Raw genomic sequence first — 1,153,433 nt, 5'->3', positions numbered from 1 at the left:
GGAAAAGATAATATTGTTAAAATGACCATACTATCCAAGGCAACATACAGATGCAATGCAACCTCTGTCTACAGTACTAGAACAAATAATTTTAAAATTTTGTATGGAAACACAAAGGACCCCAAATAGCCAAAACGAGATTGAGTCAGAAGAGCAGAGCTGGAGGTATCATGCTCCCCTGGCTTCAGACTATACTACAAAGTCACAGTAATCAAAACAATATGGTACTAGCAAAAACAAACAAACAAACAAAAAACAAAAACCAGACACACAGATTAACGGAACAGAATGCTGCTAAGTCACTTCAGTCACGTCTGACTCTGTGTGACCCCATAGACAGCAGCCACCAGGCTCCCCCATCCCTGGGATTCTCCAGGCAAGAACACGGGAGTGGGTTGCCATTTCCTTCTCCAATGCATGAAAGTGAAAAGTGAAAGTGAGGTCGCTCATTTGTGTCTGACTCTTAGCGACCCCATGGACTGCAGCCTACCAGGCTCCTCCATCCATGATTCCAACTTGTGTTTCTTCCAGTCCAGTGCTTCTCATGATGTACTCTGCATATAAGTTAAATAAGCAGGGTGACAATATACAGCCTTGATGTACTCCTTTTCCTTTTTGGAACCAGTCTGTTGTTCCATGTCCAGTTCTAACTGTTGCTTCCTGACCTGCATATAGGTTTCTCAAGAGGCAGGTCAGGTGGTCTGGTATTCCCATCTCTTGAAGAATTTTCCACAGTTTATTGTGATCCACACAGTCAAAGGCTTTGGCATAGTCAAGAAAGCAGAAATAGATGTTTTTCTGGAACTCTCTTGCTTTTTTGATGATATAAAATAGGTAAACAACAAGGACCTACTTATAGAAAATGATATTCAATATCTTATAATAATCTATAATGGAAAAGAAGCCAAAAGAATATATGTGTGTATGTGTGTGTATAACTGAATCAGTTTGTTGTACACCTGAAAGTAACACAGCACTGTAAATTAACTATAATTCAATAAAAAAAATTTAAAAAACCAATAAAATCACTACAGATGGTGACTGCAGCCATGAAATTAAAAGATGTTTGCTCCTTAGAAGGAAAGGTATGACAAACCTAGACAGCATATTAAAAAGCAGAGACACTACTTTGCTAACAAAGGTCTGTCTAGCCAAAGCTATGGCTTTTCCAGTAGTCGTGTATGGATGTGAGAGTTGGTCCAGAAAGAAGGCTGGGTGCCAAAGAATTGGTGCTTTTCAACTATGGTGTTGGAGAAGACTCTTGAGAGTCCCCTGGACTGCGAGGAGATCAAACCAGTCCATCCTAAAGGAAATCAACCTTGAATGTTCATTGGAAGGACTGATGCTGAAGCTGAAGTTCCAATCCTTTGGTGACCTGATGCAAAAAGCCAACTCATTGGAAAAGACCCAGATCCTGGGAAAGATGGAAGGGAAAAGGACAAGAGGGCGGCAGAGGATGAGATGGTTGGATAGCATCACTGACTCAATGGACATGAATTTGAACAAACTCCGGGGGATAGTGAAGGACAGGGGCACCTGGCATGCTACAGTCCGTGGGGTTGCAAAGAGTCAGACATGACTTAGCAATTGAACAACAAAAAATATATCACCTCATACCTGTCAGCATGGCTGTAATCAAAAAGAATAGAAATAGCAGATGTTGGCAAGGATACTGAGAAAAGGAAACAGTTGAAGACTGTTGGCGGGAATGTAAATTGGTGCAACCACTATGAAAAACACCATTGAGGTTTCTCAAATAACTAAATATAGACCATGATCCATCAATTCCATTCCTGGGTATACACCCAAAGAAAACAAAAAAAATGCTAATTTGAAAAGACATATGCATTCCAATGTTCATAGGAGCATTATTTACAATACCCAAGAAATGGAAACAACCTAAGTGTCCATCAACAGATGGATAAAGAAGATGTGGTGTGTACACACACACACACACACAAATAGAATACCACTCAGGTATAAGAAAAAGAATGAAATTTTGCCATTTTCAACAACATGGATAGACCTGGAAGGTATTATTCTTAGTGAAATAAGTGAGAGAAAAACTAATACTATATGCTATCACTTTTATGTGGAATCTAAAAATGAAAGCAAACTAGTGAATATAACACAAGAGATACAGACTCACAATACAGAGAGCAAGCTAGTGGTTACCAGTGGGGAGAGGGAAAGGATGAGGGGCAAGATGGGGTAGGGGATTAAGAGGTACAAACTTCTGTGTCTAAAATAAGCAACAAGGATATATTGTAAAGCACAGGGAATATAGCCAATATTTTATAATAACTCTAAATGGAGTATAATCTATAAAATTTGTGAATCACGGCTGTACACGTGAAACTAATATTGTAAATCAACTATGCCTTAATTTAAAAGTGGACCTCAAAAATTTTTTTTAAAGTATCAAATTAAAAAATGTTTATTAAATGTCATTAAAGATAAAGGATTTGGCTGTTTCCATCTGCTTCCTTAAAGGAAACCCACCATTATTTTAGGTAACTTTAGACAGTTTTCATGGACCCTCACAGGATTAATGACTCCAAGGGGGAAGAACAAATCTCCTGGGGATGCTGACTAAGAAAAGGGAAAACTGCTCAGAAAAGCAGGATAATAACCTCAGGAAGCCACAGAGGAAGAGCAAACCACGGGAAACACAGCTCTATTTTGCCTGGAGGTTGGCTGCAACATCAAGTTTTATCAAAAGAAACTTCAAGTTGAGAATGAAAGACTGTTCTCTATTGGTTTGCAAAGTATAGAAATGAAGAGGTCTGAAAGCAAGGGAGAGAGGAATTAACATGCTTTGAGCACATTACTTGTGTCAGGAACCTTACTTCTGGTATTTTATTCTTTACAATGCATTTATGAGGTACATGCTATGATTATTACAATTTTGGTGATAAGCATACAGACTTAGGGGGGTGAAGTGACTCACCTGATGTTCCACATCTTAAAACCGTTAGAGCTGGCAAGACATGCAAACAACCTAAATGTTCACCAACAGATGAATGCATAAAGGAGATGTGATATATACACAATGGAATACTACTCAGTCATAAAAAAAGAATGAAATAATACCATTTGTAACAATGTGACTGGACCTAGATATCGTCATACTAAGCAAAGTAAGTCACACTGAGAAAGACAAATATATGATGTCAGTTATATGTGGAATCTAAAATATGACACAAATGAACGTATCTATGAAACAGAAACAGACATAGAAAACACAATTGGGGTTGCTTAGGGGGAGGGCAGGTTGGGGAGGGATGGACTGAGAGTTTGGGATTAGCAGATGCAAGTTATTATATATAGGATGGATAAATAACAAAGTCCTACTGTATAGCACAGTGAACTATAATCAATATTCTGTAATAAGCCATAATGGAAAAGAAATGAAAAAGAATATATATGTGTATACATACATGCTGCAGCTGCTGCTAAGTCGCTTCAGTCGTGTCCGACTCTGTGCGACCCCATAGACGGCAGCCACCAGGCTCCCCCGTCCCTGGGATTCGCCAGGCAAGACCACTGGAGTGGGTTGCCATTTCCTTCTCCAATGCAGGAAAGTGAAAAGTGAAAGTGAAGTCACTCAGTCGTGTCCGACTCTTAGCGACCCCATGGACTGCAGCCCACCAGGCTCCTCCGTCCATGGGATTTTCCAGGCAAGGGTACTGGAGTGGGATGCCATTGCCTTCTCCGTATACATACATAGATACATACATACATATATATATATATATATATATATATATATATATATACCAATATAACTGAATCACTTCTGTACAGCAGAAATTAATACAACATTATAAATCAGCTGTACTTCAATAAAATAATCTTTTTTTTTACAATTGTTAGAGCCAAGACTAGAACTCAGATCTGTGCAACTCCAGATATATTTCTCTTTCCACATTCCCATGAATAAATCCAAAACTCCTTGCCCATCCTAAACTTTCTCCTTTTATTCTGTTCTCTTTCTTGGTGAATGAGGGCCACTCATTGAAACCATTATCTAAGCCAGAAATTTAGATGTCATCTAGACTCCTCAATTCGTCTCCTATATCCAGGCTGACATCAAATGCTTCTAGTAATTCTACTTCATTAATGTCTTTTGTATCCATCCTTTCTGTGTCCACTATTCCCTATCAGGTTGGAATTTTGATGTTTGGGCACATATTTTAGGACAGAGGTTGGCTATCTGAAATTGGAGCCACTGAACTTGAAATTATTATTACAATTCTACCTGGCATCTCCAACACTTAGAACATTTTTCATTAAATATTAGATGAGCAAGGGAATGCACAAATTAATGAGTTATCAGATGCTAATAGCCCCATTTTGAGTTTCTTAAACTCTTTACTGATTCTCTATCATCTTCAAGATAAAGCTCAAACTTCATATATATATATATATATATAAAAAACTTGATACAAATGATCTAGCTGCTGACTACCTCTGCTTCAACTTGAATTCAAGCTACTCCCCATCTTTCTGTCCCCACTCCATTCTTTGCTCACAGTGGCCTTTTTTTTTTTTTTCTATGAAAGGGCCATGTTCTCTTTTGCACATTGGTCTTTAATCTTTCTTTTGTGTAAACACCATACAACCCCCTTCACCCTAGCTCACACTCTTTACCTCCTTAGTTCCTACTCAGCAACTTAAATGGTATATTCTTTGGAAAGTTTTTCCTGATACCCCAAGTCCAAGTTTTTAGAGTTGACAGAACTAAGTCTGAGATGCTAAGTGACTTGCCCAAGTTCACACAGCTTGTAAGCAGCAGAGTCAAAATTTGCCTTGCTATATCAGACTCCAGATATATATCATTTATATCACTCCTTAAAACAACTCTGGGAGATAAGGGGTTAAGTGACTGTCCCGAGATCACACATCTAAAATGGGGCAGTTTCTCTAACCCCAAATCCAGGTACATTTTACTACACTAGAGCAATTCCATTCCATTCGTGTTAGACGAGCTTTGCTTTATGAAGGGGAGGGGTATCTAGTTTGTTATTGACAAAACTACAAAAGATCCCTCATCATTACAAATTGAAAAAAACAGCTCCTGGACAAATATCTCAAGCTTAAATACCACTACCAATAAGAACAAATCAGTAGGCGATTCTTGGCTTGCTTATTTAACTTGAATAGTGCTCAGTCCTGGCAACGCTTCCCCTCTGCGTCTTTCAGAAAATGAGGCCTGGTGGCCTTTATGATGGGCTCCCAGCGGAATGGAGTAAGCTGACTCACTGTATTCTCTCACTGAGTAAGCCCCTAGGTACCCACTGTGCTGGCCAGTACAGTCACTTAACAATCAGGTAAATGTAAGACTTGAGATGTTTCAAATGTCTTATTTTGACTTCAGCTTTCAGAAATCATCAAAATAAAATGTACTTTTGGAAATTCACAAACAACAGCTGTTCTTCCCCTTCACTATGCTTTTACAAAGAGAGAACTGCAGCAAGCGGGGGGCATATCAGACAGAACTGTGTCAACTATGGTGACTGGATTATTGTTTTGAAAACTCTCTATCTAAACCTCATATAAGCAAACAGTTCAGGCTTAAAATGAGGTCACTCTCTGAGGACACTCATTACTGCTACTAGTATGTGTGAGTATTAGGAGGGTTCCTAGTCAAGCTAGAAACCTGACCTTCTCTATTCTTTCTGAGAGCGCAAAAGCCTTAGCTTTGGTCTTATCCTCCCTTTTTCTATCCAGAAAAGTCCCAGTCCCCATGTTGAAGAGGCAAACTGAATTTATACTAAAATCTTCAATTATTTCTAAAATCATTACCTTATTCTGTTTATCCTCCTGTTTACCCGCTCCCATCATCATTCTGGACTAGAGATGCTGTTGCTGTTTAACAATGATCAGTTTTATCAAATACATTGACTAGAAAAGTAAAATGAGGTTTTTACTAAATACATTTTCTTCATTGGATTAAACTTTAATAGGCACATCCCAGCAATTCTGGAATCCCATATCTATCCTGCATCCCCTAAACACTCTTGGAAATTCAGAAAGGAAAAGGTTGACTAATACTCTCACAGTGTTCATCTATAAATATCAACACCCAGTGTCTCAGATTACACATATGCAAAGAAAATTCAAAAAACCAGGACATTTCAGGGACCAGACACTCTTCCCAGTAATCTAATTGATTAGATTAGCAAATTACATTAGCAAATTAAAAACAGGTCAATCACAAAAGGAGTTTGTCAACCACGCAATGAAAGGAGGAGGAATCAGTGAAGCTAAGGTTGGTGGCTCCCAGCCAGCACTGCCCAGGCGAGAGTGTTCCCTTGCTCATATTGTAGAGTTGACTGTGCCCAGAACAGGGCCTGGAACATACTAGAACCTCAACAATAATTTGTTAATGAAATGACTAAACGAATGAATAAGTGACTAAAAGGTGTCAATGACAGGGCCTTTGTGGAGATGGATTCATTATCAAGCCATCAAACTAGATCATAAATCCAGTTCCTTTAAATCTGACTCTTCTGTCCTTCCGCATCTTATGTAATCGATGAGAGGATTAGCGTTCCCAATCCTACCATAAATGGTAACACTGGCTTCCTGATTTTAAAATATCATTGTCTGACTTGGGATCTTGTGGAGTGCTGACAAATCAGGCTTCTGAGGCTATAGTTCAGAGCCAGATCCTAGACACCAGCAAACTCATATAGATGATGCTACTCGGAGTGGAATAAAGGCTTCTGGATGTCAGTTAGTCTAATCCAGGTGACCTTATTCTATCTGATCATGTGTGCTTTATATGTAATGCCCAAGATGCCATCATTTCCCCCCCATGCAGCCAATTATTTTCTTAAATTTTATCTTGAAGAACAATTGTCCCTGGGACTGACCCATGCCTCATGAGACTTCAGTCAATTTTTGTATCAAAAGCCCCTCCATGTGGCTCTCCTTACCTGCTAATGGTTCTCGTCACTATGGTTCCAAGCATTTTTTCATCCTAGGATACTCATAAAAGATAACAGGTTTAGGTTGCTTTGTGAACTTTTGAATCAATTAAAAGATTCATGCCATGGTCTCCTTGAGCTCTAGGAATCGTTTTCTCATGTAGTTCCTCATCGATGGGCAAAGAAATAAGTATCTACCAGTTGGTTCATAACAATCATCAAAGGCTCATTGTATGCCAAATTCTATGCCTTTTGAGGGCCATGGAAACTAACATGCAATGGCAATATTACAGGACTTGAGAACAACTGGGACTTCCTAGGTGGCTCAGTGGTAAAGAACCCACAGGAGATGCAGATTCGATCCGTGGGTCAGAAAGATCCCCTGGAGTAGGAAATGGCAACCTGCTCCAGGATTCTCACCCAGGAAACCCCATGGACAGAGGAGCCTAGTGGGATACAGTCTGGGGGTCGCAAAGAGTCAGGCATGACTAAACAACAACAACAGAGAGCTACTGACAGATGAGTCTTCAGATACAACTGTACATGGGGTCATAGGAAGAGTCCTGAGTCGAAAGTCCCAGCTCTGCATTTCCGTGCTAATTCTGCCCAAGTCACTTAAGCTCCCTGAGCCCCTCTCTCTTAATTTGCAAAATTGGAAAAGATTCATCTTTTGACTACTTTCACTCACAGGGTGGAATGGAGGATCAAATTAACTAATGGATGTGAAATTGCTCTTTAAATTTGAAAGTGGTATTCATTGAGGACCCACTACTACTGCTACCATCATCATCATCATCATCATCAATTTCATTATCAGTCTACTATTGTTAAGGAGAGAAATCCTGTTGGATGGCTGGATGCTAACTGAAGGCTCCATTTTCCTCAAGACAAAGCTGCCCAAGGGACTGCCGTTAGTGCTACCGCCACTCTCGGTAACGGCACGATTGCTACTTACAGAGCAGCGCTCCACAGAGCAAACGGGATCAGATGCTGTGACACCCGAATTGCTGGGTATCAAATCTCTCCCATTATCTTCCCAAGGAACACAATGTGTTGCAGCTGGAAAGAGACAATCTGACTTCAAGCCAAATCATGCTGGCTTCCAGTTGCTAGAACCAGCTCCTCAGAAGGTGAATTTTGTGATGCTATAATACTGGGCTTCCCACCCCTCACCCCCATTTAATTGGATCTGTATTTGAACTGTACATTCAGAAAGCCCTTCTGTCACTTTTTGTCAAAGATTTCTCTTTGAGTCACTTGAAGTATCTATTAAAAACTTAGCCTAAAGCAGTGTCTTTTGAATCCCCAGCTCACTAATTCAGGTACCAGAGCACTGCGAGCATACACCACCAGCCTGTAAATGGATAAACTACTCAAAAGACATTTTCCACCCCTTAAATATAGTTCCAGGAAAGAATAGGAAATGCCTCATACCTCTAATGGAAGCTATTTGCTACAAAAACAAATCATTCAGGTCCATGGACCTAGAAATGCCTTTTGCAAATAAAAGTGAAAGGAAGAGACAGCCAAACAGCAGCTGAAACCATGCAACCATCACCCACAAAGCACATGATTCAAATAAAAATGAAATACTTATTTGAAAAATGGGTTACCCCCACACCCAACAGCAGTTGTCACGTAATGTATAAAAGAAAACAGCCAGCATTTTGTAGGAATTTCAAAGAAAATGAACTATTTGTTCCTTGTTAGTAGCTAATGTAAATATCAGAGCAAATAGCGGCTTTGATTCCAATAAAATTGTAGAACATTTCCAAATGCTCATACATAAATTCTGACACCAAAATGTACGTCTCTTAAGATACTGGAAGATGAGCCCCAAATGATGTGCTTAGTGCATTTGTTCTTCCTTGAAGAGATGAGGTATAATTGTACGCAATCATCATGTAGCTAGGAATTATATGAAGAACCCTGAACTTTAAGTACTAAATCAAACTAAATAGTCTCTTATCCTATCTTTCTCTTTTATACTTGTCATTACTTCCTGAAGTTCTCATTATAACTGCATAATTCTACCCCCACTCCCCACCCCCTGAAACCCCACAGGTTTTCTTCAGAAAAGGAGGGTAGCTTTCCCCTTCTCCTTTCCCTCAGAACCACAGCTTTCTCCCCACAAATATTCATGGGGTGAGACTCACAGACAAATTATTTCAGTGAGCAGTAACACCTTTTGGGGTAGGACAACTAAGTTATTGCTGCTTTATTTTTATTTTTACAAATATTTAACGTATCTTTAAGACTTGCTTTTGTTATTCCTTGAGAAAAGAGAACCTGTTCTAGAAGAAAGGTTAATGGGAAAGCATGAGCTACATTGTGATATTAAAAACAGATTTCTTTTTTCCAAAGCTAAAAACCACAGTCCTCCGTCATTCGGTCCTAAAGAAGACATAATATTGCCAGCTAATGGGCTGTCCACAAATGACCAGTATTGAATGAATAATAAAGGAATAATAGCAATGTGATTTCCACTTACATCAACCACAAAAATCTTCTGGGAATCATCCAAAAACTGCACTTTTAAATGTAGCATTCTCGGAGAGGCCGTTGGGCTGCAAGCAGGCTCAGAGCGCTGTGGGTGCTATGACAGGAAGGGGGCTTTCTCAAGGAATTTCACTCTCAGCTGGAGGCAGTGCGCTCAGGTCCCCCCACCCCCACCCCGGCACCCCCACTCTCAGCAGGGCACACTTCTGCTTGCTTGAAGTGATGCACACCAAAGGGCGTGTGTGCTGCTGAGTGCTGGTGATCAATAGCATCTGGGCGATCTCCTCTTCGGTCAACGTCAAATCCAACTGGACTCGCTCTAGCCCTCTTAAACTCGCTTCCTTTCTTCAAAGAAAAATAAAAAGAAAGCCTTTGCAACCCCTGGATATTTTCTGTATTTTACAAGAGCACGATTTGAAAACTCTAGATGTAGCTTTGATAAACTGAAAGTAGGTATTCTTAAAAGTGGAAAGATTAATTAGAGTTAGTCTCATATTGTACTAGAAATTTCATGGCTGAACTAGAAAACTTTATATATAACAATTGTAACTTTTGAATTTATGTGATTTAGAAATGGAAACTATATAAAAAGGAATGTATGGAAAAACTCACTTCCACTTCTGTCCCTTCTATTCTGAGTACCCATGACGTCCCTATCAATAACCAATTGTATTAGTTTGTTGTTGTTGTCGTTTTGCCTTCAGTGTTTCTTTACGCAAATCTGTACAAGTAAATACAAATGTATTTCTCATACGTGGGTAGCATGCTATTGTTTTGTGCCTTCCTTTTCTTACTTCATATATCATTGTTGATTTCTCCTTAGCTGTGCATCAGCTAAAATCAGGAGAGCTTCCTGATTTTTTTTTACAGCTGTATAATTTTGCACAGTGTAGATGAAACATAGTTTACTCAGTCACCTATTGGTGGACATGGGTCATTTCAAACTTTTTGCTATTATAAATAAACAAGTTTGAAATGAATAATCTCATATGTATGCCGCTTTATGTCATTTGTATCTGTAGGATAAATTTCCAGAAGTGGAATTGCTGGAGAAAGGTAATATATTGGTAATCTTTATAGCTACTTCTGTTTCTTGCCATAATGGTTGTTATGATTTGATTTGTGTCCCTGCAAATTCAAGTGTTTAATTCCTAACCCCCAGTTACTCAGAATGTGACTGTATTTGCAAATAGGGTTTATAAAGAGGTGATTAAGTTGAAATGAGGTCATTAGAGTGGCTCTAATCCAACACGACTAGTGTCCTTGTAAGTAGAGGGCATTAGGACCCAGATACGTACAGAGGGCAGACAACGTGAAGACACAGGGATAAGAAGATGGCCGCTTACCAGACTAGGAGAGAAGGCTCAGAAGGAACCAAACCTTCTAGCACTTGGATCTCAGATGTGTAGCCTCCAGAATTGTGAGAAAAATTAATTCAAATCAATTTCTGTTCTTATAAGCCAGCCAGTGTCTAGTACTTTGTTATGGCAGAACTACCAACTTAATTCAAGAATTGTATCAATTTGCAGTCCCACCAACAATGTATGAGAGTTTCCATTTCCCCCAGGCTCACCAACAGAATGTGGTGTCAAACTTTTTTACCTTTGCCAGGTTGATAAGCGAGAAAAAGAATCTTACTGTAGTTTTCAATTTGAATTTTTTGTATTATGAGAAAAATTGAGCAACTTTTCAGAGGTTTCAGGGTCACTTGGTATTCTTTAGGATCCAAATTTGCCCTTTGTGATATGAAATACAAATATTTTCCCCACTTATCCTTTATCTTTGCTTGTGGGGTGCATGTGTGCTGTTGTTTACTATGAGAATTTTTTTTTATGAAGTGAAGTGAAATATGTGAATCAATTTCTAAATGGCCTCTGGTTTGTCATAATTAGAAAGGCCTGATTCACTTCAAGGTTTACTGTTAGTATTTTAATAGTTTCAGTTTTTAAACTTAAATCTTTGATCTATTTAGATTTTATCTTGATATATGGTATGAAGTATGGATCATATTTAATCATTTTGCAAATAGCTACTCAGTTGTCCTAATGTTATTGATTAGACATTTCATTTTTACCCTCATTGATTTGAGAAGATACCTTTATCATATATTAATAATTTGCTATATGCATTTGGGTCTGTTTTTGGATTTTTGTTTACTTCCATGTACTAATTTCACATCATTTAAATTTTTGAGGCTCTAGACTATGTTTTAATATCCAACAAGGCTTCTCTACACCATATTGCTCTATATTTACAGAGTTTTCCCTGCTATTCTTACTTACTTATTTTTGTATATAAGCTTGTTCAGTTTCAGGAAAAGAATCAGGTTTATTTATAGAGATGTGTTAAAGTTATTTATTTGTGAAAAATTTTATCTTTCTGATGGTGAGTCTTCTTATCCATGGGGTGTGTATGTCTATTGTTCAGGTCTACTTTTATATCCTTCTTTTCTAGAATGTTGCATTTAATATAAATTTTAAAATATACATAAAACCAAGGAGTTTAGTACAATAAACTCCCATACATTTATCATCCAGATTAACAACTGTTATGAGAGGAATTGTTTCATCCCCTGAACTCATACATTGAAGTCCTAACCCTCAGTACCTCAGAATGAGGCTGTATTTGGGGATAGGGCCTTTAAAGAAGAAAGTTCAAATGAGGCCTTTAGAATGGGCTCTAATCCAATCTGACTGGTCTTATATGAAAAGAAAATTTTTATACACAGGAGAGAGACCAGGGATACACACACACACACACAGGAAAATTCAGGTGAGGACACAGCGAGAGGGCAGCCATCTGCAAGCCAAGGACAGAGGCCTCAGTAGAAGCCAAACCTGCCAGTGCCTTGATCCTGGATTTTCAGCCCCCAGAATGGTGAGAAATTTCTGTTTACACCACATAGTATGGTATTTTGTTATGGCAAAATTGATACAAATTTATCAGCAAATTGATACAAATACTATTAAGATTTTACGTGCTCTCTCTCTCCTTGCCTCTTTCTTTCATGAACTATTTTAAAGCAAATATCATATTATTCCACTCCCTTAATGTCTGGTATTTACCACTTAAAATATGGAAAATTTCTCATATAACCCAAAGGCTATCACCACAACTAACAAAATTATCAAACACAGTCTTATTATCGCATAATACCCAGTCCATACTCAATTTTCCCAATTATTTCAGAAAGTTTTTTTTTACAGTTAGTTGGTTTGAATCAGCATCCAAAGAAGTTCCACATATTGCATTTGGTTGTTATATCTATTAATTCTCTTTTAATCAATAGCAATGTCCTTCCTCTGTTTTACACCTTAGATTCGTTGAAGACACTTGGTCACTTGTCCTGTGAAATGTTCCATGTTCTGTATTTGTCTGCTTGCTCCACCATGCTGTCACCTAGTTTGTTATTCCACACATATTTCTTATAAGTGAAAGATAGCTATGAATGCTTGATAAGATCCACATTCTACTTTTTTGCTAAGAATTCTTCATAGTTGATGCTGCATACTTATATTGCATCACATCAGGAGGCATATGATGGTTGTTTTTAGTGATACTAAGATTGATGAATGGGTTTAAGTAATGAACATCAAAGTGAAAGTATTTCTCGTATAGGCTTTGTGTATTTCTTATATATTCACTTCTAGGTATTTAAACTTTTTGGTTGCTTTTTTAAAAATGGAGATTTTCTCTTCCATTGTATATTCTGATGCTTTTTGTATATATGAAGGTATTTTTATATATTAGCTTTTTATCTTGCTAGCATACTGAACTCTCTTAAATGTTTGTAGTACATTTTATTCTTGGATTTTCAAGTATAAGACAATTATATTATTTGTGAATAGAAATTGTCTTCTTTCTTCATTTTTAATTCATATAACATTAATTTCTTTCTTTTGTCTATTTGGATGGCATCCAATGAAACATTAAATAATGGTGCCAAAAGTGGGCATCCTTTTTTTTTTCTCCTGACATTAGTGGGAATGCTTCAAGGGTTTCCCCATTAAGTAAAACTCTGGCTTTTGAAGGAGATATTGTCTAAAGTACATTTAAACCTGATTGGGCAAAAATCCCCAAACACCACCCTTTGTCTATACTGAACCAACTTATTCTATGTCACTAAACAGGCTGGTAAAATTAGACCAATGAAATGAAATGCTGTCATCTGATGGACAAGAGTGCATAGCTTTGATAATATTTTGATTGCTCACAGCAGTCTCCACAACAAGTCCAAGTGGAGAGTCAGCTGTGAAGCTGGTGGGAAAAGCACTAGCTCAGGAGGAGAAGGGGTCAACAGAGGATAAGATGGTTGGATGGAATCACCGACTCAACAGACCTGAGTTTGAGCAAGCTTCTGGAGTTGGTGATGGACAGGGAGGCCTGGTGTATTGCAGTCCATGGTGTCACAAAGAGTCAGAAATGACTGAATGATTGAACTGAACTGAACTGGTGGCCAAAGAATCTATTTAAAATCTTACAAGCAATGTGACCTAAGCCAGGGCACTTGAGTTCCTTGTGCTTTGGTTTCCTAACTTATAAAGTAAGGTCACAATTCTAATTCATAGAGTTGTTGTGAGAAAGAAAAGATCTAGATATGTGAAATCATATAATTCAGCACCTACCACATAGTAGGCACAGAATAAATGTTTGCTGAATTAGTATTAAGGACATAAATATAAATTATTCACTTTTTGTTGAAGTTTAAAATGGTAAATCAAGAATGAGCTCTCTCTTTTCCTCTCTTTTTCCACCTAGACTTTATTCCTTCAGTTATTACTGGCAAAATGTTACTAATTGACTGTGATTCAAAACAGGAAACTGTCCTAAAGGAAATTTTCATATTCTACTTTAAAGCAAAAATCCAAAGTTGAGCTCACCCTTGGAAAAATTATCCTGGCTAGTCTGTTTTCACTTTAGTCCCTCCACACATGGAGAGGTGGAGAGGGAGAGCTGAGACGGAGGCCAGAATAGAAGCAAAAGGAAACTGGGGGATGGAGTCCAGGGTTGGTGAGCTAAGATGGAAAGAGTATACTAGATAGCTTTTACCATTACCATTTAAAAAGAAACCTAAATCAAAAATAAAAAGCACATCATTGTTTCTTCCTAAGATTATGAGTGATCTGTGATATGACTTTAAGGATAAGAGTTTAGAATTCTGACCAAAATTCTGGCCCCAGTTCCTGGCACTTTACCATTAGTATCTTATTTCTTTGGGGCATGGGGTCGCAAAGAGTTGGACACGACTGAGCGACTGAACTGAACTGAACTGAAAGACTGTTCTTTTTCAAAATTTCCTTATTTTTTCCCAGCTTTATTGAGATAAAATTGACATATAACATTATGTAAGTCTAATGTGTACACTTGATTTGATACACTTCTACATTGTGAAATGTTTACCTCAATAGGATTAGTTAACACCTCCATTACCTCACATGATTACCAGTTCTTTTTTGTGATGAAAACATTTAAGATCTACTCTTTTAGAAACTTTCAATCATATAATACAGTATTGTTAACTATAGTCACCATGCTGTAGATCCCCAGGACCTATCTTGTAAGTGAAAGTTTGCAACCTTTGACCTCCATCTCCTCCCCACCCAGCCACTTACAACCACCTTTCTACTCTGTTTCTGTGAGTTTGGCTTTTATAGATACTACTTATAAATAATATTATACACTATTTGTCTTTTTCTGATTTATCTCACATAGCACAATGCCCTCAAGGTCCATCCATGTTGTTGCCAATGGCAGGATTTCCTTCTTTCTCATGGCTCAGTAATATTCCCTGTGTATACATGCCTCACCTTCTTTATCCATTCATCTGTAGACTGACAGTAAGGTTGTTTCTGTATCTTGGTTATTGTGAACAATACTGCAGTTAACACGGGAGTGCAGTATCTCTTTGAAGTCTTGATTTCGTTTCTTTTGGATATGTACCCAGAAGTGAGATTACTGGCTCTTATGGTAACTCTCTTTTTAAGTTGTTGAAGAATCATCACACTGTTCGCCATAGTGGCTGTGCCAATTTACATTTCCACCAGTAGTGCACCAGGGCTCCCCTTTCTCCATATCCTTGCAAAGTTTTCTCTCTTGTCTTTTCTATAATAGCCATTCTAACAGGTGTGAGGTAACATCTCACTGTGCTTGTGATTTGCATTTCCCTGGTGACTAGTGACATTGAGCATCTTTTCATGAACCTGTTGACCATTTCTGTGTCTTCTTCGGAGATATGTCTACTCAGTTCCTCTGTTCATTTTCTATTCAAATGTTTTGTGTGTTGTTTTTGCTATTGAGTTCCTTATAAACATTGGATATTAACTCCTTATCAGATATATAATTTGCAAATATTTTCTTCCATTCCATAGGTTGCCTTTTCGTTTTGTTAATTATATCTTCTGCTGTGCACTAGTTTACTTTCGCTTTTGTTGCTTGTGATTTCAGTGTCACATCCCCCCAAATCATTGTCAAGACCACTGTCGAGGGGGCTTTCCCCCTATGTTTTCTTCTAGAAGTTTCACAGTTTTAGGTCTTAGGTTTAATTTTTTAAATCCATTTCAAGTTAACGTTTGTGAGTGGTTTGAGATAGGGTCCATTTTATTCTTCTGAATGTGATTATGCAATTTTCCCAATACTGTTATTGAGAGACTATCCTTTCTCCATTGAGTTTTCTTGACTTCCTTGTCAAATATTGGTTGTATAGGCAAGGGGTTGTTTCTAGGTTCTTGATTCTGTTCCACTGGTTGTTGTCTCTATTTTTATGCCAGTACCATACTATTTTGATTACTATAGCTTTGTAATAACATAGTTTGAATTCAAAAAGTGTGATGCCTCCCATTTTGTTCTTCTCAGGATTACTTGGGTTATTCAGGGTCTTTTGTAGTTCCATACAAATTTAGTACTTTTTCCTCTATTTCAGTGGAAAATGCCATTGGAATTTGAATAGGAATTGCACTGAATCTATAGATAGCTTTCAGTAGTATGGACATTTGACAATATTAATTCTTTTAATGCATGAAGATAGATTTCCTTTTGTGTCCGCTTCGGTTTCTTCAAGTTGAACAATCACATGCAAAGTAATTCAGTGTTTTTGCAGATTATATTACAAGTTGTTACAAGACAAATGACTAAAATTCCCTGTGCTCTACAACATATCCTTGTGTCTATTTTATTCATAGTAGTTTGTATCTGTTAACCCCTTACCCCTAATTTGTTCCTCTACCCCTTTGGTAAACATAAGCTTGTCCTCTATACCTCTGAGTCTGTTTCTGTTTTTTAGATTTCACATATAAGTGATCTAATACAGTATTTATCTTTGATTTATTTCACTAAGCATAATATTTTTAACATCTATATTTAGCATTGCAGCATATACATATATATATATATGCATACACTATATATATACACAATATCCCATTGTATATATTCTTTGTATATTCTTCTGTTGGTGGGCACATAGTAATCTCTAATGATCTTCTTTATTTGTATGATATCAGTTGTGATGTCTCTTCTTCATTTCTGGTTTTTTTTTTTTTTTTTGAGTCTTCTCTCTTTTAAAATCAAATCTAGCTATGATTTGTCAGTTTTTGTTGTCTTTTAAAAAGCACAACTTTTAGTTTCATTGATCTTTTCAATTTTTAAAAATCTCTATTTCATTTATTTCTGCTCTGATCTTTATTTCCTTTCTTCTACTTAATTTGGCCTTAGTTAATTCTTTTTTTTTTCTTGTTCCTTGAGATGTAAGGTTAAGTTTTTTGAGATTTTTTTTCTTAATGTAAGTATCTATTGCTAAAACTTTCCTCTTTTAAGTGTTTTTGCAGCATCCGATAAGTTTTGGTATGTAATGTTTTCATTTTTGTTTGTTTTTAAGATATTTTTAAATTTTCCTTTTGATTTCCTCCTTTGACCCATTGATAATTCAGGAGTGTGTTGTGTCAGTGCTTTGCCCAGATCCCCTCAGATACCTTTTTACTATTTTTGTGTACCCATCTTCCCACCGTCTATGTATTTTGCTTTTAAATGCCAGCACTTGCAAATGTTTTTAAGAAGACTGTACTTGGGAGACTGGAGCCATTTTTCCTAAAAATGCAGAATAATCAGAAAATCTGGGGAGATTTAAATCTCTCCAGGGCAGCCCTTAGCCAACGGCTGATGCAGAAGTGTAAAAGTTCAGCTTTGGTGTATAATTTATGTGTCAGAGCTTCCCTGAAGAATAAAGCTAAAATTGGGACTTACCTCGAAATTGCGCTCCCCCCACCTTTTTTTTCCTTTTCTTTTTGTATCCCACTTGCCCTACTTTTTCCAGTCCTTCCAGGAGCAAGTACTTGATAAACCACATACACATGAAGCTTTATTTGCTTGTCTGCTTGTGGGGTACCAGCCTAAGACATTCTGGTTGCTTACCTCACAGGTTGTTGTCAAGATAACTCAAGAAAGTGAAAACAGCTACTTTTTGCTAGGCAAAGGGCCCTCCCATGACATATTTCTGCTTTCCTTTTCAAGAATGAGGTGTACGTAAGACTGACTCTTTGCAGATTCACCTCTCTAAAGTTAAGTCTCTGCTCATATTTAGGGTTGAAGAAATTACCACTCTTTCTAGCCCATTCCTTCCTTCCAGGTGTGTTAATCCCAAGATACTAATAACTACAATGACTGTATATAGAACTCTCACCATCTTCAGAAGGTCTGGACGCATTATCACATTTTATCTTCAAAACAGCCTCCAGAAGTCGGAATTCTTATTATCATCCCCATATTGTAGATAAGGAAATATGGATGCCTAGAAGAAATACGTATCAGCAAATACCAGGGCTGGAATTTTAACTCAGGTCACATATTCATGACTTCAGTGTCCAACTCTCGATCATTACACATATTGCCTCCCACTTTTTACCTACCTCTCACTCAGGGAGCTCAGGAATCCTGGTTTTCCTCTCCATATGAGCATCAGAATCTCATCACTTAAAACATGCCTCCATTATATTTTAACATTCACCCCTGACCAAGTCTCTGAATTTCTATAGTATACATCCTTAATCTTTGCTTTGGGGCTTCTGTATAAAGCAGTCTATCTTTACGTGATTGTTTTGAGACTCCTGGGAAAGTGAGCTTTTCTTGAGTGTTCATTATGAGTTAGGCACTTTGTTAATCAGTTAGCTAACCAGCTCATTTAGTTTCCACATAAATCTATGATATGGGTAATATTTTTATCAGACAAGGAATGAGGATCACTTAGTAGGCTAAAAAAAAACACAAACAAATTGAGGATCAAAGAGGTCTTACCTAAAGATCACCCAAGCAATAACTGGCAGATCTGAAATTTGGGGCCTGTTGGCTACAAAGTTTAAATTTCTCTTTTTCCATCAGGCTGCCTGTTAATTTTATTGGTCCAAATTTCAAATTTGACTTGTTGGCTACAGAGCGAACTGTATTGCTTCTGTTCTTACTGTGTTAGTCACTCAGTCAAGTCGAACTCTTTGCAACCCCTTGGATTGTAGGCAGCCAGGCTCCTCTGTCCATGGAATTCTCCAGGCAAGAATACTGGAGTGGGCAGCCTTTCCCTTCTTCAGGGGATCTTCCCAACCCAGGGATCAACACAGGTGTCTTGCATTGCAGGCAGATTCTTTACCTTTTTAGCCAGCAGGGAAGTGCTACTATTGAAGAGGGTGTTTGATGTATATTCATGTTTAACCAGGTGCTCAGTCTGATTTTTGCAAGCTCTGTCATAAGCCCAGAGGTTTTTGAGGTGAGAAGTGACGAGGCCAAAGTCACTCCATCTGATGTCTTTTTCTCCCTGCATAGCTGGTCTCCCATTATACACTTAACTGGTCTAAGAGAATAGCAGAAGGGATAACAAGATAGGTGAAAAGGGAGGACATAAGTTTTCTGCTGGGTGGGAGTTTTTATTCTTACACCAACAAAATATTGCTCAGTTTCCTGCAGGGTTTTAGTTAAGTAAAAGGCACAAAGATTTTGTTTGTTGCTTATTATGTGCCAGCCATTTTCATACACTATTTCTCCATCATTCATTCAAAAATATCTGTTGAGCCCTGTTAATGATAAAGCATCATTTACTGAAGACACTGGAAATGCAGCAGTGAACATAACAGCAAAATTCCTGCTATTCTAGAGCTTACTTTTGAGTGGAAACCAAAGAGAAGCCTGCCTTTCTTCCCCCAGCTCCAGCTGCAGCTCCACTCCACTCATATTTGCTTTTATTTATTCAATATATCAGGGTTCCAAGTGAGAATACACTTGAAAAAAAGAACCCTGCTGCCTAGAAGAAAATGAAGTTAGAGAAAGACCATGCTAAATACATCAGATAATTAGATCTAAAGTAGAACTATAATTTAAACAGAGTCCTTTGGATTTTTTATAAAACCCTTTTGTTAGAAACTAAACAGATGCTTTTTTCAGACAACATCATTCCAAGTATGAATCAGTTCTGAGTAAAGTCTTCTGGCTTAGACAGCAAGAAAGAGATTTGAACATTTTTATTGTGAAAGCTGCAACAAAACCCCCAATAAATTAAAATATTATATTTTAAAATTATCAAGAGTGGGTAAATGACAGCAATATCGCTCTCTCGTTTCATTTTCTTTTTCATTGCATAAAGCAGCTGCTATGATTATGCTATTTCTTAGATAAGGAGAGTAAAGCTCAGAGAGATTGAGTTCCTTGCTGTTGGAGAACAGAAGTGGCAGGGCTTGCGTGGAGACTTTTCTATGTTTCATCCACACGGTCTGCATGTGGAAGAGCTGGGATTTGAATCTAATTCTCCAAAGCCCAGACATTTTTCTACTTGAGCAGATACTATCTTTTAGGACCCTATACGTTTGTGTTTCTGCTCCCTACCCTCACAGTAATGAAAGACTGTGTTCAAGAGACCTCACTAATGCTTCTTGGCTAGGAAACAGGGAAAGCGATGTGGATCCCACAGCACGTGTCTAGGCTGAGCTTCCCAGGGTGTCATCTGACCTGAGGTCCTTGGGTTTGACCACGCCAGGAAGGGCCTGCATTTGAAGCAAAGCAGTCTTGCCTCCTTTCAGATTCCAGGGATTAAATTTCAATCAGCTATGAAGGAAAGAACAGCCATTTATTGGGTCCTTTCCACTCCTGGGAAATTTCCTGTGATCTCTGCGAAGACAATCCAGGTTCAAGGAGCTTCGATGAAACTCTTTAAGAGCAGGGCCATGGGGGGCCCATTGTGCTGCTGAGAAAAGCCAATCAAGTTGTAGAGAGAGCGCTGACTGTGAGCCAAGATTTCAGCTTAGAAGCATGAAGCATACAACAGTCTTCCTTACTTGCCCCTCAACTCTGGCTTCCTTAAATACCAGCCTCAGAGCCAGTGTACAGCTGGAATATCCAGCATGTCCTGGATGCCCTCAATTGACAAAACACAGCCCGGTCTTTGAGAGCAGATACAGTGAAATCCACCAGATGGTGATGTTTCCAAACAAGGTGATGTGGACCATGACTCGGAGCTGCCTGGGAGGTCTGGAGTGTTCACTGATGCCAAACCAAAAGAAAGCTGCACATGTTGCTCAGAAGTCAAAGGGCATCTCTAGAAACCATGAATATGATGGGTCTCTGCAGAGACAACTTGGGGCAGGCTGCTTGGGGCCAGGAATTATCCATTCTCTTCACAAGGAGCCCTTTAGCTCTCTGCGGACTAAACCTACCCTCCCTGAGGCCCTGGGCCCGGTACTTGATGTCTTGGGGAAAAGGATACATGACTAAACATTAGGGCTGATGTCAGACATTTCAGCCAGAAAGCAAGTTCCAGTGTCTGTCCTAAGAGCAGCCCAGATGAGGCCCCATGTCCCACATGATCTATATCAGTGGTTGGCAAACTTTCAGAAAGGGCAGGCCACAGCTTTATTTAGCCCCTCTAATTTAAGGTTGTGCATGCCAGGAATACATTTGAGCATTTGAGGTCTCTTGACTCAACTCTTCACATATGTACAGCAAATATGATTTCTTAAGTGTTCAAAGGCCTTCTAAAATTTTCAGCAGCAAAGGCAACTCGGCCACTTTTGTGTGATTCCCTGCTTTGACTTTTCTTGCAGAATATCTTCATGGATGCTTTAATCTACCTTGACAAAATGTAGCCCCCAGCAGTCACTTTCCCCCTGGGCTGTGCCCCTCTGCCTTGCGACTTCCCAGGGGATTAGAGGATTTGTTTCCATAGGGTAAGCCACTGGAATTCTCTTTTCCTTGGTCCTCAAGGCCTCTTAATTGTGAAGCACATGCAGTTCTCTGTAGGCGGCCTCAATTCCTGCTAGGATTGTGGACCAGTAAGCTGAGCACCCTGGACCTCAGAGGCTAGCAAAGCATCTTGGCTTCTCTTCTCTCAGCCTCCTCCTCTTTCTCTTAGCCCCCTTCCCCAGGCTAATTTACTGACTCTCCACACTGCAGCGGAGATGTCTCGCCTGATAACCTGGACTAGAAGAAATTTCTCTCTAAAGCCTGCTCATCAGCCTTGTTGTAGCACTAATTGTAACTCTAAATTAAACATTATTTTAATATCGTTTAACCTTATGTACTAGACTGTAAGATCCACGAAGGCAGAGAAGTGTCATTTTTACTCACCATTACATCCCTGCTGCTGCTGCTAAGTCGCTTCAGTCGTGTCCGACTCTGTGTGACCCCATAGACGGCAGCCCCACAGGCTCCCCCGCCCCTGGGATTCTCCAGGCAAGAACACTGGAGTGGGTTGCCATCCCTAGTAGGTAATAAAGTCAAGCATTACCATATTCAGTGACAGTAAACACTTAAATGTGCCAGACATTGTTCAATGTGGTTATGTGTGTGTTCTGTGTATATTAATTCATTTAATCCTCACAACCATCTTATATGGTGTGCACTATTATTATTACTGAGAGGTGAGGAAATGAAAGTGTAGAGAGGTTAAGCATTGTGCCTAAGGTCACATAGCCAGGAAGTGATAGAGTTCAGATTTAAACTCAAGTGGTAGGGCTTCAAAGTCAACGTTCTTAACCATCATACTCTTGTGTCTCTCCCTGAGACTAAGACATGAATGGAACCAAATGAAATAATCCATCTCCAACATATTCTCCAGTTATGATCAAAAGTAGTACTCTTCTTGGACCTGAGAAAAAAATCTTCTGTGTTTGAAACTGGAAGCCAGATGGAGGTAAGCACACAAGCATTGGCAATCTTTGTTTAGAGAGGTCCATCCAAGTAGAATTGTTCTTTGCGTGGCTAGCAAGAGACTAGCTTGGACTCAACTTATTTCATTTCGCACATTGAAAAATACATTCTTAAAAATCAAACAGGGATTTAGGAAGGTCTTATCTTTAAGAGAAGGCAGAGAAGGCTGAATAATACTGTATTATTTGGATTAGGTTTAGTTATAAGCAATAGTAAGTCCCCAAATAATAGATGTTTATTTTTCATGTTCAATAAGTCCAGAGGCCATCAGTTCAGGATGGGGGCATGGTGTTTAAACGAGCAAAGGACATGTATGATTAAGAGATCAAGGAGAAGTACAGTGGAGGAGTGAGTGATTTAAATGGGTTTTGAAGCATGGGAAGAATTTTGTTGGGCTAGATGAGTTCTAAGAAGGGCGTTTTAGATAGAAGGAAGGGTAGAAGCAAAGGCATGGAGATTGAGATGAGCAGAATGTATTGTCTTGTTTGTAGCTAAAGGTTCAAGTTGAGTAATAGGTGAGGCTGTAATGGAAGGTTGGCATCATTTGGGGAAGGGAATGTTGGAGCAAAAAGTTTGTATTTGATTTGATGATCAAGAGGGAGTAACTAAAGGCGTTTGTGCAGAGCAGTGGTGTGTCCTGAATACCACTACAGCATGAGAGTTAGACAACTTTTGAGCCGGAGAGGGAAGAGATCTGAAGACTATAGCAGCAAAATGTACAGTTTGGAAAAGAGGCAACAGAGACACAATGAGGCTATTGTAATAGTCAAAGCAAATGGTAACATGGTTCTGAATCAAATAGGCATAGTAGGCATGAAGAAGAGACAAATACAAGGCACATTAGACAGAGGGAATCTATTGAAATTTACTACTGATTGTGGAGTGGAGGATCGTCAATGATTTGACTCCTGATTTCAAATCTAAATGGCCTGGAGAAAATAAAAGCATCTGTCAAGTAGAGAATACAGGAAAAGATTTTAGGACAACGGAAAATGGCAGGAGACCTAAACAGACATTTCTCCAAAGAAGACATACAGATGGCCAACAGACACATGAAGAGATGCTCCACAAAGCTAATTATTAGAGAAACGGAAATCAAAACTCCAAATCAAAACTCACACCAGTCAGAATGACCTTCATCAAAATGCCTACAAATAATAAATTCTGGAGAGGGTGCAGAGGAAAGGAAACCTTACTACACTGTTGGTGGGGATGGAAATTGGTGCACAGCTATGGAAATAGTATGGAGGCTCCTTAAAAAACTAAAAACAGGACTTCCCTGGCAGCCCCGTACTTAGGACTCTGCACTTCCACTGCAAGGGGCCCATGTTTGAGCCCTGGTTGGGGAACTGAGATCCTGTAGACCCACAAGGCACGTGGCACAGCCAAAAAAAAAAAAAAAACTAAAGATAGAGCTCCCATATAATCCAGCAATCCCACTCCTGGGCATATATATGGAAAAGGGGAAAACTCTAATTCACAAAGATCCGTGCATCCTAATATTCATAGCACCACTATTCACAGTTATCAAGACATAGAAGCAACCTAAGTGTCCACCAGCAGATGAATGTATAAAGAAAATATATGTGGAGACATATATATGTATGTATGTATATACATGGTAATGGTGATTTAGTCACTAAGTTGTGTCCAACTCTTGTGACCCCATGGACCGTAGCCCGCCAGGCTCCTCTGTCCATGGGGTTTCCCAGGCAAGAATACTGGAGTGGATTGCCATTTCCTTCTCCAACGATCTTCCCCACTTAGGAATTGAACTCGCATCTCTTGTGTTTCCTGTATTGCAGGCGGATTCTTTACCACTGAGCCACCATGGAAGCCCGTGTATATACATACAATGGGATACTACTCAGCCCTAAAAAGAATGAAATATTGCCATTTTCAGCAACATGATGGATCTAGAGATTATCATGCCAAGTGAAGTAAGGCAGGCAGAGAAAGACAAATATTATATGATATCACTTATGTGTCGAATCTAAAAAAATAATGCATATCATCTTACTTACAAAATAGAAATAGACTAATCTAGAAAACAAACTTATGGTTACCAAAGGGGAGAGGGGAGACAGGAGGGATAAATTAGGAGATTGGGATTAACAGATACATACCATTACATATAAAATAGATAAACAATAAGGATTTACTGTATAGCACAGGGAACTATGTTCAACATCTTATAATAACCTAAAATGGAAAAGAATCTGAAGCTGTGTACCTGAAACTAACACAATATAGTAAATCAATTATAGTTATATTTTTTTAAAAAAAAGGAGAGACGTTGAAGTGGAGCGTAGAGGGGAGATGATGCATTCAGTTTGAAGTATGCTGAGTTTGAAGCTCCTTTAGGGTATCTAGATGGAGATCTGTATTAGAAAGTAAGATATGTCAGAGGACTGGACTACAGACACAGCTTTGAGAATCTTCATCACAGAAACAATAACACAAGCCCTTGGGGGGATACAATTTCAGAATCTGAAAGTATAAAGAGAGAAAAAAAATTGTCAGTATCATGAGGTTTTGAAATAAGAGTTTCAGGGAGGAGAAGGAAGATCAATAATGTCAGCTGTTGTAGAAAACTCAAAGAGGATGAAGGCTAGGAAAGGGACATCAGAGACAACCAGTTGAAACTGCACTGAGCAATCTTGGGTGGTGAAGAGTTGTGGGGAGTGTTGGGAACATGTGAGTGTGAAGGCAAAGTAAAGCAAAGAAGAAGGGAAAAGGCCCAGACTGCAGGGTGCCAAGAGTGGGTGAATGATAAGGAAGCCTGGGTCCAGGTTGTAGACCATGCAGTGTGGTAAGGCTTTGATGTGTGAGTGAGGGTAGGCAACAGAATATGCTCTCTTTTAAGAAAAGCATGGGGTTTCAGAACTGGAAGCGCTTTTAGAAACTTCATCTAATCCTTATGTATTTTGGAGTTGTTGCTATTTATTATCTCTATAAGAATTCTATCATCTCGGGAAAGGAAGGATTCTCCCCCAGAACTTTCAGCAGGAGCATGACCCCCTGGCTACTCACCAAATCTTAACAAGGGGCTTGTTGAATAATAGTTCCTCCCCCTCTCTGATGAAACTTTTAAAAAGAAAAAATAAAAAGAGAACTATCTTGACTAAAAACTGGATTTTATTTGTAAAAAAACACCCAAAATAAAGACATCAATTTTGATGACTTTAGGAATTATGAACCAAGCTAGCTTAAATATCTCCAAGAGCAAACATCACCCAGAATCCATGGAGTGACACAGATTTTCACCACTCTTTGGGTGGTGGTGGTTCAGTCGCTAAATCATGTCCAGTTCTTGCAACCCCATGAACTGTAGCCCGCCAGGCTCCTCTGCCCATGGGATTTTCCAGGCAAGAATAATGGAGTGGGTTGCCATTTCCTCCTCCAGAGGATCTTCCCGACCCAGGGATAGAACCTGGGTCTCCTGTACTGCCGGAAATTCCTTACCAACTGACCTACCAGGGAAGCTCACCACTCTTTGCAGCTTGTCAGTTCTTCTGTCAAGTAGCCAGAGGTTTCAGCCTGAATGGAATATTTATAGTAACTCCTCTTGTGAGAGCTTATTCTCAACTGGAAGCTTGTCCCTGGAGTAGTGGCATTCTTTTATACTCCCTAACTGTATGTTTTCAAAGGCTGCCCTAACAAATTATCACCAACTGGGTGACTTAAAACAACAGAAATTGATTCATTCTTAGTTCTGGAGGCTAGAATACTAAAATCAAGGTGTCAGAAGAGCCATGTGCCTGAGACTCTGGGTAGAATCCTTCCTTGGCTCTTCCTAGCTTCTGGTGGTAGCCACCAACCCTGGGTGTTCCTTGCCTTAAAGCTACATCACCCAGTCTCTGCCTCTGTCATCACATGGCATTGTCCCTATGTGTCTCTCTGTGTCTCTTCTCTTATGAGGACACCAGTCAGATTAGATTAAGGGCCCACCCTACTCCACTATGACCTCATCTTAACTCAATTTCATCTACAAAACCAACTCTGTTTCACAAAATAATGTGACATTCTGCAGTCCTGAGGGTTAGGACTTTAACATATCAACTCACAATATTAACAGAATCATGAGGTCAAGTTGTGAGCATGATTTGACTTTCAACCAGAAGTAAAGCCTTCTCAGAAATGATACCTTGGACTTTCCTAGTGGTGCAGTGGATAAGAATCCATCTGGCAATGCAGGGGAAACAGGTTTGATCCCTGGCCCGGGAAGATCCCACGTGCTGTGGTGCAACTAAGCCTGTGCATCACAACTACTGAGCCTGTGAGCTGTAACCACAGAAACCTGAGCACCTAGAGCCTGTGCTCCACCACAAAGAAGCCACCAGCAATGGGAAGCCCACACACTGCAACGCAGAGTCGCTCCCGCTTGCCGCAACTAGAGAAAGCCTGCACACAGCAACGAAGACCCAGTGCAACCAAAAAAAAAAATCCCTCTTTTTAAAAAGAAAAAGAAAAAGAAAAAAAAAAAAGAAATGATACCTTCTACTATTGAGAACAGCCTTGGGATTCTAGATGGACCAAAAGTCCAATTCTTAATACCATGCACAGTCATGCTTTCTCAAACAACAGATGGAACATTCATTCAGGGGTTCTTTTTCTATAGGTTAATAGCTCTAAAGAGGCTTTTTTAGCCTCACTGGGCAGGACTGTGTAGCTCCTTGAGGCTATCAGTCTGACAATTCACACCATATAGGTAGCATCATCCAAAACCAGGCCTCAATCTGAATTATTCACAGCTTTAGCTCTGAACTTCCTGTCCTAGACTTTCCTCCCCAGTTTTATCTGTTTCTTTCAGCTTCTGATCTCATGATTCCTCTTACTGATGATGGTTATACTTGTCCTTTGGGTTTGATGCTTAGCTCCATTTCTCTGGCTTTCACCAATATCTTTCTTTCTGCACCCCAGTTTAAACTTACTGAAGACCAGGTTGTAATCATGCATAGTGGACAAATACTCTGTAATGTCTATCCATACATAGCACTTGCAGTTATTATTACTGCAAGTTATTATAACACTTGCAGTATTATTATTTTATGCCTTTACTTTGTTTTCCCTGCTTGGAGGGCTTCCCCTTCTCCACCCTTGACTACTTGCCATCTACAGTTAGCACTTGCATTGGACTATATGAATCAGAGCCAAACATCAAGCCATGACCTCTAAAGTTCTTGGCCATTCCTTATGCTACTGTGAAAAACTGGACCTTCTTTGACTCAGGCAGAACCATCCTTTTTCCACTGGGAACATATTTCTGCATTTATTTTCAAAACCGAAAGTGCATTTTTGAAATAAAAGTTTTATTTGCTCATGGGAATTCTGCAAGTTTTACACAGTTATGATGGGATGTCTTAGGATATAGAAATCTCCTTCAGGTTCTTAATGGTGTCAGTCTTCTGCCCTCATGCCTTGCCAGGAACAGCCCTAGGAAAGGTCCCCAGTACCCTTTAACTACTGCATGTAATCACGTGTTTTCAGTCCTCACCCTGCTTAACTTCATAACGCCATTTGACACTACTGACCCTTCCCTATATGTCAAAAATCAGCCCTCTCTTGACTTAAGACATAGAACCTCTGCTATTTTTCTCTAACTTCAGTCTCCTTTACTGCCTTCTCTGGCTCTGGCCAACATTTAGTCTTTGGTCATTCTCTAGGCTCTCTCCTTGGCTTTTTGATGTCATGTTATACCTTATGTGGGTGATACCACTTACTGTCAAGGCTTCAGTTATATATGTCAGTGATTTCCAAATCTGTATCTCCAACCTTGGCTTCTTTCCTGAGCTCCAGACCTGTGCCCAAGGGCCAACTGGACACCTCAAGTTCAACATGTCCAAACAAATCTCATTGTTTATATTGTCCACCTCAATGAAAGTACCGTCAGCTTAGATTTGTTCCCCCTTTTTACCCCTCACCTGTGATCTGCATGTTCTGTTTCTCTTAACTGACTCTTCATCTGTACTCTAGCTTTACCCTGGTTGGAGCCTTTATTACACTTTGTCTGGACTGTTTTAATAGCCTTTTGCATGGTTGGTCTCTCACTTCATACCATTCTCCATCTGGCATTCAGAGTGAAAATGTCACAGCATGAAAACCTTCAGTTGATTTCCATTGCCTACAGGATAAAGTTCAGTTCCCTTAGTGAGCCATTCAAGGGGTGGCCTTTTGTACTTTGAACCTCATCTTTTGGTTTGCTATGTCTCCTCCCCAAAGCTTCAGTCATATGAAACTACTTCTAGATCCCAATGTGTATTATTGTTTTATGCCTTTACTTTGTTTTCTCTTCTTGGAAGGCTTCCCCTTCTCCACCCTTGACTACTTAGAAAAGGCTCAGGGCCAGACCTCCCATCTGAATATGAGATAAGAAAGGCGGGCCTTTGTAACAGCTCATCCCCATGGATGTCCCAGCAGACACTGTGCTGGGCAATCATCCCCTTTTTCATCTGGGCCCTGGAGAGCCGTGACACCGTGACCCTGGATCTCCGTCAGAAGTTGCAGGCAGAGACAACTTCTGTGGTGGTGGACTCTTCCAGATGTGTGTCAGTTCTGGGTGAGGTTTGGAGGCTTCCAAGTTCTCAGGCTGGATCTCCGTTGGCAAGTTCACAGATTCTCCATGCCCTAGGTGCCAGCATTGTAAAGGTTTCTGCTGAGGGGTTCCAGTTTTCCACCATTTCACAGACAGCTAGACCTACCCTTGTCTTTGGCCTGACTCAAAAGCAGATGGGTGAATAAGGCTGTTCCCATCCCCAATGGCCCCTGGGATACCCTATGGCTAGCCCACAGGATCCATCCTGCAAGAGGCCTCTTTCTCTAAATAACTTATAAGATGGTCTCTCTATCCTCAGCATCTATTTCATCAACCAATATTTAGTGACCAAGAACTGTACACCAAGCAGTCTACTAAATACTAAGGACACAGCAATATACCAAAAACAGGAACAAAAAAATCACTGTCTTTTTTGAGCTTACAGTCTGATGTGAGAGACAGACATTAAGTACAAAGACACACAAATATTTCCTTAATAATAGTTGGGAAGAAAACAGTGCAATGAAAGAAAAGTGCAGGGTTCTGTGAGAGAAGCTGAGTTTTTGTCAACTTGATTTGTTGGAGAAATGAAATCTGTCAAGTGAATACAAAACAGTAGCTTTTCTCTTGAAGTTTTAAGTTTTTCTTCTCTAGTTGTATATTTCTCACATGTGAAATCTATTAACCTCTTGCCTGATAAAAAACTGATATATTTGAATATTACAGCCATGCTTTGTAGGTGTCCCCTATTTCAGTTTATCTAATGTTTTCTCATGACTACGTCCAGGTTCTGCATTTTTGCACAATTATCATAGAAGTGATGCTTTGCACTTTTCACTGCATCCTTTCAGGGGCACGTGATTTCAATGTATTCTATTACCGATCATGTTAACTCTGACCACTTGGTTAAGGTTTTCTACTATGAGGTCACTCTTTTTCCCCCTTGTCTTGTTATTTTGGGGACTCCTTTCTCACTTGGCATGGACTCCAACACCTTACACCAGGCTGCTCATCTATGGATGCCTTCATCACCCAGGAATGGACAACCTTCTCACCCCCTGCAGGCTCTGACATCCCATACTGGGCCACTCCCATGTGTGGATGTCCTCCTCACCCTACCTGGGTTCTGACATCCCGTGCCAAGCCTTTGCTCCACACAGATGTCGTCTCCTACCCCGCTTTGGCTCTGCCTCTGGTTCATGGAGGCCCTTATCATTCACTTGGGTTCCAGCACCCTATGGCAGGTGTTCGGTGTGGCAGGACACCCTCCATTTGGGCTCAGACATCCCATGCTAGGTCCTCCCCGGCCTCAGACACCTGCCCACACTGGTTAGGTTCTGAAACCGAACCTGCTTGGAGTCTGACTCCATACACATGCTGGGCTTCTGCAGGGACGCCCTTCTCACCGGGATCTGGCTCTGACTTCTCACTCCAGGCTGCCTTGCCACGCACCTTACTCCATCCCTCTTAATGGCATGGGGACTAAACTGCTCAGAAGGAAAAGAAAAAGGAACAGAAGACAAAGAAGTAGAGCTCTACCCAGTCTGGTAGCACCAGAGTCTAACTGGTGGTCAACTCTCATTGAGATTACCTGGATTACTTCAAAAAGCACCACCTGCTTAAAGGGTGCATTTAAATGCCATCTCTTTCTGGGCATTTTCTTTTCGTAAAAACATTATTTTATTGAAGTATAGTTGATTTACAGTGTTGTGTAATTTTCTGCTTTACAGCAAAGTGATTCAGTTATACACATATATATTCTTTTTCATATTATTTTCCATTACGCTTTATCACAGGATATTCAGTATAGTTGTCTGTGCTATACAGTAGGATATGGTTGTTTATCCATTCTACGTATAATAGCTTGCACCTGATAATCCCAACTTCCTAATCCATCCCTCCCTATCTCCCTTTGGCAACCACAAGTCTGCTCTCTATGTCTCTGAATCTGTTCCTGTTTCATAAATATGTTCATTTATCTTATGTTTTAGATTCCATATATAAGTGATATTGTGTTATTTGTCTTTCTCTTTTGGATTTACTTCACTTAGTGTGATAATCTCTAGTTCCATCTATGTTGCTGCAAATGGCATTATTTCATTCTGTCTATGGCTCAGTAGTATTCTGTTGCGTGCGTACCACATCTTTATCCATTCCTCTGTCTCTGTACATGTAGGTTGTTTCCACGCCTTGGCTATTGTAAATAGTGCTGCTGTGGACATAGGGGTGCAGGTATCTTTCCTAATTAGAGTTTTGCTTGGTATGTAGGCCTGAGAATGTGATTGCTGGATCATATGGCAAATCTATTTTCAGCTTTTTGAGGAACCTCCACACTGTTCTCCATACTGTGGCTACACCGATTTATATTCTCATCAACAGTGTAGCAGGGTTCCTTTTTCTCCACACCCTCTCCAGAATTTGTCATTTGTAGATTTTTAAATGATGTCCATTCTCACCGGTGTGAGGTAGTACTTCATTGTAGTTTTGATTTGCATTATGAAGTATTTTCTAATCAATTCATCCAACTATCAGTGATCTTCCCCCTTATTCAGAAGCTTTGAGACTCCCAAGACATTTATTCAACAAACATTGATTGCGTGCCAACTCTGGTGCGAAGCACTGTATGCTGAAGGATGCTGAAGATAATGTGGCAAGTGAGACTCCAGCCCCAGTGGAGCTTACAGTGTAGTTAGAAATCTAGGCAAATGAACAGGGAATAATAAAGTGTGCCAAATGTGCAGGAGAGAGAAATGCATAGTCTGTAGGTCATGAAGGTGTGGAGGAGAAATGAGGCTGAAGAGGCAGGTGAGGCCAAATCATATTGGGTTTTTTTTTCAGCTTACATTGATTCACCATACACTGATGTAGAATTTACAGTATGCCAGCCGTGGTTCTGCTGACTGAGAATACAGTCATACAAAACAGATAACACTCCGCCCTCCTGTAATGTATATTCTAGTGGGAGGAGAGATCTGATGAACAAACTGAATGATAGTTTTAAGTACTATGGATACAAATCAAGCAACGAAGGGGACAGGAAGTGCCAGTGCAGGGAGGGAAATTAGCAGAAGGGGCAGGTTGGTTACCATTTTAAGTAAGGTGACTGGGGAGGGCCTCACTGAAAAGATGATATCTTATTTCCTGCACTGGTATAAGTGAAAGGTATGAGCCATGCCCACACAGAATGCGGCCATTTCAACCAGAGCGAAGAGCAGGCATAAAGGCCCTGAGGCAGAAGTGAGAGAGAAGGAGGCTACCATACTGGAATAGAGGAAGGAGGGGCAGTAGGTAGCCAGCACACTTAAGGCCTTGTAGGTGAACATAAAGGCTTTGGATTTTATCCTATTCTGAATAGAGAAGAAAGTCATGGTAGAGTTTAACAGTGGCAAGGTCTAGCTTATGTCTTAGGAGAATCAGAACAGCTGCCGCATTGATGATAGACCAGGGAGACCGAAAGCAAAGGTGGAGTCTGGAGAACTGGTTAGGAGTCTATTGCGGCAATCCAGGTGAGAGGTGAAGTACTTTCTGCTCTGGAGGTAATAGAGAAGGTGGCTTGGAGAAAGAGCCAATGGGATTACTGAGTGATGGTATGGAGGATCAGATGCTAGATAACGCAAGGGAGGATCCAGGGATATCTCCAAGCCATGTAAAGGGGCTAGAGCTTTATTATGAAGAGAATGGAAATTCAGCAAAGGGATTTAAACAGAAAAGTAATATGCACTTTACATTTTAACTATTTTTCTCTTTTTGGCATCACTGAGGGGCATGTGGGATCTTCATTCCCCAACCAGGGATGGAACCCTCACCCCTCACCCCATGCATTGGAAGTGCAGAGTCTTAACCACTGGGCCACCAGAGAAGTTCCTGTACCTCACATTTTAAAATGTCCCTCTAGCCATTTGGTGGAAGATGCAATGGGTCGGGGGGAGGTCAATTTTGAATGCAGAGAGGACAGTTAAAGGGTTAGTCCAGCAGTCAAAGTGAGAGATGTGCCTGTTCTGGACTAGACTGGTGACAAGGGAGATGAGGAAAAGCTGATGGGTATAGTGTATGTGATGGAAGTACAGTTGACAGGGCTAGCTGACGGGCTGCATGTGGGAGGGAAAAGAAGAATCAAAAATGATCCAGGTTTCTGGCTTCAAGAACTGGGTAGTGCCAATAACTGAGATGGGAAATCTTGGAAGAGAAATAGGTTGAGGTGGAAGGTGGAAATTGAGAATTCTGTTAAGATATCCAAGTGGAGATGCGAAGTAGGCAATTGAATATATGTTTGTGAAGCTCAGAGGAGAGAGCTCCACCTCAGAAATGTCTCTGTCTGAGACTACCCTCAGTCCCTAGTCACAAGCTCCCATCTTTTTGTGCAGGGCTTCTCAGATGGCTCAGTGGTAAAGAATCTGCCTGCCAATGAAGAAGACACAAGAGACTCGAGTTCAGTCTCTGGGTCGGGAAGATTCCCTGAGGAGGAAATGGCACCCACTCCAGTATTCTTGTCTAGAAAATCCCACAGACAGAGGAGCCTGGTGGGTTACAGTTCATGGACTCACAAAGAGTCGGACACGACTGACTCCTAATCAACGTGCTTTTTGGGTTCATCAAGACTTCAATTCTTATCCTCCATCTTCATTCTCAAAGTGGGGCAGCCACCTTCTAGCTTCATTATTTTTCTCTCTAGCCCAAACCCAATGCTCTACTTTGTCAAACATTCCAACTGCAGTTTTCTCTACCTTGTAATTTCTGTCATATCTGTTTTGCTAATCTTCAATCCTGGACAAATACAGTCATGTTTCTTCTTCTTTTTTTTTTTTTTTCTGTTCCTAGTCTTAGTCTCTCTATGGGTTCATAACCTAGGGTCCAAAGATGGGCTTCATGATCTCTCTGACTTGCACTATATATATGCATTTATTTGAATAGACAACCCTTTGTATTTACATTTCCAGAAAGATTCAGGACCTTGAGAAAGTTTGAGAACTTTTACATTAAATGATACTGGCAAATAGTAAAAACAAGCAACAATAATTAGTCCCATCGTAAATTCCTGCTATGGGAACTCAGCTGGTCTCTTAATGTCACTTACTGATACGTTTTACTCTTCACTGCTATTAAAAGTTCAGGTATTGAAGAAATATGAAGGGAAAACAGACTCACAAAATAATATTTGGGGTTGATTCTTTCCTTACAGATGCTTTTTAAGGCACAGTGGATATCCACCTAGGCAGAGTAGAACAGAAAGAACATGGAATGAGGAGGCCCAAGGTCTAGTTCCATCTCTGCCTAACACTACTAGTGTGTCTTTGGATAAGTCACCTAACCATCTCTAAGCCTCAGTTCTCTCATCTGTAAATAGAGATGATAGTATCTCCCAAATGTTTTTAAGGATTAAAAATTGTAACCGGCATATGAGAAAGTGTTCTGTACCTACCTAAACTACAGACCCCCATGTTACAAAGGAGAAATCCTAAAATCTCAAAAGCATGGCATTTCTTTTTCTGAAACAAATTGCAAAGAAGGGACAAAAGGGCAAAGGCCTGGAAACAGTACGAAGTGGACAGAGAATTCATAATAAGCAATTGATTCAACATGTTTTGCTATAAACACACTCCTGGAAATATTTTTAAAATCTTCAGTTGTAAATCTCCAGGCACCAAGCTGAGCCAAACAAGGGAGAGTTGTCCTTGGGTGGGATGATGAAATCCAGGATGTCTTTTTGGCCCTCCTCACACGTCCCCACCCCCACACTTCATTCCTGCACCCAGTGTCCCCTGCTGGCGAAGTCAGAAAGTATCTCAGCCTGCAGCAATGTGGGAGCATGGAACAGCCTGAGGGCAGAGAGGGGCTGAGAGAAGGCAAACCTGGGGAGTATTTTATCTTTTCTCTCTCTTTTAAACAACTTTATTGAGATATAATTCATACCATACAATTCACTCAATTCAATGACTATAATATATAGCCAATTCCCCCTCCCTTGGCCTCTTGGCCAAAAAGAAGTCCTGTCTTCACCTGGCTCTCTCTCCCTCCCTGTCAATTTCCTTTCTGCCAGGGAGCTTTGCACTTTCTTAAGGACTCTTGAAGACCTGTAATTTTTCCAGACCTCAGTGAAGGAATGTTTCATAGTGTCGTTCTAGTCACTGACAAGCAGTGTGTAGGAAAAAAAATACCTTCTCAGCACATTGAAAATCCAGCTCAATATTTGCTTTCCAGTTTTCCTGCTCTGAACATCAGCCTTGGTGACAGCAAAGAGAGCTACAAGCCTTGAACGTTCTAGTCAAACATTCTCTTCTGAGAATCATGAGTCACCAGGGTGGTTGGCTTAGCTAATAAATAAATATTGAAGCACTGACTTCTTGTTGAATCCCTATAGTTAATAATTCTTCAAAAATAGATAATCCTCAGTAGTGTCAAATAGCAAATATCCTTGAGGTCATGGTATAGTGCAGCAGTGTTCCTTGCTGGGTGCACTCTGGAATCTATTGAGGGAGGGGATTATTAGAATCAACTAGGACACAACCCCAGGGAATATGATTAATTTGCTCAAAGAGTGAGGGATGGGAAGGGTGGGCAGGGCATAAGTATATTCTAAAAACTCTCCAGGTAAAACAGTCTAGCAGTTGCTTAAATGATTAAAATAAAGAGTTGCCATATGACCAGCAATTTCACTCTCAGGCACATACCCAAGAGTAATGAAAACATAAATCCACACAAATACTTGTACATGAATGGTTTTTAGAAGCACTATTCATGAAAGCCAAAAGGTGAAAACCACCCAATGTCCATTAATGGGTGAAGAGATAAAATGTGGTATGGCCATGCAATGGAATATTATTCAGCCATAAAAAGGAAAGGAGGATGCTACAGTTTGAATGAACCTGGCAAACTTTATACTAAGTGACACAAGCCAGTCACAAAGGTCCAACTTTTCTATGATTCCATTCATATGAAAGTCCAGTATAGGGAAATCCGTAAAGACGGCGGGTACATCAGTGGCTGCTTAGAGCTAGGGATGAAGAATGGAGGAATGGCAGGGTGATAGCTAATGAGTATGGGATTCCTTTTTAAGGTGATGAAAATGTTCTAAAATTGACTGTGGGGAGGGTTGCACATATCTGTAAATATATTATAGTCATTGAATTGAGTGAATTGTATGGTGTGAATTATATCTCAATAAAGTTGTTTAACAGAGAGAGAGAAGATAAAATACTCCCCAGGTGATTGTACTGTGCAGCTGAGGTTGAGAACCACGGGTGTAGTTGAAGTAGCATGCAATTGAAGTTAGGCAGAGCAGAACAAAATGACTGTGTCATTCGGTGACCCAGCTGTGGCTCTCTGAGCTTCATTTTCCTCATCTGGAGAACGAGGATAATAATTTCTGTCTCATAGGCTTGGAAGGAGGATTTAGTGTGGAAAACAAATGAGAGTACGTGTAGCGTCTGACACTTAGCAAGGCAGCACTCTATTAAAGGAAGCTATTGCCATCATTGTTTTTCTTTTCTGCCTGAAGGCTCAGAAGGACAGCATTAGAAATATCAGTTCTCAGTTCTTGCTACACAAGCTGGGGGAAGGCGAGCTGAAGAGCGGAGGGGACCAAGCCAAATGCATTATCTGAACATAGACTCAATAATGTCCTCTGTGCTGCTAATAATTTTTTTGGCCCCATCACAAAGCCCACATTCTTCCCATGAGTAAGACTGCAGTGTCATTGTTCAAGAAGGAGATGGGTTCCTTCTTTTTTTGCCTTTAGAGCTAATAGAAGACCAACACAGGTCTATAGTAAGATCTATCACCTTTCATAATGTATTTACTGTCTAATCTATGATTGCAGGGGATTGCCGGGTGGTCCAGTGGTTAGGACTCCATGCATCCACTGCAGGGGGCCCAGGTTCGATCCCTGCTCAGGGAACTAAGATTGGCCGAAAACAACAACAACAAACAAACAAATCTATGACTGCAATATGCCTCTCAGATCCCCTCACTTATATCCATTCCCACTGTCATTAACCTAGACAGGCCTCTAACATCTCTCCCCTAATGACAGCAACATCCTCCTTAACCTTCTAACTTTCCACTCCCGCTCCTCCACACCACAGTTAGAGCGATCTTGGTGAAGTGCCATTCTGATGGAATCTCTTATTTAAAGACCTCTCAATGGCTCCAAGCCTTTCAAATAGTTCCTGCTGTATGACGGTTTTGTTAATAGGATCATCATCCACTTAACTGAGTTCAGTTCAACATATCTTTATTGATTGTCTCCTTTGGGGTAGGTTTTGCAATAACTAGTAAACAAGACAGAGTCCTTTCCCTATCAGAGGTTATCTTCTCGAAAAGGCAGGCAAACAAGCAATTTTGATGTAGGTGTAGGAGGCGGGCAAAGAAGAAGAGGCTAGTGGTTTCAGATGGAAGAAAGAAAACAAGCAAAGACATGAGAGAAACTTCAAAGCCATTGGATATTAAATGGACAGAGGTGATGACAGAATGGGGGAAACAAGTAGGCAGGGGCCAGGCTGTGCTAAGAAGTTTGAACTCAATCTAATAGTGCTAAGGAGCCCTTGGGAAACTTTTGGGTAGGGGGAGAAATAGGTTTATATTTGCATGTGTAAAAGATCACTCTGGCTGCATTGTAAAGGGAAGATTATAGTGGGTCAGGAGTGGAGATGGGGAAGCTATATGGAAACTAGATTATTTATGACTGTTCAATTACTCAAGCTAGAAACTACTTAGTTTCAATTCTTCCTCTTCATCATAACCAATAATCATATCAGGTCCTGTCAGTTCTACCTCCAAAATTGACTTAATCACTCAGCATTTATTGAATCCTTCTATGCATAAAATGTTGGGCTTGGTGAAAAAGAACCATTTCTCTCCTAAGAGAAGCTGACTGTCTTGGGGCGGGGGTGGGGGGGGGGCGGGTAGACAGATACATAAATAGATTAATATGGAATAATGTGATAAGTACTCACTGGGTGCTGTCCATGCTGGAGGCAGGAAGAGGGAAGGAGAGAAAGAGTGAGAAAAACAAATAATTACCTCTGCCTGAGGGGAATGAGAGAGAAATCAGGGATCCACAGAGATGAGCTATGAGTTATGTCCTGAAAGATGAGTAGAATTCTCTAGAGGGAGGAGTTTTGGGGAGAAGGTATTGCACACGATGGGAATAGTCCCTGCAAAGGCATGGAAACGTGACTGACTAGGGTTTGTCTGGGAACCAGAAAGAAGTTTGGGGTCATGGGGACTGGAACTTAGGTTATGAAAGGAGGCTTAGAAATAGATGAGGTCAGAGAGGTAGGCCAAGTTGGAATATGCAAACCCTTGTTTAAGACGTTGATCCTGCAGAGTCATAATATAATTTTAAGCTGGAGAACGTGATATGATCAGATTTGTGGAGTCCCTATCTTAGGCCATATTCATTTATCACCATCTCATCATTCGCCCTGATTTTGCCCTGTTAGCGATATTGCTCTTTCCCATTCATCTGACTGCGTGGCCTAACAGGTCTCCCTGCCACATAAATCCCCTCTAATTTATCCTCCACTCTGGCATCTTTCTAAACACCATTCCTGCCATTGTCGTGCTGCAGCCTGCCAGGGGCTCCCCATCGCTGCCAGGAAAAATCTTCAAATGCCCAGTATAGCACGCAAAACCCTTGCATTCCAGCTCGTGCTGCTTTCCAGCCTTCTCTCTTACCCCTCCTTCCCATCCTTTTTTCCAGTCTGCCTCTTCAGCTAGCTTTATTAACATGAGGACTCCCCAGCCTGCCAGGCACATTCAGGGCTCCACATGCCTTTTCATCATTCTCCTTCAAAGTCTATCTGAAATGCCCTTACTGCAAACTTCTCCTTAGCTTTCAAAAATCAATCCACAAGGCAAATTCTTTTGACTTTCCCTCGACCCCCTACAGGGAGAACAAACCCCGCTTCTATGTACTTTCACTCTAAGCATCTTTGCCACAAGCATTTTTGCCAAAGAAGTAATTTGCCATAAGGCAATGTGGCCTGAAAGATTAAAAAAAATAATAATAACTGGTTGACAGTTTTCGGTTTGACAGTTTGGTTCCAACAAGTTGAAATGCATTCCCTCCTATTGGTGATGTTATTGATGGCTTTATAGAGCTGACGGATGATCGACGACGATTAGCACCAAGAGTTGGTTTTTCATTTTGAAACACACTATGTTGGAGGAGAAAGAGGCCATGGGCCTCAAAGCCACAGACTTGAACCTGAATTTCCCACAGAACTTTGGAACATCTATCAAAGGACACGTGACAATATGCCAAGAACACACAACAGTGTAGACGCTTTCATAAGACAATACAGAGCTCAGTTATGAATATGCATCTGAGCATTTGAAAATTGATACCTCTCTTAATGAAGGAAGACATTTTAGCAAAAAAGAAAAAGTGCAATGCCAAGCGAGGAGAGGAATCAACAAGTCAAAAGGCATAATTGACAAAGAAAACTGTAATATATTTAATTAATGATTAATAGTTAATCATAATTAATGATTATTTTGTATACATTTGCATTATTAAAGGATTCCCATAATCTAGTTAAAAAAAAAAAAGAAAAAAGGAAAAAACATTATGAAGAAGACTTGGGAGATAAGTACTTAGGTACAACCCACAAAATAAAATTGATTATTTTTGTAGTATTGCTGAGAATTTACACTCATATACTTTATATTTCTAATAGTCTTTTACATTTTGTTATTCATTTTTCATGCTTTGTTATGTTGTCCTTAATGCCCATCTTTTATTTTTCATTATTTTATCTTTTAGGGCAAAATTGTCTAGAGCCAATTAGTTATGTGGTGAAAATGAGGTCTTTTAATTTTGCTATTCATTTTGCATGTTTCATTATGTCCTTCTTAATGTCCCGCTTTTATTTTTCATTATTTTATCTTTTATGGCAAAATTACCTTGTGGCCAATTTGTCATGCAGTGAAACTGTTTGTGGTAAAAAAGCTTATGGCAAAGATGCTTATGGTGAAAATGCTGGATACACAAATCCTTTCCCTTCTCTGGGTTCCCCAGCATCTGGTTCCTGCTGATATTAGAACATACATCATACTGCCTCATAATTATTGCCTGCAGGGCTATCTCCCAGGCTGGAATGTAACCTCCACCAGAGGATAGGCCATACCACATTCCTCTTATAAACTCAGCTCACAGCACAGAGCCTGGCAGATACACAGAAGCTCAGTTAAATGAAGTTAAATTAAGGTATTGATTTTCTTGTCCCTTTTTTGCCTAGAATAGTTATCCTCCCCAACCAAGCAACTATTTACTGTCAGATGAATATTGGTCTTTTCTGGGCCAGATTTCCATTCCTAGGTCACTGCAAACATTCTTTTTAGCCAGCTGGAGAGCCAAAGGCTTGCAGCTCAGACTTCTCTCAGGTTAGAGAACAAGGGTTTAAATTGCCATGCCATAGTGGTCAGAAGACTCAGGCATCTGCCAGACTTAGCTTGTAATCAAGCAGCGTGATAAAAAGGCTTGGGTCTGACATTTAATTGTCCATCCTTACTACCAACCCACCCACCACCAATTTACTTCTGTGTGTTTCAGGGCCTGAGCAAAGGACCAAAACACTTGTAGAGATATCCTGGGGGCATGGCATAATGTCTATGCTTCGGTTGGGATTTTTCTAAGGATAGCCATACAAGCGTTCAAAAGAGGAACTGGTGTGCAAAAGAGGAAATCAGAGAAAACCATGCCCATTGGTATAAGGGTTTCCTGGGGCTCCCTCTTAAACAATGAACCCCCAAACTCAGATTTACTGAAGAGCCAGAACCCCCAGAGATCCTTACATTTCTAGAAAGTGGACATTACCTGTCCACTTTCAAGGTCCAAGAAAAAGTTCAGATGAGCTTAAGCCCCTCCCTCCTTTGCATCCCCCTTCCAAAGTTTAAAGCTTACAGCATCTGGTAGGAGCTTCACACTAGTCAGTCTGGGGCGTTCCCTGAGGCTTACAGCATGAGGAAAAGTATCTCAAGCATCAGGAGCCAATTCCTGAAGGTCTTTTGGGGGCATCTGGGAGTCTCTGATTACATGGCAGACCACAGAGATCACTGATATTGAAGCATATACATGGGGCTGATCTTTGGGGAATAACCTGACATTGGTTTAAGGCCAACCAGAAGATGTCTTCAATTATTGGTGTGAATAGAAGTGGAAAAAGTGGAAACAGTGACAGATTTTATTTTCTGGGGATCCAAAATCACTGCAGATGGTGACTGCAGCCATGAAATTAAAAGACACTTGCTCTTTGGAAGGAAGACTATAACAAACCTAGACAGAATATTAAAAGGCAGAGACATCTCTTTGCAGACAAAGGTCTGTATAGTCAAAGCTATGGTTTTTCCTGTAGTCATGTATGGGTGTAAGAGTTGGACCATAAAGAAAGCTGAGCACCAAAGAACTGATGCTTTTGAACTGTGGTGCTAGAGAAGACTCTTGGACAGCAAGGAGATCAAACCAGTCAATCCTAAAGGAAATCACTCCTGAATACTCATTGCAAGGACTGATACTGAAGCTGAAGCTCCAGTACTTTGGCCACCTGATGTGAAGAGCCAACTCATTGGAAAAGACCCTGGTGCTAGAAAAGATTGAAGGCAAGAAAATAAGAAGGGGGTGACAGAGGATGAGATGGTTAGATAGCTCACCGACTCAATGAACATGAGTTTGAGCAAACTCCAGGAGATAGTGAAGGACAGGGAGCCCTGACATATTGCAGTCCATGGGGTCACAAAGAGTCAGGTGCGACTAAGCAACTGAACAACAACAAATTGGTATTTAAGGATTTGGAGACACAATCTTGGGGTTTAGAGAATCAGAGTAAAAAACCTTTATTTCCATTAGTTTTATTATTCGTAAAACTATCGTTAAGATTCATATGGAAAAAGGGAGGGGACAGGGTAGGAGTTGTTTATGGGGGGTATATGTTAACTGATAGGTACAATGAAGGAAATGGGGACAAGATTAAAGGAAAGGCCAAGGAGATGACTGTAGGGGTGTAGGTAGGCAATCACTTGAAGGTTTGCAGGGAGAATAGGAATTATTGCCTCATTAAGGGTAAATATTTGAAAGATCGGGAAACCCAGTCTTTTCCCAGCCTAAGAATGAGGCTGGGAAAGGTCTGGATCGGCTTTGAAATCTATTGGAGAGGAAATCCAGGCATGAGCAAGCACTCTTTCTTGATTGTATTCTTCTCCCTAGAGTCTTGGGGAATTTAATCTTAGAACTCAAGGGTCTTCAGTTCATATTTACAGTATGCATGCATGGGCCATCTCTTTATGGTGATATGGAAATATGGAAATATTTCTCTTGAAAGTGAGTTTAGAAACAATTACTTCGCTCATAAACAAAAACAGAAAACAAAACAAATGAGCAAAAAAAATCACCTTAGTGCTGCTGAGGATGAAGGAAGATGGGGGAAGAAAATGTATTTCCCATACTACCTACTATAAATAAAAAAAGACCAATAGGAAATGGAAGAATTTTCTAAAGAGGGAACACCTGATTCCGTGACTGTAATTTCATAAAATATTTATTGAGCACCTATAATACACTATAGGTTAAGAAGTGACTTAGGCAAGGCCCTACCTTCAAGGAGCTCACAGTTTATGGGAGAAAACTCATGAATGGGTCCTGTACAATGACAGAACCATTGAGTTTGTGAATGGAGTAGCCTGGGCCATAGACAGTAATGCCTGTAAGCACAGAAGTAGGTCTATTTACTGACAAAGAATGTGGCTGGGATCAGCTGCTCTTCTGATCCTCCATTCAAAATCTACATTTAGGTAGAAAAAGGGTGCAGCTCAGCTTTGCAATGGATTCAGGATACAGCTGCTAAATCTAACTACAGTTCTTTTGGCACTGGTAACTGGGCTGTATTCTGCCTGGCGGCCAAAGACTGCCAAATCTTGATTTAAGACATTGACTTTCCAAAGAAAAATAGCTATAATGAAAATAGCTTAAAAAAAAAAAAGAAAATAGCTTATGTCTTACATAAACTCTTAGCAATATAACAAACACATTACCTTTAAATAGGACCCATAGTATTTTGTTATATATGAACTGTCACTCTGACTCAAAACAGTTATTTCTTACTCTGTGTCTTTTGTTTCCACGAGCTTTATGATTTTAATAGCACCTATTTGACTACCCAATGATGAATTCATCTTAAAACTTGTCCCAAAGTACCCTCCTCAACATTTTAATTCTTTGCCTTCATGATCTTAAGTCACAACTTTCCTGAGCTTTGGTTTCATCAACAAATTGGGGACATGATGTTCAAAGCACTAGATAGTTGTCAGGTTCAAACGAGACCAATGTATGTGAAAGTAGGAGCTTATCTGAAAAACCATCCCCATTTTTTAAAATTGGAGGATAATTGCTTTACAATGTTGTGTTGGCTTCTGCCATTCAACATCGTGACTCAGCCATATGTATACATATCTCCCCTCCCTCCAGCCCACGTCAGCCCACCCCTCTAGGTTGTCACAGAGTGCCAGGCTGAGCTCCCTGTTATACAGCAGCTTCCCACCAGCTATCTGTTTTACATGTGATTATGTATCTCAATGCTACTCTCTCAATTTGTCCCATCCTCTCCTTTCCCCACCGTGTCCACAAGTCCTTTCTCTATGTCTCCATCTGTATTCCTGCCCTGCAAATAGGTTCATTGTATATACCATTTTTCTAGATTGCTGGTAAATATATACAATGGAATATTATTCAACCATAAAAAGGAATGCATTTGAGTCAGTTCTAGTGAGGTGGATGAATCTAGAGCCTGTTATACAGAATGAAGTAAGTCAGAAAACAAATACTGTATATTAACGCATATATATGGAATCTAGAAAAACTGCCCTGTTTTAAATCTGAATGAGAAATCTTATAGCCTTGGCTCTTGACTTCAAGCCGTTATATCCTGAAGGATGAATCTTCTCCCTGGGTAAGTATATGAAAAGGGCAGAAAAGTTGGTGACATAAAGGTGACCTGACTGTGACTGAGTCCCCTACTGATACTGGTCATCAGGCACTTACCCTGTTCCATCCTCTCCTCTCTCTGTTGTTCACTTAGTTAAAAATGTTGACCTTGCTGGATGAGGGATGCTACTCCTTCAGCGGAAAAAAAAGGGGGAGGGCCCTGAAGTCATGAGAGCCCTTTAAAAAAAAAAACAAAAACGGGCTTTTGGACTTGACAGCATCTAGTATGACATATATGGGGTATTTAGAGCCCAACTAAAGACTGATAATCGATGGTAATAAACAATAAAATATCTTCTGTATGTTATGACACAGGTATATAAACCTGTCAATTATTACAATTTTTAAAAAGCCAGTTCATAATATATTTGGACATACAGAACTGTCCAACTTGAAGAAAACATTGTGGCTTTAAAAAAAGTTGAGATTAAAACAACTATTTAGTTCAACAATTTAAAAATATTGAGTAAAGCAGTGAATTAAAAATGACTGGCAAAAACCTTTCACTGGATAAAACAAAGTGATAATTGTGTTGGATTTTAACTTATTATTTCAGAATTTAATTATAATGCATAATACTGTCTGGAATCTCCTACACACGGACAATTCCCAGCCAATAGATTTGCAGCTGGGCCACTTTCTCCATATGGGATGTCATTATTCTTTTTTACCCATTATTTTGAATTTCTAATTTATTTATAAGTTATTCAATTGATTAAATATTACATTTTAGGATATAGCTCAGTTTTTTCCCACATATGCCAGAATGGTGACTAAGAACACAGGGGGACATTTAACTTGTTTAAATATGTACTGCAATACACATTATCATTTTGATAAAAAGTAATGACTTTTTATCAAAAGTTTAAAAAATGTTATGAAAAAGATTTACAAGTTAGCAAATAACAAGCAGTGATACATCAAATAATTCAAGAAACCAACTTCAGTAATACAGATGTCTATTTTATTAAAAAAGTTACAAATATGTGGACTGCAGGGTCGTCTTACAAAATGACAAGAATGAAATCTATTGGAAAAATTTTACTTTTACAAATATTTATAGGTCATTGTTCAATGTTTGTACTTGTTATTCGAGATTTTTTAACTTTCATTGATAAAGTTACAGTACATTAGATCCATGATAATAGGTTACATGATTTTATTTGCCGAGCCCTACTGCAGTGATTTGAACAACTCCTAAACAGATGCCATAGTAAAGACGAGACATATATTGCATTTAATTTATTATCCTAATAAGCAACTTGACATGCAATCTATTGAGGAAGCTAAAATAACTTTTGGTCCCTTTTCTTAAAATGTGCTGGAGAAATCACCTTTAAATCACTTTCCCCTGACTCCTGTGATCCTAAGTGAATTCAAGTTAAATTTGCTGCTGAGGTCAGTGACAGAGCAAGAGAGCGAGAGAACAAGAACTATCCATAGGAAAGAAACACTGCATTTAAAAAAAAAAATTCGTCTGCAGAAAATTTAAATCATCATGAATTATTTGATTCCTTTAGAATTTCACAAAAGCTAATAAAAATGAACCACAATCACTTAACCTACTTTGAACTGAGCTTTTGGTTTTAAGTTTGGTATTAAAGTGCAAACTTAAATTAGGTATTCATTTCAAGCAGTTTATAAATAACTAAGTTTCAATTGCCTCCACCCTTACAATCTCACCATAAAATTCAAAATCTAAGATCAAGAGTCCACTTTGAGGGAATTCGATCAGGAATCAAATGCAACACGATTTTAAAAAAGGAAAACAAAGTTTAATTAATTTCTACACAATAATTAATGGTCATACTGACCAATAAATCACATGAATGTAGATATCACTTTATCTGAACATCACACACAATATAAATTTAAAATTGCCACACCCTTCCAAAAACCATCACTGCATATATTAGAGCTTTCCTTGACAAAGTTATTGAGCTATTATTATAGATCAAAAGTCTGGTTTTGGTTTCTTTGTTTTGTTTTATTTAGAAGCATGTTCAAATGACTAAAGCTGGGCTCCTAAAATCGAGAACTTTGGTGCAGTAGGTGAGCTGCAGTTACTAACTTCTGCGAATTAAAAGCACACAACTAAAACCAAGTAAAAACCCAACAACAAAATACTGTCAAACTTACAAAATTTTAAAATCATTGCTAGAAAAAGCGCTCATTGTCATGATGTTAGAACTGAATCACAAGATTACTCTCTATAAGTTTACTTTCTGTTTCTATACCTGTGTTATTGTTAAATGTTCAAGTATTCAGACAAAATGTGCTGATTAGGTAAACAACATGGAAGGCAATGGCTATTAGAAGCACATTTGCAAAAAGAATAAACAAAAACAAAGGAAAAAAACGCCCAGAGACTTGGCGCTATCTTCCCTCCTGTTACACAGATTTTTGTCTCTACTACAAACATGCTTCTTGAGAAATAACTAAAAAGCAATTGTGATAGTGCAAGAAAACTTTAACAAATATTGCTTTAAACTATTATTCAAAAAGACAAATATTAAGAACTACAAAGTGTATATGATTTTATTTGAATTTAATTTTACATGTGCAGAAGTCTACTAGATGTCACTTACAAGCCTGACAGGCAAAGCTGAGCTATCTCTGTTTAGGTATACAATTAATTTACCATGGATACAATATCCCTTTTCAAAGGCATTGCTAAGTAGGTCATAACTAAATTTAGAACTTCACAGAAAGGAAAATGTTACTGCTGCAATTTGATGCTGTAAATGAGATTAACACATGTGAAAACCTAATGGAATCAAATGCTTAACTCTTAAGCTAAATGCGCTACAGTCAATTTCAAATATCAACCATAAGTTTCAGAACATGTTAACACAAAAACACATCACAAACTGCACTTGAAGAAAAGGGATAGTCCATCCACACAGGTAAAATGTGATCTTTAGTTTCTTTTTACAACACTGCCACACGTAAACAAAGTCTGAAAGTATTAACCAATCACTTAAAGGAGAAAGATTTTACAAATAGAATGAAGCACTGGTGCGAGGTAATATACAGAAGTAACCATTTGTTTAAGGCTCAATTTTTTTCTCCATTATAACTTTCTTTTAAAAGGCATTGAGTAGGTAATACTGAGCTTGAGTATTTAATAAATACAAGTTGAGAAACTGATTAAAGAAATCAATTAAAATATTAAAAATTAATTCTTGCGTATTAGCCATCATTAAGAACTTAGAAAGCTACAAAAGGACTGATTGATAAAGAACAGATTTTAAACATATGGTAAACGTGCTAAGCAATCCTGTTTAAGGTCAATGGATCTTGAAGGCCAAAGACCTTATGCACTTAATCAGATGTATGGCAACATGCTGTAATAGAGACAGGTTTACCAAGGCTCAGTTCTGCAACCCAGGTTGTAAAGTTCTCCAAAGCAGCATCTGTGCAAATTTCCTCTGAGTTTTATCTGCAATTAAGATAAAAATATCATAAAAATGCAGAAATATAGATTACAGTTTAAAATGAGAACACTGACAACAGATCTCTATACACATGCAAGTGGTACCAAAATCGTAAAGTGGAATTTCACTGTGTTCCTCATAAATTTAAGTAAAAATAATCTTCTGCAGTTCAAGAGTCAGTAAATTATAGCAACACTATAATGATGCATTGGATGAAATACATACTTCGTTGAATAAAGTATACAATATTTAAATTCTTACATGTTTAAAAGATGTTAATAGAATAAAAGTGGCGAATGTTACTTCTACTTTGATCTTTTCATATTTTTAATGGGAAATAGTATTAAATGTATAGTGATTATGAACTAACTTGATAATATGCAAAAGTTCAAAAAATTTTTGCATTAAAAGAAGTTGTTAATCAGGACATTGGTTATTTAAGCTTAGGAAAGTCAGTTTGCTCATCATGAAAATAAGGATAAAATTCTTTCCTGACAGGGTTGTGGTAATAAATATCACATAAGGCACTATGTGAAAGCACTTTGTGTGTCAATGTCAGGTAATTTTTTCATTTCTCAACTATGTTTAAATTTCTAGAGGAACAGGATTATGTCTTTGATATCCAAATTAAAGACCTTTATATTTTTATTTTGAAACCCATTTGCATTTTTATACCTATTTGAACACAACAGTATTTCATTCTATATGTAATTCATTGTGAGGATTTTTCAGTAATTCAAACTGGACTTTCCTCAATTAATATGAATTAATAAGTTGACTATAAATTTTAATCCACACTTTTCAAAATAAGCAATTACAAAGAGTTGGGGATTTTCAAATATGAATATGTCTCAAATAGGGAAAACTTGGATGATTTAATAATTCAGGTATTCTCTGAAATAAAATTGAGGAAATAGTAATTATTTCTAGCCAAAATAAACACTAAGAATACAAATCAGCTTATTAACCATAATCTACATTAAATAAAAGGCGATATATGTGATATTTCTCACTCTCTAAAAACCTGGTTAACATTTGGTCTACCCACATTCCATAGGATGAGAATACTCCAGTGAAATCAAGAGACACAAATAAATCCCAGGTCAGATTCAACAATATTAATACAAGGCATACTATTAGAAGTATTAATACCTACTACTTTTCAAGAGAGTATTACATTTTAATGCTCTGCAGTAATAAATCCTGAGGCAAAAGCATGCATTAAGAGAAAAACGACAGTCCGTCTAAGATTAGAAGTACACAGAACGCAAATGTTACTGCTCCATACTGTGAAAGCAAACTTTCCAGTGTACCAAAACTCTCATTCATTTAAAAAACATTCCAGAAGCTTTGAAGGCAGCTGGTCAAAGTCATACTTTTTAACTCTCAGGATATCACATCTAGACACACTGCAGAAGTATAACTTGCTGCTTGTGAGATAGAACACAAGTGATCCTTGTCCTCACTCTCAACTTTCCAGCCAGACATGCAACAAATCTGAACTGTGGAGGCTTCTGCTCAAATTCTTGCTTGACTGGTTTCACTTTTCCACTTTCTTCTAATTAGATTTTGTTATGAAAGAGAGAGAGGAAAGAAAAAAAAAAAAAAGAAATCCCAAACAGTCCAAACCTTTTGCTCAGGAAATTATGAAATAGGGTCTCCCAAGTGGGGTAAATCGGTACACGAGAACAGCAAACATAGAGCTGACAGAACAAAGATCATTATTTATGTCAGCATGAAGAAAAAGGGAGACTCCTGATTCAAGACCAACACATCATTTCACGTGGCAGCAGAATGCCTGGGATATTAACAAAGGCTCCTGAAAGGCTTAGCAGTTTATGAGTGTCTTTTTAGCTTAGCTGGATTTAGCATTTCTAAATACAGTGGTATTTACTACCATTCTTTTTAGCAAAAATAAATGTGTACTCATAATCAATTTTAATTTTTTCCAGTTTTATACATATGATATTCTGGGGACTTAACCAAAGGAGCTTTTTAAAAACTACATTTTGCTTCACATTTTTTACTTGGCATGTTCGTATCCCATTTAAATATTAGTTATATTAACAAAGCACTAGGCTAGAATTCTGTTGACAGTTAATATTTCTGTTAAATATCTTGTTTGTTTCTCCACTGTAACGAGTAACACTGATGAAGCTTCTTAGGGGGTGAAGTTAGAGAACTAGGGTCAAACACAGAGAGCAGAAGCTGAACCTATGGCATAGAATATGCAAATGAAAGGGGACCTGTGCTTCAAGGAGAACATGCACCCTGAAAATTTACAGTAAACCCAGGGTAGAAAGAAAAAACTATTTTTCTTACATCCTAGACCTAAAATCTCTAAGTTTAAATTAATATGATGAATTCAATTCTGAGATTTCAAATAATATGACCATGCCCACTGACAATAAGCAGCAATGTGAGCCCAATGATCTGATCCCAGGTGCTAACTTTGAATTAAACAGGTAGGGGACTGTTCCCTTCCACCCTAAATTGCTTTTTCTGAATCCTATATTCCTAAGACTGTGGCTAATCAAAGGAATTTGGGAGTATGTTTTTAGTAGGATAAATTTTTCCAACAGCTGACAGGATTTAAGTTTTTCTTGGTTATAGTTATCTTCTGGATTTTAGAATTCCACTGTGAAGTAATCCCACGAGGAGAATCTTTCCTGAAGTATGGCTAGAATACGTCCTCAGTGGCAATTCTCCAACTCCATGATGCAATTTTTGTTAATTCTACTGATGGTTCATTCTAAGATATAGAGGTAAAAGAGTAAAAGTGAATGGCTCAAATGCATTTCATTCTGCAATAAAAGCCTAATCTTGAGGTTAAAAGGAAACAAAGCAGGAACAGATATACAGTCATTCTAGTCACCAGACACCTCGACACCTAGAACAGGTCTAACTAGGCACCTATCCACTTTGAACAGTCCCAAACCATGAGCCCTGTAAATGTCAGTGAAGGTCTGGGAGAAGTAGAGGGCAGAAAGGACGAGGCAACTCTCTTCTCTCCTTTACCCCAGGTCCACTGCAGGTCTGTGTGTACCCTAGTACACACTCCCCCACAGCTGCCATGTTACAGGCTCCATTTTGGCTCATTATGTGAGTTGGATGACAAACAAGCATTTAGATAAGCATTTAGATAAGCTTAGGTATTTTCTCTACAGTGACATGCAAGATGTGGGGGTGCGGGGAGGAAGTATCTATCTGAAACTGTAACTTCAGCAACAGAATTCCACCCTGGTGTTTTACTAATATGATTAATACTTAACTTGGACATGAAAATGCCAGCATTTTAAGTATACAATGTGATTTAATTTTCATGATGTCCCCCTCACGTCTGCTAAATCCCCAGCATGTCATATCTAATTAAAAGGTGGAAAAAAGATTTGAAACAATTCTGATTCCACACACTTATTTTAAACAGCTGGAAATGCTAATTGATTTCACTGTGTTTAGAAATAGTAAGGCCAGCTAGACTAAAATGACATTCATAGATGGTTCAGCCTTTCAGGAGCCTTTGTTAACATCCTGGACATTCTGCTGCCACGTGAAATGATGTGCTAGTCTTGAATCAAGAATCTCCCTTTTTCTTCTGGCTGACATATATAATGAACTGAGGCCGACATAAATAATGATCTTTGTTCTTTCAGTTTGATTCCTGGTGTTTGGTACTCTTATGCACCACTTACTCTCGTTGGGAGAACCTGTTCATAATACAGAGAAAAATACGATAAAATCCTGCAGACCTTCTAACTGTAGTGAAGAACACCTTTTTATATTCCTGTTTTTTCTTAATAAAAAAAAAAAACAAAACAGTAACTTCTGTCAATACTGGACTGAGATATAGGGATCCTTGAAAAAATAATCTTAAAAAAAAAAAAAAACCCTATATGCCAGTATTTACCAAAAGCTCACATTTTAGGAATAACTTTACTTCCCACTTTTCAGGGAATTAACAGAATATTTTTAGGATATTATTTTGCTTCTTTTTTGCATTCCTTCTGTTTTGAAACCGCCTCTACCCTTCCCCCATCTACTCAAATCCTCCCCATTCTTCAAGGCCTAACTGAAATGCTACTGCTTCCCAGTTCCTCTAAATCAGTGCTTCTTAACCAGGGCAATTTTGCCCTCCAGGAGATACTTGGCGATGTCTGGAAATATTTCTGTTCACCACAACAGAGGGATGGAGGAAATACTCCTGGCATCTGATAGGTAGAGGCCAAGGATGCTACTAAACATTCTGCAATGCACAGAATGCAATGCTTCCTACAACAAAGAACCCTGAATGTTGAGCAACCTGCTCTAACTTTGGTCTCTCCATTCCCTAAACCCCCACAGCACTGTGATTTACTTCTGTTATAGTATTATAAGATGGTTAAGAAAACACTAATCATTCTCAACAACAGTATATCACAACAGCCAAATGTTAACTCTTTACATCAATAGAAAGGAGCTACGATATAGTTAACAAAATCAAGATAAGGCTGCAACACTGTATCACAGTAATGAAGTCCTTCAAAGCACTTGATGGCAGGCTCCTCAGGTCAGTAAGGAAAGCAGCCATGAAAGCAGCACGTAAGGAATCTGGCACTGCTTCCAAACTTACACTGAGATTACTGCCAATGGGAGGGTGAAAGGTGGGGAAACCATCCTGGGAGACGTGCAGATAAACAGGTGTTGGGCAGGAGACTGGTGACTCCAATTGAAGGGTGATAAGAAACAAATGTGAGGTATTATCAGAAGTAATTCTTAGAGCATTAATAAACTTTCCCTTTCAATTAAAGAGAAAACTATTTACAACAATCAGTCCTTCTGACTTATCTGAGTCTTACTATCTCTAATGTGGACAAGGTTCTCTTCTAAACATTAAGGACAAACATTTCTCAAATCACCTTTACTTGTCAAAGTTTATCTTCAATCTAGATCTGGGACTGATGGACCTCAGAGCTCTGTGACTCAAGCTACAGGACTCAGAATCCATCACCTACTTTTTAAAAATAAATAGTAAGCAAGAACAAACTTTATGGACCTCTGATTACAGATAACCTAACCACATCAGTTCAATCATATTTGATAGCAAAAAACTGCACTGCATATAGTGTTTTGTTCTAAAAGATCTTGGTCAGGGGACACCCTGTAACATTTTTAGAAATCCAGCTGATTAGATTTCAAGGCTCACACCTTTAATTGTGTATTCTGCTTATAAAAAACAAACAAAAACTACCCAGGCAACTTAATCCATTATTATAAAAGAAGCAATTATTGATACTATTATTTTCTGATTTTAGTACTTTAGTTAACAAATACAAACATAGTTTGCTTGAGATATTAAAAAGTCTATTTAATTATTCCTGTAGGTAATTAAACAGATTAAAAGTAATTTAGATCACAAAAGCTGCAAAATAAAATAAACTCAGAAATAACTCAGAATAAGAAAGCTTTAAACATAGCTTTATACATCATTCATTTGCCAACTTGACTAAGACAGTGGCCCTCCACATGTATGAAATCCATTTTATTGTTTCCTTCCAATAGCTGTCTGCAATAATTATGGGGGAAAAATTGGGAATGTTTTGCAGGAGCTGGTTAATTTTTTATAAAGATGATAAAACTAAAATGCATACAACATGTTATTTGCCTGGTTAAAAATGTCAGAGAAGTAGAGCATAATGGTAAAGATGCAACACCACACACAACTTGTTCGAACTTGAAGCTGGCTTGAGATTTAAGAAGAGACAATGTGGAAACAAGAACACTGGACTCAGTCACCTACATACTGCCTCAAAAAACTATATTGCAAGTATGATGTTATCAACAAAACATACACTGGGCTACAGTCTGCAGAGTGACACCATATGATAACAGATGGAGCTAGGTATAAGACAACAAATGTGTTTTCATCACATTCTGGTATGCTCAAAAGTTGATGAGTGAAAGCATTTTGAATAATAAAGCACCGTTGTCATCCTTCATTTTCAAAGATGACACTAGCTGACAGGAAATCTTGTCTGAAAAAATAAATTAGGGACCGTTAGTCTTTTCTCCAGGGAGCACATATAAAGCCAGACCTTTGATTAGGAATCATTTGTGTGATCTGAAATGGCTGTTGCCATTTGCAACACTGCCTCTTAGACTTGAGGTCAGTCTTGGCTCAAAACAATCAATTCCATTCCTGATATTGTCTGGCTAGTCTGGCATTTTCTGCAGTTTCTCAGTCATCCAGGATATTGGTTGTCTTATCTTATTATCTAGGTATTATTGCCTAAGTGAGACTATCTGCCTAATTACAATCTAGATGAAAAGATCGTGATATGAATAAAGTTATCTTATTTTAAATGATCGGTAAGTTTTATAGAACCTTACTTTTCAAAAACTGCATTCATTTAAAAAACACCTTTTTTAAGTTATTTAGCCCAATGAGAGGTTTGATGATTTTGCCATTGTTCTTATTAACTCCATTATTTATTAAGCTGAATATAAGTGTTTCCTGGGCTTGGAGTTGTCCATTCTAAACACACTGCAGATGATCTCACCGGTCTCTCATCTGGACCATGTTATTCATAATGAGTCAAGGTACGCTGTGGCATTGTAGTTTGTTATTATCAGAGGTCGCTTAAGTCTCTCCAGTGCAACATACATATGAACTTGATTAAATGATCGTTCTGCTAAATCTAGCACTTGGGTGATTAGTAAATTGATGATTTCAATTAAAGCAGCTCTCCAGCTCATGATAGAAAAGCACAGAAAACACAAAACTAATCATCTTCTCAAGTTATTACTGGATGTTCTCCCACGCACTTTGAATGCTAAATCACCCAAACAGGGAAAATTATCTTTTAACTCACCCCACCCCAAAGGAATGTTACAGATCAGAAAGAGAACAGTAAACTCACTTTAAAAAACGAATCTTGGTACTGGGAGTACAGACAGTTTCTTACCTTCATTTTACTGACCTGTCTCTCTTTTAATTATCTATATTGAATGTTGATTATTTTGTGCTAATGGAAATGTTTTGTTTCAAAAATAAAGAAATTTAAGGTACCACATGTATTAATATTAAGCTTTTTGTTATACTTGATCAAAAACATAAGGTTCCATCAACAACTAACCTGCTCGGTATGGCCATGATTGAGGTTATCTTTTTATTTTTTACTGGACAACGCAAGTTGTACAACATTGATCTTGCTTCTCGGGTAGGGAAGAATAGTTCATTTGCCTGACGATCTCAGCAAAAAGTTCATCCACCATTGATTTACTTTTTGCCGATGTCTCCATGAAAGGACAGCCCCATTCTTGAGCCAGAGCTCTGCCTTCTGAAGACATAACCTCTCTTTCTGGTTCCAGATCCACTTTATTTCCTACTAGGATCAGTGGGACTTTTTCATATCTCTTCACTCTGACAATTTGATCTCTCATTGGCTTGATATCCTATGTAAACAATCACAAAGAGAAAGAAAAAAATTACGCTGTTTGCATAACCATAAAAGAAATATTGCAATATCCCAAGAAGTCATCCTTCAGTGAGTAGAGAAAGCTGAATCCACAATAAAACCACACACCCAAATGGAGAAAATGTCACTTTCTCCATTGAAGTAGGAATAGATATTTTCCACAGGCCCTCCTGCTGGATTTGTCAAGAATATAAAATGTAGGTTGAACAATAACTTTAGGCCTCATTTAGTCACTTCTTTCCCTCAGTCGACACTGATTTCAAAAGCAAATCCCCAAATATGATGAATCCAAAAGGGTGTTTGGCCATGTCCTTAAACATGCCAGCTTGTCATCACTCCTGGTAACACCTGTTACCCCAGCACAGGATTGCAGCATCTATGCATTCCTAGCCATTTAGCAAGAGCACTTGAGAGAAAGTGTTTTAGGTGGGAAGAAAAACACAGCCTTGTGCCTAGAAGACCAAACACACTTCAGTATTTCGTTTTAAATGTAATGGTATGCCTTGATCCTTAAAATACCCTTCAGTATTAGAAGTTACTGTACACTAGTGAGCAGCTCCTGGGAGGGACAATGCCGAGGAGGGGGACAGATTTGGGCTGGAAGAAGTCAAATTTTCCTTTGCCTATGTTCGGGTATATTATGTGAATTTTCTCCCTCGTATATATTACTTTTTCTAAGTAATTACAACTAATTACAAAAGATAAGAGCCTTAGCAATTCTCTAGGAGGGTCAATTTTCAAGGGGTAGTATCGATTTAAGACAATGTAATAATAGTATAGTTAGTGTAATTTACCAATACATTGCACTTCTTGAAATTTTTTGTAAATAGCTTGAAAAGTTTGACTTAAATATAACACATGTGCTTAATCTGAACAGTTACAGCACACAGAATTTACATGCAGGATGAAGGAAAAAGAAGGGACTGAAAATTTACAAAAACATACAGCTGATAGTTGCAACAATTTTGTTGGATCACGTATCAATTCAGTCTTCTCGGTTAAGCTTCTTTCTCCTGTGTCCTTATAGAAACAAGTTCAGCCGAGAATCCAAACTGATGGCATTTGGGTTTAAAAGAGTTTTAAGTCTCTACTGAAATAATGGAAGTTTTTCATTCCCTATGTATGTGTATAAAAGAAGTAGCTATAATGGATATCTTATGAAAAACCCTTCAAAAGACTGCCAGCCTGAAGAGAGTCAGCTAATAGAATAACAAATGTCCCAAGGATCCTGTAGAAAGAAAACGTCTGTCAAATAGCACCTTTAGCACATTGGTACTTTCTGGACAAAAATGCTTTTGTAACAGTTGTGCTTTGGAATTTAAGTCTGCATAAAATGAACTTTAGTCTGGTCAGAGCAACTTTGATTAATGTACCCATTACTTATCTTTAAAAGAAAAAAAGAAACCCTGAAGTTGCTACATCAGGTCACTGGGAAAGTTCATTTTAAGATAAAATACTAAGAAAAGTGAAATTAGCACAATGGCTTGGCTAAAGCACTTAATGTCTCTTAAGTAAGCAACATTAAGTGCATACCTTTAAATGCAGGAAAAAAAAATATCCATTTCCTAAATCAATGAAAGTCAATATAATGGGTCAATATGAGGTTATTTATTTTCAAGGAATAAATAGCAACATTTATTGCATCTCTTAAAATAATGTTAAACCTCCAGTCTGTCTCCCAGTGAAGGACACGACAGATCTTTCCAGAGAAACTGGACCAGCACCTAGCCGGGGGTTAAAAATCTGCACTTGTTCCGTGTTCCCAGATCCACATATTTTCTATATAGTCAATGTTATCAGAATCAATTTGGCTGAACTGAAAAAAAAAAAAGAGAGAGAGTCATTCTAGATTTTTGTTTGTTATTAATTTTAGATACTAGTCTTTTCAATTACTAACTTCCCTTCACACGCTCCAAGTAAGTAGAGTACCTAGAAGGCAGGTCTTGAGTTCATCATCTTGTAGCCCTAAGATTTAGAAATCTGGTTGAGAGACTTGGGTGAGAACAAAAAGGGGGAGGGCGAAGCAGACGCAGAGGAATTTATCTGTGGAACAGATAATCGTTTCCAAATAATTTTCCCTACAAAGTGCTCTATTTGCCCGAGATTATCTTTTAAATGTTGTTTGCCTGAGTACCTTAACGAAGGCTTGTGGACTTGAACAAGCAACTTCAGAAGGCTATAGTCCAGGCTAAACATACACAAGCTGACATTTCTTTTTTCACTTCTCTTTCACTTAAAAATAACTTTAAAACATTTGTTGACGGTTGCGACTTTAGTCTTCTCTACAGTAACAACTGGATACTTTTCCGTGCCAGGAGTAACCTCAAAAATGCGCCATGTCCAACTTTCAAAAGCAAAACAGTCATTTACGCACGGTGCAAGCAAACCAGAAGTAAATGTAGGATTACCACACCCCCTTCTTACAAATCTTAAGACTTGGTTTGGTTACCTGAAAAGACTGTTGATTAACCAGACTGTAAACCAGGATGAAACCTTGGCCGTTTTTGATGTAGAGATCTCTCATGGAAGCAAACTGCTCAGTTCCTGCGGTGTCCAGAATTTCCAGCACGGAGGGGGAAGAGTCCACTTCGATCTCTTTGCGGTAGAAATCTTCAATGGTGGGGTCATATTTCTCAATGAAAGTCCCAGTGACAAACTGCACAGTCAGGGCGGATTTGCCAACCCCTCCGCTCCCTAACACCACTACCTTGTATTCCCTCATTGAGTCTCACCTTCACCAACTCCTACCAAAGGGAGGGAAAAATAACACCCCGCTCGCTGCGGCGCGGCTTGGAGAGGCGGAAGGTGGGCGGAAATCTGCGAACCCGGGAGGAGAGTGCAGAGGAGCCGAGGGCCCGACGGGGGAAGAAGAGGAAGTTAAAGGAGGGGGAGGGGAAAGAGCGAAGTGTCGGGGTGGGTGGGGATGGGATGGTAATGCCCTTCCTATAGGAACTGAAGCCCAGGCAGGGGGCGTGGGGAAAGGGCGAGCCCTGAGCAGCCCGGAGGAGGGCGGGGGGAGGCGAGACGCGCCCCGCGAAGGGAGGTGGGGGGGGGGGGTGACGCCGCAGGACCGACGGGGACCCCCGCGGGAAGACAGGCGTCCAAGGAGCCCGCGGCCGGGGGCTGCCCCGCACCCCTCCTTCGCCCTTCACACAAAGGGGCCCAGGGACCCCGCTTCCTGCTCGCGCCGCCTAGCCGGCCCGGGCCTGTGGGCTCCGCTCCAGTCGCTGTCGCCCGGGCGGGTCTCTGGGCCGCGGCTCCCGCGGGTGTCGTCTGGCCTGTGAAGCGGGGGAGAAGGCGCGCGTTACCAGCTTGACCCCCCGCCCCAGCCGGGCAGCCCGGCCGGCCGCCTCCCGCGGCTCCCACCCGGACCCGGCCGCCACCGCCGCCTCTTACCCTGCCGTCCGCACCCGCCCGGCCGCCCGGGAAACTCTGTCACGCCAAGGCCATGGCGAGAGGCCGGTTCCTCGGTCTCACCGCCTCCCCTGCGCTACCGCTCGCAGAGGGGAAAGGGGCGGGGGCCGTCCGGCGGCGACGGCCGCTGGGACTCCAAGCGAACCCACCTCTTTTTTTTCCTCACCCCCCCACCCCCCCCCCCAGCACACACCCGGAAGGGTTTCCCTGACACACTGGTTGAGGTGCCCCAGTTCCCCGAGACTGGACAGGATCACTTCCGGTGGGGAAAGTCCCACCTCTCTGGGGCGAGCCGGGTGGCGCTGGGGCCGCGCCCTGCTGGGCGAGACGGCGGGGACGGTTTCGGGTCGGGGCTACGGCCTTGGCAAAGGGCCTCTCTTGGGACCTCCGGAGTCTCCTTTTTCCGCTCGGTCGCCCGCAGCTGCTGTTTCTGCTGCTGATGCTGCGGACAGTCCCACCCCGACCTCGCGGAAGCCCCTCCGCGTCTCAGAGGACCCCAGCCCGGCCTGAAGAGTCGATTGGCTTGGGGCGGATCTGACGACCCGGAGCACAAGCCAAACATCCCCGGACTAGAAGCGGCAGGGAAAATAAAACAGCCAAGAAAGTGGATTCTCTTTGCTGATCTTCCTTCCACTTGGTATTTTTCGAAGGAACGCGTGCAAAGTAGCCTTCGACTTCACTAATGGTTCTGATTTCCTCTGTGGTGTGTTTTCTTTAGCCGTGCTGACAAATAATTGAACACACACACACACACACACACACACACACACACACAGGGTACTTTATCACCTGGCAAATCTGCCTTGTCTCCACCAGCAAATGCCAGAGTCGCTCCTTTCTTTTTTATCACCAGGCTCAAAAAAACAACAGGATTAGAAGTAGACTTTATTAAGGTACTCTAACTCAGTTTTGCCTCTTTTTTGATTCCAACCGCTACGCAGCAGGGAAGCGTGGATTGGCAATTGTTTAGGCCAGCAGACTAACTCTTTTCATTATCTTGTAAGGCACAGCAATTTGCATGACTGGCTCTCCCAAGTTAAAGTTTGTTTTAATGACCATCCTTCATAATCTTTGAAATTCAAATCAAAGGACTCTAAGGTTAAACACACTAAGTTTCTATTTTTAGATAAAATTATTCCTTCTTACATATCTTTCCCTCTGCTTTCTATTTGTAAACTTTGTGTCACATCCACAGAGCCCCGGGTTCAGAAGCCTAGATTATATTTTAGGCACGTCACTCCTTTTTTGACTCGGGCATGCACCCAGAAACCTGAAAGAGTAAGTAGCCAGTGGAGTTAAAAATGACCTCAAACCCCCCTTGCAAGCCCTAATGGCCCAACTGTATAAAAAGAGATTACCAAGCCCCAATTGTTAGATATTAGAAAACAAGCAAATTAGTGTGAAGTCCTGATATGTCTCTCCAGTACTCCCCAATGTCACTTACAGTATCCAAAGGACAGTTCAGTTCAGTTTCTTCTCAGCCTAGGGCTGGTGTAATCTGTCCCGCGAAGTCTCCAGCTCTGGCTCCAGCTGGCCCGAGTCCCGCCTGATATCTGAGGCACTGCCCTCTGCTGGAAGAGGTTTGGTCTGTGAATTATGAGTTTCCTCATAAATCACTGCTGTTTTCACACGTGCTGTTGCCTGATTTGGAGCTCTGCTGCCCATCCTTGTCTGTTTCCAGACAGTCTGGGGGTGGGGGGACCCAGAGCCCTTCCCCAGCCCTGCTTGTAACAGGGAAATTCCTCTTCTGATCTCACAATCAGTGCTGAGCAATTGCCTCAAGTCTCTGCTGTTACTAAACTGTCAAAACAGGGTGGCCCTCTTGCTAAGGTGGCTTCACCTGTTGACAACTCTAATATCTCTGAACTTGTTGGCTACAGTATTGTAGAGAATTGTTCCTCTACTCAAGGAAACATACTCCTCCCTTCGGTGCAGAGTCTGTTTGGGTCACTCTCATCGACACTGTCATTGTCACTGTCAACTACAGAGTTGACAAATGTCACACAGCCTGAAGATCCTTCTAAACTTTCTTAGGAAGGTTATTCATTACAGTGTTTAGGAAAGTAAACAATTGGAAGTAACTTACACATCCTTCAATAGATAATTTAAAAAATAATGTGTATATACACAAAAAATAGGATACTGTGCAGCTATTAAAAAGAGAAAAGTATATTTGTAAATGCTGATATGAAAAGATGGCCAAGATATATTGTAAGGATGAAAAAAAAGCAAGATACTAAACAAATACATGTGTGCTCAGTCGCTTCTGTTGTGTCTGACTCTTTTCGACCCTATGGACTTGTAGCCCACCAGGCTCCTCTGTCCATGGGATTCTATAGGCTAGAATACTGGAGTGGGTTGTCATGCCCTCCTCCAGGGGATCTTCCCAACCCAGGGACTGAACCTGCGTTTCCTTTGCTTTCCGCATTGCAGGCAGATTCTTTACCACTGAGCCACCAGGGACAAATAGGTAGTTGCCCCCATTTGTGTAAAATATGTGGGAGTGGTGCAACATATAGTTATATAGCCATTAAAACCTGAAAGTCATTCATTATTAGTGAAGGATATTGTGAAAGGATTTTCATTTCCGTGTGTCATTTTAATTTTAAAACAGTAATCAGGTATTCTTGGAGGGGGGAAGGAATAAATATAATTTCATAATATTTTAAAGGAGAAAAAAATTTGTTGATCATCCGTTCCTCAAAACTAAACCAAACCCAATATCCTAACTGTCTAGGGGTCAGTGGACAGGCCTGCCCCATTTAAACTCCCTCCTCCTGCTCCTCCTGTCCTCTCCAAACATCTCTATACTTAGAAAAGTATTTTCACATACATTATCTCATTAGACTCCAGTTGTTCACCAGTTTACTTTTATTAGGCAATGAGAATATAAAGACTAGTGACAAGAGCACAGCTTGGCAGTTGAGAGCCAAGGGCTCCAAATTGAGGGGGCCAAGCAATTAAAATAGCAGTTCCCCCACTTCCTAGCTGTGGGACCTCAAGCAAGTGATTTCACCTGAGCCTCAAATGCCTTACCTACAAAATGGAGCTAATCATTAAGTGTGAGACTATAATGAATTATTATATGCAAAATGCTTAGCACAGTCCCTTGCTCATTATGAAACTTCAATAAATGCTAGCTATTAGGTTTTTTTTTCAAGATTTAATAAAATGTTTTTCTTAAAAAAAAAAAAAAAAAACAGTGAACATGGAGAAGAAAACAAAACTTACAAGTCCAAGTATCTCCAAATGGGACAAAAATAGTAATTCAGTTACTTTTTCCAAAAGCATTTATTGTTAAAGGCCTTTTGTGTTTCCTTTTGGGGCAAAATGTTTATATGCTAGTATAGCTATCAATCCATCTTCTATGTGTGTTCTTAAAGTAATCTTACTACACACACCATTCTGCACCTTGCTTTTTCCACTTACCATATCTTGGTGATTTTTCCATTTCAGAACATATGGACCCACTTCAGTTTTTTTTAATGGCTGAACCATAAATTAGTCAACCAGTTTCCTATTAAACAATGCTGGTTGCTTCTAGTTCTTTGCACTGAACATCTTGCATGTGTTCTTGCCAGTTTAATGTTTAGGGTGAATTTCCAGTAGCTCAGTAATGGAAACAAAGTGTACTTGCATTAAAATTCTTCTCATAAATATTACCAAATTGTCCTTCAAAGAGATCACAAGTAATTCACATTTCCTGTGAATGCAGTGTGACCAACACAGAAACATATCTGTTTCTTTATAACCTTGCCCTAGGCATTATTAATTGTAGTATTTTATAACTATTGTTACTTGCTTTAGGGTATTTTCCAGACTAACAAATACAGGCTAGTGTTACAGAAGGAATTTGGGTGTCAAAGTCAGACAGTCCTAACATTGCCCTTTGCCAGCTAGATCTCGATTCCCTTATTTATAAAGCTGGGCATAATAGCAGTATCTAACTCATAGGGCTCCTCTGAAGAATAAATGAGTCAATCCATTAAAAGCTCTTAGCCTTCCAAACACTAACTGCTCAATAAATGTAACTGCGCAAATAATAACTTTCCACTCCCAAGGCTCAAAGTCGGGAGGAGGGGTCACTTCTCCCAAGAGTGTGCCCCTGAGATTTAGAACTTTTGCTTTAATTCTGTATGAATCTCTACTCCAAAGTAACTATTGCTGGGGGAATCATTTTCAAGAACATAGCCGATTTTTACCACAGCCAAGAAATCTTAGAGTATAAACTGTATGCAGTGTATGTAAGTTACAGGTACATAATCTCATTTTTATGCAATTAGCTTGGCACAGGTTTAAAGTGTTAAACAGTTTGCTTCAGGCACTAGTTGTTCATTTCTCTTATTCCTCACTTTTAGTTTATACTTCCTTCCGTGGTGATTGCTGGAGTCATTAACTCTTCTCGTTAATTGAACCCTCTCACTTTCCAGGTCCTGGGTGGTGGGGGTAGGGGGAAAGACCAAGCCATGTTCTATCCACCTTGCAGGCTCTTCTCTTTTGCTTGAAGTTGCCTTTGAGTTAAACTGCAGAAGGCGGAGTCGGTAGTGTCTTTGGTCTTTGCCTACAGAAATCTTCAGCAGAGAATTGCCTCTTCTTATTTCAGTGTTTTCGGGAGGCCTCTTGCTATCAGATTGTCCTGGGTTCTTTCCAGCCTCAAAGATTCCAATCTTCTTTTTAAAATCTTGCCTCCAGCTACACCACCTGTTAGTTCTGCATGTCAGTCCCCGCCGGGTACACACAGAATCCATTTTATACCTTTGTTATCTTTTCCTCGTTATTAAAAAATGCTTTGGTAAAACATTTTAAAAAAAAATTTAAAGGCCATTCCACTAGCCAAAGAAAAAAATCACCATTATATTTTAATGCCATTCATATATTTTTTTCCTCTGAGAATGAAATAATACTTTTTAAACTAAGAATGGGGTCATATAATTTGGCAAGCTTCTGCTTTTACTTACTAAATCTTCATGTCTGTGTAAAGTATTAAAAATGCTCATGTACTCCTCATAGCCTGAGTATGTCTTTTCCCTTCTACCTTTAGCTTTCCAATTGGTATTTAACCTTGCCCACCTGGAATCCTTCATCCACCCAATGGGATTTCACCGGAAGGACTGCTCACCACATAGGCCGATACCACAGTCCAGCCACGCAAACAACACTCCTCTGGAGACACAAAACTCTTGTTTTCCAGATGTGACAGCTCAGAGAGCTAGTTCCTTGGAACTCAGAGGCCTACTAAATAGGTATGTACCTAAAACAGATCCGATCTCCTTAATCATTTTCCCTCTCCATTTCTTTTTTAACTTCAAAGGTAGAAGTAAGGAAAAAAGCCTTTTCTAATTAATTAAGTACCAAATAAATGTAAGGAATTAGTTTTAATAATAACCAGGATCTTTTTATTGTTTATATCTGCATGTTTATTGAAATTTTTAATCTGGTGTTTAACCATACTCTTCATTTCCATGCATCTGAATCACCTGGAGTTGTTGTTACATTACAGATGGCTGGATCTCAGCCCCAGAGTTTCCAACTCCAGGGCAGGGCCAATAATTTGCATGTCTAGATTCCCGGATGACGCGGCTGCTGCTGGTCCTAGGAGCACACTTTAAGCGCACTGTTCTAAAAAGTGGTAGGACTTTGTAGTTAGACCTTCCCTGATCAAAATTCATTAATCTAGTCACTCAACACACATTACTTGAATTCCTACTCTATGCCAAGCCCTTTGCTGCTGCTAAGTCTCTTCAGTCGTGTCCGACTCTGTGCGACCCTATAGACGGCAGCCCACCAGGCTCCCCTGTCCCTGGGATTATCCAGGAAAGAACACTGGAGTGGGTTGCCATTTCCTTCTCCAGTATGTGAAAGTGAAAAGTGAAAGTGAAGTCACTCAGTCGTGTCCAACTCTTCTCGACCTTGTGGACTGCAGCCCACCAGGCTCCTCCATCCATGGGATTTTCCAGGCAAGAGTACTGGAGTGGGGTGCCATTGCCTTCTCCGAAGCCCTTTGATAGATAGTGGGAGAAAAAAGATGGATAAGACAGAGTCCCCTAAAGAGTTCATGGCCATTTGAGGAACACAGACAATGAAGTCAATATTTATATTAAAGTGTGGTGACAGCCATGATAGAGACATGGCCAGGATGCTCTGAAAGACTTCTGTAGGGCATCAGGGGGAGGATGTGGGGAGTCAGTGATTTGCCTGTAGGCATCGAGGCCAGACAGGGTAGTAGGGGCCATACCCAGATAAAGAGAAGCCTTATGTAGTAAGCTGAGGTCTGACTTTTGCTCTGGAGGCTGTAGGAAGTCATGGAAGGTGGTTTTTCGAAGGTGGAGCAGTACTGCACTGAGCAAAAGCAGAGGATTCAGAATCCAGGCCTAAGTTCTAATATTGGCTGTGCTACTTGTATGACCTAGGGCGAGTTACTTAACCTTCGTTGGCTTTCCCTTTCCTCATGTGTAAAGGGGAAAATAGCATTTACCTTATTTAGGTGTTGTGACGATTAAGTAAGAAAAAGTTACCTAAATGCCTGGCATGTGTTTAATGAATGGTGATTATGATCAGGTTTGAACTTTAGAAAGCTAAAGACATGAAAGACATACCTCTCAGATAATTATTCATTTCTTTATTTGAAACTACCAGGCTAGTTCAAATATCAACTAAGTATTATTCATATTTATACATATTATATATTTTTAATTTAATATGTGTAAAATAAAAGACTTCTCAGCCATAAAAAATGAAGGAAGTACTGACATTTGTGGCAACATGTATAAACCTAGAGGGCATTATGCTAGGTGAAAAAGAAGTCAAACAGAGAAAGACAAATATGGTACGACCTCACCCATATGTAGAATCAAAAAAACAAAAACCTCACCGAAACAGAGAGTAAATTGGCGATTGCCAGGGGAAGTGTATGGGGGAAATGGGTGAAGGTGGTCAGTGTTCAAACTTTCAGTTATAAGATGAATACTTTCTACAGTTGGAATGCACAGCCTTGCAACTATAGTTAACATTACTGTATTGTGTACTTGAAAGTTGCTAAGAGTAAATCTTAGATGTTCTCACCACACAGACAAACAAGGTAACTAAGTGAGGTGCAGATGCATTAACTAACCTTATTGTGGTCACCATTTTACAGTATATACATATATGGAATTGTCTCATTGCACACGTGACCTTTACACAGTGTTCTGTGCTAATTGTATCTCAATAAAGCTGGGGATATAAAGAAGTCATTTCCCCCTCCCTCATTTACTAGTTCATTCTTTTTTACAAATGGTAGTTTACAGTAGTTCCATGCAGGCTAAATTTCACCTGTTGAGTATAAACCCTTAATGTGAACTTGAGGATTCTTCAATTGATGAAAGTATGGTTATGAAAACATTGTGGATTTTGGTCCCATCTGACTCAACTTCCGAGGGGAATTTATCCTATATGTTCACAACTTACAGAAAGGGAAATTCAGACTTACTTGGGCCTTCATGTGCTTTCAGGAACTTCCCCAGCAGGTAACCAAAATTGAGACTAGAAAGAAATTGCCTAAACATTGAATTCTTAGTCATTTAAAAGAACTGGTGCCTGAATGCTTTAAAAGGCTGGTACTGTATAAATCCTGTTAATTTTTTTAGAAAAAATTTGGAGGAGCTAGTTGAATATGCAGAGTTCCAGCACTAGGTGTCAGCAATAGATTAAATTAGAAACTCCCACTTTTTTTCTTTTATTTTCAAAGTTTTTATAACAATAAAAATAAAGTACATTTCCTGGATTTTAGAAAAGAAGACACAACACACTTCCTTGCCGCTGTGACATCAGTGGAAAAGATGCCCCTGAGAGAATAACCATGGCTCCAGAAACTGTAAGTCTTAGTTTGACCTTCAAATTTGAATGGCGTGGAACTCAATTTTATGTCAACCGAAAAGCTTCGGGATTAAAGTGTTGAGGTAAGGGTGAGCCAGTTCCTAAATGTCTAAATAATGAATTACTTCACACACAGAAATCTAATTTTCAAGCTGACCACAGCCCTGGTGCCATTAACTCATTGAATGCTCTTCCCATGTGGACAAGATGAACAAAATTAACATAAAGTTTCACTTTGAGCCCTGGGAGTTTGTCCCATGCTGTGTCTGGTCTGGTATGTAGAGAGATTTGAGAAACATTTGTGTGATAGTTCTTTCCTAAACTTTGTAATAACCTAAATAATAGTGTGTATATCTCTAATCCTCTTACACTTCACCAGTGTCATGAAGCAAGTGTGTTTGAAGCAAGTCTGACTACATCTTTCTGTTGATTTCAGCAATTCCCTATCAAGATAGACTGCAAATACGTATGCGTAGAATATAAGGTCGTCTATAATCTTGTCCCTGCTTACCTTCTGCATCTATTGAGATGATCATATAATCATATTCTTCAATTTGTTGGTATGGTGCATCACACTGATTGATTTATAGACATTGAAAAATCCTTTCATCCCTGGGATAAATTCCACTTGATCATGAATGTATGATCCTTTTAATGTATTGTTGGATTCAGTTTGCTAGTATTTTGTTGAAGATTTTTGCATCTATGCTCATCTGTGATATTGGCCTGTAATTTTCTTTTATTATGCTGTCTTTGGTTTTGTTATCAGGGTGATGGTGGCCTCACAGAGTGAGTTCAAATACATTCCTTCCTCTACAACTTCTTAGAATAATTTCAGAAGGATAGACATTAACTCTTCTCTAAATGTTTGGCAGAATTCGCCTGTGAAGCCATCTGGTCCTGGACCTTTGTTGGGAGTCTTTAAGTCACTGATTTAATTTCACTACTGGTAATTGGTCTGTGCATATTTTCTATTTCTTCCTGGTTCAGTCTTGGGAGATTGTACCTTTCTAATAATTTGTCCATTTCTTCTAGGTTGTCCATTTTATTGATGTATAGTTGCTCTTCCCTGCTTGCCTTCTAAGTACATCCCTCCCCTTCACATCCTTTATGTTTTATGTTTTAGTACAACTAAGCTCATCATGGTTTTGGTTTTAGTAAATTTTCACCCAGTCTCAAGGGCCCAAATACCACCTGTTATTCTGCAGAATCCCAAATTTCCACATGCAGTCCAGACTACTCCCTTCAGCTCTAGATTCACTGTTACTGTATAGTTACACTTGTCTCTATTCAGACATCTCAGATTTAACATATCCAACACTGAACTTTGACAACCACCTCTCCTCAAAAAACAAACAAAAAAAAAAAAAAAAAAGAAGGAGAAGAAGAAAAACCCATGCTCCTTAGTGATCTTCAGAATCTTAGTAAATGGCAATTTCAGCTTCCAGCTATTCAGGTCAAATCCTTGCAGTGGTCCTTGAGTCTTTTGTTTCTCTCCTGCCATATCCAATCCACGTGGAGATGCTAAAGGTATTAACTTCATAATATATCCAAAATTTGCCTACTTCTGTTACCAAATCAAACTTGAGTCCACTCATCCATATGCAATAAAACCAACTTACTGACACTGGGTTAGAAGATGGGTTAGGTAGAGAATTAAGAAAAATAAGAGACTTCAAGACTTTGACCTGAAGGTGGAGAATCTAATTCAGAGTCACTACCAGGGATAGTCTCAGAATTTACAGTCTCCAAAGACTCTGTTTTTGCTAATCCACAGCATATTTCCCATATTATGGGCTTCCCTGGTGGCTCACGTGGTAAAGAATCTGCCTGCAATGCAGGAGACCGGGGTTCGATCCCTGGGTTGGGAAGATCCCCTGGAGGAGGGCATGGCAACACGCTCCAGTATTTTTGCCTGGAGAATCCCCATGGACAGAGGAGCCTGGCAGGCCACAGTCCATGGGGTCACAGAGTCAGACGTGACTGAGCCACTAAGCATGTGGCAGCTCATAGCATGTTTCCATGAGTTAAAAGACAAGATATTGAAGGTTTGTGGCAGTTGTGTTATTTAGAAATGCTATCTTTACGATTTGAAAAGTGACCCCAAACAACTAGCAAATTTGTACGTCAGGCTCCTCTGTCCATGGAATTTTCCAGGCAAGAATACTGGAGCTAGTTGCCATTTCCTTCCCCAGGGGATCTTCCCAACCCAGAGACAGAACCCACATCGGCAGGCAAGTTCTTTACCACTGGCACCACTGGGGACGCCCTGGTATGTTATTAAATATTAATTATCATGTGACATCCCTTATGTTCAGAATCTAAAAAGAAATGATACAAATGAACTTATTTATAAAGCAGGAACAGACTCACAGACTTAGAGAACAAATTTATGGTTGCCAGGGGGAAAGAATGGCAGGGGGGAAAGGGTAGTTAGGGAGCTTACACGATTGACATGTATACATTGCCATATTTAAAAATGGATAACCAACAGGGTCCTAGTGTATAGCACAGGGAACTCCACTCAATGTTATGTGGAAGCCTGGAGTTTGGGGAGGGATGGATACATGTATATGTACGGCTGAGTTCCTTTGCTGTCCACCTGAAACTATTACAACACTGTTAACCAGCTATACACCAATATAAAATAAAAAGTTAAAAATACTACACAGAGAAAAATATAACACAAGTAAAAATCTTTGGTTCTTCTGGTTGGACTTTTGCCTAATGTAGTCATAATATAATCACATCACATAATCACATCATTTAAACCAACATTTTGATTGAACACAACTTCGTATTTTGGGTGTTACTGGCAATTGGACAATGTTTACTTACTACTCCATATGGGCTGAAGGTAAACAAGCTGAATTATTTGTTTATTTTTATATCTGCTTATATTGATCCAAACCAATATGTCATTAATATCTAATGCTATTATTTGAGTGGAGTAAAATTGGACATGTATTATTATGAATAATGGGGATTTTTGTGAAGTATTTGAGACTGACTGCTAGGTATTATAAAAGAGATTCTGCTGATCTTTGCCTGTACATCAAGAAAAGCCCATATGCAGTATCATGTTAGGAAATGAGTGGCTGGGGCTTGAACTGGGACCATTATACCAAAGTGTAATGCATTTCCAGCAGTAAATCAGAAGTCAGAGGAGTTACAGTGAATCTGAAGCCAGAGGAGTTACAGAAATAAGGCTGCCAACCCATGTTGGATATACAAAGTTCACTCAAATAATAAGCAACTAGGAGATCTTATCAACCACTGAAACGTGGCATGCTGGCTATAACAGGGCACAGAGAAGCATGAAGGTCTGGGCTTGAAAGCCTGCTTCTAAAACAGCACTCTAACTTCTTACACAACAGAAGCATCCCTTCTTCTCTCTGAGTTTCAATCTCCTAAGGCTCTTTCTAGCTCTGTTGCCTATGAATCTATGAGTCTACTCAGTATGAGGCACTGTGCTAGGTGCTTCAGGGGAGCCTAAGTTGTACAAGACACTGTCCATGTTCTTAAAAATCAAAATAAGGATTTGAATGGTTCTATGCATATTTAGCAAATCTGCTACAGGTACTCAAGAAGGCTTCAAGTACTGAGGCAGAGATGGAGTTTATATGACAATGACACAATTCCAACAGCATAACAAAGCTCTGATGTTTGTCTTAGCTTCAGTTTTGTTTATTCTGCTCCAAATATCTATTTATACATGGCTAATATGAAGTGATAACATTGATTTAAAAACAAACATGCCAGAACTGAAGCATGTGTTCGGTCTCTTTGAAATAATATCCTTGAAAGAGTATTCAGATACTTGATAAGTCCCTTCATAGCCTGTGGCACATGTTCAAATTTACTCGGTTGGAATAGATCTTGGTCACTGGAGAATAGACAAGGTGTTTGGGAATAGCCGTGTGTCACTTAGAGTGAAGTCAAATGAATAAGACGAGTGATAGATAGGCCATACATTTTGAGTTGAAAATGAAGTGTGACAATTAACAAATGAGATTGGTTTTCTTGACGGCCATGTAATTGACTCTGAAAGCAGTTCTTATTCCTAGAGATGTTTTGAGCATCACGAGAAAAAGTAGATATTCTCCCGAGGGAAACAGTTTGAAATGCAACAGTACTCCTCTGGCATGCTTGTGATTTCAGGGTTTGTTTCATTACAAACACAAGCTACATTATAAACAGTTATATATTATACCTGACTGATCCTTGCTGTTACAGTTTTGGGACAAATAGCATCTTTCATCTGAAGGAAGACCTCTTAAAGTAACACGTACTGAACCTCTCCCTCCACTCAGGAATCCATTGTGCTAAATGAGCTAGATAACTCCCACAGCAATTCTGTTTGAAGTAGGCATCATATCCTCCATTTTATAGATGAAAAAACTGAGGTTCAAAAAAGTTAAGTGGCATATCAATAGTAATCAAGATCTTGGAGTTCACCAAGTATCATAAAAGAACCCTTCTCCTTAGTGTATTTAAAGAGTTCTTGCACAGTTAGCAATGTTGGCAGTATTAGCACACTTTCTTTTGTGGGGTGGTTGTAACACCAGTTTAACCAACCCAAGTACACCACTGCTTCCATACTTGCCTGCCAGAGGGTAACGTAATCAACATGATTTTTTATTATTTATTTGCTACTTGTTTCTCAACACTAACCCTTTCAAATTTGCCAGTTAGTTACAAAAGGGTTGTCCCCTCTTTTGTCGCATGGTTTGCTTTCTGTTATTTCATTTCAAGTCTCTTGATCCATAGCACATATTTACCTTGGTTCCTGGTAATAGTTCTTTTAACTCATCTCCAGACTTCTAACATTTTGTACAGCCAAGAAAATGGTAACTATCCAACCCTGGGTAATTCACTGATTACCTAGGTAATAATTCTGAACTATTTTCTTATCTTGCACCTGGGGATAAAAATATTTACCTTACCTCCCGTTTCAGGATTGATGGATGGTCTGAACGCAGTAATGTATTTGAATGGATGTTGAAGTATAATGCATGGTGTAAAATGCACAGAGTTGTTTTTTTTTTTTCACATTGATTATGTGATTGACTAACTACTGAACCAATGTGGCTATTGATGTAATTTGATCTAGGCTGGCTCCAGAGAAAGATTACTTTCTTTGTTTCAGCTCCAGAAAGCAGAAAGGAGTCATACATTACTAAAGACCAGGCCCTGTCAGATGTCCTTTGGACAATTAAGTATGGCAGCTGTTACTACGCATTGTCAAAACAGTCAATTACATTTTTTAATTTATACAAATACTGAATCATTATGTTGTATACCTAAAACTAATGTTATATGTCAATTATATCTCAATTTTTTAAAAGTTTAAAACATGCAAAGTATAGTTTTGAGTTGAGAAGTTTTCTTAAAGTCTACATTGTTGCTGCTTCGTGAAAAAGATACAGAATGTGGTATAAGATTTGCTGTAAGTTATGTTACAAGACAATAAAAGTTGAAATGAGTAGTACACACAAACACCCAAACCCCATTCAATTAGATATTCTACATCAATGAACCAAATGGGGACTATTCTCCCGAAAGGCACCTGCTGCAGAGGGAAGCTGGTTGGTCTAGACAGGAAATACCAGGGGAAGGACCAAAGGATCTCAGCACAAGAAACAGGGGCCCTCCCAGGGCTTTCAGCCCTGATTCTTGCCCACAATTTGAAGGCAGGCAAGGCTCTGGTGCATTCAGATCATCAGTTTTTAAAAAAACTAAAACAAGAAGAGGGACAGAGAATAGTGCTTTGCTTATCTCATTGGGTCACTGTGAAGAGATTTGTCAACTGTAGAGAGCTATGCATGAGTAAGGAACCAACAAATGGTTTTTGAGTGCCTATCGTACACAGTGCACACCAATGAAACATTCACCTACCCTCAAAAACTGGCAGTCTATCAAAGAAAGAATAAAATATATAAAAATGAGAAATGTGAGGTAGACAATTGTCAGTGCTACAAATAAATAAACTAGGTGGTGATTGGGATTGATCAATAAAATGATTAAAATGAGGAAATGACCCTTTTTAGGCAAACTGCTTTAGCATATTTGCTTTATTCCTTGTACTTAAGTAATGTATTTTTCAATTAACAAACATTTACTGAGCAACTACTATGTGCTGGTTCCAGTGCTAAAGGCTACAGATATACTGGGAGTTAAAAATGCAGGTTCCTGCTTTCAATGAACTTAAGAGAGAAGAAATAAACATGCCAAAGTGAAAGCGAAGTCGCTCAGTCATGTCCGACTCTTTGCGGCCCCATGGACTGTAGCTTACCAGGCTCTTCCGTCCATGGGATTTTCCAGGCAAGAATACTGGAGTGGGGTGCCATTGCCTTCTCCAGGAGATCTTGAGCCAGGGATTGAACCCAGGTCTCCCGCATTGTAGGCAGACGCTTTACCATCTGAGCCACCAGGGAAGTCCAAACATGTAAAGACATGATACAAAGTTTCAGGTGTAATGGGGGACACTTGGACAGGTTCCAGTAAGGGGTAGCACAAAGGAAGCAGTGATTAGCTCTTGGGGGTTGGGATGAATCTGGAAAACTTCATGGAGAAGGTTCCCTTTAAATATTAAATATTTAAATATTAAAGAAGAAGGAGGACTCCTTCAAGCAGACAAGAGGCAGGAAAGGAAGAACATCTCTGGCAAAGGAAAGGCATGAACAAAAAGGCAGGGGTGCAGAGAGCCTGGGGAGTAAGTGGCACTACTGAAATGAACTGTGGGAAGGGAAGAGGCACAGGAAAAAAAGATGAGCTGACTTTTTTGAGGTGGTGTATCACTTCATGGCAAATAGATGGGGAAACAATGGAAACAGCGAGAGACTTTATTTTCTTGGGCTCCAAAATCACTGCAGATGGTGACTGCAGCCATGAAATTAAAAGATGCTTGCTCATTGGAAGAAAAGCTATGACCAACCTAGACTGCATATTGAAAAGCAGAGACATTACTTTGCCGACAAAGGTCCATCTAGTCAAAGCTATGGTTTTTCCAGTAGTCATGTATGGATGTGAGAGTTGGACCAAAAGCATAGAAGAAATTGATGCTTTTGAACTGTGGTGTTGGAGAAGATTCTTGAGAGTCCCTTGGACTGCAAGGAGGTCAAACCAGTCAGTCCTAAAGGAAATCAACTGTGGATATTCATGGGAAGGACTGATGCTGAAGTTGAAGCTCCAATACTTTGGCCACCTGATGCAAAGAACTGAGTCTTTGGAAAAGACCTTGAGCTGGGAAAGATTGAAGGCAGGAGGAGAAGGGGATGACAGAGGATAAGATGGTTGAATGGCATCACTAACTCAATGGACACGAGTTTGAACAAGCTCCGGGAGTTGGTAATGGACAGGGAAGCCTGGCGTGCTACAGTCCATGGGGTTGTAGAGTCCGACGTGACTGAGTGAGTGAACTGAACCGAACTGATTACTATCTATTGCATAGTTATCCCAGTTGGTTAAAGTCTCTCTGTGAATTCTTTTCCTTGTTGGGGGAAAAAAACAGTCATGAAAACTTCAAGTAGCCATTCAGGTTTCTAGAATTCCAAAGCAGTTATTACATCCTTAAATATTAGTAGTATTCTGGAATATTTGTTAACTGAAGCCTTCATCCTGCCCCCACCCCTGGCAGTGTGTGTCTGTATTTGCATACAGTTTACCAGCGTGCTGAGAATGAGTTCTTTAGCTGGGGAATCACCTATTGGCTACTGTGTAACAGTTCATAGGAATGAGTGCTTGATGCTCCTGAGAAGCCGACATGTTAGTGCTCTTTTGTGATCTATCTCCCTCTCAAAATGGCAGAGTCTTTATCTACAGTTGACTCCAGGCTATCTTGCAGGAGCATCATTCCCGCCTCTTCAAAAGGAGCTAGTCCTGGTTCAATAGCCATTTGCCAGAGGGGAATTCCATTACCTCCCCTTACCAGCAGGATAGATTTTGTCTGGTGTTTACACTGAAGATGGAGGAAATGTAATTAAATTCTTTCAAGTGCTAGATTTACTTACACTATCAATTTACCACTAAACGCACCATTCTCATTTTGGAGAAAGAGAATAGGACCATATGTCTCAAACTTATCAACTGTCGGCACTTGCAGTAATAGCTTTCTGCTTAAAATCAAAGAAAGATTTGAGTTTTTGAGTCCCCCCGAAGCCCTCTAGTTAGAACCTTATGGACTTCATGATTTGGAACTGAATTGGCTATACACTTTTGTTTCATGGAATGAATTTTGCAGTAAATCCAGTATCTTATTTGCAAAATGTCTTAGGGCAAATTTTGGCAACTTCTCCAAAGGGTAGTTCTCTCCTCCATCATTGCCCAGTGAAAACTATGTAAGAATTAGATTAAACAATACCACTGCCAATAAATCTTGTGCATGTTTGGCCCAGTGACAGAACACTGGCCTGTGTAGGAAAAAACAAAACAGAGAAAACAAGGATAAGTATACATATTCATTTCCATGGAATATTAAATAGAGAAACTTGGTAAAAATTTTTGACAGCAAAGGGAATGATTTCACAATTTTGTCCAAAAAATATTATGGGAAGCTTCTCCCATTGAGTTTAGATGACTATTTAATTTATAGATGGAACAGAAATACATATGCATGTTCACATTTCTCTAATTTGTATACAATATATCTGATATTTGGATAAAAGCTGGAAAAAAAAAAAAAAAAAAAAACCTTGACCAAAATCTAATGGGGCATGGGACCTGTCCTCAAATAGCTTATAGTGCAGTTGAAAAGATAAGACTTCCAAAAATATCATCATTAAAGTCAAAGAAAGTTTATGAAGAGTGAAATGGGTATAACTAAAAGTAAAGCTTCACAGTGCAGGCACGCATCAGGAGCTCTGGGAAGTTAGGAAAATGAACAAAAGACTAATGGTAGCTCAAGTCTTAAAGTTTCATGAAGAATGTGTGATTTCAAAAGCTAGGAACAGTTTGAATGAGGCATTCTGATTGAAAGGGGGGCGGGAAAGAGCAAAAGCATGAGAGAGTGAATATGATGGGCAGAAAGCAAAGAAGAGGCCAGGCTGACTAGGGTGGAGGATGTGAGAATGTTGGCATGGTAGGGTAGACTCAGACTTGTCAATGCAGGCTTAAGAGTTTGGTCTGGGTTCCACAGGCAAAGAAGAGCCATCAGGATCCATTGAGCATTGTACCGACATTATGAAAGTAGTGTTGTGGGAACATTAGACCAGGATTTATGGGATTACATATGGCCATCCAGATGGCAAATGCACCAATTGCAAAGACACTTACTTGCCAGGACTGTGAGCAGTGAGATGACTGTGAAAGGAAAGAGGCTGAAGGCTGGCATGAAATCAGGCCATGATGGAGGCTAGGACCAACCTGGGTGAGTTCAGATGGGGAGAACAGATAGTTTCAACTGGCAGTACAGAAGCGGTGAGATGAAACATTCTGATCATTCCAATACAGCACACCCAACAGAAAACAAGGAAATAGAGACACTAAAGAGAATAAGAGAGCTGGAATAGTGAGGTCTCATAGTTTCTGACCCCTGCCTCTCTTTTCAGACTAATTTTGATTCTTGTGCCAGTCATATTGAACTGCCTATAGTTTTCAGAAAACTGTTTTCTCATCTCTCCAGGCCTTGCCCTGAACACTCTTTCTCCCATTTTTCCTGAATGCAATTGTTGTAGGCAGAATGGGACCCAAATATATCCAGTTCCTAACCCCTGGAACCTGTGAGTATGCTACATTACATCGTAAAAGGAACTATGCAGATATAATTAAGGTTATGGACCCCAAGATAGGTTAGATCTAAGGTATCTGGGTGGGCCCGATCTAAGCCCATGAGCCGTTGAAAGCACAGAGTCAGAGATATTTGGCAGAAGGAGGAGTCAGAGAGAGCGGAAGTGTGAGAGGAACTCAACTCACTCTTGCTGGAAGGAAGCCATATGGAAACCATGGGAAAGAATGAAGGTGGCTTCTAGGAACAAAGACTGGCCTCTGGCTGACAGCCAGCAAGGAAATGGGGACCTTGGTCCTACAACTGCAGAGAACTGAATTTGGCAATCAACTTGAATGAGCTTGGAAGTGAATTCAACTCCAGAGCCCCAGAAAGGAATGTAGCTGCCGACACCTTGGCATTACCTTATGAGACTCAAAGCACAGAAACCAGCCAACGTACCCTGTACCCACACTTCTAAACCTGCAGAACTAGGAAATAATAAATGGATTTTTTTTAAGGCAATGATATTATAGTAGCCATAGAAAATGAATATAGCACCCTTTAACACTCAGCTTAAACATCATACCTGGGAAGGCTTCCCTATAGCACTCTATATGTTTCTTTACAAGGGCAAGGATGACATTATGTGGATGTCATCTGCTGTACAGCTGCTTCCCTCCTTAAGTATCGAATGCCTTGAAGGAAGGGACCACGTCTTAGTCATTTTGTATTTGTAAACGTAGCAGTTAGCATAGTGCCTGACAGCAGGTGCTCAGTAAATACTGCAGTGGAAAGAGGAGGAAAACGTGGGCAGAATAAAAATAATAGTTTCAAATATGCAAGGTCTTAAAAATGTTGCCTATCATGCACCCTTGCTCAGGTGGTGACGCTCAACCAAAATAAAAATGTACACCGAAAAAGAGATTCACAAAACAGGAATGCCATCCAGGGGAGAGGTGAAAGGGATTTATAAGATAACAACTGCGCAGCAAGTTTAGAAAGAAAAGGGTTCAGATTGGAGCAGGGCAGAGGGCCCCAGGAGGGATATTTCTAGGGAGAAAAAGGCCTCAAAACCCAAACAAAACTAAACAACAATAACAGAACTGAGAGAGAATCTGAAAGCTCTGCTTTCCGAGTTAACTGCCTGGCTTACCAGTAAATAACATTTGTGTACTCATAATGAGGCAAACCGGAGAAGGCAATGGCACCCCACTCCAGTACTTTGCTTGGAAAATCCCATGGATGGAGGAGCTTGGTAGGCTGCAGTCCATGGGGTCACTAAGAGTCGGACACGACTGAGCGACTTCCCTTTCATTTTTCACTTTCATGCATTGGAGAAGGAAATGGCAACCCACTCCAGTGTTCTTGCCTGGAGAATCCCAGGGACGGGGGAGCCTGGTGGCTGCCGTCTGTGGGATCACACAGAGTCAGACACGACTGAAGTGACTTAGCAGCAGCAGTAGCAATGAGGCAAACTTTAAATTGTAATATAACTATTGCAAGAAGAGAGGAGGGGGGATTGTAAGAAAATTGAATCCCCATCTACTACCATATGACTCCAATAGATTAATCATAATGATTCAAAAGATAACAATGCATGCATGTTATTTAGCAATATGGAAGCAAATGTCAGGAAAGACAGCTAAAATATTGAAAGTGAGGTAGGGCAAATTGGGAGGAAAGGAAGGAAGACAAAGAGATGGGGTCTTGCTTTCCTTTTTCTTCAGTAGTATAAACCTTTAGACACAGTAGTATGTGATTGTAAATCAGCATATATTAGATAAAATAATGATTGATTTTAAAAAGAATCAATGGGGGTTAAACATAAGGACATCAGGTTTTTTAAACCTCCAGTCTAAATCCTCTTCCCACAGATAACCTGTGGTTTTGTACTGTTCATTTTCAGAGAGGATAAGTCTGATAAACTCTTTCATGCTGACATCCTAGATGCTTAAGGGGCTGTCCTTGAGGGGGAGTGTCCTGGGGAGTGGGGTGTATGTTTTTTAAATAGGAGTTTGGAGCAGGGCAATGCTAAGCAAGGAATAATTTCTGAATATGTATGCATGGGCATTAGCACAAGTCCTGATCAGTATGGGATTTGATCACATGGGTTAGTGAGTGATATACTTCGTAGCGTGGAAGATTTCACTGTGTTCTCAAATAGAGTCATATAATGAAACCAAACATTTGTATTGCATTTATAAAAGGTTTTCGCCTAGATTGTTTTATTTGAGGCCCATAAGTGGGAGTTCCCTGGTGGCTCAGTGGGTAAAGAAACTGCCTGCAATGTAGGAAACACGTGCTCAATCCCTGGGTTGCGAAAATCCCCTGGAGGAGGGCACAGCAACCCACTCCAGTGTTCTTGCCTAGAGAATCCCATGGACAGAGGAGCCTGGCGGGCTACAGTCCATGGGGTCGCAGAGAGTCGGACATGACTGAGCGACTAAGCACACATGCATAAGATCAAGATGATCCAGCTAATACGTGAATAAAGATGGAGCAGCAGTGACCCTCGGTATCACTCTGCCAAGGTGCTTTCCTCCCTGCTGCCCTTAAAACCCCCCTTGGCATTGAACTAATGCTGCACATGGCCCAGCTCTTCCAGAATGTCTCCACTAATCTGCCCTGGCCCCTGCTCCTTTTGTTTCCAAGGTAAGCAAAGGCAAGGTAAGAGCATCAGCAAAGAAAGGTCAGGCAGGTGAGGCTGAGTCGAGAAGTGGTTGGGGAGAAACAGGGCCCCAGTGTCCTTTCTGTTTGATGGCTGGAATTATAAACATGGCCCCTCTATATACTCAATGCTCATCTCATCTCTGTCTTAGTGACCAATCCAGATGGCTATAGATCACAGATTACCCCCTCTATCCATCTAGCAAAAACAATGAGATGAACAGACACTCATTCACATACAGATTCACAGACTTTAGCCCTTTCCAGTGCCTAGTACTCAAGGCAGAATATGGGCCTTTAGGGTCCTACGTACTAAGAGGAAAACGTGAACAAAGGCATAACTGGTGCTCTTTGATCAGCAAACCTCCCAAAGTGCAGGTGTAGCAGTCTTCACAGAAACTTTATCAGTCTTCCCAGCAAGGAACCAAAAGAGCATGAAAGGTCTGTCCCATCAGGGCTTCTCTGATTGCTCCAACCAGACACCTGGCAAGTTGGAGGCCATCCAGAGCAGTGTCCCAATCAGCACCTCAAGCAAACCTGCCAACTCTAGCCAACAGCCTGGAAGGTTCCCCCCTGTGGGAATATTGGGAGGCGCCAAGCCTGGGAAGTGAAAGAGACACGATGAGAACTTTGCTCCAGAGTTCTTCAAGGGGCGGCCTCTGGGAATGCCCTTGCATCCACTATTGGTCTGGTTTTGAGAATCTGATTTGGTTAACTGTTGACCTTCTAGTGCTTGCGTCTCCTCAGGCTGGCCTCCCTATGAAGCTAGGATGGAGGCTGGTGGTGCCTGAGCAGTAAAAATGCCTCTGCCACATTTTTTCCATTTTCTGATGGCTCCTTCTTGTCTGTCTTAGTGACCAATCCAGATGGCTATAGATCACAGATTACCCACTCTGTCCATCTAGCAAAAACAATGAGATGAACAGACACACATTCACAAACAGGTATTTGAGACTTTCCCTGGATGCTTTGCATTTTAACAGAGGAGACATGAGAGAGAGTAACTCTTTACATAGCACTTCAGATATTCAAAAACCCATGGAAGTTTAGAGCTAGCACAACTCCTGGAACTCACCTGTCCACAGCCTCCCTTTACGGAAGGGGAAACTGAAGCCCAGAGAGAGGAAGGGACTTCCTCATAGTGCTTATGGAGTTAGTGGCAGATAACCCAAGTTCTTCTATTTGTGGTTCCATCATCCCTTGAAATATTTTCCTTCTCTGAATAGTAAAACTGTTTCATCACTGCTATGTCTGTGGTTTTGTCCCTGGGAAGGGAAGAACAAAAGGGAAGTACAGGTTAAGTAATTACCTCTTTTTTTAGTTCTAGGATGGATTTTATTTAATCAAAATAGAAAAATAGTTGATTCACAATGTTGTGAACCATTTCATTTTAAGAAAATAACTCAGACATTGCAGGTATCACTTCCCTACACATACTTAGTCACATGACCACACATTGCTGCAATGGAGATTGGGAAATGTAATCTTTATTCTGAGGAGCCAGGTTCATTGCTAAATCTCAGAGATTTATGTTACTAAAAGAAATAAAACAAGAAAATGGACAGTGGTAGAAACATTGCAGTCTCTAGCAGGTGCTGATTTGCTTCCCTTGTATCAGATCAGATCAGATCAGTCACTCAGTCGTGTCCGACTCTTTGTGACCGCATGAATCACAGCACGCCAGGCCTCCCTGTCCATCACCAACTCCCGGAGTTCACTCAGACTCAGTCCATCGAGTCAGCGATGCCATCCAGCCATCTCATCCTCTGTCATCCCCTTCTCCTCCTGCCCCCAAATCCCTCCCAGCATCAGAGTCTTTTCCAATGAGTATAGGGAAAGGCAATTTCACTTTTAGAGGGAAAGTGGTTTGATGGTAGGCTAGGGAGGGTCTGAGGCAAGACCAACCAGAGTTAATAGTGATTCAAGGTTGCTGGCTTGGATAATAGGGCAGCAAAAGTATGCTTACACATTCTGGATTGGCTACTCGCCAAAATTTAGCAGGATAAGGTGACACAATCCTGACCAGAGTGTCCCCAGTAGAGTCACTGCTACCTTTAAACTGCATCATTCAGCCTTACTTACTCAGTTTTACTTTGCCTGTTATGAAAATGTCAGGTCAGTCTTCCTGTCTGTTCATATTCCCTGACAAGTGCGTATTCTCCCGATGGACAGAGAAGTCTGAGAAGGGGGATCTGAATATTTCGGGTCTGGTCCAGATCACTGATATCATTCTTTTAGGTTGGCATGTCAATTGCTGGGAGTCAGTGACATGGCACTGCTGTAGACACATGGCAAAACAGAAGCAGAGATGCGGGCTAGATCAGTCCACTGAAATGAGATGTAAAGCAGGGACAGGCACATATTAAGGCAAGCAATCAGCACCAGGAGGTCTGAGATGAAGGGGAAATGTGGCCTAACAGAGGAGTTCATGGAATAGAGTAGTCCAATTAGTGGACTGGTGCCATGGAGTAGAGGAGTCCAAGAAACTGACAGCCATCTGTCCACGGGGAGCAAAGCCTCCGCCGCTGACTAGGGCTCTGAGATAGGGCTCTGCCCCCAAGCACTGGGACAGATGTGAGCACCTCTGAGATTGCAGGAAATGAGTCAGGTAGAGACCAAAGCAGATGCAGAGTATTATGAGCTCTGGTGTTCAGGTAAGGAAGGAGGGATGGTGACTCAGAAGCAAGTATTCCAGAGCTTAAGCTTTGTCATACAGTGCAGGAGAGAAGGAGGTTATGCTTGCTTCTGAGAAGGCAACCCCCTCCCAGTGCATGTTATGTCTGTTATTCTCTATGTTCAAATTAGAAAACTGGGTGTCATCTTTGACTCTTCCTTATCATCTTAGCCTATACTATTCACGATTAGCAAATCCTATGTATTCTATCTTCGGATGTTCTCTTGAAGAAATCCAATTATTTCCAGCCCTCTGCCATTACTTAGTTCAACCTATAACAAAATCTCTTTCCTGAATCAAAGCAACAGCTCTCTCCCTGGCCTCCCTGACTCCCCTTTTGCTGCCTTACAATCCATCTGTTATGTGCTGAATTGTGTCAGCCCACCAAAATTTGTATGTAGCGGTCCTAACCCCCAGTAACAAAGAAGGTGACTATATTTGGAGATAGGATCTTTAAAGAGGTAATTAGGTATAAATAAAACCATTAGGCTGGGCCCTAATCCAATATGACTGGTGTCCTTAGAAGAAGAGATCTAAGAAATAGGTACAGAAGGAAGACGAAGTGAAGGCACAGTGAGAAGATGGTGACCTACAAACTCAGGAGAGAGGACACAGGAGAAAGATCAAGGTGCCAACACCTTGATCTTGGACTTCCAGCCTTCAGAATTGTGAGAAAATTAATTCTGCTGTTTAAGCCACTCAGTCACTGATCCTTTCTTGTGGCAACCCTGACCAAACTAGTACACGATCCTCCATACTGCCTCCAGAGTGGCTTTTATTAAATGCAAAGTCCATCATGTTGGTTCTCTGTTTAAATTCCTCCTGCTTTCAGTCTCCAGTAACAACTAGAAATGAAGCTAGAATTTAAACGTGTGTGCATAAAGGCATTGGAAACTGGAAGCAATCATCATGGTGGGGGGCAAGATTTCAAAGAGTGTTGTGTGTGTAGGAGATATTATTTCATACCTGTTAGAATGACTATTATCAGAAAGAAAAGAGATACCAATGTTAATGAGGATGTGGGGAAATTGCAACCCTTGTACAGCTTCTAAGCTGCCTTAGAAGTAGGGGCAAAAGTAAAGTAGATGGTTTTCCAATGTTGAACCTGGCTTTGATTCACCTTAGTCATGAATTCAGCAAAGGTAATCTGCCCTTACCTGACCTACTTAACAGAGAAAAGAGTGCATCTTCTCTGAGGGAAGTAACATCATCTGGAGCCTAGATGATTACTTATACACAATTGGTTAACACTCATTCAAAACTTTCTAGGAATTGTAAGAGACAAGGTCATATGACTGAAAACCTAGGAAGAAAATACAGACAGTAGACACAAGCCCACAAGTGATCCAGATATTTAGGTTCGCAGATAAAGAATTTCTAATAACTATGTGTTCAAAGAATAGAGGGAAAGGTAGAGAAATTATATGAAAAAAGAATTTAATCCAGTTGTTGAAATCTATAAAGAATCAAATGGAAATCTGGCCTGCGACTGGCAATAACCAATAGAAGGCAACAGAAGTGAAATGCCAGTTCTAGGCATATTCTTTAAGAAGACTGGCAATTTCCAGTCCCTCTCTCTTAGAACACTCACTCTGGGGAGCCTTGTAGGAAGCCTGGCTCCTCTGCTGAAGGTACCATGCGGAGAGGAGTGGCCTTGAGCTTTTATGTATAGGAACAGAAGGCCAGGCATCTCAGAGATGCAGCCTAGCCTCTGGATGACTCCAGTTGCCATCTGACTACAACTGCAGGTTAGATCCTGAGTAATACTGGCAGAAGGACTACCCAGTGGAACCCAGTCAACCCACAGAACAGTGGGAGAAAATAAGATGGATGTTTTAGCCATTATATTTTGGGGGTAGTTTGTCAGGTGACAATAGGTAATAGATATACTGTTTTTCATAACGGCTCCATACCCCATACTATGAGCTAGGGTACTGGGGATCTGAAATCTGATGCTTCCTCAGCACACAAGGCCAGTTTTCCTCGCTGGAAAACTGTTCAACTCTCCATGAAAAAGGCTTTGCCCCTAGATCATCCTCACTTCCGTCTGAGCCAAACCTCAGTATAATTTCTTCCCAGAAGGTAGAAAGTATTATTCCAAGTCTCCTCTTGAGCTGTGCAAGAAAGACTTCAGTCCCAGACATTGGCATTTCTAGCATCAGTCGGCAGGTGAGGAAGCTCACACAATGATTCCTAATCCATTGCCCAGTCGTCTCTTCCCTCTACTTGTTTGCCTGTCCAAAGGCTGATAATTGCTCAATGGTGGCTTCTCTGGCAGCTCAGACAGTAAAGAATCTGCCTGCAATGCAGAAGACCTGGGTTCTTCTGCAGGTTGGGAAGATCCCCTGGAGAAGGGTATGGCAACCCATTCCAGTATTCTGGCTTGGAGAATCCCCATGGACAGAGAAGTCTGGTGGGCTACAGTCCATGGAGTCACAAAGAGTTGGACACAACTGAGTGACTAAGCACACTGCCTTTCTAGGGCACCGTATCCATCCATGACCACTGCATACCCTTACAAGTACTGGTTTCACTCAAAAATTCTCCCATATGAATGCCTGATGTCATCCTGAGTGAGGTTTGAATCAGACTGAGTTCAGAGGCATGATTCTGCTGCTTATTTAGTAAAGACATATCTGATTTTCATTTCCCTAAGAGTTCTACTTCAACAGGTCCTGTGAAAACATTAATTTGCTACTGTGATAATTTCAGTGTATCTTCTTGAAATAGCTGATAAGCGTATAATCCAAGAAGACCATTTGTATAAAGAAATCTTCTATGCATTGTTTTATTTATTATGCACATCTTTATTTTGTTAATATAGCCAACTCGATTATCTAGGCTATGAAAGGGCTAAGTGGTGTAAATAATCCATAACATTGGAGAAAAGGTCATTTATATCTGCCTTAGGGGTGTAATATAGTTCACCCCCCTCAGCAGCAGCAGGTGTGCCTAATTGATTTTGCTTAGACTAATACTAGAATTAACTCACACACTCTGAGCACATATATACTAAAAACATGTTGGTAACTGAGCAGGGAGGGCTGATCCAGGATTCTTATGAAGCTGTTTGATGTACAATTTCCCTACAAAATCTTGAATCCTCTTTGTAATGAATCTATCAGATTCCCCATATGAACTGAGAGCTTGTCCTCATTTTGACAGGCTGCATACCAGTCCCAAAGATGCCATCATTTCTCATATTCTCAAAATCTTTCTTCATGATTCACCTCTGAAACCTGCCTTCCTTTCCCCCTGTCAGTCATGAGATAATCCAGGCTGCTGTATTCACTCATCCATTGTAATGTCTGTCCCTGATGAACTCTGGGGGCTAGATGAGAGGTTTGATGGGCAGGCAGGGAAGAACACATTGGGATCAGCCATAAACCTCCATGGCTTCAGTCCCCCTATTTATCCTGATTACTGCTAAACTCCTGTACCTGGCTCAGACCTCTCTCCCAAGATCTTCTGGTGTGTGGATATGCCTATTTATCTCCCCTGCATGTCCCACAGGACCTTCACCTGAATTTCTCTTCCTCACTGCCTTCCAAATCTACTCCTCTGTACTTTTATATCGATGGCTGGTACCACTGTCCATCTAGTCCTCAAACTAAGAACTTGGGAATCTCCCTTGTCTTCTTTTCTTCATCTCTGTCCTTCTCCACCTGCCCCAGTTCTTGGTGATTTACCCCTTGACTTTTACTTCTGTCTATCTCTCTCTGCCCTCTTTTCCCCTCAAACCAAGCCTCTATCACCTCTTGTCTGTTCAAAACAAACATTCCCATAATTGACTTACATCAAATCTTGCTCCCACCCCCATCCATCTTCCACACAGGAAAGACACACAAACACTGTTCTTCATTTTCTTTTTTTTTAATGCAGTTTAAAAAAAAAACTGACCCTCCTTACTCTCCTTCAGCTTCTCAGAAATTCTGCCAGCTAGTGTATACTGATCTTAGTAACTGAAGGTTTATTTTACTTTATTTTTAAAAATTTTATTTGTATAATTATATATATATATATATATATTTTTTTTTTTTTTTTAACACCAAAAACATTTTGTATTGGTGTATAGCCGATTAGGACTTCCCTGGTGGCTCAGACAGTAAAAGAAACTGCCTGCAATGTAGGAGACCCAGGTTCAATCCCTGGGTCAGGAAGATCCCCTGTTAGAGGGCATGCTATGCTATGCTATGCTAAGTCGCTTCAGTCGTGTCCGACTCTGTGTGACCCGGTAGACAGCAGCCCACCAGGCTCCCCCGTCCCTGGGATTCTCCAGGCAAGAACACTGGAGTGGGTTGCCATTTCCTTCTCCAATGCATGAAAGAGAAAAGAAAGTGAAGTTGCTCAGTCGTGTCCGACTCTTAGCGATGCCATAGACTGCAGCCTACCAGGCTCCTCTGTCCATGGATTTTCCAGGCAAGAGTACTGGAGTGGGTTGCCAACCCACTAAAGTATTCTTGCCTGGAGAATTGCATGGACAGAGGACCCTGGTGGGCTATAGTCCATAGGGTCACAAAGAGCTGGACACAACTAAGCGACTCACACACAAACACACACAGTTGGTTAACAATGTTGTGATAGTTTGAGGTGAACAGCGAAGGGACTCAGCCATACATACACATGTACCCATTGGGAATCATTGTTCTAATATACAATATCTCATCAGGTCACTCAATGGCTTCCCATGGCCATCAGGACAAAGTTCAAAATCCTTGCTTCGCCTACAAAGGTCCTGCTGCTGCTGCTGCTGCTGCTGCTGCTAAGTCGCTTCAGTCGTGTCCGACTGTGCGACCCCATAGACGCCAGCCCACCAGGCTCCCCCGTCCCTGGGATTCTCCAGGCAAGAACACTGGAGTGGGTTGCCATTTCCTTCTCCAGTGCATTAAAGTGAAAGTGAAGTCGCTCAGTCATGTCCGACTCCTATCGACCCCATGGACTGCAGCCCACCAGGCTCCTCCATCCATGGGATTTTCCAGGCAAGAACACTGGAGCGGGGTGCCATTTCCTTCTCCGACAAAGGTCCTACAAAAAGGTAACTCCTACCTAGTTTATGTTATATCTCTCTTCCCTGTGGTCTCTCCACTTCAGCTGTGCTCTATTTTTTCTCAACCTCAGGACATGCCAGACTCTCTCATCTCTGAGCCTTTCTTGAGGCCTTTGTCTCTGTCTGGGGCACCTTTTCACTTTCCTCTTCATCTGGCTCTCTTCCTCCTTCAGATCTGGATCCAAATGTCACTGACTCAGGACAATTTTCTCTGATACTCTAGACTTTTAAGTCTTCCTGTTTTATGCTCTCATAGCCACCCTGGATGTTTCCTTTGTAGCTCTCCTCCTTCTGTGGGGGCCACAGGGTGACAGGACATGTATGTCTGTGTTCTCTGCTCAAGTTGTTAGCACAGTGGTTGGAACAGAAGAGGAGCTCAGTAAATACACTCTGGATGGCTGACTAAGCGATAGCTGCTTAACTGGTCTCCCTTCGTCCACAGTCTTCCCTTCCAGCCTGTCTTTTCCACTGCCCCCAGGGTGATCTCCTAAGCCTGGAATCTCCACTCAAATCGCATTTGAGATTAAAAAGAAAAAGAATTCTCCCCTTCTCCTTGAGAATGAAGTCCAAATGCTTTTGTATGATATGACGTCAAGATCTTCTGTAATCTGGTTCTAAACTTACGTGTTTAGAATAACAAATAACTTTGTCTCAGTTTCTGCTTAGACTAGCCTACACTCCAGTCAGATGGACCTGTGCTCTTTTCCGGGTCCATGCCTTACTCTTTCTAACCTCTGTGCCATTGCTTCTGGTGATGTATCCACCTAACAAGCCCTTTCTGTGTCCTGCCTGTTAGGTCCCATCTCCCTTTCATGAGCCGACTTAAAAGCCTGCTCTGAAGCTTTGGCAGTTCCCTCTCCCAGCTGCAAATGACCACTTCTTCCTCCCAACATCCCCAGCCCTTTTCACCTTCCCCTGTGGCACTGATCCCATTACACGCACACAAGGCGAATTCTACACTAGGCCGTAAGCTATGGGACAGAGGGCCCCGGGTCTTTTCTGTGTGGCTGACAAGACTCAGGCAACAGGAGAGGGGCAGGGCCTATTTGCAGGCCTACCGCTTGCTTCAGAATCTCCCAAGTGTGGCCCCAACACAAGCTGCTTCAGTATCACCTGGGGGCTCATTATTCATTCACCATCTTCCGTCTCCCAGACTTCCCGAGTCAGAATCTGCATTTTAACAAGATCCTCAAGTGATCCATGTGCATTAATGTTTAAGTAGTGGACTGTTTATTAGACAAGAGAACATGCTTTCTCCAGATAGGACAAACACCACATCTTATAATTCGTTGCTCTCAGACCTGGGACCGGTTTACAGTTTAGCTGCACAGTATGTGTTGCTCTATTTCAAGAGCTAGTTTCATCCGGCTTTTAGTTTGGGGTCCTCCCTTTCTCCAGTGTCGTGGGAGGAAGCCTATTTTAGGCAAGGGAGACCTTTGCTCCTGGTAGAAGGCTGTGGATGCACAGAACTGGCTCCAATCAGCAGGGGAGCTGGGATTCTTCACAGCTTGCCTTAATCAGTGCAGCCTCTGGCCAAGCTGTGCGTCAGGCCTGGTGTCCTCTGTTAATCATCAGTGAAAGGAATGCCACGGAATGATGTCAAGTGAGCTCTGGGGCTAACCACTCCTAGAAACATCTGGAGCTGGCAGCGGATCGTGACTATGAATACAGATGAGGGGGAGCAATTGAGTTTAATCATAGTTGTTAGTGTCTTGTACAAAATGTATTTGGGTTTTGATCTAAAGAGGCAAACTATTAAGCAATATTTGTGCTTCTTAGGTATTAGAAGAGAGGTCAAGACTCCATCAAAATAACTTTCTTTCCTGAACTTTCTCCCCAGATGGTTTGAACAAGAACACCCTTGTCTTCTTCTCACTTAATTATCAGCATAGCTCCAGTGTTGTGCTCCTGCACCCAGGCTGTCCGCAGATGCTGATGGGTCATGCAGAGCAACATTGTCTCACTTCTTTGCAGTTTTGGAAAGTGGCAAAACCTGCTGTTTTTGCCTCTGGCGTGTATTGGCTGATGAGTTCCTGTCCCCCAAAAAAACCTCCTCTCTCATTTGAGTTGCTTGGCTTCTCATCAAAACCACACCCAGGCTGAGTCAGGAGTGTCTTCAGACTAGCTTCTGTCTGTCACTGGGAAAGAAAGACAAAAATGTCCTTCTGCCACAGAGATGACAAAAAAAAGCAAGGCTTGCTGGCAACGGTGCTGTCACAGGCCCCTGAGTGTGTGCATTTAATCAGCACTGTCTGTTGTCACACAGGGTTTTGCCAGGCAAAGAAACAACTGGTTTGAATAAGAAACTGGAAGATGACCAACAGACCACTAAGGGAAGCTGATCTTTCCCTGAGAAACCTGCCGCTGGACAAAATTGGAAAACAGACACATTGAACACTTTCTCTTCACCTATTTCCCTTTACAAGGTGGATCAGTCAAAATTTTTGAGAGAAACAGAACCAATAGAAATATATCCATATATTCGTCTTGATATGTATATGTATCTTTTTTGAGGGAGAAAGAGAGAGGGAACAAATAGAAATCTTAAAGAGTTGGCTCACATGCTTGTGTGGGGCTGGCAAGTTCAGAATCCTTAGGGCAGGCCAGCTGGCTGCAAACTCAGGCAGGATTTCTGTGTTACAGACTTGAGACAGATTTCCTCCTTCTCCAGTACAGTAAGGCAGTGCTGGCATTTCAACTTCAGGTAGTAGAGGCCATCTTTTGGTCCATATTTTAGCTAAACAAGCTAGACTGGGTGAGTGCCTGCTGCCCTTTCTGGTTATCCAAGGTTGTTGGTGTGGTCCACAGAGGAAGTATGGTAGGGTTCCCTGTAGAACTAGAAAGCCAGGAGGGGTAGACAGGGACATTTGTCTGATGCTCCCAGCATGTATCACAAGAATCTCTGGGGCTGTGTCAAGAGAGCCATACTCATGGGTTGTCACGTCTCGCAGGAGAGCTCCATGGTAGGCAGTGACTGAAGAGCTTTATAAGGCCATCTTTTGCCTTTAAGTCACAATAGTTTGACCCTCCCTGTTCCATACTGCCCAGCTCCACTAAGCTGGCCGATTCTTTTGAAATGAAAGAGTACTCACCAGTCTCTTCCAGTTCTCAGTGCTCCAAGAAGCCAGAGAGAAGATCTGATTGTGCCTGGCTGCTGCCAGGAGGAAATTGTTGTGACCTGGGGTTGGGCTTCCCTGGTGGCTCAGCCAGTAAAGCATCTGCCTGCAATGCGAGAGACCCAGGTTTGATTCCTGTGTTGGGAAGATCCCCTGGAGAAGGAAATGGCAATCCACTCCAGCACTCTTGCCTGGAAAATCCCATGAACGGAGGAGCCTGATAGGCTACAGTCCATGGGGTCGCAGAGTCAGACACGACTGAGCAACTTCCATTTCACTTTCTGGGTTGGGTACAGTTCTCAAATATAATCCCCAAAGCACCACCTATAAAGTTAAAAAGTGATAAACTGGTCTTCATCAAAATAAAAATGTTTATGCTTCAAGAAAGGATGCCATCAAGAATGTAAAAAAGACAACCCCCAGAGTCAGAGGTAATTTTTAGAAATCATATATCTGATAAGGGTTTGTCAGAAGAAAGAACTCTCACAATTCAACACTAAAAAGACAACCCAGTGAAAATTTGAGCCAGGCTCTGAATGGAAAATTCTCCCCGCAAAAGATATAAGATGGCTAATAAGTACATGAAAGTATGCTCAACATTACTAGTCATAAGTCACAAATCAAAATGACAAGATACCGTGTCACACTTACTACGATAGCTATAATTAAAAAGAAGTAGTATATGTTGGCAAGGATGTGGAGAAATTAGAACCTTCCTATGTGTGCTGGTGTGGATGTAAAATGGCTATATCATTTGTAAAACAGTCTGGAAGCTCCTTAAAGAGTTACCACATCACTCAGAAATCCCACCTGTAGGTACATACCCAAAAGAAATGGAAATAAATATCCAGCAGTTGGTGTCGCTGCCCCTGTCCCACATCCAGGTCATCATGACAAGCTCCCCTGAGGTGACCAGCATCAACCAGGAGGCGCTGGTGCTCACCACCAAGGCTATGGAACTCTTTGTTAAATATGTCTGACTCTTTGCAACCCCATGGACTGTAGCCCACCAGGCTCCTCTGTCCATGGGATTCTCCAGGCAAGAATGCTGGAGTGGGTTGCCATCCCCCTTTCTGGGGGATCTCCCCAACCTGGGGACCGAACCCATGTCTCCTGTATTGTAGGCAGATTCTTTACTGCCTGAGCCAGCAGGGAATCCCCTTTGTTCAATATGTCACCAGCTATTCCTTCAGACATGGCAGTGGAAAAGAAAAGGAGGCACTCACCTCCAGTGACTTATCAGATACTGCAGAGGAGTCAGAAGCTTTTCAGTTCATTGCAGATATATTACCAAAGAAGATTTTAGCTAGTAAATATCTGAAAATGCTTAAAGAAAAGAGGGAAGAAGAAGAGGAGGAGGAGAATGACAACAATGATGAAAGTGAGGTCGATGAAGCAGAATTCTAACCCCCAAAAATCAGCCTGGTGAGGACCCTCCTGGATTAGCAACTTGACTCTGAAGCAGGCCTTAGTCTGTCCACCCCCCAGAGACTTCACGTACATTATGTTCTTTTCCGGCTGAGACCGAGCATAATGTACCTCTGCCATAAATAGCCAACAGGAAAGGAACCCAGACAACAGCCTCTCTTCCCCAGGCCCACACCGCAGCTGGAGTGGGAGGGGACCAGAATGGGCTGCCTACCGGGAGGGACAGTCAGTCTGCAGCTCTAAGCTGTAGAGGCAAAGACAACTTTGCTTAACTTTCTAGTTTACAGATAGATTTTGAAGAACTTCCAAATACCGCTTGTATAGAGTTACATATGTATATTTTGAAATTAGTTCTTGTAAAGAGCTAGATCCTGTTTTAGCTAAATATGTAGTCTGTGAATAGTGTCTTACATTTGAAATTTTGTATTTCAGAACAATCTGGCTTTGTATTCGCCCAAATACTGCATTTTTTAAAACTATAAAATAAATTTTTCTTTCTTATTAAAACAAACTTGCATAAAAAGTTCACAGCAGCGTTATTTAGAACAAAAGAGTGAAAAAGGGTAAACAACCCAAATATCCATCAACCAATGAGGGGATAAATAAAATGTGATGTACTCATACAATAGAATGTTATCGGGGCACGAAAAGGAATGAAGTAAATATACAAGCTACAACATGGAAGAACCTTGAAAACATTATGCTAAGTGAAAGAAACCAGTCACATAAGACCACATATTATATGATTCCATTTACATGAAATATCCAGAATAGGCAAACTTATAGATGCAAAAAGTAGATTAATGTGGGAGGAATGAAGAGTGACTCATCATTAGTTTCTTTGGCAGGTGATGAAAACATTCTGGAATTAGTGGTGATTGTTGCCCAACTTTGTGAATATACTAAAACCCACAAGTTGTATACTTAGAGGATATAAATATGAATGTATAGCACAAGAATTATATTTCAATAAAGTTATTACCAAAGAATTAAAAGGTCCATAGTTCTCTATTGCTGTTAGCATTAAGTCCAAGGTTCATTGCCTGGAACGTTCGAGCCTTCACTACTATATACGTGTCTAATCCTTGGCATGCACTGGGCCACATCTAACCATCGCCTTTTCTCTGTTCTCCCAACGGACTGTGCATGACTACACAATTGTGCCTTTGCTCCTGTTTTTCCCTCTAATGTCTCCTCTGCCTTGTGTGTTTGGTGAATGGCCACTTATTTTTTAGAAAGCATCTCAAGCCTCTTCTCTCTCCCTTATCTCCACTCTCCCAGGCCAAGAAGGGTTATTCTTCCCTCTTCTCTGCCACAACTGTTCACAGCACACACCTGTCTCACTGCTCTTCTTACATTGTGTGGCAGCTGTCTGTGTTTGTCTGTCTGCTTAACCAGATGATAAGTTCATTGTGGGCAGGAACCATGTTGGATTTACCTCTCTATACCCAGCACCTCGCAGAAGGCCTGATAACACAGTAGGCTTTAGGTACATATTTATTGATTGAAGGAATGAATCTAAGTAGATTATCAGTTACTCATAGCCTGTTGTCACTCCAATTCATCAAAGGGATATCCAGTGACTCGTGAGCTGGCAATGAGATTTGAACTCATGGAAGAGGAGGGCAGACATATCTGGGGAGCATGGAGAAGGCAAGCCTGGCCAGAACACTGCAGTGCAGAACCCTGAGCAGCCAGGAGGCCAACAAAGGCATGTGACTGGGGGAGTAGCTGTGGAGGGGTCACGGGTGTTGAAAGAAGTAGATAGAAAGGGGAGGGAACATCAGTACTGAGGACTCCTCTTAATCCCACTTGCCTGAAGTCATTGACTCACTGGGTAGGGACTGTGTCTGATTTCCTTCTGAAGCCCTATACCTAGCACAGTGTTAGTCTCTCAGTCATGTCTGACTCTTCGTGACCCCATGACCCGCAGGCTCCTCTGTCCATGGGATTCTTCCAGGCAAGAATATTGGAGTGGGTGGCCATTCCTTTCTCCAGGGGATCTTCCCAACCCAGAGACTGAACCTGGGTCTCCTGTATTGCAGGCAGATTCTTTACCATCTGAGCCACCAGAGAAGCCCTGGCATCAAATAGCTGTTTGATGAATGAAGGATCTTTGGTTGCCTCTCAAAGTCATAGCAAGTTTTCTTCTAGAAGCTTTAGAGTTTTAGCTCATACATTTAGGTCTGTCATCCATTTTGAGTTAACTATTGTGTATGATGAACACTAAGAATCTGAATTTGTCTTTTTGCATGTGCACATCCAGTTGTCCCAGACCAGTTTTTGAAAAGATTATCCCTTTCCAATGACTTGCATTGCGTGTTTGTTAAAAACTAATCAACCATAAATGGACTCTCAATTTTCTCCCACTGATATTTTTTTGCCCATCCTTGCCCCAGTATTAAACTTAATTGATTTGTTGCTGCTCTGCTGTGCTCAGTCATGTCTGACGTTTTGCGACCCCATAGACTGTTGCCCCCCGGGTTCCTCTGTCCATGGGAGAATGACATGCAAGAATACTGGAGTGGGTTGCCATTTCCTACTCCAGGGGAACCTTCCTGACCCAGTGATCAAATTTGCATCTCTTGTGTTTCCTGCATTGGCAGGTGGATTCTTCACCATTCTGCCACTGGGAAGCCCTTAACTGATTATTGTGGCGTTATACTAAGCTTTGAAACCAGGTAGTTCTTCATTTTCAAAATTGTTCAAGCTATTCTAGGTCATTTGTATTTCTCTACAAAATTTGGGACCAGCTTGTCAATTTCTACACAAAGCCCTGCTGTGATTTTGATAGAGTTTGGATTAGCACTGTACATCAATTTGGGGAGAATTGCCATCCTGACAATACCAAGAGTTTCAAATCCCTGACTGTGCATTCTGTCTGCATTATTAAGATCTTTATTGTCCTGTCACTATAATAATTTATAATTTTCAGTACACTGATCTTTTTCACATCTTTGGTTACATTTATCCCTAAGTTCATATTTTTGATGCTCTTGTAAACGATATTTTAAACATTTAACTTCTGGTTTTTTATTGCTGAGATGTAGAAATACAATTGAATTTTGTATAATGATCTTTTATTCTGTGCCTTTTCTAAACCTTCTATTCAGTTCAGTTCAGTTCAGTCGCTCAGTCGCGTCTGACTCTTTGCGACCCAATGAACTGCAGCACTCTAGGCCTCCCTGTCCATCACCAACTCCCGGAGTTCACCCAAACTCATGTCCATCGAGTCAGTGATGCCATCCAGCCATCTCATCCTCTGTCTACCCCTTCTATTCCTGCCCCCAATCCTTCCCAGCATCAGAGTCTTTTCCAATGAGTCAACTCTTCCCATGAGGTGGCCAAAGTACTGGAGTTTCAGCTTCAGCATCATTCCTTCCAAAGAAATTCCAGGGCTGATCTCCTCCAGAATGGACTGGTTGGATCTCCTTGCAGTCCAAGGGACTCTCAAGAGTCTTCTCCAACACCACAGTTCAAAAGCATCAATTCTTTGGCGCTCAGCCTTCTTCACAGTCCAACTCTCACATCCATACATGACCACAGGAAAAACCATAGCCTTGACTAGACAGACCTTTGTTGGCAAAGTAATGTCTCTGCTTTTCAATATGCTATCTAGGTTGGTCATAACTTTCTTTTCTTTTTTTTTAATTTTTTTTAAATTTTTTTTTCTAATTTTATTTTATTTTTAAACTTTACATAATTGTATTAGTTTTGCCAATTATCAAAATGAATCCGCCACAGGTATACATGTGTTCCCCATCCCGAACCCTCCTCCCTCCTCCCTCCCCATACCATCCCTCTGGGCCGTCCCAGTGCACCAGCCCCAAGCATCCAGCATCGTGCATCGAACCTGGACTGGCAACTCGTTTCCTACATGATATTTTACATGTTTCATTGCCATTCATACCTTCCAAGGAGTAAGTGTCTTTTAATTTCATGGCTGCAATCACCATCTGCAGTGATTTTGGAGCCCCCCAAAATAAAGTTTGACACTGTTTCCACTGTTTCCCCAGCTATTTCCCATGAAGTGATGGGACCAGATGCCATGATCTTAGTTTTCTGAATGTTGAGCTATAAGCCAACTTTTTCACTCTCCTCTGTCATTTTCATCAAGAGGCTCTTTAGTTCTTCTTTGCTTTCTGCCATAAGGGTGGTGTCATCTGCATATCTGAGGTTATTGATATTTCTCTCGGCAATCTTGATTCCAGCTTGTGCTTCTTCCAGCCCAGCATTTCTCATGATGTACTCTGCATAGAAGTTAAATAAGCAGGGTGACAATATACAGCCTTGATGTACTCCTTTCCCTATTTGGAACCAGTCTGTTGTTCCATGTCCAGTTCTAACTGTTGCTTCCTGACCTGCATATAGGTTTCTCAAGAGGCTGGTCAGGTGGTCTGGTATTCCCATCTCTTTCAGAATTTTCCACAGTTTATTGTGATCCACACAGTCAAAGGCTTTGGCATAGTCAATAAAGCAGAAATAGATGTTTTTCTGGAACTGTCTTGCTTTTTCCATGATCCATCGGATGTTGGCAATTTGATCTCTGGTTCCTCTGCCTTTTCTAAAACCAGCTTGAACATCAGGAAGTTCATGGTTCACGTACTGCTGAAGCCTGGCTTGGAGAATTTTTAGCATTACTTTACTAGCGTGTCTAGTTCTATATTTTTATGGATTCCTTGGAATTCCACATACAGGATCAAGTCACCTGCAAATAAAAACAGTTTTACTTCTTAATTTTCAATCTGGATGCCTTTGATTTCATTTATTTGTTTGTTTGTTTACTACAATGTCTAGAACTTGTGATTCAATGTTAAATAAAAGTGATAAAAGCATAGACTCTCACTTTGTTCCCCATCTTATGGAGAAACATTCAATCTTTCAACATCAACTGTGATGCTAAGATGTGGTTTTGTTTTGTTTTTGAAGACGATACTTATTCATTTTGACCAAATCTTCTATTTCTAGTTTGTAGACAGCTTTTACCATCACAGGGTATTGGATTTTGGAAAACGCTTTTTTTGTGTGTGCATCTATTGAGATGATTATAAGACTTTCCCCCATTATTCTTTTTATTTTTTATTTAAATTTATTTATTTTAATTGGAGGCTAATTACTTTACAATATTGTATTGGTTTTGCCATACATCAACATGAATCCGCCACGGGTGTACACGTGTTCCCCATCCTGAACCCCCCTCCCACCTCCCTCCCTATACCATCCCTCTGGGTCATCCCAGTGCACCAGCCCCAAGCATCTTGTCTTTTGCGAGACAGCAAAAGAGACACAGATGTATAGAACAGTCTGTTGGACTCTGTGGGAGAGGGAGGGGGGGATGATTTGGGAGAATGGCATTGAAACATGTATAATATCATATAAGAAACGAATCGCCAGTCCAGGTTCGATGCAGGATACAGGATGCTTGGGGCTGGTGCACTGGGATGTCCCCATTATTCTATTAATATAATGTATCTCATGACTTATTATTCAAATGTTTAATCAACTTAATGTAGCTGGAATAATTTTCACTTGGTCATGGGCTATAATACATTTTACATGTTGCTGAATTTGAGTTGCTAATACTTTAATAAAGATTGTGTCTTGATAATGGGTGATGTTGATCTGTACTTTTGGGTTGTTCTGTGTATAATGTGTTTCTCTGGCTTTGAATCAGGGCAATTCTAACCCCATAGATTGAGTCGGGAAGTGTTTCCACCATTATTTCTTGAATGAGTTTGTGAATAATAAATATTACTTCTATTTTAAATGTTTAATATAATTCACCAGTGAATCCATCTGAGTCTGGGCTTTTCTTTGTGAGAAGATATTCAGTTGCTATATCAATTTCTTTACTTGGTATATGTTTCTTCAGACTTTCTATCTCTTCTTTGTCAGTTTTGATAATTCACGTCTTTTTAGAAAGTTTTCCATTCCAGCTTTGTTGTCTAATTTTTGGCATGAAGTTTTTCATAGAATTTCATGATCTTTTAAACTTCTGTCATGTTGAAAGTGAAAGCTCTTCTTTAATTCCTAACATTGGCAATTTGTGTCTTCTTTTTTCTTGGTCAGTCTAACTTAGTATTTGTCAATTGTGTGGATCTTTTTGAAGAACCAAGTTTTGATTTAATTGTTCTAATTTTTTTCCTATTTTACCAATTCAGTTTCTACTCTGATTTTAATTATTTCCTTTCTTCATTTTGCTTTAGCTTAGTTTTCTCTTCTTTTATTGGTTTTTGTAAAGTGGACACTTATGGATGAGACTTCTCATAGTCACTGAAAACTAATTATTTGCTAAGCTCTGTGTTAATTGCAATCCATAAATTTTCATGTGTTACATTTTCATTTTTCAGTTAAATATTTCTCATTTTTCTCATTTATTTCATGCTTTATTCTTTGACCTATGAGCTATTTAGAAGTGTATTAATTTTTTTTTAGTATTTGGAAGTTTACCAGATTTCTCTCTGTTGTCAACTTCTCATAACATTTTATTATTAAACATACTTTGATTAATTTCCATCCTTTAAAATTTTCTGAAGCTTTCTTTATTGTCTAGAATATGCTGTATACCGGAGAAGTTTCTATGGGTTCTTTGGTTGTTGGGTGGAAGTTCTTGATTTCCAAAGCACTAAACTTATTGTTTTTGTCAGTCTTGTTCAGTTGTATGGTGACTTATGTGGGAAGATTTGCCTGTCTCCTTATTCAGCCATAGGCATGTGGAAGGGCTGGAAATAAAGAAGTAACATCTAATGTTTTGCAGGATAGAATGACCAGTCTAACCAAAATATGGATGAAGGCCTTTGTAGGACCTGTCTGAAAGCAGAGAGACCACTTAAAAGGCTGTTGAAGAAACACAAGTGAAAAATAATAGGATGCTCAGTGGATTGTTGCCAGTAAGATGAAGAAAGCTGAAAGACTTGGACACTGATATTAAATGCCGAAGCCATGGGCCATTTCAGTGGTTCGGTTGAGAGGTTATAAGGCCAGAGCTAGGACAGTATAAGTAGAAATGGAAAGTAATAGGTACTTCTTTGGAGGAGTTGCAAAGACGTGATGCCTGATGGGAGAATTGAAATGTGTAGAGAGGGAGAGAGGGGAGAGTTTGGGACTGGATTACTGGTAGGATTAAAACATCAGACACTGAAGGAACAAAAATGGGGACTGGTTGTAGGGAGAAGGAAGATAATTTTTAAAAAATTACTTTTGAAAAGCCATGAGGACATCTGAACAGAAATGCCTGGTAGGCATAGGAGATTTAGATCTGTAGCTCAGGAGCAAGGTGAGTCTCCACATGTAACAGCACAGAAATTTTGACATTCATATTTGGGTAGAGATGTCTCCAGAAATCAAGACATCTTTGGTGTTCCTGTTTTCAAAAACAAAATTTGGCCCTCTGTACAGAATCTCTTTAAAAAAAAAAAATTTAAGATACATTCTATTACATCTAGAAGATAGGTACTCACTCTTTCCTTTTCAAAGACAAGACAGTGAAGAGAGGTAAAAAGATTCTCCCAAAGTCAGAGCTGAGTATCAGAGCAAGGATTTGAACGCTGGTGTTCTCATCCATTTCTATTAACCCAGGTTTCCACACCTTTAAAGTGAGAGTAATGATGATAGCTACCTCACCAGTGTATAATTTATTATAAATTATTTTAAAGTATTCTCTTCAATGGATTGTTGTTAGAGAAAAGGTTGGACCAGATCAAACAAAAAACTGTTGAGAAATTCTAGCAGGGAGGCTTCAGTGATGGAGGTACACAGGTCAAGATTCTTAATTTCAAAGGATTCAAACTGACTCTGGCCAAGTAAATCAACAAGAAATTTGTTGGCTGGGCATTGAGTGGTTCCCAGACATAGCAGGAAGGCTGGGGAGCCTGGTTTTGGCAACGGGCAGGAGCAAGGGAAGCTGAGTGGCCACATTCACAGCCAAAATCTCCATAATTTCTTATGCTTACCTACAACCCCAAGAAGGGTTTTTGCCGTTGTTTGGTATTTTTTGTTTTGTTTTTTGTTTGTTTAAGGAAGTTGGCTAGATAGTGGCCATAGCGGGGAGGAACATATAAAGATTAGGTGAAAGAGTGAGAGAGGGAAGAAAATGAGGTCATATGAGAAAGGAAGGACATAAGACATACTAGGAATTTCTTCTGTCATCAATGTCCTAAGATTGTGATGTGAGAACCAGGCCAGAGAGTGACTGTGTTCATTCTCCACATCCCTCACTCCCCAATTTTCAATGAAAGGCTCACCTAGTCTCATGAACATCTGTGTCTATGTCTCACTTGCTTTGGCCTCATCTTTGTCTTTCTCGGTTTTTGTCTTTCTTAGTTTCTTTGTCAGGCTTTTCCTCAGGGGACTTTTTCATTATTCATCAGCTCAATATCTCATCCTTGGGCTGGCCCATGTTTCTCTGAAAGGCTGGAAGCTCCATCTGAGAATGCAAGGGCCAATTGCCCCCACATACCTCTAAGCTGTGATACTTTGGCCGCCTGATACGAAGAGCCAATTCACTAGAAAAGACCCTGATGCTGGGAAGGATTGAGGGCAGGAGGAGGCAGAGGATGAGATGGTTAGATAGCATCACTGACTCAATGGACTTGAATTTGAGCAAACTCTAGGAGATAGTGAAGGACAAGGAAGCCTGGCATTCTGCAGTTCATGAGGTCACCTAGTCTTAATGACCTAACAGCAACACCTCTGAATTACCACTAGATGGCAGCATCTGGGAACTTTGCTAACCTGGCCTAGATCTTTACAAGTGCCTGACTGCTGAGTGGTGGGGAGTTTTACTTGGTTATTCTGCTTTTACACTCCTACAACCAGTGGCTAACAAAAGGCACTATACCTAGTAGGATTCCTTTGTCCACACAGAAGAAGATTCATGTTTGTAGGACACCCAGGGCTGGAAAATCCTGTCCTTTAAGCTGGTGTTTTCCCCCACCTCCATTCTCACACAGTTCCTAGCTGCAAACCTTCTCTAGATATCCTTTTTTTTCAAATTATTTATTTTTAATTGATTGATGATTGGTTTACAGTATTTGTTACATTTTTGTCATACATCAATATGAATTAACTAAGGATGGTACTGATCAATCTGTTTGCAGAGCAGCGATGGAGACGCAGTCATAGAAAACAGACTTATGGACAAGGGTTGGGGAGGAGAGGAAGGAGAGGGTGAGATGAATGGAGAAAATGGCATGGAAGCATACACTACCATATGTAAAATAAATAGCCAATGGGAGTTTGCTTTATGACTCTGGGAACTCAAATAGAGCTCTGTAATAACCTAGAGGGGTTGGAATGGGTGGGAGGTGGGAGGGAGATTCAAGAGGGAGGAGACATATGGATACCTAGATATCCTTTTATTACCTCTTTAGCTGTTGTTTGTTGTTTGGTTTGGTTTTGTTCAGTTCAGTTCAGTTGCTCAGTCATGTCCAACTCTTTGCGACCCCATGAATCGCAGCACGCCAGGCCTCCCTGTCCATCACCAACTCCCCGAGTTCACTGAGACTCACATCCATCGAGTCGGTGATGCCATCCAGCCATCTCATCCTCTGTCATCCCCTTCTCCTCCTGCCCCCAATCCCTCCTAGCATCAGAGTCTTTTGCAGTGGGTCAACTCTTCGCATGAGGTGGCCAAGTATTGTAGTTTCAGCTTTAGCATCATTCCTTCCAAAGAAATCCCAGGGCTGATCTCCTTCAGAATGGACTGGTTGGATCTCCTTGCAGTCCAAGGGACTCTCAAGAGTCTTCTCCAACACCACAGTTCAAAAGCATAAATTCTTCAGTGCTCAGCTTTCTACACAGTCCAACTCACAGATCCATACATGACTAATGGAAAAACCATAGCCTTGACTAGACGGAACTTGTTGGCAAAGTAATGTCTCTGCTTTTCAATATGCTATCTAGGTTGGTCATAACTTTCCTTCCAAGGAGTAAACGTCTTTTAATTTCATGGCTGCAATCACCATCTGCAGTGATTTTGGAGCCCCCAAAATTAAGTCTGCCACTGTTTCCACTGTTTCCACATCTATTTGCCATGAAGTGATGGGACCAGATGCCATGATCTTCGTTTTCTGAATGTTGAGCTGTAAGCCAACTTTTTCACTCTCCTCTTTCACTTTCATCAAGAGGCTTTTTAGTTCCTCTTCACTTTCTGCCATAAGGGTGGTGTCATCTGCATATCTGAGGTTATTGACATTTCTCCCGGCAATCTTGATTCCAGCTTGTGCTTCTTCCAGCCCAGCATTTCTCATGATGTACTCTGCATATAAGTTAAATAAACAGGGTGACAATATACAGCCTTGATGTACTCCTTTCCCTATTTGGAACCAGTCTGTTGTTCCATGTCCAGTTCTAACTGTTGCTTCCTGACCTGCATATAGGTTTCTCAAGAGGCCAGTCAGGTGGTCTGGTATTCCCATCTCTTTCAGAATTTTCCACAGTTTATTGTGATCCACACAGTCAAAGGTTTTGGCATAGTCAATAAAGCAGAAATAGATGTTTTTCTGGAACTGTCTTGCTTTTTCCATGATCCAGCGGATGTTGGCAATTTGATCTCTGGTTCCTCTGCCTTTTCTAAAACCAGCTTGAACATCAGGAAGTTCACAGTTCACGTACTGCTGAAGCCTGGCTTGGAGAATTTTGAGCATTACTTTACTAGCATGTGAGATGAGTGCAATTGTGAGGTAGTTTGAGCATTCTTTGGCATTGTCTTTCTTTGGGATTGGAGTGAAAACTGACCTTTTCCAGTCCTGTGGCCACTGCTGAGTTTTCCAAATGTGCTGGCATATTGAGTGCAGCACTTTCACAGCATCATCTTTCAGGATTTGAAATAGCTCAACTGGAATTCCATCACTTCCACTAGCTTTGTTCGTAGTGATGCTTTCTAAGGCCCACTTGATTTCACATTCCAGGATGTCTGGCTCTAGGTGAGTGATCACACCATCGTGATTATCTTGGTCGTGAAGATCTTTTTTGTATAGTTCTTCTGTGTATTCTTGCCACCTCTTCTTAATATCTTCTGCTTCTGTTAGGTCCATACCATTTCTGTCCTTTATCGAGCCCATCTTTGCATGAAATGTTCCCTTGGGATCTCTAATTTTCTTGAAGAGATCTCTAGTCTTTCCCATTCTGTTGTTTTCCTCTATTTCTTTGCATTGATCGCTGAGGAAGGCTTTCTTATCTCTCCTTGCTATTCTTTGGAACTCTGCATTCAGATGTTTATATCTTTCCTCTTCTCCTTTGCTTTTGGCTTCTCTTCTTTTCACAGCTATTTGTAAGGCCTCCCCAGACAGCCATTTTGCTTTTTTGCATTTCTTTTCCATGGGGATGGTCTTGATCCCTGTCTCCTATACAATGTCATGAAGTTCCGTCCATAGTTCATCAGGCACTCTATCTATCAGATCTAGTCCCTTGAATCTATTTGTCACTTCCACTGTATAATCATAAGGGATTTGATTTAGGTCATACCTGAATGGTCTAGTGGTTTTCCCTACTTTCTTCAATTTCAGTCTGAATTTGGCAATAAGGAGTTCATGATCTGAGCCATAGTCAGCTCCCGGTCTTGTTTTTGCTGCCTCTATAGAGCTTCTCCATCTTTGGCTGCAAAGAATATAATCATTCTGATTTTGGTGTTGACCATCTGGTGATGTCCATGTGTAGAGTCTTCTCTTGTGTTGTTGGAAGAGGGTGTTTGCTATGACCAGTGCGTTCTCTTGGCAAAATTCTATTAGCCTTTGCCCTCCTTCATTCTGTATTCCAAGGCCAAATTTGCCTGTTACTACAGGTGTTTCTTGACTTCCTACTTTTGCATTCCAGTCCCCTATAATGAAAAGGACATGTTTTTTGGGTGTTAGTTCTAAAAGGTCTTGGAGGTCTTCATAGAACTGTTCAACTTCAGCTTCTTCAGCATTACTGGTTGGGGCATAGACTTGGATTACTGTGATATTGAATGGTTTGCCTTGGAAACGAACAGAGATCATTTGTCGTTTTTGAGATTTCATCCAAGTACTGCATTTTGGACTCTTTTGTTGACCATGATGGCTATTCCATTTCTTCTGAGGGATTCCTGCCCGCAGTAGTAGATATAATGGTCATCTGAGTTAAATTCACCCATTCCAGTCCATTTTAGTTCGCTGATTCCTAGAATGTCGACGTTCACTCTTGCCATCTCTTGTTTGACCACTTCCAATTTGCCTTGATTCATGGACCTGACATTCCAGGTTTAGGATGCAATATTGCTCTTTACAGCATCGGACCTTGCTTCTATCACCAGTCACATCCACAGCTGGGTATTGTTTTTGCTTTGGCTCCATCCCTTCATTCTTTCTGGAGTTATTTCTCCACTGATCTCCAGTAGCATATTGGGCACCTCCTGACCTGGGGAGTTCCTCATTCAGTATCCTATTATTTTGCCTTTTCATACTGTTCATGGGGTTCTCAAGGCAAGAATGCTGAAGTGGTTTGCCATACCCTTCTCCAGTGGACCACATTCTGTCAGACCTCTCCACCATGACCTGCCCATCTTGGGTTGCCCCACACGGCATGGCTTAGTTTCATTGAGTTAGACAAGGCTGTGGTCTTAGTGTGATTAGATTGACTAGTTTTCTGTGATTATGGTTTCAGTGTGTCTGCCCTCTGGCAACACCTATTGTCTTACTTGCATTTCTCTTACCTTGGACGTGGGGTATCTCTTCACGGCTGCTCCAGCAAAGCGCAGCTGCTGCTCCTTACCTTGGACAAGGGGTATCTCCTCATCGCTCCCCCTCCTGACCTTGAACATGGAGTGGCTCCTCTCGGCCCTCCTGTGCCTGTGCAGCCACCACTCCTTGGATGTGGGGTTGCTCCTCTCAGCCGCCACCCCTGACCTCAGGCAGTTTTGTAGGCACACTTATTTCCCCTTCCCTACCCAACCTGATCATCAAATTAGGTTGATCTCCTTTCCTCACTTTGAGCATGGCCTTGAGGGCTCTTATAATTCATTTGAAGTCAGGGAAACTGAGGCATATAAAGAGCAGAAACTTGTTCAAGGTGATATAAAGAATTCAAGCAGTCATATGGGTCAGAGTCTCTTGACATACTTTAAAAAAATCAGTATAACAAACATAAAATCAGTTTGACTTATAAATTGTGCTAGCACAGCTAGATGCCTGGAAAGAGGACAGAGGCAAGAGATGGAAGACATGACATCTGTCCTCCAGGCACTTAGAATCTAGTCTGGAAGCCACACTGGTATACAATAAAAAGATACTGCTTTTGAGATAAGGTGGTATAAGAAAACAGCTAATGTGGGTGACTGGCTCAGGGATTCAGAGAAGAGAGAGCTCTAAGGGGAAACAAAGCCATGGGGGGAGGTGAAAGGGTAGAGAAATAGGTGAAGCTTGGAGATGAGAAATTCAACAATTGTAATTATTCAGAGGTCAAGCCCTAGACTGACGTAAGCAGAAGATGATGCTCAAAGAGAAGTGAGAGATAAGGCTAGATTGGTGGGTTGGGATCATACTGTTCAGACTTTCAAATGTCTAATTGGAAATTAGTAGGCTAATTTCCTACTGGGCTTCCCTGGAGGCTCAGTGGTAAAGAATCCGCCTGCCAGTGGAAGAGATGTGGGTTCGATCCATGGGTTAGGAAGATTCCTTGGAGAAGGAAATGACAACCCACTCCAATATTCTTGCTTAGGAAATCCCATGGGCAGAGGAGCCTGGTAAGCTACAGTCTATGGGGTCACAGAAGACTCAGACAGGACTTAGCAACTAAAAAACAACAATTTCCTGCTAATACTGAACAGGAACTTTGAAAGGCTTTGAACCTTCAGATTTTCTAATTTCAGTGGGAACTTTCCCCTAAGTTTGAATCCCCGGAAGTAGCCTCTTCACTTTGCCCTACTTTCCTGCATTAGTCTCAGTGCCTCAGAGATGAAGTTGAGCTGAAAATTACTGGTGCTTGTTTCCATTATACCTGTTTCCTAGAGACATAACTAAGAGTAATGTGGACATTCTCTGGCTCTAAACCCTATTTACTTCATTTCCATTCCCTACCCACTCATAGGAGTCTGAGCAACAAGCCTCCATACCCCACAGCTCCCTTTGTCACCAGGGGCCTTCTAGAAGAGTTGGAGAGCTCTTGATAGCTAAGCAACACCTAAAGGAGGTGAGCATGGTTTCACATCAATTCCAAAAGAGGCCTCCAAACAAAAAGGCTCTTTAAAAGCAATCTTAACATAGGAGCAATCAAAGAGCCCTTTCAGATTGTCAAGAGTCCATTAGGACCCAAGCAGTCTGACCAGCCACGTTTCAAAGCAAAACAAGCTTGCTCTCTCCCCTTCTGAACACTCCCTTCATATCCTCAAATGGTTCCAAGTCTGTTTTTCTACCAAGGTGCAGTAGATATTCCTGTCTCAGCTCCCTCCATCTATACTCCTGCCATTTGCTGCCTCTCCTCCCTCCCCAGAATGCTATGCCTTACATCTTGGCTTGTGCTTGGTTCAGGGCCTGGAACATAGTAAGTGCTCAATAAATAGCATTCTCTTTCTCTGGATAGGTCTTACAGATTATCTAGGCATTGGACTCCATGGAGTCACTTCAGGGGTCATTGGGAAAATAGGCCGCTGGAGAACAGGCAGGCTGCAGGCCCCCATGGCTGAATCAACAAAGGGAACTCTATATTTATATGTTAAGTAATGGTTTGGACACTGGATAGGGATTTTGTTTTGGAAGGAAAGGGAATGTTCTCACTGATCTAATCTCTTCAGTTTCTAAATGAGGTCAGTGAGGCTCAGAAACACTTTGAGTAGAATCAGGAAAGCAATCCCACTTATAATTGCAATAAAAAGAATAAAATATTTAGGAATAAACTTAACCAAGGAAGTGAAAGACTTGTACACTATAAATTATAAGACACCAAGAAAGGAAATTAAAGAAGACAGAGAAAAATGAAAAGACATCCCATGTTCATTGATAAGATGACTTAATATTGTTCAAACATCTGTACAATCCTCAGTTATCTACAGATTCTATGCAATCCCTATTGAAATCCCAATTGCATTTTTTACACAACAGAGAAAGTAAAAGAAAAATTGTATTGAAACAGAAAAGACTCTGAATAGTTTAAGTGTCTTGGAAAAGGAGAATAAAGCTAGGGATATCACATTTCTTGATTTCTAAATATATTATAAAATAGTATGGTACTGTAATCAAAATAGTATGGTACTGGCATAAAAACAGACATATAGATCAAGGGAAGAGAATAGACAGCCCAGGAATAAATCCCCACATTTATGGTCAACTGGTGTTTGACAAGGGTGACAAGAACATACAATGAGGAAAGGAAGGTCTTTCCAATAAATGGTCTTGGGAAAACTGGATAAACACATAAAAAATCAAAATGAATTTAAGATTTAAACATAAGACCTGAAAATGTAAAATTGTCAAAAGAATAACACAGGGGAAATGCTTCTTGACATTGATATTCGCAATGATTTTTTTAGATATGACACCAAAAGCAAAAGCAGCAAAAGCAAAAATAGACAAGTAGGACTGTATCAAACCTAAAAACTTCTGCACAGCAAAGGAGATAGTCCACAGAGTGAAAAGGCAGCCTATAGAATGAGAGACAGTATTCACCAACCATATATCTAATAAGTAGTTAATATATAAGCTATATAAGGAACTACTACACCTCAATAGCAAAAACATAAATAAATAATCTGATTTAAAAATGGATGAAGGAATTGAATAGACAGTTCTGTGAAGGAGACATACAAATGGCCAACAGACATGGGAAAAGACTTGCAGCGTTACTTAATTTTCAGAGAAATGCAAATCACAATGACAGTGGAATATCACCTCACATCTGTTAAAATGAGTATTATCAAAAAGACAGAGGATAGCAAGAGTCAGCAAGCATATGAAGAAGAGAGAGTCCTTGTACACTTTTGGTGTGACTGTAAATTGGTGTACCCATACAGGAAACAACATGGGGATCACTCAAAAAACTAAAACCAGAGCTACCTTATGACCCAGCAATCCCAATTCTGGGTTTCAGTTCAGTTCAGTTCAGTTGCTCAGTCGTGTCCGACTCCTTGTGACCCCATGGAATGCAGCATGCCAGGCCTCCCTGTCCATCGCCAACTCCTGGAGTTTACCCAAACCCATGTCCGTTGAGTCGGTGATGCCATCCAACCATCTCATCCTCTCTTGTCCCCTTCTCCCCTTGTCATCAATCTTTCCCAGCATCAGGGCCTTTCAAATGAGTCAGTTCTTTGCATCAGGTGGCCAGAGTACGAGTTTCAGCTTGAGCATCAGTCCTTCCAATGAACATTCAGGACTGATTTCCCTTACGATGGACTGGTTGGATCTCCTTGAAGTCCAAGGGACTCTCAAGAGTCTTCTCCAACACCACAGTTCAAGAGCATCAATTCTTCGGGACTTAGCTTTCTTTATAGTCCAACTCTCAGATCCATACATAAGTACTGGAAAAACCATAGCCTTGACTAGACGGACCTTTGTTGGCAAAGTAATGTCTCTGCTTTTGAATATGCTGTCCAGGTTGGTCATAGCTTTTCTTTCAAGGAGCAAGCATATTTTAATTTCATGGCTGCAGTCACCATCTGCAGTGATTTTGGAGCCCCCCAAAATAAACTCTCTCACTATTTCCACTGTGTCCCCATCTATTTGCCATGAACTCATGATATCAGATGCCATGATCTTAGTTTTTGGATTGTTGAGTTTTAAGCCAACTTTTTCACTCTCCTTTTCAGTTTCATCAAGAGGCTCTTTAGTTCTTCTTCACTTTCGGCCAGAAGGTGGTGTCATCTGCATATCTGAGGTTATTGATATTTCTCCCAGCAATCTTGATTCCAGCTTGTGCTTCATCCAGCCCAGCATTTCTCATGATATACTCTGCATATAAGTTAAATAAGTAGAGTGCAATATACAGCCTTGACATACTCCTTTTCCTATTTGGAACCAGTCTGTTGTTCCATGTCCAGTTCTAACTGTTGCTTCCTGACATGCATACAGATTTCTCAAGAGGCAAGTCAGGTGGTCTGGTATTCCCATCTTTTTAAGAATTTTCCAGAGTTTTTTGTGATCCACACAAAGGCTTTGGTATAGTCAATAAAGCAGAAGTAGATGTTTTTCTGGAACTCTCTTGCTTTTTCCATGATCCAGAGGATGTTGGCAATTTGGTCTCTGGTTCCTCTGCCTTTTCTAATTCCAGCTTGAACATCTGGAAGTTCATGGTTCACGTACTATTGAAGCCTGCCTTAGAGAATTTTGAGCATTGCTTTACTAGCATGTGAGATGAATACAATTGTGTGGTAGTTTGAGCATTCTTTGGCATTGTCTTTCTTTGGGATTGGAATGAAAACTGACCTTTTCTAGTCCTGTGGCAACTGCTGAGTTTTCCAAATTTGATGGCATATTGAGTACAGCACTTTCACAGCATCATCTTTCAGGATTTGAAATAGCTAAACTGGAATTCCATCACCTTCACTAGCCTTGTTTGTAGTGATGCTTCCTAAGGCCCACTTGACTTCACATTCCAGGATGTCTGGCTCTAGGTGAGTGATCACACCATTGTGATTATCTTGGTCATGAAGATCTTTTTTGTACAGTCCTTCTGTGTATTCTTGCCACCTCTTCTTAATAAATTCTGCTTCTGTCAGGTCCTTACCATTTCTGTCCTTTATTGTGCCCATCTTTGCATGAAGTGTTCCCTTGGTGTCTATAATTCTCTTGAAGAGATCTCTAGATTTTCCCATTCTTTTGTTTTCCTCTATTTCTTTGCATTGATCACTGAGGGCTTTCTTATCTCTCCTTGCTATTCTTTGGAACTCTGCATTCAAATGGGTATATCTTTCCTTTTCTCCTTTACCTTTCACTTCTCTTCTATTCACAGCTATTTGTAAGGCCTCCTCAGACAACCATTTTGCCTTTTTGCATTTCTTTTTCTTGGGGATGGTCTTGATCCCTGTCTCCTATACAATGTCATGAACTTCCATCCATAGTTTTTCAGGCACTCTGTCTATCAGATCTAATCCCTTGAATCTATTTGTCACTTCCACTGTATAATCATAAGGGATTTGATTTAGGTCATACCTGAATGGTCTAGTGGTTTTCCCTACTTTCTTCAATTTCAGTCTGAATTTGGCAATAAGGAGTTCATGGTCTGTACTACATTCATCTCCCAGTCTTGTTTTTGCTGACTCTATAGAACTTCTCCATCTTTGGCTACAAAGAATATAATCAATCTGATTTCGGTGTTGACCATCTGGTGATGTCCATGTGTAGAGTCTTCTCTTGTGTTGTTGGAAGAGGGTGTTTGCTATGACCAGTGCATTCTCTTGGCAAAACTCTATTAGCCTTTGCCCTCCTTCATTCTGTATTCCAAGGCCAAATTTGCCTGTTACTCCAGATGTCTCTTGACTTCCTACTTTTGCATTCCAGTCCCCTATAATGAAAAGGACATCTTTTTTGGGTATTAGTTCTAGAAGGTCTTGGAGGTCTTCATAGAACCATTCAGCTTCAGCTTCTTCAGCATTACTGGTCAGGGCATAGACTTGGATTACTGTGATATTGAATGGTTTGCCTTGGAAATGAACAGAGATCATTCTGTCGTTTTTGAGATTTCATCCAAGTACTGCATTTTGGACTCTTTTGTTGACTATGATGGCTACTCCATTTCTTCTAAGGGATTCCTGCCCACAGTAGTAGATATAATGGTCATCTGAGTTAAATTCCCCCATTCTAGTCCATTTTAGTTCACTGATTCCTGAAATGTCGACGTTCACTCTTGCCATCTCCTGTTTGACCACTTCCAATTTGCCTTGATTCATGGACCTAACATTCCACGCTCCTATGCAATACTGCTCTTTACAGCATCGGTCTTTACTTCCATCACCAGTCACATCCACAACTGGGTGTTGTTTTTGCTTTGGTTCTGTCTCTTCATTCTTTCTTGTGTTATTACTCCACTGATCTCCAGTACCATATTGGGGATCTACCAACCTGGGGCGTTCAGCTTTCAGTGTCCTATCTTTTTGCCTTTTCATACATGCAAAGAAATGAAATCTGTATCTCAGAGATACCTGCATCCTCATGTTCATTGCAGCATTTTTCACAAGATGTGGGAACAACCTAAATATCTGTCAATAAGTGAATAAAGAAAATTTGATATAATTATACAGTGGAAAATTATTCAGCCACAAAAATAAAGGAAGGTTCTGCTATTTGTGACTATGTGGGTAAAACTAGAGGAACAACACTAAGTGAAGTAAGCCAGACACAGAAAGCCCAAAAGTGCATGATTTTATTTATATATAGAATCTAAAAGAGCCAAACTCTTAGAAGCAGCAAGTAGAATGATAATGTCAGAGGCTAGGAGGAGATGGAAGTGGTAAGATGTTGGTCAAGGAGTACAGTTTCAGTTAGGCAAGATGGATTAGCTCTGGAGATCTAATGTACAGCAATGAGAATAGAGTTAATAATCCTCTATGGTGTACTTGAAATATACTAATCAGATCAGATCAGTCGCTCAGTCGTGTCCGACTCTTTGCGACCCCACGAATCACAGCACACCAGGCCTCCCTGTCCATCACCAACTCCCGGAGTTCACTGAGACTCACGTCCATCGAGTCAGTGATGCCATCCAGCCATCTCATCCTCTGTTGTCCCCTTCTCCTCTTGCCCCCAATCCCTCCCAGCATCAGAGTCTTTTCCAATGAGTCAACTCTTCCCATGAGGTGGCCAAAGTACTGGAGTTTCAGCTTCAGCATCATTCCTTCCAAAGAAATCCCGGGGCTGATCTCCTTCAGAATGGACTGGTTGGATCTCCTTGCAGTCCAAGGGACTCTCAAGAGTCTTCTCCAACACCACAGTTCAAAAGCATCAATTCTTCGGCGCTCAGCCTTCTTCACAGTCCAACTCTCACATCCATACATGACCACAGGAAAAACCATAGCCTTGACTAGACGAACCTTTGTTGGCAAAGTAATGTCTCTGCTTTTCAATATGCTATCTACGTTGGTCATAACTTTCCTTCCAAGGAGTAAGCGTCTTTAAATTTCATGGCTGCAGTCACCATCTGCAGTGATTTTGGAGCCCAGAAAAATAACGTCTGACACTGTTTCCACTGTTTCCACATCTATTTCCCATGAAGTGATGGGACCGGATGCCATGATCTTCGTTTTCTGAATGTTGAGCTTTAAGCCAACTTTTTCACTCTCCACTTTCACTTTCATCAAGAGGCTTTTTAGTTCCTCTTCACTTTCTGCCATAAGGATGGTGTCATCTGCATATCTGAGGTTATTGATATTTCTCCCGGCAATCTTGATTCCAGCTTGTGCTTCTTCCAGCCCAGCATTTCTCATGATGTACTCTGCACATAAGTTAAATAAGCAGGGTGACAATATACAGCCTTGATGTACTCCTTTTCCTATTTGGAACCAGTCTGTTGTTCCATGTCCAGTTCTAACTGTTGCTTCCTGACCTGCATACAAATTTCTCAAGAGGCAGGTCAGGTGGTCTGGTATTCCCATCTCTTTCAGAATTTTCCACAGTTTATTGTGATCCACACAGTCAAAGGCTTTGGCATAGTCAATAAAGCAAAAATAGATGTTTTTCTGGAACTGTCTTGCTTTTTCCATGATCCATCGGATGTTGGCAATTTGATCTCTGGTTCCTCTGCCTTTTCTAAAACCAGCTTGAACATCAGGAAGTTCACAGTTCACGTACTGCTGAAGCCTGGCTTGGAGAATTTTGAGCATTACTTTACTAGCATGTGAGATGAGTGCAATTGTGCGGTAGTTTGAGCATTCTTTGGCATTGTCTTTCTTTGGGATTGGAGTGAAAACTGACCTTTTCCAGTCCTGTGGCCACTGCTGAGTTTTCCAAATTTGCTGGCATATTGAGTGCAGCACTTTCACAGCATCATCTTTCAGGATTAATAGGGTAGATCTTAAGTGTTCTCACCAAGATAAAAAGGAAGGGGGGAAATAGTAACTATGTGAGGTCATGTGTATGTTAGGTTGGTTGTGGCGATCATTTAACAGAGTATAAAGTGAAAGTGAAGTTGCTCAGTTGTGTCTGACTCTTTGCGACCCTGTGGTCTGTAGCCTACCAGGCTCCGCCATCCCTGGGATTCTCCAGGCAAGAACACTGGAGTGGGTTGCCATTTCCTTCTCCAGTGGATCTTTGTGACCCAGGGATCGAACCTGGGTCTCCCACATTGCAGGCAGATGCTTTAATCTAAAATGTAAGTTGTACATCTTAAATGTATACAATTCATATTTATCAATTATGTCTCAATAAAGATTAAAAAAGAGGAATTACACAGAATCTCTATTTTGTTTTACTACTGGCTTTTAAACTAAGAGCCTAAGAGTTCTCTGGTGGCCTAGAGGTAAGGATTCTGGGCTTTCACTGCCAGGGCCGGGTTCAGTCCCTGGTTTGGGAACTGAGATCCCAGACAGTCCTTGCAGCATGGCCGAATAAATGAGTAAACCCAGTGAGAGACTTAGAGTCCCCACGGCTCAATGGAAATGCCTTAGGCCTCACCAAGAGAATGATTCTGTACTCTTCCTCCCTCTCCCATCCAAGCAGCTCCACTTTACCTGTTTTCTACAATGTAATTCTGCATAGAATTAATTTAAACAAATGGCTAAACCTGACTGCTGCTGCTAAGTCACTTCAGTCGTGTCTGACTCTGTGCGACCCCACAGACGGCAGCTCACCAGGCTCTGCTGTCCCTGGGACTCTCCAGGCAAGAACACTGGAGTGGGTTGCCGTTTCCTTCTCCAATGCATGAAAGTAAAAGTGAAGTCACTCAGTCATGTCCGACTCTTAGTGACCCCATGGATTGCAACCTACCAGGCTCCTCCATCCATGGGATTTTCCAGGCAAGAGTACTGGAGTGGGGTGCCATTGCCTTCTCCGAAACCTGACTGCTCCTGCCCATAAATCAACTTAGACTTAAATACCAAAGGGAGAAATATCTCAACATCAAAATGAAAAGTACATTTCCAAATCAGGGAGCAGACTTCAAGACACCAGCCCAGAGATGATTTCATAGACTGATTAACCAGTCCAATAGATCTGAGATAGGTGGCAGAAAAAAGGTTCAGCAACTAAAAATAAAGAAGTTATACTGGTGCCATGGCTTTATCTGGGAGGCAAATAGGATACAAATCTAAATGAGGAAGCAAGGGAAATGAGTTCAGTGATGTTAAGCTAGTCGAGAATGACATTTTTGGGCCTGAGAAACTTAGGATAAACTATGTCTGAAAATAAGCAACTGAGGCTGTCATGGGCAAGGTCACGGGTAGCAAGTTCACGATGCCCTTAATGTTCCTGCTTTGCCATGTACTTGCTAGCACTCAACCTTTCCAATCTTGCCTTTCCTCCTTTTCATTTGTCAATAAAATTCTCTACCCTGTTTGCCTCAGGAGATTGAAGGAGGCTCAGATAATATACTGGATATAAAAGAGCTAAGGATATTTTTGAAGGCTCTGCAAATGGTAGTTACTGTTATCGCTTCCCTTATAGCTCAGTTGGTAAAGAATCTGCCTGCAATGTGGGAGATCTGGGTTTGATCCCTGGGTTGGGAAGATCGGCTAGAGAAGGGAAAGGCTACCCACCCTAGTATTCTGGCCTGGAGAATTCCATGGACTATATAGTCTATGGGGTCACAGAGAGTCGGACACGACTGAGCGACTCTCACTTCCACTTTTATTATGGTCCAAGTGTTCTTCAGCTTGGTTTTTTTGGAGGGGGTGCTGGTGGGGATTGTTTGTTTCTTTTTTCCACTTGGTTTTAAAGTTGATGTATGGGTATAACTTGAATGTCTGAGAAGCGTTGCCTGCTCTAGACCCATCATATCCCCCAGTCTGAAGTCCCTAATTAGGCCATTCATCAACTGGTGTTAACACCATATTGTCAATGAGCTTAGCACACAGCTGGGTACTGGGAGGGGGCCTGGCTCCCCGGTGGGAGAAGGAGATGCTGCCTAGAGAGATACTTTCTCTGGAGAATGTTCAAGATCTGGCATCAGGGACAGAATCACCAATGTTGTCAAACAAAGATATTTGTTTTATATATACGTGTGTGTGTGTGTGTGTGTGTGTGTGTGTGTATACACACACAAACACTTATAACAAAATAAGAAAGACAAAGGGCTTCCCAGATGGCTCAGTGGTAAAGAACTACCTGATAATGTAGGAGACACAAGAGATGCGGGTTTGATCCCTGGGTTGGGAAGATCCCTTGGAGAAGAAAATGGCCAACCACTCCAATATTCTTGCCTAGAAAATCCTGTGAACAGAGGAGCCTGGCAGGCTATGTCCATAGGATAAATCGGTCACATGGTCATAGCTGGTATTTATAGCAACCTTCTTCTGCTATTCATTCTATATTATTTTTGCCTTCAGCAAGCTCTTCAGCTGGTCATGATTCTTTACCTGATGGAGTGATCCAAATTCCTCATTCTTGAAGAGTCTAGGCCATTATTAGTCCTGTCTGTATTGAATGTTGTAGTTTTGCATTGACTTTAACCACAGGTCACAGTGATATTACCAGAAACTCTAAGGAATCTCTTATATTCCAGACATAGTCTTCCTTGCTTCCATTGTGGAGGAGTAGTCCAATTTCCCCTGGGTAGTCAGGAACAGTCACCCCAATGAGTTCAGTAACTCTTTTCTTTGCTTATGGAGTCAGAGGCACAAGGACCCCAGAGTGGCTATAGTGCTCCAGCTGTCCAGCTTGGGAATAGTGGTTGTAGATCATGCAGAGCCATTTGTAACCCAGAAGAGCCTTTTATTCCCTTTGTCAACTGATGATAAGGAACTCCAATGAGGCCATAGGTATAGACTGTGAGAAGGAAGGTACTGAAAGCTGGATTGAGGACATTGGGCATTTGGGCCACTTCTTTATGTAACTTATTAGTGCATTCAGGACCTGCATGGGCCCAGTCATGTAGATGTCACTTCCATTTGACGACAGAGTGCTGCTGTGCATGCCCAACTGTATGGCTTGGTGGGCCAGATCACCTGGTCCATGATGGGCAATGCAGGTCACACGGTAACTTGGTGGCCATAGTTAAGCATTCAGTCTTTACAAAGGCCCAGTAGTGCCAAGAGCTGTTTCTCAGAAGGAGAGTGGTTATCTGCAGAAGAGAGCAGGGCTTTGCTTCAGAATACCAAGAGTCTGTGCTGTCATTCACCTATGGTGGCTTGTCAAAGGCTCCAAACATCACCCCTTGTCTGCACTGATGCTTCAAGCACCTTTGCATCTGCTGGATCCTCTGGCTCACGTGGCAGAGCAACTTGCACAGCAGCCTGGACCTGGTGCAGAGACTTCTCTTGTCCTGGACTTCATTCAGAGCTAGCCAATTTTCAGGCCACTCAGTAAACAAGTTGCTGTAACACACCCAAATGAGGAATACGTTGCCTCCAAAATCTCAAGAGGCCCACCACGTGTTGGGCCTCTTTTTTGGTTGTGGGAGGGGCCAGATGCAACAGCTTAGCCATCACCTTAGAAGGGATATCTTGACACCCTCCAAACCCCTGGAACCCTAGATATTTCACTGATATAGAAGACCCCAGAATTTTTGTTGGATTTTTTCCCCACTCTGTAACAAGATGTCACTCCATGGTCTTTCCACTCACATAGTGTCCAATCTGCTGCCATCTATATCTTTGTTCTTCAACATAACCTGCCTTTATTCTCTGGCTCCTTTAAAGATTTCCTCTTTATTACTGGTTTTGGGCAATTAGATTATGATGTGCCTCACTCTAGTTTTCTTCATACTTCAGGTGCTTGGAGTTCATTGAGCTTCTTGGTCCTATGGGTTTACCATTGTCTTCAAATTTAGAAATGTTTCAACTGTTAGTTTTTGAAATATTTTTCTGCTCCCCATCTCCCCACCAAGGAGGGGAGATTACATTGTATATTAAGGCCACTTGTTGCAACCTCAAGGTTGATGCTCTGTTAATAAATTTTTTCCCTCTCTCTGTGTTTCATTTTGAACAGTTTCTACTGTTAGGTATTCATATTCACTAATCTCTTCTGCATTGTATGTGCTTTGTACTCAGTCGCTCAGTTGTGTCCTACTCTTTGCGACACTATGGGCTGTAGCCCACCAGGCTCCTCTGTCCATAGGATTCCCCAGGCAAGAGTACTAGAGTGGGTTGCCATTTCCTCTTCCAGGGGATCTTCCCAACCCAGGAATCGAACCTGTGTTTCTTGAATCTCCTACATTGGTAGGCAGGTTCTTTACCACTAGCGTACTCTGCCATTAATCCCAAACCACTGAGTTTTTCATCTTAGACATTGTCATTTCCATTTCTAAAAGTGCGGTTTGGCTCTTTTTATATCTTCCATGTCTCTACTTATGAAACATAGTTATGATAACTATTTTAATGTCATTTCCTGCTAATTCTAACATAGTTATTCTCCTCACCATGGGTCATGTTTTCCTGCCCCTTTGCATGTCTGGTAATCTTTGATTGGGTGCCAGCCATTATGATTTCTACTTCATTGCATGCAAGGTAATTTTGTATTCTTATAGTATGGACTTCTGTTGTGGGATGCAGTTAAGTTACTTGGAAACAAGTTGCTCCTTTCATGGGCTAGCCTTTACGATTTGTTGCTGCTGCTGCTGCTAACTCACTTCAGTCGGGTCCGACTCTGTGCGACCCCATAGACGGCAGCCCACCAGGCTCCTCCGTCCCTGGGATTCTCCAGGCAAGAACACTGGAGTGGGGTGCCATTGCCTTCTCCAATTTGTTAGGAAAGTCTAAAACAGTGTGTAATCTTAGGGCTAATTGTTCCCCACAACTGAGGCAAGGCCTTCCTGAGTGCTCTACCCAATGCCCTGGAATTTGGAGGTTTTCCAATCTGACTGGTTGGGAACAGGTACTCTGTGGGCCCTGTGGGACTGCTCAGCACTGTTACTCCTGCTCCTTGTTGGGGGCACTTTCCCCAGCATCAGCTAGTTGTCTCACATGCACTGTTCAGTATTCCGCTGAACACTGTTGAGGAACCCTTTGTAAATGCTGATCATTCACTCTCTGTGCAACCCTCTCTTCTCTGGTCCTCTGTTCTAAGAACCCTAGCCTCCTTGCTGTCTCATATTATCAGCTCCATCTTCTTAACTCAGGGAGTCTGTCACCCCTTCCTGTGCCATGGCCTTGAAGCTCTCTCTAGTAAAATGGGGCAACCATAGGGTTCACTTCATTTATTTCCAATAGCTCAGGAATTACTCTTCATTTCCTGATGTCCAGTGTATTGAAGAGTGTTATTTCATATATTTTAATCTAATTGTTTTGGTAATTTAAGGTGAGTGGGTTCCTATTATTCATCATAACCAGAAGCAGAAGTCCATCTTCAAGGAAAACTCTTTTAACAATCTCACAGCTTCTTCATTCATGCTGCCGGTGATCCTCCTCTTGACCTTGTCCCAGATATTTCATCTAGTTGCAGACCACTCTGAATCCATGGGCTACGCTCAGGACACACACAGAATAGAGGCCCCATGTCTCTTCACAAAAGGATATACCGTGCCTCTTCATCTCCACCCTGATGAAAACTGTCCTTGTCTCTTTAGATTGGTAAACCCACATCTCACTTGGCTATAGACTCTGACAGTTTTCTCAGAATGAAGATTGGTGCCTTCACGCCGCTCCACCCCGCCCCCACCAATTCCCTTGATTGTTCTAGTTTTCTTCCTTTAGATGTCAGGCCAGGGGATTCCATTAGATGCAGTCATGTCAGTTCAGTTCAGTTCAGTTCAGTCGCTCAGTCGTGTCTGACTCTTTGCTACCCCATGAATCACAGCACGCCAGGCCTCCCTGTCCATCACCAACTCCCAGAGTTCACCCAGACTCATGTCCATCGAGTCGGTGATGCCATCCAACCATCTCATCCTCTGTCGTCCCCTTCTCCTCCTGCCCCCAATCCTTCCCAGCATCAGAGTCTTTTCCAATGAGTCAACTCTTCGCATGAGGTGGCCAAAGTACTGGAGTTTCAGCTTTAGCATCATTCCTTCCAAAGAACACCAAGGACTGATCTCCTTTAGAATGGACTGGTTGGATCTCCTTGCAGTCCAAGGGACTCTCAAGAGTTTTCTCCAACACCACAGTTCAAAAGCATAAATTCTTCAGTGCTCAGCCTTCTTCACAGTCCAACTCTCACATCCATACATGACCACTGGAAAAACCATAGCCTTGACTACACGAACCCTTGTTGGCAAAGTAATGTCTCTGCTTTTGAATATGCTATCTAGGTTGGTCATAACTTTCCTCCCAAGGAGTAAGCATCTTTTAATTTCATGGCTGCAATCACCATCTGCAGTGATTTTGGCAGTCATGTCAGGGATCCTAAAACTCTGCTCCAACACCACCCAATCCTGGGTGGGAAGGATGATGGAAGGGAAGTTGGTCTTAACTGACTCAATGTAAACTATTTTACTTTTGCAAATCTTACAGAAATATGACCAGTGCTAGGGCCATTCCCAGGGTCTTGGAAGGAATCTGCACATGAGGGGCCCTGAAGATTTAAGATTTCTTAACTACATGGTAAATACATCTCTGCATGCATCAGCTTGATATTCTGCCTTAATTCATATGCTGGAATCTTCCTTTTAGGGCCCATCTCTGTCTCTCCAGTGACTTCTTGCCAAGCAACTGATCTCTGCATTTGAACTTTGTCTTAGTAATTTATTTTGGCCACTCAACTACCTGCTTTCCAAAATATACAAATAAGGTCATCTGCTCTTGATTAAGTTTTGAAAAATAATATGTACAAATATGAGATGTCCTAAGATTTTCAAGGGGACAGTGATACATGTCTATGAAAACTTTTGTCTCTACCTACCCATCCTCATGGTGGTTATGGTGGGCAAGTATGGAACTTGGCTCTTGAGAGGATGATAGGATAAATTCAAGCAAAATGTCTTAGAAATGAATACAAGACTAAAGAACAGAATAGACCAATGTGAATGGCATGACAAGGGTGATAAATGAAGGATAGAGTCCAGACTGAGGGATCAGGAAGAAACTGGATCTCAGTAGATGCATATCAGGAGCAAGCACATTTTCTTGGACACCAGTCAGTGTTCATAGTTCATTTTTATGGGCCAATGGCTGTGTGGTAGCCTCTTGAGGTTATTCAGTCCATTAATATCAAGAACTAGTCAATTCATATAAACAAAACCCTACATATCCCAAATCTCCCCCTATCCATGAGAAGTGAGCATTATTACTCTTTGGCTCTACATTTTAATCACATCTGTAGAATGAACTTTAAGCAAAGTAAAAACAGGAACTCTTATTTCATCAGCAACTAGGAATGACTAACACAAAAGAGTAAAAGTTTAGTGACTATATGTTGAAGCAAATTTATTACTCTGTATTATACTGATCGGTACATTCCTATCTCTCCCAACAGATGGGGACCATTCTTATTTATTTTTCTACCCTTGATGTCTAGCACTATGCCTGGAATTTTGTACATTCTTGATAAATGATTTCTGGATGAATGGGAAACCTTGAAAATGCAGTGCAATGCTTTGTGAATTACATCAGGGTGACACCTGTTGGAGTGTTTAATGCTCCTCCAAGAAACTAACCTAAAAATGTCCCCTCTATCCCCTGAGAAGGTAGGATTGATTTAAATAATAGGAGGGAGTATGGGATAAGCTGAACCAGAATTTCAGGTTTACCTTTTTCACCATAGCTCATGTACCCAAAAGGGAGCAGAGCCTATCCTATAGTTAGCTGTTGTCACCTCCAAGTTCATTAATCTTTTCTTTTGCAGCATATAGTCAGCCGTTAGGCCCATTCAGTGAACTTTTCACTTCAGATATTGTGTTTTTTTCATTATGGAAATAGTTTTGTTTTTTTAATATCTTCCAATTCTCTCCTCTTTGAGTTCATGTTTTCCTTTTATTTTTTACAATGAAATGCATTTATAATGATAACATTTATATTTATAATACCCTGTAAAAAGCCCTTGTCTGCTGATTCTATCATCCCTGTAAGTGCTGAATCTGTTTATATGGACTGATTTTTCTTCTGGATATGGGTCACATTTTTCTGCATTTTTTATGTTAGTAATTTCTTATTGATTGCTAGACATTGTGAATAATACATTGTTGAGGGTCTGGATTTTGTTGCAGTCATGGAGAGTGTAGAAGTTTACCCTGACAGGAAGTCAAGTTACTTGTGGATCATCTTGGTCCTTTCAAGGATTTCTTTTAAGTTTTGTTCAGGTGAGTCTAGCATAACCTCTAAACTAGCAGTAATTTAGCCCACTACAAATGCGTGGCCCTTCATTCTTTTTTTTTTTTTTTTGAAGGATAGTTAATTTACAATTTTTTGTTAGTTTCTGGTATACAGCAAAGTAATTCAGTTATATATTCTTTTTCACAGCCTTTTCCATTATAGTTATTACCAGATATTGAATATAGTTCCCTGTGTTATACAGTAAATCCTTGTTATTTATTTATTGCATATGTAGTAGTGTGTGTCTGTTAATCCCAAACTCCAATTTATCCCACCTTGCCCCTTTGGAAACCGTAAGTTTGGTTTCTATGTCTATGAGTCTGTTTCTGTTTTGTAAACAAGTACATTTGTATAATATTTTAGGTTTCACATATAAGTGATATCGTACATTTGTCTTGCTCTGACTTACTTCACTTAGTGTGATAGTCTCTATATATCACATCTTCTTTATCCGGTCATCTGTTGATGGGCACTTGGGTTGTTTCTATGTTTTGGCTGTTGTAAACAGTGCTGCTGTGAACATTGGGGATGCATGTATCTTTTCTAATTAGAGTTTTCTCCAGATATATGCACAGGAGTGAGATTGTTGGATCTTATGGTAGCTCTATTTTTAATTTTTAAAGAAAACTCCATACAGTTCTCCATAGTGGTTATACCAATTTACATTCCCACCAACAGTGTAGGAGGGTTCCCTTTTCTCTACACCCTCTCCAGCATTTATTGTTTGTAGATTTTTTGATGATGACCATTCTGACTGGCGTGATACCTCACTGTAGTTTTGACTTGTGTTTCTCTAATAACTGGTGGTGTTGAGCATCTTTTCATGTGCTTATTGGCCATTGTCTGTATGTCCTCTTTGGAAAACTGTCTATATAAGTCTTCTGCCCATTTTTTGATTGGATTTTTTTTAATATATGCTATATGCGTGTGCATGATCGATCAGTCCCTCAGTCGTGTCTGATTCTTTGAGACCCCATGGACTGTAGCCCACGAGGTTCCTCTGTCCGTGGGATTTCCCAGGCAAGAATACTGGAGTGGGTTGCCATTCCCTTCTCCAGGCTGTATGAGGTGTTTGTATGTTTTGGAAATTAAGCTCTTGTAGGTCACATTGTTTGCAAATATTTTCTCCCAATCTATAGATTGTGTTTTTGTTTTGCTGATGATTTCCTTTGCTGTGCCAAAGCTTCTAAGTTCAATTAAGTCCTGTTTGTTTATTTGTGCTTTTATTTATATTGCTTTGGGACACTGACCTAAGAAAACGTTGCTATGATTTATGTCAGAGGATGTTTTGCCAATGTTCTCTTCTAGGAGTTTTATGGTGTCACGTCTTGTATTTAAAGCTTTAAGCCATTTTGAGTTTATTTTTGTGTGTAGTGTGAGGGATCCTTTCATTCTGCTCTGGGTGTTGAATATGGCTTCTCTACTTTGGTCAGAATTTAAATGTCCCCTAGCCAGTGTTAGTTTTGAGAATTATTCAGATTATAGATCCCCAGTAGTTTTTCCTTGCCTGGCCTTGTGGAATTTTACCATATGCATGTCAGCTTCATATTCAACAAAAAGACTCAAGGGGATCCCAAGCAGTTTTCTGGGGTGTTTTCTCTGCACAGCTCCCTCTTCCCTGGTTTTCTGTCCCATAAATTCCAGCTATTTCATCTTCAGTGAACTCTAATCTTTGTCTTCTTAACTTAGCAAACAAGACTGCTGTGTTCTGCTTTGAGGTTCCCCTCCCTGAGCTAATCGTCTGGAAAGTACATCCAGTCAGAACGCTGAGACGATCACAGGGCCTGCCTTATTTATTTCTCACATCTAAGGAATCATAGTTCTGCACTTTTTGTTGCCCAGTGTTGGACAACAGCTGTTTATATATTTTGTCCAGTTTTACAATTATTTATGCAGATGGTCAAATCTGCTGCCATTTACTCTGTCATGGCCAAAAGGATTTCTGTCACCTTCATAATTCATTGATCCACAGATTTATACTCAGCATCTTCTGTATTCCCATTCTGTGTAAATCCCAAATTATATATAGAAGAGAAGTAAAACAGCATCCCTGACTTCAAGGAGCTTACAAATAAGCCAAAGGGAAAAGATAAACAGGTATGAAGTCACTGTTCCCTTTTGCGGTCTGCCTTTGTGCCTGGCCAGTATCTACTCATCTAGCTCAAAGCCGGCTTCCTGAATGAGGTCATTCCTTGGGTAGAAATAACAGCGCTTTCCTTTGAACCTAACACTATCCTACAGGTATTGTATCTTTGCTCTTTAAAAACTTCCTTATATTTCTTTGTTTACATGTTTGTCTCTCTCACTAAACTGTGAGCTCCTTTAAAACAAAGGCCAAGTATTTTCCCCAGTACCCAGAAGAGGTGGATCATGGAATAGAAATGTGAGAGTGAAAGTTGCTCAGTAGTGTCTGACTGTTTGCAGCCCCATGGACTCTGTAGTCCATGGAATTTTCTAGGCCAGAATACTGGAGTGGGTAGCTGTTCCCTTCTCCAAGGGATCTTCACAACCCAGGGATCAAACCCAGGTCTCCTGCATTGCGGGCGGATTCTTTACTAGCTGAGCCACCAGAGAAGCTCAAGAATACTGGAGTGGGTAGCCTATCCCTTTTCAAGTGGATCTTCCTGACCCAGGAATCAAGCCGGGGTCTCCTGCACTGCAGGCAGATTCATTACCACCTGAGGTACCAGGGAAGCCTGGAATAGATATGCAAGGCAATAGATACTAGTTAAACGTAGGAATTAGTTAGTGAATATTTGGATGTGATATAATTAATTAATGCTAATATAATCATATTCTACTGCTAATTTAATTAATCTAATCATATTCTAGTGCATAATCAGATGCTAAACAAAGTGGTACTCACTCTTAGGCAATAAAAATTGAACAAAAAGAGACTGTAGGGCATTAGGAAAATCAGGAAAGGCTTTGGAAATAAAATGATCTTGAGTTGGTGTGGTTGGCAGAATAGTGGTCTCTCCCAAAGAGGTCTATGACCTAATCCTCATAATCAGGGCAAAAAGGACTCTATGGATATGATTAAGTTAAGGACCTTGACACAGTGAGATGATCCTGGATGACTGAAGTAGGTCCAATGCAATTCTAAGAGTTCTGAAGAGTCACAGAAGGAGATGTGAAGAGGAAAGAAAAAACAACAGAGTCACGCAGTATAAGAAAAGACTGGATCTGCCACTGCTGGTGTGGAAGAAAGAGGAATAGAGCCAATAGTCGAGGAATTTCAGAATGGAAGCCTCTGGAAGCTAAAAAAAGCAAGAAGACTTTCTCCCTAGAGCCTCCAAAAGGAACAGTCCTGCCAGCACCTTGATTTTTGCTCAGTGCGACCCATTTGGTACTTCTGACCTCCAGAGCTGTAAGATAATAAATCTGTCTTATAGAAGCCACCAAGTGGTAATTTGTTAGAGAAGCAATAGGAAACTAATAAAATTAGACATAGAGAGTTGGAATGAATTTATTTGGGCCTACAAAGGAATCTGGGCTGATGCAAGAATTGGAGACATTTGATGAAGATCCATGAGATTATCAGAGTAGAGGTTAGCAACTCAAACGGAAGGCTTCTGGACAACTGGAAATGAAAACATAGCTAGAACTACTCTCCAAAAGTCATGCAGAAGTCAGGCATTTCCATCCACATGCAGAGATTTCACAAACGGCAGGAATAACTATTTTACTTCACTCTCTCTTTGGGGGCAGTTTTCTGAATCCGTTTACAAAGATGGATTTCCTTGCAACCAGTCTTCTCAAAGAAGTGTGCTGATGGAATATTCATACATGTACTTGTTCATTTTCTGCCCAAATATTGATGAGTCACTAAATGTTTTCACTTTGGAGACACGGTCCCTGCCCTTTAGGAAACCATGTGTAGAGGAAAAGATAGATAAGTTTAACATAAGTACAGTGAGAAAGGATTCTTTTTCTCCTTAGCTCTCATCATTTCTGCTCCTCTGTTCTAGTGGAGAAAGTGCTTTCAGTTATAATTTATAATGATGCACCAAAGTCTTGCCATTAAAGATAGTTCAGCACTGCAAGAAGAAAGATCTTATGGCTGTCATATGCTAAAGGCTTTAACAGACCAAAGCCTGCTCCCTAAAGAGACTGTAAGGAGCCACTGGATGGGAGGATCCACTATCATGCCACCTCCTCAATTTAGAAAGTCCAGCCTCAGCTACACCAGAAGCTTCAGACAGTATGAAAAACCTGCAGTATGCAGCTGGGAAGAGTTGAGGGGAGAAGAGGGAGACTGGGGCTCTCATCACAAACGGGCTTTGATTGGACTGAAAGGAAAGCTCATGGATATCATCCTCTAGAATCAGAGTGTGGTTATGATGGGATACTATTTGGAAACGGGCTCTCCTTGCAAATCATTCCAAGGTGTTATTAATACATTAAGGAAAATGTGTCAAGTGCTATCAGAGAGACAGAGTGACATGGGGGTTCCACATTGATGTAATCAAAGAAGTTTCAACCATGATTTGCATCCCACCAAATCTCTCTCCACTAAGAGCTCAGAATCTGAAGTTCTGCCACTGATCCCTAACACATCTGTCTTGAACATTGCTTTCTTCCCACATTATCTATTGGAAAGAGCAAGTCCCCTCAGTCTTAAAGAGTTGATGGAATGACAGATGAAGCTGGTAGTAAGAGGGAAGATGCACCTCTTTGTTCTCATTTGAAAAGGCTCTGCTTTTCATCATGTGTAGCTAGCTCACTGTTTCCTGCTGCTGATGTGGTCTTTGCCCTTTAAAATTCCCTGAATATGAAGTAAAACGCACATTAAAATGGAATGCAACTGAATTGCTCTGTGCTAGATTCTGGTCAAGGGAGAGATTGCTGCTCAGGTTTTGGTTCCTCTGAAAGTAAATCTCATACCTTGGGTGACAGACCCTACTATTTTTTATCAAATAGTCAATACGCTTATTCCTCATTCTGTGTGTGTGTGGGAGGGGTGCTTAATCTTTAAAAAATAGTTTTATCGAGGTATAATTTACATACCATAAAATTCACCACTTTTAAGGTTAAACTGTGAAGTCATCATCACAATCCAGTTTTAGATGGTTTCTTTTTTAAAAATTTTAATTTTTTAGACCCTACTTTTTTAAACACTACAAGATTTTCATTTTATGTGCTTAGAAAACAGGTCACTGAATAAAGGCAGCTACTCAGAAAAACTGTAGCCATGACATGCACAAAATGGTTACATTACCAGAGCAACTTTCATTTTCTACCAGAAATAGTGGTCTATATGCTGGCAGTCGGGGGCTGCTTTTGATGCTTCTAGACTGAACTTTATTTTTTTAGGCTCCAAAATCACTGCAGATGATGACTGCAGCCATGAAATTAAAAGACGCTTACTCCTTGGAAGGAAAGTTATGACCAACCTAGATAGTATATTCAAAAGCAGAGACATTACTTTGCCAACAAAGGTCCATCTAGTCAAGGCTATGGTTTTTCCTATGGTCATGTATGGATGTTCTTGAGAGTCCCTTGGACTGCAAGGAGATCCAACCAGTCCATTCTGAAGGAGATCAGCCCTGGGATTTCTTTGGAAGGAATGATGCTAAAGCTGAAACTCCAGTATTTTGGCCACCTCAGGTGAAGAGTTAACTTATTGGAAAAGACTGTGATGCTGGGAGGGATTGGGGGCAGGAGGAGAAGGGGACGACAGAGGATGAGATGGCTGGATGGCATCACTGACTCAATGAACGTGAGTCTGAGTGAACTCCGGGAGTTGGTGATGGACAGGGAGGCCTGGCATGCTGCAATTCATGGGGTCGCTGAGTCGGACATGATTGAGCGACTGAACTGAACTGAACTGAACTGAGACTGAACTTTATTCAGATTTTCCCTTCAGATTCCCCTGTCATGTTAATGCTCATCAAGTCCCACTTGCAAATTTCTCTTTCTCTCCTTCTCTTGAGGTGCATATCTTGGGTGGCTTCTCTGGTGGGGTCTATGCCTAAATACCCCTCTGCACTATTCTTGGGCAGAACCAGCAAAGCAGGGAGTGTAGGAAGTAGCTCACAAGAGACTAGCAAGTGACCCTCAGGTACCACCACCCCCCAGGCTTCTTCCCCTTTCCACTCTCAGTCACATCAATCCCAATAGAAGGGAATCAGGCCTGAGTTACATGATTAGAACAGCCTGCCATTGGTCAAAGTTGGCACTATCCCTTAGTAACCAGCAGAAGACAGCCAACAGCAGAACAGTGGAACCACAGAGGCAAATTAAAGGTACAAAAAGTACATTCAGAAACCCATCGTTTCAGCCCTACTGACCCCAACTCCTCTGACTCAGAGCTTTCTTTGGGGTTAAAGACTCGAGCAGTCTTGAGAACAGTTGACGAGATTGGACGTCTATGATCCCAATGACTTCATTTCCTTCCTTTATGCAGTTCCTCTTTATTCTCAAACAGAACCCAAGAAGTAGCATCATAAAGAGAAAAGAGCATTTGTCTGCAATTCAGAAGACTGAGTTCTAGTGAGCCATTATTTAGTTCTGTGGTCTTGAACGAATACCTTTCAATTCCTCAGCCTCAGTTTCTCCTGTAAAGTGAGAAGTGTAGTCTACATTGCAAAGGACCTTGAAATCTCTGACATTCCCAAGAGTCAAAATAAAGCATAAACACCTTCGCTCTACCCTGTGTATCTGATCTTAGGCAAATCATTTACCCTCTTTGTACCTCCTTTCTCCATCAAGAATGTGAAAGGCTGGACTTTGTCACTTAAAGCCCTGCCAATCCTGATATTCTACGCAACATTTCCTGAGGAAAGAGCCAGTGCTGACTATCTATGACAGGGAAGTCCTCATTAGGCATTTTGGGAGGAAAAAATTGTGCTGCATCCCAGCATATATGCTCACGTGTCTGGCATAACTCACTAGGTGGGTCCAGTTTTACAACAGTTCCCTTTTTGCTGGTTTGATTTCTTGTCAGGACAAGTGGGCAATCCATTTTGGGAATGTAATTAAACAAGCAGCTGGAGATTCTAGAGATTCTGGTTCTCCCTGAAGAAGGAAATACTTTTGCATTGAGAGCTGGGTCCCAAGGGGTGCCTCCCAGGAGCTAGTGTCTGCCAGGCATGAGACTCAGCCTTGTGGGGAGGTGACCACCTACGTGGTCACCTCACTACCTCATTGTGAGGAGTGGGGGTGGGGGAGTTTCCACTGCATAATACCATCTCCTTAGGTGCTTGTCATCATGCCTCCAAGGCTCCCATGTAAAATCCATCCACTTCATTATTTGCAGATTTCAGCTGGAGCTTGCATACTGGTGTCCTGGAGGCTAACTAGACCTGGCCAACAGAGCTTACTTGGCCAACACAAATTTAAGGAAGATTTGAATTTGAATACTTTTAGGCAGAGAAATGGTTCACCCATGGGCCATATCTTCACCATTCCTTTTTTTTTTTAAACTTTATATTTTGTATTAGAGTAAAGCCAATTAACAATGTTGTGATGGTTTTAGGTACACAGAGGAGGGACTCAGCCATACATACACACATGCATCCATTCTCCCGCAAACCCCCTCTTCCACCCAGGCTGCAACATAACGTTGAGCAGATTTCCCTGTGCTATACAGTAGGACCTTGCTTCACCATTCCTTTTGGTATTATAGAGATCTGATAGGTTCCAATGCCTTCCTGGATTCCAAGGAGAATTTGATGTCCTGGAATAACCTGCTTACCTTGCCTAAGCCCTTCCAGAGGGTTTTCAGAGGCCCTGTACCTCTCAGGGCCTAGATGTGAAGCTCCCTGGCCTGGGAGACTGCTAGCTCCTACACCAAGACTCAAGCGGCTTGGCCCAGCCCAGTCCTAACTGGAAGGGGAGCAGCAGGCAAAATGGCTCCCGGCCGCAGGAGCACGTCCCAGGGCTGGCCTTTGACTGGAGAGAGAGGAAGATGACAAAAAACACTGAAGAAACATTCCATATTCTGTAGCATTAAACATTGATTTAACTTCTCAGAACTTGGAAAGAAGCCTTTGGAAATGGCTTTTGGACATAAAGGTCAGATTTTCCTTGGAGTGAGGAGAACTCTTTCAGGTCATGTGCAAAAAGTTTCCTTTCAGTTTACCAATCACTTAACTGTCAAACTTGTTTTTCCAGCTCTGGGCCTCCGAGTTCCCTCCAAGTCATCCTGGAGAGACTTGACAAGAGATAAACAGTATGTTATTTAGGCTTGAATTGCTTCCTAAATAAACCTGTAGCTCACGTCCCACTCTAGAGAGGAAGGTCCATGGGAGCAGGCACTGGAAAGTGAGACTGGGGCTAGTTGTAGGGAAGTTGCTAATGGAGGAAACATTCTGACAGCAAAACAAAATCCTCTCAGCGTCAGAAACTCAACCTCCAGGACCATCAGGACAGCCCCTGCCCACCTATTTCACTGGCATTTTCTCATCTTTTCCATGATAAGGCTGAAGAAAGCAATGCTGTTCCCCAATAGAGCAGGGCTATAGAAACACCTGGAAATCTAAAAATGTCTGTCCCCAGGGTTTGGTACCCACCTCTACCTTCTAGCCCTGCTGCTCTTGCCAAATTTTCATCTCTAGTTCCCTTTGCTTACCAGAAAAAAATTCAATGATGTTTAAAGGAAGAAGATAATTGCATAATTCATTGAATAAATTATAATTAAGCTGGTTTCAATTAAAAAGAAAAATTTGGAGTCTTATAGTACATAGCTAAACTATCCAGGTAACCTTTCACTGAATCCCTGAATATGTGTTCTCCAGGGCTCCACCTCCAGCCACATTTTCTTAGCACTCTTTGTACCTCAGATACTATATTTCCATAATTTTAAGATGTCATGAATTGTAAGACATTGACTCAGTAATAGCTTTACAAAACTTCACTGTAAGATTCATGATTATTTCAGAAATACTAAAAAGAAAAAGGACTGCCAACAAAGGTCTGTATAGTCAAAGCTATGGTTTTTCCAGTAGTCATGTATGGTTGTGAGAGTTGGACCAGAAAGAAGGCTGAGTGCTGAAAAATTGATGCTTTTGAACTGTGGTGTTGGAGAAGACTCTTTAGGGTCCGTTGGCCTGCAAGGAGATCCAACCAGTCAATCCTAAAGGAAATCAACCCTGAATATTCATTGGAAGGACTAATGCTGAACCTGAAGCTCCAATACTTTGACCACCTGATGCGAAGAGCCAACTCATCGGAAAAGACCCTGATGCTGGGAAAGATTGAGGGCTTGAGGGGAAGGAAACGACAGAGGATGAGATGGTTGGACGGCATCACTGACTCAATGAACATGAGTTTGAGCCAACTCTGGGAGATAGTGAGGGACAGGGGAGCCTGGGGTGCTGCAGTCCATGGGATCACAAAGAGTCAGACATGACTTAGCAACTGAACAATAAAAATAAAAAATGTTTTCTTCAAATAAAGGACATATAGTATCACCTTCCTATTGATACTCCTGAACTTTTTTGTCTTCTTTGTTTTTCTTTTTTTTTTAATGGAAATACAGTTGATTTACAATGTTGTGTTAGTTTCAGGTATACAGTAAAGTGATTCGGTTATATATACATACATATATATATATACACATACATACATACATATATATATACACACACACACACATATATGTATATATTCTTTTTGTTGTATTTTTTAGATTTAGAGTTATATTTCTTTTAAAATATCTTCCATTTCTGCTGTCATGATTTTCATATGTTTTCCTTTGTTTTCTTGATCATGTTTAAAGTATTTATTTTCAAAGTTATTATTTACTAATTCCACCAGCTCTGTCATTTTGAGCTTTATTTCCATTGACTGACTTTTCTCCTAGTTATTGGTTATGTTTTCCTATCTCTTTGTAAGTTTAATAATTTTTGAGTTGAGAATAGTATGTTGTTGAGTGTTTGGACTTGTCTTTTTTCAAAGAATTTTGGACATTGTCTGGGAGGCAGGTATGTAACTGGCAGTTTATTGCCATACTTTTAAGTCTTGTTTTCACACTTTGTTATAGCACATCTATTGTAGACTTTCCTCAAGGCTTATTTAGCCCTAATACAAAATATTCCCCTTCTTGGGCCTCTACTAAATTCCCTGGGTGTTCAACAAGTTGTCTCTACCTGCTTGGAATTCAAATGTCTTCTATCCCTATGTGAACTCTGTGAATTTTTCAGCTTACACACTCTGTTAGTTTCTCTTTGGTCTGTGTAATTTTATCATATGTGTGTGTGTGGCTTAGCGTTCAACAATAGACTCTGGGGTATTGCTGTACGGATTTCTGAATGTCTTTTCCTTCATGTCTCCTTCCTCTCCTGTACCTTGTCCAACAAATTACATTCACTTCCTCTTTCCATAACTGTAATCCCTGTCTCCTTTAACTCAGTGTGTCTCCTGTATTCTGCTTCCATTCCCTCTCTTTATACTATTGACGAGAAAGTAGGGCTCAGTTTGATTTCTCTTTTGTACAGTTTTTTAGACGTTTATGGTGGGGTAATTGATTTGATACCAGTTACTTCACCACTGTAGAAGCAAAAGTCCTCTCGAAGTATTCTTATTTTTCAGGGTATTAGAGCACATTTCTGACCAGGTTCTTTCTGGTCTCTGTGCCTTTGCTTATGTCCAAATCATAACCATTCTTCAAGACTTGATGTGTGCTATTTCCCTAATGCAGCCTTTCAGTTACCTCTCAGTCAGAAGCAATTTCTCTTAGCTTTACTCACCAAGGAACATCTATACATTCCTTCATTTACTTGGGGAAAAAACAAACAATCATAAAGTGACCACTTTATTTATTCCTGGCTCATCTTATGATTGTTCACTTTTGATAAACTCTGAGGATATAGAAATACAAAGTCCATGTTCTTTAAAAACTCACATTTTATTGAAAGTGGAAGACCGTGTTGTAGAAATAATATGGCAGAAGGATGCTAACTGGACTGTGTGAGCCTAGTGGAGGGACACCAAGTCCACAGAGGGAATCAAGATACAATTTCCTCAGAAGACTGGATGAGAGCCGAAAGATCTGGGAGCAAAGAATATTCCAGATAGAAGGCATAGCATATGCTCTTAGTACTTTCTGCTTTGTATTCTTAATGTCTGTGTAAGTCTGACCCACACTATTACTTTTCAGCTCCCAGTGCCTTTAAGGTTTTGGAGTCCAGGGATTGTTTTCTATTTATCACCTTCCTATCCCCAAAGTGCAAGTATTAGTCACTCAGTCATGTCCAACTCATTGTGACCCCATGGACTGTAGCCTGCCAGGCTCCTCTGTCCTTGGAATTCTCCAGGCAAGAATACTAGAGTGGGTGACTATTCCCTTCTCCAGGATATCTTCCTGACCCAGGGATCGAATGCAGGTCTCCTGCATTGCAGGCAGATTCTTTACCATATGAGCCACCAGGGAAGCCCTCCTATCCCCAATATGCACACAATTCAAAGCACAGTGTGCAGAAATATTTAGTGAATATTTCAAGTATAAAATTGAAATAGCTTATTTTTTTTCTATGATGGAGCTATGGTCAGAAAATGACTTGGAAATGCCAAATTATCTCACATGGGGTACACCACTAAGGTCTAGATAAAGAATAGTTCCTCTGCTGAGACTCACTGATCCCTGGGACGCAGAGGCATCCCATTTTTGAGCTTTATAGAAAGAAGCATCTCCTGTATATGGCTAAGAAATCATATCCCCACTTGGCTACTACAGATTTTTGCAGTGGCTTCAGAAGGCTTTTGCACCTTCACCCAGATGTCTTAGGAGCAGTTGAGAAAACCAATGAATAAATTAAAAATCAATAGCCAGGTGTGATATGGAGACCAAAGCAGTGAGTAAGGTATTCTAGGATTCTCTCCTCCCTGCAAGCCAGGTGGAGAGATTTCTATTGTATAGTAGAGAGAATGGGCTTCCCTGGTAGCTCAGCTGGTAACGAATCTGCCTGTAGTGCAGGAGACCCTGGTTTGATTCCTGGGTTGGGAAGATTCCCTGGAGAAGGGTTAGGCTACCCACTCCAGCATTCTTGATGTTCCTTTGTAGCTCAGACGGTAAAGAATCTGCCTGCAATGTGGGAGGCCTGCATTCGATCCCTAGGTTGGGAAGATCCCCTGGAGGAGTGCATGGCAACTCACTTCAATTTTCTTGCCTGGAGAATCCCCATGGACAGAGGAACCTGGAGGGCTACAGTCCATGGGGTTGCAAAGAGTCGACACGACTGAGTGACTAAGCACAACACAGCACAGACAGGATATGGGCTTTAGATTCAGACAGACCTGTTCACAGTCATAACTTTCTAGTTGGTTAGTCCTAGCCAAGTGATATTACCTCTCTGAGTCTCAGCTTCCTCATCTGTACCTACCTAAATTGGATTTTTTTTATTATAAATAGTATTTTATTTTTATTTATTATTATTATTATTATTTTTTTACTTTACAATATTGTATTGATTTTGCCATACATCTACATGCATCCGCCACGGGTGTACACGTGTTCCCCATCCTGAACCCCCCTCTTTTTAATATTTATAATCACAACTTCCTACTGAAGAGGACATATATTCTATTATTCTATTATATATTATTTTTATTGTCAAGTATAGTTGATTTATAATGTTGTGTTAATTAATGCTATACAGCAAAGTTTTTCAGTTATGCTTATATATATACACACACACACACACACACACATTCTTTTTTATATTCTTTTCCATTATGGTTTATCCCAGGAGATTGGATATAGATCCCTGGGCTATACAGTAAGACTTTGTTGTTTATTCATTCTAAATATGATAATTTGCACCTACCAACACCTACCAAGCTCCTAGTCCACCCCTCTCCCTCCCCTACTCCCTGTTGGCAACCACAAGTCTTCTCTCTATGTCTATGAGTCTGTTTCTGTTTTGTAGATAGTTTCATTTGTGCCATATTTTAGTTTCTGCATAAAAGTGATATTGTATGCTATTCATCTTTCCTTTCTGACTTATTTCACTTAGTATGATAATCTCTAGTTGCATCCATGTTACTGCAAATGGCATTATTTTGTTCTTTTTTATGGCTAAGTAATATTCTGTTGTGTATATATATACTATATCTTTTTTATCTGTTCATCTGTCAGTGAACATTGAGGTTGTTTCCATGTATTGGCTATTGTGAATAGTGCTTCTATGAACATTGGGATGTATCAATGTATTTGAATTACAGTTTTGCCCAGATATATGAAGAGAGCATATCTTTTAAAATGGAATGTTCTTTTATCTGCTGAGTACCTCAAAGGAATTGACTAAGTAAGTGTGAGAGGGGTGGAGCCAGTGTCAGTTAAAATAAAATGATAGGAATTTGAGGTCCCAAGGCTATGGTTTTTCCAGTGGTCACTTATGGATGTGAGAGTTGAACTGTGAAGAAAGCTGAGCACCGAAGAATTAATGCTTTTGAACTGTGGTGTTGGAGAAGACTCTTGAGAGTCCTTTGGACTGCAAGGAGATCCAACCAGTCCATTCTAAAGGAGATCAGCCCTGGGACTTCTTTGGAAGGAATGATGCTAAAGCTGAAACTCCAGTACTTTGGCCACCTCATGTGAAGAGTTGACTCATTGGAAAAGACTCTGATGCTGGGAGGGATTGGGGGCAGGAGGAGACGGGGACGACAGAGGATGAGATGGCTGGATGGCATCACTGACTTGATGGACGTGAGTCTGAGTGAACTCCGGGAGTTGGTGATGGACAGGGAGGCCTGGCGTGCTGCGATTCATGGGGTCGCAGAGTCGGACACGACTGAGTGACTGAACTGAACTGAACTGAAGGGGTCTCTGCAGGAGAGAGAAGAAGAAACTGAAAAGGACAGGGGGAAAAGGGAATTAATTATAGTTCACAATGTAGCTCCATCCCCATGATTACCAAATATACTATTCACAAAGATTTTGTGAAGAGCCCTGGTGGTGAATGTGCATGCGTGTGTGCATGCATGTGTATGAACTAAACACAAACTGAATTTCACATGAGGGTTGCAGCTATGAGGACAGAGGCCATGTGAGAGGAAGCAGGGGAGAGAGGAAGCTACAGGAATCACAAGAAATATAAGCTGAAGTCTTGCCTTCCAATGGTAGTGGATTTTGCAATTTGAATCTTACAGCCTCACAAGATTGTATGAGAATGAGAGATAATGTAAATAAACAGAGCACCTGAAACCAGGCCTGGCATACATGCTGCATTTTATAAGCAGTAACTTTTATTAAGTGAAATATAAGTGAAATTTAGTTGGTGAAGATTTAATCAGAAACACTATTTTGTCCCTTTTTCCTCTTTGTAGCTCCCAGATGGCTCAAGTGGTAAAGAACCTGCCTTCCAATGTAGGTGACACAAGAGATGTGGGTTCAATCTCTGGGTTGAGACGATCCCCTGGAGAAGGGCATGGCAACCCATTCCAGTGTTCTTGCCTGGAAAGTCCCATGGGCAGAGGAGCCTGGAGGGCTGCATTCCATGGGGTCATAAAGAGTCAGAGACGACTTAGCAACTAAGCACAGAGCTCAAGTGCTATTCTACCCCACCTATTACATTAGAAATTCTTCCTTTAATTCCCACCTGCACCTGTTGTATTGACAGAGGGTTATCATTCTGTGATGTGACCTTTCAGTGCTAAAAGAGTAACCTCAGAGACTCCATTTCTCTCTTCCTGATCTTGTCCCCCTTGCTTACCATGATGTCATTTCTTTGATGTGCACGTTCCAGCTTTACATGTAAAAAATTATCCACTGTGTCTCTGCTCCTTCCCCAAGCCCCCAGACATCTGGAAGGATGACTGTTTAATCCTTGTGCTCCACCATCAGTTACAGTCAGAAACCTTTGATCTGTCCTGTTCACTAGATTCTATATCATGACATATAAAACTCCTGACAACTACATTTTTATTAAATTTGCTTTCCTGGGTTTTAGTCATAGCACTAAAAGTCAATCCCAACATACAATTATTTTTTAACGTATTATCAGTGTCATTTTACAGTTACTATAGCAGTAAAATCTATACGCAACAGCATTATTACTATTTTCCCTTACTTAGAGGCTATATTTGGTTCATGTTTTAAAGCCAAGGAGGGAACGAAGTAAATTAAATGATTGCCATCAAGACTACTGCAAGCTTTTCTATCCTTAAAAGTCACCACCAATGATACGTATAATAACAGATTGCCTGTAAACACACAAAAGCCCTTCTCGGAAAAAAGTAAGCTTTTGGTTTCCATCATAGTGAAACCCAGGTCCTTTGATATGATGATTGATGACAAAAAGACAGGGAAGGGTGAGAAGACCTACCTCTGTGCACTCCACACCAGCACCCTGTAGACACATGAGCATGAACAGTGGCCTGACCCCTCTTAGCTTCCTGAGATCAAGTGACCTGGACTACAATTAGCTATTGATTAATGGAGCAGCCCTGGGCTGTGGCAGGAGCAAGTGGATGATGGAATCTTGTCCACTCTTAATTAATCTTTCATTTTACAAAATGATCCTCTGGGCTGGAAGTTTAAGGGAATGGTAGATTGGGCCAACAGTTTTTATACTTGTGAGTCTCAGTTCCTATGACTACTGAGAAGCTGCGCATCTGGACCTCTTCTGGTTCATATACAGGAACTTCATCTGCAAGTTTCTATACACCTGCAGAAGAGTAGGGATTATCTGTAGGGAGATGGCTAGTTTAGAGACTGGTTTCTGGGTAATGCATGCTAAAATTGTGATAATCCATCTGAAGCAACACAGGGAGCATTAGACAAGGCAAACACTAATAAAAAAGTCCAGAAGGCCAGTGGTGACATGAAGGCTGAGAGTGGCAGCCAGCCAGTGGGTCCTGTTGGGTGTTTGCTCATATCCTTGCAGGTACCTGGATACATGGTGTGTGGGTTGATTGTGTTGACTTGGCTTACAGCACCTGTGCATCTAAAGTCTTATTACTTCAATTCTGTGTATCTGTGCTGTGCTTACTCACTCAATCATGTCTGACTCTTTATGACTCCATGGACTGTAGCCCACCAGGCTCCTCTGTCCATGGGGATTCTCTAAGCCAGAATACTGGAGTGGGTTGCCATGCCCTCCTCCAGGGGATCTTCTGAACCCAGGGATTGAACCCAGGTCTCCTACATTGCAGGTGGATTCTTTACTGTCTGAGCCACCAGGGAAGCCCAAGAATACTGGAGTGGGTAGCCTATCCCTTCTCCAGGGGATCTTCTTGACCCAGGAATTGAACCAGGGAAAGTATATCTATTGCCTAGCAAATATCCACTCACCAGACTCAACACTAGGACTCTTGCAGGAAGGCAAATGAGAGGCTCATTTTAATGGAGTCCTTTCTATTGTTTTCTTTCAAGAATAAAACCCATGACTCAATACCTTGGTTCTCAACTTCCCAGTTCCTGCCCCCCACCCCTCAAACTTGTTTCAGTTTCAGTATCCTAAAACAATAACTTTTTGATGAAATAGTCCTTTATTTCAGAAGCCTCTATTACATTTAAACTCTTAAAATATTTTTTCCTACTAAATATTCTTCTCAGAGCAAAAGTGAATCAAAAGGTGCTAAGCAGGAAAAATGAAAACTCCATTTCCCTTCTGTGCTGTTGGAGGCCCCTAAAACATGAATTTTAGAAGTCTTGCCATAGAACTTCCATAGAGTTGATTCTAGATAAAGTTTTCATTAAATCAGACTGACAAATACTGAAACACAAAGCAGAAAATAGTGTTAAAAATTTTCAAATGTTGTATGCCAGAAAAATAATGCATAGATGTGTGAATGATGTGACTTTATGTAGTAGAGGTGAACATATAATCTACAAATACAGGCTCATGTAAAGTTAATTAGTATAAGTAAGATATACTTCTCCATGGCAATCTAGACTCAGGAACAGTCAAAGGCTTTAAGACAAGCTCAGTGATATTTGCCTCTGAGCCCCACAACTTTTGGTTAATAAACTACAACCTTCTCCTTTATTTTATGCCTCTCATTTCCCCTTATAACCCAAGGAGCTCTTTCTTGGCATGAACTGGCACTCTGTAGCTGTGCTTTGCTCTGTAGGTCCACACCTCTGAGGTTCCACTTTCAAGGTTCTACTTTACCACTTTCAAAATTGGAAGTCAATCGTCACCCTTTATTGATTTGATTTCTTGGTGAAATATAAATTGTCTAGCATTCAGGAGACTACAACTTTTAAGCTTCTTCTGTCTACCCCCCAAACCCCAAGAGTACCTTTCAAATTTATCATCTTCTTTGAGGAACATCAGACAAGTTCACTTTGGACCATTTGTGGGAACATTTTAGTAACACCTCGTCATGCTGCCCTGGGAATATTCCTGTTACTCTCCCTGACTTGGAACTACAAAGAGGATGTTTTGACTTTTTGACTCCATGGTGAGTGATCTGACTTCTACAGTTACCATTCCATCCCCCTTCCAGAGGTTTTATTGAAAAGTCTTTTTGGTTGTTGTTCTTCAGTGCTTAAATCCCCTTCCCTATCTCTGCCAGGGGACCCCCTCGTAAACTCGAGTCCATTTAGTTGTTTCCTAATATCCTCAAGTTTCTAATATATATTTCAAATTAGGTCCACACGCAAGGATCTTGCAGTAGTCTCTTCCACCCAACCCATGACACTTTTACAGTCTCTCTGAAGCTTTCACATTCAGCCAATAACTCCCCTTTTAAATGATGCCCTTGGAAATGTTTATTTAACTTCAGTATCCACTCTGAACGCAGCACCTTGGCATTGATTAGGTACTCCGATACTTGCTGAATGAAATCAGTGATGAAATGATGGAAGGAAGGAATGATTGAAACAGATTTCCAAATCCCAAACAATATCAAATAGGCACTAGCAGTGAACCAAGACAAACGTTCACTTTGCGGTTCATCTTTCCCTATCTTTGTGGTTTTGTTTTTTAAAACCATGGTAGCTGCTGCTGCTGCTGCTAAGTCGCATCAGTTGTGTCCAACTCTGCGAGACCCTATAGACGGCAGCTCACTAGGCTCCCCCATCCCTGGGATTCTCCTGGCAATAACACTGGAGTGGGTTGCCATTTCCTTCTCCAATGCATGAAAGTGAAAAGTGAAAGTGAAGTCGCTCAGTCGTGTCTGACCCTCAGCGACCCCATGGACTGCAGCCTTCCAGGCTCCTCCGTCCATGGGATTTTCCAGGCAAGAGTACTGGAGTGGGGTGCCATTGCCTTCTCCGAAAACCATGGTAGAGGGAGCCCTAAAAGATTCCTAGTTTAGAGGTATTCTGCACCTTGCCAAGGTAGCAGTAGCTGTTTCCAAGTTGACAGGTATTTTTTAACAAATTAAAACGTCTTTCTGAGTCAAATCATTAGCCACTCCATCAGTCTTGAATTTGGCCCCATAATCACCAAGCCCTAATTTCAAGATATCCACAGATTGAGACTCACATGCTCCACCCCTGGTTTACAGTGCTGAGCCTAAGGGGCCAAAATCTTACATTAAAAATATGGTAAAAGACAGTTATGGCAAAGTCAACTTCACTCTCTGTGCTGATCCCATACCCTGGTTCTCTTACCATCTCTTCATCAAAGCTATTGAGCTCAGACTGAAGAGAAACAAAGAGATATTAATGGTCTTAACCTACTTTCCTGAGGACCAGGGAGATGTGGACTTCACTCTTTTCTATTTTGACTTCTCCCAAACATCACATACATTCTGACTGATGATGATGCATCCAGCCAATAGGTAACAAGTATTATCATAATAACAACACAGCAGCACATTGTCCTCAGAATTACTTGCGCTGTATATTTGGGTAATGCTTTTTCAATATCTGTTTGCTCCTTAAAACAAAAAACAGAATTCTATTCAAAGGAGCTTGCCCTGCATCTTAGGAATAGCCATATTTCAGAGTTCAGCCAGTTAAACGTAAACAGAAGTCTAATAGATAAGGAAGGCTACCAGGAAAGCTGTTTTCCTTCTAAGAAGATAGAGATTCAGCTATCATCCTTGGAGCATGGATGCAGTCCTTGGAGCTACAATAGCTATCTTAAACGCACAGGGAAAAAAGACAAATAGTAAGAAAGCAGAAAAAGAAGATGGGATCAGGACTGCTCTTGGGTAATTAAACCAATCCTGGGATGCCAACCACCAAACCCACTGTAAAAGGAGAAGGGGAAACCCCTTATTTGCAGCCAAACACTCCTAAGTGATATCTCTCTCCAACTCTGAGAGCCAGTGGGCTCTTTCTCAGGGCATATCTCTACCCTGCAAAGTTCTCATCTTCACTCACCACCAAGAGAGGCCCTGTTGAGAGTTTCTGTGACTGTCTCAGTTACTTTGGGTGTCCCTCTTTTCACCCCTCTTCTTCCACGGGTAGTTTTGTTTTCCATGGAAAGAGATTGAGAGGCACACGTTCTTCTTCCACAGGGGGAACAGCTTCCACTGAAATTGAGGGAACCCAACCTCAGCCTAATACACAGACTACCATTATCTATGGCAAAAGTAGAAAAGTAGTGATTGAAGGGGAATATTATGCCTGTAGAAGTATTTTGTGTTGGCCTGCTCAGTGTTTTAAGGCATTCGAATCCATTGCCAAGAATTACAAGTCAGAGGATTTTTCATAATTTCTGGATTTCCTGCATCTCATGAAAAGTCCAAAGAAGTGACAAGACTGGGCCCTCATGGCAACAATCGAGTAAAGTAGCACCTTCTCGATTTAGAAGAGAGTAGGCACTTTCCAGACTACCACAGTTCCTAGCCCTCTTCCACATGGCTCCCTCTCTGCTGACTGCACTCTGGACAGCTAGTGGCAGGAGGCTGGCTGGGGGGTGTGCAGCATGACCACATATCCAGTAAGTGTACATATTTGTCAAAACTCATTGAACTATATACTTGAACTGTATGCATTCTACTTTTTTAAAGTTCTTTTTGGAAAAGGAAGGAATGTTGCACAGATTACGTGGTAAGCATGTATGTCAATCTAAGTAAACATTTTATGTATAAAATATTAATCATGTTTAACTTATTGGCCTAAAAAGAGGACAAAAATAAAATATTGGACCAAACAGCCTGCTGTAGGCAGGAATGGGGGCTAGGGTTGCTTAGAGTTAAAAGGTACTATCATGCATGGCTTTTTGGGGAGGGAGAGTAAGGTATTCTTTGTAATTTTAGGCTGTGTTATGAAAGAAAATGTACTAATAACTACCTAAAGAATATTACTTGAGGGACTTCCCTAGTGTTCCAGTGGTTAAGACACCATGGTTCTACTGCAGGGGGCATGGGTTTGATCCCTGGTCAATGAGCTAAGATCCTATATATCATGTAGTGTGGCCAAAAATATATATATTACTTGATGCATAAATTCCAAACTGTTACAAAAAGAGTGGAATATGAAAAAGAATAAAATACAATAATTTTACCATAAAAATCATGAGATTTTTATCTGAGAGAAAGAATTAGAAGAATGGAAAAAGAAGTTTGAATAGAAATGAAGCAGTAATATGGTGGCCCAGATGGTAATCTAGTCTGCCTGCAATGCAGGAGACCCAGGTTTGATCCCTGGGTTGGGAAGATCCCCTGGAGAAGGGAATGGCTACCCACTCCAATATTCTTGCCCGGAGAATTCCACGGACAGAGGAGATTTGTAGGCTACAGTCCACGGGGTCTCAAAGAGTCAGACATGACTGTCAGTCAGTCAGTTCAGTCGCTTAGTCGTGTCTGACTCTTTGCGACCCCAAGGACTGCAGCACGCCAGGCCTCCCTGTCTATCACCAATTCCCGGAGTTTACTCAAACTGTCCATTGAGTCAGTGATGCCATCCAACCATCTCATCCTCTCTTGTCCCCTTTTCCTCCCGCCTTCAATCCTCCCCAGCATCAGGGTCTTTTCAAATGAGTTGGTTCTTCACACCAGGTGGCCAAAATATTGGAGTTTCAGCTTCAGCATCAGTCCTTCCAATGAATATTCAGGACTGATTTCCTTTAGGATGGACTGGTTGGATCTCCTTGCAGTCCAAGGGACTCTAAAGAGTCTTCTCCAACACCACAGTTCAAAAGCATCAATTCTTTGGTGCTCAGCTTTCTTTATAGTCCAACTCTCACATCCATGTATGACTACTGGAAAAACCATAGCCTTGATTAGATGGGCATTTGTCAGCAAAGTAATGTCTCTGTTTTTTAATATGCTGTCTAGGTTGGTCATAACTTTCTCCCAAGTAGTAAGCGTCTTTTAATTTCATGGCTGCAGTCACCATCTGCAGTGATTTTGGAGCCCAGAAAAATAAAGTCTGACACTGTTTCCACTGTTTCCCCATCTATTTCCCATGAAGTGATGGGACCGGATGCCATGATCTTTGTTTTCTGAATGTTGAGCTTTAAGCCAACTTTTGCACTCTCCTCTTTCACTTTCATCAAGAGGCTCTTTAGTTCTTCTTTACTTTCTGCCATAAGGGTGGTGTCATCTGCATATCTGAGATTATTGATATTTCTTGCAGCAATCTTGATTCCAGCTTGTGTTTCTTCCAGCCCAGCGTTTCTTATGATGTACTCTGCATATAAGTTAAGTATGGTGACAATATACAGCCTTGACATATTCCTTTTCCTATTTGCAACCAGTCTGTTGTTCCATATCCAATTCTAACTGTTGCTTCCTGACCTGCATACAGGTTTTTCAAGAGACAGGTCAGGTGGTCTGGTATTCCCATCTCTTGAAGAATTTTCCACTGTGATAAACTGTGACTGAGTGGCTAACAAATATATATAATCTCAATAAGAAAATATTTCTAGGAAGGGTTGAAATAGTAGATTATCAAAACATACACTGAGGGCAGAAAAAATATGTACCAGGCAAAACAATAGAATAAAGAAAGCTATGATAGCACTATTACTAAATATAAAAAAAGACTAAGACAAAAAGCATTATTAAGGCTAGAGATGGTCACCACAGAACAAAGGCTGAATTCACCAGAAATATATAGTAATTCTAAATACAGCACATGTGTATAGTTTTGAAAATTCAGCAATGTAGAAAGAGAGAAACAAGCAAAAAAAAACAAACATATAGAAACAAATAGCTTACACAAAGTCCGACCTTATCAGTGATTATATTAATGTAAATAGATTAAGCACTTCAAAGAAAAGGTAGAAATTAGAAGAATGGATTTTTAGAATATGATCCAATTATATGCTCTCAACAAAATACATGGATTGAATTCAAGGGCACAAAGAGTAAAAGGAAAGATCAATGATCTAAATGTAAGATCTAAAATTGTAAAACTCTTCAATGAAAACATAGGAATAAATCTTTGTGATCATGAGTTAGGCAATAGATTCTTGGAGATAACACCAAATGTACAATGACAAAAGAAAGAAATAGTGAAATTGGGATTAATCAAATTAAAACCATTTCTGCTTCAAAAGATACTATCAATGAAGTGAAAGTTAACTCACACAATGAGAGAAAATATTTGCAAAGTATATATTTGATAAGACATATCCAGATTACATTAACAATTCTTACAAATCAACATTAAAAGCAAATAAAACTTAAAAGTCACCATCATATCCTAATAACAAGTAAAAAGCTGAACAGACTGAAAAATCAACAGCTCTTCTTGGACACATAATAGAGAGGCGAGGACACAGGACAAACCACTGCCCGCAAGATTAGAGAGGCAGACAAGCAAATACAGGGAGTCATGGCTTACTGGAGCTGACTCAAAAGTGCAAACTGCCGCAGCAACTTGTGCCAAGGTAGGAAAACCCAAACTGTAACTGACAAATTGCTGGAGATTCAGTGTAGACAAGACTGAGATTTAAAAACTCCATGGGGGTCCAGTCATAGAGGGGACCCTATGCTTTTGTGAGTTTTACATCCAGGAACTCAACCAGGTTCTGACAGTAAATGTTGGAGAAAATTTCTGTAAAATAAATAAATAAATAAATAAGAAACAAAAATCTCAGTTAAATAGAGTTGGGAAACCAGAAGGGGGAGCTCTCGTGCCCTGCGAAGATAGCAGAGCTCAACAGGAAGAAAGATTTCTCTTCTTTCCTGAAGACTCAGCCAATGAAAAGCCATAGACTGTTTATTATCACTGTCCCAAGTTCCTATTCCTCTCTGTAAAAGAGTTCTCCTTCCCCTGCTTGGCAGGACTTGGTTTGCCATTATTGAAGACTTCTGAATTGCAATTTTATGCTGATCGCCAATAAACCCATCTTTACTGGACAAATATCTGGCAGTCTATTTGTGTCTGATTCTCTTGTTCTTCTGGCAAGGGGGGAGGAGAAGAAACCATTTTGCAATATGCCAGACAGTGGAAATTAGTGAACAAGAGCTTAACCTGCTGGAATGTTATCAGAGCCTAACTGACCTGAGAGAAGGGACATACTCAGCTACAGCCCCCTCTAGCCAACCTGTCCCACCTTAGTGGGAATAGGGAGGTATGGAGAAGCACTTGTGAAGTTCACAGTCTTGAGGTACAGGTTCTCTTAAATAATGAGAACTAATCATAAGGTTATAGAATGCTTCCCTTCCCCTCACATCTCACCACAATATTACTAAAGGCCTATTTACCATAGTTCCTCTTACCTGGTACATCATGTCTGAATATAAATAAAATTACAAAGCCTATAAAAAATAAAAATATGTGATTTGAGGAGACAGAGCAAGCATAAGAACCAGACATGGCAAGGTGCTGAAATTATCAGATGAGGAATTTAAACAACAATAAACAATATGCTAAGGAGTCTAACAAAGTAGGCAGCATGCAAAAACAACTGGGTAATATAAACAAAGAGATGGAACTCCTAAGAAACAACCAAAAAGAAATACTAGAGATCTTTAAAAAATGAAATAAAAAATGGCTTTGGTGGGCTTATTAGTAGACGACATTCCTGAGGAAGGAGTCTCTGAGCTTGAGGGTATCTCTTCAGAAGAAACTTCCAAAATGCAAATCTAAGAGAACAAAGACTGAAAAAAGAAGAGACTATCCAAGGACTGCGGGGCTACTACAAAAGCTGTAACATACATGTAATGGGCATACCCTCTCCAGAGGGAGGAGAAAGAGAAAAAAGGATAGAAGAAATATTTGAAAGAATAACAAAAACTTCTCCAAATTAATATCAGATACCAAGCTTCATATCCAGGAAGCTTGGAGAACACTAAGCAGGATGAATGCCCTTGAAAGACACCTACACAAATCATTTCAAACTACAGAAAATAAAACACAAACAAATAATTGTGAAAGAAGCCGAGAGGAGGAACACCTTATAAAAGAGCAAAGATAAGAATTATATCTGATTTCTCTTCAGAAAACATGTAAGAAGAGAGTGATGAGAAATATTTAAAGTGATGACAAGAAAAACCCCATCAATCTATGCTTCTGCACCCTGTGAAATTATACTTCAAAAGTAAGGATAAATAAATATCTCCTCAGACAAAAATTGAGGGAATGTGTTACCAGTAGACCTGCTTTGCAAGAAATTTTTAAAGTTCTTTAAAGAAGGAGAATAATATAATCAATGTAAAATAATAGAAAACCCAGAAACAGAAACATGTACATATAAGATCTTGATATATGACCCCCTGGAGGAGGAAATGGCAACCCATTCCAGTATTCTTTGTCGGGATAATCCCATGGACAGAGGAGCCTGGCAGGCTACAGTCCATGGGGTCACAAAGAGTCGGACACGACTGAATGACTGAGCACCATATGACAAAGGCATTAAACTCACTGGGTAAGAAAGATTTAGTTGTTCAATAAGTGGAACTAGCACAGTTGGTTATCCACATGGAAAATGAAATAAAACTACCACTTCACACCCTACAGCTAAATAAGTTCCATATGAATTAAGGACTGAAATGTGAAACAACTCAGAGTGAAAAGGATGAAACAAAACTATTTTTTATTTATAATTCATTTTCCAGGCAAGAGTACTGGAGTGGGGTGCCACTGCCTTCTCCAGTTATTTACATAGAAAACCAAAAAGAATCTATGTGCAAATTTTTACAAATAATAGAGTTTCTTACATGGCTTACAGTATGATCAATATATAAATTTAATTGCATTTATATATTATAGCAACAAATAGAAAAACATAATTTCTTTAAAAAGCTATCATTTATGGGAGCTAGGAAACTATTAAGGTACTTAGAAATAAATATAATAAAAGATGAACAAGATATCTATGAAGAAGTATCTGAACCTACATTTAATCACATTACAAAAGACCTAAGTAAATGGAGATATATTGCATGTCTATGAAATTCATGTTCATGTTCTAACACTTTTAGAAGAAACTATGGAAGAATATCTTTATGACCTCGTGGTGGTGGTAAATTGCTTCAGTCATGTCCAACTCTGCAACCCGGTGGACTACAGCTCACCAGGCTTCTCTGTCCATGGGATTCTCCAGGCAGGAATACTGGAGTGGGTTGCAATTTCCTTCTCCAGGGGATCTTCCCAACCCAGGGATCGAACCTCAGTCTCTTACATCTCCTGCACTGGCAGGCAGGTTCTTTACCACTAGCGCCACCTTATGACCGCAGGCTAGGTTACATTGAAGACCAAAAAAAAAAGACTACTATTAAAAAAAACAAAGTTTGATAAATTTGATTACATTAAAATTAAAATATATGTTTATGAAAATATATCATAAAGAAAGCGAAAAGATAAACTCTAGGTTGGGAAAGCATACTTGAAACATATATAATAGACAAAATTTTGATGTCTTAAATACAGAAACCATTTCTTACAAATCAGTAAAGAAAAACAAAAAATTCAGTGGATAAAAGCAGGGAGGGAGTGAAGAGAAAAAATAGGCATTTCACATTAGCAGAAACATGAATGACAGTATAAAAATAGGAAATGAATAATCTGAAAAGTGAAAATGAAGACCTCAGTAAGGTACTATTTTACAAGTGATTGACAGTGATTAAATTATTTGACAATCCCAAGTATTAGAATGTAGATCAATGGGAATTCTTATACAGTACTGCTGTTGGTATACATTTGTACAATCTCATTGAAAATAATATTTAAAATTATTAATAAAGTATTGAAAAATAATTTGACTTTATCATTAATGATGAAGAGTCACATAACCTTATTCCCAGAAATTCTGTTCCTAAGTCTTTACCCTATAGTGGGCCCACATGCTCAGTTGCTCCATCGTATCTGATTCTTTGCAACCCCATGGACTGTAGCCCACCAGGCTCCTCTGTCCGTGGAATTTTCCAGGCAAGAATACTGGAGCAGGTTGCCATTTCCTATTCCAGGGGATCTTCCCAACCCAGGGATCAAACTTGTGTCTCCTGCATTGGCAGGTGGATTCTTTACCAGTGTGCCACCTGGGAATTCCTTACCCTAGCAGCACATTCTAACAGAAATCTAGTATGAACCACAAATGAAGGCCAAATATGTCACTTTTAATATTCTTGGAGCTAAACAAAAAAATGAAGAGAAACAGGTGATTAATTTAATAATATATTTAATTTAAGAAATATATCCAATATATCACAAATTCAACATGTAACCAATATAAAACTATAAGTGAAATATTTTATATCCCTCTTTTTCACACTAAGTCTTTGAAATTCAGTGTATATTTTATACTGTTGGCATATTTCAATTCTTACTTGACCATTTTAAATGCTCAGTAGTGAAATGTAACTGGTGCATACCACATTGGACAGTGCAGCCCTAGAGAAAATCTTGTACATGAGCAACAAGAGATATGTACTGTTTAGGTTTATAGTAGCATTGATTGTAGTAACAAAGATAAAAAATAATCTATATGCCCATCAGTAGAGAGGTGTCATCAGAGAGGTGTCAGTAGTAGTATCAATAATAAGCAGTCATATAATGAAATGCATTTTTACAGCAGTAAAGATGAGACAACTATAGCTATATAACAACATGGTTGAGTATTAGAATGATGAGTGAAAAATGCAATTCCATGAAGAATACATATAGTATGACTGCATTTTTATAAAGCTCAACATAAGCAAAACTAAGCCAAGTAAATTTAGGGAAATGTACATTATATCATCAAACTATTTGTTAAAAGCCAGAGAAGCAGATTTAGAGAACAGTGATGGCTGCCTGATTCTAAATTTCCTCCATACATTTCTCTTAAAAGCCCATAAAATCAACAAGGAGGACCTATTAAAGCATACATTACCCATACCTTCAGCATTTCTGGAAAATCAAGAACATGGCAACCTTAAAACTACCCCTAAAAAGAGAAAATAATAATATGATAAAATAATCAAATGGGCAGAGTTCTTGCTGCCTACTTGTTGCTTGAAGCTTGTGCATGCAGAAAATGGGAGAGGGATGGTTTAAGAAGCTTCTGGAAAAACAGTTCATGTAACCAGAGGACTTAGATGAAGCAGTGATAAAATTAACCCAAAATGTGAGCATTCAACATTAAATGACAAAAAAATGTTTAGATATAACATATGAATCAGTGTTTTTACATATTATGTAAAATATACCCACATCATATATTTTAGCATATATATAAACATATTTTGAACAAAATATTGAGACAATGTTGAACACAGGTTGGGACTTGGCATTTCACAGTGCTGATTGCAAGCAGGGGCTTGCAAGAGTGTGAGACCAGCAAGGCTGCCTCATATGCTTGTGTGGGAAAATCAGATACATAGAGTCGTGTCCGACTCTTTGTGACCCCCATGGACTGTAGCCTACCTGGCTCCTCCGTCCATGGGATTTTCCAGGCAAGAGTACTGGAGTGGGTTGCTATTTCCTTCTCCAGGGGATCTTCCCAACCCAGGGATCGAACCTGGGTCTCCCACATTGTAGGCAGACGCTTTACCATCTGAGCCACCAAGGAAGTCACAGAGGGGTGTCAGTAAACTAGAAAAATGAGGCTGTGTAAGGAGAGAGGGGAAGATCAGGGTAAAAATAAAGATGTTGCCAAAAAGAAAGGAAAATAAGACAGATCAACCCCTCTCTCTCTCCCTTGCACCAACAGCACTGTCCATAAAAGAAACCTCAAGGAAGAGGGCAGAATGGACAACAGCATTCTCTAAGAATTCTGTCCATGAAAATAATAGAAAAAAGTAGATCATATTCATACAAAGATACTGTAAAAATAATCAGAACATATGAATCAAAGAATTTTTGGTGGTGAAAGTTATCTCCAAAAAAAAAAAAGCCATGTAGTTAAGTAAAATTGAAAACAGTATTCCATTCTGAATTTTATATATCCCCCCAAAAGCTTTTAGATATATTTTTAAATACCTTGAATCATATATAAAAAAAAAGAACATAGACAAAAAAAAAACAGATATGAAATAAAAGTTGACTCAACTCAGGAAAAATAGGGGCTTCCCTGGTGGTCTAGTGGTTAAGACTCTGCCTTCCCAAAGCAGGGGGCCTGGGTTCATTTCCTGGTCAGGAAACTAGATCCCACATGACGTGACTAAGACCTGGTGCAGCCAAATAAATGAATAAATATAAATATTTTTTTTAACTCAGGAAAAATAGAAAAAATTTAAATTCATATGAAAATAGAGACAAGACAGCCCTTATGAAAGTCATCAGTGACCTTCATGCCACCAACTCAAATGGACACATTTTCCCAAGGGCTGCTTTGTTGGACTGGTAGAGAACAAATCAGAGTGGGTTGATGAATGAGGAAATTAATAAATATAGAAAAAATGTTAGAGAATTGTATTTATGAATGGGAAGAGAGAGATAAGGAGGCATCTGGAAAGGGCTGTATGATCTAGGGCAGGATTTTTAAATTAGGAATGGACTTTACAAGTCATAACTATTAATGAGGAAGGTCACAGTGAAAGAAGGAAGTTGACTTTACAAGAGATAGGATTTGATGATTGCTGATAGTGTAGGTTTCTCTAGAAAGCAGGAAAGGGGAGAATTTAAGGACAGAAATAGATCAAGAGGGTGGGAATATGTATATAGTTATGACTGATTCATTTTGTTGTACAGCAGAAACCAACACAACATTGTAAAAGCAACTAACCTCCAATTTAAAGAAAAAAGAAATAGGGATTGCCTCATATAGGAACAGGGACATTTTCTTTGTTATATTAAAGGAGGGTAGAGTTGCTAATTAAAAAAAAAATGTCATAGCTTATATGATATTATCCTATGATTACTCCATGAACAAAAGACATGTGTCAATTTAAATATAGGATAAAATGTGGAGAAACAGTTTAGTGGGCTGAAGTTGGAATCAAAAGATGGGAATAGTGATGACTTGAATACTCTATATTATGAATGATTTTAACTAACATTGATTAAGGGCTTATTGTACGCCCATATTTACCATGCTGTGCTGTGTTGTGCTCAGTCACTTCAGTCGTGTCCAACTCTTTGTGACCCTATGAGCTGTAGCCCACCAGGCCCCTCTGTCCATGGGACTCTCCAAGCAAGAGTACTTGAGTAGATTGCCGTTCTCCTCTCTAAGAGATATTCCTGATCCAGGGATTGAACCCTCATCTCTTATGTGTCCTGCATTGGCAGGTGGGTTCTTTACCACTAGCACCACCTAGAAAACCCCATATTTACTATATGCCTTCACTCATAGGTCAGTTGGTAAAGAATCCACCTGCAATGCAGGAGACCCCAATTCAATTCCTGGGTTGGGAAGATCCTCTGGAGAAGGGATAGGCTACCCACTCCAGTATTCTTGGGCTTCCCTTGTGGCTCAACTGGTAAAGAATCCGCCTGCAAAGTGGGAGACTTGGGTTTGATCCCTAGGTTAGGAAGATCCCCTGGAGAAGGGAAAGGGTACCCACTCCAGTATTCTGGCCTGGAGAATTCCATGAACTGTATAGTCCATGGGGTCACAAAGAGTCAGACATGACTGAGTGACTTTCACTTCATTTCACTTTATCATAAGAACAAAGGCAATGTTCTTAGCACTTTTGTACATTACCACATTTAATTTTCATAAATAACCCATGAAGTCAGTATTAACATGTTCCCTACTTTGCAGGGGAGGACACTGAAATTCGGAAAAGATCAGTATCTTATCCAGAATCACAAAATTAAAATGTGTTTGAGTAATACTGAAAGCTGAGATCTATCTGATTTCAGAGACATGCTTTGCACCAAAATGATACACTGAATTTCTATATATTTGTATCTTTAAAACAATGAACAGTTATAATTTTTGTAAGTAGAAAAATAACATATGTAAGGGTCAAGGTCTATAGTGAACATAATGCCTCTTAGATTCAGCCCAACAGTACTTTGTTTTAGGAACTATCCCTCCCTAATTACCCTATGTAAGTTGTTTTCACAAATAATACATTTCTTTCATGGACACAGAGATGGGTATGGTACTCAGAGTAGGCCGATCTTCACACTGAATTCCCATAGACATATCAATTTGTACAGAGAACAGCTCATGAGCCAAGTGGAGCCTGACTTGAGATTTTCTATGAGTATTTTGGGGGAGAAAAACTCTCTCTACCTTTTAAATTTTGAGTTATAAAAATAACTGCCACAAAACATCTTTCATGCCAAATGGAGAGAGCCCAGCAAAGAAATAATCAGCATGTAGAGAGGCACAGAGCTAGGAAATGAAAGGGGTCCCAGACTTCATTGTTGAGCAACTAGATCTAGCTTTGCCAGATCTCCGCTTGGACATGTGAGCCCATACACCTTTTTGTCGCTTAAGCTGTTTTAACGTTGGTTTCTGTTGCCTGTATCTGAAAGATTCCTGACTAAAGCAATGTTGGAAACAAAACCCATATCTAGAAAGTGATGGACCTATAATACGAAATTTGCTGCATTGACATGGAAAGCTGGACAACAGATCCCTACGTGGCTGACTGGAAAGATGATAATCTTTAATATGAATGTGCACGCCATCAGGTTAAACTGGTTTTGTTGATTCTTGTAGATAAGTTCATGTACCTATTTGTCTGAAGTTTGGAAAAGATGAAGATGCGAGGTGGTTGCTACTTTTTGTAGCTTTTTTAAGTGTCTGCATAGATAGAAGTTTTAGTCCATGCTGGCCCATATGTAAGTGGAAAGGAAAGAGCACAAAATTTGCTTTAATGAGGCCATATCTTCCTACTGCCAAAAATGTTAGATGGCTGAGAGTCATTGTATATGTTTAAGTATTTCCCATGTTAGAGAAAGAAAAAAGTAGGAAGTCTGGAAATATTGGTAAATCAGACTGGGACCAGGTGAGCCTTAAAATTGAGGGTCACTTGATTCATTAGCTCTATCCCCAAAATACTTACATACATTCCCTTCCTGAAACAAGTTAGTAATTATCATCCTTTGGAATACAGCCTAGGAACAAGGAATAAATTATCCCTGTCTCTACTCCAGCTCATTTATCAGAGATGGAGCCTGTTTCAAAGAAATCCTCAAGTGGGAGTTGGTCTGGATTTAAGGACCATGATTTAGTACTATCTCTTGCTTTGGTTACTAGCCAGTTGATTCAAACTGTACATTCTCCAGCAGCTGTCTAAATACATATGAACTATATTATTAGGTATATTCCTATTTACTTATACATATATGCACTCTTGAGTTGAGCTTTTTATAATTATAAAATTTTCTTATCTTACATAATACTTCACTCCTTAAACTATAGTTGGCCTGATGCTAATATAGTCACACTTCTTTTGATTAGTGTTTGCATAGTGCATCTTTTCCCTTAATTTTACTTTCAATCTATTTCTATCTTTATATTTAAAGTGTGTTTCTTGGGACTTCCCTGGTGGTCCAAGACTCTGTGCTTCCACTGCAGGGGGCATGAGTTTGATCCCTGATTAGGGATATAAGATCCCACATACCACATGATGTGGCCTAAAAGAAAAAAGTGCTTTCTGTAAATAGATATAGTTGAGGGCTATATTTTCTAAAATCCAAGTCTGATAATTTAGTTATTTGCATTGGAGTGTTTTGTCTATATTTAGTGTAATTTCTGATAAGCACGCATGCGTGCTAAGTTGCTTCGGTCATGTCTGACTCTTCGCAACCATACGACTGTAGCCTGCAAGGCTCCTCTGTCCATGGAATTCTCCAGGCAAGAATGCTAGAGTGGGTTACCATGCCTTCCTTCAGGGAAGCTTCCTGATCCAGGGATCAAATCTGCATCTCTTATGTCTCCTGTACTGGCAGGTAGATTCAGTTATCTTAAGTCTACCACCTTGCTATTTGCTTTCTTTATGTCTCATCTATTTTAATTTCTTTATTCTTCCTTTTTCTACCTTCTTTATTTTAAAGAAGTGTTTTTTTATTATTCTATATTTTATCTCCTTTATTAGCCTTTTTCTTACGCCTTTCTGTATCATTCTTTTAGAAGTCACTCTAAAAAATTTTAAAAATCCATCTGTAACTTGTTACAATCTGTCTTAAATTAGTATTTCTACCACATTCAGAACAATACAAGAACCGTATAGCAGTTTGGCTCTATCTACCCCTCCAATCTTTTAAATTAACATAGTTTATTTTGCATTTAACCCTACAAAACATTATCATTGTTGTTTTAAATAGTCTTTTATAATTGCCAAAATATTTATACTTTCCATTCCTGTTCATTCTTTCTTAGACTTCCATGCTTGTATCTGGAAAAATTTCCTTTCAGTTTACAAGAACTTCCTTTAGTATTTTTTCTACTTTAAGGTGGCTGTTAAAAAATCTTTCAGCCTTTCTTGGTCTGAGAATGTCTCTTTTTCAATGACCTTTGAAATATATTTTTATTAGGTATAGAATTCTAAGTTGGTCATATTTTTGTCTTTCCTTTATTCTTTCTGGCAGTTTAAAGACGTTGTTTCATTGTCCTCTGCTTTCCATAGTTGCTGTTGATAAGGCAACTATTTCCTTGTATTGTTCTCCTAGGAAAACATGTTTCTTTTCCCTCTAGGCACTTCAAAGATTTTCACTTGAACTTTGGTTTGAGCAGCTTGACTATAATATACGTAAGTGTGGAGTTTTTTTCCCTGACAAATGCTACAACAAGATGAACCTTGAGGACACTATGTTAAGTGAAATGAGCCAGTCACAATAAGACAAATATTTTATGATTTGACTCATATAAAGTATAAAGAGTAGTCAAAGTCATAGAGAAATTTGCATGGTGGCTGTCAGGGGCTGAAGGGAGGTCCAAGTGGAGAATTTTTAAATTTTTGTATTGAAATATGGTTGATTTACAATGTTGTGTTAATTTCTGCTGTACAGCAAAGTGATTTAGTTATATATATTATTTTAAAATATTCTTTTTCAGTATGGTGTATCTTAGAATACTGAAATATTATAGTTCTCTGTGCTATACAGTAGGACTTTGCTGTTTGTCTATGCTATATATAATAACGTATCTGTTAACCTTAACTTTCCATTCCATCACTCCCCAACCCTCTCCCTCTCAGCAACTACAAGTCTATTTTCTATGTCTGTGAGTCTGTTTCTGTTTCATAGATAAGTTCATTTGTGTCATATTATAGATTCCACATGTAAGTGATATCATATGGTATTTTTATTTCTTTTTCTGAATTACTGTTCTTAGTATGATAATCTTTAGGTTCATCCATGCTGCTGCAAATGGCATTATTTTATTCTTTTTATGGCTGAGTAGTATTCCATTGTAGATATGTACCACTTCTTTTTCCATTCATCTGTTGATGGACATTTAGGTTGTTTCCATGTCTTGGCTATTGTGAATAGTAGTGCTGTGGACATAGGAGTGCATGTATCTTTTTGAATTGGAGTGTTGTCTGAATATATACCCAGGAGTGGGGTTGCTGGATCATATGGTAATTCTATTTTTAGATTTCTGAGGAACCTTCATACTGTTTTCCATAGTGACTATACATTCCCACCAACAGTGTAGGAGGGTTCCCTTTTCTCCACATCCTTTCCATCATTTTCTATTTGTAGAGTTTTTAATGATGGTCATTCAAACCAGGGTGAGGTGGTACCTCATTGTAGTTTTGATGAATTATTTTATTAATTGAAGTGTAATTAATTTACAATATTGCATTAGTTTCAGTTGTACCAGTGGGGAAAGTGGGCAGGAATGAATTTGGAATTTGAGATAGACAGATACACACTACCATATATAAAATAGACAACAAAGATTTACTACATAGCACAGGGAAGTATAAGCAATATCATCTAATAACTTATAGTGGGAGAGAATTGTTTTTTAAAGCAAATCATTTTATTTATTTTTTTAAACTTTTTATATTATATTGGAATATAGTTGGTTAACAATGTTGTAATACTTTCAGATATACAGCAAAGTGATTCAGTTATATATATATACATGCATGCTTCTATTCTTTTTCAAATTCTTTTCCCATTTAGATTGTTCCATAGTATTCAGCAGAGTTCCTTTCCCTGTGTTATACAGTAGGTCCTTGTTGGTTATCCACTTTAAAGATAGTAGTATGTCCATGTCAATCCCAAGCTCCCTAACTAGAGAACTGCTTTTTAATGAGTATAGAGTTTCAGTTTTGTAAGATGAAAAAGTTCTAGAGATTATTTGCACATCAGTGTGAATATACTTAACACTACTGAGTTGTACACTTAACAGTGGTTAAGATGGTAAATTTTATTTATGTTATGTGGGGGCAGAAAAGGGGTGTGAGCTCTGCTACAACTCTATTGATTGAGTTAATAGGAGTTGAGATTTCTCAAAGGAAAATCAGGATTTTGTTACTTAAAGAAGCAAAATAAGATGTTGGGCAGTTATAAATAGCAGTTGTTTATTTATAGTATCTTGGCAAAGCACAGTCCTAGATTTGAGTAACAAACTCTTTGGGAATAGAAGATTTGTGGAGCAATTTTCTTCTTCATGTCTTCCTTCCCACCCTGGTCTATTGAAGAGGAATTCTGACCCCTTCATAAATATTAGAGATTATGCTCTCTTTTCCTACCTCTCACTCACTGTTTCTGTCCAAGAGGAATGAGTTATGTGTTTGGTGAAACTGGGAAAAGAGATTATGTGTAGCTCAGACCTGCCTTCCCCCACTATGTGGCCATGTGGTAAATGCACTGAGTCTAGTCTGCTTTGTCTCGATAGCTAGTCAGTCCAGTTTGACTTGGGGAGGGGCAAAGCGACAGGTATTAGAATCCCATTTGTGGCCACAGATCCAGGCCACATTTTCCAATCAAACCTTAGCAGAAGGAAAGCTGATATTTTGGTCTCTGACTCCATATCTATTTTTGAAATGTTTCTAAATGTGCATGGTCAAAGGGATATGACCACTTGAATTGGTGTGCAGTGATAGGAAGTATACCAAGTTGGAGATTAGGTGACCTAGGTCTCCAAACCAGCAGGTAGATCACATCTCTTCTCTAGGATTTAGCTTTCTCATTTGTGAAACAAGTAAGGGAGCTTTGGAGAGCTCTAAGGGTATCTCCAAATGTATCATGCCATGGCTATCATCGGGCTATAAAATGAGTCCTGAAGGGAATATATGATTCACATTTTTAAAGAGAAGGAGGTGAAGAGTTGGGGAGAATCTAACCGGGATGAAAGCATCAAAAGAAGAGTTAGTGTGGTAAATATGAAGAATAGAAAGAGGCAGGGCTAATTATCCAGCCCGGATGTTTGCAAACTGATTCACCTTGACAGCCATTAAAGTTTATGTACATAAAAGGATATAGATGATTTAGATATAATCACATGTAAGAGGAGTTTCACTGATGCATGTCTTGAAAAATCTTCTACTCATCTGATGAGCTTTATGATCTGATCTTAATAAAGATGCTAAGCAGGAAGTTGAAAAAAATCACTACATATACTTTTTTAAAAAATATAAATTTATTTATTTTAATTGGAGGCTAATTACTTTACAATATTGTATTGTTTTTGCCATACATTGACATGAATCCGCCACAGGTGTACATGTGTTCCCCATCCTGAACCCACCTCCCTCCCCATCCCATCCCTCTGGGTCATCCTAGTACACCAGCCCTGAGCATCCTGTATCATGCATCAAACCTAGACTGGCAATTCATTTCACGTATGATAATATACATGTTTCAATGCTATTCTCCCAAATTATCCCACCCTCACCCTCTCCCAGAGTCCAAAAGACTGTTCTATACATCTGTGTCTCTTTTGCTGTCTCACATACAGGGTTATCATTACCATCTTTCTAAATTCCATATATGTGCGTTATTATACTGTATTGGTATTTTTCTTTCTGGCTCTGTATAATAGGCTCCAGTTTCATCCACCTCATTAGAACTGATTCAAATGTATTCTTTTTAATGGCCGAGTAATACTCCATTGTGTATATGTACCACAGCTTTCTTATCCATTCATCTGCTGATGGACATCTAGGTTGCTTCCATGTCCTGGCTATTATAAACAGTGCTTTGGTGAACATTGGGGTACACGTGTCTCTTTCAATTCTGGTTTCCTCAGTGTGTATGCCCAGCAGTGGGATTGCTGGGTCATATGACAGTTCTATTTCCAGTTTTTTAAGGAATCTCCACACTGTTCTCTATAGTGGCTGTACTAGTTTGCATTCCCACCAAGTGTAAGAGGGTTCCCTTTTCTCCACACCCTCTCCAGCATTTATTGCTTGTAGACTTTTGGATAGCAGCCATTCTGACTGGCGTGAAATGGTACCTCATAGTGGTTTTGATTTGCATTTCTCTGATAATGAGTGATGTTGAGCATCTTTTCATGTGTTTGTTAGCCATCTGTATGTCTTCTTTGGAGAAATGTCTATTTAGTTCTTTGGCCCATTTTTTGATTGGGTCGTTTATTTTTCTGGAATCGAGCTTCAGGAGTTTCTTGTATATTTTTGAGATTAATTCTTTGTCAGTTGCTTTGTTTGCTATTATTTTCTCCCATTCTGAAGGCTGTCTTTTCACATTGCTTATAGTTTCCTTTGTTGTGCAGAAGCTTTTAATTTTAATTAGGTCCCATTTGTTTATTTTTGCTTTTATTTCCAATATTTTGGGAGGTGGGTCATAGAGGATCCTGCTGTGATTTATGTCAGAGAATGTTTTGCCTATGTTCTCCTCTAGGAGTTTTGTAGTTTCTGGTCTTACATTTAGATTTTTAATCCATTTTGATTTTATTTTTGTGTATGGTGTTAGAAAGTGTTCTAGTTTCATTCTTTTACACGTGGTTGACCATTTTTCCCAGCACCACTTGTTAAAGAGGTTATCTTTTCTCCATTGTATATTCTTGCTTCCTTTGGCCTTTAAAGATAAGGTGTCCATAGGTGCGTGGGTTTATCTCTGGGCTTTCTATTTTGTTCCATTGATCTATATTTCTGTCTTTGTGCCAGTACCATACTGTGTTGATGACTGTGGCTTTGTAGTAGAGCCTGAAGTCAGGTAGGTTGATTCCTCCAGTTCCATTCTTTCTCAAGATAGCTTTGGCTATTCGAGGTTTTTTGTGTTTCCATACAAATTGTGAAATTATTTGTTCTAGCTCTGTAAAAAATACCGTTGGTAGCTTGATAGGGATTGCACTGAATCTATAGATTGCTTTGGGTAGTATATTCATTTTCACTATATTGATTCTTCCGATCCATGAACACGGTATATTTGTCCATCTATTAGTGTTCTCTTAGATTTCTTTCACCAGTGTTTTATAGTTATCTATGTATAGGTCTTTTGTTTCTTTAGGTAGATATATTCCTAAGTATCTTATTCTTTTTGTTACAATGGTGAATGGGTTTGTTTCCTTAATTTCTCTTTCTATTTTCTCATTATTAGTGTATAGGAATGCAAGGGATTTCTGTGTGTTGATTTTATATCCTGCAACTTTACTGTATTCATTGATTAGCTCTAGTAATTTTCTGGTGGAGTCTTTAGGGTTTTCTATGTAGAGGATAATGTCATCTGCAAACAGTGAGAGTTTTACTTCTTCTTTTCCAATTTGGATTCCTTTTATTTCTTTTTCTGCTCTGATTGCTGTGGCCAAAACCTCCAAAACTATGTTGAATAGTAGTGGTGAGAGTGGGCACCCTTGTCTTATTCCTGACTTTAGAGGAAATGCTTTCAATTTTTCACCATTGAGGATAATGTTTGCTGTGGGTTTGTCATATATAGCTTTTATTATGTTGAGGTATGTTCCTTCAATTCCTGCTTTCTGGAGGGTTTTTATCATAAATGGATTTTGAATTTTGTTAAAGGTTTTCTCTGCATCTATTGAGATAATCATATGGTTTTTATTTTTCAATTTGTTAATGTGGTGTATTACATTGATTGATTTGCGGATATTGAAGAATCCTTGCATCCCTGGGATCAAGCCCACTTGGTCATGGTGTATGATTTTTTTAATGTGTTGTTGGATTCTGTTTGCTAGAATTTTGTTAAGGATTTTGCATCTATGTTCATCAGTGATATTGGCCTGTAGTTTTCTTTTTTTGTGGCATCTTTGTCAGGTTTTGGTATTAGGGTGATGGTGGCCTCATAGAATGAGTTTGGAAGTTTGCCTTTGCAATTTTCTGGAAGAGTTTGAGTAGGATAGGTGTTAGCTCTTCTCTAAATTTTTGGTAGAATTCAGCTGTGAAGCTGTCTGGTCCTGGGCTTTTGTTTGCTGAAGATTTCTGATTACAGTTTCAATTTCTGTGCTCATAATGGGTCTGTTAAGATTTTCTATTTCTTCCTGGTTCAGTTTTGGAAAGCTGTATTTTTCTAAGAGTTTGTCCATTTCTTCCAAGTTGTCCATTTTATTGGCATATAGTTGCTGATAGTAGTCTCTTATGATCCTTTGTATTTCTGTGTTGTCTGTTGTGATCTCTCCATTTTCATTTCTATTTTTGTTGATTTGATTTTGCTCCCTTTATTTCTTGATGAGTCTGGCTAATGGTTTGTCAATTTTATTTATCTTCTCAAAGAACCAACTTTTGGCTTTGTTGATTTTTGCTATGGTCTCTTTTGTTTCTTTTGCATTTATTTCTGCCCTAATTTTTAAGATTTCTTTCCTCGTACTAACCCTGGGGTTCTTCAGTTCTTCCTTTTCTAGTTGCTTTAGGTGTAGAGTTAGGTTATTTATTTGACTTTTTTCTTGTTTCTTGAGGTATGCCTGTATTGCTATGAATCTTCCCCTTAGCACTGCTTTTACAGTGTCCCACAGGTTTTGGGCTGTTGTGTTTTCATTTTCATTCATTTCTATGCATATTTTGATTTCTTTTTTGATTTCTTCTGTGATTTGTTGGTTGTTCAGCAGCGTGTTGTTCAGCCTCCATATGTTGGGATTTTTAACAGTTTTTCTCCTGTAATTGAGATCTAATCTTACTGCATTGTGGTCAGAAAAGATACTTGGAATGATTTCAATATTTTTGAATTTACCAAGGCTAGATTTATGGCCCAGGATGTGATCTATCCTGGAGAAGGTTCCGTGTGCGCTTGAGAAAAAGGTGAAATTAATTGTTTTGGGGTGAAATGTCCTATAGATATCAATTAGATCTAACTGGTCTATTGTATCATTTAAAGTTTGTGCTTCCTTGTTAATTTTCTGTTTAGTTGATCTATCCATAAGTGTGAGTGGGATATTAAAGTCTCCCACTATTACTGTGTTATTGTTAATTTCCCCTTTCATACTTGTTAGCATTTGTCTTACATGTTGCGGTGCTTCTGTGTTGGGTGCATAATATTTATAATTGTTATATCTTCTTCTTGGATTGATCCTTTGATCATTATGTAGTGTCCTTCTTTGTCTCTTTTCACAACCTCTTTTTTCACTTTGTTTTAAAGTCTATTTTATCTGATATGAGTATTGCTACTCCTGCTTTCTTTTGGTCTCTATTTGCACAGAATATCTTTTTCCAGCCCTTCACTTTCAGTCTGTATGTGTCCCCTGTTTTGAGGTGGGTCTCTTGTAGACACCATATATAAGGGTCTTGTTTTTGTATCCATTCAGCCAGTCTTTGTCTTTTGGTTGGGGCATTCAACCCATTTACATTTAAGGTAATTATTAATAAGTATAATCGCATTGTCATTTACTTATTGTTTTGGGTTTGAGTTTATACACCCTTTCTGTGTTTCTTGTCCTGAGAAGATCCTTTAGCATTTGTTGGAGAGCTGGTTTGGTGGTGCTGAATTCTCTCAGCTTTTGCTTGTCTGTAAAGCTTTTGATTTCTCCTTCATATTTGAATGAGATCCTTGCTGGATACAGTAATCTGGGCTGTAGGTTACTTTCTTTCATCACTTTAAGTATGTCCTGCCATCCCCTCCTGGCCTGAAGAGTTTCTATTGAAAGAACAGTTGTTATCTTTATGGGAATCCCCTTGTGTGTTATTTGTTGTTTTTCCCTTGCTGCTTTTAATATTTGTTCTTTGTGTTTGATCTTTGTTAATTTGATTAATATGTGTCTTGGGGTGTTTCGCCTTGGGTTTATCCTGTTTGGGACTCTCTGGGTTTCTTGGACTTGGGTGATTATTTCTTTCCCCATTTTAGGGAAGTTTTCAACTATTATCTCCTCAAGTATTTACTCATGGTCTTTCTGTCTTCTTCTGGGACTCCTATGATTCGAATGTTGGGGTGTTTAACACTGTCCCAGAGGTCTCTGAGATTGTCCTTATTTCTTTTAATTCGTTTTTCTTTTTTCCTCTCTGTTTCATTTATTTCTACCATTCTATCTTCTACCTCACTTATCCTATCTTCTGCCTCCATTATTCTACTGTTGGTTCCCTCCAGAGTGTTTTTGATCTCATTTATTGCATTATTCATTATATATTGACTCTTTTTTATTTGTTCTAGCTCCTTGTTAAACCTTTCTTGCATCTTTTTAATCCTTGTCTCCAGACTATTTATCTGTAACTCCATTTTATTTTCAAGATTTTGGATCATTTTCACTATTGTTATTTGGAATTCTTTATCAGGCAGATTCCCTATCTCTTCCTGTTTTGTTTGGTTTGGTGGGCATTTATCCTGTTCATTTACCTGCTGAGTATTTCTCTGCCTTTTCATCTTGTTTATATTGCTGTGTTTGGGGTGGCCTTTCCGTATTCTGGCAGTTTGTGGAATTCTCTTTATTGTGGAGTTTCCTTGCTGTGGGTGGGGTTGGACGGGTGGCTTGTCTAGATTTCCTGGTTAGGGAAGCTTGTGTCGGTGTTCTGGTGGGTGGAGCTGGATTTCTTGTCTCAGGAGTGCAATGAAGTGTCCAGTAATGAGTTATGAGACGTCAGTGGGTTTGTTGTGACTTTGGGCAGCCTGTATATTGAAACTCAGGGCTATGTTCCTGTGTTGCTGGAGAATTTGCATGGCATGTCTTGCTCTGGAACTTGTTGGCCTTTGGGTGGTGCTTGGTTTCAGTGTAGGTATGGAGGTGTTTGATGAGCTCCTATCGATTAATGTTCCCTGGATTCAGGAGTTCTCTGGTGTTCTCAGGACTTGGACTTAAGCCTCCTGCTTCTGGTTTTCAGTCTTATTCTTACAGTAGCCTCAAGACTTCTTCATCTATACAGCACCAATGATAAAACATGTAGGTTAAAGATGAAAAGTTTCTCCACAGTGAGGGACACCCAGAGAGGTTCACAGAGTTACATGGAGAAGAGAAGAGGGAGGAGGGAGATAGAGGTGACCAGGAGGAGAAGAGGGGGAATCAAAAGAGGTGAGAGCAAGCTATCCAGTAATCACTTCCTTATGTGCTCTCCACAGTCTGGACTGCTCAGAGATGTTCACAGAGTTATACAGAGAAGAGAAGAGGGAGGAAGGAGACAGAGTTGGCCAGGAGGATAAAGGGGGGGAATCAAAAGGAGAGAGACAGATCCAGCCAGTAATCAGTTCCCTAAGTGTTCTCCACAGACTGGAACACACAAAGAGATTCACAGAGTTGGGTAGAGAAGAGAAGGAGGGAGGAGATAGAGGCGACCTGGTGGGGAAACAAGAGAGTCCAAAGGGGGAGAGAGCAGTCAAGCCAGTAATCTCTCTCCCAAGTAAAAATGGGTACTGAAGATTGGGTTCTTAAAGATACCAAATTGATAACAAATACCAAAAAGCAAAGATTAAAAATCTAGAGTAGAGGTTGGGTTCTCAAAACTATAATATTAAAGAAAGAAACAAAGTCACAAAATTTATAATATATATATATATATATATATATATATATGAAGTTTGCTTTAAAAAATAGGGTCTTTTTTTTTGCAAAGTAATAGTAGGTTATAAAAATGAAAATTAAAGGAGTAATAGGGAGAAATATCAATAACCTCAGATATGCAGATGACACCACCCTTATGGCAGAAAGTGAAGAGGAACTAAAAAGCCTCTTGATGAAAGTGAAAGAGGAGAGTGAAAAAGTTGGCTTAAAGCTCAACATTCAGAAAACAAAGATCATGGCATCTTGTCCCATCACTTCATGGCAAATAGATGAGGAAACAGTGGAAACAGTGTCAGACTTTATTTTGGGAGGCTCCAAAATCACTGCAGATGGTGATTGCAGCCATGAAATTAAAAGACGCTTACTCCTTTGAAGAAAAGTTATGACCAACCTAGATAGCATATTCAAAAGCAGAGACATTACTTTGCAAGCAAAGGTCTGCTAGTCAAGGCTATGGTTTTTCCAGTGGTCATGTATGGATGTGAGAGTTGGACTGTGAAGAAAGCTGAGCGCCAAAGAATTGATGCTTTTGAACTGTGGTGTTGGAGAAGACTCTTGAGAGTCCCTGGGACTGCAAGGAGATCCAACCAGTCCATCCTAAAGGAGATCAGTCCTGGGTGTTCTTTGGAAGGACTGATGCTGTGGCTGAAACTCCAATACTTTGGCCACCTCATGTGAAGAGTTGACTCATTGGAAAAGACTCTGATGCTGGGAGGGATTGGGGGCAGGAGGAGAAGGGGATGACAGAGGATGAGACGGCTGGATGGACATGAGTTTGAGTGAACTCCGGGAGTTGGTGATGGACAGGGAGGCCTGGTGTGCTGCAATTCATGGGGTCACAAAGAGTCAGACACTACTGAGCAACTGAACTGAACTGAGAGAACTTAAAAATAAAAAAATTATTTTTTAAATTTAAAAAATGATAATAGTAAAAATGTATTTAGGACTTTCTCTGGTGTTGTTGTGGACAGTATGGAGTCAGTTCATTTTCAGATAGTTCCTTGATCCAGCTTATACTTCTCAAGATCTGTAGGCCCCTTCCTATGCAGTCGGTGCTAACTACAGAGTTTTAATCTATTCCACCTGTCATTTCCAAGGCAGTTCCCTCTGTTTGTTTTAGCTTCTTCTGTTTGCTGGTCTCTTCAGTGTCTAATTTCCGCCCTGACACAAGGGGGCAGTGGTGGACACTTTTTTAGGCTCACTTGTTCAGTGGTGCTGTGGGGAGGGAGGGACGCTGCAAACAAATAACCCTGGCGTGTGCTCGCAGTGTCTCGGCCACATTGGGTTTGCCCCATTCACGGTGTGTGTGCTTTCCCTGTCTACAGTGCTCAGGCTCTAGGTTGCTCTGCTGGGAACTGTCTGAGGCGGCCCTGGGTTTTATGCACTTCCCAGGTCTAAGCCACTCAGGTTCAGGTACTTGGGTACTCCACAAAGGTGCAGACTCGGTTGGGCCTGCATTTTGTGCCCTTCCCAGGTCTGAGCAGCTCAAGTGACCAGGTGCTTGGCGAGAGCAGTCTCTGCGACTTATCACCTCCCCCGTCCCTGCTGCTTGGTTTTCTGGGTGTACAACGGGTATGCCTTCTCATGTGTGCCATGTGTCTCTTCTGGGGAGCTAATCTCTGGCTGCGATCCTCCCGGCGGATGTCTACCATCCAGAATCCCAAGAAGTCTTGTTTAGCAGTGAAGCCTGCTTGCAGTTTGGTAGAGGATGCCTCTCTGCAGCCATGATTGCCCACTTCCGGCTCTGGCTGCCCTCGCCTGCCTGTCTCCGGTGGGGGATGGGCCGGTCCGCAGCTGGCTAGCTCTGCTCAGTGCTTTGTTCTGTGAGCGGGCCTGGTGGTGTCTTAGGTTAGGGCTTTTTATGGGATAGCTGTCCCACAGTCTGGTTTGCTATCTCAAGTTAGTTCCCTCAGATCGCCCTCGGGGCATTTAGGCCTCCCTGCCCAGCCCCCACTTGCTAATGGCGGATGCGGGCATTTGCACTGCTTCTCTGCTGGGAGTTACCGTGGGACACATAATCTGTGGGTTTTAATTATTTATTTATTTTTTCTCCCAGTTATGTTGCCCTCTGAAGTTCCAAGGCTCGCCACAGACTTACCAGTGAGAGTGTTTCCTGGTGTTTGAAAACTTCTCTCTTTTTTAAGACTCTCTTCCCAGGAAGGATCTCCGTCCCTACCTCCTTTGTCTCTGTTTTTATCTTTTATATTTTTTCCTACCTCCTTTCAAAGACAATGGGCTGCTTTTCTGGGTGTCTGATGACCTCTGCCAGCATTCAGAAGTTGTTTTTTGTCTACATATACTTTTAAATCTCTATAATTCCTATCTTAAAGAACACAAAGGGATAGAATCATGGGTTAACCACTTGTGATTACTTTTTTTGCCTGGATTCTTTGTCTAATAAACATAGCATGTTTTTTTCCTTAGGCTCAGTTTCATAAGGTTAACATCCACTATATCTGGTTTCTCTGATCTTGTCCTGTCTCTGATTCTGATTCTAGATCTAACGTTATTGTTATCATTGGGAAATGGTAAGAAAGAATACTAAAATATACTATATATAGTTATATATAATATAATATATATATCATATAATATATTAATAATATTCAGTTCAGTTCAGTCGCTCAGTCGTGTTGACTCTGTGACCCCATGGACTGCAGCACGCCAGGCTTCCCTGTCCATCACCAACTCCCGGAGCTTACTCAAACTCATGTTCATTGAGTCAGTGATGCCATCCAACCATCTCATCCACTGTTGTTGATAGAAATATTAAGAATATAAATGTAATATATTAAAATATGTATATAATATGACCACAGCTTCTTTTTCTTGCTTAGTTACTCAAGTCCTGCATATAATAGCTCTGAGGAGCCCATTTGGGTAGATCATACTCATGCCCCAGAAAAGCTATGAAATGTGTTGACCATATCTTGTCCTATCTTCATATCTTCAGGCAAAAGCTCTGGCTTCCTAATCGAGAATTCTTCTGGCTGGTACCAGGATATATTAAGAGACATCTTTTATATTCATCTTTAGTATTTTGGGGGCTTCCCTGATAGCTCAGTTGGTAAAGAATCTGCCTGCAATGCAGGAGACCCAGGTTCAATTCCTGGGTTGGGAAAATCCCCTGGAGAAGGGATAGGCTACCCACTCCAGTATTCTTGGGCTTCCTTTGTGGCTCAGCTGGTAAAGAATCTGCCTGCAATGTGGGAGATCTGGGTTCGATCCCTGGGTTGGAAGATATCCTGGAGAAGGGAAAGGCTACCCACTCCAGTATTCTAGCCTGGAGAATTCCATGGACTGTATAGTCCACGGGGTTGCAAAGAGTTGGACACAACTGAGCGACTTTCACTTCACTTAGTATTTTCATTATTGATTTATTAGTTATCAAGAACTCTTATATGAGGCCATAGTCATCACTTGATGGAAGAAGTGTGGCAAGGAGGAACTTGTTCACCACCAGAAAATATTATTAAGTTGGGAGTTCAAAGATCTTGGACTTGGGTGCACTGATCATTGGGATACATGAATTTGGATTGACTCTCTGTATGGAAGCTATGAGTACATTTTCATTTGTATGTGGAATAGTGGCATTATATTAGTTGAAAATGTTTTGTGAATGATGTGGGCTATGAAGTTCATATGTTATTTTTGTCTGTTCGATATATATTCCCAATTATTCTGGTTTTCCTTTAAGGAACCAGCTCTCTCTCTCTCAGTCCATAGGTTTGTGCAGAGATGTCCCATTCCCTGGTTCAAAGAGGAGGTGAATTAGGGCAGTGAACCAGCCCTTGGAATTATAGGGGAACTATTGGAAACAATGTAGTCTCTTCTTCTAATCTAGTGAGGTGCAAATGTGGACCTTCCAGTGATAAACACAGTGCTTGAGTGCCAGCAAATAGCTGTGCCTGAAATGAAACCATGCATGGACCTTTCAACAATTTGACCTAATACATGCCCTTCTTCCTTAAACCAGTTTATTTTTAATTCTGTCACTTATAACCAGAAGAATTCTGACAAATAGATACCCATATCCCATAATGCCCCCCACTGCCCACATTATACTTATGCGAGAATAGTTTACTGAGAGTAGCTTTCATTTTTTTCTCAAATCTATTGATATTTTTCCCTTCTACATTTATTCCTCCTTATCTGATCCACTTTTAAACTACATGTGAGAAGCCAATTCCCACCCTGTTTGTTGATGCAGCTTGTTCTTAAGCATTGCCTTGTGCAAAGAACTATTCTGGATAGTCCTAAAGGGAGAAGGAATAGAGGTGAAGGCTTGGAGTTGGAAAACACAGGAGAAGGCTAAATGGGAGAGAAGTCTGGGAAACTCCGTGGGAGACCTAAAGCACTAAATAGAAGGAAGGGCGTTCAGTTAGAAAGCAATTTCTATTTTGTTGCCCCCCCTGTACCCTTTCAGTGCTCCATGGCAGAACGCCAGAAGGAAATGACTGGGTGCTACAATGAAGGAGATATAGTAATGGGTAAGACATGTCTCCTGCATTGGCAGGCAGATTCTTTACCACTGAGCCACCTGGGAAGCCATATATACATACATACTTACAGACACACATACATACACACATGGTGATATACAGATATATGTATGTATATGTATATCACCATATATATATATATTGGAGTGGGTAGCCATTTCCTTCTCCAGGGGAACTTCCAAACCCAGGGATCGAACCCAGGTCTCCTGCATTGCAGGCAGATTCTTTACCGTCTGAGCCACCAGGGAAGTGCATATATATACACACACACACACATTCTACTTTCTATTTTTATGATTGCCTAATCTAGGTACCTCATATAAGTAGAATCAGAGTCTTTGTCCTTTTGTGACTGTCTTATTTTACAATGGCAACCCACTCCAGTACTCATGCCTGGAAAATTCTATGGATGGAGAAACTTGATGGGCTACAGTCCATGGGGTTGCAAAGAGTCAGACACAACTGAGCAAATGAAGTGAACTGAAGACCTGATACAAGAGGGATCATCCAATATTTGCCTTTTGTGTCTGGCTTATTTCACTTAGCATAATGTCCTCAAGGTTCATCCATGTTGTAGCATGTGTCAGAATTTTGTTCCTTTTAATGGTGGGGTGTATTCCATTGCACATGTGAATCACATCTTATTTATCCATTCATTTGTTGATGAATAATTGGATTGTTTTTACCTTATAGCTATTGTGAATAATGCTGCTAGGAACACTGGTGTGCAAGTATCTGAATCCATGTTTTCAATTCTTTGGGATATATACTAGGTGTGGAATTGCTGATTCATATGGTAATTCTATGTTTAAATTTTTGAGAAACTGCCAAACTGTTTTCCAAAAAGGCTATACCATTTTACATGGCTACCAGCAATGCAGAAGGGTTCCAATTTCTCTACATCCTTAACAACACTAGTTATTTTCCATTTTTAAAATTATAGCCATCTTAGTGAATGTGAAGTGGCATCTCATTGTAGTTTTGATTTGCATTTCCCTAAGATGATGGCATCCGGTCCCATCACTTCATGGGAAATAGATGGGGAAACAGTGGAAACAGTGGCTGACTTTATTTTTTTGGGCTCCAAAATCACTGCAGATTGTGACTGCAGCCATGAAAGTAAAAGACGCTTACTCCTTGGAAGGAAAGTTATGACCAACCTACACAGCATATTAAAAAGCAGAGGCATTACTTTGTCAACAAAGGTCCGTCTAGTCAAAGCTATGGTTTTTCCAGTAGTCATGTATGGATGTGAGAGTTGGACTATAAAGAAAGCTGAGTGGGAAGAATTGATGCTTTTGAACTGTGGTGTTGGAGAGTCTCCTCAAGACTCCTCAAGAGTCTTCATGAGAGGCCCTAGACTGCAAGGAGATCCAACCAGTCCATCCTAAAGGAAATCAGTCCTGGGTGTTCATTGGAAGGACTAATGTTGAAGCTGAAACTCCAATATTTTGGCCACCTGATGTGAAGAGCTGACTCATTTGAAAAGACCCTGATGTTGGGAAAGATTGAGGGCAGGAGGAAAAGGGGATGATAGAGGATGAGATGGTTGGATGGCATCACCGACTCAATGGACATGAGTTTGGGTGGACTCCAGGAGTTGGTGATGGAAGGGAGGCCTGGCATGCTGTGCTTCATGGGGTTGCAAAGAGTTGGACACGACTGAGCTGAACTAACTAAGATGATTTTGAGCATCTATTCATGTGTTTATTGGCCATTTCTTTACCTTCTTTGGAGAAATACCTGTTCAAGTCCTTCCTTTGTCCATTTTTGAATTATTTGTTTTTTTTTTTTTTGTTGAGCTGTATGATTCTATTTTTTGAATCACAATGTTAAATGCTGGAAATATAGTAATGAGTAAGACATAGACCCTGTCCTCAAGAAACTCACAAATTAGTGGGAGAAGCAGACAATATTCTAATGCAGTGTGGTGAACCCAGTGATAATTATATGCTCAAGATATTATTCGAGTTTCAAAGAGGGGTACACTAGTGGAGGTGGGACACAGACATGGAAGTTTTCCTGAGTGATATGGTACTTAGAATCTCAAAGGATGCTAGCTAGACAAAAAAGGGAAAGGGGTTCACATTCCAGGCAGAAAGGAAATGATGAGCAATGGTTTGCAGACATGGAACAGCAGGGCATGTGTTGGAAACTCCAAGCATTTCCCTGCTGATGGAATGGGAAGTCCACTGAAGGCAAGGACAAGAGATGAGGCTGGAGAGCTAGACAGGGATTGGATCATGCCAGATGTTATAAGCTGTTATAAGGTATATTTATGATTTATCCTGAGAGCTCTGGGGAGTCATTCAAGAATTTTAAACAGAGGAGTTACATAGTGAAACTTGCGTGTTAGATCAAATCTTCCCAATCTTTTTTCATATTATATCATGGTATACATAGCATGATAAGTTTTGTATGGCATTCTGAAGTAGGTATACTTGCAGCTGCATGTTGCTGGAGATGACAAGCCCAGGCTTTAGCTTCCCCAGGTCCAACACAGCTGTCTCGAGAGCTAAGAGACTGCTGGGAAAGTGTTTTAGATAGATCATGGTGACAGTCATGTGAAGAACAGGTTGGAGGAAAACAGCACCAGAGGCAAAGTGTCAACCAGGTATAGCAGGGATAGAGAATATAACTAGGAGATAGAACTGATGGGACTTGATAGATTAAAGATAGAGGATGGGTTATCGTTACCATCTTTCTAAATTCCATATATATGCGTTAGTATACTGTATTGGTGTTTGTCTTTCTAGCTTACTTCACTCTGTATAATCGGCTCTAGTTTCATCCACCTCATTAGAACTGACTCAAATGTATTCTTTTTAATGGCTGAGTAATACTCCATTGTGTATATGTACCACTGCTTTCTTATCCATTCATCTGCTGATGGACATCTAGGTTGCTTCCATGTCCTGGCTATTATAAACAGTGTTGCAATGAACATTGGGGTACACGTGTCTCTTTTAATTCTGGTTTCCTCAGTGTGTATGCCCAGCAGTGGGATTGCTGGGTCATATGACAGTTCTATTTCCAGTTTTTTAAGGAATCTCCACACTGTTCTCCATAGTGGCTGTACTAGTTTGCATTCCCACCAACAGTGTAATAGGGTTCCCTTTTCTGTACATCCTCTCCAGCATTTATTGCTTGTAAACTTCTGGATCACAGCCATTCTGACTGGCGTGAAATGGTACTTCATTGTGGTTTTGATTTGCATTTCTCTGATAATGAGTGATGTGGGAGACAGCAAAAGAGACACAGATGTATAGAACAGTCTTTTGGACTCTGTGGGAGAGGGAGTGGGGGGATGATTTGGAAGAATGGCATTGAAACATGTATAATATCATATAAGAAACGAATCGCCAGTCCAGGTTCAATGCAGGATACAGGAAGCTTGGGGCTGGTGCACTGGGATGACCCAGAGGGATGGTATGGGGAGGGAGGTGGGAGGGGGGATCAGGATTGGTAACACGTGTACACCCGTGGTGGATTCATATTGATGTACGGCAAAACCAATACAATATTGTAAAGTAATTAGCCTCTAATTAAAATAAATAAATTTAATTTAAAAAAAGATAGAGGATGGGGAGGAGGAGTCAAAAGTGATTCCCAGGTTTCCTGCTTGGACCACTGGATGGAGAAGCAGCATATTTAAGATGGAAGATTATGATTTAGGGCTGGATATAAAGATTTTATTTACCTTGATGGGCTGGATATGCCCAATAGATGGTCATTATGTTCTTACTGGCTCTATTGGCTATGGAGAAATGAACTGCATAGACCAAGAATCCAGTTCAGTGTGGAAATTCTTATGGGAATGACTCTACCAGAGATCCACCTGTGTTGAGAAGCTTCCCAGTCCACAGCCTCAAAAAAGGCAACCTTTTCTATATACCATGTGACTTCAAACTTTGTCCACAGCTGAATGTTATAGGGATAAACATTTGACCCACTGTTGAAACGATCTCTCATGAGAATCAGGCACTGGGGCCCCATGACTTTGTTTCATGGGGAATCGAACTTAAAGGTCAGATAGATCCATCATTCTCAAATTGCATCCCCAGATTATCGGAATCATTTGAGAACTTGTTAGAAATGTAAAATCTCATACCTCTTCCCCTGGCTACTGAATCAGAGCCTGTTGAATGGGTCTCAGTAATATATGTTTTACACACTTTCTTTCCAGTACAGGCTATCACTGATAGAGACTCTAAGGATAAGACTGCCATTCTGGAAGTAACCCTGATCAAGCAACCAAGTGCTGATAATAAGTTAGCAGAGAAAGCTGATTTGCAGAGAGAAGCAGGAGGCTGAAGAGAGACAGGCAGTCAGGCAAAGAAACAGAGAGAGGAGAAACAAGCTACCTGATAACTTCCCAGTTCCATGAGTCCTAGTTGTTCTTCCTGTAGTTGGAGTTTGTGAAATTTCCCTGCATCATCGCACAAATCCCTTTTATTTGAATGACGTTTTATTCTTTACAATAAAATGCCTGATTTCTTAGTTTTCTATTTTTCCAAAAATCTATTGTGCGTTGACTGTATGGCTACTGTACAAGACATTATAAAGGATAACAAGATCAACTAGACCTACCTAGTTATTGCCCTTGCGAGGCTCCATTTAATGTAGGAGGAATGTTAGAAGCCCTGTAGGGGAAGTGGCTCCTGAACTCTGAGATTATCTGATAAAAACTAAATATAGATCTTCCATCATTTACAATGGAATTACATCCCCATAAACCCATTGGAAGTTGAAAATGCATTTGAAACATCGAGCCCACAGAACATTGAAGCTTAGCCTCAGTTCAGTTCATTCACTCAGTCGTGTCCAACTCTTTGCAACCCCGTAGACTGCAGCACGCCAGGCTTCCCTGCCTATCACCAACTCCCAGAGCTCACTGAAACTCATGCCCATTGAGTCCGTGATGCCATCCAACCATCTCATCCTTTGTCGTCCCCTTCTCTTCCCACCTTCAATCATTCCCAGCATCAGGGTCTTTTCAAATGAGTCAGTTCTTTGCATCAGGTGGCCAGAATATTGAAGCTTCAGCTTCAGCATCAGGTCTACCATTGAACACTCAGGACTGATCTCCTTTAGGCTGGACTGGTTTGATCTCCTTGCAGCCCAAGGGACTCTTAAGAGTCTTCTCCAACACCACAGTTCAAAAGCACCAATTCTTCGGCACTCAGCCCTCTTCACAGTCCAACTCTCACATCCATACATGACTACTGGAAAAAATATAGCTTTGACTAGATGGACCTTTGTTGGCAAACTCATGTCTCTGCTTTTTAATATGCTGTCTATGTTGGTAAACAAAACAAAACGAAAAACTAGTGGAGGTGATGGAATTCCAGTTGAGCTATTTCAAATCCTAGAAGATGATGCTGTGAGAGTGCTGCAGTCAATATGCCCGCAAATTTGGAAAACTCAGCAGTGGCCACTGGACTGAAAAAAGTCAGTTTTCATTCCAATCCCAAAGAAAGGCAATGCCAAAGAATGCTCAAACTACTGCACAGTTGCACTCATCTCACATGCTAGTGGACTTCCCTGGTGAGAGACCCGGGTTTGATCCCTGGGTCGGGAAGATCTCCTGGAGAAGGAAATGGCTACCCACTCCAGTACTCTTGCCTGGAAAATCCCATGGACAGAGGAGCCTGGTGGGCTACAGTCCATGGGGTCGCAGAGAGTCAGACACGACGGAATGACTTCACTTTCACTTTCTTTCACATGCTAGTAACTGCTGCTGCTAAGTTGCTTCAGTCGTGTCTGACTCTTTGCAACCCCACAGACTGCAGCCTACCAGGCTCCTCTACCCATGGGATTTTCCAGCAAGAGTACTGGAGTGGGGTGCCATTGCCTTCTCCGACATGCTAGTAAAGTAATGCTCAAAATTCTCCAAGCCAGGCTTCAATAGTACGTGAACCATGAACTTCCAGATGTTCAGCTTAATTTAGAAAAGGCAGAGGAACCAGAGATCCAATTGCCAACATCCACTGGATCATCAAAAATGCAAGAGAGTTCCAGAAGAACATCTACTTCGGCTCTATTGACTATGCTGAAGCCTTTGCCTGTGTGGATCACAACAAACTGTGGAAAATTCTTATAGAGATGGGAATACCAGACCACCTGACTCGCCTCTTGAGAAATCTGTATGTAGGTCAAGAAGCAACCATTAGAACTGGACATGGAACAATAGACTGGTTCCAAATAGGGAAAGGAGTATGTCAAGGCTGTATATTGTCACCCTGCTTATTTAACTTATATGCAGAGCACATCATGAGAAATGCTGGGCTGGAAGAAGCACAAGCTGGAATCAAGATTGCAAGGAGAAATATCAATAACCTCAAATATGCAGATGACACCATCCTTATGGCAGAAAGTGAAGAAGAACTAAAGAGCCCCTTGATGAAAGTGAAAGAGGAGAGTGAAAAAGTTGGCTTAAAACTCAACATTCAGAAAACGAAGATCATGGCATCTGGTCCCATCACTTCATGGCAAATAGATGGGGAAATAGTGGAAACAGTGACAGACTTCATTTTTTATTTTTTTTTTTGGCTCCAAAATCACTGCAGATGGTGACTGCAGCCATGAAATTAAAAGGTGCTTGCTCTTTGGAAGAAAAGTTATGACCAACCTAGACAGCATATTAAAAAGCAGAGACATTACTTTGTCAGCAAAGGTCCATCTAGTCAGAGCTATGGCTTTCCCAATAGTCATGTATGGATGTAAGAGTTGGACTATAAAGAAAGCTGAGCGCCAGAAAATTGATGCTTTTGAACTGTGGTGTTGGAGAAGACTCTTGAGAGTCCCTTGGACTGCAAGGAGATCCAACTAGTCCATCCTAAAGGAAATCAGTCCTGGGTGTTCATTGGAAGGACTGATGCTGAAGCTGAAACTCCAATACTTTGGCCACCTGATGCGAAGGACTGACTCATTTGAAAAGACCCTGATGCTGGGAAAGATTGAAGGAGGGAGGAGAAGGGGACGACAGAGGATGAGATGGTTGGATGGCATCACCGACTCAATGGACATGAGTTTGAGTAAATTCAGGAGTTGGTGATGGACAAGGATGCCTGGCGTGCTGCAGTGCATGGGGTTGCAGAGAGTCAGACACGACTGAGTGACTGAACTGAAAGGAACTGAGATTGGTAAATGTGTTGAGAACACTTATATTAAGCAGCAGTTGGGCCCATTTACCTAACACAAAACTTATTTTACAATACAGTGTGAACTGCCTCATGTAATTTCTTGAATTCTGTGCTAAAGCTGAAAAACAGAATGGTTGTGTTTTGGATGTTTACTCTCGTGATCACCCAGCTGACTGGCATTGCAAAATCGAAAAATTGTAGGTCAGGGCCCATCTGTAGTAGCCGCATCTCAATATCTAGCAAGGCCAAGGAAGACCTCAAGGAAGAGGCGGTAGTTAATATATACCTTGAATAATGAGTGCAAAGAAGGGGAGAAAGCAGAAGGGAAGGTCTTCCAAATAGAAAAATAGCACAAAGATATGGGAACCCATGGGGTGTGTGAAACAGTGAGTGGTGTAAGGCAAATGCAGATTAAAAATGAGACCCTTAATTCTCCTGGTTGAGAATAAGGGAGGAAACTTTCTCCCCACTTCTCCCATGTGTTTCCAAATTTCATTCCCTGTCCCTTTCAAATGGATGTAAATCTTTTAAATGGCTAAAGAAGCCTCTCAAAGGTCTCACAGCTCTGGAATATTACTTGGAGGACCTGGGAACTCTCTCTTTGAAATGCAAATATCAAGGGAAGTATAGCCCCATCTCTCAGTTGCTGTAGGAGCTAGGAGTCTAACTTCTCTGAGCACCTTGCTCCAATTTGCAAAACTATCTCCTGTGGTAAAGATATGTTAAGTTTGTTTCTCCAAGCGATACAGTCTACATAGGTGGTCTCCCCAGTAGATGAGAAAGCTAGGACAGAGTCTGAATGACCACAAGTGCTCTTAATTGAGGATTAGTTATGGTGTATCCTGAAAACACGTATGGCATTGGTTCTGTTTGACCGCAAAAGAGGGGCAAGATTCCTTTCTGTCTCTGCAGTCACATAGTGGGTTGCCTCTGATGCTCATCCCATTCTGCTTTAATGTTTATTCAATAATAAACATGTTTTTCTTCATGACTATTTTTGTGGAGAGGATTTGGGGGCTGGAAGATCTCATTTTTTTCAATTTCCCCACCAGGGGTCTGGGGATTCCCTGGTGGCTCAGCTTGTAAGTCTGCCTGCAATCTGGGAAACCTGGGTTTGATCCCTGGGTTGGGAGGATCCCCTGGAGAAGGAAACGGCAACTCACTCCAGTATTCTTGCCTGGAACATCCTACGGATGGAGGAGCCTGGTGGGTTCCATGGGGTCGCAAAGGGTCGGACACAACCAAGCGACTTCACTTTCACCAGGGGTTTGGCTTGTTTGGAGTGTTCAGGTTTCAGAAGGTGGGTGAGACAGGAAGTGAGAGGGCGAGCCTAAGGCCAGAGCACAAGTGGGCTATGTGAGCAGATCAGTGTTATTCTAGACAGGAAGGAGCTATGGAAGAACTAAGCCGGGAAATGAAGTAATGTTCTACCTCAGAAAAATGACCCTGGCAGTAGTGTATGTGGTGGGTTGGAAGGGAGAAGCATGTAGTGAGATAGCACCGCATGTGGACACAATCTTAGTGTATATCACCCAAAGATTATTCTTGGACGGACCTTTCCCTAAGCCCCCTACCAATATCTGCATTCCAGGATACAGAGAGTAGTGGACAATAGTGAATGTAGCTGCATGTCTGACGCTCCTTGGCTGTTTTTCCTCTATAGTTTGGGAGCTCCTCTGGCCCCACAGCCTCCACCCAGTGGCTCTTGAGGTCCTCAGTATCTTCAGATTCTAGACTATCTCTGGTGATTCCCATCAGGAGAAGGGGCTTGCTTATATTGCAGGGATGTCTACCATTGGCTGGTGCTTGGTTTATGATAAACACTTGCTTGATATTTAGGGAGGTCCTGTAAACCAGCCGCACTGAGGTGTGCCGGTTAGCTCAGATGCCTCATTTATTGGCAGCCCCTACTGGGAAGCCCCTGATTGTGACCATTGACTCCTTGGATCCATGTGAGTTCAGGCTTTCCTATTAAAACAACCCATTAAATGGATTTCTTTCACCTGGGACTTTGTAAACAGAAATTGAGAAGAGTCAAAACACTGTGAATGAACTCCATATACATTTATTAAACAGTTAACAAAGGCACAGCAATAACCACTTACTATATATAGTTAATACACATATGATTCTCCCTTAACTACCAGTTTCCCCAAAGAATTATTCACCTCTTCAGGTCACAAAGGCAAAAGGCAAAGTCTCAATCCCCACCCACTTCTTGATTCTCCATAGGTTGACCATCATTTCCTGTAGCCATTAATGTCTCTAGAAGCATGGAGAATGCAGAGATACCTCAGGTTCCTTCTGCATTCTCAGGTCCAGCTCATGAACAGGCTATCTGCTTTAACAGGTGCTGTTACTACTGCTTACTGCTATGCATCCAGTTATTCAATGATTTTCCACCAGATTTTCTCTTTGCACTCAGACATACATGCTGGGCGGTGTGCTAAATCACTTATAGGGTGAAACCTCACTTATAGGGTGAAAAAGCAAAACTCTGCTTTTTCTTGCATCTGCTTTGCCCGGGTGTCCTGCCTGCCTCTGCACTGCACTGTTAACAGGAAAAACAGAAAAATGCTGGGCTGACCAGAACTTCCTTCTTATCCAGGTTTCAGCATGCAGTTTGGAATGGAGCATCTGTTTGAGAGGACAGAAATCAAATCTCCTGTTCCTCTCACAAACCTCACCCTTCTGTCAGGGTGGCTATTCTTTCTATCAGTGGAGCTGTTGGCTTTTGTTCCCCAGACTCCTACTGTCCTCCTGTTGACGGGAGTCCAGACACAGAGAAAAATCTGGGAGGGCTCGGTTAAACGGACACTTCTAGTACAGGAAAGCGTCAAGTAAAAAGGCCAAGTATGTGCATCCATCTGTTGGAGATTAACAAGTACAGGCATGAGGCTACTCCAGAAATGTCATCACTTGTAAGGCCTATCACTCTGTTATGCTCTTTACTACCAAAGTGGACCATGAGCGTGGATTCAGGTCTGTGGAATTTGGGGATATTCAGTATCAAGTCAGTATTTTAGACTCATTATTATATCAGAACTTTCCTGACCATGAGAAAATTACAGGAGTCTGCCTTTTTTGGCCTTCTTGAGGTAGTGAATGGCTGTACCGCCCATCCATAGCAATTTGGTTGCTGGTTAAATATTGTGATTCAAGTGCCCAGGGTTTTGCTTCAGTAAAGCGTTTCTCCCTCATCCGTGCATGTGGCCTCTGATACTTGACCACCAGAGTCATGCCTTTTAAAATATAAACACTCCCAGGAGGGGCCGCACATTAAGCACGGCTGCTAACACCTTAGTGTGTTTTGTCTCTTAGATCTCAGTGATGAGCTGCTCTCCATAGCCTGAGATAACCAATAGGAAAGTTCTAATGGGAAAAAAACCCCATATCTGGGGAAGCAGGCCTGATAAGTTGCTATCTTGGGGCTTCTGGAAGGCCAGGGGATGAGAAAAGGAGGGAGGGACTTAAAAGGATGTTGTGGAAATGGTCGGCAAATGCCAAGGTAAACTCAGTTAACACCTGGTTTTGCCCCTGGGTCAACTTCCCTCTGCCTGGTAGAAACTCCATTTTGATGACAGTCGAGAATGCCTGCCCTGAATTCTTGCTGTTATCATTCAGCAGCTTCAAAGAGAGAGACATTAGCTGAATTATTTAGAGGCCAAAGACCTCTTGTAAATGTCTATATACTGAACTGGTTTTAGTGTGGAATTATCAGTCACAGAAACATATCAAACACATCAAAGGGCTCAAAGTCAGCTTATCAAGAAATGCTGCAGTGGGAACCACACCGAGAAATAGTCTAGCAGGGCACAAGGGGCCAGGAAGCTAGTAGCTCTGTATGACTCAACTGATACTGGACAAGAATGCAGCCTCCTTTCTGGCCCTTTTCATTGTCCTAGATGTGTGAATAATACTTTGTTGTTCAGTTGCTCAGTCGTGTCCGACTCTCTGCGACCCCATGGACTACAGCATCCCAGGGTTCCCTGTTCTCCACTATCTCCTGGAGTTTGCTTAAGTTCATGTCCATTGAGTCAGTGATGCTATCTAACCATCTCATCCTCTGCCACCCCCTTCTCCTTTTGCCTTCAATCTTTCCCAGCATCAGGGGCTTTTTCACTCTGTCACAACCTCTTATCCAAAGTCTCTTCACCTCAGTTTTCTATAAGCCAACTACTGGACAGTGGAGAAGTTCCTGATTAGTGTTTTAAGTATTCAGAAATCTGACTAAATAAAGTGTTACCAAGTTACATTTTGCTTTCCTTAAAGAACAAAACTGATTATCCTTTCATTCCTGTGCCATTGGTTGGAGAAAGCCAATTTGAAGTGAGAGAAAACATTTAAAAGGAAAGTCATCCATCCTGGTGTTGTGAAACCAGTGATGCCCATCTTGAAAAGAATAAAATGAATGACACTGGTTTCATTCATGACACTCAAGATAAAGGATAGAAATCAATAACAGGAAAATACAAACTCCTAATAATAATATATCTTAGAATATGCCTCGGAATTTCTGAAGCACAATAGAAACCAGTGAGCATTATCTCACAATGTTTAGCATTCTTTTGCTAAAATATAAGTGTGTCTTTCTTGTGGTAGTGACCTCAATATTATAAGAATAATATAATACACTGGATGTATTAGCTATATAATTCAAAATACTGAAGGTATATATTTAGAAATAAATTTATTCTATGTATGAAATATAGCATTAAACCAAATCAAATTTTACATTAGAATTACTAAATATTAAGATTAATATACTAGAAGACAAATAGCTTTTAAGTGAACTCCTAATGTGTGAATATGGATTCATAAAAAAAGACAAAACCAGGAAATTTACACGTTTTATTAAAAGAACAAAAAATAAACAACATGGAAATAGCATACTAAAATGAATCGCATAATGCACACTTCTAAACACAAACAAGCAGTATAGCACTATAACTTGGAAAAACAAAAACAAGAAAATCAAAGCATCTGACCTACTGATAGCAGTTGAGGAAATGAGCTATTGCATTTTGGAGGCAAAATATTATGGGAACAGTCTATACTTATTAAATATTATGACCATTATTTAAATCTATAATTGTTGCACAGGGTTAATAATTTTATATTGTATGTAAATTGGCATTTTTCTGTCCAAAATATGTGCTTCCATTTTCTACATTATACCGGACTGCTGTTATATGAATGCATAGTTAGCATCTTACAAAAGAATATATTTAGGAGCATCTTTTAAAAGTCTTATTTAAATTATTGTAATTTTGGTGCATGTAACGAATGGTTCATTTTCTAATAATTAATGCAACTACAGTAATACAAGAAAATTGATTTTGACAATGGCAACCCTCAAATCCAATGATATAATAGTCATAATAATTCTCTCAACTGCTAGAGACAAAAGACACAGCAACAAAATAATTTGGTTTCCATCATTAACAAATAGCATCTGTATACAGAAATAAAGCTTTGTAATCATGCAGTTCTATGACAGATAAATGCTTAGGTTGTGTGTGGGGAAAGAGGACTGCTTAAAGTTGGGTTATTTTATAGAGGTTTTTTCTTAAAACAACTAAAGTAATACGATGCAGCTTGATTTATTTCACAGTGATACATTTCCTAAGTATGCTATAATTGAGGATGGTTAAAGAGAAAATGCCTCTGGGATAATCCTGCTTTGGGGTGTTGATGGGTAGTTCTCTTCCAGGGAAGAAGTGTAGCGGGTGGAAACTGAATTAACGAAACTAAATCCTTTTCTGGGTTTAACAGAGGTCCTTTTATCCTCTAATTTTACTTACTCAAAAGACAGCACTGTGTTTAAGCTCCAAAGAATGTGACCCGGTGGCTGTCAGTACGTACAACATGCCATCAGTGAACTGATTATCTTTTGTGATGCTTCTAGGTTCACTCTTACTATTTTATAGTTGATTCTGCCTAACTTAAAATCTTACTATATTTCTATTGACCTTATGAAAATATATCCGTGTGGCTTATATTTTCACAAGGAAATATTAACACAAGAACATGGGTTAAGCTGGGAAAATACGTTGGTGGTAACTACAAAATGAATGAATGCTTACATTTTACATCAATGGAAATGCTGATCAGATGGTCAGGCTGTTAGCTGTAAGTGATCATGGATTGAAGTGGGGGGTGGGGGGGAACAAATTTCTGACCAACTGGCCCTGAGCTATTGGACAACTGTAAGGCTTGGATTGCTTTCTGGCTTTGGCTTATTTTCATGTCTCTGTAAGTGAGAACTATCAAGATCAGTAACAATACTAACACCAACTCTGTCAACCCCAAGATGGGCTCCTTTTCCAGGGCAAGGGCAACGGGTCTCAAGATGGGAAGGACTCAAAGTCTGTATGATGATCTATCCTTAAACCTTTCTAATCTTGACCTTTTTCTAAGCCTCATTGCCTGGAGGCAACAAAAAGATAAATGGTGATTTGTAGGTGACGCGGGAGCTGAAAGAGATGGTCTGACATTCTTTTCTAGCTCCAGTGTATTAATATGTAAGATTTTGGCTGGTTCTCTTCTGTTTCATTAAAAGAGTAGGAGGCTGAAGTGGCACAGTGAAGTACTGTCTAATCTGCTAAAGCTAAGTCAGAAAATAGCTTCCACTGAACAGGTATAAAGTAAATATAAAATTGTGTCAGGAACATTTTTTTCCCTTTGTTGGAGGGGATCAAATGCTCTGTGCTGGCCATACTTAACTGTTAAATTATATCTTTCAATAGTTGCCAATTTGGTTTTGGCTTCTGGATCTTGAAGGGGAAATAGTGGCCGGGGTTAACAATTTGATTGTCACATAAATATATATTAATTGATGTAACCGATATATCTCAATTGATCATTTTCTGTGAAAGATGAAATCTAATTGGATCAGAATGGGAATATCCATCTTGCAGCTTACAAGGTACTTCACTGCTTGTAACCATTGAAAAAAGACCTTAGCACCACAAACCTGCCTGGGGTTGTGTGTGTGCATTTGAGGATTAATTCACAAAACAATCTTTGCTAGCGATCTTGCTAAAAGGTGAAGTACATGAACTTTTGTTTAGTGCCACTGGCTGAAGCTGACCTGTTACCTGCCACCAGTCTTGTCTTATGGTGAGCCGTAGCAAACTAGAAAGCCTCCACAACAGGAAAGCAACATCATGCTTTAGTTAAGTCTTGTAGGAAAGAAAAAACACCTTCTTCTCAAAGTCTTAGAAATAACTCTCTCTTACTAACTTTTCCACTATTATCACAGACTTCTTATATTAAAAAAAAAAAACTCCAAGGGTCACTTTCATGAACTATGTACATAAGTGCAAAAAAGGTGTGTCTCACACGTTCGCACCCTAACTGAGACCATCAGTTAACTGCAGCATATGTCTCTTCAACACTGTTATGGGGTCATTCCACAGTATCTGTATGAATGAGTTCACCAACGTGAATGAATGTAATCTGCGCTTTTGTCATTCTTTAACCCTCCTTTGGATAGATTTGAGTAAGAAAATTTTTGTAGCTACAGCTATGCCACTTGAGTAATTTTGAATAAGGTCATAAAAAGAGATCAGGACGTATTATGAATACAATTGTGTCTAAATACTGTGGAATAACCCTATCCACACAACAAATTCTATCAGCTCTAAAGCCTGATCTAGAATCCACATGTTGTAAACTTTTTGCTCAAAAAGTCACAGAAGGACGCAAATTCAGTTTTCACAGGGAACTTTGGGATTAAAAAGAAAAATCAACCATATCTATATCTGCGCTTTGAGTTGTATCTGCTACATGCTACACTGTCAAAAAAGCCACAGTTTTACAAGTAAAATTTTCACACACACAAAAATGTCTAAAGGTAGCCATGTTGTAGGTTTGTTGCTGAAGCAACAACTAAATATAATTAGTTAAAAATTATTATTTGTATATAAAGTTAACTTTGTTCTTAAATTGTGAACTGTAAGAAATAGTCATGAACTAGACTCTACACCTTGCTTCAGTGTCAGTTGAAGATCTATCTAGGCGGGTTGAATACACGTAGTAAAATCTTAAAATTTTCTCTAACTCTCCTTCAAGATTAAATTCGTGAACTACTTAAAGATATGAAAAAGGAACAAAATAAAACCTTTAAAAACAAGAAAAAGGAAAACATGGCACCGATTAGTGAGTTGGTGCTCAGAACCTTATTTGTAATTATATTTACAGTTGGATTAGGTGCTATCAGTTAAACTTGCAAAAAAAAGTTGTGATACTCTGTTACCTAGTGTTTATTCTATTGCCTTTGCCAGGCACTGATAAAATAAAAAGTGAGGCCACCATCTTCCTAAATCTAGTCAACAGAATTGGGAAATCATATGTACCTATTTCTATTTAAACATGTGTGAAATGCAGAAGGGATTCAAAGAAAGAAGATTCCAGTTTCTATTCATTCTGTGCATCACAGCCTACCCTACAGACTGAAATAACCTGAAAACCTGTGGCTGCATTTCATCTAAGAGCATCCTCATAAACTCTCTAAAGGAGTAGCGAAAGGCTGAAATAACGTTCCAAGTAGCACATGGGCCTTCCCTATACGTTATTTAACAAAATTTAATGCCAATGTTGTCCTTAATTGGACCTCACTGTGCTTCTTGGTCGTATCATGAAAAAGAGATTCATGCTGTAATGATTCATTTTTATTTGGTTCCTGCTGATGGTAGGGAGGAGGTACTTGCTTTGCCCAAATTGGAAAGCTGGTGAGCTGAGGCTGCCCATTAGTGAACACAGCCTAGTGGTATAGGACAACACTTACGGCAAGATCAAAGTGCTTCAGTGTGTTCAGGAATGGATGGAGAAGATTGATGGAGTAGGCAGAAGATGGCTTTACACATTGCAATTAACTACAAATTAAAGACTCTAGACAAGTGAAATGAAATGCAACAGCTAGCTGAGGAATCATGCTCCAACTGCAAAAGCAAATACTATACTTTACATAGCGATTTTATGAATCCATTTAAATGTAATTGTAATCCCTCTTTAAAACGTACGTATGTTACGGTCACATAGTGCTTTTGGAAATTTGACATTACTAAAACCTTCTTAAACATTTAGATTATTTTCCAAGTTGCAGCACAGTTGTGTATTTTTGAAAGAGACTGAGAGAAGGGGACAAAAAGAATAATTTTGGATAAATAAAAAAGAGGCCCTTGTAAACTACAAAGCTTATAAAATGTTAACTAAGAATCACAAGTGATTAGAATTTTACATATATACACTTAATCTACTAATTGTCGTTTAGAGTCACTGATTAGTTTTGTGACTTCTCTTTTTCACCAGAACTTTATAGTCTATGACTTGTCTTTTCTTGAATAAAGATCATTTGAATAAGTCATTGCACAACTAAAGAGTGCTATCTTAATATTGCATTTTTGTCAAAATTCTTTCACATCAGAACCTTAGTGATTTGAGTTTTCTTTCTCTAAATTCACTCACAAAGCAACTTTTACAATGCCAACAATATAAAAAAACTGTGGCACCAAAAATACCACTACCCTGAATAACTCTCACTGAACCTCTTACTCAAAAACACATCACTATTCATGTCTTCCAGTGCTTAAGGCAACACGCAAACAGCTGTACTCTAGGTTTATTGTTCATGTACATCCTTGTCAGAAGTTTAAAAAATGAGACAGTATGCTGTATCAAAACGTCAAATGACCCAAAAAACTTTGTATCACACTGAAGATGTCTCTGTCTCTTTTAAGGAATACATCTAGAGTATACATCCTTCCTTGATCAAATCTGCCCTTCTGGAGAGGCCCGAGGACAGGTTTTATAAAACTCAGCTCCAAACACAAGTAACATTGCTAGAGTGCAGAGTCAAGATTTTGGGAAATAGAAATTAAGTGGTTCAAAGGACCAGTAGGTAAAATTCAACACGCCTCCTATTCTCTAACTCCAGACAATGCTGTTAGCAGATGACAATGGTGTAATACAAGCAAGGTCACTTAGAAATCACTGATGATCACAATTCAAATTGGTAATTAAGATCAACAGGATATGAGCCACTGAAGAGCTAATTTTGCTCTTTTGTATTCTGAGCCAAATTGATCTGCTTGGGGCTGGAGTCTCAAATGTTCTGAAGCACAGACAACATGAAATGGAGGAACAACCGGGGTCTGGAGATATTTCTGGGTCCAACTTCTACCAAGTAGCTAGGCAGTCCTGGACAAGTCACATGCCCTGGTGGTGAAAAGGTTTCTGCCAGTTCCATTGGTCTGTGCTTCAAATACTACTGGCTGGCTTGAGGTATCCAAAACCTGATTTTCCCTTGGCTTGTCATTTTCATGAAGGAGAATAGTAAACTTGGGACATACAACAAATTTGATGACTTTATACTTTCCAGTGAGGGAACATATATTTACTAGAAAATACTAAATCTATCTAAACCGATGCAAATTATCACGTGGTTCTACCACTGATCAATAATAGTAACTTTAATAACTGAGTGGGGTGGAGGAGGTATGTGACATACCATAGGAATTAATTACTCTTCTACTTGGCTATTCAATTATTTCAAAAGTATTAGTAGTGTGAATTCAGGTCAGTTCTGTGGAGTGCAGCCACTCCATTTCACCTAAAGGGTGTTACAAACTCTTACAATTTTCAAAACATATAAAAAAAGAAATCCAAAGAAACAAAAAAGAGGCTTGGTTGTGATATGAGAGATTCTGTTGCTAATAAAGTTTGGGAAGGCGAAAATGTATTAATAACATATATCCCAGGTGCTTGCTCCTTCACTGAAATGTTTTAACAAAATGGAAAACTCAGTTGAACTGAAACTAAAGACAACTGTGGCCATCCTTTCAAGAAAGTTTAAATGAATCGAAGAGTAATTTCAAGTGGCTCCCTCTCTCCCCAGCCCCGCCATTTCTCCAAGCCTATACTCAAAGTCTCCAACTGTGATCAACAGAAAAGACTGTCCATTTGGGGAGGAAAGGCCTCACTTGGAACCAATTTTCCTTCACCCTGACTGACTTTTCCAGATTGCATCTTCCTTGTTATTCAAAGAGTAGTGTAAAGAGCATGAGCCATTTCCACTTGGAAAATGGCACTTGTATCAAAGGTTACATTGCAATGGTTTTTACACACTTCCTCCAAAATGTAAAAACTATCTCCACGCCCCCCCTCTCTGTTTAATTTATAACCTGTAATTAAAATACCTTTAAGCTTCCAAGAACCACTTTTTCAGCTGAAGATTACAAATCGCTCAGTTTTAGACACTCAGCCTAGAAGACAGGATTCTTGAGCCACAAAAACTGTAATGGGCACTTTACACAATTTATAGTCTAAATGCTGAGAAAACCATTTAAAGGTAAATCCAGAATTTACCTTAAGCAGCTTTTGCAAGCTACTTAAGAAGTGAAATTCAGGTTAATGTTTTAAGACGTTCCTGGCTATTTTCAGGTAATTTTCCTCTCTCACAAAAAAATCTAGTAACGTTGACTGTACTATACAAAGTCAGATCTACAGGTACAAATTATATACATGCATGTTTATGGACAGGTTTTAGACATACTCAAAAGAGAGGCCTTTTAAATGTCTGCCTCAAGAAACCTACAGAAATATTCTAAAGAGAGAGCATATCAATATTAACCTGTCATGTTTTTCAAGCACGTGTGTTTCTGTTTCCCATTGATAACATTTTAGTTAAAATCAAACATCACACATTACAGTAAAACACTATATACTATGTAAAAACCTAACAACACACAACAATCCAATATGATACAATAATGAGGAAAATGGTACTGGACATACGTGTTACATTCTGAATCAGCCCAATAGACTACTGTGTAAACAAACTGGTAAGGTTAACACTTCAAAACAGAGGAATATTTATCCACCAAGAATGCACAATAAGCCAACAGTCCACTGTAGAGATTCACTCAGCATAACAGTTACTGGAAAATCACAGAGAAACACGTGATAAATTACAAAATGTTATGCTGTTTTACATAGTAATTCAAATAAGATAGACAGATGGTAGTTATTTGTTTTCCATTTGTGTTTTAACATCTCCTTTGTTTAATGCTTTATTTTTTCTCTGAATGTGTTGGTTGGCATGTTTGTTTTAATATATTGACTGCACCACGCTTATTGTTGTGTTGGTAGAAGAGGATATACGTGAATGAATATAGAAAGGCCATGTGGAGGTCCTCACGGAGAGATTCTGGTAATCTGTAACTCTGTTGTTCAGAATTTCAACTGAAATGGAAAAAAAAGAGTGAGAAATATTGGATGGTTATAGAGGTAGGAGTCAGGATATTTGGTTTTTGTTCTAGTTCTGTGTGTGAACCATATGCCAAGATATTCCCCATCCTGAATTTCATAGTCTACATCTGTGAAAACTGAACTGTTGGGAATGTTTACTAAGGAGTCACATACCATGACAGTCCATGGTTCTCGCTGAATGCCAATGTAGACAGTTGCCCTTAAGTTATCAGAGAAGCACTCAACTGTTTCAGGTATTATCTGCACAATGCCAAAACTTTTTGATGAACATCCACCCATCCATTCACTTCCTCCAACAAGCATATATTGAGAAAATATATTTGATTCCATTTTGAAATATGCAAGTATTAAACAAACTTTTATTTGATCTGAATGTTTTGGACCTACACATGAATGGCCTAAGTGTGAATTCTGGGTACACAGTATTTTACAAGATTACATTTTTGCATTCTGGAAAAATGATCAACACGTGTTACATGTTGCAATGATTATGGTGTGCCAAATCTAACTTCTCTCACGGAATCAAGCAAAAAGGAATCACTATTCCCAAACATGTTCTGTTGGAAACTTAACTGTATTTGACCACTTTTGTTTACCTTGATGTAAAGCAGTCCATGAAAATCAGGCAAATGTTTATAAAACCTTTTATTCTCACATTTGGTACTATTCCCAAGTTGCCACTATAACAAACGATACCTCTGAAGATGACTACAATATACAGCTACTTCAGTTATTCTGTATATGCCAAGATGTCTTTTTAGAACATTCCTTATGATTAAGGGGACCTGTTTGGGTACTGTACAGTTGTCTATATGCTCTGTCCAGAACCATTAGTGTTCTGGGCCTGCATGTCCTCAGCAAGAAACAAATGCTAGTCAGCTTCTGGGGAACCAGTCCATCAAGAGATCGGCACTGTTGCCTGCTTCAACCAAGTCAGACACTCCCATGATGAAAACTTCAAGCTTTCACTGACTAATGGATGCAATTCAGAACCAGGGTATTGTTTTTTTTTTTTTTAGTAACTCCCTATAATCAATTAAGATGCCTCAGAGTCTTAAGTGACTTCCAAAGTCACTCGTTCCAAGTGAAGGACTGCTCAATTTAAGTGCGTTGCTCTGGACCAGGCTCTGGACCAAGCATAGGAAATCAAAGGTGAAGGGGGGAATCTCTGAAGACAGCAACAAAAACCACAAAAAAAGGTGTCATGATTTGAATGAAAATAATGATTAAATTGCTAAATTAAGTTGCTGAAAATTGCAAACAGCTGGAGCAAATCTGCTAGACCTACATGGGGAGCGACACAAAGTGGCAGAATGTGGAGGCGCTCTTTAATTCTCAGGAGAAGTGCATTGCTTGCTATCTTTAAGACAATCATCTTCATCAAATTGTGACAAAATTACCTAGCTTTATTTCAATTGAAAAAAACAAAGCTAGAAAAATGTTAAAAGATTAAAATTCAGAAGCGATCTGTGTCTTTGGCTAACCAGTCATACCCCTTTAATAATGGGAGAACATTTAGGAATTTATAAGTTCATTGGGAAAATACAATACCAGCTGTCATTTTCATATTAAAAAATCGCATATTTGCTCTCCACAATTCAAGGTGGAAAATTTAGAATGCTTAAACTGAGCTCTAAAATGATAAGCAATGTCTATTAATGAAAATATTTACCAAACTCTTTAGCAAATGCAACTGCGTAGATAAAAGATATAACCTACAAATATTACATTAATACTTAAAGAAACTTACTGTTCTACTGGGAACTTCTACATCTGTGTAACAAACATGCTGTTATTCAGTTCATCTATTGATAATGGGGGTATCTATAGTAGTAAAAAAGATTTTAGATTAAAACAGTTTCTTGAGAGAATTCCATTTATTTTGTTCACTGCTTGGACATGGTAATCAAAAACCATAATCAATTTCATAGAAAAATTTTGACATATTAACCATATCCAGTAATAGTTAATGTTGCAAAGCACAGGTTAGAATGTGGTTTGTTTCCCCAATGAATTAATGCTCTGTGTCCTATAGGGTTATCAAACTTGTACTTAAAACAACAGTGGACTTAAAGTCTTAAAGTGTGGTTACCATTTTAATAAGGTGAAATACCCATCATATTACACAATAATTATTTTAAGTATCTCCTTACAATTTCAAGACTTCCCCAAATTCATCATTTGTCTTGTGACTCTGCCTGTAAAAACCTCAAGCAAATGAAAATTAAAACATGACAAACACATCTAATGTATAAGAAGGAATTTCTGATGTAATCACTGGGTCATGATAAGCATATCTGTGCCTTGGAAAGAAATGTGTTATCTTTCTTTCCAGTAGACCTGAAGACAAAGGTGATGATAGTACTAAGCAAAAGTTCAAATGCAATAACTAGAAATGGTAGTAAAGTAAATTCTGTTCTCAACCAATGAGGAAACATTAAAAAAAATTAGTATATGCATTTGAGGATTGGTGTAGTAGCAACAACTGTATATATAATCTATTGGGTAACATCTGTAACCAATTAAAAGAGCCTATTCTGCTGATTCATCTCAGGATGTGTAGCAAAGCAGGAACATCTGTCCAGAATATACAGAAAAAGAAAAATTCTAAATCTAAGAATGGCTTAAGAAAGACTAATATCTCTCACCAATCCCCAAAGCATATACTGTGCCTTATCAACACACTGTAGTTAGCTAGGTCCAAACAGGTGAAATAAATGGCCAAACCTGATTGCCTGGAGCTGTTGCAACGAAGGGAATGCTGGTAGCAGGTGGTGGTGCTGCAGACATAGTGGTGGGTGCAGCACTGTGCATCATGGGCACTTTCAGTAGGAATCATGGAAGCAACACACGAGAGGGTGGAGCAACCATGATATAAACGATGGAATGGGGCGTGGCAGGTATCGCAGCAACAAGCCATGTGACATCATCATGATGAATACGCCAGGGTGCAACATGCAATCACAGTCAGTGCAAAGCAACACAGCATGGAAGGGGGGAAAATTTAAAAAGAGAAAAGGGGAAAGCCAATTATAGTTACCATTAAGGAAAATGGAATCATTCTCAACATTTACCAATAGTTAGTTTTTGAACAGAATCACACTGTAGTTGACTTCAAGGGCCAAATTTTCAGAAGGGGTTACAACGGGTGCCTAGGACAAATCTGTTTTTACCAAGGCTATGTCTATGAATAGCTAGTCAAGCAGAAAAGTAACTTGGTTGTGTATTCACAATGGGAGTATGGAACTGTAAATTGGTATTTGGGTTCATTAACTCATGACAGACATGAGTGCTGTCACTAGATTTGTAGGGGCAAGGGACAGTTTCATATAAATATACTTACCTGATTTGCATACAAAAAGATTATAGTTTGGTGGGTATATGGTAGAGAGCATATACAAAGAATACAGTGGACTATGTGTGCAGGTTTTATGCACATCTGTGGCAAAACCCTTGGAAACTTGGGCTACTTATGAAACTACTCAGGCTGCTTATTTATTGTTTCATAAATAGCCCAAGTTTCCAAGGGGAACTTCATAGTAAATATCCAATGAAATCTTGCCTTCACTGCAAATAGTACAGCGACAGTGACTAGCAGCAGTAACAACTTTTTTCAGGCGGATTTCTCTTTGCCTTTTCTAGTTTCTATGTCATTTTCAAAGTTTCTTGGATGCTCTTCTTTTTTTCTAACTCATTTTGCAAAGCCAACCAAGGAATTAATGTGTGAATGGCAAGTGGGCATATGTAATACTTTGCATCTACATCGATTGAATTCAGATTTTCTGAAAGTTGACAGAGAAAGTGAATGGCCTAGGGAGAGGAAAATCAACGTATGCAACGTCATAGAAACCATAAATGTACCCCAAGTGGTGATTAACAGAAACTCTGCAATAATTGCTCATGCCCATCTATCTCTACCTCTCAACACCCCTTATTGTGAAAAGTGAAGTGAAAGTGTTAGTCGTTCAGTTACGTCTGACTGTTTGTGATCCCATGGACTGTAGCCTGCCAGACTCCTCTGTCCATGGAAATTCTCTAGGCAAGAATACTGGAGTGGGTAGTCATACCCTCCCCTCCAGGGGATCTTCCCAATCCAGGGATTGAACCCGGGTCTCCTGCACTGCAGGCAGATTCTTTACCATCTGAGCCATCAGGGAAGTCCATCCCTTATTGTAGCACATGTGAGTTCTAAAAACACTCTTGTTTCCCCTTTAGGAGCACAGCAATTGCACAGGGAGCAGTACCAGTGGAGCATGCAGTTTGCATTCCTACACAAAGCTCTTAGGCAAAAGGACAAGGGAGCAGAGGCACAAAATGGGTAGATGGAGACACATTTCATGAACTTGCAAAAGTCTGTTCTCCTAATCATATGCATATAATGCTTCTGTTAGTATCAGTGGAGACGTTTTTAATTCTGACAGGGCATCACTAATAACAGTGGCCTCACCTGTCAGTGAGTGCATCTACTATGTGGCTGTCATCTTGAGGTTTTTGCTTTATCTTGATAAACCCCTTGACTCTGCATCAACTTTGGCTGACCAATGAGATGGAGGTCAAGCTGTTGCAAACTCTCGAAAAGGATAAAAGGAACTGGATTGATAGGAGATGGTGGGGTGAGGTGGGGTAATTCTTCCCTGTATGGAACAGAGCTATTTTCCCCTGGTCTGTTCCTGGTGCCTATGGAAATGACAGGAGCCGTGAACTCCCCCGGAGTTCTGAGAGGCAAACCAGTCGCTTTCCTTGTTTTCTTTCTAGGTGGCGCTAGTGGTAAAGAACCTGCCTGCCAACGCAGGTAGATGTAAGAGACATGGATTCGATCCCTGGGTGGGAAAGATCCCCTGGAAGAGGGCATGGCAACCCACTCCAGTCTTTTTGCCTGGAGAATTCCCATGGACAGAGGAGCCCGGTGGGCTACAGTCTATGGGGTCACAGAGTTGGACATGACTGAAGTGACTTAGCACACACGCATGCACAGAATGGTTTTGAGATGGCTACCATATTGGATGGGTGGCTAATTAAACGTTCTGTGTGTTACTGGTTATTAAAAATCACATACCCCCAAAGAGTCATTTTGAAATGATTTTGTGGTGCCTTGTTTCTGTGCAGATGGCACTTCATCCTAGAACACTGTAGACAGCATTACAAAACACTACAGAAGGCTCTAGTTTTGCTTTTTTGCAACATCTAAATATTGAATGATTTTGATCTTTTGGGTAACCTTTTTTTGGGAGGAACGGTTTTGTTGTACTTTACAAATTATACATTTGAAGTATTTTAAATATTTTTACAATTTCTTAGTTTCTTAAAACTGCCCATTCTGGCTAGATAAGGAAATGTTTCAAGATATTTTAGCTACAATTTTTAGCGTGAAAATACAGAAATGGCAAGGTCAGTATTCAACCACAGCAGCAATGAACTAGAACTTGAGAGTGTACGACTGCTGTGATTCCACAAAAACATGTAACAGACAGCACCATATTAAAACCGAAATACTCAGAAAATTTTCAGCTATATCATCCAGTTGCTTGTTTCTTTCACAGTCACAATAAAAAACACTTTTCTTTTCAGATTAGAAAAAGTTGAGAATTTTTGTACAAAACCTACCAACACTTGAAGCGGGTGCCATGCACAGTATTGGCCCTGGACACCATGCAGAAAAGCGTGAAAAGTAAAGAAAAGAGATATTTCATTATTAAAGCTTTATTGATAGAAATAATTTTTAACTAGAATGATATTCTTAGCAATATTAATGAACCAGCACATGCATATCCAGTAATCTCCCATGCTCATAATTACGGCTTAAGACCCCAAACCCAGGTGATCAGAGTAATTCTTGGATTCTTAGGTATAAAAATGAATGTTCATTTTTTCTTTAAAGGCATTAGCTCAACTTAGTTGTATATTTATTTTGGACTAATATATCCTAAGTGCTTTTGATTATGAAAGGGAGAGTTTTAATTTATTACATATATGATTTTCAAAATATGCACCAAGACCTGGCAGCTGGTGCCAGGAAGTTCTACTTAGGGCACTAATCTACTGTTATGTCCCCCCCCCCCACCTAGTGATCAACGGCTTGACTGTGAACATACGGCGAACAGGATTTTCATCAAGGGGGGCTCTCAACCTGACAAGGTTTTATTTTGCCATAAATTAAGGGGAAAGGGATTCTTCTGACAGTTTTGCTTATAAATCTAGAGTTTTAAATTAGCCAAATCCAGGTCAAAAAAGGCTAAAAATTGTGTTTTTAAATGGTATCATGAAGAACTATTATGGTTAGTAACTAGACAGAAGTTAAGATTTTTATGGCTTCTTTCAAAATTAATTAACTGATTAATATATCAGTGAATCAATGGGTTTCTTTAAGTCCAGGCATATAATACTATTATATGATGTTTATTTTAAAAGACTATGGCTTAAATTTTTCAATTTTGTACAAAACTGTTATACTAGTAAATATAGTTGAATATAGGAGGTAATAGAATACGCTGCAAAGTATTAGGAAAATGTGATAAACTTCCATATATTTTATATTAACTGATTTAAGAGTAGAGGCTAAAACTCCCTGTTTTATATTGTATTATATAAATACACACTGTATTATACTGTATATATATATTGTGTGTGTATATATATATATACACACACTGTATTATTCTGTAATCTAAATTTAAAGGTAGTTTTATTATAGCTATCTTTGGCATATCAAAGACATACAGACTACCTATTTTTGCAATGCTGAAGCTCAGAAACTTTTTTGAGATCAGACCATTGCCTTTGAAAGTGATACCTAAGAGTCAAAGAATTAGTTTAAGACTGAAACAAGTGAATCAAACATGAAAAGCAAAAATTAAGAAATGCTCAAAAGAAAAATGCTGACAGCATTTCCTAGTTTGATTTCAAAACCATTAATTTTCAGGAATCACAGGAAAACAGTTGGTTCTGTATACAAACAGACTGAGCATAACTGCGTTGTTTTATTTCTAATCAAAATACCCATTGACCATTTCTTTGAAAGCTGGTGTAAAGTGTATTCACTCACAACACCACTCAACTTACAGGGCCCAGCCCCATTCTCACCTGTAGGAATGAACTGCGGCTGCGGCTGCGGCTGCGGCATCGGCACGTTAGGCAGAGCCTGTTGGCGGTGGAACACATTGGGATTAAAGACTGGTGGGGCACAACTGACCTTTTCAAGTGCCGATCTCTTTGGTATCAGTTGCAGTGTACCAGGCTGTAGGCCCTGTGAGGGAAGGATAGATTAATAAGTAATACCAAGGAAAGTAAAATATGTACTCAGACCAAGCAAGCAGCAGTTAAATAAAGTCTGGCCTGGGCACCCTTTGCGAGGGTCACCATTGAGCAAGGTAACCAACTAAAGAGATGAAGTCGTTCACTATATGACTACATACTCAGTCCAAAATAGAAAATGAACATATCGGGGGTGGAAGAAGTTTTTCAGCTTCACTAATTTAGACAAATGAGTGAAGTTGAAAAGGACTTCATCAGGTGGGCAAGATGTGACAGGATGCTGTTGACAGCAAAGAATCATTTAAAATTAACATCGAAGGCTTCCCAGGTGGGTCAGTGGTGGAGAATCTGCCTGCCAGTGCAAGAGACACAGTTCCGATCCCTGATGCAACATGCCTGTGGAGCAACAAACCCCAGCATCACAACTACAAAGCCTGTGCTTTAGAGCCCAGGAACTGCAATTACTGGACCCTGGGCACCCTAGAGCCTGTGCTCCGCCATGACAGAAGGCACCGCAGTGAGAAGTCTGTGCACCACAACTAGAGAAAGCCCGCACGCAGCAACAAAGACCCTGTGCAACCAAAAAGAAACAAACAAAAATGAAAAATACATAAAACTGACATCTAAGCAATGCTCATCTATTCACCTATTATAATGAGATTAGCAGAAGCAACTTATTAACAGGAAAGGGATTTTTGCCAGTTAAAACTGATCTAAATCAAGGAGATAAATGGCATATAGGTGAAAAAAAACAGATGTCAGTAGATCTGAGTCTGATTCTGTAGCTCCAAAATTCAATTTATACAAGGATTTCAGGTCCAAACCCTGTAACTGTGTATTTCCCAACTAATGTGTAAGGAAAAAGCAAATGAATGAATCGCCTGCACCATCCACCTCACCTAGAAACCATAGTTAGCAAAATGTACGCAATTCTCATTTATTTAGAGACCCGCCGGGCATTTCGGTATGTACCATTTGCTTTGTTAAGACCTTGTAAGGTTGAATTTAAGGTAAGAGGTTTTACTCTTACTGTGTTAAAATCTTCCTTTCATGTCTACAATTCTTTAAAATCCTACTGTGCTTATAATATTCAGTCAAACTTGCCCCTGGATCAGATTCACTAGAGAAATTGGACCTGACATTTTTCCCTCTACTAACTGCAGAGTACTTTAAAAACATGTCCTGCCGACAACTGGGTATGCTCTAAATTCTTAAGGAGATGGGCACATTTATGCTGAGTACCTAGCCTTCCATATGCCAAAGAGGGCATGCCATGACCTCCTTATTCCTGTGGATAGAGAAGGCCTAACAGTATCTCTATTTTTATTTGGGAACTTTATAGCACGTCTTCAAGTCTTTTATATGCATACAAGTTGCTTTCAGTGATTTCAACCTGAGCATGAACAAGAACAGAGTAAAAAAAAAAAAAAATCTCCCTTTCAAAAAGCATTTCAACTGTGAATCCTTACAATACAGAAAGTTTAAACTTCTTCATGCAGCCCCCTTTGTTTAATCTTATCTCACACAAATTCCTATGTGGTAAATGCAACTTTTACCTTGAAGACTCTGCTCTGATGACTCAGAAAGGCATTTTATATTGATGTTCAAAAATATCAGTTGAAGGCCTATTATATAGTATATTTAACTCTACATGGAAATTTGGGACTGACATATATATCTTACCAAACACACCAAAATCATCAGAAATAGGCACATACATATGAAAGTCCCATGACTGAGCATGGGACAGATTTACCAAAGCACAGGCAAGCCATTTCTCATGCATCCCATGCATATGAGAACCTTTATTTTTAGGGAGCCAACTGTATTTCCTCTATGCCACCAACAGAAATAACTAACAATTGGAGGCTTAAATTCTGCATTGATATTCTGGATACCTTCCTATTTTCATAGCTAAAAACTCCCTCATTCAAAAGAATTTAAGACAAAAAATGTGAAGAAGTCTTTTTTTTTTTTTTTAACATTCATTCACAGATTCTGCTGTCCAGATGAAGGGAGAAAATAAGTGTGTTCTATGTTGGTGCTCAGCTCTTTCACAAAGTTGTGGGTTCAGTTATGAGAGAGCAGGGTTACTGAGAAAGAGGGACAAGTCCAACATTGGTGTGGTGGCCCCAAAGCTGTCATCTGTGAGAGAAGTCTGGAGAAATTTGGGGCATTTGGTTTAGAGAAAAGACATGAGAATCAGGTTCCTATGAAATAGGGATAGACGTTTTTTGGTAATAAAATAAGTGTATGTGCCAGTTAAAGTGAGGTAGATTTTAACTCAGTATGAGAAAACCTTCTCAATAAATAGGGATGCCTGAAAATAAATGTATCTCTCTTATGAAAAGGAAAGATCTCTGTCATGGGCTTCAGGGTCATGGAGGTGATTTTCTCCCACAGCCAGGAAAAATGAGCTTTCCTCAGAATGTTGTCCCTTATTTGGGTTATACCGTATTACATGAGGAAAGGTCCAGGATGTAAAAGAAATGGATAGCTTACAGCCTATCAAAATAATTGACAACTATGACAAACCTAAGTAATCATAATTCCTACTTTTCAGCCTATCACACAATAGTGTTATGAAAGTATTTTTTCTACCTCCTACCTTACATAGTTAAGTAGAACTAACTTTTCTCCAAAATTTACTTACTATGGCAACCCAATAGTCAGGTCTCTTCTCCCAACCATATAGAAATTCCCCCTCAAGCCTTGCCTGGCTGCTGCCTTGAAATCATCAACTTTTGGGAATCAGAACTTAATTACCAACTCATCCTCCAAGTCCTCTGTTTTTGAAAGTTACTAAGGATATTACCAGCAAAGTGCCCATCTAGGTGGCTCACAGGATATTAAGGTTAGTTGGGCTATAAAAATCACTCAAAAATAATTTACTGCTTAAGTTGTGTAATTCACTCCTTCTTAAAAAATGGGAGAAAAAGCACAGTAAGAATCATTAGGAAAGCTTTTAAATAATTACCTTTAGAAACTTTTAGTGAATTAGAATAAATAGGTTCTCTCCTTTCCAGTTTATATCCTAGAAGATTCATTTTAAGGCCCACTCATGACTATCCAAGATTGTGATTCCAGGGTATTAGACAAATTGAGGCATATATGAATCATTTATCCCCAAACAGAGAGTCGACAAGTCCTAGCCTGTTCTTACCATTGCAGTGGCAGCTGAATGGTTCATCTGGTAATGAGCTGCTTTGAGTTTGGCTTGCAAGTGCGCAGGAGGATGAAAATACTTGCATTTCTCCCGGGAGCATCGACCTTTGATATAATCCATGCAGATGGTCACAGTATTATCACTTGCCTCAATCATGGACACATCAGTAGGGTGAGCGTAGCGGCAATCATTCTCACCACGGGTACAATTACCTCGCTGAAATTCACGGCAAACCTTAAAAAAAAAAAAAAAATCACATTGACGCTTGGAAGGTTATCAGTTTTTATTTATTTTGCCAGTGAATGTAAGAGCAACAGTACATATTCTTTTGTCATCTATTTAGGAAAAATTTCAAAACTTGAAGGATAAAGTCAAGCCATAGTCACTATGAGACATAAACATAAACAAAATTTCTCTTCCAAGAAAGATAACAATCCATTGTCCCCAAAGGAAGTTTGTCAGCTTTCCTTACATTGAAATGAAAGTATTCTTGAAAATTAGGCTTCCCTGGTGGCTCAGCAATAAAGAATCACCTGCCAATACAGGAGACGCAGGCTTGATCCCTGGGTTGGAAAGATCCCCTGGAGTAGGAAATGGCAGCCCACTCCAGTATTCTTGCCTGGAAAATCCCATGGACAGAGGAGCCTGGTGGGCTACAGTGTATGGGGTTGCAAAAGAGTTGGATATAACTTAGCGATTAACCAACAGCAACCAATTATTGAAAACCAGTTTTTAATCCTCCACTTGATACACAGCCTAAAGTGTAATTAGCTATATTTGCAGGAGAGGATTATTTTGTTAAGGGCCAAGATATGTCTTTATCACACAACAATGTGCTTTTTACAAGCAGACGTGTGAACCATGACTAAAGGACATGTACAGATTCCAGTCCGATACATAGCCAAGCATTTGAGGAGCTGCCAATGGAGCTGACTTTGTAAGAAACTGACTAGTTATTTATTTCAACTTATGAAAAAGGACATAGTTTGAAGGACTTCCATAAATCAAAAAGCTGTTTGCAATTTTTAGTTTCCTTTTCTTAGGTATAAGGATATTTCTGATCTAGTACATCATTCATAATATGGAGAAACAGGTTTAGACTCTATGAGACTCATTTACATTCTGCATTCATAGGCAGTTAATGGGTCTTTTATTTTCAGTTTGATTATTCTAGCAAGTAGAGATCCACCAGTGAATACAGACTGTAATTCCAGACTGTAAAGCTGGAGCATGCCCACCAGACTCTCTGTGCCATAACAGAGGAGACACACAATTGGCAGCCGGGCAAACTAAGACATTGTTTGACCTACTGTACAACTGTGCACTTCATAACAGGGTAAAACTGCAGCAGTAAAACGTCTAATACTTCTCTGAGGTTATATTCCAGCAGCTTAAAACCCAGATGTACTTATTTAAAGCATTTAAGACACCAGGTTCTGGAAATGTTTATGCATAAGGCTAATATCTACCCTTATGAGTATTCATAGATTTCTACACAAATACCTCCAGTTTATCTGAACGTATCGGTTTTGGACCAACAGGCCCTGGCAGTGGCAGAGGTGGGTTTCCAGAAATCAGAACAGGTGCGTTTTGTACCAGTTCGGCGGGGACCAGGCCCATCCCAGGATGATGAGGTAAGTAAGGATTGTAAGCCATGGCAGGATTAGCTGCAATTGCAGGATTCACAGGAAAAGAATTCTGTATGTTTAAAAGAGGAAAAAAAGGTGTTAGAGGTCAATAGATTATTCCTATTATTACACAAAGAAGCAGTCTTTCAAAAAGCATAAGCCATATCAAAATTTACCACTGTATCTTCTGATTTATTTTTAGTATCATATTAATTCCCATATAAGAGTTCCTTTTAAACCAATAAATCTCTTTGAGTAACAAACTTACTGGTAAGCTGATAAACCAAGCCACATAATTTTAACAGTTATGAGTTAGGTAAATCAAATTGCACTGATGGAGTCTGTTCCAAACATGTTTTCCCTAGCACTTCCACTTTTACGTAAAAACCTTGTCACCATCGATATCATATATGTGGGCATTCTGAAGGCCCCATTCATTTCACTGTCCTCCTTTCTCTTCCTGGCAGTACTGCTTTGCTCCAAAGCTTCTGGTCCTACCATGGTTCCCACCTGCCCTACCGAACACTTGCTTTTCTTCCCAGCCCACTATCAATTATGAAGACAGGCAAAGAGGGAGGAAGAAAGGAGTGGATTTTAAAAGGTGAGAGCTTTCACAACTTCTTGCTGTCTACCTAAAAGGAGAATGGTGTGGTCATTTTGTTAAAAGAGGTCTTATTTTACAAACGAATCTGACTTGACTAGCCTTGTCTTTATCTAAGGGACCAGATAATATGCACAGTTTAAAAGAGGGCCCTAAATATCCTAAATAGGATTCCTGTTAGGCAGGGAGAGATAACAGGATTATAAGGTACATACACTAGAGTATAACTGGTAAAAGGCTTGGAAATGCAAAAGGCTATTACTGGGTTTTTAAATTTTTTACCAGTCCTGATCTCAAAGAGTGTAATATATGTATTGCCTTTATTATTATCTGTGATGAAATAATGTATCACTTTACTGTGCTGTTTTCCAGTGTGTTCCACATGGGAGCATCTTTTCTTCTCAATGTGGTGATAATTTCTTTGATAGTTCTCTTGCCTCCCCTACAGCACCCAATATACATAGTGAATGACTGATAAAATCAATGACATAATTTAAAAATAAATGTAAACGTTTTAATGAATGAATAACAAATCCTGGTTAAACGTAGTATATTTCTAATAGTGACTTTATAAGGTAGGTGCACTGTGGTACAACCGGTGATGTCTCATGTATTACTAAGAGCATGTGTTCTTGCTTTCTTTTTAATTTCTTTCACTAAAAAAAAAAAATCTGTTGCACTGTCAAGCTGTGCCCACATCCTGTGCTAGATCACAATAATAGGAACGGTTCTAAATGGAGGTAGAGTAGGACTCTGTAGAGTAGGAAGTGAGGGACAGTCTATATTCATGCAGCCACCCCCTAGCTGGAGTTGAAATTTTCACCAGCATAGCCTTCTCCATGAAACCCGTATTATAAACCACATTCACCTTGGAAGGAAGGGCTTCCCCATTAGCACTCTACCTTAAGATGACTTTGTTGTTTAGTCACTAAGTTGTTTCCAAATCTTTTGTAATCACATGGACTGTAGCCCTGCCAGGCTCCTCCTGTCTATGGAATTTTTCCAGGCAAGAATACTGGAGTGGGTTGCCATTTCCTACTCCAGGGGACCTTCCCCACCCAAAGACTGAACGTGTGGCTCCTGTGTCTCCTGCACTGCAGGCGGATTCTTTACCACTGAGCCACTGGGGAAGCCTTAGATGAGTTTTGTTTACTTGCTAAGTTGTGTCCAACTCTTTGCAACACCATGGACTGTAGCCCACAGGCTCCTCTGTCCATGGAATTTTCCAGGCAAAAATACTGGAGTGGGTTATTATTTCCTTCTCCACAGTGAATTTATCATTAGCTAACTGGCAAATTAGGAACAATGGAAAGAACATGTCCTGCCCGCTTCCAAACTAGTAAGACTCATCACGGTAAGTAGAGAAGGCATGGTGGCCAAGAGTTTTAAGAGGAAAGGGGTGACACCACGTGGGAGGAAAGATGATGGGGCAGTCAGAGGAAGTGCCTTAAGGTTTGAGGACAAAAGCCAAAGGCTGACCCACCCTAACTAGCACTGTGATATAACAGGTTATAGGAACATATCATACTTCTCACAGAATGAGATACAAAGCTTCAGGAATTAACTGATGTGATATTATTTTATATAATGAGCTAAGACTTCGTCTGACAGAATGTGGTCCACTGGAGAAGGGAATGGCAAACCACTTCAGTATTCTTGGCCTTGAGAACCCCATGAACAGTATGAAAAGGCAAAATGATAGGATACTGAAAGAGGAACTCCCCAGGTGGGTAGGTGCCCAATATGCTACTGGAGATCAATGGAGAAATAACACAAGAAAGAATGAAGAGATGGAACCAAAGCAAAAACAACACCCAGTTGTGGATGTGACTGTTGATAGAAGCAAGGTCTGATGCTATAAAGAGTAATATTGCATAGGAACCTGGAATGTCAGGTCCATGAATCAAGGCAAATTGGAAGTGGTCAAGCAGGAGATGGCAAGAGTGAACGTCGACATTCTAGGAATCAGTGAACTAAAACGGACTGGAATGGGTGAATTTAAGTCAGATGACCATTATATCTACTACTGTGGGCAGGAATCCCTTAGAAGAAATGGAGTAGCCATCATAGTCAACAAAAGAGTCCAAAATTCAGTACTTGGATGCAATCTCAAAAACGACAGAATGATATCTGTTCGTTTCCAAGGCAAACCACTCAGTATCACAGTGATCCAAGCCTATGTCCCGACCAGTAACGCTGAAGAAGTTGAAGTTGAACAGTTCTATGAAGACCTACAAGACCTTTTAGAAAGATGTCCTTTTCATTATACGGGACTGGAATGCAAAAGTAAGAAGTCAAGAAACATCCAGAGTAACAGGCAAATGGGGCAAAGGCTAATAGGGTTCTGCCAAGAGAGCACACTGGTCATAGCAAATACACTCTTCCAACAACACAAGAGAAGACTCTACACATGGACATCACCAGATGGTCAACACTGAAATCAGACTGATTATAATCTTTGTAGCCAAAGATGGAGAAGCTCTATACAGTCAGCAAAAACTACTGTGGTCATGAACTCCTTATTGCCAAATTCAGACTTAAATTGAAGAAAGTAGGGAGAATCAGTAGACCATTCAGGTATGACCTAAATCAAATCCCTTATGATTATACAGTGGAAGTGAGAAATAGATTTAAGGGCCTAGATCTGATAGATAGAGTGCCTGATGAACTATGGAATGAGGTTCGTGACATTGTACAGGAGACAGGGATCAAGACCATCCCCATGGAAAAGAAATGCAAAAAAGCAAAATGGCTGTCTGAGGAGGCCTTACAAATAGCTTTGAAAAGAAGAGTAGCGAACAGCAAAGGAGAAAAGGAAAGATATAACCATCTGAATGCAGAGTTCCAAAGGATAGCAAGAAGAGATAAGAAAGCCTTCCTCAGCGATCAATGCAAAGAAATAGAGGAAAACAACAGAATGGGAAAGACTAGAGATCTCTTCAAGAAAATTACAGATACCAAGGCAACATTTCATGCAAAGATGGGCTCGATAAAGGACAGAAATGGTATGGACCTAACAGAAGCAGAAGATATTAAGAAGAGGTGGTAAGAATACACAGAAGAACTGTACAAAAAAGATCTTCACGACTCAGATAATCACAATGGTGTGATCACTCACCTAGAGCCAGACATCCTGGAATGTGAAGTCAAGTGGGCCTTAGAAAGCATCACTACTAACAAAGCTAGTGGAAGTGATGGAATTCCAGTTGAGCTATTTCAAATCCTGAAAGATGACGCTGTGAAAGTGCTGAACTCAATATGCCAGCAAATTTGGAAAACTCAGCAGTGGCCACAGGACTGGAAGAGGTCAGTTTTCATTCCAATCCCAAAGAAAGACAATGCAAAAGAATGCTCAAACTACTGCACAACTGCACTCATCTCACACACTAGTAAAGTACTGCTCAAAATTCTCCAAGCCAGGCTTCAGCAATACGTGAACCGTGAACTTCCAGATGTTCAAGCTGGTTTTACCAAAGGCAGAGGAACTAGAGATCAAATTGCCAACATCTGCTGGATCATGGAAAAAGCAAGAGTTCCAGAAAAGCATCTATTTCTGCTTTATTGACTATGCCAAAGCCCTTGACTGTGTGGATCACAATAAACTGTGGAAAATTCTGAAAGAGATGGTAATACCAGACCACCTGACCTGCCTCTTGAGAAATCAGGAATTCAGGTCAGGAAGCAACAGTTAGAACGGGACATGGAACAACAGACTGGTTGCAAATAGGAGAAGGAGTACATCAAGGCTGTATATTGTCACCCTGCTTATTTAACTTCTATGCAGAGTACATCATGAGAAACGCTGGGCTGGAAGAAGCACAAGCTGGAATCAAGATTGCCGGGAGAAATATCAATCACCTCAGATATGCAGATGACACCACCCTTATGGCAGAAAGTGAAGAGGAACTAAAAAGCCTCTTGATGAAGGTGAAAGAGGAGAGTGAAAAAGTTGGCATAAAGCTCAACACTCAGAAAACGAAGATCATGGCATCTGGTCCCATCACTTCATGGGAAATAGATGGGGAAACAGTGTCAGACTTTATTTTTGGGGGCTCCAAAATCACTGCAGATGGTGACTGCAGCCATGAAATTAAAAGACGCATACTCCTTGGAAGGAAAGTTATGACCAATCTAGATAGCATATTCAAAAGCAGAGACATTACTTTGCCAACAAAGGTCCGTCTAGTCAAGGCTATGGTTTTCCCAGTGGTCATGTATGGATGTGAGAGTTGGACTGTGAAGAAGGCTGAGCGCCCAAGAATTGATGCTTTTGAACTGTGGTGTTGGAGAAGACTCTTGAGAGTCCCTTGGACTGCAAGGAGATCCAACCAGTCCATTCTAAAGGAGATCAGTCCTGGGTGTTCATTGGAAGGACTGATGCTAAAGCTGAAACTCCAATACTTTGGCCACCTCACGCTAAGAGTTAACTCATTGGAAAAGACCCTGATGCTGGGAGGGGTTGGGTCAGGAGGAAAAGGGGACGACAGAGGATGAGATGGCTGGATGGCATCACCGACTCGATGGACATGGGTTTGGGTAAACTCCGGGAGCTGGTGATGGATAGGGAGGCCTGGTACGCTGCGATTCATGGGGTCGCAAAGAGTCGGACACGACTGAGCGACTGAACTGAACTGAAGACAGACTATCAATTTGATGATTCAGGCTGTCTCAAAATTAGCAAAAATCTCAAATGGTAAAAGTACAGAACCAAGAAGAGCCATTATTATATTTTCTAAAGCTATTGAATTAAAAGGAAAACTGGCAGATGAGTGAATTATCTAGATTACAAAATTATTAATCACTAATAAATACTGATCAATTAATAATATTTAGGAATAATGGACATGTAGCAATGCTTCCTGTTATAATAGCTCTGAACTTCTGTATTTTTTTCCTTCATTTTTTGGGGAAAATTTACTGGTTAACCTGGAATATATTTTAACCTTCTTAGGTTTGTTATATGTTCCAATCTCATGAAAACAAGCTGTAAATTAATTGGAAGTCTATATAAATAGTGCAAGGGGCTTGCTGAAAAAGCTTAGGGTTTGTAAGATTATACTGTATCATATTTACATTTTAAAGTTAGCATTGTATATTTTACAACTATTTCCTCTTTGGTATAAACTTGATTCTATAATGCTGTTTATTGAGAAGAAGTAGGTCTTTTTTTTTTTTTTTTTTTCTTTTTTAAAATTCTCAACCCTTGGGCACAGCTGGAACTCCTGAGTTTCTTATTTATTTTCAAATGGACATTTCTGTTTTTCACCACCACCTCTGCCCCAGGGTAAGTATTCCATTTCATGAATTTGAACATTCAAGGGCTTAGCTTTATTTAACAGCCACCTGTTATATCAGGCAGCCGCAAGTTCACACATTCAATTTTAATAAGCAAATTTAATCCTTCCTGTACCTGTCTTGCAGCCCTTGATGTAAGTTGAGCTAAACATGAACCAACCTGTGGGGTAGTCTTAATTTTAAATAAAAAGGTACCTAACAGGTTGAATCTGATTTCTATATACAGCCCAAATTGACCAGGCACTTAAATATGTTTCAGATGTTCACTCAAGCCTACAAATCGTTTACTAAATATTTGAAAATATGAGAAAGCTTTTCTCTTAGAACAAAGGGTATGGATTTTCATCTTTCTTGAATCTTGTAAAACCAACAAGAATGATGGCAACAACTGACTATATGAATAAAAAGATCACCTAGACAATTATTTACCCTCAATGTGTCTTGCAGTATTAGCTGCTAGGGTAGGAATTCCCACAAGTTACTGGTTACTTGCACGTGTGTGTGTGCTAGTCGCTTTAATCACGTCTGACTCTCTGTGACCCTATGGACTGTAGCCCGCCAGGCTCCTCTGTCCATGGGATTCTCCAGGCAAGAATACTGGAGTGGGTTTCCATGCCCTCCTCCAGGGGATCGCCCCAACCCAGGGATCAAACCCACGTCTCTTCTGTCTCCTGTGTTGCCAGGCAGATTCTTTACCACTAGTGCCACCTGGGAAGCCCCAAGTACTTAGAACTATCGGGGCCTTAGGAAATGCATTCTAAAATTTGGCGAATTGTCTCTAGAACAGTGGCACCTAATATTTTTCAAGTCCTGAACTTCTCTGGGAGTCTAATAAGAGCTGTGGACCCTGCCCATGGAAAAATTCATATGGGTACAAACTGTGATCTCAAGAAGTTCAAGGACCTCATGAAACTCACCCCGGGATTATAGAGTACTTACTGTTCAAGAGCTTGTGTTCTAGGGTAATAGTTGGCAAACCACAGCCCCTGAACCAATTCAGCCTGCCCTGTTTTTGTATGGCCAGAATGCTAAGAGTGGTTTCTCTATTTTTATTTTGTTTGTAGTTGATATATACAATATTAGTTTCTGGTGTACAGCAAAGTGGTTCAGTTTTATATATTATATGCATATACTTTTAAATATTATTTTATCACAGGGTATTGACTATAGCACCCTGTGCTATACAGCAGGACCTTATTGTTTATCCATTCTAGTTATAATAATAATAGCTTGCATATAATAATAATAGTTTGCAGTCCCAAACTTTCAATGCAACCCCCTCACCCATCCTCCTGGCAACCACAAGTCTGTTCTCTGTATCTGTGAGTCTGTCTCTGTTTCATAGATAACTTCCTTTGTGTCAGATTTTACATTCCACACATAAACGATATCATATGGTATTTGTCTTTCTCTTTCTGACTTCCTTTACTTAGTATGATAATCTTTAGGTCCATCTATTTGCTGTAAATGGTATTGAAAAGTTCCTTCCTTTTTATGGCTAATATTACATTATATATATATATATATATATATATTCCAATATACACATAATTAGCTTTTATATATATATATGGGGTACTATAAGATAGCACTGATATGAACATAGGGCTGCATGTATCTTTTCAAAGTTTTATCTGGATCTGTGCTTAGGGGTGGTATTCATGGATCCATGTCATTGTTGTTGTTTAGGCACTAAGTCATGTCCGACTCTTTTTTGACCCCATGGACTGTAGCCTTCCAGGTTCCTGTGGGCATGGGATTTCCCAGGCAAGAACACTGGAGTGGGTTGCCATTTCCTGCTCCAGGAGATCTTCCAGACCCGAGGTTTGAACCCACATCTCCTGCACTGGCAGGCAGATTCTTTACCATCTTAGCCACCTGGGAAGCCTGTAATAGATCATATGGCAACTCTCTATTTTTTAGATTTTTGAGGCACCTCCTTACCATTCTCTGTAGTGGCTGGACCAATTTACAACCCCACCAACAGTATAGGAGGGTTCTCTTGTCCCACATCCTCTCCAGCATTTGTTATTTTCTACATTGTAATATCTCATAACACATGAAAATTATATGCAATTCATGTTTCAGTTTCCATAAATAAATTCCACTCTGCTCACTCGTAGACTGACATAACGAAAAGCATGGATATCTGTTTTTTCTCATTACAGAAGAACCTATGTAGTATCCTCAAATCTTGTCTCTTGTCCCACAAAGGCTGAGCTATTTGTTAGTCATTTAGAGAAAATTTTGCTGACCCTCATTCTACAGGATTCAAAAATATAAAGCACTCAATTTCTGAAGTAAAGCGCTAATTGTATTAAAATCTATGGATGTGAATTTAATACTTGTAGCAAGATTACACAAATTGAAGAAGTCAGACTTTAGAAACAAATAGTAAAGTGTTCACGTAAATGTTCTTTTACATAATTACTAAAATTCACATTCTTAACTATTTATTTATAGAATAATAACTACTTGGTAACTAAGAATGGGGAGATAGATGGAATCCTGTAAAGGAAAAACTTTAGAAGCCACCGCATTTTGATCTTAAAGGATTCTGAAGCACCTTTGAATAATAATACAATTCAGTGAAAAACGATGCCTCAAATAAATATCTCTAGTTTACACAGACATCTTAGGAACATTGATTTATTACTTAAAATGAGTTATTCCTCAAGGTAGTATAAAGAAATAAAACCTAATAACAGCCTAGATCTCTTTGTAGTAACTTGAATAATATCCAGTGTCAGTAAAATTATTGTTGGATGAATGCAAGATACTTAACTCACTTAGGCTAATCCTGGCCTGAAGTCAATATCATAATTGAGGCCTTCCCTCTAAGCTCCTGTTTAAAGGTGGACAACTAAACATTTTCTTTTATAAGATGGATATGCAGATGACACCACCCTTACGGCAGAAAGTGAAGAAGAACTAAAAAGCCTCTCGATGAAAAGTGAAAGAGGAGAGTGAAAAAGTTGGCTTAAAGCTCAACGTTCAGAAAACTAAGATCATGGCATCTGGTCCCATCACTTCATGGCAAATATATGGGGAAACGGTGGAAACAGTGTCAGACTTAATTTTTTGGGGCTCCAAAATCACTGCAGATGGTGACTGCAGCCATGAAATTAAAAGACGTATACTCCTTGGAAGAAAAGTTATGACCAACCTAGACAGCATACTGAAAAGCAGAGACATTACTTTGCCAACAAAGGTCCATCTAGTCAAGGCTATGGTTTTTCCAGTGGTCATGTATGGATGTGAGAGTTGGACTGTGAAGAAAGCTGAGCCTGAAAAATTGATGCTTTTGAACTGTGGTGTTGGAGAAGACTCTTGAGAGTCCCTTGGACTGCAAGGAGATCCAACCAGTCCATCCTAAAGAGGATCAGCCCTGGGTGTTCTTTGGAAGGAATGATGCTAAAGCAGAAACTCCAATACTTTGGCCACCTCATGTGAAGAGTTGACTCATTGGAAAAGACTCTGATGCTGGGAGGGATTGGGGGCAGGAGGAGAAGGGGATGACAGAGGTTGAGATGGCTGGATGGCATCACTGACTCAATGGACGTGAGTCTGGGTGAACTCCGGGAGTTGGTGATGGACAGGGAGGCCTGGCGTGCTGCGATTCATGGGGTTTCAAAGAGTCCGACACGACTGAGTGACTGGACTGAACTGAACTGAAACATTTGGTAACAATTTGTTGACTTGATTTTAATGCCAGAAATATAGCACTCTTAACTTTTAGCACTCATAATATCTTAATTTTATTACTCATTTACAAGCATTTATATAGTATAAAAAGTAGTCCCTTTCACCATCACCATGCATATTTCTATCCTTGGATAATCCCAAAGCACAATGAAATGTATCATTTTCATTTTCATCAGACTTTACTAGATGTTCACAAGGAGCACAAGTGAATCATTTTCAGTTTTTCCTTGGTCATCTCCACACTCTTCGACTGGTGTTACTGGGACACTGAAGGAGGCCCACATAATCTCCAGACTAGTTGATTGGTCCCTCAGTAATTGAGAGTGAACTTTATAAACAGATGCAAGCTGATAGTGGTGTTTATGTACTAATCATACTTGTTAATAAATAAGCCACTGTGGCCCAAAAGAGAGTGAAGAAAAATACATTCAAGAATCAAAAGTGAATAGTTATCCTCGACTAAACCTGGCTTTTCTGACCTTATTAATCATGGAAGTCTCCAAATAAGGGGAAGCATTGAAGGGAGGAAGGTAGGTGAAGGATTGATAGATTATTGTGGGTATCATAGGTATAAAGTTGAGCAAGCAAGAGGGAACAAGTTATGGTTTGAATCTCCCTGTAGGTGGTAAGAAGCTGTAGAGCAGGCCACGAATTATAACCAACAGCATAATAGCAGGTGATTCCTAGAGAAGGATCTGGTAAAAGGGTAAATGACTTTTTTCTTAGTTGGGGGGGGGGTGGATTTTAACTTTGTTACTGAGACATGAACAAGAAGTGCCGTAAAAATTATTTGTTGCTAAATCACTATATAATAACATTGGTAATTCAATTAACTTCAGTATAGCACTAGGAAAGAAAAAGTATTTTAAAAATCAATGACTACTTAATTTTAACAACAGGCATGAGAAAAAGGGTTTGGGGGGAAGGGGGAAATAACAAGAGCTGAGAAAAGCAAAAAAGCCACAGAAAGCCTGGAGACTAGAGATATCTCAATGCAAATCCATGATAAATGGATGCAAGGGGTTTTAATTATCAGCGGTTTAACAGAGCACCACCACCACCAAAACAACACAAAATAAAACAAAACCTTTAATGGCTCATATAAAAAAAATCACTCTACAGAGGGGGAAAAAAAAAGCTCAAAGCTAAATAATACAAAGGATCAGGTAGAAATCAGAAACTAAGGGGATCAAAACCAAAAATTAATCCATCATCTTACTATTGCTAGATCATATATTCGTAGAGGATAGAGACTATTTCTAATTTACCTTTTTATCTGTTTCTTACTCTTTTAAATGCCTGGCATGAGTAGACACTCAAGAAATATTTAGTGAATTGAGTCAAAATGGATTCCTAAGCCATTGATTACTTTTAGGTTGACCAGTTACAAAAATCAAAATAAAAAACAAACAAAACAAGCACTCAGGGATCAAAACCAGTGGCAGAGAATTCCATCTGTTTTGCTCTCTGGTGGGGATAACTTTAAGCAGAAGACCACTCCCAAACTGTCTTTTGATACAGATGTGAAATGCTACATAAAAACAGTATGAGAACCACGGGGTATTGTATACATATACCTGCATGTGTGCATGCACACACCCACACATATGTATGCATGCAGTTTTTAACTGGAGTGGCTAAGTCATCACTATCAAAAGGTATCCAATGAAGAGTTTTGAAAAAAAAAAAAAAAAGGTTTAGTGATATAGACTGAAATATACAACATATTACAAAAAATGTGGTTCCAGGGGACAAGTGAATTGCTAATGTGATATTCACAGAATGGCTGAAGAGAGGAGACTAGGTGAAGGAAGGTTTCAAATAATATTTAGTTCATCTATAAAGATTGTTATGGCTTCCCAGGTGGCCCTGGTGGTAAATAATCTGCCTGCCAATGGAGGAGACATAAGACACACAGGTTCGGTCCCTGGTTCGAGAAGATTCCCTGGAGAAGGGCATGGCAACCCACTCCAGTGTTTTTGCTAGGAGAATCCCATGGACAGAGGAGCTGGGCAGGCTACGGTCCATAGGGTCGCAGAGTCAGACACGACTGAAGTGATTTAGCACGCACATAAAGATTATTATGGCAGATTAGGATTATTGGGGGGAAAGATTACTGGGTGGGGAGGGCAGCCATGTTTTTTCACACTAGGTCTCCTCATGGCCCTGTCACTGACAAACCATTGAATTTTATTGATCTAGGCAAGAGTATGGTGTTAAGAAGAAAAAAAATCCTCTCTAGGTGAGGCTACCAAGCATTGGGTTTGTTTCTTGTTGCTGCTGTGATTTCTTTATCCTCCGCCAGGGAAAATGAGTTTTCACAGACCTTCCCAACTTCCTGCCTTCATCTCGATGGCGATGAACGGCAAACCATGGTGAGGTACCTGCTGGAGCTTAGACTGTGACCATGAGCAGGAAAGCTAATAGGCCCACATGGTCTCATTAGCACCCCACTCTCACCAACTGAGCTAACCGGCCCCAGAGGAGTAAGACACAAAATGGGCTGAGAGACGATTACATTTTAATTTATCCCCTGGGAATATACAAGGGAGGATAAAGGGAGAGTGTTGAGATTGGTTACTATCAAAGAAACTACGCACTGTGAAAGACAGCATGTACAAATGTCCTCTATTTGGTGGCAGAAGTGTAGCATTTTCGTTTCACTGTATTAAACCGAGTTGGGACAAGGCAGCAAAGCTCCTGCTGTTGTGATTTCTTTTGTTTTACTGTTAAAGGGGCTTTAAGCTGTGTGACATACACAGCCTCAGGAAGGGACCTCGATAACTACTCTACCCTGGACCAGTAATTGCAATCAGGAATGAATCCAGGATCTGAGGGGCCTGCAGTTTAGGTTGTTGGGTAGAGGAGGGGAGCCTTAAGAACAAAGAATATACAAATATTTTTGGCAAATTTTATAAACACATTGCTAGGCCTCCTCCCAGGACCTTGGAAGGAGACCATGCAAATAAGGGGCCCAGAACCTTCCTTTGCTAACCTCAAGGAAAGCCTGGGAACAATCTATAGAACAAACACATAATGTTAGGTCTCAGTTGCTATATCTAAAAGTAAAATCTTTTCTAATTTTTTAGAAAACTTAGTAAAATCTTGATAAAATTTGGGGCTCGTAGCATGGTACCACTTCAAACACTCCTGTGATATGATCTGATTAACCTCAAGTCACTGTGGATATTTACGACGTAATAGCCATAAATATATTAAGAGCATATTAATCTTATAACTACATAATGCCTGTCTTCTACTGACTTGAACATTTCACAACAATCACTTTACAAAATACTGAATGTCACTACATTAAGATGAAAGAGATTAAATGTCATCATTTATTATTTCATGAGTAGGTAAACTGAGAAACTCATTGAAGAATCTTCATTAACTTTCACTGTAACTTCTGTACTGACCATGAGACTGGTAATCTAGAAAATTTTAATAATTTTTAACAGAAGAGCCCTGAAAACAGGGAGATAGCAGAAATACTTCCGCCAATAGTTTATATGAAATAGAAAATCTATAACTCTGATGTGACTATGTAAAATGTATAATGTATCATGGTGAGGAAAAGATATTATCCTTTCATCTTTAACTATGAAATGATTTAGCATTTTCAAAAATTAAAAAGTAAATAAATATTTTGCAATTTTACTTCTATTCGTTTAAATCTGTCCTAGTCCAAAAGTGCACAGAGTAACATAATATCTTAGAGCTCCTATTTAATTAAATAAAAACACTTGAAACACTGGAGTCTAAAAATACTGATATTATTAATTAGTATATATCCCTTCCTCCTATCTACTGGAACTTCCTACTTATCCCTGTTTGGTCCTGAAGTGTCACCTCACCTTTATTCCTTAGTACAGTTTCAGATAGACATATAAGCTTGTTTCTTTTTTTTTTTTTCCATATAAGCTTGTTTCTGAGAAATGTATGTGGTAAATAGAATTGTAAAAATGATGTAAAATGGTAGGGAAGGTCTAGACAACATCAGATGATTCTATCTGCGATAAAGAAAAAGGCTGAAGTCCTGTGTTTATAGACTCGGTGGTTTGGAATACTATGACTTGGCCACAGGAATGCAAGCCATGAAAAGCATACAGCAGACCAGAGGACTTGGCACACTGCTATGGCTGAGCCAATAACCTCTATATAAATCATCAGGTGCATACACTCAACTGGGTCAAGTTTACCTTCATGTAAAGAACCGCCTCCACGTGAATCAACCACATTCAAACAGAGAAAGGAAAGGTATTTATTAGATTATACAAAATGTCTGATTCAAAAATATTTTTATAGCCTATAACATCATATCCACCACACACACACACACACACACATTACATTTAGCAGTGAGAATCCTTCCTTGGAAATTTCTTTCTGTAATGAATATTCCAAATTATGAAAAGATCTGAAATTCCAAACATTATCTGTTCTCAGAAGTTGGAACCCAGTGTGTCCGCTTGCCCTAAAATTCTTCTCCAGTGCTGTTTGTCTCTTAATTATGCCAAAGGGAGTTCTTAATTGTATAATTTTTTTTTGCTGTGAACATCAGCAGCTCTGTCTCTTAAACTGCACTGAAAAATACTAGGGAGTCGCAGCCTTTGTGTCACTTACTAAACTTCCTCAATAAAGCTACCAAAAGCTTTCTGAGGTGGAATTTTATACTTGCAAATGTCAATTCAGATCTGTTAGATACAGTGAACAAACTTGCCTGCTACAGCAAGCATTCCACCCAAATTGACTAGGTGTGGCTTTTTTTTTCATTGTTCAGTCACACTGAACAGAATCTGTTCTCTGGCTACATCTAGGTTGTCATTCCCTTTATCTGTGGCCTTGTAATAAGCAAACCGTACTCAATTTTCCAAAAGCAGACATGCTCTTCCGGTATCCTAGAAACAGATCAAAGAGTGGTTTGTGGGAAGACATAAGGTTCAAGGCAGTGATACCAATGGGTCTTAATATGCAGGCAGACAAACAACAGGACTGGAAATTTAAACGTTAGCTTGAATATTTTAGGGAAAAGAATCAGATGATCAGAGCAGGAGGGATGTGCAGTTAGATGGGATAGACAGTTGTTTAGGGAGACTAGGTACCAAAGAAACAAAGTAAAATTATATGTTACTTCCATAGTAAAATCAAGATCCATAATAAAGAAAATTTCTTTCAAGTCAGACTGGTAAATGTCACTTAAAATTGCTCACACTAGCTCAATGACAACATGCCCACAAGGCAGCTTTCTAGACCACAAAAGAGGATCATATCAACCATCTCGAGGTTAGCTTTTTGTACACATAATAACTGAAGAAATTAATCTTTCATCAGTTTATCACATCATAACAGCTATTGTTAAATAATCTACAAGGTAGAAAAGCAATTTCCAATTGTTCCCTGGGGTCTTCTAAGTAATGTCTCATGTCTTCTGCTATGCTACAAAATAAATAGTACTCCTGTGAGTCATAACAGTCATATTCTGCAGCCTGAAATTACCCTCATTGAAGAAAAAAGGGAAATGTATTCTATTATAGAAAGCATGGAGAATCAAATTAGAAAGCATAAGAAGCTGAAAAACTCAATGAATCTCTCACTGGACTCCAAAAAAGTCACTCCCTGATCAATAATGCATGAAGGGTTGAGACTTGGCATGGAGATACTCAACAGGAGGCTCAACAGAAGATGAATAGTCTGCCTTCTGTCTTTACCCCTATTTTACCCCAGGCCCTTGCTCTCTGGTTCTCTGAAATAGGGCAGTTGATTGATGTCCCTTGACCTTTGAAAAAATATAGGCTCCAGCTGCATACGAAATGCTGGGCTCAGGTGTGTGATAAAATCTGGCTCCTATTCTTTGCTCAGTCTGAAAATGGGACATCCCACAAGAGGCCAAGAGTGGTAACGGTGGGTAAAAGGCTCCCTTGCTTTACTCCCTATCTACTCACATTTTCTGGACTCACCAAGCATATTCATTTCTCTGTGGCTTTATTTATACTATTCTCAGTATCTAGAACACTTTCTCTTCCCTATCCCTTCAAAACCAAGAACAAACTGAAATGCTTCAGCGTTTGAAAGCTAAGGACAGAGTTTGGAGGAGTTCAACCATATAAAGTATTACTAAAGGTCAAAGAGGAACTCCAGGGAGCTCACTGGTGACATTCTGGGAACGAATTTATCAATGTAATTAATCAGCACTGAATTCCAAGGCGAGTATTTTTGGCAAACGAGTAAACACATGAAATCTATTTATTCTACTTAACATTTTCTAGACATCCTGGAAAAAGTATCATGGAACAAAATTTTAGTGACTTGTTAATGCCCCTAGGACCCGTTTTTTGCATTATTCATAAAGATGTACCAATTAAGGGGTGCCCTATCTACACAGATGTCCTTGAATTCTGAGAAACAACTTTGTAATGAGATAGGTTTTGCTGAGAGCAGACTGACCTACTCCCACACTTTCCATGTATCTAAATATTACGTACATCTTTCAGTTTTCAGTGTGTTCATTATATAGTAGTCACCAATGAAATGGGTTACAAATAAAGATAACACAACCCTTTCCAAGTACTAGCCTGATAATGGTTTAAAGGAAGTAGGCCAGCTGGAATTAGAATGAGACACCATGGAACCAAATATGAGACCTGGAAGAACTCAGTAGACAGGGACAGTTTTCAATTCCATCTCAAAGAGTCTAAGGCCAAACTGCAACTGTATATTTTAAGGTATTAAGACAAAATGAATTCTCTGTAGGACACTTAAATCACTTTTTAAGTGATCCATTTAAACTCAATGATCCAAATACTAGACATTGGTCTAGAATGACACCAAAATATTAATTTCACCAAAGGGAAACTCTGTGGCTAGGTTAAGTTAAAACCCCCATCAAACACCTGGCCAGTATCCCTCAAGACTGTTAAGGTCATGGGAAACAGAAAGACCGAGAAACAATCACAGACCAGAAGAGAGAGCACAGATAGGATTCAAATAAATACACTGATACCCTGGATTGGACACTGTAACAGAAAGAGCACACTAGTGAAAAATCTGGTGAAGTCTAAAGAAAGTCTGGAGTTTAGTTAATAGTAATGTGTAGATGTCAGTTCCTTAGTTTTGACAAATAAACTGCATATAAGATATTAAAAGTGGGGAAAACCAGGTGATGGGTAATATGGTAAGTCTCAGTACTATCTTTTCAACTTTCCTTTAAATCTAAAGTTATTTTAAAGTGAAAAATCTATTTAAAAGTAACAACAGAACTATCAAAGAGCAAGGAAATTTATCTGAATATCCTAAATTAAAAGGTTTTTATGTAATAATCATCAAACCTCCTCTCAAAATGTCCCTGCTCCTTTTATTAGTATTCTTCAATAAATTACATTTTTTGATTTATTAATTTACTGCATTGGGTCTTAGTTCTGGCACTCAAGATCTTCAGTTCCCCGAACCAGGGATAGAAGCCAGGCCCCCTGCACTGGGAGCATGAAGTCCTAGCCACTAGAACACGAGGGAAGTCCCTATAAGCTACATTCTGGGTGCCTGCAACCCAGTGTTTAAATCTCACACCTGATTGCTCCCTTCACATGCATAACATCTTTGGAGTGTCAATTAACATATTAGTTCGCATCCTCAATCCTTCGGTGACAACTTCCCAAAGTCCTTGCCAGGTTATTCCAGTGTAGATATGCACCCTCAAAAAAAGGACATACATATGCAATTTTGAAAAAGCAGAGCTGTGACTTACAACTGATGGCATCTGAGCATTTTGGAACATAAACTGCATGTGCTGGGCGAACATGGCGGCGGCACTCTTTTGTTGAATCAGATTGTTCCGTCCATTAATTTCCAGCTGCGTCTTCAAATGTGGAGGAGGGTGAAGGTACTTGCAGTTCTCTCTGGCACACCGGCCCTAAAAATGAAGGATTTTATTAATTGACATTAATATATTTAAAAATCTGGTGTGGCTAAGAAAAGTTTATTAATCTCTTAGCATGCGGGATGAACTGTTATAAGTACTTTATGTGAATTAATGTATTCTGTCTTGATACACCACCCCTAAGACTGATACTCTCATCATTTTTATCTTCCAGATGAGGAGATGAAGAGGGGTTGCACAGCTAACAAGTGACAAAACCAGAACTAAAACCTAGTTAGTCTGACCCCAGAACTCATTCTCATAGCCACCTTGCTCTGCTCCACTTTGGTATGCATCAACTTACATTTAAAATATAAAATATCAGGGACAGTATATAATCATAACATTACAGACGTAAATAGAAATTTCCCAACGTGAGACATAAAATCAAATATGATCTAGGATGTGGATCTACATATGTAATCAGGAAAAATATGGAAAAATGTTAAATATATACACATAAATGTATCTTGTAACTTTTAGATCCATTATTCTGGACAATTTTGGCTCTAAAGTTCTTTTTCCTGAATCCATATAATGTGAGAAACTGCTTGAAATTCACTGATATTTTGTTAACTGAAGAATAAACCTCTTCTACCTCACAGTTATGCTGTTCTTTAGATTTTAGAGGGAATGGCCCCGGATCATTTGGATAACTGACACCCAAGTATATTTGGGAGTGTCAGGTATTTGAATGTTTTAGAGATGGTTTCAGCACTTCCAGACAGGATCATATGGCAGTCCTGTGGAACCAAACATGGCTTTGGTGTTACCTACATGCTGATGTGGCTGCTAATTATGGTGTTTACTCTGTGGCAGCAAAGGATGTCAGTGACCAGGTATTTATCACATTGTCAAATGTGTTATGTTGTGTTTGTTTAACTCAAGTACTGTACAAAGCAGCTAATGATGATCCCATTTGGATTACTAAGTCTGCCATAATCCCTTTAAGATAAGCACAACTGCAAGCCATTCTTTTTCCCACAGTTGCTTAGATGCTTTATAGCAGGAGCTTACTGGAGGGAAGGGTTGGGGGCGGGGCGGGAAGGCAACTTTTTTTGTACCCAAGAGTGCAAGTTGCTAGGCCACCTGAATTCCCAGGAGAAAATCAGTTCAAGTGTTTTCAACAAATGCTATGAATTTTCCGTATTTATGATGCTTGAATGGACTATATTAATCACTCCTTCATATTTAGTTATCTTGTTATTAAAGCACTCCCGTAATTTCACTGGGAACAAGGTGTGGCCCTGAAACTTAGAGTTACCTATAATGTTGGCCTTCCCTTGTGGATCAGCTGGTAAAGAATCTGCCTGCAATGCAGGAGACTTGGGTTTGATCCCTGGGTTCGGAAGATCCCCTCAAGGCTACCCACTCCAGTATTCTGGCCTGGAGAATGCCATGGACTGTATAGTCCACAGGGTCACAAGGAGTCGGATATTGACTGAGCGATTTTCACTTTCTATAATGCAAAACCAGAAGCACTGCAAATGCTCTTTTAAATATCAGGTCAATGGGATGAGGTGGCTCTTTTACCTCCCCTGGCAGGGAACTGAGTATAACTTAAAACATAGCTTGATAAATAAAGGTAGCCACTATTATTTTCCATTAGGCTTCTCATTCTGTTTCTCCAATTTGATCAATTTATTTTTAATCAAATTATTTATAAAATCAAACAATTTCTTAGTTTCAACATACCTTAGAAAAGAAAGCATTTATCGGTAGAGTTGAGGGTGGTATGAACTCAGTCCTCCTGAACTCATAAAGGTAGGAACAACCACATAATTTCAGCACACATAAGGACTGTAATTGAAGTGAAAGTCGCTCAGTTGTGTCTGCCTCTTCGTGACCCCATGGACAATACAGTCCAGGGAATTCTCCAGGCCAGAATACTGGAGTGGGTAGCCTTTCCCTTTGCCACGACATCTTCCCAAACCCAGGTCTCTCATATTGCAGGCGGATTCTTTACCAGCTGAGCCCCAAGGGAAGCCCCAAGGAAATCCTTATATGCACTAAAACTGGCGGAAATGGAAGTCCCCCCACTCCATTAACATGTCCCCCTAAGAGAAAATGTTAATTCTCTTTACATCTACTGCAAGGCAAAGATAGTCACAACGATTTCAGTCTCTAGATTCTTTACCCAGCGTAACTGGGATTATCTGGGTCAAAATTAACAGCTCAAGGGAACTGGTGGCACGTGGAGCCTTCCACAGCCAAGCATGGCAGTTTTAGGGTTTCTCTTTCTCCTCCTACTTCCCCAAGGGAGAGTCCTAAATCCTTTGCTCTCCTCTTTATTCTCTTTCCCCTGGAGAAATAAAGTCCGGGTAAAGTTTCATCTCTCACTGCAATTGCTCAGATCTTAAATCTCGATCTCTATCTCTGACCTCTCTTCTGAATTTCAGGCCTTTTTTAAAATCACTAACTGCAGTTGCATTTAGAAATCCTTCCCCCTAACCAGCTCTAAATAACTTACTCCTGACCTTCCTTCTCCTTAGACTATCTTTTGTCTTCCTGCCTACTAGCATTTAGGACTATTGCTCCAGTTCCCAGGCTTTGAGATAGGTGCATAGCAGCACTGAAAAAAGAAACCAGGCTCTTGCTGAGCAGGACTGCCTTAGGATCACAAACCCACCTTGATAGTTTACCCTGACCAGTGGCAAACACAACCATAACCATTTAAATAGGACACAATCTGTAACCCACCCCCAATCAGACGAGGACAGTCTCTTATACTCCGGAATTCAAAAAACAATAGATTATTTTTTTTTAAAGGAAAAGGAATACAATAAGTTTTTGCCATTTGTTAACAGTTTAGAGGGATCTTTTGATTAATTTATTTTAATTGGAGGCTAATTACTTTACAATATTGTATTGGTTCTGCCACGCATCAACTTGAATCTGCCCCGGGCATACACGTGTTCCCCACCCTGAACTCCACTCCCACCTCCCTCCAGGTAGGGTAGACTTTTAACATCATTTACATTGAATGTAATCAAGAGGGGAGAGGAGGGCGGGAGAGAACAGGGTTTATTTGGACCATTTCCTGCCAATGTACAGATAAAGGCTTGCTACCTGCCTCTGCGCTTTTACATTACTGTCCTTTACAAATAATAAGTTTTCTTAAGTTTTTTCTTGGGAAACTAATGAGATTTTTACCAAGCAAACACAGTATACAGAAATAGAAAAAAAAAAAAAGAATTACACTTTAAAAATCACATCAAGGTAGGTTATAAAACTAAAGTATGGAATATGACGCAGCCTAAGATTTTAAAAAAACTTACTCATCTTAGTTATGAGATTGTACTTGATTTATAAAGCATTCTTTTTTGAATGACAGAATCCATAATTTAATTCTATAACAATGCAAATGCACAACACTACCTTACCAGAGATTGCTGCTTATGTTAAAGAACACTTATAAAAGAGAAAAAAAAAAACCTGCATTTTCAATCGAAACAATAGATGAGACCAAATAATTTAATATCAATGTTATCTGTGAAATACAATATTTCAAAAGAAAGCCAAGCCCCTTAAATTTTTTCAAAACAACTTTAGGACTCAGGGTAATATATTTATATGTACAACACTTGGTAGCAATAAATCTCCTCTGTATTCATTCTTCAAGACGCCCAAACTTAATTATAGGGCAAAATACTTTTATTGGAGTTGGGGAGGGGGTGGCAAACTTTGTTTTTGACATTTGCTAACATTTGCTTTTAGTCCCTGTAGGGGATTAAGGATTTCATAAGCACGTATGGATGAGATGGGGTGGAGGCAAAGGATGGATTTGCCCACCACAGTATGTAATCACTTATTGTTTTTCTGTCCTTTGGAAAACCAGTGACTGTGAAGTTTTCCAGAGGCCAGCTAAGCACTGTGAATGGGCCACAAGACTATCACACCAGGTCTGTAACAGCCCAGAAGCTATCTTGGCAGGAAAATATCACCTGTTGGGTTTCCCAAGCCAAGTCAGTGGTGTCCAACCTCCTTCTAGACCCACAGGTTCAAGAGTTGCCATGTGCTCAGTGCAGACTCACAAAATTAAAGAAATCAGAGTGCAAGCTCATTTAGGCTTGCCTCAATTTCACGCCTTTTCCATTTCCTTTGGCCTTAAAAACAAATCATTCTCATCAGATCTTTCACTGTGATACTGAGTCAAGAAAATAGCAAAGTGATTTGATAAGAAAGTGATTCTCTGCTGAAATAAGTGTTACTATATCTACACATCTCCCTGCTCCCCTATTCCATCTACTCTCTTTGAAAAAAAAAAAAAAAAAACACCCAAAAAGCAGCACGGGGAGAAAATGACCAATGAAATTTCTGAAATACATCAAAAAGTTGATGACAGACAAAGGAAAAAGTTGCAGAGCATTCATAAAACCTCCAAAATTCAATCTATTCCTTTTCCTTACCTTCAGGCTTTTCACAGTACAAAGCCTTCGACTGAAAGAGAAAAGTAGCATTGTAGACATTCAAATCCCACCTAAGTCTTGGGAGTTTTGAGAATGAGTCTGTCAGAGACAAGACTTTCCAGGCACTTGGTGGTAGAAAACTCCTGTGAAAAGTACTTTTTTATGTTCATGAGACAAAGCTCTACCATCCATCAGAATAAGAAAAGGACCCCAGGAAGCTGAAAATTACCCTTTGTCAGTCACCAGTATCTTAACAGGAACAGCTGTTTGCAGAATGACTTGCTTCTTCAAATACATTAGGAATTATGGGAGGCGGAGGGGAACCTCTCAAATGCAATAATAACTGGATTACCTTTTCAAAGACATCTCATTGCTCTGCTACACTACCTAGAGTTAAATGTTAAATAAAGCCAACAAATAGGTGATTTGATTTCTATAAGAAAATGATTTCATTTTAATGATCATGTATTAAATGAAAAAACCTCTTGATTATACTGCCCAACTAAAACATACTTACATGCATGGACATGGCTTCTCAGAGGAAGTAACAGTGATTTTAGAATAACACATGATCCGTACTAGGTTGCCTGGTTCCTACAACCCTCATGGACCTTTTAAGGCTAGGAACAATCAACACATGATCCGTACTAGGTTGCATGGTTCCTACAACCATCACGGACCTTTTAAGGCTAGGAACAATCTGAAACAGCTAAAAGGCAACATCAACATAAACTGAGTATCACCAGATATCAACACACTAATGGCAATTTCCCACTTTCTTTCTCTTAAGAGTTGTTTTTATAAAAATGTGTATCCTCCAGAATTGTACCATTTATGAATATATGCACAAAAAGCATCCTTAAAATCTTACATACAACTCAATTTAAACTTGGGATACAGACAAAAAAATCTTTCTTTAAAAAGGCTTTAATAAACCACTTCCTGAGTATACTGAAGGCAAAATTAATGAGGCTGACCGTCCCTCCACCATGGAGAGGGCAGGCAAGCACTCTACCGCCCCCCCAAGTCAGCACCGCATCTCTTCTGAACTCTGCTTTCCTTTTTTTTTTGTTATTGAAGTCTAGCTGATTCACAATATTGTGTTAATTTCTGCTGTACAGCAAAGTGATTTAAGTTTTATATATATATATATATATATATTCTTTTTCATATTCTTTTCCATGCTGGCTTATCACAGGATATTGAATATAGTTCTCTGAGCTATACAGTAGGAGCTTGTTGTTTATCCATTCTCTGTATAATATTTTGCATCTGCTCATCCCAAACTCATGAACTCTGCTTTCTTGACATCCCATATACATATACAGAGGGCAATGACTTTGGTGCAAACCAGAGACCAAGTCTGAATAAGTAAGAAGCTGGGAGGAGAGCAGAAGAATTTTCTTGCCTATCTGCCTCAAGAAAGCTTTCGAATGGTGACCTCCAAAAGATGAAGGGAGGAGGAACTCAACAATCACACTGTTGTTCTCTGCAACAGCCCACGAGATAACCTGATTACCAGAACTGAAACATGTAGGGCTGAACCGGATTTTAAGGAACATCTCCTGCACCTTTATCTTACAGAGAAAGTGAAGGCCAAATTGATGATGTGGCTCGTCCTAATTAACAAGCAGCTCAGTACGGACAGAAGCCAAGTTTCCAGACTCTCACTACCCAATATGGATTTTCAGTTCAAATGACTCTTTCTCTATAAAGATTTTCCTGAAACCATGTTCCCACCCCCACTCCTCCACTCCCTTTTATCTCTCCCTCGTTTGTGCTTCCAGCTGCATCTTGTACTCAGTTTTATCATGGCACTTATCACTGTGTACATTGATAAATTGTTTGCATGCCTATCTCCCCATTTGACTTTGAGTTTGTTTAAAGGCAAGACTGTATCTTCCTCATCTTTGAACCTCCAGGGCTGTTTCTGTGCCTGGTGAATAGTGACTACTCTATAAAAGTTTGCTGAGTGGATAAACTTTGTGGGAATAATTTTATAGGGTATCACACTAAGCCTGCCTTAGAAGCCTAATTGCTTCTCTTGCTATTTCCTTCCCTAAGTTCTTTCTTCTTCCTCCAGAAGAGAACAATAGCCAACACATGACTGAGGCTGTTCCTGGTTTTCTGATTCAAATGAACCGTTATTTTATTCAGGTATAGTAAATAGTTCATTTGTTACTGCTTATTTTTTTAAATGAATATATACTCTGACATGTATGTGACCATCATGGCTGAAAATTCCTGGTCATTCAGTATACACTGAATCAGAAATGTTACGAACCCAAGGCACGCAGACACAAACCCTGGTATAATTCCCAGGGGTCTGTGGTCACAAGAACCGCCCAGGATATAGAGCCCCTATAAAACTGAATAAAGGAACCTGCAGCAGATTCATATTTAATCAGCACCTGGGCCTGCCCAAGGGGAGCACTGCTTTTCGAGGGTCAGTTTAGAATAAAGTGCCTCCTCCAACTGCTCCATTCCCACTCTTCATTTCTCTAACCAGCTGCAAGTCAAATTCCCTGAAGCTACTTAGACAAAGGTGGAATATAAGGCTTTAGGATAATCACACCGGGTGAGGCCTTCCTGTGCATCTCTACTGACCTCTTACAACAAAAATGTTTCTGCTGTGCTTAAGACCCATAATTCAGCTGTATTCACGTTGAACATTGATTCTCAAATAATCATGAGCTTGAACTTTTTCTGAAGAACAAATAACACCAAAAATCATAGTTGCTGTTCATAGTGAAACCAAGCCTGCCTCCCCAATACCCCAGGTCTGCTCCCTGCCCACTTCCCAATTTTTCCCCCTGTGGTCTAACACCTTCAGTTGCTTGAGAAAAATGTGATATCTGTTCAATATGTTCCTCAGGAATGTATCATCTCTGTTTACAAAACAGACAACCAGAATCAAATTAAAATCCCCAAACAACTGAAGCACACAGGTACCGAGTTACCAAAAGTCAGAGGCGTTTCTGATGCTAAGTATTCATGGAAGCTGTCTTTAAAGTAGTTGTTGGCTGCCAACAGAAAATGTCATTAAAACACAGAAAAAGAGGAAAGAATGAAAAGAATGACATTGAATTTGTTACTCCAAGAATTAAAATACACAGAAAATCATGCACCTTCAAGAAGCTACTTGCTACATAGGCTTCTTAGGAAGCAACATAAAAGGGGTGTCTCCCTCCACCCTTAGGCAGTCAGATCTCTGGCTCTCAGCATTGCCTCGGCTCCCTTTTCTGGACACCCGTCCAGTCACTACAGCGACTCAGAACCAGGACAGAATGGACACTGGCTGCCTGTACCCTTTCTTCCCGGCTAGGGCTTCCATCTGGGCTCACATCTACGGTTGCCAGATTTATCAAATGAAAACACAGGACTCCCAATCAAATTTGAATTTCCCATAAACAAGGACTCATTTTTTTTAGGATAAGTATGCCCCATACGAAATATTATCTGGCAACCCTCTCCCTATCTATTCGTCCACTCCAGTGAGTTAAGCTAAATAAAGTCAAATCCTCAAAAACCCATTTACCTCCCTTTACCTTAAGGTCATAAGCAGCCCCCTCCATTGGAAACAGCCTAGGCTCTACTAGGCCTTCAGTTCCCCCAGAGCAAAGCAGAAGGCCCTCTCAGTCCCAGCTTACCTGACCAGCTGCAAGGAATTTAAGGAAGTTGACTGTTGGAGAAAGCAATTTTTTACTCCCTGGCTCCTCCCACCAAAAGCTTCACACGGCTCCCTACCCAGTCAGCCACTCCACTTTCCCAACCACTGTGGCGCAACAACTGTGTATTCAAATGACTTTGATGCCTGCCTGCCAGAGCTCCTCCTTTAGACTAGGATGGGGGGAGGGCGTGGTGAGTGACCACTGTGCCGATCTCCTGACTCTTTAAGTCTATATAAATTTTCTTGAACATATGAATTATTACAGGAAGAGGAGGCTTTTATGTTTTAAAGTTGTTTTTTTTTTTTTTAGCAGGGGGAGGGAGAGGAGAGCAGATTAACTTTCATTTCTTCAGTCCTGTCGGTGGCATACTCAAATTCAAGCAAAAGTCATCCAGTGAAGCCCAGGAAAACATCTGCTTAAGCATCATGTTTCTACAAGCACACAGAAGATGGATGCAGATACATATTCACAACGTGCAAAAAACGGCATGAATAGCCATTATTTGCATAGATGTCTTTTACAGTCAAGCCTTGATTACTCATATTAAAACAGAGGCAGATATAGAGGAACATGGTTAATTCTAATGAACAAAATAATATATTCAGGAAAAACGGTGATTCATAACAGCCCCGCATGACAGACTAGGTATAACACAAAAGTGGCAGTGGTGAAAATTCAGGAATCAGTTACGAGACACAGTCCTAAAGTTTTTTTTATTAAGATTTCAGGCTCTTTTGTTGGGATTATCAAAGAGTCAGAATTAGATCAGAGAGAAGGAAATTGCACTTCACTGGGGAAGCTTATATGTTTATAGACAACATGTCATAAAAACATTAAATGGTAAAGCTGGAAAGGCTCTTAGAAATCAGTCTGTGTAATATTCCTAAGAGAGGAGGCTCAGAAACTGAGCTTCCTGGTGAAATACTTGTAAGGAATGGCACACTCTGTTTCCCTCTTGGAGATGAACAGTCCACCAGAGCTGAGTAAAGGTTCCCTCTCACATGTCCTAAATAAAGAAATCGGCCGGTCTTTAACTAAGAAACACAGTTCAGTCGCAGAAACCATTCCCTCATTTTTTTTCCCCTAAGATACCCTGTAACATATTTCATTAGAGAATCCTTATGAAAATACTAATTTAACTTCCTCCTTTTAAAACTCAAAGCAAGCCCCATGGCATTCAGTGAACTCCAAGGAACTGGATGGCCTGTTAAAATGACATTGAACATTTCTGTCCATATTTGATCTCCACACAGCTAACAAGATGGAGATTTTTCCTATGATGGCTACAAAGATCCCACAGTCAGCTTCCCAGCACCCCTGGCCAAAGTTGTAAGTTCTGCCAGAGCTTTCCAAAAGGCTGCTGCACTTTCTTCTTTTGTTTGAATGCTTCACTCAGGCAACTTTGAAAACCACAACTTCAAGCCTTCTCTGTCTAACTGGCTTTCCTACACTGTGACTTCTAACCCTTGAAACCATGCCAGTTACCTTAGGTTTTCCATGACTTAAGGGTCTCTAGTGAGTTCTAACGGCACTAAAACTTGGGAAGTCAGAAGGTATTTGGCAATCCCTTCAATTCCTAAGGGTCTTAGTTGTGCACTAAACTTAAGCCTTGCGGTTTCCACTTGGCAAAATTAAATTTCCTGTCTCGAAGTAAAAAGAAAGTTTCAAAGAAGAATTAAATGTAGACAAGTATCTTGCAAACCGAGGGGAGTAAAAGGTGAGAAAGGCACTGATTATTGTTTAGATTTAAACAATTTATCTTTGCAGAGCTCAGTATGCTGCTAAGAATAAATTAAATAATTACATCTCTAGAGTCAGTCACTACCCCTCCACCCAGAGGTTATATAAAGGACAAATATAGTTATTGATTTACCTATGTATTTTTGAAATTAGAGGCACAGAGATGAAAATCAGTCCCCATCTCGCTCTTTTTCTTTTTCCTAAACGTAAGTTTTCTTTCAGATAAAGAAATTTAAAAGCATACCAAATGGCTGTTTACAGGGTCTTGCTAAATTCATAAGTAGAAATATTTCAAACAATAGAGCCAAATGTATGCACTTTAAAATAAGCTCACGCTCCTACCCAACTACCTAATTAGTAACAAATATGAAGCTTCCAAGCAGAAAGGTTTACTGGGTGACACGGACTGCCATGAGAATACTCAGAGGCATGGATTAAGTCTACATTTTGTTAATGATAATATATTTTTTATCACCAAAAGTCCTGCTGAAATATCCCTTTACACTAACTTGTTATTAAAACTGTAGGCATTTAAGAGTATCAGACAATCTCCAAAGAAAGCTCCAAATTCCAAATGCAGTGTGTATTTAAATAAAGTGGCTATTTTTTTTTGCCAAGTGATTCTTTATTAGGCCAAGTTGCTGTTTTTGTTCTGACATAAAAACAAGCAGTTTATTGATATAAATTCTTTCTCTTTAAAAATAAAGATCTATTCTGCCTGGCCTGAATATCTACCAAATATACTGTTACATCCAAAGTGTATTTCAGAGATGTGAACAGAATTAGAAAACTTCTTGATGAAACTACTAAGACTACTTTTTTAAAAGAAATGTTTTACAATGATCTTCTCTCAGTTTCACTTGGTAAATATGGCAACCTTGTTAAACTCACCTTTTGCTTTCAGCGAGCAGTTAATATTTGATGATGATGAAACTGTTCCTGGTATTTAAAGAACTAAACAAGGCCATCCACAAACAATGTAACTAGAAATGGGCTTGTTTAAAGAAGATAAAATGATAAGTGGAAGTTTTATGTTTTAAAATAAATCAATCCCTCAACCATAAAACTCTCATAGCTTTACAGAGAAGTTGAAATAAGACCTCTGCCAGAGAATGCCTGTCTCCACATCTAAAACAAAGTGAAGCAAAGGACAGCAAAAGTTAATTAGTTTTAAAAAATCTATTAATTGTACTCCACAAGTCAGTTTAAGCAGTTAGAACAAGAATTATGGGGAGAACAGAATGTTTGTAAGGATGCAGTGTTTCTTAAAAACATAAACCCTCTAGAGCACAGCAAGGTTTCTGAGATCTAGTCCCTGCCTTTTAATTAGCTTTGTTGTGCCTTTCCTGAAAATCAGAATAAAATTAGAAAACTTCACAAAAGGTGTCTTGCCGAAATAGAGTCCAGTTTATGTGTCTCTTATACAAGGTAAACCAGATTTCATTCTAGAAGAATATTTGATCAAGTGATACAATGAAGTAAACTAGGCCATGTAAAAAAAATATATATATAAGTGTGCTAATATTTCACACTTATTTTTCTCCTGAAGATAAGTGGAGCATTTAACGTTGTTTTATGTTTTACACTGATTTTATATACTAGACTCTGGCATATAAGGTCAAATGACCCCCTTCAGATGCGAACTAATTCTGACCTTTTATGAGTGGGCTACAGAGTAATGGTATCTACAGGTTTAGCTCATGTTCCTTGGCATGTGATGATTATTGACCCACATTTAGAGACCAGGTTGGGGCCCTTGTAAAATTATATTTTCTACTAATTTCATGAAAGTAGTCATAAAAGTACAACTCATTTGCGGGCTTTACTGAACGCTGTTTGGGTTGGCATCTTTTTCACACCATGTCCACTTGAATATCAGCTGACTTTGTAGTATATTTACCATATGTCAGACACTGTTCAAAGTGCTGTCTGTGCATTACCTCCTGTAATCTACACAGTATAACCCTAGGAAGTCAGTGCTCTACTGAAAAACTGAGGCACAGAGAGCGGAAGGAACACGCGCAAGGTAACAGAAGTAAGGCAGCAGAGCTGGGATTTGAACATGTACACGAGTGCTTCCCAGCATCTCGGTGTGCTAAACTGAAGAACGAACTTGTTCAAATATTTCCAGTGTTCTGGTCACTATTTTCCCGTCTAAGATTATAATAAAGATTACATACCAACTGGCTGTCAGCTATGTCCCCAAACTATTCAAATGGTGAATGTATGCCAAGTGGCCTGTTTTGTTAAGTACCTGGGCATCTTGGGTGACTTGAGAATGAGTAAGACAAGGTAACTGAATGTCCAGTGTTTTTTTTACACCACATCCACCTGAATAACTTTACTGTGTATTTACCATGTGCTGGGCACTGTTCAAACGGCTTTAAACGCATTATTAAGTCTTTTATCCTAACCAAAGCAGAACAATTAGTACAGATATCTCATCTCTTAGCACAGCTTTTTAGTAAATACATAATAGGAATGTTGCCAGTTGGTCTGGAAGAAGCAGTGTCCTGGAATCAGGAGCTGGGTTATGAAAACTTAAGCACAAATGACCACAGCCTGACAAGAGTAACAGTCCTGAAAACCCCATGGACATAGAGAATGGATAGAAGTGGGGCTCGGTGAAAGGTCTGGTTGTGTGCCTTTTGGGACTATTATTATTGCCACACTAAAAGAAGAATTAAAAACAGGAACACGGCAGGGCCATTTAGAAGCAGGTTTACTCAGACTACAAAAAGTGCTGAGGGCTGTAGGTTCAACACTATGACAAAGCAGAGAAGATCCCAAACAATGACAGAAGATTGAATTTATTGCAAAGAAGTACAAAGTGTTCTTCTGAAGCATTTCATTCCACAAAGAACACAGACAAATAAGAATTCACACACACCTCACGAAAGACATGCCACCAAAGGTTCAGTTTTAGGGGGGACCTGATTTTAATGACCAGACAAAGTGCTACATGGGGTGATGATATGGGAACCTGGGAACTAGGATTTGTTGTTTCCAGTGCTTCCACTCAGCCTGTAAGCAAGAGTTATGTTTATTTTCTTTTCTATATGGTCAATTTATTTTTGGTTAAGTAAACATTATTCACAAAATAAGACTGAAGACTTCAAATGCAAATTAACATGGGGATCCATCAGGTAAACATATAAATATGATGTCAACGTATCAATTCTATTCAATCTAACTTATCATTGAGGTTTTTCCACAGCTTAGAAAAGTCAAAATGTTCTAGATATTTACTGATGATATATATAGCAGGGAATCTAGATCTTATAAGTGACTACACAATTGAACATGTAGAGTCCAAAAGGGTATTTATACTTTCAAAGACAATTTGATGGGGAAAATAATCATGATAAATAAAACCAATGGTGAAATGAATCTACTGTTTGGAATCAGGTCACCGGCAGTTCACACTCTGACTTCTAATGCATTTATTCCAAGACAAAGCAGGAATAAACCTAAATTTTTAATATGAATGTAGTATTTTACTAAGTATAAATGTAGTATTTTATTAGGAAGAGGGCTAAACTGGGATTTAAATGCCCTGGATTCTAATTACCTTTAGATCACGACTAAATTATTTTCCAAATCTGTTAATTAGTTTTTCTAGGAATAATTCCTGCTCCTACACACTTCATAACTACTTTGAAAGGACAAAGGGAAAAAGTAAAGTTTAGTATGCTTTGGAGATCAAATCAGAAAAAAAAATTTATTTTCATTAGTTCATTACAACAGAGCTAAAATTGTTGCTGTGAATTTTTTCAAAATTGATAGATTACAAACTGTTTTACCATTTGATTTCCCCACAAAAAATAATGCATCATTATATGAGGAATTTTTGATTTTGTAATACAACTTATCATGTGCCTAGGGAGGGAATTTATATACAGTGTTAAAAAACCAAGGACATTTCTCTTTTTAGAACTGGAGACTGTTATACAGTTGCTGTCCCGCAGCTCGCTGGTAATGGTAGGTGAAAGAGCAGAGGGTAAAGAAGCAGATCCAGGCTTTAATTTTATCCTTGGAAATAAGTGAAAAGAGAAAGGAATTATTGCTCCCTTTACAACTGGCAATAAGCCAGTGCCTACTTAGAAGACAAGTTTATCTAGTCAAGAGGCACTTCTCTACTATTACAAGCTTCTTACTTTAAGATCTCACACAACACAAATTCACTATAGAATTAATAGTGAATAAAACATTCAAAGTAATTTCTATCATATAAAAAAGTTTGGAGTGTCACTTTTTTTGGTTGGTACTTTCTATATTTTATTTTTGCCAAAACAGCTGTTGTATTTTATTTATGCTGTGCTAAGTCGCTTCAGTAGTGTCTGACTCTTTACAACCCCATGGACTGTCGTCCACAAGGCTCCTCTGTCCATGGGATTTCTCCAGGCAAGAATACTGAAGTGGGTTGCCATTTCCTCCTCCAGGGGATCTTCCCAACCCAGGGATTGAACCCATGTCTTCCGTGGCTCCTGCATTGCAGATTCTTTACCACTGAGCCATTGGGGCCATCTATATCTTATTTATAACACATATTAAAATAATAAAATCAGGCAAGTCATTTTTTCCTAGAAAGTTAGGAGGATAAAGCAAAACAAATAACAGGCTATAAAAGATATTAATGGTGCTTAAAATTCTAACACATAATTAATTATCACAAAGGGATTTTGAATATGATTCATCTAAGTTGGTAAAATAATAAAAATGAATCTCATTATAAAACGGTTTCTAAATATTTGAACTAGTTTTTCATTTTTCTTGTTTTTCTTCTCAATAGGCCAACTGCTTAGAAGCCAAGAGCAACTCACATAAATGTGAAACACATTTGAACATATTTATTCATTTACTGAATATTCTCATTATACTGAATACTATATTGAATATATTTCTATTATAAAGAATAATAAATATTATATACAAACGCATATTATATATACCATATACATATCTAGACCCTTTTTGTCCCCACACTTGCTGCATATAAAATTTTGAAAGTCCACCTGTGGCAGCTAGCGACACCTACATTAGAGCTTTTGGAGTATAAAAAACGTCACTAATCCTTCCAAAGTGTTACAATAGACAAATGATTAAAAGAATCTTTTTCTTTTCGGTTTCATACATTTACATACCAATGGTATTCTTGCCCAACTACCTGTGATGAGATGTTCCACGGAAAGTTTCCATGAGCTCCACAAAAAGAGGGTTCTGTGGTGAAATATTTTTTGAGAAATGCTGAGTGTAACAGAGTTGGACACAACTGAGCGACTGAACAGCAACAAAAGTAAACTGCTCTTTCGTGCAGTACGTCTCATGCAGTATGTCTTCTCTCAGCTAATAAGCATTGTGGTGCTCCCTGGGGAGAATAATATAACTTTCCCAAAGATATATGTCTTCCAGAACATGTGTCATTTTCTTTCCACCAGATCTGAATATAAACAATAAGCCAAGGATGAGGCCATTTGAAAAAAAAGTGGAAAAAAAGAAAAAGCATTGAAGGAATAATAACTGCTGAGAATTCTGAAACTGAGATACATTATTCTTAGTTGATACTCTCCTGGACTGTTAGACAGTGAAAGTGAAAGCTAGTCACACAGTCGTGTCCTACTCTTTGCAATCCCAAGGACTGTAGCCTGCCCAGCTCCTCTGTCCATGGAATTCTCCAGGTAAGAATACTGGAGTGGGTTGTCATTTCCTTCTCCAGGGGATCTTCCCAACCCAGGGATCGAATCCAGGTCTCCGGCATTGCAGGCAGATTCTTTACCAACTGAGCCACTGGTTTCTCTAAACTAGTGGTCCTCAAATTCGAGTGTTCAGGAGGGCCTTTTAAAACAGACTGTCAGATTCACCTTCAAAGTTTGTGATTCAGCAGTTCTGGGTGGGGCCCAAGAATTTACATTTCTACCAAGTTCCCAGGTGAAGGTGGTGCTGCCAGTCAGCCAACAACACTTTCCCAACACTGGGAACGCAGCTGTCTAATCCAAAAATAGATTGAGCCATTTACTGAGCATTTTCTTATGTTGCTGATAATTCAGTTTCTAAAAGGTCATATCAAAGGGCTTTTGATATCTTAATTCCACATCTCTGACCTCAGTAATGATGTTAGCAGTCGCATAAAAGAAGGCCAGTCCAGGTCATGCAAAAACAAGGACTGGACCTCTCAAAATTCTATTGTACTTACATTCATTTTCTGTTTACAAACGTAGTGCAATTAGCTATGGAGATAAGTACTTAAGAGCTCTGTACTACGTTGCCTGTATTTGCTCTACAAATCTCCCCAGGGTGTGCTTTTGAAATGTTTGTTAGGTACCCAAATTTAAGCAGGCAGAAGATTTTCTAGTAAATTCTCCTTGGCTCTCCAATAAATTAATACCTTTACTACACTGCAGAAACCACACTCATTTGAAAGCACTACCTCTTCTCTTCACTCCCAGAAAAGGTATTTGGAAAAAAAGGATAAGCTCAAAGGAAGGAAATACTTTTCACATTAGACAAGCAAACAACACAATGTTGACCACAGCATTTCAACATGGATAACCAAAAGGTGAAGTATTGGTAGACTCCCAAACCTCAAAGCAAGCACCAAAGTTCATCGGTTGTACCCTGCAGTGATGCAGTAAGGAAACAGGACATCTCATAAGATACGTTCGTCTTTTCATTGTGAAGAAAATAAATACCTTGCTAAGGAGTTCCAAGTATTCGCTATTCTTTCCCTTCTGATTAAGAGTAGTCTCAGCAGCACGCAGTTTACTTCTGAGTATCACTGGCAGCTTACTTAAACTGAAGCCCCCAGTTTGCAATACCGTAATGCTTGTAATATATTGACATGTCAAAAATAAAAAACACTCAAACAGCTTAATAAGCTGCAAATAAGAAATTTGGAAATAGAATTAACCTCTTCCCTTGCCCTCTCACTAGTTACACAACTACATTCTCCCAAAATGGCTTGGAAATGTGTCCTTCTTATAAGAAGGACACATTTCCAAAAACACCATTATCATGGGCCTAAAGAAGGCAATGGCACACCACTCCAGTCCTCTTGCCTAGAAAATCCCATGGACGGAGGAGCCTGGTAGGCTGCAGTCCATGGGGTCGTGAAGAGTCGGACACGACTGAGTGACTTCACTTTCACGCATTGGAGAAGGAAATGGCAACTCACTCCAGTATTCTTGCCTGGAGAATCCCAGGGACAGAGGAGCCTGGTGGGCTGCCGTCTATGGGGTCGCACAGAGTCAGACACGACTGAAGCGACTTAGCAGCAGCAAAGAATCAGAGTGATGTAATGGGGAAGGTGGTGGCAATTACATCAAAAACTTCAAAAAGCTAGATAAGGTTAATCGCTTCAGCTGGGCCCTAAGTGTAGCTCTGAGCTTTCTGATAACTACTGTAGAGAGGAAAATGTATTGAACTGCATTGTTCTTATTGCTTGATAAAAGAAAGTACACTGGTTAATAAGCACCTCTCTGTAAAAAGACTGCTGGATACTATGGACGACACAAAGAGTAAGGCAGGGAACCTGCCTACAAGGAGTTTATACATCTTCTCTCTCCTGCAATTGCAGGGGCCTGGGGACTGTTGCTGAGAGGGGCTCTAGCACTTGACAGTAAGGGATAGAAATCAAAGGAAGACAGTGGGGTAGAAATCAAAGGTGGCTAAAATAGGGGTCTAGAGATGCTATTGAAGAGGAGGAGAAATCTGATGGGGAGAACGAGATGTCTCTGAGCCATAATTAATCACAGTTCTTCATTTTTGCTTCAAGGAAAGCCAAGGAGTTGATAATGGAGTTTAGAATCTGTGATAAAAATGGCACAAATAATTCTCTCTCTGGGGGAGTCTCCCTTTCTCTATCACCCCCTCTTTCATTAGCATGTTATTTTATTCATTACACTTTCATTCTGGTTTTGTTTCAAATACATTATTATTAGAGCTGAAGTATTTCAGAATGAAAAGCCTGTCTCAATAGATGAAAGAAAAGAAGAAAAGTGAAGTCGCTCAGTCGTATCTGACTCTTTGTGACCCCCATGGACTGTAGCCTACCAGGCTCCTCAGTCCATGGAAATTTTCCAGGCAAGAGTACTGGAGTGGGTTGCCATTTCCTTCCCCAGGGGATCTTCCCAACCCATGGATCAAATCCGGGTCTCGAGCATTGCAAGCAGATGCTTTACCATCTGAGCTATCAGGGAAGCGATAGATAGATGTCTCCAAATTTCTCTCTCTTTTTTCTCTACAATCTCTGGCTAGGAAGTAATGTTATTTTTTTTTTTTTTCTTATGTGTTTCTCTAGTAGGCGATTTGAGGGAGGAATAGTGAAATGTGATGATTAAATTTATCATGAATATTTCAGAGATGGAGTAAATGTCATGTGCCACCAGAGTGACACCTTTAGAAGTTGGGAAGAGTGAAAGAGAGTCTTGGCTTCATCTTAGCTGTCAGTCGCTTATTCAAATATGCAAGTTACAATTATGAACATTATTATAAACTATTAATGACATCAGCTGAATGCTGCTAAATACTTAAAACCATCTTAAGTTTTCTTCTTTTTCGAAACATTTTTCTAAAAATGTCCCAGGTACTTTTCTTATTTTTGAACTAGAGTCAGTTGCCTAACCCTGAATCATGTCTTGATTCACCCAAGGCCTCAGGATGTCTGTCCTGAAAAACTGAAATCACTATGTGAAATGGAGATGAAGATGGAGATGGTATAAGAGATTGAACTGACTGTACAAATATCAAGGTACAGCGCGTAAGCCTAGAAATCCCTTTTAAAAATTCCATCTTGAAATTACTTTCACATTTCTCATTATTTCCCCATGTCTTTGAAAAAGCAGATTGCTTGGTACATTTATTTTAGAATGTCAATACATGGGCTCTCTAAGAATTTTTCTTTGCCTTTCCATGCTCAAACTCTTTGGACTTTTAAAAGATCACTGTACATTCAGGACAGTCTTTATTGATTAAACTTTAAATATATAGTTTTATTGGAATAGGCAGTTACCTTTTACACAAAACACTTTTCTGCAGATTTTGACCTTGTAAGTGACTCAGAATGACCTTATTAGCACTAATTGTGCTTCCAAGAATACCTTTACTTGCAAGGTAGCCATTTGTTGTGAAATTAAATTTCAAACATTCAAAGGCAAAAAACGATGCTTGAATATTACTAGCTTATCACACTAATTACTTTAAGATATTAATGTTACAGTGCTTAGTTGCTCAACCATGTCCAACTCTTTGCAACCCCATGGATTGTAGCCCACCAGGCTCCTCTGTCCATGGTGATTCTCCAGGCAAGAATACTGGAGTGGGTTGCCATTTCCTTCTCCAGGGGATCTTCCCGACCCAGGGATCGAACCCAGGTCTCCTGCACTACAGGCAGATTCTTTACCATCTGAACCACCAGGGAAACCCAAGATGTTACAGTGGCCACTCAGCAATTTTTTAAAAAATCCACATAGAGGGTAAAAACACTCAAAATGCAACATTTGGAGAGCATCCAAGGTGCTTGGCCAAGGAACATTTCTATAATGCTAAGGGACAGAAATTCACAAAAATCAGCAATCGGTAGGCTATCGAATCTAGGTTAAAATGTGACTGAGTGAGGAATGTTGACACATGGGTGTACACAATTTTCATTCATATTCAGGTAAAAACTGAACTGGGAGTAGAAATATAGACACACGTGGAGAGATGACTCCCCTTGTAGGGGAGCCCATATTGGTTCTTCCTCTGTCAAAATGATGCAACAAAGTGGGGGTATGTTTCATTCAATGAACACTTTTCAAGCTCCTAATATGTACTGTGTGTGCTAGGCACAAAAGCTGTGGTGGTAAATGATATCATCTAATGTGAAACCCCCCAAAAAGTCTGAGAAATCCTCACTTCAAATGTGATGAAATTGGATATGGAGGTGAACACAACAGCAGTAGGCAGAAGTAAAATTTCAACCCCCTCTTATTTAACCATGTTGACTTGAACAACATCTCAAACCCATCAGTGGCTTTTCCTTCCCACTAATTCAAGTTCTTATCATTTCATTCCATCAATATGAAGCTTTCTAAGCTTCAATAGGAGCTTTCTAAGTGGTTCCCCTGTCGCCAGTCTCTTTGGCTCTATCCACTCATCTTACATAGGCTGGTGATGCCATTTCTCTACTTAAAAATTGTCAGATTCCTCAGAGCTACAAAATCAAGTTCAAATTCCTCACTTCCTTTTAAGGCTACTCCTCTACCAACGTACGATCTACACTTCAGAGGTTGACTTAACACTCAACTCCCCAAATCCATGCTACAGTTTTTCCTCTGTCTTTGCTGAGGTTATCCTTTCTGCCTGGAATCTCTTCCTATCCCTCCTTCCAAGAATATCTCACATGGTACCACTTTAATGACTATTTCTTTAACCACCACAGCTGGGTGTAATTCCAGTCCCCCGCCTTCCCCCTTGGATTCTTTTCATGATTAGTTTGTACCTGGCTTATGGCACATAACACAAGCAGCTTCCTACTAGGAGGTCAGGCAGGGACCACATCTTCCACAACTTTGCATTCGGTGCAGTCCTTGCCTAACAAGTAACATGTTTTAATAAATATTTGCTGAATGAATAATTTCTTTGAGGAACTGGGTGTATATAGAACTCTTAATGGATTTAACAGGACTTTCAGCATCAAATGACCCCTAATATTTAAAATCCTTGTAGTAAACCATAATCAATAAGCCTACAAATTAAGTGCTGCTCCGTGCTCTTGTATGAAGAGAAACAGAGGTAGGAGGATTCTCATGACTTGCTCAAGGCCACACAAGGAGCCCTTTTTAGAGCTGTTATTACAAGGCAGCATTTTCTATGTTTATTCCATTGCTGATACCATGATTCACATCAAACATTTCCATGGTTACATCTGTGGTTCACTGAAGAAAGAGGTATTTATGAAGACTACCTCTAGGGCATCTTTGAAAGACAAGACAATATTCCAAACCATACACAATGGAATATTATTCAGCCATGATAAAGAAGGAAATCCTTTTTTGGCAACATGCATGTACCTTGACAGCTAGACACAGAAAGACAAATACTGTATCATTTCATTGACATGAGGAATCTGAAAAAAGCCAAACCCATAGAAATAGAGTAGAATGGAGGTTACCAGGGACAGGGGAGTACGGAAAATAGGGAGATATGATCTAAGGGTGCAAACTTCCAGTTAGAAGATGAATATGTTCTATGGATATAATGTACAGCATCATAGTGAACAGAGAGAGTGTTACTCACTCATTCATGTCTGACTCTTTTGTGGCCCCATGGACTATAGTCCTCCAGGCTCCTCTGATCACAGGATTCTCCAGGCAAAAATACTGGAGTGAGTTGCCATTTCCTCCTGAGGAGATCTTCCCAACCCAGGGATCGAACCCAGGTCTCCTGAATTGCAGGCAGATTCTTTACCATCTGAGCCACCAAGGAAGCCCATAGTGAACAAAACTGTATTATATACTTGATAGTTGCTAAGAGAGTAAGTCTGGAAATGTTCTACAAAAAGAGTAATTATATGAGGTGACAGAGGCGTTGACTAAGCATACTGTGGTAATCATTTCCCAATATATAGTTGTATCAAATCATCATGTTTTATACCTTAAACTTAACCAATGTTATAGGTCAATTATATCTCAATAAAGCTGGAAAAATCCTTTCTTTGTTGTAGTGCTAGCAGAATAAAAATAAACAAAAAATTTTTTTCGGTTGCTTGGAAGTTAAAATTGAATTTGCATCCATATAGAATGCTTTTCTGGCTAAGAGAAAAAGTGAAATAACCAGGAAATTGCAAAAAAAAAAAAAAAAAACCTCTAGAGATTGTTTTTACAAATGTTGGTAAAAGATTTAAGTTCGTTTACCAAAGCATGTGCTAAGTATAAACATTAACAACAGAAAAACAACTTCTAGGACAGGTGTTTAGCAAATGTTTTCAAACCACATAGAGTTTTTAAATATTCAAACTTCTCAAATGGCTACTTCAGGATTACTATTTTTTTTTTCATAAATAGGATGAACAAAAATTTTAAGACAGTACGACAGTGTGATCTTAACACAATGTCATCTTAAAAATATAATCTCCAAAATGTATTTGGAATGGAATAAGAGATGATCGATACTATAATGCTGCCTACTCACTGTACCCAGACACATATAAAAGATGGGTGAAGTTTAAAGTCACAGAGAAAAAACATTTTCTGTTTGCATTTCTGCATGCTAAAGACAGAAACCAGAACCTTAGTTTTAACTAGTTAGCAGGCAAATCATGCCTAACACACTGGTTATATCTTAGTTCAGGAAATTGGTTCTATCACTGTGGACTCTATGTTTTCAAGCCACTGGATGTTTTTCAGTGTGGAAACTGCCTTCACTGTCTACTGTGTACCCACAAGAACATGGGGAGGAGCAAAAGGCTAATATCTCTTTTCTACCAATTCCCACTGTGTAAATAAAAATTTGAGTTTCAACTACAATAAAATGTCTACTTACAATAGAAAAAATCCAACTGAAAGCATATATTCACATGCTTATGAACCAGTAACAGCTGCAAAAATTGATGGACCCTATTGTTACATCTATTTCACTAAACAGATTAGGCATGACACTAAGCCCTGGTGGCTCAGAGGTAAAGAATCTGCCTGCAACGCAGGAGACCTGGGTTCAATCCCTGGATCAGGAAGATTTCCTGGAGAAGGGAATAGCAATCCATTCCAGTATTTTTGCCTGGAGAATTCCACAGACAGAGGAGCCTGGCGAGCTACAGTCTATGGGGTTCCAAAAGAGGTGGACATGACTTAGCAACTAAGCAACACTAAGCCATATTATACAAACTCATCATGAATAATATTGGAAAAATAATTTACTTGAACTCTAAACAACATGGTTAATCTAAATGGTGGAGATTATTTACAAAATAAAAGGTTGTAGAACAAATGGAACTGTTTACTGACTTTTAAGAAAACAGTATCAAGAAAGATAGGAAAAAGCATGAGTTAAACTTCTCATTACGTCTAGCAGTAAAACTGGACCCTGTGGTGATAACTGAATGCACAGTAATAAAAACACTGAAAACCTAAGCAGGGCTGCAAATCTGGATTAGACACTAACAGGAACAAAAAACATAAATTTAAGAAACCAAAGACTTATTATACAGTGGAGGAAATACAGAAAAAAATGAAAAGATTATGTAGAAATATTGAGGAAAGAACAGACAGCTAAAATTCCTCTGGAATATATAAACCTGTAGGTCAACAATCAAGTGGCAGGCTGAGACAGAGGAAAACAAGACAACCTTGGGGATGTTACAATCAGAAAACTAATCTGTAAGGGCAAAAACAGCAGTGAGTAAATGATGTTATATGAGAAAAGTCATGTTCCTAGAAGAACTAATTGCTATTTCCAGATGCACAAAAGTATCTTGTGTCCACATTTCACAAAAAAGTGAAGTAGAGAAAAAGTATTTGTAATGATTATACAGTATGTGACATGAGAGAAGTATTAGATGATAAAGTAAAATCAGACATCTATGTCCCTAACATATAAAGAGCTTCTTCCACACATGAGTTGACATACAGTAGACAGTATTCAAACTTCAGATCACTCATACTAAATGGGGTTCCTGTGACAAAAGGTCCATCTTAATGGTATCAAATTGTGGTTGAAAAATACCTTCCTGGCTATATCACAACTCCTTTCTTACTATGCAGCCAACTGCAGCCTTGGCTGCAAGGGGTAGTGAGAAATGATCTTGAGCTATGCTTCCATAAAACAACATTTTAAATTCATTGGATTAGATTCTGTTTTCCTTTACAAAACTGTATTTGACCCATAACAAGGCTGACCTGCTACTGCAATATCTTCAGCTGATCTGTGACAGGTACCTCCCTAGCTGGCCCGGACTTTGTACTAATGAGTATATCTATAACGGCATCAGACATCAAAGAGTTTCTTGCAGTGAAGCTATACATGATCCACAGCCCATTATAATCCCCGATTCTGGCTAGCTAACTCAGTGCTGCAGGGTTTGGAGAGAAGGATGGGCAAGTGAGTAGAGACAGCTCAGTGTTCTGACTCTCAGTGATTTAAAAAAGCGCAGTATCACTAAGTTAGATAACTTGCTCTAAAAATAAAACACCCTAGCCCCTCTTCCTTCTTGTTTTCAAAATTAACAGCCAGAATAATTGTCAAAGAAATAAATAAAAGAATTTTAAAGTCTTCATCTAAACACAATATTGTGAAACAACAAATGAGGGAGATATTAGGAAAAGGAAAGATGACTTTTCCCCCTTTCTAAAGTAACAAAAAGTAAAGGAGAACCACACAACGTCGAAAGCAGGGCATCCCAGTGTCACATGGGACAGTCTGACCATAAGCGCTGGATGCTTTTGGTTTAGTAAAACAATAGCCCAATGCTTGCTTTGACAGCACATAGTCTAAAATTGGAAAGATACAGAGACGATTAGCATGGCTCTCGCACAAGGATGACATGAAAATTTGTGAAGCGTTCCATATTTTTAAGCAGTATGTTTCTATGTTTCTCCTCAGAATGAAATGAATGCTGCAAAGGTCAAAAACAGAAACAAAATACAATAATCCCAAATGATGTTTTCTCTTATCTCCTTTTTCTCCATGGGAAAAAAGACTGAAATGATTGGAAGAACACTGCAGTTTTCAGGTTCTTTTGATTATTGCTTATGTGACCCTGGGCAAGGGACTCTCCCTCTCACTAGATCCCTAGTTTCCTATCTGTAAGTTGTAACAATCTCAACTGAATATTCTACATTCGCAGGTTTTGATTTGCTAGGTTTGTGAAGCGCTATTATGGGTATGAGTGCTCTCATTAACTATTTCAATTATCTGACTCATCTAGCTGGTTGAGGTGAGTTTCAGGATCAGCCATTGCATGGATTTCAGAGCTTTCTCATTACCACACCCAGAGTTTAAAAGAAGAAGAAAGAAAAGCAAAAAAACTAATACTCCACTGTATTTCTGAGCACCAAAAAAAACAGAAGGTGCATGTGCAAGACTAAGAAAGTTCTTTTTAAAACATTTAACTTTGAAATTATTTTAGATTTACAGAGAAATTGCAAAAATAGTACACAGTACCCCTGCTGCTGCTGCTGCTAAGTCGCTTCAGTCGTGTCTGACTCTGTGCGACCCCAGAGACGGCAGCCCACCAGGCTCCCCCGTCCCTGGGATTCTCCAGGCAAGACCACTGGAGTGGGTTGCCATTTCCTTCTCCAATGCATGAAAGTGAAAAGTGAAAGTGAAGTCGCTCAGTCGTGCGCGACTCTTAGCAACCCCATGGACTGCAGCCTACCAGGCTCCTCCACCCATGGGATCTTCCAGGCAAGAGTACTGGAGTGGGGTGCCATTGCCTTCTCCGAGAGTACCCCTGGAGACCCTTAACTTAGATTCCTATGTCAATGACTTATACATCCATCATACATACCATAGTTATCAAAACCAGGAAATTAACTTTACTGTAATTCTATTAAGTAAACTGGAGACCTTATTTGAATTTCACCAATTTTCCCTCTAATGAGCTTTCTCCACTCCAGGATCCAATCCAGGATCCCACATAGGATTTATCTGTCATGTTTATTTTAATCTCCAATCTCTGACAGTTTCTCAGTCTTTCCTTGTTTTCCATGAGCTTGACACTTTGCTCACTGGGTGCTTCTTCAGGTTGGCTCCAGTGTCCAGCTATCAGGCCCCTTCCTTTTCCAAGCACTTCCTTACTTTCTGGAAGCACAAGATGTCACAGACTCATATTTTTCCTGCCTCAATCCAGCTATAGTCATTACTCTGAGGATTCCCTGGTTCCTTTAATGGAGAATGGAATTTATTTGGTGAAAAGACATGTCTGGAATGCTTGTGGTGTGCCAGGTTCTATTCCAAGTGCCTTAGGCGGATCATCACATTTGAATGCTTAGGAACGCAGGTGTTAGTCACACAGCTGTGTCTGACTCTTTGCAACCCCATGGACTGTGGCCCGCCAGGCTCTTCTGTCTATGGGATTCTCCAGGCAAGAATACTGGAGTGGGTAGCCATTCTCTTCTCCAGGGAATCCTCCCCAACCCAGGGATCGAACTGCATGGAGAATTCTTTACCGTGAGCCACCACCACATCTGAACGCTCAGGAACTCAGGAGGTACGTGCTAATAGGAACATTGTTTTCATAGGGGAGGAAATTTAGGAACAGGCAGGGTGGGTACTTACCCAAGACCATATAGCTGGTGAAACCTGACCCATCAGTGGGAAAGCCTAAACAGGGTTAAGGAATACAGTTGGCACGTGAAAAGTTTCTCGAACATAGTAGTCAATAGAAAGTGAAAGTGAAGTCACTCAGTCGTGTCCAACTCTCTGCGACCCCATGGACTATAGCCCACCAGGCTCCCCTGTCCATGGGATTTTCCAGGCAAGAATACTGGAGTGGGTTGCCATTTCCTTCTCCAGGGGATCTTCCCGACCCAGGGCTTGAACCCGGGTCTCCTGCATTGAGGGCGGACACTTCACCATCTGAGCCACCAGGGAAGCCCCAGTCAATAGAAGGTAGAATTTACTACTATTATTATTATTACATGGTTCTCATAAACATAATTTCTGATGGCCTCATAGAATTTGAAAAGTAATATATTTTAATTTAAAAATATTTATAAAATACCATTCATTCCTAAGTTTTAAAAGCCTTTTGCATTGCATGGAACAAGTGAAACATTTTTTTAAAAAAAGAAACAGTTCTCATTAAATATTGAAAGAACATATACCAACATGGGAAGGGTTTCACTGGGTAATGGAATTACAGGTTAGGTTTCATAATTATTTTTATCTCTATATTACAGTTTTCTAGAAAGCATATGTTTTTATTTTCTGATCAGAAAAAAAAATAACCATGATAATTGGTATATTTTTTAAAAATCTATGATGGGAGAAGATCAAGTAGTATTTAGATATTTTCTGATACTCTGGGAAAAATCTGAAGCTGACAGGAAGGATAAAGGGAGGGAGAGGTTGACTTTGCAGGATCAGCAAGTGGGAGTGAGAGGAAAAGAGAGGTCTATAAGAAGGCAGAAGGTAAGGCAAGGTTTATGCAGCACACATACAATTCTATACAGAGTGAAAGGAAATGCATAATGTTGGCAGTGGTACTGGGGATGACATTTTATTACAGTTTATTACACTTTATTTTTATCTTCTTGTGTATGATTTAAAAAATTTCTTTTGTATTTTTCCTTCCCTTCATAAAGATGAATAACTTTCTAAATTGGGGGAAAATGGTATTTACCATGAAACAAAAGGCAGAAAGTCTGTTTCCTGATGCAGAAGTTAGAGGTGCTGGGGGCGGGGAGGGGGGGCGGTGCTGACTCCAGCACAGGGGCCGCTCCATAGGAGCAGGTGACAAGGACAAGCACATCACAACATTTCTTGGGCTTCCCATTCTCCAGGGTTCTGTCTTTCTGGTGGCCAGTAGTAATACTGTTGTTTCTCTCTTATGGTCCATTTTCTCCTATCTTTCTTGATTGACTGTAAGTAGAGACTTCTAAGATGGATACTTTTCCACATTTTGACAGCTTGGATACTGGGTGACCCTTCAATCAATGGTATGTTGAGGAGATGTTGAATAAATGAAGATATTTATCGATTTTCACAAAAGGAGAACTGATCACTTTACAGCAGAAAAGCCAGCAGACACCATGTTTAGCAGGTGATAAAGGTAACCATGAGAGAGGAGATACATCAAGTACCCTCAAGTATGCACATCATTTCTATGGTTTTCTTACCAAAAAATGCACGACCTCAATCAAATCATGACATTGCATTCGACAAACCCAAATTGAGAGGCATTCTATAAGATGAGTGACCAGTATTCAGCCAAAGTGCCAAGGTCATGAAAGATATGGCAAGACTGAGTAACTGTCACAGATTGGAGAAGACTAAGGAGACATGATCACCAAACAGAATGTGGGGTCCTGGATTGAATTCTGGAGCCCAGAAAGGTCATGAGGAGGGAAATTTGTGAAATTCAAATAACGTCTGTAATTTACTTAATAGTATCGAACTAGAGTTATTTCCTGGTTTTGATAACTGTGCTATGTATGGTATGTAAGTTGTTGACATTACAGGAAGCTGGGTGAAGGGTATGCAGGAACTCCTTATACTATTTTTGAAACTTTTCTATAACCCTAAAATTACTTCAAAATAAAAACTTTAAACTGAGGCTGAGCCATCGATATGTATTTACTTGGATGCTGATTTTAATTCCATTTTTCTTTCAAGAGAGGTTTTTGAAATGTCCAAAATAGCATTGACTTTTACTGGTCAAAGATACTTCCTTTTTAACGTCAGTAATGTAAGAAGATCCTTAAGTAAAATGTTACTTTCCTTGAGTCTCAGGATGACAGGTGGTGTCTATATATTCTTTCCAGTGCAGGCAGACCTCTCTGATCAGCTCATAAATGGTTCTAAAACTTGAATAATCCAGAAACCCTTGGGATTATGTTGCTAGGAGTCTTCTGCTCCTGCTAAATTTTCCTTGAGCAAACAGGGATGTGGTAAATATTCAGTCAAAAATAATCAAATTTCAAATGGATGGAAATTGCTGTGACTAGTGATAATTACACAGAATATACTGGTAACTCAGGACAAAGTTAACTCAGGACCTAACAGGATATATTCACATCAATATACCTATACATCTGGTTTCAGTTGCCGAAATATTATTATTATGCTTGTGATCGTATGCAATATTTGAAGAAAGTGTGGCACTGCTTTCTGTTTTTCCTCGCTCAGTTCCCATCTTCTAGGAATGTATATAGGTTGACATGGCTGTCCTGTGACTATGCTAGCTGCTAAGGCCCCTGCCAGGAAATTTTTGTTAAAAAACTACACAAGGTAGTAAGTAGGGTGGGCAGATGTGATGGATGTTGACCTTTCATAATTAGATAATGACAGAATTTATATCCTTCCTGGATAACAAGTGGCAGATATCACACTGCTTCAAGTATGGAGGAAGATAATATTGGCTATGAAAACAATCACAGATTTTGGGTTGGGATTTTCTGTGACGATCTTTCGTTAAAGTCAAGGGAGAGTCACTAAAAATACTAACCTAGATTAATTGTGAACTGTAATATCAAGAATTTGGCACAGAATAGGTTAAGCAATACTTTCTGAAATCAATTTTGCCAAGTGGACAGGGCAACTGAGTTATAAGAAAAACAGCTACATATCAACATGAAATGAGACTCTTATGTAGCTGGAAATTAATCTATGGGCTGTGATGTCTAGATCTCTAACTGAAGATGGTGCATGCTTCATCACTGAATACTCAACATTCATAGAGTGATAGGCCCAGCACTTCAGCATAATGCACAATAAGCCATCAAGCTTAACCTCCTTATTTTCCTAACATTCCCTCATTATGAGATGAGTATAGGATATTGTGAACTATTATGCCTATTATGAAGGCAAAGAACCATCATCATCTGGTAGAGTACTTAGTGCTAATGGAATCCTTATAAAAACCAAAAAACCAAAAGCAGTCACCCAAAGCTCATCAAGTGATTGCTTCAGTTATTTAACCACTCATGGAAGAAGAAACAGTACACAGATACATTTCAAAAGTGTTTCAATCACAGAAACTCAAAGTGGTAGTGAACGCTGCAGTAACCATCGAGGTATGTTATTTGTATATTGTAGATATGGTAGTAGTACAACCCACTTAGGTCAACTGTTTTCATGCATAGTTTTCATGCATACCATGGTATGGTTTTTGTGTATATCAAGGATAAGGAATAATACAACAGGACTACAAAGCTTTTGTGCAGATATGGAACTGTGATGCATGTGCTATCTAAATGGCAAATTAATTTTTTAAAGGCATTGTATATTTGAAATTCTAAGATTTTCATTAAAATTTGAGAATGTAAGGATTATGCAAATCGTCTTTATCCTGTGTGTCTGGTCATCAAAATTTTAACATATCAAAAATTATTTAAAAAACACTGGATACAGTGAGTAAACAGTGTATTTAAATAATTAAGTGGCTTATTAGTATTCATTGGCCAGTATCTTTGTAGTTTTTGAACTAAACATTTTCCAAGCTTTAAAGTGGTAGTGCAGTATTGCATTTTGTTAACAATCATGCTCCGTATTACTTTTCTTCAAAATGTTTTCATTATGGCATTCTTTTGCCTTTAAATGGGAAAATCGATGTGAACTATATCAATGATTAGTAAGATCACACATCTCTTCCTGCCAGATGCCTGAAAAGATAGAATTTACAAAGCCTGCAAGGAACTCTATTTTTAAGAGCAAGCCATATAGACAGTGATACTTTGCTTGAGGATACGAGCATGTCCCTTTGAAACATGAATGTGTAGTTTTAAATAATAGAGCCTTAACTAAACAACTGTTTTGAAGAACTCCTAAAACAACAGTTTAGTTAATAGTAAGAAGGTAACTTTGCACTTAATTCACTTTTTGGGTGGGGAGGAGGGATGCCACTTGGCTAGTGGGATCTTCCCTGACCAGGGACTGAATCTGGGGCCATGACACGAAAGCACCAGGTCCTAACCACTGGACCGCCAGGGAAGGCCTTAATTCATTTTTATAGTGATACATGGTTTTTCATTTATGTCATCTTACTGGAATCTCAGCAATAATCATGGAAGTTAGGGAGAGAAGAATTATCCATGCATTAGAAATGAAGCAACTCAAGCTTTGTCTGGAACTTCTGAAACAAGATACGTAAAGTGCGTAGTGCAGTGGTGGACCCTCTATACGGACTGGCTAAAAGGCATTTCCTTCCCTCCTACTCCCGAACTAGTCCAGTGCTCTTTTCTATTCAAGGCACTGCCCAGTCCTTGATTTAAACAATACATAAATGATTTAAATAATACGTAAAATAATTATAGATGAAACTTGAATGAAAATGAAATAAAGAAAACAGAATAAGCCCTTTAGTCAGAATATCTGCTACAAAAAAGAGCAATTCAGACATTTTCAATGTTAGGAGTTGCCATTATCTTTATAACTAGTGACCATTCTTGAACTGGAATGGTTTGAAACAAAAACTAGCAATCAAAACATAAGCAAAAGTAACTACTTAAATAGGATATCATGATAAAATGTTTTCTGAATAAGTGATCATACAAAAAAATACATCTCTATTAGCCAATGCAGCCATAAATAAAAATGTTAATGAGATAAAATTGGTCTTGATAAAGTAAAACAGTATTAAGAAATTGAAAAGGTTCTTATTAATATCAATTCATTTTAACATATTTTGAAAAAAATCTCAAATGCATCATAGCAAATCTTATTAGTTAAACCAGGAATCTATGACCATTTTTAACTCCTATGCTTTAATTTGTACATGTTTACCCCTAATTTAAGGATAACCATGAATAAAACATGGAAATCAGTATATTTTTTGTTCTGCAATCATATATGTTCTATTCTATATAATATTTCATCCTCCCTCATATTTTATTTGTACTCTACTACATAATATTCAGGTTTGATAACCTTGGCAATAAAACTTTCCTTATAAAATGTGCTCACAAATCTGAAATTGGTCAATCAGTTATTTAGGAAGAAAATGATATGAACCTAGTATTGTAGCAGTAAGTTCAAGTTAAAGGTTCAAAGTAGACTTTGACTAAGAAAATTCAAAATGCCATCATTTTCCTCCTGGATGATGAGATTTTCACATTTTACTCTCTCCATCTGACTTTATTTACCCTCTGATTGGTCCCTGCCAAGTATCTTTTGGTAACACAGATAATAAACTATTTCAGTAAGGACTTCTCTAAGTTAATCTGAGGATTATGATCACTGCATTAAAAATCTAAATAATAAATACAGAAGTAAAGTAAAGCAAGGCTACAGTTTCTCCTACAAAAATTCTTGAACTTTTTTCTCTATCTATCTTGGTCAGTGAGCTTTGATGGGTGTGCTTTAGTCTGGCTTAGTTCTACAAATACAAAGTCTCCATCCTGCCTTAAAAAACAAACCTATCACTTTCATACTATTAACTTGACTAATTTCAAAGTACAACATATTTCAAAATGCCCAGAAATCAACAAGTGTCAATTTTAAATGATATGCATTTAGATGAGACTCACCTTTAGAGAATCAAAACAAGCCACCACGCGACCATTTTCCACATGGCAAATTCTTGGCGGATGGGCAAACTTGCAATCTGCATCAGCTCGAGAGCAGGTTCCTCTCTGAAATTCTCTACACACTTCCAAAGTCAGCCACTTGGCATCACGAACCAGGGCAATACTGAAAGCCGTCATATTGAAAGTGAACTCAAAATCAAGTACACCTTCTCTAGGGCACTATTAGTGCTGCTGTTGAAAGGTTAAAAATAAATTCCAGCTAAATGTGAAGAGCTAACAGGTTGCTTTGGTGAAATGCTTCTTTGTTAGCACTTAGGGTTGAATTAAGTCAAATTCGGTCTGAGTAGTCAAACAAAAGGCCCACCGTAAAATAAAAATTGTATCAGAATAACCAAAAGTCAAATTAGAGACCAACTCTTAAGAAGGCAACTGTCAACGTTAAGATATTGAGTGTTTTGTTTTTCCTCTGCCAAAGTTACTTCAAATAACTGGCAGAATTTCAAAAGGATTCTGTGCTCTCCAGTTGATGTTTTCAATTATTCTTACAAAAGAGCATATGCTGCTGGCTGCCCGTCAATTTGTGGAATGGTCTCAGATCAAGGGGAGAAAAGGTTTTCTCCCTATATCTTGGATTTAAAGATTAAGATTGGTAGGATGTTAGAACTGCAAGATTTTTCTTTTGGTTGCAAAATCAGGAGGAGAGAAAATGACTATGAAAATTAAGAAAATTTGGGGGCACAGGTGGGGAGAGGGGGCAGTGATGGTGGTAGGGACACGGGTTTAGAAAGATACAGCTCTGAGGTGGAATCCAAGTTGCAGCGTTTTCAGAAAAGGCACTTTTCCAGAAACCTGCAAAAATAAAATAAATTAAAATTAGCTAATTTAACACAATGCTTTTGTTTTAAACTCTAGATTTGGAAAGCAGTAACATAACCTCTTTAAAACAGGAAGCATCTAGATACTGGGGCTTCCCCCGTCACTCAGCAGTAAAGAAACTGCCTGCAATGCAGGAGCCACAGGAGACGCAGGTTCAATCCCTGGGTCAGGAAGATCCCCTGGAGGAGGAAATGGTAACCCATTCCAGTATTACTGTCTGGAGAATTCCATGGACAGAGGAGCCTGGTGGGCTATAGTCCATAGGGTGCCAAGAGTCGGACATGACTGAGGAACTAAGCACACACGCATTCATCTACATACCAAAGGTGCAGCGCAGCATAGTCAGCCATTGTCAGTAAGAAGGCCATTTCCCAGTGTAGAATTCTACTAGTAAAAGAAAGCCACCTCTTTTACTTACTGTTGAAATATAAGACTTGGCAACAGCCCAATTAAAAGGAAAAAAAGACTTGCATTTTGATCTGTTTGGGGGCAGAAATTCATCTGGGGTTCCACTGCACAGAAAATGCCAGACCCTGATGTGACATCCCTTTATGCACCTTTAGACACCTGTGTGTCTCCAGCTTTTAGAGGCTACCAAAGGCCTACCATTAAACTGGCTTTACTGTGGTCTGCTTGAAGGCTCGTTCTGCTCTCAGAATCCAGAAATCAGAAAGAGGACACTGTGTACTTGAAATGTAATTGTTGATGATCACATAAAACAGTCATGACATAACTAGCTGGAGACCCACTGCAAATGAGGTAGGGGAAAGACTGCAAAATGGAAATGTGCTTCAGTTCAAGAAAGAAACCCTTGAAATGATGCTGGATTTATTTTTTTCTGTGTATTCTCTATTTAGGTCTCAGTCTTTATGAAGGGATATTGAGAAACTCAGAAGGAAGTTTCAGCGTGGACAAATAAGTGAGACAGAACGCACTGTTCCATACACTGGTCATACATTGAATACTGTGCAGTTTTAGGGTTTGCACTTCAACCCACTGTCAGCCAGCAACAATTTCCAGGAACTCAGAGAAGATAAATATTAATTTGCCAGCATTCTACCATGAACACGTACCAAAATTAACTGGGATTTTCTACAGCCAAAGTAAGCTCGGAGTATCAGACAAATCAACCGATTGTTAATCCATCAAAAAAGCAGTATTAAAGTTCTTGAAAACATTTCATTTATTTTTTTTCTTTTTTTTTAAAAATTTTTTAACTTTACAATATTGTATTGGTTTTGCCATATATCAACGTGATCCACCACAGGTATACACGTGTTCCCCATCCTGAACCCTCCTCCCTCCTCCCTCCCCGTACCATCCCTCTGGGTCGTCCCAGTGCACCAGCCCCAAGCATCCAGTATCGTTTTTAAATAGTTTCTTCAGTAATTTTACAAAATCTGAATTTTTGGTTTATCTTTACATTCACCTGATTTTTTAGATACTATTAGGAAATTAAATATACGGAAAACCCAAGCTTATCCATTTAAGAGCAAAACGTGTTTCTCTAAGTCATTCTTCATGGAAATATTTCCAAAACGTATTATATGTAGCTTTGCCTTCTTAAAAAGTCCTGAGCATAATTTGACCTCTGGTTGAAGACTTAGGGTTATAAATGTCCTGGGAAGTATTATAATTCTCCTTCAGTAGCAGATTGTTAATCGTCACTTCTACTGGTAACTTCCCTTCTTGCCACAGTATCTGCCATGGTGGACTGTTCAGCTCCTTTCTGGACTACATAATCGTGAATGTTAATTAAGAGTTAGTTATTCACTATAAGAGAGGTCTGGGGACAAAGTACCAGGCTTTCATGCAGAAGGTGTGTGGTGTGTGACTACTCTTACAGATTTGGAAACCCTTTTGCAATATGTTCCATGCAGTATATTCTGGAGGGTTAAGGTTGTCAGGTGAATGACCTCTAGCAAAACATTTAAAGTATATTCTTTAATTAAGCAGCCAGATTGGGAAATACAAATGAAAATCACAAAGTGATACCACTTCATATCCATTAGGATGACTGCAATAAAAAAAGAGAAAAATTGGAGAAACTGGGGCTATTGAACATTGGTGGTGGGAATGTAAAACAGTGCAGCTGCTGTGGCAAACAGTCTGATGGTTCCTCAAACTGTTGAACAGTTACCATATGACTGAGCACTTCTATGCCTAGGTATAGACACAGAAGAACTGAAAGCAGGGTCTTGAAGACATATTTGTACACTCGTGTTCATAGCAGCACTATTCATAGTAGCCAAGACGTGGATACATTCAAAGTGTCCATCAGCAGATGGGTGGATATACAAAATGTGATATATCCACACAATGAAATATCATTCTATCCTAAAAAGGAATAAAGTATTGACACATGCCACAACATGAATGAACCTTGAAAAAATGATGCTAAGTGGAAGAAGCCAGTCATGATGGCCACATGCTGTATGGTTCCACTGATATTAAATCCTGAGTCAGAAAGCAAGTTAATGGTTGTAAGGGCCTGGAGAATAGAAGAAAGTGGAATGACTACTGAATGTGTATAGGGTCTCCTTTGAGGGCGATGAAAATATTCTGGAATTAGATAGTGGTAATGGTTGCAAGGTTTCAAATATACTAAAAGCCCATTCACTAAACTGTGTACTTTAAATGAGTGAGCTGGACAGTATGTGGATTATATATTGAAAAAGCTATTTATTAAGTCTAAAGAGACACGACAACAACAAAAAAGTCTCACAGGTGATAGAATTGGCTACCCCAATCTTTTCTTTCTTAGATACAAATTCTTCTAAGTAGTATTCCTAAGTTGAACTTCAAGAATAAATTCATTTCCACATCTGTATTATAGAAAGTACTTCTAAATGAGTATGTCATTTGAGTTTGTAAGTTTATATTTAAAGAAGTAGTCAAATTTAGTCCTATAACTAAATCATATAGGTTGCCTAAATATATTTGAAAGAAAAAATAACACAAAAGAATATATATCTATATAACATTTTTTTTCTCAGCGCATAAGACAGTGAGTAAGGTTCTGGAGGAAGATTTTTTTCTATTGGTCTATCAAGTACAGAAACAGTAATAAATAATAAATTTGAACTTTAAACTTTGACAAAGGAAAAATACAAACAGGAATTGAACTCTGGCCATGCATTTTATATAAGACAGAGGGAATGGGAGAAGGAATTTTCTTCATTTTTAAAATTGGCCTGTAACCTCTGATGGGCCCCTGGCCAGTTCCTCAAAACATTTCCAGCCAGAACTTGTCTGCATGTCTTCCTTCAGACTGGAACTATTTTTGGAGCTGGCACAGAACCAGCTAGGTGCAACAGCTAAAAAGAGCTGGCGTGACACTGCAGAGACGTTGGTTCCCTCGTGCAGCTTTGCTCATCTGTGTATAAAAGCCAGGGGTGAGGGGGTCCATTTTAAAAATCAACTTTGTTTGGGAGACAACACAACTTTATCTTAACTACTTTAGACTTGAGTAATAGGAATGCAATTTTGCTTTTCATGATTCTAAGGAAGAACTTAAGAAGTTACCATTTCTTAGTACATTTGTACTTGTATAATATTTTTATAGTGTTTTTATCTCATTGATCTTTGGAGCCCTAAAAAATACTCTACAGCATAGGAGATAACCCAAAAAAGACCAGAGAAAGAAATGAAGTTCAAGGAGGTTAAATTATTTATCTGAAGTTACACAGCCTTTAGTGGTAGAAGCACAGCTCCTGGCAAGATTCTCTTGACTCTAAATCTCATGCTTAGATCCTGGAAGAGAAATGTAGCAGTTTCCTATCTCTTATCTCTCTCAGGATTCTTAAAGAAGGAAAATCAAGCATTTCTGTGTAGTACTTATGATTCCTTCTCAAAGTTATGTTCACACATATTGTACTGCCATCTTCATAATATCTCCAAGTTGTACTATACCAACATTTATCCATGTCTACTATATGCCAAGCAGTGTTCTAGATGTGGAACAAGACAGATAAGGTCCCTGCCGTCATGGAACTTCCTATGCTCGTTTAAATAGAGAAGAAACAAAAGGCCTAGTTAAGTAGAATGATTATGAGAGTTTATGAAGGGCTGGAAGCAGACTCTAGGTATTCTAACATGAGCCTCCAATTCACCCATGAATGGTACATCAAGCACCGTAACTTAACGACACTCTTAAACACACACTCAAACATTATTGAATAGAAACAAGTCAAAAAAAAAAAAAGAAACAAGTCACTAAAAGCAGTATCCCAGAAATTACCAAGTTTTACTGCCTTTAGGATTCCTCTTGAAGACAGTACTACTGTTCCCATTTTATAGATGGGGAAACAGAGGTGGGGAAGGTTTGAGTCTTACACAACTTCATGTAGCTACCATCAAGACCTGGTTCAAACCCACCAGTCTGAGACCAGAGCCCACCTTCTTAATCATGTCACAATATTGTATCTCTCTTATGGTACGGATCACACTTTTTAGGCTCTTAACTTTTCTCCCTTATTAGACTGTAAATTCCATAAAAATAGAGACCATGTCTTACTTAGTTTTTCTCATTTCAAATTCGAGCATTTAAGCATTTCTTGGGATTCTTACTGTGAAAGGTCAAAGATTAAATGGTAACTAACCCTTTCAAGCAAGGAGTTTTGTCAGTTGAGAACCTTCTAGGCTGACTGAGCTTTGGCCACCTCTGTCAGTTTCATATCTATCAGACACGTAAAGTCGAGTATTTTCTCATAATTCTAGCTTTCAAGTTGAAGACACGACTGAGCAACTGATCTGATCTGATTAATATTTGAAATTATTGATATATACAGCACTCAGTTTCCATAAGGAATGGTCTATTACTGCTCTTTTGATAGCAACAATATCTTATCTTGGATTTTTTTAAATGTCATGATTATTTTGATCGGGATTGCATTAAATCTGTAGATTTCTTTTGGTAGCATGGCCAATTTTTCCAATACAAGAGCATGGGATATCTTTCTATTTCTTTAAATCATCTTCAATTCCCTTTAGCAATGTTTTATTGTTTTCAGAATATAAGTCTTTTATTTCCTTGGTCAGGTTTATTCCTAAGTATTTTTTCATGTGATTTTTAAAGGGGATTTTTTTTTTAACAGAATTGGAACAAATAATCCTAAAATTAATATAGAGCCATAAAAGACCCCAAACTGCCAAAGCAATCTTGAAGAAAAAGAAAAAAGCTGGAGGTATCACGCTCCCTGACTTTAGGCTATACTATAAAGCTACAGTAATCAAAACAGTGTGGTACTGACACAGAAACAGACACATGTCAACGGAACAGAATAGAGAGCAAGAAAATAAACTGACACACCTATAGTCAATTAATTTTCAACAAAGGAGGCAAAAAGATACGATGGAAAAGACAGTTTCACTGCAGCACTATGTACAATAGCCAAGATAAAGAAAAAGTCCAAGTGCCCATCAACAGATGACTGGATAAAGAAAATGTGGTGTGTATATATGTGTATGTGTGTGCGTGCTTAGTCACTTAGCCACGTCAGACTCTTTGCAACCCCATGGACTGTAGGCTGCCAGGCTACTCTGTCCAAGGGGATTCTCCAGGCAAGAATACTGGAGTGGGTTGTCACACCCTCCTCCAGGGGATCTTCCCAACCCAGGGATTGAACCCAGGTCTCCCGCATTGCAGGCAGATTCTTTATCATCTGAGCCACCAGGGAAGCCTATATATATATATATATATATATATATGTATGTATATGTATATATACATATACACACACATAATGGCATACTACTGAGCCATAAAAAATGAAATATTGCCATTTTCAGCAACATGGATGGACCTAGAGAGTAGCATATTAAGTGAAAAAAGTCAGACAAAGACAAATATCATATATCACTAATATGTGGAATTTAATATATGATATAAATGAACTTATTTATAAAAGAGAAACAGACTCACAGACACAGAAAACTAACTTACAGTTACCAAAGGGGAAAGGGACAGGAAGAGATAAATTAGAAATTTAGGATTAGCAGATACAAACTACTATACATAAACAAATAAACAACAAGGTCCTACTGTATAGCATAGGGAATCATATTCAATCTTATAATAAGCTATAATGGAAAAGAACATGAAAAAATATATATATTACATATATTTAAAGGTTCACACATTTTCTCATGGAATTTTTCTTGATGGTAAAACAAAATAAATAAATATTTTCAACTGATACAATGGAAATAGTACCTTGCTCCAGAGCGGCTTGCAAGGTCACTGACAGCAGCTACTTTCGCCCTCACTTTTTGCTACATTTTCCTCATCTCCTCCTTTCTTTTACCTCCCCTTCACAAGTCAGCACATAACACAGAAACATTGCCAATGCCTGGTCCAGAAGATCACAAAGATGTTCTCTGGCAGCTAAAGCAATATCTCAAGAGGCATTTCTTTAAATGCATTTATCAACCTCCTGAATAAACAATGAAAACAATGTTTTCTTTCTTTCCATTTTAAGCTTTCCTTACATCTGTATTACCTCGGAATTCCTTGTGGCCATTTATTTTGGCTCTATGAATATATGACATGCCTGCCACACACTGCTTGAATTGGCAGGCTGACAAAGTTTAAAAGCTTTCAAGTTTTCGAATTTGCTTCAAGTTCTATTTCCCTCACGTGTTTTGCTTAGTGGTCCACCAATCTGTGTTCTTCAAGCATATGAGAGGTCCTCAGATCTACATATGGAAACCATGATTTCACAAGCATCTGATGGAAAACTGAGTTTTCTATCTGAACAAAAAAATAGTCTCTGAAAATAAGGATATTTCACCTATGTGCAGAATTTTTTCATTAAGCTTTAAAAAAAAAAAAAAAGCCTCACTGAATTTTTTTCACAATATTCCCAGGATAATAGCTTTATCTTTTACAAAACTCAGGTAAGTCAAATTATTCTATTTCATAAAGCAATTATTTTATTATTTTATTTCATATTTCATTATTTTATTTCATAAAACCTCAGTTCATACACTGGTCATAAAAGGGAAAAAAAAAAAAACAGGTGCTACAGTGTCTCTTTCAAACATACCTCTGGCAACAGATGTGATTGGTTTTGTTGGTCAGAGGAGTTCATCTTTTTAAAAAAATAAAAAAAGATCTATCTCTTTAAAAATAATATATTAAATTATGAGAATTTGCTAATAAATGCCGTGTGAATATTTAAAACTAATCCAGTTTAACGTAAAAACAACCTAAAACTGGATTCTGAACACAGTCGTTATATAAAAGCACTGGTTAATTGCTTATGTCTGTGGGACAGAAATCCCAGAGCCACTAAAAGATAACAAAAAAACTGAATTTAAAATTGAAGACGACAGGAACTTAATATACTTGGCAATTAAAACCCTATAATGTTCAAGCATTTGAGATGAAAGAAATACAAAATGTCACAAGACTGATTGCATTTAATATGTGTAGGGTGATTTTGCTGAAGATGCATTCAACAAATATTTATTGGGTATCCAACTGACCTAGGCACTGATCCAGGTGCTGGGGATGCAAAGGTGAACAAGATTAAATCCTGGTCCTGAGAACTGTACATTCAATTGGTTGGCCATGAATGGAGATGGGAGAGTGGCGAAAATAAACAAAAAATTGTACCATCATTCATTTTATCTATTTAAAAAATACCTATTATGATTCCCTAAAGTTCAAACAGATGAGGTCTTTAAAAACATTCATGTGGAATAATAAATGTTGGTGAAGATGTGGAAAAAAGGGAACCCTTGTACATTGTCAATGGAAGTGTAAATTGGTGCAGCCACTGTGGAGAACAGTATGGAGGTTCCTCAAACTAAAAATAGAACTGCCATATGATCCAGGAAATCCTGGGAATACATCCCAAGAAACTGAAAACACTAGTTTGAAAATGTACACGCACCCCCAATGCTCAAAGGAGCATTCTTTACAACAGTCAAGATATGGAAACAACCTAAGTGTCCATCAACAGATGAATGGATAAAGAAAATGTGGAATACATATACAATGGAATACAACTCAGCAAGAAAAAGGAATGAAATGTTACCATTTGCAACAACATGGATGGACTTAGAGGGTATTAAGCTTAGTGAAATGAGTTAGAGAAATACTGTATGTTATCACTTGTATATGGAATAAAAACATTAAATGAGTATCAAAAAAGCAGACTCACATAGAACAAATGAGTGGTTGCCACTGGGGAGAGGGAAGGGGAGGGGGCAATTTAGGGGTAGGGGGTTAAGAGCTACAAACTATTATGCATAAAATGAGCTACAAGAATATATTGTAGAGCACAGGGAATATAGCCAATATTTCATAAGAGCTATAAACAGAGTACAATCTTTCAAAAATTGTGAATCACTATGTTGTATACCTGAAACTTTTATATTAATAAGATCATAAATCAACTATATCTCAATAAATAAATTAAAAAAATATTCATGTGGGAAAATATCGGTTAATCAACAAACATTCATTATGTCCACCAACTATAGGCACAGACTTATGTCACACGCATCGGGGGAACCAGATGAGTTTAAAACACTGCCTGTACTCAACAAACCTCTATCGAGTTTGGGAGATACAAACAACATGATGTGAAATAAAAGCTAACAATGTAGACAACTGGGGCTTTTCAGGCGGCTCAGTGGTAGAGAATCCACCTGCCAAGCAGGAGACACAGGAAACACCGGGTCAGTCTCTGGGTGGGAATGATCCCCTGGAGAAGGGGATGGCAAACCACTACAGTATTCTTGCCTGGGAAATCCCATGGACAAAGGAGCCTGGTGGGCTCTATGGTTCTTGGAGTCACAAAGAGTCGGACACAACCCAGCGCCGAAACAGCAGCAGCAGTAATGTAGACAATTAACGGCAAAATTCAATGACATTAACAACAAACGGGATGAGAGTTCTGAGAAGAGGATATCACTCAGGCCTGAAGTTGTCAAGGGAGTTTTCTAAGAAGAGAAAGTGGAGCTGGACCTTAAAGAATGAGAAGGACCTAGGTGAGGGCAGAACCTAGGTGAGGGTGGAGGGTCAGAGAGACTTTCTGGAGAGAGGAACAGCACAGATGAGGATGAGAAGCTTTTGTAGGATGGTGAGCAGACATGGGCTAGCTAGGATAGCAGGTTATACTGTGGTAGAGAAACTATGGTGTAGGTAGTTTCTGAAGATTCTTAAAAATGGCTCCAGGAGTGTATGCTTACTACACAAATAAAAGATTTTAAGCAGAGTAGAAACTTAGTGGCCATAAACACAGTATGGTTAACAATGATCCGCCCTTGAAAAATTGTTTTATTTAAGGAGCACACAACACTATCAGAGCAAAGTTTACACACCTGACACACTCTGGAAGAAGAAAAGATGAGAGAGAAGTGGGTGGAAGCCAGAGTGTTTCTCTCTAGTTCACAGGCTTTGGGAGGATATGACAGGCAATGATTCAAATCAGGCTGGCATGAAAAGTAGATAAAGAAACAAATGGAAAGTGCAGCTTCCTGCTTTCATTTTAATTACACATTTATCAATGACCCCCATCATTAAGGTCACATAACTATCCCAATTTTACAAAGTAGCTCAAATGCTTTTCAATCTCAATCTTTTAAATTCCTTTTAAAAACATACTTGAAATTTCAACAAGGACTTTTTTTTTTTCAGATTTTCTTACAGAACAAGCACATGCCAGGAATTACATTTAGACAGCAATTTTTTGCCTGTAACGGCATCCTGTAAATTCTTGCTACAAGACTTTAACCAGTACCTCAGTGACTGTAAAATGTTCACACTCCTCCCAAAGTACATACTGAATTGAACTCAATTGAATTTTCATGGCCAATTTACTCACTGATAAGATTTGGTCGAACACTGACTATTCACCAACACACACACGTGCAACAAATTGCAAAACAATTATCAGAAGCTATCACAAAATGTTTAATTATCCTTTAAATACTTACAAACAGCTCAAGGAACTCTAGTCAAATTTGTGAGTCACATAAGAATGACTATTGTCAGAGAGGTAAACTAAAGTAGCATCTACATGATTTGATCATGTAAAGGGATTCATCACTATCTCATAGGCATCCTTACCTGACTTCATCACTGGTATTGTGTCCAATAAATTCAGACTCTCAATCTCAGTACAAAACCTCCAATCCTTTTTAGGAGCACTTATAAGACTAGTGAAAGGATAGAGGAAAAAAGCTTTATGGCTGAAAAAGCTGGACGAGGACCAAACACACCCTGATTTCAAGGATCAAGTAATTTAATACATCAATGCCCAAAGTTCTAGTAGACTTGAAGGGAGTTTTCTGGGAAAGTAAATTTCCTGAGCAAGAATACACAAGAGTTCTATCCTCTATCTCTGAAGTTATTGTTGCTAGAAGCATGATTTCACATTCACATTATACACATGGCTGTAATGTATATCTGTAAGCTAATTGCCTAGAGTTAATTGGAAAGCTGGCTACTTTAGTAAAGAGTTATTCACCAAGAAAAAAAAGGGAGAGGACTCAAAATTAGAAATAAAAGAGTAGATATTACAACTGATATCACAGAAATACAAAGGATTATAAAAGACTACTATGAGGAATTAAACACTAGCAAATTGGACAACCTAGAAATACTGGATAAATTCCTAGAAACACACTACTGACTAAGTCCAAATCATGATGAAACAGAAAACCAGAACAGACCAATAACAAATAAGGTGATTGAATCAGTAATCAAAAACCTCCCAACAAACAAAAGTCCAGGACCAGATGACTTCACTGGTGAATTCTACCAAACATTCAAAGAAAAATTAACATCAATCCATCTCAAAGTCTTCCAAAAAATAGAAGAGAATGGTTCTTTTCCAAACTCATTTTACAAGGCCAGCATTACCCTATCAAAACCAGCCAAAACTGTCACAAGAAAAGAAAATTACAGGTCAATATCCCTGATGCACATAGATACAAAAATCTTCAATAAAATATTAGCAAACTGAATTCAATAATACATTAAAAAGATCATACACCTTCATATAATATACAAATACCAAATCAGTATGCAATATATCTGAAACTAATATAATGTATGTCAATTATACCTCAATGAAATTTATTTTATTTTTTAAAATTTTTATTATTTATTTTAAAAATCCTGGTCAAGTGGGATTTATTCCAGGGATAGAAGGCTGGTTTAACATCTACACAACATTAACAAAATGAAGGATAAAAATCATATGATAATCTCAAGAAAAATCATCTGACAAAATTCAGGACCATTTATGTTAAAAACTCTCAACAAAGGGTATAGAGGAACATAATAAAAGCCATATACAACAAGCCCACAGCTAATATCATACTCAATGATTAAAAGCTTAAAGCTTTTCTGCTAATATCAGGAACAAGACAAGTGACATCTTCAGACATATTTTATTCAATGTCGTACTGAAAATCCTATCCAGAGAAATTAGGCAAGAAAAAGAAACAAAAAGAAATCCAAATTGAATGGGAAAAAGTATTTGCAGATGATGTGATATTATATATAGAAAACTCTAAAAACTCCATTAGAAAACTTTTAAAACTAGTTAAGTGAATTCAAGCAAGTTGTAGGATACAAAATCAATACAAAAAAGCTTGCTGTGTTTCTATACACTAATAATGAACTACTGGAAAGAGAAAGTGAGGAAATAATCCTATTTACAATTGCATCAAAAAGAAGAAAATACATAGGAATACATTTAACCAAGGAGGTAAAATACATATATATTGAAAACTGTTAAGACATTATGAAAGAAATTTAAAAGACAGAAATAAATGAAAAGATACTCTGTGCACATGGATTGAAATAATTAATATTGTTAAAACGTCCATATCACCCAAAGCAATATCCAGGTTCAATACAAGCTCCATCAAAATTCCAGTGAGACTGTTTACAAAAATAGTGGATCAGTTCTAAAATTTGTATGGGACTATAAAAGACCCCAAGGAGCCAAAGGAATCTTGAGAAAGAACAAAGCTGGAGGGATCACACCATGGTATTGATTTCAAACTATATTACAAAGCTATAGTAATTACAGTATTCCATAAAAACAGACACACAGTTCAATGGAAAAGAATAGAGAGTCCATCAATAAACCCACTCATACATGGTCAATTAATATATAACAAAAGAAGCCAAGAATGCACGATGAGGAAAGGATAGTGTCTTCAATAAACAGTGTTGGGAGAATTGGATAGCCACATGCAAAAGAATGAAACGAAACCATTATCTTTACCACACACAAAGATTCACTCAAAATGGATTAAAGATTTAAACATAAGACCTGAAACCACTAAACTGCTGGAAGAAAACATAGGTGGTAACTTCCTTGATAAAGATCTTGGCAATGATTTTTTGAACCTGACACCAAAAATAGAAGCAACAAAATAAAAAATAAGTGGGACCACATTGAAATAAAAAGCTTCTGCACAGCAAAGGAAACCAACAACAGAATAAAAGGCAATCTACTAAATAGGAGAAAATATTTGCAAATCATATATCTGATAAAGGGCTAGCATCCAAAATACATAAAGAACTCCTATAACTCAAGAGCAAAAAAAGCCAAGGAATCTGATTTTAGAATGTGCAGAAGATCTGAATAGACATTTTTCCAAATAGGATATCCAGGTGGCCTACTGATACATGAAAAGATGCTCATTGTTAATCATCAGAGAAACCACAATGAGCTATCACCTCACACCTGTTAGAAAGGCTATTATCAAAAAGACTAGAAATATCAAATGTTGCTTTGGATGTGAAGAAAAAGGAACATTAGTGCACTCTTGGCGGTAATGTTGGAGGTTCCTCAAAAAATTAAAAATAGAACTACCGTATGATACAGCAATCCCACTTCTGGGTATTTATTTGAAGAAAATAAAAACACTAAATTGAAGAGATATATGCACCTCCATGTTCAATGCAGCATTATTTACATTAGCCAAAGTATAGAAAGAACCCAAGTGTACATGAATAAAGAAACTGTGATATACATGTATATATGATGGAATATTATTCAGCCATAAAAACGAATGAAATCCTGCCATTTGTGACAACATAAATGGATCTTGAAGGCCTTATGCTAAGTGAAATAAGTCAGAGAAAGACAAATACCATATGATCTCTTACATATGGAAAAAAATACATACGTACACATATATAAAACCAAAGTGTTCATACAGAAAAGAGATTGGTGGCTGCCAGGGGTGAGGGTGGCAGAAACGGATGAATATTTTTATTTGTTTGCTTCAATAAACTGAAATTTTTAAAAAGAATTAGAAGTGAAGAGTTTGGAGAACAGACAGGACAGACTCTTAAGTTCTCTATTTCCCAAACTTTATACTGTCCTGAGAATATCCTTAGTGGCCTCTAAAATAAGAATTCCATTTCTCTCTCGATATTTCAGAGTGATTTATACTGGATTGGAAATTATGAGTGTTTCTTTATAGAAAAATTTAGAGAAAATGTAAAATAGGCTGTTCTTTTAACATTTTTTAACCGAATTTTGGACAAGTAGTAAATGGCTTTGCTAACACTAAAGAAAGATGTGTAACTATAATACTATCATTATACAGTTGTCTTCCTGGCCCAGGTAGAATAGTTCTCTTCTATCTTTCAAGGTCAGTGTCAACAAGTCTCAAAGGAAAGATTACAAAACCCCCAAAGTTGAAAGGAATTGGAAAAAAGATCTCTTTAATTGTACCCTGAGAATGGAAAGCAACACCTAAACCCTGAAATATAATACTCATCTTCTATAAGAACAATTCTGAAATCTATCAACTTCAATTCTAGCTTGTCTCAATAAATGAGAAAATAACTTATGTTTCTACTTCTGTAAGGTGTATAGTTTAAATCCAGATTTCAGATTTTAAAAAGGAAGGCATAGAAAAATCAAGCCCATATCAAATATGAAAAAAACCCCAAATAACTGTAAATTACAGCAGAATTATCAAAGCCAGTAAGGAGCAAAGTAAACTATTGATTACTTCAGCCTTGAACAGAGCGGCCCAGAAAGGTTCATCTACTTGGCTAAAATGCCTGAAATTGTTAGTTTACACATGAAGAGTGCATAGTCTGATTTCATCATATTTGATATCTTATGGTCAGATGGGTGGGAAGATTCCAAACATTTAACCCAATTGTCCTGATTCATTTAGTTCCTTTCACTGACATCACGTTTCCATGTTTGAGCTTAATTCCTGGCTATGGGTGAATTTCACACTTCTGAAAACCAGAAGGGTGATCTCTGAAGCTTTGAATCCCTGGGAAAAGGTAGTCCCTTGGCACTAATATTAAAAGGACTTATTGACCCCAGTGGGCCTGTGTCTTCCATTAATTTCAATGCAACTGCCTCAACACCCTCTTTCAGTTTCAGAGAAAACCACCTTTGCACACATGATTTTGTCTAAATTTCCTCTCTACTGTGGACAAACTTTAGACTCTACTTTTCTACTACGGTCTACCTGGTCTTCTTTAATTTCTATAACCTTTTTAGAATCAGACTGAGCTCACATGCTTATAACCATCTGACCCTCCTGCTATTATAGCTAGCCAAAACATACAATCTGGCATATTCCTCCTGCTAACCCAATGTTTGGTTTTGGTTTCTCTTTTCGTACTTCTGTCTATGAGTCCATTTCTCCTTCTGTCCTCTGTGGTCAGAATAAATATACCAACTATTCCATTAAAAATATTCTCTATATCAATTTCAAATCAATTGAGATACTGGAAATTTTGAGTAAAAAATTCCAAGAGTGTGTTTAGGGTTCACAAAATAACCACTAAAACACAATGAGAAGGATAAATGTTTCGCTGAACAGACTTTAAGATGTATTCTAAAGTGGTATCTTAGTTATTAAACAACTGGTATTTCTAGATGTTAACACTTATGGAGCTCTATTTTGTGCCAGACACTGTGTTAAGAGTTTTATATTCATTATTTCATTCAATCATCCCAATATTCTATGAAGTAGATAATATTAACGAGCAATGTTAAAGTCTAATTTCAAAACAAAATCTGTCACAAATCTCAGTTCCAGACTTGTCACCAAATAGTGGTGCTGAGTTTTTCAATACTTAAAGTTCTCAGATGTCACAGTAATAGAGTCATGGATTCTAATCTAAAAATCACCAGTTTCTCAATTTTCTTCCCAGCTTCCTGTAATTACAATATGAAAGCTCATTACTGCCTATCCATGGAAGCCAGAGGATCGTGAATTGCTTAAAATTTTTTGAATATATCTTTTCATGCATGTCCGGCAAATAAGTTAGAAAATGCTTGACACATTGGGTTTAAAATCACCCATTCAAATGAACATGTGGTCCAGAAATCTGGCATCCAGCTGGCAGAAGGAAAGCACAAAAGCCTTTGGGCATACTAAATCCCTCCCCCAATAATAAAATTCTCTATAAGAAAAATGGCTATCCGAATCAAAGTGAAAACTGAACCAAGATGGAGAAATTATGAAAAAACTGTGAAGCTATAATACTACAGCAAAGTAGCCAGCACCTTTTAAATCTCCTCTCTCTGTGATAATTTGTAAACTTGCTGTATCAAAACCTGGAGGATGTAAATCAAAATGAGAAGGCAAAATAAAAATGATTTTTCTACATGAAGATTTCAGGACATGATCTGAGTAAGAGCCTGAAAAGAAAGCAGGATTTTAAAATAAAACTTAAGGAAATGGTGAAATCAAACCAACAAGGAACTCTGTTCACTAAGGTAAGCACCAACATATATGGAAAATAAGAAACTATTAATAACTTTAGATAAGAATCATTCAAAAATCAACTCAGTTTAAATGGCCAAGCAAAAAAGGGGGAGGAGGAAGAAAAGGAGTAATGGCTTAAACATTGAATTACAGAGAGTATTTACATTTATACTCAGGTGAATGGAATCTCACTAAAATGAATAAAATTCTATACTGCAGTTACCAAGTTGTGTTCATCAACTTAAAATCATGTGAGCATATCTTATATGAATGATAAGGAAATTAGGTTAACATGATATCATCTCTATCACCAAGCACTGAATGACTAAAATGACTAAATTGAACTGCCATATAATTCAATATATCAATGAAGGAAATCAAAATGCCTCAATTCTATTTTAAATAACAGTACTTGCCTGCAATGCAGGAGACTGGGGTTCGATCCCTGGGTCAGAAAGATCCCCTGGAGAAGGAAATGGCAACCCACTCCAGTATTCTTGCCTGAATAACTCCACAGACAGAGGAGCCTGGCAGGCTACAGTCCATGGGGGTTATGAAGAGTCAGACACGACTGAGCGACTAACACACATATGTCACAAAGGATCATAAAGGTTCTCAGCATAATAGAAACTTCTTCAATTTACACTGACATAAAACTGAGCTTAAATTCCCAGTGTCCAAATATGGATGATATCATCACTTGTACTTGTTCCACTAAAATCATTCAAGCCTCAAGGAAGAAAACAATTTTCCAATAAGTAATCACCAAAACAATACAACTTGGGTTATTAGTTTTGTCAAAAGTCAAAAAAGATTCTTTCACCAAGGGATAAAGACTTTAAGAATGCTGGAGTTGCAAATAATCCTGAAAGATCAAGTCTAGCTTCAGGCAAGTAAATGAAGGACTTTAAGCCAGTGAGGGTAGATGGCGCATGTCCAATTACTGAATACATATGGATCATAGTTCACCATAATCTCTCTCATAAATACATTCTTCACACACTTATTATTTTTATTTATTTTTGGCTGTGCTGGGTCTTCGTTGCTGGACACGGACTTTCTCTAGTTGTGGTGAGGTGGGCTACCCTTCGTTGCAGTATACGGGCTTCTCATTGCAGTGATTTCTCTTGTTGCAGAGCACGGGCTCTAGGCACATGGGCTTCGGTAGTTATGGCATGTGGGCTTCTGTAGTTGAGGCTCAAGGGCTCTAGAGCACAGACTCAGTAGTTGTGGAGCATGGGCTAAGTTGTTCCTTGGCATGTGTGATCTTCCCAGACCAAGGATTGAACCTGTGTCCCCTGCAATGGTAGGGGGCTTCCCATCCATTGTGCCACCAGGGAAATCCCAGACATTTATTAAGGATTAACTTTGGTTATATATAACTAGATGTCAAGGCTATAAACATGGGAAAGTCACAGCTCCTCATGTTTGCATTTTATTTTCAAATTTTAACAAATTTGGAAAAGATAATCTTAATGGATAGATGACATGATTTTAGGAATTCAGATGTTACATACCTTTCATTTAAAAATAACTTATGACTTATGTTAAGGCCCACAAGGTTACTGTCTAACAGGCCAAACTATAATATCCTTAGGAATTCACTCACTCCATGTGTGACCATGTTCCTCAGGCATCTTCCTACAAATATCCATGCGACTTTTTACAGTTCAGCTCTGTGTCTGTCTCAAGGAAGACTTCCTAAGCCTTCATTGCTAGAATATCTTCCAACTGATACTTCCTCTTCCTCACTCCCAGTCATTCTTGCACTCACTACAAGATGACTTCCATTTCCACCATTCTATTAAAACTGTTCTAGATTCTATAACTGCACTCAAGAATAAAAGAATAATGCTACTGCTGCTGCTGCTGCTGCTAAGTCGCTTCAGTCGTGTCTGACTCTGTGCGACCCCATAGACGGCAGCCCACCAGGCTCCCCCGTCCCTGGGATTCTCCAGGCAAGACCACTGGAGTGGGTTGCCATTTCCTTCCCCAATGCATGAAAGTGGAAAGTGAAAGTGAAGTCGCTCAGTCGTGTCTGAATCTCCACGACCCCATGGACTGCAGCCCACCAGGCTCCTCTGTCCATGGGACTTTCCAGGCAAGAGTACTGGAGTGGGATGCCATTGCCTTCTCCGAATAATGCTAACACTGCCAGAAATATAAGTATGTTTAATGTTACCTCCCCTAGCACAGTACTTAGAGCAACTAGGTTCTCAATAAATGCTAAGTTGAAAACTATATAAATAATAAAGGTGGCAGTATACAAAACATAGTGTTCATTTAAAAAAATCTTTGAATTGTCCATTGTGTGCAAGAATGCATATATTTACAAAAATTATTTTTCCCCTTTATTTATCCTCGAAATATCTTTTAGGCACTATCTACAAGGCACTGGATAGGGTTCCTCTTCTTATGGACTTTTTTTATGTTTCATTTTAAATCTTTTACTGGAGTGTAATCGCTTCACAATGTTGTATTAGTTTCTACTGTACAACAAAATGAATTGGCTATATGAATACAAATACCCCCTCCCTCTAGGTTATCACAGAGGGAGGTGAGCTCCCTCTCATGGACTTTAATACTCTAGCAAACTACAATTGTGATGCCGCACACTTAATAAGACTGTTTATAGAAAGAAGGGTACAACATGATTTTATTAATTTGTATATTTTAAGGCAGAATAGAATTGTAGAATGTGCTTCCATAGAAATGGAGAAATCTCACTTGTTTCTCAGGGGGCAGCTTCTCACCTACATCAAGCAGAAGGCTTCAAACAGTTCTCAAACAGAACTCCTCATTATGAGCCTGTTAGATCATAGCTGTGCAACTATTTCTGTGAACCACTTTTGCACAGGACCTAGCCTGGTACCTGAAACTTAATAGGCTCTCAATCCATTTGTTTTCATTGCACAGATGAGAAAACTAAGGCCCAGAAAAATGAAAAGGTCAGTTCTGTAGCATATAGAATGAGCTTTAGAATCACAAAGACCTGGATTTGATCCTTGGTCAAGACATTTAACCTCATCATCTCAGTTTCCTAGTAGAATTCAATCATATGACAGATGTGAAAATCCCTGGTGTGAGGTAGACACTCCATAAATCGAAGATCCAGGCTGATGACATAGAACTGGTTTCAGACATGGTAGGCTGGTTGTTAGGCATTTAAAGAAAGTGAAAAATGTATAAATGACAAAATTATGGTTTTTTTTTTTTTTTTTTACTAAAAGGCTCCACGCCGGGAGGCGGCAGCCGGCGGCGACCCGGAAGCACTTCTTTCTGCCTGACCGGAAGAGCCCACCAGAACCAGGGACATACCAAAATTATGGTATTAATTTGATGTTTAGGTTTGACTTGAGTCAAAGCAAACATTTAAATAAATTCAGTGTGGGAGAGAACAAAGGACCTAGATGGAAAAAAAAGTAAAGAGCTCCCCTTGGGGCAGAAAACAGAGCTGATGTAACTGTATCCTTAGAGACTGAAGTAGAACTCAACTAGATATTAGCACATCAGTTAATTAAAAAGGAAAAAGTTTTATATGATCAAAATAAAGGTACAGTGCTTCAAGGTGGCAAAAATGAACAGAATAAATGGAAGTAGAATTTTTTCAAATCTTTAAGCAGTACCTTTTTCAGACCTTATAAAGAAAACTTGAATAAAGTCTCATGAAAAATTGGAAAACTTTAAACAACTAGGTACTTACTTATGAGAACAAAAAAGAGAAAAAAATGAAATGACTCAGCTTAAAAAATTAAAAAATAAAACCTACCACAGCATAGTGGTTGATATAGAATTTTGAAACAAGAAGTCCTTGTTCACAATCACACCTCTCGCCTCCCAGTTGAAAGACCTTGGACAACTTATCTAAGTCATCTGTACTTCAGGTTCCCCAACCATAAAATGGTGCTAATGACTATCAATCTCAGAGGGCTGGTTTGCAGATTAAAATGTGTTAATATTAATATTTACAAAGCACTCTGGACAGTGCTTGGCACTAAAAAGTGCTTCTGAAATAAATCATCAGACTTGTCTTGTTCAATATGGAAATAGGAATCTGACAAACTTCATCCCATGACTACAATGACTAAAAATTTTTTTTAGTGTTTTGCTGTGAATTTACTCTGAAGCCATCAACTTCCTTATATACACACTTAGGAAATGAGGAACTCTGCAGATAAACAAGCAAATATAAAGGCAAGAAGCTTACGTGTTTTCTTTTTTCCAGATGGATCTAGGGGCGAAAATAGAGTGTGGAGATGCACATGTTAGCTCAACGCAGTGAAGAGCCAGCTCAGAGCCTGAGCTGTGCAACAGTGCATTGACCTGCTTCACTAGGTGATGTGCTTACTCCTCTGCGCTGCATGTCTATCACACTGCATTGGAAGTTGCATTAGAAACATCAAAATCGCCGTACTAAGACGCCATTAAGCCAGTAACTTTTTATCAGATAGGAAGTACATTGCTAACTTGTAGGCTATATGCATAGCACTACATTTGGTCTTTGAGTAACAAAAAATATATTTAAGATAGATTCCCTTCCCTTAAGTAGTTTATAATCTATTTGGGGAGATAACCTTACCTCTCCAAATTATTAGAGGTAGCATACGATTAAGTTCTGAACGTCCTTTGTTTTATAACCACAAACTCCTAGAAATACAGAGACAAGCTGTGTCCTCTTAGAATACTGTCTTATCCAAAGGTAATATTTCTTCTAAATCAGAATGACTGCGTCTATGTGAATGAAAGAAATACACACTCCAGGGTTCCTGTTTTCCTTTAGTGTGAATATGAAAGTGTTATATCTACCAATGTCTCCCAAATGCGAAGCACTGCCTTGATAGCAGCAGGTCCAGGAAATAAAGGAAAGGAAAGGAGAAAGAGTGAACCTATACATCTTCATTATAAAAATGAAGGCACATAAAATAAGACACACAAAAATCTGTGCCTTATATTGGCAGTTGAGTTGTTTAGTCATGAACTCAAGCAGATCTGAAGCTAAGATACATTCCCCACATTTTTGCTTTAATATGAGCACAAGTCACAGACTTACAGCGTGGGCAATGATGATCTACAGGCCAGTTTCCTCATTTTGCTGACAAGATAACAGGACTATAAATGATAAATCACTTGGTGACAGTTACAAGAAAGTTAGTGACACAGCCAGCACAAGAGCTCAGTATCAGAATTGAACACTTTGTTCTACATCTTGGAGAAATTTTAATATCTCTCTTTCTTTCCTTCTCGGTCTGTGTGTGTATATGTATCTGAGTCTCCTCTCCCTTCTTCTCTTCCTCTATCAGTGTCATTCTCTCTGTCCTTTCTCTTCATATTTAAACTCTTGATTTTCACACATGAGAATACATGTGATCATAAGAACTGAAGCCACTGTGTCTCTACTTAATACCATTCTTTTTATTGAAAGGGAAGTTGAAACAAATGCTTTCAAAAGTTCAAAAGAAACAGAGTACTGGCCTCTTTCTACAAAGCAGCCTATAAAACTGCCAGGAACTTGCTAGGGAAGTTAATAGATAATCTTTACTATTTGATGCAAATTAGCTTTCAAAACAATACAAGCATCAAAGTCCAAAGGGAAGGAGGAGTTAGAATTCATGACAGTGGCTGGCAGTTAGCTGGTGGAAATGAGACCACCACAGGATTTTCTGAGACCAAAAGAAGATACAGCCACTTATCTACATGTGTATATTATATTGCTGGAAACCAGTGCATGAAGAGAGGGAAGGGTGCACGCACTCGGGCTGTGTGTGTGTGTGCGTGTTACTGAGGTAAGGCATAGAATGTTATAATTGCTGGCTACAAAGGAGCTAAACCTAGTGAGTAATCGTACTGAATACATGACATGCTTCTTTTCTATATAAAAAATGCCGAGAAATAATACTTCACCTGACCTAGAGAAACCAGGCTTAGTCATTTAGAGTAATTAGAACTAGCAGCAAAAACAATAACTAGGTCAGCAGAAGAGAGCTATAACAGAAAGCCTACAAGAAGCTGTATAAAGGCGTATAGCCTAAAGCTTCTTAAAACACAAAGTTAAAAGGAAGAGAAAAATTCTCCCTGAGGGAAAAAAAAGAAAGCATATGAGGTTATTAATAATAAAGTCTGATGGGATAAAGGTACTCATAATTATGTACTTTCATGTCTTTAAATATTATTTAAAGTGGTGTATTGACCTGTCTATAATTAGTGACTGACTGAATATTTATATTGAACAATTTAATAACTAATTAATTTTCATTGAAAAAATCTGATCCACATGTATACTATAAATTCATGGTCATTGTTCTTCATGCATTGGAAGCCCAGAAGGTGAAATTTACAAACAGGCACCACCTAATGGCAGCAAATAGAATTGCAAGCATAGTGGCTTGCCTTCATAATGCTAGCAGTACAAGCACAAACGCTACCAAACAACTAAGGCCATGCCTTTACAATAACTGCTTTTCTCACTTTTATACTATTTCAAATATATTCATATTATTACAGCTGAATTAACTGGACATCAGCTTCTCTCAGTGGATAAGATTTAGAAAATGAGTGGATTTTTCATTCCTAAACAAATATATTCTGTATAGATAGTAGATTAAACAAAGGCTCAGCTATCACTGTACCTAAAAAGAGGTTGGGTAAAATTTTTTTAATGGATAAGAGGAGAATAATGTGGCAGTAGATTATGAACATATAAAATGAATGAATGAGAATAGCTTTTCCTCATCAGTTTTATGAAGAGATAAAGCATGTTATTGTATAAAATCTATAGTTCATATAAAATAGATTCAATTAATAAAAACACTGGGTGAGCCTTTTTAAAAATTGTGGTTACTAGAAACCACTTTGGTAAAAATCTTTTCAATATATGTTCTTTTTTTTAAAATTTTGGTCTTAATAAACAACATACAGTTCAGTTCCGTTTAGTTCAGTCACTCAGTCATGTCTGACTCTTTGTGACCCCATGAACCTCAGCACGCCAGGCCTCCCTGTCCATCACCAACTCCCGGAGTCCACCCAAAGCCATGTCCATTGAGTCGGTGATGCCATCCAACCATCTCATCCTCTACCATCCCCTTCTCCTCCTGCCCTCAATCTTTCCCAGCATCAGGGTCTTTTCCAATGAGTCAGCTCTTCGCATCAGGTGGCCAAAGTATTGCAGTTTCAGTTTCAATATCAGTCCTTCCAATGAACACCCAGGAAAGTAAACCTAATTCAATCTTTCTCTTACTACTGGACATACTTTAATGGCTTAAGGGCAGCATTCCTATGCATCAATTTTTATTAAAGTTAATAGAAGCTGTTGGGGTTTGGCTTCAATATGAATTGACCTTAGACTACAACATGGATAATTTTCCTTATAATCTCTGGTACATTCATGTTTTCTCTCTCCTAATAACCAAATGCAGATAAAATTCTTATTGATTGTGGGTTTTGGACCATTGAGTTCCATTTAGCAGCTCACTCTATTTGAAAAAAATGTATAAGCAACCCTCAGTAAAAGGAAAACTATGATCTTACAATGTAAATGCAAAATTAAATATATCTTATGTGTGTGTGTGTATTAAGACTCTTCAGTTGCGTCCGACTCTTTGCAACCCTATGGACTGTAGCCCACCGATTGGGGCTCCTCTGTCCATGGGATTCTCCAGGCGAGAATACTGGAATGTGTTTCCATGCCCTCCTCCAAGGGATCTTCCTGACCCAGGGATCGAACCTCCATCTTTTACGTCTCCTGCACTGGCAGGCGGGCTCTTTACCACTACTGCCACCTGAGAATCGGTAAGACAAATAATGCTAGCTAAAAATCAAGAAACTTCGCTCTTCACAATTGCAAAGGTTGATATGATAACGTAAAGAATGGAAGAACATTCAGTTGTCAAATCTAGTAGGAATCAGAAATGACTTAAAACCCGAGAAAAACAACACTCATTCCATATTCCATTCCTTTACCAGGTTATTCATACCAAGAGAAATGATTAGTAATTAAGTGGAGTAGTGCTGTGCCTGCTGAAGATGGTACTGGGTTTGCTATCCAAATATACCAGTTATGCTAAGCAGAGGTAAGAAGAGCCTGCTTTTAAAACTATCTGATGCAACACAAATGCCATTTTCTAAAACCAGATGTAAGCTGAAATGATAGAATTTAAAAGGAAAAGGAAAGGGAGTAATGTAGAAGAAAGGGAGCTATAATAGACTTTTTAGTGCTGAGTGCATCGTGTGTGTGTGTATGCTCAGTCGTGTCCCACTCTTTGGGACCCCATAGATTGTAGCCCACCAGGCTCCTCCATTCATGGGATTCTCCAGGCAAGAAAACTGAAATGGGTTGCCATTTCCTTCTCCAGGGGGTCTTCCCGACCCAGGGATCGTGCCTGCGTCTCTTGTGCCTCTGGCAGTGGCAGGCGAGCCTTGACCACTGCACTACCTGGGAAGCCCAGGAGTGAATAGTGAAAGTGAAAATGAAAGTGAAGTCGCTCAGTCGTGTCGACTCTATGCGACCCCGTGGACTGTAGCCCACCAGGCTCCTCTGTCCATGGGATTCTCCAGGCAAGAATACTGGAGTGGGTTGCCATTTCCTTCTCTAGGGGATCTTCCCGACCCAGGGATCGAACCCGGGTCTCCCACATTGCAGGCAGATGCTTTACCCGCTGAGCCACCAGGGAATAGTAGGTTTTCACAAATACATGTTAGCATAAATATCAATTCTAACATAGAGCCGATCAGAAAGCCTCCCTCAAATACATTGAGTATATATATTTGCACCTAGAAAACTCTACGGTACATCTTGTAAACTAGTATGTATTTATTTTGTTATGATACCAGGAACTTAGTAAAAATAAATTAGAATAGTTGTTGTTCCTTACAGTGTGAATGAAACAAAGCTGAACTTAACTTTCAAAGTTCTGCTTCTGAAGAAAACGCATGTGGTTTTTCATCAAGCATACACAAGCGACATGTCCATCTATATGGCACGCTCTTCAGGAGATTACTACCTCTAACACAGGATAGCATGAAAATTCCATCCACACAGCCTTTGCAGGATAAGCAAAGTGTTACTGTCATTTGAAAAAACTTCCACTGGCAAACTGAAACTCAAAAAAAATTTTTAAATATTTATTTTAGCCCACACTTCTATTTCTTAATTATTAAAGAAATATTTGAGTATGTTATGATATTAATGAAAGAAAATATTTTTTTCCTCCAGATACAAATGCATATTTACAAGCAAAAAGGTGCACATGCAAAAATTCAATAGTGACACCAGTTTTAGCCTTTTTCATCAGGCTCCCTTAAACGATTATTAGTGAGAAAATAATTCAATTATATTTCATTGAAAAAGAGGACACAGAAGATTAATATTCTGTATTCTTTACCCCCAACAAACAAACTCTATGAATTTGGAAGTGCTTTTAATGAAAGTAGTTACCTCTTTATACTACTGATTCTGGTCCCATATAATTTCTATGACAAATAATTTTTATTAATATTGCTGGCCCATCAGATACTACAAAACTGCATAAGTTCACATTAAGGTCTTATTACAGTAACACCTCATTTCTTGGAACACTATCAGGCAAGGAGGTGTTCAACAAAAATTGATATTTCCAAAAATAAAATTCAAAAACATAAATATTTGTCTCTTATCATCGATCTGGAAACAAATCTTTCTGAAATGCTTTTTAAAATTTTGTTGCTTCCTTAGACACAGGAGAGTAAAAAAAAAAAGTTAGGCTTTTTCTGATAATTCTAGATTATCATTACAAAGAAAACATTGGTCATGCCTTGAAGGAAATGTTCAACACTTTTTAAATGTCCCAAACGCCTATATGCTTGGAATTCTTGTGTTTACTTTTGTAGTTTGTATGTCTTTGTCCTCACTGGCAAATGCTTATTAGCCATGACTTCAAGAGTACAACTGCCTCTGTCACCTCCCAAACACACACACTGATTAAATCTTCCACTTTACAAAATCAGATTTAAACAAAGAAAACATGGCAACAACTGCTCTGTGTAAGGTCTTAACTTAGACACAAATGACGTGGTTTCTGGAATGCTCTCAGGGAGAGCTTGGGGGCTTCTCTATGAGGACAGTTCAAATGCTTTAGGATCTGGCTTTCATAAGATCTCAAGTGTCTGTTTAGAAGCTGAGGTCTGGGAGTAGCGCCCCATCTTTTTATGGGACATGACTCTTCTCGCAGAATGCTAGTTAGCATTTAAGATGCAACCGGGGACAAACAGTCCATGAAATGAAAAGACTGTGGAGGCCTCAGAGCTCCAATCGCATGGGTGGTGGGAAGGGGACAGATCTCACTGTTGGCTATGAGCCAGAAATGAAATCCAAAATATTAAACATGCATCCAAGCCAAGCAGGACTGATCATGGGGGTGACCAGTGGAAAGGGTGCTCTGGTCAGTGTCTATCTACCAGCCAATAAGGAATTATTCTAATAAATATTTCAGAAAAATATGCCTATACAGACATACACTGCTGGACTATCACAGATAGTTTGCACTAGGTGCTTGCTAATGCAGGCCATATACTCAGGTCCCTTGACATTATAAAGGGATGTAAAAGGGCTTGCTTGAACTTAAGTTGTTGAGCAAGAGGGAGGCTTAGATTTTCCAGGAAGCCAACTAAGAGAAAGCATAGTTTGAATTCCTAGGGAGAGACAGAGCCCGCCTTAAATCTAAAATGTGACTAAAAGGCATGCCAATGATTAGGAAATACAAGGGAACTGGTTATTGCTGCTTCTGTTTATTTACCTTAGTACAAGCTCTAGATTATTAGTCACTGAACACATGATGATTTCTAGAGATAATTACAGTACGTTATAAAGACTGTGGGTGTGTGCTCAGTCACTCAGTTGTGTCCAACTCTTTTCGACCCCATGGACTGTAGCCCACCAGGCTCCTCTGTCCATGGGGATTCTCTAGGCAAGAATACTGGAGTGGGTTGCCATTTCCTTCTTCAGAGGATCTTGCCAACCCAGGGATCGAACCTGTATCTCCTGCATTGGCAGGTGGATTCTATTTGTTAGTAAATATTTAAGCCCAACTTAACTGTTTACATATTTTATCTAAGGGAACTTCAGACTAAAAATTGATAATGACCATATATGTGAAAGCTATAATTAAGCCATTTGCTTACTGCTACTGAGAAAGCTTTCTTAGTGGGCACAATATAAATATGCTAGCATTTAATGACAAAGATAAAATTGTAATCTAAGTATAATGATGAGGATATTGCAACAACTTGGTCCATAAAGGTTAAAAGAACAAAGTGGATTTCCCCGGGACCCTGGACTGAGCTGCACTTACTATAGCGTCTAGTTTCTCCAGTCTTCTGTTTTCTGTGCCAGACTGGCTCCCTCACTCCTCCCTGTCGTTCTCAGTATTTTTTCATGTGCTTAAACCTGAAAATGACTATATCATCATTGTACTAGAAATAATGTGACACAATATAGAAAGAAGAAAGGCTAATGATACCATAAATTAAGACAAAACCTGTAATCTCAATGTTAATTTATTATTATTCTAAATGACTGTATCTGTCAATTGTTTGAGCCAAGTAAAAACCTTTATCAGCAGTAGGAGACTGAAAGTCACCACTAAATCCTAGCTCCTAGATAGCATACTGGCCAATGATGCTGCTGCTGCCTCAAAGTTGCTTCAGTCGTGTCCGACTCTGTGCGGCCCCATAGACGGCAGCCCACCAGGCTCCCCCGTCCCTGGGATTCTCCAGGCAAGAGTACTGGAGTGGGTTGCCAATGATGCTAGTGGCTGACTAAAAAAATGCCCATGTAAACCTTGCCAACAGAATGGCATCAATGCAGTCAAGAAATGTAAATCCAACTCTGTGGTATGCTCTATTTCTTGTGGTTTATAAACTACACATCAAACATTCTAAAAGCACTGATCCCTTAGCACGAGTAGTGTGTGAGCTATGGAAATTTTATCAAGATAATTGACAGATAGCCACGTAATTTACTGTAAAATTCTGCGGCCTTGTAAAAGGAGCAGAAAGGAATGTCAAAGTTGACCTCTCATTTCCAAGTACAGATAATGGAGAATCTGCTTGGCTTTTGGGGTGAAAAGACTCAAAGGACTATAGAGAAAACTTCACATCAACCTCCAGTGATTTAAATTTCATTTAAAGGTGAGTATGTATGATTTATGAAAAACAGAATACTAAAGCATAAAATTTCAGATGACTTGAAAATATAACAACAGGAAACATGCACATTGTGTTCACTAATCTTAGCCTGGCACTAATCTTAGCATTTTCATGTACATTAATTCATTTACTGCTCATAACAATCCTATGAGGTAGACACCAGCATTTTCCCAATTTTACAAATGGGGGAACTGAGATTCTGAAAGACTAAGTAACTTGCTCCAAGGTCACACAGTGGATTAGTGGAAAAGCCCTTGTCAATTTGGGGCATGCTCTAGAATGCTTGCTGCAATCACTAGTCTGTATTGCCTCCCACGGGCACAAAAGTACACAAACATAACCTAGAATTTATAGGCGTATTCCTAGATATTTGGGCACAGAATGAATCCCAGTACTTTTAGGTTCTATTAGGATATCATTTCTGGAGGTGCCAAGCAATACTAACAACAGTTCTACTTAAGCTTTATTTACAAATGAAGTATGTAATTGCATTGTATTCATAGATTTAATGTCAAAATACATGGCATTTGGTAGATGAGAAAAATGCAGTTAAACTTCACCATGTCGGTAAAAGGGGAAAGCCTTCTTATTATGTGCACGTGTGCTTAGTCACTCAGTCGTGTCTGACTCTTTGTGACCCCAAGGACCGCAGCCTGCCAGGTTCCTCTGTCCATGGGGTTTCTCTAGGCAAGAATACTGGAGTGGGTTGCTGTGCCCTCCTCCAGGGGATCTTCCCGACCCAGGAATTGAACTGGGGTCTCCTGCATTACAGGCGGATTCTTTACCAGCTGAGCTACCAGGGAAACCTTCTTACTGGCTGTGTTGAAATGTAGAGGAGAATGCCTCAGCCGTGATACGCATATCAGATGAGTGGATGAATGAGATCCAGATACAGAACTATACTCAGGATTTCAGCATCCCCATCAAACACATCTGCCCATCTCTATCTCAACAGTTGTCATACTATAGTGGAATCCTTGCTTATCTGCTCAACTGTGAGCTCCTCAAGGGCATGTGTTATTCATCTTCAGTGTTTGGCTCAATACCTCATATATACTAAGTTACTGACAAAACACTTCCTAAACCAACTTAAGCAGTGAGTATCTGCTATATGGAAGACACTCTGCTGGTGGGGGAGAAAAAGATCTGTTCCATGTGGAGGGTAGCATGGCAAAGTGGGAGCAACAGTGGCGGCGCCCCAAATAACAGAAAAGGTGAGCGTGAATCTTTCTGTAACAAATCAACTTTCCCCATAAAGGTTATAGAATGAGTGCGAATCTCAACATGTCCCAATCCACTGCTTCTCTTTAAAAGAAGATCAACAACCCCCTCCCTTTAGCTGTTCCTTAACTTTTGTAATTCTTAAAATGGGAATAATATAACTGTCATCATACATAAGTCAATATAATTTCTAGTAACAGCTTTATTGAGATACAATTCACATACCATGACACTCAGCCTTTAAAATGTACAATTCAGTGGTTTTAGTATATCCACAGATATGAGCAAAATCATCACAATTTTAGAATATTTTGATCCCCTAGCCAAAGCATTTCTGTACAAGCCCCTACCCTTCCATTTCTGAGCAACCACTAATCTACATTCTGTCTCTGTGGATTTGCCTATTCTGGACATCTTATATAAAAGGAATCATGCAGTATGTAGCCTTTTGTGTCTGGCTTCTTTCCCTAAGAATAAATTTTAATAATAAATAATAAATAAAATTTTAAAGGTTCGTCCATGTTGTTTAATACACATACCCTTCCTTTTTATTCCTGAATGGTATTCCATTGTGTGAGTATACCACATATGTTTACCTATTCATCAGCTGATGTGCATTTGGATTGTTTCCTATTTTGGGCTATTATGAATAAGTCAGTACAATTTTAAAACAACATGATTAGGCTAAAGAAGGAGACCCAAGGCATTATGGATAATGATGCTTTGTGATGCTCAGGTTATTTAAAAAAAAAAACAAACTAGGTTCTTTATCTTAATACTACAACTTATCTGAATACTTTCTCAGAGTTAAAAGCTCAGCACCAAGAAATATGGCTGATTCGTGGGATGTGCTCAATAAAGATATGCTGAATGAATAACCAATGCAAAAAAAAAAAAGGAAGAAAGAGAGCTGAAAGTGGGATAGAAAGCAGAGTGAAACAAAAAAAGTCCTGGGAAGTCAAGTATCAGGGAAAAATCAACCTGAGATTTAAAATGTGTGTGATAACTACATGCATTCAGCACAACTGACATGAAAATCTCCTAAACAAACAATTCCTATAAAAATACCAGGCACTACCACCATTAAATAATAGTATATGTTATTTACAAAACCGAAACAGACTCACAGACTTAGTCAACAAACTTATGGTTACCAAAGGGGAAAGGTGGGGAGATAGGTAAATTAGAAGGTTGGGATTAACATATATACTCTATATAAAATCATGAACAAAGTCCTACTGTATAGGACAGGGAACTAAACTCAATACTCTGTAATAACCTAATCAGGAATTAATCCAGAAAAGAATAAATGTATACATATGTATAACCAAATCAGTTCGCTGTACACCTGAAACTAACACAACATCACAAATCAACTATACTCCAATATAAAATAAAATAAATTAATATTCTATCTCACCATAATATGACTTTTAAAAAGTCTGCTGTTACTGACAATATTGTGCCAAGCAGACTTATTCTGCACAAAGGTATTATTGACTGAGTGATGCTTTCTCCCTCCCACTTGTAGCAGTTTGTAGGTCTGTAACTTAGAAGTGTACTGCAAAGTCTACAGCGTCTGGTCATTCCAGATCTTTACTTCCTTCAAGCAGCACTGCTTTATCCAGTGCTCAGTCCCAGATCACACAGTGAAAGCGACAGGCAGCAAACTCAGGTTCTCAATGAAACCTTTTCTATATTTCCACAATATAAACAGAGTATGGAGTCACAGTTGAAAAACTTCAAGTTTGGACGCTGCTGTTTACTAGCAGAACGTCTTTGGGCATGCTACCTAATCTCTTTGAGCCTCAGGTTCACCATCTGTAAAAAGGAGATATAACACCGACCTCACAAGGTTGCAATGAGGGTTAGATGAGATAATACGTGTATAGTGCTTATCACAGTGCCTGGCACAAAGTCGGCAGCTGTTTCCATTAGCAAACAGTACAAAATTGCATCACCTCTTCCTATCACTTCTTAATATAGTCTTAATATTAGTTCCATTTTCCTCTTTTCTTCCTAGTAAATTGTTCTAGGGTTAGGCCTTCTCTGACACTAAAAAACTGGTTGTCAGTTAATGTTATGTTTAAAGAAATAAGTATGATTATTTTATTTTAGGTCAGATGTTACATAGGAAGATATACTTGAAAAAGATCCACAGATACTACAAATCTATAACCTAAGTTAAAACCGTTCCTGTGTATGTTTGTGTGAATATGTGTTGTGGAGGGGGTGCGGGAGTGGTGCCAGGGTTGACATGCTGTAGAAAATCAACAGCACAAATCACACATAGCTGGTATACCTAATTTTTCTCCATGTATGTTTTGCAGATTTGCTTTTTTTCCATATGAATTTGTTTAGCTTGTTGACTGCAGTCAGATAAATTGCCCCTTCCCCCTTCTCTTTGTCAACTGCTCTGCACATATAAGACTATGGTTTTCAATTTGAATATTGAAGAATCAAATTCCTGCCAAGAAAAGAAACTACAGACCATTGGATGTCAACATGGATGTTGAGGAACATTACTGTTGTTTCAGGAACTGAGGCTAAAGGGACAAATGCAAGCTTACCTTTTGAGATAAAAGGGAGCTCCAGTGATGAACAGACACAAGAGAAATCGAATAGAAGTGGAATCTGAAGAAATGAGTAACTACCTCTCAAAGACAGACGGCTAGTGCTTTCAAAAAAAAAAAAAAAAAAAAGACAGCAAGTTTGACAAAACCAGACTTCCTTAGCTTTGAAAAAGACAAGTTACTTGGCATTCTAAAGTAAATTAAATGTTTCTCGCAACTTAATGCAGCTGGGCAGAAGTGGACACAAAGGCTTTTACTGAAAAGCCATTTTAAGAGAGGTTTGTTTGGAAATACTTTCTCATCACTCACTTTTGTCTTCCTTGCTGGAATTTCTCCACTCAAAGCTCGACAAACAAGTTGTCATTTCTTCGGCATTTATTACAGTATTAATCATACATGCAAACACACATACAAAGATAATGCATTAAAGACTTTGGGGAAAATACATTTTCTATATATATTTTAAATTATTTTAATCACTAATTGTGAAAAATTCAAATGAGTATCAATAATTTTGATTATTTAATTTCAATGTGTAAACATCATTGTTCAAAAATATAGTTTCAGCGAGGTTGTTATTATTGATACTATAACCCCCAAAGGGCTCATTTGCAAATTCAATGTCTTTCCTGAATCCAATAAATCACTGTAACAGTAATAAACCAGAGAGCAGACTCTGGAGAAGGGGCTCAGATGCCTGTGAGGTGTTGTTAACTGGTAACACGGAACATGGCCTTTGAAGACATATCAGATTAAATTAACTTGTTAAGAGATGCACAGAGTTCACAACTTGATTATCAAGCTGTCTGGTTCCCTCAAAACAATAGCCTTAATTTAAACCAACCATATAAACTTGTCTTCATTTGCAGTTCTTCCAATTATCAAGCAAAGAGTTTTAAATTGTTGATCACAGATTTAATCAGCCCATTCAGGCTATTATTTCAAGTTTGGATCTGCTGCCTGTTTTTACCAGAACAAAGTAAAAAGATACTATCAGTAACTTAAATGTGAAACCAATTCGTTTGCTTCTTTATTTAGGATAGTATAGAAATACTATTTTCTCCAGTATAAAATGGTAAGGAAGAAGCTGAAACTAGAAATCATAAATAAGAAATTAAAGGCAAATTCTTCATAGTCATTTTAGAATTATACTTAACAAACATTTCCCTTGCAGCGGAGGGGGGCATCTTTTAATCTAAGTTACTGCTGACTTTGTAGAGTGTGTCTTCTTGGCAGGAATATATTATTAAACCATTTTGATTTCTGTTGATGGAGTATTCTTAAATTCTTCTCAACAAGTCATGTTTGCACAGAATTTATAATGTAGCATTAAAAAAGCTGAAAAAAATTATTTACACATACATACCCACTCATATGTATGTATATATGTATCTATACATATATGTGTGTGTATACATATGTATGTGCATATATATATATGGGGCTTCCCTGGTGGCTCAGATGGTAAAGAAACTGACTGCAATGTGGGAGACCTGGGTTCAATCCCTGGGTTGGGAAGATCCCCTAGAGGAGGGCATGGCAACCTACTCCAGTATTCTTGCCTGGAGAATTCCATGGACAGAGGAGCCTAGTGGGCTACAGTCCATGGGGTCGCAAAGAGTCAGACACGACGGAGCAACTAAGCACACACACATACATACATAGTTTGGGAGTGGGGGGAAAAGGGATGGTAACTTTAGTATAATTTAATCCTCAGAATATGGTATTTATTTTAACCATCAATTCCCAGGCATTCCACTTAAGAAAATATGGCAAAATAAACACAGTTTGGCAAATGCTGATTTAGCTCATCAGTACCTTTACAGTAACTTCAAAGATTTAAGTTTTTCAACATGACACAAAATTTGCATCATTTTGTCTTCTCTCCAGAGTAAAAAGCATTTTCAGAATCTCAAAGCAGCAACCATTTCTTTTTGTCTAGAATCAGACATCACCCTAGACATCAAATACAAGGCTTACATTAGAGATATTCGTACCAATTATCATCAGCTTCTAAGAAAGGAAGAACAAAATACATCCTAGAAGAGAACTGGGAGAGTGATTAAAATGAGGGGAATTGAATCTGGACCCAAAGTTTATTTTTTAAATTACATATTAAAAAGTATAAAATCCACAAAAAACTAAAGTTGCCAGATACAACTTAGGGAAGCTGCTTACCATGTTAAAATTTCTAACTTGATGAAGGACTGACATTGAATCTGAGTCTAAAGGGAAATCACAGAGTAAAAGTCCATCCTTGGCAGTTATATTGGAATCATTATTTTTTATAGCTTTTACCACCTTCTCTTTCATTTTCATTGAGCCTGACTTATACAAAGATGTCAGTCACATTTTCACTAATTCAGTAGCACTGACTTGTCTCTAAAGCTACTTAAAAACAACCCTATCTATTATTTTGGCTGAGTTCCACTGTCTTGTTTTTGTCCAAACCTATCCCAGTTCTTTTACGATGGGCTTAATCCTGTACAAAGAGAATAAACACCAGAGCCCTTCACAGATTACTCAATCAGATTGCACAAATAATACTGTGCATATTAACCGAGACGCAAGGCAAGTAGGGTAGGCACTCAATATCTATTTGGTGACTTACAAACATTTCTCGTATTCTACATTTGAAGAGTAAAAGTAGGATGAAAGAGCGCTTCACCTCTGCCTCCCTGCCAGCCAGTAAGCACATTTCAGCCACTCCTACCCTAAAACAACAACAAACTCTTCCTTCCCTGGATCCTATTTCCTTGTTAAGTTTCAACATTTTTCATTCTTAATCAAGTGTCTCAAAAAAGCAATCATTACCACGTTCATTTCCCAATTTTTCATTTACTCCTCAACCCTCTGCAAACTGGTTTTGTGTCTTTAAAAAGTCACCCATAACATTTAAAATACCAAAACCAAATACCAAAATACCAAAACTCAACTTACATAATACCTTTGATATTGGTTGATATCACACTCTCCTTCTAAAAACTTTCTACTTTGCTTCTGTGGCACAAAGCAATTCCTCCTCTGATGCTCCCTTTGGGCTATGCCGGACCACTCCTAGGGGTAAGAGACTGACTCCAAGGCTTTACTCTGCTATGTCTCTGCATTTTAAAAAAGTTTCATACAACTTTGTTCTAGGCTTTTCTACGTAGCTGTTTCAGCAGCACTTTCACTCAACATCATTTCACACTCCTGACTCCTTATGCTTCATCCTCTGTTATTTCCCACCCTACTGTAGAACTTGAAACTCAATATTAAAAAAACTAAGATCATGGCATCCAGTTTCATTCACTTCATGTCAAACAGAAGGGTAAAAAGTGGAAAGTGACAGATTTTATTTTCTTGGGCTCTGAAATCACTGTGGACTATGACTGCATGCATGCAATTAAGGGACGTTTGCTCCTTGGAAGGAAAACTGACAAACCTAGACAGTGTATTCAAAAGCAGAGACATCACTTTGCCGACAAAGGGCCATCTAGTCAAAGCTATGGTTTTTCCAGTAGTCATGTATGGATAGGAGAATTGAACCATAAAGAAGGCTGAGTGCCAAAGAACTGATGCCTTTGAATTGTGGTGCTGGAGAAGACTCTTGAAAGTCCCTTGGACAGCAAGGAGATCAAACCAGTCAGTCCTAAAGGATATCAACCCTGAATGGTCATTGGAAGGACTGATGCTGAAGCTGAAGCTCTAATACTTTGGCCAGCTGATGTGAAGAGCTGACTCACTGGAAAAGACCCTGATGCTGGGAAAGATTGAAGGCAAAGCAGAAGGGGGCAGCAGAGGATGAGATGGTTAGATAGCATCACTGACTCAATTGACATGAGTTTGAGCAAACTCTGGGAGCTAGTGAAGGGCAGGGGAGCCTGGTGTGCTATAGTCCATGGAGTCATCAAGAGACGACACAACTTAGCAACTCAACAACAACAACAACTGTAGCACCATCCACCAGTCATTTGTTCTATCAAGATGATTGAGAGACTAATGTTGGCTTGACTGAAAAGGAAATAAATTTCTTCACTGATGGAAGAGGGAGGCCATAGGTCATGAGATGGTCCCCAAATAATGAAGACAATATGACTGGACAATGAAGAAATTAGTTTGTGTTTGTGAGGGTGGTATGGGGTTGTATTAAAAAGTGAGCGAAGAGCTGAAGGTACAATCTTTAGCCCAATATCTACTGGTGTGAAAGAGCGTACTTGCCTAGCTAGAACCAACTGCATTTTGTAGCTAGAGGAAATGTCATAACAACAATGAAAGCACCTAGCAGGGCACAGGCAATGGCACCCACTCCAGTACTCTTGCCTGGAAAATCCCATGGACGGAGGAGCCTGGTAGGCTGCAGTCCATAGCGTCGCGAAGAGTCGGACACGACGGGCGACTTCCCTTTCACTTTTCACTTTCATGCATTGGAGAAGGAAATGGCAACCCACTCCAGTGTTCTTGCCTGAAGAATCCCAGGGACGGGGGGAGCCTGGTGGGCTGCTGTCTATGGGGTCGCACAGAGTCGGACACGACTGAAGTGACTTAGCAGCAGCAGCAGCAGGGCACAGAGCATCTGGCTCCAGTAACTATTCGATAAATGTCAGCTGACTCTAAATAAACACCTATTATAGGACCTTTTTATTGGCTGTGAAAATGGGGGTTCAAATTTTATTCCTATATATAAACTCCTGCCTACAGATATTAAGATTTAAAAACTATAATACATTACTAGAGGCAAAGGTGGTAGTAAGCACTGCCACCCAAGAACTCCGGGCCTGCCAGCATAAGAAGGTGTCAAGGGAAGTTGCAAGCCTCTGACATCTCACATGCTTAAGTTTTATACCTAGCAAATCAGAAAGGGACCCTTCATGACACAAAAGCAATGGGTGTTGATTTTACTTTCTGACTTCTTATTGCCTCAGTTCTGTTCTGCTCTAGGAAGCTAAAAGTTTAATGACTCCGAAGTCTGGATGTGTCCTCCACAACACTCCCTCTACAGGGATTCAAGGAAACCAGCTTATTTTCACTTAAGAACAAACCAACCAGTCAACCTCTCATTTCAAGAGGCGTTTGCTTTGTTTTGTTTGAATTATTACCCGACATGAGGAACAATAGGAACCAGAGCTCCTCTCCTGAAACCGAGAGGACCAAGCTTTTGTTTTTCCTATGTCCAATTGTTGCAGGCTTCCTGAAATAAAATGGTGGCAATTCTTAGAACCAAGAAGCTTTCCTCACTTAGGAAAAATTCTGCCAATAGGAATACCAACATCTTAATTTTTCTTGGCCATTCAGTTCAGTTCAGTTCAGTCGCTCAGTCGTGTCCGACTCTTTGCAACCCCATGAATCACAGCACGCCAGGCCTCCCTGTCCATCACCAACTCCCGGAGTCCACTCAGACTCACGTCCATCGAGTCAGTGATGCCATCCAGCCATCTCATCCTCTGTCATCCCCTTCTCCTCCTGCCCCCAATCCCTCCCAGCATCAGAGTCTTTTCCAATGAGTCAACTCTTCGCATGAGGTGGCCAAAGTACTGGAGTTTCAGCTTCAGCATCAGTCCTTCCAATGAACACCCAGGACGGATCTCCTTTAGGATAGGGTCCCACAAAAATGAGGAATAAGTTATAGGGAATTACAAAAGCAAAAGACTAGTAAGTATAGCATCTCTTTCTTTCTTTCAATCTTCCTTCTTCATTCTAGAAGACAGTATGCCCTCACAGTCTCACTGCCTTCTGAGGGAAATAGTCATTCACAATCAACAAACTCACCAACTGAGGGTCTTATGTTCCGTGTATACCTTGAGGTTTTCAATGAAATTTGACAGATGTGTTACACAAGAGATCATTATATTTCTCAGACTTGAGAAAAGCTAGGATGATGTGTGAAATGAATGACAGATTGGGGTTTAGGCAGATGTAACACACCTTCTTCCATAGCTTCTTTTTATTCCTATTAATTTGCCAAGTATTTACAAAAAACCCCACAGGGCTAAAGTGAAAGAGGCAGCTAAGTGTCCATCAGCATATGAAAAGATAAAGAGGATGTGCTACACACACACACACACACACACACACATACACAATGGAATACTACTTAGCCATAAAAAAGAATGAAATAATGCCATTTGCAGCAACAGGGATGGCCCTAGAGATTATCACACTAAGTCAGACATAGAAAGACAAATATCATACAATATCACTTAAATGTGGAATTAAAAAAAATTATACAAATGTACTTATTTACAAAACACAAACAGACTCACAGACTTCAAAAACAAACTACTGGTCACCAAAGGTGGGAGTGAGGGATAGATTAGGACTTTGGGATTAATATGTACACACTACTATATATAGACTAGATCATATATATAGTAGGAATATATATAGATATCATGTATAGATCATATATCACTTTGCTGTATACAGAAAACTAACATACTGTAAATCAACTACACTGTAATAAAATTTAAAAATAAAAATAAATACATATACTGAAATACTACTCAGCAATGAACAAAGAATGAAATTTTGCCATTTGCAACAACATGAATGGACTTGGAGGACATTATGCTGGACATATGCTAAGTGAAACAAATCAGACAGAGAAAAATAATTATTGTATAATATCACTTATGTGTGGAAAATAAACTAGTGAATATAACAAAAAAGAGGCAGACTCACAGATACAAACTAGTTATTACCAGTGAGGGGAGGAGCAACAGAGGGGTGAGGGAGTGGAAGGCACAAAATATCAGGTATAAGAAAGACTCAAGGATGTACTGTACAACATAAAGAATATAGACAATATTTTATAGTAACTATAAATGGAATAGAACCTTTAAAATTGTATTAAAAAATTTAAAAGTAGCTGACATCCCAAATCAATGGCAAATTTTGTTTGCCCCAAACACACAAAACCATCACATCCTTGTTGCAGCTGAAAATCCTGAATAACTCACACTTAAATGGCCCACATCTTATTTTAACTACTCTAGCTACTAAAATGTTTATGATGAAACAGATGCTATAGGCAAAGTTATCCTGTGGCCTAAAAACATACATATTAGTGCTCTCTAAACAGCTTTAATGAACAGAATAAGAAATAGTTAAAACCTGTCACTCCAAAGATAGGGAAATATATGCAGATTCAGCCATCATTTTTTAGTTTTTATCATCATGAATAGAGTAATTCACGGAACATTTCTGTCAGTGATGGTATAACACTTTATTACAGTGCTTAATTTGTTTTACATCCCATTTAATAAATTGATTGCTAATTACACAACCATTAGATGTGTAAGCCTTTCTCTATTCTTAAGTTTTAAATATGGTATATCTGAAGAGGGAGATGAAACTCATTTACAGTGACAGAGTTTAGTTATCAACTCATTAGAACTAAGATTGTATTTTATTTCCAGAGCAGTAACTTAAGTTTAACATTTAAATGTCTGTGATGAAAAGCCTAATTTCATTTCATATTCTTAGTGTGGAGAAAACAGCAGTGCTTAAAGGCTCTGAAAGATGTCCACAGTAAAAGACCTTTGGGAATGAAGTCAACATGTCCAGTCATAAAAGGCTTCACGGCACTGGGAGAGAACTGGGGATGGGGGTGGATCCTTATGATCCTACTGGACACACAACAGTACCCTAGATGGCTATGTTGTACTCTCCCTAACAATGATTTAATTCAAAGGAATATGCACAAATTGTCCAGATTTCTAAAGCTGTTTCCAACCTCTTAATGGATTATACTCAGTACCTTATGTGAGTAAATCCTTTCTTCTCTAGTGCTGGGTTTAATTCTTATCAGTGAAAAGCGAAAGTGAAAGTCGCTCAGTCGTGTCCAGCTCTTTGCGACCCCATGGACTATACAGTCCATGGAATTCTCCAGGCCAGAATACTGGAGTGGGTAGCCTTTCCCTGCTCCAGGGGATCTTCCAACCCAGGGATGGAACCCAGGTCTCCCACATAGCAGGTGGATTCTTTTACCAGCTGAGACACAAGAGAAGCCCCAAAAAAGTAATTAGGAAGGCTCTATGACTATTGTCGTCTTTATTTGTGTAATCATTCCCATCAACAGGACTTTCTTGATAGCTCAGTGGTATAGAGTTGGACGCGACTGAGTGACTTTCACTTTTTCATCAACATCCTAGGTATATTTAACTTCCATCTTACACCTCCCATCCACAATTTTACAATTCATTTTAATGTGTGCCTTTGTTCACTGCAGAAAAAAAAAAAAGCCACTCACAGGTTTTTCTTCCAACATATGGTAAATGTGTACATTTACAACTTATTTAAAAATCAGTTTTATTCTTTCTTGATATGACCATTTTAGATTTGTAAAAACCAATTTTTAAATTTTTTACACTTACATTAAATTCATCCTATAATAATGTGAGCTTTTTTTCTACACATAAATTTTTTGACCATTCTTTTGCTGCTAGAAGCACCTCACATCCAGCCATCTCAAGATTTTTAGTTATTGTTGTTGTTTTTCTAAGATGTCCTCTTTTGACTTCTGTTCATAGGTACCATTGTTTCCTGTGTCTCATGGTCTATCAACATCACTTGGTAAAAACATAATACTTACATAAAGTGCATACCCTGAGAACTACAACAATATCATAGATGTTAAATCTTACAGCATTCCTACAGCAATGTCTCACTTCTTAGTTTGAAAAACAGACACACAACTGTCAGGGTACTTAAACAACATCATTCAATATGTCAGCAACCAAGTCCCTTGTATCTCTTGACTACCTTCCCTTCAAAAAAAAGAGGAAAAATCATTTTTGACCTGGTTTGAAATAAAATCTACTAAAACATTGACTTTTAAACTTTTAAACAACAGCAACAAATAATAAGAAACACAGTTCAACATCTTAAGTATATATATATGTATAGATCTGAAATAACAGTCTCATCAAAAATATTTAAATGTATTACCTGATATATTTTGATGTTTTCTTGCTACATATTCTATTCAATTTTGTTTAAAAGAAATGCTAGTCATAACTTCCTAAGTGGATTTCATTATGCACATGACTTGCTGCCCACCACTTGAAGACTGCACTGATAGAAAAAATAGACTTACCACATGACACACGGTAATGATATTAGCTCTGCTAATAGTTGGGTAAATCTTCATTAATTATGAGGCCACTAGTACAGACTACAGTAACTGAATCCGAACCAGCATGAAATATATTTGGGGATAACCCACAAAGAAAGGGTTTGCTAAACAAAACATGATGTCAAGAAGATGGAAGGGGTATTTAACCTCTTAGAACAAGATACCTCTAAGGTTTCTGGATCATTATTTAAACGCAGCCGTGTTGCTAACTATAAATGCATGTTAATATTCAGGTCATTGGGACATCTACTCAGAAGAACCTTGTTTGTTCTTAATCCAAAACATTTTATAAATCAGAATATTATATTGAATCTGAGCTTGAAAAATCTGAGTGTATCTTAACATTCAAATGCAAGAATTCTCAACAATAAAATCATGTTGTAATTTTTTGTTTAGTTCATCCAAGTCACTTTTTTGTTTATAAATGTGTTCGAGGTATCATCTAATAATAACAACAGTAACTGGTATACAGTTAATTTGTAGAGTGTTTTAAACTTCAGAAAACTCTTTTCATTTTGGAGCTGGTGATGACCAGCAATCTTTGGATTACTGAATATTTAAAAAGCATATAATGACATTTTCCAGACCCAAAAATGAAACTTAATATTTGGTGTGCTCTGCCTGTGACAGATGACTCAATCCCATGAAGAAATCCAGGTGCCTGGCCTATTACAATCGCCTGTTTTTCAGAGGCCGGGCCCACCCCTGCCATTCCCCTACCAAATTTGGAAGATATGGAAGGAAATTTCAAGGTAAAAGACTAAGCCAAGTTCTGAAGTGGGGGTGTCCCAGAACCCCCTTACATGGAGGTATCTATTAAACAACTTAGAGCAGATGTTTACCCTTTATAAACATTTAACATTTTTGCAAAATGAAGGCTTAAGAAGCTAAGGGAGTGAAGGACAGGCCAGGAAGTCAGGGATTCCTGGATGTGAACCTAATCTTGGGCCTATTCTGCTTTTGCTCTAAATCAATGCCAAATGCTTCACACCTCAGCTGCTTTATAGCAGGCAAGAATTATACTTGTGACGAAACTGTTTCCTGAGAATGTCTTAGGTTAAATGGTCACTATTACAGCCCTCAAAGATACTTCCTTTCACAAGAGGTGAAGCATTCTTCATACATATTATTTACCTTCTTTATATTAGGAAACTGAAACAGAATATTGGTGTCCTGCTTAACTGACCTTGAAAAGAGATCATTCTTCCCATCCCTAAATGCCTGTCCACTTCACAATGAATTGGTTATCCAACCAGTTAGGAAATTCAATCCTGTGATCTTAAAGGTTTTTAAGGGCACTGTAACACCTGTGAGTTGACCATTTCGGCAGCTAATCCTGGGCCAGCTCAGGGCCCTCATCTTTCTCTGTCTTCTCTCCATGGGTCATCAACCTGCAGGAAATGCCCTCCTCATCCACGTCTTGATTGGGTACCCTCTTGGGAAAGTCACTTGGTCCTGGTCATGAAAAAAAGGTCCATTTTTCACACCACAAAGCAGCACCTCCATATCTGGCTCTGCTTGCACTGCTTTGGGCTCTTCAAAAGGCAGACTGTGTTTTCACTTTCTCCCCCCCACTTCATGATAAAAGCGTCCTGGTCCCTTCGTGGCATCTAATGAATGGTCCTCTCTCCCTGGATTTGGACCGTTGGCCTTTCCGACCAGTCATTAACTGGCAGGAAATGCCCTTCTCAGCAATCACTATTGTGTAAATAGAGCTATAAACTTTTGAATGCCCCTGCAACCCCAGACCCTAAAGCTGCACGTGGTGGGGGGGTGGTGAGCAGATCTTTATTGTAAAAGCACTGCCTTCCAAATTAAACTCAAACCACATGATACAGTTCATAAAATATACAAAATATACAGTCCAGTGACAGATTTACCGTGGCCCTACATAATAAAGCCAAAAAAAAAAAAAATCATCTCTATACGGAAAACACTGCTACTTTTGACCCAAATAGCCCCCAAACAGGAAGCGAAAAGCAAATAGGCAGCTGTGGCCTCACTAAGTTATGAAGGAGACCAGAGCAAACGGCATTTCCTGTCATTGCTTGTCACTATTTCTCAGTGCCTCTGTTGGAACTGTTTTCATAGATGGCTAAAAATATTATGGAAATTTCTTTGGGGATAAGATGGAAGGCAATGAAGGGAGCTGTTAGATGATCTAGACTTGAAAGTGAAAAATGTAACTTTTACCAAAAAATTTCCTTAGGACTGGTCACACAACCAGTCACTTGAACTTCTGCATTTTAATGAATACAGGAATAACAGACCACATGAGAAAAAGTAAAAAGTAAAAGTGTTCAGGATCAGACATTAGATAACCTAGATGTTTCCTGTTAATTTCAGGTCAGTTTTCAGAACAATTTGCATGCACCTGATGAGTAAAGAGAGAACTGCAGACTATAATACCCCAGAGAAGAGGAACTAGCGTCTTCAATTTGGTTTCTCTCTCCCTCTGTCTCTCACCAGCCCACAATATGACCTGTGTAACCTCAAAGTATGTGCAGGTATGAGAGGTCTCTAAGGGAATCACATTTTAGATCCTTCACTATTGTCAACACACACTTCACACCATATGGAGGGATTCCTGTCTTTTTTCTAGAACTGTGAAATGCCAAGCCCTATGTCACATTTCTGTAGCCTCTCAACTTCTCAATCACCAAAGATCTTTGGAGGGGAAGTTTAACTGGAAAGTACAAGCGTTTTGCTCTCATGTTATTGCTACACTGAAGCTCTCGGGATGTCCAAATGAATCCCCCAGCAAAACCAGGTTTATCAAAGAAAGAGGATTACTAAACGGTAGCAGGGCAGCTAGTTGGCCAAAGTTCTGCCAAACTCTTTCTCCGAAAAAAGGCCTTCCCTTGGGGAGACACTGTGAGTGTGATCCCAGCCCAGACCCTGGCTTCAGAAAGCCGGCAGAACACTTATAGACAGTCCCTTCCCGTGGCTGTGGTCAGTGCTACAGGCATTTATAAAAGATCAGACTACCCAGCACCTCCTCTACCCCCATGGTTTTCTACATTTTGAAGCTCTTAGACATAAAAAGTGACCCTATAATCTGTATATTTTTCACCTCATACTTCTGGGTGAGCTAAGAAGGTTTTCTTCATGCTATCCAATCACTTAGGAAAGATGCTGACATCAACAACTTGAGAGTTTAAATTTTGCTCAAAATCACCTCTGAAAAGAATCCACTCCTCTTCTCTGGGAGCCTCACTGATAACAGATAGCAAGGACGGGGGGACACATCAATGTGTTTGTTCTTTAATAAAAACTTGGGCTATTTATGGAGTGCCTGCATTTCGGTGGACAGTAGGGTGCTGAGAAGGAATGTGATCTCTGCCAGCGTGTCACGCATCTAGTTGAGTGTGTTTGTATATATTTTAAATAGAACTTGGAAAAACCACTACAGAGTACATGGATCCAATCATAATAAAGCAACCACCCTAACATTATGTGAAAATCTCATTTTCTCAGTTTGTAAAGCAAAAAAAAGTGAGAAATTACACTATGGGACATATGTCCAAATTAATATACATGGTACTTTTCTTCTGCTTTGTTTTCCAGCGTGAAGGCTGAAGACTAAAAACAAAAGTTGAAATGCAAGCTCTCTGGTTCTTCCACTCTCTTGGTTTCTGCTAACAGGCCAACTGCCCCCTGCCAAATAAAAACACAGCCCCTTGTCTGGTTTCTTCATGCTGCTATATAAGGAGAGACTGCAAAAGCTGTACCTAAAGCCTCATGGTCCTCTGGGCACAAAAGATGATTGTGGTGGATCTGAAATGGCAGCTCGTCTCTTCCACTGGGTGGACTTTGCTTTCTGGATACAGTAAAAAGAGGCGCTATTCACACCTGTATCTTGGTAAATAAAAACCTATGCAAATTCACCCTCTAAATGGGCAATCAGTGTTTTGAGTGAAAATGAGACAGCTCTCAGTGCCCTTTTGGGGTTTTGTCTGACTTCATCACTTTCTAAACTATACATGACACGAGGCATCTGAGTCACGGTATTTCTGATTTTGTTCCTTTTTTTTTTTTTTAACCTGGTAAAACGGTTTGAAGGACTGTTTCTACACAACTTCTGGTTGCGGACTGATTTCTCTGGGATGTGCTAGGGATACACTAAATGCAAATACAGGTGACGGGAAAAGAGCAGCTGGCTTTCAGGCTACTCCTTGAGGCCTCAGCCCAAAGGCTGCCATTGCCTGCTTTTCCCTGGACTTGTGGCAGAGCTGCTACCATGGCGTCAAGCACGATATCCTGTTTGTTGTTGTTGATAATTTTTTGTCAATAAAAAATAGATAACACTACCTGAAATCACAGAAAGGCTGTTCATAAAATAAAACAACAAGTTAGAAAGAATATTCTCCCATTTACTTAACCAAGTTTTACTGAGAGCCCTCCCTGTAGCTCAAATGGTAAAGAATCTGCCTGCAACTCAGGAGACCAGGGTTTGATCCCTAGGTTGGGAAGATCTCCTAGAGAAGAGAATGGCAACCCACTCTAGTATCCTTGCCTGGAGAATCCCATGGACGGAGGAGCCTGGGGAGCTATAGTCTGTGGGGTTGCAAAGAGCTGGACACAATTGATTGACTAACACTAGTACCAGCTACTATGTCCAGGCACTGGGGATATAAAGGAGACCCAGGAACTTGCCTAATAAGGAGTTACTCATACTTCACTTTCACTTTTCACTTTCATGCTTTGGAAGAGGAAATGGCAACCCACTCCAGTGTTCTTGCCTGGAAAATCCCAGGGACAGAGGAGCCTGGTGGGCTACCATCTATGGGGTCACACAAAGTCGGACACGACTGAAGCGACTTAGCAGCAGCAGCAGCATACATTCAAGGAAACCTGAATAAGCCTTAAGAAAGTAGTCTCAAATTTCCACACCAGTTGCAGGCGATGCCAAGGAGCTCAAGATTCAAAAAAACTGGTGGGACAATTTTAAGTTAATTTGAGTAATCCACATTGGACAACAAGATGAAGCAAACTGCCGGTCTCTAGGATGCTCCTACGGCCTTAAGGAGATCACACAGCCTGTCAGAAGTCCAGTGCCAATCTCCTGCAATTCTGCCCAGACTGCCTTTCTCAACTGGAGGCCCTTTCCTTCTGGGCCCTTCAAGTTCATCCACTGTGTCGTCATAAAACTGACCTCTGTCTAATGTTAAAAACAAATCACTCCTTCTACTCATGAGCCAATGTAATGCTGATTAAAAAAAGGCCCTAAGAGTAGACATAATATTTTAAATAGCATGCCTAATTGATTTCTAAATCTCTATTAATCAGTCTCCTTTTTTTCCCTTAACACTTTGGTCTCATGGCTATCATGAAGAGTTCTGGGGTTACTATGCTTGAGTTCCTTGAAAAGGATCATATACATATAGAAGGAGAAAAAAATATATATATGTATGTGTGTGTGACATGTATGTGAATATATAACATACATGTTATATATACTGTACATGTTATATACATTCACATGTATATTAACTTACATGTATACACCCCTACACACACACATACTTAAATCAAGCTTTCTCATTTCTGCTTCCTCTTGAGTTCTAATCAACATATTCTAATTAACTTACTGGAGTTCAACATACAGAGCCTTGGAGAGACATAGTGTAATGCAAACATTTACTATAGTTTATTGTGAAGTTTTTTTCTTTCATTCTTAGAATTGGAGGAGTGCTGTAAAAATAGGTATTTTTCTATAATCATCTGGGAATAAATCAATGCATGGTTGTATAAACTGTCCTAAGATGAAGACTATTTTGTACACTGTGCACATGCGTGTGCTTCTATGTGCCCAGACAACCTGGGCGTACCTTTATTTCGCAAATAAAAATAAGGTCCTTCTTTCCAGTTGTATTATTTCCCCATCCCTCTTTTCTTTTTTTCTTTTTTTCCCCATAGTCGCTCAACTTAATACCAAGGAGAAGTAAATTATGGTTTTATCTTGTGTATTTATTAGAAGGATCTGGGGCAAAAAACTTTTCTGACCCCTTTTAGGTCAAAGGGATAGCATTAACACCTGATAATGTAATTGATAACTTATTTATCCTAATTCTCAAAGTTGTCTTTCCAACACTGTCATCTGGCTGTCTTCAAGCAATATATAACCATTCAGGAAGAGCAGGATGCTTCAGAACCAGGTTCCATAAGATCTAAAAGCCTACATTAATATGGCTCTATTTGCTTTCTTTTGGGTCATAATTTGTGTTTGTTTTGGGTTGGTCAGCAATTAAAGGTACTTGCTCCCAGTTTATTCTCTTAGAGGGAAAGGGCCCACATCATTTCATCTGAGGCACAGGTTTCCTTTTATTTTTGAATTGAGAGCTCTGTCACATGGACCGAGGGACAGAAAAACCCCCCAAAAGAAACAAAACTTCTGAATTATACTCTCCTGACATCACATACATTTATAAAGGGAGAAAAATCCATCTGTTGACCCTACTACACTGTTATAAGAAAACTCAACCATATGGAGCACCTTGACAAAGTCAAGGTGTACGTAGCCTGCATGCTCTTTCAGACACTTGAGAGCTGTAACATGGCAGTGATCATTATCTAACTTTAATTACGGGATCAAATTACTTGTCAAACATGGACTGTAACTTATTCTTGTCTGCTAGGCCCCAATCTCTGTTTGTAATCCTATCAGACAGTTTGATTTATTTCAAAACAGAACAACTCTGCCACCTTCCTGAAAGGACTGTGCTATTAATAAGCAGGATAAATGTGCAGTTTTCAGAAGGAAAATCTTCATCACATTAGGAGTTTTTACTCTTTTCTTCCCTTCCCTTCCCTCTCACATATAAAGACATCTGGGGAGAGACAAAACTGTACCTCCAGCTACACAGTAAGCATCTGCACAGCAGCCCAGACACGGCCACTGTTCCAAGCACGTGCAGTACTGTACAGCCTCCAAAGGCAAGACCTTTCTTTCCCCAGGCTGCTGTGATTACTTTTTCATATGGCAGAGCTGGGTAGATAATAGTACACCTACCGGTCAGAATGATGAATTACACAGGAGCCTAGCAGTGCAGTGAGAAGCGAGGGAACCCATTTGAGGCAAATGCAATGCAGGAAATGAAGGGAAAGAATGTTCTAAATGACTTCAAATGTTGAGGTTCTAGCCAGGGCACAAAAAGCAAACTATCTTCTGTTTAAATTAAAAGCTGAGCACAAAATCTGCTCCTCTGTGAGTTTACCAACTACTCATTTTTCTTTTTAACTCAACATGTATTAAGCACCTAATTTGTGCCAAGCATTGCTTAGGTAGGTGCAGGAGATTACCAAAGAGAATTCGGATACCAGCTCAGAATCATAGGTGTTATCCCCCATAAAAGGCACCTGTTGTGAAACGCGTGGGCTGAACAGTTGAGGGGAATCATTAAAGCAGCAAAGGAAATTGGAGAAATGAAGTACCTAAGAGGTAAGAAACAGAGTGAAACATGCAGTCACTACCTCTAGCCCAGCACCATATCAATTCTCTCTCAAAATATTTTTTTTTTCTGACAAACTCCTTTGCTTATATTTTCATACAAGGTCTCCAATCTCATCAGTCTAGAAAGCCACTGAATGTGTAACTGACAAAATGTCTTCTAATGTCTGACACTAGTTCAGCTTGTCTATTCTGTCCCCAAGGTTTAGCCCTCCACCCCATGCCACCCCCACTCTTTTAAGGATACATTTGCCCAAAGTCATTCAGCAACAAGGCAGGATGTGAGGAAGCAAAGCTTCATGAGCTGGAGTCTAAGGATGTAATCACTAAAAGCTAGAGAAGGTCCTTTGTGTCATCGCTGCTCTCTTGCACAAATGCAGGTATCTATTTCTCTACCTGCAAGAGGAACTCTCCTTTTCGATGTGAAGTGATGAACTTCCCTGAACACTTCTGCCACCAATAATCTGAAAAATGGATTATACAGTAAATTCCACTGCAAACAGTGAAGTTCTTTCTAGGCACACCACAGCACCTAGACAGGAAAACTGCAGCATTTCGCACAGGTGCAAAACAATCTCTTCACCCCCACCACTCCTGGGGGAGCTTGCTTATTTTAATAACAGGAGAATCTGCCAGCCAAGTTGCTCCTATTGCTTTGGGAGAAGTCAAAAGTGGACAGAGGTAGAAGAATATCACCTGGGTTATGGGTAGAAGCCCTTTTAGGCTATGTTCAGGGAAGTTTCAACAAATATGAAAGCATTTCCCTGAAGTATTACACATTGAGAAACATTTCAAAAACAACTTTTAACAGTATTTAAACATTAAGGACTAGATTTCTCATAGGCAAAATGGAAAAATGTGATTATAACCAGAAAAATCCGAGGGCGCTGGTAAGCTCCATGGTAAATATGCCTTTCATCGGAGGGGAAAAACCTCAGGTGAACTGTATTAAACACTAACGTGTGGTCATTAGTACAGCTAGTTCAACAGTCCAGTTTCCAACCATTATACCAGTAACTACCCAAAGACTTATCAAGGGGTCAACACAGTGAAAAATTAGCAATTATTTCAAAATTAAATCTTGCAAGTTTTGTTTTAATTGGTGTTTTCTCGTCAATTAACCTGTGGCATTATGCTGTGAGGATTCATACCCAATTCAAAAACACCAGCAATTTAGGAACATCTGAAAAGAAGAACTTTTGGAAAACATGCTATCTTAATTACAGCAACAATAAATTCACCCTCACTGTTGTATTAAGCTCTACCAACTAAGGGTCAGCAGACAGAAAAACACACAGTAGGTCTTCTAACGATAAAACTACACAACTGAATCACCCGAATGTTAACTTGGGTTGCTGGTCTATTTAATTTCATTTTCTGACCGTAAAAGCTTATCGTGTGAACGCTAAAAATGAACGTTCTCTTTTCAAGAGTCTCCTGAAATTTACCTTCAGTCCCTTTCGGATGCCGATAGTAAAAGCAAGCTGCCTCAATGTGTTGTTCTGCAGCGGGAAGAGAGACCAGACCGCGCACCAGGAAAGCCAGGGCACTGCCCACGTTACCGCACTGCCCCGGGAACGTGAGCGGCTAGAAGCACTTGCGGATGGTATGCCATACAAGAAGTTCCTTTCAATAACAAAATAGGCATTATATATGCCATACAGATATACAAAGGAAGGAGAAAAAAGGAAGCAGAAAAAGAAGAAAGATTAAAGCCCCTAACGTTAACAAACTTGTAGGACTACTTTTCCTTCTACTTGCCATTTTGAAAAATAAAAGTTTAAAAAGCATTCGATTTCGCCGGCGCCCTAGAAAGGCAGCCACGCTCGGCAACCCCAACTCCTCGCCGGCCTTACCTTCTGCTGCTAGCGCGAACCCAGGGGCTAAGGGGTCCCGCTCTCAGCGGCGGCGGTGGCGGGGACAGTGGCACATGCCATCTGTTAGCGACAGAAGCAAAAGCCGCGCTGGGCTAGGTGGCCCCGATGCGGGGAGAGCCTCTAGCACGGGTGGCTACCCAATGCCGCCATTTTAAAGCGAGGCTCCTGAAATCATTAGATATAAGCAAATTAAAGCCCGCCCCACCTACAGAACTTCGGGGCTGGGACGGGCAACCCGGCTTCGAGTCGGCCGCGGTGGGGTAGAAATTGTCAAGTGAGAGACGCACACAGGGACTCCGGGACAGAGGCGACATCCCTCCGACCCCCTCCCCCCTCGCCGCCACCCCCCGGGCTCGGGCGAGCCTCCTTGCGAGTCCAGAGACCTGAGGATTTTCTTTTTCTCCACTACTCCGGGACCCTTTCCTGGGGCCCGCCGGCGGGATGGGGGACAGTGGGGGCCCGGGGGCGGCCCTCCCCGCGCCTCCCGAGCGCTTGGTTTAGTCCACTTGGAGCACACCTCGCGCTCCCGGCTCCCCGGCGGCAGGCGGGCGGGCGCGGGGCTCCGGGCCCGGCGAGCGGCTGCCATGGCAACCCGGGACCAAACCCCGCCCGGCCGCAGCCAAAGGCGTGCCCTCCGCCGGCCGGCCGGCCGGTCGGTCCTCGGCAGCGCCCGCCGACCCGGCGGCCCTCGCGGTGCCCCGCGCCCGGCACACGCGCGGCGCGCCGAGGGCACGGCGCCGGCAAGGGGACTCCCGGCGCCCCAGCGGCAACTCCCGCCCAACTCCGGCGGGCTGGGAAGCGGCGCGCTGCCCCGCCCGGCCAGGTAGCGCGGCGCGCCCCGCACCGGCCCCACCGCCGCCGCCGACCTCACCTGGCCCGGCGCGCGCGGCTCCCAGCTCCGGACGCGGCGGGAATCCAGCGGCGTGCAGCCCCCGACTTCGCGCCCAGCCCGGGACTCTCGGTCCTCCGCCTCCCTCGCTGCTCCCGGAGAGCGCCAAAAAGTAGCGCTCCAGATCCCGCTCGCTCCGAGTGTTGGCACTGTGTTCCTGTAGCGATGTGTATATTCTTTGAGTCTTTCTTTAGCTCACGGGTCTCGTGGAGCGGAGCGCGGGCTTTATTCTCAGGGGGTGTGGCGCCTCTTCCCCCAGCCCGCCAGCCCAGCCCCCACTTCAAGGGCTTTTTGCCATTTCATTATTAAGGGAAGGGGCTGGGGCAGCAAATCATAACGCTCAGGTTTTGCAAAAGCGAGAACAGAACTTACACACTGCCCCAGAGGGGATGGGGGTGGGGGTGGGGGTGGGGGAGGGAGGCAGCAAAGTTTGTAGAGCTGCAGGAACTGAAGTGCCAATGAGAAATGCAGTGCGGTTCGAAGCTGGACGCTTCTAGACACTCTGGATATAAGATGAAATAGGTAATTCCAAAAATGACCTTAGTCAATAAATACGTCGGCCCACTGAAGACAAAATACATATATATTTATATACTCACCAACACTCATCAGCTGCCTTCCTGAGTCCTCTCTTTTCTATAAATTCTTTATTTCCCTTTAAAACCCTGATCTCAGAAAGGGAAATGTTGGTCTGTACGAATAGCTCCCCTCTTTAACGGAGTTTGAAGGGGAGGAGGAGCCCTAAGGTAGAGTTCTAGATACTTTTGAATGACAAGTGGACAAAGCAAATGCAATTATATATTTTGATTTTTTCAAAAAATGTACATCTGGATAGCTAAATTACAAGTTTCTTTTTAATGCAAGTGTGATAGGAACACCAGCTGTTCCTTAACTGGAGCCCAATGGTAATCAATGCATGCTTTTTATTTAATCTTAGGAGGACAATTGTAGTCTGAAACACACGTATATGCAGGATGCTCCGTGACAAGCTCATAGCAATTCATGGGCTGCTCTCCTGCCATGAACTGCTTCACCCCAGTAACAGAGTTCCACGTGCCCTGCAGAAAGTGCAGAAACGTCACAGGAGGTATTCAAGCAGCAGTTAAATCGAAGAGTGGGGTGAATTCTCAGGCTAATTACATTTTTAAAAATTCTACCGGACTGATCTAAATAGAATTCTCCAGCTAATATTAGGCAAGAAATCAATCTCTGTTAAATGTGAGATAATAGGAGCAGGATCATAATGGTTGGAAGAACACTGGCACAAACTGTCCTTTAAATAATTGAGAAAAACCCTCTGTGGCATTTGACAAGCATTGTGAAAGTTATCAGGACAACAGGCAGGGGTGATGTCTGATAGGTTTGTAATACTGAGTAGAATCCTAAGCATGAGTCAAACAAAAGGCAGGAGTTTCTAGTTATTTGAAAAGAAGGAGAGGGGGAAAAAAGAGACTAATTCCTAGCCACCTTTCTGCACCTCCCTTCCAACTTACCAAATGACCTGCCCTACTCTAAAAGTCAAATTTGGCTGATGTATAGGAAGTGGCTTTTGCAGTCCAGAGACTAAAAGTAGGAGGTGTTGGCTACCGCAGTAGGCTGGAGAGAAGGGCAAGGCTGAATTATATAACTCTATACCCAATGATCTAACAAATGAGGAACTGTTATCACAGCAAGTCAACAAAGGACTCTTTATACTAAACGTAACTTGGGTCAACACCAGTTCCCTTACCTCTGCCCACCATTGCAAACCACATCTCCTATGGGACACTGGCTTTCCCTAATTCCACACAAGCTGGCTTGATTTTATTGTTCCTTCATGGCTGAAATAATTGTTTTATCATAAATTTCAGGTCACAAATAGGACAGCTTGGTTGTTCTCTGGGTAGCACAGCTTCAACACTGTCTCTTGCTGGACATTTCTGACTGGTGAAAGTTGCAAATGAGACTTCATTATTCTCTATTCTCCACACTGAAGGGAAGAAAAACCTTATAAACAAATTTGAGCCTGGTAAACTGTCCTCCTTGTATCCAGGCTGGTGTGACAAATGAAGGTAGGCAAATTTCCATGCTACGGGTTCATTAGGGAGTGTTTTCAAAAGCGGTAGGAAATTGCTGTCCCCTTCCCTCAGCATTTTAAAAGGGTCCATTTACTCTCAGGGGGTAGACTCACCTTGGAATTACTTTCCAATTTAGTAGAGTGGGTAGAGCTAGACAACATTTTCTTTTATTTTCTTTTCCTTAGGCATGATTGGAGGGGACGACCCAGGAAAAATTAAGTTGTATACTCACTGATCCACTAGATGAGTTCTTAATGTATGTACATTATAGTCTCTGAATACTTAACACTTCTTTTCCCCTTGCATTTTGGGCTAGTCTCAGAACCACTAGTCCTAATGGATCTTCACTCTCCCTCCGTCAGTCAAATAGAGGTGGGTAACCAAACATTTAAACACACTTAGGGAACATACTCTCCGTATTCTCACATACAGATGTAAAAGCTAAGACTGGAGGTAAGGATGTAGAAGCCTCTCAAGTGGCGTGTTCTTCCAATAAATCTAATTAACTTTGACTGATACAGGAAAGAATTCTAAAAGTTATGTAGTGGTTTAGTAACAAAAGGATTATTGTAATCCACCACTGAACAAATGTTGCTGTATTTTTTTTTAAAGATACTGAATAGGTGAAAAGTTAAACTCTCTCATATATCAGTGCACCATGCTTCCGAGGGATTTTTGAATTCTCAATTTATTCTATCAGAATTATGCTTTTACTCCTTTCCTAAGTCACATAACTCATTATTCATTTTAAAAGATGGTCAGCTGATACTGCTAGACATGCAGGCAGGGTCATGCTATGCAGAGAAATGTGAAACATCACCTTCCTCTTTTGAACTTGTGTGATAATTACCTATTATTATTAGCAAATAGTACTGTTTGCTGCTGCTGTGTTCTAGCGACAGCTCCGCAGCCTACAACCCACAACACTATTTGTGGTGACTCCATACACAAGTCTCTGGCTATTTAAGGGTGGCTGAAGGGCTACAGGCACTCTGTCTATCAGATCTAATCCCTTGAATCTGTTTGTCTGATAGACAGAGTGCCTGAAGAACTATGGACAGGAGGCAGTGATCAAAACCATCCCCAAGAAAGAGAAATGCAAAAAGGCAAAATGGTTGTCTGAGGAGGCCTTACAAATAGCTGCGAAAATAAGAGAAGCGAAAGGCAAAGGAGAAAAGGAGATATATCTCTCTGAATGTAGAGTTCCAAAGAATAGCAAGGAGCGATAAGAAAGCCTTCCTAAGTGATCAATGCAAAGAAATAGAGGAAAACAGTAGAATGGGAAAGAATAGAGATCTCTTCAAGAAAATTAGAGATACCAAGGGAACATTTCATGCAAAGATGGGCTCAATAAAGGACAGAAACAGTATGGACCTAACAGAAGTGGAAGATATTAAGAAGAGGTGGCAAGAATACACAGAAGAACTATACAAAAATGATCTTTATGACCCATATAATCACGATGGTATAATCACTGACCTAGAGCCAGACATCCTGGAATGCGAAGTCAAGTGGGCCTTAGGAAGCATCACTATGAGCAAAGCTAGTGGAGGTGATAGAATTCCAGCTGAGCTATTTCAAATCCTAAAATATGATGCTTTGAAAGTGCTGTCCTCAATATGCCACCCAATCTGGAAAACTTGACAGTGGCCACAAGACTGGAAAAAATCAGTTTTCATTCCAAGCCCAAAGAAAAGCAATGCCAAAGAATCTTCAAACTACCACACAATTGCACTCATCTCACACACTAGCAAAGTAATGCTCAAAATTCTGCAAGCTAGGCTTCAACAGTACATGAACCAAGAACTACCAGATGTTCAAGATGGAGTTAGAAAAGGCAGAGGAACCAGAGATCAAATTGCAAACATCCACTGGATTGTAGAAAAAGTAAGAGAATTCCAGAAAAACATCTACTTCTGCTTTATTGACTATGCCAAAGCATTTGACTGTGTGGATCACAACAAACTGGAAAATTCTTAGATGGGAATACCAGACCACCTTACCTGCCTCCTGAGAAATCTGTATGCACATCGAGATGCAACAGTTAGAACTGGACATGGGACAACAGACTGGTTCCAAATTGGAAAAGGAGTACGTCAATGCTGTATACTGTCACCCTGCTTATTTAACTTATATGCAGAGTACATCATGAGAAACGCTGGGCTGGATGAAGCACAAGCTGGAGTCAAGATTGCTGGGAGAAATATCAATAACCTCAGATATGCAGATGATACCACCCTTATGGCAGAAAGCGAAGAAGAACTAAAGAGCCGCTTGATGAAAGTGTAAGAGGAGAGTGAAAAAACTGGTTTAAAACTCAACATTCAAAAAACAAAGATCGTGGCATCCGGTCCCATCACTTCATGGCAAATAGATGGTGAAACAATGGAAACAGAGACTTTATTTTCTTGAGCTCCAAAATCACTGCAGATGGTGACTGCAGCCATAAAATTAAAAGACGCTTGTTCCTTGGAGGAAAAGTTATGACCAACCTAGACAGCATGGACAGAGGAGCCTGGTAGGCTGCAGTCCATGGGGTCGCTAAGAGTCTGACACGACTGAGCGACTTCACTTTCACTTTCCACTTTCATGCATTGGAGAAGGAAATGGCAACCCACTCCAGTGTTCTTGCCTGGAGAATCCCAGGGACGGGGGAGCCTGGTGGGCTGCCATCTATGGGGTCGCACAAAGTCGGACACGACTGAAGTGACCTAGCAGCAGCAGCAGCAGACAGCATAAGCAGAGACATTACTTTACTGACAAAGGTCTGTCTTGTTAAAGCTGTGGTTTTTCCAGTAGTCATGTATGGGTGTGAGAATTGGGCAATAAAGAAAGCTGAGCTCCGAGGAATTGATGCTTTTGAACTGTGGTGTTGGAGAAGACTTGAGAGTCCCTAAGACTGCAAGGAGATCAAGCCAGTCAATCCTAAAGGAAATCAACCCTGAATACTCATTTGAAGGACTGATGCTGAAGCTGATGCTCCAATACTTTGGTCACTTGATGTGAATAACTGACTCATTGGAAAAGACTCTGATGCTGGGAAAGATTGAAGGCAGGAGGAGATGGGGATGCCAGAGGATGAGATAGTCAGATGGCATCACCAACTCGATGGACATGAGTTTGAGCAGGCTCTGGGAGTTGGTGATGGACAGGGAATCCTGGCATGCTGCAGTCCATGAGATGGCAAAGAGCCCACTGAACTCAACTGAAGGGCTACAGACACTAATTATTCATCCATTTCTGAAAAGTCTTTTCCATTCGTAGTTGGGAATTGAGAGATTCACACAAAGTTCTGATTAGATAAACAGGAAAATAAAACCCATCAGAGTCTAGTTGTTAAAAAGGTTTAGACAATCAAATAAATGTCAGCTTCTAAGGTAACCCCTTTGTAAAGTGATGAAGACCGTATTTCTTACAGAAGGCGTGATAAAGCCATCCATTAACCAGCCTGCATTCTGAAATCATTGCAAAGATAGATAAGTAGATCAACAGTTCTCAGGTTGGAAACAAAATTTCTGAAATTCAGTTTTTTTTTCACTTTGACAAAATTTTCAGAATTACCTGAATATATTCTCATAAACAGAGAAGAAAACAGGAAATTAATGAATCACTCTCTTTGAAACAAACCCAGGCCAAATGGATTTATAAGGCAATTTCTTCCCCAAGCCTTTGAAGGATCCTTTGAATACGTTATATAATCTATCCTTTGATACATTATACAAATTATCTATGAGTTTTGAAATGTACAGTATATTTCTTAAAATTATCTTCAGAGGGAAATATAGTAAGAATGATACAGATAAAAATGATGCACAAATGTAAGAATAGATTCAAAAGATAAAATGATATGAAAAACATGGCTTATTATCACTTAGGAATATGATCTTTAAAATGAAAGTGAAAGTGTTAGTCGCTCAGTCATGTCTGACTCTTTGCAACCCCATGGACTATAGCCTGCCAGGTTCCTCTGTCCATGGAATTCTCCAGGCAAGAATACTGGCGTGGGTTGCCATTCTCTTCTCCAGGGGATCTTCCCGACACAGGGATCAAACTCAGGCCTCCTGCATTGCAGATTCTTTACCTTCTGAGCTACCAGGCAAGCCTGATCTTTATAATAGCAGCCATCTAATATGGAAATACTCCATGCCAGGCACTGTGCTAAGCATTTTTCACAAGTTAGCTCACTTGATCCTCACAACAATCTCTATAAGGTAAATATTATCATGTCCCCATGTTAAGAACAGGAAAGTGAGGCTATCCAAAGTAAGAAACTAGCAAAGCTATTAGGTGGCAGAACCAGGATCTAAAGTTAGTTGTCTCAGCCGATAGGGCCCATGCTTTTAATTACAACCCAGTACTGAATTAAGCAATTGTGGGGTCCGGTTAGATTTGAATTCAGACACTTGCTATGCCATACTGCCTCTCACTGATGTGGGCATTATCAAAATGATGCCAGCAAAATATAGAAATGTACTAAAATAATTTTAAGCCTTGGTCACATATTGTTTATCCGAGAAATGTAAAGATGTTAGTAAAAAATATCAATATTATTGGCAAATGTGTGATCATCTCAGTAAATGCCAAAAAGGCATTTGGTAAAATCTAACTCCTTCTTATAGTTAACATCTTTCAAATATAGGAATAGTGAGCTACCTCTTTAATATAATAAAGGATGTGTATTTAAAAAACAAAGAATTAGTCTTCTGCCTGTTAGAAAAACAAAGTCATTTCCTAGAAACTGGACCTAAACAAGAGAGCTTTTATTCATGTATAAGTTTGGTGTTTCTGGAAATTCTTGTTTGGGTAATAAGGTATGAAAATAAATTAGAATTATTGGAAAGGAAGAAATTAAAGATAGATAATTTTTAGATAACATTAGTAGATACCTGGAAAAGCCACAGAATTGACTTCAAGAGATTAGACAAAACTGCAGAGTTCAACACATCAAAATACCTATCACTAAGTCAGAAAAGTAATACATTTCCAATAAAGCAAAAAAAAAGAAAAAAACTAAGGTATTTGGAAATAAGTCAATATATTCAAGAGTGTGAGAAAAAGAAATAATATGAAATCTTAATGGCAGAAATAAATAAAGTATGAAAAAATGTAAAGTCATGCTACATTTCTGAATGGTAAGACCAATAAGTCAGTAAGTGTTAGTCGCCCAGTCGTGCCCGACTCTTTGTGACCCCGTGGACTGCAGCCCATCAGGCTCTTCTATCCATGAGATTTTCTGGCAAGGATATTGGAGTGGGTTGCCATTTCCTTTGCCAGGGTATCATCCAGACCCAGGGATCGAACCCGGATCTCCTGCACTGCAGGCAGATTCTTTACCGACTGAGCTAATAGTCCTTTTGGTAAGAAACAATAGTGTAAAGCTAATACTTCACAAATTGATTTATAAAGGCAGACTATTCAAATGAAGCTCTCTCTCATTTCAAAAAAGATACCACATTCATTTGTAGTATTAATTGTGCATCACCATCCTAGGGAAACAAAAGTCTAAAAGAATTATCAAATATTAGAATGTGTTATAAATTAACAGTAGTTGAAATGGCAGAATTCAGATGAAAATCAGAAATATTGATCAGTAAACACAAAAGTGAGACCTCAAAAAAGGCTCTAATAAATATAAGAATAGAATATGTGATGAATAAAGCATAACAAAACAATGGGGAAAATACCTATTATTAAGTAAATTCACCTGGGGTAACTGGTCATGAGTATGGAGAGGAATCAACAGAAGGCTTTATCTCTTACCAGATATAGTGATTCTTGCCACATGAAATAAAAAATTAAATAAATTTTCTTTAATTTTTAAAATTTTCTTTAAAACAAAATTAAAAAAAATAGGAATAGACTAGAGTATTTAACTTAACTATAGGAATTTTTCTTATATTTTTTTTATGACTTCCCTGATAGCTCAGTTGTTAAAGAATCCCCCTGCAATGCAGGAGACCCTGGTTCAATTCCTCGGTCAGGAAGATCCCCTGGAGAAGGGATAGGCTACTGACTCTAGTATTCTTGGGCTTTCCTTGTGGCTCAGCTGGTAAAGAAACAGCCTGCAGTGTGGGAGACCTGGGTTTGATACCTGGGTTGGGAAGATTCCCTGGAGAAAGGAAAGGCTACCCCCTCCAGTATTCTGGCCTGGAGAATTTGGGGTAACAAAGAGATGAAACTTTCACTTTCATAGGAATTTTTAAAGTTTTGAATAGTGAAAGTGGAAGTTGCTCAGTCATGTCCGACTCTTTTCAACCCCATGGACTTTTCAACCCATACAGTCCATGGAATTCTCCAGGCCGGAATACTGGAGATCCCCTTCTCCAGGGGATCTTCCCAACCCAGGGATCATACCCAGGTCTCCCACATTGCAGGTGGATTCTTTACTGGCTGAGCCACCAGGGAAGCCCTTGAAGTAATAGAAAACATAGTAAAGGAAAAACTGGTTGGAGAGTACAACATAAAAAAACAATGTAAAACCATTTTCAAAACTAGGATTAAATGGTGGAAATGCTAGGAAGAGGGGCTTCCCAGGTGACTCAGTGGTAAAGAATATACCTGCCAATGCAGGAGACATAAGAGACTAGGGTTAGATCCCAGGACTGGGAAGATCTCCTGGTAAAGGAAGTGGCACCCCACTCCAGCATTCTTGCCTGGAGAATCCCATGGACAGAGGAGCCTGGTGGGCTGCAGTCCACGAGCTCACAAAGAGTCGGACACTACTGAGCACCAGAGCATGCTAGGAAGATCACAGATATAGAACTAGCATCTAAACTGTAGACAGAGGTACTAAGGCTGTACAAGACAATTACCAGATCCTCAAGGGACAAATGGTCAAAGAATATCACTCTAGAAGAATTGTATATTGTTCTAACTAGGAGGCACCATTTGATATTTAATTTAATTGCCCAAAATAACAATATAAAACTCAATACTCTACAGACTTTGGAAGAATAGACTCATTCAAGTTGCTGATGGCATTGCTAACTGGGTCAACAATCATAGAAATGTTCATAGTCCTCAAACTAGGAATCCCAACCCTGGGAAATTATCCTAAACTAATAATTCAAAAGAAAGGGGAAAAAGAGCAGCTTATTTTGAATATCAAAAAACCTTGAAACAACCTAAATATCCAACAATAGAGGCATGATTGAGCTATTTACTATATATTAATACAATGAAATAATGTGAGCATTGTAGAAAAGCAGAAAATTGTACAAGAAATAACATTAATTAAATGTTACACTGCGAGATTAGATTTTTCACTTTAAATGCATCCATGAGTATTCATAAGGATAATGATCAGGAAAGCCTACAGATTTATATCTAAATCTGTTAGGTTTTTTTTAAAAAACCTAATAGTGGACATTTAAAAATTTTTTTATTATTTTGGCAACCTGTCCAATAAAACACTATTAAATTCGAGAAATATTTGACCTCTATATCAAACAAACTGCTTCTATTTCTCTCACCTTCTGCTTTTTCTTTCTGCCTTCCCCTGCATTTCTCAACGTCTGTTCTTTTACTTTTTATGAATATTCCTCTGGCCCTCTGCCTCTTTCTTCATTTCTCTGTATTTCAACTCTCTTTTTCTCTTCTATCACCCCCTTTGTTTGTGAGTTGCTCAGTCACGCCCAACTCTTTGCGACCCCATGGACTGTAGCCCATCAGGTCCCTCTGTCCATGGGATTCTCCAGGTAAGAATTCTGGAGTGGGGTGCCATTTTCTCCTCCAGGGTATCTTCCCAACCCAGGGATCGATCCCACGTCTCTTGAGTCTCCTGCATGGGTAGATGGATTCTTTACCACTACTGCCACCTGGGAAGCCCATCTCCTGTTTTACTCCACATTTTTTCCCCCTTTTTATGCTCCTTAGCTTTTTTCTTGTACCTCTGCTTTTGGAATGGTTAAAATATGAGACAGAAATGTATTCTTTTTAAGTATTGACATAAACACTGTTTTTGTTCATTTTTGAAATTAGTTTATTTTTGGCTGTGCTGGGTCTTCCTTGCTGCGAGCATGCTTTCTCTAGCTGCAGCAAGCAGGGGCTACTCTCTAGTTGCAGAGCTCAGGCTTCTTGTTGTTATGGCTTCTCTCATTGCAGAGCTCAGGCTCTAGGGCACGCGGGCTTCAGTAGCTGTGGCACACAGGTTTAATTGCACTGCAGCATATGGAATCCTCCTGAATCAGGGATCAAACCCATGTCCTGGGCATTGGCAGGTGGATTCTTAACCACTGGACCACCAGGGAAGTCCTCCTGTTTTTGTTCATTTTGAAAGTGAATGAACATTGGTATATCACAGGGAACCCTATTTAATGTACTGTGGTGACTTGACTGGAAAGGAAGTCCAAAAGGGAGGCAATGTATGTATATGTATGGCTGATTCATTTTGCTGCACAGTAGAAATTAACACAACATTGTAAAGCAACTACTTTTAAAAATGAGAGACAAATTCATTAGATTTGAGTTCTTTTTTTAAAAGGCACCCAAGTTGAATTGTCTTTTAACAATCTGTGCCTGACCAAGGCCAAATCAGATACTTTTGCCAGGCTTTAAACGATGTGAAGTAATAAACACTCCATATCATAATTTCATGAGATTTGTCACCACAGAAAAAACAGTAAACATAAATATGAAAGATTTACATTCGCATGTATAGGAAATCCTTCCTATTCCAATTTTTGAGGTTTTAAATATCTAACTTTTACTCATGTTAAAACATGCTCTAACCTCCATGCAACATGTTGGTACAATGATTATGGTCTCTGAAAAAATAATTATGATCTCATTACATTTTTGCTTTCATGATATTATGAATATAATATCAGTATGAACCAGTACCTTTAATCATGGAACCTGAGATGATACTGAATGGTAATGAACAAAGGCAGAAAATGAGCAAGAAGCTAAAAAATATCTATTGGTAATGTAGTGACCTCAGACAATATTTAATCTCTCTCAATTTCCTCATGAATGAAATTCAGAAAATTCTAGAACCTTCCTTTTAGCATATATTATAGTGTTATATATGATGAAGGTTTGAAAGCACCTACAGGCCCTGGAACATAGTGCTCCACTCGTGAGAGTAGGTGGAGGCCATTGCAGATTTGGAGGGCTTGCCTGTGACAAAGACAAGACTGTCTTGGCTATAGTCATACAGGAGGCATAATTTGGCACATCTTCCTTTTACTTTTAGAAAATAGAATTAGTCACACTTGAATGACTCCTTACCAAACCTTCAGAGTAACCACTGGGATTTAAGCACTCCTTCCCTTTTTGGTGTGGACTGGAGAAAGGAGAACTTGAGAGCCAGTTCCTTGTCAATCTTGTGCAACACAGAAAAGAACAAGGTGATATCAGCCCCAGAGTAACTCCTACTAGCTCTTACTAGCAAGGTCAGAGTGCCAGATGAGTGATCTGTCTCTGGCCTGCAAATGGGAGGCGTGGCATGAGAATGTGTGCCTCAGTAGTGAATCGCTGTGAGCCAGTGACTATGTCTGGTCCATCTGCTGTTGCTATTCAAGAAGGGAAACTTGAATTTGAGATGTTGATTGATACAATGTGATGGTTAAAAGTATAGATCCTACAGCCCCATTCCCTGTGCTCACTTACTAAGAGTGTGATCTTGAACAAGTTACTCTCTCTGTGATTCATTTTTAAAACTGGAGACAAAGATAGCACCTGTGTCATGGTGTTTGTGGTGAGAATTAAATGATAACATAGGTAAAGCACTTAGAATTCTGCCTACCAGGTCAAGAGTGCTGACTAATTTCATCCATGGACAAATAGCCCATTTCTCAGCTCCTCTTGCAATCAGGAGAATTTTCTTCCTGGGTCCAGATTCGGAGAAGGTAATGGCAGCCCACTCCAGTACTCTTGCTTGGAGAATCCCATGGATGGAGGAGCCTGGTAGGCTGCAGTCCATGGGGTCGCTAGGAGTCGGACACGACTGAGCGACTTCCCTTTCACTTTTCACTTTCATGCATTGGAGAAGGAAATGGCAACCCACTCCAGTGTTCTTGCCTGGAGAATCCCAGGGACAGGGGAGCCTGGTGGGCTGCCGTCTATGGGGTCACACAGAGTCGGACACGACTGAAGTGACTTAGCAGCCAGAGAGATTTTTGTTGTTCAGTTGCTAAGTCATGTCTGCCTTTTTTGCAACCCCATGGACTGTAGCCCGCCAGGCTCCTCTATTAATGGGATTCTCCAGGTAAGAATACTGGAGTGAGTTGCTATTTCCTTCACCAGGAGATCTTCCCAACCCAGTGATTGAACCCAAGTCTCCTACACCGCAGGCAGATTCTTTACCTCTGATCACATGCATCCCAAATACAAAAGAAGAGGACCATGAGTTTTTCCCTTTGAATCACACTTGGGTGGGGCATATTAAAAGACATCAGACAGTCGCATTGGCACCAGAGAGATTTTGAAAATGACCACAGAAATCAGACGAAGGCTAATCCTGAAAGCCTAGGTTGGAGGGGGGCATTCTCTTCCTCTCCAAGCTGCAAAGAGATGTGAAATTTCCTGACATCATGCCATAATGTCCTCAAAAAACCCTTCTCTAAATGAACAAATTACCCAGGAAGAATAACACATTAACCTGTTAGCTAGATGAACACTTTCAGCACAGGTTACTTTTATCAGATTATTTAGACACTGGAAGCTGGCGCCTCAGCCCAGCAGATGAAGAATGGCTAAATGGTGCAGGCAGGGGTGGGGGAGGGGTAGGAAGAATACCCTGGAGGAAGAACTTCTTGGCCCCTATTGTCTTCCCTACTCCCTTTATCCTGTTTTGTATTCCTTTTCTTTTTTCTATTTGTTTTGTATACTATGCATCACATAGCACAGAGCGAAGCCCACAATCAACAGAGATATTTATGAAGTACCTGCTGAGTACATAAGTGCCTATAGTGGACAGAAGTCTCCAATTACTTCGGAGATGTGCTGTCTTAACACAGCTGGGTATGGTTCTGTAACTACTGACCAGGAGGGCTTATATTCTGGAGGTTTACTTACTCCATATAGTGAGCGAGGCACTGGAGGCTGGGGACATAATATGTACTTAGAGAGCACTCAAAAAACAAATGGAATATGGTGATGGGCTCAAGAATCAAGCAGGGGTAGAAGATCCAAGTGGAAAGGTATTCTGGAAAATACCAAGTCAGGGTTCCTTCTAAGAACCAGAAAAAGGCTGAGTTTCCAAGAGAGGAAATTAAGAAAAGCAGCAGCTTTTTATGGAGTGCCTTCCTTTCACTGCCTGTCTAATCTTTCCTCACAATTGGACCAAAAGGAATTATTTTCCGTATTTTTTAAATGGGAAAACTGATCTCAGAAAAGTTCAGCAAATTGTAGCATCCTGTAGTGGCTAAGTGCATTGACTTGGATCTAGACTGTTTGGATTTGAATCCTGGTTCTGCCACTCATTAGCTGGGTGGTTTTGGGCAAGTAACTTAATCTCTCTGTTCCTCAGTTTCCTCTTCAGTAAAAATGAGAGTAATGATAGTGCTTACTTCATAGAATGATTATGACAAATGAATTACAAAGCACTTACAAGTGTGTCTACCACTTATGGAATGTTAAATGAGTGCTGTTGTTCAGTTGCTTAGTCGTGTCTGACTCTTTGCAACCCACTGCAGCACACCAGGCTTCCCTGTCCTTCACCATCTCCCGGAGCTTGTTCAAGTTCATGTCCATCAAGTTGGTGATGCCATCCAACCATCTCGTCCTCTGTCGGCTCCTTCTTCTCCTGCCTTCTATCTTTCCCAGCATCATGGTCTTTTCCAATGAGTCAGCTCTTCACATCAGGTGCCCAAAGTATTGAAGCTTCAGCTTCAGCATCAGTTCTTCCAATGAATATGTAAAGTTAATTTCTTTTAAGATTGACTGGTTTGATCTCCTGGCAGTCCAAGGGACTCTCAAGAGTCTTCTCCAACACCACAATTCAAAAACATCAATTTTTCAGCACTCAGCCTTCTTTATAGTCCAACTCTTACATCTATACATCACTGTCAGAAAAACCATAGCTTTGAGTATACAGACCTTTGTTGGCAAAGTTATGTCTCTGCATTTGAATACACTGTCTAGGTTTCAGTCCTGGCACAATTCTTGACTCCTCCAAGGAACCCAAACCCAAATCTTACTTTTCTGCAAAGACTCCTTGAAGTCTTCAAACTCCCAGAAAACTTGCCCCTAACCATTCCCTACTTTGATTCACAGCTTAATAATCAGTCACAGACTGCTAGCCTAATGATTTCGTGTTTTTCTTTCCTCTGCATGTTATCTCATTTCCCAGACTAGCTTATACAACTCTCCTTAAGGATTTGACTTACCTCTTTTTATGCCACAATGTGCCTAGCATCTCTCTTTGTTTGGGGTTGACATCCTGCCCACAGCTCTTCAGAGGAATTGTGGTCTTACCAAATTTTCAGTGAGACAAGGGAATTGCAGGTTATCATGGTTCAGGATCCTTTGGTGTATACAGCGCACATTTTCCACATCTGCCCATTCATTTGCACAGTTTTGGTTTCATTCCAACCAATGAATGAAGAAATGATACTATAGTTTCTAACTCGTTTTGATATAAAGTTTTAACATGTCTTTTCTATGGATTTTTTAAAATGATTTTCTCAGTTGTTATCATCTTAGAGCATTTTGTGAAGAACAGTTAATAAGAGATAGAGACAGAGAAACAAAAGCCATATGGTACTACCACAGTTCCCGTAAAAACATAATATTCTATGTTACCCCTTTCCAGCATATGGCCCTGAGTCATAAGAAATAATAGCCATGGAAAATGGTCAAATGCATACTAGTGTACTTGAGATAAGTACAAAAGGAGATATAGAGTTATTTTTAAGATACAGTCTGTTTCTAAAGTACTTTCTGAGCCTTAAATATACTGTACAGTCAGATCTCTGAAGGAAAAGAGAAATGTACCTAAGTTCTTAAAACACTGGCTGACACAGTAAATGAATACGTTCTTTCCCTGATCAGAAACCTTCATTCCAGTTTGACCCAAGCCATGAATGAAATGACTTGACTGATTAAAAACCAGTCCCCCATGAACATTTGTTTACATCTGAAAGCCACTACACGTAATTGCTGTCTCCTCTCAGGGGATGCCCCACTGGGATTACAAGAAATGTTGCAAGGTTCTACTGAGGTGTGATCACCAGTTACGGCATGAACCTGGCACCGCATGTCCACACTGTCTGTCTTGGCAGCTGGATCCATTGGTCTCCCTCTTTCACACAAGTAAAATTAGCCAATAAGACAGTCGAAGTCCTGGGTAAGAGAACATAGAGCAATAAAATAGCATTCAGCTTTAGCATGTCATGATACATGGACCCCAAGCCATCTTTGCTCCTAAGATATAGTCTGAGTGTCTGTGTCATTGCCTCTAGCACTACCGATTTATTATATTTTCCATATTCTTTAGATAAATCATCCACCATCTTATTCCCTCTGGTATACATTGTTGCTGTTGTTTTAGTTGCTTAGTTGTGTCCGACTCTTTTGTGACCCTATGTACTGCAGCCCACCAGGCTCCTCTGTCCATGGGATTTTCCAGGCAAGAATACTGGAGTGAGTTGCCGTTTCCTACTCCAGAGGATCTTCCCAACCCAGGGATCAAACGCACATCTGCTGCATTGGCAGGTGGGTTCTTTACCACTAAGCCACCTGGGAAGGCCTCTAATGTACATGTCTTATCTCTAAAAGGGATATGGGCGTATTTCACAAATATGCTACAGAAAGAAGTAAGCTAATTATTCCTTAACTTTGTCTTTATTATTAACAAGTAATGATAAAAGCAGATTACCAGATTGTGTCGGCTGTTGCTGTTATTTTTCTTAATGTTCAAACCTTGTGAAGCAAAACCCTCAGATGAAGGCTTCATAAAGGAGCCCCTTGAATTCTGTATTGTAAGTAACTTGAGTAACATTTCCAGAGAGTGGCATCGTTGGGGAATGAGGTGTTTAGATTAATGTGAGAGAAGGGAAGACTGTATTCCTTTCATGCAGTAAAACTCCTCTCTACTGATGCTGCCCCAGCAGAGTGGACTCCTTGTTACTCCCAGATGAGGGTGACATGTGCACTCATTGGTGTAAGCTCTCAGCTATGGATGTTTAGAAATACAATCTTTTATCAACTCTAAGACTTCACTCTTACAAATACACCTTGAACCTTTGTGACAGCTTATTTAGACAAAGACTTATGAAGCCCCAAGTCTAGGCTGTCTTGGGTAGCTCTGGCTGAGCAGAATAATGCTGGGGAGAAGTAAAAGAAAGAAGAAGTAAAAGGAGAGGAAGTATTGAATCTTTCCCTCTAATCATTCTTTCTGGCATCCTGTGTTCCACAAGAGAATATAATTTTGTTTGTGTTGTTCTTTGAGGGAATGGTTCCGGTATCCTCACTAATGTATAGGAATAAGGCTAAAATTTATTATTACTGTGCTGAAGTGTGACATCGGTGACGATGGTAAGGTGATGTCACAGTCTGCCTCCCACAAGACTTTAGGCAACTCACCTCCCTTCTCTGTGCTTCGTTTCTTCATCAGTAATGGTGTCACCTGCTCTTTGGATTATTATCATTATTTAAACTTCCTTTGGAAAAAGTAATCATTCTCCCTTTTGTGCCTCCACTGTACTTTGGACACAACTCAATCCCTTCCTTTTCTGTTATTACATCTCTGCCTCCCCCGACTAGGCTGTGAACTCTTTCTGAGCAGGGACTATGCTTTATTTATATTTGTATCACTTTCACCTTGAATGGAGTGAGTGTTTTAAAATGTTTGGTAAATAAATGAAGGAAAGAACAAAAGAATAGTGAAAAGGGCTGGACTAGATATCTTCTGAGAGTGCCCCACGACAAGCTGAATCAGTACTTCCCTACACCGATGAAAACCAAATTTTGTATAGGTCCAAGAATAGAGAAGAGAATGATTCAGAAGAATGTAGGAAATTAGAGATGAATGTGTTAAATCTCTCAGATTCCTTTTGCTACCTCCCCCAGTACCCTCCATCTTTGTCCACTTCATCCTAAGGGCTAAGATTTGCTTTTCTATTTCATAAGGCAAAGAGAGAAAGAAATTGACATTTGCACTTCTCCACTAGTCTGTGTCATTGTTTACTCTAAAAAAGAATAAAAGAAACCCACTTTCTAGCACCTTTAAGACAATTCGTGTATGGAACAATATTTCTTTAGTAAACGCAACCCTTTTTATACCACCCTGAACCCTTTGCCCCAGATGCACACAAACCAATAATGTGTCACAATCAGCAGGTGAAAGTCACAGAATCCCTTCTCTTCCAAAACCATCTATGGGGGCAATTAGCACATGTAATCTATTTCTGAGTAACTTCAACATTTCCCATGTGTGGGAAGACCTAGACAGCCAGCTTTGGAATGCAGGCTTCCTGGGCAGTGCTTCCCCAGATTTTACCTGCAATGGAAACTTTTGCCAGTTGCTTGAAGGTTCCGGTTGCCTTGGTGACAATTAAGTGGGAGGGTGATTATGACACTGTTTAGATCTTTACATTTTACATAGGTCAGAGGAAAAGTTAACGTTTAAAATGGCATATGCTTAAGTAGTACATTTATTAAAGTTTTTTCTTATGTTTTTGGTATTATGTGAAATTTAAAAGGTTCACACACTCAGGTACAAATGGAAAACTTCAAAATGCAGGTGATTTTGAGAGAGAGAAGTAAGAGGTGGGGAAAGAAGGAAATATGGAGATATCGCAGGGCTGTTGGTTTCTCTTCATACTGTTTCTAAGAAACAATTCCTTTAATGGGCCTAGAAAGGAAGACCAAGGAGGATAGTGTGAGGAAAGGCAGTGGAATTTAAATCGACGGTTTATAATAATGTGTAATGAATGACTAAGGCTTAGATCAAAGCCAGAAGGAAAAGAGTAGTCCAACTTTAGCTGTAAAAGTCACTTGTCAAAGCATCCATTAGTGGTAGCCCTCTCTGGCCAGTACCATCCCTCTGAAGGGCTCTTTCTCTTTTAAGGAAACATGTGCCACAGAACAAACTTGAATTACTAGTGGACATTCTTAAAGGAGTACCTGTGTGCTCATTTACTGCATAATGGTTCAAGAACTGAGCACCTTGATTGTGTCATTGCATAATATAATAGAAAAACCCAAAGCTGGCAACCCTGGGTTTGTAGCTTCTAAGAACTCCAGCAAGGCTCATTTCTATATGCTTGTACTTTGCAAACAAAGCATTAGAAGGAGAGGCATCAGGGTTTCTTCAAAGGAATATGAAAATCTAGTGACCCTCAGGAAAGCACTGTGCCATGTGCTGCGTGCAATGCGCTGCACACCCTGCCATGAAGTGTTGGCTACATTTCAGTGGCAAGAAGAAAGGTGCCACAGAGCTGTGACTGCTCCTTACTGCTTTTGAGTGTGATTTCTCCTGAATCCCATTATTTATTTTCCAGCATGTTTCTGTCACTGGACCCTTAAAGTCCTTTTTCACACTGTGGCCACCCAGGATTGAAAGGATGTTGAATGTTGCCTATTCCATTGGTTACTCAGTCCTGAACTGAGTTCTACTAGCACTCAGTTTTACTAGCACAGGATAAATCTACAACCAGTTCTTTATATTTGGGAGGTTTGGAGTAGGTTACCTAACTTTTGAGATTCTTCAATCCGATTAACAGAGGCACTTCTCTTCATTAAGGTATTTCCTACAGCAGCGCAGCAGGACTTCCTGGTGCCTCAGATGGTAAAGCATCTGCCTACAATGCGAGAGACCTGGGTTCAATCCCTGGCTTGGGAAGATCTCCTGGAGAAGGAAATGGCAACCCACTCCAGTATTCTTGCCTGGAAAATCCCACGAACAGAGAAGCCTGGTGGGCTACAGTCCATGGGGTAGCAAAGAGTTGGTCACGACTGAGCGACTTCAATTTCTACGGCAGCAGGACATTCAGTCCACTCTTCATTTTGATCCAGTGCTTACTAAGGACATTGAAGAGGTTGTGTGTTATTTAAGTAGGCAAAGCCTAGAGTTTTCAAAGTAAGTGACTCCTACTGAGTGGTTGGAGCCTTTGTTCTATAGAAGGTGCGGTCAGTGAATGTAAAATTATACTTAAATCATCACAGAACAGGCTGGTCCCCTGTGCTGTAATGACCACTGCCTGCCTAAAAAGCAAAGAGCCTGCTTTGTTTCAATAAAATTCTCAGCATTTAAAACAAGTGACTTTTGTCTTTCAAAAGTAACCTCTTAAGTGCCAGTACTTCACATTTTGGAGCATCTTTGGGAAAATGCCTTTAGAGCCTGTATCTGAGTCATATAAAAAAAAGCACACTCATTCCTTCAGATTCACACCTTATCAATGAACAAAAACAGCATTACCCAGTTTGATCCACCCCCAGTTGCTCATCAGGCTTGGCTTTTGGAGACAGTATATCCTTTCCAAAAATTAAATCCACTCTCAAAAGACCAAATTTTTATACCACTGAGAGTCTTAGAATAAGCCCTGAAGTCAGTTCCCAAAAGTGTGGGTCAAAATCTCAGAATCCCACTGGAATAAATGCACGACCCCCAAAGGGACAACACTTATTTCTATGTTTAAAAAATATAGAATATTATTTAAATAGTGAGGAAAGGGTAAGAAACTCAATTTAAGATGGATTAAGAAAATCTAGGCTCCCTTATTTCTAAAGACAAAACCTGGGGTTAAAGGCACTGATTTCAAAGGGCTTTTGTGATAAATAAGTGAGATAGATGGATACATTTTTTAGACCCCAAAGCAGACATTCAAGAATAAGATGTATGTGTATGTAGATAAGTAGGGATAAATATTTATACATATTTACACACTACAAAAACCAATGCTATTGTATTCCTGTCATCTCTATAAGGGAACATAAGAAAGAGTTGAAGAGAATGGAATTGAAAGGAATACACTTTTGAATTTAGATAGATTAATAGAATAGAAAGGTGAATGTCGACTTAAAAGTAGAATAAGGAGGCTTGAGATTTACTATTGATTCACTTTTTCTATGTTAATGCCTAATGGTGCTATTGAAAAGAGGTTAAAACCCTTGAGGAGAGGACTACATTTAAATATAATGAAAGAAGAATTCTCAGTAACTGCTGCTGCTGCTGCTAAATTATTCCCAAATTGACTTAAGAGCGTTTATTCTTCTACTGGTATTTCAACACAAAACACATTTAAACAAAGGAAGCTAAATGAATGGGAAAAGCTTAATTTTAGTTCATTTGAAGAAAACTTTACTGAATGAATTTCTTCGTAGAAGTATAATACTTGATGCTGCTCAAGACTGTTAAAATAAATAATCAAATACAGAATTTATCATAGGTCTTTGAGTGATTAGTTTTTTTTTTTAATTTTATTTTATTTTTAAACTTTACATAATTGTATTAGTTTTGCCAAATATCAAAATGAATCCGCCACAGGTATACATGTGTTCCCCATGTTTTAATACTTTTCCTTTGCAAATAATATACTCAAAGAATCATGAGGCTATTTCTCAAGTTAAACTCAACTCTCAGTTATTAGTGGTAGGTAAAAACTCAATTCATTGGAACTCAACCAATCAGAACTCTCAAGTTACTGGAATCTTGCTGTTATTAACTTTTACACAGAGAGAAGCAAATAACAAAAAACAGATGGAAGTCAGCCAATTTCGTTAACAAATACCCCCAAATCTTCTGGAAGGAAGAATGTCTTAGTGTTACACTGAGCACAGTTTTCTACAATTTTCCTATGATATCTATATAAGGAAATAGGGAAAGCAATAAAGGTTTATGAAACACTTTGCATGTGCCCATCTCTGTGATCTGGCCCTGGGTAACATTTTACACGTATTTCTTCACATATCCTCTCTTCCAGTCATTCTGAACATCTGCCATTTTGTTTAATCTTGACAATAACTGTTTTTAAAAAGTCACATATTTTAATTCTGTAGATGAGGAAATTGAGGCTTAGTGATATTAAGTCACTTGTCTGAGGCCGTGAAGTTAGGTCACTTGTCCAAGTTCACATAGTAGTAATAGGCCTGGTATTTGAACCCAGGTCTAGTACACACCATAGCACATGTTTGAATAACCCTTGAACATTGCAAAATCCTCAATCAGCATAAAATTATTGTGTTGATATTCATTAATATCTCTGTCCTGAGTGGTTCATGAAAGTAAATTTATATACTTAAGAAAAAGTTTCAGCAAAAAATGAAATTAAAGCAGGCTTCCATCTAAACTTCAGTTAAATATGGATTTTTCTAATTCTTAAATTCCAGGTTAAAACAAAAACTTCCATCAATTAACAAAATAAAGTTATTCATATAGAGTAAGTTCCCAGATCACAACATAATAATATTAGACATTAATACCAAAATTATTCCAAAACTTGATGCTTAGGAAAATATTTAAATGTCCTTATAGAATGAATCAAGAAGTGACATCAGCAAAAATGACAAAGTGGGGACCTCTGAAATTTCTTTCCTAAAAGCAGTGAAAAAACTGGAAAAACTTTCAGAAACAACTTTTGCTGAACTCTGGATAGCTGAAAGTCTTTGTTAATTTCCAGAGTTCTGTAAAATGATTTACCATACAAATGATTACAAAGAGCTAGAATAGCTATGCAAAATGGACTTTAAGACAAAAATTGTTAATGGAGAAAAAGAGGAACACTTCATAATGATATAGAGTTGATCATTCAAGAAGACATAGCAATTATAAATATATAGACACCTGACAACAGAAGACACCTAACAGTCCTAAGATACATAAAACAAAACTGACAGAATTGAAGAGACAAATTGGTCAATAATAACAGAGAATTCAATGCCCCACTTGCAATCATGGATGTAACAATTACAGTAGATCAATAGAACAATAATGGATAGGTCAACAAGGAAATGGAGGAATTGAACAATCAACTAGTAAACCAACTAGACCTAACGTCCATCTATAGAACATGCCTCACAACTACAGCAGAATAAATATTCTTTTCAAGAATTCAGGGAACATTCCCCAGTATAGACCATGTGGTACACCATAAAACAAGTCTCAGTAAATTCAAAAAGATTGAAATCACACAAAGTACATCTTTCAACAACAATGGAGTAAAAGTAGAAATCAGTAACAGAAGAGAATCTAGGAAAGCCACATACATGTAAACATTAAACAACACGCTGTGTGAATAAGGCTTCCCTGGTGGTTCGGGTGGTAAAGAATCTGCCTGCAATGCAGGAGACCTATGTTTGAGCCCTGAGTCAGGAAGATCCCCTGGAGAAGGGAATGGATACCGATTCCAGTATTCTTGCCTGGAGTATTCCATAGACAGAGGAGCCTGGCAGACTACAGTCCATGGAGTTGCAATGAGTCAGACACAACTGAGAGACTAACACACTACCAAATACACACACACTGTATAGACAACAGGTCAAAGAAGAAAACAAAAGAGAAAGTATGTTACTATGAATGTAAATGAAAACACAGCAAACAAAAACTTACAGAATGCAGCAAAAGCTAAGCTTGAAGGGTAATTTATAGCTCTAAATTAAAAAGCAAGAAAGATCTAAAACAAATAGTCCAAACTTCTAACCTAAGAAACTAGAAAGAGAAGAGCCAACTAAACCTAAAGTGTGCAAAATGAATGTAATACCGAAGATTAGAGCAGAAATGAGTGAAATGGAGAATAGGACAAAAAAAAAAAAAAAAATGGACAAAATTGACCAAACCAAAATTAGATTTTTGCAATGACAGAGAAAGCTGGCAAAAGTTTAGCTAGATTGACCAAGATAAAAACAGAGGAAACTAAAATTACTAAACTTGTGGTTAAACGAGAGATATTACTACCAATGCTACAGAAATAAAAAAGATTATTATACAAGTATATTATTAACAATTGGGCTTCCCTGGTGGCTCAGTGGTAAAGAAACTGCCTGCCAAGCAGAAAACAAGGGTTTGATCCCTGGGTGGGGAAGATCCCCTGGAGAAGAAAAATGGCAACCCACTCCAGTATTCTTGCTTGGGAAATCCCATGGACAGGGAAGCCTGGTGGGCTACAGTTCATGGGGTTGCAAAAGAGTTGGACAGGACTTAGTGACTAAACAACAAATTATTAACAATTGCAGGACAATAAACTAACATAGAAAAGGACACCAACTACAGAAAGTGACTTAAAAAGAAGTAAAGAATCTGAGTAGTGAAGTGAAAGTCACTCAGTTGTGTCCGAATTTTTGCGACCCCATGGACTATATAGTCCATGGAATTCTTCAGGCCAGAATACTGGAGTGGGTAGCCTTTCTCTTCTCCAGGGGATCTTCCCAACCCACGGATGGAACCCAGGTCTCCCATATTGCAGGCAGATTCTTTACCAGCTGAGCTACCAGGGAAGCCCAAGAGTACTGGAGTCGGTAGCCTATCCCTTCTCCAGAGGATCTTCCCCACCCAGGAATCAAATCGGATTCTTTACTAACTGAGATATCAGGGTAGAGAATCTGAGTAGACCTATATCAAATAAACAGATTAAAATTGTAATTTTAAAAATACCATAAAGAAAAGCCCAGTTCCAAAGAGCTTCACTGGTAAAATCTCCCAAATGTTTAAATTAGGTTAACTCCAATACTTCACATAGTTTTCCAAAAGATCATAGAAGACAGTGAACTTCTCAACTCATTTTATGAAGCCAGTTATTACTCTGCTAACAAACCAGACAAGGACATTGTAAGAAAAGAAAACTATAGAGCAGCACCTCAAAAGTTTAGTTTCCATATGAGAAAGGAAGAGAGGAAGAAAAATGAGAAAACAGCTCTCTTTTATGCAAAGGACAAGTACCATACTGGACCACTCACCCTTCTACTCCACTCTCAGGGGACTTCTGTGATTTAAAATTACAGCGTTATTCAGGTAAACTTCTGTGTATTGAACATGAAACATGAACCAGACCAAGGATGAATTCAGCAGTTTCTGGCCTCTAGGAACTCATAGTTTGGTGAGGGTTTAAGGCACAATAATGAGTAATTACCCAACAATGAAATTAGGGCTTTAACAGATGTGTGAACAAAGGGCTATAGGTTGGAGTCAGAAAGCACAGAGACTTAACTGTATCACAAAGCGTTTGTGCTTTGTCCAGTAGAGAGTCCTTGATGCTTTGTGAGCAGGGAATTGACAACAAGGTCAAGTAAAAGTTTTGAAAAATCTGGTGACTTTGTGTAGTAAGGACAAACATGTGAGAGAAATTATAGGAAAGAAAATACTTAGGAGACTAGTTCTGATATTTTACAAGAAGGATTTGAATTAAATAATGATGGTAGTAACTGAAATAAAAGAACATGTAGAGGTGTTTGTTATTTCTATTAATCAGTAGGACTTGGTGGCTGAGCAGTTGAGAAAGACAAGAATGGTTTTGTGTCTATGTAACTTTCCAGTGGTCATGTATGGATGTGAGAGTTGGACTGTGAAGAAGGCTGAGTGCCGAAGAATTGATGCTTTTGAACTGTGGTGTTGGAGAATTGAGAGTCCCTTGGACTGCAAGGAGATCCAACCAGTCCATTCTGAAGGAGATCAGCCCTGGGATTTCTTTGGAGGGAATGATGCTAAAGCTGAAACTCCAGTACTTTGGCCACCTCATGCGAAGAGTTGACTCATTGGAAAAGACTCTGATGCTGGGAGGGATTGGGGGCAGGAGGAGAAGGGGACGACAGAGGATGAGATGGCTGGATGGCATCACCGACTCGATGGACGTGAGTTTGGGTGAACTCCGGGAGTTGGTGATGGACAGGGAGGCCTGGCGTGCTGTGATTCATGGGGTCGCAAAGAGTCGGACACGACTAAGCGACTGAACTGAACTGAACTGAACTCATAATGTGGTGGATAGAAACGGCAAGTTTATGACAGGAGAATACTTTGAAGGAAAGAGGCAACTGAGCATCTTAGTGTCAATTTCCAGCACATAGCTGGACATAGGCTTAAGCACAGAAACAAAATGTTTATGAATACATCCATGTATAGTGTAATGTAATAATATACACTGTATTTACATATACCAAGCTCTAGAGAAGCGAAGGGGAAAAGTTGGAGAGTGTAACATATTTTCAGTAATATTTTATGCTTTAAGAAGGAAGAGAGTTCCAAAGCAAATATGACAAAATGTCGTTTCTTAAGTCTAGCTAGCAGATACATAGTTGGTTATATTATTTTCTGTACTTTCTGTATTTAAAATTTTTCATATTTAACTAAATAAGATAAAACTGAAAATTCTATTAATCAGAATGTACACCAGTCAAATTTCAGCCTAAAAAGGCAATCTAATCATTTGATTGTCCAAATGAACAACTAATCTAAGACGTTATTATAGTCAATCTGTATTAATTTCCTATTGCCTCTAACAAACTACCACACATTTAGTGACTTATTTAGGTTCTTACAATTCTGGTTATCAGAAGTCTGAAATGAGTCTGTGCTAAAATCAGTGTGTGGGCAGGACTGGTTCCATATGAAGGCTCTAAGGGAGAATCCCTTTCCTGCCTTTTCTAGTTTCTAGAGGCCACCTGAATTCCTTGGCTCTTCGCTCCTTTCTTTCATTTTCAAAGCTAGCTTCCAATCTCTCTCCCTTTCTCTCTCTCTCTCTGCTTCCATAGTCATGTTGCCTTTCTGCTTATGAAGACCTCTGTGATTGAGCCTACATAGATAATTCAGGATAATTTCCTAGTCACAAGATCCAGGACTTAATCTTAACTTTGAAGTTTTTTTCATGTGAGGTAACATATCCACCAGTTCTGAGGATTAGGATGTGGAGATATCTGGGGTCGGGGTGGGAGGGGCAAAGTGCTTTTTTGACTACTATTTTAAAGCTTAACACAATATAATTAATAATAGTTGATAAAAGAAGATTTTTTTAGTATAAAGGCTTTTTGTAAGTTATAATATTCACTCATTATAACATCAACCAATGGAAATAATGAAGTTTTTCTTATTAACAAAAAATTAAAAATGAGAATCTAATATTTGCTTCAACCTGTAATTTTAGTTTTTCTTTTAATTTTGTTTACACAATATAAACTAAATTCTTTTTACAGCTTTCTTGAGATATAATTTACATAAGATTGTGTAAGTTAAAGTGTACAGTGTATTGATTTGATATATATATGTTACAATATGATGACCACCACAATTAGTCAATACCTCCATCACCTTACCTAATTACCATTTCTCTTTTGTGGTGAGAATATTTATTTATTTATTTATTTATTTTAATTTCTTTATTTTAGTTGGAGGCTAATTACTTTACAATATTGTAGTGGTTTTGCCATACATTGACAAGAATCCACCACGGGTGTACATGTGTTCCCCATCCTGAACCCCCCTCCCACCTCTCTCCCCATCCCATCCCTCTGGGTCATCCCAGTGCACGAGCCCTGAGAACCCTGTCTCATGAATCAAACCTGGACTGGTGATCTGTTTCATATATGATAATATACATGTTTCAATGCTATTCTCACAGATCATCCCACCCTCGCCTTCTCCCAGAGTCCAAAAGACTGTTCTCTACATCTGTGTCTCTTTTGCTGTCTCACATATAGGGTTATTGTTACCATCTTTCTAAATTCCATATATATGTGTTGCTGCTGCTGCTAAGTCACGTCAGTCGTGTCCAACTCTGTGCAACCTCATAGACGGCAGCCCACCAGGCTCCTGTCCCTGGGATTCTCCAGGCAAGAATACCAAAGTGGGTTGTCATTTCCTTCTCCAGTGCGTGAAAGTGAAAAGTGAAAGTGAAGTCGCTCAGTCGTGTCCAACTCTTTGCGACCCCATGGACTGTAGCCTACCAGGCTCCTCTGTCCATGGGATTTCCCAGGCAAGAGTACTGGAGTTGGGTGCCATTGCCTTCTCCGGGACTGAGCGACTTCACTTTCACTTTTCACTTTCCTGCATTGGAGAAGGAAATGGCAACCCACTCCAGTGTTCTTGCCTGGAGAATCCCAGGGACGGCGGAGCCTGGTGGGCTGCCGTCTGTGGGGTCGCACAGAGTTGGACACGACTGAAGCGACTTAGCAGCAGCATACTGTACTGGTGTTTTTCTTTCTGGCTCACTTAACTCTGTATAATAGGCTCCAGTTTCATCCACCTCATTAGATCTGATTAAAATGTATTCTTTTTAATGGCTGAGTAATATTCCATTGTGTATATGTACCACAGTTTTTTTATCCATTCGTCTGCCAGTGGACAGCTAGGTTGCTTCCATGTCCTGGCTATTATAAACAGTGCTGCGATGAATATTGGGGTACACGTGTCTCTTTCAGTTCTGGTTTCCTTGGTGTGTATGCCCAGCAGTGGGATTGCTGGGCCATATGACAGTTCTATTTCCAGTTTTTTAAGGAATCTCCACACTGTTCTCCATAGTGGCTGTACTAGTTTGCATGTGGTGAGAATATTTAAGACCTACTCTCTTAGCAATTTTCAAGATTATAATAGAGTATTGTTAACTATACTTACCATGTTATGCATTAGATGCCAGAACTTATTTATTTTCCAAATGGAAGTTTAGATTAGCTTTTTTACCAACTTTGCCTATTTTCCTTATCCTTCAGTCCCCGGTAACCACCATTTCTACTTCCTGTTTCTAAGAGTATGACTTTTGGAGACTCCACATTTAAGTAATACCATTTAGTATTTGTCTTTCTCTGTTTTTCTTATCTCACTTTGCATAAAGCCCTCAAGATCCTTCCATGTGGTCACAAATGTCAGAACTTCCTTCTTTCCCAAGTCTGAATAATATTCCTCCATGTGTGTGTGTGTGGGGGTGTGCAACATTTTCTTTATTTAGTCATCCATTAATGGACACTTAGGTTGTTTTCATATCTTGGCTATTGTAAATAATGTAATAAACATAGGAGTGTAGATATCTCTTCAATATTCTGTTTTCATTTCCTTCGGATATATAACCAAAAGTGAGATTGCTAGATCATATGGTAGTTCTATTTTTAATTTTTGGAGGAACCTTCATACTGTCTCCATAGTGGCTGCACCGATTTACATTCCCACCAACAGGGGCACAAGGGTTCCTATTTCTCCACATCCTTGCTAACACTTGTTATTCGTCTCTGTCTTTTTGCTAAGTTTTATTTCTTTATTCATTATCTTGGGCTGTGCCGGGTCTTCATTGCTGTGTGGGTTTTTTTCTAGCTACAGGGAGCCAGCGCTGCTCTCTAGTTGCCGTGTGTGGGCTTCTCACTGCGGAGGCTTCTCTTGTTGTGGAGCACAGGACATAGGCGTGTGGGCTTCAGTAGTTGTGGCACCTGGGTTCAGTAGTTGCAACTCCCAGGCTCTAGAGCACAGGCTTAGCTGCACAAGGGCTTAGATGCTCTGTAGCATGAGGGATCTTTCAGAACCAGGGATGGAACCCATACGTCCTGCATTGGCAGGCAGATTCTTTACTACTGAGCCACCAGGAAAGCCTGCAGTCATCGTTTTAATAAACCATGAAGCGTCAAAGATGAACACAATTGTCTGTATACCATTTCATACTTGAAGCTAATAAAGATCTAGTAGATTAAGCATCTTAAGTTTGTCTGCTTATCACTGTAGAGCTCAACTCAAATTACCATTGCTAGAATGGTAGGGGATGAGGCACAGTTTGCCAAAGCAAAGCCCTTTGTTGCTCTGGACTTCACTACATTCATTGATAAGTGAATCTATCTACCACTTTCCATCTCTACTGCCATCATGCTGGTGCAAACTACCAGCAACTGTCTCCTGGAATTCTGCAACAGGCTCATATTTGGTCTCCCAGTTCTCAGGCCATTCTTCAGACAGTAGCCAGCTCTGATTATTCAAAAACATAAATGAGAGCTCACTACTTAGGTTCTTAAAACTATTACAGAAATTTCCCATGGCACTTGTAGTCCAATCAAAATCCTCACCAAGGATTTGCCAACACTGCCATCATTTCATACACTCTTCCCATGCTTATCATTCTCCAGACACGTTCTCCTTGTATGGGCCAATTTTGCTCTTGCCTCAGGGTCTTAGCATTTGCTGTTACCCCTACTTGGGTCATTTTTTCCCCAAATATTCACATAGCAGTAGCCCTCCTACCCTTCAGGTCTTCATCATCCCCTCAGAGAGAGATGTCTGATTATATTTTCTCACCTGTGTAGCACTGGGTAAGCCATTCACTTTTTCTAAGCCTCAGTGACCTTATCAAGGAAAAGACAGTAGAGTTCTTATCAAGAAAGATGGAGATTTTAATAAATGATTCTGAGAAAACTAGTTAGCCATTTGGAAAAAGAATACAACTAGAATACAACTCTACATTAAATGCTAGGATTAATTTTATATGGATCAGAGATCTAAATGGAAAAAATGAAAGCAAACAAATCCTAGGGGGAAAAAAGCATGAGTGAATTCCTCTTTAACCTAGATGTGGGAGAAGGCTTGCTAAATATGACTTAAAATGAAGAGGAAATAAAAGAAAAGGGGGATAAATTTGATTACATAAAAACTGATGCATGTAAACCACACACCCCCATCACAATCAAGATCAAAAAACAACTGAGAGGGGCACTTCCTTGGAAATCCAGTGGTTAGGAATCCACCTTCCAATGCAGGGACGAGGGTTCCATCCCTGGTCAGGGAACTAGGATCTCACATGCTGAGGGGCAACTAAGCCCACCAGCTGCAACTAGAAAGAAGCCGCGCACCACGATGAAGGCCACACGTGCCGCAGCAAAGACCTAGCACAGCCAAAAAATAGAAATAAATAAATATTAAGAAACAAAGCAAAAACAACTAAGAGAAACTGGGAGAAAATATTTGCTACATATATCATAAACAAAGGGCTGATATCTCTACCATATAAAAAAGTGAAAGAAAAGGCTGAAAATCTGTTAGAAAATGGGCAAATGACATGAAAAGAAAATTACCGACACCCAATTTTTAAAATGGTCCTTAAACATATAAAGAGATATTCAATTTCCTTCATAGTGAGTCATGCATAGTAAAATTACACTGGAATACCATCTCTCATATACCAGATTTTCAAAAACAAAAAAGTATAAAGACTTGTTGGTGAAGCTGTGAGTAAATGGGCATTCTCATGCTTTTCTGGTTAAAATGCAAATTGGTACAGCTCTTATGGAGGGGAATTTGGAAATAGTTAACAAAGCTGCGAGTGCATTTGCTTTCTGACCTAGTGAGCCCACTCTACCTTGAAGATTCATTTCCACCAATACAAAAATAGACATGCACAAGGTTATTCATTGCAGCCTTATTTATAGCTGCAAAATATTATAAGTGGTTGACTAAGCTACGGTGCCTCCATACAGTGGAGTACTATGCAGTTTCATAAAATAAAAATTTTCAGAAAACAATGAAGAAGATCTCTATGAACTGATGTGGGGTGATTTCCAGGAGATAGTGTTAGGTTAAAAAAAGCAAAGTGTAAAACAGGTTTGCAATATGCTACATTTTGTTTGAGAAATAAGGGGAAATAAGAAAATGTACATGCATCTGGTCATTTATGCAAAACACACAAGAAGAACAAACTAGAAACTAACAGATCTGTTTCCTCTAGGGTGGGTGGGAACACGGTGGAAAAGTAAATGTGACACTTCTCTGACGATTCCTTTGTGAATATTTCTAACTTTTTGAACCATGCTAATGTTGCACACACTCATAAACAGAAAATCAACAAGGATTGGGGAAAACCCTACAATGGAACATGAATAGTAACAGATGTAGTAGATTTTATTTTTAATGAATAACATAACGACACTAATTCAAATACCTTTTTAATTAATTTGTAAATTTATGCAGTTTTGTTGGTTGTTTTCAAGCTCAGTATGCAGATATGATAAACAATTTGTTCAAGTTTTAATGAATGCACCAAAAATATACAAAGCCATGTACTTGTAATTTTTTCTAAATAGTTATTTAAGTGATTTTCAGCTTAAAATTTGGAGGCAAATTTTCCTTAAAAGGGTATCAAGTACCAATACCTTCAAAAGTTTGGTAAGCTGCTGCACTGTGTCTCACTGGTTCACAATTTAATATCATACACACTACATACATGATTTTTTTTATCTTTCACAGCATATAACTAAGTTATTAGGAAAACCAAACTATCCCAACCAAAAATACATTACAAAGTGCACACAATTCTGACAGGGAAAACCAAGGTTAAGGACTGTTTTTCTTTAAGAAGCAATTCTATTAAAAACAACATGAGATAGAAATCATTTAAAATGATGAAGATGTTAAATGCATGACTGTGGTTCCAAATTGCCATTTCACATACTTTGTATTATAGGATATAAAATCTACCTCCTCTCAATCTATAAAATATTAGATGTATACCTACGATAGTCAAACCCACCCATAATTCAATATTCCCCCATTTTGTTTGTACCCAAACAAAAACCAAAGCAAATCAAAACCAAAAATGAAGCAAATGATTTCACTTTTGGAATAAAAACATTTGCACTTAACAAATGAGATGGAGAGGCATTCCCTTCTTAAGAAGGTTTCTAAGGCTACTTTAAAAAAGCTTGCATTTACAAAATAGTTGAGAAAAATAGTGCTATGGTGGTGCAGAGATACAAGCTTCATTCATTCATTATCTGACTTGGCCTCTTTCTCTCCTGCTTCATGAGAGGCCAGATTCTGCTCGGTCTCTGTTCTTTTCTGGCAGGTCAGTCTTCAGCTCCTTAGTCTCTTCAGCCTGTTTGCCATTTGTTTCCCCTTTCCCGTTTGTTTGCACTTTTCTGCCTAAGGATTTAGCCTTTCCTGCTGCCTTCTCGGGATTCATTTTCACATTTGTAGCAACAAGTTTAACTGACAACCTTGCACATCTCTTGGGCTCTCTCTTCACTGCACTTTGGACTGCGCTGACCCTCCTCTGGGGCATCTTGGTGTGTGCCCGGAGCCTACAAGCTGCTTAGTGCAGAGACACTTCTGGAAGCAGGGATGCCAGTCTGTCCCTCCTTCTGCCCTCCAGTAACTTTTAAACACAATATTTGGACAATGACCTCAGGGTGAAGATGGAGAGAACCCTAAAAAAAATATTAAACTCTAGTTTGTAGGCTTCTTTTACTCAGAGGCATGGGTTTGCCATGCAGAATTACTTTCTGTGTATTCTAGGATTGACCAAATACATAGATATACTGTAGATAAAGTCAGCCAGGTTTCTCATTGTTGGAGAAGGAAGTTACAAATGGCAGAAGATGGGGAAGATAGAATGAACCATGTATTGTTGGATTGGATTTGCTGCTGCTGCTAAGTCGCTTCAGTCATGTCCAACTCTGTGCGACCCCACAGATGGCAGCCCACCAGGCTCCCCCGTCCCTGGGATTCTCCAGGCGAGAACACTGGAGTGGGTTGCCATTTCCTTCTCCAATGCATGAAAGTGAAAAGTGAAAGTGAAGTCGCTCAGTCATGTCTGACTCTTAGCGACCCCATGGACTGCAGCCTACCAGGGTCCTCCATCCATGGGATTTTCCAGGCAAGAGTACTGGAGTGGGGTGCCATTGGATTTAGGGTGACCCAATTTGAACTGTGGTGTTGGAGAAGACTCTTGAGAGTCCCTTGGACGGCAAGGAGATCCAACCAGTCCATTCTGAAGGAGATCAGCCCTGGGATTTCTTTGGAAGGACTGATGCTAAAGCTGAAACTCCAGTACTTTGGCCACCTCATTCGAAGAGTTGACTCACTGGAAAAGACTGATGCTGGGAGGGATTGGGTGTAGGAGGAGAAGGGGATGACAGAGGATGAGATGGCTGGATGGCATCACTGACTCGATGGACATGAATCTGAGTGAACTCTGCGAGTTGGTGCTGGACAAGGAGGCTTGGCATGCTGTGATTCATGGGGTCATAAAGAGTCGGACATGACTGAGCGACTAAACTGAACTGAATGTGTACTAATATATAGATATGTAAATAGATATAGATGTATATGGGTGAATATATGTGTCTACTTTCTAGCTTTGCTCACAGAGGGGGCCTAGAAGGAATAACATCCAAGAAACATTGGGCACATCTAACGCCCGGTATTTCCAAATGCTCAAAGGAACCCAAAGTCATTAAATGGCTGATTTCAAGACTGGGCAGGAAAAAAAAGCAAGATGAGTCTGTAATACCTAAGTGTGCCAGAAAGTAGGAAACTGTCCAAAGCATGAAGGGTATATGTCAAAAGGAAACAGGAACCATTTGTTAGGGATTTCCACCAACCAGATGAAGGATAATTCAAGTTTCTAAATAAATGATATTAAAGGGTTTTATTTCATTAAATAAAATAAGAATCCATGAGTCCATATTAATATAAGAAATAAAAGGAGAAGGGGAAGATCCTTCTTAGAGTAGGAAGCCAACTAATAAATGTAGAAGCCAGAGAAAGACAAATATCATATGATATCACTTATATGTGGAATCTAAACTATGACGTGTGTGGAGTGAAGTCGCTCAGTCGTGTCCGACTCTTTGCGACCCCATGGGCTGTAGCCTACCAGGTTCCTCCATCCATGGGATTCTCCAGGCAAGAGTACTAGAGTGTGTTGCCGAGCCCTCCACTAGGGGCTCTTTCTGACCCAGGGATGGAACCCAGGTGTCCTGCATTGCAGGCAGATACTTTACCATCAGGTAAATAATTCTTTACCTACTTCCTTCTTCCGACCAAGGAAGCCCCTAAACTGTGACACAAATGAACTTATCTATGAAATAGAAATTGGCTCACAGACATACAGAACAGACCTGTGGTTGCCAGCAGGGAGAAGAGATGGAGGAAGGATGAAGGAGTTTGGAGTTAATAGATGCAAACTATTATATATAGAATGGATAAACATCAAGGTCTTACTGTATAGCACAGGGAACTATATTCAATGTCCTATGATAACCCATAATGGAAAAGAATATAAAAATAATTTATAAATGTATATAACTGAATCACTTTGCTGTACAGCAGAAATTAACACAGCAATGCAAATCAACTATACTTCAATAAAAAATAAATTAAAAAGTTAACATAACCACTAATGGCACTGATCAACATCATGTGTCCCCTGATAAGGTGCACGAAGAGCCCAACTTCGCTTCAGAGTTATTCCTGCCCAAAATGCATAACCTGAATATAAGTAGGAGTCAGCTGGTAAAGAATCTGCCTGCAATGCAACAGACCCTGGTTTGATTGCTGGGTTGGGAAGATTCCCTGGAGAAGGGATAGGCTACCGACTCCAGTATTCTTGGGCTTCCTTGGTGGCTCAGCTGGTAAAGAATCTGCCTGCATTACAGGAGACCTGAGTTCCATCCCTGGGTTGGGAAGATACCCTGGAGAAGGAAAAGGCTACTCACTCCAATATTCTGGCCTGGAGAATTCCATGGACTATAAAGTCCATTGGGGTCGCAAAAAGTCAGACACAACTAAGCAACTTTCACTTCACTTTCAAACCTCAGACAAACATAAACAGGGATATTCTATCTAGTCAGTGCTGTTAAAAAGTCTTTAAACATAAAAGATTGTGTTTCAGGTTAAAGGAGATTGAATAGACGTGACAGCTGAATGAATGCACCATGTGTTTCTGAATTTTGTTTCTAAAAAGAACATTATTGAAACAAGTAGCAAAATCTGAACTAGCTCTGTAGTTGTTCAGTCACCCAGTCATGTCCAACTCTTTGCTAACCCATGGATTGCAGCATGCCAGGCCTCCCTCTTGCTCACCATCTTCCAAAGTTTGCCCAAGTTCATATCCATTGCATTGGTGATGCCATCCAGCTATCTCATCTTCTGACACCCTCTTTTCCTTCTGCCCTGTCTTTCCCTGCATCAGGGACTTTTCCAATGAGGCCTGTAGACAGGTAAAAAATACTGTGTCAATGTTAATTTTCTGATTTTGATCATAGTGCTGTTGTTATGTCAGACACTGTCTTTGCTTTTAGGAAATTATGTGGTGGTTTAGTCTCTAGGTCATGTCCAATTCTTGTGACCCCATGGACTGTAGCCCATCAGGCTCCTCTGTCTGTGGGGTTTCCCAGGCAAGAATATTGGAATGGGTTGCCATTTCCTTCTCCAGGGTATCTTCCCAACCCAGGGATTGAGTCCATGTCTCCTATATTGGCAGGTAGGTTCTTTACCACTGGGCCACTCGGGAAACCCCTGGGAAATTTACACTAAAGTATTTAGGGATAAAGGGCCATTATGTCTACGAATTATTCTCAAATGACTTGGACAAATAACATGCATATAAAATAATGTCTAATTGCATATATTATATGTATATATGTAATATGATGTGTATGAAAGAAAGAAAGTGAAAGTGAAGTCGCTCAGTCGTGTCCAACTCTTTGCGACCCCATGGACTGTAGCCTACCAGGCTCCTCAGTCCATGGAATTCTCCAGGCAAGAGTACTGGAGTGGGTTGCCATATCCTTCTCCAGGGGATCTTCCTGACCCAGGGATCGAATCCAGGTCTCCCGCATCACAGGAAGATGCTTTACCACCTGAGCCAGCACAACATACATATATGTTACATATACATATGTAGGAAAGTCCTTACCTTGTAGAGACATTTTAAGGATTAAAGAGAAAGCTGCAGGAGACTTACTTCACTTAGTATGGTAATCCCTAGTTGCATTATTTGCCTTCATTTTAATACCTGTGTTTAGAATGATAAAGTTTTAGGCATGACCATATTTTGATGTCACCTGCCAAAGCAGGAGAGCCAGAGATGTGGTCCTGGGTCAGGAAGATTCCTGGGAGGAGGAAATGGCAATCCACTCTGGTATTCTTGGCTGGAGAATCCCATGAAGAGATCTTGGAGGGCTACGGTCTATGGGGTCACAAAGACTTGAACACAACTGAGGGACTGAGCACACACTCAAGTGTAAAGGGATTACTACTGTGCTTGGTACACTATAGATGCCAGATATATGTTAGTGATTGTTGTCATTACTGGCACTTCGTTTTTTCACCTCTAAAATGGGATTATTTATGCATATCCCAGAGGGTATTAACCAAGATAACATTTGTGTAAGTGATACGTGAACCCTAATGTTCTCTGAAAAAATAAAGTCATCATTATTGAAATTATTTTTTAAATTCTTTGAGTACTTCCATAGAGCTTACTGGGGCTTCCCTGGTGCCTCAGATGGTAAAGAATCACCTGCAATGCAAGAGACCCGGGTTCAATCCCTGGATTGGGAAGATCCCCTGGAGAAGGGAATGACTACTCACTCCAGTATTCTGGCCTGGAGAATTTCATGGACAGAGGAGCCTGACGTCTACAGTCCATAGGGTCACAGAGTCGGAAAAGACTGAGCAACGAACACTACACTCAGAGAGTCTATTTTTTATAGCAATATTGACTCTTCTAATCTTCATAACAAAGAATATTTGTAGATATTATTGTCACCCCATTTCAAAGAGAAGGTAAGTAACTTGCCCAAGGTCATACAGCTAGTAAGTTGTCCATACAAGCTTTGAAACCAGACAGAATGACTTAAGTTTGTATTCTTAACCTCTATTCTATGCTGATTGTCATTCCTTTTACTACTTCATTTTAATTTCATCTATCCTAACACCTTCTCCAGGTTCTAGAATGAAATATTAGGGCTTCCCTGGTGGCTCAGATGGTAAAGAATCCGCCTGCAATGCAGGAGACCTGGGTTTGATCCGTGGGTTGGGAAGATCCCCTGGAGGAGGGCATGGCAACCCACTCCAGTATTCTTGCCTGGAGAATTCCGTGGACAGAGGATCCTTGTGGGCTATAGTCTATGGGGTTGCAAAGAGCTGGACACGACTGAGTGACTAAGCACATAAGGTTCAGCACATGTGACAATCCCGTGGTGGGTGGCCTTCTCGGTACAACACAGTGCCGTTTTGAGTTTCATATATTTTTTTATACCCTCCTTTGCTTTTCACATTGAAGGCACCTTTTCTCTTTGGTATGTCATTCTGCTACTCTCCCTTATGTAAAATTATGAGCAAACGTTCTCATTTCACTCTCCTGTTTTGACTCTTCCCCAGACCTGCACATAGTGGTCTATGTTGTGACAGAATTCTAATTTTATAGAAGAAATGGAGCATAATGTCTTCCATTTTGTTTCAAGTCCCATTTCTGAAAATGACCAGTCCTTGGTCAGTAATTTGAGAGGATGAGCTGTTAGGTAACCAGCGTTCAGCAAAACTGGTACTCTTAAGCCTGTCTCTGGGTAAACTATTAAAATAGGACTCGGAAAGTGACTTAGGGGAGGAGTCTAGAAATAATTAGCTTCTCTCATGCTTTGCCTTTTGTTTTCTTGGTTAGAGATAATTATTCTAATTATTCAGTTTTATATGTTTAAACACAATAAATAATTTCTAGAAAGGTGACAATAAATGCATAACAGCTATTGAAGTTTGTAAGAGATAACTGCAACGATTAAATTTCTGCTTACCTAAAATTCTAAAATATGAATTAAATTTTGGCACATTTGTTCCCAAATGCTAGCTTTAGAAATCTACAACTTAGCTCTACTCCCAAGGGGATTGCTCCTTCAGTTCACAAATTGGCAAATATATGAGGCAATCATGGCTACAAGTAACAGACAAATGAACTCTTGTTCTTTTAAGCCTGTCATGAAACAGTTGTGTTTAGGAAATGAGGAAGCGTGACTATTTGTATATTTTCATCCTCAGTCTTAAGGAAATGACCAGCATAAAGAGAAAGCAGTAGGGAAATGATTAAAAACAACAGCGGTAGAATGGTGTACTAAATGACGCTCCACACTTCTCTGAAGGTCTGTTCAATTTTCTTCATTCAAAAATTCTGTTCTTCAGTTTGCATGGTGTGGTCTGAATGTTTGTGTCCCCACAAAATTCACATGTTGGAATCCTAATACATGAAGTGATAATATGGGGAAGCAGGGACTTTGGGGTGATTGGGTGATGAGGATGGAACCCTCATGGACAGGGTTTGTGCCCTTATAAAAGGTGCCCTGGGGAGCTCCCTCACTCTTTCCACCTTTTGAATGAGAGCTCTGGAGCTCTTCACCCTCATAGTTTGCCTTTCCCTCTGGGAAGAATCCCTATGGCACTATACTGAAGCAGAGGCCAGACAAATATTCCCAGGTGGACATCCTCACCCTATGAGATTGATACTGAATGGCTGCTGCTGCTGTCACTTCAGTCGTGTCCGACTCTGTGCGACCCCATAGACGGCAGCCCACCAGGCTCCCCCGTCCCTGGGATTCTCCAGGCAAGAACACTGGAGTGGGTTGCCATTTCCTTCTCCAATGCATGAAAGTGAAAACTGAAAGTGAAGTTGCTCAGTCGTGTCCAACCCTCAGCGACCCCATGGACCGAAGCGTACCAGGGTCCTCCGTCCATGGGATTTTCCAGGCAAGAGTACTGGAGTGGGGTGCCATTGCCTTCTCTGATACTGAGCAGTTGTGGCAACTTCTGATCTTCTTCATTTGCCTCTCCAGGCTCAAAACGTTCAACCTGTGAGCAAGCTGGGGTGATTCAGGCCAGTATCCTTGGCTTGCTGTACCTGGGGTACAGCTTCCACCCTACAAGTGGGGACTTGGTGGGGGGAAGAAGAAGCCAGTTCTTTTGGCCACACTGGAACAGAGTTTGTACAACATGATGCCAGGGAGATGAGAAACACCAGCATCCTGACCCTCCCTGGTAAAGCCCCACACTGGAAACTGTGGATATAGGGAGCTCCTGTCTTCCTGGTGGCATGTACCCAAATTAGAGCTTCTGCAACACAGAACTATGAGGGGTGAGCAAGGCTTTTGCTGTTCTTGCAGACCTTGCTTCAGTGAATGTTTCTCTATTTGCTGTACACTGGTAGGACTGATGTTGAAGCTGAAACTCAATACTTTGGCCACCTGATGCGAAGGGCTGACTCATTTGAAAAGACCCTGATGCTGGGAAAGATTGAGGGCATGAGGAGAAGGGGACGATAAAGGATGAGATGGTTGGATGGCATCACCGACTCAATGGACATGGGTTTGGGTGAACTCCAGGAATTGGTGATGGACAGTGAGGCCTGGTGTGCTGTGGTTCATGGGGTTGCAAAGAGTCGGACACGACTGAGCAACTGGACTGAACTGAAGACAATATCCCAAGATTTTAAATGATTATTCTATATAAATTTCAACAGTTTGCTATTTTGCTGGAGAGGGTTAACTGAGTTCTTTGCTTCCATCATTCCAGAAATCCTAATCCCCCACCTTCTTTTTAACAGGATGAAGCTGAAGTCCAGAGAAATTGTGAATTGCTTCCACAGTGATGGGGCTGAGACCAGAACCCAAATTCAACGTTTTTTCCCCATTACTCCAGGCGCTTCAGTTGGGTAAAATGGCCATTTCTGTTGGGTCATATTTGAGTAGATGTGATCCAAGTAAAGGGTCAAAGACATAGAGAGATCTAGTAATCCAAGTTCAAAACTGCTTCACTGAGGTAATGTGTTGTCAATGACCCATTCTTTTGATTCTTAATGCTTTTCTTTTGATTCCTCTGTGCTTCATTGATCTCCCCTCTCTCTACTTTATCTGCCACCTCACCCTTTGCATATACTACTCAGGGTCCTTGGGCAGTGGTGAAATTCCCAGACAATTATTCTACTGAGAAGGCATAGGTAGCTTTGAGTCTTTCTTGTGGATATTGGTTTTATCAAACATAAATATTGAACTGGTGGTCTGATGTAGTAAATACAGTTTTTGATACCAAATTCAGTTTTTTTTAGATGGGGATGGAAAGTTTACTAAGCTAGTAAAGGATATATCAAAAACTTGCAATGTACCTCATAATTTATGAAGAAACCTTAAGAGGCATTCCCTTTAGAAAAAAAATCAGGGACAATATCACTGTTAGTATTAAACAAAGTATGAGGTATCCTCTACTACCTTTGTTTATAGTGATGTTTCCTAAGGCCCACGTGACTTCACATTCCAGGATGTCTGGCTCTAGGTGACTGATCACACCATCATGGTTGTCTGGGTCATGAAGATCTTTTTCATACAGTTCTTCTGTGTCTTCTTGCCACCTCTTCTTAATATATTCTGCTTTGGTTAGGTCCATACTATTTCTATCCTTTATTGAGCCCATTTTTGCATGAGATGTTCCCTTGGCATCTCTAATTTTCTTGAAGAGATCTCTAGTCTTTCCCATTCTATTCTTTTCCTCTATTTCTTTGCACTGATCAGTGAAGAAGGCTTTCTTATCTCTCCTTGCTATTCTTTGGAACTCTGCATTCAAATGGGTATATTTTTCCTTTTCTCCTTTGTTTTTCACTTCTCTTCTTTTCTGAGCTATTTGTAAGGCCTCCTCAGAAAACCATTTTGCCTTTTTGCATTTCTTTTTTTTGGGGGATGGTCTTGATCACTGCCTTCTATATAATGTAATGAACCTCTGTCCATAGTTCTTTAGGCACTCTGTCTATGTCAAGATCTAATCCCTTGATTCTATTTGTCGGTTCTGCTGTATAATCATAAGGGTTTTGATTTAGGTCATACCTGAATGGTCTAGTGCTTTTCCCTACTTTCTTCAATTTAAGTCTTCAGTTCAGCTCAGTTGCTCAGTTGTGTCCGACTCTTTGTGATGCCATAGACTGCAGGACTCCAGGCCTCCCTGTCCATCACCAACTCCTGGAGTTTATTCAAACTCATGTCCATTGAGTCGGTGATGCCATCCAATCATCTCATCCTCTGTCGTCCCCTTCTCCTCCCGCCTTCAATCATTCCCAGCATCAGGATCTTTTCAAATGAGTCAGTTCTTTGCATCAGGTGGCCAAAGTACTGGAGTTTCAGCTCAGCATCAGTCCTTCCAATGAATATTCAGGACTGATTTCCTTTAGGATGAACTGATTGGAACTCCTTGCAGTCCAAGGGACTCTCAACAGTCTTCTCCAACACCACAGTTCAAAAGCATCAATTCTTTGGCGCTCAGCTTTCTTCACAGTCAAACTCTCACATCCATACATGACTACTGGAAAAATCATAGCCTTGACTAGACAGATCTTTGTTGGTAATGTCTCTGTTTTTTAACATGCTGTCTAGGTTGGTCATAGCTTTTCTTCCAAGGAGCAAGCATCTTTTAATTTCATGGCTGCAATCACCATCTGCAGTGATTTTGGAGCCCAAAAAAATAAAGTCTGACACTGTTTCCACTGTTTCCCCATCTATTTCCCATGAAGTGATGGGACCAGATGCCATGATCTTTGCTTTCTGAATGTTGAGTTTTAAGCCAATTTTTTCACTCTCCTCTTTCACTTTCATCAAGGGGCTCTTTAGTTCTTCTTCACTTTCTGCCATAAGGGTGGTATCATCTGCATATCTGAGTTATTGATATTTCTCCTGGCAATCTTGATTCCTGCTTGTGCTTCATTAAGCCCAGCATTTCTCATGATGTACTCTGCATAGAAATTAAATAAGCAAGGTGACAATATACAGCCTTGATGTACTCTTTTTCCTATTAGGAACCAGTCTGTTGTTCCATGTCCAGTTCTAACTGTTGCTTCTTGACCTGCATACAGATTTCTCAAGAGACAGGTTAGATGGCCTGGTATTCCCATCTCTTTAAGAATTTTCCATAGTTTGTGGTGATCCACATAGTCAAAGGCTTTGGCATAGTCAATAAAGCAGAAATAGATGTTTTTCTGGAACTCTTTTGCTTTTTTGATAATCCAACAGATGTTGGCAATTTGATCTCTGGTTCCTCTGCCTTTTCTAAATCCAACTTAAACATCTGGAAGTTCACTGTTCACATACTGTTAAAGCCTGGCTTGGAGAATTTTGAGCATTACTTTACTAGCGTGTGAGATGAGTGCAATTGTGTGGTAGTGTGAGCATTCTTTGGCATTGCCTTTCTTTGGGATTGGAATGAAAACGGACCTTTTCCAGTCCTGTGGCCACTGCTAAGTTTTCCAAATTTGCTGGCATATTGAGTGCAGCACTTTCACAGCATCATCTTTTAGGATTTGAAATAGCTCAACTGGAATTCCATCACCTCCACTAGCTTTGTTCGTAGTGATGCTTCCTAAGGCCCACTTGACTTCGCACTCCAGGATGTCTGGCTCTAGGTGAATGATCATACCACTGTGATTTTCTGGGTCATGAAGATCTTTTTTGTATAGTTCTTCTGTGTATTCTTGTCGCCTCTTCTTTATATCTTCTCCTTCTGTTAGGTCCAATTTAAGTCTGAATTTGCCAATAAGGAGTTCATGATCTGAGTCACAGTCATCTCCCTGTCTTGTTTTTGCTGACTGTATATAGTTTCTCTATCTTTGGCCGCAAAGAATAGAATCAATCTGATTTTGCTATTGAACATCTTGTGATGTTCATGTGTAGAGTCTTCTCTTGTGTTATTGGAAGAGGGTGTTTGCTATGATCAGTGTATTCTTTTGGTAAAACTCTGTTACCTTTTGACCTGTTTTGTACTCCAAGGCTAAATTTGCCTGTTACTCTAGGTATCTCTTGACTTCCTACGTTTGCATTTCAGTGCCCTATAATGAAAAGGACATCCTTTTTGGATATTAGTTCTAGAAGGTCTTGTAGGTCTTCACAGAACCATTCAGCTTCCGCTTCTTCAGCATTACTCGTCGGGGCATAGACTTAGATTACTGTGATATTGAATGGTTTGCCTTGGAAACGAACAGAGATCATTCTGTCGTTTTTGAGATTGAATCCAAGTACTGCATCTGACCTGCCTCCTGAGAAATCTGTATGCAGGTCAAGAAGCAACAGTTATAACCAGGCATGGAACAACAGACTGGTTCTAAATCAAGAAAGGAGTATGTCAAGGCTGTCTTTTGTCATGTGGCTTATTTAACTTGTATGTAGAGTACATCATGTGAAATGCTGGGCTGGATGAAGCACAAGCTGGAATCAAGATTTCCAGAAGAACTATCAATAACCTCAGATATATAGATGACACCACCCTTATGGCAGAAAGTGAAGAAGAACTAAAGACCCCCTTAATGAAATTGAAAGAGGAGAGTGAAAAAGTTGGCTTAATACTAAACATTCAGAAAACTAAGATCATGGCATCTGGTCCCATCACTTCATGGGAAATAGATGGGGAAGAATGGAAACAGTGACAGACTATTTTGGGGGGCTCCAAAATCACTGCAGATGGTGACTGCAGTCATGAAATTAAAAGATGCTTTCTCCTTGGAAGAAAAGCTATGACCAACTTAGACAGAATATTAAAAAGCAGACACATTACTTTGTCAACAAAGGTCCGTGTTGTCAAAGCTATGGGTTTTCCAGTAGTCATGTATGGATGTGAGAGTTGGACCATAAAGAAAGCTGAGCACCGAAGAACTGATGCTCTTGAACTGTGGTGTTGGAGAAGACTGTTGAGAGTTCCTTGGACAGCAAGGAGTTCCAACTAGTCCATCCGAAAGGAGATCAGTCCTGAGTATTAATTGGAAGGATTGATGCTGAGCTGAAACTCCAGTACTTTGGCCACCTGATGCAAAGAACTGACTCATTTGAAAAGACCCTGATGCTGGGAATGATTGAAGGCGGGAGGAGAAGGGGACGACAGAGCATGAGATGGTTGGATGGCATCACCGCCTCACTGGACATGAGTTTGGGTAGGCTCCTGGATATGGTAGTGGACAGGGAAGCCAGGCGTGCTGCAGTCTATGCGTTCGCAAAGAGTCGGACATGACTGAGTGGCTGAACTGAACTGAACTGATGAGGTATCTGCCCAATGTTATAAAGGAATAAAAAGAAAAAAGTGTCTTGAGTGGGGGAAAAGACAGAGGAAAAAAACCCAGCATTATTTGCAAATAGTATAATCTTCTAGCTAGTAAAAAGACACAATCAGAAAATAATTCTAATCAGTAAGATAATGCACGGGCTTCCCTGGTGGCTCAGCAGTAACAAATCTGCCTGCCAGTGCCTGCCAGGGCAGGAGAGGTAAGAGATGCAGATGCAATCTCTGGTTTGGGAAAATTCCCTGTCGATGGAAATGGCAACCCACTCCAGTATTCTTGCCTGGAGAATCCCATGAACAGCGGAGCCGAGAGGGCTCCTGGCCATGGGGGTCGCAAAGAGTTGAACATGACTCAAGGACTAAACAACAACAATGAAACCGAGCTAAGTTTGTTTTTGCAAGTTTGTCAGTAAGGTCAACTTACAAAACATGAAAGCTTTTTTTTTTTTCTCACCAACAGTAACCAATCATAAAGTGTTTTTAGAAAACCAAGATGTCTTTTGGATTATAAGCTCAGTTTTAGACCACAGTTCACCCACTTTCTCGCTGGGGGTTCTCTGGCATGTTGGGCAATCTTTCAAAGCTCAATTTCCTGCATCTGAAAAATGGGAATAATAATACCGTATAGAATGTTGTGAGGAAGTGGTGTGGTCAGGTGTGTATAGAATTTAGCCTGGAATAGATATTCAGTCTGTGGCAGCTCCTTTTCGTCCTCAGTGTCTTGCTGTAAAGAGAAGTCGGTTGTCAGGGTTTCACTCACTGCTCCTTTTTTGCAGACTGTTGCTCAGTTTTCTGTTCCTGATGATATCTCTTTCGGATATTACGCTGTTCAACTGACGCACATCCTTAGTGCTTTACATAATATTGTGCTTTACCTCATATTAAATTCAGCACTTTACATAATATAAAAAAGGACAGAACTACCTTGGAGATAGAGTCTGAATTTCTTGTCATTTTGTCCTAGATTGTGAATTTGCCTTTCCTACTTCAATCCAGCCTCTTGTCTGTTCGTGTGGCTGTCTCATTAACCTCAGTTATCAGAGCATCTAGAAATAGTGAAGTAACTCACTAAATTAGTAGTCTGTAGTTCAAAGGGCAATTGTTTTATGTAAGTGTTTTAAAAGATTCATATCCTCCCAAACGTAAGCAAATCAGTAAATCTGTCCAGTCTAAGTGTGTTATGATTAGGTTGGATTAACCTCCTTCCATTAAAAGAAAAATGCAGAACTTTGTCCTGCAGCCAAAGGGAACTGGTTAATGTCCATCAGGGATTGACAAAGTAGTTGTTTGGTCCTAGGCTGACATTTCATTTTCCAACCTTGGGGTTTGTTCATGAAATCGGTGTGAGCCTTAGAGAATGCTGAGAGTGCACAAAAGGTGTGTGTGTGTGTGTGTGTGTGTTTGCTTCAGTAGGAGGGGTCTGTCTGTGACCTTGAAAGTTCATAGAGAGGTCATGACAAGTAACCAAGGATCGTAATAATAATTAAGAATTACAATGTGTTTATGATGCTGAGGCCTTATTCTAAGTGCTTCCTAAGTCTTCATTCATTTAATGCTCACAGCAATCCTGTCAGGTAGTTATGATTATTGTTCCCATTTTATTTATTTTTTAACTTATTTTATATTGGTAGGTAGTTGATCAACAATGTTGTGTTAGCTTCAGGTGTACAGCAAAGTGATTCATTTACTGACATCCATACCTATTTCTTTTTCAATATTCCCATTTTATAGATGAGGATCCTGAGGCCCAGAGAAGTAACTTGCCCATGGTCAGAGTTGGCGTAGAAACTAAGATGGCTAGCTGCAAAACTGATACCGTTAACTATTATGCTGCCTATTGCATAATGATGTGGGCTATGAAGCAGCATATTCAAAAGCAGAGACACTACTTTGCCAACAAAGGATCGTCTAGTCAAGGCTATGGTTTTTCCTATGGTCACGTATGGATGTGAGAGTTGGACTGTGAAGAAGGCTGAGCGCCGAAGAATTGATGCTTTTGAACTGTGGTGTTGGAGAAGACTCTTGAGAGTCCCTTGGACTGCAAGGAGATCCAACCAGTCCATTCTGAAGGAGATCAGCCCTGGGATTTCTTTGGAAGGAATGATGCTAAAGCTGAAACTCCAGTACTTTGGCCACCTCGTGCGAAGAGTTGACTCATTGGAAAAGACTCTGATGCTGGGAGGGATTGGGGGCAGGAGGAGAAGGGGATGACAGAGGATGAGATGGCTGGATGGCATCACTGACTCGATGGACGTGAGTCTCAGTGAACTCCGGGAGTTGGTGATGGACAGGGAGGCCTGGCGTGCTGCGATTCATGGGGTTGCAAAGAGTCGGACACAACTGAGCGACTGAACTGAACTGAACTGAAAGCTGAATTCTTGCATTTTTTTTCAACTTTTTTTTTTTTTGTGGTAAAACACATATACTATAAAATTTACCATCTTAACATTTTAAGTGTATAGTTCAGTGGTATAAAATACTGCTTTTCTTTTTAAATTTATTTTTTCTCCCCCAGAGCTTTACTGAGGTGTGACTGACAAACAAAAATGAAATCTACGTATTTAGAGTGTACATTCTTCATCCAAGTAGCCTAGGTAAAGGTTGCCCAGCAAGGAGATAGCAAGGTATATTCCTCCACAGACTTGCCACTGACAGAGGCAACCTGGCTCAACAGGGATGTTTCCCAGTCAAGCCTGGGGGGTTCTGCTTTCAATCCCAGCAGAACACGTGTCTGACCCCAGGACCTCACACCGTCAGCCCCAGAGATTGGAACAGAGGCCACTCCGATTGAGGCTAGAGTGGCAGTTGCAGCAGACAGAGGTTGGCTCTTGAAAACTGCCGGGGGAGCTTCTGCATGAATTTTTTAGGGCGAGCAGAGTTCAAGCTGATAATTCAGAAGTGTCCCAGAACAACGCTGAAGTGATATCCATGCGGAGGGGAACAGGAGAGAGGGAGAAAGCAGAGAAGTCCAGGGCCCAGCCCCCAGGACGGCTCTGCAGCAGGTCAGTGTGAAAGCAGTTATCTCTCTGAAGAGAAACTGAGACGATATTACAGTGAAGGCAGCCACTTTGAGAGCAGCCTACTGACAAGGAGCTCAGCTGGGAAGCTAGGGCAGTGCTCCTGGGCACCCGAGATGCTGGGGCACCACTTCCATCTAAAATGGACCTTAGGGAGGAGCCGCATGCCAAGAGCTATCCTGACTCTGAATCTTCTATTAGACTGGTCCCTGTGTCTTCCAACACACAAGATATGGCTGCTGACATCATTAGCTGCTGTTTGCTGATTTAAATGGTATCGGTAAGCATAGCATGCATTCTATTTGTGTTGAATCTTTTATTCTTGAGGCTAGTTGCTTGCTTCTTACTTTACAAAGTATTTCTTTGATGTGATGTAGGCCCCTAAAGAAAGTAGCTAAATAAACCATTGACTACAAAACTCAGACTCCACACAAGTATGCTGTGATAACTTGCTGACCATCAGTAGAAGATTTTTATCTGCCATTTGCCCTATTGGGGGAGGGCTGGAGGGGAAAATACCTCTGAAAATCCACGCTAAATTTAGCAATCATTAATTGTACCAAAGCGAATGCAGGAGGAGTACTTTTTGCCCTGATCTTCAATTGCACGAAAGACCTTTGCTTTCTTGCCGCCTCATTAGAAAGTGTCTTTACTGACAGGACACTGTATCTTTTGCCTTGAAGAGGGAAGGAGAAAAAGTATGTCATAAACTAGAGTTACACATGTCTGGGATGTCATTCTCAATTGTTAATTCAAGCAGGGGGCTTATCTATTAATAGTTTTTTGTCTAACGGAATGAAGGCATCTTATAGCTTGTCTATATTCAAATTGATTTCCTCTTAGCAAATAACAAATGCAAATGACTGCTCAACATGGATTGATTGATACTATACCCAAAAGCCACTGACTCGGAAGATCCCAGCTGTTGAGAATCTCAAAAAGATTTTGGCCCATTGGCCCACAGTGGAATCCCAGTGGAAAGATGGGGAACAACTCCCACCCTACAGAAAGGAGATAGACCCCATTAGTGCTCTGATAGCTGTTGTTGTTTAGTTGCTAAGTCAGGTCCATCTCTTTTGAGACCCCATGGACTGTAGCCTGCCAAGCTCCTCTGTCCATGGGATTTCCTGGGCAAGAACACCAGAGTGGGTTGCCATTTCCTTCTTCAGGGGATTTTCCTGACCTAGGGGTTGAACCTGAGTCTCCTCTTGGCAGGCACATTCTTTACTGCTGAGCCACATGGGAAGCCCCCTGAAAGGTGTTCCTGGGACCCAAATGGACCCTGTGCTGACGGGCTTTCTGTTCTTTCCCTTCCTTTGCTGACATCCTCTCCTCTCAAGCCATCCACCTCTTTCTCCTCTTCTCTCTCCTGTCTTCACCTTTCCTCCACTGGCCCCTTTGTTTTTCTCAATTTCTTCTTTTCCCTTGCCTTTTCATTTCTAGTTTTTCCTATTGTCATGGCAGAGTTGAATTTGAATTTACCTAATAATAACCATGTTGAACATATTTGTATGGTTTATTTGCCATCCTTATATCTTCTTTGCCATCTTTTGAAATTAGGTTGTTTGCTTTCTTATGCTGGAGTTTCTCTTTCTGTCTCTGTCTCTTTCTCTCTATAGATACATCTATAGATAGATATACATATATATAGATATATAGATATATACAGATATATCTATAAATAGATATAGACACACACTGGATCCAAGTTCCTCAGCAAATATTTTATTACAATTATTTCCTCCCATTCTGTGGTTTATATTTTCATTTTTTTAACATTTACCTTTGAAGAATAGAAGTTTTAAATTTTGATGAAATCAGATTTGACATAAAAGCATGAACCATAAGAGGCTATAAATAGATAAACTGGACTTCATAAAAGTTAAAAATTGCTAGTCTTTGAAAGTCTTTATTAAAAAAGAAAGTAATAAAGGAGGGGGCTAACCACATACTGGGAGGAAATATTTGCAAAACATGCGTGATAAAAGATTTGTATTCAGGAAACGTATAACACTCTTGCTATCAATAGTTGGAAGATAAGCAATTAAATTTTTAAAAGAAAGAATATTTGAATAGACATTAACCAAAGAAAATACATGGATGATCAATAAGTACATGAAAAGATGCTCAATGTCTTTAGTTATTAAGGAAATACAAATTAAAACTACCATGAGATATCACTACACACCTACTGCAATGACTAATATCTAAAACAAGACAAAAGCTTACCTGTGGTAGTAAGTAGGAAACTCTCAGGCATTTTTGGTGGCAATGCAAAGTAATAAGCCATTAAAAAACAATTTGACAATTTCTTATTAAGCATGCACTTATGATACACACATACATACATATATATGCATGTCTCCTATTAATCCAATTCTTAATCACCCAAGAGAAATTTAGAACAAAGATCTGTATGCAAATGTGCACAGAAGCTTTATTCATAAAAGCCAAAAATTTAGAACTACTCAAATGTCTGCCATTTGGGAACTGATAAATTGCAGTACAGTTGCACAGTGGACTACGACTCAGCAATAAAAAAGAGAATGAACTACTAACACAACACTGGAGGGTATCGAAAGCCTGATGATTACAAGAACTCAGATACAAAAGACTACATCTTATATGTTTCCATTTATATGGAGTTCTGGAAAAGGCAAAGCCACAGAGAGAGAAAACAGACCAGGGTGTGAGAGGGGACTGACTTCAAAGGGGCACAAATGAAGTCTTTGATGTGGTGAAAATAGCTTGGATCTTGACTAGGGTTGTAGTTACATGACTGTTTATGTTTCTCAAAACTCACTAATGTGTACTTTAAAAGAGTAAATTTTACCTTATGTAAATTATTTCTCAAAAAGCTAATTAAAAAAATGATAATGCACACAGTTGTGGTTTGGGATCCTGCTGTCCATTTGGGGCCTCTGCCACCCCGTCTGCCCATTGTTCCTGACTGTCCAAGGCTTACTCTGTGCACCTCCCAGCACCACGGTTCCCAGACCTGTCCTACTGAAGTTCTCTGACCTTCCCTCTACTAACCTCAATCAAATTTACTTCTCCATCTCGCCTTCCCATAACGGGCAGTTTTCAGCTAGCTTACCAAGGTGAAAATTTTCAGCCTTATCTATTTTTTAAAAAATCCTCTTTTTAGCCCTTGTTGGTGGCCATTTCCTATAGTTGATTCTTCCACATTAAGGGAGCTCAGTGGGCCCTTCTGAAGAATACATGTTCGGAGCAGGTATCAGCTCTGATATTGGCAAAAAAGTTAGTTGTGGGGTGGTTTCAGGACTCCTTTGACTATATCATGCCCAAGACAAAACTCTAGGTGTAAAATGGTCTCCATTATTATGTACCATAATACGTTAGGAACACCTGAGAATGGGCTACATGTGGAATTTAGTTTTCAACTTTAAATATGAACAAGTTCTTAGTTTTAATACTTTTCACCTAATGGTGACTGCACCTTTATCCTTGTAAACTGAAACCTGTATGTCTCTCTTAAATTCCCAACTAAAATTCTGTTGCTGCTGCTGCTGCTAAGTCGCTTCAGTCGTGTCTGACTCTGTGCGACCCCATAGACGGCAGCCCACTAGGCTCCCCCATCCCTGGGATTCTCCAGGCAAGAACACTGGAGTGGGTTGCCGTTTCCTTCTCCAATGCATGAAAGTGAAAAGTGAAAGTGAAGTCGCTCAGTCGTGTTCAACTCTTTGCGGCCCCATGGACTGCAGCCCTCCAGGCTCCTCCGTCCATGGGATTTTCCAGGCAAGAGTACTGGAGTGGGGTGCCATCACCTTCTCCGAAAACTCTGCTACTTCTACACTTTTCTTTGTTCATGTTCCAAGGTCCTCTTATTCTGGGGGAGAAAATGCTAACCCTTATGCTAAAAGTAAAAGTACATCTCTAGTAAAGTGCCATCTCTGTAACAAAACCTCTATAACAAAAAATTTCAAAGCTCTGGTTTTTATGTATATGCTGCAATTAGATTTCTAGGACTTACCCATCTTGCATAACTGAAACTTGTACACTTTGACTAATAGCTCTCTATCTCTTCTTTCCAGACCTTCTGGCAACCAACATTTTAATTTCTGTTTCTATAAGTTTGATTGTTTTAGATAACTAATAGTACTTAAAAATTGCCAAAAAGGGTGAACTTTATGTTAGGTGTCCTTATCATATTAAACAAACAAATAAGGTGGGAGAGAACTTTTGGAAATAATAAGTAGATTTGAGGTGTTGATTGTGGTGATGGTTTCAATGAATGTATACTTACCTCCAAACTCATCATTATATACATTACATATGCAAGCTTTTTATTTGTTAATCATATCTTAACAAATCAATTTTTAAAGAAAAAACGTGCAATTTATAGCTTACTTATTCTAAGCAACAGTGGACAATAAAAGGACTCGACCCTCTGATTTCATTATTACTGAATTTGACCTATGTGTTTTCAGGATTGCTCTGAGAGAAAAGAGAGTGTTCCTGAATAGATGGTTATATTTCTCTATAATTAAAAGAAAAATCTTAAAGGAGATCTATTTTATCTCACAAATTTAGATTTTCAATGAGTAATTTTATGCTGAAAATATCAAGGAATGTTATTTTAAGTTAAAAATATGTACATACACTACTTAAAAATATGGGCATATATAACATATATACTGTATATAATGTGTGTGTGCTAGTAGCTCAGTTATGTCTGACTCTTTGCAACCCCATAGACTGTAGCTCACCAGGCTCTTCTGTCCATGGACTTCTCCAGGCAAAAATACTGGAGTGGGTTGCCATTTCCTTCTCCAGGGGATCTTTCCAAATCAGGGATTGAACCTGGGTCTCCCACATTGCAGGCAGACTCTTTACAGCCTGAGCCACCTATATCTATAGTCTATGTAACAACTATGCATATAGATATTAGATTAACATTAACTTATTAGAAAGTGAAACATAAAATCAGGTTGCATAACATATCTTAATATTAGGCATTAGGCACACAATGTACAGGGAACATAACAACGAGGATATTTATGTCTCATTTTATTTTATGTCATCTCATCCTATTTACATTATTCTTTGATGTGTTCATAGGCTATAGATTACCTTCAAACCTTCTTGTCAATGACATTTTCTAAAGAGACACCTACATCCTAGGAAATCAATATTGTGCTTGGAGTTACAAGAATGTTTCAATCTGTTATGACTGTTCACCTCTTATCAAAAACTCTATATCTTATTGAGCCAGACTCTGTGCAGATTCTTCTTCTGCCAATGTTTAATTTGTAGAACTTTCCAGCCATAAAAAGTAAATTACTTCTTTAATGGGAATGAATAAACATGTATCTTTGCTTAACTAACTTAGCAGTTCTGTAATTAGCTGAGACATATTCCATTCATAATTTTACAACCTTATCAATATTCAACAAATATTTGAATATTTGTCAATTACTTACTGTGTGAAAAGCCCTGTACTAGGTGCTAAAATGGTGTTACAATGGTAAATATGACATCATCCCTGGAATCAAAGATACTAGTAGGGTTAGAAAGCATGTATGCACATAACTGTAATAAAAGAACTTAATTGTAGGTGTGGCTCCAGTCAAGTACTGCTGAAGTTCAGAGAAGGAATAAAGAAATGCATAATGCACCATATGCCATTGGTTCATGGAATGGCAATAGCCACTGAGGCTGAAATGAAGGTTGTACGAAGATGAATACATTGTCATCAGGCTAGAAATTTAGGTTGGTATAGACTATGAAAAATCTTGGATATTGCGGTAGAAAATCTGACAAATAAATTAGATGTTTTCCAGCACACAAGATACTCAGTCCCTTCTGCTGCCATTGACCACATTCCCTCATCCACTAGGGACTTTGACTCACAGCCTTCACCATTTCAGACGCGCCACCTTCATCCTTGGTTACACCAATGTCCAAAATGGACAACCTTTCTAATATACTGGCCTCTATTTCTTTCAGTTTCAGTTCAGTCATTCAGTTGTGTCCAACTCTTTGGGACCCCATGGACTGCAGCATGCCAGGCCTCCCTGTCCATCACCAACTCCTGGAGTTTACTCAAACTCGTGTCCATTGAGTCAGTGATGCCATCCAGCTATCTCATCCTCTGTCGTCCCCTTCTTCTCCCGCCTTCAATCTTTCCCAGCATCAGGGTCTTTTCAAATGAGTCAGTTCTTCTCATCAGGTGGCCAAAGTATTGGAGTTTCAGCTTCGGCATCAGTCCTTCCAATGAACACTCAGGACTGATTTCCTTAAGGATGGACTGGTGGGATCTCCTTGCAGTCCAAGGGACTCTCAAGAGTCTTCTCCAACACCATTATTCCTTTATCTTTGTTAACTCCCCACTTCCATGGCAGCATTCTGTACTTAGTCATTACCAAAAACTGCTTCATATTTGACATCTTCTATTACTCTTTCCCACTCTATCAACAGACACGCATTTTTCCAGTTCTTTCATTCTGTTCCTCTTACTACACCTGTACTTTGATGGTACCAAGACCTCTATTGGTCCCGTCTCATTACTCCCTTCTCTATGTAGCCTGGATCCTGTGGTCTACAACGTCCATATTCGTATTGGTATCTTCCCTTACTTGAAACATAACTTTATATTCATACCTCCTGGCAAAAATTCAACTTCTGGATCAATCAATTGATTTGCTTTCTCTACTTCAATACCAAGGCTGCTGGGGAAACAAATTCTGCAATATACAGAGAATTTCATGATACCTTCCTAATTTGCTTGCTGTCTCAACTGGGTCTTCCACATTACTCGCAGAGTTTCTGTATTTCCCTGATCTGCTGCTTTTTTCCATTCCCAACCTATGCTCTCATTTTCAGAATATAATTTCAACTCCTGCTTCACAGAGATACCAGAAGCCATCTCAAGGAAAATTTCTCATTTCCTTGTCTTCCAGCCACTAACTTACCATTCTCCACATCCAGTATATAGCTGGTAACTGAAGCCGTGAGAAAGATTAACATTGTCTAGGAGATAGTGTGTACATAGCACACTGATTTTCAGTATTTAAGGTATAATCTGGATCACCTAGGGTGCTGAATTAAAATGCAGATGTTGGGATGTTGTGAGATTCTCAAATGATAAGTGTTAGTCTCTCAGTCATGTCCAACTCTTTGCAACACCATGGACTATATGGACTATATCCTGCCAGGCCCCTCTTCCATGGGATCCTCCAGGCAAGAATACTGGAGTGGGTTGCCATTTTCTTCTCCAGGGGATCTTCCCAACCCAGGGATTGAACCCGGGTGTCCTGCATTACAGGTAGATTCTTTACCATCTGAGCCACCAGGGAAGTCATAAGGGGCGATTAATTAAATTTACATTTGTGCTGAGCATCTTAGGGCATGATGACCCAAGTGATCTCAGAATCATACTTAAAAAATAATGATGTAGAGTGAGCATAGGAGGGAGATAAGAGCAGAACCTTGAGGCATACCACCATTTAAGAGGAACCCGTATGAGTGATCCAGTAGGGAAAGATAGAGAGGAAAACCAGAAGAGCATTATGCCATAAAAAGGGGAGAGAGTGGGAAAGGGAATTTCAAGTAGGCAGATGAGGTCAATAATGCCAAATACTCCAGAGATGTTAAGAAATAAGACTAACCAGTTCTGTTTAGTTTATACTAAAAAGGTGGGAGAAGTAGTTAATGGTTTGCTAAAAAGGATTTCACTATGAGGAAAAAGGTATACTGCAGTGGTTTATGGAGAGAATTGGAGATAAGGCAGTGTGTGCGATGAATACAGACTTTTCAAGAAGTGTAACTACAAAGGTGAAAAGATTAGGGCAGCAGTTGGAAAAGATCCTGAGATTCTAGACTGAAGACTCCTGGAAGGCAGGGACTGTGTTTGCTTTGGCCCCTAGGACCCAGTCCAGTCCCACTACATGTTTGCTAAGTGAAATAATTCCTTCAGGTGTATGTACTTACATGTTTCTCTCTGTGATACCAGTTTGGTTGAAATAGTCCTCAAAGACTCTTAGTGGCAAAGTCTGAGGAGGCAAATAGTTGGTGACCCCCAAAACACTTAAAGTCACTAGTGATTGAGAAAGGAGGAAGGGGAGTATTTCATTTAAAACAGTTTAGGAACTAGCTCAGGGGCCCCTACTTTTTTTCTTTCTTTCTTTGGTTCAGTTAATGATTGAGTCAGAAAATACGTGAAAAAAAAGTGGGAAAAAATAAGTGTAGAAATGTGGGTGGGGCCAGATCACAGAGAATTTGGAATTCCAGGTAAGAAATCTGCTATGCCAGACAAAGGTTTTTGAGCAGAAAAGAGACAAAATGCATAGGTTAAGTGGATGTTTCAAACTTAAATGTCTTAGACCCTACCTGCCTCATGGGAACTATACCTCTTTCTTTCTGCTCATAGCATCTCTAGCCATGTGCTGAGAGCCAGTGGAATGGACTGGTCAAAAACAGGGGCTTGAGAGTCAGATAGACTTCCTTTCTTCTATATCTGGCTCTGCCTTTTACTCATCGGGTGTCTTAGTGAGTCTTCATTTCTTCATCTTTAAAGTCAGGTTGGGATTCGGGAGATAACGTGTACAAAGTATTTGACATAGGTTAAGCATAAAATACAAATTGACCACCATTAGTGACTTCCCTTTCACTTTTCACTTTCATGCATCAGAGAAGGAACTGGCAACCCACTCCAGTGTTCTTGCCTGGAGAATCCCAGGGACGGGGGAGCCTGGTGGGCTGCCGTCTATAGGGTCGCAAAGAGTCAGACACGACTGAAGCGACTTAGCAGCAGCAGCAGCAGTGTTATTATGGAGAATTATGGGGAAGTCCTCCTGGTGAGAGCACCTACTTCTCAGCCAGAAGCAACAATTTTCTTTTCTCAGAACTTCACACTTTTTAAGATGGCAATAGCACAGATCCTTTTAACCATTAGACTAAATGCATCTTAAGCATATCACATGATACCCCACATGTATAATTAGGGTGAAGATAAAAAGCAACTGTTGCTAAAGCTTGACTACTACTTTGTCACTTCACAAAATGGAGTTGCAATGCTTGCATTCTAAACCCTTTTTTAATGTTTCTATTTTCAGAAAGCTTGTAAGAGACTCAGGCAATTTTGGCCAATGTTATTTTTCAGCTGATGCAGACATGCTCAAATTGAGAAAGTTAGAATATAATCCAATATGGAGTAATTTTTTGATGGTTGAATAAAAAAATAGTCTCCTATAGATGGTCTGTCCACTGGACAGCTGAGATTGCAGTGTGAGACTCCCCAGTGACTTACTTCCAAATTAGTGACAGGAAAAGAGGATGGATCTATTTTTGCATTTAGCAGGGCATTAAAGAGTCTGCTAGTTATCCATCGCCCATCACCAAATTTTATGTATTTTTCAAAGGATTGAGGTATAAAATGCCTTTTGTGGGCACATGGCGCTTAAAGTGAGCATGTTGTTAATGATTTGTTTAGCTGATTGCCTTTAGTTAAGATACAATTACCCATCAGGCTCTGCTTCAAGCCCTTGAACATCAAATGGGGATTTTTAAAGCAATTAGAAGGCATCACCTCTTGCTTTTGAGATCCCTGAAGCAATAAGCTGATGTTTAAAATATTTATAATTCAGTAGTGACTGAGAGGACAATTTGTCATGCATTTCTTGTAATACAACCACATCGGGTTGTTTTTCTTTAGAAACTTTTTAATTGTGCTAGGAAGATTTCAACAATTTCCACTTCAGGTATGGATTCTAAATCCTCAATATTACTTCATGAAAGGATTGGTAACATCTTTGGTTAAAAATCCATTTTGAGTACCAAAAATACTAGAAACTGAATTTAGTGGTAGGAACCATAAATATACAGCATATTCATCTTTTAAAAAAACTAACAGTAAGGGAATGGGGAGATCTCAGAATAAGATCTTTAATATGGGGTAAATTTCCTAATAGATGAACCAGTAGCTTCAAGAACTGTTACAGAAACTAAAAATTAAAAATAATGACCACTTTCTAATACTTTTAAGTAGGCCATGTTTTTCCTCATCTTCAAAAATTCCTCGATTATGAGCTTGTCAGCTACATAAATTATGGGGCTGGGTGCAAATTGAAGATGTGAGGTCCCTTGTTCCAAAACTATTAACAGTTTCAAGATGGCAACAGGAGAGCATTAAACCAAGTGCAGGGCCTTTCGACGTGTGAAACCCTGTGTGACTGCACAAGTCACACACTCATAAAGCCAGCTCTGTTCCTAGCTTTTTAGAATCCCAGTCCAAGAATCTTTGCAGAAAAATATCACGTTTTAAATGAGTTAACAGTCCAATGAGCTTCAACATTCTGCAATGACTAGGACTTCTATTATCACTTTCATCTCCTGTCCTTTTCTTAATGTTTCTTATGCTATATCTTGAAATAGAGCAATGTGTTTATTTTGGTATTGTAAGAATTTTCTATGTTTTGCTTCCTTTCAGATTTTTGTCTTTGATCCTTGTGTTTAAAAATCTTGCAAAATCCTTGGGTGTGCACTGAACTTTGATGATAAAGCCCCCACTCAGTGAGTGTTTACTGTCATTGGGACTTCTCTTCCTTCTAGTTGGAAGGTTTGTGCTAACCAATTTGATGTTGGAGAGTGCATGCATGCTTTTTGTTTCTATTTGCTTTCTTAATCAAGAAACATACACAGCTCTTCCTTCGTTTGTGATCATGAGTTTTTAAACTTGAATTTAGAGCTACTTCTCTCACTTTTAATCTAGGAGCTTCCTTTTTGATGCTAATCAGGTCTCTACATATAGCTTTATTTGCTTGAGTTCTTACAGCTCAAAGCTCGGATTTTCATCAATATTCATTAATTTGATTAATTTTCATATAATTAGTGCTAAATGCCTTTTTCAGGTTGTGTTAATGCTGTCATTAGGAGCTCTTAATGCAGGTTTGTCAGCACTGATATATACATCTGGAGACTGACTGCATTGTTCAAAGAGAAAATGGGAGATTTCTTGATATCCCTGGTAATGTGTTTTCTTCATTGGCCTTTTCTTTTATAGAACTGTTTGTTTAGAACTTCATTTTATTTATTACTTTTATGTACTTTCACTATCTCCACAAACCCTGCCCTACCATGTATCTCAATATCCCTGAAGCTTTTTTTCAAAAGTAAGTCTTGTTTTGCCTAGTACAAAATGACACCTGTAGAGAGTTATCTGGGCAGAGTTCTTTTAAGGTGTATTAAATGCAGTATGCTGTCAAGAAAGACCTTCCATGGGGACACTACTGATGAGAAAAAATGACTTTGCTTGTCTTTCTTTAACTTTATATCAAAGAACCCAGACTCCACCTTTGCTGCAAGTCTGAGACCAGACTTTGTAGGTAGTGAAGAGTTAATCATCACTCCGAAGTAGAATCTAACTAACTCATCATCAGTATTTGTGACATGAACTCCATCACTTTCACTTCCCCAGCACCACTTTCCCCCTTACCAACAGGAGAAACTCACTTGTGGTAGAGCGCAGGTTGCTGGTCACAAGTGTGGAATATGAAGCACAGTAGAAGTGGTGAGGTTCACAAATAAATTAACCTGGGGGTTGGGCTCCCTGTGAATGATATGTAGCCATAGTATTTGCTTATCATACTCTTACAGGACACTCAAGGTCTTTTACTTCTTTGTTGGCTGTCAATTCAGCTCTGATTCTCCAAGGTTCGCCATACTTTCATAAAGCAAGTTGATCATGACATATTGTAGTTGCAAGTCTGACACTTACAAGACTCAATGTATATTTGGCAGAAGCCCTATATTTGTGTTATATAATATAAAAAAATCCAAGGACTCAAAGCTGCCCTCTGAAGGTGGTTCCCCCCCACTGTCTTGTTCTCCCCCACCTGCTAACCTCATGGCTTGGGGTGGACTCTGGGTGGAGATCAATTACAGAGGAATTCCATCCATCTCATTGGATAGCAAGGACAGTCACTGAAGGTCAGGGAATTGCAAATAGGTTTGGGAAATTCTGGGAACTGTTGACTACTCTGCTTTCAGGCAAAGCTACTGTAAGATGTCTAATTTCTCTGACACTAGTGAGATGTGGCATTTATAGTTTTACCTAATGCAATTTGTGTGATAAACAGTCTGAGAGGGCTCCCAAGCTTGGCTCAACAGCTGTTACTGATCATCCAGTGGAGCAGAGACGTATCCATGGTAATCTTCTTGTTCCAGCCAGAATAGGGATTCCCATAGGGCTTAATGGCCTGACATATTTCTAGCATCCTTAGTAAATAAAACACTGCATCACACGGGGGGAAATCTGAACCAAGCTTTCAGAGAGTGAAGGTAGTGATATTCGTTATATTATGTCAGCAGGGGGTAGATAGTAAGAAGAGATTCAAATTGGAGGTTATTAAAACACCTCTATTCTTTGAAGTGTCTCATTTTCTCCATTCTTTAATCATGTAAATGACCAATGAACAACCTTCCCAGGGGTATGCGATTGATTGCACATTACAAATGATGAGAAGGATGCTATGTTGAGGGAGACAAATAGTAAAATAAGCAAATTTTATGGAGAGGCATTTTCTCATTTAATGTCCTGTTAGTTTGGGAACATTTAAGGGAGGGGGAAAAATGACAAACTTGTGACAATTTGGAAAACATCTGTAGCTGGGTATGGGTGAGCATAGGCCAGGGATTTGATTATTTCAAGCATAATGAGAAAGATATTAAATCTTTCTTTCCCTCCCTTTCTCATCTCGTCTAAAATATATATTTCCCAGATGAGGCAACAAAAATGGTACTGGCTTTGAGAGAGAGAGAAAGATAACCTGTAAAGTAAAAGGCATGGTCATTGGAAGCCTCTACAAAAGGAACATGTCCCTTGGGAACAGTGGAGCAACTTATTGGTACCTCTCAATGAATACTTTAACAGTTTGACTAAATGCCATTTTGGAAATCACAGAGGTTCTGATCCAGAGATGGGAAAAAAGGACATTGTATTGGGGGTAGTAACATGAAAAATCAAGGGTGGTTGTGTAGATCAATGGGCATTGGGAATGGAAGTGGTTGCCCATAATGACAGAGTGCTGACAGGGTAGACACCACGGAAATCATTTAGAGCCACAGAGAAATAAAATGGCTATATTCATTTCTGATGAAAAAGAAGCCTCTGATAAAGAAGAAGCCAGAGGCTTCATCATCTTCTTCTCCTTTTCTATTTTTTTGTTGTCGTTGTTAGTTTCAAGCGTACAGCAAAGTGATTCAGGTATACATAATCATGTATCTATTCTTTTTCAAATTATTTTCTTATTTAGGTTATTGCAGAGTATTGAGCAGAGTTCTCTGTGAAACTAGAGGTTTCTTGAAAGGGCTTAAGATTCCATGATAACAAAGGAGGATGACTTGGTGACCACATGATCCATTCTAGTCAGAGTCTATGGATCAAACTGAAGCATTGGCTCTCAACCTGAGTCTTTTATTCAGTAACTATGAATGGAAATCAAGAAAACATATTTTTAAGATCTTCAGGAGATCCTGATACATGGCCAGGCTTGACAACCACTGTTTCAGAAGGAAGTAAATGCAAAAACGACCTGAATTCTATCTAGGCTATATTATCCAACTGTTTTTTTCTAAAGAGTTATATAATAAACAAAGAATTTGCAGATAATTTCTACTTGTAAATCTGTGATATTTGAGCATAAAATTCCCTTCTATTTTCAAGACAAAATGTAACTTTAACAGTTTAATAAGCACCCAGTGGATCTGTTGCTGTTTGGTGACAGACTACTCAGATATTCAGCATTTTTATTTACTTGTTTGTTGCTTGCTTGCTTCTTTTGGCTATTGGTGGTAGAATTTTTTTAAATTTTTGGCTTGTTTGCTAAAGACAGGAAAAGACCAGTTTTGAACAGTTAATCCTCTATCCCTTGTGTTAGAGGAAATAGCAAACATTATGTGCATTCATCCCTGGGTCGGGAAGATCCCCTGAAGGAGGAAATGGCAACGCACTCCAGTACTCTTTACGGGAAAATTCCATGGGCAGAGGAGCCTGCTGGGCTACAGTCCATGGGGTTGCAAAGAGTCGGACATGACTGAGGAACAAAGCACACACACACATATGTGTTCATATAAATGGATTAAACCTCAGATGACAAATACAAGTAAAAAACATTGGCAGGCTCTATTCACAATAGCTAAGAGGTGGAAGCAGTCCACGTGTTCATCTATGGATGAACTGATAAACAAAACGTGGTATGTACGTACAGTGGAACAGTACGTGCATGCGTGTGTGCTCAGTTGTGTCCATCATGTGCCTCTGTCCATGGGATTCTCCAGGCAAGAATACTGGAGTGGGTTGCCATTTCCTCCTCCAGGGGATCTTCTCGGCCTAGAGGTCAAACCCACATCTCCTGCATTAGCAGGCAGATTCTTTCCCACTAAGCCACCTGAGAAGCCCCCACAATGAAACAGTTGCTGCTGCTGCTAAGTCGCTTCAGTCGTGTCCGACTCTGTGCGACCCCATAGACGGCAGCCCACCAGGATCCTCTGTCCATGGGATTTGCCAGGCAAGAGTACTGGAGTGGGGTGCCATCGCCTTCTCCGAATGAAACAGTATGTGGCCTCAAAATGAAAGGAGATCCTGACACATGCTACAACATGGGTAAAGCTTGAGGGCATCATCCTAACCAAAATAAAGCAGTTACAGAAAGACAAATACGGTATGAATCCATTTATATGAAGTATCTAAAAGTAGTCAAATTAATAGAAATAGGAAATATAACGGTGGTTGCCAGGAGCTGGGGGGAGGGGGAAATGGGAAGTTATTGTTTAATAGGTATAGAGTTTCGGATTTGCAAGATGAAAAAGTTTTGAAAGGAGATCTGTTTTGGGATCTGTTTTGGGAGATCTGTTTCACGACCACATGAATATACTTAACACTAGGGAATTGTACACTTAAAACTGGTTAAGTTGGTAAATATTATGTTATGTGGTTAAAACACAATTAAAAAATAACATTGGCAGTTTCTCACAGCCCAGCAAGCCATACAGGACTTTCTTTTCCAAGCACGTGATAATTTTTGAACTCTGGCATACATTTGTCTTCCAACAAGTTGTTTTAAAATAGTCTTTCAACATCTTGTAAGTTATTGAATGTATAAACTCTTTGGTTTTCTCCTTGAAATCCACAGCTTTTCTATGGTTCTCCTTTCAAAATATTGAATGCAGAATGGATTTATTTCTTAACTTTTCTATTCTGAATTTCACTGTGTCATGATCACTGTGAAACAGGAAGTACCAGTAGGAAATGCAAACTTCCTGTTCTTCCTTACTTTAATCCCAGATAGCCTACTTTAGCTCCCATGCAGCAAAATAACACTTCTATACTCTTGGCACTTACATCTCCTAGGTAATCATGATGCTCTCACCCTCTCTGTGAGAGGGTGTTTATAAACCCCCCCTGTTTATCTCCCTGCTGGTGCTTATTCAAACTCATGTACACTTCAATTATTTTTTGTAAGAAGTCTCTGTAATCGATCTTTTATTTAATCATGGCACTGCACTTTTCAGAACTCTCTCCAATTTGTTCTGCCTTTTTTGGACGTGAAGATCCCTGAATGATGTCTTTGCTATTTCAGGGATGAAAGTGGGTTATGTAAAAGTATACAGAAATTCATTTCTGAGTGAGAAAATTTTCTTTTGCATAAGGAAATTTTGATAATTGTATAGTCTAAAGGCTTTGTCTTTTAGAACATGAGCATAAGAAAAGTTGTGGACTTTTGCTATCTGTTGAATGAGAAAATGCATAGTGACCAAAAAAATCCCCTATGAATTCAGCACAATGGTCTTATCTTATAATAGCATCTAGATGCATTTGAAGAATGAGAAGATATGTATGTGAAAGGTTTATCATTTATTCAATCTCTCTATAACATTTATTGGGCTTATAAGTCTAGGCAACTTCTCTAGCACCATCCCACTCACTACCCTCCAAGAGCTCTGTGATCCAAAGTCTAGAACCATAGTACAAACCAGTCTATATAGATGCATATCACTGTAGTAACTCCAGAGAGAAGGTTATATAATCTCTCCTAGAACACCTCCAGCAAAGGGGATTCCACTGGCTTGCACTTCTCATTCCACAAGCTAACGTAGCAGCACTTAATAACTCCTCTATTTTAGGCTCCCTGCCAGCCTCAGACATCTGTGTCAGTGAAACTCAGGGCAGTTTTTCATTTCTCCAGGCTTCTGCTTCTCCCTGAGCTGACACATTCAGTCATTTCTGGGGATGGCCTATATGCCCTACCCTCATGTTGCAGAGGTGAACAACAGGGGACCAGTTATAGGGATAAGGATTTAGAGACACCAGGTGTCATATCAAATGCATCAAATGCTATATCTGTAGAAGATGAAAACTCGAATTCCAAAAGATACATGCACCCCAATGTTCATTGCAGCACTCTTTATCATAACCAAGACAAGGAAGCAACCTAAATGTCCATCAGCAGATGAAGGAATAAAGAAGACGTGATACTCATATCGACTGAAATACTACTCCGCCATAAAAGAGAATGAAATAATGCTATTTGAAGCAACATGGGTAGACGTAGAGATGATCACGTTAACTGAAGTAAGTGAGGCAGAGAAGGACAAATATTATACAACATTACTTATATGTGGAATCTACAAAATAGTACAAATGAATTTGTTATGTACAAAACAGAAACACAGACATAAAAAACAAACTTATGGTTACCAAGGGGAAAGAAGGAGGGATATACTGGGAGTATGGGGTTAAAAGATACACACCACTGTATAAAAATGAACAAGGGTTTACTATATAGCACAGGGGACTATATTCAATATCTTGTAATAAACTATAATGGAAAAGAATAAAAAAAGAATATACATATATATTTGTATATATAACTGAATCACTTTGTTGTACACCTGAAACAAACATAATATTGTAGATCAACTCTACTTTGATTAAAAAAAAAAAACCAATGCCGTTTGTTGTCATTACATGCATTGATCTTAGACAAGTTACTTAAGCTCCCTGAGTTTCAATAACTTTGTCTGGTAAACGGAGGCAAAAGCAGTGGACAGGCCAGTATGGGGCTTAGATAATTAAGATTCTAGCTCTGGGCTTATTTTTCTAAAAGCTGCAAAGCTGATGAATAGCTGCCCTCCTCTTTGAAACGATTAATAAAGTTGTTAAAGAAATTGTGCTTAATGCTGACCACCGGATGGAGAGTTTCACCCAGACTAGAACCAAAGTATTAATTATTAACTATTCTTAGAGTCCTTGTAGAACCTTAGAATTCACAGGAATTTCCTTTATTCAAGTATTTTGGTTTAAAAATATTGTATGATTACCATTTCTTAACTTTTTGGTGAAAGAAAACATAGCTGTAAATGTAGTGTCATGAAAATAGCACTGGATAAAAATCAGATGATAGCTTCTATTGGCTGATTTTATGACCTTAGATAACACTCTTATCTTGTCTGAGACTCAGTTTCTTCATTTTTAAAATGAGGTGATAGAATAGCTGATCACCAAGGGCTCTTGCAGCTCTGCTTTCTCAGATTCTGTGTTCAGATTTGCATTGCAGTCAACAGACTCATGGCATTACCTTAGAAAACAAATGTTTAAGACATAATTTGGAATAAAAATCATACAATCATATTAGGCCAGTAATTCTCCAAATAGCTGTTTAGCACTATTTCACCATGTAGACTTACACTTATAAACTAGTGATTTGCATGGTAATAAATACTGGAAATCTGAGCCAAGACCTTGGTCTCTACATCAATCTCCGCCTATGGGAATTAAGACAACAGAGAGAAATGATTGATTTTGAGGTGAGGACAGAGAAGGTACAAGATGAGCCTGGGACATTTTGTCGTGACAGAAAGCAATGAAGTGCTCAAAAAATAAAGGGAACGTGTCACAAGAACACAGAAGCTGACTTGGATGAGCTCCCACTGGCCAAATCTGGGACAATCTGAGCATAATGATAATTAAGTAATAATTATAAACCATTGTGGAAAAACTAGGAAATGATGAGGTCCTATCAATAATAAATAACCAGGGAGAAGGGATAGCTGTTGCCAAGAGTCGAATACTAAATGCTATCTGGGAAATGTGGACAAGGTGCTGGAGTTGAAAAGTTAGTATTTTGTCAGCATCATAATGAATATTGGATAAAATGAAAATCAATGGATGCTAAATCTAGGTGGAAATTTTGGTGAGGAGCAGGATATTTGCATGGAATTAGAATGTCTTCATACAGACTGCTTACTAGTTGCAAGAGGGAAAGTAGTAATTATATAGTGAGGAAACTGGACAACTATTTGGTCAGGTGACGGGCGTTAACTTCACTATTGATGGACAGATGAACACTGTGTGCCTTCAGTGTGATGCCCTGAGAAGATTACAGCACTGATGTAGCGTTCAAGCCTAGAATGCACAGCATGAATCTAGTTATGGATCAGACAAAATCTCCCCCAGAAAGAAATGCTGAAAATGTTAATGTCATATAAAATCTAGACAGCCTGTGGAATGTTCCAGATTAAAAGAGGCTAAAAATCAAGACAACCATATACAATACCTGATCCTAGACTAAATTCTGCCCTGGAGGAAGGGAAATACTATAAAGTGTGTTATGAGGTAAGCCAAAAATAGTGCAAAATGGAACATGGATGTTAGATTAGATAAAAGTAGCATATCTATGGAAATTTATGAAGTTGGTGACTTCCCTATACAGTCATGCTGCTGCTGCTGCTGCTGCTAAGTCGCTGCAGTCGTGTCCGACTCTGTGCGACCCCAGAGATGGCAGCCCACCAGGCTCCCCCGTCCCTGGGATTCTCCAGGCAAGAACACTGGAGTGGGCTGCCATTTCCTTCTCCAACGCAGGAAAGTGAAAAGTGAAAGTGAGGTCGCTCAGTTGTGTCCGACTCTTCGCGACCCCATGGACTGCAGCCCACCAGGCTCCTCTGTCCATGGGATTTTCCAGGCAAGAGTACTGGAGTGGGGTGCCATTGCCTTCTATAGAGTCATACACTGAAGTATTTAGTGGTAAAGAGACATGATGTATGTAAGTTACCTTCAAGGGCTTTAGGAAAAGAGTGGATAGGAAGAGAGAGACAGACAGAGACAGAAATAGAGAGAGGAGGGAGGAAAGGAGCAGGAGAGAGAGAAGGAGGGCCAAGTACATGATAAAGCAAAAGAGATAAAATGTTAAAAAGAGTGACTCTAGATAAAGGTTATACATGTATACTCTATGCTATCTGACTTTTGCAATATTTTTGTATGTTTGAACTTTTTTCTAAGTGAAAAGAGGAAACAAAAACTTTTAGTAGTAAAACGTTTCTCAGATACAATCCCCAAAACACACCTATAAAAATATTGGTAAATTGAACTTCATCAAACATAAAAACTTCTGCTTTTGAAAGACACTGTGAAGAGAGTGAAAAGACAAGCCATATATTAGGAGAAAAGAGTTGTAAAACATACGAAAAACTTGTATCCAAATAAAAGACCTGGATCCAAAAATCCATAATAATTTGCAAGATGGTAAACACAGGAAATTTTTAAAAAGCTTTAAAAATTTAAAAAATTTTTAAATTTTTAAAAGACCAAGTTAGGGACCTTGGTCTCTAACACCATTCTCTACATAAACTAACTAGGGCAATGCAGAGAATGGCAGAAAATACAGAATGCTAGAAGTACAGCAAAGAACTCTCAGTACCAAATAATAAAACAAAACAAACAAAAAAACTAATGAAAATGGTAAAAATATTTGAACAGACACATCATCAAAGAGGATATACCCACAGCAAACAAGCACATGGAAAGGTGACAAATCTCATTGGTCATTAGAGAAAGGTAAATTAAAACTACCATTTACTTCTTCACACTCACTAAAATTGCAATTTTATTTTACAATTTTAGTAGGAATTTAAAAACCAGGGCAACAACTTTGGGAAATATTTTGAGATTTGTTTAAAAAATCAAACTCGAACTTACAATCTAGCCCCTCCACTGCTTTAACCCAGGAGAAGTTAAAGCATATTTCCACACAAAGGCCTGTATAAAAATGTTCATAGCAGCTTTCTTTGTATAGCCAATACTTGGAAACTGTTCAAATACCCATCACCAGGTGAATAGGTAAACAAAATGTGATGGGAAACTACTTAGCACTAAAAAGGAATTAACTATTGATACATACAACAAGTTAGATAATCTCAAAATATTTATACTGAGTGAAAGAAACCAGACAAATGAAAGCACATACCGAATGATTCCATTTATAGAAAATTCTAGAAAACGGAAACTAATCAGTAGTGACACAAAGCAGAAGAATGATTGCCTGGAGCAGGAGAAGAGGGGAGGGAGGAGGGGCACAGAGTCAAAGGTTCATGAAGAAACTTTGGGGAGTGAATGGTAATGAATATTATCTTGATTGTGGTGATGGTTTCATGAGTGTGTAAAGATGCCAAAATTTATCAAAATGGACACTTTAATTATGACCTGTTTATTGTGTGTCAATTAAATCTCTATAAATTTTTTTTAAGTAGCTAAGGAATTCCTTGGTGGTCCAGTGGTTTAGACTCTGCACTTATAATGCAGGGGCCAAGGGTTCAATCCCTAGTCAGGGAAATAAGATCCCACATGCTGCGTAGTGCAGCCAAAAAATAAAAATAAAATAAAAAGCCACACAGCTATAAAATATTTTTTTAAAAAGTGGCTAGCAGAGTGACTGGTACATGACTGGCATTTACTACGTTTATGTTCTCATCTATTGCCTCTAGTAACTACTACTCCCCATTCTTTCCTATCTACTTAGTAGTGGCAAAATTACTAATATTTGTTACACTGTTTTTTTTTTTTTTTTTTCCGGAAATTTAAAGACAAGAACAAAAACATACACAAAAGCTGAGGATTAACTAATTCTGTTCACAAAAAGGGGGATGTCAATTGTTTGTTTTCCTAGATTCTAAGGTAGATAAATGATAGATTCCCTCTCCTGCTCCATGTCTCCTCCTCCTCTTCCTCCTTCTTCTCCTTCTTTTGGCAACCAGGTTTTGCAAAGATTTAATATAAACAACAGCCACTAACTTGGGATAGAACTTTCCAGGTTAATTTATGGGCAAAAAATAAATAAATTCAGATTTCATCTCAGAGCACCTGCAGCTCAAAAATTTATGGGAATATAGGCAGCTCCATGTCCACTAACAACAACAATAAATTGAAAAGAGCTAAATGTTTCCTGTTCTTCTTCACAAAGATGGAGATTCAGGGCAGCAGAAAATTATTTTATCCTTCCTCTGGGGATATACTCTTACTTGAAGAATGAAGTGGTGTTGGGTAGCAGGGGTTTGAGGGAGAGATCAGAAAAGGATTCCTCCTATAGTGGAAGAGAATATTTTAAAGAATACCTATATAGTTGAATCACTTTGCTGCACACCTGAAACTAACACAACATTGTAAATCAACTATATTTCAATAAAGATTTTTAAAAAGAAAGGCGTTCCTCTTCATGTTTTGATTTGAAATGAAAATAAGGTCCTTTATCTAAGACTTAGAAATTATCTTTAAGGCAAAGGCATTTATGATGCTCACATTAGGTTTTAGGCTAAGTAAAATACATGTTGTTAGTTGCTCAGTCATGTCCAACTCTTTTCCAATCCCATGGACTGTAGCCCACCTAGCTCCTCTGTCCTTGGGATTTTCCAGGCAAGAATACTGGAGTGGGTGGCCATTTCCTTCTCCAGGGGATCTTCCCAACACAGGGATCTAAACTGGTTCTCCTGCATTGGCAGGTGGATTCTTTACCACTGAGCCACCTAGGAAGCTGCAAACAAAATATTTATTCTCTGCAAATGTTGGCTCTTTTCTGAGTAGAAACTGACATTAGTACTGAGGAACAGTTCCTCTCTGCACAGGTTCATCAGGTACCCTTGAGAAGATCCACAGATAGATTACTGTCAATATTTATTGTAAACTCTTAGATGAGTCACCGAAGTTGTCCTAGAAGTGTATATTAATGAGCAGCAGAATAAAGGTTAAGGATTGAAAGCCAAATGAGCAAAAACTTGCAAGAGAAACACTAAATCCAAGTTTTATCTTAGTATCATCCAACTACTGGGGCAAGTACCAATAGGCAGAATGATATATGTTCATTGTGAAGATATTAACTAGAAACTAAAGTTTAAATATTTTTGTGTATTCCAATAGTTTAAAGGTTTTAAAAATAAAATTAAAAGGACAAGCTCTTTTATGACTTAGGTGCTTTCTGGTAAAAGTGATAAGCTTAAAAATTTTAATGTAGTGCAGCCCAGTAAACCAAACCTTTCTCTAAAACTCCCTGTAACTCTTTGGATATTGAATGGACTTAAGAGGGAACATTATGGCAGCCTAAAATCATATAATCAGGATGGTGTGATCACTCACCTAGAGCCAGACATCCTGGAATGTGAAGTCAAGTGGGCCTTAGGAAGCATCACTATGAACAGAGCTAGTGGAGGTGATGGAATTCCAGTTGAGCTATTTCAAATCCTAAAAGATGATGCAGTGAAAGTGCTGCACTCAATATGTCAGCAAATTTGGAAAACTCAGCAGTGGCCACAAGACTGGAAAAGGTCAGTTTTCATTCCAATCCCAAAGAAAGGCAATGCCAAAGAATGTGCAAACTACCACACAATTGCATTCATCTTACATGCTAGTAACGCAATGCTCAAAATTCTCCAAGCCAGGCTTCAACAATATGTGAACTGCGAACTTCCAGATGTTCAAGCTGGTTTTAAAAAGGCAGAGGAACCAGAGATCAAATTGCCAACATCCTCTGGATCATCGAAAAAGTAAGAGAGTTCCAGAAAAACATCTATGTCTGCTTTATTGACTATGTCAAAGCCTTTGACTGTGTGGATCACAATAAACTGTGGGAAATTCTGAAAGAGATGGGAATACCAGACCACCTGACCTGCCTCTTGAGAACCCTATATGCAGGTCAGGAAGCAACAGTTAGAACTGGACATGGAACAACAGACTGGTTCCAAATAGGAAAAGGAGTACATCAAGGTTGTATATTGTCACCCTGCTTATTTAACTTATATGCAGAGTACATCAAGAGAAATGCTGGCTGGATGAAGCACAAGCTGGAATCAAGATTGCTGGGAGAAATATCAATAACCTCAGATATGCAGATGATACCACCCTTATGGCAGAAAGTGAAGAACTAAAGAGCCTCTTGATGAAAGTGAAAGAGGAGAGTGGAAAAGTTGGCTTAAAGCTCAACATTCAGAAAACTAAGATCATGGCATCTGGTCTCATCACTTCATGGGAAATAGATGGGGAAACAGTGGAAACAGTGTCCGACTTTATTTTTGGGGGCTCCAAAATCACTGCAGATGGTGATTACAACAGTGAAATTAAAAGACGCTTACTCCTTGGAAGGAAAGTTATGACCAACCTAGACAGCATATTAAAAAGCAAAGACATTACTTTGTCAACAAAGGTCCATCTGGTCAAGGTTATGGTTTTTCCAGTGGTCATGTATGGATTTGAGAGTTGGACTGTGAAGAAGGCTGAGCGCCAAAGAAATGATGCTTTTGAACTGTGGTGTTGGAGAAGACTCTTGAGAGTCCCTTGGACTGCAAGGAGATCCAACCAGTCCATTCTGAAGGAGATCAGCCCTGGGTGTTCTTTGGAAGCAATGATGCTAAAGCTGAAACTCCAGTACTTTGGCCACCTCATGCAAAGAGTTGACTCATTGGAAAAGACTCTGATGCTGAGAGGGATTGGGGGCAGGAGGAGAAGGGGACGACAGAGGATGAGATAGTTGGATGGCATCACCGACTCAATGGACATGAGTTTGGATAAATTCCGGTAGACAGGGAGGCCTGGCCTGCTGTGGTTCATGGGGCTGCAAAGAGTCAGACATGACTGAGCAACTGAACTGAATTGAACTGAAAATCAGAAGGTCCTAAATGAGTCCACAGTAGACCCATAGAAGGAATAGAAAAAGCTGGCAATTTAAGACATGATATTGTAAGTGAGAAAGAGTAGGCATTTACAAGGTTTTGATGCTCCACAAGCAGACAAGTTTGTTTCTTTGTGTAAGTAGCAACACAAGAGTTTGGATAAACACTAGCAGGATTGTGAGACTCTATTGAGTTTAAGAACAAGGTGAATGTAAGGGGGCTGTAGCTCAGCCAGGGAAGGGAAACCCATGTAGATTAGTTCAATATTTGAGACTCAAAAAAATCAAAACAAAACAAAACAAAATTTGAGACTGAAGAAAAGGTATCCATTTTATGTGCATATTTCATATCTTACAATTTATTTTTATATTTATGCATATCTTAAAGGAAAAGAAAGGAGCAACATTTAATTGTATTGCATCTTTTAAAATTTGCTTCTCAATGATGTAACCCTGGAGAAAGCTGAACTACAGAGACCTATACTACATTGACAAGTGCCACTAACAGGGCAGTGACCTAAATGGCAGATTCAATACCAAGGAAACGCTAACCCATTTCTAGATAATTGAGTGTTTCATAAATGTCAACTGATCCAATAAGGCCTTATCAGAAAGAAGATTTTTAATTTATGAAATCCAGTTATGAAAAATGCCTACTTGATCCTAAATGTAATTACCCGGACTTTTAGTTCAGCTTGGGTCACACTGTTTCTCCATGACCATCAACTAGAAAGAAAACAAAATAAGCAAATTAAAGAAATTAAAAAAGAAAAGGGGGGGCTAATAAGGTAACCGGGCAATTTATTTTCCTTATATCAAGACTTTGGAGGTCTAGCTAGTAAATTTAAAACACCTCCAGGAACAAAAGAACACCTTCTTTTTCAAACATGCAAAGCCTTTCAGATTCTACGAGAAAATAAAGGTTTCTTTGAAAAATCAATTTTGAAATTTGACAATAAAAGCAGAAATGTGATCTTATAATGCAGAAAATATGGCTGAAATTTGCTAAATGCTTTTAAACTGCTAAAACGTTCACCAACTTTTCAAAGGCCAGTGTCCACACAAAGCCTCAGGGAGTCCGGCCGCCATCTTCCACAGGCGTCTCCATCTGTATCTTTTCACCTCACGCCTCTGTCACTAGGTGAATATCCATTTTTTTCTTCCTCATCCAATCCTTGTTATAGTATCATCTTCCCTGTTCCCTCCATCCATCTTTGTCCACCCTCCATTAATTGGCTATAACATAGAACAAGGGTTAAAAAAAAAAAAGATAATTTGCCAGTGTAATGTAATTTTCTGACAGAATGTGGTCCACTGGAGAAGAAAATGGCAAACCACTTCAGTATTCTTGCCTTGAGAACCCCATGAACAGTATGAAAATGGAAAATGATAGGATACTGAAAGAGGTACTCCCCAGGTCGGTAGGTGCCCAAATTGCTACTGGAGATCAGTGGAGAAGTAACTCCAGGAAGAATAAAGGGATGAGCCAAAGCAAAAACATATCCAGTTGTGGATGTGACTGGTGATAGAAGCAAGGTCTGACGTTGTAAAGAGCAATATTGCATAGGAACCTGGAACGTCAGGTCCATGAATCAAGGCAAATTCGAAGTGATCAAACAGGAGATGGCAAGAGTGAACGTCGACATTCTAGGAATCAGTGAACTAAAATGGACTGGAATGCATGAATTTAACTCAGATGACCATTATATCTACTACTGCGGACAGGAATCCCTCAGAAGAAATGGAGTAGCCATCATGGTCAACAAAAGAGTCCAAAATGCAGTACTTGGATGCAATCTCAAAAACGGCAGAATAATCTCTGTTCGTTTCCAAGGCAAACCATTCAATATCACAGTAATCCAAGTCTATGGCCCAACCAGTAACGCTGAAGAAGCTGAAGGTGAACAGTTCTATGAATACCTACAAGACCTTTTAGAACTAACACCCCAACAAGATGTTCTTTTCATTATAGGGGACTGGAATGCAAAAGTAGGAAGTCAAGAAACACCTGGGGTAACAGGCAAATTTGGCCTCGGAGTACAGAATGAAGCAGGGTAAAGGCTAATAGAGTTTTGCCAAGAAAATGCACTGGTCATAGCAAACACCCTCTTCCAACAACACAAGAGAAGACTCTACACATGGACATCACCAAAAGGTTAACACTGAAATCAGATTGATTACATTCTTTGCAGCCAAAGATGGAGAAGCTCTATACAGTCAGCAAAAACAAGACCGGGAGCTGACTGTGGCTCAAATCACGAACTCCTTATTGCCAAATTCAGACTTAAATTGAAGTAAGTAGGGAAAACCACTAGACCATTCAGGTATGACCTAAATCAAATCCTTAATGATTATACAGTGGAAGTGAGAAATAGATTTAAGGGACTAGATCTGATAGAGTGCCTGATGAACTATGGACAGAGGTTCGTGACATTGTACAGGAGACAGGGATCAAGACCATCCCCAAGAGAAAGAAATGCAAAAAAGCAAAATGGCTGTCTGAGGAGGCCTTACAAATAGCTGTGAAAAGAAGAGAGGTGAAAAGCAAAGGAGAAAAGGAAAGATATAAGCATCTGAATACAGAGTTCCAAAGAATAGCAAGGAGAGATATGAAAGCCTTCCTCAGCACACAATGCAAAGAAATAGAGGAAAACAACAGAATGGGAAAGACTAGAGATCTCTTCAAGAAAATTAGAGATACCAAGGGAATATTTCATGCAAAGATGGGCTCGATAAAGGACAGAAATGGTATGGACCTAACAGAAGCAGAAGATATTAAGAAGAGGTGGCAAGAATACACAGAAGAACTATACAAAAAAGATCTTCACAACCAAGATAATCATGATGGTGTGATCACTGACCTAGAGCCAGTCATCCTGGAATGTGAAGTCAAGTGGGCCTTAGAAAGCCCACTACGAACAAAGCTAGTGGAGGTGATGGAATTCCAGCTGAGCTATTTCAAATCCTAAAAGATGACGCTGTGAAAGTGCTGCACTCAATATGCCAGCAAATTTGGAAAACTCAGCAGTGGCCACAGACTGGAAAAGGTCAGTTTTCATTCCAATCCCAAAGAAAGGCAATGCCAAAGAATGCTCAAATTACTGCACAATTGCACTCATCTCACATGCTAGTAAAGTAATGCTCAAAATTCTCCAAGCCAGGCTTCAACAGTATGTGAACTGAACTTTCAGATTTTCGAAAAACAGGGGAACCAGAGATCAAATTTTCAACATCTGTTCGATCATAGATAAAGCAAGAACGTTGCAGAGAAACATCTACTTGTGCTTCATTGACTACGCTAAAGCCTTTGACAGTATGGATCACCACAAACTGTGGAAAATTCTGAAAGAGATGGGAATACCAGACCACCTGACCTGCCTCTTGAGAAACCTGTGTGTAGGTCAGGAAGCAACAGTTAGAACTGGACAAGGAACAACAGACTGGTTCCAAATAGGAAAAGGAGTACGTCAAGGCTGTATATCGTCACCCTGCTGATTTAACTTCTATGCAGAGTACATCTTGAGAAACGCTGGGCTGGAAGAAGCACAAGCTGGAATCAAGATTGCCGGGAGAAATATCAATAACTCAGATATGCAGATGACACCACCCTTATGGCAGAAAGTGAAGAGGAACTAAAAAGCCTCTTGATGAAAGTGAAAGTGGAGAGTGAAAAAGTTGGCTTCAAGCTCAACATTCAGAAAACGAAGGTCATGGCATCTGGTCCCATCACTTCATGGGAAATAGATGGGGAAACAGTGGAAACAGTGTCAGACTTTATTTTTCTGGGCTCCAAATTACCTCAGAGAGTTGGACTGTGAAGAAAGCTGAGCGCCGAAGAATTGATGCTTTTGAACTGCGGTGTTGGAGAAGACTCTTGAGAGTCCCTTGGACTGCAAGGAGATCCAACCAGTCCATTCTGAAGGAGATCAGCCCTGGGATTTCTTTGGAAGGAATGATGCTAAAGCTGAAGCTCCAATACTTTGGCCACCTCATGCGAAGAGTTGACTCATTGGAAAAGACCCTGATGTTGGGAGGGATTGGGGGCAGGAGGAGAAGGGGACGACAGAGGATGAGATGGCTGGATGGCATCACCGACTCGACGGACATGAGTTTGAGTGAACTCCGGGAGTTGGTGATCGACAGGGAGGACTGTCGTGCTGCAGTTCATGGCGTCGCAAAGAGTCAGACACGACTGTTCGACTGAACTGAACTGAACTGAATGTAACTTTTAATTTAAAAAACCAGACAAAGAAAACCCTATATTTGTTCCTCTCGGGGGGTGGAGAACAAGGTTTCTTTTTTACTTATATGACCTGGACTTGTTTTTCCCCTGAAGACCAATGGTCAGAAGAAAAAGTTTCCACAGCCTTGATTTATGTAGCCAGCGCTGGACAGTGACAAGCAGGAGTCCAAGAAAACTGTTGAGAAAGTTGTTTCATTATTAAACTCTTGCTTTCAACATTTTTCCTGAGCAATGGAAGAAAATGCCCTTGCGATTGCTCTGCCACCCCAGCCATGGAATTTGGTCCCTGCTTCTCTGGTGGAGAGATTTGGGCTCTCCTGACTAGTAATATATAATGCTTTGGAGATATAGGAAGACGGAGCCTTTAATTGTCAAAAAAAAAAAAAAAAAAAAAAAGCTTTATGGGACTGGCTGTGGAATTTCCTATCCGGCAACTCTTGCTACCCCTGCCGTTGTTTTCCCAGTCTCCCACCCACCTAATCCTCTGGCTCCCTCACATCCTGTTGCTCTGTTGCCAACAATTCCACAGGCCCTGGGATGCTAACATTGAAATATGTGCTTGTCTTCCATGTGCTTGTTTAGGCTTTGAAGGAAGTGTCGCATGGGGCTTTGTAATCAGAAGTTGCCTGGTTGAAACTGAACTTTACAGACAACATTCTGTATTTACTGTATTTCTTTCTTTCTATAGGTGCCTGGCCTCATACTCCCCTTGCACCCCAGCTTCCTTTCTCTCATAAGATGTTATTCTGGAGGCTGACTCACTACTTTGATGTGAATGTTCTGAGAATTATACTTTCTAAACTTAGAACATAACCAGCACCCCCATACTACTCTTAACACTTTCAGTGCTCATCAGATGATGTGACCACAATAAGAAAGCATTATTCTCAGTGGAAACCTGGGCTTCCCAGGTGGCACTCATGATAAAGAACCCACCTGCCAGTGCAGGAGACATAAGACATACAGGTTCGATCCTGAGTCTGGAAGATCCCCTGGAGGAGGGCATGGCAACTCACTCCAGTATTCTTGCCTGGAGAATCCCATGGACAGAGGAGCCTGGTGGGCTACAGTCCACACAGTTGCAAAGAGTCAGATATGACTGAAGCGACTTAGCACGCATACATACAATGGAAACCTGTTGGTTCAATCATCAGAGAATCTTGAGGTTATAGGAAACCTTATTTTGGCTGCTGGGCAATGTTTTTAAGAGGCCTCAGAACAACCATAGAGCAGCCAATGGCCCGTTGAAGATGGTTATTGACTGAAAGATGCCTCAACTCTTTCTATTAGTTTCTGATCCTCAGCTATCATTTTTTGTTGTTGTTGGGGGGGGGGCAGTAATCTCCTCATTTTGTATCTTAGCCTCTCCTAAGGATGAGATGGCTGGATGGCATCACTGACTCGATACACATGAGTCTGAGTGAATTCCGGGAGATGGTGATGGACAGGGAGGCCTGGCGTGCTGCGATTCATGGGGTCGCAAAGAGTTGGACATGACTGAGCGACTGAACTGAACTGAACTGAGTCACCTCTGAATAGGGACCCTTTCCAATCTGCCATCTTAAACCATGGACCATATGTACAACCCATTTACTGCTGTGTGGTACAGACCCTCCTGGTCCTGAGGCTGCCTGAGGTGCCAAGACCAGCGGCTCTCAAAGGAAATCACCATTTAAAATCCATGTTTCCTAGACCCCCCCTCCAGAGACCGACTGTGAGTTGGTAGGTTCAAAGCTCAGAAATCTGCATTTTAACTCATCCTTCAGGTGGTCCTGATAAAGTCAACCCAAACTTTGAGAAACAGCTGTCCCTTGACACTGCATTCCTAGTTTTCCTCTCTTACTCTTCTTCCTCAGTCTTCTTTACAAAAGTGTTTCTTACACTCTGAAAAGTAAAGTTTCCTCAAGAATATAAGTCACAATCTGTAGGACAGGCCTGGAAACCTGCCTTTTTAAACCACACCTGATGCTTTGTGTCACACTGTTTCTTTGTGACTGGCAACTAGGGAAAAAAAATAAAACAGCAAATAAAGAAAAGAAAAAAGGGGGGCTGGTAAGGTAACCAGGCAAAGTTCTCTACAGATGACATCTTTACAGAGATTGCATTAAAATATTTTAAGAAGGGCAATGGTATGAGTATATTTGTACCTTGGGGAAAACAGCTCTGGCAGCTGTGTGGAGAGAACACAAAAGCAAAGTCCGCACTTTGTCACTTCCGGCTGTGTGCCCCTCTGTTTCTCTTTCCTTCCCTCCCCTTCCCAGACAAATGGATTCTGAGAGTCTCTGCTTGCAGCCTTTCTCTTGTCTGTGGATGAGCTACCCAAGTTTATGCCTTCATATATTATTTGCCTAAGGGTGGTTCCCAAATCTTTACTGCTATCCTTTCCCCATGGTCTACCTGTCATTTCTGGATGCCTCAACAGTACCCTACATGCAGAACATCACCAAATTCATTCAACATCTTCTCCCTAGAAAGTATTCAGTCCTCCATCTGCCTTGACTTTCACATTCGAGGCTTCTCAGTTCTACCTTCTCAGATCTCTGCTGTTGATTCCTTTCTATTTGAAATTTCACTGTGCTAGTTCATTCCTGTGTTTCCAAACCTTTCATGACAATTGATTTTCTTCATTCATCATACTAGTTAGGCTGGCTTTTAACACCTTCTATTATTTGACATAAATCTAGTTTTCCAACTACATGTCCTATTACTCTGCTTTATGGGCCTTTGACGGAGAAGGCAATGGCACCCCACTCCAGTACTCTTGCCTGGAAAATCCCATGCATGGAGGAGCCTGGTAGGCTGCATTCTATGGGGTTGTGAAGAGTTGGACACGACTGAAGCGACTTACCAGCAGTAGCAGCAGCATGGGCCTTTGATGACAACCTAATGGGATTACTCTTCCTTCTCCCCCACAAACCTTGCCCCATCTGTATGTAGGACATGCTTTTGCTTATACTTTTTGCCTGGATTATTCTTCCCTCTATTAGCAACTCGTCCTTCCATGACTAGCTCAACTGACTCATCAAACTAGAATTTTCCCATCCCAGAGCACTGTATCAATGTCTCTGCACTGGTGCTTAACACTTTCCACCATGAGTTTTCATTTATTTACAAACTTGATTTATATGCCATGGAAGACTTTGAACTCTCTAAGGACTATATTTGTGTCTGATTTTTCTTTTCTTTTTTTCTTTTTTTTACTGTGGTACTATTTTAAACATTGAAGTGTAGAGTTCAGTGGGATTCAGTATATTTGCACTGTTACACAACCATCACCTCTCTTTATCTCCAGAAATTTGTCATTGTCCCGAATTGAAACTCTGTACTCATTAAACAATAATTGCCTATTTTTCTCTTCTCAGCCCTTAGAAACCACCATTCTCCTCTCAATCTGTGAATTTAATGATTCTAAGGACTCATATAAGTGAAATCATACAGTAATTGTGTTTTTGTATCTGGCTTATTTCATTTAATATAACAAGGTTCATCCATGTTATAGCATGTGCCACAATTTCATTCATTTTTAACACTGAATAATATTTCATTGTGTGTGTGTGTGTGTGTGTGTATCACATTTTGTTTATCCATTTATCTGTCCATGGGCTATGTCTGAAGCTTTACCTCTCATGCCCTCAGTACTTAAAGGAAAGCCTGTGCTCAACAGACACTTCATGCTTATAGTTGGCATGGCCGCCTGTTGGTAAGCCTCTTCCTTTCTCTAAGCTTTAGCTTACCTATGAGATGTGAGATGTGGATTATGATGCCTTTAAAAGATGTACAGTCTGATTTTTAGTAATAAGGTGTGTAGACTGGGAAGGCATTGGGGCTCAAATGCTTCTGGTGAGTGGAATTAGGAGATAACTGTTCAGCCTCATAGTTGCTTACATTAGCTATTTCATATTCAGACTCCATTTTAAATTTGGGCTGGAAGAAACAGAAACTATTTCTGGCTAATTTAAGTAGAAAATGAAGTAATATAAAATGACTCATAATAAAATAAATAAAATAGCTTATAGTAAAATGGGGAACCAAGTTTGTTTTTTTTTTAAGGAGTAAATAAGCAGCTCCAGGGGTAGGAATTAGGAACTACTCACTAGTCTTGCTAGGGAGAGCACACTGAAATAACCACGTTTCAGTCATTTTTCTACCCTTAGGTATTTCTTCTCAAGATTAATATTTTGAGAATGGCTTAGCTTGGGTTATGTGCCTACCCCATGGCCAAGGTACATCAGGACAGCATATCATAAGAAAGAGTTCATTCTCCTTGAGAAAATCAAGATGCTAGGTAGCCAAAATCCAACATTGTACTTTTCATTACAGACATTGAAGAACCTACTGGAGGAAAAGAATTTAACTTGTGTCCACCTTCTGGGTCTCATGGACTACAATGACCATAAGTGAACTCACACTGCACAGAGAAACAAAACAGATTGCAAGAGAGATTTTAAAATGAAAGAATAAGGAATCTATAATGACAAGCAGGTCTCCCCAAGGCCTTGCCTTGAGAGAAGAGGGGTGATTCGGTATACCACCCTGACAGAATGTGTGTGCCCCAGCGGACTACAACTTTTCTGTGGGCAGCCTCTCTACCTGCAATTAAGAATGGAGAAAGGAGGCCTTCCCTGGTGGCTCAGTGGTAAAGAATCTGCCTGCCAAAGAGATAGGAGTCCGATCCCTGATCCCGGAAACTCCCACTTGCCGCGGAGCAACTAAGCCCGTATGCCAGAACTACTGAGGCCGCGTGCTGCAACTGCTGAAACCCACGTGCTCTAGAGCCCGTGCTCTGCAACGAGAAGCCCGCACACCGCAACTAGAGAGGAGCCCTCCACCCGCCACAACTGCAGAAAAGCGTGTGCAGCAACGAGGACCCAGCATAGTCAATACATTAAACATTTTTTAATTTAAAAAATAATGGAGAAAGGAGAGTAGTTTAACTTTGTAAGAACTGTGAGATGGATCTTCAGCATCAGGGTGCCACATCCCCAACGTCAAGCATAGTATTAATAGATTTCCAGTCTCAATATCTAACGGGAGGGTAGTGATCACGGTGATTAAAACAGAGTTCCAGTCTCAGAGAAGACTGTGGTGGACATTATTTGGGGTCTGCATCTGTGGATTCTAAGCTCTTTATGATGTGGTAAATGATAACCAGGACTAATTTGTCATCAACTGACAGCACTCATGGGAATTCTCAGAAAAATTTGGGGTATCTATCGAAGGTGATATTGGTCAAATAAGTGGGATCTGAAGAGTGGGCAAGTTTTTGATACTTTTGCCACAATCCTAGTACAATCTGCTCAGTGGAATCTGGGGAAAATAGACTCTATTTCAATGAATCTTTGAATCTATGAAAGTATCCCTCAAACAAGATGGTTAGATATTGCAGATACAGCCTGTTAACAGCACAAATGAAGAGCAAAGTGGGAAACAGGAAACCACTGTTAGTTCCATTTGCTATGGGACAAAAAGTAGCTAATATTTGAGAATGAGCATGCCAATTCTTCTTATAACTGCATGTCACATCCCTGTATGAGATTTTCCTGTTTCATGTCTCTATTTGATTTCTCGTTTATCTCCCTCTGCTGCAAGGTAAGCTCCAGAAGAACAGGAATTTTTGTCACTTTTGTTCTCTGCTGTATCCTCAAGACCAGGACAGTGTGAGGCACATGGTGAAGTGAAGTCGCTCAGTCGTGTCCGACTCTTTGCGACCCCATGTACTGTAGCCCACCAGGCTCCTCTGTCCATGGGGATTCTCTAGGCAAGAATACTGGAGTGGGTCACCATTTCCTGCTCCAGAGGATCTTCCCGACCCAGGGATCGAACCCAGGTCTTCTGCATTGTAGGCAGACGCTTTACCCTCTGAGCCACTAGGGAAGCCACATGGTAGCACTCCATAAAAATCTGTTTAATTGAAGAGTAAGTAACATAGTGTGTTCTTTGAAAATTTAAGTGACGTAAAAATAATTCAAATATTTGATAGGTTGCCAGAGTATGTCCTTCACACTCAAAGTGATGAGTTTCGAGGGGCAGGGATAAAGTGAATTCTGCAAGTACCATTTTGTATTCATCTGACATTCACAAAGGCTTTTTTTTTTTTTTTTTTGGTATCTCAGCAACTGATGCTTCATAAAAGTATCACACATAATCTGGACTTCAGAGAACTAGGTCTTCTGAAGCATGAATCACCTTAATTCTGACAAACTTTAATTAAATTTGTGTGTCTCTTTTTTTTCACAAGGGTATTTAATGTTTTTTAGAACATTGATAGGAATTAGCCTTGCATTAAATTTCCTTATATCTTACATAGCATCTTGCATAGTGTTATGCATAAAGAAATCAACGGTAAGTAGTTACAGAATAAATGAAGGAAGGAAAGAATTGAACATACCCTAGCACCAGATGAATTTCTAGTATCGTCCCAAGGTAACCGAAATAAATAGATAACCATGAGTCAGATGGGATCTAACAGTAGCTCCCATTTTCTCTGGTAACTGAAGTAGAAGATATTGAGGCTTTTGGAAATATGAGTTATGTATTCAAGTTTTGTTTCTTTCCTTCCTTCCACCTTCCTTCCTTCCCTCCCTCCCCCTTCCTCTCTCCTCCCTCTCTCCCTTCTCTCTCTTTCTTTGTTTTTATTCGCCTTTAAACTGAACAGATGTTCCAGGACTTTGTGAAGGCTGTGCTAGTTTCGTGGTGTGTTGGGGGAAATAGTTTGTAAACATTCTTGAATGGTATTCCTTTTAGAATTAAAAATGACAGCAATTATCTTGGAACACTTAATTATTCCATTAAATCATTGGACCGGTTACCTTAAGGGAAAAAAGACAAGATCACGACTGTGACTAATAGCATCAAAATTCTTTACATCAAAAAGAGTATCTGATACAGATAAAGAGGAGGATGATTTCAATAGGAAAATATTCAATATTTGAAGTACACATTGGTATTTTTATTTTTAGAAAAGAGAAAAATAAGAAATAATTCATTTGGAATGTAAAATTGTTTTAATGTTGTTTTTTTTTTTTTAATAAAAAAGGGATAGAGAAAAAGAGCAACAGTTGGTAAGGCATATCATAGGAACAAGGAAAGTGATAAAAATCATATTTTTCAAAATTTAGCGTTAATGAAGAAACTATCACACAGCTATATTTTTAAATTGGTCTTAGACTGGTTTTGGTCTGGAGTGGTTCTAGAGAAACAAAATATTAAGGATGAGTTTTTGAATTGCTTCTAAGATTCCTGGAATTTATTCTTTAATCTGTTTAGATTAAAATACACTAATGACTCTACAGTATTTCCAGTAATAGCAAGAACACTGATTGTCCACAGCGTGATCTGGCAACAGAGATATTCCCCTGGTGGCTCAGACCTAGTAAAGAATCTGCCTGCAGTGCAGGAGACCTGGGTTTGATCCCTGGGTCGAGTAGATCCCCTGGAGAAGGAAATGGCAACCCACTCCAGTATTCTTACCTGGAGAATTTAGTGGACACAGGAGCCTGGTGGGCTACCATGAGTAGCCCATGGGGTTACTGAGTCCATGGGGTCACAGAGTTGGACATGACTGAGTGACTAACACTTTCATCACTGGATACTCCTAATGGACTGCTTAGGAGAAGCAGAGAGCTGGATGACTTCCCATATAATACTTTTGAACATTTTGGAACACTAACAAGTATAATGCTGTTAGCTGCTTGCTCCTAATGTCCCTTGACAAAGTGGTGAAAGAAAAGGGCTCTAACAGTCTGGTTGGTGGTAGACTCGATCGTGGACTAAAAGGTGGCCCATTGTGGGGTGAGCTGGAAATCTTCTACATTTGTTGGTTTATTGTAGAGGAAGGGACCCAAAAGTTTAGGAAGATTGGAATATTAGAGTGGATTGTCATTTAAAATGTGCTCATATGTATTCGGAGTTTCCAGAAGACATACTTTTCGCCCGTATTGTGAGGAATTCATTTGTGAAGGGAACTTAGGCATCATTGAAGAGCTCCGTGATCACTCTTCTGTAAGCCAGACCTTACAGTGGGAACCACTGTCACTGAACTGAGAAACCTAAATGCAGTTGGAGTGCTTGGATCCCAGGGTGCCAGGCAGAGTTTGGAGGCAACATATTCTTTATTTATGTATTACTCCAGCCTGTTTACCAAATAACTCAAAAAGTTTTGAATGGGGCTTATAACCAAAGGCTCTGCACCAGGTCCAGGCTGCTGTGCAAGTTGCTCTGCCACGTGGGCTAGAGGATCCAGCAGATGCAAAGGTGCTTGAAGCATCAGTACAGACAAGGGACGATGTTTGGAGCCTTTGGTAGAGCACCATAGGTAAATGGCCGTGCAGGCCTTTAGGATTTTGAAGCAAGGATCTACCATTGTCCACGCATAATTAGTCTCCTTTTGAAAAACATACATGTGTGCTTAGTCGCTCAGTCGTGTCTGACTGTTTGCGACCCCATGGACTGCAGCCCACCAGGCTCCTCTGTCCATGGGGATCCTCCAGGCAAGAATACAGGAGTGGGTTGCCATGCCCTCCTCCAGGAGATCTTCCCAACCCAGGGATTGAACCCATGTCTCCCAAATTGCACGTGGATTCTTTACCAACTGAGCCACAAGGGAAAGCCTTTGAAAAATAGCTCTTTGCACGTTGAAAGTGAAAGTTGCTCAGTCATGTCTGACTCTTTGCAACCCCATGGACTACACATTCCATGGAATTCTCCGGGCCAGAATACTGGAGTGGGTAGCTTTTCTCTTCTCCAGGGGATCTTTCCAACCCAGGGATCGACCCCAGGTCTCCCACATTGCAATCAGATTCTTTACCAGCTGAGCCACCAGGGAAGCCCTTTGCATATTAGCAAGGACTGAATGTTTACCTATGAGCCACCAAGTTACCATATGGGCTGAGCTGCCCATCATGAACTGGGTGTGATCTGACCCACCAAGCCATAAAGCTGGGCATGCAGAGCAGCATCTGGCATCAAATGGAAGTGGTGTAAACGTGATCAGACAGGAGCAGGCCCTGAAGGCACAGTGAGTTACTTGAAAAAGTGGCTCAAGTGCTCATTGTCCTTACTCTTGCTACATAGCCACACCTATGGCACAACATAGGCACACCTATGGCACAATCAGTTGACAGAGAAAGAGAAGACTTGGACCTGGTTTAGGGATGGTTCTGCACAATAAGCAGGCACTATCCCAAAGCGCACAGCTGTAGCATTGCAGCCTCTTTCTAGGACATCTCTGAAGGACAGTGGTGGAAAAACATCCTTCCAGTGGGCAGAACTCCAAAAGGTGTACCAGTGTGTTCACTCTGCTTGGAAGGAGAAATAGCCAGATGTGCAACTATGTATCTTACTCATGGGTTGTGTCCAGTGGTTGGACTGGTTGTTCTAAGACTTGAAAGGATCACAGTTGGGAAATTGGTTACAAAGAAATTTGGGGGGAAAGTACATGGATAGACCTCTCTGAGGAGCCTGGTAGGCTGCAGTCCATGGGGTCGTGAAGAGTCGGACACGACTGAGCGACTTCACTTTCACTTTTCACCTTAATGCACTAGAGAAGGAAATGGCAACCCACTCCAGTGTTCTTGCCTGGAGAATCCCGGGGACGGCGGAGCCCGGTGGGCTGCTATCTATGGGGTCGCACAGAGTCGGACACGACTGAAGCGACTTAGCAGCAGCAGCAGCAGACCTCTCTGAATGGTCAAAACACGTGTAGATACTTTGTGTCCCGTGTGAATGCCCACCAAAGGGCAACTTCAGGAGAGGAGGATTTTAATTACCAAGTAAACACCAATTAGCTTCTTTCCACAGCCATCTCCAGCATTGCCACTGTGCTCATAATCAAATTGGCCATTGCTGCAGAGACTGATGTTATGCATAGGCTCAGCTGGTGTAAAGATGGAGGGGACCACAAGGCAAGAAATGTGGGTGGCTTCTGGAAACTGAGAATGACTTCTGGCCTCTAGCCAGCACGGAAATAGAGACCTGACTTCTATGACCATTTGGAAATGAGTTCTGCCAGCAACCTGAATGAGCCTGGAAATGGATTCTCCCCAGAACCTCCAGAAAAAGAAGCACAGCTCTGTTGACACCTTGATTTAGGTCTTGTAAAACCTGGAGCAGAAAACTGTGTTAAGCCCATCTGGATTTCTGACTTCATAAGCGTGAAATAATAGATTGCTTTCAACTACTATGTGGTGGCAATTTGTTGCACAGCAGTAGAAAACTAGCCGCAGATTTGAAATCTGAGGGCTGACTAGGCTTCAGTTGGGTGAAGGGTAGAGGAGTGGAGGAGACAGACTTATTATAAGCAAACAGGGTAACATGTATGGTCCTGAGCAGGAGGAAGGATGGAAGGGTGAGGCTCGAAAGAAACCCTGTGTGACTGGCTCCTAGAGAGAGACACCAGCCCAACTTGTTTGGAGAGAGAGGCAGGAGCCAGGTCATCAGGAGACCAACGTACCTTTGTGGGCCGAGGTAAGAAGTTTGTTCTTCTAAAACGGTGGTCATTCTCAAAATTTAGGCCTTAGAGCCCCTTTATGCTCTTAAAATTTATGGAGAACCCTCACCAACTACCACCAAAGGTTTTTGTTATTATGAGTTATATTTTCAGATAGTTACTCCATTAGAATTGAAAGCAAGGAAATGTTTAAAAATATTTATTCATTTTAAGACACATAAACCCATTAACAGTTTAAAATGAAAATTAGCTGTATTTTCTAAAACAAACCAGAAAGAAGAGTGGCATTGTTTAACATTTTTGCACATCTTTAATTCTGGTTAAACAAAAAAAGGACTGATGTTGAAGTTGAAACTCCAATACTTTGGCCACCTGTCGAAGAACTGACTCATTTGAAAAGACCCTGATGCTGGGAAAAATTGAAGGTGAGAAGACAAGGGGATGACAGAGGATGAGATGGTTCAATGGCATCACTGAGTCCATGGACATGAGTCTGAGTGAACTCTGGGAGTTGGTGATGGACAGGGAGGCCTGGTGTGCTGCAGTTCATGGGGTCGCAAAGAGTCACACACGACTGAGCGACTGAACGAAACTGAAATAAAATAAAAAAAGCTTGGTTCTCATCTCTTTTCCTGCATTCAGTGTGTTATGCTATATTGTTTTGGTTGAATTATTTTAAGAAAATTTGGCTTCACCAAGATATATAGTTGGAAAAGGGAGAGATATTTAAATAGCCATCTCATATAACTGTGGATATTAGTTTCTTTCTCTTTTTTCTTAATTTGTTTTATTTTTTAATTGGTGGAAAACTGCTTTACAGTTTTCTGTTGGTTTCTGCTTACAGCAACATGAATCAGTAATAATTGTATGTATATACATGCATGCTTGGTAAGTCGTTTCAGTCATGTTCAACTCTTTGTGACCCTATGAACTGTAGCCCACCAGGCTCCTCTGTCTATGGGGATTCTCCAAGCAAGGTTCCTGGAGTGGGTTGCCATGCCCTCCTCCAGGGGATCTTCCCAACCCAGGGATCAAATCAGCATCTCTTTTGTCCCCTGTATTGGCAGATGGGTTCTTTACCACTAGCACCACCTAGGAAGACTATATATATATATGTGTGTGTGTGTGTGTGTGTGTGTGTGTATACATATATATACTCTTTCCTGAGTCTCCCTCCCCTCCCCCATCCCACCCTCTCAGTCAAAGCAGAGTGCCAGACTGGACTCCCTGTGTTATTTAGCAACTTCCCAGTAACTATCTGTTTTACGTGATAGTGCATATGTGTCAATGCTACTCTCTCAATTCATCCCACCCTCCCCCTCCCCCGCTGCGTCCGCAAATCTGTTCTCTACTAGGTTCATCTGAATATTCATTTTTGATACTAGACCAAAACTCAGTGAATAGCAGCTTCTAAAATGTTAAGTTCAATGTGAAATTTGAAACCATATCAACAAAATTCATGCACTCATTTTGAAAAGTATGTATTGGTACACCCTTTGAATGAGTCTTCCGCCCACTCATAATTTTATAGCACATTGCTTTGGTACTTTCAATAATATTGGTTGAGTGATTTATGCAGACCTTCCAAGTGTTGACATCCAATGTACCAAATCACATTCATTGATTTCACTACCAGTCTCATCAGAAAAGTCTTACATACTGGGAATCTTTCATGTTCAAGTTGCAGGTGTAAGTCTTCCAAAATTCTAATTTTCACTTGAAAGTGGGAATTTCATCATGGCCACAAAATGCTGTCTTTTCCTTGAAGTGCCAGGCTCATTTATTTCATTTTTTAAGAAAATATCTGCAAAATACCCAAGCCTGTTTAACCATAGTTTGTTTGTTTGCCAGTAGTTCTTTCATGTAAAAGTGGGGTTCCATGGGGGAAAGTGGCTAGTTCAGCTCACCATTCAAACAATTACATAGGTGCTTTTCCTCAAGGCAGCCATCATACTTCAATCTACAACAGAGATGCACTATGTACTTTTTGAATTTTATAACACGGAAGATTAAAAAATATATACTCAAGAAAGAAAGAAAGTGAAGTCACTCAGTCTTCTTCAACTCTTTACGACTCCATGGACTGCAGCCTACCAGGTTCCTCCATCCATGGAATTTTCCAGTCAAGAGTACTGGAGTGGGGTGCCATTTCCTTCTCTAATATACTCAAAGGCCAATACTTCATAAAAAGTAAAAAGATTTACTCATTTATGAAGGACACTATTATATGAAATTGGCTTTATGTTTTTTAACTGTAAGTGTGTGGTGGTAAAGAATACAATTCCTAACAAGTACATTTTGGTGCCAGTGCCTTGATTTACACTAGGGCACCAGCAGTTATAATGTCTGTTGCTTTGCCCCATCTGTGAAATTGTCAACAAGTGAAAAAAGCAAGTCATCTCTTAGTATTACTATGAATATAGATTTGACCTTGTCAACCCGTGAAAGGGTCTTAGGGATGCCCAGGGGTCCACCAACAATCCTTTGAAAGCTGCTGTTCACAAAAAAGAACACTGTTTGTGATGGATTTTAAGCCAGGCAGAAACACGATCAGAATTGATTACAGTAGGAAGTCTTAGTTGCCTCATCTGTGAAATAAGTGCAATAATAATATTGACTGTCCATGGTGATTATGAAAATTAAATGAAATAATGCAGGAATATATGCTTAAAATAGTGCCTGGCACAGAGCAAGTACTCAATAAATCTCAGTCATTATTATCATCAGTGGCTGAACGTTTATAAGACTGAAAAAGCCTTTTGAAGTAAGTGCATTTTATTTGTTGGTGAAATATTAACTGTGCACTTAGTATGTGAAAAATCATGGGCAGATGATTAAATCAAAGTGATAAGGTAGGGACTTCCCTGGTGGTCCAGTGGTTAAAACTCTGTGTTCCCAATGCAGGGGGCCCAAGTTCAATCCCTCGTCAGGGAACTAGATCCCACATGCTACAACAAAAGACCAAAACTTTTTTAATGGCAAAATTACTGCTTAAAAAGGATTCCCCGGTAACTCAGAGGGTAAAGAGTCTGCCTGGAATGCGGGAGACCTGAGTTTGATCCCTGGGTTGGGAAGATCCCCTGGAGAAGAAAATGGCAACCCACTCCAGTATTCTTGCCTGGAAAATCCCAAGGATGGAAAATCCCAAGGATGGTGGGCTACAGTTCATAGGGTTGCAAAGAGTAGGACACGACTGAGCGACTTCACTTTCTTTCTTTCCTTTTTTTAAAAAAATTATAAGGTATTGTTGTTTCATAGAACTTTGTTTCAGATGATGAATGTTCCCATGTGTCTGAGCTACCTCTTCCTCTTCTCAGCCCATACTACTGAGTATTGTAATATGATTGCACTGATGCATGTTTTCTTCCCATCAGAGAACAGACTGTGCAAATCTCTATAAAAAGCACATTTTGAGAGTTTCTATCATAGCTAAGTATCAAATCTTGCAACAGACGTTGGGAGTTCAACATACCTGGGTTACAAATTCTGTACTTCCTAGTTGATTAATTCTAGGCAAGCTATCCAATGGGCTGAATCTCAGTTGTTTTTTTTACCTGTAAATAAGAATACTAATACATACCTAGTAGAGCTGCTGTGAAGACTAAATAGAGTAAACCTGATCGAAGCTCTAAATATCATAGGGAAAATGGTGAAATGTGCAGGCCTAACCTGTCACCAACTGTATTAATGAATATTAAGGAATCAAGAAGCATGGAGGTTTGCTGAGCTTTTGGAAATATCCAAACCAAATCCATTTTACTTTCCATTTCTGCATAGTTAGGGATGGCTTCATTTTGGCTTGATGTAGCTGGCAAATGGTTATAGTTCTCTTTCTCTTCTGCAGATCCAGCGACACCAAGGCTTGGTTAGAAACAACCTCATTGCCCTGTGTTTGGCCTCAGAAAAAAAGGCAGTGTTCTTAATGTACCGGATAGGAGCAGATTCAAAAATAATATCTGACTCAAGTTCTAGAGCCCAGAGTTATTTTAGAGGAATTCTTTTGTTGAAGGCCACATACTCTGGAGTCACAAAACAGCTACTTTGTTCTATAAAGAAGGATTTAATTAGAGCTTAATATGTAAGACTTCAACGTTATAAAGCCAGTGATTGAATATGAATACTATCTGTATTGGATTGGCAAAAAAATTCATTCAGGGTTTTTCATACAATGTTACAGAAAAACCCAAACAAACTTTTGAACTAACTCAATAATACCCTAGAATTGTCTTTTGCTTTGTAACTTCATTATGGACATCTCATCTTGGGATACTGTGCAAAGCAGGAAGAACAATATGGAGAAACTGGAAAAGTAATAGAGATGAAGATGTGCAATTTCACTTTTGTAGCTCCGTTTGGTCCCCAGTCATTCCTCAAGTCTATCATCCCACATTCTTTTCCACATAAAGCAAATAAGCAAGTGAGTCAATCTTCTTATCCTAATGTTTGTAATTTTCATAGAAACCATAGATTCCCAGACTCATATACTACACATAGTTTTTCATCTGTTAAAAATATTTCAATATCTTGAAATTAAGTATGAAAAAATTAAGGATTTTTGTAAGTTTTGGTTTTGTCTATCTGATGTTTCTGTTTAGATTCTCTCTAAAACTCACATTATGGCTTTTCGTAAGGCCGTTGGACATATGCCCATTGGCATAGGGTGCAGCCTGTACTTCACGCACTTTTAGAGCAAAAGGAGAGCCAAGCCTTTGGGGATTTCCTTGGCTTGCTTTCCCTGGGGCTGTCAAACTCTAATGATCAATCATTCTTTCATTGATAGGGAACACTGTGTACCACCCATAAGGTCACATTAGGGCACGATAGTACATAATCTGTATCTGGATGGACTTGCTCCATTTAACATGCCTGGCAAAACCTGCTGGATTCTACCCACAGGCAGTTTCTGCAAAGAAATAAACATTTGCAACTGTGTCAGTGAACTTAAGATGTGGACTTTTAGAACCGAAAGAAATCTTCAGTTCATGTAAGCAAATGCTTCATTTTGCAGATGGAAAAAAAAAACTGAGGCCTAAAGATGGGGCTGACTTGCCTGAGGATACAGAACAGCTAGAGAGAAGTAGAGTCAAGACTACTTAGGTGTTCTCCCAGCTTAGTGCTCCTTCTTGTTTTAGGCTTCAAGAATGGAGGTCATGACACAAGTTGAAAAGTCAAAAAAAGGCAACAAAGTTTTATATCCAGTAACATACCACAGAAATATTATTATTCCATAAAAATAAAAAGTATTAGCATTGTGATGGCATTTTTGCCAAATAAGAAAGCCTCAAAAATGTCAATAAGGAACTAAAGGATGGAGGGAAAATGTCTCTGATAGTTTTTTTTTTTTTTATCTTGCCACTCAGTATATGGGCTCTTTGTTCCCCTATCAGGGATTGAACCTGGGTCCCCAGAAGTGAAAGCACAGAGTCCAAACCATTGGACCAATTCCTTCTGATAGTTTTCTTATAAGGGCTAACTGGTTTGGTTTTTACTCTCAGGTTTGGGTGAGTTTTCTGAATCAAATAACATGCTAGACTACATTTTTCTAATCTGTCACTGAGTTTTTAGTCTCATTTTCTTGATTACTAGGTAAAGAAAAAAATAAACCTTGAAAAATAATAAAAATTACCTGGCCAAATTATCTGCAATTTGCTGACTTATATTGCTACTGAGAAATATGATAAAGCCACATTGGCTGGCTATTTTCCCAGAATGAGGTTTCATGGAGTTTGGGCACATCAAAAATTATACGTTGATTTATATATTGTCAGGTTAATTATATGTCATTTTCTATACCTGATGATATGGTAGCCTGTGGGTTGGTAAAAAAATCTTGAAGTAGTATGAAAAATCATTGCACACAGAATCTGAGTTTCTATAATATTCACATGTCTTTCTGCAAATAGAATTTTCAATAACATTGAAGTGACTTTTGAAAAACAATTTTAATATGGGTATGATCTAATCGGAACCTGAACTTCTACACAAAAGGTTAGATTTCCATTTGTATGTATAGCAATGTTAGAAGAGGAACCAGATATTGCATGTAAATTACAAAGCTTATTTTTATTTGGGACAGAAATTACCACTGGACTTATACATAAGTGCCGAGTTATAATCCATGCACATAAGAATGCTGGTATCCTTTTTTTTTTTTTTTAGGTAATCTTTTCCTTTTGATCTGCATACAGAAAAAGTAAGATGCTGCTAAGTCGCTTCAGTCGTGTCCAACTCTGTGCGACCCCATAGACGGCAGCTCACCAGGCTCTGCTGTCCCTGGGATTCTCCAGGCAAGAACACTGGAGCGGGTTGCCATTTCCTTCTCCAATGCATGAAAGTGAAAAGTGAAAGTGAAGTTGCTCAGCCGTGCCCGACCCTCAGTGACTCCATGGACTGCAGCCTTCCAGGCTCCTCCATCCATGGGATTTTCCAGGCAAGAGTACTGGAGTGGGCTGCCATTGCCTTCTCCGGAAAAAGTAAGATGAAGGTAGAGGAAAAGGAAGAATTTTTAAATAAATGATACTGGAAGAAATGGCTAGTCATTTGGGGAGAGGAATCAAATCCTATCTGATGCCTTAAATCAAAATGATTTCCACATAACTTAAAGATTTAAATGTAAAAAAAAATACTAAAGTAAAAGAAATACAAAAAGTATTTAAGGACCTATGCCATGCTGAGCTTAGTCTCTCAGTTGAGTCCAACTCTTTGCAACCCCATGGACTATAGCTTGCCAGGCTCCTCTGTCCATCGTGATTCTCCAGACAAGAGTACTGGAGTGGGTTGCCATGCCCTTCTCCAGGGGATCTTCCTGACCCAGGGATCGTATCCAGGTCTCCTGCATTGCAGGCAGATTCTTTACCAACTGAGCCACCAGGGAAGCCCTCAAGGACCTATAGATGAATATTTTTATAATTTTGTAGTGGAGAATGCTTTTCCAAAGATGACATAAAAGGCAAAATCCATTAAAGATGGATAGATGTGAATATATATGAATGAAAAACATTTATATATTGTAAGAACAGTATAAAGTGAAGTGAAGTCAGAGTCACGTCCGACTCTTTGTGACTCATGGACTGTAGTGGGCCAGGCTCCTCTGTCCATGGGATTTTCCAGGCAAGAACAGCATAGTCAAGGTAAATAACAAGCCTGGGGATGGGGGAATAACTGTCCCATATAACAAAGGATTATTAGATCTAATAAACAAAGAGCTCTAACAGATAAATGACAAATGAATATCTCAAGAGAAAATAGGGAAACAATGTAAATAGCAATTCAGAAAAGAAGATATGTAAATGTCCATCTCATACAATGAAAAGACAATCAGCCTCACTAGTAATGATGGACTTGGAAAAAATATCACATAGCAATTTTAGTTTGTTTTTATTTGAAACACTTGTGTTTGAAAAAAAACGAGTATAACATATGGATTCTTTTGGTATAGATGTCATCGTTGTCATTTTATTTCCCATGAATAGCAAGTTACCAGATTCACTGAAGCCCATTGTTGGGTGTTTCACAAATTAAAGGCTGTGGTTATTTGACCAGGCAATTTCTCCATCTTCTCTGAATACTGTTACATCATTTAGAGCTGAGTAGGAGATGTCTTCTGTCTGAACCTTCAGTTGGCATAATTTCTTGCATGCCATTGGAGTGATATAATTTTGGGGGAATGGAGATCAGGTATGGAACTATGAAATTTCTTCCAATAGTATTTGAACAGACTGATGTTAATGGTTCTACAACTAACACTTGATACTTAAATACAGTTGGAATGTGATCAATCTCCTCATAAATCAGAAAACCCTGTGATATTACACATAGCCCAGGCCAAATCTTAGTGGTCTTTTTTCTTTCAATTTTTTATTGTTAGATGTTTTTCAAGCATACAAAAAGTTTGAAAAAAATAGTGCCATGAACTGTCAAATAGCTACTATGTTGATTGAACATTTGAAACCACCATATTTTAAACACATTGGAGGCCTGTTTCTATTCATCTTTCTAGATGTACACACATAGAAATAGGCATTTACAAGAATGAGGTCATACCTTACATGTTATTTCACAGTACTTTTTGAATTTTGTACTTAAAAATATAACTATCTTTTCAAATTTCACTAAACATTCTTCTATAACATCTTGTTTAATGGCCCCTTAGTATCTGCTGTATGGATCAATTATAATTTTCATAACCAATTACCTATGGTTGTACACTGGTGGTGTTTCAAACTTTTCATTACAAGGAAAAAAGAGATCAATGATATTTATGTGTCTTTTGCCTTTGGGTGAAAATCTCCTGTGGTAAATTCCTAGACTGAGGATTGAGGAGTCAAAGGACATGTGCATTTTACATTTTGCTTAGTCTGCTTTTGAGGCAAGATTAGTGGCTGCTAAGTTGCTTCAGTCGTGTCCGACTCTGTGCAACCCCATAGACGGCAGCCCACCAAGCTCCCCCGTCCCTGGGATTCTCCAGGCAAGAACACTGGAGTGGGTTGCCATTTCCTTCTCCAATGCATGAAAGTGAAGTCGCTCAGTCGTATTGGACTCTTAGCGACCCCATGGACTGCAGCCCACCAGGCTCCTCCGTCCATGGGATTTTCCAGGCAAGAGTACTGGAGTGGGGTGCCATAGACAGCTCTAAAAGTCTACTTTAGCAATCTGATGACATCATTTAAATGCTACCATAGAGGAATTCATAGTTCCTTGGAAATACCTAGGGCATACCTGTTTTGATACCCAATAATTTTTGGCTACTTGGGCTAAAATATGTCCTTAAAATGTACCATATAGCCTCCTGATTTCTTAAAAAGATTATGCTCAATATTAATCAGTATTACTTTTTAAATGAAGATTCAAGTCATGATGAGTTTTTCTGGACTCTTCGCTCCCACACTAAAAAGGCCCCAAATTCTCCTATCTTCCTTACATTATCATATTCTAGTGTGTGGGATATAACATCCCTCTCTTCTCTTCCTCCCTCTGCTCCTCTTCCCACATCAATAATCTAATAAGAACTGAGGAAAAAACCAATAATTAAGTTTATTAAGCCATGATTTGTATCCAATTCTCAGGCAATAGACTGACCTGAAGCCACTTTCACTCCAGTGTGGCATATTGCTTCTCAGAATCCTTTGACACTGACTTCCCAGTTGACATCTTTGTACAGTTGTTGAGATTGGAAAGAACTGATTTGAAGCTAATCAAGGTGTTCCCATCAAGGCAGTAAGTTCTTATCATTGTAAAATATTTTCAGTTAAGGCCAAGACTACATAAGTTGATATTATTTGTCCTGACTCAACTTTGCCCCCCAGCCTAACCTCTCCAACAAAAGGAATAAAATACTAGAGGCAGAAATGTCCACTCTTAACCAGGTTTCATTTAACTTTTTGTCCCCAGTAATTGTTTTCCATTATGCATTAACCAGAAAGTCCTACACTTTTATTCCATAAAGTGATGATTTTTGTCACTAAAATTAGCTTGTGAACATACTATGCCATGCACATTTTATGGGAGAAAAAAATCGATGCTCATATAACAAGAAATTATCTGCTAAATTCACTCACACTCAAGCATGAGCTGGGTCTACATAATCAAAGTGAAGTGGAGAATTAAAGTAATTTGAGATAATTCAGACCAGAAAAATCCACCCCAAAACCTTTCACCTAATTGCATCAATTATCTAATTGAAGCAAACCTTGGGGAACTGGGGCTTGAATTATTCTGATAATTGATTTAATTTTCATTTAGTTGTGTGTGTGAAAATACACTCACATACACTCTACCTTGTAGCTTTCTATTTAGTGACAAGCTAATGCAGCCTTCATTACTGCAACTGACACGATTTGGCGCTGACACGATTTTCCTCACATCGGCATATCTTGACCAAGATCCCGTTGGCATGATTGTAATACAGCTCTAGTTTCAATTTTCAACAACCTGAATTGTGTAACTGGATATTGGTTTAGGAGGTAAGGTATGGAGAATTCCTATACTTCTGATACAGACCCAGATCTTTTTGAATTTTCCTATTTTTGTTTTTTGCAAAATGATTTCTTACTTTTCTTTTTTTGTATATCTGACATTTTTCTGGAGAAACTAGAAAACTTCTGTTAGAAAGAAGAGGTCCAGGGAGATTTTCACTGCTCATTTCTACTAATTCAATAAGAAAGTATTGATATATGTATTGATGCACTGTGTTCATACTGAGCTCAAAAGATTCCACACAGGACCAAATATTCAGCTCCTCACATTAACTAAATCCACTGAACTAGCAGTAGGGGTACACTAGTTAGTCCCTCTGCTCTTGAAAGCAAAGCATCCTTTTTCTGCTTCCCTGCCCAATCACTACTAACTTTAAGTAGTTGAAAAGCACCAGTTATTTGCCCCCTCAGACTTTGCCACGAGTGGATACCGAAAGACGATTGAGACCAAGCCAGTATCACAAACAGAAACACAGAAGTACAGACTGCCTTAGGAATTATTTTAGTCAACAAACATTTTGTGGGACAGCATGGGCCCTGGAGGGCGCTTCCCAGGTGGCTCAGTGGTAAAGAATCCACCTGCCAATGCAGGAGATGTGAGTTCGATCCCTGGGTCAGGAAGATCACCTGGAGAAGGAAATGGCAACCCACTCTAGTATTCTTGCCTGGGAAATCCCATGGACAGAGGATCCTGGTAGGCTACAGTCCATGGGTCGCAAAGAGTCAGTCAGGATTGAGCATGGACTGAGCACGCACGATGGGCCCTGGAGATACAAGGTAAGCATAGTCTCTACCCTCCAAAAGTCTTCAGCACAGTCACAGAGAGACAAAAACCGGCAAGTTTCAATCTAAACTGAGAATGTTCCAAGAGCATAACTGATCATAGGATACTGGGGAAGCAGCCAGAGGGGGCCCCAACCAAGGCTTGCCCTGAGGGTCCCGGAAAGCCTTCCAGGCCATAGAGTCGAGCCTCAGTTTTAGGGTGATAGGACACTATTCAAGAGCTTAAGATGGGAAATGAAATAATGAGATCACTGTGGCTGTGTGCCAAAGAAACTGGTGGGGAATAGGAACGATGGCAAGAGGAAATGCAGGAGAACCAATTACAGGGTGGTACAGTGGTTTGGGTAAGAAAAGATGGAGTGAAAGATGGAGATTGAGTGAAGAGCTGAACAAGATATTAGGAGAGAAACGAAAAGGATTTGGTGATTAACTGGATATGGGAGGTATAAAGGAGGAGAATGAGAGATGTTCAGTAAGACTCTTTGATTTCTGGCTGGGACAACTGGGTGGATGGTGACACTGTTCATGGAGCCAGAAAATATAGATAGGAAGAGGAGCAGGTTTGCTTTAGGGGAAAGATGACAAAGTCAGTTTAAAAAAACTCTTTATTGGGCTGTGCCCAGTCTTAGCTGTGATGCTTGGGACCTTGGATCTTTGTGGTGGCATGCAGGATCTTTAGTTGTGGCATCCAAACTCTTAGTTGCAGCTTGTGGGGTCTAGTTCCCCGACCAGCGATTGAACCTGAGCCCTGGAGTGCAGATTCTTAGCCACTGGACCATGAGAGAAGTTCCAATGAGATCAATTTTGAAACTGTAGTTTGTGGTGAGGTGTCAACAGAACTTTCAAGGGAAGATCCAATAGGTTGTAAGCAGTTGGCAACATGGGTTTAGATTCAGGGAGGAGCTCTGAGCTGGAGACATTGAGATTGGAGTCCTCAGTGTACAGCCAGTGATGAGAGCCATGAGATGTATTAACATGTCCTAGGGGAGAGTATTGGAGAAGGAAATGGCAACCCACTCCAGTGTTCTTTCCTGGAGAATCCCATGGATGGAGAAGCCTGGTAGGCTGCAGTCCATGGGGTCGCACACAGTCAGACATGACTGAAGTGACTTAGCAGCAGCAGGGGAGAGTATACAGAGTGCAAAAAGACAAGAATGCAGGATAGAAACAGCAAGAATGCTATTACATAAGGGGTAGGTAGAGAAAAAGGGGCCACCATAGTACAAGACTATCTAGGGAAGCAGGAGGAAAAACTGGATAATTAGAGTCAGATAGACCTGGATTTGTTCTCCTGCTGTACTAGTAATTCATTTGTGTACTTATATAAATAACATTGCTTACCTTTTCCAGCTTCATTTTCTTAATCTCTATTGAAATAAAAACAGTGACATCTACTTCCATGTTGTTGTTCAGTTCAGTTCAGTTCAGTTCAGTCGCTCAGTCGTGTCCAACTCTTTGCGACCCCATGAATCGCAGCACGCCAGGCCTCCCTGTCCATCACCAACTCCCAGAGTTCACTCAGACTCACGTCCATCGAGTCAGTGATGCCATCCAGCCATCTCATCCTCTGTCGTCCCCTTCTCCTCCTGCCCCCAATCCCTCCCAGCATCAGAGTCTTTTCCAATGAGTCAACTCTTCGCATGAGGTGGCCAAAGTACTGGAGTTTCAGCTTTAGCATCATTCCCTCCAAAGAAATCCCAGGGCTGATCTCCTTCAGAATGGACTGGTTGGATCTCCTTGCAGTCCAAGGGACTCTCAAGAGTCTTCTCCAATACCACAGTTCAAAAGCATCAATTCTTTGGCGCTCAGCCTTCTTCACAGTCCAACACTCACATCCACACATGACCACAGGAAAAACCATAGCCTTGACTAGACGGACCTTTGTTGGCAAAGTAATGTCTCTGCTTTTGAATATGCTATCTAGGTTGGTCATAGCTTTTCTTCCAAGGAGTAAGCGTCTTTTAATTTCATGGCTGCAATCACCATCTGCAGTGATTTTGGAGCCCCCAAAAATAAAGTCTGACACTGTTTCCCCAGCTATTTCCCATGAAGTGATGGGACAAGATGCCATGATCTTTGTTTTCTGAATGTTGAGTTTTAAGCCAACTTTTTCATGCTCCTCTTTCACCTTCATCAAGAGGCTTTTTAGTTCCTCTTCACTTTCTGCCATAAGGGTGGTGTCATCTGCATATCTGAGGTTATTGATATTTCTCCCGGCAATCTTGATTCCAGCTTGTGCTTCTTCCAACCCAGCGTTTCTCATGATGTACTCTGCATAGAAGTTAAATAAGCAGGGTGACAATATACAGCCTTGACGTACTCCTTTTCCTATTTGGAACCAGTCTGTTGTTTCATGTCCAGTTCTAACGGTTGCTTCCTGACCTGCATACAGATTTCTCAAGAGACAGGTCAGGTGGTCTGGTATATGTTGTTGTTAGAACTAAAGAAATAAACACAAGCAAAAAGAAAGCTCATGACATAACACATCACAGTCAAACAAAAAGGACAGAATCATTTTACCTATAGATTTATTCTGGGAATGAAGAAAGCAAATGCAGATTTCTGTTTATTTTTTAAGATTATTCAGTGAAACATTACACCTTAATAGCAAAATCTTTCATATAACCTTGAGCTAACACAAAGCCTTTGACTGTGTGGATTACAATAAACTGTGGAAAATTCTGAAAGAGATGGGAATATCAGACCACCTGATCTGCCTCTTGGGAAATCTGTATGCAGGTCAGGAAGCAACCGTTAGAACTGGACATGGAACAACAGACTGGTTCCAAATAGGAAAAGGAGTACGTCAAGGCTGTATATTGTCACCCTGCTTATTTAACTTCTATGCAGAGTACATCATGAGAAACGCTGGGTTGGAAGAAGCACAAGCTGGAATCAAGATTGCTGGGAGAAATATCAATAACCTCAGATATGCAGATGACACCACCCTTATGGCAGAAAGTGAAGAGGAACTAAAAAGCCTCTTGATGAAGGTGAAAGAGGAGCATGAAAAAGTTGGCTTAAAACTCAACATTCAGAAAACAAAGATCATGGCATCTTGTCCCATCACTTCATGGGAAATAGCTGGGGAAACAGTGTCAGACTTTATTTTTTGGGGCTCCAAAATCACTGCAGATGGTGATTGCAGCCATGAAATTAAAAGACGCTTACTCCTTGGAAGAAAAGCTATGACCAACCTAGATAGCATATTCAAAAGCAGAGACATTACTTTGCCAACAAAGGTCCGTCTAGTCAAGGCTATGGTTTTTCCTGTGGTCATGTATGGATGTGAGTGTTGGACTGTGAAGAAAGCTGAGCGCCAAAGAATTGATGCTTTTGAACTGTGGTATTGGAGAAGACTCTTGAGAGTCCCTTGGACTGCAAGGAGATCCAACCAGTCCATCCTAAAGGAGATCAGCCCTGGGATTTCTTTGGAGGGAATGATGCTAAAGCTGAAACTCCAGTACTTTGGCCACCTCATGCGAAGAGTTGACTCATTGGAAAAGACTCTGATGCTGGGAGGGATTGGGGGCAGGAGGAGAAGGGGACGACAGAGGATGAGATGGCTGGATGGCATCACTGACTCGATGGACGTGAGTCTGGGTGAACTCCGGGAGTTGGTGATGGACAGGGAGGCCTGGCGTGCTGGGATTCATGGGGTCACAAAGAGTCGGACACGACTGAGAGACTGAACTGAACTGAACACAAAGTGTTAGATATTGACTAAGACACACAAGAATAATAGATTTTATCCTGCATCAAACCTAATATTTTGGAGGATCAGTTCAGTTCAGTTCAGTCGCTCAGTCATAGCCGATCCTTTGTGACCCTGTGGACTGCAGCACACCAGGCCTCCCTGTTCATCACCAACTCTGGGAGCTTGCTCAAACTCATGTCCATTGAGTCGGTGATGCCATCCAACCATCCCATCCTCTGTTGTCCCCTTCTCTTACCGCCTTCAATCTTTCCCAGCATCAGGGTCTTTTTAATGAGTCAGTTCTTCACATCAGGTGGCCAAAGTATTGAAGCTTCAGCTTCAGTGTCAGTCCTTCCAATGAATATTCAGGGCTGATTTCCTTTACGATTGACTGGTTTGATCTCCTTGCAGTCCAAGGGACTCTCAAGAGTCTTCTCCGACACCTCAGTTCAAAAGCATCAATTCTTTGGTGCTCAGCTTTCTTTATGGTCCAACTCTCACATCCATACATGACGACAGGAGAAACCATAGCTTTGACTAGACAGACCTTTGTTGGCAAAGTAATGTCTCTGCTTTTTAATACACTGTCTAGGTTGGTCATAGCTTTTCTTCCAAGGAGCAATCATCTTTTAATTTCATGGCTTCAGTCACTATCTGCAATGATTTTTGAACCCAAGAAAATAAAGTCTGTCCCTGTTTCCATTGTTTCCCCGTCTATTTGCCATGAAGTGATGGGACCGGATGGATTTTGGAGGATGCAAGTTATTTAAACAATAGAACTAAATAAACTAGCAAAACTAGAGAAGCATGAGTTCAGCAACCCTTTGGTACAAATGAAGAATCTTTCTTTAGTATAAATAATGGCCTATTCTAATTTATCAATTTCATAAGTTCATATTTTCTTACAACAGATTTTCTTAAGTCAGAGCCCACATCTCATAATGGTTACATTTACAATCATTGTTAAAGTACACGAGCAAGAGTATTATTGATGCCATATTCTTATTATAACTTTTAGATGGCTTTGTGGTAAAATGGATGTTTAAACCAATTACTATAAATACATTTCTCAGATGGTAATGCAATGTGGGAGACCTAGGTTCAATCCCTTGGTTGGGAAGATCCCCTTGAAGAGGATATGGCAACCCACTCCTGTATTCTTGCCTGGAGAATCCCCATGGACAGAGGAGCCTGAAGGGTATATAGTCCATGGCTGAGTGGCTAAGCACAGCAGCACAGAACACAGTTGCAAAGTTATTGAATATTCTCAGTTCTTAATTTTTTCATAGAAACTTTCTCTTTCAGTTTGCTAATAGCACTTAAAAATGTAGCTCATTATGATTGAAGCCTTAAAAATTACCTAGAAGTCTCAACATCTGTAATAACATCCAGGCTGTGGTGTCATTAATTTTCTAAGAGTTTCAGATGGTCACTTTGGCTACTGTTTGATGAAAGGCAGAACATGAATGTGATTGGCTTCCTGGGAGCCATTCATGGATGTGGGCGATCAGAGTGGACCTGCAGGCCTTTGGTCGGGAAACACTGACCAATCTTTGTTAGTCTTGTGTGGTGAGAGAACATTTATGGTGTCAAAGGGGAGCAATTGGATGTGCATGTGCCAGAGCAAACAGGGTAATAAAATCTATAGCCACCAACCGCAGTCCTGAAATCTGAAGGGCAGTTTTCTATTTGAGAAAGCAGAGCAGGAGGAAAAGTGAGAAAAAAGGGTTCCTTCATGCAAAGGACAAGTAACATACTGGACTACCCACCCATCTACTTCACTCTCAGGTGATTTCTGAGATCTAAAATGACTAGGGTGTTATTCAGGTTAACTTATGGGTATTGAACATGAAATATGAGCCAGGCCTAAAGCTACAAGGATGAATATAGCAGTTCCTGGCCTCTAGGAACTCATAGGAGAAGGCGATGGCACCCCACTCCAGTACTCTTGCCTGGCAAATCCCATGGATGGAGGAGCCTAGTGGGCTGCAGTCCATGGGGTCGTGAAGAGTCAGACACGACCGAGCGACTTCACTTTCACTTTTCACTTTCATGCACTGGAGAAGGAAATGGCACCCCACTCCAGTGTTCTTGCCTGGAGAACCCCAGGGATGGCGGAGCCTGGTGGGCTGCCATCTCTGGGGTTGCACAGAGTGTTACACGACTGAAGCAACTTAGCAGCAGCAGCAGCAGCAGCAGCAAGAACTCATAGTTTGGTGATGGTGATGGTCACATTATTGAGTACTTATCCAACAATGGAATTAGAATATTAATAGACATGAACAAAATACTGTCTTGGAGCCAGAAAATACAGAGACTTAACTATATCACAAAGAGTTTGTACTTTGTCCAGTAGACAGTCCTTGATGCTTTGTGAGCAGGGAAGTGACATGGACAAATAAATGCTTAATATAAAAAGTCTGGTGGCTTTGTGTAGTAGGGACAAGGATATGGGAGAAATTACAGGAAAGAAAATAGGAGACTATCTAATTAATTCTGATATGTAACAAGAAGAATTTGAATTAAAATAATCAGTTCAGTCGCTCAGTCATATCTGACTTTTTGTGACTCCATGGACTGCAGGCTTCCCTATCCACCACCAACTCCCAGAGCTTACTCAAACTCATGTCTATTGAGTTGGTGATGCCATCCAACCATCTCATCCTCTGTTGTCCCCTTCGCCTCTTGCCTTCAATCTTCCCTAGCATCAGGGTCTTCTCAAATGAGTCAGTTCTTTGCATCAGGTGGCAAAAGTATTGGAGTTTTAGCTTCAGCATCAGTTCTTCCAAGGAACACTCAGGATTGATTTAATTCAGGATGGACTGGTTGGATCTCCTTGAAGTCCAAGAGTCCTCTCCAACATCACAGTTTAAAGAATCAACTCTTCAGTGTTCAGCTTTCTTTATAGTCAAACTCTCACATCCATCCATGACTATTGGAAAATCCATAGCTTTGACTAGACAGATCTTTCTTGGCAAGATAATGTCTCTGCTTTTTAATATGCTGTCTAGGTTGATCATATCTTTTCTTCCAAGGAGCAAGTGTCTTTTAATTTCATGGCTGCAATCACCATCTGCAGTGATTTTGGAGCCCAGAAAAATTAAGTCTCTCACTGTTTCCATTGTTTCCCCATCTATTTGCCATGAAGTGATGGTACCAGATGCCATGATCTTAGTTTTCTGAATGTTGAGTTTTAAGCCAAACTTTTCACTCTCTTCTTTCACTTTCATCAAGGGCTCTTTAGTTCTTCTTCCCTTTCTGCCATAAGGGTGGTGTCATCTGCATATCTGAGGTTATTGATATTTCTCCTGGCAATCTTGATTCCAGCTTGTGCTACATGCAGCCCAGCATTTCTCATGATGTATTCTGCATATAAGTTAAATAAGCAGGGTGACAATATACAGTCTTGACGTACTCCTTTCCTGATTTGGAACCAGTCTGTTGTTCCATGTTCATTTCTAACTGATGCTTCTTGACCTGCATACAGATTTCTCAGAAGGCAGGTCAGGTGGTCTGGTATTCCCATCTCTTTAAGAATTTTCCACAGTTTGTTGTGATCCACACAGTCAAAGGCTTTGGCATAGTCAATAAAGCAGAAATAGATGTTTTTCTGGAACTCTCTTGCTTGTTCAATGATCCAACAAATGTTGGCAACTTGATCTCCGATTCCTCTGCCTTTTCTAAATCCAGCTGGAACATTTGGAAGTTCACGGTTCACATACTATTGAAGCCTGGCTTGGAGAATTTTGAGCATTACTTTGCTAGCTTGTGAGATGAGTGCAATTGTGCAGTAGTATGAGCATTCTTTGGCATTGGCTTTCTTTGGGATTGGAGTGAAAACTGACCTTTTCCAGTCCTGTGGCCACTGCTGAGTTTTCCAAATTTGCTGGCATATTGAGTACAGCACTTTCACAGCATCATCTTTCAGGATTTGAAATAGCTCAGCTGGAATTCCATCACCTCTACTAGCTCTGTAATGATGCTTCCTAAAGCCCACTTGACTTCACAGTCCAGGATGTCTGGCTCTAGGTGAGTGATCACACCATCATGGTTATCTGGCTCATGAAGACCTTTTCTGTATAGCTCTTCTGTGTATTACCACCTCTTCTTAATATTTTCTGCTTCTGTTAGGTCCCTACCATTGCTGTCCTTTACTGAGCCCACCTTTGCATGAAATGTTCCCTTGGTATCTCTAATTTTCTTGAAGAGATCTCTAGTCTCTTCCCTTTATTGTTTCCCTCTATTTCTTTGCACTGATCACTGAGGAAGGCTTTCTTATCTCTCCTTGCTATTCTTGGGAACTCTGCATTCAAATGGGTATATCTTTCCTTTTCTCCTTTGCCTTTAGCTGCACTTCTTTTCTGAGCTATTTGTAAGGCCTCCTCAGACAACCATTTTGCCTTTTTGTATTTCTTTTTCCTGGGGATGGTCTTGATCCCTGCCCTCTGTACAGTGTCATGAACCTCCATCCATAGTTCTTCAGGCACTCTATCAGGTCTAATCCCTTGAATCTTTCGTCACTTCCACCATATAAGGGATTTGATTTGGGTCATACCTGAATGGTCTAGTGGTTTTCCCTACTTCAATTTCAGTCTGAATTTGGCAATAAGGAGTTCATGATCTGAGCCACAGTCAGCTCCCAGTCCTGTTTTTGCTGACTGTATAGAGCTTCTCCAAGTTTGGCTGCAAAGAATATAATCAATCTGATTTGGGTGTTGACCATCTGGTGATGTGCATGTGCAGAGTCTTCTTTTGTATTGTTGGAAGAGGGTGTTTGCTATGACCAGTGCGTTCTCTTGGCAAAACTCTTTTAGCCTTTGACCTGCTTCATTTTGTACTCCAAGGTGAAATTTACATGTTACTCCAGGTATTTCTTGACTCCCTACTTTTGCATTCCAGTCCCCTATAATGAAAAGGACAATTTTTGGGGGTGTTAGTTCTAGAAAGTCTTGTAGGTTTTCATAGAACCATTCAACTTCAGCTTCTTCAGCATTACTGATCGGGGCATAGACTTGGATTATTGTGATTTTGAATGATTTGCCTTGGAAACAAACAGAGATCATTCTGTCATTTTTGAGATTGCATCCAAGTACTGCATTTTGGACTCTTTTGTTGACCATGATGGCTACTCCATTTCTTCTAAGGGATTCTTGCTCACAGTAGTAGATATAATGGTCATCTGAGTTAAATCCACCCATTTCAGTCCAATTTAGTTCACTGATTCCTAAAATGTGCATGTTTAGTCTTATCTCCTGTTTGACCACTTCCAATTTGCCTTGATACATGGACTAACATTCCAGATTTCTATGCAGTATTGCTCTTACAGCATCGGACTTTACTTTCTTCACCACTCACATCCACAACTGGATGTTGTTTTTGCTTTGGCTCCATCTCTTCATTTTTTCTGGAGTTATTTCTCCACTGATCTCCAGTAGCATATTGGGCACCTACCAACGTGGGATATTCATCTTTCAGTGTCTTACCTTTTTGCCTTTTCATACTGGTTCATGGGGTTCTCAAGGCAAGAATACTTATGTGGTTTCCCATTTCCGCCTCTGGTGGACCACATTTTGTCAGAACTCTCCACCATGACCCGTCCATTTTAGGTGGCCCTACAGGGCATGACTCATAGTGTCATTGAGTTAGACAAGGCTGTGGTCCATGTGGTCAGATTGTTTGGTTTTCTGTGATTGTGATTTTCATTCTGTCTGCCCTCTGATGGGGGCTTCCCTGGTGGCTCAGATGGTAAAGTGTCTGCCTGCAATGTGGGAGACCCAGGTTCAATCGCCCTCTGATGGAGAAGGGTAAGAGGCTTATGGAAGCTTCCTGGTGGGAGAGACTGACTGAGTGGGAAACTGAGTCTTGTTCTGATGGGTAGGGCCATGCTCAGTAAATGTTTAATCCTATTTTCTGTTGATAGGCTATGTTCCCTCCCTGTTGTTTGACCTAAGGCCAAACTATGGTGGAGGTAATGAAGATAATGGTGACCTCCTTCAAAAGGTCCCATGCAGGCACTGTTACACTCAGTGCCCCATACCTGAAGCAGGCCACTGCCGACCCAGGCCTCTGCGGAGACTCCTGGACCCTCACAGGCAACTCTGGGTCAGTCTCTTGCAGGGTCACTGCTCCTTTCTCCTGGGTCCTGGTGTGTACAAGCTTTTGTTTGTTCCCCCCAAGAGTCTGTTTCTCCAGTCCTGTGTAAGGTCTGGCGACTCTATGGTGGGGTTAATGGTGACCTCCTCCAAGAGGGCTTATGCCACACCCAGGTCTGCTGCACCCTGAGGCCCTGCTCTTGCAGCAGTCCACTGCTGACCCGTGCCTCCACAGGAGACACTCAAACACAGTTCTGGCTTAGTCTCTTTGGAGTCTCTGGGTCCTGGTGTGCATAGGGTTTGTTTGAGCCCTCCAAGAGTCTCTGGCAGGTTTGGGGTTTGACTCTAAACGTGATTTCACCACTCCTACCATCTTGCTGGGACTTCTCCATTGCCCTTGGACATGGGGTATCTTTTTTTGGTTGGATCCAACATTCTCCTGTCAATGGTTGTTCAGCATTACATAGTATGCATTACATAATAATGGTAGTGGTAAATACCAGAGTAATGGTATTTTAACACCATTAAAATAGTAATGGTAGTCATATGACCCAGCAATCCCACCACTGGGCATATACCCCGAGAAAACCATAATTCAAAAAGCCACATGTACCCCAATACTCATTGCAGCACTATTTATGATAGCCAAGACATGGAAACAACATAGATGTTCATCAACAGATAAATGGATAAAGAAGATGTGGTACACACACTGGAATAGTACTCACCCATTAAAAAGAACAAACGAGTCAGTTTTAGTGAGGTGGATAATAGAGCCTATTATGCAGAGTGAAGTACGTCATAAAGAGGAGAACAGATATATATTAACACATATTTATGAAATCTGAAAATGGTACTGATGAACCAATTTGCAGGGATAGAGACACAGACAGAGAGAACAGACATGCACACAGCAGGGCAAGGAGAGGATGGGACGAATTGAGAGAATAGCACTGAAACATACACTCCCATATATATAAAATAAATAGCTAGCAGGAAGTTGTATAACACAGGGAGTTCAACCTTGTGCTCCATGACCATCTAGAATGGGCAGGATGAGGTAGGGAAGGGCAGGGAACTTCAAGATGGAGGGGACGTATGTGCACTTAAGGCTGATTCACGTTGTTGTATGGCTGAAATCAACACAACATGGTAAAGCAATACCCTCCAATGAAAAATAAGTGTAAAAATAAAATAGTGATGGTAGTAACTGAAATAAAAGAACATATAGAGGTATCTGTTATTTCAATGGAAGAATTGAAATCAACAGGGCTTGGTGGATGACCGGTTGGGAAGCACAAGGTAAGAGTGGTTTTGTGTCTATGTAACTGACAGTGTGGTGGAGCCATTAATAGGAATGGAAACTTTATGACAGGAGAATATTTTGAAGGAAAGAGGCTGTGGTGTGTTTTCAACATGTGTATTTGGGGCAGCAATTGAGCATCTCAGTGGAAATCTTCAAGACAAACATGGACATAGGCTTGAGCACAGAAGGGAGGTGTAAGGAGGAAGAGTTATAAGTGTTCCACGACTAGGAGACGGTTGTGGTAGGAATATGTACTTTGAGAAAGTGAGAGGAGCAAGAGGAAAATGAAGAGACTTTAGGACGGACATTTGAGAAATGCTGATGTTTCTGGGGTAAGAGTAATAAAAGATAGGGAAGAGTAGAGGAAAATTCCACATATTTTTTCCCACAAAGGGCAAAGGAAAGACTTTTCCATGTTAATCCCATAGTGAAGTCACAGTGCTTGTGCTTAGTCGCTCAGTCATGTTAGACTTTTTGCGACCCCTAGGATGCCAGGCTCCTCTGTCCATGGAATTCTCCAGGCAAGAATACTGGAGTGGGTTGCCATGCCCTGCTCCCAGGGGATCTTCCCAATGCAGGAACTGAACCCAGCTCTCCTGCATTGCAGGTGGATTCTTTACCATCTGACCCATCAGGGAAGTCACAGAGAAGGATGGAATTAGAAGAAAAGGCTATGGTTCACAATTTTAGATATCACTGGATATCTTTGGAAAAAAATGTTTATTGCAGGAGGAAGCCAAGGTGCATGGATTCAAGAGAGAATAGTTCTATTTCCACTATTTTAAGGAATCTCCACACTGTTCTCCATAGTGGCTGTACTAGTTTGCATTCCCACCAACAGTGTAGGAGGGTTCCCTTTTCTCCGCACCTTCTCCAGCAGGATGGGGAGGGAAGAGGGAGGGGGTTTCAGGATGAGGGACACGTGTACACCCATGGCTGATTCATGTCAATGTATGGCAAAACCAATATAATATTGTAAAGTAATTAGCCTCAAATTAAAATTAATTAATTTTAAAAAGAGAGAGAATAGATGGTGACAAGTAAAGGCAGCAGAGATAGAGACCTTTTGTCAAATGAACCTTTTCACCAACCTTCAGTCAGTCTGGTGGAAGTATCACTCTACAATGGAGCATTTGCCAATCACTCAATCTAGGGTTTTGGCCATGAGCTGAAGACAATGTAATACTCAATTAGAGGAGCAGCATCAATATCCTTGAGATTTAAGGGAAGGCCTTGGAGGATGGACAGAGAGAGATGATACTTTGAAAACTCATACTCTATTACTTCATCTTCTTCGGAACACAGGTTGTCAAGTGAAGCAGAGAGCTGGGTGGGCAGGAGAACATGTGAAGCATGAGTTGCATGCAGAGTAAAAATAGCTATTGAAAAAAACACATAAAATATGCTCGGGTTTTCCTGGTGGCTTACTGGTAAAGAATCCACCTGCCTATGCAGGAGATGTGTGTTTAGTCTCTGATCTGGGAAGATACCACATGCCATGGAGCAACTAAGCCCGTGCACCACAACTATGGAGCTTGTTCTCTAGAGGCCAGGAACCGCAACTACGGAAGCCTGCATGCCCTAGAGCCCGTGCTCTGCAACAAGAGAAGCCACTGCAATGAGAAGCAGGTGCACCTCCACTAGAGTGCAGTCCCCGCCTCGCACACACACACATAAAATAGATAACTAACAAAAACCTACTTTAAGCACACGGAAGTCTACTCAGTTCTCTGTAATGGCTATATGGGAGAAGAATCTAAAGAAGAGTGAATATATGTATGTTATAACTAATTCACTTTGTTATATGCCTGAAACTAGCACAACATTGTAAATCAACTATACACCAATACAAATTTAGAGAAAAGCTTGCACAGCAATGAAGAACCAGCACAGCCAAAAAGATAAAAAAAATAAAATTATTAATAAATTCTCTTCTAAAAAATGCTCAACATCACTAATTATTAAAGCGATGCAGATCAAAACTACAATGAGGTATCACCTCACACCAGTGAGAAAGGCCGTCATCAAACAATCTACAAATAATAAATGCTAGCGAGCGTGTGGTGGAGAAGGACATGGCAACCCACTCCAGTACTCTTGCCTAGAGAATCTCATGGACTGAGGATCCTGGTGGGCTGCTGTCCATGGGGGTCACACAGAGTCGGACACGGCTGAAGCAACTTAGCATGCATGCATGCACTGGGGAAGGAAATGGCAACCCACTCCAGTGTTCTTGCCTGGATAATCCCAGGGATGGAGGAGCCTGGTGGGCTGCTATCTGTGGGGTCATACAGAGTCGGACACGACTGAAGTGACTTAGCAGCAGCAGCAGCAGCGAGAATGTGGAGAAAAGGGAACCCTCCTTCATTGTTGGTGGGAGTGTAAATTGGTATAGCCATCATGGAGAATAGTATGAAGGTCCCTTAAAAGACTAAAAGTAGACCTACCATATGACCCTGTAATCACATTCCTGGGCATATATTTGGAGAAAAACATGATCCCAAAAGATACATGCACACCAGTGTTCACTGAAGCATAGTTCACAATAGCCAGGATGTGGAAACAACCTAAATGTCCATCGGCAGAGGACTGGATAAAGAAGATGTAGTACATGTATACTGGCCAACCCAATACAATGGAATACTACTTGGCCATAAAAAAGAATGAAATAATGCCATATTCAGCAACATGGATGGACCTAGAGATTGTCATATGTGATATCAAATGTATGTAGAATCTAAAAAAGGCTGCAAATGAATTTATCTACAAAACAGAAATAGAATTACAGATGTAGAAAACAAACATGGTTACTAGGGTGTAAGGGGGGATACATTGGAAGATTGGGATTATGCACACTACTTGGCCACTTCTATTCAACATTTTATGGGAGGTTCTAGCCAGGGCAGTTAGGCAAGAAAATGAAATAAAATATATGCAGATGGGAAAGGAAGCAGCTAAACAATCTCTTTTCATAGATAACATGGTCTTGCATATAAAAAAATCTTAAAAGATTTCACTAAAAATAGTATTAGAGCTAATGAAGGAGCTCAAAGTTTGTAAGAAACATGATTAATACACAAAACTTATTGCATTTCTATATAGTGTCTATGAACAATATAAAATGAAATTAAATAGACAATTCCATTTACTGTAGTGTCAAAGAAATAAAATATTTGCATCCGATATGACAAAGGAAGTGAAAGACATGTGTACCGAAAACTATAAAACATTGTTAAAGGAAATTAAAGAATATCTAAGTAAATGGAAAGATGTGCACGTTCATTGATTGAATGTTAAGATGCCACTACATCCCAAACTAATCTACAGATTAAACAAAAGTGAAGTGAAGAGAAGTCGCTCAGTCGTGTCCAACTCTTTGCGACCCCATGGACTGTAGCCTACCAGGCTCCATCTGTGGGATATTCCAGGCAAGAATACTGGAGTGGGTTGCCATTTCCTTCTCCAGGGGATCTTCCCAACCCAGGGATCAAACCAGGTCTCCAGCATTGCAGGCAGACACTTTACCATCTGAGCCATCAAGTCAGGTTAAACAAAGTGCCCCATGAAAACCCTAGCTGAAAATTCAAGGGACCAAAAGTTAGCAAAGAAATCTCAAAAAAGAACAAAGTTGGAGGACTCACGCTTCCTGATTCCAAAACTTATTACATACCTCCAGTAATCAAAACAGTGTGGTATTTGCATAAGGATCGTCGGAGGAGCCTGGTGGGCTGCAGTCCGTGGGGTCACTAAGAGTTGGACACGACTGAGCGACTTCACTTTCACTTTTCACTTTCATGCATTGGAGAAGGAAATGGCAACCCACTCCAGTGTTCTTGCCTGGAGAATCCCAGGGACTGGGGAGCCTGGTGGGCTGCCGTCTATGGGGTCGCACAGAGTCGGACATGACTGAAGTGACTTAGCAGCAGCAGCAGGAGACATACAGATAAATGGAATCAAATTGAGGGTTCAGAAATAACCCTAAAACTTACAGTCAATTTATTTTTGGCATGTGTGTCAAGACTGGTCAACAGAGAAAGAATAATATTTTCAACAAATGATGCTGGGAAAGGTGGATATCTACATTCATGAAAATAAATTTGGACTCCTACATATCACTATATACAAAAATTAACTCAAAGTGGATTAAAGACTTAAATAAACACAACAGCTAAAATTACAAGAAGCCCAGAAGAAAACATAGGAGTAAATATTCAAGATCTTAAATTAGCAATTTTTTCTTATATGTGACTTGCAAATTATAAGCGACAAAAGAAAAAAATAAATTGAACATTATCAAAATTAAAATTAAAACCTTCTATGCCACAAAGAATATCATCAAGAGAGTGAAAAGACAACCCACAGAATGGCAGAAAATATATGCAAATCATATATCATATAACTTGTATCCAGAAAATATAAGGAACCCATGACTCAACAAAATGACAAATAACCCAATTAAAAACAGGCAGATGATTTGGATAGATATTTCTCCAAAGAAGATATACAAATAGCCAATAAAGACATAGAAGAATGTTCGACATCATTAGTCACGCTAGGAATGCAACTCAAAGCCACAGTTAGATACCACTTCACTTCCTCTAGGCTGGCTATAAATTCCAGAAATGGACAATAACAAGTGTCAATAAGGATGTGAAGAAATTGGAACAATCAAACATTGCTGGTGGAAATGTAAAATTTTGCAGCTGCTGTAGGAAAAACTTGACAGCTCCTCAACAAGTTAAGTACATAATTACCATTGTTATTTTTGCTGTTCAGTTGCTAAATCATGTCCAACTCTTTGCAGTCCTATGGAAGCACACCAGGCTTCCCTGTCCTTCACCATCTTCCTGAGTTTGCTCAACCTCATGTCCGTTGAGTCTGTGATGCCATCTAACCATCTCATCCTCTATTGCCCCCTTCTCCTCCTGTTTTCAATCTTTCCCAGCATCAGGGTCTTTTCCAGTGAGTTGGCTCTTTGCATCAGGTGGCCAAAGTATTGGGGCTTCAGCTTCAGCATCAGTCCTTTCAATGAATATTCAGAGTTGATTTCCTTTAGGATTCACTGATTTGATCTCCTTGCTGTCCAAGGGACCTCAAGAGTCTTCTCCAACACCACAGTTCAAAAGCATCAATTCTTCGGCACTCAGCCTTCTTTATGGTCCAATTGTCACATCTGTACATGACTATTGGAAAAACCATAGCTTTAATTATACGGAGTTTGCTGGCAAAATGATGGCTCTACTTTTTAATAATTATCATATGACCCAGAAATTCCACTCCCAGATATATATCCAAAAGAATTGAAAACAGGTATTCAAAAAATGCTTGTACATGAATGTTGATAGCAGCATTATTCACAATAGCCAAGAAGTAGAAACAACCCAAATGTTCAACAACTGATGAATGTGTGAATAAAAAGTGGTGTATTCATACAATGGAATATTATTCATCTATAAAAGGAATGGATTTTTATGATGTAATATGGATGAATCTTGAAAATATTATGCTACTGAAAAAAGCCACCCACGAAATACCACATATTGCATGGTTTCATTTACAAGAAAGATCCAGAATAGATAAATCTATATATAAAGAAGATTACACAGTTGTTGCCAAGGTTCTGAGAGGCGAATAGAGAGCAACTGCTTAGTGGGCATGGGGTGTCCTTTTGAGGTGATGAAAATATTCTGAAATTAGATCATAGATATGGCTGCACACTTTGTGAATATGCTAAAACTACTGAATTATTTAAAAGGGTGAATTTTATAATATATGAATTAGATCTCAGTAAAAATAAAAGCAAATAACATAAATAAAATCTGAATTCAAAAGAGAATCAGAGGTAATTCTCTGTGAATACAGAGAATTCACTCTCTGTGAATACACACACACACACACACACAGTTTAAAAATGGATATGTAGTAAAAAAAAAAAAAATGGCAGAATGACTATGTTAGATAAATGGTCTGAGAGAGGTCTCTGGGTCTGAGGAAAGACAAGTTTCCGTTAGGGCAAACAAGTAAAGGGAACAGGAGAGTAAAATATTGGTGATGGAAAGGGAATTAGCACTGTGGAGAAGGACTCTCACAAAGCCCAGACAGCTATGAGCTACACTATTAGAAAGACTCCTTTATGGAAAGTGGGGGACAATAGGTGGCGATGTGGGTTTAAAGAGGCACTCTTGGGTAGGTGGGCAGATTCCATGCTTTTCATGGAAAGCAGAGATGAAGGGTTGACAAGGAGGCGCATGATTGAAGCTAAGAGAACCAGAGTTCACAGTAAGTAGATTAATAGGTGGAGCAGGAGGCAGGGGAGGAAAAAGGTAGCATGCCCCCTCCCCCCACCCAGAGGCAAGTAGAAGACCATAATTACTGCTCTGAAAGCTGAAAGAATGGTGTGATAGATCACAGAGGCAGATTAAATTAGCCCAAGGAAAACTGCACAGAAAGTCTGACACAGTGCAGAGAAGGGTAGCTTCTGAATTCTGCATCGGTTCAGAATTCCTTGTAGCCATCTCTGGGCTTGCTACATCTTCTTCACAGTGTGAGGAAAAAAAAATTGTGATTTAATGTTCAAGAATTTGAGAAATTCAGTCATGACAGAGGTAGGAAAGATCCTGCTGGCCTGAAAAATCTAGTTTAAAGCAATTCCTTCATCAGCTACAATAAGAGTTTGCTCAGTTGACACCCTTGGCTATGGGCACTTCTGCTTCAAAAACACATTTTCTTTTGATGTCTCATTTGTTTACTTTTGTTTTCATTTTTCTTGCCTGAGGAAGTATATCTAGAAAGATATTTCTAAGACCAGTATCACTGCTCTGTCCTCTCTTGCAGAGTTGGATCTGGAGAATGTGTGTGGCAGGAGAGTGAAATCTTTGAGGAAAATGCTAGGAGATTCGTCTTTCTTTCTGTTCTACTTTCCACTCTGAAAGTTTTTAAATCCTCATTTAGTACATCTGTGTTTCAGCTGATAGGTGTGCCAGTTTTCATGTAATCTTTATTGGGTCAACTTGAGAATGGGGAAATTGCTTTTAAGAAAGAAAAAGAAAAAAAGGTCTAAAAAAAGAAAAAAGACCAGGGTCAAAGAGCGAGTGTACTGTCTATGTTTTCTTCTAGGAGATTTATGGTTTCAAGTCTCATATTTAAGTCTCTAATCCATTTTGTATTGATTTTTGTGTATGGTATGTGATAGTGGTCTAGTTTCTTTCTTTCTTTTTCTTCTTTTCCTTGTGTGTGGCTGTCCCATTTTCCCAGCACTATTTACTGAAGAGACTTTCCTTTCTCCATTGTATGTTCTTGCTCCTTTGTTGTAAATTAATTGTCTGTATGTGCATTGGTTTATTTCTGTGTTTTCAGTTCTGTTCCATAGATCTAGGTGTCTGTTTATCTGCCAATACCATGCTATTTAGGTTACTATGGTTTTGTAATATAGTTTGTAATCAGGGAATGTGATAAAAAGACATTTTTATAAAGAAGACCTACAGACAGCCAACAGGCAAATGAAAAGATCCTCAACATCACTAATTATTAAGGAAATGCAAATCAAAACCACAATAACAAGTCAACTCACACCTGTTAGAATGGCTATTATCAAAACGGCAAGAAATAACAGATGTTGATGAAGGCATAGAGAAAAGGGAACCTTCATACACTGCTGGTGCGAATGTAAATTGGTGCAGCCACTATGGAAGACAGTGTGGTGATTCCTAAAAAAATTAAGAACAGAACTACTATATATCCCAGCTATGCCACTTCTTGTGTTTATTCAAAGAATATGAAAACACTAATCCAAAAGGATATGTACCCCTATGTTCAATTGCAGCATTATTTACAATAGCCAAGACATGGGAACAACCTAAGTGCACATCAGGGGATGAGTGGCTAAAGAAGATATGGCATATAGATACAAGGGAATACTGCTGCTGCTGCTGCTAAGTCACTTCAGTCGTGTCTGACTCTGTGCGACCCCATAGATGGCAGCCCACCAGGCTCCTCCATCCATGGGATTTTCCAGGCAAGAGTACTGGAGTGGGGTGCCATTGCCTTCTCCAAGGGAATACTCAGTTCAGTTCAGTCTCTCGGTCGTGTCCGACTCTTTGCAGCCCCTTGAATCGAAGCACGCCAGGCCTCCCTGCCCATCACCAACTCCCGGAGTTCACCCAGACTCACGTCCATCGAGTCAGTGATGCCATCCAGCCATCTCATCCTCTGTCGTCCCCTTCTCCTCCTGCCCCCAATCCCTCCCAGCATCAGAGTCTTTTCCAATGAGTCAACTCTTCGCATGAGGTGGCCAAAGTACTGGAGTTTCAGCTTTAGCATCATTCCTTCCAAAGAAATCCCAGGGCTGATCTCCTTCAGAATGGACTGGTTGGATCTCCTTGCAGTCCAAGGGACTCTCAAGAGTCTTCTCCAATACCACAGTTCAAAAGCATCAATTCTTCGGCGCTCAGCCTTCTTCACAGTCCAACTCTCACATCCATACATGACCACAGGAAAAACCATAGCCTTGACTAGACGATCCTTTGTTGGCAAAGTAATGTCTCTGCTTTTGAATATGCTATCTAGGTTGGTCATAGCCATAAACAGAAATCTTGCCATTTGGGACAATGTGGGTGAACCTAGAGGGTATCATGCTAAGTGAAATGAGTCAGATGGAGGAAGATAAATATCATATGATTTCACTCATACATGGGATAAAAAACAGTAATCAAAATAAACAAACCACACAAAAATGTAGCTACAGGGAACAGAGTAGTGGTTACCAGAGGGTAAGGGGTAGCGGGGTTGGGGAGGGCAAAATAGGTAAAGAGGATCAATTATATGGTGACATATGGAAATAAAATTGTTAGCAGTGAGCACGCCAGCATTAGAAATATAACATTGCACACATGAGACATATAATGTTATAAACCAGTTACCTCAATAAAAAGTAAATCATAAAAAATATATTTCTTTCTACCTAGAAGTCATTGTAAGATAACATAGTCCATAAAGGAAATTGCCTTTTAGATAGAAGCTTCAGAAACAGAGATTTTTGTAATTAGAAATATAGGCATAATGCAACTAAATATATGCAAAATAGGGACAAAGGTACTGATTACTTTGATGTAGTAGGAGTAGGTTATTCTATCTTGATATAATAAAATATATATTTATTATATATATTTATATTTATTATATATATTTATTATAAATAGATTTTATATATATTTATATAAAATAAAATATATAATATATCAAATTTGATATATTTTGCACTGTTCCTGGCTCTTCCTTATGCCTGGAATATTCTTTCTCTAGGTCTTTGGAGGCTAACTCACATCCTTATTTCAGGAGTTTGTTCTAGAATCACTTTCTCAGTATCATCTACCCCAATCATCCTATTCTAGAGAGCAACCCACCCAATCCACCCTGTGCTACCGATCCCCTTCACTCTGCTCTACCTTCTTGTTAAATATCCCATAGCATTTATAACCATCAATGGCACCCCACTCCAGTACTCTTGCCTAGAAAATCCCATGGACGGAGGAGCCTGGTGGGCTGCAGTCCATGGGGTCGCTTAGAGTGGGACACGACTGAGCGACTTCACTTTTCACTTTCACGCATTGGAGAAGGAAATGGCAACCCACTCCAGTGTTCTTGCCTGGAGAATCCCAGGGATGGGGGAGCCTGGTGGGCTGCCGCCTATGGGGTCGCACAGAGTCAGACACGACTGAAGTGACTTAGCAGCAGCAGCAGCAGTCATGTATATGCATGCTGTTTATTGTCTCTCCTTCCCTGCTGGAATACAAGCTGTGTGGGAGCAGAAATCTCTTGTCATTTTTTTCGGTGATGTATTTCCAGCATCTGAAGTAGGGCTCGACACACAACAGGCACTCAATAAATATTTGTTGAAAACATTAATGTATCACACATTACATAGCTGGTTTCATGTACTTTTGACAGTTTCCTGATGCTTACATGCATCAGATCATTTTCCCCATCACTTGGGAGATCAAAATGTTGAAATTCCACTTCTCTTGTCCTCAACAATCATCTCCAATCTACATCTGTAACTTCAAGCTCTTTATTTTCAAACAGACATATCTGAATCTAGGTAGTGTGTTGAGAACAAATACAGATTAAATATCAAAGAAATCAAACTCTTTGTTCCAGTTTGGGAAAATATAGCCAAAGATGAATAAGACCAGAGGATTAGGAATGATAGCACAGTAACAGCTGTTTGAAGAAGGTAATATGGCGTTTTCATTCCCATCTTTGACTAAAGGTATGTTGACCGTTGGGCTGGAAGGCTTGTACATAATGAATGACAAGTTACATGAAGTATCCCATGCAATTCTCCTAGAAGTGTCCTCAAGGAAAGTGATTCCTATAAATCTCTTATTGCGTGGTTAGCAGAATGAACCTTATTCTGAATAACATAAAATCTTCCTGTTAAAGAAAATATAGAGGATATTTTCTGTTGTTTCTTGGAATGAAAGAGCCACAAGGAAGAGGTGATTTGGACACTGAAATGTTAGAATTTGGGGAACGGTTCCACTGACTTAGAAGAACAACAGATTTTAACTTGGGAGGCAACTTAATGTAGCAGGAAAGACATAGACCTTGGGGTCCGATGAGGCATTAAATTCTGGCTCTGCTACTTATGTTTTTACCTTGAACACAGTTTGAGGAGGAAAAAGGAAGTGCATGCTCAGGTGCTCAGTCGTGTCCGACTCTTTGTGACCCCATGGACTCCAGCCCTCTAGACTCCTCTGTCCATGGAATTTTCTAGTCAAGAATACTGGAATGGGTTGCCATTTCCTACTGCAGGGGATCTTCTCTTGATCCAGGGATTGAACTGTTGTCTCTTGCGTCTCCTGCATTGGCAGGTGAATTTTTTACCGCTGTGCCAGCTGTGAAAAGGAAGAGTGCCTCTTAATAACTTAGAACACAGTTTCACAGCCTATAACAATGGAGGTGGCCTGAGATGACTTCTTGTTTATGAAAGACAGAAAAAGAAAGAGGCCTGTGCTAGGTGAGGGCAATGATCTATATCAAAGAAAGATATTTATAACAAATCTGGTGGTTCTAGCAATGCTTCAGAGATCATAAACCAGCCATTACTGCCTGATAAAATCAGACGATGATCTCAGTGGGAAGGTATAAAAGATCTTATATCTGAGTGTAAACAAAGACTTTTAAAAGCCTCTGAGCCTTTCCAGGAGCCCTTGCCCACCATCTGGATGAATTGATTAGATGCTGTGTGAATTTTAAAATATTAAATTCTTTAACCAAAACTAATCTTACAGAAGTGTTGGCAGTAAATGGTGTATATAACTCTTGAATTTCTATTGCTTGCTTTTTATTTTCCATGCTTATCAGTAGCAGAAAATCATCTCTGCTTGCCTTTGACAAACATAGTGGGGTGATCACTCTTGATTGAAAATACTGAATGATAGAGCTTCATGAAGAAGCTGGTATTGAATTCCAGCCAAACTTCTATGACTCTATTTACAAAACTGTCAAAAAAAAAAACAAGGTATACTGTATAAGCAGACAAGGCAATGGCACCCCACTCCAGTACTCTTGCCTGGAAAATCCCATGGATGGAGGAGCCTGGTGGGCTACAGTCCACAGGGTCGCTAAGAGTCGGACACGACTGAGCGACTTCACTTTCACTTTTCTCTTTCATGCATTGGAGAAGGAAATGGCAACCCACTCCAGTGTTCTTGCCTGGAGGATCCCAGGGACGGGGAGCCTGGAAGGCTGCCATCTATGGGGTCACACAGAGTCGGACACGACTGAAGCGACTTAGCAGCAGCAGCATACTGTATGAGAGAGGATTTGTGAGTTGCTTCTAAGTGACAGAACACTTGAGAGACTAACTTGTATGTGGAAATGTTTGAATTCCGGGAGTTGGTGATGGACAGGGAGACCTGGCATGCTGTAGTCCGTAGGGTCACAGAGAGTTGGACATGACTGAGCAACTGAATTCAACTTGTATGTGGAAATGTTTGAACTTAGGGACCATTTCCATGGTATGTGGCCACACAGAACAGATATTTTCAATCCAAAGTCAGTTTTCTATAGTAGAAGACAGTAAGGGTACATGGACAGAGCCAAGCTTTCAAGTCACTGAGGCCTGGGTCTGAATCGCAGCACCACCGCTTAATAACTGAGTAAGTCTGGACTTAAATTCCTTCACCTTTCAACACTGACATATTGGTACATTCTTTCCAGGTTTATTTTGGGGGCTCAATGACTTGGTATTTTTAAAAGGCCTGGCCTATATAACAGGTGCTCCACAAATAATAGTCCATTTATCCGTTCAACAAACATTTATAAGACACTTTCTCTGTATAGCAGTCATTGTGCTAGGTGCTGGGACTACCAAGAGAAATGGAATAGAGTGTTCATGCTTAGAAGGTGAAAGCGTTAATCACTCAGTTGTGTCCGACTCTTTGCGACCCCATGAACTATAGCCCACCAGGCTCCTCTGTGCATGGAACTCCAGGCAAGAATACTGGAGTGTGTAGCTGTTCCTTTCTCCAGAGGATCTTCCCAACCCAGGGATTGAATCCAGGTCTCCTGCACTGCAGGTAGATTCTTTACCATCTGAGCCATCAAGGAAGCCCAAAGGAGGTCACAATTAAGACCTAAAGACCCAGAAACCTACAAGATACTGTATGGAAAATCTGACACTACAAAGCTATGCATAGGCTATCATGAAGAAACAGAAGGAAGGGTTAAGGAAGGCTTTCTGAAGTAGGTGATGAACCTTAATCATTAATTGGGAGCTTTCTCAGGTGGAGGGGAGTAGAGGGGCATTCCACACAATAGAAGCAATCTGAGCAAAGGCCAGAGGTCAGAAAGGTGAGGAACATCAAGTGTGCAAGACACTATGATCATCTGGGTCTTGAGTATGAGAGAAGCATAACATATGAGGGCAAGTTGCTGGAGGTGAGAATGGAGACATGAGCAGGAAAAGCATTGCAAGTCCCTCCTCTTTTCCTCTTCCCCTCCTTTCCTTCTTGGAAAATCCAGAACATGTAGTTACTGTAGTTAGAGATGGAGGAGCAAGTTCCTATTCCCTTTTAGGCTATTTGTATGGTATATCTGGAAACAAAAGGGCCATTTTGAAAACATGTACCTTCACTGCCATTTGGTAACCAGAATGTATGGAAGAGAAAACAATTCTCTAAAGCTCTTAGGTAGGACAAGAAGACTTAGTACATAGCTGTAAAGTCAGACTCTCCTTGCAGTAGAGTTTAGGTAGTTAAGAGGGCGGGCTCTAAATAAAACAGAATGAAATAATGCCATTCGCAGCAACATGGATGAATACCTAAAGAGTATCATACTGAGTGAAGTAAGTCACACAAAGACAAATACCATGTAAGATCACTTATATGTGAAAAGTAAAATATGCCACAAATGAACTTATCTAAGAAATAGAAAGACTCACAGAAAACATATTTATGGTTACCAAAGAAGAAAGGGGGTGAGGGAGCGATAAATTAGGAGTTTGGGATTAGCACATACAAACTACTGTATACAAAGTAGATAAACAAGGTCCTACTGTATAGCACAGGGAACAGTATTCAATATCCTGTAATAAGCCATAATGGAAAAGAATATGAAAAAGAACATAAATATATATAGGCTTCCCTGGTGGCTCAGATGGTAGAGAACCTGCCTGCAATACAGGAGACATGGGTTCGATGCCTAAGTTGGGAAGATCCCCTGGAGGAGGGCATGGCGACCCACTTCAGTATTCTTGCCTGGAGAATCCCCATCGACAGAGGAGCCTGGTGGGCTACAGACCATAGGGTCACAAAGACACTATGCTTAGTCACTGAGTCGTGTCCTCTCTCTCTCTCTCTCTCTCTCTCTCTATATATATATATATATATATATGTGGAGAGAGAGACTGAAGCACTTTGCTGTACACCAGAAACTAATACAAGGTTTAAAACCAACTCTACTTCAATTTTTATTTTATGTATTTATTTTTTGGGTCTCATGGTGCAGCATGCAGGATCTCAGTTCCCTGACCAGGGATAGAACCCTCACCCCCTGCAGTGGAAGCCCAGATTCTCAACAACTGGACTGCCAGGGAAGTCCCTATAGTTCAATTTTTTTTAAAAAAGTTTCAAGAGTTTGACCTCTAGATTCAGACAGACCTGGGTTTTGAATTCTACTTATTTACACTTATTATTTACTTATTTGACTTCCCAGGTGGCTCAGATGGTAAAGCATCTGCCTACAATGTGGGAGACCCAGGTTCCATCCCTGGGTTGGGAAGATCCTCTGGAGAAGGAAATGGCAACTCATTCCAGTACTCTTGCCTGGAAAATCCCATGGACGGAGGAGGATTTACTTATTCACACTTATACACTTATAATAAGTAAACATTTACTTGTTTATAATACCACTTCATGGCAAATAGATGGGGAAAACTGAAAACAGTGGCAGCTTTTATTTTCTTGGGCTCCAAAATCACTGTGGATGGTGACTGCGTTCATGAAATTAAAAGATGCTTGCTCTTTGGAAGAAAAGCTATGTCAAACAGCATACTAAAAAAAAAAAGAGAGAGAGAGACATCACTTTGCCGACAAAGGTCTGTATAACCAAAACTATGGTTTTTCCAGTAGTCATGTACGGACGGATATGAGAGTTGGACCAGAAAGAAGGCTGAGCACTGAAGAATTGATGCTTTTGAACTGTAGTGCTGGAGAAGATGCTTGAGAGTCCCTTGGACAGTAAGGAGATCAATCCAGTCAATCCTAAAGGAGATCAACCCTGAATACTCACTGGAAGGAGTGATGCTGAAGCTGAAGCCCCAGTAGTTTGACCACCTGATGCAAAGAGCCAACTCAGTGGAAAAGACCCTGATGCTGGGAAAGATTGAGGGCAGGAGGAGAAGGGGACGACAGAGGATGAGATGGTTGGATGGCATCACCGACTCGATGGACTTGAGTTTGAGCAAACTCCAGGAGATAGTGAAAGACAGGGAAGCCTGGTGTGTTGCAATCCATAGGGTCGCAAACAATCAGACACGACTTAGCGACTGAACAACAACAAATATTTACTTATTACAAGTAAATATTATAATATGTAATATATATTATAATAAGTACTTGCTAAATAAGTGTTACCTTGAGTTACTTAACCCTCTGGGCCTTAGTCTCCCCACCTGTAAAATGGGTTTAATGAAATGAGGCATGTAAAGCACTTTGCACACTGGCAGGCTGTACAAAGGCACTACGAAAATGTGATATTGCCATTGTCTGAGTACCGTCCACCAAAGGGATTAATTTACAATCCCTTTAAATTCAATTAAACTTAGAAAAGCATGTTAAAATTAATGAGCTGCAAAGTTGGCCCTATTTTCCCAAACTCTCCTTACCACTACTGCCTGGACTTCATTCCATTTGAGCCTGTCTTGACTACACCTTAGGAGGGCCCCTCAAGCTCTGATATTGTCACACCTGTGGTCATAACAACTAAGAACATAGCCGACCACTTACCTGTCAAATTGGAAAAGCTATTTTTCTTCCTTCTTCTTTAGGCAAATTCATTTTAAGGAAGGAACATCCAGGGAACTGTCAAAATTAGTTCATGCATTATCACTCTATAATTGTTTTCTTTCACAAACAGAGTATCTGCATAAGATATTAAAATGTACAGATGTGACTAATCATCTAATTAGGAAGCAAACTGAAGGATTCATGTCTTTTCGTCAGCTTATTTTGAGTTTTAAATACAACTTCACATATGGTAACAAGAAAAAAATTAGGCTCAAACCTATGCATCATATTCATTTACAATCCCTTTAAATTCAATTAAACTTAGAAAAGCATGTTAAAATTAAACATTTTAGTTATGAACTTAAAAAAAAAGAAAAGTATGTTAAAAAATCTGTGGCTGATTATGGAGAACAGTATGGAGATTCCTTAAAAAACTGGAAATAGAATTGCCATATGACCCAGCAATCCCACTGCTGGGCGTACACACCAAGGAAACCAGAATTGAAAGAGACACGTGTACCCCAATATTCATCGCAGCACTGTTTATAATAGCCAGGACATGGAAGCAACCTAGATGTCCATCAGCAGATGAATGGATAAGAAAGCTGTGGTACATATACACAATGGAGTATTATTCAGCCATTAAAAAGAATACATTTGAATCAGTTCTAATGAGGTGGATGAAACTGGACCCTATTATACAGAGTGAAGTAAGTCAGAAAGAAAAACACCAATACAGTATAATAATGCATATGTATGAAATTTAGAAAGATGGTAACGATAACCCTATATGCAAGACAGAAAAAGAGACACGGATGTAAAGAACAGTCTTTTGGACTCTGTGGGAGAAGGCGAGGGTGGGATGGTTTGAGAGAATAGCATTGAAACATGTATATTATCATAAGTGAAATAGATCGCCAGTCCAGGTTCAATGCATGAGACAGGGTGCTCGGGGCTGGTGCACTGGGATAACCCAGAGGGATGGGGTGGGGAGGGGGTGGGAGGGGGGTTCAGGATGGGGAACACATGTACACCCATGGCTGATTCATGACAATGTATGGCAAAACCAATACAATATTGTAAAGTAATTAGCCTCCAATTAACATAAATAAATTAAAAATTTATAAAAATCTGTGGCTGATACAACATGGATGAACCTTGAAGATATTATGCCAAGTGAAAGAAACCAGATGCAAGAGATCACGTATTGTATGATTCCATTTATCTGAAATATTCACAATAGGTAAATCTACAGGAACAGGAAGTAAATTAACAGTTGCTAGGGGCTGAGGAGAGAGAAGACAGGGAAGATACTGCTTAATAGATGTGGGGTTTCTTTTTGGAGTGATAAAAATGTTCTAAAGTTAGGTAGTGGTGATGATTACAAGAATGACTAAACTGTACACTTTCAGTGGGTGAGCTGTATTTTATGCATGTAGAATGAACCATATTTCATACAGGTGTTAAAACATCCCACTGCTACATCCCGTGTTCATAATTGACTCTCTTGGGATTCAGAATGTTTATTTTGCTCCTAAACTACTCCCTTCTCTACCACTGCTGCTTATCATGTGTGGTAATAGAACTAATGAACTCAGTGGAAGCAGAAAGGCTAATCATTAAATAACATATTTGTAAGTGATAAAAGTAATCCCTTTGCCGGATGTTTAAAGGACTCTAAGTTCCTTACTATTGATCCTTAGCTAGTTTAATGAATTTCCTACATATTACTGAGTGCTAGCTCACTCCATGTGCCCTTCTGCTCAGTTGATAATTATGCTTAGGTCTGTTGCCACAGCCTCCCACTACTCTGCAATTGGCCATTAATGTCACTTTTCCTCCATTGAGCAGCTGAGGTATTACAAATGGTAGCTAATCAAAACTCTAACCATTCCCTAAATGGGTATAAATAAAAGAGACAAACTTTAACATTAAATGAGAAGCTAGGAGCCTAAATTATCTGTTCCAGGCAAGCACTCATCATTTCCAAGTTGGGGTTAAAAAATAAGCAGAATTTTTCTCACAAAGCTAGATTTCTGAAAGGTATACCAGATCAGAGTAGGAGTGAGAACATATGAATTCCATAAAATGAAATGAGAAAGGTTCCTTTGTGGCTCCTTCAAATGTCAAAGTAAACAAGATCATGGTTACCGAAAACTTTCTTCTCCCTTTTTCTGAAGAGAATACATTTTGGTGTTAAGTAGGAAATGACTTACAGTGCCTAAATAATTTCTTAGCTGATAGATTATAAAAAGTTACTTATTACAGGAAGGGGAAGAAGCAAAAGCTACCATCTGAAAAACCAGGCAGCCAGCCTAAAGATGGCCCATGGGACTTCCCTGGTGGTCTAGTGGGTTAAGATTTCACCTTCCAATGCAGGGGCTACAGGTTCACTACCTGGTCAGGGAGCTAAGATCCCACATGCCTCACCGCCACAAAAAGAAAACAGAAAATAGAAGCAATAGTGTAACAAGTTCAAGAAAGACTTCTAAAAAATAATAAAGTTAAAAAAAAATAAGGAGGACTCATTTTGACTCTTGGAGCTGTCTAATGTCAATGCCTTCTGTTCTGCATTAGATGATTAAAGAGTAAAATTCTAACCTTAATTAAGTCCTTTTATAGGAGGGGAAGTAGATTATAAATAACTCCATACAGTAGCCTGAATGGAATTGCTGCCTAAAACCTCATCATCTCCAGGGAGAATCCAATGAGATGAGTTTAAGAAAGGGTTTTTCACAGACACTGAATTCGAACATAAAGATTTATTGTGAGTCAGGACTTGTCACCCTCCCTCTGCTCTGCTACATTCATGTGCTAGCCTGGGCCGGGTCCCAGGGCTGAGACCAAACAATTTGTAACTCATACCTGACAGAATTGTCAGGATCTAGGTAGAAAGTCACATAGGCCCAAATAATTTGAGGACTACAATGCCTTCCAGGGACTTTCAAAATCAGATCTTTTAAAAGATGCTTTGAACAAAGAGATAAGAGAAGGGTAAAGCAAGGGATCTTCATAAGCAAGTAATTCTCTGGTGGATGGTAGACCAAGGGCCTTATGTCAAGAACCCAGAGTATCAACAGGGGTCAACTAGAGAGATGGCTTCTATCTGCCTTTTGTGATTGGGACTGTTTCTCCTGCTGGACTGGGCTCCTTAACAAAATCTATTCCTCTTTGGTTGATCATTGACTTCCTCAGTATGAAGCACATGGTATGTGCTGTTGGGGGTCTTCTGACCCTTAACAAGTGTGCAGAAAAGAAGCTCGAGAAGGGCTGGGAGGCAGTGTACCTGGGCTGGGAGCGCCCTTGAGTAGGGGGAGTTGGGGAGGGATTCCAACAATGGTACTAAAGGTTGTCCCCAGCCCTGATTGCACACCTAAAATCACCAGAGGAGCTTTTAAGAAATGCAGATACTAGGGCCTCAGCCCTAGAAATTCTCATTTAATCAGTCCAGGATGTGCGGGCCACGGGCGTTTTATCTACTAGTCCTCCAGGTGATTCTTGTACATGGCCAGGGTGGAGAACCACTTCCTGACAGCAATACTTGAAGAATTCAATCCACTGGTGATTGTGGGTCACATACATTAGTCTGTCAGAGAATCATCCTTTTGTTTACTGTATGGCATTTCTGGTCCCACCCCAAGAGATCTTGAATCAATGGCTTTGGCAAGATGCTTGGGCCAAGAATTTACATTTGTAGCAAGCATGGAATTCTGATGCAGTGGGTCCAAAGACCACACCTTCAGAAGTATCCTTTGTCTCCCAAAGGCATCTGGGTTAACTTCCAGAGAAAACAACAAGTAAATGGCATGCGGTTAGTTCTTAAAATGAAGCGGAACTATTTCTGTCCTCCAGCCATCAAACACAGCAGGAGTGTTCATTCTTCTGGTGTGTGGTTCCAAGGTGCCAAATTTTCACCTGCCTGAGCCTTGCTTAACTCCAGACCAAATTGAAATGCAGGCTGAAAACCACCACAGTTCTTCTGTGATGCCATTGGTCCAGTTAAGACAATCATCTCACACATTTTTGATCCAATGGGCATTGCAATCAACACAATTGTTTCCTTTTAACCCAGCAGCTTTGCAAAGAAATGCAAGAGTATATAGTATTCTCAGTTTGAAAGGTGGAGAGATTGGGGCAGAAACTGACCCTAAGGCAGGGAGATATTAGATTGGGAAAAATCAAAACCCTGATTTGATTTGTGTCAAAAGCACTTTCACATTTCTGACCTAGGTTTTCCTTACTAATCCTCTTACGAAGCCAGGCAGGGGCAGGTGTCATCCTCAGATCTGACCTTTTCTATGGGAAAACCAAGCAAACAGCAATGGATAGGATCTGAGGGCCCCACTGATCCCATTCATACATTCATCCACATTCATAGCTTGAGTTCCAGCTTGAGCAACCATTCTTTTGGGCTAAGTTTTCCCCTCTTCATGGGTTTCTTTCTTTTCTTTTTTTCATGTTCAGACACTCTAGTAACCTGTTACATGACTGGATATTTTTAGAAGGTGGCCTCTTCTTTGCTAGGGGAGAGAACAGGCAGGGAGAGAGCATTAGGGACCAAATAAAAAGGGAGCATTACCTAAAGGGGCAAGAGCCAGCCCCAAAAGAAGTGACAACGGAAGAAGAATGTTCTAGATCAGCTTCGCTCTTTTCCTATGCTACCTGGGGCAAGCCTTGGGCCCCAAGTGCAGGTGAGATGGTTCAGGGACTTCATCATGTTTCTTAGGACTGTATTCAGGGACATATTCCTTATTAATAGCAAAGATATCAAAATTAAAGGCAATAAATTGCATTAGTAGTAAGATACTATCTACCTACCATCTGCCCTTTTAAAAATGTTGACCTTTGGGGAATCTAAATCAGCTTGAGTTGTCCTGAATTATACTCTAGACACAGAAAAGAGGTGCTCTTATTTTCATCTTTGGAAAATGAAAGCTATTCTTTTTAACTTCCCCCAACCCTTTGGTCGGAGAAGGCAATGGCACCCCACTCCAGTACTCTTGCCTGGAAAATCCCGTGGACGGAGGAGCCTGGTAGGCTGCAGTCCATGGGGTCGCTAAGAGTCGGACACAACTGAGTGACTTCACTTTCACTTTTCACTTTCATGCATTGGAGAAGGAAATGGCAACCCACTCCAGTGTTCTTGCCTGGAGAATCCCAGGGACGGGGGAGCCTGGTGGGCTGCCGCCTATGGGGTCGCACAGAGTCGGACACGACTGAAGCAACTTAGCAGCAGCAGCAGCAGCAACCCTTATGGTAATTTGAAGATTCAACTTTGCTTTCTAGACTTTCTTCTTCTTATCACTGAGGCTTGCAAATCCTTTAAAAGACAGAGAGAGAGGATGGTCAGGGTCCGATCTTAGTTCCCTGACAAGGGATCGAACCCATGCCCCCTGCAACTTAAGCAGTCCACACTTCCATTGCACTAAGATCCCACATGCTGAGTGACATGGCCAAAATATAAATAAATAAAAATTAATTTATATAAGTATCTTTATAAAAATTTCATATGCTTACAAATCACCTGGGGATATCGTACAAAGGCAGATCCAGATTCTGTAGGTCTGGGATGGAGACTGATGTTCTGCTTTTCCAACAAGCTCCCAGCTTATGTTTATGCTGCTGGTCTATGGAGTATACTATGGGTATCAAGTGTATAGAAGACCACACCAACTCTGAAATTCTATGATCCTTATGTGTAATTACCACTCTCTTCCCACCCCTGTCTCTCCACACTGTGGGTCAGGATTGGCGGCAGATATCAGCCTTCAGTGACTCTGCTGGTTTGGGCAGGTGGGTAAAATGGGGAACTAGCAAGATCACTGGGCTTCCCTGGTGGCTCAGCAGTAAAGAATCTCCCTGCAATACAGGAGACGGAGGACATCCAGGTTCAATCCCTAGGTAGGGAAGATCTCCTGGAGAAGGACATGGCAATCCACTCCAATATTCTTGCCTGCAGAATCCCATGGACAAAGGATCATGGTGGGCCATAGTCCATGGGGTCACAAAGAGTCAGACATGACTGAAGTGACTTAGTACACACGCACTCAGGAAGACCACCACCACATCTGGCCCCATATGCCAAGTCCAGTTGCTTGTGTGCTGTATATAAAATGTGTGTTAGTAGTCCTGACACTCGGTTCTATGATCCTACCAGCTCTTGGCTTTGGGAGCACTCCTTACCACCTCAAATTCCTGGGCAGTGGGGGCAGTGACATCTTTCTTAGAATTCCATGGAATCATTGAGTGGGGTATTCCATTTTCATCAGAGAGACAGGCCTTTAAAGGCAGAAAAAGAAACACTATTGAGAGGAAAGGGTATGAATCCACGTGGGAAATTTTCCCAAGACTTCTGGCACTAAAGTATCAATCTTTATGATTTCATGAATAACTGTCTTCAGTCTTAGATAGTAAGCTGTCTTTGTTCAACACTATATGCCCAGGGCCTACCCCAGCCCATAACACAGAGAAGATTTTCAGTAGATAATTTGTTGGATGTATGCTTAAGTGAATGAGTGAATGAATGAAGCAACCAGAGACACAGTTTGTTTAAAGAAAACTTCTTTGGGGAATTTGGCAGAAGGAGCAACAGAATCACCTGGAGACAGAGCGCAAGGAAGCAAGTACGCGTCGGATCATGATTGTCTGAAGTGTCCCTGCCCTTGTACTCCCCTTTGTTGTTCTGTAATATATAACAGGATGCACCTGCCCAGACTTGGGAACTCTAGCTGGGTAGATAGGAAAGCTGATGCAAAGCCCCTGTTAATTAAAAAGCATTTTCAACTGAAATGGTCTTCTGGCAAACACAAAGTACTCAACCTCCTGATGGGTTTAATGCCTACATATGTTGAGAATACACAATGAACAGTCTCAGGATTATCTCCTAATCCTGAACCCAGCAAAGGAAACAAGATATCCAAAGTCATCCATGGCTCTGTTATTTATCATGTAAAAATAAAAAATTAAATTCACGAACCACCAGATGGCCAAGGAAATCAAGTTTCTCTTATCTATGAGTTTATTCATGAATATAACGTTTAAGCATTTCTGCCCCTAATTTTCTCTGGTTTTCTTACTCCTTGTTCTGACTCATCTCTGAATATCTAGTCAAGAAATAGTACCAATACCCATGCTAGAACTTTCAGAATGATGACTCAAACAATCAAAAATCTAGGGAAATTTTCATTTGGAAGAGGACGCTAATGAAACCAATGGGATGGATCAAAGACAAGATGAGTGAGAACAAAGTGGAGATGGGGAGGGGACTCTCCCAGATCTTAAATGACATCATGTAGGTAGGCCACCTTTTTTGTCCTGTCTGTTAACTAAGACTTCTCTTGCCCCACTAAGCAGATTTGCCACAAGGAAATAAAAACAACTTGTTGTCATGACCAACCCAAATCCATTCATTCTACTGTTGCATTTTCAAATTAGCCTAGGTAGAGATCTCCTACTGAAATATTGGGACAGACAAGAGTTGGCGTCCACTGAAAAGAGAATTCTTTTGTGGCCTGCTGGGTGCACCAAATGACTTGGACAGACTGAGGTCCAGAATGACCAGAGAAGTAGGCAAGTGTTCTGTGAGCTTTCAGTGGAGACATCAGAGTGCTCCCCTGCGACCAAAGCCTGAAGAGCTGCCACCGAGGAGGAGACCCAGAACAGAGTCAGTTCTAACTGTTGCTTCCTGACCTGTATATAGGTTTCTCAAGAGGCAGGTCAGGTGGTCTGGTATTCCCATCTCTTTCAGAATTGTCCACAGTTTATTGTGATCCACATAGTCAAAGGCTTTGGCATAGTCAATAAAGCAGAAATAGATGTCTTTCTGGAACTCTCTTGCTTTTTCCATGATCCAGTGGATGTTGGCAATTTGATCTCTGGTTCCTCTGCCTTTTCTAAAACCAGCTTGAACACCTGGAAGTTCACGGTTCACGTATTGCTGAAGCCTGGCTTGGAGAATTTTGAGCATTACTTTACTAGTGTGTGAGATGAGTGCAATTGTGCAGTAGTTTGAGCATTCTTTGGCATTGCCTTTCTTTGGGATTGGAATGAAAACTGACCTTTTCTAGTCTATGGCCACTGCTGAGTTTTCCAAATTTGCTGGCATATTGAGTGCAGCACTTTCACAGCATCATCTTTCAGGATTTGAAATAGCTCAACTGGAATTCCATCACCTCCACTAGCTTTGTTTGTAGTGATGCTTCCTAAGGCCCACTTGACTTCACATTCCAGGATGTCTGGCTCTAGGTGAGTGATCACACCATCGTGATTATCTTGGTCATGAAGATCTTTTTTGTACAGTTCTTCTGTGTATTCTTGCCACCTCTTCTTAATATCTTCTGCTCCTATTAGGTTCCTACCATTTCTGTCCTTTATCAAGCCCATCTTTGCATGAAATATTCCCTTGGTATCTCTAATTTTCTTGAAGAGATCTCTAGTCTTTCCCATTCTGTTGTTTTCCTCTATTTCTTTGCAATGATCGCTGAGGAAGGCTTTTTTATCTCTCCTTGCTATTCTTTGGAACTCTGCATTCAAATGGGTATGTCTTTCCTTTTCTCCTTTGCTTTTTGCTTCTCTTCTTTTCACAGCTATTTGTAAGGCCTCCTCAGACAGCCATTTTGCTTTTTTGCTTTTCTTTTTCTTGGGGATGGTCTTGATTTTGTCTCCTGTACAATGTCACGAACCTCCATCCATAGTTCATCAGGCACTCTGTCTATCAGATCTAGTCCCTTAAATCTATTTCTTACTTCCACTGTATAGTCATAAGGGATCTGATTTAGGTCATACCTGAATGGTCTAGTGGTTTTCTCCACTTTCTTTAATTTCAGTCTGAATTTGGCAATAAGGAGTTCATGGTCTGAGCCACAGTCAGCTCCTGGTCTTGTTTTTGCTGACTGTATAGAGCTTCTCCATCTTTGGCTGCAAAGAATATAATCAATCTGATTTCAGTGTCGACCATCTGGTGATGTCCATGTATAGAGTCTTCTCTTGTGTTGTTGGAAGAGGGTGTTTGCTATGACAGCTCTCAAATACTTTTGGGGAAGAAAGTGGGCTAGGGTGCTACCCTCTGGCATGCCGAATACATGCAGAAGTCAGCCAGCCTGCGAAGCATTTTTTTGTTTTTTGCTTTCAATCAACCTATCAATTTCATGTTTCAAGTGTGTGCTTCAGTAATCCCATCTTTCCATTTAGAAATGAAACAGAAGCTGGGGAACACTGAAAACCAGATTCACAAGGACAGGCCTTTAAGGTCGTTGAGCCCAAGCCTCATTTTCTAGATGAAGATACAGATGTTCTCATGTGCGATTAGTGGAGATTTGATTTGGAGAGGGAAAATAATTAGACTTCCTTACTTTCTGGTTTGTTTCCATTCAATCAATAGTCTCCACCTTTAGAACCACAAAGAGGTTGAGAATGGTTAGGAAGCACCATGGAGTACGAGGAAAATGGACTGAAAGCAATTTCTGGGTGCATTGTATACTGGTTATTACCAGGTGGGCCTCAGTCCTTTTTGTTTAGTGTCTCTCAAGTATGTGTGGTCCACCCAAGGCCAGCACTAAAAGGAACATACATGTGAAGAGGCCACTTAGCATCACTCTTCTTGCTGCAGTGAGACAGCCATTACTTTCCATTAAATAAGTCATATTCGGAGCAAAACACATACTCGTCATTAAGGGCCATTAGTAGCTACTCTTTGTCACCCATAAATCCTAATGGAGCTCTATCAAGAGTTTTACTAAAGAGTTGCTAATTTTCAAAGTGAAAATTAGTCATGCTGAAAGCAGAATTGCAATTTACCTCTAAATCTCTTCAACTCTACCCTGGAGAATCAGAGCCACTCCACTCTCATTATGGACTCAATGGACATTGGTTTGGGTGGACTCCAGAAGTTGGTGATGGACAGGGAGGCCTGGTGTGCTGCGGTTCATGGGATTGCAAAGAGTCAGACACGACTGAGTGACTGAACTGAATTGAAATTCTCTATTGTCTTATCAGACTGTTTATGTATTCATAACATGACTTTCTCCATCTTGGTGGTATGGGGAGTCTCCTTGTTAGGATTCTTCAGTTAATTTGTGCTGTCAACAAGATGGGAGAGAATTAGTCCTTCCTAGAATTTTGTCTTATCTTCCCAACCCAGTAAAAATGAACAAGACTAGGATTTATTGAATGGATACCATGTGTCCTGTGATGTACTAACTACTTTATGGTGGTGGTAGTTTAGTGGCTAAGTCGTGTCTGACTCTTGTGACCCCATGGACTGTAGCCTGCCAGGCTCCTCTGTCCATGGGATTCTTCAGGCAAGAATGTTGGAGTGGGTTGCCATTTCCTTCTTCAACTACTTTCTACCTATTACCTAATTTAACTCTAATACTTTCATTAGAGGGTAGGTATGATTGACCCTCCAACTTAAGAGATGTGAAAATAGGCTGAGAAGGTAGAAACAGGAGAAAACCAATACAGCTTGTATGTGGTCAAACCAGGACTTAAACCCAGGTTGTCTCCCTCCAAAATTCATGCTCTTTGTATGACATTCTATTGCTTATCATATGATGAACCAGCTCATAAGCCTGGCCCAGTACTTGGGAACTACTCTGCCATGATTCAAGGACAAACAAATTTCAAAATGATTTCTAAAATGAAGTAGATATGTCTTTTTTTGAAAGTCATTATCTGGTCTTGGGAGTGAGCTTAGGCACATCATTTTTCTTTCTGAGGTAGGTATTCATGCTCTCCTACATCTCAGCTCAACATTATGATCCTTTCTCTTTCCCTTCCAACAAATGGTTGTTGTGACATTATTATCCTTGTTAGCTTTGCTTTGTTATGATACTAAGTTCCCACAAATATTACTATTAATGCAACTGAAAATTACAAAAAATAAATAAACAGGTAATCCATGCAAGAGAAACTACAGAAAGCAAACACACTGAGAGTGAATGTAATAAATAAGGGAATACAGATGAAAACAAAACCCAGAATGAGGTATGTCTTATCCTTTGGAAAACTCCAGCACATTCTGCAGGAATCCACTTTCAGGGTAAGTCTGCCTATGTTCCAGAAAAACAGAAGTACACATTAATCTACCCCCTCATTTGCATTCCTGTGGAAATACAGACAGGCCTCTGTTATACCACGCTCTCTTCTTATCTGTCCCACTGGGTCGTGAATTCCTTCTAGGTGGTGCCCAAACTTTACTCATGATGTACTCTGCATAGAAGTTAAATAAGCAGGGTGACAATATACAGCCTTGACGTACTCCTTTCCTGATTTGGAACCAGTCTGTTGTTCCATGTCCGGTTCTAACTGTTGCTTCTTGACCTGCACACAGATTCCCTAGTACCTGGCACAATGTCCCCCTCAGTATGAGTTCAACAGACATGCTGAATACATGCACCACTTATACACATTATTCAACTGACAAAAAAAGAGAAAAATAATTTTTAGATTTCTCATTTCTGTCAGTTCTGCCAGCATACCGTACATCACCTTGTGGTGCCAGGATACACTGGTACAATATTTTTAGGGCCCAGTCTCTGTCAAAGGCCATAAAATGTTACCAGTCTCAAACCCAGTAAATTCAATTCTGGAAACTTCTAAACAGCAAGTCAAAAGAAGAAAATGAATACATGCACAAACACATTTACAAAAGTATATAGGAAGAATGCTGAAATATGTTAAAAGTTCAACAGTAGGAAAACTATTAAGCAAATTTGTCAGCTTGGTGGAATAGTAGGCTGCCATTGAAAAAGATGGACAAGAAAGTGCGTAGCAACAGAAAGGAGTATTTATGAAGCACTCAAAGGTTTCAAAAGGAGAACACGGCACTGTATATTCAGGGCTTCCCAGGTAGTGCTAGTGGTAAAGAATTTGCCTGCTAATGCAGGAGATGCAAAAAGCCATGGACTCGATTCTTGGGTCAAGAAAATCCCCTGGAGTAGGAAATGGCAACCCACTTCATTATTCTTGCCCAGAAGAGCCCACTGACAGAGGAGCCTGGCAGGCTACAGTCCATGCAGTTGCAAAGTGTCAGACATGACTGAGCGTGCACACACACACACACATTTTGGAAGGGAATAAGGGGACATGAAAACAGTTAAATTTAGTTTGTAGAGGTTGAAAACATTTTCTTTTAAATGCCCTTTAATATGATTATAGCATTATTTTAACAATTATTTTAAAAAACTAAGTTATAAGTAGACCGCATCTTAAAAATTGGTGGCTCAGATGGTAAAGAATCTGCCTGCAATGCGGGAGACCTGGATTCGACCCCTGGGTGGGGAAGATCCCCTGGAGGAGGGCATGGCAACCCAATCCAGTATTCTTGGCTAGAGAATCCCCGTGGACAGAAGAGCCTGGTGGGCTACAGTGCATGGGGTTGCAAAGAGTCAGACATGACTGAACGACTAAGCACACACTGCTGCTGCTGCTAAGTCGCTTCAGTCGTGTCCCACTCTGTGCGACCCCATAGATGGCAGCCCACCAGGCTCCCCCGTCCCTGGGATTCTCCAGGCAAGAACACTGGAGTGGGTTGCCATTTGCTTCTCCAATGCATGAAAGTGGAAAGTGAAAGTGAAGTCGCTCAGTTGTGCCCGACTGTTAGCGACCCCATGGACTGCAGCCTACCAGGCTCCTCCGTCCATGGGATTTTCCAGGCAAGAGTACTGGAGAGGGGTGCCACTGCCTTCTCTGAAAGCACACACAGCACATCTTAAAAACAGATTATGATCCTGAGATTCATTTGTAAGTTGTGTGTTTGGTACACCAAAATATTATACATGGTAGTGGTGGGAAGGCTCAAATATTTTTAAAACATTCTCCTGAAGATAACCAAAATATAAGTCAAAGACTCTGAGTTTTCTACTTAAAAGCAGTATAAAACTACATTGTTGCAATAAACAGAAAAAATAGATTTTTTAACTTCTCTTGAATGGTGGTGGTAATTAAGGAAAAGCAGGTTTAATTAGAAGAAGATGAGAAAGGTAGGCAGGTACTTTTGTTGACATTTTGAAGGGGTCTTTGACAGTTTCAAGGACTTTAGCAGTGTAGGGCACTGGTTCTTTGTATAATTTCATATCATAATTTATGAATTTCTCCTTGATTCAAGTATATCACTATCATTACTCTTATGCATTTTAGACCTGATTAGAGTCATTATTTATTTTCTTTTTGACACTCAAATGAGATGAGTATAGAAAGAGACAAGGATAAAAAAAGAGAAACTTTTCTGAGGTAAACTCTGAGTTGAGAAAGAAAGAAATAACTAAAAGGTGGTCAAAGCCCAAAATTTACAAAAGAGACTGAAATGAAATTGTATAGAAAGACACAAGACCAAGCTTATCTCCTGTGCTTTCACAGAATAAGTGTCTTGACTGATGCTCCTGCCTTAAACAAATAGACAAGCGCACACACACACACATACACACAAAACTAAAAATGTTGAATGAAATATCCCAAATATCTTTAATGCATCGAGGAGCTGGAAAAAAGGTTAGGAGCTACTGAGCCAAAGCATAAGTGAAGGCTGGTACCTGAGCATAAATAGTACTTCAGAACTAAAGGCATTTACTAAACCTGGAGCATCTCAATTTAAATTGTCACAGCCTCCTGAGGTGTGGATGACAAAAGGTTAAGTCCAGAGCCACCCAGGATTAGATCTGATACTGACATAAAATAGACCAGGATCACAGATCTACTGTATAGCAAGGGAATTATATCTATTATCTTGTAATAACCTATAATGGAGCATAATCTACAAAAACACTGAATCACTGTGCTGTATACCTGAAAATAATACAATGTTGTAAATCAACTACACTTTGATTAAAAAAATACTGATTATATAATTATCATGCCTTGTGGGGTCAAAACAACCAAACTAAAATATATACAGCAAATATCTTTCTATCAGGAGAAGGATAAATGTAGGTAGTGTTATGAGGTCTAATAATTGTCCAGAAGAATAAGGATATGAGCAAAATACTTTTGGTAAGTATGCACTTTGCCATTTCAAACACAGCCATTAAAAGCATAAAACAGAGTCTATAACGTCCAAATTAGTAGAAGAGAAAGTGGAATGGCAAAATATACTAAATCCATCTAAAATAATGGAGAAAGAAATAGATAACAAGGGCACAAAAGAAATGGAAGAGCCGAGGCAATTAGAAAGCACAAAAATAATATGGTAGATATAAACCCAAAGACATAATTCATTAAATCAAATGTAAGTGGACTAAAAGCTCTAGGTAATAAGAAAGACGTTCAGGCTGAATTGGGAAAAAGATCAACTAAATGTTGTTTACAAGAGACCCAGTGGAACACTAAAGATATAGAAAGGTTGGAAGCAAAACATGGAGTGAAGGCAGGCCATGAACATGCTAAAAAAAGGAATATAGTGTAGCAAGGGATATCTGTTTAAAATAGACTTTGAGGCACAAAGTATGATTATTTCTAAAGATGTATACACATGTATACCTGTGGTGGATTCATTTTGATATTTGGCAAAACTAGTACAATTATGTAAAGTTTAAAAATAAAATAAAATTAAAAAAAATAAAGATGAAGAAGATCTCTTTGTAGTGGGAATAAACTTAATTCATAAAAATATGACAATTTTAAAGTTGTATCTCCTAATACCATAGCCTCAAAAATAGAAGAGGCCTATAAAAAAAAAAAAACGTAATTGGAAATTTCAAACACACCTTTCTCAGTCATTCATAGAACGAGCAGGAGGGGAAAGATCTAAATAATACATGTAATACACAAGGGACAAATAGCGGTCTTAACACGACAAAACTGCGAAATATGCGTTTTCCCCAAGCATTCATAGAACATGTTTATAAAATTAGAGCTTCAACAAATTTTCAGTCTTCAAAACCACACAATTCCCTTTAGCTTACAACAATGCAATAAAGCTAGAAATCAATAACCACAAAGATAGCTAGAAAATCATTTGTAAATTAAGAAACATTTTAAATGGGTAAAATAAATTATACTGAAAGTCAGAAATTAATTTGCACTGAAGGATAATGAAAACCTCAAGGAGAGACCCAAGATATTGTTGAGAAAGAAATAATCTAAAAATACAAACTGGTGATGAGCCTGTGGAGCAATGGGAACTCTCCCACATTGTTGGTTAGATTGCAAATTGGCACAGAGTTAGAGAACAAATGTATGGACACCAAGGGGGGTTTGGGAGGGATGGGGTGAACTGGGAGATTGGCACTGACATATATACACTACTATGTATAAAATGGGGCTTCCCTGGTGGCTCAGAGGTTAAAGCGTCTGCCCGCAATGTGGGAGACCTGGGTCGGGTAGATCCCCTGGAGAAGGAAACGGCAACCCACTCCAGTATTCTTGCCTGGAGAATCCCATGGACAGAGAGAGCCTGGTGGGCTACAGTCCACAGGGTCACAAAGAGTCGGACACGACTGAGCAACTTAACTAACTTTCAGATGTATAAAATGGGCTTCCCCAGTGGCTCAGCTGGTAAAGAACCTGCCTGCCAATGCAGGAGACGTAAGAGACATGGGTTCAGTCCCTGGGTTGGGAAGATCCCTTGGAGAAGGAAATAGCAACCCACTCCAGTATTCTTGTCTGGAAAATTCCATGGACAGAGGAGCCTGGTGGGCTACAGTCCATGGGGTGGCAGGCACAACTGAGTTCGTGCACACACATACGCATGCGTGCATAAAATAGAAGACCAATGAGAACCTACTCTGGAAACTCACTGCTCCGTGGTGACCTAAATGGAAAGGAAATTTAAAAAGAGGGGATATATGTATACGTTTGGCGGATTCATTTTCTGTACAGCAGAAACTAACACAAGACTGCAAAGCAACTATACTCCATTAAAAATTTAAAAATAAAAAAAATAAACTTCAACCTGGTATAAGTCTAAAAACAGTTACCTTCATGAACATACGGGTACTTTTTGACTCGGTGAAGCCATTCCTAGGTGTATACCCAAGAGACTTGGGCACCTGTGTCCCAGGAGATGTGCACAGGAATGTCCACAGTATTGTTATTTTAAGAGGTTCAAACTGGAAGCAGCCTAAATGTAAGTAATAACAACACTGATAATAACGCAGATGATAATAATAATGTGGATGAATACGTGGTGAAATGTTTTTTTTCTTTTTTAAGACTAGAAGATTTTTATTCAATGTAATGCTGCACAGCAATTAAATGAATGAACTACCAGTTCATGCAACAAGGATCAGTTTCACAAATATAAAGAGTGAACCATGCCATTCATAACAGCCTACAGCATAACTCCACAATTTACATAAAGTTTATTTTTTAAGCAGGCAAACTATAGAGATGCATGCTCAGTACTACAGGGTATTGTAGGTAATGGCAAGATAAGCAAGGGAATCATTAATGCAAAGTCAGCACTGTGATTTGCTCTGTGAGGGAGAGGAAGGAAGTGAGGAAGAAGCAAAGGGACCTTCCAAGATGCTGGCACGGTTCTATTTTTTTTTTTCAATTGACAACAAGTTTTACTGGGAAGAAATTCATCTAAAACCTGCAATGCATATGCCAAGTTCTGCTCTAATGTTTAAAATTGCTTCAGTATGTTTGTGGTTCATCCATTATCTAATCTCTCCATGTGAAATGTGTGCTGTGCGCTTAGTTGCTCAGTCATGGACTGCAGCCTGCCAGGCTTCTAGGTCCATGGGGTTTTTTAGGTAAGAATATTGGTGGGAAGGGGGTACACATGTACACCCGTGGCTGATTCATGTTCAGTTCAGTTCAGTCGCCCAGTCGTGTGCACTCTTTGCGACCCCGTGAATCACAGCACGCCAGGCCTCCCTGTCCATCACCAACTCCCGGAGTTCACTCAGACTCATGTCCATCGAGTCGGTGATGCCATCCAGCCATCTCATCCTCTGTCGTCCCCTTCTCCTCCTGCCCCCAATACCTCCCAGCATCAGAGTCTTTTCCAGTGAGTCAACTCTTCACATGAGGTGGCCAAAGTACTGGAGTTTCAGCTTCAGCATCATTCCCTCCAAAGAAATCCCAGGGCTGATCTCCTTCAGAATGTTGATGTATGGCAAAACCCACCACAATATTGTCAAGTAATTAGCCTCCAATTAAAATAAATAAATTAATTAAAAAAAAGAATATTTGAGTGAGTTTTCATTCCCTCCTCCAGGGGGTCTTCCCAACCCAGGGATCGAACCCTAGTCTCCTGCGTCTCCGGCACTGCAGGTAGATTTTTTACTGCTGAGCCACCAGAGAGGACCCTGCCGGCCCCCTTCCCCACCATGAAATGGCACTGTTCTATTTTTAACTGAGGTGAAAGTTACACAGACGTTCTCCTTAATATTAGTCTTTAAAATATACCTATGTTGGACAAGCACTTCTGTATGTGTGATGTGCTTCAGAAAATTTAAACCTAAAGCAATATATTAATTTTTAAATACATTGAAAAAAGACGGGGTCACTTCCCCCTTAACCCCCTTTTTCACTCAATAAAATATTGAGTTCCTGCTAGGTGCCAGGTACTGTTCTAGAGAAGACACAGCAACAAGGAAAATAAAGTCCCTTTCTCAAACCTTTTTGTTTCAAATGACAGAAAATCTAACTCAAACTGGCTCACCTAACTGAAATGTCTAGAGGCAGATTTGGATTCCAATGAGGCTTGACCTAGCAACTCAATAATGTCACCAGGGTTCTTTGTGTCCCTGTGTGCTCTCGTCTGAAGTGTCAGCCTTACTCTCAGGTTTCACGTGGTGATCCTCAGCAGCACGGACTGTTCCCCTCATGGCCATCAGCGGTGGGAGCCCCACACTTTCACACCCACGGAAGAGCAAATGTCCTAAGGTTTACCTTAACTGGACCAGCTTAAGCCCAGGATATACATTTCCATCTCTGACACAATCAGCAAAATTTCAGCAGGGGGTGTAAATCATGCCACTGGGTTTGGAGTAGATAATAGGGCCAACAGATGAACTCCAAGCACGTGGCTGAAACTCATCTTTGGGGCATTTCCCAAATTGTCAGGGGCTGTTGTCTGGAGAAAGGAGAACGAAAGCTAGAAAGGCAACTAAAATCATTGTCTGCTGCCATGAAGCTTACATTCTGGGGAGGGGTAGGGTATAAGTAAACAAAGAAACCAGTTAGTTAGAAATGGGGATAAGTGCTCTTACAATGACAAAATAGAATGTCATCTCCAAGAAAACAGGGATTTTTAACATCTTTTAATTGAAGTATACTTAATTTACAATGATGTGTTAAATTCTGCTGTACAGCAAAGTGATTCAGTTACATATATACACACATATACTTTTCCATTATGGTTTATCACAGGGTGTTGAATATAGTTCTCTGTGCTATACAGTAGGATCTTGTTGCTTATGCATTCAATATATAATAGTTTGCAGATACTAAACCCAGACTCCTACTCTATCCATCCTCCACTCTCATCCTCCTTGGCAACCACAGGTCTTGAGAAAACAGTTTTTTATCTGTTTGGCTCACTACAATATCCCACACACCTAGTCCAGTGCCTAGCACTGCCTTCCTTGGGTTCTTTGTCAGCCATATGCCTTTGTCTATATGATTTTTCCTACCTATAACCTTCTCCATTTTCCCCTCTGTCATCCAGGTCCTACATCTGTTGGATCATAGAAAAAGCAAGAGAGTTCCTCAAAAACGTCGATTTCTGCTTTATTGACTACACCAAAACTTTGACTGTGTGGATCATAACAAACTGGAAAATTCTTCAAGAGATGGGAATACCAGACCACCTTACCTGCCTCCTGAGAAATCTGTATGCATGTCAAGATGCAACAGTTAGAACTAGACATGGAGCAACAGACTGGGTCAAAATTGGGAAAGGAGTACGTTAAGGCTGTATATTGTCACCCTGCTTATTTAACTTATATGCAGATTACATCATGCAAAATGCCAGGCTAAATGAAGCACAAGCTGGAATCAAGATTGTGGGAGAAATATCAATAACCTCAGATATGCAAATGACACCACCCTTATGGCAGAAAGCAAGAGGAACTGAAGAGCCTCTTGATGAAAGTGAAAGAGGAGAGTGAAAAAGCTGGCTGAAAACTCAACATTCAAAAAACGAAGATAATGGCATCCTGTCCCATCACTTCATGGCAAATAAATGGGGGAAAAAATTGAAACAGTGACAGACTTTATTTTCTTGGGCTCCAAAATCACTGCAGATGGTGACTGCAGCCATGAAATTAAAAGACGCTTGCTCCTTGGAAGAAAAGCTATGACCAACCTAGACAGCATATTGAAAAGCAGAGACATTACTTTGTTGACAAAGAGCCATCTAGTCAAGGCTATGGTTTTTCTAGTAGTCATGGATGGTTGTGAGAGTTGGACCACAAAGAAAGCTGAGTGCCAAAGAATTGATGCTTTTGAACTGTGGTGTTGGGGAAGACTCTTGAGAGTCCCTTGGACTGCAAGGAGATCCAACCAGTCCATCCTAAGGGAAATCAGTCCTGAATGTTCATTGGAAGGACTGATATTGAAGCTGAAACTCCAATACTTTGGCCACCTGATGCAAAGAACTGAGTCATTGGAAAAGACCCTGATGGTGGGAAAGATTGAAGGCAGGAGGAGAAGGGGACGACAGAGGATGAGATGGTTGGATGGAATCACCGACTCAATGGACATGAGCTTGAGTAAGCTCTGGGAGTTGGTGATGGACAGGGAAGCCTGACATGCTGCAGTCCATGGGGTCACAAAGAGTAGGACATGACTGAGCAACTGAACTGAACTGATCCAGGTCCCATACATCTTCCCAAGAGCTGTTGAAACTCCATGCTGTTTGTTTGTTGTTGTTGCTTTTGGCCCCGCTGTACAATTTGTGGGATCTTACTTCCCCAACCAGGGACTGAACCTGGGCTTGTGGCATCAAAAAGACGGTGTCCTAACCACTGGAACACCAGGGAAGTCCCCGAAACTGCATGTTCTTCAGCAGTCTTCCATGACATAGCTGCTGCTCCTTAATTTCTTCCTTCCCATCCCATGACATTTATCAACAATGTGTCTTGTAGCTCTGGATTTTATTACATTTGTTAGTTTGCCATATACTCTTTCATAATGTTAACTAAAACTATTAGAACATGGTTCACCTGTGGGTAGGCATTGGTTTGTGTCCTATACTAGTTACATATGAGCTTGGAGAAATGATTCAGCTGACTGCTCTGGGACTCAGTTTCTTGATCTGTAATATGGGTGCAGTGCTTCTCATAAGGCTGTTCGGAATGCGGAGATAATGTATGCCAGTAGCATGTGGTAGGTGCTTGATAAACCATAGTGATGACGAGGAGGAGGAAGAGGATCATGGAGAAGATTTTCTCTGTCTTTCTCCACCCCCTCCCTTCAGCACTTAACCCAGTTAGAGGTACGTAATAAGGGCCTGATAAAGACTTACTCAACTGCCCAAATATTCCCACATCCTAGACAGCCACAGTCTTAACTCCTCTTGCTTATTTGCCAGTGGCGTGGAGACACAGCGACTAAGCCCATCTTGACTTCAGTGTCAACAAGAGGGACCTCGCTGAAGCACAACCAGCTATGTCATCACACTGCTGAAATGGAGAAGCCAGGAAGGAAGAAAGCAGTGAGAACAGGAGCAGCCAGTGGCCTGACACTGCCAGTGATCACAGCTAATACTCAACTATCATGCGCCCAGCATCAGCGTGGGCCGAGTGGCTGAAGAGATACTCAGTAGTTTCTTAATGGATTCAAATGATGGTCAGCATGTACCTGGGTGCTAGTTGAGCCGTCACGGGGGTGGAGGCAGTGCTATGCACCACAATCATCTGATGAGGGAGGCATGGCAGCAATTAAGGCAGTCACAATGCCATGAAGTGGCATTAATGGGACAAATAAGGACTCTGGGTAAAATCACTCTGGACTTTGGGGAGAAAAGCCCTGCCTAAATAATTTCTGTTTACTTTGATGCTTGCTGCCTATGATTGCTCAGTTAGATCATTCCTGAGCATGGTGTCCCTAAATGTGAAGTGTGAAATGGACAGTCTTTTCTCTAATCCTAGCCCCTCTGATAGCTGGCTCGTTGGGATTAGAATCCACCTGCTGTCTCCTCACCTACATACTTCCCTGCATGACAAACTAGACCCAACTTCTTATCCAAGTCCACCCCATCCAGCACCTCTCCCCATCTCAGAGTGGAAGATGGGCCTGGAGAAGGCTGCTATCAAGCAATAACGTGAGTGAGTGAAGCCTGAGTCCTGACCTGGACTTATCACTGGCAAGAAAAGCTTTCATAATGTGTTCCAGGTGTGCTCATTCTAGTAGTTAAGAGCATGGGCTGTGAAATGAGATCGACCTGACTTTAAATGTTCCCATTTATTAGTTCTGTGGTTTTCAGAGGACATTTAACTTCTCTGGGGGAAAAATAGGACCTACCTTACAGAGTAGCTATGAGAATCAAATAAGATGTTGCATGCATGATGTTTGGCATGATGCCTGACACAAATTAAGTGTTCAGTAAATGTAAGCTCTTGTAATTATTGGCAAGTGCAGTGGTGATACTGAGAGCAATGGCTTTAACCAAAGAGCTGGCTGCATGGACGCCATGTCATCTGGGTCAAGTTGTAGCTGCTCAATCAGGCTGACCTTCGAGGAGAATTGGCTAGTTTCATAGACCATAAGTGAGCTAGGACACCTGCAATTTTTCATAAAATTGATTATTTTTATTTTATATCATAGTTGATTAATAATGTTGCCTTAGTTTCAAGTGTATAGTAAAGCAGGACACTTATAAACATGTGCATATATCCATTCTTTTCAGATTCTTCTCCATATGTTATTACAGAATATTGAGTAGAATATACCTATGCTATACAGTAGGTCATTGTTAATTATCTATTTTATTTATAGTAGTGTGTACATGTTAATTCCAACCTCCTAATTTATCCCTCTCTCCCTTATCTTTGGGGCTTCTGTGGTGACTCAGTCGGTAAAGAATCTACCTGCAATGCAGGAGACCCTGGTTTGATCCCTGGGTCAGGATGATCCCCTGGAGAAGGAAATGGCAACCCATTCCAGTATTCTTGCCTGAGAAATCCCGTGGACAGAGAAGCCTGGCAGGCTATAGTCCATGGGGTCCCAAGAGTTGAACACGATTTAGCAACTAAGCCACACCACCACCCCTGCCACCTTTTCCCTTTGGTAACCATAAGTTTGTTTTCGAAATCTGTGAGTCTGTTTCTGTTTTGTAAATGTTTTTTGTATCATCTTTTTAGATTCCACATATAAGTGATATCATAGGAAATGGCAACCCACTCCAGTGTTCTTGCCTGGAGAATCCCATGGACAGAGGAGTCTGGCGGGCTACAGTCCAAGGGATCAGAAGGAATCGGATACAACTGTCTTCTAATCAACAATGTGATATTTGTCTTTCTCTGGCTGATTTACTCCACTCAGTATGGCAATCTCTAGTCCATCCATACTGCCACAAATGGCATTATTTCATTCTTTTTGTGAGTGAGTAACATTCCATTGTACATCCACACTACATCTCCTTTATCCATTGCTCTGTCAATGGACATTTGGGTTGCTTCCATGTCTTGGCCATTATGAATAGTGCTGCAATGAACACTGAGGACAGCTGCAATTTTTAAAAGAGAAATATTTTCCACAAAGCCTTAGTTGTCAGTCAGTATCCAAGAAGTAGATTTGGTTCCTGGCAGCCCCAGGAATTTAGCTGAGCCAAATGGCGCTGACCAGGTGTAGGCGGATCAGCACCCAGGGCTTCAGGGTCATTGCAGGCCCACAGCACTTTCTGCTGGCTCAGTGGTAACTGCAGTGACACACTCACATGTGCAGTGAGCGCTGATGCCGGCTCTCATCTGTTCCCGTTAATCAGTTTGCTAGATCGGGTCCTGCAAGATGCCGAGATTAAGACAGGATTCAGTGTGCAAAAATTTCATCTGAGGAAACACCCGTTTGGGAACATGCGGGTGGGGCAAGAGCTGGAGTGGCTGTCGGTCTGATCCCGTGGAGCAAAGGAGAGAAGTCAAATTCGGCAAAGGCTCTCAGAGCACAGCAGCTCTGGGGCCCTTGGTCAATCACGTTCTCTAGAGCTGAGGTTGGCAAGGCACATAATCGTGGCTGCCACAATCAGTGAATGAGAAAATATTGCAAAGACACCATGGTCAGATTTGCAGATGCAGTGCTTGGAATCCTGTCTTGCCAGGTATGGAACTCATCCTTTTTCAAAGCTGAGCATATCCACGAGCTTCTCACAAGGATGCACCAGTCTCTTGGATTCTCTGTCTGTTCTTTCTCATTTTGATCATTTGTGGCTGTATGATCAGAATGACATTTTGACAGATTTAAGAAATTATCTTGTGGAGGAGTACATGATGACATGAAAAGATATTCAAGATGGACTTTTAACTTAAGAAAAATTTGTATTCACAGGATGATTTCCATTTTGTTAAAAATTACATCTGCAGAGGAAAACTATAGAAAGAGCTAAACATAGACATATTAATAGTGGCTATATTTATTTTTAAACTTTTTGTGTCTCCGTGGTTTCTGTGTTTCCACAGTGAATGTGTGTTACTTCTGAGACATTCCCAATGCTTTGGAGCTATCGTCTCTTTCAAAATCCCCAGCACTTAATTCCAGTGTACCTTGCAAAGGCTGGGGCGTGCCCCTGACTGGCTTGGCCTCTCTGTGAAAGGATGAAATGACAGAGTGGTTTATTTCAAGGCTTGTCACCATTTCTACTAACTTCTTGTCTTTTTGACTCTGTACTTGATTCTGACCATTGAGAGCTGCTGACATCCTGTCTAGGTCAGGATGCCCTCCTGGTGTCCAAATCCCTTACCTGACTTAGCTTGAAACTGCTACAGGTTTATGCCCTATTGGCTTTATTAGCAGTAGTAATATTATTGGGCTTCCCTAGTAGCTCAGCTGGTAAAAAATCCACCTGCAATGCAGGAGACCCCGGTTCAGTTCCTGCGTTGGGAAGATCCCTGGGTTAGGAGAAGGGATAGGCTACCCACTCCAGTATTCTTGGGCTTTCCTGGTGGCTCATCTGGTAAATAATCCGCCTGCAATGCAGGAGACCTGGGTTCGATCCCTGGGTTGGGAAGATCCCCTGGAGAAGAGCATGGCAACCCACTCCAGTATGCTTGCCTGGAGAATCCCCATGGACAGACGAGCCTGGTGGGCTACAGTCCATAGGTCGCAAACAGTCAGACACGACTGAAGCGACTAAGCACAGCACAGCACTGGTGGCTCAGCCAAAAAGAATCCGCCTGCAATGTAGGAGCTGCAGGAGACACAGGTTCAGTCCCTGTGTTGGGAAGATCCTTTGGCAGAGAAGGCAACCCACTCCAGTATTCTTGCCTGCAAAATCCCATGGACAGAGGTACCTGGTAGGCTATAGTCCATAGGGTCACAAAGAGTCAGACACGATTGAAGCGACTGAGCATGCACGCATGCCAGTAATATTATTAATAATTTGGCCTCACCTCTGTTTCCGAAAAGAATGGGCAACATTTATTGAGTGCTTACTATGTGCCAGGTACTGTGCTAAATATTTTTAATGTACTGACTGATTTCATCCTCTATGTAACTAACTATATGAGACTGAAACTATTATTACCCACAATTTACAGATGAGGAAATGAGAAAACAGAGGTGTGTTAAATGGGCTAAGCTTACAGTCAGTGAGTGACAGGGCCATGATATTTTCCTACCTTTGCCTGGCAGATTGATTGATTGCCTGATGCTTCTTGATCCTGCCTCCAAATGGATACCATTGTCAACTGCCACTGGCCCAGCCAGCAGTGGGAAAGCTCCGTATGCAACAAGACATCTCATGAAGCATCCAGCTGTGACTTTGGACAAATTTCTTTAAATCCTTGGAGCCTTGCTTTCCCATCTATAAACAGAACTAATGTACCTTGGCAGACTCCTTAAGAAGACTGCACAGAATGACATATGGATGACATCTAATGCCAATTTCCAATACATGGATGGCACTCATTGAAGGGGAAAGTAGAGAAGAAATGGAAATAGTCAACTTCAGTTATTGGAAAAGAAGGGACTCAAATATGAGCACTATTAAATGTTCATGTTTTGGAAATGAAAAAAGAGAAAGATTGTGTTCAGAGTGAATTTTCTGAGAGCAGTGGCCTCCAGAGTTTGGGCACTGAAAATGCAGACAGTGAAGAAGCTACATGACTAACACCTTGATAGGAAATGTACCATCTCTCAGGTCCACCCAGGGTGCGATGGAAGCACAAAGGAACTCCCCAAGAGGAGGAAACTAAGAAAACTCCTTGGAAGAGGTGATGATTACGTTGAATTGTGAAGGGTGGATAGAACTGACTGAGATGGGAGTTAGAGCCGGCTGCATACAGGGAACAGCATGCACAAAGCCTCCAGAGTCAAAAATGATGTCAAAATTGACATCAACAACATCTTTGCCATTGTACCTATCTTTGACTACCTGCTATGTTGTAGGTACCATACTATGTACTTTTTATGTGTTATTTCAAATCTCCACACCAGTCTGTAGACATCATTATGCACATTTTACAGGTGAGCAAACGGAGACGTCATAGGTTCTGTAGAGTTGTGTACATGGTAAAGCTGGAACTGAAGAGCCTGGGCATGCTGACTCCAAAGCCCAGATTCCTTCTGCTCTGTTGAGGCCCTCCCTTGAGACATGAAAAGCCGTGGTGAGTTTGGGGACTATTCATTGTGGTGGGGGTATGGCTGGGGAGTGAGAGAAACTAGGCTCCAGGAAGAAGCAGGGCCAAGTCTCACACAGCTTTAAAGGCTGTTCTCAGGAAGGTGGACCATTTTCCTTCTCTGAGCCTCAGTTTTCTTTCCTGGATGTAAGGCAGAACAATGTTGGCATTAAGAACAGGGACTCTGTTGCCAAACTGCTTGGGTTCAAATACTGCAACACCGCTTATTAGCTCTGTGACCCTGGGCTAATTAATGAATCTCTCCATGTCTGAGTTTTCCCATCTGTAGAATGGGATAATGATTATAAGCTTTAATAAAGATTAAATGATTCAGTATCTGTAAAGGACTTAGGACAATACTTGGTAAGAGTGTTATAAAGATTTTTTGTGGTTATTATCAAGCCAATGAGGTAGATGGACCAGATGTTCTCAAGTATTCTCGAATCCTCTTTCCCTCTAACCTAAGCCTCCTCCTGACCACGGCTAGATCCTCACTGCAGGCCACCAATACCCTCTTAGCTAATTAAAGGAAGAATGACTTCTCCCTGACAGCTCATCCACATTGCCCATATGTTAAAGACTTGCTCTACTCGACTCCTATGCAGAACCTTCTCCACATCCCCCATCCTAAAATTCCCTTGAAGCCTGAGTTATACACGCCACAGAATCTAACATTTCTTTCATTTTCTGATGAACACAATTCTTGCCTTCTCCATTCCACTGTTAGATCTCTGAGGGCAGAACTGTGTTTTCTGTTTCTGAGATGCCCCAGAGCAAGCCCAGGAAAATGACTGAATGACTGCCTGATGTTGGAAGAGCAGGGTGGAGCTTCTCTCTGAACCATTTCTGAATACAGTTGGTCTTGTGTGTCAGCAGAGGTGGTGGTACTTGACAGGGTGTGACTGGACATGACCAAGAAAACCTCCTTGTCCAAAATAGTTCCTTCGCGGGGGCCAGGTGCTCCACCATCACTAATCCATGTCTGTGATTTAGGCTCCTTCCTCTTTCTATAGGGCTTCCCAGGTGGCGCCAAGGGTAAAGAACCCGTCTACCAATGCAGAAGATGTGGAAGACACAGGATCAATTCCTGGGTCAGGAAGATCCTCTGGAGGAAGGCATGGCAACCCACTCTAGTATTCTTGCCTGGGAAATCCCATGGACAGAGGAGCCTGGTGGGCTACAACCGCATGGGGTCACAAAGAGTCAGACATGAATGAAATGACCGAACATGCACATACGCTGTTTCTATAACCCTTTCTAAATGTGTAAATACTCATGGGATCTTTATAAGATGGAAAATGCAACAAGATTTAAAATGGGAATAGGTGAAACAGTAGTGGTGAAAAAAATGTAACTGAAGTCAAATGTCCTTATTCCAATCCTGGCTCTTCTTCTAACTCCACATAGAATTTTCATGAATCACAATCTCTCTGTGTTTCTGTCTGTATAAATAAATATTAGCATATATAATTCCCAGCATCCCAGGTTCATGACTTGAACCTTCTATGATTCTACAGATTAATTAAATAGTGAAAATTCAGGCCTACCTTCAGGAAATATATCATGCACAATATCTGTCTCTAAAGCTCTGAGACTGTTGATTGATACAACCAGCTCAGAAATCAGTTTGGACATTCATCCAAAACTTTAAAAAGGTTCACATTCTTTGATCTAGTAATTTCATTTCTGTGAAATCATTCCAAATACACACCAGAGCTTTATCAATGAAGACCTTAATTACAGCAATATTTATAGTAATGAATAAAGAAACAGCCTACATGCTAAATTATATGGAAAAGGCTAAGTAAGTTACAGATTGCAGTCATTCAATTGCTAAATAGCCTTTAAAAAAGAACACAATGGGGAAAATGTTTATGCTCTAAAGATAATATTTTAAACTATGCAAAATTACATGTACAGTACTTTCACAATCATGTAAGACAAACATGTTGATATATGGCAGAAAGTAACACAATATTGAAAAGCAATTATCCTCCAATTAAAAATTAAAACCAAAAACTAAAAAGAAAAATAAAATGGCAAAATAACTCGCAAACAAATCATAAGAAAAAGTCTGCATAAAAGAAAGATTGAAAGGTAATATAGTAAAATGGTGGGATTCAGGTACGAATTTTTCCTGAATTTTCTAATATGAACATATAATTTTTATAATAAAACAATACTCTTAATTTAAAATATTCTATTTGACAGAATTTAATATGGCACAAATTGTAATATGGATGCTAATTTATTGGACAATAAAATGTCAAAAATCTTATCTCAGACCTTCAGACTACCCAACTCCAGTCTAGTAAACAGTGGCCAACTTCACAGACACAAAAGACAAATTTATGGTTACCAAAGGGGTTAACAGGGGTGGGGAGGAAGAGAGATATTATGAGTTTGGGATTAACAGATACATACTACTATATATATAAAATAGATAAAAAAAACAAGGCCCTACTGTATAGTACAGAGAACTATACTGAATATCTTGTAATACCCTAAAACGCAAAAGAATCTGACAAAGAATACTATATACGTGTGTGTGTGTATAACTGAATCACTTTGCTGTATACCTGAATCATCTTAAATCAAGTATACTTCAATATAAAAAAAAAAAGGGCGACCTAGAGAGTGACCAACCATGTCGCTCTTTACCTGTATGACTTTGGGCCAACCACTTAACTTCTCTGAACTTCCATTTACTCCAGGTACAACGTAGGGGTTAACTGGTTAAAACAACTCAAGGGCATGCTTACAGTACACACTCAATAAAAGTTAGCTAATATTGATTATAATAGTATTGCTGTACTTTTCCCACCAAAGCCGATAGGAAGCAAAAATAAGAAGGGAAAATTTCCAGTAAGAGGTTTTGCTTTTTGTTTTTTCTTTCTTTGTCCAGCATAATATGAAGATGGGTTTGATGGTCTGCCTGCATGCACAAAGTTACTTTTCTAATTTGTACACTTATGTTAATGGAAAAAGAATCATGATACAAAGTTGGAGGGGGATCTAAGCAGCAGAGAACAGCTTCCTATTATATATTCATTTTAAAAAGATAAATAAAAGACATTGTACTAAATAGAGAGAAGGCGTAGGGTTTGCGTAACTAGAGATTACACATTTAAAGTCTGGATGCGAAACCCGACTATAGGATCAGAAGAGGCTTTCTCAAGCATTAGCCCCATCCCCAGTGCTATTTCCAGGAGATAACAATTGCAGTCCTTGGCATAATCAGATTTTAACAAAACTCTCTGTGAGGACGTTGAGGAAGTAGATTTATTTAATACCTTTCTCCAGTCCATGAAAGACTTGAAACAGCTACATATGAAGATAAAATGGGGAGAGTGAAAGCAAGGAATAAGATCCCGCTAGCAATTGATGCCCAGGAAAATAATGCATATTGTACAAAAGGAAAAGGAAGTAGTGTGGTTCTTTGAGTGTGTGGGGAGGTAATCGAAAACATGACACTAAAGTCAAAGGAAACTGTAGTGTACACACACACACACACACACACACACACAAGGTCACAGCAGGCAACATGGGCTGCTTAATTAAATCTCTATGATTTAATACTGAACAATCATAGTTGAGACTGAGAAGTCAAAACAGTATCTTAGGACTTTCATCCTAAAATGTTTAAAGAATCATCTAGATTCTTTGTTGAACTACTGTACCATGTTTGGAAATTCTTGAAAGTTTCCTGGCGATCATAACAAAGACAAAGACACCACCTACCTTCCAAGAAAGGGTAGAGTCAACATAGACATGAAAGATAAACCTAATCTTACTCACAGGACAACACTTAAAAAATAATTTCACAATAAAAGTTAAAAGAAAGGTAGGAAGAGCACAGGGAGCTGAATAACTATTGATACTACATTATGAAAGGAAAAAAACCCTGCTGAACAACATAATTTTTGTTGGTAACAGATGACAAACCTAATGGATTTTGGGTAGCAAACAACATAATATGTATTGACCTTAGAAAGGCTTTTGTTTCTGCTCCTGGCCATGACCTACTTATTAACTAGCTTGAAAAATATGGTGCCGACCATATACAATTGGCACTAGAGGATGATATTGACAAACTACTTTTTGATAGTTCAAAAAGAACCAGAGGCAAGGAAGCACACTGTATTGTGTTTCTCAAGGAACTGACCTAATGCTGACGCCATTTAATATTTTCATCAATACTTACTGGGTAGAAGACAAATATGCATGCTCATTACAGAAAAATTCAGTAATGAAGATTTTCATCCCAGAGATTACATAATAAATGGTAGCTATTTTTAACCTCCTCCAACAAAAGAAAATAGATCTGGAAGAGTATATGAAAAATGGACAGAGAAGGATACTAGTCTTTGACAAGTATTATCTTCTAGAATAAAGCGAAGAGGAGGTCATAGAGAGTTAAAGTGGAACATACATAAATGATACGGATCTCAGAAAAGGAGTTCTTTATAGATATACAGATCAAGGGAAGTAGTGGAAAAGGCTGAAAAGTCATTTACAAATATAACTGCAGGTCAAAATCTGATGGTGATGTGTGACCAGCAATCTATATACCTGTTGGAAAACACTGCACCAGGGCACAAACTGAGAAATATGCCTCAGGAGTGTATTTAACTCAACCACTCAGCAAAGAAGGTGAACTAATCAGCTAAAATGGACAGCATTCATCATAGCAAATTTTCCTCTGAGGGTAAATAGTTAAGGAGTTGATTGCGGATGTGGCCTTGATGGATGCTACCTGGTGCAAAAGCATATACTCAGAAATCAAAAACACTCGACAAAATGCAGTCGAAGAAGGCAAAAAAAAAAAAAAAAAATTTTTAACAAATCAAAAACCATGATAGAAGGCCCCAGGTGATCACGAGGAAAGTGTGGAGCAATTCCATGGATCCCAGAATGGATTATGTCATTTTTTTTAGACCCTAGGAAGTAAGAAGAGGTGGGAGAGCAAGAAATAGAGTTGGCTGAAGTGACAATTTCCCAGAAAAAGCACATTGGAATACTTTTACAAAAGTCCAGATCTAACCAGATCATGGAATTCTAACAATGAGTACTAAAAACTGCATGATTGTGTAGAAGCCCGATTTGGAAAGCCCTAAAATAAGAAAAGACACAAAAAGTAACTCATTCTTCAATGAGTTAAGGCAACATAGGAGGTCGAAGGAGAGAAAAACGTGCTTTTCTAACCAATCCTCTTGGTCCTCATCCCAGTCCTTCCCATTGTCCCTTGGAGGGTCACTGCCAGATGACAGCCAGGAAGAACTTGTAATAAAAGCAAATTCTGTGGACCTGAAAGGAACAAAAATAAGAGGCATTAGGAGCACACAGTTGTTAATCTCTGTCTTATGTAAGTCTTCACTTTTTCATTTGTTATTGAGGATTATTTGGGCACCTGTGAAACTTTGAGGCGAGAGGTTGTAACTTTTCTAATTCTCATAATATCTTTAAAAATAAACGTGTTTTTAAATTTCATAATTCATTGATCAGGAAAGGAAATGGCAACCCACTCCAGTATTCTTGCCTGGGAAATACTGTGGACATAGGAGCTTGGCAGGCTACAGTCCATGGGGTCGCAAATTGTCGGCCACAATTTAGCAACTAAACAATATGTTAATATCTGCTTATTAAACATATAGAAAGAAGTATATAAAGCAAAATGTGAGAGCGTTCCTTCACATTCCCAATCCAAATCCCCTCCACAGAGCTAGAGCTCATCAGCATTATTAGATCTGTTTCTGTATATTTACACACACACACACACACACATACACCCTTTTTAACTATATAGACTGGGATTGGCTCACGTCAGTACATATAGTTCTGTCTTAATCCTTTTAACAACTGCATATCTCATAGTATTGACATGACAATTTCTTTAGCCACTGGCCTAATTGACAGACAATTAGATTGTTTTCTATCTTTTCTAGCATAAACAATGCTGTGATGACCATCTTTATATGCAGAAATGTGGGCATATATTGAGTATTTCTATAGGCTAGGAGACATTCCTAAGAGTGGAATTTCTTAGTGTATTTGTAGATGCCTGAGAGAGGGAGAGGGGGAATGGGCAGTTAGTGTTTAATGGGACAGAGATTCAGTTCAGGAAGGTGAAAAATTCAGGAGATGGATGATGGTGAGGGTTGCAGAACAATGTGAATGTACTTAGTGTCACTGAAATGTACAGTTAAATGTGGTTAAAATAGTATGTTTTATATTATGTAACTTTTACCACAATAAAAAAATTTTTTAAGTGGAATTTCTTGGCATACACATTAGAAGTTTTGATAGAAGCTGTTAAATTGTCATCCAGAAATTCCTGTTACAATTTACTCTCAAGAGTATATGAGAGTATCTCTTCCGATATACCCTTAACAACCCTGGATATTATCATTTTTTCCCCATATCTGAGAGGCCAAAAAAAAAAAAAAGCTATTTTTTCTTTGGATTTGCATTTCCCCATTACCAGTACTTAAGGACTCTTCTGCGTTATGCAGTGAGATTGAGCACTTGTTCATATGTTATTAGGGATTTGTATTTCTTCTATGAATTTCTTCTTCAAAGACCTTTATTCATTTCGCTGTTGGCTTGTTTATCTTTTCCTTATTGGTTTTATATTAGTTCTTTGTAATTATGGATATCAATCCTTTGTTACATATGGTATAGTTATTTTCTTCTAAACTGTCACGTCTTTATCTTTTGTAACATCTTAAAATTATCTTCCTATAGGATTTTCTGTGTAGAAACCCAACAATTTTTTAAATTCCAGTTTTAAATTGTTTTATTTTTGAATAGAATAAAGTTAGTTTCAATTGCATTCTCTGTTATATACATAAAGCTAATCTCTCTGAACGGGCTTCCCCCGTGGCTCAGATGTTAGTAAAGAATCTGCCCGCAATGCAGGAGACCTGGGCTGGATCCCTGGGTTGGGAAGATGCCCTGGAGAAGGGAATGGCAACCAACTCCAGTATTCTTGCCTGGAGACTTCCATGGACATAGGAGCCTGGAGGACTATAGTCCATGGGATTGCAAACAGTCAAATACAACTGAGACTGAGCAACTAACGCATGCACACACACACACACACACACACAATCTCTCTAACCAGTATATAGAGTAAAGCTGAGCCAGGTTTTACCTGTTGAGTTATGCATTCTTTTCTAAAGCACTTAAAGATAGTTCAAAATCCTATATTTCATGACATTTTAGCTAGGCTTTCCACATCATATGCCTACGTTTAGGGATTATGCTGCTAATGGGTTCTATGAACCAATCTACCTTCGTTAAGCCCCAAGCAGATGAGACGGCAACACTTACTTGCATTGAGACTCTTAAGTCATCCTAAACCACTGTTACTTCAATGTCCTGTACAGGATTTAAGGATACAGGATTTAAGGAGGATACAATGCAACTCATCATCCAGGCCTCAAGAGAAAAGTCTATGTTTAGAGGGACAAAAACTCTATGTCCCATTCCGCCTCATAGCACATCAAATACGCCCAATGGCAACAGAATCTGTTGTATGAAACGTGCCAGTTTATGTCACAGTTTATTAGCTTGCCGTGTAACTGACAAAAGTGAAGCACTCATAATTAGCTGACAGATTTGCATACCCACTACTTGTCACTACGATTTCAGAGCCAAGCATGGCTGTAAATAGGTTTTCTTCATTTTCAAACACGGCAGATAATATTTGGTAAAACATTCAAATTCCCTGGCTGCCTTCCACATTTGCTATCTTCCCAATGCTTAGGCCCCATATGGACAAACAACAAAGTTGAATATTTAGAGGCCCTTGATCCCCTCCCTCCAGGGTATACAATGTACATGGTTACTGCACCATCTTGTGACCATATCTATGAACTGCATATTCTCAGATAGTAGGCAACCTGCCAAGATCCTCTCTGCTAAAACCTTGCAAAGCGTCCATCACCATCTTGTCTTCCTTTTTTCTCTTTCCAGACACCAAACTGGAAGGGAAAGGCTATGCTATCCTTACCCACTGTGTTTCCTTCCTTCTGTCTTTCTCGCTCCTTTTTTCTCTCTCCTGTCTGGACTGCCTCAATGCCTCAATCGGCTCTAAAGACTCAGTCAGAAATCCTGAAAGTCAGGAAAGTGATTTCCAGGATAAATTCCTTACAAAAGTACTATTTCTTTCACAGTATCATCTACGCATAGACATAGCAGGTCTATGTTTGATTTTTGAACAACTCCCTTATGATACTGTCTAGCCCTTGAAGAACGAGTAAGAGGCAGAACAATCCAAGGAAGGGCCCTCATTAAAAACAACAGCAACAAATTAAAAAAAAAATCAGTTTAAACACTGCAGAAGAAAGTCACCTTATTAGATCCATAAGGGCATCTCTCTGAGGGCTGTGACAATATGACATATTTAAGGGAGTAACAATGTTTGGAGGCTGAGTACAATGAGGCTGAGTCAATCAACCAGGGAACTCAGACCCGCTCAAGTAGGATTGAAGGAAACAGGTTAGATTTTTCTACTATGAGCGAGTAAGGAGCATTTGATAGCTTACAGGTTCCAAGGAGTGAGCGCTGAGTCAAAGTCACTGGGTTGGCTTTGTAATCAACCCACTTGCCTAGATCAAACTACATTTCCCAGTATTCCCTTTCCTGGGTGTTTCAGTTAGAGTGGTCCACAAGACAGATTCTTGTGGGAGATGTGGGGGAAAGAAAGGAAGCAGCAACCATGTTGCACACTTTGTTGTGTATCTGCTGGCTTACCTTGTAGGTGTGAGGGTGTGACTGGACCTATGACTGTTCCACCTTTCCCTGTATCCTCCTTCAACTTCTCCAACTTCTGGACCAGGTGCACATGTGTTTAGCTTTGTGACAAAGTGTCCTGGCCTCTGCGGGACAACCATGACATCAAGGTCAAGGCAACAAGTACTGCCATGGATTTCAATCCATCCTCATGGGTTCCACCACGTTCTTGCTTTCCTCCGCTTTACATCCATCTTTCCTTCCCAACTGCCTGCCCTGTGGACTTCAAACCTCAGCATCAGACAAAGATGATCAACATTACAGAGATGGCTTAATGAGCTCCCAAGATTGTGTGATGTCAAATTCCTAAAACAAATCTCTTCATAGATAGATATACACCCATGGTTCTATTCTCTGATTTAACTTCTGACTAATACAGCCACATTATGGATGGACCACACACACACAAAAACCACTGTACCATGCACTGCCCTTGAACTTTTCCAAGAATATAATTCACTGAAGAAAGTCCCAAAACATATCCTCACAGGAAAAATTTAATCCAAACACACAATGAGCAAGTCAATAAAGGGAGACAGAAGATGTCCAAAAAGCACACTTTTACCCTAAAAAATATTTTTATAGCTCAGTAAGGGAGATAAGAAAGGCACATACACACAAAATAAAATTCAAGGCAATATGTGATAAGCTTTGGAAGAGAGGTTCAAAGAATTGTCAGATTATCTTCCTGACCAAGGATCCACTATCAAACTCTATACAGAAATGACCACAAACATCCTAGTTCATCACATCTAAGGATATGCCTACAGCTCTCAAGTTTTTCAAAGGATATATAAATCAAAGAGTACAACATCCTAACAAGTTACATAAAGGCTTATTTATCACTGGAAAAGAGCTCATAGAGAGGAGTTGCCAGGTTGGGAGGCTGCCCAAGGCCAACGAGCAGGATGCTGGGTCATATGCATTGGGGCCTGTTAAGAACTGAGTGAACAGCTGAGTTGGGGCACCCCTGCTATAAGCAGCTGCTGTAATCTAAAGGACTAGCAGTTCAAGTTCTGCTGATGGTCCAAGGCTGTCCAGAGAGGAAAATCCAAGATAGTGAACATAGAGATCAGAGTGATTCTCTCCATTACAAGTGATTGTATGTGATAAAAGCCTTTACAGAGGAATTCATTTCAATATCCCTCAGGGCTGCTGTCTATGGGGTCGCACAGAGTCGGACACGACTGAAGCGACTTAGCAGCAGCAGCAGCAGTCATTAAGTAATTCATCAGCAAATATGTATTGAGTACCTGAATGTGCTTCTTCTCTCCTCTAATGCAATGCCTCTTTGCAGGACTAGCTCCTTCTCATTCTTCATGTTGCAGTTTAAATGTCACCTGCCAAAGTAATCTTCCTTGTTCACTCTAAATATTTCCTCTTTGTTACCCTTTATCACTTTCATCTATACATTTCCTTGATGGCATTTAGCATGGTCTGGCATCATAATTGACTTGTAATCTGTTTGGACTAATAGTCTTGAATGCTAAACTGTAAGCTCCACAAGAGGGGGTATCATGTCTTTTCTATTTATATCTGAATATCCAAGATGAGCGCACACCCAGTCACACAGTAAATCAAATATTTGTTGAGTGAATGACTAGCAGGACTACATGAACTGAGAACTTTCGGATGTTCAAGCTGGATTTAGAAAAGGCAGAGGAACCAGAGATTAAATTGCCGATATCTCTTGGACCATAGAAAAAGCAGGAGGATTCCAGAAAAATATTTACTTTTGCTTCATTGACTACACTAAAGCCTTTGACTGTGTGGATCACAACAAACTGTGGAAAATTCTTCAAGAGATGGGAATACCAGACCACCTTACCTGCCTCCTGAGAAATCTGTATGCAGGTCAAGAAGCAACAGTTAGAACTGGACATGGAACAACGGACTGGTTCCAAATCGGGAAAGGAGTACATCAAGGCTATATATTGTCACCCTGCTTATTTAACTTATATGCAGAGTACATCATGAGAAATGCTGGGCTGGAAGAAGCACAAGCTGGAATCAAGATTGCCGGGAGAAATATCAATAACCTCAGATATGCAGATGACACCACCCTTATGGCAGAAAGCGAAGAGGAACTAAAAGAGCATCTTGATGAAAATGAAAGAGAAGAGTGAAAAAGCTGGCTTAAAATTCAACATTCAAAATCTAAGATCACGGCATCCAGTCCCATCACTTTATGGCAAATAAATGGGGAAACAATGGAAACAGTGACAGATTTTATATTCTTGGTCTCCAAAGTCACTGCAGATGGTGACTGCAGCCACCATCTGCAAGTGAAGACACTTGCTTCTTGAAAGAAAAGCTATGACCAACCTAGACAGCTTATTAAAAAGCAGAGACATTACTTTGCGGACAAAGATCCATCTAGTCAAAGCTATGCTGCTGCTGCTAAGTCGCTTCAGTCATGTCCGACTCTGTGCGACCCCATAGACAGCAGCCCACCAGGCTCCCCCACCCCTGGGATTCTCCAGGCAAGAACACTGGAGTGGGTTGCCATTTCCTTCTCCAATGCATGAAAGTGAAAAGAGAAAGTGAAATCGCTCAGTCATGTCTGACCCTCAGCGACCCCATGGACTGCAGCCTACCAGGTTCCTCTGCCCATGGGATTTTCCAGGCAAGAGTACTGGAGTGGGCTGCCATTGCCTTCTCCGAGTCGAAGATATAGTTTTTCCAGTAATCATGGATGGATGTGAGAGTTGGACCACAAAGAAAGCTGAGCACCAAAGAGTTGATGCTTTTGAACTGTGGTGTTGGAGAAGACTCTTGAGAGTCCCTTGGACTGCAAGGAGATCCAACCAGTCCATCCTAAAGAAAATCAGTCCTGAATATTCATTGGAAGGACTGATGTTGAAACTGAAGCTTCAATACTTTGGCCATCTGATGAGAAGAACTGACTCATTTGAAAAGACCCTGATGCTGGGAAAGATTGAAGGCGGGAGGAGAAGGGGACGACAGAGGATGAGATGGTTGGATGGCATCAGTGACTCAATGGACATGAGTTTGAGCAAGCTCTGGGAGTTGGTGATGGACAGGGAAGCCTCAAGTGTTTCAGTCCATAGGGTTGTAAATAGTCAGACATGACTGAGTGACTGAACTGAACTACCAGGACACTGGAACTATAAAGATAACTGGGACAGGCCAAATCCATGCTTTCTTGGGGCTTACAGTCCATCAGAGGAGGGAAATGGACAAGCAGAAGAATGATTGGTAGAAATGGCCTCAAAGAGCTTAATTCATCACCTCTTAAAGATACTCCTACCCCATCAGGTTTTTTAAAGTTGACCTTTATTGGAGTATATTTGCTTTACAATGTTGTGTTAATTTCTACTGTATAGCAAAGTGAATCAGCTATATGTATACATATATCTCTTCTCTTTTGGATTTCTTTCTCATTTAGGTCACCACAGAGCACTGAGTATACTTTCCTATGTCATACAATAGGTTCTCATTAGTTATCTATCTTATATATAGTATCAATAATGTGTATATGTCAATCCCAATCTCCCAATTCATCCCACCCCCAATTTTCCCCTTGGTATTCACACATTTGTTCTCTATATCTGTGTTGATCAGCAGGTGAATGGATAAAGAATATGTGGTGCATATATACAATGGGGTATTACTCAGCCATTAAAAGGGATAAAACTGGTTCATTTATAGAGACATGGATGGACCTAGATGCTGTCATACAGAGTGAAGTAAGTCAGAAAAACAAATATTATATATTAATGCATATATGTGGAATCTAGAAAAAATGATGATCTTATTTGCAAAGCAGAACTAGAGACACAGACCTATCAAGTTTTTGAAGTGTATATAAAGAGGGCAAGGTCATGCAAAAGACTATTTGCTATGCTAGGATGAGTGCTGGGATGGGGGTTGACACAGAGGTTGGGGGAGCACAGGGAAGAAAGGACTAAATCCAGTTTGGAAGGGATCAGGGAAGACTTGCCAGAAGCGGTGATGTCAAAGCAGAGTCTGAAAGGAAGGCAGGAATTACTTATGCGAAGAGGGTGCCTTTCTGTGTGTGGTTTTTAGGTGGAGGAACAAGCAATGCTAATATGGAAGGCAAGAGAGAGGTGAATACGGAATAGCATTGAAGATGGAGAGAACAGAATGTGTAAAATGCCTCGAGGTGGAATAAGAGACAATGGGAAACCTCTAATAGCTCCTCTCAGCTGGCGCCTGGGGTGTGAGGGGCAAGTGTTGGGAGAGAGCACAAACAAGTGACACATTCTGAGCGGTCTTGAACGCCAGACTTTGGACTGACACTTCAATCTAGTCATTGAGTGTGCTTTATTTACAAACATATCATTTTGTTGGTTATATGCCACCAGGGATTTAAATTAAATGCATGAAATGATGCTAAAATTTAGTACTGATACTAAAGATAACCATAGTTTTCAGAACAAAAACTGAAACTTATGGACTGATCTTGGATTAGAATAATAGAAACCATGATTATCATGGAAAATGCAGAGTCCATGGCTGATGTACTGGAATCAACACACAGGAAAGTGAGTACAAAGCCAAGTACACCTTGTGCATCTGCTAAATATAATAATAAATGCCAGTATTATTGAGAATAGCCATTGTTCTTTTCCATCAGAAAAGGGGACTTTAGACAGATAGTACTGTGTCAAAAAAAATGCCCAGTATATGTAAAATACAGTGCTGGATCCCTGAGAGGAGCGTAGGAGAAAAATAGAAAAAAATAGAAATCTAGTTTCTGCAGGGATTTTAGTAAATATTTCCTTTTAGTGATAATGAATTCAATTACTGAGTAACTTAGAGTTCAATGAATGGTTGAGGTGGGGGAAGACTGTAAAACATTACCAAGAAAAACAGTGTAGGTGTTCCATTAAAGGTTTCTGTATGAATAAAACATATGAGTTCAAAATAATAAATTGCTTCAATGCTAGAAATGTTTACCTATATTAATCCAATCTAATTGCAAAGTACCAGAAGGCTGTTCTAAAGTGCTTTGCATGTTTTAACTCATTTAATCATTACCACAAACCTATGGAGTAAATACTATTATAATTTCAATCTTAGAAATAAGGAAAGGCTCGGAAAAATGAAGTCTGGGTCTCATAGCTAATAAGCCAAGGCTTATTAGAGGTCATTAAAACTCTGTTAAGATGGCAATCAGCCTAAGTAAGATTTTATAGAGTCTGTTAGAATCAATGATATCTCAAAAACTCCTATTTAAAATCATTTTGGAAGGCCAATGCCTAAGGCAAGAAGTAAAGTTCAAGTAGTCAAGAGTCAATTTCAAGGAGGGTGGCTTTCAATGGTGAGTCTTGGCAGAGCGGAGTGCTTCGGGCATTTAGCTGAGTGTGGACTTCCATCTGTAGACGGTGCAGAGCTCCCGGCACTTTCTGAGAAGGGCAGTGCAGGATCAGCCCTATGATTTAGGACAACAGCTCTCCACTGTACCTGAGCATCTTGGAATCTCCTTAGAATCTCACCCAAAAAGGCAGGATCTCTCACTTTGCACCTGAAATTTTGATTCAGAACCTCTGCAGTGGGGCCCAAGGTATTTGCATCTTTAAACAAACATGTCAGCGAGGCTTCTGAGGCCTCAGGTCCATGGTTTAGGTTTTGAGATGCAGTTTGAGGAAGATGAGTGTGGTGGTTGGGAAAGAGGCTGAGAACAGGAGAATAATTAAGGAGTTTCTTTGATCATTCAGGTGGGCTACATAGAAACCTGACCTTGCATGGGAGTGCCGGGCAATCAAAACAATGACCTCCCTGTCAAGTTCCCTGGAGTCTGAATAAAGCATGCTTCCAATGACAATGGACACTGGGGAGTGCTGGGAAACTACTGATGACTGTTAGGTCAAGTTCATTCTTGATAAATCCTATTCATCTTGGCTAGACAGTGCTGAGGCGCCTTACTTAACCTTCCTTCCTAGTCGTTTACCTTTGCAAAGCCTAAATCTGCCTCTTGGGTCAAATTCACAAAGTCTTTACAACGGAATCCCAAGGACCTTGATGGGCACATGGTCCTGCTCTAGCTAGTTTCAGGGGCAGAAAACCTTTTTCCGACCTGACAGGAAAAAAAACACTCATGTGTTTGAATTAATCCTTGAGAAAGCTGGTAAGGTTGGGTTCCAGCTGGCCTATTAAAGCCCTCTCTTCTAAAACTTGACAATTCCTTTCAGGTCCTCTGAAGTCACATGAAATCCAATGGAGCATTTTAAAGTCACAAAAACTGTTAAACTTTTCTTAGGCCCAGTTAGGCATCAGTAAATCTTAGTGAGCGTTGGGAAGTCACAAGATTTAAGCCAAGCACAAAGAGAGTAGAATGTATACAATTGAATGAGACTTAATGAGGATTATTGAACCTTATCCGGCCCTTCAGGCAAACAAGGTCAAAAATTTTAAAGTCAAATGACAGGGAAGCAAAGTATTCTATTCCTTTTTTTTTTTAAAGTGAAGTGAGCTATACCTCAATTTACATGGCTTGAGTGTGGCTTTCCCTGAGGGCCCTTCGTGACTGCTAATATGATAAACTAGGAGGTGCTTTTAATGAGTTACTGGCCCTCCTCCCTCCTAGGGGGCATAGATGCATTTTAATAGGGTTTCCTGCACAGAGTAGAGACTTGGAGTGTGGGAATTCCAAGCACCCACCTGGATCAGAGGGGGAGGTAGCTAGATCTCTGGAACCCTCTGGGATCTCAGGGTGCAGACAGGCCCATACTCTGACAATATAGGGTGGGGAGGTGGGTGGAAAAGGAAGAGGCCTGGTGGTGAGTCATCCTTGGCTAAGTGCGCTAAATAGGTCCCCAGTCAGCAGGGGACATCAGATAATGCTGGAGAGAGTAGCAGTGACTCAACTGGCATTTTGTTGATTAGATCTTTCAGGAGATCTGTCACTGGCTACATTCAAAGCTCAGAAGTAAACCTTAGGGCAGGTCTTTATACATTTTAATTATGTAAAAAATCTGTTTTATATATATATATATATTTAAAATTCTTCATCTCAGAGTCAGCCTTTAGCTATTAAAGAGATAGGCATTCACCAGACAGCTAGTTTTCATATTAGGAACAATAATAATGATGATACTATCAAACACATATTAAGTTTATTTTGTGTCAGACTCTGTTCTGAGTCCTTTACAAATATGAACTCTTTTATTTCTCACAATAACCATTTGAAGTTGGAGCTGTAATTTTCTCCATTTATAGGGGAGGAAACTGGGGCATGGAGAGGCTAGTGACTTCTCCAAGGTCACAGACATGGTAAATGGTGGGACTGAGATTCAAACCCAAGCAGTATGGATCCAGAGCCTACATTCTCAATCTATAATATCAGCAGTAATCTATTTGGGGGCTTAGCGGTTTAGGGTCAACCACTCACTATATTCTCGTTTTGGAAGGAAAACCAGGATACATTGCTGAGCTTTAAAAGAGGCAATTGAGAACTGTACAGTATGGTTTCATTTTTGTGTTGTGTGTTGGGGGAGAGAGAAAAAGAGTGAGGGAAGAGAGAAAGAGAGATGTTAGATTTGAATGCGAAAAGGACAAGGCAGTCTGGAAGAAATCATATAATTCCACTAGTTATTTTGGAAGAGTGAGAATGTGTAGGTAATTGTTCATTTCATTTTTTACCTACATGCTTCTGTATCGTTTGCAGTTTTTACAAGCATGTAATAAAACACACACACACATTGAAGCACTAATTAAGCTTTTAACTATACTCTCTGACACAGCTTTTGGTTTAGATTTCCATAATTCTTTGGGAAATATCAGATTCTTCCTGTTCTCAGGCCTCATGAAGTGATTTGCATATAATGGTAGGTACCCCATAAATGTGGGCTTTCCTGGTGGCTCAGACGGTAAAGAATCAGCCTGCAATGCAGGAGACCTGGGTTCCATCCCTGGGTTGGAAAGATGCCTTGGAGGAGGACAGGCAACCCACTCCATTATTCTTGCCTGGAGAATCCCCATGGAAAGAGGAGCCTGGGGGGCTACAGTCGATGGAGTTGCAAAAAGTCGGACACAATTAAGCACACACCCCATAAATATTAGTGTGGTGTTGTTGATTGGAAAGTATGTTGCTAGAAGTATGTCTTCTATCCTCTTTGACCCTGGAATCATTACAGACTCTGCTGAGATTTTACTCTTTGGGAAATTTGGATTGGCTCTCTAGCTCAGAGGTTGACCAATTTTTTTCTCTCAAGGGCTAGAAAATAAATATTTTAGCTTTTCAGGCCGTCAGTGTTTCAGCTGTTCCTGCCTCTGGGGTTGTGAGAGTAGCCAGAAGAAATATGCAAAATTATGGGCGTGGCCATGTTCCAATACACTGTAATTTACAAAAGCAGGTGGAGAGACTTGGCCCCAGGTCTGTCATTTTTTGGACCTCTGGTCTAGCTGCTCAGAACAGTGTTATTTACACTGAGAAATAGCTGATTTGCTTTTCTCAAGATAGGTTTCTCCTGCAGTTCTAAGTGTTAGTCGCTCAATCGGGTCCATCTCTGCGACCCCAAGGACTGTAGCCCACCAGGCTCTTCTGTCCATGGAATTCTCCAGATGAGAATACTGGAGTAAGTTGCCATTCCCTTCTCCAGGGGATCTTGCCAAACCCAGGAATTGAACCCAGGTCTCCTGCATTGCAGGCAGATTCTTTACCATCTGAGCCACCAGGGAAGCCCTTTCTGAAGGTCTGATTGATGTGTTATAAATTTACTTTAGAATTTTTGAGGTCTTGATCAAGTTCCTCAAGTTAAGACCATCAGCTCATCTCACTCTGGCTATTCGAGAGATTAGGATTGCCCTATTCCACAATCCCACGGGACTGTATGTGGAGTCAGCGCACACCATATCTTGTTAGACTCTTTACAACCCACCCCCCGAGCCCGGGCCTTGTCTGTTTGTTTGTTTTGATTCCTAGTAAAGACAAGAGAGAAGCAGTCCTCAGGACAGGACAATAAAGCTTGGAGTTGCAGATCACCAGCCTAGCCGAGTCTGTTGGTCTCTTCTGTGTCTCAGGTATGGGGAGAGTGCAGTTGTCTAAAGCCTGGCCTGTGAGTCTTTTAGAGTTCTTTTCACTTCCAATTCCTCACCCCATGAAACAAAATCATCTGTGCCCATGTAACAGTTCTTTAGATCTCCCACCTCTCAAAGACAGCCTTGGTTTTACTTTGCTATAACTCCTATTGAGAATCCTAAGTCCTTAGAAACTGGGCCAGTTAGTTATTTCTTCATTAGCGCTCCTCTCTGGGCTACCTCAGAAGCCCCTTTCCTCAGTCTCTGTGCCCAGAAGCAGAGTGCAGGTTTTCAATATTTTCCCCATTTCAGCAAGTACTCTCCAAGAATATCCTCCTGGAGGGTAAAGAGAAAAAATTTTTATTTCCTAAATATTTCAAGTTCTTGAGTCTGGAGGGCTACAGTCCCTGGGGTTGAAGAGTCAGACACTACTGAGCAATACTTGAGCTCTATATTCCTGTTCACAGTTCCTCCCAAGAGGAGATCATGGGGCCCTCTGGCAATCAGGAACTTTGACCACCCAATTATTGCTCAGTGAACACTTGATGGGCAGAATTTTGTAAGTATGAATAGTTGGATAGGCTGAGTATAGTTAAACTCCTCAAATTCTGTAGCTTTCTTCCCTCTAATCCCATGATCTGGCATCTAAATTCTCTTTTGAAAAAGACAAGAACAAATCATCCCCACCCATAGTCATAACCACAAATAAAAAAAAAATACGTACATTGAATATAATTAGAAGACATTGTCTTCATAACTTTCAAAGCCAATACTTTAATGCTCGCCTTTAACCTATATCCCAGAAAGAAGGGATAGATAAAAAATAAAAAAGTATTATTTTTCTTTCCCACATACTTTTAAATGTGCAAGTATTTCGTTGAATAATTTTAAATTAAAACACTCACATACTTCATTTGCATATCATAAGGGATGGAATGTCCCCACCAAATTCATGTGTTGAAACTCTAATCCCACCGTGATGTTATTAGGAGGTGTGGCCTTTGGGAGGTGATCCATGGGAGCCCTCATGAATGGGACTAGTGCCCTTATAAGAAAAACCCAGAGAATTAGCTAGCTACTTCCTTTGATATGAGGACACAGCCAGAAGACAGACTTCTGAAACTGGGAAGAGAGCCCTCATCAGAACCCAACCATACTGGCCACCTGATCTCAGACTTTTGGCTTCCAGAACTGTAGAAAGTAAGTTTCCATTGTTGACAGGCCATCCAGTTTACGGTATTTTGGTATAGCAACCAGAGCTCACTAAAACACATAGCCAACTTGTCTTTCATGGATAACTTTGTTTTATTCAAAAGAGAACACAGTCTGAACCCTCAGAGGGAAGTCCCCAAGGTTAAGGTCATTGGCACATGCTACATTCAAGTGGCTCATCTCATCTCCATATCTGGTGGCCAAGAGGAAAATAAGAAACTCCTTGGAAAAAGAGAATTCTCTCTGTGATGTCATGATGTCTAGTGGCTGCAAACTTTGAAATCATGAAATAACCCAGCATCTGTAATTTAAACTTTATTTTATATCTATTGTTAAATTACACAAAATCAGTAAATGGTTTGTAAAGCTACATCATTGGACAGATGTTTACAGTTGAAGTCATGGGATTTACATGATGATGACCAAAATGTATATTTATAACATCCCCTATATACAATAAATCAGTATAGACAGAGAAACTGCACTTAATCTCTGCAAACCATGCACACCACAGCAATAACACAAAATATTTTTTTCTGTAACAAGCTTTTCCACTGGCTCGGGCTTCATCCTTCTTTCCAACAGTACCTATCAGCTTTAAGAGCAAACATCATCCATTAAAACAAAATGAAACTGAAATACCACAGTGATCTACAGAATCATTAGTTTAAAAACACAAAGTACACAAAATAGTTTCACTCTAAAACAGTTTGACTTTAAGGTATTTTGGATTTTGAAAATTTTTTTCCTTTCAGTTTTCCAGTTCTCAGATTCCCAGGACTGCGATACTGTCAGGCAAAACAAAATTTAGATCTACTGATACAAGCGCAGAGTCAAAAACATTTTTTAACCCAAGTACTCAGCTTCTTGTCTAGTTTGTGGCCTTATTATTACAGATGAAACTAGATCATGCAAATGAGCAGATTGTACAAGATGTGACTTTATGGTCACATTTCTAAGCATGTCCCTCATGAAAACATAAAAGCCACTTGCAGTTGCCTTTCTGCTTTACAGCCAGAGGCTTAGTGTAAGTCCTTACGAAAGGATAGCACAACCCGTAATATGGAAGCTGCCCAGAATCAGGATGTTTGCTAGCACAGTGGGTTATATACTTCTTTTTGGCCCGTGCAATTCAAACTTGATACCCTGAAAGTATTTTTGCACAGACTTCCAATACCAAATCACTTTCTTCAACCCATATGCTTCTGATGTTTAACCTCACTGCAGAATACTTTTGCCTTTTCTTTTCTCAAAACTAAAGCTGGTACACAGCTCACCCAAAGTATCGAGGTAAAGCTTTTGGTGTTACTGAATAACATTGGCTATCCTAGTGCTTATTCCAACCTTGTTTTTCTCTCGTAATTGTCTACACTCTGTCAACATGAAAAAGAACTAATGGGCTAGAAAGAGACAGCCCAACTGGAAACATTACAATAAAAATGTACAAAAAGGAAATAACGATTCATTCACATTCAGGTTCAATTCTATCTGATCAAGAACAGAATACTAACTTCAGCAATATTTTAAGACACGCTATCCTGTTCAAGAGTTTCTTGATAAGGATCTCACTACACAAACATTGATAAGACAATTCTATAGAAAGAAAGTCCTGACTTTAATCCAGGATTATATATCACAATAAATTCAGCAACACACCCTTTAGATGATGAAGAGAGATTCTAAAACGGGTTAGTTTGGAATGAGCACAACTCGGAGAAGCTTTAAAATGAATGAGAAGCAGCGCCAAAAAGATTCCAGAATTGTTGAAATTACAGTGCCCAGAAATCGTCTGGAAATTAGATCTTTACATTGGTACTCCATTTGGAAAAAGTGTTTGGTTTAATATGAGATACACCCTGTTTAAAACCTTTAAATAGCAGAAGGTAGAAAAAGTTTAAAATTTTAAACATCTCAAATAACAAGATGAGTCCCTTTCTACTCAAAAGCCAATATTTTTACATAAAACTACTCATGTTTGGGAGAGAAGTTTTCCATTTTCTACTATTTGGTAAACTCTACCATCAGTTCTTATTTTATTTAAATAGATTCTTGGTTATAATCAGAAGAAAATGAAGTTTTGTGTTTAGTTTGTTTTATGTTATATTCATGCTTACCCCTGGAAAAAAATGTTTGCTTCCAAGATTGGGTTTCAACAGTGTGTCATGAATAATGTAAAGTCCATTTCTTAGGCATAAGTTAAATGGCCACATTTTATGTTTCCACTTTGTCCCTATGACTAATTTAAGAACTTCTTAAAATATCTAAACAGCAATTTCTGGTGAGTCTGGTTTGGCTTTTGGATTTTATAAATACTCCAACAAACCAAAAAAAAAAAAAGGCAATTTAATTACATATTGAAATTTGTTTTACCCACGCACAGTAGAACACTGAATTGAAAGGCAACTGTAAAGGCGACATCTTAACTTTTTTGAACTTCCAAACTTTAGGAAGCAGAATGTGTTTGGACGCTCTCATGTTTGAGGATTTGCCCTATTTTGACTGGCGCTTTGGGAGAAGTGTGTGAAAGCCTTTGGGAGCCACTTAGCGCCATTTCTCTACGCTGCCTATATAGTCATGGGTGCCATTGCTGGTGTTGCCATCGCTCTGCTCTTGGCCTGAATTCTGCTTCTGGCTTTCCTGGTTCTCCTTTGGACTTGGATTCTGACCCGAGCTCTGAGTCAGATTCTGAATCAGATTCTGAAACAGATTCTGAGTCCCACTCTGACTAGCATTCAGGTTTGGGTTCTGACTCGGATTCTGACTCGGATTTGGGTTCTGGCCCTGACTCTGGGTCTGGTAATGGGTCTGAAGGAACCTTCCCTTCAGAAATTTGCGTTGTTCCTGACGCTTCCGTCTAGCTTCCTGATGCTCCTTCTGCCTCATAAACTGATACCTTTGCAAAAAGAGATCTTTTGCATAGCTGTACAATTCCATATCCAGAAAATTCAGTCCCTCAATACGTTTTTGGAGTTCCTCATTGATTTCTACGCTAGAGGCCCTAGTGGTGTTATACTGGGTAAAGGGAGAAATAAAGTTCATGTTGAAGGTTTTCTCAAACAGATACTGGGTCTTCCGCTGAAACTCAGTGAGGCCGAAGAATGCCATGTGCTTCAGATTCGATTTGGCACTTTCCAGGAGGACCTTGTTCCTCTGCTTTTCAGGCATGACTGACAGGTTGTAGCAGCCAACGAGTGTGAGGTCGGAGAGCATGCGCACCTGGCGGTTGTTGGCTAGGTTGTAGGGACAGTCCATGAACTCTTTCAGGGGGCAGCCAGACCAGTCGTCTCCAGTGTAGCAGCTGGGCAGCTCTTCAGAAGTTGGGGGCCTGCCATCGCAGACGTGGAGGGACGCTTTCCATGTTGCCCCTCTCTGGACATGCCTCCACTCACTCAGGTACCGGGACACTGGGTCTCGGAGGATGGTGATATAGTGGAAGTTCCTGTGGACAAAGCACAAAGGCCAGTGGTCAGGGCTGTAGCTGACATAGGTGGAGTCAGGGAAGGGGCATGGCATATGTGATGTTCACTGGTCAGGAAGGGAGGCCCACTAGCCTGTCCAGAGAGCTCCTTTTTAAAGCATATACATCGGGTGGAAAGGCCACTCCCCCTTCCTCCTTCCCCCTCTGTTTCTCTCTCTCCAGCTACTGACGAAGTCCTCCCAATGACCTCATTTATTTCCTACTCCCCACTCCCAAACTCCCATTAACTGATCATGAAATGGAGACTCAATGGAAATGAATGATTTTACTGAAGTGATAACAGGTTGACAAGTACTCAAGTTCTAATCTTTCTCACTAAATACACAAAAGCATTCTTCTAATAGCTAGTCTAATCAGGATATCTTATTAACAAAACCTTGTTGAAAGAGTGTCTGATATGATGCTTTTGATTCTGGGTGCTGTCATAACATCATGGCTCCTACGTGATGGCAGTGGAATGTGAAGATACGCAGTGCAGACCGGAGCCTCCAGAAATAAACACTGTGGTTAGTTACTGACTGAAATAGACATGGTAGCTGCCAATGGCATATATATCAGTTACTACCTCGGTTTCAGCCTTCACTCAACGTGCTAATATTCCCAGCAGAGGCAAGTTAACTCTATCAGTTCCAAAATGCCCTTTTTCTTTACCCACTGAAAGGACACCCGGATGTCAGCATGTATGGAGGCTTTGTTATGTTACTGTCTTCACTTTAAAGCTGCAAACTGATAAGAGTTCTTTGCTCACATAGCAGACTAGTAAACATTTAAACCGCACACCCACACACACCCATACAGAGCAGGTGCATTCACACACACATGCACGCACAGCAGAAGCATCCTGGCTTATGATGTGATCAAGGGAAAAACAACTTTGCAGCTGTACTTTAATTAAGAAATGAGCTTCCATTCACGTTCAGTGGATGAAAGATGAGGTCATGGATGGGCCTATTGTGGAAGGAAGATGAAAATACTGAATATTAACATTAATTTCTTAAAGGAAACCTGGGGAATGGCTTGTAGCTTTTCTGAAGTTTATTCTTTCCCACCTGAGGGATGCTGCTTCTGCACCCAGGAGTGAGGAGCCAGATGGAACCAAGTCAAGCACCCGACTGGCTAGGTCTGCTGGCTGATGTCCTCTGAACAAACATTCCTCCCAAGTCTTGGGCTCTGAGCAATGCAGGCACCCTGGGATCTATCCTGGGTGCTTCTCTTCTCTTCATGGTGTTCCCTCTGCCTAGCGTAACCTTCCTTCTTTCACTGGAAAATTCTAGACATCCTGCAATTTCCAGTCCAAGTATGATCTCTCCTCCGAGATAATTTATCCCACGCCTGTTGCCAATCATCGTCTCTTCTTCAGTGACACTGGCACCGTTAACTTTGGCTAAAATATTTTTGATACTGAATCACAATTTTTTGTTTGTATTTCTATTTAGGTTTTCTGCGACAAGAACTCTACATATTCTTCTTTAACTCTCATCTCATCCTTTTCAATGTTGTACCAGACACAAAGCAGAATCCCAGTAACTCCTTTAATTACTTCTTTAATGAACTATCCCGGGGAATAAGAAGGAGAGAGTTGGGAACTGGTAAGGTCATGCCTCATCATAGTAAAAACTCTGGAGAATCTAAGTGACTGGCAAAAACCATAAAAAATTTAAAATATCACCTTCTATGATATTGCGGAGTAAACAAGCATGGGATACAAGAGAAGCATCCTGGAGTGAGGCTGGAGGGGTGGCAAACCCACGTTGACTGGCCTCACTCTTTTGCCTGCCTGCGGCCACTCAGATTCATTTTTGTAAAGACCCACTGCTAACAACTAGCAGCTTTTCTTCCTTAGTAGCTTTGACCAACAAAGGTGACTGCTGTTTCCATGGGGTCCGAACTTCTATTCCTTGCTTTGGTATTCATTCATTCACTCCTTTGGTACAGATTTATTAAGCCTTCATGCTAAGCCTGAGGCCACAGCTTTATGGCAATTAGTCTGATTATTTGGAAAAAAAAGAGATTTATGAAGACCACCGACACACTTGGATTAGTCTTTCAACCAGCTTTTCCAGGCATGCATTATAAATGGGTGTTTAAAAGCCCCATGATGGAGTCACCTTCATGCTCAGCTGACAGTCCTCCAGCGCACATTTGTTTTACTGATTTAAGCCAACAGTGACATCTTCTGGTAAATTCTAGAGTGCACCCCTTGTGCATGCCTGTGGCTCTGCTCCCTAAAAACTCTCCCTTGTCCTTCAGAACAGATAGATCATAACCACCAGGGTTAGTGTCTGAACCAGTGTTTTGTAAGCACTATCCCCACGTGGAGAGAGAGAGGAGGCAGACGAGGAATGCAAAGGTGGATATTGACAGAGCCTCTCATGGTACGGGTGTGTCCCTCCTCCAAGCTGAAGGTCTCTCCTAGTGCCTGTATGAAAGGAGGGCCGTCCAAGGTGGGCAGCCTCGGGGTCTCTGCACTGTGGGATTATCACAGCAGCAGAGAAATTAGAGGCGTCTACACGTGTGCATATCCACATGCTGGTAATGACAGCTACCATTCACTCAGATGCCAATAGCTCTGGAGAGTCAGGGATTGCCAGCAGCCCTCTTCTTCCAGGGAAAATAGGTCCAGGGTGCCAGACTGCCTCAATTAGAAACACCTGATGCTGCTCGGAAAATGATCCTTGGGTGAAAAGGAAGATCAGCTAAAGGTGGGTCTCCAGGAATGTCCAGTGGCCTCCAAATGGCATAGTGTGTTGGAGGTGGAAAGGCAGTTGCAGATAACACCTAGAAGGTTTCACAGGGCTAAGGATTGAGGATGCTCATTATTCTAAGTGAGGGGTTGTCAGGGAAATGTCAGAGAAGACCCCGCCACACCCAGAGCAACTGAGGGTGTGAAAGCCCAAGCCAATGGCACAGTGAGTGGAGAGGCAAAGGAGCACTGAAACATAGGTGGCACTCTTGCTGTGCTTGTTTGCTCAAGCATCTGTGTGACTGGCACTGGAAAAGGGCCTGATTATTGGTGTTTAGTTTCTAAGTCATGTCCGACTCTTTGCGACCCCATGGACGATAGCACGCTAGGCTTCCCTGTCCCTCACCATCTCCTGGAGCTTGCTCAAACTCATGTGCATTGAGTCGGTGATGCCATCCAACCATCTCGTCCTCTGTCTTCCCCTTCTACTCCTGCCTTCAATCTTTCCCAGCATCAGGGTCTTTTCTAATGAGTTAACTCTTTGCATCAACTCTTAAGACTTCATGCTAGGCCTGAGGCCACAGCTTCATGGCAATTAGTCTGATTATTTGGAAAAAATTTATGAAGACACACTTGGATTAGTCTTTGTGGCCAAAGTATTGGAGCTTCAGCTTCAGCATCAGTCCTTCCAGTGAATATTCAGGACTGATTCAGGAAGAGGCCCTGGAGATGCCCACAGATAAGTCACAGGGCCTGGAGCATCCCTAACTCATGCGCTATTAATGACTGGAGTGGGCACAAGGCACCATGAAAGCACCTTGCAGTGATTCCCAGCCAAGCCTAATAATAGAAGGGTTTCTGTAGCTTTATTTTGAAAAACAAGGAAGAATTAGATAAGGCAAGAAGAGTGAAATGGAGTATGACACAGAAAGGTCAGAATGAGCAAAGGCACAGAGGCATAAAACTAGCCTGCTGTGTACAGAGGAAGAGCACAGGAAACCTCTAACTGGGAGTTACTGGGAGTTACTGGCTAGTGGCAGGAATGGAGGATGGAGAAGTGGCCATGGACAGGGTCGTGAAAGGCCTCAGATGCCACATTAAAGAATTGAGACTTCTGGGATTTCCTGGCAGTCCAGTGGTTAGGACTCAGCACTTTCACTGCCTAGGGCCCGGGTTCAGTTCCTGGTCAGGGGACTAAGATCCCTCAAGTTGTTAGGTTCAGCCAGAAAAAAGAAAAAAAAGGATTTAGATTTATGAAGACAACAGAGAGGCCTTTAGAGGGTTTTAGGCAGGGGAGTCATACGATGAAGCCTGTGTTTTAGAAAGATCACTGTGTATGGTGTGTGGTGGAACTGGGGAAGTGAGTTGATGTTACTGTAGAAAACAAGACAGAAGAAAAGAGGGCAGACTAGGGAGGCATTTGGAGGCGGGGTTGAAGTAACAAGACTTAGGGACAAAATGAATGTAGGGGAGAGGGAGGAGGAGGGGTAAGGAGGGCTCCCAGGTCTCTGACTGAATGGACAGATAGAGAGCCTCAAAGAGTGATCTGGGCTTAAGATGTGGAGTTGTCAGCAAAACATGATGGCTGCAGACCTTGAGGACTGACTTAGGGAGCATTTGTTAATTCCACGTGTGTGGCTTCAGGTATTGGAAGACAGCATTTCAGAAACCCCGTGGCTTCTCTTCTTTATGTTAAATATAGTTTCCAGCTATTCTCTCCACTGCTTCAGGTCCCCTCACTATGCTTTTGTTTGCCTCTGAACATATTCCAGTTATTTGGAATGTGCCCTCTAGGCAGAGTCTGACAAGGAACAAGTAGGGAGTCTATCACCACCCTCATTCTCGACACCGTTTCTCTTAATGTGGCCTCATATCACATCAGCCCTTTTGGCAGACTGCTGACCCACCGTCAACTACCTTCTTTCATTGTTTCACACGCAGGTCATTTGAAAACCCACTCTGCTTTGTCCTGAACAGATGCAGTTTGTCTGTGGCCCTGTTTAATTTCTTCTTGGTAGAGGCAGTCTAAGGCTGTCAAAACACATCTGGATTTTGATTATATCCCCTGATATCTTCACCATATCTTCTTCTTGTCTTCTGGCAATGCCTGCATCCAGGCATTGATCAAAACAGAACAAGACGCAGGCGAGAGCAGGTCTCTGGTAGCTGCTGGAAATCTCCCCTTCAGGTTGATAAACCCAAAGGGTGCTGCTGAATGCTGTGATTTAATTTTAAACGAGTGAGCCAATTTCGGCCACAGAAAAATCACACTCAGCCTGTTTCAGTTAGTAGGGATTGGACAGAAATATCTTGTGACCAAACATGTCACTTGATTAGGATGACCAGGTGTCACATCTTTAGAGTCGTGACTCCCCCTCAGTTACCCATGTTGATTTAAAGACCCTTGTTTGGTGCCTCTATGCGACCATGGGGCCTCGACAGGCAGGACATAGTGAAACATTTGCCATCCTCTGCAAGTCCAGGCCAACTTTTGCTTGTCATTGGTAAATAAATGTGGAAACAACAGCAACCAAAGAAAGAGTGGCCCAGGAAAGAAATCCGGGGGCCACCCTTGACTCCTCTCTCTCGCTTACCTTCAATGTCTGAATTTTCCCCGAGTCCTGCTGATTCTAGTTCTTTTTTTTTTTTTTTATTAAAAACACTTTTATTAGAGTGTAGTTGCTTTACAATGTTGTGTTAGTTTCTGCTGTACAGTAAAGTGAATCAGCTATATGCATACACATATCCCCCCCCTTTTTAAAATTTCCTTCGCATTTAGGTTATCACAGAGCACTGAGTAGAGTTCCCTGTGCTATATAGTAGGTTCTTTTTAGTTATCTGTTTTTATACATGGTAGTATATATCTGCCAATCCCAACCTCCCAGTTCATCCCACCTGCCCTTCCCTGCTTGGTACCGATACATTTGTTCTCTACATCTGCGTCTCTATTTCTGCTTTGCAAATAACTTCATCTATGCCAGTTTCCTAGATTCCACATATATGGGTTAATATATGATATTTGTCTTTCGCTTTCTGAACTCAGTTCACCCTGTGTAACAGTCTCTAGTTCTTATTAGCTCCCAAATCCATCCTTTCTACCACTGCCTGGGGTGAGGCCCTCATCACTTTTCTACCTGATCACTGAATCAGTATCCTGGCCCACCTCCCTGTCCCGGACTGACATCCATTCCACACTCTCCTATGACACACATCTGACCTACCACTCCCTAGTTAAGACCTCTTAATGGCTCCCTATCAGTTGTGACATGAAGTGCAAGCTCTCCACATGTGACCCACAGCCTTGTGGCTGGCACCTGACAACCACCTTTCTTTCTCTTCAGTCTGATCTCTATTAAGCTCCCTCGACACGAGTCTTTCTCAACCATGAGTAATTCGAACCCTCCCACTTCCATTTCCTGACCCTAAGACATTTGGAAATACCTGGAGACAATTTCGGTTGTCACAACTGGGGAGCAGGTGCTACCGACATCTAGTGAGTTGAGTCTAGGAATGCTTCTAAGCATCCTACAATGCAGGCTAGTGACCAATTATCAGCAGTGCCAAGGCTGACAAACCCTGCTATATATTCTATGTTCCAAGTATGCAAAAGTAATTTTAATGTTCTACATTGGTTCCAGGCAAAGATCCTACAGGTCCTTTCCCTTTGTATATGGAGTGCCTACTGTTTGGAATGGCTCCAATCTGTCTTTTGTAGATCACCTGGAAACCTCCAAGACTAAACTCAAAGATTGCCTCCTCCATGAACCTTTCCTTGACCTTCCGGGGCAGAGTTACCTACCCTGGTATTCCTGTTTCAACTGTGCCGGTATTCTCCTGTTGTAACATTCTGCACAATGGGCTATGATTGTCTAGTGATTTGTCTGCTTCCCCCATTAGACTATGAGCTCTGGAAGGGTAGGGACCATGTAGCATTTATTAACATAAGCTCCTGCCCTGGGCCTGGAATAATGTCTGACATAAAATAAGTGATTAGTAAAAGACTGTTAATTGGATGTCTGCAGCAGAAATAGCAGAGCTTACAGTGAGCTCACAAGAAATGCCTATCGTCGTCTTTGATACAGAAAAGCCACTAGATGTCAGTATTAAATAACAGATCTACCATTTTACACCTGTGAAGGAACATTTCGGAGAAGGCAATGGCACCCCACTCCAGTACTCCTGCCTGGAAAATCCCATGGACGGAGGAACCTGGTGGGCTGCAGTCCATGGGGTCTCGAAGAGTCGTACACGACTGAGCGACTTCACTTTCATTTTTCACTTTCATGCATTGGAGAGGGAAATGGCAACCCACTCCAGTGTTCTTGCATGGAGAATCCCAGGGACAGGGGAGCCTGGTGGGCTGCCGTCTATGGGGTCACACAGAGTCAGACATGACTGAAATGACTTAGCAGCAGCAGCAGGAACATTTTAAGGGGCTCTAGCTATGAAGGATATCTAGTTACATTTAGCACTTGTCACTGACTTTCTGTGTAGTAGTCCAATTTTAAAGGGTGGGAAGTTTAAGGATATTAAGAGTATGTAAATGGATACAGTGACAGACTATTTTTCAGTTCAGTTCAGTTCAGTCGCTCAGTCGTGTCCGACTCTTTGAGACACCATGAACTACAGCACGCTAGGCCTCCCTGTCCATCATCATCTCCCGGAGTTCACTCAAACTCACGTCCATCGAGTCGGTGATGCCATCCAGCCATCTGTCGTCCCCTTCTCCTCCTGCCCCCAGTCCCTCCCAGCATCAGAGTCTTTTCCAATGAGTCAACTCTTCGCATGAGGTGGCCAAAGTACTGCAGTTTCAGCTTTAGCATCATTCCTTCCAAAGAACACCCAGGGCTGATCTCCTTTAGAATGGACTGGTTGGATCTCCTTGCAGTCCAAGGGACTCTCAAGAGTCTTCTCCAACACCACAGTTCAAAAGAATCAATTCTTTGGCGCTCAGCTTTCTTCACAGTCCAACTCTCACATCCATACATAACACTGGAAAAACCATAGCCTTGACTAGATGGACCTTTGTTGACAAAGTAATGTCTCTGCTTTTCAATATGCTGTCTTGGTTGGTCATAACTTTTCTTCCAAGGAGTAAGCGTCTTTTAATTTCATGGCTGCAGTCACCATCTTGAGGGGGGATCCCAAATCACTGCAGATGGTGACTGCAGCCATGAAATTAAAAGACGCTTGCTCCTTGGAAGAAAAGTTATGACCAACCTAGGCAGCATATTGAAAAGCAGAGACATTACTTTGTCAACAAAGGTCCATCTAGTCAAGGCTATGGTTTTTCCAGTGTTATGTATGGATGTGAGAGTTGGACTATAAAGAAAGCTGAGGACCGAAGAATTGATGCTTTTGAACTATGGTGTTGGAGAAGACTCTTGAGAGTCCCTTGGACTGCAAGGAGATCCCACCAGTCCATCCTAAAGGAAATCAGTCCTGAATATTCATTGGAAAGACTGGTGCTGAAGCTGAAAGTCCAATACTTTGGCCACCTGATGTGAAGAATTGACTCATTGGAAAAGACTCTGATGCTGGGAAAGATTGAAGGTGGGAGGGGAAGGGGACGACAGAAGAAGAGATGGTTGGATGGTATCACCGACTAAATGGACATGAGTTTGAGTAGACTCCGAGTTAGCGATGGACAGGGAGGCTTGGCCTGCTGCAGTCCATGGGGTCACAGTTGGGCACGACTAAGCGACTGAACTGAAATGGATAAAATGAGAACCATACAGTTTTCATGATCACTGAAACAGATTATCCTGAAATAAGTACCCAAGTTCTAAGTCACAGATTTTGAGATTTGGCAGAGCAAGAAGAAACTTTTGAGATGGCAAATCATCTAAATCAATGTCTTCACTTTAGACGTAAAGAATTCAAGGCCTTGGCAGCAAAGATTTGCCCACAAGTCACAAATGGCCAGTGGTTCTTGGGAATCAATCTAACTGCAAGGAATATTCCTGGGCTGAAGGCATATATTTTTAGTAGTTCCTGTCTTTGTGTCTATTGATTACCTAGGATGGTATAATAAACCATGCCCAGAACAGACCAGTAATCCTTAAAAATGGGAGGCTTTTGGCTGCAAAGAGAGGGCATTTCCTTATGCCAACTAGTTGCACAGCGAGGAGCTGGGGGTATTGGTGTCTGGAACTTAAACCTGTGATTCAGATAGTAAAGAATCTGCCTGCAATGCAGGAGGCCCAGGTTCGATCCCTGGGTCAGGAATATCCCCTGGAGGATGGCATGGCAACCCACTCTGATATTCTTGCTTGGAGAATCCCATGGACAGAGGAGCCTGGTGGGGTACAGTCCAGGGGGTTGCAAAAAGTTGGACACGATTGAGGACTAACACTTTCACTTTCACACTTACACATTAACTTACACATCAGCTCCCAACAATACTGTGAGTCAGATATAGTTATTCCCATTCTGAAGATGAAGAAGCTGAGACTAACAGAGAATGTGATTTGACCCAGTGCCTTGCCACAAGTTAAGATGCTGTTCTTGTTTAGCCGCTGAGTCATGTCCGACTCTTTGCGACCCCATGGACGGCAACACACCAGGCTTCCCTGTCCTTCACTATCTCCTGGAGTTTGCTCAAACTCATGTCCATTGAGTGAATGATGACATCCAACCATCTCATCTTCTGTCACCTCCTTCTTCTGCCCTCAATCTTTCCCAGCATCAAGGTCTTTTCTAATGAGTCAGCTCTTCGCATCAGGTGGCCAAAGTATTGAAGCTTCAGCTTCAGCATCAATCAAATAGGATTGCTCAGGTATGAACCAGTTTCTTTTTGACTGTAGAACATATATTCTCCCCATCCTACTACTGGGACACAAACCCAGGGCTTCTATGAACAAGCTAAGGATGTGGTTCTCACATCATGGCCCGGAATTAGCAGCGTCAGCATCACTTCATAAATTATCAGAAATGCACATTCTTGGGTCAAACCACTGAAGCAGAAATGCAAGGGCTGGAGCCCGGCAATCTGTTTTAACAAGCTCTCTGGGAAATTCCCTGTTAGCTCCCTGGGCTTTCCTGATAGCTCAATTGGTAAAGAATCCACCTGCAATGCAGGAGACCCTGGTTTGATTCCCTGGGTTGGGAAGATCCACCGGAAAAGTGATAGTCTACCCACTCCAGTGTTCTTGGGCTTCTCTTGTGGCTCAGCTGGTAAAGAATCCGCCTGCAGTGCAGGAGACCTGGGTTCGATCCCTGGGTCAGGAAGATCCCTGGAGGAGGGAAAGGCTACCCACTCCAGTATTTTGTCCTGGAGAATTCCACGACAAAAAAGTATAGTCCATGAGGTCTCAAAGAGTCGGACACTGTGGGAAATTCTGATGCACGTGTGTGCTTGAGAACCACTGTCCTAGGCATGTGGCTTCAGACATCAAAAGTCCCTCAGAGATCCCAGGGGTCCCCAGAGTGTGGACAAGTGACCCCAAGAGACAAAAGCATGCCAAAACAAGCCTAAGGAAGCCCACTGCTGTCCAGGGAAAGCCCAGAGAACTTGGCCTGAGCAAAGTTATGAAGATTATGCTGTAAACGTTTAAATTTCCTTTAAGGCCACTGGTTCACAAAAAGCCACAATAAGTTTCTTCTTGCATCACTCAAAGGGGAAATAAATATAAAAGCCATTTTTTCTTAATGGAAGGAGACCACTAAAATTGTACAAGTTAAGGTCATAGGAGCGATCAATAAAAAGTTAATTTAAGAAAGGAAACAAATTCTTAGCCCAAATCAATAGGACTGAACATTTTGTTACACCTGTAGCTTAGTTCTGTATTTTAAAGTTCAGCTTTTGCACATCTTGTTCATGGAGTAAGGATTAGTGGTACAGAAATAAGAACTGTGGTTGGTGGTCCTAAGTAGACTTCAGAGTGGGGCTCTGCGTGACATTGAGTCATTAATGCGGAAGGTCTGGTCTCCTTCCTTGGTTGATGATGTTGAAACCAACTGCACGGAACCTCCCATTGCATGTAAATGACTAGGTCAAGACAAGGAGGATGGCTTACAGATCAAACAACTTTAATATGTGAGCGTAGATGAAACACAAGTATAGTTAATTGATTCAAAGGCAATCCCCTCCGATGGGACCGGATCCCCCAAGCCCTAGGATTGCCATTTTAACTGCTTTTCTTGAGTGACTCATATACCAGCAGTCCCCAAAGAGGAGTTCCTTAAACGCTATGAGCAGCCGTGGCAGCAGACTCATGTAAGAAGTGTGGGACTTGAAGACAGGACAACTTTGAAGTGGGTGGATGCTCATTTAGATGTGTTGTCTTTGGTGCATTTGTCAAACCATTCTTGTGGCTTAGCAGTCATGTTTGGTGTAGTGAGAAATGTGAGCCTTTATAGTCACATAAAGTGGATTACTTCCAATCACTTGATTGTCTTCACTACACTGGATGCTGAATGTCTCTCCTTTTTCCCCTTTAAGCTGATGCTGTGACCAATTGATGCTGGGCAATGCAAGAGAGGTGGAAAACAGGACCCATCCTTGGGAGCCCACTGATCTATAAGACAGCCAAGACTTTCACTGGCTCCTTGAATGGCTTGACTTAAGAGTACTTAGCAGTACACAAGCACTCCAGGAAAAGTATCTCCGGGACACAAAGCTAATTTAGAATAGGCTGAAGGTCTCACACCCCTCCAAATAAGCCATCCAGTTCTCCTGGCCAGGGGTTTTCTGCTGTTCTTCATACCTCACCCGAAGGAAGGAGCAGTTGTGTGTGCGTAAAGTAATACCTTGATCAATGCCTTAATTAACTGATGCCCCCCCACCCTTGGTTAACCAAAAGTTAGCCTGTGCGTACTGTGGGGAAACATTCAACAAGGCACAAATAGATTTTCCTTAAAAAGAAAGATGATTTTCAATGCCATTCTTCTTTCCTGCTTTTTACAAGGCAGGAAAATGATGGTTTCTTATTTGGTGAAAGGGAAGAAGATTTCTAATGTCTGTAAATTTGAACCCAACGTGGAAATCTTCACAGTACTTCACACAGAACTCATCACCACAGTCCTGGTGATGTTTACTTCTTTTTAAAGGAAATCTAGTTCCTCTCCTTCCCAAAGCCCAGTAGGTTCCAAAGTACATAAATCTAAGGACTTTTGTAAACAGTGAGAAGGCTGAGATTTTTAACAAGATGTGAAATTCCAAGCTTTATGACCCGTAGTTACCTGCCTTCACCAACTCAACTGCTTGGCAGCATGAAAAGTTTTGCTGCTTACCCTGCCCTCTGAATTTTCTGTGTGTTCTAAAATTACTCCGTGAATCTCGGATCATCAGTACTCAGTGTGGTTCTGAGGTGGAAAGAACTTTTAGAGAAAACCCCTTCCAGTGTGGAGATGAGGGGCCTCTTGAAGGGCATGATCCATCCATGTCCCATAGAGACTAGTTCTGCCACTGATTAATCAACTCATGCTTCCTGCCTTCCCTTCCAGGGACTCCTCCCTCTCCACATGGTACTTCTCAGCTTCTGGAGTATTTCTATGTGGCATCTTCTGGCAAATTGTCATCCCTCAAGGGGTGGCATCTGAGGCAGCCAGAGAGAGGAGTTGGTTTTCTTCCTTTCTCCAAAGAGAGCAGGCAGAGGCGAAAAGGGGTAAACCTCACCCAGGGGACAGACAGAAGGAAGCCAGAGGAAATGTCTAATTGCTGCCACTGGGACCACCATGGTTAAGGTCTTGCTCTCTGGATAAGCATCCTTGGTATCTCTTGTCGTGGGTCTCAATGAAGATAACATGACTGTTATATATAAAGTTCTTGGAACTGAGCTTGGAACCCAGCAGTTAACAAATGTTAGTTCCTATTATTGTTACTGTTTTTGCTCTACAGACATGGGTATTCAGCCAAAAGATGTTATTCAACCTTCCTAAAAATCACAAAGCTAGCTAATGACTGTCTGTCGGGTCTGTGTGATTCCTAAGCTCAAATGCTTGCCCGCTGCCCTGGCTGATGGTGCCCCATTTGGTCTTTGGCCAAGCATGTCTGAGCCTGCAGCTGTGTGTTCTCACTGAGTCATCCACCCCTACTTAGACCTGAGCACAGCCTGAGGAGCTACAGGCCAAGGGCACAAGGGCCCTGGCCAGAGTAGGAAGTCTCAGGAGGAGGAGGAAGTTGGATATGCCAGGATGTGAAAGGAAGGACTGCTTCTAAGGTTTTTGTGGGCCCCCGATAGAGCCTTAGGGAGGGGAGCTGAGCATGGCAGAGGTGGGGGCCAAGGGTGGGGTGTAGCGGACCACCATTCTCGCCCCCACGTCCCATTACACAGATAAGGAAACCAGAGAGGTGGCTCCCTTGCCTTCTCCAGATTGTGGGAAATCTGGAGGCCCACGGGATCCTTTCTTCAGGGACTCCCCCAAAGACATGGAACCAAGTAACAGGCCTTCTGCAGATGGCGGGCAGTCAATAAAGAGCATTTAAGGTTCTTCTCAGCAGGCTGCAGACAGCTGCACTGGTTCAGCTGGGCCGCTGGCCATGTGCTGTCTAGGAGGCAGGCACCTTGGGTGCGCGTGGGGGAAATTGTTAGAGGAAAACTAGTCTAGATAAATGTCTGCGCTCAGCATTGTGGTATTTTCCAGAACAGCACAAGGGAAAAGTTTTCCCCTCCATGAAGGCTGCCCCTTCTTGAGTCCTGATTTGATTTTAATGAGCTCTAATATTGTTGTTAGGTGCTGAGAGAGACAAAGTGCAAATCCTGGCTTTTGTGGGGGAAACAGACCTCATTTACCATTTAAACTGTGAAGAATGGGAGCCATTCAGAATTTCCAGGGTTGGCTGAGTTGTGCCTCCATTCCCCCGGGGAGCATTTTTTTTTTTTTCCTGCAGGTATTCAGGTTGCAAAAGTCACAATTACTGGATAACATGGCTGGGCTGTATGTGTGTGGAAATGAGCATCGTGTATAGCACTGGGCACAGCCTGGTTTCCCCACAATGATAACATGGAAAATGGAAAAATAACTCGCTAATCCCCCACTCTGTTCATTTCCAAGGCAAGCCATTCAATATCACGGTAATCTAAGTCTATGCTCCAACCAGTAACGCTGAAGAAGCTAAAGTTGAATGGTTCTATGAAGACCTACAAGACCTTTTAGAACTAATACCCAAAAAAGATGTCCTTTTCATTATAGGGGACTGGAATGCCAAAGTAGGAAGTCAAGAAACACCCGGAGTAACAGGCATATTTGGCCTTGGAATACGGAATGAAGCAGGGCAAAGGCTAATAGAGTTCTGCCAAGAGAACGCACTGGTCATAGGAAACACCCTCTTCCAACAACACAAGAGAAGACTCTACACACGGACATCGCCAGATGGCCAACACTGAAATCAGATTGATTATATTCTTTGCAGCCAAAGATGGAGAAACTCTATACAGTCAGCAAAAACAAGACCAGGAGCTGACTGTGGCTCAGATCATGAACTCCTTATTGCCAAATTCAGACTTAAATTGAAGAAAGTAGGGAAAACCACTAGACCATTCAGGTATGACCTAAATCAAATCCCTTATGATTATACAGTGGAAGTGAGAAATAGATTTAAAGGACTAGATCTGATAGAGTGCCTGATGAGCTATGGATGGAGGTTCATGACACTGTATAGGAGACAGGGATCAAGACCATCCCCATGGAAAAGAAATGCAAAAAGGCAAAATGGCTGTCTGGGGAGGCCTTACAAATAGCTGTGAAAAGAAGAGAAGTGAAAAGCAAAGGAGAAAAGGAAAGATATAAACATCTGAATGCAGAGTTCCAAAGAATAGCAAGAAGAGATAAGAAAGCCTTCCTCAGCACTTAATGCAAAGAAATAGAGGAAAACAATAGAATGGGAAAGACTAGAGATCTCTTCAAGAAAATTAGAGATACCAAGGGAACATTTCATGCAAAGATGGGCTCGATAAAGGACAGAAATGGTAGGGACCTAACAGAAGCAGAAGATATTAAGAAGAGGTGGCAAGAGTATACAGAAGAACTGTACAAAAAAGATCTTCATGACCCAGATAATCACAATGGTGTGATCACTGACCTAGAGCCAGACATCCTGAAATGTGAAGTCAAATGGGCCTTAAGAAGCATCGCTACGAACAAAGCTAGTGGAGGTGATGGAATTCCAGTTGAGCTATTTCAAATCCTAAAAGATGATGCTGTGAAAGTGCTGCAGTCAATATGTCAGCAAATTTGGAAAACTCAGCAGTGGCCACAGGACTGGAAAAGGTCAGTTTTCATTCCAATCCCAAAGAAAGGCAATGCCAAAGAATGCTCAAACTACCGCACAACTGCACTCATCTCACATGCTAGTAAAGTAATGCTCAAAATTTTCCAAGCCAGGCTTCAGCAATACATGAACTGTGAACTTCCCGATGTTCAAGCTGGCTTTAGAAAAGGCAGAGGAATCAGAGATCAAATTGCCAACATCCTCTGGATCATGGAAAAAGCAAGAGAGTTCCAGAAAAAACATCTATGTCTGCTTTTTGACTATGCCAAAGCCTTTGACTGTGTGGATCACAATAAATTGTGGAAAATTCTTAAAGAGATGGAATACCAGACCACCTGACCTGCCTCTTAAGAAACCTGTATGCAGGTCAGAAAGTAACAGTTAGAATTGGACAAGGAACAACAGACTGGTTCCAAATTGGAAAAGGAGTACATCAAACCTGTATATTGTCACCCTGCTTATTTAACTTCTATGCAGAGTACATCATGAGAAATGCTGGCTGGAAGAAGCACAAGCTGGAATCAAGATTGCCAGGAGAAATATCAATAGCCTCAGATATGCAGATGACACCACCCTTATGGCAGAAAGGGAAGAAGTAAAGAGCCTCTTGATGAAAGTGAAAGAGGAGAGTGAAAATGTTGGCTTTAAGCTCAACATTCAGAAAACTAAGATCATGGCATCTGGTTCCATCACTTCATGGCAAATGGATGGGTAAATAGTGTCAGACTTTATTTTTCTGGGCTCCAAAATCACTGCAGATGGTGATTGCAGCCATGAAATTAAAAGACACTTACTCCTTGGAAGGACAGTTATGACCAACCTAGACAGCATATTAAAAAGCAGAGACATTACTTTGTCAACAAAGGTCTGTCTAGTCAAGGCTATGGTTTTTCTAGTAGTCATGTATGGACGTGAGAGTTGGACTACAAAGAAAGCCGAGTGCCGGAGAATTGATGCTTTTGAACTGTGGTGTTGGAGAAGACTCCTGAGAGTCCCTTGGACTACAAGGAGATCCAGCCAGTCCATCCTAAAGGAGATCAGTCCTGGGTGTTCATTGGAAGGACTGATGTTGAAGCTGAAACTCCAGTACTTTGGCCCCCTGATGCGAAGGGCTGACTCATTTGAAAAGACCCTGATGCTGGGAAAAATTGAGGGCAGGAGGAGAAGGGGACAACAGAGGAAGAGACGGTTGGATGGCATCACCAACTCAATGGACATGGTTTGCGTGAACTCCGGGAGTTGGTGATAGACAGGGAGGCCTGCCATGCTGTGGTTCATGGGGTCGCAAAGAGTCGGACATGACTGAGCGACTGAACTGAACTGAATCCCCCACCAACCTCTCTAACTAAGGAAAGAATCCCATGGCATGCTGGAGTGAGTACAAGAAGGGGCACCAGAGACACAAAGATCGTGCTGGAACAGAAAGACTGATTTTGAATGTTCTGGAGTGTTAAAAGCTCACAAGAGCTCCAGAGGTACTACGCATCAAAGGGTCATTTTTCATGGTATAGATAAGAGACTCTGGACCATTGCATTTCCTCTCTAAGGCAAAAAGGGAGTGGTGTAGTGCTGGGGAGCCAGGGGCCAAGCGCTCCTCCAAGTTACAACTGAGTATCACCCTGGGATGAGCTGAGTCCTTGAGAAAAGATATTTTTTTGTACTTATCCAACATGTGCCTGAGTGGTAAAACTTACAGTGTGTGAAATCAGACAATGATAATGTTGTGAAATAGAATTCCTGGTTCCATTTTGGTTGGTGAAAGGACAAGTATCCTACAATCTTTGACAACATAGAAGCTCTCATTTATTTATTTATTTTTGGCCTTGCAACGCAGCTTGCAGGATCTTAGTTCTCTGACCAGGGATTGAACCTGGGCCATGGCAGTGAAAGTCCAGAGTCCTAACCACTGGACTGCCACGGAATTTCCTAGAAACTCTTTTAAATGGCACTTTCCAAGCACCATTCAGGGCCAGTTGGGACCTTAGTCTTTTGAGAAGAGGTAGGGCTATCTTCTCACAGAGCAGGGAGCCTGGGTAGTGCTCTGTAGCCCCCTCCACACATATTCTCCAGATGGCTGAAAACCACATTCCACGTGTGTAAACCCACCTGCCTGCTGAAAGCAAAGCCCTTGTGACAGGGGCTGATGGGAGTACCCACAGATGAAGGCAACAGATCCATATTTTGCAGAGTAGCAGGGCAGGCCGGCCCCTCAGAGGTCATCTGGTCCAATCACTTTACCAACAAGAACACCAAAGACCAGAGATGAATGATAGGGACTTGCCCCAGGTCACATGAGTCGTCTGTGGCAGAGCTCTGACCCGAAACCAACTCTCTGACTCCTTCCTCAAGTTTCAGAATATCATACTCAAGGTGACTGACAAAAAGGAACCAGCTTCAGGAAAAGGCTGCCCCTCTGTTTGGCAGAAGCTCATTTATCCTCCACCGCAAGATTTGAAAGACGTAAAGAAGGACTAAAAGTCAATGCTCAGACTAAGAAAGATGTCTGACTCTGATTTTCCAACTGAAGGCAAATGCTTGAGGGAGCAACACCCTCAGAATCTATCTTCCATTAATCATACGCTAGAAAGACATGTCAGTGGGGAGTCAGATTCATTTACATTCTGCAGGAGCTGCTGACAGAGCTTCCCCCTTCCCGCCCCTCTGGGCTTGGCTTTTCTCCCTGGAATTGAGGTTAATTCTCAGAGATAGTGACCCACAGTAAGTTGGACTGAAGTCCCCAGATGATTACTCTAAATGACATCTCCCTTCCCACAATACTTTTTCAGAAAGGTCATCTGAAAAAAGTCTATTGATACCCTGGGAGAAGGAAGGATAAAGGGAAAGAGGGAGGAAGAGAAGGAGGGAGGGAAGAAGGGAAGGCTGGTCAGTAACAGTCAGAAGTTTCATATGAAATGATGGATGACTCACTGCTCTTATATCATTCATTCCTCACACAGGACAAAGTACAGAACTACCATTTTACAGATGAAGTTTGAAATTCAAACAAAAGAAGTGACTTACCCAAGGATACACAACCCATCAGCAGTGGGTGTAGAACCCAAGTACACTAACTCCCAATTATCTGTTTTCCCCACCATTCTCTATTGCATAATAAGCCCCTAATGGATGTCTGGACAGTCTATTTCTCTTGTTTTGTGTTTCCAACCAGGCTGCACATTCCTTAAATGTTAAGACCACTTGGGGGAATTCCCTGGTGGTCCAGTGGTTAGGACTTGGTGCTTTCACTGCTGTGGCTGGGGAATTAAGATCCTGCAAGCTAAGCAGTGTGGCAAAAACCAACAAACAAAAAACCTGGTAATAAAATAGTATGTGCAGTATTATTTAAGATTTAAAAAAAAAGACTACGTGGCATTTCTGTTGTCTGTCAGCACTGGGCCCAGCATCTTATGGGATACAGATTGGTGGATCACTTGATGGAACATCTCCCATCAAGCCTTGGAACTGGCCTCGATATTCCTTTTTGCCTTCTTCCACCTCTCTGTGTATCAGCTCCTTCTCTCAGATCATTCACCACTAAACAAAGTCCAAGTGCATTATTCCTCAAGCCACATAGGCCTCTTATTCCAAACACTAACCTGCCTCTGGCTTGCTGCCACTCCTCAGGCCCCATGTTGGTATTCCCTAGCCAGGAGAGACTATTGCACACGCAATACCAGCTGAAAGAATGAAGAAGGCCCCTTCCTCTCAAACATTACTGCACTAAGGCCCGAAATCCCAGCCTTAGCTAAAATTTACTTTGTTCTTCATGGTGGCTAGAAGCTGCTGCCCTCCAGTCTTCATCATCCCCATCCCTCTTCCTCTCACCTTTTCCTGCTGGACTCTCCTGGCTTAGGCTGCTGGAAACCTTAGATCTGGAAAGAAAGTGCTAAGAGAAACTCCATTCATCAAGGTGTCATGTACTTGGCACCACCAGAAGGATTTCCATTCTGGAGGGGGCATTCCCCGAGTAGTCATGCTGTACCCTCTTCACTTCCGGCAGCAGCAGCTGGTAGAGTATGGAATCACATCCTGTAGGTAACTGGCTACTACATGCCGGTGAAAGGCTGCTTCAATAGTCCTGATCAGGATGCCTGATCTCTTCTGCTCAAAGAAAGCACAGGAATTTAAAATGAGGCCATTTGGTGACGGTTTTGATCAGATAGCTTTTCCTTTCCAGAATCATGAATCAGTCATGAACACACCAAGTTAAAACAAGATTTGATTTCCCTGGGGCTATTTCTGAAGTCCTCTTGTTTCCCTGCTCTACCTCCTTCCCACTGAACACTCAGGAGTCAAGGTGTTACTAGATAGAAATGCACGGCAACCTTCACCTTCTATTTCTCAGGTCATTTTCAAGGATTAAAGAGCTATTATTCCAAACATTTTTGAAGGCATAACACTCTTTGTCCTTTTCTTCTGAAAAGTTCTCTATGCCAATATATATATATATATATATATATATGTATATTTTTAGCAAAGCACATTTTCTTTCTTTCTCATTAGATCTTTACAATACACCTGTGAAATAGATAAGGCCAGTCCGTTTCACAGAGGCAGGTATTAGTGCACAGAGGTGAAAGGTCACACGGCTAGTAAGGGATCAAGTTACCTATGTCTGAAACCCATGTCTAGACATCCAGACTAATGTTGCCACCCCATGCCACTGTGCTCATTTATTTGAGAATGAAAGGAATTTTCCAGGAAGCAGTACAGACCTTTTTGCAACACCCTAATAGGATGTGCAACCAGGGCCAGCCTCATGGGGTGGTAGAATTTTCAGGGCTGCTGAAAAGCACAGCTGCCTCTCCTACAGTTGGCCAGGAAGCCACAATGTTAGGTTTATTCCTTTCATTTAAGGATCAGCCGTGTGTGTGTGTGTGTGTGTGTGTGTGTGTGTGTGGTGGCGGGGCGGGGGGTGAAGAGCATGCAATATAAGGTAGATGGTCATGAAGTCAATAAGACTTATCAGTCATTTAGATGGCATAGGATCTCCATGACTTCTAAGATATCCCTCCTATAAGTTTAATAATCAGCTCACGTTGGGGAGGGGGAAAAGGGGTGTTCAGGGCATAGAAAGAGATGGGCATCAAGTTTTAAGGAAGGAACAGGAAACTAAGAAGGAAAACTGGGGACTCCAAAGGCAAACATGGCTGTCTTAGACTTTTTCTAGAACTAAGGACCCATCAAGAATCTCTGGTTTAAAAGTAAGGGTGAAAGCAAAGATATAAAGGTAAAGCACAAGGCTTCACAAGGGAAATGAACAGACTGATTTTTCATTGAGTAATGCCCACGATTTATCACTAAGTTACTGGTCCACATGTATCTTCTATCCTATGCCTGCACACAGGGATATCCCAGCACGCAGACTCCTACGAGGGAAGCCAACCAAACTCTTCCTCCCTGTGCCTCACACCTCTGCTTCTGCCAGTCTCCCAGGCACAACACCACCTGCTTCTCTCTACCTGTCTCTTCAAACAGGACTGTCTTCTCAAGCCTTCCTTCCTCCTGATATCCATAGCTGAAGCAGCCATGCCTTCCTTGGGAGCCTCTAGAAAGGGTAATCTTGACTTCTTTCCAGGAACTCTGTTCATTTGACTTTCTGATGTTGGTGTTCATGCCCAAGTCCCCTTTTCCTTCCAAGGCTGTGGGCACTGTGGAAAGAGGGCAGGACTGGGTCCTTTTTCTGTTTCTTTCCCTCTCTTCCTATGGAGGTAGCTGACCCCGAGTCTAGAGACGCACTCATTGATAAAAGCTTTGTACTTAAGAGCTCCGTCTCTGGGGTCAGAAAGCTCTGGAAGCAAGCTCCAGCTATGCAACCATGTGCAAATTACTTAACCTGTTGGTCTTGGTTTCCTCACCTCTAGGCACGCATTTCACGGTGTTGTGATTCTTCAATGAGATAACCCATGTTAAATGCTTAGCACAATGCAGTGACCTGTACGTGTTCCACAATGATTGCTATTCTTACTGTTCTTCTCACAATGAAATGTACAGTCTTCTCAGGCTCCCTTTATCAATCACCCAACAGAGACATCATCCCAGAAACAAAGGGAATCGTGTCAGGAGGGTTTGTTCAATGCCCTGACTCACACTCTAATTACAGCAACATTTACCCCATCAAAATGCAAGGGAAGACAGGAACTGGTTTCAACCTGAATCCACTATTTCTGGAGCCCACACACTGAATGCTGCCGGAGCCTCCACTCCCTGAGCAGCGGTTTGTAGAGATGGAATAGCAGCAGTTTTTCATTTTCCAGAGTCCACTCACCCTTCCAAGAATCTCAATGCCTCATTGATTCATAATACAATGCATAAAGATTTCATTTTTCCTGCCCACAGTGATACATTATGGAAGCAATCTGTTTTGCCACTGAAAAGTTTGCTTAGTAGAAAAATTTGGAGTTTTGACATTCAGGAAATTACAGTCATCTGTAAAACACGATTGATATGCCAAGGCTAACATTTTCATTGCACTCGCAGAGCCAGAATAACTATGATAAAATATGTGTTACCCCACACATGTTTCAGGATCTTTTAAGGAAACATTTGTTAGCTCTGAGAACCCCTCCCAAGGCTCTGAGACTGTAATGGCTGTGCCAGTTAGCTGTTCACCATTCAAAAGGGGTATCTCCATTGACCAAACTGAAACCCAGGTCCTCAGAGAAAGCAACGGCCTAACATGTCTTCTGACTTGGCCTTGGCTGGAAGCTGGAGGCACATTTTCTCATGCTACCACAGTAAAGACATGAGAGAAAACCAAGGCAAATGAGTTTAAAATATTCCACCCCCATTGAGAAATTGTTAGTCAGCCACAAAAGGCCCAGGTATATATTAGGCAGAACTAGAAGTTGAAGGCTTACAAAAGAGAATTCAGACTGTTCTACATCTGCTTATATTTTAAACTTGCTCTCTATATTTTTACACCCAAGCATTTCTTTGTCTCTTTCTGGGTGTAATTTTCAGTGTTAAATGGCATCAGAAACCCGAGGCTCTGGAGTTATCCACCTGTTCAACTTCTGATTTTGGAATGATGAATGCAATTTAGCTGAGGAACGTGCATGATCTTTATGGCCCTATCGATGGAGCTGCCGTTCACATTTGGCTAGGTTACAGGCAGCTTTTACCTGGTCCTCATCCACCGAGACCTGTGGGGAGTACACGTGCAAGTGGTGTGGTTCTGGGAAAGAGCTTTGAGTGATTCTGTCCATCCCAAGGTCGACTTCTTTAGGCACTGAGAAAAGCCTTCTGCACAAAACATACATGCCTGCGTGGTGGACCAAGCAGTCTTTAAAGACCTCAGAGAAGTCCTGCACACGCTCATACTCAGTAACAGCAAGTGTTCACGGACCCTTTACTAGGCACGAGTCTGAGTGATTAACATGGAGTAATTCATTTAATTATTCTCAGTATCTCTGAGGCAGGTGAGAGTACGCTCATCCTCTTTAGGGATGAAGACACTTTTGCACAGAAACATTGAGCAACTCCTTCAAAGTCACACAGTTATAAGAGGCAGAGCTGGCATTCAAGCCTCCAACAGGGGGACTGTAGAGCTCATGCTTTTGACCTCTGGGCTGTATTGCCTTGCTTAAATGTTTTTGGGGAAAAGCCTTCTCTTGTCCTCCTGAAGCTCTTGGTTACTCTCCCCGCTTTTTTTTTTTTTTTTTTACACTGACAAAGCATTCTCCTCCTGCTCCACATTAAGCTTCTTGAGGCTAACAACTTAGCTTCATTCCTTTCCCAAGAGTGGTTGCACAGATATTAGAAGGGCCAAAGGGGAAGGGAGGAGGAGAGACACAGTCAAGCAAAGAACATGACTAACTAGGAGCATTTGGGCCCTCCAGTGGGGAAATCTGAGGAAAAATGATTTGACCACCTGATGTGAAGAGCTGATTCATTGGAAAAGACCCTGATGCTGGGAAAGATTGAAGGCGGGAGGAGAAGGGGATGACAGAGGATGAGATGGGTGGACGACAGCACTGACGCAATGGACGTGAGTTTGAGCAAGCTCCAGGAGATGGTGAAGGGCAGGGAAGCCTGGCGTGCTGCAGTCCATGGGGTCGAAAAGAGTCGGACACGACTGAGTGACTGAACAACAAAAGGGTGTGGAGGGTCCATTTGCCCCCCCACCGGGCTTAAGCTTTGGAGGAGTACCCGTGTTCAGGGCTCCTGAATCCCATCATTCCCCTCTGGGCCTTATTTAAACTGATTTGGCAGCTAATTGAGGGAAGCTGAGAGAGAGAGGGACAAAAAGGACTCGTCAGAAGTCTAGAATGAGGGGAGGTAGGGCTTTCCTGGTGGCTCAGCTGGTTAAGAATCCTCCTGCAATGCGGGAGACCTGGGTTTGATTCCCTGGGTTGGGAGGATCCCCTGGAGAAGGGAACAGCTACCCACTCAAGTATTCTGGCCGGGAGAATTCCATGGACTGTATAGTCCATGAGGTCACAAAGAGTCAGACACGACTGAGCGACTTTCACTTTCAGAGGTTAGAGGAGAGGAGAAGAGGGAGAAGAAGAAAGCACCGTCAAGGGGTTGGTATGGAAAGGGAAGGATGGAGGGAGAACAGAGAAAAGAGCAGAGAGGGAGGAGAAAGGAGGATACAAAGGAAGTGGCACGAGCTGGGGTGTGCAGGTGGCTAAAAGGGGAGACTGAGGGGAAAGGCAGGTGGAGGTGCTCTTCCTCCTGCTTCCTGTGACCCTCAGCCAGTCCACACCAGCTCTCGTCTTCTTCACTAGCCATCCTTGGGTGCAAGGCTCTTCCCTTGCTCTGGGATCCATCCATATGACCTTGCTCTTTCCCTTCTCTGAGCCACGAGTGCACTTAAGAGTCTGTACTTGACTCTTTTCCTTGAATTTTTACACATGCTACTTTTGAAAATTTATTTTATCCAAGTCTATTTGATTTACAACATTGTAATAATTTCTGCTGCACAGCAAAGTGACTCAGTCATACACATATATGTATTTTTTTCATATTCTTTTCCATAATGGTTTGTCACAGGATATGGAATACAGTCCCCTGTGTATACAGTAGGACCTTGTTTATCCATTCTATATATACTAGTTTGCACCTGCCAATCCCAAACTCGCAGTTTACATGCTAGATTTTTTTTAGGATACTCTTCAGGGTTTGGGATCAACTCTTACAGCATTAATTCCACCCCTAATTCTCTTTCTAACCATTATAGGAAATCTTTGTGCATTAGGGTGACTGACATATTAAGTCTCTTTGTTAGCACGTACTTTATTAGCAAGGAAATAAATATCCTTGTAGATGTGGGACGCGAGACAGAGAGTTTTTCTTGGGATGGAAGACACCATTTGGAGATGGCAGATGCTGGGGGAAAGGACCAAAGGAACACCCAAGGGAAGAATGGTTGTAAGTGCCCCACATAACTCATTCACTTAACAATTCCCCAAGAGTTTATCCGCTGTATAAACCCAGAGATCCCTGATACATTCAAGTCTTTATATAATTATTCTTCTCTATTTATATGATACACATGACTTTAAGAAATACTTCTTAAATACTCCTGGGCATGAATAAGAAAGCTTTTTGGAAGTCACTTCAAATCCTTCTTAGAAGTAGGCGGGATATTAAAAAAAAAATGGGGCAAAAATAGCAAGCTTTCCTCCTTGTTTATCTCCAAGATGCCTTACGAATTGATTTAGAGGGCTGTATTACTCCGTGAGTCACACATTTGGCTAATAGCAGGTACTGAAAGCCAGAATCCAGGAAAAGGACCTAACATATCCTGAGAAAATTCCAGGGGCACCTCACCCAGACAGTTCCTGTGTTCACTGGATTAGCAGGTGGGTTCTTTACCATTAGCGCCACCTGGGAAACCTATATATATATATGCCAACTGCAGCAGACATAAAAGCTGTGGGTTTGATCTCTGGGTCTGGAAGATCCCCTGGAGGAGGGCATGGAGACCCACCCCAGTATTCTTGCCTGGAGAATCCCACGGGCAGAGGAGCCTGGCGGGCTACAGTCCATAGGGTCACAAAGAATCAGACAAGACTGAAGTGACTTAGCACAGACGCACGTGTGCACACGCACACACACACATACATATTCATTCTTTTTTAGATTCTTTTCCATTATATGTCATTACAAGATATTGTTAAGTTCTCTGTGTTACACAGTAGGACTTTGCAGTTTATCTATTTTATAATATATATAGTGGTGTGTATCTTGTAATCCCAAACTCCTGTTATCCTCCTCCCCTTCTCCCTCGGTAACCACAGATTTGTCCTAGCCTCTTTCACCAAGTTCTCTAGCTTCAGAAGTTCAATCCCTTACCCACTTAGCAATTTTCTTCATTTCTGTCCTTAGACAATTTCTCTTGCTGCTGCTGCTGCTAAGTCACTTCAGTCGTGTCCAACTCTGTGCAACCCCATAGACGGCTCCCCTGTCCCTGGGATTCTCCAGGCAAGAACACTGGAGTGGGTTGCCATTTCCTTCTCCAATTCGTGAAAGTGAAAAGTGAAAGTGAAGTCGCTCAGTCGTGTCCGACCCTCAGCGACCCCACGGACTGCAGCCTTCCAGGCTCCTCCGTCCATGGGATTTTCCAGGCAAGAGTACTGGAGTGCGGTGCCATCGCCTTCTCTGAGACAATTTCTCTTACACCTCCCCCTACTCTTCTGTTTCCTCCAACTGGATCGATGACCCACTTGGCATTTACATTTACAAAGCAATTGCATTTACGTAAGATAACTCTTATCAAGAGCCCAAAGAGGCACAAGTATAATACCTATATAATAAGGAGAGTGCCTATTTATCACCCACATTTACTGTCCCTTCCTACAGGACAGACTGTTCTAGGAACTGGTATATGAAGGGAGAGAGCCCTGTAAAATTTATCACTAAAGGTAATCAATGAGTTTTCAACTAATGTGCTCTCCGCCTCGAGGGTGAATATAACAAAAGTATGGGGAAAACATATTTACTCTGTAAATTTAGAGAACTTAATTTGCTGAATTTAATTTGCACTTTCATTGATTTCATTTAATACAAAGATTATATAATCAGGAAGTCAGTAGCAATTGAGGATACCAAGCCTAGTCTGCACCCATCAGGGCATTTTGGTAATATCTAGTAATGGCAGGAGATTCTCATTTAATTGAATTGGAAATGCAACATATATTAGCTTACAGAAACTTAATCAGAGTGATCAAATTAAAACAGGCCACTCAGACATACCATCCTGATTAAGGCACTTGCAAACACTCCACAATTATCAGAGATTTGTGGTGTTAATGATTTAAACTGAGGTTTTTTTCTCTGGGGATTCAGCCCTGGACCTTTTTTTTTTTTTTTTTTTAAACTGACAATTAGAAAACCCCATTCTTTATTTTTAAAAAATGCTGCAACAGTATTATTGACAGTAATTCTCAAAGAATGCAGGATAGGAAAGAGCATGTGTTGATGATTTTTTTTTTTCTTTTAACAGTCACTGCCTTCTCTTTGGGATGAGGAACATTAATCTCAAAGCTTTAGCTCTTAGGAGTGGTAATGAAGTTTGGCAATGGTGAAGTGACCATTTTTAAATGTATTAGGGGAAGACTCCACTTTTCTGCTTTCTGCAAAGCAGCTCCACGTTCCACGGAAAGAGGTTTGCTTATAGCCCTATTTGAAAACCACTTTGAGTGAACCAGCCTGTTGTCCTGGGTAGGAGACTACAGAAGTAGGCCATTTCTTTTAAATGTGTTCTTAATAGACCATTATGAACACTAGCTTGGGAGACATGAATTACTCCTCCCTACCCCCACCCCGCTTTAAAACCCATCTTCCCAGCCCACCACCCTTAAAATGCAGCAGTAGTAAATTACCTGGAAAGGATCTCGGGTTTCTAGTTTCATTATTTGTGTGAATAGTGGTGATGAGGGCTTGTCTAGCTGTTTGTTTCTACTTTAGTCAGCAAAGCCAGTCCCTACATTTAATCACAGAGAAAATGGAGATTCAGAGAGGCTAGGTGACTTTTTTAAGGTGGCAGAGTGAATAAGGATGAGGTTCAGGGCTAGAGCCCCAGTCTTTCAACTTTCAGGGTTTTTTGTGTTTCACCCACTGATGCTTGGGCCCAGCCCAGTCTCCATTAGGACAAGTTTCAAGTCATTGGAATCTGCCTTCAAAGGATGATGTACTATAGAATAAGCGAGTCAGTTAATGGAACTAAGGACCACGGTGGGCACAGAGTAGAGGATGAAGAGGAGAAGGGGCTACTGTGCTGAGACGGGGTGGGAGATCTGACTTCCAACAGGCCCGGCAGCAGCCTGCTATGGCAAGATGGTTAAAACCAACATCCACGAAAAGCGTGATCAGGCACTATTTCCCAGATGCTAGTTCAGAAAGGCAGGGACAAGTGATGGGTTAAAGTGAAGGGGCCTGTGGGGTAAAAGCATCCTAGCATGGTTCCCTGCACCTGTCTGTAATCTCAGGGGAAAGCCATGAGTCCTACACTTGGTTCCATACCCAGCTCCCCAACATAATTCTCTTTGTTTAAAATAATCTTAAGGACCCAGGAGAAGGAATCACTTATTTATTCATCTGTTCATTGAAAACATAGTGCTAAGTCATTTAACCGTTTTCACATATTGAGTTACAAGGCATTCACTTTATACTCTTGCAATAAAATGAAACAGGAGAGTAAGTAGTCTTTCCCAGAGTGTGTTGAAGACACTTTATTCTGTTTCCTACAGACAGTTTACAGAAGTGTTTCATATCAGTGCATATACTAAGAGCATGATGTGTCTGGGTATACTGTGGAAGAAAAAGAATTACCACCTATTCTTCCTTAAGGATTCATAGCCCTGCATTAGCTGGAGAGAACAGCAAAGAGGTGGAAAGTTAACAATAAGAAGGAGAACTGTTACTTCCACAGTTTTGTCTTTTATTACCCAGCATCCTGGAGAAGGCAATGGCACCCCACTCTAGTGCTCTTGCCTGGACAATCCCATGGATGGAGGAGCCTGGTGGGCTGCAGTCCATGGGGTCGCTAACAGTCAGACACAACTGAGCGACTTCACTTTCACTTCTCACTTTCATGCATTGGAGAAGGAAATGGCAACCCACTCCAGTGTTCTTGCCTGGAGAATCCCAGGGACCGGGGAGCCTGGTGGGCTGCTGTCTCTGGGGTCTCGAAGAGTCAGACATGACTGAGCGACTTCACTTTCACTTTTCACTTTCATGCGTTGGAGAAGGAAATGGCAACCCACTCCAGTGTTCTTGCCTGGAGAATCCCAGGGACGGGGGAGCCTGGTGGGCTGCCGTCTATGGGGTCGCACAGAGTCGGACACGACTGAAGCGACTTAGCAGCAGCACCCAGCATCCACACTCCTCCAGTTGCATCTCTGGTTGCACCTTCTTTACAGAGCACACCACTCTGTTCTTTGTATCCTAGGTATCTGTGGCTATGAGCATCTTCTCTGTTTGAAAATAAGATGCTCAGGACCTTCCTGGTGGTCCAGTGGTTAAGACTCTGTGCTTTCAATGCAAGGGGCATGGGTTCTATCCCTGGTCCCACATGCCTCGTGGTACAGCCAAAAAAAAGGAAAAAGAAAAAAAGATGCTTAAGAGCAGTAACTGAATCTCTTTCTGTTTTGGCCCTGTCTTCTCCACCTCCTCTTACATCCACCTTTCTACTCCCATCCACTCCTGCACTTGGTATTGTAGCCATCACACACCAGATGTACAATATTTACTGATTGACTTAATGAAGACACGAGTTCCTGGTTAAATGCTAAATGGATATTGTTCAAGAGGATGAAGGGATGCTTTCAGGCTGCATCAGGAGAGACACGAAGGACGAAGTGGCATATTAATTGTGTTCTGCAATGTAAGTAGTAACAATAACTCCATTTAGTGAGCACTCATGTGGACCAGGGGCTTCCCAGGTGACGCTAGTGGTAAAGCACCTGCCTGCCAATGCAGGAGACACAAGAGATGTGGGTTCAATCCCTGGGTCAGGAAAATTCCCTGGAGGAGGGAATGGCAAACTACTCCAGTATTCTTGTCTGGAGAATCCCATGGACAGAAGAGACGGTGGGCTACAGTCTATAGGGTCACAAAGAGTCAAACATGACTGAAGTGACTTAGCACACACACACAGGCATGTGGACCAGAATATTTGCATAAGTTATCTCCCTGACTCCTCAAAGGAATTCTAGTAGAGACAGCTTCAATTATTACTTCCATTTTAATGGATAAGGGAACTGAGGCCCAAAGATGTTAAGTAACTTGTCCCATGCAGAGCTGAGAATGAACCTATTCCTATCTAATTGAAAGAGTGGGCTCTTTCCAACAAACTAGGATTTAGACAGGTGTAGCTGAAGGATGGAGGCCACTCAAGATGGGTGCAATGATGTGAAAAAAAAAATCAGAATGTGGCAGACAAGGAGACCAGTATAACCAAGGGGATGACACTAGATACTTGTGAGAAAGCAAATTAGTCCGTGAACATAAAACACTGGAGAGAGTTTAAAAATTATAATGAAATTGTGTATAGGATTACATAGAATACGTACAATGAAGAACATACTAGAAAAGCTCACTGGCCTTCTAATGGTATTCAAAATAACAATACAGGGCACTTCCCTGGTGGTCCGGTGGTTAAGACTTAGTACTTCCAATGCAGGGGTTCAGGTTTGATCGCTGGTCAGGAAACTAAGATCCCACATGATGCAAGGTGTGGTAAAAAAATTAATAAAAAGTTGAAAAAAATAATAACAATACAGACTTTGGCCTAAACACCCACCTGACTGTTTCCGGGAGAAGATGGCTTAAGCAATTAAAATAATCCTCTCTGCAAGTTAATGGTCTTTTCCTCCCCTCCAGGTTTCATTACAGCCTAGCACAGACGCCAGTTTAAGGAAATGGAGTGGAAATTGTGTGCATTCATCTAGTCTTCAGAGCAGAAGCCAGTTGAGGAGCATTACTCAAAATCTGTGGCATTTTTTTCTCCTCCAAGTATTTCAGGTTCAGCCTGGGTTTAGGGATGAGATCTCAGGGAACAATCACTGGTCAGTCAGCTTCCTTTCATCTCTTCAGAGCAATCTGGCCATAAGAAGGGAGGCATCTCTTTTATCTACTTCTTCTTCTTCTTCTTCTTTTTTTTAACTGTTTTTGCTTTTTAAAATATTTATTTATTTATTTGGCTGCTCCAGGTCTTAGCTGCAGCACGTGGGATATTTGATCTTATTGTGGCATGTGGGATCCACTTCCCTGACCAGGGGTTGAACCCAGGGCTCTGCATTGGGAGAGTGCAGTCTTACCCACTGGACCACCAGGGAACTCCCTGGTTTTAAGAGCTTGTGGAAGCGGCACAGTGGAGAAAGCCTGGGATCCCATACTGTGCTTCCTCTATATCCTTAGGCTGGGACTGTACCAAGGGTTATCAAACTTATTCTAAGCATTCTTTAAAAAATGAAATGTAGTGAGACCTCAGTATAGAGAATAGATTAAAATGGAGTCACCCTCATTCTCAGCAGTCTCTGAGGTGCTGCTTCTGCACCCAAGGGTTATTCAGAAATTGAAAACCACTGATCTAGACAAAGGAAGGATGCAGCAAGTGCACTGTGATGGCTCCCTGAGCCCAGATAGCTTCTTTAGTCTTTTTAACCCTTTTCCCATCTGTTAGAAGCCAAACTAGGAGTGGAGAATTGTGACCAAATGGACAGGCAGATTCCTCGCCAGGAGACAGACATTTACAGGGCAGGGAGTATGTGGGAGGGAGAATAAACCTTTTTCTTGGTCCTCCTAAAGCTTAGCACAAAACGCCTTGTCCATTGTAAGCATTAGGTAATGAATGGGAACCATGACTCCCACTTTAAAAGAAATTTTAAAATACCTAGCAGCCATCCACAATATCATGCCTTTGTTTCTTCCTTGCCACCAAGTGGGTGACAGAGAGCCAGACTGAATTCAGGTAAAAAAAACCCCACGCCCTCCCAAATGAATGTGTTTATAAGGATAAAGCCGGCTTATGTGCATTTCATAGAAGGAGGAGCAGTCCTGGGAAACAGATGTGGGTGGGTAGAAGCAGCGAACTATTTTCTGATCAAGATCACAGTGGAAGCAGGTGTCCTTGGGACTACTGTGAAGGCATAGAACAGCCTGATCACTCTTCAAGGTTCCATAGGCACGAATGGGAGAACTGAAGGTAAACAGGCAGAGGCTGAGTACAGAGCATCTCATGAAAGCCCGTGGAGAACACACCTCCTCCTCAATCATGAGAAAGCAAGACACTGTGAGGACCCCTTGGAAGCAACCCCAGCACTCTTCCGTCATTGTGCTCTGTGACTTCAAAAAAGGAGAATCAGTGCTCCTGGCTCAGGTCCATAGCCAGGCATACTCAGAACTTGTCTCTGCTGAGGTGCCTGGACAGCCACCCTGAAGGGGACCCTCCGGACTGGGTATGATCCATGCCACCAAAGCAAGTGATGAGCTCTCTTTGAACCAATGTCGGGGTAGTTTTCAGATTAAATGAGAAAACATATGCATTTAAAGCACTTAGAATAGGGCCTGGTGCGTCTCTGATGAGATTACTCAGTTCCTACTCTTGCTGACTAATTATCAGCCCATTGATGACCATCCCAATGAATTTACAGAGCATTTATCATTATTTACAATCATGATAAATGTAGTCATTGTTTTTCTCTCTAAAGGCAACCCACTCCAGTATTCTTGCCTGGAAAATTCCATGGACCGAGGAGCCTGGTAGGCTACAGTCCATGGGGTCGCAAAGAGTCGGACACGACTGAGCCACTTCACTTCACTTCAAACTTCAAAACTATGTTCAGAATTTTGTAAAAGTTGCTTCAATTTTCTTATAAAAACTTTAAGCTGGTGTTCGGGTACAAAATTGTTTTCCTTAAAATAAAATTATTTGACTATAAAAAAAGAATAGGGCTTGGAGTATAGGGAGCACTTAATAAATGTTACTGCCTATTTAAAAATTCCTGGTCCTTGGGACTTCCCTGGTGGTCCAGTGGTTAAGACTCCGCCTTCCAATGCAGTGCACGTAGGTTTGCTCTCTGGTCGAGGAACTAAGATCCCACATGCCGTGGGGCAACTAAATCCTGACGCTGCAACTAAGATCTGACACAGCCCAGACATGGTTGGAGTCTTGGCGCCATCATCTGTTACCTACGTGACCTGGAACAGGTCAATATCATCTCAGATTTCTTGTCAGTAAAAAGAGCTAATAATAACCTTTTCTTTATAGACCTGTTGTAATGACTAAACAGGATAACATTACGTAAAGCACTTTGCACAATACCGACATACAGAAAGCACTCAATAAATTGTAGTTAGTAAAAGCATCATTATAGTAGTGGCGGTTTAGTCATTCAGACATGCCCGACTCTTTGGGGCCCCATGGACTGTAGACCACCAGGCTCCTCTGTCCATGGGATTCTCCTGGCAAGAATACTGGAGTGGATTGCCATTTCCTTCTCCAGGGGATCTTCCCAACCCAGAGACTGAACCTGGGTCTCTTGCGCCTTCTGCAGTAGAAGGCAGATTCTTAACCACTGAGCCACCTGGGAAGCCCCCAAAGCATCATTATATATTTGCTATATGTGAGGAATGGTTCAAACGTTTTCAATGTATTGTTCTATTTAAATAAATTTTTTCTCAAATGTTACGTTTCAGTGTGGTCTTCTCCAACCACCTTATTTAAATTGACAAATTTTCTATTTCACTCCTTATACCTCTGCCCTGCCCTTTCTCAACCCCCTCCTTAAAACTAATTTCTAAAACACTTAATGAATAGTTTTCTTGTTTAATGACAGTATCCCTCCACTAGAATGGGTATGAGGGTAGGGAATTTGGTTTGTTTCCTTCTTTGTTCAGAGCCTACAATGGTACCTGATATTTCACAAGCAATCAGTAAAAGTTTTGAATGAATGAAGACTTTAATCCTCAAGAAAATCCATGAAGCAGACACTGTTAGTATGTCCCTTTCACAAGTGAACAAACTGATGCACAGAGAGATTTAGAAACTTACCAAGGAAGTGCTGGGATTTGGAAACAGTGACTGGGCTCCAAGATTTGTCATCTTAACCATAGCACTATACTGTTTTTTTAAAGAGCTCATGGAGGGAGAGAATGAGGAGTGGGGTGAGGGGAGAAAGGAGAGGAAGAGGGAGAAAACATGAATGAGAGAATGAGAATAATGGAAAAGAGTGTATGTGAACCTATGAAATTTAGACTTTATTTTTCATTTTGCTTTTCGCTTTTTTTTAATCCTCCTCCTCCTCCCCATGAGAATATCTACTTTTTTTTTTTTTTTTTTTTTTTTTGCTGATGAAACTTCTGTGCAAGACTTTGGGAATCTAGCTTTGACCTTTTGACAAAAGCAGTGATCATTCATTTGTCCCCAAAATATCATCTTTAGAGGACACTTCCATTGTCCAACTATCTCTCCATTGCTTTTATGTGTCTTTTGAACGAAGCTAAATGGGTAGGAATTATTTACACATTAGATAACTCATAGCTATTCAACACTGTACTAGAGGTTCGAACCTGTTCAATAAGGCAAGGAAAAAGATGCATGCATCTTTATTCACAGATGACATTCATCTGTGTAGAAATCTAATGCAATCTTCAAAAAAGCTCCTGGAATTAATATGTGAGCTTAGCAAGTTAGTAAAATATAAGATTGGTATACAAATACCAACTGTACTTCTATATCCTAGATATCATACCAAGTAAAGTAAGTCAGACAAAGAAGGGCAAATATCATATCATTCTGCTTATATGTGGGATGTAAAAAAAGGATACAAATGAACTTATTTATAAAACAGAAACAGACTCACAGACTTAGAAAATAAACATGGTTATCAAAGGGGAAAGATGGGGAGGAAGGATAAATTGGAAGTGTGGAATTGACAAATACATACTACTATATATAAAATAGATAACCAACAAGGACCTACGGTATAGCATAAGAAATTCTGCTTAATATTCTGTGATGACCTATATGGGAAGAATCTGAAAAAGAATAGACACATGTACATGTACAACTGAATCACTCTGCTGTATCGCGGAAACCAACACAACACTGTAAATCAACTACAGTCCAATAGAAAAAAGGTTTTTTTAAAAAAAGGAAACTTGGAGAAAAACAATTGGAAGTTAAAATAATAGAATACTATTTGCCATGCCATCCAAAGTAGGAAAAACTTAGGGGATACATCTGACAAAAGACAGGAAAAATGTGTACACTGAAAACTACAAAGCATTGCTGAATGAAATAAAAGACAATTTCAATAAATGGAGAGATATGCTGTGTTCATAGCTTTTAGACTCAACATCATTAAGATTTCAGTTTTTCCCATATTTGATACACAGGTCGAACACAATCCCTGCCAAAATTTCAGCAGGTCTTTTTTCTTTTTCTGGAAATTTACAGGCTGATTCTAAAATGCATATGGAAATGCACAGGACCCAGAATATCCAAAACAACTTCAAAAAGGAAGAATAAAGATTCATACAATATTGTAAAGTAATTAACCTCCAATTAAAATAAGTAAATTTATTTAAAAATAAAATAAAATAAAACTGGGGAAAAAAAAGATTCACACCATCTGATTTCAAAACTTATAAAGCTAGGGTAATCAAGACTGTGTGGAACTGACATAGAGATAAATATAATATTGATCAATTAAGAATCTGGAAAAAATAAATATATATTATATATAACTGAGTTTTGATTTCAACAAAAGTGCCAATGGAGAAAGGATATTCTTCTTCAATGATGGCACCAGAACAACTAGATGCTGCTGCTGCTGCTAAGTCACTTCAGTCGTGTCCGACTCTGTGCGACCCCATAGACGGCTGCCCACCAGGCTCCCCCATCCCTGGGATTCTCCACTGGAGTGGAGTGCCACTGCCTTCTCCGGGTCTGGAATGAAACCCCGGCAATAGGATTGCAGAAAGCTCCCATGTGGTTCTAATGGACAGCCAAGGCTGAGAACTCCTGCCTTCAGGGAATGCAAGTTGTTGAATGTGAAGGGTTACTTTTATTCTCTTCTTTTTTTTTTTTTTTTCTGGCCAAACCATGCAGCTTGCAGGACCTCAGTTCCCTGACCAGGGACTGAACCCAAGCCATGGCAGTCAAAGTGTGGAATCCTAACCACCAGGCCACTAGGGAACTCCCAAAGCAATGATTATTCTAACATCAACTTCCAAATACTGGTTTCCCACCTCTCACCTCCATGATAACTCACATTACCTTTTACTTTTGGAAATGTGCCATTATTCCAAAAACCTACGTTTACAAACTGGAAAAGAAGGTCAAAGCATGTTCAAATTTCCACCATTCATTTTCCCGCTGAACCCAACCAAAGAATGAAACACTAAGGAAATGAAGGGAAATTATCCTGAACAACTAGATATCCATATGTAAAAACGAAACTTTGATCTTTGCTGCTGCTACTGCTAAGTCGCTTCAGTCGTGTCCGACTCTGTGTGATCCCATAGACAGCAGCCCACCAGGCTCCCCCGTCCCTGAGATTCTCCAGGCAAGAACACTGGAGTGGGTTGCCATTTCCTTCTCCAATGCATGAAAGTGAAAAGTGAAAGTGAAGTTGCTCAGTCGTGTCTGACTCATCGCGACCCCATGGACTGCAGCCTACCAGGCTCCTCGGTCCATGGGATTTTCCAGGCAAGAGTACTGGAGTGGGGTGCCATCACCTTCTCCGCTTAAATATGCTACAAAAATCATAATCCAGAAAAGAAAAAAAATGAAAATTGAATTTCAACAAATTAAAATTTTCTTCTCTACTTTTAAATGCTTCTACACTCCAGATTTTTAGTCAGTGTTGGATTCACAGTAATTATTTGGCTAGCACTGTGTTTCCATACTCTCTTAGAGTTTGCAGCTCTTCTACTGCAAACCATAGTGGGCCATGCTTGATTGGTTATTTGTGTGAAAGACAACAGATTTGGCCTAGAGGCATTAGAAGATGCCATTGATTTAGGCTCTGTAATTCCTTGAGGTCAGAAAGAACTGAGCCAAAAGTAAAAAAATATTGAGGTATAAGGGCAAGATGGAGTACTGATAGATAGATCGGTGGGGGAGGAGGGAGGAAGGGATGGAGGGAGGGAGAAAGAGTTCCAGAGAGAGAGAGAGAGAGGGACTGTGATGGAGAGACAGAGATTTGTTACCTGGAGGAAAATGGAGGAGTCCTGTTGAACATCACCCTTCCTTGCATCCCTAGGCCTTCTCAAGTGAGATAGAGCAATGGAATTCCAGCCAGCACCTGGAAAGTGGATGTAACCTGAGCTCCACCAGAGCAGTGTCGATGAGAGTTCTCAACTATGTATGCCACAGAGGAAAAAGAAGAGTTATCGAGGACCCCTGTTCTAGAAAGCAGCATGCAGAGTCCATGATTTTGTGTGGCAGGTGAGGAGGGAGAAAAATGACTCCTCCCTTCTAAAGGCTCATGAACAGAACCCTCTTCTTGACTAAGCTGGAGAACCAGGAGCAGTCAGATCCTTAGGGGGGTTTTATTAACATGATGGTAGTTGGTATATTAACCATCACAGAGATGTGGTGGTGTATCTACTAGGAACTATTTCCATGACTGGACTATTTCTTCCTGGATGGTCCAGGACTTTCTTGTCTCAATCTATGGGCATGATGTATGTATTACTAGAGGTGCTGAGGCTTCTGCTTCCCCATTTCTGGAGCTGGGAAAGCAGATAACCAGAGCTCTGATTTGGTTAGGATCATACTGGCCAGGTCACATTGTCCCCAGCTGTAGTACTTTGGCAGCTGAGGCAAGCATAATCACTAGTGGACATTTATTAAGCAGTTGCCATGTGCCAGGCACTAGACGAGCCTTACTTAGATTATGATAATTATATCCTCACAATAGCCCAATGAGGTAGGTACAAAGTTAATCAGTGATAGAGCCAGGATTCACATCCAGGTGCATCTGACTCCATAGTTGATGTCCTTTCAAATACACACAAGACGGCGTGATTGTTTTATTTAAGGAGCTCTTTGAACAGCCCCATCAAAGTATGCCAAACCTATGTGCTATTGACCCCTTGTTATTAAAAGTCCTTTTCAAATGTTTTCTATTAGCTTCCTGCCCTATTAATAAGTGTACCTTCTTGGATAGATTTGACCTTTTTGTTGTGACCAAAGGTCTTGCACTATCCTGGATGTAGAATATTGGAGGAAAAAGGCAATTAGGCTACAAATGTCCTGATTCTTGGGCACACTCCACTCCAGGTTGTTCTTAGAAATACATTCTGACATCAGCTTATGTCTCTGTCATTTGTCTTTTTCTACAAAGGAGCAACAGCAGAGTGGGAGGGGCAGGGAGGGTAGATGGAGAGAAAAAGAGAGAGTGAGTGAGTTTGGGGTTTTGGTTTTTTACAAGCCTTGGTGATATTAGACTTAGTCTAATAGCTAAACTAAAGCATTACTGACATCATCATTGCATCGAACTACAGCGATGATTTGAAAAGTTAAATACTTGCCCTTTGATTGCTGTACTCATACAGCATACCATAATTTTGAAGTGAAACTATACACACACAAACTTTCATACAGAGAGGCAAAACTAGGGGTTTTGGCAGTAGTCACAGCCTACCGTTTTAGAATAAATACATGGCTCTCAATGAGAGGAAATGACATAATCATGAGATCATAGTACACAGGACTTGGACGCTAGTAATCCACCTGTAAACAACTCAGTCTGAACATAAAACTGCACCGCACTGAATCCACACAGAACAGCCAAGACTTTGCCTCTTCATTCTAAAGCAGGAAAGTTTTCCATTTGGGTCCTGCCAACTAAAACCAAAGGACTGATGTGTTTATATATGAAGCTATGTGCTCCTGACTGTGCTCATCTAGAGACTGCTGAAAGAGGCCTGTTCATTATGAGACAGTTTGGCAAAAACAGGTTGGAGTCACTCTTCCTGTGGTATCTGCTACCAGGATTGGCTCTGGATAGATGTGTCAAGTGAGTGAGGTTTGACTTAACCATCTCAGATTCCCCTTCCGTCCTCCCTTTCCTCCATTTTAGCGTCCTTCCTTCCCTCTCCAGTTTAATTCATTTAAGCTGACATTCATGGAACTGAATCCAACATTTATGGTATCTTTAACCAGGCACCATGCTTGGGTGCTCTGCCCTGGTCCTGTAATATTCGTGTCCGCCACTAGTATTTGCAAATTGAATTTGGTCCTTGTCTTTCCATACCCTGAGTCTATGTGAAAAACATCTCAGGCTGAGAGGACTGATTGATTTTCAGCATCATCTGCAACTGCCTACAATCTAATTTTTAAATTTATGCCTCTGAATATTACACACACACACACACACACACATCCTCAGCCTTGGTTGACTGACTTGAGGAAAAACAGCTATAGTAATCTACAAGTTCTCTTAATTGCTTTCTTAATGAAGGGGTGTGTTAAAGGCTCAAGATAGCTCAACAGTAATGTTGAGAAAGGGTAACTGTCCAAACACAACTAGAATATGGTACTTTGGAGAAATAGTGAAGTATTTGAAAAGTGCATGCTATTTCCTTTTGTCATCACTACTGCCACTGTTTTCTTTTAATGAAATGACTTCAATTTCTCCCCAAGGTCTCCATTTTCATGGAGGCTGACAGAATCCACAAACTTGGGTATGGTGGTGTATGAAGGGCATAGCACTCAGCTCGACATCCTGAGACCAGGCTCCAAGCCTTGAGGGTGTGATTAACCGAAGTGTCTTGCTATCTGGGAGAACTGCAGCATACGCTGAAGTAGAAAGAGCACAGGACAAGTATTAGAATACCAGGATTCTAGGCTGACATCTGCCGATTAGATGCGTGACTCCGGGAAAGTGACTGACCCTTCTTGAGTCCTTATCTGGTAAACAAAAGAGTTGTTTTCATGTGACATGTGAACATGTTCTGATACAAACAGAAAATCTGTAACAGCTCCTGTGGTTTCATGCATGCTCAGCCTTGATGGTTTGGAGAAGGCAATGGCACCCCACTCCAGTACTCTTGCCTGGAAAATCCCAAGGACAGAGGAGCCTGGTAGGCTGCAGTCCATGGAGTCGCTAAGAGTCGGGCACGACTGAGCAACTTCACTTTCACTTTTCACTTTCATGCATTGGAGAAGGAAATGGCAACCCACTCCAGTGTTCTTGCCTGGAGAATCCCAGGGACAGGGGAGCCTGGTGGGCTGCCATCTATGGGGTCACACAGAGTCGGACACGACTGCAGCGACTTAGCAGCAGCAGCAGCAGCAGCAGCCTTGATGGTTTAAGTGCTTGTTGGGAATAACCCAATGGATCAGCAAAGGGATTGTCTGTGGCCTGATGCATCGGACAGAATAATGGACTCACATTAGCACAGGGAACTAAATTAAATATGGCAGCCTGGTCTGTTTGGTCTCTGATCAACCTCTGCCAAACCTATGCTTCCTGATCTCCATGGTATGGCTCTGCAACTGCTTTTTATTTTCCTGTTCTGTTATTTTGGCTCACTGTTAGCATAGAATAAACTGTATGTACCTCCCTGAAAGTCATTGCCAGGGTAGTCTGGCTCTGCTGCTCAGACATATCCCATTCCATCTGTTCCTCCCTGAAACAGAGGGCTGGCTACCCAGCTTCAGATGCAGGCAATAAAATTGAGCAAGCAGAATGACACAACTTTTAAGCTGTAGGTTTCTTAACCTACTAAGCTTGCTATACTGCATGTCGGTCGGCCCCAAATGAATTGAGGTTGGGAAAAAAGGCACAATTGGTCGTTCAGTTTTAGCTTTTTTACCTCATCCACAACTCTCACTTGTTTTCATCAACATGAGAGGATTCTGTCCATCTTAGTGATTAATTTGCATTTTCCTCTTCTGACCTCGCCTTGCCACATGGGAGATAAATGGAGACAATTAAAGGATTCAAGGGTCACTTCTCAGAAGCCTTCACTGATATCCCCACATGATGTCTTCTCCACCTGGACCTCGGCATTGGTTGGGGTGACTCTGTTGGACCCACCAGTGGAGCCTCTGTGACTGCCTCTCTGTGAATACCACGTTGCCATCCTCTGTCCTCTACGAACACTGTGAGTTCCTTGAGGGGACCTATTGTTATCTTATATTTGTCTCTGTGGCCCAGGGTCTAGCACAAGGGCACAGTGTCAAAGTTGGATAGATTTTAGTGATGATTATTACTATTATTGGTGCTAAGGAAGGGTTATGCCAAAATTGTTCATTGGAAGACGCCATACAAGCATACAATATCCTCTCCAAGCCTCCATTTCCTCATATATCAAATGGAAATAATAATACTGCCTACTTTATGAGCTTTTGGTAGGTGAGAATTAATGAGACAAAATGTATCAAGTGCTGGGGGGCAGAGGTTGGCCCACATCACCCACTCAGCACATACTGGTCATTATTATTTGGGGTCATGAGGTATATTTGAGGCAGCTTAACTTGTCTTCAAAAGAGAGGAGGCCAATTACTTTTCAGAGAACACACCTTCTATCTCCCAGACTGTATCTGGCCTCAAAATAACACAGAGGAACTCTTAAAAACTACTCCATGTCTCCCTGTTATTACGTCAAATAACATGAGAAAAGCCAGCAGAACAACACCCACCCCAGATGCTGACTATTGTGAAAAGGCACCATGGGGAAAACCCCGGGGGTGGGGCAGAAACCCACCTAGCTCCCTCCTTCCCCACCACACTCCCCCAAATCCAGGAAATAACCATTCTCTCTTACCAATAATAACATGTGTTCCTAAACATTGACAGACACTGTTCTGTTCTAGAAAGTATGGGAAAATGTCTCCCCCACCACCCCAGATAGTCTCACCATATTCATGGAAGGTCAGTACTGCTGCTGTTGACAAAAATTTTCTGAGAAGGAGAAAATGTATAGAGAAAGAGTTGTAAAAATAAAACTTCCTGCCAACTGATGGGAGATAAGATAAAGAGAACCTGAAACATATCCTTGAAGAGAATACTGTCTATTGGTGAACTTTTTATTCATCAATAACCCCCCTCCAAAGAATGAAGAATTGACAAGAACAAGCACAATCTGGGGGACACATACACGACAGACCTAGCTCATAATGTGCGGGAAGGGAGGCCCTCACCATGGCAGAAGCCTGGGAGCTGTCCAGATCCAGCAAGTGGGCTATAAGATCGTGTTTATCTACTTAAGAATGTATTTATGCTGGCCTCCTATGTTAACAACTCGGGAATGGTATTAGGTACGCGTTCCCTATGTCATCTGAACTCCAATTCTACCAACTGCTTTTTTGTGGCTCACTGAGACTCTTCACTCACAAGGTAAGAGTCTGGGTTCCCACAAAGCCAAAAGACACAAAACAAGGCTCCTTTCAAAGCACAACAGCAATCACAAGTATCCCTAATTATACCTCAGGGTCTAATAAATGGAGACCGTGCCCTGCAGTTGTCAGCAGGACAGGTGTGTACAAGATACCCAGACAGGGCCTGCCGTTTCTGCAAGCGTGGAGTTCAAAGTGATTCTCCAATGCCATCTCTGTTAACTGCGGGCGCATGCTGACGATGAATTGGGACTAATTTGGAAACAGTCAGCTGCTAGAGAGTGTGTGCATCAATTCCCTTCCTTCATAATTTATACAGCATTTTGATTGTGGTGGTCAGCGATAAATAACTGAAACGAGTTCTAACTGCTCTGAGAGGCCGTCTTATGTCTTCACCACTGCTTTTGATATTCTCCAGGATAGCGCACATTCAACTTTATATGCAAACCTGAAATGGTATTCAGAAGAAAAAGAGGGGGAAAAAGGCAGCCAATAGATCTTTCACTTTGGGAATTGAAAATAAGATCATATTCAAACTGCAGCATTTATGGCCCAATGCTGAATACATAAGATATGTGACCATTACAAATTCACCTTTCGTAGCAAAGCTGTGCTCTTGTAGTGACATAGCTTATTGCTAGATTAGAGCTTTTAGCATGACGAAGGCATCTTTCATCTTCTCCTGGATGCGGGCTAGGTGCTCCTTCGGGGCTGTATTTCTGCCTGTCACAATGCCCGACAGCGCTGAGACAGAGGGCTTACAAGAAGAGGACCCGTCATTCACCAAAGGGCTTCAGCCACTTTGAAAAGGGAGCACCTACTTGGAGATACCTTATCTGCAAGAGATCACACTCTCTCTGATTGCCATGCTCTGCTAAAGCCAAAGAGAGGTCAGCCAACATTGTTTCATGGAATCAATGAAAAGAGCAAATATAACATCCCAAATATTCAGCCAATCAAAGTTTTTGGCAATATTAAAAAGACAGTTTCAGCTAGGTCACAGTACAGGTCAGTCCACAGGAAAAGAATACACATATCATGTACATCAGTGATATGGTTACCATGTACACGCACTTAAACCAGGCCAGTTATGGAATGGCTTTCCAGATTCTTCTAAATCCACCCCAAATCTTAGCGTATGGATCAGACAGATTTTCATGGATTTTACAAATCATAAAATGATTGATCAGTGCCGCTGCTTCTCCTTTCTTTAGTTTTTGAGAAGTATAGTTCAAATCTTGCATTGCTCTAAGTCCTTGGCCATCGTCACAATCGGCCCTAAAAGCTCTCTTTCCAAAGTCACCTCCTGACGCTCCCATCTCTCTCCTCTCCCTTCTTTAGTCCTTCGTGCACCCAATATTCCTGACACCTGCCTCACTCATTTAAATCCCCCAGTGACTAACCCAAAGCGAAGCCCACAGAAGGCATTCCGCAAATCTCTGAATGAATATGAATGAATGACAAAGTGAGAACAGCACATGGCTTTGTGACAGCTATGTCAGATGCATGGGGGCGCTTTTCACTTACTTCCCATTCTTAGATGTGTTCCGGGCCTTTGCGGATGATGGCGAGTTGGCGCCTGGAGTAGTGTTTGGAGAACCCTGTTTATCCTTACTATACCCACAGAAAGAATAGAAAAAGATATACAACCATGACCACAGAGACAAAAATGAATTAGTCATTTCATTTCACTCATTTCATTTCAAGACTTTCAAGGTGCCTCTCTTGATCTCTCAATATGTGTGTGTGTGTCTCTCTCTCTGTCTCTCTCATCTGTCAAAATAAAGCATGATCTTATCCAGAGCTGCCCTTCAAGTGGATGCCATTCATGATAGCACCCCAGCCCAGGGCCCCAGGGAGGCTCTGGCCAAAAAAAAAAAAAAAAAGTCTTTACCATAAAATGCTTTATTTGTCTCTGGGTTCTCTGTTACTTCAAGTTCAGTTCTGAAGCTGCTGACTTGTGAAGTATGTGGATGCCAAATGACTTCTAAAAGTCTTTGGGAGATACTATCAGATGAATTAATAATTCTCACTCATAATGTTAGCATAGGAAGGCCGTGAATCCAGATATTCTTTCAGGAGAGGCACCACCTGCTTCATGAGTAATTGAATTTAAATCTCCACCTTCAATAACTCCACAGCTTATGTCAAACCTTGGAAACAATTACGAAATAAATCACTAGGAAGGTCTGCTTAATCTCATCGGGTTAATAAACGCAGACAAATTAATCACTGGAAGGTAAACAAAGAGGAATAATTGATTGGAGGCTTCTTGATTACTTTATTCTATTTTCTTTATCAAACTATTTTTACCATTATCTTCAATTCAGCTACTCTGCCTTGAAATTATTACTTTACTTCATCTTCAGATTTCCATGGAAACCAATTCAAAGCCCTTTTCCCCACTTGATGATGTGTGGAATTATTTATCCTGATTTCATCAGAAAGATTTTTTTTTTGTTAGTAAGATCTACGTCAGCATAACCTTTTATGAAAAGTGAAGGTAAAAAAGAAAAATGCATAGCTTGGCTTTCAGTGAGTATAATAGAGCCTTCCAAAGGCACAGAATATTGTTTGAGAGAATGTCAAAGAACTTTCCAGATATTTATGAATCTTTTAAGTATATCAGAAATAGGTCTCTACAAAGAGCTGTATTTAAATGTGGGGTGAGGTTGGGTTGGGGGGTCACAAAAGGTATTCTGCCTCACATCCATCAGCTTTAAGTGACTCCATGCATGTGGTTGGAACAAGAGATAACCATGGGTTCCTGGTGATAGAAACTGCCTGCCATGCAGGAGACCTGGGTTCAATCCCTGGATCCAGAAGAGCTGTTGGAGGAGGGCATGGCTACCACTCCAATATTCTTGCCTGGAGAATCCCATACATAGAGGATCCTGGCAGGCTACAGTCCATAGGATCACAACAAGTCGGCCATGACTTAGCAACTAATACTCCCAGTAACTGCCAAGATGATCCAGGTATGTGTGGGCATAGGGCTAATAAAACAGATAGCTAAAGTTCCAGCAGGTAGGATTGTGTCCAGGAGGGCCTCAAAGCAGTTCTTTGAAGTGGGATTCACCGAGGTGAGCTCTGATCCTTCTGCTGGAGTGAGTGGCTCCGGAGAGTGGCCACATAGTCTGTCTCAGAAGAGGTGTCAGAAGTCCACTGAGGCAGTGCTGAAGAACTCATGCAGTGCTGCTCCTGCTTATCCATGCTGACTTCCTGCCAAAGAACTTCTTAACCGTCCCATACCAGCTACCATTGGCATTCAGAACCTCGCTCAGAAACGAAGTGATAACACCAAACAACTGGACAAAAGATTGGAACTCAGAAGAATTCTAACCTGTCTCTTCCAAAAGGCTGCTGATGTGTCATGTGAGGGATGAATATGCTGTGTGTTGCAAAATTCAAGCAGGTCTCAATTCCACACTCTGCTCATTGGCCACTGAGTCTTCCTCCTCCCAGCCTCTCACTCAAACAGAAGGCAGTGGGAAACTTTGCTAAAAACCTTTGGAAACAAGGACCCTTTTGATCTTGCAGGCTGCTAGGCTCAGAGGAGGTGGTCATTTAACACCCTGTTCCCCCAAGTCACTAAGTTCATGCATTCTTGTTCTTTTGAGTAAAAGACACCCATCCCCACTGCTGTAGTCCCAAATCTTTTTGCCTTTCATACTGTTCATGGGGTTCTCGCAGCAAGAATACTAGAATGCTGGTAAAGATTGAAGGCAAAAGAAGAAGGCAGCAGAGGATGAGATGGTTGGATAGCATCACTGCTTCAATGGACATGAACTTGAGCAAACTTCGGGAGATAGTGAGGGACATGGAGGCCTGGCTGCAGTCCAAGTGGTCGCAAAGAGTCGGACAGAACTTAGCAACTGAACAACAACAACAAATTCCCAAACCTGTGCGTTAGGAGCCAAGGCTCCTTTAAAATTATGACAAGTGACCATGTTTAAGGTCAATGCAGGGCACCACAGGACATCAGGAAAAGCTGTCAGCTGCCTTATTATTGTTAACTGCTGCTCTGGAGGTGGGGGTGGTGGTCCTGGAGCAATTGTCCTTTAAGTGATGGAAGTAAGGACTCCTCTGACCTACTGCCAAATCCTGCAAGTGTAGATTGGAGGGGGAATAAACGCAAATACTTTCTCAGAAAAATTGCAGATGGGAGGCAAGGCACCAAGACTAGGGATGAAAGTAATCAAAAATTCAAAATATTTGTTTCATGCCAGCAGCAGAGATCCACTGACAGGGGCAAAAGGGAAAGGGAAAGGAAAAGTCACTCAGTGGTGTATGACTGTGACCCCATGGGCTGCCACCCACCAGGCTCCTCTGTCCATGGGGTTCTCCAGGCAAGAATACTGGAGTGGGTAGCCATTCCCTTCTTCAGGGGACCTTCCTGACCCAGGGATCGAACCCAGGTCTCCTGCACTGCAGGAGGATTCTTTACTAGCTGAGCCACCAGGGAAGCCCAACAGTGGCAAAATGAACCTGAAATTGGGGGAGGGACGAGCAGAACAGTGGCAGGCTTGGATCCTTGGAGTTTAATTTTGTAGATGTATCAATACTAAGGACTGTTGTATAGAAAGGCTGGGCGAACATTGAGGGGAAAGAGCCATCGTTCTTCCTCAAAGTTCCAAGCTAGGTAGGTAAGTCTGGACAAGATGCTATGATTTTGAAACTTTGAGAAAGAAAGACCCTGAGTTTTCCAGAAGTGATCCAAGAAAGAGAAAGACAAAATTCTGCAACTGCAAACTGAGAGCCTCAGAGATCTGGAAAAACATGGGTGGACAACCCAAAGATGAAGATGCTACCAAGGATACTGACCATGGAAGGAAACATCTGGTAATCCCAAGGGCTTACAGGAATAAGTCCTGCCTGCTTCTAGGCTATATGGGTGATAATTTGGGGTATATGAGGTTCTAGAGGGCTGCCTGAGATTACAGCCAGTTTCCAATTTACACTTCTGGAACAAGAGCACCCCAGCCATCATTATTTTGTCTGTCTCTAGACCACTTGTCTGGAGAAGGAAATGGCAACCCACTCCAGTGTTCTTGCCTGGAGAATCCCAAGGATGGGGGAGCCTGGTGGGCTGCCGTCTACGGGGTCGCACAGAGTCGAACACGACTGAAGCGACTTAGCAGCAGCAGCAGCAGCAGCAGACCACTTGTCAGACCTTTTGACTTTCATCTCTTCTTTGGATCTTAAAAGCTATGGCCCGAAATCCCAGAGGGCATGGATCCAGGCTTCCCCCACTCCTCAGGAGAAAACTGTCTTCTTCAGAGGGTAAGATTCTTTCCTCTCTCCCTCCCAATCCAGCCTCCTCAAAGACGTATGAACACAATTCCAGGTGAGCCCCTGATAGGAAAATGTAATGAATGCCAGCACTCTCTCTGCTTGGTTGGCTGTCCATCAAGTATCAAGTAAATCATTTTCCACAGGCTGCACAAATGCCTCCACCACCAGAAAAGTGGGAAAAATCCTGCAATATTATGCACATTGTATTCAGGTGGGAAAACTATGACTAACCCAACTCTTCAGCATTTTCAAAGTGTTTCTGATTGAATAATTTGATGCTGAAATGGCATCCAGTGTTCTTCACCCAAAATGGCAATCAGATCCACTCCAATCTGGATTTTTTTGTAGGTCAGAGAGGTATTTGAGGGCGAAGAACCTAGCAGTTCAAACGTACTTGACTCACTTTCTTGGTGGGTGGCATACAGCAACTTCTGCATTTCTTGTAGTAATTTGTAAGCTGTTTTTGAAATTAATTCATCTCAGATCTATGAGAAATAGTTGTGTTGCTCTAAGTACAACAACACTGAAATTTTAAAAATGAAATTTCAGGGTCCTAGGAAATCGAAATACTATTTCAGAAGGAGAGTTGGGCTATAATACTCATTGTCTACTATCTTTTATTTGGCACTTAGCATGTGGTACCTGTAGACCTACAGTGTTTTTTATATTTTACTGTTTTTCTGTCTCTGCAACTAGCTCTTAAGAGGATGCTTTAAAAATATTTGTTAAACAAATAAATGAAAAGGCTGCATTTTGGCTCAGTGGAAGAGTTCTGTGATTGATTATTGATGTCTGGCACCAGTGTGAGAGAAGGAAGTGGTGACATACCAATCCCATATGTTCCATCCCTAAAGAAGAATGATCTGGGAAAACTGGATTCCAGTTACTGATGGTTGATCATCACGCGAATCACAAAGACAGGTAAGCTTAGAAAGGATGCTCAAGCAAAAAACTCTGTTGCATTTGTATGGCTTTCAGTGTTTTTCCAGTGTGTGTTCTTATAAGTGGTAACAGAAATGAAACCCAAGCTGTACTTTAGGGGTTACTTCAGGTCTCTCTTCGGAAATGGTAGCTAGTCTTTGCTCCCTAGAAATGACCCTCAGCTCCTTAGAACTCCCAGGAAAAAGAGATGTGCTTAAAAAATACAGACTCTACCAAGGATAGAAGCTCTCATCTAGTATTCTTTCCAAAAGGTGCTTGAGGCCTCTCTACAGCCTATCACCCCACCACGTGGTTGTCATTTGCAGCCCTTTAAATCATGATTGCTTCCCCATGAAAGCCTGCTTTTCTATTTTCTAAGAGGCTCACATTGCTGAAGTATTTTTGCCCTTGTCCTGCTACTAAGCAAGACGCCTCTTCAAATATTGATTTCCTTTAATTAGAGCTGATGAGGCTTCTTCATTTCATTTTTTTGTCTTTCTAGGTTATGTCCTGAGTGCTTTTCTTTCTTGGCTCTGAACTTTTCATTTTCTTCTACCTGAAGTGTCTAGAGGAGAGTCCATACCTCTTTAAAGCATCCTCTTCTCATGATCTATGATTTCTGTTAATCATCAAGCAAAAAAAGTTCAGTTCTCTAAGCTGTGCTTTCCTTTAGCTTCCTCCCCTAGGTTCCCTTTGCTTAACTACGGGCAATGACTGAGGGTCTTGAGACAAGAGAAAAGCTCATCTTTATTGCTGTGAAGCCCGGTGTGGGGGTGATCTCTCAGAAGCAACCTTAGGTGTTCAAAGCACTTACTCAGAAATCTTGCATTCTAATCCTGGCTGCCAGGAAGGCATATGACTTCCTTGTGTCTTAGGATCGTCATCTCTAAAGCGGAGGGCATTCAGCTGATCAGGCAAACTATTCACACAGAAGTTCACAATTACTTTACTTTGCAATTGCAGAGCTCTTGCAAAGGCACCCGGGACACTCGCATTATCTTGCCCTCTCCCCCTCCATGAACTTCTCACTCTCACAACTCACCACAGGGGCATTGGGGACAGGAGCAAGAAGCTTATAGATTATTGTTGTTGTTTTGCTCTCTTCACCTCTTGACACCTGCTGTTTCTGCCCAGGGAAAGCGGTTGCATCCCTGAATGCCTCACTGGGATCAAGAAAGAACATTAGTCACTTCCTAAATTATACTGTCTCTTCGTCTCAGCTGGCTATTCACCTAAGTCTTTACCAAGGGCTTGGACATTGGCTACAGACTGTCAGAGAGACCACTGGAACTGTGTCCTACCACGACTGAATTCACATCTAGTCCTGGGCTATTCCGTCAGATAGGGGATTGAGAAGCAAAAAAAAAATAAATAAATAAATAAATAAATAAAGAATCATAGTTCTGATACTGGATGGTTTAGGGTGATTGAGACCTGAAATATGATGGGACCTTGGACCAGAATGATCATTATGGGGATGAACAGAAGGAAACCCTGCACAGCATAGCAAAAGGAAATGACTGAACTTGAGAAGTGACTCATCTGGAGAATGAGAATAAAGTCTTCAAGAAAGCTGATGAGAAAGTTGGAAGCTGAATGCCTGGGAAGACAGAGGTGCCAGTGAAAGAGACAGATTAGTTGGGAGGGGCATCTGGGCCAGAGAGGAAGATGATGGGTTTGGTCGGGAGCCTATTGAGTTGGGGTGTTGAGGGACAGTGTCTAGCAGGCAATTAGAGCAATGGCACTGCAACTCAAGAATAAAGACAGGGTCAGATGTGCAGTCATGTCTCCCACATGAGAGTCAAGGTGGTGATGGGACAGCGATACAATGAGTGGATATTTGGGATGAGGGACAGCCTGGACCACAATCTGCTTTCTTCCACCCCAGTTTGTGATGATTTACAAGTGGGTTACAAAGTCTTATATCCCAGGAGATATAAGTGAACTGTGTCAGTTCAATTAGTTATATAGAGTTCAATGCTAAAGTTAATGAGAGACTGCAGCCCTTGAGCCTTCTGCAGGCCACTGATTTTCTTCATCCTGCCCCTATAGGCTGCTTGTCCCTATCCTCTTAGCCCAGCCAGACTGCTTAAAGGTCACAAGGGCAGAGGTGGGTGGCATCACTGCCAATCCATTCTCATAACAACAACACCTGACAAAGTACCTCCCAGGCTGCTGTCACCTTGGTATAAGGAGGGCAGCCTGGCAGAGAAGCAAAACGCAGCTGTAAACTTGGCTTCACTTGCAGCTCACATATCTTCCTCTTTGCTCCCCTCTTGCAAGGCCTCACCACATGGCAGGGACTATACCTCCCATCGATTGTGCTAAAATCCTCTCCTATTTTTCACTGTGATTCCCTTCCCTTTTCCTGTTCTCAGCCTTTGCACTGTGCCCCACTAACTGGCACCCTTAGTCACCCTTTCTGAGCATCCTTAATGGTACAAAGAGGACACAACCAGTGACGTCACCCCAGTTGGGGGCGGGGACAGCCTGCCTGGGAGCAAGTCAAGAGCTTTGCCCTTGCAGAGCTTAAGTACAACAGACCTCCTGAGTTGAGCTGAGTTCTGGAGGGTAATCTTTAAAGAACTGTGGCCATGACCTTTCCCACATCGAGGCAAGCCTTGGCCTGGAGCTCTTGGTCTGCAGCCTACCCACTGAATCACCGGACTTCTCTGAGTCCCAGTCTCCTCATCTGCAAGTCCTACTTCTTAAGACCACAGCATAGTTTTGCAAACTATAAATCCTTAAATAATGTATTTGCTCAAAAACATTTAATGTGTGTTTTCTGTGTGCCCTTCATCGTGCTGGGCCTTGGGGATATATTGATGAGTGGGATAAGTTCCTGCCCTCAGGCAGCCCAAAGGCCAGTGCAGGAGGTTAGTGTATTAATTGTTACAAAACAATACCACAACTCCAGTATTCATGCCTGGAAAATCCCATGGACCGAGGAGCCTGGTGGGCTACCATCCATGGGGTCGCAAAGAGTCAGACACGACTGAGCGACTTCTGTGTTTTTGAAGCTCAAAGGGATATGGGTCACTGAAAAGGATATAAACCAGGGCAGAATTTCTTAAAGAAGTGACAGATAGTTAGTTACAACATCAAGATAAATGGAATTGAAAGAGAGATGCTACCAAGAGAGTTGGGCAGTACTGCTTAAGTAATGCTCCAGAGTTTCTGTTCTTAAATTGTTTCCTCCTGAGAGAAGAGGAGCAGCCCTGGGCCCGCTCCGCTCTGCCTTCTCTGTTCCCCACTTTGGTTGTGTGTTGTCACTTTCAGAATTGCACTTTTTCACCTTGTCATAGTAGCTGCCAAAGTGTGTTTTTATAAACATGGGGTTCTAGAGCGCTGGCTTCCTGGGGCAGAGGAGAGAAAGAAATGTGTGTTGTACAAAATCAGTACGTTCATATGTTTAATAAAATAGTTCTATTATTGAAAAAAACAAAAAAACAATACCACATACCAGATGGGACAAAGCAAGTGTGAAAAAAATATTGAGTTGGCCAAAAAGTTTGTTTGGGATTTTCTGTACATCTTATGGAAAAACCCAAATGAAATTTTTGGCCAACCCAATACTAGGGAAATAAACCAGACAGTAGCCACCTATGCTTAGGAGAACCAGGGAAGGCAAAAGTAAAGCTGAATCACTAATACACAAATGACGAGCTTTGATTTGTGTTAACCTACCTTCCAACAGAGACGTTACTTTGCCAACAAAGGTCCGTCTAGTCAAGGCTATGGTTTTTCCAGTGCTCATGTATGGATGCGAGAGTTGGACTGTGAAGAAAGCTGAGTGCCGAATAACTGATGCTTTTGAACTGTGGTGTTGGAGAAGACTCTTGAGAGCCCCTTGGACTGCAAGGAGATCCAACCAGTCCATCCTAAAGGAGATCAGTCCTGGGTGTTCATTGGAAGGACTGATGCTGAAGCTGAAACTCCAATACTTTGGCCACCTCATGTGAAGAGTTGACTCATTGGAAAAGACCCTGATGCTGGGAGGAATTGGGGGCAGGAGGAGAAGGGGACAACAGAGGATGAGATGGCTGCATGGCATCACCGACTTGATGGACATGAGTCTGGGTGAACTCTGGGAGTTGGTGATGGACAGGGAGGCCTGGCGTGCTGTGATTCATGGGGTCGCAGAGTCAGACACAACTGAGTGACTGAACTGAACTGAACTGAACCTTCCAACGGTGGCTCCGAGACTTAGATGTCAGCATTACCTGGAGAACTTGTAAAACCCAGATGGCTGGGTTGGACCCCCAGTCTCTGATTCAGCATGTTGAGGAAGTTCCCAGGTGATGCTGACATAGCCAGCCTATGGAGCACATTTTGAGAACCAGTACCTCATGGCTTCTTGGCCTTTTGGCTAAGATCAGGCAGGCAGAACCACTGCCTCACAAGACACGAGACATGCCTCACATGAGAAAGCCACACTCAGCAGCCACCGAGGGGTTACAATCCGCCAGATGCATTGGCCCTGTTTTCCAGGCAACATGATTAGACTCTTCTGGATGAAACGTCTCTGCCACCCCGCTGTGCTGCTCCTGAGTCAGCAAAGAGGCAGCCACAAAGGGCTGCCGACATCCAGCCCTGGAGAAGCTCGTCTTTCCTGAGGAAGTGGCAATTACTGCAAACGCCACAGAGTGGAGCTCAGAGCAGGTGAGAGAAAAATTGGATCTGACAGCATTAATTGAGCTTGAAGTTTTATTTACTGAAAATGATCTGGCATAATTAAAAATTCACAACTGGAGTCTAGCTGGTGAGCGTTATACATTAGGGAGTCCCTAAGAGGAGGCCAGAAAGGTCTCAGTGAACCTTTAGGAAACCTAAAGAGGCCAATTACCATGGCAGGAATTAGCACACAAAGAAAAAAGAGAAGTCCATTCATTTCTTCAGAAGTGTGATTCTGACTTTATACTTCAGAATGACGTGAACCAAGGCTGTGGCCATTGGGGCAGGCAGGAACTGATCATTTATTCATTTCCTTTTCCTTGGTGAACAATTACTTTGTTTTGACTTTCTACTAACTCTGTTCTTACGGTATTTTCAAGAAGGCTCACTCTGCCTGCATGTTATATATTAAACTGTTTGAGGACAATGGAGTAAATTGAGTAAATTGTGTTCCTATCTGTTCATAAAGTTAATTTCTTGAGATACCTGTCATACAGAAGGTTTTCAATACCTGCTGACTGCTAAGCATCCTGATAAACGTGGCTTCTGACATATGTTTGTTGAATAGAACAGACTAACCCGTATGAAGTTAGAGGTTTGGTAACAGACTCATGTGCCTTTCATTTTTTGTTCAAATGACTATATCAGACTGCACTGTAGGCTTACAAACACGGTAAGACTATTGCAGTGCCATTTCTCGGCTCCAGTGCTCACAGATACGAACTTAAGCAGACTCAAACCAGCAGGAATCAGCACTTTGGAGAATGGCATTGCCAAATGAATTGAAGGCAACTCTGAAGTTGTGGGAAGAGCATGGGTGCTGAATCAGGCAGATGTGGGGTTGCCTTCTGTCTCTGTAATAGCTAGAGGATCTTGGACAGGTTGGGTGACGGAGACAGGGTTGCTCCTGCCTAACCAAGGCCTCTGATCTTAACACTGGGGATTCAGGGTACCAATTCTCTAGCTATGTATTGGAATTCAAAGCCAAGAGCATTCAAATATACTTTTGTGGCTGAACTCCACATCTTAAGAGCTTTCTAAAGGGGTGATTGTATTCAAGATTTCAAAGTGGTGCGAGTGGTAAAGAACCCACCTGTCAATGCAGAAGATTTAAGAGACACAGGTTGGGAAGATCCCTGGGAGGAGGGCGTGGCAACCCACTCCAGTATTCTTGCCCGGAGAATCCCATGGACAGAGGAGCCAAGAGTCAGACACGACTGAAGTAACTTGGCGCACAGCACACACAGGCGCTGATTGTATTCAACATGTAAAATTGCAGCTGGCTCCTTAGACATAAAGTGGGAGGGCCATGTCCACAAGGTGTCGAAAGTGCTTTCTGGACTAGTTAGGAAAGAAAAGTTCTCTCAACTCTGCTCTAGAATGTCTCTTTATAGCACTGTATCTGTAAACCAAAGGTTTTCACACATTTCTCTTCATTTATATTGAGAAGGACAGTTTAAGACTCAAAAGTATTTCCATTTTCAAACTGCTCAAGCATCACCCATTCAGGGATCACATATCTGTGTGAACGCATGCTGTTTCTAAGTAGCGGCTCTTTTACCGATGTCATCTGTTCTATGATGCATATAGGCAACTTCTAACTTGCTTTTCTGAGTGAAATCCAACAATCAGCTTCTTTCTATTGTGTTTTAATTTGGAAATCTGAGCATTATTCTACTGTGTATGTTCATGGAAGATTAAAACACTAAAAATTCATGGAAACAAATCTTGTTCTCCATCACTCATTAATCACTGTTAAATGCTAGGTCTTGTATAATTTATAATAATATACTTCTTTCCACGAATATGAGTGTTTAATAACAGTCTAGTCTGACACAGAACACTTAGCTAAGCCAAAGATTAAGATGAAGGCTCTTTATTGAACATACCCCACTCCAGGCAAGGGAAAGACTCAGAAATATGGAGCTAGAAGGGTCCTCAGAGAGAAGAAAGTAAGGTTCAGAGAGGAGAATGGATGGATCCAAGGGAGATATCCAAGGAGGGACATTGAGTTAATGAGAGAATTTGCTGGCACCTGGCACACTGGGCCGCGCCCCTACAGAACACAGAACAAGGCAGGAAGGCTTGGGACCCAAGAGGAGGTAAACATGAATGAACTGTGGCTCTATTTGCCAAAATAAGTAGTACAAGAAGCAGGGTGGGGAGGAAATCTCTGAGAGTGGGGAGAGTATGTGGAAGGAGATGAGAGGTTCGATTTGGGGTCATGCTGAGATTTATGTGCCTGTGGGACACAAACTGACAGCTGGATCTGTGGTTGCAAAGCTTAGTTACATATACCTCAGCTGGAGCATGGTCTCCAGAGGTTTTGGAGTCTTCAGCATACTGGTGGTATTTGAAAATCTTAAAGTAGAATTGGTTATACAGGGAGAGTATGTAGAATGAGAAAAGAAGAGCCTGGGAAGAAGATTAAGAAGAACAATCCAGAATGGAGAAAGCAGGCTCATGCAAACCAAAGGAGAAACTGCATCTGGAAGCATGGATGTTGCAGTCATAAGAGACGCATTTGCTGATGGTAAGACAGTCTTGCCTTTTGGGTTTCCACCTGCTCCATGTTGCTTTCTCCTAGCGCACTTTTCTAATTAGTTGTGGTATTGCATTGGTTATGCTGTCCTTTATAATGCCAAGAGTATTTGATAGAGGAGAAGCCTTCTTGATCGCATGCAAACTGTTCTCATCAATTCCTGGAAAAGATGATGCGAAGTATGCTGAAGGAAGCATCTTGTGCCAAACAAATCCATAATTTTCAGCTTTAGACATATTTTTTCAGTCTGTCCTCACTTATCGAAACAAAGGTCAATAAAAACAGAAACTGTTTTAGTGCCTAACCCAGATGAAGCAACTGTATGAAAGTTTATACAAATATAGTTACAATCTCCCAAAGAGCACTAGTCTGCTTTTCATTATTGTTCCTGTTGTTTGTTTCGTCTATTATGTACAAAATCAGAAATGGGCCTTAGTGCTCCCCCCTTGGCTTTAAAAGGAAATCTTGACTCTGGAATAATCAGAATTCAGGTCGACCATATGGCAAGACCCACATGTTTTACACTTGGGAAGGCCTGGGCCTCCTGGGAATCCTGATAGCATCTCTGTCACCTCTTTGTAACATAGGTTCTGTGCTTTGAAATAATGGCCCTCTAGTTCAAGACAGCAACTAAACAGTCAATTTACTATTAACAAATTCTTTAAACCTATACAAACTGGGTGTCCATATATTTCTCCACAGCAAACACTGAAATCACAGTGGAAGATCTCACTGTCTGGGAGCACTTCTTGGCTTAGGGAAAACAGAGACATGGAGAGGTAGAAAACGACAGTGAAAAAAACATGAAAGGCACAAATGAAGCTTATTACTGGAAAGTCTAACCCAATGTTCATAACAGCAATATTTATAGTAGCCTGGACATGGAAGCAACCTAAATGCCCATTAATGGAGGAATGGATACAACAGAATATTACTCAGTCATAAAACAGAATGAAATTGGGTCATTTGTATTGATGTGGATAGACCTAAAGCCTGTCATACAGAGTGAAGTCAGAAAGAGAAAAATATCGTATATTAATGCATATATGTGGAATCTAGAAAACTGATACAGATGAACTTATTTGCAAAGCAGAAATAGAGACACAGATGTATAGACAAATGTAAGGATTCCAAGGGGGGGCGGAAGGTGGGGTGGGATGAATTGGGAGATTGGGATTGACATACATACAGTACTATGTATAAAATAGATAACTAATGAGAACCTACTGTATACCACATGAGACTCTACTCAGAGTTCTGTGGTGACCTACTGTGCTGTGCTGTGCTTTGTCGCTTAGTTGTATCCAACTCTTTTCGACACTATGGACTGTAGCCTGCCAGGCTCCTCTGTCCGTGGGGATTCTCCAGGCAAGAATACTGGAGTGGGTTGCCATGCCCTCCTCCAGGGGATCTTCCCAACCCAGGGACTGAACCCAGGTCTCCCATATTGCAGGAGGATTCTTTACCATGTGAGCCACCAGAAAAGCCCGGTGGTGACCAAAGGAAATCCAAAAAAAAGGGGATATATGTATATGTATAGCTGATTTACTTTGCTGTACAGCAGTAAGTAACAACGCTGCAAAGCAAGTATATTCAATAAAAAATAAATAAATAAATGAAGCAAAGAACAAAGTCCTTGTGAAAAATGTTCTCCATACTTGCCAGGAACAAGGGCGATTGGGAGATCTTCCCTACTATGGGAAGATCCTGCCCTCTTCCTTACTTCCCTCAACCTTGTGAGAAATTGACTGCCTTCACTCTGTTATTGATGCTGCCTATGAAGGGATGCCAAGAATGTTAAACCGTATTAAGCCACTTCCAGATCCGTCAATGGGGAATAGATGGGTCAGAACACCCCAGCAATGGGTTGTAAAGAGTGACTCCAGATATGCTCTGAAGGGCCAGAACCTTCCTTGGAGTTCAAGAATGTCAGTTAATCACCATGCTCTTGGGAAATAGACCAATCCTTCAGACTGCATCTCGAAGGGTTAGGGGGACCCTGAAAGTAGCATAGTAGATTCCAAAGAGGGAAAACAGAGTTGACACTTAAAGGGAAACAAGATGGTATTTCTCTGAGGGAAACCCACAATGGGGAAGAGAGGCACCCAGATAGATGCATAAAAGGGATACGAACGATCCTTTGTGGTTTGGGGCAAAATAAATGTGTTTTCTAAAGCCGTTCCATACTTCTCCTGGGACTCTTAGAATTACGGATTTTGTGACCTTGTCTGCTCTATGCTAATTGTGTTTTCCTTTTATTTTTCTCAGTGTGATTTATTAATGTTACCTTTGATATTCTCAGCTTGTCTGAGGCTTATGGGAGGGTCATTCAGCATGAAAGTGAAAGAAACTCAAGAGGGACCTGAAACCCCAGAAGCCAAGTGACCCTCTTACTCTCAAAAAGTTTTGCTGTTCTTTGTTTCTTTGAAATCTCCCTCAGGAGCTCTTGTTCTACTCATTTCTTATAGGCCTGGCTAGGACTGCTGTTTAGATTAAGGGGACATAGCCTTTACTGCTGGCTTGCCAGGATGTCAAAACTGAGCCAGACCTTGTCAACGCACATTGTCCAGCTGCCTATGGTTCCAGAGCAAGATTATCCATGGCCCATGTGAGACCATGAACTCCAGGGACTCAATAGCTTGCAGGCCTGGGCCCTGACCCATCCAATTTTGGTTTCTGGGCATGGTATAGAGTCTGTTTTCCTGGACAACATCTTTTCTGGAACAGACTGTCCCTTTCAATAAATGAGCAGATAGACCGGAGTCAATTTTCAATTCTGTCAATTGATGGCCACAAACTGAAAGTCAAGGAGAGCACCAACAACAGCAATCCTCGTATCAGTAATTGCCACAGGGCAGCGATGTCCATGCTGAAAGGTTCTGGTTTAAGTGGAAATTTCATTCTTGGCAGTTTTATACAACTGGCTCCAGAGATAAGAAAAAAACAGGGAGGTGAACACTGCTCTATGTACCCTTGCCACTTTTTCTGATATTTGCAGGCATCTAGAATTATGATGAAAGATTTATATAGGAGAAAAGCATCAAAGCTAGGGTGGAAATAAGGGCTGTGACTAACAGAAACACAGTTTATTGCAAGAAGCCCAAGGTCAGAGTTAGCAGCATGGGCCAGGGAGGATGCAGGTTGGTGTTAGACCATCGCAGGCTAGGCCACAACAAAGTTTTTTTTGTCGTTTATAACCAACCACTATTCTAAATTAAAACTAGCTTCTCCTAAGGTACACCTATAATATGACCCTGGGAAAGAAACAAGATCAAGAAAAATATTTTAAAAAGGGAGAGAGACTCATTCTCAAAATCTTGGACAGGATGATTTTTGAAATTGAGTTTCAGGAGCTCTGAGTTTCCTAGCAACCAAGGTCAGAAGGGAAACAAGTTGAATAACAGCATTCTCAACTTGTGATAAAAAGGAAGGGCAACATTTTGTCAGGGGAGTCAAACTTACTCCTGGTGTTGAGTCTAAGAAGCACAAATTTCTTTGGAAATACAGAAGTGTTTCTAGAGGACAGTGTCTTATGTAGACCTTTTAAAAAGTCAAGTTGAGAAGAATATAATTTCCAGACTAAAATTCATGTTTAGCAGCTGAGGAGATCATGTTAGAAGGTAAGCCACTGGCAGCCACACCATTAGCTTAGCTGCCTGTGGGTGGCTGCCATTGGCTTACCTTCCTGTTGACCTAACCAGATACTGGGGGAGAGGGAGGAAAATGGAGAGGCAAGCATTTGAACGTGGACCCTAGACCGGTGGTTACCCAAACCACCTGCTTACTGGACTGCAGAAAAGATAGATCCCATTGAGTCATCTGTGTCATGGCTATGCTTCCCTGCTGCTGCTGCTGCTGCTGCTGCTGCTAAGTTGCTTCAGTCATGGCCGACTCTGTGCGACCCCATAGACGGCAGCCCACCAGGCTCCCCGGTCCCTGGGATTCTCCAGGCAAGAACACTGGAGTGGGTTGCCATTTCCTTCTCCAATGCATGAAAGTGGAAAGTGAAAGTAGGAAGTCACTTGGTCGTGTCCGACTCTCAATGACCCCTTGGATTGCAGCCTACCAGGCTCCTCCGTCCATGGGATTTTCCAGGCAAGAGTACTGGAGTGGGGTGCCATTGCCTTCTCCGATGCTTCCCTGGTACAGCTCAACTGCCTGGATCCTGCCCCGACCTCAGCTGCTGTTATCTGCTGTCGACATCCTTTTCGGAGCCAGGGAGACAGCCGAAATCTGCAGAGAAGCCCTTCTTCCAGTTTCCCTTGGGCTTCTCTCTTTGTTCAGGATGCCTAAGGCATTGCTCTCCTGTCAAACTCGATCACCCATTCTCTTTCATCCTGACCTCCCCTTTCTATCGGCAATTCTCATCCTATGCCTCCTATCAATTCCTCAGGGCAGGGCACTGGCTCATCACCTGAACTGCAAATCTAAGATCTGATGCACTTTGCAGGTTCAGAAACCACTTTTTTCTTTCTTGCTCATAGCTTACCAAGGAACAGAGTACGGAAACAGATATCTTTCCCCAAAGGCATACTCCCATTTAATCAAAGAAGACACAAAAAGGCACCAGGGCAAACAAAAAGGCTCCCTCTTTCCAGACCTTAACAAATTAAAACCCACGTTAATTAATTCTCTGGCCTTTTAATTGTTCCTGGATTAAATATACTGAGGTGATTTTTCATTCCAGCCCAGGTTTTCACAAGCTCAGTAATTCACTTAGGGAATTCTGACATCACATATTTGGCCCTGCTTGTCTATGAAGTCAAAAGAAGTAACTCATTAGCAAGTAAGAGGTATTAATTAGATTTTGGTAAATTTACACTCATGAAAGATGCTAGTTCCATCTAGATTGTTGGAAAGAGAACCAGGCTCAGAGTTACTTGGTAAATGAGGAGTCAGTGTAGGCAGTGTGACAAAGTCTTGAAACTAATCTTTAGCAGGACCACCGGGGCCTATATTATATCCAATGCATGCTGATCCTCTTAAAGGTATCATGTGGAGAGGCTGTATACAGATTCCAAGGATACTGCCGGCATTCACAATGTTTCTAGAGGCTCTTCTCTGGAACTATCTTCACAGACAATTATGAAATATGTGAGAAATGGGGCCACACTTCACTTTGGGCCCCAACCAAAGAACCAAGTTTGATCACCCAATTAGTACATCATAATTACTCGTCTCACACGCTAGTAAAGTAATGCTCAAAATTCTCCAAGCCAGGCTTCAGCAATACGTGAACTGTGAACTTCCAGTTGTTCAAGCTGGTTTTAGAAAAGGCAGAGGAACCAGAGACCAAATTGCCAACATCCGCTGGATCATGGAAAAAGCAAGAAAGTTCCAGAAAAACATCTATTTCTGCTTTATTGACTATGCCAAAGCCTTTGACTGTGTGGATCACAATAAACTGTGGAAAATTCTGAAAGAGATGGGAATACCAGACCACCTGATCTGCCTCTTGAGAAATCTGTATGCAGGTCAGGAAGCAACAGTTAGAACTGGACATGGAACAACAGACTGGTTCCAAATAGGAAAAGGAGTATGTCAAGGCTGTATATTGTCACCCTGCTTATTTAACTTATATGCAGAGTACATCATGAGAAACGCTGGGCTGGAAGAAGCACAAGCTGGAATCAAGATTGCTGGGAGAAATATCAATAACCTCAGATATGCAAATGACACCACCCTTATGGCAGAAAGTGAAGAGGAACTAAAAAGCCTCTTGATGAAGGTGAAAGTGGAGAGTGAAAAAGTTGGCTTAAAGCTCAACATTCAGAAAATGAAGATCATGGCATCTGGTCCCATCACTTCATGGGAAATAGATGGGGAAACAGTGGAAACAGTGTCAGACTTTAATTTTTTGGGCTCCAAAATCACTGCAGATGGTGACTGCAGCCATGAAATTAAAAGACGCTTACTCCTTGGAAGGAAAGTTATGACCAACCTAGATAGCATATTGAAAAGCAGACACATTACTTTGCCAACAAAGGTCCATCTAGTCAAGGCTATGGTTTTTTCAGTGGTCATGTGTGGATGTGAGATTTGGACTGTGAAGAAGGCTGAGTGCCGAAGAATTGATGCTTTTGAACTGTGGTGTTGGAGAAGACTCTTGAGAGTCCCTTGAACTGCAAGGAGATCCAACCAGTCCATTCTGAAGGAGATCAGCCCTGGGATTTCTTTGGAAGGAATGATGCTAAAGCTGAAACTCCAGTACTTTGGCCACCTCATGTGAAGAGTTGACTCATTGGAAAATACTCTGATGCTGGGAGGGATTGGGGGCAGGAGGAGAAGGGGACAACAGAGGATGAGATGGCTGCATGGCATCACTGACTCGATGGACGTGAGTCTGATTGAACTCCGGGAGTTGGTGATGGACAGGGAGGCCTGGCATGCTGCGATTCATAGGGTCGCAAAGAGTCGGACACGACTGAGCGACTGAACTGAACTGAACTGAATTACCTTCTGATGACATTTTACTGATCCGTTTAGTCAAAGCTATGCTTTTTCCAGTAGTCATGTATGGATGTGAGAGTTGGACCATAAAGAAGGCTGAGTGCTGAAAAATCAATATGTTTGAACTGTGGTGCTGGAGAAGACTCTTGAGAGTCCCTTGGACTGCAAGGAGATCAGACTAGTCAATCCTAAAGGAAACCAATCCTGAATATTCATTGGAAGGACTGATCCTGAAGCTGAGGCTCCAATACTTTGGCCACCTGATGCAAAGAGCCGACTCACTGGCAAAGACCCTGATGCTGGGAAAGATTGAAGGCAGGAAGAGAAGGGGACGACAGAGGGGACAGGGGACAAAGGATAAATATTTCCTTACCCTGTCCATCTATCCAACCAATAGATGGTTGGATGGCATCACTGACTCAATGGATATGAGTTTGAGTAAACCCCAGGAAATAGCAAAGGACAGGGAAGCCTGGCAGTCCATGGGATCGCAAAGAGTCAGACAAGACTTAGCGACTGAACATAACATAACCTAATGCACGCTAAAAGGACAAAGATGTCTCCTTCAGAAAGCAGAGTCAAGAGAACATGCTACAATGTAGTAACCAATGCAGCTACATGGAAAGCTTGATTTTGTTGAAGAAATCTGCACCCTTTTTCATCTATTAATTCAGCTATGTTTGTTAAAAAATAAATCTGTTCTGTCCTTTTATTCATGGTAGTGCTTTGGCTTCATTCTCCTTTTGATTAGAAATAAATCCTAATACCAGTAGTCTTAGATAATTCTTTGAGAGTATTCTTAGTAGGTAAGGATGAAAGACCCAGGTACCAAGCTGAAATTCGCCCCTCACCTTTTAGCTCCTCCCAACATGTTATGTTTCACTGACTTCTCTAATGGAAATACTTCTGCTGATGCATAAGGAAATAGATTCATATGTCAGTGCCTTCAAAGGTCCATTAAACATAACATTATTTAAAAGCACATTAACTATCTTAACCAGTGTCAAACAACACCAGGGAAGCACAGGAGTTTGAAGACTAATACAGAGTTTCAGGATACCGAATGAGAATGTAAATTACAACTCTCACTAATTAAAACAGGCCCTTTGATTGCTCCTGGATTAAGTTCACTGGGGTGATTTTTCATCCTTGCCTGGGTTGACACAAGCCCAATAATTCACTCTGGCATTCTGATGTCACTTGCTTGGCTCTACTTGTCTCTGGAGTCAAGAGAGGTGTCTCATTAGGAAGGGAGAGGTATTAATTAGACTTTTGTAAATAGCGACCACGAAGGATGCTAGCTCCTGATTTCACCCAGACTGTTGCGAAGAGCACTATGTGGACAGTTGGAGAATCCGGGTCTTTGTTCTAAGCCATCACACCAGTCCCTCAATTGATTGGTACACCTTCACTACCTGACTTCACAGAATAATGATGGTGATAAATAGGAAATGTCAGCTGATAAAATTATTTTATAATTAATACATGGGTGATGATTCTGTTTGTATACTCGTTATAGCAGTCAAGGCCTTACTGCACAAGTTCACAGCTCTCATCTACTATTATTTCAACCATAATGCACTTACCACCTGCTACAGGCAAAGCTCGAGTGTTACAAAAATATTATGTGCTCTTGACTCTCAAAGAGATTACTGAGTTGTAATGTTAAATTCTAGGACACTCAAATGAGCCCTCTTCCTTGCCCTTTGCAGCTTGGTCATGGTACATTTAAGAGCACTAAAGGAATAATTAGTTCACAGTAGTCTGGCTTTGTGATCCTTTATACACCAATAGAAGTCCTCTTCTGCGCCCACTGTATTCATGCTTTTCCCTTCTCTACCAATCATGGGTTTCTTTGCCTTGCTGCCTGGATGCCCTCAATCCACGTGTCTGGTCTCCTTGTGGGTCTTCTGAAATAGAAGTCAAGGACAGGTCCCTTGGGGATCTCAGCAGTAGGGGAGGGGAGGAGGGGTTTGGATGAACACTCCAAGGTACTACTTTCTCCTGGGAGAAGCTGGATGATGAGGAGAGCCAGGGAGCCAGGGCTCGTCTGGATGGCTATTTCTGCTATGTCTGTTAAAGCAAGCCTCATTACCTCATAGTGTTGCTTGGCTTAATGAAGGCCCTTGCTGAATAAACAATCATATCTAGAGGCAATATGAGCATTCTGAGCCCGTGAAGGGCACTCTTCTGTTGGGGGAGGGGGAGAATCAATGAAGAGTGATGGCTGAGGGATCAATACTTCTCTGAATGAATTTCATCATAAGCGACACCCCTTTGGGATAAGGAAGGGCCGACTGGAAATCAATCAAGGTTACCAACTAAACAACAGTATTGAGAATATTCAGGTGCAACATTTGGAATGTAAACTGGTGATCATACAAGAGACCACAACGAAATTGCTTGTAACCTGGCCAGACAGAAGACACCGATAAGTCGACATTTCCGAGAATCTTCATACAAATCTTCAGTTGAATAACTAGACCCATCAGTGGAAAGCTTTGTTTTGATTTCAGAGAAGCCTTCTGAAATACAAATTTCAACTGCTTTGGATGACTTTAGCAGAGTATAAAAGCCAGGATGGGGCAGAGTTGGGGGCGGGGACCCCTTCTCTTAGACTTCGCAAGAGCCAAAAGCAAGAGAGTTATAGAAACCCATGAAAATGGCAAGATCTCCAAAACAAAATGTAATTGGAAATGTAAGATCACAATTATATGAAACTATCGATTAGAAACATAAGAAACTAATGGGAAAATTAGAAAGTACAGTAGTCAAAATAATCTGGTTCAAAGAGGCAGTGATGGAAATGTGAAGCTAAAAGGCTACTGACCCTCTTAGCTGGGAGAATAAATCTTAACTAGGCACAGAATCCATCCTTTTCTTAGATTTAAGCTGCACTAATACAGGTGCTTGGAAAAGAGGGAGAAAGCAGAAAACTGCCTTAACAGTGTGGGCTTAAAAAACAGTTCAGTTCAGTCACTCAGTTGTGTCTGACTCTTTGCGACCCCATGGACTGCAGCATGCCAGGCCTCCCTGTCCATCACCAACTCCCAGAGCTTACTCAAACTCACATCCATCGAGTCAGTGATGCCATCCAACCATCTCATCCTCTGTCATCCCCTTTTCCTCCTGCCTTCAATCTTTTCCAGCATCAGGGTCTTTTCTAGTGAGTCAGTTCTTCGAATCAGGTGGCCAAAGTATTGGAGCTTCAGCTTCACCATCAGTCCTTCCAATGAATATCCAGGACTGATTTCCTTTAGGATAGACTGGTGGGATCTTCTTGCAATCCAAGGGACTCTCAAGAGTCTTCTTCAACACCACAGTTCAAAAGCATCAATTCTTCAGTGCTCAGCTTTTTTTATAGTCCAACTCTCACACCCATACATGACTAATGGAAAAACCATAGCTTTGACTAGATGTATCTTTGTTGGCAAAGTAATGTCTCTGCTTTTTAATATGCTGTCTAGGTTGATCACAGCTTTCCTTTCAAGGAACAAGCATCTTTTAATTTCATGGCTGCAGTCACCATCTGCAGTGATTTTGGAGCCCAAGAAAATAAAGTCTGTCACTGTTTCCATTGTTTCCTCATCTATTTGCCATGAAGTGATGGGACCAGATGCCATGATCTTCATTTTTTGAATGTTGAGTTTTCAGCCAGCTTTTTCACTCTCCTCTTTCAGTTTCATCAAGAGGCTCTTTAGTTCTTCTTCATTGCATCATTGACTTCTTGCTTCCTTGACTACACCAAAGCTTTTGACTGTATAGATCACAACAAACAGGAAAATTCTTAAAGAGATGGGAATACTAGACCACCTGACCTGTCTCCTGAGAAATCTGTATGCAGGTCAGGAAGCAACAGTTAGAACTGGACATGGAACAACAGACTGGTTCCCAATTGGGAAAGGAGTAAAAAACAGTTCATCAGTGCAAAATATGTCTTTAAACCACATGAGAAATGAATCATGGGTTGAGTGCCCCAGTGTGTAAAATGTGCCTTCCTAATCTTCCAGGGCCAATCCTCAGCCGCTTCATTTATCTCCTGAGACTCTGTCCTAAGCCAGCATCAATCTTCTCTCATCCTTAGTGATGAGGTCTAGGAAGATATTTAAATTCCTGCTGCTGCTGCTGCTGCTGCTGCTGCGTCACTTCATTCGTGTCCGACTCTGTGTGACCCCATAGACAGCAGCCCACCAGGCTCCCCCATCCCTGGGATTCTCCAGGCAAGAACACTGGAGTGGGTTGCCATTTCCTTCTCCAATGCATGAAAGTGAAAAGTGAAAGTGAAGTCACTCAGTCATGTCCGACTCTTAGCGACCCCATGGACTTCAGCCTACCAGGCTCTCCGTCCATGGGATTTTCCAGGCAACAGTACTGGAGTGGGATTCCATTGCCTTCTCCGAAATTCCTGCTAGAATTCCATTATTCAAAAATGCCCTTGGAAAGCCCAGCTTTGTATGGCATTTTGGTGGGAGATGCCACAGTGAGGAGATGGGTAATTAGCCAGAAATTGGCACAAATAACTGCCTGTCCCCACAGCATACCCAATAGAAAAGCCAGTGCTATTAGAGGTATCAGAATCTACACCTTTTTTTAAAGTCAAATTGCTGACTTAACTGTTCAGGCTTAAGCTACAGCTAATCAATACAAAATGTGGCCTCGAATGGCCTGTAGACACCAAATTGCTTGCTGCTGGTTATATGAAACAGGTCATTACAAAGGACAAATGATATATTTTCCTACTAATGTCATTTGGGATTATTAGGAAACTTAACGTTGTATTTTAGAAAGTATAAACACCTCATGTACCTCTATAGAAAAGAACTGATAGTCTGTCAGCACAGCACAAGATTCCAGTTTTTGAACTTGATTCTCAAAGTATGGTGGTTAATAATATACGTTATTGAATTCAGTTATATTGAACGGAGTGTTCCAGTGTTTAAACTCCCCTCTGGTTAAGAGCCGGGGCCCAGAGAAACTTATTTAACTTTTTCAGATCAGGAAGCTACTTTTATTTAAAGCAGGAGTTGACAAAACCTTTTCTATAAATATTTTTGGATTTGCAGACTTTGGTGCTGCAGCAAAAAAGTAGACACAGGCAACACATAAACAAATATGTGAATTTTATGTCATTGTGAAGTGTCAAAAAATAGTTTTCTTAATTATGAAAAAGCCATTTGAAATAAAAACCGAACTAAGCTCACAGGCCACGGAAAACAACAATGGATTCGAATGGCTCGAATGGCTGACCTCTGATGTACACCCACATCAGCAACTTCCCCAAGACACAGAAAGTCTTCCATTTCCAAAGGTACTAACTTTTAAGTAGAAACCTCTGAGAGATTCAGGTGCTTTATGTTCAAATAGCAGAAGTTTACCCCAGTGAATATATGAGTTTGGGAAAAAGGCACATAATTTTTGTAACTTCTGATCCCATACAGAGGTTTCTCCTCACTTCTTGCCTTCTCCCATTCTTAGCTTCTTGTCTTCACCTTCTTTCTTTCTTCCACTTTTTTCAGTAACCACAGTTCCTTTTCAGTGTGCTCTTAGAATCCAAGAGAGGTATTTATAAATCCATTATCAGTATTTGTTCCTAACCTAGAATCTTCCACTGACATGTCTCCCAGAATTGCTCACCTGAATCTTAAGCCCATTCCAATTCTGTGGCTCTTTTATACACAGAACATTTTGATGTTTTTATTCACAAATCTTTTTAGAAATGAAAAGAACACAAAGTAAAGCATTTCTCAGTCCCTCTGATTCCCCTCCCCCTAAAAAAATCATTAAACCTCCTATTCAGAAAATAGATGCCGTCTGCAACACACTATCATTTAAAATACCACCGGTAAAGCCATTGATGAAACTGGCAGTCACAGTCAAATGCTATGGTGAAAAGTATAATGCACCCTGTAAAGTGATATTAATACATGGAAGTGTTAGAGATAGCTGGTGGTATTACTATGCCAAGTATCAAGGATGCAAACTTGTTGACATGAATTTTTGTGAAAGAGCCAGCATTATTACTGGGTTACTGGAATTGTTCCCAAGGGACAGATGAAAGCCTGCACTCATCTAATAAAGTGAAACACCTGGATTATAGACCCAATTCTAGCTCTGTTTCTGCTGAATACTGACAAAGGTTCACTAACTTCTGTGAGCTTTCCTCCTCATTCTGTAAAATGGGAGGGTTTGGAAAGATCCTGAAATACTCTTCCTGGTTATGATTTATAACCATTTGAGTCGGAAATGGTGATAAAGGACAAAAGTGAAGCTTGCTACCTCTTCATGTCAGAAAAATGATCAGACCAATGAATACCTCTGGCTGCTCCTGTCTGGCTGTCACTGGGCATGATGGGAACAGAGGAGGCACTTTTCTTACATGGTCAGTTGCCATGATTGTCTGGTTGCTGCTGCTCTTTACGAAACAAAATTGAGATCTGACTGATAATTTATGACTATTTATTACATGTCTGGAAGGTTAAGTGCAGTGCAGTCCCAGACAAGAAAAAGTCAATAAGCCCTCAGGTTGTTTTATGGAAATACATATCTCGATGGGCTGTAGTATTGGAATGCCTTTGGCCTAGAATAAAACCCTTCAGGATAAAAACCACTTTCAACAAATCACTCATACAGCAACAGTCTCGGAGGGTTTTTCTCTTTAACTTTTCTTCATCTTGAACTCTAGGCAGTGGCTCCTCAGTTCTGTTAAAAGTAAACCTCTTTCCCTTCACAAGGCAAATCTGAGTAAGTTATGTATTTTGCACAGTTCCACACTCCCTGGGCTCTTAGTCTGACAAGGTACAGCAGGAACGTTCTGCATGTGGGGGGTAGGGGGCACTGTGGCTGGCAGGCATCAGTTGCTGACTTGTGCATGGCTCAAAAGCACTGGCTCAAACCGATGGCAGGATAAACACTAGAAGCATCTGTTTCCAGGTTTGTTTCTTGGGCTGGAGGGAGCAGGGGAAGCTGGCTGTTTATAGAACAATTTCAGTGGTTGATTACTTGATTTCTTAATCCATCTCCTAATCACAGATCAAACACGGGTTTCAATAATGAAGTCATTTTAGGCATGATTACAAACAGTCTTTTACTGAGGGCCTTTGCCTTGGAACAAAGAGCTCTCGTCCCACGCTCAGCGTAACACGAGTCAGAACAGCACTGCAGCTCTCCTGCCCAGGCAGGAACGGCCTTTGGACTACAACTGTGCCTTCTTTCCCACGAACATTTGTCTCAGTGTGGTCATGCAGTAATGGTGGGAGTACCGGGGTAACTATCACAGCATGGACCCACCTCCTCCGACTCCTGAGCTATTACTATCTTTGGACAAAACAGCTATTTCACAAACTCCCTTGCTAGATCGCCTCAGATGGCTCCTTATTGTCTACCAATCCAGGTCTGCATAGCAGCCTGGCTTCCGAGACCCTCCCCAAAGAAACCCAGCCTCACACATCTAAATGCCACACCACTGCCCTCCCCAGGCCCTCTAGGCTTGTCTTTGCTTCTGGGCCTTCCCAAGGCTGCTTCCTCTGCCTGGACTGCCTTTCTGCATTTCTTCCTCCTGGCAAGCTCCTGCTTCTCTTTAAAAACCTACAGTGGCTGGCTTTTCCTTAGTGTATTCTTTTCCATGGCCTTGGGCAACATCCATACCTTCCTCTTGGCCCCATTTTGTTCAGATCTGATTATATCACATTGAATCATAAGATTTCTCTACACTTTTATGCCCATCATTTGTGGATTACGAGCTTTTTTGAAGGTAAGTTCAGTTCAGTCGCTCAGTCATGTCCAACTCTTTGCAACCCTGTGAATTGCAGCACGCCAGGCCTCCCTGTCCATCACCAACTCCCGGAGTTCACCTAAACTCATGTCCATCGAGTCGGTGATGCCACCCAGCCATCTCATCCTCTGTTGTCCCCTTCTCCTCCTGCCCCCAATCCCTCCCAGCATGAGGGTCTTTTCCAATAAGTGAACGTAAGTAGACTGTTTAATCTCAGCATATTTCCCCCACCTCCTTTACATACAGGCTGACTCGTCCTCAGCATACTCGGGACACTGTCTTTCTTCCCATACAGGTGAATGTCTTAACATGACAAAAATGGCAGACACCATGGTACCCCTAGGGACTGACCCCAGGAATAGGTTAGAAGTCACAGTCACTTGCAGGAACTCAGACATTTGCAGGCTGACCTGGTTTCAGGGCAATGGTAGAAATGGGAACCATTCCCTGCCTAGACTTCCTGGCCATCGGCTTAGTGGTTCCTGTAAGCCCATGCCGCAGAAGTGACCTTTACACAGTCCTGACAGCAAAGGAGGACAGCACTCACTGCTGGTGTCAACAGGCTCTAGGAACAAAGCGTTTCAGAGAAGGCCAAGGTTCTCTAACTGGCATTCAGGGAAGGATCTTGGAGGACAGAGCTTGAAAAGAACAGCAGTGTATAAGCAGGAAGGCCATGCTTAAATAAAGGAGGGGAGATAAAGGAGGTGAAGGCTGAACCCAATTAAAATCGTTGGGGGGCATCTACATGTATTTTTTTTTTAACCACCAGCTGATTGTAAACTATATGAACACTCTTAAAATCAGTACTACTACTACTACTACTACTACTAAGTCACTTCAGTCGTGTCCGACTCTGTGCGACCCCAGAGATGACAGCCCACCAGGCTCCCCCGTCCCTGGGATTCTCCAGGCAAGAACACTGGAGTGGGTTGCCATTTCCTTCTCCAATGCATGAAAGTGAAAAGTGAAAGTGAAGTCGCTCAGTCGTGTCTGACTCTCAGCGACCCCATGGACTGCAGCCTACCAGGCTCCTCCGTCCATGGAATTTTCCAGGCAAGAGTACTGGAGTAGGATGCCATTGCCTTCTCCCTTAATATCAGTAAGATTTTGCTTAACTCCAATGATAGCTTTTGAGTTTAAATAACACTTCTAGTCTCTCTAAAAAAGCAATTTTAAAAGAAAACGAGGGGCTGCCCTGTCGGTCCAGTGGTTAAGACTCTGCCTTCCAATGCAGCAGGCATGGAATTCAATTCCTGGTGAGGGAACTAAGGTCCCAGATGCTGCAGAGTGTGGTCAAAAATTTAAAAATAAAAGATTTTTTTAAAAAGGGAAGTGAGCTACTTAGTACACAAGCAGACTGTCTCACCTCCCTAAGAGACTTAAGATGGTCTCAGCCTCCAGTACTGAACTCTGTGTGCACTGAAAACCTCTAAGTCACGTGTTTAACATCATGTCACGTGTAGGTACTCAAGGACTGGGTCTGCAATGAATGTACAGGTCTTATTTTACAACCATGTTCCCTGAAGAAAACTGAGGCAGCCATCACAACATTCAGTAATTTAATGTATTTTAATGTGATTGATTGTTTAAAAACAAGACTCCTGCCTTCATTCCACAAACACTGACTGAAAACCTACTGGGTTTCAGGCATTAGGCCAGACACGGGAGACACAAAGATCAATGAGACAACAGTGCTGAACTCCACAGTACACAATCTAGGTAGGGATACATATGGTTAGAAACGAACCCATCTCCTTTTCCACCATTTGGCTGCAGTTGCTCTCGTAAGAGATCATCAGTGATGGCCTGCCAACCAAGTCTAGTGACCTTTTTTAAAAAATCAGACTTTTTGGCAATCTCACTCCTGTGACATCTAAGGAGAGACATGATTGAATTTAACCACCAAGCCCTGCAAATATCTAGAGGAAGAGCTTTCCAGGCCAAGGCAGGAGCAAGTGCAAAGGCCCTGAGGTAGCAGCAGACCTGGTATAGAGTGAAGCAAGGAGAAAGGTGTGATTAGAGAAGGAAGGTCACAGGCCAGAGCAATAAAATATGAAGTCAGAGAGAAAACAAGAATCAGGCGATGCAAGCCCTTGCAGGCCACGGAAAGGCTTCATTCTTGTATTATTTGTGAGATGGAGTGCCACTATTAGATTTTGAACAAAGGAATGACAAAATGTGAATTAACATTTCAAAAGGATCATCAGGTTGGTCACTGCATGGAAAACAGGCTGTAGGGGACTATGGTGGAAGCAAGGGAACCAGCTTTTTACAGTGGCCCATGGAAGAAATGATGGTGGCTTGTTATGGAAAACAGTCTGGAAGCTCCATTAAAAACTAAAAATAGGACTACCAGGTAATCCAGCAATCCTACTCCTGGGCATATAACTGGAAAAGACAAAAATTAATGTGAAAAGTTACATGTACCCCAATGTTCACAGCAGCACTATTTACAATGGCCAAGAAATGTAAGCAGCCTAAACGTCCATCAACAGAGAAATAGAGAAGATGTGGTGCTTATACACAATGGAATATTACTCAGCCATAAAAAGAACAAAATAATGCAGCAACATGGATGGACCCAGAGACTGTCGTACTACGTGAAGTAGGTCAGACACTGAAAGACAAATAGCACATGATATCACTCATATGTGGAATCCAAAAAAGTGATATAAATGAACTTATTTATAAAGTAGAAATAGATTCACAGACACAGAAAACAAACTTGTGGTTACCAAAAAGGAAAGGGAGTTCGGGAGGGATAAATTAGGAGTTTGGGATTGATAGATACACACTCAGTCACTCAGTTTAGTCGCTCAGTCGTGTCTGACTCTTTGCGACCCTGTGGACTGCAGCATGCCAGGCCTCCCTGTCCATCACCAACTCCCAGAGTTTACTCAAATTCATGTCCATTGAGTTGGTGATGCCATCCAACCATCTCATCCTCTGTCATCCCCTTCTCTTGCTTTCAATCTTTACCAGCATCAGGATCTTTTCAAATGAGTCAGCTCTTTGCATCAGATGGCGAAAGTATTGGAGTTTCAGCTTCAACATCAGTCCTTCCAATGAACATTCAGGACTGATTTCCCTTAGGATGGACTGGTGGGATCTCCTTGCAGTCCAAGGGACTCTCAAGAGTCCTCTCCAAAACCACAGTTCAAAAGCATCAATTCTTCATTGCTCAGCTTTTATAGTCCTACTCTCACATCCATACATGACCACTGGAAAAACCATAGCTTTGACTAGACAGACCTTTCTTGGCAAGGTAATGTCTCTGCTTTTTAATATGCTGTCTAGGTTGATCATATCTTTTCCTCCAAGGAGCAAGTGTCTTTTAATTTTGTGGCTGCAATCACCATCTGCAGTGATTTTGGAGCCCAGAAAACTTAAGTCTCTCACTGTTTCCATTGTTTCCCCATCTATTTGCCATGAAGTGATGGGACCAGATGCCATGATCTTCGTTTTTTGAATGTTGAGTTTTAAGCCAAACTTTTCACTCTCCACTTTCACTTTCATCAAGGGCTCTTTAGTTCTTCTTCCCTTTCTGCCATAAGGCTGGTGTCATCTGAATATCTGAGGTTATTGATATTTCTCCTGGCAATCTTGATTCCAGCTTGTGCTTCATGCAGCCCAGCATTTCTCATGATGTACTCTGCATAGAAGTTAAATAAGCAGGGTGACAATATACAGCCGTGAAGTCCTCCTTTCCTGATTTGGAACCAGTCTGTTGTTCCACGTCCAGTTCTAACTGTTGCTTCCTGACCTGCATACAGATTTCTCAAGAGGCAGGTCAGGTGGTCTGGTATTCCCATCTCTTTCAGAATTTTCCACAGTTTTTTGTGATCCACACAGTCAGAAGCTTTGGCATAGTCAATAAAGCAGAAATAGATGTTTTTCTGGAACTTTCTTGCTTTTTTGATGATCCAGCGGATGTTGTCAATTTGATCTCTGGTTCCTCTGCCTTTTCTAAAATCAGCTTGAACATCTGGAAGTTCACGGTTCATGTACTGCCGAAGCCTGGCTTGGAGAATTTTGAGCATTACTTTGCTAGCTTGTGAGATGAGTGCAATTGTGTGGTAGTTTGAGCATTCTTTGGCATTGCCTTTCTTAGGGACTGGAATGAAAACTGACCTTTTCCAGTCCTGTGGCCACTGCTGAATTTTCCAAATGTTCTGGCATATTGAGTGCAGCACTTTCACAGCATCATCTTTCAGGATTTGAAATAGCTCAACTGGAATTCCATCACCTTCACTAGCTTTGTTTGTAGTGATGCTTTCTAAGGCCCACTTGACTTCACATTCTAGGATGTCTGGCTCTAGGTGAGTGATCACACCATCATCATTATCTGGGTCATGAAGATCTTTTTTGTACAGTTCTTCTGTGTATTCTTGCCACCTTTTCTTCATATCTTTTGCTTCTGTTAGGTCCATACCATTTCTGTCCTTTACTGAGCCCATCTTTGCATGAAATGTTCCCTTGGTATCTCTAATTTTCTTGAAGAGATGTCTAGTCTTTCCCATTCTATTGTTTTCGTCTATTTGTTTGCACTGATCACTGAGGAAAGCTTCTATATAAAATAAATAAACAAGGTCCTATTGTATAGCACAGGGAAGAACATCCAATATCTTGTAATAACCGAGGACAAAGAATAGATATATAGGTATATATGTATATATAACTAAGGGCTTCCCTGGTGGCTCAGACAGTAAAGAATCTGCCTGCAATATGGGAGACCTGGGTTCTCTCCCTGGGTTGGGAAGATCCCCTGGAGGATGGTATGGCAACCCACTCCATTGTTCTTGCCTGGAGAATCCCCTTGGACAGAGGAGAGTGGCAGGCTACAATTGGTGGGGTCGCACAGAGTTGGACATGACTGAGCGACTAAGCACAGCACAGCATATATAACTAAATCATTTTGCTGTACACCTGAAACTAATATAACATTGTAAATCAATTATACTTCAGTATAAATAAATAAATAAAAAGAAATGATGGTAGCTTAGAGGGGCATGGCAGAGGAGATGATGATGAGGGTGGTCAGATTACCAATATATTATGAAGGCTAATGGATTAGACGTAACCTGGGAGAGAAAAAGACACATGAAAGATGTACTGAGGATATGGGGAGCAGAATTGCCATTTACTGAGGTGGAAAAGATTCTGAGAGGAGCAAGTTTTAGGGGGAAAGTCAGGAATTTGTTTTGGGGCAGGTCAAGTTTGAGATACCATTAATCTTCAGAGGAAATCTGGGCTAAGAAGTTGGTTATATGAGTCTGGAGATCAGGGGAGAGTTCAGATTGGCCATGCACATGGAAGCCAAGCCTGCCCCCAGCCTTTCAGCCTCCTCTCCAAGCAGGGTCCATGTGATTCAATTGACACCATCAGCCACTTAGTGTAAGAATAATCCTTGCCTAAAGCCAGTTTGGCCTCCTCACCTTCTTTCTCACATGGTGCTCATCCTGGCCTTCATTCTCAAGACTTGTTTGGCCTGATAAAGTGGAAGTTGTAGTGATGACAAAAGCTGCTTAAGAAAGTACAATATTAGGACTTTCACTGTGGTCCATTGATGAAGACTCCATGTGTGGGTTCCATCCCTGGTTGGGGAACTAAGATCCCAGAAGCCATGTGGCATGGCCAAAATATTGATGTGCAGCGTAGACTCTGTTTTCCTGATGAGGTATCTTTCACTGAAGAAACACATTTTTGATTAAATTTCTTTTCTTCTAACATGTATAAGCATCAGAATATGAAGATCTGGATAAACTCAAAATGGAATCTTAGACGCCACAGAGAGACCAGCATTCAATCATATTCATTTGGAGGAGGACCTACCATAAGGCCACTCACCCTCAAGCTAAGCTTTTGGGGTATTATTTTAGGAGGAGTTGGTAAATCGTAAGCCCAAGAAAATCACAGTATTTAGTTTCTTGCAAAAACCAGTGAAAGGGAAATCAGCCAACTACGGGTTGTACTACTGTTTGGAGCATCATCTTTGGCTCCACTCACTTTATCTTCCAGGTACTGGGTTCTCTCCTTACTAAAGTCATTTGCTAGCTGCTGGGAGCTTGCCAAGTACTAATTATTCTCATCAGTTCCCCAACCCGACAAACTAGAGTCACAAAAGTTTAAAAGTGGTAAAATTTGAAAGCCTGGGGAGCAGAGTGTGTTCCAAACTATCCACTGAGCTTTAGAAAGAGAGGTACGCAGACAGAGTTGGGCAAGAAGATCCATGGTAGGTTATTTGAGTTTCCTCATCTGCAAGCGGTACTAGCCACTCCCTACATGCCCCACCCCCACAGAAGGTTCTGCTGGGGGAGCTGAAGTAATGGTGAGACATACAAAGCCTCACATTTGCATTCTCCTTCCATTTGGGTATGAGAGGTCATTTACAGATCTTCACACAGCTAGCTACTCTTCTGAGCCTGTAGAGGAAAGAAAGACAGCCATTTTGAATCAGAAAATGACTCAACCTGACTGTCAGGAAGCTCGCTCAGGGCCGGGCAGAGGAAACCTGCCAACTCCTCAGATCATCATGGCAGTATCAAAAGTAAGGACACATGTCTGTGGATCTGGCTGGTCTGCTTGGTGATTCAATGTCCATTGGCCCAGTAGAATACTGTCCTATTTTTGTGAAGCTAGCAGAGGTGTGTTTGCCATCAGTCTGTCTGTCTGTCTGCATGCCTGCCTGTGTGTATTTTCTACCCACCCACCTGCCTGGCCTGTTCATTTCCTTAGAACCCAAAAGCAGAATTAAAGAGCTGGTAAGTTCTATGGAGTCACCTTCTAGCACACTCCTTCATCTTATAATGGAGAAACTGAGGCCCAAGGAAAAGTGACTTAACCAAAGTTGCAGAGTGAATTTAACCGCAGAATGGGAATTTTAATTCTAGGTTGGCTGATTTTCAATTCTTGGTCTTTGTCCGTCTATGGCTCAGCTTCTTTTTAAAAAAATACTTATTCATTTATTTGACTGTGTCAGGTCTTAATTGCATCTTTTTTTTTCTTTTTTTTAATTTAATTTAATTTTTTAACTTTACAATATTGTATTGGTTTTGCCATATATTGCATCTTGTACGATCTTTCATTGAGGAGCACGGACTTAGCTGTCCTGCAGTATGTGGGATCTTAGTTCATGGACCAGAGATCAAATCTGTGACCTCTGAATTGCAGGGCAGATCCTTAACCACTGGACCACCAGGGACATACCTTGACTCAGCATCTTGCTACCTTGTTTGTTTTCCTTTGTTTTTATTTTTAAAAACTGAAGTATTGTTGATTTACAATGTTGTATTAATCACAGCAAAGTGATTCAGTTAAATATATATATATATACACACACATTTTAATATATCCTATGATAAACCATATTAGAAAAAAATATAAAAAATAAAAATATAATTAAAAATGTGCTCTATCTCTGCATTTCTTTTTTTAATGAGTTTTTATGTGAGTATAGCTCATTTACAATGTTATGTTAGTTTCTATGGTATAACAAAGTGAATCAGTTATATATACATATATATCCCCTCTTTTCTGGATTTCCTCCCCATTTAGGTTATCATAGAGCACTGAGTAGAGTTCCCTGGGGTATACAGGGAAGTAGGTTCTCATTAGTATCCATTTTATATACAGTAGCATATCTCTGCATTTCTGCTTCTCTCTCTGTCATTGTCTGCTATACATAATCCTTGGGAAACTGATGTTGGCTTGGCACATGTCTTACTTTTACAACATGTTCTCACAAAGGTTCACATCCCTATAATATAACTCGTCAACCCCCATTAATTAACTGCATTGCCTCAGCTCCAAGCTTTGGTCATGTCTTGGTATATCTCCTTTTGCTAAAAAGGTCAAACCAAGCACCTTAATTATTCCATAGATTTGCTTTCACCTGTGGGATTATTATAACTCAGAAATATCTCAAGGCAAGTATCCTAAATTAATTTTTTATGATACCTCTTCTATCCCAAGTTGACCCTGACCTTACAGTATTTGAAATACTGTGCATATTTCCCCATGGCAAATCGAGAATCCACTTTTAATTTGATCCCTACTTTTGTAATGCAACTTGTTGACAGTAAAAAAACAAAAAGAAAGAATATTGCTGGCTATCTCATCCCCAGTTTTAAAAATAATAGTACAATCTACAGCATACTACATACAAAATAGCTTTCAACTTGAAAAGTCACAAAAACAGAGAAAGAATACTCTCCAGAAGTTTCACAAACCCTGGAGAATGTGACTTGCCACGTTCTGTTTTCTTTGAATTAATATGAGAAAGGAAATGAGCATATAAGGTGTGATGGATATGGTTTCCAGTTTGTTGTCTGGTTTAGATTATAAGCTCCCAGAATACAGGGCTAGCTTAATCCTCTGCTCAGGGACAGGGAAGCCTGGTGGGCTGCCGTCTATGGGGTCACACAGAGTCGGACACGACTGAAGCGACTTAGCATCAGCACCAGCAGCATAAACAGGCAATGAATCTGCTTTTGGCTCAGTTGCAGTTGCTGCTAGAAATGGAGCTGGTGTTGCAAAAAGGAAAAAAAAAAAAAAAACAGAAAATCAAAGCTAGCTTCTTACAACAGATCAGCTGATGACTACTCTGACTTAGACTGGTCTTGCATTTAAGGTTCTCCTAGAATATTCTTTATAAACTCCACTTATTTTGAAGCTAGATTTCACCATTCTGAAAGTGAAAGTGAAGTGGCTCAGTTGTGCCAGATTCTTGGCGACCCCATGGACTGTAGCCTATCGAGCTCCTCTGTCCATGGGATTTTCCAGGCAAGGGTACTGGAGTGGGGGGCCATTTCCTTCTCCATTCACCATTCTACCTGCCTTTAAAAAAAGGGAACCCTCTTACACTGTTGGTGGCAATGCAAACTAATACAGCCACTATGGAGAATGGTGTGGAGATTCCTTCAAAAACTGGAAATAGAACTGCCTTATGATCCAGCAATCCCACTGCTGGGCATACACACTGAGGAAACCAGAAGGGAAAGAGACACGTGTACCCCAATGTTCATCACAGCACTGTTTATAATAGCCAGGACATGGAAGCAACCTAGATGTCCATCGGCAGATGAATGGATAAGAAAGCAGTGGTACATATACACAATGGAGTATTACTCAGCCATTAAAAAGAAAACATTTGCATCAGTTCTAATGAGGTGGATGAAACTGGAGCCTATTATACAGAGTGAAGTAAGCCAGAAAGAAAAACACCAATACAGTATAATAACGCATGTATATGGAATTTAGAAAGATGGTAACAATAACCCTGTGTATGAGACAGCAAAAGAGACACTGACGTATAGAACAGTCTTATGGACTCTATGGGAGAGGGAGAGGGTGGGAAGATTTGGGAGAATGGCATTGAAACATGCAAAATAACATGTATGAAACGAGATGCCAGTCCAGGTTCGATGCACGATACTGGATGCTTGGGGCTAGTGCACTGGGACGACCCAGAGGGATGGTATGGGGAGGGAGGAGGGAGGAGGGTTCAGGATGGGGAACACATGTATACCTGTGGTGGATTCATTTTGATATTTGGCAAAACTAATACAATTATGTAAAGTTTAAAAATAAAATAAAATTAAAATAAATAAATAAATAAAAGAAAAAAAAATGGCAAATAGATTTTTAAATTGAAGTATAGTTAACTTGCAATGTTGTGTTAGTTTCAGGTGTATGGCAAACTGATTCAATTATACACATACATGGGCTTCCCTGGTGGCTCAGCTGGTGAAGAATCTGCCTGCAATGCAGGAGACCTGGGTTCGATCCCTGGGTTGGGAAGATCCCCTGGAGAAGGGAAAGGCTACCCACCCCAATATTCTGGCCTGGAGAACTCCATGGACTGTATAGTCCATGGGGTCGCAAAGAGTCAGACATGACAGCAACTTTCACTTTCCCTTATACATATACATAGATTTCAGTAGCATTGTAAAATTGACACTGAAGGCGTCATACAGAAAGGAATAGATGAGTCTAAGGGAACTTTCCTTGTGAAGGGCTTAACATGAGGTCTTATGATCTCCGAGTATTAAACCACATGGTTCTTCAATGATATAACATTCTGTGGTTTTCAGGGAATCTTCATTCAGAGCTCTTATCCTCCCATCTTATTTCATTTTCTCATAAAACATACCAGCACTTATAACTAATTAATTTTTAGGTCTTAGTTAATTTCACTCTTATGAATTTCAGAAATCCCTCAGTGTTTCCTGCATAACCAGAAATTAATTCCCTTTAATTAGTCAAGAAAGGTTATTTGAGCAAAAGAACATCCATGTAATCACTTTCCCCTGCATAGGTTCAGAAGCTAGGTTATGGTCTAAAAGGCGTTTGGGAGTCAGAAAATGACTCCAGCCAAAAGTATCACTTAATGTTCCTTTCTTCCTTGTAGCTTTTACTCCTTTTCATGCAAACAAGCTTTAATGGGCTTAAGAAACTCTTTATTTTGCCTCATGCATCATCTCTGACATTGTCAAATCAATTCATATGAAAAAATTGGAGAAAGACTATGCACAGGCTCCTCATAAAGTCTTATGTGCATTTACATTTTAATATAGGAACAATCAGTAAAGGCCATTTAAAGGCTCATTTATGCCCGTTTAGAATGACTCTGACATTCCACAGCTGTACATGAGCAGCCTTCTCTTAGGGCTCCTGACAAATGAACAAGAGCTCCCAGAGAAGAGAAGGTAAACGGTGCCCCATGGCGAGCAAAAATCAAGTTGCACATTGTAAAAGCCATGAGAAAAAGACCAACGAGCTACCAAATCCCATTCACACATGCGGTCTGGCATACGCACGGCCAAAATTCTGAAAGTTGAAAAGTTTTCAAACTGTATCAGGCCTTGGTAAAGCCCCTTTATAATCGCAGTGTCTGGCTGACGAGGTAATGCTGAGCTGTCCGGAAAAATCAGTGCAGTAAATTGGACGCTGAGCCAATGAAAGTGAAGGGACAGGAAGCCCCATGGTGCCTTGGTGAGAGTCATTTTTTTCCTAGGTGCAATTTTAGGATTTCGAAGAAAGGCTATTTGCCAAATAGGAAATATTTCAACTCTGGAAGGGGAACAGAAATAATCTAGTAATTCCTACCTTGTGAAATAGTGTTCTCCATTTTATGTGCTCATAAGATCTCCTATGATATATAGTTGTGCTACAAATGCTCTGGACAAGGCAGTGAGACCAAACTAATGGAAAATATTGCATGCAAAAAAGAAGCCCACCTAGAAGAGTGAAATAGAAAGATAGAGCAACAAACACACCTGGAAAGGATTCAAAGTACTGAGAACCTAAATTAAAAGACATTTAACTTTTTTGATGGAGAAAGGGCTAGAGCTATAATTAAGAATGAGCATTAAAGAAATAATATATAAAAAAAGAAATGATGTATACATTTAACTGTGGAGCCCCAGTCTATAGCCCTGTCTTCATTTATCTCAACTGGATCTTGCATTGCAGGCTCTATTTCCAATCCAGCTACTCTCTCCTTTTGGTGACCCTGGACTATCAGCTGCCCCAGAGCCTCCAAAATCCATGCACTTTACCTATTGCTAAGGGATTTTGCCTACTTTCATTGATAAAATTCTTTGAGAATAATGAATTACAAATGCTGTGAACAAAAGTAGCACCAAGAATTAAATAGCAAAACCAAGCAGACAGGCAAGAATAATTCCCAGGTAGCATAGGTAATTCCAAATCAAGGCACCAGAGGGGATGCAGTTGACCTGAATTGTAGTCCTGAGTCTGCCACAAACTAGCTGGGTGTGCTTAGATAGGTCATTGTCTTGGTGAGGATCTATTTCCTCATCGGCACAACCTCACAGGCTTTTACATGAGAGCCATACAGGAGCTCCCTGAGCTGTCTCACTCATCTCTTTCCTTAAGCCCAATTCTTCTTCAATGTCAATATCCTGTGAAAGTTGATCAGAGATGCACTTCTTTGGAGTTTCTAAACCCTCTTGGATCTTCTTCAGACTCTCTGACCACAAAATCATGGCCGGCTTTTCTCTGGAAAAGAGTGAATTCCTAAAATCTTATCATGGAGCTTATTCTTATATTTATTTTATTTTCTAAAAGATGTTTTTGATGTGGACCATTTCTAAAGTCTTTATTGAATTTGTAACAACATTGCTTTTGTTTTATGTTTTGGTTTCTTCACAGAGAGGTGTGTGGGATGTTAGCTTCCCAACCAGGGATCGAACCCACACCCTTGACACTGGAAGCCTTAACTACTACACCACCAGGGAAGTCCCTGATTCTTGTGTTTAGAACATGGCAGGTATCTGAAATTATGGAACAGTGGTAACATAGAAGGGCACAGCAAGGGTATTTCAGATGTTGGTGACTTTCTAGCTCTTCCTCTTCTAGTTGTCCAAGCCCACTTTTCCTGCTTCCCCATCTTCTCCCACAAAGCCCAGTGCAGCAGATGTAGGGAAGGTGTGAGGAAGTTAGGGAAGACTAACTTTCCAAGTTCAACTTTGGTTCCTAACTGGGCTTTGGCGAGGTGCTGAGGCAGACAACACTGCCATGGCTGCAAGAACCCTGAGTGGCCCTCTAAGAGTTAAGACACTTTTCTTGGCACCTGACACACTAGAGGGCAAGGCCTAGGCCATGTCATTGTGAAGCCAACTTAGAATGCCTTCCTTCTTAGTAGCATTTGGTTCTGCTTGAAGATTTCCTGTGGGCAATCTGAAAAGACAGCGAAGTTTCAGGTATTTTCATAAGAAGTTGAGAGTTGCATCTGTGGTGTTGAAATGTTGCCCTGGCTGGTGGAGGTTAAAACAATAAGCAACGTTTTAACTTCTTGTGACATTTACAAAAATTGTAAAGCTGGCTTTTGCTGGAAAACTCATGCTTAATCTAAGCAATTCTGATACACTGGAAAATGTTCCTACACATCCACTTTACAGAATTAAACAGAATGTTGGAAAGAGATCTTAGACCATGTCTCTGAAAACAACTCATTGTACCACTTTAGAGCTAAAAGAAGCTGCAGTCCATGGGGTTGCTAAGAGTCAGATATGACTGAGTGACTTTACTTTCACTTTTCACTTTCATGCATTGGAGAAGGAAATGGCAACCCACTCCAGTGTTCTTGCCTGGAGAATCCCAGGGACGGGGGAGCCTGGTGGGCTACCGTCTATGGGGTCGCACAGAGTCAGACACGACTGAAGCCACTTAGCAGCAGCAGCAGAGCTAAAAGAACCCAGGGATCATCTACTTTGAACACTGCTTTTATACATGAAGATACAGGCTCAGAGAAAGGAAGTGCCATGGCTAAGGTCCTATAGCAGTGAGACAATGGTCTTCCAATTCTCAATCCAGGGCTCTTGCCAATACAGAAATGGGCAAAACCAAATGCCGCCACAATTACTAACCTTTCATACTTGTGTTTTTCTTTCAAAAGGTAGTTTGTTTTGAGTAACAAAAATGCTGTGAGTAATCAAGAGAAATATCCCTAATGGTTAGTTAGACCTATTCACATTCTATGACAGGAAGTAGGTGAATCTGCCAAATACTAATGCTGAAGAAGATTAGAAAAGTATGGAACAGAAGTTTAATAAGGAGCACACTCTGGGTTATACTTCAGGATGAGCTAAGGGGAGGCGGTCCTAATGACAGAGCAGCGAGAAGCAGAAAAATGAGAACTGGTACTGAAACCAGGAAAGTATGAAATAGAGGAAACCAAAGGGCCCAGGCAAAGTGTTAGCAAAATCTGTATGAAATCTATAAAAGCAAAGAGCAAAATCACATGGATCACTCTCCATCCATCCAATCATTCTCTGTCCACTTTTATTTTTTTTCATGACATTTATCATTCTCTGAGATTAGTTTGTTCATTTACTTGTATATTGTTTGCTTTCTATTTCCCTCTAATATGTGTGCACACACCCATTCATGTATACTTACATCCCTTAAGAAACACAAGAGGAGAAACCTTGCATGTTTATTGTCCCCAGTGCCTAGAACAGTGTGTGGAACATAGTAAGTGCTCAGTAGATACATTTTGAATGAATAAATAGAAGTTAGACTACAACTGATGAAAGCTGTGAGGATAAAGACATCCAAGATTATAAATTCAAGGATGTTTTGATTATTCTTACTTTCAATCAGAATAAGAGAAGTACTTCAACATCTCTAGCTCATTTAAGGCAAGAGAAATAGGAATTTTGATCAATACATGCACCATTATTATGAGAGTTTTTGTGCCATGAAGGTCATAAAGGGGGTGCTGGCACAATAAAAGGGGAATAGTGCCATCTGCATATCCATAGGAGGACTTTTGGGGCCTCAAGTTTGGTTTTCAAGATTACAAATGCAATGAGGGATCTTTGGGACCTGAGAGTAACCTTGAAGTGGACTTTGAAATTAACAGCTGGGACTGACAATACTTGATACAAGACTTGCAAACAAAGGGCCATGCCAGATTTCAAAAGAATAAGCTGGTGTGCACCCAGGAAGGCAAGGAACTCACCCCGTTTTCTAGACCATTACCTTTTGGAGAGTCTGATGACTTCTGCATATTCCATAGGTGGTAATTCAACTGGAGGGACTGTACTTAATTTGGGGAATGGGGGAATGAGGTCACCTTCCTTCATAAGGAATATTGTTCCCAGTGCTAAAGTTATAAGCTAGGTCTGTAGTTTCTTTAAGAATAGCTCATTTACAAAGAATTATTCTAACAAGACTAGGCAACAATACTATGCAACAATACTATTAACCAAGATTTGTTTATCTCTTTGCTCTAATTAAGTTTTAGGTCAGACATAATTATTCTTACTCTGGCCTAGAACACTGAAAGCCAACTTGAAATGTAAAATACCAAAGTAATTCAATATTTACTAAATTTAAAGGAAGTAAAATAAAATGGAAGTAAAAGTAAAATAAATTTGAATTTACGCACATTCTTTTCCCACTTTAGCAGTGGCTTTATTTTCCTTAAGTCCTCTTTTGTCATTATGAGTTTCAGCAAGGTTATAGTCTTTGAATAACTTGTCATACGCTGCAGATATTTCAAGACCAAATTAAACTCTCAATGCACTTGCATATAACTAAAGAAAACTGTATTAGACACTTAAGGACAAAGACACTACACATTCTGTATTGACAGCCCATTGTTCCACAGACAGCATGGCATCTGGAAGGTGTCCAGTAAATATTTGCAGAATAAATAAAAGAAAAAAATCGATCTACCATGTGATAGAATTATTTTCACACATTCAATATGTCAGGCATGTCTGACCCAGCCTGTGTGTATGTGTCTATACACATAGTGCTCTCAAAATTCCCACATGTTCATCCTTCAGGATGAAGGCATTATCCTTCCTCTGGGCACGTATGTTTGTATAACAAAACACTGCAGCAAGATTAACCATACAGACTGTCCCAAGAAAGATCATTTTAATTAACCTTTCCTCAAACATACCAGACTACCAACACTTAAAAATTGATCTCAGTTTTCACTTAGGAGAACTGTTTCTTCTCCCTGGAAAATATATACCTTTGAAAGTTTCAACTGCCAAGTTATATCTCCAGTTCATAATCATAGAAATTCACAGTTGACTTGTCATGCTTTCCACGGAAACTCAGTGTGAACCACTTTTCTAACGTAGACTACTTTTACTTCTGCTCAGATGAATGCTCAGCACATCTTCCTTGTTTTCGGCCCTTAATACTTCTCAAAGCTAGATTCCCCCATCTGCATTCCTGAGGCTGGATGACAAAAGCCAGACTACACTTCAGCCTCCTAGGATATCCTGCCCTGGAGATGCTCAGCAAGCAATTGGAAATTGGAGCTAGCCTGGAGCTCCGGAATAAGTTAAGGAGAGGTCAATTTAGGAATCATTAGTGTAGAGGTGAAAGGTGAAGCTATATGTCAGGAGATGAAATTACCCAGAATGAGCACACAGCAAGAGAAGAGAAGCAGATCAATGACAGGACCTTGGGAATTGCTCCACTGAAAGGAGCCAAGTGGGAGGGGGAGAGGCTGTGTGTGTGTGTGTGTGTGCGTGCACATGTGTGCACACACTCATGAGTGTGTAAAAGACATCCAACAAAGGAAACTTAAGAAGTGTTGAGAAGAAGACAGGAGGTGAACCAAGATAAATTAGGAATGCTTTCAAACGAGAAGATGTGTAAAAGTTCCAAAATCACCAAAGAGTTCAAGAACAGTAAAGCTGGAGGAGCCACTGGATTTTTAAACATGTCACAGATAATCTTGGAAAGCAGTCTTCTGGGTGCCATCCTTGTGAACTCTGCGTGACCATATGCTGATGTGTACAGGTGTATATGCGTGTGCTCCAGACCATCATAAGATGAAATGTAAGTGTTGCATGAGACTGGTACTAGGTGTGTGAGACAATCGTGGTAATAACCATTACCACTTATTGACTGTTTACTATATGCCAGGAGCAGTGCTAAGCACTTGATATGCATGATCTCAATTTAATCCTCGCAACAACCCTGTAAGGTATTTACATGTGAAGATTCAAAGTCTGCAGAGGCTAAAAAAATGACTCAAGGTCACAGTGCTAGCAAGTGACAGGCAGCACCAGGATTGGACCCAAGGACAGTTTGACTCCAAAAGCCAGTACTCCCAGTCACTGAAGAAACACTTCATATGCTGACATTAGTGACATCATCGTGTATGAGGGGAAGAGAGCTGGTACATCAGTTGAGCATCTCCTATTGACCAAAGTACTTTGACAGAACACCTTCTTTCACCCATATGCCATCAACATCATGGCAATGTTTAGGTTAACTTTATGAAGGAACATTTAAAGAAATCGGATTCACTTTTTGGAAAAGAAGCCGAAGTTGTATAATTTCAAACCGGTTATCATTCAAATGTATTTACTACAATAGCTCCCAAGGGTTTGATAGTTTTTTTAAAAACGTGTGGCATCATTGATTTGGTGGTTGTTATTGATATTCAAATCACTGTCTATCAAACTCATCTGAAAAGTGAGGGAATTTGATAGGGTAATTTTAAAGGCCTCCTCCAGTCTTGACTTTTTATGATTCTCATATGCAGGTCTAACGCCAATCATTTTAAAGGTACAAAATATGAAGCAGAATGGACAAGCAGTAGCAGAACTGGTTTATGTGTCAGCATCCTTTTATTCTTTAAATTTATAGAGGCACACTGTTAAAATATTATTAAAAAAATCAGTCTTTGGTTGTTCAAGGCATTGATCGTGAACTTAAGTAGAAGCTTGGAAACTCCATCACAAAATGATACCCTGAAAATCCAGGCAAATAATTTTCTTACAGCCAACTGCAGACCTTATAATACAGCTGGCTATAGGGAAAAGAGAGAGAGAGACAGAGAGAGAGAGTTGCAAACACTCTGGCAGTTAATGTTTTTGCTGTCTATAGAAGCACAAATGAGGTTCTGGTCTGAAACAATTAGCCTCGCTGTTAATTGTGCATGTGTGTGGCAATAATGCAAGGCATTTGGGATGGCTCCCACTGATTGTTCCTTTTTTCTCTGGATTAGAAAATCCATTCAGACAACTAAATAATAGCAAGCATTTATGCAAATTGTTAATTACTAGACAGAGATAATCATAATCTTGTGTATTTAGAAAACTAAATGTACAATGGGGATTACCAAATGAATTGTTGCTTTATTTTACCAGTGGTCGAAAAACATGCTAGCTTTGCAAATAGTTTTCATACATCATTCAGTCCACCAGAATTAAAAATGGCTCCCATGGACGTTTATCAAAGCTGATTCTCTTCCATAGCACCATCTGTGTTCTTCTCTTCCTTTCTCACAAACTAAAAGCAGGTAAATTACTCTGACAATAGTTTCTGGTCAAACTACTCAGCCCCATAATAAAAATAAAGAATAAGTCATGACTTGTTTTGTTATATAGCAAGCCTATTAAGACAGAGATGATTCTATCATGGAGCAAAATTTAAAACAAATATAAAACAAAATTTGTAACATTTTCCCTGTGAAAGCAATTATAGGGATAATAGTCTTTAGGTTAATTAGCTATTATCTTAATGGTCACCCACTCTGTTTTATTTGACAGATGAGGAAGTCAAGGCTCACAGCAGACATAGGAATTGAGCAAAGTCACCCCACTAGTTAGTAGCAAAATGTAGTACTCTTGCCACCATGATACACCCAATCCATGATGCTCAGATGCCCTCCTACACTAATATTGTGTGATTAGGTGTCTATACCATTTATCTCAATGAATTATAACCTGACTATGGAATTAAACCCTGAATTGATGCTTCTCAGATGTCAAATAAATCCACTGAGACCCTAATGGGAATATGGAAATCCAGCTACTGAAAGCCAAACTGGGTATCTAAGATATGGTCAATCTACTCTATTTCAGTGAGAGTCTTCTCTAGTAGAGGAATCCAAAGGCTATAACCTTTGCTCTTCCTAACTTCTCTGGCTAGGGAACAAATAATATAGATGGGTAGGAAGAGAAAGTAGAGACACTGGTAAATCTTTCTGGAGCCAATAAGCCTAGAATAGGCCAAATACAGTACTGGTGAGCAGTATGATCTTAGAAAACCATGTGCCAAGCAAGGAGAGCCACATTTACAAAATGGCTGACAATTCTCCCAGCCTCCTCAGCACTGATGGCATTATGACAGCACAGCTCGCGGGAACAGTCATTGCCTGGAAAGACACTATTCTGTTGTATTCTCAACAGCCCCACCCCAGCCCCCCACCCTGGAGTTAGAAACTTTCCTGTGTTTGATTAGACTTGCAGAGTTCATGTCACAAAGGTCCCTAGCCTATGTATGGGGTTACGCTACCTTGCAAATCTACATATGTACATACTTTACAAGCCCTGATACTTTCAAATAATTCATCTCCCTTCAGTAAAATGCTGACCTAGTTGTTTCCTAAACCACCATCCAGCTGAGAGACAGGCAGGTGCCCCTGAAGCTCTGTGGAGAACGCTTTGTTGATGGTGGGGTGGGGTCTTCATAACAGAACACTCCACAGTGTCTTCCGATTTCAGCAAAAAGGAAAAGAAGCTAGTGACCTACTGGCCGACTGGGATGCTGGCCCGGAACTTTCGCCCCACTTCTGAACTAGGTCAGCTTTCAGATCTGAGACTGCATGCCTGGGCCATGTCAGCTGTTTTAAACTAAAAAAGAAACATGGAAAGAATCTATCCAAGTGGAAACTTAACTATTTATTGTATGGAAATTAAACTGATGGACAATGGCAGAGTCTATGTTGTCTAGCTCACTTGGGTTTGGTTAAACTCAAAATCCATTGTCACTTACCTTGCTGCATCTAGAATCTGAAAAATCCTCCACCTGTTAAAGGAACAGTAAAACCAGGTGCTAGCAAGAGCTTATTAAGAGAGGAATTAAAATAATAAAAGTTTTCCATTTTGCTTTGATCACATTTTTTTTTCAGCTTTCCAAACCTCAAGGCAACAGCTCATGGATGGCTCCCTAATTCTGTTCCCCACTAGCTCCTCTCATGTAGTGGGGAAATTATGAATTAGAGGGCTAAAAGGGACAGGGTAGTGCTGAAAGTCAAACCTCTGAAGGGCTATGGGCTGAGAATGAAAGATCCCCCATTCAGTCATAACTAATTCCACTCCCTGACACACAGGCAATGGCAATCTAAGCAAAAAACAAAAGTCAATAAACCAAAACCAAGACCATACCAAACCAAGCACTGTGGCATCACTAAAACGGAAATGCCTGATTGAAAGGACCTAGGAGGAATTTACAGGGATTTTTCATATTATCAAGGATATATGAAACATAAATAACAAAAAGAAAAGAAAGAATGATTAGACTTTGTGGATGTTCTTCCAACCGATGAAAATTCAAAGCACACAGAAAATGATACATAAATCATCACTTGTTCCTTCCACCCAAATGCAAGACATCCATCAATGTAAGCAATGTCTCTCCGTTTAAAAAAATACCCAGTTGCTTTCATATTATATCTTGAGTCACAAAATACTCATTCTACTATGTGGATTTCTGATATTGGCAGGACTGGGAAGTTGCGCATCAGACAATTGCTAACCTGCAAGTTCAAATGGGCTTAGATAGCTTTTTGGTTTATACTAAGCAAAGGATATTATAATATGCTAATACTTTTGTGCCCATAGTGAGTTATATAGCCTAGACATTTTCTTTGGAGGAATATTTCTTTACATTAAATATGTCTTGAGGTTTTAGAGGTGAGTTAAGAGAGATTTTCATAGCATGGCTAGCAGACATGGCAATGGGCCTTGCATCATTGTTTAAGGAGCAACATATGGCTCTTTTATCATCAGCTCTTGGCGTGGCTAAGGCCCCCTTCCCTGGTTCTGTGAGTTGTGAAGCCTGGTGGAGAAGCAAATGTGATGAAAACAAAAGTAATGTAGTTAGTGACATCAGATCTGTTAGACAAGATACCTACATTAGCTGACTTACCATCCAGGGCCCAGTGTGATCCTCTTCCATTCCAGCCACAAGAAAGAAGTAATCTAGAATGTTCTGGCCTACCAAGACTTAATTTCCCTACACAGTGAAGAAAGGCTAGTATCTCTTCCACTGCACTCAGGCTCATGAACAAAAAATACAACTTTAGGTGAAAAATAAAAATAATAACAACATGAAAACATAAAGTTATATGTTGAATCTTCATGCTAGAAAGTTCTGAAGTCAAATATGTAGCACTTTCCAAAACTCTAATTCTATTTTTGCAGCATTAATAGAAATCCTCAAATAATATAAGTATGTGCATAATTAATGTTATGGGGACCAGATCAAATTTAACTTTAACCAGGGGAACTACTGCCTCTTGAGATTTTTTAAAAATGTCTTTGTAAGCTTCTCAATGGTCTATTAAAATTTGCCCAGGGATTACACGAAGAAGACTTTTGGAAGCGCATTGTCTTACCTGGGAGTCCAGGTTGCCAGAGGTAGATTATTCAGTGGTGACCCAGGAAGATGTTATAGGTGTACCAGTCAAAAGGGTGGATAGTCAACAGAAGTGAATCAAAAGCCATGGGGAGAAAGAGAAAAAGGAGAGGCATATTGATTAGAAAAAATGAATTAACATGAGGAATCCATTTTACACACACACACACACACACACAAACACACACTCTTTGAGAAGGTTCTTACATGGAATCTTTTTTAAAAGACCTTTTAATAAAGTGAAAGGATAATTATGTAATGTGACATTGTTGTTGCTGTTGTGTAGTCACTCGGTCAAATCCGACTCTTTGTGACCCTATAGACTATAGCCTGCCAGGCTCCTCTGTCCATGGAATTTTCCAGGCAAGAATACTGAAGTGGGTTGCCATTTCCTTCTCCAGGGGATCTTCCCATCCGAGGGATCAAACCTGCATTTCTTGCATTAGCAGGCAAATTCTTTATCATTGAGCCACCAGGGAAGCCCCATGTAATGTGATAGCGGTACTAATTATCGCCACAACAGCAATCCTATTACAATATACAAGTGTATCAAATTAACACATTGTACACCGTAAATTTACACAGTGTTATATGTCAAGTATATTCAGTTAAAAAGCATCCCCACAAAATATCTATCATTTATTATGTAACAGGCATCGTTAGAGGCACTTAAGGATGCAGCAGTGAGTAAAACAGACACAAATCTCTGCCTTCACAGAGTTTACAGTCTTGTGAAAGATTTTTCCTTACACCATCTGTTTGGAGAAGAGTTCCCACAGAAATATACTGTCTGTTACTAACTCTATGAAAACATCTCTTCTCATTTTATTTATGTCTTTATGTATGAAGAACACAACCGCTGGCATCTGATTCCACATCTGGATTGGAAAGGCTTCTCTTTCTGATTGGAAGAGACATGGTTGCTTTTCACGAGTTCCCCGTGTGGAAAGTCCCTCCCCAAGGCTGTTAAGTCAAGTTTCTTTTCAATGAGGGCATTTGCTGTTCACAGAACTCCAAGCGTGTACCTTGAAATACTATGAAAACAGGAAGCCTCTGTACCACATCCTGGCAGAGGTTTTTTTCACTGGATGCTGCAGTGTTCTGTAACACGCCGAGACTGGACTCGGCACCCTTCAGCAAGCCACCTCCTGGGAAAGCAACAGCAAGTGGTAACAAAAGGGCCTGTGGGGCTCATGCCCATGACCCAGACACTGGCTGGGGAAGAAGCAGTAACAGTAACCCTCCTCTGGGCCAAGGTTCAAGATGGAAGTAAACATCTCTCAGTGACAGCTACTACATAAAAGTCAAATTAGCAGGGAAAGGAAAAGATGAAAATGAAGGGAACACATATTGATATATATCAATGGAAAATGGGAATTGAGGAGTTGTCACAGGAGCCCCAAACTCTAGATGGGGATTTTTGCTAACAAGAAACCTCAAATGATGACACCTACTCCCTGGCATTTACATTCAGAACAAAAATGAAGCTATCCATTTCACACCAGTCAGAATGGCTGCGATCCAAAAGTCTACAAGCAATAAATGCTGGAGAGGGTATGGGGAAAAGGGAACCCTCTTACACTGTTGGTGGGAATGCAAACTAGTACAGCCACTATGGAGAACAGTGTGGAGATTCCTTTAAAAACTGGAAATAGAACTGCCTTATGATCCAGCAATCCCACTGCTGGGCATACACACTGAGGAAACCAGAAGGGAAAGAGACACGTGTACCCCAATGTTCATCACAGCACTGTTTATAATAGCCAGGACATGGAAGCAACCTAGATGCCCATCGGCAGATGAATGGATAAGAAAGCTGTGGTACATATTCACAATGGAGTATTACTCAGCCATTAAAAAGAATACATTTGAATCAGTTCTAATGAGATGGATGAAACTGGAGCCTATTATACAGAGTGAAGTAAGCCAGAAAGAAAAACACCAATACAGTATACTAACGTATATATATGGAATTTAGAAAGATGGTAATAATAACCCTGTGTATGAGACAGCAAAAGAGACACTGATGTATAGATCAGTCTTATGGACTCTGTGGGAAAGGGAGGGTGGGGAGATTTGGGAGAATGGCATTGAAACATGTATAGTATGATGTGTGGGACGAGTCACCAGTACAGGTTCGATGCACGATGCTGGATGCTTGGGGCTGGTGCACTGGGATGACCCAGAGGGAGGGTATGGGGAGGGGGGAGGGAGGAGGGTTTAGGATGGGGAGCACAGGTGTGCCTGTGGCGGATTCATTTCGATGTTTGGCAAAACTAATGCAGTGTTGTGAAGTTTAAAAATAAAATAAAATTAAAAAAAAATGAAGCTACCTAAGCACAGGGACCTATATCCAATATCCTGGGATAAACCATAATAGAAAAGAATATTTAAAAGAATGCATATATATGTATAACTGAATCACTTTGCTATACACCAGAAATTAACACCATTATAAACCAACTATAATTCAATTTTAAAAAGTGAAACTATCTATTCACTTTGATATTAAGGATCCAAATTAAGACGTAGGAGAAACAGGATGATGTAAAAATCCAAGACCCTTTGCCTAAAAATCGGTATTCCTGGTTTCTAATCCAGTTTTACCAATGACTCATTTGATCTTGGGCAAATTCTCTTCTCCAGTCTCAGGGAGTCATATGAAAAGAAGGATTTTCACAAGGTGGTTTCTAAAAATCCTCCAGTTCCAGTACTTTTGTAATTCTCTAATAGGTTTGTCTTTCATTTTGGTGCCAAGTTAGTTAGAAGAACAGCAATCTCTAGTCATTTTCTCTGTACAACATGCCATTAGCAGTTCAGAGAGCCCAGAGCCCCGCAGTCTGAGCTTATGAGTAGAGGAAAACATGGCCAAAACAGTAACAGCCAAGTTGAAATGTAGCCGATCATCATTCTGTCCAGGAAAACAGCTTTGTTTATTTGAAACAGAGAATGGCTGGTTCTCTAGGATGGAAAAGTTACACAAGTAAACTTAATTGAGAATAACAGGGAAAATCTAATTGATAAACAACTGATTCCCCCTCCCCTTTTCTCTTTCGGCTCATGCAGCTGCTCCATCTGCCAGGAGCCTAGGATGTTGCTGCTTGCTGTCAATCAACAGGGACCGCCAAGCCACATACTCCCAGACAAAGGCTTTCATGAATGCTCAGATTTGCAAAGGGTGGTTAAAACCAAACAAAAAAAACCTACCAACACTGTCTTGGTCTGATTGCTAATCTGTGGCAGACAATACCCTGTGGGAACCAATTACTGACCACTGTTCGTTCCAGAGCCGCCAAGCCAACAGCACATTCAAGCTCTCTGATTTGTGACATTGGATTGCTTTGCTCCCACACCCAGAGCTGCTGTGCCCCTGATACCCCCACCTTCTCACTATGTAGGATGCCCTTCCACTCTTGTCTTGGTCTGACCTAATACACTGCTGCTTAGTTACCGGCCAACTCATTATTGTATCTCCAGCCACATCTTCGTTTGATCTCTGAAGGCCAAATATGGTATATCCTAGTGAAAAAGTTTTCTGCATGTTGAACCTGGTCCCCTAAATGGGAAGGTGTCCCATGCATAGAAAGTCCCAGGTGAACGACTCATTTTTTATTTTGTTTGCAAATTTTATATTTTATGCTAATTATCACGAGGTATTTTAAAATTTTATTGAGATATAGATTTACAATATTGTATTAACTTCAGGTATACCACAAAGTGATTTAGTTATACATATATATATGTGTGTATAAATGGCAGCTCTGCTCTGTGACTCCTTTAAGCCTACTCTCCAGAGGGGAAGATGGCTCTTGGGTTTCCTATCTGCAGTGAGGATGTTGGATTAGGTGCTTTCCCAAAGGCCATTGTTCATTAGAACATTTTAAGGCTTTATAATGAATCTGACTCAGTCCGGAACCTATGAATAAAGCCTGGGTTCTGAACCAACTGAGGCTGAAAGAAACACTCTTGCATTGCTCTAAGAGACTTTGGGGGCCAAAGGCTGAGTGGACAAGTTTGTCTTCAGTGGCCCACTCTTTCCATTATGTCTCCAGACCTCCCTTGGGTCCTCAGGGAACTTCACTTGCACATGATTGGGACCTTCTGGCCAGTGCCCAGCATGTAAATCAGATGTGACTGGGCTTCCCTTGTGGCTCAGCTGGTAAAGAATTTGCCTGCAATGCGGGAGACCTGAGTTCAATCCCTGGGTTGGGAAGATCCCCTGGAGAAGGGAAAGGCTACCCACTCCAGTATTCTGACCTGGAGAATTCCATGGACTGTATAGTACATGGAGTGGCAAAGAGTTGGACACGACTGAGTGACTTTATTTTTAAATTGAATGTAATAAGCCAGTTTGGGGGGGAACTACTGATGGTTGAATTGTGGTCACTCTCAGAGGTTGTATTTGGACTGGGTGGTCACACCTCAAGGAATGACCAATATGGACATATCAGCTGCTCTGAGCTGTCAGATCCTTCTAGTACCATCTCGATCAACAGCATGGAGTCATTCTCTAACCCAAGGTGGGATTCAGAACTCAGGTGGCTGCTATAAACAAGTGGTTTTAAAGGTCTTTCTACCACCATCAATCAATTAATCAATCACAGTCTCTGAGGGGTGATCTTTTATTTAGTTAGTTTTTTTGGATGATCTTTTAGAGATCATTAGTGTTGCAGTTAATGCTGCTGCACAACCTTCTTGACCCCCGAGTCTCTGCGGACTTGCTGCAGATCACAGAACACCTTAGTGGCAGGGCTGAGACCAGGACGCAGATCTATAGGTCCCCTTCCCTGCTGGTGTACTACCCACCCCACATCCACCATCAGGCAAGCAGGCGTCTGTGCCTCCACATACAGCCACATAGCCCTTAGGAGCAAGCCAAAGAGCAAGGGCTGCAAAAGACTGGGAAAATAGCCCTAAAAGACCCCCAAGAGTTTCAATTCTTCCTTTCTAGTAGTTGCTGCTGCTGCTGCTAAGTCACTTCATTCGTGTCCGACTCTGTGCGACCCCATAGACGGCAGCCCGCCAGGCTCCCCCGTCCCTGGGATTCTCCAGGCAAGAACACTGGAGTGGGTTGCCATTTCCTTCTCCAGTGCATGAAAGTGAAAAGTGAAAGTGGAGTCACTCAGTCGTGTCCAACTCTCAGCGATCCCATGGACTGCAGCCTATCAAGCTCCTCCGTCCATGGGATTTTCCCGGCAATAGTACTGGAGTGGGTTGCCATTGCCTTCTCTATTTCTTTGCTATGCTATGCTAGTAGCAGCTATGAAATTGTAAACGCATTTTCCTAAGCTGCTCAGGCTGTTTTCTGCCTACACACACGTTGACTACATCACGTGGTAACAATCAGCGATTCTTCTGTCCTTTCCCTTGTGAGAAATAATACCTAATACCTGGGCTCTGTATTGCCAAGACACCAAGCACAAAGTGGATCTGATGAGGAAGATGACTACAGTTTTTTTCAGAGTGTTTTCTTATCTGTTGGAGAGTCAGGCAATTCTCAGTCGCAGAGGTCTTCCCTAAGCTGTTTGTTGTCAGCTGTCTTTACAGCAACAGCTCTGTCCGCTCACCATGACCCCTGTCCATCAGTTTTTAGTAAAAATCCTCCCATTTTGGCATCATAAGAGTGCCCTCTAGCGCTGATCTAATTAAGAACCTGGAGGCCGAGGGATTCTTGTTTTCATGGGAAATGGGTCTGGCTGTACCTTGTCCTTGGCTATGCCAAGACACATTCTTTCTGAAGCATCTCTGAAGCACGTACTTGACAATGCAGTTGTTCACAAAGGAGTGAAAGGAACAGTTTGCCATTGAAACAAACCAAGCAAACCAAAAACCAAAAAAAAAAAAAAAAAAAAAGAGAGAGAGAGAGGTCATTAAAGAAAACCTGGCTTGTCTTTCCTCCTGAGATGCATTCTGACTCATGATGTGGGGCCACTGTTTGAACTATCAAAGGGGGTGCACAGATGCAGGCTGACTCCATCAACTGGAAGTTGACAGTATTTCTTAAAAGTTTTTTTTTAAAAATGTATATAATTTTAAAGGTTACTTTCCATTTACAGTTATTACAAAATGTTGGCTATATTCCTCCATGTTGTACAATAAATTGTTCAGCCTATCTTACCCACAATAGTTGGTACCTTCCATTCCCTCTCCCCTATCCTGCCCCTCCCTCCACTCCCTACTGGTAATCACTAGTTTGTTCTCTCTATCTGTGAGTCTGCTTCTTTTAAAAAGCTGACAGTGATTTTTGAATGTGTTTTTGAGTTCCCCAGATGCAAACATCTGTATTTGTATGTTAGGTTTCAGTAATGTGTTCCTTCAATTTGATCATACCTACACTTTTGCTTCCAAGGAAGCATAGACCATTAAGAATCCCTTAGAAACATTCTGGGTATAACAGGGCTTGCTTTCTGATAATAAGAGCCTGCAAAAGTTTCACTTAGAACATAAACATAAATCTGCATGCATGTGTGTATTTCTACAGTTTATTTTACCTCATTTTGTCTCTGTATTTCAGATTTGGGGATCTGGAAGATCCACAACGAATGCTATCTCAGACTAGTTCAAATCCTCAGGGAAGATTCCCACTGTGCCCTTTACATTCTGCTTCACAAGAGACTGCTACTCTACTGAATCCCAAATACCGGATGCTGACACAGACAAAGAATGGCAAGCTGCCAAGGTGACACAGAACTGCTTCATTCACATTTTCACATGTTTAAGACACAGAGCATGACAAAGTCCCTAACAAGCAAGGATTTGGCAAGTGCTAAACTAAGAATCGAGATCATTCTCAGGAAATATTCAGCCAAGTCATGAAGAGGGTCAGACAGTAGTGACACGTGGAATGTTCCATCCTGGACATATGTCACTTGCTTTCGTCAAGGAGCTTCCAGCTCTGTCGACATCAAAGTGTGGTAGGAGCCACTGGCTTGGGTCTGAAACTGTCCTCAAGCCAGCCCCGAACAAAGAGGGAACCGGAGCCAGCACAGGCTTTGGAGCTGACAGAACTGTGTTTGAATTTCAGCCCTCCAAATGTCTTTGGTTGCTTCAAACCCATCAGTCTCATTTTTCTCAAAATTGTGACCTCCTTGGGATCTCCAATAGTATCTGACAGATGGCACAAACCAGGTGCTCAACCAAATCTGCTGAATTTACTAAAACCAACCATTTTGATTTTAAAATAAATGAAAAATACCCTTCACTGTCCAGATGTTTGCGATGAAGTAAGAGAAACATCGGACTAATGGACTCCATTGGTGTACATCTGTGTTGACTGACTGGATCTGTCCACAACATGGAAAGTAAACTGGATTCCCAAGGGAAAAAACCTCTGTTGAAGACTTTAAGCTACTGCTGTTCTTGCCCACATAGACCTTGCTAGTCTCTATCAATGTGACAGATCAAAAGGGCCAGGGCCATCCTAGAGACTCCCCATTTATGAATGGATTTGGCTTGGTGCTATTGATGTATGCACCACTTTTTGAAAATTCATGATCAGTTTGACATTTTTGTGGACTTTGGACACCTTTCCAAATGTGAAGATGTAGCACCATTGTTAGGACAAAGCCTCTGTTTTCATGAGGAAGCTGATTTCCTTTTATAGCAGGATTCTCAGTTTCATATCTTACCTGAAGTTTCAAAACTAGGTAACAAAAACAATGCGAGTGTTTCTGCCCCCACAAATCCAAAATATGGGACAAATGTGCCAGAACATCTGGGAGAGTACACAGAGTTATCTTTTCTAGAAGTCTTGGAAATTATACCTAAATGACAAATAATAACAATCATACTATTAGCTATTAAATAATGAGTCCGTCCTACATGCCAGGCACCGTGCACTTTACAGGAATTGTCTCATTTCATCCCAAGCGAAAGTCTATACTCATTGCACAGATGATAAAACTGAGCCCCAGAGGGACTTGCACAACTAATCACTCAAATCCAGAGTTGTAGAATGCCAGCACCCAAGCTCACTGGCCTCTAAGCTGTACTGTACCTGTGAGGCAGGCATCATTCTTATCTTTTTATAGGTAAATTAGGTGAGGCTCAAACAATTACTTGCTCAAAGTCACATATCTAATAAGTGAAGCCGCTGAGATGAGAATATTCAAAATGCCCTGACTCCTCATCTTTTTTTGAAGTATAATTGATTTATATTTCAGATTATATTCCATTATAGTTTATTACAAGATGCTGAATATAGTTCGCTGTGTTATATAGTAAGTCCCTATGGTTTATCTATTTTATATATAGCAGTTTGTATCTCTTAATCCCATACTCCTAGTTTGTCCCTCCCCACCTTCCCCTATGGTAACCATAAGTTTGTTTTCTATGTCTGTGAGTATGTTTCTGTTTTGCATATAGATTCATTCGTATTATTTCCTAGATTTCACATATAAGTGATGGCATATAATATTTGTCTTTCTCTGTCTGACTTACTTCACTTTAGAATGACGATCTCTAGGTCCATTCATGTTGCTGCAAATAGCAGTATTTCATTCTTTTCATGGCAGAGTAATATTCTTATATGTATCTATACCACATCTTCTTTATCCATTCATCTGCTGATGAATATTCAGGTTACTTCCATGTCTTGGCTGTTGTAAATAGTACTGCTACGAATACTGGGGTGCATGTATTTTTCAAATTAGAGTTTTGTCTTTTCTGGATATATGCCTAAGAGTGGGACTGCTGGATCACATGGAAACTGTATTTTTATTTTTTTTAAGGAAGCTCCATACTGTTCTCCATAGTGGCTGTACCAATTTACATTTCCATACCCAGGATAGTAAGGTTCCCTTTTCTTCACACCCTCTCCAGCATTTGTTACCTGTAGACTGTTTGATGATGGCCATTCTGATGGCCACACTGATGATGATCAGTGTGAGGTGATAGCTCATTGTAGTTTTGATTTGCAATTCTCTAATAATTAGTGAAGTCGCTCAGTTGTGTCCGACTCTTCGAGACCCCATGGACTGCAGCCTACCAGGCTCCTCCATCCATGGGATTTTCCAGGCAAGAGTACTGGAGTGGGGTGCCATTACCTTCTCTGAATAATTAGTGATGTGGAGCATCTTTTCACATGCCTGTTGACCATCTGTGTGTTCTTTGAAGAAATGTCTGTTGAGGTCTTCTGCCCATTTTTTGATCAGATTGTTTGATATTGAGTTATGTATGCTGTGTCAATTTGAAAATTAACCCCTTGCCCTAACTCCAAATCCTATGCCTTCCCTACTGCTCTGTGTCCCACACCTTCACGAGGTGCACACATGGAAAGAGTCAATGTGTATAATCTCTCTGGGCACACCAGACCAGCACTGGGAGTGGAGATTGCCCTTTAGTTTCTATATAAACTGGCAGCATGCTTTGGAAGTGATGTGTTGTGTGTTGCTCTTCAAGCTTCTCCAGGGACCATTTTTCATTTTGAATTTCAGAATAAACGTGCAGGCAATGAGTGCCAAGCACTTGAATACACAAGGAAGAGAGGTTGTAGCTCATTTGAAGATGAAAACCTAGTGTAAATCTTTATCACAGCTATGCTGTTGCCCTAGGGCATAAATCACGTGGCAGTGGGTGGGCCAGTAGCCTGTGAGGAAAAGAGGTTGGCAGGCAGATCAGTGCTCTCTGTGTCTCTCTCTCCTCCCTCACAGCAGAGTGGAGGTAAGGGGGTTTTTCCTGCTATTATACCTATATTTCCTTATCTTTAGCAAAATTCATTTAAATCGTGTATATCAATATGTTAAATTATATATATATATACCCATCTGGGAACTAAGGGCATATGAGCTGTCAGCTAAGTGGGATGATGTCGTGGGTGCTATGATTTCTTGGTGTCTGAACACAAGGAATCCAGCTGAAGTCTGCATACAGCCCTAGGCAGTACTCATATCCATATGCACAGCTACCCTCAAGGAGTCCCACTTCAGCCCCACAATGGTAGCCCCACAGCAGCAGATCAGTGTCTCTTCTGAAGTGGGCAGTCCCCAAGAGTCAGAGGAAGAATTTGGAACTGCTCATTTGAAGCTGGACTTGCTGAATCGCTAATTGCCCAACTGGCACATCATCAGGCTACTTGCTCATTCATCCTGATCGATGTGGGTTAGGGAGCTGGGCAGTGGGTATCCTGCAGGCAGTGGAAAAATCACCAGGCAGCTGGGTTTGTGGAAACCGAATTGTGGTTTCCCAGTGCACACAGTCTGACCAATCTCCAACTGCCCAACCGTTGGCAGTTGCCTTTCACATTCTGGCTTTGAGTTACTCTGCGCTCAGCCCCTCATCAGGTAGGTAAAGATCTTGAAACCCACATGAGCTGCTGCTAGAAGGGAAGCCCAGTGTAAAGAAATCTTTCTCTAGAGAAACCCTTTGAATATATATCAGGGTAGTTATTTTAGGTTTGGGAAGGAGATCTTTCCCAAAACAAGAGAACATTTGCCTTTGATTCAAATGTTATTCTTTACTCTTCTGACCTATATCTAGATTTTAACAGATTTATTGAGATATAACTCACATACCATATAATTCACCTATTTTAAAGGGTACAAATCAGTGGTTGTTAGTATAGTCATGGATATGTGGAGTCATCACTACACTCAGTTTTAAAACTTTCCCATTACCTCAAAAATGGTAGCTGTCACCCCATGTCCCCCTACCCTTACCATGCTCTGACCACCACTGATCTACTTTCTGTCTCTATGGTGGTTGGTGGTTGGTGATTTAGTCACTAAGTCGTGTCTGACTCTTGCAACCTCATGGACTGTATGTAGCCCGCCAGGCCCCTCTGACCGTGGGATTTCCCAGGCAAGAATACTGGAGTGGGTTGCCATTTCCTTCTCCAGGGGATCTTCCTGACCCAGGGATCAAACCCAGGTCTCCTGCATTGCAGGTGGGCTATTGCATATTGCAGTGGGCAGGTGGATTCTTTACTGACTGAGCCACCAGGGAAGCCCCCTCTATCTCTATGGATTTTCTTATTTTGGACATTTCAAGTAAACGGAATCATCCAATGCACTGCCTTTTGTCACTGGCTTCTTTGACTTTGCATAATGTTTTCAAGGTTCATCCATGTTATAACCTGTAACAGTACTGCATTCCTTTTCGTGGCCAAATAATATTCCAGTGTATGGCCATCCAAAGTAAATACATAAATTAAATGTATCTAAACAACGTCATCCCTACCCACTAGACAAACCCACAGTCTGTCCTGAGCACCTGCCACCTGTTATGGTACATTTATGACTAGCTCCATCGGGGTACATCGTGGAGACGAATGAGAAGATACAACAAAATGACCAGTTATTCACCCAACAAACATCTATTGAGTGTCTCCTATGTGCCAGGAATGTGCTGAGACACTGGGAATGCAAGGATGAGCAAGACACTGTCTCTGACTTCCATGAGCAAATGGTGAGGACAGTAGTGAGGAAAACCATGCATCATAAATAGTAGCTGTAGTAGCTGAACAGACATAAATACTAAAAGCACCAACAGGCTATGGTAAGCTCATTTTCCACTGGGGAGGAATCCTGGTGGAGGATGAGGCTCTTGAGTCCACAAATATTCAAACTAGCCCAAGAGAGGGCAGCAGCCAGGGATTCGGGTGTTTTGTTTGTTTGGCATATTTTTTAGTTGAGATGAAATCCACAAAACATGAAATTAACCATTTTGAAGAGTACAATTCAGGAGAATTTAGTACATTCACTTGTGCAACCACCACCTGTCTCTAGTTCCCAAAGGAAACCCTGTATCCATTCAGTAGTCATTCTTTCTTCCCCCTGCTCCCCTCAGCTCCTGGCAATCACCAACGTGCTTTTTGTCCCTAGGGAACTGCCTATTCTGGATAATTCATATGAGTGGAATCACACAATACATGGCCCTTTTAGTCTGGTTTCTGTCACTTAGCATATTGTTTTTGAGGCTCACTCATGGTACAGCGTGCATCAGCACTTCATTCCTTTTTACAGCTGAACAATATTTCATTGTACAGATGCATCACATTTTGTTTATTCATCCTTTGATGAGTATTTGGGTTGCCTTAACTTTTTAATTGTTTTTTCAAAATTTTAAGAGACCACAATCTGAATCTTTTTTTAACACCAAAAACATTTTGTGTTGGGGTACAGCTGATTAACGACATTGTGACAGTTTCAGGTGAACAGTGAAGGGATTCAGCCACACACATACCTGTATTCATTCTCCCCCAACCTTTTCTACTATCATGATTAATGCTGCCATCAACATTCAGGTACAAGTTCTTCAGTGTGCCGATGTTTTCATTTCTCTTGGGTATACACCTGGGAGTGGAATTGCTGGGTCATATGGTAATTCTATGTTTAACTTTTTGAGGAACTGCCAAACCATTTTTCCACAGCAGCTGCACCATTTTACATTCCCACCAGCAAATTACAAGGGTTCCAATTTCTCCCAGAGATTCAATTTTATTTCTTACTCCAAGAGAAGAGTTCCATTAAATTGGAGACACCCGATTACCCCAAATGACTGACCCTATTGCTGGGCATTAGGCGCTGGGCCTCTTAATTAACGCTTAGGCTGGTGGTAGAAACAAAGCAAATGAGGACAAAGAGGAGAGTTCTGCCACAGCTCTGGGAGTGCCTCGGCACGTGCTCACAACCTAAAGGGGAAAGCATGCAGGTAGGCCGTGAATCCATTCACCTGACCCACATCAATAGAATGCACAGCATCTTGCCCACCAGAGAAGTGGGAGGAGTGCATTCTCAGCTCTCAGAACGAAACCTTGCAAAACCCAGGAGGTGATTTTATGAAAGAAATGACATGAAATCGATAATGACTCTGACAGTCATGGAAAGAACAGCACAGCCTTCTCTATTAGACAAGAAATTGGAAGAAGCATCAATGGGTTGTGAGGGCACTTAGATCCCATGATATTTGGCACCAGCTTCTGTCCCTTGGAATAAAGATCTGACAGATGCCTAGGAAATAAATAATGATGATGAATGTTGAGCTCTAAAGATGATGGCATATAAGTATATCACGGAAACTTACCCTTATGGCTTGTCGCTCCCCTGTAGTAATGAGACAGTTCAACCAACGTTGAATCCCCTCCTCCTCCAGCCTATATCACTCCCTGGGCAGGTGAGCTCCACTCTGAAGCAGCCTTAAATCTTTCAAGCTACACAATGCCATTTTCCTGAGCTGAGGCTGTCACTTGCCAAGATGACGTGCCACCATCCCGAAAGAGCTGAGACATGAACCCAAATGCCCCTCTTCAAAGCCCAAGAGGCTCTCTTGGGGGAGAGGAAGCCTGGGGAAAGCATCTCAATGATCCCTGTCACCTATCAGATCCTTGGATCTTCAGTAACCTAAGATTTTACGTGAGTGGATTTCAAATACTTTTAGAAGCACAGCCCTCTTTTCAAACAAAAATCTCCCAATGACTCCAGTATATAAAACACACAAAAACTGAGCTGCTTTGATCTGAAGAGGGGGTGGGGTGAAGGAAAAGGGGATGAGAGCAGAGCTGTCATTTACTGGCCCCAGGATGGGCAGCGTACACCTCCACAGAACACCATTTGTGTAGAGCAGCAGTTCTCTGTGTGGCAGGATGACACTGGTCGTCCTCAAGACCCATTCTGGGGTTCCTGAGGTCCCCCTTTAACAAATGTATGGCTGTATGAGGCTAGATTTTCTTCATATCCTTTGATCAAAGTAACATATTATGAGAAATGGAATGCAGAAGCTGATATAAGATTCTATTTGTCTTCTATAAAGCCAGATATCAAAGATATTTACAAAATATAAAACATTGTCATTTTTTTTTCTGCTTTGGAAGTCAGTTTACTTTCATAAAAATTTTATGTCACTATGTAATAGACGTATTCTTAGAGATAATACTAAAATCACTGCAGATGGTGACTGTAGCCATGAAATTAAAAGACATTTATTCCTTGGAAGAAAACTTATGACCAACCTAGACAGCATATTCAAAAGCAGAGACATTGCTTTGCGAGCAAAGGTCTGTCTAGTCAAGGCTATGGTTTTTCCAGTGGTCATGTATGGATGTGAGAGTTGGACTGTGAAGAAGGCTGAGCGCCAAAGAATTGATGCTTTTGAACTGTGGTGTTGGAGAAGACTCTTGAGAGTCCCTTGGACTTCAAGGAGATCCAGTCAGTCCATCCTAAAGGAAATCAGTCCTGAATATTCATTGGAAGGACTGATGCTGAAGCTGAAACTCCAATACTTTGGCAATCTTATGCGAAGAACTGACTCATTTGAAAAGACCTGATGCTGGGAAAGATTGAAGGCGGGAGGAGAAGGGGACGACAGAGGATGAGATGGTTAGATGGCATCACTGACTCAATGGACATCAGTTTGAGTAAACTCTGGGAGTTGGTGATGGACAGGGAGGCCTGGCGTGCTGCAGATCATGGGGTCACAAAGAGTTGGACACAACTGAGCGACTGAACTGAACTGAACTAGAGTTAATACATGTTTTTGAAAATTGCTCAGTTTTAAATTCAAATACAGTCAATACCAATAGATATATGCCATATAAATAAAACCTCCTTTGAGCCTCAGTAACTGAGTGTGAAAAAGTCCTGATACGGAAAAGTCTGAGAACCGTTGACATGCACTATGCTGTGAATGAGAGTTGTGCAAAGCCTGGGGGTTCTAGGGGGTGGGCTGGAGGGTCTGAGTTCTGCATGCTCAGCCTCCTCCCCACCTTCCATGCCCCTTGAGGAAGCTCTCTGGATATGTCTTCAGAACCCCAAGGGTCCAAGTTTGAAAATAATTGATTAGTCCAGCCCTCTTACTTTAAAAACCAGGAAATGAGGGAAGGCAAGGGTTATGGATTTGTAAGGCAAGAACAGCTGGGGTTACATCCTGGTCTTCTGCCCTTGGTTCTGGATTCAGGTTCTCTCCCCTGCTTGAGCTGCTATGAAAATAACCACAGCAGCGCTCACTGGTTGAACTTTCTGTGTTGGCACTATGCTAGGTAGTCTGTAATATCCAGCTTGAGCCACCCCCCAGTGCCTTCTTGTTCCCACTGGGCAAGCACATTTGGCCCAGAATGCTCCATGTTTGCTAAATTCACACGGAGAGAAAAGCAGGCAATGGGCTATCCACGCTGCCCCCCTGCACCATATTCACCTCTGAATCAAGCCAGCCCTGGCTTTCTCAATACAAAGAATTCAAGCTGGCACCGGCTTCCTAAGCACATCTTGATAAGCAGCATGCATCCCACCAGAGAAGGGATGTTTTTTTAAAGCCAGAAATCAATTAATTTAATCTGGTTCTTGTGTGGTTCAAGAAAGCCCCACACGGGCGACAACTGGGGACTTAAGAGCAGGGTCTTGGCAGTTGGCCATGCGGTGACTCCACAGAGGGTGTCTTTGTGCCTCCTGCCCTTCTGCCCAAGGCACACCTCCATTCCTTTGAAAAGACTGCTGGGAAGGAGCGAACTGGATATAGCGTTAGGCTAATCCTTGTACTACAAGAGTGGCAGCCACGGGGCACACACTGCCTGAAAAGGATCTAGGTAAAATTCTCACTCATCTCCCAAAATGACAGACAGGGTCTACAGGGACTGGCTAGGCAGGATGCCAAGGTAGAAGTCCACCTCAGAATCACCTGGGAAGCCATTTAAAACACCCAGGACTGCAGGGCTCTGCAGCAGGGGAAATTCTGCTTTCATCAGTCAGGGATGGATGGCTAATGCGCACTCCAGATGAGGAGACAATGAGAAGCCAACTCCCTCACTTACAGATGGGGAAACTGAAGGACAGAGAGGGAAAGAGTTACAGCTGGGATGAGACTCTGGATACTGAGCCCTCTCTGCTCTTCACAATTCCAGGCTCTGCTCAACTGAGGGGAAACTAGTGTGGGCGCTCTAGTATATATTGGGGGGGGGGGGTCAGGGGCATTTAGAGATAATCAAGCCATTTATATTTGATTCATGCTTTTCATTTCACATTCTCCCCCTTTTCTTCCAACTTGATCACTGGATCCAAGTCTTTCACTTTTAGATAAGGAAGCTGGGGGCAAGCGTGGAGAAGGGTCAGATTCTGCCCTACATGAGATTTAGGATCCAAATCTCTGTGCTTTCTTGCCTGTGTTCCTTCCACTACATTTTGACTCCAAAGTCCCATCCTGAGAGAAATATATCATTACAGATTGTATTGGGTTGGTCAAAAAGTTCGTCTGCATTTTTCCATAACATCTTACAAAAAACATGAACGAACATTTTGGTCAACACAATATTTCATTAGTATTCTTCCCACCAAGGGGAAACTTTGTTAGAAGCCAACACACTCCCTGGCTCTATGGCATCAGCCTGCCCTGAGAGCTGCTCTAACTGCTGGTTTCCAATCTAAGCTTATATTCCAGGGCTGCCCTGGAAATATTGGTAAAGCCAGCACAGCTAATATAGACAAATGATAGCAATGAAATAAATTATTTGCATTAGGTGGGACTTCTCTTTTAATTTAACTATTTTAAAGTTCTAAATTCTTTTCTAGCCTTTATGTATAATTAAATACAGATGTTCTCAGAGCTTAATGTCAGTTTAAATTTCAGCCCTTGGAAAGTAATTTGTTTGCATGTTCAATGAACAAACCCTTTCTTAATGGTTTCAAAGACCCAGGCTCATGCATCATGAATCAAGGTTGCCTTTAACAAAGCTAAAAAGGTCAAGCAAAGTAGGCCTTCAACTCCCACCTTTTAAAGAAGAAAAAAAATCAAGCTTTTGGTTCTTGTCTTAACGGCACACATGTCTTAATTTCTTTAGGTATGTGTATGATAATATGAATGATTCATCTGTGCTCTCTCCACACAAAAGCCAGGTAAATTGTGCTCACTGTCCCATGATGATGATAAGGGTTTCCCAGGTGCCTCCAGTGGTAAAGAACCTGCCTGCAATGCAGGAGACATAAGAGACCCGGGTTTGATCCCTGTGTTGGGAAGATCCCCTAGGGGAGGGAATGGCTTACCCACTCCAGTATTCTTGCCTAGAGAATCCCCATGAACAGAGGAGACTGGCGGGCTACAGTCCATGGGGTCACAAAGAGTCAGACACTACTAAATTGACTTGGCATGGGCATTAGCATGTTCCAGGACGGACTGAACAATTGGAGGGACATTGAGTAACTCCCTCTGTGCTGTGGGCCTCAGTTTCTTCATCTGTATACAGATCTCTCTGAAGTTCTTTGGTCTCTAACAATAGAAAATAACTAGACATAAAAGGGCTGTCCCTGGAGGTGATTTTAAAAGATCCTATCTTAGAAAGCAGTTTCTGAGGTTTGAAGTTTTTCAGCTTAGGCAATCAGCAGGGAAATTAGACCCATGGGTTCTTAGCCAAGTTTCTCCCTCTGGCTTTCCTCCCTCTGTCCTCTCCACATGCAGAAAGATGTCAGCTGTTCCAGCCCTTTCTCAGTGGCTCCAAGATTATTCCCACTCCTTTAGACACTCCACTAGTTCCTGAACTCTATTCTCACCCTGCATTCTCCAGTCTCTTAGGGTTTCTCTAGTAAATCTACACATATGTGCTCAGTTGCTCAGTCGTGTCCAACTCTTTAGTGTAGTCCACCAGGCTCCTCTGTCCATGGAATTTTCCAGGCAAGAATACTGAAGTGGGTTACCATTTCCTCCTCCATGGGATCTTCCTGACCCAGGGATTGAACCCACATCTCCTGTGTCTCCTGATTTGGCAGGTGGATTCTTTGCCACTGGGCCACCTGGGCAGCCAAAAAAAGATCCCCTGAAGAAGGAAATGCCAACCCACTCCAGTTTACTTGCCTGGGAAATCCCATGGACAGAGGAGTCTGGTGGGCTACTGTCCACGGGATCACAAAAAAGTTGGACACAACTTAGTGACTAAACAACAAATCTACACATATACCAGAGTCAAAAGGGATATTTCTCATTGACAATATTTGACAAAGGTATTTTATTAAATGAAAATATAAACACGTTGTTAACTAGGATATATAGTATGATCCTATGGCCCCCATCCCCACAAGTAAACCAATCAGCCAACTCTTTCCGATATGACCTAAGTCTAGACTATGGTGGTTTTCACTTCTCTCTCAAACTTAACAAAGGATCATTTTGAAAGTTACCCCATAAGTACTTACTAATGGATTCTGTTTTACCTTTCTTTGTTCTAATCCGAGGTATTAACATTTACAGAAACTCTCTTTTTCAAAATGTGTTGAAATTATGGCTTGATTTGAATTCCTTAAAAGGCTAGGGTAATAGAATTCAGAGCAGGAAAAGACTTTTGAGTCTGAAGTTTCCATATTAGGAAGACTAGGTAAGAGTAAGAGAGTATGGAAACGTTGAGAAGAGAACTGGAAGCAAGATGACACGCTCAAGCCAATGTTAAACAGTGCTCTGTGATTTTTTTCACTTAATTCTAACAACAATAGCTTAAGATAAGATATAATTATTTCCATTTTACAAATGAGATAGAGAGATTAAGCTGCTCCCAAGGTCAAAGCTAGAAAATGAAATAACTAGGTAGAGATTTGAACCCAGTCCCTTGTTTCTGGAGCCTATGAACTTCATCAGTGCTTTAGGGTAGTATGATGTTTAAAAAGTGAAAGTTGAGGGATCTTTGAATCTGGGTGCTAGTCTCAACCTTATTTCTGACCCTCCAACTCTCTGAGAAAATGTACACTCCATACTAGATAATGTCTAAGGTTGCTGCCAACTCTGTATTTTTTGGATCTGCAACAGAATCAAGAAAAGTTGCCAACTTATTTGATATACAGATGACTGAGAGATGATGGTGATGGAATTGCCTGAGGTCAGAAGGTTGGCAACACACACCTACAGGAATGTCCACAAGACCTTTGAACTAGAACTCAGGAGGCAGGTCTGGGCTGGAGACATTGAAGCTTTCCTCATGGCAGTGATAGTCTGTGAGATCTCGACATGAATGTAGGGAGAAAGAAAGGCAAAGACAGAGGACCGAGCCTCTGAAAAAACTGTAGGTAAAGGTATGGAGTGTGTTTCCCTGGTGATTCAGACGGTAAAGCATCTGCATGCAATGCAGGAGACCTGGGTTCGATCCCTGGGTCAGGATGTTCCCCTGGAGAAGGAAATGGCAACCCACTCCAATATTCTTGCCTGGAGAATTCCATGGACAGAGGAGCCTGGTACTGGCAACAAAGAAATAAAAACAGAGAAAATAGCACAATGTCAGTTTCTCCAGTAGCTCAGCTGGTAAAAAATCTGCGTGCAATGCAGGAGAGACCTGGGTTTGATCCCTGGGTTGGGAAGATACCCTGGAGAAAGGAACAGCTACCTACTCCAATATTCTGGCCTGGAGAATTCCATGGACTGTATAGTGACTTTCACAATCAAGCCTAAGGAGTCAGGACTTTAAAATGGGAGCAGAAGTGGGATGGTCACAGGCGGGGAAAACAAGTCCCAAGCCTGTGAACTTTCACAGCCCTTTCCCCTCTTAGGACATGTCTTTCCCCACATGGGCTCCCGAGGTAAGAGTGAAGCTCCACTCTTCCAAGGATGCCCCAGACGTAGTAGGCACTCAGCTTTCTTCCACTGCACTAAATCACGCTGCACAGACTCATGCTGTTTCTGCACAGCCAAAGGCAACAGGATGCCTGAAAAGCATAGGAATGGGGCAAAAGTAACTGCAAACCAAAGCTTGATATTTATGAAAACAATAAGCCACGTTGGCCCTTTCAACCAAACCTACATAGGCCTGGATACCATCATTAGCTGTGTCATCTATGAATAAAAACAGAAAGGATAGTGACAGAAAGCCCTGGAAAGATACAGCATGTAAGCAGTGATCAGCACAGCTACCATAGAGTAGAGCTTTTCCAGAGAGAAAGCTGGTGGGGAGATGGGGTGGAAAAGTAGTGGGGTGTGTGCGAAGAGGCCTGAGAAAAGATGAGAACGACAAAAACTAAATAAATAAAAAGGCAATTTCATTATCATTTCAATTTGGGAAACTAAATTGTATTGTTTCCTTGATTTTTCAAACACACTTGAAAGATGTAAACACAAGAGCAAAAAATAATGAGATCTTGTCAATGTCTGGAATCAGCTGTCAACTGAGCCACCCCTCATACACAGCTGTCATTTGGTGCTCTGGCTTTCCAGGAGGGAGGCTTGTACGTGCCCAGAATGGTCATAGTCTCACTGAAGGGGGACGATAGCAGGGCAGCAGAAGTAAAGCAGGGTAGGAGGGGGGCTCCATAAGCAAGACACCGACTAGGCAGCCTCTTGGGCAACAGGTCAAGGACCTAGAAGGTCAAAGCCATGTCAAGAACATGTAAAGAATCCAGAAAGTTCCAAAGGTAAAGGTGTGCGAGATACCAACAAAGTGGCAGAATCCAGTCTGCAACAAGGAATTCAGGCAATTAATCATGCCTTCAGGGGCAGACGAGCTATAATGGTTTCAGCACACAAGCAATCTGGAACAAAAGTGTATGAGGGGAGTTCTTGGCACCAATCATCAGAGTTGAGATAGGAAGCTTATTCCCAAGGCTGCCTTCATCTACGATTTCTCTAGAGCTCTAAGGAGGTGGAGTATGGCTGGCCTTCGCCTGAGGACACACAGAGACAGAATAATTGGAGCTGCAGAGTAACGGCTCCACAGATTTTCCTGGTTGAGCACTATTCAGTTAAAAGGAGGGTTCTGCTGCACTTCTGCTCTGTTCTGAGCAACCAGAGAACATGCTGCTGCTGCTGCTGCTGCTAAGTCACTTCAGTCATGTCCGACTCTGGGCGACCCCATAGACGGCAGCCCACCAGGCTCCTCCGTCCCTGGGATTCTCCAGGCAGGAACACTGGAGTGGGTTGCCATTTCCTTCTCTAATACCAGAGACCACAGTAAAGGTCATATATGGTGTCAGTCTGACTTTCTGTAAAGTGGGTAAAGGGATGGGAATTCGATGGGAATATCATTGACAAGAGTCTGACTCCAAGTTTGCCCTATTTAATCCAAAGACCTAAGAATAACCCTGTTAGTATTAGTCCTGACATTCCAAGTCTCCTAAGTGAGATCCACTGTATAATATTTCATCATGGGAATGAAAATACATGCACAGAGCTTCTATTAGCTTATTTGAAGCAATAGTTAGAACTGGACATGGAACAACAGACTGGTTCCAAACTGGGAAAGGAGTACGTCAAGGCTGTATATTGTCACCCTGCTTATTTAACTTATATGCAGAGGATATCATGAGAAATGCTGGGCTGGATGAAGCACAAGCTGGAATCAAGATTGCTGGGAGAAATATCAATAACCTTAGATATGCAGATGCAAAGATATGGTAGATATGGTAGATGCTTTCTACCACTCTATGGCAGAAAACAAAGAGGAACTAAACAGCCTCTTGATGAAAGTGAAAGAGGAGAGTGAAAAAGACTGAACTGCTATTGTTTAGGTTAAACATCCTTGGAGTCATCTCCATTCTTCTTTGCTTAGTCTATAATGAAGTCCTCTGCAATAGTGTTGAATACAGGTAGCTTATTGTAGTCCTAAGGAAATGGTAACCCACTCCAGTACCCTTGCCTGGAAAATCCCATGGATGGAGAAGCTTGGTAGGCTACATACAGTCCATGGGGTCACAAAGAGTCAGACACAACTGAGCGATTTCACTTCACAGTGATATCCTGTAAGTTGCCCAGTTTCTCAACAGGGGTGGTGATGGAGTAGCGCTGACTCCAGCAGGGTTCATCACAAACCAACTCCCGTCTTACCAAACTGATGGTGTTACGTGTTCTTACACATCCACAATGCCCAGCCCAGCCTAAACCTAGGCACAAAGTAAGCACACCATAACGCTCAGTGAGAGAATGAATTCTTGAGTATATAAATGAAAATGATCACGCTTAAGATGGAAGAGTGAGATCAGGTAATGGGTCAGAGTATCTTAGATAAACACAGAGACCTCCTTGCTCTTCTTTTTAAAAAATTCCTTTTTATTTTTAGGCTGCATTGAGCAGCATGTGGGATTTTAGTTCCCTGACTAGGGATTGAACCTGCGCCCCTTGCAGTGGAAGCACAGTCTTAACCAATGGACCACCAAGGATGTCTCTGCCCTTCTTTAAAGTGTTGCTTAGTTGTGTCCGACTCTTTGCAATCCCATTGACTCTAGCCTGCCAGGCTCCTCTGTCCATGGGGTTTTCCAAGCAAGAATACTGGAGTGGGTTGCCAGTTCCTTCTCCAGGGGATCTTCCAAACCCAGGGATCGAACCCAGGTCTCCTGCATTGCAGCCAGACAGTTTACCATCTGAGCTACCAGGGAAGCCCAAGAAAGACTTCCCTTAAAGAGGAAGACTCCCTCTTTGTGAAAGGAACAAAGAGAACCCACATTGGTAGAGGATAAAGAAGATGGAAAGAGTTGAGTTTATTAGAATATGAGTAGGAGACAAGACTCTTGGTATCACAGTAAAGCCACTGCCAACTGACGAATGCCGGAGAGGGTGTGGAGAAAAGGGAACCCTTGTACACTGTGGGTGGGAGTGCTAACTGGTGCAGCCACTGTGGAAAACAGTATGGAAGTTCATAAAAAAATAAAAACAGAACTACCATATGGCCCAGGAATTCCACTCCTAGGTATATATCCAAGAAAACCGAAAACACTAACTTGAAAAGACTCATGCACCCCAGTGCTCAGAGCAGCATTATTTGCAATTGCCAAGGTATGGAAGCAACCCAAGTGTCCGTCAACAGATGAATGAATAAGAAGATGCAATGGAATATTAGTCATAAAAATAGAATGAAATACTACTCACCCATTAAACAGAATGAAATTTTGCCATTTGAAGCAACATAGACTTGGAGGACATGTTAAGTGAAATAAGTCACACAGAGAAAGACAAATACTGTGTGATCTCACTTATACATGGAATCTAGCAAATAGAATAAACTAGTTAATATAACAACAACAAAAAAAGCAGACTCACAGATACAAAGAATAAACTAGTGGTTGCCCGTGGGGAGAGGGAAGGGGGGAGGGACAAGATAGGGGACTAAGAGGTCCAAACTACTACATATAAAATAAATAAGCTACAACGAGATATTGCACAGCACAGGGAATACAGCCAGTATTTTGGAGTATAATCCTTAAAAATCGTGAATCACTATATTGTACACCTGTAACTTACATAATTTTAAACAGTAAGTCAGCTAGGGCTTTCCAGGCAGCACTAGTGGAAGGGAACCTGCCTGCCAATGCAGCAAACACAGGTTCCGTCCCTGGCTCAGGAAGATCCCCAGAGGAGGGCATGGCACCCCACTCCAGTATTCTTGCCTGGAGAATCCCATGGACAGAGGAGCCTGGTGGGCTATGGTCCTCAGGGTTGCAAAGAGTCAGACACGACTGATGTAACTTGGCTTACATGCATAATTCAGGTTTTTTTAAAGACTCTTAGACTGAAGATAACCTGGGCTCCAGGAACTTGGGCAAACTGAGGAAAACAGTGAAATATGGCTCCAGAACTAATCTTCTATATCCATGTGTGGGCCTGAGAGTTGCTTCTTTGTCAATCACATGGCCCCTCATAGATCTTAACATCTGCTAGAGAATGGAGTCTGGTGTTCTCCAGACAGGCACTGCTATCATGACAACTTACTGGATACAGGAATGAGATAACAGTCAGCAACTGGGCGGTGCCCAAACATGCATATGGCTCTTTTTTTTCTTTTTGCCATTTTTCTGACAGGCTCACCTTTTCACTCCAAGCTCCTGCCACCTTTAGCATCAAGGAGGGAGAGATGGTCAGGAATTCTGGCCTGGGCTCAGTCACGTGAGCCTATCTTCCACCATAAATTCAGCCTAAACACCAGTTTGACTAACTTTCTAATTGAATCAAATCATTGTTTCTCCGAATCATTTCACTGAATCCCTCAGGTCAATTCTAGGAAAACAGTTGCGGTGGCAGCGGAAGCAGCCAGCACAGCTGTTGGGGCATTTCTCCGGCTGGAACAAGCCCTGTCGCCCTAGGGTAGAGGGAAGGCCCAACCCCGGGCCGGGGAAGTGGCAGCTGTGGCGGCAGCCAGATTAGGCACGGGAAGGGCTGGCCAGCCTCCTGCTGGCTTTGGCTTCAGAGACTGAGTTCCTGGTAGTGGGGTCGGATTAGGACCTCGCAATGTGGGCTCCCTCAGCCAGCGCCTGTCCTGTGCTCCCACCCACAGAGCTGAGTCTGTTCTTCACTAACCCTTGGGCTGAGGCCACAGCAGGTTTTCTGATCTAGTTCTGACCTTAAGAAGCGACCCTCAGGCAGTCAGCTCCCTCGAAATCTCATTGCACGCTGAAGAGTCAGTGTATAGGGCCTTTTCTGGCTGCTGCTTCCTCTCTCATTTCTCTTACCTCCCCAGTTAGAGTGATAACTCCGGTGTGTTTTTTGTTCTGCGTCTTCGCTGCACTGCGCAGGCTTCTCTCATTGCAGAGCACGGGCAGAGTGCAGGCTTAGTTGCTCAGCAGTATGTGGGATCTTAGTTCCCAACCAAAGATGGAACCCGCATACCCTGCATTGGAAGGAGGATTCTTAACCACTGGGACTTCACACAAGGGAAGTCCCCCTCCCGACTGTCTTGTTCATCCTTCCTGATAGCCCTGGCGATGGGATGGGAACCATCAGTGTACGATGGGCTCACCTATCATGGACTGAATATTAGTTTGCTTTGCCTAACTCAGAGACACCCTCCCCAGGTCAAAGAAAGTTGTCTCTCTGCTTGTTGCTTTTTCCTGACGTTAACAAATTCAATGGGTCTGTGACCAGACCTTGCAGTGGAAGTATACAAATGCTTTCCCAACGGGGGATGCAAAGCTCTGGGGAAAGAATGGAATAAGACTGCTGACAGCAAGAAGGAAACCTCTGCGCTTTGGTATCAATAGTTAATCTACTGTGGCACATCTCTTAGGAAACTAAACGAAATGCAATATCTGCTATGACACTGAAACTGTGTTGCAAAAATGATTTTGTAGAGCAAATAACTATCATATACTGGCTATTTTATGCCTTATTGAACAACCAGCAGTTTATGAAAACAACGTGTCATAAATATGGTCACAGGTTCTTGAGTGGAGACCATCAGGATTTGCAGCAACAGAGAATCATTTGATTCCTCATTCTCCCCTGAGCTCTTTGGCTGTTTGCCCTGCTTTGGGTCTTGGTTCGCACGTAGCTTCACACCCAGGCATGTCTTCTGGAACCCAGGACCCTATATACAAGGTACTGTGGAAGAGTTTGAGCTCTAGTAAGGCCAACATAGCTCAAGCAAAGGAGATACTTTTATGAAACTGAACACTAGATACTGGGGAGGGATGGAAGGAGCCTCAGACTGGGAGTCAGGACACCTGGATTTTAATCTTGGCTTTGCTATTAACCAGCGACACAACAAGTCACTTTACCATCAGAAGTCACTTCAACTCCGGATGCTCATCTGGAAAGTGCTGATAATTGCACTTGCCCTTCCTGCCTCCCAGGGTTGTAAGACAAAATGGTACTTTTAAAAGCTTTATAAACTGTAAATCACTAGATGCATGATGGGATTATCGCTATTATTATACTTTGAAGAGGCAGCTGCCAGAGGCTGTTAGTGAGTTCCTTAAGCACTGTGTTTAAGGATAGGCTGCCTGACACGGGTGCCAGGAAATCACAGAGGGGATTGCAGTGGCATTTGTGGCGTTGACACTAGATATATCGAAGATCCTTTTAAGCACTAATTCTGTGAGCTGGGAATGTACAGACTTTTCATAATTTTCTTAGCAGTGACCATGTATTTGAGTTGAACTGTCATTCTCCAAGATTCTTTTTTTGTTGTTGTTACTAGTTTTTTTCTGATTATAAAATCAATAATACTCTTTACAGAAAACTTGGATAATGAAGAAAAGTATGAAAAAGGAAAAAACCACCAATAATCCCATCTTAGTGATGATCACTATTTACATGGCATATTTACATCCAGTAATTTTCTATGCATTTTACTGTTTTTCAAAATTGGGACGTTTTACAAAATGGGATATGATTATACGAGTTTTGTATTTTGAAAGAATTTATTTAAAATATATTTTTATACAATAAACAATTTCCTTAACCTTAAATCCTTGACTATTCCCTAAGAACATGGTTTTTGACAAATAGCTAAGTAATATTCTAGTCTGTGATGATACCTTACATTTAACTAAGACATTTTAGACATTCAGAACCCTGTAGTTTTCTTTCTAGGTAATGCTTCAGTAAAGATCCTTATACATAAACATTTGTATCTGATTATTTCTTTCAGTGAAATTTCTAGTAGCAAAACTGTAGAGTCAAAGCATATACACATTTTTAATTCTCTTGATCACACTGCCAACGTGTTCTCCAGAAAGGCTGTGAGTAATTTATGACTCTTTACCAGCACTGTATCAAAAGAACCATTCCACTGCATCCTCTCCAATCCTGGGAATTTTGATTTTAACACTTCCCAGCTATTTTATATGTACAAATAATTTCCATTCTTAGTTTTAATTTACAGTTCATTGGTTACTAGAGAAGTTGATTTTTTGTCTTTTGTTTATTAGCTATTTGTACATAATCCGTTGTGAATTGTCTTTTGTATTAGCTCCCTGTAGAACCTACAATTCACACCGCTCTGCAGATGTAATCAGTTCTGAGTCATCAATACGAAAGGAGAAGAGGGGTGTTTTGAATGAGCCCAACCCCAGCAAAAACTCCTAGAGGTACTCTCCCAACAAACCACTTACAGTTGCGGAGGTGGCGTGGGGGCTGGTGGTAGGGGGCAGAGAGGGAGGCGGTATACTGAAATCTGTCAGTGATTTGTTTCCCTGCGGTTACTTCTCCTGCTCTGCTTCTTGTATAAGAGCTAATGAGCAGCGAGGCTGACAAAAGACTAAGAAAAAAAAGAAGAAAGGGTATGGTTAATCCCTTAACTAGGATTGAAGAATGGATGGAGTTTGCCTTTAGAAAGGGAAAAAAAATACAAGACTTTTTTTTTTTTTTTTAAGCCATGCAGTTCCCAGTATGCCCACTTGATGGCAATCCTCCACTGGTTAGGCAAAAAGCTAAGGGTTCCCAAGGTTAGGGAAACTGAGGAAGCAGCTGCTGAAACTGAGAATCAGGCACATCAAGGCAGCTGACAGTTAAATACAGGCAGCCTTTAAACACTGCTGGGAACACGGCTCTCTGGTGTGCAAGGGGATGGAAAACAAGGGTTTTGCTTTGATAGACAATGCGACTTTGTGGACATTGGCTGGAGGGGTAGAGAAGAGGGAATGCGTTTCCTCCTACTTTGTTCCTTCTTTTCCACTGCTGTATTTCGTGTGTCATTTGATTTACTTCTTTGTGCTGAAAAGGCATAATTACCTACTTTGTAAGTAAGGACCACAGGTTTCTCAGAGGCTCTAGCAAGATTGTAGGGACTCAGAATTGCCCCAGCCTGGTTGGCAGTGCTGATAAGACTGTTCAGGAAAGCTGAGGGTAAAGTTCCTGAAAGCAGAGAATGAAAAGCAAACTCATAAGGTCCCTCATGGGCTGCCATCTATGGGATCACACAAAGTCGGACACGACTGAAGTGACTTAGCAAGGTCCTTCAAGGCTTGTTCTAACCCCAGAGACAGATCATCCTCAGAATCATGTCAGCTTGAAAGCTTATGGACATGAGATCTTGAACAAGTGACCACATCTCTCTGAGCCTATGTGTCTTCTGTTAGAAAATGCAGGATAACCGTATCTACTTCATAGCATCCAAGGCAAACTACTACTGTGATGATGATAATGATGATCACGTAACTGTTCCACCCAGGGATGCAAAAAGCAGGGCATAACAACAGTTACTAAGACCCTCAGATTTGGGTCGGACAGGCCTAGGTCCTCATGTGGGCCCTAAAACTTACTAGCTATGTTTTACCTTCCATAAGTCATCCCTCATCTTGATAAATGAGGATAATAATATAAGACCTATTCCATAGGATGTTATAAATATTAACAGAGGAAGTGTACATAAGGTACACAGCAAAGAGCCTGACATACAGTACACAGCCTTTGGTAGGTGCTATTCTTAGTGGAGTATTTATTAGAGGAAAGTTTTCACCAGTCTTCAGAGAGCACAGTCAAGAGAAAGGACTTGTACATCCGGTACAAAAATGGAATGGTCTTGTGTGGCCAACCAGCACGTGGAACCAGGCAGATCTCAGGAAAAGCAAGCACAGGACACAGTCCACACATGGAGTCCCCTGTTTCAAATCATGTGCGTTTGCTTACAAGGTAGTTTGGGTTTGTTTTTTGCAGATGTAAGGCTGAGACAGAAGTTCATGCATGGATTCAGCTGTTTCTCTCGAAGTCACAAAAATAGTCAAAGTTCAAATCTGAAGCCAAACCTCCCTGGAAACAGACCGAGAGACAGGCAATGGCTTGTCCACAGTTACATACAAGGAAATAGGGTCCAGATTCCAAGGCTCTCAAGAAGGCCTCCTCTCACTATGTCCTGCCCACTAGGCAGGCTCCCACATGGTTGGTCCTTCATAGAGCCCATGGGGTAAAGGCCAAATAAGGATTCCTCCAAATCTGGGTAAGCCACTGTAGAGTGTCATCGGCTAGCCTAAAGTAATCCACCAACGTTTCTCCCAACAACAGGTGCAAATACGGGTTTTGTTTGCACTTCCGTTCACCCAAAGCTTGACCCTCACTTTTTCACACATCAACTTAAGGAAATGATTACATGGCTAGTCAAAAGTCACGCATGATGAACATCTGGTTTTCCATGGCACTAAATAATTTTCTTGATTTTATGGAGCCCAGGTCAATATTTAAAGTTATACACATTTCTCATGTTCCTCACCACTTAAAAGACTTAAGGGTACAAGGTGAGCCCTTAGAGGCCTTTCTAGGCACAACAGAAATATTTCAGATAGATGCCTGTTTGAGTGTGTAGATGCGGCAGTCAGGGTTCTCAGCAAAGCCAAGCACAAAGTAGATGTGTCAATTCAAGATTTACAGAAGCACAAAGAGAGTCACGGGGAAGATGGTGATGTGAGTAGCACCACAGTTGGCTTCTGCCAGACCCAAACCTGCCAAAATAAATATCACCACACAATGCCTCCAAAAATACCCAACCAAAATAATCAAGAAAGTAGATGCCCAAGAACTGGTGGCTGGCTGGACTCATGGGCCAAACCCCACGTGCTACTGGACAAGGATTAAGGTAAAGCTGCAGGTCGAGGTTTAGAACATCAGTTAGGCAGAAGTTGGGGAGACCTGGTTTCATACAACCCCTACAACAGGGTCTCAGGATGGTCACTGATAGGCAAAGAGAGGGAAGCATAGAGCAGCAGGCTCCATAGCAGCCAAAATCGGGGGTCCATCTTGTATCCCTCACTTCTTGTGGGAGAAAATGATGAGCTGAAGCATGACTGAATGAAAGGGATGGGAATGGCAAAGAGTGAAAAGAAGGTGTCATACTGAGGAGGGGCTGAGAAACTAGGGCAATTTCCTAGCAACCATCAGGATGATGATGGTGACTGATATTTATAATAGCCATCATTTATGGACCACTCATATCCCAGGCACAGTGCTACATGCTTACATCAAGTCACTCTTCAGCTATGACAGAGGATGAAGAAAGTGGTGTACACCCAGAGATTTTAACCTGCTTGCTCAAGTAACCTACTTGCTCAAGTCACTGGGTCAGGAAATGGTAGAGCCAGAATTCAAACCCAGGCCATCTGACACCAAAGCCTGTGTCCTGTCCACTCTACTCATTACAGCGCTTTTTATCATAAGAATCATCAGAGCTACTATATTCAATGTTTTTATGTATATGCATCAGGAATTTTTCTAAGGATTTTCATGCCTAGTTACATAGTACCCTCCCAACAACCCCATGAAGTATGTAATATGGATAAACAAGGCAAGTGAGGCACAGATAGGTCAAGTCACTCATTCAGTGTCACACAGCTAAGAAGCTGTAGGGTCTAATGCCAGAGTTGAGCTTTCCTCTCAACTCGCTCAAGAGGAAAAGTGGAGGTCATGAGCAGCGTAGCCCAGAGATTGGAAGGGCTGCTATATAATGAAGGAAAAGATCCCTCAGTCCTCATAGTGCCCAGGGCACTTGATGTCTTTACTCCTTTCTGGTTTTAATGGCTTGAGCCAAGTGGGCTCCAATGTGTGCTAAGCAGATGCTCTCAATATTGGCAGGTTGTCTGGCCTCTCAGGCTACAGTGCTGTGCTGCAGCCTTCCTGAGTGACTCCACCAATCCAGTCAATCAAATAATCTATGAGTCCGCCACTCAGTTGGCTGGATTGTTTTTTCACTCCATTGACCTGTTTGCACAGAATACATTGACAGGCTGCTTCAGGACTATGTCAAAACAGACCCCCACCAAGAGCTCTCTCTCTGTGAACCCCAAACCTCAAAAACCCCAAAGTCAGAGATCTGCTTGTACCATGTGCCCACCACAATTTCAGATGAAAGACAGGATGGAATGGAATGCAGGCAACAAATACAAATTTACAGTTGAAAATGACTTAAAATTTGCCTCAAGTGTACTTTGGAAGCAATATTTTAAAGTCCATGTGAAACTCTGTCATCTGTAAGGCAGATTCAGGTGCTACGATGAACCAGTGAAGTCAAAGGCAAAATCATCAGTGCCTTGTGGCCTTATAAGCCGAGGCAAGAAGAGAACTGTGTCAGATACTCTGAACCCTCACCCACGTGTTTATGTCCACTCAGACACAGCTTGGGTGAGAGCAGAATTAGTGCTCTCTAGTCTCTCAGACCTTCACAGACTTGGACGGGGAAATCCTGAGAGTTCTGGTTTAAAGGACTGCCTCTTTTTAGAACTCCCTAGAAAGTAACTGGAGTCAGACACGACTAAAGTCACTATGCACGCACACATGCAGAAAGTAAATAAGAAGGAGTGAACACATGACCACCTTCTACTTAGGCCAGTGGTTTTCAAATCTGGTTGCACATCAGAATCATTTGGAGAGTTTGTCAAATACTAATGCCCAAGCCTGACCTTCTGATGCAATTGGTCTGGGGTGGGTGGGGTGCCTGAGGATATTTTTTCCTATTAATCTGGTATCAGTTTTTCTTCCCTAGAGTCTTAACATTAATTTTGCATTTTTGATAAAAGGTTTTGAATGTACAATAAATGTTGAGAACGACAGACACAGACCAGGAAGAATCTGTCTCTTGTGGTTCATCGTCGGCTGCCTATCCTGCTCCAGCTTTGGCCATGGCCCTTTTTCCTGGAACAAATGCATCTAAGCCCAAAACACCGCCTCCACTGCTTCCAGGATTCTGCAGGTGTGTGGCTTTTAGGAATAGGAATACCATTAAATACAAATCTGTAGAACTCACTAGAAGGTCAGAGAACCAACACCAAACCATTTAGTTAAGAGGCAAAAAATATTTTGACCTGAAGCTCTAGCCTCCTCATGCACCACCCACCCCTGCTTTGGAAGATGCCTCTCCCCTGTGATGTTTCATGAAGGATGATAAAATTCAGCCATGCCTGCTAGTATAACCAAAATCTATTCAACAACCTCCATCCTGAAAAAAAAAAAATAACAGGCATCTGAAATGAAACACACTGGAGGATCGTACTGGTGTGTGTCTGGCAGACACACCACCACAGAGAGGGGCTATGCAGGACTGCGGCTTGCAGAGTCCCAGGAATTACTCTTGAGAGTCCCTTGGACGACTGCAAGGAGATCCAACCAGTCCATTCTGAAGGAGATCAGCCCTGGGTGTTCTTTGGAAGGAATGATGCTAAAGCTGAAACTCCAGTACTTTGGCCACCTCATGCGAAGAGTTGACTCATTGGAAAAGACTCTGATGCTGCCAGGGATTGGGGGCAGGAGGAGAAGGGAACGACAGAGGATGAGATGGCTGGATGGCATCACCGACTCGATGGACGTGAGTCTGATTGAACTCCGGGAGTTGGTGATGGACAGGGAGGCCTGGTGTGCTGTGATTCATGGGGTCGCAAAGAGTCGGACACGACTGAGCGACTGAACTGAACTGAACTGAACAAGGAACAAAGAACTCACTTGGATTTCTCATTCTCTCCCCCATGGAGTGTTTTTTTTTTTTTTTTTTTTTTTAATTTGCTGAGGAAACAAGAGTCAACCTTTGTTACATTTGAGTCCTCAGTTGTTCAAGAAACATTTATTGTCCACTTTGGGCCAGACCCTGTGCCCAAGAAATGGAGAGGACATGGTCCCCGTCCCCAAGGAACTCGAAGTCCAGCCAGGGAGGCGGATGTGTAATCAAAGACATGCATTTGGTGTGAAAAGAGTGAAGGTGGGGAGGCGCTGTGCAGCTCACTTTGGGAAATCAGGGAATGCTTCCTGGAGGAGGTGATGTGTAAACTAGACAGACCCCTTCTCCCCTCTGGCCACTGGAGGGTAAAACCTCTGCCAAAACGGGGCTTAGGTCAATGATAAGATATTGCCCACATAAATCTCCTCTGAAGCTGAGAAAGTTCACTTATTCTCTACTTACAAGGCATATGAAGTAGGTAGGGATCTTGCTGGTAGGGGAATGTGACTAGAAAGAAACAGGACTTCCCTGATGGCTCACATTGCAGGAGACACAGGTTCCATTCCTGGGTCAGGAAGATCTCCTGGCAAAGGGAATGGCAACCCACTCCAGGATTCTTGCCTGCAGAATCCCATGGACAGAGGATCGTGGCAGGCTATAGTCCATGGGTTCGCAAAGAGTCAGACATGACTGAGCGATTAACACTTTCACATTCACTTATCTGGGAGAGGGGAGTAGCAAGTAGGCCTGTTCCTCTTCTACATCCCTTTCTCTATTGGCAGCAATTCAAACACTCCCCTGGCCCCTCCCTGAGAATAATCTGCTGCTCTTGCCTGCTTCTGGGAGAGGCATTGCAGTCTGTGGTTGATGCAAAGAGGACTAGAGAAAGAAACCGGAGTTCTACCCCAGCTGTGCCTCTGTGAGCCACGTGACCACAAGCCAGTCCCTTCCTGACTCTGGGCTTTAATTTTTCTCTTGGTATAAGAGGGGCTGGGCTCCGTGCTCTCCAAGCCCTTTCCAGTTCTCATGCTTTCTGATTCTCTGCTTGTCCAAGGTTAGACAGACTTGGGGCAAAAAGAACAACCCAGTCAGCGCAGTGGCTTCTGTCATCTCTTTGGAAGGCAACAGTAGGCTTGCAAGATTAGGAAAATAAAGCCACATGAAAGGCTAGCCATTAGTGACAAAAGCCCTACCTTATTTTTCTCCGGTTGAAAAAAAAAAAGGTTGACTTTTTTTTTTTTCTTTCAAAATAAAGCTGCTGCTTCTCTGTCACAGTGTATGGGCAGTCAGCATGCCCAGGCTGACATCAGATATTTCTTTTCTTCCCCAACATTGCTCTCTCTGTGGGAACAGGGAGTCTCGTATCAATAATAGCATTAAAAGGGAACTACCCTGCACCATAGCTAAGCTGCAATTCCCACCTGCCAATCAGAGAAAAGTGATTCCAAATCCTATAGCCATTACTGTCTGCCTCTTTTCTTCTGAAGGATCCTTTGATTCCTTTCTTTCTTTTCATCTTCTTTGGCTTTTCATGCCAACCCTGAACACTTCGGTGATACTCAGGAGTTTGTTAGGGGTTGGCCTCCTGTTAAGCCTCAGTCGGGAAAGGACTGCTGGTAATGGGACCAAAATAAATCTCAGACTTAACTTCTCTCTCACAAAGCTGCCCTCCTTGGCACCATTTAAGGGGAAGTAGATGGCTACACATCAATCTTAGGCACTCCAGGTGGAGCTGTCCACAGTTACACACACTTGTGCGTCTACAAACGCTGACCAGGGTGGGGCTGAGTCCTAAGGGATCACAGTCCTAAGGGAAGAAGCCTTCTACAGCCAGGAGCTCCCGACTGAGTTCATTCCCTGGAAAACCACCGACCGTGGGAAGCCTCTCGTCTCTCAACTAAGTTGCCCCCAATACACCAAATGTGTACATGCCTTTAATCACACACTTCTCCCTGCTTGGAATAGCTTCCGCAACTGAGCCAGCTCAAATATCACCTCCTCCGAGCAGCCTCTGCTGACTCTGTCCCCTCCCAGGAAGAAGTAATCCTTCCTTCCTGTGGATTCTCCTGGCACGTCATGTTCTTGCCTCTATCGGGGTACTTATTCCATGACGTGAGAGCCAGCTGGTGACCTGCCTGTCACTCCTGAGAAACGGTGAGCTTCACTTAACCCTGAGCTCAGCCCAGGAAAAGCTTCAGAACTTGAACCAAATTGGGGTGGGGGTTGGTAAATGTAGCCTTCAGCGGTGACGTCATAAAGTGGTCCTTTACAGCAACAAAATTTGATGGGTCTCCAAATGAAACGTGGCACCACAGGCACGCTTGATTTGGGGGTTTGGTAAGGTACATCTTCTAGCCACATGAGACTGGTGGAGAAATAACTGTTTCTGTAACTTAACTCACCAGATGTTTTGCAATCAAGCTCAAGCACTATTTAGTTCAGGGGGACCCACAAGATATGTGTGTGTGAGGCAGACAGCTGATGGACGGCTCTGAACTGCGGGCTACATGCCTGTGGGGAATTGCACGGTGGGGGGAGGGTCGGGGGATGGGGAAAAGAGCAAGGCAGCCTGGTACATTTATTTTGAATTGGGCGATTCACTTGTATAAAAGCAAATTGGAACCCTTGGCAGAGCCGTCCAGCAGTATCAAAGATCTATAGTCACTGCAGCCTAGTGGGAGGAGTGCCAGTAGTTACAGTTGCTTGGCTGTAAATAAAATATCCCCTGGAACGAAGCATTTTAATTTGAAGTGATTCTATCAGGAGCAGCTGACAAACCTTTCAAGGAAACTGGCAGTGTGAAGAGGAACCTCTATAAAAATAGGAAAAGAGCTTTGAAAAGAGCTAATGAAGTTTCAACACGCAGCCCTGAACACGAGCTGGGCCCATTCGGATACCGGTCAGTGTGTTTCAGAAACAGAGCCAATTAACCAGGGTGGGGGACTTCGGAGGGCACACTTCCCAGCTCCCTTCTTGAACTTTCCTGTGAAACACCAGGCGCCAACAGCCTCCTCCCAGCCAGCCTTCCACAACAATCTGTGGGGCCCGGGCCTTGGCTCCAGACTGCACAAGGTCCAATCTGTGCATGCGCCCTTGTCACACCCTCTTCTGAACCCGGACGTGATCAATAGATGTGGATGGACTTGAATTTCTGGAGGAGGTGTTCTGTTTTGTATTTTAGAAAGGAAAGGTGCCAATCACCATAAAAGAGCCAAGGAAAGCCTGCAAGCCACCTTGCCCGGTCGGTATCAAACCAACAGGAATCGGGGTAAAGAGTGAGCAAATAAACCAAAAGCCACAACTACCTATTTTTAAAACTACAACAATATGTGGGCTGAACAGTAGTGCTGCTGGCTTTGTTTTTATCTACAGACATCTGTTTGGGGTTTCTTTGACTCCAGTACTTGATTTCTATGGTGTGATGGGACAAGGGTCTGAGAATTGGGGTAGAACAACTTGGATGTATATGTGTAGTTGCACAAACAGGCATAACATTGTCTGCAGAAGGGAAAGAAGCTCTCAAAATGCTGGGATTTAACAAGTATCCAGGAAAATTCCCCTATCCCCAGCCTCTCACCCGCTTCCCACCCCAACCTGCAGCTGGAATCTAAAATTACACCATTCACCAATCAAGGCTTTGGTTTAAGTGTTCACCCATGGGCTTGAACTCTGAATACCTATCTCGTGAATTTTGATTGAATGAAAGCTGAGCGTATATATTAATAATAAGCCACAAACACAAAATCGCAGGCCCTTGGGTCCTTGTAGAGCAAGCCAGATGGAGATTTTACAGGCCAAGGATTTGTTTTGGAAACGCTCTACATGGTTTCTTAATCCACAGTCTAGTCACCCACAGCTCAGCCCAACCTGTGGGTACACAAAGACAGATCTGGGGAGAGGACAGCTGCCATTCTGGATCCACTCCTCCCCCAAAGAACTCTGAGGAGCAGTGTGCCCCACAAGGGGGGGAGTGTTTCCTGTGGCAACAGCTGCTTCTATTCCTCCCCTCACTGCCCCTCCCCGCTTCCCCATCCCCCTGCACTCTGCATCCTCTGCTTTTCAATGAGGTCATCTACTCTTCAGCTGCACAATCAAAAATAAGTAAGGAGTAGGCCTCCAGACTTGTGGTTGTTATTAAAACTAAACTCCATCAGCACATTCTCAGGACTGCACCTGGGAAGGCAGATGCCTGATTCTGCCCACTCTCAGGGCTGCTTCTGGCTCCCAGGGACCTGAGAGCAAACCTCAGACGGGTCATCACACATTTCAAATGCAAGGAATTCAAAATGCAGCACTGACAAAACATGGGAGGAAGGAGGGGTAAGTCCCCTCCCCAGCCGCTCTCTGCTAGAAACCCCTCCTCACCAAGGAGCCCTTCCTCCTTCTTGTGGGCCTGGAAAGGAAGAACTGAAAAGCTGGGTCCCGTGGGAGCCCACCTAGGGATACCATTATTTTCCATGCTGTCTCTTCTGGGATTCTCCCAAGGGAGAATCTTTGGTTCCTAAACCATTTCTCACTGATTAATCAATCAGCAAGAAGGAAACACCCCTGCAGAACTGGCAGGCCTCCTGCAGCACGTCTCTAGAGGAATTCCAGGGTCTGCACTCGAGTGGAAGTGTCCCCCACACCCGTCCCAACCTCACAGCAACTCGCCAGCATCTCCCACAGGAAGAAACACAGGTTCTGTGGGGTTAGGTAAGTTGCCCAGATCACACAGAGAAGAAATTCTCGCACTCAGATTCATACCCGAGTCTGTTTGAAGCCAGAGCCAAGGCTCGTATACATGAAACCGGATGGAGTCTCTGGCATTCATTTTCTAGCACTTCCTCCTGCTAACCCCCAAGTGGCAGGGCTGTTAAAGAACAGACACCAGATTCAGTCACTTATTCCAATGGGAATCACACTGCCTGGCTTTGAAGGATCTTCTTACAGAGATGCCTGTCAGAGATGAGATGGTACACTCCGAGCTAGTGTCAGTGCCATCACCTCCCAGATCCCAATTCCCCTCAAAACAAATCTTTCCACCAGAGTCAAGTCAGAAACCGGAAGAGCTTGAGTTGGCTCAACACTGTGCTTTCATTGATGCGGTTTCACCCGAGGGAATAAAGTGAAAGCAGTTTCTCGACCTCAAACCAGGGTGGAGGTTGGAATGGGGGGAGAAGGCAGGGTAGAGGAGAGGTCTGTGCCTGTGACATTATGCCTTAAATAGATATTTGTCTTCTCTTGTCAGTACTGATGTGAAAAGAGGGAAAAGAGGAACAAGAGGAAGCAACAGGAAGAATGAAATCTACTCTGGTCTTGTCACCTTCAGGAACAAAGGGCCAGGTTTCCAGAGCTCTGGCTGAGGGGTGGACACACGCAGCAAAGATGGCCTCTCTCTGTTCTGGGAGAACAGTGTTTCTCTACAGAAATAAAGCCACTGCAGGAAAAGCTCTGGCTGGCTGGGCACAGAAGGGCGACCTCTCTTGGATGACACCCTGTTTCTGTGGCTTTGGCTTCCAACCACTGCTTGGCCTCCTTACAGGGCTGGAAAGCTGCAACTTTCGAAAGTGCCCACTAAGCTTTTCTAAAGATATTACTTGTCAGAAGTCAAGGAGTGGAATGCAGGTTACTCTCATGAGAAGCTTGGGGCGGGCGGTAGCGGGGAGCGGGGGGGTGGGAGGAAGCAGAGAAGAGAAGAGTACTACGGTTTTATTTATATACAAATAAAGAGAATGTAGGCCAAGAGGACAGTGTGTATGGTTCTGTCCCAGGAAACCAGTGCTAGGAATGTATTTCGAATTCAGGCAGCAGGGCAGGACAAGGTGGGGCAAGTGCGGTCCTTACCTTGGGTGTAAAATTTAAGGCGGTGTCAAAACACTCAGTACTCACGATACTTTTTAGAGCACATGTTTGTATTTTAGAAGTTTCATATTTACAGGAAAATTGTGAAGACAGTACAGAGAGTTCCCCCACACTCAGTTTCACCATTATGAATGCTTTGGATTAGTAAAGTACCTTTGTCACAATTAATGTTATTATGAACTAAAGTCTCTGCTTTATTCAGATTTCCTTAACTTTCGCTTCTCTTCTGTTCCAGCATACCACATTACATTTAGTTGTCCATGCCCTTAGGCTTCTCTTGGCAATGACAGTTTCTTGGCCTTTCCTAGTGTTTGATGACCTTAACACATTTGAAGAGTACTGATCAGGTATTTTATGGGATACCATCCTACTGGACTTTTCTTGATGTTTTTCTCATGCCCAGACCAGGGCTATGGATTAATGGGAGGAAGACCACAGAGGTAAAGTGTCACTGTCATCACACCATAGCAAGGGTATGTACCATATGTTACTGTCCACATGATTTATGACTATATGCACTGGCCTTCCTCACCTAGCCGAGGTAGGGTTTGCAAACTTCCTTTACTGGAACGTTACTCTCCTTTCCCTTTCCACAGTGTGTTCTTCAGATGCAAGTAACATTTCATAGCTCACACTTAAGGAGTAACATTTCATAGCTCACACTTAAGGAGTGAAGAGTTAAGGGCAGTATATTTTTTAGGTGAAACATTGACTGAAACTGCCCACCCTGGCCAGGCACCATAGTAATGATTCATGTGAGTTATTTTACAACAGGAAGTCCAGGTGAGGAACACGGAACTCATAAGCAACCATCAACCTCAAGAATTCACGAAAGGTCAAAAGGAGACACCACTCCATAAGTTTTAACAACTTCCCAGAATCCTTCTTACTGAAATTCATCTTGGCTGAGGGATACATGTGCCACCAGGAAGGACCTGAGTCAGAATGATTGGCCACAGGCAACACAGAAACTAATCCCATCACCATAAAACCCAACACTGCTAGCCACGTGGCAGAGCAGTTCTCCTGGGTTCCCTGACCCTCCTGCTCTCCTCCCAGGCACCCCTTCCCAAGAAAATCTCTTGCTTTGTCAGCTTTTGTGTCTCCTCAGACAATTCATTTCTCAGCATTAGACAAGAGCCTCCTTTCAGGCCCTGGAAAGGGTCCCCCTTCCTGCAACATACTTAGACAAATTGTTTGGAATTACCCTGCATGGGAGATTTGTTTCTTCAGACTCAGGAGATGTGGGTTCAATCCCTGTGTCAGGCAGATCCCCTAGAGGAGGGCATGGGAACCCACTCCAGTATTCTTGCCTGGAGAACCCCATGGACAGAGGAGCCTGGCAGGCTGCAGTCCATAGGGTTGCAAAGAGTCAGACATGACTGAAGCTACTGAGCAGGCACGTATGCACCCACCCACGTATTTAATAATTTGTTTGTATCAATATGGACTCTGATATGTATAATATACTTTGTGTTATATATACTCCAATACTACTTTTTTTTTTTTTTAAGTTGCTTTCTCTTGCTGCACTGCATGGCCTGTCGAATCTTAATTCCCTGACCAGAGATTGAAGCTGTGACCTAAGCAGTGAAACCATGGAGTCCTAACCACTGGACGGCCAGAGAATTCCCTATACTATCTTATTTATTTTGTTTCTCAAACTTTCCAGCTTTGGGGGCATCCCTAGTAGCTCAGCAGTTAACAATCCACCTGCCAAAGCAGGAGACACTGGTTCAGTCCCTTAACCAGGAAGATTCCACATGCCACAGAGCAACTAAGCCTGTGCATCACAACTATTGAGCCTGTGTTCTAGAGCCCAGGAGCCACCACTACTGAATCCATGTGCTGCAACTACTGAGCCTTTGCACCCTAGAGCCTGTGCCCCACAACAAGAGCTGCTGCTGCTGCTAAGCTGCTCAGTCGTGTCTGACTCTTCGAGACCCCATGGACTGCAGCCTACCAGGCTCCTCCGTCCATGGGATTTTCCAGACAAGAGTACTGGAGTGGGGTGCCATTGCCTTCTCTGCCGCAACAAGGGAAGCCACCACAATGAGAAGCCCTCACGCTGCAACTAGAGAGTAGCCCGCACTCGCTGCAACTAGAGAAAAGCCCTTGAAGCAATGAAGACTCAGCACAGCCAAAAATTAATAAATTAATAAAATAATTTTTTTAAAAGTTTTCCAGCTTTGGTCATTGGTAGCTCTTTCAGCTGACTCCTGTGCCAAACCCCCATCAATGTTTTGCTTTGGGGATTTGTTTGTTTTTTAGCACTTCTTTACTTTCTGGCATTACAGGATACTCCAGGCTCATCTTGTACATTTCTTGCCCCATATTGTATATTTCTTCCTAGAATCAGTCATTTCTCCAAAACGCCTCAGTTACTCTTACTGGAGAATGGTATTAGTAGCCAAGATATGAGTGCTAGTTGAATAAATCATCTTTTATTGCAATATTCTAAAAAATCAAATTTGCAAACTTTCACCTACAGTCTATCTGCCTGTTTTTGTAAATAAAGTTTAATTGGAACAAGGGATAGAAGTATTGGGGCGGGCAAGAGAGGCAGGCATGTTTAAGGGCAGAATTGTAGACTGTCTTTATGCACAAATTTCGTGTTTGGTCCATCCTGAATTTCTCTGCATTCATTTTGACTCTTTAACATGTATCACCAAAATATTTTTTATTCTGATTACTGAGATTTTTGACACCCTCTTAAGTTTTATACCCAAGTTGAGTATCTCGCTCATCTCACCTTACTTTGGGCCTAATAGGGAGCAGTCAGCAGTCGGGCTTAAGGTCAATGACTGAACTTGTTACTTCTTCCAGTGAAAGGGTGCCGCTTAAGGCTCGCCTCTGGCTGGGCATCGGCATCTTCAGCACAGTTGTGTATTAAAACAACGGATCACCCAGCCCTCCTAAATCATACTTTTTTGGGAGAGGGTTCAGAAACCTGCCATTTTATTTATTTTTCAATATTTATATAATTTTATTTTTTAAATTCTATACTATACAGTTTTCAAAAGTTTCACACACATGATTTCATATAATCTCATAATAAACCTTTTTTCCCCTACCCTCATATTGCACCTCCCCACCTTCTTCTCCCCACAAGTAACCACCTGTGTGTTCTCTATATCTGAAAGTCTGTTTCCTTTTTGTTTTATTCACTAGCTTGTTTTATTTTTTAGATTCCCCATAAAAGTTTTCTCATGCAGTATTTGTCTTTCTCTGCCTGACTTAATTCACTTAGCATAATGCCTTCCAGGTCCATTCATGTTGCTGCAAATGGCAAAATTTCATTCTTTTTTGCGGCTGAGTAGTATTCCATTGTGTATATAGACGTGTGTGTGTATGTACCATATTTTTATCCATTCATCTATTGATGGATATTTAGGTTGCTTTCATATATTAGTTATTGTAAATAATTATGCAATCAACATGGAGGAACCTGAGATTTTAACATGAAGGAACCCATGACAACTATCCAGTGTGATCCCAGGTCTCATGTTTGGGAATCACTAAGTTAAGCCATTACTGCAGGTCTGTGGATGAGAAGGGCTTCCCTTGTGGCACAGCTGGTAAAGAATCCATCTGCACTGCAGGAGACCTGGGTTCAATCCCTAGGTTGGGAAGATCCCCTGGAGAAGGAAAAGGCTACCCACTCCAGTATTCTGGCCTGGAGAATACCATGGACTGTATAGTTCATGGGGTAGGAAAGAGTTGGACACAACTGAGCAACTTTCTCGTTCATGTGGATGAAAAGGTGGCATTAAAAAAGTATACTCGAAAGTTTTCATGCTCTCCTTGGTGTTTAATGATGAAATTTGTTTTCTAATTTCAAATAATATTAATTGAGGGGGAGCAGTGTATGTGTGGCTCCAATTGAGATCCAGGTCTTTAAAGTGGTTGCATAAGGTTGATCCCAAGCACGTATGTCTGGAGGACACAAAAGTTCCACTTTGGATCCAGGGGAGCAGGACTGCATCTGGGCCCTGAGTATTTTCTATTCCACTGTCACTTACTGACCAAGTTGGGGGCAGTGGCTACTCACGTTGGACTTGCTATTAATCAGCCACAGGCTCCCCTGGAGGGCATGCTTCCCATCTCTTTCCTCCCTTTGGCCCCTCTCTTGGGCTCTGCCCGCTCTCCATCTTACTGGGCCTGTGGCTTCTGGCCCATCGCATCCTCCTTGCTCTGCGGGCACTCTTGTCTTAAGATTGCTCACACTCCTGGCTGTTCTGCCTGAGCTTCCTCTATCCCTCTCTCTCTCCCTCCCCAACGGCTCTCACAACCTTTTTCTCACACATGATTATGATCTTGGTTTCTTTCTCACTCTCACATGCTCTCTTTCTTCCTCTCCACTTTCTCTCCCTCTTGCTCTCCCATTCCTTTTGTCTGTGTGTGTGTCTGTGTGTGTGTCTTTTGAAAGCCAGAGTCATTTCCCTAAACACACGGAGTACGCCAGAGCAGAAGAACTAGGCCAGCTCTACGGGGAAAATAAGAAAAAAATTTTTTCAACCACAACAAGGAAAATGCCACTGGGTCCAAGACTCTCAAGAGGGATCTCAGAAAACTCTTTAAATCCTTGGGGCTAAAGGTACTGTCAGGCTATAGATGTGCAATCTAGCATCGTCTATTAAAGATAAAGCAGGTGGCCTCATTAGAAGCGATCAAAATTACCAAAGGGGAAAACCACTTCACAGGGAGGGAAGCCTTAACAGCTGGGGCTATTTGAGACTAATTGTCTAACTCACCCTTAGGAACAGGAAGCTGAGGCTGAGGGAGGAAGTTGTTTTAACTCACCTCAAATGTGTTACCAGCCAAAGAACTTCCCACAGTATAAAGCCAGCGTCTCCGAGAAGCAGCCAGCAGAGAGGTGAGCCTTCTGGAGAGTTGCTAGAGGATTTCAGAGACAAGCTTCAAGGATGGAGTCACTTTGATTTCTGGCACCAAGACAGGCTGGGAGGATCACTTAATCACCTCTGGAAACTTATCTCTGGGCCACTCTTTGCCACGGAGCAGGGAAGCATGGTTTGTGGCACTTGGGCAGATGCTGGGTCGTGTATGGATGCGATCAGACTGCACAATCGGGGTGGAGGGGGCCCCAGGTTAAGGCCAGTCCACTGGAGACTGTGTGTGTGTGTATCTTTCTGTCTTTCTGTCTCTGTGTCCGTCTCTGTCTGCCTCTCCCTTGTCCCTTCTCCCCTCCGTAAGTGAAAAGTTAGCTGAAGGCCCAGTTTTATAAAGAAGTGATTTAGGCAATGCGCTGGTGTTTTGCAATACTTCCAAAGTCTTTTTGAGACAAACACATGCCAGGGGCCAAAATAAAACATGGGCTGCTCAAAAATACTTTTCCTTTTGTTTGAAATATTTGCCTTTTAAAACAGATTTAACAATTTTGTTTGGGGCTCATTTATAGGAATCCATCTAACTGTAGTAACATCAAAAAAATCATTCAATTTCCAGAATGCAATCTGATATTCATTAAGCTCTTTCCTCAAGGAACAGAAAGGACTAAGTCAGTGAAAGTCACTGAATCTTCTTCCCCAAAATGAACAATCATGAGAAAACAAAATACCCTTGAGCATGAAAACTTCAGAAATTTCTATTTATTAAAATGCAGAGATGGGTCTTCAACAACACTTTTCAAATTTCATCTCATGGCTGAGGTTAAAACAAACTGTTAAAAACTAGTCTTACAATTTTACTTAATGTATTTTCAATAAAAAATATGGCTACTTACTATTAATTAAATATGGCTACTTAACTAACTCTCTAACTATTAATAAAATAGGAACCAGCCATACACAGAAATGAATGAGAAGTTCTCCTTTGGGGTTGCTCCTTTTCAGTTTAACATTCTGATATAACTTTTGTGAGTAATCTGATTATTATTATAATAGTACTCTTGATTCCTCCCCCCCATATGACTCCTGAGAGCAGTGTTTCAGTAAGTTCAGGCCAAAGACCAATCACATCTGAATCACTTGGATTTGTAAGATCTGGTCTTACAAACTATGGCCCAAGAGTTGTTTCTCTGGCCTCACCATGATTCTGATTCTGCAGGAGTGGGGCCCAGGAATTTGAATTTTGAATGGACAGCTGGGTGATTCCAATGCAGGCTAAAGTGTGAGGATCACTCACACTCTTGAGTAGGGCAAGGTACACTTGCCTTTGTAGGGCAAGACCCAATAGAGGAAGCACATTTAAATTATGAAAGTGAAAGTGAAGTCGCTCAGTCATGTCTGACTCCTTGTGACCCCACAGACTGTAGCCTACCAGGTTCCTCTGTCCATGGGATTTTCCAGGCAAGAGTACTGGAGTAGATTGCCATTTCCTTCTCCAGGGGATCTTCCCAACCCAGGGATCAAACCCAGGTCTCCTGCATTGCAGGCAGACGCTTTACCATCTGAGCCATCAGGGAAGCTAAATTATAGACCTCCTTTATGTGTCTATCTGATTTTAGAATTAATAGGAGAAACACCCTTGACCACCCATAAAAGCAAGGCTGCCAACATGTGTTAGTCTTCCTTATTCCCTTTCTGGTCTTACAAACTATGGCAAAGTCGCCCAAGGTAGGGAGATGGTTTTCTAGGAAGAGGTTTGTTTTATAAAAGATGGGTAATTGTTTGTCCAGGGATGAATGGAATGAATGAATAAAGAAAATGTGGTATATATACACAATGTAATACTATTCAGCTGCAAAGAATAAGGAAACCCTACCATTTGCAAAGAGTCGAACACAACTGAGTGACTGAACTGAACTGAACTGAACCATTTGTGTCAATGTGGATGGACACTGAGAGTATACGTCAGACAGAGAAAGACAAATACTGTATAATCTCACTGACATGTGGAATCTAAACTAAAACAAGCTCATAGAAATAGAGATCAGATTTGTGGTTGCCAGAGGCAGAGCGTGGGCTTCCTTGGTGCCTCAGATGGTAAAGAATCTGCCTGCAGTGTGGGAGACCTGGGTTCGATCCCTGGGTTGGGAACATCCCCTGCAGAAGGGAACGGCTACCCGCTCCAGTATTCTGGCCTGGAGAATCCACAGGGACAGAGGAGCCTGGCAGGCTATAGTCCATGTGGTCGCAAAGAGTCAGACACGACTGACCGACTAAGCACAGCACACAACATAGCACAGAGGCAGAGTGTAGAGAGGAGGTGGGGAATGGATAAAGCTGGTCAAAAGGTAAAACATTCCAGTTATAAATAAGTTCTAGGGGTGGTGGGCAGAAATGAAATAGGTGAGGAAGATTAAGAGGTACAAACTACCAGTTATAAAATAAATAAGTCACAGGGATGTCATGTACAGCAAAGGGATATTAGTCAATATCTTATAATAATTTTGTATGGTGTGTAATCTATAAAAATATCAAATCACTATGTTGTACAACTGAAAGTAATATAATATTGTAAGTCAACTACACTTGAGTAAATTGGTACAAGATAATAAGTTCTGGGATGTAATATACAGCATAACTATAATTAACAATAGTATGTTGTATGCATATTTGAAAGTTGCTGAGAGAGTAGGTCTTAAAAATTTCTCATCCCAAGGGAAAAAACTGTAACTATGTGAGGTGATGTATGTTAACTAAACTTATTGTGGTGATCATTTTGCTATATAAACATATAGCAAATCATTATGCTGTACACCTTAAATGGATACAATGTTAGATGTCAACTGTATCTTAATAAAACTTTTTAAAAAGATTTTTTTAAATGATAGAGCAACCAAAAAGGCCTAATTAGAAGTCCTGAACCCCACACAAGCAGAAAATCTGCCTGAACATTGACTGTGCCATGAAGGTTGCCAAGCTTGTCTCCAACAAGCAAGAGAAGCCTTCTCAGGGAGACCACAACCACTCCGGGCAAACTGGCCACGATATTAGGCCTTCACGGACATTTGCCAAATTGGAGAGTATTTTCACCAATGAACCTTCTTAAGTGTTAGTCTTTTTCCCCCACTTCTTACTTTAGCCTTGAGCCAACTGGAGCTTCTCTCTTTTGTCCTTTGCAGCTGACTCATCCATCCTTTCCCCTCCTCACATAGCCTAGTGAACGAAGTCTACGAACTGCCCGACTGCACAGAAGTAGTTAGGCTGCACCTGAGTGCTGATGACCTGGGCCCCTCCAACCTGGAGGGCGGGAAGAAATCAGCAGCTGCAGAAACAACTGGCGACTTCAAAGGATTGCATTTCCCCTGAGGGTTATCTGGAACATGCCTCTCAAGACTAAAATTCCTCCCTTGGAATGTGGCATGATGGAAAGTCAATGCAAAGAGGCTGACGTGCTCACCTCCTTCATTGGGCTTTCCCATAATTTGTTGACAAGGAGGTTAAAAATCCAGCCCTTTCCTCACTCAAAGCTTCAAGGCCATTTTATCTTTCAGCCACAAGACAAAGACAATCATGTGAAGTAGGACAGACAAGCATGTCTGTGTTGGCCAGAGTGAGAGTCTATCTCTTCTGATTGTCCATTCTGCTCACTGATAAGCCAGTCCTAGGCTATCAGTCTCTTTCTTCAATTTAGCAATGCATTTTTGATTGACTTTTGGAAAACGCTTAACTATCTAGAATACACCTCCTCAGATTTCTGGAATGGCTTAAAATCCAAAAGAAATCTATTTAAAAGCAAGTAATTTGGCTGGTGGAGGTGGGGGAGGGGGAGTGATTGCTTAGTGGGTACAGGGTTTCCTTTTAGGGTGATACAAATAGTTTGAACTAGACAATGTTGTGAGTGTACTAAATGCGGCTGAAGAAGCACACCAGAACACAAAGAATTTTATGCTATGTAAATTTCACCTCAATTTTAAAGAGCAAATAACTTGGTGATGTAGAAATTTATTCTGAGTCCTGAGTAGCAAAGAAACAGAATCAGGATGATGCAAAATCCTGCACAACAAAAACAGCTAAGACCACAATATACTTGGTGATAATAGCCAGGATTTATTGATTACTATGAGCTGAGCCCTATGCTAATAATCAATATACGCCTTTACTGAATCTTCACACAACAATCCTATGGGGCAGGGCCTATTGCATATTTTTTAACTTTTTATTTTGTGTTGGGGTATAGCTGATTAACAAATAACATTGTGACAGTTTCAGGTGAACAGTGAAGGGACTCAGCCATACATATACAGGTATCCATTCTCCCCAGAACTCCCCTCCCATCCAGGCTGCCACATAACACTAGGCAGAATTCCATGTGCTGTACAATAGCTTCATGTTGGTTATCCATACTAAATATAGCAGTGTGTACATGTTGATCCCAAACTCCCTATCTTTCCCCCCATTTCCCCCCTTCAAACCATGTTTGTTCTCTATGTCTGTGTTTTGTAAGTTCATTTGTATCATTTCTTTTTAGACTCCACATATGAGATGTAATAAGATATTTTTCCTTCTCTGACTTACTTCACTCAGTATGACAGTCTATAGGTCCATTCATGTTGCTGCAAATGGCATTATCTCATTCTTCTTAATGGCTGAGTAATATTCCATTGTACATATGTACCACATCTTCTTTATCCAATTCCTCTATTGGTGGATATTCAGCTCATGATGCTTAACAGCATCAAAACCAACAACCCACTCAAAAAATGGGCAGAAGACCTAAACAGATATTTCTCTGAAGAAGATATACAGATGGCCAACAGACATGCGAAAAGATGTTCAACATGGTTAATTATTAGAGAAATGCAAACCAATACTACAGTAAGGTATCATCAAATCTTTACATAACAATCCTATGGGACACAGTCTGTTGTATGTTTTTTTAACTTTTCATTTTGTATTGGGGTATAGCTGATTAACAATGTTGTGATAGTTTTGGGTGAACAGTGAATGGAGAATGGCCAGCCAGAATGGCCATCATCAAAAAATTTACAAACAGTAAATGCTGGAGAGAGTGTGGAGAGAAGGGAACTCTCCTACACTCTTGGTGGGAATGTAAACTGGTAAAGCCACTATGGAGAACAGTATGGAGGTTCCTTAAAAAAACGACCATGTGACCCTGCAATCCCACACCTGGGCATGTACCCAGAGAAACCATGATCTAAAAGGATACATGCATCCCACTGTTCATTGCAGCATTGTTTACAATAGGCAAGACATGGTTCTATTGTATTTAGGATTCACTGAGGAAACTGAGGCTCAGAGGAGTTCAATGTCATGCTCAAGGTCATATAGTTAATAAGTAAATACTTGGCTCCAACTCGTAGCTATCTGGCTCCAGAGCACATGCTATTCACTGCTGACATCTTCTGAGGGAATATGTGACCCATAAAAGCTCAGTTTCTTTACACAAAAACCTTGAAATGGCAGTTAGGATGGCCAGGAGCACTGATGACCAGAGGAGCAGTAATGTGGGGTGAGGTAGGGTAGGATGGGGTGAGGAAGGAAGGTGAGTGTGTACTCAGAGTGAAGACAAGTTTCAGACAGGAAAAAGCATCTCTCTGTGTGTGAGTGTGCACGTGCGTATGTGTGTATGTGTGTACCTGTGTGGAGAGAGAGTAGGCGTATGAGAGAGAATGAGAGCTATTTGATTCAATAGAGGGGAACAGGCTTGATAAATGCCCACCTTCCCACTCTGCTCTCAACACACATAACTCACTCATTCTTGAAAGCTAGCTGGGTATCCCTCACTTGTAAGTTTGCTTATCTGAGGGAAAAGGGAATTTGAGGCCCAGGCAGAAGACACTGGCTTTTTAACAAGATGTTCCATATGTAGCCAATAAAAATAAAAGAATAATACTCCGACCACTAACGACTTGTAATGACTCCATTTGGGGTGATGTGATTTGTATTCAATTCAGCTTAACTAAAAAGACAGCATTGTTTCCTGGGATGAGATATGAGAAAAAAATCACTTTCTATCTGAGAACCTTCCAACTTATGCAAAGAAGAAAGAAAGAAATGACTTTTGCCTCTGCTTTGGAGCTGAGAAGCCTGCAGAGTCCTAGTTTAATTGACTCTAGAAACTTTCAGAAAGATGCAGGAATAGAAGGAAAATGACTCTTTACCTGTCTGAGTGCAATTCACTAGATTAAAGCGCTCCACAGGCAAAGTACATCTGTTCTCCTTGGTGCGGCCCCGTCTGTAAACTCCCGAGTGAAAAGAACTTGTGGTTCTCAGGGACTGAAAAGGGCCCTGGGAAATGAGTGCCCAGAAGTCAATAGGCCTGCGGCTGTTGTGGGAGGGGAGAGGCTGCCAATGGGATCCCACTGAGAGACCAACCCCAGGAGCCTACCCCTGCATAGAGGGGAGCCAGGGCCAGAGCATCCTGGGAAGCCAATCCTGAGAGTGGGCATGAAGTTCTTTGACCCTGAAAGTGTAGATCCCAAGCCCTCCCGTTTCCCAGGCCAATCATTCTCTCCCCAGCATCTCCACTTCCCCGTGGGCAGAGGCAGATAATAAAGTGCCTATTCTAGCTCATGCTGCTGCTTTACAAAGGGAGGGTTTTTTTTTTTTTTTTTTGTAATTGGTCCATGTGAGGAGACTTATTGCATCTTCTGAACCACTAGGTCCCGAATGGCAATACCAAAGCACAATGGCCACAGTCGCTGCCTTTGGAGACAGTGTATTCATAGCCACTTCCTACAGCATGACAGGGAAGACCAAACTGGCAGAGGGATGCATGCATTTGCTTTATGAAAGGCGAGTCTGAATCTGTAAAAACTCCACTACAGACAACTCTACTTCAATTAGAAAAAAAATTGAAGGACCTATGAGTCCATATGGTAATCTCACCTCACCTTAATTTTCCCATTTGTACAATGGCGGGTCATTATACATACATCATGGGATATTCATGAGGGCTCAATGGGATAATGAGTGCATTATGCTTAGTCCAGTGACTGGCACATGGTGAGCTCTCAAGGAATATGAACTACTATTGATATAAAATGATAATTTATTATTATGCTTCAGTATTTTGAAGAAGCTTGTCTTTTCGAACAGACAGAACTCCATTTATTGGATGAGTACTAGACAACCGATCACATTCCACCTACTGTCTTTGCTAGAATTCAAAGCCAAACTGAATGTTCAAGTTCACGGATCATTCTAATGCCACTAGATTTTGAGCTCCTTGAGGACAGGGGCTGTGTTTGGCTCAGCTCTGCATTTTTAGTGGCAGTCCCAGGACCCAGTATATGGGGTTTAATAAATGTTTGAAATGATTTCCATCCCAAGTTCTTAATGGGAACAACTTTCACCTCTTTTTCTCTGTTTTGTGTGTGTGTGTGTGTGTGGCTGTGCCATGGGGCATGCAGGATCTTAGTTCCCCAACCAGGGACTGAACCCATGCCCCCTGCAGTGGAAGCACAGAATCTTAACCACTGGACTGCCAGGGAAGTCTCTCCCTGCCTTTCTTCTACAAAGTTTCATCTCTCTAAAGTTTCAATTATTTAATAGGTAGTTCTTATTGGGAGTCCCTTTGGGTCCTTTTTAGAAGTTAAGTGGGGAATGAAAGAAAAGAGTTAGTCGCTCAGTCGTGTCTGACTCTTTGTGACCCCATGGACTGCTGCCCACCAAGCTCTACTGTCCATGGAATTTTCCAGTCAAGAATACTGGAGTGGGTAGTCATTCCCTTCTCTAGGTGATCTTCCCAACTCAGGAATCAAACCCATGTCTCCTGCATTGCAGACGGAGTCTTTTCTGTCTGAGCCACCAGGCAAGTGGGGAATAAATATTACTAAATCTGAACTGTTTCTCTGCAATAACTCTACACATATCACCTAAAAGGGTATCTGAAGAGGAATGACAACGTTGCTATGGATCCAGAGGGACAGAACTATGAGGTCAAGGAGAGGAGCTTAAGTGGCAGAGGCCAGAAAGAACCCAGACATGGGCCTGTGGGCATATTGATCTGTACTGGCATCATGTCAGCTCATAGCAGCTCTTGCCAGAAGACTGACTTAAAATATCATGTCCCCTTGGGCCTCTTATTAATAAAACCCACTCCTCTTCTTCCCAGTCTTAACATTTTTTGGAAAAGGTAGGTGACAAGGAGTTGCCAGCAGCAGGGCATCGTGGTTAAGAACATAGATTCTGAAGCCAGACAGACTGGTTTGAGTCTTAGCTCTGTCACTTATGATTATGTAACCCTGAGCAAGTTTCTTAACCTCTCTGAGCTTCATTATCCTCTTCTGTGAAATAAGGATGACAATAATAATACTGTTCTCATTAGGTTGTTGTGAAGACTACATGAGAATTATATAGAGTCCCTGGACCACTGCAAGAGCTCAATAAATTTGAGCTGTTATGATTACTTGACCTGTAGACATTTCCTCTAGGCTTGGATAACCTAACAGCTAGGGATAGTAGAAGGAACCCTGAACTAGGAGCTAGGGATTCAAGCCTTGAAGAAAGGGTTGTGGGGCTAAAGGTCACAGATTAAAGGGCATGGCTAATTCCTCATATGCAACATGGTAAAAGCATAGATTCTATGCATTTCCCATGATTAAAATTTTAAGAATCCAGTGAGCTAATTGCATGTGAAAGGACTTGGTGAAATGCAAGCATTCTGTGCAAATGCAAGTGAAGAAGGAAGCATTATATTTAGCTGATAATGACTTGAGATTTAACCCTTCTGGGCCTTTCCTGCTATCATGCTGGAGTGTAGAGAAGCAGCACACAGTTCAGACCCCAGATATATTCCCTCTAAGGAGCTGTGTCTGCTCTCAAATCTCTCCAGGTTCTCCCCAACCCCTGCCTGTACAGAAGCTTTTAGATGGACCTGCCACTGTTTAAGGTTCTTGCCACCAAGGCCTCGGTTTTGGAATCATCTTTCAGCTGTGACACATATCTAATCTTGTGCACTATGGCCATGCTAGGGACATGACAGTGTGACTGAGGGTTTGAAGCTGACTGTCACAGCTAATGGCTTAGCCCACAAGACTTGGAAGCTTCCTGTGTCACCCGCTGTCCAGTTGGCAGATGAAGTGATGTGGAGAGTTGTCGTCCATCACCAAGAGAGACAGCAGTTGCTTCTGATAGAGATAAAACAATCAATGCGTTTGGATTTCAATCAGATAGAATATGTTTTCTGGGAACAGGTCTTAATCAATGTGTGCCCTGCCAGATAGCATGTTGGTGTGCAGTCTCAGCCGTGCAGGAACACCTGTCACTCGGAATACCAAAATAGATCTAATGAGAGAAACATTCTTCAGAATATATCCGTGCTTCCTACCTCCTTCTAGACTCTGAGACAATTCTTATGGCACGGTTACCTGATTGCTAGCATTTCAATATGAGGAAAGAATTTTCCAAAAGGAACTCCAGCCAAAAGAGGGCGAGTGATATGCCCAAGGTCACACAGCCCATCAACACAGAGCTGAGCTGGAATTTGAACCAAAGAAATACTAACCATTTGGGAATGGGACATAATGCTGGAAACCAACCATGACAGGCACTTAAACAATCACTGATACTCTTGGAGAAAGAGTAAAGGAACAATGGTGTGTGTGCTCTCTGCTTCATAATCTAGATGATGGCTGAAATCCCACCAGCACTGGCGGTCCAAGAGTCTATGATGTGACATTTGCATTGGCAGTCCCCTGTTTTATGAGTCCTGAAAAGAAACATCCCTCCTTATCTGTTTGTTGGGTGCTCATGCAGAAATTCCCCACAGGCCAAACTGAGTCTCCTCTGCCCACCAAGTTGACGGACACTCACTTACATTGATGGGCTTTCCCTTCCTTTAAGAACCAAAGGTAACTCCATTCAATATCCTGTGATATACCATATGCTACTGGAGATCAGTGGAGAAATAATTCCAGAAAGAATGAAGGGATGGAGCCAAAGCAAAAACAACACCCAGTTGTAGATGGGACTGGTGATAGAAGCAAGATTCGATGCTGTAAAGAGCAATATTGCATAGGAACCTGGAATGTTAGGTCCATGAATCAAGGCAAATTGCAAGGGGTCAAACAGTAGATGGCAAGACTGAACATCAACATTCTAGGAATCAGCGGACTAAGATGGACTGGAATGGGTGAATTTAACTCAGATGACCATTATATCTACTACTGTGGGCAGGAATCCCTTAGAAGAAATGGAGTAGCCATCATGGTCAACAAAAGAGTCTGAAATACAGTACTTGGATGCAATCTCAAAAATGACAGAATGATCTCTGTTTCCAAGGCAAACCATTCAATATCACAGTAATCCAAGTCTATGCCCCAACTAGTAATGCTGAAGAAGCTGAAGTTGAATGGTCCTATGAAGACCTACAAGACCTGCTAGAACTAACACCCGAAAAAGATGTCCTTTTCATTATAGGGGACTGGAATGCAAAAGTAGGAAGTCAAGAAACACCTGGAGTAACAGGCAAATTTGGCCTTGGAGTACAGAATGAAGCAGGGCAAAGGCTAACAGAGTTCTGCCAAGAGAACACACTGGTCATAGCAAACACCCTCTTCCAACAACACAGGAGAAGACTCTATACATGGACATCACCAGATGGTCAACACTGAAATCAGACTGATTATATCCTTTGCAGCCAAAGATGGAGAAGCTCTATACAGTCAGCAAAAACAAGACCAGGAGCTGACTGTGGCTTAGACATGAACTCCTTATTGCCAAATTCAGACTTAAATTGAAGAAAGTGGGGAAAACCACTAGACCACTGAGGTATGACCTAAATCAAATCCCTTATGATTATACAGTGGAAGTGAGAAATAGATGTAAGGGACTAGATCCGATAGAGTGCCTGATGAACTATGGATGGAGGTTCATGACATTGTACAGGAGACAGGGATCAAGACCATCCCCATGGAAAAGAAATGCAAAAAAAGCAAAAAGCCTGCCTGAGGAGGCCTTACAAAGAGCTGTGAAAAGAAGAGAAGTGAAAAGCAAAGGAGAAAAGGAAAGATATACCCATTTGAATGCAGAGTTCCAAAGAACAGCAAGGAGAGATAAGAAAGACTTCCTCAGTGATCAATGCAAAGAAATAGAGGAAAATAACAGAATGGGAAAGACTAGAGATCTCAAGAAAATTAGAGATACCAAAGGAACATTTCATGCAAAAATGGGCTCAGTAAAGGACAGAAATGGTATGGACCTAACAGAAGCAGAAGATACGAAGAAGAGGTCGCAAGAATACACAGGAAAACTGTACAAGAAAGAGCTTCATGACCAAGATAATCACAATGGTGTGATCACTCACACTCACCTAGAGCCGGACATCCTGCAATGTGAAGTCAGGTGGGCCTTAGGAAGCATCACTACAAACAAAGCTAGTGGAGGTGATGGAATTCCAGTTGAGCTATTTCAAATCCTAAAAGATGATGCTGTGAAAGTGCTGCACTCAATATGCCAGCAAATTTGGAAAACTCAGCAGTGGCCACAGGACTGGAAAAGGTCAGTTTTCATTCCAATCCCAAAGAAAGGTAATGCCAAAGAATGCTCAAACTACCGCACAATTGCATTCATCTCACACATTAGTAAAGTAATGCTCAAAATTCTCCAAGTCAGTCTTCAGCAATATGTGAACCGTGAACTTCCAGATGTTCAAGCTGGTTTTTGAAAAGGCAGAGGAACCAGAGATCAAATTCCCAACATTCGCTGGATCATGGAAAAAGCAAGAGAGTTCCAGAAAAACATCTATTTCTGCTTTATTGACTATGCCAAAGCCTTTGACTGTGTGGATCACAATAAACTGGAAAAGTCTGAAAGAGATGGGAATAGCAGACCACCTGACCTGCCTCTTGAGAAATCTGTGCAGGTCAGGAAGCAACAGTTAGAATTGGACATGGAACAACAGACTGGTTCCAAATAGGAAAAGGAGTACATCAAGGCTGTATATTGTCACCTTGCTTATTTAACTTATATGCAGAGTACATCATGAGAAATGCTGGGCTGTATGAAGCACAAGCTGGAATCAAGATTGTCAGGAGAAATATCAATAACCTCAGATATAGAGATGACACCACCCTTATGGCAGAAAGTGAAGAAGAACCAAAGAACCTCTTGATGAAAATGAAAGAGGAGAGTGAAAATATTGGCTTAAAGCTCAACATTCAGAAAACTAAGATCATGGCATCTGGTCCCATCACTTCATGGCAAATAGATGGGAAAACAGTGGAAAGAGTGACAGACTTTATTGTTTTCAGCTCCAAAATCACTGCAGATGGTGACTGCAGCCAGAGACATTACTTTCCAACAAAGGTCCGTCTAGTCAAGGCTATGGTTTTTCCAATAGTCATGTTTGGATCTGAGAGCTGGACTATAAAGAAAGCTGAGAGCAGAAGAATTGATGCTTTTGACTCTGGTGTTGGAGAAGACTCTTGAGAGCCCCTTGGACTGCAAGGAGATCCAACCAGTCCATCCTAAAGGAGATCAGTCCTGGGTGTTCACTGGAGGGACTGATGTTGAAGCTGAAACTCCAATACTTTGGCCACCTGATGCGGAGAGCTGACTCATTTAAAAGATCCTGATGCTGGGAAGGATTGAGGGCAGGAGGAGAAGGGGACGACAGAGGATGAGATGGTTAGATAGCATTGTTTATTCAGTGGACATGAATTTGAGCAAACTCTGGAGATAGTCAAGGACTGGAAAGTCTGGTGTGCTGCAGTCCATGGTGTCACAAAGAGTCAGACACAACTGAGTGACTGAACAACAATTCTTAGTGCTAAATATGGGTTCCACACTATGTAGTTTCACATTATCTCATGTAATCATCATAGCAACATTAGGTTGACTAGTAGGTATTCTCATTCCCTGCTGTTGTTGTTAATTTTTTTTTTTCAGCTGCAAGGCATGCCTGTGCCCTGTGTGTGAGTGCTCAGTTGTGTCCGACTCTTTGTGACCCCATGGACTGAAGCCCTGCAGGTTCGTTTTCGTCCATAGGATTTTCCAGGCAAGAATACTCGAGTGGGTTTCCATTTCCGCCTCCAGGAGATCTTCCTGACCAGGGATCAAACTTGCATCTCCTTGTATCTCCTGCATTGGCAGACAGATTCTTTACCACTGCACCACCTGGGAAGCCCTGTCATTCCCTTTATAAAGTGAAAGAAATCAAGTACCAAAGAGTTCTCGTCAGTCAGTGGCATAGCCTGGGTTTGAAGCCTGGCAGTCTGACCCTAAAACCAAGCAGGTTTCTAAAAGTATGGTCTACAAACCTTAAAACCACATAGGGGAATTCCCTAGAGGTCCAGTGGTTAGGACTCGGCACTTTCAGTGCCAAGGGAGCGAATTCAATACCTAGTCAAGGAACTAAGATTCTGCAAGCCACATGGCATGGCCAATATATATATGTATACATAGCCCAGGAAACTAGAGCACTGTAACAATCAAATAATAGTCACAGAGCAAGTACGCCAATGAACACTGTAGCAATGATACCCTGGGATTAGAAGCTAATCACCCGGGGTGCTTGTTTGATTCAGTAGGACTGGAGTAGGGCCTTGGACTCTGCATTCCTTACAAGGTCTCACATGATGCCTATATGGCTGATCAATAGGCCATACTTTGAGTAGTATGGGTCTAACCCATTCTGTCATGAAAATATTGACCTTAATGGTCTATAGAAACATCTCTTTGTCCACACTGGCAGGAACATGAGCCAGAAAACATTCTGTGGTGGTGTGGTTGCCATGTATGCATTAAAAATTCTCACATAAATTTAATAAAATGAGATGTCCTCAGTTCTCAAATGATATTGCATGTTATTAAGTCTTGCTTCCATACTTCAGAAAACACCTTTATTTGGCACTTGTCATGTTCCACTGACTGGGTGAAGTGCTTTCACATGGATTATTATATTTCATTCTTTTAATAACACTATGCAGTAAATAACTGTTTCTCATTTTATGGCTGAGAACAATGATGCTCTGAGAAGTTAAGTAAGTTAACTTGCCCAGAGTTACACAGCTAGAGAATGACAGAGCCAGGAGTGGAACTCCAAATTCAATGGCCTGATTACAAAGACCTTCTACAGAAGTCAGGGAAAGACCAGCAGGTTGTAGGTAGGCAGAAAAGGCCAGGCACTAGGAATGGGGCATCCCTCAAAGAGAGCTCCAATGGCACTAATTGCTCCAGGAGACTTCAAGATGGCTGACAATTTGTGTCCTCAAGGGGCAATTCTGCTACTGCTCTTGGCAGGTGCTACTCTTCCCAACTGCCTTTTAATGAGCTTCCATGCCAGGTATGGTGCTCTGTGCTTTGCACACCTAATTTCACTTCATGTTCATTGATCTCTTTAGTCTCACATTTCAAATGATCAAAACAAACAAACAAACAAACAAACAGAGAGGTTAAGCAACTTGCCCCAAATTCTGTAGCTAATTAAGCAGAAGAACTGGAATTCAAAACTACTCCTGACTGAACACAAAGCCTTTAAAAAAAAATACATGATGTTATGGGGTTTCCACTTAACTGACTTAGGACCCAGCCAGGCTATCCTGGAGATGAAATATCATCCTCCTTATCCAGAAGGCTTTAGTAATGACCCACGGCATCCATGTCTGCAAGTGGGCTCCACAGGCTCAACCCTCAAGGTGACTGGGACCTGCCTGGTAAAAGAGATGCCAAATACTTTATCTGACCTAACCATACTCATGAACTTAGATTCTAGTTTGAGGACATGAATAAGTTTTCAAATATAAAGAACATGAAATGATAAGTTCCATAAGGAAAATAAAAACCAAATCCTTACTATTCTAATCCTCACCAAACATCTTGGGAAGTAAGTATTACTAACCCCATTTGACAGATGAGGCAAATGAGGACTAGAGTAGTTCACTTGCCCAACAACTGAGCTGAGCTATGCATACCCAGCACTCTGCCACCAAGCTGGCATTCCTTCCACTGGAGTACACTGGCCATCAGAAGCAAAGGCCCAGCACTTTAGCTTCATGATCACATTTAACCTCTCATTTCTTCCCCTTTCGTAAGGCTTGTCCATTGGTGTGATCTCAGTTTTCATTGATCTTTTCTCTAGACCATTCTAAGTTTTCTTTCTCAAAAGAAATGTCTGCACACATAAATCTAAGCCATGGGCTTCTCCTAAGCATTGCTTAATATTTTATTTTTCATCAAAATTCTAAGCATAAGCAACATTCAAATTTGCTTCTTTTATGTGATTTGATTAAAAGTCCTGAATAGTGTCTGTATGAATCATCAGCCTTCATGAAAGCTTTTCTGTAATAGCATTCCCCCTTTGAATAATGTGCCGATCCATTGATTAAATCAGTTCCAAAGGTAGAATCAGTGAGGTAAAATTGGCAGGCAGTAAGGTATTACCAGACACTAATTCTCCTTCCTCAGGGTGAGCTCTATAAATGTGTAACAACAGAATAGCTTTGCAATCTTCAGGGAAGTCTACGGTGCTGAAATGAAACCCATCAGACAAAAGAATATCTTTTCCCAAGCGCAAATTACCCTGAGCTTTATGAGCAACAGGTAAACAAGTAACTTGAAAGTGGGAAGACAGTCGTATTTTCCATTCAGCAAAGGTTTTATTTCACAAAGGCCTGAAGCATTAGTACTTCAGAACAACAGTTAATTTGTCCTCATTCTTTTTCAACCTGGGGCACTGAATACATGGGTTTCAGGAGGTGAGATGGCAGCACACATCACTGAAATAGACCAGCTTCCACCCGGTAACAGGAAAGTGGCTCAGGGGGAGAAGTGTGTTCATCAATTGCATTTGGAAAACATCCACTGTGGCTGTTCCAGATGCTGACTTCTTTCACCAGACACTTAGAGCTCTTGAATACTTTGTTTCTTTTCAAGCTACAAAAGCTATTCTTTAGTGATGGCACAAGAGAAAAACACCATCTGCTCCTAAAAAGGCTTTGCCCTGGTAGACAATTCCAGGCCAGCCATAAGCAAACCCTCACGATTCCACAAAACACCCTCCAGGTGCCCTGAATGAGGTGAGTATAAAGGAGGAAGATTTGCTGCAGAAGGGATAGGCTACCCACTCCAATATTCTTGGGCTTCCCTTGTGGCTCAGCTGGTTAAGAATCTGCCTGCAATGTGGGAGACCTGGGTTCGATCCCTAGGTTGGGAAGATCCCCTGGAGAAGGGGAAAGGCTATCAACTCCAGTATTTTGGCCTAGAAAATTCCATGGACAGTCAAGTCAGACATGACTGAGCAACTTTCACTTTCAATGTCACCACTAATACAAGAAGCAGAATCAGAACTGAAACCCAGGTCTTTCATATTCAGGTGCCCACACTTTCCCCTGCGACTGGATTTTCGTCTTTTTGAGGGCTAGAATGGTGTCACTCCGTATCACTCATAGCACGTGGCTGGGGCTCTCACACATAACTGAGAATCAATCAGGATTTGGATTGCCTCTATGGATTTATGTCAAGACCATTTCTCCAGCTCACTCTTAGCTCTGTAAAGACAATTCAAAACTCATATAAATAAACAACCTGCATCACTGCTGCTTCCTGGCCCCAGATCACAATGCTGTTGGGTTGGCCAAAAAGTGCATTCGAGTTTTTCCATAAGATGGTACAGAAAAACCCAAACGCAGTTTTTGGCCAACTCGCTACTAAGCTGAGCGTTCTCCCAAGTGTTATTCAATTCTCCAGAACTAACTGCCTTTCCCCTACATAGGCGTGGTTATTCTGACTCTCCCTGCAGAAACAGGGATGGATTGTTAAGTCTTTCACTTCCTTGAGTCTGTCATTTTGATATTCCCTTTAACTGCACTTGAGAAACACTCATACTTAAATTGATAGAGCTTTTTCTAGAGGGCTGTGTGGTTAATATAACAAAAGCCATAGAAATGTGTACATCTTTTGACATAATGTTCCAAACTGTTTTAATTATGAAAGCAAGACATGAAAATTTCTTACATGACCAACAACAGGGCAATAGTAAATTTTGGTAGACATATTATGCAGCCATTAAAAATATCATGTTCCAAGAATATATAATGAGTCGTAAGCGGTCACAATATGATGTTTAGTGAATAAGATGGTTCTGGAATTTAGAGTCTAGGAAGGGAGACAGATAACATACCAATAACTATAAACACAGTGAAAGTTGCTAAGTTGTGTCCGACTCTGTGACCCCATGGACTGTAGCCTGCCAGGAGCCACTGTCTGTGGAATTCTCCAGGCAAAAATACTGGAGTGGGTAGCTGTTCCCTTCTCCAGGGGATTTTCCCAACCCAGGGATCGAACCCAGGTCTCACGCATTGCAGGCGGATTCTTTACTGTCTGAGCCACCAGGGAAGCCCATAAGTATTATGAAACATATTATGAAGAAAATTAGGAGCATGTGTATGTACAGCTTATCTCCTAACACAGTGCATGGCATATAGTAAGTGTTCTGTAAATATCTGTCGAGAGAAATAAAGAATGAATGAATGAACGCAAGTAAACAAAGAGTATAAAGAAGTAGCTCAAAGTGGTGTTCTTTATATGTGACTTCTAATATCTGAAACATATATATTTCTGAAGAGATATCACCTATATAAAGAACGGGTAGGAGCCAAACCTCTTCATGTGAAGGGAAAGACAAGTAAGAAATCTAAGAACTATCTGGAGAACCTAGGGGTATTTTTCACATGAGAAATTTTTTCCATAGAAAGATGAGAAGCAGCTGTTGAAACCCCTTCTTTGTGCTTTGCATATAACTCTAGAAAAGAAGACAACTTTTAATTCTTCAGTTAGTCCCAAAGAAGCAAACAGAAAGCAGATTACTAAAAAAAAATGGGCTTCTTGTCCTTAAATGAAGGACCAGATCTCAGAGTCTAAGCTGACTGCTTGGGTTTGGATCCTGTGGAACCCTGCTCACACTGGAAGGCTCTGGCATGTAAAACTGGCAAGGCCTTGGGTAAAATACCCAAATCATTTTTGAAGAGGGTTTTACAATGAGACTTCAACCTATTTTATTTGCCTAAAAATAGTGTGGGGTGAGTTCACAATTTGTAATTTATGAGAGCCTTTGGTATATATCTGATGTCTTCATTTTGATTTCTTCTTTGATGTGATATATCAATTGATTTTCTTTTCCCCTATCATCGTTCTTGGATTTGTACAACAGAACCTTTTATTTTCAGAAAAGCAGTTAGCGTGAAATGTGACTTATGGTGTCCTAAACTATGTGCCTCTATAAAGGGTAAATGGTTGTAATTACTATAAGATGAAAGTCATATATTGGATACATTCTTGCAATTATTATAAAGAAATGGCACGGTCATGGTCTCAAATCAAATTAAAGAGGCATAAAATTCAATTTCATTTTCTCAAGATCTGTGTAAAAGTTGAGCACATACAAAATGTGGTTTCAAATGTAACACACTGGCACAGAAGCGGTTTCTGCACAGACGTTGTGAAATGACATATTTCTAGAATTTTCCATGCTATTTCAAGGCTCAGAGCGTGTTTTCTTATGACAACCACACTTTGAACCAGAAAAGTGCTAAAATCTGGTTTAGCAATCCCCAATCTCTCTTTTTCATTAACCCTGTGAGGTAACAAAACAACATCACCTCAAAGTAAAGATGCAAGATGAAAAATATTGCACTGGCACATTTCTGTTGCTATTTCTGATGCAAAGGAACAAGAGTTTAAACTTTTCACACTTGTACTTCCATAAGTATCCATACGTTTATAATTCAAAAGTCAACTATAATCCACTAGGATGGCTATCCTAAAGAGACAGGCAATAATAAGTATTGGCAAAAATGTAAAGAAATTGGAACCCTCGAGGACAGCTGATGGGAATGTACAATGGTGCAGGCACTTTGGAAAACAGTCTGGCAGAGCCTCAGAAAGTTCAACATAAAATCACCATATGACCCAGTAGTTTCACTCCGAGGTATATACCCAGGAGAACAGAAAACAGGTGATCAAACAAAAGCTTATACGTGAATGCTCACAGTAGAATTATGTACAATAGCCAAAAAGTGAAGACAGCCCAAATGTCCATCAATGGATGAATGGATAAGCAAAAAGTGGTATGTCTGCACAATGGAATATTATTTAGCCATAAAAAGGAATGAAGGACTGATATGGCCGTCAAAGATGAACCTTGATATCATTTAAATGATATCATTTAAAAAGCCAACCACAAAAGACCATGTATAGTACCAGTCTACTTATATGAAATGTTCAACATGTGTGTGTTAGTTGCTCAGTCGTGTCCAACTCTTTTCGACCCCATGGACTGTAGCCCCCCAGGCTCCTCTGTCCAGGGGATTCTCTGGGTAAGAATACTGGAGTCGGTTGCCATTTCCTTCTCTAGAAATGTTCAATAGAAGCAAATCCATAGACACAGAAAACAGATCGGTGATTGCCAGGGACTGGGGGAGGGGGGAATGTGGAGGGCCTGATAATGGGGACAGAATTTCTTTTGGGGGTGGGGTGTTAAAAATGTTCTGGTTTAGTGATTGTGGCACAACTCTGTGACTATACTAAAACACAGTCTATTGTGTGCATTGGAATTGTGAATTATATGTTATATGGATTACATCTCAATAAAGCTGTTATTTTTTAAACTCAATTATCAAATGGGCAAGCTGAAAATAATAATAATTACTCAGATAACATGTGTCAAAAGTTGAAAATTCATTCATTCAAAAGCACATTATTCAAAGGGGGAAACACTGCTCTTGGTGCTGGGAATATGGAAATGAACATAGCAAAGTCCCTGACCTCACTAAAGGGACATTCTAATGACCCAGCTTTATGCATTCTGGCAGATGGGTGTGACCTTAGATTTGGAGGAACTCCCAAGGAGAAGATTTTGGGGGCTGGGAGAAAAGCTCATGAACTTCTTTGATCTTTTAGAAAAACAGTACTCTTGGCTCTTTTCCGATTTCTGTACATACAATTTCCATACCCCATACAATTATTTTTAGTATCAACTACAAATAGTTCTGATTCTAGAAAAATAGCTCCTACAGACAGGGGCTCAAAACTGCTTTGAAGCTGAATTCTGGCTCCTCATGTGAGGACACCTTATCTGTATGGGGAAAGTCATAGGATGAGTCATGAAAGGAATGGACAATGGAACTTGAAGTTGGTTTAAAGTACCTTCAATGAACTCCACAGCATGAATCATAGCTATGGAAATTACCACAATTGGTTTTGCTTAACTTAGGTCATAGAACTCTCTAGGACTGCTCCTATTCAAAAAGATTTCTCTTCTTCAAATTACCATTTTATTTCTGGTCCATCTCTGCTCCATGGACTACAGTGATTACCACTGATAACAACACAGTAGGTTTTCAAGGCCCTACCTTCAGAGCCAGGGGCATCCTGTCCATGCAGCCTCAGGTCCCATTTTCCCCCTAAATATACTGCTTCTCTGCTCGTGCTGGGCAGGGGGTCCAGCCTTTCCCTACATACAACAGGTTAGTTCTCTTCTCATGTTACTCAAAATGCCCACATCTTTCTCTCCATGTTACATCTCAAGGCCCATTAAGAGTTCATCCTCCTCCAGGAAACTTTCCACAGCTCTCCAGCCCATAATGGCCTCGGTCTGTGCCACAGAGAATCAGATACTGTGTACCATATCATTGGAGGAGAGTACAGGCGAAACTGATGAATACCTATTCAATGATCTCCACTCAACAGTAGAAGACAGGGATCACGTGGTTTGCCTCTCTTCCTCTACCTCCCCTAGCACAGTGGCAGGCAGGCCAAAGGTTCAAGGCTAGCACTGATTGTGCAAGCTTATTCTACCTCAGATAAATGAAAGGGCACACTGGGGATCTCCTTTCCTATGTGAAATGATGAAAAAGCTTTCCTATAGGATACAATCAAAGAAAATGCAAGTCAAGCTTCCTCTTCTTTCCTAAGGAAATTGAACTTGAATAACCCTGAGACCTTCACTGATTCACCATCTGCCAAGACTACATCATCCAGTTATATAAACTGCAGGCTGACTGGGCTCAGGTCACAGTACCAAACCATGGGCTCTACACTGTTCTCATGCCACTTTTCAATTTTAATAACTTTGAGGTTAGTTGTGATAGAAATTATCTCTCTCTCTCTTTTTTCTCTAACAAACCAAGTGAATGTTTCTCTCTCAGCTAGTACGTACTTCAGTGACACCAGTCATAGTGGAGGGCTCACTGTTTGGCAATCATTTTCATTTGTCTCAAGTCTTGAAATAAAAAGTCCTGGGAATATGATACTACTCTAAACTTTCATACATGCACATTTAGTCGCTGGTTATAAAGCGTCTGCCTACAATGCGGGAGACCCGGGTCCGATCCCTGGGTCGGGAAGATCTCCGGGAGAAGGCAGTGGCAACCCATGTACTCTTGCCTGGAAAATCCCATGGACCAAGGAGCCTGGTAGGCTACAGTGCATGGGATCGCAAAGAGTCGGACACGACTGAGCGACTTCACTTCACTTCAGTTCACTATATACTGTATGGGCTTCCCAGGTGGCTAAGCGGCAAAGAATCTGCCTGCTAATGCAGGAGATGCAAGAGATGGGAGTTTGATCCCTGAGTCGGGAGGAAGAAACAGCAGCCCACTCCAGTATTCTTGCCTGGAGAATTCCATGAACAGAGGAGCATGGCGGGCTAAAGTTCATGGGGTTGCAAAAAGTCAAACATGACCGAGGATGCATGCAGATGCAGACATATACTGTATAGGTGGTCTGCTAGACTAACCCCTAAGTTACTAAAATAGAAAAGCACATGTGATGGGTTTTATGAATACCCTACACATCAGAAGGTTATGAATCTCATCAATGTGTATATTATACATTTAGACAAAAATAAACCATGAAAGAATGGTTTTCTTCAGATGTGTTTAACAATGGTACGATCATGAGGGGCGAGAGGTTCATCAGATAATGTGTACCATATCATTCGATCATGCAGGCAAAATTGAGAAAATTTTGAAAGGTCAGGGAGGTACAACATAGCTGAAAAGAGAACTGTCTGAAGACTATGGATTTTAGCCCCAGGAGCTAATCTAAAAGACGTAACGGAGTACATTAATGTGACGAACATGACAAATACTTTCGGAGACAAATCAGCAGCATCTACATCTTCTGGTATCTGAAACTCAGGCAAAGAAAAGAAAGAAAAATTAATCTGCAAAGCTCGTCCTACGTGAGTGATCAGCTGTCCAGTGCACATACTGCTAAGAGACGCTACTGCTGCAGGAGGACTCTGTGCATTGCCTTCAACTTGACTCTACCCTCTCTCTTTGTAAAACAAAAGATGAAGGGGTTATGGCCTTGGTCCTGCGCTTCCTCACTTGAGCCCATCCTATGAAGTAGTCAAACTCACTAACTATATACCTTTTGCATCCTGTTACACTCAGATATCTAGTGGTTCCCACCCATTAGCCAGGATTCACAGCCACCAACCAACCTTACCAGTCCAGTCTTCCACTATTTACTTCCTCCTCCATTCAAGCCAGGCCATCTTTTCACCAGCCACCCCCACCCCCAGCTCCCGTTGCAAGCCCAAAAATGCACTTCACTCAGGAAGCACAGCTTGTGCCTTTTTTGCCCCATCTATAACGACCTCTCTGCTTATCAAAACCCCACCCCTATTTTTTAAAATCCAGTTTAAGACTGACCACTTGGGCCCATACACTCCGCTGAATCCCCCCTCCCTCTTAGTTCTTCATTTAACAGTCACATGCTAATCTGCATGATGAATGGCATAACACCAGAGGTTTTGAAAGAGAGGTGGTTTTGCATCTCAGGGAAAATCAAAGTGTGGCAACGTCTAGAAACATATTTTGCCAGGACTGGAGGGGGCTGCTACTGACATCCAGTGGGTTAAAGTCAGGGATTCTGCTAAACACCCTACAACGTGGACATCCTACAATTTCCACAGAACAACATCCCACAACAAAGAGTTAGACCACCCAGAAGGTCACTGGTGCTGAGGCTGAGAAACCCTGATTTATACATATGTAAGTATTGTCTTCTCAATTGGATTGGAAGCTCTCTGACCAGGAACATTGCCATTCCCAGCATCTAGCCCAGTGCTGAGTATACAAGGCAGCATTCCTTGATAAATGTGTGTGTTGAGTATATGTCATCATCTATCCGGTTGAGTAAAAGAGAAGAAAAGTTCATCTAAAATGATGGGTTTGGTTCTATCTTATTTTTATCTAATGGACTTTAAATACCACTTTTAAAGAATGTCACTTTAGAATTATGATCAGTGTTCTTTCTTCTTAAGCCTTTTATGAGATGGATGACTCTCAGTAAGGAAATGGGAATAGCAAATAGCAATGGAGTGTCTCAAATTGTTTATTGTGCTGGAACTAAAGAGAATAGAAGTCTTAAGCTTTCATTTTCCACTCAGTTGTGGCTGGACGGATGAGAAGCAATTAATTCAGCCATTCAGTAGACATCTAATGAGCTGCAATTGTGTGGTCAACTCTGGGCTAGGCTCCGTTTTCGAGTTTTGATTTGATCCATTCATTGCTAGGAGCCGAATCCCTGTCATAGAATACATTTTCTCATTGAAGCAATGCGGCAATCTTGACCAGAGGATAGACATCAAGTATATCACAGATATGACCATGCATAGAGCCTAAACCAATCATAACTACATTATAATACTGATTCTCTAAGAAATTTAAAAAAGAACATTGCTAAGTTCTTTAAAGAAATAATGGTCTAAATACACGATGTGTATATTCAACACACAAAACACAACTCCACTTGAATTATAAAGCCAACTCAAAACCTGATATAGTAGCTATAAAATGGATATCAAGTACTGCGATGAGTCATAAATGGATTTGCCTTCTACAAATTTGGAAGGACTTGCGGAGTGGTGTGTGAAGCTGAATGGAAAGCCCTAGACCTTTTTAAGAAGTTGGAGTTGGCCTTTTCTTTATCTCCAGAGTCTTCTTAATACTTGGGAGCTCTCACAATGTTTCACCCTTGCAGAAAAGCTACATCAAAACCTTTAGCTGATCATGGGCTTCCCTGGTGGCTCAGTGGTAAAGAACATGCATGCTAATGCAGGAGACACGGGTTTGATCTCTGATTCAGGAAGATGCCACATGTCTCAGAGCAACTAGGCCTGTGCACCAGAACTATTGAGCCTGCGCTCTACAGCCAGGAAGCTGCAACCACTGAGCCCACGTGCCCCAATCCTGCACGCCTCCACAAGAGAAGCCACTGAAATGAGAAGCCCATGCACCACAACTAGAGAGTAGCCTCCACTCGCTGCAACTAGAGAAAAGCCTGCGTGGCAACAATGACCTAGAACAGCCCAAAACAAATAAGTAAATACATTTTAAAAAAAGGATGAAGTTTCTGACCTGTCTAAAAAAAATTTACCTGATCATCAGTGCTACTTTTTAAAAAAGTGCCTCCAGTTGTTTTTTTTTTCTTTTAAATAGTAAAAACAAGAAGACAGTATTCCAGAATGGAGAAACAAATGCAGAGAGAATTGATTTGTGGGTTTTGAATTAGGCAGCAGCCACCTAGCCCAGCAGAATAGGGTGAAGGAAAGGGGCACAGAAACTGCCAGCATGAAAAGTAGGGCTGCTGCTGCTGCTGCTAAGTCGCCTCAGTCGTGTCCGATTCTGTGCGACCCCATAGACGGCAGCCCACCAGGCTCCCCTGTCCCTGGGATTCTCCAGACAAGAACACTGGAGTGGGTTGCCATTTCCTTCTCCAATGCATGAAAGTGAAAAGTGAAAGTGAAGTCGCTCAGTTCAGTTCAGTTCAGTCGCTCAGTCGTGTCCAACTCTTCGTGACCCCATGAATTGCGGCACACCAGGCCTCCCTGTCCCTCACCAACTCCTGGAGTTCACTCAGATTCATGTCCATTGAGTCAGTGATGCTATCCAGCCATCTCATCCTCTGTCGTCCCCTTCTCTTCCTGCCCCCAATCCCTCCCAGCATCAGAGTCTTTTCCAAAGAGTCAACTCTTCGCATGAGGTGGCCAAAGTACTGGAGTTTCAGCTTTAGCATCATTCCTTCCAAAGAAATCCCAGGGCTGATCTCCTTCAGAATGGACTGGTTGGATCTCCTTGCAGTCCAAGGGACTCTCAAGAGTCTTCTCCAACACCACAGTTCAAAAGCATCAGTCGTGTCCAACTCTTAACGACCCCATGGACTGCAGCCTACCAGGCTCCTCCGTCCATGGGATTTTCCAGGCAAGAGTATTGGAGTGGGGTGCCATTGCCTTCTCCAAAAGTAGGGCTGGATCAAGTCAAAAGCAAAAAGTCTATTGGAGCTTGGGTTGAGGTTAGTGCTGTGTGCAGCTGGGCAGTGGCTGTGATTTTGTGGCAGTTTAATCCATTCTGAGAACAACAGACTCTATCCTTTAAAACCTGCTTCACACCTCATTGAAGAAACTTTATATCCTTTCCCCAAACCCACGAGGGCCGTCTAGTAAATGAAGCTGCTCTGAAAGCAGATTAAATGTGCAGGCTGCATTCTAGCCATTAAACCTCGTCTAATCTAAGAATTACTGAAAACTCATAATTTTCACCAGATATAACCATCACGTTAAAATCATTTCAAGGAAAATGCCCGAAAGAGTACACTGTAACTGTCAGACGCTGATATCTTAGAGGGTAGTTTTTAATTGGATCAAAATCTCTATAGTCTTTTAAAAAGCTCATTAAGATCTGAGCCATAAAATAAACTTGAAAGAAAAGAATGCAAAGCTTCTTTTAATTAATGGAGGCAAATTGCAATATTTGCAGAAGTCGATTTGGGGACGATTCATTTGGGACTGTTACAGCAAATCCTATAAGCCTCCCCAAGGTTTCCTCCCCATCTCCCCCTTGCCACGTTCAGCACACACAATAAAGATGACAATAACTGGTATTTTCTCCAGACTTTTACCATGTGCCCGATCTGTGCTAGACACATGGATAAATTTCCTTATTCTCCCAATGACCCTAGGAGGTAGGTCCTCTTACTATCTCCAGTTTATGGAGATAGGAGGAAATTGAGGTCCAGAGAGGTAGTGCAGAACCAAAGTCACACAGCCAGCCAAGGGCACAGTCACTATTCCAACCCACACAGTCTGACTTCCGAGTCTACTGTTCTGGCTCTACTGTCCAACAGCTGCCCACTTTCACTTGCATCCCTTCCCAAGATGGTCTTCCACCATCATCAGCTGCAGTTTTTACCGGAGTGGATGCAGCTACCCCCACAGGAAGACACGAGAAATCTCCATGCGCATGCCAGGTCAGCTGCACGGACTTCATGCTGAGCCCATCCCTGGCCTACATCGGAACCAAGCTTTGCAGATCGTTTTCAGTCTCCACGTGGCCAACCCTTCTCCCATCACGAGCTCCTATACCCAACTGCCATCTTCCCGAGTGCCCTTAAAATGGAGCCTCCTTTGGCTCCTTGAGAAGTGTCACCATTATCCATTTGGAGAAGGGAGCCTCCTTTGGATATCTGAGAAGTGTGGCCTTTTCATAGTCCAAAGAGTTTGTGGACCCAAACTCTCCTTTAATACAGAACTGTCCTCTTGTTTCTGCTTTATCTTGGCTGAAAACAATGTCTGACCTCAGCCCACAATAGTGACCATTTACAGAGTACTTAACCATGTGCCAGGCACTCTGCATACATCACTGAAACCTTAGGATCATTCCACAAGGTAAGCAGTAGTATTATTCCTATTGTGCAAGGGAGAAATCTGAGACTCAGCTAGATTGACTGATTTTCCCAACATAACACAGCAAAGAAGTGCTGCTGGCAGGATTGGGGCCTGGAGCTATAAGACTACCTTGACCAGGTCATTTCACTTTCCTGACCTTCAATGTCCTTCTCTAAAACAGGAAGGAAATAAGAGTTCCTACCTCTGAGGCTGCTGTGAGGATGAAATGACAAAATGCATAGAAAACTTTAGCAGCATGCCTGCACAAAGGAAGCGCTCACCAATGAATAATTTCCTTCCCTTGCTAAGGAAAAGGCTTCATGGAGTGGGTCATGATTCACAGGCCTCCGGCCCCAAGAGGACTGAAGAAAGATCCAGAACTCGTGGGAGCTGGGCCTTGACCTTGTCTAGGAGCAGGAGCTCAGGTGGCTTTGTGTTTCCCTGATCAAGATGTGCTCTAGTGCATACCTAGCTATAAGGTTTCTCACATCCACTGCTTTACTAAAGCTACAAAGGATGGGATTGTTTTCCTGTTGGGTCAGTGATGAATCCAAAATAATGGTGTTAACAGAACAGACTTGTGGTTACCAAGGAGGTGGGGTAGTGGAGGGAAAGAACTGGAGTTTGGCATTAGCAGAGGCAAACTAGTATATATAGGACAGATAAAGAACAATGTCCTACTGTATAGCATGGGGAAGTATATTCAATATCCTTAATAAACCATAATATAAAAGATTATGAAAAGAATATATATATGTGTGTGTACACATAACTGAATCAATTTGCTGTATACCGGAAACTAACACGACATTGTAAATCAACTATACTTCAATAAAAAAAATTTTAAATGGTCGTGTTAAAATGAAAAGATATAGAAACAATCCAATTAGTTCGAAATGCTAAGAGATTACCTAGAAATAAAGTAGTAATTTCATACCTGGTAAATCTAATCTTCAATATATATACAAAATACATGGAAAACAGTCAAGCTGAGTCTCCAATGATGAATTGAAGGTAGGCAAAGGTGGTGAGGGGAGAGGAAAGGCTTTCCAGGAAAGGAAAGGCATGAAAACACAAAGGTGTGTGAGGAAGTAGGGTAGTCTCAAGAATGGTGAGAGCAGTGAGACTTGTAAAGGAGAGGGTTTGCTAGGGAGGTTAGCAAAGGTCACATGAAGAGCCTTGGACACCACACCAAGAAGCAGAGCATTCACCCTGTGTTTTCAATGGTGTTCTGCAGAAGGTTGCTGGCAGGCCCTATGCTGAAACACGTGAGCATGGGGAAAGGGCTGATTCCATGATGAAATCCATTTGAGATGCTGAAATATACAAAGTTAAACGTGGTTGTCACTGAAGGACTTCTCGGGACATTTAACATGAATTTTAACCTCTAAGAGGAGAGAAGTATAGTATACAGGTTTTCCAGAAGCAACTTGAGACCACAGTCCCATTTTTCACATTCTGTAAGACTAGGGGGCAACCAATATGCTTTGGGAAATGTAGGTTCACAGAGCCACTGAACAGCTTGAATAGGGCTTTGAAATACCTGTCAGCAGCACGGAAAACAAACTTGTGATATGAAGTAGAATCTGAGAGATATATTACAAAACTCTAGAATTACTCTAAGCAAGGGAGAGAAGAGAGGTCAACTTTGAGAAATATTCATGGAGAAGAATCCACAGAATTTGAAAGACTGATTTGGATGACTGGATGAGGGAAAAGATGCTCCTGAGTTCCTGGCTTGGTAGATCATGTGGAGGGAGATTCCACTAATGAAGTATAAGAAATACACAGAAGGACAGAAGTAGAGTTGTGGTTAGGGGAAATGCTAGATTTCTTTCTGGGGTGCATGGGGTCTTAAGTACCTGTGGGCTATCCCAAACGAGGAAGCCCAGCAGGCAGTGGGATGAGTGAGACTGAAGCTCAGGAGAGAGGTCAAGTCTCCAGAGGTCGGTTTGGGAGTCCCCAGCATTGAGATGGTGGGCTTACCTGGTGGCTCAGACAGTAAAGAATCTGCCTGCGGTGCAGGAGATACAGGAGACCTGGGTTCGATGCTTGGGTCAGGAAGATCCCCTGAAGGGAATGGCTACCCACTCCAGTATTCTTGCCTGGAGAATCCCATGGACAGAGGAGACTGGTGGGCTACAGTCCATGAGGCCGTGTAGAGTCAGAAACGACTGAGTGACTAACACACACACACACACACACACACACAGCATTGAGGTGGTACATCCATGGGAATGGATGAGATTGCCCTACTGAAGAAAGAGAGTGGTCCACGTTAGTGCTAAATACTATGAAGAGAGGTTGGATATGGGTTGATTATTATGGTTGAGGTTGACGTTTTAGACATCAATGACCTAGGGGAGGAGAGTTTGATTGGAAATGTTGTAATAAAAGCCAGATTTCAAGGAAGCAGGGAAGAAGAGAAAGCAAGGCTCTGGGAAAGTCAAATGTAGAACACATTTGGAAATACAATCTGAAGGAATAGGAGGCGTTTATCCTACAAAGAAGACATGGCGAGGAGGGTCATGACAAGTGATAACAAAGAGGCATGAGAGTTATTCTGCGTTTTCCCAGAGGGGACTGATTTCAATTACATGTTAGACTGACTAAGGTTCCTGCTCAGGTTGTGTGACCTGGGGTAAATCATGTCAGTGAGATGACCCCTGGTTTCTAAATCCACAAAATGATATTAATCATAGGCACTTCATGGAGTACTGTGAGGGTTATTTACTGGGGTAACATATGGGTAAATGTACAAATCTCGTTGCTTCGCACATAGTAGGTGCTCCCTAACAGTTCACCCTCACTCCGTATATCCCAGCAACAATGAGATAATGCCAGTATTCCTTTGCAAACTCTAAATCTTGACATAGATGTATGTGATGGATGGGGAGGGTCTCCATAAATCTCTGTTGAAATTTTCATTTTGTCAGGAACCTGACATCTGCACAGACATATAATGTCTTTTTCACAAGCTCCACATCTTGTTTTCTAAAGTCAATGATGATCATGATCAAGTCATTATGATTAGAAGCAGCCGGAGATAGTCTCCCCTTCATCTCCACCCACATACATCTAAACCAGGTCCTGGGGTCCCTGGCAGAGCACAGTTCTTTGACAATAGCTTTCCTTCACCAGGTGCATGTCTTGGCATCCTGAGGGACACATTGAGCCAGGAGTTTCCAGTCTGGAATCATTGCTCTCTGGGAACCCTGTACGTAGGCTCCAATAGCTCTGCCTTCAGAAATCCTCTCCTCTTCAGGAAGGCTAGCCAGAGTGAGCAGAAGGTCTGTGTTCTTGGGGAGTGTACTGGTAAGGAAGCCTGGAATGCAAGGAAGATGAGGCCTTCTTCTCCTGGGGCCTCCGAAAAGTTTCTTCTCCACAACTTTCTTCTCCACAGTGAGGAGTTACAAAGTAATGAAGGCAAGCAATTTCTCTAAAGGCTTCCCTGGTAGCTCAGCTGGTAAAGAATCTGCCCGCAATCCAGGAGACCCCAGTTTGATTCCTGGGTCAGGAAGATCCCCTAGAGAAGGGATAGGCTACCCACTCCAGTATTCTTGGGCTTCCTTGGGGGCTCAGATGGTTAATAATCTGCCTGCAATGTGGGAGACCCTGGGTTTGGGTGGGTGCAATCCCTGGGTTGGGAAGATGCTGTGGAGAAGGATATGACAACCCACTCCAGTATTCTTGCTTGGAGAATCCCCACGGACAGAGGAACCTGGTGGGCTACAGTCCCTGGGGTCGCAAAGAGGAGGACACCACTGAGTGACTAAGCACACACAGACATACACAATGAAAGCAGGGTTATCAAAATGGTTATTTGAAAAACTAGAAATATTAACTTGGAAGCAGAGGAGCGAAATGGAGGCAGTCCAAAGCAAACCAGTGATGTAAGGTGCTGAAGGAATTTGGCATGTGAGTTCTGAGCATCGAGGCCACCAGAGATACTCGTCACTCTTGTCACAATGAAGTATGTGACTCGATCCCTAAGTTACAAGTGGATGAGTGAGCAAAGCCAGGAAGTGTCCCCTAAATTGAATAATACACTCCTTTTTTATTGAAATATAGCTGATTTATATGCTGTGATAATTTCTGCTATACAGCAAAGTGATCCAGTTATACATACATTCTTTCTCATATTGTTTTCCACTATGGTTTCCCACAGGGTATTGAATATAGTTCCTTGTGCTATACAGGAAGACTTTGTTGTTTACCCATCTTATATATACCAGTCTGCACCTGCTAACCCCAAACTCCCAATTCATCCACTCCAACCCCCTCCCTCTTGGCAACCACAAGTCTGTTCTCTGTGCAATGAGTTGCTCTCAAAGTCCGTGGTTCTCCAACACTGGCTGTACACTGACCCCCTGGAGGAGTTTTTATAATTACAAATGCCCATGTCAACTTCTAAAAAAACAAAGATAATATAAAAGTTTAATTACAAAAACACTTGTGCTGAAAACGTGGCATTTCAACAGTTTCAAACACATGTACACAAGTCTTTTTCCTAAAACATCATCTTGGTAGAGATGTTAAAAATTCCAAATGCCCAAGATTAACCTGCATCTGAGGAGATGGGGGCCTGAGCCTCTATGTGTTTGAAAAGCTTCCCAGGTGGCTCAGCTGTGCAGCCAAAATTGAGAGCACTGTTCTAGTGCACTACATGCAAAACTCCCAGTTCCAGTGCCTAGCACACATTGTGGGTGGGTGCATGAGAATCCCCCTCCTGCTTTCTCTCAGCAGATAACAACACACCACTGAAGGAAGCCAAATGCGACTGGACCGCCACCTAGAAGCGATCCCACAAAATCCTGCCATTTGTGACAACACTGATGCACCTTGTGGGCATTATGCTAAGTGAGATAAGGCAGACAGAGAGAGACAGATACTGTATGATCTAACTTCCATGTGGAATCTAAGAAACCAGAGCTCACAGAAACAGGATGTGGTTGCCCGGGGGTGGGGCAAATGGGGAGATGTTGGTCAAAGGGTAGAAACTTCCAGTTACAGGATGAACAAATGCTGGGCAAGGAATGTATAGCAAGATGACTGTAGTTAACGATACTCTTTTGTGTACTTGACAGTCACTAAGAGAGTCTGTCTCAAATGTTCTCAGCACACACACAGACACTCACACAAACAGTAATTACCAAATATGACAGATGTGCTAACTAATCTGATCGTGGTAATCATTCACAATATATATGAGTACCAAATCATGACACTGTTTGCCTTAAATTTATACAATATGTCAATTATATCTCCAGAAACCTGGGGGGGAAAAACAACCTCACAGACCTTCAAAAAAAGTCCTGAAGAAGAGACCAGACAGTATATGAAATCTTTACTTGATAGACTCATGCAGCCACTGGGCACCAGACACCCCCTCTTCCCTGGTTCAGTTCAAAAAAGTGAATCCTTGTGCACAGCAATGGACCCCTGAGCGGTTCCAGATTGCAGGCCCCAGTTTTAACAGTCACAGCCAAAACACCTGTTAGTTCTCTCTCTCAGCCTTTTCAATATTTGATATAAACCTTCTCATTCTGTTACACTTTTCAATTTTCAGCTGCATTTGAGTCTTTTCAACTTAATCGAGGCAAAAGAGTATGATTAAATTGTTCTATCAAAATCAAGCATTGCTATGTCGCTTTCTACATCACTCCCACAGAGCCCTCGCATGGAGACTCCATCATACGAGACTTCAGGCTGCTGCCGAGGCCCAAGTGTGGCCCTCGGAAGTGTTCAGAAGACAGAAATGTGGACAACTGAAGCATGAAATTGCTTTGAAATGATGAAGCAAAGATGCATTTTTCTTCCCAATCAAATCCTCTCTGCAAATCCTGACAGCAAGCTTACTCACAGCCCTGGAAATCTGTTCTCTAGCATTGTTTTTCATACCTGAGTCTCCTGTTCAGCCCATCACCCTGTAATGAATCACATTTACCTTTAGATCATTCACAAAGCAACACATTAACATCGTTGGACATTTGGAGGATGTTTTCTAACACAACTGCTGAATTGAACTGAGGCACAAAAATACTTTCTGCCAGCTCCAAAACACTCACTGTTAAAGTGGCAGTGCCAAGATGGAAGGCAAAATTCTGGGCAGCGTATTCCTAGAGGTGGACTGGGTTCACTCCCTCCCGGAGGTAGACCCATTCAACAAAGTGGAGACAGGGGGACTAATGACTTTGCTTGCATACTTGCAGTTACTGGGGTATTATAAAGTTATTTCATGAATTTGTGCCCAGCTGAGGGATGCTGCACTGGAGTCAGAAAACCTGGGCTCCATTCTCGGATCTGCCACTAAATAGTTATGTAATTTTGAAAGATACAGATTAGTTGAATATGCCCAGATCTATGGCATGACATGAGATGTGTGACCATAGGCAAGTTCCTTAACCTCTCTGTGCCTCTGTCAGCCCTTTATCTATAAAATGGGAATTGTACTGGTTTCTCCCTCATAGTACAGCTCCAAGGATTAAATGAGTTAATACAAACACTGGAATGGTGACTGGCATGTGGGCATTGCTTTGTAACCATTAGTTATCAACACTCTGCTTTTTGGAACTTCCCTGGCGGTCCAGTGGTTAAGACTTCACCTTCCAATGCAGGGGGTGTGGGTTCAATTCCCTACTTGGACAGCTAAGACACCACATCCCTCATGGCTGCTTGCTTTCCAGTAAAATCCTGGATTTGTGGCATAATTGGGGAATGAGTCATTCTGGTTAACTGAGTTTTCCAGATCACAAAGGTTTCATAATTTTCCCTTGGAGTCACCAGCTGTGCCCCAGCACCCTCACAGCTGCATCTTTAAGCCTTGTCATTCTCTTCACTCTCTCTGCTTCCTGTCTTTATTTCTATTACTTTCTTCCTCCCTTTGTCCTCCCTCTTTGAAAGTGTTAGTCACTCAGTCGTGTCCGACTCCCTGCGACCCCATGGACTGTAACCCATCAGGCTCCTGTGTCCACAGAATTCTCCAGGCAAAAATACTACAGTGGGTTGCCACGCCCTTCTCCAGGGATCTTCCTGACCCAGGGATCAAACCCAGGTCTCCTGCATTGCAGGCAGATTCTTCACCATCTGAGCCACTCATGTATTTCTGGACCTTCTCCCAGTTTTACTCTCCTAGCTCCTATTCACCTTCAAGTCTCAGCTTAAACATGGCTTCCCACACTAGGTCAGAGGCCCCTCAAATATACTCTCGTAGAACCTGGTTCTTTGCCTTTTATAGCACTCACCACCATTGAAGTTATGTACTCAGAAGTATTTTTGAATGAATGCATTTGTATTCATCTGTCCGTTCATTCCTCCATCCTTTCAATCACCGAAGCCATTCTTTTCTTTTTGGTCATGAAACTAATTACAGGGTTTTTTGAATAATCCTTGAAGTCTCAGTATTTGGCTCTTTTTCACAGTTTGCAGAATCTTTCTTTGCAGCCAAAAGTGAACTAAGAAAGGAAATATATATCTCTAAAGCTATCACTGTTCTGGGTTCCTGAGGACATTTTCTGAGGGGCTGACAATCAATTTTAAGATGTATGTTGGATTTTTTTTTTTTGGTTGAGACTTTTTAAAATCCTCTTCAAAGAAAATTTTGTATCAAGGTATGTTCAAACTCAAAGATACAGAATGGTGACAATCACTTCTCATTATAGAAGTATTTTTTGTAATACATTCAGGGAACCACCCTACAGAAAAGTGATTATCAGTAGACAGACCATGGTCTATTGTGACAAAAGCTTTAATTTTTACCGATATTTTAAATACTTAATACCACAGTTAATCTTTAATAAATATTTAATATTAACTTTTAATAAATATTTTGTAGTCAAATTAAAGGATGAGTTAGTAGCATCCTTTTATAACTTCTATTGCCATGTATATTCCTAGAATTATGTACTCACTGATGAGATTTTAACAGAAAGTACTTATACTCATCTATGGTGGTTAGAAATCACCATCCAGTTTGTTAAAAAACATTTTCTTTTTCAGGTGTCCAAATAATATTTCCTTACTTTGCACTGCTTCCCTTTAAAGTCAAAAACTGGAAGTAGCTTGGGGATTGAACAAGCAAGAAAGTTTTCCTTTTCCTGTCTCTAAATAAGCAGAAAAAAGATGACGAGTGAAAGGGAGAACTCAATGCTGTAGGTTTTAAAATTGACTCCTTTTTTTCTTGAAAGTTTCCATTTTCTATATGGAACATGAAAAATTTGTTTTGTGGCAGCTGCTTTCCTTAATAGAATCCCTGCCCTCTTGTGAAGAAAAACATCCAGACTATTTCAATCTCACAATAGAGTAACCGGATTTGGGTTCTTCAAGGCCCTGGGAAAACGTAAGTGGGGAAGAACAGGGTGCCAATCTTCATGGTAGAGCAGCTATCCAAGTGGGAGTGATGGCTCGGGGTAGACACAGCTTGAAACTGGAAGTCTTTGTTTCCCCTCTTCCAATAAGGCATCAGCTCTCTTCCAGGGTGTTCTTTATTCTGGATAATAGAACCAAAGCTAGGGGGCAGCCATGTAGGCTGCAGGGAAGCTATAGGTCCTAAGAGCCAGGAAGAAAAAAAGGGTTAGGAATCAAAACTGAGATAGGGACCTATTAGGCTAGCCCAGGCTTCCAAATTGGCAGTGCAACATCAAAATCATTTGGGATACACTTTGTTTTAACATAAAAGTCTTACTGAGATACCATCCATATATCACACCATTCACTCATTTTAAGTGTGCTACTCAGTGCTCTTGGCGTATTCACAAAGTTGTACAACCACTACCACCATCAATTTAAGAATATGTTCAACACTGTAAAGAGGAATTTCATATTCTTTAGGTATCATCTCCCAATCTTCCCCTTTCCCGTATCACCTGGCAACCACTGATCTATTTTCTGTCTCTATAAATGTGCCTGTTCTGGATATTCCATATAAATGAAGTCATACAATAGGTAATCTTTTGTGACTGGCTTCGTTCACTTAGCATAATGTTTTCAAGGCCAATTTATGTAGTAGCATGTATCAGCACTTAATTCTTTTTTTGTGGCTGAATGATATCCCATTGTGTGGAAAGATCGTATTTTGTTTGTTCATCAGTTGATGGACATTTGAGCTATTTCCACCTTTTGGCTGACATGTGCTTTAAGGTACAGATGTTGAGTTACAAATAGGGCTCAAAATCAGGTCCATAGTAACTCCAAGGGATTCCCTGAGAATGTTTCCTAAACACATGATGCAAGTCTCCAAAACAACCATGCCGGGCATTGTGCTAGATGCTGGGCTTACAGACAAGGATAGGACATGGTTCCTTCCTTCAGGTAGAAAGAGCATTCAGAGAGAGAGATTCAGATTGAGAGAGACACTCTTTCTAAAAATGGTCCCTATCTTACTTATTAATCTTGGCTGGCCTGCCAGGGAGTTGATCAGAAGCTCAAATTTGGTGGGAGAAGGCATTAACCTAAATATTTATATAAGAACATTTGGCTTGACCTATATGCTTGTTCTTCTTCTATTCTTTATGATACTCTAAGCATGGTATCGGAGAAGGCAATGGCACCCCACTCCAGTACTCTTGCCTGGAAAATCCCATGGATGGAGGAGCCTGGTAGGCTGCAGTCCATGGGGTCGCTAAGAGTCGGACATGACTGAGCGACTTCACTTTTCACTTTCATGCATTGGAGAAGGAAATGGCAACCCACTCCAGTGTTCTTGCCTGGAGAATCCCAGGGATGGGGGAGCCTGGTGGGCTGCCGTCTATGGGGTTGCACAGAGTCAGACACGACTGAAGCGACTTAGCAGCAGCAGCAGCAGTAAGCATGGTATACAGATGTTAAATCAAGTACAATTAGAGTTAAGGCGAAGATGCTTGATGTTTTCAAATTAACCATTTTTTCAGAGCAAAAAAATCAAAGTAGCTACATTGCCAATAATGTGCCAAGGAAGGAGCCTAACAGAAAGCTGACAAACAGCAATCTAAATCTGACTTTGTTCATATTGTTATTCCTTTTGGAATTTCCACTGCTTAATTATAAACCTGGAATTGTGTGTGATTCATTCTTGCCAAGACCATATGTGCCCATGTTGCCAGATTCTAGTAAAATAGATATTCCATGCCATGTTTCAACAGTCTGCCATTTGTAAAATTAGCAGTTTCAAGGAAGCAAAAGGCTACTTGCCATTTTGCTGGATCAACACCTCATTTGATCTGCTTGCATATACTGTGAGTAGAATTCAAGAAAGCACAATTTTGTCTCTAGATAAATAAATTTGAATACAGAATAGATGCAAGGCGGTGTCTTGAGAGACAGGATTCATTTAAATCTCAAACTAGCTCTGATACAGAAATGTGGTGCTGGAGCTTAGATGAATGTTTCCTTCTGCTCTGGAAATGGCCTTTAAGGACAAGAAAGCTTGTCCACCAAGGGGGTGGATAGTACCAATTTACTCTCATCTAATGGAGAAGGCAATGGCACCCCACTCCAGTACTCTTGCCTGGAAAATCCCATGGATGGAGGAGCCTGGTAGGCTGCAGTCCATGGGGTCGCTATGAGTCGGACACAACTGAGCGACTTCCCTTTCACTTTTCACTTTCATGCATTGGAGGAGGAAATGGCAACCTACTCCAGTGTTCTTGCCTGGAGAATCCCAGGGATGGCGGGGCCTGGTGGGCTGCCGTCTATGGGGTCGGACACGACTGAAGTGACTTAGCAGCAGCAGCAGCAATGGATAATGTCAGTTACATGACTACCCTCTCTTACATTTCTCATAGTCTCTTATATTTATGTGGTGCTTCTGATTTCTAGAATACTTTCACATAATCTCATTTTAATCTTTACCGTGATTGAGGAATACACAGTGGGAAGGGATGGTGATGTTCACTGTACAGATGCGGAAGTTGTATTAGTAGTAATAATTAAGTGATTTGCCCACAGTCACACACCTCATTATTGGTAAAGCTGGCCTTGGTGTCATATCTTCTGACCTCTAACCCCCTTCCACTGCCCAGGACTGCATTCTCAGTTTCATGGTCCCTGAAAACCTATAGGTGGCAGAATTCCTAGGGGTACAAAGGAAAAGACAGTTCAACTGGGAGAAATATACATCTGTTTTCAGCTTTTTCCTTCCCCTCTTTGTCTGGCTGGGACCACACCTTCCCTCCACTCCACTGACACTGGGAGGGAAGGGGATGGTGATGAAGCCATTTGGCAAGTGTTTCAAAGCCATCACTTGCCTTCTTCTTCCCTCTGCTTGACTGCAATCCTGGGGGCTGAAGTAACATGGAGTTGTCTGGAAACCTCCCTGGGAGAGAGACCCAGGTGCTCCCATTCCCAGGACTACTTAGGCAGATCTGGCTGGTTTAATGTCCGAGCCTCAGTTTTCTCATCTGTACCACAGAGCTTTCCAGGTGGCACTAGTGGTAAGGAACCCGCCTGCCAGCGCAGGAGACAAAAGAGACTTGGGTTTGGTCCCTGGGTTGGGAAGATGCCCTGGAGGAGGGCATGGCAACACATTCCAGTATTCTTGCCTGGAGAATCCCATGGACAGAGGAGTCTGGTAGGCTACAATTCACAGGATCACAAAGAGCTGGACACGACTGAAGCAACTTAGCACACACACATACAACAGGGAGTAAATGACCTCCCTCTCACAAGATCCTTGCTAGTATGACATGATCATAATCAAACTTTTACCAAGGTGCCTGGCGTGTAGCACTTACTGATCACTTCCATATATTATTTCGAATAAATTCTCAAAGCATAATCATATTTATTAAGCATGTTCAGGGGAAGAGGGCAGAAGGATGGTTTGGGTCAAGGGTGAGGCACATACATAGTGAGAAGCCTCTCCAAATTTCTACTTTCGAGGCAGATATTGCCTTCCTACGGACCTGCAAATCACATCTAACATTTCTGTTCTCCTTATGAAAGCTCGTTAACAATAAATATTTCCCATCCCCCCGTATTGATTTCCTTCTGCCACCTGGATACCATTTTCCACTTTTCAATTCTAACTCTGCTTGATGCCACCATGACTGGGTCTGGACTAGGGTTAGCTCTAAATACTCACCATATGTTTTCAATAAAAAGGGAATGACTGTGCTCTGATTTGTGTTAAAAGTGGCAATCACACGTGGATTGGTAAATTTAAGGGGCGCGGTTTCTGAAGGACTTTCATTGTCCTTCCAGTGCCCATCCCATAAAATGCAATGCTCAAGTCTGAACAGCAGTGTGGCTTTGAAATAAATCTATAGATACAGCCCAATCCATGGAACGACGGCAACAGGGCTATTCGGAATCCCTGGAAGGGACAAGGAAGGCAAGGATGCTTTGTATTTGGCTACCTCCTATGTTTTCAGTGAGGGCTGAATCTCTGCCATACTGACATTATTTTTCAGCCTACATTATGGAACTGAGAGCTTACTGTAAACCCCTAGTGCTAAAATCATAGAAAGGAAAGGAAAACGTAGGGCAGAGGTGAATGTTGAGATTTGTAAATAAACTGCATTATGTTCTTTGAGCCAGAAAACTTTAGTACTCCTTGATTAGCCCAGCTGCTGGTCCTTCACAAATGGATTCTGGGAAGGCAAAAGCATTCTGATGGAGGCTATTAGGCTGAATTCAGAAAAATCGAAGTAACTTCAATGCCAAGAAGTCTGTAGCCCACCAGTGCTAAAAACACATGAAGATTCATTTAATCTGTCGTGTCCTTTCTCCTTGATTGCAGTGGGTACTTGCTGGATGAAGAGTGCTACGTAATTGTTGGAAAAAAGTATGTTAACCTCAAAGCAAAATCATGTGGTTGGAAGCCGTAATCCCAAGCTCCTGGTATTTTCCAAGTCAGATGAAAGCTGAGGCCTTCGGACTGTCGAACTGCAGATTGATTACCTTACCACCCTGTAAAAACTGCTTGCCAAGAACCCCATCATGATTGGAATTCTGGGCTCTTTCTCCTGTCTGGAACTTGACAAGGAAAATGGGATTCCATTTAATAGTGAACTGTGTAAAAGTATAGCTGTCATTTTGAGACTCTTGAGTGAAAATACGACTTTGGATCCAGTTCTTTCTCTGAGGCAAGGTAGTAGAGTATGTACATATGCATGTACCTAGGCGCTTAGGTAACACATGTGTGTGCATTGGGAAAAGAAGGGGCCCATGTAAGGAAGGAAGCAAAAAGGGCTGTCTACTGCATGCTGCAGTGCAGAACTGCCCAATCACACAGCTGTCAGAAAAGTCCAGGATTTTAGCAACTCGTGAAGGAATGGAGGGCTTGAGATTCAGATTCTCATCCACCACCCATTCTACCCACCAGGAAACTGAGGTCCAGAGAGGCACAGGGACCTCCTAGGGACACCCAGCAGAAGAGCCAGCAGGGACCCTCGTCTTCCTGTTTGCAAATCATCATTCCCCATGCCATGCTGCCTCTTTGTGCTTAATGAATTTAAGCATTTTGCTTTTCTTTATGCTTTTTAAGGTGCATCTGTTTGTGTGTTACTGTAATGCAGGCTTCATAGCACACCGATGCATTCCAGCACTGTCCTATCTGTGCTACTTTATAAAAAGATGCCCCAAAGCATGTCAACCCATATAGTTATTCGTTATTTTAAAGGGAAAAATGGTCTAGTAAACCTCTACAGAATACATCGTTTGAGTTAGCATAGTAAAAAATGGATTTTTTTAAATAAAATCATTTTGAGAAGATAAGCGTTTGGCTTGAGGCTGATGCCGAGTCTAGTGTGGACAGGCCTCCAAACCTTCTCATTGAGCTGCCACTATCCAGCCACGCAGCACTCAGCACACAGAGTGTGAACCTTCATGGTAGCACTCGGCCAAGTGCTATTATCATCTGTTTACCTCTTTTCTCCCCTACCTGACTGTGATCTCCTCAAGGATGGAAATTCCTTCATCTTTGTGTCCCCAGACCCAGCAAGGGGCCTGACCCAGAGTAAGTGTTCAGTAGATGCTTCTTAAATAAATTACTAGAGTAACATCAATCCACTTTATGAAGTTATTGTATGCCCTTTCCCTGGACACTGGATTATGAGCAATTTATGCCCTCAAGCCTAATGATCTTTTGACAATTTCTAGTGGCCCATCAGAAAAGTAAGATGCCATCTTGGTTCTTGGTGGTGAAAGGTCAACTATACCCAAGGGAAGAACTTTTAAGACGGAGCAGCAGCATTAATAAGAGATAAGTTTCTGGGCCATGGAAGCCTCTTCAGAGAAACTGGTGGACAGGACTTGGGATAATTACAAATGCTTCTGGAAATGTGTATTTGATTGAAACTATTTCTAATTAGACATGAATGAGAAAGGTGAAGTACTAGAGTAGGACAATGCTGTCCCATGTAAGCCCTTAACACTGATACCTGGGTCACTGTATTTCATCCCCAACATGGCCAGTGTCAATCTCCATGTGAAGTATTGTGCCCTCTTTCATTTTTGAGCTGTTGAATCTGCTTCTGCCAGTGACTGGTTTTATGATCAGTATGAATGCCAGGATAACCTCTCCATGAGCCTCACTTCCTTAATCTGTAATGTCAGGATAACACAGGATTGTGGAAAGGACTGAATGAGATACTTCATGTGAGATGCCTAGTGTATTTCAAAAGTTCTCAGTAAACCTAAACTATTATTCTCCTTCTCTTGGAAAGACCTTACGGGACAGGCTTTTCTCCTTACTTGTTGGCAAAGGTTGTAGGGAAAGGGCACAGTAAAGATAAGGTAAGGTGGAGTGTGAGAGATAACCAACTCTTAAGAGTCTAGAAGATGCCAGAACAGTGGTCCAGAGCATCTCACTCCCACCATCCCCTATGCTGACTGCTGCCCCATATGCCTATCACAGGCCCACAGCCTGCCCTGGAGTCAGGGAAACCTCATCATACCACATGCCCAATTTTATCACTAGGAACAGTAAAATACCACACAGAAGGGTCACAAGAACATGACTGGTTTCTGAGTATTTTCCTGCCTCCTGATTCTGGTGTTTCAAGGGACAAATGAGCAGCCCCATATCACAGAAGTTAGCTCAGGCTTCCAGTAGACATTAACCCACAGAAAAGACATCATATGGTTACAAACATTCTCCTATCTTCTCAGCCCCCTTTGCGGCTTACTCATTCTACCTCCCTCCTCTTGTGCAAGATTCATTTTATATGATTTGATTAGTTTCACTACCTTGAAAATTGAATATTGATTATGAGATAAAGTATGGAAAGAAACATTAACTGTCTTGATTTGGAAAGGGGGCTTGTTAGGGTTGTCCTCCAATGGATTACACAGTTAACTTCCAACACCTTGGACACCCAGATCAGCAGGATTTCAGTGCCAAGTGGCTGCTGTTTCCTTCCTCCCTTAGTCCAACATGGGAATAAAATGTAAGGTGGCCTTATCTTGGGTCCCTAGGATGTTCCTGGAGAACTTCTGCTGCCTGAACTTAAGTGGGTAGCATTTAACCTGGTAGTTGGAAGGAAAATATTAAAATGGCTGTATCCTCAAAGAATTTGAGAAAAAGGATAGTTCTAAGATGCTCTATGGAACCATCCTGGCAAGCAGGAATCCAAATCTTTTTTAATCGATACCTAAGGGATCCAATTAAACATATGTCTTTTGTTTTTATTGATAACAAAAAAGTGGTCCATCAGAGAAATGCAGGATGAGATGTTTTTCCTTTCTAGAGGAAATACTAATGCTAAGCTGTAAGGTGGATGGTGGAGCTTTTATAGAGGCTTACAGCGTTTGTAGATTTTAATTGTGACCTGTTTCAAATGAATACATTTAAACATTGTTTATAATACAAAATACCTGCATAACATGCAGTTAGATAAATCTACACTTTATTGGAGGTGTGTGTGAAAGGCTGGCGATAAGAACAAGTAAGGCCATAAACGGTACTAAAGAAAGCTATCATAGTGTTACTAGAGCTAGTGAAGACCTAACCCAGGAGAGAAACAAAACCCCAGCCACATAAAAATAACGACAGTCATTTATGTACTCTGCTTACTGCTTTGGCCTAAAGGCCCGGCAGCTCAGTGATGGTAACACATTTCAATAGGTATGTGTCACACTACCTTTGGAGTTAGCTTTGATCTGAAAGGAAAGCCAGATGCCTCTTTTCTCCATCCTCATGGTTTGTGGTCTGCTCCTGAGGCGAGGCTGCCTGCTATCTCTCGCATTTCACAGAAGAGAAGGAGATGGAAAAATAATACCACTTTCCTGGGAAAACAAGCCTTCATTCCAAAATCAACTTGGAGATTTGAAAAACAGAGCAGAACAGCTGTTCCCTCTAGAAGATGACTTCTTGCTCAACCCCTAGGAAGCTAACTAATCTATCCAAGGACAGTTGATAGTATGTGAAAACTCACTCAAGGCCAAGGGAACGGTGGGGCTCCAGGAAGGCACCTCCCCTTCACCCTACAGAAATTCACCAACATGGTGCAAAGAATTAGGACCAGAAGTCAGGCTGATTTGCCTTAGAATTTCAAGAATTCCGGACAAGTGACTCTTGGAGCCTCAGTTTCCCTATTTGTAACATGTATAAAAATAGTAACCTACCTCCTAGAATAATTGGTGGTATTCAATAAAATAATATTTTTAGGCCCTTTGAAGATGCCTGGCATATATTAAATATTCTTTAAAAAGTAGCTTTTCTTAAGCAGCAGGCATAGCATTAACACTCGATTCCCTGTACAAAGAGACAGCACCAGACCAGAAGACTCCTGCTGTCAACTGCTTCACTACCATGACAGGGCTTAAAACTCCCAGACTGTTATTTTTATTGTTGAATCACAACTATATTGATAATTTATATATGAAAGTCAATGGCAAACTCAAATAATTGGCTTTATTTATACCTTGAAGCCTGTGCCTGTTCTAAAAGTGTGACTCCGGGGAAGAAACATGCAGAAAGACTGTTGACATATGGTTTTCTTACTCAGGCTTCTTCCCTGAGCTTAGGAGGCTGAATGACTCTGTGGGAGTTACCAGTATTCTTGTGCAGCCACAGTGTTACCTTTGCCCCATGTCCGTCACGTCCGTCACACCAGCCACCACTTAGAAGAGGCACAGATACAAGAAAATACATGCACCAGAGGCTGGAAGCCAAAAAGTTCTTCTTGGCCTTATCCTAGGGGTAGAGGTTGAAGCCCACATTCTTTAGACTGCAGTGCCAACACCTCTAGCCGTGTTCACTGCCCTTCTCCTGCTTAATTCAGTCCCAAGACAGAGTCATTGGCTCTGCTGTTCCACTGGAGTGGTAGTTTGAGCTTTCAAATGGATTCCTCTTTAAAGCAGCTTGTTGAAATAGCCAGATTGCCAACACATGTCCAAACCCATCAAGATGGAAGTCGACACCAGTACAGTGTACAAAGAGGACATTCTGATGGATATGTTAATAGCCACCGATTGTCACTGTCCACAGATTTTTGGTGTGGTTCTCGGGGTACAATATGAAAGGAAGGAGGGCTACAGGGAAAAAGAGGCCAGGCCCCACCCCATAAAGAAGACTGTGATAGGAAAGCTCAGGATGTGAGGTAAGATTGTTTGGTAGATTATGTGTCTGATGGAGTGTCAGCTGTATGTACATGGGGCCACCTCTGGCCTTTGCTGGTCTTTGTCAGCTTGGCCTGTTGGTTGTACACAGAAGCATGGGGGCAAGCCAAGGGAGAGTTAGATATTAAAAAAATATATCTCCCCTAACACCAGTCCTGTAAGTGTGAAGGACGCAAGAGCAGGGGAGGAGTTGGAGGTTCTGAGATCTTCTCAGCAAGATCTGGTCTAAAAACTCCTCTCCAGCCTCCCTGCCTTCCTCCTTCCCCTTGCAGCAGGTCAGTCTCCTATCTGCAGCTTCACAGCCTAGGACCCCTTGCTGACACAGAGACCCAGATTGCTATGTCTGCACAGCTCAGCTAAAACAACCTTTTCCTTCAGAGACCAACCCTCCAGATCTCATCCACCTCTTCCCCGGCCCCATGCATACCTCATCCCTCCTAAAAAGGCATTTCATTATGGTCGGCCAGAAGGTGGATCTGCAGACCAGAGCTCAGAGTTTCTAGCTTCTGAATGGTAAACATTCCTATCCTCCCCGCTCTCATTCAAAACTGGGTATTGTATATCTCAACAATTTCACATTTTGTAAAGCATATTAAATTTAATATCTTACAGGTATTCAAATTAATTCAAGTACACAAATACCCATTAAAGGCCATCCTGTTTGAACAGATTGAATGGACTAGGATTTGTTCATTATACAATATTTTGCCTTCCAACAGGATATTGTATCTCTGTCAGCAGAGCAATATTAATATGAATATCATCCTGGTAGATCTCCAAGGCTCCTTCCAACCTGGATATTCTAAGATTTTGCATTTCTCTACAGAAACTGCCTTTTAAGGGAGAACAGGGTGCTAAGGTGATTGATATTTGCTGACATGAGACTTGGCCTTGGTGTGTCACGTTCAGAACCAACTGCTCAGAATGATGGTACACCTAAATAAGAGCAATTCCATCCATTTTACAAAGAGAAGCTAATCATACATTCTCTCCTCCTTGAAGAGAAGATTCTGATGAAGCAAAGAAAAACAAAAGAGGCTGTATATCCATCTAACCGATGCTGCCACGACTCTTAAATTCTTCCTAATCCTTTCAAGACACAAAGTGAACTCTTAGCTAAAAATGCCACAAAAACCTCATCTCGTTTGTCCTACATGAACTTATAAAATTGCTTCCCTTATAAATCACTCAGCACAACACAGACACACAGAGACAAGAGTTCGGGGATATAAGTGGTGATAGTCTTCAAGTAATTCCCAAACTTTCCATTGCTATGATCTTCTAGACAGCTAAATACCCCAGAGTGGGGAGTGGCATGATAGGAAATATTTTACAGTTTCCAGGCCATATGATCTCTGGTGCAACACTGAACTCTGCCATTGAAGAGCAAAAGTAGCCAGAGACAATACGTAAATGCATGAGCATGGCTGTGTTTGAATTGAACTTTATTTATGAACACTGATATCTGAATTCCATGTCATTTCCCCATACCACAAACAGCATTCTTCTTTTAACTTTTTTGCAACTGACTACAAATGTGAAAATCATTGTTAGTTACCAGGCACACTGCATTTGGCCTTTGGGTCATAGTTTGCTAACCCCTGACCTTGGGGAACAATATATAGCACCTTGTATTATTCCTACCTGAGGGGGTAAGGCAGCAACAATAATTATGATGACATCTGAGTCCATGATAGGTGCCAATGACTGCGCTAGGCTAGTTAAAGTCCCTCGTGTAATCCTCACAGCCAACCTGTGAGGTGGCGGCTAGTGTTCTCTTCATTTTACAAGTGACAAAACTGAGATATAAAGAAGGTGAAATGACTTGCCCAAGGATGGGGTTACTACGCAGAAGAGCCAGGATTGGAAACACATCACACTGACTCCAAGACTCCCCCCACTCCTTATCACTACCACACTTTATACAGAACAGGACTGCTAGGTCCACTGTAATTGGACTACCCCTATAGTATGAAATCCTCTCTCAGGAAGACATGAATACAATGGTTGCAATGAAAATGCCATCAGGTACATGAACTAGTGGACCTAAAGCAGCCACGATTCAGTTAAAGTCTAAGGCACTGAGACTTGATTTTCCTTGAGTTCTCAAGCACTTAAAATGCTTGATTTTATTCAAAAAATAAATAAAATGCTTGATTTTTTTCATAGTTGATTGAGAAAAAACAATAAAAGTAACCTACAAAGAAAAGAGGTCAGATGGGCAGAGTTGGATGGAGGTGAGTCCTGAAGGGGTGGGCGATGGGAGGAGGGAGTAGACAGTGTCAGGGCCCATCCATACAGAGACTGGCTTCTCTCTTGACTCAGTTTCTGTAGCTCTTTTCTGAGCTCATGTCAGAGCAGGCAAAGTTGCTGAATGTGGCAAAATGGAAAATGTTAACACCTACAAAGACTCAAAACAATTCAAGAAACAGCTAATAGATTCTTTGCTGTGAGAAGCCAGCGCATTGGAAATAGAAAAGTCATGAAGCATGATTTTTGGCTGAAATATTAATACAAGTAAGACAAAAGGACACTAAGAAAGTAACTGAAGGCACAGTGTTCTGGGCATCAGAGCAAAACAGCACTAGCGCTAAAAGGCTCACAGCTTCGAAGGTAATGTCATGACAGAGGGCTTCTGTTCGCACTCACTCAAGAGGCCTGGGAGAAACTGAGCATCCCTGTCTGGATATTTGCTCCCAGTAGGAAAGTTCCTGAAACCTCTTATGCAACTGCACTTGAGGATACCCAGCCCGTAAGACACTTCAAGCTTGGCTGACTTGGTGCATTCACTTGCTGTCTAAAAGTGTCCCCACAGCCTTTTCTCACCCATCTGCAAATCTTACCCTGCGGAGCTGCTCAGAAAATGGCTTTCCCTAAATCTCTGCTCCAGAAGATCAGGTGGGTACATTAAAATTATTATCTGAATAAGATAAAGGGTGAACAAAAAAAAAGAGAGAGAGAGACACACACACACACACAAAAGGGAGCTGTTCCACTCAACCCCCCAATGACTCCCCAAAAACCTCTTTTCACATTTCCAAATGTCATGCTCCACATTTAAATTAACATACTTTTCTTTCAGACTGAGGAAAAAAGTATCCCATTTATTTTGTCATTTTTAAGTGTGCCTGTAATATAAGTGATTCCTGTAACTAAAGGCTATGATGGGGCAAAGGAGATTTTATTTTCAAACTCTGCAGTGCTTAGGGCTCACTGCTCGATGCCGCCCACCCCTCACCCCCAATCCCAGCAACTGGAAAATCGACATCGTCTAAGACACTGGGCAAAGAAAGTCTTTTGGAAGCAACTGATACTTGGCAGTTCAGAATTCCAGGACCCTATGGGGGTGAAGAGCCAATGCCCATCCCTCAGAATAAGGATGATGACAATTTAAACTCTGGCTCCCCAGGGGAAGAGTCCAAAAAGTGACAAACATGAGGAAATTGAAGCTGAATGGCTAAGAGATGCTAAATGAGAGCCCCCAGTTATGTGAACAGAGCTGGTGCATGGTGGTCATCAGATCAAAGTGCTGGATCACAGCCTTCCCCCTAGTGACTCTCTCAGCAGGGCCCAGGTAGACAATGAGCCGCGCACTGCCTCCATACAAGACTGCTTGAATGGCAGTGACGTGGATTAATGGATTCCGCAAATGAGTAAAGGAGGGTTTCTCAGGCATGAAATGCAGGAAGTAGAAGGTGGGACCCAGGCATCAGATTTTAAACAAATTCTGGAGAATTCCATGGACAGAGGAGCTTGGTGGGCTACAGTCCATGGGGTTGCAAAGAGTCGGGCACGACTGAGCAACTAACACTGAGGTAGGTGATTCTGATCCACTCGGCTTCAGGACCACACTGGAAGGAACACTTTACCCTACTCGATCAGAATTTCCGAGAGTAGTGGATCTGAGAAGTCTGCAGAGATTCATTCCACAAAAGTATTTTCAGCACTGATTCTGTGGGAAGCACTACGGATGTCAGATCCCCCAGTATCATGGCGCCTGCCTTTACTATACTCACACGTGACCTGCGTGGGGAACAGACATCTTAAAGCATGTGTCTAATCCCCCATCTTGACTAAAGGTCTGAGGAACAAAATCCTCACACGACCATCTAAATAAGTGGAGTTTTCTTTTTTCCCTTTTCTTTCTTTCTTTTGGCCACTCAGCTTGCGGGATCTTAGCTCCCCAACCAGGGATTGAACACAAGCCCTCAGCAGTGAAAGCACCAAGTCCTAACCACTGGACCACCAGGGAATTCACTGTGGAGTTTCTTCCTGATTCTTTTCTTTCCTGCTCATTTTCTCCTTGCATGGATTACTATTCTAAGAAAGGTCTTGTCCAAGCAACAGTCTCCACTTTATGATCTTATCCCATGCCCCATAAACCACCCCGATGATGCTTCATTTACATTACTATGAGCTTCCCAGGGACAGAAATACATATAATAACGAGCAACAAACAAACTAACAATGACTTCCTGGCCTGCATCAAACAATAATACCTTATCAGGTTAACTCCAACTGCATCGTTCTTTGTAAAAACTAAATGACTATATCAGAGTGTCTGAAACACAGATAAAACTTTAGTTTAAGCCTCTGCCTTCAAGAGACCAAGTGGCCTGATTCACATGCTAGAACTGAGGAAAAGGATATTTGCTCCCCGACTCACAATGCCTACATTTCTGAACCTTTCATGATCACAGTTCTAATCTTGATGCCAAGAGACACCAGAATAGTATTTCCGAAAATGTTGATCATGAATCACCTGCATAAGAATCACTTAGGGATGCTCATTAAATATGCAGATTTCCAGACTTTCTTTAACATTCTAGAGTAGATTAACTGCACTAGTGGTCCCAGTTAATAGCCTCTCTATAACCTTGCCCTTTGCCCTGTAACTTTGTAGACCCCTCTCACTCTGAATCTGAACTCAGCCATGTGACTTGCTTTGTCCAATGGGGTAATAGCAAAGGAGATACAGTCAGAGACTTGAAAAAAGTTGTGTGCATTACCACTTGCTCTCTTGTAAGACAGACCTGTGCAGTACTTTGAGAACAATTCTGGGCTAATTTTTTCAAGGATGAGAGGCCCTGTAGAGGAGATATAAGTCATCGCAGCTGAAGCCATCCTAGAAAAGCCAATCCCTAGCTGACCCACCTGCTAACTGCAACTGAGTTCAGCTCTGTCCGGCCAAGTCTGGCCCTGATCAGCTAAACTATCCAACCAACTTTCCCACCAGCAATGCACAAGGGTGCCAAAGTATTGACATCCTCAGCAACTCTTGTTATTTTTGTTTTGGGGGTATTTCATAACCATCTGAATGGAGATGACATGCGGTTTGGATTTGCCTTTCTCTAATAATGAATGATGTTGAGCATCTTTTCATGTGCTTATTGGTTATCTGTATATCTTTTGGGAGAGAAATATCTACTCAAGTCCTTTGCCCAATCGAGTTGTTTGTTTTTGTTATTGTTGTCTCCATAAGTATTTTACATGGTATAAATGGAACAAGGTTTCTTAGACAAGTAGAGAATTCTAAATTAAAGAAGGAACAAATCATGAATGCCTCAGACTCTGTTGAAAAAAAAGTTCTTAGTTTATCTGTACCCTGTGCATCTTTTCTTCATAACCTTATCTCAGAGGAGAGGCTCAAGTCCACAGCTAATCATCTCTCTGTGGTCCAGTAGCCATGTTCTCCTGCTTCCCCCAAGATGTTTATCAATTATCTCATTTCTCCCCATTTATTAGGTGCCTGCTGACTGACTCATTTCTATCAAAATTATGATTGGATTTCCCCATCCTAAAGATAATTTCTCTGAAATCCACTTTACCTTTAAGATTCTGCTATCACTCTACACACCTTACTAGACAAGTTTCTGGAAAGAGTAGTCTATACTCAGTGTCTCCAGATATCTACTTCACATTCATATTTTAAACCACTGTCACGTGATTTCCACCCCTAACAGAGACTTGATCTGCTTCCTATTCCTCAACAGCCTCTTTAATTACTAAAGCAAAGGGACATTTTTCAGTCTATCTGACTTGGCCACTCTGTAGCACTTGACAATACTGACCACATCTTCCTTATTGAAATTCCCTTCTCCCATGATTTTGGTGATCTCTCTCCCTCACTCCGAGTCCTCTTCAACTGTTTCCTCTTGGTTTTGGTTGTTTGCTACATTTCTTCTGCCCAGATTCTGTCCTTGTTGTCCCTCAAGCTTCAGATCCATATATCCATCTGCTTATTGGACATTTACACTTGGAAGTCTCAGAGAAAGTCTAACTGCAACCAAACTGAACTCACTTTCCTTCCTTCTCCAAATCCATGCCTCTGCCCAGGCTTCCTATTTCACTGAGTAGCACATCTTACAAGCTGGAAAACCAGGGTCTCTCAACCAGGTTGACGCTCACTCACCTCTGCCCTGAACACGTCAGACTGGTCATATGTCCCATCCAGCCAGTCTCTCTCTTCTTTGTGTCTCTTCTCCATTTCCATGATTTTTGTCTATGTCCTCATGACCTTTTACATATTGTAAAAGCTTCACAATGGATTACTTTGGGTCTCTGATCTCTCCTCCATTTAAACCGTCCTCTACCCTACTGCCAGAGAAAGCAGATAAATAAATGAATACATAAGTAAAAAACAATAAACTACTATGAATATATGTTTGCTCCATGTTCAAAAGCTCCCATTTTTCATAATGTCCAAACTGGCATGCAAGTCCAGGGCTGCTGTGGTATGTGGAAGGAGCATGAGCAGTAGGGTCAGAGGGAGAACTGAGTCTGAATCTAGACTCTGCGACTTGCTGGGTGTGATATGGATCGGTTTACTCCACTGCTCTGCATCTGCTTCCTCGGAATGATGGTCAGAATCAAATGAGTTACCTTATACATATTCAGTACCTGTACTTTCCAGAGCCTTTTGTATAGTCAGTGCCCATAATTATCAATTCTCTTCTCTTTCTCTATCAAGTACAGTCCCAATCTATATTTTCACGCTCACTTGCTATGCTCTGGACACAAAGAACACTTAGCCTTTCTCTTACCATGGCAAATATTTGCTTTCCTGTGCTTCTGCAGTTGCGCTAACCTAGAATGACTTCTCTCATCCCTTTTAGCCGGATGAAATCCAACTCAGATTTCAAAACTCAAATCAAAGACCACTGCCTTCATGAAGCCTTTCCAATACCCTCTATACTTTGTGTGTACTTCATTTGGGGGCAGTTCCTGTACCTTGATCCACAGCTTTTCATCTGCTCTATCTGTTCACTTGAATCTGAATTCCTTAAGTTATGGACTATTTCGTAAACATCTTTTTTATATCCAGCACCTAACATTCAAAAGTATAAGTAAATAAGTAAGCGTTAGTCGCTCAGTTGTGCCCAACTCTTTGCGACCCCATGGACTACAGCCCACTAGGCTCCTCTGTCCATGAGATTTTCTAGGCAAGGATACTGGAGTGGGTTGCCATTTCCTTCTCCAGGGGATCTTCCCAACCCAGGGATTGAACCCGGGTCTCCTGCACTGCAGGCAGATTCTTTACCAACTGAGCTACAAGGGAAGCCCATTCAAAAGTATATGTTGGAGCAAAGTGAACAGAAACTATCCATGAAGGAAATCAGGATTTAAATGTTGAAGAACAAATACGTAAAACCTGTTTTAGGATCTAATAAAATATGTGTTTTCATATTCAAGGACTAGGTAATAGCATTATAACAACCACTTATATCCATGAGATTTTCTAGGCAAGGATACTGGAGTGGGTTGCCATTTCCTTCTCCAGGGGATCTTCCCAACCCAGGGATTGAACCCGGGTCTCCTGCACTGCAGGCAGGTTCTTTACCAACTGAGCTACAAGGGAAGCCCATTCAAAAGTATATGTTGGAGCAAAGTGAACAGAAACTATCCATGAAGGAAATCAGGATTTAAATGCTGAAGAACAAATACGTAAAACCTGTTTTAGGATCTAATAAAATATGTGTTTTCATATTCAAGGACTAGGTAATAGCATTATAACAACCACTTATAATGAATATGATATTGCTTATATGTGAAGTCTTAAAAATGGGTACAACTAAACTTGTTTACCAAAAAAAAAAAAAAAAAAAATAGAGTCACAGATGTAGAAAACAAATTTATGGTTACCAGGGGGAAAAGAGAGGGGGATAAATTGAGAGATTTATATTGACATATACACACTACTATATATAAAATAGATAACTAATAAGGACCTACTGTATAGCACAGGTAACTCTACTCAATAATCTGTAATGACCTATATGGAAAAAAATCTTAAAAACGAGTGGATATATGTATCTGTATAACTGAATAATTTAGTACAGCAGAAACTAACACAACATTTTAAATCAACCAGTGGCTTAGTCAGTGAAGTCTGCCTGCAATGCTGGAGACCTGGGTTCGATCCCTGGGTCAGGAAGATCCCCTCGAGAAGGAAATGGCAACCCACTCCAGTATCCTTGCCTGGAGATTCCATGGACAGAGGAGCTTGGTGGGCTACAGTCCATGGGGTTACAAAGAGTTGGACATGACTGAGTGACTAACTTTCACTTTCATACTCCAATAAAAAATTTTGAAATGAAGAAAAAACACTTATATAATTCTTCTGTTGCAAACACCATTTCTAAGCACTTAGCATGCATTAACTCATTTAATGTTCACAACAGACATGTAGGGTAAATACAATTATTATTCCGATTCAACAATAGAGGAAACTGAGGTTCAGAGAGATTAAATGACTTGCCTGAGGTTACACAGCCTATAAAAGGAGGAGATGACAGTCAGATCCAGACAATCTGGCTCTCGAATCTATGCTCCTAACTGCCACTGTGCTGCAAAAGTGGACGTGTATTTAGTGTTGCAGTGTGTTAAGATGGCAGCATACGTGAGTTTTCATCTTGGCTGTGCTATCTGTGCATCCTTGGGTGAATCAGTTTCTTCTCTCTGAGCCTCAGTTTCCTCATACGTCAAATGAGAAGATTATATCCCATAATCTGCTTTGCCTCTCTCAGCATCAACATTCTAGGATGCTATATGGCGGGTACATTTTATGTGCTTGACATCTCTTTCAAGAGCTTGCAAACTCCTCAAAGGCAGATCCATGTTTTAATCGAATTTGTATCCTTTGGTGGTTGCCTAGGGCTGAGGGAGATGGCGGTGACTGGGGAGAGTACTAGGATATGAGAATTCTTTCCAGGATGTTTAAAATGCTCTAATATTGACTATAGAGTTGATTGCAGAACTCTGAATACACTAAAAACCACTGAACTGAACGTTTTAAATGGGTGAATTATATGTTCTTTTTTTTATTGTATCACAATAAAACTGTTACCAAAATAATTGTATTCTCAGGGTCCAGCACATTGCTTTGCTCAACAAATGTTTTCTGAGTATTGAACAGCTGTACTATATGGCTTTTAACCTTCAGATTCTGAGTCTATTAATGGAATGTCTTGTACCTACTTACCAGTTCTTCTCATACAAACTGGCACTTCTAAAAGTGGGTTCTACTTGGCAGTTTAAATAACCCCTTTGCCAACTTACTTTCTTCTTGTCATAGACGTATTATCTCTTCTCATTGTCTGAATTATTACCTTTTGAATGTACAAGGGCTCAATTAAAAATGTTAGCTATATTTCTAGTTAAGCTAGCCCTCAAGATCCAACTGTTATAAATGGCTTTGAGTTCTTCAAGGGAGAGACGTAATAGTAAAAGATGGTGTTGCTACTGTAATTAGTCCTTCAGGTATAAAATTAGTTACTTGAACCAAATGAGTAGGAAGTCTTTGTCAACAACTGTTTTCCACCTCAAAAGAAATAAAGGAAGCATATTAATTACTGGGAAAAGAGTCTGCAGTTCGTGCAAGGGTCTCTACTGGAGGGCAGTTTTCTTAAAATATTTGCTGGTTTATAATTAGCTCATGCATCTGATTAATTTAGGGGGAACAAAATCTTCAACTTTGAGAACAAATGTTAAGCTACCATGCTTGAGAAAACCCAACTCCAAAGCCAGTAACTTTGGAGTTCACTGCCAACAAAGAGTAATGAAGCTTCCGGGCTCTGGGAAGCCTAGCCACCAGCTGCCTCAGTACAAAGAGGCCCATCAGGCCGGGAGGCAGGCAACAGAAACAGCATGGAATCGGGTCTAATCGGCAGTGATCAGAGAATAAAATGGAAAAGTAAAATGAGACCGCAGTAGGCAAAATGAGGGGAACAGTGGAGGCTACAAAGTTAAAGCTTGGAACATGTAATCAAGGAGATTAAAAACTCAAGCTGCTCCACTGCATTACTCACCAGCTCTCCAGCTTACCCCGCACCCTCCACAATCACAGCCAATTGTCCTGATTGTTCAGAATGCTCCAACCTAGGAACTCAACTGCAGAGGAACTTGTATTGGGGCAGTTGAACAGGATTTGTGTGTCCCTCCCCTCTCCCCTCAATACCATGTAGAGACCTAGACTTGATTCATGTCAACATGCAAAGGGTTTGGGTGTCTTCTGCTTGATCACTTGGAAGCAAGAGGTAGGGAAAGTTATGCATAGTCATTAGGGCACAAAAACCACATACATTCATGGAACCATCAAAGCTACCTAGACCATATTCAGAGGTACCTTACAACCATTTAGAACAATCTAGAAGAATGGGCTTGGGATCAAGTACAACAGTCACCTGGGGAGTAGTCCTGACTGAAAGCAAAGTGGTGACACTTGGCCAAGCCACTTGTCTCGAAAAACTCTGATAATATCTTTTGATCATGTGGATTCTCTTCATTCATCTAGTCAAGACTTATGGAGCCTCAGACTTTAGAAAATGACTCTTCAGACAAAAATCTACACAGGGTTGGCAGTACGCAAATCAATTCAACAAATATCAATAAAACTTACTATGTGTCAGGCACTGTGCTAAGGGATATGCAAGTGAATAAAAAGGAACTTGTAGTCAAAAGTGATTCAAAGCAGATTCAGTAGCCAGATTGCTTGACTTCACCTCATGGTGCCAAGAGTTTACAGCTTTGTAGCCTTAGACAACTGACCTCTCTTAGTCTCAGTTTCCCCCTCTGTTAAATGGGCATGATAATCAAACCTCCTCTGGCTGTAGAGATAATGAAATTAGTTTGCTTATATTCATGTATATAAAGCACTGTGTATACAACTACGGCACACAGCACGTGTTATATGTGCTTTAGGTATACATGAAAGTTATTAACCATCTTTGTGTCATGAACTTCTGGAAGAAGCTGATGAAAACTGGTTCATACTCCAGTATGTATATACTACATACATATACATTTGCATCTAATTTTAAGGGCCCTGTGGATCGCCCAAGGCATCACAGACCTGATTTCATAAGATAGATCCCCCAAATTTGTAATTCCAATAGACTGGGGAACCCCAACCCTGAACAATATTAATAGTTGTACTGAGATGACAAACCTTTTTGGTTTCCTACAGTGACAAAGCAGAGTAGTGGTTAAGGACATGGGCTGCAGGGTAGAGAAGCTCTAGGTCCAAAGCCTCACTCTATCACTTTGTTGTTCCGTTGCTAAGTCTTGTCCAACTCTTTGCGACCCCATGGATTGCAGCCTGCCAGGCGTCTCTGTCCTCCACTATCTCCTGGAGTTTCCTCTCACTTACTAGTTGTTTAACTAGAGGCAAGTGACTTAAGTTTTCTGAGCCCCGACTTCCTCATTTGCAAAAGAGAATAAGAGTATCTATTCCACAAGCTAAAATTGGAAAAATACATGGAATACGTTGGCCCATGTCTGGCAAACACTCCACTAATTGTTGCTAGTGCTATCATACACTAGGGATAGGCAACAACTGCCACCAAAACAAAGAATGATCATCAGGAATGGTTCTGCACTAGGATTAAAATGAGCACCTAAGTCTTTTCTTTTGCAAATGACAAGCTAAAATTTCCCACCTACAACAAAATCTCTATTCATCTGTAATGGGAGTATGTACAAAATTCAGTCAGGGCTCACTGTAGAAGAGCAAAGGCAAGAGATTGGTGTCCAGTGACTTTCTCAAGAAATCAAAGACAGTCTATTTTCTGTATTATCACAGTGAGTGCAACATGCCAAGAGAAATAGGTAGGTGTGACCAATTGGGAGTTTCTTTCCATCCCACCAGACTGTTGAATATCTCACCACATACTTTGTCATCCAAATCAGCAATGAAAAGCACTGTCAGCCAACCCTCAGTGCATTCAGCAATAGGTTGCTTAATTAAATATGCCACTGAATGGGCTATAGAATTCTATTGCTTCTTCTGACAGGTGAAAGACAGAAGGGACAATTTCCTGGGTTTTCATTTAAGATGTATTTTCAATATAGCCTCCACAAAGGGTGCCCCAGGCTGCATTAATTTTTATAAGAATTTTTTTCTAAACCTAACTTTACACAGAATGAGCTAGTTGATGAAAACAAGACTAAAGTCAGTAAGGCTCCCTTGTCCCCACACTGAGAACCACACATGATGGCTGGATGAGGGCAGTATGAATCACTGAAACAATACTACGAAGAGGTGTCAGAAAAACCACCCCTGTTATTCTTGGTGTTAAGGCCCTTGGACTAGGAGTAGGGAAGTGATCCTCAGTACCTCAGTACCCTGGCATTTGTAGACAGTAACGCGTTTTAAAATATGTGGGATTTAGACGTTCAAATCCTGAAAGATGATGCTGTGAAAGTGCTGTACTCAATATGCCAGCACATTTGGAAAACTCAGCAGTAGCCACAGGACTGGAAAAGGTCAGTTTTCATTCCAATCCCAAAGAAAGTCAATGTCAAAGAATGCTCAAACTACCACACAATTGCACTCATTTCACATGCTAGTAAAGTAATGCTCAAAATTCTCCAAGCCAGGCTTCAGCAATATGTGAACCCTGAACTTCCAGATGTTCAAGCTGGTTTTAGAAAAGGCAGAGGAACCAGAGATCAAATTGCCAACATCTGCTGGATCATGGAAAAAGCAAGAGAGTTCCAGAAAAACATCTATTTCTGCTTTATTGACTATGCAAAGCCTTTGACTGTGTGGATCACAATAAACTGTGGAAAATTCTGAACGATATGGGAATAGCAGACCACCTGACCTGCCTCTTGAGAAACCTATATGCAGGTCAGGAAGCAACAGTTAGAACTGGACATGGAACAACAGACTGGTTACAAACCGAGAAAGGAATATGCCAAAGATGTATATTGTCACCCTGCTTATTTAACTTACATGCAGAGTACATCATGAGAAACGCTGGGCTGGAAGGAACACAAGCTGGAATCAAGATTGTGGGGAGAAATATCACTAACCTCAGATATGCAGATGACACCACCCTTATGGCAGAAAGTGAAGAGGAACTAAAAAGCCTCTTGATGAAAGTGAAAGAGGAGAGTGAGAAAGTTGGCTTAAAGCTCAACATTCAGAAAACTAAGATCATGGCATCTGGTCCCATCACTTCATGGGAAATAGATGGGGAAACAGTGGAAACAGTGGCAGACTTTATTTTTTGGGGCTCCAAAATCACTGCAGATGGTGATTGCAGCCATGAAATTAAAGGATGCCTTGGAAGGAAAGTTATGACCAACCTAGATAGCATATTCAAAAGCAGAGACATTACTTTGCCAACAAAGGTCTGTCTAGTCAAGGCTATGGTTTTTCCTGTGGTCATGTATGGATGTGAGAGTTGGACTGTGAAGAAAGCTGAGCGCCGAAGAATTGATGCTTTTGAACTGTGGTGTTGGAGAAGACTATTGAGAGTCCCAAGGACTGCAAGGAGATCCAACCAGTCCATTCTGAAGGAGATCAGCCCTGGGATTTCTTTGGAAGGAATGATGCTAAAGCTGAAACTCCAGTACTTTGGCTACATCATGCGAAGAGTTGACTCATTGGAAAAGACTCTGATGCTGGGAGGGATTGGGGGCAGGAGGAAAAGGGGATGACAGAGGATGAGATGGCTGGATGGCATCACCGACTTGATGGACATGAGTTTGAGTGAACTCTGGGAGTTGGTGATGGACAGGGTGGCCTGACGTGCTGCGGTTCATGGGGTCACAAAGAGTCGGACACGACTTAGTGACTGAACTGAACTGAACATGGTAAATGAAGATTTGCTTAACCTGTGATTGACCCAGCTTTGCAAGGAAAATTCAGTAGTCACAAAACAATATAAAACAATACAAAGATCTGGGTAAAGGTCTGGAACGTCTGGAAGGTATTGTAAGCTTTCTGGAACACTGAACTGGAGCTCAGTAGGGCCAACTGGAACCCAGGCCCCATATTAGCATCAACTGCATGTGATGTGTGCAACATATAACACTTAGAGAACTAAGAATGTGACCCAGGTTTCCTTGAGAGCTCATCTTTCTGAAACAAATAGAAAAGAAAGACAGCCTTCCAAAGAGCATCCCCTTCTGGACCAGTTTGAGAATTGGGAAGAACACCCCCCCCCCCCGCCCCCCGCCACCTTTTTTCCCACCTGGAGACAGACACGCCAGTTGACGCGCTCCAGGTCACCTGCTTTCCCAGAGCCAAGCAGCACTTGACCTGACAAGGGAAATGACAAAGGAGCCCTCCCCAGCAACCCCCGTTTCCCCCTTCTTTAGTTTAAGCTGCTGAATATATGATAATACGAGTCCTTAAAGCTGGGATGGCAACAAAACACACTGATAGGGCCCACCCAGTAGCTTAGCAACTGTTTTTATTTCGTTTGGCTTTTTTCTTTTTTATAGAAGTTGAGAAAAGAAAAAGAGCTTTGTCAAAGTGAATGTCACGGCAGCGTGTTTCTTTCCACTTCACAGGGGTAGGGGTGAGGCGGGGGCTTGCCAAAATGGTAATGCAGGCTGTGAAGCTTTTCATTCCAAGGGCTAAGGCTGTAAAGCAGCCGGGGGGAGGGGGAGGGGGGTGTCTTCTCTTCTTCTAGAAGGCACTGTGCTGACTGGCCCTTCTAGAAAGCACCTTGGGCCTCCCCAGCCTGAGGTCTACTGCAGGTGAGTGGCTATACCTCTTAGTGTCAGGCATTTAAGAAAACGTTTGAGAGAGTCCAACCCTGTCTCTAAAAGACGCTGTCTTTCTGTTTTTCTAAAAGACACATGAAAACGTTTAAGAGGCAGGGCCGAAGTCAAGGTGATCCCCTTACCTTGAAGGGCAGAAAGCTGTGCACTGCCATGGGGCTTAAAGCTGGGGTGGGGTAGGGGCTACCAGAAGACCAGGTATGATTCCCATAAATTTCTTCTTAAGATTTTTTTGATGTGGACCACTTTTAAAGTTTTCATTGAATTTGTTACAATATTGCTTCTGTTTATATTTTGGTATTTTGGTATTTTGGCTGCGAGGCATGTGGGATCTTAGCTCCCTGACCTGGGATTGAACACACACACCCTGCACTGGAAGATAGAGTCCTAAACACTGGATGGCCAGGGAAGCCCCCCCTAGATTTCTGAACCCAGGAGATATGCAAAGAAGAACAGGCAAATGGCCTTCATCATAGAATCGAAGTTCATGTTAACAACGTGGCAAAAGGGAACAGAGAGCAAGCTGAAGACCAAATCACACGACTAGCCATTAGAGAAATGGCAGGGAGGAGAGAGCTAAGGGAGCTTCAAAGGGTTGCTGTCAAGAATCGCTGTAATGAGCTGCATCTACAGTGTGGCCTAAGCAGGAATGCCTGCTCTGATCACTGACAGGAAGACTTGGGCCAAGGAGGTCCCATCACTGGCTGTAATCAGCCACAGGTTTGGAGCAAGGGCCAGAGCTGGAGGTAGGGGTGGGGTTTATGGTGGTGGTGTGATGGCATAGAGTAGATGGCAAGAACACTTACTCCCACTCTATGTCCGAGGAGAACTAGAACAACAAGGATGCCCAGTTTCTGTGCTCCCCATCCCAGGACACTCGGTGTCACCACAAGTAGGAACAGCAGCCTTCCTATTTTGACATCTGTTCCAATGAACCAATCAAGGTTTGATTGTGAAAATCAGATCTCCTCCTTTTCAAAGTGACTTGACTGATCATTCTTGCCTCCTCCCTCTCTCAAAAACAAAACAAAACAAAAAAACCCTCACTGATAAAAATATTCTAAAAACTCTTAAAATAAAGAAATATTTCTTACTTTTAATAACTGAAAGCTAGTCAAAAGCAGTTTTCCCCAACTCTCATAGTTCCTGATTCCCATTCCTATATTCTGGAGGCAAGAGGAGGTATCTGAGTGGCCCCCTGACCCAGACCCTCCAATCCTTCAGGTGTTGTCCAACACTGAGGCTGCAGAAAGCCAAAATAAAGAGTCTAAATCAGTCATTTTCCAATGACTATAATAGCTAACAGTTAAAACTACAAAGCACCTAATGATACAAACTCATTTAACCTTCAACAGAACCTGAGAAAGTAGGTACTATTAATTGTCCCTGTTTTACAGACAAAAGAACTGAGCCACAGAGAGTTTCAGGGACTTGCCCGAGGTCTCAAAGTTAATAAGTGATAAAGATCAAAGTACCAAGGGTTTGACCACAGAGTCCATCTTCCTATGTCAGGGTATTCTAGATGAGCTGACTCTCAAGAGTAGGCTGAAGTGATTTCTGCCTCTCTTTCTTCCACTGGTCCACAGCTACTGTGATCTCCATCCCTGCCCATGGTTTCAGAGAGGACAGCATCTCAGGCTTGCACAGAGGAGCTAGGCAAACTGAGGCCACGGAGGAAAGAGAATGGCAAGGCCCAGTACCAGCGCCCCTCAGGCTCTGACTAAAGGGACGGGATCTTGCCAGCTCCCTGAGCTCTGCCTGGGCTCCTCATATGCACTATATCACTTTCAAACATATCCAGATTATTGCCCCAATACTTCACCTGAACCGTCCTAATGAAATATGAGTAGATATTAACAAAGCTGTAAAATCCATAAAAATGCTGCTTTGCAAGAGACATCTACCTATGAATCAGCAGTTGGGTTAATTCATTATTTAGTAGGCTTGTTATTTATAGCATATTACAGCTTGGTAAATTATTTATATGTGCTTATTTCTGTGTATGATTTTCCCTTAAGAGAGGCGAAATGTTTATCAACCACACACGGGGACGTTGTTTCAGTCAGAAGCCTGTTGTGAAATTAGCTTGGGCTCACTTCTCTTTCTTACTTCCTGCTCAAGACTTCCATCTGGAAGGGCCAGGGGCTGAAAGAGCTGTAAATGAATCAGGCATTTAGCCAGTAAGGGGGGAGGTGACATTTGGTGTCTTCTGCTGAACCAGGTCCACGGGATATGGGTCATGAAATTAAGGTTCTGTAGACAGATTAGTTTGTTTAATACTGGGTTCAATTCAAGGCTGCAAGACTTCTAAAATCTTTAATATACCAAAAAAACTCTTCGATTTCCAAGAGGAGGAGATTTAATTAATTTTTTGACTACACACTCCTTTTAGGCCCAAAACACATTGGATGAGAATACACTTCAGGAACATTCCTCTAAGGAGAAGTATTCCACATGGTTCAAGAGACCTTGCATCTGGTAAATCGGGGGTGGGGGTGTGGAAGGGGAGGCTAAACTCTGCCATCTTGTCCCTCTGGGAGAAATTCAGAAATGGAATCTTCAACATGGACCAATCTGTCTATGTAGCACAGAAGCAATCCACTCAAACACCACCCAAGATGCACAGCACAACATTCAATACTCCCTTGTAATATTGTTTTCAACTGAAGTATAGTTAACTCCACTGAGCCTTAGGAGGTATTACTAAGAACAAAGCTAGCAGAGGTGATGGAATTCAAGGTTGAGCTATTTCAAATTCTAAAAGATGATGCTGTGGAAGTCCTGCACTGAATAAGCCAGCAAATTTGGAAAACTCAGCAGTGGCCACAGGGCTGGAAAAGGTCACCTTTCATTACAATCCCAAAGTAAGGCAATGCCAAAGAATGTTCAAACTCTCACACAATTGTCACACTCTAGGAAAGTAATGCTCAAAATTCTCCAAGCTAGGTTTCAGCAGTACGTGAACTGAAAAATTTCAAATGTTCAAGCTAGATTTAGAAAACGCAGACAAAACAGAGATCAAATTGCCAACATCCGTTGGATCATAGGAAAAGCAAGAGAGTGCCAGAAAAACATCTACTTCTGCTTTACTGACTACGTCAAACCCTTTGACTGTGTGCATCACAACAAATTGCGGAAAATTCTTAAACAGGTGAGAATACCAGACCACCTTACTTGCCTCCTGAGAAATCTGTATGCAGGTGAAGAAGCAAGAGTTAGAACCGGACATGGAATAACAGACTGGTTGCAAATTGGGAAGGAAGCACATCAAGGCACTATATTATCATCCTGCTTATTTAATTTATAAGCAGAGTACATCATGTGAAATGCTGGGCAGGATAAAGCACAAGCTGGAATCAAGATGGCCAGGAGAAATAACAGTAACCTCAGATATGCAGATGACAAAACCTATATGGCAGAAAGCAAAGAGGAAGTAAAGCACCTCTTGATGAAAGTGAAAGAGGAGAGTGAAAAGGCTAGCTTAACACTCAACCTTTAAGAAACGAACATCATGGCATCCAGTCCCATCACTTCATGGCATATACATGGGGAAAAAATGGAAACAATGACAGACTTTATTTTCTTGGGCTCCAAAATTGCTGAAGACTGCAACAATGATATTAAAAGACGCTTCTTCCTTGGAAGAAAACCTATAACTAACCTAAACAGCATACTAAAAAGCAGAGACAATACTTTGCAAAACAAGTTCCGTCTATCAAAGCTAGGGTTTCTCCACTAGTCATGTATGAATGTGAGAACTGAACCATAAAGAAAGCTGAGAGCCAAAGAACTGATGCTTTTGAACTGTGGTGTTGGAGAAGACTTTTGAGAGTCCCTAGGACTGAAAGAAGATCAAACCAGTCAATTGTAAAGGAAATCAGTCTTGAATATTCATTGGAAGGACTGATGCTGAAGCTGAAGCTCCAATACTTTAGTCACCTGATTCAAAGAACTGACTTACTGAAAAAGACCCTGATGCTGGGAAAGATTGAAGGCAGGAGGAGAAGGGGACGACAGAGGATGAGATAGTTGGATGGCATCACCAACTCAATGGACATGAGTTTGAGCAAACTTATGAGAGGGTGAACGACAGGGAAACCTGGCGTGCTACAGTCCATGGGTCCCAAAGAGTCTGACATGAACGAACAACTGAACAACAACAACAAATCTAGTGAAAAGCAGGTTAACTGAAAACAATATAACAAGCTTGGTTATAATGGTTGTGAGAGTTCACAACTGCGCTAAACACCTTGCATTTACATCACATATTTCTATAAAAGAGCCCTATCACACCTCTTTTCATACTTTTCATGGAAAGATAGAAGTAAGGTCCAATGCTGTAAAGAGCAATATTGCATAGGGACCTGGAATGTTAGGTCCACGAATCAAGGCCAATTGAAAGTGCTCAAACAGGAGATGGCAAGAGTGAATGTCAACATTCTAGGAATCAGTGAACTAAGATGGACTGGAATGGGTGAATTTAACTCATATGACCATTATATCTACTATTGCGGGCAGGAATCCCATAGAAGAAATAGAGTAGTCATCATAGTCAACAAAAGAGTCCGAAATGCAGTACTTGGATGCAATCTCAAAAATGACAGAATGATCTCTGTTTGTCTCCAAGGCAAACCATTCAATATCCCTGTAATCCAAGTCTATGCCCCAACCAGTAACGCTGAAGAAGCTGAACAGTTCTGTGAAGACCTACAAGACCCTTTAGAACTAACATCCAAAAGAGATGTACTTTTCATTATAGGGGACTGGAATGCAAAAGTAGGAAGTCAAGAAATACCTAGAGTAATAGGCAAATTTGGCCTTGGAGTATGGAATGAAGGAGGGCAAAGGCTAATAGAGTTCTGTCAAGAGAAAGCACTGGTCATGGCAAACACCCTCTTCCAACAACACAAGAGAAGACTCTACACATGGACATCACCAGATGGTCAACACCAAAATCAGATTGATTATATTCTTTGCAGCCAAAGATGGAGAAGCTCTATACAGTCAGCAAAAACAAGACTGGGAGCTGACTGTGGCACAGATCATGAACTCCTTATTGCAAAATTCAGACTTAAATTGAAGAAAGTAGGGAAAACCACTAGACCATTCAGGTATGACCTAAATCAAATCCCTTATGATTATACAGTGGAAGTGAGAAATAGATGTAAGGGACTAGATCTGATAGACAGAGTGCCTGATGAACTATGGACAGAGATTTCTGACACTGTACAGGAGACAGGGATCAAGACCATCCCCAAGAAAGAGAAATGCAAAAAAGCAAAATGGCTGCCTGAGGAGGCCTTACAAATAGCTGTGAAAAGAAGAGCAGTGAAAAGCAAAGAAGAAAAGGAAAAATATACCCATTTGAATGCAGAGTTCCAAAGAATAGCAAGGAGAGATAAGAAAGCCTTCCTCAGTGATCAATGCAAAGAAATAGAGGAAAACAATAGAATAGGAAAGACTAGAGATCTCTTCAAGAAAATTAGAGATACTAAGGGAACATTTCATGCAAAGACGGGCTCAATAAAGGACAGAAATGGTATGGACCTAACAGAAGCAGAAGATTTTAAGAAAAGGTGGCAAGACTACACAGAAGAACTATACAAAAAAGATCTTCACAACCCAGATAATCACGATGGTGTGATCACTCACCTAGAGCCAGACATCCTGGAATGTGAAGTCAAGTGGGCCTTAGAAAGAATCACTATGAACAAAGCTAGTGGAGGTGATGGAATTCCAGTTGAGCTATTTCAAATCCTGAAAGATGATGCTGTGAAAGTGCTGCAGTCAATATGTCAGCACATTTGGAAAACTCAGCAGTGGCCACAGGACTGCAACAGGTCAGTTCCAACAGGTCCGTTGGATCATAGGAAAAGCAAGAGAATCCCAGAAAAAACATCTACTTCTGCTTTATTAACTATGCCAAAGCCTTTGACTGTGTGGATAACAATAAACTATGTAAAATTCTGAAAGAGATGGGAATACCAGACCACTTGACCTGCCTCTTGAGAGACCTATGTGCAGGTCAGGAAGCAACAGTTAGAACTGGACATGGAACAACAGACTGGTTCCAAATAGGAAAAGGAGTACGTCAAGCCTGTGTATTGTCACCCTGCTTATTTAACTTATATGCAGAGTACATCATGAGAAATTCTGGCTGGGGGAAGCACAAGCTGGAATCAAGATTGTCAGGAGAAATATCAATAACCTCAGATATACAGATGACACCACCCTTATGGCAGAAAGTAAAAAAGAACTAAAGAGCCTCTTGATGAAAGTGAAAGAGGAGAGTGAAAAAGTTGGTTTAAAGCTCAACATTCAGAAAACAAAGATCATGGCATCTGGTCCCATCACTTCGTGGCAAATAGATGGGGAAACAGTGGAAATATTGGCTGTCTTTATTTTTCTGGGCTCCAAAATCATTGCAGATGGTGATTACAGCCGTGAAATTAAAAGACACTTACTCCTTGGAAAGAAACTTATGACAAACCTAGCCAACATATGAAAAACCAGAGACATGACTTTGTCAACAAAGGTCCATCTAATCAAGGCTATGGTTTTTCCAGTAGTCATGTATGGATGTGAGAGTTGCACTATAAAGAAAGCTGAGCACAAAAGAATTGATGCTTTTGAACTGTGGTGTTGGAGAAGACTCTTGAGAGTCCCTTGGACTGCAAGGAGATCCAACCAGTCTTTTCTAAAGGAGATCATTCCTGGGTGTTCATTGGAAGGACTGATGCTGAAGCTGAAACTCCAATATTTTGGCCACCTGATGCAAAGAGCTGACTCATTTGAAAATACTCTGATGTTGGGAAAGATTGAAGGCAGGAGGAGAAGGGGACGACAGAGGATGAGATGGTTAGATGGCATTACTGACTCAATGGACATGAGTTTGGGTAAACTCCTAGAGTTGGTGATGGACAGGGAGACCTGTTGTGCTGTGGTTCATGAGGTCACAAAGAGTCGGACACGACTGAGCGACTGAATTGAACTGAACTGAATCACACCTCTTCCTCTACTTACCTATATCTGATAAGAAAGCCCAGGTACTGTCTTCTCTGGGCCAAAAGGAAGTTCACATCATCCAAGCCCTGACCTATATGCAGAACTCTCCAGCTTTATCCCCTTTTACCACCTTAAAAGCCAAGCCAGTCTCCCTTCCCTGCTCTATTCAGCTATTCTTCAACCTTCTTGAGAGCTTGCTCTTCTCTCCCCAGAAAAACTCATTATGTGAGTGATGAATTTTTTCATACTCTCTGGGGGTATATGTTATCAGTCTCAGTATCCAAACTGAATTGTCGTTGAAGGATCCATCCTGTCTCTGTGGAGTGATGGCAGCAATTGGCCCCAAGAGCAGGATACTGAGATGCTGTCCCTTACCGCCTGGGGTCTCTTCTCTCTTCTTTGGCTTTCACACTGGCTCTGCTGTAGCTGGAGAACATGCACTTTGAGCTACTGCCATCTGGCTAGCTTGTGCTTTCACCTTGCTTCTTTGTGCTGCATTTGTGAGTGCCTGCTAAAGCTTTGACCAACATAAATCAGTTTAGCCAGTTGGCATATAGTGAAAATTTATTGCATTGGGACCCTCCTTAAAGCAGTTCTAAATTCTGTATCTCAACCTGGACTTATGTGTGAGTCTCAGGTTGAATCATGTGTACCGATTCCAAGCTAACCCGTGACTGATACTAACCTCAAAGAAACGAGCCTTATCATTTGAACACTGGTTGTGTCTCAACCATGTGTTGGCCCCCTTTCTCTATAGAACTCAGAAGAAAACTGACAGTCTATTCAATAGACAGGATGCTCATTCCCATGGAAGAAGAGCAGTTGCTACGTGGGATGCTGAAAGTATGATATATAAAAGAAAATGCCTTGCTGTGTGTCTGTGTGTGTGTGGTCAGTCATATCTGACTCTTTGTTACCCGATGAATTGTAGCCAGCCATGATCCTCTGTCCATGGGATTCCCCAGGCAAGAATACTGGAGTGGGTTGCCATTGCTTCCTCCAGGGGATCAAACCCACATCCCCTGCTTCTCCTGCAATGGTAGGTGGATCCACTAGTACTTTACAAAATGCTCCGATGCTGCCACCTATGCCTCATAACTACAAACGAACTTGATCCTTTGGGATCTAGAGAGGAACATGTGTGTCACCTCTGTGACAAAGCCAAGAGATTAATTCAATCATTGCCATGGGGAGGTCCACAACACAGATAGTACTATCGTGAGATGAGGTTCTCTGGAAGAAGAAATTTATAAAAACTTTTCACGATAAGAACAATAACATCTCAGGATCTAATCTAAAAACCAAAACGCAAAACTCCAAACTGTCAAGGTCCTCAGAAACGAGAAATCTAAAAAACTGTCACAGTGCAGAGGAACCTAAGAAGGCATAACATGGAATTACTCAATTTAGTGCAGTATCATGGATAGGGTATTGGGATGGCAAAAAGACATTAGGTAAAAACCAAGGAAATCTGATAAAGTCCAGACTTTAGTCAATAATAATCTTTCAGTGTTGGTTCACTAAGTTAACAAATGTTCCATACTAATGTACAGTGTTAATAAGGGGTATTGGTTGTGGAGTATATTAATATATTCTTCACAATTTTTCTATGAATCTAAAACTTCTAAAGTAAAAAGATTTTTGTAAAAAAAATTGAAAATACTACATGATGATATCTGGAGGACAACAGAATTAAACACTGAATGGGGATGGCCATGAGGAATGATTGGAGGGAACAATTACTCCCTAATTTGTACACCACAAGAACTGAACCAAACAAGATGAGGAAACGTGGAAAGTCAACTTGGGAAACCTCTTTAATGGGTGATGAGGAGGTACCCCCTTTCTCGAACCAGAGGACCTAGACTCCTCTGCGCCCTGCCCCTCCCCCATGGATGTTCATAGGTGGTGCCCTGTGATGACAAGCCATGTCAGGGCTACCATTGGCCAGAGGAATTTCTTGCTGACCAATCAAAGCTGATGATTGTGGGTCTTCATTGTCTTGGGAAGGTATATATAGAGATGCCAGGTGCCTTGGTGTAACCCACTGTTGCTACAACCAGGCAGGCCTAATTGAGGAAGTGAAGGAGGAGGGGTCAGAGATTGAGATAGTGTCAATTTGGAGCAATAAATCTCAAGGGCTAAAGGAAGGAAGAGAAAGATGTCTGATCAGACCAAGGATTTGGACAGTGAGAAGGTCAGATTATCTTACTCATGGTTCTCCTCTTCATCCCCTACCCGAGACATACTGTGCCCTTGCTTGGCACAAACCCATCCTCAATGCACTCCCGTTCTCTCAAAGTTCTCCTTCCCACCCCCTTCACTAATGTCTTTCTGGATGATTGTTTTCTTAACAGACACAAAAGATCATGAGAAAGGTAAAATCAACCCTTCAGAAGAATCAGGACAGGACTGAGAAAAGGAAGAAGTTGAAAATACTAGTCTTCTACCACCACCCACAGAATAAAAAGAATGAAAATCAGCTGATGGCAGATGAAGAAACCCCAGAGGATTCTTCCAACACTTCTGACGATTCTCCAAGTAAGCCCCTGTGCCCACCTGGAGCCCAAGCCACTGAGCAATCTGCTATAACTCCAGGAAAAGCAAAGGCAGAAGAGTCGTTTGTACAGGGATCAAACATACAACAAAGGTCCCCTCTGGACAGACCAAAGTACTCAGATGTTGATGATTAAAGTACCAACAAGCGGTAAAAGATGCGTGTATCTGTTTTTCTGATGATGGGGAGGGAAGGAAGGGCAGGGTCAGGTGTGTGAGAGGGAGGGAGCTGGGATCCTTTCAGTTTAGGGCCCAGACCAGAGAGTCCATACTTACTCAGACACTGGGACTGAGGACTGGGTGAAGACTGAGAACTGCAGACTGAAGATTTCTGACCACTGAGGATTTCTTCCTGAACACTTCATCCCACTGGTGAGAAGGAATAGGACTTGGTGTTTCTGTATGTTTCAGAGGTCCCATCTAGGGAGAGGGGTGATGTAGGGGTGGTGGCTCTGTGTAATAATCAGATCCCACTTTTCAGGTGTGACAATTGAGTTTTTGCCCCTCATCAATTTCTGTTCCTCTTCTGGCCCACATTTGGGCAAGCTACTACAAACAACCAGGGAGTAAAGGAACGTGACATAGAAACAGATATGCCTAACCTTAACCACTGGAATTACTGCCTTGCCTACATTTCCCAGTACCAAAACCTCCATTACCCCAAATAGCCTCTAGTGCACGTGGAGAATCTAACTCAATGAGTAATAAAATTAAGCCCTTGCCCCTATACTCACCTTTAAAATATGAGACCCTATGGCCCTTTTCCCTTAGATGCAATCACACTTTTCACCTCAGTTGTTTTTTAAAAGATTCAATCTCAATGAAAGCAGGGTCTTCACAAATTGAAACCTGTTATAGGAAAACTACTGAGCAAGGTGTGATTATCCCAACTTCTGCTGCACTTAACAAATTTTACTTGATCTTAAAGCTGTAAAGCAAGAACAGGGCCTCAGTGTGAACTTGTACCCTTGGTGTCATGGCCCCACTCACTAGGGCTCCATGTATTTTGTTGATAATACTGCTTCCAACAAATAACTGGCAAATACTTTTCAGTCATAGCAAAACATTTGGCTAGCATGCTGTTTTCACTGCCTATTTCAACAACTTCTCAGCTACACTGAACCTTCACCTTCAAAGGGACACGATATACCATCACCTGTCTACTCAATGGGGCCAGTGTCCATACCTGCAATCTCACACAGTCTTTGAAGGCAATATTTTCACCTGCTCTAACTTTTTCCAGGTACACAATTAGGACCTCACACTGATGATATCCTCCTTTGAGGAGATTCCTACGACACACAAACTACACTATCCCACCACTTCAGATAAGTTCCTGAAAACTTTTTGGTAAATGCTAGACGGCAACACATCAAAAAGCTCATACACCACGATCAAGTTGGGTTTAATCCAGGGATGCAAGGATTCAATATATGGAAATCAATCAATGTGATACACCATAGTAACATATTGAAAGATAAAAACCATATGATAATCTCAATTGATGCAGAAAAAGCCTTTGACAAAATTCAGCACCTATTTATGATTAAAACTCTTCAAAAAATGGACATAGAAGGAACCTACCTCAACATAGTAAAGGCCATCTACGATTGGCCTACAGCAAACATTAGTCTCAATGGTGAAAAACTGAAAGCATTCCCACTAAGATCAGGAACAAGACAAGGGTGTCCACTTTCACCACTACTATTTAACATAGTTCTGGAAGTCCTAGTGACAGCAATCAGAGAAGAAACAGAAATAAAAGGAATCCAGATGGGAAAAGAAGAAGTAAAGTTCTCACTGTTTGCAGATGACATGATACTGTACATAGAACACCCTAAAGATACTATCAGAAAATTACTGGAGCTAATCAGTGAATTTAGCAAAGTTGCACGATACAAAATCAATACACAGAAATCACTTGCATTTCCATATACTAACAATGAAAAATCAGAGAGAGCAATTAAGGAATCAATCCCATTCACCACTGCAATGAAAAGAATTAAATATATAGGAATAAATTTACCTAAGGAGATGAAAGAACTGTACACAGAAAATTATAAGACACTAATGAAAGAAACCAAACAGAAACAGATGGAGAGATATTCCATGTTCCTGGGATGGAAGAATCAATATTGTGAAAACGATTATACTACCAAATGTAATCCACACACTCAGTGCAATACCTATCAAATGACCAATGGCATTTTTCACAGAACTACAACAAAAATTTTCACAGTTCATATGGAAACACAAAAGACTCCAGATAGCCAAAGCAGTCTTAAAAAAGAACAAGGGAGCTGGAGGAACCAACCTTCCTGACTTCAGATAATACTACAAAGGTACAGTCATCAAGACAGAATGGTACTGGCACACACACACACACACACACAAAAACAGAAATATAGACCAAGGGAACAAGATAGAAAGCACAGGAATAAACCCATGCACCGACAGGTACCTTATTTTTGACAAAGGAGGCAAGAATATACAGTGGGAAAAGATAGCCTCTTCAATAAGTGGTGCTGGGAAAACTGGACAGCTACATGCAAAAGAATGAAATTAGAACACTTCCTAACACCATACACAAAGATAAACTCAAAATGGATTAAAGACCTAACTGTAAGACCAGAAACTATAAAATGCTTAGAAGAGTACATAGGCAGAACACTTGTTGACATAAATCAAAGCAAGATCCTCTATGTCCCATTTCCTAGAGTAATGGAAACAAAAATCAAAGCAAACCAGTGGGACCTGATTAAACTTAGCATCTTTTGCACAGCAAAGGAAACGATAAGCAAGATGAAAAGACAGTCCTCAGAATGGGAGAAAATGACAGCAAATCAAACAACTGACAAAGGATTAATTTCCAAAATATACAAGCAGCTCATATAACTCAATATCAGGAAAACAAACAACCCAATCAAAAAGTGAGAAAAAGACCTAAACAGACATTTCTCGACAGAAGACATACAGATGACCAACAAACACCTGAAAAGATGCTCAACATCGCTCATTATTGGAGAAATGCAAGTCAAAGCCACAATGAGATATCACCTCATACCAGTCACAATGGCCATCCTCAAAGTCTGCAAACAATAAATGCTGGAGAGGGTGTGGAGAAAAGGGAAAGCTCCTGCACTGTTGGTCGGAATGAAAATTGATACAGCCACTATGGAAGACGGTATGGAGATTCCTTAAGAAACTGGCAATAAAAGCACCACATGACCCAGCAAAACTACTCCTAGGCATATACCCTGAAGAAATCAAAATCAAAAGGGATACATGTATCCCATTGTTCACTGCAGCACTATTTACAACAGCTAGAACATGGAAGAAACCTAGATGTTCACCGACAGAAGAATGCATAAAGAAGTTGTGGTACATATACGCAATGGAATATTACACAGTCACAAAAAGGAACGCATCTGAGTTAGTTCTAATATGGTGGATGAACCTAGAACATATTACATAGAGTGAAGTAAGTCAGAAAGAGAAAGAGAAATATCATATTTTAACGCATATATACAGAAACTAGAAAAAAGGTACTGAAGAATTCATCTACAGGGCAGCAATGGAGAAACAGATTGGTTCCAAATAGGAAAAGGAGTATGTCAAGGCTGTGTATTGTCACCCTGCTTATTTAACTTATATGCAAAGTACTTCATGAGAAATGCTGGGCTGGAAGACGCACAAGCTGGAATCAAGATTGCCGGGAGAAATATCAATAACCTCAGATACGCTGATGACACCACACTTATGGCAGAAAATGAAGAAGAACTAGAGCTTCCTGATGAAAGTGAAAGAGGAGAGTGAAAAAGTTGGCTTAAAGCTCAACATTCAGAAAACTAAGATGATAGCATCCGGTCCCATCACTTCCTGGCAAATAGATGGGGAAACAATGGAAACAGTGGCAGACTTTACTTTTGTGGCCTCCAAAATCACTGCAGATGGTGACAGAAGCCGTGAAACTAAAAGACGCTTACTCCTTGGAAGGAAAGTTCTGACCAACCTAGACAGCATATTAAAAAGCAGACATTACTTTGCTGACAAAGGTCCGTCTAGTAAGGTTATGGTTTTTCCAGTGGTCATGTATGGATGTGGGAGTTGGACTGTGAAGAAAGCTGAGCGCCGAAGAATTGATGCTTTTGAACTGTGGTGTTGGAGAAGACTCTTGAGAGTCCCTTGGACTGCAAGGAGATCCAACCAGTCCATTCTAAAGGAGATCAGTCCTGGGTGTTCATTTGAAGGACTGATGTTGAAGCTGAAACTCCAATACTTTCGCCACCTGATGCAAAGAGATGACTCATTTGGAAAGACCCTGATGCTGGGAAAGTTTGAGGGCAGGAGGAGAAGGGGACAACAGTGGATGAGATGGTTGGATGGAATCACCGACTCAATGGATATAGGTTTGGGTAAACTCCCGGAGTTGGTGATGGACAGGGAGGCTTGGCGTGCTGTTCATGGGGTCGCAAAGAGTCGGACACAACTGAGCCACTGAACTGAACTGTACTGAAAGAAATCTGATAATGTCCAGACTTTAGTTCATAATACTCTTTCACGGTGGGTCCACTAATTTGAACAAATGCTCAATACTAATGTACAATGGTAAACAAGAGAATTGGTTGTGGAGTATATGAAAACACTCTTCACAATTATCGTGCAAATCTAAAACTTCTAAAGTAAACTGTTTAAAAAAAACCACACCAAATACTAGGTAATGAGATCCGGAAGATGACAGAATTAAACACTGAATGGGGGTGGCCATGAGAAATGGTTTGGAAGGAACACTGGCTCCCTAACTTCTACACCACAAGAACTGAACTGGACAAGATGAGGAAATGTTTTCCGGAAAGTCAAATTGGGAAGGCTCTTTAACGGTTGTTGCGAAAGCACTTCTTTTCTCAAACCAGAGCACTTGGACTCCTTTGCACCCTCCCCGCCCCCATGGATGTTCCCAAGTGGCGCTTTGTGATGTCAGCAGTGTCAGGGCTACCATTGGCTGGAGAAATTTCTTGCTGGCCAATCAAACGGACAGTTGTGGCTCACCATTGTCCTGCGACGGTATATATAGAGACGCCAGGCGCCTTGGTGGAGGCCACCGTTGCTACAACATGGCAGACCTAATTAAGGAAGTGAAGGAGGAGGAAACAGAAATCGAGATAGACGCTTTCAATTTGCAGCAACAAGCTTCAAGTGCTAACGAAGGGAAGAGAAAGAACACTGATCAGTCCGATGGCTTGGACAGTCAGAAGGTCAGATTACCCTACTCATGTTCTTCCTCTTCATCCCCCACCCAAGACTCGCCCTGCCGCAGCTTGCCTGGCACAAACCCCTCCTCAATGCACACCCGTTCTCTCAAAGTTCTTCCCATCCTCCTCCACTAATGTCTTTCTGGATGACTCTGTTTTCTTACCAGATACGAAAGCCCACGAGGAAGGTAAAATCAACCCTTCAGCGGAACCCGGGCCGGAAAAAGAAAGGGAAGAAGTCGACGAATCCAGTCTTCTACCACCACCCGCAGAATAAAAAGAAGAATGAAAGTGGGCCAATGGCGGATGAAGAAACCCCAGAGGATTCTTCCAACACTTCTGACGATTCTGCAAGTAAGCCCCTGTGCCCACCTGGAGCCCAAGATGCTGAGCCATCTGCTGTAACTCCAGGAAAAGCAAAGGCAGAATAGTCGTTTGTGCAGACATCAAACATACAACGATGGTCCCCTCTGGACAGACCAAAGTATTCAGATGTTGACGATTAAAGTATCAACAAGCAGTAAAAAGATGTGTGTGCGTGTTTTTTTGATGATGGAGAGGGGAGAAAGGGAAGGGTCCGGTGTGTGAGGAGGGAGGGAGGAGGCGTCCTTTCAGTTTAGGGCCCAGACCAGCCAGTCCATACTTACCCAGACACTGGGACTGAGGACTGGGTGAAGACTGAGAACTGCAGACTGAAGATTGCTTCCTGAACTCTTCATCCCACTGGTGAGAAGGAAAAGGACTTGGTGTTTCTGTGTGTTTCAGAGGTCCCATCTAGGGAGAGGGGTGATGTAGGGGTGGTGGCTCTGTGCAATAATCAGATCCCACTTTTCAGGTGTGACAATTGAGTTTTTGCCCCTCATCAATTTCTGTTCCTCTTCTGGCCCACATTTGGGCAAGCTACTACAAACAACCAGGGAGTAAAGGAACGTGACATAGAAACAGATATGCCTAACCTTAACCACTGGAATTACTGCCTTGCCTACATTTCCCAGTGCCAAAACCTCCATTACCCCAAATAGCCTCTAGTGCACGTGGAGAGTCTAACTCAATGAGTAATAAAATTAAGCCCTTGCCCCTATACTCACCTTTAAAATATGAGACCCTATGGCCCTTTTCCCTTAGATGCAATCACACTTTTCACCTCAGTTGTTTTTTAAAAGATTCAATCTCAATGAAAGCAGGGTCTTCACAAATTGAAACCTGTTATAGGAAACCTACTGAGCAAGGTGTGATTATCCCAACTTCTGCTGCACTTAACAAATTTTACTTGATCTTAAAGCTGTAAAGCAAGAACAGGGCCTCAGTGTGAACTTGTACCCTTGGTGTCATGGCCCCACTCACTAGGGCTCCATGTATTTTGTTGATAATACTGCTTCCAACAAATAACTGGCAAATACTTTTCAGTCATAGCAAAACATTTGGCTAGCATGCTGTTTTCACTGCCTATCTCAACAACTTCTCAGCTACACTGAACCTTCACCTTCAAAGGGAAACGATACACCGTCACCTGTCTACTCAGTGGGGCCAGTGTCCACACCTGCCATCTCACACAGTCTTTGAAGGCAACATTTTCACCAGCTCTAACTTTTTCTAGGACACAATTAGGACCTCACACTGATGACATCATCCTTTGAGGAGATTCCTATGACACACAAACTACACTATCCCACCACTTCAGTTAAGCTCCTGAAAACTTTTTGGTAAATGCTGGACGGCAACACATCAAAAAGCTCATACACCACGATCAAGTTGGGTTTAATCCAGGGATGCAAGGATTCAATATACGGAAATCAATCAATGTGATACACCATAGTAACATATTGAAAGATAAAAACCATATGATAATCTCAATTGATGCAGAAAAAGCCTTTGACAAAATTCAGCACCTATTTATGATTAAAACTCTTCAAAAAATGGACATAGAAGGAACCTACCTCAACATAGTAAAGGCCATCTATGATTGGCCTACAGCAAACATTAGTCTCAATGGTGAAAAACTGAAAGCATTCCCACTAAGATCAGGAACAAGACAAGGGTGTCCACTTTCACCACTACTATTTAACATAGTTCTGGAAGTCCTAGTGACAGCAATCAGCGAAGAAACAGAAATAAAAGGAATCCAGATCAGAAAAGAAGAAGTAAAGTTCTCACTGTTTGCAGATAACATGATACTGTACATAGAACACCCTAAAGATACTATCAGAAAATTACTGGAGCTAATCAGTGAATTTAGCAAAGTTGCACGATACAAAATCAATACACAGAAATCACTTGCATTTCCATATACTAACAATGAAAAATCAGAGAGAGCAATTAAGGAATCAATCCCATTCACCACTGCAATGAAAAGAATTAAATATATAGGAATAAACTTACCTAAGGAGATGAAAGAACTGTACACAGAAAATTATAAGACACTAATGAAAGAAACCAAACAGAAACAGATGGAGAGATATTCCATGTTCCTGGGATGGAAGAATCAATATTGTGAAAACGATTATACTACCAAATGTAATCCACACACTCAGTGCAATACCTATCAAATGACCAATGGCATTTTTCACAGAACTACAACAAAAATTTTCACAGTTCATATGGAAACACAAAAGACTCCAGATAGCCAAAGCAGTCTTAAAAAAGAACAAGGGAGCTGGAGGAACCAACCTTCCTGACTTCAGATAATACTACAAAGGTACAGTCATCAAGACAGAATGGTACTGGCACACACACACACAAAAAAAAACAGAAATATAGACCAAGGGAACAAGATAGAAAGCCCAGAAATAAATCCATGCACCTACAGGTACCTTATTTTTGACAAAGGAGGCAAGAATATACAATGGGGAAAAGATAGCCTCTTCAGTAAGTGGTGCTGGGAAAACTGGACAGCTACATGCAAAAGAATGAAATTAGAACACTTCCTAACACCATACACAAAGATAAACTCAAAATGGATTAAAGACCTAACTGTAAGACCAGAAACTAGAAAACTCTTAGAAGAGAACATAGGCAGAACACTTGTTGACATAAATCAAAGCAAGATCCTCTATGTCCCATTTCCTAGAGTAATGGAAACAAAAATCAAAGCAAACCAGTGGGACCTGATTAAACTTAGCATCTTTTGCACAGCAAAGGAAACGATAAGCAAGATGAAAAGACAGTCGTCAGAATGGGAGAAAATGACAGCAAATCAAACAACTGACAAAGGATTAATTTCCAAAATATACAAGCAGCTCATATAACTCAATATCAGGAAAACAAACAACCCAATCAAAAAGTGAGAAAAAGACCTAAACAGACATTTCTCGACAGAAGACATACAGATGACCAACAAACACCTGAAAAGATGCTCAACATCGCTCATTATTGGAGAAATGCAAGTCAAAGCCACAATGAGATATCACCTCATACCAGTCACAATGGCCATCCTCAAAGTCTGCAAACAATAAATGCTGGAGAGGGTGTGGAGAAAAGGGAAAGCTCCTGCACTGTTGGTCGGAATGAAAATTGATACAGCCACTATGGAAGACGGTATGGAGATTCCTTAAGAAACTAGGAATAAAAGCACCACATGACCCAGCAATCCTACTCCTAGGCATATACCCTGAAGAAATCAAAATTGAAAGGGACACATGTATCCCATTGTTCACTGCAGCACTATTTACAACAGCTAGAACATGGAAGCAACCTAGATGTCCACTGACAGAAGAATGCATGAAGACGTTGTGGACATATACATGGTGAAATATTACACAGCCATAAGAAGGAACGCATTTGAGTCAGTTCTAACGTGGTGGATGAACCTAGAACCTATTCTATAGAGTGAAGTAAGTCAGAAAGAGAAAGAGAAATATCACATTTTAACGCATATATACAGAAACTAGAAAAATGGTACTGAAGAATTCATTTACAGGGCAGCAATGGAGAAACAGACTGGTTCCAAATAGGAAAAGGAGTACGTCAAGGCTGTGTATTGTCACCCTGCTTATGCTTATTTAACTTATATGCAGAGTACATCACGAGAAATGCTGGGCTGGAAGAGGCACAAGCTGGAATCAAGATTGCTGGGAGAAATATCAATATCCTCAGATATGCAGATGACACCACCCTTATGGCAGAAAGTGAAGAGGAACTCAAAAGCCTCTTGATGAAAGTGAAAGAGGAGAGTGAAAAAGTAGGCTTAAAGCTCAATATTCAGAAAACGAAGATCATGCCATCTGGTCCCATCACTTCATGGGAAATAGATGGGGAAACAGTGGAAACAGTGGCAGACTTTATTTTGGGGGGCTCCAAAATCACTGCAGATGGTGATTGCAGCCATGAAATTAAAAGACGCTTACTCCTTGGAAGGAAATTTATGACCAACCTAGATAGCATACTCAAAAGCAGGGACATTACTTTGCCAACAAAGGTCCGTCTAGTCAAGGCCATGGTTTTTCCAGTGGTCGTGTACAGGTGTGAGAGTTGGACTGTGAAGAAAACTGAGCGCCAAAGAATTGATGCTCTTGAACTGTGGTGTTGGAGAAGACTATTGAGAGTCCCATGGACTGCAAGGAGATCCAACCGGTCCATTCTGAAAGAGATCAGTCCTGGGTGTTCTTTGGAAGGAATGATGCTAAAGCTGAAACTCCAGTACTTTGGCCACCTCATGCGAAGAGTTGACTCATTGGAAAAGACTCTGATGCTGCCAGGGATTGGGGGCAGGAGGAAAAGGGGACGACAGAGGACGAGATGGCTGGATGGCATCACCGACTCGATGGACGTGAGTTTGGGTGAACTCCGGGAGTTGGTGATGGACAGGGAGGCCTGGCGTGCTGCACTTCACAGGGTCGCAAAGAGTCGGACACGACTGAGCGACTGAACTGAACTGAACTGAACTGATTGGAGAAACAGACGTAGAGAATAGACTTATGGACATGGGGAGAGGGGAGGAAAAGGTGAGATGTATTGAAAGAGCAACATGGAATCTTAAATTATCATATGCTCAAAGATAGCCAAAGGGAGTTTGCTGTATGGCTCAGAAAACTCAAACAGGGGCTCTGTATCAACCTAGAGGGATAATATGGCGAGAGAGATAGGAGGGAGGTTCAACAGGGAGGAGATATAAGTATACCTATGGATGATTCATGTTGAGGTTAGACAGAAAACAACAAAATTTAGTAGAGCAATTATCGTTCAATTAAAAAATGAACAAATTTTTTAATAATAGAAAAAAAAAAAAGAAATCTAAAAAATTGTCACAGCAAAGAGGAACCTAACAAGGCAGAATATGGAATGACTGGATTTAGTATGGTATCCTGGATGGATACTGGGACAGCAAAAGGACATTAGGTAAAAACCAAGGAAATCTGAAAATGTTCCAGAAAAACATCTCTATTTCTGCTTTATTGACTATGCCATAGCCTTTGACTGTGTGGATCACAACAAACCGGAAAATTTTGAAAGAGATGGGAATACCAGACCACCTGAACTGCCTCTTGAGAAATCTGTATGCAGGTCACGAAGCAACAGTTAGAACTGAACATGCAATGACGAGCTGGGTCCAAATCGGGAAGTGAGTAAGTCAAGGCTGTATGTTGTCACCCTGCTTATTTAACTTATATGCAAAGTACTTCATGAGAAACTATCCACGGGATGAAGCACAAGCTGGAAACGAGAGTGCCGGGAGAAATATCAATAACCTCAGATACGCTGATGACACCACACTTATGGCAGAAAATGAAGAAGAACTAGAGCTTCCTGATGAAAGTGAAAGAGGAGAGTGAAAAAGTTGGCTTAAAGCTCAACATTCAGAAAACTAAGATGATAGCATCCGGTCCCATCACTTCCTGGCAAATAGATGGGGAAACAATGGAAACAGTGGCAGACTTTACTTTTGTGGCCTCCAAAATCACTGCAGATGGTGACAGAAGCCGTGAAACTAAAAGACGCTTACTCCTTGGAAGGAAAGTTCTGACCAACCTAGACAGCATATTAAAAAGCAGACATTACTTTGCTGACAAAGGTCCGTCTAGTAAGGTTATGGTTTTTCCAGTGGTCATGTATGGATGTGGGAGTTGGACTGTGAAGAAAGCTGAGCGCCGAAGAATTGATGCTTTTGAACTGTGGTGTTGGAGAAGACTCTTGAGAGTCCCTTGGACTGCAAGGAGATCCAACCAGTCCATTCTAAAGGAGATCAGTCCTGGGTGTTCATTTGAAGGACTGATGTTGAAGCTGAAACTCCAATACTTTCGCCACCTGATGCAAAGAGATGACTCATTTGGAAAGACCCTGATGCTGGGAAAGTTTGAGGGCAGGAGGAGAAGGGGACAACAGTGGATGAGATGGTTGGATGGAATCACCGACTCAATGGATATAGGTTTGGGTAAACTCCCGGAGTTGGTGATGGACAGGGAGGCTTGGCGTGCTGTTCATGGGGTCGCAAAGAGTCGGACACAACTGAGCGACTGAACTGAACTGTACTGAAAGAAATCTGATAATGTCCAGACTTTAGTTCATAATACTCTTTCACGGTGGGTCCACTAATTTGAACAAATGCTCAATACTAATGTACAATGGTAAACAAGAGAATTGGTTGTGGAGTATATGAAAACACTCTTCACAATTATCGTGCAAATCTAAAACTTCTAAAGTAAACTGTTTAAGAAAAACCACACCAAATACTAGGTAATGAGATCCGGAAGATGACAGAATTAAACACTGAATGGGGGTGGCCATGAGAAATGGTTTGGAAGGAACACTGGCTCCCTAACTTCTACACCACAAGAACTGAACTGGACAAGATGAGGAAATGTTTTCCGGAAAGTCAAATTGGGAAGGCTCTTTAACGGTTGTTGCGAAAGCACTTCTTTTCTCAAACCAGAGCACTTGGACTCCTTTGCACCCTCCCCGCCCCCATGGATGTTCCCAAGTGGCGCTTTGTGATGTCAGCAGTGTCAGGGCTACCATTGGCTGGAGAAATTTCTTGCTGACCAATCAAACGGACAGTTGTGGCTCACCATTGTCCTGCGACGGTATATATAGAGACGCCAGGCGCCTTGGTGGAGGCCACCGTTGCTACAACATGGCAGACCTAATTAAGGAAGTGAAGGAGGAGGAAACAGAAATCGAGATAGACGCTTTCAATTTGCAGCAACAAGCTTCAAGTGCTAACGAAGGGAAGAGAAAGAACACTGATCAGTCCGATGGCTTGGACAGTCAGAAGGTCAGATTACCCTACTCATGTTCTTCCTCTTCATCCCCCACCCAAGACTCGCCCTGCCGCAGCTTGCCTGGCACAAACCCCTCCTCAATGCACACCCGTTCTCTCAAAGTTCTTCCCATCCTCCTCCACTAATGTCTTTCTGGATGACTCTGTTTTCTTACCAGATACGAAAGCCCACGAGGAAGGTAAAATCAACCCTTCAGCGGAACCCGGGCCGGAAAAAGAAAGGGAAGAAGTCGACGAATCCAGTCTTCTACCACCACCCGCAGAATAAAAAGAAGAATGAAAGTGGGCCAATGGCGGATGAAGAAACCCCAGAGGATTCTTCCAACACTTCTGACGATTCTGCAAGTAAGCCCCTGTGCCCACCTGGAGCCCAAGATGCTGAGCCATCTGCTGTAACTCCAGGAAAAGCAAAGGCAGAATAGTCGTTTGTGCAGACATCAAACATACAACGATGGTCCCCTCTGGACAGACCAAAGTATTCAGATGTTGACGATTAAAGTATCAACAAGCAGTAAAAAGATGTGTGTGCGTGTTTTTTTGATGATGGAGAGGGGAGAAAGGGAAGGGTCCGGTGTGTGAGGAGGGAGGGAGGAGGCGTCCTTTCAGTTTAGGGCCCAGACCAGCCAGTCCATACTTACCCAGACACTGGGACTGAGGACTGGGTGAAGACTGAGAACTGCAGACTGAAGATTGCTTCCTGAACTCTTCATCCCACTGGTGAGAAGGAAAAGGACTTGGTGTTTCTGTGTGTTTCAGAGGTCCCATCTAGGGAGAGGGGTGATGTAGGGGTGGTGGCTCTGTGCAATAATCAGATCCCACTTTTCAGGTGTGACAATTGAGTTTTTGCCCCTCATCAATTTCTGTTCCTCTTCTGGCCCACATTTGGGCAAGCTACTACAAACAACCAGGGAGTAAAGGAACGTGACATAGAAACAGATATGCCTAACCTTAACCACTGGAATTACTGCCTTGCCTACATTTCCCAGTGCCAAAACCTCCATTACCCCAAATAGCCTCTAGTGCACGTGGAGAGTCTAACTCAATGAGTAATAAAATTAAGCCCTTGCCCCTATACTCACCTTTAAAATATGAGACCCTATGGCCCTTTTCCCTTAGATGCAATCACACTTTTCACCTCAGTTGTTTTTTAAAAGATTCAATCTCAATGAAAGCAGGGTCTTCACAAATTGAAACCTGTTATAGGAAACCTACTGAGCAAGGTGTGATTATCCCAACTTCTGCTGCACTTAACAAATTTTACTTGATCTTAAAGCTGTAAAGCAAGAACAGGGCCTCAGTGTGAACTTGTACCCTTGGTGTCATGGCCCCACTCACTAGGGCTCCATGTATTTTGTTGATAATACTGCTTCCAACAAATAACTGGCAAATACTTTTCAGTCATAGCAAAACATTTGGCTAGCATGCTGTTTTCACTGCCTATCTCAACAACTTCTCAGCTACACTGAACCTTCACCTTCAAAGGGAAACGATACACCGTCACCTGTCTACTCAGTGGGGCCAGTGTCCACACCTGCCATCTCACACAGTCTTTGAAGGCAACATTTTCACCAGCTCTAACTTTTTCTAGGACACAATTAGGACCTCACACTGATGACATCATCCTTTGAGGAGATTCCTATGACACACAAACTACACTATCCCACCACTTCAGTTAAGCTCCTGAAAACTTTTTGGTAAATGCTGGACGGCAACACATCAAAAAGCTCATACACCACGATCAAGTTGGGTTTAATCCAGGGATGCAAGGATTCAATATATGGAAATCAATCAATGTGATACACCATAGTAACATATTGAAAGATAAAAACCATATGATAATCTCAATTGATGCAGAAAAAGCCTTTGACAAAATTCAGCACCTATTTATGATTAAAACTCTTCAAAAAATGGACATAGAAGGAACCTACCTCAACATAGTAAAGGCCATCTATGATTGGCCTACAGCAAACATTAGTCTCAATGGTGAAAAACTGAAAGCATTCCCACTAAGATCAGGAACAAGACAAGGGTGTCCACTTTCACCACTACTATTTAACATAGTTCTGGAAGTCCTAGTGACAGCAATCAGCGAAGAAACAGAAATAAAAGGAATCCAGATCAGAAAAGAAGAAGTAAAGTTCTCACTGTTTGCAGATGACATGATACTGTACATAGAACACCCTAAAGATACTATCAGAAAATTACTGGAGCTAATCAGTGAATTTAGCAAAGTTGCAGGATACAAAATCAATACACAGAAATCACTTGCATTTCCATATACTAACAATGAAAAATCAGAGAGAGCAATTAAGGAATCAATCCCATTCACCACTGCAATGAAAAGAATTAAATATATAGGAATAAATTTACCTAAGGAGATGAAAGAACTGTACACAGAAAATTATAAGACACTAATGAAAGAAACCAAACAGAAACAGATGGAGAGATATTCCATGTTCCTGGGATGGAAGAATCAATATTGTGAAAACGATTATACTACCAAATGTAATCCACACACTCAGTGCAATACCTATCAAATGACCAATGGCATTTTTCACAGAAGTAGAACAAAAATTTTAACAGTTCATATGGAAACACAAAAGACTCCAGATAGCCAAAGCAGTCTTAAAAAAGAACAAGGGAGCTGGAGGAACCAACCTTCCTGACTTCAGATAATACTACAAAGGTACAGTCATCAAGACAGAATGGTACTGGCACACACACACACACACAAAAAAAAACAGAAATATAGACCAAGGGAACAAGATAGAAAGCACAGGAATAAACCCATGCACCGACAGGTACCTTATTTTTGACAAAGGAGGCAAGAATATACAGTGGGAAAAGATAGCCTCTTCAATAAGTGGTGCTGGGAAAACTGGACAGCTACATGCAAAAGAATGAAATTAGAACACTTCCTAACACCATACACAAAGATAAACTCAAAATGGATTAAAGACCTAACTGTAAGACCAGAAACTATAAAATGCTTAGAAGAGTACATAGGCAGAACACTTGTTGACATAAATCAAAGCAAGATCCTCTATGTCCCATTTCCTAGAGTAATGGAAACAAAAATCAAAGCAAACCAGTGGGACCTGATTAAACTTAGCATCTTTTGCACAGCAAAGGAAACAATAAGCAAGATGAAAAGACAGTCCTCAGAATGGGAGAAAATGACAGCAAATCAAACAACTGACAAAGGATTAATTTCCAAAATATACAAGCAGCTCATATAACTCAATATCAGGAAAACAAACAACCCAATCAAAAAGTGAGAAAAAGACCTAAACAGACATTTCTCGACAGAAGACATACAGATGACCAACAAACACCTGAAAAGATGCTCAACATCGCTCATTATTGGAGAAATGCAAGTCAAAGCCACAATGAGATATCACCTCATACCAGTCACAATGGCCATCCTCAAAGTCTGCAAACAATAAATGCTGGAGAGGGTGTGGAGAAAAGGGAAAGCTCCTGCACTGTTGGTCGGAATGAAAATTGATACAGCCACTATGGAAGACGGTATGGAGATTCCTTAAGAAACTGGCAATAAAAGCACCACATGACCCAGCAAAACTACTCCTAGGCATATACCCTGAAGAAATCAAAATCAAAAGGGATACATGTATCCCATTGTTCACTGCAGCACTATTTACAACAGCTAGAACATGGAAGAAACCTAGATGTTCACCGACAGAAGAATGCATAAAGAAGTTGTGGTACATATACGCAATGGAATATTACACAGTCACAAAAAGGAACGCATCTGAGTTAGTTCTAATATGGTGGATGAACCTAGAACATATTACATAGAGTGAAGTAAGTCAGAAAGAGAAAGAGAAATATCATATTTTAACGCATATATACAGAAACTAGAAAAAAGGTACTGAAGAATTCATCTACAGGGCAGCAATGGAGAAACAGATTGGTTCCAAATAGGAAAAGGAGTATGTCAAGGCTGTGTATTGTCACCCTGCTTATTTAACTTATATGCAGAGTACTTCATGAGAAATGCTGGGCTGGAAGACGCACAAGCTGGAATCAAGATTGCCGGGAGAAATATCAATAACCTCAGATACGCTGATGACACCACACTTATGGCAGAAAATGAAGAAGAACTAGAGCTTCCTGATGAAAGTGAAAGAGGAGAGTGAAAAAGTTGGCTTAAAGCTCAACATTCAGAAAACTAAGATGATAGCATCCGGTCCCATCACTTCCTGGCAAATAGATGGGGAAACAATGGAAACAGTGGCAGACTTTACTTTTGTGGCCTCCAAAATCACTGCAGATGGTGACAGAAGCCGTGAAACTAAAAGACGCTTACTCCTTGGAAGGAAAGTTCTGACCAACCTAGACAGCATATTAAAAAGCAGACATTACTTTGCTGACAAAGGTCCGTCTAGTAAGGTTATGGTTTTTCCAGTGGTCATGTATGGATGTGGGAGTTGGACTGTGAAGAAAGCTGAGCGCCGAAGAATTGATGCTTTTGAACTGTGGTGTTGGAGAAGACTCTTGAGAGTCCCTTGGACTGCAAGGAGATCCAACCAGTCCATTCTAAAGGAGATCAGTCCTGGGTGTTCATTTGAAGGACTGATGTTGAAGCTGAAACTCCAATACTTTCGCCACCTGATGCAAAGAGATGACTCATTTGGAAAGACCCTGATGCTGGGAAAGTTTGAGGGCAGGAGGAGAAGGGGACAACAGTGGATGAGATGGTTGGATGGAATCACCGACTCAATGGATATAGGTTTGGGTAAACTCCCGGAGTTGGTGATGGACAGGGAGGCTTGGCGTGCTGTTCATGGGGTCGCAAAGAGTCGGACACAACTGAGCCACTGAACTGAACTGTACTGAAAGAAATCTGATAATGTCCAGACTTTAGTTCATAATACTCTTTCACGGTGGGTCCACTAATTTGAACAAATGCTCAATACTAATGTACAATGGTAAACAAGAGAATTGGTTGTGGAGTATATGAAAACACTCTTCACAATTATCGTGCAAATCTAAAACTTCTAAAGTAAACTGTTTAAAAAAAACCACACCAAATACTAGGTAATGAGATCCGGAAGATGACAGAATTAAACACTGAATGGGGGTGGCCATGAGAAATGGTTTGGAAGGAACACTGGCTCCCTAACTTCTACACCACAAGAACTGAACTGGACAAGATGAGGAAATGTTTTCCGGAAAGTCAAATTGGGAAGGCTCTTTAACGGTTGTTGCGAAAGCACTTCTTTTCTCAAACCAGAGCACTTGGACTCCTTTGCACCCTCCCCGCCCCCATGGATGTTCCCAAGTGGCGCTTTGTGATGTCAGCAGTGTCAGGGCTACCATTGGCTGGAGAAATTTCTTGCTGACCAATCAAACGGACAGTTGTGGCTCACCATTGTCCTGCGACGGTATATATAGAGACGCCAGGCGCCTTGGTGGAGGCCACCGTTGCTACAACATGGCAGACCTAATTAAGGAAGTGAAGGAGGAGGAAACAGAAATCGAGATAGACGCTTTCAATTTGCAGCAACAAGCTTCAAGTGCTAACGAAGGGAAGAGAAAGAACACTGATCAGTCCGATGGCTTGGACAGTCAGAAGGTCAGATTACCCTACTCATGTTCTTCCTCTTCATCCCCCACCCAAGACTCGCCCTGCCGCAGCTTGCCTGGCACAAACCCCTCCTCAATGCACACCCGTTCTCTCAAAGTTCTTCCCATCCTCCTCCACTAATGTCTTTCTGGATGACTCTGTTTTCTTACCAGATACGAAAGCCCACGAGGAAGGTAAAATCAACCCTTCAGCGGAACCCGGGCCGGAAAAAGAAAGGGAAGAAGTCGACGAATCCAGTCTTCTACCACCACCCGCAGAATAAAAAGAAGAATGAAAGTGGGCCAATGGCGGATGAAGAAACCCCAGAGGATTCTTCCAACACTTCTGACGATTCTGCAAGTAAGCCCCTGTGCCCACCTGGAGCCCAAGATGCTGAGCCATCTGCTGTAACTCCAGGAAAAGCAAAGGCAGAATAGTCGTTTGTGCAGACATCAAACATACAACGATGGTCCCCTCTGGACAGACCAAAGTATTCAGATGTTGACGATTAAAGTATCAACAAGCAGTAAAAAGATGTGTGTGCGTGTTTTTTTGATGATGGAGAGGGGAGAAAGGGAAGGGTCCGGTGTGTGAGGAGGGAGGGAGGAGGCGTCCTTTCAGTTTAGGGCCCAGACCAGCCAGTCCATACTTACCCAGACACTGGGACTGAGGACTGGGTGAAGACTGAGAACTGCAGACTGAAGATTGCTTCCTGAACTCTTCATCCCACTGGTGAGAAGGAAAAGGACTTGGTGTTTCTGTGTGTTTCAGAGGTCCCATCTAGGGAGAGGGGTGATGTAGGGGTGGTGGCTCTGTGCAATAATCAGATCCCACTTTTCAGGTGTGACAATTGAGTTTTTGCCCCTCATCAATTTCTGTTCCTCTTCTGGCCCACATTTGGGCAAGCTACTACAAACAACCAGGGAGTAAAGGAACGTGACATAGAAACAGATATGCCTAACCTTAACCACTGGAATTACTGCCTTGCCTACATTTCCCAGTGCCAAAACCTCCATTACCCCAAATAGCCTCTAGTGCACGTGGAGAGTCTAACTCAATGAGTAATAAAATTAAGCCCTTGCCCCTATACTCACCTTTAAAATATGAGACCCTATGGCCCTTTTCCCTTAGATGCAATCACACTTTTCACCTCAGTTGTTTTTTAAAAGATTCAATCTCAATGAAAGCAGGGTCTTCACAAATTGAAACCTGTTATAGGAAACCTACTGAGCAAGGTGTGATTATCCCAACTTCTGCTGCACTTAACAAATTTTACTTGATCTTAAAGCTGTAAAGCAAGAACAGGGCCTCAGTGTGAACTTGTACCCTTGGTGTCATGGCCCCACTCACTAGGGCTCCATGTATTTTGTTGATAATACTGCTTCCAACAAATAACTGGCAAATACTTTTCAGTCATAGCAAAACATTTGGCTAGCATGCTGTTTTCACTGCCTATCTCAACAACTTCTCAGCTACACTGAACCTTCACCTTCAAAGGGAAACGATACACCGTCACCTGTCTACTCAGTGGGGCCAGTGTCCACACCTGCCATCTCACACAGTCTTTGAAGGCAACATTTTCACCAGCTCTAACTTTTTCTAGGACACAATTAGGACCTCACACTGATGACATCATCCTTTGAGGAGATTCCTATGACACACAAACTACACTATCCCACCACTTCAGTTAAGCTCCTGAAAACTTTTTGGTAAATGCTGGACGGCAACACATCAAAAAGCTCATACACCACGATCAAGTTGGGTTTAATCCAGGGATGCAAGGATTCAATATACGGAAATCAATCAATGTGATACACCATAGTAACATATTGAAAGATAAAAACCATATGATAATCTCAATTGATGCAGAAAAAGCCTTTGACAAAATTCAGCACCTATTTATGATTAAAACTCTTCAAAAAATGGACATAGAAGGAACCTACCTCAACATAGTAAAGGCCATCTATGATTGGCCTACAGCAAACATTAGTCTCAATGGTGAAAAACTGAAAGCATTCCCACTAAGATCAGGAACAAGACAAGGGTGTCCACTTTCACCACTACTATTTAACATAGTTCTGGAAGTCCTATTGACAGCAATCAGCGAAGAAACAGAAATAAAAGGAATCCAGATCAGAAAAGAAGAAGTAAAGTTCTCACTGTTTGCAGATAACATGATACTGTACATAGAACACCCTAAAGATACTATCAGAAAATTACTGGAGCTAATCAGTGAATTTAGCAAAGTTGCACGATACAAAATCAATACACAGAAATCACTTGCATTTCCATATACTAACAATGAAAAATCAGAGAGAGCAATTAAGGAATCAATCCCATTCACCACTGCAATGAAAAGAATTAAATATATAGGAATAAACTTACCTAAGGAGATGAAAGAACTGTACACAGAAAATTATAAGACACTAATGAAAGAAACCAAACAGAAACAGATGGAGAGATATTCCATGTTCCTGGGATGGAAGAATCAATATTGTGAAAACGATTATACTACCAAATGTAATCCACACACTCAGTGCAATACCTATCAAATGACCAATGGCATTTTTCACAGAACTACAACAAAAATTTTCACAGTTCATATGGAAACACAAAAGACTCCAGATAGCCAAAGCAGTCTTAAAAAAGAACAAGGGAGCTGGAGGAACCAACCTTCCTGACTTCAGATAATACTACAAAGGTACAGTCATCAAGACAGAATGGTACTGGCACACACACACACACAAAAAAAAACAGAAATATAGACCAAGGGAACAAGATAGAAAGCCCAGAAATAAATCCATGCACCTACAGGTACCTTATTTTTGACAAAGGAGGCAAGAATATACAATGGGGAAAAGATAGCCTCTTCAGTAAGTGGTGCTGGGAAAACTGGACAGCTACATGCAAAAGAATGAAATTAGAACACTTCCTAACACCATACACAAAGATAAACTCAAAATGGATTAAAGACCTAACTGTAAGACCAGAAACTAGAAAACTCTTAGAAGAGAACATAGGCAGAACACTTGTTGACATAAATCAAAGCAAGATCCTCTATGTCCCATTTCCTAGAGTAATGGAAACAAAAATCAAAGCAAACCAGTGGGACCTGATTAAACTTAGCATCTTTTGCACAGCAAAGGAAACGATAAGCAAGATGAAAAGACAGTCCTCAGAATGGGAGAAAATGACAGCAAATCAAACAACTGACAAAGGATTAATTTCCAAAATATACAAGCAGCTCATATAACTCAATATCAGGAAAACAAACAACCCAATCAAAAAGTGAGAAAAAGACCTAAACAGACATTTCTCGACAGAAGACATACAGATGACCAACAAACACCTGAAAAGATGCTCAACATCGCTCATTATTGGAGAAATGCAAGTCAAAGCCACAATGAGATATCACCTCATACCAGTCACAATGGCCATCCTCAAAGTCTGCAAACAATAAATGCTGGAGAGGGTGTGGAGAAAAGGGAAAGCTCCTGCACTGTTGGTCGGAATGAAAATTGATACAGCCACTATGGAAGACGGTATGGAGATTCCTTAAGAAACTAGGAATAAAAGCACCACATGACCCAGCAATCCTACTCCTAGGCATATACCCTGAAGAAATCAAAATTGAAAGGGACACATGTATCCCATTGTTCACTGCAGCACTATTTACAACAGCTAGAACATGGAAGCAACCTAGATGTCCACTGACAGAAGAATGCATGAAGAAGTTGTGGACATATACATGGTGAAATATTACACAGCCATAAGAAGGAACGCATTTGAGTCAGTTCTAACGTGGTGGATGAACCTAGAACCTATTCTATAGAGTGAAGTAAGTCAGAAAGAGAAAGAGAAATATCACATTTTAACGCATATATACAGAAACTAGAAAAATGGTACTGAAGAATTCATTTACAGGGCAGCAATGGAGAAACAGACTGGTTCCAAATAGGAAAAGGAGTACGTCAAGGCTGTGTATTGTCACCCTGCTTATGCTTATTTAACTTATATGCAGAGTACATCACGAGAAATGCTGGGCTGGAAGAGGCACAAGCTGGAATCAAGATTGCTGGGAGAAATATCAATATCCTCAGATATGCAGATGACACCACCCTTATGGCAGAAAGTGAAGAGGAACTCAAAAGCCTCTTGATGAAAGTGAAAGAGGAGAGTGAAAAAGTAGGCTTAAAGCTCAATATTCAGAAAACGAAGATCATGCCATCTGGTCCCATCACTTCATGGGAAATAGATGGGGAAACAGTGGAAACAGTGGCAGACTTTATTTTGGGGGGCTCCAAAATCACTGCAGATGGTGATTGCAGCCATGAAATTAAAAGACGCTTACTCCTTGGAAGGAAATTTATGACCAACCTAGATAGCATACTCAAAAGCAGGGACATTACTTTGCCAACAAAGGTCCGTCTAGTCAAGGCCATGGTTTTTCCAGTGGTCGTGTACAGGTGTGAGAGTTGGACTGTGAAGAAAACTGAGCGCCAAAGAATTGATGCTCTTGAACTGTGGTGTTGGAGAAGACTATTGAGAGTCCCATGGACTGCAAGGAGATCCAACCGGTCCATTCTGAAAGAGATCAGTCCTGGGTGTTCTTTGGAAGGAATGATGCTAAAGCTGAAACTCCAGTACTTTGGCCACCTCATGCGAAGAGTTGACTCATTGGAAAAGACTCTGATGCTGCCAGGGATTGGGGGCAGGAGGAAAAGGGGACGACAGAGGACGAGATGGCTGGATGGCATCACCGACTCGATGGACGTGAGTTTGGGTGAACTCCGGGAGTTGGTGATGGACAGGGAGGCCTGGCGTGCTGCACTTCACAGGGTCGCAAAGAGTCGGACACGACTGAGCGACTGAACTGAACTGAACTGAACTGATTGGAGAAACAGACGTAGAGAATAGACTTATGGACATGGGGAGAGGGGAGGAAAAGGTGAGATGTATTGAAAGAGCAACATGGAATCTTAAATTATCATATGCTCAAAGATAGCCAAAGGGAGTTTGCTGTATGGCTCAGAAAACTCAAACAGGGGCTCTGTATCAACCTAGAGGGATAATATGGCGAGAGAGATAGGAGGGAGGTTCAACAGGGAGGAGATATAAGTATACCTATGGATGATTCATGTTGAGGTTAGACAGAAAACAACAAAATTTAGTAGAGCAATTATCGTTCAATTAAAAAATGAACAAATTTTTTAATAATAGAAAAAAAAAAAAAGAAATCTAAAAAATTGTCACAGCAAAGAGGAACCTAACAAGGCAGAATATGGAATGACTGGATTTAGTATGGTATCCTGGATGGATACTGGGACAGCAAAAGGACATTAGGTAAAAACCAAGGAAATCTGAAAATGTTCCAGAAAAACATCTCTATTTCTGCTTTATTGACTATGCCATAGCCTTTGACTGTGTGGATCACAACAAACCGGAAAATTTTGAAAGAGATGGGAATACCAGACCACCTGAACTGCCTCTTGAGAAATCTGTATGCAGGTCACGAAGCAACAGTTAGAACTGAACATGCAATGACGAGCTGGGTCCAAATCGGGAAGTGAGTAAGTCAAGGCTGTATGTTGTCACCCTGCTTATTTAACTTATATGCAAAGTACTTCATGAGAAACTATCCACGGGATGAAGCACAAGCTGGAAACGAGAGTGCCGGGAGAAATATCAATAACCTCAGATACGCTGATGACACCACACTTATGGCAGAAAATGAAGAAGAACTAGAGCTTCCTGATGAAAGTGAAAGAGGAGAGTGAAAAAGTTGGCTTAAAGCTCAACATTCAGAAAACTAAGATGATAGCATCCGGTCCCATCACTTCCTGGCAAATAGATGGGGAAACAATGGAAACAGTGGCAGACTTTACTTTTGTGGCCTCCAAAATCACTGCAGATGGTGACAGAAGCCGTGAAACTAAAAGACGCTTACTCCTTGGAAGGAAAGTTCTGACCAACCTAGACAGCATATTACAAAGCAGACATTACTTTGCTGACAAAGGTCCGTCTAGTAAGGTTATGGTTTTTCCAGTGGTCATGTATGGATGTGGGAGTTGGACTGTGAAGAAAGCTGAGCGCCGAAGAATTGATGCTTTTGAACTGTGGTGTTGGAGAAGACTCTTGAGAGTCCCTTGGACTGCAAGGAGATCCAACCAGTCCATTCTAAAGGAGATCAGTCCTGGGTGTTCATTTGAAGGACTGATGTTGAAGCTGAAACTCCAATACTTTCGCCACCTGATGCAAAGAGATGACTCATTTGGAAAGACCCTGATGCTGGGAAAGTTTGAGGGCAGGAGGAGAAGGGGACAACAGTGGATGAGATGGTTGGATGGAATCACCGACTCAATGGATATAGGTTTGGGTAAACTCCCGGAGTTGGTGATGGACAGGGAGGCTTGGCGTGCTGTTCATGGGGTCGCAAAGAGTCGGACACAACTGAGCGACTGAACTGAACTGTACTGAAAGAAATCTGATAATGTCCAGACTTTAGTTCATAATACTCTTTCACGGTGGGTCCACTAATTTGAACAAATGCTCAATACTAATGTACAATGGTAAACAAGAGAATTGGTTGTGGAGTATATGAAAACACTCTTCACAATTATCGTGCAAATCTAAAACTTCTAAAGTAAACTGTTTAAGAAAAACCACACCAAATACTAGGTAATGAGATCCGGAAGATGACAGAATTAAACACTGAATGGGGGTGGCCATGAGAAATGGTTTGGAAGGAACACTGGCTCCCTAACTTCTACACCACAAGAACTGAACTGGACAAGATGAGGAAATGTTTTCCGGAAAGTCAAATTGGGAAGGCTCTTTAACGGTTGTTGCGAAAGCACTTCTTTTCTCAAACCAGAGCACTTGGACTCCTTTGCACCCTCCCCGCCCCCATGGATGTTCCCAAGTGGCGCTTTGTGATGTCAGCAGTGTCAGGGCTACCATTGGCTGGAGAAATTTCTTGCTGACCAATCAAACGGACAGTTGTGGCTCACCATTGTCCTGCGACGGTATATATAGAGACGCCAGGCGCCTTGGTGGAGGCCACCGTTGCTACAACATGGCAGACCTAATTAAGGAAGTGAAGGAGGAGGAAACAGAAATCGAGATAGACGCTTTCAATTTGCAGCAACAAGCTTCAAGTGCTAACGAAGGGAAGAGAAAGAACACTGATCAGTCCGATGGCTTGGACAGTCAGAAGGTCAGATTACCCTACTCATGTTCTTCCTCTTCATCCCCCACCCAAGACTCGCCCTGCCGCAGCTTGCCTGGCACAAACCCCTCCTCAATGCACACCCGTTCTCTCAAAGTTCTTCCCATCCTCCTCCACTAATGTCTTTCTGGATGACTCTGTTTTCTTACCAGATACGAAAGCCCACGAGGAAGGTAAAATCAACCCTTCAGCGGAACCCGGGCCGGAAAAAGAAAGGGAAGAAGTCGACGAATCCAGTCTTCTACCACCACCCGCAGAATAAAAAGAAGAATGAAAGTGGGCCAATGGCGGATGAAGAAACCCCAGAGGATTCTTCCAACACTTCTGACGATTCTGCAAGTAAGCCCCTGTGCCCACCTGGAGCCCAAGATGCTGAGCCATCTGCTGTAACTCCAGGAAAAGCAAAGGCAGAATAGTCGTTTGTGCAGACATCAAACATACAACGATGGTCCCCTCTGGACAGACCAAAGTATTCAGATGTTGACGATTAAAGTATCAACAAGCAGTAAAAAGATGTGTGTGCGTGTTTTTTTGATGATGGAGAGGGGAGAAAGGGAAGGGTCCGGTGTGTGAGGAGGGAGGGAGGAGGCGTCCTTTCAGTTTAGGGCCCAGACCAGCCAGTCCATACTTACCCAGACACTGGGACTGAGGACTGGGTGAAGACTGAGAACTGCAGACTGAAGATTGCTTCCTGAACTCTTCATCCCACTGGTGAGAAGGAAAAGGACTTGGTGTTTCTGTGTGTTTCAGAGGTCCCATCTAGGGAGAGGGGTGATGTAGGGGTGGTGGCTCTGTGCAATAATCAGATCCCACTTTTCAGGTGTGACAATTGAGTTTTTGCCCCTCATCAATTTCTGTTCCTCTTCTGGCCCACATTTGGGCAAGCTACTACAAACAACCAGGGAGTAAAGGAACGTGACATAGAAACAGATATGCCTAACCTTAACCACTGGAATTACTGCCTTGCCTACATTTCCCAGTGCCAAAACCTCCATTACCCCAAATAGCCTCTAGTGCACGTGGAGAATCTAACTCAATGAGTAATAAAATTAAGCCCTTGCCCCTATACTCACCTTTAAAATATGAGACCCTATGGCCCTTTTCCCTTAGATGCAATCACACTTTTCACCTCAGTTGTTTTTTAAAAGATTCAATCTCAATGAAAGCAGGGTCTTCACAAATTGAAACCTGTTATAGGAAACCTACTGAGCAAGGTGTGATTATCCCAACTTCTGCTGCACTTAACAAATTTTACTTGATCTTAAAGCTGTAAAGCAAGAACAGGGCCTCAGTGTGAACTTGTACCCTTGGTGTCATGGCCCCACTCACTAGGGCTCCATGTATTTTGTTGATAATACTGCTTCCAACAAATAACTGGCAAATACTTTTCAGTCATAGCAAAACATTTGGCTAGCATGCTGTTTTCACTGCCTATCTCAACAACTTCTCAGCTACACTGAACCTTCACCTTCAAAGGGAAACGATACACCGTCACCTGTCTACTCAGTGGGGCCAGTGTCCACACCTGCCATCTCACACAGTCTTTGAAGGCAACATTTTCACCAGCTCTAACTTTTTCTAGGACACAATTAGGACCTCACACTGATGACATCATCCTTTGAGGAGATTCCTATGACACACAAACTACACTATCCCACCACTTCAGTTAAGCTCCTGAAAACTTTTTGGTAAATGCTGGACGGCAACACATCAAAAAGCTCATACACCACGATCAAGTTGGGTTTAATCCAGGGATGCAAGGATTCAATATATGGAAATCAATCAATGTGATACACCATAGTAACATATTGAAAGATAAAAACCATATGATAATCTCAATTGATGCAGAAAAAGCCTTTGACAAAATTCAGCACCTATTTATGATTAAAACTCTTCAAAAAATGGACATAGAAGGAACCTACCTCAACATAGTAAAGGCCATCTATGATTGGCCTACAGCAAACATTAGTCTCAATGGTGAAAAACTGAAAGCATTCCCACTAAGATCAGGAACAAGACAAGGGTGTCCACTTTCACCACTACTATTTAACATAGTTCTGGAAGTCCTAGTGACAGCAATCAGCGAAGAAACAGAAATAAAAGGAATCCAGATCAGAAAAGAAGAAGTAAAGTTCTCACTGTTTGCAGATGACATGATACTGTACATAGAACACCCTAAAGATACTATCAGAAAATTACTGGAGCTAATCAGTGAATTTAGCAAAGTTGCACGATACAAAATCAATACACAGAAATCACTTGCATTTCCATATACTAACAATGAAAAATCAGAGAGAGCAATTAAGGAATCAATCCCATTCACCACTGCAATGAAAAGAATTAAATATATAGGAATAAACTTACCTAAGGAGATGAAAGAACTGTACACAGAAAATTATAAGACACTAATGAAAGAAACCAAACAGAAACAGATGGAGAGATATTCCATGTTCCTGGGATGGAAGAATCAATATTGTGAAAACGATTATACTACCAAATGTAATCCACACACTCAGTGCAATACCTATCAAATGACCAATGGCATTTTTCACAGAACTACAACAAAAATTTTCACAGTTCATATGGAAACACAAAAGACTCCAGATAGCCAAAGCAGTCTTAAAAAAGAACAAGGGAGCTGGAGGAACCAACCTTCCTGACTTCAGATAATACTACAAAGGTACAGTCATCAAGACAGAATGGTACTGGCACACACACACACAAAAAAAACAGAAATATAGACCAAGGGAACAAGATAGAAAGCCCAGAAATAAATCCATGCACCTACAGGTACCTTATTTTTGACAAAGGAGGCAAGAATATACAATGGGGAAAAGATAGCCTCTTCAGTAAGTGGTGCTGGGAAAACTGGACAGCTACATGCAAAAGAATGAAATTAGAACACTTCCTAACACCATACACAAAGATAAACTCAAAATGGATTAAAGACCTAACTGTAAGACCAGAAACTAGAAAACTCTTAGAAGAGAACATAGGCAGAACACTTGTTGACATAAATCAAAGCAAGATCCTCTATGTCCCATTTCCTAGAGTAATGGAAACAAAAATCAAAGCAAACCAGTGGGACCTGATTAAACTTAGCATCTTTTGCACAGCAAAGGAAACGATAAGCAAGATGAAAAGACAGTCCTCAGAATGGGAGAAAATGACAGCAAATCAAACAACTGACAAAGGATTAATTTCCAAAATATACAAGCAGCTCATATAACTCAATATCAGGAAAACAAACAACCCAATCAAAAAGTGAGAAAAAGACCTAAACAGACATTTCTCGACAGAAGACATACAGATGACCAACAAACACCTGAAAAGATGCTCAACATCGCTCATTATTGGAGAAATGCAAGTCAAAGCCACAATGAGATATCACCTCATACCAGTCACAATGGCCATCCTCAAAGTCTGCAAACAATAAATGCTGGAGAGGGTGTGGAGAAAAGGGAAAGCTCCTGCACTGTTGGTCGGAATGAAAATTGATACAGCCACTATGGAAGACGGTATGGAGATTCCTTAAGAAACTAGGAATAAAAGCACCACATGACCCAGCAATCCTACTCCTAGGCATATACCCTGAAGAAATCAAAATCGAAAGGGACACATGTATCCCATTGTTCACTGCAGCACTATTTACAACAGCTAGAACATGGAAGCAACCTAGATGTCCACTGACAGAAGAATGCATGAAGAAGTTGTGGACATATACATGGTGAAATATTACACAGCCATAAGAAGGAACGCATTTGAGTCAGTTCTAACGTGGTGGATGAACCTAGAACCTATTCTATAGAGTGAAGTAAGTCAGAAAGAGAAAGAGAAATATCATATTTTAACGCATATATACAGAAACTAGAAAAATGGTACTGAAGAATTCATTTACAGGGCAGCAATGGAGAAACAGACTGGTTCCAAATAGGAAAAGGAGTACGTCAAGGCTGTGTATTGTCACCCTGCTTATGCTTATTTAACTTATATGCAGAGTACATCACGAGAAATGCTGGGCTGGAAGAGGCACAAGCTGGAATCAAGATTGCTGGGAGAAATATCAATATCCTCAGATATGCAGATGACACCACCCTTATGGCAGAAAGTGAAGAGGAACTCAAAAGCCTCTTGATGAAAGTGAAAGAGGAGAGTGAAAAAGTAGGCTTAAAGCTCAATATTCAGAAAACGAAGATCATGCCATCTGGTCCCATCACTTCATGGGAAATAGATGGGGAAACAGTGGAAACAGTGGCAGACTTTATTTTGGGGGGCTCCAAAATCACTGCAGATGGTGATTGCAGCCATGAAATTAAAAGACGCTTACTCCTTGGAAGGAAATTTATGACCAACCTAGATAGCATACTCAAAAGCAGGGACATTACTTTGCCAACAAAGGTCCGTCTAGTCAAGGCCATGGTTTTTCCAGTGGTCGTGTACAGGTGTGAGAGTTGGACTGTGAAGAAAACTGAGCGCCAAAGAATTGATGCTCTTGAACTGTGGTGTTGGAGAAGACTATTGAGAGTCCCATGGACTGCAAGGAGATCCAACCGGTCCATTCTGAAAGAGATCAGTCCTGGGTGTTCTTTGGAAGGAATGATGCTAAAGCTGAAACTCCAGTACTTTGGCCACCTCATGCGAAGAGTTGACTCATTGGAAAAGACTCTGATGCTGCCAGGGATTGGGGGCAGGAGGAAAAGGGGACGACAGAGGACGAGATGGCTGGATGGCATCACCGACTCGATGGACGTGAGTTTGGGTGAACTCCGGGAGTTGGTGATGGACAGGGAGGCCTGGCGTGCTGCACTTCACAGGGTCGCAAAGAGTCGGACACGACTGAGCGACTGAACTGAACTGAACTGAACTGATTGGAGAAACAGACGTAGAGAATAGACTTATGGACATGGGGAGAGGGGAGGAAAAGGTGAGATGTATTGAAAGAGCAACATGGAATCTTAAATTATCATATGCTCAAAGATAGCCAAAGGGAGTTTGCTGTATGGCTCAGAAAACTCAAACAGGGGCTCTGTATCAACCTAGAGGGATAATATGGCGAGAGAGATAGGAGGGAGGTTCAACAGGGAGGAGATATAAGTATACCTATGGATGATTCATGTTGAGGTTAGACAGAAAACAACAAAATTTAGTAGAGCAATTATCGTTCAATTAAAAAATGAACAAATTTTTTAATAATAGAAAAAAAAAAAGAAATCTAAAAAATTGTCACAGCAAAGAGGAACCTAACAAGGCAGAATATGGAATGACTGGATTTAGTATGGTATCCTGGATGGATACTGGGACAGCAAAAGGACATTAGGTAAAAACCAAGGAAATCTGAAAATGTTCCAGAAAAACATCTCTATTTCTGCTTTATTGACTATGCCATAGCCTTTGACTGTGTGGATCACAACAAACCGGAAAATTTTGAAAGAGATGGGAATACCAGACCACCTGAACTGCCTCTTGAGAAATCTGTATGCAGGTCACGAAGCAACAGTTAGAACTGAACATGCAATGACGAGCTGGGTCCAAATCGGGAAGTGAGTAAGTCAAGGCTGTATGTTGTCACCCTGCTTATTTAACTTATATGCAAAGTACTTCATGAGAAACTATCCACGGGATGAAGCACAAGCTGGAAACGAGAGTGCCGGGAGAAATATCAATAACCTCAGATACGCTGATGACACCACACTTATGGCAGAAAATGAAGAAGAACTAGAGCTTCCTGATGAAAGTGAAAGAGGAGAGTGAAAAAGTTGGCTTAAAGCTCAACATTCAGAAAACTAAGATGATAGCATCCGGTCCCATCACTTCCTGGCAAATAGATGGGGAAACAATGGAAACAGTGGCAGACTTTACTTTTGTGGCCTCCAAAATCACTGCAGATGGTGACAGAAGCCGTGAAACTAAAAGACGCTTACTCCTTGGAAGGAAAGTTCTGACCAACCTAGACAGCATATTACAAAGCAGACATTACTTTGCTGACAAAGGTCCGTCTAGTAAGGTTATGGTTTTTCCAGTGGTCATGTATGGATGTGGGAGTTGGACTGTGAAGAAAGCTGAGCGCCGAAGAATTGATGCTTTTGAACTGTGGTGTTGGAGAAGACTCTTGAGAGTCCCTTGGACTGCAAGGAGATCCAACCAGTCCATTCTAAAGGAGATCAGTCCTGGGTGTTCATTTGAAGGACTGATGTTGAAGCTGAAACTCCAATACTTTCGCCACCTGATGCAAAGAGATGACTCATTTGGAAAGACCCTGATGCTGGGAAAGTTTGAGGGCAGGAGGAGAAGGGGACAACAGTGGATGAGATGGTTGGATGGAATCACCGACTCAATGGATATAGGTTTGGGTAAACTCCCGGAGTTGGTGATGGACAGGGAGGCTTGGCGTGCTGTTCATGGGGTCGCAAAGAGTCGGACACAACTGAGCGACTGAACTGAACTGTACTGAAAGAAATCTGATAATGTCCAGACTTTAGTTCATAATACTCTTTCACGGTGGGTCCACTAATTTGAACAAATGCTCAATACTAATGTACAATGGTAAACAAGAGAATTGGTTGTGGAGTATATGAAAACACTCTTCACAATTATCGTGCAAATCTAAAACTTCTAAAGTAAACTGTTTAAGAAAAACCACACCAAATACTAGGTAATGAGATCCGGAAGATGACAGAATTAAACACTGAATGGGGGTGGCCATGAGAAATGGTTTGGAAGGAACACTGGCTCCCTAACTTCTACACCACAAGAACTGAACTGGACAAGATGAGGAAATGTTTTCCGGAAAGTCAAATTGGGAAGGCTCTTTAACGGTTGTTGCGAAAGCACTTCTTTTCTCAAACCAGAGCACTTGGACTCCTTTGCACCCTCCCCGCCCCCATGGATGTTCCCAAGTGGCGCTTTGTGATGTCAGCAGTGTCAGGGCTACCATTGGCTGGAGAAATTTCTTGCTGACCAATCAAACGGACAGTTGTGGCTCACCATTGTCCTGCGACGGTATATATAGAGACGCCAGGCGCCTTGGTGGAGGCCACCGTTGCTACAACATGGCAGACCTAATTAAGGAAGTGAAGGAGGAGGAAACAGAAATCGAGATAGACGCTTTCAATTTGCAGCAACAAGCTTCAAGTGCTAACGAAGGGAAGAGAAAGAACACTGATCAGTCCGATGGCTTGGACAGTCAGAAGGTCAGATTACCCTACTCATGTTCTTCCTCTTCATCCCCCACCCAAGACTCGCCCTGCCGCAGCTTGCCTGGCACAAACCCCTCCTCAATGCACACCCGTTCTCTCAAAGTTCTTCCCATCCTCCTCCACTAATGTCTTTCTGGATGACTCTGTTTTCTTACCAGATACGAAAGCCCACGAGGAAGGTAAAATCAACCCTTCAGCGGAACCCGGGCCGGAAAAAGAAAGGGAAGAAGTCGACGAATCCAGTCTTCTACCACCACCCGCAGAATAAAAAGAAGAATGAAAGTGGGCCAATGGCGGATGAAGAAACCCCAGAGGATTCTTCCAACACTTCTGACGATTCTGCAAGTAAGCCCCTGTGCCCACCTGGAGCCCAAGATGCTGAGCCATCTGCTGTAACTCCAGGAAAAGCAAAGGCAGAATAGTCGTTTGTGCAGACATCAAACATACAACGATGGTCCCCTCTGGACAGACCAAAGTATTCAGATGTTGACGATTAAAGTATCAACAAGCAGTAAAAAGATGTGTGTGCGTGTTTTTTTGATGATGGAGAGGGGAGAAAGGGAAGGGTCCGGTGTGTGAGGAGGGAGGGAGGAGGCGTCCTTTCAGTTTAGGGCCCAGACCAGCCAGTCCATACTTACCCAGACACTGGGACTGAGGACTGGGTGAAGACTGAGAACTGCAGACTGAAGATTGCTTCCTGAACTCTTCATCCCACTGGTGAGAAGGAAAAGGACTTGGTGTTTCTGTGTGTTTCAGAGGTCCCATCTAGGGAGAGGGGTGATGTAGGGGTGGTGGCTCTGTGCAATAATCAGATCCCACTTTTCAGGTGTGACAATTGAGTTTTTGCCCCTCATCAATTTCTGTTCCTCTTCTGGCCCACATTTGGGCAAGCTACTACAAACAACCAGGGAGTAAAGGAACGTGACATAGAAACAGATATGCCTAACCTTAACCACTGGAATTACTGCCTTGCCTACATTTCCCAGTGCCAAAACCTCCATTACCCCAAATAGCCTCTAGTGCACGTGGAGAATCTAACTCAATGAGTAATAAAATTAAGCCCTTGCCCCTATACTCACCTTTAAAATATGAGACCCTATGGCCCTTTTCCCTTAGATGCAATCACACTTTTCACCTCAGTTGTTTTTTAAAAGATTCAATCTCAATGAAAGCAGGGTCTTCACAAATTGAAACCTGTTATAGGAAACCTACTGAGCAAGGTGTGATTATCCCAACTTCTGCTGCACTTAACAAATTTTACTTGATCTTAAAGCTGTAAAGCAAGAACAGGGCCTCAGTGTGAACTTGTACCCTTGGTGTCATGGCCCCACTCACTAGGGCTCCATGTATTTTGTTGATAATACTGCTTCCAACAAATAACTGGCAAATACTTTTCAGTCATAGCAAAACATTTGGCTAGCATGCTGTTTTCACTGCCTATCTCAACAACTTCTCAGCTACACTGAACCTTCACCTTCAAAGGGAAACGATACACCGTCACCTGTCTACTCAGTGGGGCCAGTGTCCACACCTGCCATCTCACACAGTCTTTGAAGGCAACATTTTCACCAGCTCTAACTTTTTCTAGGACACAATTAGGACCTCACACTGATGACATCATCCTTTGAGGAGATTCCTATGACACACAAACTACACTATCCCACCACTTCAGTTAAGCTCCTGAAAACTTTTTGGTAAATGCTGGACGGCAACACATCAAAAAGCTCATACACCACGATCAAGTTGGGTTTAATCCAGGGATGCAAGGATTCAATATATGGAAATCAATCAATGTGATACACCATAGTAACATATTGAAAGATAAAAACCATATGATAATCTCAATTGATGCAGAAAAAGCCTTTGACAAAATTCAGCACCTATTTATGATTAAAACTCTTCAAAAAATGGACATAGAAGGAACCTACCTCAACATAGTAAAGGCCATCTATGATTGGCCTACAGCAAACATTAGTCTCAATGGTGAAAAACTGAAAGCATTCCCACTAAGATCAGGAACAAGACAAGGGTGTCCACTTTCACCACTACTATTTAACATAGTTCTGGAAGTCCTAGTGACAGCAATCAGCGAAGAAACAGAAATAAAAGGAATCCAGATCAGAAAAGAAGAAGTAAAGTTCTCACTGTTTGCAGATGACATGATACTGTACATAGAACACCCTAAAGATACTATCAGAAAATTACTGGAGCTAATCAGTGAATTTAGCAAAGTTGCACGATACAAAATCAATACACAGAAATCACTTGCATTTCCATATACTAACAATGAAAAATCAGAGAGAGCAATTAAGGAATCAATCCCATTCACCACTGCAATGAAAAGAATTAAATATATAGGAATAAACTTACCTAAGGAGATGAAAGAACTGTACACAGAAAATTATAAGACACTAATGAAAGAAACCAAACAGAAACAGATGGAGAGATATTCCATGTTCCTGGGATGGAAGAATCAATATTGTGAAAACGATTATACTACCAAATGTAATCCACACACTCAGTGCAATACCTATCAAATGACCAATGGCATTTTTCACAGAACTACAACAAAAATTTTCACAGTTCATATGGAAACACAAAAGACTCCAGATAGCCAAAGCAGTCTTAAAAAAGAACAAGGGAGCTGGAGGAACCAACCTTCCTGACTTCAGATAATACTACAAAGGTACAGTCATCAAGACAGAATGGTACTGGCACACACACACACAAAAAAAACAGAAATATAGACCAAGGGAACAAGATAGAAAGCCCAGAAATAAATCCATGCACCTACAGGTACCTTATTTTTGACAAAGGAGGCAAGAATATACAATGGGGAAAAGATAGCCTCTTCAGTAAGTGGTGCTGGGAAAACTGGACAGCTACATGCAAAAGAATGAAATTAGAACACTTCCTAACACCATACACAAAGATAAACTCAAAATGGATTAAAGACCTAACTGTAAGACCAGAAACTAGAAAACTCTTAGAAGAGAACATAGGCAGAATACTTGTTGACATAAATCAAAGCAAGATCCTCTATGTCCCATTTCCTAGAGTAATGGAAACAAAAATCAAAGCAAACCAGTGGGACCTGATTAAACTTAGCATCTTTTGCACAGCAAAGGAAACGATAAGCAAGATGAAAAGACAGTCCTCAGAATGGGAGAAAATGACAGCAAATCAAACAACTGACAAAGGATTAATTTCCAAAATATACAAGCAGCTCATATAACTCAATATCAGGAAAACAAACAACCCAATCAAAAAGTGAGAAAAAGACCTAAACAGACATTTCTCGACAGAAGACATACAGATGACCAACAAACACCTGAAAAGATGCTCAACATCGCTCATTATTGGAGAAATGCAAGTCAAAGCCACAATGAGATATCACCTCATACCAGTCACAATGGCCATCCTCAAAGTCTGCAAACAATAAATACTGGAGAGGGTGTGGAGAAAAGGGAAAGCTCCTGCACTGTTGGTCGGAATGAAAATTGATACAGCCACTATGGAAGACGGTATGGAGATTCCTTAAGAAACTAGGAATAAAAGCACCACATGACCCAGCAATCCTACTCCTAGGCATATACCCTGAAGAAATCAAAATCGAAAGGGACACATGTATCCCATTGTTCACTGCAGCACTATTTACAACAGCTAGAACATGGAAGCAACCTAGATGTCCACTGACAGAAGAATGCATGAAGAAGTTGTGGACATATACATGGTGAAATATTACACAGCCATAAGAAGGAACGCATTTGAGTCAGTTCTAACGTGGTGGATGAACCTAGAACCTATTCTATAGAGTGAAGTAAGTCAGAAAGAGAAAGAGAAATATCATATTTTAACGCATATATACAGAAACTAGAAAAATGGTACTGAAGAATTCATTTACAGGGCAGCAATGGAGAAACAGACTGGTTCCAAATAGGAAAAGGAGTACGTCAAGGCTGTGTATTGTCACCCTGCTTATGCTTATTTAACTTATATGCAGAGTACATCACGAGAAATGCTGGGCTGGAAGAGGCACAAGCTGGAATCAAGATTGCTGGGAGAAATATCAATATCCTCAGATATGCAGATGACACCACCCTTATGGCAGAAAGTGAAGAGGAACTCAAAAGCCTCTTGATGAAAGTGAAAGAGGAGAGTGAAAAAGTAGGCTTAAAGCTCAATATTCAGAAAACGAAGATCATGCCATCTGGTCCCATCACTTCATGGGAAATAGATGGGGAAACAGTGGAAACAGTGGCAGACTTTATTTTGGGGGGCTCCAAAATCACTGCAGATGGTGATTGCAGCCATGAAATTAAAAGACGCTTACTCCTTGGAAGGAAATTTATGACCAACCTAGATAGCATACTCAAAAGCAGGGACATTACTTTGCCAACAAAGGTCCGTCTAGTCAAGGCCATGGTTTTTCCAGTGGTCGTGTACAGGTGTGAGAGTTGGACTGTGAAGAAAACTGAGCGCCAAAGAATTGATGCTCTTGAACTGTGGTGTTGGAGAAGACTATTGAGAGTCCCATGGACTGCAAGGAGATCCAACCGGTCCATTCTGAAAGAGATCAGTCCTGGGTGTTCTTTGGAAGGAATGATGCTAAAGCTGAAACTCCAGTACTTTGGCCACCTCATGCGAAGAGTTGACTCATTGGAAAAGACTCTGATGCTGCCAGGGATTGGGGGCAGGAGGAAAAGGGGACGACAGAGGACGAGATGGCTGGATGGCATCACCGACTCGATGGACGTGAGTTTGGGTGAACTCCGGGAGTTGGTGATGGACAGGGAGGCCTGGCGTGCTGCACTTCACAGGGTCGCAAAGAGTCGGACACGACTGAGCGACTGAACTGAACTGAACTGAACTGATTGGAGAAACAGACGTAGAGAATAGACTTATGGACATGGGGAGAGGGGAGGAAAAGGTGAGATGTATTGAAAGAGCAACATGGAATCTTAAATTATCATATGCTCAAAGATAGCCAAAGGGAGTTTGCTGTATGGCTCAGAAAACTCAAACAGGGGCTCTGTATCAACCTAGAGGGATAATATGGCGAGAGAGATAGGAGGGAGGTTCAACAGGGAGGAGATATAAGTATACCTATGGATGATTCATGTTGAGGTTAGACAGAAAACAACAAAATTTAGTAGAGCAATTATCGTTCAATTAAAAAATGAACAAATTTTTTAATAATAGAAAAAAAAAAAAGAAATCTAAAAAATTGTCACAGCAAAGAGGAACCTAACAAGGCAGAATATGGAATGACTGGATTTAGTATGGTATCCTGGATGGATACTGGGACAGCAAAAGGACATTAGGTAAAAACCAAGGAAATCTGAAAATGTTCCAGAAAAACATCTCTATTTCTGCTTTATTGACTATGCCATAGCCTTTGACTGTGTGGATCACAACAAACCGGAAAATTTTGAAAGAGATGGGAATACCAGACCACCTGAACTGCCTCTTGAGAAATCTGTATGCAGGTCACGAAGCAACAGTTAGAACTGAACATGCAATGACGAGCTGGGTCCAAATCGGGAAGTGAGTAAGTCAAGGCTGTATGTTGTCACCCTGCTTATTTAACTTATATGCAAAGTACTTCATGAGAAACTATCCACGGGATGAAGCACAAGCTGGAAACGAGAGTGCCGGGAGAAATATCAATAACCTCAGATACGCTGATGACACCACACTTATGGCAGAAAATGAAGAAGAACTAGAGCTTCCTGATGAAAGTGAAAGAGGAGAGTGAAAAAGTTGGCTTAAAGCTCAACATTCAGAAAACTAAGATGATAGCATCCGGTCCCATCACTTCCTGGCAAATAGATGGGGAAACAATGGAAACAGTGGCAGACTTTACTTTTGTGGCCTCCAAAATCACTGCAGATGGTGACAGAAGCCGTGAAACTAAAAGACGCTTACTCCTTGGAAGGAAAGTTCTGACCAACCTAGACAGCATATTACAAAGCAGACATTACTTTGCTGACAAAGGTCCGTCTAGTAAGGTTATGGTTTTTCCAGTGGTCATGTATGGATGTGGGAGTTGGACTGTGAAGAAAGCTGAGCGCCGAAGAATTGATGCTTTTGAACTGTGGTGTTGGAGAAGACTCTTGAGAGTCCCTTGGACTGCAAGGAGATCCAACCAGTCCATTCTAAAGGAGATCAGTCCTGGGTGTTCATTTGAAGGACTGATGTTGAAGCTGAAACTCCAATACTTTCGCCACCTGATGCAAAGAGATGACTCATTTGGAAAGACCCTGATGCTGGGAAAGTTTGAGGGCAGGAGGAGAAGGGGACAACAGTGGATGAGATGGTTGGATGGAATCACCGACTCAATGGATATAGGTTTGGGTAAACTCCCGGAGTTGGTGATGGACAGGGAGGCTTGGCGTGCTGTTCATGGGGTCGCAAAGAGTCGGACACAACTGAGCGACTGAACTGAACTGTACTGAAAGAAATCTGATAATGTCCAGACTTTAGTTCATAATACTCTTTCACGGTGGGTCCACTAATTTGAACAAATGCTCAATACTAATGTACAATGGTAAACAAGAGAATTGGTTGTGGAGTATATGAAAACACTCTTCACAATTATCGTGCAAATCTAAAACTTCTAAAGTAAACTGTTTAAAAAAAACCACACCAAATACTAGGTAATGAGATCCGGAAGATGACAGAATTAAACACTGAATGGGGGTGGCCATGAGAAATGGTTTGGAAGGAACACTGGCTCCCTAACTTCTACACCACAAGAACTGAACTGGACAAGATGAGGAAATGTTTTCTGGAAAGTCAAATTGGGAAGGCTCTTTAACGGTTGTTGCGAAAGCACTTCTTTTCTCAAACCAGAGCACTTGGACTCCTTTGCACCCTCCCCGCCCCCATGGATGTTCCCAAGTGGCGCTTTGTGATGTCAGCAGTGTCAGGGCTACCATTGGCTGGAGAAATTTCTTGCTGACCAATCAAACGGACAGTTGTGGCTCACCATTGTCCTGCGACGGTATATATAGAGACGCCAGGCGCCTTGGTGGAGGCCACCGTTGCTACAACATGGCAGACCTAATTAAGGAAGTGAAGGAGGAGGAAACAGAAATCGAGATAGACGCTTTCAATTTGCAGCAACAAGCTTCAAGTGCTAACGAAGGGAAGAGAAAGAACACTGATCAGTCCGATGGCTTGGACAGTCAGAAGGTCAGATTACCCTACTCATGTTCTTCCTCTTCATCCCCCACCCAAGACTCGCCCTGCCGCAGCTTGCCTGGCACAAACCCCTCCTCAATGCACACCCGTTCTCTCAAAGTTCTTCCCATCCTCCTCCACTAATGTCTTTCTGGATGACTCTGTTTTCTTACCAGATACGAAAGCCCACGAGGAAGGTAAAATCAACCCTTCAGCGGAACCCGGGCCGGAAAAAGAAAGGGAAGAAGTCGACGAATCCAGTCTTCTACCACCACCCGCAGAATAAAAAGAAGAATGAAAGTGGGCCAATGGCGGATGAAGAAACCCCAGAGGATTCTTCCAACACTTCTGACGATTCTGCAAGTAAGCCCCTGTGCCCACCTGGAGCCCAAGATGCTGAGCCATCTGCTGTAACTCCAGGAAAAGCAAAGGCAGAATAGTCGTTTGTGCAGACATCAAACATACAACGATGGTCCCCTCTGGACAGACCAAAGTATTCAGATGTTGACGATTAAAGTATCAACAAGCAGTAAAAAGATGTGTGTGCGTGTTTTTTTGATGATGGAGAGGGGAGAAAGGGAAGGGTCCGGTGTGTGAGGAGGGAGGGAGGAGGCGTCCTTTCAGTTTAGGGCCCAGACCAGCCAGTCCATACTTACCCAGACACTGGGACTGAGGACTGGGTGAAGACTGAGAACTGCAGACTGAAGATTGCTTCCTGAACTCTTCATCCCACTGGTGAGAAGGAAAAGGACTTGGTGTTTCTGTGTGTTTCAGAGGTCCCATCTAGGGAGAGGGGTGATGTAGGGGTGGTGGCTCTGTGCAATAATCAGATCCCACTTTTCAGGTGTGACAATTGAGTTTTTGCCCCTCATCAATTTCTGTTCCTCTTCTGGCCCACATTTGGGCAAGCTACTACAAACAACCAGGGAGTAAAGGAACGTGACATAGAAACAGATATGCCTAACCTTAACCACTGGAATTACTGCCTTGCCTACATTTCCCAGTGCCAAAACCTCCATTACCCCAAATAGCCTCTAGTGCACGTGGAGAATCTAACTCAATGAGTAATAAAATTAAGCCCTTGCCCCTATACTCACCTTTAAAATATGAGACCCTATGGCCCTTTTCCCTTAGATGCAATCACACTTTTCACCTCAGTTGTTTTTTAAAAGATTCAATCTCAATGAAAGCAGGGTCTTCACAAATTGAAACCTGTTATAGGAAACCTACTGAGCAAGGTGTGATTATCCCAACTTCTGCTGCACTTAACAAATTTTACTTGATCTTAAAGCTGTAAAGCAAGAACAGGGCCTCAGTGTGAACTTGTACCCTTGGTGTCATGGCCCCACTCACTAGGGCTCCATGTATTTTGTTGATAATACTGCTTCCAACAAATAACTGGCAAATACTTTTCAGTCATAGCAAAACATTTGGCTAGCATGCTGTTTTCACTGCCTATCTCAACAACTTCTCAGCTACACTGAACCTTCACCTTCAAAGGGAAACGATACACCGTCACCTGTCTACTCAGTGAGGCCAGTGTCCACACCTGCCATCTCACACAGTCTTTGAAGGCAACATTTTCACCAGCTCTAACTTTTTCTAGGACACAATTAGGACCTCACATTGATGACATCATCCTTTGAGGAGATTCCTATGACACACAAACTACACTATCCCACCACTTCAGTTAAGCTCCTGAAAACTTTTTGGTAAATGCTGGACGGCAACACATCAAAAAGCTCATACACCACGATCAAGTTGGGTTTAATCCAGGGATGCAAGGATTCAATATATGGAAATCAATCAATGTGATACACCATAGTAACATATTGAAAGATAAAAACCATATGATAATCTCAATTGATGCAGAAAAAGCCTTTGACAAAATTCAGCACCTATTTATGATTAAAACTCTTCAAAAAATGGACATAGAAGGAACCTACCTCAACATAGTAAAGGCCATATATGATTGGCCTACAGCAAACATTAGTCTCAATGGTGAAAAACTGAAAGCATTCCCACTAAGATCAGGAACAAGACAAGGGTGTCCACTTTCACCACTACTATTTAACATAGTTCTGGAAGTCCTAGTGACAGCAATCAGCGAAGAAACAGAAATAAAAGGAATCCAGATCAGAAAAGAAGAAGTAAAGTTCTCACTGTTTGCAGATGACATGATACTGTACATAGAACACCCTAAAGATACTATCAGAAAATTACTGGAGCTAATCAGTGAATTTAGCAAAGTTGCAGGATACAAAATCAATACACAGAAATCACTTGCATTTCCATATACTAACAATGAAAAATCAGAGAGAGCAATTAAGGAATCAATCCCATTCACCACTGCAATGAAAAGAATTAAATATATAGGAATAAACTTACCTAAGGAGATGAAAGAACTGTACACAGAAAATTATAAGACACTAATGAAAGAAACCAAACAGAAACAGATGGAGAGATATTCCATGTTCCTGGGATGGAAGAATCAATATTGTGAAAACGATTATACTACCAAATGTAATCCACACACTCAGTGCAATACCTATCAAATGACCAATGGCATTTTTCACAGAACTACAACAAAAATTTTCACAGTTCATATGGAAACACAAAAGACTCCAGATAGCCAAAGCAGTCTTAAAAAAGAACAAGGGAGCTGGAGGAACCAACCTTCCTGACTTCAGATAATACTACAAAGGTACAGTCATCAAGACAGAATGGTACTGGCACACACACACACACAAAAACAAAACAGAAATATAGACCAAGGGAACAAGATAGAAAGCCCAGAAATAAATCCATGCACCTACAGGTACCTTATTTTTGACAAAGGAGGCAAGAATATACAATGGGGAAAAGATAGCCTCTTCAGTAAGTGGTGCTGGGAAAACTGGACAGCTACATGCAAAAGAATGAAATTAGAACACTTCCTAACACCATACACAAAGATAAACTCAAAATGGATTAAAGACCTAACTGTAAGACCAGAAACTAGAAAACTCTTAGAAGAGAACATAGGCAGAACACTTGTTGACATAAATCAAAGCAAGATCCTCTATGTCCCATTTCCTAGAGTAATGGAAACAAAAATCAAAGCAAACCAGTGGGACCTGATTAAACTTAGCATCTTTTGCACAGCAAAGGAAACGATAAGCAAGATGAAAAGACAGTCGTCAGAATGGGAGAAAATGACAGCAAATCAAACAACTGACAAAGGATTAATTTCCAAAATATACAAGCAGCTCATATAACTCAATATCAGGAAAACAAACAACCCAATCAAAAAGTGAGAAAAAGACCTAAACAGACATTTCTCGACAGAAGACATACAGATGACCAACAAACACCTGAAAAGATGCTCAACATCGCTCATTATTGGAGAAATGCAAGTCAAAGCCACAATGAGATATCACCTCATACCAGTCACAATGGCCATCCTCAAAGTCTGCAAACAATAAATGCTGGAGAGGGTGTGGAGAAAAGGGAAAGCTCCTGCACTGTTGGTCGGAATGAAAATTGATACAGCCACTATGGAAGACGGTATGGAGATTCCTTAAGAAACTAGGAATAAAAGCACCACATGACCCAGCAATCCTACTCCTAGGCATATACCCTGAAGAAATCAAAATCGAAAGGGACACATGTATCCCATTGTTCACTGCAGCACTATTTACAACAGCTAGAACATGGAAGCAACCTAGATGTCCACTGACAGAAGAATGCATGAAGAAGTTGTGGACATATACATGGTGAAATATTACACAGCCATAAGAAGGAATGCATTTGAGTCAGTTCTAACGTGGTGGATGAACCTAGAACCTATTCTATAGAGTGAAGTAAGTCAGAAAGAGAAAGAGAAATATCATATTTTAACGCATATATACAGAAACTAGAAAAATGGTACTGAAGAATTCATTTACAGGGCAGCAATGGAGAAACAGACTGGTTCCAAATAGGAAAAGGAGTACGTCAAGGCTGTGTATTGTCACCCTGCTTATGCTTATTTAACTTATATGCAGAGTACATCACGAGAAATGCTGGGCTGGAAGAGGCCAAAGCTGGAATCAAGATTGCTGGGAGGAAATATGAATATCCTCAGATATGCAGATGACACCACCCTTATGGCAGAAAGTGAAGAGGAACTCAAAAGCCTCTTGATGAAAGTGAAAGAGGAGAGTGAAAAAGTAGGCTTAAAGCTCAATATTCAGAAAACGAAGATCATGCCATCTGGTCCCATCACTTCATGGGAAATAGATGGGGAAACAGTGGAAACAGTGGCAGACTTTATTTTGGGGGGCTCCAAAATCACTGCAGATGGTGATTGCAGCCATGAAATTAAAAGACGCTTACTCCTTGGAAGGAAATTTATGACCAACCTAGATAGCATACTCAAAAGCAGGGACATTACTTTGCCAACAAAGGTCCGTCTAGTCAAGGCCATGGTTTTTCCAGTGGTCGTGTACAGGTGTGAGAGTTGGACTGTGAAGAAAACTGAGCGCCAAAGAATTGATGCTCTTGAACTGTGGTGTTGGAGAAGACTATTGAGAGTCCCATGGACTGCAAGGAGATCCAACCGGTCCATTCTGAAAGAGATCAGTCCTGGGTGTTCTTTGGAAGGAATGATGCTAAAGCTGAAACTCCAGTACTTTGGCCACCTCATGCGAAGAGTTGACTCATTGGAAAAGACTCTGATGCTGCCAGGGATTGGGGGCAGGAGGAAAAGGGGACGACAGAGGACGAGATGGCTGGATGGCATCACCGACTCGATGGACGTGAGTTTGGGTGAACTCCGGGAGTTGGTGATGGACAGGGAGGCCTGGCGTGCTGCACTTCACAGGGTCGCAAAGAGTCGGACACGACTGAGCGACTGAACTGAACTGAACTGAACTGATTGGAGAAACAGACGTAGAGAATAGACTTATGGACATGGGGAGAGGGGAGGAAAAGGTGAGATGTATTGAAAGAGCAACATGGAATCTTAAATTATCATATGCTCAAAGATAGCCAAAGGGAGTTTGCTGTATGGCTCAGAAAACTCAAACAGGGGCTCTGTATCAACCTAGAGGGATAATATGGCGAGAGAGATAGGAGGGAGGTTCAACAGGGAGGAGATATAAGTATACCTATGGATGATTCATGTTGAGGTTAGACAGAAAACAACAAAATTTAGTAGAGCAATTATCGTTCAATTAAAAAATGAACAAATTTTTTAATAATAGAAAAAAAAAAAAGAAATCTAAAAAATTGTCACAGCAAAGAGGAACCTAACAAGGCAGAATATGGAATGACTGGATTTAGTATGGTATCCTGGATGGATACTGGGACAGCAAAAGGACATTAGGTAAAAACCAAGGAAATCTGAAAATGTTCCAGAAAAACATCTCTATTTCTGCTTTATTGACTATGCCATAGCCTTTGACTGTGTGGATCACAACAAACCGGAAAATTTTGAAAGAGATGGGAATACCAGACCACCTGAACTGCCTCTTGAGAAATCTGTATGCAGGTCACGAAGCAACAGTTAGAACTGAACATGCAATGACGAGCTGGGTCCAAATCGGGAAGTGAGTAAGTCAAGGCTGTATGTTGTCACCCTGCTTATTTAACTTATATGCAAAGTACTTCATGAGAAACTATCCACGGGATGAAGCACAAGCTGGAAACGAGAGTGCCGGGAGAAATATCAATAACCTCAGATACGCTGATGACACCACACTTATGGCAGAAAATGAAGAAGAACTAGAGCTTCCTGATGAAAGTGAAAGAGGAGAGTGAAAAAGTTGGCTTAAAGCTCAACATTCAGAAAACTAAGATGATAGCATCCGGTCCCATCACTTCCTGGCAAATAGATGGGGAAACAATGGAAACAGTGGCAGACTTTACTTTTGTGGCCTCCAAAATCACTGCAGATGGTGACAGAAGCCGTGAAACTAAAAGACGCTTACTCCTTGGAAGGAAAGTTCTGACCAACCTAGACAGCATATTACAAAGCAGACATTACTTTGCTGACAAAGGTCCGTCTAGTAAGGTTATGGTTTTTCCAGTGGTCATGTATGGATGTGGGAGTTGGACTGTGAAGAAAGCTGAGCGCCGAAGAATTGATGCTTTTGAACTGTGGTGTTGGAGAAGACTCTTGAGAGTCCCTTGGACTGCAAGGAGATCCAACCAGTCCATTCTAAAGGAGATCAGTCCTGGGTGTTCATTTGAAGGACTGATGTTGAAGCTGAAACTCCAATACTTTCGCCACCTGATGCAAAGAGATGACTCATTTGGAAAGACCCTGATGCTGGGAAAGTTTGAGGGCAGGAGGAGAAGGGGACAACAGTGGATGAGATGGTTGGATGGAATCACCGACTCAATGGATATAGGTTTGGGTAAACTCCCGGAGTTGGTGATGGACAGGGAGGCTTGGCGTGCTGTTCATGGGGTCGCAAAGAGTCGGACACAACTGAGCGACTGAACTGAACTGTACTGAAAGAAATCTGATAATGTCCAGACTTTAGTTCATAATACTCTTTCACGGTGGGTCCACTAATTTGAACAAATGCTCAATACTAATGTACAATGGTAAACAAGAGAATTGGTTGTGGAGTATATGAAAACACTCTTCACAATTATCGTGCAAATCTAAAACTTCTAAAGTAAACTGTTTAAGAAAAACCACACCAAATACTAGGTAATGAGATCCGGAAGATGACAGAATTAAACACTGAATGGGGGTGGCCATGAGAAATGGTTTGGAAGGAACACTGGCTCCCTAACTTCTACACCACAAGAACTGAACTGGACAAGATGAGGAAATGTTTTCCGGAAAGTCAAATTGGGAAGGCTCTTTAACGGTTGTTGCGAAAGCACTTCTTTTCTCAAACCAGAGCACTTGGACTCCTTTGCACCCTCCCCGCCCCCATGGATGTTCCCAAGTGGCGCTTTGTGATGTCAGCAGTGTCAGGGCTACCATTGGCTGGAGAAATTTCTTGCTGACCAATCAAACGGACAGTTGTGGCTCACCATTGTCCTGCGACGGTATATATAGAGACGCCAGGCGCCTTGGTGGAGGCCACCGTTGCTACAACATGGCAGACCTAATTAAGGAAGTGAAGGAGGAGGAAACAGAAATCGAGATAGACGCTTTCAATTTGCAGCAACAAGCTTCAAGTGCTAACGAAGGGAAGAGAAAGAACACTGATCAGTCCGATGGCTTGGACAGTCAGAAGGTCAGATTACCCTACTCATGTTCTTCCTCTTCATCCCCCACCCAAGACTCGCCCTGCCGCAGCTTGCCTGGCACAAACCCCTCCTCAATGCACACCCGTTCTCTCAAAGTTCTTCCCATCCTCCTCCACTAATGTCTTTCTGGATGACTCTGTTTTCTTACCAGATACGAAAGCCCACGAGGAAGGTAAAATCAACCCTTCAGCGGAACCCGGGCCGGAAAAAGAAAGGGAAGAAGTCGACGAATCCAGTCTTCTACCACCACCCGCAGAATAAAAAGAAGAATGAAAGTGGGCCAATGGCGGATGAAGAAACCCCAGAGGATTCTTCCAACACTTCTGACGATTCTGCAAGTAAGCCCCTGTGCCCACCTGGAGCCCAAGATGCTGAGCCATCTGCTGTAACTCCAGGAAAAGCAAAGGCAGAATAGTCGTTTGTGCAGACATCAAACATACAACGATGGTCCCCTCTGGACAGACCAAAGTATTCAGATGTTGACGATTAAAGTATCAACAAGCAGTAAAAAGATGTGTGTGCGTGTTTTTTTGATGATGGAGAGGGGAGAAAGGGAAGGGTCCGGTGTGTGAGGAGGGAGGGAGGAGGCGTCCTTTCAGTTTAGGGCCCAGACCAGCCAGTCCATACTTACCCAGACACTGGGACTGAGGACTGGGTGAAGACTGAGAACTGCAGACTGAAGATTGCTTCCTGAACTCTTCATCCCACTGGTGAGAAGGAAAAGGACTTGGTGTTTCTGTGTGTTTCAGAGGTCCCATCTAGGGAGAGGGGTGATGTAGGGGTGGTGGCTCTGTGCAATAATCAGATCCCACTTTTCAGGTGTGACAATTGAGTTTTTGCCCCTCATCAATTTCTGTTCCTCTTCTGGCCCACATTTGGGCAAGCTACTACAAACAACCAGGGAGTAAAGGAACGTGACATAGAAACAGATATGCCTAACCTTAACCACTGGAATTACTGCCTTGCCTACATTTCCCAGTGCCAAAACCTCCATTACCCCAAATAGCCTCTAGTGCACGTGGAGAGTCTAACTCAATGAGTAATAAAATTAAGCCCTTGCCCCTATACTCACCTTTAAAATATGAGACCCTATGGCCCTTTTCCCTTAGATGCAATCACACTTTTCACCTCAGTTGTTTTTTAAAAGTTTCAATCTCAATGAAAGCAGGGTCTTCACAAATTGAAACCTGTTATAGGAAACCTACTGAGCAAGGTGTGATTATCCCAACTTCTGCTGCACTTAACAAATTTTACTTGATCTTAAAGCTGTAAAGCAAGAACAGGGCCTCAGTGTGAACTTGTACCCTTGGTGTCATGGCCCCACTCACTAGGGCTCCATGTATTTTGTTGATAATACTGCTTCCAACAAATAACTGGCAAATACTTTTCAGTCATAGCAAAACATTTGGCTAGCATGCTGTTTTCACTGCCTATCTCAACAACTTCTCAGCTACACTGAACCTTCACCTTCAAAGGGAAACGATACACCGTCACCTGTCTACTCAGTGGGGCCAGTGTCCACACCTGCCATCTCACACAGTCTTTGAAGGCAACATTTTCACCAGCTCTAACTTTTTCTAGGACACAATTAGGACCTCACACTGATGACATCATCCTTTGAGGAGATTCCTATGACACACAAACTACACTATCCCACCACTTCAGTTAAGCTCCTGAAAACTTTTTGGTAAATGCTGGACGGCAACACATCAAAAAGCTCATACACCACGATCAAGTTGGGTTTAATCCAGGGATGCAAGGATTCAATATATGGAAATCAATCAATGTGATACACCATAGTAACATATTGAAAGATAAAAACCATATGATAATCTCAATTGATGCAGAAAAAGCCTTTGACAAAATTCAGCACCTATTTATGATTAAAACTCTTCAAAAAATGGACATAGAAGGAACCTACCTCAACATAGTAAAGGCCATCTATGATTGGCCTACAGCAAACATTAGTCTCAATGGTGAAAAACTGAAAGCATTCCCACTAAGATCAGGAACAAGACAAGGGTGTCCACTTTCACCACTACTATTTAACATAGTTCTGGAAGTCCTAGTGACAGCAATCAGCGAAGAAACAGAAATAAAAGGAATCCAGATCAGAAAAGAAGAAGTAAAGTTCTCACTGTTTGCAGATGACATGATACTGTACATAGAACACCCTAAAGATACTATCAGAAAATTACTGGAGCTAATCAGTGAATTTAGCAAAGTTGCACGATACAAAATCAATACACAGAAATCACTTGCATTTCCATATACTAACAATGAAAAATCAGAGAGAGCAATTAAGGAATCAATCCCATTCACCACTGCAATGAAAAGAATTAAATATATAGGAATAAACTTACCTAAGGAGATGAAAGAACTGTACACAGAAAATTATAAGACACTAATGAAAGAAACCAAACAGAAACAGATGGAGAGATATTCCATGTTCCTGGGATGGAAGAATCAATATTGTGAAAACGATTATACTACCAAATGTAATCCACACACTCAGTGCAATACCTATCAAATGACCAATGGCATTTTTCACAGAACTACAACAAAAATTTTCACAGTTCATATGGAAACACAAAAGACTCCAGATAGCCAAAGCAGTCTTAAAAAAGAACAAGGGAGCTGGAGGAACCAACCTTCCTGACTTCAGATAATACTACAAAGGTACAGTCATCAAGACAGAATGGTACTGGCACACACACACACAAAAAAACAAAACAGAAATATAGACCAAGGGAACAAGATAGAAAGCCCAGAAATAAATCCATGCACCTACAGGTACCTTATTTTTGACAAAGGAGGCAAGAATATACAATGGGGAAAAGATAGCCTCTTCAGTAAGTGGTGCTGGGAAAACTGGACAGCTACATGCAAAAGAATGAAATTAGAACACTTCCTAACACCATACACAAAGATAAACTCAAAATGGATTAAAGACCTAACTGTAAGACCAGAAACTAGAAAACTCTTAGAAGAGAACATAGGCAGAACACTTGTTGACATAAATCAAAGCAAGATCCTCTATGTCCCATTTCCTAGAGTAATGGAAACAAAAATCAAAGCAAACCAGTGGGACCTGATTAAACTTAGCATCTTTTGCACAGCAAAGGAAACGATAAGCAAGATGAAAAGACAGTCCTCAGAATGGGAGAAAATGACAGCAAATCAAACAACTGACAAAGGATTAATTTCCAAAATATACAAGCAGCTCATATAACTCAATATCAGGAAAACAAACAACCCAATCAAAAAGTGAGAAAAAGACCTAAACAGACATTTCTCGACAGAAGACATACAGATGACCAACAAACACCTGAAAAGATGCTCAACATCGCTCATTATTGGAGAAATGCAAGTCAAAGCCACAATGAGATATCACCTCATACCAGTCACAATGGCCATCCTCAAAGTCTGCAAACAATAAATGCTGGAGAGGGTGTGGAGAAAAGGGAAAGCTCCTGCACTGTTGGTCGGAATGAAAATTGATACAGCCACTATGGAAGACGGTATGGAGATTCCTTAAGAAACTAGGAATAAAAGCACCACATGACCCAGCAATCCTACTCCTAGGCATATACCCTGAAGAAATCAAAATCGAAAGGGACACATGTATCCCATTGTTCACTGCAGCACTATTTACAACAGCTAGAACATGGAAGCAACCTAGATGTCCACTGACAGAAGAATGCATGAAGAAGTTGTGGACATATACATGGTGAAATATTACACAGCCATAAGAAGGAACGCATTTGAGTCAGTTCTAACGTGGTGGATGAACCTAGAACCTATTCTATAGAGTGACGTAAGTCAGAAAGAGAAAGAGAAATATCATATTTTAACGCATATATACAGAAACTAGAAAAATGGTACTGAAGAATTCATTTACAGGGCAGCAATGGAGAAACAGACTGGTTCCAAATAGGAAAAGGAGTACGTCAAGGCTGTGTATTGTCACCCTGCTTATGCTTATTTAACTTATATGCAGAGTACATCACGAGAAATGCTGGGCTGGAAGAGGCACAAGCTGGAATCAAGATTGCTGGGAGGAAATATCAATATCCTCAGATATGCAGATGACACCAACCTTTTGGCAGAAAGTGAAGAGGAACTCAAAAGCCTCTTGATGAAAGTGAAAGAGGAGAGTGAAAAAGTAGGCTTAAAGCTCAATATTCAGAAAACGAAGATCATGCCATCTGGTCCCATCACTTCATGGGAAATAGATGGGGAAACAGTGGAAACAGTGGCAGACTTTATTTTGGGGGGCTCCAAAATCACTGCAGATGGTGATTGCAGCCATGAAATTAAAAGACGCTTACTCCTTGGAAGGAAATTTATGACCAACCTAGATAGCATACTCAAAAGCAGGGACATTACTTTGCCAACAAAGGTCCGTCTAGTCAAGGCCATGGTTTTTCCAGTGGTCGTGTACAGGTGTGAGAGTTGGACTGTGAAGAAAACTGAGCGCCAAAGAATTGATGCTCTTGAACTGTGGTGTTGGAGAAGACTATTGAGAGTCCCATGGACTGCAAGGAGATCCAACCGGTCCATTCTGAAAGAGATCAGTCCTGGGTGTTCTTTGGAAGGAATGATGCTAAAGCTGAAACTCCAGTACTTTGGCCACCTCATGCGAAGAGTTGACTCATTGGAAAAGACTCTGATGCTGCCAGGGATTGGGGGCAGGAGGAAAAGGGGACGACAGAGGACGAGATGGCTGGATGGCATCACCGACTCGATGGACGTGAGTTTGGGTGAACTCCGGGAGTTGGTGATGGACAGGGAGGCCTGGCGTGCTGCACTTCACAGGGTCGCAAAGAGTCGGACACGACTGAGCGACTGAACTGAACTGAACTGAACTGATTGGAGAAACAGACGTAGAGAATAGACTTATGGACATGGGGAGAGGGGAGGAAAAGGTGAGATGTATTGAAAGAGCAACATGGAATCTTAAATTATCATATGCTCAAAGATAGCCAAAGGGAGTTTGCTGTATGGCTCAGAAAACTCAAACAGGGGCTCTGTATCAACCTAGAGGGATAATATGGCGAGAGAGATAGGAGGGAGGTTCAACAGGGAGGAGATATAAGTATACCTATGGATGATTCATGTTGAGGTTAGACAGAAAACAACAAAATTTAGTAGAGCAATTATCGTTCAATTAAAAAATGAACAAATTTTTTAATAATAGAAAAAAAAAAAAGAAATCTAAAAAATTGTCACAGCAAAGAGGAACCTAACAAGGCAGAATATGGAATGACTGGATTTAGTATGGTATCCTGGATGGATACTGGGACAGCAAAAGGACATTAGGTAAAAACCAAGGAAATCTGAAAATGTTCCAGAAAAACATCTCTATTTCTGCTTTATTGACTATGCCATAGCCTTTGACTGTGTGGATCACAACAAACCGGAAAATTTTGAAAGAGATGGGAATACCAGACCACCTGAACTGCCTCTTGAGAAATCTGTATGCAGGTCACGAAGCAACAGTTAGAACTGAACATGCAATGACGAGCTGGGTCCAAATCGGGAAGTGAGTAAGTCAAGGCTGTATGTTGTCACCCTGCTTATTTAACTTATATGCAAAGTACTTCATGAGAAACTATCCACTGGATGAAGCACAAGCTGGAAACGAGAGTGCCGGGAGAAATATCAATAACCTCAGATACGCTGATGACACCACACTTATGGCAGAAAATGAAGAAGAACTAGAGCTTCCTGATGAAAGTGAAAGAGGAGAGTGAAAAAGTTGGCTTAAAGCTCAACATTCAGAAAACTAAGATGATAGCATCCGGTCCCATCACTTCCTGGCAAATAGATGGGGAAACAATGGAAACAGTGGCAGACTTTACTTTTGTGGCCTCCAAAATCACTGCAGATGGTGACAGAAGCCGTGAAACTAAAAGACGCTTACTCCTTGGAAGGAAAGTTCTGACCAACCTAGACAGCATATTACAAAGCAGACATTACTTTGCTGACAAAGGTCCGTCTAGTAAGGTTATGGTTTTTCCAGTGGTCATGTATGGATGTGGGAGTTGGACTGTGAAGAAAGCTGAGCGCCGAAGAATTGATGCTTTTGAACTGTGGTGTTGGAGAAGACTCTTGAGAGTCCCTTGGACTGCAAGGAGATCCAACCAGTCCATTCTAAAGGAGATCAGTCCTGGGTGTTCATTTGAAGGACTGATGTTGAAGCTGAAACTCCAATACTTTCGCCACCTGATGCAAAGAGATGACTCATTTGGAAAGACCCTGATGCTGGGAAAGTTTGAGGGCAGGAGGAGAAGGGGACAACAGTGGATGAGATGGTTGGATGGAATCACCGACTCAATGGATATAGGTTTGGGTAAACTCCCGGAGTTGGTGATGGACAGGGAGGCTTGGCGTGCTGTTCATGGGGTCGCAAAGAGTCGGACACAACTGAGCGACTGAACTGAACTGTACTGAAAGAAATCTGATAATGTCCAGACTTTAGTTCATAATACTCTTTCACGGTGGGTCCACTAATTTGAACAAATGCTCAATACTAATGTACAATGGTAAACAAGAGAATTGGTTGTGGAGTATATGAAAACACTCTTCACAATTATCGTGCAAATCTAAAACTTCTAAAGTAAACTGTTTAAAAAAAACCACACCAAATACTAGGTAATGAGATCCGGAAGATGACAGAATTAAACACTGAATGGGGGTGGCCATGAGAAATGGTTTGGAAGGAACACTGGCTCCCTAACTTCTACACCACAAGAACTGAACTGGACAAGATGAGGAAATGTTTTCCGGAAAGTCAAATTGGGAAGGCTCTTTAACGGTTGTTGCGAAAGCACTTCTTTTCTCAAACCAGAGCACTTGGACTCCTTTGCACCCTCCCCGCCCCCATGGATGTTCCCAAGTGGCGCTTTGTGATGTCAGCAGTGTCAGGGCTACCATTGGCTGGAGAAATTTCTTGCTGGCCAATCAAACGGACAGTTGTGGCTCACCATTGTCCTGCGACGGTATATATAGAGACGCCAGGCGCCTTGGTGGAGGCCACCGTTGCTACAACATGGCAGACCTAATTAAGGAAGTGAAGGAGGAGGAAACAGAAATCGAGATAGACGCTTTCAATTTGCAGCAACAAGCTTCAAGTGCTAACGAAGGGAAGAGAAAGAACACTGATCAGTCCGATGGCTTGGACAGTCAGAAGGTCAGATTACCCTACTCATGTTCTTCCTCTTCATCCCCCACCCAAGACTCGCCCTGCCGCAGCTTGCCTGGCACAAACCCCTCCTCAATGCACACCCGTTCTCTCAAAGTTCTTCCCATCCTCCTCCACTAATGTCTTTCTGGATGACTCTGTTTTCTTACCAGATACGAAAGCCCACGAGGAAGGTAAAATCAACCCTTCAGCGGAACCCGGGCCGGAAAAAGAAAGGGAAGAAGTCGACGAATCCAGTCTTCTACCACCACCCGCAGAATAAAAAGAAGAATGAAAGTGGGCCAATGGCGGATGAAGAAACCCCAGAGGATTCTTCCAACACTTCTGACGATTCTGCAAGTAAGCCCCTGTGCCCACCTGGAGCCCAAGATGCTGAGCCATCTGCTGTAACTCCAGGAAAAGCAAAGGCAGAATAGTCGTTTGTGCAGACATCAAACATACAACGATGGTCCCCTCTGGACAGACCAAAGTATTCAGATGTTGACGATTAAAGTATCAACAAGCAGTAAAAAGATGTGTGTGCGTGTTTTTTTGATGATGGAGAGGGGAGAAAGGGAAGGGTCCGGTGTGTGAGGAGGGAGGGAGGAGGCGTCCTTTCAGTTTAGGGCCCAGACCAGCCAGTCCATACTTACCCAGACACTGGGACTGAGGACTGGGTGAAGACTGAGAACTGCAGACTGAAGATTGCTTCCTGAACTCTTCATCCCACTGGTGAGAAGGAAAAGGACTTGGTGTTTCTGTGTGTTTCAGAGGTCCCATCTAGGGAGAGGGGTGATGTAGGGGTGGTGGCTCTGTGCAATAATCAGATCCCACTTTTCAGGTGTGACAATTGAGTTTTTGCCCCTCATCAATTTCTGTTCCTCTTCTGGCCCACATTTGGGCAAGCTACTACAAACAACCAGGGAGTAAAGGAACGTGACATAGAAACAGATATGCCTAACCTTAACCACTGGAATTACTGCCTTGCCTACATTTCCCAGTGCCAAAACCTCCATTACCCCAAATAGCCTCTAGTGCACGTGGAGAGTCTAACTCAATGAGTAATAAAATTAAGCCCTTGCCCCTATACTCACCTTTAAAATATGAGACCCTATGGCCCTTTTCCCTTAGATGCAATCACACTTTTCACCTCAGTTGTTTTTTAAAAGATTCAATCTCAATGAAAGCAGGGTCTTCACAAATTGAAACCTGTTATAGGAAACCTACTGAGCAAGGTGTGATTATCCCAACTTCTGCTGCACTTAACAAATTTTACTTGATCTTAAAGCTGTAAAGCAAGAACAGGGCCTCAGTGTGAACTTGTACCCTTGGTGTCATGGCCCCACTCACTAGGGCTCCATGTATTTTGTTGATAATACTGCTTCCAACAAATAACTGGCAAATACTTTTCAGTCATAGCAAAACATTTGGCTAGCATGCTGTTTTCACTGCCTATCTCAACAACTTCTCAGCTACACTGAACCTTCACCTTCAAAGGGAAACGATACACCGTCACCTGTCTACTCAGTGGGGCCAGTGTCCACACCTGCCATCTCACACAGTCTTTGAAGGCAACATTTTCACCAGCTCTAACTTTTTCTAGGACACAATTAGGACCTCACACTGATGACATCATCCTTTGAGGAGATTCCTATGACACACAAACTACACTATCCCACCACTTCAGTTAAGCTCCTGAAAACTTTTTGGTAAATGCTGGACGGCAACACATCAAAAAGCTCATACACCACGATCAAGTTGGGTTTAATCCAGGGATGCAAGGATTCAATATACGGAAATCAATCAATGTGATACACCATAGTAACATATTGAAAGATAAAAACCATATGATAATCTCAATTGATGCAGAAAAAGCCTTTGACAAAATTCAGCACCTATTTATGATTAAAACTCTTCAAAAAATGGACATAGAAGGAACCTACCTCAACATAGTAAAGGCCATCTATGATTGGCCTACAGCAAACATTAGTCTCAATGGTGAAAAACTGAAAGCATTCCCACTAAGATCAGGAACAAGACAAGGGTGTCCACTTTCACCACTACTATTTAACATAGTTCTGGAAGTCCTAGTGACAGCAATCAGCGAAGAAACAGAAATAAAAGGAATCCAGATCAGAAAAGAAGAAGTAAAGTTCTCACTGTTTGCAGATGACATGATACTGTACATAGAACACCCTAAAGATACTATCAGAAAATTACTGGAGCTAATCAGTGAATTTAGCAAAGTTGCAGGATACAAAATCAATACACAGAAATCACTTGCATTTCCATATACTAACAATGAAAAATCAGAGAGAGCAATTAAGGAATCAATCCTATTCACCACTGCAATGAAAAGAATTAAATATATAGGAATAAACTTACCTAAGGAGATGAAAGAACTGTACACAGAAAATTATAAGACACTAATGAAAGAAACCAAACAGAAACAGATGGAGAGATATTCCATGTTCCTGGGATGGAAGAATCAATATTGTGAAAACGATTATACTACCAAATGTAATCCACACACTCAGTGCAATACCTATCAAATGACCAATGGCATTTTTCACAGAACTACAACAAAAATTTTCACAGTTCATATGGAAACACAAAAGACTCCAGATAGCCAAAGCAGTCTTAAAAAAGAACAAGGGAGCTGGAGGAACCAACCTTCCTGACTTCAGATAATACTACAAAGGTACAGTCATCAAGACAGAATGGTACTGGCACACACACACACACAAAAACAAAACAGAAATATAGACCAAGGGAACAAGATAGAAAGCCCAGAAATAAATCCATGCACCTACAGGTACCTTATTTTTGACAAAGGAGGCAAGAATATACAATGGGGAAAAGATAGCCTCTTCAGTAAGTGGTGCTGGGAAAACTGGACAGCTACATGCAAAAGAATGAAATTAGAACACTTCCTAACACCATACACAAAGATAAACTCAAAATGGATTAAAGACCTAACTGTAAGACCAGAAACTAGAAAACTCTTAGAAGAGAACATAGGCAGAACACTTGTTGACATAAATCAAAGCAAGATCCTCTATGTCCCATTTCCTAGAGTAATGGAAACAAAAATCAAAGCAAACCAGTGGGACCTGATTAAACTTAGCATCTTTTGCACAGCAAAGGAAACGATAAGCAAGATGAAAAGACAGTCCTCAGAATGGGAGAAAATGACAGCAAATCAAACAACTGACAAAGGATTAATTTCCAAAATATACAAGCAGCTCATATAACTCAATATCAGGAAAACAAACAACCCAATCAAAAAGTGAGAAAAAGACCTAAACAGACATTTCTCGACAGAAGACATACAGATGACCAACAAACACCTGAAAAGATGCTCAACATCGCTCATTATTGGAGAAATGCAAGTCAAAGCCACAATGAGATATCACCTCATACCAGTCACAATGGCCATCCTCAAAGTCTGCAAACAATAAATGCTGGAGAGGGTGTGGAGAAAAGGGAAAGCTCCTGCACTGTTGGTCGGAATGAAAATTGATACAGCCACTATGGAAGACGGTATGGAGATTCCTTAAGAAACTAGGAATAAAAGCACCACATGACCCAGCAATCCTACTCCTAGGCATATACCCTGAAGAAATCAAAATCGAAAGGGACACATGTATCCCATTGTTCACTGCAGCACTATTTACAACAGCTAGAACATGGAAGCAACCTAGATGTCCACTGACAGAAGAATGCATGAAGAAGTTGTGGACATATACATGGTGAAATATTACACAGCCATAAGAAGGAACGCATTTGAGTCAGTTCTAACGTGGTGGATGAACCTAGAACCTATTCTATAGAGTGACGTAAGTCAGAAAGAGAAAGAGAAATATCATATTTTAACGCATATATACAGAAACTAGAAAAATGGTACTGAAGAATTCATTTACAGGGCAGCAATGGAGAAACAGACTGGTTCCAAATAGGAAAAGGAGTACGTCAAGGCTGTGTATTGTCACCCTGCTTATGCTTATTTAACTTATATGCAGAGTACATCACGAGAAATGCTGGGCTGGAAGAGGCACAAGCTGGAATCAAGATTGCTGGGAGGAAATATCAATATCCTCAGATATGCAGATGACACCAACCTTTTGGCAGAAAGTGAAGAGGAACTCAAAAGCCTCTTGATGAAAGTGAAAGAGGAGAGTGAAAAAGTAGGCTTAAAGCTCAATATTCAGAAAACGAAGATCATGCCATCTGGTCCCATCACTTCATGGGAAATAGATGGGGAAACAGTGGAAACAGTGGCAGACTTTATTTTGGGGGGCTCCAAAATCACTGCAGATGGTGATTGCAGCCATGAAATTAAAAGACGCTTACTCCTTGGAAGGAAATTTATGACCAACCTAGATAGCATACTCAAAAGCAGGGACATTACTTTGCCAACAAAGGTCCGTCTAGTCAAGGCCATGGTTTTTCCAGTGGTCGTGTACAGGTGTGAGAGTTGGACTGTGAAGAAAACTGAGCGCCAAAGAATTGATGCTCTTGAACTGTGGTGTTGGAGAAGACTATTGAGAGTCCCATGGACTGCAAGGAGATCCAACCGGTCCATTCTGAAAGAGATCAGTCCTGGGTGTTCTTTGGAAGGAATGATGCTAAAGCTGAAACTCCAGTACTTTGGCCACCTCATGCGAAGAGTTGACTCATTGGAAAAGACTCTGATGCTGCCAGGGATTGGGGGCAGGAGGAAAAGGGGACGACAGAGGACGAGATGGCTGGATGGCATCACCGACTCGATGGACGTGAGTTTGGGTGAACTCCGGGAGTTGGTGATGGACAGGGAGGCCTGGCGTGCTGCACTTCACAGGGTCGCAAAGAGTCGGACACGACTGAGCGACTGAACTGAACTGAACTGAACTGATTGGAGAAACAGACGTAGAGAATAGACTTATGGACATGGGGAGAGGGGAGGAAAAGGTGAGATGTATTGAAAGAGCAACATGGAATCTTAAATTATCATATGCTCAAAGATAGCCAAAGGGAGTTTGCTGTATGGCTCAGAAAACTCAAACAGGGGCTCTGTATCAACCTAGAGGGATAATATGGCGAGAGAGATAGGAGGGAGGTTCAACAGGGAGGAGATATAAGTATACCTATGGATGATTCATGTTGAGGTTAGACAGAAAACAACAAAATTTAGTAGAGCAATTATCATTCAATTAAAAAATGAACAAATTTTTTAATAATAGAAAAAAAAAAAAAGAAATCTAAAAAATTGTCACAGCAAAGAGGAACCTAACAAGGCAGAATATGGAATGACTGGATTTAGTATGGTATCCTGGATGGATACTGGGACAGCAAAAGGACATTAGGTAAAAACCAAGGAAATCTGAAAATGTTCCAGAAAAACATCTCTATTTCTGCTTTATTGACTATGCCATAGCCTTTGACTGTGTGGATCACAACAAACCGGAAAATTTTGAAAGAGATGGGAATACCAGACCACCTGAACTGCCTCTTGAGAAATCTGTATGCAGGTCACGAAGCAACAGTTAGAACTGAACATGCAATGACGAGCTGGGTCCAAATCGGGAAGTGAGTAAGTCAAGGCTGTATGTTGTCACCCTGCTTATTTAACTTATATGCAAAGTACTTCATGAGAAACTATCCACGGGATGAAGCACAAGCTGGAAACGAGAGTGCCGGGAGAAATATCAATAACCTCAGATACGCTGATGACACCACACTTATGGCAGAAAATGAAGAAGAACTAGAGCTTCCTGATGAAAGTGAAAGAGGAGAGTGAAAAAGTTGGCTTAAAGCTCAACATTCAGAAAACTAAGATGATAGCATCCGGTCCCATCACTTCCTGGCAAATAGATGGGGAAACAATGGAAACAGTGGCAGACTTTACTTTTGTGGCCTCCAAAATCACTGCAGATGGTGACAGAAGCCGTGAAACTAAAAGACGCTTACTCCTTGGAAGGAAAGTTCTGACCAACCTAGACAGCATATTACAAAGCAGACATTACTTTGCTGACAAAGGTCCGTCTAGTAAGGTTATGGTTTTTCCAGTGGTCATGTATGGATGTGGGAGTTGGACTGTGAAGAAAGCTGAGCGCCGAAGAATTGATGCTTTTGAACTGTGGTGTTGGAGAAGACTCTTGAGAGTCCCTTGGACTGCAAGGAGATCCAACCAGTCCATTCTAAAGGAGATCAGTCCTGGGTGTTCATTTGAAGGACTGATGTTGAAGCTGAAACTCCAATACTTTCGCCACCTGATGCAAAGAGATGACTCATTTGGAAAGACCCTGATGCTGGGAAAGTTTGAGGGCAGGAGGAGAAGGGGACAACAGTGGATGAGATGGTTGGATGGAATCACCGACTCAATGGATATAGGTTTGGGTAAACTCCCGGAGTTGGTGATGGACAGGGAGGCTTGGCGTGCTGTTCATGGGGTCGCAAAGAGTCGGACACAACTGAGCCACTGAACTGAACTGTACTGAAAGAAATCTGATAATGTCCAGACTTTAGTTCATAATACTCTTTCACGGTGGGTCCACTAATTTGAACAAATGCTCAATACTAATGTACAATGGTAAACAAGAGAATTGGTTGTGGAGTATATGAAAACACTCTTCACAATTATCGTGCAAATCTAAAACTTCTAAAGTAAACTGTTTAAGAAAAACCACACCAAATACTAGGTAATGAGATCCGGAAGATGACAGAATTAAACACTGAATGGGGGTGGCCATGAGAAATGGTTTGGAAGGAACACTGGCTCCCTAACTTCTACACCACAAGAACTGAACTGGACAAGATGAGGAAATGTTTTCCGGAAAGTCAAATTGGGAAGGCTCTTTAACGGTTGTTGCGAAAGCACTTCTTTTCTCAAACCAGAGCACTTGGACTCCTTTGCACCCTCCCCGCCCCCATGGATGTTCCCAAGTGGCGCTTTGTGATGTCAGCAGTGTCAGGGCTACCATTGGCTGGAGAAATTTCTTGCTGACCAATCAAACGGACAGTTGTGGCTCACCATTGTCCTGCGACGGTATATATAGAGACGCCAGGCGCCTTGGTGGAGGCCACCGTTGCTACAACATGGCAGACCTAATTAAGGAAGTGAAGGAGGAGGAAACAGAAATCGAGATAGACGCTTTCAATTTGCAGCAACAAGCTTCAAGTGCTAACGAAGGGAAGAGAAAGAACACTGATCAGTCCGATGGCTTGGACAGTCAGAAGGTCAGATTACCCTACTCATGTTCTTCCTCTTCATCCCCCACCCAAGACTCGCCCTGCCGCAGCTTGCCTGGCACAAACCCCTCCTCAATGCACACCCGTTCTCTCAAAGTTCTTCCCATCCTCCTCCACTAATGTCTTTCTGGATGACTCTGTTTTCTTACCAGATACGAAAGCCCACGAGGAAGGTAAAATCAACCCTTCAGCGGAACCCGGGCCGGAAAAAGAAAGGGAAGAAGTCGACGAATCCAGTCTTCTACCACCACCCGCAGAATAAAAAGAAGAATGAAAGTGGGCCAATGGCGGATGAAGAAACCCCAGAGGATTCTTCCAACACTTCTGACGATTCTGCAAGTAAGCCCCTGTGCCCACCTGGAGCCCAAGATGCTGAGCCATCTGCTGTAACTCCAGGAAAAGCAAAGGCAGAATAGTCGTTTGTGCAGACATCAAACATACAACGATGGTCCCCTCTGGACAGACCAAAGTATTCAGATGTTGACGATTAAAGTATCAACAAGCAGTAAAAAGATGTGTGTGCGTGTTTTTTTGATGATGGAGAGGGGAGAAAGGGAAGGGTCCGGTGTGTGAGGAGGGAGGGAGGAGGCGTCCTTTCAGTTTAGGGCCCAGACCAGCCAGTCCATACTTACCCAGACACTGGGACTGAGGACTGGGTGAAGACTGAGAACTGCAGACTGAAGATTGCTTCCTGAACTCTTCATCCCACTGGTGAGAAGGAAAAGGACTTGGTGTTTCTGTGTGTTTCAGAGGTCCCATCTAGGGAGAGGGGTGATGTAGGGGTGGTGGCTCTGTGCAATAATCAGATCCCACTTTTCAGGTGTGACAATTGAGTTTTTGCCCCTCATCAATTTCTGTTCCTCTTCTGGCCCACATTTGGGCAAGCTACTACAAACAACCAGGGAGTAAAGGAACGTGACATAGAAACAGATATGCCTAACCTTAACCACTGGAATTACTGCCTTGCCTACATTTCCCAGTGCCAAAACCTCCATTACCCCAAATAGCCTCTAGTGCACGTGGAGAGTCTAACTCAATGAGTAATAAAATTAAGCCCTTGCCCCTATACTCACCTTTAAAATATGAGACCCTATGGCCCTTTTCCCTTAGATGCAATCACACTTTTCACCTCAGTTGTTTTTTAAAAGTTTCAATCTCAATGAAAGCAGGGTCTTCACAAATTGAAACCTGTTATAGGAAACCTACTGAGCAAGGTGTGATTATCCCAACTTCTGCTGCACTTAACAAATTTTACTTGATCTTAAAGCTGTAAAGCAAGAACAGGGCCTCAGTGTGAACTTGTACCCTTGGTGTCATGGCCCCACTCACTAGGGCTCCATGTATTTTGTTGATAATACTGCTTCCAACAAATAACTGGCAAATACTTTTCAGTCATAGCAAAACATTTGGCTAGCATGCTGTTTTCACTGCCTATCTCAACAACTTCTCAGCTACACTGAACCTTCACCTTCAAAGGGAAACGATACACCGTCACCTGTCTACTCAGTGGGGCCAGTGTCCACACCTGCCATCTCACACAGTCTTTGAAGGCAACATTTTCACCAGCTCTAACTTTTTCTAGGACACAATTAGGACCTCACACTGATGACATCATCCTTTGAGGAGATTCCTATGACACACAAACTACACTATCCCACCACTTCAGTTAAGCTCCTGAAAACTTTTTGGTAAATGCTGGACGGCAACACATCAAAAAGCTCATACACCACGATCAAGTTGGGTTTAATCCAGGGATGCAAGGATTCAATATATGGAAATCAATCAATGTGATACACCATAGTAACATATTGAAAGATAAAAACCATATGATAATCTCAATTGATGCAGAAAAAGCCTTTGACAAAATTCAGCACCTATTTATGATTAAAACTCTTCAAAAAATGGACATAGAAGGAACCTACCTCAACATAGTAAAGGCCATCTATGATTGGCCTACAGCAAACATTAGTCTCAATGGTGAAAAACTGAAAGCATTCCCACTAAGATCAGGAACAAGACAAGGGTGTCCACTTTCACCACTACTATTTAACATAGTTCTGGAAGTCCTAGTGACAGCAATCAGCGAAGAAACAGAAATAAAAGGAATCCAGATCAGAAAAGAAGAAGTAAAGTTCTCACTGTTTGCAGATGACATGATACTGTACATAGAACACCCTAAAGATACTATCAGAAAATTACTGGAGCTAATCAGTGAATTTAGCAAAGTTGCAGGATACAAAATCAATACACAGAAATCACTTGCATTTCCATATACTAACAATGAAAAATCAGAGAGAGCAATTAAGGAATCAATCCTATTCACCACTGCAATGAAAAGAATTAAATATATAGGAATAAACTTACCTAAGGAGATGAAAGAACTGTACACAGAAAATTATAAGACACTAATGAAAGAAACCAAACAGAAACAGATGGAGAGATATTCCATGTTCCTGGGATGGAAGAATCAATATTGTGAAAACGATTATACTACCAAATGTAATCCACACACTCAGTGCAATACCTATCAAATGACCAATGGCATTTTTCACAGAACTACAACAAAAATTTTCACAGTTCATATGGAAACACAAAAGACTCCAGATAGCCAAAGCAGTCTTAAAAAAGAACAAGGGAGCTGGAGGAACCAACCTTCCTGACTTCAGATAATACTACAAAGGTACAGTCATCAAGACAGAATGGTACTGGCACACACACACACAAAAAAACAAAACAGAAATATAGACCAAGGGAACAAGATAGAAAGCCCAGAAATAAATCCATGCACCTACAGGTACCTTATTTTTGACAAAGGAGGCAAGAATATACAATGGGGAAAAGATAGCCTCTTCAGTAAGTGGTGCTGGGAAAACTGGACAGCTACATGCAAAAGAATGAAATTAGAACACTTCCTAACACCATACACAAAGATAAACTCAAAATGGATTAAAGACCTAACTGTAAGACCAGAAACTAGAAAACTCTTAGAAGAGAACATAGGCAGAACACTTGTTGACATAAATCAAAGCAAGATCCTCTATGTCCCATTTCCTAGAGTAATGGAAACAAAAATCAAAGCAAACCAGTGGGACCTGATTAAACTTAGCATCTTTTGCACAGCAAAGGAAACGATAAGCAAGATGAAAAGACAGTCCTCAGAATGGGAGAAAATGACAGCAAATCAAACAACTGACAAAGGATTAATTTCCAAAATATACAAGCAGCTCATATAACTCAATATCAGGAAAACAAACAACCCAATCAAAAAGTGAGAAAAAGACCTAAACAGACATTTCTCGACAGAAGACATACAGATGACCAACAAACACCTGAAAAGATGCTCAACATCGCTCATTATTGGAGAAATGCAAGTCAAAGCCACAATGAGATATCACCTCATACCAGTCACAATGGCCATCCTCAAAGTCTGCAAACAATAAATGCTGGAGAGGGTGTGGAGAAAAGGGAAAGCTCCTGCACTGTTGGTCGGAATGAAAATTGATACAGCCACTATGGAAGACGGTATGGAGATTCCTTAAGAAACTAGGAATAAAAGCACCACATGACCCAGCAATCCTACTCCTAGGCATATACCCTGAAGAAATCAAAATCGAAAGGGACACATGTATCCCATTGTTCACTGCAGCACTATTTACAACAGCTAGAACATGGAAGCAACCTAGATGTCCACTGACAGAAGAATGCATGAAGAAGTTGTGGACATATACATGGTGAAATATTACACAGCCATAAGAAGGAACGCATTTGAGTCAGTTCTAACGTGGTGGATGAACCTAGAACCTATTCTATAGAGTGACGTAAGTCAGAAAGAGAAAGAGAAATATCATATTTTAACGCATATATACAGAAACTAGAAAAATGGTACTGAAGAATTCATTTACAGGGCAGCAATGGAGAAACAGACTGGTTCCAAATAGGAAAAGGAGTACGTCAAGGCTGTGTATTGTCACCCTGCTTATGCTTATTTAACTTATATGCAGAGTACATCACGAGAAATGCTGGGCTGGAAGAGGCACAAGCTGGAATCAAGATTGCTGGGAGGAAATATCAATATCCTCAGATATGCAGATGACACCAACCTTTTGGCAGAAAGTGAAGAGGAACTCAAAAGCCTCTTGATGAAAGTGAAAGAGGAGAGTGAAAAAGTAGGCTTAAAGCTCAATATTCAGAAAACGAAGATCATGCCATCTGGTCCCATCACTTCATGGGAAATAGATGGGGAAACAGTGGAAACAGTGGCAGACTTTATTTTGGGGGGCTCCAAAATCACTGCAGATGGTGATTGCAGCCATGAAATTAAAAGACGCTTACTCCTTGGAAGGAAATTTATGACCAACCTAGATAGCATACTCAAAAGCAGGGACATTACTTTGCCAACAAAGGTCCGTCTAGTCAAGGCCATGGTTTTTCCAGTGGTCGTGTACAGGTGTGAGAGTTGGACTGTGAAGAAAACTGAGCGCCAAAGAATTGATGCTCTTGAACTGTGGTGTTGGAGAAGACTATTGAGAGTCCCATGGACTGCAAGGAGATCCAACCGGTCCATTCTGAAAGAGATCAGTCCTGGGTGTTCTTTGGAAGGAATGATGCTAAAGCTGAAACTCCAGTACTTTGGCCACCTCATGCGAAGAGTTGACTCATTGGAAAAGACTCTGATGCTGCCAGGGATTGGGGGCAGGAGGAAAAGGGGACGACAGAGGACGAGATGGCTGGATGGCATCACCGACTCGATGGACGTGAGTTTGGGTGAACTCCGGGAGTTGGTGATGGACAGGGAGGCCTGGCGTGCTGCACTTCACAGGGTCGCAAAGAGTCGGACACGACTGAGCGACTGAACTGAACTGAACTGAACTGATTGGAGAAACAGACGTAGAGAATAGACTTATGGACATGGGGAGAGGGGAGGAAAAGGTGAGATGTATTGAAAGAGCAACATGGAATCTTAAATTATCATATGCTCAAAGATAGCCAAAGGGAGTTTGCTGTATGGCTCAGAAAACTCAAACAGGGGCTCTGTATCAACCTAGAGGGATAATATGGCGAGAGAGATAGGAGGGAGGTTCAACAGGGAGGAGATATAAGTATACCTATGGATGATTCATGTTGAGGTTAGACAGAAAACAACAAAATTTAGTAGAGCAATTATCGTTCAATTAAAAAATGAACAAATTTTTTAATAATAGAAAAAAAAAAAAGAAATCTAAAAAATTGTCACAGCAAAGAGGAACCTAACAAGGCAGAATATGGAATGACTGGATTTAGTATGGTATCCTGGATGGATACTGGGACAGCAAAAGGACATTAGGTAAAAACCAAGGAAATCTGAAAATGTTCCAGAAAAACATCTCTATTTCTGCTTTATTGACTATGCCATAGCCTTTGACTGTGTGGATCACAACAAACCGGAAAATTTTGAAAGAGATGGGAATACCAGACCACCTGAACTGCCTCTTGAGAAATCTGTATGCAGGTCACGAAGCAACAGTTAGAACTGAACATGCAATGACGAGCTGGGTCCAAATCGGGAAGTGAGTAAGTCAAGGCTGTATGTTGTCACCCTGCTTATTTAACTTATATGCAAAGTACTTCATGAGAAACTATCCACTGGATGAAGCACAAGCTGGAAACGAGAGTGCCGGGAGAAATATCAATAACCTCAGATACGCTGATGACACCACACTTATGGCAGAAAATGAAGAAGAACTAGAGCTTCCTGATGAAAGTGAAAGAGGAGAGTGAAAAAGTTGGCTTAAAGCTCAACATTCAGAAAACTAAGATGATAGCATCCGGTCCCATCACTTCCTGGCAAATAGATGGGGAAACAATGGAAACAGTGGCAGACTTTACTTTTGTGGCCTCCAAAATCACTGCAGATGGTGACAGAAGCCGTGAAACTAAAAGACACTTACTCCTTGGAAGGAAAGTTCTGACCAACCTAGACAGCATATTAAAAAGCAGACATTACTTTGCTGACAAAGGTCCGTCTAGTAAGGTTATGGTTTTTCCAGTGGTCATGTATGGATGTGGGAGTTGGACTGTGAAGAAAGCTGAGCGCCGAAGAATTGATGCTTTTGAACTGTGGTGTTGGAGAAGACTCTTGAGAGTCCCTTGGACTGCAAGGAGATCCAACCAGTCCATTCTAAAGGAGATCAGTCCTGGGTGTTCATTTGAAGGACTGATGTTGAAGCTGAAACTCCAATACTTTCGCCACCTGATGCAAAGAGATGACTCATTTGGAAAGACCCTGATGCTGGGAAAGTTTGAGGGCAGGAGGAGAAGGGGACAACAGTGGATGAGATGGTTGGATGGAATCACCGACTCAATGGATATAGGTTTGGGTAAACTCCCGGAGTTGGTGATGGACAGGGAGGCTTGGCGTGCTGTTCATGGGGTCGCAAAGAGTCGGACACAACTGAGCGACTGAACTGAACTGTACTGAAAGAAATCTGATAATGTCCAGACTTTAGTTCATAATACTCTTTCACGGTGGGTCCACTAATTTGAACAAATGCTCAATACTAATGTACAATGGTAAACAAGAGAATTGGTTGTGGAGTATATGAAAACACTCTTCACAATTATCGTGCAAATCTAAAACTTCTAAAGTAAACTGTTTAAGAAAAACCACACCAAATACTAGGTAATGAGATCCGGAAGATGACAGAATTAAACACTGAATGGGGGTGGCCATGAGAAATGGTTTGGAAGGAACACTGGCTCCCTAACTTCTACACCACAAGAACTGAACTGGACAAGATGAGGAAATGTTTTCCGGAAAGTCAAATTGGGAAGGCTCTTTAACGGTTGTTGCGAAAGCACTTCTTTTCTCAAACCAGAGCACTTGGACTCCTTTGCACCCTCCCCGCCCCCATGGATGTTCCCAAGTGGCGCTTTGTGATGTCAGCAGTGTCAGGGCTACCATTGGCTGGAGAAATTTCTTGCTGACCAATCAAACGGACAGTTGTGGCTCACCATTGTCCTGCGACGGTATATATAGAGACGCCAGGCGCCTTGGTGGAGGCCACCGTTGCTACAACATGGCAGACCTAATTAAGGAAGTGAAGGAGGAGGAAACAGAAATCGAGATAGACGCTTTCAATTTGCAGCAACAAGCTTCAAGTGCTAACGAAGGGAAGAGAAAGAACACTGATCAGTCCGATGGCTTGGACAGTCAGAAGGTCAGATTACCCTACTCATGTTCTTCCTCTTCATCCCCCACCCAAGACTCGCCCTGCCGCAGCTTGCCTGGCACAAACCCCTCCTCAATGCACACCCGTTCTCTCAAAGTTCTTCCCATCCTCCTCCACTAATGTCTTTCTGGATGACTCTGTTTTCTTACCAGATACGAAAGCCCACGAGGAAGGTAAAATCAACCCTTCAGCGGAACCCGGGCCGGAAAAAGAAAGGGAAGAAGTCGACGAATCCAGTCTTCTACCACCACCCGCAGAATAAAAAGAAGAATGAAAGTGGGCCAATGGCGGATGAAGAAACCCCAGAGGATTCTTCCAACACTTCTGACGATTCTGCAAGTAAGCCCCTGTGCCCACCTGGAGCCCAAGATGCTGAGCCATCTGCTGTAACTCCAGGAAAAGCAAAGGCAGAATAGTCGTTTGTGCAGACATCAAACATACAACGATGGTCCCCTCTGGACAGACCAAAGTATTCAGATGTTGACGATTAAAGTATCAACAAGCAGTAAAAAGATGTGTGTGCGTGTTTTTTTGATGATGGAGAGGGGAGAAAGGGAAGGGTCCGGTGTGTGAGGAGGGAGGGAGGAGGCGTCCTTTCAGTTTAGGGCCCAGACCAGCCAGTCCATACTTACCCAGACACTGGGACTGAGGACTGGGTGAAGACTGAGAACTGCAGACTGAAGATTGCTTCCTGAACTCTTCATCCCACTGGTGAGAAGGAAAAGGACTTGGTGTTTCTGTGTGTTTCAGAGGTCCCATCTAGGGAGAGGGGTGATGTAGGGGTGGTGGCTCTGTGCAATAATCAGATCCCACTTTTCAGGTGTGACAATTGAGTTTTTGCCCCTCATCAATTTCTGTTCCTCTTCTGGCCCACATTTGGGCAAGCTACTACAAACAACCAGGGAGTAAAGGAACGTGACATAGAAACAGATATGCCTAACCTTAACCACTGGAATTACTGCCTTGCCTACATTTCCCAGTGCCAAAACCTCCATTACCCCAAATAGCCTCTAGTGCACGTGGAGAGTCTAACTCAATGAGTAATAAAATTAAGCCCTTGCCCCTATACTCACCTTTAAAATATGAGACCCTATGGCCCTTTTCCCTTAGATGCAATCACACTTTTCACCTCAGTTGTTTTTTAAAAGTTTCAATCTCAATGAAAGCAGGGTCTTCACAAATTGAAACCTGTTATAGGAAACCTACTGAGCAAGGTGTGATTATCCCAACTTCTGCTGCACTTAACAAATTTTACTTGATCTTAAAGCTGTAAAGCAAGAACAGGGCCTCAGTGTGAACTTGTACCCTTGGTGTCATGGCCCCACTCACTAGGGCTCCATGTATTTTGTTGATAATACTGCTTCCAACAAATAACTGGCAAATACTTTTCAGTCATAGCAAAACATTTGGCTAGCATGCTGTTTTCACTGCCTATCTCAACAACTTCTCAGCTACACTGAACCTTCACCTTCAAAGGGAAACGATACACCGTCACCTGTCTACTCAGTGGGGCCAGTGTCCACACCTGCCATCTCACACAGTCTTTGAAGGCAACATTTTCACCAGCTCTAACTTTTTCTAGGACACAATTAGGACCTCACACTGATGACATCATCCTTTGAGGAGATTCCTATGACACACAAACTACACTATCCCACCACTTCAGTTAAGCTCCTGAAAACTTTTTGGTAAATGCTGGACGGCAACACATCAAAAAGCTCATACACCACGATCAAGTTGGGTTTAATCCAGGGATGCAAGGATTCAATATATGGAAATCAATCAATGTGATACACCATAGTAACATATTGAAAGATAAAAACCATATGATAATCTCAATTGATGCAGAAAAAGCCTTTGACAAAATTCAGCACCTATTTATGATTAAAACTCTTCAAAAAATGGACATAGAAGGAACCTACCTCAACATAGTAAAGGCCATCTATGATTGGCCTACAGCAAACATTAGTCTCAATGGTGAAAAACTGAAAGCATTCCCACTAAGATCAGGAACAAGACAAGGGTGTCCACTTTCACCACTACTATTTAACATAGTTCTGGAAGTCCTAGTGACAGCAATCAGCGAAGAAACAGAAATAAAAGGAATCCAGATCAGAAAAGAAGAAGTAAAGTTCTCACTGTTTGCAGATGACATGATACTGTACATAGAACACCCTAAAGATACTATCAGAAAATTACTGGAGCTAATCAGTGAATTTAGCAAAGTTGCACGATACAAAATCAATACACAGAAATCACTTGCATTTCCATATACTAACAATGAAAAATCAGAGAGAGCAATTAAGGAATCAATCCCATTCACCACTGCAATGAAAAGAATTAAATATATAGGAATAAACTTACCTAAGGAGATGAAAGAACTGTACACAGAAAATTATAAGACACTAATGAAAGAAACCAAACAGAAACAGATGGAGAGATATTCCATGTTCCTGGGATGGAAGAATCAATATTGTGAAAACGATTATACTACCAAATGTAATCCACACACTCAGTGCAATACCTATCAAATGACCAATGGCATTTTTCACAGAACTACAACAAAAATTTTCACAGTTCATATGGAAACACAAAAGACTCCAGATAGCCAAAGCAGTCTTAAAAAAGAACAAGGGAGCTGGAGGAACCAACCTTCCTGACTTCAGATAATACTACAAAGGTACAGTCATCAAGACAGAATGGTACTGGCACACACACACACAAAAAAACAAAACAGAAATATAGACCAAGGGAACAAGATAGAAAGCCCAGAAATAAATCCATGCACCTACAGGTACCTTATTTTTGACAAAGGAGGCAAGAATATACAATGGGGAAAAGATAGCCTCTTCAGTAAGTGGTGCTGGGAAAACTGGACAGCTACATGCAAAAGAATGAAATTAGAACACTTCCTAACACCATACACAAAGATAAACTCAAAATGGATTAAAGACCTAACTGTAAGACCAGAAACTAGAAAACTCTTAGAAGAGAACATAGGCAGAACACTTGTTGACATAAATCAAAGCAAGATCCTCTATGTCCCATTTCCTAGAGTAATGGAAACAAAAATCAAAGCAAACCAGTGGGACCTGATTAAACTTAGCATCTTTTGCACAGCAAAGGAAACGATAAGCAAGATGAAAAGACAGTCCTCAGAATGGGAGAAAATGACAGCAAATCAAACAACTGACAAAGGATTAATTTCCAAAATATACAAGCAGCTCATATAACTCAATATCAGGAAAACAAACAACCCAATCAAAAAGTGAGAAAAAGACCTAAACAGACATTTCTCGACAGAAGACATACAGATGACCAACAAACACCTGAAAAGATGCTCAACATCGCTCATTATTGGAGAAATGCAAGTCAAAGCCACAATGAGATATCACCTCATACCAGTCACAATGGCCATCCTCAAAGTCTGCAAACAATAAATGCTGGAGAGGGTGTGGAGAAAAGGGAAAGCTCCTGCACTGTTGGTCGGAATGAAAATTGATACAGCCACTATGGAAGACGGTATGGAGATTCCTTAAGAAACTAGGAATAAAAGCACCACATGACCCAGCAATCCTACTCCTAGGCATATACCCTGAAGAAATCAAAATCGAAAGGGACACATGTATCCCATTGTTCACTGCAGCACTATTTACAACAGCTAGAACATGGAAGCAACCTAGATGTCCACTGACAGAAGAATGCATGAAGAAGTTGTGGACATATACATGGTGAAATATTACACAGCCATAAGAAGGAACGCATTTGAGTCAGTTCTAACGTGGTGGATGAACCTAGAACCTATTCTATAGAGTGACGTAAGTCAGAAAGAGAAAGAGAAATATCATATTTTAACGCATATATACAGAAACTAGAAAAATGGTACTGAAGAATTCATTTACAGGGCAGCAATGGAGAAACAGACTGGTTCCAAATAGGAAAAGGAGTACGTCAAGGCTGTGTATTGTCACCCTGCTTATGCTTATTTAACTTATATGCAGAGTACATCACGAGAAATGCTGGGCTGGAAGAGGCACAAGCTGGAATCAAGATTGCTGGGAGGAAATATCAATATCCTCAGATATGCAGATGACACCAACCTTTTGGCAGAAAGTGAAGAGGAACTCAAAAGCCTCTTGATGAAAGTGAAAGAGGAGAGTGAAAAAGTAGGCTTAAAGCTCAATATTCAGAAAACGAAGATCATGCCATCTGGTCCCATCACTTCATGGGAAATAGATGGGGAAACAGTGGAAACAGTGGCAGACTTTATTTTGGGGGGCTCCAAAATCACTGCAGATGGTGATTGCAGCCATGAAATTAAAAGACGCTTACTCCTTGGAAGGAAATTTATGACCAACCTAGATAGCATACTCAAAAGCAGGGACATTACTTTGCCAACAAAGGTCCGTCTAGTCAAGGCCATGGTTTTTCCAGTGGTCGTGTACAGGTGTGAGAGTTGGACTGTGAAGAAAACTGAGCGCCAAAGAATTGATGCTCTTGAACTGTGGTGTTGGAGAAGACTATTGAGAGTCCCATGGACTGCAAGGAGATCCAACCGGTCCATTCTGAAAGAGATCAGTCCTGGGTGTTCTTTGGAAGGAATGATGCTAAAGCTGAAACTCCAGTACTTTGGCCACCTCATGCGAAGAGTTGACTCATTGGAAAAGACTCTGATGCTGCCAGGGATTGGGGGCAGGAGGAAAAGGGGACGACAGAGGACGAGATGGCTGGATGGCATCACCGACTCGATGGACGTGAGTTTGGGTGAACTCCGGGAGTTGGTGATGGACAGGGAGGCCTGGCGTGCTGCACTTCACAGGGTCGCAAAGAGTCGGACACGACTGAGCGACTGAACTGAACTGAACTGAACTGATTGGAGAAACAGACGTAGAGAATAGACTTATGGACATGGGGAGAGGGGAGGAAAAGGTGAGATGTATTGAAAGAGCAACATGGAATCTTAAATTATCATATGCTCAAAGATAGCCAAAGGGAGTTTGCTGTATGGCTCAGAAAACTCAAACAGGGGCTCTGTATCAACCTAGAGGGATAATATGGCGAGAGAGATAGGAGGGAGGTTCAACAGGGAGGAGATATAAGTATACCTATGGATGATTCATGTTGAGGTTAGACAGAAAACAACAAAATTTAGTAGAGCAATTATCGTTCAATTAAAAAATGAACAAATTTTTTAATAATAGAAAAAAAAAAAAGAAATCTAAAAAATTGTCACAGCAAAGAGGAACCTAACAAGGCAGAATATGGAATGACTGGATTTAGTATGGTATCCTGGATGGATACTGGGACAGCAAAAGGACATTAGGTAAAAACCAAGGAAATCTGAAAATGTTCCAGAAAAACATCTCTATTTCTGCTTTATTGACTATGCCATAGCCTTTGACTGTGTGGATCACAACAAACCGGAAAATTTTGAAAGAGATGGGAATACCAGACCACCTGAACTGCCTCTTGAGAAATCTGTATGCAGGTCACGAAGCAACAGTTAGAACTGAACATGCAATGACGAGCTGGGTCCAAATCGGGAAGTGAGTAAGTCAAGGCTGTATGTTGTCACCCTGCTTATTTAACTTATATGCAAAGTACTTCATGAGAAACTATCCACTGGATGAAGCACAAGCTGGAAACGAGAGTGCCGGGAGAAATATCAATAACCTCAGATACGCTGATGACACCACACTTATGGCAGAAAATGAAGAAGAACTAGAGCTTCCTGATGAAAGTGAAAGAGGAGAGTGAAAAAGTTGGCTTAAAGCTCAACATTCAGAAAACTAAGATGATAGCATCCGGTCCCATCACTTCCTGGCAAATAGATGGGGAAACAATGGAAACAGTGGCAGACTTTACTTTTGTGGCCTCCAAAATCACTGCAGATGGTGACAGAAGCCGTGAAACTAAAAGACGCTTACTCCTTGGAAGGAAAGTTCTGACCAACCTAGACAGCATATTACAAAGCAGACATTACTTTGCTGACAAAGGTCCGTCTAGTAAGGTTATGGTTTTTCCAGTGGTCATGTATGGATGTGGGAGTTGGACTGTGAAGAAAGCTGAGCGCCGAAGAATTGATGCTTTTGAACTGTGGTGTTGGAGAAGACTCTTGAGAGTCCCTTGGACTGCAAGGAGATCCAACCAGTCCATTCTAAAGGAGATCAGTCCTGGGTGTTCATTTGAAGGACTGATGTTGAAGCTGAAACTCCAATACTTTCGCCACCTGATGCAAAGAGATGACTCATTTGGAAAGACCCTGATGCTGGGAAAGTTTGAGGGCAGGAGGAGAAGGGGACAACAGTGGATGAGATGGTTGGATGGAATCACCGACTCAATGGATATAGGTTTGGGTAAACTCCCGGAGTTGGTGATGGACAGGGAGGCTTGGCGTGCTGTTCATGGGGTCGCAAAGAGTCGGACACAACTGAGCGACTGAACTGAACTGTACTGAAAGAAATCTGATAATGTCCAGACTTTAGTTCATAATACTCTTTCACGGTGGGTCCACTAATTTGAACAAATGCTCAATACTAATGTACAATGGTAAACAAGAGAATTGGTTGTGGAGTATATGAAAACACTCTTCACAATTATCGTGCAAATCTAAAACTTCTAAAGTAAACTGTTTAAAAAAAACCACACCAAATACTAGGTAATGAGATCCGGAAGATGACAGAATTAAACACTGAATGGGGGTGGCCATGAGAAATGGTTTGGAAGGAACACTGGCTCCCTAACTTCTACACCACAAGAACTGAACTGGACAAGATGAGGAAATGTTTTCCGGAAAGTCAAATTGGGAAGGCTCTTTAACGGTTGTTGCGAAAGCACTTCTTTTCTCAAACCAGAGCACTTGGACTCCTTTGCACCCTCCCCGCCCCCATGGATGTTCCCAAGTGGCGCTTTGTGATGTCAGCAGTGTCAGGGCTACCATTGGCTGGAGAAATTTCTTGCTGGCCAATCAAACGGACAGTTGTGGCTCACCATTGTCCTGCGACGGTATATATAGAGACGCCAGGCGCCTTGGTGGAGGCCACCGTTGCTACAACATGGCAGACCTAATTAAGGAAGTGAAGGAGGAGGAAACAGAAATCGAGATAGACGCTTTCAATTTGCAGCAACAAGCTTCAAGTGCTAACGAAGGGAAGAGAAAGAACACTGATCAGTCCGATGGCTTGGACAGTCAGAAGGTCAGATTACCCTACTCATGTTCTTCCTCTTCATCCCCCACCCAAGACTCGCCCTGCCGCAGCTTGCCTGGCACAAACCCCTCCTCAATGCACACCCGTTCTCTCAAAGTTCTTCCCATCCTCCTCCACTAATGTCTTTCTGGATGACTCTGTTTTCTTACCAGATACGAAAGCCCACGAGGAAGGTAAAATCAACCCTTCAGCGGAACCCGGGCCGGAAAAAGAAAGGGAAGAAGTCGACGAATCCAGTCTTCTACCACCACCCGCAGAATAAAAAGAAGAATGAAAGTGGGCCAATGGCGGATGAAGAAACCCCAGAGGATTCTTCCAACACTTCTGACGATTCTGCAAGTAAGCCCCTGTGCCCACCTGGAGCCCAAGATGCTGAGCCATCTGCTGTAACTCCAGGAAAAGCAAAGGCAGAATAGTCGTTTGTGCAGACATCAAACATACAACGATGGTCCCCTCTGGACAGACCAAAGTATTCAGATGTTGACGATTAAAGTATCAACAAGCAGTAAAAAGATGTGTGTGCGTGTTTTTTTGATGATGGAGAGGGGAGAAAGGGAAGGGTCCGGTGTGTGAGGAGGGAGGGAGGAGGCGTCCTTTCAGTTTAGGGCCCAGACCAGCCAGTCCATACTTACCCAGACACTGGGACTGAGGACTGGGTGAAGACTGAGAACTGCAGACTGAAGATTGCTTCCTGAACTCTTCATCCCACTGGTGAGAAGGAAAAGGACTTGGTGTTTCTGTGTGTTTCAGAGGTCCCATCTAGGGAGAGGGGTGATGTAGGGGTGGTGGCTCTGTGCAATAATCAGATCCCACTTTTCAGGTGTGACAATTGAGTTTTTGCCCCTCATCAATTTCTGTTCCTCTTCTGGCCCACATTTGGGCAAGCTACTACAAACAACCAGGGAGTAAAGGAACGTGACATAGAAACAGATATGCCTAACCTTAACCACTGGAATTACTGCCTTGCCTACATTTCCCAGTGCCAAAACCTCCATTACCCCAAATAGCCTCTAGTGCACGTGGAGAGTCTAACTCAATGAGTAATAAAATTAAGCCCTTGCCCCTATACTCACCTTTAAAATATGAGACCCTATGGCCCTTTTCCCTTAGATGCAATCACACTTTTCACCTCAGTTGTTTTTTAAAAGATTCAATCTCAATGAAAGCAGGGTCTTCACAAATTGAAACCTGTTATAGGAAACCTACTGAGCAAGGTGTGATTATCCCAACTTCTGCTGCACTTAACAAATTTTACTTGATCTTAAAGCTGTAAAGCAAGAACAGGGCCTCAGTGTGAACTTGTACCCTTGGTGTCATGGCCCCACTCACTAGGGCTCCATGTATTTTGTTGATAATACTGCTTCCAACAAATAACTGGCAAATACTTTTCAGTCATAGCAAAACATTTGGCTAGCATGCTGTTTTCACTGCCTATCTCAACAACTTCTCAGCTACACTGAACCTTCACCTTCAAAGGGAAACGATACACCGTCACCTGTCTACTCAGTGGGGCCAGTGTCCACACCTGCCATCTCACACAGTCTTTGAAGGCAACATTTTCACCAGCTCTAACTTTTTCTAGGACACAATTAGGACCTCACACTGATGACATCATCCTTTGAGGAGATTCCTATGACACACAAACTACACTATCCCACCACTTCAGTTAAGCTCCTGAAAACTTTTTGGTAAATGCTGGACGGCAACACATCAAAAAGCTCATACACCACGATCAAGTTGGGTTTAATCCAGGGATGCAAGGATTCAATATACGGAAATCAATCAATGTGATACACCATAGTAACATATTGAAAGATAAAAACCATATGATAATCTCAATTGATGCAGAAAAAGCCTTTGACAAAATTCAGCACCTATTTATGATTAAAACTCTTCAAAAAATGGACATAGAAGGAACCTACCTCAACATAGTAAAGGCCATCTATGATTGGCCTACAGCAAACATTAGTCTCAATGGTGAAAAACTGAAAGCATTCCCACTAAGATCAGGAACAAGACAAGGGTGTCCACTTTCACCACTACTATTTAACATAGTTCTGGAAGTCCTAGTGACAGCAATCAGCGAAGAAACAGAAATAAAAGGAATCCAGATCAGAAAAGAAGAAGTAAAGTTCTCACTGTTTGCAGATGACATGATACTGTACATAGAACACCCTAAAGATACTATCAGAAAATTACTGGAGCTAATCAGTGAATTTAGCAAAGTTGCACGATACAAAATCAATACACAGAAATCACTTGCATTTCCATATACTAACAATGAAAAATCAGAGAGAGCAATTAAGGAATCAATCCCATTCACCACTGCAATGAAAAGAATTAAATATATAGGAATAAACTTACCTAAGGAGATGAAAGAACTGTACACAGAAAATTATAAGACACTAATGAAAGAAACCAAACAGAAACAGATGGAGAGATATTCCATGTTCCTGGGATGGAAGAATCAATATTGTGAAAACGATTATACTACCAAATGTAATCCACACACTCAGTGCAATACCTATCAAATGACCAATGGCATTTTTCACAGAACTACAACAAAAATTTTCACAGTTCATATGGAAACACAAAAGACTCCAGATAGCCAAAGCAGTCTTAAAAAAGAACAAGGGAGCTGGAGGAACCAACCTTCCTGACTTCAGATAATACTACAAAGGTACAGTCATCAAGACAGAATGGTACTGGCACACACACACACAAAAAAACAAAACAGAAATATAGACCAAGGGAACAAGATAGAAAGCCCAGAAATAAATCCATGCACCTACAGGTACCTTATTTTTGACAAAGGAGGCAAGAATATACAATGGGGAAAAGATAGCCTCTTCAGTAAGTGGTGCTGGGAAAACTGGACAGCTACATGCAAAAGAATGAAATTAGAACACTTCCTAACACCATACACAAAGATAAACTCAAAATGGATTAAAGACCTAACTGTAAGACCAGAAACTAGAAAACTCTTAGAAGAGAACATAGGCAGAACACTTGTTGACATAAATCAAAGCAAGATCCTCTATGTCCCATTTCCTAGAGTAATGGAAACAAAAATCAAAGCAAACCAGTGGGACCTGATTAAACTTAGCATCTTTTGCACAGCAAAGGAAACGATAAGCAAGATGAAAAGACAGTCCTCAGAATGGGAGAAAATGACAGCAAATCAAACAACTGACAAAGGATTAATTTCCAAAATATACAAGCAGCTCATATAACTCAATATCAGGAAAACAAACAACCCAATCAAAAAGTGAGAAAAAGACCTAAACAGACATTTCTCGACAGAAGACATACAGATGACCAACAAACACCTGAAAAGATGCTCAACATCGCTCATTATTGGAGAAATGCAAGTCAAAGCCACAATGAGATATCACCTCATACCAGTCACAATGGCCATCCTCAAAGTCTGCAAACAATAAATGCTGGAGAGGGTGTGGAGAAAAGGGAAAGCTCCTGCACTGTTGGTCGGAATGAAAATTGATACAGCCACTATGGAAGACGGTATGGAGATTCCTTAAGAAACTAGGAATAAAAGCACCACATGACCCAGCAATCCTACTCCTAGGCATATACCCTGAAGAAATCAAAATCGAAAGGGACACATGTATCCCATTGTTCACTGCAGCACTATTTACAACAGCTAGAACATGGAAGCAACCTAGATGTCCACTGACAGAAGAATGCATGAAGAAGTTGTGGACATATACATGGTGAAATATTACACAGCCATAAGAAGGAACGCATTTGAGTCAGTTCTAACGTGGTGGATGAACCTAGAACCTATTCTATAGAGTGACGTAAGTCAGAAAGAGAAAGAGAAATATCATATTTTAACGCATATATACAGAAACTAGAAAAATGGTACTGAAGAATTCATTTACAGGGCAGCAATGGAGAAACAGACTGGTTCCAAATAGGAAAAGGAGTACGTCAAGGCTGTGTATTGTCACCCTGCTTATGCTTATTTAACTTATATGCAGAGTACATCACGAGAAATGCTGGGCTGGAAGAGGCACAAGCTGGAATCAAGATTGCTGGGAGGAAATATCAATATCCTCAGATATGCAGATGACACCAACCTTTTGGCAGAAAGTGAAGAGGAACTCAAAAGCCTCTTGATGAAAGTGAAAGAGGAGAGTGAAAAAGTAGGCTTAAAGCTCAATATTCAGAAAACGAAGATCATGCCATCTGGTCCCATCACTTCATGGGAAATAGATGGGGAAACAGTGGAAACAGTGGCAGACTTTATTTTGGGGGGCTCCAAAATCACTGCAGATGGTGATTGCAGCCATGAAATTAAAAGACGCTTACTCCTTGGAAGGAAATTTATGACCAACCTAGATAGCATACTCAAAAGCAGGGACATTACTTTGCCAACAAAGGTCCGTCTAGTCAAGGCCATGGTTTTTCCAGTGGTCGTGTACAGGTGTGAGAGTTGGACTGTGAAGAAAACTGAGCGCCAAAGAATTGATGCTCTTGAACTGTGGTGTTGGAGAAGACTATTGAGAGTCCCATGGACTGCAAGGAGATCCAACCGGTCCATTCTGAAAGAGATCAGTCCTGGGTGTTCTTTGGAAGGAATGATGCTAAAGCTGAAACTCCAGTACTTTGGCCACCTCATGCGAAGAGTTGACTCATTGGAAAAGACTCTGATGCTGCCAGGGATTGGGGGCAGGAGGAAAAGGGGACGACAGAGGACGAGATGGCTGGATGGCATCACCGACTCGATGGACGTGAGTTTGGGTGAACTCCGGGAGTTGGTGATGGACAGGGAGGCCTGGCGTGCTGCACTTCACAGGGTCGCAAAGAGTCGGACACGACTGAGCGACTGAACTGAACTGAACTGAACTGATTGGAGAAACAGACGTAGAGAATAGACTTATGGACATGGGGAGAGGGGAGGAAAAGGTGAGATGTATTGAAAGAGCAACATGGAATCTTAAATTATCATATGCTCAAAGATAGCCAAAGGGAGTTTGCTGTATGGCTCAGAAAACTCAAACAGGGGCTCTGTATCAACCTAGAGGGATAATATGGCGAGAGAGATAGGAGGGAGGTTCAACAGGGAGGAGATATAAGTATACCTATGGATGATTCATGTTGAGGTTAGACAGAAAACAACAAAATTTAGTAGAGCAATTATCATTCAATTAAAAAATGAACAAATTTTTTAATAATAGAAAAAAAAAAAAAAGAAATCTAAAAAATTGTCACAGCAAAGAGGAACCTAACAAGGCAGAATATGGAATGACTGGATTTAGTATGGTATCCTGGATGGATACTGGGACAGCAAAAGGACATTAGGTAAAAACCAAGGAAATCTGAAAATGTTCCAGAAAAACATCTCTATTTCTGCTTTATTGACTATGCCATAGCCTTTGACTGTGTGGATCACAACAAACCGGAAAATTTTGAAAGAGATGGGAATACCAGACCACCTGAACTGCCTCTTGAGAAATCTGTATGCAGGTCACGAAGCAACAGTTAGAACTGAACATGCAATGACGAGCTGGGTCCAAATCGGGAAGTGAGTAAGTCAAGGCTGTATGTTGTCACCCTGCTTATTTAACTTATATGCAAAGTACTTCATGAGAAACTATCCACTGGATGAAGCACAAGCTGGAAACGAGAGTGCCGGGAGAAATATCAATAACCTCAGATACGCTGATGACACCACACTTATGGCAGAAAATGAAGAAGAACTAGAGCTTCCTGATGAAAGTGAAAGAGGAGAGTGAAAAAGTTGGCTTAAAGCTCAACATTCAGAAAACTAAGATGATAGCATCCGGTCCCATCACTTCCTGGCAAATAGATGGGGAAACAATGGAAACAGTGGCAGACTTTACTTTTGTGGCCTCCAAAATCACTGCAGATGGTGACAGAAGCCGTGAAACTAAAAGACACTTACTCCTTGGAAGGAAAGTTCTGACCAACCTAGACAGCATATTACAAAGCAGACATTACTTTGCTGACAAAGGTCCGTCTAGTAAGGTTATGGTTTTTCCAGTGGTCATGTATGGATGTGGGAGTTGGACTGTGAAGAAAGCTGAGCGCCGAAGAATTGATGCTTTTGAACTGTGGTGTTGGAGAAGACTCTTGAGAGTCCCTTGGACTGCAAGGAGATCCAACCAGTCCATTCTAAAGGAGATCAGTCCTGGGTGTTCATTTGAAGGACTGATGTTGAAGCTGAAACTCCAATACTTTCGCCACCTGATGCAAAGAGATGACTCATTTGGAAAGACCCTGATGCTGGGAAAGTTTGAGGGCAGGAGGAGAAGGGGACAACAGTGGATGAGATGGTTGGATGGAATCACCGACTCAATGGATATAGGTTTGGGTAAACTCCCGGAGTTGGTGATGGACAGGGAGGCTTGGCGTGCTGTTCATGGGGTCGCAAAGAGTCGGACACAACTGAGCCACTGAACTGAACTGTACTGAAAGAAATCTGATAATGTCCAGACTTTAGTTCATAATACTCTTTCACGGTGGGTCCACTAATTTGAACAAATGCTCAATACTAATGTACAATGGTAAACAAGAGAATTGGTTGTGGAGTATATGAAAACACTCTTCACAATTATCGTGCAAATCTAAAACTTCTAAAGTAAACTGTTTAAAAAAAACCACACCAAATACTAGGTAATGAGATCCGGAAGATGACAGAATTAAACACTGAATGGGGGTGGCCATGAGAAATGGTTTGGAAGGAACACTGGCTCCCTAACTTCTACACCACAAGAACTGAACTGGACAAGATGAGGAAATGTTTTCCGGAAAGTCAAATTGGGAAGGCTCTTTAACGGTTGTTGCGAAAGCACTTCTTTTCTCAAACCAGAGCACTTGGACTCCTTTGCACCCTCCCCGCCCCCATGGATGTTCCCAAGTGGCGCTTTGTGATGTCAGCAGTGTCAGGGCTACCATTGGCTGGAGAAATTTCTTGCTGACCAATCAAACGGACAGTTGTGGCTCACCATTGTCCTGCGACGGTATATATAGAGACGCCAGGCGCCTTGGTGGAGGCCACCGTTGCTACAACATGGCAGACCTAATTAAGGAAGTGAAGGAGGAGGAAACAGAAATCGAGATAGACGCTTTCAATTTGCAGCAACAAGCTTCAAGTGCTAACGAAGGGAAGAGAAAGAACACTGATCAGTCCGATGGCTTGGACAGTCAGAAGGTCAGATTACCCTACTCATGTTCTTCCTCTTCATCCCCCACCCAAGACTCGCCCTGCCGCAGCTTGCCTGGCACAAACCCCTCCTCAATGCACACCCGTTCTCTCAAAGTTCTTCCCATCCTCCTCCACTAATGTCTTTCTGGATGACTCTGTTTTCTTACCAGATACGAAAGCCCACGAGGAAGGTAAAATCAACCCTTCAGCGGAACCCGGGCCGGAAAAAGAAAGGGAAGAAGTCGACGAATCCAGTCTTCTACCACCACCCGCAGAATAAAAAGAAGAATGAAAGTGGGCCAATGGCGGATGAAGAAACCCCAGAGGATTCTTCCAACACTTCTGACGATTCTGCAAGTAAGCCCCTGTGCCCACCTGGAGCCCAAGATGCTGAGCCATCTGCTGTAACTCCAGGAAAAGCAAAGGCAGAATAGTCGTTTGTGCAGACATCAAACATACAACGATGGTCCCCTCTGGACAGACCAAAGTATTCAGATGTTGACGATTAAAGTATCAACAAGCAGTAAAAAGATGTGTGTGCGTGTTTTTTTGATGATGGAGAGGGGAGAAAGGGAAGGGTCCGGTGTGTGAGGAGGGAGGGAGGAGGCGTCCTTTCAGTTTAGGGCCCAGACCAGCCAGTCCATACTTACCCAGACACTGGGACTGAGGACTGGGTGAAGACTGAGAACTGCAGACTGAAGATTGCTTCCTGAACTCTTCATCCCACTGGTGAGAAGGAAAAGGACTTGGTGTTTCTGTGTGTTTCAGAGGTCCCATCTAGGGAGAGGGGTGATGTAGGGGTGGTGGCTCTGTGCAATAATCAGATCCCACTTTTCAGGTGTGACAATTGAGTTTTTGCCCCTCATCAATTTCTGTTCCTCTTCTGGCCCACATTTGGGCAAGCTACTACAAACAACCAGGGAGTAAAGGAACGTGACATAGAAACAGATATGCCTAACCTTAACCACTGGAATTACTGCCTTGCCTACATTTCCCAGTGCCAAAACCTCCATTACCCCAAATAGCCTCTAGTGCACGTGGAGAGTCTAACTCAATGAGTAATAAAATTAAGCCCTTGCCCCTATACTCACCTTTAAAATATGAGACCCTATGGCCCTTTTCCCTTAGATGCAATCACACTTTTCACCTCAGTTGTTTTTTAAAAGATTCAATCTCAATGAAAGCAGGGTCTTCACAAATTGAAACCTGTTATAGGAAACCTACTGAGCAAGGTGTGATTATCCCAACTTCTGCTGCACTTAACAAATTTTACTTGATCTTAAAGCTGTAAAGCAAGAACAGGGCCTCAGTGTGAACTTGTACCCTTGGTGTCATGGCCCCACTCACTAGGGCTCCATGTATTTTGTTGATAATACTGCTTCCAACAAATAACTGGCAAATACTTTTCAGTCATAGCAAAACATTTGGCTAGCATGCTGTTTTCACTGCCTATCTCAACAACTTCTCAGCTACACTGAACCTTCACCTTCAAAGGGAAACGATACACCGTCACCTGTCTACTCAGTGGGGCCAGTGTCCACACCTGCCATCTCACACAGTCTTTGAAGGCAACATTTTCACCAGCTCTAACTTTTTCTAGGACACAATTAGGACCTCACACTGATGACATCATCCTTTGAGGAGATTCCTATGACACACAAACTACACTATCCCACCACTTCAGTTAAGCTCCTGAAAACTTTTTGGTAAATGCTGGACGGCAACACATCAAAAAGCTCATACACCACGATCAAGTTGGGTTTAATCCAGGGATGCAAGGATTCAATATACGGAAATCAATCAATGTGATACACCATAGTAACATATTGAAAGATAAAAACCATATGATAATCTCAATTGATGCAGAAAAAGCCTTTGACAAAATTCAGCACCTATTTATGATTAAAACTCTTCAAAAAATGGACATAGAAGGAACCTACCTCAACATAGTAAAGGCCATCTATGATTGGCCTACAGCAAACATTAGTCTCAATGGTGAAAAACTGAAAGCATTCCCACTAAGATCAGGAACAAGACAAGGGTGTCCACTTTCACCACTACTATTTAACATAGTTCTGGAAGTCCTATTGACAGCAATCAGCGAAGAAACAGAAATAAAAGGAATCCAGATCAGAAAAGAAGAAGTAAAGTTCTCACTGTTTGCAGATAACATGATACTGTACATAGAACACCCTAAAGATACTATCAGAAAATTACTGGAGCTAATCAGTGAATTTAGCAAAGTTGCACGATACAAAATCAATACACAGAAATCACTTGCATTTCCATATACTAACAATGAAAAATCAGAGAGAGCAATTAAGGAATCAATCCCATTCACCACTGCAATGAAAAGAATTAAATATATAGGAATAAACTTACCTAAGGAGATGAAAGAACTGTACACAGAAAATTATAAGACACTAATGAAAGAAACCAAACAGAAACAGATGGAGAGATATTCCATGTTCCTGGGATGGAAGAATCAATATTGTGAAAACGATTATACTACCAAATGTAATCCACACACTCAGTGCAATACCTATCAAATGACCAATGGCATTTTTCACAGAACTACAACAAAAATTTTCACAGTTCATATGGAAACACAAAAGACTCCAGATAGCCAAAGCAGTCTTAAAAAAGAACAAGGGAGCTGGAGGAACCAACCTTCCTGACTTCAGATAATACTACAAAGGTACAGTCATCAAGACAGAATGGTACTGGCACACACACACACACAAAAACAAAACAGAAATATAGACCAAGGGAACAAGATAGAAAGCCCAGAAATAAATCCATGCACCTACAGGTACCTTATTTTTGACAAAGGAGGCAAGAATATACAATGGGGAAAAGATAGCCTCTTCAGTAAGTGGTGCTGGGAAAACTGGACAGCTACATGCAAAAGAATGAAATTAGAACACTTCCTAACACCATACACAAAGATAAACTCAAAATGGATTAAAGACCTAACTGTAAGACCAGAAACTAGAAAACTCTTAGAAGAGAACATAGGCAGAACACTTGTTGACATAAATCAAAGCAAGATCCTCTATGTCCCATTTCCTAGAGTAATGGAAACAAAAATCAAAGCAAACCAGTGGGACCTGATTAAACTTAGCATCTTTTGCACAGCAAAGGAAACGATAAGCAAGATGAAAAGACAGTCCTCAGAATGGGAGAAAATGACAGCAAATCAAACAACTGACAAAGGATTAATTTCCAAAATATACAAGCAGCTCATATAACTCAATATCAGGAAAACAAACAACCCAATCAAAAAGTGAGAAAAAGACCTAAACAGACATTTCTCGACAGAAGACATACAGATGACCAACAAACACCTGAAAAGATGCTCAACATCGCTCATTATTGGAGAAATGCAAGTCAAAGCCACAATGAGATATCACCTCATACCAGTCACAATGGCCATCCTCAAAGTCTGCAAACAATAAATGCTGGAGAGGGTGTGGAGAAAAGGGAAAGCTCCTGCACTGTTGGTCGGAATGAAAATTGATACAGCCACTATGGAAGACGGTATGGAGATTCCTTAAGAAACTAGGAATAAAAGCACCACATGACCCAGCAATCCTACTCCTAGGCATATACCCTGAAGAAATCAAAATCGAAAGGGACACATGTATCCCATTGTTCACTGCAGCACTATTTACAACAGCTAGAACATGGAAGCAACCTAGATGTCCACTGACAGAAGAATGCATGAAGAAGTTGTGGACATATACATGGTGAAATATTACACAGCCATAAGAAGGAACGCATTTGAGTCAGTTCTAACGTGGTGGATGAACCTAGAACCTATTCTATAGAGTGACGTAAGTCAGAAAGAGAAAGAGAAATATCATATTTTAACGCATATATACAGAAACTAGAAAAATGGTACTGAAGAATTCATTTACAGGGCAGCAATGGAGAAACAGACTGGTTCCAAATAGGAAAAGGAGTACGTCAAGGCTGTGTATTGTCACCCTGCTTATGCTTATTTAACTTATATGCAGAGTACATCACGAGAAATGCTGGGCTGGAAGAGGCACAAGCTGGAATCAAGATTGCTGGGAGGAAATATCAATATCCTCAGATATGCAGATGACACCAACCTTTTGGCAGAAAGTGAAGAGGAACTCAAAAGCCTCTTGATGAAAGTGAAAGAGGAGAGTGAAAAAGTAGGCTTAAAGCTCAATATTCAGAAAACGAAGATCATGCCATCTGGTCCCATCACTTCATGGGAAATAGATGGGGAAACAGTGGAAACAGTGGCAGACTTTATTTTGGGGGGCTCCAAAATCACTGCAGATGGTGATTGCAGCCATGAAATTAAAAGACGCTTACTCCTTGGAAGGAAATTTATGACCAACCTAGATAGCATACTCAAAAGCAGGGACATTACTTTGCCAACAAAGGTCCGTCTAGTCAAGGCCATGGTTTTTCCAGTGGTCGTGTACAGGTGTGAGAGTTGGACTGTGAAGAAAACTGAGCGCCAAAGAATTGATGCTCTTGAACTGTGGTGTTGGAGAAGACTATTGAGAGTCCCATGGACTGCAAGGAGATCCAACCGGTCCATTCTGAAAGAGATCAGTCCTGGGTGTTCTTTGGAAGGAATGATGCTAAAGCTGAAACTCCAGTACTTTGGCCACCTCATGCGAAGAGTTGACTCATTGGAAAAGACTCTGATGCTGCCAGGGATTGGGGGCAGGAGGAAAAGGGGACGACAGAGGACGAGATGGCTGGATGGCATCACCGACTCGATGGACGTGAGTTTGGGTGAACTCCGGGAGTTGGTGATGGACAGGGAGGCCTGGCGTGCTGCACTTCACAGGGTCGCAAAGAGTCGGACACGACTGAGCGACTGAACTGAACTGAACTGAACTGATTGGAGAAACAGACGTAGAGAATAGACTTATGGACATGGGGAGAGGGGAGGAAAAGGTGAGATGTATTGAAAGAGCAACATGGAATCTTAAATTATCATATGCTCAAAGATAGCCAAAGGGAGTTTGCTGTATGGCTCAGAAAACTCAAACAGGGGCTCTGTATCAACCTAGAGGGATAATATGGCGAGAGAGATAGGAGGGAGGTTCAACAGGGAGGAGATATAAGTATACCTATGGATGATTCATGTTGAGGTTAGACAGAAAACAACAAAATTTAGTAGAGCAATTATCATTCAATTAAAAAATGAACAAATTTTTTAATAATAGAAAAAAAAAAAAAAGAAATCTAAAAAATTGTCACAGCAAAGAGGAACCTAACAAGGCAGAATATGGAATGACTGGATTTAGTATGGTATCCTGGATGGATACTGGGACAGCAAAAGGACATTAGGTAAAAACCAAGGAAATCTGAAAATGTTCCAGAAAAACATCTCTATTTCTGCTTTATTGACTATGCCATAGCCTTTGACTGTGTGGATCACAACAAACCGGAAAATTTTGAAAGAGATGGGAATACCAGACCACCTGAACTGCCTCTTGAGAAATCTGTATGCAGGTCACGAAGCAACAGTTAGAACTGAACATGCAATGACGAGCTGGGTCCAAATCGGGAAGTGAGTAAGTCAAGGCTGTATGTTGTCACCCTGCTTATTTAACTTATATGCAAAGTACTTCATGAGAAACTATCCACTGGATGAAGCACAAGCTGGAAACGAGAGTGCCGGGAGAAATATCAATAACCTCAGATACGCTGATGACACCACACTTATGGCAGAAAATGAAGAAGAACTAGAGCTTCCTGATGAAAGTGAAAGAGGAGAGTGAAAAAGTTGGCTTAAAGCTCAACATTCAGAAAACTAAGATGATAGCATCCGGTCCCATCACTTCCTGGCAAATAGATGGGGAAACAATGGAAACAGTGGCAGACTTTACTTTTGTGGCCTCCAAAATCACTGCAGATGGTGACAGAAGCCGTGAAACTAAAAGACACTTACTCCTTGGAAGGAAAGTTCTGACCAACCTAGACAGCATATTACAAAGCAGACATTACTTTGCTGACAAAGGTCCGTCTAGTAAGGTTATGGTTTTTCCAGTGGTCATGTATGGATGTGGGAGTTGGACTGTGAAGAAAGCTGAGCGCCGAAGAATTGATGCTTTTGAACTGTGGTGTTGGAGAAGACTCTTGAGAGTCCCTTGGACTGCAAGGAGATCCAACCAGTCCATTCTAAAGGAGATCAGTCCTGGGTGTTCATTTGAAGGACTGATGTTGAAGCTGAAACTCCAATACTTTCGCCACCTGATGCAAAGAGATGACTCATTTGGAAAGACCCTGATGCTGGGAAAGTTTGAGGGCAGGAGGAGAAGGGGACAACAGTGGATGAGATGGTTGGATGGAATCACCGACTCAATGGATATAGGTTTGGGTAAACTCCCGGAGTTGGTGATGGACAGGGAGGCTTGGCGTGCTGTTCATGGGGTCGCAAAGAGTCGGACACAACTGAGCCACTGAACTGAACTGTACTGAAAGAAATCTGATAATGTCCAGACTTTAGTTCATAATACTCTTTCACGGTGGGTCCACTAATTTGAACAAATGCTCAATACTAATGTACAATGGTAAACAAGAGAATTGGTTGTGGAGTATATGAAAACACTCTTCACAATTATCGTGCAAATCTAAAACTTCTAAAGTAAACTGTTTAAAAAAAACCACACCAAATACTAGGTAATGAGATCCGGAAGATGACAGAATTAAACACTGAATGGGGGTGGCCATGAGAAATGGTTTGGAAGGAACACTGGCTCCCTAACTTCTACACCACAAGAACTGAACTGGACAAGATGAGGAAATGTTTTCCGGAAAGTCAAATTGGGAAGGCTCTTTAACGGTTGTTGCGAAAGCACTTCTTTTCTCAAACCAGAGCACTTGGACTCCTTTGCACCCTCCCCGCCCCCATGGATGTTCCCAAGTGGCGCTTTGTGATGTCAGCAGTGTCAGGGCTACCATTGGCTGGAGAAATTTCTTGCTGACCAATCAAACGGACAGTTGTGGCTCACCATTGTCCTGCGACGGTATATATAGAGACGCCAGGCGCCTTGGTGGAGGCCACCGTTGCTACAACATGGCAGACCTAATTAAGGAAGTGAAGGAGGAGGAAACAGAAATCGAGATAGACGCTTTCAATTTGCAGCAACAAGCTTCAAGTGCTAACGAAGGGAAGAGAAAGAACACTGATCAGTCCGATGGCTTGGACAGTCAGAAGGTCAGATTACCCTACTCATGTTCTTCCTCTTCATCCCCCACCCAAGACTCGCCCTGCCGCAGCTTGCCTGGCACAAACCCCTCCTCAATGCACACCCGTTCTCTCAAAGTTCTTCCCATCCTCCTCCACTAATGTCTTTCTGGATGACTCTGTTTTCTTACCAGATACGAAAGCCCACGAGGAAGGTAAAATCAACCCTTCAGCGGAACCCGGGCCGGAAAAAGAAAGGGAAGAAGTCGACGAATCCAGTCTTCTACCACCACCCGCAGAATAAAAAGAAGAATGAAAGTGGGCCAATGGCGGATGAAGAAACCCCAGAGGATTCTTCCAACACTTCTGACGATTCTGCAAGTAAGCCCCTGTGCCCACCTGGAGCCCAAGATGCTGAGCCATCTGCTGTAACTCCAGGAAAAGCAAAGGCAGAATAGTCGTTTGTGCAGACATCAAACATACAACGATGGTCCCCTCTGGACAGACCAAAGTATTCAGATGTTGACGATTAAAGTATCAACAAGCAGTAAAAAGATGTGTGTGCGTGTTTTTTTGATGATGGAGAGGGGAGAAAGGGAAGGGTCCGGTGTGTGAGGAGGGAGGGAGGAGGCGTCCTTTCAGTTTAGGGCCCAGACCAGCCAGTCCATACTTACCCAGACACTGGGACTGAGGACTGGGTGAAGACTGAGAACTGCAGACTGAAGATTGCTTCCTGAACTCTTCATCCCACTGGTGAGAAGGAAAAGGACTTGGTGTTTCTGTGTGTTTCAGAGGTCCCATCTAGGGAGAGGGGTGATGTAGGGGTGGTGGCTCTGTGCAATAATCAGATCCCACTTTTCAGGTGTGACAATTGAGTTTTTGCCCCTCATCAATTTCTGTTCCTCTTCTGGCCCACATTTGGGCAAGCTACTACAAACAACCAGGGAGTAAAGGAACGTGACATAGAAACAGATATGCCTAACCTTAACCACTGGAATTACTGCCTTGCCTACATTTCCCAGTGCCAAAACCTCCATTACCCCAAATAGCCTCTAGTGCACGTGGAGAGTCTAACTCAATGAGTAATAAAATTAAGCCCTTGCCCCTATACTCACCTTTAAAATATGAGACCCTATGGCCCTTTTCCCTTAGATGCAATCACACTTTTCACCTCAGTTGTTTTTTAAAAGATTCAATCTCAATGAAAGCAGGGTCTTCACAAATTGAAACCTGTTATAGGAAACCTACTGAGCAAGGTGTGATTATCCCAACTTCTGCTGCACTTAACAAATTTTACTTGATCTTAAAGCTGTAAAGCAAGAACAGGGCCTCAGTGTGAACTTGTACCCTTGGTGTCATGGCCCCACTCACTAGGGCTCCATGTATTTTGTTGATAATACTGCTTCCAACAAATAACTGGCAAATACTTTTCAGTCATAGCAAAACATTTGGCTAGCATGCTGTTTTCACTGCCTATCTCAACAACTTCTCAGCTACACTGAACCTTCACCTTCAAAGGGAAACGATACACCGTCACCTGTCTACTCAGTGGGGCCAGTGTCCACACCTGCCATCTCACACAGTCTTTGAAGGCAACATTTTCACCAGCTCTAACTTTTTCTAGGACACAATTAGGACCTCACACTGATGACATCATCCTTTGAGGAGATTCCTATGACACACAAACTACACTATCCCACCACTTCAGTTAAGCTCCTGAAAACTTTTTGGTAAATGCTGGACGGCAACACATCAAAAAGCTCATACACCACGATCAAGTTGGGTTTAATCCAGGGATGCAAGGATTCAATATACGGAAATCAATCAATGTGATACACCATAGTAACATATTGAAAGATAAAAACCATATGATAATCTCAATTGATGCAGAAAAAGCCTTTGACAAAATTCAGCACCTATTTATGATTAAAACTCTTCAAAAAATGGACATAGAAGGAACCTACCTCAACATAGTAAAGGCCATCTATGATTGGCCTACAGCAAACATTAGTCTCAATGGTGAAAAACTGAAAGCATTCCCACTAAGATCAGGAACAAGACAAGGGTGTCCACTTTCACCACTACTATTTAACATAGTTCTGGAAGTCCTAGTGACAGCAATCAGCGAAGAAACAGAAATAAAAGGAATCCAGATCAGAAAAGAAGAAGTAAAGTTCTCACTGTTTGCAGATGACATGATACTGTACATAGAACACCCTAAAGATACTATCAGAAAATTACTGGAGCTAATCAGTGAATTTAGCAAAGTTGCACGATACAAAATCAATACACAGAAATCACTTGCATTTCCATATACTAACAATGAAAAATCAGAGAGAGCAATTAAGGAATCAATCCCATTCACCACTGCAATGAAAAGAATTAAATATATAGGAATAAACTTACCTAAGGAGATGAAAGAACTGTACACAGAAAATTATAAGACACTAATGAAAGAAACCAAACAGAAACAGATGGAGAGATATTCCATGTTCCTGGGATGGAAGAATCAATATTGTGAAAACGATTATACTACCAAATGTAATCCACACACTCAGTGCAATACCTATCAAATGACCAATGGCATTTTTCACAGAACTACAACAAAAATTTTCACAGTTCATATGGAAACACAAAAGACTCCAGATAGCCAAAGCAGTCTTAAAAAAGAACAAGGGAGCTGGAGGAACCAACCTTCCTGACTTCAGATAATACTACAAAGGTACAGTCATCAAGACAGAATGGTACTGGCACACACACACACAAAAAAACAAAACAGAAATATAGACCAAGGGAACAAGATAGAAAGCCCAGAAATAAATCCATGCACCTACAGGTACCTTATTTTTGACAAAGGAGGCAAGAATATACAATGGGGAAAAGATAGCCTCTTCAGTAAGTGGTGCTGGGAAAACTGGACAGCTACATGCAAAAGAATGAAATTAGAACACTTCCTAACACCATACACAAAGATAAACTCAAAATGGATTAAAGACCTAACTGTAAGACCAGAAACTAGAAAACTCTTAGAAGAGAACATAGGCAGAACACTTGTTGACATAAATCAAAGCAAGATCCTCTATGTCCCATTTCCTAGAGTAATGGAAACAAAAATCAAAGCAAACCAGTGGGACCTGATTAAACTTAGCATCTTTTGCACAGCAAAGGAAACGATAAGCAAGATGAAAAGACAGTCCTCAGAATGGGAGAAAATGACAGCAAATCAAACAACTGACAAAGGATTAATTTCCAAAATATACAAGCAGCTCATATAACTCAATATCAGGAAAACAAACAACCCAATCAAAAAGTGAGAAAAAGACCTAAACAGACATTTCTCGACAGAAGACATACAGATGACCAACAAACACCTGAAAAGATGCTCAACATCGCTCATTATTGGAGAAATGCAAGTCAAAGCCACAATGAGATATCACCTCATACCAGTCACAATGGCCATCCTCAAAGTCTGCAAACAATAAATGCTGGAGAGGGTGTGGAGAAAATGGAAAGCTCCTGCACTGTTGGTCGGAATGAAAATTGATACAGCCACTATGGAAGACGGTATGGAGATTCCTTAAGAAACTAGGAATAAAAGCACCACATGACCCAGCAATCCTACTCCTAGGCATATACCCTGAAGAAATCAAAATCGAAAGGGACACATGTATCCCATTGTTCACTGCAGCACTATTTACAACAGCTAGAACATGGAAGCAACCTAGATGTCCACTGACAGAAGAATGCATGAAGAAGTTGTGGACATATACATGGTGAAATATTACACAGCCATAAGAAGGAACGCATTTGAGTCAGTTCTAACGTGGTGGATGAACCTAGAACCTATTCTATAGAGTGACGTAAGTCAGAAAGAGAAAGAGAAATATCATATTTTAACGCATATATACAGAAACTAGAAAAATGGTACTGAAGAATTCATTTACAGGGCAGCAATGGAGAAACAGACTGGTTCCAAATAGGAAAAGGAGTACGTCAAGGCTGTGTATTGTCACCCTGCTTATGCTTATTTAACTTATATGCAGAGTACATCACGAGAAATGCTGGGCTGGAAGAGGCACAAGCTGGAATCAAGATTGCTGGGAGGAAATATCAATATCCTCAGATATGCAGATGACACCAACCTTTTGGCAGAAAGTGAAGAGGAACTCAAAAGCCTCTTGATGAAAGTGAAAGAGGAGAGTGAAAAAGTAGGCTTAAAGCTCAATATTCAGAAAACGAAGATCATGCCATCTGGTCCCATCACTTCATGGGAAATAGATGGGGAAACAGTGGAAACAGTGGCAGACTTTATTTTGGGGGGCTCCAAAATCACTGCAGATGGTGATTGCAGCCATGAAATTAAAAGACGCTTACTCCTTGGAAGGAAATTTATGACCAACCTAGATAGCATACTCAAAAGCAGGGACATTACTTTGCCAACAAAGGTCCGTCTAGTCAAGGCCATGGTTTTTCCAGTGGTCGTGTACAGGTGTGAGAGTTGGACTGTGAAGAAAACTGAGCGCCAAAGAATTGATGCTCTTGAACTGTGGTGTTGGAGAAGACTATTGAGAGTCCCATGGACTGCAAGGAGATCCAACCGGTCCATTCTGAAAGAGATCAGTCCTGGGTGTTCTTTGGAAGGAATGATGCTAAAGCTGAAACTCCAGTACTTTGGCCACCTCATGCGAAGAGTTGACTCATTGGAAAAGACTCTGATGCTGCCAGGGATTGGGGGCAGGAGGAAAAGGGGACGACAGAGGACGAGATGGCTGGATGGCATCACCGACTCGATGGACGTGAGTTTGGGTGAACTCCGGGAGTTGGTGATGGACAGGGAGGCCTGGCGTGCTGCACTTCACAGGGTCGCAAAGAGTCGGACACGACTGAGCGACTGAACTGAACTGAACTGAACTGATTGGAGAAACAGACGTAGAGAATAGACTTATGGACATGGGGAGAGGGGAGGAAAAGGTGAGATGTATTGAAAGAGCAACATGGAATCTTAAATTATCATATGCTCAAAGATAGCCAAAGGGAGTTTGCTGTATGGCTCAGAAAACTCAAACAGGGGCTCTGTATCAACCTAGAGGGATAATATGGCGAGAGAGATAGGAGGGAGGTTCAACAGGGAGGAGATATAAGTATACCTATGGATGATTCATGTTGAGGTTAGACAGAAAACAACAAAATTTAGTAGAGCAATTATCATTCAATTAAAAAATGAACAAATTTTTTAATAATAGAAAAAAAAAAAAAAAGAAATCTAAAAAATTGTCACAGCAAAGAGGAACCTAACAAGGCAGAATATGGAATGACTGGATTTAGTATGGTATCCTGGATGGATACTGGGACAGCAAAAGGACATTAGGTAAAAACCAAGGAAATCTGAAAATGTTCCAGAAAAACATCTCTATTTCTGCTTTATTGACTATGCCATAGCCTTTGACTGTGTGGATCACAACAAACCGGAAAATTTTGAAAGAGATGGGAATACCAGACCACCTGAACTGCCTCTTGAGAAATCTGTATGCAGGTCACGAAGCAACAGTTAGAACTGAACATGCAATGACGAGCTGGGTCCAAATCGGGAAGTGAGTAAGTCAAGGCTGTATGTTGTCACCCTGCTTATTTAACTTATATGCAAAGTACTTCATGAGAAACTATCCACTGGATGAAGCACAAGCTGGAAACGAGAGTGCCGGGAGAAATATCAATAACCTCAGATACGCTGATGACACCACACTTATGGCAGAAAATGAAGAAGAACTAGAGCTTCCTGATGAAAGTGAAAGAGGAGAGTGAAAAAGTTGGCTTAAAGCTCAACATTCAGAAAACTAAGATGATAGCATCCGGTCCCATCACTTCCTGGCAAATAGATGGGGAAACAATGGAAACAGTGGCAGACTTTACTTTTGTGGCCTCCAAAATCACTGCAGATGGTGACAGAAGCCGTGAAACTAAAAGACACTTACTCCTTGGAAGGAAAGTTCTGACCAACCTAGACAGCATATTAAAAAGCAGACATTACTTTGCTGACAAAGGTCCGTCTAGTAAGGTTATGGTTTTTCCAGTGGTCATGTATGGATGTGGGAGTTGGACTGTGAAGAAAGCTGAGCGCCGAAGAATTGATGCTTTTGAACTGTGGTGTTGGAGAAGACTCTTGAGAGTCCCTTGGACTGCAAGGAGATCCAACCAGTCCATTCTAAAGGAGATCAGTCCTGGGTGTTCATTTGAAGGACTGATGTTGAAGCTGAAACTCCAATACTTTCGCCACCTGATGCAAAGAGATGACTCATTTGGAAAGACCCTGATGCTGGGAAAGTTTGAGGGCAGGAGGAGAAGGGGACAACAGTGGATGAGATGGTTGGATGGAATCACCGACTCAATGGATATAGGTTTGGGTAAACTCCCGGAGTTGGTGATGGACAGGGAGGCTTGGCGTGCTGTTCATGGGGTCGCAAAGAGTCGGACACAACTGAGCCACTGAACTGAACTGTACTGAAAGAAATCTGATAATGTCCAGACTTTAGTTCATAATACTCTTTCACGGTGGGTCCACTAATTTGAACAAATGCTCAATACTAATGTACAATGGTAAACAAGAGAATTGGTTGTGGAGTATATGAAAACACTCTTCACAATTATCGTGCAAATCTAAAACTTCTAAAGTAAACTGTTTAAAAAAAACCACACCAAATACTAGGTAATGAGATCCGGAAGATGACAGAATTAAACACTGAATGGGGGTGGCCATGAGAAATGGTTTGGAAGGAACACTGGCTCCCTAACTTCTACACCACAAGAACTGAACTGGACAAGATGAGGAAATGTTTTCCGGAAAGTCAAATTGGGAAGGCTCTTTAACGGTTGTTGCGAAAGCACTTCTTTTCTCAAACCAGAGCACTTGGACTCCTTTGCACCCTCCCCGCCCCCATGGATGTTCCCAAGTGGCGCTTTGTGATGTCAGCAGTGTCAGGGCTACCATTGGCTGGAGAAATTTCTTGCTGACCAATCAAACGGACAGTTGTGGCTCACCATTGTCCTGCGACGGTATATATAGAGACGCCAGGCGCCTTGGTGGAGGCCACCGTTGCTACAACATGGCAGACCTAATTAAGGAAGTGAAGGAGGAGGAAACAGAAATCGAGATAGACGCTTTCAATTTGCAGCAACAAGCTTCAAGTGCTAACGAAGGGAAGAGAAAGAACACTGATCAGTCCGATGGCTTGGACAGTCAGAAGGTCAGATTACCCTACTCATGTTCTTCCTCTTCATCCCCCACCCAAGACTCGCCCTGCCGCAGCTTGCCTGGCACAAACCCCTCCTCAATGCACACCCGTTCTCTCAAAGTTCTTCCCATCCTCCTCCACTAATGTCTTTCTGGATGACTCTGTTTTCTTACCAGATACGAAAGCCCACGAGGAAGGTAAAATCAACCCTTCAGCGGAACCCGGGCCGGAAAAAGAAAGGGAAGAAGTCGACGAATCCAGTCTTCTACCACCACCCGCAGAATAAAAAGAAGAATGAAAGTGGGCCAATGGCGGATGAAGAAACCCCAGAGGATTCTTCCAACACTTCTGACGATTCTGCAAGTAAGCCCCTGTGCCCACCTGGAGCCCAAGATGCTGAGCCATCTGCTGTAACTCCAGGAAAAGCAAAGGCAGAATAGTCGTTTGTGCAGACATCAAACATACAACGATGGTCCCCTCTGGACAGACCAAAGTATTCAGATGTTGACGATTAAAGTATCAACAAGCAGTAAAAAGATGTGTGTGCGTGTTTTTTTGATGATGGAGAGGGGAGAAAGGGAAGGGTCCGGTGTGTGAGGAGGGAGGGAGGAGGCGTCCTTTCAGTTTAGGGCCCAGACCAGCCAGTCCATACTTACCCAGACACTGGGACTGAGGACTGGGTGAAGACTGAGAACTGCAGACTGAAGATTGCTTCCTGAACTCTTCATCCCACTGGTGAGAAGGAAAAGGACTTGGTGTTTCTGTGTGTTTCAGAGGTCCCATCTAGGGAGAGGGGTGATGTAGGGGTGGTGGCTCTGTGCAATAATCAGATCCCACTTTTCAGGTGTGACAATTGAGTTTTTGCCCCTCATCAATTTCTGTTCCTCTTCTGGCCCACATTTGGGCAAGCTACTACAAACAACCAGGGAGTAAAGGAACGTGACATAGAAACAGATATGCCTAACCTTAACCACTGGAATTACTGCCTTGCCTACATTTCCCAGTGCCAAAACCTCCATTACCCCAAATAGCCTCTAGTGCACGTGGAGAGTCTAACTCAATGAGTAATAAAATTAAGCCCTTGCCCCTATACTCACCTTTAAAATATGAGACCCTATGGCCCTTTTCCCTTAGATGCAATCACACTTTTCACCTCAGTTGTTTTTTAAAAGATTCAATCTCAATGAAAGCAGGGTCTTCACAAATTGAAACCTGTTATAGGAAACCTACTGAGCAAGGTGTGATTATCCCAACTTCTGCTGCACTTAACAAATTTTACTTGATCTTAAAGCTGTAAAGCAAGAACAGGGCCTCAGTGTGAACTTGTACCCTTGGTGTCATGGCCCCACTCACTAGGGCTCCATGTATTTTGTTGATAATACTGCTTCCAACAAATAACTGGCAAATACTTTTCAGTCATAGCAAAACATTTGGCTAGCATGCTGTTTTCACTGCCTATCTCAACAACTTCTCAGCTACACTGAACCTTCACCTTCAAAGGGAAACGATACACCGTCACCTGTCTACTCAGTGGGGCCAGTGTCCACACCTGCCATCTCACACAGTCTTTGAAGGCAACATTTTCACCAGCTCTAACTTTTTCTAGGACACAATTAGGACCTCACACTGATGACATCATCCTTTGAGGAGATTCCTATGACACACAAACTACACTATCCCACCACTTCAGTTAAGCTCCTGAAAACTTTTTGGTAAATGCTGGACGGCAACACATCAAAAAGCTCATACACCACGATCAAGTTGGGTTTAATCCAGGGATGCAAGGATTCAATATATGGAAATCAATCAATGTGATACACCATAGTAACATATTGAAAGATAAAAACCATATGATAATCTCAATTGATGCAGAAAAAGCCTTTGACAAAATTCAGCACCTATTTATGATTAAAACTCTTCAAAAAATGGACATAGAAGGAACCTACCTCAACATAGTAAAGGCCATCTATGATTGGCCTACAGCAAACATTAGTCTCAATGGTGAAAAACTGAAAGCATTCCCACTAAGATCAGGAACAAGACAAGGGTGTCCACTTTCACCACTACTATTTAACATAGTTCTGGAAGTCCTAGTGACAGCAATCAGCGAAGAAACAGAAATAAAAGGAATCCAGATCAGAAAAGAAGAAGTAAAGTTCTCACTGTTTGCAGATGACATGATACTGTACATAGAACACCCTAAAGATACTATCAGAAAATTACTGGAGCTAATCAGTGAATTTAGCAAAGTTGCACGATACAAAATCAATACACAGAAATCACTTGCATTTCCATATACTAACAATGAAAAATCAGAGAGAGCAATTAAGGAATCAATCCCATTCACCACTGCAATGAAAAGAATTAAATATATAGGAATAAACTTACCTAAGGAGATGAAAGAACTGTACACAGAAAATTATAAGACACTAATGAAAGAAACCAAACAGAAACAGATGGAGAGATATTCCATGTTCCTGGGATGGAAGAATCAATATTGTGAAAACGATTATACTACCAAATGTAATCCACACACTCAGTGCAATACCTATCAAATGACCAATGGCATTTTTCACAGAACTACAACAAAAATTTTCACAGTTCATATGGAAACACAAAAGACTCCAGATAGCCAAAGCAGTCTTAAAAAAGAACAAGGGAGCTGGAGGAACCAACCTTCCTGACTTCAGATAATACTACAAAGGTACAGTCATCAAGACAGAATGGTACTGGCACACACACACACAAAAAAACAAAACAGAAATATAGACCAAGGGAACAAGATAGAAAGCCCAGAAATAAATCCATGCACCTACAGGTACCTTATTTTTGACAAAGGAGGCAAGAATATACAATGGGGAAAAGATAGCCTCTTCAGTAAGTGGTGCTGGGAAAACTGGACAGCTACATGCAAAAGAATGAAATTAGAACACTTCCTAACACCATACACAAAGATAAACTCAAAATGGATTAAAGACCTAACTGTAAGACCAGAAACTAGAAAACTCTTAGAAGAGAACATAGGCAGAACACTTGTTGACATAAATCAAAGCAAGATCCTCTATGTCCCATTTCCTAGAGTAATGGAAACAAAAATCAAAGCAAACCAGTGGGACCTGATTAAACTTAGCATCTTTTGCACAGCAAAGGAAACGATAAGCAAGATGAAAAGACAGTCCTCAGAATGGGAGAAAATGACAGCAAATCAAACAACTGACAAAGGATTAATTTCCAAAATATACAAGCAGCTCATATAACTCAATATCAGGAAAACAAACAACCCAATCAAAAAGTGAGAAAAAGACCTAAACAGACATTTCTCGACAGAAGACATACAGATGACCAACAAACACCTGAAAAGATGCTCAACATCGCTCATTATTGGAGAAATGCAAGTCAAAGCCACAATGAGATATCACCTCATACCAGTCACAATGGCCATCCTCAAAGTCTGCAAACAATAAATGCTGGAGAGGGTGTGGAGAAAAGGGAAAGCTCCTGCACTGTTGGTCGGAATGAAAATTGATACAGCCACTATGGAAGACGGTATGGAGATTCCTTAAGAAACTAGGAATAAAAGCACCACATGACCCAGCAATCCTACTCCTAGGCATATACCCTGAAGAAATCAAAATCGAAAGGGACACATGTATCCCATTGTTCACTGCAGCACTATTTACAACAGCTAGAACATGGAAGCAACCTAGATGTCCACTGACAGAAGAATGCATGAAGAAGTTGTGGACATATACATGGTGAAATATTACACAGCCATAAGAAGGAACGCATTTGAGTCAGTTCTAACGTGGTGGATGAACCTAGAACCTATTCTATAGAGTGAAGTAAGTCAGAAAGAGAAAGAGAAATATCATATTTTAACGCATATATACAGAAACTAGAAAAATGGTACTGAAGAATTCATTTACAGGGCAGCAATGGAGAAACAGACTGGTTCCAAATAGGAAAAGGAGTACGTCAAGGCTGTGTATTGTCACCCTGCTTATGCTTATTAAACTTATATGCAGAGTACATCACGAGAAATGCTGGGCTGGAAGACGCACAAGCTGGAATCAAGATTGCTGGGAGAAATATCAATATCCTCAGATATGCAGATGACACCACCCTTATGGCAGAAAGTGAAGAGGAACTCAAAAGCCTCTTGATGAAAGTGAAAGAGGAGAGTGAAAAAGTAGGCTTAAAGCTCAATATTCAGAAAACGAAGATCATGCCATCTGGTCCCATCACTTCATGGGAAATAGATGGGGAAACAGTGGAAACAGTGGCAGACTTTATTTTGGGGGGCTCCAAAATCACTGCAGATGGTGATTGCAGCCATGAAATTAAAAGACGCTTACTCCTTGGAAGGAAATTTATGACCAACCTAGATAGCATACTCAAAAGCAGGGACATTACTTTGCCAACAAAGGTCCGTCTAGTCAAGGCCATGGTTTTTCCAGTGGTCGTGTACAGGTGTGAGAGTTGGACTGTGAAGAAAACTGAGCGCCAAAGAATTGATGCTCTTGAACTGTGGTGTTGGAGAAGACTATTGAGAGTCCCATGGACTGCAAGGAGATCCAACCGGTCCATTCTGAAAGAGATCAGTCCTGGGTGTTCTTTGGAAGGAATGATGCTAAAGCTGAAACTCCAGTACTTTGGCCACCTCATGCGAAGAGTTGACTCATTGGAAAAGACTCTGATGCTGCCAGGGATTGGGGGCAGGAGGAAAAGGGGACGACAGAGGACGAGATGGCTGGATGGCATCACCGACTCGATGGACGTGAGTTTGGGTGAACTCCGGGAGTTGGTGATGGACAGGGAGGCCTGGCGTGCTGCACTTCACAGGGTCGCAAAGAGTCGGACACGACTGAGCGACTGAACTGAACTGAACTGAGCTGATTGGAGAAACAGACGTAGAGAATAGACTTATGGACATGGGGAGAGGGGAGGAAAAGGTGAGATGTATTGAAAGAGCAACATGGAATCTTAAATTATCATATGCTCAAAGATAGCCAAAGGGAGTTTGCTGTATGGCTCAGAAAACTCAAACAGGGGCTCTGTATCAACCTAGAGGGATAATATGGCGAGAGAGATAGGAGGGAGGTTCAACAGGGAGGAGATATAAGTATACCTATGGATGATTCATGTTGAGGTTAGACAGAAAACAACAAAATTTAGTAGAGCAATTATCGTTCAATTAAAAAATGAACAAATTTTTTAATAATAGAAAAAAAAAAAAAGAAATCTAAAAAATTGTCACAGCAAAGAGGAACCTAACAAGGCAGAATATGGAATGACTGGATTTAGTATGGTATCCTGGATGGATACTGGGACAGCAAAAGGACATTAGGTAAAAACCAAGGAAATCTGAAAATGTTCCAGAAAAACATCTCTATTTCTGCTTTATTGACTATGCCATAGCCTTTGACTGTGTGGATCACAACAAACCGGAAAATTTTGAAAGAGATGGGAATACCAGACCACCTGAACTGCCTCTTGAGAAATCTGTATGCAGGTCACGAAGCAACAGTTAGAACTGAACATGCAATGACGAGCTGGGTCCAAATCGGGAAGTGAGTAAGTCAAGGCTGTATGTTGTCACCCTGCTTATTTAACTTATATGCAAAGTACTTCATGAGAAACTATCCACTGGATGAAGCACAAGCTGGAAACGAGAGTGCCGGGAGAAATATCAATAACCTCAGATACGCTGATGACACCACACTTATGGCAGAAAATGAAGAAGAACTAGAGCTTCCTGATGAAAGTGAAAGAGGAGAGTGAAAAAGTTGGCTTAAAGCTCAACATTCAGAAAACTAAGATGATAGCATCCGGTCCCATCACTTCCTGGCAAATAGATGGGGAAACAATGGAAACAGTGGCAGACTTTACTTTTGTGGCCTCCAAAATCACTGCAGATGGTGACAGAAGCCGTGAAACTAAAAGACGCTTACTCCTTGGAAGGAAAGTTCTGACCAACCTAGACAGCATATTAAAAAGCAGACATTACTTTGCTGACAAAGGTCCGTCTAGTAAGGTTATGGTTTTTCCAGTGGTCATGTATGGATGTGGGAGTTGGACTGTGAAGAAAGCTGAGCGCCGAAGAATTGATGCTTTTGAACTGTGGTGTTGGAGAAGACTCTTGAGAGTCCCTTGGACTGCAAGGAGATCCAACCAGTCCATTCTAAAGGAGATCAGTCCTGGGTGTTCATTTGAAGGACTGATGTTGAAGCTGAAACTCCAATACTTTCGCCACCTGATGCAAAGAGATGACTCATTTGGAAAGACCTTGATGCTGGGAAAGTTTGAGGGCAGGAGGAGAAGGGGACAACAGTGGATGAGATGGTTGGATGGAATCACCGACTCAATGGATATAGGTTTGGGTAAACTCCCGGAGTTGGTGATGGACAGGGAGGCTTGGCGTGCTGTTCATGGGGTCGCAAAGAGTCGGACACAACTGAGCGACTGAACTGAACTGTACTGAAAGAAATCTGATAATGTCCAGACTTTAGTTCATAATACTCTTTCACGGTGGGTCCACTAATTTGAACAAATGCTCAATACTAATGTACAATGGTAAACAAGAGAATTGGTTGTGGAGTATATGAAAACACTCTTCACAATTATCGTGCAAATCTAAAACTTCTAAAGTAAACTGTTTAAAAAAAACCACACCAAATACTAGGTAATGAGATCCGGAAGATGACAGAATTAAACACTGAATGGGGGTGGCCATGAGAAATGGTTTGGAAGGAACACTGGCTCCCTAACTTCTACACCACAAGAACTGAACTGGACAAGATGAGGAAATGTTTTCCGGAAAGTCAAATTGGGAAGGCTCTTTAACGGTTGTTGCGAAAGCACTTCTTTTCTCAAACCAGAGCACTTGGACTCCTTTGCACCCTCCCCGCCCCCATGGATGTTCCCAAGTGGCGCTTTGTGATGTCAGCAGTGTCAGGGCTACCATTGGCTGGAGAAATTTCTTGCTGACCAATCAAACGGACAGTTGTGGCTCACCATTGTCCTGCGACGGTATATATAGAGACGCCAGGCGCCTTGGTGGAGGCCACCGTTGCTACAACATGGCAGACCTAATTAAGGAAGTGAAGGAGGAGGAAACAGAAATCGAGATAGACGCTTTCAATTTGCAGCAACAAGCTTCAAGTGCTAACGAAGGGAAGAGAAAGAACACTGATCAGTCCGATGGCTTGGACAGTCAGAAGGTCAGATTACCCTACTCATGTTCTTCCTCTTCATCCCCCACCCAAGACTCGCCCTGCCGCAGCTTGCCTGGCACAAACCCCTCCTCAATGCACACCCGTTCTCTCAAAGTTCTTCCCATCCTCCTCCACTAATGTCTTTCTGGATGACTCTGTTTTCTTACCAGATACGAAAGCCCACGAGGAAGGTAAAATCAACCCTTCAGCGGAACCCGGGCCGGAAAAAGAAAGGGAAGAAGTCGACGAATCCAGTCTTCTACCACCACCCGCAGAATAAAAAGAAGAATGAAAGTGGGCCAATGGCGGATGAAGAAACCCCAGAGGATTCTTCCAACACTTCTGACGATTCTGCAAGTAAGCCCCTGTGCCCACCTGGAGCCCAAGATGCTGAGCCATCTGCTGTAACTCCAGGAAAAGCAAAGGCAGAATAGTCGTTTGTGCAGACATCAAACATACAACGATGGTCCCCTCTGGACAGACCAAAGTATTCAGATGTTGACGATTAAAGTATCAACAAGCAGTAAAAAGATGTGTGTGCGTGTTTTTTTGATGATGGAGAGGGGAGAAAGGGAAGGGTCCGGTGTGTGAGGAGGGAGGGAGGAGGCGTCCTTTCAGTTTAGGGCCCAGACCAGCCAGTCCATACTTACCCAGACACTGGGACTGAGGACTGGGTGAAGACTGAGAACTGCAGACTGAAGATTGCTTCCTGAACTCTTCATCCCACTGGTGAGAAGGAAAAGGACTTGGTGTTTCTGTGTGTTTCAGAGGTCCCATCTAGGGAGAGGGGTGATGTAGGGGTGGTGGCTCTGTGCAATAATCAGATCCCACTTTTCAGGTGTGACAATTGAGTTTTTGCCCCTCATCAATTTCTGTTCCTCTTCTGGCCCACATTTGGGCAAGCTACTACAAACAACCAGGGAGTAAAGGAACGTGACATAGAAACAGATATGCCTAACCTTAACCACTGGAATTACTGCCTTGCCTACATTTCCCAGTGCCAAAACCTCCATTACCCCAAATAGCCTCTAGTGCACGTGGAGAGTCTAACTCAATGAGTAATAAAATTAAGCCCTTGCCCCTATACTCACCTTTAAAATATGAGACCCTATGGCCCTTTTCCCTTAGATGCAATCACACTTTTCACCTCAGTTGTTTTTTAAAAGATTCAATCTCAATGAAAGCAGGGTCTTCACAAATTGAAACCTGTTATAGGAAACCTACTGAGCAAGGTGTGATTATCCCAACTTCTGCTGCACTTAACAAATTTTACTTGATCTTAAAGCTGTAAAGCAAGAACAGGGCCTCAGTGTGAACTTGTACCCTTGGTGTCATGGCCCCACTCACTAGGGCTCCATGTATTTTGTTGATAATACTGCTTCCAACAAATAACTGGCAAATACTTTTCAGTCATAGCAAAACATTTGGCTAGCATGCTGTTTTCACTGCCTATCTCAACAACTTCTCAGCTACACTGAACCTTCACCTTCAAAGGGAAACGATACACCGTCACCTGTCTACTCAGTGGGGCCAGTGTCCACACCTGCCATCTCACACAGTCTTTGAAGGCAACATTTTCACCAGCTCTAACTTTTTCTAGGACACAATTAGGACCTCACACTGATGACATCATCCTTTGAGGAGATTCCTATGACACACAAACTACACTATCCCACCACTTCAGTTAAGCTCCTGAAAACTTTTTGGTAAATGCTGGACGGCAACACATCAAAAAGCTCATACACCACGATCAAGTTGGGTTTAATCCAGGGATGCAAGGATTCAATATATGGAAATCAATCAATGTGATACACCATAGTAACATATTGAAAGATAAAAACCATATGATAATCTCAATTGATGCAGAAAAAGCCTTTGACAAAATTCAGCACCTATTTATGATTAAAACTCTTCAAAAAATGGACATAGAAGGAACCTACCTCAACATAGTAAAGGCCATCTATGATTGGCCTACAGCAAACATTAGTCTCAATGGTGAAAAACTGAAAGCATTCCCACTAAGATCAGGAACAAGACAAGGGTGTCCACTTTCACCACTACTATTTAACATAGTTCTGGAAGTCCTAGTGACAGCAATCAGCGAAGAAACAGAAATAAAAGGAATCCAGATCAGAAAAGAAGAAGTAAAGTTCTCACTGTTTGCAGATGACATGATACTGTACATAGAACACCCTAAAGATACTATCAGAAAATTACTGGAGCTAATCAGTGAATTTAGCAAAGTTGCACGATACAAAATCAATACACAGAAATCACTTGCATTTCCATATACTAACAATGAAAAATCAGAGAGAGCAATTAAGGAATCAATCCCATTCACCACTGCAATGAAAAGAATTAAATATATAGGAATAAACTTACCTAAGGAGATGAAAGAACTGTACACAGAAAATTATAAGACACTAATGAAAGAAACCAAACAGAAACAGATGGAGAGATATTCCATGTTCCTGGGATGGAAGAATCAATATTGTGAAAACGATTATACTACCAAATGTAATCCACACACTCAGTGCAATACCTATCAAATGACCAATGGCATTTTTCACAGAACTACAACAAAAATTTTCACAGTTCATATGGAAACACAAAAGACTCCAGATAGCCAAAGCAGTCTTAAAAAAGAACAAGGGAGCTGGAGGAACCAACCTTCCTGACTTCAGATAATACTACAAAGGTACAGTCATCAAGACAGAATGGTACTGGCACACACACACACAAAAAAACAAAACAGAAATATAGACCAAGGGAACAAGATAGAAAGCCCAGAAATAAATCCATGCACCTACAGGTACCTTATTTTTGACAAAGGAGGCAAGAATATACAATGGGGAAAAGATAGCCTCTTCAGTAAGTGGTGCTGGGAAAACTGGACAGCTACATGCAAAAGAATGAAATTAGAACACTTCCTAACACCATACACAAAGATAAACTCAAAATGGATTAAAGACCTAACTGTAAGACCAGAAACTAGAAAACTCTTAGAAGAGAACATAGGCAGAACACTTGTTGACATAAATCAAAGCAAGATCCTCTATGTCCCATTTCCTAGAGTAATGGAAACAAAAATCAAAGCAAACCAGTGGGACCTGATTAAACTTAGCATCTTTTGCACAGCAAAGGAAACGATAAGCAAGATGAAAAGACAGTCCTCAGAATGGGAGAAAATGACAGCAAATCAAACAACTGACAAAGGATTAATTTCCAAAATATACAAGCAGCTCATATAACTCAATATCAGGAAAACAAACAACCCAATCAAAAAGTGAGAAAAAGACCTAAACAGACATTTCTCGACAGAAGACATACAGATGACCAACAAACACCTGAAAAGATGCTCAACATCGCTCATTATTGGAGAAATGCAAGTCAAAGCCACAATGAGATATCACCTCATACCAGTCACAATGGCCATCCTCAAAGTCTGCAAACAATAAATGCTGGAGAGGGTGTGGAGAAAAGGGAAAGCTCCTGCACTGTTGGTCGGAATGAAAATTGATACAGCCACTATGGAAGACGGTATGGAGATTCCTTAAGAAACTAGGAATAAAAGCACCACATGACCCAGCAATCCTACTCCTAGGCATATACCCTGAAGAAATCAAAATCGAAAGGGACACATGTATCCCATTGTTCACTGCAGCACTATTTACAACAGCTAGAACATGGAAGCAACCTAGATGTCCACTGACAGAAGAATGCATGAAGAAGTTGTGGACATATACATGGTGAAATATTACACAGCCATAAGAAGGAACGCATTTGAGTCAGTTCTAACGTGGTGGATGAACCTAGAACCTATTCTATAGAGTGAAGTAAGTCAGAAAGAGAAAGAGAAATATCATATTTTAACGCATATATACAGAAACTAGAAAAATGGTACTGAAGAATTCATTTACAGGGCAGCAATGGAGAAACAGACTGGTTCCAAATAGGAAAAGGAGTACGTCAAGGCTGTGTATTGTCACCCTGCTTATGCTTATTAAACTTATATGCAGAGTACATCACGAGAAATGCTGGGCTGGAAGACGCACAAGCTGGAATCAAGATTGCTGGGAGAAATATCAATATCCTCAGATATGCAGATGACACCACCCTTATGGCAGAAAGTGAAGAGGAACTCAAAAGCCTCTTGATGAAAGTGAAAGAGGAGAGTGAAAAAGTAGGCTTAAAGCTCAATATTCAGAAAACGAAGATCATGCCATCTGGTCCCATCACTTCATGGGAAATAGATGGGGAAACAGTGGAAACAGTGGCAGACTTTATTTTGGGGGGCTCCAAAATCACTGCAGATGGTGATTGCAGCCATGAAATTAAAAGACGCTTACTCCTTGGAAGGAAATTTATGACCAACCTAGATAGCATACTCAAAAGCAGGGACATTACTTTGCCAACAAAGGTCCGTCTAGTCAAGGCCATGGTTTTTCCAGTGGTCGTGTACAGGTGTGAGAGTTGGACTGTGAAGAAAACTGAGCGCCAAAGAATTGATGCTCTTGAACTGTGGTGTTGGAGAAGACTATTGAGAGTCCCATGGACTGCAAGGAGATCCAACCGGTCCATTCTGAAAGAGATCAGTCCTGGGTGTTCTTTGGAAGGAATGATGCTAAAGCTGAAACTCCAGTACTTTGGCCACCTCATGCGAAGAGTTGACTCATTGGAAAAGACTCTGATGCTGCCAGGGATTGGGGGCAGGAGGAAAAGGGGACGACAGAGGACGAGATGGCTGGATGGCATCACCGACTCGATGGACGTGAGTTTGGGTGAACTCCGGGAGTTGGTGATGGACAGGGAGGCCTGGCGTGCTGCACTTCACAGGGTCGCAAAGAGTCGGACACGACTGAGCGACTGAACTGAACTGAACTGAGCTGATTGGAGAAACAGACGTAGAGAATAGACTTATGGACATGGGGAGAGGGGAGGAAAAGGTGAGATGTATTGAAAGAGCAACATGGAATCTTAAATTATCATATGCTCAAAGATAGCCAAAGGGAGTTTGCTGTATGGCTCAGAAAACTCAAACAGGGGCTCTGTATCAACCTAGAGGGATAATATGGCGAGAGAGATAGGAGGGAGGTTCAACAGGGAGGAGATATAAGTATACCTATGGATGATTCATGTTGAGGTTAGACAGAAAACAACAAAATTTAGTAGAGCAATTATCGTTCAATTAAAAAATGAACAAATTTTTTAATAATAGAAAAAAAAAAAAGAAATCTAAAAAATTGTCACAGCAAAGAGGAACCTAACAAGGCAGAATATGGAATGACTGGATTTAGTATGGTATCCTGGATGGATACTGGGACAGCAAAAGGACATTAGGTAAAAACCAAGGAAATCTGAAAATGTTCCAGAAAAACATCTCTATTTCTGCTTTATTGACTATGCCATAGCCTTTGACTGTGTGGATCACAACAAACCGGAAAATTTTGAAAGAGATGGGAATACCAGACCACCTGAACTGCCTCTTGAGAAATCTGTATGCAGGTCACGAAGCAACAGTTAGAACTGAACATGCAATGACGAGCTGGGTCCAAATCGGGAAGTGAGTAAGTCAAGGCTGTATGTTGTCACCCTGCTTATTTAACTTATATGCAAAGTACTTCATGAGAAACTATCCACTGGATGAAGCACAAGCTGGAAACGAGAGTGCCGGGAGAAATATCAATAACCTCAGATACGCTGATGACACCACACTTATGGCAGAAAATGAAGAAGAACTAGAGCTTCCTGATGAAAGTGAAAGAGGAGAGTGAAAAAGTTGGCTTAAAGCTCAACATTCAGAAAACTAAGATGATAGCATCCGGTCCCATCACTTCCTGGCAAATAGATGGGGAAACAATGGAAACAGTGGCAGACTTTACTTTTGTGGCCTCCAAAATCACTGCAGATGGTGACAGAAGCCGTGAAACTAAAAGACGCTTACTCCTTGGAAGGAAAGTTCTGACCAACCTAGACAGCATATTAAAAAGCAGACATTACTTTGCTGACAAAGGTCCGTCTAGTAAGGTTATGGTTTTTCCAGTGGTCATGTATGGATGTGGGAGTTGGACTGTGAAGAAAGCTGAGCGCCGAAGAATTGATGCTTTTGAACTGTGGTGTTGGAGAAGACTCTTGAGAGTCCCTTGGACTGCAAGGAGATCCAACCAGTCCATTCTAAAGGAGATCAGTCCTGGGTGTTCATTTGAAGGACTGATGTTGAAGCTGAAACTCCAATACTTTCGCCACCTGATGCAAAGAGATGACTCATTTGGAAAGACCTTGATGCTGGGAAAGTTTGAGGGCAGGAGGAGAAGGGGACAACAGTGGATGAGATGGTTGGATGGAATCACCGACTCAATGGATATAGGTTTGGGTAAACTCCCGGAGTTGGTGATGGACAGGGAGGCTTGGCGTGCTGTTCATGGGGTCGCAAAGAGTCGGACACAACTGAGCGACTGAACTGAACTGTACTGAAAGAAATCTGATAATGTCCAGACTTTAGTTCATAATACTCTTTCACGGTGGGTCCACTAATTTGAACAAATGCTCAATACTAATGTACAATGGTAAACAAGAGAATTGGTTGTGGAGTATATGAAAACACTCTTCACAATTATCGTGCAAATCTAAAACTTCTAAAGTAAACTGTTTAAAAAAAACCACACCAAATACTAGGTAATGAGATCCGGAAGATGACAGAATTAAACACTGAATGGGGGTGGCCATGAGAAATGGTTTGGAAGGAACACTGGCTCCCTAACTTCTACACCACAAGAACTGAACTGGACAAGATGAGGAAATGTTTTCCGGAAAGTCAAATTGGGAAGGCTCTTTAACGGTTGTTGCGAAAGCACTTCTTTTCTCAAACCAGAGCATTTGGACTCCTTTGCACCCTCCCCGCCCCCATGGATGTTCCCAAGTGGCGCTTTGTGATGTCAGCAGTGTCAGGGCTACCATTGGCTGGAGAAATTTCTTGCTGACCAATCAAACGGACAGTTGTGGCTCACCATTGTCCTGCGACGGTATATATAGAGACGCCAGGCGCCTTGGTGGAGGCCACCGTTGCTACAACATGGCAGACCTAATTAAGGAAGTGAAGGAGGAGGAAACAGAAATCGAGATAGACGCTTTCAATTTGCAGCAACAAGCTTCAAGTGCTAACGAAAGGAAGAGAAAGAACACTGATCAGTCCGATGGCTTGGACAGTCAGAAGGTCAGATTACCCTACTCATGTTCTTCCTCTTCATCCCCCACCCAAGACTCGCCCTGCCGCAGCTTGCCTGGCACAAACCCCTCCTCAATGCACACCCGTTCTCTCAAAGTTCTTCCCATCCTCCTCCACTAATGTCTTTCTGGATGACTCTGTTTTCTTACCAGATACGAAAGCCCACGAGGAAGGTAAAATCAACCCTTCAGCGGAACCCGGGCCGGAAAAAGAAAGGGAAGAAGTCGACGAATCCAGTCTTCTACCACCACCCGCAGAATAAAAAGAAGAATGAAAGTGGGCCAATGGCGGATGAAGAAACCCCAGAGGATTCTTCCAACACTTCTGACGATTCTGCAAGTAAGCCCCTGTGCCCACCTGGAGCCCAAGATGCTGAGCCATCTGCTGTAACTCCAGGAAAAGCAAAGGCAGAATAGTCGTTTGTGCAGACATCAAACATACAACGATGGTCCCCTCTGGACAGACCAAAGTATTCAGATGTTGACGATTAAAGTATCAACAAGCAGTAAAAAGATGTGTGTGCGTGTTTTTTTGATGATGGAGAGGGGAGAAAGGGAAGGGTCCGGTGTGTGAGGAGGGAGGGAGGAGGCGTCCTTTCAGTTTAGGGCCCAGACCAGCCAGTCCATACTTACCCAGACACTGGGACTGAGGACTGGGTGAAGACTGAGAACTGCAGACTGAAGATTGCTTCCTGAACTCTTCATCCCACTGGTGAGAAGGAAAAGGACTTGGTGTTTCTGTGTGTTTCAGAGGTCCCATCTAGGGAGAGGGGTGATGTAGGGGTGGTGGCTCTGTGCAATAATCAGATCCCACTTTTCAGGTGTGACAATTGAGTTTTTGCCCCTCATCAATTTCTGTTCCTCTTCTGGCCCACATTTGGGCAAGCTACTACAAACAACCAGGGAGTAAAGGAACGTGACATAGAAACAGATATGCCTAACCTTAACCACTGGAATTACTGCCTTGCCTACATTTCCCAGTGCCAAAACCTCCATTACCCCAAATAGCCTCTAGTGCACGTGGAGAGTCTAACTCAATGAGTAATAAAATTAAGCCCTTGCCCCTATACTCACCTTTAAAATATGAGACCCTATGGCCCTTTTCCCTTAGATGCAATCACACTTTTCACCTCAGTTGTTTTTTAAAAGTTTCAATCTCAATGAAAGCAGGGTCTTCACAAATTGAAACCTGTTATAGGAAACCTACTGAGCAAGGTGTGATTATCCCAACTTCTGCTGCACTTAACAAATTTTACTTGATCTTAAAGCTGTAAAGCAAGAACAGGGCCTCAGTGTGAACTTGTACCCTTGGTGTCATGGCCCCACTCACTAGGGCTCCATGTATTTTGTTGATAATACTGCTTCCAACAAATAACTGGCAAATACTTTTCAGTCATAGCAAAACATTTGGCTAGCATGCTGTTTTCACTGCCTATCTCAACAACTTCTCAGCTACACTGAACCTTCACCTTCAAAGGGAAACGATACACCGTCACCTGTCTACTCAGTGGGGCCAGTGTCCACACCTGCCATCTCACACAGTCTTTGAAGGCAACATTTTCACCAGCTCTAACTTTTTCTAGGACACAATTAGGACCTCACACTGATGACATCATCCTTTGAGGAGATTCCTATGACACACAAACTACACTATCCCACCACTTCAGTTAAGCTCCTGAAAACTTTTTGGTAAATGCTGGACGGCAACACATCAAAAAGCTCATACACCACGATCAAGTTGGGTTTAATCCAGGGATGCAAGGATTCAATATATGGAAATCAATCAATGTGATACACCATAGTAACATATTGAAAGATAAAAACCATATGATAATCTCAATTGATGCAGAAAAAGCCTTTGACAAAATTCAGCACCTATTTATGATTAAAACTCTTCAAAAAATGGACATAGAAGGAACCTACCTCAACATAGTAAAGGCCATCTATGATTGGCCTACAGCAAACATTAGTCTCAATGGTGAAAAACTGAAAGCATTCCCACTAAGATCAGGAACAAGACAAGGGTGTCCACTTTCACCACTACTATTTAACATAGTTCTGGAAGTCCTAGTGACAGCAATCAGCGAAGAAACAGAAATAAAAGGAATCCAGATCAGAAAAGAAGAAGTAAAGTTCTCACTGTTTGCAGATGACATGATACTGTACATAGAACACCCTAAAGATACTATCAGAAAATTACTGGAGCTAATCAGTGAATTTAGCAAAGTTGCACGATACAAAATCAATACACAGAAATCACTTGCATTTCCATATACTAACAATGAAAAATCAGAGAGAGCAATTAAGGAATCAATCCCATTCACCACTGCAATGAAAAGAATTAAATATATAGGAATAAACTTACCTAAGGAGATGAAAGAACTGTACACAGAAAATTATAAGACACTAATGAAAGAAACCAAACAGAAACAGATGGAGAGATATTCCATGTTCCTGGGATGGAAGAATCAATATTGTGAAAACGATTATACTACCAAATGTAATCCACACACTCAGTGCAATACCTATCAAATGACCAATGGCATTTTTCACAGAACTACAACAAAAATTTTCACAGTTCATATGGAAACACAAAAGACTCCAGATAGCCAAAGCAGTCTTAAAAAAGAACAAGGGAGCTGGAGGAACCAACCTTCCTGACTTCAGATAATACTACAAAGGTACAGTCATCAAGACAGAATGGTACTGGCACACACACACACACAAAAAAACAAAACAGAAATATAGACCAAGGGAACAAGATAGAAAGCCCAGAAATAAATCCATGCACCTACAGGTACCTTATTTTTGACAAAGGAGGCAAGAATATACAATGGGGAAAAGATAGCCTCTTCAGTAAGTGGTGCTGGGAAAACTGGACAGCTACATGCAAAAGAATGAAATTAGAACACTTCCTAACACCATACACAAAGATAAACTCAAAATGGATTAAAGACCTAACTGTAAGACCAGAAACTAGAAAACTCTTAGAAGAGAACATAGGCAGAACACTTGTTGACATAAATCAAAGCAAGATCCTCTATGTCCCATTTCCTAGAGTAATGGAAACAAAAATCAAAGCAAACCAGTGGGACCTGATTAAACTTAGCATCTTTTGCACAGCAAAGGAAACGATAAGCAAGATGAAAAGACAGTCCTCAGAATGGGAGAAAATGACAGCAAATCAAACAACTGACAAAGGATTAATTTCCAAAATATACAAGCAGCTCATATAACTCAATATCAGGAAAACAAACAACCCAATCAAAAAGTGAGAAAAAGACCTAAACAGACATTTCTCGACAGAAGACATACAGATGACCAACAAACACCTGAAAAGATGCTCAACATCGCTCATTATTGGAGAAATGCAAGTCAAAGCCACAATGAGATATCACCTCATACCAGTCACAATGGCCATCCTCAAAGTCTGCAAACAATAAATGCTGGAGAGGGTGTGGAGAAAAGGGAAAGCTCCTGCACTGTTGGTCGGAATGAAAATTGATACAGCCACTATGGAAGACGGTATGGAGATTCCTTAAGAAACTAGGAATAAAAGCACCACATGACCCAGCAATCCTACTCCTAGGCATATACCCTGAAGAAATCAAAATCGAAAGGGACACATGTATCCCATTGTTCACTGCAGCACTATTTACAACAGCTAGAACATGGAAGCAACCTAGATGTCCACTGACAGAAGAATGCATGAAGAAGTTGTGGACATATACATGGTGAAATATTACACAGCCATAAGAAGGAACGCATTTGAGTCAGTTCTAACGTGGTGGATGAACCTAGAACCTATTCTATAGAGTGAAGTAAGTCAGAAAGAGAAAGAGAAATATCATATTTTAACGCATATATACAGAAACTAGAAAAATGGTACTGAAGAATTCATTTACAGGGCAGCAATGGAGAAACAGACTGGTTCCAAATAGGAAAAGGAGTACGTCAAGGCTGTGTATTGTCACCCTGCTTATGCTTATTTAACTTATATGCAGAGTACATCACGAGAAATGCTGGGCTGGAAGAGGCACAAGCTGGAATCAAGATTGCTGGGAGGAAATATCAATATCCTCAGATATGCAGATGACACCAACCTTTTGGCAGAAAGTGAAGAGGAACTCAAAAGCCTCTTGATGAAAGTGAAAGAGGAGAGTGAAAAAGTAGGCTTAAAGCTCAATATTCAGAAAACGAAGATCATGCCATCTGGTCCCATCACTTCATGGGAAATAGATGGGGAAACAGTGGAAACAGTGGCAGACTTTATTTTGGGGGGCTCCAAAATCACTGCAGATGGTGATTGCAGCCATGAAATTAAAAGACGCTTACTCCTTGGAAGGAAATTTATGACCAACCTAGATAGCATACTCAAAAGCAGGGACATTACTTTGCCAACAAAGGTCCGTCTAGTCAAGGCCATGGTTTTTCCAGTGGTCGTGTACAGGTGTGAGAGTTGGACTGTGAAGAAAACTGAGCGCCAAAGAATTGATGCTCTTGAACTGTGGTGTTGGAGAAGACTATTGAGAGTCCCATGGACTGCAAGGAGATCCAACCGGTCCATTCTGAAAGAGATCAGTCCTGGGTGTTCTTTGGAAGGAATGATGCTAAAGCTGAAACTCCAGTACTTTGGCCACCTCATGCGAAGAGTTGACTCATTGGAAAAGACTCTGATGCTGCCAGGGATTGGGGGCAGGAGGAAAAGGGGACGACAGAGGACGAGATGGCTGGATGGCATCACCGACTCGATGGACGTGAGTTTGGGTGAACTCCGGGAGTTGGTGATGGACAGGGAGGCCTGGCGTGCTGCACTTCACAGGGTCGCAAAGAGTCGGACACGACTGAGCGACTGAACTGAACTGAACTGAGCTGATTGGAGAAACAGACGTAGAGAATAGACTTATGGACATGGGGAGAGGGGAGGAAAAGGTGAGATGTATTGAAAGAGCAACATGGAATCTTAAATTATCATATGCTCAAAGATAGCCAAAGGGAGTTTGCTGTATGGCTCAGAAAACTCAAACAGGGGCTCTGTATCAACCTAGAGGGATAATATGGCGAGAGAGATAGGAGGGAGGTTCAACAGGGAGGAGATATAAGTATACCTATGGATGATTCATGTTGAGGTTAGACAGAAAACAACAAAATTTAGTAGAGCAATTATCGTTCAATTAAAAAATGAACAAATTTTTTAATAATAGAAAAAAAAAAAAGAAATCTAAAAAATTGTCACAGCAAAGAGGAACCTAACAAGGCAGAATATGGAATGACTGGATTTAGTATGGTATCCTGGATGGATACTGGGACAGCAAAAGGACATTAGGTAAAAACCAAGGAAATCTGAAAATGTTCCAGAAAAACATCTCTATTTCTGCTTTATTGACTATGCCATAGCCTTTGACTGTGTGGATCACAACAAACCGGAAAATTTTGAAAGAGATGGGAATACCAGACCACCTGAACTGCCTCTTGAGAAATCTGTATGCAGGTCACGAAGCAACAGTTAGAACTGAACATGCAATGACGAGCTGGGTCCAAATCGGGAAGTGAGTAAGTCAAGGCTGTATGTTGTCACCCTGCTTATTTAACTTATATGCAAAGTACTTCATGAGAAACTATCCACTGGATGAAGCACAAGCTGGAAACGAGAGTGCCGGGAGAAATATCAATAACCTCAGATACGCTGATGACACCACACTTATGGCAGAAAATGAAGAAGAACTAGAGCTTCCTGATGAAAGTGAAAGAGGAGAGTGAAAAAGTTGGCTTAAAGCTCAACATTCAGAAAACTAAGATGATAGCATCCGGTCCCATCACTTCCTGGCAAATAGATGGGGAAACAATGGAAACAGTGGCAGACTTTACTTTTGTGGCCTCCAAAATCACTGCAGATGGTGACAGAAGCCGTGAAACTAAAAGACGCTTACTCCTTGGAAGGAAAGTTCTGACCAACCTAGACAGCATATTAAAAAGCAGACATTACTTTGCTGACAAAGGTCCGTCTAGTAAGGTTATGGTTTTTCCAGTGGTCATGTATGGATGTGGGAGTTGGACTGTGAAGAAAGCTGAGCGCCGAAGAATTGATGCTTTTGAACTGTGGTGTTGGAGAAGACTCTTGAGAGTCCCTTGGACTGCAAGGAGATCCAACCAGTCCATTCTAAAGGAGATCAGTCCTGGGTGTTCATTTGAAGGACTGATGTTGAAGCTGAAACTCCAATACTTTCGCCACCTGATGCAAAGAGATGACTCATTTGGAAAGACCTTGATGCTGGGAAAGTTTGAGGGCAGGAGGAGAAGGGGACAACAGTGGATGAGATGGTTGGATGGAATCACCGACTCAATGGATATAGGTTTGGGTAAACTCCCGGAGTTGGTGATGGACAGGGAGGCTTGGCGTGCTGTTCATGGGGTCGCAAAGAGTCGGACACAACTGAGCGACTGAACTGAACTGTACTGAAAGAAATCTGATAATGTCCAGACTTTAGTTCATAATACTCTTTCACGGTGGGTCCACTAATTTGAACAAATGCTCAATACTAATGTACAATGGTAAACAAGAGAATTGGTTGTGGAGTATATGAAAACACTCTTCACAATTATCGTGCAAATCTAAAACTTCTAAAGTAAACTGTTTAAAAAAAACCACACCAAATACTAGGTAATGAGATCCGGAAGATGACAGAATTAAACACTGAATGGGGGTGGCCATGAGAAATGGTTTGGAAGGAACACTGGCTCCCTAACTTCTACACCACAAGAACTGAACTGGACAAGATGAGGAAATGTTTTCCGGAAAGTCAAATTGGGAAGGCTCTTTAACGGTTGTTGCGAAAGCACTTCTTTTCTCAAACCAGAGCATTTGGACTCCTTTGCACCCTCCCCGCCCCCATGGATGTTCCCAAGTGGCGCTTTGTGATGTCAGCAGTGTCAGGGCTACCATTGGCTGGAGAAATTTCTTGCTGACCAATCAAACGGACAGTTGTGGCTCACCATTGTCCTGCGACGGTATATATAGAGACGCCAGGCGCCTTGGTGGAGGCCACCGTTGCTACAACATGGCAGACCTAATTAAGGAAGTGAAGGAGGAGGAAACAGAAATCGAGATAGACGCTTTCAATTTGCAGCAACAAGCTTCAAGTGCTAACGAAAGGAAGAGAAAGAACACTGATCAGTCCGATGGCTTGGACAGTCAGAAGGTCAGATTACCCTACTCATGTTCTTCCTCTTCATCCCCCACCCAAGACTCGCCCTGCCGCAGCTTGCCTGGCACAAACCCCTCCTCAATGCACACCCGTTCTCTCAAAGTTCTTCCCATCCTCCTCCACTAATGTCTTTCTGGATGACTCTGTTTTCTTACCAGATACGAAAGCCCACGAGGAAGGTAAAATCAACCCTTCAGCGGAACCCGGGCCGGAAAAAGAAAGGGAAGAAGTCGACGAATCCAGTCTTCTACCACCACCCGCAGAATAAAAAGAAGAATGAAAGTGGGCCAATGGCGGATGAAGAAACCCCAGAGGATTCTTCCAACACTTCTGACGATTCTGCAAGTAAGCCCCTGTGCCCACCTGGAGCCCAAGATGCTGAGCCATCTGCTGTAACTCCAGGAAAAGCAAAGGCAGAATAGTCGTTTGTGCAGACATCAAACATACAACGATGGTCCCCTCTGGACAGACCAAAGTATTCAGATGTTGACGATTAAAGTATCAACAAGCAGTAAAAAGATGTGTGTGCGTGGTTTTTTGATGATGGAGAGGGGAGAAAGGGAAGGGTCCGGTGTGTGAGGAGGGAGGGAGGAGGCGTCCTTTCAGTTTAGGGCCCAGACCAGCCAGTCCATACTTACCCAGACACTGGGACTGAGGACTGGGTGAAGACTGAGAACTGCAGACTGAAGATTGCTTCCTGAACTCTTCATCCCACTGGTGAGAAGGAAAAGGACTTGGTGTTTCTGTGTGTTTCAGAGGTCCCATCTAGGGAGAGGGGTGATGTAGGGGTGGTGGCTCTGTGCAATAATCAGATCCCACTTTTCAGGTGTGACAATTGAGTTTTTGCCCCTCATCAATTTCTGTTCCTCTTCTGGCCCACATTTGGGCAAGCTACTACAAACAACCAGGGAGTAAAGGAACGTGACATAGAAACAGATATGCCTAACCTTAACCACTGGAATTACTGCCTTGCCTACATTTCCCAGTGCCAAAACCTCCATTACCCCAAATAGCCTCTAGTGCACGTGGAGAGTCTAACTCAATGAGTAATAAAATTAAGCCCTTGCCCCTATACTCACCTTTAAAATATGAGACCCTATGGCCCTTTTCCCTTAGATGCAATCACACTTTTCACCTCAGTTGTTTTTTAAAAGTTTCAATCTCAATGAAAGCAGGGTCTTCACAAATTGAAACCTGTTATAGGAAACCTACTGAGCAAGGTGTGATTATCCCAACTTCTGCTGCACTTAACAAATTTTACTTGATCTTAAAGCTGTAAAGCAAGAACAGGGCCTCAGTGTGAACTTGTACCCTTGGTGTCATGGCCCCACTCACTAGGGCTCCATGTATTTTGTTGATAATACTGCTTCCAACAAATAACTGGCAAATACTTTTCAGTCATAGCAAAACATTTGGCTAGCATGCTGTTTTCACTGCCTATCTCAACAACTTCTCAGCTACACTGAACCTTCACCTTCAAAGGGAAACGATACACCGTCACCTGTCTACTCAGTGGGGCCAGTGTCCACACCTGCCATCTCACACAGTCTTTGAAGGCAACATTTTCACCAGCTCTAACTTTTTCTAGGACACAATTAGGACCTCACACTGATGACATCATCCTTTGAGGAGATTCCTATGACACACAAACTACACTATCCCACCACTTCAGTTAAGCTCCTGAAAACTTTTTGGTAAATGCTGGACGGCAACACATCAAAAAGCTCATACACCACGATCAAGTTGGGTTTAATCCAGGGATGCAAGGATTCAATATATGGAAATCAATCAATGTGATACACCATAGTAACATATTGAAAGATAAAAACCATATGATAATCTCAATTGATGCAGAAAAAGCCTTTGACAAAATTCAGCACCTATTTATGATTAAAACTCTTCAAAAAATGGACATAGAAGGAACCTACCTCAACATAGTAAAGGCCATCTATGATTGGCCTACAGCAAACATTAGTCTCAATGGTGAAAAACTGAAAGCATTCCCACTAAGATCAGGAACAAGACAAGGGTGTCCACTTTCACCACTACTATTTAACATAGTTCTGGAAGTCCTAGTGACAGCAATCAGCGAAGAAACAGAAATAAAAGGAATCCAGATCAGAAAAGAAGAAGTAAAGTTCTCACTGTTTGCAGATGACATGATACTGTACATAGAACACCCTAAAGATACTATCAGAAAATTACTGGAGCTAATCAGTGAATTTAGCAAAGTTGCACGATACAAAATCAATACACAGAAATCACTTGCATTTCCATATACTAACAATGAAAAATCAGAGAGAGCAATTAAGGAATCAATCCCATTCACCACTGCAATGAAAAGAATTAAATATATAGGAATAAACTTACCTAAGGAGATGAAAGAACTGTACACAGAAAATTATAAGACACTAATGAAAGAAACCAAACAGAAACAGATGGAGAGATATTCCATGTTCCTGGGATGGAAGAATCAATATTGTGAAAACGATTATACTACCAAATGTAATCCACACACTCAGTGCAATACCTATCAAATGACCAATGGCATTTTTCACAGAACTACAACAAAAATTTTCACAGTTCATATGGAAACACAAAAGACTCCAGATAGCCAAAGCAGTCTTAAAAAAGAACAAGGGAGCTGGAGGAACCAACCTTCCTGACTTCAGATAATACTACAAAGGTACAGTCATCAAGACAGAATGGTACTGGCACACACACACACAAAAAAACAAAACAGAAATATAGACCAAGGGAACAAGATAGAAAGCCCAGAAATAAATCCATGCACCTACAGGTACCTTATTTTTGACAAAGGAGGCAAGAATATACAATGGGGAAAAGATAGCCTCTTCAGTAAGTGGTGCTGGGAAAACTGGACAGCTACATGCAAAAGAATGAAATTAGAACACTTCCTAACACCATACACAAAGATAAACTCAAAATGGATTAAAGACCTAACTGTAAGACCAGAAACTAGAAAACTCTTAGAAGAGAACATAGGCAGAACACTTGTTGACATAAATCAAAGCAAGATCCTCTATGTCCCATTTCCTAGAGTAATGGAAACAAAAATCAAAGCAAACCAGTGGGACCTGATTAAACTTAGCATCTTTTGCACAGCAAAGGAAACGATAAGCAAGATGAAAAGACAGTCCTCAGAATGGGAGAAAATGACAGCAAATCAAACAACTGACAAAGGATTAATTTCCAAAATATACAAGCAGCTCATATAACTCAATATCAGGAAAACAAACAACCCAATCAAAAAGTGAGAAAAAGACCTAAACAGACATTTCTCGACAGAAGACATACAGATGACCAACAAACACCTGAAAAGATGCTCAACATCGCTCATTATTGGAGAAATGCAAGTCAAAGCCACAATGAGATATCACCTCATACCAGTCACAATGGCCATCCTCAAAGTCTGCAAACAATAAATGCTGGAGAGGGTGTGGAGAAAAGGGAAAGCTCCTGCACTGTTGGTCGGAATGAAAATTGATACAGCCACTATGGAAGACGGTATGGAGATTCCTTAAGAAACTAGGAATAAAAGCACCACATGACCCAGCAATCCTACTCCTAGGCATATACCCTGAAGAAATCAAAATCGAAAGGGACACATGTATCCCATTGTTCACTGCAGCACTATTTACAACAGCTAGAACATGGAAGCAACCTAGATGTCCACTGACAGAAGAATGCATGAAGAAGTTGTGGACATATACATGGTGAAATATTACACAGCCATAAGAAGGAACGCATTTGAGTCAGTTCTAACGTGGTGGATGAACCTAGAACCTATTCTATAGAGTGAAGTAAGTCAGAAAGAGAAAGAGAAATATCATATTTTAACGCATATATACAGAAACTAGAAAAATGGTACTGAAGAATTCATTTACAGGGCAGCAATGGAGAAACAGACTGGTTCCAAATAGGAAAAGGAGTACGTCAAGGCTGTGTATTGTCACCCTGCTTATGCTTATTTAACTTATATGCAGAGTACATCACGAGAAATGCTGGGCTGGAAGAGGCACAAGCTGGAATCAAGATTGCTGGGAGGAAATATCAATATCCTCAGATATGCAGATGACACCAACCTTTTGGCAGAAAGTGAAGAGGAACTCAAAAGCCTCTTGATGAAAGTGAAAGAGGAGAGTGAAAAAGTAGGCTTAAAGCTCAATATTCAGAAAACGAAGATCATGCCATCTGGTCCCATCACTTCATGGGAAATAGATGGGGAAACAGTGGAAACAGTGGCAGACTTTATTTTGGGGGGCTCCAAAATCACTGCAGATGGTGATTGCAGCCATGAAATTAAAAGACGCTTACTCCTTGGAAGGAAATTTATGACCAACCTAGATAGCATACTCAAAAGCAGGGACATTACTTTGCCAACAAAGGTCCGTCTAGTCAAGGCCATGGTTTTTCCAGTGGTCGTGTACAGGTGTGAGAGTTGGACTGTGAAGAAAACTGAGCGCCAAAGAATTGATGCTCTTGAACTGTGGTGTTGGAGAAGACTATTGAGAGTCCCATGGACTGCAAGGAGATCCAACCGGTCCATTCTGAAAGAGATCAGTCCTGGGTGTTCTTTGGAAGGAATGATGCTAAAGCTGAAACTCCAGTACTTTGGCCACCTCATGCGAAGAGTTGACTCATTGGAAAAGACTCTGATGCTGCCAGGGATTGGGGGCAGGAGGAAAAGGGGACGACAGAGGACGAGATGGCTGGATGGCATCACCGACTCGATGGACGTGAGTTTGGGTGAACTCCGGGAGTTGGTGATGGACAGGGAGGCCTGGCGTGCTGCACTTCACAGGGTCGCAAAGAGTCGGACACGACTGAGCGACTGAACTGAACTGAACTGAACTGATTGGAGAAACAGACGTAGAGAATAGACTTATGGACATGGGGAGAGGGGAGGAAAAGGTGAGATGTATTGAAAGAGCAACATGGAATCTTAAATTATCATATGCTCAAAGATAGCCAAAGGGAGTTTGCTGTATGGCTCAGAAAACTCAAACAGGGGCTCTGTATCAACCTAGAGGGATAATATGGCGAGAGAGATAGGAGGGAGGTTCAACAGGGAGGAGATATAAGTATACCTATGGATGATTCATGTTGAGGTTAGACAGAAAACAACAAAATTTAGTAGAGCAATTATCGTTCAATTAAAAAATGAACAAATTTTTTAATAATAGAAAAAAAAAAAGAAATCTAAAAAATTGTCACAGCAAAGAGGAACCTAACAAGGCAGAATATGGAATGACTGGATTTAGTATGGTATCCTGGATGGATACTGGGACAGCAAAAGGACATTAGGTAAAAACCAAGGAAATCTGAAAATGTTCCAGAAAAACATCTCTATTTCTGCTTTATTGACTATGCCATAGCCTTTGACTGTGTGGATCACAACAAACCGGAAAATTTTGAAAGAGATGGGAATACCAGACCACCTGAACTGCCTCTTGAGAAATCTGTATGCAGGTCACGAAGCAACAGTTAGAACTGAACATGCAATGACGAGCTGGGTCCAAATCGGGAAGTGAGTAAGTCAAGGCTGTATGTTGTCACCCTGCTTATTTAACTTATATGCAAAGTACTTCATGAGAAACTATCCACTGGATGAAGCACAAGCTGGAAACGAGAGTGCCGGGAGAAATATCAATAACCTCAGATACGCTGATGACACCACACTTATGGCAGAAAATGAAGAAGAACTAGAGCTTCCTGATGAAAGTGAAAGAGGAGAGTGAAAAAGTTGGCTTAAAGCTCAACATTCAGAAAACTAAGATGATAGCATCCGGTCCCATCACTTCCTGGCAAATAGATGGGGAAACAATGGAAACAGTGGCAGACTTTACTTTTGTGGCCTCCAAAATCACTGCAGATGGTGACAGAAGCCGTGAAACTAAAAGACGCTTACTCCTTGGAAGGAAAGTTCTGACCAACCTAGACAGCATATTACAAAGCAGACATTACTTTGCTGACAAAGGTCCGTCTAGTAAGGTTATGGTTTTTCCAGTGGTCATGTATGGATGTGGGAGTTGGACTGTGAAGAAAGCTGAGCGCCGAAGAATTGATGCTTTTGAACTGTGGTGTTGGAGAAGACTCTTGAGAGTCCCTTGGACTGCAAGGAGATCCAACCAGTCCATTCTAAAGGAGATCAGTCCTGGGTGTTCATTTGAAGGACTGATGTTGAAGCTGAAACTCCAATACTTTCGCCACCTGATGCAAAGAGATGACTCATTTGGAAAGACCCTGATGCTGGGAAAGTTTGAGGGCAGGAGGAGAAGGGGACAACAGTGGATGAGATGGTTGGATGGAATCACCGACTCAATGGATATAGGTTTGGGTAAACTCCCGGAGTTGGTGATGGACAGGGAGGCTTGGCGTGCTGTTCATGGGGTCGCAAAGAGTCGGACACAACTGAGCGACTGAACTGAACTGTACTGAAAGAAATCTGATAATGTCCAGACTTTAGTTCATAATACTCTTTCACGGTGGGTCCACTAATTTGAACAAATGCTCAATACTAATGTACAATGGTAAACAAGAGAATTGGTTGTGGAGTATATGAAAACACTCTTCACAATTATCGTGCAAATCTAAAACTTCTAAAGTAAACTGTTTAAAAAAAACCACACCAAATACTAGGTAATGAGATCCGGAAGATGACAGAATTAAACACTGAATGGGGGTGGCCATGAGAAATGGTTTGGAAGGAACACTGGCTCCCTAACTTCTACACCACAAGAACTGAACTGGACAAGATGAGGAAATGTTTTCCGGAAAGTCAAATTGGGAAGGCTCTTTAACGGTTGTTGCGAAAGCACTTGTTTTCTCAAACCAGAGCACTTGGACTCCTTTGCACCCTCCCCGCCCCCATGGATGTTCCCAAGTGGCGCTTTGTGATGTCAGCAGTGTCAGGGCTACCATTGGCTGGAGAAATTTCTTGCTGGCCAATCAAACGGACAGTTGTGGCTCACCATTGTCCTGCGACGGTATATATAGAGACGCCAGGCGCCTTGGTGGAGGCCACCGTTGCTACAACATGGCAGACCTAATTAAGGAAGTGAAGGAGGAGGAAACAGAAATCGAGATAGACGCTTTCAATTTGCAGCAACAAGCTTCAAGTGCTAACGAAGGGAAGAGAAAGAACACTGATCAGTCCGATGGCTTGGACAGTCAGAAGGTCAGATTACCCTACTCATGTTCTTCCTCTTCATCCCCCACCCAAGACTCGCCCTGCCGCAGCTTGCCTGGCACAAACCCCTCCTCAATGCACACCCGTTCTCTCAAAGTTCTTCCCATCCTCCTCCACTAATGTCTTTCTGGATGACTCTGTTTTCTTACCAGATACGAAAGCCCACGAGGAAGGTAAAATCAACCCTTCAGCGGAACCCGGGCCGGAAAAAGAAAGGGAAGAAGTCGACGAATCCAGTCTTCTACCACCACCCGCAGAATAAAAAGAAGAATGAAAGTGGGCCAATGGCGGATGAAGAAACCCCAGAGGATTCTTCCAACACTTCTGACGATTCTGCAAGTAAGCCCCTGTGCCCACCTGGAGCCCAAGATGCTGAGCCATCTGCTGTAACTCCAGGAAAAGCAAAGGCAGAATAGTCGTTTGTGCAGACATCAAACATACAACGATGGTCCCCTCTGGACAGACCAAAGTATTCAGATGTTGACGATTAAAGTATCAACAAGCAGTAAAAAGATGTGTGTGCGTGTTTTTTTGATGATGGAGAGGGGAGAAAGGGAAGGGTCCGGTGTGTGAGGAGGGAGGGAGGAGGCGTCCTTTCAGTTTAGGGCCCAGACCAGCCAGTCCATACTTACCCAGACACTGGGACTGAGGACTGGGTGAAGACTGAGAACTGCAGACTGAAGATTGCTTCCTGAACTCTTCATCCCACTGGTGAGAAGGAAAAGGACTTGGTGTTTCTGTGTGTTTCAGAGGTCCCATCTAGGGAGAGGGGTGATGTAGGGGTGGTGGCTCTGTGCAATAATCAGATCCCACTTTTCAGGTGTGACAATTGAGTTTTTGCCCCTCATCAATTTCTGTTCCTCTTCTGGCCCACATTTGGGCAAGCTACTACAAACAACCAGGGAGTAAAGGAACGTGACATAGAAACAGATATGCCTAACCTTAACCACTGGAATTACTGCCTTGCCTACATTTCCCAGTGCCAAAACCTCCATTACCCCAAATAGCCTCTAGTGCACGTGGAGAATCTAACTCAATGAGTAATAAAATTAAGCCCTTGCCCCTATACTCACCTTTAAAATATGAGACCCTATGGCCCTTTTCCCTTAGATGCAATCACACTTTTCACCTCAGTTGTTTTTTAAAAGATTCAATCTCAATGAAAGCAGGGTCTTCACAAATTGAAACCTGTTATAGGAAACCTACTGAGCAAGGTGTGATTATCCCAACTTCTGCTGCACTTAACAAATTTTACTTGATCTTAAAGCTGTAAAGCAAGAACAGGGCCTCAGTGTGAACTTGTACCCTTGGTGTCATGGCCCCACTCACTAGGGCTCCATGTATTTTGTTGATAATACTGCTTCCAACAAATAACTGGCAAATACTTTTCAGTCATAGCAAAACATTTGGCTAGCATGCTGTTTTCACTGCCTATCTCAACAACTTCTCAGCTACACTGAACCTTCACCTTCAAAGGGAAACGATACACCGTCACCTGTCTACTCAGTGGGGCCAGTGTCCACACCTGCCATCTCACACAGTCTTTGAAGGCAACATTTTCACCAGCTCTAACTTTTTCTAGGACACAATTAGGACCTCACACTGATGACATCATCCTTTGAGGAGATTCCTATGACACACAAACTACACTATCCCACCACTTCAGTTAAGCTCCTGAAAACTTTTTGGTAAATGCTGGACGGCAACACATCAAAAAGCTCATACACCACGATCAAGTTGGGTTTAATCCAGGGATGCAAGGATTCAATATATGGAAATCAATCAATGTGATACACCATAGTAACATATTGAAAGATAAAAACCATATGATAATCTCAATTGATGCAGAAAAAGCCTTTGACAAAATTCAGCACCTATTTATGATTAAAACTCTTCAAAAAATGGACATAGAAGGAACCTACCTCAACATAGTAAAGGCCATATATGATTGGCCTACAGCAAACATTAGTCTCAATGGTGAAAAACTGAAAGCATTCCCACTAAGATCAGGAACAAGACAAGGGTGTCCACTTTCACCACTACTATTTAACATAGTTCTGGAAGTCCTAGTGACAGCAATCAGCGAAGAAACAGAAATAAAAGGAATCCAGATCAGAAAAGAAGAAGTAAAGTTCTCACTGTTTGCAGATGACATGATACTGTACATAGAACACCCTAAAGATACTATCAGAAAATTACTGGAGCTAATCAGTGAATTTAGCAAAGTTGCACGATACAAAATCAATACACAGAAATCACTTGCATTTCCATATACTAACAATGAAAAATCAGAGAGAGCAATTAAGGAATCAATCCCATTCACCACTGCAATGAAAAGAATTAAATATATAGGAATAAACTTACCTAAGGAGATGAAAGAACTGTACACAGAAAATTATAAGACACTAATGAAAGAAACCAAACAGAAACAGATGGAGAGATATTCCATGTTCCTGGGATGGAAGAATCAATATTGTGAAAACGATTATACTACCAAATGTAATCCACACACTCAGTGCAATACCTATCAAATGACCAATGGCATTTTTCACAGAACTACAACAAAAATTTTCACAGTTCATATGGAAACACAAAAGACTCCAGATAGCCAAAGCAGTCTTAAAAAAGAACAAGGGAGCTGGAGGAACCAACCTTCCTGACTTCAGATAATACTACAAAGGTACAGTCATCAAGACAGAATGGTACTGGCACACACACACACAAAAAAACAAAACAGAAATATAGACCAAGGGAACAAGATAGAAAGCCCAGAAATAAATCCATGCACCTACAGGTACCTTATTTTTGACAAAGGAGGCAAGAATATACAATGGGGAAAAGATAGCCTCTTCAGTAAGTGGTGCTGGGAAAACTGGACAGCTACATGCAAAAGAATGAAATTAGAACACTTCCTAACACCATACACAAAGATAAACTCAAAATGGATTAAAGACCTAACTGTAAGACCAGAAACTAGAAAACTCTTAGAAGAGAACATAGGCAGAACACTTGTTGACATAAATCAAAGCAAGATCCTCTATGTCCCATTTCCTAGAGTAATGGAAACAAAAATCAAAGCAAACCAGTGGGACCTGATTAAACTTAGCATCTTTTGCACAGCAAAGGAAACGATAAGCAAGATGAAAAGACAGTCCTCAGAATGGGAGAAAATGACAGCAAATCAAACAACTGACAAAGGATTAATTTCCAAAATATACAAGCAGCTCATATAACTCAATATCAGGAAAACAAACAACCCAATCAAAAAGTGAGAAAAAGACCTAAACAGACATTTCTCGACAGAAGACATACAGATGACCAACAAACACCTGAAAAGATGCTCAACATCGCTCATTATTGGAGAAATGCAAGTCAAAGCCACAATGAGATATCACCTCATACCAGTCACAATGGCCATCCTCAAAGTCTGCAAACAATAAATGCTGGAGAGGGTGTGGAGAAAAGGGAAAGCTCCTGCACTGTTGGTCGGAATGAAAATTGATACAGCCACTATGGAAGACGGTATGGAGATTCCTTAAGAAACTAGGAATAAAAGCACCACATGACCCAGCAATCCTACTCCTAGGCATATACCCTGAAGAAATCAAAATCGAAAGGGACACATGTATCCCATTGTTCACTGCAGCACTATTTACAACAGCTAGAACATGGAAGCAACCTAGATGTCCACTGACAGAAGAATGCATGAAGAAGTTGTGGACATATACATGGTGAAATATTACACAGCCATAAGAAGGAACGCATTTGAGTCAGTTCTAACGTGGTGGATGAACCTAGAACCTATTCTATAGAGTGAAGTAAGTCAGAAAGAGAAAGAGAAATATCATATTTTAACGCATATATACAGAAACTAGAAAAATGGTACTGAAGAATTCATTTACAGGGCAGCAATGGAGAAACAGACTGGTTCCAAATAGGAAAAGGAGTACGTCAAGGCTGTGTATTGTCACCCTGCTTATGCTTATTTAACTTATATGCAGAGTACATCACGAGAAATGCTGGGCTGGAAGAGGCACAAGCTGGAATCAAGATTGCTGGGAGAAATATCAATATCCTCAGATATGCAGATGACACCACCCTTATGGCAGAAAGTGAAGAGGAACTCAAAAGCCTCTTGATGAAAGTGAAAGAGGAGAGTGAAAAAGTAGGCTTAAAGCTCAATATTCAGAAAACGAAGATCATGCCATCTGGTCCCATCACTTCATGGGAAATAGATGGGGAAACAGTGGAAACAGTGGCAGACTTTATTTTGGGGGGCTCCAAAATCACTGCAGATGGTGATTGCAGCCATGAAATTAAAAGACGCTTACTCCTTGGAAGGAAATTTATGACCAACCTAGATAGCATACTCAAAAGCAGGGACATTACTTTGCCAACAAAGGTCCGTCTAGTCAAGGCCATGGTTTTTCCAGTGGTCGTGTACAGGTGTGAGAGTTGGACTGTGAAGAAAACTGAGCGCCAAAGAATTGATGCTCTTGAACTGTGGTGTTGGAGAAGACTATTGAGAGTCCCATGGACTGCAAGGAGATCCAACCGGTCCATTCTGAAAGAGATCAGTCCTGGGTGTTCTTTGGAAGGAATGATGCTAAAGCTGAAACTCCAGTACTTTGGCCACCTCATGCGAAGAGTTGACTCATTGGAAAAGACTCTGATGCTGCCAGGGATTGGGGGCAGGAGGAAAAGGGGACGACAGAGGACGAGATGGCTGGATGGCATCACCGACTCGATGGACGTGAGTTTGGGTGAACTCCGGGAGTTGGTGATGGACAGGGAGGCCTGGCGTGCTGCACTTCACAGGGTCGCAAAGAGTCGGACACGACTGAGCGACTGAACTGAACTGAACTGAACTGATTGGAGAAACAGACGTAGAGAATAGACTTATGGACATGGGGAGAGGGGAGGAAAAGGTGAGATGTATTGAAAGAGCAACATGGAATCTTAAATTATCATATGCTCAAAGATAGCCAAAGGGAGTTTGCTGTATGGCTCAGAAAACTCAAACAGGGGCTCTGTATCAACCTAGAGGGATAATATGGCAAGAGAGATAGGAGGGAGGTTCAACAGGGAGGAGATATAAGTATACCTATGGATGATTCATGTTGAGGTTAGACAGAAAACAACAAAATTTAGTAGAGCAATTATCGTTCAATTAAAAAATGAACAAATTTTTTAATAATAGAAAAAAAAAAAGAAATCTAAAAAATTGTCACAGCAAAGAGGAACCTAACAAGGCAGAATATGGAATGACTGGATTTAGTATGGTATCCTGGATGGATACTGGGACAGCAAAAGGACATTAGGTAAAAACCAAGGAAATCTGAAAATGTTCCAGAAAAACATCTCTATTTCTGCTTTATTGACTATGCCATAGCCTTTGACTGTGTGGATCACAACAAACCGGAAAATTTTGAAAGAGATGGGAATACCAGACCACCTGAACTGCCTCTTGAGAAATCTGTATGCAGGTCACGAAGCAACAGTTAGAACTGAACATGCAATGACGAGCTGGGTCCAAATCGGGAAGTGAGTAAGTCAAGGCTGTATGTTGTCACCCTGCTTATTTAACTTATATGCAAAGTACTTCATGAGAAACTATCCACGGGATGAAGCACAAGCTGGAAACGAGAGTGCCGGGAGAAATATCAATAACCTCAGATACGCTGATGACACCACACTTATGGCAGAAAATGAAGAAGAACTAGAGCTTCCTGATGAAAGTGAAAGAGGAGAGTGAAAAAGTTGGCTTAAAGCTCAACATTCAGAAAACTAAGATGATAGCATCCGGTCCCATCACTTCCTGGCAAATAGATGGGGAAACAATGGAAACAGTGGCAGACTTTACTTTTGTGGCCTCCAAAATCACTGCAGATGGTGACAGAAGCCGTGAAACTAAAAGACGCTTACTCCTTGGAAGGAAAGTTCTGACCAACCTAGACAGCATATTACAAAGCAGACATTACTTTGCTGACAAAGGTCCGTCTAGTAAGGTTATGGTTTTTCCAGTGGTCATGTATGGATGTGGGAGTTGGACTGTGAAGAAAGCTGAGCGCCGAAGAATTGATGCTTTTGAACTGTGGTGTTGGAGAAGACTCTTGAGAGTCCCTTGGACTGCAAGGAGATCCAACCAGTCCATTCTAAAGGAGATCAGTCCTGGGTGTTCATTTGAAGGACTGATGTTGAAGCTGAAACTCCAATACTTTCGCCACCTGATGCAAAGAGATGACTCATTTGGAAAGACCCTGATGCTGGGAAAGTTTGAGGGCAGGAGGAGAAGGGGACAACAGTGGATGAGATGGTTGGATGGAATCACCGACTCAATGGATATAGGTTTGGGTAAACTCCCGGAGTTGGTGATGGACAGGGAGGCTTGGCGTGCTGTTCATGGGGTCGCAAAGAGTCGGACACAACTGAGCGACTGAACTGAACTGTACTGAAAGAAATCTGATAATGTCCAGACTTTAGTTCATAATACTCTTTCACGGTGGGTCCACTAATTTGAACAAATGCTCAATACTAATGTACAATGGTAAACAAGAGAATTGGTTGTGGAGTATATGAAAACACTCTTCACAATTATCGTGCAAATCTAAAACTTCTAAAGTAAACTGTTTAAGAAAAACCACACCAAATACTAGGTAATGAGATCCGGAAGATGACAGAATTAAACACTGAATGGGGGTGGCCATGAGAAATGGTTTGGAAGGAACACTGGCTCCCTAACTTCTACACCACAAGAACTGAACTGGACAAGATGAGGAAATGTTTTCCGGAAAGTCAAATTGGGAAGGCTCTTTAATGGTTGTTGCGAAAGCACTTCTTTTCTCAAACCAGAGCACTTGGACTCCTTTGCACCCTCCCCGCCCCCATGGATGTTCCCAAGTGGCGCTTTGTGATGTCAGCAGTGTCAGGGCTACCATTGGCTGGAGAAATTTCTTGCTGACCAATCAAACGGACAGTTGTGGCTCACCATTGTCCTGCGACGGTATATATAGAGACGCCAGGCGCCTTGGTGGAGGCCACCGTTGCTACAACATGGCAGACCTAATTAAGGAAGTGAAGGAGGAGGAAACAGAAATCGAGATAGACGCTTTCAATTTGCAGCAACAAGCTTCAAGTGCTAACGAAGGGAAGAGAAAGAACACTGATCAGTCCGATGGCTTGGACAGTCAGAAGGTCAGATTACCCTACTCATGTTCTTCCTCTTCATCCCCCACCCAAGACTCGCCCTGCCGCAGCTTGCCTGGCACAAACCCCTCCTCAATGCACACCCGTTCTCTCAAAGTTCTTCCCATCCTCCTCCACTAATGTCTTTCTGGATGACTCTGTTTTCTTACCAGATACGAAAGCCCACGAGGAAGGTAAAATCAACCCTTCAGCGGAACCCGGGCCGGAAAAAGAAAGGGAAGAAGTCGACGAATCCAGTCTTCTACCACCACCCGCAGAATAAAAAGAAGAATGAAAGTGGGCCAATGGCGGATGAAGAAACCCCAGAGGATTCTTCCAACACTTCTGACGATTCTGCAAGTAAGCCCCTGTGCCCACCTGGAGCCCAAGATGCTGAGCCATCTGCTGTAACTCCAGGAAAAGCAAAGGCAGAATAGTCGTTTGTGCAGACATCAAACATACAACGATGGTCCCCTCTGGACAGACCAAAGTATTCAGATGTTGACGATTAAAGTATCAACAAGCAGTAAAAAGATGTGTGTGCGTGTTTTTTTGATGATGGAGAGGGGAGAAAGGGAAGGGTCCGGTGTGTGAGGAGGGAGGGAGGAGGCGTCCTTTCAGTTTAGGGCCCAGACCAGCCAGTCCATACTTACCCAGACACTGGGACTGAGGACTGGGTGAAGACTGAGAACTGCAGACTGAAGATTGCTTCCTGAACTCTTCATCCCACTGGTGAGAAGGAAAAGGACTTGGTGTTTCTGTGTGTTTCAGAGGTCCCATCTAGGGAGAGGGGTGATGTAGGGGTGGTGGCTCTGTGCAATAATCAGATCCCACTTTTCAGGTGTGACAATTGAGTTTTTGCCCCTCATCAATTTCTGTTCCTCTTCTGGCCCACATTTGGGCAAGCTACTACAAACAACCAGGGAGTAAAGGAACGTGACATAGAAACAGATATGCCTAACCTTAACCACTGGAATTACTGCCTTGCCTACATTTCCCAGTGCCAAAACCTCCATTACCCCAAATAGCCTCTAGTGCACGTGGATACTCTGACCCAATGAGTAATAAAATTAAGTCTTTGGCCTGTATAATAAGCTTTAAAAATACGAGACCAGATAGACCTTTCCCCTTAGTTACAATCACAGTTTTCACCTCAGTTGTTTTTTTTTTTTTTTTTTACTTTACATAATTGTATTAGTTTTGCCAAATATCAAAATGAATCCGCCACATCACCTCAGTTGTTTTTAAAAAGATTCAATCTCAATGAAACCAGGGTCTTCACAGATTGAAACCCATTATAGCAGACCTCTTCAGAGAAGGTGTGATTATCCCCACTCCTGCTGCACTTAACAGACAAATTTTACTTGAACTTAAAGCTGTAAAGTGAGAACAGGGCCTCAGTGTGAACTTTTACCCTTGGTGTCATTGCACCATTCACTAGGGTTCCATGCATATTGTTAGCAATATTGCTTCCACAGAATAACTTGTAAATACTTGGTAGTCATAACAAAGCATTTGGCTAGCCTGCCCTTTTCAGTGACTGTATCAACAGCTTCTCAGCTACACTTGACCTTCACCTTCAGAGGGACACGGTACACCTTCACCTGCTACTCAGTGGCCCACTGTCCACACCTGCCATCTCACATAGTCTTCGAAGGCAATATTTCCACTGCCTTTAGCTTTCCCAGGTACACAATTAGGACCTCACATTGATGACACTCTCATTTGGGGAGATTCCTATGATACACTAGTAGACGGTCCCACCACATCAGTTAAGTTCCTGAAAATTCTTTGGTAAGTTGAGTACTGCTCCAATCTTGCCAATGATGAGAAACAAATTTTAGTCTTCGGTGAAGTATTCATACTGTTAAGACAAGCCCAACGTGTTTCACCAGGACTTCCCTGGTGGTTCAGATGGTAAAGCGTTTGTCTACAATGTGGGAGACCTGGGTTCGATCCCTGGGTCGGGAAGATTCTCTGGAGAAGGAAATGGCAACCTACTGCAGTACTCTTGCCTAGAAAATCCCATGGAGAGAGGAGCCTGGTGCAGGCAAAGAGTCGGACACGACTGAGCGACTTCACAACATGTTTTAGAAATTTTTAGATTCTGGAGGCAACATTTCTTCATATGCACAGTATTTTTGGTCAGTAACTTCCAAATAGGCCTGCCTTGAATGAGACACCCTGTGTCAAAAGATTCTAGAGTCTGCCTAAATTGCCAAAGAACAAGCACCCCTATTAGCGCCCCCGGAGACTCCTTCACTGTGCAAGCTTTAGCAACTTTCTCTCATGTATCTTGGAGTCCCTGTGCCATCAATGATAGCCATTACTCTCATGGGCTTCTGATACAAGGAACTGCCCACCATGGCCCAATGCTGTATGACCGTAGTGTAGCACATGTGAGTACATGCTGGACTGGCCTGGAAATATAGACTATCTCAGGTCTTGAACCTATGACCCTCCATATCCAGCTGCCCATTTGGCCTTTGATTATGTAAGTAGCACTCTGCAAGCTCAGGATAGCTAGTGAAGCCTCCTTGCTACAGGATGGAGCCGAACCTGGGCCCTCTGCATACCCTATCTTCAGGAGAGGGTACCTTCCCCTGTGCTCAGCCCTTTGTCAGATGCCACACTGCTACAACAGCTCATTTCTTAGAACCCCTGGACACGTGGGCAGCCCCTTAGCATCAACACAGTGAAAACCAAAGGGAGGTCATTCACTTAACCAATGATATCAACACCATGACACTTAATGGAGCTTGCTTGAGAGTTGCTACTTTTCATCTCTTCATCAGAATGTTCTTATAAAGGACAGGACCCAAAGGTTAGCTCAAATGTTCAAACTTTATGCAGTTGCCTTCGCAGACAATGTGTGACCAATAATTGGCCTCATCTTCACATCTTTATAGATCTTTGGGCCACTGCCAATGTGCTGACTGTCTATTCTTGCCAAGTCAAACAATTCCTATCCAAGCTTGTATCATTTAGGATGAAGAACTCACAGAATCTCTTGCTTCCAGAGAGATTATACCCAAAATGTAAATCAAGGTCACACATTTCTCCACATATTAAAGCCACAATACAATGTCTCACCATGGCATTCCTTGTCCTCTTTGGAGTTCTACACATTGATAGAAACCCACTCATTTTACTTTTGAGAATACAAAATAGTAGCTCTTGAACAAGATGTTGAATGGAATACTCATCTCCTTTACTGGTCTCGCACTGCAGGTTCCATAATGCCTTCCATAAACAAGATGAAATTAAATTAACCATGCAATGCTTTAATTACCAAACAAACATAATGGGTAAATTGTAATAGAGTTTGATCCCATTGTTTATTCAGTTTTATTGACTTGTAATGGACATTTAAAATTGCCTGTGTTTAAGGTGTAGAAATTGATGCTTTGATTGTATCTATATCCATACCTACATCTATAGAATGAATGAATCACAATCATCTAATGATTCATCACCTCACAGTTACTATTCTTTCTCTTTTTTCTTTGGCTTAACACTATTTTTGATGCATAACTCATTATATGAGTAACAATCATTTTCATATATTCTTGGTGTATGTATGAAATCATTAGTCTTGACATCGAGATGAAATCTGGGGAGGGCAGTGTACATTCCACTTCTATGAGATGATGTCAAGCTCCCATATTTCACAAGTGTGTGTGTGTGTGTGCATATATACATATATATATGTATGTATGTATTTATACACATGAGAATGACACTTTAAGAAAGATATCACTATTTCAGGAAACAAATATGGCTTGAGGGCCTAGTATGTGTCAGATATTGCTCTTGGTTCTGGACTTACAGTGAAGGACATAAAGTCAATATTTCCTGTCATCAAGTAATTTCTATTTTCATGGGCAAAGGGGTGGTTCCTGGTATTGGTGTGGGGCAGAGGACAGCTATTACCTAAAGGGTGTGGGGAAACCTTTTCTGAGGTGCTGATACCTGAATCAAGATTTGAAGAATGAGATACAGTCAGTTGTGTGAAGAGTTTGAAGAACAGCATTATAGGTAGGACAGAAGGAGCCATGTCATGAGGCAAGAACAGTGTGCTGAGGAACTGTGAAGGTTGAGTGTAACTGGAGATCAGTCAGAGAGGAGCAGAGCAGACTGAGAAGACTGAGGCTGGAGAGGCAGAGATGAGGTCTTGTAGGGACTTGTGCGATAAGAATCTAGACTTTATCTTCTGTGCAGTGGAGGGCTGTTTGATAGTTTGATAAAGAAAGTGATATAGTCTGGTTGCCTTTTTACAAAGTTCACTGAATGTTGTGAACTGTGTAGAATCAGAGGAGTCTCAGCCTCTTAACACTACAGAAGTATGATATAATGATAACCGAGACTAGGGTCTTAGCAGAGGGAATACAACAGTATTTAATTGAACAGTTGCAACCACAGGATTTCAAGTCCAATCTCACCACCTAAAAGGTATATGACCTTGAGTAAGTTCCTAAACTTTGATAATACTTAGTTTTCTCATCTGTAAAATGGGAATGATGATCGCATGTATCTGTATCTTAGAATCATTCTGGGATTGAATGGAACAATTTATGTAAAACACCCGACATTATATGAGAACAATACTAAGCATATGATTAGAGAAGGCAATGGCAACCCACTCCAGTATTATCGCCTGGAAACTCCCAGGGACGGGAGCCTGGTGGGCTGCCATCTATGGAGTCGGACAGAGTTGGACACGACTGAAGCGACTTAGCAGCAGCAAGCATATGATTGGAGAAGGCAATGTCAACCCACTCCAGTACTCTCGCCTGGGAAATCCCATGGACGGAGGAACCTGGTGGACTATAGTCCATGGGGTCGTGAGGAGTCAGACACGACTGAGCAACTTCACGTTCACTTTTCACTTTCATGCACTGGAGAAGGAAATGGGAACCTACTCCAGTGTTCTTGCCTGGAGAATCCCAAGGACAGGGGAGCCTGGTGGGCTGCCGTCTATGGGGTCACACAGAGTCGAACACAACTGACGCGACTTGGCAATAGCAACAGCAACAAAGCATGTGATTAAATGGCTTCTGTTTCTATCAATAATATAAATACATACATACATACTTAAGTACATACTTCTTGCCTCTTTCTCCCCTACCCTCCACCTCCAAACCTAGAATGGCCTGTGTTAGCTGCTGATAAGTAATGAGTAATTGAGTAATCAGCCCTTCTTTCATCCTTGAAGACAGAGTATTTGTGGGCACCTTTTCTCAGTGGTTAAGCATTCTGGTACCTCTAGATAACAAATGTCTGTCCATGACTTATAATTAATTTATTTAATGAATATAGTAGTATCTGATTTCTTTTTTTTTTTTTCTTTCATTCATATTTGTTCTTTTTAGCTAAGCTAAAAATATGACCCTTCAATTGCCAATATACATACTTATCTTTATTTCTCTTGTTCTTAAAAGACATGATTTTGTTTTTATTATTTTTTTTTTTTTCCATCCTGAACCCTCCTCCCTCCCAACCTCCCCATACCATCCCCCTGGGCCTTCCCAGCGCACCAGCCCCAAGCATCCAGCATCGTGCACTGAACCTGGACTGGCATCTCGTTTCATACATGACATTTCACATGTTTCAATGACATTCTCCCAAATCTTCCCACCCTCTCCCACAGAGTCCATAAGACTGTTCTATACATCAGTGTCTCTTTTGCTGTCTCGTACACAGGGTTATCGTTACCATCTTTCTAAATTCCATATACATGCGTTAGTATACTGTATTTATGTTTTTCCTTCTGGCTTACTTCACTCTGTATAATAGTCTCCAGTTTCATCCACCTCATTAGAACTGATTCAAATGTATTCTTTTTAATGGCTGAGTAATACTCCATTGTGTATATGTACCACAGCTTTCTTATCCATTCATCTGCTGATGGACATCTAGGTTGCTTCCATGTCCTGGCTATTATAAACAGTGCTGCGATGAACATTGGGGTACACGTGTCTCTTTCCCTTCTGGTTTCCTCAGTGTGTATGCCCAGCAGTGGGATTGCTGGATCATAAGGCAGTTCTATTTCCAGTTTTTTAAGGAATCTCCACACTGTTCTCCATAGTGGCTGTACTAACCTTCTCTTTCTACCTAACAAATCATTGCTGGAATACCAACGCCCTCTTCTCCAACCTCTTCCATGGATCTCAAATGAACAGCAACCCATATTTCTTCCTTACCAGCAAATATAACATGCTGAACTTAGTCAGACTGTATTCACAGTTGCTTCCTTCCAAATGCAGCTTTGAGTTCTTCTTTCCTCAAAAAAATCTTCTTGGATTTTTCAAAGCAGGTCCTCATTTTATTACTTCCAGATCAGGACTCTTCCAAAGGCTCTTGTTCCCTTGATGCTTCTACTTTCTCCTTTTGGTCTCTGATATTTGCCCATCTTTCCACATTAGGATCAGTTAAGACTGCAAGTAAGAAGCTGTTTAGTGGCTTCTCCACATAATGAAATCGGAATAGATTTTTCCTTTCCCGTTGAAGCAAGGAAGGTCCCTTCTGCACCTAGAGCAGCTGAGTGATGAAAGTGTCCTCATTCTTTAAGGCTAAACTCAAATGGTGCTTCTGCTTTGAAGCCTTTCTGCTGCCAAAGCCAGCAGAGTCCATTGCTTTTATGCTCCTACAGATACTCGGATTAAAGCAATTGCCATTTTACATTAGAATTGATATATCTATTTGTCTTCCCCAATATACAATATACAACAAGGACAAGCATATTTCATTCATCTCTGGAATCCCAAACCTGAACACAAGAGAAACAATATTAAGGTCACTGTTCAAGGCATGATTGATGAACTCCTCCTGGAGGAGTGAATACTCAAATCATTCTGCATATACTAGATCATGTTCCCTGCTTTATAATGTTTGCTTTAGAAAATGTTAAGCTTAAAATCATTTATCATTTTTATTGTTAAAAACTCAAAGTACAGGGATCAACTTTCAAAAAAATTACCCTAAGCACTAAAAACTGAAAACACCCTGGGATATGCACACTTTTTACAACTATCTTTCTGGACATGGCTCTAAATAGATGCTAAATAGATAAAGACAGCATTCAAAATATTTTTCACTTTCTAATTTAGACCACTACTTTTCATAGCTTTAAAATTCTTTGAGGGAGCAGTCCTAAGATGGCAGAGGAATAGGACAGGGAGACTACGTGCTCCCCCACAAATTCATCAAAAGAACATTTGAACGCTGAGTCAATTCCACAAAACAACTTCTGAATGCCGGCAGAGGACATCAGGCACCCAGAGAAGCAGCCCATTGTCTTCGAAAGGAGATGTTTTATCAACGGTGCTGTATACATGGAGAAGTCTTGAGGCTACTGTAAAAATAAGACTGAAAACCAGAATTAGGAGGCTTAAGTCCAAATCCTGAGAACACCAGAGAATTCCTGAATCCAGGGAACATTAATCGACAGGAGCTCATCAAAAGCCTCCATACCTACACTGAAACCAAGCACCACCTACGGGCCAACAAGTTCCAGAGCAAGACATACCACACAAACTCTCCAGCAACACAGGAACACAGCCCTGAGCTTCAATATACAGGCTGCCCAAAGTCACTCCAAACCCACGGACATCTCATAACTCATTACTGGACACTTCATTGCACTCCAGAGAGAAGAAATACAGCTCCACCCACCAGAACAACAAGGCAAGCTTCCCTAACCAGGAAACATTGACAGGCCACCCCTACAACCCCACCCACAGCCAGGAAACTCCACAATAAAGAGAACTCCACAAACTGCCAGAATACAGAAAAGCCACCCCAAACACACCAATATAAACAAGATGAAGAGACAGAGGAATACCCAGCAGGTAAACGAACAGGATAAATGCCCACCAAACCAAACAAAAGAGGAAGAGATAGGGAATCTACCTGATAAAGAATTCCGAATAATGATAGTGAAAATGATCCAAAATCTTGAAATCAAAATGGAATCACAGATAAACAGCCTGAGACAAGGATTGAGAAGATGCAAGAAAGGTTTAACAAGGACCTAGAAGAAATAAAAGAGTCAATATATAATGAATAATGCAATAAATGAGATCAAAAACACTCTGGAGGGAACAAATAATAGAATAAGAGAGGCAGAAGATAGGATTCGTGAGGTAGAAGATAGATTGGTAGAAATAAATGAATCAGAGAGGAAAAAAGAAAAACGAATTAACAGAAATGAGGACAATCTCAGAGACCTCTGGGACAATGGTAAACGCCTCAACATTCGAAAGATAGGAGTCCCAGAAGAAGAAGACAAAAAGAAAGACCATGAGAAAATACTTGAGGAGATAATCATTGAAAACTTCCCTAAAATGGAGAAGGAAATAATCATCCAAGTCCAAGAAACCCAGAGAGTCCCAAATAAGATAAAACCAAGGCAAAACAGCCCAAGACACATATTAATCAAATTAACAAAGATCAAACACAAAGAACAAATATTAAAAGCAGCAAGGGAAAAACAACAAATAACACACAAGGGGATTCCCATAAGGATAACAGCTGATCTTTCAGTAGAAACTCTTCAGGCCAGGAGGGAATGGCAGGACATATTGAAGTGATGAAAGAGAAAAACCTACCACCCAGTAAGGATCTCATTCAATATGAAAGAGAAATCAAAAGCTTTACAGGCAAGCAAAAGCTGAGAGAATTGAGCAGCACCAAATCAGCTCTCCAACAAATGCTAAAGGATCTTCTCTAGACAGGAAACACAGATAGGGTGTATAAACTCAAACCCAAAAAACCAAAGTAAATGGCAACAGAATCATACTTATCAATAATTACCTTAAATGTAAATGGGTTGAATGCCCCAACAAAAAGATAAAACTGGCTGAGTGGATACAAAAACAAGACCCCTTTATATGTTGTCTACAAGATACCCACCAGAAAACAAGGGACACATACAAACTGAAAGTGAAGGGCTGAAAAAAAATATTCCATGCAAATAGATACCAAAAGAAAGCAGGAGTAGCAATACTCATATCAGATAAAATAGACTTTAAAACAAAGGCTGTGTAAAGAGACAAAGAAGGATGCTACATAATGATCAAAGGATAAATCCAAGAAGAAGATATAAAAATGATGAATATATATGCACCCAACATAGGAGCACCACAATATGTAAGACAAATGCTAACAAGTATGAAAGAGGAAATTAACAATAACACAATAATAGTGGGAAACTTTAATACCCCACTCACACCTATGGATAGATCAACTAAACAGAAAATTAACAAGGAAACACAAACTTTAACTGATACAACAGACCAGTAGACCTAATTGATATCTATAGGACATTACAACGCCAAACAATGAAATTCATCTTTTTCTCAAGTGCACCTGAAATCTTCTCCAGGATAGATCACATCCAGGGCCATTAATTTAGCCTTGGTAAATTCAAAAAAATTGAAATCATTCCAAGCATCTTTTCTGACCACAATGCAGTAAGATTAGGTCTCAATTACAAGAGAAAAACTATTAAAAATTCCAACATATGGAGGCTGAACAACACGCTACTGAATCACAGAAGAAATTAAAATAGAAATAAAAATATACATAGAAATGAATAAAAATGGAAACACAACAACCCAAAACCTGTGGGACACTGTAAAAGCAGTCCTAAGGGGAAGGTTCATAGCAATACAGGCATACCTCAAGGAACAAAACAAAAAAAGCAAAACAAATAGCCTAACTCTACACCTAAAGCAACTAGAAAAGGAAGAAATGAAGAACCCCAGGGTTAGTACAAGGAAAGAAATCTTAAAAATTAGGGCAGAAATAAATGCAAAAGAAACAAAAGAGACCATAGCAAAAATCAACAAAGCCAAAAGCTGGTTCTTTGAGAGGATAAATAAAATTGACAAACCATTAGCCAGACTCATCAAGAAACAAAGGGTGAAGAATCAAATCAATAAAATTAGAAATGAAAATGGAGAGATCACAACAGACAACACAGAAATACAAAGGATCATAAGAGACTACTATCAGCAATTATATGCCAATAAAATGGACAACTTGGGAGAAATGGACAAATTCTTAGAAAAGTACAACTTTCCAAAACTGAACCAGGAAGAAATAGAAAATCTTAACAGACCTATCACAAGCATGAAAATTGAAACTGTAATCAGAAATCTTCCAGCAAACAAAAGCCCAGGTCCAGACGGCTTCACAGCTGAATTCTACCAAAAATTTAGAGAAGAGCTAACAGCTATTTTACTCAAACTCTTCCAGAAAATTGCAGAAGGTAAACTTCCAAACTCATTCTATGAGGCCACCATTACCCTAATACCAAAACCTGACAAAGATGCCACAAAAAAAGAAAACTACAGGCCAATATCACTGATGAACATAGATGCAAAAATCCTTAACAAAATTCTAGCAATCAGAATCGAACAACACATTAAAAAGATCATACATCATGACCAAGTGGGCTTTACTCCAGGGATGCTAGGATTCTTCAATACTGCAAATTAATCAATGTAATACACCACGTTAGCAAACTGAAAGATAAAAGCCATATGATTATATCAATACATGCAGAGAAAGCTTTTGACAAAATTCAACAATCATTTATGATAAAAACCGTCCAGAAAGCAGGAATAGAAGGAACATACCTCAACATAATAAAAGCTACATATGACAAACGCACAGCAAACATTATCCTCAATGGTGAAACATTGAAAGCATTTCCCCTAAAGTCAGGAACAAGACAAGGGTGGCCACTTTCACCACTACTATTCAACATAGTTTTGGAAGTTTTGGCCACAGCAATCGGAGCAGAAAAAGAAATAAAAGGAATCCAAATTGGAAAAGAAGCAGTAAAACTCTCACTGTTTGCAGATGACATGATCCTCTACATGGAAAACCGTAAACACTCCACCAGAAAATTACTAGAGCTACTCAATGAATATAGTAAAGTTGCAGGATATAAAATCAACACACAGAAATCCCTTGCATTCCTATACATAGAAAGAGAAATTAAGGAAACAATGCCATTCAGCATTGAAATGAAAAGAATAAAATACTTAGGAATATATCTACCTAAAGAAACTAGAGACCTACATATAGAAAACTATAAAACACTGGTGAAAGAAATCAAGGAGGACACTAATAGATGGAGAAATATACCATGTTCATGGATTGGAAAATCAATGTAGTGAAAATGAGTATACTACCCAAAGCAATCTATAGATTCAATGCAATCCCTATCAAGCTGCTGCTACTGCTGCTGCTAAGTCACTTCAGTCGTGTCTGACTCTGTGCGACCCCAGAGATGGCAGCCCACCGGTCCCTGTGATTCTCCAGGCAAGAACACTGGAGTGGGTTGCCATTTCCTTCTCCAATGCATGAAAGTGAAAAGTGAAAGTGAAGTTGCTCAGTCGTGTCTGACTCTTAGCGACCCCATGGACTGCAGCCTACCAGGCTCCTCTGTCCATGGGATTTTCCAGGCAAGAGTACTGGAGTGGGGTGCCATTGCTTTCTCCACCCTATCAAGCTACCAACGGTATTTTTCACAGAGCTAGAACAAATAATTTCACAATTTGTATGGAAATACAAAAACCCTCAAATAGCCAAAGCAATCTTGAGATAGAAGAATGGAACTGGTGGAATCAACCTGCCTGACTTTATGCTCTACTACAAAGACACAGTCATCAAGACAGTATGGTACTGGCACAAAGACAGAAATATAGATCAGTGGAACAAAACAAAAAGCCCAGAGATAAATCCAAGCACCTATGGATGCCTTATCTTCAAAAATGAGGCAAGAATATGCAATGGAGAAAAGACAATCTCTTTAACAAGTGGTGCTGGGAAAAATGGTCAACCACGTGTAAAAGAATGAAACTAGAACACTTTCCAACATGATACACAAAATAAACTCAAAATGGATTAAAGATCTAAATGTAAGACCAGAAACTATAAAACTCCTAGAGGAGAACATAGGCAAAACACTCTCCGACATAAATCACAGCAGGATCCTCCATGACCCACCTCCCAGAATATTGGAAATAAAAGCAAAAATAAACAAATGGGACCTAATTAAAATTAAAAGCTTCTGCACAACAAATGAAACTATAAGCAAGGTGAAAAGACAGCCTTCAGAATGGGAGAAAATAATAGCAAATGAAGCAACTGTCAAAGAATTAATCTCAAAAATATACAAGCAACTCCTGCAGCTCAATTCCAGAAAAATAAATGACCCAATCAAAAAAATGGGCCGAAGAACTAAACAGACATTTCTCCAAAGAAGACATACAGATGGCAAACAAACATATGAAAAGATGCTCAACATCACTCATTATCAGAGAAATGCAAATCAAAACCACTGTGAGGTACCACTTCAGGCTAGTCAGAATGGCTGCAATCCAAAAGTCTATAAGCAATAAATGCCAGAGAGGGTGTGGATAAAAGGGAACCCTCTTACACTGTTCGTGGAAATGCAAACTAGTACAGCCACTATGGAAAACAGTGTGGAGATTCCTTCAAAAACTGGAAATAGAACTGCCATACGACCCAGGAATCCCACTGCTGGGCATACACACCGAGGAAACCAGAATTGAAAGAGACACGTGTACCCCAATGTTCATCGCAGCACTGTTTATAATAGCCAGGACATGGAAGCAACCTAGATGTCCATCAGCAGGTGAATCGATAAGAAAGCTGTGGTACATATACACAGTGGAATATTACTCAGCCATTAAAAAGAATACATTTGAATCAGTTCTAATGAGGTGGATGAAACTGGAGCCTATTATACAGAGTGAAGTAACCCAGAAAGAAAAACACCAATTCAGTATACTAACGCATATATATGGAATTTAGAAAGATGGTGACGATAACCCTGTGTACGAGACAGCAAAAGAGACACAGATGTATAGAACAGTCTTTTGGACTCTGTGGGAGAGGGTGAGGGTGGGATGATTTGGGAGAATGGCATTGAAACATGTATAATATTATATGTGAAACAAATTGCCAGTCCAGGTTTGATGCATGATACAGGATGCTCGGGGCTGGTGCACTGGGATGACCCAGAGGGATGGGATGGGGAGGGAGGTGGGAGGGGGGTTTGGGATGGGGAACACGTGTACACCCGTGGCGGATTCATGTTGATGTATGGCCAAACCAATACACTATTGTAAAGTAACTAGCCTCCAACTAAAATAAATAAATTTATATTCAAAAAATAAAAAAAATAAATATTTGCTAAATAAATAAAAAATAAAATAAAATTCTTTGAGTATTTTAGAACAGCCAATAAAAAATTGATAAACTAAACATTATGTTCATTTAAAGTTATAAGTGCATTAAACTAGGATAGGCTGAGAAATTTACATGGGATTTTCTTGTATCCAGTTACAACAGTAGGAGATTATTGGCTATCAGAGAAAATACATCTTAATGGTATATCTGATAATTCAAATAGAAACTTTCGTATGCTTATTTTACCTGAAAGATGAATTTTCAAGTCAGTGGTGAAACAATGATCTGTTTAGTAATCTGCACTGGGGTAACTGGTTTTCCATATGATGGTAAACAGTCAGATTCCGGTCTGACTGTGGCTCAGATCATGAACTCCTTGTTGCAAAATTCAGACTTCATTTGAAGAAAGCAGGGAAAATGACTAGGCCATTCAGGTATGACCTAAATCAAATCCCTTACAATGATACAGTGGAAGTGACAAATCGATGCAAAGGACTAGATCTGATAGACAGAGTGCCTGAAGAACTATGGACAGGAGGTGGTGATCAAGACCATCGCCAAGAAAGAGAAATGCAAAAAGGCAAAAGGGCTGTCTGAGGAGGGCTTCCAAATAGCTGAGAGAAGAAGAGCAGCTAAAGGCAAAGGGGAAAAGGAAAGACATACCCATCTGAATGCAGAGTTCCAAAGAACGGCAAGGAGAGATAAGAAAGCCTTCCTAAGTGATCAATGCAAAGAAATAGAGGAGAACAATAGAATGGGAAAGACTAGAGATCTCTTCAGGAAAATCTGAGATACAAAGGAAACATTTCATGCAAAGATGGGCTCAGTGAAGGACAGAAACGGTATGGACCTACCAGAAGTGGAAGATACTAAGAAGAGGTGGCAAAACACACAGAAAGAACTATACAAAAAGATCTTAATGACCAAGATAACCATGATGGTGTGATCCCTGACCTAGAGCCAGACATCCTAGAACACGAAGTCCAGTGGGCCTCAGAAGCATCACTACAAACAAAGCTACTGGAGGGGATGGAATTCTAGGGGAGCTACTTCAAATCTGAAAGATAATGCTGCAAAAGTTCTGCACTCAATATGCCAGCAAATTTGGAAAACTCATCGGTGGCCCCAAGGCTGGAAAACATCAGTTTTCATTCTAATCCCAAAGAAAGGCAATGCCAAAGAATGCTCAAACTACCGCACAACTGCACTCATCTCGCTGGCTGGCAAAGTAATGCTCAAAACTCTCCAAGCTAGGCTTCAGCAGTACATGAACTGACAACTTCCACATGTTTAAGCTGTATTTAGAAAGGGCACAGGAATCAAACATCAAATTGCCAACATCTGCTGGATCATACAGAAAAGAAGAGAATTCCACAAAACATCTACATCTGCTTTACTGGCTAAAACAAAGCCTTTGACTGTGGATCATAACAAACTGTGGAAAATTTTTAACCAGATGGGAATACCATACCACCTTACCTGCCTCCTAAGACATCTGTATGCATGTCAAGAAGCAACATTTAAAATCAGATTTTGAACAAAGGATTGGATCCAAATTGGGAACGGAGTACGTCAAGACTGTATATTGTCACCCTGCTTATTTAACTTATATGCAGGGTACATCATGTGAAATGCCAGGATTGATAAAGCACAAGCGGGAATCAAGATTGTCGGGAGAAATATCAATAACCTCAGATATGCTGATGACACCACACTCACGGCAGAAAGCGTAGAGGAACTAAAGTGTCTTCTGATGAAAATGAAAGAGGGGAGTGATAAAGCTGGCTTAAAAGTCAAGATTTAAAAAACAAAGATCATGACATCCGATCCCATCACTTCATGCCAAGTAGATGGGGAAACAATGGAAACAGTCACAGACTTTATTTTCTTGGGCTCCATAATCCATGAAATTAAAAAACATTTCTGCCTTGGAAGAAAATCTATGAACAACCTAGACAGCATAGTAAAAAGCTGAGACGTGACCTTGCCAACAAAGGTCCATGTATTCAAAGCTAAGGTTTTGCCATAAGTCATGGATGGATATGAGAGTTGGAGCATAAAGAAAGTTGAGCACCGAAGAACAGATGCTTTTGAACCATGGTGCTAGAGAATAGACTCTTGAGAGTCCGTTGGACAGCAAGGATATCAAACCAGTCAATTGTAAAGGAAATCAGTCCTGAATATTCATTGGAAGGATTGATGCTGAAGCTGAAGCTCCAAAACCTTGGCCATCTGATGCAAACAACTGACACCTTGGAAAACATCCTAATGCTGGGAAAGATGGAAAGCAGGAAGAGAAGGGGATGACAGAGGATTAGACGGTGCAATGGCTTCACTGACTCGATGGACATGAGTTTGAGCAAGCTCCGGGAGTTGGTGATGAACAGGGAAGCCCGGCGTGCTGCAGTCCATGATGTCTCAAAGACTCGGAAATGACTGAGTAACTGAACTTTGCAGATGGCACCACCCTATGGCAGAAAGTGAAGAGGAATTAAAGAGCCTGTTGATGAAGGTAAGAGGAGAATGGAAAAAGTTGGCTTAAAGCTCAACACTCAAAAAACAGAGATAATGTCATCTGGTCCCATCACTTCACGGCAAATAGATGGGGGAAAATGGAAACAGTGATGGAATTCATTTTCTTGGCCTCCAAAATCACCATGGACGTTGACTACAGCCACGAAACTAAAAACACTTTCTCCTTGAAAGAAAAGCAATGTCAAACCGCAAGAGCATATTAAAAAGCAGAGATAATACTTGGCCTACAAAGGTCTGTATAGTCAAAACAATGCTTTATCCTGTAGTCTTGAATGGATGTAATCACCGGACAGTAAAAAAGGCTGAGTGCCACAGAATTGATGCCTTTGAACTGTAGGGCTGGAGAAGGCTCTTAAGAGTCCCTTGGACATCCAGGAGATCAAACCAGTCAATCCTTAAAGAAATCAACCCTGAATATACATTAGAAGGACTGATGCTGAAGCTGAAGCTCCAATACTTTGGCCACCTGAGGCAAAGAGCCGACTCGCTGGAAAAGACCCTGAGGCTAAGAAAGATTGAAGGCAGAAGGGGATTAAAGAGTATGAGATAGTTGGATGGCATCAATGACTCAATGGACATGAGTTTGAGCAAACCTCAGGAGAGGGTGAAGGACAGGAAATGCTGGTGTGCGTCAGTCTATAGGGTCACAAAGAGTTGACATAACTGAGTGAACAACAACAACTAATCTAGTAAAAAGCAGTTAATCTGAAAACAATATGAGAAGATTGGTTATAATGGCTGTTTGAATTCAAAACTGTGATAAACACCATGCATATACATAACATTATTGCTTCAAAGAGCCCTACCACGGCTCTTCCCTTACTTACCTATAAGTGAGAAGAAAGCCCAGGTACTGTTTTCTCTGGGCCAAAAGGAAGTTCAGATCATCCAAGCCCTAACCTATATGTGGAACTCTCTAGCTTTATCCCCTTTTACCACCATAAAAGCCAAGCCAGGCTCCCTCCCCTACTCTATTCAGCTATTCTTGAACCTTCTTGAGAGCTTGCTGTGCTCTCCCCAGAAAAACTCATTATGTGAGTGATGAATTTTTTCATACTCTCTGGGAGTACGTGTCATCAGTCTCAGTATCCAAACCAAATTGCCATTGAAGGATCCATCCTGTCTCTGTGGAGTGATGGCAGCAATTGGCCCCAAGAGCAGGATACTGAGATGCTGTCCCTTACCACCTGGGGTCTCTTCTCTCTTCTTTGGCTTTCACACTGGCTCTGCTGTAGCTGGAGAACATGCAATTTGAGCTCCTTCCGTTTGGCTAGCTTGTGCTTTCACCTTGCTTCTTTGCGCTACATTTGTGAGTGCCTGCTAAAGCTTGACCAACATAAATTAGTTTAGCCAGTTGGCATATAGTGAAAGGATTATTACATTGGGATCCTCCTTAAAGCAGTTCTGAATTCTTTATCTCAACCTGGACTTAAGTGTGAGTCTCAGGTTGAACCATGTGTATCAATTCCAAACTAACCCGTGACTGATACTAACCTCAAAGAAATGAGCCTTATCATTTGAACACTGGTTGTGTCTCACCCATGTGTTGGCCCCCTTTCTCTATAGAACTCAGGAGAAAACTGATAGGCTGTTAAATAAGACAGGATGGTCTCCCATATGGAAGAAAAGCAGTTACTATGTGGAATGCTGAAGTCATACAAACAGTGAGAGACGTTATTCTTGGGGATCAAAAATCACTGCAGATGGTGACTGCAGCCATGGAATTAAAAGACGCTTATTCCTTGGAAGGAAAGTTATGACCAACCTAGACAGCATATTAAAAAGCAGAGACATTACTTTGCCTATAAACCTTAATCTAGTCAAAGCTATGGTTTTTCCAGTAGTTGTGTATGGATGCGCTGCTGCTGCTGCTGCTAATCACTTCAGTCGTGGCCGACTCTGTGCGACCCCATAGACGGCAGACCACCAGCCTTCCCCGTCCCTGGGATTCTCCAGGCAAGAATACTGGAGTGGGTTGCCATTGTATGGATGGGAAAATTGGACTGTAAAGAAACTGAGCGCTGAAGAATTAATGCTTTTGAACTGTGGTATTTGATAGATTCTTGAGAGTCCCGTAGACTACAAGGGCACCCAAGAAGTCATTCCTAAAAGAACTAAGTCCTGAATATTCTTTAAAGAACTGATACTGAAGCTGAAAATATATGAGTAATGTAAAGAACTCACTCATTTGAAAAGACTCTGGTGCTGGGAAAGATTGAATGCAGGAGCATACGGGGACGAAAGAGGAGATGGTTGGATTGTATCACCAACTTCGAGTTTGAGCAAGCTCTGGGAGTTGGTGATGGACAAAGAAGCCTGGCTTGCTGCAGACCATGAAATGAACTTAGAAACAAGAAATCTAAAAAAGTATCACAGCAAAGAGGAACCTGACAAGGCATAACATGGGAGGACTAAATTTAGTGTCATATCCTGGATGGGATACTGGGACAGCAAAAGGACATTAGGTAAAAACCAAGGAAACCTGATAAAGTCCAGACTATAGGTAATAATATCCTTTCCTTGTTGCTTCACTAAGTTGAACAAATGTTCAATAGTAACACACAAGGTTAATAAGCGGAATTTGCTATGGAGTGTAAGATTATGCTCTTCACAATTATTCTGGAAGTCTAAAACATCTAAAGCAAAAATGTTTTTCTAAAAAAAAAAAAAAAACCGCAAAACACTAGGTAATGAGATCTGGAAGATGACACAATTAATCACTGAATGGGGATGGCCATGACCAATGGTTTGGAGGGAACACTGGCTCCTTAACTTCTACACCACAAGAACTGAACTGGAAAAGATGAGGAAATGTGGAAAATCAAATTGGGAAGGCTCTTTAATGGGTGTTGAGGAAGCACTCCCTTTCTCAAACCAGAGCACCTGGACTCCATTGCAGCCTCCCCTCCCCCATGAAGGTTCATAAGTGGCACTTTGTGATGTCAACAATGTCAGGGCTACCATTGGCTGGAGAAATTTCTTGCTGACCAATCAAACGGACAGTTGTGGCTCTTCATTGTCCTGGAAGGTATATAAAGAGGCCAGGCGCCTTGGCGTAGGCCACTGTTGCTACAAGATGGGAGGCATATTTGGGAAAGTGAAGGAGCGGGAGCCGGAAATTGACATATACGACATCAGTTTCGAGGAAGAAGCCTCAACCTCCAAAGAAAGGAAGACAAATAATTCTGATCAGTCCAATGGCTTGGACAGGGAGAAGGTCAGATTACCCTACTCATGTTCTTCCTCTTCATCCCCTACCCGGGACTCACCCTGCCCTTGCCTGGCACAAAACACCGCCCCAATGCACACCCGTTTTCTCAAAGTTCTCCTTCCCATCCTCCTTCACTAATGTCTTTCTGGATGACTTTGTTTTCTTACCAGATACAAAGACTCATGAAGAAGGTAGAATCAACCCTAGAGCAGAATCCGAACAGAAATAAGAATCGGAAGTCGACCATACTAGTCTTCTACTACCACCTGCAGAATAGAAAGAAGAAGGAAAATGGGCCAATGGAGGATGAAGAAACCCTGGAGGATTCTTCCAACACTTCTGACAATTCTCCAAGTAAGCCCCTGTGCCCCCCTGGAGCCCAAGATGCTGAGCCATCTGCTGTAACTCCAGGAAAAGCAAAGGCAGAATAGTCGTTTGTAGCGGGATCAAACATACAACGAAGGTCCCCTCTGGACAGACCACACTACTCAGATGCTGATGATTAAAGTATCAACAAGCAGTAAAAAGATGTGTGTGCATGTTTTTTTGATGATGCAGAGGGGAAAAAGGGAAGGGTCTGGTGTGTGAGGAGGGAGGGAGGAGGCGTCCTTTCAGTTTAGGGCCCAGACCAGCCAGTCCATACTTACTCAGACACTGGGACTGAGGACTGGGTGAAGACTGAGAACTGCAGACTGAAGATTTCTGAGCACTCAGGATTTCTTCCTGAACACTTCATCCCACTGATGAGGAGGAAAAGGACGTGGTATTTCTGTTTGTTTGGGGGGTCCAGCTGGAGAGAGGGGTGATGGAGGGGTGGTGGCTCTGTGTAGTAACCAGATTCCACTTTAGATGTCTGACAATTGAGTTTTGACCTCTCATCAATTTCTGATCCTCTTCTGGCCCACATTTGGGCAAGCTCGTAAAAAGACCCAGGGAATAAGTGAATAAAGGAATACGAAATAGAAACAGATATACCTAACGTTAACCATTGGAATCATTGCCTTGCTGTATTTCCCATAGCCAGAACATCCATTACCCCCAAATAGCCTCTAGTGCACATGGATGCTCTGACCCAATGAGTAATACAATTCAGTCTTTGGCCCCTATACTCAGCCTTGAAAATATGAGACCCGATGGACCTTTCCCCGTAGTTGCAATCACACTTTTCACCTCAGTTGTTTTTAAAAAGCTTCAATCTCAATGAAAGCAGGGCCTTCACAGATTGAAACCCATTATAGGACACCTATTTAGATACTGAAAGAGAAACTCCCCAGGTCAGTAGGTGCCCAATATGCTACTGGAGATCAGTGGAGAAATAACTCCAGAAAGAATGAAGGTATGGAACCAAAACAAAAACAATACCCAGCTGTGGATGTGACTGATGATAGAAGCAAGGTCCGATGCGGTAAAGAGCAATATTGCATAGGAACCTGGAATGTCAGGTCCATGAATCAAGGCAAATTGGAAGTGGTCAAACAAGAGATGGCAAGAGTGAATGTCGACATTCTAGGAATCAGCGAACTGAAATGGACTGGAATGGGTGAATTTAAATCAGATGACCATTATATCTACTATTGCGGGCAGGAATCCCTCAGAAGAATTGGAGTGGCCATCATGGTCAACAAAAGAGTCTGAAATGCAGTATTTGGATGCAATCTCAAAAACGACAGAATGATCTCTGTTCGTTTCCAAGGCAAACCATTCAATATCACAGTAATCCAAGTCTATGCCCCAACCAGTAATGCTGAAGAAGCTGAAGTTGAATGGTTCTATGAAGACCTACAAGACCTTTTAGAACTAACAACCTAAAAAGATGTCCTTTTCAAATTATAGGGAACTGGAATGCAAAAGTAGGAAGTCAAGAAACACCTGGGGTAACAGGCAAATTTGGCCTCGGAATACAGAATGAAGCAGGGCAAAGACTGATAGAGTTTTGCCAAGAAAATGCACTGGTCATAACAAACACCCTCTTCCAACAACACAAGAGAAGACTCTATACATGGACATCACCAGATGGTCAACACCGAAATCAGACTGATTATATTCTTTGCAGCCAAAGATGGAGAAGCTCTATACAGTCAGCAAAAACAAGACCAGGAGCTGACTGTGGCTCAGACCATGAACTCCTTATTGCCAAATTCAGACTTAAATCGAAGAAAGTAGGGAAAACTACTAGACCATTCAGGAATGACCTAAATCAAATCCCTTATGATTTTACAGTGGAAGTGAGAAATAGATTTAAGGGCCTAGATCTGATAGATAGAGTGCCTGGTGAACAATGGAATGAGGTTCCTGTATAGGAGACAGGGATCAAGACCATCCCCATGGAAAAGAAATGCAAAAAAGCAAAATGGCTGTCTGCGGAGGCCTTACAAATAGCTGTGAAAAGAAGAGAAGCAAAAAGCAAAGGAGAAAAGGAAAGATATAAACATCTGAATGCAGAGTTCCAAAGAATAGCAAGAAGAGATAAGAAAGCCTTCTTCAGCGATCAATGCAAAGAAATAGAGGGAAACAACAGAATGGGAAAGACTAGGGATCTCTTCAATAAAATCAGAGATACCAAGGGAACATTTCATGCAAAGATGAGCTCGATAAAGGACAGAAATGGCATGGACCTAACAGAAGCAGCAGATATTAAGCGAGATGGCAAGAATACACAGAAGAACTCTACAAAAAAGAACTTCACAACCCAGATAATCATGATGGTGTGATCACTGACCTAGAGCCAGACATCCTGGAATGTGAAGTCAAGTGGGCCTTAGAAAGCATCACTACGAACAAAGCTAGTGGAGGTGATGGAATTCCAGTTGAGCTATTCCAAATCCTGAAAGATGATGCTGTGAAAGTGCTGCACTCAATATGTCAGCACATTTGGAAAACTCAGCAGTTGCCACAGGACTGGAAAAGGTCAGTTTTCATTCCAATCCCAAAGAAAGGCAATGCCAAAGAATGGTCAAATTACAGCACAATTGCACTCATCTCACACACTAGTAAAGTAATGCTCAAAATTCTCCAAGCCAGGCTTCAGCAATATGTGAACCGTGAACTTCCTGATGTTCAAGCTGGTTTTAGAAAAGGCAGAGGAACCAGAGATCCAATTGCCAACATCCGCTGGATCATAGAAAAAGCAAGAGATTTCCAGAAAAACATTCATTTCTGCTTTATTGACTATGCCAAAGCCGTTGACTATGTGGATCACAGTAAACTGTGGAAAATTCTGAAAGAGATGGGAATACCAGACCACCTGACCTGCCTCTTGAGAAATTTGTATGCAGGTCAGGAAGCAACAGTTAGAAGTGGACATGGAACAACAGAGTGGTTCCAAATAGGAAAAGGAGTTCGTCAAGGCTGTATATTGTCACCCTGTTTATTTAACTTGTATGCAGAGTACATCATGAGAAACGCTGAACTGGAAGAAACACAAGCTGGAATGAAGATTGCCGGGAGAAATATCAAGAACCTCAGATATGCAGACGACACCACCCTTATGGCAGAAAGTGAAGAGGAACTACAAAGCCTCTTGATGAACGTGAAAGTGGAGAGTGAAAAAGTTGGCTTAAAGCTCAACATTCAGAAAACGAAGATCATGGCATCCGGTCTCACCACTTCATGGGAAATAGATGGGGAAACAGTGGAAACAGTGTCAGACTTTATTTTTCTGGGCTCCAAAATCACCACAGATGGTGACTGCAGCCATGAAATTAAAAGACGCTTACTCCTTGGAAGGAAAGTTATGACCAACCTAGATAGCATTTTCAAAAGCAGAGACATTACTTTGCCAACAAAGATTCATCTAGTCAAGGCTATGGTTTTTTCCAGTGGTCGTGTATGGATTTGAGAGTTGGACTGTGAAGAAGGCTGAGCGCCGAAGAATTGATGCTTTTGAACTGTGGTGTTAGAGAAGACTCTTGAGAGTCCCTTGGACTGCAAGGAGATCCAACCAGTCCATTCTGAAGGAGATCAGCCCTGGGATTTCTTTGGAAGGAATGATGCTGAAGCTGAAACTCCAGTACTTTGGCCACCTCATGCGAAGAGTTGACTCATTTGAAAAGACTCTGATGCTGGGAGGGATTCGGGGCAGGAGGAGAAGGGGACGACAGAGGATGAGATGGCTGGATGGCATCATTGACTCGATGGACGTGAGTCTCAGTGAACTCTGGGAGTTGGTGATGGACAGGGAGGCCTGGCATGCTGCGATTCATGGGGTCGCAAAGAGTCGGACACGACTGAGCGACTGATCTGATCTGATCTGATCTGATCTGATTTAGAGAGGGTGTGCTTACCTCCACTCCTGCCCTTTACAGACACATTTTACTTGATCTCAAAGCTGAAAAACATGGTCAGGGTCTCAGTGTGAACTTGTACCCTTGGTGTCAGGGCCCCACTCATTAGATGTCCATTTATATTATTGAAAATACTGCTTCCCGCGAATAACTGGTAAATACTTTTCAGTCATAGCAAAACATTTGGCTAGCATGCTGTTTTCACTGCCTATTTCAACAACTTCTCAGCTACACTTAACCTTCAGCTTCAAACGGAAATAATACACTGTCACCTGTCTACTCAGTGCGGCCAGTGTCCACTCCTGCCATCTCACACAATCTTTGAAGGCAACATTTTCACCTGCTCTCGGTTTTGTCAGGTACACAATTAGGGCCTCACACTGATGGCATCCCTCTTTGAGGAGATTCCTATGACACACATGCTACACAGTCCCCCCACTGAAGGAAGTTGCTGAAAACTCTTTGGTAAGTGCTGGACTCCTCCAGTCTTCACAGTATTGAGAAATAGTTTTAGGCTTCTTAGTACCCATACTCAGAGAAGGCAACAGCACCCCACTCCAGTACTCTTGCCTGGAAAATCCCATGGACGGAGGGGCCTGGAGGGCTGAAGTCCATGGGGTCACTAGGAGTCAGACACGACTCAGCGACTTCACTTTATTTTTTCACTTTCATGCATTGGAGAAGGAAATGGCAACCCACTCCAGTGTTCTTGCCTGGAGAATCCCAGGGACAGGGGAGCATGGTGGGCTGCCGTCTATGAGGTCTCACAGAGTCGGACACGACTGAAGCAACTTAGCAGCAGCAGCGGCAGTAGTACCCATACTGTTAAAACAAGCCCAACATGTTTTAGATATTTATAGATTCTGGAGGAAACATTTCCTCATATACACAGTATTTTTGGTCAATAACTTCCAAATAGGCCTGCCTTGAATGAGACACCCTGTGTCAAAAGTTTCTAGAATCTGCCTAAATTGCCATAGAACGGTCACTCCTATTAGCACCCCCTGAGACTCTGTCACTGTGCAAGCTTTAGCAGCTTTCTCTCATGTATCTTGGAGTTTCTGTACCACCAATGATGGCCTTTAGTCTCATGGGCTTCTGATACAGGGAACTGCCCACCTTGGCCCAATGCTATATGACCGTAGTACAGCACATGTGGGTACATGCTGGACTGGCCTGGAAATATAGACTATCTCAGGTCTTGAATCTATGACCCTCCATATCCAGCTGCCCATTTGGCCTTTGCTTACAGAAGTAGCACTCTGCAAGCTCAGCATAGCTAGTGAGGCCTCCTTGCTACAGGATCAGCTGAAACTGGGCCCTCTACATACCCTATCTTCAGGAAAGGGTACCTTCGCCTGTTCTCAGGCCCTTGTTAGATGCCACACTGCTACAAGAGTTCATCTCTTAGAACTCTTGGACACCTGGGGAGCCTTTTTGCATCCACACAGTGAAATCCAAAGGGAGATCATTCACTTAACCAATGCCATCGTCACTATCACACTGATGGAGTTTGCTTGAGAGCTGCTACTTGTCATCTCTTCATTAGTATGTTCCTGATAAAGGACAGGACCCAAAGCTCAGCGCAAAGGGCCAGTATGAGGCATCTACCTTAGCACAGAATGTCTGCGCCACAATTGGACTCAGCTTCATGCCTTTGTAGATCTTTGAGCCACTGCCACTGGGCTGACTGTCTATTTGACCAAGTCAAACAATTCTTCTCCAGGGTTGTCTCATTTAGGGTTGAGAACTCACGCAATCTCTTGTCTCCCGATAAATTATACTCAAAATGCAAATCAAGGTCACACATTTTCTACACATATTAAAGCCACAGTACAGTGTCTCACCATGGCACTCCTTACCCTGTTTGGAGTTCTACACAATAAGAGAAACCCAGAGACTCATTTTGCTTTTCAGAACACAAAATACTATCTCCTGAACAAGATGTTCAATGGAACACTCACCACCTTTACTGCTCTCACCATGCAGGGGCCACAGTGGTTTCCATAATCAAGTACAAATTAAAGGAAGCATGGAATTCTTTGGTTATCAAACAAATATCATGGGTAATTGTAATAGAGATAGATGCCATTGTTTATTAATTATATTGAGCTAAAAGGAACAAATAAACATTGCATACGTTTAAGGTGCAGAACTTGATGTTTTCATTGAATGTACATTCATACCTACATCTATAGAGTGAAAGAATCACAATCGTCTAATGACCCATCACTGCACGGTTACTATTTTTTGCCTTTTTTGAGCATTCTATTTTGGATGCATTAACTCATTATATGAGTAAGAATCATTTTCATATTTTTGTGGTATATGTGTGGCATCATTAGTCTTGACATTGAGATGAAAATTGGGGGAGGGGTGTACAATACACTTCTATGAGATGACATCAAGCTCCCATATTTCACAAAAGCATGTGTGTTTGTATTTATACACATATGAGTATGGCACTTTAAGAAAGATACCAGTATTTCAGGAAACAGATATGTCTTGAGTGCTTAGGATGTGTCAGATATTGTACTTGGTTCTTGACTTACAGTGAAGGACATAAAGTCAATACTTCTGTGATCAAGTAATTTCTATTTTCATGGGCAACGTACTGGTTCATGGTATTGGCGTGAGGCAGAGGAGAGCTGCTTTGGTTAAAGGGTATGGGGAAACCTTTTCTGAGGAGTTCATATCTGAAACAAGATTTAAAGAATGAGATATAATCAGTTGTGTGAAGATTTGGAAGAAGAGCATTTTAGGTAGAATAGCAAGTTGCCACGTCATGAAGCAAGAATAACAACAGTGTACTGAGGAATTGCCAAAGGTGGAGTGTAAATTGGAATCAGTCAGAGAGGAGCAGAGCAGAGAGAGAAGACTGACACTGGAGAGGCAGAGATGAGGTCTCGTAGGGACTTGTGGGGTAAGAACAGGCAGTTTATCTTATGTGCAGTGGAGGGCTGCTAGATGGTTTGATAAAGTCATGCAGTCTGATTTATGTTTTAGAAAGCTCACTGAATGTTGTGAACTCTGTAGGAACAGAGGACTCTCAGGCTCTTGGCACTACACAGGCATGATCTGATGATGACTGAGAATAGGGTTGTAGCAGAGGGACTATAACAGCATCTAGATGAGCATTTGGGACCACAGGATTTCAAGTCCCATCTCAATTTATAGCTTCACCACCTGAAAGTTATTTGACCTTGAGTAGGTTTCCTAACTTTGTTACCACTTAGTTTTCTCATCTGTAAAATGGGAACGATGATAGCATGTATCTATATCTTAGAGTCATTCTGGGATTGAATGGAACAATTTATGTAAAACTCCTGATATCATGTTAGAACAATGATAAGCATAGGATGCACCCTTATGGCAGAACGTGAAGAAGAACTAAGGAGCCTCTTGATGAAAGTGGAAGAACAGAGTGAAAAAGTTGGTTTAAAGCTCAATATTCAGAAAACTAAGATCATGGCATCTGGTCCCATCACTTCATGGCAAATAGATGGGGAAACAGTGGAACAGTGGCTAAGTTTATTTTTGGGGCTCCAAAATCACTGCAGATGGTGATTGCATCCATGAAATTAAAAGACACTAACTCCTTGGAAGGAAAGTTATGACCAACCTAGACAGCATATTAAAAAGCAAAGACATGACTTTGTCCACAAAAGTCCATCTAGTCAAGGCTATGGTTTTTCCAGTAGTCATGTATGGATCTGAGAGTTGGACTATAAAGAAAGCTCAGCGCCGAAGAATTGAAGCTGTTGAACTATGGTCTTGAGGAAAACTCTTCAGAGTCCCTTGGACTGCAAGAAGGTCCAACCAGTCCATCCTAGAGGAGATCAGGCCTGGGTGTTCCTTGGAAGGGCTGATGTTGAAGCTGAAACTGAATACTTTGGCCACCTGATGCGAAGAGCTAACTCATTTGAAAAGACCCAGATGCTCAGAAAGATTGAGGGCAGGAGAGGAAGGTGACAAAAGAGGATAAAATGGTTGGATGGCATCATCGACTCAATGGACATGCATTCGGGTAAACTCCCAGATTTGCGACGGACAGGGAGGCCTGGTGTGCTGCAGTTCATGGGGTCACAAAGAGTCGTACACAACTGAGTGACTGAACTGAACTGACCTGAACTGAACTGCAGGAAATCTGATAATGTCCAGACTTTAGTTAATAATACTCTTTCACTGTGGGTTTACTAAGTTGAACAAATGTTTAATACTAATGTACAATGGTAATAAAGGGAATTCGTTGTGGAGTATACAAAAATACTCTTCACAAATATCCTGCAAATCTAAAACTACTAAAGTAAACTGTTTAAAAAAACAACACCAAATACTAGGTGATGAGATCTGGAAGATGACACAATTAATCACTGAATGGGGGTGGCCATGACCAATGGTTTGGAGGGAACACTGGCTCCCTAACTTCTACACCACAAGAACTGAACTGGAAAAGATGAGGAAATGTGGAAAATCAAATTGGGAAGGCTCTTTAATGGGTGTTGAGGAAGCACTCCCTTTCTCAAACCAGAGCACCTGGACTCCATTGCAGCCTCCCCTCCCCCATGAAGGTTCATAAGTGGCACTTTGTGATGTCAACAATGTCAGGGCTACCATTGGCTGGAGAAATTTCTTGCTGACCAATCAAACGGACAGTTGTGGCTCTTCATTGTCCTGGAAGGTATATAAAGAGGCCAGGCGCCTTGGCGTAGGCCACTGTTGCTACAAGATGGGAGGCATATTTGGGAAAGTGAAGGAGCGGGAGCCGGAAATTGACATATACGACATCAGTTTCGAGGAAGAAGCCTCAACCTCCAAAGAAAGGAAGACAAATAATTCTGATCAGTCCAATGGCTTGGACAGGGAGAAGGTCAGATTACCCTACTCATGTTCTTCCTCTTCATCCCCTACCCGGGACTCACCCTGCCCTTGCCTGGCACAAAACACCTCCCCAACGCACACCCGTTCTCTCAAAGTTCTCCTTCCCATCCTCCTTCACTAATGTCTTTCTGGATGACTTTGTTTTCTTACCAGATACAAAGACTCATGAAGAAGGTAGAATCAACCCTAGAGCAGAATCCGAACAGAAATAAGAATTGGAAGTCGACCATACTGGTCTTCTACTACCACCTGCAGAATAGAAAGAAGAAGGAAAATGGGCCAATGGAGGATGAAGAAACCCTGGAGGATTCTTCCAACACTTCTCCTGACAATTCTCCAAGTAAGCCCCTGTGCCCACCTGGAGCCCAAGATGCTGAGCCATCTGCTGTAACTCCAGGAAAAGCAAAGGCAGAATAGTCGTGTGTAGAGGGATCAAACATACAACACAGGTCCCCTCTAGACAGACCAAACTACTCAGATGCTGATGATTAAAGTATCAACAAGCAGTAAAAAGATGTGTGCGCATGTTTTCTTGATGATGCAGAGGGGAGAAAGGGAAAGGTCCAGTGTGTGAGGAGGGAGGGAGGTGGCGTCCTTTCAGTTTAGGGCCCAGACAAGCCAGTCCATACTTACTCATACACTGGGAGTGAGGACTGGGTTAAGACTGAGAACTGCAGACTGAAGACTTCTGGGCACTGAGGATGTCTTCCTGAACACTTCATCCCACTGATGAGGAGGAAAAGAACGTGGTATTTCTGTTTGTTTGGGAGGTCCAGCTGGAGAGAGGGGTGATGTAGGGGTGGTGGCTCTGTGTAGTAACCAGATTCCACTGTAGAAGTTTGACAATTGAGCTTTTCAGTGAGTCAGTTCAGTCGCTCAGTCGTGTCCGACTCTTTGCAACCCCATGAATCACAGCACGCTAGGCCTCCCTGTCCATCACGAATTCCCGGAGTTCAATCAGACTCACGTCCATCGAGTCAGTGATGCCATCCAGCCATCTCATCCTCTGTCGTCCCCTTCTCCTCCTGCCCCCAATCCCTCCCAGCATCAGTGTCTTTTCAAATGAGTCAACTCTTCGCATGAGGTGGCCAAAGTACTGGACTTTCAGCTTTAGCATCATTCCTTCCAAAGTAATCCTAGGGCTGATCTCCTTCAGAATTGACTGGTTGGATCTCCTTGCAGTCCAAGGGACTCTCAAGAGTCTTCTCCAACACCACAGTTTAAAAACATCAATTCTTCGGCTCTCAGCCTTCTTCACAGTCCAACTCTCACATCCATACATGACCACAGGAAAAACCACAGCCTTGACTAGATGAACCTTTGTTGGCAAAGTAAATCTCTGCTTTTGAAAATGCTATCTAGGTTGGTTATAACTTTCATTCCAAGGAGTAAGCGTCTTTTAATTTCATGGCTGCAGTCACCATCTGCAGTGATTTTGGAGCCCCCCAAAATAAAGTCTGACACCGTTTCTGCTGTTTCCCCATCTATTTCCCAGGAAGTGGTGGGACCGGATGCCATGATCTTTGTTTTCTGAATGTTGAGCTTTAAGCCAACATTTTCACTCTCCACTTTCACTTTCATCAGGAGGCTTTGTAGTTCCTCTTCACTTTCTGCCATAAGGGTGGTGTCATCTGCATATCTGAGGTTCTTGATATTTCTCCCGGCAATCTTGATTTCAGCCTGTGTTTCTTTCAGTTCAGCGTTTCTCATGATGTACTCTGCATATAAGTTAAATAAACAGGGTGACAATATACAGCCTTGACGAACTCCTTTTCCTTTTTGGAACCAGTCTGTTGTTCCATGTCCAGTTCTAACTGTTGCCCCCTGACCTGCATACAAATTTCTCAAGAGGCAGATCAGGTGGTCTGGTATTCCCATCTCTTTCAGAATTTTCCACAGTTTATTGTGATCCACACAGTCAAAGGCTTCGGCATAGTCAATAAAGCATAAATAGATGTTTCCTGGAACTCTCTTGTTTTTTCCATGATCGGGAGCTATCACACACTGAAGGTCGGGAAGGGCGGTGGTGAGGAGATAACCCTCGTCCAAGCACAGTGGCTGCGCTTTGCTGGAGCAGACGTGAAGAGAGACCCCACGCCCAAGGTAAGAGAAACCCAAGTAAGACGGTAGGTGTTGCAAGAGGGCATCAGAGGGCAGACACACTGAAACCATACTCACACAAAACTAGTCAATCTAATCACACTAGGACCACAGCCTTGTCTAACTCAATGAAACTAAGCCATAGCCATGGGGCAACCCAAGATGGGCCTGTCATGGTGGAGAGATCTGACAGAATGTGGCCCACTGGAGAAGGGAATTGCAAACCACTTCAGTATTCTTGCCTTGAGAACCCCATGAACAGTATGAAAAAGCAAAATGATAGGATACTGAAAGAGGAACTCCCCAGGTCACTAGGTGCCCAATATGCTACTGGAGATCAGTGGAGAAATAACTCCAGAAAGAATGAAGGGATGGAGCCAAAGCAAAACGAATACCCAGCTGTGGATGTGACTGGTGATAGAAGCAAGGTCCGATGCTGTAAAAAGCAATATTGCATAGGAACCTGGAATGTCAGGTCCATGAATCAACGCAAATAGGAAGAGGTCAAAGAAGAGATGGCAAGAGTGAATGTCAACATTCTAGGGATCAGCGAACTACAATGGACTGGAATGAGTGAATTTAACTCAGATGACCATTATATCTACTACTGCGGGCAGGAATCCCTCAGAAGAAATGGAGTGGCCGTCATGGTCAACAAAAGAGTCTGAAATGCACGACTTGGATGCAATCTCAAAAACGACAGAATGATCTCTGTTCATTTCCAAGGCAAACCATTCAATATCACAGTAATCCAAGTCTATGCCCCAACCAGCAATGCTGAAGAAGCTGAAGTTGAATGGTTCTATGAAGACCTACAAGACCTTTTAGAACTAACACCCAAAAAAGATGTCCTTTTCATTATAGGGGACTGGAATGCAAAAGTAGGAAGTCAAGAAACACCTGGGGTAACAGGGAAATTTGGCCTTGGAATACAGAATGAAGCAGGGCAAAGACTGATAGAGTTTTGCCAAGAAAATGCACTGGTCATAACAAACACCCTCTTCCAACAACACAAGAGAAGACTCTATACATGGACATCACCAGATGGTCAACACCGAAATCAGACTGATTATATTCTTTGCAGCCAAAGATGGAGAAGCTCTATACAGTCAGCAAAAACAAGACCAGGAGCTGACTGTGGCTCAGACCATGAACTCCTTATTGCCAAATTCAGACTTAAATTGAAGAAAGTAGGGAAAACCACTAGACCATTCAGGAATGACCTAAATCAAATCCCTTATGATTATACAGTGGAAGTGAGAAATAGATTTAAGGGCCTAGATCTGATAGATAGAGTGCCTGATGAACTATGGAATGAAGTTCGTGACATTGTACAGGAGACAGGACTCAAGACCATTCCTATGAAAAAGAAATGCAAAAAAGCAAAATGGCTGTCTGCGGAGGCCTTACAAATAGCTGTGAAAAGAAGAGAAGTGAAAAGCAAAGGAGAAAAGGAAAGATATAAACATCTAAATGCAGAGTTCCAAAGAATAGCAAGAAGAGATAAGAAAGTCTTCTTCAGCAATCAATGCAAAGAAATAGTGGAAAACAACAGAATGGGAAAGACTAGAGATCTCTTCAAGAAAATTAGAGATACCAGGGGAACATTTCATGCAAAGATGGGCTCGATAAAGGACAGAAATGGTATGGACCTAACAGAAGCAGCAGATATTAAGAAGAGATGGCAAGAATACACAGAAGAACTGTATAAAAAGATCTTCATGACCAAGATAATCACGATGGTGTGATCACTGACCTAGAGCCAGACATCCTGGAATGTGAAGTCAAGTGGGCCTTAGAAAGCATCACTACTAACAAAGCTAGTGGGGGTGTTGGAATTCCAGTTGAGCTATATCAAATCCTGAAAGATGATACTGTGCGAGTGCCACACTGAATATGCCAGCAAGTTTGGAAAACTCAGCAGTGGCCACAGATCAGATGAGATGAGATCAGTGGCTCAGTCATGTCCGACTCTTTGCGACCCCATGAATCGCAGCATGCCAGGCCTCCCTGTCCATCACCAACTCCCAGAGTTCACTGAGACTCACGTCCATCGAGTCAATGATGCCATCCAGCCATCTCATCCTCTGTCATCCCCTTCTCCTCCTGCCCCGAATCCCTCCCAGCATCAGAGTCTTTTCAAATGAGTCAACTCTTCGCATGAGGTGGCCAAAGTACTGGAGTTTCAGCTTCAGCATCATTCCTTCCAAAGAAATCCCAGGGCTGATCTCCTTCAGAATTGACTGGTTGGATCTCCTTGCAGTCCAAGGGACTCTCAAGAGTCTTCTCCAACACCACAGTTCAAAAGCATCAGTACTTCGGCGCTCAGCCTTCTTCACAGTCCAACTCTCACATCCATACATGACCACAGGAGAAACCATAGCCTTGAGTAGATGAATCTTTGTTGGCAAAGTAATGTCTCTGTTTTTCAACATGCTATCTAGGTTGGTCATAACTTTCATTCCAAGGAGTAAGCATCTTTTAATTTCATGGCTGCAGTCACCATTTGCAGTGATTTTGGAGCCCAGAAAAATAAAGTCTGACACTGTTTCCCCTGTTTCCCCATCTATTTCCCATGAAGTGGTGGGACTGGATGCCATGATCTTCGTTTTCTGAATGTTGAGCTTTAAGCCAACTTTTTCACTCTCCACTTTCACGTTCATCGGGAGGCTTTGTAGTTCCTCTTCACTTTCTGCCATAAGGGTGGTGTCATCTGCATATCTGAGGTTCTTGATATTTCTCCCAGGAATCTTTTTCTTCCAGTCCAGCGTTTCTCATGATGTACTCTGCATACAAGTTAAATAAACAGGGTGACAACATACAGCCTTGACGACCTCCTTTTCCTATTTGGAACCATTCTGTTGTTCCATGTCCAGTTCTAACTGTTGCTTCCTGACCTGCATACAAATTTCTCAAGAGGCAGATCAGGTGGTCTGGTATTCCCATCTCTTTCAGAATTTTCCACAGTTTATTGTGATCCACACAGTCAAAGGCTTTGCATAGTCAATAAAGCAGAAATCGATGTTTTTCTGGAACTCTCTTGCTTTTTCAATGATCCAGCGGATGTTGGCAATTTGATCTCTGGTTCCTTTGCCTTTTCTAAAACCAACTTGAACATCAGGAAGTTCATGGTTCACATATTGCTGAAGCCTGGCTTGGAGAATTCTGAGCATTACTTTACTAGCGTGTGAGATGAGTGCAATTGTGCAGTAGTTTGACCATTCTTTGGCATTGCCTTTCTTTGAGACTGGAATAAAAACTGACCTTTTCCAGTCCTGTGGCCACTGCTGAGTTTTCCAAATGTGCTGGCATATTGAGTGCAGCACTTTCACAGCATCATCATTCAGGATTTGGAATAGCTCAACTGGAATTCCATCACCTCCACTAGCTTTGTTCGTAGTGATGCTTTCTAAGGCCCACTTGACTTCACATTCCAGGATGTCTGGCTCCAGGTCAGTGATCACACCATCGTGATTATTTGGGTCGTGAAGATCTTTTTTGTACAGTTCTTCTGCGTATTCTTGCCATCTCTTCTTAATAGCTGCTGCTTCTGTTAGGTCCATACCATTTCTGTCCTTTATTGAGCTCATCTTTGCATGAAATGTTCCCTTGGTATCTCTGATTTTATTGAAGAGATCCCTAGTCTTTCCCATTCTGTTGTTTCCCTCTATTTCTTTGCATTGATCGCTGAAGAAGGCTTTCTTATCTCTTCTTGGTATTCTTTGGAACTCTGCATTTAGATGTTTATATCTTTCCTTTTCTCCTTTGCTTTTCGCTTCTCCTCTTTTCACAGCTATTTGTAAGGCCTCCCCAGACAGCCATTTTGCTTTTTTGCATTTCTTTTTCATGGGGATGGTTTTGATCCCTGTCTCCTATACAATGTCACGAACCTTATTCCATAGTTCATCAGGCACTCTATCTATCAGATCTAGGCCCTTAAATCTATTTCTCACTTCCACTGTATAATCATAAGGGATTTGATTTAGGTCATTCCTGAATGGTCTAGTGGTTTTCCCTACTTTCTTCAATTTAAGTCTGAATTTGGCAATAAGGAGTTCATGGTCTGAGCCACAGTCAGCTCCTGGTCTTGTTTTTGCTGACTGTATAGAGCTTCTCCATCTTTGGCTGCAAAGAATATAATCAATCTGATTTCGGTGTTGACCATCTGGTGATGTCCATGTATAGAGTCTTCTCTTGTGTTGTTGGAAGAGGGTGTTTGTTATGACCAGTGCATTTTCTTGGCAAAACTCTATCAGTCTTTGCCCTGCTTCATTCTGTATTCTAAGGCCAAATTTGCCTGTTACTCCAGGTGTTTCTTGACTTCCTACTTTTGCATTCCAGTCCCCTATAATGAAAAGGACATCTTTTTTGGGTGTTAGTTCTAAAAGGTCTTGTAGGTCTTCATAGAACCGTTCAACTTCAGCTTCTTCAGTGTTACTGGTTGGGTAACACTTGTGTGTCACCTCTGTGACAAAGCCAAGAGATTAATTCAACCATTGCCATGGGGAGGTCCACAACAGTGAGTACTAACTTGCTTTGAGGTTCTCTGATAGAAGAAACTTATAACAACTTTTCACAATAAGATCAATAACAACTCAGAATCTAATGCAAAAACGAAAACACAAAACTCCAAATTGTCAAGGTCCTCAGAAACAAGAAATCTCGGATGGGAGAACAAGACGATGGAGCAGAAGGTGGACGTGGAGTACATATCTCTCTGTGGATACATCAGGAATACACTTTCAGACACACAAGTGCCTGCAGAACACCAGCTGAGAGCAGAAAGGAGTACTTAACCAGTGGAAATAACATGTAGAATCACACAAAACTTAGTAGGACAAAGGAACAAGGGGGAGAAACAAGACAGTCAGTAGGCCTGGACCTGTCTACCGCGCGTGGGGGAACTGAAGCAGGGGTCAAATCCCCACATCAGGGCAACTGTCTGAGTTAGAGGAGAAAGATTTAAGGCTGAGAGTGAAACGGCTGGTCTTTGGCACCGTAAATGAAATGAAAACAGTCCTTGCTGCAGCCATACATACCCCAGATAGGGTTGTAGGTCCCTCGGAAGGCACAGAACCTGAGAGCTGGAGTTTAGAGATTGTGGAGCAATCCCAGCACGAGGGCTGCTGTTGACTGTGGAGAGACGGATCAAGGGGATGTGAGGTGGGAGACTGTCGTGGGAAATGCCTGTGGATAAAAGCGGGCAGCCATGGAAGCAAGGCGATACTGCTGAGTCACGCGTAGGTGGTAGAGCCATCACCATAGCCTCTCCCCCTAGATACCAGCATCCGCAGCTGAACAAGAGAGGCTGGCCCATCAAACACCTGACTCACTGAAATAGAGTAGTACCCCACCCAGGATGCCCCTTTAAGTGCCTGACATGCCGATCTACAGAGTAGGACCCCAGCCAGGGGTCCCCTTTATGTGCCAAACAACAGAGATGGACTCCAGTTAAGAGAGCCCTCTATTGCCTGAACCGGCAGAGCTATGGAGAAAGACTGGCCAAAGAGGCCTTTCGATCACTAGCTACAAGAGGCTCAAAAAAAGACTCTGAAAGGGCCATAACTCTTGTGGTGGGGGCAGTCCATGTCCCTACATGCTTGGCACCACCAGGGTCCCCACAAGCCAAACAGCTGCACCACCTTCACCTCCAACCCTCACTGGGTCAGAGTTGCCACAGGCAAAAAGTCTTGCGTCTATGCATGCACGGTCACTTCGGTTGTGTCCAACTCTGCGACCCTGTGGACTGTGGCCTGCCAGGCTTCTCTGTCAGCGGGGTTCTTCAGACAAGAATACTAGAGCATATTGGCCAGTACTGGTTGCCATACTCTTCTAGAGCGCTAGATTTCCTGCTGCCCTAGCTGCCAACTCCCCTGAGTACCTGGTGCTGCCAGAACCCCTGTGATCCAAGCAACTATACCACCTCCACACCTGGCCCTCACTGGGGCAGACCCAAGTCCTCCAGAGCAGACTCAGAAGCAAACCCCAGTGGATGACCCACATGCAGAGGTTGAAATAAAACCACAATTGAAACCCAGGTGCAGTGTGGCACAGGAAGAAGACTCAAAACCTTCCCACCAGCTGTACAAGCTGCAGATTAAATCGACACAATCAACTAGACAAACTCTGTGTCTATGGAATATATAAAAGGACAGTGAGAGCTCCCACAAAAGAAAACGCACTAGTTCTGATCGCTGTGGACACTGGAGGCTAGAATACACAGGAGTAGGACCAGATTGGAATCTGAGCTGCCCCCACAACAGGTCCAGAGACCAGCACAGTGTTGGAGGGCATCCTAGGAAGGTAAGGTGGATTGTGACTCCCAACAAAGGAAAGAACTCTAACAGCAGTGGCTCAAGAAGAATATTTATTATTCTTATGTTTTGACTTGCTCTGTAGATTCTTTTGGATTTTGTTTCTTTTTTTTTTTCCAATTTTATTTTTTCCCCCTCTGTTGTAGATGTTGATTTTATTGGCACTATGAAATCTAATTAAGCGTTTGAGTTTTATTTTTTGGCAGTCACATTTTTTATTGTTGTTATAAACCTCTGCCTCTAGGCTGGGCTTTTGCAATTCTGTGGAGTTTTTTTTTTTCCTTTCTTTCTTCTTCCCTTTTTTCATCTTTTCTCTTTCTCTTATTTTTAATTTTTTTAAACCTATCGTTATTTTTTCTACATTTATTCCTTTGTGTGCTTTTCCTACTGTTCTTTTCCCCTAGGAGTTAATCTTTAGTGTATATAAATCTTCTTTATCTACCTCTATTTAACTTTGCATATCTACTCTTTCTTTCTTTTCTTTCTTTCCTTTCCTCTCAACATATTTATTCATTTTATTTTCATTGCTTTATTCCCCACTTGGCACCTTGCTTCAGTTTTGCTTTCCAGTTTGTGCTTTAGTTAGTTTTGTTCTTAACTGATAGATATAATTTTTGGTTTCCTTTGGGTCAATCTATTGTACTTTATTTTTGTTGGACTGTTTCGATTTTGCTTATGAGTGTATATGTATATGTGTATATTCAGTCACACTTTTTATTGTTGTTATAAACCTCTGCCTCTCCATTGGACTTTTACAGTTCCGTGGAGCTTTCTTTTTTTTTTTTTTTTTCTCTTTATTTTTAACTTTTTTAAACCTATTATACTTTATCTACATTTATTCCTTCGTTTCCCTTTCCTACTGTTCTTTGGCCCTTGTATTTAATCTTTGAGGTATATAAATCTTCTTCATCTACCTCTATTGAACTTTGCATGTCTATTCTTTCTTTGTTTTCCTCACAATATATTTTTTTGGTTTTGTTTTCATTGCTTTATTCCCCACTTGGCAACTTGCCTTGGTTTTGTTTTCCAGTTTGTGCTTTAGTTAGTTTTGTTCTTAACTGGTAAATAAAATTTTTGATTTCCTTTGTTCACCTGGTCAAACTACTGTATTTTATTTTTGTTCAACTGTTTTGATGTTGCTTATGGGTATATATGTATATGGGTGTATTTCATTATTTTAATAATTAATTGCCTGATTTTGTAACTTCCATTTCTTTGGGGCTCATCTTTGGTTGCGTACTTTTGGGTATTTGTTTTAATCTCACTTAATGCCATAACAAACCACTTGTGGAATCTTCATTTCTGACAAGAAATTAAGCCCTGAGCCTTTGGAGTGGAAGCACTGATTCCAAGACCCTAGATTACCAGACAACTAACCCTGCTGCTGCTGCTGCTAAGTCGCTTCACTCATGTCCGACTCTGTGTGACCCCATAGATGGCAGCCCACCAGGCTCCCCCGTCCCTGGGAATCTCCAGGCAAGAACACTGGAGTGGGTTGCCATTTCCTTCTCCAATGCATGAAAGTAAAAAGTGAAAGTGAAGTCGCTCAGTCATGTCCGACTCCTAGCGACCCCATGGACTGCAGCCGACCAGGCTCCTCTATCCCTGCTGCTGCTGCTGCTGCTGCTAAGTCGCTTCAGTCGTGTCCGACTCTGTGCAACCCCATAGACAGCAGCCCACTAGGCTCCTCTGTCCCTGGGATTCTCCAGGCAAGAATACTGGAGTGGGTCCTCTATCCCTAGGGAGTATCAAATAGTGAGAATTTCCAGAAAGGAAACCACTTGAATACAAGACCCGGCATCACCCAATCATCAAGAGTACCCAGTGCAGGATGCCTCATCTAAACAACAAACAAACAAAAATACAAACACATTCATCACCAGACAGGAGTATAACCTCACTCAGCCTTGCAATCGGAAGGAAAACAAACAAACAAAAACCACAGCACAAATCTCACCCTATACTAAGCTTACACAGACCACTGCACCAACCTTAGGAGGGCAGAAACCAAAAGGAAGAAGAATTCAACCTTGAAACCTAGGAAAAAGAGACCTCAAACACAATAAATTTTTAAAAAATAATGAAAAAGCAGAGAAAACTACACAAATGAAGAAACAAACTAGAAAAAAATAAGTCCAAATAAATGAAAAGGAAATAGGCTAACTATCTGAAAAAGAATTCAGAATAATGATAGTAAAGATGATCAAAAACCTTGAAAACAAAATGGAGAAAATACAACAATCAAATAACAAAGACCTAGAACAGTTAAAGAATAAACATACAGAGACAAACAACATAAATACTGAAATTAAAAATACTCTAGAATGAACCAATAGCAGAATATGTGAAGCAGAAGAACAAATCAGTGAGCTGGAAGATAAAATGGTGGAAATAACTTCTAAAGAGAGGAATAAAGTAAAAAGAATTAAAAGAACTGAGGATAATCTCAGAGACCTCTGGGACAATACCAAATACACCAATATTGAAATTATAGGGGTCCCAGAAGAAGAAGAGAAAAAGAAAGGCTGGGAGAAAATTTTTGAAGAGATTACAGTTGAAAATTTTCCCAACATGGGAAAGGAAATAGTCAATCAAATTCAAAAGGTACAAAGACTCCCATACAGGATAAACCCAAGGAGAAACACGCTAAGACACATACTAATCAAACTAACAAAGACTAAACCCAAAGAAAGAATATTAAAAGCAGCAAGGGAAAAGCAACATACAAGGGAAACCCCATATGCTTAACAGCTGATCTTTCAGCACAAACTCTGCAGGCCAGAAGAGAGTGGCAGGATATATTTAAAGTGCTGAAAGGGAAAAATCTACAACCAAGATTACTGAACCCAGCAAGGATCTCATTCAAAACTGATGGAGAAATAAAAAGCTTTTCAGACAAGCAAAAGTTAAGAGAATTCAGTACCACCAAACCAGTTTTACACCAAATGTTAAAAGGGACTTATGTAGTCAAGAAATACAAGAGAAGAAAAAGATCTACAAAATCAACCCCAAACAGTTAAGAAAATGGCAATAGGAACATATATATCAATGATTACTTTAAATGTAAACAGATTAAATGCTCCAACCAAAGGACAGAGATTGGCTGAATGGATACAAAAACAAGACCCACATATACGCTGTCTACAAGAAATCCACTTGAGACCTAAAGATACATATAGACTGAAAAAAAAATATGCCATGAAAATGGGAAGCAGAAGAAAGCTGGAGTAGCAATCCTCATATCAGACAAAATAGACCTTAAAATAAGAGTACTACAAGGGACAAGGAAGGACACTACATAATGATCATAATGGTTTGGAGGGAACCCTTGCTCCCTAACTTGTACACCACAAGAGTTGACCTGGACAAGATGAAGAAATCTGGAAATTCAAATTGGGAAGGCTCTAATGGTTATGGAGGAAGCACTCTTTTTCTCAAACCAGAGCACCTAGACTCCTCTGCATCCTGCCCCTCCCCCATGGATGTTAAAGGTGGTGCCCTGTGATGTCAAGCCATGTCAGGGCTACCATTGGCCGGAGGAATTTCTTGCTGGCCAATGAAAGCTGTGGCTCTTCATTGTCCTGGGAAGGTATATATAGAGAGACCAGGCTGTCTTGGTGTAGGCTACTGTTGCTACAACATGGGAGACCTAACTGAGGAAGTGAAGGAGGAAGAGTCAGAGATTGAGATAGACAGTGTCAATTTGGAGGAACAAACTTCAAGTGCTAGAGCAAGGCAGAGAATTCTGATCAGTCAAATGGCTTGGACAGTGAGAAGGTCAGATTACCCTACTCATGTTCTTTCTCTTCATCCCCCACCCAAGACTCACCCTGCCCCTGCATGGCACAAACCCTCCTCAAGGCACAGCCATTGTCTCAAAGTCCTCCTTCACTAATGTCTTTCTGGATGACTTTGTTTTCTTACCAGATATGAAAGCTCATGAGGAAGGTATAATCAACCCTTCAGCAGAATCAGGACAGGAATAAGAAAGGGACGAAGTCAACAATACCAGTCTTCTACTACCATCCGCAGAATAAAAAGAAGAATAAAAATCAGCCAATGGCAGAAGAAGAAATCACAGAGGATTCCTCCAACACTTCTTCCAACAACAGTTCTTACCACACTTCTACCAACAATTCTCCAAGTAAGCCCCTGTGCCAACCTGGATCCCAAGATGTTGAGCAATCTGCTGCAGTCCAGGAAAAGCAAAGGCAGAATAGTCGTTTCTGCAGGGATCAAACATACAACGAAGGTCCCCTCTGCACAGATCAAAGTACTCAGGTGTTGATGACTAAAGTACCAACAAGCAGTAAAAAGATGCGTGTGCATGTTTTTTTGATGATGGAGAGGGGAGAAAGGGAAGGGTCCGGTGTGTGAGGAGGGAGGGAGGAGGCATCCTTTCAGTTTAGGGCCCAGACCAGCCAGTCCATACTTACTCAGACACTGGGACTGAGGACTGGGTGAAGACTGAGAACTGCAGACTGAAGATTTCTGAGCACTGAGGATGTCTTCCTGAACATTTCATCCCACTGATGAGGAGGAAAAGGACGTGGTATTTCTGTTTGTTTGGGGGGTCCAGCTGGAGAGAGGGGTGATGGAGAGGTGGTGGCTCTGTGTAGTAACCAGATTCCACTTTAAAAGTTTGACAATTGAGTTTTTACCTCTCATCAATTTCTGATCCTCTTCTGGCCCACATTTCAGCAAGCTGATAAAAACAGCCAGGGAATAAGTGAATAAAGGAACACGAAATAGAAACAGATATACCTAACGTTAACCATTGGAATCATTGCCTTGCTGTATTTCCCATAGCCAGAACATCCATTACCCCCAAATAGCCTCTAGTGCACATGGATGCTCTGACCCAATCAGTAATAAAATTAAGTCTTTGGCCCCTATACTCAGCCTTGAAAATATGAGACCCGATGGACCTTTTCCCCTAGTTACAATCACACTTTTCACCTCAGTTGTTTTTAAAAAGATTCAATCTCAATGCAAGCAGGGCCTTAGATTGAAACCCATTATAGGAGACCTATTTAGAGAGGGTGTGGTTATCTCCACTCCTGCACTTTACAGACACATTTTACTTGATCTTAAACCTGTAAAACAAGATCAGGGCCGCAGTGTGAACTTGTACCCTTGGGGTCAGGGCCCCACTCACTAGGTGTCCATTTATATAATTGAAAATACTGCTTCCAACGAATAACGGGTAAATACTTTTCAGTCATAGCAAAACATTTGGCTAGCATGCTGTTTTCACTGCCTATTTCAACTTCTCAGCTACACTTAACCTTCACCTTCAAACTGAAACGATACACCGTCACCTGTCTACTCAATGGCGCAGTGTCCACTCCTGCCATCTCACACAGTCTTTGAAGGCAACATTTTCACCAGCTCTAGGTTTCGTCAGGTACACAATTAGGACCTCACACTGATGGCATCCCCTTTTGAGGAGATTCCTACGACACACATGCTACACAGTCCCCCCATGCAGGTAAGTTGCTGAAAACTCTGGTAAGTGCTGGACTCCTCCAGTCTCCACAGTGTTGAGAAATAGCTTTTAGGCTTCTTAGTACCCATACTGTTAAAACAAGCCCAACATGTTTTAGATATTTATAGATTCTGGAGGAAACATTTCATCATATACACAGTATTTTTGGTCGATAACTTCCAAATAGGCCTGCCTTGAATGAGACGCCCCATGTCAAAAGTTTCTATAATCTGCCTAAATTGCCATAGAACGGTCACTCCTATTAGCACCCCCTGAGACTCTGTCACTGTGCAAGCTTTAGCAGCTTTCTCTCATGTATCTTGGAGTTTCTGTACCACCAATGATGGCCCTTAGTCTCATGGGCTTCTGATACGAGGAACCGCCCACCTTGGCCCAATGCTGTATGACCGTAGTGCAGCACATGTGGGTACATGCTGGACTGGCCTGGAAATATAGACTATCTCAGGTCTTGAATCTATGACCCTCCATATCCAGCTGCCCATTTGGCCTTTGCTTACAGAAGTAGCACTCTGCAAGCTCAGCATAGCGTGAGGCCTCCTTGCTACAGGATCAGCTGAAACTGGGCCCTCTACATACCCTATCTTCAGGAAAGGGTACCTTCGCCTGTTCTCAGGCCCTTGTTAGATGCCACACTGCTACAAGAGTTCATCTCTTAGAACTCTTGGACACCTGGGGAGCCCTTTTGCATCCACACAGTGAAATCCAAAGGGAGATCATTCACTTAACCAATGCCATCGTCACTATCACACTGATGGAGTTTGCTTGAGAGCTGCTACTTGTCATCTCTTCATCAGTATGTTCCTGATAAAGGACAGGACCCAAAGCTCAGCGCAAAGGGCCAGTATGAGGCATCTACCTTAGCACAGAATGTCTGCGCCACAATTGGCCTCATCTTCATGCCTTTATAGATCTTTGAGCCACTGCCACTGGGCTGACTGTCTATTTGACCAAGTCAAACAATTCTTCTCCAAGGTTGTCTCATTTAGGGTTAAGAACTCATGCAATCTCTTGTCTCCCGATAAATTATACTCAAAATGCAAATCAAGGTCACACATTTTCTACACATATTAAAGCCACAGTACAATGTCTCACCATGGCACTCCTTATCCTCTTTGGAGTTCTACACAATAAGAGAAACCCAGAGACTCATTTTGCTTTTCAGAACACAAAATACTATCTCCTGAACAAGATGTTCAATGGAACACTCACCACCTTTACTGCTCTCACCATGCAGGGGCCACAGTGGTTTCCATAATCAAGTACAAATTAAAGGAAGCATGGAATTCTTTGGTTATCAAACAAATATCATGGGTAATTGTAATAGAGATAGATGCCATTGTTTATTAATTATATTGAGCTAAAAGGAACAAATAAACATTGCATACGTTTAAGGTGCAGAACTTGATGTTTTCATTGAATGTACATCCATACCTACATCTATAGAGTGAAAGAATCACAATCGTCTAATGACCCATCACTGCACAGTTACTATTTTTTGCCTTTTTTGGGCATTCTATTTCAGATGCACTAACTCATTATATAAGTAAGAATCATTTTCATATTTTTTGGTGTATGTGTGTCATCATTAGTCTTGATATTGAGATGAAAATTGGGGAGGGGGGCTGTACATTACACTTCTATGAGATGACATCAAGCTCCCATATTTCACAAAAGTATATGTGTGTGTGTGTGTGTGTGTACTTATACACACATGAGTATGACACTTTGAGAAAGATATCAGTATTTCAGGAAACAAATATGTCTTGAGTGCCTAGGATGTGTCAGATATTGTACTTGGTTCTTGACTTACAGTGAAGGACATAAAGTCAATACTTCTGTGATCAAGTAACTTCTATTTTCATGGGCAAAGAGTGGTTCATGGTATTGATGTGGGGCAGAGGAGAGCTGCTTTGGTTAAAGGGTGTGGCGAAAACTTTTCTGAGGAGTTCATATCTGAAACAAGATTTGAAGAATGACATACAATCAGTTGTGTGAAGATTTGGAAGAAGAGCATTTTAGGTAGAATAGCAAGTTGCCACGTCATGAAGCAAGAATAACAACAGTGTGCTGTGGAACTGCCAAAGGTGGAGTGTAAATTGGAATCAGTCAGAGAGGAGCAGAGCAGAGAGAGAAGACTGACACTGGAGAGGCAGAGATGAGGTCTCATAGGGACTTGTGGGGTAAGAACAGGCAGTTTATCTTATGTGCAGTGGAGGGCTGCTAGATGGTTTGATAAAGTCATGCAGTCTGATTTATGTTTTAGAAAGCTCACTGAATGTTGTGAACTCTGTAGGAACAGAGGACTCTCAGGCTCTTGGCAGCACACAGGCATGATCTGATGATGACTGAGACGAGGGTTGTAGCAGAGGGAATATAACAGCATCTAGATGAGCATTTGGGACCACAGGATTTCAAGTCCCATCTCAATTTATAGCTTCACCACCTGAAAGTTATTTGACCTTGAGTAGGTTTCCTAACTTTGTTACCACTTAGTTTTCTCATCTGTAAAATGGGAACGATGATAGCATGCATCTATATCTTAGAGTCATTCCGGGATTGAATGGAACAATTTATGTAAAACACCTGATATCATATTAGAACAATGATAAGCATAGGATGCACCCTTATGGCAGAAAGTGAAGAAGAACTAAGGAGCCTCTTGATGAAAGTGAAAGAACAGAGTGGAAAAGTTGGTTTAATGCTCAATATTCAGAAAACTAAGATCATGGCATCTGGTCCCATCACTTCATGGCAAATAGATGGGGAAACAGTGGAACAGTGGCTAACTTTATTTTTGGGGCTCCAAAATCACTGTAAATGGTGATTGCATCCATGAAATTAAAAGACACTTACTCCTTGAAATGAAAGAATGACCAACCTAGACAGCATATTAAAAAGCAAAGACATGACTTTGTCCACAAAGGTCCATCTAGTCAAGGGTATGGTTTTTCCAGTAGTCATGTATGGATCTGAGAGTTGGAGTATAAAGAAAGCTCAGCACTGAAGAATTGATGCTGTTGAACTATGGTGTTGGAGAAAACTCTTGAGAGTCCCTTGGACTGAAAGAAGGTTCAACCAGTCCATACTAGAGGAGATTAGGCCTGGGTGTTTATTGCAAGGGCTGATGTTGAAGCTGAAACTGAATATGTTGGCCACCTGATGCGAAGATCTGACTCATTTGAAAAGACTCTGATGTTGGGAAAGATTGAGGGCAGGAGGAGAAGGTGACAACAGAGGTTGAGATGCTTGGATGGCATCATCGACTCAATGGACATGGGTTTGGGTAAACTCCTGGAGTTGGTGATGGACAGGGAGGCCTGGTGTGCTTCAGTTCATGGGGTTGCAAAGACTCGTACACAACTGAGCGACTGAAGTGAACTGAACTGAACTGAAGGAAATCTGATAATGTCCAGACTTTAGTTAATAATACTATTTCATAGTTAATAATACTCTTTCAGTGTGGGTTCACTAAGTTGAACAAATGTTCAATATTAATGTACAATGGTAATAAAGGGAATTGTTTGTGGAGTATATGAAAATACTCTTCACAAATATTCTGCCAATCTAAAACTTGTAAAGTAAACAATTTAAAAAAAAAAACACCATGCTAGGTGATAAGATCCAGAAGACTACAGAATTAAACACTGAATAGGGGTGGCCATGAGGAATGTTTGGAGGGAACACTGGCTCCCTAACTTGTACACCACAAGAACTGAACTGGACAAGATGAGGAAATGTGGAAAGTCAAATTGGGAAGGCTCTTTAGTGAGTGTTCAGGAAGCACTCCCTTTCTCAATACAGAGCACTTGAACTCCATTGCAGCCTCCCCTCCCCCATGAAGGTTCATAAGCGGCGCTCTGTGATGTCAACCATGTCAGGGCTACCATTGGCTGGAGAAATTTCTTGCTGACCAATCAAACGGACAGTTGTGGCTCTTCATTGTCCTGGGAAGGTATATAAAGAGACGCCAGGCGCCTTGATGTAGGCCACTGTTGCTACAAGATGGGAGGCCTACTTGAGAAAGTGAAGGAGGAGGAGTCGGAAATTGAGATAGACAATATCAGTTTCGAGGAAGAAGCCTCAAGCTCCGAAGAAAGGAAGACAAATAATTCTGATCAGTCCAATGGCTTGGACAGGAGAAGGTCAGATTACCCTACTAATGTTCTTCCTCTTCGTCCCCCACCTGTGACTTACCCTGCCCTTGCCTGGCACAAAACACCTCCCCAACGCACACCCGTTCGCTCAAAGTTCTCCTTCCCATCCTCCTTCACTAATGTCTTTCTGGATGACTTTGTTTTCTTACCAGATACAAAACCTCATGAGGAAGATAGAATCAACCCTAGAGCAGAATCCGCACAGGAATAGGAAACGGAAGTCGACCATACTAGTCTTCTACTACCACCTGCAGAATAAAAAGAAGAAGGAAAATGGGCCAATGGAGGACGAAGAAACCCCGGAGGATTCTTCCAACACTTCTCCTGACAATTCTCCAAGTAAGCCCCTGTGCCCCTCTGGAGCCCAAGATGCTGAGCCATCTGCTGTAACTCCAGGAAAAGCAAAGGCAGAATAGCCGTTTGTAGAGGGATCAAACATATAATGATGGTCCCCTCTGGACAGATCAAAGTATTCAGATGTTGATGATTAAAGTATCGACAAGCAGTAAAAAGATGTGTGTGTATCTGCTTTTTTTGATGATGGGGAGGGAAGGAAGGGAAGGGTCCGGTGTGTGAGGAGGGAGGGAGGTGGCGTCCTTTCAGTTTAGGGCCCAGACCAGCCAGTCCATACTTATTCAGACACTGGGACTGAGGACTGGGTGAAGACTGAGAACTGTAGACTGAAGATTTCTGAGCACTGAGGATTTCTTCCTGAACACTTCATCCCGCTGGTGAGAAGGAAAAGGACTTGGTGTTTCTATGTGTTTCAGAAGTCCCATCTGGGGAGAGGGGTGATGTAGGGGTGGTGGCTCTGTGTAATAATCAGATTCCACTTTTGATGTTTGACAATTGAGTTTTTACCCCTCATCAATTTCTGTTCCTGTTCTGTCACCCATTTGGGCAAGCTACTAAAAACAGTCAGGGAATAGAATAAAGGAACATGAAATAGAAACAGATATACCTAACCTTAACCACTGGAATTACTGCCTTGCCTACATTTCCCAGTGCCAAAACCTCCATTACCCCAAATAGCCTCTAGTGCACGTGGAGAATCTAACTCAATGAGTAATAAAATTAAGCCTTTGCCCCTATACTCACCTTTAAAATATGAGACCCTATGGACCTTTTCCCTTAGATGCAATCACACTTTTCACCTCAGTTGTTTTTAAAAAGATTCAATCTCAATAAAAGCAGGGCCTTCACAAATTGAAACCCATTATAGGAAATCTACTGAGCAAGGTGTGATTATCCCCATTTCTGCTGCACTTAACAGACAAATTTTACTTGATCTTAAAGCTGTAAAACGAGAAGAGGGCCTCAGTGTGAACTTGTACCCTTGGTGTCATGGCCCCACTCACTAGGGCTCCATGTATTTTGTTGATAATACTGCTTCCAACTAATAACAGGTCAATACTTTTCAGTCATAGCAAAACATTTGGCTAGCATGCTGTTTTCACTGCCTATTTCAACAACTTCTCAGCTACACTTAACCTTCACCTTCAAACGGAAACGATACACCGTCACCTGTCTACTCAATGGGGCAGTGTCCACACCTGCCATCTCACACAGTCTTTGAAGGCAACATTTTCACCAGCTCTAGGTTTCGTCAGGTACACAATTAGGACCTCACACTGATGACATCCCCCTTTGAGGAGATTCCTATGACACACATGCTACACAGTTCCCCCACTGCAGGGAAGTTCCTGAAAATTCTTTTGTAAGCGGAGGACTGCCCCAATCTTCACAGTGTCCAGAAACAGCTTTTAGGCTTCTTAGTACCCATACTGTTAAAACAAGCCCAACATGTTTTAGACATTTTTACATTTTGGAGGAAAGATTTCCTCATATACACAGTTTTTTGCTCAGTAACTTCCAAATAGGCCCGCCTTGAATGAGACTCCCTGTTTCAAAGATTCTAGAATCTGCCCGAATTGCCATAGAACAGGTACTCCTATTCAGGTCCGCTGAAACTCCTTCACTGTGAAAGCTTTAGCAATCCTCTCTCATGTATCTTGGAGTCCCTGTACTGTCAACAATGGCTGTTACTTTCATGGGCTTCTGATACAAGGAACTGCCCACCTTGGCCCAATGCTCTATGACCATAGTGTAGCAATTTTGGGTCTATGCTCGACTTGCCTGGAAATATAGACTATCTCAGGTCTTGAACCTGACCCTCCATATCCAGCTGCCCATTTGGCCTTTGATTATGGAAGTAGCACTCTGCAAGCTCAGCATAGCTAGTGAGGCCTCCTTGCTACAGGATAGAGCTGAACCTGGGCCCTCTACATACCCTATCTTCAGGAGAGGGTAACTTCCCCTGTGCTCAGCCCCCTGTCAGATGCCACACTGCTACAAGAGTTCATCTGTTAGAACCCTGGGACACACAGGGAGCCTATTAGGATCAACACAGTAAGGGAGCCTATTAGGATCAACACAGTAAAAACCAAAGGGAGTTCATTCACGTAATCAATGCTATCGTCACTATCACACTCGATGGAGCTTGCTTGAGAGCTGCTACTTTTCATCTCTTCATCAGAATGTTCCTGATAAAGGACAGGACCCAAAGGTCAGTGCAAAGGGCCAAACTTCAGGTAGCTGTCTTAGCACACAATGTCTGGGCCAACAACTGGCCTCATCTTCAGACCTTTATAGATCTGTTGGCCACTGCCAATGGGCTGACCGTCTGTTCTGACCAAGTCAAACAATTCCTATCCAAGATTGTCTCACTTAGGGTAAAGAACTCATGGAATCTCTTGTGTCCTGAGAGATTATACCCAAAATATAAATCAAGGTCACATATTTTCTACACATATTGAAGTCACAATACAATGTCTCACAATGGCACTCCTTATCCTCTTTGGAATTCTACACATTGAACGAAACCTAGGCGCTCATTTTGCTCTTCAGAATACACAATAGTAACTCTTGAATAAGATACTCAATGGGACACTAACCTGCTTTACTGGCCTCCTGCTGTAGTTGCCAAAATGTTTTCCATAAATGAGTCTAAATTGAATTAACTATTCAATTCTTTGTCAAACAAACATCATGGGTAAATTGTAATAGAGATTGATCCCATTGTTTATTCAATTTTATTGAGTTACAATGGACAAATTAAAATTGCATATGTTTAAGGTGTAGAACTTCATCTTTTGATTGTCTATATCCACACCTACATCTATAGAATGAAAAAAATCACAATCATATAATTACCCATCACCTCACAGCTACTATTATTTCTCTCTTTTTTTGGCCTAACTCTATTTTTGATGCATAACTCATTATGTGAGTAACAATCATTTTCATATTTTCTTGGCATATGTGTGGCATCATTAGTCTTGACATTGAGATGAAATTTGGGATGGGCGTGTACATTTCACTTCTATGAGATGACATCAAACTCCCATATTTCACAAAAGCATATATATATATACACACACACACATATGTGTGTGTGCAAATATATATATGTATATATACATATGAGTATGACACTTTAAGAAAGATACCAATATTTCAGGAAACAAATATGTCTTGAGTGCCTAGGAAGTGTCAGATATTGTTCTTGGTTCTGGACTTACAGTGAAGGACATAAAGTCAATAGTTCCTGTCATCAAGTAATTTCTATTTTCAAGGGTGAAGGGGTGGTTCACAGTATTGGTATGGGGCAGAAAAGAGCTGCTTTGGCTAAAGGGTGTGGGGAAACTTTGTCTGAGGAGTTGATACCTGAAAAAAAATTTGAAGAATGAGATACAGTCAGTTGTGTGAAGATTTGGAAGAAGAGCATTTTAGGTAGAATACCAAGTAGCCATGTAATGATACAAGAAAAAGAACAGTGTGCTGAGGAACTGCCAAAGGTTGATGTAACTGCAGTACAGTCACAGAGGAGCAGAACAGAGAGAGAAGACTAAGACTGGAGAGGCAGAGAGGAGGTCTTGTAGGGACTTGTGCGGTAAGAACTTGGATTTTTATCTTATGTGCAGTGGAGCGCTGCTAGATGGCTTGATAAAGAAAGTGATACAGTCTGATTTATGTTTTAGAAAGTTCACTAAATATTGTGAACTCTGTAGGAAAAGAGGAGTCTCAGGCTCTTGGCACTACACAAGTATGATCTGATGATGACTGAGACGAGGGTTGTGGCAGAGGGAATATAACAGTATCTAGTTGAGCAGTTGGGACCACAGGATTTCAAATCTAATCTCAATTTATAGCTGCTGCTGCTGCTGCTAAGTCACTTCAGTCGTGTCTGACTCTATGCGACCCCATGGACTGCAGCCTACCAGGCTCCTCCATCCATGGGATTTTCCAGGCAAGAGTACTGGAGTGGGCTGCCATCACCTACCACCTAAAAGCTATTTGACCTTGAGTAAGTGTCTTAACTTCGTTACCACTTAGTTTTCTCATCTGTAAAATGGGAATGATGATAGCATGTATCTATATCTTAGAATCATTCTGGGATTGAATGGAACAATTTATGTAAAACACCTGATATTATTATTATTAGAACAATAATATGCATAGGAATAAATGGCTTCTCCTTTTATTGATAATATAAATGTGTACATACATACTTCTGGCTTCTTTCTGCCCTACCACCCATACAAACTTAGGATGTCCTCTGTCAGCTGCTGTTAAGCCATGAGTAATGAGCCCTTGTTTTTTCCTTGAAGACATAGTACTTGGGGGCACCTTCTCTCAGTGGTTAGGCATTCTGGTACCTTTAGATAATAAGTGTCTGCCTATGGCTTATGATTAATTTATTTAATTAGTAGCAGTAGTATCTGATCTCTAACCTTCTCTTTCTACCTAATGAATCATTGCTGGAATACCTACCCACTTTGCTCCAACCTCTTCCATGGGTCCTACATGAACACCAACCCATATTTCTTCCTTACCTGCAGATATAACATGCTGAGCTTAGTCAGACTGCTTTCACGTTTTCTTTCTTCCATTAAATGAAGCTTTGAGTTGTTTTTTCCTCAGAAAAATCTGCTTGCATTTTTCAAAGCAGGTTCTCATTTTACTACTTCCTGATCAGGACTCTTCCAAAGTCCTTTGTTCCCTCGACCCTTTTACTTCCCCTTTTTGGTCTCTGATATTTGCCCATCTTTCCACACTAGCATCATTTAAGACTGCAAGTAAGAAGCTGTTTAGTGGCTTCTCCAGATAATGAAATAGGACTAGATGTTTCCTTCCCCTTTGAAGCAATTGCTTTCCCTTCCAAACCTAGAGCAGCTGAGTGATGAAAGTATCCTCTTTCTTTAAGGCTAAACTCAAATGATGCTTCTGCTCTGAAGCCTCTCTGCCACCAATGCCAGCAGAGTCCATTGCTCCTGTGCTCCTACAGACACTTATATTAAAGCAATTGCCATCTTGTACTAGAAATTTTCATGTACCTATTTGTCTTCCCCAATATACAATATAGAACAAGGACAAGCGTATTTCATTCATCTCTGGAATCCCAACACCTGAACACAAGACACAATATTATGGTCACTGCTCAAGGCACGATTGATGAGTTACTGGAGGAGTGAATACACAATAATTCTGCATATACTAGATCATGTTCCCTGCTTTATAATGTTTGCTTTAAAAAATGTTAAGCTTAAAATCATTTCCCATTTTTATTGTTAAAGACTCAAAGTACAAGGATGAACATTTAAAAAAAGAACCCTAAATAGTAAAAACTGAATACAGCCTGTGATACGAACACTTTTTACAGCTATTTTTCTGTACATGTCTCTAAATAAATGCTAAATAGATGAAGACAGTATTTTAACTATTTTTCACTTGCTATTTTAGACCAAGAGTTTTCATAGTTTTAAAATTCTTAGAGTATCTTAGAATAGCCAATGAAAAATTGATAAGCTAAACATTAAGTTCATCTGAAATAATAAATACATCAGACTAGGATAGGTTGAGAAGTTTACATGGGATCTTCTTGTATCAATTGCAGTAGTATAAGATTATCTGCTATCAGAGAAAATAGATCTATCTGGTATATCTGAGAATTCAAATAAAGACTTTGGTATGTTTATTTTACATGAAGCTGAATTTTCAAATCAGTGGTGAAACAATGATCTTTTTAGTAATCTGATCTCTAACCTTCTCTTTCTACCTAATGAATCATTTCTGGCATACTTACTCCCTTTTCTCCAACCTCTTCCATGGGTCCTAAATGAACAGCAACCCATATTTCTTCCTTACCTGCAAACATAACATGCTTAACTGGTTTTCCATATGATGGTAAATAATCAGTTCCCGGTCTGACAGTAGCTCAGATCATGAACTCCTTATTGCAAAATTCAGACTTAAATTGAAGAAAGTAGGGAAAACCACTAGGCCATTCAGGTATTATGTAAATCAAATCCCTTACGATGATACAGTGGAAGTGACTAACAGATTCAAGAGATTACATCTGATAGTGTCTGAAGAACTACGGACAGAGGTTTGTCACATTGTACAGAAAGTGGTGATCAAGACCATCGCCAAGAAAAAGAAATGTAAAAAGGCAAATTGGTGGTCTGAGGAGGCCTTACAAATAGCTGTGAAAAGAAGAGAAGCTAAAGTCAAGGGAGAAAAGGAAAGCTATACCCCTCTGAATGCAGAGTCCCAAAGAACATCAAGGAGAGACAAGAAAGCCTTCCTCAGTGATCAACGCAAAGAAATAGAGGACAACAACAGAACGGGAAAGACTACAGATCTCTTCAAGAAAATTTGAGATACCAAGGGAACATTTCATGTAAAGATGGGCACAATAAAGGAGCTAACAGAGCTAACACAAGCAGAAGATACTAAGAAGAGGTGGCAAGAATACACCGAAGAAATATACAAAAAAGATCTTCATGACCCAGATAACCACGATGGTGTGATCCCTGACCTAGAGCCAGACATCCTGGAACACGAAGTCAAGTGGGCCTCAGGAAGCATCACTACGAACAAAGCTAGCGGAGGTGATGGAATTCCAGCTGAGTTATTTTAAATCCTAAAAGATGATGCTGTGAAAGTGCTTCAGTCAATATTCCAGCAAATTTGGAAAACTCAGCAGTGCCCATAGGACTGGAAAAGGTCAGTTTTCATTCCAGTTCCAAAGAATTTTGAAACTATCATACAATTGAGCTCATTTCACATCCTAGCAAAGTAATGCTCAAACTTCTTCAAGTGAGGCTTCAGCAGTACATGGACCAAGAGCTTCAGATATACAAGCTGGAATCAGAAAAGGCAAAAGAACCAGGTATCAAATTGCCAACATCCATTGGTTCATAGAAAAAGCAAGTCCATTCCGGAAAAACATCTACTTCTGCTTCATTGACTAAGCTAAAGCCTTTTACTGTGTGGATCACAACAAATGTGGAAACTTATTAAAGAGATGGGAGTACCAGACCATCTTACCTGCCCCTTAAGAAACCTATATGCAGGTCAAGAAGCAACAGTTAGAATCAAACATGGAACAACGGACTGGTTCCAAATTGGGAAAGGAGTACGTCAAGGATGTATATAGACCCCCTGCTTATTTAAAATGAAAGTGAAGTCACTCAGTCATGTCCAACTCTTTGTGACCCCATGGCCTGTAGCCTACCAGGCTCCTCTGTCCATGGGATTTTCCAGTCAATAGTCCTAGAGTGGATTGCCATTTCCTTCTCCAGGGGATCTTCCCAACCCAGGGATCAAACCCGGGTATCCCGCATTGTAGACAGACGCTTTACTATCTGAGCCACATATTATATCATGCAACATGCTGGGCTGCATGAATCACAAGCTGGAATCAAGATTGCTGGGAGAAATATCAAATTCTCTGATAAGTAGATGATACCACTCTAATGGCATAAACTGAAAAGGAACTAAAGGGCATCTTCATGAAAGTGATACAGGAGGATGAAAAACCCTGTCTTAAAACTCAACACTCAAAAAATGAAGATCATGGCATCAAGTCCCATCATCTCATGGCAAATAGGTGTGGAAAAAAGTAGAAACAGTAGCAGCTTTTCTCTTCCTGGGCTCCAAAATCACTGCAGAACAATTACTGCAGCCACAAAATTAAAAGACGCTTGTTCTTTGTAATAAAAGCTGTGACAAACCTAGACAGCATATCAAAAAGCAGAAACATAACTTTGCTGACAAAGGTCTGTATAGCCAAAGCTACAGTTTTTCAAGTAGTCATGTACGGGTATGGACATAGGACCATAAAGAAAGCCTAGCCCAAAGAATTGATGCATTCAAAGTGTGGTGCTACAGAAGACTCTTGAGAGTCCCTTGTACCTCAAGGAAATCAAACCAGTCAGTCATAAAGGAAATTAACCCTGAATATTCACTGGAAGGACTGATGCTGAAGCTGAAGCTCCACTTCCAATATTTGGCCACCTGATTAGAATAGCAAACTCATTGGAAAAGACCCTGATGCTGAGAAAGATGAGGGCAGGAGGAGAAGGGGGCAGCAGAGAATGAGGTGTTTGGATGGCATCATCCACTCAACGAACATGAATTTGAGCAAGCTCTGGTAGAGAGTGTAGGATAGGGAAGCCTGGCATGCTGCAGTCCACAGGGTTGCAAAGAGTGAGACACGACTTAGTGACTAAACAACAACAACACAGCTGACTTACAATGCCTCTTATGTAAAGCAAAGTGCTTCAGATACATACATACATATATATGTTATATATAAATTCTTTTTCAAGTTCTTTTCATTATAGGTTACTATAAGATAATAAACATAGTTCCTTGTGCTATACAGTAGGCCCCTGTTATCTTGTATTATTTTAATTTGCTAATTGTTTTGTGATTTTTGTTCTATTCTCTGAAATGACTATGCTTCACTATGGCAGGGACAGCCTTTGCTTCTTTTGATCCCTCTTGGCCCTGCTTAAGAGCATGACAAACACCAGGTCCCAGCAGACACAAGAAAAAGCAGCAAAAATTAAGTAGCAACCAGTTATTTCAGGCCTTCAGCTTCTAGACTGTTATTTCTTCCAAGGAAAGTAGAAAAACAGACTGTATTATTGGGCAAAGGAGTCTGTAGAGTAAAATGCTGTTAGAGGTCAGAAGAAAAAGGGCAAAAAAATTAAAAGGTGGTACCTTTGAGGGTATCAAGGAGATCAAACCAGTCAGTCCTAAAGGAAATCAACCCTGAATTGATTGGAAGGACTGATGCTGAAGCTGAAGCTTTGGCCACCTGAGACGAAGAGCCAACTCATTGGAAAAGACCCTGGTTCTGAGAAAGACTGGAGTCAGGATGAAAAGGGGATGAAAGAGGATGAGATGGTTGTATGGCATCACTGACTCAATGGACATGAGTTTGAGCAAATTCCAGGAGATAGTGAACAACAGGGAAGCCTGGCATGCTGCAGTCCATGGGTTCACGAGTAGCTGGACACAAGTTAGTGACTGAACAACAACAACAATAACAAACAAGATCAGAGTATTGAACTAAGTGGTCTATGAAGGTTCTGACAATCTAGTATGACGTTAGGATACTGAGGAAAGAGAAAAGAAGAAACCAAGTAATGGGACATTGGGTTGTACAGACCCAGTATAGAGGTATCATACGAACTGGGCCCATTTGGATCTCTTCAGAAGAAACAAATTGCTGAGAATCCATGGCTGGAAATTCTCTACCATATGTTGACATGATACCTCAGCACCCCTGTAGTACCTCTGCCAATAGAGGTAGGGGCCTTCTGCGACACGAAGCACACAGATCACAGCCCCCAACCTTCTCAGGAGCATCACTGCTAACGGTTAAGCTGAATGCTCTGGACTCAGATACATTCAGATTCAAACTTTTGCTCTGCTGACTTTCTAAATGTGTGACCTTAGGCAAGTTGTTCAACCTCTGTAGAGACTCAGCTTTCTCATTTGGAAGATTCAGTGACATAATACATATAAAGTGCTTAGTAAAGGGACTGATCTCTAATCACTCAAATGGCGGCTGCTATTATTAGTTATTATTAACAGAAGCACCTTAGCCACCTCTCTAAACATTTCACCTCTCTATATTACAGCCAAAAGAAACCCCACCTCTCTTTCTGCAATTCCCTTTATGTGAATTCACAGTTATAGCCAAGCTAATCTACTCACTCTCTTGCAATGCTTCTGATACTTAACTACTCCTACATCTTTGCTTGAGCTCTACCCACTGCCTTACCTGTTGACTCTCCTCTTTCTCCACCTTTGATAAATATTCTATTTGTCCCATTCCCTTGTCCTCCATGAAACATCCCTAACTACTTCAACTGACAAGGATTACTTTTTCCTCTAAAGACAGTATTTTACTATGTAAATCACTTGCTTGAGAATTCATCACAAAAACTGCCTTGTAGTTGGAGACATTATAAATTATAGCCACAATGACTTCACTTCTTACATGTGACTGCTTTGATGGCAGACACTGTACTGCACTCTTTCGTTTCCCCCTTCAGTGCCTAGCATAGAGTCGAGGTTCAATAAATTTTTTTTTAAATTAACCCATGAACAAACCTTCAGTTCAGTTCAGTTGCTCAGTCGTGTCCGACTCTTTGTGACCCTGTGGACTGCAGCACACCAGGCCTCCCTGTCCATCACCAACTCCCAGAGTTTACACAAACTCATGTCCATTGAGCTGGTGATGCCATCCAACAATATCATCCTCTGTCATCCCCTTCTCTTCCCACTTTCAATCTTTTCCAGCATCAGGGTCTTTTCAAATGAGTCAGTTCTTTGCATGAGGTGGCCAAAGTATTGGAGTTTCAGCTTCAACATTAGTCCTTCCAAGGAACACTCAGAACTGATCTCCTTTAGGATGGACGGGTTGGATCTCCTTGCAGTCCAAGGGACTCTCAAAAGTCTTCTCCAACACCACAGTTCAAAAGCATCAATTCTTTGATGCTCAGCTTTCTTTGTAGTTCAACTCTCACATCCATACATGACCACTGGAAAAATGAACAAACGTAGGTCCATTTTTATAAGACAAGTTGCACTACAAGTTCCTTTGGGCCTGGGCTATCCGATATGGTAGCCGGTAGCCACATATAGATCTTAAACACTTGAAATGTGGGCAGTCCAAAATGAAATGTGGTGTGTACATATATTACACACCTGATTTACCAAGACTTTGTACCAAAACAGATTGTAAAATCTCTTTTATAGTACTTCAACATTGAAATGATAATATTTTTAATGTATTAGGCTAAATAAAATGTATTAAAATTAATTTCACATGTTTCTTTTGACATTTTTAATGTGACTACTAGGAAATTTTAAATTATATATGTGACACACATTATATTTCTACTGCACAGCACTGCTGTGGTCCTTTGAAAATATAAAGTGTGTGAACACCCTGATAATTAGATGTAAGTACATTACCACTGTTCTTTTCAAAGAACACCTATAACAACCTGCTGGTGTTGGAATTTCATGTCTGCTCTGATTTAGTGCTGTAGGTGTGAACTGCTCACAGGTTGCTGGAGAGAATGGGAGCTCCCAAAGCCTATGCCAGAGGGGGACCAGACTGCAGATACTCAGTAAAGGAATGTACTACGGGCAGGCCATTTCTGTCCAGCTTAGTATGTTTTTGTTATTAATTAAGAAGTTTGAAAGCTCCCTGGTGAAATACTAAAATAAAATACAGTCAAGTGGTTTATGCCTGCGAGTGAGGAGGGTGGCAAAGGAATAAACTGAATGATCAGTGTTGGATGACGATATTGATTTTAAGACAGTAGTTGGGGAACTAAAGAGCTTCCATTGATCAGAAATCACTCAGGAGCCCTTGGAACATTCAGAGACCATTTGTACTTTTACACTGACTGTGGCTACAAAAGCTATCTTCTGAATCAGAACCCCATCTTTCTCATAGCGTTATTCAAGCCTAGGAACCACTGAGTGCTCTGTGCATACAACATCTATAGCTGTTGTGGGGCTGCCAAAGATATCATCTGGAGCTGCAAGACTCGAGGTCATAGATTCATGGCCTTACTATGGTCCACAGTGCCAGGGAAGACTTCACAAAGGAATCAAGATTGGAGGTGACCTTGAAGGGCATACCGCCTTGGATCAGAAACCATTTGTTATGGCACAGTCTGTCACAGCAAAGAACAAAAGGATGAAAAGGAGAAGGAAAGCAGGAGGAGGATACACATCTTGAAATGTATCAATAGAAGGCAAAGAGGGGATGGCAAAGAAGAAATTTAACTGTGAGACTTTGAACATGTTTCATTCTCCTCATCATCAAAGGGGAATAATATCTTTCTTATCTTATTGTGAAATCTAATGAGTAACAGCACATGAAAGCACACATTCCATCATTGAAGACTGGCTCCCTCATCTTTCATTCAGGGCTAGATGTTTCAGTTTCTGATCTGGACACCTGATGTATACCTGCAACTGCTGTTGGCTCCTAAGTTCTTGCCTATGAGGATCTTAACCCTGATGTTGATCTCTATCTGGTTACTAGAGCTGATTTAAGGTGTATTTTTGACCTCAGAAGAGACAGTCCATCTCAGTAAAGATGAAGGCAGCTGGATAAAGCTTTCATGGAAAATTAGGAGCCATGATTTTCATTAAAATCAACAGCAAAATGAGCCATTAGTCTGAGCAAGTGAGTATTCACTCTCTTATTCACCTCAAACTGGAGGCACCAGCACAAGCATAACATATCCTCAGCCAGTCCTACTCACCCTATGAGACTCTATTTTCATACTTCTGAGGACTTCAGTACAAAATGCAATTCCATTCTGGCAAAGTATTGCAAGATCTGCAAACCACACACTTCACACACCTTCTGTTTTAATTCATCTATAGAAAGAAGACAGCCAGGGGGCATGTGGGGGGAGGGGAGTATCTTTTAAAGGCAGCATTGCTTCTGTTTTATTTCTGTAACACACCTTCATCACCCCTACCTGCTACCTCATGTGGTTTGGAACAGATGGCAGTTGGTTTTGTTAATTCCTGGAGTAAAGACAAAAACTAGTGGGTATGCTGGGTACAGTCACAAGTTATCCTAAGACAACCAGAGCACGTAATAAGATAAGTTCTGTATAGGCAACTGGGCAGAAATGAAATAAAGATGGTGCACCTCTGCTCTGGCCTGCCGACATGAGGTGGGAGAAGTCTGCGTGGGTCCAACAACATGGAGATCTTCTCTCAGAAATCACCTGTCAAATTACTTCCAAAGAGAGAAGAAACTTTCCTAAGGATCGTGAGGGCCTTTCAGAATAATGGTTACCTCTGACAGGGAATAGATACTGACTGGGGTATGAAGGAACCTTCTGGGAATGATGAAAATATAAATATCCCAGTGTATAATTTTGATCTGCATAGTATTTTCAGAGATGGACCTATGTTTTGGGTTGGCCAAAAAGTTCGTTTGGGTTTTTCTTATGGGAAAACTCAAACAAAGTTTTTGGCCAACTCAATAAAAATTCACTAAGCAAATGCACTGAGGATTTCTGCATTTTACTGTATGCAAGTTATATCTCACTTAAAAAGAGAGACAAATATCATATGCTATTGCTAACAAGTGGAATCAAAAAAACAATACAGATAAATTTATCTACAAAACAGAAATAGACTCACAGACATAGAAAACAAACTTATAGTTACTAAAGGGGAAAGTCAGGGAGAGATAAATTAGGAGTTTGGGATTAACAGATACACACTACTATATATAAAATAGATAAACAAGAAGAGCCTACTGCATAGCACAGGAAACTCAATATTTTGTGATAACCTATAAGAGGAAAGGGAGAAGGCAATGGCAACCCACTCCAGTACTCTTGCCTGGAAAATCCCATGGGCAGAGGAGCCTGGTAGGCTGCAGTCCATGGGGTCGGGAAGAGTTGGACACGACTGAGCGACTTCACTTTCACACACTGGAGAAGGCAATGGCAACCCACTCCAGTGTTCTTGCCTGGAGAATCCCAGGGACGGGGGAGCCTGATGGGCTGCCATCTATGGGGTCACACAGAGTCGGACACGACTGAAGCGACTTAGCAGCAGCAGCAGCATAAGGGAAAAGAAGCTGTAAAAGAAAGTTGTGTGCATGTGTGTGTGTGTGTGTAACTGAATTACTTTTCTGTACACCTGAAACTAACATGACACTGTAAATCAACTTAAAAAAAACATTTTAAAGTATTTTTTTTAATGATTAATTCACTCATGTGTGGGCCTGAAGGAAGACTCCAGCCTTGCTGTTGTGAGCCACGTCAACTAGCACAGTTTCCCTTTTGGAAAGCGATTTGCCACCATGTATCAAGAGCCTTAAAATAGATTCAGAACCTTTGACTCAGTAATTCCATTTCTGGGTGTCACTCCTAAGGAGATAACATGAAACGTGAGAAAATCTATGTATAGGACGATGGGCCAAATAACTGTCAAGAAGATGTACTCGTTTGTCAGGGACTAGGTTTTATTCTGTGAACATCAGGTTTAAAAAGGATACAAAACCCTTATGTGTACTTTCTATTTGAGTAATATTAATATCTGAGCTGTTAAACTAGTAGATAATACGGATCTGAAGAGGCCTAAATTAGGATGTTAAAATTATATTGTGCCATAGGAAGTGGATACTTTCTTCTTGTGTAACAATTTTGGTATAAATTTTGTAGTAAATTTTCATTATTGAAAATGGAGAAAATACAGATGAGCACAAAGAGAAGTATAAACATTACTTGTAGACTTATACTATTAAAAAAATCAAACAAAACCAAACCTTGTATGTACATTATGACTTGTCCTGACAAAAGAAACATAGAGAATGAAAAAGACAAAAACCACTCCCTTACAATTATAATGACATAATGATGGAATTTCAGGTGATTTCTTTTGAGTCTTTGTCCTAAAGTTGTCTTAGAATCACTTTGTGTCTGTGGACAACATATCCACTGTTTGTGTTTCCTATGAAATATAATTATGTCACTTTTACAAAATCAAACAATAGGGAACCTAAGGGGGTCAGGATGGTCCTGCTCTTATCAATAGCACCAGGGTATTTGGTATCAAGCCATAAAGATGAACATTGGCTTAACAATATCATACTTCTCAAGATAATACCAGACCCTACACTGACTCTCTAATATAAGTAGCAAGCTTTACATAGAACAGTTTTACATGAATGCATCAAATTTAGAGAAAGAGTCTATAATAAAAATGCAAGTGTAAAGGGGCCTGTGGATCCTACAGACCACACAAGGCCTCACTAGGATGGACCAGGAAGCCAGTGTCCCAAATGTGGAAATGACCACAGAGGTAAAGCCTCTAGGTGACCAGCTTTGTCCTTCAGATTCTTGCCTTTTCCCAAGAAATTTTGATCAACCTTGATTTATTCTGTTAGGTGAGTGATCCAGAGGCAAGCAAGTTGAGACATTTTTGTCACTGCCAATAACAAAAGCAAGCACTTTTAAGTGTTTTTCACCATCCCCTGCTACTTCTTGCACTTCAAACCCAAAGTTTTAAATTCTCGTCACTTCTCAAAATTTCTAGAGATTTTCTCCTTTTACCTGTGAAATCTGAGGACAATTTCACTTTCCCCTTCCAGGTTTTCTATTAGCTAAAGCCATTAGAAAGAGCCTGTACTTGTCTTTATGAGGCCTCCTTCAAAGTGGGCTGTCACTGGGGTTGATGGTCCAGTTACAAGATTGAAGACTTGGGCTCTGTGAAGAACTGCTCTTAAAAAGTCATTAGTGAGGTTCCCAGGCCCAAGCTTTTACACCCAGTGTGGAAAGTCTCAGGGCATTTTACATCGGGTGAATACAGAAATTCCACTCATCACACATACTTCTCCACCATTGTGTGTGGCAATGGTTACATCCATAGAATACAACAGAAGGTAGTGGGGGGCAGCGGGATGCTGGGGGTTGTTTTGTTTTTCAAATTTCAAACAAGAACAGTTCTCAAGAAACTGTTTCAGGGCTTTCATTTTTCTAGAACTTTTCTTCCTTTTAAGGAATCTCTGAAAGCTAACTATAAATCCTGTGAGCAATCTACCATTTCAATATCCTGGATTAAAGCCCAAATCATAAACATGAAAAGAGGTTTTCCAGAAACGACCAAAAGAGGCCAGGAAACAACTCTGAAATACTGTGGTATTATTAGGGGCATACAAAACTCCACTAACTGGCTTCATTAAAAAGCAAAACACTTTGCTAACAGGGACATCCGTCTCGTCTGTAAAACGAAGGGTTGCAATCAAAGAGCCTCTCAGTTGCCAGGTTCTCCGATCTAAAATGAGGGCCTAGGAGGGGATTTGAGTGAAAAGCTCTATTTCTGAGACAAGGAGGACTAATAACAGGCTGGTTTCTCCACAGTGAGGCCCAGCCACTTACAGACATTCCATGGCACACAGGCCTCGTCCAGTTACATTCTGGACACTGCTGCTCGCTTCTCAGAACAGAGATGCTGCGGAAATGGTTCTCATCTACTAAAATGTACCCAACAGCTGTACTTAATGAGGACTGGGAGGAACACACACGTTCTGCTCCAGGGCCAGACAAAGGGGTCAGGCCTGTCTTAGGCCGAAGCCACCCAAGGCAACAATGCTTCTCTTCACAGTGAGCTTTCCCACCTGTCAACAGATGCTTAAGGCAACAGGATGAATATGAAACAGCTGAGCTGGACACTAAAGCCAAGAGAAACAGCTGTTCCTTGCCTTTCAGTATAAAAAGCATGGCAGTAATGTGGAAAAGGGGCTGCTGGTGTATAAATAAGACCACTCTGAACATTCTCTTCTCTCTGCAGTTTTTAGGACTATGTTATTTAACGGAAGAAACTGTAGGACAACCAAGAGTTTTACGGATGGGGAGGCTGAAGAAGACAAAATCATAGAAGACAAAAGATAATAACGTGACCATACGGAGGGGAGGGATAACTAGGGAGTCAATGACCTTCAGAATTAAACTTCAATGGAGAGACTAGCTTTTATCAAATAATTCACTTGAGTGGTGCTGGGAAAACTGGTCAACCACTTGTAAAAGAATGAAACTAGAACACTTTCTAATACCATACACAAAATAAACTCAAAATGGATTAAAGATCTAAACCTAAGAACAGAAACTGAAACTCCTAGAGGAAAACATAGGAAAACACTCTCTGACATAAATCACAGCAGGATCCTCTATGACCCACCTCCCAGAGTAATGGAAATATAAGCAAAAAATAAAAAAAAATGGGACCTAAATAAACTTAAAAGCTTTTGCACAACGAAGGAAACTATAAGCAAGGTGAAAAGACAGCCTTCAGAATGGGAGAAAATAATAGCAAACAAAGCAACTGACAAAGAATTAATCTCAAAAATATACAAGCAGCTCCTGCAGCTCAATTCCAGAAAAATAAAAGACCCAATCAAAAAGTGGGGCAAAGAACTAAACAGACATTTCTCCAAAGAAGACATACAGATGGCAAACAAACACATGAAAAGATGCTCAACATCACTCATTGTCAGAGAAATGCAAATCAAAACCACAATGAGGTACCATTTCACGCCAGTCAGAATGGCTGCGATCCAAAAGTCTACAAGCAATAAATGCTGGAGAGGGTGTGGAGAAAAGGGAACCCTCTTACACTGTTGGTGGGAATGCAAACTAGTACAGCCACTACGGAGAACAGTGTGGAGATTCCTTAAAACTCTGGAAATAGAACTGCCATATGACCCAGCAATCCCACTGCTGGGCATACACACCGAGGAAACCAGAATTGAAAGAGACACGTGTACCCCAATGTTCATCACAGCATTGTTTATAATAGCCAGGACATGGAAGCAACCTAGATGTCCATCAGCAGATGAATGGATAAGAAAGCTGTGGTACATATACACAATGGAGTATTATTCAGCCATTAAAAAGAATACATTTGAGTCAGTTCTAATGAGGTAGATGAAACTAGACCCTATTATACAGAGTGAAGTAAGTCAGAAAGAAAAACACCAATACAGTATACTAACGCATATATATGGAATTTAGAAAGATGGTAACAATGACCCTGTATGCGAGACAGCAAAAGAGACACAGATGTAAATAACAGTCTTTTGGACTCTATGGGAGAAGGCTAGGGTAGGATGATTTGAGAGAATAGCATTGAAACATGTATATTATTATATGTGAAACAGGTCGCCAGTCCAGGTTCCATGCATGAGACAGGGTGCTCAGGGCTGGTGCACTGAGATGACCCTGAGGGATGGGGTGGGGAGGGAGGTGGGAGGGGGTTCAGGATGGGAACACATGTACACCCATGGCTGATTCATGTCAATGTATGGCAAAAAACACAACAATATTGCAAAGTAATTAGCCTCCAATTAAAATTAATTAATGTTTTAAAAATTATTCACTTGAAAAAGTTCATCTTCCCACCAGTTCTTCAGTATCCATGGTTTGAAGCTCACTTCTCTGAACGTTTTAATAAAAACTAATTCTTGTTTGAATTTATAAATTGGATTTAAGATCAAGACTTGTAAATTTGAGCTGCACTATGATCATGAAGAGGACCAGAATATACTGCCCCAAATGATGCCTCTTTGGCATAAGAATTATACCAAGATAGAGGGCCACCTCATGCGAAGAGTTGACTCATTGGAAAAGACTCTGATGCTGGGAGGGATTGGGGGCAGGAAGAGAAGGGGACGACAGACGATGAGATGGCTGGATGGCATCACTGACTTGACAGACGTGAGTCTGAGTGAACTCCAGGAGTTGGTGATGGACAGGGAGGCCTGGCGTGCTGTGATTCATGGGGTCACAAAGAGTCGGACACGACTGAGCGACTGAACTGAACTGAACTGAGAGCATGCATACTCAGTCGTGTCCAGCTCTTCGCAACCCCATGGACTGTAGCCCTCCAGGCTCCTCTGTTCATGGGATTTTTCAGGCAAGAATACTGAAGTGGGTTGCCATTTCCTCCTCCAGGGGATCTTCCTGACCCAGGGATCGAACATGTGTCTCCTGCATCTCCTGCATTGACAGGAGGATTCTGTACCACTGAGTTATACTGAGCTGAAGGCAATTGAGAAACAGGAGACATAGAGGAATTTTCTGCCCTTCCCCTTTCAGCCAAAAAGCAGGGTATAAATTTCTCCCTGTGAAAGCAGCCTCTGTCCAGTCTCCCGAACCAGGAAGAGACAAGTGATATCACTGGAGACAGAAAATTAACATGGAGATGGGTCTGCACAAACAAGCCTTACCAAAATAATCTTTCTCTGCCATTAGTTTTCCCCATATAGTTACCTTCCCACAATTTTCCACTCCTAGAAGCCCAAACCCCTTCTCCTTTGCCTTGTCAAGTAAAATAAAGTGTTAGTTGCTCAGTTGTGTCTGACTCTTTGTGACCCCATGGATTGTAGCCCACCAGGCTCCTCTGTCCATGGAATTTTCCAGGCAAGAATACTGGACTGGGTTGCCATTTCTGTCCCCAGGGGATCTTCCCAATCCAGGGATCGAACTAAGGTTTCCTGCATTGCGGGCAGATTCTTTACCTCTGAGCCACGAGGGGAGCCCTTTCAACTTCTCCACAAATACACTGCCCTCTGCTAAAATGGTATCTAAGCCCCCAGTATTTAACTACCTCTTCGGCTCTTTCTTTTCTATGTAGGCCTCCACGCACATAAAAAGTAAAACATTAACATTGCATACACACATACACACAGAGGCGTGCACACACAGAGTCACTTACACATGCATACCACATTCACATATATAATCACTTATGCACAGAAACACTGTAAGAGGGAGATTTAGTTGTGCTCAAAGTAAAGGCAAAGGAGGCTAGAACACAGGAGGAATGAATTTCTAGTAAGGGTGTTAACAACAGCAGACGTCTAAGTTTTAACATTTTTCACCAATCAAATCCTGAAATTTGTTGACTCTTCCAAAGGACAATATTGACTCAGGTTGTATGAGTTTTATATTTAAAGCAAAATATGCTCTTGATATATTTTCAATAACTGGATGGAGATGTAGTCAGAAACAAACTATGTAAATCTAATAAGGCAAAACTAAGAACGCTGATGATATTAATATCTGGTTAAATAATTCTCATTTAGTTAATAAGCTGTAAGCAAATAATATATAAGGTTTGTTGCTGTTGATTTTTGTTAACAGCTTTATCGAGATATAATTCACATAACATACATCTCACACATTTAAAATGTACCGTTCAATGTTCCTTAGTATATTCACAGATATGTACAACCCTAACCACAATCAATACTAGAATATTTTTCATCAGTCCCCAAAGAAACCCCACACCCCTTAGTCATCATCCCCCAACCCTAGGCAACCACTAATCTACTGTTTGTAGATTTGCCTACTGTTCTTGTTTTAAGTTTCTAATTACACTAAATTTATATAGCATAAAATATATTTATGTTTGTATGTTTTGTTTCAGCTAACATTATAAGTTTTTTCTAATGTTAATTACCAAGTTTTCCTTTAAAAATAATTGCACAAAGTAATCTATCCAGAAAATAGATTTATGATAACACATTTAACTCCTTGTTATTAGAAATTTAGATACTTTCCACTCCCCTTTATTCTGATCAGTTTATGTTGCATTGGTCCCTGAGCAAAACCAACTGATGAGTGGTTCATTCATATGAATGCAAGTCCCAGCCTGTGACACTAAGGGCCATGCCAGCCTTCCTGCCAGCCTACATTTTCCCTCTCTGTCAGGGTTTATTGCTCAGCCAGAATTCTGGCCATGAAACCCTTGGCATGAGTGGCTAACCTTGTCAAGGGGAAACTAGGGCTCAAAAGTGACCTGTGTGACAAGTTGTCAGATGCCGGATGCCAAGTGTTCTGTTATCTTCCTGATCTGATCACTATCACACACAGAATACCATTCCTCCATTCCACACTGCAATCTGATGCCGTCTGGCTGCAGCCAGAAGCACACAGCAATCAGGAAACCTGCAAGGACCTAGTCCCACCCCCCTCTGCTCATACTCAGGAAGGAAGTGGGCAAGAGGCGTCCAAGGGCATTCACAGGAAAGGAAGTTGCACATTTCACTGTCTCCAAATACGAGAAGTCATGAGACAAAACCCAGCAAATCTGGAGGGAACATGTTTTCAGGACACCATCAGCAGTAACCCCAAACTGATCATGACCCCATGAAGGACATAACAATACCAACCACAGCAAACACTCATTGAGCACTTACATGCTTTTATATGCACTATCTCACTTAATCCTCACAACACAAACTTGGAAATGCATATTTCTATTACCTATGACTGCACGGCAAATAAAAAAGCCGAGGCTCCCATGCTCAAGATCACACAGCCCCCTGTCCCTTCCCCCACCACAAAAAGCAGTAGAGGCAGAATTCAAATCTAGGTCTTCCTCATGCCAAAGTTCAAGCCCTCTGATTAATTTAAATGTCATCCTCAGGACTTCCTTGGTGGTCCAGCGGTTAAGAATCCACCTTGCAAGGTAGGGGATGTGGGTACCATCCCTGGTTGGGGAACTAAGATCCCACATGCCATAGGGCAACTAAACTTAAGCATGAGCGCCACAGCTACAGAGCCCGCGTGCCTCAACTAGAGAGCCCATGTGCTCTGGAGCCTGCGCACCACAGGGAAAGATCCCACATGACACAACCAAGACCTCACTCAGCCAAATAAAAGTAAATTTAAAAATAAATAAATCCAGGACAGATACTCACGAATCTGTCCTCTTGTTCCAAAAGAAAAGGAAAAAAGATAAGATCACATATTTCTTAAATACCTACTATGTATCAAGACCTGGGTAGCATACATCCTCACACACAAACACCCAATACGCTTGGAATTAAAGTTACTTCTCATTTCACAGTTCAACAAACTGAGACTTGGGGGGATAAAGGAGTCATCTGAGAGTTAACCTTCTAGCTAACACATGGCCCCGCTGTGAGGAAATCCCTGATTCCAACTGAAAAATCTTATCGTTAAACCAAAGCTGAAAGAAAAATGCCTTTGCTTTAGGTCATTGATAAACTCAGGGCTGATGGCACCAACATTATTCGAAGAGTCAAGGCTCAGGAAATTGTTCTTTGGCGGCGTTTTAGGAAAGCAGGTTAAACGTGGCTCAGGGGTCAGTAAGTTTTGAATTCTCAGTTTCAAAATGTAAGATAAACTCAATGGAAATGATATAACTTTCTTCGTGATTTGAGAATTGCACATCACACACAAATGTGCACTTCAGCAAAGCTTTGTAGTTCACCTTTCCACTTAACAGACCTCTTAGGAAGCAGAAAAATATGACAATTATGCAAATAGCAGTGTTGAGCCAATTACATAGAAAAGTGGGATACTTAAAGGGAAAAAAAGGTTTGACAAAACTTAAGCTTCTCTCCTTAACAATGAGGAGTTGAAACTCAAAGACATTTTTGGCAAACACAAGGGCATAGGTGGCTCTGGCTTATTCTCCAGGTGTTATTAGTTCCAGAGGTCTCCTGGTCTTTTGTTTTCAGCTTTTAATAAGCCAAGTACTCTCTAATGATATTTTAAGTGAGTTGCTAAAATGTTCGGGATTCATTTCCCTGTGTTGAGCTCCACAGAGATGATTTTCTGCGAGTAAATAAAAATAAGCATTTAAAAGATTTCTTCGCTCATCAAATGGTGAGGAAATCTATTCCTTTTAGCCTGCTCTATGCTTGAAAAGGTTAGTGTGGCCTTTGGAAAATACCAGGCTGTGCATTCCATACACTGTTAATGATTCCTGGGATGCTCTGACACTTTCGAGTACATCTTAACCTTTTAAAATGGGGCCTCCATTGTCTTACCTTAATAAGCAGTTTGTTCACCTTATGTATTACAAAGGCCACCACGGTGGAAAATACATACAAGAGGTAAAGCTGTATGGATGAGCAGTGTAACAGAAGTAGGACGAAGGACCATTTCCAGCAAACAGACCTACAGAGTCCCCCGCCCCCATCTCTGACAGCAACCCTGTAAGGACAGCTGCTCGCTTCAACAATATCCCATGATTACGCCTTGTTTCAGCATCTTCCTGAAGTCCTCATCTAACTGTAGCTGTATGAATTGAATTCTTGTACATTTATATGTCTCCTTGAAGCCACCAAACTCCAGGCTCACCGTGCGGTCCCTGTGGTTTAGAGAACCAGACTGACGAAAAATCTGCTATATTAATTTCACTTTCCTATTTCAATGCCTCACCTATTCTGGTAGTGAGAGCCCTGACATGTCCCAAGTCCTCTTTCAAAGTCTAGATCTTACTCATCTCAACACATTCTTCTGCACAGTTCCAGGACCCTGTTTGTGGGTCAGCTGTCCCCTCCGCCAGACTCCTGTGGTACTTTACTTTTCTCAGCAGCTTGAAACACTTATTGAGCATCAACCATTGGCAACACTGTCAGCTGGGCTCTGGGATTACAAACCTTGAGTCACACCTACCTTCCCTCGATGAGCTCAAGATCTGTGGAATTTCTGTGACGTGCAGGCAATTAATACAGGGATCTTTTTTCATGTGTCCCTTGAAATTTGTCTCTCACCATGACTCACCAGGACTCAAGGGTCCTGGCAACATAGTGCCTTGAGGTTGCTGGGGGTGGGGTGTGTGTCCACAAGGGGAGGAACGGCAGGAGAACTTAGAAAGACAGAAAAGGCCCATTGGGAGCCTCTCTGGTCTTTCCACTTCTCTAGCAGAGAGATTCTCCTTTCCAGCCTTCCTGGAGGTACCCTGTTTGCTCTGAGAGGCAGCTGCCTGCACCCCCACCCCACCCCAGCACTTTGCAAACAGTTACAGGAAGTGTTCGCTCACGTATCTCTCCTGCTCAGAGGCCAGTGAGTGGCCTGAAGCAAGCAGCCAGGCTTGTTCTTTTCTTTGTCCCCTCTAGCAGCCACCTCCTCTCCCCTCCCAGATAAACAGATAAATAAAGGCAAGTGAGGGTGGGTTGGTCAATGGCACACCTTGATTATAAAACTAAATAATTTGAACTTGGATGTGAGTAGTTTTTTTTTTTTTTTTTTTATGAGATCAGTCAGAAGGCATAAAACCTCTAAAAGGAAATGTATATTCATTTGTGTTTCCAGGAGAATTAAAAAAAACTCTAGCTCTCACGGTCTAAAACGAGATATTCAAAACTCCATTGGACAATCTGTTCGTGGGAAATGAGGAGCCATTTAGGATTCAACAGAGCAAAGCTCAAAACTTGAGCCTTGAGGTGGCAAGAAACAGTATTATAAATCCATTTTAAAAAGAAAAGCCAAAAACGCCTAGAAAGCATTTTGCAGTACAAGAGAAAAGCAATTTACTTGTTACTGCTTCAATTTCTTAAATCATCTGGCTTCATAGATCAACACTAACTCTCTTTAAATCTACCAAATGAAATTCCATCCAATGACTCATTACTCAGAGCAAGCCGCAAATTGTGATTTGTGATTCCAAGACTTCCTCCAGGAAATGCGGAAAAAATGATTGTCCAGGAAAACAGCATAGCCCTGCCTGTGTGTAAATAGATGCTGTTTGCATGCCTACCTGGATCTGCTCCATTATGTCTCAAACTGGGAAAACATAAAAAAAAAAAAAAAAAAAGACGCCTCAACTTCTTGCACAGGTGTTTCTAACTAAATATAAACTCCTAATCCATGTGGGTTGGAGAAAGAAATGGCAATCCATTCCAGTATTCTCGCCTGGAAAATCCCATGGACAGAGGAGCCTGGTACAGTCCATGGGTTGCAAGAGTCGGACACGACTTAGTGACTAAATCATTCATGCAGGGCTGAAACTGCCCCACTGGCCACAGACTGCAGGAAAGTTACCAAAAAGCCTGGCGTCACTACAAGCCTTGTAGGCTGTGTCAGCTGAATCCCTAACTCAAACCAGAACCCTTTACAAGCAGGCTTACCTGGAATGGTCCTGCTGTTCTCTTTCATTAGCTCTTCTCTCATAAATCCAGGCAAACTACCCTTTACAAAGTAGCATTTGGGAAAAGAAAACCCCTCAAACAAATATAATATCTCATTCAAACTGGTCTATACTCTTCTAGACCTGGGACTGCAGATGCTTGGTGGGCATCCAGAGAGTCCCAGGCTTGACCCTATTTCCAGAATCATACTCTCATAAACTACTTGCCAGACTCTGTGCATTATTTGATCCAGTCCTATATTGTAAGGATTTATTGTTTAATTAATGGCTTGACTGTGAACATGAGTATGCAAATAGACATAATACCCATGTTTTTCCTCTCATGAAAGAGCTGGGGTTTCTTTCTAGCAGAGGCACAGTGGTAGTCATCAAGTGGCTATTTGGTCGAGTGCAGCATATTTTGCAGTAATTATGTTTTATGGCTGTATTCTTCCTCTCTAACACAAAAACATCCTTTTAATTATCATGAATTCTTTTCTTTTCCTTTCCTCTTTTGGCTGCACTGTGCAGCATGCAGGAACTTAAGTTCCCTGACCAGGGATGGAGCTCTCACCCCTGGCAGTGGAAACACAGTCTTAACCACTGGTCCAGCAGGGAAATCCCTATTACGAATTCTTTAACCATCTAATTCTTCTGTGAGTAATGGCTTTCTCCCCTCCCCCACCCCACACTTCACCAGATTCTGGCAAGCCTACAGCAAAGCTTCAGGACACACTTTCCCTCTCTCCCCTGTACCTACCCCTCCTGCCCTCTCACCCTTTTCCTGCCAAGGAGCATCATCAGCTCTGTTCTCAAAGATGCCACTCAACCAAAAGTGAAGTTGCTCAGTCATGTCTGACTTTTTGCGATCCCATGGACTGTAGCCTACCAGGCTCCTCCATCCATGGGATTTTCCAGGCAAGAATACTGGAGTGGGTTGCCATTTCCTTCTCCAGGAGATCTTCCCGACCCAGGAATTAAACCCAGGTCTCCCGCATTGTAGGCAGATGCTTTACTGTCTGAGCCACCAGGGAAGTTCAATGAGATGCTAACAACTAGCCCCTGGTCTCTGTGTACCCAAAAACATGTAGGTCATTAGCAGTGTTCTCAATTTCACCAGATGGTGTACAGACAAGGAAGCTATGAGATCTCCAAATGATAAGCCTGGATGGAAAGAAGGGGTGGTTAAGGGGGCTTTGGCTCCTAGGACTCAGAATTATAAATTATAATATGTGAATTGAAATTAGACTCCACTTGGCAAAACTGGATTGAATATTTTATCATTTTAAGGTGGATTTTATTTTTTCCTACAAAGAAAGGACTTAATACAGAAATTCCAAAATCACGTATATTACTTTGAAAAGAATGCAAGAAGGTTTTCTTTTTTCTGGGTCACACTTGAACTTGGAAAAAGTGGTTCTAGATTTCTAGACCATTCACTACAAAATGCAGTTGTAAGTGACAAGAGTAAGGAGCATGCCACTTCCTACTACCATCAAAATCTGTTGCCTCTAGAATTGTTCAAAATGATAATGTTCTGGAAGCAGAACTGGAGGATAAAAAAAATAGATCCCGTGGAAGTGGGGTATCCTCTTTAGAAAAGATCCCTGCAAGGCTAATAAGAGCAGTTGAAGAGCTGTGAACTGGGCCTGATCTCCTTCCTCCAGAGTGTGAAACAAGTCTTAGTTATCCACATTATATCCACATGATCCAATTAGTTTAACAAGTGGATTTAGTTGGGTGGGGTGCAGGGGCAGGCTCAGAATAATGAGGTAAATAATGCAGGGTCCCAAAAATTCAAAGTTTTTCAGATGAGGCAAACTTGATGTCTCCCTACTTCCTAACACTCCTTCCCTCCTTCTTTCTTTTCCCCCTTTCCTTCCTTTCACCCTCCTTTCCTCCTCCTCCTCTTCCTCTTCCTCCTCCTCTCCTCTCTTTAAAAAAGTACTTGCCAAATTTTTTATCCGTGTTATTAGAATTTAGAAAGTGTGTGCACTGCAAGGATACTTCAAGGATTAAATGAAATTGTATGTGAAAATGCCTTGCACAACGCTTGACACATTTGGGGTGTCCATGAAATATTAATTTTACTCTGTTTCTCTTTCCAATCCCTCCTCTCTCCTGCCCCTACTCTTTCTACTTTACTCTTTTATAACCATTATGCCCTTACCTGGCCATGACTGGGAACTGACACCAATTCTAATATGTGTGTAGAAGTGCTACTGCTGCTGCTAAGTCACTTCAGTCGTGTCCGACTCTGTGCGACCCCATAGACGGCAGCCCACCAGGCTCCCCCGTCCCTGGGATTCTCCATGCAAGAACACTGGAGTGGGTTGCCATTTCCTTCTCCAATGCATGAAAGTGAAAAGTCAAAGTGAAGTCGCTCAGTCGTGTCCGACTCTTAGCGACCTCATGGACTGCAGCCCACCAGGCTCCTCCGTCCATGGGATTTTCCAGGCAAGAGTACTGGAGTGGGGTGCCATTGCCTTCTCTGGTGTAGAAGTGCAAACACTCATAAATATTAGATGTGGCTTGTGAGGTCCTAGTTTCCTGACCAGAGAGCGAACCTGGGCCCTCAGCAGTGAAAGCAAGGAGTCACAACCACTGGACCACCAGGAAATTCCTTAGGACTTATTGTTAAATCAAGCTGTTGACTCCCTGTTTTTAATAATAAAATGGTTACATTGAACATTTTATATTTCTCTCTCACATATCATGTCAACTGTGTTTGCTTTTTATGAACTTCATAGGGATGGTTCATAAAAATCCCAAAGCAATTTGAAAACTGAAGTGGGTCAGTAGGAAGTTATAGACTTATAGAACTTCATTTTTGTTGCTCTTAGTTCTAGTTATAAATGATGAGAAAGCCCAAACGGGAGAAATAAAATTGCATGATCTCACACACTCATCAAATTTCACACTTTGAAAGAAATTCAGTCTCTAAGTTATTTTTTAGTAGAAATAATGCCTGGCGGGCTATAGTCCATGGGGTCGAAAAAGAGTTGGACACGACTTAGTGAGTAAAACAAGTCTTAGGTAGAGCCACCTAAGAAGTAGACACTTGTGACTTACCAGTTTTAGGAGCATTCCAAAGAAACCTGTTAGATTTATTGCTCATTTCTTCAAAGGTCTCCAATGAGACTGTTCCTATCTGGAGTTTGACTTTTTCCCAAATCAAGAAATTATCTATAATCAGCATAAATATTGCTCAGTTGCTGCATCCTTGAACCTTCATATATTCCACAAACACTTCTCTAGCACCTCCTCTGCGGAAGACCTTTTATATCTTGTGGATATCCTTAATGGGTATCAAACTGGGCAGCAGAGAGACCACTGATTCTTCCATAGGGAGCAATCATAGGCATGATACTAATGATGGAGTTCAAGGGCACAGAGGTACTGCTGGCAATAAAGCTCATTATCAGACTAGGCAATGAACCTTCTTACTGGCTATGAAGCTCTAAATGAAATCAAAAGCAAACTTAAGTGGTGCTGGCTACCACAGTCAGCTTGGCGATCTACTATATAAAATGAGAAGCCCCTATGTTGAAGATTTTCAAAAGTAGGCTTCAGTTTAACTTGATACTCGTACAACCAATTGAAAACTCAAAAAAAAAAAAAAAAAGGCAAGCAACCAAGTGTCAGGTTTTACTAAGACAAAAACACAGCTTTACTGATTTTTTTCACAAAGCACATTTTTAAAAAACTAAATCAGCCTGTTGTTTTTATAACCCATAGGCCTATGGTAATAGGGTCAACATTTTATCTACTGTTTTCAGAGAAACAGGTTGGTGAAATTGATGGGCACAGCTGACACACTCATCAGGTAAAGATCAAAGGAAAGATGAAGTAACTGTATCTCTTAAAGTCTAAGAAGATTGAAGATGAAAGAAACTGAGCAAGTAGGAAATTGGCTCTGAAGGCATGATATCAAACACAAATGATTAAAGGTTAGAAAAATTCAGCCCAATGAATTTAGAGGTTCTGTCTGTATGAAAGGAAAAATAAAAACATGAGAAATTCAGTCACTACATCAGCAGTTTCGACTGAACAGATCAACTCACCCTACTGCTTGCCAGCAGCCAAACTGGGCTCTAATAAGCCATTCCATGGAGAGCCACAAATGACAGCTCAGGCTGGCAAACGCTCCCTAACAAGATTTTCCGCCTCTCTGTGGGGACCATGTATGTTCAGTTTTGCTTTTGTAGCAATTATATGCAAGCTAATTTAAGCATATTCATTTTTCACAGAATGATTATGCTTATTTATTTGTTTTCCACATTCAGTAGATTGTTCTCTAATCACCACACAGCTTGTGGGAAAGTACCCTTAAATATGTTAAGTCTAACTCCTCATACAAATGCACTGTGCTACTATGATGACTTTTCATGACCACCTCTAATTAAATGTTTTGCCAAACTATCAGAAAAATCTTTTCGTTTTTATTCCCAGAAAATCCAGAGAGAGGAAGACAGAGAGAAAACAACGCTTTGAGGCTGTCCAGCTCTCCGCTCTCTCCCCGCCTCCTACCCCAACCCCCACACTAGTAACAATGGCTTTGAAAATGTACATGGGAGCTTTCCTGTATGGACACACATAGAATCCCCCTCATTGGTAATCAGTGCATCCAACGGAAAGAAGCTGCTGCAGGATTCGAATCCTGATGACTCCACTCCCGAGTGAGGGTCCTGTCACACCTGGGATGATTACACCTATTATATCTGCCTGGTCCTTGCCTGCAGTTTATTGTACACTTGGGACCAGAGGGAGATCTCTAGCTCCATGACAAGTATTTGGATCCACAGCTAATGATTTAACAGCAAGGCACTTATAAGAAAAAGAGATTAAGAAACCATTCTCTTTCTCTAAGGAGCAGAGCCACCACACACTGACACAAGGACACTTCTGCCTTTTACTTACAGCTCTTTAGCTCCACATGCCACTCCGTGGGCTTCTTGGCTCTGTTCCACTCCAGACAGCCCCTAGCAGTAGTCACTCTATTTGGTACATCTCTAGAGAGGAGGTATGTCCACCTCCTACTTGGCTCACACTGTTCTCCTCAGCTTATAAACGACAAGTGACCATTTCCTTTACTGAAAATAAATTCTTCATAATTAGTATATCCATTTAAAGTCCTATGCTACCTGAACTGATGTTTACCACTATATCCCCAGGACTTTCAAACAAAAATCCCCCAAATTCCTTCAAAAACAAATAATTGACCATATAATAAATTATTTATTTTCACATCTGAACATTCTTACTAAATACTGTACCACTTACCTGAGTTTTATTGTTTGCTCTGAAAAATGCCAGGATTTATTTAGCAACAAGAATAATAATGGTAAAATGAGTATTTTTTTTTAATTTGGAAGGGAAATGTACTCATCTACATACATGTGCACAACTGCATCAATCTGGGCATCCATGTGATGCCTTAAAAAAACTAGAATAATGGGTATAAATAGATCCATGAACCAAACCTACAAACACATCAAAGGACATGATGGCAAATCAACAGTCAGTTCATCATGAATCAGTAGCAGAGTGAACTGGCTAGCACAAAAACAAACGAATTAGGCATTCAATAGAAATATTTTATCTAGAATAATGGGGTGATAATTATATTCTGATTTGTGCTGGTCAGAACACCCATGAAGGGGACTTCCCTGGAGGTCCAGTGGTTAAGACTTCACCTCCCAATGTGGGAAGTGTGGATTCAATCCCTGTTTGGGGAGATAAAATCCCACATTGCCTTGAGGCCAAAACACCAAAACATAAAACAGAAGCAATGCTAAAACAAATTCAGTAGACTTTAAAAATGGTCCACATAAAAAAAAAATCTTAAAAAAAAGAACATTCATGAAATGCTATCTTCAATTCTAGCTGCCATGACCTTATGAAACTAGACAAACCGCCCCCACATGGGGAAGAGTCTGGAAGCCACAGGTGTATGAGGTTTGGAAAGGCTCTTTGGCGTGGAGAAGTCACCCTGAGGAAGACCTAAAAAGTGTTATTTTTACACCAAATGCAGCATGGAAGAGGAGAGAGCTTATTTTCTGTTCCCTTAGAGAGAAACCAAACTATAGGAAGAATTTGGGTAAGGTTACACACACATAAATTGCCACTAAATTTGCCTTAGAAAGAATTTCCTAACAATTCCAGCTGTGTAGGCTCAAGAAGTCAGACCTTCACTGTGTCTGAAGGGTTTATTTGAGACCATTCAACCACTATTAATGAGTTCCTTTGAGGGTCCACACATCTAGAGAGCTTGTTTTGAATCCTTTCTTATTTTGGAGGGCAGGAGGGTGTCCTGGACCTCCTCGAAAATAATGAAAGCTCTGAATCCCCTCTCCAGAAAGATGTCTAGACACCTAGCCTTTTCAGAAAACCCATGGGCCAGTCAGATTAAGAACTGCTGCTCTAGCACTGGAAATCTGGGTCTCCAAGCTCTCTTTCATCCTAGACCCTCCAACACTCTGAGTCTTGATCTGCAGGTACAAATAATGATGTTTCTCATCTAACTGGGTAGGCAAGTTTTGAATCCCAAGCTCTGGATCTAAATTTTATAAAAGGTCTGACTTCTTTAGATAATTATTCCCTTTCTCTTCTTCTCTCAGTACCACTTCTGAGTCTGCCTTCCAGTCCATTCCCAGAGGGGGTGTCCAGCCAGGGTGGCTATCAGCCCACCACATTTTTATTCCCCTGGTCCCTTCCTGACACCACAGGGACCTCAAACATGGGATCAAACCCTACTCCCCTAATGCAGATCTAGCATAACTACGCCTTTGACAATATTGGTGAGGTGCTAAAGATCTTTAGAGGATGAGTCTCAATCACTGATAAATACTAAGGACAAAAATTATATGGATGAAGAAATCTCAAGGATATTGTCTGAATGGAAGTCAATTTCATTCAATTCAGTAAACATTTAACAAGTATCTACCATGGGCTAAGCACGGTCCTTGAATGCTTGGGATACAAAGGAGAATAAACTATAGTCCTAGCATCCAAAATGAACTACTAAAATACAAAGTTCTGGGTGCTCTGGTGCTCTAATAGTCTCACTAGAGTTTAAGCTCAAGGTTCTGGGGAAAAACAAATATTAATTTTATATATATATATATATATATATATATATGTTTGTGTGTGTGTGTGAGAAAGTCTGTCAGTCATGTCCGACTCTGCAACCCTGCCAGGCTCCTCTGTCCATGGAATTCTCCAAGCAAGAATACTGGAGGCTGCCATCCCCTTCTCCAGGGGATCTTTCTGACCCAGGGACCAAACCCATGTCTCCTGTATTGCAGGCAGATTCTTTACCATCTGAACACCAGGTAAGTCCAGAGACATATATATAAATAATTATAATATTTAATTTTATACGTATATAATTGTTTATATATGTGTGTGGTGCTGATTTAGAGGCTGAGTTTCAATCACTGATTAATTCTCATGAAAAAATTATATAGATAAAGAAATCTCAAGGATTTTTTCATAATTAAAAGAAGATAATTATATATATATATAACAAGCAGCTGAAATTTCAAAGTTGCTTAACATCTTTGTGTACATAAAGGAGACAAGTGGCCATAAGCAAAAAGAAAAAAATAGTTTAACACCAGGTTAACTGTTAAAAAAAAATTGAGGAAGAAGTCCCATAAAATTCCACATGTGGGAAAATCTCAGAGAAAGGTCTCTACACTTACTGATGGGCACACAGGAAATGCACAAGAATTCTGTTGAAGGAACATGACAAATTGAACAACCTTCAGATCTATTTGGAGAAGGCAATGGCAACCCACTCTGGTACTCTTGCCTGGAAAATCCCATGGGCGGAGGAGCCTGGTAGGCTGCAGTCCATGGGGTCGCTAAGAGTCGGACACAACTGAGCGACTTCACTTTCACTTTTTACTTTCATGCATTGGAGAAGGAAATGGCAACCCACTCCAGTGTTCTTGCCTGGAGAATCCCAGGGACGGGAGCCTGGTAGGCTGCCATCTATGGGGTCACACAGAGTCAGATACGACTGACATGACTTAGCAGCAGCAGCAGCAGATCTATTCAGAGAAAGGAGGAAATCCTTTAAAATATTTATGAACTTTAGAGGTTACTGTAAAACCCTAGATTGAGAGGCTATTAGATCTCCCTATAAAGAATCCAGAAACGCCCAACCCAGTAACTTCAGTGAGCTTCTTGAAATATTCCTTCGAGCTCCAGGACTGTGATTTTATATACAGAAATAGATGTCTTAGCAGTCTCATAGCTCTCCATAATTCCGTCCTTGAGTCCATACTCAGATATCAAAAGACTCCCATTAAATGTTATTCATAAGAAGTGTATTTTCCAAGCCCTCAACAGATTAGAAGTCATGCAACGAACAGTCCTTTACAAAAATTATGCTCTAGACCAGAGGTTGGCAAGTTTTTCCTATGAAAGGCCACACAGTAAATAATTTAGGCTTTGTGGGCCATACAGTGTATTCTAGCTACTCAACTCTGTTTTTATTTCAAGAAAGCGGTATAGGCAACATGTAAACAAGTGTGGCTTGTGTTCTGATAATCCTTTATATGTGCTGTGTGCTGTGCTTAGTCGCTCAGTCATGTCGGACTCTTTGAGACCCCATGGACTGTAGCCAGCCAGGCTCCTCTGTCCATGGGGATTCTCCAGGCAAGAATACTAGAGTGGGTTGCCATGCCCTCCTCCAGGGGATCTTCCCAACCCAGGGGTGGAACTCAGGTCTCCCACATTGCAGGTGGATTCTTTACCATCTGAAACACCAGGGAAACCCATCCTTTACATATGGACACTGAAATGTGAATTTCATATAATTTTCACATGTCACAAAACAGGCTTGTTTTGACTTTATTCAAGTATATAAAAATGTAAAACCCAGTTTTACCTTGAGTGTCCTAGAAAGACAGGAAACAGGCCAGATGTGGCTTGCTAGCTATAGCTTGCTGACCTCTGCTCTACAACTTAAGATTGAAAATTGCACTTTTGGCTCTTGGAAGCAAAACATTTCCATTATCTGTTCATTTCACTCAAGTGGAATAGCTCATTCTCTAGCGATGCCCAATAAATAAGACATTAGAACTGCCTTAGTAGGATTCTTATACCAAGTTTATCTCGTGTGATTTGTTTGTGGGATATAATATACTTGAAATCTGAAATGAGAGTCATGATCTTGACCAACAGTGGAGGCAACTTTTGTCATTAAATTAGCAACTGACACAACTGGAGCCCAGCCTGATGCAGCAATCAGGATAGAGGCAAGAAAGTTTTCCTTCAAACAGATCCCAGTGGAGACAGCAGGATGTATACACTATTAGCAGTGATTCTCTCCATCTCTGTCTAGGCAAGTAGAACCAATAGCCTGGAATAGCGCTCGGAATGAATGGATTTTGCCAAGCAACAATCCAGTCACCCTTGTTTTTTTTCTCCCAGGCACTACAGAGGTCAATACTTTTCTTTCTGCTGATGTGGTATTTGAAGATTCCATTTGCAAAGCAGTCGTGCTTAGCTAAACTCTTGCTAATCTGGAGCCGGATACAAATGTCTTTCTAGATCACACCAGTTCTCTATTAGGGAAGTCTGAGAGTACAAAAAAAGTTAAAAAAAAAAAAAAAAGGAAAGAAAAAGAGATGAAGCCTAGCCCTTCCTAATGATCACCAGCCTACCTGTCATGGGAAAGGAAAACTATTTACATCAGATAAGGGAAAAGGTCTCTGAATTGGGGAATAATCATCCATTAGAAGCAACAGCGGAGAAGGCAATGGCAACCCACTCCAGTACTCTTGCCTGGAAAATCCCATGGACAGAGGAGCTTGGTAGGCTCCAGTCCATGGGGTCACTAAGAGTCGGGCACGACTGAGCAACTTCACTTTCATTTTTCACTTTCATGCATAGGAGAAGGAAATGGCAACCCACTCCAGTATTCTTGCCTGGAGAATCCCAGGGACAGAGGAGCCTGGTGGGCTGCCGTCTATGGGGTCGCACAGAGTCGGCCACGACTGAAGCGACTTAGCAGCAGCAGCAGCAGAAGCAACAGAGGCTCATTCGTGAAGCTAGAAGTACTGAGAATGGGCTGGCTGATGGTGTGTGTCAGTCCAGCCAGTCCAAAAACTAAAGCGATGTCATTTCTCACCGGATGAAATTAAATAGGAATAAATGCAAGGTTTTGAAGTGTGTTGACAAGTCTACCTTCACAAGTACATGGAAGGAATATGGACACATAGCTTAGAGGAATCTCCAGCACAAGAATGCCATCAATAGAACTAACAGGATTTGGGGCTGCATTACTGAATTAAGGTAGAGGAGAGAGAGAAAGGAGATATCAGCACACAGAGAGTGTATCTGAAGGTGGTTAGGAGGGATACAGAAATACAGGAGCATATTTTTATCAGAGGGACTGAAAGGGAGAGAGGAAGAATCAAAGCTGTCTTATCAGAGGAATGGTTGTGCCACGCTTCATCCTAAGCCCTTCTCTTATCCAAGTGAACCGACCACAGTGTGACTGAGAGAGAAGGGAACATCCCTCCCCTGTTAACTCAAAGGCATCCTTTCATTCTTCTCTGTTTCATCTCTACTGCATTAGAGACCACTTGAAAGAAGCCAAACCAGACTAGAAAGGGTGGCAGTGGGGTGTCACACACAAGGCTCTGAAAGGCTGGCCTAACGCAGAACAATTTAATTTCTGTGTGGTTCCAAGAAGCTGTGTGTGCTGTGTTAAGAAGCCCACTAGACAGGAACAATTGGGAAGAACATTTCAACTTGATGCATGGAATGGGTTCTGAGGGCCCTGTCTCTGAAAGCATCATGCATAGGCAAAGATGACAACTTGGTTGTAGAAGCAGCTGGTATATCAGATGGGGGTGGGTGGGTGAAGTAGATGACTTTTAAGAGCTCTTCCAGCCCTGAGATTCTCACAAGTATGTGAACAGAATGCTGCCAACAGTGTGCTCTTTTCAGAGCAGGCTAAGAAGGCAGTCCTCTGAAGCATACATACTGAATATGCCTACCTTACTCGTTACCCGGCTTAACACAGGTTCAAAAAGATCACCTGCTCTTACTACCTTTAAGGAATGTGATCTGTCTGATAATCCAAAAATGAAGCACCAATGAGCAGGGCCTCCAATCTGTCTCCCTCAGCACCGCCTCGATGCCTGGAGGTGTGTCCCTCTGGGGCAGCTGCCATGGCTGCGAGCCCGTCAGAGGATGCTGTTTGGCATCAGCACATGTCCAACACCTGCTCAAATGGAAACACAAAGAAAATCATTTTCCAGATCCTTTCTGCTCCAAGGGGGAATGCCCTTTAGCACACCTGGCCCTCTTCCACAGGGTGGGGGCTTCTACTTCCCTGACATGCGGTTTCCATGATGCTTGGCATACATTTACCTGGCAGTAACTGGGCCATTTTCATGGACATGTGCCACAAACTCTTTTTTTTTTTTTGTAATGGGGTATATTCATTAACAATGTTGTGATAGTTTCAGGTGAATAGCAAAGGGACTTGGCCATACATATATATGTATCCATTCTCCCCCAAATTCCCCTCCCATCCAGGCTGCCACATAACATTGAGCAGAGTTCTGCAATGGACTTTTGGGAATGGAAAGTGGACGGGCTCTTCACCTCTGAAACATAGGTAAGAAGCCCAGGATATATAGCTTGTAACCACTCAACAGGGACCATCAAGAAAATTCTACGCCAACCCCAGAAGCCTCCTTATTGAAACCTGTAACTGAAAGCCAACAGCATTCAGGTATGAAGCCCTGAAGTGGTGGGAGAATGGAGGTTTCCAACTCTGGAAACACCACCTTCTTAAATACCAACATCCCAGTAACTGCAAAGGTCAGTCACAAGGAAACAGAACGGCCAACTGTGATGAGAAAGATGCGTGCTTACAGAGTCCTCTGTTCTTTCTAAATAATACAGATGTATGTAGCTGAATTTCACACTCTCAAATGTTCTCAGGTTCCCTTATAGCTTATCTTAAAGGGGGGAAAAAAGAAAAATCCTTGTCCTTGAGCTAGTCACACCAAAAAAAAAAAACGTGTCCATGGGAGGGGGAATCTTGGTAACTAGATAAAATTCAAAGGCACTGGTTTCAAGAGGTCGTCTTTTTCCTTCTTCATTAAAGACTGATAAAGCTCAGCAAGCCATTCAAATAAAAAGCAAACAAAGATAAAAATCTCCTTTTACTGTCTGCTTTTCTCTCTGTTATAATTTGTAATAAATTCCTCCTGGTGACTTCTGATTGCAGAAATAATTTGTGCCTTTATGCCTTCAGGCAATACAGCATATTAACTCTCCAGCCCTCCCACTGACAATGCAAAAACACACTCAAAAACCAGGATGCAAGGAGCAGAAGGTATTCCAACTACACATACTGTACAGCATGGCTTCCAAGGAGCCAGACAAAGAACTGTATATGGAAAAAATCAAGGTGGGAGGTTGCCAGCCCAATACAACTGTCTTTTCAAATAAAAATCATTATAATCATGGAAGCCCACATTATATCACACAATCAGACAATCATATCCACCTATAGGAAACACTGTACTGCAAATATTAGCACTGCAAAAACAATACTTTCTGGCATTCACCTGAAGCAGAACCCAAGTATGCAATAAAATAAAATATCTGGAAAAGGTAGAAATGTTCCAAGGGGGCACACTGCCTTTATAAATTACTCACTTGGTGGCACTATAAATGTCAACAGCTCTGCTTTATCTAATACATAAATAATAAGGTTTAATCCATATTTATTGTACCTACCTCCTGTCAACCAAGGATATTTTATTATCTAGCAAATGAACTTTGTATACACAACTACTGGTCACAAATCAGAAAACTTCCAGTAACACACAGAAGCTAGGAAATAGCAGTGTTAAACCATCTAAATATTACAGACCATTTGTCTTCCCCTTTGCAGAGACTTTATAGAACTGGAAGGTGCTTTAGAAATCATTTAGTTCAACCCTCTTAATTTACAGAAAAAGATATCAAAGTCCAGAGAGGTGATGTCACCTGATCAAGGTTACACAGCATGTCCATGGAGAAACAAGTTAGGACCCAGGTCAACCACCTCCTCCCAGAAGAGGAGGTGCTCTTTCTGAAATCAAAAGTCTAATTCCAGTGGAGTTTTGTGTTTGGGGAAAGATATGGTATATGATTTTATAATATTCTCTCAAATTTCATATATTTTAAAATATTTTTGTAAGACAAATCTTCATCTTCTTGAAGTCTATTTTCTAATCAATGTATTAAGTTAGAAATGACATACTCTGGTGAGTCAATTTTCCCCACTTTTTATTCTCTTTTAAAATTTTCCTCTGTATATGAGACAGCAAAAGAGACACTGATATATAGAACAGTCTTTTGGACTCTGTGGGAAAGGGAGAAGGTGGGATGATTTTGGAGAATGGCATTGAAACATGTATAATATCATATATGAAATGAGTCGCCAGTCCAGACTCGATGCACAATACTGGATGCTTGGGGCTGGTGCACTGGGACGGCCCAGAGGGATGGTAGGGGGAGGGAGGAGGGTTCAGGATGGGGAACACATGTATGCCTGTGGCGGATTCACTTCGATATATGGCAGAACCAATACAACATTGGAAAGTTTTAAAAATAAAATAAAATAAAAGAATATGCTAATGTACAAATCTTATGACAAAAAAAAAAAAAAATTTTCCTCTGGCCAGAATTGTTCTCTGGCCACCAGATGAAGCTGCCAATGTATTTTTACGTTTCTCTCTTTTTCTAGGAAGCAAAGAGTTGGGAAGAACGATGGCAGACAAACAATGCAATATGCCCGTTCAAGGCAGGCAATCTGAATTCCATTTCATGTGGCATCTGAGGACTTCAATTTCTCCACCTCTAAAATGAAGGAGAGCACCTATCAACCAGTTCCTAACTACTGCAGGACCCAGTATTTCTTATTTGGCTTACTTGCAACACTGCCAAGTGGGGAGAAAGAAAGGGTTGGGGGGGGTGGGTGTGTTAGAGAAAGTCTGCGAGAGCACAGGTGGAAATCTATGCATACATATGTATGGGCATAATGTGCTTTAAATATAAAGTCTAAAATCGTCCAGACAAGAAACGGCTAAGTTTCTCCATCTACACACACACTTCCACATCACACACACACCAGCATGTAAATGGAATACACCTGACGTAATCTCTCCCGAAAGGATGCTGGCTCCGTTGTATGTGCATAACTAATTCTCAGGCATTGCATGTTGAAAATTGGTTTATTTCCCCCTCCGTTTTTCTTTTTTAAAAAACCAATTCAGTGCATATGATTATAGCTCTGCTAGCAGTGTGACATTCTTTGCCATCTATTTTCCTCTTCCAACTCCACAATTGGACATCAATTTTTGGTAAAATGAGCCACGAATCTATGCAGAGGCTAGTATAAGAGCTATCAAATCTTTGTTATAATATTAACCATTTCCAATGTATACAATTAGTGCTAAGATCTCCACTCATATCCAGAAACTAAGGTTATTTCCATTTGATACTAAGGAGCACATTTCAAACCATGGGGATGGGAGAAGAGAGACAAAATTTTGCTCTAATCAAATTTCTCACTTCTAACTCTATGCAAGTGTATCAAAAATGCAATCCAGAGACTCCAAAATCAATGTTAGAAATAAACACCCTCTTGATATCTTTTCTCTACAGACACACCTTGCAATATCCCCTTTAAAAAAAAAGTTAGCAACACCATAAAGCAATTGCCCTTCAATTAAAAATAAATTTTAAAAAATTAAAAATAAATTTTAAAGTCAGTGTTAGAAAGATCACCATCTCTGGCATCGGAAAGACCTGGGTTCAAGCCACTGTGTGAGTTTAGGAACATCACTTAACCTTTCAACTTCAGAGTTGTTGTGAGACTTAAATGAAACATTGCCTGGGAAGTATCGAATACACAGTAAGAACTTAACTGATGTTACTGCCCTCCTGTTGGAGATGAGTAATGTGGGTGATGGAGACAATAGCCATAACCAGAGACAATTAAACATCGCCTCATAAATTACCTGGTTTCACAGATCTATACCATGAATTTTCTACAAGGGCACTACGGCCCGCAAGGGGAAGAAAATTGATTCTTAGGGAGGGTGAATAAAAATTGCAGATATTACAGGGCTTTGTGGCCCTTCATGATCCAATCCTGCCCTCCTCCGAGCCAAAATCTTACTCCTTAGTATTTAATTTCTATTGTTAGAGATCAGTTAAATTGAATTTAACTCCCCCCTTACAAGGACGATCACGAAAACAAGGTTGAAAAACACTAATCTATGTCTTTTGCATTATTGAAAAGATACACTCTGAGGAATTTTCATACTATTTCCCTCCACCAGCAGATTCCCAAACTGCAGTGGTGTCAGCAAGGGGTAGAAGTAACCAAAGAGGGGCTTTAACATTGTGTAGAATCACATAGGACATGGCCTGCTATTAATGTAAATCACAATACACTCCATTTATTAGGGTCCACCTTTATAAATCTTTGTATATCCCTCTTCCAAGCTTTAGATTTCCAGCCCTATTTCTAATCCATTTCAGAAAAACAATATCAATGTTATTTACTTTCCTCTTCAGTTAAGATTTGGGGTAGGCAGCATGACAGCAAAACATTCTTGGAGCAGATGCAGATTCAATCTAAAGTATCATTCGTGCCTATCTGCACTGCTATCCACCCACAGAAATTCATCATATTTCCAAGGCTGACCTCCTTACCATAAATCCATCCAGCTACCTCTAATGAATCTGCAAGTGTCAAAGTCTCTTCCTAGTCTGTCATCAATTAATGAGCCTGGGGACCCATCCCAGTACAGGATTCAGATTATGGCCCTGTACTTACCCAGAGCCATTCTATAAAATGTATAAATGGAAGCTATGGCCAGTTAATCCTTTATGTGTCAGGGTTCTGATGAAAGTGGGAAAGGGGTTCCAAATGGGAGGCCAACACACAGCCGAGAGCTCCAGGCTCTCCCAACTGTTAGAGATCTTCCCTGCCATCCTGAAGACACTAGGTAACTTCAAATCAAGATTTATTTAGCCTTTCATTTAGAGCCAGCTGCTGATAATTTGTAGTCCTGGGTGACAGCATGAGCACGGGTAATTGAAATCCACAATCTCCCAACACACCATAGCCAAGAGTGTCAGCTCTTTCCTCTTTTAACTACTTCACTTGCAAGAGCTATAAGATAGAAAACAAAACTGTTTCCATCCATCCTCCCCTCTGCACTCCTACAGACTGAATCTGGAGCTTATACAGAGAAACGGTAGGCATGCAGACAGCGGGAAACAAAACAAGGCAGAATAGTCCCCAACAAGGATAATCAGACTGTAATTAATCAAGAACTACACCCACTGTTTCCCCCAAACACCAGGTCTTCTAAAGTGTTACATTGTGGTTGTGAATTGTGCCCTAGGGGTAAGGCATTGTGACCCTTGGACTGGGACTGTGAGAGGCTTGAAACAGGAGCTCAAGAGCTGCTGCTAAGTCACTTCAGTCGTGTCCGACTCTGTGCGACCCCATAGACGGCAGCCCACCAGGCTCCCCTGTCCCTGGGATTCTCCAGGCAAGAACACTGGAGTGGGTTGCCATTGCCTTCTCCAATGCATGAAAGTGAAAAGTGAAAGTGAAGTCGCTTAGCCGTGTCCAACTCTAGCGACCCCATGGACTGCAGCCTACCAGGCTCCTCCGTCCATGGGATTTTCTAGGCAAAAGTACTGGAGTGCCTTCTCCGTCAAGAGCTACTGAGGGACAAACAAATACCCACAAACTACACAACTACACTCCACTTGCGGAAAGAGGACCAGCAGCCTGGTTCAACAGCATTTTGGAATCTGTGCATTTCTCACAGCTTTCATTCCATCGCTAGTCACAACACTATTCTTTGCCGAGATTCTTTTTAAGACTGCCATTGTCCTAACATCTATCTTTTAATAGATGGATATCTTGTCTGATGAGACTCAAACTTAATTACTTCTCACATGTCTTAAAGGATTTTGGTACTAACCTATTAATGTCAATGTGAGTGAAACAGCAAAAAGTAGTTGCAATGGCCAAGTGTTGTGGAAAAAGAAAATCTGGGCTTCCGGTCCCAGTTTCTGTCTCTTAACAAACAGTGGACTCTTGAGTAAATCCATATCTTCACCTATGAAATTGAGAATCCCTGCTCCAATAGGCAAAATAAAATGAAATCAGTGCAAAAGCATTAACGTGTGTGTAACATTTCCAGACCCATGACTCTGGAGGTAAAACTGCCACAGACTGAATGTTTTTGTCCCCTCGAGATTCCTATTGAAATCTAATCACCCATGTGATGGTATTCAGAGGTGGGGCCTTTGGGATGTGATGAGATTGTGAGGATGGAACCCGCATCAGTAGGATTAGTGCCCTCAAAAGAGACCCCAGAGAGCTCCCTCACCCCTTTTACCCTATGAAGACACAGAGGAAGGTGACCTTCTATTGACATACTGAAATGAAACAACTGATTTTAACAACAATAATAATAATAACAAGCAGTTCCTAGTGATTTATTAAATAGAAATTTGTGAAGTTGTTGGAGTGGTACCAACTCTCTTCTCCCAGGTGCCTCAAATTTACATGGTCCAAATGTTGAAACTCATCCCAGTTGCCATATGGAATTCATTTGAAGCAGTTTAAAGTGACTTTTACTATTCCTTGCTTAAGAAGAAAAGTGACTTTCTAAAACGAAGTATTTCCTTTTCATGCCAGGCAACTAATATGTGGTTCCCTAAGCTGGTCAGTGCTTTCCTTATCGCTAATTACAATGCTCATAGTGTCTTGGAAGCAACAACCAAAGACAGGCCATTATTAGAGTTCTCATGTAAATTCAAACTTGACACGTTGTGAAATTATGAATCAAAAATAAAACCTTCATCTCCCTAGACCAACCCCATTAAAAAAAATAAACCTGAATTAGTATACATTGCTAAAATAATACATTTAGTTGCCTGACTTAGACAATTTGCTAATATAAATCTACCTTAGGATCTTGAAACTGAAGCTTAAATAATATGAAAATGATCACTGGATTGCAAACACTATAAAAATCATATAAGAGTAAATGTATCTTATTTCCTTAAGACTTTTTTAAAATAAATCACCTTTATTTTAGATTTTTCTTTTGGTGAAAACCAACAAAGAAGTTTCTTGAGAGCTAATTACTATTAGCAAACTAATATTACTCCAGAAAAGCTAACCACAATCTGCCGGTAGCCAAGCAAAAAGAAGACGTGACAACATTACACAAAGCTATTGGGGGAAACTCATTATAAAAGAAAAACGATATCCCCAAAATAAACACTCAAGCTGCATCAAATCAGATACCAAATTATTTGGAAATGAAATTATCTTTGAGAGGATATTTACTATAAGCAGTCAAGATTTAAACAAATAAAATTATAAGAGAAAAAAGACCCAATTTTCTCCTGAGGATTGATCTTGGTTAAACAAGCAATCTCCTGCAGCTCAGGAATCCAAGGCTATAATTCTGGGAGCTGCTCTCAGGACAGAAGACTAAAGGAAATGAACAAAAGAAGGTTGATGCTGTAATGGGAGAACATCCAAAGTAATATATGAAAAACGAAGTAAAAGTGCATTGTGAGCTGGGCACTAAAGGCAGAAATAAAATAGGGACTATCCTTGGGCTAAAAAAATCTACAACAGAAAAAACGAAAAGAATGATCTAGGCAAATTGAGCTATAGAAATACTCCAAGATGAGTCATTTTAAAAGGGGTATCCTTGCTATTTTCCTTCCATTACTCAAGATTTTGAATTGTGGGAAAATAAAGACCTGACCAAGAGAGCAAGTAAAGGTGGAGAAGACAGCTGAAGAAAAAACAACAGAAAGGAAAGACGGAAACCTTTAGTGTACACAGGAGGGTACACAGTCCCAGAGACATAAGCGGTTTGGTTGAGGCCACACACAGCTAGTAAAAGGCAGATCTGGACAAGAATAGAAAGCTCCATGAAGGTAGGGACTTGTCTGTTTCATTCAAAGCAACGATGACTGAAACCCCATAGATACTGATACCCCATAGAAATATAAAAAATATTTCTTTTTTTAAATTCCTAAATATTTGATTATTTTATCTTTTAAAACTTTTTATTTTGTATTGGGGTACAGTTCATCAAAAATATTTCTTGAAGGGAGGGAGAGAAGTAAATAGAAAGAATGAATTCGGTTCAGCTCACAAAGCATGCATTATATGATGCCCTACTGGGAACTCCAAGAGAGTATGTGGCATGGCACTCAGCGCCAGGAGTTTGTGGTCTATTGGGGGAAAACAAAATGTACACACGAAATGATAACTGAACTACCAAACGCTCTACCTTGAGAGCTAGATGATGGTGTGGATGTCAGCCCTGCACAGGGGTCGATGAATAGAAACTCAGTTATGAACCCAGTGGTCAGGGAATTCTTGATGGCGAAGCAAGCCTTACTTGTCACCACTAAAGACACCAATATGACTGGAGCTCCATATCTGTTGATTACCTAATGTTACACAGTCTTGTTTAATAAGGCTAGTGATGACATCTCTTCCCAGTTTTCAAAGTGCATTCTGTCTGTGTTATCTCCTGCAGTCATCACAAAGCACTTGGTGGTGGGCCAGAATGGGGTGCTGATCTTCACTAACAAAAGAGAGAGAAGGCATATTCTCTGAAATGAGAAGTGAACTCAGCACTGTGTGTAATGGCACCTATCCATCTCCAGGAAGGTGAAAGACTTAATGTGGATGTTTTTTGCCTACGTGAGGTGAGAAGATGCAAGATGGCCACAGACAAGGTAAGAGAAGGGGATTGTTCCTTAGTGCAGTAGAGTCAAAGCACATTCGGAAATGTGGAGGTGATGGGGGAAAGCAAGCACTTCCTCTAGTGGGTAAGCTGAGCCATTCTCTCCCCTTGCTCTCTAACAACTGATCTGGAGAGCAGGCACTCTCCTCCGGGGGCACTGGGGCCACCCCTCGTACATACAGCACCTCTATGTGGAAGCCTCAAAGACGCCCTTTCCAGGCATCCCTTCCTCCCGGCTCACGTGGCCCCATTCCAAAACCCAGAGCTAGTGAGCAAAGCACGGGCTACATTTCATCTGTCACTCACTTCCGCAGTCAGGTGCCTTTGTATGATGAACAAATTCTACACCCAGACATGTCAGCCCAGGAAATAGCCCATACTGTCTCTGACCTGCTTTATTAGAAGGTGCTTCCTTTTACAGAACTGAAATCCACCTCCCATAGGGGTTTGTTGTGTTCTTTCTAGCCACATGGGAAAATATCCAAGTCCCTCTTCCCAATGACAGCCTTTCAAACACATCCACTGGTTTTGTGCTCCTCCTCAATCAAGCCATCACCTGGAGCTATCGCCCTGGAAAGAAAACCAAACCAGCTCCAAAGCCACAGCAGAATCATGATGTTTTTGAAAGCACACAGAGCTGCCATAAAGAGGTTTGAAATATCAGCAAGAACTCTATACAGACAAGCATCATGACAAATTTATCAGTGCTCTAAAGGAAGCAGTCAAAGTACAAAAGGTGGGAAAAAGCAGAAGTCACCAAGTACACACTAAAGGGCAGGGACTAGAACTGCTTAGGAAAAGAAGGACAGAAAAAGTGAGGGTCATGGGAGAGAAGGAAGGGAGGATGGAAGGGATGGAGGGAGGGTAGGAAGGAAACCACATACATGTCTGGTTGTCTGGCCTGGGTGTCAAGAGTTCACCAATGAAGGCGACTCACAAATCAAACCCAAAGCATTCCTATTAATTCTGTATTTACCATATTCATTGAAACAGTAGCTCTATCTAAGGCATCTTTGTGTGTGCAGCAGGGGATAGTTTGTTGATTTTTTTCCCATAAGGGAAATCCACATAGAATGTGGTCTGCAAAATCTGGCTTGAATGATGTTCTCCTTTGTAATGGGCATATCTGAGCTTATGAAGGGCATATTGTCAGTCTGTAGTTAATTTGTTTTATAGTGCTTCAGCTGGGCTTTTTCCAAGTCTACTGTATTTGGATTTTCTTCTGGTATTTCATGTTCATAATCTGCAGTTTAATTTGCCACAGCACATTCTACCAGATGGCCTCCTCTTTCATTCCCACTACCTCTGCTGAGTCTGCCCACACAGTCTTTGTACATCCTTTCTCCTGCCAACCATCACAGAATAAATCTCTCTGAATAAAGCAGTATTTTCTTCTACTGACTGTGTTCCAATGAAGGTCAGATGATTCCAATCACTCGCTGCTCATCTATACAAGGAGTCTGAGGGCAAAGAGGGGAGAAGGGCAGCTTCCAATTAGCATCAGTGCTTGAGGAATGTAATTCATGTCTGCAACTGTCTTTCATGTTTTCATTTCTATATTTTTGTTCATTGCTAAATAGGACATGTGTTGAAAAAGGTCCGTATAGTCAAAACTATGGTTTTACCAGTAGTCGTACATGGATCTGGGAGTTGGACCATAAAGAAGGCTGACCACTGAAGTATTGATGCTTTCGAACTGTGGTGCTGGAGATGATTCTTGAGAGTCCCTTCACCTGTAAAGAGATCAAATCACTCCATTCTAAAGGAAATCAATCCTGAATATTCATTGGAAGGACCGATGCTGAAGCTGAAGCTCCAATACTTTGGCCACCTGATGGGAAGAACTGACTCATTGGAAAACACCCTGATGCTGGGAAAGATTGAAGGCAGGAGGAGAAGGGGATGACAGAGGATGAGATGGCTGGATGGCATCACCGACTTGATGGATATGAATTTGAGCAAACTTCAGGACATAGTGGAGGACAGAGGAGCCTGAAGGGTTACAGTCCATGGCATCACAAAGAATCAAACATGACTGATTGTTTTCATTTCCCTGAGTTCCTTTGTAGTTCAGGTCCATATGCATGTATATCTTTGGAAACAGGTGAAATATTACTTAAGAAAGTGAAAGTGTTAGTCACTCAGTTGTGTCCAACTCTTTGCGACCCCATGGACTGTAACCTGCCAGGCTCCTCTGTCCATGGGATTCTCCAGGCAAGAATACTGGAGTGGATTGCCATTTGCTCCTCCAGGGGATCTTCCTGACTCAGAGATTGAACCCAGTGTCCTGCACTGCAGGCAGATTCTTTACCATCTGAGCCACCAGGGAAGCCCTGCATCCAGCTGTTTTTCACTTGCCACTGTGACCATTTTCCGTATTGCTACATAGTGGCCACAACTATCATTTTTCAAGCTGTATAATATTGCATAAAGTATATGTATTATAATTTACTAAACCATCTCCACCAACGACTGTATATTTTCTATTGCTTCCCTTTCTTTCCTTATTAGAACTAATGCTATAATTTTTAATCTTCACAAATTCAATATGTAGACTTTTTTTTTCACTTTAAAGACTTAGTGGTGGAAGTAGTTAAATTTTTCCTGAGGGGTTATTTCTTCAGATAAATTTTCAGGAGGGCATCATTAAGTCAAAGAGAATAAACATTTTGATGATTCTTGATTATTTTATCAAATTTGCTTTCTAAATCAGAATAACTTAACCTATCACAAGCAACATCATAAATACATCAGATTTACCACCTTCTCTCCAACACAGAGAATTATTTTCTTAAATTTTTGCAATTTCAAAAGATATAAGATGCTGCCTTGTCATCACTTAACTAGTACCTCTTTGAAAAGCCCCATTTCAAATGCTCCCCATAAGTTTTATTCACCAGTTGCATCCTTTGATGTGTCCATTGTCTGTTCATATTCTTTTCCATTAACTTACCTGAGTGTCTTAAGGTTTTTATTACTGCAAATCTAATTAGTATCTTTTTCTGTCTTATTTGTTGCATATATTCCCCAAATCTATTTTCCTTTTTATTCTAAGTATATTTTTATTATTCATAAACCTTTCTGTATTTTTTTTCTTCATGGTTTTTTTCAGAACTTACCACATAACAGATGGTTTCTTAAATGAATTTTCAGCTTTTTTTTCCCCCGTGATTTGATTTTTTAAAATAAGTTATTCTTTAATAATTGAATCACATGTCATTTGGAATCTATTTTCATATAATGTATCAGGTTAGGAGCCTGTGTTTATTTATTTGATAACCAGTTTTCTCCAAACCATTAGTTAAGTAGCTTTTCCCTTCCTTATTCTTTTATGACATCCAGTTTACCATGCATTCAATTTATATACATATATGAATATAAATATTAGCAAGCCCACGTCCAGGGAGCAGTGGCTGTGCGGGCACAGGAAGGCCAAGAGGAACTACTCCATGTTCAAAGTCAGGAGGGGTGGTGGTGAGGAGATACCCCTCGTCCAAGGTAAGAAGCAGTGGCTGTGCTTTGCTGGAGCAGCTGTGAAGAGATACCCCACGTCCAAGGTAAGAGAAACCCAAGTAAGACGGTAGGTGATGTGAGAGGGCATCAGAGAGCAGACACACTGAAACCACAATCACAGAAAACTAGCTAATCTGATCACATGGACCACAGCCTCGTCTAACTCAATGAAACTAAGCCATGCTGTGTGGGGACACCCAAGACGGGGGGTCATGGTGGAGAGGTCTGACAGAATGTGGTCCACTGGAGAAGGGAATGGCAAACCACTTCATTATTCTTGAGAACCCCATGAACAGTATGAAAAGGTGAAATGATAGGACACTGAAAGATGAACTCCCCTGGTCGGTAGGTGCCCAAAAGGCTACTGGAGATCAGTGGAGAAATAACTCCAAAAAGAATGAAGGGATGGAGCCAAAGCAAAAACAATACCCAGTTGTGGATGTGACTGGTGATAGAAGCAAGGTCTGATGCATAGGAACCTGGAATGTCAGGTCCATGAATCAAGGCAAATTGGAAGTGGTCAAACAGGAGATGGCAAGAGTGAACGCCGACATTCTAGGAATCAGAGAACTAAAATGGACTGGAATGGGTGAATTTAACTCAGATGACCATTATATCTACTACTGTGGGCAGGGATCCATTAGAAGAAATGGAGTAGCCATCATAGTCAACAAAAGAGTCTGAAATGCAGGACTTGGATGCAATCTCAAAAACAACAGAATGATCTCTGTTTGTCTCCAAGGCAAACCATTCAATATCACAGTAATCCAAGTCTATGCCCCAACCAGAAATGCTGAAGAAGCTGAAGTTGAACGGTTCTATGAACACCTACAAGACCTTTTAGAACTAACACTCAAAAAAGATGTCCTTTTCATTACAGGGGACTAGAATGCAAAAGTAGGAAGTCAAGAAACACCTGGGGTAACAGGCAAATTTGGCCTTGGAATATGGAATGAAGCAGGGCAAAGGCTAATAGAGTTTTGCCAAGAGAATGCACTGGTCATAGCAAACACCCTCTTCCAACAACACAAGAGAAGACTCTACACATGGACATCACCAGATGGTCAACACTGAAATCAGACTGATTATATTCTTTGCAGTCAAAGATGGAGAAGCTCTATACAGTCAGCAAAAACAAGACCGGGAGCTGACTGTGGCTCAGATCATGAACTCCTTATTGCCAAATTGAGACTTAAATTGAAGACAGTAGGGAAAACCACTAGACCATTCAGGTATGACCTAAATCAAATCCCTTACGATTATAAAGTGGAAGTGAGAAATAGATTTAAGGGACTAGATCTGATAGATAGAGGGCCTGATGAACTATGGTCAGAGGTTCGTGACATTGTACAGGAGACAGGGATCAAGACCATCCCCATAGAAAAGAAATGCAAAAAAAAGCAAAATGGCTGTCTGGGGAGGCCTTACAAATAGCTGTGAAAAGGAGAAGCAAAAAGCAAAGGAGAAAAGGAAAGTTATAAGTATCTGAATGCAGAGTTCCAAAGAATAGCAAGAAGAGATAAGAAAGCCTTCCTCAGCGATCAGTGCAAAGAAATAGAGAAAACCAACAGAATGGGAAAGACTAGAGATCTCTTCAAGAAAATCAGAGATACCAAGGGAATATTTCATGCAAAGATGGGCTTGATAAAGGACAGAAATGGTATGGACCTAACAGAAGCAGAAGCTATTAAGAAGAGGTGGCAAGAATACACAGAAGAACTGTACCAAAAAGAGCTTCATGACCTAGATAATATTGATGGTATGATCACTCACCTAGAGCCAGACATCCTGCAGTGTGAAGTCAAGAGGGCCTTAGAAATCATCACTATGAACAAAGCTAGTGGAGGTGATGGAATTCCAGTTGAGCTATTCCAAATTCTGAAAGATGATGCTGTGAAAGTGCTGCACTCAATATGCCAGCAAATTTGGAAAACTCAGCAGTGGCCACAGGACTGGAAAAGGTCAGTTTTCAATCCAATCCCAAAGAAAGCCAATGTCAAAGAATGCTCAAACTACCACACAATTGCACTCATCTCACATGCTAGTAAAGTAATGCTCAAAATTCTCCAAGCCAGGCTTCAGCAATACATGAACCGTGAACTTCCTGATGTTCAAGCTGGTTTTAGAAAAGGCAGAGGAACCAGAGATCAAATTGCCAGATCCGCTGGATCATCGAAAAAGGAAGAAAGTTCCAGAAAAACATCTACTTCTGCTTTATTGACTATGCCAAAGCCTTTGACTGTGTGGATCACAATAAACTGTGGAAAATTCCGAAAGAGATGGGAATACCAGACCACCTGACCTGCCTCTTTAGAAACCTATATGCAGGTCAGGAAAAAACAGTTAGAACTGGACATGGAATAACAGACTGGTTCCAAATAGGAAAAGGAGTACGTCAAGGCTGTATATTGTCACCCTGTTTATTTAACTTCTATGTAGAGTACATCATGAGAAACACTGGGCTGGAAGAAGCACAAGCTGGAATCAAGATTGCCAGGAGAAATATCAATAACCTCAATAACCTCAGATATGCAGATGACACCACCCTTATGGCAGAAAGTGAAGAGGAACTAAAAAGAATTAAAAAGCCTGTTGATGAAAGTGAAAGAGGAGAGTGAAAAAGTTGGCTTAAAGCTCAACATTCAGAAAACTAAGATCATGGCATCTGGTCCCATCACTTCATGGGAAATAGATTGGGAAACAGTGGAAACAGTGTCAGACTTTGTTTTTTTGGGCTCCAAAATCACTGCAGATGGTGACTATAGCCATGAAATTAAAAGACGCCTACTCCTTGGAAGGAAAGTTATGACCAACCTAGATAGCATATTCAAAAGCAGAGACATTACTTTGCCAACAAAGGTCTGTCTAGTCTAGGCTATGGTTTTTCCAGTAGTCATGTATGGATGTGAGAGTTGGACTGTGAAGAAAGCTGAGTGCCGAAGAATTGATACTTTTGAACTGTGGTGTTGGAGAAGACTCTTGAGAGTCCCTTGGACTGCAAGGAGATCCAACCAGCCCATTATAAAGGAGATCAGTCCTGGGTGTTCATTGGAAGGACTGATGCTAAGGCTGAGACTCCAGTACTTTGGCCACCTCATGCGAAGAGTTGACTCATTGGAAAAGACTCTGATGCTGGGAGGGATTGGGGGCAGGAGGAGAAGGGGATGACAGAGGATGAGATGGCTGGATGGCATCACCGACTCGATGGACGTGAGTTTGAGTGAACTCCAGGAGTTGGTGATGGACAGGGAGGCCTGGCGTGCTGCAATTCATGGGGTTGCAAAGAGTCGAACACGACTAAGTGACTGAACTGAACTGATGAATATAAATATAAAACACAAAGATCTGTTTTCTTTTTTCCCTTTTTAAATTCCTTTGAGATTTATTGAGAGTTAATTGATAATACTGTAAGATATTTAATGTTTATATCATGAGGATTTGGTATATGTATATATTATAAAAAGAATCCTCTCTCCTAGTTAATTAGTACATCCACCACCTCACATATTTTTCTCTTTTTCCTTTTTGGTGAGAACACAAGTTCTGCTCACTTAGCAAATTTCAATTACATGATTCAGTTTTATCTATTTTCATATTTATATACATTTTATTCTATTCCATGAGCCATAATACTATTTGGGGACCAGGTTTGTGCTGTTTTAATGACTATTGTCCTTTATCATGCACTTATCACTTTCTTTCTTTCTTTCTTTGCCTGGTTAACTGCAAGTGTACTGGAGGTGTTTCTTCACAAATTGGGACACAACAGGAGGGGCACCCTCTAAGGGATAGCCATAGAATAGCAAAGAGATAAGGCCACTGGCCTCAGAAGCAAATCTCTGCGCTGTCATCTGCCAGCTCTATGATCTTGAGAAAATTATTTGGCCTCTGCGATCCATAGCTTCTTTATATGTAAAGTGAGAATAATAAAAGTACTCATACCTGGCTACTGACATTTAAATGAATCACAAACAGAATTAAAACATCAGCTTTTTGGTTGCACTAGAAAATATTTCAAGTGCTTAATATTCACATGTGCTAGTGGCTCCTGGAGTTATTGCAGAACATCTCCATCATTGCAAAAATTCCTCTTGGACAGATTTGCATAGGTTTGATGTGGTGACTAAAGAAGCTACTTCGTGTTAGCACACAACCTGGCACATGAATTTTCAGCTGTTTTTTTCCCCTGTGATTTGATTTTTTAAAACAAGTTATTCTTTAATAATTGAATCACATGCCATTTGGAATCTATTTTCATATAATATATCAGGTTAGGAGCCTGTGTTTATTTATTTGATAACCAGTTTTCCCCAAACCATCAGTTAAGTAGCTTTTCCCTCCCTTATTCTTTTATGATGTCCAGTTTACCATGCATTCAATAAGCACTTCCGATAACTGTAGTTGTAGTAATAAAGTGTGATCTACAAGTGTTTTCAAGAAAATATTAAAGTTCCTACTGGGAAAATGGAGGGGACTTCCCTAGTGGTCCAGTGGTTAAGAATCCATCTTCCAATGCAGAGGATGTGGGTTCAATCCTCGGTCAGGGAACTAAGATCCCATGTGCAATTTATAAACCAATCGCTTAGGAAGCAGAAGAAATACATCAGTTTAATCAACGTGGACAATTATGTCCTCAGCCCTGCAATATAACTCCAAAAGGTGCTCTGATTCTTCAGGATTGAGATCTGGCATCTCAGGTGAACAATCTCTACTAGAAAAGAGATCATATTCATGGCAATATTATCCATGGAGCATTCACTAGTCTAGAACTTGCAGTCCTGAGTGGAATCCCCACTAAAGGATGCCATCTTAAGGGTCTTGGAAATCAATTGTTGACAATATAATTAGCAAATGAATGAAAAGTCACTTTATAGTTGTAGAGCAGTGTCTTATAAATTTTAAAATTATTCCTCCAAAGTGTGATAAACTCTTGGGGAACTTAATATTACTTAAGTTGCCAAAAGTGTGAAGATGCCCCTTCCACCCCAGCCACTCTCCTCCCTTGCCTCCCATCACCTTTCTAGGGGGCACCTCTCACCATGATTAGTTTTTTATGCAAAGACATGAATACATTCCAATATCACTCTGAGTCACAAAGCCTACAACTACTGGAGGTGGGAATGGAGGTGGGAAAGACCTTCAAATGACCCGTATCAGTTAGTTGTCCTTTACTGGCACAGAGAATGAGGCTTAATCAAGAAATCAGCTTAAAATCTCATAAAGGTCAGGTCCTTGTACTAGCTTTTAAAATCAGTCTTTCAGCTACCTCTCCATTTGTTTTAACTGCCATTGTGGAAAAGATTCCAAAGACTAGGCTGTCTTCTATGGGCTTTTTTAAACTTAAAATGTTAAAGCTCATGAGGGACTTAGAGGAGACTAAGAAACCCCTCATTTTTACAGATCAGGACACTGAGTGGGAAGAGAGGGGAGGCAACTTACCCAAGATCTCAGCTAATTAGTGGCAGAATTAGAAAACCCATGGGCTTTGGTAGTACCAAAAGAAATCAAGTGCCTCAGTGGTATTAATATTTTGAAAACATAACAAAACTTGTAATTGAACAGAATCCCTTAATATGATCATATGAACTCTGTAGATTTTATTATTTAAAATAGTTGAATGTTCACAACCACAAAAAGTTCACAAGAAGCTGCTAAAGACTGAATGTCTATGTCTTCTCCCCCAACAAATTCATATGTGACATTCTAACTCCCAACGTGATGCTATTTGGAGGTGACACCCTCAGGAGGTGATTAGCTCATGAGGATGGAGCCCTCAAAAATGGGATTAGTGCCCTTTTATAGACCTCAGAGAGACCACTTTGGCATGCAAGAACACAAAGAGAATATGGCAATCTGTGAACGAAAAAGCAAGTCTCACCACACACCTAATTTACCAGTACCCAATGCAGGAGATGCAGGATAGGCGGTTTCAATCCCTGGGTTGGGAAGATCCCCTGGAGGAGGGCATGGCAACCCACTCCAGTATTCTTGCCTGGAGAATCCCATGGACAGAGGAAACCTGATGGGTCCATGTGATTGCAAATAGTCAGACATGACTGAGCATATGCCTGTGTGTCCACGTGCACACACACACACACACACACACACAAGTTAACACGCCCTATCCTCCAGAGCTGTGATAAATGAATGTCTCTAGTATTTTGCTATAGCAGCCTGAATGGACCAAGACAGAAGCTACCAAGATGGCTGTGTTTTTGAAAGTAAGGAAAAAAATTAATCATTGTGAGATCATTCCAGAATTACATTATATAAGACACTTTACAACACAGATACTTTGAACAATAAATAAAAAGATAGCCATGAAACAATAAAATGCTCTCTTTCTGGACAAGCTGATCAAAGTTCTGCAGAGGCCCAGCACTTCCTTCAGTGAATCCTCAGGAGTAAAGGCCATGCACAACTGAGTTCACAGCTGAGTCATGTGAGCAGCAAGCCACTTTTGAACCTAGCGCATCACCTCCTGCAATCTCCCCAAACTGCATAAAGGCCAATCAAACATCTCAGGGAAAAAAAAGAAAAAAAAAATAGAAAGGAAGCAGAAGCTGGTAAGCAGTAAAACGTGTAACATGGCCATTTTGTGATTGGGTATTCAGGGACCAGCCTATATAAGGTACCAATGCCTCTGTTTTGCTGTCTTGCTGCTACCACAAAACCACATGACCAGAGCAGGATGCTCCAGATCACTCTTTCTACGGTATTGATGCCATAAGCTTGCTGCCCTTTCTATCCCTGCTTATCCTCTTAAATTTCCCCTGGGGAAGACAAGAAACGAAGTTATTCCATGGGTAACAATAATAAGAGATTCTGGGTCCTCGCTCATGCATTTAAATACTGTGTTATTTCAAAGCTCTCATTCCCATTAATTTCTCCTTGCCATCAGACCTCTGGTTATGAAAAGATATTAAAATACTAGAGAAACAGAAACCTTAGTGGCAAACTCCATTAAACTGCATTTGCCTGGAGCATCCATTCGCACTTATGGAAACTATAGGCCCGGCACAGACATGGTTTCGAAACACACTTGTTGATTGAACAAGAGTGACAGAATGAAGGAACAGCTTTAATGACAGTGAGCAGCCATCAGTTAAGCAAACATATGAACTGGTTAAGAACAGAAGTGTCAGTCTGCTTAATAATCAAGAAAAGAATTTGGTTATGGAACTCAGAGAGGAAAAAACTGACCTGGATCGACGATAAAATTGTGAGTAGCCCTCATTCAGGCTCCCACAACATGAATCCACAGCTTCACTGACCTAACAGCAAATTGTCCACCCGAGTGATGATACATCATCTTTATGCACTCGACAGCTTTCTACAGCTCCCTCCTACTCCCTAAGGGTAGCTCCTGCACACCAGGTTTCTCCCCCAAACAGCCATAGGCTTTGCACACTGCCCTCTGCCTGGTTTATCAATAACCCTGAAGCTGCAGAACTGCCCTAAATCCAAGAAGGCACTTGCCCAGAATTCTTGCTCGGATCTCGGGAATTCTCCATGTGAACTTTTAGACAAACAAGTGATCCATAAAAACTGGCAGGAAGAATTTATCCTAGAGCTGCCCCTGCAAAAAAAAAAAAGAAAAATCTGCATCGATGAGCAGAACCATCAATACAACTTTATTTCAATTGTGAAACACCTTCCTTAAGGTGCAAGAGAAGACAGAGACAGGTCATGGTAAAAAACCTCCACACACACTGCCAGGGATGCCAGATCCTCCTGGATGTGCTGATGGAAACTCTCTCTCTCAAGGTTCAGAGCAAACCCTCTCCCCAGTGCTACTGAAGAGAGGACAACTGCTCCACTCAGGAGTCCTGGGAAACCCACCCATGCTTATAGTGGGAGTGAGTGAAAGTCGCCCAGTTGTGTCCAACTCTTTGCAACCCCTTGTGCTTCCACCCCCTCAATCTGGCTGTGTGAGAATGGAAATCCCAAATCCCCACTCAGTCTTCGTCCAGCACAACATCTGGGCCACGGTGACCGTGAAAGGCCTCCCTGGATTTGGCTGGCTGTTTACCATGTGGGAGAGGCTCTCCCACCCCCGCCTCTTACAGAAGGGAAACACCCATGGCAGAAGGTGGGCAGCAGAGAGTCAGGAACATTGTCTGCACCTCTGCCACCTCTGAGAGGGCCATGATTCACAAAGTGGAATTGCAGGAGGAGAGGAAATGAAATCCACTTCCTAGCAACAAGAAAGCTGTTGGCTACTCTCTAACAAGAAGCATGATTCATAAGCAAAGCCATGAAACTTCAGAGAGTGCCAGAGCCTGGGGCAGAGGACAGGTGTTGGGTGTGGGGAGTCCAGGTTGTCGAATATGGTCCCAGTGGGTGGCATGTGTTGCCATTTCGTCAGTAATATCGGGACTACAGGCTGCTAATGTGTCCCTAGGAGAAGTAGAGAGTGGAGGAAAAATTCAACTGATTTTAAGCATGGAGTTTGTATTTCAAACTCTCTTCAGTTCAAAGTTCAAGTTCATGATTTAAAGGGTCTGAGGATCCTGAGTTAGAGATTAGCTCTCTGGCATGGAGCCCTGGTGTCTACATGCCCAGCCCTATTTGATAGGTCATGAGCAGCCCCAAAGTCCCCCATCTGCACAGGCTGGTATGTGAAAAAAGTAAGGAACCCAGCCACCTGCTTCCTCTCTCCATTTGTGTCAGCAGCATCCAAGATGTCTGAGCATCTTATAAAGGACTAGGTAACTGGCTAGCTTGCAATTAACACAGGTCTTTCTGGAAAGCTCCTCTTGGAGGTCCCTGATGGATGGCAGAGGAGACCTTGAATGGATTCATTTTCTTTGGCTGATAGAAATGGGGCTGTAACATATCTGTACAAAAACACTCTTAAGGCCAAAGTCTACAGTCCAAGGCTTAGATGAGAAGTGGATGTTTTATTTCAACATTCAACACACTTTTAAGGTCACAAAAGTCAGCGGGGGTGGGGGGTGGGCAGAGCACAAGCAAGAGGCACTTGGTTTTACACCAACATTGTTTTCTGTTGGCCCAAAAAAGTAGTGCCTCGGGGTCTCCAAAAGGATATGAAGTTAAAAATTCAAAGATAGAGTCATTAAAAGAAAACTCTCAACTTCTTCGGAAAACACGCTATAACTGAAAGTTTGACTAGTTGATCATTTCAATACAGGGGATTTAAAAAGCACCACAGTCCCCACAATAAGGGGCTTCAGTAATGAGAAAATCCTGAAATACCTCCTTCACAAAATGCAGGCAAATAATCCCATCCTGTGATAAATATGGGCTTGCTTAGGTAATCCTCTGAACACCCCTAGCTCCTTTGTGGTGAAAATGTCAAGGGACAAAGGGGACTGGAGGATGGGTAATTTATGTGAGAATGGAAGACCTAATCCACTGCTACCTTAGGCAAACTTCATTAACCTCTGAGATACCAGTCCGCATTTACTGAAGAACTGAGACCCATCCGGAGTGCCCCAGGCAGCAGGTGCTATGTTCACTGGAATCTGGATCTCCAGACCTTCCTTTCTCTTTTAATAGTTCTTTCAGTGGCAAACCATTAAATGAGGTTATTTGTGATCTTTCAAGTAATCAGCATGGAGGGGGTTACATTTAAGGTTGCCTTTCCTTGTGAATTTTTTTCAATTGAAGTAGTTGATTTACAATGCTGTGTTAATTTCTGCTATACAGCAAAGTGATTTAGTAATACACACACACACACATACATTCTTTTTGATATTCTTTTCTATCATGGCATATCATAGGATATGGAGTTTAGTTTCCTGTGCTATACAGTAGGACCTTGTTGTTTATCCACTGATTTTTAGTTTTAAGATTTGATTGCCCTTTGGTCTCCGGAAAGAAACAACAACCATAAGGTGGAAAGGTTCTTGGAAGTAAATGTGGGCGGGAAACACGGACAGAAGGAGAGAAGCAGTGAATGGTCCTGAAGGAACACCTACCCTTTTATGGTGGGGGAGAGGTGAGAGGCGGCTGGAGGGGGCAGAGCAGTGAGCGATTGCAAGGAATCTGCTCAAGTTCCAGCCCAAGGCAGGGGCCTGACTATTCCAAGCTCTCATTTTAACCCTTGGTTTACCTAGGCAAAAGAAAATCACCCTCCTTTGCTGGCAGCTGCCCTCATTGTTTCAATAGAAAATAACATCTTCCACGAGGAAATTCAGAGGGGAAAACAGTTTTCTTCATTTTCTACTCAAAGTCTGAGGTGGGACTATGTGCAAGTAAATATGATATTTCCTCCACATCAAGGACATGAATTCTGAAAAAAATAACATTTAGCCTTTCTTATTGGCTGCCATTCAAAGACCTGGAAACATTTGCTAGCAAATTTAACTACTTTGTGTTTTATAAAATGCATCCATTTCAAGTAGGAAGTTGGAGCTAGCAGGGCTGAAAAAAAGTTGTCTAATTCAAGACACAAGCAGCCTGACTTCCACACACATTCTACAAGACCTGAGAAAGCCCCACATCAGGACTGTCCACAGAAGAGAATTCACATCCAGGCAACACTGATTAAACATCTACTATTTGGTAAGCACTTCCATACATGTTATCTCATGCTATCTTACTTAATCCTCACAATAACCCAACAAGGATGGTAGATATTAATATCTTTTACAGATGAAGAAAAATGAGGCTCTCAAAATGGAGATTTACTACGTGTATATACACTTGCAGTTTCTAAAAGGTTTTTACACATTCACTCTTTTAATCCTCTTTTAATTTATTTTTTGGGGGCTCCAAAATCACTGCAGATGGTGATTGCAGTCATGAAATATGCAGACCATAAAGAAAGCTGTGCGCCAAAGAATTGATGCTTTTGAACTGTGGTGTTGCAGAAGACTCTTGAGGGTCCCTTGGACTGCAAGGAGATCCAACCAGTCCATCCTAAAGGAGATCAGTTCTGAATATTCATTGGGTGGACTGATGTTGAAGCTGAAACTCCAATACTTTGGCCACCTGATGCAAAGAGCTGACTCACTTGAAAAGACCCTGATGTTGGGAAAGATTGCAGGCAGAAGGAAAAGGGGACAACAGAGGATGAGATGGTTAAGATGGCATCACCGACTCAATGGACATGAGTTTGGGTAAAATCTGGGAGTTGGTGATGGACAGGGAGGCCTGGCGTGCTGCAGTTCATGGGGTTGCAAAGGGTTGGACACGACTGAGCGATTGAACTGAACTGAACTTTTAATCCTCACAACAACCTTTCAAATTATCTACATTGAGTATTATTAACACGTATAATGCACAAAATGACGAAACTGACTCAGCAAAGTGAAATAACTGAAGGTCACAGTACTAATCAGAAGCAATTCTTAGGCTAAAATTAAGTCCTCCAACTCTAACCCTTCAGCTCTGTCTACTGATGGTCAGATCTTATTTCACACAGTACATTTGACTTAAGCAGTGCTTTCCAAAAGGATCAGCTCGATATAATAAAGGTTCTTCATGCAATAAACATACATGTGCCGGGCACTGTGCAAGTCACTGCTGGGATCAGATCTAATCCACATACTGGCTTTCCTCAAGTCCCCGCCAGTCTAATGGCAATGATCTCCAGGAGCTCACTGGCACCTTGGCAAGGATGGTAAGAGAGGCCATGAAGAAGCCCCATGATACCCATATGTAGTGACAAAGCCATCCATTTCAAACAGGGAGGGAGGAAAGGTCAGAGAGGCTTCTTAGAAGGCGTGGCCTTGAAGATCAAGTAGAAGATGGAACTGAATAACATTCCAAGAGAATGAAACCACAGGAGTAAAAATATTTTTTAAAAGATGGCGGGAAAGAGTCATTTGGGAGGATAGGATTTTCTTCAAAAACCTACTAGCAAGATATATTCCTCCAAGTAATAAGCAGCTGTAAAATAACTGCTGCTACCAAGGCTCATGTTCAATGTGAATTTTAAAATGAAGAGAGATTCCAGGCTACAAAGAATGTATTTGCTTTTTTTTTTAATGCTCGCAAAGATGGTGAATGATAGCAAATGCCAATGAAATGCATCGAAATGACACTAGAAAGCAAAATAGAATCTCAAAGATTGCATGAAATATTAATTTAAAGAAAATAAGATCATTTGAAATATAAATCAAGGATCATAAACCCTTCATGTTGTCAAAATCTGGAACATTTTCAATAAGGTACCACATCTCAGACACCACACACAATCAGCCAATTTTTTTGGATATTACAACTTTAATACAGAACACCACAAAATGCTTCCCTAGCACCCTGAACCAGTCCCATTCCTGAAATAAAACCCAGAAAATCAGTAATGATGCCTGGGAAAGTAATATTTGAAAATCCCATTTCCAAGATGAAGAATCTCATAAAAAGAAATTAAATAAACTTCACCAGAGCCAGCAATGCCCCAGTTGCTTCAAGCTCCCCAAACAGATTGCTTGACAAAAACCAATACAAATCACCAGAATTACTAATTTGCAAGCATTTAAGGAATTAATGTCTACATTTAATTAGCAAACTGGAATGCAAAACCCAGTTTCTGGGGCTTTCAATCTCTTCTCACTAGTCAGGAGAACAGTGAGTTCTATGGTCTTGTCTTCAACCACAGGTAGAGTGTGTACTGACAGTGCAAGGGCTAACCTCTAACCCACCTTGTAACTCGAGTCCTTCTACGGCAAACTGAGGTTTGACATGCTCCCCTCTCAATGCCTAACAGCCACCCCGTGAAGAAATCCTGTGCATCAAAAAGAAGAATCCCTATTCTAAAAAGTAACAGGTGTTTAGACCATGGTATGTATAGGAAGTGTGACTATACCTCAACTCCTGGAGACATATTGTTTGGAGCTTATTTGAAATCCTATAACATCCTGGTAAGTACAACAGAAAATTGACACCCTCCCAGGACTTGTCTGAAAACCTACACTACTCATCCACAAAGAGGTGGTTAAAACAAAAGGATTTTCCCTCCAAGAGACTTAGCCAGACCTGTCATGGTTGAAACCAGAGGAATCCCATCTAGCTTTCAGGCTAGAGGGAACCTTAGTTTTTGAGTCCAGTTCAATCATCAGTTCAATTTACTTTTATCCATTACACATCAATCGAACACGTCATTGGTGCAAGCCTCTGTTCTGGGCACTAGAAATACAAGTAGAAAACCCACACTTACTGTGATGATCATTTTGCAATATAGACAAATATTAAATCATTATACTATATACTTTAATAAATGTTAAATATTAATTATATCTCAATTTCAAAACAAAAGATTTAAAGAAAGACTCACTTTCTGTGCTGTAACACCACCTTCCTCTACCTCAAAATGAAAATAAAGGCAGTAAAGAAGTTTAGGGGCTTCCCTGATGGCTCAGTGGGTAAAGAATTGGTCTGCAATGCAGGAGACCCAGGTTACATCTCTGGGTCAGGAAGATCCCCTGGAGAAGGAAATGGCAACCCACTCCAGTATTCTTGCCTGGGAAATTCCATGGACAGAGGATCCTGGTGGGCTACAATCCATGGGGTCACAAGAGTCAGACATGACTTAGTGACTAAACCACCAAAGAAGCTTAGAAGAATCTCATCTGTGAAGATGTGTTGCAATTAGGTAGGGTTTATTTCATCAATTTTTTGGGTGCTTAACCCATAATGAGGGGGCAACTAAAAGCAGGGAGAAACTTCTGTACTGAGTCAAAAAGGAAGGGCATGAAGACCCCCAAGTCTTGAGGGTACCAAAAGCAGATTCAGGAGGGGAGAACAGAAGATATGGATATGGTCAGAAATGAATGTGTCAAAGGCTGAAGTCTTCTGAGTAGAGACAGACACAAGAAGTACACCATCAAAGGTGTGTACAGCATGGTGACTATAGTTAACAATACTGTATTGTATACAGTTGACCCTTGAACAACTCGAACCCTGACCTTCCATGAAGTTGAAAATCCACATATAACTATATAGTCAGCCCTATGTATTCATGGTTCCTCAATACGCATGCTCTGAATCCATGGATTCAATCAATCACAGTTTGTGTACAATTTAGTGAAAATGATCTAATAATTATTTAATTATTAGATATTATATTATATTTTATATATTATATTATATTTTATATTATAATATAAAATATTAAATAATATTTAATGAAAAATAATTCCTATAAGTGGATACTTGCAGTTCAAACCTGTGTTGTTCAAGGGTTAACTGTCTTTGAAAGTTGCTTAGAGAGATCTTAAATGTTCTCACCACACACAAAAAAGAAAACTCTATGTGATGGATGTGTCAACTAACCTTATTAAGATCATCACTGTGCAATATATATGAATATAAAAGTATCACATTGTTTACCTTAAACTTACACAGTGTCAATTATACCAATTATATCTCAATACAGCTGGAAAAATAAACATCCAAAGATCAAATGTGTGACTATGCTACATGAGTAGAGGAAATGAAGCAGAAACATGTATCATGAAAGCTAGAAGAGTGGACAAACAGTGATGCATTAGAACAGTCATCAACGAAGAAGTAAGTAGGTGATGGGTGGAAAGAGAGACTACAATAGGTAGCACAAAGATTTCTTTTTTTAATGGTTAGATTATATTTATTTATTTATTTTATTGTGTGTTTCTTTATTTGGCTGCACTGCTGCAGCATGTAGGATCTTAGTACCTCGACCAGGGATCTAATTTTTGCCTCCTGCCTTGGAAGTAGAGTCTTAACTGCTGGGCCACCGGAGAAGTCCAAACACAAGGATTTCTAATTTCTCCCCTGCTAACTTCAAGACTTCAAGTTTTATAAGTAATACTAACTCCTCATACCCAATGCTCCTGTGAAAAAGGATCCATGAGTTTTGGCTTAGAGAATAATAATTTACTGTGTGTCAGGCACTGGGCTGTGTGCTTTATAAAAATTATTTCATTTAATCTTCAAAACAGGGACTCCCTGGTAGTCCAGTGGTTAAGAATCTGGCTGCCAGTGCAGGGGACACGGGTTCGATCCCTGGTCCTGGAAGATTCCACATGCTGCTGGGCAACTAAAGTCCGTGAGCCACAACTACTGAGCTCATGCTCTAGAGAAGCCACTGCAATGAGAAGCCCCCACCCTGCAATGAGAGAGTAGTCCCAGTTCACCTAGAGAAAGCCCAGGTGCAGCAACAAACACCCAGTGTAGCCAAATGAAAAGAAAAATTTTTAAAGAGCACATTCTTAAAAAAAAACAAAAAAACCTATCATCAAAACAACCCTATGAGGTCAGTATATTGTTACTACTACCATTATGCTCATGATGCAAGAAGAAGAAACAGACTTAGAGAGGGCAAGTACCATTTCCAAGGTCACACAGTTATTAAGTGAAAGATTTCAGACCTGAATCCATGCAGTCTGACTCCAGGGCCATAGATCCCAAGCACTCAACCTCTATGAAAATTATGGAAATGTATACATGATTAGTGGCTTCCCAGATGTCTCAGTGGTAAAGAACCTGCCTGCCAATGCAGGAGACGCAAGAGATGCGGGTTTGATCCCTGGGTGGGGAAGATACCCTGGAGGAGGAAGTGGCAACCCACTGCAGTATTCTTGCCTGGAGAATCCCCATGGACTGAGGAGCCTGGCGGGCTACAGTCCATGGGGTCACAGAGTCAGACACGACTGATGTGACTGAGCATGCATGCATGCATACATGACTGGTTTAAAGAGTAGGCTTTGATGGCCATTATCAGGATCAGACCTGTTTCCAGCTTTAACTATCAGAATGGCCTGGTGCACTTAGAGTACCACAAGCCCATGTGCATATATTGTTTTTTATTTTTTTAATTTAATTTTATTTTTTAACTTTACAATATTGCATTGATTTTGCCATATATCAACATGAATCCGCCACAGGTATACACGTGTTCCCCATCCTGAACCCTCTTCTCTCCTCCCTCCCCGTACCATCCCTCTGGGTCGTCCCAGTGTACCAGCCCCAAGCATCCAATATCGTGCATTGAACCTGGACTGGCGACTCGTTTCATATATGATATTATACATGTTTCAATGCCATTCTCCCAAATCATCCCACCTTCTCCCTCTCCCACAGAGTCCAAAAGACTGTTCTATACATCAGTGTCTCTTTTGCTGTCTCGTATACAGGGTTATTGTTACCTCTCTACATCTTGGTGACTAACAATCCAATATTGATCATGCTTATTTTGTAGTTACAGGTATGGAAAGTGCAGAAAGCTGGATAAGTACAGACCAACCTCAGTCCTACCACGCTGCTGGTTGAAGCTGTCACATGTCCAGCTCTAATGACAATCACAAAGGCGGTGGATGCTAAAGGTCACTGGCTTTCAACTCTAGGGAACTCGGGGAGTACTTCTGCCTGGGCTTTGGCCGAGAGTCATTAGGAAAGTTATCTAAAGGGTCTAGTGCCTTTATTTTTACCTAATTACAGCTATCAACTGGCATTTTCAAAGGGCTTCAATTATGTAGTCAGCAGCCTCACAGCATCTGATACAAATAAATTGCATATATTACTAATGTAGCCTTCTTGGTCAAGGCTTTGGTAACAGGGAAGTTCCAGAACCATTTAAAGGAGTGCACATTTCTGCTGGAGTAGGGGTTCTTTGCTTACTTTGATGTCACAGGTCCAAGGAGAGTGTGGTGAGCAGTTTCAGAGTCTTTGTCAGAAGATGCACGTATACACATACATGGATGATTTTGTATGTAATCTTTGGTAGAGAAAGTGTAGAAACTTCCTGAAGCACATTCAAAGACCCCTGCTTAGAATGCCACCATGTCCTGCTGAAGTCATAAGTATAGAGAAAGCATTATAACACAGTGCATTCCCTTACCGAAATTGTTGCAGATTTTGTTACTTGAAGGAACAAAACATCTGTTAATTGAAGGAACAGAACATCTTGTCAATAGAACTGAACATCACATTCGATACGATCTTTAGAAGCAAAAAGCACATTTTATCCTATAATATCACTTCAACAATATTTTTGTTTAAAATGCCCAATCATGTTATAATATCCTGGAATCCTCTTAGATTTCTGATAGTGGCCACTTGCTAATCAAAATGTGGTCCCTGAATCAGCAGCATTGGCATCACCTGGAAACTTGGTAGAAACACAGAACCCCAGGTCTCATCCCAGAGATACTGGATCAGGATCTGCATCTTACCATATTCCCAGATGAGGGACTTCCCTTGTGGTCTAGTGGCGAGGACTCCATGCTCCCAGTGCAGGGGGCCTGGGTTCAATCCCTGTCAGGGTACTAGATCCCACACACTATAACTAAATATTCTGCATGCCACAGTGAAGATTAAAGATCCCATGTGCTACAACCAAGATCTGGTGCAGCCAAATACATAAATGTTATAAAAAGATTCTCAGGTGATGCATATACACACGCCATTGGAGAAGCATTGATGGGCACAGTTAGAGACATCAGCACCTGAAGAAGCAGTGAGATGTAGTACAATGCGGACCAAGGCTCTGAAACCAAGCTCCGCTGTTGGTTAGCCTGTGACCGTGGGCAAATTTCTCAACTTCTCTGAGGATGCTTCAAGTCTATCTATGTGTCAAAGGGTTTTGTGCTTGACTCATAGTAATCACTTGACAAACGATACTTAATGGTCTTACTCTTAAAATTTTTATAACATCGTAACAACTGTCATACATCAGTGCTTAGTAAACTAAAAAACTTCTGTGTGGATGTAAATGAAAGGAAATGCGAGGGAGCATTGTGCAATTGCTCTAAGTGGGATGAGTAAACCAGATGGCCCCCGGGGCTTACGCATGCAAAATCAGGAGTCTGAGACACTGATCATTTTTCAGATGACAGACTCCCGGGAAGTCACAATAATAGGGAGGACTGAAGCAAAGGCTCAGTATAAGTTCCAATGCCAGACAGATAGCATTGTCCATGAAATCCAACAGAGTTCTTCCCAGTCATGAGCAGCAGTGGGGAAGGTGGAGGGGGCACTGCCCCAAGAGGGTCTGACTGAAGTCGAGAAGGACAAGAGTGGAGAAGAATGCAGCTGGTGTTGGGGTCTAACAGATGCCAACAAAGAGGATGTCCATTTACTAGACGTATATGGGTTGCTGCGTTTCCTAAATACACACCTTGAGACTAATTTCTCAATGGTCAGAGACAGAGCCAGGTCCAGAAACCAAGCCTTTAGACTGCACATTCAGTCCTCCTTCTAGCTCACTGCAGGAGCTTCATCCACAACTCACCAGTGACCTAGCTCCTCTCGATGTGTTTGGGGCTTTGCCTAATGTGGGGACGTTCCAAGTCACTTTAGCACCCAGCAGGTCAAAGCTGGGGTGATTCCAAGGGAATGACAGGTGACACTTGTGAAATCCATCACACCACGATCACAGCAGCTTTCAAATTACCCAGAAAAAATAGACCTATTTTTGTAATGAAAAAGATGATTAGGAAAGTCACATACCACATTTTAAAAGATGATACAGTTTTCAAAGGGATAACATGGGCTGAAGAGCTGTAAGTCCAGTTTAATGTGAGGAGCAGAATACTGCCAAGAAAAACTAAGTGAAAATATCTTCTCAGATTTCACTTCAAGTGCAGCCAACTTTATTTTACCTATAAAACCAAAACCTCTTCCTTCTTGTCACTCAGTTTAAATTCCAACCCTGATCCTTTGAGTTTCATCACTCTAATAAACTAAGAAACTAAAAATTTCCTCCTTAACCCATTACCTTTTACTGTCACTTAAATTTAGTGCAGAGAGCATGTCACCAAGAAGAAGGTAGCAATTGCATTATTTTATTTTAAGTGTGTTCATTAATCTGACTGTGCAGAGAGAAGAAATTCTTATTTTGTTAAATATAATGGATCCTAATTTTTCTAACCTCACTGGAGAAAGTAGTATTCATCGTAATAACTGAAGGTATTTCTCAATGAACTAAAATAATTTTTAAATTCTAATGACTTGCATGGAAATTATGATAAAATGTCTTTTTTATACTTCTGACTTCTTTAAAGTATGATGTATGTGATGATATATATAATTATAATAGTTTTTTACATTTAAATATGTGTGTGTGCACTTTATTCAGTGTTTAATATGTGTCAGGCATTTGATGAAGACTTTATATACATCTGTCTTGGGGACTTTGTGCTTGGGGACTCTTTGCAACCCCATGAACTGTATAGCCTGCCAGGTTCCTCTGTCCATGGGGATTCTCCATGCAAGAATACTGAAATGTGTTACCATGCCCTCCTCCAGGTGATCTTCCCAACCTAGGGATCAAACCAAGGTCTCCTGCATTGCAGGCAGATTTTTTACCGTCTGAGCCACCATGGAAGCTGTTGGGGACTTTAGGAATATCTATTACCATACCAAGTTGTAACATGATTCTCAAGGATGATATTGACATGGAAGCAACTATCTAGCAGCTGGTTGTACTTGTTAGATTAACCTGTTTCCTCTTGCTGCTATCAACTGTCCTTTCTGCCTAGGGACATAGGCCTGTGGTTGCCTTGCTGCTGCTAAGTCGCTTCAGTCATGTCCGACTCTGTGCGACCCCAGAGATGACAGCCCACCAGGCTCCCCCGTCCCTGGGATTCTCCAGGCAAGAACACTGGAGTGGGTTGCCATTTCCTTCTCCAATGCATGAAAGTGAAAAGTGAAAGGGAAGTTGCTCAGTCATGTCCGACTCTTAGCGACCCCATGGACTGCAGCCTACCAGGCTCCTCCGTCCATGGGATTTTCCAGGCAAGAGTACTAGAGTGGGGTGCCATTGCCTTAGGGCTTAGCAATGGACTGAATGATTCTGCATGCCTACAATGTGCAGTGCATGAGTTTGACAAAAACTATTTACCCAACTCAGGTGCCTCTTTTGCTTCTCTAGGAGCATCATTCTTATTTTGTCACCTGGCAGATCCTCATACTAAGTAATTGGAGGAATAACAAACATTAAGAGTGGAAAGAATGCCTATCTTATTAAGGGTAATGTTAAATTCATTGTTTGCTCATATTAAGAATTTAATGAGTATGACTGGGAATTTGGAGCAGGTTATAATAAACATGGGGTAACATGTCCTAAACAGCCAAGTCAGTGTACCACATGAGAAAGTCAAAAAGACCAATGTAACCAAATCCAAAGCAAGTGCTGCTAACCGTAGCATATCCATTAAGAAAGATGACACGAAAAAGCCAAGTCTTGAGTTTTGAAAGAACATGTGATTTACAAGCAGAAATGAGCAAGGTCTGAGCAGAAGACAATAAGGAAGTCCATCACTTCGAACTGCAAGATGGAACTCAATCAAAATCTGGAATGTTTTAGAGATTGAGCGATACCTGTTATTGAGTAACATCCTTGCTCTTTCTGGATCAGGCGTAGCCTAAAAGAGATATGGGGGGTGCTGGCAGAAAGAGTGCCAGATGATGCAGAAATTAATATGGAAAAGCAGGAAAGCCCCAGCTTTCTTAATTCAGATAGAGACATGAAGGCAAAAAGTACAGATTATAGCATCCAAAAGGAGCTCTACGGTCTTTAAGGACATAATTAAACCTCTCTGTATCTGAGTTGCTTCACCTCTAAAATGGTAATAGTGATAGCATAATGTGAAGATTCAGTGAAGAAGAATATATAAAGTACTTATTACAATGCGAAGTGCATAATAAGTACTGGATAAACGGCAGCTCTTATTATCCAGAGATCACTGAGACCATCCGGGTCTCTAAACATGCAGAAAGAGAAAGGGAAGACAGGTCCAGGAATGGGGGACATACAAGAAATCAGAGATGTGAGGACCCTCAACCTACACTCTACTTCTTCCATTTACAACGCTAGTGACAGATGCATTTCAATTCTTAACATTTGGGACCTGGAGTAATTGGATGCCTTGCATAGTCTCTGATGAGTCGCTTCTGCTGCTAAATATCACCTTAACTAGGATGTTCTTTGTTTGAGTGAGTCAGTGCTCTCTCTAAATGGCTTTACATCTTCCAGGAGTTTAGAAAACAAAATGTTTTATCTTCTAGATACTTCTACTACTAGGTTCAAAAAGGTATCCTTTTATATACACCTCTCTTTACTGACTTCAGGAAAATATATATAAGCTACTCTGCATTTTAATTAGCTGAAACATCAACACTTGAGGGGCCACTGTAAATCCAATCTGACAACTCAACTATGTATTAAGAACTTCTGCTTCCAACCGTGATGGAGTAAAAGGAATCAAAATGAAACCACTAGAAAACTGGACAAAATATATACAAAAATAGTTTGCAGACACTGGACAGCAGGCACTGCAGGACTGTGATCCCTGAGAGAAGCAGAACAAGTAAGGCAAACATGACAACTACCTGAGCTTACTGCCTGGAGAGAATTCCTCTGCCACAGTGCGAGGAAGGAGAATACAAACAGAGCCCAGTAATCTCTGTGTATTGAAGAACCAGAGATCATAGTGTAGGGAGACTGAAGTAGTTAAAACTTACTGAAAACAGAATACCACTACCATTGCACAGGAGAGAGCTCCAGAAGTCTTCAGAAGTGTCCCATCATGTCCTCATCTGGGTATTGATCTGCTCATATATGGGGAAGAAACTACCCGAGACCAAGGAAAGAATCACTGAAAAATAAAGTAGGAATAACTATTGCCAGAAGCACACAAATGGACAGCAGCAGAGAGGAAAGATCTTGTAATACACGGGGCATTAATTAGTGCCCTCATTAGTGTATTGCCTCAGTAACGGGATAAAAGTCACCCTAGGCTAAAAGCTGCATTGATACTCTCCTAATAAAGCATAAAGCAAGCTTCAAAAGGATCAAACTTATTCCAAGTCACTGCATCCCAGTTCAAAGTTCAATAATATTTAAAGGAATACAATGAAATTCAGCACCCAGCAATATAAAATGGGTAATATGAAACATCTAATAAGAGTGATCGGACATGCAAAGAAGCAGCAAGACAGAACTCAAGAAAGGAGGAAAAAACAACAGAAAGAGACTCAGACATGACAGAAATCATAAAATTAGCATAAAGGTTAGTCACTCGGTCATGTTCAACTCTCTGCCATCCCATGGACAGTAGCCCATCAGGGTCCTCTGTCCATGGGATTCTCCAACCAAGATTACTGTAGTGGGTTGCCATTCCGTTCTCCAAGAGATCTTCTTGATCCAGGGATAGAACCCGGGTCTCCCGCATTGCAGGCAGATTGTTTATAAACTGAGCCACCAGGGAAGCCCAAAATTAGCATAAAAGACATTAAAATAGCCATTACAAATATACTCCATTTGATGAGAAAACTAGAGGAAAGATGGGACATTCTAAGTATAAACATGGAAGATACGGAAAAGGAACCAAGGCTCAATTTAGAAAGCTAGAGGGATATGTTGACAGGAGAGTCAGAGGAGGGGAGGGCAGAGAGTTTATAGGAGACCTGGAATACTGCTGTGTAACAGAGAACCAAGCAAGAGAAGGCTGCATAAAGGAGCATGGGGCTACAAGATCAAATTCTGAAGAAGGAGCAAGGAGGACAAAGATTGAAAAAGAGATACTGGAATGGACTGAGGCACTGGCAGAGCCTGCTCCAGGGACTGTATCTATTTGCACATTTCCGTACTATGAGACATCACTAATTAATCACAGCACTGAGACTATACACAGCCTCAGATCCCTTTGCTTCAGGAAGCTACTACCAAAACATCAGAGTGATCCAGGAAATGAAATGTGCTTGTCACCTGTAGCATAATAATTTAAGCAGTCTGGTCTGTATGGAATGAAGGATCCAAAGAGCTTATTTTGCCATCCAACATGGAGGTGAATTATATGTAGAGTGAAGAGCAAGGAGGGTCCTCTTCGAACTAGGAAGTTTGTGGTCTTTTCAAAATCATGCATCCCTTAGAGGGATAGACTGGAGCAAGCTTTAAGAATAAGCTGGTGCACTGGGACGACCCAGAGGGAGGGTATGGGGAGGGAGGAGGGAGGAGGGTTCAGGATGGGGAACACATGTATACCTGTGGTGGATTCATTTTGATATTTGGCAAAACTAATACAATTATGTAAGGTTTAAAAATAAAATAAAATTAATTAAAAAAAAAAAAAAGAATAAGACTGCAATTTCTCAAGGAGCAGGACATCTTAAATCCACCCTGGTGGTAATCCATGGGTTAAAAGGGCGGGGTGGGAAAATTAATTTCCTCCACCTAACAAAGAGCACCCAGGAAAAATCCACAAAGTCATACTAAATGATGAAAGATTGAATGCTTTCTCCCTGAGATCAGAAACAAAGCAAGGATGTCTGTTTTAGCCACATTTTTCCAACAGTGTACTGGAATTTTCAAGCAGGGCAATTAAGCAAGACAATGAAATAAAAGGCACCCTGACTGGAAAGGAAGAAGTAAAACTATCTCTATTTGCAGATATCATGATCTCATATATAGAAAATTCTATGGAATGCACTAAAAATCTAGTAAAACTAACAAGTTCAGGAAGATTGCAGGATACACAATCAACATTTAAAAATCAATTATATTTCTATACAGTAGCAAAGAGGGTTTCCCTCATAGCTCAGTCGATAAAGAATCTGCCTGCAATGCAGGAGACCCAGGTTCAGTAATTGGGTCGGAACGATCCCCTGGAGAAGGAAATGGCAACCCACTCCAGTATTCTTGCCTGGAGAGGCCCATGGACAGAGGAGACTGGCAGGCTACAGTCCATGGGTTTGCAAGAGTTGGACACGATTTAGCAACTAAACCACCACCACCACACTAGCAATGAACAAACTGAAAATGAAATTAAGAAAGCCATTCCATTTATAATAACACCCTTATAACAAAGTACATAGGAATAAATTTAAGAAATACAAAAAATACTCTGAAAACTAATATACATTGTAGAAAGAAATTAAAAGGATCAAAATAAATAAGAAGACATCCCATATTCATGAATCAGAAGACTTGATACAGTTAGGATAACAATACTCTCCAAACTAACCTACAGATTCAATGCAATATCTATTAAAATCCTAGCTTTCTCTACATAAATAGACAAGCTGATCACATGTAAAAAGAAGAGATTACATGTAAAAACAAGCTGATTACATGTAAAAATTCACATGTAAATAGAAGAGAACCACAATTGCCAAAACAATCATGAAAAAGAACAAAGTTCAAGGACTTCTATTTCCCTATTTCAGAACATTAAACAAGACAGTGTGAAACTGGCATAAGAATAGACCTATAGATCAATGGAACAGAATTGAGAAGCCAGAAATAAACTCTCACATTTATGGTCAATTGATTTTCAACAAGGGTGCTAAGCCAGTGGAGAAACAATTCAGTGGGAAAACAACTGCTTTTCTTACACCATAATATCAATTTTTATTACTTAGGATTTATGACAATTATTTCTCAGTACAAAAAGATGAAACTGTTTACATGTTAATATTTCAAAATCTATATGTTCTGTTAAAAATAAACTTATAAAAAGCATTTTTACCACCATTCTGCTTCTTGGCTTAAAAACATTACTGTGTATTAATATTTTATGTCATAGTAATTGATATGTCCATTTTACAAATTAATCACAGCATACAATGTTTTAACCCATAGTAAAAATTAAAGATGATGAAGGAAAGGCTTCATGTGGTCATGAAGTTTAGCTACAGGACACTGATCACAGCCCTGAAGTCCTGGGATTTTTTCAGCAAGTAACATCCCTTGCAGACCCAGAGGTCTCCACATCCTGACCCTCATGGTCATTATCTCTTTACTTCTTGCTACAGATTTATCATCTATTCTCCTTTGATTTCTCCTGTTTATGAACTATGTATAAACGGAATCATACTTCACATGGTCTCTTGTCATTCGCCTCTTTGGGTCAGTACTGTGTGGGTCAGCCTCGTGTGTAGCTGAGCTTATTCGTTGTCACTGTGGTTTCCCATTCCATTGCATGAATATACCACTAGTTGTCCATGGTACTACTGATCAACATTTCTGACCCTATTAATAAGCATTGACAAACTATACTGCTATGAATATTTTTGTTGTGTGTCTCATGATGCAATATCTAAGGTCTATAGTTAGGAGTGCCATTGCTGAGTCACAGGTGCATGCTTATAGTATTTTGAATTTTAGTAGATGCTGTCAAATCTACTTACATGACCTTACACCCCACAGAAGTGGGTCGGACTCCATTGTTGTAGTACCAAGTATATTGGAGTAAATACAAGCATATATCAAGTATATACATAGTACCATAGTATATCAGACACTTTAATTTTTGCTAATTTTATGGTGTAACGATGTCTTAATATGATTTTAATCTGTATTTCTGATTATGAAGCCGAATAAATATTTATTGGCCACTTAGCTTCTCCTTTTGTACAGTACTTATGGGTCTTTCATTTATTTTTTTAATTTTTTTCCAGCTGTAGTTCTTTGTGTATTCTAGATAGTCAACCATGTGTAATGTTTTTTGCAAGTATCTTTTTCCAATTTGTGACTTGTCTTATTATTATCTTTATGGTATCTTTTGATGAAGAAAGTTACTTCAATGAAGCTGAATATAAAACCTTTCCTTTACAGTTATCACTTTTTAATGACTTGTTTAATAAGTTATTTTCTACCCTGAGGTCACAGAGACACTCTCTTATATTATCTTCAAAGGGTTTTTTTTGCTTTTCACATCTAAGATTTTTTTTGTCTTAAATTATTTTTTATTATTTATTTATTTTTAAAATTTAAAGTTATTTATCTTAATTGGAGACTAATTACTAAGTCTCCATCTCTAAGATTTTAATAGATCTAGAATTGATTTTTTTTGTTTGTATGATTAGATGGTAATCTGGGAAACATTTTTCCTATGGATATCCAACTGCCCCACTCCTTTTGTGAAAAGGCTATCCATTTACCACTGATCTGCCATGCCTCCTCCAAGGTATGTCAAAGTCCATGCATTTCTGGATCTGTTTCTCAAATTCTGTTCCACTGGTGTATATAACTACTCCAATATTAATACACAGTCTGATTTATTAGAGCTTGACATCTGGAGGGGCCATTTTGTGGTTGTTCAATGTCTTGTCTCTTTTTGGCTCTTTGCATTTCCTTGTGTTTAAAAATCAACTTAAGTACCACAAAAATAATTGGGATTTTGATTGCAATTACATTGGATCTGTGGATCAATTTGGGGAGAATTAACTTATATAATATCTAGTTCTCTAATTCACATGTGCACTTTATCTCTCCACTTGAGCAGGTCATCTTTAATATTTTTCAATATTGTGTGTGCTCAGTCATGTCTGACTCTTTGTGACCTTATGGCCTGTAGCCTGCTAGGCTCCTCTGTCCATGGGATTCTCTAGCCAAGAATACTGGAACAGGTTCCCAAGCTGATCTTCCTGATCCAAGGATCGAACCTGTGTCTCTGGTGTCTCCTGCACTGCAGGCGGATTCTTTACCCATTGAGCTACCAATATTTGTCAATAAATTTCTATAATCTTCACAGAAGTCTTGCACAGCTTTTGTTACTTTTCCTAAGCATTTAGTGTTTTTGATACTATGCCAAATGGCATATTTTTCTAAATTGTATTGCTTACATGTAGAAATTCAACTGATTTTTATACTAACTTTATATTCAGCAACTTTGCTTAACTTTTATTAATTCTAAGCATTCAGTTGAAGATTCTTGTGGATTACCTCTTTGTACAATCACATCTGTGCAAAATAGCGATTTTGTTTCTCAATTCTCGTATCTTTTTATTTTTCTTGCTTTACTGTGCTGTGTAGGATTTCCAGTGAAATACTGAAAAAGAATGTAGACATTCTTATCTTGTCCCTTTATGAAACTACTGTAATAACCCCATAAGTTTAGCAACCAAAACAAGGGATCAAAATTCAGGGGCTATAGGCAGAGCTGTGACATACCCATACCATTTTTCACTAGATACTGAGTCTTCTGCTTTACCCATAATGTGACCCATCAACACTCTACCACCTATCCCTGCAACAATCAACTGCTACTCTGGCTAAGGAATCCCATAAGTTTCTATAAGTGGATCCAAGTTAATGTCATTGAAATGTCATCACAGGTAAAACCTTGGAGAGTGGTTATGGTGCTGATGCCACCAAAGACAGCTCACCTCATGTCTGTCTGCTAGAAGTCACCAGACTGAGGCCACTGTGGGATAGGACAAGGAACTGCCAACAGCCTTTTCAGCAAATGGTTCTGGATTAAGTCAATATCCACATGTGAAAGAATGAACCTGGGTTCCTACCTCACATCATATACAAAAAATTAACTCAAAACGGATCAAAGTCAGAAATGTAAGTGCTAAAACTATAAAACTCAGAAGACAAGGTAGTTGTAAATTTTTGGACCTTGGCTAGGCAATGAATTCTTAGATATGACACCAAACACACAAACAACAAAAGAAAAAATAAACTGAACATCATCAAAGTTAAAAACTTTTATGCTGCCATGAATACCATAAAAAAGTGAAAAGACAACTAGCAGAATGGGAGAAAAGTTCTGCAAATCCCATTACTGAGAAGAGATGTATATCTAGAATACAGAAAAAAGTTTTACAATTCATTACTAAAAAGTTGTATACTCCAAGTTTTAAATGAGCAAAGATTCTGAATAGACTATCTGAGAAAAATATACAAATGGCCAATAAGCAGAAGAAAAGATGATCAAGAGAATTAGTCATTTAGGAAATGCAAGTCAAAATTACTATGAAGTACTATACACATCCACTAGAATGGTTATGAAAAAGATCAATAATAACAAATGTTGGCAAGGATGTTAAGAAATTGGAGCCCCCACACACTGCTGGTGGGAATACAAAATGGTGCAGCCACTTGGAAAAATGGCCTAGACTTCCCACAAAGCAATAAACACAGAGTTATCATATGACCCATCAAATCCACTCCAAGGTATATATCCAAGAGAAATGAAGGCATAGGCCCACAAAAAATAATTGCACACAAATGTTCATGGCAACACTATTCACAAAAGTAAAAAAGCAGAAACAATCCCAATGTCCATCAACTGATGAATGGATACATAATATGTGGTACATCCATTGAATGGAATATTATTCAGCAATAAAATGAAATGAAGTAGTGATTGATGCTACAACATAGATGAACCAAGAAACTAATCACAAAACCCCACATATTTTATTATTACAGTCATATAAAACCTACAGAGACAGAAAGTAGGTTAATTAGTGGATGTCAGGGCTGTAAGAAAAGGGAAGACTGGGGGTGAAGGCTAAGAAGTATGGGGTTTGTTTGGAGGGTAATAAAAACATTCTAAAATTTACTGTGTTTTTGGATGTACAACTTTGTGAACATAAAACTATTGAATTGTACCCTTTACATGGGTGAATTGTATGGGATGTGAACTCCTTCTTTTTCATTGCATGTAAGCTCAGTTGTATCTGACTCTTTCAGACCCCACAGACTGTAGCCCACCAGGCTCCTCTGTCCATGGGATTCTCCAGGCAAGAATACTGGAGTGGGTTGCCATTTCCTTCTCCAGGGGATTTTCCCGACCCAGGGACTGAACCCATGTTTCCTGTGCCTCCTGCATTGGCAGGCATATTCTTTACCACTGCTCCACGTGGGTATGTAAATTACATATCCCAAAAAGTTAAAAAAAAAAAAAGAGAGAGAGAAGGAAAAAAAAAAAAAAAACTAGGAGAGGGCTTGCGAGTACCTCTCATCAAAGGAGCTGAGTTGTCCATGGGTTGTTTGTGTTATTGCTTTCCTAAATTAGAAAGAGTGGAAATGTTTCAAAGCCAAACCCACAGAAGAACTCCACTGGAACCCCCAGTCTGGGATTAGGTACTTCCAAAGCCTGCAGTGTGCTGGACCCCAACCAGAATGAAGCCAATCACCAGCTTGTCTTTTCTGATTAGAGACAATGGGTAGCTATGAGGTATTAAAGCCAGGTTAACATATAAATATGATTTTCTGCCTGAGCAAACCTGCTCTAATTAAGTAAAACACTTTTAAATGATTATCAAAACAGGGCTACTACTCAGTGGTCTCAAAATAGGAAAATGCCAGGACTTTGATGCCTGGGGGCTTTCCAAAGTGAGTTGAACAGGCTTTTGTTTCCTGAACCCAGGCAGAGAGGTTTTTCAGCTGTCAACTCGGCATTGATTTGATTTCTCTCATGGCCCAGTGGCTACACAGTGGTGTATTTCCCACGGCTAAAGATGGAATTAGCAATGCAAGACCATACAGTAAGGCTAAATGTAAAGGGTAAGTAAACATGGGGTCTTTTACTAAAAACTACTGATTTGAACTTAAAAAAAAAAAACTTCTGAAGTTAAGGCAAAATTTTCACTCACATTTATGAAAACAAAACCTCCTTCCTGAGGCTGAGGAAGGGGAAGGGGCACACACTGTGAAGTCATTCCTCAAACCATAACAAATGGAGAGCCGTGGTTTAATATGTAACCCAGATGGTCAGTTTTGTCGTCATTTTATGTTTATAGTATCTTCTCTTTTTTCCCCTGTGGCATTATATTTCACTTGGCAATAGTTCATATTCTGGTTTCCCTCCAACCACCTTTCAAAGGCAAAAATGGACATGACTTCATTTTGTGGTTTAGTCTTGGTATACGGAGCATGACAGCAGCAGCAATGATTTCTTGTGACCACCTCTGGCCTGTAGTGCGATCCTCTGTGCAGCTGTATTTCACACAACATAATTTCACCAGCACTTAAATAGCTACAGAGGTGTTAGTAGATGAGGACATGAGAAACACGCAGCCATCCCACCTAAACTCCACTGTTCCGGGGCTTGACGATGATGATCTGAACCGGAGTTCCTAATATATTCAGAGTCACTCTACTATTTGCCATCCCAAGACCCAGAAAGCCTTCAAGTCTGGACCTAAGCCTTATAATGTAAGAATTTTATTCTTTTTCCTAACTCTTGGGAAAACTGGTTGCTATGAATCTTGACTGTCACTAAGAGTTCTTGGAATTTCAGTTAGGAATAAATAGCAGATCCAAATAAATCTAAGGATTCTATTTTATTTATTTTTTTGTTTTTTTAATTTTTAAGATCTTTCTGATGTGGACCATGTTTAAAGTCTTTATTGAATTTGTTATGATATTGCTTCTGTTTTATGTTTTTTTTTTTTTTTTTGACCACCTGGTATGTGGGATCATAGCTACCTGAGCAGGGATCAAACCTGCACCCCCTGCATTGAAAGGGAAGTCTTAACCACAGGACCACCAGGTAAGTCCCTAAGGATCCCATTTTAGTAAAATATTTTCTATTTTGGAGCTGGGGCAAATAATCTGAGAACTTTCTCATTCACCAGTTGTATGCGGCAGACACTGAATATCAAAGAATGTCACCTTAAAAAGCATTATCACCATGGGAGAAAAAGAAAGGAGGGGGAAATAAGGAGCCAAGATTTAGGTTCCATTATCTTTTATCCCAAAGTGCAAGGCAACTTATACATACTCTTTCAAAGAACACACTTTTCCTTAAATCACTACCAAAGAACACTGATAATCCACACTATGGAGAATTTGGATTTTGTTAATACTTTCATGAATCCCATCAATGAAGTTACACAATTGTGTTAAAAAAAGAAAAAGAAAAGAGTGGACACTTTCTGTGTATCACACAGAAAACAGAAAATTAAAACTTGCTAAGTCAAAGGCAAGTCAGTTCCAGAGCAGGAAGTAACATCCTGGTCTTGTATTGCTTCATTCCAGGGCCCAGCCCACACAGGGATGGTTTCATGTTTCTAGCAGCCCGGAATACCTTGTCTTTGATCAATTTGCCTCTGTAAATATGAGCCTCTGATGAACAGCGGAAAAAATACTTCTAGGAATCCTGCTGCTGCTAAGTCGCCATGACGTATACTGAAAGTCTTAAGAGGTGAAACATTTGTCAGTGTTTTACCAATAACCTGGTCCTATAGGCATTTAATAGACCATTCCTAACTAGTTTAATTCCCACTGCCCCTGGCCCCCTATTATATTCCATTGATTCATCCTGCTCTTACCTAAAACTCAGCAGATAACAGACAAGTTTTAAAGGACATTTTGTGATACTGAACTTCTGAGGCCAATTCTTGAGTTATATATACCAGCAAACTAAGACTTGCCTAGTGGGTCTCAATGGAAAAGGAAATGGCAGTCCACTCCAGTATTCTTGCCTGGAGAATCCTGTGGATGGAGGAGCCTGGTGGGCTGCTGTCCATAGTGTTGCACAGAGTCGGACACGACTGAGGCGACTTAGCATGCATGCATGCATTGGAGAAGGAAATGGCAATCCGCTCCAGTGTTCTTGCCTGGAGAATTCCAGGGACGGAGGAGCCTGGTGGGCTGCCGTCCATGGGGTCGCACGGAGTTGGACACAACTGAAGCGACGCAGCAGCAGCAGCAGCAGTGGGTCTCAAAGAATAACCTCAATAAAGGGCTTCAGCCAAGATCTCATTCATGGTTCTTAGAGCGAATTAACCACAGAGTCCTCGCAACTGCCATTCCTTCAGCCTAGACTTCCTCCAGCTTTTCCCTGGCTAGTTCCTCCCTATATTCTCTATGCTTTTGGCTCACACGCAACCTCCTTAGAGCAGCCTTTGCTAAGCATCTCTCTGAAGGAGTTCTGATCCCTTCTATCACATGCTCCTGTAGTGATGCCCACAGACTACAATCAGACAGACTCTGGCTTCTGCCAGTCACTAGTATCACCATGGGCAAGTCGCTTTAAGTCTTTGAGTCTCCTGACCCTCATCTGGGTGATCTCCATTGCAAAGTCATGATGAAGTGTAAAGGGGAAACAAGTTCTAGATTGAAAATTAGAGGGATTCCCTTTTAGTGCTGACTGTGCAACTAACCTGGTAGATGACCTTGGTCAGTCATTTCCCCTTTTGGGGCCTCTGTTTCCTCATCTGTTCTTTGAAGGGATTGGTCCCAATGAGACCTACAGGACCTTCCCACTCTGGGAGTCACCTGTTTTACATCTAGACAGCCTACATGTTCACACACTCATCCCAGATTCCCAGCTGCCCAGATGTCAGGCCCATGTTAGGATTTCTAGAGGCACTTGAGCCATCCTCTCCCTCTCCCAGATGCCATTCAAGTCAACTCAATATATAATACATAGCTTAATCTATGCAGGCACTCTACTCTGTATGGGGCTAGAAAGGTGTTTACAACCAACAAAGAAGTCAGGATCATCTATGGTTTGTGGCTCAGAATTTAACCCTCTTAACCTGCACCATTATTTCTCTTGGAATCTTCTTGTCAAATCCAAATGTTCATCTTTGTGCCCTTCCAGTCAGTGAACTTTGTCCCTTCCACTGACCCATTATGGAAACTCTCAACCCATGGCTTCTCCTCTTGCTTCTGTGTCCTGCCCATCTTGGTGAATCACCAGACCCTACGACCCTCAGGTGGAATCCTCCAAAACTCAGTCCTCCACACTTAGTAATTTATGAGCCCTAACCCAATGTGACATCCTGTATGAGGATATAGCAATTGAAATGACCTAGCATTCCTTGACTTGGGATTGAGAAAAATATTACCCATAAAAAGTCTGTTCCACCAAATATGATTGTATACTGTTGAGAGAGTAACAGGCAGGAAGGCTAGGGGTCCCCAAGCAGAGGAAATAGACTGCAAGTGTCAGACCTTTTTTTCCCTCTCTTAAGCAGCAGGAGGAAACAAACTACAAATGTCAGATGGTTTTTTTCCCTTCTCTATACAAAATTAAAAGGAGGTTTCTTTTAAAATTCTGTGTTGCCACACCTGGTTCCACCTGAACTTAACTTTTCTCAAATCATGAGCTAACCAACACGGTTTTCTTATGGAAATGTTTTTCTTAAGCTATGTTAATGAATTATGCATTTATCTTAGAATCTGTGTTTCAAGTCAGTTCTGCCTAAGACTCAGAACCAATAATCGCTCAACAAACCATTATGTTTTACCCATGGAAATGTTCTCTTAAGCTGTGTTAATGAAACTATGTATTTGCCTGGAAATCTGCCTTTCTTCAAGATTCATGTCAATTGTTTTATAGCCTGGAATGACTCATCTTGTGCCAAAGCTATCTCAATATGAATGTTGTGGGTGAGGGGCCTAGTGCCATTCTCTGAGTTTTGAGACATTTCCTTTCTCTAATTAGCAGCCTGCTAATAGGTATATTAAACCTATATAGCATATTAAAAAGCAGAGATATTACTTTGCCAACAAAGGTTCATCTAGTCAAAGCTATGGTTTTTCCAGTAATCACATATGGATGTGAGAGTTGCACTATAAAGAAAGCTGAGCACAGAAGAACTGATGCTTTTGAACTGTGGTGTTGGGGAAGACTCTTGAGAGTCCCTTGGACTGCAAGGAGATCCAACCAGTCCATCCTAAAGGAGCTCAGTCCTGGGTGTTCATTGGAAGGACTGATGCTGAAGATGAAACTCCAATACTTTGGCCACCTGATCTGACTCATTGGAAAAGACCCTGATGCTGGGAAAGATTGAAGGCAGGAGGAGAAGGGAATGACAGAGGATGAGATGGTCGGATAGCATCTTGATGGACAAGAGTCTGACCAAGCTCCAGGATTTGGTGATGGACAGGGAGGCCTGGCATGCTGAAGTCCATGGGGTCTCAAAGAGTTGGACATGACTCAGCAACTAAACTGAACTGAATAGGTATATAACTTCTTGCTAAAAACTAGCAAGGGGGCACTCTCTGTCCCCTTCTGATATCTATGTCAGAAGCTTTCTCTATCTCTTTTATAGTTTAATAAAACTTTATTACAAAAAACTCTGAGCAATCAAGCCTCATCACTGGCCCCGGATCAAATTCCTCTCCTCTGAAAGCCAAGAATCCCAGGTCATTCATGGCTCCTAGCAGCAACCTTTCACTATCTGCTGCCTCTCCCCCTCTCTCAGGCTTCTTATTGCCTGCTCTGAAATACTGTCCTTTTACCCACCCATGAAGGCTTATTAAGTCATTGTGGTATTATTTCAGTTGAAGTAAATAAAACTCGTTGACTAAATATCTCACCTAAGAATGTGAACATTTTGCTTCAAAATCAAAACCAAAAATAAAACTCCATATGACCCAACAATCCCACTACCCTACTACTTGGCACGTACCCTGAGAAAACCATAATTGAAAAAGACACATGTACCCCAGTGTTCACTGCAGCGCTATTTACAATAGTCAGGACATGGAAGCAACTTAGATGTCCACTGACAGATAAGTGGATACAGAAGTCGTGGTGCATATATATACAATGGAATATTACTCAGTCATAAAAAGGACTGAATATGAGGCAGTTGAACTAAGGTGGATGAAACCAGAGCCTATTATACAGAGTGAAGTAAGTCAGAAAGAGAAAAACAAACATCACATATTAATGCATATATTTGGAATCTAGAAATATGGTACTGATAAACCTATTTTCAGGGAAGGAATAGAGATACAGATGCAGAGAACAGACTTTTGGACACGGGGGTAAGGAGAGGGTGGGACTAATGGAGAAAGTAGCATCGATATATACACTATCACGGGTAAAATAGGTCGCTAGTGGGGAGTTGCTGTGTAGCTCTGGGAGCTCAGCTTGGTGCTCTCTGACGATCTAGAGGGGTGGGATGGGGGAGTGGGAGTGAGGATCTAGAGTTAGGGGATAGATACATAGTTATGGTTGATTCACGTTTTTGTATGGCAGAAACTAACACAACACTATAAAGCAATTATATTACCATTAAAATTTTTTAATTGCAAAATTAAAGAAGAATAATAAAAACAGACTCTTACGTTTACCTTATTCTGCTCTCCCACAGGGAGGAAACATTATAAGGTGCTATCATATTGCTAACAATTACATCCCTGAGAGTGTACTTTCTGTGTGATACTGTCAGCTTAACAACCCACACATGGCTGCTGAAATTGACCAGGGAGTTGTGGAATCCAATGACAGTTACTACTCTCATCAACCACCCAAGCAAGGTGGATAAGGGCCCTCGTCTGACAAGCACCAAGTCATGTTAACTGATGTCTGGATCTGAAGACTCCATGTTCAAAACTGAGGAAAACCACAGTCTGCAAAATTTCAGCCAAACTGCCAAATGTTATTGAGGGTGGTTAATGTTTGCTTGCAGGGTGGTTTACCTATAACTGCCTGTTTGGCTTTTTTTTTTTTCCACATGAACTACGTGAAATTAACATCATAAAGCTTTGTAGATGGAAACTTTCTATTCATCCACAAAGGGAAACTCAAAGGAATGGCAGGACCATTTTCCAGGCAGCCAACTCACCAACAACACTAGCCCTGACCTGAAGGGCCCAGAGTTAATGTCAAGGAGATTCAATTTCTTGGTGTCACCAAATCTTTGTCTTCTGAACCTCAGTGGACATCCAAAAGGCCTGCTGAGTTGAGCTCACACCCCTACACACAGAGTTGGCACAGACTCATGAAATGGACCACACAAGTGGCAGGGCTTTTCTTCTTTTCCATTACATTTTTTTAAGTATTAACATTTAGAAGCAATTCTATGCCAGGGTAAAAATCATCAGCTTTCCAAAAATGACAATTTCTCATTAAATTTTTAAAAGGATAGATGTGCTGAAAAAGGAGAAAATTGCAGCAGCCCACAGAGGAGACAAGTAAAATGAGTCTTTGAGGCTCCCCTGTAACCAGCCTGAACTGGACACATTACCCGGAACAACAGCTAATCCCCACATTAGCTACTGGACCATTGTCAGACTTACCCTTTGGGGCCAGTCTCAGCTCCTCCTTGGTTGGGTTCTCTCACTGGTCATGCAGAAAGCATTGCTATTGGCTGTCAGCCCATTGTTGAACCTTAGCTACCTCTGTTACTATAACCAAGGCTCAGTACAATGAAGTCCTCAGGGCTCGGGCTATAGCAAAGACTTGTAGGTAAAATCACCCAGTGACTTGGGGTTTCTAGGATACTCAATTTCCCTCATGTAGCGAATGGCATTCAGCAGTGAAATGATGTTCCTGCAAGCATCTAGTCAATGTCGTTTTTCTCAAGATTTACCTTTAGATTCACATTTTGCTTCGATGTGTAACAGGGCTTCCCATGTGGCTGAGTAGTAAAGAATCCACTGCCAATGCAGGAGCTGCAGGAGCTGCGGGTTGGATGCCTGGGTCAGGAAGATCCCCTGGGGGAAGAAATGGCAACCCCTTCCAGTATTTTTGCTGGGAGAGTCCCATGGACAGAGGAGCCTGGCAAGCTACAGTCCATGGGGTCATGAAAAGAGTGGGACATGACTGAGCATGCACGCACACTGATGTGTCATATCATGACACTGAGGAAGTCAGAAGTCAGGGATGGTCATCTCAGCTCTGTCACCACCTGTATGACCTTGAGCCATCTGCTTATCCTTCCCAAGCCCCAGTTTCCTCATCCATGGAATGAAGTTAAAATTGCTCAGTCGTGTCTGACTCTTTGCGACTCCATGGACTATGTAGCCCATGGAATTCTCCAGGCCAGAATACTAGAGTGGGTAGCCTTTCCCTTCTCCAGGGGATCTTCCCAACCCAGAGACTGAACCCAGGTCTCCTGCATTACAGGCAGATTCTTTACCAGCTGAGCCACAAAGGAAGCCCATGGAATGAAGCTGCTGCTGCTAAGTCACGTCAGTCGTGTCCGACTCGGTGCAACCCCATTGACGGCAGCCCACTAGGCTCCTCTGTCCCTGGGATTCTCCAGGCAAGAATACTGGAGTTGCCATTTCCCTCTCCAATGCATGAAAGTGAAAAGTGAAAGTGAAGTCGCTCAGTCATGCCGGACTCTTAGCAACCCCATGGACTGCTGCCTACCAGGCTCTTCCGTCCATGGGGTTTTCCAGGCAAGAGTACTGGAGTGGGTTGCCACTGCCTTCTCTGATGGAATGAAGATGACAGTATTAATAATAATGACAATGGTGATAAAGACAATGAATGATATCCCCCTTGCCACACCCACATGCTATGGTAAAGATAGAAAGCCATAAAATAGCTCAGTAAAATGCAAATGGCTATAATAACATAGAATGTCACTCTTGCTGCTAACTTCTAATAAGAGTTTACAACACCTGTGTGCAAAGCAAGTAAGGGCAGAGGAAAATCACTGGAGATGAAATACAGCCATAGAGAAGAAACATTACAGTATGGTGAAGAGCACCTGATAGGTAGTGGAGAAGCCCAAGTGCTAGTCCCAAGCCCCTAACTAACTGCATGACCTTCTCTCTGGACCCTGGCAGAAGAAACAGGCTGGATTAGGTCAATTTTCCAGCTTCATAGGAGCAGAAATCTTCTGTCCCATGAAACTGTAGGTGTGATCCGATACATAAAACACACGGACAGCCAACATATTCAAGACAGGAGGCATTTCTCTCACCTCTTCCCCTCAAGAAAGCCTTCAGAAGTAAGTTTCCACTGAAGCACATCTGCTGATTCCTGGGAATGTGCTCAGGTAAAGGCAAGGTCTCCTTTACTGGGTGGTCTTCAGTGAAGCCCTGTGCTGCTCTGTTTACTCTGAAAAAAAAAATAATAAAGCCCTACCTCCTGTTGGCAGCCAGCCAAACAGTCCCCCTCAGCTTAACACTCCTGTGCTGGAAGCAAATGATGACCACAGCTCAGAACAAATGACCTGCGGAAGGCAAGAAAGCCTTGTTAACTCTTTTGATCACACCTTTGGGCTGACTGTAAACCTATGCTGCTTCTTTAGGGAGTCAGTCCTGAATTTTCCTGCTAACTGAGGGGAACAAGACCTGTCTAGAAAAGCATATGATGAAGGAATAATTCCTATTGGCTGGGCTAAGTTGGTTGATGTTTCACAAAGTTATCTGCCAAATTATGTTTTCTTTAAGGGCTTATATGGGCTTCCCAGGTGGCGCTAGTAGTAAAGAACCTGCCTGTTAATGCAAGAGATGCAAGTAGACGTGGGTTCGATCCCTGGGTCAGGAAGATCCCCTGAAGAAGGGAATGGCAACCCACTCCAGTACTCTTGCCTGGAGAATTCCAAGGACAGAAGAGCCTGGTAGGCTATGGTCCATAGGGTCACAAAGAGTCAGACACGACTGAAGTAACTTAGCATGTAAGGGCTCATGGGAATAGCTTGCTTTTCTTTGTTTGGTAGTGGCAGGGACTCTTTAAGATGTGTGTAATGGGTGTGGAGGGGTGAAATCCTCAGATCAAACCCCATAGTTAACAGCTAGCAGATTAGACCTCTGCAAGGACCTATCACCAAAGGTCACTATGTAAAAACAGGCTGATCTCTTAACCCAAGTGGCCAGAATGTTCATTTTATTCTGTAGGCACAACCATACGTTGATGCCATTTAAAGGATAAAAGATGAGATGTGGTTTTCAAATTTGCTACCAGGTAGTCACAAACACTCTGTTCTGAATCAGTCAATTTTGATGATAAAAATTTTCACTTGGGACCTCTATGAACACACGGGACTGCAGCACTGAGTTCTAAAGCCCAAGCAACAAGTTCTCCTTTTTTTTTTTTTCTGAAATACAGTGTAGATTTGATATGAGATATTTCCTGAGTCTTCTTGAAAAACTAAAGAAAATGTGAAATGATTGAAAAAAGGTATCCTGTAAGGTTTCCCTTTGCCACCGTCCCCTCACAACCCTCCAATAATGCCTGCAAAGGTACACTTTTTAAAACTTTGATCTTCCATTAGCAAATTCCTTCAAGTCAAATGCACTTCATTTTCCCCCTCACGCTTGAGTTTTAAATGGTCATTTGAAATCTAAGCAGAACTGGACGCTCAGGCTGCAAAATAGCCATCTGAAGCATGATTGCTCTGCTGCATTTGGGAGGCACTTCACTGGGTAAATTTCTGTCCTTGGAAGCACTTCTTCTCACTGAAGTGAACAGAAGCTGCCTGAACACATTTGAAAAACTGATTTACCCTTTAAGATCTCATTTGATTGATCTTCCCTGCACTTCTCTTTCTCGAATAGGCAAACTGTAAGCATTAGTCAGTGTACCAAAAAAAAACCCCAGGAAAGATGAACAAAGAACAACCCCTGTGATGAGTTGCTAAATTAAAGTGGGAAGAAAACAAATGCTACCCAATGTCAACAGAGCTCAGCATTCTCTTCTGAGATGGGAGCCAGAGTGGGGATGGAGAGGGTGCTGGCTGAAGACTGGAAAAGCAGCTGTGACTTAAGAATTCCTGTGATAGATTCCTCCTGCCCATCCACCCACCAAAAAAAGAGGATTCCTTCCTCCTCTCCCCATCTTCTAAAATCAGCAAACACAGGTGGGCTCCTTTGTTAAGGCCACAACAAAAAGCCCTAATCCTGGAAATGTGACATTCTACTGTAGCCACAGCCACCCCGGCATTGTGACAGGAGCGGTTACATCCCATGGCTGAGATGGGTTCAGTGTCAACAAAGCCCACACACCTCACTGAGAATCTGCACACACTTACCATCTACCAAACCCTGGATCAAAGCACAGCAAGAGAAATTGGAAAGAAAAAGGAAATGGCAAATAATCTTTACGGTATGGGATTTGTAACAAATTGCTATTCAGTGTACACTAAAATTCTCAGTAATTCAAGTGAAAAAAGAATGGGAGCAAGGGATTTTGGATTGATGGGCCCAGAATAACAGATATTTAGACTGGAAAACTTTGAGGTGCCTTTCATCTCAAAAAACTTTCATCTGCTAAAGAATCTGAAACAATGGGTATCAAGTTACTGTGGTTTTACCATAAATGACATGCAAACACTTATTTGACTGTTTTGGTCCAAAAGCCAATGGTCCTAACATGTTGGGTTCCTGCCCAACTGACTAACTGACTGAATGGACAGATGGATGGATGGATGGACAGACGGGTGGACAGATGGATAGATGGATGGATGGTCAACTGATTGGCTGCATAACTGATTGGCTGGATAAATGGATGGGCTACAGTCCATGAGGTCGCAAAGAGTCAGACATGACTGAGCGACTAAGCATACATACAGCATAACGGGATGGATGGATAAATGGATGGATGGAAGAGTACCTGTAGGCAGCCCTGTATGCATGAATTGACCCCTAATGCTGGTCCACCATCACTATAAGCCCTTGGCTCCTCAAACCTCACATTTTTTGCTCCTGCCCCTGCTCCCACCTAATACAAAGACAGTGTAGCAACAGAGGGGTTGCTGTTTTACCCTGCACAGAAGGTCACAAAGGGAAGCATGATCAGAAACGTATTTGAGAAATATCACCTTGGTTGCAGTGTGGAGAATGCTGTGGAGGGGAAAAAGCCAGGGAGATTACATGAATCCCTGAAAAACAATATGAAGGCTTCAGATAAATTGGTGGCAACAGAAACAGAGATTAATGGTCAGAATTGGGACAGAAGAGATAATCTCAACAAGGCTTGATGATAGATTAAGTTTTGCAGATGAGGCAGAGACCGGGTCTAGACATCTGATACTTGAAGTGCAGTATACAGACCAACAGCATCTGCATCACCTGGGAGGCTTGCTAAAAATCAGAATCTCAGGCTCCACCTCGGACCTACTGATTCAGAATCTGCATTTTTAACCAGATCCCAGTTGATTCATCTCCACAGAATTAAGTTGGGAAGTGCTGTTCAGAGAGCACTCAGGTTCATATGAAGGCTGGCCATCCACTGAAAGACAAAACTGGGTTTGGCTTTTGACAGGTTAGAGTTACGGTGTTTGAAAGTTATTCTATTTATTCAACAAACATTAATTGACTTCTATAGACAAAGGCTCTGGAAGACAGACAAGAAAGAGTCCCTGGCCTTAGAGAGCTCAAATCTGGTATTACAAAAAAACTTTTTTTAAAGGCAATGGTTTGGTGAATGCCATATCTGATATATTCACATGCTACAAGTTCATCTTCCTACTTTCATACTAGAGTCAAGAGCCAGCCAGGGTCCTGCTTGAACAGGCTCAGGCTGAATGCAGAAGACCTTTCTTCAAACTGCTCAGCCAATGAGAAGCCCACATCATCCTTCAAGTAGACATACCGATGACTTAGTCAGGACCTCGGGGCTTCTTTCTTTCAAATTGTGTAGTTGGAAGGAGGAAGTAGGAGAATATCTGACAGGGTACATCATTGGCTCATTAGAGGCTGATGAGCTATCATTTCTATCTGCTGCCTTACAGGTCACATCTTTGAAAGGCATAAAGTCACAGAGACATTAAAGCAGCAATAGCATGTGAAAATTAAATACTTTTTCAAAAACTTACTAGGCAGATACAGAGCATATCACTTTGGCTCAACTAGTGGTTGCTTCCATTTATCCCATCCCTTCAAATTCATTATCAACAAGACAGCAAAAGCCATCAAGCAACCAGGCCATGGTCCTTATCTAAATCTGAGCAGCATTTCAATGGTTCCCTCCTGACTAGAAAGTCCTCTTCGCTTTCTCCAATGCCATCTTTTCCATCTCTGTTTGCTAATGTCACTATGGTCTATGTGCTTTGCTCCCCCAGGGATTCATTTCTTGACAATATATTTAAACTTAGAAAACCAGAGACTCAACTTATTTTGAGAACAAAATATTTCTCAGTAGAACTCAAAATGGTTTTAAGGCACGATCTGATTATCAATTTAGCATCTTCATGAGTTCGGTGATAGTAAGTATCCATTTCTGCTTTGCCATTAAGGAGACAGAAGCAAAGAACACTTTAGGGGCTTTGTCCAGAGTTACTGTGCTGAGCTGGGAATGGAACCTGGAAAGCCACACTCCAAGGGATAGGACCATCTACCACAGCCCCTCCCCATATGTAACAGCATTTGTAAATAGTTTACTCAGATGGACAATAAAAAAAAAAAACCGAACATATATCAAGGCATCAGAAAATGTCTACAGAGCTCACAAAATTTCTGCAGTGCCCCAATTTCTGCAAAAATGTTATTTTCCCCTCTAGAAGCCAACACTGGATTGAATATCTTGCAAAGATCACATGACTCCTTACAGTAACTGTTCCACAGTTTAAAAAAATTTATCATTTGGTAAAGTCTTGATCTTCACCTGTCCCACATTATCAAAGGTAAACTAAAATATCTCAAAATCCTTTGGATATGCACTTGAGCTGAATTTCATCTCTTCTTAATATCTCCAGCTCAGGCTGGAAACCAGGAATATTTATAGAGCACATTGAAAACTAATGATTCCAAGCTTCATCTAATATATGCAAAAATCAGATAATCTAAATGTTTGGGGACCATTAAAGTATTTCAAGCTAAAGGGAAGAGTAATGATAGCTAGGAAGTCATGGAAGTTGAAATATTTTAGGTTTTATATAAGAATACTTGAAATGGCAAATGAGTCATAAATAGATACCCTTATATATGTTCCTCTGAGAATGGAGAAAAACTAGATACAATCAATCCTTGGTTAGTCTGAGATTTGGACCATAGACAGAGATAACTGATAACTACTTAATGATATTCTTTGTTATTAGAAAAAAAATGGACTAAATGAGTAGCTTTTAAATAAAGCAATACATTGTGATATTAACAACACTCAGTTTTTCTGATAAAATTTTGACATTTTACAATGAAATCAGAAAGCTAAATGATAAATAATACCAAAATAGCAATTTATACTTTATAAAGCCCTTTCACTTACCTTAAAGCATTTGTGCCTCAGAACAATCCCATGAAGTTTTTACAAATGAGGGAATCAAAGATCAGAACTAGATTTAGTGATCTGCCCAAAGTCTCACAAGTGCTAAGTGAAACAGCCATCACCTAGCTCAAGTCTGTATGACTCCAAATCCTAGGGTAAAGATGACATAGCTGAGCTCATGGTAAATGTCCTTACCATACCACACACATAAGAAGGGGGACCCAAGGAAAGTTTCGGAGTTGATGAATTTGACTATTACCTTGACTGTGGCAATGATGTCGCAGAAATGAGAATCCTAATCCTATGTGCAAACTCATCATCAAATTGTATCCATTAAATGTGTGCAGTTTCTTATATATTAATTATACCTCAATAAAGCCCTTTTTTTTCAAAAAGATGGAACAGCTGACTCTAGATTCCTGAGAATAAATGTCTCCGTTAATAATTTCACCACTTACAGACAATGTTATTTATCTTACCTTAAAACTTTCACTCTTACTTCTCCTTGCACAACTGTGATCTAGAGAAATCTAAGCTTTTGAAGAGTCATAGAGAAAGGGAAGAAAAAATAAAGACAGGTATTTATTCTTCAGTGCACATAGTTTATGGCAAAAATTTGCGTTTGTTCCCCGATGCAAGGTACATGCCATGGGAAACAATGGGCCACCAAATGGCAAGGATGATAGGTGCCCTGCTTCTCCCTCACTCACAGTCCTGCTGCTAGACAGAGGCCAGCAAGGCCTTCACACCATTCTGCATGGCTTCCTCTTGTCAATCCGTTCCCAACAGTCTTGTCTCATTCTTTCTACTATGATTTAGGTCCAGTTTCCCTGATTTTACCCTCAGCAACTAGTAAGAACAATTTGTCTATATATTGCAAATAAAATTTATTTTTTTTACATATTTAGAAATAATTTTAAATGAGCTGAGATAAGCACCTTGTGACTCTGAGCCTGTATCTGCAGCCCTGAGCTCTCAATCCACAAATCTACTGCCTCTGAGCATCCAACATTGTGACTCCATAGTCTCTTCAAATTCCATGTGTATAAAACTAGCCTCATCCCCCATCCCCTTGCCCATCACAGCTCCTCCTCCAGTCTGTACAAGCCAGAAACCTTGGAGGAAATTCCTTCCCCAGCTCTCATCCCCACTATCCATAGCCTTCAGTCACCATATTCTTTCCAGTCTTCCTCCTAAATATCTCCTGAATCTTCTCACCTCTACATGCCCATGATAGCTCAGTTGGTAAAGAATCTGCCTGCAATGTGGGAGACCTGGGTTTGATCCCTGGGTTGGTAAGATCCCCTGGAGAGGGGAAAGGCTACCGACTCCAGTATTCTGGCCTGGAGAATCCCATGGACTATAGTCCATCAGGTCGCAAAGAGTCAGACATGACTGAGCAACTTTGACTGACTTTACTACATACCCACAGCCACTCTTCCAAGCCAAGCTACCAAGCTCTCTTCCCAGCACAATTCCACGGCCTTCCAACTGGGCTCCCTGTTGAGTGTTCTTACTTCTTCCCAGTCCCTTCTCCACACAGCAGCCAAAGTGACTTAGTTAAAATCAAAGCGCGTTACTCCCCTGCTTAAAATGTCCCAGTGCCTTCTCTCTGCTCTCAAGATAAAGTCCAAATAAGTTCATACCCTGCAAGACTCTATCCGCCCTGGCTTCTATCTAGTTCTGAGATCACGGATCTCATCCCAGCCCCTAAGTACAAGCCCTACTCCCTCATGTAGCTGTGCCTTTACTCATGCTGTTTCCTGAGGTTCTACCCTGTCACTTGTCTGGAGATCCTTGGAGACAACTCAAGGGTCACCTCCCTCAGCAGAGTCTTTCCTGATTTGAGATACCCTTCTCTCCATCATCACAGCAACCCATGTTCCCCTTTATTATAGCACTGATCACCCTATTTGTTTATTAATATTTATTCCCTCACTAGTCTGAGAACTCTCTAAAGTCAGTGGCTATGGTACTGCCAGCTCTGTAATTCCAGGACCTGACACAGTGCCTGCTATATAGAAAGGTACTCAGTATATACTGAATGAATTAGTTAATGGGAAAGATTTCAACTAAGTCAAAATAACTCACGTTACAGACTTGAATCAAGCTATCTATAAATGAATGGGTGAAATATTCTAATCAAAAGACAAAGACCGTCAGATGGAATTTTTTTTTTTTTTAGAAAAAACAAGGTACAAATATAGTTATCCACAGGAAATACATGTTACACTTAAAGATAGAAATAATCTGAGTAAAAAGGGAGGAGAAAAGATATATCATGGAAATAAAAACCATAAGAAGTATGGGTTGCCTACACCAATATCAGAAAAAACAGACTTTAATAAATGTTACTAGAGATAAAAAGGGAACTTTTATAAAGACAAAGGGAATAATGAATTAGGAAAATATACTAATCACAAATAGACATGCAGCTAACAACAGAGCCCAAAAACACATAAAGCAGAAACTGCCAGACTTAAAGGGAGAAATACAAAACTCAATAATAATTGTTGGAGACATCAGTATCCCAGTTTCAATAATGGATAGAACAACCAGAAAAGAATCAGCAAGAAATAGAAGACTTAAACACTACAATAAATCATCAAAACTTAGCAGGTATCTACAGAACACTTCACCATCAGCAGCAGAATATAATCTTCTCAAATGCACATAGAACATTCTCCAGGACAGACCATATGTTAGGATATGGAATACTGCTCAATATATTTAAAAGGAATGAATCATACAACATATCTCTGACTACAATGGAATAAAAGTATAAACAATGTAAAGAAGAAAATTTGCAAATTCAAAAATATGTGGAAATTAAACAATGAACTCTTAAATAACCAATGGTTCAAAGAAGAAAGCACAAGTGAAATTAGCAAATCTTTGAGATAATTTAAATGAAATAAAACATACCAAAACTTATGGGATGCAGCTAAAGTAGTGCTTAGAGGAAATTATAGAGCTACAAATGCTTATATTTTAAAAAAAAAAGAGAAAGATCTCAATTCAATAACCTGTCTACTGCAAAACACTTAAAAATAAAGAACACATTAAACCTCAAACAAGCAGAAGAAAAGAAATATTACAGACTACAGTGGGAATTGAGAGTTAAGAAAAAACAAAAATCAGGGAAACCAAAGTTGGTTCTCTATAAAGATTAAATAAAAATGACAAACATTAACCTAAACTGACAAACAAAATAGAAGACTCAATTACTAAAATCAAAAAAAGAATGAAGGGATAATTGGGAAGGAGAACAAGATGGTGGAGGAGTAGGTGGATGTGGAGTACATCTCTCTCCACAGATACATCAGGAATACACCTTCAGACACAAAAATGCATGTGGAACACCAGCTGAGAGCAGACAGGAGGACCTGACCAGTGGAAAAGAATATATAAGCCCTGTCTCTAAGTCGTGTCTGACTCTTTGCGACCCCATGGACTGTAGCCTACCAGGCTCCTCTGTCCATGGGATTTTTCAGGCAATAGTACTGGAGTGGATTGCCATTTCCTTTTCCAGGGGATCTTCCCAACCCAGGGATCGAACCCAGGACTCCCACATTGTAGACAGATGCTTTACCGTCTGAGCCACCAGGGAAGTCCCAACCAGTGGAAAAGAATATATAAAGAACCACACAAAACTTGAGATCAAACTCTGAGCCTTTGGAGTGGGAGGACTGATTCCAAGACTCTAGACTACCAGAGAACTAACCATAGGGAGTATCAAATAGTGAGAACTCACACAAAGGAAGCCACTTTAATACAAGACCTGGCATCACCCAACCACCAGTAGCACCCTGTGGAGGATGCCTCATCTAAACAACAAATAAAACAAAATTACAAACCCAATCATCAGCAGACAGGAGTACCACCTCACTCAGCCTTGCCCATCAGAAGAAAAACAAACAAAACTTCAGCAGAAATCTCACCCAATACAAAGTTCACACAAACCACTGGACCAACCCTAGGAGGGCAGAAACCAAAAGGAAGAAAGAAATCAACCTTCTTCAATGAAAGAATTCAACTTTCCTTGAAGCCTGGGAAAAGGACACCTCAAACACAATAACTTTAAAAAAAAATGAAAATGCAGAGAAATACTGCACAAATGAAGGAACAAACTAGGAACACAGGAGTGCAAATAAATGAAGAGGAAAGAGGAAAATTACCTGAAAAAGAATTCAGAATAATGATAGTAAAGATGATCAAAAACTTTGAAAACAAAATGGAGAAAATGCAAGAATCAACTAACAAAGACCTAGAAGATTAAATAATAAGCATACAGAAGCAAACAACACAATTACTGAAATTACTCTAGAAGGAGTCAATAGCAGAATATCTGAAGCAGAAGAACAAATCAGTGAGCTGGAAGATCAAATGGTGGAAATAACTTCTGAAGAGCAGAATAAAGTAAAAAGAATGAAAAGAGTTGAGGACAGTCTCAGAGACCTCTGGGACCATATCAAACACATCAACATTCGAATTATAGGGGTCCCAGAAAAAGAAAAAAAAAAGAAAGGGTATGAGAAAATTTTTGAAGAGATTATAGGAGAAAATTTCCCCAACATGGAAAAGGAAATAGCCAATCAAGTCCAAGAGGCACAAAGATTTCCATACTGGATAAACCCAAGGAGAAAAACACCAAGACACATACTAATCCAACTAACAAAGACTAACACAAATAAATGAAACACTTACAAAGACTAAACACAAATAAACGAAAGAATATTAAAAGCAGCAAGTGAAAGCAACAAGTAACATACAAGGGAAACCCCATATGCTTAACAGCTGATCTTTCAGCAGAAGCTCTGCACACCAGAAGGGAATGGCAGGATATATTTAAAGGGAAATATCTACTGAAAGGGAAAAATCTACAACCAAGATTATTGTACCCACCAAGGATCTCATTCAAAACTGATGGAAAAATAAAAAGCTTTTCAGACAGGCAAAAAATAAGAGAATACAGTACTACCAAACCAGTTTTACAACAAACGTTAAAGGGAATTTATAGTCAAGAAACACAAGAGAAGAAAAAGATCTACAAAATCAACTGCAAACAATTAGAAAATGGCAATAGGAACATATATATCAATAATTACTTTAAATGTAAATGGATTAAATGCTCCAACCAAAAGACACAGACTGGCTGAATGCATACAAAAACAAGACCCATACATATGCTGTCTACAAGAAACCCACTTCAGACCTAAAGACACATATAGACTGAAACTGAGAGGACGGAAGAATCCACTCCATGCAAATGGGAAGCAAAAGAAAGCTCGGGTAGCAATCTTCATATCAGACAAAATGGACCTTAAAATAAAGAACATTCCAAAAGATAAGGAAGGATACTACATAATGATCAAAGGATCAATCCAAGAGGAAGACATAACAATTGAAAATATCTATGCACCCAACATAGAAGCACCTCAATACATGAGACAAACACTAACACACACAAAAGTAGAAATTGACAGTAACACAATAATAGTAGGACACCCCACTCACACCAATAGACAGATCATGAAAACAGAAAATTAATAAAGAAACACAAGTCTTAAATGATACATTAGATGAGATGGATCTCATTGATATCTTCAGGACATTCCATCCAAATTCAGAAGAATACACCTTCTTTTCAAGTGCACATGGAACATTCTCCAGGATAGACCACATCTTGGGTTACAAATCAAACCTCAGTAAACTTAAGAAAATTGAAATTGTATCAAGCATCTTCTCCATGACAACGCTATGAGACTAGATATCAATTACAAGAAAAAAAACTGCAAGAAACACAAACACATAGAGATTAAACAACACATTTCTAAATAACCAACAGGTTACTGAAGAAATCAAAAGGGAAATCAAAAAATTTCTATAAAAATATGACAATGAAAACACGACAACGCAAAACCTATTGGATGCAGCAAAAGCAATTCTAAGAGGGAAGTTTATAGCAATACAATCCTACCTCAAGAAACAAGAAAAACAACCTAACTTTACACCTAGAACAGCTGGAAAAAGAAGAAGAAAAAAAAAACCAACATTATTAGAAGGAAAGAAATCATAAAGATCTGAGCAGAAATAAATGAAAAAGAAATGAAAGAAACAGTAGTAAAGATTAATAAAACGAAAAGTTGCTTCTTTGAGAACATAAACAAAATTGACAAATCCTTACCCAGACTCATTAGGAAAAAAAAGAGAGACGAATCAAATCAACAAAAGTAGAAATCAAAAAGGAGAGGTTACAACAGACATTGCAGAAATACAAAGGATTAAAAGAGACTACTATGAACTATATGGCAATAAAATAGATAACCTGGAAGAAATGGACAGGTTCTTAAAAAAGTTCAATCTTCCAAGACTAAACCAGGAAGAAATAAAAATTATGAACAACCAAATTACAAGCACTGAAGTTGAAGCTTGTGATCAAATATCTCCCAAAAAACAAAAGCCCAGGACCAGATGGCTTCACAGGAGAATTCTATCAAACATTTAAACAGCTAATACATATCCTTCTAAAACTCTTTCAAAAAATTGCAGAGGAAGGAACACTTCCAAACTCATCACCCTGATACTGAAACCAAAGACAACACACAAAAAGAAAAGTACAGGAAAATATCACTGATGAACACATGCAAAAACGCTCAACAAAATTTTAGCAAACAGAATTCAACAACACGTCAAAAAGCTCATACACCATGATCAAGTTGGGTTTAATACAGGGATGCAAGGATTCAATATATGGAAATCAATCAATGTGATACACCATAGTAACAAATTGAAAGATAAAAACCATATGATAATCTCAATTGATGCAGAAAAAGCCTTTGACAATATTCAGTACCTATTTATGATTAAACCTCTTCAAAAAATGGACATAGAAGGAACATACCTCAACACAGTAAAGGCCATATATGATTGGCTTACAGCAAACATTATTCTCAATGGTGAAAAACTGAAAGCATTCCCACTAAGATCAGGAACAAGACAAGGGTGTCCACTTTCACCACTATTATTTAACATACTTCTGGAAGTCCTAGTGCCAGCAATCAGCAAAGAAACAGAAATAAAAGAAATCAGGATCAGAAAAAACGAAGTAAAGTTCTCACTGTTTGCAGATGACATGATACTGTACATAGAACACCCTAAAGATACTATCAGAAAATTACTGGAGCTAATCAGTGAATTTAGCAAAGTTGCAGGATACAAAATCAATCCACAGAAATCACTTGCATTTCTATATACTAACAATGAAAAATCAGAGAGAGCAATTAAGGAATCAATCCCATTCACCACTGCAATGAAAGAATTAAATATATAGGAATAAACTTACCTAAGGAGATGAAAGAACTGTACACAGAAAATTATAAGACACTAATGAAAGAAACCAAACATAAACAGATGGAGAGATATTCCATGTTCCTGGGTTGGAAGAATCAATATTGTGAAAACGATTATATTACCAAAAGTAATCTACACACTCAGTGCAATACCTATCAAATGACCAATAGCATTTTTCACAGAACTACAACAAAAATTTTCACAGTTCATATGGAAACACAAAAGACCCCAGATAGCCAAAACAGTCTTGAGAAAGAACAAGGAAGCTGGAGGAATCAACCTTCCTGACTTCAGATAATACTACAAAGGTACAGTCATCAAGACAGAATGGTACTGGCACAAAAAAACAGAAATATAGACAAAAGGAACAAGACAGAAAGCCCAGAAATAAATCCATGCACCTACAGGTACCTTATTTTTGACAAAGGAGGCAAGAATATACAATGGGGAAAAGATAGCCTCTTCAATAAGTGGTGCTGGGAAAACTGGACAGCTACATGCAAAAGAATGAAATTAGAACACTTCCTAACACCATACACAAAGATAAACTCAAAATGGATTAAAGACCTAACTGTAAGACCAGAAACTATAAAACTCTTAGAAGAGAACATAGGCAGAACACTTGTTGACATAAATCAAAGCAAGATCCTCTATGTCCCATTTCCTAGAGTAATGGAAACAAAAATCAAAGCAAACCAGTGGGACCTGATTAAACTTAGCATCTTTTGCACAGCAAAGGAAACGATAAGCAAGATGAAAAGACAGTCCTCAGAATGGGAGAAAATGACAGCAAATCAAACAACTGACAAAGGATTAATTTCCAAAATATACAAGCAGCTCATATAACTCAATATCAGGAAAACAAACAACCCAATCAAAAAGTGAGAAAAAGACCTAAACAGACATTTCTCGACAGAAGACATACAGATGACCAACAAACACCTGAAAAGATGCTCAACATCACTCATTATTAGAGAAATGCAAGTCAAAGCCACAATGAGATATCACCTCATACCAGTCACAATGGCCATCCTCAAAGTCTGCAAACAATAAATGCTGGAGAGGGTGTGGAGAAAAGGGAAAGCTCCTGCACTGTTGGTCGGAATGAAAATTGATACAGCCACTATGGAAGACGGTATGGAGATTCCTTAAGAAACTAGGAATAAAAGCACCACATGACCCAGCAATCCTACTCCTAGGCATATACCCTGAAGAAATCAAAATCGAAAGGGACACATGTATCCCATTGTTCACTGCAGCACTATTTACAACAGCTAGAACATGGAAGCAACCTAGATGTCCACTGACAGAAGAATGCATGAAGAAGTTGTGGACATATACATGGTGAAATATTACACAGCCATAAGAAGGAACGCATTTGAGTCAGTTCTAACGTGGTGGATGAACCTAGAACCTATTCTATAGAGTGAAGTAAGTCAGAAAGAGAAAGAGAAATATCATATTTTAACGCATATATACAGAAACTAGAAAAATGGTACTGAAGAATTCATTTACAGGGCAGCAATGGAGAAACAGACTGGTTCCAAATAGGAAAAGGAGTACGTCAAGGCTGTGTATTGTCACCCTGCTTATGCTTATTTAACTTATATGCAGAGTACATCACGAGAAATGCTGGGCTGGAAGACGCACAAGCTGGAATCAAGATTGCTGGGAGAAATATCAATATCCTCAGATATGCAGATGACACCACCCTTATGGCAGAAAGTGAAGAGGAACTCAAAAGCCTCTTGATGAAAGTGAAAGAGGAGAGTGAAAAAGTAGGCTTAAAGCTCAATATTCAGAAAACGAAGATCATGCCATCTAGTCCCATCACTTCATGGGAAATAGATGGGGAAACAGTGGAAACAGTGGCAGACTTTATTTTGGGGGGCTCCAAAATCACTGCAGATGGTGATTGCAGCCATGAAATTAAAAGACGCTTACTCCTTGGAAGGACATTTATGACCAACCTAGATAGCATACTCAAAAGCAGGGACGTTACTTTGCCAACAAAGGTCCGTCTAGTCAAGGCCATGGTTTTTCCAGTGGTCATGTACAGGTGTGAGAGTTGGACTGTGAAGAAAACTGAGCGCCAAAGAATTGATGCTCTTGAACTGTGGTGTTGGAGAAGACTATTGAGAGTCCCATGGACTGCAAGGAGATCCAACCAGTCCATTCTGAAAGAGATCGGTCCTGGGTGTTCTTTGGAAGGAATGATGCTAAAGCTGAAACTCCAGTACTTTGGCCACCTCATGCGAAGAGTTGACTCATTGGAAAAGACTCTGATGCTGCCAGGGATTGGGGGCAGGAGGAAAAGGGGACGACAGAGGATGAGATGGCTGGATGGCATCACCGACTCGATGGACGTGAGTTTGGGTGAACTCCGGGAGTTGGTGATGGACAGGGAGGCCTGGCGTGCTGCACTTCACAGGGTCGCAAAGAGTCGGACACGACTGAGCGACTGAACTGAACTGAACTGAACTGAACTGATTGGAGAAACAGACGTAGAGAATAGACTTATGGACATGGGGAGAGGGGAGGAAAAGGTGAGATGTATTGAAAGAGCAACATGGAATCTTAAATTATCATATGCTCAAAGATAGCCAAAGGGAGTTTGCTGTATGGCTCAGAAAACTCAAACAGGGGCTCTGTATCAACCTAGAGGGATAATATGGCGAGAGAGATAGGAGGGAGGTTCAACAGGGAGGAGATATAAGTATACCTATGGATGATTCATGTTGAGGTTAGACAGAAAACAACAAAATTTAGTAGAGCAATTATCCTTCAATTAAAAAATGAACAAATTTTTTAATAATAGAAAAAAAAAAGAAATCTAAAGAATTGTCACAGCAAAGAGGAACCTAACAAGGCAGAATATGGAATGACTGGATTTAGTATGGTATCCTGGATGGATACTGGGACAGCAAAAGGACATTAGGTAAAAACCAAGGAAATCTGAAAATGTTCCAGAAAAACATCTATTTCTGCTTTATTGACTATGCCATAGCCTTTGACTGTGTGGATCACAACAAACCGGAAAATTTTGAAAGAGATGGGAATACCAGACCACCTGAACTGCCTCTTGAGAAATCTGTATGCAGGTCACGAAGCAACAGTTAGAACTGAACATGCAATGACGAGCTGGGTCCAAATCGGGAAGTGAGTAAGTCAAGGCTGTATGTTGTCACCCTGCTTATTTAACTTACATGCAAAGTACTTCATGGGAAACTATCCACTGGATGAAGCACAAGCTGGAAACAAGAGTGCCGGGAGAAATATCAATAACCTCAGATACGCTGATGACACCACACTTATGGCAGAAAATGAAGAAGAACTAGAGCTTCCTGATGAAAGTGAAAGAGGAGAGTGAAAAAGTTGGCTTAAAGCTCACCATTCAGAAAACGAAGATGGTAGCATCCGGACCCATCACTTCCTGGCAAATAGATGGGGAAACAATGGAAACAGTGGCAGACTTTACTTTTGTGGCCTCCAAAATCACTGCAGATGGTGACAGAAGCCATGAAACTAAAAGACGCTTACTCCTTGGAAGGAAAGTTCTGACCAACCTAGACAGCATATTAAAAAGCAGACATTACTTTGCTGACAAAGGTCCGTCTAGTAAGGTTATGGTTTTTCCAGTGGTCATGTATGGATGTGGGAGTTGGACTGTGAAGAAAGCTGAGCGCCGAAGAATTGATGCTTTTGAACTGTGGTGTTGGAGAAGACTCTTGAGAGTCCCTTGGACTGCAAGGAGATCCAACCAGTCCATTCTAAAGGAGATCAGTCCTGGGTGTTCATTTGAAGGACTGATGTTGAAGCTGAAACTCCAATACTTTCGCCACCTGATGCAAAGAGATGACTCATTTGGAAAGACCCTGATGCTGGGAAAGTTTGAGGGCAGGAGGAGAAGGGGACAACGGTGGATGAGATGGTTGGATGGAATCACCGACTCAATGGATATAGGTTTGGGTAAACTCCCGGAGTTGGTGATGGACAGGGAGGCTTGGCGTGCTGTTCATGGGGTCGCAAAGAGTCGGACACAACTGAGCGACTGAACTGAACTGTACTGAAAGAAATCTGATAATGTCCAGACTTTAGTTCATAATACTCTTTCACTGTGGGTTCACTAATTTGAACAAATGTTCAATACTAATGTACAATGGTAAACAAGAGAATTGGTTGTGGAGTATATGAAAACACTCTTCACAATTATCGTGCAAATCTAAAACCTCTAAAGTAAACTGTTTAAAAAAAAACCACACCAAATACTAGGTAATGAGATCCGGAAGATGACAGAATTAAACACTGAATGGGGGTGGCCATGAGAAATGGTTTGGAAGGAACACTGGCTCCCTAACTTCTACACCACAAGAACTGAACTGGACAAGATGAGGAAATGTTTTCCGGAAAGTCAAATTGGGAAGGCTCTTTAATGGTTGTTGCGAAAGCACTTCTTTTCTCAAACCAGAGCGCTTGGACTCCTTTGCACCCTCCCCGCCCCCATGGATGTTCCCAAGTGGCGCTTTGTGATGTCAGCAGTGTCAGGGCTACCATTGGCTGGAGAAATTTCTTGCTGACCAATCAAACGGACAGTTGTGGCTCACCATTGTCCTGCGACGGTATATATAGAGACGCCAGGCGCCTTGGTGGAGGCCACCGTTGCTACAACATGGCAGACCTAATTAAGGAAGTGAAGGAGGAGGAAACAGAAATCGAGATAGACGCTTTCAATTTGCAGCAACAAGCTTCAAGTGCTAACGAAGGGAAGAGAAAGAACACTGATCAGTCCGATGGCTTGGACAGTCAGAAGGTCAGATTACCCTACTCATGTTCTTCCTCTTCATCCCCCACCCAAGACTCGCCCTGCCGCAGCTTGCCTGGCACAAACCCCTCCTCAATGCACACCCGTTCTCTCAAAGTTCTTCCCATCCTCCTCCACTAATGTCTTTCTGGATGACTCTGTTTTCTTACCAGATACGAAAGCCCACGAGGAAGGTAAAATCAACCCTTCAGCGGAACCCGGGCCGGAAAAAGAAAGGGAAGAAGTCGACGAATCCAGTCTTCTACCACCACCCGCAGAATAAAAAGAAGAATGAAAGTGGGCCAATGGCGGATGAAGAAACCCCAGAGGATTCTTCCAACACTTCTGACGATTCTGCAAGTAAGCCCCTGTGCCCACCTGGAGCCCAAGATGCTGAGCCATCTGCTGTAACTCCAGGAAAAGCAAAGGCAGAATAGTCGTTTGTGCAGACATCAAACATACAACGATGGTCCCCTCTGGACAGACCAAAGTATTCAGATGTTGACGATTAAAGTATCAACAAGCAGTAAAAAGATGTGTGTGCGTGTTTTTTTGATGATGGAGAGGGGAGAAAGGGAAGGGTCCGGTGTGTGAGGAGGGAGGGAGGAGGCGTCCTTTCAGTTTAGGGCCCAGACCAGCCAGTCCATACTTACCCAGACACTGGGACTGAGGACTGGGTGAAGACTGAGAACTGCAGACTGAAGATTGCTTCCTGAACTCTTCATCCCACTGGTGAGAAGGAAAAGGACTTGGTGTTTCTGTGTGTTTCAGAGGTCCCATCTAGGGAGAGGGGTGATGTAGGGGTGGTGGCTCTGTGCAATAATCAGATCCCACTTTTCAGGTGCGACAATTGAGTTTTTGCCCCTCATCAATTTCTGTTCCTCTTCTGGCCCACATTTGGGCAAGCTACTACAAACAACCAGGGAGTAAAGGAACGTGACATAGAAACAGATATGCCTAACCTTAACCACTGGAATTACTGCCTTGCCTACATTGCCCAGTGCCAAAACCTCCATTACCCCAAATAGCCTCTAGTGCACGTGGAGAATCTAACTCAATGAGTAATAAAATTAAGCCCTTGCCCCTATACTCACCTTTAAAATATGAGACCCTATGGCCCTTTTCCCTTAGATGCAATCACACTTTTCACCTCAGTTGTTTTTTAAAAGATTCAATCTCAATGAAAGCAGGGTCTTCACAAATTGAAACCTGTTATAGGAAACCTACTGAGCAAGGTGTGATTATCCCAACTTCTGCTGCACTTAACAAATTTTACTTGATCTTAAAGCTGTAAAGCAAGAACAGGGCCTCAGTGTGAACTTGTACCCTTGGTGTCATGGCCCCACTCACTAGGGCTCCATGTATTTTGTTGATAATACTGCTTCCAACAAATAACTGGCAAATACTTTTCAGTCATAGCAAAACATTTGGCTAGCATGCTGTTTTCACTGCCTATCTCAACAACTTCTCAGCTACACTGAACCTTCACCTTCAAAGGGAAACGATACACCGTCACCTGTCTACTCAGTGGGGCCAGTGTCCACACCTGCCATCTCACACAGTCTTTGAAGGCAACATTTTCACCAGCTCTAACTTTTTCTAGGACACAATTAGGACCTCACACTGATGACATCATCCTTTGAGGAGATTCCTATGACACACAAACTACACTATCCCACCACTTCAGTTAAGCTCCTGAAAACTTTTTGGTAAATGCTGGACGGCAACACATCAAAAAGCTCATACACCACGATCAAGTTGGGTTTAATCCAGGGATGCAAGGATTCAATATATGGAAATCAATCAATGTGATACACCATAGTAACATATTGAAAGATAAAAACCATATGATAATCTCAATTGATGCAGAAAAAGCCTTTGACAAAATTCAGCACCTATTTATGATTAAAACTCTTCAAAAAATGGACATAGAAGGAACCTACCTCAACATAGTAAAGGCCATATATGATTGGCCTACAGCAAACATTAGTCTCAATGGTGAAAAACTGAAAGCATTCCCACTAAGATCAGGAACAAGACAAGGGTGTCCACTTTCACCACTACTATTTAACATAGTTCTGGAAGTCCTAGTGACAGCAATCAGTGAAGAAACAGAAATAAAAGGAATCCAGATCAGAAAAGAAGAAGTAAAGTTCTCACTGTTTGCAGATGACATGATACTGTACATAGAACACCCTAAAGATACTATCAGAAAATTACTGGAGCTAATCAGTGAATTTAGCAAAGTTGCAGGATACAAAATCAATACACAGAAATCACTTGCATTTCCATATACTAACAATGAAAAATCAGAGAGAGCAATTAAGGAATCAATCCCATTCACCACTGCAATGAAAAGAATTAAATATATAGGAATAAACTTACCGAAGGAGATGAAAGAACTGTACACAGAAAATTATAAGACACTAATGAAAGAAACCAAACATAAACAGATGGAGAGATATTCCATGTTCCTGGGATGGAAGAATCAATATTGTGAAAACGATTATACTACCAAATGTAATCCACACACTCAGTGCAATACCTATCAAATGACCAATGGCATTTTTCACAGAACTACAACAAAAATTTTCACAGTTCATATGGAAACACAAAAGACTCCAGATAGCCAAAGCAGTCTTAAAAAAGAACAAGGGAGCTGGAGGAACCAACCTTCCTGACTTCAGATAATACTACAAAGGTACAGTCATCAAGACAGAATGGTACTGGCACACACAAAAAAAAAAAAAAAAAAACCAGAAATATAGACCAAGGGAACAAGATAGAAAGCCCAGAAATAAATCCATGCACCTACAGGTACCTTATTTTTGACAAAGGAGGCAAGAATATACAATGGGGAAAAGATAGCCTCTTCAATAAGTGGTGCTGGGAAAACTGGACAGCTACATGCAAAAGAATGAAATTAGAACACTTCCTAACACCATACACAAAGATAAACTCAAAATGGATTAAAGACCTAACTGTAAGACCAGAAACTATAAAACTCTTAGAAGAGAACATAGGCAGAACACTTGTTGACATAAATCAAAGCAAGATCCTCTATGTCCCATTTCCTAGAGTAATGGAAACAAAAATCAAAGCAAACCAGTGGGACCTGATTAAACTTAGCATCTTTTGCACAGCAAAGGAAACGATAAGCAAGATGAAAAGACAGTCCTCAGAATGGGAGAAAATGACAGCAAATCAAACAACTGACAAAGGATTAATTTCCAAAATATACAAGCAGCTCATATAACTCAATATCAGGAAAACAAACAACCCAATCAAAAAGTGAGAAAAAGACCTAAACAGACATTTCTCGACAGAAGACATACAGATGACCAACAAACACCTGAAAAGATGCTCAACATCGCTCATTATTGGAGAAATGCAAGTCAAAGCCACAATGAGATATCACCTCATACCAGTCACAATGGCCATCCTCAAAGTCTGCAAACAATAAATGCTGGAGAGGGTGTGGAGAAAAGGGAAAGCTCCTGCACTGTTGGTCGGAATGAAAATTGATACAGCCACTATGGAAGACGGTATGGAGATTCCTTAAGAAACTAGGAATAAAAGCACCACATGACCCAGCAATCCTACTCCTAGGCATATACCCTGAAGAAATCAAAATCGAAAGGGACACATGTATCCCATTGTTCACTGCAGCACTATTTACAACAGCTAGAACATGGAAGCAACCTAGATGTCCACTGACAGAAGAATGCATGAAGAAGTTGTGGACATATACATGGTGAAATATTACACAGCCATAAGAAGGAACGCATTTGAGTCAGTTCTAACGTGGTGGATGAACCTAGAACCTATTCTATAGAGTGAAGTAAGTCAGAAAGAGAAAGAGAAATATCATATTTTAACGCATATATACAGAAACTAGAAAAATGGTACTGAAGAATTCATTTACAGGGCAGCAATGGAGAAACAGACTGGTTCCAAATAGGAAAAGGAGTACGTCAAGGCTGTGTATTGTCACCCTGCTTATGCTTATTTAACTTATATGCAGAGTACATCACGAGAAATGCTGGGCTGGAAGAGGCACAAGCTGGAATCAAGATTGCTGGGAGAAATATCAATATCCTCAGATATGCAGATGACACCACCCTTATGGCAGAAAGTGAAGAGGAACTCAAAAGCCTCTTGATGAAAGTGAAAGAGGAGAGTGAAAAAGTAGGCTTAAAGCTCAATATTCAGAAAACGAAGATCATGCCATCTGGTCCCATCACTTCATGGGAAATAGATGGGGAAACAGTGGAAACAGTGGCAGACTTTATTTTGGGGGGCTCCAAAATCACTGCAGATGGTGATTGCAGCCATGAAATTAAAAGACGCTTACTCCTTGGAAGGACATTTATGACCAACCTAGATAGCATACTCAAAAGCAGGGACATTACTTTGCCAACAAAGGTCCGTCTAGTCAAGGCCATGGTTTTTCCCATGGTCGTGTACAGGTGTGAGAGTTGGACTGTGAAGAAAACTGAGCGCCAAAGAATTGATGCTCTTGAACTGTGGTGTTGGAGAAGACTATTGAGAGTCCCATGGACTGCAAGGAGATCCAACCGGTCCATTCTGAAAGAGATCGGTCCTGGGTGTTCTTTGGAAGGAATGATGCTAAAGCTGAAACTCCAGTACTTTGGCCACCTCATGCGAAGAGTTGACTCATTGGAAAAGACTCTGATGCTGCCAGGGATTGGGGGCAGGAGGAAAAGGGGATGACAGAGGATGAGATGGCTGGATGGCATCACCGACTCGATGGACGTGAGTTTGGGTGAACTCCGGGAGTTGGTGATGGACAGGGAGGCCTGGCGTGCTGCACTTCACAGGGTCGCAAAGAGTCGGACACGACTGAGCGACTGAACTGAACTGAACTGATTGGAGAAACAGACGTAGAGAATAGACTTATGGACATGGGGAGAGGGGAGGAAAAGGTGAGATGTATTGAAAGAGCAACATGGAATCTTAAATTATCATATGCTCAAAGATAGCCAAAGGGAGTTTGCTGTATGGCTCAGAAAACTCAAACAGGGGCTCTGTATCAACCTAGAGGGATAATATGGCGAGAGAGATAGGAGGGAGGTTCAACAGGGAGGAGATATAAGTATACCTATGGATGATTCATGTTGAGGTTAGACAGAAAACAACAAAATTTAGTAGAGCAATTATCCTTCAATTAAAAAATGAACAAATTTTTTAATAATAGAAAAGAAAAAAAAGAAATCTAAAAAATTGTCACAGCAAAGAGGAACCTAACAAGGCAGAATATGGAATGACTGGATTTAGTATGGTATCCTGGATGGATACTGGGACAGCAAAAGGACATTAGGTAAAAACCAAGGAAATCTGAAAATGTTCCAGAAAAACATCTATTTCTGCTTTATTGACTATGCCATAGCCTTTGACTGTGTGGATCACAACAAACCGGAAAATTTTGAAAGAGATGGGAATACCAGACCACCTGAACTGCCTCTTGAGAAATCTGTATGCAGGTCACGAAGCAACAGTTAGAACTGAACATGCAATGACGAGCTGGGTCCAAATCGGGAAGTGAGTAAGTCAAGGCTGTATGTTGTCACCCTGCTTATTTAACTTACATGCAAAGTACTTCATGAGAAACTATCCACTGGATGAAGCACAAGCTGGAAACAAGAGTGCCGGGAGAAATATCAATAACCTCAGATACGCTGATGACACCACACTTATGGCAGAAAATGAAGAAGAACTAGAGCTTCCTGATGAAAGTGAAAGAGGAGAGTGAAAAAGTTGGCTTAAAGCTCAACATTCAGAAAACAAAGATGATAGCATCCGGTCCCATCACTTCCTGGCAAATAGATGGGGAAACAATGGAAACAGTGGCAGACTTTACTTTTGTGGCCTCCAAAATCACTGCAGATGGTGACAGAAGCCATGAAACTAAAAGACGCTTACTCCTTGGAAGGAAAGTTCTGACCAACCTAGACAGCATATTAAAAAGCAGACATTACTTTGCTGACAAAGGTCCGTCTAGTAAGGTTATGGTTTTTCCAGTGGTCATGTATGGATGTGGGAGTTGGACTGTGAAGAAAGCTGAGCGCCGAAGAATTGATGCTTTTGAACTGTGGTGTTGGAGAAGACTCTTGAGAGTCCCTTGGACTGCAAGGAGATCCAACCAGTCCATTCTAAAGGAGATCAGTCCTGGGTGTTCATTTGAAGGACTGATGTTGAAGCTGAAACTCCAATACTTTCGCCACCTGATGCAAAGAGATGACTCATTTGGAAAGACCCTGATGCTGGGAAAGTTTGAGGGCAGGAGGAGAAGGGGACAACAGTGGATGAGATGGTTGGATGGAATCACCGACTCAATGGATATAGGTTTGGGTAAACTCCCGGAGTTGGTGATGGACAGGGAGGCTTGGCGTGCTGTTCATGGGGTCGCAAAGAGTCGGACACAACTGAGCGACTGAACTGAACTGTACTGAAAGAAATCTGATAATGTCCAGACTTTAGTTCATAATACTCTTTCACTGTGGGTTCACTAATTTGAACAAATGTTCAATACTAATGTACAATGGTAAACAAGAGAATTGGTTGTGGAGTATATGAAAACACTCTTCACAATTATCGTGCAAATCTAAAACCTCTAAAGTAAACTGTTTTAAAAAAAAAACCACACCAAATACTAGGTAATGAGATCCGGAAGATGACAGAATTAAACACTGAATGGGGGTGGCCATGAGAAATGGTTTGGAAGGAACACTGGCTCCCTAACTTCTACACCACAAGAACTGAACTGGACAAGATGAGGAAATGTTTTCCGGAAAGTCAAATTGGGAAGGCTCTTTAATGGTTGTTGCGAAAGCACTTCTTTTCTCAAACCAGAGCACTTGGACTCCTTTGCACCCTCCCCGCCCCCATGGATGTTCCCAAGTGGCGCTTTGTGATGTCAGCAGTGTCAGGGCTACCATTGGCTGGAGAAATTTCTTGCTGACCAATCAAACGGACAGTTGTGGCTCACCATTGTCCTGCGACGGTATATATAGAGACGCCAGGCGCCTTGGTGGAGGCCACCGTTGCTACAACATGGCAGACCTAATTAAGGAAGTGAAGGAGGAGGAAACAGAAATCGAGATAGACGCTTTCAATTTGCAGCAACAAGCTTCAAGTGCTAACGAAAGGAAGAGAAAGAACACTGATCAGTCCGATGGCTTGGACAGTCAGAAGGTCAGATTACCCTACTCATGTTCTTCCTCTTCATCCCCCACCCAAGACTCGCCCTGCCGCAGCTTGCCTGGCACAAACCCCTCCTCAATGCACACCCGTTCTCTCAAAGTTCTTCCCATCCTCCTCCACTAATGTCTTTCTGGATGACTCTGTTTTCTTACCAGATACGAAAGCCCACGAGGAAGGTAAAATCAACCCTTCAGCGGAACCCGGGCCGGAAAAAGAAAGGGAAGAAGTCGACGAATCCAGTCTTCTACCACCACCCGCAGAATAAAAAGAAGAATGAAAGTGGGCCAATGGCGGATGAAGAAACCCCAGAGGATTCTTCCAACACTTCTGACGATTCTGCAAGTAAGCCCCTGTGCCCACCTGGAGCCCAAGATGCTGAGCCATCTGCTGTAACTCCAGGAAAAGCAAAGGCAGAATAGTCGTTTGTGCAGACATCAAACATACAACGATGGTCCCCTCTGGACAGACCAAAGTATTCAGATGTTGACGATTAAAGTATCAACAAGCAGTAAAAAGATGTGTGTGCGTGTTTTTTTGATGATGGAGAGGGGAGAAAGGGAAGGGTCCGGTGTGTGAGGAGGGAGGGAGGAGGCGTCCTTTCAGTTTAGGGCCCAGACCAGCCAGTCCATACTTACCCAGACACTGGGACTGAGGACTGGGTGAAGACTGAGAACTGCAGACTGAAGATTGCTTCCTGAACTCTTCATCCCACTGGTGAGAAGGAAAAGGACTTGGTGTTTCTGTGTGTTTCAGAGGTCCCATCTAGGGAGAGGGGTGATGTAGGGGTGGTGGCTCTGTGCAATAATCAGATCCCACTTTTCAGGTGCGACAATTGAGTTTTTGCCCCTCATCAATTTCTGTTCCTCTTCTGGCCCACATTTGGGCAAGCTACTACAAACAACCAGGGAGTAAAGGAACGTGACATAGAAACAGATATGCCTAACCTTAACCACTGGAATTACTGCCTTGCCTACATTGCCCAGTGCCAAAACCTCCATTACCCCAAATAGCCTCTAGTGCACGTGGAGAATCTAACTCAATGAGTAATAAAATTAAGCCCTTGCCCCTATACTCACCTTTAAAATATGAGACCCTATGGCCCTTTTCCCTTAGATGCAATCACACTTTTCACCTCAGTTGTTTTTTAAAAGATTCAATCTCAATGAAAGCAGGGTCTTCACAAATTGAAACCTGTTATAGGAAACCTACTGAGCAAGGTGTGATTATCCCAACTTCTGCTGCACTTAACAAATTTTACTTGATCTTAAAGCTGTAAAGCAAGAACAGGGCCTCAGTGTGAACTTGTACCCTTGGTGTCATGGCCCCACTCACTAGGGCTCCATGTATTTTGTTGATAATACTGCTTCCAACAAATAACTGGCAAATACTTTTCAGTCATAGCAAAACATTTGGCTAGCATGCTGTTTTCACTGCCTATCTCAACAACTTCTCAGCTACACTGAACCTTCACCTTCAAAGGGAAACGATACACCGTCACCTGTCTACTCAGTGGGGCCAGTGTCCACACCTGCCATCTCACACAGTCTTTGAAGGCAACATTTTCACCAGCTCTAACTTTTTCTAGGACACAATTAGGACCTCACACTGATGACATCATCCTTTGAGGAGATTCCTATGACACACAAACTACACTATCCCACCACTTCAGTTAAGCTCCTGAAAACTTTTTGGTAAATGCTGGACGGCAACACATCAAAAAGCTCATACACCACGATCAAGTTGGGTTTAATCCAGGGATGCAAGGATTCAATATATGGAAATCAATCAATGTGATACACCATAGTAACATATTGAAAGATAAAAACCATATGATAATCTCAATTGATGCAGAAAAAGCCTTTGACAAAATTCAGCACCTATTTATGATTAAAACTCTTCAAAAAATGGACATAGAAGGAATCTACCTCAACATAGTAAAGGCCATATATGATTGGCCTACAGCAAACATTAGTCTCAACGGTGAAAAACTGAAAGCATTCCCACTAAGATCAGGAACAAGACAAGGGTGTCCACTTTCACCACTACTATTTAACATAGTTCTGGAAGTCCTAGTGACAGCAATCAGCGAAGAAACAGAAATAAAAGGAATCCAGATCAGAAAAGAAGAAGTAAAGTTCTCACTGTTTGCAGATGACATGATACTGTACATAGAACACCCTAAAGATACTATCAGAAAATTACTGGAGCTAATCAGTGAATTTAGCAAAGTTGCAGGATACAAAATCAATACACAGAAATCACTTGCATTTCCATATACTAACAATGAAAAATCAGAGAGAGCAATTAAGGAATCAATCCCATTCACCACTGCAATGAAAAGAATTAAATATATAGGAATAAACTTACCTAAGGAGATGAAAGAAGTGTACACAGAAAATTATAAGACACTAATGAAAGAAACCAAACATAAACAGATGGAGAGATATTCTATGTTCCTGGGATGGAAGAATCAATATTGAGAAAACGATTATACTACCAAATGTAATCCACACACTCAGTGCAATACCTATCAAATGACCAATGGCATTTTTCACAGAACTACAACAAAAATTTTCACAGTTCATATGGAAACACAAAAGACTCCAGATAGCCAAAGCAGTCTTAAAAAAGAACAAGGGAGCTGGAGGAACCAACCTTCCTGACTTCAGATAATACTACAAAGGTACAGTCATCAAGACAGAATGGTACTGGCACACACACACAAAAAAAAAAAACCAGAAATATAGACCAAGGGAACAAGATAGAAAGCCCAGAAATAAATCCATGCACCTACAGGTACCTTATTTTTGACAAAGGAGGCAAGAATATACAATGGGGAAAAGATAGCCTCTTCAATAAGTGGTGCTGGGAAAACTGGACAGCTACATGCAAAAGAATGAAATTAGAACACTTCCTAACACCATACACAAAGATAAACTCAAAATGGATTAAAGACCTAACTGTAAGACCAGAAACTATAAAACTCTTAGAAGAGAACATAGGCAGAACACTTGTTGACATAAATCAAAGCAAGATCCTCTATGTCCCATTTCCTAGAGTAATGGAAACAAAAATCAAAGCAAACCAGTGGGACCTGATTAAACTTAGCATCTTTTGCACAGCAAAGGAAACGATAAGCAAGATGAAAAGACAGTCCTCAGAATGGGAGAAAATGACAGCAAATCAAACAACTGACAAAGGATTAATTTCCAAAATATACAAGCAGCTCATATAACTCAATATCAGGAAAACAAACAACCCAATCAAAAAGTGAGAAAAAGACCTAAACAGACATTTCTCGACAGAAGACATACAGATGACCAACAAACACCTGAAAAGATGCTCAACATCGCTCATTATTGGAGAAATGCAAGTCAAAGCCACAATGAGATATCACCTCATACCAGTCACAATGGCCATCCTCAAAGTCTGCAAACAATAAATGCTGCAGAGGGTGTGGAGAAAAGGGAAAGCTCCTGCACTGTTGGTCGGAATGAAAATTGATACAGCCACTATGGAAGACGGTATGGAGATTCCTTAAGAAACTAGGAATAAAAGCACCACATGACCCAGCAATCCTACTCCTAGGCATATACCCTGAAGAAATCAAAATCGAAAGGGACACATGTATCCCATTGTTCACTGCAGCACTATTTACAACAGCTAGAACATGGAAGCAACCTAGATGTCCACTGACAGAAGAATGCATGAAGAAGTTGTGGACATATACATGGTGAAATATTACACAGCCATAAGAAGGAACGCATTTGAGTCAGTTCTAACGTGGTGGATGAACCTAGAACCTATTCTATAGAGTGAAGTAAGTCAGAAAGAGAAAGAGAAATATCATATTTTAACGCATATATACAGAAACTAGAAAAATGGTACTGAAGAATTCATTTACAGGGCAGCAATGGAGAAACAGACTGGTTCCAAATAGGAAAAGGAGTACGTCAAGGCTGTGTATTGTCACCCTGCTTATGCTTATTTAACTTATATGCAGAGTACATCACGAGAAATGCTGGGCTGGAAGAGGCACAAGCTGGAATCAAGATTGCTGGGAGAAATATAAATATCCTCAGATATGCAGATGACACCACCCTTATGGCAGAAAGTGAAGAGGAACTCAAAAGCCTCTTGATGAAAGTGAAAGAGGAGAGTGAAAAAGTAGGCTTAAAGCTCAATATTCAGAAAACGAAGATCATGCCATCTGGTCCCATCACTTCATGGGAAATAGATGGGGAAACAGTGGAAACAGTGGCAGACTTTATTTTGGGGGGCTCCAAAATCACTGCAGATGGTGATTGCAGCCATGAAATTAAAAGACGCTTACTCCTTGGAAGGACATTTATGACCAACCTAGATAGCATACTCAAAAGCAGGGACATTACTTTGCCAACAAAGGTCCGTCTAGTCAAGGCCATGGTTTTTCCCGTGGTCGTGTACAGGTGTGAGAGTTGGACTGTGAAGAAAACTGAGCGCCAAAGAATTGATGCTCTTGAACTGTGGTGTTGGAGAAGACTATTGAGAGTCCCATGGACTGCAAGGAGATCCAACCGGTCCATTCTGAAAGAGATCGGTCCTGGGTGTTCTTTGGAAGGAATGATGCTAAAGCTGAAACTCCAGTACTTTGGCCACCTCATGCGAAGAGTTGACTCATTGGAAAAGACTCTGATGCTGCCAGGGATTGGGGGCAGGAGGAAAAGGGGACGACAGAGGATGAGATGGCTGGATGGCATCACCGACTCGATGGACGTGAGTTTGGGTGAACTCCGGGAGTTGGTGATGGACAGGGAGGCCTGGCGTGCTGCACTTCACAGGGTCGCAAAGAGTCGGACACGACTGAGCGACTGAACTGAACTGAACTGAACTGAATTGATTGGAGAAACAGACGTAGAGAATAGACTTATGGACATGGGGAGAGGGGAGGAAAAGGTGAGATGTATTGAAAGAGCAACATGGAATCTTAAATTATCATATGCTCAAAGATAGCCAAAGGGAGTTTGCTGTATGGCTCAGAAAACTCAAACAGGGGCTCTGTATCAACCTAGAGGGATAATATGGCGAGAGAGATAGGAGGGAGGTTCAACAGGGAGGAGATATAAGTATACCTATGGATGATTCATGTTGAGGTTAGACAGAAAACAACAAAATTTAGTAGAGCAATTATCCTTCAATTAAAAAATGAACAAATTTTTTAATAATAGAAAAGAAAAAAAAGAAATCTAAAAAATTGTCACAGCAAAGAGGAACCTAACAAGGCAGAATATGGAATGACTGGATTTAGTATGGTATCCTGGATGGATACTGGGACAGCAAAAGGACATTAGGTAAAAACCAAGGAAATCTGAAAATGTTCCAGAAAAACATCTATTTCTGCTTTATTGACTATGCCATAGCCTTTGACTGTGTGGATCACAACAAACCGGAAAATTTTGAAAGAGATGGGAATACCAGACCACCTGAACTGCCTCTTGAGAAATCTGTATGCAGGTCACGAAGCAACAGTTAGAACTGAACATGCAATGACGAGCTGGGTCCAAATCGGGAAGTGAGTAAGTCAAGGCTGTATGTTGTCACCCTGCTTATTTAACTTACATGCAAAGTACTTCATGGGAAACTATCCACTGGATGAAGCACAAGCTGGAAACAAGAGTGCCGGGAGAAATATCAATAACCTCAGATACGCTGATGACACCACACTTATGGCAGAAAATGAAGAAGAACTAGAGCTTCCTGATGAAAGTGAAAGAGGAGAGTGAAAAAGTTGGCTTAAAGCTCAACATTCAGAAAACAAAGATGATAGCATCCGGTCCCATCACTTCCTGGCAAATAGATGGGGAAACAATGGAAACAGTGGCAGACTTTACTTTTGTGGCCTCCAAAATCACTGCAGATGGTGACAGAAGCCATGAAACTAAAAGACGCTTACTCCTTGGAAGGAAAGTTCTGACCAACCTAGACAGCATATTAAAAAGCAGACATTACTTTGCTGACAAAGGTCCGTCTAGTAAGGTTATGGTTTTTCCAGTGGTCATGTATGGATGTGGGAGTTGGACTGTGAAGAAAGCTGAGCGCCGAAGAATTGATGCTTTTGAACTGTGGTGTTGGAGAAGACTCTTGAGAGTCCCTTGGACTGCAAGGAGATCCAACCAGTCCATTCTAAAGGAGATCAGTCCTGGGTGTTCATTTGAAGGACTGATGTTGAAGCTGAAACTCCAATACTTTCGCCACCTGATGCAAAGAGATGACTCATTTGGAAAGACCCTGATGCTGGGAAAGTTTGAGGGCAGGAGGAGAAGGGGACAACAGTGGATGAGATGGTTGGATGGAATCACCGACTCAATGGATATAGGTTTGGGTAAACTCCCGGAGTTGGTGATGGACAGGGAGGCTTGGCGTGCTGTTCATGGGGTCGCAAAGAGTCGGACACAACTGAGCGACTGAACTGAACTGTACTGAAAGAAATCTGATAATGTCCAGACTTTAGTTCATAATACTCTTTCACTGTGGGTTCACTAATTTGAACAAATGTTCAATACTAATGTACAATGGTAAACAAGAGAATTGGTTGTGGAGTATATGAAAACACTCTTCACAATTATCGTGCAAATCTAAAACCTCTAAAGTAAACTGTTTTAAAAAAAAAACCACACCAAATACTAGGTAATGAGATCCGGAAGATGACAGAATTAAACACTGAATGGGGGTGGCCATGAGAAATGGTTTGGAAGGAACACTGGCTCCCTAACTTCTACACCACAAGAACTGAACTGGACAAGATGAGGAAATGTTTTCCGGAAAGTCAAATTGGGAAGGCTCTTTAATGGTTGTTGCGAAAGCACTTCTTTTCTCAAACCAGAGCACTTGGACTCCTTTGCACCCTCCCCGCCCCCATGGATGTTCCCAAGTGGCGCTTTGTGATGTCAGCAGTGTCAGGGCTACCATTGGCTGGAGAAATTTCTTGCTGACCAATCAAACGGACAGTTGTGGCTCACCATTGTCCTGCGACGGTATATATAGAGACGCCAGGCGCCTTGGTGGAGGCCACCGTTGCTACAACATGGCAGACCTAATTAAGGAAGTGAAGGAGGAGGAAACAGAAATCGAGATAGACGCTTTCAATTTCCAGCAACAAGCTTCAAGTGCTAACGAAAGGAAGAGAAAGAACACTGATCAGTCCGATGGCTTGGACAGTCAGAAGGTCAGATTACCCTACTCATGTTCTTCCTCTTCATCCCCCACCCAAGACTCGCCCTGCCGCAGCTTGCCTGGCACAAACCCCTCCTCAATGCACACCCGTTCTCTCAAAGTTCTTCCCATCCTCCTCCACTAATGTCTTTCTGGATGACTCTGTTTTCTTACCAGATACGAAAGCCCACGAGGAAGGTAAAATCAACCCTTCAGCGGAACCCGGGCCGGAAAAAGAAAGGGAAGAAGTTGACGAATCCAGTCTTCTACCACCACCCGCAGAATAAAAAGAAGAATGAAAGTGGGCCAATGGCGGATGAAGAAACCCCAGAGGATTCTTCCAACACTTCTGACGATTCTGCAAGTAAGCCCCTGTGCCCACCTGGAGCCCAAGATGCTGAGCCATCTGCTGTAACTCCAGGAAAAGCAAAGGCAGAATAGTCGTTTGTGCAGACATCAAACATACAACGATGGTCCCCTCTGGACAGACCAAAGTATTCAGATGTTGACGATTAAAGTATCAACAAGCAGTAAAAAGATGTGTGTGCGTGTTTTTTTGATGATGGAGAGGGGAGAAAGGGAAGGGTCCGGTGTGTGAGGAGGGAGGGAGGAGGCGTCCTTTCAGTTTAGGGCCCAGACCAGCCAGTCCATACTTACCCAGACACTGGGACTGAGGACTGGGTGAAGACTGAGAACTGCAGACTGAAGATTGCTTCCTGAACTCTTCATCCCACTGGTGAGAAGGAAAAGGACTTGGTGTTTCTGTGTGTTTCAGAGGTCCCATCTAGGGAGAGGGGTGATGTAGGGGTGGTGGCTCTGTGCAATAATCAGATCCCACTTTTCAGGTGCGACAATTGAGTTTTTGCCCCTCATCAATTTCTGTTCCTCTTCTGGCCCACATTTGGGCAAGCTACTACAAACAACCAGGGAGTAAAGGAACGTGACATAGAAACAGATATGCCTAACCTTAACCACTGGAATTACTGCCTTGCCTACATTGCCCAGTGCCAAAACCTCCATTACCCCAAATAGCCTCTAGTGCACGTGGAGAATCTAACTCAATGAGTAATAAAATTAAGCCCTTGCCCCTATACTCACCTTTAAAATATGAGACCCTATGGCCCTTTTCCCTTAGATGCAATCACACTTTTCACCTCAGTTGTTTTTTAAAAGATTCAATCTCAATGAAAGCAGGGTCTTCACAAATTGAAACCTGTTATAGGAAACCTACTGAGCAAGGTGTGATTATCCCAACTTCTGCTGCACTTAACAAATTTTACTTGATCTTAAAGCTGTAAAGCAAGAACAGGGCCTCAGTGTGAACTTGTACCCTTGGTGTCATGGCCCCACTCACTAGGGCTCCATGTATTTTGTTGATAATACTGCTTCCAACAAATAACTGGCAAATACTTTTCAGTCATAGCAAAACATTTGGCTAGCATGCTGTTTTCACTGCCTATCTCAACAACTTCTCAGCTACACTGAACCTTCACCTTCAAAGGGAAACGATACACCGTCACCTGTCTACTCAGCGGGGCCAGTGTCCACACCTGCCATCTCACACAGTCTTTGAAGGCAACATTTTCACCAGCTCTAACTTTTTCTAGGACACAATTAGGACCTCACACTGATGACATCATCCTTTGAGGAGATTCCTATGACACACAAACTACACTATCCCACCACTTCAGTTAAGCTCCTGAAAACTTTTTGGTAAATGCTGGACGGCAACACATCAAAAAGCTCATACACCACGATCAAGTTGGGTTTAATCCAGGGATGCAAGGATTCAATATATGGAAATCAATCAATGTGATACACCATAGTAACATATTGAAAGATAAAAACCATATGATAATCTCAATTGATGCAGAAAAAGCCTTTGACAAAATTCAGCACCTATTTATGATTAAAACTCTTCAAAAAATGGACATAGAAGGAATCTACCTCAACATAGTAAAGGCCATATATGATTGGCCTACAGCAAACATTAGTCTCAACGGTGAAAAACTGAAAGCATTCCCACTAAGATCAGGAACAAGACAAGGGTGTCCACTTTCACCACTACTATTTAACATAGTTCTGGAAGTCCTAGTGACAGCAATCAGCGAAGAAACAGAAATAAAAGGAATCCAGATCAGAAAAGAAGAAGTAAAGTTCTCACTGTTTGCAGATGACATGATACTGTACATAGAACACCCTAAAGATACTATCAGAAAATTACTGGAGCTAATCAGTGAATTTAGCAAAGTTGCAGGATACAAAATCAATACACAGAAATCACTTGCATTTCCATATACTAACAATGAAAAATCAGAGAGAGCAATTAAGGAATCAATCCCATTCACCACTGCAATGAAAAGAATTAAATATATAGGAATAAACTTACCTAAGGAGATGAAAGAAGTGTACACAGAAAATTATAAGACACTAATGAAAGAAACCAAACATAAACAGATGGAGAGATATTCCATGTTCCTGGGATGGAAGAATCAATATTGAGAAAACGATTATACTACCAAATGTAATCCACACACTCAGTGCAATACCTATCAAATGACCAATGGCATTTTTCACAGAACTACAACAAAAATTTTCACAGTTCATATGGAAACACAAAAGACTCCAGATAGCCAAAGCAGTCTTAAAAAAGAACAAGGGAGCTGGAGGAACCAACCTTCCTGACTTCAGATAATACTACAAAGGTACAGTCATCAAGACAGAATGGTACTGGCACACACACACACAAAAAAAAAACCAGAAATATAGACCAAGGGAACAAGATAGAAAGCCCAGAAATAAATCCATGCACCTACAGGTACCTTATTTTTGACAAAGGAGGCAAGAATATACAATGGGGAAAAGATAGCCTCTTCAATAAGTGGTGCTGGGAAAACTGGACAGCTACATGCAAAAGAATGAAATTAGAACACTTCCTAACACCATACACAAAGATAAACTCAAAATGGATTAAAGACCTAACTGTAAGACCAGAAACTATAAAACTCTTAGAAGAGAACATAGGCAGAACACTTGTTGACATAAATCAAAGCAAGATCCTCTATGTCCCATTTCCTAGAGTAATGGAAACAAAAATCAAAGCAAACCAGTGGGACCTGATTAAACTTAGCATCTTTTGCACAGCAAAGGAAACGATAAGCAAGATGAAAAGACAGTCCTCAGAATGGGAGAAAATGACAGCAAATCAAACAACTGACAAAGGATTAATTTCCAAAATATACAAGCAGCTCATATAACTCAATATCAGGAAAACAAACAACCCAATCAAAAAGTGAGAAAAAGACCTAAACAGACATTTCTCGACAGAAGACATACAGATGACCAACAAACACCTGAAAAGATGCTCAACATCGCTCATTATTGGAGAAATGCAAGTCAAAGCCACAATGAGATATCACCTCATACCAGTCACAACGGCCATCCTCAAAGTCTGCAAACAATAAATGCTGGAGAGGGTGTGGAGAAAAGGGAAAGCTCCTGCACTGTTGGTCGGAATGAAAATTGATACAGCCACTATGGAAGACGGTATGGAGATTCCTTAAGAAACTAGGAATAAAAGCACCACATGACCCAGCAATCCTACTCCTAGGCATATACCCTGAAGAAATCAAAATCGAAAGGGACACATGTATCCCATTGTTCACTGCAGCACTATTTACAACAGCTAGAACATGGAAGCAACCTAGATGTCCACTGACAGAAGAATGCATGAAGAAGTTGTGGACATATACATGGTGAAATATTACACAGCCATAAGAAGGAACGCATTTGAGTCAGTTCTAACGTGGTGGATGAACCTAGAACCTATTCTATAGAGTGAAGTAAGTCAGAAAGAGAAAGAGAAATATCATATTTTAACGCATATATACAGAAACTAGAAAAATGGTACTGAAGAATTCATTTACAGGGCAGCAATGGAGAAACAGACTGGTTCCAAATAGGAAAAGGAGTACGTCAAGGCTGTGTATTGTCACCCTGCTTATGCTTATTTAACTTATATGCAGAGTACATCATGAGAAATGCTGGGCTGGAAGACGCACAAGCTGGAATCAAGATTGCTGGGAGAAATATCAATATCCTCAGATATGCAGATGACACCACCCTTATGGCAGAAAGTGAAGAGGAACTCAAAAGCCTCTTGATGAAAGTGAAAGAGGAGAGTGAAAAAGTAGGCTTAAAGCTCAATATTCAGAAAACGAAGATCATGCCATCTGGTCCCATCACTTCATGGGAAATAGATGGGGAAACAGTGGAAACAGTGGCAGACTTTATTTTGGGGGGCTCCAAAATCACTGCAGATGGTGATTGCAGCCATGAAATTAAAAGACGCTTACTCCTTGGAAGGACATTTATGACCAACCTAGATAGCATACTCAAAAGCAGGGACGTTACTTTGCCAACAAAGGTCCGTCTAGTCAAGGCCATGGTTTTTCCAGTGGTCGTGTACAGGTGTGAGAGTTGGACTGTGAAGAAAACTGAGCGCCAAAGAATTGATGCTCTTGAACTGTGGTGTTGGAGAAGACTATTGAGAGTCCCATGGACTGCAAGGAGATCCAACCGGTCCATTCTGAAAGAGATCGGTCCTGGGTGTTCTTTGGAAGGAATGATGCTAAAGCTGAAACTCCAGTACTTTGGCCACCTCATGCGAAGAGTTGACTCATTGGAAAAGACTCTGATGCTGCCAGGGATTGGGGGCAGGAGGAAAAGGGGACGACAGAGGATGAGATGGCTGGATGGCATCACCGACTCGATGGACGTGAGTTTGGGTGAACTCCGGGAGTTGGTGATGGACAGGGAGGCCTGGCGTGCTGCACTTCACAGGGTCGCAAAGAGTCGGACACGACTGAGCGACTGAACTGAACTGAACTGAACTGATTGGAGAAACAGACGTAGAGAATAGACTTATGGACATGGGGAGAGGGGAGGAAAAGGTGAGATGTATTGAAAGAGCAACATGGAATCTTAAATTATCATATGCTCAAAGATAGCCAAAGGGAGTTTGCTGTATGGCTCAGAAAACTCAAACAGGGGCTCTGTATCAACCTAGAGGGATAATATGGCGAGAGAGATAGGAGGGAGGTTCAACAGGGAGGAGATATAAGTATACCTATGGATGATTCATGTTGAGGTTAGACAGAAAACAACAAAATTTAGTAGAGCAATTATCCTTCAATTAAAAAATGAACAAATTTTTTAATAATAGAAAAAAAAAGAAATCTAAAGAATTGTCACAGCAAAGAGGAACCTAACAAGGCAGAATATGGAATGACTGGATTTAGTATGGTATCCTGGATGGATACTGGGACAGCAAAAGGACATTAGGTAAAAACCAAGGAAATCTGAAAATGTTCCAGAAAAACATCTATTTCTGCTTTATTGACTATGCCATAGCCTTTGACTGTGTGGATCACAACAAACCGGAAAATTTTGAAAGAGATGGGAATACCAGACCACCTGAACTGCCTCTTGAGAAATCTGTATGCAGGTCACGAAGCAACAGTTAGAACTGAACATGCAATGACGAGCTGGGTCCAAATCGGGAAGTGAGTAAGTCAAGGCTGTATGTTGTCACCCTGCTTATTTAACTTATATGCAAAGTACTTCATGAGAAACTATCCACGGGATGAAGCACAAGCTGGAAACAAGAGTGCCGGGAGAAATATCAATAACCTCAGATACGCTGATGACACCACACTTATGGCAGAAAATGAAGAAGAACTAGAGCTTCCTGATGAAAGTGAAAGAGGAGAGTGAAAAAGTTGGCTTAAAGCTCACCATTCAGAAAATGAAGATGGTAGCATCCGGTCCCATCACTTCCTGGCAAATAGATGGGGAAACAATGGAAACAGTGGCAGACTTTACTTTTGTGGCCTCCAAAATCACTGCAGATGGTGACAGAAGCCATGAAACTAAAAGACGCTTACTCCTTGGAAGGAAAGTTCTGACCAACCTAGACAGCATATTAAAAAGCAGACATTACTTTGCTGACAAAGGTCCGTCTAGTAAGGTTATGGTTTTTCCAGTGGTCATGTATGGATGTGGGAGTTGGACTGTGAAGAAAGCTGAGCGCCGAAGAATTGATGCTTTTGAACTGTGGTGTTGGAGAAGACTCTTGAGAGTCCCTTGGACTGCAAGGAGATCCAACCAGTCCATTCTAAAGGAGATCAGTCCTGGGTGTTCATTTGAAGGACTGATGTTGAAGCTGAAACTCCAATACTTTCGCCACCTGATGCAAAGAGATGACTCATTTGGAAAGACCCTGATGCTGGGAAAGTTTGAGGGCAGGAGGAGAAGGGGACAACAGTGGATGAGATGGTTGGATGGAATCACCGACTCAATGGATATAGGTTTGGGTAAACTCCCGGAGTTGGTGATGGACAGGGAGGCTTGGCGTGCTGTTCATGGGGTCGCAAAGAGTCGGACACAACTGAGCGACTGAACTGAACTGTACTGAAAGAAATCTGATAATGTCCAGACTTTAGTTCATAATACTCTTTCACTGTGGGTTCACTAATTTGAACAAATGTTCAATACTAATGTACAATGGTAAACAAGAGAATTGGTTGTGGAGTATATGAAAACACTCTTCACAATTATCGTGCAAATCTAAAACCTCTAAAGTAAACTGTTTTAAAAAAAAAACCACACCAAATACTAGGTAATGAGATCCGGAAGATGACAGAATTAAACACTGAATGGGGGTGGCCATGAGAAATGGTTTGGAAGGAACACTGGCTCCCTAACTTCTACACCACAAGAACTGAACTGGACAAGATGAGGAAATGTTTTCCGGAAAGTCAAATTGGGAAGGCTCTTTAATGGTTGTTGCGAAAGCACTTCTTTTCTCAAACCAGAGCACTTGGACTCCTTTGCACCCTCCCCGCCCCCATGGATGTTCCCAAGTGGCGCTTTGTGATGTCAGCAGTGTCAGGGCTACCATTGGCTGGAGAAATTTCTTGCTGACCAATCAAACGGACAGTTGTGGCTCACCATTGTCCTGCGACGGTATATATAGAGACGCCAGGCGCCTTGGTGGAGGCCACCGTTGCTACAACATGGCAGACCTAATTAAGGAAGTGAAGGAGGAGGAAACAGAAATCGAGATAGACGCTTTCAATTTCCAGCAACAAGCTTCAAGTGCTAACGAAAGGAAGAGAAAGAACACTGATCAGTCCGATGGCTTGGACAGTCAGAAGGTCAGATTACCCTACTCATGTTCTTCCTCTTCATCCCCCACCCAAGACTCGCCCTGCCGCAGCTTGCCTGGCACAAACCCCTCCTCAATGCACACCCGTTCTCTCAAAGTTCTTCCCATCCTCCTCCACTAATGTCTTTCTGGATGACTCTGTTTTCTTACCAGATACGAAAGCCCACGAGGAAGGTAAAATCAACCCTTCAGCGGAACCCGGGCCGGAAAAAGAAAGGGAAGAAGTCGACGAATCCAGTCTTCTACCACCACCCGCAGAATAAAAAGAAGAATGAAAGTGGGCCAATGGCGGATGAAGAAACCCCAGAGGATTCTTCCAACACTTCTGACGATTCTGCAAGTAAGCCCCTGTGCCCACCTGGAGCCCAAGATGCTGAGCCATCTGCTGTAACTCCAGGAAAAGCAAAGGCAGAATAGTCGTTTGTGCAGACATCAAACATACAACGATGGTCCCCTCTGGACAGACCAAAGTATTCAGATGTTGACGATTAAAGTATCAACAAGCAGTAAAAAGATGTGTGTGCGTGTTTTTTTGATGATGGAGAGGGGAGAAAGGGAAGGGTCCGGTGTGTGAGGAGGGAGGGAGGAGGCGTCCTTTCAGTTTAGGGCCCAGACCAGCCAGTCCATACTTACCCAGACACTGGGACTGAGGACTGGGTGAAGACTGAGAACTGCAGACTGAAGATTGCTTCCTGAACTCTTCATCCCACTGGTGAGAAGGAAAAGGACTTGGTGTTTCTGTGTGTTTCAGAGGTCCCATCTAGGGAGAGGGGTGATGTAGGGGTGGTGGCTCTGTGCAATAATCAGATCCCACTTTTCAGGTGCGACAATTGAGTTTTTGCCCCTCATCAATTTCTGTTCCTCTTCTGGCCCACATTTGGGCAAGCTACTACAAACAACCAGGGAGTAAAGGAACGTGACATAGAAACAGATATGCCTAACCTTAACCACTGGAATTACTGCCTTGCCTACATTGCCCAGTGCCAAAACCTCCATTACCCCAAATAGCCTCTAGTGCACGTGGAGAATCTAACTCAATGAGTAATAAAATTAAGCCCTTGCCCCTATACTCACCTTTAAAATATGAGACCCTATGGCCCTTTTCCCTTAGATGCAATCACACTTTTCACCTCAGTTGTTTTTTAAAAGATTCAATCTCAATGAAAGCAGGGTCTTCACAAATTGAAACCTGTTATAGGAAACCTACTGAGCAAGGTGTGATTATCCCAACTTCTGCTGCACTTAACAAATTTTACTTGATCTTAAAGCTGTAAAGCAAGAACAGGGCCTCAGTGTGAACTTGTACCCTTGGTGTCATGGCCCCACTCACTAGGGCTCCATGTATTTTGTTGATAATACTGCTTCCAACAAATAACTGGCAAATACTTTTCAGTCATAGCAAAACATTTGGCTAGCATGCTGTTTTCACTGCCTATCTCAACAACTTCTCAGCTACACTGAACCTTCACCTTCAAAGGGAAACGATACACCGTCACCTGTCTACTCAGCGGGGCCAGTGTCCACACCTGCCATCTCACACAGTCTTTGAAGGCAACATTTTCACCAGCTCTAACTTTTTCTAGGACACAATTAGGACCTCACACTGATGACATCATCCTTTGAGGAGATTCCTATGACACACAAACTACACTATCCCACCACTTCAGTTAAGCTCCTGAAAACTTTTTGGTAAACGCTGGACGGCAACACATCAAAAAGCTCATACACCACGATCAAGTTGGGTTTAATCCAGGGATGCAAGGATTCAATATATGGAAATCAATCAATGTGATACACCATAGTAACATATTGAAAGATAAAAACCATATGATAATCTCAATTGATGCAGAAAAAGCCTTTGACAAAATTCAGCACCTATTTATGATTAAAACTCTTCAAAAAATGGACATAGAAGGAATCTACCTCAACATAGTAAAGGCCATATATGATTGGCCTACAGCAAACATTAGTCTCAACGGTGAAAAACTGAAAGCATTCCCACTAAGATCAGGAACAAGACAAGGGTGTCCACTTTCACCACTACTATTTAACATAGTTCTGGAAGTCCTAGTGACAGCAATCAGCGAAGAAACAGAAATAAAAGGAATCCAGATCAGAAAAGAAGAAGTAAAGTTCTCACTGTTTGCAGATGACATGATACTGTACATAGAACACCCTAAAGATACTATCAGAAAATTACTGGAGCTAATCAGTGAATTTAGCAAAGTTGCAGGATACAAAATCAATACACAGAAATCACTTGCATTTCCATATACTAACAATGAAAAATCAGAGAGAGCAATTAAGGAATCAATCCCATTCACCACTGCAATGAAAAGAATTAAATATATAGGAATAAACTTACCTAAGGAGATGAAAGAAGTGTACACAGAAAATTATAAGACACTAATGAAAGAAACCAAACATAAACAGATGGAGAGATATTCCATGTTCCTGGGATGGAAGAATCAATATTGAGAAAACGATTATACTACCAAATGTAATCCACACACTCAGTGCAATACCTATCAAATGACCAATGGCATTTTTCACAGAACTACAACAAAAATTTTCACAGTTCATATGGAAACACAAAAGACTCCAGATAGCCAAAGCAGTCTTAAAAAAGAACAAGGGAGCTGGAGGAACCAACCTTCCTGACTTCAGATAATACTACAAAGGTACAGTCATCAAGACAGAATGGTACTGGCACACACACACACAAAAAAAAAACCAGAAATATAGACCAAGGGAACAAGATAGAAAGCCCAGAAATAAATCCATGCACCTACAGGTACCTTATTTTTGACAAAGGAGGCAAGAATATACAATGGGGAAAAGATAGCCTCTTCAATAAGTGGTGCTGGGAAAACTGGACAGCTACATGCAAAAGAATGAAATTAGAACACTTCCTAACACCATACACAAAGATAAACTCAAAATGGATTAAAGACCTAACTGTAAGACCAGAAACTATAAAACTCTTAGAAGAGAACATAGGCAGAACACTTGTTGACATAAATCAAAGCAAGATCCTCTATGTCCCATTTCCTAGAGTAATGGAAACAAAAATCAAAGCAAACCAGTGGGACCTGATTAAACTTAGCATCTTTTGCACAGCAAAGGAAACGATAAGCAAGATGAAAAGACAGTCCTCAGAATGGGAGAAAATGACAGCAAATCAAACAACTGACAAAGGATTAATTTCCAAAATATACAAGCAGCTCATATAACTCAATATCAGGAAAACAAACAACCCAATCAAAAAGTGAGAAAAAGACCTAAACAGACATTTCTCGACAGAAGACATACAGATGACCAACAAACACCTGAAAAGATGCTCAACATCGCTCATTATTGGAGAAATGCAAGTCAAAGCCACAATGAGATATCACCTCATACCAGTCACAACGGCCATCCTCAAAGTCTGCAAACAATAAATGCTGCAGAGGGTGTGGAGAAAAGGGAAAGCTCCTGCACTGTTGGTCGGAATGAAAATTGATACAGCCACTATGGAAGACGGTATGGAGATTCCTTAAGAAACTAGGAATAAAAGCACCACATGACCCAGCAATCCTACTCCTAGGCATATACCCTGAAGAAATCAAAATCGAAAGGGACACATGTATCCCATTGTTCACTGCAGCACTATTTACAACAGCTAGAACATGGAAGCAACCTAGATGTCCACTGACAGAAGAATGCATGAAGAAGTTGTGGACATATACATGGTGAAATATTACACAGCCATAAGAAGGAACGCATTTGAGTCAGTTCTAACGTGGTGGATGAACCTAGAACCTATTCTATAGAGTGAAGTAAGTCAGAAAGAGAAAGAGAAATATCATATTTTAACGCATATATACAGAAACTAGAAAAATGGTACTGAAGAATTCATTTACAGGGCAGCAATGGAGAAACAGACTGGTTCCAAATAGGAAAAGGAGTACGTCAAGGCTGTGTATTGTCACCCTGCTTATGCTTATTTAACTTATATGCAGAGTACATCACGAGAAATGCTGGGCTGGAAGACGCACAAGCTGGAATCAAGATTGCTGGGAGAAATATCAATATCCTCAGATATGCAGATGACACCACCCTTATGGCAGAAAGTGAAGAGGAACTCAAAAGCCTCTTGATGAAAGTGAAAGAGGAGAGTGAAAAAGTAGGCTTAAAGCTCAATATTCAGAAAACGAAGATCATGCCATCTGGTCCCATCACTTCATGGGAAATAGATGGGGAAACAGTGGAAACAGTGGCAGACTTTATTTTGGGGGGCTCCAAAATCACTGCAGATGGTGATTGCAGCCATGAAATTAAAAGACGCTTACTCCTTGGAAGGAAATTTATGACCAACCTAGATAGCATACTCAAAAGCAGGGACGTTACTTTGCCAACAAAGGTCCGTCTAGTCAAGGCCATGGTTTTTCCCGTGGTCGTGTACAGGTGTGAGAGTTGGACTGTGAAGAAAACTGAGCGCCAAAGAATTGATGCTCTTGAACTGTGGTGTTGGAGAAGACTATTGAGAGTCCCATGGACTGCAAGGAGATCCAACCGGTCCATTCTGAAAGAGATCGGTCCTGGGTGTTCTTTGGAAGGAATGATGCTAAAGCTGAAACTCCAGTACTTTGGCCACCTCATGCGAAGAGTTGACTCATTGGAAAAGACTCTGATGCTGCCAGGGATTGGGGGCAGGAGGAAAAGGGGACGACAGAGGATGAGATGGCTGGATGGCATCACCGACTCGATGGACGTGAGTTTGGGTGAACTCCGGGAGTTGGTGATGGACAGGGAGGCCTGGCGTGCTGCACTTCACAGGGTCGCAAAGAGTCGGACACGACTGAGCGACTGAACTGAACTGAACTGAACTGATTGGAGAAACAGACGTAGAGAATAGACTTATGGACATGGGGAGAGGGGAGGAAAAGGTGAGATGTATTGAAAGAGCAACATGGAATCTTAAATTATCATATGCTCAAAGATAGCCAAAGGGAGTTTGCTGTATGGCTCAGAAAACTCAAACAGGGGCTCTGTATCAACCTAGAGGGATAATATGGCGAGAGAGATAGGAGGGAGGTTCAACAGGGAGGAGATATAAGTATACCTATGGATGATTCATGTTGAGGTTAGACAGAAAACAACAAAATTTAGTAGAGCAATTATCCTTCAATTAAAAAATGAACAAATTTTTTAATAATAGAAAAAAAAAAGAAATCTAAAGAATTGTCACAGCAAAGAGGAACCTAACAAGGCAGAATATGGAATGACTGGATTTAGTATGGTATCCTGGATGGATACTGGGACAGCAAAAGGACATTAGGTAAAAACCAAGGAAATCTGAAAATGTTCCAGAAAAACATCTATTTCTGCTTTATTGACTATGCCATAGCCTTTGACTGTGTGGATCACAACAAACCGGAAAATTTTGAAAGAGATGGGAATACCAGACCACCTGAACTGCCTCTTGAGAAATCTGTATGCAGGTCACGAAGCAACAGTTAGAACTGAACATGCAATGACGAGCTGGGTCCAAATCGGGAAGTGAGTAAGTCAAGGCTGTATGTTGTCACCCTGCTTATTTAACTTATATGCAAAGTACTTCATGAGAAACTATCCACGGGATGAAGCACAAGCTGGAAACAAGAGTGCCGGGAGAAATATCAATAACCTCAGATACGCTGATGACACCACACTTATGGCAGAAAATGAAGAAGAACTAGAGCTTCCTGATGAAAGTGAAAGAGGAGAGTGAAAAAGTTGGCTTAAAGCTCACCATTCAGAAAATGAAGATGGTAGCATCCGGTCCCATCACTTCCTGGCAAATAGATGGGGAAACAATGGAAACAGTGGCAGACTTTACTTTTGTGGCCTCCAAAATCACTGCAGATGGTGACAGAAGCCATGAAACTAAAAGACGCTTACTCCTTGGAAGGAAAGTTCTGACCAACCTAGACAGCATATTAAAAAGCAGACATTACTTTGCTGACAAAGGTCCGTCTAGTAAGGTTATGGTTTTTCCAGTGGTCATGTATGGATGTGGGAGTTGGACTGTGAAGAAAGCTGAGCGCCGAAGAATTGATGCTTTTGAACTGTGGTGTTGGAGAAGACTCTTGAGAGTCCCTTGGACTGCAAGGAGATCCAACCAGTCCATTCTAAAGGAGATCAGTCCTGGGTGTTCATTTGAAGGACTGATGTTGAAGCTGAAACTCCAATACTTTCGCCACCTGATGCAAAGAGATGACTCATTTGGAAAGACCCTGATGCTGGGAAAGTTTGAGGGCAGGAGGAGAAGGGGACAACGGTGGATGAGATGGTTGGATGGAATCACCGACTCAATGGATATAGGTTTGGGTAAACTCCCGGAGTTGGTGATGGACAGGGAGGCTTGGCGTGCTGTTCATGGGGTCGCAAAGAGTCGGACACAACTGAGCGACTGAACTGAACTGTACTGAAAGAAATCTGATAATGTCCAGACTTTAGTTCATAATACTCTTTCACTGTGGGTTCACTAATTTGAACAAATGTTCAATACTAATGTACAATGGTAAACAAGAGAATTGGTTGTGGAGTATATGAAAACACTCTTCACAATTATCGTGCAAATCTAAAACCTCTAAAGTAAACTGTTTTAAAAAAAAAACCACACCAAATACTAGGTAATGAGATCCGGAAGATGACAGAATTAAACACTGAATGGGGGTGGCCATGAGAAATGGTTTGGAAGGAACACTGGCTCCCTAACTTCTACACCACAAGAACTGAACTGGACAAGATGAGGAAATGTTTTCCGGAAAGTCAAATTGGGAAGGCTCTTTAATGGTTGTTGCGAAAGCACTTCTTTTCTCAAACCAGAGCGCTTGGACTCCTTTGCACCCTCCCCGCCCCCATGGATGTTCCCAAGTGGCGCTTTGTGATGTCAGCAGTGTCAGGGCTACCATTGGCTGGAGAAATTTCTTGCTGACCAATCAAACGGACAGTTGTGGCTCACCATTGTCCTGCGACGGTATATATAGAGACGCCAGGCGCCTTGGTGGAGGCCACCGTTGCTACAACATGGCAGACCTAATTAAGGAAGTGAAGGAGGAGGAAACAGAAATCGAGATAGACGCTTTCAATTTGCAGCAACAAGCTTCAAGTGCTAACGAAAGGAAGAGAAAGAACACTGATCAGTCCGATGGCTTGGACAGTCAGAAGGTCAGATTACCCTACTCATGTTCTTCCTCTTCATCCCCCACCCAAGACTCGCCCTGCCGCAGCTTGCCTGGCACAAACCCCTCCTCAATGCACACCCGTTCTCTCAAAGTTCTTCCCATCCTCCTCCACTAATGTCTTTCTGGATGACTCTGTTTTCTTACCAGATACGAAAGCCCACGAGGAAGGTAAAATCAACCCTTCAGCGGAACCCGGGCCGGAAAAAGAAAGGGAAGAAGTCGACGAATCCAGTCTTCTACCACCACCCGCAGAATAAAAAGAAGAATGAAAGTGGGCCAATGGCGGATGAAGAAACCCCAGAGGATTCTTCCAACACTTCTGACGATTCTGCAAGTAAGCCCCTGTGCCCACCTGGAGCCCAAGATGCTGAGCCATCTGCTGTAACTCCAGGAAAAGCAAAGGCAGAATAGTCGTTTGTGCAGACATCAAACATACAACGATGGTCCCCTCTGGACAGACCAAAGTATTCAGATGTTGACGATTAAAGTATCAACAAGCAGTAAAAAGATGTGTGTGCGTGTTTTTTTGATGATGGAGAGGGGAGAAAGGGAAGGGTCCGGTGTGTGAGGAGGGAGGGAGGAGGCGTCCTTTCAGTTTAGGGCCCAGACCAGCCAGTCCATACTTACCCAGACACTGGGACTGAGGACTGGGTGAAGACTGAGAACTGCAGACTGAAGATTGCTTCCTGAACTCTTCATCCCACTGGTGAGAAGGAAAAGGACTTGGTGTTTCTGTGTGTTTCAGAGGTCCCATCTAGGGAGAGGGGTGATGTAGGGGTGGTGGCTCTGTGCAATAATCAGATCCCACTTTTCAGGTGCGACAATTGAGTTTTTGCCCCTCATCAATTTCTGTTCCTCTTCTGGCCCACATTTGGGCAAGCTACTACAAACAACCAGGGAGTAAAGGAACGTGACATAGAAACAGATATGCCTAACCTTAACCACTGGAATTACTGCCTTGCCTACATTGCCCAGTGCCAAAACCTCCATTACCCCAAATAGCCTCTAGTGCACGTGGAGAATCTAACTCAATGAGTAATAAAATTAAGCCCTTGCCCCTATACTCACCTTTAAAATATGAGACCCTATGGCCCTTTTCCCTTAGATGCAATCACACTTTTCACCTCAGTTGTTTTTTAAAAGATTCAATCTCAATGAAAGCAGGGTCTTCACAAATTGAAACCTGTTATAGGAAACCTACTGAGCAAGGTGTGATTATCCCAACTTCTGCTGCACTTAACAAATTTTACTTGATCTTAAAGCTGTAAAGCAAGAACAGGGCCTCAGTGTGAACTTGTACCCTTGGTGTCATGGCCCCACTCACTAGGGCTCCATGTATTTTGTTGATAATACTGCTTCCAACAAATAACTGGCAAATACTTTTCAGTCATAGCAAAACATTTGGCTAGCATGCTGTTTTCACTGCCTATCTCAACAACTTCTCAGCTACACTGAACCTTCACCTTCAAAGGGAAACGATACACCGTCACCTGTCTACTCAGCGGGGCCAGTGTCCACACCTGCCATCTCACACAGTCTTTGAAGGCAACATTTTCACCAGCTCTAACTTTTTCTAGGACACAATTAGGACCTCACACTGATGACATCATCCTTTGAGGAGATTCCTATGACACACAAACTACACTATCCCACCACTTCAGTTAAGCTCCTGAAAACTTTTTGGTAAACGCTGGACGGCAACACATCAAAAAGCTCATACACCACGATCAAGTTGGGTTTAATCCAGGGATGCAAGGATTCAATATATGGAAATCAATCAATGTGATACACCATAGTAACATATTGAAAGATAAAAACCATATGATAATCTCAATTGATGCAGAAAAAGCCTTTGACAAAATTCAGCACCTATTTATGATTAAAACTCTTCAAAAAATGGACATAGAAGGAATCTACCTCAACATAGTAAAGGCCATATATGATTGGCCTACAGCAAACATTAGTCTCAACGGTGAAAAACTGAAAGCATTCCCACTAAGATCAGGAACAAGACAAGGGTGTCCACTTTCACCACTACTATTTAACATAGTTCTGGAAGTCCTAGTGACAGCAATCAGCGAAGAAACAGAAATAAAAGGAATCCAGATCAGAAAAGAAGAAGTAAAGTTCTCACTGTTTGCAGATGACATGATTCTGTACATAGAACACCCTAAAGATACTATCAGAAAATTACTGGAGCTAATCAGTGAATTTAGCAAAGTTGCAGGATACAAAATCAATACACAGAAATCACTTGCATTTCCATATACTAACAATGAAAAATCAGAGAGAGCAATTAAGGAATCAATCCCATTCACCACTGCAATGAAAAGAATTAAATATATAGGAATAAACTTACCTAAGGAGATGAAAGAAGTGTACACAGAAAATTATAAGACACTAATGAAAGAAACCAAACATAAACAGATGGAGAGATATTCCATGTTCCTGGGATGGAAGAATCAATATTGAGAAAACGATTATACTACCAAATGTAATCCACACACTCAGTGCAATACCTATCAAATGACCAATGGCATTTTTCACAGAACTACAACAAAAATTTTCACAGTTCATATGGAAACACAAAAGACTCCAGATAGCCAAAGCAGTCTTAAAAAAGAACAAGGGAGCTGGAGGAACCAACCTTCCTGACTTCAGATAATACTACAAAGGTACAGTCATCAAGACAGAATGGTACTGGCACACACACACACAAAAAAAAAAAACCAGAAATATAGACCAAGGGAACAAGATAGAAAGCCCAGAAATAAATCCATGCACCTACAGGTACCTTATTTTTGACAAAGGAGGCAAGAATATACAATGGGGAAAAGATAGCCTCTTCAATAAGTGGTGCTGGGAAAACTGGACAGCTACATGCAAAAGAGTGAAATTAGAACACTTCCTAACACCATACACAAAGATAAACTCAAAATGGATTAAAGACCTAACTGTAAGACCAGAAACTATAAAACTCTTAGAAGAGAACATAGGCAGAACACTTGTTGACATAAATCAAAGCAAGATCCTCTATGTCCCATTTCCTAGAGTAATGGAAACAAAAATCAAAGCAAACCAGTGGGACCTGATTAAACTTAGCATCTTTTGCACAGCAAAGGAAACGATAAGCAAGATGAAAAGACAGTCCTCAGAATGGGAGAAAATGACAGCAAATCAAACAACTGACAAAGGATTAATTTCCAAAATATACAAGCAGCTCATATAACTCAATATCAGGAAAACAAACAACCCAATCAAAAAGTGAGAAAAAGACCTAAACAGACATTTCTCGACAGAAGACATACAGATGACCAACAAACACCTGAAAAGATGCTCAACATCGCTCATTATTGGAGAAATGCAAGTCAAAGCCACAATGAGATATCACCTCATACCAGTCACAATGGCCATCCTCAAAGTCTGCAAACAATAAATGCTGCAGAGGGTGTGGAGAAAAGGGAAAGCTCCTGCACTGTTGGTCGGAATGAAAATTGATACAGCCACTATGGAAGACGGTATGGAGATTCCTTAAGAAACTAGGAATAAAAGCACCACATGACCCAGCAATCCTACTCCTAGGCATATACCCTGAAGAAATCAAAATCGAAAGGGACACATGTATCCCATTGTTCACTGCAGCACTATTTACAACAGCTAGAACATGGAAGCAACCTAGATGTCCACTGACAGAAGAATGCATGAAGAAGTTGTGGACATATACATGGTGAAATATTACACAGCCATAAGAAGGAACGCATTTGAGTCAGTTCTAACGTGGTGGATGAACCTAGAACCTATTCTATAGAGTGAAGTAAGTCAGAAAGAGAAAGAGAAATATCATATTTTAACGCATATATACAGAAACTAGAAAAATGGTACTGAAGAATTCATTTACAGGGCAGCAATGGAGAAACAGACTGGTTCCAAATAGGAAAAGGAGTACGTCAAGGCTGTGTATTGTCACCCTGCTTATGCTTATTTAACTTATATGCAGAGTACATCACGAGAAATGCTGGGCTGGAAGACGCACAAGCTGGAATCAAGATTGCTGGGAGAAATATCAATATCCTCAGATATGCAGATGACACCACCCTTATGGCAGAAAGTGAAGAGGAACTCAAAAGCCTCTTGATGAAAGTGAAAGAGGAGAGTGAAAAAGTAGGCTTAAAGCTCAATATTCAGAAAACGAAGATCATGCCATCTGGTCCCATCACTTCATGGGAAATAGATGGGGAAACAGTGGAAACAGTGGCAGACTTTATTTTGGGGGGCTCCAAAATCACTGCAGATGGTGATTGCAGCCATGAAATTAAAAGACGCTTACTCCTTGGAAGGACATTTATGACCAACCTAGATAGCATACTCAAAAGCAGGGACGTTACTTTGCCAACAAAGGTCCGTCTAGTCAAGGCCATGGTTTTTCCCGTGGTCGTGTACAGGTGTGAGAGTTGGACTGTGAAGAAAACTGAGCGCCAAAGAATTGATGCTCTTGAACTGTGGTGTTGGAGAAGACTATTGAGAGTCCCATGGACTGCAAGGAGATCCAACCGGTCCATTCTGAAAGAGATCAGTCCTGGGTGTTCTTTGGAAGGAATGATGCTAAAGCTGAAACTCCAGTACTTTGGCCACCTCATGCGAAGAGTTGACTCATTGGAAAAGACTCTGATGCTGCCAGGGATTGGGGGCAGGAGGAAAAGGGGACGACAGAGGATGAGATGGCTGGATGGCATCACCGACTCGATGGACGTGAGTTTGGGTGAACTCCGGGAGTTGGTGATGGACAGGGAGGCCTGGCGTGCTGCACTTCACAGGGTCGCAAAGAGTCGGACACGACTGAGCGACTGAACTGAACTGAACTGAACTGATTGGAGAAACAGACGTAGAGAATAGACTTATGGACATGGGGAGAGGGGAGGAAAAGGTGAGATGTATTGAAAGAGCAACATGGAATCTTAAATTATCATATGCTCAAAGATAGCCAAAGGGAGTTTGCTGTATGGCTCAGAAAACTCAAACAGGGGCTCTGTATCAACCTAGAGGGATAATATGGCGAGAGAGATAGGAGGGAGGTTCAACAGGGAGGAGATATAAGTATACCTATGGATGATTCATGTTGAGGTTAGACAGAAAACAACAAAATTTAGTAGAGCAATTATCCTTCAATTAAAAAATGAACAAATTTTTTAATAATAGAAAAAAAAAGAAATCTAAAGAATTGTCACAGCAAAGAGGAACCTAACAAGGCAGAATATGGAATGACTGGATTTAGTATGGTATCCTGGATGGATACTGGGACAGCAAAAGGACATTAGGTAAAAACCAAGGAAATCTGAAAATGTTCCAGAAAAACATCTATTTCTGCTTTATTGACTATGCCATAGCCTTTGACTGTGTGGATCACAACAAACCGGAAAATTTTGAAAGAGATGGGAATACCAGACCACCTGAACTGCCTCTTGAGAAATCTGTATGCAGGTCACGAAGCAACAGTTAGAACTGAACATGCAATGACGAGCTGGGTCCAAATCGGGAAGTGAGTAAGTCAAGGCTGTATGTTGTCACCCTGCTTATTTAACTTATATGCAAAGTACTTCATGAGAAACTATCCACGGGATGAAGCACAAGCTGGAAACAAGAGTGCCGGGAGAAATATCAATAACCTCAGATACGCTGATGACACCACACTTATGGCAGAAAATGAAGAAGAACTAGAGCTTCCTGATGAAAGTGAAAGAGGAGAGTGAAAAAGTTGGCTTAAAGCTCACCATTCAGAAAATGAAGATGGTAGCATCCGGTCCCATCACTTCCTGGCAAATAGATGGGGAAACAATGGAAACAGTGGCAGACTTTACTTTTGTGGCCTCCAAAATCACTGCAGATGGTGACAGAAGCCATGAAACTAAAAGACGCTTACTCCTTGGAAGGAAAGTTCTGACCAACCTAGACAGCATATTAAAAAGCAGACATTACTTTGCTGACAAAGGTCCGTCTAGTAAGGTTATGGTTTTTCCAGTGGTCATGTATGGATGTGGGAGTTGGACTGTGAAGAAAGCTGAGCGCCGAAGAATTGATGCTTTTGAACTGTGGTGTTGGAGAAGACTCTTGAGAGTCCCTTGGACTGCAAGGAGATCCAACCAGTCCATTCTAAAGGAGATCAGTCCTGGGTGTTCATTTGAAGGACTGATGTTGAAGCTGAAACTCCAATACTTTCGCCACCTGATGCAAAGAGATGACTCATTTGGAAAGACCCTGATGCTGGGAAAGTTTGAGGGCAGGAGGAGAAGGGGACAACAGTGGATGAGATGGTTGGATGGAATCACCGACTCAATGGATATAGGTTTGGGTAAACTCCCGGAGTTGGTGATGGACAGGGAGGCTTGGCGTGCTGTTCATGGGGTCGCAAAGAGTCGGACACAACTGAGCGACTGAACTGAACTGTACTGAAAGAAATCTGATAATGTCCAGACTTTAGTTCATAATACTCTTTCACTGTGGGTTCACTAATTTGAACAAATGTTCAATACTAATGTACAATGGTAAACAAGAGAATTGGTTGTGGAGTATATGAAAACACTCTTCACAATTATCGTGCAAATCTAAAACCTCTAAAGTAAACTGTTTTAAAAAAAAAACCACACCAAATACTAGGTAATGAGATCCGGAAGATGACAGAATTAAACACTGAATGGGGGTGGCCATGAGAAATGGTTTGGAAGGAACACTGGCTCCCTAACTTCTACACCACAAGAACTGAACTGGACAAGATGAGGAAATGTTTTCCGGAAAGTCAAATTGGGAAGGCTCTTTAATGGTTGTTGCGAAAGCACTTCTTTTCTCAAACCAGAGCACTTGGACTCCTTTGCACCCTCCCCGCCCCCATGGATGTTCCCAAGTGGCGCTTTGTGATGTCAGCAGTGTCAGGGCTACCATTGGCTGGAGAAATTTCTTGCTGACCAATCAAACGGACAGTTGTGGCTCACCATTGTCCTGCGACGGTATATATAGAGACGCCAGGCGCCTTGGTGGAGGCCACCGTTGCTACAACATGGCAGACCTAATTAAGGAAGTGAAGGAGGAGGAAACAGAAATCGAGATAGACGCTTTCAATTTCCAGCAACAAGCTTCAAGTGCTAACGAAAGGAAGAGAAAGAACACTGATCAGTCCGATGGCTTGGACAGTCAGAAGGTCAGATTACCCTACTCATGTTCTTCCTCTTCATCCCCCACCCAAGACTCGCCCTGCCGCAGCTTGCCTGGCACAAACCCCTCCTCAATGCACACCCGTTCTCTCAAAGTTCTTCCCATCCTCCTCCACTAATGTCTTTCTGGATGACTCTGTTTTCTTACCAGATACGAAAGCCCACGAGGAAGGTAAAATCAACCCTTCAGCGGAACCCGGGCCGGAAAAAGAAAGGGAAGAAGTCGACGAATCCAGTCTTCTACCACCACCCGCAGAATAAAAAGAAGAATGAAAGTGGGCCAATGGCGGATGAAGAAACCCCAGAGGATTCTTCCAACACTTCTGACGATTCTGCAAGTAAGCCCCTGTGCCCACCTGGAGCCCAAGATGCTGAGCCATCTGCTGTAACTCCAGGAAAAGCAAAGGCAGAATAGTCGTTTGTGCAGACATCAAACATACAACGATGGTCCCCTCTGGACAGACCAAAGTATTCAGATGTTGACGATTAAAGTATCAACAAGCAGTAAAAAGATGTGTGTGCGTGTTTTTTTGATGATGGAGAGGGGAGAAAGGGAAGGGTCCGGTGTGTGAGGAGGGAGGGAGGAGGCGTCCTTTCAGTTTAGGGCCCAGACCAGCCAGTCCATACTTACCCAGACACTGGGACTGAGGACTGGGTGAAGACTGAGAACTGCAGACTGAAGATTGCTTCCTGAACTCTTCATCCCACTGGTGAGAAGGAAAAGGACTTGGTGTTTCTGTGTGTTTCAGAGGTCCCATCTAGGGAGAGGGGTGATGTAGGGGTGGTGGCTCTGTGCAATAATCAGATCCCACTTTTCAGGTGCGACAATTGAGTTTTTGCCCCTCATCAATTTCTGTTCCTCTTCTGGCCCACATTTGGGCAAGCTACTACAAACAACCAGGGAGTAAAGGAACGTGACATAGAAACAGATATGCCTAACCTTAACCACTGGAATTACTGCCTTGCCTACATTGCCCAGTGCCAAAACCTCCATTACCCCAAATAGCCTCTAGTGCACGTGGAGAATCTAACTCAATGAGTAATAAAATTAAGCCCTTGCCCCTATACTCACCTTTAAAATATGAGACCCTATGGCCCTTTTCCCTTAGATGCAATCACACTTTTCACCTCAGTTGTTTTTTAAAAGATTCAATCTCAATGAAAGCAGGGTCTTCACAAATTGAAACCTGTTATAGGAAACCTACTGAGCAAGGTGTGATTATCCCAACTTCTGCTGCACTTAACAAATTTTACTTGATCTTAAAGCTGTAAAGCAAGAACAGGGCCTCAGTGTGAACTTGTACCCTTGGTGTCATGGCCCCACTCACTAGGGCTCCATGTATTTTGTTGATAATACTGCTTCCAACAAATAACTGGCAAATACTTTTCAGTCATAGCAAAACATTTGGCTAGCATGCTGTTTTCACTGCCTATCTCAACAACTTCTCAGCTACACTGAACCTTCACCTTCAAAGGGAAACGATACACCGTCACCTGTCTACTCAGCGGGGCCAGTGTCCACACCTGCCATCTCACACAGTCTTTGAAGGCAACATTTTCACCAGCTCTAACTTTTTCTAGGACACAATTAGGACCTCACACTGATGACATCATCCTTTGAGGAGATTCCTATGACACACAAACTACACTATCCCACCACTTCAGTTAAGCTCCTGAAAACTTTTTGGTAAACGCTGGACGGCAACACATCAAAAAGCTCATACACCACGATCAAGTTGGGTTTAATCCAGGGATGCAAGGATTCAATATATGGAAATCAATCAATGTGATACACCATAGTAACATATTGAAAGATAAAAACCATATGATAATCTCAATTGATGCAGAAAAAGCCTTTGACAAAATTCAGCACCTATTTATGATTAAAACTCTTCAAAAAATGGACATAGAAGGAATCTACCTCAACATAGTAAAGGCCATATATGATTGGCCTACAGCAAACATTAGTCTCAACGGTGAAAAACTGAAAGCATTCCCACTAAGATCAGGAACAAGACAAGGGTGTCCACTTTCACCACTACTATTTAACATAGTTCTGGAAGTCCTAGTGACAGCAATCAGCGAAGAAACAGAAATAAAAGGAATCCAGATCAGAAAAGAAGAAGTAAAGTTCTCACTGTTTGCAGATGACATGATACTGTACATAGAACACCCTAAAGATACTATCAGAAAATTACTGGAGCTAATCAGTGAATTTAGCAAAGTTGCAGGATACAAAATCAATACACAGAAATCACTTGCATTTCCATATACTAACAATGAAAAATCAGAGAGAGCAATTAAGGAATCAATCCCATTCACCACTGCAATGAAAAGAATTAAATATATAGGAATAAACTTACCTAAGGAGATGAAAGAAGTGTACACAGAAAATTATAAGACACTAATGAAAGAAACCAAACATAAACAGATGGAGAGATATTCCATGTTCCTGGGATGGAAGAATCAATATTGAGAAAACGATTATACTACCAAATGTAATCCACACACTCAGTGCAATACCTATCAAATGACCAATGGCATTTTTCACAGAACTACAACAAAAATTTTCACAGTTCATATGGAAACACAAAAGACTCCAGATAGCCAAAGCAGTCTTAAAAAAGAACAAGGGAGCTGGAGGAACCAACCTTCCTGACTTCAGATAATACTACAAAGGTACAGTCATCAAGACAGAATGGTACTGGCACACACACACACAAAAAAAAAACCAGAAATATAGACCAAGGGAACAAGATAGAAAGCCCAGAAATAAATCCATGCACCTACAGGTACCTTATTTTTGACAAAGGAGGCAAGAATATACAATGGGGAAAAGATAGCCTCTTCAATAAGTGGTGCTGGGAAAACTGGACAGCTACATGCAAAAGAATGAAATTAGAACACTTCCTAACACCATACACAAAGATAAACTCAAAATGGATTAAAGACCTAACTGTAAGACCAGAAACTATAAAACTCTTAGAAGAGAACATAGGCAGAACACTTGTTGACATAAATCAAAGCAAGATCCTCTATGTCCCATTTCCTAGAGTAATGGAAACAAAAATCAAAGCAAACCAGTGGGACCTGATTAAACTTAGCATCTTTTGCACAGCAAAGGAAACGATAAGCAAGATGAAAAGACAGTCCTCAGAATGGGAGAAAATGACAGCAAATCAAACAACTGACAAAGGATTAATTTCCAAAATATACAAGCAGCTCATATAACTCAATATCAGGAAAACAAACAACCCAATCAAAAAGTGAGAAAAAGACCTAAACAGACATTTCTCGACAGAAGACATACAGATGACCAACAAACACCTGAAAAGATGCTCAACATCGCTCATTATTGGAGAAATGCAAGTCAAAGCCACAATGAGATATCACCTCATACCAGTCACAACGGCCATCCTCAAAGTCTGCAAACAATAAATGCTGCAGAGGGTGTGGAGAAAAGGGAAAGCTCCTGCACTGTTGGTCGGAATGAAAATTGATACAGCCACTATGGAAGACGGTATGGAGATTCCTTAAGAAACTAGGAATAAAAGCACCACATGACCCAGCAATCCTACTCCTAGGCATATACCCTGAAGAAATCAAAATCGAAAGGGACACATGTATCCCATTGTTCACTGCAGCACTATTTACAACAGCTAGAACATGGAAGCAACCTAGATGTCCACTGACAGAAGAATGCATGAAGAAGTTGTGGACATATACATGGTGAAATATTACACAGCCATAAGAAGGAACGCATTTGAGTCAGTTCTAACGTGGTGGATGAACCTAGAACCTATTCTATAGAGTGAAGTAAGTCAGAAAGAGAAAGAGAAATATCATATTTTAACGCATATATACAGAAACTAGAAAAATGGTACTGAAGAATTCATTTACAGGGCAGCAATGGAGAAACAGACTGGTTCCAAATAGGAAAAGGAGTACGTCAAGGCTGTGTATTGTCACCCTGCTTATGCTTATTTAACTTATATGCAGAGTACATCACGAGAAATGCTGGGCTGGAAGACGCACAAGCTGGAATCAAGATTGCTGGGAGAAATATCAATATCCTCAGATATGCAGATGACACCACCCTTATGGCAGAAAGTGAAGAGGAACTCAAAAGCCTCTTGATGAAAGTGAAAGAGGAGAGTGAAAAAGTAGGCTTAAAGCTCAATATTCAGAAAACGAAGATCATGCCATCTGGTCCCATCACTTCATGGGAAATAGATGGGGAAACAGTGGAAACAGTGGCAGACTTTATTTTGGGGGGCTCCAAAATCACTGCAGATGGTGATTGCAGCCATGAAATTAAAAGACGCTTACTCCTTGGAAGGAAATTTATGACCAACCTAGATAGCATACTCAAAAGCAGGGACGTTACTTTGCCAACAAAGGTCCGTCTAGTCAAGGCCATGGTTTTTCCAGTGGTCGTGTACAGGTGTGAGAGTTGGACTGTGAAGAAAACTGAGCGCCAAAGAATTGATGCTCTTGAACTGTGGTGTTGGAGAAGACTATTGAGAGTCCCATGGACTGCAAGGAGATCCAACCGGTCCATTCTGAAAGAGATCGGTCCTGGGTGTTCTTTGGAAGGAATGATGCTAAAGCTGAAACTCCAGTACTTTGGCCACCTCATGCGAAGAGTTGACTCATTGGAAAAGACTCTGATGCTGCCAGGGATTGGGGGCAGGAGGAAAAGGGGACGACAGAGGATGAGATGGCTGGATGGCATCACCGACTCGATGGACGTGAGTTTGGGTGAACTCCGGGAGTTGGTGATGGACAGGGAGGCCTGGCGTGCTGCACTTCACAGGGTCGCAAAGAGTCGGACACGACTGAGCGACTGAACTGAACTGAACTGAACTGATTGGAGAAACAGACGTAGAGAATAGACTTATGGACATGGGGAGAGGGGAGGAAAAGGTGAGATGTATTGAAAGAGCAACATGGAATCTTAAATTATCATATGCTCAAAGATAGCCAAAGGGAGTTTGCTGTATGGCTCAGAAAACTCAAACAGGGGCTCTGTATCAACCTAGAGGGATAATATGGCGAGAGAGATAGGAGGGAGGTTCAACAGGGAGGAGATATAAGTATACCTATGGATGATTCATGTTGAGGTTAGACAGAAAACAACAAAATTTAGTAGAGCAATTATCCTTCAATTAAAAAATGAACAAATTTTTTAATAATAGAAAAAAAAAAGAAATCTAAAGAATTGTCACAGCAAAGAGGAACCTAACAAGGCAGAATATGGAATGACTGGATTTAGTATGGTATCCTGGATGGATACTGGGACAGCAAAAGGACATTAGGTAAAAACCAAGGAAATCTGAAAATGTTCCAGAAAAACATCTATTTCTGCTTTATTGACTATGCCATAGCCTTTGACTGTGTGGATCACAACAAACCGGAAAATTTTGAAAGAGATGGGAATACCAGACCACCTGAACTGCCTCTTGAGAAATCTGTATGCAGGTCACGAAGCAACAGTTAGAACTGAACATGCAATGACGAGCTGGGTCCAAATCGGGAAGTGAGTAAGTCAAGGCTGTATGTTGTCACCCTGCTTATTTAACTTATATGCAAAGTACTTCATGAGAAACTATCCACGGGATGAAGCACAAGCTGGAAACAAGAGTGCCGGGAGAAATATCAATAACCTCAGATACGCTGATGACACCACACTTATGGCAGAAAATGAAGAAGAACTAGAGCTTCCTGATGAAAGTGAAAGAGGAGAGTGAAAAAGTTGGCTTAAAGCTCACCATTCAGAAAATGAAGATGGTAGCATCCGGTCCCATCACTTCCTGGCAAATAGATGGGGAAACAATGGAAACAGTGGCAGACTTTACTTTTGTGGCCTCCAAAATCACTGCAGATGGTGACAGAAGCCATGAAACTAAAAGACGCTTACTCCTTGGAAGGAAAGTTCTGACCAACCTAGACAGCATATTAAAAAGCAGACATTACTTTGCTGACAAAGGTCCGTCTAGTAAGGTTATGGTTTTTCCAGTGGTCATGTATGGATGTGGGAGTTGGACTGTGAAGAAAGCTGAGCGCCGAAGAATTGATGCTTTTGAACTGTGGTGTTGGAGAAGACTCTTGAGAGTCCCTTGGACTGCAAGGAGATCCAACCAGTCCATTCTAAAGGAGATCAGTCCTGGGTGTTCATTTGAAGGACTGATGTTGAAGCTGAAACTCCAATACTTTCGCCACCTGATGCAAAGAGATGACTCATTTGGAAAGACCCTGATGCTGGGAAAGTTTGAGGGCAGGAGGAGAAGGGGACAACGGTGGATGAGATGGTTGGATGGAATCACCGACTCAATGGATATAGGTTTGGGTAAACTCCCGGAGTTGGTGATGGACAGGGAGGCTTGGCGTGCTGTTCATGGGGTCGCAAAGAGTCGGACACAACTGAGCGACTGAACTGAACTGTACTGAAAGAAATCTGATAATGTCCAGACTTTAGTTCATAATACTCTTTCACTGTGGGTTCACTAATTTGAACAAATGTTCAATACTAATGTACAATGGTAAACAAGAGAATTGGTTGTGGAGTATATGAAAACACTCTTCACAATTATCGTGCAAATCTAAAACCTCTAAAGTAAACTGTTTTAAAAAAAAAACCACACCAAATACTAGGTAATGAGATCCGGAAGATGACAGAATTAAACACTGAATGGGGGTGGCCATGAGAAATGGTTTGGAAGGAACACTGGCTCCCTAACTTCTACACCACAAGAACTGAACTGGACAAGATGAGGAAATGTTTTCCGGAAAGTCAAATTGGGAAGGCTCTTTAATGGTTGTTGCGAAAGCACTTCTTTTCTCAAACCAGAGCGCTTGGACTCCTTTGCACCCTCCCCGCCCCCATGGATGTTCCCAAGTGGCGCTTTGTGATGTCAGCAGTGTCAGGGCTACCATTGGCTGGAGAAATTTCTTGCTGACCAATCAAACGGACAGTTGTGGCTCACCATTGTCCTGCGACGGTATATATAGAGACGCCAGGCGCCTTGGTGGAGGCCACCGTTGCTACAACATGGCAGACCTAATTAAGGAAGTGAAGGAGGAGGAAACAGAAATCGAGATAGACGCTTTCAATTTGCAGCAACAAGCTTCAAGTGCTAACGAAAGGAAGAGAAAGAACACTGATCAGTCCGATGGCTTGGACAGTCAGAAGGTCAGATTACCCTACTCATGTTCTTCCTCTTCATCCCCCACCCAAGACTCGCCCTGCCGCAGCTTGCCTGGCACAAACCCCTCCTCAATGCACACCCGTTCTCTCAAAGTTCTTCCCATCCTCCTCCACTAATGTCTTTCTGGATGACTCTGTTTTCTTACCAGATACGAAAGCCCACGAGGAAGGTAAAATCAACCCTTCAGCGGAACCCGGGCCGGAAAAAGAAAGGGAAGAAGTCGACGAATCCAGTCTTCTACCACCACCCGCAGAATAAAAAGAAGAATGAAAGTGGGCCAATGGCGGATGAAGAAACCCCAGAGGATTCTTCCAACACTTCTGACGATTCTGCAAGTAAGCCCCTGTGCCCACCTGGAGCCCAAGATGCTGAGCCATCTGCTGTAACTCCAGGAAAAGCAAAGGCAGAATAGTCGTTTGTGCAGACATCAAACATACAACGATGGTCCCCTCTGGACAGACCAAAGTATTCAGATGTTGACGATTAAAGTATCAACAAGCAGTAAAAAGATGTGTGTGCGTGTTTTTTTGATGATGGAGAGGGGAGAAAGGGAAGGGTCCGGTGTGTGAGGAGGGAGGGAGGAGGCGTCCTTTCAGTTTAGGGCCCAGACCAGCCAGTCCATACTTACCCAGACACTGGGACTGAGGACTGGGTGAAGACTGAGAACTGCAGACTGAAGATTGCTTCCTGAACTCTTCATCCCACTGGTGAGAAGGAAAAGGACTTGGTGTTTCTGTGTGTTTCAGAGGTCCCATCTAGGGAGAGGGGTGATGTAGGGGTGGTGGCTCTGTGCAATAATCAGATCCCACTTTTCAGGTGCGACAATTGAGTTTTTGCCCCTCATCAATTTCTGTTCCTCTTCTGGCCCACATTTGGGCAAGCTACTACAAACAACCAGGGAGTAAAGGAACGTGACATAGAAACAGATATGCCTAACCTTAACCACTGGAATTACTGCCTTGCCTACATTGCCCAGTGCCAAAACCTCCATTACCCCAAATAGCCTCTAGTGCACGTGGAGAATCTAACTCAATGAGTAATAAAATTAAGCCCTTGCCCCTATACTCACCTTTAAAATATGAGACCCTATGGCCCTTTTCCCTTAGATGCAATCACACTTTTCACCTCAGTTGTTTTTTAAAAGATTCAATCTCAATGAAAGCAGGGTCTTCACAAATTGAAACCTGTTATAGGAAACCTACTGAGCAAGGTGTGATTATCCCAACTTCTGCTGCACTTAACAAATTTTACTTGATCTTAAAGCTGTAAAGCAAGAACAGGGCCTCAGTGTGAACTTGTACCCTTGGTGTCATGGCCCCACTCACTAGGGCTCCATGTATTTTGTTGATAATACTGCTTCCAACAAATAACTGGCAAATACTTTTCAGTCATAGCAAAACATTTGGCTAGCATGCTGTTTTCACTGCCTATCTCAACAACTTCTCAGCTACACTGAACCTTCACCTTCAAAGGGAAACGATACACCGTCACCTGTCTACTCAGCGGGGCCAGTGTCCACACCTGCCATCTCACACAGTCTTTGAAGGCAACATTTTCACCAGCTCTAACTTTTTCTAGGACACAATTAGGACCTCACACTGATGACATCATCCTTTGAGGAGATTCCTATGACACACAAACTACACTATCCCACCACTTCAGTTAAGCTCCTGAAAACTTTTTGGTAAACGCTGGACGGCAACACATCAAAAAGCTCATACACCACGATCAAGTTGGGTTTAATCCAGGGATGCAAGGATTCAATATATGGAAATCAATCAATGTGATACACCATAGTAACATATTGAAAGATAAAAACCATATGATAATCTCAATTGATGCAGAAAAAGCCTTTGACAAAATTCAGCACCTATTTATGATTAAAACTCTTCAAAAAATGGACATAGAAGGAATCTACCTCAACATAGTAAAGGCCATATATGATTGGCCTACAGCAAACATTAGTCTCAACGGTGAAAAACTGAAAGCATTCCCACTAAGATCAGGAACAAGACAAGGGTGTCCACTTTCACCACTACTATTTAACATAGTTCTGGAAGTCCTAGTGACAGCAATCAGCGAAGAAACAGAAATAAAAGGAATCCAGATCAGAAAAGAAGAAGTAAAGTTCTCACTGTTTGCAGATGACATGATTCTGTACATAGAACACCCTAAAGATACTATCAGAAAATTACTGGAGCTAATCAGTGAATTTAGCAAAGTTGCAGGATACAAAATCAATACACAGAAATCACTTGCATTTCCATATACTAACAATGAAAAATCAGAGAGAGCAATTAAGGAATCAATCCCATTCACCACTGCAATGAAAAGAATTAAATATATAGGAATAAACTTACCTAAGGAGATGAAAGAAGTGTACACAGAAAATTATAAGACACTAATGAAAGAAACCAAACATAAACAGATGGAGAGATATTCCATGTTCCTGGGATGGAAGAATCAATATTGAGAAAACGATTATACTACCAAATGTAATCCACACACTCAGTGCAATACCTATCAAATGACCAATGGCATTTTTCACAGAACTACAACAAAAATTTTCACAGTTCATATGGAAACACAAAAGACTCCAGATAGCCAAAGCAGTCTTAAAAAAGAACAAGGGAGCTGGAGGAACCAACCTTCCTGACTTCAGATAATACTACAAAGGTACAGTCATCAAGACAGAATGGTACTGGCACACACACACACAAAAAAAAAAAACCAGAAATATAGACCAAGGGAACAAGATAGAAAGCCCAGAAATAAATCCATGCACCTACAGGTACCTTATTTTTGACAAAGGAGGCAAGAATATACAATGGGGAAAAGATAGCCTCTTCAATAAGTGGTGCTGGGAAAACTGGACAGCTACATGCAAAAGAGTGAAATTAGAACACTTCCTAACACCATACACAAAGATAAACTCAAAATGGATTAAAGACCTAACTGTAAGACCAGAAACTATAAAACTCTTAGAAGAGAACATAGGCAGAACACTTGTTGACATAAATCAAAGCAAGATCCTCTATGTCCCATTTCCTAGAGTAATGGAAACAAAAATCAAAGCAAACCAGTGGGACCTGATTAAACTTAGCATCTTTTGCACAGCAAAGGAAACGATAAGCAAGATGAAAAGACAGTCCTCAGAATGGGAGAAAATGACAGCAAATCAAACAACTGACAAAGGATTAATTTCCAAAATATACAAGCAGCTCATATAACTCAATATCAGGAAAACAAACAACCCAATCAAAAAGTGAGAAAAAGACCTAAACAGACATTTCTCGACAGAAGACATACAGATGACCAACAAACACCTGAAAAGATGCTCAACATCGCTCATTATTGGAGAAATGCAAGTCAAAGCCACAATGAGATATCACCTCATACCAGTCACAATGGCCATCCTCAAAGTCTGCAAACAATAAATGCTGCAGAGGGTGTGGAGAAAAGGGAAAGCTCCTGCACTGTTGGTCGGAATGAAAATTGATACAGCCACTATGGAAGACGGTATGGAGATTCCTTAAGAAACTAGGAATAAAAGCACCACATGACCCAGCAATCCTACTCCTAGGCATATACCCTGAAGAAATCAAAATCGAAAGGGACACATGTATCCCATTGTTCACTGCAGCACTATTTACAACAGCTAGAACATGGAAGCAACCTAGATGTCCACTGACAGAAGAATGCATGAAGAAGTTGTGGACATATACATGGTGAAATATTACACAGCCATAAGAAGGAACGCATTTGAGTCAGTTCTAACGTGGTGGATGAACCTAGAACCTATTCTATAGAGTGAAGTAAGTCAGAAAGAGAAAGAGAAATATCATATTTTAACGCATATATACAGAAACTAGAAAAATGGTACTGAAGAATTCATTTACAGGGCAGCAATGGAGAAACAGACTGGTTCCAAATAGGAAAAGGAGTACGTCAAGGCTGTGTATTGTCACCCTGCTTATGCTTATTTAACTTATATGCAGAGTACATCACGAGAAATGCTGGGCTGGAAGACGCACAAGCTGGAATCAAGATTGCTGGGAGAAATATCAATATCCTCAGATATGCAGATGACACCACCCTTATGGCAGAAAGTGAAGAGGAACTCAAAAGCCTCTTGATGAAAGTGAAAGAGGAGAGTGAAAAAGTAGGCTTAAAGCTCAATATTCAGAAAACGAAGATCATGCCATCTGGTCCCATCACTTCATGGGAAATAGATGGGGAAACAGTGGAAACAGTGGCAGACTTTATTTTGGGGGGCTCCAAAATCACTGCAGATGGTGATTGCAGCCATGAAATTAAAAGACGCTTACTCCTTGGAAGGACATTTATGACCAACCTAGATAGCATACTCAAAAGCAGGGACGTTACTTTGCCAACAAAGGTCCGTCTAGTCAAGGCCATGGTTTTTCCCGTGGTCGTGTACAGGTGTGAGAGTTGGACTGTGAAGAAAACTGAGCGCCAAAGAATTGATGCTCTTGAACTGTGGTGTTGGAGAAGACTATTGAGAGTCCCATGGACTGCAAGGAGATCCAACCGGTCCATTCTGAAAGAGATCAGTCCTGGGTGTTCTTTGGAAGGAATGATGCTAAAGCTGAAACTCCAGTACTTTGGCCACCTCATGCGAAGAGTTGACTCATTGGAAAAGACTCTGATGCTGCCAGGGATTGGGGGCAGGAGGAAAAGGGGACGACAGAGGATGAGATGGCTGGATGGCATCACCGACTCGATGGACGTGAGTATGGGTGAACTCCGGGAGTTGGTGATGGACAGGGAGGCCTGGCGTGCTGCACTTCACAGGGTCGCAAAGAGTCGGACACGACTGAGCGACTGAACTGAACTGAACTGAACTGATTGGAGAAACAGACGTAGAGAATAGACTTATGGACATGGGGAGAGGGGAGGAAAAGGTGAGATGTATTGAAAGAGCAACATGGAATCTTAAATTATCATATGCTCAAAGATAGCCAAAGGGAGTTTGCTGTATGGCTCAGAAAACTCAAACAGGGGCTCTGTATCAACCTAGAGGGATAATATGGCGAGAGAGATAGGAGGGAGGTTCAACAGGGAGGAGATATAAGTATACCTATGGATGATTCATGTTGAGGTTAGACAGAAAACAACAAAATTTAGTAGAGCAATTATCCTTCAATTAAAAAATGAACAAATTTTTTAATAATAGAAAAAAAAAGAAATCTAAAGAATTGTCACAGCAAAGAGGAACCTAACAAGGCAGAATATGGAATGACTGGATTTAGTATGGTATCCTGGATGGATACTGGGACAGCAAAAGGACATTAGGTAAAAACCAAGGAAATCTGAAAATGTTCCAGAAAAACATCTATTTCTGCTTTATTGACTATGCCATAGCCTTTGACTGTGTGGATCACAACAAACCGGAAAATTTTGAAAGAGATGGGAATACCAGACCACCTGAACTGCCTCTTGAGAAATCTGTATGCAGGTCACGAAGCAACAGTTAGAACTGAACATGCAATGACGAGCTGGGTCCAAATCGGGAAGTGAGTAAGTCAAGGCTGTATGTTGTCACCCTGCTTATTTAACTTATATGCAAAGTACTTCATGAGAAACTATCCACGGGATGAAGCACAAGCTGGAAACAAGAGTGCCGGGAGAAATATCAATAACCTCAGATACGCTGATGACACCACACTTATGGCAGAAAATGAAGAAGAACTAGAGCTTCCTGATGAAAGTGAAAGAGGAGAGTGAAAAAGTTGGCTTAAAGCTCACCATTCAGAAAATGAAGATGGTAGCATCCGGTCCCATCACTTCCTGGCAAATAGATGGGGAAACAATGGAAACAGTGGCAGACTTTACTTTTGTGGCCTCCAAAATCACTGCAGATGGTGACAGAAGCCATGAAACTAAAAGACGCTTACTCCTTGGAAGGAAAGTTCTGACCAACCTAGACAGCATATTAAAAAGCAGACATTACTTTGCTGACAAAGGTCCGTCTAGTAAGGTTATGGTTTTTCCAGTGGTCATGTATGGATGTGGGAGTTGGACTGTGAAGAAAGCTGAGCGCCGAAGAATTGATGCTTTTGAACTGTGGTGTTGGAGAAGACTCTTGAGAGTCCCTTGGACTGCAAGGAGATCCAACCAGTCCATTCTAAAGGAGATCAGTCCTGGGTGTTCATTTGAAGGACTGATGTTGAAGCTGAAACTCCAATACTTTCGCCACCTGATGCAAAGAGATGACTCATTTGGAAAGACCCTGATGCTGGGAAAGTTTGAGGGCAGGAGGAGAAGGGGACAACAGTGGATGAGATGGTTGGATGGAATCACCGACTCAATGGATATAGGTTTGGGTAAACTCCCGGAGTTGGTGATGGACAGGGAGGCTTGGCGTGCTGTTCATGGGGTCGCAAAGAGTCGGACACAACTGAGCGACTGAACTGAACTGTACTGAAAGAAATCTGATAATGTCCAGACTTTAGTTCATAATACTCTTTCACTGTGGGTTCACTAATTTGAACAAATGTTCAATACTAATGTACAATGGTAAACAAGAGAATTGGTTGTGGAGTATATGAAAACACTCTTCACAATTATCGTGCAAATCTAAAACCTCTAAAGTAAACTGTTTTAAAAAAAAAACCACACCAAATACTAGGTAATGAGATCCGGAAGATGACAGAATTAAACACTGAATGGGGGTGGCCATGAGAAATGGTTTGGAAGGAACACTGGCTCCCTAACTTCTACACCACAAGAACTGAACTGGACAAGATGAGGAAATGTTTTCCGGAAAGTCAAATTGGGAAGGCTCTTTAATGGTTGTTGCGAAAGCACTTCTTTTCTCAAACCAGAGCACTTGGACTCCTTTGCACCCTCCCCGCCCCCATGGATGTTCCCAAGTGGCGCTTTGTGATGTCAGCAGTGTCAGGGCTACCATTGGCTGGAGAAATTTCTTGCTGACCAATCAAACGGACAGTTGTGGCTCACCATTGTCCTGCGACGGTATATATAGAGACGCCAGGCGCCTTGGTGGAGGCCACCGTTGCTACAACATGGCAGACCTAATTAAGGAAGTGAAGGAGGAGGAAACAGAAATCGAGATAGACGCTTTCAATTTCCAGCAACAAGCTTCAAGTGCTAACGAAAGGAAGAGAAAGAACACTGATCAGTCCGATGGCTTGGACAGTCAGAAGGTCAGATTACCCTACTCATGTTCTTCCTCTTCATCCCCCACCCAAGACTCGCCCTGCCGCAGCTTGCCTGGCACAAACCCCTCCTCAATGCACACCCGTTCTCTCAAAGTTCTTCCCATCCTCCTCCACTAATGTCTTTCTGGATGACTCTGTTTTCTTACCAGATACGAAAGCCCACGAGGAAGGTAAAATCAACCCTTCAGCGGAACCCGGGCCGGAAAAAGAAAGGGAAGAAGTCGACGAATCCAGTCTTCTACCACCACCCGCAGAATAAAAAGAAGAATGAAAGTGGGCCAATGGCGGATGAAGAAACCCCAGAGGATTCTTCCAACACTTCTGACGATTCTGCAAGTAAGCCCCTGTGCCCACCTGGAGCCCAAGATGCTGAGCCATCTGCTGTAACTCCAGGAAAAGCAAAGGCAGAATAGTCGTTTGTGCAGACATCAAACATACAACGATGGTCCCCTCTGGACAGACCAAAGTATTCAGATGTTGACGATTAAAGTATCAACAAGCAGTAAAAAGATGTGTGTGCGTGTTTTTTTGATGATGGAGAGGGGAGAAAGGGAAGGGTCCGGTGTGTGAGGAGGGAGGGAGGAGGCGTCCTTTCAGTTTAGGGCCCAGACCAGCCAGTCCATACTTACCCAGACACTGGGACTGAGGACTGGGTGAAGACTGAGAACTGCAGACTGAAGATTGCTTCCTGAACTCTTCATCCCACTGGTGAGAAGGAAAAGGACTTGGTGTTTCTGTGTGTTTCAGAGGTCCCATCTAGGGAGAGGGGTGATGTAGGGGTGGTGGCTCTGTGCAATAATCAGATCCCACTTTTCAGGTGCGACAATTGAGTTTTTGCCCCTCATCAATTTCTGTTCCTCTTCTGGCCCACATTTGGGCAAGCTACTACAAACAACCAGGGAGTAAAGGAACGTGACATAGAAACAGATATGCCTAACCTTAACCACTGGAATTACTGCCTTGCCTACATTGCCCAGTGCCAAAACCTCCATTACCCCAAATAGCCTCTAGTGCACGTGGAGAATCTAACTCAATGAGTAATAAAATTAAGCCCTTGCCCCTATACTCACCTTTAAAATATGAGACCCTATGGCCCTTTTCCCTTAGATGCAATCACACTTTTCACCTCAGTTGTTTTTTAAAAGATTCAATCTCAATGAAAGCAGGGTCTTCACAAATTGAAACCTGTTATAGGAAACCTACTGAGCAAGGTGTGATTATCCCAACTTCTGCTGCACTTAACAAATTTTACTTGATCTTAAAGCTGTAAAGCAAGAACAGGGCCTCAGTGTGAACTTGTACCCTTGGTGTCATGGCCCCACTCACTAGGGCTCCATGTATTTTGTTGATAATACTGCTTCCAACAAATAACTGGCAAATACTTTTCAGTCATAGCAAAACATTTGGCTAGCATGCTGTTTTCACTGCCTATCTCAACAACTTCTCAGCTACACTGAACCTTCACCTTCAAAGGGAAACGATACACCGTCACCTGTCTACTCAGCGGGGCCAGTGTCCACACCTGCCATCTCACACAGTCTTTGAAGGCAACATTTTCACCAGCTCTAACTTTTTCTAGGACACAATTAGGACCTCACACTGATGACATCATCCTTTGAGGAGATTCCTATGACACACAAACTACACTATCCCACCACTTCAGTTAAGCTCCTGAAAACTTTTTGGTAAACGCTGGACGGCAACACATCAAAAAGCTCATACACCACGATCAAGTTGGGTTTAATCCAGGGATGCAAGGATTCAATATATGGAAATCAATCAATGTGATACACCATAGTAACATATTGAAAGATAAAAACCATATGATAATCTCAATTGATGCAGAAAAAGCCTTTGACAAAATTCAGCACCTATTTATGATTAAAACTCTTCAAAAAATGGACATAGAAGGAACCTACCTCAACATAGTAAAGGCCATATATGATTGGCCTACAGCAAACATTAGTCTCAATGGTGAAAAACTGAAAGCATTCCCACTAAGATCAGGAACAAGACAAGGGTGTCCACTTTCACCACTACTATTTAACATAGTTCTGGAAGTCCTAGTGACAGCAATCAGCGAAGAAACAGAAATAAAAGGAATCCAGATCAGAAAAGAAGAAGTAAAGTTCTCACTGTTTGCAGATGACATGATTCTGTACATAGAACACCCTAAAGATACTATCAGAAAATTACTGGAGCTAATCAGTGAATTTAGCAAAGTTGCAGGATACAAAATCAATACACAGAAATCACTTGCATTTCCATATACTAACAATGAAAAATCAGAGAGAGCAATTAAGGAATCAATCCCATTCACCACTGCAATGAAAAGAATTAAATATATAGGAATAAACTTACCTAAGGAGATGAAAGAAGTGTACACAGAAAATTATAAGACACTAATGAAAGAAACCAAACATAAACAGATGGAGAGATATTCCATGTTCCTGGGATGGAAGAATCAATATTGAGAAAACGATTATACTACCAAATGTAATCCACACACTCAGTGCAATACCTATCAAATGACCAATGGCATTTTTCACAGAACTACAACAAAAATTTTCACAGTTCATATGGAAACACAAAAGACTCCAGATAGCCAAAGCAGTCTTAAAAAAGAACAAGGGAGCTGGAGGAACCAACCTTCCTGACTTCAGATAATACTACAAAGGTACAGTCATCAAGACAGAATGGTACTGGCACAAAAAAAAAAAAAAAAAAAAAAAACCAGAAATATAGACCAAGGGAACAAGATAGAAAACCCAGAAATAAATCCATGCACCTACAGGTACCTTATTTTTGACAAAGGAGGCAAGAATATACAATAGGGAAAAGATAGCCTCTTCAATAAGTGGTGCTGGGAAAACTGGACAGCTACATGCAAAAGAATGAAATTAGAACACTTCCTAACACCATACACAAAGATAAACTCAAAATGGATTAAAGACCTAACTGTAAGACCAGAAACTATAAAACTCTTAGAAGAGAACATAGGCAGAACACTTGTTGACATAAATCAAAGCAAGATCCTCTATGTCCCATTTCCTAGAGTAATGGAAACAAAAATCAAAGCAAACCAGTGGGACCTGATTAAACTTAGCATCTTTTGCACAGCAAAGGAAACGATAAGCAAGATGAAAAGACAGTCCTCAGAATGGGAGAAAATGACAGCAAATCAAACAACTGACAAAGGATTAATTTCCAAAATATACAAGCAGCTCATATAACTCAATATCAGGAAAACAAACAACCCAATCAAAAAGTGAGAAAAAGACCTAAACAGACATTTCTCGACAGAAGACATACAGATGACCAACAAACACCTGAAAAGATGCTCAACATCGCTCATTATTGGAGAAATGCAAGTCAAAGCCACAATGAGATATCACCTCATACCAGTCACAATGGCCATCCTCAAAGTCTGCAAACAATAAATGCTGGAGAGGGTGTGGAGAAAAGGGAAAGCTCCTGCACTGTTGGTCGGAATGAAAATTGATACAGCCACTATGGAAGACGGTATGGAGATTCCTTAAGAAACTAGGAATAAAAGCACCACATGACCCAGCAATCCTACTCCTAGGCATATACCCTGAAGAAATCAAAATCGAAAGGGACACATGTATCCCATTGTTCACTGCAGCACTATTTACAACAGCTAGAACATGGAAGCAACCTAGATGTCCACTGACAGAAGAATGCATGAAGAAGTTGTGGACATATACATGGTGAAATATTACACAGCCATAAGAAGGAACGCATTTGAGTCAGTTCTAACGTGGTGGATGAACCTAGAACCTATTCTATAGAGTGAAGTAAGTGAGAAAGAGAAATATCATAATTTAACGCATATATACAGAAACTAGAAAAATGGTACTGAAGAATTCATTTACAGGGCAGCAATGGAGAAACAGACTGGTTCCAAATAGGAAAAGGAGTACGTCAAGGCTGTGTATTGTCACCCTGCTTATGCTTATTTAACTTATATGCAGAGTACATCACGAGAAATGCTGGGCTGGAAGACGCACAAGCTGGAATCAAGATTGCTGGGAGAAATATCAATATCCTCAGATATGCAGATGACACCACCCTTATGGCAGAAAGTGAAGAGGAACTCAAAAGCCTCTTGATGAAAGTGAAAGAGGAGAGTGAAAAAGTAGGCTTAAAGCTCAATATTCAGAAAACGAAGATCATGCCATCTGGTCCCATCACTTCATGGGAAATAGATGGGGAAACAGTGGAAACAGTGGCAGACTTTATTTTGGGGGGCTCCAAAATCACTGCAGATGGTGATTGCAGCCATGAAATTAAAAGACGCTTACTCCTTGGAAGGAAATTTATGACCAACCTAGATAGCATACTCAAAAGCAGGGACGTTACTTTGCCAACAAAGGTCCGTCTAGTCAAAGCCATGGTTTTTCCAGTGGTCGTGTACAGGTGTGAGAGTTGGACTGTGAAGAAAACTGAGCGCCAAAGAATTGATGCTCTTGAACTGTGGTGTTGGAGAAGACTATTGAGAGTCCCATGGACTGCAAGGAGATCCAACCGGTCCATTCTGAAAGAGATCAGTCCTGGGTGTTCTTTGGAAGGAATGATGCTAAAGCTGAAACTCCAGTACTTTGGCCACCTCATGCGAAGAGTTGACTCATTGGAAAAGACTCTGATGCTGCCAGGGATTGGGGGCAGGAGGAAAAGGGGATGACAGAGGATGAGATGGCTGGATGGCATCACCGACTCGATGGACGTGAGTTTGGGTGAACTCCGGGAGTTGGTGATGGACAGGGAGGCCTGGCGTGCTGCACTTCACAGGGTCGCAAAGAGTCGGACACGACTGAGCGACTGAACTGAACTGAACTGATTGGAGAAACAGACGTAGAGAATAGACTTATGGACATGGGGAGAGGGGAGGAAAAGGTGAGATGTATTGAAAGAGCAACATGGAATCTTAAATTATCATATGCTCAAAGATAGCCAAAGGGAGTTTGCTGTATGGCTCAGAAAACTCAAACAGGGGCTCTGTATCAACCTAGAGGGATAATATGGCGAGAGAGATAGGAGGGAGGTTCAATAGGGAGGAGATATAAGTATACCTATGGATGATTCATGTTGAGGTTAGACAGAAAACAACAAAATTTAGTAGAGCAATTATCCTTCAATTAAAAAATGAACAATTTTTTTTTCTTTTTTATAAATTATAGTCTATACAATATAATTCAAAAATAATAAGACTTCATGTGACTGGTCAGTTATCAAAATTTTGATTAAAAATTAAATGTTTTAATTTGTTAATGTTTTCTTCATGAAGAATCCCCAAAAAAGAGAATTTAAGCTCAAACTTATCTAACATAAGTGGAAAAAACTTAAATACTGAAAAGTTAAAAATATTTAATGTACAGGTATCCACAGACACCCTGATAACTGCTGATTATAAACAGAATAATTATATTTTTAATCTTCTAAAGAAGTATAGTTTGAGAGTAAAAGTAAGCACCAGCAATAATTATGCTGAAACTAGGTGTGTAAAATCAAGTCTGTCAAGGGCAACAAGCACATCCTGGCTACATTGAAATAACCACAACAAATTGGCCCCTACCTTCTTAGAACTCATTATAGTATCATAGCTTTTTTCTACATAATAAAATATAAATTTCTAAATTATTTAAGAGATGAATAGTTATAATGGAACTAAGTGTGATAAGAACAAGGCTCTATTATCAAGCTTGCTACCCATATCAACAATATGATGTGGCAATCATACTTACAATGCAAACCTTTGTCTTATTACATATCTTTTAATCTTGCTCTGCTATTACGATTTTTTTCCACCAGATGGTAGCCAATAAAAGCAAGAAACAGAGAGATTAACAGTTAAAAGAAATAAAATTAAATTGAAACAAAACAAATTAAAGATTGATTAAAGCTGGAAATACAATTATGCACACCAAAATTCTATATATCAAATAAATACAATCAATTTTAAACTTCTTTTTGAAACAAGAATTGTTTCAATACTGATTTTATGCAAATTCTTTAGGGTTAACTTGGATTTCTAGGCCCAAACTGGTAAACAATATAGAGAGGAAAATACTAACAAATTTTTTAATAATAGAAAAAAAAAAAAGAAATCTAAAAAATTGTCACAGCAAAGAGGAACCTAACAAGGCAGAATATGGAATGACTGGATTTAGTATGGTATCCTGGATGGATACTGGGACAGCAAAAGGACATTAGGTAAAAACCAAGGAAATCTGAAAATGTTCCAGAAAAACATCTACTTCTGCTTTATTGACTATGCCATAGCCTTTGACTGTGTGGATCACAACAAACCGGAAAATTTTGAAAGAGATGGGAATACCAGACCACCTGAACTGCCTCTTGAGAAATCTGTATGCAGGTCACGAAGCAACAGTTAGAACTGAACATGCAATGACGAGCTGGGTCCAAATCGGGAAGTGAGTAAGTCAAGGCTGTATGTTGTCACCCTGCTTATTTAACTTATATGCAAAGTACTTCATGAGAAACTATCCACGGGATGAAGCACAAGCTGGAAACAAGAGTGCCGGGAGAAATATCAATAACCTCAGATACGCTGATGACACCACACTTATGGCAGAAAATGAAGAAGAACTAGAGCTTCCTGATGAAAGTGAAAGAGGAGAGTGAAAAAGTTGGCTTAAAGCTCAACATTCAGAAAACAAAGATGATAGCATCCGGTCCCATCACTTCCTGGCAAATAGATGGGGAAACAATGGAAACAGTGGCAGACTTTACTTTTGTGGCCTCCAAAATCACTGCAGATGGTGACAGAAGCCATGAAACTAAAAGACGCTTACTCCTTGGAAGGAAAGTTCTGACCAACCTAGACAGCATATTAAAAAGCAGACATTACTTTGCTGACAAAGGTCCGTCTAGTAAGGTTATGGTTTTTCCAGTGGTCATGTATGGATGTGGGAGTTGGACTGTGAAGAAAGCTGAGCGCCGAAGAATTGATGCTTTTGAACTGTGGTGTTGGAGAAGACTCTTGAGAGTCCCTTGGACTGCAAGGAGATCCAACCAGTCCATTCTAAAGGAGATCAGTCCTGGGTGTTCATTTGAAGGACTGATGTTGAAGCTGAAACTCCAATACTTTCGCCACCTGATGCAAAGAGATGACTCATTTGGAAAGACCCTGATGCTGGGAAAGTTTGAGGGCAGGAGGAGAAGGGGACAACAGTGGATGAGATGGTTGGATGGAATCACCGACTCAATGGATATAGGTTTGGGTAAACTCCCGGAGTTGGTGATGGACAGGGAGGCTTGGCGTGCTGTTCATGGGGTCGCAAAGAGTCGGACACAACTGAGCGACTGAACTGAACTGTACTGAAAGAAATCTGATAATGTCCAGACTTTAGTTCATAATACTCTTTCACTGTGGGTTCACTAATTTGAACAAATGTTCAATACTAATGTACAATGGTAAACAAGAGAATTGGTTGTGGAGTATATGAAAACACTCTTCACAATTATCGTGCAAATCTAAAACTTCTAAAGTAAACTGTTTAAAAAAAAAAACCACACCAAATACTAGGTAATGAGATCCGGAAGATGACAGAATTAAACACTGAATGGGGGTGGCCATGAGAAATGGTTTGGAAGGAACACTGGCTCCCTAACTTCTACACCACAAGAACTGAACCGGACAAGATGAGGAAATGTTTTCCGGAAAGTCAAATTGGGAAGGCTCTTTAATGGTTGTTGCGAAAGCACTTCTTTTCTCAAACCAGAGCACTTGGACTCCTTTGCACCCTCCCCGCCCCCATGGATGTTCCCAAGTGGCGCTTTGTGATGTCAGCAGTGTCAGGGCTACCATTGGCTGGAGAAATTTCTTGCTGACCAATCAAACGGACAGTTGTGGCTCACCATTGTCCTGCGACGGTATATATAGAGACGCCAGGCGCCTTGGTGGAGGCCACCGTTGCTACAACATGGCAGACCTAATTAAGGAAGTGAAGGAGGAGGAAACAGAAATCGAGATAGACGCTTTCAATTTGCAGCAACAAGCTTCAAGTGCTAACGAAAGGAAGAGAAAGAACACTGATCAGTCCGATGGCTTGGACAGTCAGAAGGTCAGATTACCCTACTCATGTTCTTCCTCTTCATCCCCCACCCAAGACTCGCCCTGCCGCAGCTTGCCTGGCACAAACCCCTCCTCAATGCACACCCGTTCTCTCAAAGTTCTTCCCATCCTCCTCCACTAATGTCTTTCTGGATGACTCTGTTTTCTTACCAGATACGAAAGCCCACGAGGAAGGTAAAATCAACCCTTCAGCGGAACCCGGGCCGGAAAAAGAAAGGGAAGAAGTCGACGAATCCAGTCTTCTACCACCACCCGCAGAATAAAAAGAAGAATGAAAGTGGGCCAATGGCGGATGAAGAAACCCCAGAGGATTCTTCCAACACTTCTGACGATTCTGCAAGTAAGCCCCTGTGCCCACCTGGAGCCCAAGATGCTGAGCCATCTGCTGTAACTCCAGGAAAAGCAAAGGCAGAATAGTCGTTTGTGCAGACATCAAACATACAACGATGGTCCCCTCTGGACAGATCAAAGTATTCAGATGTTGACGATTAAAGTATCAACAAGCAGTAAAAAGATGTGTGTGCGTGTTTTTTTGATGATGGAGAGGGGAGAAAGGGAAGGGTCCGGTGTGTGAGGAGGGAGGGAGGAGGCGTCCTTTCAGTTTAGGGCCCAGACCAGCCAGTCCATACTTACCCAGACACTGGGACTGAGGACTGGGTGAAGACTGAGAACTGCAGACTGAAGATTGCTTCCTGAACTCTTCATCCCACTGGTGAGAAGGAAAAGGACTTGGTGTTTCTGTGTGTTTCAGAGGTCCCATCTAGGGAGAGGGGTGATGTAGGGGTGGTGGCTCTGTGCAATAATCAGATCCCACTTTTCAGGTGCGACAATTGAGTTTTTGCCCCTCATCAATTTCTGTTCCTCTTCTGGCCCACATTTGGGCAAGCTACTACAAACAACCAGGGAGTAAAGGAACGTGACATAGAAACAGATATGCCTAACCTTAACCACTGGAATTACTGCCTTGCCTACATTGCCCAGTGCCAAAACCTCCATTACCCCAAATAGCCTCTAGTGCACGTGGAGAATCTAACTCAATGAGTAATAAAATTAAGCCCTTGCCCCTATACTCACCTTTAAAATATGAGACCCTATGGCCCTTTTCCCTTAGATGCAATCACACTTTTCACCTCAGTTGTTTTTTAAAAGATTCAATCTCAATGAAAGCAGGGTCTTCACAAATTGAAACCTGTTATAGGAAACCTACTGAGCAAGGTGTGATTATCCCAACTTCTGCTGCACTTAACAAATTTTACTTGATCTTAAAGCTGTAAAGCAAGAACAGGGCCTCAGTGTGAACTTGTACCCTTGGTGTCATGGCCCCACTCACTAGGGCTCCATGTATTTTGTTGATAATACTGCTTCCAACAAATAACTGGCAAATACTTTTCAGTCATAGCAAAACATTTGGCTAGCATGCTGTTTTCACTGCCTATCTCAACAACTTCTCAGCTACACTGAACCTTCACCTTCAAAGGGAAACGATACACCGTCACCTGTCTACTCAGTGGGGCCAGTGTCCACACCTGCCATCTCACACAGTCTTTGAAGGCAACATTTTCACCAGCTCTAACTTTTTCTAGGACACAATTAGGACCTCACACTGATGACATCATCCTTTGAGGAGATTCCTATGACACACAAACTACACTATCCCACCACTTCAGTTAAGCTCCTGAAAACTTTTTGGTAAATGCTGGACGGCAACACATCAAAAAGCTCATACACCACGATCAAGTTGGGTTTAATCCAGGGATGCAAGGATTCAATATATGGAAATCAATCAATGTGATACACCATAGTAACATATTGAAAGATAAAAACCATATGATAATCTCAATTGATGCAGAAAAAGCCTTTGACAAAATTCAGCACCTATTTATGATTAAAACTCTTCAAAAAATGGACATAGAAGGAACCTACCTCAACATAGTAAAGGCCATATATGATTGGCCTACAGCAAACATTAGTCTCAATGGTGAAAAACTGAAAGCATTCCCACTAAGATCAGGAACAAGACAAGGGTGTCCACTTTCACCACTACTATTTAACATAGTTCTGGAAGTCCTAGTGACAGCAATCAGCGAAGAAACAGAAATAAAAGGAATCCAGATCAGAAAAGAAGAAGTAAAGTTCTCACTGTTTGCAGATGACATGATACTGTACATAGAACACCCTAAAGATACTATCAGAAAATTACTGGAGCTAATCAGTGAATTTAGCAAAGTTGCAGGATACAAAATCAATACACAGAAATCACTTGCATTTCCATATACTAACAATGAAAAATCAGAGAGAGCAATTAAGGAATCAATCCCATTCACCACTGCAATGAAAAGAATTAAATATATAGGAATAAACTTACCTAAGGAGATGAAAGAACTGTACACAGAAAATTATAAGACACTAATGAAAGAAACCAAACATAAACAGATGGAGAGATATTCCATGTTCCTGGGATGGAAGAATCAATATTGTGAAAACGATTATACTACCAAATGTAATCCACACACTCAGTGCAATACCTATCAAATGACCAATGGCATTTTTCACAGAACTACAACAAAAATTTTCACAGTTCATATGGAAACACAAAAGACTCCAGATAGCCAAAGCAGTCTTAAAAAAGAACAAGGGAGCTGGAGGAACCAACCTTCCTGACTTCAGATAATACTACAAAGGTACAGTCATCAAGACAGAATGGTACTGGCACAAAAAAAAAAAAAAAAAAAAAAACCAGAAATATAGACCAAGGGAACAAGATAGAAAGCCCAGAAATAAATCCATGCACCTACAGGTACCTTATTTTTGACAAAGGAGGCAAGAATATACAATGGGGAAAAGATAGCCTCTTCAATAAGTGGTGCTGGGAAAACTGGACAGCTACATGCAAAAGAATGAAATTAGAACACTTCCTAACACCATACACAAAGATAAACTCAAAATGGATTAAAGACCTAACTGTAAGACCAGAAACTAGAAAACTCTTAGAAGAGAACATAGGCAGAACACTTGTTGACATAAATCAAAGCAAGATCCTCTATGTCCCATTTCCTAGAGTAATGGAAACAAAAATCAAAGCAAACCAGTGGGACCTGATTAAACTTAGCATCTTTTGCACAGCAAAGGAAACGATAAGCAAGATGAAAAGACAGTCCTCAGAATGGGAGAAAATGACAGCAAATCAAACAACTGACAAAGGATTAATTTCCAAAATATACAAGCAGCTCATATAACTCAATATCAGGAAAACAAACAACCCAATCAAAAAGTGAGAAAAAGACCTAAACAGACATTTCTCGACAGAAGACATACAGATGACCAACAAACACCTGAAAAGATGCTCAACATCGCTCATTATTGGAGAAATGCAAGTCAAAGCCACAATGAGATATCACCTCATACCAGTCACAATGGCCATCCTCAAAGTCTGCAAACAATAAATGCTGCAGAGGGTGTGGAGAAAAGGGAAAGCTCCTGCACTGTTGGTCGGAATGAAAATTGATACAGCCACTATGGAAGACGGTATGGAGATTCCTTAAGAAACTAGGAATAAAAGCACCACATGACCCAGCAATCCTACTCCTAGGCATATACCCTGAAGAAATCAAAATCGAAAGGGACACATGTATCCCATTGTTCACTGCAGCACTATTTACAACAGCTAGAACATGGAAGCAACCTAGATGTCCACTGACAGAAGAATGCATGAAGAAGTTGTGGACATATACATGGTGAAATATTACACAGCCATAAGAAGGAACGCATTTGAGTCAGTTCTAACGTGGTGGATGAACCTAGAACCTATTCTATAGAGTGAAGTAAGTCAGAAAGAGAAAGAGAAATATCATATTTTAACGCATATATACAGAAACTAGAAAAATGGTACTGAAGAATTCATTTACAGGGCAGCAATGGAGAAACAGACTGGTTCCAAATAGGAAAAGGAGTACGTCAAGGCTGTGTATTGTCACCCTGCTTATGCTTATTTAACTTATATGCAGAGTACATCACGAGAAATGCTGGGCTGGAAGAGGCACAAGCTGGAATCAAGATTGCTGGGAGAAATATCAATATCCTCAGATATGCAGATGACACCACCCTTATGGCAGAAAGTGAAGAGGAACTCAAAAGCCTCTTGATGAAAGTGAAAGAGGAGAGTGAAAAAGTAGGCTTAAAGCTCAATATTCAGAAAACGAAGATCATGCCATCTGGTCCCATCACTTCATGGGAAATAGATGGGGAAACAGTGGAAACAGTGGCAGACTTTATTTTGGGGGGCTCCAAAATCACTGCAGATGGTGATTGCAGCCATGAAATTAAAAGACGCTTACTCCTTGGAAGGAAATTTATGACCAACCTAGATAGCATACTCAAAAGCAGGGACGTTACTTTGCCAACAAAGGTCCGTCTAGTCAAGGCCATGGTTTTTAGACAGAAAACAACAAAATTTAGTAGAGCAATTATCCTTCAATTAAAAAATGAACAAATTTTTTAATAATAGAAAAGAAAAAAAAGAAATCTAAAAAATTGTCACAGCAAAGAGGAACCTAACAAGGCAGAATATGGAATGACTGGATTTAGTATGGTATCCTGGATGGATACTGGGACAGCAAAAGGACATTAGGTAAAAACCAAGGAAATCTGAAAATGTTCCAGAAAAACATCTATTTCTGCTTTATTGACTATGCCATAGCCTTTGACTGTGTGGATCACAACAAACCGGAAAATTTTGAAAGAGATGGGAATACCAGACCACCTGAACTGCCTCTTGAGAAATCTGTATGCAGGTCACGAAGCAACAGTTAGAACTGAACATGCAATGACGAGCTGGGTCCAAATCGGGAAGTGAGTAAGTCAAGGCTGTATGTTGTCACCCTGCTTATTTAACTTACATGCAAAGTACTTCATGAGAAACTATCCACTGGATGAAGCACAAGCTGGAAACAAGAGTGCCGGGAGAAATATCAATAACCTCAGATACGCTGATGACACCACACTTATGGCAGAAAATGAAGAAGAACTAGAGCTTCCTGATGAAAGTGAAAGAGGAGAGTGAAAAAGTTGGCTTAAAGCTCAACATTCAGAAAACAAAGATGATAGCATCCGGTCCCATCACTTCCTGGCAAATAGATGGGGAAACAATGGAAACAGTGGCAGACTTTACTTTTGTGGCCTCCAAAATCACTGCAGATGGTGACAGAAGCCATGAAACTAAAAGACGCTTACTCCTTGGAAGGAAAGTTCTGACCAACCTAGACAGCATATTAAAAAGCAGACATTACTTTGCTGACAAAGGTCCGTCTAGTAAGGTTATGGTTTTTCCAGTGGTCATGTATGGATGTGGGAGTTGGACTGTGAAGAAAGCTGAGCGCCGAAGAATTGATGCTTTTGAACTGTGGTGTTGGAGAAGACTCTTGAGAGTCCCTTGGACTGCAAGGAGATCCAACCAGTCCATTCTAAAGGAGATCAGTCCTGGGTGTTCATTTGAAGGACTGATGTTGAAGCTGAAACTCCAATACTTTCGCCACCTGATGCAAAGAGATGACTCATTTGGAAAGACCCTGATGCTGGGAAAGTTTGAGGGCAGGAGGAGAAGGGGACAACAGTGGATGAGATGGTTGGATGGAATCACCGACTCAATGGATATAGGTTTGGGTAAACTCCCGGAGTTGGTGATGGACAGGGAGGCTTGGCGTGCTGTTCATGGGGTCGCAAAGAGTCGGACACAACTGAGCGACTGAACTGAACTGTACTGAAAGAAATCTGATAATGTCCAGACTTTAGTTCATAATACTCTTTCACTGTGGGTTCACTAATTTGAACAAATGTTCAATACTAATGTACAATGGTAAACAAGAGAATTGGTTGTGGAGTATATGAAAACACTCTTCACAATTATCGTGCAAATCTAAAACCTCTAAAGTAAACTGTTTAAAAAAAAAAACCACACCAAATACTAGGTAATGAGATCCGGAAGATGACAGAATTAAACACTGAATGGGGGTGGCCATGAGAAATGGTTTGGAAGGAACACTGGCTCCCTAACTTCTACACCACAAGAACTGAACCGGACAAGATGAGGAAATGTTTTCCGGAAAGTCAAATTGGGAAGGCTCTTTAATGGTTGTTGCGAAAGCACTTCTTTTCTCAAACCAGAGCACTTGGACTCCTTTGCACCCTCCCCGCCCCCATGGATGTTCCCAAGTGGCGCTTTGTGATGTCAGCAGTGTCAGGGCTACCATTGGCTGGAGAAATTTCTTGCTGACCAATCAAACGGACAGTTGTGGCTCACCATTGTCCTGCGACGGTATATATAGAGACGCCAGGCGCCTTGGTGGAGGCCACCGTTGCTACAACATGGCAGACCTAATTAAGGAAGTGAAGGAGGAGGAAACAGAAATCGAGATAGACGCTTTCAATTTGCAGCAACAAGCTTCAAGTGCTAACGAAAGGAAGAGAAAGAACACTGATCAGTCCGATGGCTTGGACAGTCAGAAGGTCAGATTACCCTACTCATGTTCTTCCTCTTCATCCCCCACCCAAGACTCGCCCTGCCGCAGCTTGCCTGGCACAAACCCCTCCTCAATGCACACCCGTTCTCTCAAAGTTCTTCCCATCCTCCTCCACTAATGTCTTTCTGGATGACTCTGTTTTCTTACCAGATACGAAAGCCCACGAGGAAGGTAAAATCAACCCTTCAGCGGAACCCGGGCCGGAAAAAGAAAGGGAAGAAGTCGACGAATCCAGTCTTCTACCACCACCCGCAGAATAAAAAGAAGAATGAAAGTGGGCCAATGGCGGATGAAGAAACCCCAGAGGATTCTTCCAACACTTCTGACGATTCTGCAAGTAAGCCCCTGTGCCCACCTGGAGCCCAAGATGCTGAGCCATCTGCTGTAACTCCAGGAAAAGCAAAGGCAGAATAGTCATTTGTGCAGACATCAAACATACAACGATGGTCCCCTCTGGACAGACCAAAGTATTCAGATGTTGACGATTAAAGTATCAACAAGCAGTAAAAAGATGTGTGTGCGTGTTTTTTTGATGATGGAGAGGGGAGAAAGGGAAGGGTCCGGTGTGTGAGGAGGGAGGGAGGAGGCGTCCTTTCAGTTTAGGGCCCAGACCAGCCAGTCCATACTTACCCAGACACTGGGACTGAGGACTGGGTGAAGACTGAGAACTGCAGACTGAAGATTGCTTCCTGAACTCTTCATCCCACTGGTGAGAAGGAAAAGGACTTGGTGTTTCTGTGTGTTTCAGAGGTCCCATCTAGGGAGAGGGGTGATGTAGGGGTGGTGGCTCTGTGCAATAATCAGATCCCACTTTTCAGGTGCGACAATTGAGTTTTTGCCCCTCATCAATTTCTGTTCCTCTTCTGGCCCACATTTGGGCAAGCTACTACAAACAACCAGGGAGTAAAGGAACGTGACATAGAAACAGATATGCCTAACCTTAACCACTGGAATTACTGCCTTGCCTACATTGCCCAGTGCCAAAACCTCCATTACCCCAAATAGCCTCTAGTGCACGTGGAGAATCTAACTCAATGAGTAATAAAATTAAGCCCTTGCCCCTATACTCACCTTTAAAATATGAGACCCTATGGCCCTTTTCCCTTAGATGCAATCACACTTTTCACCTCAGTTGTTTTTTAAAAGATTCAATCTCAATGAAAGCAGGGTCTTCACAAATTGAAACCTGTTACAGGAAACCTACTGAGCAAGGTGTGATTATCCCAACTTCTGCTGCACTTAACAAATTTTACTTGATCTTAAAGCTGTAAAGCAAGAACAGGGCCTCAGTGTGAACTTGTACCCTTGGTGTCATGGCCCCACTCACTAGGGCTCCATGTATTTTGTTGATAATACTGCTTCCAACAAATAACTGGCAAATACTTTTCAGTCATAGCAAAACATTTGGCTAGCATGCTGTTTTCACTGCCTATCTCAACAACTTCTCAGCTACACTGAACCTTCACCTTCAAAGGGAAACGATACACCGTCACCTGTCTACTCAGTGGGGCCAGTGTCCACACCTGCCATCTCACACAGTCTTTGAAGGCAACATTTTCACCTGCTCTAACTTTTTCTAGGACACAATTAGGACCTCACACTGATGACATCATCCTTTGAGGAGATTCCTATGACACACAAACTACACTATCCCACCACTTCAGTTAAGCTCCTGAAAACTTTTTGGTAAATGCTGGACGGCAACACATCAAAAAGCTCATACACCACGATCAAGTTGGGTTTAATCCAGGGATGCAAGGATTCAATATATGGAAATCAATCAATGTGATACACCATAGTAACATATTGAAAGATAAAAACCATATGATAATCTCAATTGATGCAGAAAAAGCCTTTGACAAAATTCAGCACCTATTTATGATTAAAACTCTTCAAAAAATGGACATAGAAGGAACCTACCTCAACATAGTAAAGGCCATATATGATTGGCCTACAGCAAACATTAGTCTCAATGGTGAAAAACTGAAAGCATTCCCACTAAGATCAGGAACAAGACAAGGGTGTCCACTTTCACCACTACTATTTAACATAGTTCTGGAAGTCCTAGTGACAGCAATCAGCGAAGAAACAGAAATAAAAGGAATCCAGATCAGAAAAGAAGAAGTAAAGTTCTCACTGTTTGCAGATGACATGATACTGTACATAGAACACCCTAAAGATACTATCAGAAAATTACTGGAGCTAATCAGTGAATTTAGCAAAGTTGCAGGATACAAAATCAATACACAGAAATCACTTGCATTTCCATATACTAACAATGAAAAATCAGAGAGAGCAATTAAGGAATCAATCCCATTCACCACTGCAATGAAAAGAATTAAATATATAGGAATAAACTTACCTAAGGAGATGAAAGAACTGTACACAGAAAATTATAAGACACTAATGAAAGAAACCAAACATAAACAGATGGAGAGATATTCCATGTTCCTGGGATGGAAGAATCAATATTGTGAAAACGATTATACTACCAAATGTAATCCACACACTCAGTGCAATACCTATCAAATGACCAATGGCATTTTTCACAGAACTACAACAAAAATTTTCACAGTTCATATGGAAACACAAAAGACTCCAGATAGCCAAAGCAGTCTTAAAAAAGAACAAGGGAGCTGGAGGAACCAACCTTCCTGACTTCAGATAATACTACAAAGGTACAGTCATCAAGACAGAATGGTACTGGCACAAAAAAAAAAAAAAAAAAAACCAGAAATATAGACCAAGGGAACAAGATAGAAAGCCCAGAAATAAATCCATGCACCTACAGGTACCTTATTTTTGACAAAGGAGGCAAGAATATACAATGGGGAAAAGATAGCCTCTTCAATAAGTGGTGCTGGGAAAACTGGACAGCTACATGCAAAAGAATGAAATTAGAACACTTCCTAACACCATACACAAAGATAAACTCAAAATGGATTAAAGACCTAACTGTAAGACCAGAAACTAGAAAACTCTTAGAAGAGAACATAGGCAGAACACTTGTTGACATAAATCAAAGCAAGATCCTCTATGTCCCATTTCCTAGAGTAATGGAAACAAAAATCAAAGCAAACCAGTGGGACCTGATTAAACTTAGCATCTTTTGCACAGCAAAGGAAACGATAAGCAAGATGAAAAGACAGTCCTCAGAATGGGAGAAAATGACAGCAAATCAAACAACTGACAAAGGATTAATTTCCAAAATATACAAGCAGCTCATATAACTCAATATCAGGAAAACAAACAACCCAATCAAAAAGTGAGAAAAAGACCTAAACAGACATTTCTCGACAGAAGACATACAGATGACCAACAAACACCTGAAAAGATGCTCAACATCGCTCATTATTGGAGAAATGCAAGTCAAAGCCACAATGAGATATCACCTCATACCAGTCACAATGGCCATCCTCAAAGTCTGCAAACAATAAATGCTGGAGAGGGTGTGGAGAAAAGGGAAAGCTCCTGCACTGTTGGTCGGAATGAAAATTGATACAGCCACTATGGAAGACGGTATGGAGATTCCTTAAGAAACTAGGAATAAAAGCACCACATGACCCAGCAATCCTACTCCTAGGCATATACCCTGAAGAAATCAAAATCGAAAGGGACACATGTATCCCATTGTTCACTGCAGCACTATTTACAACAGCTAGAACATGGAAGCAACCTAGATGTCCACTGACAGAAGAATGCATGAAGAAGTTGTGGACATATACATGGTGAAATATTACACAGCCATAAGAAGGAACGCATTTGAGTCAGTTCTAACGTGGTGGATGAACCTAGAACCTATTCTATAGAGTGAAGTAAGTCAGAAAGAGAAAGAGAAATATCATATTTTAACGCATATATACAGAAACTAGAAAAATGGTACTGAAGAATTCATTTACAGGGCAGCAATGGAGAAACAGACTGGTTCCAAATAGGAAAAGGAGTACGTCAAGGCTGTGTATTGTCACCCTGCTTATGCTTATTTAACTTATATGCAGAGTACATCACGAGAAATGCTGGGCTGGAAGACGCACAAGCTGGAATCAAGATTGCTGGGAGAAATATCAATATCCTCAGATATGCAGATGACACCACCCTTATGGCAGAAAGTGAAGAGGAACTCAAAAGCCTCTTGATGAAAGTGAAAGAGGAGAGTGAAAAAGTAGGCTTAAAGCTCAATATTCAGAAAACGAAGATCATGCCATCTGGTCCCATCACTTCATGGGAAATAGATGGGGAAACAGTGGAAACAGTGGCAGACTTTATTTTGGGGGGCTCCAAAATCACTGCAGATGGTGATTGCAGCCATGAAATTAAAAGACGCTTACTCCTTGGAAGGACATTTATGACCAACCTAGATAGCATACTCAAAAGCAGGGACGTTACTTTGCCAACAAAGGTCCGTCTAGTCAAGGCCATGGTTTTTCCCGTGGTCGTGTACAGGTGTGAGAGTTGGACTGTGAAGAAAACTGAGCGCCAAAGAATTGATGCTCTTGAACTGTGGTGTTGGAGAAGACTATTGAGAGTCCCATGGACTGCAAGGAGATCCAACCGGTCCATTCTGAAAGAGATCGGTCCTGGGTGTTCTTTGGAAGGAATGATGCTAAAGCTGAAACTCCAGTACTTTGGCCACCTCATGCGAAGAGTTGACTCATTGGAAAAGACTCTGATGCTGCCAGGGATTGGGGGCAGGAGGAAAAGGGGACGACAGAGGATGAGATGGCTGGATGGCATCACCGACTCGATGGACGTGAGTTTGGGTGAACTCCGGGAGTTGGTGATGGACAGGGAGGCCTGGCGTGCTGCACTTCACAGGGTCGCAAAGAGTCGGACACGACTGAGCGACTGAACTGAACTGAACTGAACTGAACTGAACTGATTGGAGAAACAGACGTAGAGAATAGACTTATGGACATGGGGAGAGGGGAGGAAAAGGTGAGATGTATTGAAAGAGCAACATGGAATCTTAAATTATCATATGCTCAAAGATAGCCAAAGGGAGTTTGCTGTATGGCTCAGAAAACTCAAACAGGGGCTCTGTATCAACCTAGAGGGATAATATGGCGAGAGAGATAGGAGGGAGGTTCAACAGGGAGGAGATATAAGTATACCTATGGATGATTCATGTTGAGGTTAGACAGAAAACAACAAAATTTAGTAGAGCAATTATCCTTCAATTAAAAAATGAACAAATTTTTTAATAATAGAAAAGAAAAAAAAGAAATCTAAAGAATTGTCACAGCAAAGAGGAACCTAACAAGGCAGAATATGGAATGACTGGATTTAGTATGGTATCCTGGATGGATACTGGGACAGCAAAAGGACATTAGGTAAAAACCAAGGAAATCTGAAAATGTTCCAGAAAAACATCTATTTCTGCTTTATTGACTATGCCATAGCCTTTGACTGTGTGGATCACAACAAACCGGAAAATTTTGAAAGAGATGGGAATACCAGACCACCTGAACTGCCTCTTGAGAAATCTGTATGCAGGTCACGAAGCAACAGTTAGAACTGAACATGCAATGACGAGCTGGGTCCAAATCGGGAAGTGAGTAAGTCAAGGCTGTATGTTGTCACCCTGCTTATTTAACTTACATGCAAAGTACTTCATGAGAAACTATCCACTGGATGAAGCACAAGCTGGAAACAAGAGTGCCGGGAGAAATATCAATAACCTCAGATACGCTGATGACACCACACTTATGGCAGAAAATGAAGAAGAACTAGAGCTTCCTGATGAAAGTGAAAGAGGAGAGTGAAAAAGTTGGCTTAAAGCTCAACATTCAGAAAACAAAGATGATAGCATCCGGTCCCATCACTTCCTGGCAAATAGATGGGGAAACAATGGAAACAGTGGCAGACTTTACTTTTGTGGCCTCCAAAATCACTGCAGATGGTGACAGAAGCCATGAAACTAAAAGACGCTTACTCCTTGGAAGGAAAGTTCTGACCAACCTAGACAGCATATTAAAAAGCAGACATTACTTTGCTGACAAAGGTCCGTCTAGTAAGGTTATGGTTTTTCCAGTGGTCATGTATGGATGTGGGAGTTGGACTGTGAAGAAAGCTGAGCGCCGAAGAATTGATGCTTTTGAACTGTGGTGTTGGAGAAGACTCTTGAGAGTCCCTTGGACTGCAAGGAGATCCAACCAGTCCATTCTAAAGGAGATCAGTCCTGGGTGTTCATTTGAAGGACTGATGTTGAAGCTGAAACTCCAATACTTTCGCCACCTGATGCAAAGAGATGACTCATTTGGAAAGACCCTGATGCTGGGAAAGTTTGAGGGCAGGAGGAGAAGGGGACAACAGTGGATGAGATGGTTGGATGGAATCACCGACTCAATGGATATAGGTTTGGGTAAACTCCCGGAGTTGGTGATGGACAGGGAGGCTTGGCGTGCTGTTCATGGGGTCGCAAAGAAGTCGGACACAACTGAGCGACTGAACTGAACTGTACTGAAAGAAATCTGATAATGTCCAGACTTTAGTTCATAATACTCTTTCACTGTGGGTTCACTAATTTGAACAAATGTTCAATACTAATGTACAATGGTAAACAAGAGAATTGGTTGTGGAGTATATGAAAACACTCTTCACAATTATCGTGCAAATCTAAAACTTCTAAAGTAAACTGTTTAAAAAAAAAAACCACACCAAATACTAGGTAATGAGATCCGGAAGATGACAGAATTAAACACTGAATGGGGGTGGCCATGAGAAATGGTTTGGAAGGAACACTGGCTCCCTAACTTCTACACCACAACAACTGAACTGGACAAGATGAGGAAATGTTTTCCGGAAAGTCAAATTGGGAAGGCTCTTTAATGGTTGTTGCGAAAGCACTTCTTTTCTCAAACCAGAGCACTTGGACTCCTTTGCACCCTCCCCGCCCCCATGGATGTTCCCAAGTGGCGCTTTGTGATGTCAGCAGTGTCAGGGCTACCATTGGCTGGAGAAATTTCTTGCTGACCAATCAAACGGACAGTTGTGGCTCACCATTGTCCTGCGACGGTATATATAGAGACGCCAGGCGCCTTGGTGGAGGCCACCGTTGCTACAACATGGCAGACCTAATTAAGGAAGTGAAGGAGGAGGAAACAGAAATCGAGATAGACGCTTTCAATTTGCAGCAACAAGCTTCAAGTGCTAACGAAGGGAAGAGAAAGAACACTGATCAGTCCGATGGCTTGGACAGTCAGAAGGTCAGATTACCCTACTCATGTTCTTCCTCTTCATCCCCCACCCAAGACTCGCCCTGCCGCAGCTTGCCTGGCACAAACCCCTCCTCAATGCACACCCGTTCTCTCAAAGTTCTTCCCATCCTCCTCCACTAATGTCTTTCTGGATGACTCTGTTTTCTTACCAGATACGAAAGCCCACGAGGAAGGTAAAATCAACCCTTCAGCGGAACCCGGGCCGGAAAAAGAAAGGGAAGAAGTCGACGAATCCAGTCTTCTACCACCACCCGCAGAATAAAAAGAAGAATGAAAGTGGGCCAATGGCGGATGAAGAAACCCCAGAGGATTCTTCCAACACTTCTGACGATTCTGCAAGTAAGCCCCTGTGCCCACCTGGAGCCCAAGATGCTGAGCCATCTGCTGTAACTCCAGGAAAAGCAAAGGCAGAATAGTCGTTTGTGCAGACATCAAACATACAACGATGGTCCCCTCTGGACAGACCAAAGTATTCAGATGTTGACGATTAAAGTATCAACAAGCAGTAAAAAGATGTGTGTGCGTGTTTTTTTGATGATGGAGAGGGGAGAAAGGGAAGGGTCCGGTGTGTGAGGAGGGAGGGAGGAGGCGTCCTTTCAGTTTAGGGCCCAGACCAGCCAGTCCATACTTACCCAGACACTGGGACTGAGGACTGGGTGAAGACTGAGAACTGCAGACTGAAGATTGCTTCCTGAACTCTTCATCCCACTGGTGAGAAGGAAAAGGACTTGGTGTTTCTGTGTGTTTCAGAGGTCCCATCTAGGGAGAGGGGTGATGTAGGGGTGGTGGCTCTGTGCAATAATCAGATCCCACTTTTCAGGTGCGACAATTGAGTTTTTGCCCCTCATCAATTTCTGTTCCTCTTCTGGCCCACATTTGGGCAAGCTACTACAAACAACCAGGGAGTAAAGGAACGTGACATAGAAACAGATATGCCTAACCTTAACCACTGGAATTACTGCCTTGCCTACATTGCCCAGTGCCAAAACCTCCATTACCCCAAATAGCCTCTAGTGCACGTGGAGAATCTAACTCAATGAGTAATAAAATTAAGCCCTTGCCCCTATACTCACCTTTAAAATATGAGACCCTATGGCCCTTTTCCCTTAGATGCAATCACACTTTTCACCTCAGTTGTTTTTTAAAAGATTCAATCTCAATGAAAGCAGGGTCTTCACAAATTGAAACCTGTTATAGGAAACCTACTGAGCAAGGTGTGATTATCCCAACTTCTGCTGCACTTAACAAATTTTACTTGATCTTAAAGCTGTAAAGCAAGAACAGGGCCTCAGTGTGAACTTGTACCCTTGGTGTCATGGCCCCACTCACTAGGGCTCCATGTATTTTGTTGATAATACTGCTTCCAACAAATAACTGGCAAATACTTTTCAGTCATAGCAAAACATTTGGCTAGCATGCTGTTTTCACTGCCTATCTCAACAACTTCTCAGCTACACTGAACCTTCACCTTCAAAGGGAAACGATACACCGTCACCTGTCTACTCAGTGGGGCCAGTGTCCACACCTGCCATCTCACACAGTCTTTGAAGGCAACATTTTCACCAGCTCTAACTTTTTCTAGGACACAATTAGGACCTCACACTGATGACATCATCCTTTGAGGAGATTCCTATGACACACAAACTACACTATCCCACCACTTCAGTTAAGCTCCTGAAAACTTTTTGGTAAATGCTGGACGGCAACACATCAAAAAGCTCATACACCACGATCAAGTTGGGTTTAATCCAGGGATGCAAGGATTCAATATATGGAAATCAATCAATGTGATACACCATAGTAACATATTGAAAGATAAAAACCATATGATAATCTCAATTGATGCAGAAAAAGCCTTTGACAAAATTCAGCACCTATTTATGATTAAAACTCTTCAAAAAATGGACATAGAAGGAACCTACCTCAACATAGTAAAGGCCATATATGATTGGCCTACAGCAAACATTAGTCTCAATGGTGAAAAACTGAAAGCATTCCCACTAAGATCAGGAACAAGACAAGGGTGTCCACTTTCACCACTACTATTTAACATAGTTCTGGAAGTCCTAGTGACAGCAATCAGCGAAGAAACAGAAATAAAAGGAATCCAGATCAGAAAAGAAGAAGTAAAGTTCTCACTGTTTGCAGATGACATGATTCTGTACATAGAACACCCTAAAGATACTATCAGAAAATTACTGGAGCTAATCAGTGAATTTAGCAAAGTTGCAGGATACAAAATCAATACACAGAAATCACTTGCATTTCCATATACTAACAATGAAAAATCAGAGAGAGCAATTAAGGAATCAATCCCATTCACCACTGCAATGAAAAGAACTAAATATATAGGAATAAACTTACCTAAGGAGATGAAAGAACTGTACACAGAAAATTATAAGACACTAATGAAAGAAACCAAACATAAACAGATGGAGAGATATTCCATGTTCCTGGGATGGAAGAATCAATATTGTGAAAACGATTATACTACCAAATGTAATCCACACACTCAGTGCAATACCTATCAAATGACCAATGGCATTTTTCACAGAACTACAACAAAAATTTTCACAGTTCATATGGAAACACAAAAGACTCCAGATAGCCAAAGCAGTCTTAAAAAAGAACAAGGGAGCTGGAGGAACCAACCTTCCTGACTTCAGATAATACTACAAAGGTACAGTCATCAAGACAGAATGGTACTGGCACAAAAAAAAAAAAAAAAACCCAGAAATATAGACCAAGGGAACAAGATAGAAAGCCCAGAAATAAATCCATGCACCTACAGGTACCTTATTTTTGACAAAGGAGGCAAGAATATACAATGGGGAAAAGATAGCCTCTTCAATAAGTGGTGCTGGGAAAACTGGACAGCTACATGCAAAAGAATGAAATTAGAACACTTCCTAACACCATACACAAAGATAAACTCAAAATGGATTAAAGACCTAACTGTAAGACCAGAAACTAGAAAACTCTTAGAAGAGAACATAGGCAGAACACTTGTTGACATAAATCAAAGCAAGATCCTCTATGTCCCATTTCCTAGAGTAATGGAAACAAAAATCAAAGCAAACCAGTGGGACCTGATTAAACTTAGCATCTTTTGCACAGCAAAGGAAACGATAAGCAAGATGAAAAGACAGTCCTCAGAATGGGAGAAAATGACAGCAAATCAAACAACTGACAAAGGATTAATTTCCAAAATATACAAGCAGCTCATATAACTCAATATCAGGAAAACAAACAACCCAATCAAAAAGTGAGAAAAAGACCTAAACAGACATTTCTCGACAGAAGACATACAGATGACCAACAAACACCTGAAAAGATGCTCAACATCGCTCATTATTGGAGAAATGCAAGTCAAAGCCACAATGAGATATCACCTCATACCAGTCACAATGGCCATCCTCAAAGTCTGCAAACAATAAATGCTGGAGAGGGTGTGGAGAAAAGGGAAAGCTCCTGCACTGTTGGTCGGAATGAAAATTGATACAGCCACTATGGAAGACGGTATGGAGATTCCTTAAGAAACTAGGAATAAAAGCACCACATGACCCAGCAATCCTACTCCTAGGCATATACCCTGAAGAAATCAAAATCGAAAGGGACACATGTATCCCATTGTTCACTGCAGCACTATTTACAACAGCTAGAACATGGAAGCAACCTAGATGTCCACTGACAGAAGAATGCATGAAGAAGTTGTGGACATATACATGGTGAAATATTACACAGCCATAAGAAGGAACGCATTTGAGTCAGTTCTAACGTGGTGGATGAACCTAGAACCTATTCTATAGAGTGAAGTAAGTCAGAAAGAGAAAGAGAAATATCATATTTTAACGCATATATACAGAAACTAGAAAAATGGTACTGAAGAATTCATTTACAGGGCAGCAATGGAGAAACAGACTGGTTCCAAATAGGAAAAGGAGTACGTCAAGGCTGTGTATTGTCACCCTGCTTATGCTTATTAAACTTATATGCAGAGTACATCACGAGAAATGCTGGGCTGGAAGACGCACAAGCTGGAATCAAGATTGCTGGGAGAAATATCAATATCCTCAGATATGCAGATGACACCACCCCTATGGCAGAAAGTGAAGAGGAACTCAAAAGCCTCTTGATGAAAGTGAAAGAGGAGAGTGAAAAATAGGCTTAAAGCTCAATATTCAGAAAACGAAGATCATGCCATCTGGTCCCATCACTTCATGGGAAATAGATGGGGAAACAGTGGAAACAGTGGCAGACTTTATTTTGGGGGGCTCCAAAATCACTGCAGATGGTGATTGCAGCCATGAAATTAAAAGACGCTTACTCCTTGGAAGGAAATTTATGACCAACCTAGATAGCATACTCAAAAGCAGGGACATTACTTTGCCAACAAAGGTCCGTCTAGTCAAGGCCATGGTTTTTCCAGTGGTCGTGTACAGGTGTGAGAGTTGGACTGTGAAGAAAACTGAGCGCCAAAGAATTGATGCTCTTGAACTGTGGTGTTGGAGAAGACTATTGAGAGTCCCATGGACTGCAAGGAGATCCAACCGGTCCATTCTGAAAGAGATCAGTCCTGGGTGTTCTTTGGAAGGAATGATGCTAAAGCTGAAACTCCAGTACTTGGGCCACCTCATGCGAAGAGTTGACTCATTGGAAAAGACTCTGATGCTGCCAGGGATTGGGGGCAGGAGGAAAAGGGGACGACAGAGGATGAGATGGCTGGATGGCATCACCAACTCGATGGACGTGAGTTTGGGTGAACTCCGGGAGTTGGTGATGGACAGGGAGGCCTGGCGTGCTGCACTTCACAGGGTCGCAAAGAGTCGGACACGACTGAGCGACTGAACTGAACTGAACTGAACTGATTGGAGAAACAGACGTAGAGAATAGACTTATGGACATGGGGAGAGGGGAGGAAAAGGTGAGATGTATTGAAAGAGCAACATGGAATCTTAAATTATCATATGCTCAAAGAGCGCCAAAGGGAGTTTGCTGTATGGCTCAGAAAACTCAAACAGGGGCTCTGTATCAACCTAGAGGGATAATATGGCGAGAGAGATAGGAGGGAGGTTCAACAGGGAGGAGATATAAGTATACCTATGGATGATTCATGTTGAGGTTAGACAGAAAACAACAAAATTTAGTAGAGCAATTATCCTTCAATTAGAAAATGAACAAATTTTTTAATAATAGAAAAGAAAAAAAAAAGAAATCTAAAAAATTGTCACAGCAAAGAGGAACCTAACAAGGCAGAATATGGAATGACTGGATTTAGTATGGTATCCTGGATGGATACTGGGACAGCAAAAGGACATTAGGTAAAAACCAAGGAAATCTGAAAATCTTCCAGAAAAACATCTATTTCTGCTTTATTGACTATGCCATAGCCTTTGACTGTGTGGATCACAACAAACCGGAAAATTTTGAAAGAGATGGGAATACCAGACCACCTGAACTGCCTCTTGAGAAATCTGTATGCAGGTCTCGAAGCAACAGTTAGAACTGAACATGCAATGACAAGCTGGGTCCAAATCAGGAAGAGAGTAAGTCAAGGCTGTATGTTGTCACCCTGCTTATTTAACTTACATGCAAAGTACTTCATGAGAAACTATCCACGGGATGAAGCACAAGCTGGAAACAAGAGTGCCGGGAGAAATATCAATAACCTCAGATACGCTGATGACACCACACTTATGGCAGAAAATGAAGAAGAACTAGAGCTTCCTGATGAAAGTGAAAGAGGAGAGTGAAAAAGTTGGCTTAAAGCTCAACATTCAGAAAACGAAGATGATAGCATCCGGTCCCATCACTTCCTGGCAAATAGATGGGGAAACAATGGAAACAGTGGCAGACTTTACTTTTGTGGCCTCCAAAATCACTGCAGATGGTGACAGAAGCCATGAAACTAAAAGACGCTTACTCCTTGGAAGGAAAGTTCTGACCAACCTAGACAGCATATTAAAAAGCAGACATTACTTTGCTGACAAAGGTCCGTCTAGTAAGGTTATGGTTTTTCCAGTGGTCATGTATGGATGTGGGAGTTGGACTGTGAAGAAAGCTGAGCGCCGAAGAATTGATGCTTTTGAACTGTGGTGTTGGAGAAGACTCTTGAGAGTCCCTTGGACTGCAAGGAGATCCAACCAGTCCATTCTAAAGGAGATCAGTCCTGGGTGTTCATTTGAAGGACTGATGTTGAAGCTGAAACTCCAATACTTTCGCCACCTGATGCAAAGAGATGACTCATTTGGAAAGACCCTGATGCTGGGAAAGTTTGAGGGCAGGAGGAGAAGGGGACAACAGTGGATGAGATGGTTGGATGGAATCACCACCTCAATGGATATAGGTTTGGGTAAACTCCCGGAGTTGGTGATGGACAGGGAGGCTTGGCGTGCTGTTCATGGGGTCGCAAAGAGTCGGACACAACTGAGCGACTGAACTGAACTGTACTGAAAGAAATCTGATAATGTCCAGACTTTAGTTCATAATACTCTTTCACTGTGGGTTCACTAATTTGAACAAATGTTCAATACTAATGTACAATGGTAAACAAGAGAATTGGTTGTGGAGTATATGAAAACACTCTTCACAATTATCGTGCAAATCTAAAACTTCTAAAGTAAACTGTTTAAAAAAAACCACACCAAATACTAGGTAATGAGATCCGGAAGATGACAGAATTAAACACTGAATGGGGGTGGCCATGAGAAATGGTTTGGAAGGAACACTGGCTCCCTAACTTCTACACCACAAGAACTGAACTGGACAAGATGAGGAAATGTTTTCCGGAAAGTCAAATTGGGAAGGCTCTTTAACGGTTGTTGCGAAAGCACTTCTTTTCTCAAACCAGAGCACTTGGACTCCTTTGCACCCTCCCCGCCCCCATGGATGTTCCCAAGTGGCGCTTTGTGATGTCAGCAGTGTCAGGGCTACTATTGGCTGGAGAAATTTCTTGCTGACCAATCAAACGGACAGTTGTGGCTCACCATTGTCCTGCGACGGTATATATAGAGACGCCAGGCGCCTTGGTGGAGGCCACCGTTGCTACAACATGGCAGACCTAATTAAGGAAGTGAAGGAGGAGGAAACAGAAATCGAGATAGACGCTTTCAATTTGCAGCAACAAGCTTCAAGTGCTAACGAAAGGAAGAGAAAGAACACTGATCAGTCCGATGGCTTGGACAGTCAGAAGGTCAGATTACCCTACTCATGTTCTTCCTCTTCATCCCCCACCCAAGACTCGCCCTGCCGCAGCTTGCCTGGCACAAACCCCTCCTCAATGCACACCCGTTCTCTCAAAGTTCTTCCCATCCTCCTCCACTAATGTCTTTCTGGATGACTCTGTTTTCTTACCAGATACGAAAGCCCACGAGGAAGGTAAAATCAACCCTTCAGCGGAACCCGGGCCGGAAAAAGAAAGGGAAGAAGTCGACGAATCCAGTCTTCTACCACCACCCGCAGAATAAAAAGAAGAATGAAAGTGGGCCAATGGCGGATGAAGAAACCCCAGAGGATTCTTCCAACACTTCTGACGATTCTGCAAGTAAGCCCCTGTGCCCACCTGGAGCCCAAGATGCTGAGCCATCTGCTGTAACTCCAGGAAAAGCAAAGGCAGAATAGTCGTTTGTGCAGACATCAAACATACAACGATGGTCCCCTCTGGACAGACCAAAGTATTCAGATGTTGACGATTAAAGTATCAACAAGCAGTAAAAAGATGTGTGTGCGTGTTTTTTTGATGATGGAGAGGGGAGAAAGGGAAGGGTCCGGTGTGTGAGGAGGGAGGGAGGAGGCGTCCTTTCAGTTTAGGGCCCAGACCAGCCAGTCCATACTTACCCAGACACTGGGACTGAGGACTGGGTGAAGACTGAGAACTGCAGACTGAAGATTGCTTCCTGAACTCTTCATCCCACTGGTGAGAAGGAAAAGGACTTGGTGTTTCTGTGTGTTTCAGAGGTCCCATCTAGGGAGAGGGGTGATGTAGGGGTGGTGGCTCTGTGCAATAATCAGATCCCACTTTTCAGGTGCGACAATTGAGTTTTTGCCCCTCATCAATTTCTGTTCCTCTTCTGGCCCACATTTGGGCAAGCTACTACAAACAACCAGGGAGTAAAGGAACGTGACATAGAAACAGATATGCCTAACCTTAACCACTGGAATTACTGCCTTGCCTACATTGCCCAGTGCCAAAACCTCCATTACCCCAAATAGCCTCTAGTGCACGTGGAGAATCTAACTCAATGAGTAATAAAATTAAGCCCTTGCCCCTATACTCACCTTTAAAATATGAGACCCTATGGCCCTTTTCCCTTAGATGCAATCACACTTTTCACCTCAGTTGTTTTTTAAAAGATTCAATCTCAATGAAAGCAGGGTCTTCACAAATTGAAACCTGTTACAGGAAACCTACTGAGCAAGGTGTGATTATCCCAACTTCTGCTGCACTTAACAAATTTTACTTGATCTTAAAGCTGTAAAGCAAGAACAGGGCCTCAGTGTGAACTTGTACCCTTGGTGTCATGGCCCCACTCACTAGGGCTCCATGTATTTTGTTGATAATACTGCTTCCAACAAATAACTGGCAAATACTTTTCAGTCATAGCAAAACATTTGGCTAGCATGCTGTTTTCACTGCCTATCTCAACAACTTCTCAGCTACACTGAACCTTCACCTTCAAAGGGAAACGATACACCGTCACCTGTCTACTCAGTGGGGCCAGTGTCCACACCTGCCATCTCACACAGTCTTTGAAGGCAACATTTTCACCAGCTCTAACTTTTTCTAGGACACAATTAGGACCTCACACTGATGACATCATCCTTTGAGGAGATTCCTATGACACACAAACTACACTATCCCACCACTTCAGTTAAGCTCCTGAAAACTTTTTGGTAAATGCTGGACGGCAACACATCAAAAAGCTCATACACCACGATCAAGTTGGGTTTAATCCAGGGATGCAAGGATTCAATATATGGAAATCAATCAATGTGATACACCATAGTAACATATTGAAAGATAAAAACCATATGATAATCTCAATTGATGCAGAAAAAGCCTTTGACAAAATTCAGCACCTATTTATGATTAAAACTCTTCAAAAAATGGACATAGAAGGAACCTACCTCAACATAGTAAAGGCCATATATGATTGGCCTACAGCAAACATTAGTCTCAATGGTGAAAAACTGAAAGCATTCCCACTAAGATCAGGAACAAGACAAGGGTGTCCACTTTCACCACTACTATTTAACATAGTTCTGGAAGTCCTAGTGACAGCAATCAGCGAAGAAACAGAAATAAAAGGAATCCAGATCAGAAAAGAAGAAGTAAAGTTCTCACTGTTTGCAGATGACATGATACTGTACATAGAACACCCTAAAGATACTATCAGAAAATTACTGGAGCTAATCAGTGAATTTAGCAAAGTTGCAGGATACAAAATCAATACACAGAAATCACTTGCATTTCCATATACTAACAATGAAAAATCAGAGAGAGCAATTAAGGAATCAATCCCATTCACCACTGCAATGAAAAGAACTAAATATATAGGAATAAACTTACCTATGGAGATGAAAGAACTGTACACAGAAAATTATAAGACACTAATGAAAGAAACCAAACATAAACAGATGGAGAGATATTCCATGTTCCTGGGATGGAAGAATCAATATTGAGAAAACGATTATACTACCAAATGTAATCCACACACTCAGTGCAATACCTATCAAATGACCAATGGCATTTTTCACAGAACTACAACAAAAATTTTCACAGTTCATATGGAAACACAAAAGACTCCAGATAGCCAAAGCAGTCTTAAAAAAGAACAAGGGAGCTGGAGGAACCAACCTTCCTGACTTCAGATAATACTACAAAGGTACAGTCATCAAGACAGAATGGTACTGGCACACACACACACACACACAAAAAAAACAAACCAGAAATATAGACCAAGGGAACAAGATAGAAAGCCCAGAAATAAATCCATGCACCTACAGGTACCTTATTTTTGACAAAGGAGGCAAGAATATACAATGGGGAAAAGATAGCCTCTTCAATAAGTGGTGCTGGGAAAACTGGACAGCTACATGCAAAAGAATGAAATTAGAACACTTCCTAACACCATACACAAAGATAAACTCAAAATGGATTAAAGACCTAACTGTAAGACCAGAAACTAGAAAACTCTTAGAAGAGAACATAGGCAGAACACTTGTTGACATAAATCAAAGCAAGATCCTCTATGTCCCATTTCCTAGAGTAATGGAAACAAAAATCAAAGCAAACCAGTGGGACCTGATTAAACTTAGCATCTTTTGCACAGCAAAGGAAACGATAAGCAAGATGAAAAGACAGTCCTCAGAATGGGAGAAAATGACAGCAAATCAAACAACTGACAAAGGATTAATTTCCAAAATATACAAGCAGCTCATATAACTCAATATCAGGAAAACAAACAACCCAATCAAAAAGTGAGAAAAAGACCTAAACAGACATTTCTCGACAGAAGACATACAGATGACCAACAAACACCTGAAAAGATGCTCAACATCGCTCATTATTGGAGAAATGCAAGTCAAAGCCACAATGAGATATCACCTCATACCAGTCACAATGGCCATCCTCAAAGTCTGCAAACAATAAATGCTGGAGAGGGTGTGGAGAAAAGGGAAAGCTCCTGCACTGTTGGTCGGAATGAAAATTGATACAGCCACTATGGAAGACGGTATGGAGATTCCTTAAGAAACTAGGAATAAAAGCACCACATGACCCAGCAATCCTACTCCTAGGCATATACCCTGAAGAAATCAAAATCGAAAGGGACACATGTATCCCATTGTTCACTGCAGCACTATTTACAACAGCTAGAACATGGAAGCAACCTAGATGTCCACTGACAGAAGAATGCATGAAGAAGTTGTGGACATATACATGGTGAAATATTACACAGCCATAAGAAGGAACGCATTTGAGTCAGTTCTAACGTGGTGGATGAACCTAGAACCTATTCTATAGAGTGAAGTAAGTCAGAAAGAGAAAGAGAAATATCATATTTTAACGCATATATACAGAAACTAGAAAAATGGTACTGAAGAATTCATTTACAGGGCAGCAATGGAGAAACAGACTGGTTCCAAATAGGAAAAGGAGTACGTCAAGGCTGTGTATTGTCACCCTGCTTATGCTTATTTAACTTATATGCAGAGTACATCACGAGAAATGCTGGGCTGGAAGACGCACAAGCTGGAATCAAGATTGCTGGGAGAAATATCAATATCCTCAGATATGCAGATGACACCACCCTTATGGCAGAAAGTGAAGAGGAACTCAAAAGCCTCTTGATGAAAGTGAAAGAGGAGAGTGAAAAAGTAGGCTTAAAGCTCAATATTCAGAAAACGAAGATCATGCCATCTGGTCCCATCACTTCATGGGAAATAGATGGGGAAACAGTGGAAACAGTGGCAGACTTTATTTTGGGGGGCTCCAAAATCACTGCAGATGGTGATTGCAGCCATGAAATTAAAAGACGCTTACTCCTTGGAAGGAAATTTATGACCAACCTAGATAGCATACTCAAAAGCAGGGACGTTACTTTGCCAACAAAGGTCTGTCTAGTCAAGGCCATGGTTTTTCCCGTGGTCGTGTACAGGTGTGAGAGTTGGACTGTGAAGAAAACTGAGCGCCAAAGAATTGATGCTCTTGAACTGTGGTGTTGGAGAAGACTATTGAGAGTCCCATGGACTGCAAGGAGATCCAACCGGTCCATTCTGAAAGAGATCAGTCCTGGGTGTTCTTTGGAAGGAATGATGCTAAAGCTGAAACTCCAGTACTTTGGCCACCTCATGCGAAGAGTTGACTCATTGGAAAAGACTCTGATGCTGCCAGGGATTGGGGGCAGGAGGAAAAGGGGACGACAGAGGATGAGATGGCTGGATGGCATCACCGACTCGATGGACGTGAGTTTGGGTGAACTCCGGGAGTTGGTGATGGACAGGGAGGCCTGGCGTGCTGCACTTCACAGGGTCGCAAAGAGTCGGACACGACTGAGCGACTGAACTGAACTGAACTGAACTGATTGGAGAAACAGACGTAGAGAATAGACTTATGGACATGGGGAGAGGGGAGGAAAAGGTGAGATGTATTGAAAGAGCAACATGGAATCTTAAATTATCATATGCTCAAAGAGCGCCAAAGGGAGTTTGCTGTATGGCTCAGAAAACTCAAACAGGGGCTCTGTATCAACCTAGAGGGATAATATGGCGAGAGAGATAGGAGGGAGGTTCAACAGGGAGGAGATATAAGTATACCTATGGATGATTCATGTTGAGGTTAGACAGAAAACAACAAAATTTAGTAGAGCAATTATCCTTCAATTAGAAAATGAACAAATTTTTTAATAATAGAAAAAAAAAAAGAAGAAATCTAAAAAATTGTCACAGCAAAGAGGAACCTAACAAGGCAGAATATGGAATGACTGGATTTAGTATGGTATCCTGGATGGATACTGGGACAGCAAAAGGACATTAGGTAAAAACCAAGGAAATCTGAAAATCTTCCAGAAAAACATCTATTTCTGCTTTATTGACTATGCCATAGCCTTTGACTGTGTGGATCACAACAAACCGGAAAATTTTGAAAGAGATGGGAATACCAGACCACCTGAACTGCCTCTTGAGAAATCTGTATGCAGGTCTCGAAGCAACAGTTAGAACTGAACATGCAATGACAAGCTGGGTCCAAATCAGGAAGAGAGTAAGTCAAGGCTGTATGTTGTCACCCTGCTTATTTAACTTACATGCAAAGTACTTCATGAGAAACTATCCACGGGATGAAGCACAAGCTGGAAACAAGAGTGCCGGGAGAAATATCAATAACCTCAGATACGCTGATGACACCACACTTATGGCAGAAAATGAAGAAGAACTAGAGCTTCCTGATGAAAGTGAAAGAGGAGAGTGAAAAAGTTGGCTTAAAGCTCAACATTCAGAAAACGAAGATGATAGCATCCGGTCCCATCACTTCCTGGCAAATAGATGGGGAAACAATGGAAACAGTGGCAGACTTTACTTTTGTGGCCTCCAAAATCACTGCAGATGGTGACAGAAGCCATGAAACTAAAAGACGCTTACTCCTTGGAAGGAAAGTTCTGACCAACCTAGACAGCATATTAAAAAGCAGACATTACTTTGCTGACAAAGGTCCGTCTAGTAAGGTTATGGTTTTTCCAGTGGTCATGTATGGATGTGGGAGTTGGACTGTGAAGAAAGCTGAGCGCCGAAGAATTGATGCTTTTGAACTGTGGTGTTGGAGAAGACTCTTGAGAGTCCCTTGGACTGCAAGGAGATCCAACCAGTCCATTCTAAAGGAGATCAGTCCTGGGTGTTCATTTGAAGGACTGATGTTGAAGCTGAAACTCCAATACTTTCGCCACCTGATGCAAAGAGATGACTCATTTGGAAAGACCCTGATGCTGGGAAAGTTTGAGGGCAGGAGGAGAAGGGGACAACAGTGGATGAGATGGTTGGATGGAATCACCAACTCAATGGATATAGGTTTGGGTAAACTCCCGGAGTTGGTGATGGACAGGGAGGCTTGGCGTGCTGTTCATGGGGTCGCAAAGAGTCGGACACAACTGAGCGACTGAACTGAACTGTACTGAAAGAAATCTGATAATGTCCAGACTTTAGTTCATAATACTCTTTCACTGTGGGTTCACTAATTTGAACAAATGTTCAATACTAATGTACAATGGTAAACAAGAGAATTGGTTGTGGAGTATATGAAAACACTCTTCACAATTATCGTGCAAATCTAAAACTTCTAAAGTAAACTGTTTAAAAAAAACCACACCAAATACTAGGTAATGAGATCCAGAAGATGACAGAATTAAACACTGAATGGGGGTGGCCATGAGAAATGGTTTGGAAGGAACACTGGCTCCCTAACTTCTGCACCACAAGAACTGAACTGGACAAGATGAGGAAATGTTTTCCGGAAAGTCAAATTGGGAAGGCTCTTTAACAGTTGTTGCGAAAGCACTTCTTTTCTCAAACCAGAGCACTTGGACTCCTTTGCACCCTCCCCGCCCCCATGGATGTTCCCAAGTGGCGCTTTGTGATGTCAGCAGTGTCAGGGCTACTATTGGCTGGAGAAATTTCTTGCTGACCAATCAAACGGACAGTTGTGGCTCACCATTGTCCTGCGACGGTATATATAGAGACGCCAGGCGCCTTGGTGGAGGCCACCGTTGCTACAACATGGCAGACCTAATTAAGGAAGTGAAGGAGGAGGAAACAGAAATCGAGATAGACGCTTTCAATTTGCAGCAACAAGCTTCAAGTGCTAACGAAAGGAAGAGAAAGAACACTGATCAGTCCGATGGCTTGGACAGTCAGAAGGTCAGATTACCCTACTCATGTTCTTCCTCTTCATCCCCCACCCAAGACTCGCCCTGCCGCAGCTTGCCTGGCACAAACCCCTCCTCAATGCACACCCGTTCTCTCAAAGTTCTTCCCATCCTCCTCCACTAATGTCTTTCTGGATGACTCTGTTTTCTTACCAGATACGAAAGCCCACGAGGAAGGTAAAATCAACCCTTCAGCGGAACCCGGGCCGGAAAAAGAAAGGGAAGAAGTCGACGAATCCAGTCTTCTACCACCACCCGCAGAATAAAAAGAAGAATGAAAGTGGGCCAATGGCGGATGAAGAAACCCCAGAGGATTCTTCCAACACTTCTGACGATTCTGCAAGTAAGCCCCTGTGCCCACCTGGAGCCCAAGATGCTGAGCCATCTGCTGTAACTCCAGGAAAAGCAAAGGCAGAATAGTCGTTTGTGCAGACATCAAACATACAACGATGGTCCCCTCTGGACAGACCAAAGTATTCAGATGTTGACGATTAAAGTATCAACAAGCAGTAAAAAGATGTGTGTGCGAGTTTTTTTGATGATGGAGAGGGGAGAAAGGGAAGGGTCCGGTGTGTGAGGAGGGAGGGAGGAGGCGTCCTTTCAGTTTAGGGCTCAGACCAGCCAGTCCATACTTACCCAGACACTGGGACTGAGGACTGGGTGAAGACTGAGAACTGCAGACTGAAGATTGCTTCCTGAACTCTTCATCCCACTGGTGAGAAGGAAAAGGACTTGGTGTTTCTGTGTGTTTCAGAGGTCCCATCTAGGGAGAGGGGTGATGTAGGGGTGGTGGCTCTGTGCAATAATCAGATCCCACTTTTCAGGTGCGACAATTGAGTTTTTGCCCCTCATCAATTTCTGTTCCTCTTCTGGCCCACATTTGGGCAAGCTACTACAAACAACCAGGGAGTAAAGGAACATGACATAGAAACAGATATGCCTAACCTTAACCACTGGAATTACTGCCTTGCCTACATTTCCCAGTGCCAAAACCTCCATTACCCCAAATAGCCTCTAGTGCACGTGGAGAATCTAACTCAATGAGTAATAAAATTAAGCCCTTGCCCCTATACTCACCTTTAAAATATGAGACCCTATGGCCCTTTTCCCTTAGATGCAATCACACTTTTCACCTCAGTTGTTTTTTAAAAGATTCAATCTCAATGAAAGCAGGGTCTTCACAAATTGAAACCTGTTACAGGAAACCTACTGAGCAAGGTGTGATTATCCCAACTTCTGCTGCACTTAACAAATTTTACTTGATCTTAAAGCTGTAAAGCAAGAACAGGGCCTCAGTGTGAACTTGTACCCTTGGTGTCATGGCCCCACTCACTAGGGCTCCATGTATTTTGTTGATAATACTGCTTCCAACAAATAACTGGCAAATACTTTTCAGTCATAGCAAAACATTTGGCTAGCATGCTGTTTTCACTGCCTATCTCAACAACTTCTCAGCTACACTGAACCTTCACCTTCAAAGGGAAACGATACACCGTCACCTGTCTACTCAGTGGGGCCAGTGTCCACACCTGCCATCTCACACAGTCTTTGAAGGCAACATTTTCACCAGCTCTAACTTTTTCTAGGACACAATTAGGACCTCACACTGATGACATCATCCTTTGAGGAGATTCCTATGACACACAAACTACACTATCCCACCACTTCAGTTAAGCTCCTGAAAACTTTTTGGTAAATGCTGGACGGCAACACATCAAAAAGCTCATACACCACGATCAAGTTGGGTTTAATCCAGGGATGCAAGGATTCAATATATGGAAATCAATCAATGTGATACACCATAGTAACATATTGAAAGATAAAAACCATATGATAATCTCAATTGATGCAGAAAAAGCCTTTGACAAAATTCAGCACCTATTTATGATTAAAACTCTTCAAAAAATGGACATAGAAGGAACCTACCTCAACATAGTAAAGGCCATATATGATTGGCCTACAGCAAACATTAGTCTCAATGGTGAAAAACTGAAAGCATTCCCACTAAGATCAGGAACAAGACAAGGGTGTCCACTTTCACCACTACTATTTAACATAGTTCTGGAAGTCCTAGTGACAGCAATCAGCGAAGAAACAGAAATAAAAGGAATCCAGATCAGAAAAGAAGAAGTAAAGTTCTCACTGTTTGCAGATGACATGATACTGTACATAGAACACCCTAAAGATACTATCAGAAAATTACTGGAGCTAATCAGTGAATTTAGCAAAGTTGCAGGATACAAAATCAATACACAGAAATCACTTGCATTTCCATATACTAACAATGAAAAATCAGAGAGAGCAATTAAGGAATCAATCCCATTCACCACTGCAATGAAAAGAATTAAATATATAGGAATAAACTTACCTAAGGAGATGAAAGAACTGTACACAGGAAATTATAAGACACTAATGAAAGAAACCAAACATAAACAGATGGAGAGATATTCCATGTTCCTGGGATGGAAGAATCAATATTGTGAAAACGATTATACTACCAAATGTAATCCACACACTCAGTGCAATACCTATCAAATGACCAATGGCATTTTTCACAGAACTACAACAAAAATTTTCACAGTTCATATGGAAACACAAAAGACTCCAGATAGCCAAAGCAGTCTTAAAAAAGAACAAGGGAGCTGGAGGAACCAACCTTCCTGACTTCAGATAATACTACAAAGGTACAGTCATCAAGACAGAATGGTACTGGCACACACACACACACACACAAAAAAAAAAACAAACCAGAAATATAGACCAAGGGAACAAGATAGAAAGCCCAGAAATAAATCCATGCACCTACAGGTACCTTATTTTTGACAAAGGAGGCAAGAATATACAATGGGGAAAAGATAGCCTCTTCAATAAGTGGTGCTGGGAAAACTGGACAGCTACATGCAAAAGAATGAAATTAGAACACTTCCTAACACCATACACAAAGATAAACTCAAAATGGATTAAAGACCTAACTGTAAGACCAGAAACTAGAAAACTCTTAGAAGAGAACATAGGCAGAACACTTGTTGACATAAATCAAAGCAAGATCCTCTATGTCCCATTTCCTAGAGTAATGGAAACAAAAATCAAAGCAAACCAGTGGGACCTGATTAAACTTAGCATCTTTTGCACAGCAAAGGAAACGATAAGCAAGATGAAAAGACAGTCCTCAGAATGGGAGAAAATGACAGCAAATCAAACAACTGACAAAGGATTAATTTCCAAAATATACAAGCAGCTCATATAACTCAATATCAGGAAAACAAACAACCCAATCAAAAAGTGAGAAAAAGACCTAAACAGACATTTCTCGACAGAAGACATACAGATGACCAACAAACACCTGAAAAGATGCTCAACATCGCTCATTATTGGAGAAATGCAAGTCAAAGCCACAATGAGATATCACCTCATACCAGTCACAATGGCCATCCTCAAAGTCTGCAAACAATAAATGCTGGAGAGGGTGTGGAGAAAAGGGAAAGCTCCTGCACTGTTGGTCGGAATGAAAATTGATACAGCCACTATGGAAGACGGTATGGAGATTCCTTAAGAAACTAGGAATAAAAGCACCACATGACCCAGCAATCCTACTCCTAGGCATATACCCTGAAGAAATCAAAATCGAAAGGGACACATGTATCCCATTGTTCACTGCAGCACTATTTACAACAGCTAGAACATGGAAGCAACCTAGATGTCCACTGACAGAAGAATGCATGAAGAAGTTGTGGACATATACATGGTGAAATATTACACAGCCATAAGAAGGAACGCATTTGAGTCAGTTCTAACGTGGTGGATGAACCTAGAACCTATTCTATAGAGTGAAGTAAGTCAGAAAGAGAAAGAGAAATATCATATTTTAACGCATATATACAGAAACTAGAAAAATGGTACTGAAGAATTCATTTACAGGGCAGCAATGGAGAAACAGACTGGTTCCAAATAGGAAAAGGAGTACGTCAAGGCTGTGTATTGTCACCCTGCTTATGCTTATTTAACTTATATGCAGAGTACATCACGAGAAATGCTGGGCTGGAAGACGCACAAGCTGGAATCAAGATTGCTGGGAGAAATATCAATATCCTCAGATATGCAGATGACACCACCCTTATGGCAGAAAGTGAAGAGGAACTCAAAAGCCTCTTGATGAAAGTGAAAGAGGAGAGTGAAAAAGTAGGCTTAAAGCTCAATATTCAGAAAACGAAGATCATGCCATCTGGTCCCATCACTTCATGGGAAATAGATGGGGAAACAGTGGAAACAGTGGCAGACTTTATTTTGGGGGGCTCCAAAATCACTGCAGATGGTGATTGCAGCCATGAAATTAAAAGACGCTTACTCCTTGGAAGGAAATTTATGACCAACCTAGATAGCATACTCAAAAGCAGGGACGTTACTTTGCCAACAAAGGTCTGTCTAGTCAAGGCCATGGTTTTTCCCGTGGTCGTGTACAGGTGTGAGAGTTGGACTGTGAAGAAAACTGAGCGCCAAAGAATTGATGCTCTTGAACTGTGGTGTTGGAGAAGACTATTGAGAGTCCCATGGACTGCAAGGAGATCCAACCGGTCCATTCTGAAAGAGATCAGTCCTGGGTGTTCTTTGGAAGGAATGATGCTAAAGCTGAAACTCCAGTACTTTGGCCACCTCATGCGAAGAGTTGACTCATTGGAAAAGACTCTGATGCTGCCAGGGATTGGGGGCAGGAGGAAAAGGGGACGACAGAGGATGAGATGGCTGGATGGCATCACCGACTCGATGGACGTGAGTTTGGGTGAACTCCGGGAGTTGGTGATGGACAGGGAGGCCTGGCGTGCTGCACTTCACAGGGTCGCAAAGAGTCGGACACGACTGAGCGACTGAACTGAACTGAACTGAACTGATTGGAGAAACAGACGTAGAGAATAGACTTATGGACATGGGGAGAGGGGAGGAAAAGGTGAGATGTATTGAAAGAGCAACATGGAATCTTAAATTATCATATGCTCAAAGAGCGCCAAAGGGAGTTTGCTGTATGGCTCAGAAAACTCAAACAGGGGCTCTGTATCAACCTAGAGGGATAATATGGCGAGAGAGATAGGAGGGAGGTTCAACAGGGAGGAGATATAAGTATACCTATGGATGATTCATGTTGAGGTTAGACAGAAAACAACAAAATTTAGTAGAGCAATTATCCTTCAATTAAAAAATGAACAAATTTTTTAATAATAGAAAAGAAAAAAAAGAAATCTAAAAAATTGTCACAGCAAAGAGGAACCTAACAAGGCAGAATATGGAATGACTGGATTTAGTATGGTATCCTGGATGGATACTGGGACAGCAAAAGGACATTAGGTAAAAACCAAGGAAATCTGAAAATCTTCCAGAAAAACATCTATTTCTGCTTTATTGACTATGCCATAGCCTTTGACTGTGTGGATCACAACAAACCGGAAAATTTTGAAAGAGATGGGAATACCAGACCACCTGAACTGCCTCTTGAGAAATCTGTATGCAGGTCACGAAGCAACAGTTAGAACTGAACATGCAATGACGAGCTGGGTCCAAATCGGGAAGTGAGTAAGTCAAGGCTGTATGTTGTCACCCTGCTTATTTAACTTACATGCAAAGTACTTCATGAGAAACTATCCACTGGATGAAGCACAAGCTGGAAACAAGAGTGCCGGGAGAAATATCAATAACCTCAGATACGCTGATGACACCACACTTATGGCAGAAAATGAAGAAGAACTAGAGCTTCCTGATGAAAGTGAAAGAGGAGAGTGAAAAAGTTGGCTTAAAGCTCAACATTCAGAAAACAAAGATGATAGCATCCGGTCCCATCACTTCCTGGCAAATAGATGGGGAAACAATGGAAACAGTGGCAGACTTTACTTTTGTGGCCTCCAAAATCACTGCAGATGGTGACAGAAGCCATGAAACTAAAAGACGCTTACTCCTTGGAAGGAAAGTTCTGACCAACCTAGACAGCATATTAAAAAGCAGACATTACTTTGCTGACAAAGGTCCGTCTAGTAAGGTTATGGTTTTTCCAGTGGTCATGTATGGATGTGGGAGTTGGACTGTGAAGAAAGCTGAGCGCCGAAGAATTGATGCTTTTGAACTGTGGTGTTGGAGAAGACTCTTGAGAGTCCCTTGGACTGCAAGGAGATCCAACCAGTCCATTCTAAAGGAGATCAGTCCTGGGTGTTCATTTGAAGGACTGATGTTGAAGCTGAAACTCCAATACTTTCGCCACCTGATGCAAAGAGATGACTCATTTGGAAAGACCCTGATGCTGGGAAAGTTTGAGGGCAGGAGGAGAAGGGGACAACAGTGGATGAGATGGTTGGATGGAATCACCGACTCAATGGATATAGGTTTGGGTAAACTCCCGGAGTTGGTGATGGACAGGGAGGCTTGGCGTGCTGTTCATGGGGTCGCAAAGAAGTCGGACACAACTGAGCGACTGAACTGAACTGTACTGAAAGAAATCTGATAATGTCCAGACTTTAGTTCATAATACTCTTTCACTGTGGGTTCACTAATTTGAACAAATGTTCAATACTAATGTACAATGGTAAACAAGAGAATTGGTTGTGGAGTATATGAAAACACTCTTCACAATTATCGTGCAAATCTAAAACTTCTAAAGTAAACTGTTTAAAAAAAAAAACCACACCAAATACTAGGTAATGAGATCCGGAAGATGACAGAATTAAACACTGAATGGGGGTGGCCATGAGAAATGGTTTGGAAGGAACACTGGCTCCCTAACTTCTACACCACAAGAACTGAACTGGACAAGATGAGGAAATGTTTTCCGGAAAGTCAAATTGGGAAGGCTCTTTAATGGTTGTTGCGAAAGCACTTCTTTTCTCAAACCAGAGCACTTGGACTCCTTTGCACCCTCCCCGCCCCCATGGATGTTCCCAAGTGGCGCTTTGTGATGTCAGCAGTGTCAGGGCTACCATTGGCTGGAGAAATTTCTTGCTGACCAATCAAACGGACAGTTGTGGCTCACCATTGTCCTGCGACGGTATATATAGAGACGCCAGGCGCCTTGGTGGAGGCCACCGTTGCTACAACATGGCAGACCTAATTAAGGAAGTGAAGGAGGAGGAAACAGAAATCGAGATAGACGCTTTCAATTTGCAGCAACAAGCTTCAAGTGCTAACGAAGGGAAGAGAAAGAACACTGATCAGTCCGATGGCTTGGACAGTCAGAAGGTCAGATTACCCTACTCATGTTCTTCCTCTTCATCCCCCACCCAAGACTCGCCCTGCCGCAGCTTGCCTGGCACAAACCCCTCCTCAATGCACACCCGTTCTCTCAAAGTTCTTCCCATCCTCCTCCACTAATGTCTTTCTGGATGACTCTGTTTTCTTACCAGATACGAAAGCCCACGAGGAAGGTAAAATCAACCCTTCAGCGGAACCCGGGCCGGAAAAAGAAAGGGAAGAAGTCGACGAATCCAGTCTTCTACCACCACCCGCAGAATAAAAAGAAGAATGAAAGTGGGCCAATGGCGGATGAAGAAACCCCAGAGGATTCTTCCAACACTTCTGACGATTCTGCAAGTAAGCCCCTGTGCCCACCTGGAGCCCAAGATGCTGAGCCATCTGCTGTAACTCCAGGAAAAGCAAAGGCAGAATAGTCGTTTGTGCAGACATCAAACATACAACGATGGTCCCCTCTGGACAGACCAAAGTATTCAGATGTTGACGATTAAAGTATCAACAAGCAGTAAAAAGATGTGTGTGCGTGTTTTTTTGATGATGGAGAGGGGAGAAAGGGAAGGGTCCGGTGTGTGAGGAGGGAGGGAGGAGGCGTCCTTTCAGTTTAGGGCCCAGACCAGCCAGTCCATACTTACCCAGACACTGGGACTGAGGACTGGGTGAAGACTGAGAACTGCAGACTGAAGATTGCTTCCTGAACTCTTCATCCCACTGGTGAGAAGGAAAAGGACTTGGTGTTTCTGTGTGTTTCAGAGGTCCCATCTAGGGAGAGGGGTGATGTAGGGGGTGGTGGCTCTGTGCAATAATCAGATCCCACTTTTCAGGTGCGACAATTGAGTTTTTGCCCCTCATCAATTTCTGTTCCTCTTCTGGCCCACATTTGGGCAAGCTACTACAAACAACCAGGGAGTAAAGGAACGTGACATAGAAACAGATATGCCTAACCTTAACCACTGGAATTACTGCCTTGCCTACATTGCCCAGTGCCAAAACCTCCATTACCCCAAATAGCCTCTAGTGCACGTGGAGAATCTAACTCAATGAGTAATAAAATTAAGCCCTTGCCCCTATACTCACCTTTAAAATATGAGACCCTATGGCCCTTTTCCCTTAGATGCAATCACACTTTTCACCTCAGTTGTTTTTTAAAAGATTCAATCTCAATGAAAGCAGGGTCTTCACAAATTGAAACCTGTTACAGGAAACCTACTGAGCAAGGTGTGATTATCCCAACTTCTGCTGCACTTAACAAATTTTACTTGATCTTAAAGCTGTAAAGCAAGAACAGGGCCTCAGTGTGAACTTGTACCCTTGGTGTCATGGCCCCACTCACTAGGGCTCCATGTATTTTGTTGATAATACTGCTTCCAACAAATAACTGGCAAATACTTTTCAGTCATAGCAAAACATTTGGCTAGCATGCTGTTTTCACTGCCTATCTCAACAACTTCTCAGCTACACTGAACCTTCACCTTCAAAGGGAAACGATACACCGTCACCTGTCTACTCAGTGGGGCCAGTGTCCACACCTGCCATCTCACACAGTCTTTGAAGGCAACATTTTCACCAGCTCTAACTTTTTCTAGGACACAATTAGGACCTCACACTGATGACATCATCCTTTGAGGAGATTCCTATGACACACAAACTACACTATCCCACCACTTCAGTTAAGCTCCTGAAAACTTTTTGGTAAATGCTGGACGGCAACACATCAAAAAGCTCATACACCACGATCAAGTTGGGTTTAATCCAGGGATGCAAGGATTCAATATATGGAAATCAATCAATGTGATACACCATAGTAACATATTGAAAGATAAAAACCATATGATAATCTCAATTGATGCAGAAAAAGCCTTTGACAAAATTCAGCACCTATTTATGATTAAAACTCTTCAAAAAATGGACATAGAAGGAACCTACCTCAACATAGTAAAGGCCATATATGATTGGCCTACAGCAAACATTAGTCTCAATGGTGAAAAACTGAAAGCATTCCCACTAAGATCAGGAACAAGACAAGGGTGTCCACTTTCACCACTACTATTTAACATAGTTCTGGAAGTCCTAGTGACAGCAATCAGCGAAGAAACAGAAATAAAAGGAATCCAGATCAGAAAAGAAGAAGTAAAGTTCTCACTGTTTGCAGATGACATGATTCTGTACATAGAACACCCTAAAGATACTATCAGAAAATTACTGGAGCTAATCAGTGAATTTAGCAAAGTTGCAGGATACAAAATCAATACACAGAAATCACTTGCATTTCCATATACTAACAATGAAAAATCAGAGAGAGCAATTAAGGAATCAATCCCATTCACCACTGCAATGAAAAGAACTAAATATATAGGAATAAACTTACCTAAGGAGATGAAAGAACTGTACACAGAAAATTATAAGACACTAATGAAAGAAACCAAACATAAACAGATGGAGAGATATTCCATGTTCCTGGGATGGAAGAATCAATATTGTGAAAACGATTATACTACCAAATGTAATCCACACACTCAGTGCAATACCTATCAAATGACCAATGGCATTTTTCACAGAACTACAACAAAAATTTTCACAGTTCATATGGAAACACAAAAGACTCCAGATAGCCAAAGCAGTCTTAAAAAAGAACAAGGGAGCTGGAGGAACCAACCTTCCTGACTTCAGATAATACTACAAAGGTACAGTCATCAAGACAGAATGGTACTGGCACAAAAAAAAAAAAAAAAAAAAAAAAAAACCCAGAAATATAGACCAAGGGAACAAGATAGAAAGCCCAGAAATAAATCCATGCACCTACAGGTACCTTATTTTTGACAAAGGAGGCAAGAATATACAATGGGGAAAAGATAGCCTCTTCAATAAGTGGTGCTGGGAAAACTGGACAGCTACATGCAAAAGAATGAAATTAGAACACTTCCTAACACCATACACAAAGATAAACTCAAAATGGATTAAAGACCTAACTGTAAGACCAGAAACTAGAAAACTCTTAGAAGAGAACATAGGCAGAACACTTGTTGACATAAATCAAAGCAAGATCCTCTATGTCCCATTTCCTAGAGTAATGGAAACAAAAATCAAAGCAAACCAGTGGGACCTGATTAAACTTAGCATCTTTTGCACAGCAAAGGAAACGATAAGCAAGATGAAAAGACAGTCCTCAGAATGGGAGAAAATGACAGCAAATCAAACAACTGACAAAGGATTAATTTCCAAAATATACAAGCAGCTCATATAACTCAATATCAGGAAAACAAACAACCCAATCAAAAAGTGAGAAAAAGACCTAAACAGACATTTCTCGACAGAAGACATACAGATGACCAACAAACACCTGAAAAGATGCTCAACATCGCTCATTATTGGAGAAATGCAAGTCAAAGCCACAATGAGATATCACCTCATACCAGTCACAATGGCCATCCTCAAAGTCTGCAAACAATAAATGCTGGAGAGGGTGTGGAGAAAAGGGAAAGCTCCTGCACTGTTGGTCGGAATGAAAATTGATACAGCCACTATGGAAGACGGTATGGAGATTCCTTAAGAAACTAGGAATAAAAGCACCACATGACCCAGCAATCCTACTCCTAGGCATATACCCTGAAGAAATCAAAATCGAAAGGGACACATGTATCCCATTGTTCACTGCAGCACTATTTACAACAGCTAGAACATGGAAGCAACCTAGATGTCCACTGACAGAAGAATGCATGAAGAAGTTGTGGACATATACATGGGGAAATATTACACAGCCATAAGAAGGAACGCATTTGAGTCAGTTCTAACGTGGTGGATGAACCTAGAACCTATTCTATAGAGTGAAGTAAGTCAGAAAGAGAAAGAGAAATATCATATTTTAACGCATATATACAGAAACTAGAAAAATGGTACTGAAGAATTCATTTACAGGGCAGCAATGGAGAAACAGACTGGTTCCAAATAGGAAAAGGAGTACGTCAAGGCTGTGTATTATCACCCTGCTTATGCTTATTAAACTTATATGCAGAGTACATCACGAGAAATGCTGGGCTGGAAGACGCACAAGCTGGAATCAAGATTGCTGGGAGAAATATCAATATCCTCAGATATGCAGATGACACCACCCCTATGGCAGAAAGTGAAGAGGAACTCAAAAGCCTCTTGATGAAAGTGAAAGAGGAGAGTGAAAAATAGGCTTAAAGCTCAATATTCAGAAAACGAAGATCATGCCATCTGGTCCCATCACTTCATGGGAAATAGATGGGGAAACAGTGGAAACAGTGGCAGACTTTATTTTGGGGGGCTCCAAAATCACTGCAGATGGTGATTGCAGCCATGAAATTAAAAGACGCTTACTCCTTGGAAGGAAATTTATGACCAACCTAGATAGCATACTCAAAAGCAGGGACATTACTTTGCCAACAAAGGTCCGTCTAGTCAAGGCCATGGTTTTTCCAGTGGTCGTGTACAGGTGTGAGAGTTGGACTGTGAAGAAAACTGAGCGCCAAAGAATTGATGCTCTTGAACTGTGGTGTTGGAGAAGACTATTGAGAGTCCCATGGACTGCAAGGAGATCCAACCGGTCCATTCTGAAAGAGATCAGTCCTGGGTGTTCTTTGGAAGGAATGATGCTAAAGCTGAAACTCCAGTACTTTGGCCACCTCATGCGAAGAGTTGACTCATTGGAAAAGACTCTGATGCTGCCAGGGATTGGGGGCAGGAGGAAAAGGGGACGACAGAGGATGAGATGGCTGGATGGCATCACCAACTCGATGGACGTGAGTTTGGGTGAACTCCGGGAGTTGGTGATGGACAGGGAGGCCTGGCGTGCTGCACTTCACAGGGTCGCAAAGAGTCGGACACGACTGAGCGACTGAACTGAACTGAACTGAACTGATTGGAGAAACAGACGTAGAGAATAGACTTATGGACATGGGGAGAGGGGAGGAAAAGGTGAGATGTATTGAAAGAGCAACATGGAATCTTAAATTATCATATGCTCAAAGAGCGCCAAAGGGAGTTTGCTGTATGGCTCAGAAAACTCAAACAGGGGCTCTGTATCAACCTAGAGGGATAATATGGCGAGAGAGATAGGAGGGAGGTTCAACAGGGAGGAGATATAAGTATACCTATGGATGATTCATGTTGAGGTTAGACAGAAAACAACAAAATTTAGTAGAGCAATTATCCTTCAATTAGAAAATGAACAAATTTTTTAATAATAGAAAAGAAAAAAAAAAGAAATCTAAAAAATTGTCACAGCAAAGAGGAACCTAACAAGGCAGAATATGGAATGACTGGATTTAGTATGGTATCCTGGATGGATACTGGGACAGCAAAAGGACATTAGGTAAAAACCAAGGAAATCTGAAAATCTTCCAGAAAAACATCTATTTCTGCTTTATTGACTATGCCATAGCCTTTGACTGTGTGGATCACAACAAACCGGAAAATTTTGAAAGAGATGGGAATACCAGACCACCTGAACTGCCTCTTGAGAAATCTGTATGCAGGTCTCGAAGCAACAGTTAGAACTGAACATGCAATGACAAGCTGGGTCCAAATCAGGAAGAGAGTAAGTCAAGGCTGTATGTTGTCACCCTGCTTATTTAACTTACATGCAAAGTACTTCATGAGAAACTATCCACGGGATGAAGCACAAGCTGGAAACAAGAGTGCCGGGAGAAATATCAATAACCTCAGATACGCTGATGACACCACACTTATGGCAGAAAATGAAGAAGAACTAGAGCTTCCTGATGAAAGTGAAAGAGGAGAGTGAAAAAGTTGGCTTAAAGCTCAACATTCAGAAAACGAAGATGATAGCATCCGGTCCCATCACTTCCTGGCAAATAGATGGGGAAACAATGGAAACAGTGGCAGACTTTACTTTTGTGGCCTCCAAAATCACTGCAGATGGTGACAGAAGCCATGAAACTAAAAGACGCTTACTCCTTGGAAGGAAAGTTCTGACCAACCTAGACAGCATATTAAAAAGCAGACATTACTTTGCTGACAAAGGTCCGTCTAGTAAGGTTATGGTTTTTCCAGTGGTCATGTATGGATGTGGGAGTTGGACTGTGAAGAAAGCTGAGCGCCGAAGAATTGATGCTTTTGAACTGTGGTGTTGGAGAAGACTCTTGAGAGTCCCTTGGACTGCAAGGAGATCCAACCAGTCCATTCTAAAGGAGATCAGTCCTGGGTGTTCATTTGAAGGACTGATGTTGAAGCTGAAACTCCAATACTTTCGCCACCTGATGCAAAGAGATGACTCATTTGGAAAGACCCTGATGCTGGGAAAGTTTGAGGGCAGGAGGAGAAGGGGACAACAGTGGATGAGATGGTTGGATGGAATCACCAACTCAATGGATATAGGTTTGGGTAAACTCCCGGAGTTGGTGATGGACAGGGAGGCTTGGCGTGCTGTTCATGGGGTCGCAAAGAGTCGGACACAACTGAGCGACTGAACTGAACTGTACTGAAAGAAATCTGATAATGTCCAGACTTTAGTTCATAATACTCTTTCACTGTGGGTTCACTAATTTGAACAAATGTTCAATACTAATGTACAATGGTAAACAAGAGAATTGGTTGTGGAGTATATGAAAACACTCTTCACAATTATCGTGCAAATCTAAAACTTCTAAAGTAAACTGTTTAAAAAAAACCACACCAAATACTAGGTAATGAGATCCAGAAGATGACAGAATTAAACACTGAATGGGGGTGGCCATGAGAAATGGTTTGGAAGGAACACTGGCTCCCTAACTTCTGCACCACAAGAACTGAACTGGACAAGATGAGGAAATGTTTTCCGGAAAGTCAAATTGGGAAGGCTCTTTAACGGTTGTTGCGAAAGCACTTCTTTTCTCAAACCAGAGCACTTGGACTCCTTTGCACCCTCCCCGCCCCCATGGATGTTCCCAAGTGGCGCTTTGTGATGTCAGCAGTGTCAGGGCTACTATTGGCTGGAGAAATTTCTTGCTGACCAATCAAACGGACAGTTGTGGCTCACCATTGTCCTGCGACGGTATATATAGAGACGCCAGGCGCCTTGGTGGAGGCCACCGTTGCTACAACATGGCAGACCTAATTAAGGAAGTGAAGGAGGAGGAAACAGAAATCGAGATAGACGCTTTCAATTTGCAGCAACAAGCTTCAAGTGCTAACGAAAGGAAGAGAAAGAACACTGATCAGTCCGATGGCTTGGACAGTCAGAAGGTCAGATTACCCTACTCATGTTCTTCCTCTTCATCCCCCACCCAAGACTCGCCCTGCCGCAGCTTGCCTGGCACAAACCCCTCCTCAATGCACACCCGTTCTCTCAAAGTTCTTCCCATCCTCCTCCACTAATGTCTTTCTGGATGACTCTGTTTTCTTACCAGATACGAAAGCCCACGAGGAAGGTAAAATCAACCCTTCAGCGGAACCCGGGCCGGAAAAAGAAAGGGAAGAAGTCGACGAATCCAGTCTTCTACCACCACCCGCAGAATAAAAAGAAGAATGAAAGTGGGCCAATGGCGGATGAAGAAACCCCGGAGGATTCTTCCAACACTTCTGACGATTCTGCAAGTAAGCCCCTGTGCCCACCTGGAGCCCAAGATGCTGAGCCATCTGCTGTAACTCCAGGAAAAGCAAAGGCAGAATAGTCGTTTGTGCAGACATCAAACATACAACGATGGTCCCCTCTGGACAGACCAAAGTATTCAGATGTTGACGATTAAAGTATCAACAAGCAGTAAAAAGATGTGTGTGCGTGTTTTTTTGATGATGGAGAGGGGAGAAAGGGAAGGGTCCGGTGTGTGAGGAGGGAGGGAGGAGGCGTCCTTTCAGTTTAGGGCCCAGACCAGCCAGTCCATACTTACCCAGACACTGGGACTGAGGACTGGGTGAAGACTGAGAACTGCAGACTGAAGATTGCTTCCTGAACTCTTCATCCCACTGGTGAGAAGGAAAAGGACTTGGTGTTTCTGTGTGTTTCAGAGGTCCCATCTAGGGAGAGGGGTGATGTAGGGGTGGTGGCTCTGTGCAATAATCAGATCCCACTTTTCAGGTGCGACAATTGAGTTTTTGCCCCTCATCAATTTCTGTTCCTCTTCTGGCCCACATTTGGGCAAGCTACTACAAACAACCAGGGAGTAAAGGAACGTGACATAGAAACAGATATGCCTAACCTTAACCACTGGAATTACTGCCTTGCCTACATTGCCCAGTGCCAAAACCTCCATTACCCCAAATAGCCTCTAGTGCACGTGGAGAATCTAACTCAATGAGTAATAAAATTAAGCCCTTGCCCCTATACTCACCTTTAAAATATGAGACCCTATGGCCCTTTTCCCTTAGATGCAATCACACTTTTCACCTCAGTTGTTTTTTAAAAGATTCAATCTCAATGAAAGCAGGGTCTTCACAAATTGAAACCTGTTACAGGAAACCTACTGAGCAAGGTGTGATTATCCCAACTTCTGCTGCACTTAACAAATTTTACTTGATCTTAAAGCTGTAAAGCAAGAACAGGGCCTCAGTGTGAACTTGTACCCTTGGTGTCATGGCCCCACTCACTAGGGCTCCATGTATTTTGTTGATAATACTGCTTCCAACAAATAACTGGCAAATACTTTTCAGTCATAGCAAAACATTTGGCTAGCATGCTGTTTTCACTGCCTATCTCAACAACTTCTCAGCTACACTGAACCTTCACCTTCAAAGGGAAACGATACACCGTCACCTGTCTACTCAGTGGGGCCAGTGTCCACACCTGCCATCTCACACAGTCTTTGAAGGCAACATTTTCACCAGCTCTAACTTTTTCTAGGACACAATTAGGACCTCACACTGATGACATCATCCTTTGAGGAGATTCCTATGACACACAAACTACACCATCCCACCACTTCAGTTAAGCTCCTGAAAACTTTTTGGTAAATGCTGGACGGCAACACATCAAAAAGCTCATACACCACGATCAAGTTGGGTTTAATCCAGGGATGCAAGGATTCAATATATGGAAATCAATCAATGTGATACACCATAGTAACATATTGAAAGATAAAAACCATATGATAATCTCAATTGATGCAGAAAAAGCCTTTGACAAAATTCAGCACCTATTTATGATTAAAACTCTTCAAAAAATGGACATAGAAGGAACCTACCTCAACATAGTAAAGGCCATATATGATTGGCCTACAGCAAACATTAGTCTCAATGGTGAAAAACTGAAAGCATTCCCACTAAGATCAGGAACAAGACAAGGGTGTCCACTTTCACCACTACTATTTAACATAGTTCTGGAAGTCCTAGTGACAGCAATCAGCGAAGAAACAGAAATAAAAGGAATCCAGATCAGAAAAGAAGAAGTAAAGTTCTCACTGTTTGCAGATGACATGATACTGTACATAGAACACCCTAAAGATACTATCAGAAAATTACTGGAGCTAATCAGTGAATTTAGCAAAGTTGCAGGATACAAAATCAATACACAGAAATCACTTGCATTTCCATATACTAACAATGAAAAATCAGAGAGAGCAATTAAGGAATCAATCCCATTCACCACTGCAATGAAAAGAATTAAATATATAGGAATAAACTTACCTAAGGAGATGAAAGAACTGTACACAGGAAATTATAAGACACTAATGAAAGAAACCAAACATAAACAGATGGAGAGATATTCCATGTTCCTGGGATGGAAGAATCAATATTGTGAAAACGATTATACTACCAAATGTAATCCACACACTCAGTGCAATACCTATCAAATGACCAATGGCATTTTTCACAGAACTACAACAAAAATTTTCACAGTTCATATGGAAACACAAAAGACTCCAGATAGCCAAAGCAGTCTTAAAAAAGAACAAGGGAGCTGGAGGAACCAACCTTCCTGACTTCAGATAATACTACAAAGGTACAGTCATCAAGACAGAATGGTACTGGCACAAAAAAAAAAAAAAAAACCCAGAAATATAGACCAAGGGAACAAGATAGAAAGCCCAGAAATAAATCCATGCACCTACAGGTACCTTATTTTTGACAAAGGAGGCAAGAATATACAATGGGGAAAAGATAGCCTCTTCAATAAGTGGTGCTGGGAAAACTGGACAGCTACATGCAAAAGAATGAAATTAGAACACTTCCTAACACCATACACAAAGATAAACTCAAAATGGATTAAAGACCTAACTGTAAGACCAGAAACTAGAAAACTCTTAGAAGAGAACATAGGCAGAACACTTGTTGACATAAATCAAAGCAAGATCCTCTATGTCCCATTTCCTAGAGTAATGGAAACAAAAATCAAAGCAAACCAGTGGGACCTGATTAAACTTAGCATCTTTTGCACAGCAAAGGAAACGATAAGCAAGATGAAAAGACAGTCCTCAGAATGGGAGAAAATGACAGCAAATCAAACAACTGACAAAGGATTAATTTCCAAAATATACAAGCAGCTCATATAACTCAATATCAGGAAAACAAACAACCCAATCAAAAAGTGAGAAGAAGACCTAAACAGACATTTCTCGACAGAAGACATACAGATGACCAACAAACACCTGAAAAGATGCTCAACATCGCTCATTATTGGAGAAATGCAAGTCAAAGCCACAATGAGATATCACCTCATACCAGTCACAATGGCCATCCTCAAAGTCTGCAAACAATAAATGCTGGAGAGGGTGTGGAGAAAAGGGAAAGCTCCTGCACTGTTGGTCGGAATGAAAATTGATACAGCCACTATGGAAGACGGTATGGAGATTCCTTAAGAAACTAGGAATAAAAGCACCACATGACCCAGCAATCCTACTCCTAGGCATATACCCTGAAGAAATCAAAATCGAAAGGGACACATGTATCCCATTGTTCACTGCAGCACTATTTACAACAGCTAGAACATGGAAGCAACCTAGATGTCCACTGACAGAAGAATGCATGAAGAAGTTGTGGACATATACATGGTGAAATATTACACAGCCATAAGAAGGAACGCATTTGAGTCAGTTCTAACGTGGTGGATGAACCTAGAACCTATTCTATAGAGTGAAGTAAGTCAGAAAGAGAAAGAGAAATATCATATTTTAACGCATATATACAGAAACTAGAAAAATGGTACTGAAGAATTCATTTACAGGGCAGCAATGGAGAAACAGACTGGTTCCAAATAGGAAAAGGAGTACGTCAAGGCTGTGTATTGTCACCCTGCTTATGCTTATTAAACTTATATGCAGAGTACATCACGAGAAATGCTGGGCTGGAAGACGCACAAGCTGGAATCAAGATTGCTGGGAGAAATATCAATATCCTCAGATATGCAGATGACACCACCCCTATGGCAGAAAGTGAAGAGGAACTCAAAAGCCTCTTGATGAAAGTGAAAGAGGAGAGTGAAAAATAGGCTTAAAGCTCAATATTCAGAAAACGAAGATCATGCCATCTGGTCCCATCACTTCATGGGAAATAGATGGGGAAACAGTGGAAACAGTGGCAGACTTTATTTTGGGGGGCTCCAAAATCACTGCAGATGGTGATTGCAGCCATGAAATTAAAAGACGCTTACTCCTTGGAAGGAAATTTATGACCAACCTAGATAGCATACTCAAAAGCAGGGACATTACTTTGCCAACAAAGGTCCGTCTAGTCAAGGCCATGGTTTTTCCAGTGGTCGTGTACAGGTGTGAGAGTTGGACTGTGAAGAAAACTGAGCGCCAAAGAATTGATGCTCTTGAACTGTGGTGTTGGAGAAGACTATTGAGAGTCCCATGGACTGCAAGGAGATCCAACCGGTCCATTCTGAAAGAGATCAGTCCTGGGTGTTCTTTGGAAGGAATGATGCTAAAGCTGAAACTCCAGTACTTTGGCCACCTCATGCGAAGAGTTGACTCATTGGAAAAGACTCTGATGCTGCCAGGGATTGGGGGCAGGAGGAAAAGGGGACGACAGAGGATGAGATGGCTGGATGGCATCACCAACTCGATGGACGTGAGTTTGGGTGAACTCCGGGAGTTGGTGATGGACAGGGAGGCCTGGCGTGCTGCACTTCACAGGGTCGCAAAGAGTCGGACACGACTGAGCGACTGAACTGAACTGAACTGAACTGATTGGAGAAACAGACGTAGAGAATAGACTTATGGACATGGGGAGAGGGGAGGAAAAGGTGAGATGTATTGAAAGAGCAACATGGAATCTTAAATTATCATATGCTCAAAGATAGCCAAAGGGAGTTTGCTGTATGGCTCAGAAAACTCAAACAGGGGCTCTGTATCAACCTAGAGGGATAATATGGCGAGAGAGATAGGAGGGAGGTTCAACAGGGAGGAGATATAAGTATACCTATGGATGATTCATGTTGAGGTTAGACAGAAAACAACAAAATTTAGTAGAGCAATTATCCTTCAATTAGAAAATGAACAAATTTTTTAATAATAGAAAAGAAAAAAAAAAGAAATCTAAAAAATTGTCACAGCAAAGAGGAACCTAACAAGGCAGAATATGGAATGACTGGATTTAGTATGGTATCCTGGATGGATACTGGGACAGCAAAAGGACATTAGGTAAAAACCAAGGAAATCTGAAAATGTTCCAGAAAAACATCTATTTCTGCTTTATTGACTATGCCATAGCCTTTGACTGTGTGGATCACAACAAACCGGAAAATTTTGAAAGAGATGGGAATACCAGACCACCTGAACTGCCTCTTGAGAAATCTGTATGCAGGTCTCGAAGCAACAGTTAGAACTGAACATGCAATGACAAGCTGGGTCCAAATCAGGAAGAGAGTAAGTCAAGGCTGTATGTTGTCACCCTGCTTATTTAACTTACATGCAAAGTACTTCATGAGAAACTATCCACGGGATGAAGCACAAGCTGGAAACAAGAGTGCCGGGAGAAATATCAATAACCTCAGATACGCTGATGACACCACACTTATGGCAGAAAATGAAGAAGAACTAGAGCTTCCTGATGAAAGTGAAAGAGGAGAGTGAAAAAGTTGGCTTAAAGCTCAACATTCAGAAAACAAAGATGATAGCATCCGGTCCCATCACTTCCTGGCAAATAGATGGGGAAACAATGGAAACAGTGGCAGACTTTACTTTTGTGGCCTCCAAAATCACTGCAGATGGTGACAGAAGCCATGAAACTAAAAGATGCTTACTCCTTGGAAGGAAAGTTCTGACCAACCTAGACAGCATATTAAAAAGCAGACATTACTTTGCTGACAAAGGTCCGTCTAGTAAGGTTATGGTTTTTCCAGTGGTCATGTATGGATGTGGGAGTTGGACTGTGAAGAAAGCTGAGCGCCGAAGAATTGATGCTTTTGAACTGTGGTGTTGGAGAAGACTCTTGAGAGTCCCTTGGACTGCAAGGAGATCCAACCAGTCCATTCTAAAGGAGATCAGTCCTGGGTGTTCATTTGAAGGACTGATGTTGAAGCTGAAACTCCAATACTTTCGCCACCTGATGCAAAGAGATGACTCATTTGGAAAGACCCTGATGCTGGGAAAGTTTGAGGGCAGGAGGAGAAGGGGACAACAGTGGATGAGATGGTTGGATGGAATCACCGACTCAATGGATATAGGTTTGGGTAAACTCCCGGAGTTGGTGATGGACAGGGAGGCTTGGCGTGCTGTTCATGGGGTCGCAAAGAGTCGGACACAACTGAGCGACTGAACTGAACTGTACTGAAAGAAATCTGATAATGTCCAGACTTTAGTTCATAATACTCTTTCACTGTGGGTTCACTAATTTGAACAAATGTTCAATACTAATGTACAATGGTAAACAAGAGAATTGGTTGTGGAGTATATGAAAACACTCTTCACAATTATCGTGCAAATCTAAAACCTCTAAAGTAAACTGTTTAAAAAAAACCACACCAAATACTAGGTAATGAGATCCGGAAGATGACAGAATTAAACACTGAATGGGGGTGGCCATGAGAAATGGTTTGGAAGGAACACTGGCTCCCTAACTTCTACACCACAAGAACTGAACTGGACAAGATGAGGAAATGTTTTCCGGAAAGTCAAATTGGGAAGGCTCTTTAACGGTTGTTGCGAAAGCACTTCTTTTCTCAAACCAGAGCACTTGGACTCCTTTGCACCCTCCCCGCCCCCATGGATGTTCCCAAGTGGCGCTTTGTGATGTCAGCAGTGTCAGGGCTACTATTGGCTGGAGAAATTTCTTGCTGACCAATCAAACGGACAGTTGTGGCTCACCATTGTCCTGCGACGGTATATATAGAGACGCCAGGCGCCTTGGTGGAGGCCACCGTTGCTACAACATGGCAGACCTAATTAAGGAAGTGAAGGAGGAGGAAACAGAAATCGAGATAGACGCTTTCAATTTGCAGCAACAAGCTTCAAGTGCTAACGAAAGGAAGAGAAAGAACACTGATCAGTCCGATGGCTTGGACAGTCAGAAGGTCAGATTACCCTACTCATGTTCTTCCTCTTCATCCCCCACCCAAGACTCGCCCTGCCGCAGCTTGCCTGGCACAAACCCCTCCTCAATGCACACCCGTTCTCTCAAAGTTCTTCCCATCCTCCTCCACTAATGTCTTTCTGGATGACTCTGTTTTCTTACCAGATACGAAAGCCCACGAGGAAGGTAAAATCAACCCTTCAGCGGAACCCGGGCCGGAAAAAGAAAGGGAAGAAGTCGACGAATCCAGTCTTCTACCACCACCCGCAGAATAAAAAGAAGAATGAAAGTGGGCCAATGGCGGATGAAGAAACCCCAGAGGATTCTTCCAACACTTCTGACGATTCTGCAAGTAAGCCCCTGTGCCCACCTGGAGCCCAAGATGCTGAGCCATCTGCTGTAACTCCAGGAAAAGCAAAGGCAGAATAGTCGTTTGTGCAGACATCAAACATACAACGATGGTCCCCTCTGGACAGATCAAAGTATTCAGATGTTGATGATTAAAGTATCAACAAGCAGTAAAAAGATGTGTGTGCGTGTTTTTTTGATGATGGAGAGGGGAGAAAGGGAAGGGTCCGGTGTGTGAGGAGGGAGGGAGGAGGCGTCCTTTCAGTTTAGGGCCCAGACCAGCCAGTCCATACTTACCCAGACACTGGGACTGAGGACTGGGTGAAGACTGAGAACTGCAGACTGAAGATTGCTTCCTGAACTCTTCATCCCACTGGTGAGAAGGAAAAGGACTTGGTGTTTCTGTGTGTTTCAGAGGTCCCATCTAGGGAGAGGGGTGATGTAGGGGTGGTGGCTCTATGCAATAATCAGATCCCACTTTTCAGGTGTGACAATTGAGTTTTTGCCCCTCATCAATTTCTGTTCCTCTTCTGGCCCACATTTGGGCAAGCTACTAAAAACAACCAGGGAGTAAAGGAACGTGACATAAAAACAGATATACCTAACCTTAACCACTGGAATTACTGCCTTGCCTACATTTCCCAGTGCCAAAACCTCCATTACCCCAAATAGCCTCTAGTGCACGTGGATACTCTGACCCAATGAGTAATAAAATTAAGTCTTTGGCCTGTATAATAAGCTTTAAAAATACGAGACCAGATAGACCTTTCCCCTTAGTTACAATCACAGTTTTCACCTCAGTTGTTTTTTTTTTTTTTTTTACTTTACATAATTGTATTATTTTTGCCAAATATCAAAATGAATCCGCCACATCACCTCAGTTGTTTTTAAAAAGATTCAATCTCAATGAAACCAGGGTCTTCACAGATTGAAACCCATTATAGCAGACCTCTTCAGAGAAGGTGTGATTATCCCCACTCCTGCTGCACTTAACAGACAAATTTTACTTGAACTTAAAGCTGTAAAGTGAGAACAGGGCCTCAGTGTGAACTTTTACCCTTGGTGTCATTGCACCATTCACTAGGGTTCCATGCATATTGTTAGCAATATTGCTTCCACAGAATAACTTGTAAATACTTGGTAGTCATAACAAAGCATTTGGCTAGCCTGCCCTTTTCAGTGGCTGTATCAACAGCTTCTCAGCTACACTTGACCTTCACCTTCAGAGGGACACGGTACACCTTCACCTGCTACTCAGTGGCCCACTGTCCACACCTGCCATCTCACATAGTCTTCGAAGGCAATATTTCCACTGCCTTTAGCTTTCCCAGGTACACAATTAGGACCTCACATTGATGACACTCTCATTTGGGGAGATTCCTATGATACACTAGTAGACGGTCCCACCACATCAGTTAAGTTCCTGAAAATTCTTTGGTAAGTTGAGTACTGCTCCAATCTTGCCAATGATGAGAAACAAATTTTAGTCTTCGGTGAAGTATTCATACTGTTAAGACAAGCCCAACGTGTTTCACCAGGACTTCCCTGGTGGTTCAGATGGTAAAGCGTTTGTCTACAATGTGGGAGACCTGGGTTCGATCCCTGGGTCGGGAAGATTCTCTGGAGAAGGAAATGGCAACCTACTGCAGTACTCTTGCCTAGAAAATCCCATGGAGAGAGGAGCCTGGTGCAGGCAAAGAGTCGGACACGACTGAGCGACTTCACAACATGTTTTAGAAATTTTTAGATTCTGGAGGCAACATTTCTTCATATGCACAGTATTTTTGGTCAGTAACTTCCAAATAGGCCTGCCTTGAATGAGACACCCTGTGTCAAAAGATTCTAGAGTCTGCCTAAATTGCCAAAGAACAAGCACCCCTATTAGCGCCCCCGGAGACTCCTTCACTGTGCAAGCTTTAGCAACTTTCTCTCATGTATCTTGGAGTCCCTGTGCCATCAATGATAGCCATTACTCTCATGGGCTTCTGATACAAGGAACTGCCCACCATGGCCCAATGCTGTATGACCGTAGTGTAGCACATGTGAGTACATGCTGGACTGGCCTGGAAATATAGACTATCTCAGGTCTTGAACCTATGACCCTCCATATCCAGCTGCCCATTTGGCCTTTGATTATGTAAGTAGCACTCTGCAAGCTCAGGATAGCTAGTGAAGCCTCCTTGCTACAGGATGGAGCCGAACCTGGGCCCTCTGCATACCCTATCTTCAGGAGAGGGTACCTTCCCCTGTGCTCAGCCCTTTGTCAGATGCCACACTGCTACAACAGCTCATTTCTTAGAACCCCTGGACACGTGGGGAGCCCCTTAGCATCAACACAGTGAAAACCAAAGGGAGGTCATTCACTTAACCAATGATATCAACACCATGACACTTAATGGAGCTTGCTTGAGAGTTGCTACTTTTCATCTCTTCATCAGAATGTTCTTATAAAGGACAGGACCCAAAGGTTAGCTCAAATGTTCAAACTTTATGCAGTTGCCTTCGCAGACAATGTGTGACCAATAATTGGCCTCATCTTCACATCTTTATAGATCTTTGGGCCACTGCCAATGTGCTGACTGTCTATTCTTGCCAAGTCAAACAATTCCTATCCAAGCTTGTATCATTTAGGATGAAGAACTCACAGAATCTCTTGCTTCCAGAGAGATTATACCCAAAATGTAAATCAAGGTCACACATTTCTCCACATATTAAAGCCACAATACAATGTCTCACCATGGCATTCCTTGTCCTCTTTGGAGTTCTACACATTGATAGAAACCCACTCATTTTACTTTTGAGAATACAAAATAGTAGCTCTTGAACAAGATGTTGAATGGAATACTCATCTCCTTTACTGGTCTCACACTGCAGGTTCCATAATGCCTTCCATAAACAAGATGAAATTAAATTAACCATGCAATGCTTTAGTTACCAAACAAACATAATGGGTAAATTGTAATAGAGTTTGATCCCATTGTTTATTCAGTTTTATTGACTTGTAATGGACATTTAAAATTGCCTGTGTTTAAGGTGTAGAAATTGATGCTTTGATTGTATCTATATCCATACCTACATCTATAGAATGAATGAATCACAATCATCTAATGATTCATCACCTCACAGTTACTATTCTTTCTCTTTTTTCTTTGGCTTAACACTATTTTTGATGCATAACTCATTATATGAGTAACAATCATTTTCATATATTCTTGGTGTATGTATGAAATCATTAGTCTTGACATCGAGATGAAATTTGGGGAGGGCAGTATACATTCCACTTCTATGAGGTGATGTCAAGCTCCCATATTTCACAAGTGTGTGTGTGTGTGTGCATATATACATATATATATATATGTATGTATGTATTTATACACATGAGAATGACACTTTAAGAAAGATATCACTATTTCAGGAAACAAATATGGCTTGAGGGCCTAGTATGTGTCAGATATTGCTCTTGGTTCTGGACTTACAGTGAAGGACATAAAGTCAATATTTCCTGTCATCAAGTAATTTCTATTTTCATGGGCAAAGGGGTGGTTTCTGGTATTGGTGTGGGGCAGAGGACAGCTTTTACCTAAAGGGTGTGGGGAAACCTTTTCTGAGGTGCTGATACCTGAATCAAGATTTGAAGAATGAGATACAGTCAGTTGTGTGACGAGTTTGAAGAACAGCATTATAGGTAGGACAGAAGGAGCCATGTCATGAGGCAAGAACAGTGTGCTGAGGAACTGTGAAGGTTGAGTGTAACTGGAGATCAGTCAGAGAGGAGCAGAGCAGACTGAGAAGACTGAGGCTGGAGAGGCAGAGATGAGGTCTTGTAGGGACTTGTGCGATAAGAATCTAGACTTTATCTTCTGTGCAGTGGAGGGCTGTTTGATAGTTTGATAAAGAAAGTGATATAGTCTGGTTGCCTTTTTACAAAGTTCACTGAATGTTGTGAACTGTGTAGAATCAGAGGAGTCTCAGCCTCTTAACACTACAGAAGTATGATATAATGATAACCGAGACTAGGGTCTTAGCAGAGGGAATACAACAGTATTTAATTGAACAGTTGCAACCACAGGATTTCAAGTCCAATCTCACCACCTAAAAGGTATATGACCTTGAGTAAGTTCCTAAACTTTGATAATACTTAGTTTTCTCATCTGTAAAATGGGAATGATGATCGCATGTATCTGTATCTTAGAATCATTCTGGGATTGAATGGAACAATTTATGTAAAACACCCGACATTATATTAGAACAATACTAAGCATATGATTAGAGAAGGCAATGGCAACCCACTCCAGTATTATCGCCTGGAAACTCCCAGGGACGGGAGCCTGGTGGGCTGCCATCTATGGAGTCGGACAGAGTTGGACACGACTGAAGCGACTTAGCAGCAGCAAGCATATGATTGGAGAAGGCAATGTCAACCCACTCCAGTACTCTCGCCTGGGAAATCCCATGGACGGAGGAACCTGGTGGACTATAGTCCATGGGGTCGTGAGGAGTCAGACACGACTGAGCAACTTCACGTTCACTTTTCACTTTCATGCACTGGAGAAGGAAATGGGAACCTACTCCAGTGTTCTTGCCTGGAGAATCCCAAGGACAGGGGAGCCTGGTGGGCTGCCGTCTATGGGGTCACACAGAGTCGAACACTACTGACTCGACTTGGCAATAACAACAGCAACAAAGCATGTGATTAAATGGCTTCTGTTTCTATCAATAATATAAATACATACATACATACTTAAGTACATACTTCTTGCCTCTTTCTCCCCTACCCTCCACCTCCAAACCTAGAATGGCCTGTGTTAGCTGCTGATAAGTAATGAGTAATTGAGTAATCAGCCCTTCTTTCATCCTTGAAGACAGAGTATTTGTGGGCACCTTTTCTCAGTGGTTAAGCATTCTGGTACCTCTAGATAACAAATGTCTGTCCATGACTTATAATTAATTTATTTAATGAATATAGTAGTATCTGATTTCTAACCTTCTCTTTCTACCTAACAAATCATTGCTGGAATACCAACGCCCTCTTCTCCAACCTCTTCCATGGATCTCAAATGAACAGCAACCCATATTTCTTCCTTACCAGCAAATATAACATGCTAAGCTTAGTCAGACTGTATTCACAGTTGCTTCCTTCCAAATGCAGCTTTGAGTTCTTCTTTCCTCAAAAAAATCTTCTTGGATTTTTCAAAGCAGGTCCTCATTTTATTACTTCCAGATCAGGACTCTTCCAAAGGCTCTTGTTCCCTTGATGCTTCTACTTTCTCCTTTTGGTCTCTGATATTTGCCCATCTTTCCACATTAGGATCACTTAAGACTGCAAGTAAGAAGCTGTTTAGTGGCTTCTCCACATAATGAAATCGGAATAGATTTTTCCTTTCCCGTTGAAGCAAGGAAGGTCCCTTCTGCACCTAGAGCAGCTGAGTGATGAAAGTGTCCTCATTCTTTAAGGCTAAACTCAAATGGTGCTTCTGCTTTGAAGCCTTTCTGCTGCCAAAGCCAGCAGAGTCCATTGCTTTTGTGCTCCTACAGATACTCGGATTAAAGCAATTGCCATTTTACATTAGAATTTTTGATATATCTATTTGTCTTCCCCAATATACAATATACAACAAGGACAAGCATATTTCATTCATCTCTGGAATCCCAAACCTGAACACAAGAGAAACAATATTATGGTCACTGTTCAAGGCATGATTGATGAACTCCTGGAGGAGTGAATACTCAAATCATTCTGCATATACTAGATCATGTTCCCTGCTTTATAATGTTTGCTTTAGAAAATGTTAAGCTTAAAATCATTTATCATTTTTATTGTTAAAAACTCAAAGTAAAAAAAAAAAAAAACAAACTCAAAGTACAGGGATGAACTTTCAAAAAAATTACCCTAAGCACTAAAAACTGAAGACACCCTGGGATATGCACACTTTTTACAACTATCTTTCTGGATATGGCTCTAAATAGATGCTAAATAGATAAAGACAGCATTCAAAATATTTTTCACTTGCTAATTTAGACCACTACTTTTCATAGCTTTAAAATTCTTTGAGGGAGCAGTCCTAAGATGGCGGAGGAATAGGACGGGGAGACTACGTGCTCCCCCACAAATTCATCAAAAGAACATTTGAACGCTGAGTCAATTCCACAAAACAACTTCTGAATGCCAGCAGAGGACATCAGGCACCCAGAGAAGCAGCCCATTGTCTTCGAAAGGAGATGTTTTATCAACGGTGCTGTATACATGGAGAAGTCTTGAGGCTACTGTAAAAATAAGACTGAAAACCAGAAGCAGGAGCCTTAAGTCCAAATCCTGAGAACACCAGAGAATTCCTGAATCCAGGGAACATTAATCGACAGGAGCTCATCAAAGCCTCCATACCTACACTGAAACCAAGCACCACCTAAGGGCCAACAAGTTCCAGAGCAAGACATACCACACAAACTCTCCAGCAACACAGGAACACAGCCCTGAGCTTCAATATACAGGCTGCCCAAAGTCACTCCAAACCCACGGACATCTCATAACTCATTACTGGACACTTCATTGCACTCCAGAGAGAAGAAATACAGCTCCACCCACCAGAACAACAAGGCAAGCTTCCCTAACCAGGAAACCTTGACAGGCCACCCCTACAAACCCACCCACAGCCAGGAAACTCCACAATAAAGAGAACTCCACAAACTGCCAGAATACAGAAAAGCCACCCCAAACACACCAATATAAACAAGATGAAGAGACAGAGGAATACCCAGCAGGTAAATGAACAGGATAAATGCCCACCAAACCAAACAAAAGAGGAAGAGATAGGGAATCTACCTGATAAAGAATTCCGAATAATGATAGTGAAAATGATCCAAAATCTTGAAATCAAAATGGAATCACAGATAAACAGCCTGAGACAAGGATTGAGAAGATGCAAGAAAGGTTTAACAAGGACCTAGAAGAAATAAAAGAGTCAATATATAATGAATAATGCAATAAATGAGATCAAAAACACTCTGGAGGGAACAAATAATAGAATAAGAGAGGCAGAAGATAGGATTCGTGAGGTAGAAGATAGATTGGTAGAAATAAATGAATCAGAGAGAAAAAAAGAAAAACGAATTAACAGAAATGAGGACAATCTCAGAGACCTCTGGGACAATGGTAAACGCCTCAACATTCGAAAGATAGGAGTCCCAGAAGAAGAAGACAAAAAGAAAGACCATGAGAAAATACTTGGAGATAATCATTGAAAACTTCCCTAAAATGGAGAAGGAAATAATCATCCAACTCCAAGAAACCCAGAGAGTCCCAAATAAGATAAAACCAAGGCAAAACACCCCAAGACACATATTAATCAAATTAACAAAGATCAAACACAAAGAACAAATATTAAAAGCAGCAAGGGAAAAACAACAAATAACACACAAGGGGATTCCCATAAGGATAACAGCTGATCTTTCAGTAGAAACTCTTCAGGCCAGGAGGGAATGGCAGGACATATTGAAGTGATGAAAGAGAAAAACTTACGACCCAGCAAGGATCTCATTCAATTTGAAAGAGAAATCAAAAGCTTTACAGGCGAGCAAAAGCTGAGAGAATTCAGCAGCACCAAATCAGCTCTCCAACAAATGCTAAAGGATCTGCTCTAGACAGGAAACACAGATAGGGTGTATAAACTCAAACCCAAAAAAAACAAAGTAAATGGCAATGGAATCATACTTATCAATAATTACCTTAAATGTAAATGGGTTGAATGCCCCAACAAAAAGATAAAGACTGGCTGAGTGGATACAAAAACAAGACCCCTTTATATATTGTCTACAAGACACCCACCACAAAACAAGGGACACATACAGACTGAAAGTGAAGGGCTGAAAAAAAATATTCCATGCAAATAGAGACCAAAAGAAAGCAGGAGTAGCAATACTCACATCAGATAAAATAGACTTTAAAACAAAGGCTGTGTAAAGAGACAAAGAAGGATGCTACATAATGATCAAAGGATAAATCCAAGAAGAAGATACAACAATGATGAATATATATGCACCCAACATAGGAGCACCACAATATGTAAGACAAATGCTAACAAGTATGAAAGAGGAAATTAACAATAACACAATAATAGTGGGAAACTTTAATACCCCACTCACACCTATGGATAGATCAACTAAACAGAAAATTAACAAGGAAACACAAACTTTAACTGATACAACAGACCAGTTAGACCTAATTGATATCTATAGGACATTACAACACCAAACAATGAAATTCACCTTTTTCTCAAGTGCACCTGGAATCTTCTCCAGGATAGATCACATCCAGGGCCATTAATCTAGCCTTGGTAAATTCAAAAAAATTGAAATCATTCCAAGCATCTTTTCTGACCACAATGCAGTAAGATTAGGTCTCAATTACAAGAGAAAAACTATTAAAAATTCCAACATATGGAGGCTGAACAACACACTACTGAATCACAGAAGAAATTAAAATAGAAATAAAAATATGCATAGAAACGAATAAAAATGGAAACACAACAACCCAAAACCTGTGGGACACTGTAAAAGCAGTCCTAAGGGGAAGGTTCATAGCAATACAGGCATACCTCAAGGAACAAAACAAAAAAGGCAAAATAAATAACCTAACTCTACACCTAAAGCAACTAGAAAAGGAAGAAATGAAGAACCCCAGGTTTAGTACAAGGAAAGAAATCTTAAAAATTAGGGCAGAAATAAATGCAAAAGAAACAAAAGAGACCATAGCAAAAATCAATAAAGCCAAAAGCTGGTTCTTTGAGAGGATAAATAAAATTGACAAACCATTAGCCAGACTCATCAAGAAACAAAGGGTGAAGAATCAAATCAATAAAATTAGAAATGAAAATGGAGAGATCACAACAGACAACACAGAAATACAAAGGATCATAAGAGACTACTATCAGCAATTATATGCCAATAAAATGGACAACTTGGGAGAAATGGACAAATTCTTAGAAAAGTACAACTTTCCAAAACTGAACCAGGAAGAAATAGAAAATCTTAACAGACCTATCACAAGCACAAAAATTGAAACTGTAATCAGAAATCTTCCAGCAAACAAAAGCCCAGGTCCAGAGGGCTTCACAGCTGAATTCTACAAAAAATTTAGAGAATACTAACAGCTATTCTACTCAAACTCTTCCAGAAAATTGCAGAGGAAGGTAAACTGCCAAACTCATTCTATGAGGCCACCATCACCATAATACCAAAACCTGACAAAGATGCCACAAAAAAAGAAAACTACAGGCCAATATCACTGATGAACATAGATGCAAAAATCCTTAACAAAATTCTAGCAATCAGAATCGAACAACACATTAAAAAGATCATACATCATGACCAAGTGGGCTTTACCCCCAGAGATGCTAGGATTCTTCAATACTGCAAATTAATCAATGTAATACACCACGTTAGCAAACTGAAAGATAAAAGCCATATGATTATATCAATAGATGCAGAGAAATCTTTTGACAAAATTCAACAATCATTTATGATAAAAACCCTCCAGAAAGCAGGAATAGAAGGAACATACCTCAACATAATAAAAGCTACATATGACAAACCCACAGCAAACATTATCCTCAATGGTGAAACATTGAAAGCATTTCCCCTAAAGTCAGGAACAAGACAAGGGTGGCCACTTTCACCACTACTATTCAACATAGTTTTGGAAGTTTTGGCCACAGCAATCAGAGCAGAAAAAGAAATAAAAGGAATCCAAATTGGAAAAGAAGCAGTAAAACTCTCACTGTTTGCAGAGGACATGATCCTCTACATAGAAAACCCTAAACACTCCACCAGAAAATTACTAGAGCTAATCAATGAATATAGTAAAGTTGCAGGATATAAAATCAACACACAGAAATCCCTTGCATTCCTATACATAGAAAGAGAAATTAAGGAAACAATGCCATTCAGCATTGAAACGAAAAGAATAAAATACTTAGGAATATATCTACCTAAAGAAACTAAAGACCTATATATAGAAAACTATAAAACACTGGTGAAAGAAATCAAAGAGGACACTAACAGATGGAGAAATATACCATGTTCATGGATTGGAAAATCAATATAGTGAAAATGAGTATACTACCCAAAGCAATCTATAGATTCAATGCAATCCCTATCAAGCTGCTGCTACTGCTGCTGCTAAGTCGCTTCAGTCGTGTCTGACTCTGTGCGACCCCAGAGATGGCAGCCCACCGGTCCCTGTGATTCTCCAGGCAAGAACACTGGAGTGGGTTGCCATTTCCTTCTCCAATGCATGAAAGTGAAAAGTGAAAGTGAAGTCGCTCAGTCGTGTCTGACTCTTAGCGACCCCATGGACTGCAGCCTACCAGGCTCCTCTGTCCATGGGATTTTCCAGGCAAGAGTACTGGAGTGGGGTGCCATTGCCTTCTCCACCCTATCAAGCTGCCAACGGTATTTTTCACAGAGCTAGAACAAATAATTTCACAATTTGTATGGAAATACAAAAACCCTCGAATAGCCAAAGCAATCTTGAAATAGAAGAATAGAACTGGTGGAATCAACCTGCCTGACTTCATGCTCTACTACAAAGACACAGTCATCAAGACAGTATGGTACTGGCACAAAGACAGAAACATAGATCAATGGAACAAAACAAAAAGCCCAGAGATAAATCCAAGCACCTATGGATGCCTTATCTTCAACGAGGCAAGAATATGCAATGGAGAAAAGACAATCTCTTTAACAAGTGGTGGTGGGAAAAATGGTCAACCACGTGTAAAAGAATGAAACTAGAACACTTTCTAACACCATACACAAAATAAACTCAAAATGGATTAAAGATCTAAATGTAAGACCAGAAACTATAAAACTCCTAGAGGAGAACATAGGCAAAACACTCTCCGACATAAATCATAGCAGGATCCTCCATGACCCACCTCCCAGAATATTGGAAATAAAAGCAAAAATAAACAAATGGGACCTAATTAAAATTAAAAGCTTCTGCACAACAAATGAAACTATAAGCAAGGTGAAAAGACAGCCTTCAGAATGGGAGAAAATAATAGCAAATGAAGCAACTGTCAAAGAATTAATCTCAAAAATATACAAGCAACTCCTGCAGCTCAATTCCAGAAAAATAAATGACCCAATCAAAAAAATGGGCCGAAGAACTAAACAGACATTTCTCCAAAGAAGACATACAGATGGCAAACAAACATATGAAAAGATGCTCAACATCACTCATTATCAGAGAAATGCAAATCAAAACCACTATGAGGTACCACTTCAGGCTAGTCAGAATGGCTGCTATCCAAAAGTCTATAAGCAATAAATGCCGGAGAGGGTGTGGATAAAAGGGAACCCTCTTACACTGTTCGTGGAAATGCAAACTAGTACAGCCACTATGGAGAACAGTGTGGAGATTCCTTCAAAAACTGGAAATAGAACTGCCATACGACCCAGGAATCCCACTGCTGGGCATACACACTGAGGAAACCAGAAGGGAAAGAGACACGTGTACCCCAATGTTCATCGCAGCACTGTTTACAATAACCAGGACATGGAAGCAACCTAGATGTCCATCAGCAGGTGAATCGATAAGAAAGCTGTGGTACATGTACACAGTGGAATATTACTCAGCCATTAAAAAGAATACATTTGAATCAGTTCTAATGAGGTGGATGAAACTGGAGCCTATTATACAGACTGAAGTAACCCAGAAAGAAAAACACCAATTCAGTATACTAACGCATATATATGGAATTTAGAAAGATGGTAACGATAACCCTGTCTGAGAGACAGCAAAAGAGACACAGATGTATAGAACAGTCTTTTGGACTCTGTGGAAGAGGGTGAGGGTGGGATGATTTGGGAGAATGGCATTGAAACATATATAATATTATATGTGAAACAAATTGCCAGTCCAGGTTTGATGCATGATACAGGATGCTCGGGGCTGGTGCACTGGGATGACCCAGAGGGATGGGATGGGGAGGGATGTGGGAGGGGGTTTCCGGATGGAGAACACGTGTATACCTGTGGTGGATTCATGTTGATGTATGGCCAAACCAATACACTATTGTAAAGTAATTAGCCTCCAATTAAAATAAATAAATTTATATTCAAAAAATAAAAAAATAAATATTTGCTAAATGAATAAAAAATAAAATAAAATTCTTTGAGTATTTTAGAACAGCCAATAAAAATTGATAAACTAAACATTATGTTCATTTAAAGTTATAAATGCATTAAACTAGGATAGGCTGAGAAATTTACATGGGATTTTCTTGTATCCAGTTACAACAGTAGGAGATTATTGGCTATCATGAAAATACATCTTAATGGTATATCTGATCATTCAAATAGAAACTTTCATATGCTTATTTTACCTGAAAGATGAATTTTCAAGTCAGTGGTGAAACAATGATCTGTTTAGTAATCTGCACTGGGGTAACTGGTTTTCCATATGATGGTAAACAGTCAGATTCCAGTCTGACTGTGGCTCAGATCATGAACTCCTTGTTGCAAAATTCAGACTTCATTTGAAGAAAGCAGGGAAAATGACTAGGCCATTCAGGTATGACCTAAATCAAATCCCTTACAGTGATACAGTGGAAGTGACAAATCGATGCAAAGGACTAGATCTGATAGACAGAGTGCCTGAATAACTATGGACAGGAGGTGGTGATCAAGACCATCGCCAAGAAAGAGAAATGCAAAAAGGCAAAAGGGCTGTCTGAGGAGGGCTTCCAAATAGCTGAGAGAAGAAGAGCAGCTAAAGGCAAAGGGGAAAAGGAAAGACATACCCATCTGAATGCAGAGTTCCAAAGAACGGCAAGGAGAGATAAGAAAGCCTTCCTAAGTGATCAGTGCAAAGAAATAGAGAACAATAGAATGGGAAAGACTAGAGATCTCTTCAAGAAAATTTGAGATACAAAGGGAACATTTCATGCAAAGATGGGCTCAATAAAGGACAGAAACGGTATGGACCTACCAGAAGTGGAAGATACTAAGAAGAGGTGGCAAAACACACAGAAAGAACTATACAAAAAGATCTTAATGACCAAGATAACCATGATGGTGTGATCCCTGACCTAGAGCCAGACATCCTAGAACACGAAGTCCAGTGGGCCTCAGAAGCATCACTACAAACAAAGCTACTGGAGGGGATGGAATTCTAGGGGAGCTACTACAAATCTGAAAGATAATGCTGCAAAAGTTCTGCACTCAATATGCCAGCAAATTTGGAAAATTCACCGGTGGCCCCAGGGCTGGAAAACATCAGTTTTCATTCCAATCCCAAAGAAAGGCAATGCCAAAGAATGCTCAAACTACCGCACAACTGCACTCCTCTCGCTGGCTGGCAAAGTAATGCTCAAAACTCTCCAAGCTAGGCTTCAGCAGTACATGAACTGACAACTTCCACATGTTTAAGCTGTATTTAGAAAGGGCACAGGAATCAAACATCAAATTGCCAACATCCGCTGGATCATACAGAAAAGAAGAAAATTCCACAAAACATCTACATCTGCTTTACTGGTTAAAACAAAGCCTTTGACTGTGGATCATAACAATCTGTGGAAAACTTTTAACCAGATGGGAATACCATACCACCTTACCTGCCTCCTAAGACATCTGTATGCATGTCAAGAAGCAACAGTTAAAATCAGATTTCGAACAAAGGATTGGATCCAAATTGGGAAAGGAGTACGTCAAGACTGTATATTGTCACCCTGCTTATTTAACTTATATGCAGAGTACATTATGTGAAATGCCAGGATGGATAAAGCACAAGCGGGAATCAAGACTGCTGGGAGAAATATCAATAACCTCAGATATGTGAATGACACCACCCTTATGGCAGAAAGCATAGAGGAACTAAAGGGTCTTCTGATGAAAATGAAAGAGGGGAGTGATAAAGCTGGCTTAAAAGTCAAGATTTAAAAAACAAAGATCATGGCATCCAATCCCATCACTTCATGCCAAGTAAATGGGGAAACAATGGAAACAGTCACAGACTTTATTTTCTTGGGCTCCATGATCATTGCAGACACTGGCTGCATCCATGAAATTAAAAAACATTTCTGCCTTGGAAGAAAATCTATGAACAACCTAGACAGCATAGTAAAAAGCTGAGACGTGACCTTGCCAACAAAGGTCTATGTATTCAAAGCTATGGTTTTGCCATAAGTCATGGATGGATATGAGAGTTGGAGCATAAAGAAAGTTGAGCACCGAAGAACAGATGCTTTTGAACCATGGTGCTAGAGAATAGACTCTTGAGAGTCCGTTGGACAGCAAGGATATTAAACCAGTCAATTGTAAAGGAAATCAGTCCTGAATATTCATTGGAAGGATTGATGCTGAAGCTGAAGCTCCAAAACCTTGGCCATCTGATGCAAACAACTGACACCTTGGAAAACACCCTAATGCTGGGAAAGATGGAAAGCAGGAAGAGAAGGGATTAGACGGTGCAATGGCTTCACTGACTCGATGGACATGAGTTTGAGCAAGCTCCGGGAGTTGGTGATGAACAGGGAAGCCTGGCGTGCTGCAGTCCATGATGTCTCAAAGACTCGGAAATGACTGAGTAACTGAACTTTGCAGATGGCACCACCCTATGGCAGAAAGTGAAGAGGAATTAAAGAGCCTGTTGATGAAAGTGAGAGGAGAAAGGAAAAAGTTGGCTTAAAGCTCAACACTCAAAAAACAGAGATAATGTCATCTGGTCTCATCACTTCATGGCAAATAGATGGGGGGAAATGGAAACAGTGATGGAATTCATTTTCTTGGCCTCCAAAATCACCATGGACGTTGACTACAGCCACGAAACTAAAAACACTTTCTCCTTGAAAGAAAAGCAATGTCAAACCGCAAGAGCATATTAAAAAGCAGAGATAATACTTGGCCTACAAAGGTCTGTGTAGTCAAAACAATGCTTTATCCTGTAGTCTTGAATGGATGTAATCACCGGACAGTAAAAAAGGCTGAGTGCCACAGAATTGATGCCTTTGAACTGTAGGGCTGGAGAAGGCTCTTAAGAGTCCCTTGGACATCCAGGAGATCAAACCAGTCAATCCTTAAAGAAATCAACCCTGAATATACATTAGAAGGACTGATGCTGAAGCTGAAGCTCCAATACTTTGGCCACCTGAGGCAAAGAGCTGACTCGCTGGAAAAGACCCTGATGCTAAGATTAAAGGCAGGAGAAGGGGATTAAAGAGGATGAGATAGTTGGATGGCATCAATGACTCAATGGACATGAGTTTGAGCAAACCTCAGGAGAGGGTGAAGGACAGGAAAGGCTGGTGTGCGTCAGTCTATGGGGTCACAAAGAGTTGACGTAACTGAGTGAACAACAACAACTAATCTAGTAAAAAGCAGTTAATCTGAAAACAATATGAGAAGATTGGTTATAATGGCTGTTTGAATTCAAAACTGTGATAAACACCATGCATATACATAACATTATTGCCTCAAAGAGCCCTACCACGGCTCTTCCCTTACTTACCTATATGTGAGAAGAAAGCCCAGGTACTGTCTTCTCTAGGCCAAAAGGAAGTTCAGATCATCCAAGCCCTGGCCTATATGTGGAACTCTCCAGCTTTATTCCCTTTTACCACCATAAAAGCCAAGCCAGTCTCCCTCCCCTGCTCTATTCAGCTATTCTTCAACCTTCTTGAGAGCTTGCTGTGCTCTCCCCAGAAAAACTCATTATGTGAGTGATGAATTTTTTCATACTCTCTGGGGGTATGTGTCATCAGTCTCAGTATCCAAACCGAATTGCTGTTGAAGGATCCATCCTGTCTCTGTGGAGTGATGGCAGCAATTGGCCCCAAGAGCAGGAAGCTGAGGTGCTGTCCCTTATTGCCTGGGGTCTCTTCTCTCTTCTTTGGCTTTCGCACTGGCTGTGCTGTAGCTGGAGAACATGCAATTTGAGCTCCTGCCATCTGGCTAGCTTGTGCTTTCACCTTGCTTCTTTGCCCTACATTTGTGAGTGCCTGCTAAAGCTTGACCAACATAAATCAGTTTAGCCAGTTGGCATATAGTGAAAATTTATTGCATTGGGACCCTCCTTAAAGCAGTTCTGAATTCTCTATCTCAACCTGGACTTATGTGTGAGTCTCAGGTTGAACCATGTGTATCAATTCCAAACTAACCCGTGACTGATACTAACCTCAAAGAAACGAGCCTTATCATTTGAACACTGGTTGTGTCTCACCCATGTGTTGACCCCCTTTCTCTATAGAACTCAGGAGAAAAACTGATAGGCTGTTAAATAAGACAGGATGGTCTCCCATATGGAAGAAAAGCAGTTACTATGTGGGATGCTAAAGTCATACTTCCTAAAGTAAATGACTCACTGTGTGTGTGTGTGTTATGGTCAGTCATGTCTGAATCTTTGTGACCCCATGAACTGTAGCCAGCCATGAACTGGAGCCTTCCTCTGTTCATGGGATTTCACAGGCAAGAACACTGGAGAGGGTTGCCATTGCCTCCTCCAGGGGATCCAACCCGTGTCTCCTGCATCTCCTGCAATGGCAGTTGGATTCACTAGTACTTTACAAAACACTCCTGCTGCTGCCACCTTTGCCTCATAACTACAGATGATCTTGATCCTCTGGGCTCTAGAGACGAACCTGTGTGTCACCTCTGCGGCTAAACCAAGAGATTAATTCAACCATTGCCATGAGGAAATCCACAGCACTGATAGTACTAACTTCATTTGAGGTTTTCTGGAAGAAGAAACTTATAAGAACTTTTAACAATAAGGTCAATAACATCTCAGGATCTAATGTAAAAACCAACATGCAAAACTCCAAATTGTTAAAGTCCTCAGAAACAAGAGAATGCGAAGTCAAGAGGCCGTACAAAGTATCACTATGAACAGAGCAAGTTGAGGTGATGGAATTCCAGTTGAGCTATTTCAAATCCTAAAAGCTGATGCTTTTAAAGTGCTGCACTAAATACGGCAGCAAATTTGGAAAACTCATCAGTGGCCACAGGACTGAAAAAGCTCAGTTTTATTCCAATCCCAAAGAAAAGCAATGCCAAAGAATGTTGAAACTACTACACAATTGCACTCATCTCACATACTAACTAAGCAATGCTCAAAATTCTCCAAGCCAGCCTTCAACAGTACGTGAACAGTACACTTCCAGATGTTCAAGCTGGATTTAGAAAAGGAAGAAGAAGCAGAGATCAAATCACCAACATCCGTTCGATCATAGAAAGAGCAAGAGAGTTCCACAAAAACATCTATTTCTGCTTTATTGACTATGCCGAAGCCTTTGACTATGTGGATCACAATAAACTGTGGAAAATTCTTAAAGGGGGGGAATACAGGACCACCTTATCTGCCTCTTGAGAAATCTGTATGCAGCTCAAGAAGAAACAGTTAGATCTGGACATGGAACAACAGACTGGTTCCAAATCGGGAAAGGAGTATGTCAAGGCTGTATACTGTACACCCTGCTTATTTAACATCTATGCAGAGTACATCATGCAAAATGCCAGGCTGGATGAAGCACAAGCAGGAATCAAGATTTCTGGGAGAAATATCAATAACCGCAGATATGCAGATGACACCACTCTTATGGCAAAAAGCAAAGAAGTACTAAAGAGCCTCGTGATGAAATTAAAAGAGGAGAGTGAAAATTTGGCTTAAAACTCAACCTTCAGAAAATGAAGATCATGGCATCCGGTCCCAGCCCTTCATAGAAAATAGATGGGGAAAACAATGGAAACAGAGAGACTTTATTCTTGGGGATCAAAAATCATTGCATATGGTGACTGCAGCCATGAAATTAAAAGACACTTACACCTTTGAAGGAAAGTTATGACCAACCTAGACAGCAAACTTTGCCTACAAATGTTCATCTAGTCAAAGCTAAGGTTTTTCCAGTAGTCGTAAATGGATGTGCTGCTGTTGCTGGTAAGTCACTTCAGTCGTGGCTGAATCCGTGCGACCCCATAGACGGCAGCCCACCAGGCTCCCCTGGGATTCTCCAGGCAAGAATACTGGAGTGGGTTGCCATTGTATGGATGTGAGAGTTGGATTATAAAGAAAGCTGAGCGCTGAAGAATTGATGCTTTTGAACTGTGGTGTTTGAGAAGATTCTTGAGAGTCCCATGGACTACAAGGGCACCCAACCAGTCATTCCTAAAGGAACTAAGTCCTGAATATTCATTAAAGAACTGATACTGAAGCTGAAACTCCAATATTTTGGCCACCAAAGTATTGGAGATACGAGTGATGCGAAGAACTCACTCATTTGAAAAGACTCTGGTGCTGGGAAAGATTGAATGCAGGAGCATACGGGGACAAAAGAAGAGGAGATGGTTGGATTGTATCACCAACTTCGAGTTTGAGCAAGCTCTGGGAGTGGGTGATGGACAAAGAAGCCTGGCTTGCTGCAGACCATGAACTGAACTTAGAAACAAGAAATCTAAAAAAGTGTCACAGCAAAGAGGAACCTGACAAGGCATAACATGGGAGGACTAAATTTAGTGTCATATCCTGGATGGGATACTGGGAGAGCAAAAGGACATTAGGTAAAAAACAAGGAAACCTGATAAAGTTCAGACTATAGGTAATAATACCCTTTCCTTGTTGCTTCACTAAGTTGAACAAATGTTCAATGGTAATGCAAAAGGTTAAGAAGCGGAATTTGCTATGGAGTGTAAGATTATACTCTTCACAATTATTCTGGAAGTCCAAACCATCTAAAGTATAAATGTTTTTCTAAAAAAAAAAAAAAAAAAACACAAAACTCTAGGTAATGAGATCTGGAAGATGACACAATTAATCACTGAATGGGGGTGGCCATGACCAATGGTTTGGAGGGAACACTGGCTCCCTAACTTCTACACCACAGAATTGAACCAGAGAAGATGAGGAAACGTGGAAACTCAAATTGGGAAGGCTCTTTAATGGGTGTTGAGGAAGCACTCCCTTTCTCAAACCAGAGCACCTGGACTCCATTGCAGCCTCCCCTCCCCCATGAAGGTTCATAAGTGGCACTTTGTGATGTCAACAATGTCAGGGCTACCATTGGCTGGAGAAATTTCTTGCTGACCAATCAAACGGACAGTTGTGGCTCTTCATTGTCCTGGAAGGTATATAAAGAGGCCAGGCGCCTTGGTGTAGGCCACTGTTGCTACAAGATGGGAGGCATATTTGGGAAAGTGAAGGAGCGGGAGCCGGAAATTGACATATACGACATCAGTTTCGAGGAAGAAGCCTCAACCTCCAAAGAAAGGAAGACAAATAATTCTGATCAGTCCAATGGCTTGGACAGGGAGAAGGTCAGATTACCCTACTCGTGTTCTTCCTCTTTATCCCCCACCCAGGACTCACCCTGCCCTTGCCTGGCACAAAACACCTCCCCAACGCACACCCGTTCTCTCAAAGTTCTCCTTCCCATCCTCCTTCACTAATGTCTTTCTGGATGACTTTGTTTTCTTACCAGATACAAAGACTCATGAAGAAGGTAGAATCAACCCTAGAGCAGAATCCGAACAGAAATAAGAATTGGAAGTCGACCATACTGGTCTTCTACTACCACCTGCAGAATAGAAAGAAGAAGGAAAATGGGCCAATGGAGGACGAAGAAACCCTGGAGGAGTCTTCCAACACCTCTCCTGACAATTCTTCAAGTAAGCCCCTGTGCCCCCCTGTAGCCCAAGATGCTGAGCCATCTGCTGTAACTCCAGGAAAAGCAAAGGCAGAATAGTCGTTTGTGCAGGGATCAAACATACAACAAAGGGCCCCTCTGGACAGACCAAACTACCCAGATGCTGATGATTAAAGTATCAACAAGCAGTAAAAAGATGTGTGTGCATGTTTTTTTGATGATGCAGAGGGGAAAAAGGGAAGGGTCTGGTGTGTGAGGAGGGAGGGTGGTGGCGTCCTTTCAGTTTAGGGCCCAGACCAGCCAGTCCATACTTATTCAGACACTGGGAGTGAGGACTGGGTGAAGACTGAGAACTGCAGACTGAAGATTTCTGAGCACTCAGGATTTCTTCCTGAACACTTCATCTCACTGATGAGGAGGAAAAGGACGTGGTATTTCTGTTTGTTTTGGGGGTCCAGCTGGAGAGAGGGGTGATGGAGGGGTGGTGGCTCTGTGTAGTAACCAGATTCCACTTTAGATGTCTGACAATTGAGTTTTGACCTCTCATCAATTTCTGATCCTCTTCTGGCCCATATTTGGGCAAGCTCGTAAAAAGACCCAGGGAATAAGTGAATAAAGGAACACGAAATAGAAACAGATATACCTAACGTTAACCATTGGAATCATTGCCTTGCTGTATTTCCCATAGCCAGAACATCCATTACCCCCAAATAGCCTCTAGTGCACATGGATGCTCTGCCCAATGAGTAATAAAATTCAGTCTTTGGCCACTATAGTCAGCCTTCAAAATATGAGACCCAATGGACCTTTCCCCTTAGTTACAATCACACTTTTCACCTCAGTTGTTTTTAAAAAGATTCAATCTCAATGAAAGCAGGGCCTTCACAGATTGAAACTCATTACAGGAGACCTATTTAGATACTGAAAGAAAAACTCCCCAGGTCAGTAGGTGCCCAATATGCTACTGGAGATCAGTGGAGAAATAACTCCACAAAGAATGAAGGGATGGAGCCAAAAGAAAAACAATACCCAGCTGTGGCTGTGACGGGTGATAGAAGCAAGGTCTGATGCGGTAAAGAGCAATATTGCATAGGAACCTGGAATGTCAGGTCCATGAATCAAGGCAAATTGGAAGTGGTCAAACAAGAGATGGCAAGAGTGAATGTCGACATTCTAGGAATCAGCGAACTGAAATGGACTGGAATGAGTGAATTTAACTCAGATGACCATTATATCTACTACTGTGGGCAGGAATCCCTCAGAAGAAATGGAGTGGCCATCATGGTCAACAAAAGAGTCCAAAATGCAGTACTTGGATGCAATCTCAAAAACGACAGAATGATCTCTGTTTGTTTCCAAGGCAAACCATTCAATATCACAGTAATCCAAGTCTATGCCCCAACCAGTAACACTGAAGAAGCTGAAGTTGAACGGTTCTATGAAGACCTACAAGACCTTTTAGAACTAACACCCAAAAAAGATGTCCTTTTCATTATACGGGACTAGAATGCAAAAGTAGGAAGTCAAGAAACACCTGGAGTAACAGGAAAATTTGGCCTTGGAATATAGAATGAAGCAGGGCAAAGACTAATAGAGTTTTGCCAAGAAAACGCACTGGTCATAACAAACATCCTCTTCCAACAACACAAGAGAAGACTCTATACATGGATATCACCAGATGGTCAACACTGAAATCAGACTGATTATATTCTTTGCAGCCAAAGATGGAGAAGCTCTATACAGTCAGCAAAAACAAGACCGGGAGCTGACTGTGGCTCTGACCATGAACTCCTTATTGCCAAATTCAGACTTAAATTGAAGAAAGTAGGGAAAACCACTAGACCATTCAGGTATGACCTAAATCAAATCCCTTATGATTATACAGTGGAAGTGAGAAATAGATTTAAGGGCCTAGATCTGATAGATAGAGTGCCTGGTGAACTATGGAATGAGTTTCCTGACATTGTACAGGAGACAGGGATCAAGACCATTTCCACAGAAAACAAATGCAAAAAAGCAAAATGGCTGTCTGGGGAGGCCTTACAAATAGCTGTGAAAAGAAGAGAAGCAAAAAGCAAAGGAGAAAAGGAAAGATATAAACATCTGAATGCAGAGTTCCAAAGAATAGCAAAAAGAGATAAGAAAGCCTTCTTCAGCAATCAATGCAAAGAAATAGAGGAAAACAACAGAATGGGAAAGACTAGGGATCTCTTCAAGGAAATCAGAGATACCAAAGGAACATTTCATGCAAAGATGAGCTCGATAAAGGACAGAAATGGCATGGACCTAACAGAAGCAGCAGATATTAAGAAGAGATGGAAAGAATCCACAGAAGAACTGTACAAAAAAGAACTTCATGACCCAGATAATCATGATGGTGTGATCACTGACCTAGAGCCAGACATCCTGGAATGTGAAGTCAAGTGGGCCTTAGAAAGCATCAATACGAACAAAGCTAGTGGAGGTGATGGAATTCCAGTTGAGCTATTCCAAATCCTGAAAGATGATGCTGTGAAAGTGCTGCACTCAATATGCCAGCACATCTGGAAAACTCAGCAGTGGCCACAGGACTGGAAAAGGTCAGTTTTCATTCCAATCCCAAAGAAAGGAAATGCCAAAAAATGCTCAAACTACCTCACAATTGCACTCATCTCACACGCTAGTAAAGTAATGCTCAAAATTCTCCAAGCCAGGCTTCAGCAATATGTGAACCGTGAACTTCCAGATGTTCAAGCTGGTTTTAGAAAAGGCAGAGGAACCAGAGATCCAATTGCCAACATCTGCTGGATCATAGAAAAAGCAAGAGAGTTCCAGAAAAATATCTATTTCTGCTTTATTGACCATGCCAAAGCCTTTGACTGTGTGGATCATAATAAACTGTGGAAAATTCTGAAAGAGATGGGAATACCAGACCACCTGACCTGCCTCTTGAGAAATCTGTATGCAGGTCAGGAAGCAAGAGTTAGAACTGGACATGGAACAACAGACTGGTTCCAAATAGGAAAAGGAGTATGTCAAGGCTGTATATTGTCACCCTGCTTATTTAACTTATATGCAGAGTACATCATGAGAAACACTGGACTGGAAGAAACACAAGCTAGAATCAAGATTGCCGGGAGAAATATCAAGAACTTCAGATATGCAGATGACACCACCCTTATGGCAGAAAGTGAAGAGGAACTCAAAAGCCTCTACATGAAAGTGAAAGTGGAGAGTGAAAAAGTTGGCTTAAAGCTCAACATTCAGAAAACAAAGACCATGGCATCCGGTCTCACCACTTCATGGGAAATAGATGGGGAAACAGTGGAAACAGTGTCAGACTTTATTTTTCTGGGCTCCAAAATCACTACAGATGGTGACTGCAGTCATGAAATTAAAAGACGCTTACTCCTTGGAAGGAAAGTTATGACCAACCTAGATAGCATATTCAAAAGCAGAGACATTACTTTGCCAACAAAGATTCGTCTAGTCAAGACTATGGTTTTTTCCTGTGGTCGTGTATGGATGTGAGAGTTGGACTGTGAAGAAGGCTGAGCGCCGAAGAATTGATGCTTTTGAACTGTGGTGTTGGAGAAGACTCTTGAGAGTCCCTTGGACTGCAAGGAGATCCAACCAGTCCATTCTGAAGGAGATCAGCCCTGGGATTTCTTTGGAAGGAATGATGCTGAAGCTGAAACTCCAGTACTTTGGCCATCTCATGCGAAGTGTTGACTCATTGGAAAAGACTCTGATGCTGGGAGGGATTGGGGGCAGGAGGAGAAGGGGACGACAGAGGATGAGATGGCTGGATGGCATCATTGACTCGATGGACGTGAGTCTCAGTGAACTCCGGGAGTTGGTGATGGACAGGGAGGCCTGGTGTGCTGCGATTCATGGGGTCGCAAAGAGTCGGACACAACTGAGCGACTGATCTGATCTGATCTGATCTGATTTAGAGAGGGTGTGCTTACCTCCACTCCTGCCCTTTACAGACACATTTTACTTCATCTCAAAGCTGTAAAACAAGATCAGGGTCTCAGTGTGAAATTGTACCCTTGGGGTCAGGGCCCCACTCAGTAAATGTCCATTTATATTATTGAAAATACTGCTTCCAACGAATAACTGGTAAATACTTTTCAGTCATAGCAAAACATTTGGCTAGCATGCTGTTTTCACTGCCTATTTCAACAACTTCTCAGCTACACTTAACCTTCACCTTCAAACAGAAATAATACACCGTCACCTGTCTACTCAGTGCGGCCAGTGTCCACTCCTGCCATCTCACACAATCTTTGAAGGCAACATTTTCACCCACTCTAGGTTTCGTCAGGTACACAATTAGGACCTCACACTGATGGCATCCCCCTTTGAGGAGATTCCTATGACACACATGCTACACAGTCGCCCCACTGCAGGGAAGTTCCTGAAAACTCTCTGGTAACTGCTGGACTCCTCCAGCCTTCACAATGTTGAGAAATAGCTTTTAGGCTTCTTAGTACCCATACTCAGAGAAGGCAATGGCACCCCACTCCAGTACTCTTGCCTGGAAAATCCCATGAACGGAGGGGCCTGGAGGGCTGCAGTCCATGGGGTCACTAGGAGTCAGACACAACGAGCGACTTCACTTTATTTTTTCACTTTCATGCATTGGAGAAGGAAATGGCAACCCACTCCAGTGTTCTTGCCTGGAGAATCCCAGGGACGGGGGAGGCTGGTGGGCTGCCGTCTATGGGGTCGCACAGAGTCGGACACGACTGAAGCGACTTAGCAGCAGCAGCGGCAGTAGTACCCATACTGTTAAAACAAGCCCAACATGTTTTAGACATTTATAGATTCTGGAGGAAACATTTCCTCATATACACAGTATTTTTCGTCGATAACTTCCAGATAGGCCTGCCTTGAATGAGACGCCCTGTGTCAAAAGTTTCTAGAATCTGCCTAAATTGCCATAGAACAGGCAGTCCTATCAGCACCCCCTGAGACTCTGTCACTGTGCAAGCTTTAGCAGCTTTCTTTCATGTATCTTGGAGTTTCTGTACCACCAATGATGGCCCTTAGTCTCATGGGCTTCTGATACAGGGAACTGCCCACCTTGGCCCAATGCTCTATGACCGTAGTGCAGCACATGTGGGTACATGCTGGACTGGCCTGGAAATATAGACTATCTCAGGTCTTGAACCTATGACCCTCCATATCCAGCTGCCCATTTGGCCTTTGATTACAGAAGTAGCACTCTGCAAGCTCAGCATAGCTAGTGAGGCCTCCTTGCTACAGGATCAGCTGAATCTGGGCCCTCTACATACCCTATCTTCAGGAAAGGGTAACTTCGCCTGTTCTCAGGCCCTTGTTAGATGCCACACTGCTACAAGAGTTCATCTCTTAGAACTCTTGGACACCTGGGGAGCCTTTTTGCATCCACACAGTGAAATCCAAAGGGAGGTCATTCACTTAACCAATGCCATCGTCACTATCACACTTGATGGAGCTTGCTTGAGAGCTGCTACTTGTCATCTCTTCATCAGTATGTTCCTGATAAAGGAGAGGACCCAAAGGTCAGCGCAAAGGGCCAGTATGAGGCATCTACCTTAGCACAGAATGTCTGCGCCACAATTGGCCTCAGCTTCATGCCTTTGTAGATCTTTGAGCCACTGCCACTGGGCTGACTGTCTATTATGACTAAGTCAAACAATTCTTCTCCAGGGTTGTCTCATTTAGGGTTAAGAACTCACGCAATCTCTTGCCTCCCGATAAATTATACCCAAAATGCAAATCAAGGTCACACATTTTCTACACATATTAAAGCCAAGGAACAGTGTCTCACCATGGCACTCCTTACCCTCTTTGGAGTTCTACACAATAAGAGAAACCCAGAGACTCATTTTGCTTTTCAGAACACAAAATACTATCTCCTGAACAAGATGTTCAATGGAACACTCACCACCTTTACTGCTCTCACCATGCAGGGGCCACAGTGGTTTCCATAATCAAGTACAAATTAAAGGAAGCATGGAATTCTTTGGTTATCAAACAAATATCATGGGTAATTGTAATAGAGAGAGATGCCATTGTTTATGAATTATATTGAGCTAAAAGGAACAAATAAACATTACATACATTTAAGGTGCAGAACTTGATGTTTTCATTGAATGTACATCCATACCTACATCTATAGAGTGAAAGAATCACAATCGCCTAATGACCCATCACTGCACGGTTACTATTTTTTGCCTTTTTTGGGCATTCTATTTTGGATGCATTAACTCATTATATGAGTAAGAATCATTTTCATATTTTTGTGGTGTATGTGTGGCATCATTAGTCTTGACATTGAGATGAAAATTGGGGAGGGGGGGTGTACATTACACTTCTATGAGAAGACATCAAACTCCTATATTTCACAAAAGCGTGTGTGTGTGTGTGTGTATTTATACACATATGAGTATGGCACTTTAAGAAAGATACCAGTATTTCAGGAAACAGATATGTCTTGAGTGCCTAGGATGTGTCAGACATTGTACTTGGTTCTTGACTTACAGTGAAGGACATAAAGTCAATACTTCTGTGATCAAGTAATTTCTATTTTCATGGTCAAAGTACTGGTTCGTGGTATTGGCGTGGGGCAAAGGAGAGCTGCTTTGGTTAAAGGGTGTGGGGAAACCTTTTCTGAGGAGTTCATATCTGAAACAAGATTTAAAGAATGAGATATAATCAGTTGTGTGAAGATTTGGAAGAAGGGCATTTTAGGTAGAATAGCAAGCTGCCACGTCATGAAGCAAGAATAACAACAGTGTGCTGAGGAATTGCCAAAGGTTGAGTGTAAATTGGAATCAGTCAGAGAGGAGCAGAGCAGAGAGAGAAGACTGACACTGGAGAGGCAGAGATGAGGTCTCGTAGGGACTTGTGGGGTAACAACAGGCAGTTTATCTTATGTGCAGTGGAGGGCTGCTAGATGGTTTGATAAAGTCATGCAGTCTGATTTATGTTTTAGAAAGCTCACTGAATGTTGTGAACTCTGTAGGAACAGAGGACTCTCAGGATCTTGGCACTACACAGGCATGATCTGATGATGACTGAGAATAGGGTTGTAGCAGAGGGACTATAACAGCATCTAGATGAGCATTTGGGACCACAGGATTTCAAGTCCCATCTCAATTTATAGCTTCACCACCTGAAAGTTATTTGACCTTGAGTAGGTTTCCTAACTTTGTTACCACTTAGTTTTCTCATCTGTAAAATGGGAACAATGATACCATGCATCTATATCTTAGAGTCATTCTGGGATTGAATGGAACAATTTATGTAAAACGTCTGATATCATGTTAGAACAATGATAAGCATAGGATGCACCCTTATGGCAGAAATTGAAGAAGAACTAAAGAGCTTCTTGATGAAAGTGGAAGAACAGAGTGAAAAAGTTGGTTTAAAGCTCAATATTCAGAAAACTAAGATCATGGCATCTGGTCCCATCACTTCATGGCAAATAGATGGGGAAACAGTGGAACAGTGGCTAAGTTTATTTTTGGGGCTCCAAAATCACTGCAGATGGTGATTGCAGCCATGAAATTAAAAGACACTAACTCCTTGGAAGGAAAGTTATGACCAACCTAGACAGCATATTAAAAAGCAAAGACATGACTTTGTCCACAAAAGTCCATCTAGTCAAGGCTATTGTTTTTCCAGTAGTCATGTATGGATCTGAGAGTTGGACTATAAAGAAAGCTCAGTGCCGAAGAATTGAAGCTGTTGAACTATGGTCTTGGGGAAAACTCTTCAGAGTCCCTTGGACTGCAAGAAGGTCCAACCAGTCCATCCTAGAGGAGATCAGGCCTGGGTGTTCCTTGGAAGGGCTGATGTTGAAGCTGAAACTGAATATTTGGCCACTTGATGCGAAGAGCTAACTCATTTGAAAAGACCCAGATGCTCGGAAAGATTGAGGGCAGGACAGGAAGGTGACAAAAGAGGATAAAATGGTTGGATGGCATCATCGACTCAATGGACATGGGTTTGGGTAAACTCCCAGATTTTCGATGGACAGGGAGGCCCGGTGTGCTGCAGTTCATGGGGTCACAAAGAGTCGTACACAACTGAGTGACTGAACTGAACTGAACTGCAGGAAATCTGATAATGTCCAGACTTTAGTTAATAATACTCTTTCAGTGTGGATTCACTAAGTTGAACAAATGTTTAATACTAATGTACAATGGTAATAAAGGGAATTGGTTGTGGAGTATATGAAAATACTCTTCACAAATATTCTGCAAATCTAAAACTTCTAAAGTAAACTGTTTAAAAAAAAAAACACCAAATACTAGGTGATGAGATCTGGAAGATGACACAATTAATCACTGAATGGGGGTGGCCATGAGCAATGGTTTGGAGGGAACACTGGCTCCCTAACTTCTACACCACAAGAACTGAACTGGAAAAGATGAGGAAATGTGGAAAATCAAATTGGGAAGGCTCTTTAATGGGTGTTGAGGAAGCACTCCCTTTCTCAAACCAGAGCACCTGGACTCCACTGCAGCCTCCCCTCCCCCATGAAGGTTCATAAGTGGCGCTTTGTGATGTCAACAATGTCAGGGCTACCATTGGCTGGAGAAATTTCTTGCTGACCAATCAAATGGACAGTTGTGGCTCTTCATTGTCCTGGAAGGTATATAAAGAGGCCAGGCGCCTTGGTGTAGGCCACTGTTGCTACAAGATGGGAGGCATATTTGGGAAAGTGAAGGAGCGGGAGCCGGAAATTGACATATACGACATCAGTTTCGAGGAAGAAGCCTCAACCTCCAAAGAAAGGAAGACAAATAATTCTGATCAGTCCAATGGCTTGGACAGAGAGAAGGTCAGATTACCCTACTCATGTTCTTCCTCTTCATCCCCCACCCGGGACTCACCCTGCCCTTGCCTGGCACAAAACACCTCCCCAACGCACACCCGTTCTCTCAAAGTTCTCCTTCCCATCCTCCTTCACTAATGTCTTTCTGGATGACTTTGTTTTCTTACCAGATACAAAGACTCATGAAGAAGGTAGAATCAACCCTAGAGCAGAATCCGAACAGAAATAAGAATCGGAAGTCGACCATACTGGTCTTCTACTACCACCTGCAGAATAGAAAGAAGAAGGAAAATGGGCCAATGGAGGACGAAGAAACCCTGGAGGAGTCTTCCAACACCTCTCCTGACAATTCTGCAAGTAAGCCCCTGTGCCCCCCTGGAGCCCAAGATGCTGAGCCATCTGCTGTAACTCCAGGAAAAGCAAAGGCAGAATAGTCGTTTGTGCAGGGATCAAACATACAACAAAGGGCCCCTCTGCACAGACCACACTACTCAGATGCTGATGATTAAAGTACCAACAAGCAGTAAAAAGATGTGTGTGCGTGTTTTTTTGATGATGCAGAGGGGAGAAAGGGAAGGGTCTGGTGTGTGAGGAGGGAGGGTGGTGGCGTCCTTTCAGTTTAGGGCCCAGACCAGCCAGTCCATACTTATTCAGACACTGGGAGTGAGGACTGGGTGAAGACTGAGAACTGCAGACTGAAGATTTCTGAGCACTCAGGATTTCTTCCTGAACACTTCATCCCACTGATGAAGAGGAAAAGGACATGGTATTTCTGTTTGTTTTGGGGGTCCAGCTGGAGAGAGGGGTGATGGAGGGGTGGTGGCTCTGTGTAGTAACCAGATTCCACTTTAGATGTCTGACAATTGAGTTTTGACCTCTCATCAATTTCTGATCCTCTTCTGGCCCACATTTGGGCAAGCTCGTAAAAAGACCCAGGGGATAAGTGAATAAAGGAATACGAAATAGAAACAGATATACCTAACATTAACCATTGGAATCATTGCCTTGCTGTATTTCCCATAGCCAGAACATCCATTACCCCCAAATAGCCTCTAGTGCACATGGATGCTCTGACCCAATGAGTAATAAAATTCAGTCTTTGGCCCCTATAGTCAGCCTTCAAAATATGAGACCTGATGGACCTTTCCCCTTAGTTACAATCACACTTTTCACCTCAGTTATTTTTAAAAAGATTCAATTTCAATGAAAGCAGGGGCTTCACAGATTGAAACCCATTATAGGAGACCTATTTAGAGAGGGTGTGGTTATCTCCACTCCTGCACTTAACAGACACATTTTACTTGATCTTAAAGCTGTAAAACAAGTTCAGGGCCTCAGTGTGAACTTGTACCCTTGGCGTCATGGTCCCACTCACTAGATGTCCATTTATATTATTGAAAATACTGCTTCCAACGAATCACTGGTAAATACTTTTCAGTCATAGCAAAATATTTTGCTAGCATGCTGTTTTCACTGCCTATTTCAACAGCTTCTCAGCTACACTTAACCTTCAGCTTCAAACTGAAACGATACACCGTCACCTGTCTACTCAATGGGGCAGTGTCCACTCCTGCCATCTCACACAGTCTTTGAAGGCAACATTTTCACCCACTCTAGGTTTTGTCAGGTACACAATTAGGACCTCACACTGATGACATCCCCCTTTGAGGAGATTCCTATGACACACATGCTACACAGTCGCCCCACTGCAGGGAAGTTGCTGAAAACTCTTTGGTAAGTGCTGGACTCCTCCAGTCTTCACAGTGTTGAGAAATAGTTTTAGGCTTCTTAGTACCCATACTGTTAAAACAAGCCCAACATGTTTTAGACATTTATAGATTCTGGAGGAAACATTTCCTCATATACACAGTATTTTTGTTCAATAACTTCCAAATAGGCCCACCTCGAATGAGACTCCCTGTTTCAAAGATTCTAGAATCTGCCTGAATTGCCATAGAACAGGTACTCCTATTAGGATCCGCTGAAACTCCTTCACTGTGAAAGCTTTAGCAACCCTCTCTCATGTATCTTGGAGTCCCTGTACTGTCAACAATGCCTGTTACTTTCATGGGCTTCTGATACAAGGAACTGCCCACCTTGGCCCAATGCTCTATGACCGTAGTGTAGCAATTTTGCGTCTATGCTCGACTTGCCTGGAAATATAGACTATCTCGGGTCTTGAACCTATGACCCTCCATATCCAGCTGCCCATTTGGCCTTTGATTATGGAAGTAGCACTCTGCAAGCTCAGCATAGCTAGTGAGGCCTCCTTGCTACAGGATGGAGCTGAACCTGGGCCCTCTGCATATCGTATCTTCAGGAGAGGTTAACTTCCCCTGTGCTCAGCCCCCTATCAGATGCCACAATGCTACAAGAGTTCATCTGTTAGAACCCTGGGACACACAGGGAGCCTACTAGGATCAACACAGTGAAAACCAAAGGGAGTTCATTCACGTAATCAATGCCATCATCACTATCACACTCGATGGAGCTTGCTTGAGAGTTGCTACTTGTCATGTCTTCATCAGAATGTTTCTGATAAAGGACAGGACCCAAAGGTCAGCGCAAAGGGCCAGTATGAGGTGTCGACCTTAGCACACAATGTCTGGGCCAACAACTGGCCTCATCTTCACACCTTTATAGATCTCTGGGCCATTGCCAATGGGCTGACCGTCTGTTCTGACCAAGTCAAACAATTCCTATCCAAGATTGTCTCACTTAGGGTAAAGAACTCACGGAATCTCTTGTGTCCTGAGAGATTATACCCAAAATATAAATCAAGGTCACATATTTTCTACACATATTAAAGTCACAATACAATGTCTCACAATGGCACTCCTTATCCTCTTTGGAATTCTACACATTGAACGAAACCTAGGCACTCATTTTGCTCTTCAGAATACACAATAGTAACTCTTTAACAAGATATTCAATGGGACACTAACCTGCTTTACTGGTCTCTTGCTGCAGTTGCCAAAATGTTTTCCATAAACAAGTCTAAATTAAATTAACTATTCAATTCTTTATTTGTCAAACAAACATCATGGGTAAATTGTAATAGAGATTGATCCCATTGTTTATTCAATTTTATTGAGTTATAATGGACAAATTAAAATTGCATATATTTAAGGTATAGAACTTGATGTTTTAATTGTCTATATCCATACCTACATCTATCGAATGAAAAAATCACAATCATCTAATTACCCATCACCTCACAGCTACTATTTCTCTTTTTTGGGGGCCTAACTCTATTTTTGATGCATAACTCATTATGTGAATATCAATCATTTTCATATCAAATTACCTATGGCATTTTTCACAGAGCTAGAACAAAAAATTTCACAATTCATATGGAAACACAAAAGACCCCAGATAGCTAAAGCATTCTTGGGAAAGAAGAATGGAGCTGGACGAATCAATCTTCCTGACTTCAGATGACACTACAAAGCTACAGTCATCAAGATAGAGTGGTACTGGCACAAAAACAGAAATATATACCAATGCAACAAGGTGGCAAGCCCAGAAATAAATCCATGTAACTATGGGTACCTTATTTTTGACAAACGAGGCAAGAATATACAATGGGGCAAAGACAGCCTCTTCAATAAATGGTGCTGGGTAAACTGGACAGTTGCATGTAAAAGAATGAAATTAGAACACTTCCTAACACCATACACAAAGGTACACTCAAAATGGATTAAAGACCTAACTGTAAGACCAGAAACTATAAACTCTTAGGGGAAAGCATAGGCAGAACACTTGATGATGTAAATCAAAGCAAGATCCTCTATGACCCACTTCCTAGAGTGATAAATAAAAACCAAAGTAAACAAATTGCTGCTGCTGCTAAGTCACTTCAGTCGTGTCTGACTCTGTGCGACCCCATAGACGGCAGCCCACCAGGCTCCCCCGTCCCTGGGATTCTCCAGGTAAGAACACTGGAGTGGGTTGCCATTTCATTCTCCAATGCATGAAAGTGAAAAGTGAAAGTGAAGATGCTCAGCCGTGTCCAAAGTAAACAAATGGGACCTGATTAAACTTAAAAGCTTTTACATAGCAAAGGAAACTATAAGCAAGGTGAAAAGACAACCCTCAGAATGGAAGAAAATAGTAACAAATGAAACAACTGACAAAGGATTAATTTCCAAAATATACAAGCAGCTGATATAATTCATACCAGAAAAACAAACAACCCAATCAAAAAGTAGGGAAAAGACCTAAACTGACATTTCTCCAAAGAAGACATACAGATGGCTAATAAACACCTGAAAAGATGCTCAACATCGCTTATTATTAGAGAAATGGAAATCAAAACTACAATGAGATATCACCTCACACTGGTCAGAATGGCCCTCATCAAAAGGTCTACAAACAATAAATGCTGGGAAGGGTGTAGAGAAAGGGGAACACTCTTGTACTGCTGGTGGGAATGTAAATTGATACAGCCACTATGGAAGATGGTATGGCGATTCCTTAAAAAAATAAGAATAAAAGTACCATATGACCCAGCAATCCCACTCCTAGGCATATACCCTGAGGAAACCAAAATTGAAAGAGACATATGTATACCATTGTTCACTGAAGCACTATTTACAATAACTAGAACATGGAAGCAACCTAGATGTCCATCGACAGATGAATGGATAAAGAAGTTGTCATGTATATTCACGATGGAATATTACTTAGCCATAAAAGGAACACATTTGAGTCAGTTCTAATGAGGTGGATGAATCTAGAATCTATTATACAGTTAAGTGAGTCAGAAAGAGAAAGATAAATACTGTATTCTAACACATATACACGGAATCTAGAAAAATGGTACTGAAGAAATTATTTACAGGGCAACAATGGAGAAACAGACATAGAGAATAGACATGGACATGGGAAGAGGGGAGGAGAGGGTGAGATGTATGGAAAGAGTAACATGGAAACTTACATTACCATATGTAAAATAGTTAGCCAATGGGAATTTGAGGAAACTCAAACAGGGGCTGTATATCAACCTAAATGAGTGGGGTGGGGAGGGAGATGGGAGGGAGTTTCAAAAAGGAGGGGAAATATGTATACCTACCTATGGAGAAGGAAATGGCAACCCACTCCAGTGTCCTTGCCTGGAGAATCCCAGGGACGGGGGCGCCTGGTGGGCTGCCGTCTATGGGGTCACACAGAGTCGGACACGACTGAAGTGACTTAGCAGCAGCAGCAGCAGCATGGCTGATTCATGTAGAGGTGTGACAGAAAACAGCAAAATTCTGTAAAGCAATTATCCTTCAATAAAAAAATAAATTAATTTTTAAAAAAAGAATGAAGGGACAGTAATACCATCCTTTAAAAATAAAATATAATGGAATACCATGAGTAACAGTACATCAACAAACTGAATAATTTAGACAAAACTGACAAATTCCTAGAAAGACACAAACTGTTAAAATTACTCAAAAAGTAAAAGAATATCTAAATCCAACTATATAAAAAAGTAAAGTCACTGAATAAATAATCTAACAACTTACCACAAAGAAAATCCCAGGCCAAAAGGGTTTCTCTAGTGAATTCTACAAAAATATTAATACCAAGTTTCACAAACTCAAAGAGCAGAAAAGACAAGACATTTAACATCCTATGAGGTATTGCTGCTGTTGTTGTGTAGTCTAAGCCATATCTGACTCTCTGTGACCTCATGGACTACAGCACACCAGGCTTCCTTGTCCTCCACTATCTCCAGGAGTTTGCTCAAACTCATGTCCATTGAGACAGTGATGCTATGTAACCGTCTTATCCAAGAGCCAACTCATTGGAAAAGCCTCTGATGCTGGGAAAGATTGAAGGCAAAAGGAGAAGGGGGAGGCAGAGGATGAGATGGTTAGAGGTAAGTATTACCCTGATACTAAAACCAAACAAAGACATCATAAGAAAAGAAAACTATAGACCAATAATAACTTTAAGAAATAGAGATGCAAAAATTCTCAAGGAAACAATAGAAAATCCAATTCAGAAATATATAAAAAGGACTGTACAACATGACAAAATGGGATTTATCCCGAGAATGCAAAGTTGGCTTAACATCCAAGAGTTAGTTAATATAAAACACCATAGCAAAAAATTAAAAGGGGAAAATACATGATTATCACAATAGAGAGAGAAAAATCATTTGACAAAATCTGTCACCCATTCATTGATACAAAGATAATAATAAACACTTAATCAAGCTGGGAATGAGAGTGAACATCTTCAATCTGATAAAAGGCATCTAGGAAAAATCCCAGACATAACATCATGTTTAATGATGAAAGGCTGAATGCTTTCCCCCACAAGGTTGGAAACAAGGAAGTCCATTCTAGCTGCTTCAGTTGCATAATACTGGAGATTCCTGCCAGGGAATTTAGGCATAAATAAATAAAATGTGTCCACATTGGATAGGAAGAAGTAAAAGTGCTTATTTACAGGTGACATAATCTTGTATATAGAAAATCTTAAGGAATCCACAAAAATGAGTTCAGTAAGAATGCAGGATAGAAGATCAATATTTAAAAATTCAACAGTCTTTCTATAAGTAGCAATGAACAATCCAAAAATAAAATTTAAAAAAATTATATTTACAATATCAAAAAGAGTAAAATATTATGAGTAAATTTTTTAAAGTAGTATAAAACTTATAATCCAAAAACTGACAAAATATTATTGAAAGAAATTAAAGAACATTCAAATTAATGTAAAGACAGCCCAAGTTCATGGATTTAAAAACTTAATATTGTTCAGATGGTAATATTCCTCCAAACTGATCTACGGATTCAACATGATCCATAACAAAATCTTAGCTGGTTTCTTTGGAGATATTGATAAGCTAATTTTGAAATTCACACTGAAAGTCTAGGTACCCAGAATAGCCAAAACATTCTAGAGAAAGAAGAAAAAAACTGAAGATTCATACTTCCTGATTTCAAAACTAACTACAAAGCAACAGCCGTCAAAGACCATGTGGTGTTTCATAAAGATAGCTATCTAGATTAATAAAATAGAATTAAGGATCCAGAAACACGTATAAATAATGGAAAAAGTCTTTTAACAAATGATTCCGGGACAACCAACAGCCACGTGAAAAAGAATGAAGTTGGACCCCCTTCTTACAATACACACAAAAAATAACTCAAAATAAATCATAATCTTAATGTAAGATATAAAAGTATAAAACTCTTAGAGGAAGATAAAGGAGTAAATCTTTGTGATCTTAGGTTACACAAAACATTTATGAGAGACAAAAGAAAAAATTAGCTAACTGGATTTCATGAAAATGTTAAACTTCAATGCTTCAATGAACATCATGAAGAAAGTGAAGAGGCAACCCACTGAATGGGAGAAAAGTATTTGCAAAGCCTAGGTACAATAAAGGACTCGTATCTAGAATGTATACAGAACTGCTGCTGCTGCTGCTAAGTCGCTTCAGTCGTGTCTGACTCTGTGTGACCCCATGGACTGCAGCCTACCAGGCTTCTCCGTCCATGGGATTCTCCAGGCAAGAACACTGGAGTGGGTTGCCATTTCCTTCTCCAATGCCTGAAAGTGGAAAGTGAAAGTGAAGTCGCTCAGTCGTGTCTGACTCTTAGCGACCCCATGGACTGCAGCCTACCAGGCTCCCCCATCCATGGGATTTTCTGGGCAACAGTACTGGAGTGGGGTGCCATTGCCTTCTCCGTATACAGAACACTTAATACTAAAAAGGAAATAATAATTTAAAATGGCAAAGGATCTGAATTGACATTCAATTGGGCAACCCTGTGCTGCACTCAGTCATGTTCAACCCTTTGCAACCCCATGAACTGTAGCCCATCAGGCTCTTCTGTTCATGGGAGTTCCCAGGCAAGAATACTGGAGTGGGTTATAATCTTCCTCCTCCAGGGGATCTTTCTGACTCAGGGATTGAATCTGAGTCTCCTGTGCTCCTGCATTGCAGGCAGATTGTTTACCCACTGAGCCACTGAGGAAGCCCAAAATGTATCACAGACTTAATAAAACTTGAAACTGTAAAACTTTTAGATAAAACATAGAAGAAAAATTCCAAGATCTAGGGCTACTCAGTGTCATATCTTTTTACCTTTTCATACTGATGCTGGGAAAGATTGAGGGCAAGAGGAAAGGTGGGGACAGTAGATGAGATGGTTGGATGGCATCAGTGAGTCAATGGACATGAGTTTGAGCAAACTCAGGGAGATAGTGAAGGAGAGGGAAGCCAGCTGTGCTGCAGTTCGTGGGGTTGCAAAGAGTCAGACACAACTTAGCAACTGAACAACAAGGTCTACTCAATTAATTCATTTTTAAAATTAAAGTGTAGGTGATTTATACTATTGTGCTAACTTCTGGTGTACAGTAAAGTGATTCAGTTAAATATATATATATATATATATATATATATACACACACACACACATAAATGCTTTTCATATTTTTTTCTGTTATGGTTTATTACAAGATATTGAACATAGTTCCCTGTGCTATACAGTGGAGAAGGCGATGGCACCCCACTCCAGTACTCTTGCCTGAAAAATCCCATGGACGGAGGAGCCTGGTCGGCTTCAGTCCATAGGGTCACTAAGAGTCGGACACGACTGAGCGACTTCACTTTCACTTTTCACTTTCATACATTGGAGAAGGAAATGGCAACCCACTCCAGTGTTCTTGCCTGGAGAATCCCAGGGATGGGGGAGCCTGGTGGGCTGCCATCTATGGGGTCGCACAGAGTCGGACACGACTGAAACGACTTAGCAGCAGTAGCAGCAGTGCTATACAGTAGGACCTCGTTGTTTATCTATTTTATTAATATATATAGTAGTTCATATTAGCTAATCCTGAACTCCTAATTTATCCCTCCCTTACCCCTTTTTCCCTTTAGTAACTACGTTTGTTTTCTATGCCTGTGAGTCTGTTTCTCTTCTGTAAATAAAATCATTTGTATATTTTTTATTCCACATATAAGTTATATCATCTGATATTTGTCTCTCTTTCTGGCTTTTTTCACTTACTATGATAATCTCTAGGTCCATCCATGTTGCTGCGAATGGCGTTATTTCATTCTTTTGATGGCTCAGTTATATTCCATTGTGTATATGTACCATATCTTCTTTATCTATTCCTCTGTGGATGGACATTTAGACTACTTCCATGTCTTGGCAAGTGTAAATAATGCTGCTATGAATATAAGGGTGCATATATCTTTTCAAATTAAGAGTTCAGGGATAGCTGGATCATATGACCACTCTATTTTCAGTTTTTTAAGGAACCTCCATAACGTTCTCCATTATGAGAAAACATTACCATAAAGAAAGCTGAGTGCTGAAGAATTGATGCTTTTGAACTGTACTGTTAGAGAAGATGCTTGATAGTCCCTTGGACTGCAAGGAGATCAAACCAGTCAATCCTAAGGGAAACCAGTTCTGAATATTCATTGGAAGGACTGATGCTGAGGCTGAAGCTCCAATACCCTGGCCACCTGATGCCAAAGGACTCACTGGAAAAGACCATGATGCTGGGCAAGATTGACGACAGGAGGAGAAGGGGATGACAGAGGATGAGATGGTTGGATGGCATCACGGGCTCAATGGACATGGGTTTGAGCAAGATCCTGGAGCTGGTGATGGACAGGGAAGCCTGCTGTGCTTCAGTTCATGAGGTCACAAAGAGTCGGACATGACTGAGCGACTGAACTGAACTGAACTGAACTGATAATGTTCTTCAGAGTGACTGCACCAGTGTATACTCCCACCAACAGTGTAGAAGGTTACCCTTTTCTCCACACTCTCTCCAGCATTTATTATTTGTAGACTTTTTGATAACGGCTATTCTGACTGGTGCGAGGTGATACCTCATGGTAGTTTTGATTTGCATGTATCTAATAATTAGCATTGTGGAGCATCTTTTCATATTAGACAATTAATTCTTGATGCTAAGTCATGATCCATGAGAGGAAAAACTGATAGATTGGACTCATCAAAACTAGAAATTCTGCTCTGTCAAATAGCATGGGAAAAAGTTGAAAAGACAGGCAATGAGTCAAGAAGAAATACTGCAAGCAACATATCTAACAGAGAGTAATATTAAAGAATATGTAACTCCCAAAGCTCAACAGTTAAATAAACAGAGAATCCCATCAGAAAACAGGCAAATGACATTCTACCACAGAGGACCTACAGATGGCTAATAAGCATGTGAAAAGATGTTGAACATTATTAGTCATCAGGAGAAGGGATAGTAAAATCACAATGAGATATGACTACACATCTATCAGAATGGCTAAAATGTAAAAATAACAACACTACATGCTGGAAAGGATGAGGAGAAACTGGATCACTCACACATTGCTGGTGGGAATGTGAAATGACATACAGTCATTCTGGAAAACTGTTCAACAGTTTCTTACAAAACTAAACATGCACTTACCAAACGTCCCAGCAATTGCATTCCTGAGCATTTATCCTAGAGAAATGAACACTTAGCATCCCACAAAAGCCTACACATGAATGTTCATAGCAGCTTTATTCATAATAGCCCCAAACTAGAATCAGCCCAGATGTCCTTCAACAGCTGAATGGTGAAATAAACAGTGGTACATACTTACCATGGATTACCCTGTAGCAATAAAAAAAAAAAAAGAGAGAGAGAGAATGAACTATTGCTACAAGCAACAGCTTGGATGAATCTTGAGTGAATTATGCAAATCATAAGAGGTACCCCAAACTAGCTCTCACTCCTAATCCAGCAGAACCATGGTGTCCCAGAATTACAAACTGAAAGCCACCAGTGGCCCAGACACCTAAGGTGCTCACTATTAAAGCTGCCGGTTTGCACAAGACCATTGCCTTCCTCTAAGGCCCTGAAGCAGATGTGGATACACTGTCCCCAAAGCTCTTTCTAGGAGGGCAAGGTCAGAGTCACTAAGAGGCAATCTGTCATTTAATTACAGCAAGAGTTTACCTTCTTTTCCCAGCGGTATTTCTATTTCTCAGACCCAACTTTAGCTTCTGACATTTCAATCAAAACTCCTACTATTTCTTCACTATTTCCACCTGCTCAAAGTTCTAGGAGAACAGTTGTTTTCTTCCTTCAAGTTTCTTGCACTAATCTAAGAAATTCAGAGGCCACCAAAGTACATAATTGAAAACCAAACGATATAGCTGTACAGACTTCGGGCTTTCTGGAACTTGGATATCTCCATTTTAGCAGACTCTCTGCATACAAGAGCTCCTCTCTGTTAACCAGAAAATGCTGCATCCTGGAGTCAGACCTCAGCAAACCAAAAGAGCAAGATGTTTGTGGTCCCTGGCTTCTTTGCTGTGTGAATGGAAATCTGACCTCTTTGACATTCTCTAGAGATGTTCCTGGAGAAGGCAATGGCACCCCACTCCAGTACTCTTGCCTGGAAAATCCCATGGACGGAGGAGCCTGGTGGGCTGCAGTCCATGGGGTCGCTAAGATTCAGACACGACTGAGCGACTTCACTTTCACTTTGCACTTTCATGCATTGAAGAAGGAAATGGCAGCCCACTCCAGTGTTCTTGCCTGGAGAATCCCAGGGACGGGGGAGCCTGGTGGGCTGCCGTCTATGGGGTCGCACAGAGTCAGACATGACTGAAGCGACTTAGCAGCAGCAGCAGAGATGTTCCCAGCCAAAGGTCACAACCGAGACCCCCACACCCAGTTCTCTGATACTGGAACCAGAACCTTGCTACAATGAATAATGGTTTCATCACTATGGTTTAAAAGAAAAACAAATATGACATTCAATGAAGAGCATCACAATCTTGTTCATTCCAATCCAACCATACTTTTTCAAAGGAGAGAGATTGTCAGTGTAACTGCTCACTTCCATACACACAAATCCTATATGCAGCCTTTAACAGAGCATTCAGCTGAACTCTGGAACATGATGAGCTGCTTCCCTCCAACAGAGTTGGGCAAGGTGCCTGCAGTACAGGACTCCCTCCCTGAGAAATAAGCTGAGCTAATTTGGCTTCATTCAATGGTCTAGCCAAGTCATACCCCTTCAACTCCCCCCAAGTCAAAAATATACCCCATCCCTGAATAGGAAAAACAGTTGGAAACCAAAAAGTGTGATTTTAGTCTCATTCTGATGGATCTTGTGACATCTAGGTTTCTAAACCTCTCAATAATAATTTTTCAAGGCCATCTGGAATAAATAGAAGTCCCACTGAAAGCTGCATGTATGAAAATTGTGGTATTTTAAGTGGATTTTATCCTTAAATGCATAAACCAAAAAAGCATGCAAGCAATTGGATTAGAAAAGCAAGGTGCTTTTTAAAAAAAAAAAAAAAAAAACTCTCTAATTGGCATTAAGTCACCAAACATTGTCAAACACATATCACTTGCTTAATTATTTTGTGTGCACATGTATATATCTTTATAACTTCATAAACATATAAATGAGAGGGAAATGCAGATTTAATGTACATCCATATGGCAATAAATACAAAAGCTGCCAGATTGTAAAATGCTATACTAATGCTAAAATGATACCATTTTTTCTTTCGCTTTGCTTCCAAGTCACAAAGAACAAATTGAGAGTAGAGGTGCAAAGTAAGGATCCTCAACTAAAAGGGGACATACACAGAGACCTTTTTGTCCAGTAATGCAAAGTATTTTTTAATACCCATCTTCAGCTCTGTATTCTATTTGTCTAATTATCTTTCATTAATCTTACAGTGAGTTTATGCATAAAATGATTTCTACAGGTCCATTAAAATTTTTATTGAAGAAGTTGTTCAGTCGCTAAGTTGTGTCCGACTCTGAGACCCCATGGACCACAGCACGCCAGGCTCTTCTGTCCTCCACTACCTCCTGGAGTTTGCTCAGATTCATGTCCATTGAAGAAGTTTTTCATAAACAGCCTACATCATTCACCCCAATAAGCTTCATTTCAGCACGGCTTTCATTAATTTAGGGCTTCCCTGGTGGCTCAGATGGTAAAGCATCCACCTGCAATGCAGGAGACACGGCAGACAGGAGTTCGACCCCTGGGTAGGGAAGATCTCCTGTAGAAGTACCCACTCCAGTTATTCTTTCCTGGAGAATTTCATGGACAGAGGAACCTGGCAGGCTACAATCCATAGGGGCACAAAGAGGGACACGACTGAGCAACTAACACTTTCACTTTTTTCACTTTTTAACAAGTTTTAGTTGGTGTATTACACTCAGTGTATCACTTTCAGCAAAACCAATCACAGAAATAATAAATATGTTTGCCTCTAGTGTACATGACAAATCGGCTCAAACGGTTTTTCAACCTTCAAGATGTTGTGCCAGTTCATCTTCTACATAGCAAAGTCTCAGCCGTGAGGCTTCTGCTGAGTTGGCCATCATCCCAAGGTCAAACTCTCCTCCGGTTGTACTGGGCATCTTTTTACCATCCTTCCAAGCCTTCAACCTAATTTCTTTGCTGCCTGCACTGTCTGCCAGCCTGGCAGGCCCAGGCTCATTTGCATATTCTCTCAAATGGCTCTTTTCTAAAGCTGCCTCCTCCAGAGGAGAGAGAACGGTCACTCCTATGGGAAGTACTACACTCACTTGGTTATTTCAGTAATACAACACACTGTTAGCATCTACATGATGAGCCCCTGGGATAAGTGCTAGTTTCAGGATTCATTTTCTCTGGGACCCCTCACTTGAAGTTGAGAAAAAGCTTTATTTCACTGGCTCCTCATGATCCAAGATCGTATGAGCTGCCCTGGCTGAGCTCATTCACACTACTCTCCAAGGGCTGTGTCTATTCAGACCAAAATGAGCAAAAAAACCCAATGGTCATTCATAGAAACAGGCCATGGACAGAGCAGTGCAACTGACATGGCTAATGAGGCAACTGTCAACATTCAAGAAGTAAAATGCCCTGGCCTCTTACAAATCTTGTGAAGTGGATGCACCATAATTTAAGTCCACATGGAGCATAATTTAAAATACATTAAGGTCTTCATTTTCCTTATATAGAAAAAAAATCTTTCCTCTAACCTAAATCCTTCCCCCCCACCAAAAAAAAAAAACATAATTCTTTTGTGTAAATCATTGTTGAAAGCATTTACAATATCTTGGATATCTAAATCCTTATTTAAAAGGGGAAAAGAAGAGCTGCAAAATTTACCTTTAGAGAGTGATTTTATTAAACATTGTTAAAGGTGCCTTAACATGTTGGAACCTGTTATTTGCAGATAGTCACCTCAGGTCTCCATTCCACTTATTTTGTATAGACACATAGCCAAAAAAGAGGGTACAGGCTTTTACTATGGAGAAAAGTGTGTGCTCAGTCATGTCCAACTATTTGGAACCCGATTGCCTGTAGCCCACCAGGCTCCTCTGTCACCAGATTTTTCCAGCAAGAATACTGGAATGGGTTGCCATGCCCTCTTCCAGGGGATCTTCCTGACCCAGGGATCGAACCCGTGTCTCCTCCATCTCCTGCACTGCAAGCAGATTGTTTACCACTGAGCCACCAAGGAAGCCCTACAGAGAACAGTAGAGAGGCTCTTTAAAAAACTTAAAGAGTTATCATACAATTCTGCAATCCCACTCCTGGGCATATATCCAGAGAAAACTCTAATTTGAAAAGACACATGCACCCCTATGTTCATAGCAGCACTATTCACAACAGCCAAGACAAGGAAGCAATCTAAATGTCTATCAACAGATGAATGGATAAAGATGTGCTATATATATAGTGTAATACTGCTGCTGCTGCTAAGTCACTTCAGTCGTGTCTGACTCTGTGTGACCCCAGAGATGGCAGCCCACCAGGCTCCCCCGTCCCTGGGATTCTCCAGGCAAAAACACTGGAGTGGGTTGCCATTTCCTTCTCCAATGCATGAAAGTGAAAGTGAAGTTGTTCAGTCATGTCCGACTCCTAGTGACCCCATGGACTGCAGCACACCAGGCTCCTCCGTCCATGGGATTCTCCAGGCAAGAGTGCTGGAGTGGGCTGCCATTGCCTTCTTTGAGTATAATACTACTCAGCCATAAAAAATAATGAAACAATGCCATTTGCAGCAGCATGGATGGACCTAGAGGTTATCATACTAAGTGAAGTAAGTCAAAGACAAAATCATATGATAGCACTTATATGTGGAACCTTAAAAAAATAATACAAATGAACTTATTTACAAGAACTAAACAGACTTGTAAACAGAGAAAACAAATTTATGGTTGCCAAAGGGGAAATGGGTGAGGGGTGAATTAGGAGTTTAGATATGAACAGACACACACTGCTGCTGCTGCTAAGTCGCTTCAGTTGTGTCCGACTCTGTGCGACCCCATAGACGGCAGCCCACCAGGCTCCCCCGTCCCTGGGATTCTCCAAGCAAGAACACTGGAGTGGGTTGCCATTTCCTTCTCCAATGCATGAAAGTGAAAAGTGAAAGTGAAGTCGCTCAGTTGTGTCCGACTCTTAGCAACCCCACGGACTGCAGCCGACCAGGCTCCTCCGTCCATGGGATTTTCCAGGCAAGAGTACTGGAGTGGGGTGCCATCGCCTTCTCCAAGACACACACTACTATATATAAAATAGATAAACAACAAGGACCTACTATACAGCACAGGGAACTATATTCAATGTCTTACCATAAACTATAATCGAAAAGAATCTGAAAAAGAATATATATATGCTATATATCATACATGTATATATATATTATATTACACATGTATATATGTTATATATACTTAACATATATATGTATAACTGAATCACTTTGTTGTACACCAAAAACTAACATATTGTAAATCAACTGCTGCAAAGTCGCTTCAGTCGTGTCCAACTCTGTGCGACCCCAGAGATGGCAGCCCACCAGGCTCCCCCGTCCCTGGGATTCTCCAGGCAAGAACACTGGAGTGGGTTGCCATTTCCTTCCCCAATGCATGAAAGTGAAAAGTGAAAGTGAAGTCGCTCAGTCGTATCCGACTCCTAGCGACCCCATGGACTGCAGCCTACCAGGCTCCTCCGTCCATGGGATTTTCCAAGCAATCAACTATACATCAATAAAAAGAATAAATAAAAAAGGATGGCAAGGGCTTTTTGAGGTTTGTCTGAGAATTTAATGAACATTAAAACATATCAGACAGGCTATGTGTCTCAGCTGGTTTTAAATGCCAACTCCAATACTGACCAGGATGTAAATTTAGGCAGGTTATACATCTCACCCAATTACCTGTTTTCTTGTCTTCAAATGGGTTTTTTACACACCTATGTCAGAGGGTTGTTTTGAGGATTAAATGAGAAAAATATATATTATGCCTTTGGCATAGGGCTTGGCTCAGTAGCTAGCCCAAAACACTAATACATCTTCACAGAAAGTCAGGCCTAGCTACCTGGGTCAAACCATCAGTTTACAGCACTTCTCTTTGCCTGAGTCTTGAAGTTTTCCACTTTTTCTTCAGTTGTATTCCAATAAAACTTTACTTACAAAAACGGGTGGAGACAAGATTTGACCCAAAGTTTGCAAACTGTAGTACAGATAATATGTCTAATGCAGATGCTACAAATACTGTGTATGTGTGTGCATATATATAGCTTAGATATGATTTTTCTAAAGTTTGATTTGGCGTATATTTATGAGTGTGTTGACTATCTGCATGTTTGTGTGAAAGGGCCTTGTGAATGTTCACCCAAAAGAACTTTGGAGAAATGTGTCTGAGTATTTTTTACATAAAGGAGATTGTTTTCATAAAGGACAAGTTCTTCCATTACTGTTACATAATCTGTCAAATGCAAATATTTGTAGAGCCCTCTGAAGAGGACTCCACATGGGTTCCCCACGTGGGTAAAGATAACAAAACATGAGTAATAAGTGAAAGTCGCTGAGTCATGTCTGACTCTTTGTGACTTCATGGACTCTATATATATATACGGTCCATGGAATTCTCCAGGCCAGAATACTGGAGTGGGTAGCCTATCCCTTCTCCGGTGGATCTTCCCAGCTCAAGAACTGAACCGGTTTCCTACACCGCAGGCGGATTCTTTACCAGTTGAACTACCAGGGAAACCCATGAGTAATAATCATAGCCATAATTCTTTAGTACATATCATATGATAGGTGCTGAATCTTTGATATACATTATATAGATGCTAACATGGAGTTCTTCACTCTTGCATGTGAATTAAGAAGCTTGATGTGGTCAGTGAAAGACTGACAATAAGTGAAAGTTGCTCAATCATGTCTGACTCTTTGTGACCCCATGGACTTTACAGTCCATGGAATTCTCCAGGCCAGAATACTGGAGTGGGTAGCCTTTCCCTTTTACAGGGGATCTTCCCAACTCAGGGATCGAACCCAGGTCTCCCACATTGCAGGCAGATTCTTTATCAGCTGAGCCACAAGGGAAGCCCATTTCCAAATACATCACACTATTAATACTCCTTCCCATGCACTCAGGTATGGCCTGATCTCTTGTTCCTTCCTAAGTACCACATAGTCAGATAGAATGTGCTGTAAGTTATTTACCTACTGGAGCTTTTCCAGGCCAACTTTATGGGTTAGTATGTGGTCTGTTTTCAAAAATGTTCTGTACGTGTTTGAGAAAAAAGTGTATTTTTCTAATTGAATGCTGGTCTCCTACAATGAGTTTGTTAAGCATGTTGCTCAAATCCTGTGTATCCTTACTCATTTTTTGTTCATTTCATTTTGCAGTTTCTGAAAGAGGTTAGTAGATTTTACAGTTTCTCCTAATAGCTCTATCCATTTTCACTTTACATATTTCAAAACTATGGTATTAAGTGCTACAGGTCTAGAATTATTATCTGAACAACTGAACATTTTATCATTATCCAGTGATCCTCTTTATCCCCCCAAAAGGTTTTGCCTTAGTTAATTTAGCTACATCAGCTCCCCTCTGGTTAGTATTTGCATAGGATATCTATTCCAATCCTATCAGTGTCCTAATGTTTTAGCTTTGTCTCTCATACACAGAATATAGCTAGATTTTGTACTTTCATCAGTTGAAATGATCTATGCCTTTTAACTGGTGAGTTTAATCAACTTCTATTTATTGTAGTAACTGAGGAGTTGGCTGCCAAGATCAAAAGGACTTTTAAAAAAGTAGCTTCTTGTATCCTAGCTGTAACCTGGTAACTAACTCTAGTCAATTTCTAAACACTCTGCTTGCATTCACTCTCTTGTAAGAAGTTACCAAAAGTCCAATGATCTCCATGAGTGAATCTGAGCCGATACTATACAGTTATGGGGAAAGGTCAATTAATGCAAGGAACAGTGCACACAAGCCTAATCCATTTGATGTAAACCAATGCATTGCACACTTTCAGTTGCTCTGTATTCCTTCAGAAATGTGCATGCAAGTGATTCATTAGAACTATACTCTTCACAGAAACAAACCAATTCTCTTAGGCTCACTAGGGCATCTCCACTGGTAAAATTCAAAAACCAATCAAACTGAATAAGAAGCCCTCTTTGCAGACATTTACATGGAGAAAGAACATGATTCTTGACAATTCAGAGTAAATGAAGTGCAAATTATTCTCTTACAATATATATCAGAATTGAAGCTTAAATTGTGATTAAGAAAGAACCCACAGTTTAATCAGAAAAATTTATTTATTGGTAATTCCCATGAGCTCATATTTGATACATTTATAACATAGGATAACAAATTCAAAACTATTGCTAAGTTATAAATATGGAATTTATGCCGAATTTGCATTATTTAATTTTATTTTGAATTTGCATGTGTGCCTATATTTGAATATTTATAATATTCCAGAAAAAGCACAGTGGAATGTGCAAGACAGATTTATTTAGTGTAATGCTCTGAAATGTGTCAAAGTCTTCAACACTGTTCTTAGAGGCAAAATGGCAGAAATAACAAATGGGATGCAATAAGACCAACTGAATAATCTGTGAAGTCCAATACCTAAGGAAAGCTTTTCTGCCAATAAATATTTTACTAAAAGTTTGGACAAATATTTCTCTAAGCTTACAATGACATTGTATTAGGAGACATATACCATTAATTGGATTCTTCATTACAGTTTAATGGAAGACCAAATATTCCCATCTATACCTTTTTTTCCCCCCTAATCTCAGTGACTAAATATCTCATCTTATTTGGCACAGAATGTTGATATTAGCTTCCCAACTGCAAAACATGTTCTTTACACTGTTAAAATAGCTTGTCCCTAGAATGTAGTCTTTGTGGAGTTTCAACAATAAGATTCTGAACCTCACTGTATTTCGTGGCCCCTCTGATGCCCAGAGCAGTTGAGGAATGCAGTGTTCTAGTCCAGGGGTCCCCAACCTCTGGGATCAAGTGCCTGATGATTTGAGGAGGAGCTGATAAAATAATAATAGAAATAAAGTGCACAATAAATGTAATGCACTTGAATCATCCCCACACCATCCCCAGTCCATGAGAAAATTGGCTTTCATGAAACCGGTCCCTAGTGCCAAAGAAGTTGGCAACCCCTGGTCTGCTGCTACTGCTGCTGCTGCTAAGTCGCTTCAGTCGTGTCCGACTCTGTGCGACCCCATAGACGGCAGCCCACCAGGCTCCACCGTCCCTGGGATTCTCCAGGCAAGAACGCTGGAGTGGGTTGCCATTTCCTTCTCCAATGCATGAAAGTGAAAAGTGAAAGTGAAGTCGCTCAGTTGTGTCCGACTCTTAACGACCCCATGGACGGCAGCCCACCAGGCTCCTCCATCCATGGGTTTTCCAGGCAAGGGTACTGCAGTGGGGTGCCATCTAGTCGACTTAATTTACAGTTAACCAGGGGCAATGCTCTTATGAAGTGAAACTGCTCCAGGGGGAGGCTGCTGCAGCAGACTGGACTCCACTTCTCTCCTGGATGAGGGCAGCATGTGCACTAACTGATCTAACCCCTCAGTCATGGACGTTTAGAACCTACAATCCTTCTCCAACCCCAAGACTGTGCTCTTCTAATCAGACCATTAGCTCTTGTATCAGCTCACTTGAAAAGAGGCTCATGAGTATTCAAAGTCCAGGCTATCTTGGGTGGCTCTGGCTGAAGAAAGTAAGCCTTTTATTTCTGTGTGCCATTATTAATTTCCTGTTTCATTTAATTTTTAAACAGAGAACAAGCAATGGCAATCCACTCAAATATCTCTGTACTGTACTAGTGTAAGAGTTCCATGGATTCTTTGGAATGTGACAACAGCCAATCATCAGAAAAATCAACAATCGATGTCTGACTTATCACCTCTGCCTTTCAGTCTCAGAGTTTATTTAGCCAAGGCTGCTTTCCTCATTAAGGACTCCCAGAATATCAAGAGGCTAATGAAATAACCAGCCAATAGTCTTTAGAAACCAAAAAGCAGACATGTGTAATTTATCAAAGCCATAATTAAGCATCATTTTAAAAACTGTTAATATTTATTTTTATTATGAAAGCAATGCATACTTGTAAAGAAAATTAAAATCCTTCAAAGAAACAGAGAAAGAAAATAAGTTACTAATTGAACTATTGATATTTTGGTATTTTTCTTCCATTCTTTGCCTTTTATGCTTAGATTTGAGAGGGATGGAAAGATGATTTGCCTCTCTCCTTCCACCCCCGCCCCTTTGCTCTCTCACATAATTGTTGTCAAACTGGGCCCATAACTGTCTCTTTTCCCCTTAACATTAAATCACTACCAATTTTCCATACTCTAAAAAGAACGTTTAAATGGTTTTGAAATAATCCCTCAAGTGGATGTACTGAGATTTCTTGAACCATTCACCTATACGTTGATCAGATTTTTCCAATTTGCTACACTTAAAAATAACTCCAAGTAACTTACAGATAATGGGAGCCTCCTAGGATGCCATTGTCATGTCACCCTCTGCTTTTTCCTCATGGCACTTCCACAATTTTCAGTAATGAATTATTTGTTTCCTGTCTACCTTTCCCACTCTATGAAGCCAGGGACCATGTCTACCTGGTTCCTCACAGTGCCTCCAGCACATAGCATATTGATGAGATATTCAATAAATATTTGTAAATAAATGAATAAATAAATGAGTGAATGATAAAAAGACATGTACAGGACTGTTTTTCAGTAAAATGCCAGAAAACAAATCGTGGGTCAAAGAAATACTGTCAATGTTCTCTGTTTATCTATTTTATTTCCAAAAGAATCATTTCAATTTACATTTCCATCAACAATGTATATGAATGATGGTATTTACCACACCTTTGTCAACACTGACTACTATCCTTTTTTTGTTTGGCGGCAGTGGTGATATATACCAAGTTGTTTTTTTCCATCTGAGAAATTAATTAGAGAAGCAAAAAGCTTTTCCTACATACAATTGAAATCTGCATTTCTTTAGTACCAGTGAAACTAAACTTTTTTCCTTAGTTTAGAAACTAAAAACTAATCTTTCTCCTTTCTGTAAACTAGCTTTGGTTCCATGTTGCAAGTTTTCTGGTCATAGCCTTTGTTTTTCTGCTCAATTCGCTGGAGTTCTTTTTCCAGGAAAGATGTCAGCCTTTTGTCTGTTTTATTTGTTGTGCATATTTTCATCAGTTTGACACATGCCTTTTCATTTATTTTTGGACAGATAAACATTTCTCATTTTTATGTAATCATAACTGTCGATATTTTCCTCTATTCAAATAGTCTCTTCCTTGGCTAAGATTCCCACATGAAAACTGCAGTGATCATTTAAATAATACTGCCAACTGTGAATTCAGATTAACTGGGTTCACAGACTCCTACGCATACAACTAAGCCCTAACCTGTTTAGAACTCTGGTTCTCACTTCTTTGCAAGCTTTGGCCAGTAGAAACCTAAGCAAGTTAGACTGGTCACAGCTCTCAGTACCCTCCCAGCTCTCATTAGACCCCCTTTTCAACCTCTCTGTTTTGTCAGTGGTACCATCTTGACTCCAGACTGGAAATCAGAGCTATACCTTTAACTTGACTATAGCCTTCATTTACTTTTGTGCTTCTTACATTCCTGCCATGCGAGAGTTTCTCATACCTCTGGGGTTCAACCTTCTGGTTGCCATTACAGGACCTCTACAAGGAGGCTCCCTAACCCTCCCCCAGGCCCGAACCTTCTCGGGGACTTGTGCCATGAGGATGCCACATCCACCCACAGTGCCTCCTTCCTTCTAAATTTTGTTGTTTGCTCATTGTTTAGTCCCGAAGTCATGTCTGACTCTTTGGGCCCCATGAACCGTAGCCTACCAGGCTCCTCTGTCCATGGGATTTCCCAGGCAAGAATACTGGAGTGGGCTGCCATTTCCTCCGCCAGGGGATCTTCCCCACCCAGGGATGAAACCCGCGTCTCCTGAGAAGCCAGTTTCTTCCTAAGAACAAGCCACCTATTCCCAGAAGCCTTTCCAAACAGATCTCTCCTTTTTCTGGCCTGCTCCTCATCCTTTAGAAAGAAAAGGGCCTTAGAAAGCAACCTGTTTAAGTCTCCCATTTTACAGAGGGGGGGTGGACCTGCCAAATCATTGGTTCCTCCCCACTCCCCACCTGTCTATACTACATAGTTCTACACTTTTACCATCATGAACTTGAGGCTGAAGATGGTGACCTTGGCTTTTGGGGATTTGTCTGGGCTCTAATCTCCTCCAACTGCCAGCACTAGGCAGAGGTCATAATACTTACTCCACAAAGTTTGCTGATTAGACCTAAACTGTTACCTAAACAGATGAACTTTTCTCTATTTTTAAAATGTATTCCAATAAAGGTATGACATTTTAAAGACATTATTGATATTCAAATCATTTTCAAACAAAACCCATCTTCTTTATTAAATATCTAAAACACCAAATTATTCCGCTCTACTGTAAGTTCTGTGAGAGTAAAGATGACACATCTCTCCTGGAATATAATGGGCAGCTTCGCAAAATTTCATTTCACGAATGACAGATAGAAGAGGTGACTATTCTTTAATGTCATTTCATACTACTTAAGTTGATGACAGATATCTAGAAAAGACAAGCTCTAACATTCTTATTGCCACGTAACAGCACTAGTCTAAAATTACTATTAAGAAAATCTAATTCCAAATAGCTTTTTATACCACCTTGAGAACTTTGAGCTTGTCTGGGATGCCAGCAACATATTTGCCATCCGGGCAAAGATGTTAATTTATCATGGTGAATTTCTCCCCCTCTCCTGGGAAATACACGTGTGCAGGGCAGGAGGCAATAACAGCTCTTAGCATCCTTGGCTAATTGAAGCTGCGCCTGTGAGAATCCAGTGGCCTACAGCTTGAGGGACCAGAAGGACCGTACCACTGCCTAAACTGATCCATTCACTGGCTGCCTCGCCCTGTACCACATGCCAGTCTTGTTGTCCTGCTTCACTGCATGAGGGAAGGAGTGGAACATGGGCACCTGAGCCATGAGCAGGCTCATGCACTATGGACTTCCTACCAAGACATGGCTGTGTCAAAATAGAGCCACCTTGGGAATTCCCTGGCACTCCAGTGGTTAGGACTTGGTGCTTTCACTGACAAAGCCTGGGTTCGATCCCTGGCTAGGGAACTAAGATCTCAGAAGCCACACAGCCAAAAATAAAGCCACCTTTAAACAAAAGGAAAAGAAAAGGAAGCCTTTACTACAAGTATTAAAAAGGAGTGACCACAAAGAAGACAAAAGAGAGAGAAAGCTATGCTCCATAGAAATGCCATATTTCCTATAAGTGATAACCTAGTGGATTTCCTGTAAGTGATAACCTAGTGGATTCTAGGTGAAAATTAATTACTCTTCCCCTATGACTCCTGCAAAATGTAAAGATGCTAAATGTCTAAGATGCACCATGAATATGATGATCAGATTCTCTGACTTGGGTAGCTGAGGAAGCTGATCTTCTCCCGCCACCAACTGCCACCCTAGTGTGCCAGCCAGCACAGTGCCCGGGGGAAGAATGAGCCTGGTGCAGTTTCTCAATGCCCAGTTCTGAGGTCCTCCCACAGACTCAGGGATGCACTAGAGTTGGCTACAAACAGAGGGAATTTGGCCTGAGAAAAAGCCTGCAGGATCTGGGAGTCAGAAGAACTGATCAGCAACCACGTTTTGATACATTTTCAAAAACAGTCTTGGGAATTCTCGAATGAGCAGGATTTCGCTCTGGCCCCTAAACAACATATTCGCACACAGAGGCATGAAATGCAATTTCTAGGTTTTTTTTTTTAAAAAACAAATACGGTTCTTAATAAACTGGTGCCTTTTGCCAGCCAAGCACTCTCTCTTTGTCCTCTCCAGGCAGCGTGATGGCAGCCGTTTGCACTCAGCAGTTATATATCACCCGAGCACTTCTAGAATGTAGCAGTGGGAGCACAATTCATGTCTTGGCTTGCAGCCTCCGTGGCCTCTCATGCCGGCCTCCCCCCCACCATGGACAGATGTAGTGAGTCAGAAGGTGTCCCTTGTCGCCACTGATGGTTCCTCCTGACACTTATTCACCAGGCCCCCAGTGTATTCCCACTCTGCTCAGCTTTGCAGTGATTCCTGCCTTGGCAATGAGACGCCCCTTTGCCAACCAGCCACCAGACCTTCTCCTGGTGAGCATAAAGCTTCAGGGAGGTAGAATTCTATTTCTCTCCCAATGGCTGCGGCAACCCTGGTCCAATCACTCATTCAAACACATGTGTAAAAACGACTGGAAACGGCGATAATGTAGGTGATAATAACACCAGTGAGCATCCATGGAGTGTTCACCTTGTGGTAATGACTCACATGAAATACCTCACTGTGCTTTTGCAAAAAAAAAAAAAAAAAAACCTTGCTCATGGAGTTGCTGTCGACAGAGCAAGGGCTGTGGAATCAGCCCAGGCTGGAGCAAGATCCTTGCTGTGTCACTAAAGAGTCCAATGACCTTGAGAAAGTCCTTCAACCACTTTGGGCTTCTGTCTCATCTGATAAATAGGGAGACTTCTGCCCACTCTGCCTTCTTGCTACCGACAGTGCAACTTTACAGAGACATAGCAGAGATAAGGGATGGCAAAGCTCACCAGGAACCAGAATGCACTAACCACACAGATAAGGCTGGGACAGGCTCGGGTCCAAGGTCATGCAGCTGGTTCACGGCTAACCTGGAACTGAGGCCCAGGCGTCAGAACTCCCAGGCCAAACAGACGGAGCTGCTGTTCTGCTCAGCTCAGTGGACCACAGAGCCCACCAGCAGCTGGCATGGAAGGCTGTTCCACACAGGAACTCCCCGCGGCTGACTTTCTGTCTCATGAGACCAGCTCCTCGGCCTCATGCATCACAACCAGCACAGATGTTTCTGTCTCTAAATTTGCAACATACACACACACTCTCAGTGTCACACGCTTGTGTACACCTTCTCTCACACAGATTATCAGAATTCACAGAACTGGTCCTGTAAGCAGTCAGCATCCTGGGAAATTCTGGAACCCTCCGGCTATGACTACTCTTTAAGATGACGATTTCTGGAGGTGGGTAGGAATTAAGGAAATAAAGTGCCTTGGGGTAGCCACATGTTTCTCTAGCAAATTTTACTTCATTTTGGTGAATATCAGAAGATCCAAGTAACTCCGACTCTTTAGAAAGTGATTCTTCCTTTATTAGACTAGATGGCACTGTGGTATCACCCTTTTGATGACCAAGGAAATCGTATTTCATGTCAAATAATTTTGCTTCCACTGGGGACTGTCCAAGAGGCTAAGCCCTCCCCTTTGAGGGGTCCTCGTTATCCTATGGAAATTTTCTGAAGGAATCTGCCAGAGGACAGTGGCCATCAAATACACAAGATCACAATGACAATAATGTGTGTTTACACACTATGTCACACTACCTGTCCAAAGGGATTTTAAAAGGCACATGTGCATTGTGGAACTCCAGAGAGGGCCGGGCCATAGTAGCCAAGACTTCGTTTTTTCCTCCTCTGCCACAGCCATGGCTGTGGAATTCGATTTTTGCCCTCAAGAGTTTTTTTTTTATATCAGCACCTTTCACTACACCTACAGGCTCCATTAGCAAGAGGAATTATTTTCAATATTGCCAAATTGCTTGTGAACATCTTAAACCCTAAAGTCTTGTGGTGACAATGGCTTACACAATTCTCACAGTGGATTGAGGTGGCAGCCTTCCTAGGGTCAAGGTTCTCTTAGGAGGTTGGGAACAGAGGAGGTTAGTGCTGGAAGGGAAATGGAAGTTCAACAGATTCTCCCAGAATTCCAGCATTCAGAAAGGACACTGTAAACTGACGGATGGGAAAGTGAGTAGCGGGTGAGGTTTCCTCTAAATCTCAATGATGACCAGAAAGTTGGAGGGCTCTATTCGTCTGGGGCTGGACAGAAAAACCCACATTGGCTGTCGCATTCCGAGAGGTACCAACAAAAGGTGATAATGTTTGGAGCAGAGCAGCCCTCACCATGAGAAGGGAATGGGGAATCTGTCCAGGGAAGCAGCCTCTGTAGCAGCAGCAATCTCCTGTGGTCAGCTCAGTGGAGAGACAGAGAGCATGGCCATGTCAACTAAACTCACCTTATCCATTCCCGGCATCCCCTGCAGCAGCCCTCTCTGTTTTATAGAGAGCAGCAGAATGGGAGCCCTGACTGGGGCAACTGCACCCCAAAGAGTCCTTCCTACTCCCCACTTTATGACATTCCCTGACCTCCAGCAACCAGGCATTGCAGCTGGCTGGAGGAAAATGCCCTCGCTTCAAAAGTGACTGGCTTTTCATAAAACAGCTCTTTCAGCATCAGCCATAGGTTCCCAGCAAGTGGACTGGCAGCGCCCTGCTCTAGGGCTCGAATTTGTAAATCAGGAGAGGTTTCTCAAGACTGAGCCCCACACGGGATCCGCAGCAGCGTCCCAACCCGCCCTTCAGCCAGCGAGATGGCCCTTACACTCGCAAAGCGCAGGGGATGCCCCGCGTGCAGCCAGTAACCAGGGGCGCAAGCTGGGTACTGGGTGTCCACAAACAGCCACAGAGGGACATTTATTCGCCCAAAGAGAGTAGAGCCAGCGGAAAGAAAGGAGGAGCGAGGCGACAAAAGTATGGAAGGAAGAGGGAAAAACACACACACACAGAAAAGGTTAAAGAAAGGACGGGAAGCAAAGTGAGAAAGGAAAACGGAGGGAGAAGGAAAGAGCAAGCGGCCAGGAGCTGACAAGATCCCAAGCAAGAGAAAGAGAGGCGAATAGACGAAGCGAAGGGAAAGGCCGGGGAGGAGGGGGAAGAATGCGGGATCGTCAAAGAAGAGAAAGGCAGCTTGGGAACCTGGGCGCGGAGAAAAGAGAGAGGCTGGAGGGACTCAGGCACGCTACACGGAGAGCGCGGCTCTTTCCGGCGCTCCAGTGAGGAATCGACATTCTGTACCCTGTCCCGGCGGCTGCCGGGGGTAGGGGGTGGCGGGAGGGGGGCTCGTCCCGGGCCTCCCAGCCGCTTCCCCCCGCGCACTCTGAGCCGCCAACCAGGCCAACCCGTGTGCAGACATAGGAGCCGTCCCGGGTAGGAATAGACAAGCTTCCTGCGGCCGCCACAGCGCCGTGCTCCCATGCGCCAGGGCGCCAGGCGCCTGCCCAGCCCAGCTCGGGCGCCACTGCAGGGACGCCGAGGTGCTCCCTGGGTCACCCGCACCAGTCGGCCGCGCCTTCCGATCCTCTGCCGGGTCAGCGCCCCACTCGGCTCGGGGGGCCCTGATCGGCCGCGGGCGCGCACTCACCTGGACGGTCTCAGCCTGGCATCGCGCTTGCCGTCCACCACGGCGGGCACGCAGCTGGTGAGCTCGGTCCAGTCGGCGTGCAGTCCGCAGCTCCAGCCCGTGGAGAACCTGGAGAAGAGCCAGGTCTCCCGCTTACCAGGCCGATGGCAAGTGCATTTCTTCTGACCCACGCGGCACTCACACGGCTGCTCCAGCTGGATGTTGCGCACCAGGTGGCGGCCGAAAGTGGTGCCTCCGGTCTTTTGGATGTGCAGGAACACGATCAGGTCATCGCCCTTGATGTCGAAGTCTACCTTGCGCAGAAGGTCGCCGCGGCTGAAATTGTAACGGGGCACGAACCTGGCGGAGCTCTCATCCTCCGAGCGGTACGGGTCCGGCAGCGGGGAGCTGAACGCCTGCAGACGGAGGAGCTGGCATTCTGTGCCGGGGCACACGTATTGGAGGACGATCACCGCAAATAGGAAGAGCATCACCAAAGCCAGCAGCAGCTTGTTGGATTTCTCATCCATGTTCCCGACGCTGGGGGAAACCCAAGCTCCTTACGTCAATCCCGCAGCTCAGCCCGCGCTCGCCGCGCGCCCGCACCGCCCCCTCCCCTGGCGCCGCGGTTGCTCCCCTTTCCCCCTCCCTTCGGCACCGAGTACTCCACCGCGGCGGCGGCGGCGGCGGCGGCGGCGGCGCCCTTCCCCGCTTCCTTCCTTCCCGGCAGGCTCAGCGCTGTGGCTTCTGCCGCACACCCCTCCTCCCCCCCACCCCATCGACTCCTTACCGCTGGCCGCCTGCCCTCTCCCCGCACCGGAGCTCTCTGGAGAGGCTTCGCGGGGTTTCGTACCAGTGGGACCCCGCCTGCCCCGGTTGCCCCACTCCCCAACTCATACCACGGGTCCGAGCCTCCGCTCATCTCGTTCCACTCTCGGTGGCTCCGTGGTTCCCATCCCCATCCCGCTTCGCCCACCGGACTCTCCCCGGGGCTTCTGCCCCCAGTCCCTTTGGCGCGCACGCCGCCACCTCCTCGCCTGCCCAATCTCGGGCTCCTTCACCGTGCGCCTCCGAAGCCCTGCTCTTGCCCGCACCGGGTTGCCCATCTTGGGGGCCGCCTCGAGGGAGCTCAGAGCCCGGCGTTCGGAGTTCCCCTGGGGGAATGGGGTCCGCGAGCAACCCGACTTGCTAGCTGAGACGCTGCGCTAAGGGTGCCCGCGGAAGCGCGGGGAAGGAGCCGCAGCGTAGCCAAACGCACGCCGCTCCCCTCCAGAGCCGCGAGCCCGGCCGCCGCGGGCCAGCCGGAACTTTGCGCCCTTTCCTCTCCTCGCGGTTGCTTTCCTTTCCCGCACCGTTCCCGCGCGCCCTGGCCCGGAAGCGCGAGTCCCGCTTTCGCCTAAAACGTACCTGGCTAGGGGACCGAAAATCTTGGAGAATATCGCGCCGAGCACGTGCTTCAGAGAGTGGCCCAGGGCGGCCAGGCCCCGGGTGAGCAGGGCCCGGCAGAGGGAGCCCAGGTCCCAGCGTCTCCTGAGGTCGTGCATCCGCCTGCGGCGGCCTCGGAGCAGTAGCGCGAAGAGAGGGGCGCGCGCGGCTCCCGCCAGAGAAGAAGAAGCCTTTAGGGGCTCGTCCAGGCGCGGCTGGGAGTTGAATCCGCGAGACACACCCCTAGGAGGGCCCGCGCGGACTGAGGCGGCGACTGATCCGGGCCGGCTTGCTGCCAATTCGGCCTCTACTCTGGAATGCCGGCGGGGACAGGTGGTGCGGGCGGGCTCTCCTCGCTCCAGTTGCAACGGCGGCCCGAGCGCCCGGGCTGCACACGCAGGCAGTGCCATTCCCCCCTTCAGGCAACTCAGGGTACTAAGGGTCAGGAGCGAGCTTGAATTTATGTAATAATGCCTCACGCCTAAGAGTTCAAACCACTTAAGCAAAAGACCTGGGTTTTCTACTGTTTGGGGGAACGGAGATCACTCTAGTGAGCACATCACTACACTTTGGCTCGTAATTTCAGCCTCCCCTAAAATAGCAAAGGCGCAAATTGGACCTTTTCCCTCTCTCCTTGCCAATTTCCATTCTCCAACGGAAGCAGGGGCATTTTCTGAAAAGGTAAGTCAGCATGAAGGAAAAAGCATGACCAAAAAAAAACGTTTCAGAATGAGAATTTGAGCTTTTTTAGAGCAGGGACTGGTCCTTACTTCCCTATTCTTTCTCAGTCCCCAGCATCAAGCCCCGTGCCTACAGGAAGGCTTCACTCATAAGATTCGTTAAAAGAAAGGCACATGATTAAATACTACATGGGGGGGGTGCATCTAATCCAAGGTGGTGTGACAAATGAGGAAGCAGGCCCAGAGAGGGAAAGGAATGTGCCCAAGGTCACACAGCAGAGCCTGCGGGTTTGAACCCAGGAAGCCATCCATTTCCTAACACCACCTCTTTTAATAAACAGGTGCAGAGCACCCTCAAGCCAAGTGTCCCGAAAGGTTCTATTCCACTGCAGGACCAGCACTGTAAGGATTGGCAAGGGAAGAAGGAATGTCCCTTTAGAACAAGGTCCCAGGACTCAGGACTCTGACTATTCCCATCTGATTGATCAGGTATTGGAAACTGGTATTTCTGTGAATGAGTGTCCACTGGTGTCCAGGCCCACCTCTGCAGAAGGAACTCGGGCTGGCAGTGGTGTCTCAGAACAGTGTTGTTGGGGAGGTGGGGGCCCATGAGCTGAGTCCTAGGGGTGGCAGTAGGTCCCTCCAGAGACAGGCGCTCCCAGGATCTCCCTTAGAACATTTGATCCCTTGCTGAGCTCTGTTCATCCCTCGTCTATTCTCTCTGTGCAGTAAGGCAGTGAACACTGGTCTCCAGACCTGAGATTCTGTCATTTGCTTGCTGGGCAGCCTTGGGATTATGACTTGCCCCTCCTGAGCCTCAGTTTCCTCTGCTGTAAAATAGAACTAATTCATTTCTGACCATCTGGATCACTGTGAGGATGGCCTTTGATGTTGATGTTTAGTCTCTACATCCGACTCTTTGCGACCCCATGGGCTGTAGCCCACCATACTCTTCTCTCCATGGGATTTCTCCAGGCAAGAATACTGGAGCGGGTTGCCATATCCTCCTCTAGGGGATCTTCCTGACCCAGAGTTTGAACCCCGATCTCTTACATCTCCTGCATTGCAGGTGGATTCTTCACTGCTGAGCCACCAAGGCTTCCCAGGGATGGGTTTGGGCAATTTCAAATGAGGCAGTGTTTACCTCCTGCTCTAAGCTCACATGTGCCAACTGAGTCATAGGCCAGTGAAGGCAGAGGCCCTTCTCAGGCAATTTCACAGCTGTGCCCCTTGCCCTTACCTCCTTCCCAGACATCCCCAGTCCTGGTTGGACTTCCTTGTGGCCCCCAAGCTACTGGGGACAGTGAGAGTCCCTTAGTCCGGCGGCAAGCATGAGGGATTCTTGAGAATCCTGCATTTCAGGCATTTCACCTATCTGGGGATCCCACATCTGGGGAGGGATGGGGGGGATCAGCTGATGGATGAAGGAGTCAGACTAAGGAGTCAGATGGCCTCCCAGAGAGCTCCCCAGATGCCCCCAGGCTTGTGGGACACATGTGCAAGGGCAGGTGAGGGGAGAGCCAGGGGAGCCATGAGGATGGCTGAGGAGCTCAACTTGCCAGTTGTCCCTGCCTGCTCCCAGGCCACCCATTCGACTCCTTTGGTCTCTTCAGTAGGTGGCTCTCTTCATGGTGACATATGAGAACCACCTCCTGCCCACCAGTACATTCAATGGGTCCCCAGAGAAACACTTCTAGAACACAGTGGGTCACACATTCATGCCCCCAGTGACTCTTAAGAACTCTGGAGTTCCTGCTCTAAGAGAGATCAGTGGGACTGGAACATGGGAAGGTGCCTTGGATGGGGGTGGGGGACTGGTAACCAGTATAGGAAACAGTCAGGATTTACTCATTTAGGTCATAAAGAAGGACACATGCACACAGTCAGTCTGATTCTCAGAGGAAGGGGCAGTCAGGTTGGTAGTTTTGCTCTGCACAAAGAAGGAACAGGATGAGACTGTGAAGTCCAGCTTCTGAGATGGGATGTGTGTGCTCATCCACTTAGTCATGTCCAACTCTGTGACCCCATGGACTGTAGCATGCCAGGCTCCTCTGTCCATGGGATTCTCCAAGGCAAGAATACTGGAGGGGGTTGCCATTTCCTCCTCCAGGGGATCTTCCCGACCCAGGGGTCAAACTCACGTCTCCTGAGTGTCCTGCATTGGCAGGCAGATTCTTTACCACTGAGCAACCTGAGTGTATTTTAGTGTGACTATATACATCGGCTCCCTGGAGGGTATTTGCATTTCTACAACTTTCCTCTACCCTTATCCTGTAAGAAAAATAAAGAAATGACTCTCTTGTGGTGGATTTCATACATCTGGGTTCCTAAAAGTGGGAAGAAACTGTCTGTGGGGGAGTAGGGAACAAGTCTCAGAGGACTGTTCCTGGGGTGAAGAGGCTCCCTGCTAAGAAGAGGGAATTTGTCCCGTGTGTGTCCTGAGAGCTATGTTCTCCTGAGGCCATGCCTTGGCCTTCGTAGGACATTCCAAGACCTCTTGCAATGCTGGGCTGGGCCCATCTTCCAGGAACTGGTTCCCCCTAGGAATTGAGTAACAAAGATCCTGATACTCTAGAAGGGCTTCCCAGATGGTGCTAGTGGTAAAGAATCCACCTGCAATGCAGGAGACATAAGAGATGCAGGTTCTATCCCTGTGTCAGGAATGGCAACCAACTCCAGTATTCTTGCCTGGAGAATGTCTTGCCAGGACAGAGGAGCCTGGTGGGCTACAGTCCATGGGGTCTCAAAGAGTCAAACACAACTGAAGTGACTTATCATGCATGCTCATACTCTGAAATCAGCCCTCTTTTGGAGATTGTGGTGAGGGACAGGTCTATGGTTTTGCATCTTCTTCCTTAGGGCAGCCTGAGTGGTGGTCTGTGTATGTATTTGGGATTCAGGACTTGGAACATGAGGAGGACTCTGCAATCTGAGCAGGGCTTCTGGTTGTCTCCACAGTGAGCCATTCTTTTCATTATTTATCCAGAACCTTATCCTCCCATGGTTTCCACAAAATGTTGCCGATTCTGGGAGCATAAAGGTCAGGCTGGCTTGCATACTAAGCAGTGTGCTCCCAAATACGAATTTGGTTGCTGGTGTCTGAGAGGAGAGCAGGAGGTGGTTGAGAGAGCCCTGGCCTGGGAGTCCAGAGACTTGGGTTGCCGAGAACAGGACCCTGTATGACCATGAGGAAGACACCTGTTCGATCTTGGGCTCAGTTGCCCTATTCGTAAGAAGTCACAGTCGGTGTTGTCCCTAAGGGCATTGTCCTGCTCTAATATGGTAAGTCACTTGCTTTTCTTGTCTTCTTCAAGGGCCAGAGTGCTGCCAAACTCTCAGTGCCTCCTCGCAGGGCAGAGCCCAGTCCTTCCTTCTTTCTGTAACAGTCACATGGTGCGGAACCATTAGGCAATCAGCAGCTGGACTTGTCCTGAGCCTGTGTAACAGGGGTAACAGCAGGGTCCCCTGTTCAAATTGAAACAGAAACAGTGGAAACTTAATGTCAAATAAAGTGCTGGCGAATAACTGAAGTAAATAAATTTATTTTTAAAAGTGCTGGCATTCTTTATAGAATATAAAACACTAAGAAAATATGCTTTCCCATTACCCCGAGCATTGCCTCAAAGCTGTCTTTCCAGCTGTCGCTAATTTAAAAAAAAAAAAAGCTCATACTCTCAATTATAGGTGATTTTTGTCACCAAGATTGAAAACATGCAAACTGTTGTCACTTCATTGCTGTTTTTCTGCATCTCTCCAAACTGAATGAACAGCATTGCTTCATGAAAGCACTGCTCTGAAATTTGACTTTAATATTCTAAACAGGTTCGGTGTGTTATAGACAGCACTCTCAATGGTTGTCTATTTTTCTCCCATGAAGCACTGAATTATTTGTTTAGCCTTTAAAAAAACACATGGGGTTGAAGGAATCAAAAGAGGAGGAGGATGTCAGGGTGATGTGTATGCTGAATGAACGCGTGCTGCAAAGGCAAGAGAAAGAAGCACTGGATCAGGGTTCATGGTCAACTGTGAACATCAGACCCATGGCCACCCTTCTCCTGATGAGAACTGCCCACCATTTCCCCAACAGTGACACCCCCATTTCTCACCGACAGCCTTTGGAGGAGTCTGTCCAGGCAGGACTTTGAAAGCCATGGTGAGCCAAGGCCTGGCAACCACCAGGGGCAGCAGGTCAGACTCCACTCCTGATACAGTCATGTTGCTTATTTGGGCCTCAGTCTCCACTCATAAAATAGCCTGACCAGGTACCCTCCAAAAACTGGCTTAGGGGTAGAATAAAGAGGAAGCCAATCTCAAATGAGTTTATTTTAAAAAGGAAAGGGCACAGGTTTGGAGAGCACCTTGCCCTGGGGTTTCATCAGGGCTCTCTGAGCTGTCTCAGAGCCTCAGTTTTCCATTCCATGAAAATGGAATATAACAACCTCACTTGGTTGTAATATGAGTTCACTAAAACAATCTATGGGAGGTATTCAGTTGAGTTCCTGGAAAGAGTACACCTTGTGTAAATGTCCATTTCTCTTCACTTTCGACTGAATATCTTTGGTTTGAGCTCTTGGTTTATATTTCCCACAACAGTAACATACACATATTTAATGACCCCCATTTTCTTTGCCTGCCTTCCTGTCTCACTCTCCCTTCACATATCTCCAGTGCTTTCTGGAGCTGGTGTCCCCTGGGTGACGAAAGAATAAAATGATCCATTTAATCACACTGAGGAATGAGACATGTCCACGTGAACCCTGGCAGGAGACATCTACAAAGGAGGAGGAAAAATGATCCTCACCAGGAGACACCATGAAACAGGCACAATAGCAGTGGAGGAGATGCTTGGGGAGCTGAGCTGGAGGGTTTTAAGTATGTGCAGAACTTACAGGGCCAGCCCCACTCTAAATTATTGACAGTAATTTTCGACTCTGTTCACTTCAAAAGTTAATGGTCGATTTGGCCAGAGCAGTTTCGACTTGATCAGCTGGGCAAACCACAGCGGTCATGAAAAACATGGTCAGCTTTGTGTTCATCCGATGTGAGCCAGAGCTGGGCCAGTAACACCCTTTCCCCGTGGCTGAGTAGAAAAAGCGCCAAGCTGGAGGCGAAGAAAACAATGTTTGAGTCTTAGTTCTGCCTCCAGCTCACTGTGTGACCCTGGGCTAGTCTCTTGACCTCTCTGGGATTTAGCTCCTGACCTTGGTAAATGGAGGGGCTGTATCAGATGATTCTGAAGACCAAAGACCGGTCCCAGCAGGAACTTGCTGTGATCTAAGTTATGCCAGCTACCAAGCAGAGCTGAGGAGGGACCGCACTCTCTCTAGCCTTTGTGCAGGCAAAAATGCTCTACTGAAGATGACCTCAAGCTTGTGGCTGAGTCAGAAAAGCCAAAGGAGGACTTAGAGGAGGCAGCTTTCTTAGATCACGTGGGTAAGAGAGAAACTTGAAAATAAACCTTCTGGGCTTCTGCTGACTTAGAAAGTAAAGTCAAAACTGAAGGATTGGGGAAAAGTGTTGAGAACTGACCTCCCACTGACACAAAAGCCCTAGGTAGGTTTTAATAATGATAATAACAAAAGCAAGAGTGGCCCTGCCTGGCCCACAGCCTCCCACTTGTTTGCTTACTGTGGGATCTTTGCAAGAGAGGAGCACGCCCACTGCTGATCTCCTGGCTGGTCTCTGTGGGAGTTCTAGTTTTGAATAATAAAATACAAAAGCTGAAAATTATATCTCAGAGCAATCTGGAGGATTTAGAGGAAGCTAACCTCTGAGGGCAAATTGGCTCCCAGGAAAAGGATCTCTTTGTCACCCAAATGGGCTTGAAGAGGGAGGTTTTATAAGAACAACCCAGGAAAAGAGAAAAGTTAATTTAGAGAAATCATACATGTCACCGCCTAAGTGAAAATTAATTTTTAATCAGAGGGAGCCAGATTAGAGTTAACTGGGCTTGAGAGCAAAACCTAGAAAAGGACTTACTTTTTTATGTACGTATTTTCAAAATCCAGATTTCACTAAAAGACATGAGAACGCAGAAAGCTACAAGCTTAGAGCAGCAGAGGGAAATGAACTTGGTGAAAGACATGGTGAGCATTCATCTACACTGAAAAGCTGCCTTAGTGGGTACCATCTTGTGAAATATTTAGCTGACACAGAAGACAATATTCGAGTCCCCAGTCAGAAGAGTTGATACGAGTGAATAAAGGGTTAGAATTGTGATGGGGGCAACTGAGGAGAGGGTGACATTTTGTCAAGGCTGCCAGCTCCAGTGCTCTGCACCATGGTCAGGGATGGCTGGCCATGGTGATGTCACCTGTAGACTGACTCCAAAATGCTTAGCAGACTATGCCAGGAAGATCTCCTTGACTCCACACCTATTATGTGTCAAGCACTTGGCTACACACTTCACATGCCCTCTCTCAATTAACATGCTCAGCAAGGGACTTCCCTGATGGCCCAGTGGCTAAGACTGTGCAGTCCCAATGCAGGGGGCTCCAGGTTCCATCTCGGGTCAGGGAACTAGATTCCACATGCCTCAACTAAGAGTTCATGTGCCACAACTAAAAGATTCTGCATGCTGCAACTAAGACCTGGCATGGCCAAATAAATAGATTAAAAAAAAAAACACAAAACATGTTTGGCAGCCCAGCGAGGTGATTACTTTTGTTGTACTTATTTTACAGATGAGTAAAATGGGGTTCAGGATTAGAGCCACCCAGCTTGGAAGTAGTGGAGCTGTGCTGTGGTGGTGGTGTGCTCAGTCGTGTCCGACTCTTTGCAACCCCATAGATTGTAGCCCTCCAGGCTCCTCTGTCCATGGAATTCTCCAGGCAAGAATACTGGAGTGGGGTTGCCATGCCTTCCTCCAGGGGATCTTCCCGACCCAGGTATCGAACCTGTGTCTCTTACGTCTCCTGCATTGGCAGGCAGGTTCTTTACCACTGGCACCACTTGGGAAGCCCAGTGGAGCTGAGACTTGAACGCAAATCTGTTAATCTCCACAGTGAGTCCAGTGTCCCAGTGATGCTCATCCAGCTCCAAGACGTCTGGGCATGAGCTGGAGAGTGAGTCATCCTGTCCACAAATGGAATATCAAGAAACTTAGATGGTCCTCATCCTAGGCAGAGAGATCATGGTGTGTGTGGGGAGGGGGGCACATGCTCTGAGGACACTGAGGGAAATCGAGGTTAGGGGCTCAGAGCCTGAACTTTGTTAATGGTAAAGAGGGAAGCATAGATGCAGACACTGCAAACTGGGTAACTCAATGCACACATAACCTTGGGACATCACCCACACTATCTGATATGGTTATTTTTTTTTTTTGAAGTGTCTTAAGCAACTTTGTCCACTCCGCTATGCAATAACCTTCCGGAAGGCTGGGACCTTGGCTTCTTCATTTTTAAAACTTCTCCTCAGAGCCCAATAACAATAATTTTGGTCTAAGGCTTCTTGGTTTACCAAAGACTTTCATGGACACTGACTCGACCTTCAAAATAACTCAACAAGGCAGCTGTTCTTGCCCTCACTTTATCTGTGGGGAAATGGCATTTGGTAGGGCCGAAGGACCTTGGTCAAGGGCACACAGCTGATGTGGAGTTATCACTGCTGACCACTCCCTTGATACCCCCAAGCACGCAAGCCAACACGAGGTAATCACAAGGCCTCTCACAGAGGATCTGCCATAGACTAGACGCTCAAGAGATGTCCGTTGTCCCCTTCCTTGACAATATATGATTTTAAAATGTTTTCTTTGCACTAATTATATCCTACCTGGTACCCCAATATATTCAACAGACACCAGTCTACATTCAGAAAGCTTACCACTGATGTAAGGAAATACAGCCCATGTGTGTGCCCAGTGACCCAGTCCCTTCCTTGTCATTGAGGTTGTACAAAAAGTGTCCTAGCTTCAGAAGATGTGGCACATATATACAATGGAATGCCACTCAGCCATAAAATTAAGAATGAAATAATGCCATTTGTAGCAATATGGGTGGACCTAGAGGTTGTCATACTATGTGAGGCAAGCCAGATGGGGACAAATACCATATGATATCACTTATATGGAACCTGAAGTATGACACGAATGAACACATCTATGAAACAGAAACAGATTCACAGACATGGAGAACAGACTTGTGGTTGCCAAGGTGGGGCTGGGAATGGGGGAAGGATGGATTGGGAGTTTGGGATTAAGAAATGCAAGCTATTATAGATAGGTGGAGAAGGCAATGGCACCCCACTCCAGCACTCTTGCCTGGAAAGTCCATGGATGGAGGAGCCTGGGAGGCTGCAGTCCATGGGATCGCTAGGAGTCAGACATGACTGAGCGACTTCACCTTCACTTTTCTCTTTCATGCACTGGAGAAGGAAATGGCAACCCACTCCAGTGTTCTTGCCTGGAGAATCCCAGGGACGGCGGAGCCTCGTGGGCTGCCGTGTATGGGGTCGCACAGAGTCGGACACGACTGAAGCGACTTAGCAGCAGCAGCAGCATAGATAGGTAGATCAGTAACCGAATCACTTAACACCAAAAACTATCACAGCATTGTAAATCAACTATGCTTCAATCAAATTAAAAAAAATTTTCAAGTGCCCTAGCTTTGCCCAATTACAAATGCCACCCTCCATCTGTGGCACCAAGAGTGTGACACTGTGAGCAGTGTGTGGTTGCACAAGCCCACTATAGTTTGTATCAACATCTACAGCCCCATTAGGACAAATAGTTGATATTTTAGACCAAGTCAACAAGCTGGTGTGTTTTATTTCACTCGAGCTGTGTCTGTCCTGCTCACTCTTCTCCCTGCAAAAAGCAGTTTTTTGACTTGGTCTAAAAAATCAACTATTTGTCCGAATGGAGCTGTAGATGTTGATACAAACTGTAGTGTGCCTTTTGCAGGGAAAAGAGTGAGCGGGACAAGACACAGTTCGAGTGAAATAAAACACACTCTAAACGTTTCACCCTAAACGTTTCTAAAGTTCCAGATCTTGCCAGTGGTTTGTTAGCAAGTCAAAGCAGAAACTGACTTTTGGTATTCCAGAGTCTTCTGGAAGACAGCCATATAAGGAATTGCTTGATGAACAGTTCCTGGCTCTCTAATCAAGGACAAATCTTCTGCCAGCTGAGACGCAAGATGCTGTGGCAGAGTAGCAAGCTAACAACAAAGACAACGACGACAACAGTTTGCCAGGATGATGCACACCCAGAATGCAGGAGAGGCTGTTTTCTTTGTGGAATGCATCTGGAAGTATGGCTAGATGTGATTTATCATCTGCATTAGATGCTCCACCATGACATCCTAAATAGACATTTTATGTTGGATATCAACTGGGAAAATTTTTATTCGACACTAATTTCATCAAAACCTGTGTAGCTGATATACCCAGATTTCATCAACTGAAGGAGAATGAGTATAATATAAGCTATTCACTCTAAAGGCATTACTTTATTATCTGAACCTTCTTTGAGCTCTATTATACAATAGAGTTTGTAGCCTAATACTTAGATTTAAAAAAAATGTAGAGTCGGAGATTCAGGCTGAACTGTACCTCCTTGTAAGACCCCTGAAACGGATCTGAAATGATAAGGAAGTCACTCTTGGAGTATTTACAGACCACTCTTCATGTCAAAGAACGTAAAAAAGTCTCCCAAAGGCAAAGTGGTTTGGGCAGGTCCTTTTCCTGCCCTTCCTTCTCAAAAGTCTGCTACAAAGGCTCTGGTCAGTGCTGCAGGCTGCTCTTTCATCTCCGTAACCTGAGCACCTCTGCAGAGCAGGCTCCCTCTCCGCATGGCATTCAGTGAATTCCGAGTCAAGTCCAGGCTCGAGTCAGCTGCCTTCATTGTAAGTCTTTTGCAATTCAGTGGATAGCTTGGCCCTTATGCCTTGAGGATTGGAATCTCCTGGACAGGGATAGGATTTCACTTTCCATGTCTACAGCACTTGCACCAAGGTTATTAATATAGTCTATACAGGGGGATCATATTGACAGCAAGCTCAAATCCACATCATAAAGTCTGTGGCTTGAAGCTAGACTGAGCTGAGCCCCCAGGAGGAGACTGAATCACCCTAGGCATCCAGCCACCCTGGGGAATTTTGAGAGTTCAAAATCCAGTTCAAGTCGATCCTATCTAGGACACTGCTTCTTTCCTTCTATATCAGCCCCACTTTCCCAGACATCCCACCCATGCCTGGAGGTGCATTTCAACACATGAGGAAAAACATAATTTGGGGAACACCTCAGGTGTTACCTCCACTGAGGCATTAAGGACTCAAGAGTTTTAAATGAATAAATGAGTCATAATACAGTGATGTATCCCAGCCGAAGAATCAGTGAGGCCATTGGAGGAGCTGGCAACTGCAGTGAAAGGAATACACTTTCTGGATTCAGACCAGGATTTGGATCTCCATCTGGTTCCTTACTAGCTGTGTGGCCTCAGGCAAGCAGGGCCTCACTTTTCCCATCAATACAGTGGGGATAATTCTAATCAGCTATCTTGTAAAGTATGCATGAGAAAAGAGAAAAAAATGTATATAAAGCACCTTTTACAGGACCTGGCAGAGAATAAGTACCCAACAAGTTGGCAGCTACTGTTATGGAAGAGGCCAGAGAGATGGCTAGGTGTGTCTTAGCTTCGTCCAGTCATGCATGAATGTCTGCCTCCACTATGGACAAGAAGTACTCTCCTCAGATAAGACACTGGATCACAACATATGCTTTACTCTTCCTTTTGTTGTTGGTGTTTAGTCACTAGTGAAAGTGAAAGTCACTCAGTTGTGTCCGACTCTGCAACCCCATGGAATTCTCCAGGCCAGAATACTGGAGTTGGTAGCCTTTCCTTTCTCCAGGGGCCCTTCCCAAGCCAGGGGTTGAACTCAGGTGTCCCACATTGCAGACAGATTCTTTACCAGCTGAGCCACCAGGGAAGCCCAAGAGTACTGGAGTGCATAGCCTATCCCTTCAGTGAATATTCCCAACTCAGGAATCGAACCAGGGTCTCCTGCATTGCAGGTGCGTTCTTTACCAACTGAGCTATCAGGGAAGCCCAACTAGGTCATGTCTGACTCTTTGCAACCCTATAGACTGTAACCTACTAGGCTCCTCTGTCCATGGGATTTCCCAGGTAAAAATACTGGAGTGGGTTGCCATTCCCTGCTCCAGGGGACCTTCCCGACCCAGGGATCAAACTCTCATTTCCTGCCTTGGCAGGCAGATTCTTTACCACCTTGGAAGCCCATACTCTTTCTTTCACCTTTGTGTTTTTAATGATCCAAGTCATTCATGACTACAAACTTCATGAAAGTTCAAATATCGTAGAAAAAACAAAAATTCTCTTGACTCACATACAATCCCACTGCCTTCCCTCAGGGAAATCGCTGGTTTCAGTTTGTTTTGTAGGTTAAGGGACTTTTTGGTATGCAAGTGATATAAGAAAAGACATATAAAAAATATATAGTGTTGTTTTATGTGGATTTTTGGAAAAAAAACAAAATGTGTGTTTTGTATGCATGTTTCAATATTGAAGTATGATATGCATAAAGAAAAGGGAACATAGGTTAAGTGCATAGCTTGAATTTTCACAAACTGAACACACATATAATCGACATTCATATTGAAAACCATTATTATTGCCCCAGAACCCTCTTTTGTGCCCTTTTCTAGTCAATAAACTCCCCCAAATGGCAACTGTTGTGACTTATATCAGTGTATATGAGTTTTGCCTGCTTTTGTACTTTATATAAATTGAAACATACAGTGCATTAGTTTTGTGTGGCTGCTGTCACAAATGACCACAAATTCCACAGCTTAAAACAACACAAAACTATCATCTCACAGCTTCTCTAGGTCAAACATCCAGGCACAGTGTGGCTGGATTCTCTGCTCAGGGCCTCCCAGGGATAAAATCAAAGTGTCCACCAGGACTTGGGTCTCTGGTGCTGGGTTCGTCTTCCCAGTTTACCAATAGTTGATAGAATTGATTTCCTTGTGGTTGTAGGACTGAGGTCCTCATTTTCCTGATGGCTCTCGATTGGGGGTCATTCTCAGCAACTAGAAGCCACTCACGTTCCTTGTCACAAGGCTTCTTCCACCTTTAAGCCAGCAACAGAGAACTTTTTTCATGTCAGTCCCCCTTGTCCTTTAACTCTGACTTCCTCTTCTGCCAGCAAAGAACATTCTCTGCTTTGGAAGAACCCATTTGACCAGGTTAGGCCTCACCTGGATAATCTCCCTATCTTAAGGGTCACTGCTTTGGGACTGTAAATCTGCAAAATTTCTTTACAGTAGTACCTAGATTAGTGTTTGAATAACCAGGGATATATTTGTGCCCACTAGGCTCCAGGTATCTTAGAGGAGATTCTGCCCACCATGTGCACGATGTCCTCTTTGATGTCCAGCTTCTTCCACTCAACATTGTGTTTGTAAGGTTCATCCATATTGTGAGGATCAGATCTTTTGGTGAACATATGTACATATAGAACTGAACACTTTTTGCTATAAGACAGTAAAGTTTTGGACTTTTTGTTACCACAGAATAATCCAGCCTATCTTAACTGATGCAGCAATCTGAAAGTGGAATTGCTATGACCAAAGGTGACAGAGCTTCCCTGGTAGCTCAGACAGTAAAGAAGCCACCTGCAATGTAGGAGACCCAGGTTCGAGCCCGGGGTCAGGAAGCTCCCCTGGAGAAGGGAATGGCTACCCACTCCAGTATTCTGGCCTGGAGGATTCCATGGACAGAGGAGGGTGATAGATGCTGCCACATTACCCTCCAATAAGGCAACACCCTGCATATTGTACAAGAGCATCTTGCCATATCCTTATTGACAAATGTTATGACAGAAGCCTGTGTATGTAAACGAATTGTGACCAATCTGAGCTTTATTTTGTATGCCTATAAAATAAGGATTTTACCCTAAGGATCCAGGACTACAAGCCTAATCCCCCGCCTGTCTGAACCACTAACATCACCACCAAGGACTGTGCATGTCCCTTACTGTGCTCTGTTTTTTTTTTTTTTTTATGGAATTTATCACTCCCAAATATTCCATATATTTACTAATTTAGGATGTTTATTGTTTGCTTTCTATTTCTACTCACTAGGATATGACCTTCTGCATGGCGGGGGCAGGGGGTGAAATCTCTGTTAGGTTGTTGTTAGATCCCAGAGGCCTAGAAAATTCCCTGACACACAGCAGGTGCTTAAAAATATTTGTTAAATGAACACATAAGTATTAACTCAAGATATGAACTTGAGGTTATTATTATCCATAATTATAGATTATTTTACAGTAATAGTCATCATATTTTCTAAATCAATTAGGTCACTGCTTTAAGAAAGTATTTTCTGCATTGAAATGTGGGAAACGATTTAACTATGCATTTGTAGCCATTGAATCTACTTTGTCCTTCTTCTACCTCATTTTTAAATTTTACTTTACACAGTTGTCGAGAAATTTTTTAGAATATCCTAAACTCTTTCTGGTTATGCTTAAAGCAACCTAGATGTCCATCAGCAGATGAATGGATAAGAAAGCTGTGGTACATATACACAATGGAGTATTACTCAGCCATTAAAAAGAATACATTTGAATCAGTTCTAATGAGGTGGATGAAACTGGAGCCTATTATACAGAGTGAAGTAAGCCAGAAAGAAAAACACCAATACAGTATACTAACGCATATATATGGAGTTTAGAAAGATGTTAACGATAACCCTGTATGCGAGACAGCAAAAGAGACACAGATGTATAGAACAGTCTTTTGGACTGTGGGAGAGGGTGAGGCTGGGATGATTTGGGAGAATGGCATTGAAACATGTATAATATCATATGTGAAACGAATCGCCAGTCCAGGTTCGATGCATGATACAGGATGCTTGGGGCTGGTGCACTGGGATGACCCAGAGGGATGGGATGGGGAGGGAGGAGGGAAGGGGGTTCAGGATGGGGAACACGTATATACCTGTGGCGGATTCATGTTGATGTATGGCAAAACCAATACTTGTAAAGTAATTAGCCTCCAATTAAAATAAATAAATTTATATTAAAAAATAAATAAATAAAATTGAGACTACTAAAGAAAACCAGGGATTTAAAGATCCTCTCTTCCTAGAGCATTCTACCATACCAAAACAATAAATATTTGTCCCTGAAAATTCTGTCCTGAAATATCTTCCCTTCTCACTGCAACTGGTCAGTATGCTGCTTTTTCTTCAAGATTGGAATCAGTGAGGGTCCAGAGCAGAGCTGTCAAAAAGAACTTTCTGCAACGATGGAGATATTCTTCATCTGCCCTCCCGCAAATCATAGCTGCTAGCTACCTATGGCTTCCGAACCCTTGAAATGTGGCTACTGTGACTGAGGAATTAATTTGTAATCTAACTTAATAATAAGGCATTTTTATTCACTTTAATCTTAAGTAATTTAAATGACCACAGGTGAGTAGTGGCTATCATATTGGACAGTACAGCCCCCTAGAGGAAAGAGATGGAAGAATGGAATCCATTTTTGATCCTTTGATTATGGCAGCCAGAGGGATCCTGAGACTCAAAGGTGAGAGAAAAAGGTGCCGGGTCCCTTTGTTCACAACCCCTTCCCCCAAGTGATGGAGAAGAAGCAACAGAGAGCATTCACCTTCTCTCCTCAGATAGAAGAGCTTGGGCAGGGGGACAGAAGGATTCATGCTCTTGTAGTCATTGAACATCACCTTAAGTTGTTCCTTCATGTGGTCATTGGCTTAAGTTGTGTCTACACAGGCCCAGTGACTCAAGCTGGAACTCTGAATGTGAAATGGCCATTTGGAGACAAGGATTTCACAGCTCACACACAGTTCCCCTGTCACTAAGCTTTGTGCAGCTCACCCTGGGGGCGCTGGCAGAGGCACTCAGTCCATCTGTTGGAAGATTGGACACTTCAAAGGAGGTGGTAATTACTGAAGCAGGTAATGGATCATAAGGAAGTAAAGTCTAGATACGTCACCCAGTAAAGAAAATAACCATAACTAAGGTTTTAAAGGAGCAAAGAAAAGAATATTACCTACTTTGAGCTACTTCTTGGAGCAGAGGATATTTGGCTCTGCTGTGATGTTATGAAATTAATTTGAGGTTGAAAAACTGTAATATATTACAGCTATCAGTCTCTCTGGATGGTTTTACAATCAACATGTAAGATATGAAAAAAGAAAGATGCCAATAACATATTAATGTGGTATTTGGTGTTCAATCTTCTTTATGCAGCAGAATATTACAGCTGAGCAAAAAATGATCAAAAAGTTGGTTCTCTTTTATACAAAGAAACAGAAGGAGGAAAGTTGAACTTTACATTATCCCATCTGTCTCTTTCCATTGATTGAGTCTTCCTCATTAAGATAAATTTCGAGCTAGAATATCATTATCTTTTGAGTTCTCCAGAAAGTATGCCTTTCAGCTACCTTGGTTTCTTTCTTTTTCTTTCCTGATTTTTTTCTTTTCCTTTTTTTCCCCTATATTGGCAGCTTCTAAGGAAGAATTATCCCGTTGTGTATGTCCCAAATTTCTTATTTGAGTTCTTCTGGAAATATATGTATGGTTAGCTTAACACCTGACACCCACCTCATAAATGTAACCAAGCGAAGTCAGACATCTGCCATGTTGGCACAAGAAGGGTGTGTGACTTCTCTCAGACAGAAGAGAACCCAAACTCAGCTCTACCATAAACTAGCTGTGGGATCTTGGGGGAGTCATTTACCCTGCTTCTCGGCTTCTTCATCTGTTGAAAGGGAGACATCAGTGAAGAGGAGAGAATGGCTGAGTGAGCTTGCTTTTTGACTTCTGGTTGGTTCTGACTCACTTCTTCTGACAGATACCATGGCTCTGCTCAGTGGCTTATTTCTGTCCCTCTCCAGTAACCAATGCTGATGTGATGTGGACATTCTTTTTTTTGTTTATTTGTTTTTTTTAATTTTTTTTATTGATAACTGGTAGGTAGCAAGTGCTCACTGGGCATGAATTCATCCCCCCCTCCTTTCCCACATTCTCAGCCAAGCAGCTAGTGCTGCGTGTTCATCAGATACCCCTTGTTCTCCCCCTACCCTTCATTGCCAGGGATAAAACGAAGGGGCAAAGCAGGAAGCACTCATGATGACAACATGCTTATGAGGATAACAAGGCCCAAATGGACCCTGTGAATAAGTAGAAGAGCAGAAGTTTCTGTTCAGTTGCCTCCCCCTACTCCCCATCCCTACAACCCTGAGGATCCATCAGCTTCCCTATTTGTGGGCTCAGTATTCTCCCCAAACCCACCCTCAGACCCTTCATTAAACTACAGTGTGGGTGAGTGAGAACTCTCTTTGTTTCACATACATTTCCACGCAGATCAGAATCTCCAGTTAAAATGGATTGTTCTCTGAGTACACAGTCTTAGGCATGAAGCTGTTGGAGAATATCCTCCATTTCAAAAGCCTTTTCTGGAGTTCTGGAAATAAGTCCATATAATTACATGCCCACAGGGGTGAGCCAACACCACAAGGCCTTCTTGAACCGCAAAACGGCCAACTATTTTCCCAGTGGAGATTGCCCAAGTCGTGATCCGCAGGAAAGGAATCCTATTAGGTCCCCATCAGTTTGAACAAGAGGGGGCAGCAGAGAGCAGTTGGCCAGAGCCCCAAGAGCAGAGTATGCGTGGTTGGATAAAATGCTGCCTTGGAGAGATATTTGTGAGGAGGCAGGTTGGAAATGGAAGTGAGGTTGATGTCAAGAGAACAAACAGTACGGGGCACTGTGGCTGGAACTAGAGAATAATGAAGGTATCTGAATCTCCAAAGAAAGTCTCTGGAGTGAAAGTCGCTCAGTCGTGTCCGACTCTGAGACTCTATGGACTGTAGTCCATGGAATTCTCCAGGCCAGAATACTGGAGTGGGTAGCCTTTCCCTTCTCAACCCAGGGATTAAACCCAGGTGTCCCACATTGCAGGCGGATTTCCTTACCAGCTGAGGCACAAGGGAAGCCCAAGAATACTGGAGTGGGTAGCCTATCCCTTCTCCGGCAGATCTTCCCAACCCAGGAATCGAACCAGGGTCTCCTGCATTGCAGGCACATTCTATACCAACTGAGCTATCTGCTGCTGCTGCTAAGTCACGTCAGTCGTGTCTGACTCTGTGCGACCCCATAGATGGTAGCCCATCAGGCTCCTGTCCCTGGGATTCTCCAGGCAAGATTACTGGAAGCCCAAAAGAAAGTCTCTAGGGAGAAAGCAAAAGATTCTTCAAGAGATTAGAGCAGCTCTTCTCAACCCTTTGTGGGTTGAGAAATATGATGAACTCTAAAGGCCTTCTCTGGAGAAAAGTCAACATGGATTTTATAATCAAACTCAAGAAGTGTTAAGCTTCCTGAACAAACCCATGAATGGACTGCAGGTCCAAAATGAATATAGGTGCTCTGAGACAGGAAAAGCAAGGCCACCCTGTCACTTGGGTTCTTTATCCTCTCAGATGTGTAAGTCTGGGCTGCCCACTCAGTCAGGAAGGGGCCCAGGCCTGTCTTCAGAGGTACTTGCATTTCTATTAGTTCTAAACAATCCCAAAGCAGCCTTGGACTTGAGTTTATTAAGGATTCATATATAAGATTTGAGGGTTTCTTGGCTACTCTCTACCTCCATCCACTAGCTAACACGTTGAAATATTCCTAAATGCCAAAGACTTTGTGTTTCTTACCTAAATATGGCCTCAAATCAATGAACTCTTCTCATCTTCACTATACAGTGAAGTAAAGTGAGGTGAAATCACTCACCCAGGTTCACACAGCCAGCCAGTCCTAGAGCTGGGATGGGCATCCATCTAGCATACTCTGAGCCTGAAGTCTGGGTCATTAACCATGCTGCTGACAAGACCCAGCTCAGGCTTCAGAGTTTTTAGAAGAACATTTCAACATTCTTCTAGGAGGAACATTGTTCAGAAGGTCAGTTTTGAATCTTTGTTTTTCTGATGGATACTGAAGATCCCAGTCTCTGGGATCCTTGTCCAATATGTGGTTAAGCAGGTGAGACACCCACCCAGGGTGAGTGGGGGGAAACGGAAGGCCCTGTGATGCTCGCTTTCTTGACACCCTCAGTTCATGTGTTGCTTCAAACATTGGACATCCTCCCATAACTGCACAGCTTTGCCGAGGCAAAAACATTCCTGCTCCAGAAATGCATACAGCCTGTGGAATTGTGTAGATAGAAGTTGTTTATTAATAATTCCTTTTTATTGTTATGTTCTCTTAGATTTTACCTGATAAAATATGTCTGTTGAAAGAGGGAATATGTTTTAGAAAAAAAAAAAAGAGTGTCCAACTGCGCTGGCTGCTTCCTCCCCACTTGAGGAAGGAGGTTTGGCTCGCTCCCCTGATTATGAGAAAGGTAGTGGTGAGACATAGGTTCCATGCCTGCTGGGATAGTTGGCCTGTAAAAAAAAAAAAAAAAAGTTCCCTTAAATAGTTTATTTAAAAACGTCACGTTTGTTTACTTACTTTGTGAACAACCACATGGAACATAAAATAGATATGATCACAAAGAGTGGGCATTTTAGAAAATAATGAAGTCAGTGCATCATATAAATAACAGATTCCTGTGGGTTAATTTAACTTGTCTTTATAGCAAAATCAGTTACCTTCCATACTGTTCAATCTGCAGTCATCTTAGATGTATGGGGCTTTTCACCAGCTTTATAACTAAATTGGATCAAAGCCTCCTATGAGAAAATGAAAAATAATTAAAAATTATGTTTTTCTCAACCCCCCTGCAATGGCATGGCATTATGGCTGATAGCCATGAAAATATTCAATGTACTGAGTTTTGCTCCATTTCCCATATTAAAGCACGTTTGGAAAAGATGTTTATTTACTTCTTCCAGCTACCTGGGTTAATGAGAGTGTCCAGCCAACCACTCTCTGCTATTTTAGCTCTGTTATTCTTTTTTCCAGGAGGAAAAGAGATTTTAATTAACATGATTTCTCCACATGCTTCTGAAGGGTATGGTGGGCTCACAGTGACATTCTGCTCTGGCATAAAATATTCAATACAGGTAAAGCATTTATCTGTAGAAGGAGGTTTCTTCTGGCAAAACAGCACAGTCCTCAAGAGGAGGTGGAAGACGAGCAAGAGAAATGGAAGAAAAAAGGAAGAGAAGAGGGAAAGAGATGATAACGAGGGATGATTTTCTTAAGAAAATTCTTAAGAGTGGAGGAAAGCCCTGGTATTGAACTTTGAATGGACTGAGTTGAAATGCAAAAGCAAATGAGTCATTAATTACCACAAGAGATGAAGTTTTCAACCAGAAGATGCTGAGTTATCTTAAAGGGGTAAGGTTTAGTAATTTGCTCCTCAGTGGAAATGATGACTCACAAGCAAGTTGACCTCTGTTACAGAGACATAAAGAAAGTTACAATTCTGCACAAACAAGTTACATGAAATCATACATCTGCTTGAAAGGCCTGACTCCCACAAAATTTCCGAGTTGTATCAAAATGCTTGCATGACCTTTGGGAGGTTCCTCTTAATCTATAGCTGAGCTCTAGGGAATCATAGTTTCATAATACATTATCAGCTATGGCATGAAAGGAAGTGTTCCATGGTCAAATAAAGGCAGGAAAAGCTGAGTTAAATAAAATAAATAGAGACTTGTAATGGCAAGGCTTCTTCAAGTGTTTAGTGCTAATTGGCATTGTACACACCTCCCATGGAGGGATATAGCACATTATAATTTCCCAAACATTCTTGTCAGTGAATGTTGTTCACAAATGCCTATTAATATCTCATTGATCTAGCATTCCCTTGAGGAAGTTTGGAAACTATGGCTTAATCATCTAAGGTGCTTCCTCAGGTAACTACGGAGAAGGCAATGGCACCCCACTCCAGTACTCTTGCCTGGAAAATCCCATGGACAGAGGAGCCTGGTGGGCTACAGTCCATGGGGTCGCTAGGAGCCAGACACGACTGAGCGACTTCACTTTCACTTTTCACTTTCCTGCATTGGAGAAGGAAATGGCAACCCACTCCAGTGTTCTTGCCAGGAGAATCCCAGGGACGGAGGAGCCTGGTGGGCTGCTGTCTATGGGGTCGCACAGAGTCGGACACGACTGAAGTGACTTAGCAGCAGCAGCAGCAGGTAACTAGGCCTAGGATACAGAAAAGATGGGAGTCCCTAAAGGATGGCAAAGGAATACCAAACACAGACTTGCCTTTCTTAAGTTTGTCCTGGACTGGTCATGGTAGGAACCTACTTCTTAATTTCTCTGAAGGTGGTGGACCAACCTCTGGCTGCACATAAATAAAATCTCCTTAGCCTGTCTAGCTATAAACACAGATTATGTTGGCTGTAATCCAATACTTCTAGAATGAATTCAGAGGGCTAACATCTGGGTCCTCCAAACTACCAGGAGACCCCAGCCTGATGGCTGAAGACTGAAGCCTGAGTTTGTCATAGCTTCGAGGCATTTCACCAATAATTGATGATTGGTGGGACTGGGGGAAAGGGTAAAATCAGAGCCAGTGAAAACACTAGAAAGGATTCATCAGTTCTGCAGTAAAGGGACATGGTTGTTGGTATATTTTATTTTTACCATAAGAATGATGGCCAGGTTCAAGAATTTCAAGAGTTCTAGGTGTTCGCTGAGAGATCAAAAGAAGAGTCTTGCCATTTTACACTTCCATGACCTTAAATCACGCACATATTACTTGGAAACTGACATTTACTCCAAAGCCCTTTGATTGTGCCTTTCCATGAATGTAGAATGTCATGCTTTCCTGGAGCAACTAAGTTTCTGCCAAAATGCCAAAAGGTGGGAAGTTTGGTAATGGGAGTGTTAGGTTAGTGAAATGTAATCTTTCTGTCTTACTTCTGAAGCTCTCTGATGGTTCCCATGTAATTGTCTTTGACATTTAATTGAAAGCACCATGTTTTTTTTTTACTAAGCAACCCATTTGAGCCCTTGATGGTCACTTAAGACCTACTTCACTGCCATCTGGCACTCTTCCAAAGCCAAGATTATGTAGTAAATGCAAGATTCAGCTCCGTCTGCTTCACTCGTGTATTGATCTTGTGGTTCTTGAGGGAAATGGTATCTTATTCAGATCTTCAAGTTCTATCTTATAATGAAGGTCCTTTGGCTTCCCATGGTTTTGTAGCTGTGAAATCAATTATGACTTCAGTAGCACTGACAATGTACTATATTCGTGAAAAGAAAATTGAAAAATTATTACCTGATGGATGAGAAATGGTTTTGACATTTACAAACAGAAAATGCTTCTCCATATCTCTTCTAAATGATGTCTGATGTTGACATTAGCATTTATGTAATTCATCCAGTTGTAGAAACCATTGTGTGCTAATTCTTAATAGCAATAAAACCTATTATAATGGGGAATAATAGTCCTTCAAAAGGCTTCGTTCCAGCCTCCTTCTTCTAGGCCTATCATATCAACTCCATAATAATTAATTTATTTTGCTGTAATTCTGATTGAGCCAAGGCATAATGCTGTGGAGGAAGACATAATGAGGTACCTCAAATAAAGGCTGAAGTGGATGGGGCAACAAACAGGTCTTAGTCGAAAGGTTTGTATTCACTCAGGAAGGGTTTCATGAGCAAAATTTGAGATAGAAAGGCATAAGCTTTTTAAAAGATTTTTGTAATGAGGGCCAACTTTTCTCTTAATTATCCAAAGGCAATTTTGATAAAGAGGTCAACAAAGTGTAGGGCTTAGATTTGGGGTAATCTTAACAGAAAATTCTAATCTGCCTACCTGTGATGAGACCAGAGGAGAATTTCATCATACCTCAGTACTCCGTTTCCCCACAGTGGTTGGCGGTGGAAGGCTGAAAACAAAAGGGTTCAACATTTCTATAGGTGGAAGTGAGTGGATATGTAAGTTACCGACCAGGGTTCTTGGACTCCTTAATCAATAGAAATTGACTAGAGGCCAGACAAATTCAGGCAAGGTTTTATTGATGCCCCTACTGCAATAGGAGGGAGCGAGAACAGGTTCCCTTGCTTCCTCACTCGCCAAGGTGGGGCAACCTTGTTCTCACCTTGTTCCCATTATATGGGGTGAGAGTAGGGGTGTGCCTAGGGATCAGGCCAGAGGGGTGGCTTAGGTGGTTTGCCCACCTCTTTGGTGGTATTGAGTGCAGGGGGCATGTGGTGTCCTGTTTTTTATCCCAGCTCTTGAAAAGTGAAAATTAAGCTTCTTGGTCTCTATGTATCTTTTTGTCCAGAATTTGCCCCAGCTGCACAGGCACATAGTTATTTTTAGCCCCATATAGTTTCTTTGTATTTTGTTGCTTGAGGAGAGGTTTGTCCAAGTGCAAGCATTGCAGCACTGCAGCAAAAGGTCCCAGGTCCCAGCCTGTCTGACTTAGGAGCCATCTGTCCATGGAAGAGACCTGGGCAGCAGGATTATACTCACGAGGTCAATCAGAAGAGAGGGGTGGTCCCTGCCTGCCGAGCTTGCCAGAACATGTCCCCACCAGGAAAAGGCAGCAGCAGCTGGAGAGAGAGAGAAAGCCTTGGGGTTGTTGCCAAGGTGCCATCTTTTGCTCTGGGTACTAGATTGACAAGGGTCACCTTGCCAAGCTGAGCATTTAGGTGACAGGAGTAGTACATGCAAAGGAAAGGAACTGTGAAAAAGCATGTTGTGGAAGTACTAAAAGAAGTTCAGGGAGGCAAAGCATATGGACCAAATAGGTCCCATCAGCAGCCTGGGACCATATTTTAAAGAGCTTCCTATGCACTGGTCATAGCAAACACCCTCTTCCAACAACACAAGAGAAGACTCTACATGTGGACATCACCAGATGGTCAACACTGATATCAGATTGATTACATTCTTTGCAGCCAAAGATGGAGAAGCTCTATACAGTCAGCAAAAACAAGACCGGGAGCTGACCGTGGCTCAAATCACGAACTCCTTATTGCCAAATTCAGACTTAAATTGAAGAAAGTAGGGAAAACCACTAGACCATTCAGGTATGACTTAAATCAAATCCCTTATGATTATACAGTGGAAGTGAGAAATAGATTTAAGGGCCTAGATCTGATAGATAGAGTGCCTGATGAACTATAGAATGAGGTTCATGACATTGTACAGGAGACAGGGATCAAGACCATCCCCATGGAAAAGAAATGCAAAAAAGCAAAATGGCTGTCTGGGGAGGCCTTACAAATAGCTGTGAAAAGAAGAGAAGCAAAAAGCAAAGGAGAAAAGGAAAGATATAGGCATCTGAATGCAGAGTTCCAAAGAATAGCAAGAAGAGATAAGAAAGCCTTCCTCAGTGATCAATGCAAAGAAATAGCGGAAAACAACAGAATGGGAAAGACTAGAGATCTCTTCAAGAAAATTAGAGATACCAAGGGAACATTTCATGCAAAGATGAGCTTGATAAAGGACACAAATGGTACGGACCTAACAGAAGCAGATATGGACCTAACAGAAGATATTAAGAAGAGGTAGCAAGAATCCACAGAAGAACTGTACAAAAAAGATCTTCACGACCCAGATAATCACGATGGTGTAATCACTCATCTAGAGCCAGACATCCTGGAATGTGAAGTCAAGTGGGCCTTAGAAAGCATCACTACGAACAAAGCTAGTGGAGTGATGGAATTCCAGTTGAGCTATTTCAAATCCTGAAAGATGATGCTGTGAAAGTGCTGCACTCAATATGCCAGCACATTTGGAAAACTCAGCAGTGGCCACAGGACTGGAAAAGGTCAGTTTTCATTCCAATCCCAAAGAAAGGCAATGCCAAAGAATGCTCAAACTACTGCACAATTGCACTCATCTCACATGCTAGTAAAGTAATGCTCAAAATTCTCTAAGCCAGGCTTCAGCCATACGTGAACTGCGAACTTCCTGATGCTCAAGCTGGTTTTAGAAAAGGCAGAGGAACCAGAGATCAAATTGCCAACATCCGCTGGATCATAGAAAAAGCAAGAGAGTTCCAGAAAAACATCTATTTCTGCTTTATTGACCATGCCAAAGCCTTTGACTGTGTGGATCATAATAAACTGTGGAAAATTCTGAAAGAGATGAGAATACCAGACCACCTGACTTGCCTCTTGAGAAATCTGTATGCAGGTCAGGAAGCAACAGTTAGAACTGGACATGGAACAACAGACTGGTTCCAAATAGGAAAAGGAATACATCAAGGCTGTATATTGTCACCCTGCTTATTTAACTTATACGCAGAGTACATCATGAGAAACGCTGGACTGGAAGAAGCACAAGCTGGAATCAAGATTGCCGGGAGAAATATCAAGAACCTCAGATATGCAGATGACACCACGCTTATGGCAGAAAATGAAGAGGAACTAAAAAGCCTCTTGATGAGAGTGAAAGTGGAGAGTGAAAAAGTTGGCTCAACTTTCAGAAAACGAAGATCATAGCATCTGGTCCCATCACTTCATGGGAAATAGATGGGGAAACAGTGGAAACAGTGTCAGACTTTATTTTTCTGGGCTCCAAAATCACTGCAGATGGTGACTGCAGCCATGAAATTAAAAGACGCTTACTCTTTGGAAGGAAAGTTATGACCAACCTAGATAGCATATTCAAAAGCAGAGACATTACTTTGCCAACAAAGGTCCATCTAGTCAAGGCTATGGTTTTTCCTGTGGTCATGTATGGATGTGAGAGTTGGGCTGTGAAGAAGGCTGAGTGCCGAAGAACTGATGCTTTTGAACTGTGGTGTTGGAGAAGACTCTTGAGTGTCCCATGGACTGCAAGGAGATCCAACCAGTCCATTCTGAAGGAGATCAGCCCTGGGATTTCTTTGGAAGGACTGATGTTAAAGCTGAAACTCCAATACATTGGCCACCTCATGCGAAGAGTTGACTCATTGGAAAATACTCTGATGCTGCCAGGGATTGAGGGCAAGAGGAGAAGGGGACGACAGAGGATGAGATGGCTAGATGGCATCACTGACTCGATGGATGTGAGTCTGAGTGAACTCCGGGAGTTGGTGATGGACAGGGAGGCCTGGCGTGCTGCGATTCATAGGGTCGCAAAGAGTCGGACACGACTGAGCGACTGAACTGAACTGAGCTGATGCCATACAGAGTTTGCACATGATTTTGGAGAAAGATACCGCTAGGGCAGAGGACAGTGTATTCATGGGGAAAGGTTGCCAGGATGTCCTTCTTCCTCTTCTCTCCCCGCAATCCCAATTCATCAATACGGATTAGCTCAAACACCAGCACTGCACAATGTGTCTGAGACTCTCTGACCAATCGCACCACTACACACAAACACACACACATCTACGCACATGGCACAGAAAATACTTCCTCCTCAATGCTCCCATTTCACCTCTTAATTGCTTTCATCCTGGCACCTAGCAGGATTTAGTGAGTGAACTTATATATTATGTCTTCTTCTTCAACTAGAACATGCCATCTGATCAAGAGCAGAAAATGCGGGGTGTTTTTTTTTTTTTTTTTGGTTGGTTGGTTTAAGCACCATCATTCCAGAGACTGGATGCACCCACTTCTCTTTGAATGTGGTTTCCTCAGGTTGATTTCTTTTTTTAAAATTAATTTATTTATTTTAATTGGAGGCTAATTACTTTACAATATTGTGGTGGTTTTTGCCATACATTGACATGAATCAGCCATAGGTACTAGAACCCTGTCCCGAACCCCTCTCCCACCTCCCTCCCCATCTTATCCCTCTGGGTTGTCCCAGTGCACTGGCTTTGAGTGCCCTGTTTCATGCATCAAACTTGGACTGTGCATTGAACTTGGACTGTGAAATGCATCTATTTCACATATGGTAATATATATGTTTCAATGCTATTCTCTCAAATCATCCCACCCTCACCTTCTCCCGCAGAGTCCAAAAGTCTATTCTTTACATCTGTGCCTCTTCTGCTGTCTCGCATATAGGGTCAATCGTTACCATCTTTCTAAATTCCATATATATGTGTTAGTATACTATATTGGTGTTTTTCTTTCTGACTTCATTCTGTATAATAGGCTCCAGTTTCATCCACCTCATTAGAACTGACTCAAATGCATTCTTTTTTATATCTGAGTAATATTCCATTGTGTATATGTACCACAGCTTTCTTATCCATTCATCTGCCGATGGACATCTAAGCTGCTTCCATGTCCTGGTTATTGTAAACAGTGCTGCGATGAACATTGGGGTACATGTGTCTCTTTCAATTCTGGTTTCCTCAGTGTGTATGCCCAGCAGTGGGACTGCTGGGTCATATGACAGTTCTGTTTCCAGTTTTTTAAGGAATCTCCACACTGTTCTCCGTAATGGTTTTACTAGTTTTCATTCCCACCAACAGTGTAAGAGGGTTCCCTTTTCACCACACCCTCTGTAGAATTTATTATTTGTAGACTTTTTGATAGCAGCCATTCTGAACAGTGGAGATGGTACCTCATTCTGGTTTTGATTTGCATTTCTCTGATAAGGAGTGATGTTGAGCATCTTTTCATGTGTTTGTTAGCCATCTGTATGTCTTCTTTGGAGAAATGTCTGTTTAGTTCTTTGGCCCATTTTTTGATTGAGTCGTTTATTTTTCTGGTATTGAGCTGCATGAGATGCTTGTTTAGTTTGGAGATTAATTCTTTGCCAGTTGTTTTGTTTGCTGTTATTTTCTCCCATTCTGAAGGCTGCCTTTTCATGTTGCTTATAGTTTCCTTCATTGTGCAAAAGCTTTTAAGTTTAATTAGGTCCCACTTGTTTATTTTTGCTGTTATTTCCATTACTCTGGGAGGTGGGTAATAGAGGATCTTGCTATGATTTATGTCGGAGAGTGTTCTGCCTGTGTCTTCCTCTAGGAGCTTTATAGTTTTTGGTCTTACATTTAGATCTTTAATCAATTTTGAGTTTGTTTTTGTGTATGGTGTTAGAAAGTGTTCTAGTTTCATTGTTCTACAGGTGGTTGACCAGTTTTCCCAGCACCACTTGTTAAAGAGATTGTCTTTTCTCCATTGTACATTTTTGCCTCCTTTGTCAAAGATAAGGCATCCATAGGTGCATGGATTCATCTCTGGGCTTTCTGCTTTGTTCCATTGATCTATATTTCTGCCAGTACCATACTGTCTTGATGACTGTAGCTTTGTAGTATAGTCTTAAGTCAGACAGGTTGATTTCTCCAGTTCCATTCTTCTTTCTCAAGATTGCTTTGGCTGTTCGAGGTTTTTTGTGTTTCCATACAAATTGTGAAATTATTTGTTCTAGTTCTGTAAAAAATACCATTGGTAGCTTGAACGGGATTGCATTAAATCTATAGATTGCTTTAGGTAGTATACTCATTTTCACTATATTGCTTCTTGGCCTTTTGGCTAAGATCAAGTGTAGTATCTGTCTTCAGGCTGACTTCTGTTTGATCCAGCAGGAAAAAACTTCTCCTCTGAGCCCCTGTCTCTGGCAGGAATCCTCTGAAGGATAGCCTGAGGCAAGGATCTGGTGTCTCCTGATGGACTGGTAAGGTATGGGAGGGAAGGCAGGAAGTCACAGGGTTGGGATCTCAGGGCAGGTCCACCAAGGAAGGTGGCTCAATTACCTCCCATGAGGCACTTCTGAGAGCTGGCCTTTCCCTGGCAGAGAGGTGGGCAGGGGGTGGTGAGGGACATAAAATCCATGCATTTTTGGATCTCTGGGTGTGCATTCACAGAGATGGATGGAAGGGGAACATAAAATGGGTAGGACAAGGCTACTGTATGCTGAAGCTCTCTCTGCAGGTTCCACAGAAAATGTTTTATCCATCTCTGTACCTGGTGTGGTGCATAGTAGGAATTCAATATACATTTGTTGGATGGAAGAAATTGCTATTCTATTTTCCACAGACAACACAGCAAGCTGAGTCTGATTCTGCTCCTGTAAAGGGGTGGTGTTAAGATTTTCCTCCTTACCACTTTTGGAGACTATCAGACACACTGCTTCCCACCATTGATTTCTATTCAGCTGAGATTTGTGCAAAGCCAATGAAGGAGGAGCTATGTTTATTATTTGTTTGCAACACATTCCAGTGAATGCTTTGGTATTCAAAATCCACTGTACTTTTGCCTCATTTATTTCTAAGAGAGAAGTCAGGAGATATTCTTTGCCCTTTAAGTAATGGACATGGGAAGTCAACAAAAATACATTTAAAAACACATGCATTCACTTTTCATTTGTCCGAGTTCAAAATTAGATGTTTCTCCTCCATTATCTCATAAAAGCGTGTGATTTATGAAAGAAACTGAAGTGAGTGTCATTAAAACTGATTACCCTAAGTGAATAGTGATGTATTTGTGGGTATGCAATGTGATTATGATGTTAGTGAGAGTAATCTAATGATCAGAGGGATAATGTGATTTTGTGGTGTTGATAAAAGACTAAAAACAGAAGCCCTTGGTGAAATCGCACCTCTGATCTGAAACAAGCCCCAAATGATGACGAAAAGGACATTTGTTTTGACACCACTCATGGACCTAGTGCCCAGGAAGACAGTGCCCTCAGACTGCCCCAGCTGCTGAGAGTCCAGTCTCCTGCAGATCTTGGAAACTGGGAGAGAGAAGGGAGCACACAGCAGGAAGGGGAAAGAATTTTCTCTGAGAGGGGCCTTCTCCACAGATGCTCCCAGTCCCACCAGGAGTCACCACCTGCTCCTTCTTTGCTGCCTGGCGCCCTCCTTCCCTCTGCAACCCCTTTGGTCTGGGTCTCGCCGCATCAGTGGTCCTCCTCCTCCTGCTTGTGCATCATCACTTTCTCACTCAGCCGTGGATCCTCCACCTCTCAGCATTTCTCAGCTTTGAGAATGACACCGTCCATCCTCCCTCCTTACATCCCCCACCGAATGAGTAGGACATGCACCCTGACCTTATTCCCTCTCCTGCCTTGCTGCCCCCTGCCTCCTAACTCCTCTGAATATGGATCTCATCCTCCTATTGTACTGGCCTGAACTGATATGACGCAAATTATTAAATGCAACTGCTTCTTGTTTCTCCATCATATCTAAGCTCTCAGAGCATTTGATGACTTCTTGAAATTCTCTCTGCATATGCATCCCCACTATTTCCCTCTCCTGGCCTCTGCTTACTCTCTAACAACCCCCTTCTCCACCTCCTGCTGCCTACGTGTGGGCCGATTGAAGACTTTGGCCTCACCATTCCTCTTGTCTCCCTTAGAGATGCCTTTTTTTTTCTCCCACGACTTAGATGACCACCGCTCTGCAGCTGCCTCTGAAATCTAGGACTCCAACCAATCACGTTGCTCCTGGCATCCATTCCCATCAGCACACAGATATAATTCCCTCTTTGCTCTTTGCCCTCTGCCTCTGTGGCATGGTTCACTGCAGTGCTAAGCATTTTTCCATGACATCCAAAGTGAGAAGAGCCAGATAAAACCAGGCTCAATATTTAGCTCTGCCACACACTTCCTGTCTGACCTGGACAAGTTTCCTATACAGTCTGAACTCCCATTTACAGAACCAAAAATAATAACTCATTGTTGCCTTGCATGGTTGTTGTGAAAATTAAAAGCATTGATGATCATCACCTGGCCCATAATAATTATTTCTTATGTTTTAGCTGTTATTATTAATGTACCCAGTGAATGTTTTATTCCCTGGCTTTATTCCCTGGTGGCTCAGTGTTAAAGAAACCACTTGCCAATGCAGGGGACGCAGGTTTGACCCCTAGGTCAAGAACGTTCCCTGGAGGAGGAAATGGCAACCCACTCCAGTATTCTTGCCTGGAGAATCCCATGGAAAGAGGAGCCTGGTGGGCTACAGTCCATGGGGTCACAAAGAGTTGGACATGACTGAGCAACTAATCAACAACAATAAAAACAAAATGTTTATTTAATGATGGGGATGCTTCAGGTACTGTTGCAGGAAGGTGAGATGGGACAGGAAGTTTGAAGACTTTTCACATCCTACAATATCAAGCACAGACACCTCCTCCATAGGGACCAATGCAGCACAATGAAGATGACCAACCTTCATAAAATATTACTTTTTTTAATGTTTGTTACTACAGAAAGCATCCAGTTTAATCCCATTACTGTATATAAACTACTGTATACAAACCCCATTTTGAGGTTATTCCAGTTTTTGTTTACTTAAATAGAAAACAATTACCTCAGTGAAAACTGCACAGACAGAATGTGCTCTTAGGGAAGGAAATCATTATTTGATTCTCCTGAAATTAAAGCACATTCTACTCCCCAACTCAGCCAGGTTACCTTCTAGGAGATAACAGGCTTTTTCTCTTAAGTAACTTTCTCATACAAATCAAGCAGTCAGCTTCCACCAGTGGGAGAGGGAATCAGTACTCTGATTGGCAGTTTGTCTTTGCTTCATTGACTGCTCTGGTTTGTTGTTACCTAAGCTCATTTTTTAAACAAATCTTTTCTTTTGTGATAGTTTTATATTTACAGAGAAGTTGCAGAGTTCCTGTACACCCATCATCCAGTTCTGCCTAATGTTAGCATCTTACATAACAATGGTACATTTGTCAAAGCTAAGAAATTAATGTTGATAATACAATATTTTAAAGTTTAAAAATAAAATAAAATTAAAATTAAAATAAAAAAATAATACAATATTTTAAAGTTTAAAAATAAAATAAAATTAAAATTAAAAAAAAGAAAAAGAAATTAATGTTGATAAATTAGTATTCATTAAACTACAGACTTTATTCGGATCTCCTTAGTTTTTCCACAAGTGTCTCTTTTTTATTCTAGGATCCAATTCAGGATACCATATTGCATTCAGTCACTATGTCATTTTAATATATATTCCATTGATATTGCATAAAGTCAGATAATTACTCTCAAAAGGTTCTGTGCCCTAGAACAGTATAAAAAACCTGGGAGAGTCAATGTAGGGTGGAGAAAACTGATGAAAATGGAATTTAGGCCCATCATCCAAATAAGCAAAATTAGTTGGAAAAAAATTTTCTCAGATAGTGCCAAAGTGAAAGGTTAAACGTTTGGTTTCTTCCTTCTCCTCCCAGCCCAGAACTTTCTCTAGTTTTGCCTCCCCTGGGAGGTTGAGCTCTGGTTGCGTGGCAGGAAGGAAGCCAATTCTGACTCCATGTTGGAACTGTTTCTTTGATTTGCTTTTCATTGCTTTTGTTATTATAATCATACAGAATGGTTTGCCTTAGGGAATCATGCCCCTCGGCCTGACTGGTAAACTAAAGTTCCTTTGTTCAGAACCCCACCCACCTGTGGATGGCAGGAAGGAAGAAATTAACACATCCTCTGCCTGAGGCTTGCCATTCTAGGAGATATTTGCAAGATTAATAGCCCTTTTTCTTTGCTTCCTCACCTCCCCCATCTTTGATCTATACAAGAACCTGGCATCCAGACCCCAATAAGATGGTTATTTTGAGGCGCTAGCCCGCCATCTTCTCAGTCTCCTGGCTCCCCAGTTAAAGTCTTTTCCTTGTCTCAACATCTTGTCTCTCAGATTCATTGGTCTATCGTGTGGCGAGCAGAGCGAGCTTGGACTTGGTAACAGTTGCACCTCCACGTTTCAGTTTTGACTTAAGCAGTTACCTGATTCACCTTCAAATTGGGAGAAACAAAGAGTCGTGTTCATCTTTTCTGGAAACTCAGCTGTGTGACCTTGAGCAAGTCCATTTAGCCTTTCTTGGCCTCAGTCTCCCAGCTGCACAAGCTGAGGTTTGTCAGTGGTTGACGAGGGCTGGTCTGTGGATCTGTTATCAGAATCAGCTGGAAAGTTTGTTGCAGTGCTGATTTGCAGATCCTGCCCAACTTATGAATATCTGGGCAGTTGGACCTGAGGCTCTCTATTTTCACACACACACACACACACACATATACAGTTACCATGGGTGATGTGGGTACACAGCAGACTCTGGGGCACATGGGGTTAAACAAACTGCATGCTTGCATGGGTTTGTTAGGTAGTTAGAGCAGGAAAAAGGAGTCCAAAATGGTGGTGGCTAAAAGACAAAGAAAGGGAAAAGCCTGTGAAAACGGAATAAAAGAAAATCCATGGACTGGAGTGAGAATTTCAGGTAAAACAAACACGCCCCCTTCTTGGCCAGCCCGATTTGCATAAGGCAGGCTCAAGTAAGGGAGGAGACAAATATATAAGAAGAGGAAGCCAAGACAGATTGAGGCCTCTCCTTTGGGGTCTGCCCACCCTCATGCCTCAAGGGTCTACTATCCTTTGCTTGCCAAATAAAACTGAGCTGTAACAGAGCTGTGACATTGGTCAGCCATTTCAAATCTTTCCTGTCTCAAGACAGAACTGAGGAAATTACACACTCCCCTGACATATCTGGTGCCATGACTCGGATTTAACCTGGCTGAAACAACCTCAGCTCAGCCCC

The 1,153,433-nt window shown here is 41.3% G+C and overlaps 3 protein-coding genes, 2 long non-coding RNA genes, 1 other non-coding gene and 1 pseudogene across 53 annotated transcripts; 4 read left to right on the top strand and 3 right to left on the bottom strand.

Annotated features, from left to right (window-relative positions):
- Nucleotides 1–45,064: 45,064 nt before the first annotated feature.
- RAP2C (RAP2C, member of RAS oncogene family) lies at nt 45,065–60,012 on the bottom strand. Of its 4 annotated transcripts, XM_086387586.1 has the most exons (5): nt 59,872–59,943; nt 59,217–59,281; nt 57,463–58,291; nt 54,672–54,990; nt 45,065–47,564 (listed from the first exon to the last, which is right to left on the bottom strand). In XM_086387586.1, exons 3-4 carry the CDS (start codon nt 57,733–57,735, stop codon nt 54,712–54,714), a joined length of 552 nt encoding a protein of 183 aa, XP_086243712.1. In that variant the 5' UTR covers nt 57,736–58,291; nt 59,217–59,281; nt 59,872–59,943; the 3' UTR covers nt 45,065–47,564; nt 54,672–54,711. The 4 variants fall into 4 exon arrangements, with proteins under 4 accessions (XP_086243712.1, XP_086243711.1, XP_086243709.1 ...); XM_086387585.1 differs by lacking the exon at nt 59,217–59,281 and having other exon boundaries at nt 59,872–59,991; XM_086387583.1 differs by lacking the exons at nt 59,217–59,281; nt 59,872–59,943 and adding an exon at nt 58,410–58,623.
- A 3,456-nt stretch (nt 60,013–63,468) lies between these two features.
- On the top strand, nt 63,469–91,418 carry LOC147341405 (uncharacterized). Of its 2 annotated transcripts, none has more exons than XR_015158894.1 (4): nt 63,469–63,670; nt 66,196–66,279; nt 85,998–86,363; nt 88,642–91,418. It is a non-coding gene; the product is annotated as an uncharacterized LOC147341405 (long non-coding RNA). The 2 variants fall into 2 exon arrangements; XR_015158893.1 differs by having other exon boundaries at nt 66,196–66,364.
- An 87,223-nt stretch (nt 91,419–178,641) lies between these two features.
- Nucleotides 178,642–299,782, bottom strand: MBNL3 (muscleblind like splicing regulator 3). Of its 34 annotated transcripts, none has more exons than XM_086387553.1 (11): nt 299,505–299,782; nt 248,411–248,467; nt 247,619–247,849; nt 215,468–215,632; nt 197,998–198,192; nt 196,492–196,728; nt 193,158–193,320; nt 191,682–191,717; nt 188,805–188,899; nt 187,828–187,901; nt 178,642–186,050 (listed from the first exon to the last, which is right to left on the bottom strand). In XM_086387553.1, exons 3-10 carry the CDS (start codon nt 247,793–247,795, stop codon nt 187,845–187,847), a joined length of 1,125 nt encoding a protein of 374 aa, XP_086243679.1. In that variant the 5' UTR covers nt 247,796–247,849; nt 248,411–248,467; nt 299,505–299,782; the 3' UTR covers nt 178,642–186,050; nt 187,828–187,844. The 34 variants fall into 34 exon arrangements, with proteins under 34 accessions (XP_086243679.1, XP_086243680.1, XP_086243695.1 ...); XM_086387554.1 differs by having other exon boundaries at nt 247,619–247,929; nt 299,505–299,686; XM_086387569.1 differs by lacking the exon at nt 299,505–299,782 and adding an exon at nt 298,613–298,738 and having other exon boundaries at nt 193,158–193,215.
- LOC147341404 (U6 spliceosomal RNA) lies at nt 239,897–240,003 on the top strand. The gene has a single exon (XR_015160037.1). It is a non-coding gene; the product is annotated as a U6 spliceosomal RNA (small nuclear RNA).
- A 167,530-nt stretch (nt 299,783–467,312) lies between the features above and the next one.
- Nucleotides 467,313–1,121,259, bottom strand: HS6ST2 (heparan sulfate 6-O-sulfotransferase 2). Of its 10 annotated transcripts, none has more exons than XM_086385849.1 (4): nt 1,120,419–1,121,256; nt 1,119,033–1,119,551; nt 936,843–936,979; nt 467,313–470,449 (listed from the first exon to the last, which is right to left on the bottom strand). In XM_086385849.1, exons 1-4 carry the CDS (start codon nt 1,120,844–1,120,846, stop codon nt 470,400–470,402), a joined length of 1,134 nt encoding a protein of 377 aa, XP_086241975.1. In that variant the 5' UTR covers nt 1,120,847–1,121,256; the 3' UTR covers nt 467,313–470,399. The 10 variants fall into 10 exon arrangements, with proteins under 10 accessions (XP_086241975.1, XP_086241972.1, XP_086241973.1 ...); XM_086385846.1 differs by lacking the exon at nt 936,843–936,979 and adding an exon at nt 558,631–558,663 and having other exon boundaries at nt 1,120,419–1,121,018; XM_086385853.1 differs by lacking the exons at nt 467,313–470,449; nt 936,843–936,979 and adding exons at nt 556,457–556,660; nt 558,631–558,663 and having other exon boundaries at nt 1,120,419–1,121,254.
- On the top strand, nt 593,678–599,530 carry LOC147341402 (uncharacterized). Of its 2 annotated transcripts, XR_015158221.1 has the most exons (5): nt 593,678–594,436; nt 595,046–595,181; nt 595,464–595,523; nt 596,815–596,977; nt 597,513–599,530. It is a non-coding gene; the product is annotated as an uncharacterized LOC147341402 (long non-coding RNA). The 2 variants fall into 2 exon arrangements; XR_015158222.1 differs by lacking the exon at nt 595,464–595,523 and having other exon boundaries at nt 593,683–594,436.
- Nucleotides 1,121,260–1,148,406: 27,147 nt separating the features above from the next.
- On the top strand, nt 1,148,407–1,148,504 carry LOC147341400 (U2 spliceosomal RNA; annotated as a pseudogene).
- Nucleotides 1,148,505–1,153,433: the final 4,929 nt, after the last annotated feature.

This window comes from Bos grunniens, chromosome X (assembly GCF_055505025.1).
Source record: "Bos grunniens cultivar Pamir isolate PY7600 chromosome X, Bosgru_T2T1.0, whole genome shotgun sequence".
Lineage (NCBI taxonomy): Eukaryota > Metazoa > Chordata > Mammalia > Artiodactyla > Bovidae > Bos > Bos grunniens.
The sequence above is the reverse complement of the archived record's forward strand: the minus strand, read 5'-3'. Positions and strand labels throughout refer to the sequence as shown.

Excerpts from the sequence above, each read along its gene's own strand:
- RAP2C (XM_086387585.1), bottom strand. The coding sequence starts at position 57,735 with ATGAGGGAATACAAGGTAGTGGTGTTAGGGAGCGGAGGGGTTGGCAAA. Across the intron at positions 54,991-57,462 it reads TTAATCAACAGTCTTTTCAG|GATATCAAGCCAATGAGAGA; the intron begins GTAACCAAACCA and ends TTGTTTACATAG.
- MBNL3 (XM_086387553.1), bottom strand. The coding sequence starts at position 247,795 with ATGACGGCTTTCAGTATTGCCCTGGTTCGTGATGCCAAGTGGCTGACT. Across the intron at positions 196,729-197,997 it reads TACGTTCAGATAAACTGGAG|GTTTGCCGTGAATTTCAGCG; the intron begins GTATTTGTGTAG and ends TTTTTTTTTAAG. Across the intron at positions 191,718-193,157 it reads GCCGCAGTTCATTCCTACAG|GGCCAATACTGTGCATGGCA; the intron begins GTGAGAATGGGG and ends CATGGTGTCCAG.
- HS6ST2 (XM_086385846.1), bottom strand. The coding sequence starts at position 1,120,846 with ATGGCACTGCCTGCGTGTGCAGCCCGGGCGCTCGGGCCGCCGTTGCAA. Across the intron at positions 1,119,552-1,120,418 it reads ATTTTCGGTCCCCTAGCCAG|CGTCGGGAACATGGATGAGA; the intron begins GTACGTTTTAGG and ends GGTTTCCCCCAG. Across the intron at positions 558,664-1,119,032 it reads GCCAGGCTGAGACCGTCCAG|GTGGAGGATTTTTCAGATTC; the intron begins GTGAGTGCGCGC and ends TTCCTTTAACAG.